Genomic DNA, 1153433 nt, shown 5'->3' on the forward strand with positions numbered 1-1153433 from the left:
AAAAGTACATTCTGCTCTCGCCCCCATTTTTCACCATAGTATTGGAAATCTTAGCCTCAGCAATCAGACAACACAAAGGAATAAAAGGCATCCAAATCGGCAAGAAGGAGATCAAACTTCCACTCTTCACAGATGATAGCATACTCTATATGGAAAACCCAAAAGATTACACCAAAAAACTGCTAGAACTGATCCATGAATTCAGCAAAGGGGCAGGATATAAAATCAATGCACAGAAATTTGTTGCATTCCTATACACCAACAATGAAGCAACAGAAAGACAAATCAAGGAATCTGTTCTATTTACAATTGCACAAAAAAACATAAAATACATAGGAATAAATCTAACCAAAGAGGTGAAACATCTATACACTGAAAACTATAGAAAGCTTATGAAAGAAATTGAAGAAGACAAAAAGTGGAAAAATATTCCATGCTCCTGGATAGGAAGAACAAATATTGTTAAAATGTCAATACTACCCAAAGCAATCTACACATTCAATGCAATACCTATCAAAATAATACCAGCATTCTTCACAGAGCTAGAACAAACAATCCCAAAATTTGTATAGAACCAGAAAAGATCCCAAATAGCCAAAGCAATCTTGAAAAAGAAAACCAAAGCTGGAGGCATCACAATCCCGGACTTCAAGCTGTATTACAAAGCTGTAATCGTCAAGACAGTATGGTACTGGCACAAAAAAACAGACACTCTGATCAGTGGAACAGAATAGAGAACCCAGAAATGGACCCACAAACATGTGACCAACTCATCTTTAACAAAGCAGGAAAGAATATCTAAAGGAACAAATACATTCTCCTCAGCAAGTGATGCTGGGAAAACTGGACAACAACATGCAGAAGAATGAACCTGGACCACTTTCTTACACAAAAATAAACTCAAAATGGATGAAAGACCTAAATGTAAGACAGGAAGCCATCAAAATACTCGAGGAGAAAGCAGGCAAAAACCTCTTTGACCTTGGCCGCAGCAAGTTCTTACTCAACAAGTCTCTGGAGGCAAGGGGAACAAAAGCAAAAATGAACTGTTGGGACCTCATCAAAATAAAAATCTTCTGCACAGTGAAGGAAACAATCAGCAAAACTAAAAGGCAACCGATGGAATGGGAGAAGATATTTGCAAACGACATATCAGATAAAGGGTTAATATGCAAAATCTTTAAAGAACTTATCACACTCAACACCCAAAAAACGAACAATCCAGTGAAGAAATGGGCAAAAGACATGAATAGATTCTTCTCCAAAGAAGACATCCGATGGCCAACTGACACATGAAAAATGCTTAACATCACTCATCATCAGGGAAATAGATCAAAACCACAATGAGATACCACCTTACACTTGTCAGAATGGCTAACATTAACAACTCAGGCAACAACAGATGTTGGTGAGGATGCAGAGACAGAGGATCTCTTGCACTGCTGGTGGGAATGCAATCTGGTGCAGCCACTCTGGAAAATAGTACGGAGGTTCCTGAAAAAATTAAAAATAGAAGTACCCTATGACCCAGCAATTGCACGACTAGGTGTTTATCCAAGGGTATAGGTATGCTGTTTCCAAGGGGTACATGCACCCCCATGTTTATAGCAGCACTGTCATCAATAGCCAAAGTATGGAAAGAGCCCAAATGTCCATCGATGGATGAATGGATAAAGAAGATGTGGTATATATATATACAATGGAGTATTACTTGGCAATCAAAAAGAATGAAATCTTGCCATTTACAACTACATGGATGGAACTGGAGGGTATTATGCTAAGCGAAATTAGTCAGAGAAAGACAAATACCATATGACTTCACTCATGTGAGGACTTTAAGAGACAAAACAGATGAACATAAGAGAAGGGAAACAAAAATAATATAAAAACAGGGAGGGGGACAAAACAGAAGAGACTCATAAATATGGAGAACAAACTGAGGGTTAATTGAGGGGTTGTGGGAGGGAGGATGAGCTAAATGGGTAAGGGACATTAAGTAATAATGTACTCCTGAAATCATTGTTGCACTATATGATAACTAACTTGGATGTAAATTAAGAAAAAATTAAATAAAAATTAAAAAAAGAAAGAAAATAAGAAATATTCTAAATAGAAGAAGTCCAGCTGGTGATCTAGGACAAAAATCTCTGTGCCTTTGAAGCATTGCTATACGTATAAAAATAATGCAAATATAGATATAGCAATAACATCAACAACAAAAGTACATTCTGTATGATTCTATTTAAATATAACACACAAAAAAGTAAACTAACTTACATTATCTTAAAGTAGGTAAAATGTGCATGGAAAAGGGTCAGGGAAAAGTAGTAAAGAGAAAAAAGCATTACAGAGGTTCAAGAGAAAATATTTTGGGGTGATGGATACTTTCATTATTTGGACTGTAGTGATAGCATTACAGTTGTATAAATATGTCAAAACCTATAAAATTATACATTTTAAATATGTGTTCCTAATGCTAATTATAATAAAGCTTTAAAAACATGAGGGAGTAAATGTTTGAGAGTGCAGTTTTGGGATCCAGATGGGATAGGGTGTCATAGTACAATTACTGCAGTGACCCAGAAATTTAATATCTTGTAGATATCCAAATTTAATGATATGTCTTAATAACAACATACATTGGAAACTGTGAGAAAACAATATTGGATTTTAAAACACACATATATTCCAATGTTTTTATTTGGAAGAGCAAGAAATCAAATTTTACTGGATATAAGAGTTAATTGGATCATAGTTTTAATAGCTTTTCATCTTTCTCAATTCCGTTATAGTTGCCAAAAAATACAGTGGTATTGATAGCACAATGTCTTAAATGTTCTCACAAGGCTAATGTAGAGTGTATAGTGAAAGGAATATTTATGTAATTCACAATTCCATCTTTTATTTACACAGGAAAATATTATTTGTGAGAAATAGCCCAAATGAAAAGTAATTCAGGTCATTAAAAGAGTTGGTTCAGAACTTCATAAAATTTGAAATCCTTGCCGTTTTAGTTATTACTGGTAATTTGTATACAAGTGAAATCATAAAATGTTTCCTTTGTCCAGATTGCCTTCTCAAACACCAAAACTAAGATTTTTTTTCCTAGCATTTGAACACTTCTACTAGGAATCATGTTCTCAAAGCAGCCATATTTTAAAACTCCTCCCCATACCAAAGTCATATTCCTTAACTATCTATGTTCTACTTTTCTGTATTTGTGAAATCATCTGCACAAACATATTCGTTAGCTTGGAGCCCCTTCATTTTAATTATTCATTGGTCTATCTTACTCTTTGAACTTTTAATAACCTAAGAGAATATAATGTGATATCTTCACATCATCCTAATTGAGGATCTGTATATAATATTTGACAAAATGGTAAGTAAATTGATTAATTTGGGGAGCATAGCACTGGTTTAGAGCAAATCCTGATAAATCCTTTTTTTCCCCACATCCATCTTTTTTCTACTGTCTGTTGTGTAAATCTAAGTTAGTAAGCTTACATAAAATGCTGAGGTTCTAAACATTCCCAGCTGATCTATTCAAGTGATTTTAATCAATCTGTCGCAAAAATCATAATAGAAACTACAATTATGTCGTATACTATATGTTTGATAGTATCAAGATGAGATACCACAAATTGCTTGAATAAATCAAATGAAAGAGCCATATGGAGTGTGGATTCTGATAGTAATTCAGTCACTAAATTAGAGCCACACAGTCATTTTAACCAATCTGATAAGACACCAAAATTGGTATATTTTATTCTTGTGCTTATTATACAGCCATGCCCAGATTGGGCTCAATAAATTCTAGCTGGATTAAATTCTGTACAAGATGGGCACATTGCATCGCCTGTTCATTTAATTCAAACAAATGCTTACTGGACACTTTTTATTTGAAAATAATTTCCCTGTGGAGAGCTATATAATTGGAGTGACTGGCTGTGTAGTTGGTGCTGCTGAGCTCTTCAGGGTTGCTCAGTTATCTGGCTGGAAACATGCAGATTTAGGCACAGATCTTTCTTCATCAACATTTTATTCCAAATATTTCTTGAGTATTTACTTTGTGAAAATGCTGTCCTCGTGCCTAGAAATAAAGGGAAAATGAAATCAAGCACTGTTCCTTTCCTTATGGAGTTTACAGTAATCAATCACATAATTATATGTACCGGGGGAAAGCTCACCTGTGACAAGTGTTCCCAAACAACAGGTAAACCTACTAGGGGAGCCCGTGATAGAGGCATTTGAGCTATGCAGGAAGTTAGGAAGGGCTTCTCCGAGAAAGCGATGATTAAGCTGAGACTGGAAGAACAAAGAGCAATTAATGAGGAAAAGAGAGAGAGCATTGTAGGTAAGAAACTGGAGGTGCACTGGTGTGTCAGGAGGAAGCACTGTGACTAAGGATGACCAAAAGAAGGACACATGCCTGTGAAAACTCAACAGAGGAAAGTGGTGGTATAGAAGGAGCCCCTGAAAAATGTATGAACAGTAAGGCTTTTTCCTTATCACAAAACAAGGCAAGCCTTTGACTAGTGGTGCTGATGTATTGGAGAATGGATTGGGTGGGATGAAATGGAAGCTAATAATTAGTTATGAAGCCGTTGTCATCATCCAGATGAGAGGTGATTGAACTTTGAGCCAGCCTGGTGGTAGTAGGGGAGGAGAGAATGAATAGCTTAGAAATAGACTTAAGAGGTCAAGGGGTGCTTGGGTGGCTCAGTCGGTTAAGCGTCAGACTCTTGATTTTGGCTTAGGTCATCATCTCACAGTTCATGAGTTTGAGCCCCACATTAGGCTCTGTGCTGATGGCGTGGAGCCTGCTTGGGATTTTCTCTGTCCCTCCCCACGATTCCTTGCTCTCTCTCACTCAAAATAAATAAATTAAAAAAAAAGAAAGGTCAAATGCACTGGATAGTGAATTTAATAAGGTGGGGGGGTCTAAAAAATTTTAGATCTGTACAACTAAGTAAATGATGCTTTATTCACTGAGATATGAAAATCTCAAAATGGCCAGTATTTTCTGCGTGATTGGAGGCTGAAGAGCATAGTGTGTTTCTCCTTAGACATGTTGAGTTTGAGATGCCTTTGTAGGTAAAAGTGGTGTCAAATAGCTGGGTATGGGAGTCTGGAGCTCAAAGGAGGATTAGAGAGAGTTGTGAGCATTCTTTGTTTAAGAGCACCTTTTTCTACTCACTACTTTTTATCTATACTCTGCTCCCCAAATTCAAATACAGTTTCATTCAACTTTGACCTCAGCTATAGTTTAAATTCATGCCTTTCCCCTATTTCTTTGCCATTCATTACTTTTCTTTCAAATATTCTATTGAAATATTACTGAGTTCCCTACAGTACTACATGCTGGGAAATGCATCTTTTCTACACTAGTTACTTAAAACAAACAAACAAAAAATAACCCTACACTTATTATAGCATGTGCATGCACATTAATGTCATGATCCATTTCTTTCTTTTTTTTTTTTTTTTTAATTTGGCACTTTTACTGGAGCGTATCAGTGATAACATTGTGCACTGCTTTCCTAAGTAGAAACTTTTAAAATGGTATTATTAAAATTAGGCTTTTAAAATATTTTCTTATCTTCCTTTGAAATCAGGATAGACTTTGATATTGTACTTGTACTTTGTAAAAATTTGAATAGTATACAAAATCCTTTATAAATGTTTATTCCCCTAGAGTTAATCGTTGTTAAGAATTTGTATATAAACTTCTAGATTTTTAATAAACATATACAGTTATATGGTGGAATGATATGAATGGAATGTTTTTCTTTGTTACAAAATAACATAACAATATATAATTGAATGTAGGTTATTTATTATGAATCTTTTTTTTAACATGTAGACTATCACCTCCTCTTGATCTGATTACTTATTTCCCTTTTCTTTTCTCTGATAACATGAAACTGTTTCCCATCTCTCTTTACTCTTTTGTTTTCTGGAAGCCATTCTTGGTCTAGATTTGTCTGTCTTTATTTTTTTCCTGTTTGTTTATTTATCCTGCATTCCTCGGCCTTCCTTATAGTATGTCAGGTGTCTCTTATTCATTTTCTCCAAAGTTCTTGAGATTAACAGGTTCATTATTTTAATAACTTACATAATAATAAAAGAACTTGAGACAGTCTTTTGAGTGCTCATTGGGAAGGTTTCTATAAATTTCTTAATCTAAACAGTCTGACGTTTTAATTTTGGCTTCTCCTTTCACCCACTAATTATGGAGCAGTGTTTTTCTTTTTGTTGTTGTTGTTTAATTCCAAATTTTTGATTCGTGTTATTATTATTATATTTCCTGTGGTGTAGTCTAAAGTCATATTTTGAAAGGTGTTTACTTTTATCATTTATCAAGATTTAAATTATGGCCTAGCATATGATGAGTTTTTATATAATTTTTTAAAATTATTTTTAATGTTTATTTATTTTTGGGAGAGAAAGACAGAGCACAAGTGGGGGAGAAGCAGAGAGAGAGGGAGACCCAGAATCCAAAGCAGGCTCCAGGCTCTGAGTTGTCAGCAGAGAGCCCGATGTGGGGCTCAAGCCCACGAACTGTGAGATCATGACCTGAGCCAAAGTCAGACGCTTTAACCGACTGAACCACCCAGGTGCCCCTTATATAATTGTTTTATGAATACTAGACAATTATATTTTTTCACGGTTTTAGAAGTAAAATATTATAAATAGAGATCTTTGGCATTAGTCAGATTTCCAAAATTGTCATGTTATTCAAATTCTGTATAATATTTCTTTTCTCTATAATCTATTGATTTATTTTTAAAAAAAGTGTATCATTATCTCTAAATAAGACGTTGGAGCTTTATATTCCTTCCTGTATTGCTGTATTCCTTCCTGTACTGACCAATCTTGCCCAATTGCTAGCAACTTTTCATTCCCTTTATATTATAGTACATTTACTAAGTGCATGAAGGCTTGTGATTGTCACATAATATCATGCTGATAGCTATGTAATATTCTGGCCTGAAATTCTAAATTGTTAAATAAGAATGGTGTATCACTATCTGTGTTTTCTTTTGTTTGCATTTTTTAATTTGAGTCATTTGGGGGCCACTCTTTGATTTTCAGTCTGTCGTGCCTTTATTTATTTATTTATTTATTTATTTATTTATTTATTTATGTATTTTTCAGGTGTGGGCCCCTTTAGCCACCCCAAAATGGCATGGGGCTCTTGGAATTTTACTCTATAACAAGTGAGTGGATAGAGTTAAACATGTCACCTGTCATTTTGGTGGGCCAGATTTGAGTGGGTCATTGAGCAAGAAGTATCAAATGGTTAGATTAATGGTCAAGTCATGTAGTGATATCATCTGGCTTCACTGTGAATTGTGGGAACTACGGTAGGGATAGTAATTGTTGGATCCTCTAACATCCTGACAGGCTTTTATCTTCCCACTCCCAGGAAAGTGGCCTGGGATTAATTCCACTCCCTGGGAAAGTGGCCTCATTGATTAATGCTAAGTGTGCCCCCTCCCTGAGCATCCACAAGAAGGCGAGTGGCCTTGGTGTTCTTGATCTTGACCTTCATTCAGTTTGAGGGACACTGAATAGTGGTGACAGTGGAAGTTGCTACATCCCCAGATCTCCTCTTCGCAATTGAAATGTTTATTCTTCTGGGTCTGGCAGTATTGGAGGGTCATTACCTACTTGCTGAATTCATTTCTGAGAATTTCTCTGGAATGAAGGGAGCTGATTTTCTTGGGAGTAGACTCCCGAAAGCAGAATTCTACAAAGAACTATTCTTGCTTCAGTGTAGGATGGTGCCTTGGGGCCGTCCTATCTCCCATAGCTTCCCATGGGATTGGCTGAGTTAGAATCTTCCCCCTGCCCAATCTTGCCTTCTGTACTCCTTGTAAGTGTTGTGCCTAAGAGTTTGCCACAATAAAATTCCCACATGCAAATCTCTGTCTCAGCATCTGGTTTTCAGGGATCTGGCTAGCAACACCACCTCCACAGAAATATGAAGCTAAACAGGTCTAAGCAGGGCATTTTCCTGATTTGTAGTGATGAGAAAGTTTTCCTCCCCATAGTGGAGCCTTCTCCATGGGGAGTAAGAAATGAACAACAAAGGTGCATGTCAAGACACCATTTTGGTTACATGTCTCATGATATCTGTGTCCACTTTAATAGGTTAATGTATTTTGTGCTGCAGTCTTGCACCATCAGGTTAAGTCAGGTTAGATAGATTTGATTAGATGACCAAGCAGTTACAATGGTGACAGAATCACAAAATGTAAGAAGTGGGTGGGAAGAGACTTCAATTAAACCAAACCTTTCAATTTATAGATATGCATAGCTTATTCTGTTTCTTCAGTGCAGGGCTTAAAAGATAAGTTTATTCCTATAAAGTTTGCATAGGATTTAAAGAAAGGTTTTGCTTCCTCTTATAACCCATATAGGGTCCATGCGCTATTGTTCTGGGGACTTTATTGAACAATTTGGACAAAGCTTTTTTTTTTTCCCCTGGGATAAAAAAGAATGGTAGGTGAAAATTTTGACTTTAGGATGCATTGGGAAGAAATGAATAAATTTTATGGAAAGTCTGGAACTGCATGAGTGATCTCTTCTAGAGAGGAATAAACAGTATCTTTTTTTTAATGTTTATTTATTTTTGAGAGAGGGAGGCATGGCGAGAGAGTGAGAGAGAGAGAGACAGAGAGAGTGAGAGAGAGAGAGAGAGCACAAGCAGGGGAGGGGCAGAGAGAGAGGGAAACAGAAGATCAGAAGTGGACATCATGATGACAGCAATAGGCTTGATGTGGGGCTGTAACTTATGAACTGTCAGACCATGACCTGGGCCAAAGTTAGACACTCAACAGACTGAGCCACCCAGGCACCCCAACAATATGTTAAAATAGTGGACTTTGAGAAAGGCTGCAAAGGATGAACTACCTGAAAGTATTTCGCCTGCATTTCCTTAAATTTTAACCATTAGCAATGAATTTCCTTAAGCTAGCTGAGATTCAAAAGAATACCCTTTTGAAAATTTGAAAATGATCGATACCTTATTGGATAGCTCCCTCGTTTTTAGAACTGTGACTAAGTTGTCATCCTACTTCCATTTTGTCATACGTATACATTCGTTCATATGTTAACTCAACGCATATTTACTGACAACCCAGCATAAGCCTTATGCCTTGGCAAGCCTTCCTGCTCAATATGCTTCTTCCCCAGAAGTATTAACTGTGATTTACATTAAATAGATTTGTGGACTTTGGCTTTAGAGAAGGCATATGCGGAAAAAATGTTTTCAAAGCAATGGCAGAGAGGGAAGCAGCCTTGGAACTGTGGGTTGGATGTTGTAGCGAGTGATTCTGAGCATGAGGCAGCCCAAAACTATGGAGGCTGATAACCAGAAGTGAGAAAGGGGTTCTGCTTGCTCGCATGTAAGGAAAGGGCTACGTAGTCGGATGTAATTCCAAGAAGACAGACTTAGAATCATAGGTTTTATTTATTTATTTATTTATTTATTTATTTAGTACTTAGAAGGGGATTCAGAGATATTTGCTATACAGATGATGAAACTAAAGTACAGATAAATTAAGATGCTTGAAAAATGATCTTGCCATTTAGTTGAGAAAGGGAATGAAACACAGAAATCAAACTTTCAGCCCAAGCATTCCCTCTGTTGCTCCTCCTCCTTTTTCATGATGTTGCCTAGAGCAAGCCCTGAAGAAGCCTACTTCTTACTAGAACCGGTCTAATCCCCTATTGCCAGTGACATTTTATATGGATTTTCTTTTTTTCATGTCTGCATTGGAAGAGAACAGACTGTTCTCACAGTATATGGCAGAAATTATTCCAGCTCTCTCGTTCTGCATATCTTATCGCTGATGAATTTCTCTATGTGGGACACTTGCCCAAGTGCAAACATCATTTGTGACATAGCACCTCTATTATGTTTAAACATACTGTTTAAACAATTATCTTTGTACCAACCTTTCACATAAAATCCAATTGATCTGGCATTTATTTAGGTGGCTAGTGATTGTGTTGCTATTTTTATTCAGGTACAATGTCAACTCTACCAAAATGAATTTTCTATATTTTCAAACTGGAAAATATTTTCATATTTTACCAGGAAAGTACAGAGAAACTAATAAATGCTCAAACTGGATAAACCAGGTATAATGTCAACTGTACCAAAATGAATTTTCTATATTTTCAAATTGGAAAATATTTTCATATTTTTCTCAGTAAAGTACAGAGAAACCAATAAAGACTCAAACTGTCTACTTTTTAAATTAGTATGCATGAAGCTTTTTCTATAAATTTGTTTTACCTATACATAAAAGGGGAATACTAATTCTTTTTTGTTGTGTGCATGGCAGATCATAAATTGTATAGAAATATTTGTGATGACCTTGATCTGATATTTTTGCTTGCTTGTTTTAGTATTCCTTGTTAAGATGCGTAATGGCTATTACATTTGAGGCAACGTGTCTTTTCTTAATCTCATGGTGCAATATGGTAAAGAACAAAAATATATAAACTATTGTCTACGTAAGAAACTCTCATCCCTTGAGGGGAAGACTGACTGAGGAAAATAAGTCAGAAGCTGATGGACATAATAATTCATACGCCATTTAGGGAATTCAGTGACATACTTAATGTTGAAGGAAGTAATGGAACAAACCATCTTTTTCTCCTGCCCTTTTTCTTGTCCTTCTCTCCGGTCTAAAGTTATGAATGCTTATTGCCTGGTCTTGAGAGTTTGCGGACTAATTGGAGAAACACACAATAAACTAAGTAGAGAATGATATAATAAATGCTCTTAGACATAAGAAAAACATTCAGAAATAAAAAAAAAATGAAATAGATTGGCTTACTCCCTTATGACTGGCCAGGGAATTGTTTGGGGGCCTTGTCACCATATACACTGAGGGCCAGCTGCCCTGTTCCGCCTGGGACAGTCTTGTACTACCCAGCCACTTCTACTACTTTTGAGATTCTTTTCTCTCTGCTCTTGCTTCTCCTATGATAACGGTTGTGATATACATCCTGTTCCTCTGAAGTCACCCTGTGGTTTCCTTATTTGAATGTAAAAGCCAACATATTTTCCAAGACACTTCAGAGAAGTTCGCTCTTCCTACAGTCAGCAACTGGTCAGTATGTAGTCCATTTGAATCTGCTGGTGAGAGAGATTTATCAGCTAATAAAAATATTGAGGAAAAGAAAATGATGGAGCAGGGAAGGTCAGCAGATTGTTCAAGCTCATTAGCAGACAAAAAGTACCCACAGATTAAAAGGCATAAATCAGTGCACTTCAGGCAACATGGAAGCATTGATTCAGACCCTGCTGCCTGAACATACAGTTAACATGGTGAGCACGTAAAAGAACATCCTCAGATACAGAATAATGCACCCTCTTCTATAGTAGAATCTAAAATTGACTTTGCAATTTCTGCTTGAATCTGTGTGCATATGAATGTGCACCATTCCCTTGTAATAGGAAGACAATATTCCTCATTCTCCTCTGAGTGGATATAATTCTACTTTCAACAACTACATAGCTCTGTGTTCATAGCATTAAACCAACCACAGGATATGTAAATTGTATTATTATTAATTTCTGTAATTGATACAGTACATAACAACAACTACTGACAGATGCCGTATAAATAGGCTTCTTTGGATATTTCACAGCTCAGATGTGGTTCAGTATTTATGGTCACTGATCAATCCCATAATGTGTTGTGTTACAACTTGACCATTTCACGTTGGTGCCTCAGTAATGTTCAAACTCATAAGACAGGGATGGATTAATTTTCCTCACACTTTTGAAACCACTGCACAATCCCTAGCCCAGAAATATGACTATAGGAGCTGTTGAGGAAAAAATGAAGGTCCTCAAGATGTAAAATGAAGCTTATGTTCTGCAGTTGCTTGTGGTGGAGTGAAACAGAGGGTCATACTTTGTGGAACTTCTAGTATATTCAAATCTGACTGTCAACATTTTCTTAAATTCATTGCATCTTAAGTGTTAGTTCCTGCTCTCAGAAGTGCTCCTTTGGCACAGTTCACAATGGCATTAAAGAAGAATGGGAGAAGCAACTTGTGTTTTATGGTATCTTAATCCCTTGCTAAAAAAAAAAATCAGTCAAGCAAGTCATGGAATTTTATTGTAATGGCAACTGACCCATGTGTCAGAGTAATTAAAAAGTCTATCTTGTAGTACCTTTTACAGAAAAAATACTGTGTCCTTTTTCAAAAACTTTTGGTAAAAATTGCCATTTATGGATATATAAGTTGATATCCTAAAAACTTTATGGAAAAAATTTTACCAAATGTACACATATGTATTATACATTACACAGAAATTACATGTGAAATATGAAATATTACCCAGTATTATTGCATACTGTTACATATTGCATGTGAAATACCTATTGCACATGCATTTCATTCTTCACCTTTATCATCTGAACAATCTCTTCTTCTGGATTGTTACGTGACTGATCTTCCAGAAAGTAAAATTCAAGGTTATGGAAATGGCAGCTTGAGCTCGGTAATGAAGAGCAGTTAGAAAACTTTTGATTGGTTGCTTAGTTCTATGGTAATCAGTTAAAACTGGTATTCACTTCAGGGCACACAGAAGACCAGGAAAAGCTAATTACCTGCTCCCTGAATTTAGGCTCTACTCCCCTTTTTAGAAAACAAGGTAGTGGCTCTTCTTTCTTAAACACTGTTTTCAAATATAACCAGGTAGATAGATGGTGGAGAGAACGATCCAAGAAGCGGTAGGATTAAACGTGAATAATCATATGGAATCTTTCTGTTTTCAGATCCATGGACTATTTACTGCACGTATATTCTGAAACTCAATTTTAAAATTAAAAACACAATAGACAAATATTTGAAACCGATTTTTGGTAACTTTTAACGGATTATGAATCTTTAAAATGTAATGTAAGAACAGTTTGTTCTGAATGGACTCATGTTTTGCTCTAGAATATAGATGTAGAATAATGAAAAGTGTTCAATGACACTGCTTACTATATTTTTTTTGTTTTTACATAATCTCACTTAACTTTTCCAATAACCCTTTTATGTGATTAGTATCATTTCCCTTACTTCCTCGTCTATAATTAAAGGGAAATGATACTAATAGTTCCATAAGAGTATTCTTGGAAAAATGACATTGCTTTTTGCTGCTGTGAGTGGATACTGAATGTAAGAACCCAAAAGTCCATATAAAGATATTGGATTTTTTTAAATAGAAATTCTGCATTAGAGAATGTTAAATAATTTACTCTTCTGTATTTTTTTAAATAAATGCATTTATATTACTAAGAAAAGATTATGACACATATTGTAAGCAACATTAGATTTACCCATAAATTGGGGTAATCTTGAAAACTTGCAGATATCCTTGGAAAATTTACAGCCTGTTAATTTTGAGTCTTTTTGTCTCACTCCAAGTCACCAAAATTAATATGCTGGTCAACAAACAAAACAATGTTATCATCAGTTATAAAAGAATCATGAATATGCAGTCTAAATTCAATCCTACCTCCATTGTGTCACCGTAGAGGCAGATTTCCCAGTAAAATATAATGTTCAGGTTCCTCTAGGTGAATGAGACCTCTGAAATATTTATGATCTTGCATGTTCATATTTTGGTTGTATTGTTAAGAAAAAAAAGGGTTTTGCAACCTACTGGTTAATATATATAGTTGGCAGTAGTGTTTAGCATAATAAGTGTGTAGTAAGTCAGCATTAGTGTTCGCATACCATAATGAAGAAGAAAGTGTTGCACATTTGTAGTAGAGGTTTATAATATCCTTTCAAATTGTTCAAACATGTTAGAAAATTTTCAAACTAATGGAAAGATCAAATAAATTTTGCAATGAACCGGTATATCTAACCCCTGGATTCTAAAATTGACATTTTGCTATTTTTGTCTTATCACTTAAATATCCATCTACCCATCTTTCTAGTCCCTCCATCAAACAATCTTGGAAATTTCATGCATTGCAAAATAAGTTGCCGATATTGATATTTTTCTTCCTAAATATTTCAGCATTATACATCAGAGAGTTCAACATTGTTTAGTTTTTGCATATTCTAAATAAAATTTGCGTACAATAAAATGCACAAATCTCAAGTGTCAATTTTTGATTTTATACAAAGGCATACAACCTATGTAATTCGAATCCTTATGAAAATAGAGATCTAACCGCCTAGAATGTTCTCTTATGCCCAGAGAGTTACTGCCTCCACAGGCAGCTGCCATTATTTCTTTCTTTTCTTGTTTTTTTTCCACTATGGATTAGTGATTTCTTTCTTTTCTTGTTTTTTTTTCACTATGGTTTGCCTCGTCTGCAACTTCATGCACATGACATCATACAGAATGTACCCATTTGTGCAAATCTTCTTTATTCAGCATTATTTTTTTTTTAGTTTATCATATTATCTCATAGTGTTATCTCATAGTGTTATCACAGTATTGTATTCCTTTTTATTGGTAAGTACTATTGTATGAACATACCACTAATTTTTGTCCATTCACCAGCAATATTTTATGTGTTTCCAGCTTAGGAGTGTTATATATAAAACTACTACTAGCCATCTCATACAAGTAATTTTTGTAGATATATATTTTTATTTCTCTTGGGTGAAAACCTAGAAGTGAAATTTCTGAGTTCTTTTCAATTTTTACTTATCGGCTTAAATGAAATAAATTATTAATTTATTTTATTTGCAAAATTACAAGAAAAAGAACACAAAATTTCAAATAAAACAACCAAACAGTCTTCAAATAAGATCCCTAATGATTCTGTCCATCATGATATAAAGTGAAATTACTCTTTCATGAGTAATATGTCAAAATATACCAGGATATGTGATGAACTAAACCCAATTTTATGACTTATAAATGTGTTTTCATTGTTTTTTAATGTTTATTTATTTGTCTTTGAGAGACAGAGAGAGAGAGAGAGAGAGAGAGAGAGAGAGAGAGAAAGGAGAGACTCCCAAGCAGGCTCCCCACTGTCAGCACAGAGCCCAACATGGGACTTAATCTCACAAACCATGAGATCATGACCTGAGCTGAAATCAGAGTGAGACTTAACTGACAGAGCCATCTGGGCACCCGTAAATGTGTTATTTTCTATTTCCCTCAAGACTGCAGAATTCTGTTAGTACTTTGAAATATTTTAATACTTGAAAATAAGTTTATTTTAGACTCTCAGATTCTCACAGAAGTGTTTTTTGTAAATCTTGTTGATATCTATTACTAAATGAATGAATGTATGTTACATAAGATATTTTAGGCTTTCTGGACAACAACTGGCATTTGTTGATTTTTGTTTTATGTGTATTTCCAAGTGTAGCATCCAACACAAGAAGATAACCTGACTTTGCAATACATAAATATATCCACAATATACTAAATTGAATATGCAATATATGAAGTTACCATTAAACACAAGGGACTAAAATAATTACTCTGAACATTATGAATCCCCAAGTAGATTTTTAAAATGTATCTGGATACTATGTTTATAAAAAAGTTTAATAGTTTACCTGAAGTAAAACATGGCAAGTAAGGTATTCATATCTCATTGCAAATTACAGGAATGATTTGTAAAATTCAGGTTTGGGAAGTAAATGTACACATTAATTATAAAATATATTTCAGTGTCAAAATAAATCTAATTTTGAAAATCAACAATAAAACCAAGTGATTAAAATCAACATTTTATCACAACTTCCATGAAAAAATACATTCAAATAATGTAAATAGATATAAATTTTCAACATACATACTGCAGCTCTTCCAAATATATTTACTTTACCTAAAGATTTATTAACTATTACATTTAAAAAGAAGATGAAAATTTATATTTGCCAAATAAATTTGGATGCATATGTTAATACACATTCACTGAACTGACCAATATCACCATCTGTTTCTATATTTACATGGTTATTTGCATAAGAAAGATAAAACAAAATTGTATATATTTATAGAACTTATTTAATGATAATAATTGTAATCAAGTCCAATTTTATAGCTTTTCTTGGAGCCTAAGAAGCAATTTTCCCCAAGTCCTTCAAATTAATTTAACCATAAGGTATCATAAAAATTAGCAGTCTGCCTTATATTATATACATAAAATTCTGGGTTTTTTTTCTTCATTATAAGACACATATACATCTCTCTGTGTGTGAGTGTCTGATTATGCACACAGAACCAAATATTTTTTACTTGAGGAAAAATATGGTCTCAGTTAAAAAGGACTGGCAATTCACCCAAACTGCCAAATGCTAAAATTCATTACCCTTCCTAAAAAGTGGGAGAATAGTAAAAATGTATTATTATTCTCTTCATTTAATGACATGCAAATAAAACAAAACTGGGCATTTTACTCTGAGCATAGATTCTAGAATATTTTACAACAAAAAATCTGAAAATCAGTGAAATATGTATTTAGTTGTATGATAGTTTTTACATTACTTGGTTGCCTGTAATTTCATCATCAAAATAGAGTTTTATACTAGAAGGTTGAATTGTGTTTTAAAGTTTTTCTCTCTTACAAGACATTGTATGTATGAAATATAAAAATCGGATATTTATTTCTGTTTGAGAGCTAGTCTAGAGTTTTGCAATGTAGATTTCAATTATAGCTGTATCCAAGTCTCTATCTTTTCTCTGGGAAGGTTTTGAGCATTCAGTAAATGTGCTGAATACTTTGTATGAGAATATCTTTCCTCTTAAGTGTATTTCTAAGAAAAATCCCTGTCTATGAAAAACTCTGTCTTTATTTATTTTTTTAATGTTTATTTACTTTTGAGACAGAGCGACAGAGCATGAGTGGGGGAGGGGCAGAGAGAGAGAGGGAGACACAGAATCCAAAGCAGGCTCCAGGCTCCGAGATGTCAGCACAGAGCCTGATGTGGGGCTTGAACTCACTGACCGCGAGATCATGACCTGAGCCGAAGTCAGATGCTTAACCAACTGAGCTACCCAGGCACCCCTAATACCTCTGTCTTTAATCCCCTGGGTAGCAGGATGTATTTTGGAAATTTAGAGTTCAAGGCAAATCAGTATTCTCATCTTTTTGTGTGTGCTTGTTTAGAATATTTAATGAAGCTAAAATCAGGGAGACTATTTCCTATGTGCCTATAAAATTAATTGCATCCTCTTTAGAGTTCTGTTAGTCAAATATTATTGCAAAATCATTCTATTTATTGCTAGAGGATGAGGATGAAAAATAAAAATAAATAAATAAGTAAAGCAAATTCATCAACACTATCAAACGAAAGTCAATTTTTTAATACCTTTCTTGTTTTTCATTTTTTATTTATTTTAGAGAGAGAGAGAGAGAGAGAGAGAGCAGGTAAGCTTGATGGGGGAAAGGGGCAGAGAAAGAGAAAGAGAATTCCAAGAAGGCTCCATGCCCAGTGCAGAGCCTGATGTGGGGCTCGATCCCACGACCCTAGGATCATGACCCAAGCATAAACCAAGAGTTGGATGCTTAACCTACTGAGACACCCAGGTGCCCCTCTACTCACCTTTCTGATGATAGATCCAGAGCTTAACTTTAGCATAAAACATTCACTAACTCAGCATCAGCTGGATAGTATTGAAAACACTAAGAGATTCAAATACAGACGTAACCAAAATGCTTTCAGAGTAAACAAAGGCAGAGTGATGAGGTCTGTCCTATGAGCCAATCTGTGCATATAATTCCTATGATCTTGGTGAAATGGTAGAAAATAATAATAATTCAGGTTATACTTAGCAATAACTTGTATTTAGGAAAAATATATTCAGGTGTGGCTATTTATGTAGGTTTGAGAATAATTAGAATTCTTTCTTGTTTTTTGATAGAATATTAATACTCAACAATATTTTTCTCAAGATAGAGTAAATATGAGGCGAAAAATAAACATAATATAAAAATGTTTGTTGAAAACATCATATCAAGTGAATTTATTTATTTATTTATTTTTAATATGAAATTTATTATCAAATTGGTTTCCATACAACACCCAGTGCTCATCCCAACAGGTGCCCTCCTCAATGCCCATCACCCACTTTCCCCTCCCCCACCATCAACCCTCAGTTTATTCTCAGTCTTTAAGGGTCTCTTATGGTCTGCCTCCCTCCCTAACTTTCAAGTGAATTGATACATTAAGACAGGCAGGTCCTTCAGTTTAAGAATGTCCAGTAGACAAGTCAAAGTTGTTTGTTCAGAATAAAAGTAGCTATATTTCTAGAACTAATGTGAAAATGTTAATCTTGAGAAGGGAGGTGAATTTTCTTTATTTACTGTACCTGTCCAATTTATGGATGTGACAACATGCAGGTAACCTAATTGAAAAGTTTTGTTAGATACAAGTACACGGAAGTTGAAGTCTATGTTCTTGAAATAACCAGAGTATCTGGAGGTGTTGCTGTTTTTCATAACAAATTAAAATTAAAAAAAAATTAATATTTGTTTATTTTTGAGACACACACACACACACACACACACACACACACACAGTGCGGTGGGGGATGGGCAGAGAGAGAGGGAGGCCCAGAATCCAAAGCAGGCTCCAGGCTCTGAGCTGTCAGCACAGACCCTGACGCGGGGCTCAAACTCATGAACCATGAGATCGACTTGAGCCGAAGTCAGACCCTTAACCAACTGAGCTGCCCAGGTGCACCACAATATTTAAACTTCTATGGAGTTATCAGAGAAAACTTAACATGTTAAGACTTATTTTCTGGTAAATCTATCTGATATCTCACCATATCATTTCATTGCAGTAATTAAGAGTAATTTATTATGGTCAGTGTGTAAAATATATTCTCTTTTCTTTCTCTTTCTCAAAGCCAATGAATTTGACATATATTGCAGGTATTTAAATTCAATCCTTGCAAATCCTAAGTTTATGTGATAGGAAATAATACAAGAAAATGTTTTTAAAATATATTCCTAATATGATGCTAATTTTTTATAGCTTATTTCTTAAATTAATTTGTGTGAGTTTTTTACATAAAATCAGTAATTATGTTTTAATTTACTATAACAAGTAGGATTGAGGTAGAACTATAAAAAAAAGACTTCAGCTCAACTTCTGTGATAGATGTTCCTCTTTATGTTAGGAACATTTATTTAAATAATTTATTGTCTAATATAAAACCATCCAGGGTGGGGGGATGTGCCGGTCCTTCACCTGATTTTTTTTTCCACAAAATTAATGCTAAGAGAAATAATGTTCATTTATATGGCCTATAGTTTCTTACTCTCCAATTGACTTTTTTGTCTACACTTGAATGTTTTAATTTTAGCCCAGAGTATTCATTAATTTTTGCTCTTTCCAAGTCTTAAATTTGAGATATAGTATTATTCTGTTATCAACTATTTAATCTTTCTTTTAAATTTTTTATTAGAATGCTTCTAACCCAGTTTCGTTATGGATAATATTAATAATACAGATTTAATGTGTAATTATTTCTGACAATATATCTTCATGTATTTAACTCTCATTTATTGCTTATGTTTTGCTTTTGCTCATCACATTCACATTTCTCAAATAGCGTTCCTCCTACATGAATGCCTGTCTCTCTAGAAGTTTTCACTGAAGTATAACTTTATTGCCAACAGCCTAACTTTAAAAATGATGTTTCTACTCTCAAGTTGAAAACACAGATTTGCTTAGACACATTCCATATCCAGTGTTGTTTCTATCAAAGATGACTGCTAGTAGAAATATTATGTTAATAGTGACTGTTACAAATTAAAGATATTTAACTCTTAGCCTTCTTGTTCCTTCTGAAGAGAGGAGAAAAGAGAGGAGAGAAGAGAGAAGAAAGAGGAGGGGAAAAAAGAGGAAATAAGAGGTAGGAAGTGAGAAAAGACAGGAAGGAAGCCACATGTATACTTGGCAATACAGAACTTTTTCATTTGGTCTGTTTCAACTTGTATTTCCCATTAAGACCTTCTGGCCCATTTTTCATCATCTCTGTAAACTTCTGAGAGCGGCCATTCATTTATTGAATGTTCCAGAAGATAGAATTCATCTCACAAGAGAGAATAGACTACTCCTGAGGAGAATATAGTTTCAATGTTTCAGGAGTGGTTTAGGATCACTTGAATCCTGGTTTATTGAAATCTATTTTGAAAGTTTTTAATAGGGAGCCAGGTACAGTATTTGAGAAAGACAAAATCTAAGAAATAACCTCGTGTTTTCATTTACTGTTACACTGAAAGATAAAACAGCTTACTTTTATTTACATTAAAAACAATAGTTTTAAACACAAATCACTTTAACTTTCCATCTTTTGCCAAACTCTTTTATACTTTCTTTGGCTGAAATGTTTTTGTTCTAGAATTATTACATTGACTATAAACCTTTATTACTTCATTTCTCATCTGCCTTGGTTTTATTGATCACAGTTATAGAGAAAAACAAAACTTTGTAATCAAATGTTGAGTAGCACACATTGTTAAAACATTCAGCAGAGATAATCCAAAAAGATCATTTGTTTTCCTTTGTTTAGACTGAAATGAAATGAAGAATGTTAGCAAAATGACCTCCAGAGTTTCCAGAATATAAACGCCCAATGCCCCAATAAAATATCCTGCCTTCAGTGCTCAATTCATGCCAAGATTTAATGATCTCCAAAGTATTGATTTTATCTTCAGTTTCCTGAAATAATAACTTCTTATGATAATAAATCTTCATACTCTAGACAAATCAGTCATGTGTAGTAAAATCAATCTTCTTTTTACACAGTAACTTTTTGGTCTATATATTGAAGGCTTTTCTTTTTAAAGGAATAGGTACCTATTTCAACCCTAACTCTGTGTTCTTTTTTTATTTTATTTATATATAGTAATCTAAGGTCAAAAGTAAAACAATATTTCCAGTCATTATTTTTCTCAGGAGAGTCTGATCAATATCTTCTTCCTTACAAGGTAAAATATATATATCATTGCTGTAATTATCTTCATCTAAAGTATATGTGTGTTTATGTATGTATCTATGTATGTATGTTATTTCATGGACTACCATACCTCTCATATTTTTAAAAGGTCTGTGAAAACAGAATTTTCCCCCCTACAATATTCATATACTAATTTTAAAATGTCCTTTTTAAGTTGATTCTTGGGTTTCTGGTTGGGAACTTGAAAGATCAAATTCTGGGGAAGTAGAAGAAACAGTAGGTTGAATGTATATCAGATGTGATGAGTTGGAAGTATGTGTGGGGAACTTTGTGTGTATATCTGTACATGAGATCACCCAGGGAAAATGAAGAAGAAAAGAGAACAAGAGAGACACATTTGAGGACAAACGCTAAGAAATCCCAGCTCTGAAGGGTAGATTGGAGAAAGGAAAGCCTGAACACAGAGTCAAAGAATGAATGTGCAAGAAGAGAAGTAAAAAAACCAAAAAGCCAGTGGTGCTCCTTGATGTGGAAGTCAGAGGAGGAAGGAGTTAGTAGGAAAGAGGGGTTAACTGTGGAATCCTTGCAATTAACATTAGAACTGAATGTATCCACAGTTTTCACAAGAGGAAGTTGTGAGTGACCTTTGTGGGAACATTTATGTTAAGGAGATGAAAACTGCATGGAGTGGTTTAAGGAATAAACATGATGTGAGAAAGTACCAGTATACTTCTGCTTTTAAAAAGCTTGACTATGGGGAGCCTGGGTGACTCGGTTGAGAATCTGACTCTTGATTTCAGCTCGAGTGCCCAAGTTGAGTCCCTGAGTTGAGCCTTGTGCTGGCATTGTAGAGCCTGCTTAGGAATCTCTCCCTCTCTCTCTGCCCCTCCCCCACCCTCACATGCTCTCTCTCTCTCCCTCTCTCTCAGGAAATAAATAAAATTAAAAAAAGAAAAAAAGTTAACTATAAAGGGAAGAGGGGTCATAATAGCTAGAGCTAGGGGATAGCTCTTTTGATGATGAGGAGGAGGAGAGTGATGATAGATGAACTTGAAGATAATCTTTCCAAACTATCTTTCCATTTAAACAGAGTTAATACTTTCCTCATTTCTTTCTTAGTGTTATCAGTGAATTTTTCACTTAAGTGATCTTGTTCATTTTAAAATTCCCAGAGTCAGTATATTAGGAGGGAAGAATAATCAATTTTCCTTATTTTATCATGATTTAAAGTCCTTTTGCAGTTTCTATCTCAACTGACTAGGAAATACTAAATATGATATTTTTTTCACATCTTATTTGGTAATTTAAATCTTGATCAATCATAGGATTATTTGAGAGGGGGGATAGGTCTAACCATTCTGCTCAGAGAACACTGCCAACAGTGTCTGTGCTGCTCCTTTACAAACCTGCAGCCTCCTGTGGCCTCTGGCTGCCCCATTCCTCTTCCCCTTCTCCACAGTGGAGCAGGCTCAGAAGCCTGGCTTTCTGCGAATAATGCAAAAATGCCTTTTAAAAAGCCTTTGCTGTCACTAGATATGGCTTTGGTGGAAAGAGGTAGAAAAAATAATTGGATCAACTTACATCATCAGATTTTAAAATGCAATCTGATAAATTTTATAAAGAAATTTTCTTTCCTATGTAGTTGCGTACAAGGCAAATCAAATGGCTTATTAAAACATTAATGCTGGGATTGCTGTCAAAGTTATGCTGAATGTGATGCCCTAATGCCTTATACATTAAAATTACAGAATCCTTATGAGGTGGCAACATATCTCATGCTTTTCTTCCAAGTGTCATCTATAATGGATTAAATGTAGTGAATAAAATGGTATTTGTTCTTGCTCACCTTGCAAAACTGATTATTTGCATTGAAGAGACACTATGCCTTTCCTAACATAAGCAGAACAGTTTTATGTACAGTCTAGCTACAGAACAATGTGGACTGTCATGGCGTTCTCCCTTCTACCACTACCCCGCCACCAGCACACCAATTTTCTGGTAGAAAAAATATTTTTAAAAAGGATCAGAGATCCGGGAATTTTCAAAGCTTGCAGAAGCTGTACCCATCAGGACAGAGGAACACTTACATATGAACAAATAAGTAAAAAAAGACCCAATCGATTTGCTCTGGGGCACTGCAATGCCTGAATCGATCTCACTGTTTGATTTCAGCCACTGATCAAAATAGTGCCATCCACCCAAATCTAGAGCCCTTTCTCACGAAGTGTTTGCTAATGGTCCATTAAGGAACTTGAATTGCTTCCAAGATACTTTGCTTTTGTCCCTGTTCTCATTACTTTTTCTTGTAGTAGGATCAACTTATCTTTCCCCAGAAACTCAACACCTTGCTTGAACGTGGGAGTGGTTCTACTCAAAATTGGATTCAACTCTATTGATGTAGCTGGGGTTACTTATTTTGAGAGGGATGGGATAAGGCCGTACAAAGGTTTTTGTATTGTTTCATTTTCTAAGTTCATGTTATGTTTTTGAACTCTTAATACAGAGAGAGACAACAATTCATATTTTAACAAATCCTCTGATTTTAACATGGTATGTGTTCTATCTACCCTGCTCTTCAACAACATATTTGAGCACTGGTTGTGAATACAAGCATTTTGCCAGACGCTCAGCAGTGTACAACAGATAGAGATTTGATCCCTGCATGGCATTTTATAACTTAAAGGGAGAACCCAAGTACACAAGTGGAAATGTTACCACCCTTTAGTCCTCGGTTCTTGGCTTCTCCGAGAAAAGAATTCAGTGGACAGACAGTGACAGTGAGGCAGCAGGGAAGCTTTATTGAAGGAGCAAGAGGATACGCTAAAGAAGGGAGGAATGGGCAGGCCCAGAGATGGCAGCTGCATTGACGTCAAGGGTGTCTTTTCTTTTTATGTTTGTGTAGGTGTGCGTTCACATTGTAGAGAGAGTCTAGAGAACTCATTATGGTACGTTTATAAACTGAATTTATGGAAGCACAAATTATAAATAAGGCAAAAAATCTGCATTACACTTTCCGCATTTCTCATAACCTCCACCACAAAGGAGACTTTCCTGATTAACTTTCTCCTATCCTGTGCAAGACTCTAGGAGGCATTTAATGATAACATCTATTGTTTGCATCCTACTACCCTCTAAGGTTTCTTCTGTGTTTGGCAGGCATTTTAATGAACATCACAGAGACTTGTTTGGAGTTCAAAGACTGGCAAGAAAGACAAGTCAGTGTTGGAAATATTTCATATTGTATATAATATTTCATATTATATATAATATTTCATATTATATATAATATTTCATATTATATATAATATTTCATATTATATATAATATTTCATATTATATATAATATTTCATATTATATATAATATTTCATATTATATATAATATTTCATATTATATGTAATATTTCATAGCTAGGGAGGGCTCCGACTCAGGTTGTTTCTAATCATCTAAGGGGCTCCTCCTATCAGTTGGGAAGGGGAATTTTTGACTCTAAAGGTTCTTACTGGAACCATCATAGCAGACTTTCCCCATGGCTGGGGGAGGCTAAAACTGCAATGCAAATGCATTATGAATATAGGGGTTACCCTGGGACAAAGGTGGAAGAGGAGAGTGCATGTTTTGCACCTGTGGTTCCTGGTCTGTTAACCCTGGGATCTCGGAAGCCATGAGGTTGGGATATTGTGACCCCAGCTTCTAATGTCTAATCTGTTTATCATCGCCCCTGCCTCCAGCTCATGTCTAACTGCCTACTCTATCAGAAATACCTGAAGCACATTCACAAAGAACACACCAGTGTGCACAGAAAATACCCTGCCAAGATTAACCACGGTGCAGCTAGAGATGCACCACAAAGTATAACTGTGCCCAGCATTTCATGGGTGATGAGTGGATGTGGCCTGGACCAGCAGCATATGAGACAGTGAGCTTATAGTTTCGTAACTTCTCCAGCTGAGAGTCTGCCCTGCCTCTGGACTACACTGACCACTGTGAGGAACTGGACAGGCTTCAAGAAATGTGTGCATACTCACCAGGAGAATGAAATTGATAACTTTTGTTCTACTTGCTCTCGATTCAGGAGTAAAGCAACATGACAGTTAGCCTTGAGCCAACACTGACTTGTCTTTCTTGCCAGTCTTTGAACTCCAAACAAGTCTCTGTGATGTTCATTAAAATGCCTGCCAAACACAGAAGAAGCTTTAGAGGGTAGTAGGATGCAAACAATAGATGTTATCATTAAATGCCTCCTAGAGTCTTGCACAGGATAGGAGAAAGTTAATCAGGAAAGTCTCCTTTGTGGTGGAGGTTATGAGAAATGCGGAAAGTGTAATGCAGATTTTTTGCCTTATTTATAATTTGTGCTTCCCTAAATTCCATAATGTGCTTCCATAAATGTACCATAATGAGTTCTCTAGACTCTGTCTGCAATGTGAACTTGAGTGTCAGATCTTACTGTAACTGCCTCATTCTCTTGTTGTTTCCTTGTTCGTTCATACCTTACCTGAGTAGGTGCCTCCCTCCAGCACTAGTTTTCATGCAGTTAGAAATAAAGATTAAGCTCATGTGGTTCAAAAGACTGATAGTTACAACTTATATTGATGGTGGCCTGTATTGCAGACTACCTAACAGGAACATTGAGCAGTACAGCTCATGTAACTTGATTTTCCTCTCTAAAAATATTAGAACATGTACAAATATAAGTGTACATATATGTAGATGTAAAGATAAATTTGTGTTTATTCACACAGTTTAGGCAATTACCTATCCTTAACTAACTTGTAGACCCTATTGGTCCTGTTTTATTTATTTAATGTTTTTAAAAGCTTATTTATTTTGAGAGAGAGTGTGTGCACATGCATGAGTGGGGGAGGGGCAGAGAGAGAGGGAGAGAGAATCCCAAGTAGGTTTCATGCCCAGTGCAGAGCCTGATGTGGGGCTCGAGCTCACAAACCATGAGATCATGACCTGAGCTGAAATCAAGAGTCCAGTGCTTAACCAGCTAGCCACCCAGGCACCCTGATCTTGTTATATTAATAAACTAGGTTCTGTGGTATTTTATCTGCATTTTAAAAATAGTATCCTCTTTTTTATTAAGTTAATGGGACATAATTATCTAAAATTAATTTTCAGGGTTATGAATCCATAACATACCTTTAAATTTTCTAAAACACTCATAACTCACATATTTGGTTCACTTTTATCATAATCATAACCCTCATGGCAGACCATGTTCTATTGTTAAAGATCAGAAAATCTGATCACCAATGCAGCCCTGAGTTGAATATTTTGAACAGCAAGGGGAACGGTGTCCTGTCTCCCTTTCCTGATGACCTGGTGGCATGGCATCATTGGCTTATACAATAATACGCTTTTTTGGCTTTGAGGAATTGTAAGTTACAAGTTATTGTAAGACTAACACAGTTGTGTTTTATGGGAATAAGGCTTGTCTTAGTAACACCAAATTGTAGCCATGTTTTAAAACTGAGGACTAAAATGTACTTAAGAGAGCTGCTAGAAGTTATAGCACAATTTCCTAAAATTTACTAAAAGGTGGAAGAATCAGCTACCTTTAGTCTGTAGGCCCCACATTTCCTAATGTATGTGACTTGAAGGAAGAGGAAGGAGAAGGGTGGAATCAGAATCCCAAATTCTTAGTTTAATAGGAAATACGCATTTTTATGCCATTTTCAATGAGGGAAAAGAGATCAATAGAGGGGTGGTAATCTTCTACTGGGACCCAGGAAACCACATAGGAAGTCAGCATGCATACAAACACTCCATATTTTGCTTGTTCCAAGTGTTAGTGGCTTGGCTTAGAATGAGAGGTGGTTTTTTGAACTTGTTTTGACAGTTTGGGAGCAACAGAAAAAGTTACACTCAAAATTCTGTTACATATGTAAAATGGAAAAATAAAATATATATTTTTTTACTTCTTCAAAGTAGATAGCCACATTTAAAAAATGTTGTTTGCTTCTTCATTCAGAGGCTCTGTTTTATATCTTTGAAAATGGATCCTTTGCTGACACTTAAATAGTCTAGATTTAGTGAGTCAAGGGAACAGTACAAGTATTTTGAATGCAATGTTGTGAATCACGTTTTGTATATTCTGTGAATACTAGTGAAATATTGCTGCATTATAACAATTCCTCATTGTAATAATGTTTTATTTTTTACAGTTAGAAAATATAAGAGCTGAATGTGTCTGAATAAGACTGGCATGATTCCGCAATGAATCTCAAAATACGGGTGCATATGTTAAGCCGTATTCTCTGAAGAGTAGTAATGTAGCCTATTGTCTGTATGTGGGGAACTGCAATAAAATGCCTATAAGAATGGGGAAATGAGGGATATAAATGACTTTTTTAAAGAGTTAAACTATAAGATAAATACCTAATGAATCAGTGTGTGAATATGAAATCACCCAAAAGAGGCAAAATTGTTCTTACCATAGAAACATTGGGGCTATAAATTGATTGAATGTGTTAGCATATCCGAAGGGGGAGAATGTAGTTGTGAACAAGAGTTTGTCAGCCATGAAAACACCCAGAAATGAGTATTATGAAGGGAAAAGTTGGCTCATTCCAATGCTACAAAACAGAAGGCAGTTTTGCTGATGGACAGTCTCACCTTGATACATTTAATATCTGGGGATTTAGATATCAGGCAATCTTTTGAATATGCTTTGACTTCCCATTTATGTCATCTTATAAGAAATCTATGGATTTCAATTTCTCTAGTCCATTGTTACTGTTATTTTTCATGGTAAATCAATGCATTAGGGCTTTTGCTTTTATTCTGATTAAAATTAAATTTTTAAATGAGTGCATTAGCATCCTGATTTTTTTATATCTCTCTTGGTTGAGCATGAGCTCTCCCATGAGAGAGACGTCCTTATCTTTATAGGGACAGAGTTATGGTAAGGTACATTCAAGATAGAGGGCCAGACCTTAGAACCAGTCAATGCTCACTAGGCTAATAGGCTCCAGGGAAACAAAGTAGCTCCAAGGCACATCTTCTGCTGGGGATCCATTGCAAGAGTTTCAACTAATTCTTCTGAGGCAAAATTCCAAAATAGTCTAATAATAAATTATATATCATAAAATAATTTAATTAGTACATTGGGCTTATCCATTTTAAATGTTATATTTTTAACATTTAACTTCTTTAAATATGGGAACTTATATGATTATTATATTTAATGTATATAATCTTTATTCAGTACTCCATAATGACTTATATATTGTGTTGACGTTTTAGTAGTTGTCATAAACATAAACATACATGCCTTTGCAGCTCATATCTATTTTCCTATTATACAAGTAAAAGTTTTGAAAGCACTTTTTAAATACCTGTATATTATTTCATAGTATGCTTGTACCATTAATGTACATGTTTGATTCCTTCTTGATAAATATTTAGATGGCTTTCTATTTTTGCCACTATACATAAACATGCAATAAATGTCCTGAAATATAGATGACTTCACCCTGTTATTTTTGTATTTGTAGGAAAAGGTGTCCAAAAATGGTGGTACTGTGTTAAAATTTGCATTTAAAATTGTTTTGAAAGTTATTTTGGGTTCTTTTCTAAATGAATGTAGTATTTCATACTTCTAAAGCAATGTATAAAAATGCCAATTCCAAGCTTATTCACCAACACCTGATGTGAACTTTTTGTAAACTTAAATGGTATTTTGTTGTCCTCTTAATTAACGTTTAGGTTGCACATCTATTTATAGGTTTATTAAAGATTTGCATTCCTTTCTGGAAATTGTTCACATGCTTTTTTTTCTATTAGAATGCCTTTTTCTTATTAATTTGTGGGAGCTTTTGATATAGTAACAGTATAGTTCCTTTTTTGTTGATAGGTGTTATAAAATTTCTCCCCATTCTGTTTTCTCTTCTGACTTCATTTATAGTGTCTTTGGTTATCTGTAAACACATACAATTTATTCATACATCAAATATTCTTGTGTGTTCCTTTCAGCTCCCAGTGTTTCTGCCTTATTAAAAAGACCTCCTGACTCCCAGTAGTTGTTAGATTTTTATAAACATCTTGTACTACTTGATCTTTTCATTTATATGTTTAAATCTTTAGCCCATCCCTCATTTAACTTATATCTGCTTTGTCCTAGGATTCCAAGTTTGTTTTCTTCAAGCATATATATTCTAGTTAGGAAAAAATCAGAACATCACTAATGATATTAAGATGTACATTCTTTGGGGCGCCTGGGTGGCACAGTCGGTTAAGCGTCCGACTTCAGCCAGGTCACGATCTCGTGGTCCGTGAGTTCGAGCCCCGCGTCGGGCTCTGGGCTGATGGCTCAGAGCCTGGAGCCTGTTTCCGATTCTGTGTCTCCCTCTCTCTCTGCCCCTCCCCCGTTCATGCTCTGTCTCTCTCTGTCCCAAAAATAAAAATAAACGTTGAAAAAAAAAAAAGATGTACATTCTTGGCTTCTTGTTGGTATAGTTTGAGAGCATAAATGTATTTAAATCTATTTAGACTATTCATCTTCAGATTTGAGGACATTCTGTAGATACCCTGTATGACGAATAATGCATTAAGATGATAAGTATTGTTAGAAGACAGCTGTTATCCCATAGTGGTGTTCATATGTTGCTGCCTTCTGGTTTATGAAATCTCAGGATGTCTCCAGATTCTCTGGCTTATGTAGTAAAAATCTTAAGAGCCTAGATTGCTATGCTATTTTGACTTTTTCATTATCACTGATATCCAAAAATAAAATTGATAGATTCAAAGGGAATATATGTCCAGTGACTTGGGAGTGGGCATGAAGATCATATCCTTTTAATAAACATAAACAAAGCTTGCAAACAGTTAGTTGACTAATTGAGTTGATACCTTTGATCTTATATTGTGCTGTTTCCCTAAGTGTTGGTAGATGATTAAATGAGAGGATTGCCCATTTATAACTATTTCATTAAACTAGGTAGAGCTGAGAGTGATGAATTTAGTTGAAATTGATGTGGTTTTACTTCTTTGAATTGTGACAAAGTAGGGCGGGCACTAGAGTGGAGAGGAATCGGAGAGTAGCATGTGGACACCAGGAAGTCCCAAAAGCTGCTTCCCTTAAGTGAATAGTACTTGTGTTAGTCTCACCTGGGGATTCCTTAGTTTTCATGTCAGCTAGATCTATGGACTGGTGATGAATTTTCACCAGCTTTTAGCGAAATGAACATTTACATAGGCCAACGTTAATCTGCCAGTCATCCAATATTCTGAGATGCTGTCATTCCCTTTTCTTTTTTCTTTATGTGTTGAAGTATTTATTTTATGAAGCTATGGTCATCATTTTTGTTACTTGATTCATTTTATTTAAGTTTGTTTAACTGTCCTTACATTACAAAAATTATCTGCTCTATTTTATCCTCTTGTTAAATTTATTTTGGGGTCGTGTGTCCTTTGGTGTGTGAGATTCAAAAACGTAGAAGCTATTGTTTCAGAAAGCATTATATTCTCAGGTATGTTAATCCTAACTGTGTTCTGAAGAGGATATTGACTGTAACATAGGTACTTAGCAGTTCTAGCTAATTTAAAATTTTTACTTACGTAAGTATCAGGCATTAAGGTTGCCTTAGTGATCCTAAAAGTATAAATCGAGACAAGAGTAGCTTTAGGTCCAGGATTCCAGTGACCCAGATCTGGGAAAGGCCTAAAGTCTCCAGTCCTTAGTATTCACTGGAATAGGATCCTGACTGCCAAAGAGCATCCAAGGTTGATCTAGACATCTGGAATCCTGGAATGAAGTACCTGGAAAGGCCTTGACGTTTTTGTGGGATGCTGGCTCTGATCCTGATTGTCCCTATTGCTTTGGTCCAACTTTGCCAGGGCTAAAGCACAGAATGAGAGGCATTGCAGCAGCCCTGGGCTCAGTGGGAAAGAACGCGATACTTTATTAGTAATGTCTGCTCTGATACAGCTGGGAGAAATGGTGGTGACATCTTCAGGTATTTGTCATTCCTGTTTCAGTTCATCGTCTAAAATTACTGTATCAGGAAATATTTTGCAGCATGGTAAACAGGAGATAAATGACAACATTTATAATGAAAAGGTGGGAGATTGAAGGAAACATAAATGAGTAGAAAAAAATTAAAATCTGTTTTTAGCTGAATGTTTAGTAATTTAGGATTTGGGGCTTTTAGCAATTATTTTGCAATTATTTTGGATTTAAGAAATTAATGAAATTATATTTATAGGGCTATATGTGTTCAGAAGCAACAGAAAACATAAGCTATAATATATTTTTGAAACTTAATATCAGAAATCAGTTTAATTTTCATAGTGTATGTTAGTTTTTAATCCCACTACTTAAATAGATCTTTGAGTATATATATTTTTAAAACAGTGACACAGGAGAAACTTATTTTTATCTGATTTCCAATGGCTGATTAAAATTTGACTTTATTAATGTTTATATAAGTCATTGACAAAATTTTGAAGTGAATTAACTTGCCAGATAAATGATTAAATATACTTAAGCAATTTAATTAGGTTGGTTCTTTAAAATACTGGTCATATACATGGGTATTTTTACATATTCACGTCTTATGTAGTGACTTGAAAATACATGTACTTTTGGGCTCCCATCCTCTGCTAATTTGCATTTATGGCTTACTGTATCTAAAGTTGTTTCCAATTACAGCTTTGCTATAAAATTGGATGAATCTACTCTATTCTACGCACAATCTATATAAGCTAATGTAAAACAGAGAACAACACCAAAGAAACATTTTATGAACAAAATACACATTGTCATGTGTGTTAGTATATATATATTTTTTCTGAAGGTATATGTTATGAAAATGAACTTCTAATGTTTCATCAGGTATTTTCAAATGCAGTGTTTCTTTAGCTGACTTTGCAAAATGAAAAAAGTACTGCACTCATGAATCGTGACCTTCCCACTTTTCATATGTGTTATTTTACTAATTGTCTTGAATTTTTAAAATTCTTTGATTTTTATGTTCTATAACATATCTGATTATTTATTGTATGTTTTTATTCATTGTAATCTACATTCCTCATGAGATAATTTATGGATTTGTTATATGAAATTTAAAAATAAAACTGACAAAATATTTATCTGGGGAGAAATGTCATTGTTTTAGAAAAAGGATATGTAAAGTAAATTAATAAAGTTAGTGCTCTAAGTTTTAAATACAATTCAATGTTATTTACTGTTGTAGTAAAAAGTGATCTCTAGAATAAATATGAAATTCTACCTTTTTTATATATGTATACAAAAAACAAATATATGCATACACATATATTAATGAGTTGGTTTAGTTTTCTTTTCCTCTCATACTCATCTTATTTGGGTTTTGTATAAAAGTTATAGGTTTATAAATAAGTGGTAGAGTTTTTGTAAAGTTTTCCAATTTTTATTTGTTAGAGATGAATTGGCATAAAGTTAACATTTTTATGTTTTGAATGTTCACTAGATATAACCTGAAAAACAAGCCATCTGGGCCTGTTTTCCTTAGCGGAAAGATATTTAATTAAAGATTCAATATTGCTAATGTTTATAAGATTATTTCATTTATGCATTTCTTCATTACTCAATATTAGCAATTTTTATTTTCTATGATATTTTCAATTTTGAATTATGAAACTAAATGGAGTAACTGTTTTAAAAAGTACAAAATTATCTTTGTATTATTATTAAGTTTATTTATTTATTTTGAGAAAGAGACAGCATGAGTGGGGCAGAGAGAGAGAGAGAGAGAGAGAGAGAATCCCAAGCAAGCTCTGCACTTGAGCTTGAGCCCAAGGCAGGGCTTGAACCCATGAAACCATAAAATCATGACCTGAGCTGAAACAGAGTTGGGCACTTAACTGACTGAGCCACCCAGTTGTCCCCTTGAATTATCTTTTTAATCTGAAATATCCACATATTTCTTTAAATATTTATTTATTTTGAGAGAGAGCACTCACATGAAAGCTGGGGAGGGGCAGAGAGAGAGGGAGAGAGAGAATCCCAAGCAGGCTCTCTGCTGTCAACACAGAGCTCAATCTTACCAACTGAGAGATTGTGACATGAGTCAAAATCAAGAATTGGAAGCTTGACCAACATAGCCACCCAGACACCCTGTAATAGCCATATTTTTAATCTTGTTTTTATATTAATATTGCCAACATTTGCTGTTTCTCCTTTTGCTTTGAACAATTTAACAATTTTGTTTATTGTTTATATAATTAACTTTTGGCTAATTTAATCTTTTTATTTTGTGTTGTTTTCTGTTTCACTAATCTCTGTCAATATAGTCTCCTTTTAACAGTCTTTGGTTAAAATTTGGGGTTTTTTTAGCTGATTAATTTGAAAGTTTTGATTTTTGATCTTAAGATTTCCTTTTTCTAATATAAGGCATTAGGGTAATAAATTTTACAGTAAGTCAAACTTACATCCCACAAGTTTTGATATATATATTTTTCCATCAAAATTCTGTTTTTTGAATATTGTATTTTCATCTTGGTTTACCTTTTGAATCTAGAGATAGTTATAGTTTTTATCTTTTAATTCCTAAATCTACTTTTGAAAAGAAGCTTTTGTTATCAAGTTTCATTTACTTAATTTAAGGACAAAGAATATAATCTGCATAGTTCCCATCTTTGGAAATTTAGTTGATCTTTGTTTGTGATCTATCCCTATTCATATAGATTAGAAAATGATGTGTATTCTATAGTTAGTGAGTTCAGAGTTCTAAATATGTCCATTAAATCAAGCTTTATACTTATGTTGTATATTGATGTTGTACTTAGATTCTATAGACTTATTGGATATTTTTCTACCTGATCTACCAAGTACAAAGTTACACATAAAAAAACTTGAACTGTGATGGGGGAATTTGTACATTTTTCTCAATAGTTATGGAAATTTTCCCTCAATGTGTCTTAATGAGTCTAGATTAATTAAAGTTTGGGATTGGTATATACTCCTAGTGAATAAGCTCTTTAATCACATGAAAGTGATTTTCTTTGATCTAGTAAATTCATTTTTTTTGTTTTAAAGAGATTTTGACTTTATTAATAAAACTAATCAGCTTCCTTTGGATCATTTTCTTTTTCTGGTTTCCATCTTTTTTTCACCATATTTTGTGTTGTTATAGTTTAGGAGTGTTTCTTGTATATGTGTTTTGCTGTTTTTAGCTTTTATACCTCTTTACAGTCTTTGTCTTTTAACCAGAAACTTTAGTTCATTTATAGTTATTGGATATACTGATATATATATATATATATATATATATATATATATATATAAAACACATATTATATATATATATTTATATATATTTTTTTACACAAATTTCAGATTGATTAGATTTTTGTTTTACTTATTATATTCTTTTCCATTTGCTATAGGATTACCCTTGTGGTTTGCTGGTACATTTAACTAAAAGATGTATAAATTTAATCAATGTTTTTGCCCTTACACCAAATAATTCAAAGATCTTAGACTATTTTATTTACTATTCAGTATTAATGATTGTTATGTAATACTTTCATTCTATTTTTAATAATACATGAATATCTACTTTAAAAAACAAATTATCATATTTTATCCATGATCTTTTCTTCTTCTTACACCTTCCATGTTGCTAAATTATTATCATTGTAATTTTTAGTTACAATATGATCTTTGGAAGTCACCACCATTTTGCTGTTATAAAATTGTCCATTTTTCCTCTTTTTGTCCTCCCCATTAAAAGCTTTGTTTTGCGGGGGTAGGTGGGGGACACCAGGGTGGCTCAGTTGGTTCAGTGTCCAACTTCAGCTCAGGCCATGATCTCGTCGTTGTCCATGAGTTTGAGCCCCGCATCGAATTCTGTGCTGACATCTCAGAGCCTGGAACCTGCTTCAGATTCTCTCTCTCCCTCTCTCTCTGCCCCTCCCCTGCTCACACTCTGTCTCTCTCTCTCTCAAAAATAAAAATAAACATTAAAAAAAATTTAAAGCTTTTTCTTTGGTAAACAACTCTAGATTGAAAGTCTTTTGTTTGTTTGTTTAGCACAGTGAAGTTATTATTCAATGACTTTAGGCTTTTGATATTCATATTTAGGAGACATCTGTCAGTTTAGCTGTTGTTCCTTTGTAGATTAGCTTACAATATTTCTTGGGATGCATTTGGGTATTTTCCTTGTCTTTTTGTGTTTTCAGTTTCACTTTGCTATGTCTAGTTATGGGGTTTCTTTAGGCCTCTTGAATCTGAAGATTTATACCTTTCATCACTTAAAAAAATCACCTTTAACATTATCCCCTAGCGTATTGTTTCAGCCTTATTCTGTCTTTAGTTTACATCAAGAAGTATAGGAATTTGTCATGCTATTTTCATGTATTTTAACCTCTCTTTCATATTTCTCTATTTGTTAACTCTCTGAGATGCAGTCTGGGTGTGATTTCCCCTGCTATCCAAAAGTAGAACTTCCCTATGAAGTCTTTCATAAAACAAAATGATGTAAAGTGAAGACGTGATTACCATTAATTTATATGAAACAACTTGTTTCCAGACACAAAATGTAACCTCTCATAAGTTTTACTGATGCCTTAGGAAACATCTTGCTAACAGATGCACAGAATAATTTAAGATAAAGCACAGATCCTCACAGACATAGTTCAAAACTATGGTGACTTGATGCTGGGGTGCTGAATGTAGTTATTGGGAAAAAAGCTTGGTGGTGTCACTCTTGCTTCTTGGGGTATGTGCTGCCTCTTATAGAGTCTAAAGGCTTGCTGCAAAATAAATGCTGAATACTATTTTCACTTTTCGCCTTTTTTGTAAAAGTGAAAATCCTCTTTGGATTTCTTTCAGTTAGTGAAAGGTACTAATAATACAGGTATTTTGTAAAAGCAAAGTGATGTAATGTGAATTTGCAGAAAGTAAGGGATAACCGCACTTACATCAGCTTTCTTTTCCAATTCGTGTATTATTTCTTCATTATGGCTAGACTGTTTAAACTACCCACTTAATTAGTACCTTTAATTACTTTTTAGTTACTACAGGTTCTCTTTGGTGCTTTGTTAAATAATCTTGGTCATTTAATAGTCTCTCATTCCTATTCACATGTTCAAGCCTCACATATTATGTATACCTTTAATTTAAATTATTTAATTTTATATATTTTATAGATGATAATCCTGATAATTAGTATGTATGCAAATTTGATTCTGCTATTGTTTTTTGTTGCTTTAATGCAGTGGAGACTTGTTCCATCTTCTTATTTTGTGTTTTTATTGTGAATATATGTTCTTTAGAACTTCATCAGAAGGAATTATTTGAAAGTACATTTCTCATCAATGGATGTATTTTTGGAAGTACAGTAAAACCTTGGTTTGTGAGCATAATTCGTTCCAGAAACATGCTTGTAATCCAAAGCACTTATATATCCAAACGAATTTCAAGAACCACTGTATGACGTTCGGTGCCATGTACTATTCATATTGCAAGACATCACTCATTTATCAAGATAAAATTTATTAGAAATGTTTGCCCATCTTGTGGAATGCTTGCCGAACAAGTTACAATCCAATGTTTTACTGTACTAATACATGGGGACATTTGACATGAATTACTGGCCATCAGTTTTCAGAAAAACAATGATAGTGGTGAAATCCTCTGCGATCTCAGACCTCCCTGTTAGGATGAACCCTAGGTTCTGAGTCCTCTTCTTGTGTCTGGTGCAATCTTCAAAACAAGGCTCAAAGTTACTAGGTTTTGTTAGATGCCCTTGAAGTGAGTTCATGATTGGATGTTCTCTCACCATTAGATGCACACTTTTTTATTTACTTTTTGAGCCTTTAACATTTTACCTGTTTTATTTTAAGGTATTTAGAAAATTTGCTGCATTTAGAAATTTCATAAAAATCCTGAAATTCTAATTGTTTTGGAGGGAAGTTTGTTTAGGTTGTTAATTAAAAAACAAAAAAGAGTAATGTTTGAATGTATTCTCTGTTGAATACAGAATTCTACATTATTAGCTCTTTATGCTTATTTCTTTTTGTTTTGTCAAACTCAGCTGGTATATATTGTGAGGATCACTGTTTTGGGGGTAAAATATGTCATGATTTCAATAGCCAGGGTGAAATAGTGAATCTGCGATTGCCCTTCCCTTCTTTCCCTCTTCAAATTAAGTAAGTGAAAATTTGGAAGGCAAAAGTCTATATACAGAATGAATGTCCAATTTTACTCTATAGGGCGTAAATTAAGATTCAGTTTTATTTCATTCTTTGCATCATGCTGGAAGACACATTTTACAATTCATCAGTTACACTAGAAGGGCAAACAGCCTCCAACTTTTGAGGTGAATAAACAGAATTGCTGTTAGAGTTTGCCAAAAACCACTTAGGAACAACTTGAGAATTTTTATAAAGAGTGGTTTTATGTTATTTTGAAACTTTGAAAATCTAGCCATTTTAACTTTTATAATTTGTAAAAGTTTTGTAATATGAGTTTAATTGTATTAGGACAGGCATAATTTTTAATTATCACAAGGGAAATGTGTACTGTATACTTTTCCTTCTTAAATGAAATTTAAAACAAATTTCAAAAAATAGAATTCATAGAAGTCAGATTCTATGTCTAGCAGTATGGTAATAATGGTGGTGTAATCTCAAGTACAAATATTTAAGAAATAATCAAGGTAGTTTTATTAATAATATGTATACTTAAACAAGAACAATACAATATTAGGGCTCACCTTTAATATTGTACAAGCTGTCTCCATGAAGAGGCACAGTTACAAAGTATGTTATCAGTGATTGACCAAGGTAAATTTTCAGGGCTCTTGGGTGGCATGGTTGGTTAAGCATCTGAATCTTGATTTTGGCCCATGCAATGATCTCACAGTTTGTGAGTTTGAGCCCTGCATCAGGCTCTGCACTGACACTGTGGAGCCTGCTTGGGGTTGTCTCTGTCTCCCTTTCTCTCTCCACCCCTCCCTCACTCTTGCTCTCTAAATAAACAAATAAGAAAAAAAAAACACAAAATGTTTCAAATAGGGGTGACTAGAGGGTCAAGGGTAAAATAAAAGTGAATAAAAACCAAATAATGAGTGGCACCTGAGTGGCTCAGTCTGTTAGGCATCCAACTCAAGGTCAGGTCACGATCTCACAGTTCATGAGTTTGCACCCTGCATCAGGCACTGGTGGTGTGGAGCCTGCTTGGGATTCTCTCTCTCCCTCTCTCTCTGTTCCTTCCTCATTTACATATACTCTCTCTTTCAAATAAATAAATAAACTTAACAAAAAAAATTATAAAACCAAACAAGGAAACAAAGAGTTTACTGAAAAAAGTGACATAGAGCTATTGGGAGTCACCCAAAAATTCACATTTTAGGTTAGTCTCATGGACAAAGCTATTTTTAGGGATTTCTAAAACAGTCTTAATGTCAGAAGAATGTCTGAGTTGTTTTATTAATTTTATAATCTTCTATAATTTACTTAGTAATGGAAACTTAATCAGTATTTTCAGTGTAATAATATGAAAATTACCTAAATGGCTTTACAGCTTACCTTGAAAGATGAAATCATCCATCAGATTTCTTGCAAATAAAGCCCAGGTTGCTAAAACTATTAGGATCATGTGGCATGTCTTTTTATTGTTGTTCCTGATCAATGACACTAATCAGGAATTAGAAGAATGTGCAGATGGGTTTCTAGAAACATTAGTAAATATACCCAAGATACAATATGAATTTCTTTCTGGAATACTGCATTTTATCAATTATTTACTGTAAAGGCAAAATTAAAATAGAAACTATTAAATTAGATGCAAATATTTGAAAACTGACCAACAAATGAAAATTTATATCATTAGAAAAGCAACAAACACCAAGTGAATAGAGTTACTTTTGGGGGGAGGGGCAATGTAATTCATATTAAATAGGCAATGCAAATATGCGACCTAGAACCCATCAAGGCCCACAAATTTGTTAACCTAGATAAAATACAACAATTTCTTGAAAGACACAAAACTCACACAAGAAGAAACAGATCATTGATAAAGGCATTAAAGAAATTGAATCAGTAATTAATAACCTTTCAAAATAGAAAGGGTCAGACCCAAATGGATTCTCTGGTGAATTCTACCAAACATGTAAAAAAGAAATTATTATACTGATTGTCTATGTCCTTCAGAAGATAGATGCATAAGGAATACTTCCTAATTCAATCCATAAATCCAGCCTTGTCCAAGTAGCAAAAACAGACAAAGAATTTACACGAGAAGAAAACTATGAACCAATATGTCTCATGAACATAGATGCAAAAGTCTCCAACAAAATATTACAAAATTGAACCTATAAAAGAGCAAAAAGAATTATAAACCATAGTCAAGTGGGATTTATCCCAAGGAAACCTGGTTTCAATAATCAAAATCAATTAATGTAATCTACCAACAGACCAAAAAAAAAATATTCACAGGATCATAACAATAGGTACAGGAAAGACTTTTGATAAAATCCAATACCCATTCATGATTAAAAAAAGAAACTAAGTAAACTAGAAATATAAGATAACATCCATAGCTTGGTAAAGAATATCTACAAAAACCCCTACAGCTAACATCATATGTAATAGTGAGAAAGTTGAAGATTTTCCACTAAGATCTGGTACAAGGCAAGGATTTTCCTTCTCACTACTCCTTTTCAACATCATACTAGATGTTCTCGCTAATTTAATAACACAAGAAAAGGAAATAAAAGTTATACAGATTGATAAGAAAGAAATGAAGCTGTCTTTCTTTGTTCCAGATGACAACTGTCTATGCAGAAAATTTAAACTAATTTACAAAAAATCTCATGGAATTAATAAGCGATTACAGCAAGGTGTCAGGGTAAAATGTTAATATATAAAAGTAGACTGGTGTCAAAAATTCAACAAAAGACAATTAGAATTTGAAATAAAACACAATGCCATTTATATTAGTATCTCCCAAAATACTTAGGTATAAATCTAACAAAATATGTACAAGATCTATATGAGGAAAACTTTACAACTGATAAATGAAGTCAATAAAGAACTAAATAAATGAAGAGATATTCCATGATCGTGAATAGAATGAGTCTACTGTCAAATGTCATTTTCCCCCAGCTTGATCTATAGTTTCAATGTAATCATGATCAAAATCCACAGATGTTGCTTTGCGGATATCAATAAACTGATTCCAGATTTCACATGGAGAGGCAAAAGATCCAGAATAACCAACACAATATTGAAAGAGAAGCAAGAAGCTGGAGGACTGACACTTCTCAGCTTCAAAACTTACTATAAATTAAAGCTCAAATTGTCAAGGCAGTGTAGTATTGGTAAAAGAATAGACAAATAAAAGCTCAATGGAATAAAATAGAAAACCTAGAAATAGACCCGCATGAATATAGTTAATTGACCTTTGACATCGGAGTGAAGACAATACAATGGAGCAGACAGTCTGTTCAACAAGTAGTGTTGGAAGAACTGAACATCCACATGCAAAAAAATGAATCTGGATACAGATCTTATGCCCCATTAATTTTTTTTTCTTTTAGAGGGAGAGAGAGAGCATGCAAGTAGGGGAGAGGGGCAGAGGGGGAGAAAGAGAGAATCTTAAGCAGTGCTCCATGCTCAGTGTGGAGCTGCACCTGAGGCTTGATCCCACAACCATGGGTTCATGACCTGAACTGAAGAGTCAGACACTTAACTGACTGAGCCCCCAGATGCCCTGACCTTATACCCTTTAAAAGAATTCAATGAATTAAAAGAATTCAATGAAAAAGAATTCACAATGAATGAAAGACCTGAATATTAAGCAAAATTATAAAATTCCTGGAAGACAACATAGGAGAAAACTTGGATGACATTGGGTATGGTGAGATATTTTTTAGACAACAACAAAGATATAATCCACGAAAGAAATAATTGAAAAGCTGGACTTCATTAAAATTATAAACTAATACTCTGCAAAAGACGATGCCAAAAAAATGAGAAGACAAGCTTCAGATTGGGAGAATGTATTTGCAAAAGACACATCTGATTAAAGATTGTTATTCAATATATGCAAAGAACACTTAGGAAAATAACTCAGGGTGCCTGAGTGGCTCAGTCGGTTAAGTGTCCAACTTTGGCTCAGGTCATGATCTCACGGTTCGTTGGTTCAAGCCCTGCATTGGGCTCTGTGCTGACAGTTCAGAGCCTGGAGCCTGCTTCGTATTCTGTGTCTCCCTCTCTCTCTCTGACCCTCCCCTGCTCAGCCTCTGTCTCTCTCTCTCTCTCTGTCTTTCTCAAAAATAAACATTAAAAAAGACTCAATTATAAAATATGCCAATGACCTTAACAGACACCTCACTGAAGAAGATATATAGATGGCAAATAAGCGTATGAAAATATACTCCTCATCATATGTCAGTAGGAAAATGCAAATCAAAGCAACAATGAGATACCATTGCACACATATTAGAATGGCCAGAACCTGGAACTCTGGCACAGCAACCAAATGCTAGTGAGGATGTGGAACGACAGGAACTCTCATTCATTGCTTGTGGAACAATAACACGGTACTGACACTTTATAAGAAAGTTTAGTGTTAGAAACATACCTTAATTATGGACCCAGCAATCATACTTTTTGTTATTTACCCAAAGGAGATGAAAACATATGTCCCTACAAAAACTTGCACATGGACATAAAGCAGCTCAATTTATAATCGCTCAACTTTGAGAGCAAACATGATGTTCTTCAGTAGGTAAATGGATAAACTGTGGTACATCCAGACAATGGAATATTATTCAGCAATGAGAATAAATGAGCCATCAAGCCATGAAAAGACATGAAACTACTGTAAATATATATTACTTAGAGAAAGAAAACAATGTGAAAGGCTGTATACTGTATAATCGCAACTACGTGGCCTTCTGGAAAAGGCAAAACTAGACAATAAAAAGACCAGTGGTCAGGGGTGCGAGGCAGGGGGAGATGAACAGGCAGAGCACAGAGGATTTTTAGGGCAGTGAAAATATAGTCTGTATGAAATAATGATGGATAGCAATCATCATAGTTTATTCTAAATTCATAGAGTGAATGAACCCTAACGTAAACTACAGAATTTGGGTGATATGTTGTGTCAGTGTAGATTCTTCCTTGCTTAAAAAATACATATCATTCTGGTTAGTGCTGTTGACAGTGAGGGAGGCTATGTATATGTGGGGGTTGAGAGTAGGTGGGGAATCCCTGTACATTCCTCTCCATTTTGTGATTAACTTAAAACTATTATAAAAACAGAGTCTTTTAAAAATACATAAAAGACTGCAACAAAGAAATTAACAAGAAAGTGGGGAGCCTGGGTGGTTCAGTCAGTTGAGTGTCTGACTCTTGATTTCAGCTCAGGTCATGATCCCAGGGTTGTGGGATCAAGTTGCATGTCAGGCTTCATATTGAACGTGGAGCCTGCTTAAGTTCCTCTCTCTCTCTCTCTGTCTCTCTCTCTCTCTGTCTCTCTGTCTCTCTCTCTCTTCCTTTATCCCTTTACCCTGCCCACATGCTCTCTTTCTCTGTCTCTCAAAAATAAATAAATGAACATTAAAGATGAGAAATTAATGTATAATGGTGATCTTTCACCAATATTATATCTGACACAGGTATCTAGAAATGGTGTAATAGATTTTGGACCTAAAGGAATGTGAAATATTTGAGAAAAGTAAGCAAAAAGATTCATCCAGACTAGTCACATTTAATTCACAATCTCATCTGATTCATAAACTATTTTGAGTTAATAAAGACCAGCTTTAAGTTTTCTAGCTATCTACTAGGAGTCTAAAATGACCTACTCTCAAGGTGCAGAAATACCAGGATTTTCCTGATACTGGGAAATATTACCACACATCCAAGTTTAGAACAGCACAGAAGCTATTTTTAAAAAATTCAATAATTAGGTTGCTGGCCATAATTATTTGGTGAATGATAGTCATCAGCTTTAAGCCCTAGCCTGCACCTGTCATTCTGTTGAAATAGTGATTGGGAGCTACTTCTGCCAAATTCCATCTCTTCATAATGTTAAAGCACTACCTGTTACTGAGCAATGAAGACATTAATTAACCATGAAAACCTGAATTCAAATTTTCAGTGTCAGCCTTGGATTTCATCCATGGTTTTTTTCTCATAGATCAACAGACCTTACAATAGATGATCCCACAATGTCGATTCGGAGACTCATGAGGGGTGTGTTTTCATTCTTTGGAACACTAAGAATAGGTGAACCAAATTATTTCCTTTCACTCAGACCCCCTGAGCCCATAGGCCAATGACCAGTGTATTAGACTGCCTCAGCCTCAGATTCCACTAACATCTATAGAGCATTTATTTTGCAGGCGTCACGTAAGGTATTTCCATAACAATGTGTCAGAGTGAGAATATTAGCCTGGCGCTTAAACTTTCATAGCATAACAACAATTCAGAATCCTTCTCATATCTCATCCATACGCCTCTCACTTTATTTTACTTTTTTTAATGTTTCTTTATTTCTTTATTTATTTATTTTCAATATATGAAATTTATTGTCAAATTGGTTTCCATACAACACCCAGTGCTCATCCCAAAAGGTGCCCTCCTCAATACCCATCACCCACCCTCCCCTCCCTCCCACCCCCCATCAACCCTCAGTTTGTTTGCAGTTTTTTAAGAGTCTCTTATGCTTTGGCTCTCTCCCGCTCTAACCTCTTTTTTTTTTTTCCTTCCCCTCCCCCATGGGTTTCTGTTAAGTTTCTCAGGATCCACATAAAAGTGAAAACGTATGGTATCTGTCTTTCTCTGTATGGCTTATTTCACTTAGCATCACACTCTCCAGTTCCATCCACGTTGCTACAAAGGGCCATATTTCATTCTTTCTCATTGCCACGTAGTACTCCATTGTGTACATAAACCACAATTTCTTTATCCATTCATCAGTTGATGGACATTTAGGCTCCTTCATAATTTGGCTATTGTTGAGAGTGCTGCTATAAACATTGGGGTACAAGTGCCCCTATGCATCAGTACTCCTGTATCCCTTGGGTAAATTACTAGCAGTGCTATTGCTGGGTCATAGGGTAGGTCTACTTTTAATTTTCTGAGGAACCTCTACACTGTTTTCCAGAGTGGCTGCACCAATTTGCATTCCCACCAACAGTGCAAGAGGGTTCCCGTTTCTCCACATCCTCTCCAGCATCTATAGTCTCCTGATTTGTTCATTTTGGCCACTCTGACTGGCGTGAGGGGATATCTGAGCGTGGTTTTGATTTGTATTTCCCTGATGAGGAGCGACATTGAGCATCTTTTCATGTGCCTGTTGGCCATCCGGATGTCTTCTTTAGAGAAGTGTCTATTCATATTTTCTGCCCATTTCTTCACTGGATTATTTGTTTTTTGGGTGTGGAGTTTGGTGAGCTGTTTATAGATTTTGGATACTAGCCCTTGTCTGATACTTCATTTGCAAATATCTTTTCCCATTCCGTTGGTTGCCTTTTAGTTTTGTTGGTTGTTTCCTTTGCTTTTTATCTTCATAAGGTCCCAGTAATTCATTTTTGCTTTTAATTCCCTTGCTTTTGGGGATGTGTCGAGTAAGAGATTGCTACGGTTGAGGTCAGAGAGGTCTTTTCCTGCTTTCTCCTCTAGGGTTTTGGTGGTTTCCTGCCTCACATTCAGGTCCTTTATCCATTTTGAGTTTATTTTTGTGAATGGTGTGAGAAAGTGGTCTAGTTTCCACCTTCTGCATGTTGCTGTCCAGTTCTCCCAGCACCATTTGTTAAAGAGACTGTCTTTTTTCCATTGGATGTTCTTTCCTGCTTTGTCAAAGATGAGTTGGCCATACGTTTGTGGGTCTAGTTCTGGGGTTTCTATTCTATTCCATTGGTCTATGTGTCTGTTTTTGTGCCAATACCATGCTGTCTTGATGATGACAGCTTTGTAGTAGAGGCTAAGTTCTGGGATTGTGATGCCTCCTGCTTTGGTCTTCTTCTTCAAAATTACTTTGGATATTCGGGGCCTTTTGTGGTTCCATATGAATTTTAGGATTGCTTGTTCTAGTTTTGAGAAGAATGCTGGTGCAATATTGATTGGGATTGCATTGAATCTGTAGATAGCTTTGGGTAGTATTGACATTTTGACAATATTTATTCTTCCAATCCATGAGCAGGGAATGTCTTTCCATTTCTTTATATCTTCTTCAATTACCTTCATAAGCTTTCTATAGTTTTCAGCATACAGATCTTTTACATCTTTGGTTAGATTTATTCCTAGGCATTTTATGCTTCTTGGTGCAATTGTGAATGGGATCAGTTTCTTTATTTGTCTTTCTGTTGCTTCATTGTTAGTGTATAAGAATGCAACTGATTTCTGTACATTGATTTTGTATCCTGCGACTTTGCTGAATTCATGTATCAGTTCTAGCAGACTTTTGGTGGAGTCTATCGGATTTTCCATGCATAGTATCATGTAATCTGCAAAAAGTGAAAGCTTGACTTCATCTTTGCCAATTTTGATGCAATTGATTTCCTTTTGTTGCTTGATTGCTGATGCTAGAACTTCCAGCACTATGTTAAACAACAGCGGTGAGAGTGGGCATCCTTGTCGTGTTCCTGATCTCAGGGAAAAAGCTCTCAGTTTTTCCCCATTGAGGATGATGTTAGCTGTGGGCTTTTCATAAATGGCTTTTATGATGTTTAAGTATGTTCCTTCTATCCCGACTTTCTCAAGGTTTTTATTAAGAAAGGGTGCTGAATTTTGTCAAAGGCCTTTTCTGCATCTATTGACAGGATCATATGGTTCTTATCTTTTCTTTTATTAATGTGATGTATCACGTCGATTGATTTGTGAATGTTGAACCAGCCCTGCATCCCAGGAATGAAGCCCACTTGATCATGGTGAATAATTCTTTTTATATGCCGTTGAATTCGATTTGCTAGTATCATATTGAGAATTTTTGCATGCATATTCATCAGGGATATTGGCCTGTAGTTCTCTTTTTTTACTGGGTCTCTGTCTGGTTTAGGAATCAAAGTAATACTGGCTTCATAGAATGAGTCTGGAAGTTTTCCTTCCCTTTCTATTTCTTGGAATAGCTTGAGAAGGATAGGTATTATCTCTGCTTTAAACGTCTGGTAGAACTCCCCTGGGAAGCCATCTGGTCCTGGACTCTTATTTGTTGGGAGATTTTTGATAACCGATTCAATTTCTTCGCTGGTTATGGGTCTGTTCAAGCTTTCTATTTCCTCCTGATTGAGTTTTGGAAGAGTGTGGGTGTTCAGGAATTTGTCCATTTCTTCCAGGTTTTCCAGTTTGTTGGCATATAATTTTTCATAGTATTCCCTGATAATTGTTTGTATCTCTGAGGGATTGGTTGTAATAATTCCATTTTCATTCATGATTTTATCTATTTGGGTCATCTCCCTTTTCTTTTTGAGAAGCCTGGCTAGAGGTTTGTCAATTTTGTTTATTTTTTCAAAAAACCAACTCTTGGTTTCGTTGATCTGCTCTACAGTTTTTTTAGATTCTATATTGTTTATTTCTGCTCTGATCTTTATTATTTCTCTTCTTCTGCTGGGTTTAGGCTGCCTTTGCTCTTCTGCTTCTATTTCCGTTAGGTGTGCTGTTAGATTTTGTATTTGGGATTTTTCTTGTTTCTTGAGATAGGCCTGGATTGCAATGTATTTTCCTCTCAGGACTGCCTTTGCTGCGTCCCAAAGCGTTTGGATTGTTGTATTTTCATTTTCGTTTGTTTCCATATATTTTTTAATTTCTTCTCTAATTGCCTGGTTGACCCACTCATTCGTTAGTAGGGTGTTCTTTAACCTCCATGCTTTTGGAGGTTTTCCAGACTTTTTCCTGTGGTTGATTTCAAGCTTCATAGCATTGTGGTCTGAAAGTATGCATGGTATGATTTCAATTCTTGTATACTTATGAATGGCTGTTTTGTGACCCAGTATATGATCTATCTTGGGGAATGTTCCATGTGCACTCGAGAAGAAAGTATATTCTGTTGCTTTGGGATGCAGAGTTCTAAATATATCTGTCAAGTCCATCTGATCCAATGTGTCATTCAGGGCCCTTGTTTCTTTTTTGACCGTGTGTCTAGATGATCTATCCATTTCTGTAAGTGGAGTGTTAAAGTCCCCTGCAATTCCCACATTCTTATCAATAAGGTTGCTTACGTTTATGAGTAATTGTTTTATATATTTGGGGGCTCCGGTATTTGGTGCATAGACATTTATAATTGTTAGCTCTTCCTGATGGATAGACCCTGTAATTATTATATAATGCCCTTCTTCATCTCTTGTTACAACCTTTAATTTAAAGTCTAGTTTGTCTAATGTAAGTATGGCTACTCCACCTTTCTTTTGGCTTCCAGTAGCATGATAAGTAGTTCTCCATCCCCTCGCTCTCAATCTGAAGGTGTCCTCAGGTCTAAAATGAGTCTCTTGTAGACAGCAAATAGATGGGTCTTGTTTTTTTATCCATTCTGATACCCTATGTCTTTTGGTTGGCACATTTCGTCCTTTTACATTCAGTGTTATTATAGAAAGATATGGGTTTAGAGTCATTGTGATGTCTGTATGTTTTATGCTAGTAGCGATGTCTCTGGTACTTTGTCTCACAGGATCCCCCATAGGATCACTTGTAGGGCTGGTTTAGTGGTGATGAATTCCTTCAGTTTTTGTTTGTTTGGGAAGACCTTTATCTCTCCTTCTATTCTAAATGACAGACTTGCTGGATAAAGGATTCTCGGCTGCATATTTTTTCTGTTCATCACATTGAAGATCTCGTGCCAATCCTTTCTGGCCTGCCAAGTTTCAAAAGAGAGATCAGTCACGAGTCTTATAGGTCTCCCTTTATATGTGAGGGCACGTTTACCCCTTGCTGCTTTCAGAATTTTCTCTTTATCCTTGTATTTTGCCAGCTTCACTATGATATGTCGTGCAGAAGATCGATTCAAGTTATGTCTGAAGGGAGTTCTCTGTGCCTCTTGGATTTCAATTCCTTTTTCCTTCTCCAGTTCAGGGAAGTTCTCAGCTATGTTTTCTTCAAGTACCCCTTCAGCACCTTTCCCTCTCTCTTCCTCCTCTGGGATACCAATTATGCGTGTATTATTTCTTTTTAGTGCATCACTTAGTTCTCTAATTTTCCCCTCATACTCCTGGATTTTTTTATCTCTCTTTTTCTCAGCTTCCTCTTTTTCCATAACTTTATCTTCTAGTTCACCTATTCTCTCCTCTGCCTCTTCAATCTGAGCCGTGGTCATTTCCATTTTATTTTGCATCTCGTTTATAGTGTTTTTCAGCTCCTCCTGACTATTCCTTAGTCCCTTGATCTCTGTAGCAATAGATTCTCTGCTGTCCTCTATACTGTTTTCAAGCCCAGCGATTAATTTTATGACTATTATTCTAAATTCACTTTCTGTTATATCATTTAAATCCTTTTTGATCAGTTCATTAGTTGTTGTTATTTCCTGGAGATTCTTTTGAGGGGAATTCTTCCGTTTGGTCATTTTGGATAGTCCCTGGAGTGGTGCGGACCTGCAGGGCACTTCCCCTTGCTGTGGTGTATAACTGGTGTTGGTGGGCGGGGTGAGCTGGGGAGGGGTAGAGAGAGAATGGGACAGAGGATCTGAAGTGGGCTCCGTGCTGACAGCAGAGAGCTCAATGTGGAACTTGAACTCACAGATTGTGTGTGAGATTATGACGTGAGCTGAAGGCAGATTATTAACCCATTGAACCTGCCCAGGTGCTCCTATAGTAATTCTTTTTTGAAAAACTGTCAGTTGTCAGTTTGACTAATAATTTTGTCTCTAAGATACAGTGAAATATTTTTGTGCCCGTGAGGACCCAAACAATATGATTTCCACAAAAATTTAATAAAATGAAAACTATGCAAACCAATTAGTTCTCTTTTTTAAAATTTTTATAATGTTTATTTAATTTTGAGAGAGAGAGAGAGACAGGCAAAGCGCAAGTGGGGGAGGGGCAGAGAGAGAGGGAGACACAGAATCTGAGGCAGGCTCCAGGTGCTGAGCTGTCAGCACAGAGCCTGATGCGGGGCTCGAACTGAGGATCCATGAGATCTTGACCTGAGCCGGAGTCAGATGCTTAACCAACTGAGCCACCCAGGTGCCCCACGGTTTTCATTTTTAAACTTAATTAGCATACACCTAAAACCGAATTCAGAGATAAAATTATAATAATCTGCAAATCTTTTATATCTGGTACCATATATTTCTTCCATTCCCTTCAAATAGTTTCTGTTTTGTTTTATTTTTGTCCCCTTTGTCTCATTTTACTTTACTTTTTACCTTCATGTCATCAATTAGTTTAGAACTATGTAGGATATAAGAAGAGTTACCACACTTTTCTCACTGAGCATAGGCATATTGAAAAGAACATAGGCCAGAATATTTGCCTTTGAGATTTAATTAGAAATTCTAGGACATGATCATAATAACCAGAAGCCATATGCCAATATTCAGTTTTAAATATTTGATGTAGTTTTCAACTTGAATGATGTCACTGATATTGATTTGCTTAATCCTTGGAAGAATCTAGCCAAGAGATAAATTTATGTGAAACATCTTGGGCTTCATCAAGTATTTTCACATGACCTGGCTGGTACTGTGACAGCCAGTCAGGAGGGACCATGACCTGAAACCAGACGAAGGCAGAGACATCTGGCAGATGCCAGCAAGCAATCAAGTCTCTGAAGGTCAACTGAGGCCAGAAGGACTGACTGTGATGGGACATTAGTCAGCAACATCCAGGCTCTTGGGATATTCCAGAGTCATCGAATGTGTACTAATGAGGATGATTGAACTCCATGGCAGCTGTTTCTCTATTATGTGTGGGAAAATCCTGGCATTATTTGTATTCACTCTTAACACAAGACACATGGAGTCAGAGTGGGATTTTTATTTATTTATTTATTTATTTATTTATTTATTTATTTATTTATTTATTTAATGTTTATGTATTTTTGAGGAAGAGAGGGAGACAGAGTGTGAGCAGGGGAAGGGCAGAAACAGAGAGAGGGAGACACAGAATCTGAAGCAGGTTCCAGGCTCTGAGCTGTTAGCACAAAGCCCAACGTGGGCCTTGAACTCACAGACTGCGAGATCATGACCTGAGTTAAAGTCAGAGGCTTAACTGACTGAGCCACCCAGGTGCCCTGAGTCAGAGTGGAATTTAACCCCTTAATAAAGCAGGACAATGTTACCTCATTTTTGCTATTAAATCTTACATATTTTTTCCTTTTCTCAATATGCTAATGTATTAAAAAGATAAATGCCTAGTAGATTTCAATGGTTTTCCCAAATAAATATTTGGATCTTTACCTTCCCATGCTCTCCTTCCTGCCTTTCTTCTATATTTCATTCTTTCTCTCTCTTTTATTTGTTATTCCTCTCCTCCTCCATTCTTTATTCTTGCTCTGTCTTTTGTATAATATACTAAACAGCTTGAAAGGTGGATTTTATTTATATATTTTTGAGTTTAAGAACCCAGCACTTTAATATGGTATATGTTAAAATTAATTTAAATTTCCTGTAAAAAATGTAGTGAGGGGGCCTGGTTGGTTCAGTCATTTGGGTGTTGGACTCTTGATTTCAGCTTAGGTCATGATCTTGCTGTTGGTGAGTTCAAGCCCCATGTGGGGCTCTGTGCTGACAGCTCCAGGCCTACTTGGGATTCTGTCTCCCTCTCTCTCTGTCCCTCCCCTGCTCACTCTCTTTCTCTCAAAATAAATAACAGTAAATTAAAAAAAAAATTCTTTTAATATAGTGGATACTGAGAGACTATCTATATGGTGTGTTCATTGGACTGTGACATTCTGGAAATATAAGGAAATCCCTTTGATGCTCAGTTCTCTCAAAATTAAAACATCAACTGAATTCATACAGCAGTCCTAACAAACCAGGACAGCAAAGAGACAAAACAGATGAACATAAGGGAAGGCAAACAAAAATAATGTAAAAACAGAGAGGGGGACAAAACAGAAGAGACTCAGAAATATGGAGAACAAACTGAGCGTTGCTGGAGGGCTTGTGGGAGGGGGGATGGGCTAAATGGGTAAGGGGCATTAAGGAATCTACTCCTGAAATCATTGTTGCACTACATGCTAACTAATTTGGATGTAAATTAAAAAAAAACAAAAAACAAAAAACAAAAAAACAACACATCAACTGAGTTCATACAGCAGCCCTAACAAACCAGGACAGCAAAACACGGTATCATTCCAACATTTGTTTAGAATTGTGAACTAAGTATGGAGCACCTGGTGCTTAGTTGGTTGAGCGAGTGACTCTTGATTTTGGCTCAGGTCATGATCTCATGGTTCATGAGAGCGAGCCCCGTATTGGGCTCTGTGCTAACAGGGTGGAGCCTGCTTCAGATCCTCTGTCTCCCTCTCTCTCTGCCCACCTCCTGCACTCTCTCTCTCTCAAAATAAAAATAAACATTAAAACAAAAGAACTAAGTTGTACACCTGAAACTAACGTTACTGTGTAAGCTGTACTCAAATTAAAAAAAAAGTTAATTAGCTTCACTGTGACAATCATTTTCACAATGTATGCATATATCAAAATATCACATTGTACAACTTGTCAATTATACCTCAATAAAGCTGGGAACCTCCCCCATGCACCCCTTCCAAAGAAAATCAGTGCATATGAGATACTTAGATGATAAATGTGTATGCTCCAGTAAGTTTTCATGTTGATGATGATGATGCTTACTTAGAGCCTCCAAAACTTATCAAAGTCAAAGAAGAAAGTTTTTAATGTTAATAGTTCTATATATATTTACCTTATCAGTACAATTTATTTTAAAAATGTGGATTAGGTATAATTTGTGTAAGTGAAACATGATGACAAAATTCTTTCTTATAACCATTTATTATTGTGTACTTATTTTCTTTAAAATTGGCTGGAATTTGACTAATAAAGTAGTAAATGAGCATGTAAATGCTGTTAAAATTTAATATCTATGTTGCTGAAATATGAAATGTTTCAAAGTTTGAATTTAATGACCAGTGTTCTTCATAGTGATTGTCCCATACATCAATCATGATTTATATTTTCCCTTTTGTGAATTCATCTACATTTTTCATACAATTAACTTCAGGCCCACTGAGATAATCTGCACTTCAGCTATCTACTTGCAAACAGATCCTTGCTGTTCAACACTGTTAAAGAAACCATCTCTGCTCTGTTGTAATTACCCTGTCCAAAATAAGTACGCTTCCCTTTTTCCTTTTTTTTCCTTATGTCCTAAGGTATCCACTGTCATTGGGCCTCCTGCCCCTTCTCCAGTGCTCAGAGGAATCAAAGACCGTGGTACTGATTGACTTGTGCTTTTTCTGTCCATCTGAGACAGCAACGGAAAAGTAAAGCCAAACCAAAACCTGGAAGAGTGGCAGCTTTGCTGGGCCTGGACCAGGAATGTTGCCACTTTACTCCAGGAACAGCAGGGTTCTTTAAGGACTTTCTTGTCTTTTCAAGCAACCTTAGGGAAGCTGTCATCCTTGGCCATTTCTGTCCATATATTTATAGGCATGCATTTTCTTGAGAAGAAAGAGTTAACCTTTGAGAAACATCTTTTTATAAATTGCTCTGTCTGCTGGGTCAGTTCTTAAAACATTTTCATTCCTGGTACATGAAAGTAAAGGACAAAACTCTTAACATGCAATTCTCTCTCTTTTTTTTTAAAGCTGGAATTCTCATGTTGTGAGTGCAGTAAATTACTGATGTTAAGAAATTAAAACAAAAAGAAATGTCATGTGAATTAGATTAATGTTCTATCAAGAAAGAATGTTGTCTTTGCTACTGATAAATACCATGTTAATATTGTGTGGGTATACACATATACTAAATAAGAAAATAAAATTTTAGATTTAACTGCAGCAGTACAGGAAGTATTTCAAATTTCTAGATAAAGATGTTAGAGAATATACTTGAAATAAACATAATACAATAATAATAACAAATCTTTAACAAATTAAGGTTTTAACATATTAGGATTTTTAGCTTCAAATTCAATTTACTATGTTGAGAAAGATTTGAGAAACTTATTCGTTTGATTATTCTTCCTGAAGTTTATTTATATAAAATAAATGCTAAATATTGTCCCTAACAAACATATCCCCACTCTGACCATTATTTTTTTTCTTCGTTAAAGAATCTAGAAAAAAAGAATCTAGAATTCTATGGGTAAATCTTTGTTTTATGTAAATTGGATGGTGTGCTTTTTGCTTTGTTTTTTGTTTTTTGGGTTTTTTTTTTTTTGCACCTAATATTCATTAGTTGAATTATCTTCCTTAAAGAATACCAAAATATATGGATCTCATGATAGACTTTTGGTTTGTCAACACAAAATGAACAAACCTTTTAAAAGAAGAGACAAGTTTTATTTGAGCCCAAGTTAGGACTGTTGCCCAGGATACACAATCTTCACAAAGAAGAGAGTACGCTCCAGGGAAGAAACATTTGGTGCAGGGCTATATGTGTTTTTTTTTTTTTTTTTTTTAAACATAAAGAGTTACAAATCATCATGATGAAGGACATTTCAGAAAGTTACAGACTTCATCTTGTTTTTAGTATGTGCAAGGCTGTATGACTTTAATCTTATGGGAACCAGGGAGTTTTTTGGTTTTGTTTTTTTCTTTTTCTTATCTTTATGTTTGGAATGCTCCTTTTGGGTTACTTAGTTATTTATTTTAACAGAACAGATGTGCAACGTGTGCTTGGGGCAGAAAATAGAACCCATGCTTTGAGGCTTTGTTGAGTAATTCTGAGCTTGGTAAATGCGAACGGATAGCTTCCCAGGGAGCCCAGAAGCAGGCCCACAAAAGGAAATGTTGAAAATTTCCTGTATTTTATCAGCTTGTCATGAAGCTAAATTAATATTTTCTAACACCCTTTATATCTATCAAATGACAAAGTGGCGACTCCTAACAGTGTTGTTCCATTGTCCATCTGTGCCCACCAATCCTGCCCCTTTGGCTTCTAAGATTCTCATTAGCACCATTTCTATTATTCCTTTCTTTTCTTTTTCTTTGTTATTAATTTTTTTAAGTTTATTTGAGAGAGAGAGAGAGAGCATGCATAAGAGTGGGGGAGGGTCAGAGAGACAGAGACACAGAATCCCACATAGGCTCCGGGCCTCCAAGCCCAGAGTCCAGTGAGGGGCTGAAACTCAGGAACTGTGAGATCATGACCTGAGATGTGATCAAGAGTCAGATGCTTAACTGACTGAGCCACCCAGGTGCCTCCCCCTTCCCCTCTTTTTTTTTTTTTTTTTTGCAATTTATTTAAATTCAAGTTAGTTAACATATAGTATTGGTTTCAGGAATAGAATCCAGTGATTCATCACTTACATACAACACCCTGTGCTCATTTGAACAAGTGCCCTTAATCCCCATCACCCATTTAGCCCCCCTCCCCCCTCCCCCCAGCAAACTTTCGTTTGTTCTCTGTATTTAAGAGTCCCTTATGGTTTGCTTCCCTCTCTGTTTTTATCTTCTTTTTCCTACATTTATCTGTTTATTTATTCTGTTTATTTTTTTATTCCGTTCACAAGAGTTTCTTCACAGTGGCAGAAGCCTTGGTGGCTTTTAATAGCTTAATTTGCGCTTACTTAGATTTTGATGGAATTTCTTGTCGTAATTCATTTCCCCAAGGCGCCCCCGTGGTTTAAGCTGTGGATTTACCTCCAGGCTTCTGAGTCCCCTAACACTGCCATCTTGCTTTCTTGGACTGAGGCTTAGCCACGATTTTCCCATATTGAAACTACCCTCTTTAATTCCACCAGACTTACTGTTTCTGGCTGCCAGGGCACTGTTCCTGGGCCCCTCAAGGCCCCGTTGAGATGCTACCTTGCTGATGGGGTGGGCCGCAAACACACGTGTTCAGGCCCACTAAGCCTCACTGGAAACACCTGGAGACTCTCCCGCCCCAGGTTTCCACCTGGAAGGAGTTAAGATAAATTCCAAGAAGGCAGAATCCAGCTGGAAGCAGTTAAGATAAATTCCAAGAAGGCGGAAGGCAAAACGAGCTGCGCGCCCTCTCGGCGAGACTGCGGGGAGGCCGGGGCCCTTCCTGAATCTTCAGCATCGGCCTCTAGTGCCATCTTGTCCCCAGCACTGCCAGGTGACGAAACAGGCAAGTTAGTAACGAGTTTGATGTCCCTTTATTCAGAGAAAGCAGTCCCCGGATTGGGTGGGGGAGCGGGCAGATGTGGTGCCTTCCACACCGCGGCGCACTCTCCTCCAGGGATTTGGGGGCAAGCTTGGGGTTGCTTTCTAGAGTCTTAGAAGAGGCAAGGCGGAGACAGGGCATGGAGGTCAGGGATTTCCCTACAAGGCCGGCCGGCCGTGTTTTCTAGCGTCAGGTAATCTCGCGAGCTCTGAGCTGGAGGACGGTGATTGACGCGTGTTAGCTCTCCTGACACAGGTTTGTTTGCGGGGGCCGCTGACTGGAGTTTAGATTTGTGACGCGAGCCAGGCCCCCGGCAAGGCCTCCATTTCGTGGGTCCTGATTGGTGAGTTAACTTGACCCTATCTGATATTTGAAATGTTATTTCCATGCCTTGCTTTCTGTTGTCTGGGAGGAGGAGCGTTTCCTCCACCCTCTTAGGTTGGGGAGTGTGGGCCTGCGAATTAAACTGAGGGAGGACATTAAAAAAAAAAAATATAAATAAAACGAGGGGCACCAGGGTAGCTCCGTCAGTTAAGCGCCTGACTTCAGCTCAGGTCTTGATCTCACAGTTCCTGAATCCGAGCCCTGCTTCAGGTTCTGTGTCTCCCTCTCTTTCTCTCTGCCCGTTTCTTTAGGAAAGGTAATGGGTTTTTAGAAGAACAACGGGAGCTAAACTTTGTGGTGATATTTGTTTGTGTAGGTGCAACTGGTCTCCATCCCCTGCCCCCAGATTGCTGTTAGGTTTACCCTTGGTTTGTCTCCTAGCAGTGATTCATGGCAGCTGCATTTTCTAGAAGTAGCTCCTTCTGTTCAGATAAGGGAAGCTCTGAAAGGCTTCTTTCTGCATCTGTTGAATCTCCAATGTCTTCACCTTAAAACATTGTCCTATCGACTCCGGGGTTCCGAGTGGGTCCCCATACTGAAGTTTCTAATTCCATTTTTAGATTTCCTTGTAGCAATATCACTAGCTGTATTGAGTCTAAAATAAAATTTGAAAACACGAATGAAAACAAAACAAAAAACCTACAGTAACCTGCAAGCTTATGGCAGAGACTGAACTTTTGCGTGATCAACAGCAATTGTTTTGGTGACATAATTTACAACTTTCTATTTCCATCGGATATGAAATTGCACATTGCCTTTAAATTCCATCCTAGATACAGTGAAGTAGAGAAGGGATCTTGAAGTGATTTTTTTTTTTTTTTAATACATCAAACGGAGCACAATTAATAAATGGCCTCCTGGGGATTTTGCACAGTATCCTAAAGGAATCAACTTCTTTCACTCTGCTGATAACCTGCTGTGTTGTAGCTGTAGAAAAATTCCATATGAAGAGCAAATACTATGAGAATAATTTTAGTCTTTTTAACTATGACCATATTTATATTCTGCCTTCACACATCCAATTCTGTTATCTCACTGCTTCTGGGCACACATCCAGAAAGGTTCATCTCCTTTTTTTCTGAAAATTAGGGAAGTGAAATATACACATTTTTGGTAAAAATATACTGAATTGGGAAATTTTAAATTTTCTGTTAGAAATATCACAGTAGATAATAGCAACCATTCCATCAAATCAAGGTAGCATTAGAGGGTGTCTAGAATAGATTCTTCTGGGAATCAGTGCTGTGAAAGCAGACTGCCCAAACCACTGCTCTGAAGTTACACAATAGTTTCACTTGAATTTATAATTTTCTGCCAGAAAATGGTCCTTCAAAGACAGACAAATTTTAAAATTCTAGTTCAGAAAAAGATATATGATTTCACTTTAAAGGCCTTAAATCCACTTGAAAGACAAGAATGTAACAATGTGTATAAGTCTAAATGGAAATTGTAAAATTAATTCATTGTTAGAAATTGATGGAAATTTTGGGTCTTCCTCTGTGGTTGAGTTTAAAATAGGGAAGTCTATGTAAGACAGCTTTTTCCAAGGTTCTTTATTGACCCCCCCTCCGGAATCTTGGCAATTAGGTCTTTAATTTTGCCCTCTTAGGGTACCTTTCTTTCTTCCACACATGTAATATATACATGTTGCCTTGAGTTGTTATTTTGTCTTTAAATATATGCAAAATACTTGATGCCGTAAAAGATGAGGATGATTGGGGCACCTCCGTGGCTCAGTCGGTTGAGCATCCAACTTCAGCTCAGGTCACGCTCTCACAGTTTGGGGGTTCGAGCCCTGCATCGGGCTCTGTGACAGCTCAGACCCTTGAGCCTGCTTCGGATTCTGTGTCTCCCTCTCTCTCTGCCCCTAAGCCATTTGCATTCTGTCTCTGTCTCTCTCAAAAATAAATAAACATTAAAAAAAAAAATTTAAAAGATGAGCATGATATCTTATATTGTTTTATGTTCCTAGTGTCTAGTGAAGTAAACTCTTCCACGTGTGTTTTTGTATTCATGATTCTGAATATGAGGGTGCAGGCATCTTATTTTGGGAATCAGGGAGTATCCTTTAGAATTATATAACCTATATCCACTTGAATCACTATTTGTCAAATAATATTAATTTAGCAAAAAATGTTTATTCTGCAACAAATGAGGGAATGAGTTATATTTTAAATTTGAAAGCATTATTCCTTAAAGACCATCTTTATTTATTTATTTTTAAATATAATTTTTTTAGGTTATTTATCTTTTGAGAAAAAGAGAGTGTGCGCAAGTGAGCAGCAGGAGAGGCAGAGAGAGACACAGAATCAGTGTAGAGCCCGATGTGGGGCTCGAACCCATGAACTGTGAGTCATGACCTGAGCCGAAATCAAGAGGCAGATGCTTAACTGACTGAGCCACCAGGCACCCCAAGACCATCTTTATTTAATCTTTCTATATCAAACATATTTTTTAAGAAATGGTGAGCACAAGACTAATTGCCTAGCCCAGTAACGGTGTCGTTACAAAGGTTAGTTGTAAGCGGGCTTTTCATGCTTTTTGTGGTATTTCTCTAGCTGTTCCCGCGTCATGTCTTAGCTGGTTCCCCAGGGTCTGAAGCTGACCAAGGGATAGTTGAAATAAAGCAGCCAAAGCAGGGATGAGCACGATTTGGCATGGCTTCAAGTTCCATCAATGTTGTGGTGGGAAGGAAAATAAAATCAAGGGTATTCAGATAAATGACAGATGATTTGAACTCTCTGAAACCACCAGAACCATTCCATTACGCTAGAATGTCGCATCAAGTGTGTTTTCATGGGTTACTATTTCTTGGGTATGTAAAAACGATGCAAATTGCCATTTTCAGTTTTATTTTTTAATCTAGGGTTTCTGTTGTTTAGTCTGTTCTTTACATTTCTAAAGTCCTTTCATTGGTTGAACATATTTGGACCCCTACAGGATGTAATCTTTTATTAAATTGTAACAAAATGTATGAAAGAGGAACACAAAGTCATCGTTAGAGCAGTTGTTCAATTTGTTGATTGTCGCAAAGTTTCCATCCGTAAAAGGATGTCAGGGACTAGAAATTCCTCTGGAAGCAAATTGTGGCCACTGTTGCTTAAACTTTGAGCATACCAGTGGTTGGTTGGAGTTGCTTTTTTTGGGAGATATCCTTTTATCCATTATCTTTGTCTGTTTCTCCTTAAGAATGTCTTTGGCTTGTTCCTCAGAGTAGAATGCTTTCTATTGCTTTTCTCCCAATTATTTTTTAAAAACTGGAGGTATGTTTAGTTGACTTATTCATTATCTTACCTCCACTGGATATTTCTTTCTGTAATTACACTTTGTAAGTGCTTGAGAACTTGGTAAAAGCAGTACATTTGGACAAGGTTGTCCAGTTTTTCCTATAATGTAGACAGTGATATGTGGAGTGACAGATTTGCTGGCATGTGATCCAGGAATCATTAAGTGCCACTTTCAAATCTTGTTATAGCACCTTTTCAGTTTGGGTTATTATTATCATTTGAAGCTCTGCTCCTGAGTGTCCGATAGCCTGATCCCATAGACAATAATCCCAACTCTACACAAAAAGTCATAAGCTTAGCATGCACTCCAAGTTACTATTTATAGTTCATTCAATTTTCAAGCAGTAGACCATTTACCCAAAGGAGCCCAGATAATTAGTAGCGAGTCTTACTTCTACCCTTTACTGGTGGTAGTTTCTACACTCTTTTTTGTTGTTGTTGTTGTTTTAATGTTTAGTATTGAGAGCAAGAGAGAGACAGAGTGTGAGTGGGGGAGGGGCAGAGAGAGAGAGAGAGAGAGAGAGAGAGAGAGAGAGAGAGAGAGAGAATCAATCCAGGGTAGGCTCCAGGCTCTGAGCTGTCAGCACAGAGCCCAATGCAGGGCTCAGTTTCAGGAACTGTGAGATCATGACCTGAGCCTGAGTCAGATGCTTAACCGACTGAGCCACCCAGGTGCCCCAGTTACTACACTTTTAAAATGGGAAAGTAAGCTCCATGTGAACGATTATGGGTGAGTCTAAGCAATAACATTTATGGAGAGCAGGAAGATTAACTGTAGATGTGTAATAAATTGTAGACATTGCTACTTTTAAAATGTACCATGGGTTAATGTTAATACTCGTTGATCTTAATTGTTCAGTCTCTGTTTTGACTTTTATGTTTTTTCTAGTTCTATTTGTGTGTTCTCTGAGATGAGTACAAAGAACAATACATATAAAATTGATGTCTGGCTTATGTTCATTTTATTTATTTGACAAACATAAATATTACCAGCATTACCAAATGTTACCAACAAAAATTATATTCTAAATAATTTTAAAATAATAATTCATTGAAGCACCTGGGTGGCTCAGTCAGTTAAGCATCTTGACTATTAATTTCAGCTCAGGTCATGATCTCATGATTCATGGGTTTGAGCCCTGAGTTGGGCTCTGCAGTGGCAGTACTGAGCCTGCTTGGGATCCTCTCTCTCTCTCTCCCTCTCTTTCTGCCCCTCCCCTGCTCTCTGTCTTTCAAAATAAATAAACTTAAAAAATATTAATTACTTGAATCAAACTAACAGTATGAAAGCTGAGTATTGTTATTATCCCCATGACACATAAAAATGAAAAAAATAATTAAATGTTTATTTATTTTGAGAGATAGCAAGTGAGCTGGGGAGAGGCAGAGAGAGAGAGAGAGAGAGAGAGACAGAGACAGAGAGAGAGAGAGAGAGAGAGAAAGAGAAAGAGAATATCCCAAGCAGGCTCCACACTGTCAGCACAGAGCCCAGTGTGGTGCTCGAACTCCTGAACCATGAGATCATGACCTGAACCAAAACCAAGATTTGGACATTTACCGACCGAGTCACCCAGGTGCCCTTAAAAATGAAAATCTTACGTATGGTCACAGAGCTAGACATCAGGGGAGAGGTTTTGAAAGTGTTCTGTCAGCCGTTGGAGTCCCTGCCACTAACCAAGACATATGCTGCCTCCAGGTTGATTAATCATTTTTAGGTACCAATTTAGTTTTCAGAATATTTTTAAAAAATTCATTAGCTGACTTTTGGCAGTGATTCTGTAATGTATGTTGGTCATTGTTCTTACAGTGAGGAAAACGAATTCTGGAGATAACTGGATATTCTTTTTTTTTTTTAATGTTTATTTTTGAGAGAGAACAAGTACGCACAAGTGAGGGAGGAGCAAAGAGCAGAAACAGATTTTGAAGCAGACTGACAGCAGACAACCAGATGTAGGGCTGGAACTCACAGACCCTGAGATCATGACCTGAGCTGAAGTCTGACGCGTAACTGACTGAACCACGCAGGTGTCCCAATATCCGGATTTTTTGTGCCTCCACAGAAATCGATGGGTCAGAAACCCCATCTAAGTTGTTCTGACTGCACGCTCTCCCCAGAACCCTAATGAAGTTTTCCCTAAATATATATTAAAAATCAAGATTATCGTTTAATCAGACAAAAATCTGTGAGAGAAAATTCTATGAGAAAGTAAAATACAGAGTAAAATACAGAGTTGCTTCCATTTTAATGAATTACTCCATTTACTTAGCTACTTTATTATCACTTGTTTACATACAAATTTCTCTAGACTTCAAATGAGTGTTGCATATTTCTAGGTAGGAATATCCTCATTAGAGGATTCTTGAATTGATAAAACGGTTACATAAAATTTGTTTAAAAGACGATACATTTTATTTAAAAGTGGTGTTGTAAGAGACTATAAAAATTAGTGTGTTTGTCCTTCATGAATGAAAAAGTTTTCTTAACATACACTATCCAGAAATTGAGGATTTATCTGGGAATAAGTGGGATGAAGTTGAGAGGTACTAGGATGTTGTTGGATACTCTGTTGCTACCTTTACTTCAAATGCAACAGTTTAATCAGTGAAGTCCTCCCTAAGAAGGACAAGTAAGGAAAATTGGGAAGAAGAAAATAGGAAGATGTTCACTTCTTCTCTCCCTAATGAAGACTGTGTGGTATCTTCTTGAATATCAAGTAAAAAAATCAGGCGATCACTTTAAATAGAATTTGATAGGCTTTGATATTGTCTATATCACTAAGAGGGCAAAACATTGTTGGTTTCCTTTTATGGATATGTTTTTCCTATTTAAATGAAATAATAATAGTCGTAGTACTAAATGCCCTCATATGCTTTAGAAATACAGTAAGAGTAACAAGAGATAATGGAACTGAAAACATTCTAAAATATGGAAAACCAAGCAAATAGGTTGTATTATGGTTCCATTTTTTTGCACTCACCTCTTCATTACTCTAATGAAAAGTACAGATGGTATAAAACAGAAAAGACAAAAAAAATCGTGTAGTTCTTTTCAAATGCAGTCAGAATGCATACACATGGCGAGAATACACATTTACGAATACGTAATCTCGCCTTGACTTTTCCTTCAGTTGAGCCCTGTTGTAAATGTTCTAGAACCTTATATAGGAGGAATAGGATGCAGAGTTAGTGATCTATTAACACACAGCTCAGAACTGACAGTCTGCATTTTGTTGGTCAATTTATAATAAGAGGTGCTTGCCATGGATCAATAGATCACCATGAAATGTCTAAACCAATGGAAGAATTGAAGATTCAAATAAAGAATCTAATCTTAATGTTACATTACCAGAAATGATTTGGACAGTCTTTCTTGCTCAGTAGTTTTATTGATTAAACTTTGTAAGAACCGTTGAGTTAGGAATGAACTTGATATTCAAGATCCCTTCAATAAATTTTCCTTCTGCTTGGTTAAAGTCATAATGGAAAAAAGAATAATCATAATGCAACCAAAAAGAAAATCTCATGCTGAAATTAAGGGCTACCTTGTTTTTGGAATTTTCAACATTTTCTTTTAAATCATTTTTGTCAATAAAGCATTAAATAAAGTTAATTATAATGGTGAGATTGCAGTGAAACTATAAATTATGACTGATAATTCAGGCAGAGAGAAATTTATTTGGCAATGTATACTTGATTAGCTAATAGCTGTACCTGCTAAGTACACCAGGACCTATTTTATCTAATGAAGCTGATGTATAGTCAAACTGTCCATCTGAGAAGATCTGACTACTCCCAAAATTATGTTGCTTAATGGAAAGTCATACACCTACTATGCCTTGAGGATCACTGCTTTTTCTGATACTGAGTAAGGATATCATGCGCAGACCTGCAGTAGATTAATTAAGAAAACAAAGTTTGTAAAAAATTGAAGGACTAGATGCTGTTCTTTTGAAAATAGTTATGCCTTAGTTGTTCCATGAATCCACCAAATACTCTGAGGTACCTGCATACTTATGAGTATAGATTAATGCCACCTACTTGTACAGGACTAGTTACCCATAATGATTTTAAGGGGGGGGGGGTACAAAAAAGAGAAACTATGCGCATGTTTAGATGGACAAAGTAAAACGAAGAAAAGGTGCCATCTCACAGAATGGGATCTTAGTTATAAAACTGCAGAATATGAAGTCAGATTGCTTGTTTGCCTTTAAAGGAAGTTTTGTTAAATAATACGTATAGATTACAAAATATGATCTTCCATAATCGAGTATTGCCTTATACCAGATACAGTGCACAGTGTAGTAAGGTCACTGGTAAATTTGAGGCATACTTGAAAAAATAGGCTGGCACAGTAACAGTTACACATTTCTGCAAATGTTGAATTGAGAAAAATATCTTCTTACTTGTTCACCTTATTCTTGAACTATTTCCCCTCTTTTCTTCCATGCTATCTATATCCTGGTAAGACTTTTATCAAATATTCACTTTAAGTTATTGTTTGCTATTTGGGGTGTCAAAAATTTTGGCTTTCTTGAGTATTGAATCTTGTTTCTCTGTGCTATACCTATATTATCTAAACAGGATGACCATCACTATAAGTATTTTATAATCTTAAGGCAGTAGATAAGAAATCAAAGACTTTTGGTAGAAATCTGATCTGTAAGTTTACTATTTACCAGTGCCATGGAGTGTACTTTTTTTTTTTTTTTTTTTTTTTTTTTTAAATTTTTTTTTTTTTTCAACGTTGATTTATTTTTGGGACAGAGAGAGACAGAGCATGAACGGGGGAGGGGCAGAGAGAGAGGGAGACACAGAATCGGAAACAGGCTCCAGGCTCTGAGCCATCAGCCCAGAGCCCGACGCGGGGCTCGAACTCACGGACCGTGAGATCGTGACCTGGCTGAAGTCGGACACCTAACCGACTGCGCCACCCAGGCGCCCCTGGAGTGTACTTTTAAAAACTAACTTTTAAAATATTTACTGTGCAAAAAGGGTTTTAATTCTTGTATAGGTAGTACTATTATTTTATAAACCAAAGTATACAGTATATTAATATATATTTAGCTTGTACTTTAAATACAACTCTAATCTTTTAAATACCAATACTTTATCAATTTACTGAAAAACATGTTAAAATGGCTAACATTTATTAGAAATGTGAGGATAGATATATTTTATTTCTGAGTACCCGGTCTTTCAAGTAAATAGCTGATAGACACATACAGTTTTTCCCCCCAAAGGTTTGATACTCAGATTTTTTATATGGTGCCATTTATCTAGATGTATGTAAACTTTGTACACCTTTAACGCTAGGGAAGATATCCATACTTTTTTTTTTTTTTTTTAATCTTTGAACTGTCTTTAGGAAAGAGGGTGGAAAAAAACAGGAAGATCAATAAGATAGATATGAAAGAGCATTTGCTGGCTGAAAAACATATCTTTACTACAGTAAGAACCACAGATGAGATGTAGCAAATATGTGTCATGCTTAATTCCAAATGAAGCCACTTGCCAATCCTTTTACTTGCAAAAGTTCTGCAGTGTTAGCAACCTAATAGCAATGATCTGGGGAGCTGCTGGGCTGGCTCTTAAAACAGCAACTTCTGTAACGTGAGACCTTCTAAATTGTGACTATAACAACAGGGTTTCCCAAAATAAGTCCCGGTGTGTTGAAAGGAATAATATGGTTTTTAAAAGCATATTGTTGGGTAAGATTTTTGGAACAACATTTTTTTTTTTTAAGTTTATTTATTTTGAGAGAGAAAGAGCACACGTGGGGGAGGGGCAGAGAGAGAGAGAGTGAGGGAGAGAGAAAATTCCAAGCAGGCTCCACATTGTTGGCACTGAGCCCTACAGGGGCTTGACCTGTAGGTCAAGCTTAAGAGACTGTGACCTAAGCCAAAACCAAGAGTCCCATGACGCTTGGCCAACAGAGCCCTGAGACGCCCCTGGAACAACATTTGAAAGAACCTGTTAGAAATTATTTCCAATGCTTCTGTTTTGTATGTTTCCTCATTTAGATTTTAAAGTATTATTCTGACAGGTATTATTCTTGGAATTTATGTACTGTAACTCAAGGAACTCTCTTGATAGACGTATAGGCAATGTAGGCATTTTTCATGGACATTACCTGTTTCCAGACTTTTGCCAAATAGATTTCTTGGCTGGCTAGGAAATGCTGGTGGACAGAGAAAACTCACCTGATATAAGAGCTTTCAGACCTAACCAGGAGTGTAGACAAAGGTTGAGTCGAAGAAACTACAATTGCCAGTGTGAGAGAGAATTAGGGGTAAAACTGAGGGATGCAGAGGCTAGCATAGATACAGAGATGGGAGCTAAGACCTTCATGCCTCTCAGACTCCTTATTTTGCTTTTGTTTGTGACACCAGTGCATTCACGTTTCATGTATGTGTATTCACAGTATGTGTGTGTGCATACGTTACATATGTTTGCATATATTTATGATTATAGGTTACACAATTTCTCCAAACTTAAGCTTTAGAAGTGTTTATTTCTGAATAATCTCTCATACCCTTTAAAAAGGATGCATTCTTGTATCTGTAGTGGTGATCACCCATGTATTTTTCTACTTTATATACTTACTATTACAAAAGTGCGAAAGAAGATGGTTCCCAAGTGAGGTGATGGGTGTGTTTATTAGCTTTATTGAGGAAATTATTTCACAGTGTATACATATACCAAAGCATCAAGTTGTAGGCCTTTTTTTTTTTTTAAGGCAGTTTTTAAATTGTCTATCATACCTCTATAAATCTGGGACATCGTGAATTTCATGATTATACTCTAAGCTAGAACATTTTTGTTTATTCTACAAACGTGATTCTTTTTCCCTTCATGCATTTATGACAATCAGCTATCTTAGGGACTGCTATGAAGCATGATAGCTTTAATTTTATCATTCTAATGACTAGAGAGCTGTATTGATTTTTCTTTTAAGCAACTTCCTTTGGAAAACCTATTATTAGAGAAATCTTTGTTGCCTTTCCTGCCTGCTGCCATTTTCCCACATTGATTTCTGACTGATATTTTTCTGAGACCTGTTATTATGTACAAATATTTTTTTAATGAGTGTAGTGCTGTCATTACATCACATACAAAATTTACCATAGTGAATGCATACATAGATTTCACTTAAGTTTCATGACAAAATTAAATAAATGTGCAGCACTAAGGTGGAAGAATGTCTGTCTGAAGCACAGGCTTTGTGCATACTTTCGTCAAGGAGACTTCGCAGTATGTTCTTTTAGGGAAACCGTAAGCTTTTCAGGCCTATGTGATGAGCATTTATTATGAAAAAAGATATTACAAAATAAGGTTAAACTAGTATTGTTGATTTAGCATAAACATTTCAAAACCTTCAACATGTGGAGGTGAATTGTGAATCTTCCCAAATGTAGTTTTCCCAAATTTGTTTAACCAAGGGCCATCTTTTCTAAGACCATATTTTCAGCATGCAGTTTAGATAATATTGGTCTGGATATTTAAAATTATAAAAAGATACATAAATACGTATTTTTTACACATTCCTGCATTAATTAAACTAATATTTAATTAATAATTTTAATTAAATAATTACACTTTATTTTTAAAGGCATACCAATATGTTAATTAATATTGCAATCCTGTTTTTTATTTTTTTAAAAAAAAATTTTTTTTTCAACGTTTATTTATCTTTGGGACAGAGACAGAGCATGAACGGGGGAGGGGCAGAGAGAGAGGGAGACACAGAATCGGAAACAGGCTCCAGGCTCTGAGCCATCAGCCCAGAGTCTGACGCGGGGCTCGAACTCCCGGACCACGAGATCGTGACCTGGCTGAAGTCGGACGCTTAACTGACTGCGCCACCCAGGCGCCCCCAATCCTGTTTTTTAAAAAATACACTGAACAATTAGGATAAGATTTCTCTATTTTTAATTAAATGAAAATGAGTTATAAAGATACTAGCCAAAATATATACCTTCCCATGTTGATTTTGCTTTTCACTCTACCGCATTGGATATATTTATTTGTGGTAGTGTGATTGTTAAATTTATCATAATAATTTTATTAAGTAGAACAAACTAAATTACCAATCTAAACCAAACCAGAATGATTAAATAAGTGGGTAGCTATACAATTTATTCTCTCACTGTTTAGTGTTAGTCTTTTTCCTTTTTGGAACACAGTTAAGAATTGGAAGCAGATCTGATGCAAGGAGACACTGTTGGTAGTTCTTCAAGGAGATCAAAAGATGTATTTCATTCCTGTTGAGGTCACGTTCAACTCAAAATTTCATTTTTCATTAAATCTGGAAGCTTCTGTATTCTGGCAAAAGAGCGGTATTTCAAAATGCAGCCAAGATCTGTATATATGCCATCATTTTTGACATTTTTATCCTGGCCTTCTCAGGCGAATGGTGACTTTCAGAGTTTTGCTCTGCTGTTCCATTGCTGACAGACATGGTCTTTGAGTTAGAAACATTACTTGACAAGTGACTATGACAACTTGGAAACATTCCTATATTCCACATTATTTTGTCCTTATTTGAGGTGTACATTTACTTAAAATGTTTCATGAAAGTGAAACCTTGGGAGTAAACTATATTCTAAATATATATAGCTCTAAACCCACAGCTACCGTAATAGGAAATCATTCCTGTGCTTAAGTAAGATGGATTCTATTTTCTTCCAAAGGACATTTCAGGAATTTTGTCGATCTAGAAGACTACACTTTGGAACCTTATGTTTGGTATCTTACATATGTTAAAAAAAAAAAAAATGACAGACTGTAACTTTGCTTTTAAACCATTATATAGAGCAATAGCGACGTGTGTCTCATGTGTATAATCTTCAGAGAAGGACTTTGAAAAGAAATGTTTTCCTCTTTTATCTCTATTCATCTTTATCATTTAAAACACCATTGTAGGGGCGCCTGGGTGGCTCGGTTGGTTGAGCGACAGACTTCGGCTCAGGTCAGGATCTCACGGTTTGTGGGTCAGAGCCCCGCGTTGGGCTCTGTGCTGACAGCTCAGAGCCTGGAGCTGGTTTCAGATTCTGTGTCTCTCTCTCTCTGCCCCTCCCCCACTCATGCTCTGTCTCTGTCTCAGACGTAAACATTAAAAAAAAAAATTAAAAACCCCACCATTGTATCCTTTTCATCCTTTATTCATTTCACTTAAATGTCTTTAAACGAGAAAAAATGATGTGTCTAAAATAGTTGCATTCATAGCACTAACGCAGCTACTGTTTACCTTGGATATGGAAATAAACAACTTAAGTGATAGTTCACCAGAATATCATTATTTAAAAAAATTTTTTAATGTGTATTTATTTTTGAGAGAGAGATTGAGAGAGTATGAGCAGGGGAGAGATCTAGGGAGGGGGAGACAGAATCTGAAGCAGGCTCCAGGCTCTGAGCTGTCGGCACAGAGCCTGACACAGGGCTTTAACTTAACTCAGGAGCTGTAAGATCATGCTGAGCCGAAGTCAGAAGCTTAACCAACTGAAACACCCGGGTGCCCCCAATAATATCACTATTTTAAAATCCTCTGATCTCTGAACAGTCTTTTTATCATTTTAACATATAGGTAAATGCTACTACGTATTAATTTCTATTAATAATTTTTTTGAAGTTTTATTCAAATTTCCATGTAGGATACAAAGTATGTTCAGTTGTTGAACCTAATTAGTTTTTAGGAAATAAATGGAAACAGGTAGATTGAAAGATGGAGGTACAGTAATATGTGTACACACATAAAATACTTGCAACATTAATACTCTATGGTCTTATGTATATATTTCAAAATGTATTCTCATTGTAACAAAATATAACTATAATCAGTAAAGCAGTACTTCAGTTTTGTAATAAGAAGTGAAGTTAAATTTCTCCATAGAAGTATTCATTGAGGTGCCTGGGTGGTTCAGGTGGTTCAGTCAGTTAAGCGTCCGACTCTTGATTTTTGGCTCAGGTCATGATCTTACGGTTGGTGAGTTCAAGCCCTGTGTCAGTCTTTGCGCTGACAGTGTGGAGCCTGCTTGAGATTCTCTTTTCCTCTCCCTCTCCCTCTCCCTCTCCCTCTCCCTCTGCCCTCCTCATTTTCCCTCTCTCTCTCTCTCTCTCAAAATAAATAAAATATTTTAAAAAATATTCATCATTTCTGAAATTTTATTATCAAAATTATCATATCTGATTCTTAAATTCACGTGATTGGTAGTCCAGGTTTAACTGCCAGAGATTATATGACTGACAACATGCTATGTTTTTTGTTTTTTGTTTTTTGTTTTTTCTTATTTACCAAATGCTGTCTCTAGTGTGGAGCTACTCTTTTTTTCAGTGGATATCTTAGTGTCCAGGAGTTGATTCGATTCTGTCTTTTCATGTGGGAGGGGCGGTGGTGTCAGCACGTTCCTGTGAGATACGGGAAACAGTACATCAGGATCCACTGATTTTTGTTGGGATGTAGTCGACTGTAGTAATTAGAGATGTGAGCCATTAGGATCCAATTGACCAGATATGGCCACTATGGAGACCATTGACAATTTGAATTATTCCTATAATCTAGAGCTGTTTTCTGCTCACTGTGTCACTTTTCAGAAGGTGGAAATAAACATGGAATGTGTCAGAGAATTCAGAATGCTTTTAGTTTGATGAAACAGGTAAAATGATCTCTATCCCATCACTCCTCAAAGCAAAACAAAACACAACCCAATACGTATGCAGAAAGTATCATCTAATATTAGGTATCATAATGATATTAAGGTTGTTATGAACAAATCAGTGATCTGATTGTTGGGACTTTTAAGATAATTGTTCTGGTATAGATCGCTGAATATATTTGTTGCATCTCTCTTAAGGTTATTGCTTAAACTTTCATATCTTCTGGGATCTATTGTATTTTTAGTTGTGAAAAATACCATTTGGTTTTTAGTAAGTATATTAAAGTACAATACACATCGAACTAAATAATTTTTCAAATGAGTTATCAGGCATATCATGACATCATTATTATCCTCTTTCATAATAATAGAGATCATAAGAGAAAATAATAAATTTACGGTGCCTGGGTGGCTCAGTGCGTTGAGCATCCAAACTCTTGATTTTGGCTCAGGTTATGGTCTGCTTGGTATTCCCTGTCTCCCTTAATTAAATTAAGTTAAATTTAATTTAATTAAAAAACAATTAAGGAAATTATGGGGCGGGTGGTCTATAGGAAGGAGTAACTCAGTGTCAATTTTAGCAATGCTTTCTGTTAACATCTATCCTGAAATATCTATCAATAGATTCACAAAATATGGACCAAAACTCCAGATTCAGCTATTAAAAAATTATTAGTCTCCTTCAAAATTTTGAGATTATTAAAGGTTTGCATGCACTTAAAGAAAACTGTAAGATTATAAATTTACTAAAAATAAGTTTTGAGATGTCACAAACACGGAGTCAAAAAAGAAATTTGGCAAGAGTCATTGCCTAATGATCTTATATATTAAATGGTGATGTGAGGAATGTGTAATGGCTTTTAACCAGCTGAATGAATATATCCCAATGTGTGTTGATAAAAACTGTCGTAAATTGGAGAGATACGCCTTGCCTTAACCAACTGAGAGTTATCCTTATCATTGATTGAGTATATGAAAGACATTACTGGTTTTGAAGATGATACAAGCTTGAAAGACTAAATAGAATCCTAAGTTTACTAACTTAACTAAGATGAAAAGTAATTATAACACTTTAGATAATATAGCTGATTATTAAAGGACAGGGTGAGAATATAGTTACTTGATAGAAGCTCATGTATTATAGAGGGATTAACTGAGTACATGCTCTATTATGGTTAATAAAACTAAATGGTTATTAAAAGTGCAATTCAGCTTTTTGCTGTTGATAGAAATATGCTTTCCAAAATATGAGGTGTCACTCTATATTTAAACAAAGAACAACACATGGAGAATTGTTGATTGTAGGTGACAGAATTGAGGGATGTTTATTAGCATTCAATGGACAAACCAAAGTACTTAGAGGAGGGGATCAGGCTAGCTCAATAGTTGAAACCATGCCTTTTGATTAAAATAATCATATTTTCTCAATTCAAAATTTGACCTGGTATTCAAAAGAGAGTAACCCAAACTTAAAGTATTTATGTGACAATTTAGAAAGCCTAGTAATCTTATTATTTTACAAAGATTACTGAAAAATGATATTACATAAATCTAAAGCCTGTGACTGTTTAGCATGGAGAAACCAGATGTGGGAAGTTAAGGTAATTTCTTCAGATTTTGAAAGAAAGAACAAGCAAAATTTAAATGAGACCGGTTTAGTCGGTAGAAGAAAGACATTACATTAAAACATGGAATTGCTTAGTTTGGTAGATAGTGAACTGTACATCAAGGAAAATATTTTTAAAGGAATTATATAAAAGGGATTCATTTTGGGGAGTAGATGGGTAGATTTGGTTAATTCTTCAGAAAGTAACAATTAATGATTTGGGGGCAGGTAGATACATACAACAAGCCTTCTTTAATTTAGGCTCCACTAATTGAGAATTCTAGTAATTGATGGAAGGAGGGGGCTGAAAGTCAAGTAAAATTATTAACTGAATGGATTAATACTATAAACAAGATTAGAAACTTAATCAACTTGGTACAAGTGATTTTTCAAACCTCTCCTTAATAATTTTGGAAAAATCGATCCGTGTCACTAGAGTCCCTGTTTTATGCTGAGCATTGTTACAGGTGCTGTGACAGAAGTAATGACATATGTGGCCTGTGTCATCAGTATCTTACAGAATAATTAGGGAGAGAAGATTAATCTGGAAGAAAAAAATTTGGAGACCGTGAAACAATGTAGTCTGAAATTAAATTACCACTTATTGGTCTCATATAAGCGTAATTAAAATTCTAGGACTTCAGAATATCAGAAACTTTATATACTTGATTTATATTTACATTTGCTAACAGTTTCATTTAGGTTCTGTGAACCTTGACAAAACTGTGTAACTTGCCCATTCACGTGTTTTGTTTATCCTGTTCCCTGATAGAATATGGCTTCATATAGGGACTTTGCTATATCTTCGGTCAGCGCCTATTATACAAGGGCCAATAGGTAAATATTTGTTAAAGAAATAAACTTTTTTTCTTCTTATTTTCAAAATAATGACCATATTGTTCTTTCAAAACAACATTTTCAGTACCAATGCAGGAACTTAGGTAAAAATAATTTAAGTTGCCACAGTATATAAATATATAATTGTTATAAATTATTCCTATCAGCTCATCAAAAAGATACTAAAAATTGAATTAAAAATCTTTGTTGGCCTAACTTAAACATTATATAGCAGCAAGAAACAAACCAAACATTTTTTCTAATGGTCCCTATTTGTTTGATTTTGACCTTAAAAAAAAATTCACATGGTTCAAACTACTATAATTTTTTCCTAAACTATCCTTTCTAAAAATCATTAATTAATGATACTTTCTTATTAATAAACTGTTCTTACCCCTGGCTTTGCTATTATTTCCCCTGGTTGTATATATGATGAATATTAGTTTAAATACTATTTAGCATTTTTTGATAATAGATGTTGGAATAGGCAGAAATAGCCATCTTATGCCAGAAATGTTATTGAAGTGTAGTTTTTTTCTATTGTCATAGCAAGCATTCACCCCAAGATAGAGGAAGATAAGGAAGACATAACTCTAATGAGCTCAAGCAGTTTTCATTTTTCATTAAGAGTAATATCACTAACAAGCACCCGTTAGTTACTGGACACATCAAGTTCATACTTATAGAAGTACTTTTTAATGGTCAACTGGAAGCCATAAAAACCACTTTGGGAGGTTGCGCCTGGGTGGCTCAGTTGGTTATGCATCCAGCTTCAGCTCAGCTCATGATCTTGAACTTGTGAGTTTGAGCCTTGTGTAGGGCTCTGTGCTAATACCTCAGAGCCTGGAGCCTGCTTCAGTATCTGTCTCCACCCCCCCCCCCCCCCAGCCTCTCCTCTGCTTGTACTCTTTCTTGCTCAAAAATAAATAAATATTAAAAAAAAATTTTGGGAAATAGTAGATCCCTTATCTTCGAGGTGCCTGGATAATGTAAATGACCATTATTGTATAGACAAATGATTTACATTTCAATGATCCACTAACATGTATAAAACTAGCATCATGTTGCAGGCAGAATAAAAATAGTTTTATGGTATTAGTTTGAGTTGTTTATGAGACATAATTTAAGGTTATTGAATTTTTAGAAGTTTATCTATTTAGAGAGAGCAGGGGAGGTCAGAGAGAGAGGGAGAGAATCCCAGGCAGGCTCTGCACTGTCAGTGTGGAGCCTGATAGGGGCTTGAACTCACAAACCATGAGATCAAAACCTGAGCCAACAATCAACAGTCAGATGCTTAACTGACTGAGCCCCCAGGCACCCCAAGGTTATTGAATTGTTATAAATTATCTGAGAATGGCAGAAATCCCACTATTTTTTCTTGGGAAGGGTATATATTTGGAAGTACTCTGACCCCATAACTATGGCATAGTCTAATTTATTGCATTAGTTACTCTGTGCCATGTCAAACTCACAAGGAAGGGGTTTCTCTCACGAGGACTCAAGTTAGGCAAAAGGTAGTTTTCTGAAGTTAAGCAGAACTACACCCACCTCATGGATGGCCTCCAGTTGATTTCACAGAAGTGTGTGCATCCCACAAAGTTCTGTGGTCTTTCATTCTTAGAAACCCTAGTAGTAATTTCAATATTGATGAGGGACTTGAGATGACTAGATTTAGGACATGTACCACAGTGAGTAGTTCTCTTCTAGAATAACTTTCAAACTGTTGAGAAACCAAAGGCTTTTGGGGCACCTGGGTGTCTCAGTCAGTTAAGGGTCCTACCTTGGGTTGGGTCATGATCTTGTGGTTCTTGGGTTCAAGCCCCTTGTTAGGCTCTCTGCTGACAGCTCAGAGTCTGGAGCCTGCTTGGGATTCCATATCTCCCTCTCTCTCTTTGCCCCTTCCCCACTCATGCTCGGTCTCTCCCTGTCTCAAAAATAAACAAACACTGAAAAAAACCAAAGGCTTTTTTATGTCATACCAATGCAAATTTTCATTGTTTCGTAGAAATGAAAAAGAAAAAAACAAGGCTCTGCTTGTAGATAATCTAATACATCTTCATAGTAGTTAAGAGTTTTCCATAGCATGGTTAAAAAACCATTGCTTTCTTATACATCTGGTGTCTTGCTGGATTTTTACTTCTTTATAAGCTTGGTAGAAATTTATGTAAAAGTATTTTGTTTTTAGGAGTATTCAAAAAGTAACACTTATAAAACATTCAGATAATCTTGGGATGCCTGAGTGGCTCAGTCAGTTGAGCAAGTGACTTGATTTTGGCTCAGATCATGATCTCATGGTTCGTAGATTCAAGTCCTACATCAGACTCCGTACTCACGGCGTGTAGCCTGCTTGGGAGTCTTTCTCTCTCTCTTTCTCTCTGCTTCTCCTCTGCCCACACATGCTCCTTCTTTCAAAAATAAATAAATAAACTTAATAAAACATTCAAATAGTCTCAAGTGTTATTTGAGTATGCACCTGTATTATGATCTTCATAGTTTCCACATACTTTCTTTATATAAAACAATGGAGGACATTTTAAAATTAGTGTAAGAAATTGTAGCAATTGCTATTTGTGAAACAGTTAATACTCTTAATATACAATTAGTCTTTTTCTTTATTTCATTCATGTGTTTTTATGTCCAAGCATACATTTTGTTGATTACAGTGAATAGTACACTATCAACATCAGTCTTTGGGAGCCTTATTTGAGCTTTGAAAATTTTATTTCATTTTTATATTTCAAACCCTAATATTTTCTCTCTCATAGGTATACTCTTTGTTGTATTTGTAAGTGTGCTTCCAGCGTACTTTTCTTGTATTTACTGAGATACATGTAAATTCTTACAAGTGTGTGTATATGTGTGTGTGTATATATATACATATATATATGTGTGTATATATGAACAGGTGGATGTGTGTGTATAAATATATATCATCTTCTCTGTGTGCTTAGCTTATATAAATGGTTTTAAGTTTTAAATTTCATTGTTTTCTTTTCCCTTTTTTTCCTACTCAGTGTTTAATTGAACACCTGTCCATGCTGCTATCCATCTGGTTTGTAGTTTCTGACTTCTTACTTGTGTATCTTACTAATGTATTTCCATAGATGGATTCCTAGATGGTTCCAACTATTTGATACCATGATTGACATGGTAGTTAATTCAATCATGTATGTAGTTTACTGCTTTTTGTTGTTATTGTGTGTCTGTGTGCGTGCGTGTATGTATATGTGCACGTGAGAGAGTTTCTCTGGCATATTTTGAGAAATTTCTAGGTGATGGATTACAAACCTACTTAGTTTTACCAGATACTGGACATTGTGCCTCAGACTGACTCTTTAGTTTGAACTCTAACCATGTCATTTTGAATATTGTAAATTTTTATTAATCTATGACTTGTCTCTTTACCATTAGCCATCATCATCTTAATAAGTTTTTTCTTTGTGCAAATTTCCATTTTAAATCCTTGACAATTTTCCAGTTTGCATTCCAATTTTTTTTCTTGATGATTAAAGAAGTTCTTGGAATATTTTAGATAGTAAACTCTTATGTACTAACCTTGTCTATGATATCATTATTTAATAAAAAAAATTATTCCAATGAAATCCCATTTTTATCAACTTTTTCCTTATAATTTGTGACATAGGGATGGGACTGTAGTGAGTATTAAGAAATATTTCCCAAATCTCGGGAAATAAGGATATTGTTTCATATTTTCTTTTATTAGTTTTGTGATTGAAGTTTTACACTTAGACAAGATGTATGTATCATATTAATGATAAATATAAACTTATTTTAAAAGGAAATGTAAGGAAAGTTCAAATGAAAAGATGGTTATCAAAGAAAGAAAATACTCAATAAAAATCATAAATCAAATTACAAAAGATCCTATGCAATCTTAAGACAGAATTATTAACAAAATGTGAAATAATTTAAAAAGCAGATATCTTTAGAAGAACAACATAGATGTCATATGTAATTATGAAATATAAATACAGAATATTAAATGTAATGCTTTATATGAATTAATCTTATACAGGAGAGAATCTCTCACTAAAACCTTACAGATGTGTTACTGGCCATATTAAGAATTCATCAAGAATTTTATTCTGACAGGAATAAACCGTTTTACAGATAAATTTAAAACCTTTTCAGCAGGAATCATTTCATAATGAGGTTACAATATAAATAAAAGATAAAATTGTGCTTCTGGTTCACAGAAAAGGGAAATGTGTATATTATTTGATAATGAGATGTTTTGCACAATGGCATTTTGAACCATATCTAATCTTTTTGGAAAAGGATTAAGATGGTTAGGAATAATACTGTCATTTATACCAAAACATTATGCTACACTTTGTGTACTTGGAAGCAGTGTTGTTTTCAGAGAAGACCACAAAGGATAGACAAATCAAGTGTATTTTCCCTGAGAAACAAGGTCAGGGTAAAGAATGCAGAAAAGATGAGGGTAACAATTCAAGCAGATTTTTTTCCCCTTAAGTACATCTTTTTTTAATTTTTTTTTTTTAACGTTTATTTATTTTTCGGACAGAGAGAGGCAGAGCATGAACGGGGGAGGGGCAGAGAGAGAGGGAGACACAGAATCGGAAACAGGCTCCAGGCTCTGAGCCATCAGCCCAGAGCCTGACACGGGGCTCGAACTCCCGGACTGCGAGATCGTGACCTGGCTGAAGTCGGACGCTTAACCGACTGCGCCACCCAGGCGCCCCGAGTACATCTTAATCTATTTTAGGATAAATTCATTTTTTAAAACATTCTAAGGTGGCGAATAATGTACGATGAGAAATTAGGGAAGAATATGACTATTTTTACTTAAAAGCTAATAAATTATTGACTTTAATTGACTTTCAATAATTTCAATCCCTGAATGGCCATTCTATCATCTAATAATATTGAATGGATAGTCCACAATTTCTTGGCATAAAATATTGCTAATAACAAGAAAGGGTATGACCAGAGGTTGTATTTTAACCCTCTCAATGTAAATAGTTCCTTTTCCCTATATTTCTACTTGTTCCATCTATCTAAATGGACATCATTTTCACTCGAGTCCAGGAGTGTCTCTTTTCTTTTTAATAAATACGAATAATTTCCTGGATTGTAGGAAGACTCACTCATACTTGCACTCCTGTGTAATGTACCCTGCCTGGCCCTATACACTGCCATGACAGGCTACAATAGCTCCCACACTAGCTGTCCTTCCAAATCCTGATTCCCTCAGGACAGTTTCCTATTTTACAGAACTAATTGAAACTTGTTAAATTGGTATCCATCCTAATTGCTGTTTCTTTGTTTTCTTTCCTTTTCCCCACCCCCACTCTCTGTTCTCCAAGAAATAAACTGAAATACTCAGAAAACACTTCAATAGTTACTCTAATTACAGTCCATTGGCATATGCTTTTTCTGTTTTGTCAGGAGTTTAGGATTTATGTTCTGTTACAGACTGGCCTAAGCCAATATACCATTCACAATTATTTGGTTCTTTTGATACTTACTGGTGTGCATCAGTGGTTAGAGGTGATAGTCATGTTTTCCCTGCTGCTTTGTCACTACTGGGAATGACGGCAAGTCTTAGAATTTGGTACACATACTGTCACTTATCTGCCAGTAGTCCTGAGAACATTTCAAAACCTGTTGCTTAATGAAATCTCAGTTCTCTGTCCTGTTAGGTACTCAGGCCGCTTATTACATGAAAGGTTCATTGAAGCAAATGTTATAATATTCTAGAGACAGGATTTAATTCAAGCTACTGTGGGCATAAGGGAGCCAAAACCTTCTGCCTCTATAGCTGGTTATAGGACACTTTTGAAATTAAGTCTCAGCACCATCTGAAGCGTAAGGAAGGATGAGGGGATCAAGAGCTGTGGATATCCTTTTTATGCAAGAGATGGAATACTCTGAATATATTTCCAGCCAATTCATTTTTTGAATATCACCAGTTTTGCCAGTAAAAACTAACTTCTAACATTCATTATGTAATTAGGGAATTGTTTGGACTATTGAGTAGATGCTAGCTAAATCACCATGGTGCATGTATTCCTGACTAAGGTAGCTGAACTTCCCAATAAATTAGAAGGTTTGCCTATGCCTAAGAATTGTAAACAAAATTAAAGAAAATAAAATGTTTGTGATATTTATATCTATCTCGACCAAATTCAATGTCAGGAATAGTCAGGAACCAAATGGCAATAGACACTTTTCTGAAGAGGCATGCATGTATAGTATACAATGGCATTTACCAAAATCAAAGATGCTCCTTCCTTTTGAGGTGAACTTTGTCAAGGGATAGTAGAACATTCTCCATGTTAGAAAAGAGGCTTTGAGGAGAAAGCAAGGGTTTATGTTCATGTTTAGGTCATAGACCTTAAACTCCTGTATTTGCCACTTGATCCTCTAGACAAAGAAAATTCATGCCCAGGGGATTCTTGGACATGGCCTTCAGAGTTGACAAAGAGGTCATATTATGCATGGCAGTCCTACAGCCAAGTCAAAATGCCTGGTAATAGTCCAAGTAATGTTTAGTCAAGAGAGAGGAGTCCAGAATATAAGCAAGGATTAAGAACAGAAGACAGACAGAAGAGAAACAAAGTAGATCAAGAGATCAAAACAGTAATGGAACACAGGCAGAAACGGAGCCTGGAAAGGAAACTGGTATGAGAGGAACAGAATAAAACTTCCAGAGAAGAAAGTCTGGCTTTTGTGATACTCTGTCCTGTTCTAATAGAGTTGTGACTCCTCAGGCACACACCCACCAAGTGTGGCTCCAGACATTTACTGAGCCCAATAAATTTTTAATTTTTTAATGTTTATTTACTTTTGAGAGAGACAGAGACAGAATGCGAGTGGGTTAGGGCAGAGAGAGAGGGAGACACAGAATGTGAAGCAGGCTCCAGGCTCTGAGCTGTCAGCACAGAGCCCGATGTGGGGCTCGAACCCATGAGCTGTGAGATCATGACCTGAGCTGAAGATTGGACGCTCAACCGACTGAGCCAGCCAGGTGCCCCTGAGCCCAATAATTTAAAATAAGATGCCTCTATCAATATTTACAATGATTTAGATATTGAAATGATTAAGCATAATTATTGGTAGATTTTACCAATGGATGAGTGATCCTTGGCTCCCTCAAAAAAGATTAACTGTCATCATTTATTCCTGTTAGATGTGAACAAGGATCATTTTCTCATTTGTTTCATGCCTTATTTTCACTTTTAAGTAGAACACTTCCTTCTCTTGCACAGTTGGTTTACATTAACGTGACATTTCTTGCCCATGAAAAAAAAATTATCTCTAATGGTATAATCTGTTAAGTCCCATCTTATGTATGTCTGGTACACTACTTGGAACATATTTATGCATTTTTTCTAAACAACTGCAGTCCTTCATGAATTGTATATATACAGTCCCCTTCAAATAACAATTTTGACAGTATTTTTTTTTTCTGGGTGAAACCAGGTAGACTTTTATTAATAATGAAAAATGCTCTCCTGTCATAGAGAAAACTTTTATACCCCTACATTTTATTCTCTTAATATCCTTGTCTTCTAATGACAGCAGGAAAATACTCAGGTTCAAATTGACCAATGACTTTGTCTGTGGTGACTCATTAGGTATGTTTGTGAGGCATACCCATTGATAATGGATAGGTTCTTTTTTGTTCCTTCCACTTATAAAACTGGCGGCACTAGTGAGTCATCACTGGAGGATTTTATTGGGCAATTATTTCCTAAGTATGCTTATCTAATTTAGGGTTCATTAAGGATGATGATAGAAGAGTCTCCCAACTAGACGTTGTAACTTGATCCAAGATTTTATTGTCCATATGTATAATTGGACTAATATTTATGCTGGGTATATGCCAAGTTTAGGAGTAACAGGAATTGAAACTCTTTTCCTTTGAATAAGCATTCTTGTGCAACATAAATTACATAGTATTAAAAAAAAAAACAACTTGGTATTAATAAGGTTGATTATCAATTCTCAAAGCCTGAGCTATTTAGAGTAAAATAGTACACAGCAAAAAAAAAAAAAACATATTTGGTAGCCGAAGTTTTCCATTCAGTGTACATAAATCTTACAAATCAGGGTGTACAGTTTAATTGAAAACATTTTAATTTTCAGTATTCCGATAGTGTGTCAATATGGGAAGTGCCTATTTTTTTTAAGGGATGTTGAATTTTGGCTTATATTACCTTTGGTAATGTAAATAGTCAATAACATTCATAAATATTAAGTGAATTCAATTGCATTTTGTCTTTATTTGATTTCAGTGATAAAATATCTTCCAGATTTCCGATTGTAATCTAAAAATTAGATTTATCATGAGTTTCACTCATGTCTGAATTGAAATCAAACCTGATATTCAACCTAAAATGACAAGCCTTCAATGATTTCAGCATTGATGGTTAAACTGATTTTTTAGATATGGGCTGATAGGTATAATCAGGGCTGCTATTCAGCAAGGACACAGCAGTATAGTTGAGTTCGTTGTTTAGGAGCCAGAGTTTTGTGTGTGCTGATTTTGATTGATTTCTGTGCCATACAGGTTACTGAATATCACTATTACTTACAAGGTTCCTGTCCACTGTTATGGACTACAGTGTCCCTTTGAGCATCACTCACTCACCAAATGAATGAAGAGTTGGTAGAAACTAGAGCCATTGGGGATTTATCAAATCATTAGTTAGGAAAAGGAAATAATTTGATTTTTAAATTTTACATTTTCATAATTTTTCCTCTAAGATGTGCTCACTATTTACAATTATCAATTTTTTTTATTTAAAAAAAATGCTACTGCTTACATATAGATATTATTTGTACTGATGAAATTTTTATGAGAAAGCTTTCAAAAATTATTCAGATAGTTTGGAAGAGTTTATGGCATTCATAAAATATCCAACTTCCAGAGAGTAACTGGAGAAAAATGTGGTTCATTGAAGGGTGTCCTGTCAGAGAATAAGTACTTTATATCATACATTTTCACCAGTATAGCACCCTCTGCTGTAACGACTTACAGGGTACCAATGTCACTTCATTTCTTTGTTCTTCTTGTAGTGTTTAAACATTTTCCTCTTCTCCCCCCTTATCCTTTTTCTCTTCCTCTTCCTCCCCATTTCTTGCTTTCCTTCCTCTCTTCCTTTTTCCCTCCTTCTTCTGCCTCCCTCACCCCTTCTTCTCTTCTTCATTCTGAGATCTAGACTAGTATAGCTGTTGCCTTAATCCTCCTACCTTCTTCTGTCCTATTCATCATCTCAGGTGGGCGAAAAAACCCCTGGTTGTATCCCTTATCCCAGTATTCTGTCTAGATGAATTACTGATCCTAGCATAGCCATTTACAACAGGAACCTGAGAACAGGTAGCTGCTTTTCTCTGCCAGAGATAAGTACGAATGGCAGGCTTTCTCTCCTGTCTGGTGCATCTCCCTTGTCTGTTGAGAAAATGGCTACTTGTTTTTAAAAATCAGCATCTTTGTAGAGCTTTCTCTAGATCATGTTCTGTGCTTCTTTATTATAGCAAATTACAATTTTTTTTAACTAGACAAGGGCAAGAAATCCTTTGTTTTATATGTATCTTTCAACTGTAGTAGTTATTAGATAAATATTAAGTGGGTGGATGGATGGAAGAAGGAGGAGAGGGAAGGAGGTGGGAAGAAAGGGAGGGAGGAACATAGAACCCAGGCGGGAAGTGCTTAAACTGCAATTCCAAGTAGTGGTTAGCAGAGTCACAAAACATTAAAGCCTTAATTTCTTCTAAGATATATGTTCATGACAACTGGTTGGCATTGTGTAAGGAGTTGTGATAAATTATGATTCAGGCAGCTATTATGTCATTGACCTTGACTCCAGTAACACAATTGGAATTCCTTTTTAAATAAAATGGTTTGTCTTTTTTTTTTTTTTGAAACAACTAAAATTAAACACAAAAAGACCACTATCCAGATAGACCCCGTCATTTTAGTGACCTCTTATTCTCTACATTCTATTCATTCTCATGGAGTGATTTATTGATAAACCAGAATCTCCCAAATTTATTTCCTCCAAACAAATATATTTTCTAAATTCCAGCTCAGTTAGTTACTCCATTGCCCATATAACATACGCACTTGGATGTCTCTGTAACATGTCATATCTTCAACAGAAAGTGTTACACACTGAATTATTATTATTTTTTTATGTATTTAAATCTAGTACTCAACAAATACTCTCTGTCTTGCAGATTGGTACCCCCATTCATCATTTCAAACCAGACACCAGGAAATAATTGTTAAACTTGACAACCTTACCTCTCATTTATAATCTGTTATCAAGTCTTTGTGATTCTACTGCTATATATTCTAGAATCTTCTCACTTCTAGTCATGTCATCCAAATCTAATAATCATCTTTCTTGTTATTCTTTCTTTTTCCAATCTACTCCACGCAGCATTACAGGGTCAGAGAAGGAGGACTTAAAACATGACCAAAATAAAAGCAAAAAACCACAATTCAACTCACCTACCCATAGTAATTTTTCACTTTCATTTTGGAGAATGAATATAAATAATGGATTTTTGTTTACTTGACAGTTTACCTTACGTGTTTGTATGGACTGGTCCAAAAACAAAATACCAGATTGAGATGATGGTTTGTCTTTACAGTCTGCTTTTACCCTGTTTTTTTTTTTTTTTAAACTTAAACACGTTACTTGATTCTCAACCCTTTATGCATGTTATAAATACCAGAAGAGCTTTTAGTAAATACACATTCTCCATTTCACACTAGAAAGATCAGTTAGAATCTCCAATGATGAGGCTCAGGTTTAGATAGTTTTAAAAGCTGCTGTGGGGAGACCACTGTGTAGCCTAAGTTGAGGCCCACTGCCATCTGCCACTTGAGTTTGCTGTTTGACACTTACCATGTGTTGGAAAAGCTCACAGAGTATAGAGAAGTTGATTCGCTGTGTTGTACACTTGAAACTAACGTAATATTGTGTGCCAACTATATTAAAAAAATTAAATTAAAAAAAATGCCCACAGCAAAGTGGTTATTAGCACATAGCAATTTTTCCTGAGAAGTTAATAATTATTTTATTAGGCTATACCCTTTGCTCTCAGTACCTCTTTCTGGCATAAAGATGCAAGACCTCTTGGATCTTCCTCCTAGATAGTTGGTCTTCCTAATTCAACATAAGATTTTCAAGCAGCCTTTATGGAGATAATACATAAAGATATGTAGATAAATACATAGACACAGATAGAGATATATTATTTTTTTTGAAAAAAGTAATGCTCTAAAACTCTTCATCTCATTTTTTTAGGTTTCTTATCACCCTAGTAAAAGAGCTGGCAAGTTTTCTGCAAAACCGGAAATGTCATGTGTCAACCTCCCTATACACACAGATGCCCATGCATTGCTAATTGTAACAGTTCTATTACTTTAATGATTTAACTCATTCAGTCTTCACACTGTTCAATTTTAAGACTGTTTATAGATGAATATCCTGAGAACCAAAGGATTTATGTAATTTACCCAAGATTATAGGGCAGAGAGGTAGGATTTGAACCCAGGTAGTATCCTTTTGGAGTTCTTGTCCTTAAATATCCTATCAAATGGTATAACTGGTTGGGAATAAATGCTATCAATAAAATTAAAAATTAAATCACTAAATTATTAATTACATAAATCAGTAGTGAATATTAATGGTTATAGTGATTATTTTTATTCATATTTTGTGTGTAGTAACTTCTACTGGAATTTGTGCTATTAATTTTTATTGTTATACCTGATAACATTTGACTTAAAGTAAGTACAGTGATAATACTCTGCTTTTGTTGTCATCCCAGCCCTTCCCCCAACCCCCCCCCCCCCCAATTTCAGCATTATATATACACAATGTAAAAATTTCTTTGGATTTAGCATGCACTGGTTTTTAGTCCTCCAGTTTTATAAACTATTTAAAATTTTAATACACCTCTCATTCATTCTGTAGCCTTTGAATTGTCAAGAACCTCTGAAGAGAATTGAAATGTTTGTGTTTGAGATTGATTTTAATGGTGGAGAGAGGATGTCATTTGGGGTGTGTGTGTGTGTGTGTGTGTGTGTGTGTGTGTGTTTAAATTCATTGTTTTTAGTAAAAAGATTACAAAGTGTCTTTACCTGAAGTCGATTCTAAAACCGTTTGGGATTTTTTTTTTCTTTTTGCCGCCTTTGAGAAATTTGTTTCAGTTCAGCTGGGAATTTAATGATTACTCAGTGAGATCAATAACTTCTCCCTTGGGGAATGTAAAACTTGTATCAGCAATACAAGAGGCCCAGCAAACATCAGAAACAAAGACAAGTTCATGATAATAGTGACCTGAAGGAAGGACCCTTAGGGAGCAAATTTGAAGAGTTCCTGTCCATTTCTTCCTGGAATAATTACCAAGGAGACACCGATAGGCTTAAGAAAGCAGTAAAAAAGTTAAGTCCATCTTTCCCTTTAAGTCTACACACATTAACATTCACTTGTCTTTGCCAGATGCAAATGGATTTTCTAATGATGAATGCATGTAATTTTGAAGTGTGCTCTTCCAAAGACAACCAAGAGAAGTTGTGAGAGAGATATTCATTTAATTGTAGTTAACTTGTCAAGGCAGTTCTTCATTTGAAAACTAATAGGGAATTAAAAAAAATAATATCAAAGTAATGTAGGATGGTAGTACTTTTTTTTATACTTAATGTTTTGTACTTGAATTTTTTTGGTATCTTAAAACTCAGATGTGTGTCATAAAATTAAGCTTTATACATCTATGTTTATGAAGTTAAATATTTCCCATTTTTTCAGTGAGGGTATTGAGTTGTGTTTAAAGTAAAACTCAAGCCATTTAACAGTTCTTTCTGATACAGTATCGATTCCTCCCTAGTTTAAGAGTATTGCAAACAGTATAGAAGAAAGAATTGAGAGAACCGTCTTATGCTGGAATAATAAAGCATAAATAAAGCTGAAGTTACTAAATAAAGTTGTCCCTTTGACTTTTGACATCGTTTAAAAATATCAAAATGTTGTGAAGAGATGATTATTAGTGAGTGGTGTTTTCTCCAAATCGTGAAACAGGGACATGATTATTTATATGTTGTTTAAAATGCTGTGTGACATTGGTAATTTATAGTGATCATAGGTAAGGAAGGTCATGAGCACTTATCAACATAGTTTATCATCTCTCTTTCCTGAGACTCCGTATTGGATCCCTGATAAACTATAGCAATATTTATCAAGATTTATGAAAAATTCCCAAAATTATGGAGATCACATAGAAGCTAGTAGCTAATTATTCGCAATCTAGCATAAATACTGTTGCAATATAATTCCATTTCTTCTGAAAAGAGAAAACATATTTGTTACTTTTGGGGGGCTATATTAATTTCTATGGCTGCTTTAAGAAATTGCCACTCTTTTGTGGTTTAAAACAATATAAAGTTATTATCTTACTGTTCAGAGGTTTGATGGGGCTCTCCCTGGGTTAAATCCAAGTTGGTGTCAGGGTTGTTTAATTTCTGGAGGCTTCAGGAAAGAATCCATTTTCTTGCCTTTTCCCACTTCTGTAAGCCATCCACGTTCCTTGGCTTTTAGCCCCCTCCCTCCACACACCTCTCTGACCTTATTTCTGTAGTCCTTATCTTTCTCTGACCACACACGGGATAGGTTTCCCATGTTTATGGACCCCTGTGATTAGGTTAGGCCCATCTGGATAATCCAGAAAAACCTATCTCAGGGTCCTTAACTCAGTCACATGTACATAGTCAGCTTTACCTTGCCATTATTCTGCCAATCATGTGGACTGTATGGAAGAATTATTTCGTTGTCTTTGGTCATTGGTTTAGCAGCTTTTGTTTGTGGTGTAGGTACTGTCTCTAATCACTGCCTAATCATATCCTCATTTTAAAACCACAGAATGTTAGATTTGGAAGGGAGACAAAGAGATCAACTAGTTCAAACTTTCCATTTTAAGGGTGAGATGAATAAAATTCACTAGAGAAAGAAAGTGATTCACAGGCATTAATTATGTTTCATTCAGGATTTTATTTTTTAGAGCAGTTTTTCTGCAAAATTGACCAGAAGATACACAGATTTCTCATATAGTACCTGCCCCCAACACACGCATAGCTGCCCCCATTATCAATGTTACCTGCCAGAGTGGTTCACTTTTAGAGTTTAATGTTCTGTAGGTTTTCACAAAATATATAATTACATATATCCAAAATTAAAATATCATACAGATAGATTCATGGCCCTAAGAATCCTCTCTCCTCTACCTGTTCATCTGTCTTCATCCCCAAACCCCAGCAACCACACAGCTTTTTATTATCTTCATAGTTCTACCTTTTCCAGAATGTCATATAACTGGAATCACACAGCAGGTAGCCTTTTGAAATTGGCTTCTTTCACTTAGTGGTATACATTTGTTTCCTCCATGTCTTTTCATGGCTTGGTAACCCATTTATTTTTAGCACTGAATAATATTCCATTATCTGGATGTATCACAGTTCATTTATTCACCTACTGTCTTAGTCTGTTCTGGCTGCTAGACTGTTCTCTATGTTCCAGAGACAAGGAGGCCTATAAACAACAAATTTATTTCTCACAGTCAGAAGGCTGGAAAGTCCAAGGTCAAGGTACAGGTGAAATCAGTGTCTGATGAGGATCTGTTTCTTGGTAAATAAATGGCTGGGATTTTTTTGTTTTTGTTTTTTGTTTTGTTTTTGCTGTTTGTTTTGTTTTGCTGTGTCTTCACTTGGCAGAAGGGGCAAGAGACCTCACTGGGGCCTCTTCTATGAAATAACTAATCCTATTCCTGAGGGTTCTGCCTTCATGACCTAATCATCTCCCAAACACCCCACCTCCTAGTACCGTCACACTGGGGGTTAGATGTCAACATCGGAATGGTGAGAGGACACAACTTTCAGTCTGTAGGACCTACTGAAGAATATCTTGGCTGCTTCTAAGTTTTGGCAGTTAGGAATAAAGCTGCTATAAACATCTGCGTGCAGGCTTTTGTGTGGACATAAGTTTTCAGCTCCTTTGGGCAAACACCAAGGAGTGTGATTGCTGGATCGCACCCTAAGAGTATGTTTAGTTTTATAAAAAAAAAAAAAAAAAACACCTCCAAGTTGTCTTCTAAAGTGGCTGTGACATTTTACATTTCCATGAGCAGTGAATGAGAGTTCCTACTGCTCTATATTCTCAGCATTTGGTGGTGTTAGGGCATTACTTCTTTGATGGTGATGACCGGGTTTCCTAATTTGCTATAAAACTGTTAAAAATTTATCATAATTTTTGTTTTAGTGAGTTTCAAGGCAGTTTTATGTGGAAACAAGCCTTTCCACCCCATGATCATTTTTCCTCAAGTGTCTAAAACCTAATAATATGTGTATATCAATAATAATTTGAATGATAGGGATGCCTGGATGGCTCAGTCAGTTACACGTCTGACTTCAGCTCAGGTCATGATCTTGGGGTCTATGAGTTCAGGCCCCACATCGGGCTCTGTGCTGACAGCTCAGAGCCTGGAGTCTGCTTTGGATTCTGTCTCCCTCTTTCTCTGCCCTTTTCCTGCTCTTGCTATGTCTCTTTCTCTCTCAAAAAGAAATAAACATTTAAAAAGTTAAAAAAAAACTAAAAAATATTTTGAATGATAACCTGTTAAGAAAAAAACATTTAACTTTGTTTTTACAAAAATAAAAAAAAAAGAGAACTGTGGCTTTTTCTAAAGAGTGGTATACATTTTTCATGGTTGCCAGGATTTCCAGGCTGCTGTTTTTAATGTTACAGAGTCCTTTTTTACACTTTTATCTCAAAGAAATCGGCTCCCCAGAAGAAAGGCAATTTCCATGTCAATGCAGTGAGCTCACTTTTATTTACTTTGGTGCATCATGCTTTTGACTGAGAGAAACATCAAAGGGGAATATGAGGCATGTTATACCTTGTGCTCAGGAAATGCATCTCGAGGACGCATGTTACATTAATTGAAGTCCCAAGGTATGTTTGGGAACGCTGTCTAATAAAGGACAGGGCCTTGGGAAGGCATTGATACAATCTTTAAAGAATTCTGAAATTGCTTGGGAACTGTAAGATAAAACTTTTACCTAAATTCAGATGGCAATTAATTTGATATAGTTTCTGATGGAAAATATTACACTTACTTGGAATGTATATATTAATATTATTTGTTAACCTTTATCTTGAGAGCATTTTCACAAATTTTGCTTGGTTGGTGCCCATTTCAAGAATATGTAATTCATAGAGCAAACGTTATTCTCATCATTTGATAGATAAGAAACCTGGGTGAAGTCGCTTGCCCAATCTCCCACTCCTTAACCACACTCCCACTTTCTTTAGTGGCTTTGTGTATGCATCTGAAGTAATATTAGCATAATAAATTAATATGAAGGAAATTATATGCACTCTGCATCCTCAGAATTGCCCTATTAGTTTCTTCTCTATACAAAATTAAGAATGAGATCATTATTTAAACAGAATTTTTTATAAAAGGCAAAGTATTTTTTACAGGATTTTCGTGTGTGTGTGTGTGTGTGTGTGTGTGTGTGTGTGTGTGTGTTTTCATTACTTCCTAGATAAAGAGGAGATGAGCTTGGGAAAGAAAGCTGAGGGGGTGGAATTCAAAAATTGTTTCTTGTCTCAATACCACACATTCATATTATGATGATATATTGTACTGTTGGCATTTTTTTCTTTGAGTCAGAGAGAGTATGAAATGAAATGGTTTAAATAGAAGCCAGAGTCTGCAATAGATTCTAGGAGTATCATACTTATTATAAACATTTTGAGGGAAATTGTTGGAGGTAGGGGAAAGGGATTGGGGAGATCCAGAAAGCCATGCTAATTTGAGTACTCCTTGATCATAGGCCTATAGACACATTGACTAGATAATATTTTGAATGAATAATTAGATGATTATTTGAAATGTGCACCATGTTTTATTAAGGAGGAATGGTCATGTAGCAGTATACTGTATCATGTAAGGTGATAATTTAAGGCATATCCATCACAACATGTTAAAACAATCTGAGGGAAAACCATCCTTATTTCTCTATTACATGAAGTGTTGCATTAAAGTTGTATGATTTTAAGAAATAGAAATGTTAATATAGACCCTGGGTTTCAGTAGCAGGACAAAAACATGCTTTATAAAATGGAATAGAATTGGTAGTTTAATAGTCTTTTTCTTCATTACAAACAATGAGGTAACTTAATATGCACTAATTTGGAAGGAATGCAGTTCTTTAGCTCAGTGATTTATATAGATTTATCTCAAGAACTCTATTAGGATCACAGTAAGGAATTTTATTGTTAGCTTCTGTGTATTTTTGCTCATAAATGATATGTATACTTTCTATATTTATTCTTCCACTATGTTCCTTCATCCTTTTAATCCAATCAGACAACTGTTTAAAATAGTCACTGAAATAGTGATGGAAATAGTGAAAATAGTCACTAAGTGCAGGAAAGGTTAGCAAAAGATGGTGAGGTTCATGTATGGACACAAAAGTGAGAGCTAGATATTATGATGAAATCATGTTTGGCCAAAGAGTATCTTTCATTCTGGTATGCACGTCTACTAATCAGTCATTTACCCCACTCGCAAGACTATGTCCTCTAATCTTACCAATTAATATCTTTTCTCACTTAAGGAAAAGGTCACTGTTGTAGGTGTTGCTCACTCTTTAAGAAATTATGATGCCCTCTTTATATTTTGTAAAATTTCTGTGAAGGGTCTGCATGCTTTTCTAGGGAATTGATAAGAGCTTTAATTATTGAGATTATTAACTGTTTACTGTCTTACTTGTCACAACTGTTTTCTTATCTGTTTGTTGGCCAGTTAATATTGTGTACCTATATACAGAGTTTTTAAAAAAATCTTGTAGTTTCCTCCACTTAAGTTTATAAACTTATTTTCTTGATTAAAATTAGGACATTCTCAAACTTTTAGTTTTTAAAAATACGGGTAGATTTTTACATAATTAATTATTTCAGTGATGTATGTATTTTCTGTTGTATTCAGCAGGAAACAAGGAGAAAAACTATTTTTTTCTTCAAATAGAATAGTAATACAGTATATATTGACTGTCTGTTGTTTTCTTCTAGTTTGTGATCCCTCTTTTGTCATGTACTAATTTAAATAAGTACAATGGCATGTCTGTAAAATTGTCTGTTTGTTTTTGGGGCCAGTATTATACTAATTTATTTTGTTTCTCCATATGACTAGATATTTAATAGGGTTAATGTTCTATACTAGTCAATTTTTTGCCTATTTATTCTTCCAAATTCTAATATTTTACATATTACAAAATGATGTTGTGTGGCTGTGTACAAACATGCATACCTTTGTAGATTTTGCTGTTTTTTGATGGAATCTTGCTTCCATTTTAGTTTCTAAGTCAAGAATATCTTCACCAATAATCAAAGTAATGCAAAATAAAGGTGTACAAAATACATATATTTTGTTCTTTAAATTAGCATATCGAAAGATGCAAAATGACAGTGCCTGCAGAAAGCTTAAATTGTCACAGTGTCTTGGGGACAATAATTTATATAATTCCTGATGTACGATTATCTATGGAAAGAAAATGATGAGAAGTCTAAATAAAGATTTATGCATGAGAATGTTCTATTTTAAATATAATCTCTATGCTGAGGACACCCAAATTTACATCTCTGGTCAGGACTTCTTTGAATTCCAAATTTGTACATTCAGCTGTCTAATTGACATCTTCACTTAGATACCTAACCTAAGGATATGGAAAATGGACATGGCCTTGACCCTCAACCTGTTCTTCTAGCATTCTGTTCCATTGCACGAAATGGCATCTTCTTCCAGCTGCTCAAGCCAAAAATTGTGACATCATCCTTGACCCATTTTATTCTCTTATACCGCACATCTGATCTAATAATAAGTTCGGCAATTGATTCTCTTTTCCTTCATTGCAACACTGGCCCAAGTCCTTGTGCCCGTACTTCTTGTGTTACAGTCGCTTCCCAGCTGGCATTTCAGTATCTGACTTGTCCCTTTCAGTCTGTTTCAACCCAGAGGCCAGAGTTATCCTGTTAAACTAGTTGTATCATGCTGTTGCTCTACTCAAAACATTCGGAGACTTCACAACTCATTTAGAGTAGAAGGCAAGCAGTTTCATTGGTCTGAAAGGCCTAAAATTGATGACCTTTGGATTCTTTATCTATTTCCCTCCTTAGTCAGTGTGACTTAAACCCTCTTTCTGAGCGTTTTTTGCTTACACTTTGTTCTGGAACAATCTTCCCCCTTCTCCAACCCCACCCCATTTCAGGATGATTTTATTCCCTCACTTCCTTGAGCTCTTTACTCAAATTTTTTCTCATGAGGCCTTTTCCGGCCACCTCAGCCTTAATGTGTGACCCCCCCTGTACTTTTCTTTTCCACAGCTCTGTTGTATTTTTCTCCCTCGGTATTCATTATTACGTAATATAGCATGTTATTTTATCCTATTTCTTTTTTGTCTCTTCTGCTAGTATGTAAGTTCTATGAGGGCAGGGAGTTTTGTCAGTTCTTCTCTGCTGTATTCCAGCATGTAAAACAATACCTGGTACATTATAAGCCCTCAATAATTAGTCACAGAAATAGTGCAAAATTGTTGTGAAAAATCATAAATGGTTTTCAACAGACAGTGTTAAGCTGTGGGCATTCACGGGGTAGAATACTATGAGGTCAAAAAATTTGTAATGACAAAAGTAATACGCTGTACATGAAGTAAAAAGGCTAAGTACAAAATAATTTATATGACATAAATCCATCTATGGTTGAGGAAGACAGACTGGATGGAAGTGTGCTGCAATTCTAACATATATTGATCTCAATTGTATGGGTGATGTTTCTTTATATTTTTCTGTGCTTTCCAAATCTTCTACAGTGAGTTTACATTACTTCTTTCATCAGAAAAAAACAGCAACAACAAATCCCCCCCAAAATTCTATAACTCTTTAAAAAAGACGATTATAACAAACATCTGGAATTGAGTTGGACTTGGGCGAATTGTGTACCAATTCCTTCTTAGGGTTGCTGCGCGTCTTCCGTGTGCCCAGCACCACAGAGAAGGTAAAGATGAAAAAGACACTCTCCCGCTTTGAAGGCCTAATGTAAGGGAGCAAGGGCACATTGTGCCCACTACAAGGCATTGTAATGCAGGCTGTGAGAGAGGTTCAAGCAAGTGGCAGAGAGGGAGGGGACATGGTGATCCCATCTAGCTGAACTACTGAAAATGAGATCACTCATATTTTGAAAATTTTTCAATAAAAGAGGGGTCCAACCCAAGTAATTACACACTTTGCATGACAGCATATATTTGATGTGTCATACCCAATAATTATACTAAAGAGCCCTGACATTACAAGTAAAAGTGGTATTAGCACATAGGCATAACAAATAGACGGAGAATGTAATACACCATCCACAACTATACAAGCATTCATTAACCCCACAACACCAAGTACCCATGACAAATCTAGCACTGTGCTGTGTGCTGAGGACATGATGCTGGATTAAGACTACATATGTCCCTTTCTTCAAGGGGATAACTGAACCAATTTGGAAACATAGAAGCACATGAACATATTAAATAGAGGATGATAAATGGTACAAAGTGGAGCTATGTAAGGAGATTTCAGTTATGAAAATCTATTGGAGCCACACTTAACTCTGCCTGGGATGGGATTTTCATTGAAGGAGTCAGTGGAGGCTTCTCCAGAAAGGTCTGATGTTTGAGTGGCAAAATAAAATACAATTAACGAATTCACTAAGGTAGAGAAAAGTCCTGGCAGTGGGTGGAGAATGATGTAGACTTTCAGAAGAAAGTTTGTGCACAAGCAAGGTACAACTGAGAGAGAGTGAATGAACAAAGGAAGCTGTGTATGTGTGGAGCAATAGTGACTTCAATGTGATTGAAACCAAGAGGACTAGAAGGCTTAAAGGAGGGCAGACAGGTAGGTAGCAGTAACTCTGGTGCTTTCTGTTAATATTAGATGTATTGCGATTTGGGGACTTTGTAACATAAAATACAATGTAAAAGTGTGTACTAAAAATGAAGGGTGCCTGGGTAGCTCATTTGGTTAAGTGTCCAACTTCGGGTCAGGTCATGATCTTACAGCTCCTGAGTTCAAGCACTGCGTGGGGCTCTGTGCTGACAGCTCAGAGCCTGGAGCCTGCTTTGGCTTCTGCCCCTCCATCTGTCTGCCAGCTCCCTCTTGTCTGCCCGCTCCCTTTCTCTTGCTCAGGCTCGCTCCCTCTCAAAAATAAACATGTTAAAAAATTAAAAAAAATATGTACTAACATGGATGGATTCTTATGCAGTATGCTAAATGCCTAATTATTTTTTTATTATTTTTTTTTATAAGTAAGTGAATTCTAAGTCTTTATATCTTTGGTATTAGGTACATTTGGGAGTTACCCATCATTTTTTTCTGCAAGCAGAGGGATCTTTAAAAATCATGAATATAATACTGTTTCTAATTTTGATTTAGGTTTACTTTGTAGGAAACTTTAATATATGCAAAATGTCTAGTCTAAAATAGACATCCAGTATATGTTAGTTATCATCCACCCACTAAGAAGGAAAATGAATAAGAATAAAAATCCTATTTATTTATAGTTTATTACATAAAGAAAAAAATCAGTTCATGTGCTTTATACTAACATAGAAATAATTATTGTGAATGCATTAATACAGATTGTGTAACATTGGTTCTTAACTCAACATCTATATAAACCTTACAATAGACTCAGGCCAGTAAGGTACTTCAAAAACATGACAGGTTTGGAAAAAATTTTTGGCATTAAGGGAAGGATGTGCTTTGCATGTATCCAGTGCAATGCATTCTAAATAAGACATTTATATTTAGAATTAATCAGAGTCTTAGAGAAACATAGTGATTGTTTATTCAGTCTGATGCTTCAAATTATCTCTTTCCATAGTCTTTGAAACTAATCTGTCAAATAATCATCAAGAGTAATTAGTTTATGCTAAACTCCCCATATGAAATTTAGGGATGACAAAACAAATGATTGGCTCCATTACAATTCAATATCCTATTACTTGATTGCTATTCTAAATATATAGTAAGTAAGGTATCAGTGTTTCCATCATTATACTTCTCCTAACCTTCCTTCAGATACATGCTTTGTCAATGCCTGTGACATCTGAAGATAGGGCAGAAACAACAAAGAAGACTACTATTAGTAAAAACTGAAACTAAAACCAGGATGCAAACAAGGGTAGCTATGAGGAATATGGCTGGACTTGAGGCCACGTCAAAACCGCAGTATAGACTGGTGGGAGCTGAAGTCTATAAACGGAGCCTGGGTAAGATTTCAGAAGACACAAGGCTACTAAAACTCGTAATCAAACAACCATTAATAACTAGCTTTGAAAGAGTACAGAGAGAAGAATGTGAAGTAGGAGAACATTATTGGATGTTGGACAAGGGAATTCCATTCTGGGCCTGTGTATCTCAATCAGAGAAGAATTAGATGAGAAATTCTCATCTCCCTTTCTCTCACTTTCTCTGCCTCTCTTTCTCTCTCTCTGTCTCTCTCTAGCAGGGAAGCCCATTTAAAAATATTCTAGATATTTCACGAATGATACTTAATATGATCAAAGCATAAATTGGGGTGAGTTCGGAGTTTTACCTTCTCTGCAGCCTCTCACCCTGCCATGGCCACTCAAGAACCCCTTAACAGCCCAGGATTCCAAGGTGAGAAACATAGGAGGAGCTTCCTTCTGGTTCATACCTTGTGCTCTGTGATTTACACATAGGCCAACAATGAGACGAGGGAGGCTCATAGACTTCCTACTCCATGTCAGAACATGAAATACAGTTGACCCTTGAGCACCTTTGGTTTGAACTGTGCAGTTCCATTTACACATGATTTTTTTTAAATAAAAGAGTACAATACTATAAATATATTTTATTATTAACATTTTTTTCTACCTTTGCTGTAAGGATGCAGTATATAATACATATAATAATCAAAATGTGTACTACTTAACTTTGTATCAGTAAGGCTGCCAGACAGCAGTAGGAATTCATAGTTAAGTTTTGGGGGAATCAAAAGCTATACATGGATTTTTGACTGGGGTTGTGGGGGGCTCAAAGGTCAACTATAGTGTGAAAGATAGTATCTAAAATGAGAAGGAGTTTACCTCTGAATTGGGAAATCAGAAATAAGGACAAGAAAGAAGCTAGGTAAGCACTAATCTTTTTGTCATTTCTTTCCAAAAATGGTAAAAATAATTTTTTAAAAAAATTGAGTCGTGATCCCATTTATTTAAAATTATGTATAATTTACACAGATACAAAAGGAGATACAATCAATACAATTAGAACTACTGAAAAATTAAGAATCCATAATTATTATACACTTGCTGTCTGTCATATATTCGGTTACATTCTGGGGGAAGAGAATTTATAAAGGTGGCCCTGACTCCAGGTGATGCTGACGCTGCAGTTGTGAAGGCAGGTAAGAAAGCAGAAAAAACCCAAACTAAGTGGGACTGGAGATACGTAACCTGAGAGTACAACTGAAGAAAGCCTTGGAAGGAGTGGTGCCATGTCTGGGACGAAATCGGTCTCATCCCAACAAGAGGGCTTAGGGAAAGAAGTACAGCTATTGGGCAATACTCAGAATAAACTGGAGTGGCAGAATTGCCCCTCTGAGCACTGGTTAATTGAGTCAAGGACTTAATCAGTATGTGTACAACAGACTGATGTGTTTTAATAGTATCTCCTCTCCACAGCAACGAAAAATGTGTTGGGGTGGTGTCTGATGTTACACCAGCAACGTTCATTTGATTATACAGAAGGAAGTGTGGAAAATAATTTTATAATAACTAGGTCTACAGCTGTCAGCATGGATAAATCCGATAGACACGTTGAAGGCAAAATAGACAAAAAACAAAATGTCCAACGCAATACTTTTTATATTTGCAATGTATAAAATTTGGAGACTATGGTGGATACTCACATGCTACCCAAATGTACCCTCAAGGAACGACTTAGCTCTCCAGTTTCTGGGAATGTTGTGAGCAGATGGACCTCCAACTATCGGTCCCTTTAGGGACTGTGTCAGCTGCAGAAAGCCACTTGCCCAAGATGTCACTCCCAGTGACACACTGAGACTGGCCACTTGACCAATGCAGGACAACTCAGGGGCCATCACAAACTCCAGAGCTCCCGTTGAGGTTGGCTGAGGCTGACGTGGCCTGTTTCACAGTTGTAGTCCTCCCTCTGCTTAAACTTGCTTCCTTCCACTCTTCCATGGGAATCCCCCACCTCGTCCATAAACATCCCACCTATTAAATTCTGTCTTAGTCTGTTTCCTGGAGAATTCAACAAGTGACAGGGTGTATGGAGGAGAGAAAGAAATTAGGAATAGAAAAAAGGAAATACAATGTCTATTTAAGGTAAATACAAATAAAAGACTGCATGCTAATTGATAATGATGCTATGCCACTAAATGATTATGATGAACCCATTTATAAAATAATCCATCTGTAAAAGAAACAATATGTGCATAATATGAAAACTGTATTTTCATTCATTTTTTTTAAGTTGAAGGCACTATTCCATTAAATATAGTGAAACTGGGGTTCAAAGAGGGTAAATCATAATGTCAAGGTCACACACACTTAATAAATAATAGAACTTGAACTAAGACTCTGACTCCATATTTTGTGCTCTTACCTAAATTGGGAGATAATCCCACATTGATAGGTGGGGCAGGGATGTTATATAAGTGCAATTTAATGAAGTATTTGGAATCTAAGTACATCCACACATCTGAATCAGAATTTAGTGGTCAGCAGGGAGGGACATCGAATGTACACAGTACACTGGGCCCTTTGGGAACAACTAAGGAAACTAGAAAGGCCATCAATGCAACAAGTAACTTTTATGCAGTAATGTGTGTGTGTATATAGATATATTGTATATATACTGACATAGCCTCTACTAGTATGTGATTTTTAAGAAACCTTTAGATCAGAGCAATCTGTTGTAATCAGGAAAGGTCTCCCCGAAGTGTGTTTCACTTTTTGGAATATGAAAGAGCGTATTAGCCAGTTATGCATATTTTGACAGTGATCTTAACAGTTTTTTGTTTTCTAATTCTATGGTTAGTTTTTAAGTAATATATTCACTTTTAGCCATGAAATGCTTTAAAACTTTCATACAGGTGTAATTAAAAATATGTAATTAAAAATTATGTATTTGTGGAAATACATAAATGAATTGTAAGAATTCAGTCACCCTTCCATAGTACTGCCTGCACTAATGGATTCATATTAGCTGTCCAAACTATTTCTCCAAACTGTTTTCCCTTGCTCTGAGGTAGAAATCACATTCCTTTTCTCGTTACCGCTATTTTCTCCTTAAGCTCGGGTGATTTGTGTTTCATTGCCTTTGCCATTCTTTATTTAGTGCTTGCCTCTTGGACACCACGGGAATCATTCTCATTATAGACTCCGTTGCTCTGTTCCTCTTATAGATCTTGACATAAGCTGTTCTGAAAGTTATTCCATATGCATACATTTCTTAAGTCAACAGTATCCTTAACACTGCTGCATCATTTTGGAAGATATTAACATTCAACTTAAATACTGTATATAGGCCACTTCATTTCCTCCCCAGCCAGTCACACATCAGAGAATACAGGCCAAGGGCAAACTGTATCACAACCACTTTGTCTTTTATTCAAATAACTCCTATTTTCTTGTCATAGTTGTTAATTTTATTTTAACTTGAATAATCTATCTGCACAACGTGGAAAAATTAGAGGCATTTGTATAAAACATGGCAGGTTCTTAAAATAGAATACTATTAGAAAGATTTTGAATAGTCAGTACCAATTTGTATCTTCGATGTTAGTACTAAAAACAGGGGGGGGGGTGGGGGGAGAAAGAAAAAGAAGAATAGACTGTCTTACTTTGGCTTTCAAGTGAAAACCTGTCTCTGCCTCCAAAGGAAGGGCTTTAAGGTTTCGACTTCTCCAGGACTCTCACGGGAAGAGGGAAACGTATTCCACAACAGCTCATCTGCCTCACATGTGGAACCTCCAGGTTGTTCACTTAGGAGAAAAGATTCTTAGCCCTGTCTGTCTTGTTTGATCGAATACAAACTCTGTCTCAGTACAGCCCAATTCAGAATAGCACTAGTTTACCAAAGGTCCCTATTTCCACATTTGCATTGGAAAATCAAAAAGTTTTTAAGTGTTAATAATAACTGAAAGAGGCCTAGAGATTCATCAGGACCATTCAAATGACCAGAATATCAATTTCTCATTATCATTTGTCCTATAAGAAATATATCAGTTGATTTTATAAGAAAAGAAATGCTTTGGAAGCTTGAATTGTAAAACTAATTTGGCCTTAAGAACTCAGATGGATTGGAGCGCCTGGGTGGCTCAGTCGGTTAAGCTTCTGATTTCAGCTCAGGTCATGATCTTGTGGTTTGTGAGTTCAAGCCCCGCATCCACCTCTGTGCTGACAGCTCAGAGCCTGGATCTTGCTTCCGATTCTGTGTCTCCCTCTCTCTCTCTCTCTGCCCTTCCCCTGCTCCCACTCTCTCTACCAAAAATAAATATTAAAAAAAAAAACTCAGCTGGATTAATTAAAATAGAATCTACACCTCTGTGTTTGACATTTGATGGCAAAAGAGAATGTTCTCACAGATCAACATGATAGAAAACTAGTATTTTTGTATCTTTAGAATCTTAATTCTTTTATTTTAAAATGTTTTTGTGGATAATGAAGGCCAGAAATTTATTTTAAAAAATGGAATGTATGAAGGAATACAGATCAGAGGCCTACTTGGAAATAAAATCTAAGCAATTCTTAGGACTCAGAAGCAATTTGAATTTTCATAAGTGCTTAGATCACGTTAGCACATTAGATAATGGGTTTAGACACTAAAATGTAACTATAATATTATCTACTCAAATAGTCATAAATAAAGGCTCTCCAGTAGAATGGTAGGTCCACTGTCCATCTCTGGCCCCAGAGAAACATCAGTAGAACTTGTCGAGTGCTCTCTGCTTGGTCACAATTCTATTGCAGGGGAGAGAGTGTCTGTCTGGGGAGGTGCCTGAGAACAGTACATGTTAACAAATGTCATCTACTACCTCTTGTCTTTTCTTTGTTGAAAACATTCTCTTGCCTAACTCTTGATATTTCTTTTTCTCTTTCTCTTAATTCTTTTTCAGTTGGTTAGTTCAGAGCAAATAAGTTATTCAATATTTGTGTCAGTAACTTTACTGCTATGTTGTATAACTTTAAAATTTTTTTTTAAATGGCCAGAAGGAATACTTTTTTTTTCTGACAACTTTGCTAACATGTATCTCTTTTCCTTCCTTCCTTCCTTCCTTCCTTCCTTCCTTCCTTTCTTTTTTTCTTTTCTTTTTTTTTTTGAGATATATTTCCTATACCATAAAATTCACTCATTTAAAGTATTCATTCAGTGGGTTTTGGTATATTTCACAAGTTGTGCCATTGTCACAAAAATCTAATTTATTTTCTCTTTCCATGGATTTGCTTGTTCTGGACATTTCCTATAAATGGATTAATACAAAATATTAATTGCATTTAATACAATTTTGCATTAAATTTTGTAATTGCCCTCTGTCACTCAACATAGTATTTTCAAAATTCATCTATGTTATAGCATGTATAAGTACTACATTTATTTTTTTTTAAGTTTATTTATTTATTTAGAGGCAGAGAAAGAGAGAGAGAGAGGGAGGGGGAGAGAGAAGCCCAAGCAGGCTCTGCACTGTCAGCACAGAGCTCAATCTCATGAACTGTGAGGTCATGACCTGAGTCGAAATCAAGAGTCAGAAACTTAACCTACTGAGCCACCCAGGTGCCCCTTTTTGTGGCTCAATAATATTCCATTCTTTGGCTATATAACATTTATCTACTTATTTTTTTTTTTTAATTTTTTTTTTTCAACATTTATTTATTTTTGGGACAGAGAGAGACAGAGCATGAACGGGGGAGGGGCAGAGAGAGAGGGAGACACAGAATCGGAAACAGGCTCCAGACTCTGAGCCATCAGCCCAGAGCCCGACGCGGGGCTCGAACTCACGGACCGCGAGATCGTGACCTGGCTGAAGTCGGACGCTTAACCGACTGCACCACCCAGGCGCCCCATTTATCTACTTATTAAACTGATGAACATTTAAGTGGTTTCCACTTTTTCCTATTATCTGTAGCTGTACTATGAAATTCACGCACAGGTTTTTGTGTTGTCTCTGTTTTCTATTCCTTTAGAAATATATGTGTTGGATCATATGGTAACTCTATATTTAGTATTTTGAGGAACTGCTTTCCAAAGTGGCAACATTTTACATTCTTACAAGCAGTTTGTGAGGGTCCCGTTTTCTCTATATTCTCACCAACACTTCTTCCTTTCCTATTTTAGCCATTCTTGTAGGCATGATGCACTATCTTACTGTGCTTTTGACTTGCATTTCCCTAATGATTAATGATGTTAAGCATCACTTTATGTATTTATTGAGTGTATATTTTCTTTGGACGTATCTATTCAGTTCCTTTGTTCATTTTTTAATGGGGTTATGTCCTTTTATTGTTGAGTGATAGAGTTCTTTATGTGTTTCGTATAAAAATTCTTGGTCATATATATGATTAGCAAATAGTCTTATTCTACGGATTGCCTTTTCACTTTATTGGTGGTGTCCTTGACACGTAAACTTTTTTGTTTGATTTTATGAAGTTAATTTATCTGTTTTTATTTTATTACTTCTACCTTGTGTATCACAACTAAGAAATCATTGCCTAACCAAGATCACAAAAATTAATTCGTATTTGTTCTTCTAGGAGTTACAATACAGTTTAGGATGCATTTGAATTATTTTTTGTGTGTAGTGTGAGGTAGGACTTCAAATTCTTTTACATGTGGTTATCCAGCAAATACTATTCTAGCAGCATTTCTTGAATGACTCTACTTTTTCTTTTAAACTTTCCTGGCAGCCTCATCCAAATCAAGTGACTGTATATGTTAACTGACTATGCATGGATGGGTTTATTTCTCTGAAATATCATAATGTATTTATTACTGTAACTTTGCACTGAGTTTCAGAATTGAGAAGTATGAGTCCTCCAACTTTGTTCTTTTTCAGGAAGGTTTTGGCTATTTTGGTGTCATGTATTTTCATATGCATTTTAGATCAGCATGTTAATATCTGCTAAAAAAAGAAAAAAAAACCACTGGTATTCTGAAAATGATCATGTTGACTTGGTCAATCTGGGGAGTATTGTCATCTTACCAATGTGAAGTCTTCTTTTGCATTATCATGTTGTATATTTCCAGTTATTTAGTAACCTTTAATTTCTTTCAATTTTTGTAGTTTTCAGAGTATTGAAAGACTTGTACTTTCAGAAGTCTTATACTTCTTTCATAAACTTATTATGTATTTTATTCTTCCCATTATTATCAGTTAAGAATCTGTTTTTATATTTCATATTCAGGTTGCTCATTGATGGTGTATAGGGAGTTTTTGATTTCTTCAAAGAACTAACTTCTGGTCTTATTGATTTTATCTGTTACTCTGCTCATTATTTCATTTATTTCTAATCTTAGTTATTTCCTTCCTTCTGTTTGCGTGGGTTAAGTTGGCATTATTTTCCTAGTTTCTCAAAATGGAAGATTAGGTCCCCACGTTTAAGATGTTGGTTGGAGCTTTCCCTTTCTTTTTCTTTTTTTTTAAATTTTTTATGTTTTATTTATTTTTGAGAGAGAGAGACAGAGTGAGTGGCAGGGGCAGAGAAAGAGAAGACGACACAGAATCTGAAGCAGACTCCAGGCTCTGAGCTGTCAGCACAGAGCCCAGTGCGGGGCTTGAACTCGTGAACTGTGAGATCATGACCTGAGCCGAAGTCGGATGCTTCACTTACTGAGTCACCCAGACGTCCCTCTTTCTTTTTAATGCAGGCATTTACAGTTATAAATTTCCCTCCATGCACGATTTTACCTGAACCCTGTAAGTTTTAGAATGTTGTATTGTTGCCTTCATTTATCTCAAAGCATTTTTTTTTCCCCTCTGTGATTTCTTCTTGGACTTAATGGTTATTGAGGAGTGTGCTGTTTTACTTCTGCATATTTGTGCATTCCACACAGATCCAAGGGTTTGGACAGAGTATCAAGTGTGCCCTGGGGATGGGGCTTTTACCAGAGTTTCTAAGGTGGTTAGATGTCTCCACTGTCTGTAAATGCTGCCAGCTTTTGACTACCACACCACTGAGCTAAGAGGAGGAGATGAGAATAATCCCAAGTTAAAACAACAGAGATCTGCTGTCTTACTCAGGTTCAGTAGTTTCTTTTGAATAGATGATTTGGTTTATTTGTTCTGTGGCTTTTGTTAATTACTGGAGTTTGGAAATGGTTCATAGTAGTTGTTTTGCCCATATTTTTATTGTTTCAGAGAAGGAGATCATCAGGTTCCTCATTGCCATGTTGGAAGTCAGTTCCTCAGAATAACTCTTTTCATCTTCATGAAGAGTTTTGAGTCGCAGTGGTGTTTTTTCCCATTTCAACCAAGTGAACCATGTTCCAGGGATGAAACAGTCTATTCAAGATCATGTGGCTTGATTATAACATAGAATTTAACCCGCCTTTTTCTCCTTTTTCCTAGTACTATATTCTTTTTACCATATCAAAGTTGATTCACTTTATTACCAGTTACTTAAATCTTAGATGCCTTGACCTAAAAGGAATCTCAGAGGAGACCAGCTTCTTTTATAGGGGAAGAAACTGCACTCGAAAGTGGTTAAGTGTCTTGCTCAAGATTTCATTGCTAGCCACTCTAACACACTGTCTTTGTACTTTATGCCCCAATTGAATGGTTGGTTAATTAAGGTGCTTTTTATAAGTCTAAGGGTCAATTATTACCTTCAAATCGATTCTTTATTCTGATTTGAGCCTCAGAACAGCCCCACACATTTCATTTATCTAAAATGGTGATGGTCTATTTAGCCACATGGTATATTATTAGCTTTCTCTTGCTCTGTAGCAAATTATCACAAATTGAGTAGCATAAAGCATTACCCTTTTATTAACTCATAATTCTGTAGTTGGATTAGGGGCATGGCATTATTAGGTTGTTTCTTCAATTCCACACGGCCAAAATCAAAGTGATGAAAGGGTGCATTCTCATCTGCAGCATGGGGTACTCTTCCAAGTTCATTCAGGTTGTTGGTTGATTTTAGTTCCTTGCCATTGTAGTAATCAAGACCCTGTTCTCTTATTGGCTTTCAGATGTAGGCTGCTTTCTGCTCCTTGAAGCTGCTCTCAGTTCTTACCCCAAAGCCATCAGTGAAGGCTCTCCCTGTCACTGAATCCCTCCTATACTTTTAGTCTCTGTGGGAAAAGCTGAATGCTTTCTAAGGATAGATTCACCTGATTAGCTCAGGCTTACCCAGGGTAATAGCCTTTCTAAAAGCAATTCAGTTGGAGTCTCAGTTACATCTGCAGATCTCTTCATAGCAGCATGTGAATTACTGTTTGAATAACTGGGAGAAAAAAATGCATGTACCCAAGGAGTGAAAATCTTGGGAACTGTCTTGGATTTTTAACATAGTAGATACACCTTCTTTTCTTTTAGAACAGTCTGGTTCTGCTTTCAAAGAATAATACTTAGGCCCATATGCGTTCACCTGATGCACACCTTGGAATTTTTGTTTCCTGTTAAATTTTTTTATTTTAATTCCAGTTAACATATAGTGTAATACTAGTCTCAGGTGTATAATATAGTGATGAAACACTTCTATAGAACACCCAGTGCTAATCCCTACAAGTGCCCTCCTTAACTCCTTAATCCCCATCACCTATTTCACCCATCCCCCCACCCACTGCTCCTCTGGTAACCATCAGTATGTTCCCTATAGTTAAGAGTCTGTTTCTTGGTTTGCTTATCACTTTTTTCCCCCTTTGCTCCTTTGTTTCTTCAGTTCTGGGTATAACTGAAGTCATATTTGCCTTTCTCTGACTTATTTTGCTTAGTGTAATACTCACTAGCTCCATTCACATGATTGCAAATAGCCAAGATTTCATTATTTTTTATGACTGAGTAATATTCCATGATTGTGTGTGTTTAATTTTAGATATTATATTTTATATATTATATATTTTTATATTATATATTAATATATATAACATATAATAACTTCTTAATCCATTATTTAGTCAATGGAAATTTGGGCTGTTTCCATAATTTGGCTATTGTAGAGCTGCTGTAAACATCAGGGTGCATGCATCCCTTTGAATTACTATTATTGTATTCTTTGGGTGAATACTTAGTATACCTAGTAGTGAATTACTGGATCTGAGGATGGTTCTATTTTTAACTTTGTGAGGAACCTCCATACAATTTTCCAGCATGGCTGCACCAGTTTGCATTCCCACCAGCAGTGTAAGAAGATTGCCCTTTCTCCACATCCTCACCAGCATCTGTTGTTTCTTGTGTTGATTTTAGCCTTTCTGATAGCACATTCCTTGAAACTTACTATACTTAGATATCATTGAGTTTAAGAAAGGAAGCTTAAAGTTTAATCTGGGTTTGATATTAGTAGACCAGAGAATCTGTATATCAATAAGGACACATAGGTAAAATATAAAATAAAGCATATATATTATTTTTATTATATACCATAAATATTTTAATATATATTTTCCCCACTTTAAATATAGTCAAATTTAAGCCAGTGCTTTATAGTGGTTTGTTAAATACTAGCTGATGAATAACCAAAAAAAAATCATCCCCCACCACACAAATTTATGTTTTCTAATGAATTTCCCTCATGAAACTATAGTTGAAAATACACAAAGATGTGCAAAAAAATAATATACTATTCCACGTAACTGTTATGACCCAAGTCACATTTAACACAAAAGCCCTGGACAGTTGACTTTCTAGCAGTCCAAGGTAAATTATTATGTTTAATTAAACAATACAGTATGACAGGTTGACTATAATAAGACCATTTTCTCTTCAAAGATAGTGAAATGCATGACTTATTTCCAGGGAGAACTAAAAAATCACATTACAGAGGACATTTTTCTTTGTCACTGGAAGATAATGAAGTTTGAAGTTCTCAAATCGCTGAACAGTAGGTTTGGTTGACGAGTATGTTTCTGACACTTCACTTTAATCTTTTTCTTCAGAAGTTCCAAAAGCCAATGACTATTTTCTTTTCATTTCAGCATTTGTTATAATTATTTTTGCCGTGTAATGTCGCAAAGTTTATGAGTATAGCACAACTAAGGACGGATATCTGCATCTCATACCTTTGTTTCCACTAGTTATAAATTTCTCCCGCTTTCAATAAGGAAACCAAAAGAATGGTAGTAGCCAAATAATATTACAGAAAGCCCCCTTCTGAAATTTAATTTTGCTTTTATAAAGGTTGTTTTTATAGCCAAGGGATTTTAAATGAGAAATGGTGTTCTTCAATCAGTATCTGAATACTGGTTGACCAAGATTAACTGGGGGAACTGGAACTCTTCATGAAATGCCATTGAAAATTAACTTCTCATCTTTATTCTTTTAGAGACTGAATTTAAACTTAAGTTGATTGCAGAAAGTCTGTTCTATTTTTGAGATAGGTTCATGAACTCAGCTAAGTGTTTTACCTCTGAAAATGCATAATCCTGTAATGACTCCTCTTATCTTAAGTAATGAACATCTGTATATGAATTCCTGAGGAATTTGCACCTTTCTGGGAAAGTGATGGTCACTTCCAGAGTAGTTTATGACCAGTCCTGAAGTCTCTAGGACTCTGGAGTCTTGAAAGTTGTCCAGAAGCAATTTAAAACTCAATAGCATTGAGGACATGTATTTATAGACTATAAAATACATACGGTATCACTCTTTTGAGATAATTGGATAAACCAACACATGCATTGAATATACTCAGCTATGCTTGTTTCTCTTTTAGAGGGCTTAAAGAACAGTTTTAGTCTCGCAGGATTCTGTCAGATCTTCTTTGTCAACCTCCCAGCCAAAGGTAGTTATCTGCTACTTTCCAGGCATTCTGTTTGAGACTATCTACCAGTAGGACACATTATACCTTATATTAAGCCCATTCTATTACTAGTCAACTGCCTTTATTAAAATAGTTTCTATTAAATTTAACCAATATCTGACTCCTAGTTTAGGGCGTGATCTATTAGACTATCTGGAATCACATGTAGTTAATTAAATCTGTCAAATATTTGCAAAATGATAACATATTAAATATTCGTCCTCTCTTTTATTTCTAACTATCAAAGCAGTGAATCTTGTTCAAGTTTCTTTTATTATTTTTAGGACACCCAAATAAAAATGAGCAGTATTTATTGAGAATCTACTCTGGTAAAGTTGGTGTAATGGAAAGTGGAGTAATTAAAAGGATGGATAAAATAGTATGGCCATATTCAAGGAACTTAAAATACATTCAGTAATGTATCTTATCCCTACTCTATTATTTAAAATAATATATTTTTAATCAGGACAAGAAAGTTTAGGTGATGACTCAAGCCCAGTAGGGTCTCTGGTGCCCTTAGGTTACACTGAAATCTAATGCATATATACAGATATTGTGTGGTTTAAAGAGCTGTTTACTACACTGGGATTAATATTAAAAGAAAAAATGCCTACAAATTTCTAAGCTACTTTCTGTTCGTAAAGAATCAGGCATCTTCTTTCCCCAAGGCCAACTTTTCAGCTTTCATAGAAGATGCTATTACCATTGTGAGTTTTGAATTAAATAGTGTGTTTCTTCTGAAGAGTTTAACCACTCTAGATAGTAATTCTAGCCACCTTTGTAATAAAAGCACCACATATATAGACAGAATCATGTAACAGTTATGATTACTTGGGAGAACACCAGAAGAAGAACATCATAATGCTTATATTTCAAGTAGCAAAATTGAGGAATTTTGATGTTTATTATAAGAAGATACATTCATGTAGGAGATTATATTCATTGTGGTTTCGTCAACTTCACATTTTAAAGTTTTATGCGAATTGTCTTTCATATAAATGTGTCCTTTGCCAAGGCTTGAATTAGTACGTGTAAAACAATATTCAAATTGAAATTCAGTGTACTCTCTCCAGAAAAATCAGTACCTCAATTTAGTCACTAAATTAATTAATTCATGCAGTGCTGAGCAGTATACTAATGATACAAAAATGAGAGAGAGTAAGTTCACTGTTTCGTAAGAGACTCAGGGGGGTAAAATAACCACACGAAAAACATTTCAGTTAGCACTGTAAGATACATGAAAGCTGTACCAGTGTCTCCACTCTTGCCTGCAGTGGTCAGGGAACGCATGTCAGAGAAAGAAACAGAAGGTGCAGGATGACCGTGGATTTGCCAGGGAGGATGGACACCAAGTCATGTGTGCGCAGCAAGCATGAGTATCTTTTTTAACCATTCTTCACACAGAGTAGATTTCAGTAGAAATGTTCAGTGAATACATGGTTTCCAGGCAATGAAAATGGCAAATGCCAAGGCATGGACGTGTGAAACAGTTTGACAGAATCTTGAAACTGAAATTAGCCAAGTATATAGAGATAATGCTGAGGAGGTAGGCAGGGACTTCAATATGGAGAGTTTTACATGTTCTATAGGATTTTTCTTTTAAAGGTTTTCACCATATGTTACCTCCTCAGGCAATTCAACTTTATTTTTTAACATGTAATTCATACACAAATTTTAGAAACCTATCTTTCTGCTTTTCTAAGAACGAAATAGAGGAAGGCAGGAGTGGGGGAGGGAGGGAGGGAGGGAAGCAAAATATAAAATAGTGTTTTTGATAGAGATTGGCCCAGAAATTGCATACCAGGGTTGAAACCAAGAAATAGTTTGTGGAAATTTTCATTTTTACAGAATCTCAAATACTGTCCCCTAACCATGTCCCCTCCCCCTGCCCCAAGTACACATACATATGTATCCTAGGTAAACAAACAAAAGAACAACAACAAAAAAACTGTACTTACCACGAAACTCCATCTTTGGGGCAGTATCCTAATGCTGCTTCTGTTTCATCTTGCCCCAGGAAAATTGCCACCCCCCAAATCAGTTCTATGTGGAAAATCTGGAGCTGCCCTATTGAAATATAGGGCCAGTAAACTAGTACGTGTGTGTGTGTGTGTGTGTGTGTGTGTGTGTGTGTGTTCTTTTCTTTCTTATATACATAGTACCAAAATAATAGACATGCTAGTTTTCAAAATCTTAGGAATGTTGGTGACAAAATACTCAAAAGTAAAACTTGAAATCTTAATTCATAGTAAAAATTCAGTTCATCTGCCCCTGGTTGGAGAATCATTTAAAAAAAGCAACAACAAATTTCATAGTAGAGTTTTTTTAAAAAAAATTATCACTACTTAGATTGAGAAAGAAGTGTCAAAATTTTGCTCCCAAATTAAAGATCTATAAATAACACAATAGACCCTTTATTTTAATCATAGACAACTTTTTATTGCCTTTTGCCTGAAATAAGATAAATGTAATAATACAATGTTACTTGTGGAGATTCTTTGATGTACTCTATGTTTTAAAGCTTAAATAGGAAAGCAAATAAAGCCTTATTATACTCTTTTATAGAAGATCAAAATTAAGAGCTTAAATCACTTACTCCCCAATTTTCTTGAGAATCTTAAAGATTCCTTTAGAGTTACTTGCTTACATAGACAATGACAAGGGGTCCCTAAAATGCCATTTGATGATACTGTAGGCACCTAACTCCATAAGTACTTTGTAAATTGTTGATTATTTGCTTTGTGAAAGAATTCTTCCTTCACAAGAAATTCTCCAGAGGATTTCTTTAATTAGTTAGCTCCCTAAGTGCGTGTAAAATAGGGAGAGAGAGTAAGGTTTTAAGTCCCAGAGCTCCTTGTAGATTATCCTGTTTCTGTCTTTAACTCTTTTGGATTAAGCATTGTCTGTATGCAGATCTCTTGGCCTGATCCATTTCCGAATTCAAGTGCATAAAGACCCCCAGAACTTTAGGCTGGGCTCTGGGTTACATCGTGGAGTGCACAAAGACGAGTGACGCCTGTGTGTGCAGTCAGAGAACAAACAGGGACACCACTACCACCATCCCCCTTTCAGGAGGCCTCGGCCAGCTCTTTGGCAACAGAATAATGCAGAGATTGAGGAATTCATAGGTGTTTATTGTGCACCATTTCTGTTGGCAGAGGAAGAGGCAGTTAACTCAGAGGAGAAATCTTTAGTTTTAATGGTAGACATCATAAAGAGATGGGGTATGCAGTTTTCTAAAAAGAAATGCATGGGGGAAAATGTCAGGATCATTACGAATCATGGGGTGTTTTCTGACAGAACAGAGTTTAACTGGACTAAGGGGCAGAAGAGCCTTACAAGTGACACTATGTGATTAGATGAGGAAGGTAAAGGAATGATGATGTGGCTTGGGGTCCAATGAGAAAGGACCTTGAATGTACTGCTGAGGAGACTGCATTTTGCTTTATAGGGAGTGAAAACCATTAAACTTTTTCAGTAACTGAATATTGTGACTATATTGTTTTTCTGACCAAAACTTGCAACAGAGTGTAGGAGGGATTTGAGGACAGAGAGAAGCAAAGCCAGGGAGACCAGACAGAAAGTTTCATAAAAGTCCATCTGAAAGACCATAAAGAATTGAACTGTGCTAGCAGCATTGGAAAGGGAAGAGAAGGAACAGACTGAAATGTTGTATGGGAAGGACAATTCCAGAATTTGCAGAACAACTAGATAGAGATTATGAATGAGAGGGAACAGACACTTGTGTCTTGTAGTCCTCACCACAGGGTGACTGGCAATACCATAAGCCAGAAAACGGACTAGAGCAGGAGGAGAATTTAATTTTTTCTGTGTTAAGCAAAAAGTTTTGTGTTTCTGGCCGTTTGTTGATCTATTCCTTCTATTTTACGTTGTGATAATTCTAAGGAAAATGGTAGAGATATTTTGTTAAAAATTGTGAATTTTAAAAAATGTAAGTATGAATTCAAGTATAAATACACTATTTCGTGTAATTATAGTGTTTTGGCAGTAGTCATTTTGTCTTGAGACCAAACATAAAAGTGTGTTTGGGAAATGTTTTTAAAGTTGTACCCAATACCACTTCTACAAAAATGCAATTCAGATGCATTTTTATGCACTTTTTGTTTCACAAAATGAATTTTGTTTTTGACTTACTAAAAAAAATCTAAAACAAATCATGATCTACAAGTAATTTCAGTTACTCCTGTCTGGTCTTGACTACGTATTCAAGGTTTCTCTTCCCCCTGGGAGATAAGCACTGTATTACAAAAGTCAGTCATCTGGTTCTATTAATTTAATTGAATTTTGGAGTTGGAAAAGACTTCCTGACCATTGTAAAATTTCTCTTTTTTGCATGTCACCTGCTCTCATCACTTAACTGACTTTAACAAAGAAAATGCAAACCTAAGTCTTATTACATGTTAATGTTATCAGCAGAAGTCATCTAGACCCTAGACCCTAGATTCTAGTGGAACAGGCCATTGATCTGTTATTTTTAAGATGAAAGATTGTATGCTATATACTAAAAGGTATGTGAGTAAACTTATAATTACATCTGACTAAACTTATGAAAGATTTTCAAAGACATAAACATCTACATCTTAGAAAACATCTACATCTACATTTAGTCATTCTCTCTTAGAGTTTACAGTTTTTGAAGAAGTGACAAAATGTGAGGCTGAATGGCATATTTTTTATGAAAATGGGCATAGTGCAAAATAGGAAAAAATAAAGTAAAGATAAATGCTAGGAAGTAATAATGGACGTTCAGGTATTACTACATTAGAATGTATGGTGGACATTGTTGAAGATTCAGTGTTTTTGTCCTTACTTCCTAGATGTTCTTTTAGTTTAAGAATATATTGAAATGATAATTTAGTACCTTTGTGCCATAGGGAAATATATTGATGTGGGAATTGGTGAGGTCCAAGAGAAGGTCGAGTTCTCCCTCAAACCTGTCAAAGCCTTTCTATAAATAGTTTGCAATTTCTTGAATATATTTGGAAGTATTTTATACTGAACAAAGTGTCACCCTTTTCTTTCACCCTATAAAGCGGTAAATGTTCACACAGGAAAAAAAAGAAATCCTGTCCCCCTCCCAGTATAAGGCACTATTTGCCCCTGAGTACATTGTTGTATTTCCAGTATTTATAACTAAGTCTTCACAGCATGTGGTTAATTTAATCTATCTAGCCACATTAGAAAGGTGGGCAGCGTCTCTATTCTTGAATAGTTCATCATTTTATCAGGAGAAGCCCTTTATAATCCTAGAAAATAATAACATATGGGCTTAGACTTCACTTAATAGAGAAAAACCTCTTCTTAAAGAGTATTGATTGCCCTGGTCTGATATATTTGCTTTTTTTTCTCTCTCTCTCCTCTCTGTTTAAATGACATGGAATTGACATATAACATTGTGTGTAAGTTTGAAGTGTGCAAGGTGTTCATTTGATGCATTTATATATTGCATTATATATTGCAATATGATTACCACCATACTGTCAGCTAACACCTCTAGAATACCACATAATTATTTGTTTCTGTGGTGAGAACACTTAAAATCTAGTCTCTTAGCAACTTTGAAGTGTTTAATACTGTATTGGTGACTGAAGCAGTAAAAATGTTAACAATTGAAAGGAATAATCAGTAATAATTTTACTTTCATCCTGTATAACTCAATCACTTGTTTGGAATTAAAGCAAATAGAAACCTAACTATTTAGATTACAGGGGCTTGCATAAATGCTTACCCATGAGAATCATAGTGCCCTTGCAGGGCAACAAGTTGGTCTATATGAGCAGCTGCATAGAGGAGTGAAAGGGATAAAGACCGGAGTAAGGCCAGGCTGGAAGATCTGATTCTGCCCATTCCTAGCTGTGTAACATTGGGCCAGTCAGTGTTTCTGATCTTTTAAATGTGTGAGTAAGGAACCCTGTGATGAATTCATCCTGTAACTTTGCAGTAATGTCATTGATCAGTGTAATTTTCAAAAATCAGTTACTTTTATTTCCCTTTAACTTCCCTTTGACTTGGGGAGACACAAGTTGAAAGTCAACTTTGATGCATATCTGCTCTATAGCAGACAGTGAGCTGCTTCTGAAAGCAGAAGCTGTACTTACTTTGAAGGTGAAAGTATTATTTCCTTAGGGTGGCTTCATGGGTTGATGGACTGTTGTCCTCAGTGGCTCCACTCCAGAGGAGAGAATAATACTTAGAGAGTAAAGCAAGTTTTCTCTGTGTTCATACATTTCCTGCTGTCATCAGTATACAAAGGGAAGAAAAGGTGACTTTGTTCTTGAGTATAATCATTACACTATTCACCTAATTACACTGTTTCTGCAATAGTCATTTTGTATTGAGACCAAACAAAAGTATGTTTGAGAAGTGTTTTTAAAGTTGTACTCATACCACTTGTATAAAAAGGCAATATGATTGCTTTTTTTGTGTGTGTGGTTTTTGTTTCACAGAATGAATTGACTCTGAGATTTGGCCTTATTTCTTGACATACCTTTAAATTTATTTCATCTTGCCAGCATCCTCAAACAATCGGTGCATTAAGACTATGCACATTCAGGGGCACCCGGGTGACTCATTAGGTCGAGTGTCTGACTCTTGATTTGAGCTTAGGTCATGATGTCACAGTGGTGAGCCTGAGCCCTGCATCAGGCTCTGCACAGAGTGTGGAGGAAATGGTGGGGAGATGTCCTCAGAGGAGGTGAGCACCAAGGAAGTCACATATTCTCAGCTTTGGTTTCCAATGTGAATAAAGGGAAAGCATTGAAATGCTCTTGGTGGTCTATCAATGTCTCTTCAAATATCTTAACAGAGAGTACACTGGATATGATAGAATATTTTGCTACAGGAAAAACGTGTCTTCATTGTTGTTTTACTCTAGTAAAGACTAAATTTCTATTTACAAAATTAGAAACAAAGAAGTCTCTTGTTTTTTCTCTAAATGTGTCTTTACAGGAAGAACACAGATTTTCTGAATATGAATAAACAAAAGTAAACATTTTAATTTTTATGTAATCTTTTATCCTATTTGGAGAGGAAGGGCATGCTCTCAGAGGACAAAGGATTCTAGCCTTCACCAAGAAGAAATGATATTTTGACAGCTGACTTTTCCCCAAGGAATATCATAACTGGTCTGAGAGAGTTGAGAACACTACTAAGTGTAAGGAACATAATTTGTGAGGCCCAGTGCAAAGTGCAAATGAAAGGGGCTTTGTTCAAAAGGCAAGGAAAATGTGAAAGGTTCCAAAATACACATGGTTTTCTTCCATGGGCTTTCAACTTATCAAGGTGATTTTATTTGTTAATGTCATTATATATAAAGAAAAAATTATTAGAATGATTTTTACTGTTTATGTTGTGCAGTGCCTGTTTTAAATATAAAAATAAGAACATTTGCCAACTATGCACATCACTAAAATGTATAATTTGCATTTTTAGCTTATATGGGCATGTGTATTTCATTCTTACCAGAAAAATGAAAATGCCACATAAAACAATCTCTACTGTTTTTATTTCACATAGTGAATATAGCTAATATATCTACAGACTACCAACACTCTTTTACCTTCAACTTATTGATGAGTAAGGAAAAACCCAAAGAAAAAGGGACTGTGGTTTTTCCTCTTCCCACATCCTTCTTAAAAAACAAACAAACAAAAAAAAAACACGACTTTTTAATGTTTATTTTTGAGAGAGAGAGTGAAAGTGAGGGAGGGACAGAGAGAGAGAGAGAGAGACAGACAGACAGACAGACAGAAAGACATAGAATCTGAAACAGGCTCCAGGCTGTGAGCTGTCAGCACAGCGCCTGATGGGGGGTTTGAACTCTAAACAGCAAGATCATGACCTGAGCCAAAGTCGGATGCTTAACGGACTGAGCCACCCAGGCGCCCCCTTCCCACATTGTCCTTTGTCATCACTTTCAACATTAGTGGATGGCTAATATAAGGGAAAAGTGTAAGAGTGGACATGATAGGGTTTCTTGGCCATTCAAGTTTCTTAGAAATGAGTTTTCTTCATTGGAATTAAGTTTTAGTTGTAATGGAAAGGTAGTCCATTGTAGATGTAATATCTATATTTTGTGTTCACTTTGAGTGTTTCTGAATTCCCAGGCATCATGGGCCTGCTGGAATTCTGTGCTCAAGGACCATTGGATACACTATTTTTGAATGGGAAATCAAGAGCTGGCAGACATGCATAGTGTGAGTAGCTCATCTGTGTAAGTGCATGTCTATTATACCATTGGATTTCACTTAAAAAAATTCAGGCTCAGAAGAATTTTAGTGTGGAAACAGCTGAGCATTAAACCAAGGGCTGTACCCTTCCAAGCATGAGGCCCTGTACAATTACATTGCTCATATGCCCATGAAGGTATCCCTGGTACAGAAAGAGTGATGACTCCTAATGTTTGTCCTCTTCCCTCAGGCTTCCCCTGGGATAGGGCCACAGGTCTGAGACAATTGCAGGACTAACCAGGTAAACATGCCCTTAGCAAATGCAGCCAGACACTAAGGGGATGCGCTGCCCATGTGAATCTTTAATCACACCCTTGCATTTCACATTAGCATTTGAGCCTAGATTCAAACTGCTGCTTGATAATCAGTTTAAAAATTGTCCTACTTTTAACGTAAAGCCTATAGAGCTAATCAACTTAGGGATAGTGTGGTTTTCAAAAGGATTTAATGTTGCCATATAGAATCTTCTTGGAAGGATCCAGGCTGCAAAATCAGATATTCTCAGGAGTGCTGAGAAGACACATGCTCCTACATTCTGCCCTCCTTTCTCCCGTCTTCCCTTGGATCTCCTTGCTGCTTCCCATCTGCCTGCTGACCTCCAGCTTTCCAGACCTGTGGCCTGCTTCCCTGTTACAGTGTGAATGGCTTAGACTAACTTTCAGCTAACTAACTGTATCAAGAGGTTGTTAAGGGCTTAAAATAGCTGACAAGGTTCTTCCTTAGGAATATACATTCTAGCAGAAATTGCCATTATAAATGTAAAATTGCTTTTTTTTTAAGTTTTTATTTCAATTCCAGTTAACATACAGTGTAATATCAGTCCTAGGTGTGCAATATAGTGATTCAACACTTCCATACATAAAATTACTTCTAATAGTAGAATTTCACAATTCTGAGAGAGAGACTTCTAGGGAAGGTACTTTCAGTAAGAAAAGTATTGTTGGGGTTCCTTTAAATTTCATGAAATGAGAAGAAAAGTGGCAATTTGCATTTCCCATCTTGGAGGCACCAGGCCCAGCAGGTATCATTTGGTATTTTTGCATTCTCTTTGCTGTAATAGATCAACTGTGTATAACCTCTGATATTTATGTCACTTATTACCCCACAGTACTGAAGTTATCATACCTCCTATTGTATACTTTATGCTTTTATACTCAGCAGTGTTAGCTAAAATGTACAAGTTAGGTCAACCTTGTCATTCACCCCTTTTTCTTATTATTCAAGAGCAAATACATAGAGAATGGTCACAAAGTGAATCTTCACTCCAAAAAGATAAATAGTAGAAGGAGATGGGACAAAACTTTTTTTTTAATTATTTTTTATTTTTTTTATTTTAGAGTGTGTGAGTTGGGGAGAGGGTGGGGGTGGGGAGAGAGAGAGAATGAATGAATGAATGAATGAATGAATGAATCTGAAGCAGGCTACATGTTCAACATGGAGCCTGACATGGGTTTCGATCTCATGAACCATGAGATCATGACCTGAGTTGAAATCAAGAGTCTGATGTTCAGCCGACTGAGCCACCCAGGTGCCCCAGAATAAAAACTTTTAGAATGATAACATGGATACCCTAAACACAGTATTAAGTCTCAAAATATAATTTGTATATGAAATTTGAAACTCCCATCAAGGTGATTCAAAACTTGTAGAAGGGAGTTCAAGAAACATTGATTTTGCATCTCAGTATATCTTTTCTTTCTTTCTTTCTTTCTTTCTTTCTTTCTTTCTTTCTTTCTTTCTTTCTTTCTTTTCCTTCTTTTCTTTCTTTTCCTTTCCTTTCCCTTCCTTCCTTCCTTCCTTCCTTCCTTCCTTCCTTCCTTCCTTGAAACATTTTAAATGAAGCCAAGGTCAAAGGTCTGTGGACTAAAACTTGCAGTTACCAGTTATTGACACTAGATGGTGGTGGTGCACCAACAAGGTGAAATGTTGCTGGCATCAATTTGCCCTTGGTTTTTACAAATTTAAGGGCTCCTGGAAATACTGGCAGCATTTGATGAATACTTGATGATGAAGGGGATCCTCAGAATGTAAATGAGAAATAAATAAAAAGACTTTGGATAGAATTTTTTTTCTTTTAATCAATGGGAGTAATTTCTCAACTTTTATGGATAAATCATGTTTAGGGTATCTTTGATTTCTAATTTCCATATCCTTAGAGCAAGACCATAAAACAGTGAGATTACAGACTCTTAGATTTTTCTCACTTCTTTATTTTACTCTTGTTTTTCCAGCACATTATTTGCCTTAAAAAAAAAGACATTCAAGAGATTCCCCTTATTTTCAAAGAAACAACAAATCAGTTATTCCTTAAACATTTAGTACATGTCTCCTATGTGTCAGGCATTGCTCGAGGGGCTGGGGATACAGTGGTAAATTCAATGATAAAAATCTCTCCATTTGTGGAATTTAGATTGCGATTTCAATTCTTTTTCTTTTGCACTTGTATTTCACTGGCTTACACAATATGTCATTAATTTGTAGAATAATGACAATAGGTAGACCACAGGCAACATAGATGAGGGAGTTTACCCAGGGGACACTGCTGGGTATAGAATTGAACTATTGGGAGCAGAAGTGTTAAGAGGGTATTAGTCATGAAAGTTCATCATGTGGAGCCTATAGGCATTGTTTTCATGGGTGGGAGGAGAGCTTCTGCCTATTCATCTTGTTAGTGGATCAGAGCTGGGAAATGTAGTCCGCAGACCCCAGTGTGTCCCTGAGACTCCTTCATGGGTCTTCAGGCTTAAAATTATTTTTGTAATAGTAACAAGGTATTACTTGCCATTTTCACTTTGCTACCACATTCACTGATGATGCAAAAGTAAGGTAAAGCTGTTATCTTGTTGACATGAACCAAGGGAACAGCACCGACGTGTACTAGTGGTCCTTATATTGTTTACTGCTACACACTCTCACTTAACATCTTTGATTCAGTAGTTCCAATGGTTAATTTTTAAAAAGTGCTTAATGCTCTGTGTGATGAAATGAAAAATCCACATACAGCCCTTGCACTGTGTACCAGAGTAGAGCGGCCGTCATTAGGGAAAGAGCTTAGGAATTGTATGGCCTGTGAGCTGAGCTTTCTGGTTTTCTCATGGAATACCGTTTTACTTAAAAGAATATTGACAGAAAAGTTACTCAGACATGACTATTAGGCCATTTTCTCAAAAGTGAATGAAGGAAGTCTGTCACTTCAAGGACAACTCATAGTATTTGTTATCAGAGATAAACTGTGAGCTTTCATATGAAAATTGTAATTTTCAGAAACCTACATTAACTATCATGAGCTTCTTAGCTGCCTCATATTGATGCTTTAATACTGTGTAATGAAGTGTGTAACCATACAAAATTGGCATAAGTCAGACAACTAGTATTTTCCAGATGATGAAGGTATCATGTTACAAATTCAGGCATGGGTAAAAATTCACCGAAAATGCAAGGTAAACCAAGGGTTTTCATGGAACAGAGTAGGAAAGCTTATCAGTAGGTTTCAGATTCCATTTTGCAACTAACCTTTAGGGAACTACCACTTGTTGAGTTTTGTCATAATATCAAAGAACCATATCCAAAATAGGCTGAAAAGTTCCAAATAGTCTTCCCTCTTCCATTTGCATCCAACTTACCTCTGTGTGAGTCCAGATTGTTTTCAGATTTTAACAAAAACAACACATTTCAACAGATTGAAAACAGAAATAGATATGATACTATAGCTGTCTTCTAGTAAGTAGTAATTTGCAAAAATGTAAAACAATGCCATTCGTCTTACTAATTGTTTTGTTTTGAAAAATATTTTTTTATGAAATGTTATTTGTGCTAACATTCATGAGTTATTGGGTTTAAGCAAATTACTAGGTTAATATTTAAATAATTTTTAATTTAGTCAATGGTCAGTATAAATGACATGCATAAGCAAGAACTCTTGGGGTCTTCAGTAATTTTAAGACTGTAGAGCGTTCCTCACATCAAAAAGTTTGAGAACCATTGAGATATGCTACCAAAGTCAGTTAATAATTTTATCACATATGTAACAGGGATTATAATAAATACAAAATTTCTGTTGCAGGCTACGGTATTCTCAAACTATTTTCTGCATCTGAAAATATATAATTTGGGGGCTCACCCTTCCTGAGGCATTCAGGACTGTTAATCTTGAGTAGAGAAAATGAACCTACCATTAAAAAAGCTTTTTTAATGTTTATTATTGAGAGAGACACAGAGACAGAGTGTGAGTGGGAGGGTGGGCAGAGAGCGAGGGAGACACAGAATCTGAAGCAGGTTCCAGGCTCTGAGCTGTCAGCGCAGAGCTGGACATGGGGCTTGAACTTATGAACCGTGACATCATGACCTGAGCCAAAGTCAGACGCTTAACTGACTAAGCCACCAAGGTGCCCTAAGGATCTACCATTTGTAAAACACACTTGAGGTAATTCTAGATTATGAAATAATAGACATTTAAATATTAATCTTGTAAAATAACTTATTAATTCAGAAACAATGCATATCTAACATTTTGAAAATCCAAATTAACTAAAATAATAATAATCACATATAAATCCCTTTTCCAGGATCTCATTATTTAGAAGTAAGTATCTATTATTAACATCTGACTATAGTTTCAGCTTTGGATTTGTGTGTTTCTGTGTTTTTTAAAAATAAAACAATAAGGTGTACTTTGCTTTTGATCACTTAACATTTAATGAACATTTTTCTTGACATTAACAGTCTTTGTAAACATGTGATTCCTAAACTGGGCTATTTCAGAATTACCTTTGTGGGGCCGGGGGAAGTCAGGAATTAAAAATACTGCATGTGCCTCCTGTCTAGAAATTCTGATTTCATGTTTTTTGTTTTTTTTCCCCATGTTTATTTACTTTGAGAGCGAGAGCCTGGGAGGAGCAGAAAGAGAGGGAGAGAGAATCCCAAGCAGGTTCCTTGCCATCAGCACAGAGCCTGATGTACGGCTCCATCTCATGAAACCGTGAGATCATGAGCTGGACTGTAATCAAGAGTTGGAGGCTTAACCTACTGAGCCACCCAGGCGCCCTCTGATTTCATTTTTGATTTTTTTTCTATTGGAACAATCAACCAAAACTGTGGAGTCAAAGGCTCTAAAGCCTTTGTTTATTTTGGAGAGGTCTTTAATATTATCAAATTGCTCTACAAAGTAGCTCTATTCTTTTACATTTTCATTAGTAGAGCATGAGAGTGCCAAGAATCTCATCAGTGTCAGTGGATATTTTTTCTTTTTAAAAACTTTACCAAGTTGATAGTAGAAACATGTTGCCTATATAAGTTTATAATTGAGTACTAGAAAGGGTTTAATATGTTTTGTACTTGTTATCCATTTGAATTTTTTTTTTTGAATGGCCTCTTCACCTCAAACCTGAACCTTTAAAGGTTGATGTTAAACAGTATTAGTATTACCTTATCAAAATCTTCCCCTGGAGCTCCTGCCAGATAGAGGTTTCAAGGCAGTATGCATTACTGATGTGCCAGTATGGCATTTCTTCCCTTTGTTTTCATTGGCCCTGAACCTAGCAGTGTTACATCATTTCTTTGCTAAATTTTAGACACTGAAAGAGGCGTGTTAAGAATTGAGTTTATATCTTCACCCCAGCCACCATCCTTAGCCCTGCCTTCTACTTAAATATTTAGCAATATGTTTTATTTTGATTAACTCAAAGCACTAGTCATAGATTCAAACATTTCAAGTAAAAATATTGGAGAAATTACGTGCTTCAAATAGGAACTGAATTGTCAATAACTATATTATAGCATTGTTTGTTATCACTGGAAAATGTCTTGCAAAATTCAGGCAAACCCTTAGTGAAAGTTGGGTCTGTTCCTTTTGTGGACTAATCTCAAATCACCAAAGTGTGAGTCATGAGAATTGAAAGCCTTAGAATTCTATCAAGCGAATTATATTCTGGCAAAGCCATCACGGGGCTGCCTTTGGAATTTGACATTACTATTATGTTACTGGGCATGTTCTGTCTTCAAGCTCATGAAAATCAAAAGGGGAATATTTCTGGGAAAATTTCCTAAAGCTCTTGCCTCTGTGGGCCTCTGCAATAATACAGCCACTATTTGACCATATGTTTCCTTTCAGTATTTTTGATAACTTTTCCGAGTTGGCTTCAGTTAGTTAGTGTTGATAAAACCCACTTGGTAGCTGGTAGGGGTGCCTTGAAGTGAGAGCCAAGAATTGACCTTCCTGATCAAGGCTGATTTTAAGTTGACTCTAATCTGCCATCAGCCTAGACACTATTGAGAGTAAAGTGAGAATAAAATGGGTATTGTTTTTACATGGGAATGTCCAGTCTAAACTAGGATGGGGATAGGTATAATGAGAACACAAAGTATGGTCATTTGATACCCCAATTGGGCAAAGTAAGAGTGGAGACCCCTAGGAAGTTACATCAAAGCTGGATCCTAAGAGGGGGAAGGGGGGTTAGCCAAATAAGGTTTACTTTATTTCCCCAGAAAGGCCCACAGTCAGATGGCTCAGATTTTTTTGAACTTGCTATGTCTCTGTGTGAAGAATGGTGGTGGGCCTTTGATGGCTTGAGTGGGGGAGGGAGACTGAACAGGGCCACATTTGGAAGGGCTTATGTGTCCAGCCAAGGAATCAGATGTCAGCTGACTTACTCTCTTTCTACTTTCTTATTTAAAAAGAAAAAGTGATAAAGGCTAACCAAATTCTTGCTTATGTTCTTGAGATGATTCATAGGCCCAGTGCATCCTTCCCTTTTCACCTAGGTAACATACAACCCCGTATATATGTGTTAAAGATATTTTACATTTGTCATAATAATGAAATTTAGAAAGACAATTGACAACCCATGAAACAGCTGTTTTCCTCTGATGAGGACAAAATTAAAGAGTGTTGAATTTAATATATTGGTTTTAGAAGCATCTTAGTTTTAATTGCTAATAGTATATATTGTATATATATTTAATTGCTAATAGTATATATTGGTAAGATAAATGTATACATGCTTAATTTTTTTTGTTTGTTTTTCATTGCTTTAAATTCTTTATGGAACAATATGTGGTCTAACAAACTATAAATTACTTTTTTGAAAATCCCCATGTATTATGTAATGCAAGTTAACATTGTGAATTTTGAGTAGAGTGGTGTGGTGAATCATTTTCCCTATAATTTTTTTAAACACTAAATATTTGTTAAAAGGCCAATGGATGGGAAAAGTTCTTGTACTTGAGAATTACTAAACAGTTAAGGTGATGAGGTAAACACAAAAAGCAAAATAACAATTATGTATTTCAATTATATTTTGAGACTGTAGCAGAAAAGATATTCTAAGTGCAGATAGCATATATATAATTGTCAGAGGAATCACATGGTGATTGGATGGTTACAAAATGGGACTATGGAACAGGTATCATTTGGCCTTTTATGTGGGTCTTAAAAGATGATTGAAAGATGGGTATAATTTGTATTGGCAAGGAGGAAGGAAGGCTTAGGATAAGATGTAGTGTTGGAAAGGCATTGAATATTGTGAATAAATTTGTCTTGTGCTTCCAGAAGAAAGAATGGAAAAAGAAAAATTTCAAAGACTATTAAAATGACCTTTTTTATATTTCTCCCTTCCTCTCTCCTTTCCCAAATACTTCACTGCGAAAGCAAACAGCTCTTCTGTGGTACTCATGTCATACTAATTTTTCAGCATTGTCATGCTGGGAGTTGTCAGTAATTGACGATGAGCTATCTAGATTCAGTTCTTAAAAGGACAAAGCAAACCACTTTAGTGAACTAAATTTTTTTTAATCTGTTATGTGTGTTGTTTGATATGCCTGCATAATTTATCAAGACACTTCAGAATCTCTACGTCACCTGCTCCTCAGATCAGAAGGTGATTGTGGCTTTGGATGGATATTAATCAGCCACAGCACTGCCTGGTCAGAAAGAGCAAGTGTCCTAGCCTTTTACCTCATGAGACCTTGAGTGTCCATTCAGCGTAGGTCCCAAGGGAACTGCATTTGGTGGACCGGAGTGGCCAGCATGCCTCAGGTGAGATGCGAAGTACAATGGGTGACCTGTGTTCAGAAGCCTCTCTTTCTCGTAAAATACCTAATCCTTATGCACATAAGAACTTTTAGTGTTACTCCCTTTTACCCATCCTCTATACATTTTATACTATAACGAGAACATAAATGGAGATTACATGCAAGAGTTAGAAATTCATGGGCAAAATGTTTTTAAATGAAAATAGCACAAATTTAATATGCATGCTTTCATTTTACTTTCTTTAAACATGAATGCTGGTTTAATTCATGAATGATCAAGTTACTGTTGGAAGACACTTTCTATGTACCTCAAAAGCAGAGTTGACTTTTTGATAATGAATGTGGCTGCCATCATGAGCACTGCATATCTGTCTTTTTCACAGTGGAACCTATTATCAAGAAAGCAAAAACCCCATAGAAATATTCACATGTGTTTTTAGGAGTTAACACCTCAGTAGAGTTTAGTCAAAGAGAATGTGGGAACAATACTCCAGGAATCCAGGAAAGACATTGATGGAGAGAAATGCTGTTTGTTATTCCATGAAACACTACAGGTGGGAGGTAAGCCAAAGAAAAATTTTTGTAATCTACAGTTTTTCCTAAATTTGGTTTTGCTCCAACATAATTAAACAAGCTGCAGTTGCCAAAAACTAAATATGAACAAAAATGGAAAAGACAAGATGTTTGTAGGGAAGATTATAGGCATCTGGTGATAAGAAAGAAAGTCAATAAATATTCAATTGATATGGAAAATAGCTAATTCTACAAATGTTTTCAGGTAATTATTGGCAAGGTGTTTCCTGTGGACTATGTGTGCCCAATAGTAACTCTTCTTGAATCAACTTTTTACTTTGACTGAGTTTTACTCAATCATATATAAAAAATCAGAGCTTCGTTTCTTAACATTTTTCTAATATTTAGAAAAAACAGGATCTTCTATAGGCATATATTGACTGGAAATATCTTTGAATATTTTATATTCTATCAATTATTTGCAAAGTATCAAGACTTTTTATATATACAGTGTTGATCCAATGTTTCCTTGTTCTTAGAACTTGAAGCTATGTCTATGCTGTGCATGCTCCAAATATTTGATGATATTAATGTGTACCACCTTAAGGAATATTGCACTTGAGTTTTTGTGCTTCTGTTTTTTGAAATGACTTGACCAGAGAAGTTTTAAGGTTTGATCTCTTTCAAGAATTTGATTGTGGAAGTTTAGGGATCAACAATACTCTTAACTAAAACAAGTAAGAGGAAGGAACCTTTAACCCAAGGGAACAAGTAAATGGCTGAAGTTTATTTCTTTGGGAGAATAAATGTCAAAGATGAGTCTAATAAACTTTGCTATGTCAAATGCTTTTCTTCTGTGTATTTTCAAGGATCTCAGCTTACATCCTTTTCCTTTAAGAAAACTGGTTATCCTGTGCATAATTCTGCTTTTATTCTTGTGAGAAAAGTCATGAAATTAGAGATGATGGGCACAATTTTTTTTCTCAATCAACTTAGGTTTCCAGGAAAGTGTTTCCTCTAAAGCCTAGAACTGTCCAGGCAATAGACTAAGATTATGATGACATAGAGGACAGATAGGAGTGGAAAACAGTATTCTACGTATGGATTACTTCAAAGATGCAAAAAGTATTAAAAAAAGAATTCCTATGTAAAACGTTATGGCCATCTCTTTATTTGATAATGGGTATTGACAGGACAATAATATGAAAGCATTTAGGTTTTCAAGCCATCAGTAAATCAATACTTTAAAAGATTTGGGTAAACCACTGATACTCTTTTTTGGTAACAGTTCTGTTATGTTTTAAGAACCCAAGGTTAAATATCAATGTGTAAATTCCTTCTCTGCATTGGTGTGATAATATCAGTATCTTACATAAATTCTTTAAAAGCTTTCCTCTACTTTCAGGATAAAGGTCAGACTGTAGCAATGGCACATTACACGTTAAACATTCTCATCAAATTCTTACTGATGATACTTAGTTTTGGTTCCAGTTCTCTGAGACATCCATATGCCTTGTATATAATATCTTTTCCTCATCTGTCAGCCTCACCAACTCTTCGTCTTTAAAACAGCCTATTTGTGGTACTTCGTCCACAAAACATATTTTTGCATTGCCCACGCACGGATAGCTCCTGATCAAACCTTTGGTTTGAACCAGGCTGAACATTTCTTTGGTTTCTCACAGTTCTGTCTTTATAATTCTTCAGCATATGCATAGTACAGGGCACTAGTTATTTATTTACATGAATTCATCCTTTAAAAGACTCTAATTCCCTGAAAAAAAGGAACATATCATTTTCTTTGTTATTACCAAGGTAGGACCCAAAACAGCGCCTGCCTATTTTGGCTGCTCAGGAAATGGTTATTGAATGAATATTTGAAATAAAAACTTACATGCATATTATATAATGGAATTTAGCAGTGAGGTAATATGAAAGTATTTGAAGTAAAGCAAACATCAGATACCTAGTTTTGTAAGAGTGGTGCAAACAGATTCTGTCTCTGAACACAAAGGGAGATGTATTTTAGGGTATATGCCCCAGAGAGCAAATGGGTATATCACTTTGCAAAATCTAAAATGGACTGTTGAGGGGCGCCTGAATGGCTTAGTCGGTTGCGACCAGCTTTGGCTCAGGTCATGATCTTTTGACTCATGAGTTCAAGCCCCACATGGGGCTCTGTGTTGACAACGTGGAGCCTAGAGCCTGCTTCAGATTTTGTGTCTCCGTCTCTGTCTCTCTCTCTGTCTCTGCCTCTCTCCTGCTCACGCTCGCTCTCTCTGAATCTCTTTAAAAGTTAAACATTAAAAAATTTAAAAATGGAATCTTGAGAATATACCCTTCTTGGTGCCTGTATGAAAAGAAGTCAAAACACCTTTAACCTTTTGTGTTAAGGTGATTTGAAAATGATAAAAGAGACACTATGTGGTTTTTAATATGCTTAATGTAAGTGTTTCTATTCTAAATAGTGCGGGAAGCTATGTAATTTCTAATTCTAATCTTGCTTTGTTTTCCCATTTAACAACTTTATAGGAACATAATTGCACATCTTTAAAATGTAAAAATTAATGAGTTGGACCCAAGTATATATCCATTAAATAATCACCACTTTCAAAACAGTGAACCTATTTAGGGGCACCTGGGTGGCTCAGTCAGTTAAGCATCTGACTTCAGCTCAGGTCTCGATCTTGTGATTCGTGGTTTCCAGCTCCCATGTTGGGCTCTGTGTTGACAGCTTAGAGCCTGGAGCCTGCTTCACATTGTGTGTTTACCTCTCTCTCTGCCCCTCCCACACTTCTGCTCTCTCTCTGTCTCTCAAAAAATGAATAAACGTTGAAAAACTAAAAAAAATAGTGAACCTATTTATCACCCACAAAGATTCCTTGTGCCCTGCCTCTCCCCCACCTGTATCTTAGGCAGTGACTAAGACTCTCATGATAGATTAGTTTACCTTTTTAAAAAATTCATACAATAGGAATCATACGGTGTATATTGTCTGGCTTCTCTCACTTAGGATAATTATTTTGAGATCAATCCATGTTTTAATGTGTGTCTGTAGTTTCTATTCATTGATGAGTGGTATTTCATTGTGTATATATACCACAGCTGTTGATTCATTCATCTGCTGTTTCTAGGTTTTGACTGTTACAAATAAAGCTGTTGTAAAAATTAGTGTAAAGATATTTTTATTGACATATATTTTTTCTCTTGGATAAATATCCTGGGGCAGAATGGCTAGATCATTTGGTAGATATTTACTTAACTTTTTAAGAACCTAACAAACCGTTTCAAATTGGATTTATTATTTTACATTCCTTCCAGGAATGTATGAGAGGTCTAGTTTTTCTACATATTCACTACTGATTTCTAGGATCAATCTTTTTAGTTGAGGTATTCTAGTATGTATGTAGTGGTATCTAATTGTGGTTTTAAATTGCATTTCTTTAATAGCCAATGATTTTAAGCATATTTCTTTTTGCCTATTTACCATCCATCTCTCTTCCTTGGTGAACCATCTCTTCCAAAATTTTATGAAAGTTTTAAGTGGATTGCTGGTTTTCTATTATTAATTTTTGAGAGTCCTTATATATTCTGATATAGATCTTTTATGTGATATAATAATTTTTCCCCACTCTCTGGCTTGTCTGCATTTTCTTAAGTGTCTTTCTAATAGGATAAGTTTATAATTTTGCCAGTGTCCATTTTTATCAATATTATTATTTGAAGATCATTTTGGAATTGTACCTAAGGAATCTTTGCCTCATCCAAAATTTTAGCCTATGCTTTCTTTTAGAATTTTTATAGTTTTAGTGTTTACATTTTAGGTCTCAAAGCCATAGTAAGTTGTATATAATGGGAAAAGATAGATCATAGTTCATTTTCTTACATAGAGCTTCCTACTTGTTCCAAAACCATTTGTTTAAAATATTATCCTGCTTCCACAAAGATACAATGCTTTTGTATCTTTTCAAATAATGTCCATATATAGGTGGTTTTATTTCTGGTCTCTCTATTCTGTTCTATTGACCAATGTGCTCTAAAACCTATCATCTTGGTTATCATAACTTTATGATATGCTTTGGTTATCGTAACTTTATGATATGCTTTGAAATCAGATAGCATTAGTCCTCCAGTTTGGTTCTCCTTATTAATGTTGTTATGGTTATTTTAGGCTTTTTGTACTTAAACATTAGTTTTAAGTGATTTTGTTAATTTCTGTAGAAAAGCCTGCTGGGATATTAATTGACATTGTACTGAAACTATAGACCCATTTGGGGAAAGTGATATCTTAACAGTATTGGCAATTCCTACCCATGAGTACAGGCTCTGTCTCCATTTATTTTTATCCTCTTTAATTTTTCTGAAAAATGTTTTGTAGTTTATAGTGTTTTTAACATTTTCCATCATATTTATTCCTAATAGTTTTATAAGTTTTAGGCTATATTACATGGGATTCTTAGAATTTTATTTTTCAAGTGTTTGTTGCCAGTTTATGGAAACTTAGGATTTTATATCCATTTTTTATCCTACAATCTTGCTAAACTCACTTAGTTCTAGTAACTTCTTTGTTGATACCATCTAATATTCTAGGTGGATGATCATGTTGTCTATAAACAAAGACATTTTTACTTTTTTCCCCAATCTGGATGGCTCTTAGGTTTGTGTTGCCTAAAATCACTGCCTAGTGACTTGAGTACAAAGTTGAATAGAAATGGTGCAAGCATAAAATCCAAATTCATAGAAATAGAGAAGTGATTGGTAGTTGCCTGAGGCAGGGGCTAGAGGTTGGGCAAAATAAGGTGGTCAAAGGTACAAACTTCCAGTTATGAAATAAGTGTCATGGGTATGTAATTACAGTCTGGTGACCATAGTTAATAATACCTTATTGCGTATTTGAAAGTTGCTAAGAAAATAGATCTTAAAAGTTCTCATCACAAGAAAAAATGTATATGCTTGGAGATGGATGTTAACTAGACTTATTGTGGCTATCACTTAGCAATATATACAGATATTGAGTCATTATGTTGTATACTTGAAATTAGTGTTATATGTCAGTTATATCTCAAAAAATGTTAAGAGTAGGCATCCTGGACTTACTCTGATTTTAGGGAGAAAGTATTCAGTTGTTTTTACCATTGAGTGTGATATTAGCTCCAGGGTTTTTTGCTTTGTTTGTTTTATAAACTCCTTTTATCAGATCAAGGAATTTCTTTTCTATTTCTAGTTGAGAATTTTTATCAGGAATTAATGCTGGATTTGATTAAATGCTTCTTTTGTATCTACTGAGATGATCACATGTTTTTCCTATTCTTAGCATTGTTAATCTAGTAGATTACATAGATTCACTTCAGAATTTTAAATCAAACTTGCATTCTTGTGATGAACCCAACTTGGTCATATTGTATTATCCTTTTTATGTATCAATGGATAGATTTGATATGCTAAAATAATTTAGAGTTTTTGTATCTGTGTTCATGAAGATACTGGTCTGCAATCTTATTTGAATGCCTTTACCAAGTTTGGGAATTGGAGGACTTAGGTCTTGTACTATGTTGTTTTGTTTGTCTTTTTCCTTAATGTTTGGTAGATTTGACCAGTGAAGCCACAGGGGCCTGAAGTTTTTCTTTTTTTAATTTATTTTATTTTTATTTTTTCCTGTGGAAGGATTTTTACTTACAGATTTGATTTTTGAAATAGATACAGGGCTATTCAGGTTTTTTATTTCTTCTTGGGTGAATTTTAGCAATTTGTGTTTTTTAGGAAACTTACCCATTTCTTCTAGGTTGTCAGATTTATTGGTTTAACATTGTTAATGTATTCTTTATTTTCCTTTTAAGATCTGTAGACTTGGTAGTGATATGATCTATCATATTCCTAACATTAATAGCTTACGTCTTCATTCATTTTTTCTTGATGAGTCTGGCTGGAGTATATTAATTTATTAATCTCCTGAGAGATGTAGCTTTTTAAAAAAATTCTATAGTATTTTCTATTTCATTGACTTTCATTTTGATCTTTTTTTTTTTAAATTTTTTTTAACGTTTATTTATTTTTGAGACAGAGAGATACAGAGCATGAACGGGGGAGGGTCAGAGAGAGGGAGACATAGAATCTGAAACAGGCTCCAGCCTCTGAGCTGTCAGCACAGAGCCCGACGCGGGGCTTGAACTCACGGACCGTGAGATCATGACCTGAGCCGAAGTCGGCTTCTCAACCGACTGAGCCACCCAGGCGCCTCATTTTGATCTTTATTATATGTCTTTTTCTGTGTATTTTAGATTTAATTAACTTTTTGTTGTTTGCTTTTTGTATCTTGAGGTGAAGTCTAGGATAACTGATTTATAATTTTTTGTCTTTTCCAACTTAGATATTTAGTGGAAAAAGAATTCCTTAAATATAAATTAAGCAGGTGGGTTGGTAATATTGTTCTAGTCTGCTACATACCGGCTTTCTGCCTTGTTTAATCACTTGTTGAGAATGCAGTATTGTAATCTTTGACTATAATTGTGGATTTTTCTATTTCTTTTTGCAGTACTATCAATTTTTGCTGCATGTATTTTTGAATATCTGTGACTAGGTACATAGATATTTAGGGTTATCCAGATGAATAATTTCTTTATTCATATGAAATGACCTTTTTTTTCCTTTGGTAATATACTTTGTTCTTAAGTTTACATTGTTTGATATTGATATAGCCATTCCTCCTTTCTTCTTTATGTTAACTTGTGGGGTCTTTTTCCTGTCCTTTACCACTACACTTTTCTGTTTAAAGTGAATTATTTGTAGGAAGCACATAGTTATACCTAACTTTTTTTTTTTTTAATTTTTATCTAACATGACAAATTCTTTTGTGTTTTATTTTGGATAGCTTCTATTGTTCCGTATTTAAGTTTGTTAATCTTTTTTTCCCCTCAGTATCTAATCTATCATTAATTTTATGTTGTAACTTTTTCATCTCAAATGCTATAGTTTTTATTCTTAAGAATCTATGTGAGTATTTTTTTATACCTTCCCTGTTTCCATATAGATTTTAGAACATATGGAATACAGTTAAAATGACTGTTTTAATGTCCTGTTCTGTTAATTCTTTTTCAGTTATAGACGAGTTTCTGCTGGTTGATTTTTCTCATCATAAGCTGTACGTTCCTGCCTTTTTGTAAGCCGAGTAATTTTTTATTACTTTTCAGACACTGTAGATTTGTACTCTGGCTGGTGAGAATAGGCAGTATTCCCTGTCCAGTGTGAGTGCTGGGCACTGACATCTACTCTTCTGGGTGTTCTTTCCCTGGTCTTGGGTAGTTTCTTGCAGTGACTAGTTGACACACTGAGATAGGAACTCTGCAGTTTTTCAGAACTCTCTCTGAAGCTCTCTCCTCTTTCAAACTCAATGTCTAGCTACTGTTTTCATCCCAGACTCTCAGCTCCATGTCTTCAACTTAGAAAGGCTACTGGGCTGTGGGTTTTTTCTCCCTTCATCATGGCACAGGCACCAAATCTTCCTATCTTAGAAGAATTTATTTCTCAGTCATGTTCCACATGAGCTGAGGGTCTCTGCTGTAGGTGTATTTTTCATTCCAATATCTGCATGAAAGGAGTCATTAGGGCAAACAATTTTTATGGTAGAAGGAAAATCTAAGGCAACTAGATCAATAAAACTATGGCATTTGAAGCTAGTCATTTTTGGAGTCATATGTATTATATCCCATTGGAAAAACGAATCCCAGTAGAGAGGAGTACTTCAACAGGGGCATTAAACATCACATGTAATAAGAAAGGATACATCATTTTTGTGTAGGGAAAGGAAAAGCGAATAGTTAAGGGCAGTAATAGAATCTATGCTGCTTGTGTATCCACCCTTTAAAATATGGAAGTGTTACAAACAATAACAGTAGGATTTTTTCTGTATAGCATTTTAAACACAATGGAAACAGCATCAAATAGTTTTTATTTCACACTTTGTCTCTTCAGTAGAAACGTGTTTAAAATTACCTGAACAAAGAGATTATATATATGTTAAATTAAAAACTCATCAAACATTCTAAGAACATGTAGATTAAAATCAGAATTGTTGGTTAAATCTACACTGCGGTCTTGACCTAGAGCAGCAGTCTAGCAAGACTGACTAGGGAGCCAGATTTGAGTTTAAGTCTTTATTTTTCTCCTTTATTCTTTATTTAGCAACTGGGAAAACTTAAGCATGTGATTTAACTTCCCTGAGGCTGTTCCCTTATCTACGTAAAGGTATAATAATAATATCTGTGTCAGGGAGTTGATGTGGATAGTATGGGAGTTAATATATTCAAACTACTTAGTGTCTAGCAAAGAATAAGTACTGGACACATATTTAGTCATATTGCTACAAAAAATTTTATTTATGATTATTATTTTATTTATATATTATTTACATATTTTATTATTTATTATTGATGATATTTTTGTCCCAAAGTATTTTTAGATTAAATATATTATGCATAATATATAAAAATAACTTACAAAATATAAATTACATGAATAATATATATTTGTAATAACTGTATTTGTAATATATATTTGTAAATATATATATTTTTAATATATATATATTTGTAATATATGTATAATATATATTTGTAATATATATATTTGTAATATAATTTGTAAAATTTATTTATATATTTGTAATATATATATTATATTTGTATATATTTGTAATATATATATATTTGTAAAATTGTAAATAATACATATTCCTCTGAGATACAAACAAAACAAAGTCTTCCAGTTATATGAAACTTTTTCTTTCAGTTTATTCATTCATTCATTCATTCATTCATTCTGAGAGAGAGAGAGAGTGCCTGAGCTAGGGAGGGGCAGAGAGAGGGAGAGAGAGAATTCCAAGCAGACTCCCCACTGTCAGTGCAGAGTCCAATGTGGAGCTTGAACCCATGAACCATGAGATGATCTGAGCCACAATCAAGAGTCTGACAGTCAACTGACTGAGCCACCCAGGTGCCCTATAAAATTTTCTTTTGTCTTATTTTGGGCATAATACAAATGTTAATGGGGAAACGTGGTATTTGGGCAGCCTTCTGTTGACTAGAATTAAGGTTAGAATAGGAATACAGGTAATGTTGATTTTGATTAGTCTTAAAACAATGTGAGAATAATAAACTAAGTGTACTATTTATGAATATTTCTGAAATTCTTAGAAGAGTTTAACCTATCGCTTATCTCTTTGTAATACTTGATTTTCAGTGTTCCTTTTTCAAATTCATGCCTTGCATTTTGGATGTTTGTGTGAGAGAGAAGGAGATCAAGTGACTTTATCTCTATGCAAAGACATATATATTACATATATATATATATATATATGTATATATATATATAACATGTATATAATATATTTTTCTATTCTAACTGAAATAATTTTTTAATCTACTCTAGAAGAAACAGAATATTTAATTTAGTGTGTTTACCATGAATGAAAGGATAGACAATGGTGAAAGTGCATTTAGTAAGCACTAAACCATGTGGCTGACACTCTATAGAGTACATTTGTAGATATTAAGTCATTTTCACATAAGAGATACATAGAATTCTAATCAATCTGTCTTGTTTCACCGTTTATAAGACAGTAAGTTAGAAACAATCAAACAGTAGTTTGAGGATGTATTTGTGGTTCATGTTTTAAACCCTCTGAATAAGTAAAAAGGCCTACTGTGTTTCTTGTTGCAAATACCTATACAAATAGGAAATCAGTATTCTGATAACTTGCAAGAAATGAATGAACTGTCACTGTTGGATGACAAAAATGCATGACCTCAGATGGATCTCATTGTCTCCCTGGGAACCTTTCTCTTCCAAACTGCCATTACCACTAACACGAATGCCTAAAGGGTCATCATTTATCCTGTCTGGCCATTTTCAAACTGGCTGTATGAATTGCAAGCATAACAATCTTTTCAAAATGCAGATTTGAGTATGTTACTTCTAATGCTTAAACATTTCAAATATTTCTTATCTCCTCTTTCTTTCCATAAAGATAAAAATGAAAAATTCTTAAATAGGTGGATTAGGGTTCTCCAGAGTGTGTGCACCCACACACATGCATGAATAAAGAAATTTATTATAAGACATTGTGTCCTGGGGTTGTAGAAGTTGAGAAGTCCAGAACCAGGGAATCTGACAGTGCACATTCCCATCAGAGTCTGAGTCCAAGAAACAGGAGAGCTGATAGTGGAAATTCAAGTTCTAGTCGAGTCTGAAGGCGGGACAAGATTGCTGTCCTAACTCATGGACAGTCAGGTAGAATGAGCAAATTTTTTCTTCAGTTGATTGGATGAGACTAACCCATGTGAGGGCAATCTGCTTTACTCAGTCTACCATTAAGATGTTAATCTCATTCGGAAACACCCTCACAGACATACCCCTAATAATATTAAAGCACACCAAATATCCTGGCACTCCATGGCCCAGTCAACTTGACATATAAAATTAATCACCACAATAGGCTTCTAAATGCTGTGGTTTGCACCTTATGCCTGACTTTCCATCTCCTCTTAAATAACTCTACCCTCTGTCTTGTGTGTCCCTGCTAAGTAGACTCTGTTTTCTCCTTCCTTTTCTTTCTTTCTTTCTTTTTTTTTTTAAAGTTTATTTATTTTGAGAGAGAGAGAGGAAGAGAAAGAGGGAGAAGGAATCCCAAGCAGGCCTCAGTTTGCTCACTTATAAGGTGAGAACATTGGATAAAATGATTTCTGAAATCCTTTAATAGTCTATAATTTAATGACAATTTAAAATTGATTATTTGTGTTTTCTGACAGTAATTCCATTTTACATGAGCTTGTCTCTCTAGCATGTACAAAGGAAGTCTTAGCCATTAGTGATTTGAAATTCCAATAATTTCTTAGCCTAAAGCTAAAAGAAATTACTTATTATCTATAATAGATTTTTCTTAATGTATTTTGAGAGAGTTTGTGTGCAAGGGGGGAAGGGCGGGGGTGGGGGAGAGGGAAAATCTTAAGCAGCTCTATGCCATCAGCACAGAGCCCGACATGGGGCACAATCTCCTAAATCTTGAGATTGTGACCTCAGCTGAAATCAAGAGTTGAATAGTTTAAATGACTGAGCCACCCAGGTGCCCCCAAATTACATATTATCTAATATAAAGCTTTTTTTTTTTTTTTGAAAACTTGCTGTTTGCAATTCACCTAAGCTATTAAGTTTCCTGTTCCACTGGCTGAAACCGGTCTTCCTACTGACCAATCATGTAATTATGTGGAGAGTAGGATTTTCAGAAAGATTACAATTTTAGTTCTGTGAATTCCATGATTACGGACTTTCTCTTAATGACATCTCCCTGAATGGAAGATAAAATCTAATTAGGAAAATTCTAGATAGTAGACCTTTAAAGCTGTCTCCCTCATCTATAAGATGGAAATATTAAGAGTAACTTCATAGAGATGTTGGAAAGATTAAGATATCATTCTCAATATAATACCTAAAATACAGTAGATGCCCCACGATTATTATTTCAGGAATTGATGTCTTGCAAGCAAAAGTAAACACACAGAAGCAACATGTCAACAAATTTCGCATTTTAAAAGTCTCTTAAGACTAAATTTAAAATGCTTTATAATCAAATCCTTTCCTTTTATAAATCAAGCCCGCTTCTGTGAAGATTAAATGGCTTATAGAAGATAGATCCTGACAAGACAATACGATTTAGGTCTCCTCAATTTACGTGTCATGCTCTACTTGTAAGTAGCCTGAAGATAGTTCCCAGAGCAGGAGACAAGCTCATGTTAGAGGAATGAGACCGGGTTGCTTTGACATTGATTCTGATTATCTTCTCCATTAGCCCCAATTACTTGCATACAGACTTTTAATGGGAAAATCAGAAATAATATTTTCTAGAATGTGATGAAGTACTGTGTATCATGGTTTTTACTGGCTGTAACAACATTGATGTTATTTTCCTTCAAACTGTTTTATTCTTACCACTGAAACATTAATTCAAATGCAATAAGGTCTTTAACCTTTCATGTGAATAAATGTTTCCTTTTTGAATTGTAATATTGCTCAAATACCTTTTCCTTAAAACATATACTTGGCAAGAAGACTTTCCTTATCTTCTGATCAATACTCCGTTCTCTTGTGTTCAAAACTCTTTAAGCACAAATAATCTTTCCTTCACTTTCAAGCTGGTAATTATGTTCAGATTATATCAACAGTCTTTTATGGCACGTTGGCTTTACCTAAGGCTCACCTGTTTGTGATGATGTATTTCATGAATTCCTATCTTTACAACTGCAAGCCTATATATATTATTTGGTTCCTCTGCACTACTCGTGCAGTGCAAAGAACATGAGTTTTTAGATATGAAAAATCCAAGGAATCCTATCACACCCTTTGCTTTGGGAGCTCTCTCTGGCCTATGGAAGATTGCTTGGCAGTGATTCAGTGGAAATCAGTGGAATAAAGGAAGAAGCTCCTTCCCTTGAGCACTAACTGGGGCTTTATCTTATTCCTCACTGAGGTAATCAGGGCTCCTTTGTGGGTTAGCAGCCTTGAGCTCTGGGATAAGAATAAGACAAATAGGTATTTAGAGTATTCATGACACAAGCCATAGATGGAAAAGGGATTTTTAAACATATTCTGATGTTTGAGGTCGTTCTATGATTGGTTGGAAGAGAAAGCAGATATGCAGGACAGCTGTCAGTGACATGGTGACAAGCAATATAATATGGACAAGTCAGAAAAGGTGGAAAGTGGTTAATTTGAAAACTTGGCTGGGAAGTCTTTGAGGTTGTCAGACAACATTGTGGGAAGCAGAGAAATAGTGATAGTAGGATTCATGGTTTTTTTTTTTTTAATGCAAGTTGTGAATTATGAAATGGGCATTGATGTAACAGATGAAACTGTAATAAATAGATGAGAATATTACCAACTTGATTGAAGGGGGTGGCTTCAGTGAAGAAGGACAGTATGTAAGAGTGCTGAATCCTTCATGATGCAGGTTTAATATTGGCGTGATTACAAGAGCCATTGTGAAACAGCAGGAATGATGTTTATTTTCTATGTTTATATTGTAATTTATATTCTAATTTGCTGTACTGTATAATCTTAACATGCATCAGCGTTTTTCAGTTATGTATTTTATGCTTTATTAGGAATAATGACAAAGATCGATTAGTTTCTTCAGCTCAAGTGGTTAGCAATGGCTGTTCCTTTTCCATACTCTCAGCTTGAGGAGAGATGGTAAGATGGATCACTCCAGCATTGGAGAATGGAATGAGAGGAGACTGACATAGCAAAATAAAGCATTGCTAGTACCTTATTATTCATTTAAGTGAATACATTTGTGCCACCACAAGTTAAAGCTTTTATTAATATCACCTTATTCTAGGACTATGGCTGTAGCTAACCTTTTATGGCCTATAGGGAACTACTTACATTGGAGCTATAAATGGTCATTAGAAACTGTACTCTAAGAATCCCCTTCCTCTTGACCTATCTAGCCACTAATGACTCACACATGTTCATCTTTTTCAACCCTTACCAAGTGGCTGGATGTAAGTAAATAAGATAGATGAATTGATAGATATAAGAATAAATGCTGTTGTCTTCATCAAGATTATTTTGGTTTGCTCTATCCTCATTTCTATAAACAGTGTCTGGTAAATTCTAGGAGCTAAACATAATTTAAGTCTTTGGAAATTTAGAAAGTAAAGATTATTTCTGAACAAGAAAGGAAGTGTCAATTTTTTGAGTAAATATGTAAGGGTTGATATAGCCAGAAGTGGGAAAGGATATTCTATTCTCAGGAAGTGGGTCAGAGAAGATGCCTTTCTGGACTGTGGATAATATTTTCCATGAAACTAGTAAAATAACTAGTAATAGGTAAAATAAGTAGTAATAAAATATTTTTGAGCAGGAAATGACAGTTTCATTTATTATTAAGAAAGATAATAGGGTGCCTAGGTGGCTCAGTCAGTTGAGCCCAACTCTTGATTTTGCCTCAGGTTGTGATCCCAGGGTCCTGAGATCGAGCACCGAATGGGGCTCCGTGCTGAGTGTGGAGGCTGCTTATGATTTTGTCTCCCTCTGTTCTCCCCAACTTGCATGCACGCGCGCTCTCGCTCTCTCTCTCTCTCTCTCTCTCTCTCTCTCTCTGAGTAAAAATTAAAATAAAATAAAAAGAAAGATAATTGTGAGTGAGAGGGAGAGAGGGGAGACTAGAAGGAGGAAGACCTGGGATTTTTATGGAAAAGGAAAGCAAAACGTAATGTAACACCTAAATGTTTCAGAGTACTGAGGATTTAGTAATGATCCCTATCTTAAAATGGTCTCACGATAGTCTCTGTCATAGGTGTTATTTCCCTTTATTTTACAGATGAGAATAACACATTTCAGAAGATAAGTAACTTGCAACTTCCATGAGATTATAGAGTTAATAATTGGCTCAAATAATTTGTACGCCTACAATTGAATTTTTGTTTGTAGGTTATAGTAAACGGGGCGATAGACCCTTCCTAGGTTAAGAGGACTTCCTTACCAGTGTTAATTGATGGTGGGGTTAAAGGAGAAGAGTGAGGGGGGAGGTAGTGAAAAGGATAGGATGATGAGTGAATGGCACTTGACATTCATCAAGATAGAGGGCTTATGGAGAATAGATTTACCAAGGGAGGTGGGGTGGTTTTAGCTGCTTTGCTTTGTGTCTTAAGTGTTAGATAATTTACTTGGTGTCGATATATAGCAAATCATTGAAAATTTGGTTTTAACTCTTAATTTACAGATGAAGATTGGTTAGCAGCTTTTATTCTGCAATACTTACTTTTACAAATTCTCATTTTTAAGATTTTGAGATGAATATTTTTATTAAAAAAACATTTTCCAGCAATGTACAGATAAAAATTATGCACCACTGGACCATGAATCCATGGCCTTTGGCCATAGCAATGTGAATACGTGCACACAGTCAGCTTTACCAAGAATCATAGAGATTCTGTTGTGAAGCCAAGCACAGATTGGCTGAAGTACAGCAAACATAAGTAATGATAAATGGTAGGGTATCAAATTAGAGCAGTTGTCCAGCAGGAGGCCTCTAGGATTGGTACTGAGCCCAGCCTTATTTAACAATCACATTAATGATCTGGAAAAGCAGGTAAGCAGTATGTCAAGCTTGGAGAGATGCTGTAAAAAGCAGAGGGGAATGCAGTAACCGGCAAACATCTTGAATTCCAAAACACAGTCTTATTTCAAGTGAATGGGGGAAAAAACAGTTACGTATTTTGGAGCTATATTTAATTAGATTTTTATAACGAGAAAATAACAAAATATATGAAGTGTCATCATTTGGATTAACACCTTCCACCATTTTTACATAAACCACAAAGAAATAATAGAATTTATTTGTAACCCTAGTGTAAAAGGGGTCAGTTTAGTCAGGAAATGACAGACTTTAGTTACCATAGGCTATATCTAGTTGCTGGATCATCAGGAGTCGAAATCAAGAGTCAGAGACGCTCAACTGACTGAGCCACCTGGGTGCCCTGTGGTCTCCTCAGTCTGGCAACCCATTCAAAGAAATATTGGAGTGCTCTAAGAAAAGTCAATTTTTGGCAAATTGACTTATTTATTTGATGTGACATGGCAACACAACTATTTAGGAGGAAAAGGCAACATTTTGAATCTTGTAACTTTATATTTTCAAACACTTGCTTCAGAGTCATCTGCAGAGTTGCCTCTGAAGTCTCCAAGGGCAGTTGGAAGGGGTGGGGGATGAGTTAAGGAAGATAATTATTTTTATCTGTTACATTATTGTAGTTTCTCTGATGGTGCTGTTATGAAAACAGGGAGGGGAGAACCTTCTTTTGCAGGTGATCCAGTTGTGGGCCCCGGGGAGGACAAAATGGCTTGTCCAAGCTTCTGTGTGTTGTAACTGGGGGTGATAAGTCAGAATCCAGGTCTTTCGACCACCTAGTTCTGTGTACTTTCCACTTTATCAAGGAAGATATGATATACAAATATTCTTTTTTGCTTCCTTATATTTTTCAGCTCTTTATAATATTGGGGGACCACGTGAAAAGGTGTTGTCAGTAATAAAAGTGTGTGTGTGTATGTGTGTGTGTGTGTGTATATATATATATATATATATATATATGTATATAATATAATGAGAGAGATGACTGTTTAATAAAACTTTATAGTAATAGGAATGGGCTAGGTTTTGCTCAATAGCCATAGCTTGCCAATTGATACATTAAAGAAACTTATTATCTAGAATAGTTAAGGAAATAGATAATTTCAGTAAAATGTGGTAAGGATAAACAGGGTAAGGTCATGAAACTAATATTTTTAGTAAATATAGTAAATGATGAAACCTGATACTGGGGCTTAGCCTGGAAGTTTGGATAAGACTATGAGGAAGAAACACATTCTTAAAAGATTGATAAACATTAATAAGGCAAAGAAGGGGTGCAATATAGGCCTTCAGGGCAGAGGAAATAGCTTGAACAAAGAAACACACATGTACAGCAGCCTGTTTTGTAAAAAAGAAATACATGCATTTTTTCCATTGCCAACTCCGTATTTCCCAATGAGACTTCATAAAGTTGCTCAAGTTGGTAGTGTTTTTATCTTAATATGTACTTACAAAAATAGAAGTATTTAACTATTTTTCCTTTAAGATGAACATTTTGAGGGCTTTCTGGTATTTATCAGACGACTCTGCACAGTGGTCAGTAGGAACTCATCCAGTTCCAGAGTATATTAGTAAGCTCAAAATTACTAACCCTGGAAATTTTAAGCATTGCATAGTCTTAAATTGTTCTTATAGGATATGTATTTTATTTGTGTATATATTTTTATCTTAAGAACAGGTTATAAATTGAGGACAAAATTTAAGTGGTAAAGCACTGTAGTAAAGAAATTAGGTATGGTTTTTTTGGCAGGGACAGATGGCCTGCTAAATCCTGTTTCCTCTACTTATGAACATAGACAAGTTATATGGCATCTTATGTCTCAGTTTCCTGTCATACAAAACTGAGTTTATATTCTGAAGGATTGTTGTAAAAATCAAATAATACATGTAAAGTGCATAGAACACATAAAACTGAGTTTATATTCTGAAGGATTGTTATAAAAAATAGTGCTAGTTGGAGCATGAAAGATAGATTATATTAAGAATAAGAGGGGCGCCTGGGTGGCTCAGTCGGTTGAGCGTCCGACTTCGGCTCAGGTCATGATCTCGCGGTCCGTGAGTTCGAGCCCCACGTTGGGCTCTTTGCTGACAGCTCAGAGCCTGGAGCCTGTTTCAGATTCTGTGTCTCCTTCTCTCTGACCCTCCCCCGTTCATGCTCTGTCTCTCTCTGTCTCAAAAATAAATAAACATTAAAAAAAATTTTAAAAAAAGAATAAGATATTGGATTTTAAGATTTATGATATAGAAGTTTCAAGTGATGACCACCTGTATTGTTTGGATTTTGGAATAGGTGAGTAGACATGATGTTCCTTGCATTTAAGAAAATTAGAATCTTAGGATTTGATAGGTGTTAAATAGATCATCTACAGTAATTTTGAAGTCACCTAAGAAGATTACAGAACCTAAGAAAGCAAAGCACTGTAACCCAGGAACCACACATTTCAATGATTGTTAGGAAATACAAATAACTCAGGAGATGAAAATAATGAATAGATGAACAGATGAGCAAGGACAGGGGAGCGATGTATGCAGCATCAGGCAGTCTCCTTTAGGCAAGAGGGTGCAGGAGAATTCCGTGATGAGACAGCGTGTGATGCTTGATGACATGTTGGTGCGATCACTGGGAAGAGGAGAGGAAATTCGGGGCCCTATCAAGTGTGGGAGGGGCAAGCACTTCCAGCCTGGAAATGAACAGAGTTTTTAATGTAGATTTGAGGAATGATGGTGCCATCTGACCTTCAGATTCTAGGTGAATTCCTGGTGTCAAATAAGAGTTTAGACATGGTCATATCAGAAAATAATTGGGGTATATGTATCTTGGTGTTAGGGCTGAAATTAATAAATGTTGATGTGAGGAAATATAAACTTTCCTCTTTGTCCTGTGGATAGATGAATTTACTTTTTAAGTAATACATTTTGCTAATTAAAAGTTCATAAAAAATATGTAAGGGAGGCTATATGGAGCCTACAATTCTTTGATCAGTAGTCTCTCTCCTTTGGTGGATTAAGTATTAAACTTTCCTATGATTTTCATATGGTTTACTTATTATGGTACTTTTTTTTACAATTGAGATATAATTAACATATAACATTATATTAGTTTCAGGTATACAACATAATGATTCAGTATTTGTATATATTGTGAAATCACTGCAGTAAGTCTAGTTAACATCCATCATTACAATTTTTTTTTCTTGTGATGAGAACTTTTAAGATCTCTCTTAGCAACTTTCAAATACAGTACAGTATTGTTAACTGTAGTTACCATGCTGTGCATTACATTCCCATGACTCACTTATTTTATAACTAGAAGTTTGAACCTTTTGATCCCCTCCACCCATCCCATCCTCTGGCAAACACTAATCTGTTTTCTGTATCTTTGAGTTTGATTATTGTTTTTTTCTTAGACTTCATGTATAAGTGAGATCTTAGGGTATTTGTCCCTCTCTGACTTTTTTCACTTAGCATAATGCCCTCAAAGTCCATCCATATTGTCACAAATGAAAAGATTGCCTTCATTTTTATGGCTGAATACAAAATGCTATTGTATATGCATACCACATCTTTATCCATCCATCCATCGATCCATGCATCCATCCATCCATGGACACTTAGGTTGCTTCCATGTCTTGAGTATTGTAAATAATGGTACAATATATTTCTTGTCCCTCTTTCGTCCTTTCTTCCTCCCTCCTTCCCTCTCTCTTTCCTTTCCTCTCCCCTTTCACCCCTTTCCCTCCCCCCCTTCTTTTCCTTTCGTTCCCTTTCCTTCCCTTTCCTTCCCTTTCCCCCCTTTCCCCCCCCTTTCCCCTTACCCGTGTGTATTTCTTATGTTCACATCATGGTCTAACAGCCATGAACTGGAGTAAAGTAATTTGGTTTGACTAAGAAATTAGTAAGTCTTGAAAAGTTTGTTCATTCAAATTCATTCCATTGTATGCTTTTCATTATATATTATTCACGAATGTAATTATGTCAACAGACAAAAAATTAGGTTTCACATATGGGTGAACCTATATATTCACAAAAGATAGGCTACACATGTGAGAAAATTGACAAACTGAAGGCAGTGATTATAACATTAAACTCTTTGACTTATCAGTAGCCTGAAGTGCTCATAACACACATTTTTAACTAATTTTCAGAGTATTTAAAAAATTTCTGATAATGTGTTACCCAACCTCATGGGAACACAGGAACAAGTCAAAAGATGTTGAAGAGGTATTATAGAATTGTACTGTCCTATCCAATAGCCATGAGTCGTGTATAGATACTGAGCATTTGAAATGTGGCTAGACTGAATGGAGGTAGTTAAAAATATAAAATTAACACTAGCTTTTGAAGACTTAATATGGAGAGAAAAGAATGTAAAGTATCTCAATAATTTTAAAAATACTGATTACATATTGAAATTATTGAGATGTGTTGGACATATTTCATTAAATGAAATATATTATTAAAAATTCATTTTTACCAGCTTTGTATCATGTTGTAAATACGACCACTAGCAAATTTAAAATTACATATGTGGCTTATATTACATATTTCTTTGACAGTGCTACTAGAGAGGGTGAACAAAAGCCAAATAGGTAAGATGGAATAGTGTTCTTTCTTTTGATAGGAATATCTTATGCATATGACTACTCCAAGTGAAGTCTCAAGAATCTCTTCCATACTGTCACTCACAGTACCAATTTCTTCCCATAATATCACATCTAAGTTTACATAGTATCCTACAGAATCCTAGATCACTCTCAATTGTAAGGGCTTATTCACTCTTTCTTTTCCCCCTCCTTAATGCTGAAATGGAATTGTTTGCACTATTACTGATACAACAGCTTGAAGGCTTGGAGAGGAAGAGGTATCTCAAACCTCCAGACTTAACCTGCTGGGGTGCTAACAGTAATTGTTGCCCAGGTAGTAGAGGTAGTAAAGGAAATGCCTTACTGGATTCTAATGTTACTATGACATTTAAACATGAATGCTGGCACAGATGCAATCATATCTGAAGAATCCAGAGCCATTCATTCCTGTGAGATAAACTGCCAGAAGGATATATACTTCATAAAGGCCTTGTGCTCCATTTCTGAATAAAAAAAATCCTATCTTTCTTGGGGCGTCTGGGTGGTGGCTTAGTTGGTTAAGTGTCCAATTTCGGCTCAGGTCGTGATCTCATGGTTTGTGAATTCAAGCCCCGCATTGGGCTTTGTGCTGACAGCTGGTAGCCTGGAGCCTGCTTTGGATTCTGTGTCTCCCTCTCTCTCTGCCCCGCCCCTGTTAATGCTCTGTGTTTCTCTCCAAAAATGAATAAACATTAAAAATTAAAAAGTCCTATCTTTCAAATTTAAGGTAGGTAGTTGTGAACCATATACAAAAAATGTACAAGTTGCTTGGATTGGCAACTTTTATTTTTATGATTTTTCATTAAAGACAAGGGTTATTAAATGGATTTTTGATTTCCAATTTTTCTTTTATTTGCTTGTATAATTTGAAAAAGTCTAAAAAAATGAAAACTGGGATATAACTACAAGTGAATGATTCTACAGAAGAATCTGAGTAATCTTCTAGATATTGAGCACTTTCTTCCCAAAGTACATTGAATAATTGAAGCATAAACAGAACTGACTTTTGACAGGAAGTCATGTTGGGGCAAATTGCCCCAATAAAAGTATCACACTTCAGATGTCATGTATCTTTACATATCAGAGAATCTCAGCCTTAGAATCAAACATATCAGAAACAAGAAAAGGGGAGGAAGAGGAAGTGACTAAGTTAAGAACAATAGTGTTTTTGTTTTGTTTTGTTTTTTGCAGTAACCTATTGCAAAAACAATAATCATTAGAATAAAATAGTTTATGTATTAAGATTATAAATATTTCTAGTGTATTAAACTTAGAAATTACTATCTGTATAGTTACTAGGTTTTAGTAAGAGAACACTGTTTTTGAAGTAGTAATACTTTGCTCAAATAAAAAGCAAATAAAATCCTAACTGACCTATGTAAGGATGTGGCTACTTTGATAGACACAGGTTGACAGGTTTAGATTCTGCAAAGTGGTGAGATAAGGTGTTGTTCGATAAGAGCCACCAGACCTTCTTTTCAGTATTTCTCCTATTTTTTTTCCCTTGGGAGCCTCTATTCTTCATTCTTAGGAAGTAGTGTCTTTGTCTTGCCTCCTGAATATCCCCTACGTTGTGCTACCATTGTGCAGTGACCGTGAATATTAGTGGACAAAAGGGGACATCAAAAATATATAAAATTACCCAATTGCTGAGATGGCAAGAAATGCAATGCTAACTTGTGCCCTTTGTTATCTGGACTTTCACAAGAATCTTGTATTTGGTAGGGCCAGATAATGGGATACATATCAGGTCAATTACTTCTTTGGTTACAAGATGTCCCTCTCCAGATCTAGTCATTGCTTTCAATTCTGTGGCACTTCTAGAGACCTCTAAGAGGGCCTATGGAGTGGTCTGTTTCACTTACTACAGACCATATAGTCTCATTTGTTCTTACCCCCTCCAGCTCTCTGCAAGTGGGAGTGTAGCCCTTGGAATCTCTGCCTTTCCCTCTTCTGCCTGCTCCCCAGGCTCAGAATAAACTCAAACATGGCCCCTTGTTCTACAGCTTGAATCTCTCCTACTCTCTTCCCTTTAGGTTTATCATTTGTGGAGATGGAGGGCAGTCTGGTCCACTAAGACTTAAAACAGAAAAACAAATGGTAGCTTCTTTTTTCTGAGATAGGAGATGTTCGCACCAGTAATTTCTTTCTTAATTCTCTCTGTACGTTCTTAACTATTCCAGTCTCAAATGAAATTCTCTCCTGTATTTTGTCTATAATAGTGTGTCAGGTTACTTAATGTATTCCTCATAGAAGACATTTCTAGTAAGTACTGAAAACTGTGGTAGGGGCCTTGCAGGGAGTACCTGCTCATCCTTTTTAATACCTGTGGGTATTCAATATTATTATTCTAAGCTCATGGAGGAGGTCATGGTGACCCCAAAATTTAAAGGACTTGACTAACCTCACTGTGTTGTGGAACTGGGGTTTTAGAGCAGGACTTTATCAATCCAAAGCCATTTATTATGATGGTAGATTTCCCTTTTACTCAGTGTTACTTAACTGCATTATTATTAAACAAAATACACATTTTTCTCAAATGAGCAAAGAAACATTGTGCAACTGAAAATTTCAGGATATAGGCCTTTGAGTATTAAGGTTCACCTGCTCACTCTGCCTTCCATGTGACTCTTTCCCCGAATTTTCTGAGTTCTCTCTCATCTGAGAATGGGTGAATGAAGACTCTGAATTCTTTTCCTTATTCTTAAAATAGAGATTATATAAGACAGCAGTGAAATTTCACTGAAGTGAATGCAGTGTATATTAGTACAGAAAACTTCCAGATGACTGAGAAGCCCTCAGTATCTCAGGGGCTTTATGCATTAAAAACAAATCCTTGTTACATTTGAATTCTTGGAGATGTCAGATAGCTGGTTATGGCCCTCTCCCAATATTTGCAATGCACCACTTTCCCACAGCCAGCAAAATACCTCACTCCTTTTATATCTTCTGAGTTTAAGAACCCTGAGCATCTCAGTTACCCAGGACATTTCATGTTCTCTTCAGATTTACTGAGACGTAGCATTCAGGGCCTTACGAAGACTTTGCTTGAGTTACACAACTGTGTAAGTCTGACATATTACTTAAGGATATTAGGGAATATTCTCAAAGAGGTTTTCCGAGTGCTAGTGTCGAAGGGTTTGCAAAATGCAGTGCTCTTTTCAAAGTTCAGTAAGCATGCCTGATAATTGTGGAAGCTCATACATTAAGTAAATGAGACTCTCAGCCATAGCTATACAAATACTGCAAAGTTAAATCTCTTAGAAGATAGGTAGAAGAGGAGAGTGCTTGTGGAATAGTCATTTAAATTATCTTATTGTCTCCACAATCATCTTAGTTTTTCATTAATTGCAATATGCATGAATCATGTCGTGTTTCAGCTTGCTTACACAGTTTTGTGGAGTATATATTACATGGTATTTGGAAGCCGTTTAGGTTCTGACATTATCCACGTAAGTTACTCAGTTTTGGATTCTGGGAAGAATTCAAATGAAGTGAGCACCTTTCAGCACCTTAAACATTCAAATGAGATGCTCTCCTGAGTCATTTCACTGGGTCATAGCCAGGTTGTCCTTTTACATTGCTGACAAACAAGTACACAATAGTAAATATATTCAAAGGTCTGAAGGAAGTGCAGGATTTATGTAACGATGCACAGACATTTGAATTTTAAATGTATCACCAATTGTTTATATTACTGTTGCTCTTATCAGCACAGAGCCTGTCATTTTCATACACGAGTTAAAAGTTAAATTTTAATCAGTGTGGCAAACAAATAGTTTTTTAAAAGTAGATTTCACCAAAAATGTTGTGAATTTCCTTTAAAATTTGTACTGTTTCAGTTGAGTTTAACAGAAGTTAACATTTACTGACTTTGTGTATAGACCTGGCTCATTTTGATTCCCGTAACCACTTTCTTAACCCCATAACTGCTCCTGTAGTGCATGTTAATTGCCATCATGGGACAGATGAGGACTGCAGCTCAGAGAAATTCAACCATTAACCCAGGTATGTACAGCCTGGAAAAAAAAAACAAAAAACAAAAAACAAAATGGCCGTCCACTTCAAGTCCTCTTGGAGTGAAGTAGAATAAAAACAAATAAGGGGAAGCCACCCTAGTATTTGAATATGGATCTGACTATAGCTTCTGCTACTGCTTTCCACTAGGATCACTTTGATGAATGGAAGGAGAAAAGAGTTATAATTACTTTAAAACCCAAAACTTAGATAGAATGCATTTAAAAGCTGAGCTACCTTTGTGGTTCTACTAAAACATCCATTGTTTTCCCCAAGGTTCTATTTCATCTGTAAGAAAATTAACATAGCAGCTTTGAAAATGACTCAGGTGAATAGTTTCATATGTAATTTCTCAAATCTACAATGATCTCTTTCGATCATGGGCAGTGTTTTTAGGAAAAGATTCTGGGAAGAGAAGAAGAATCAGTATGTGTCAGAAGCTGCTTGCTGCAACCCAGTCTCCATTTCTGCTTCATCTCTAGTAAAAGAAGCACAAGCTCCACTAAAAGATGGTATTTGCCAGCTTGGGTCTGGCTGTGGTCATGCGGCTAACTTGACACTCATGGGATGTAAACAGAAGAGTATGACATTTGAGAGAATGTTATTTCCAAGGAACTGATTTAGTTGGAAGAGCTGTACGTTTTTATTTGTTAATTTTTTCGCTCTTGTCCTTTCCTACTTACTCAATTTGCCCACAATGTGGAGTTTATGGCTGGTCTTTTTATTAATTTCTTAGGGAAAAGGTGACCTTGAGTATTAAACCAAATGCTAAGGAAAATGGAGTGTAAGAACAGCAGTGCTGAATCCCTAATTTCTTGAAATTTCCATGTTAGTGTTGTACTGTTTATTATGGATCTTTCTTTCATGAGAGGTAGTTCTAGTTTTGCTACACAAGTAGCAAACAGATTCCTATCAGAGAAAGGAAAATAAGAGACCTCTTCAAAAGCAACTTCTTACGCCTTGTCTGTTTCTTTTAAATTCTTTTTTTAAAGTTTGTTTATTTGTTTTGAGAGAAAGAGAGAGGGAGGAAGGGACAGAGAAAGTGAGAGAGAATCCCAAGCAGGTTCCACACTGACAGCACAGAATCCTGTGCACGGCTCAGTCTCACCAACCGTGAGATCATGATCTGAGCCCAAATCAAGAGTCATCTGCTTATTGGACTGAGCCACCCATGTGATCCTGCCTTGTGTTTTTCTTAAGCCAATCCTGATTTGTGGGGTTTATTTTAACAAAATCTAATATTTTGCTGAAGAGTATGTAACTCAAAAAATCAGAAGTCTGGAACTATCATTAAACTGTCATATCGTCAACATTAAGCCCCAAATAACTGTTTTAAATTACCTTGATGCAAGTAAATTTGATTTACATTCTTACATTCATCAAATGATGTGTGATCCCCAAGCATATCAAAGTATTGCTATAGGACATAGCATGCAGGAAGTACTTAATAAATATCTGTTAAACTATAAGTACATTGTTTTGTTTGCATTTTGTTTTAAATACTTTATATTCTGTGTAGCAAAATAAGTTGACATACTTCTAAATATCTTTATAAAATCAATGCCTTAATCGCTGAATTTTCTTCTTCCATTATTGGCAGAGTTATTCCCTAAAAAAAATGTTTTTAAAAATATTCAGTGATGGGGCACCTGGGTGGCTCAGTCAGTTGAGCATCCTACTCTTTATTTCGGCTCAGGTCATGATCCCTGTGTCAGGCTTTGCATTTAGCATGGAGCCTGCTTAATATTCTCTCTTTCTGTCTGCCTCTCTCTCTCTCTCTCTGTCTCTCTCTCTCTCAAAATAAAATTTGAAAACATAAAAATAAATATTCAGTGATAATTTTGTGTAATGGTACTTTTGAGAGCAAAAGATGGAGTAATTGTTTTGATTTCTCAGAAGCCACTATTCTGCTATGATAGTTGTCTCCTACATAACACAAGATTTAAAGTATGTGGATAGATGTTATGTGTAGGAAAAAGTGCTTTTTTTTTTTTTTTTTAAGTAATTATGTAATGCATTTAAAAGCATTTTTACTTCCCTTCAGGTGATTTTAATAATAAAGTTATTTGAAAATTAACAAAATTTTTTACTTGAAGGGATTTTCTGACAGATATTTATACACATTTTCTTATAATAAAGTTGCATAATCTAATAAATATGAGATAATAGAATCATAGGGTAGATTTTATCTTATACTCTTCTTTTCCAGTTAAAATATTTAAGTACTTTTTAATGTTGTCACATAGACTTCCTAATGGTTTTTGTAGTAGGGAGTATTTTACCACCTATATGGTACTCATGTTAATACAACATAAGATGCTAAACCATTTCCAACGTGTTAAAATTATTTCTAAACTCTTGCCCTTTTGTTTCAGATATAACATTGTTAATAAGCATCTTCATACATTGATTATTTGTTTTACTTCTGTAAATTATATTTCACGTAATGGGAACACTGTCAAATTAGTGTACCTCCAGGTGAAAACATGTATAAAATCAAAGCGTATGGGAAGCACATTTTATAACTAGTTTTAGAACAGAAGGACATGAAGAATAAGAGAAGTGATAATTTAGGGGCAAGGATTATTGCTTTACAATCCATAAAGAGGTGTGTAAGAAAAGGATTTGTATCATTTCTTCATTGTTTCAGTTCTTAAATGAACTTAATGGGTAGTTTTACAATGATTTTTGTTACATAATAAAGGAAGTTTTCTAAAAGTAAAATGACTAAGCAACCATGTTATGGGGCATCTTGAAAGCAGATTTATTTGTTGTTTAAAAGGTACTGGACACTGAGCTTAAAAATTTAGGTACAGAATTTCATTAACACTCCACAGATACACGGCAGAATGAGTTTTTTTAACCAGTCTCCAATTATCGCATGGCCTGTATGGTCTGTACTTTCTAATAAAAATTTTTGACCAATGTCCTTGGAACAACAAATATTCATGGCTTCTTTTATTTTTCTTAGCCCTGTCCAGTTGAATTGTGTATTTACTAAGGGTTTCTATTATTCACAAAATGATTTACCCATTCATATGCCATTTCTATTAAATCATAAGACAATACAATATTTGTACATATGCATGGAGAAGATTTTTATGAACATTAAGTTGAATGCTTTGGAATTATTCTCTAAAGACAAATATCTAAACAAATTGTGAGACAACTATAAAATATTGGGAAAGAAAACCTAAAAGTATTCAAGTGGTTGGTTCTCTCAGAAGGCATTAGCTCTCAGATGAAGTTGGTAAAAGAAATTATTCTTCTTAGAAGAAAATGAAACCAAAAGTTATCAGTGGTGAGGTAGTTTATGTAAGAAGTACTACCTGGCCTTGCAATCAGTTTTCCCCTGTTAAAAGTATATTCTTAGTTATTCATCAAAATAATTTTGGTGTGAATAAATGTAAATGTATATGTGTTAAGTCAAGAAAATGTTTAAGGAATAGATATATCATTTTCATGTTTCCCATTCTAAACAGCCTTTCAATCATGAATTCTGATTTTGGGGGCTTCTGTTTACCTTTATTCTATGATGAATCTCCTATTTGTCATCTCTGTCAAGTTCTTCTTTCTTGGTTTATTTCCTCATTTTTATAAACCAAATTCTTCAGTAGATTCTTGACCAGAAATATCTGAAAGAGTGTTTTTCTGAAAATGATAATATCTTGCCCCTTATTTTGGCTGATAGTTGATCTGGTTACAGAATTCTTAATACATAACTAAATATAAATAAATACACTTAGAATTTTTAAGACATTAGTATTACCCAGTTTCCATTGTTGTTCAGAAAAATGATTCCATTTCATTAGCAGATCTTTTGGATGTGATCAGTTTTTTTTATACTATACTTGTATGATGTTCTTATCCTCATCATGCTAAATACTCACAATGTGAATTTCTGCTACTCTATTTTCATCACATGTGATGGGAAGTTTTGGAACCTTTCAATCTGGATCTCATATCTTTCAGTACTGGGGAACTTAATGAAATGTTTTAATAATGACATTATTCTCTATACTTTCTTTTACTTTTCCTCTTTAGTTTCTAAATTTCTCTTTATGGAACTACTTTTATCTGAAATCTGTATCTCCTGGACTAGTTCCTTTAATTTTGTATATTTTTGTGGTATTTCATGTTTCATATTGCAAATTCTGGGAAATTTTCTCAATTTTTTTTCAATTCTATTGAGTTTTCAGTTTGGTAATATATTTTTAACTTCCAATAGCTCCTTTTGTTTTTCCTTCCTTTCTGCAATTCTGTCTCTTTTCTTCTCTCTCTCTGTCTCAGTATTTATGACAGATTTTTTTTTTTTTATGTTTAGTTTTTCCTGCATGTACTTTTGTTCTTTGTTTCCTCTGGAGTTTTTTTCTTCATTTTTTTTTTTTTTTTTGGTTCTACTTGATATTTCCATATCAGCTTCCCTTTGGTATTAAATAATTTTATGTTGCTGTTATCTAGTTATGATTGAATAGAAGACTCAAAAATGATACAAAGCTAAAAAAATTGGGGGGGCCTCTGTGTGGCTCAGTAGATAAAACATGTGACTCTTGATCTCTGGGTATGAATTTGTGCCCCACATTGGGCATAGTGATTACTTAAAAAATAATATAAAACTGAAACTGCATGAGTTGGATATGTTGATTTTGAGCTTTTATGAATATAATCTTGGTGAGCTTTTTATTAGGGAAATGTAGTCTCTCTTATTTTTGCATTCTTCTTTCCTGGAATGGTAGATTTTCCAAAGAAGAGTATTAATGTCTTTTTTCTAAAGAATAACATATGGCATACACAAAACAAGAGAGCCACACTGAAGATTTTAGGATTTTGCATTCCTTAAGCATATGTCCTTTATTTTTCATGTTTCAATAGGATATCTCAGGTCCTTCAGTCCAGAGACCCTCTATTTTACCTTCTCCGAAGAGAAATCTCCAAGCTACTGCAAAGGTGAATTAGAGTTTAGCCAGTAGGTTGGAGCGGTGCAGGTGTTTAGTAATCTAAGTGCCTCTCCAGTAGCTTTCACCCATGTCAGTCATCCAGCATCCACTTTAAAACCAAGTTCCCAAGGTTCCTGGAGCTGCCAATTCCCAGATGTTTTGAGGTATCCTCCATCTAAATCGAGTTATTCCTCAGCTGTCCTCACTGCCAGTTAAGGAAGCAGCTTTCTCAGATATACTGTCTACCTGCTTTCAGGTATCCAAAGATTTAATGCTCTATCTCCTCCCCTGCTATCCCATGTTTGTGTTTTGTGTATTTTTGAAATAGTGTATTTGATGTAGTTTGTGTAGTTTTAAAAAAGAGAGCAAAAGTAGAAGTATCTGGTCAACCATCTTAATCCAGAAATTCCTGGATTACAGTTTAATAAATTAGCATTGGTAACTGTGAAAATTGGATCATAAGGAGATAAGAATGGAAGCAGGATATTAGTTGCAGTGTTATTTTAGCAGTCAGTACTAGAGAGGATAATGCCTTGGACAAGGTGGTAGCAGTGAAGGTAGAGGAAAGTGAATAATTTCAAGCACATTTTGGAGGTATCATCCAGACTTCTTGGCAAATGTTGGGAGTGAGATAAAGAGATTCTGAGAGTTTTTAATTTTAATGAACTGTGTGAGTATTATTTTTCTAAATGGTGGAGAACATAGTAAGAACATGGTGAGGGTACAGGTCAAAAGTTCTGTTTTGGATATAATTTCTATTATGATGTTTGTTGGAGATTCAGTAGTGATGCAAAATGAATATTACAGTCAAGAGTTCAAGACCAAGAGGTCAGAACTGGAAATACACATTTGATTGTTATGAACATGACAAAGGTTTTATTGAAAGCTGTGAAGCTTCTTGAAATCACCTATGGAATGTATAAAAGATCTAGGAGCAACATCTTAGACCTCCGAACCTTATAGGTAAGGAAGGAGATGAAAAGCAAGCAAAGGGAATGAAAACATGATCAGTGAGAGGAGAAAACAACAACAACAACAAAAAAAACAAACCAAACCAAAACAAAACAGGAAGCCAAAGGTGTAAGTGCTTGAAGGAGGGGATGTCAATTCTGTTGAAAGATGCTGACAAGCTAAGTAAAGTGAAGCCACTAAGTGATTACTAGATTTTGCGGCTTGGAAGTTATTGTCACCCTTGATCAGCTTAACAGGATAGAAGCTTACTGGAAAGGGTTGAGTATGGAATTGGTGATTATAAGAAGAGACAATGCAGACATGTCTTTTTTATAAAAGGGAACTGGAAAAAGAGTTGACAGCAAGAGCAACATGTGAAATCAAACGGTGGATTTTTTTGAAGATGTTGATTAGTATGTGTATAGAGATACAAAAATCAACTGACAATATTTAAGAAAATATATCCATATATATCAAAAATGTAACATTAAATACTAGATGAAATATGATGGTTATATTTTTCTCTGCATAGTTGGCTTTTTTATGACAATAGATGAAGAGGTAGAATCTATGAACTCCTGGATTAATATAAAGTTTCCTTTCTATTGGCAACGTGTTTTATTACACTCCTGAGCACCTGCTCGACTGCCTTATTATTTTTTTTTCAAATGGATTACATCATTATTTGCATCCTATCATTTCACTTCTATTTTGCAAAATAATGAGCTTGAAGCTGCATTTTGCATTTTAACAGTGTGGCTAGAATTGATTTTGGTAACCCTTCTGCATCATTGTAATGCATAGCAGATCACGGGTTTATTATTGCCTAATTTTTAAAATAGAAAGTCCTGAAGACATCTAATTTGCTCGTGGTTTAGGACTGTTCATTGGAACCTATTGCTTTTGCTTCACTGGGGATTATTGAAGGTTGGATCGAAACTACAAAGTAGTATGCACATAATAGTCTTCCAGCTTGCTGTGAGCTGCACAGGTTGCTGCTTACATGCAGGATTATTTAAACGTAGAATATTCTCCTTGAGCCATAAGATTGGTTATATTGTAAAGTCAAAGCATGGGATGGGATTGCAAGGTGGGTGATGGTTTGGCAAACCGCACAAATATTAGGTAAAAATGGTTTCCAACAGGGGCACCTGGTTGGCTCAGTCGGTTGAGCATTCGACTTCGGCTCAGGTCACGATCTCACGGCTCCTGGGTTTGAGTCCCGTGTCGGGCTCTGTTCTGACAGCTAGAGCCTGGATCCTGCTTCATATTCTCTGTCTCCTTCTCTCTATGCCTGTCCTGTACTCGTGCTCTGCCCCCCCCCCCAAAAAAAAATAAATAAGTGATAAATTTTTTTTAAATGGTTTCAAACCGTTAACTACAGGGAGATAGGAATTTCAGGTTGTCAAAAGTAGGGTGACATCTTACCTATGGACCAGTTTTGTTACAGAAAATGGCTCATAGCTGGTCACCTGCCTCCCAGAGCAACATCATTGTGAGGTGAGTGGGGTGTCCCCGTGCAGGCATTACACACCTGACACGTGTGAACGTGTGATGGTCATTGTGTGAAGTGTTTGATCACAGATTCCTTAACTCAGAAGAGAAGTAGTCTCTGACAAACTCAAAGAAATAAGAATTTAAAGAACATGGTGTTGGAATTAAAAGGTTTGACAAGAATAGAGATTTGTTCCAATTAAAGAATTGACATGTGTGCTTTATTATTATTTTTAATTTTTTTTTTAATTTTTTTTTTTCAACGTTTATTTATTTTTGGGACAGAGAGAGACAGAGCATGAACGGGGGAGGGGCAGAGAGAGAGGGAGACACAGAATCAGAAACAGGCTCCAGGCTCTGAGCCATCAGCCCAGAGCCCGACACGGGGCTCGAACTCACGGACCGCGAGATCGTGACCTGGCTGAAGTCGGACGCTTAACCGACTGCGCCACCCAGGCGCCCCTATTATTTTTTAAGTTTATTTTTATTTTGAGAGAGAGAGCAGGAGAGGGGCAGAGAGAGACAGATACAGAATCCCAGGCAGGCTGCGTGCTGTCAGCAGAGAGCTCGACGTAGGGATCGTGGATCACGAACCAGGACCTGAGTCCAAATCCAGCTGATGTTTAACCGATTGAGCTACCCATGCGCCCCCTATATGCCCTTTATAGAAAGTGCAGAGTATTAGAAAGAAACACATATCCATGATCCTACCACTCAGAAAATGGTTTTTGTTATAGCAATAATGAGGATCATACTGTATTTGACACTATATACTTCTTTTCAGCTACAATAAAGTCATTTTCCAGTATTACTATACTTACTACTTTATCAAATGGAATATATTTTGATTTTAGCCATTTTCATATTAGTGGACATTGTGTTCTCTCGCTTTGAATTCTAAATAACTCTGTAAATACTCTTTGAAGACAAGGATATTTCCCATAGAAATTAGAATACTGGATCAATACTGTGAACATTTTTAATATTTCTGAAACATATTGCTGAATTATATACCAACAGTGATATACACTGTACATTTTTGTCAGTCTGATGTGGAATGCTGTTTCATCCAAACTTCACTAGCAGTCAGGAATATTGCTTCTATTATTGTTAATTATATAGTGAAGAATGGTTTATTTGTATTTATGAATTTGCATGTATTTGATTGGAAGTAGGTTGAATACTTTTTAGTACAATTACTTATTGCTCTTGGGTATATATACCATATGGAAGCCTTAAGGACAGAGTCTGTGAAATCACATTGAAAGGATTGGCCTTCAGAAAGTATATATTACATATTGCCTATTTTTAATGGACAAAGATTTGCATTCAAGGCTCAGAAAATTGCTTTGATTATGTAAGTAAATTAGTACTCTTCTTTTCCAAGGTTTTTCATTATGGGTGCAGAATAAGTATTTATTCGATTCCCTTTTATTATAGTTTACATGTAATTTACATTGATTTACATTTACTTGATGTACGTTTATTGAATATGAAGCATTTGATAAAATGTGAGATAAATCAGAAATGTCGTTTTTCTTCATGGGATGTACATTTTATTGAGGAAGAGAAACATTAATGGTGTCTGTATACGTAGAAATGTACTTTACCTGTGATAAGTTGTAAGAAGAGGTTTATGAGCAGAACTGTTTAAGAGGTTTACTCTAAAAATAATTGGGTTTACTCTAAAAATAATTGGGTGAGGGGTACCTGGGTGGCTCGGTTGGTTAAGTGGCCAGTTTCAGCTCAGGTCGTGATCTCGCTGTTTGTGAGTTCGAGCCCCACGTCAGGCTCTGTGCTGACAGCTCAGAACCTGGAGCCTGCTTGCGATTCTGTGTCTCCCTTTCTCTGCTCCTCCTCCACTTGTGCTCTGTCTCTCTCTCAAAAATAAATAAACATTAAAAAAAATAATTGGATGAACTAACCTAGCGAGGGAGATAAAAGGAGAGATGTGTAATATGAGAGCTGGAGACAGAAGTTAACTGGTGAAGAGAGAGGATATGAGTGTTTCAGGAAGTACAGGCTGCACTGCACTGATCCTGTGTCAGAGAGGAGCATGGGACACCCAGGGAACAGAGAGACGAGCAGAGGAATAGGGAGGAGAAAGAACAAAGAAGCTAGATTAGGAAGGGTCTTGTAAGTTACAGGTGATAGAATTTTGAAATAGACACATTTGGAATTCATATAAAAAATAATACAATTGATCTTCGTCATTCATGAATCCTGTGTTAGTGAATTAGCCTACTCGCTAAAACTTGTGACTTCAGAATCAATAAATACTTGGTGCACTTTCCCTGTCCTTTGCAGACAAGTGCACATGCAGAGCAGGGAAATTGCTGAACTGCCCACAGACACATTTCCAGCTGAGGTTGAACCATGTGATCCTGTATCTTGTCATTTCAGCTCTCATATTCTCAAGTGTAGTTTTCATGATTTATTAAGTGCCACATTATTTGAATTTCTTGGGCATTTTTTTTGGTTGATTTCTCAGTTTCCAATGACCCCCAAGTGTAGTACTAAGTACTGCCTGTATTTTAAAGCACAGAGGTTGCAATGTGTCTTTCAGAGAACATGTTTGTTAGATAGGCATGAGTTATAGTATTGTTAGCTATGAGTTCAGTGTTGATCAACAATAGATATTAAATAAGGTATCCTTAAACAGAAAGGCACATAAAACAAAATTAAGTATTGGGGTGCCTGGATAGCCCAGTCCGTTAAGCATCTGGCTCTTGGTTTCAGCTCAGATCATGATCTCACGGTTCATGAGTTTGAGCCCCGTGTCAGGCTTTGTGCTGACAGTGTGGGGTCTGCTTGGGATTCTCTCTCTGCCCTTCCCTGGCTCACACTCAAGCTCTCTTTCAGTCAAAATAAACAAACATTAAAAAAAAAAGCCAACAAAGTTAAGTGTTGATTGCTTGGTGAAAATGTGATGGGAGGATCACAAGAACCTAACTCTTTATTTCTTCCTTGGAGCAGTGATTCAGTATTTACTAATTCAGGATTTATGGCACCTTTATAGAATATAACTATTGCTTTTAATGGAATATTACTCAGCCATCAAAAAGAATGAAATCTTGCCATTTGCAACAATATGGACGAAGCTAGAGAGTATAATGCTTAGTGAAATAAATCAGAGAAAGACAAATACCATATAATTTCACTTGTGGAATTTGAAAACAACAAAAAAAATGAGCAAAGGAAAAAAAATAGAGAGAGGCAAACCAAGATACAGACTCTAAACTATAGAGAAGAAACTGATGGTTACCAGAGAGGAGATGGGTGGGTGGGGGGACGGGTGAAATGGGAGATGGGTTATTAAGGAAGGCACTTGTGATGGGCACTTGGTGTGGGATGAATGTGTTGAATCACTATATTGTAAACGTGAAATATTACACTGTATGCTAACTGGAATTTAAATAAAAACTTGAAAGTAGAGGCTATATTTATTAAAAATAATAAAAATAGTTAACATTTATTGTCCTTATACATGTATTAATGCTTTAACCCTCCCACCAACATATCAGGTTGGTATCATTATTATACCCCATGTGTTTTTTTTAAATCATTTAATTTTTTTTTGCGAGAGAGAGACAGTGCAAATGAGGGAGGGGCTGAGAAAGAGGGAGACACAATCTGAAGCAGGCTCTAGGCTCTGAGCTGTCAGCGCAGAGCCCAATGTGGGTCTCAAACTCCCGAACTGGGAGATCGTGACCTGAGCCCAAGTAAGATGCTTAACTGACTGAACTACCCAGGCACCCCTATTTCCCATGTTTTAAATGAAGAAACTTAGGAATTAAGATGTTAGGACAGATACTGTCCGAGATCAACAACAGTAACAGCAGCAGAAGCAGGAATTGCAACAACAAAATTCCACGCTTAAGAAAGTACCTTCTCTCTCTCTCTTTTTTAATGTCTTTTGATTTGTACACACTGCTGTGAGGTTGAATAAGGGACATATTCTTCCACCCAGTTGAGTAGAGAGGAAACCAAAGCACAGGGAGTGTAATTGCCCAAGGTCCTACTGCCAGCATATCCCCTGCAGTGCTCCTTTCATTCAGTCACCCCTTCCTGGAGCAGATATAGGACTTGTATAGAACACAGCCTCATGTTACTGCCCTGTGTGTTTTACCCTGCAGGCCAGAGAGTGACCTTAACAGGGGGAATGCTTTCTCCGTCCCCAGGGAGAAGAAAAACATGAGGAAGTTTTGACTAAAATATCCAATATGTAGGCAAGAGCTATTAAGAAAGTGCTTTCTGTCACTGAAAATGATTTCCCTTTTGGTAAACATGATGCCTTTGTATCCAGAATCTATCAATATTTCTTGAATAAAAAGTGAAGAGCTTGACTGGAACAACAACTTGTTGTGTAAAAGTAGGTTCCTCCGACATACTGAATATCTTTTTAATAAATGGTTATTAAGAATTTCCCGAATAGGCCTCGACTGTAGTTATCTTTAATGTTGAAATAGTTGGCTACATTTTCCCATTATATGGAATATATTCTTATTTAAAAGGACCTTAAATTAAAACTGAAGTACTACTCTTTCTGTACAAGACTGATTCTAATGAAATAATTATCTTGCAGATTATAAAATTAGCATTTTTGAGTTGATGCAAAAATGATAGTAAATAATCCCAGGATACAAATTCAACTGTTTTCTAAATACAATCTCTTATTTTCTCAATTTAATATCTACTGAGAGCTTCTTTTCTGTGAAGTGACAAAATGACGATCTTAGTTTATTTATGGTTCATCATTTTCTCCAGGATCGTGTATAAATTCTGGACGTTTATAAAGCTCCAAGTTATTATATTTTTAGGATGCACCTGAATCTCCGTGTCCTATACTCATGCTGATATCCCCCAGAAGTTCTTGGTTTCTTCAGGTTTGTTATATTACCCTTGCAGATGACAGACTTGTGAGCCATAGCTTTCTTTCAGCTCTTGGGCACAGGATGATCTTTCTGCAGTTTCCGTGTCACATTGCTCCAAGAAAAATTATGGGGACTGTCATAATCTATTTACATATATATCCATGCATTCTATTTACATGCCGTTCTCAGTCACAGAAATTCATGCTACTGCTCCCCAGTCACACGGGGCTACAGGGAACTTGGTTAGGAAGGTTGGAATATGTAGATACACCATCCAGACATACTCCCTAGGGAACTTCCAATCTCCCATCTGCTCTAATTCCCCAAATCTACCAGAGATTCAGGCATTTCTATTTTCTACCCCCATCCCTTTCTCCCTTCACCTCCCCCTCCATCCATGGTGTGAGGGAGATTCCTTTGTTTGTTAGTTTTATTAAAATCCTTTTGAATCTATGCATTTCTTACACCCTTTTGAACTCTCACTCTCCTGAAACATGGAATCGTTAGTTCCTTTTCTGGATTGGAATGTCTTGTTCTAATTTAAGATGTGTTAATATTCCCTGAGTTCCTTTAGATAAATGTAATTCCAAAAACACCGTGCTAAAATTCCACAGCATATTCTCTGTGTATGCTTGCTTACTTATTTATTTGTGTATTTATTGTGCCACAGTTCTTTCCTGAGGCAGAGAATGGTCTAAGAAAGCTTAAGATAGATAGCATGATGGTTTGTATGGAAACAGAAAATAGCACCCGAATCATTGGTTAATATTTGAAAACTGCTGGGCCTCATAGTATCATTTTCACGTAGATTGCATCATGGAACATAAAATTAAACCTGATGAAATATGGTCATTTTCTGAAGTTACGTGAAAATTTACATACAAAATGCTTATGTCACTTTCCAAGAAAGTTATTGTTAATCAACTAGAATGCTGTACATGTGTACAGTTGTTTTGGTCGAACAGTTCTTTTTTTTTTTTTTTTTTAATCTTTATTAATTTTAGAGAGAGAGAAGGAGAGACAGTGCAAGCGGGGGAGGAACAGGAGAGAGGAACACACAGAATCCGAAGCAGGCTCCAGGCTCTGAGCTGTCAGCACAGAGCCTGATATGGGTCTGGAGCTCATGAACAAGGAATTCACGACCTGAGCCGAAGTCAGATGCTCAACTGGCTGAACCACCCAGGCGGCCAGTGGTCAAACAGTTCTGTTTTGAATGATATATTTTCAAATCTGAAACATCTTTTATGGATATTTCTTTACTCAAATATTTTTGGACTTCTTTCACAAAATGTACTAATTATTTAGAGGAAAATTTAAGATATATTGTCTGCCAATATGATAACCATGGTTTGAAAATGCCCCTTTGTATTCAAAATGTTTAACATATTACAAACAATTCTAACTAAAGAGCATTGTCTGATAAAGACTATCAAAGGTAAAGTTGAGAGAAACATTTAACTGATTTTTCTACGGACCCAGGGTTAGGTACTATTAAATAAAGAAGATTTGAGAACTTAAAGTAGCATTCCCATTTATTTTTTATACTACTAAATTATCTGATAATTTCAGAAATTAGAAAAATAAACTCTTAGAAGTATGGAAGTGTATCTATAAACAGAAATTTCATTTCCACATGAAGTATCTGCAAATTATGTCACTTTTTTTGGAGATGATTTTTTAAAATGGGAACTGGATTCTGGGAATAGAAAAAGGACATAAAACAAGTAACACAGCAGGAATAGAAATTTTTGCAATCAGCCTTGGGAGAAAGGAAGACACTCCAAGAAAGTCAAAATGAATACAAGTACCACAGTCTCATGCCTTTTTGGGAAGTGAACTGAAATGTACCAAAAAAGTAGCAACTCAGAATCTCTGCAAATCTGTTCATTTGGGATGGGATAAGTAAGTGGAAGTCTAAAGAAATATCAAATAGGTTTGTGAATAAATAGATTAAATAAAAACCTCACAAATGAGGATACCACAAACATAGTGAAGAAACCTGTATTAGCCTCTTTTTTTTTTCAAGTTTTTATTTAAATTCCAGTTAGTTGGAGCACCTGGGTTGCTCAGCTGGTTAAGTGTGAGACTCTTCATTTTGTCTCTAGTCATGGTCTCATGTTTCATGAGTTTGAGCCCCCCATCGGGTCCATGCTGATAGTATGGAGACGGCTTGGGATTCTTTCTCTCCCTGTCTCTCGGCCCTCCCTTGCTTGCTCTCTGTCTCTCTCAAAATGAATAAATAAACTTAAAAAAATTTTAAAAATAAATAAGTTCCTGTTAACATACAGTGTAATATTAGTATCACATGTAGAATTTACATTCATCACTTACATACATCACATTCATCACTTACATACAACAGCCAGTGCTTATCACAAGTGCCCTCCTTAATACCTGTCATACATTTAACCCATCCCTATAAAACCATCCACTCCAGCAACCCTCAGTTTGCTGTCTGTAGTTAAGAGTCTCTTTTATGGTTTACCTCCCTCTCTTTGCTTTTTCTTCTATTCCCTATGTTCATCTGTTTTGTTTCTTAAATTCCACATGAGTGAAATCATATGGTATTTGTCTTTCTCTGACTGACTTATTTCACTTAGCATAATACCTTGCATAATACACTCTAGCTCCACCTACATCATTGCAAATACACACACACACACACACACACACACACACACACATATATACATACATACCACATCTCCTTTATCCATTCATCAGTTGTTGGACATTTGGGCTCTTTCCGTAATTTGGCTATTGTTGTATTATAAGTGCTCTTATAGACATTGGGGTGCATGTGCCCCTTTGAGTCAGTATTTCTGTATCCTTTGGGTAAATACCTAGTAGTGCAATTGATGGTTCACAGGGTAGTTCTATTTTTAACGTTTTGAGGAACCTCATACTGTTTTCCAGAGTGGCTGCATGAGTTTGCATTCCCACCAACAGTGGAAGAGATTTCCCTTTTTCCGCATCCTCACCAACACCTGTTGTTTCCTGTGTTGTTAATTTTAGCCATTCTGATAAGTGAGAGGTGATATTGCATTGTAGTTTTGTTCTTTATTTCCCTGATAATGAGTGGTGTTGAGTGCTTAGCCATCTGATGTCTTCTTTGGAAAAATGTCTATTTATGTGTTGGTCCAAATTATTAACTGGACTGTTTTCTGGGTGTTGAGTTTGATAAGTTCTTGTAGATTTTGGATACTAATATTTTATCAGATATGTCATTTGTAAATGTCTTCTTCCATTCTGTCACTTGCCTTTTTCTATTTCTCATAGTTTCCTTTGCTGTGCAGAAGCTTTTTATCTTGATGAAGTACCAATAGTTTATTTTTGCCTCAGGAGATGTATCTAGTAAGAAGTTGCTGATGTCAAAAAGGTTAGTTACTGCCTGTGTTCTCCTCTAGGATTTTGGTGGTTTCCTGTCTTACATTTAGTTTTTTGGCCTTTTTATTAAAGGTCCAGATTCTGGGGGTCAGGAGATAGGAACCTGCAGCAAAGCAGTATCTATTGATAAGTATCTTGTTGAAATATTACGGAAGTTTCAAGAGCAACCATTGACACCTGGGCATTTTCAAAAATGACTGATTTAACTTCCATACCATGTAATTTAAATTTTGTTATCTATTTTTTGAGAGAGAGAGAGGGTGTGTGTGCGTGTGTAATTAAAAAATACTTAAAGCTAGAGATTTTAGACTTTCCTTGCAACCTGGGGCTCCCATCTGTGCTTTACATTTAAATTTCAAATTCTTCAGCTAGGCCTTCAAAACAAGCTCTCATACTCTCATAATTGAAAATAGAGAACTGTGTGGTATTATCTAATCAGTTGATCTTTGCACTGCATGATAACTTTGTGCTTTCTATGCATCCTTATATATAATATTGACTATATTATTAAAATTAATTAAAAATATATATACTACCTAGCTTAGCTAAAAAGGTCATGGGAAAATACTAAATAGGAATCTATAACAATGCTAATCATTATATTCAAATATTTAATTCAAACTGTAATAAAGATACATGATGATAAAGTTAAGTATATTATTTTAAATAATATAATTGAATTTAGTAAGTTTGTGGAAATGAGAGACCAGATATCTTAAAAGAGATTGCTCATCATTAATTTTAGGAGTGAAAAAAAAAAAAAAAGCATTCCACTGATATATAAATGTGTTGTGGTACCTTTATATGTTATAGCCACAACTCTTACCTCCCATCCATGTCCTGACTCTTCTTGTTTAAGCTATCGTCTATCAAGGATGGAAAAACAATAAATACACAATTCCAAACTATTTCTATTTTTAATGTTAAATTAAAATATAAAATAAATGAAAATAACTTTGTGAACTCACAGATGATTTCTAATCAATACAATTGTGTATACATTGTGCCCACATTTATATTTATATATGCTTTATCCTGCTAAGGAAACCTATATATATATATGTCTAAAGGTAACCTAAGGCACATTAACACTTTCAGGAGTTTATTTGAGTAAAATACTGATTAGAGTTGGTAAGTAACCAAACTGGAAGAAGTTATGGACACTCCACCAACAGGAACTAGGGGAAGAGTTTTTAGAGAAGAGAACAGAAGCAAAGCAACGAAGTTATTTGGCTATACCCTGAACACTTGTCTTATTTGAGAAAACTCAGTTGGCTGATTGTAATGAGTCATTCTTAAGTGTCATTTTCTTGGATTCTAGCATATGAACTCTGACTTAGGCTTTGGTTTCTTTAGGCTATCAAGGCATTAGGGCAACTTCAGTCTAATGGCTCAGTCTTACCTGATTTACTTTAACATATCCCATTATTTGTGTAAAACATAATCTAGCATTCCTAGTTCAGGAATGTTCAACATGATAATAAGTTTTCATATGTGAGAAGCATTGCAATGAACAGCCTGATGCCTGCATCTTAACTTTTTTCCAATACTTGTCCAAAAATGTTTTTTAGCTAAATTTCCAGTTGTAGAAATATTGTACCAATGAATGTATACTTGTGGACTTTACAAATATGTTTCCAGAAAGCAGTCAAGTCAAAATAAAGCACTGGCATTATCATTTTATTCACTCGGTGCCAAAATTATATGCAACAATTCCAATTTCCTGTTGTTGTAAGCTGGCAGTTTTTATTTTTGTAGCTGAGTATTGTTTCATGTCTTTACTGACCATATATATTTCCTTTTGTAAATTACCTACTTACGTCTTTGCCTATTTTTTAAAGTATTTCTATTTTTCTCATTTATATGTAATAGATATTTAAAAAATAACAGTATTAGCCCATTTTATAATAAGTATTATATCCACTGCTTCTCATTTTGCCATTTATATCTCTGTTTCCTTTGTTCATGTGTTTTGTGGTGTGCGAGGCACTGGCATATATTTCTTTGCTCTGTATAAGTTTTTAATGTTCATGTAGATTCATCTTTCCTTGCCTTTTTCAATTTTTGATGTCCTGATAAAATAGTATTCCACATTTAAGATCTGTAAAAGTTATATTTCATGTTTCTATAATACTGGCATTTTGTTATTTCATATGTTGACATAATCCATCATAAAATTACTATTAAATGTTATGAAAAATTTATAAATTTTTTTTTCAAATGGAGAACTGTTTTTTTTCCTGATTTAAAAACAGCCTTATGATTAATCCAAAAATAACTAAAGGCTTTACCTAGTATAATCACAATGCAACATTACATTCAAGGAAATGTGGAAGTAAATCCATTCTTCTCTTGATTTGAATGTTCCACTTGAAACCCTGAGTACCACTTCTTGAGCACCCCTCGTTGCTTTCTCCTCTCACTGTACATATTTCGCCCAACCTCCCAGCTGTGCCATCTTCGCATGCTTGGCACGAGTTAAATAGTGATTTGCTAAGAATTAGCTATTTGTATACATAATCTATGTTATTGCCTATAAAAACCGTTTGCCTTTGCAGTAATAGAATACATTTTAAAATAATGACATAAAACAAATAACCACATAATCCATTAATTTCCCCCTAATTACTAGACTAGATTAGTTCCTTTTTTATTGTATCGTTGACACGCAATGTTCCTCATTGACTCAGCAAGTCTATACATGATGCTATGCTCACCACAAGTACAGCTATCATCTGTCACCACACGACGCTTTTACAGTACCATGAACTGTATCCCCTATGCTCTACCTTTCCTCTCCTTGATTTACTTGTTCCATTACCGGATGCCTATACTTCCCACAACCCTTAGTCCATCTTTCCCATTCCTCCACCTCCTCCTCTTTGGCACTGTGAGTTCTCTATATTTATGTGTCTGTTTCTGCTCTTTGGTTGTTTGCATATTCATTTTTTTTAGATTCCACATATAACTGAAATCATATAGTATTTGTCTTTCTCTGTCTGATTCATTTCACTTGGCATAATACCTTCTAGGTACATCCATGTTTTTACAAATGCCAAGATTTCTTTTTTAATGACTGGGTAATATTCCAGTGTGTGTGTGTGTGTGTGTGTGTGTGTGTGTACACTTGGGCTGCTTCCATATCTTGGCTATTGTAAACAATGCTGCAATAAACATGTGGTACATAGTATTTATAGTATTTTAGATTACTAGAATGTAACTTCATAAAGCATATTCTTAATCTTGATTTTTTTCTAGGCACAGGAAAAGTCTCCTACCTAATTCAATTAATATTCTGATAAAATGATATATACTTATTCAGGGATAAATGAATGGTAAAATAGGTTTTACCTAAAATCATAATTTATTCTATTAATGTTATTGAGAAGAGAGGGTGTGTGTTTTTTTCTTGTTAAATTTATCATATATATTTAGACTGTGTTTGCAATATATTTATAACAATATATTTAAAAACTTTTAACAAAAAAATATATGTTTTTATTTATTTTTGAGACCAAGACAGAGCATGAGTAGGGGAGGGGCAGAGAGAGAGGGAGACAGAATCTGAAGCAGGCTCCAGGCTCTGAGCTGTCAGCACAGAACCCGACGCGGGGCTCGACCTCACAGAGCATGAGACCATGACCTGAGCTGAAGTCGGATGCTTAGCTTACTGAGCCACCCGGGTGCCCCTTTATTTAAAAACTTTTAAAGGGAGATGCCACTCTGAGTAAAACAATAAAAGTAATGTCTTAGAAATGTTTATTATATATTTCCTTTTTATTAATTGGTTTTGTATACTTTTAAAAACTTCTATATCTAGATAATCCTTTAAATTATATTTGTGAAAGTTTTCTAGATTAAATCCCTCTCTTTCTAAAGAAATTATTTTAAGTCAGGTTTTTTGCTTCTAAAGGAATATTAAATGCATTTTATTATTCTCACTTACCCAAAACTTTTGTTGGATTAAATCTCAAAATAGCTTTTCTAGTTACCTATTCAGGGACTGGCATGAGTTATATATGACTCCAGATCTGTTTCGCTCAAATCTAAAACTACTTTTTAGGTGTGACAAAAATCCTGACAAAGATGACACTTTTTTTTTTTTACATACTTGAGATCAAATTAATTCATTAAATGCATACATAAAGAATTTATAAGTGATCATTATTTTAGGATCCCCACCTGTAAAAACTGACTAATAAGAATGATCCTTCAAATACTCCAATTTATTACAACCTAAATTTAAAAATAAGCTACAGTGTTTCCTTTATGATCTGTGTTCTGCGTTTTTGTCACTATATAGCAAATGACTTCTGAATAAAATTTGAGAAACTGAATAAAATAGAAATTAAAAAAAGAAAAACCTCTAAGATTGCCAGTTACTTCCAAGTGACTGAGAAAGCAAAAAAGTCTAAACCTGGAACTGAAATTTAGTCATTTACCCGAGAAAATGTATTAGCATATATCATATAGCTTTTAGCCCCCAAAGGAAATTAGCAGGGACGTACTGTTGTCAGTATCAGAGGAAAATACTAACATAGCACTCTATTATAGACATATTTAAATGTTACAATTCATTGTTTTTATTTTCAAAAATACTTGAAGGCCAAGTCTTTTTGTTTTTGATTTTGATTTTCTTGTACTACTACTTTTCACTGTCATTTCTAAATTTACTCAGTTATCTGTGACTACATGTAATTAGAATTTATTTTTAAGATATTAATCTGTTGCCTGCATTATAAACATTTAAATAGCAAGTTAAAAAAAAAAACACTAAGATTTCTACTCCTCTTATTTCTGGACTGTTATGGTTAATTTGATGTGTCACCTTGAGTGGGCTAAGGGATGCCCAGAGTGCCAGTACACCATCATTTCTAGATGTGTTCATAAATGTTTCTGAAAGAGGTTAACATTTGCAGAAGTAGACTGGGTAAAGAATATATGCTGTCACCAGTGTAGGTGGGGGGTCATCCATTCTGTTGAGAACCTGCATCAGAAAGTCAGAGGGAGGGCTACTTTATTCTCTCATCTTAAGCTAGGACTTTAATTCCCTCCTGCCCTTGGACATCAGAGCTACTGGTTCTCTGCTTTTTGGACTCCAGGGTTTACACTAGCAGTATCCTGCTCTGCCCCTCAAGTTTTCAGGCCTTCATCCTCAGGCTGAATTATCCCAGCGGTTTTCCTGGTTCTCTAGCTTATAGAAGGCATATCATGGCGTATCTGAGACCCAGGAACAATTTGATCACTAGCATAGCCAATGGAATACCTGCAATGTGCTTGTCTGAGAAATGCATCTATTAAGTCCATAATAAACACTAACAAATGCAGGGTAAGATTTATAGGTAGTCTCTTGGTAGTGAAAGATTTCTTGGCGTTTGTTTCTGTTCATTGTTATCGCATCTGGTAATAATTTCTTTCTATAACTATCTCAGTAATTCATTCAAAAACCCTTATCTTTTCTCAGCCTGGGTCACAATTGAATTCTTTATTCATGTTTATAGCAGATTGTCAGTGTTGGAATGAGTCTTGTTTAGGTGGTTCCAGATGGTTAATTCCTTTACTTCTGCAAAATGTTGTGACAATTCTGTGAGATGTATTTTTTCAGAGTTTGAGTTCTGAAGTGTGAAGGAAAGAGAAGGTAGACCTTAGAGAGATACTAGATCAAAAGCAAACATACAAACACACAAACAAAAACACCAAGTAGAGAAGTTTCCAGAGACTCACATTATGATTCAGTACATTCACAGTGAGGAGTAGAGGCAGGAATTTGCATTTTCCACACATATATAGAATCCATCTTCCTGAAATCTGGCTTTCTTCATTAAAATGGCAATTTTTTTTTATTCCAGTAATTCCAGAATATTACTTTGAACTAAGGACATGCTCAGTAAGTATTAGTGTAGATTATAGATCATAGAGTTTTGATTTGATAGGATCCTCCGCAAACATCGAAGCCAATTTCTTTATTTTATTAGTAAGGCAATTGGACCCAGATGGGTAAAATTGCCTCCTGAAGAAATCAGTGTCAGAGCCACCATGTTAAGGTATGTTATTTAAGTCAGCTGCTTGTCAGATATATATCACTAGTCACTATATGTGTTATACTATTAAAAAGGAATGAATAAGAATAATCCAAACAATTATTAATAATGCATAGTTCTCAGAAAAGAAATTTAAGAGAATTAAAAATAAAATGATATTTTAAAGGAAAAGGGACTCCTGTTTGTGTTTCAGGCTTTTTTGGAGTATAACTTCCTAAAATGATGGGCAATGACTCCAATGAGTTGTCTTCCTAATTACATAGTGGCATAATGGTAACACTGTCAAAGGGCCAGTTTCATCCTTCAGGCATATGTACTAATTTTGTTCCATACTAAATATCTATGGAATGATTAAGAAATTTTTCTGGTTTGAACCCCTGGCTTCAGGAGTCCCTCGGTGGCTCAGATGGTTGAGAATCTGACTCTTGATTTCAGTTCAGGTCACAATCCTGGGGTTGAAGGATCGAGTCCCATGTTGGGCTCCGTGAGTGGGGAACCTGCTTGAAATTCTCTCTCTCTGCCCCCCCCTTACTCTTTCTCACTCTCCCCTCTCTGTCCCTCTGCCCCTCACTCATGCTTGCTTACTCTCAAATAATTTTTAAAAAATCGCTCATTACTTGTGTAGTTTTAGTTTCAAGATATTCTGTTTTCGTCTCTGCCCCTTTGACAACAGAAGATCTGCTTACTCATTCTCTAACTTTGAGAAACTGCTCTCTTTTCTGGGTGGTTTTCCTTCCAATTATGTTTTAGAATTCTTTAGTAGAAAAGAAAAATTCAGTGAATATACATTTCTAACAAAAATGCTGCTAATTTCAATAATAAAGCAGAAAGAAATACTTAAGACAGTGAAGTTCAAGTTACACATATTAAAACAAAATTAATCCTCCTGTTCTATATGCAGTATGTTTTTTTTTTTTAAAGGATAAATTGCCTTTACTTGAGTTTCTATGACGAACAGCTTTCTCCTGGGAAGCCTTACCTTTTACTCTGCCTATTTCTAGAGGCTGTTAAAAAATGTTTAGTCTATTTAACACTTCCTGAAGTGGAAAGTTTCACTGCGGAGAACTGCAAAATGGGCCTGAAGATAAGCATTTTTAGGATAAAGCATAAAGAATAAGGAAGAGAACAATATAAGATATTTGATTAACTAGGGCTACACAGTCCACCTCATTTGGGGTAAGAAGGTCAGAATTGGCTTGGTGTTTGGGCATTGATGGACTGGCTATATTGTTTCTGGTCACATAGATCATTTACAAGGACACAAAGTTTAGCTTTGTGTACTTGAGGCAGGTGTGGCTTTATCTTGGGACTTGAACTTTATTTCAACAGTCCACCTGTTTTATCATCCTTTTGACCATTCAAACAATTTGATCAAAATATAGGTCTTGGTGTGCCTATCAGTTATCATTGTCTCTTTGGGACTCAGTGTATTGTTCATAAGAGATGATGTCAGACTCCTTTTCTTGGAGCTGGAACTCCTATTCTTAGAGTTCGTCTGTTCCCTTTTGTTATTATAGTCAGAGAGAGATGATCTGTTCAGCTGGTAAGTGGTTGCCTACATGCATTTGAAATTTTTGAGATGATGCAGCATATTAGGGAAATAATAATAATTATTAGTAGCAAAACAATGCCCATGGTTTGGAGCATGCTTTTGAGTCAGGGTTCCCAAGACCCAAACCTACTAGAATCAAATAGATCAAGAAATGATCCCAAAGAGGGGCACACAGGCTTACCTTGATTTGTTGTGCTTTGCTTCATTGCACTTTGCTTTACCGCACTTTGCAGATGTTACATTTTTTACAAATTGAAGGTTGTGGCAAACCTGTGTCAGGCAAATCTGTTGGTGCCATTTTTTTCAATAGCATTTTCTTTTTTGTCCCTTTGTCACCTTTTGGTTATTCTCACAATATTTCAAACTTTGTCATTATTATTAAATTTGTTATGGTGACCTTTGATGGGTGATCTTTGCTGTTACTATTGTAATTACTCTGGGGAGCCACAGACTGTGCCCATGTAAGATGGCAAACTTAACTGACGAAAGTGTGGGTTCTGAGTGCTCCACCAAGTGGTGGTTCCTGTCTCTCTCTTCAGGCCTCCCTATTCCCTGAAATATAGCAGTATTGAAATTAGGCCAATTAATAACCCTACAGCGGCCTCGAAGTGTTCAATTGAAAGGAAGAGTCCTATATCTATCTCACTTAAAATGGAAAGTTAAAAAAAGATGAGGCTTATTAAGAAGACATGGGAAAGCTGAGATGTGCCAAAAGCTAGGCCTCTTGTGTCAAATAGCTAAGTTTTGAAAGCAAAGGAAAAGTTGTCTTTTCCTTCATCAATTTTTTTTTAAGTTTTTACTTAAATTTCAGTTAACATACAGCGTAATAGTAGTTTCAGATGTACAACATGGTGACTCAGTGCTTCCATACGACACCTGGTCCTCATCATCTACTTCTCTCATCCCCCTACCCCCTTCCCTCTGGTCACCATCTGTTTTCTGTATAAAGTCTTGGTTTCTTGGTTTGCCTCTCTCTCTTTTTTCCCCTTTGCTCATTTGTTTTGATTCCTAAATCATACATATCAGTGAAATCATACAGTATTTGGTTTTCTCTGACTGACTTATTTCACTTAGCATGATAGTCTCTAGCTCCATCCATGTCCTTGCAAATGGCAACATTTCATTCCTTTTTATGGCAGGGTGATATTCCATTGTGTGTGTGTGTTTGCATATATCACATTTTCTTTATCCATTTGTCAATTTATGACCACTTGTGTAGATTCCATAATTTGGCTATTGTAAATAATGTTGCTGTAAACATTGAGTTGCATATATTCCTTTGAGCCCCTGTGCTACTTTATTCTTGAGCCCCAACCTGACAGTTGAGCTGCCTGCATCTGCAAGACCTGCCAACCTGTGTGCCCCAGGCGGGCAGGAAGTTCTCAGGACGCCAAAACAAGACAAGAAGGCAATAGTTGTACCCGAGAGAGAGAGGGTTGACAACCAACGGGTACCCCAAAACCAAATTCACAAGAATCCGAATTTTGAAAGGAAGGGACACTGAGAAATTTTAGCTTCCTTTCTTGACCAAATACTCCAGAGAGCTGGGAGAGCTGACAGTGATAATTCCCAGTGTTTGCTGGCTCCTGCCAATTTTCCTAGGATCTCATTGGCAGGGGCCTGAGTGAGTAGAGTTTAAATAGTGAATATAGCTCCGATATCCGCCAGAGGTTGGCCATTGATTTTAATTTTGGTTTCCCTTTGGCTCTTTAAGGAAATATCTGGTAGTGGTTTACCAGAGAATCCCTTAAAATCCCATCAACTCTGATAGGGGCCTGTATGGCGGCCCTTCCTTAAGGGTTGACATGGGGTGTTTGAGTTAGTGTACAAGGATTTGACTTAGGTTTACATTCTTGTCTCTTCAGGGTAGAAAGACAGTTCAGATAGAGGATTGATAGACTGAGTACTAAGGTAAAGGAGGTTAGAAGGGAATAGAAGGAGCCATGTCAATCTTACAGTCTTGTTTTAGGTCCCTTTTGTGTCTTCCATTTTTCATTAGCCTTTTCCAATGAATCTTTCAATGAAGCTGTTTTGAAATCTTGAAGCCTTTTATAGGCTTCTGCATTCCAAATAAAATGGGTATCCATTCTATGTGTTTGATTTGGGAAACCTTGCTTTTAAGTGCACTTCTTTAATGATCAATCTTGTCTAATTGGAATAGTCTCCATAATGGCCATTGTAATTCTAGGTTGTCTTAGTAATATTTTGCTGTTTTTGTTGATATCTACAGCTTCTGGGGACCATGATTTTTAGACGTAAAATAAGAAGATATGCTGAAAGGTCCACACTCAGTTCTTTGAAACTTCTAGGATTCCACTTCTTTAGCTAAGCCTGGGGTCTCTTGGAACCAAATTAATACCTGAAAGTAATGTGCCACTAAGTTGGGGATTTTGTGGTGTTTTACAGTGTACTTGGTTGCATGAAAATTTTCTTGAGGTTGGCAGTGACCTAGTATTGATCTTCCTCATTTTGTGACCAACTTATCCTTCCTAGAATGACCATCTTAGACTTAGGTAGTAAGTCGTCAAACTACTTTTAAGTACTTGACTGGTGCCCACCAATTTTGTAACTTTGTCCTCTGAAATTCCCATTAGCAAGAGATGATTTCTTTCAGGAAATTTCTTTATAGTGATGGATGCCCTAATGGCATCCCCCAAATCTCCCAGCACTTTAGGCTATGGAGTTGCCTTGAGGCTTTGTGAGTTCCCTAATAGTTTCCACCTGTTGCATACTCTTTTCATTTTTTTGTGTTGATTTATTCATTTTGAAAGAGACAGAGGGGAGAGGGAGAGGGAATGCATGCAAGCAGGAGAGAGGCAGAGAGAGAATCCTAAGCAGGTCCTGTACTGTCAGTGTGGACACTGGCATTGGGCCTGATACCACAAACCAGAAATCATGACAGCCTAAGTCAAGAGATGAACACTTAACTGACTGGACACCCAGGTGCCCCAACTCTTTCCTATTATAACTACCCTGGGGTCTTTCCAAGACCCAGAACCTTTATGGGAACTTTTTTTTTTTTTTAAACAAACTTTGCTTGGACAAGATTGCTGATTGCCCTTAGGCAGAGCTCAAACCTGAGTCACTCACCCATGCCCTCTGTACAAATGAGAGACTCAGTGAGTCCATAGGGCGCAATGGGCACTTGTGCACATTTCATCCTGCCTGGCTTCCAATCCCATTCCTCATGATGAAAAAGTTAAAAAAAAAAAAAAGGTGTTTTTATTTTTTTTAAATGTTATTTTTTTTCAACGTTTATTTATTTTTGGGACAGAGAGAGACAGAGCATGAACGGGGGAGGGGCAGAGAGAGAGGGAGACACAGAGTCGGAAACAGGCTCCAGGCTCTGAGCCATCAGCCCAGAGCCCGACGCGGGGCTCGAACTCACAGACCGCGAGATCATGACCTGGCTGAAGTCGGACGCTTAACCGACTGCACCACCCAGGCACCCCAATGTTGATTTATGTTTGACAGAGAGAGAGACAGAGTATGAGAGGGGGAGGGGCAGAGAGAGAGGGAGACACAGAATCCGAAGCAGGCTCCAGGATCTGAGCCATCCGCCCAGAGCCCGACGTGGGGCTCAAACCCACAGACCACGAGATCATGACCTCAGCCGAAATCAGATGCTCAACCGACTAAGCCACCCAGGCGCCCCCCCAAAAAAAGTTGTTTAAAGAAGACACTTTAGGTGAGACAGAAAAACTTGAATACTTCATGAAGTGGACAGTCTTCTAATGGAGCACTGAAAAATTGGGTGGGAGGCAGCAAGCCTTTATAGGATAAGGAATAAAGAACAAACAGAGAAAAAGGGAATATTCCTGACTGGATTAGGCCACACAGTCAACCTTGTTTGAGGAGAGAAAGCCCAGAGTTGTCTCGGTGTTTGTGGATTGGCTGACTGGATATACTGTGTTTCTGGTCATGAAAGCATTTGTAGGGACATGAGAGTTACCTAAGTTTCCATTTGCTGATGTGGCGCCCAGGCAGTTGTGGCACCCTCTTGAGTCTGGAAGGTTCTGTCAACAAGGTAAATCTCATTATTCTGCCCATCCCTTCGCTACCATCCTCTTCCCAGAGGAGGAGCAGGATCTTCTTTTTCTCATCAGGAACAGTGTCTTTTTTGTTAAGAATCTAATAAACATTAAAAAAGTTAAAAGTCCGTGCTTAAATGATGGGCCATATTAAATTCTCACAACTCCATATGTTTCTATCCTAGGGAAAACTAAGGTATTATATTTTTCCATGTTCATTTTTTATGTTTTTTAACAGCCAACCTCTAGCGACTAATATTTTATGGAAGTTGGAAAGGAAGTCTGGCTCAGAGTAATGGTTTTTGTTCCTGCTGTGTCACTCAGAAACTCCCAGTGGGTCTTCAGTTCACTGAATTCAATTGATCATAATCCCTGGATGAGGAAACACTCTAACTTTTGTTCCATGCATGGATTTTTAAAATTAAATTCAATTATTAATTTAATGATCATTTATGAAAACACTAGCAATTAGACCATTGCTAATAATTTATATGTGCTTATTGACTCCTCTACTACTTAATCCCATTTCTTTTGTTCACACAAAGTAAGATGTCATTGATTTTTCATTGCTTTTAAAACAGTTTTGTAGAATGTACATTTAGCAGTATTTTTTTAGTTTTAGTGGATTTGAATTTTTTTTAAATTACCATAATTTAATTTTCCTTAGGTATTTATTTATGCTTATCAAGTACCTTTAAAGTGTATTTATTTATTCTGAGAGCAAGCGAGTGAGTGTGGGGGTGGGGCAGAGAGAGAGAGGGAGAGAGAGAATCCCAAGTATTCTCTCTGTTGTCAGTGCGGCACTTGACACGGGCTCAGTCTCAGAAACTATGAGATCATGACCTGAGCTGAAATGAAGAGTTGGACACTTAACCAACTGAGCCACCCAGGCACCCCTCAAGTAACTTTAACATTTCGTAGATTAAAACAAAATCTTTTTTTTTAAATTTTTTTTAATGTTTTATTTATTTTTGAGACAGGGAGAGACAGAGCATGAACAGGGGAGGGTCAGAGAGAGGGAGACACAGAATCTGAAACAGGCTCCAGGTTCTGAGCTGTCAGCACAGAGCCCGACGCGGGGCTCGAACTCACGGACCGCGAGATCATGACCTGAGCCGAAGTCAGCCACTTAACCGACTGAGCCACCCAGGCACCCCGAAATATTTTATCTCCTGATTTCTGGTAGAAATCCAGGGTCAGGAATTTGAAACCAGCTCAGTTGGAAGGCTGGGGTCAAGGTCTCATGATTTAGAGTTGGATTTCAGCTGGATTGTAATCTTCTGAAGTCTTGATTTAGGATTGGATGATCCACTCCAGAGTGACTTAGTCACATGTTTAATAAGTTGGTGCTGGCTAACTGAGTCCTGTCCATTTAGGCCTCTAAATGGAGAGGCTTAAGTGCTCTCACAACATGGCAGATGATTTCTTATAGAGCAAGCTATCTAAGAGACCCAAGCAAAAGTTGTAATGTCTTTAATGTCCTCACCATGAAGTCATGTATCATCGCTTCGCCTATAATCTGTTGGTCATATAGGTGACTGATTCAGTATGTGAGGGGATTACTCAAAGGCAGGGAGTACCAGGAAGCAAGGATCATGGGGACCATCCGAGTAACTGGATATTATAATTTCTCTTGAATATTGTCATTTATTGGGGGGGAAAAAAAACTAGACTCATACTGTATGTTTCCTTTACTCTCACACTACTGTATCTACACTACTGTGTGTGTTCTCCACACATCAAGCAGTTCTGCAATACCAGCTGAATGTCTTACAATTTAACTCAGTTCTCATACTGTCTACCTGGAGATGGTGTCACATGTCACACGTTAACGGCTCAGTCCCCACTCCCACCCTCCCCTCCAAACCCCTGCTTCAGATGCCAATTCCAAGTCTAGGTTATCTGTGCTTCTGACCAATTGACTGTAAATAAAAAATTCTACAACCTCACCCTCAAGTTTGATTAATTTGCTAGAATAGCTCACAGAAGTCAGGAAAATAAATTTACTGGGTTGCCAGATGATTATAAAATGATATAACTCAGGAACAACTAGATGGCAGAGATGCATGGGTCAGAACATGTTGGGAGGAGTGTAGAGCATCCATTTCCTGTCTGAGTCTGCCACTCTCCTAACACTTCCATCTCTTCACCAACCTAGACTGTCTCAGAATCCCGTACTTGTGGGATGTTGATGGGCACCTCATCACGTGGGCATGATCAGTAATTAACTCAATCTCCAGGCTTTTTCCCACTTGGTGTAGAGAGGGGTGGAGTTGAAAGTTCCAAGCTTTAAACATGGCTTGGTGTCTGTGGTGGCAAGCCCCCATTCTGAAGCTCTCCAGAAGCCTAAGAAGAGCTGCCTCATTAGAATAAGGGGTAGTCCTGTCACTCAGCAAATTCCAAGAGATTTAGGAGCTCTGAGGTAAGAACCAGAGTCAAAGACCAAAAGATGCTCTTAGTGCTCTTATCATTTAGGAGATTGCAAATTTTAGGAGCTCTGTGCCAGGAACTGGGAGCACAGACGAGTACGTATATTTTCTGGTATTTTACATGGCATTTGAGTTGTATTAGTTTTGTTGTTGTTGACAGTATTGGTATGGACAATCTTCTACATGTTTCCGTATATGTGTGTATAAAGATTTCTCTTGGATCTATGCCTAGAAATGTGATTACTGGATCATGGAGTGTTTGATTCTTTAACTTTATAAGATAATGTGTTTTCAAACATGGTTATACAACTTTATACTCCCAACTTTCTATAGAATACTGCAAATCCATATATCCTCTTTAGCACTTGGTATTGTTGGTGTATTTTTTTTTCCTTCCCGCCCGTCTAATTTGTGTAGATGACACCTCATAGTGGTCTTGATCTGCACTTCTCTGATTGCTAATGAGAAGATGAAACCGATCTTCCAATGTGTATTTGCCATGTTTCCTCTTTTTTGAAATACAGGTTAATGTCCTATACCCATTTTTTGATTTAGATTCTTGATTTAGTATTGATTGGCAGCTGTGTTCTATATATTCTTTTGTTTGCATATTCTTTTAGTCTTTTGTTATTTACACATATTGATGACAATTATAGTTTCTTCTCCTGGTTTGTATTCCAGCTTTTCTGCTTATTTAAGGTATCTTTTGATGAACAGAAATTAATGCAGTAATTTCCAAGCTTTTGAGGACCACACATTTCTTTGAACGTCCAAGGAAAATGGTGGCTTGTCCTTCCAGGAAAAAAAAAAACAAAACACAACTCATTCACAAATTTATGCATACCATTTTAAGGAGTTCCTGGACTCAGATTTATTCAGGCCCTGAACAAATAGCATCCTTCCTTGAGGAATCTTGCTTGAGAATCTAGACATCTTCTCAACTTCCACTCTATATTCCTGACTTTCATAAGAGCCCATACCATCTAATATTATTTATCAAGATTTATAAGTAATGTTCTTGTTCTTTTTTAAAATTTTTATTTTGAAATAATTTCAAACATGAGAAGTTACGAGTAAAACATTTCTTTAGGTCCTTCATCTCTCCCGCTCTCTCTCCTCTCTCTCTCTCTGTCATATACACATACACTTTTTTTTTTTTCCCCTGAACCACTTGAGAGTAATTTTCAGTTATCATGCCTTCAAAATAACTCAGTATATATTTTCTGTGAATATGGATATGCGTATCTTAAGTACCACTTTGCAATTATTAAAAGGCTAAGGAAGCATTTCAGAATATATGATTAAAGATACATAAAGACTAAATTCAGTACACTAATTTTGATTAGGTCTTCAGCTAGAAGGGAAAACATTAAAAATATTAAGGAAAAGAATTTTAATATTCTTAAATTAAGCTGTGGTAATTTGTTAAATTGTTTGCATTAATCATTTAAAATCAGAGTACTTTTTTTTTTCTCCCTGAACTGTGTTGAAAATGACACATTCTTTGTTATCCCTGGTTATCTTATAAAAATTAAATCTACATCCATGATATGATCAGCTTATCGTATCTCTAATTATAAGATTACTATATATTGCGGCTTCTAAAATAATTTAGGTCCTATTTCTTAGAATACTGTTTTAACTCATGTTTTAAGTAATGAAAGTTTTGGTGAAATCCTCTAGATATTCTTTTAGGATGGATTAATTCTAGATAAACTTCCATATATTTCAAATGCTAAACCCTTAAGCATTTGCTTAAATAGTCACAGTGATACAATCTGATATAGTGTGTGTTCACTACAGAGAGTCGTCACACTTGGGACTCCTGGCTCCCTCCTCAGGGAGCTACTACATGTTGGACTGCATCTGGCTGTCTCCCAAAGCACTTGGGTACCATTTAGTAAAGTGAAAAATGGTATTTCACTCCTCTTTCTTTTCTCCAGGGTACACATCAGTGATTGTTATCAACTCTTCTGAGGTTAATCTTGTGGTTACTCTACAACTTGATAATTTATTTCTGTGTTTTAGCAAGATTAAGAGTTTACTGATTTTTACTTTTTAGATACTTTCTTTTAAAAATAAAGTAAAAAGCATAAAATAGGCTTTAGTCTATCATATTAAAAATTCTGTACAATAAGAATTCCCAGTTCACTTTCTTTCTCCTCCACTGCCGCCATTTATCAACTTTTAAATGCTTCCATTTTTCTTCTACATGCATTCTTTAATGGTATCATTGTATACACATGGTAATGTTTCTATTTTTCCACGATGGATTTATTTAACTGGGGATAGCCCATATCAAAGAGAGTTCATGTTCCTCTTTCTCTCAGTGTCTTAGCCTATCTTTTTCACATGTGTAAATTATACTTGTCCTTATTTTCTTCTACATCACAATGAAGGTAATCTGTGCTCACCTGCGTTCTTTGATCTTTACATCTGCTAATTTTTACTTCCATTAGTACTTAGTAACAACTTCTGATTGTCTATTTGAAAATCTGTCTTCTTCCATGTCTTTCAAAAATGACTTAAAATTTTGTTCACCCTAAGTTTTGCATATAATTTAACCCACTCCACACATACTTCTCTACTTCATGCATCTCTAGGTACTCAGGTTTTCTGTCTGCTTCATTATATGGTTAAGTTGTTTGGTAACGCTTTAGATTGATTGTACCCGATATGAAAGCAGAGCCAGGATCTATTGTAAACCTTCCCTCATGATCTTTATTCTTCCTTCTGCTACACACACACACACACACTCACTCACTCACTCACGTACACATTCAGACCTACTACCTAGCCGATGGTCATACACAGAGTAGGGACATAGGAAAATAATTGGATAAGTAAATAACTCTGTGTGATAAGTAGTAGGAAATTTTTTCTATTAATAAAAATGTAAGGACCATAAATCTCCAATTGCTTGACATTACTACTTAGAAGCAAAAGCTGAAATACTGAATGGTTTTTTTTTTTTTCCTGGATTCTACAGTCTCAACTCTTGATACTCAAAAATGTGGTCTGGGAACAGCTCAAGGCACCAACAGGGAGCTTATTAGAGAGTTCAAACCTCAGTCAACTCAGTCAGAATCTGCATTTTAACAAGATCTCCAGGTGATTCATATACAGAGTCATGTTTCAGGAGCACTGTACCCTACTAAAGTTGTAACAAGCTGAGGTTCATTACCATTTTTGCACATCTGTGTGGGCATTTGTGTTCACAATTTAATATATTACAATTGTCAATGTTTACATATTTGAATATTTTCCCTATAAGCATATTTTTTTCTTCATGTGGTGTTTGAGTCAAAGTCACTACAATGATAATTTTCTTAGACTATGAGAGTAACACCTTCAAAAGCCCTTAGTGTAACCTGTACCTACATGTAAGGTAATTAAATGAGTGCTTAACAGATAATCAGTTGATTAGAGAACTAATTAATGAACAAAACAGTGAGGATAATACAAGATTAGGGAACCTTTTGAAAGGATACTAATATTGTTCTGTTGGTTTACATAGATTGCCTTTGTGCTAACGAGGATCATTGACTCAATTAATGACATTTCAAGCTAGTGATTTTTTAGTACTTTGTGCAAAGGCATACCCAGAGTGACCCAAGCAAATGGAGTCTCTGAGGACTTCCAAGACAAAGAGAAATAATTATATAATATTCATTTTAATATAGGTACCTTTTTAAAGTTGTATTCAATGTCCATATGGATTGATTCAGTTAATTAAATACTTACTGAGTTCCTAGGATGTGTCAGACAGTTTTGTAGGGGTACCCATAAAGACAGTAAAATGTGGTTTCTTTGCCATTGATTTGTCATCAAGTGGGCCAGGGAGGCATAGACACTCTTAAGGAAGTATAAGCTAACTTGTAAATGGCAGTAGCACTTTGTGGGGTATCTTATGGTTCTCCAGAGGGGAGGAACAAAACAGTAAGATGTGTGTATATTTCTATATATAAATATATTTATTTTAAGAAGTTGGCTCATGTAATTACTCAGGCTGGGGAATCAAAAATCTGTAGATTGACCTGACAGGCTGGAAGCCCAGAGAAAAGCCAGTGCTGGAGCTCAAGTTTGCTGGCTGTCAGGCTGTAGCTTTCACTGTTGCTCAGGGGAGGTCAATATTTTGTTCTGTTCAGGCCTTCAACTGATTAACCCACATTATGGAAGGGAACCTGTTTACATATTGTTCATGGATTTATGTTAATCTTATCCAAAAATACCCTCATAGACACAGCCAGAATGTTTGAACACATATCTAGGCACCATGGTCCAGCCAAGTTGACGCAAAATATTAAGCATCACATGGGGGTAGAGATGAAGGTGTTCTGTCTTTGGACAAGATTACAGATAGCTTTGTGAAGGTTGTAGTGTTCCAGGTGACCTTTTGACAATGAAAGGGTTAGCAAGAAGGACAGAGTAATTTTATGTTGAGAGATAGCACCTGATTAACAAAAGTACAGAGTCAAGGAATTATTTGTTGGATGATAGGTTATGAGCTGACCAGAGCAGGAAGTTTGGAAAGAAATGCATTAGCAAATAGACCTAAAGCCACCTTTGCAGCCTAATTACAAGGGTCTGTGAAAGTAATGCTAAAGAAAGTGAACTACAGTGAGGTTTTTGGAAGGGGAATGATCCTGCCTGACTCAGAATGTCTGTCTGCTTAGCGGTAGAGGTTGAAGTGCATGATAAAAGGGAGGCAGACAGACAAGTTAGGACACAATGTCTATATTTGAAGTAAATCGAAGTGCAGATCTGAACGAGAACAATAGCAAAGGAGGGATGGAAGAGACAAAAGATATGTGAAGGAGATAGCAGTAGACGGATCTTGGACTTTGATGGAATGTGGAACTATTTTGTTGAAGTATAAGAAAATTTTAGGCCAGGATCCTATATCCCTGACTGAAAACAAAAAATGATTGCCAATCATTTCTTCCTTTCAATGTGTGCAACATATATTGAAGTTAAAACTAAATAAAAACAAATACCAAAAGACTATTTCAGTTGAGTAAAAATGTTGATCTGCCTTTTTATGTTAACCTATAAAATATAATTCTTGGGGCGCCTGGGTGGCGCAGTCGGTTAAGCGTCCGACTTCAGCCAGGTCACGATCTCGCGGTCCGTGAGTTCGAGCCCCGCGTCAGGCTCTGGGCTGATGGCTCAGAGCCTGGAGCCTGTTTCCGATTCTGTGTCTCCCTCTCTCTCTGCCCCTCCCCCGTTCATGCTCTGTCTCTCTCTGTCCCAAAAATAAATAAACGTTGAAAAAAAAAAAATTTAAAAAAAAAAATATAATTCTTTCTGCAGACTAATTGGTGGAAATATTCTTACCACTGCTGCGAAGATTATAGGCTCACTAGGGCCATGCAGTTTTAACCTTGGCTCCAATCAGGCAGTCAACTAAGACAGCATGAAATCAGCCTTCAGTTGCCTGTTGTAATGCATCTTGTCAGTTATTTAAAATTAAGGTTAAAACTCACCTTCCTCCATTCCCTTCCTGCCTTTTTCCTATATTTAGAGAAATTGAGGCAATCGAGGGTGTTTCTTGTTTAAGGGAATCTGCTGATGGAGACTTACCCCCATGCACCATGTCAATCAGACAGCTTTGTGTAGTGCGTGTAGCTGTTTCCCCTTTGCTCAGGGGCTGAAGGGATGGATTGTAGTGTTGGCAATATAAAGGAAGATTAGAAGTAATTTGATTTTTATCATTTTGTCTACTCTGAGAAGTGCTTGTGTTTGTAGTGGAAGGGCATGGTCCTTTCTAAGAATAATGTGCACTCTGTCCCTCGAGTGAAAGGAAGGAGGCAGCCAGAGAGTTTGAAATGTTGATCATATGGCTTAGCTTCTCCCATCGGGATATATGGTAGTATCATTAATCTTGATAGGAAACCCAGGAGCAGGAACAAAGGGATTTTATTGTTTTCCTTCATTTGTTTTTGTTCTCATACTGGGCATAGAGGGCAAATATGAGTCAGTATTAAATTTGAAAACTTGCAAGAGAAAATGTGCAAGTTAGGGTCCAGAAAAAAAATTAGGGCATGTTGATAAGTCCATCATGTTCTTTGAAATATTAGGAGTCACGTGTGTTATATTAATTTTAGTAAGAATGGGTGAAAACACACAAATATTTACATTTCATAAAACTTTTAGAAAATGTATAGTTAATCATATGAAATCAAACTAATATATCCAAGATATTAAAATATTCCCATTATGTGAATAATAATATGTTGATTAAGTTGAAACCACAATCATGAAGATTTCCCTAGGAAAAATAATGTTAATAAAAGGAAGGTGCTTGTTGTGATGAGCACTGGGCTATGTAAGTGATGAATCACTAAATTCCACTCCTGAAACTAATATTACACTATATGTTAACTAACTAGAATGTAAATAAAAAAGTGATACAAAATTAGTGTTCTAATACAAATTACTCATCACTAATGTATTTTTGCTTTAAAATAGTGAGAGTCTGCATCTGTCTTAAATACTGGAATATGAAGCTTATGTTTTTCAGGCGACTCACTCTGAAAAGATGTCACTGCTTTGTATTTAGACAACATAATGAAAATTTGAATAATATACTAGTATATTTTACAGCATATCATTTTAATCATATATACCAGTAACTAGACAATAGTCTATTATATTCTATAGAAGGAAATAAAAATTAGATTTAACTCAGATACTAGATTGAGTTAAACACATTCAATGTGACGTGAAAATTGAAACACAGAAATGGCAATTCTAGAAACTGAGTTGTTTTCCTTGGGTACTTAAATCTGTTCCCCTTCTGAAAACCCTTATGATTTCAATTTGCCATCAGAATAAAGCTCAAAGTCCTTATTATGCCATATCATACATTCCATGATGGGATACTAACTTTATCTTGATCTCTTTATCTCGATCCCATGATGGGATACTAACCTTATCTTGATCTCTTCCCCCTACTCTGCTTTTTGTTTCTGTTTTTGTCTGAAAAAGCCATGCTACTGAATGCATTTGTGTGTTCCTGTGAAAGCTGCTCCTCTTCTTGGAAAACTCACCTGTCAGTGTGACAGATCCTCTTTATCTGCAATACTTCATTCAATTATCAACTCATTTATTAAAAAAAAACATCTTTTTGCTGTGTTCCCTGAATTCCTGGGTACATCACTCACATGCTCACTTCCTTCTGCATTTAATAGGCACCTTTGCATTTTATTGATACCATTAGTTTATGAGTCTGTCTCAACCACAGAACAACACACTTTTTGGTGACTGATACCACGTCATATTCTTCATTCTAACAATACATCCTGGCATAGAATACAGGTTCAATGGAAGTTTCCCGAAAGAGTAAATAAATAATGACCTCTGTGCTTTAGACGGACATCTCTGCTCATGCAAATAAATTGTGAGAGCATAAAAATACCATCTACATATTGAAAAAAACTTTATAATATTCAACTTTTACTATGTAAATTATACGTGTGTTTACCTCTTTTACTCCCCCTTCCCAACACACACACAAATAGGCTAACCTCTGTGAGAAGTAAGAGAAAATAGTTAAATATAAAAAAAAATTCATTCAACACAAAAAGTACTTATTGAACACCTATTGTGTATTACTTTCTATAGTAGATAAACTGATGATAGAAGTTTGCATACTATAATTTTTCAAAAGGTTCTCACTTCCCAGTACAAATTTGCTAGAACTCTTAAACAAATTTAGGTTGGCATCATGTTTTAAGCATACTTCAAAACAACTTTGTGTTATATGGACAATTATTACTCTCATTTTATTTTTAACAAATGAAAAACAGAGGCACAGAGAGCTTAAAAATGCTTTTGAAGCTCATACTACAGTATTGGAACTGGAAGTCCAACCTAGTAAGTCTGGCTCCACACTCTATGTTCTTAACCACTATATGTTTGCGGTAGTTGATGATTTTAAGGAGTTCATGGTTTGTAAGAAGTGGTGGATTTAGAGGTGAGTAATACAAACAATGGCATAATATAAAAAAAGTACTCTGAAAGAGAACAAAGGAGTGCTTGGCCATGAAATTGTTTAGATCAGAGATCAAACTACAGTCCACCGGCCAAATATGGCCTACAGTCTGTTTTTGTATTGCCTACTGTCTCAGAATGTGTTTTTACATTTTCCAAATGATTATTAGGAAAACAAAAATATTTTCTTGACATACAGAATTTTGTGAAATTTAAACTTCGGTGTCCACACATAATGTTTTATTGGAACATAGACATACTAATTGGCTTATTTGTTTCTGAAAGCTGCCTCCCTGGTACAACAGATTTGAATAGTTGTTGGAGATCGCACGGCCTATAAGGCCTAAAATATTTACTATCTGGCCCTTTATAGAAAAGTTGTATGAATCCTAGTCCAGAGAGAGCTTTTTCCACCAACTTCAGTTTGGGAGGAAGAGCATGCATGGATATAAAGCCATGGAGACGTGAAGGATCTTGGTGTGTTTAAGAAGACACAGATAGTTGAGTATGGCTAATGTCTATCTGCCAATTGAGTTGCAGTTTATGGAAAGAAATTCCATTTTTTTCAGCAGGAAGTAGAAACTATCGAACTGTTTTAATGGACCATTCCTCCTTTTTCTAAGCACTGATAAATAAATGTTGATTTTGCTTCAAACTTAATAACCCATGTTGGTTTTGTACCTTTTAAAAATGAGTTCTTTCTTCTCATCTTCCTGTCCAATAGGCCATGCTGCTTCTTACCATTATTGACAAGGTTTCCCACATGAGGAATTGTTTATCTGCAGCCCATTTTTCATAGGATAAGCCTCTTGTGAGTTCCTTAGATGAGATGTATCTTACAAAGAAATGTTCATTATTATTTTCATTGTTTTTTTATTCACATCATTGTCATTTTCATTACTGTTGTCATTCATCTTTCTCCATCTGTTTTCCCCTTGCTCCGTAAGGTTTTTCTGCTACACTTCATTTCTTATTAGGAATTTGTTTTATTTGGTAGATGTATCCTCATTATTTTCTTACTACCTTCTTTCCACCTACCAGGTGACTGGTGTGTGTGTGTATACATGTGCATGTACATGTATGTAACAGAGAGGGTCCAACCATGTTAAAAAATTTAACTGGTATCCACTTCTGTGCATAAAATAATGGTCAGGACTTAAGATCCATCATCCTGCCAATGAAGTTTCTAGATATTAATCTGATTTATGAGGAGTATTTGGGTTTCGTTTTATCTGTTAAGTGAATTCTGTCAGTGATCAACTCACTGACACCATGAACAATGGCCAGGACGGGACCACTGGAATCTCATTTGAAGTGAGAGTTCTGTGAATGATCAGCACAGTTCTCTTCCCTTCCCCTCCTCCTCCCACCAAGTGATCTGTGATGCCACATTACAGAAACAGTAAATCATACTCAGGAATTTCTTGATGTTAGGAGAATGAGTGTTTGGTGGGGAATGGTGACCATCAGCAGCTTGGTTTTGGATCCCGATGGGGAAGGGATGCTGGGTAATAAGGGGTCACAGCCAAGAAACTACACAATGTTAACTCTAAATTATGATTACCATTCTTGCACAAAAGTTCCTTAAATAATAAAAATACAATTTTAGATTTGGAGAAATCTTCTTAAACAGATAAGATATTGTTTCTTTTCTATTTCCCATAATGCTTAAGTCATTCCTGGTGTTCCGGTAAGCAACTGAAACGGAAGAACTGTTTCAGTTCATTATCACTATAGGGCATTACACGGAAACTCAATCCATAAAAAAGAAAAGAAAAGAAAAAAAAACCCACTGCATTTCATAAAGTCTCTAAATTATTTTGGCTGGCGCGGTCACTGGAAGAACACAGCCTCTTATTCATTCAGTGTTTTCCTTTACAGAACATTAAATCACATGTCAAATGGTTTTATAAAATTAGAAATGTCACACACATGGTACAAATCCTTAAAATGCACAGCTAGACATAGTTAAAAATCATATATATGCTCTCTGTTATTTTTTGTCATACAGATTTTAGTGCTTAATAAAGTATACTGTCTACTGGACTAAAATCTTATTTTCTAGAATCATGTAAAAATGAGAACAAAAGTCTACTCTGCATGTAGTACGTAGAATTGGGATTCCACTATTTGGACTCTGTCACTATGTTGCTTACCTTTTCCCGTTCACTGATTTCATTTATCAAAAGCAGCCAGGGATCTCTGTCATATATAGCATTGTTCTGATAGTGACGGCAAGTCTCAATATGAATTCAGTAAAGTCTCTGTTCTTGAAGACTTCTTAGTGATTATTATCGTGATTGGTACAGAGTTCAGGACTGCAGAGGTGTCTGTAACATAAGCAGAGACCACTTGCTGACGTCCGTTTTCCTGTACTGTGACTGTAGTTCCATCATCTCACTGGACACAGTTAAAGGCTCACCCAAATTCGAGGGCAGGAGAGACGTTTCAACATATTGACAAGAGTAGCTTCAAAGCATTATGAAAGAAGATTAAAGGAAGTGTTTAGGAATAAAACACCATATGATAGAATTTATACAGTTCTGAACTTTTCTATTATTAAGCACAGGAGAGCTTCCAATTTAGCCTCTGCAAAAACTTAAATTCTCAAAATCTTCTATTGTGCTTCTCTACAAAACTTTTTATATTAAATCTGAGATGAATGAAATTCTGCTAACAATGGATTAATTATTATTTTCCTGATTAAACAACTGTTTATTGAGTTTGTATAAGCCAGGGATTTTGTTATAGGTAGGAATGATATTTTGAAGATACAGTCCCAACCTCAAGTTTGTCATTCAGAAGACCTGAAACATGAATGTATTCTTTTGAATTGCAGTATTTCTCCAGAATTGCATATAACCCTTTTAAACTATACCACAAGTAAGTTGCATAATAATTTTTATTTTTCCTTATATAACGGGACTTCGTTCAAAATAAGAGTATTATACACAAGAGTTGACTGATAATTAATTGGCAAATATGATAGTGATGATGATGTACCTGATAACCTGTCTCCACCAGGATTAAGTGGCTCCTTTAAATGTTGGTCTTTTATTTTTAATTTGATTTTACTTTTTGCAGGCAAAATTTTGGGCAGAATTTTAACCATTTTTGAGCAAAGGAATTTGGTGACTGATCTTTACCATGGCTTTCTTTTCATACTTTCTCTTGTCATTGATGTTAGCTGTTGTTATGCCATAAAAGGTACTTGTTTACTGAGGCTTTTAGATAATTATAATTTTATGTGTCCTGCTTAATAGTTTTATCTGTAACTGGGACTTTATTGTTGCACAACATTTTTCCCTGTAGGATATATGGAGGGGTAATATATTCATCCTGTCTACTTATCTGCCTTACCATTCTGTGGGAATCATTGCCAGAAGATGGTATGCACTTGTCTATGAACAGATAAAAGGAGGAATTTATTTAGTTTCATAGCAATAAAATTAAGTTATATTTCAGGCCTCCAGTTATGAGTTTGTATAGGCCTCATCTTTATAGCATATGAGAAAATGTTTCATATATATAACAGAGACTTACTCTTTCAAAATATTTTAAAATGTAATCACTTTGATGCAAAAAATATTATATTTATTTTATATTTGTATCATAAAAAGAAAGTTATTACATATATTTCAACCTTTTTTTATGACTCTGTGAGGTATAGAGAAATCAACTCTGGGTTTCTGAAATAAATTAGTGGTGTCATTTACTGGGGTTTTAGGGAAAGCTGAATCATCAGAACTTGTCAGAAAATGTGAGATCCAGGGCATCATACCAGAGGTGAACTCTTGGTACTTGGTATTTATCTCGCACTTTGCTAGGCATTTTACATATTGTTTTCATTTCCATGTATTTTGAAAATAATTTAAGTCTCTAAAAGAGTTAAAAGAATAGTACAAAGGCCACCTGTTGCCCGTTGCTGACATTTTGCCACATTTTCAATTTTTGAGCTATTTGAAAATAAAACTGCATACATCATGATTCTTTATCCCTAGATATTTTAATATATATTTCTTTAAAACAAGGTTAGTCTCCTGTATACCAGCAACATGATTATCATCAGCCAGTATGTATTATTGTTTCAGTATTTTCTAGTTTTTAGTTCATCTTTACATTTTTTATGATCGCAATTTTTCTTGATTTGCTCCAGGAGCTGATCAAGGGACAAGCATATGCCATTTGTTACATGTCTCCAGTCTCCTTCAGTCTAGAGCACTGACCCCCCACTTGCATCATCTTTGTCTTTCTTAAGACATTTTTGTTGAGGTCAAGTCAGTTGCTTTGTAAAATATCTCCTATTTGGATGAAGCTAGATTCATTTTGGATTCATTTTGGCAAGAATACTGCTTTGCTTCTGGTTGACACTTTTGTATCACATCAGGAGGCATTATGTCTGTTTATTCCATTATTTTTAGGAGACTGTATGTTTGGTTAATATGTTAACCATTAGTTTTCTTTGTTTTAAGAATATGCATTTCCATCTGTAATGAAGTAATTTCTTGGGTGATCTTTTGAGGTTGTGTAGTAATCTTGTTTTCCAATAAACTGTTGGTATTGCTTTTTTTTTTTTTTGAGTTCCAGTTATTACATCTTTGTTCATTATCTGACGTTTCTTTGAAGAAGTGCTCTTTTCCCTTCCAGATCTCAAATTTGACTAGGAGTTGCCCTTCACTGTGGCTCCAATGTGCTTTTTGATATAGTCCCATTAGTGTTTAGCATTTATTCCCTTTCTGACAAATCTGTTGTTCTTCTACTTTCCCTCTATAGACCTGGAATTAACCATTTTCCAAGGCATCCTGATAGGAAATAGTGTTTAGAAAGTAGCATCTGGGCACTAGATACACTCATTGCTACTTGGGGGTCATTTCTTCATGGCTCTTTAGTGAATGACTCTAGGATGGATATGTTCAAAGGGGAAAAATAACTTGAAAGAACTCTTGAGCTGGGCGTAAATGATTGTTCATCATGCTGATTACTGCAACTCAAACTCACCATCTCAGGGTTCTTCTTCATCTTTCCTATGGTGTGCATGTGTGTCCCGTAGTGAAACCCAGAGTTCCCATTTATCTGTATGCTTCCCCACTTATAATTCATAAAATAGTTGCAGTATAAAGACTTCTTTGCAGAGACTGTATAGAACTAAGTTTATATAAACTAACAGATAATTGTTTCCTTTTTGTGGTTTTAATTCTTAACCATTTAGGGTACATATTGAGTCACCACTGGGTTTTTTTTATACCTGCTGTGTGGTATTAGTACACCTATAGGTGTACTCACCAATGTTGTGTGTGTGTGTGTGTGTGTGTGTGTGTGTGTATGTGTGCTTAATATATTTGGTGAACAAATATGAACTGGAGTTGGAATTTTTCTTAAGGATCTTTGGCCTGCAACACAGTTGTTTCCTCTACAGATATCTAAAGAGCTAAGAACATCAAATGCTTAACTATCTGGATGAAACAAAGAGTTTCTGAGATAAAAGAAATACAGGCTGTAGAGCTGAAGTTTATGAAGAAAAAAGAGACAATAGATTACATTATGCTTGTAACTGGACAGATGTGAGAAATCTGGGGACTCCGTGGCTGGTTTTGGTAATCCTGGAAATGGTCTTTGTTGACACTTTTAGATTACAAAGACAGCAGCTGTATTTTCGTTCAAAGTTTGGCTGCAGTGAACAGTATTGCACATGCAGTACAGCATCAGATGCTTCTAGAAGGCTGATATCCAAGGTTTTCGTAAGAACTTGACAGGCAGAGCAATCTCAGAGACTACTTTAACCATTATCTGACTATAGAGGGAATCCAGACCTGCAAATCACATTTTGAAGAACTTAGGGAATATCAGCAACTAACTTAAATAACTTTTTAAACTAATGACTGTGATTATTATTTTTAAATTATGATCTTATTTAATATATACTAAACTAAGTTAGATGTTATTAGTCCTACTTTACACTTGAGGATACTGATAATCAGAGAGGTTCTGCAAATTTTGTAAGGTCGAGCAACTAATAATGGCAAAGATGAAATTTAAATTTAAAATTATCTACCTCCAAACCCCATAACTTTAATTCATAGAGTTTGTTATTCATAAAAGATCAAAGTAAACTGAATAACCATTTATCCAGAGAATAAGCATAATGAATTTTAGAAGACAGAACACAGAATTCAGTAAATTGTAGGGTAAGATATCCCTGCACATTTTTTTTAATGTTTTTGATTTGCCTTTGAATTTATTGATAATTAGTTAATGGAGCCTGATTTTAGTTGTATTAGATGAAGATAGATCTCAGAGATTTTGTGTAACATACCTTTTACAAACCATTCCGCACTTAAAGTGTACCAGGCACTGTGCTAATTACTTTGCATAAATTAAGTCGTTTACCTCACAGCAGACCTGTAAGTTGGGAATAATCATTTTCGTTTTACATGTGAGGAAACAGAGGCTCAGTGAAGTTAAATGACTTGGTAAGCAAATTGCTATCAAGTAGCAATACAGTCATCTGATCCCATACTCTTTACATCTCAGAGATTTTGTTATTGTCTGGTTAATGTTATTTGTATATTCTTCTATTCTTTTTAAAATGTGAAAGTGCATTTTATAATTAGGTAGTTAGTCCAAAGTACTTATTTATGAAATGTACTCTTAGGTGTAAACCGAATCAAAATATTATTGTATCATTAAGTTTGAAAAATAAAAGAGGCAAAATATTTTATTTTGTTTCAGGACAGTTGTTTAAATCAGAGATCAGTTTGTGATATATTACTATACCGATTTACAGCACTGTATCGACAAATATTCTAAATGTTTCTACTTTGTTCCTAGCACTGCTCTAGCTGGGCATAGAGGAAGGAGGAGAGGAGATAAAACACCTTCCCTCATGGAGCATACTCTCTAGTGTGTTGAATAACACTTACTTACAAACAAGATACTTGGAGATTCAATAGATAGGATTTAGACCTTAGATGGGTAGGGAGTGGAGCTTTTTAGGTTTTGTGGTATTGATCCAAAGGAAAAAAAAATACACAGAAAACTCTGAAGAAGACTGTATTTTAAATTATTTACCCTAATTAGGAAAAATACTATTTTTGTAAGGATCTAACCCCCGTTCAAATACATTGACAAGCTCTGACAATGTTTCCTGTGACTATATTTGAGGTGCCATGACGAGTGCATGCCAAAAATTGTGAAAAGTCTGAGATTTTTACCTTCTCGCAAGCTAAAGTGTTAGCCTGCCCTAGTTTCATACATGTTGGCAGAAGATCAAGCCTCCTGGGTCAGAGGCAAGGTGCTTTATTACTCATACAGCAAGAAGTATGACCTTCATATAACCGTCGTGTTCACATCTGTTCCTTGAGTGTCCCAGGTCCACAGGAGAAATAGGGGAGGGGGTCCTGGAGGGCTCTGCATACACCATGGATTTGCATCACAGTTGAGGAGTCACAAACTTGGGATCTTTTATAGGAGATTGCAGTCTTTTATGAAAGATTTCCCGCAGAGAGAAATTATTATTATACTAGACAGCAAAAAATTCTGCCTGGAGGGTGACACTATCTCTGTCTTCCAAGGCTGTTAGCTATACCTATGTCCTTGAGTACTTAATACTGAACAGAGGACATCAGTGTATTTGTTCTCAAAATGAGCAGAAATGTGAGATATCCATAGAGAATTACTTTCAGTATCCTTCACTCTATACTACCGTTTTCCATGGCTTGATAATGAACTATCACTAAAAACTGGTTACTTGTGTATATTGCACATAGGGAAGAATGACATATTTGGATCATATCTATGATGGGACGGGTCATAAAATATCTAACTTACATATGAGGAAAATGAGGTTCGTGGAGAATATATTTATGACTCAGTATTCCATAGTTAATCAATTTCAGTGTCAGGATTTAATACCAGATGTTTTCACTAATCAAAAGAATCCAGCGTTCGGTATGTAAATATATCTATGCAATTTCTAGCATAAATAGATAGAACTCCTCCATGCTGAAAACAACTTTCAGAATTTCATGTTAGTATGACATCCACATCAATTTGGCATTCACCCATATTATCAGCTTTCACCTGAGAAACACTTTCCATTATGTAGTTCAGTCTACTGAAAAATGTGCTGGCACGAACCTCCTCTCACAGGTTAGAGAAGTTGGTGCAGTTCTGGCTCAATGCAGCTGGAAAGGTGGTTTCTTCAGGGCAACCTGCTGATGGATATTCTAGCCCTAGAATACACATTTAGATGTGTCTAGATTAGAAACATCTACAATGCATTTATGAATTACAGTTTATAGGAAGATCAAAGCAGGACATAATAGCATTCTATGGGGTTTTAAAAGAGCTGGTTTTTTTTGTTTGTTTGTTGTTGTTTTTTTTTTTTTCTTCTCCAAGATAATAAAGTTTGTTTCTAGAGTTTAGTAAATAGGTGTCTTTAGTCAGCAGGTCAGCATTATTTTCAATATCCCTATGATTTATCGGCTGGGGGCATTTTAATATAGAAGTCCCTTACATACATACTTTACAGAAATTTGCTTGATTTTTGTGTATGTGATGAATTCTTAAATCCCTCTTTTCTAGCTGACCAAAATTCATATAATTATATATTTGAATTAATGAAGACCATGAAAGAACTGTGACAGAATAATTATCTTTAATTATACTAATTACATAAATGGGTAAAAATTGATGATTAGGGCATTACTTTGTGAAAATAATAGCTTCATATTAATGATTGGATCTTCTTGTGACTTAACCATCCTCCCTACCTTTTCTGACCTACATTTGACATATAAAAGTTTAAGAAAAATTTTGAACTCAGATTCATTCCTTCATATATACCCTGAATTTCTATGCTTTTTTGAATTGACTAAGATGATTTGTGTTGCCAGGTTTAGCAAATAAAAATACATTGCCTTCAGTTAAATTTGAGTTCCAAATGCACAGTGAATATGGCCTTTTTAGAGTAAATCCAAATATTGCAACATTGGAGATGAATTCCGTAAGGCAGTACGCTCACTAACTGTTAGTTGCATGTCTTTTTAAGAGGATATATACTCAGCCTTTTATCCAGTATTCCCACAAAATATAGGAAAAATTGCAAGGATTTTATTGAAATGTGAATTTGTCCCAGAAGTAATTTTTTAATGTTTCAGTTTAAGCTGTAAAAGTTGTCACCTGCACTTTACAAAGGTCACACGATGGTTACATGCCATTCTTTGGTTGTAAAATACAGACATAAATTTTTTTGTGAAGTGATGTTTTTATTCTAGCATATTTCTCATTAAGGCAGGCAAATGAATTTAAGGATACGTGTTTTCCCCAAACTAGTTTTTAAAAAAGGACAGATAGTTTCGTGATTTTTATTTATTTTTTTTTAATTTTTTTTTTTATTTTTTTTTCAACGTTTATTTATTTATTTGGGACAGAGAGAGACAGAGCATGAACGGGGAGGGGCAGAGAGAGGGAGACACAGAATCGGAAACAGGCTCCAGGCTCTGAGCCATCAGCCCAGAGCCTGACGCGGGGCTTGAACTCAGGGACCGCGAGATCGTGACCTGGCTGAAGTCGGACGCTTAACCGACTGCGCCACCCAGGCGCCCCTCGTGATTTTTATTAACAACAATTTAAATTCCCACAAGTCTTCATCAGACCCCAGTTCTTTTCTATCGTATTGTTAACTGACAATGTCCATGTATTACTTATCAAATAATTGTCTGTAATGTTTTCCTCCTGTATTTACTTACTGGGATTCACGAATATGTGGGGATTGCCTTATTCCTCTTGTGCTTTGGTTATTTGGTGAAAGTCAAAAGGCAACAAGTAGTGTCATTATTTTGGGATCTAAAAATAATTCATTTGCATAATGGGGTTTCAGGAAATCCTGAAACACAAAACTCTGCAATGCTCCCCATTGAGAGCAGTTGTGCTTGTGATGGAGAGAGAGAAGTTAACTTAGATGCTCTATGCAATCAGAATATAAGACAATGTTGCTAACTTTATAACACCACTCCAGGACTAATGATTTTCTTAGAAAAATGTTTATAATTTCAAGTTCTTAAATAAACAGAAGATTTGTCTCAGAGTCAAGTCTTAAAGAATGCTTTGCTCTTTTGATCTGGGGACCTGGGCCACTTTGTGGAGGGCTAACCTTTCCTAAAATAGCCCTGAAGCAGTTGTGTTAAGGCCCCTTTGCAGATGCTCCCTAATGTGAGTTTAAATACTGTGGTGTCCTTTATCAAGGAGAACCCACACGCTTCCAAAGCTGTCACAGCTGGCTAACTCTGGTCCGATTCATAAGGGATTAATTGGCCATGGGTGCTCGTGAGCTGAAATACTGTCATAGCGGCTGTAGATCTGTCACTTTGATACACAAGGTAATCAAGTCCAGTAATAGACTCTCCATGAATGTTAATAGCTTACCTTAGCAAGAAATCATTAGAGGCTGTTTACTTGATGTCACATGGAAGAACATAGTCTGGACTTTCAGTTCAAGATCACTTGATATTTTGTGGGATAAACTTCTTTTCCAAAACTGTACTAAATACCAAATACGTTGTGGTTGTTTTGGGACTAAATACAGAGGAAATGAAACTTTGAGAACCTGAGCTTGAGAAAACAACCTCATCTGAAAAATAAAAGTAAAATACATTTTTTTTCTAAATTTCTTTTTAATGATTTTCTGGTAATGGTTCAAACAATCAGAAAATCGAGTGAAAAGTAAAAGTTTACTTTTCCCTTGTTTCCTTCTCCCCTGCCCCATTTAGGGATAACTTGGTTTCTCTGGTATGAAATCTTTCCAGATCATTTACCATTTATTTAAAAATAGAGTTTTATATACTCACACACATAAATAGATTTATGTATTTTTATTTGAATGGGATTATAGTTTACTTTTCTTCAAAAGCATTTTGGTTGTATGTATAAATAAATTGCATTGTAATAGTTGAACAATATTCTGTAAATTAAAGGTGAGCTTTAATTTGTTTAAATATTAATTGCATTTCAGTTACAGAAATTTTCTAAGAAAATAAAGAAATGAGAAATAAATTATTTATTTTCAAGGTTATTTTATTTGAAATATATTTTGACTCTGCACCTATCACATATTTGAATGTGTAACCCAGAGCCTAACACTTGCAGCCTTGCACAATATTTAAGGCACTGAATTTTTAATATGAAATTTCATACTTTGGTGTCCTAGATTTTTCAGGAATGATTCAACTTCTCGTTGGATACCACTTGAGAATATTGGTCTGTGGCTCTGTCCTTAGGGGTAATTGTCTATGTTAGGAAATTATTGGAGGAGAGGGGAAAATGATGAAATTATAGATTGATCAGACAAAAAGGTGACTTTGTGGAAATAAGAATTTTAGCATTAACAGTTGAATTGAGGAGAATCTGCAATCCCAAAGTGCAGGGAGAAGTTTGAAGACTGGTAAAGATTTCCTGACATTAAGCACCCTGGGTATTGATGTTAAGCACCATCCAGGAAGAATTCATTATAAGACTCTGACATGTATCCTACACACAAATTTTTTAAGCCAGATGAATTGACTATGTTTCTGGACAGGTAGCATATTTGAATATGTGCATAGGGAGAGAAATACTTTATCATTGTAATTTATCGGTTATGTAAGAAAAAATGTAGCTACAATACACCATCATACAGGAAGATATTGTAAAAGTTATTAGATTTAAGTTTTTTAACAATCTTCAAATGGAGCATATAATTAGCTCTTGAAATTCTGTTATCATTGTATTTAGACTCTAATTAGTGGCCAATCTTTGTAGTTTCTTCTTACCCCCATGTAGAAAATCATCTCGGTATTCAATATGTTTAAAATCAATTCAATTCAGAGTACCCGTATTATAATAGAATGAAGAAATTAAAACAGTATGTAAAAATATGGTGTGAAAACACCAAAAAGGGCATTGGAAATGGGCGTAATATATTATATATATAGATTATATATGTATATCTGTCCTAGAGTTACTAGGAGAATTGACACATTTAAATCATTTTCAGAATATTTAAGCTATATAACACCTTTAAAGCAATTAGTATAGAGAGTTGAAATTGTAGTTGCTTACCAAATTGTGGATTTCATCTTATAGTTACCACTCAGTTGATAGATCATAAAAATATGGGCTCATATTTTCATAAAATAATAATAAAATCAAACCTATTACCACTTGTTACAAAATTGAAGGTTTATTTAAAAATGACATTTATTTTTAGGTTCTGATTACATTTTAATGGACAATTCTTTGTGATGTGGCTGGTGAGTAGTATTGTTGCAGAATTGAAAGAGGTCTTCATTCCCTGTGTTGTATTACCCTGTACTCAAAACTGCGGTTCATCTGGCCAGTTCTGCCATCTTTTTATGTAACAGTCAACATTCGGTTTAAGATTTATAATGCAAGAGTACTGACTGCTCTGAGGTTTATATTCTATGAACCCTAAAGTGTAAGTGGAGAGGAAGAAGGGATGTCAGTCAGTACTGGTTCCATCCATACGCCTATCTCAGGAAGCCATGCAGCCCAGACGGTAGCCCGGAAAGATGGTGGCACTTGTCTAGAAAGAGCTATAGGTGAAAAGCCAGATGGTACAATGTATTGGATGGTGAAATAAGCACAGGAGGAGAGAAAGACTTAGATGTGCTTGGGACATGTGAATGTGTCCAGAAGTAATTCTCATAATATCTCAATAAAATAAAGTGAATATTCGGCAATTTTGACAGATTTTTAATAGTGAGTTTTTGTTGGAGTTTAAACTTATCAGTGTGATACTTTTTATTCTTGGCTTTTCACAACTTGTGAGATTTCTTGAAATAGTATTAACATCAGAACAATTCCATCTGTATCTCCTGAATGTTTGACAAAATGTATTCGCTATACCTTTACCCATTTAAGTCAATAGTTCTTTTTTTTTAGTAGAAAGCCTATTTCTTTCCATTATTATTAATGATCACCTGTATATGTAGACAAGAGAAATGTGCACTGAGAGTAAAGAAAATGAATTTGACGTAAGACTTTTACCTTGAGAAGCTTTTATCCTAGCACAGGAGATAGAAATGTAAGCATACAGTTATGACGGTTTGAAAATTACTGGAATACAGGCATAGGTAGAATACTGTGCAAAGAGAAAGGAGTAAGCAATGCACAGAGAGGCTCTAAAAGTGTGTTCTTCCACTGAAATAACTTCTAATAGAGTCCCACATGCCTGTCACAACATAGTCCATCCTTCATGTCTCTCTTAATGGTTGCTGGCCTTCACTAATAACGTTACTGAAATCTGACTATGAGAAACTCCCTCATGAGTAGTCAGGTGAAAGCTTAGCTGTTTTTGGTAAAATATCTTACATTTTATGTGATAATATTCTTTCAACTATGCATATTTCTTGAGCCTGGTCTTAATGTACTATAGAGGAGTTATCCTGAACCTGCCCTAAATGTATTTTTCATTTCCTTATTTCTCTCTTCTCCATAATCTGTGCATTGTAGAGTACCTGTTTAACATGTCTCGATGACAGGAGCTGCATCTATATTTTATTTGTAAATCATCCATCCCAATTATGAGCAATGAGGGCACCAGACAGAACTTTATTAGGGGTGAATTTTACCAATACAGATCGTGGACCAGATATAGAAATTTATGTGAGTCTCATTCCATACCAGATTATCTTTTTATATATGTTTTTCTTACTGGTCATATAAGTTATTCATGAATAAAGGCTTATCAAGAGCCTTGCTTACAGGAACTGAGGGCTTAAAAATTGTTACAGGCTTATGAAACGAAGACTATCATAGGCAATTATAAAATACTGTCTCTTTGCACTTTCTGCTTGTGGAGACAAGTAAGCCTTCCCTAGTGTTTTATGAAAAAAGCAGCTGACACTTAAAAAAAAGCCAATTAGTAATAGAGCTACTTAATTGTTCATTTGGGTTTATGTCTCTCCAAGTCAGTTTGTTTGCTAACATTTTCAATAACAACAAATAGGAAGTGTAGTTTAATGTGAAAATCAATACTCAGCAGAGATCAACAAAACCATAGCCACAAATGGTGAACTAGCATTGTTGTTGTTGTTGTTGTTTTTGTTTTAAATCCATTTGAACAACAGTTTGAATTCTTTTATGCCGAATCCATCCCAAGAAAGATCAAAAAGAATGAGTCAATAGTTAGTACAAGTGGGATGAGACAAAAAAATTTATAGGAAATAAATTCACAAATTTTTTGAGTAAACAAAGCATTGAAACATTAAAACTCATTGTGAAATCCAGCATAATATTAAGGTTTATAAATGCAGATTTTTGTAATACAACCTTATTCTGCAACTGTAAAAATGTAGCTCAAAAAGTATTGTTCAGTGATTCTTTCTACAGATATTTACTGGACACTTATAATGTGCCAGGCATTATTCGAGACTCCTGGAATAGATCTGTAAATGATACAATGACATTTCGCCTCATGGAGTTTAGATTGAATAGAATGAGAAATGACTAGAAACTAAGCAAAATATATACAGCATATAATAGATAATATATATGCACATATATGCACAATTAGCATTTTAGAATATAGTGTCTGTTGTGGAAAAAAAGAAAAATGTAAAGTAGGTTAAAGGGGTCAGGAATGACAGTGGTATGAAGGGAGACATTGCTGTTCTAAGTGGGATAATCCTGGAGGCTCACTGAGACCTACTGTTTCACATATTAGATATACATGATGGTGATTTCAAAGTAATATATTTTTCAGCATAATTCAATTTAGCCAATGGCCTCAACTACCCCTTTTTCTTTCTGAAGTCCCCAAGATATAACTAAGGACAAAATGCCAGTCTTATTAGCTAGAACGTGGGCTCCAAAATTCAGTACCAAATCTATTGACATGGGCTGATCTCAAGAAATACTTTACTTATGGGAGCACCTGGGTGTCTCAGTTGGTTTAGCGTCCAACTTTGGCTCAGGTCATGGTCTCATGGTTCATGAGTTCGAGCCCCACATTGGGCTCTCTGCTGTCAGTGCAGAGCCTGGAGCCTTCTTCGAATCCTTTGTCTCCCTCTTTCTGCCCCTCCCTCACTCTCAAAAATAAATATTAAAAATTAATAAAAAATACTTATGCTAGGCCATCCTGAATGAAAACAGATAAGGTATGCCTCATCTATTTTTAGTTTGAAGACCAAACTAGAATCTTAGACCTGTCCCTTTGTTTGCAAGGGCAGTCCAGTTCTTAGACCTGCCTTCTGGTGCCTGAACGACACAAATATTGGGACAACTGATAGCCCCATTATAGCTGGTAAAAGTTGTTCACTTTGGGCCTGTCCATCCAGAACAACAGGTACATATTTATGTGTCACATAAGGGCATATAAGAGAAAAAGAGAGGATTCAGAGAATGAGTCCTCTTTACTTTGTCACCTTGGCTCATGAGAAGAAGGAAATCACAGAAATGGTGCACCCGTTCCAGGGCTCCATTAACTAGGGATGTGACTCAGTGATATTCTATAATATCCCAGACCAGGGAGTGAAAGAAGGGTGCAGAGCATCATATCTAGGAATCTGAGTTACATTAAAAGTGGATGGTAAGGAGGGAAGGCCTTGAGACTTGAGAAGTGAGGAAATGTCAACAGTGTATGTAGTGTATGCATAAAGGAAACATTTCTTGAATGCTATTGAAACAGGTCTCATAATATAGAATAAGTCTCCTTATTTTTTGTTAGTCTGTTAGTAAAAACTGAAGGTAAGACACATTCCTATAAAAACATGTGCATCCTAATGTAAATGTGTTATTTGACATAGAAGTTTGGACATGTGGGGCAGGAATGATGATTGTGGATCCCTCGAATCACGTTAGTTAGTAATGGAGAAACTCATATGCTTAGAATTTTAAGAAAAGATGACCTAGTTTAGCCTCATTAAAATAAGATGATAGAGCAAAGAAGGGCATGAGAGGAAGCAGTCCAAGTACAAGGTGAATGATGTAATCCATTACCAGATAAATACACATTAAAGTAGTCCACAAATTTGTCTCCAAGATTGATTGGAGCTTGTATGGAAAGGGAAACTGCCCAATTACATAACTGAGAGTTTCCATAAAATGAGGACGGGCCAATTGCTGACAGGTGCAACTATTATAAGAAATAACAATACCTGCCTTACAGTTTCAGACTTATCTCTTACATAGGTCACCCCAGCCTATCATTTTCCTTAAATGTAAAATACACTTCAGTTATTCTATGTTTTTTATTATTTGGCATTAAATATATTTACACTAGACTTAAACCATCATTGCCCTAGTGAAATTTAACTTATTTGAGGCTCAGCTAAACTACCATCTCTTAATAATATTAATTTTCTCATCTCATCTCCTCTGGTCCCCTCCCCTCCCTGGCCTGCCCCTCCTTTCCTCTGCTTTCTTTCTAAAGTCCTGTACAATTTCTGTAATTCATTTTGCCTTCTGGCACAATTTCTCAACTTTTATTTCACTAATTAATTCATTCCACAGGTATTTATTGAGTGTCTCCTCTATACCAAGCAATATTTCACTTGCTGGCAATATAGTGATGTTCTATAGAGTCCCTGCTGTCATAGAGCTTAAAGTCTAATGGGACTAGAAAATACATCAATTATTGCAATAAATTCAGATGATGATGATTTAAGGCAAAATAAAGAGTAATGGAATGGAGTGAATTCAACTCAAATTGGCCTAAGCAAAAATAAAAGGTTATTTTTCAAATGTGTAAATTAAAAAAATTAGAAGCACAAGAGATTTGACTCATATTACCAATTGCCTTTAGAACTTACTAATTTAGTTGGTGGAATTACCACTCAATAAATGCATTTTAATGACCAGCACAGTATAGGAAACTTTTCAGTGCAAATAGACCAGAAACTCAGCTGAAACTAGTTTTAAATATAAATTCGACATAATGGAGCAAGTAACTGAAAAGTCCAGAGGAAATGTATTTTGGTTTTATGTTGTCATTCAAAATCGTGTTTCTGTCCTTTCTTCTTGACCTCCTTTGTATTTGAATTTGTCCTCACTTTGGCTCCTCTCATTGTAGCAAAGTGTTGACGGATAGTTCCATTGTGTCCTAAAATCCCCTAAGATCTTACCCACCTCAGAACGAGTATGAGTATGTCATGTCAGGCAATCCCACACGCTGAATGCCTTAGATACTTCAGACCTCAAACTGTATGGCTATTAAATGGGAAAGGGGAGGGAGGAAATAGGGAACAACTAATTGTTAACCACATTGTCTATCTCTGTAATTAGGGAAACAGTATTCTAGATAAATAGAATATGTCCTAAGATGTTATATGCAAATGTTGTGTAGGATCTTTATATTTATTGGATTAGAATGCTTATTATTGTCTTTATGATATTATCACCATTATGTTCAATACATATTAAATAGTTGTCTCTACTTTTTTACCAGAATATAGTGGCCACACAAGAAAAATATTCTAGATCCCATTAGTAATAGACTCATAAATACATATATTTTTTCTAATGATTCCTACACTGATTTCATTTCATTATTTTAAGTACATGGTAGCTACTTTAGAAAGTCAGACTCTTAACTTTTCTTCTGTAAAATATGTCATTTGTTAATCTACTAAACAAATGACAAATGTTAATCTACTAAATTGCCTAGAGAGAAAACCATCTATCACTGATCTGTTCCAACTTTATGTTCATGATTTAAAACAAGATATAAAGAGATATTAAGAACAGGGGTGCCTGGGTGGCTCAGTTGGTTAAGCCTCCAAAATTGGCTCAGGTCATTATCTCACAGTTCACGAGTTCGAGCCCTGCCTGCATCACTCTCCACACTAACAGTGCAGAGCCTGCTTGGGATTCTCTCTCTCCCTCTCCCTCTCTCTCTCTGCTGCACCCCCCACTTGCACCCTCTTCCTCCCTCCCTCCCTCCCTTCCTCTCTCTCTCTCTCTCCCTGTCTCAAAATAAACTTAAAAAAAGATATTAATAGCAATAAGTTGAAAATATATTTAAAGATGGGCTTACAGTAAGAAAGATGTCTTAAAAACCTGTGATTTTTCTTTTACATCTAGTTTAAAAACAGTTGTACAATTAACAGCATATTTCATATTTAGCAAAGAAATTTAACATTTAGTTCTCAACAATGCTTCAATAGAAATACCTGTTATTAACTATGTCAGCCTGATTGTTTTCTGACTGCAGTTTTCAATTAGACACAATCTCATCTATTCATACAAAGGGGAGGGAAAGAGAAAAGGAGAATTCATTTACCAAATCAGGAACTTGAATAGGCACTTACAGTAATACACATTTCGCAAAATTGTTTTGCTTTGTATAGAATTGATTTCTCAAGATTTAAGTAAATGTAGCTAACTTGATTAAAGGTGTGTGCCTGGAGACATCTTTCTTGGTGCTTTAAGTATTCTAGTTTATAATCAGAGGAGTTTTTACTCATGTTGCATCATAGCACCACTGAATTGCCTGTCTTCTTTCATGCTTAATGTGTTTTAAAGGCTTTAAAGAAACACGCATAAGATTCTTGGAAGTTACATGTTTGGAAGTATTCTACGATGGTAAGAAAATGAATATCTGAGATCTTCTGTGATAACAAGAGTGAGAAATAAAGACTGTTGTCTCACTAGTTACTTTGAAAACTCTTACTTTTCTTACTTATTGGGGCAACAACGAGAGGAATGCTGTCCCTCGGAATGATCCAGCAAAATAAAACTTACTTAGTGCTTCTACCCAAGAGATTCTAAATGTTATTTCCTTGTACTCTCTGTATATTAAAGAAAATATTTCTGTGGACTTTTATTTTTTTTTTTTAGTTTATTTATTTTGAGAGAGCACATGAGCAGAGGAGGCGCAGAGAGAGAGAGAATTCCAAGCAGGCTCCACACTGTCAAGCGGGGCTTGAATTCACAAACTGTGAGATCATGACCTGAGCTGAATTCAAGAGTTGGAGGCTTAACTGACTGAGCCACCCAGGTGCCCCTCTGTGGAATTCATATGCAAAAACTTTTAAGTGATATCATAATATTATAAATGACTTTTTCACCTGGGCCTAGAAGCAGCATTGCTTGGGGTTTGAGTCTGAGGACAGTAAACAGGAAAGTAATCTTTTAAATTTATTTTATTTAATCATTTAATCTTATTTACTTCATTATTTTGCCTCTGCTTACTCCTCTTTCTCCCAGATGTAAAATATCCTTCCTCATTCATACTTCAAAAGACATTATACACATCAATTTATTTTATTCAGTTAGTAAATTTACTCAATTTAATTTACTCAGATCAGTAATTTTGACTACTGAGATTAAGAAGCAATCTTAAAGTTCCCTGTTTTTATATGCATATTCTACTGATCTGTCACTTTTCATTCCTTTCTAACATTCATGAATGATGAAATTTAATACTATTTATCCTATTTAAATTTCACCAATCTATCAATTTAATAATGCAGTGTGTATCTTTGGGTTTTTGTATCTGATGATTTTCCTTCGGTTCACTATACTTATGTTAGGTTCCAACTATAAAAATGTATATCATTAATATTTAAAGAATTCTTTATACTCCTGGAGGCAGAATCATGGAATTTAGGCAAGAAACTAAAAATCTTAATTTTTCCATTCTACATCTTGGCTCTGACTTTAAAAAATATACTTGCTTTGTTTGAGTTATTCTTTTTGTGTATTTCTTTGCTATGGTAACAGTTCCTCTAAACGTGGGTGAGTTATTTACCCAGTAAGTTATTTGAACATGGACAAATTGCTTTTAAAATTTGTCTTACAACAGACCATCATCATGTACAAAAAAAAAAAATTGGTGCTGTGGTACCACAGACCTGAATCCCATATGAAACATTTCTACTATGATAGCCCCAATAGGAGTCCTAAATTTGTTAGGTTATATGGTGTACTTTGACCAAAAGCACCCCCCATCCATGTATATCATCGGTGGAATGCATAGCCTAGGATCCAGTGGTAATGAACTTGGGAATATCTGCATTTATAATTTGAAAAGTGACTTATCTTGCTGTTAAACCATACACTGGAAGTTACAGTGGCACAAGTAACATTATGGTTTTATTTAAATTCACATCCGAATAAAACATTTATTGTCTTTACTTGGTGAAAGTTTCCACTCTCAATGAGACCTAAATTAGGGTGAGGAATGTTTGGAGCAGTGGAAGATTTTTGTCATACTAAACGTTAGCTGCCAAGGAAACTGGGCAGAAAACATTGTGACTATTGTAACCTGACTGCAGCATGGCTTTATTTTGGTTTTAACATCTTCAGTTGGGTGATAAAGTAAATGACATAATAGTAATAAATCAGGCAAGCTTAGCTTGCTAATTTTGTAATTATACATATAATCTAGGTTTTATAGAGTGTAAGCTTATTGGCAAATTGAGTATAATTTGATATTATAAATATAAGATTAATTCATGTAGTGAGGTAAAATATTATATATTGAATGGAAATTAGATGACAGTAAGTCAACCTAATTCTTATGTATTAAATTCTAGATTTTTTCACTTTTATATATGAAATGTGATAGGTATATGTGATTTATTTGCTAGAACTCAAGGATAATTATTTCACTAACCCCCAGCTTCTATTAAATGATTGGAGAAAATAACACTACTTACTTCATGTGTAAACTGCTATGAAGATTGCATAAAATAAAGTATTTCAGGATGGTAACAGTACTGTATGCATCATACATGCTCCATAGCTAATAGAATAAATAATATATATTATAACCTATTTTATTTCTGGGGTTAAACATGCACCATTTTAAAGCATAGTCATTTAATTTTGTTTGGATATCTTATTCATAAGTGATTCCTTCCCTGAAATAAGTATCCCTTGCCCACTTTTAGCTTTTGCTAAAAATCTGTTTTAAAAAATTTAAATGTATTCATTTATTTTGAGAGAGAGAGAAAGAATAAGAGTGTAAATGGCAGAGGGGCAGAGACAAAGAGAGGGAGAGAGACACAATCCCAAAGAGGCTCTGCACTGACAGTGGCATGCTGGAACCCATGAACCCCTAGGGTCATGATGTGAGCTGAGGTCAGACGCTTAACTGACTGAGCCCCCCAGATGCCCTGCTCAAAATCTCTTTCAGGAGTCTCTTTTATATATTTCCTTACTGAGGAACATGAATAAATCATTCTAATGAATTTCTTGGGGGGTGTCTTGGAAAGGCTGAGTCATAACTTTCTAAAGAGTCCTTATAGTATCACAAGGAATAAGCCTGGGACACATGTGAAGTGAAATTGTTGCTCTGACATTTATAGTTTTTTATCATAACCTGAAGCGTGGGAGTCAGGGTAAAACTCCTCATCAGTTTGCTTGCCAATCCAAACCAGCATATCGCCTTACTGGATAAAGAATTTTGAGATTATATAATATTTAAGGTGGGCATAACTTCAGTCAAATCTGGGTTTGAATTTGCCTCTGGCTCTTCCTTTTAAAGTTCAAATTCCTCAAGTATAAGATGATGATAATTACTACTGTTTCAAAAGTTACTGTGAGAAATAAATGAAATAATATATGTAAGGACATAAGCACATTGATATATTAGAAGAGCTTAATATATATGATTCACTATTCATAAAGCTGTATTCATAAAGATGTATGAGAAACACTTGGGAAATACATTTAACTCTTGTATACCAAATGTTGTTTGGAGACCAGAGTCCTCGGATAAGTGTTTGTCATAGGTTTCTGTTTTCCTAACATGGTTAGAATATATGAACATCAGGGAGTGCCATGTCCCTTCCCCTCTACTATGAAAAACACTGCAGAGGATGCAAGTTTAATGCCTTCTAATTGAGAAAACTTACAACACACATATTCAAAAATACTTGAACGTTAGAGTTTTCTTATTAAAATCTTCTGTATACATTAGAAAAATAATGATGTGTGAAGGGATATGGATATATTGTTAGAATTTGTGTGTGTTTGTGTGTGTGTGTGTGTGTGTGTGTGTGTGTGTGTGTTTCTTAGATGTAGTTTTGTCACCTGTGGTGATTTTGTTACCTGTATTATTGCAGGCTGCCATGGAAGAAAATATGACCAAAGCTGCCAATAGCTCCAGAGTTTTAAATCTTAAAGTTTCAGCTTTTGTACTGAGGCTGACTAGATACGCTCCCTGGGTCACTGATCAGACATCCTGGGGGCAGATAGGAGACAGGTGTTCACCATGGGACTGAGCAACTCTAGGTATAGTCAGAGGTACAAGTTCTAACAGGGTGTCTCAGTTACCATGTTGGTGGAAAGGCAGTTCCCAGATGGGATATCTTCAGTTGAATAGAGAGTACTCCAAACTTAAAAAATAAACCAAATATATTATCTTACCCTTGCTGAAACAGCAATCATAAAAGAAACATATAAAAAAAAATACAAATGAGTATTGGTCAAATTCTGTGCATAACTTGTTTTGCACTCTGTAGAGAGTATACTATATCAGTTATGAATTGCTCAATTTTTAAAACTCATTCCATGAGGATCCCTGTCATGAAATCAGAGATGAACATTTGATTCAATAGTATAGGATGTCCAGTTGAAGGGTACTTACACAGAGAAAATTATCTCTGGATACATCTATCTTGATTTCAAAAAAGGCTTCCTATCTGTTTTTTTTTAAAGTACTGTTTGATATATACAAAAAAGCTAAATACTATTTTGAGTTTAGATAGTTTATGTTCAGAGAGTTAGAATTCAGCATAAATGGTGATTTCATGATAATTGACACTGGGTTTATTTGCTAATTGTCCTTTATAGTAGAACTGTTTATATTCTTCGTATTCTCACTTTGAAATGTATGCTTATTAATCCTATTTATATTTACATAAGAAGAATATGTATAAGAGAGTGGGAAGAGGGGAGAATGAACAAGAGAATGTGAATATATGACTTTACCTCATATATGATTTATCTCAATATATCTCAACCCTTATCTCAATATTTAACATAAGTACTAAGTAACTTTAATTTAGCACTGAACACTATTTTGTTATTTACAACAAATACAATACTGGGCTTGTCTGTTGTTACTGGTTAAACTTAGTCAGCTATTTTTTATTTTGTTTATGTTATGAAAGTTAGGTATAAGTAAAGGGCATTTTTAAGGAAATGTGAGAAAGCTAGTTCCCTTTGTGAAACTTGAAACTTGTTGTATACCTGTAAATACAGATGAAATACAGGTTTGGGGGTATGGGGAGGGTGGGTGTTAAAGGACTTCCAACACCTGCGTTAATGAGAAGCTCGTTCTGGTCATCTGCCTACTGCCATTAAGTAATGCTTCAGTATTCACTTCATAAAAATTAAATAATTGGTTTAGATACACCTTTCTGAATGCCTATCAGAATATACAATTTCATTTGTATATATTCTATTAAAATAAATTATTATAGAAAAATGTGTATAAAAATATCTGAAGAATCAAAGATGAGAATAAAAAGTTTAAAATTCCACTGAAACTGAATTTCCATTACTTTAAAAATCTTTAAATTTTTTTAAATTTTAATTTCAGTATTATTAACATGCAGTATCCTATTTCAGGTATACAATATAATGATTCAGTAGTTCTATATATTATTCAATGCTCATCATGATGAGTGTATTCTTGATCCCTTTCATTTATTTTACCAACCCCTCCCCCAACTCCGGTAACCATCAGTTTGTTCTCCATATTTGAGAGTCAGTGTTTTGTTGGTTTGTCTCTTTTTTTGTCCTTTTTTTGTTTCTTAAATTGTACATATGAATGAAATCATGTGGTATATGCCTTTTTCTTACTAATTTATTTCACTTAGCATTATATTCACTATCTAGATCCATCCATGTTTTTGCAAATGGCAAGATTGCTTTCTTTTTTTGTGGCGGAGTAATATTCCATTGTATATATACCTCCTGTTCTTTATCCAAGTGTCAACGGACACTTGGACTGCTTCTGTAATTTGGCTATTATAAATAATGCTGCAAGAAACATAGGGGTGCATATATATTTTCAAATTAATGTTCTTATTTTCTGGGGGTCAATACCCAACAGTAGAATACTGGATTGTATGGTATTCCTATTTTGACTTTTTTGAGGAACTTCCATATTATTTTCCACAGTGGCTGTGCCAGTTTGCATTCCCACCAACAGTGCATATACTTATCAATACTTAATGTTTCTTGTGTTTTTGATTTTAGCCATTCTAACAGGTGCATCTTTGCATGCATCTTATGACCATCTGAATGTTCTCTTTGGAGAAATATCTGTTCGTGTCTTCTTATTTTTTAAATTGCTTTATTTATTTATTTATTTTTATTTATTTAGTTTTTGGTGTTATATTTTATCAGTTCATTATATATTTTGGATACTAACCCTTTATCAAAATATCATTTGCAAATTTCTTCTCCCATCTAGTAGGTTGTCTTTTTGTTCTGTTGATTTTTTTCCTTGCTGTGCAGAAGCTTTTTATTTTGATGTGGTCCCAATAGTTTATTTTTGTTCTTGTTTCCCTTGCCTTGAGTGACATATCTAGAAATATGTTGCTGCAGCCAGTGTCAGAGAGATTACTGACTGTGTTCTCTTCTAGAAGTTTTTATGGTTTTAGGTCTGACGTTTAAGTCTTTAATCCATTTTGAGTGCATTCTTTTGTATGGTATAAGAAAGTGGTCCAGTTTATTCTTTTGCATGAAGCTCTCCAGTTTTGTCATCACCATCTGTTACAGACTGTCTTTTCCCCATTACATATTCTTTTTTTTTTTGAGTTTATTTATTCATTTTGAGAGAGAAAGAGTATGGGTAGGGTAAGGGCCAAGAGAGAGGGGAGAATCCCAAATAGTTCTACACTATCAGTGCAGAGCCCAATGTGGGGCTTGAACTCATGAACCAGGAGATCATGACCTGAGCCAGAATCAAGAGTAGGGCAATTAACCAACTGAGTCACCCAGCACCCCCCACCATTTCATATTCTTGCCTCATTTATCAAAACTTAATTGACCATTTTATAGGTTTATTTCTGGACTCTCTATTGTGTTCCATTGATCTTTATGCCTGTTTTTGTGCCAATACCATACTGCCTTAATTAGTACAGCTTTGTAGTATATCTTTATATCTGAGATTATTATACTTCCAGTTTTGTTCTTGTTTCTCAGGATTGCTTTGACTATTCTGGGTCTTTTGTGGTTCCATAGAAATTTTAAGATTATGTGTTCTAGTTCCGTGAAAAATGCTGTTGGTACTTTGATAAGGATTGCATTAAATGTATAGATCGCTTTGGGTAGTATGGGCATTTTATTTTATTTATTTTTTTAATATGAAATTTATTGTCAAATTGGTTTCCATACAACACCCAGTGCTCATCCCAACAGGTGCCCTCCTCAATGTGGACATTTTAAAAATATTCGTTCCTCTAATCCTTGAGCATTGAATATCTTTGCATCTGTTTGTGTCATCTTCCATTTCTTACCTCAGTGTTTTACATTTTCAAAGTAGTGGTCTTTTACCTCCTTGGTTATATTTATTCCTCGGTATGTTACTCTTTTTGGTGCAATTGTAAATAGGATTGTTTTCTTAATATCTCTTTCTGCTACTTTATTATTAGTAAATAGTAAGGCAAAGGATTTATGTGTATTGATTTTGTATCCTGCTACTTTACTGAATTTATTTATCAGTTCTAGTAGTTTATTTTGTGAAGTCTTAGGGTTTTCTCCATGTAGTGTCATATCTTCTGCAAATAGTAAACATTTTACTTCTTTTCTAATTTGGATGTCTGTTATTTCATTTTCTTGTCTGATTGCTGTGACTAGGACTTTTAGTACTACAGCAAATAAAAGTGATGAGCATGGACATCCTTGTCTTGTTCCTGATCTTGAACAACTCTCAGATTTTTATCACTGAAAATTTTTAATGTATCTTAAGTGTATTATTTTTTAAATGTATTGTTTTTAAATGTATTATTGGTGTGTATTATATGTATTATATGACTTTTTAAAAGTATTATTGGTTAGTTAATATTTTGTTGAGGATTTTTGCATCTGTGTTCTTCAGAGATATTGGCCTGTAGTTTTCTTTTACTGTAGTGACTTTATATGGTTTTCTTATCAGGGTATGCTGGCCTCATAAAATGAATCTTTAAGCTTTGCTTCCTCTTCTATTTTTTGGTAATAGTTTGAGAAGGATAGGTATTATCTTTTCTTTAAGTGCTTGGTAGAATTAACCTGCGAAGCTGTCTAGTCCCGGGCTTTTGGTTTTTGGGAGCATTTTGATAACTCATTCAGTGTCACTGCTGGTAATTGGTATGTTCAAATTTTCAATTTTTTCCTGATTCAGTTTTGAGAGGTCATATGTTTCTAGTGATTTATCCATTTCTTCTAGGTTGTTCAATTTGTTGGCACATAGTTTTTTATCATATTCTCTTACAATTGTATTTCTGTAGTGTTGGTTGTTACTTTTCCTCTTTCATTTCTCTTTTTGTTTATTTGAGCTCTGCCCCCCCTCCAATTCCATTTTTTATGAGTCTGGCTAGAGTTATCACTTTTTTTGATCTTTACAAAGAATTGGCTCCTGTTTTCACTGACCTGTTTTGTTATTGTTTGTTTTTATTTTCTATTTCATTTATTTCTGCTCTAATGTTGATTATTTCCTTCTTTCTACTTGTTTTGGGTTCAGTTTGTTTTTCTTTTTCTAGCCCCTTTAGGTGCAGTTGGGTTGCTTATTTGAGATTTTTCTTGCTTCTTGATGTAGTCCTGTATTGCTATAAACTTCCCTCTTAGAACAGCTTGTACTGTGTCCCAAAGATTTTGGACCATTGTGTTTTCATTTTCATTGTCTCCATGTATTTTTTTTAATTTCCTGTTTGATTTCTTGATTCATCCATTCATTTTGTAGCAAGATGTTATTTACTTTCTATGTATTTATGTTTTTCCAGATGTTTTTTCTTGTGTTTGATTCCTAACTTCATTGTATTGTGGTCAGAAGAGATGCATGGTATGATTTCAGTCTTTTTGAAATTGTTGAGACTCATTTTGTGGCCTCAGATGTGATCTCTTCTGGCAAATGTTTCATGCACACTTGAAAAGAATGTGTATTCTGCTGTTTTAGGATGGAATATTGTGAATATATCTGGAAGATCCATCTTGTCCAGTGTGCTGTTCATTGGTACTGCTTCCTTACTGATTTTCTGTTTGGATGATCTATCCATTGATGTTAGTGGTCTGTTAAAGTCCTGTACTATTATTTTATTAGTATCAATTATTTCTTTTATGTTTGTTTTTAGCTGCTTATGTATTTGGGTGCTTCCCTTTTGGGGGCCCAAATATTTATAATTGTTATATCTTCTTGTTGGATTGTCCCCTTCATGATTATATATTTGCCTACTTTGTCTCCTGTTACAGTCTTTGTTTGAAAGCCTATTTTGTCTGATATAGGTTTTGCTACCCCAGCTTTCTTTTTTATCCCTTCAGTTTCAATCTCCATGTGTCTTTACATCTGAAATGAATCCCTGATAGGCAGCATATAGATGAGTCATTTGTTTTGTTTTGTTTTTTAAATCATTCCATACTCTGTGTCTTTTAATTGGAGCATTTACTCCATTTACATTGAACAAAAGCATTGATAGGTATGTCCTTATTGCTGTTTTGTAACTGGTTTTATTGTTGTTTTTATAGTTCTTCTCTGCCCCTTTCTTCTCTTGCTCTTTTACAGTTTGCTGGCTTTCTTCAGGGAGAAACTTCAATTCCTTTCTCTTTATTTATTTATATATTTTTCACATGTCTGTTATGGATTTTTGATTTGTGGTTTTCATTAGTTTCTACGTAACACCTTCTGTGTATAGCAGTCTATATTAAGTTAATCGTCACTTATGTTTGAACCCATTCTTTACTCCTCACCCTCCCACGTTTTAGGTATATGGTGTCATGGTTGTATGTCTTTTTATTTTGTGAATGAATTAGCTGATTTTTACAGATATACTTAATTGCACTGATTTTGTGCTTCTTACCTTTCTTATTATTGTGTTCTTTTCTTTCCACTAAAAGAGCTCCCTTTAACATTCTTGTATTTATGGTTTAGTGTAATGAAGACCTTTAACTTTTGTTTGGGAAATTCTTTATTTTTCCTTCTATTCTGAGTTATAGCCTTACTGGATAGAGTATTCTTGATTGCAGGTTTTTTATTTCAGCACTTTGAAAATATCATGCCACTCTCTTCTGGCCTGCAAAGTTTCTGCCAGAAAATCAGTCGACAGCCTCACGAGGTTTCCCTTGTTTGTAACTATTTTCTTTTCTTTCTTTATCACTACTTTTTGCCATTTTGATTATTATATATTTTGGTGTGGACCACCTTGGGTTGATTTGTTGTGGATTCTCTATCTGTCCCTCCTGGATCTGGATTTCTGTTTCCTTCCCCAGATTAAGGAAGTTTTCAGTTATTATTTCTTCAGGTATTTTCTTTTTTCCCTTTTCTCTCTCTTCTTTTTCTCAGATCCTTATAATGCAAATTTTATTACACATGATGGTGTCTCTGAGTTCTCTTAATCTTTCTATAATTTAATTTTTTTTCTTTTTCTTTATTCTGTTCAGCTGATTGTTTTCCATTATACTGTCCTCCCAGTTGTGGTTCCATTCTTCTGTTTCATCTGGTCTACTATTTATTCCATCGTGTGTGTTTTTAATTTCCATTATTAAGTTCTTATTTCTGGTTGGTTCTTTTCCATGTTTTCTTTTTGGTAAGGATCTCACTGATGTCCTCCACTCTTTACTCAAATCCAGTGAATATCTTAATGATCATTACTTTAAACTCTCTATCAGGAATATTACTTAGCTCCATTTTGTTTAGGTCTCTTGCTATGATTTTGTCATGTTCTTTCATTTGGGACATACTGTTTGGTCTTCTAGTTTTGTCTAATTCCTCTGTGTCTTTCTCTGTGGTAGGAAAGTCAGCTAAGTCTCCTGCTCTCGATAGTACCCTTATGAAAAGAGGTTCTATCATGTCCTGTGGTACAATGTCCCCTGTTAACCAGGACCTGGTATTTCAGGGATGTCTCCTATATTTACTGTGTGTGTGCTCTCCTGTTGTGGCTGAGGTGCTTTTGCATTCAGGCCAGTCGTCTACAGTTGTTCTTTTTGCCTATTGTGGGCAGGGTTGGTCCCTGTGTTGTTAGTGGGGCCACTTTGGACTTGAATTAGGCCAAACCATGAATTTTCCAGAGATGCAATAGTACTGAACTTTAGGGGGCTTTCCTTGTGTTGCCCCCTGAGCAGCTTTTGTTGGTGGGTGGGGCTTGCAGTCATACCAGATGTCTGCCCCTGTGGTGCTGCACTCATAATGGTCTGTGTGATTATTTCCCCCTCTTCCCAGGGCAGAAACCACTTTGAAGTGGTGCTGTCTCCTGTTGGCTCTGCTTGCACACTTTCAGGCTTCTGGCCCCACTTTGGATGGGCTCTGGCCAAGGGTGTATTGATTGAGGCAGGGTCACAGGAGAATGCAGGCATCGGGGGGGGGGGGGGGGGGACAATGCCAGCAATGTCCTCAGTAGTTGCTACAGGAGAGGACCTGAAGCTGCCTGAGAAAACCCCTGAAGATGCCTGCCACGTTGAAGGAGGGGATCTGCAGAAGGTCAGTGTAGGTGGCGTACGTGCAGGACAGGTGCAGAGGTTTACGGTGCACTGATTTCTGCAGGTGTCCATGTATGCAGTCTGGGAGATGAGGGATATGATGCCTGACAGCTCTTTGGTTCTTGGAGAAGTGTCCCAAAGATCCCGGCACCTCTAGCACACACTCTGAGATTTGTAAACAAATATCTTTGCTGTATACCTTTTCTTTTTTTAAAATTTTGTAAATGTTTATTTATTTTTGAGAGAGAGAGAGAGAGAGAGAGAGTGAGCCCACAGCAGGGAAGGGGCCGAGTGAAAGGGAGACACAGAATCTGAAGGCTCTGAGCTGTCAGCACAGAGTCTGACATGGAGCTCGAACTCATGAACTGTGAGATCATGACCTGAGCTGAAGTCAGACACTTAACCAACTGAGCAACCCAGTTGCGCACCCCCCCTTTAAAAAAATTTGTTTTTAATGTTTATTTATTTTTGAGGGGGAGAGAGAGAGAGAGAGAGAGAGCTAGCTGTATAACTTTTCTTTACTGTATCTCCGCATGGTTGGTTGTTGTGCTGTCTCTTTAAAGGTGGGGACTCCCATTTCCTATAGCCCTGACACAGTCCTGTAGGTCCCTTTGGCTTCCACCAGGATCTTCAACCTTCCTACCCTTTTTGATGTGGCCTCTTATGTACTTTTAGTTATGGACAGTCTATTCCAGTTTTGGTGTAATTTTCTGTGTTGTTTATGCTACTGGGGATATTATCTAGTTGTATTTATGAGACAAGTTGAGCCCAGGATCCTTCTACTCCACTATCTACCATGGAATTCCACACCCTTAAGTTTCAGTGCCTCATTACATTTAATTTCTGTGATATTGATGACATTTTGGGATTTGCTATCATACAAATAAACTTGGAAAAATATTTATAGGAAACTGTTAGAAATTCAAATCTAAGCATTATAATATATATAAATATATAATATATAATAATGTTTTACCAAATAATTTCTTGTATTGTTTTTATATCAGAAAATAAGAGAATTATTGCTACTAGGTTTATATATGAATTAATACTGGAGAAAGTATCTGAAAATCATCAAATAAAAATTTGAAGCATAGAGTCATTTAAAAAAAAAACAAAAACTCTGTTTATATTATTTCCTGAAGAAGTTTACAGATTTTTGAATGTTTGAAAAACTAATACTTGTTATTAAAAAAAAAAAAGACTCTCACGTCCCTATTCAAGATGATCAGTTTCCAGGAAAACTGTTAAAGAGCAGATTTTTCTTCTCTCAGGCCTCTCTTACTGAATCACTTCTTTTTTTTCCAGCTTTGATCTATGATTGCCATAGAACATTATGTAGGTTTAAGGTGTGCAGTGTGTTGATTTGATACACTTACTGCAAAATGATTACCACCATAGCTAGGTAACACTGGCATCGTGTCACATAATTACCATTTAATTTTGTGTTGAGATATTTAAAATCTACTTTATTAGGAACTTTCAAGCATAAAATACAGTATTATTAATTCTAATCACTATGCTGTACATTAGATCCCCTGAATTATAGCTAGAAATTTGTACCCTTGGACAAGTATCTTCCTATTTACCCCCAACACCTTAGCTCCTGGTCCCGTTCAGCTTTCTCTTTCTACAGCCTCAGTATTTTTAGATTCCATTTATGAGATCATAAAGCATTTGTCTTTCCTTGTCTGACTTACTTCACTTAGCATAATGCCCTCAAGATCCATCCATGCTGTCACAAATGACAGGATTTCCTTCTTTCTTCTGGGTGAAAATATTCCATTATAAATGATGTCACGTCTATATTCATTCATCCATTGCCAGAGTTTTAGGTTGTTTCCATATCTGGGCTGTTGTAAGTAACACTGTAATAACATAGGAGGGCAGATATCTCTTTGAAATCCTGTTTTCATTTCCTTTGGGTATAGACCCAAAGGTAGGATTGCCAGAGCATATGATGTCACTATTTTGTTATTTTTTGAGAAAACCCCATACTGTTTTTCATAGTGGCTTATTTACATTTCTACCAACAGTGTACAAAGGTTCCTTTTTCTCTGCATGCTCGCCAACACTTGTCTGTCTTGCCTTTTTGATGGTAGCCATTACAACAGGCATGAGGTCATATCTCATTGTGGTTTTGATTCTGCACAGCATAATAACATTCAACAAAATGGAAAGGTAACCTATAGAATGGGAAAAAATATTTACAGACCATATATCTGACATGGGGTTATTATTACATAATATATAAACTCAAACAACAACAAACAATCCAATTAAAAATGGATAGAGAAACTGAATAGACATTTTTTCCCCAAAGAATACATACGGATTGCCAACAGGTACATGAAAAGATGCTCAATATCACTGATCATTTGGGTCATTACTTCTGGTAAAATTTTGATGCTACTTGGGGATTGATCTTTGGTTTCTTTATCTACTGTTATGTCACACAAAGGAAAATATTTTGATGTTACAACATCTCTGGGAAACCCACAGAAGGCTCCTGGAACCAGGTTCAATATCTATTCTGTAGATCTAACTTTGTAAAACATCCAAATCAAGCCACTGAGTCCTTATTGGTAACTTCCATATATTTTTGCATCTGAGACACATCTCACAGTGTGGGTACTAATGAGGGGACTAATCTGTGTGTGTTCCTGATTAAATGCAGGCATAGTATCAAAATCATCAAAACGAAACAGAATAATATTGCAAAGTGAATGAGAATTGAAAACCGTGCAGTGAAATTGAAGCCTGTAGGATGGTCAGAGAAACCTGGAAAAACAGGATGATAAAATCATCTATTGATTAAAATAATCTATTCACACAGTAAACATCCAGTACTGAAAATCATAGTTTTAGAATCAAGTGTATGACAACAAAGAAAAACACTGCCTTCAAGGAGATTTTAGTCCAGTGTAAATAACAGATACTAACATAATTTCTTAATATAGTATAAATAATGCTCTAATAAAAGGGTATGTCAGACACTCTTTACTGGGGAAGGAAAATCCATTTGACTTCTATACAGATTCACAGTTCTCCTTTTCTCTGTCTAGTGGGGCTTACACAGAGAATACTAGTTTTATTCCTAAATAAATCTAGTTAGTGTTCCAGAGCAGGGAGTTGGAGAGGGGTCCAGGGTAAAATTTAATATGAATGAATTTCCCAGCATGATAGTCATGATGGCAGTCAAAGTCCTACCAAGAGAGGATGTCATCTGTGTCTGAGCTGACAGCCTTAGTGGAAAAGCTTTGCAATATGGTTGGGTCTATAGACCTTTTGGCCCAAACAGACCAGCTATACTCTTGAGGGTAATATGGGCACATTTGGCATTTTGAACATAAAGCAGTACAGAAAGGAGTTTGTAGTGCACACAGCCCCGCATGCTTAGTCTGCAGGAGAACCGTGCCTCTCTGTCTTTATCTGTGCTCCTTTCCATTTTCTTCTTATCCCTATGGTGTTTTTTGTGAATTGTTTTTATTTTCTTTTTGAGGAAACTAAAAAGGATGAAACCCTTGCCAGTATCTAAGCCTGTGGCTATTCAACAGCCTGTGACTGTGGGCTCAGACTCTTTTCTAGGCATGCAAAACCTGTAGGAGAGACTTCAAGAGGCAAAATTTGCTGGAGGAAAGATTATGAAACAACAGGCTAAGGAAAGCTGTCCTTCCTGATCCCCCATACGCAGTACATAGGGGATTCTCTGCTGGATTTAATCCGTCCCTGAATTTCATTGTATAATTATTTCTTATCCTCATAGTCCTCCCTTTTAAATCAGAGCAAGATAACTTTGGATTCTCTTTTTCCCTTCTCAAGGACCCTTGTTCTTTAGCTTTCTTTTTGCAAGAAAGAAAAAGAAAAATAAGAGATGCCCAAGGTATGGCTGAATAAAATTGGTGGGCGTGTGGGGAAAATGAGATAAATTAAAGGGAACGTTTTTTTCTTCTTCTAAAACGTTAATATTATTGCATCAGACTGTGCATACCTTTATTTATAGATTCCGAAGCTAAGTTTTAAATTTTTTTCTTCGTCATACCTGACAATTTCACAAAATGAACAGCAAATGCTTGCTACATATTATCTAGTCATGAACAGAGAAAATAAATCTGAGTCTTTTTACAATTTTTTTTGTAGGGGGCACAAAATATGAAAAGTTGTTTCATATCAAAATAATTTCCAGTAAAGATTTAAGATTTAAAAGTGATGAAAATATGTTTATGAGAACCCTTAAGGAATGTAAATAAAACTTTGAAGTAGTTGTATCTTTTATGTTTATTTTAGTAAATTAATGGGAAATTATGTTTACTGGGACTATTTCAAATGATAATTTGATCATATCTATAAAATAAGTCTTCTTTAGCGCACAGAAGAAGGAGATTTTGGAGTTTGCATTAAAATGAACATAGTAATAATCACTAATATATTTTATTTAGAAAAAAATATAGTCTTAAAGAAAATGCTGATACTCTGTACTTTTCCTAACTTTAAGAAAATCCGGATAGTTTTTAAATTATATTTGAGTTAATTAAGCAGATCAGTGAGGTCACAGTGGATAAGTGAACAAATTCAAACTTTCATGGCACAAACCATTCTAGCAAATGCAATTTCCTATTAAAAACATACTTAATCTCAAGATTTTAGGTAGTTGGACCTTGGACAATCACCTTCAAATATTTATCCTAATTAATAAGCAGACATTGACAGAAACTCAACCTTGTGATGCTAAAGAGTAAATATACATGTATCATACATTATTTGGTAACTGAAATGTAAATGCTTTCTAACCTTCTTCCTTACCTTCTAAACTAAAGATAATGGCTTACTAGTGCTTTGAATTCTCAGGAGTATTTATGTCAGAAAGCATCTCTCCTCTCATTACTAACTTGAATTTTATGGACTGTAATTCTACCTAAGGATGAATAAAAGTATCCAGGGTATGTATGCATATGGCAAAGTATTATTAAAATTGAGATTCAAATAAACTAAACAGAAAACTTAGCTTGCTCGCCCTTTATTCCCTGCATTTTGTATATTGTAAACAGGGGGTATGACTTGATTTTTCCAGATTGTTCTTGTTCACTAAATGGATGTCATAGATCCTTAAATTTTATTCTTAATTCATGTAGGTGAGTCTAAGAAAAGGCAGCATGCACGATTACAGGAAATCATTGTTGAGTTTTAAAGTTGGATAATTTTGCAAAACTAATGTCAATAACTGGTATGGGTGTGTGTGTGTGTGTGTGTGCGCGCGTGTGAGTGCACGTGCTTGTGTATTTTAATTCAAGAGATTTATTGTGACTGTTCACCTGTGCTGTCATTGTTTAAATATCCCCACAGATGGATCATCAGGAAGACTACAGATGGTTTATTTGAATTGCATGTTTAGATTGTTAGTGTGCAGTATAAACTTTAGGCCCATGTTTCTTGTCTAGAATATATGAATATTTATAAAGTTAAATCTAGTTCTTCCCTATAAATGCAGTACTCCAGTTATTATTTTAATACTGTTGCAATCAGAGATCAATAAATAGTTATGCTTTATGTATTGTGTATATGTAAGACTAAGAAGATGGGGATATTTAACTAGTTTAAAATTTGAAACAAGTGTATGTAGGAATTGGAACAGCTTAGAAAAACATTTTTTTTTAATTGGGTTGTTAAAAGAGAAGTTGATATTATTCTACTTCTATGAGATCATCTAATTAAGCTTTACCAATGTAATTAAATATTTCTATATCTTTTGTAATGCTTTTTATTTAATAATTCATGTTGTTCAAAGACCACATTAATTTTTTCTTTCACATATGCTTTTGGAAAAGCAACTTAGGAAAATCTATTTTATATCTTCACACAAATGGTTTTAGCATGGTTTATTGCCAACCAATTCTGGCAGTATTCTAAAAAGCATTTATTTGATGTAGTTATCTCAGATGATACATTTAGCAGATCTGTGAAATGATAACAAGTTAATGTTTTTAATGTAAAGGTTTATTAGTGGCACCCTATAAAATGTTATACTATGGAGAATCTAAAATGCTTAAAATATTTGGGAAATGTAAAATGCTTATCCATTACAAAATATGAGATTATAATGGTATCATATATTCAGAAGAGAGAATAGAATGTATGCAAGAGGTGTTTAAAATGTCCCTTGTAAGGATCTATAAATGCAGAAACTTGGTTAAGTCAGTTGCTTATTTCTTGGTTAATAATGCCCATAGGATGGGCATAATTGTGGTAGATGTCAGTTATGTAACACTAGTTATTTCTCAAAATACGATGTTAGTCAAAGGAAGGGTAGGACAGAGAATAAGTATATCCTTACTTCTCCCAGGAATGCAAGAAAACAATTATGAGCCAGTGCTGTTTAATAGTTACACACACACAAGTTTTAGACTCACATAAATCTGGGTTTTAATTTCCATTTTTCTGATTACTAAAAGTTACCAATAAAACTGTGGTTACCTCACCTGCTTTTGAGGCCAAGTATTAAAAGGCAATACAATAAGTACACGATTATAGATTCTAATTATTTTTTATGACAGATTTTACTGATGGATGGATGGTATTTGCTGTAGTATTAATAGTTTTCATGCTTCGTCCTGAGTTGTCCATATCGTCTGAAGATACTGTTGAAAGAAACTATATATTAAGGAATTGAATGGATCCCTGACTCATTGCATGTCCTTATATCTACCTGTTACTTTTGCAAGAAAAAAAAAAAAAAAAAAGATTTAAGAAATCAACTCAGGGAAAAGGAAAGCTAGTAATGCTCAAATGAAATGTATAATTTTATATATGAATGTAATCCAAAGTATGGTGTAAGCGCTCCAGTAACCCCAGAATGACAGAAAGTGCAGAGTTGACTGATATTAACTGTGTAGCACCTCAGGAACCGGACTTGTGCCTATGTCAGCCCTCAATTAGTGCAGCTCCACACTGAGAAGGAGATTTAAAAACAATGGGACATCATTAGTGGACATTCATAGTACAATATTTTGCCAGCCTACCAAATGTCTGTTTATGAGTCATCCACAGGGTCCCACTGAAAAAGAAAGCAATTTCTTAGCTCCTTTGGTAGTCTGTGAAGTAAAACTTGGGGCACAGCGATGAGGTTATAAAGGGAAGGGGAGGGAGAAACCACACCCACTGATGGTTCTGTGTTACTAAACCTGTTATAGGGTTGGGCAGTCAAAGTCAGTGTTAAGTCACTTAGAGTCTTTCTCTGGAATTAGCAGTTTGAAGAATTCCAACTATCTTGGTTAAAAGGTAAGCATATTAATATACCCAAATCTTTGATTTGGAATGATTTTACAGTGTCTTCCAGGAGTTATTTTAAAGTCAGTGACTCAAGAATCAAGGACGAGGAGGATGAAAGTAACCTCTAGGAGTTGTGTAATGCCTGATAGCTGCAATCACTTAATCTTATGTACTCTGCAGATATTTTTTAACTGTCATTTTTAACCCCACCAACAAAGTATATAGAAAAGATTTACTTTGCAGTGAGGCCTGAAATGTGCTTGTAAAGGAGCCACGGAGACCACCTCCATATGCAGATGCTGCTTGTTGTAGGTGGATTTAGGTGTGCCTCTTGTTGTCCATGGTACAGAGATGTTATGCTCTAGCAAAATGAAATGTGAAATTGTGGTAGCACTTTCACTGGATAAAAAAGGGAGTCTTTAATGATGTAGGATGGTAAGCATTCCCTGTAGAATGTGCACAGAGATCACATCAGAGAGTGTCCTTTCCTCTTCTCTTTTTATATTGGGACCCTTTGTTAGCAAGAATATTAATTGTAAGTAATAGCATCACTATCATTATTGATGATTTTGTTACTCATTATATGCATGGTTGTACAGAAGTGGAACAGTTTTCTAAAAGGAAACTTATACAAGAAAAAGGATTTATGTTAAAAATGAATATGGCTGCTCAGTTTTAGGAAATAAATGCTTTAGTATTAAAGTTCCGTGGTATACAGTATCTAGCTATTGGATGATTTTTGAATTCACTAACAAAGAGAACAGAAATATATAATCTCTGTATTTCTAAATGATATTCTGGATAATGAATCCTCCAACCTGTTTGTGTTAATGTGTGTATGTGTATAATAAAAAGGTGCTTTTAAATCATATAAAATTTCTGGATAATTGATGAACTCCAGTTTTATTTTCCTGTGTAGACAAACTTACTAAATGTGAATGAGTGTAATTAATAATTTAATTGATAATCATTGGTCATTATACTAAAAATCACTTGTTTTTATGTGTTCATTTTTCTTTTTCACTCTATAACTTTCTATGAAAATGCTACACTGTTTAGATATTAGATGACTGCTTATTGTCATGGTTCTTAAGTCCCATTTCTTATCTTTGAAATTAGAACCTCTGAATATTCCTAAAGAATCTACTCACAAGAAACAAAAGTGAACAACATATAGCTATTGAAAAATTTTCAGGGAAAATTAAAGGTGAGATGCATTCTTTAATGCACAGTTAACAAATTAAAAAAACCCTCACAATGCGTGTGTATTCCCCAAGGTCCCTTGTTAACCCTTTAGCATCAATGCTTGTGTTTGCATTAGTTGTTGATATTTACATCTCTAGGTCCTTCCTCTCAGAGGAAGCCTACCGGTAGAGTATATATACATTAATCAAAGCAATTCAGCCTAACCTAACTCTTACTAATCCCCACTTTCAATTTCAGGCTCACTTTGACAAAAACAGGTTTTTGTTTTGTTTTGTTTTGTTTTTAGTTTATAGAGCCATCTTCTTTAGAAAGTAGTTTAATAACTTTTGGTTGTATGTCCTCTGGACACCTTCAGTCCTCTCCATTTTGGTTCTCTACTAATGGAAGGAATCCTAATGAATGAAATCATCTCTTGTAAACCTGAATGGGATTTAGAAATGATGTATAACTCTCTGCAAACCATCAGAGGTGTCAGAGGAAAATAAAGAGTGGAGTATCAGAGTGGTAAGTGCAGAAGAAATTTTATGAGTAAGGTACGCTGCTCCTAATGAGAATTGGCTGAGCAAAGCATTATTAATTAAATGATCTCAGTTTCACTGGTAAAGGAAAAGACAAAGTTCAGGTGTAGATGAGTAGCTGACATCATTTATTTATTTAATTTTAAAGGAATTTGATAGTAAATGGAAATGGGAAAGATATTATTTGGGAGTGGTTTAGATCGCACACTATGAGGGGAAAAGGAGACCATGCAAATCTGGTGAAGAGGGAAATAGTGAAGCTTCCTAAAGGGGAAATTGTAGCACAAAGTTACAACCTTGTCAGTAAAGTAAGCTGCTTTCACCATAGAAAGCAGATGATTAAAAACAAGGCTGAAATATAGAGAAACTTTTGAGTTATAAAGGAGAGAGATTTTGAAGAAATTCATATAGGAGAGGTTTTATCTGGAAGGTGTGCTAATTTCAGGACGCCTGGGTGTCTTAGTCAGTTGAGCATGACTCTTGGTTTCTACTCAGGCCACGATCTCACAGTTCATGGGTTCGAGCTCTGTGTTGGGCTCTGTGCTGACAGTGGGGAACCTGCATGGGATTCTCTCTCTCCCTCTCTCGCTGCCCCTCCTCCGCTTGCACTCTCACATGCTCTCAAGATAAATATTTAGAAGGTGAGCTAATTTCAATAGAAGGTAGGTTGTTAATAGCATGGATACTGGAGGGAGAATGCCAGGATTTATATGTGAGAGCTTCTTCACTTGCTACCTGTCTGAACTTGGGCTAGTTAACTAACCATTTTTTCACTTAATTTCCTCATTTGTAAAATGTGTGTAAAAAAACTGTCTTACAGGTTGGTTTTTAAGGTCGAATAAAATAATGTATACAAGGCATTCAGAACGGTATCTGTTATGGACCGAATAGTGTCTCCCCAAACTTCGTATGTTAGAGTTCTTCCAGTACCTCAGAAAGTGACCATATTGGCAGATAGAGTCTTTAAAGAGGTAATTAAGTTAAAATGAGGTCAATAGGGTGGACCCTAATCCAGTATTACTGATGTCCTTATGAGAACAGGAAATTTAGATACGATTCAAAGGAATGATTATGAAACGCACAGGGAAAAGAGAGTCATTTGTTAGCCAACGAGAGAGGCCTCTGAAGAAACCAACTCTACTGATACTGGAATCACAGAGGACTTGCGGCCTCGAGAATTGAGAAAAGAAATTTCCTTTAAGCCACCCAGCCTGGTGATTTTTTATGGCAGCCTGATCAAACTAATAAAGAACTTGAATCAGTAAGCGCAAAATGGAAATTTGCTGTTGTGAGGGGACTGTCTGGAGTAGAAACTTGGATTCTCATTGACGATGGAAATGGACAACTTTGCTAGGCTATTTTCACTAGGCTTCTATCAAAAGAAGTCACATTAGCTTGCTTCCAATTGACTGTCTATAATTCTGAATGTTTGGGCTCTGAAGATCTCTTGGAAGGAACTTTTTACAAGTTAACATTACTCTGCACTTCTATTAAACAACAGTAGAGGATTCAGAAACCTACCGTCATGGAAGAAAAATACCAGCCATTCATTTTGCTTTTGTAGCTACTTTGCTTTTGGAATGTTTTGAGGCAAGTTACTTTTTTTTTTTAAGTTTATTTATTATGAGAGAGAGAGAGAGAATATGAATGTACAGGAGGGGCAAAGGGAGAGAGAGAAAATCCCAAGCAGGTTCCTCTCTGTCAGTGCAGAGTCTGACATGGGGCTCAAACTCGTGAACTGGGAGATGATGACCAGAGCTGAAACCAAGAATTGGACAAAGGCTTAACCAACTGAGCCACTCGGACACCCTGAGGCAAGTTACTTTGTTGAGTTCAGTGCAGAATACAGCAACTAAAGACTTAAGAAAGAAGTAACACACTGTTTAAAGGGAATTTATGTCTTAGTTATAATGATCCAATTACACTGCATTGACTCTGAGACTTATGAAATCCTTGACGCCAAAAAAATAAGCAGTGTTTTACTAGAACTCCCACAAAACATGGCCCATATTGTCACATTTCTGGCCTGAGGTGGGTTCAGTCAGGGAGCATGGTTTGGAAACATTAGCTGGAGGCACTTACACTTAGAGTTTGGGATGTAGAGATGCTTAGATGAAGGCTTACATGCAGAGTAAAATAGGCCTCCTGAGATGGGATGTTCATCAAATCTCTGTCTGCTTTCAATCTCTATATCCATCTACATTTATCGAAAATTCCAGAATATAAAATGGGCTTTTCACACACACGTTGGTGCCTTTGCTCTTGACGTTCTCTTGGTCTGGAATGGTTTTCTCCATTGTTGCTGCCTCCCTCCTCTGAGATTTTCCTACTCCCGTTGATTGTCCTCAACTCATCAGGCCACTTTAATAGCACAAAGTAAAATTGTCCATCTTTTGTGATTCCGTGACATGTTCTGATATATTTATATTAACATCATTTAGTAATTCAGAAAAAGTTTGGATCACCTACTTTGGGTTACGTGCTGTGCTTAGCGCTAGTTGTACTTCTGGGAAAGCATCCGCGTCAGGGTTTCCCCTTCGTTTCATGTCATCATCTTTTCGTGAACTCCTCCAGGGTAGGAAATTTGTATCCACACTGTCAGTCTTTATATCTCCCATGCCTAATGGTTATAAGGGTAAACTGAGTTTATTTATTGTAGGCTCACTATTCCGAAATGTATACTCTATTTATCATTTGCATAACAAGATCTTATTTGATGAATTAGAACTCCCATTCTCATCCCAAGTTAAACAAGATAAAGTAACTTGATTTTTATATTTATTTTATATATTTTATGTATTTAATGTTTAAAAATTTTTAATCATGGTAAAATATACATAATTTTTGATATGACAGTGAATGAGGAGAAAATACTGTACTTTGAGTGGAACCATTTGTTACCATTAAATAGAATAATAGTATTTTCTTGTTAAATACTCTGTATTTCAGAACAGTTTATGTTGTGCAGGAAGGTGTTTGGAGAAGGTGGTGATGTAAGCAGAACGCATTTGAATCATCTATTTCACATACCAGTGGAAGTGATTGTTGTTCTTTCAACATTCTTTCAATACTCTATTTATATATGAGGTATTTTAAAAAGATGCATTGGGCATGCGTGGGTGGCTCAGTTGGTTGAGTGTCTGACTCTTGATTTCGGCTCAGGTCATGATTCCAGGGTGGTAGGATTGAGCCCCAGCTTGGGCTCTGCACTGGGCATGGAATGTGCCTGGGATTCCCTCTCTCTGCCTGCCCCTCTCCCCCAGTCATGTTCGTTCATTCTCTCTCTCTCTCTCTCTCTCTCTCTCTCTCTCTCTCTCCCTCTCTCTCTCTCTCTCTCAAAAAAAAATTAAATGATACATTGGGTAAATCCTTATGCAGTGTGGCAACAACACTGTTTCTTGGACTGTCAGGCCCTTATTATTCCTCTTTGAATATATGAAAGGATACACTTTGGTGTAAGATTTTTTTCAGAGCAAATGCATGTATATTCTCTTATTATAGCATTATTTGTGGTGTGTTTAAATTTAGAGATCCAAATACTCTGACTTCTTGTTACTGGAGTTTTCTTACAATTTGTTTTTCGGTGGTTGATTCCTATTTTATTATATTTTTACAGATGCCTTGTTTTCTGTTCATATCAATTTCTGCCTTAACTGCTGTTCTTAGGAATTCAGTCTTGATAACACAACATAACCTTGCCATACCCTTTTTTTAGCCAGCTACCACAGTCACAGTGCATTTCAACATTTGCTGTTTTACTCCATAAATTTATGTCAGGGCCCTGCGATACTCTCCTCTGACTTCTTGATCTGTAACAGCTTCCATGATTGCTGCTTCTGTTGTTATGTCAAAACCCTTTCAAGGCACATAAATGCTAAATACAATGGTTTAGAAAACTGGTTCAACTTCCCCATTAACTGATTTATGGACTGAAAATAGAGGATAAAAAAAATATTTTCAAGGTAGGTTTATTCTCTGTTTTGTTTCACTATTCCCAGAAAAGTGTCTAGTGAAAGAGGAGAAAAATATGAAATGCATGGGTGTATGATTAACAGATTTGATTCCAAAGCCTTGAAATTGCTTTTAATTCATTCTGTTTTATAGCAAGTTTTTACACCTGAGTTAAAATTAACCCTGAGGTCTTTGACTTCTTACAGAAGTATTTTAAAGGTATAATTATTATTTAAATTCTCCATCTTTCCCTCACAGTGGCATATCTGCATTTATATAAATGTATTTAAATATTTTTCTAAGCAAGTCGTAATTACAGAAGAAGTGATCAATATTGCCTATTTTAAGAATGAAAATCTTGTAAAATGATAAAATATTTGCCTGAAAATGTTCAGAGGATGATTCATAAAAAATTAATATTAACAGATTATGTTCATATTTTAAGAGTAGCCACAATTTGTTTGAAAACAGGTATGGTAAAACATGCAGACATGGAAATAACTATCGTGAAAGAAGCGGCTTTTCTTTTCATGGATACATAGAAATAGGAGGCATAACTCACAGTGCAGGGCCCTGCAGAGAAGCACAGGGGTCAGTGAGGAGGCAGAGAGTGAGAGAAAAACATGGGTAAGAGCCTTTATTGTGGTTTCTGTGGGATGGAATGGGCAAGGGAAGCCCGCTAAGCAGGTTTAGGATTGGATGGTTTGAATAATTTCAGCAGGCTCTGGAGGGTTAGGGCCATCCCCCGTTGTCTGGTATTTATTCCTCTGAGGACTAGGGCAGGTGGATCAGTGCAGAGTGCTAGCCCTGTGATAGCCAGAGGATCTGCTGGGGATGTGGGCGGGGATGTGGGCTCTGGATGGAGTGGTTTATACAGCGAATGCATGCTTACAGGTGTGTTGTTTACTGTCTCTCGGAATTGGCTAATCTTGGAAGGGGCAGTCTCTCTAGGGCCAGCAAGGCCGCAGGTGTCAAAGCATGACAAACACATGGTTAATACAGTTCTTCAATTGTAAACCTATGCATAATTGATGGAAATCTCATCTGTAGATAACATTTTTAAAATGTATTTTAGACCATGATATCCAAGACATTATTGCTAGACTATTAGTTATACTGGCAGTATAAAGGATAATATGGGACTCAGTTTCTTGTGCCTAAACTATAAAAAAATATAGAATTACAGTTTAGAGTGCCTTATAGTTTATAAAGACTGTTCCACAAAATACATTGTTCACCTTGCATGTGTGTGTTTTTCCCCCCATTACAGAGAGGAAGATACACACTTAAACTGGTTGAGTAACTTGCCAGAATCACTCTGTCAGTAAATGATAATCTGTTGTTTTCCTCCTGCTCTGCTGATTGCTCCTCTGCTGAAGTGCAAGGGGCTCAGCAGGAAGGTTTTGACATCTACCAAGTGTGAATGAGCTTTACCAGCTTCCTGATTATGCAGAGGGTTAGAGAAGTTGAGACCATTTTGAACTATTGTTTTTTTCCCACTATTCTTTTATCTCTTTCATAGAGCATTAGCCATCCATTTATATTAATTTTTTTTCTTATCTGCTGAGCTGAGATAGGAATGAATGAGGGTAATAAAATTGATGCTGAGAATGGAGTTTACACTCAGACAATGCTACTCAGCACGGCTGCCAGTACCCCATCTTTCCTTAATTAGGGTGAAGGCAATAGGCAGGAGTGGGCTTTATGGCTATAGGACGGAGCTCTAATGAGGGAGAGAAGAATAAAGAAAGGAGCTAGATTCATTTATCACTCAAATAATCAGAGTGTATTGGGGTTCTGCTGGCATTAAGGCCAAGATTTGAAGCAACATTTCTTCTCACGAAAATAGTTAACAAGTTCTACTTCAATCACAGTTATGCTTGAGATTGATTTTAATTTTTGGTTTCCTTACACATGCTTACTCTATTTTAGTGTCGTAATTCACATTAATGGAATTAAGAGTAGAACAGTCATGAAATTTAATGCAATAGTTATGTAAAGTTACTAATCCTAACATGATAATGAGTCAGAGATTTTACAGATTATTGAGGAGAAGGATCCCAGAGATTATGTGGTGGAAGAGTACATTCTAGAAAAAAACAGTACTCAGGTAGGTTAAACATATGAGTTTTTCAATTTTTTTATTGATAGAGGAGAGTTTATGGGAAGTAGAATTTAGTAACACATTGACCAAGAAGTGAAAGAACATGGAAATATTTAATATTTATAAAATATGTGTCCTGTGTACACTAAAATGGACTGTTGGAGAAGTAAAGACAGAAAGAGTCATCCAGGGGTGCCTGAGTGGCATGGTGGGTTGAGCGTCCCACTCTTGATTTTGGCTCAGGTCATGATCCCAGGGTCATAAAATGGAGCCCTGTATCAGGTTCTGTGCTGAGTATGAAGCCTGCTTAAGATTCTCTCTCTCTTTCCCTCTGCCCCTCTCCCTCGCTCACACGTGCTCTCTTTCTAAAATAGAATTAAAAAAAAAAAAAGGAGTCATCCAAAAAGAGCAAAGAGAGAATAGAAAAGAAGTGGTAAAAAGTGATGAGTGAAGTTCTATTTTTGCCAGTGTTGTTGAATTGAACAGGAACAACATACTTGTCTATTTTGTTAACCAGCAGATATTATTGTTAATTGTTTTTTAACATTTATTATGTTCAAATTCAACAAATACTTGATGACCTTTATCCTTGAAATAGGTATAAGTCCTAGGTCATAGAGATAGAGTGGTGAACATGTTGGGCCACAGTTCCTGGTATCATAATCATGATCTGAAAAAGGAGTATAGTGACACTTTCTCTAACATCATGTCAATAGACCAAATAATTGGGTTTGCTTCAGGGCTGAAGTTGTTTTCGATGCCCTCACTCTGAGTTCATTATCATGTCTTGTAAAATAACTAGTTGAGGTATCATCAAGCATAAGTTTCAGTATGGGGAGAAGAACAAATAAGTCAAAATATGCAAGGAGAAGTTACATTTAGTATTCCAACTGATTACACTAAGTTTTGTAATTCTTACATAGCAGTCCGTTCCTCTCACCTTCTCATTATACACATGAACATATACATGCCACTCTTTTTGCACAACTTTGTTTCTGCCATTTTGGCCTAGATAATCTCATCAGTCTAGATTTACTTGATATTTTTTCTAATTGTTTATATCTATATTTTTTTTACTCAAATGAGTATACATTACTGCATTAACAAAGAAAAGAATATACCATTTGGAGCAGAAAGCCTGTCTTGGGAAACCAGACCCCTCACTCCATGAGATGTCCAATAAGACTTTCTTCAAGTGGTGCTGATCAAGGATTTAAACATGTCTGAAAAGCTAGTCACCATTTATTTCAACCAGACTGGCAGGTTTTACAGCAATGCTTGGTTTGCTGTAACAAAATACCACAGAATGTATGCATTACACAACAGAAATTTATTTTCTTTTCTGAAGGGTGGAAGTCCAAAATCAAAGTGCCTACAGGCTTAATTTCTTTGGATTCCTTCTTCCTGGCTTGCAGATTTGTCACCTTCTCTCTGTCCTCATGTGGCCTTCTCTCCACATGCTCATGCCTGGTGTCTCTTGCTCTTCTTAAAAGACCATGCATCATATTGGCTTAGGGCCTTATTCTTATGACTTCATTTAACCTGAATTACCCCTTTACAGGCCCTGTCACCAAATATAGTCACACTAGGGGTTAGAGCTTCAACAAAGAAATTTTGAGTCAGTCAATGATAGTATCATACAACCTGAAGAATAGAGTAATGCTGAAAAGTTCGTTCACCTGATCCATACATGTGTGTTAGCCAAGGCTTTGCTAGGCAGTCTTTGGCATTAGGCATTATGTATTGGGGATATTGGATTAAAACAAAATTTTGGAAGATGGGGTGATTTGGTAGGATTGGTGGATGAGCAGTTAGATTTCTGGTGTTGGTTTGTATTACAAAGAACCCATTTGATAGAATGGGCTTCTTAGGAGAGATTAATAGATCAGATAATAAAAATTTTAGGGCCTGGGTCCAATTCTTGATTTTGGCTTAGGTCGTGATCTCACGGTGGGTGGTTTTGAGCCCTGCATCATGCTCTGCACTGACCGCTCAGATCCTGCTTCAGATTCTCTCCCTCCTTCTCTCTATGTTTTTCCCTCTCTCTCCAAATAAATAAATAAAGATTAAAAAAAAAAGAAATTTAGGGATCCCTGAGTGGCTCAGTCAGTTAAACATCCTGCTTTGGTTCAGGTCATGATCTCATGGTTAGTGGGTTCTAGCCCCATGTTGAGCTCTGCACTGACAGGGCAGAGCCTGCTTGGGATTCTCTCTCTCCTCCTCTCTCTGTCCCTCCCCCACTCATTTCTCTCTCTCTCTCTCTCTCTCTCTCTCTCTCTCTCTCTCTAAATAGAGAAATAAAGTAAAAAAAAAATTTAAATATTAACTTTCTTCTGGAAACCTTGATTTGCCTAATTACCAAAATGTATGGACTAGTTCACAAATTGTTACTGAGGAGAATTGTCTTGGTATGAATGAGCAGGTCAGGTAGCTTTATATGGTAGGTAGCATTCAAATACTTGCTATAAAATTTGTCCTAAAAATTACAATAGAAAAAAAATTATCATGGCTCAAATATGTAGCATGTTCTGTTGCTTCAGAATTTACTATGTATTTGCTGTTCTGAGGAATGATACCCTTTCACCCAACTTCTTTCTTTCTCACTTGAAGAGATTTTAAAGTTTCAGAGCTTGTCTCTTTTGGTAGATTTATGTTTAATTTTACAACATATGGCCAGTCTTCCAAAGTATTTGGAAGTGAGTCTAATTGTGGCTTTAATTTTTATAATGCTGGTGAGTAGAGATGTTGAGAATCTTTTTTTAATGTACCTATTGACCATTTGTATATCTTCTTGGTACAAGTTGTTCAGCTACTTTGCTAATATAATATTTGAGTAATTTTGCTTTTCATTATTCATGTATATGATTTAGTGCACGTTCTGGTTAAAAGTCATTTGCCAGGGGCGCCTGGGTGGCGCAGTCGGTTAAGCGTCCGACTTCAGCCAGGTCACGATCTCGCGGCCCGTGAGTTCGAGCCCTGCGTCAGGCTCTGGGCTGATGGCTCAGAGCCTGGAGCCTGTTTCCGATTCTGTGTCTCCCTCTCTCTCTGCCCCTCCCCCGTTCATGCTCTGTCTCTCTCTGTCCCAAAAATAAATAAACATTGAAAAAAAAAAAAGTCATTTGCCAGATAAATGTATTGCAAATATTTTTTTCCAGGCTGTGGTTGGAATATGTATCTTGTAAAATTCTCTTTTGATGAAAACAAATTTTGATTATGATGAAGTGTAATTTATCATATTTTTATGGTTAATGAACCCCGTATTTTTTAAAGTCTAACACTCTGTTATTTGTTAATTAATATTTGGAATATTCACCTATTCTTTTTTTCCCTTTTCAACAGGTGACAGTGTATATTTTTTTAGTTTACAACAAACATATTTGCTGTTTGTTACCAAATTTTTTATTGTTAATTCTGAATTAATTTATTTCATGCAAAAGATCATATTATCTCAGATTTACATATCAAATATATATATATATATAATTGCATTATTGTTCATATCTTCTACACCCCTATTAATCTTTTGTGTGTTTAATCTCTCAGTTTCTGATACATGTATATTAACATCTCTCACCAGTACTGTGAATATATTATTTTTTTTCTTTTTTAAATGTCTAGGTTTGTGGTGAGGGGAAAGCAGGTGCATAATTGTTATATTTTCCTAGTCAGCCATTGCATTGCTTCTCTATCATGATAGCATTTTCAGTCTGCATTTCATTCTTCTTTGGCATAAATATCAATTAACTTTTCTGTTAAGTAAATTGTACAATATACATGTTACTCCTTTTTTCAGCCTTCTTGTATATAGTTTTAATGCTATGTTTCTATTGTACATCTGAAATTTTAAAAATATGATCTGATAATTTCTTAGATTAATAAGTAAAAATATAAATATATGTTTTTTAATTTCTGTATTTTTCCTTTGCTGGTTTTGAAGCTATATGATATTTCCAGGCTTTCAGCAATTGCCTTTAAATCTTTCAGTAACTTCTTCTTTTAAATTTTTTTAAGTTTATTTTGTTTACGTTGAGAGAGAGAGACAGAGCATGAGCAAGGGAGGGGCAGAGAGAGAGGGAGACACAGAATTCATAGCAGGCTCCAGGCTCTGAGCCATCAGCACAGAACCCCATGTGGGGCTTGAATCCACAAACCTTGAGATCATGACCTGAGCTGAAGTTGGATGCTTAACCCACTGAACCACCCAAGTGCTCCTTTAGTCCACTTTTTAATTTAATGCAGAAATATTATTAATGTTGATCCTAGAGATGTTAAATTTGCGTTCACGTTTTTACCAATTTGTGCCCCCATGCTTCTGCTTTCTGTTTACTGTTACTGTTACTGTTTACTTTCAGTTTCGTTAAGTTACATCACTTAGTTGTAATTTGCTCATTCATGGTATATAGGTGAGAAAGAAGTTCTTGGTCTTTATTTTATCCTCCCTCTGAATTTATATATAATGTATGAACATTGAATTAAGAGATAGAAGCTAATTTCACAATAGTGGTGTCCTCTCAGACATAAGAGGGGAAATGTGATTTTTTTGAAGAACATAATACAGATTTTAGCTCTAGTTTATGATTCCTTTTATTAAAACATATTTTAATAACTATATTAAGTTGTTTCTTTATTAAGTTTTTATGACATGTACATGACTTTTTGTTACATCTCTTACTGAATTTTTATATATGAAAGATCATATAATAGAAAAAAGAAAATAGAGAAAATATGTATATATTTCCACTCTGCCATCTCTTCAGTACTGTTTCCATTCCCATGCAGTAGTATAGTGCAGGAGAAAATGTTTAGTGTCACACAGTGCAAAGCCTTTATAGACCACATGCATTTAGCCTTAATGTTTAACAAAGGTGTGGTACATTTTTCTCAATCTCTCTTTTTTATGTCATACTGAGTTGATACATCGTTATTTTGAGATTTCATACACTTGAAGCAATTGTTCTTTAACACCACGTGTGTGAATAAAATGTGTAGTGCACTAGACTGTTCACTTTTCTTAAGGATTATTCCATTAATACAGTCAGAACTCGTCCCTGTCATATTATGCTTCAGTAACCTGTGTGTTGCTATAAAGGCAATGGAAACTCTTTAAAATGAGGAAGGAGAAGAAGATGGTGGCAGAGTAGGAGGACCCTAGGATCGTCACATCCCTTGAACAGAACTAAATTAACTATGAACTTATCCTGAGTACCCCAGAAATCACCTTAATATTGACAGAACAAACTCCACAACTAAAGGGAGAGAAGAGGCCACACTGAACAAGGTAGGAAGTGCATAGATGCAGTTTCTGGGAGAAGGACATGACAGGTGCTGTGGAGGGGAAAAAGGCATGGTTGCAGAGAAGGGAGAGAAAGGGCGAGCACACAGAGAAATGCACAAGGAGAATGTTTTCTCAAAGCCAGTGGTTTGGAAAATGAGGAGGTCTGAATTTTGTGAGTTCTTGTAACTAGCAGGGCTTGAAAGCCTGGAGTGTTAAAGGTCAGTGAGTGGGGCTGGGAGAGAGCCGGAAGGGCACTGCCCTGCTCCTGAAGAGAAGGCAGGCAAACAACCCCAGGGGCAGACATTGTTGAAAATAGGGATCTGAGGAACATCTGGGGCACACAGGGCAAAGATTAATCTCTCTTCTTGGAGCATGTTCCTGAGAAGCAGCATTCACAGAAACACCTGTCCAGGTACAAAGGAGCTATCTGACACCCTCCCCTGCCCCTCAGCATAAACACAGATGCACCTGTGGGAAGCAGTGTAGTGCCAAAACAGGTTGCTGAACTTGCTTAAGCCAGGCCCTACCCCCTCGTGCTCTGGTGGGACTGCCCTTCTCAGTCACCCTTGCCTCAAACCCAGTGCAGCAGACCCCCCCCCCCAGAATTCCGGCACAAACCCCAGTCCATGCCATGCCTTCTGACCACAGAGTTCTGCAGGACGTCACTATTGGTGGGTTTGGTGTCCTGTCTCATCTCAAAAGCGGACCAGTAAGATATTGGTCTGGATGCACATGTTCTCAGTAAAATATTAGCGAACCGAATCTAACAATATAGTAAAAAAAAAAAAAAATCACCATGATCAAAAGACAACTGTTCCTGGATTTCAAGGGTGGTTCAATATTCGCAAATCAATCAACATGACACACCATATTAATAAAAGAAAGGATAAGAACCATATAATCCTTTCAATTGATGGAGAAAAATCATTTGGTAGAGTATAATATCCATTCACGATAAAACCCCTCAATTTAGAGGGTACATACCTCAGTGTAATAAAGCCATATATGAAAAACCCACAGCTCATATCATCCTCGGGGGGGACAAACTTTTCCTCCCTGGCCAGGAACAAGACAGGGATGTCCACTGTCACCACTGTTATTTAACATAGTACTAGAAGACCTAACCTCAGCAATCAGACAACAAAAAGAAATAAAAGGCATCCACATTGACAAGAGAGAAGTAAAACTTTGACTATTTGCAGATAACATGATACTCTTTATAGAAAACCTGGACAACTCCAAAAAAATAAAAATAAATCTGCTAGAGGTGATAAACGATTTCATTCAAGTCTCAGTATACAAAATCAACATACAGAAGTCTGTTGCATGGCTATGCATTCATAATAAAGCAGAGGGAAGAGAAATTAAGGAGTCAGTCCCATTTGCAATTGTACCGAAAGCAATAAGCTACCTCGGAGTAAACATAACCAAAGAGGTGGAAGACCTGTACTCTATAAAATACTGATTAAAGAAATTCAAGATGACACAAAGAACTAGAAAGACATTCCATGCTCATTTTTTGGAAAAACAAATACTGTTAAGATGTCCATACTACCCAAAACAATTTACAGATTTCATGCAGTTCCTATCAAAATACCAACAGCATTTTTCACAGAACTAGGACACATAGTCTTAAAAAGTCTGTTACCACAGAAGACCCCAAATAGCCACAACAGTCTTGAAAAAGAAAAGCAAAGCTGGAGGCGTTACAAATCCATCATTCAAGTTATATTACAAAGTGCTAGTGATCAAAACATTATGATACTGGCACAAAACTAGACACAGAGATCGACAGAACAGAATAGAAAACCTAGAAAGGAACTCACGACTATGTGGTCAATTAATCTTCACAAAACAAGAAAGAATATCCAATTGGAAAAAGGCAGTCTCTTCAACAAATGGTGTTGGGTAAACAGACAACAACACACAAAAAACAATGACCTGGACCACTTTCTTACACTATACACAAAAATAAATTCAAAATGGAATAAAGACCCAAATGTGAGAGCTGATACTATACAAGTCCTAGAAGAGAACATCAGCAGTCACTTGTTTGACATTGGCTATAGCAACTTCTTTCCAGATAGGTCTCCTGAAGAAGGGAAACAAAAGCAAAAATAAACTATTGGGTCTTCGTCAAAATAAAAAGCTTCTGCACATCAAAGGAAACAATTAAAACTAAAAGGCAACCTTCGGAATGGAAGAAAGTATCTAAAACATAAAGAACTTATAAAATTCAACATCCCCCAAATAAATAATCCAATTAAAACATGGGCAGAGAACTTGAACAGACCTTGTTTCTAAAGAAGGCATACAAGTAGCCCACAAACATTTGAAAAGATGCTCAGAATCACTGATCATTAGAGAAATACCTATCAAATCTACAATGAGATACCACCTCACACATATCAGAATGGCTAAAATCAACAACATGAGAAACATTAGGTGTTGGTAAAGATGTGGTGAAAGGGGAACTCTTTTGCACTTTTGGTGGGAATGCAAATTGCTGCAGCCACTCTGGAAAACAACTATGGAGGTTCCTGAAAAAGCTAAAAATACCCTACTATCTAGCAGTTGCACTGCTAGGTATTTACCCAACGAATACAAAAATACTAATTCGAAGAGATACATGTACCCAGTGTTTATAGCAGCATTATCTGCGTTAGTCATATTATGGAAACATCCCAAGTGACAATGGACTGATGAATGAATAAAGAAGTAGTGGTGTGTGTGTGTGTGTGTGTGTGTGTGTGTGTGTGTGTGTGTGTGTAATGGAGTATTACTCAGCCATAAAAAATGAAATTTTGCCATTCACAATGATGTGGATAGTGCTAGAATGCATTATGCTAAGTGAAATAAATCAGAGAAAAAAATACTATGTAACTTCACTCATGTGGAATTTAAGATACAAAAAAATAATGAGCAAAGGACAAAAAAGCTATAGAGAGGCAAACCAAGAAACAGACTCAATTATAGAGAACAAACTGATAGCTACCAGAAGGGAGGTGGGTGGGGAAATGGATTAAATTGGTGATGAGGATTTAGGAGTGCACTTGTGATGAGCCCTGGGTGTTGTATGGGAGTGTTGAATCACTGTATTGTACTCCTGAAACTATATTATACTGTATGTTAACTAACTGGAATTTAAATGAAAACCAAAAAAAAAAAAGAATTTTTATCATAAATTTAAAAATATAAAATAAGATGAGAGAGGAAGGATTTTATAACATAAATTAAAAATATTTAAAATGTTTTGGAGAGCCTTTTACTGAATAATTTTTGTTGCATTTAGAAAGATGATAATATGGCCTTTTGTAGCAACGTGGATGGAACTGGCGAGTGTTATGCTAAGTGAAATAAGTCATACAGAGAAAGACAGATACCATATGTTTTCACTCCTATGTGGATCCTGAGAAACTTAACAGAAGACCATGGGGGAGGAGAAGGGGAAAAAAAAAAAAAGGTTAGAGATGGAGGGAGCCAAAACCTAGGAGACTCTTAAAAACTGAGAACAAAGGCTCCTGGGTGGCTCAGTGGGTTGGGTGTCTGACTTCAGCTCAGGTCATGATCTCATGGTCCGTGAGTTTGAGCCCCGTGTCGGGCTCTGTGCTGACAGCTCAGAGCCTGGAGCCTGCTTCGGATTCTGTGTCTCCCTCTCTCTCTGCCCCTCCCCACTCATGCTCTGTCTCTATCAAAAAAATGAATAAATGTTAAAAAAAATTTAAAAAAATAACAGAACAAACTGAGGGTCGATGGGGGGTGGGAGGGAGGGGAGGGTGGGTGAGGGGTATTGAGGAGGGCGCCTGTTGGGATGAGCACTGGGTGTTGTATGTAAACCAATTTGACAATAAATTTCATATTAAAAAAATAAAAAAAATTAAAAAGATAATATATATATGTATAAAGTACACATAGGTATATACATGTAATATATGTGACATATTCTGAGATACCCTGTTTATATGTATACACACACCTATAAAATATATGCAATTTTATACCATTTAAATATTTTTCCTGTTCTAAAGAATTTAACGTATTAGAATGAAATGAATATCTGATTCTAAATTTCTAGTTCTATGCTTTATTTTAATAGGAATAATGAATTCATCTTTGTTGACTCAGAAGATTGTTTTAGGTATGCGTTTTCAGAATCACAGTCAAGCTCTTTGGAAGACATGTTACGTTAGAAGTGTAGGGAACTTAAAAAAAAAAAAAACTCTATCAGCTGGTTCTTCATATGCTATCATTTTCCTACAACATTGACCATCATCATCACCATTATAGTAATATACCTCTTTGCTGTCAAGCATCATATGAACCACTGTCATCACTAACTTTGTCTTCATTAAAGTAGATGTATGAGAATATGACATGCGTTTTTCAGAAGCTGTTTTAGAATGGGGAAGGAAAAAATTAGGTAATCACTTTCTTTCTCTTTTCTTCTACTGTTTTTTCTTTTCTTTTCATAACTCTTGCTGATAGAATGAAAACATGACTAAATTTTTTCAATCACATTTCTAACTTTATTGTATTATTTTGGAATTAAATTATTTAAACAAAATGATAATGTAATCATACATCTCCAAAGGAGCCATGTCTCATTCTGATGGTACTATTTTTGAATTAACACATATGGATTTCTTAAAAACTTAGCAGGAAAAATAGGTATACAAAAGAAAGAAACAATAGAATAAAGTGACAGACTTGAAATTTTGAGTGTGAATGATGAGTTGAATGCTGGTTTTCTTCCTGTTGAACTGGTACTTGGCTTGTTCCAGATTAAATTCTAGTACTGTCTGTGTTTAGCATTGTAGTAATGCAATGAATTTTAGTTCTTGCTTTATACACACATACATGTGTGTATAGTTATAAATATACATATACACACATGTGAATACATACATATAATTGCCATTTCTGTGGGAGAAGTAATAACTTTATAAACATGAATATGTATAGTATGCATAAATATATATATAAAACATTTCCAACATATTGAGAAAATTCTAACTATATAAATTATTATTTTATTATTTAACAGTGTTTGCAAAATAAACGTAAATATCTGCCCTCGCAGCACTTAATTCTAGTGGTTAAGAAACATAAAAAAATAAAATAATGAAATACATGACATATTTATAGGTGCTAAAAAGAAAAAGAGAAGAAAAGAGGAAAAAGAAAAAAAAGGTGTTGAAATTTTAGATAGATATACCAGGGAAGATGACTGAGAAAATGACATTTGAGCCTGTAAGTAGGTGAATACAGGAAGAATAGGAAATAAGGTCAGATATTGACATCTGGCTAGATCTTATAGGGTTTTGTTTGTTTTGGTTGTAGTAAGGACTTTTCTGTTACTTTGAGTAAAACTGGGAGTTCTGAGCACCTCAGTAACATAATCCAGAATTAGTTTTAACAATATTACTTGCAGCTACTCTGTTGAAAGCTGGCTGAAGTAGGACAAGGACAGAAATGGGAGGCTGGTTACAAGACCATCGCAGCAATCTGATTGTGATTTGATGGTGACTTAGACTAGGTACAGGAGGTGACAAGGAGTGGCCAGATTTGTGTGTTGCTGAGGTCCACAGATGGGCTAGATGTGAGCAGTGAGGAGTGCTTGATGCTCTGCGCCAACTGAGCTGTTAGAAGGCTCTGGAAGAAGAAGGTTTGTAGGTGGGAGCAAAAACCAGGCTTTTGTCCTTTTAGACATTGAGGTTTGAGCTCTTCATTAGGCAGTCAAGTGAAGATGTTCACTAGGCAGCTGGTGAGTGGATCTGTAGTTCTTGGGCAATGTCTGAGATAGAAAAGAAATCCCAGTCTTCAGCTTACAGATAATGTTGAAAACCATGTGTCTAAATGAAACCATTGGAGGAATGGATGATGGTAGCAAAATTGAAGAGGTCTCAGGAATAAACTTTGGGGTATTCTAAAATTTTGAATTAAGGAAAGAGAAGCAGCTAGAAAATGAGACCAAGGAGGAGCAGCTCTAGAAGTGGAAAGAAATCCAAACGAGGGGCAGCATCCTGGAAGCCAAGTGAAAAACTGTTTCAAGGAGAAAATGCTCAGCTAAGTGCTGCTAATATGAATCAGTAACTTAAGGAGTGATAATTGGCCGTGGCCTTCAGCATTTTGGGGTCATTGATGATCTTGAAAATTAACAGTTTCAGTAGAGTGTTAGAGGTAGAAGCCTGATTGGGTTGGGTGCAAGAGAAAGTAAAAGAAATATTGGTGCTGAAAATATACACACTTCTTTAAGATGCTTTGCTATAAAGTAGGGGATGGCAAGTTGTTGTTGTTGTTGTTGTTGTTGTTGTTTCTATAAAAGGCCAGATAGTATAGTTCAGTTTGGGGGCACCATACATTCTATGAGTCTTTGTTACAGCTACTCAAGTTGGCCACTTATCTTTATGAAAGCAAAGATGTACAATATATAAACAATTAACATGGCAGTGTTGTAATAAAACTTATTTACAAGTATAGACACAGGATCAGATCTGGCGCATGAGCCATAGCTTGCCAATGTCTGTAAGGAAGAGCTTAAGATACACGTTGATACAGAGTAAGTGAGCTTAAGGAATCCACTGGGAACAGTTAAGTTTAGCAATGATTTTCAAGAGGGTCTCTAAAGTGTTCTATTTGGTACCGGCAATCTTAGCAACGTTTACCATATTGCCATTCAATTATTTTATCTGGCAAATGTGTTTATAAAGGTTATTCTCTATTTTTATTATTATCATTACTGTTGTCTTAAAATTCAGTAACAGTCAATATAGCTACTTGAGAATTGTAAATTTTATGAAACAGGAAAAGGAGAAGTAAATTATGAATTCTTAAATGGGTATTATGCATGTTTTATATTCTTACACTATTTTTTTAACATTTAAGTACTTATAAGTTATTTTATTGACTGATTAGTGTTTTTTGAATATATATAAGATATTTTATTGACTGATTAGTTTTTTTTTAATTTTTTTTTTTAACGTTTATTTATTTTTGAGATGGACAGAGACAGAGCATGAGCAGGGGAGGGGCAGAGAGAGAGGCAGACACAGAATCTGAAGCAGGCTCCAGGCTCTGAGCTGTCAGCACAGAGCCCGATGCGGGGCTCGAACTCACAGACCGTGAGATCATGACCTGAGCCGAAGTCGGACGCTTAACCGACCGAGCCACCCAGGCGCCCTGACTGATTAGTTTTTTAAATATATATTTTATGTTATTTTATTGACTGATTAGTGTTTTTTGAATAATATATATTTTATAAGTTATTTTATTGACTGATTAGTGTTTTTTTGAATAATATATATTTTATAAGTTATTTTATTGACTGATTAGTGTTTTTGAATATATATTTTATAAGTTATTTTATTGACTGATTAGTGTTTTTTGAATAATATATATTTTATAAGTTACTTTATTGACTGATTGTGTTTTTTTGAATAATATATATTTGTGGTCAAGATCAGACATGTTGGGAAGAAAAAAAAGTGAGGCACCTGGGTGGCTCCATGGGTTAAACTGATTCAGCTCAGGTCATGGTTCGCAGAATGTGGGATTGAGCCCCACCTCGGGCTCTGAACTGACAGTGTGGAGCCTGCTTGGGATTCTCTCTCTCCCTCTCTGCCCCTCCTCCTCTTGCACTCATGCAGATGCACGTGCATGCACTCTCCCTCTTAATAAATAAGTAAATTTTTTATAAAAGGAAAAGAAAAGAAAGGGAGAAAGTGTGGAAGTCCGGAGAAGGAATTTTAAAATTGGTAATTTCTTTTCTTACCCCTGCCATTGGTTCTCTGATAAAGTCTAGGGCAACATAAATCAGCGTGGCTCAATACAACGAAATTTTATCATGCTTCAGTATTTTCAGCATTATTAGTTGATTACAACTTGGGTAGGACAGCTTTTCATTATAGCAAACTCTTACGGATTTCCTAAGAAAATCTAAACATGGATGAATTGCCTGCTTATGTATATAACATATTGAAATTTGGGGTGCTTCTGTCCACAGACATTTTATGTTTCGAGTGTTGAATCTTAAGTTTCCTTTGCAATTATCACTGGCTTAAGACATTTACCCAGTTAACGTTTCTTTATTTTTGTAGTGATAATTTAAAAGAGCATTGCATGACTAATTAAATTCAGATAGTACATGTTAGTTACTCTGTTATTTCCTTAGTGATTTTTTCATTGTTAGTCTGCTTTAAACACAGCAACAGTAAGCCTTGGATAATTTTTGTTTAATTCAGGCTATAACTCGTTTTCTAAGAAGTCCCGTTAAGCCACTATTTGCTGAATGTAGTAAAAAAAAAAAAAGAAAGAAAACAAAACAACAAAAACTTACCGAAAGAATGACACTTAGAAACTTCACTTTCAGGGGCGCCTGGGTGGCGCAGTTGGTTAAGCGTCCGACTTCAGCCAGGTCACGATCTCCCAGCCTGTGAGTTTGAGCCCCGCGTCACGATCTCCCAGCCTGTGAGTTCGAGCCCCGCGTCGGGCTCTGGGCTGATGGGTCAGAGTCTGGAGCCTTTTTCGATTCTGTGTCTCCCTCTCTCTCTGCCCCTCCCCCGTTCATGCTCTGTCTCTCTCTGTCCCAAAAATAAATAAACGTTGAAAAAAAAAAAGAAACTTCACTTTCAAATAGAGCAAACATGTTTTAAAGGCACTGCAGCTGTGTGTGTGTGTGTTTGTGTGTGTGTGTGTGTGCATGCACACCCATGTATGTGTATTTTGATGTTATAAAAGGTATACATAACACTGAGTTTCGTGATTCAATTATTCATTTGTCTAAAGTGAATGTGAACAAAGCCAGGAAAATAAATTTGATGAGGTAAAATATGAAAACAGTTTGTCTTTTCATAGCTTTTTCTAAAATATTCATTGAGAACTATGTACAACATTCTTTGGAATTTATATTTATCCAAATTCTGCTGGCCAGTTGATAAATAATCTCCATTATTAACAGAGAAGGCGGAACGAAATTGACACAGATTTGATGTCCATAAAACCACCTTGGGGAATCACAGTGAGAAAGGAAGTTACAGAAAGGATTAAAATATTATTAGAAATTTCAGGACTGCCGTTGCAAAATTAGGGGAACTAGTGAAACTAAACGAAGCATGGCGTCCTCCCAAACACCTGGCCTATCCTGTGCACAGACTGCCCTCTGTGAAGCGGATCCCAAGACGAGCTTTTTATATCTGGACATCACTGGCAAAACTCCCCTCTCCAAGTCATTTTTACCAGAGAAAGTCTTCTGGCTGCTCTCCCTTCACTTCTTTGAGGTGGGAAATATTTTGTAATACTGCCTTTCTTGAGAGAGTTATAAACTGTGTAGATTTTAATGTCGATTTAAGCAAATCTGCATCTTTCTGTTAATGAACAATCATAAATCCCAGAAAGTAAAGGAGTGCATGGTTTTTGATAGCTTTTAGTTGTTCTTTAATAAAAGCAAGAAAATATATATTCACTTCAAGTTGCTTCCTCTCTATAATTAATGATTAAATAATACCAAAAAACTACTGATTGAATTGAATATTTCACACTAAAGTTTGTTAGGTTACCTATAAAATTTCCCCTAAATGATAAAAAATAAAATTATCTAATTTTCCCTCTCTTGTTTTAATATGTTTATTTTATTTATTTATTTTGAGAGAGAGTGCAAGTACGGGAGGGACAGAGAGACAGTGAGAGGGAGAATCCCAAGCTGGCTCCCTGCTCTCAGTGCAGAACCAGAAACAGGGCTCGATCTCAGGAACTGTGAGATCATGACTTGAGCTGAAATGAAGAGTTAGATGTTTAACCGCTTAACCGACTGAGCCACCGAGGTGCCCATCATTCTCCCTTTATAATAATTAAGTTTGAGTGGTAACTATAAAATATGAAATTTACTGATAAAGGAATTGCTCTGTCATTATCCAAAAATGTACGTTCTAGATGGATTTCCATTCACATCATTCATTCCTTTGTCCTCTTATCACCCTATGATTGATAAAGTCTCCTCATGCATTACTAATGAGGTAGAATATAACTGCACTTACACAAGGTGGAAGGTTTTTAAAACTAATATAGTATTAGATAAATTAAGCTTTATAAAAACTTTAAAAGCATTAAATATGAATATAGGAGTAGTACAAAGTGGAACGATCATAATGTCCACTCCTCCCTCCATCTAGAGTACCAGAAGTAAATACAATTAAAGGTACAACATCAAAGGTAGAAAGCTGTATTTTCCTTAATGACCCTTGCATTCAGAGACTTGTAATGAGTTAATAATGTTTTAGCTACTTTCCCCAGTAGTTATAAAAACTACTCAGAAAAAGCCAAGTTTTAGTTTCTTACGGCATATGTAAATAACATTATTTTAAGTTATGAGTCCAGTATATTGTAAACCAGACTCAATTTGGAGGATCCCCAAAATAATTCTAATTTTGTAATAAATTTTGGGAGGTTGTTACTGTATTAATGGTTACTTTACTATGTAACATCACTTTAAGCATAATACTTGACTGTTTTCAAAATATATACGGAACAATGCAAGCATATTTTTTTACTTCATGATTTTTCTCTCAGCTGTTTAAGAAAAAAATCTGGGCTCTTATTTTTCTTTTTCTAGTCTAGCTTTGTTTTCTATTTTGTTAAATTGTATTCTTAACTGTACCATTTTTTAACTTCTGTGCTCATTCCGTTGTATTTTTACTGAGTTCTCAATTTGGATATCTGGCTCAATTATTTCATCATTTCTACTTTTCTAACATACGAAAGTGATGACTTTCTCTCTGTGTACTACTTTATCTGCCTCTTATGTTTTGCTATGTGATAGTTTCCTTGGCATTTATAAAGGATTGAGAAATACGTTTGAATTATTTTTTTCATATCCTTTGATACTGCTTCCTGATTTGTGTTAATACAGAGCATATGATCTCCATGATAATGATTTTTTAGAAAGTTATTGACTTCTTTATTGCTGATTGTGTTATCATTTTTGTAAATGTTATCTATATATATATATACACACACACATATACACACACACATACATATGTATATATACACACACAGTACTCTGTTATATTTATTATATTCTGTTTACAATGTTATTCACATCTTAAATATACATCTTGACTTTTTTATTTCTTGACATATAAATTATTAACAGAAATGTTTAAAATATAGTACTACGATGGAAGATTAGTTGCTTTTTCCTATAGCTTCATCAGTTTGGCTTTGGAAGCTGTATAATTGGGTGCTATTAACTTTAGAACTAGTATCCTTTCTGGTGAGTTGAATATCTTATAGCATTCCTTCATTTTTATCAAACTTTTGTGTTCATGGCAACTCTCACTGATAATGACTTGTTTCCTGATGTGTTTTGTGATTTTTAAAATTTGTGAATTCCTATTGATTCAACTTTTCCTATGAGAATTATTAGAAACCACTTTTACAGTATAAATTTAGAGAATGGATTTGTATTTGCTTTTGCAAAATATCCATGGGCACTGTCGAAATAAGATGACATTAATCTAAACTTTCTGCTTAGGCCTTTTTTTTTATTGAATTGACATACAACATTGTGTAAGTTTTAGGTGTATAATGCATTAGTTTGATACATTTGTGTATTGCAATATGATTATTACACAAAGATAACGCCTTTGTCAGGGGACCTGGGTGGTTTAGTGGGTTAAGCGTCTGACTTCAGCTCAGGTCATGATCTCACGGTTCGTGACTTTGAGCCCCGCATCGGGCTTTGTGCTGACAGCTCAGAGCCTGGAGTCTGCTTCAGATTCTGTGTCTCCCTCTCTCTCTCTGCCCCTCCCCAACTTATGCTTTCTCTCTCTCTCTCATAAATAAATAAATGTTAGGTAACACCTTTGTCATGTCACATGATTATTTCTTTTTTGTGGTAAGAGGAGTTAAGTTCTGGTCTCTTAGCAACTTTGAGGTTTATAATGCATTATTGTTGACTGTAATCACTATATTAGCTCTCCAGAACTTATTTATATAATAGGTGCATGTTTGTACCTTTAAACAACCTCTCCCTGATTCTGCACCCCCAGTCACATAGAGGGTTTTAGGAGTAGGTTTATCTTCAAGAATTACCAGGAAATAATTTTTATATTTTCCATCACACCCACTATTGATCATGTTCTCTTATAGAGTCTTGGGCTTTTTGGTGATAGAAGGTATCTTTCTAACCTCCCCTAGTTTTTGTTACAGTTTCTTTATGCAGGCTTTAAGGCAAAGATGGATGAGCACTTTACCTTCTTGAATTTATATACTGCAAGCCTTGCTTAGGTCAGCTCTTGTTCTTCCTGGACTCTGAGAAGTTATCTTTCTCTTTCTTTTGTTGATCCATGCATTAAAAGATGGCTCTGTGTGTGTGTGTGTGTGTGTGTGTGTGTGTGTGTGTGTGTGTTTTCCAAAATTTTTTGGCATATTCTATTAGGAGAAGGTTTCTCTAAACATTTTGAGAAAGATCAAACCACATATCTTGAATTGGTTTTTATTGTTACATATTTACCCTTAACCAAAAGCTCAATATTTTCAAGCTTTTGAGCTGAGCTCTCTGTTTACTTTCCAGATTTCTTGAATGAATATACAACACAGAGAAGTTTTTTTTTCTTCCCTCCTTTTCTTTTCTTTTCTTTTCTTTTCTTTCTCTTTCTCTTTCTCCTTTTCTTTTCTTTCTTTCTTTCTTTCTTTCTTTCTTTCTTTCTTTCTTTCTTTCTTTCTTTCTTTCTTTCCTGTTTGAAACATATACATTAAAAAAAGTAAATACATACCACACATGTTATCCTTAGTGCACACTAGACTATTAGAAGACTAGAAGCTAGGAGCACATACAATGGCCTCTTCAAAAGTAATAACCTTGTTCATATCCTTGACTTAGTATTAGAAGCTACAAGGTTCAGCCATATTAAACCACTACATTTGATAAAGTAATATCGCTAAGGACCTTTGCCACTTGTCCCTGTCTTCACTTCTCTAATATAAAACCTCACATTGACTCAATTTTAAAATTTAACACTAAGAAAATCCTCTGTATTCCCTGGTAAATTTTGGAAATTCTGATGGTGAGGATTACGAAACTAACCATTTTACCTGCTAAGGATGCTCGTTTCCATTTGAAATTCCATTATTCTTAAATGTATAGGTCCTGTGATTTGTGTGTTTCTTTTTTATCTTTTTCCCCTAGTATTTCATTTTTATTTCTGGATTTATTCTCCTGATCTTACTGTTTTGTTTTTTAACTGCTAATTTTTTTTAGGTATTTTTATGTTCAGTCTTCTCTAGTCATATGCAAATTGAGGCCCACTATAAAATAAAACAACAAGAGGCACCTGGGTGGCTCAGTAGGTTAAGCTTCTGACTTCAGCTCAGGTCATGATCTCACAGTCCATGAATTCAAGCCCCGCGTTGGGCCCTGTGCTGACAGCTCAGAGCCTGGAACCTGCTTCAAATTGTGTGTCTCCCTCCCTCTCTGCCCCTCCCCCTCTCATGCTCTGTCTCTCTCTCTCTCAAAAATGAATAAATGTTAAAAAATTTTAAATAAAACAACAATATGTGTGCCAGGAGAAATGGAAATTATTATTGGCCAAGACAAATGGAGTGGCTTAGTAGGAAGAGGTTTTAGAAAATATTTCTAGATGAGACATTTTATTTGTTGCAAAAAATACATATATATTGCTTTTTTAAGAGATACAATTAGTTTTTAAGATCAATTAAGTTGTATGAGGATAAATTTTGTTACTAAATATTTGAATCAAGGTAATTATGAATATTGTTCTTCAGTTGTACTATGGTAGTATTTCTCTTTTTTAACTTTTACAAACGTTTTTATAATTTTTTTTTAATGTTTACTTATTTTTGAGAGAGAGAGACAGACCACGAGCAGGGGAGGAGCAGAGAGAGAGTGAGACACAGAATCTGAAGAAGCTCCAGGCTCTGCACTGTCAGCACAAATCCCGACGCAGGGCTCGAGCCCACGGATCATGAGATCATGACCTGAGCTGAAGTCGGATGTTTAACTGACTGAGCCACCCAGGCGCCCCTAACTTTAACAAACTTTTAAAAGTAGTATTCTGGCGCTGGGTGGCTCAGTCGGTTAAGTGTCAGACTCTTGATTTTGGTTCAGGTCATGATTTCGCAGTTTATGGATTTAAACCTCATGCCAGGCTCTGCACTGATGCACAGAGGCTGTTTGAGATTTTCTGTATCCCTCTCTCTCTGCCTCTCCCACGCTCAGTCTCACATTCATGTGCTCTCTCTGTCTCTCTAAATAAATAAATTAAACTTAAAAAAATTGTTTTTCTTTAAACCTCAGCAAATGGTAAAGAAAATGTAAGTTGTTTACTTATACCATAAAAATAAGCATTCAAAATCAACTAGATGAACCAATTAGAAGAATATTTCCCCCCAAAAGACCCCACAGTTTACACATAAAGCTTTTGTGACTTAACAAATTAATACAAAGAGCATTACCATATTTAATGGGAGGGGTGAATATTTTTAAATAGATTTTACTGTCCTTTAGAACCTTTTTTATTATTACTCTTTTTAAAATTCAAAATTTTTCTTTCTTTTTTTTTTCATGGTCAATTCTGTTCTTTAAAATTTGTCATTGATCATAAATGGTTATAATTCTTTGTTATCACAACAGTAAAAAAATATGATGCTGCAGGTTAGTTAACTTTCATTTGGTATTGGATACCACATTTACTTTAAAGTGTGTCGTTTGGCCAACTTTACCCCAGTATTTTCATATTTTGATTGTTTTGTCTTCATAATTTATTATCCTCCCCTTCTGATTTCATACTTGTCGCTTCTTCTTTTGTCTGTGACCTCTTCTCAAATCACAGCAGTAGTGATATTGTGTAACACTGTAAGATTTTCTTTTAAAGAATCAAGATGTTTGAAAACATAGGTCTACATGAAAACATGTTGATGTTTTTGGAATTTTAATTTGAGCCTGAATTCGATACCCTTGGACATTTATTTAACCTCCTCCAGATTTCTTATAAAAAGTATTAGGCATCTTGTCTAAACAACTTTTGCAATTAAATCCGGTAGTCTTGGAGATTTCATTAGTTCTAATCATAGCTAATTTATTTACATTCCCAAGAAACTTTCCTAATAGGCTTGAACTATTATATTGTGCTTAGTTAATTACTTTTTAGTAAAAATGAGCAACTAGGGGCTCACACAGTAGTTTAGCAAATGAATACATTTGTCACCCAGATGTCCTAGTCTTGAGGAGAAAGTATTTTATGTCTTGGCAGTGCTGGTCAGTTTTCAAATTGGTTTATTTTTAAAGAACCAGGTCATAATTTGGAATCACTGTTCTTCTGTATGCTGTATTGGCAACACAATGGAAAACCCAATGACTCATTCCCATTATAAAACTTAGTGTTTAATTTTTTTTAATGTTTGTTTATTTTTGAGAGAGAGACAGAGGGGAGAGAGAGAGGAGAGAGAGAGACAGTGGGGAAGGGGCAGAGAGAGAGAGAGAGAGGGAGACACAGAATCCAAGGCAGGCTCCAGGCTCTGAGCTGTCAACACAGAGCCTGATGCAGGGCTCGAACCCACAGACCGTGAGATCATGACCTGAACCAAAGTCAATGCTTAACCAATGGAGCCACTCAAGTGCCCGTAAAACTCAATGTTTAAATATGGTTTCTAGAGTTTGTAGGAGCAAATCTTGAGTTTGAGTTTAGAATATTTGTAAAATGCAAAACAAAAGACATGCATGCTAGGTAATCAAGTGAATAATCAGATAAATAAAATTATTCTCAGGGCTACCTCATATGGTTGTGCAGTATGTGCCCTTGTCACAGGCACCCAGCTACGGGGATGAGTGTGGGCTGGAATCCAGGAGGTACTTCTCTTGCTGCATTGTGGGCTTGCTTCTGTTTCGGAGATGCCATTGGTCTCCCCAGAAGGAAGACATTTTTCTAATATTTCTGGTCAAAGAAAGCAATCTTGAAAGTCTATAAATAGGCTCCCTTTAAGGTGGCAACAATCCTGCATAGCATTACATGCTCTTTGTTTGTACCTTTACAAACACCTTGGAAGTAAATTAAATAGCCGTAATGATGCCTGGATAGAAATCATTGCCATATGATTTAAGTGAAAGAATATTAGTAGTAGAAGTTTCTTCAATAAATGTCTAGATTTCTGTCATTTTCTGTAACATACCAAAGAAGATAAACTAGTGTAACTGTTACAGTTTTGTAAATTAGTAAATGAAGTTAATATGATAAAGTCTCACTAATGTTAATGCTGCATGGAAATATTACTCATTATATGTATTCCCATTGTTCTTCTCTAGTATTATTGTCACATGACATATATACTAATTTAATGTCAGTAAAAGGTTAAATATTGGAATGAATTAAGATGGAATTATGATGGAAAAATTGAACTTAAGGAAAATCAACTTCTATAATCATGTTACATTTGTACATAATTTGTACTGTTTTAATATTTAGTCATTAAGCCAATGATTGTAGAAACTACTGCTTCGTTTACTAACCTCTTTTAAGTGTGTGTATAGGGGCCTCCACTTTGATTATGTTTAAATATTATTAATCTCTCAGTTAATGAAGATTCTGAATGACTTTTTTAAAAGTAGAAAGTTGAGTTTTAAACATATATTTCTGGTGATGCCTGGTTGGCTCAGTCAGTTAAGCATCCGACTTCAGCTTAGGTCATGATCTCACGGTTTATAGGTTTAAGCCCCCCGTTGGGCTGTGTACTGACTACTCAGTGCCTGGAGCCTGCTTTGGATTCTGTATCTCCCTCTCTCTCTCTCTCTGCTTCTCCCCTCCTCATGCTCTGTCTCTCTCTCTCAAAAGTAAATGTTAAAACAATTAAAAGAAAATAAAACATATTTCTGGTACAAACACTATTTTACAATTTAAAAGTAAGTTAGAGTTAACACACAAAAAAACCCTTAGTATTCCATTTAAAATTGGGCAGAAGACATGAACAGACATTTCTCACAGAAGACATTCAGATGGCCAAAAGACACATGAAAAGGTGCTCAACATCAGTCATTATCAGGGAAATACAAATCAAAACCACAATGAGATATCACCTCACATCTGTCAGAAATGGCTAGAATCCAAAACACAAGAAACAAGTGCTGGCGAGGATGTGGACCAAAAGGAATCCTCTTAAACTGTTGCTGGTAATGCAGCCACTGTAGAAATAGTATGAAGGTCCCTCAAAAATTAAAAATAAAATTACCATATGATTCTATAGTTCCACTACTGAATATTTACCTAAAGAATATGAAAATAGTAAGTTGAAAAGATGTATGGACCTCTATGTTTATAGCAGCATTATTTTCAATAGCCAAATTATGGAAGCAACCCCAGTGTCCATCAACAGATAAATAAAGAAGAGGCAGTGTATATATACAATGGACTATGACTCTGCCAGAAAAAAGAATGAAATCTTGCCATTTGCAACAAAATGGATGGATTCAGAGGGTACAATACTAAGTGAAATACGTCAGAAAAAGACAAAATAACATATGATTTATTCTTATATGAAATTTAAGAAAAAAGAAACAAACCTGAAAACAGTCACTTAACTATGGAGAACAAACTGATCATTACCAGAGAGGAGTTGGGTTCAGGAATGGGTGAATTAGGTGAAGGGGATTAAAAATACACTTATAATGATGAGCACTGAATAATATACAGAATTGTTGAATCACTATATTGTATACCTAAAACCAATATAACCTGTATGTTAACTATACTGGAATTAAAATTTTAAAAAAAGTAAATTAGAATTGTTTGAAATTAGTGTTCCTGTTTCATTTTTATGGAAATAGATTATTTTAGTTAATTTTTAGAATACTTAAAAACAGTATGTTTCTTTTTGATGGAAACTAAATATCTCTAAGGTGTTTTATTTCTATTGTTTATTTTAAGAGATTTTTCCATAAGTAAATAAGAGTGCATAATATGCTAACTTAAATAATTTGTCAATCATTAAAGCAGTGCCAAGCTGTGTAAAGACAGCATTTTCTAAATTCTTGTCCACAGACCAAAGATTGTTTGCATCATAATCACAAGGAGATTATCTTAAAATATAAATTCTGATTTTCCTAGTTAATTCTAAACTTTACTCCAAAGACAGGGCACATTAATTTATTTTTAAGAAGTTTCTTCAGGTTTAGGAATGACTCACTGGCTGTGACCAATGGGAGAACAGCATTCCAGAATAGATACTGAGCATGTTGTCTGGTTTGAGCCCTAGTTCTTCTATTATTTTGTTACACAAACTTCACCAAGTGTGTAATATAAAGGAGGGTACTTATGCATTCATAACCTGGAGATAGTATCTACTTCATAAACATCTAATGTGGATTATTTCAGACACCCATGGGAAAGTTCCTTGCATGTTGTAACCCATCAATAAATGTTAGTGGCATTTGATATCTCCCAATATACAAATTTCTAATCCATTGCATTGATTATTCTAGCATTGCTATTTTTAGTTCATGAAGATTTATTTTTAAATTGTTTGTTTGTTTGTTTGTTTTTCTTGGTGCAAACCTGGGTCACAGTTTACAAAATTGAGTTTTATATCGTGATTTTGATTTTGAAGTTACTGTGAAAGACTTAACCCAGCTCTAACTCTGCATTCCTGCTTATACAGTAAGACCATGAATTAGCAAAACTGTTTATTGAAGTCTGCACAGTTGAAAAGGGCAACATTTTCATAAAGAGCTGGTTTTAGTGATTGATGTCCCCCATTTCCTCTCTTTTTAATTCATACCATAAGAATAATTGAGCTTTCAGTCAATGATTACATTATATGTTTGCTGGCTACTACTTGGAAACAATATGCATTTTACTTATAGTTAATTGTTTAAGCTAAAGTAATGAGGTATGGCATATAGCTTTCACTTGGTTGGAGGTACAAGCCCTGAATTTTTTAAGACATTCAGCATTTCATGAGGATCAAATTTCTTTTCCAAGCATTTGATAGAAACTAGATCACTTCAAGTTGGTGTACAGATAATTGTACCTGAATGATAATAGATCAATATGCTTTTGGATAAAATGCTTTTAGATCATGACATAATAATTTTATAATCTGATGAAAACACAGACACACACACACACACACACACACACACACACACACACATAAACACACAGAAAGGAATTAAATTCAGCTTTCCGTTCTTCTGTGCAGTTAACCACCATTTGGTTTAAATATTTAGCCATTGTTTTTTGTTGAATTAGAGTTTAGCCACAACTAATGGCTTAGAAATCTGGGCATGGTTCATAAAATTTGGGGTATAAAATTCATTTTCTTAAAAACTTGCCCGATAGGTTATTAAGAAGTTACTAGGTCCCAAATTAAAAGAATTTGAGAATCTTAGATATGAGAAAAATATTGTAGAATTGTAAAGCTAATTAAAAAAAGTACTAAACATAATTCCAAATTTAACTTTAAAGAAGCCGTATTCTATAGGACCTTGTTCCATTTTTTAAAAACAACCTAGGGACGCCTGGGTGGCTCAGTCGGTTGAGCGTCTGACTTCAGCTTAGGTCATGATCTCGTGGTCTGTGAGTTCAAGCCCCGCGTCAGGCTCTGTGCTGACAGCTCAGAGCCTGGAGCCTGTTTCAGATTCTGTGTCTCCTTCTCTCTCTGACCGTCCCACATTCGTGCTCTGTCTCTCTCTGTCCCAAAAATAAATAAACTTAAAAAAAATGAAAAAAAAAACAACCTAATACTCTTATATTGAACATGTTTTTAAAAAGTAGGAAGTTTATAAATACATGAACTTAAGATGTTTGTGTGATACCTGTGTGTTTTCTCATAGCTTCACTAGTAAAATACAAAAATTTCTGTTCAATTCCAGACTGCCTTTTTAAATTGGTTAGATGCAGGCTCTGGAATGCCAGAATTTTCATATATTTTATACAGGGAATAATCAATAACAAATAACTCTTATTTAAATGTTTATTGTTAGGAGTTAAAACTGAGGGCACAAATATCCAAACGGTAGAAAACAGAAAATACGGGGATGATTATTTGTATTTAAAATATCTTTGCCTAGTGTTGCTTTAGATGTTTATATCTCCTAATATTTGTAAAATATTTATACCAGTCAAACTAATAGGTATTTAATGCTTCAAAATATTTCGGTTACACTAAATAGTATTCTATGAAATATTCACAACTGCATAACTTTTTAAAAATAAGTGGAATGTGCTGATGTTTTGTTAAGATAGTCTGCTTTGTGGTTTTGTAATTCCATTTTGTTATTTTAAAAATAGTGTAGAAAAGTTAAAATTTAATATAATTAAATATTTTAATTAATGTAAATTTAATGTAAAAGAAAAGTTAAATTTAAGCCACTATAGAAAAACAGAATTTGGACTTCTGATTTTTAAAAGTGCTCATATTTTCACACACACACCAGATACTACTATGTTGTATTTACTTCCGCTCCTTTTTATTCTCCTTTTTACTCTCATTTTTGGACATAATAGCATGCATATTTGTGTTTTTATTTGCTCAACACTGCATTAAAACCATTTTCTATTCACATGTCTGCTTACCACTGTTAATATATTTTAATTTAGAGTTAAAAGCTGAAGTTAAGCCCAATTAAAACAAAGTATGATTTCTTTTGCCTTAGGCAAATGGCAATAGGAAAGAAACACTGGGGACCTCTTCACACTCGGAGGCTGGAGGCTACTTCAGCATCCGTTCTATCAGTTGTTCCTTTCAGTTTTCTATCAAGTAAATGCTATGCTAATGCTTAAAGTTTTAGAAATGTTGCTATTATTTGAAATAAGAAAATTGTAATAGACAAAGTAGCCATCTTTTTGACCTCATTCCTAGGATCACAAAAAAAGAAATCACAAAGAAAGGTACCTGTGAATTATCTAACCTTTTAATCTTTTATAGGAACAGTTTTGAGGTTCTCTAGTCTTTCATCCTGATAGACCGCTGAGCAGTAAATAAGAGTTGAAACTAGAAATATGGAGACCAGTTCAATTGTTCTTTTTCCCTGTTCTGGAAATGTTAATTTTGGTATATGTTCTATAACCATTTCTAATATATTTTAAATTATTAATCTTCCTAAATAATTCATCAAATCACTGAAAACATAGACCAATCAAAATCCATTTAAAAAATACTTTGAGGGGCGCCTGAGTGGCGCAGTCGGTTAAGCGTCCGACTTCAGCCAGGTCACGATCTCGCGGTCCGTGAGTTCGAGCCCCGCGTCAGGCTCTGGGCTGATGGCTCAGAGCCTGGAGCCTGTTTCCGATTCTGTGTCTCCCTCTCTCTCTGCCCCTTGCCCGTTCATGCTCTGTCTCTCTCTGTCCCAAAAATAAATAAACGTTGAAAAAAAATACTTTGAGCAAATGACAAAATAAACTTTTACAAATAATCTTAAAACTTTATATAATAAGGATTTCTGGTTACAGATTATATTAATAATGAATTACATTCAGAAGCCTAGGAAAAGATTTGCATCAAACTCAGTGCTAGCCCTCTACAACAGAAGCACATGAGTGTGAAATGTTGGTAAAAGTATAATATGTATTGTCATATTAATAATGATATAACAAAATATTTTAATAACTAAAAAAATCCTTAATACATTTTCATTAGTATTGTAAAAAATTATTTTGACTCATCAGTAGATTTGCTGTTACCACTGCTTGCTGAAGCCTGGCTTTGAATACAGTAGGGCCATAAGCTGACTCGGGGTGTGGGATAATTAGAGTTGTAGCTTCTAATTCCAATTTGGGATTGCTAGATTTTATTTAACTTTGGTTATTACAAATATGAAATGGACTGACTCTGGGAATTCTTGGAAAAGATTTACAGATATGCCTATAGCCATGAAGGCAAACGTTTCTGAATATAACTTAGTTTCTATACTGCTTAAAAATATCCTTAAGTGTGGGGTGCCTGGGTGGCACATTCGGTTAAGTGTGGGACTCTTGATTTTGGCTCAGGTCATGATCTCATGGTTCGTGAGATTGAGCCCTTCCTGGTGCTCCATGATGACTGCGTGGAGCCTCCTTGGGATTTTTGAGCTCCCTTTCTCTCTGCCCGTTTGTGCATGCACACTCTCTCTCAAAATAAGTAAACATTTAAAAAAAGAAAGAAAAGACAATGATTATGACATTTACAGTATTTGATAAAATGTTGGCTTTTACAAATACCTCCTGTATTTCATATAAAAAATATTTGTCAGGGTTCCTGGGTGGCCCAGTCGGTTGAGCATCCGACTTCGGATCAGGTCATGATTTCGCGGTCTGTGAGTTCGAGCCCCGCCTCGGGCTCTGTGCTGACAGCTCAGAGCCTGGAGCCTGCCTTGGATTCTGTGTCTTCGTCTCTCTCTGCTTCTCCCGCACTCATGCTCTGTCTCTCTCTCTCTGTCAAAAATAAATAAACATTAAAAAATTAAAAAAAAAATTTTTGTCAAAAAATAAATCACAGTAAATTAGGATTTTGGTTACTCTAAAGAGAGTGAATCAGACTATTTTATTCTGGTTCAAGTAATGGTTTATGACATGGGATCATCTTATTTTTTAATTCAGGAACTCATTTAGGACAGATGATGATCTTTTGCTTTACAGCTAAGATTTCAGTAAAGACTAGAAAGACATTAGGACATAAAAAATTTCAAACTTCTGGGGGAAAGGGTTCTTGAATAGGGAATCATGATACTTTTTAAAAGGGAAATGGTTTTCTTAAATTCCTAGACTATTCTTTATTTCTGTGATGATCCTAAGCTATTAATTCAGTATATAATTATGGAATATCAAGAGTTGTGAGGGAACCCACATCCTAAAAGAATATCATTCTGGTTGTGAAGAGGAATTTAGTCTAAAATAATAGGAATGCAATGCTAAGAAAACACTGGTAAATATACTAATTTTTAAGAGTTTTATGGATTGAAGAAAAGGTAATAAAATATTGACCTGATGCCAAATTAATCACTTGTTAATATTTTCTTCCTTCCTTCCTTCCTTCCTTCCTTCCTTCCTTCCTTCTTTCCTTTCCTTTCCTTTCCTTTCCTTTCCTTTCCTTTCCTTTCCTTTCACACTTGAAGACAAGTTTGGTTTGGGAAGAATTTCTAATTGTTAAAGCTGCAAGCAAGTTCCTTTTACAATTACAATTATGGAGACCTAGTATTTTTGGAAACCTCAGTGTTCAAAAATATTTCCAAATTAATAACAAAAACCGACACCAAAAGGAAATACCTTTTACATCTAAAATGTATAGCCGTTCATTTCAACTGTTTTCAGAAACTGGCTACTTACTTGGAAATCAGATGGGATGGAGTCAATACCACAAAAGCAAATGTCTTTAAATAAGTTGGCTCCTTGGAGACGATTGTTCACTCCTTAGAAAATACAGTAAGATAACACATCCCAGTTGGTGGGATATGTGGTACAGCACCTTCAAACTACTTTACTAACTTCTGTTTCAGCCCTGTGCTTCCCAGAATTCCATGTAAAAATCTAAAGACATGAGTGAATCTTGGATGCGTTTACCGGCAACCAGGGCTATAAAACACTGTGTTCATTTGGAGAACAAGTGCATAATAATTATCTAGAAAAAAAAAACGTTTCCATCCAATAAGGTATTTAAATGTTACAATGAAATAAATTAAGAAAGTAATCTGAGATAAGATTTGGGAAATGTTAATACTCTTTTTTGTTATATGGCAGGTATTTTGCTTTTAATCGCTTCTGGTACTCAAGGCACACTTAACAGATTAGGAACTGGAGATTAGAGAGATTAAGTATATGATTAAATTCACTAGTCCACAAATCAGTTCTGATCTGATAGACCAGGATCAGAAATCATGGCTGTCAGACTTCCAAGTGCCTAGTCTTCATGAGGTTAATAAATAGACAAAAAAACTTTTTGCCTGCAATAATTGGTCTTAGAAAGCATGTATTCCATACTCCTTACCAGAGTTACTTATTGGCTATCAGTGCTATTTAACCAAACCATTAGAATATGCTTGTGTTCTTGTCAAGAGGACCATAAGGTCTAGGGGCACCTGGGTGGCTCAGTCGGTTGAGTGTTCACCTTCGGCTCAGGTCATGATCTTTCAGCTTGTGGATTTGAGTCCCATGTCAGGCTCTGTGCTGACAGCTCAGAACCCGGAGCCTGCTTCACATTCTGTGCCTACTTAATTCTCTGCCCCTACACCACCGCATGTGTTCGGTCTGTCTCAAAAAAAGTAAATATTTAAAAAAAAAAAAAAGGACCAGTAAGTCTAAAAAATGCTTCTGAATGAATCAACACTGACTTTACCCCTGAAATGCTCATTTAGATACTGTTGATCTCCATTTGCACAGTTTTAAACTTTAGAACTGGAAGAAAGCTCAGCCTTTGAAATGAAATATAATAACAAAAAACATTGGTTTGGTGGTCCTTAAATCATATCAATCTTGTCTAGTAAATATGAATTTAAGTTACTTGAATTAATGAGGCTTTGGGAGACTTTACTTTTGTACTAGAAGCAATAACAAAAAACTTGATTGACACTTGCTTTGGTTGTTGCAGTGTTTTTGAATTAAGGGAGCTTGGCTTGTTCATTGTTATGTTTTAATGTGTGGCCTTTAGTTTATGTCTAAGAAATGTTTTTTCTTTTAATAATGGCAGAATGAATGGGTGAGTATTTCAGGAAGAGTGGTGGGGTGGAAGAGAGTCCTTTTTAGCACCTTTTATGTAGTCAGCATTTTATGAAAGTGTATGCAGTAAGCCCTTAGCAATTCTCCAAAACAAACTTACCCTTATTTGAAAATTGAGAAATTGAGCCTTTGAGAGATTAAGCTAACTGCCCAAGGTCACAGTTACTAATAACTGATCTGGCATTAAATTCATTTCTCTCTGACTTCAAAGTACGTGATTTTGAGAAACACACTTTTCTCTGCCGTAATCATCATGAAGGTGACTTCCTAAAGGGTCTATGAAATTTGACAATATATGGAAAGAAGAAGAGTACTGGCCTTTAAAAAAGCCCAGCAAGATTTAATTTGGAGTATAAAAGCAGCATGGTTTTAAAAGAGCATGATTAAGTGAATATATATGTGTGAATTGGTTATAAAGTTTAAAAATGGCTAAATGGATTTGGTCTTCCTCTCTAGATGATAATAAAAGGAGCTATGTTAAAGAGAATTAAAGAGAGTATTCAGAGTTTTCATTAAGGATCTTGGCAATAGTTACTGCTATTATGATTAGCTTACTATCTTAGACAAACATATTAGAAAAATATATGAATATACATTATTATGTAACCATGGACTCATTACCACAAGGCTAAAACTGGAGTATTGAAGTATGTGCTGTGTAATGTATTTTAATGCTGTAAATTATCTGAATTCTGATTTTTTGCCCTAGTACAACTGATATATGTGAGTATGAGTTAGAGGATATGTGGGCTAATTTCTCAGGAAGAAGAAAGTAGAACAGAAATCGCTATCATTAAAGCATCCATTCAGTTCCCTGGCATCTCACTGTTTCAGAAAAATTAGACGGAAAATTTCTGCTCATTAAACTTCAGAGCCACCATAGCAAATTCTAATGAGTTGCTTATTAAATTAGCAATTTTCTATAACTGGTATGATTCATCAACTTCTCTTTCATTCTCAGTTTCAGATTAATAACTAAAAACCCAAATTGCTTGACATGGCTCTTCAATCAAACTTAGTGTTATTAAGAGACCACAGCTACAAAACCCATTTTATATAATCAAGTGAAGTACAATATTTCAGGAAGCATTGTTTCCTAGCTGCTGACCACAAATCTTTTGAAACTACATATAAATTTATGGCTGCAAGGAATGTCATGGGATTTATTTGTTTATTCTGCATACATTGAGTATTCTCTGTATATCAGACCAGAACAGAGTTTCTGCCCTCATTGAACTTACATAATACAAAGTAGTATTAGGTATTATGAGAAAAAATATATAGCAGCATAAGGAAATGGAGAGTGTTGAGGATGACACATTAAATTGCATAAATAGGGAGACCTCTCAGATGGCACAAAACTTAAGCAGAAGTCCTAATGAAAATAATAACTCGTGTAAATATCTGGAATGAGATCACCCAGGTAAAGAGGGGAACAAATGCAAAGGCCAGAGTGTGCTTGCTCCTTTCAAGGACTAATAGGAGGCCAGTATGCCAAGGAGAGTGAACAAAGGAGTGAATAATAGGAGATAAAAAAAAAAAAAAGGTAGCCAGTGCCATATTCATTCAGTGCCTGAAAGACCAAAGTAAGTACCTTGAATTGAGTTCTGATTTCAATGGAAAGCCATAGAATATTATGATTAGAGTGGTAATGTGAGCAGATTTAATGTTAAAACAATTCATCGGCTGTTCTTAAAATATACTACTGGAGAGAAGTTATAAGGCTTTTGTGTTAGTCAGGGGTGAAATGATGGAAGCTTGCTCCAGGGTGATAGTGATGGAGGAGGTGAGAATTGGTCAGATGAGGGATATACATAAATTCTGGAGCCAGGAAAATTTACTGTTCTATAAGGCAGTGCATAAGAGAAAGTCATCAGTGGCTTTGAGATGCTTGATTTGAACAACTAACCAGGTAAGTAGTGGTTTCTCTTTTTAAGGTGCAGGACACTGAAGGGAGATTGGTTGTGGGGGTTAAGAGCGATAATTTTAGTTTTGGAGTCAGTAAGTCTAAGTTTCCACTTAGTCATGTGAAAAGGTCATGTAGGAATCTGGATATAGCAATTTGGAGATCAGGAGTGGTTCAATGGGACTGGAAGGGTTTGATTCAGAGTCAGCAGTGTAGTGAATATATACGCTGTACTATAGAAGGACCCTCAGAAGGATTAGATTGTTGTCTAAGAAGGCTATGTACACAGATAACTAAGCCCTTGAGCCTTCTTATATTAAAAGTCAGACAAATAGCACAGGAAAGACACAAAGAAAAGAAGCAGAAATTGGTGTGGGAAGAAAATTGAGAGAGAGATTTCTATGTGGAAACATAGAAACTAAGTCAAGAGAGTAATTCAACACAGAGCAAGTGATCAACTCTGTCCTTGCTTCTAAGAGGTCAAGTAATATGAGGACTGAGACTCCATCACTGGATTTGACAAAGTGAAGGTGATTAGTGGACTTGTCAAGAACAGTTTGTTTGAATGGGGAGAGCAAGAGACTTGTAGAATCTTAAGAGGGAATGAGATTAAAGAATGTAGAGATAGTGAGTATAAGCACTTTAAAGGAGTTTAGCCATTAAGAGGAGGACACAATCAGGACATAGCTAGAGGAAAATGTAGAACAAGAGAGCTGTGTTTGCTTTAAAGATGAGAAAGATTTCCACATACTTTAAGTTAATGATAATGACTGTAAAGAGAAAAAAAAAGGTACTAAAGAGAAGCAGAGATTTATTGAGCTGAGTGGGTGAGTGGTTGAGAGTGGATGGGATCCACCGGATCATAGGAAGCTCATGTTAGGTCGGGGCAGCAGAAAGTCATGATGTTAATGGTAACGAGATGGAGTATATAGAAGTGAGGCCAGCAGGGTGCTAGATTTGGTGGTAGTGAGTGAGAGAGTTTCTTTTATGATTGTATCTTCTTTCTCAATTAAATAATGAACAAGATTGTTGACTGTGTGAAAAGTAGGGCAAATTAGAAGAGCCTAGAGAATGTCTAGGTTAGTTGGTTTGGAAAGCGAGAGAGTTCATTGACAAAGGAAATATACTAGCTTGATCAGACATCATGGAGGCTCCATAGAATGTGTGGCACTAAATTGAAAATGGTGAAACCAGGAAGCCTCACTGGTTGTTTGGCTCTGTCCATACTCATCTGGCTCCTGCTTGGGTGTAGGTGCTGAGGAGAGTAGAATTGGGTTGAGACAAGAGTGAGGCTTTAGTTTATATGAGTACATAATGAAAAAAAAAATTTGGAAGGCAGAGTGTTATATTTAGTGGTCATAATATTCTCACCTGAAAAGAAAGAGAGGTACTTTTCTCAGTAAAAGTATTGTTCATTTTTACAATTTGTAGGACAATTTCTTTCCTACAGTTTGTATAATAGAGACTGAAAAGGTTGATAGTGTCATGCAAAAATGAATATTTGAACAATCCTATGTTGCAGTTAGCATTAGTAATATATATTTGTTGCAACATTTAGTTTAGATTCAGGTTCTCAGAGTATTCTTTTCTTTTGCAATAAGATCCCAAACAGGAATTTTGTTCTGGATATCGTATACCTCCCTCTTGTCCTTTTCGATATTTTCTTTTTTTTTTCTTTCACTAAAATTTTATAAACGAATGAAATTAAAATACTTAAATAAAGGGATTAACTTCATTTCTGTGTGAGCCTCTAAACAATATTTTTTCACTTACCTACTACTCTTGTCTCATTCCTTCTTGGTAATTACTTAAAAAAATTTTAGGGGCGCCTGGGTGGTGCAGTCGGTTAAGCATCCGACTTCAGCCAGGTCACGATCTCGCGGTCCGTGAGTTCGAGCCCCGCGTCGGGCTCTGGGCTGATGGCTCAGAGCCTGGAGCCTGTTTCCGATTCTGTGTCTCCCTCTCTCTCTGCCCCTCCCCCGTTCATGCTCTGTCTCTCTCTGTCCCAAAAATAAATAAACGTTGAAAAAAAAATTAAAAAAAAAAACATTTTATTTTTTATCTTTCTCCTGCTACTTAGCCTTTTTTTTCTACCACCTTCCTTTTGTGGTGGAAATCAGCCCTTTATTAAAAAGAAGTACTAGCTGTTTAAGAATTAACTTTTTTTTCATGCACCTTACCATATTCACAAATTATTAACATTGAAAATGTGTTAGGTATTGTTGCTTGAAGGAGAGATTTTCTAAACATTTTTCATGTTGCTATTTTTTTAAAAATTTATTTCTGAGAGGGAAATGAGCTCAAGCAGGGGAGAGGCAGAAAGAGAGGGAGACACACAATCCAAAGCAGGCTCCAGGCTCTGAGCTGTCAGCACAGAGCCCTACACGGGGTTCGAACCCACCAACCTCAAGATTATGACCTTTGCTGAAGTCAAACATCTAACCGACTGAACCATCCAGGCGCCCTGAACATTTTGAGTTTTCCTAATTTTAAAAGCATATTATAAAACTAAGAGTTTTATAATTATCATCATGTTTGTTATTAAAGAGTGAAATTTCATTTATGGGATAGCATTGCCAAATACAGTGACAGTTTCTAGTTTGTGGACTCCAAGGGAATATATTGCAAGGCATGGATTCTTTTTTTTTTTTTTTATTTTAATTTTTTTTCAACGTTTATTTATTTTTGGGACAGAGAGAGACAGAGCATGAACGGGTGAGGGGCAGAGAGACAGGGAGACACAGAATCTGAAACAGGCTCCAGGCTCTGAGCTGTCAGCACAGAGCCTGACGCGGGGCTCGAACTCACGGACCGTGAGATCGTGACCTGGCTGAAGTCGGATGCTTAACCGACTGCGCCACCCAGGCGCCCCGCAAGGCATGGATTCTTAACCATCAATATACTTATTTTATTTTTTCTATCATTTATTTATTTATTTTGAGAGAGAGAGTGTGTGAGAAGAGGAAGGACACACAGAGAGAGACAGAATCCGAAGCAGACTTCAGGCTCTGAGCTGTCAGCACAGAGCCTGATGCGAGCTCCAACCCCTGAAATGTGAAATCATGACCTGAGCCAAAGTCTGACTCTTAATCGACGACGGAGCCACCCAGGCGCCCCTAAATCTTCTTTTATACCACATTGGTTTGTGCCAGTATTCTTTAATAGGTGATGTTTAACATAAGAAAATGTAAAACACGGATGAGAAATTTGTAAATTTTTAACAATATTATCTTCCAGCAAAGGGAATGGTCAAAATAATGGAAAATATGGATACTGCTTCCATTTATTTTGTTGTTATTCAGCACTCTTTTAATGCTGTGTGATTCAAAGCTGGGAGGGATCTTCTTCTGTATTTTTATAAATTAAAGCTCACAGTGCTTAAGTGCTTCTCGTAAAATTGATTTCTTTTTCTTATTTAATTTTCTAACTTTTTGTCTTACTGTTTTTCCACATTTTATTTCATCTCCTTTTATATACTTCTGGCTTCAGGCTCTGTTGTAGTTGAGAACCCACTCTTTAAAGGTTTTCAGGATTACCCTGATACTTGACCTGGCCCTGGTTCACCTTTCTCCCCCACAGTGGGTAAGGCACATGTATTTATGTTTGTTATACTACTCTCATTTCTAGGAATGTAACTCAGTTTGCCTTATTGTATCTCATTATCTTCAACTGTAAGATGTCAGTGACGTGACAACATCAGCTTTCTGCATGGCTTAGTGAGTATACCCTGGCTCAGACTTAGTACAAACATTCTCACCCTCACTGAGAACAGTGGGTTGCTGAAGCTGAGGATTATCTGGCTGTATTTGGAGATTAGGATATAAAATGTCATGTAGTAAACAATTACATATACGTGTATATAAAATTATGTATATATGTATTTTAATATATATGCTGAATGCAGAAAACATTCAGTTTATTAATAACAAGTTTGCTTAGTAATTAGGTACTAATTACATGGAAATATATTATATTGTGCTAAATTTCTGTAATTATAGTATTTGAGTTATAATTAGAAAAAATGCTTGCATATTTTACAGTGTAATGAAATGACCTTTATGCAAATTCATGACCTATATTTTTTCATTACCCCTTGACTCTCATAATATTGTGACAACTTAAATTCTAAAGTTTAATTTGAAGTTAAACTATAGCAACTTTGGGTACCAGAAAAACCTGGTCCAGCAATCTACAATGTATATTTCACTCTCCTAAGACCAGGGTTTAACAGTCTCAGTATATTAGGCACCATGATGGACCATTTGAGGGTCTTCAATAATATTTCACACAGGAGCACAATTTATTAGGTTATTGGTGCTAAACAACATTTCATTTTTCCAGGAGGAGAAACACATCTGTATTGTGTTTGACCTCTAGGACGGTGATTATTGGAATGATGAGTAGTTATTAAATAGGAAGGGATCCTTTAAATCTTTTGAAATGGCTAAAACCGAAATATTGGCCTTTTAAAATGAAGATACTACTGTGAAGCAGACCGAACATTCAACAAGTACTGGAGTGATTGAAACATGTTTCAAATAATCTACAGATAGGGAGGATTGATAATGGAGGAAGATAGAAAGCAATCAAGGATTTCAGTGTCAGTGGTGAAAAAGTACATTTTGAGGAGTAAGGGCATAAGATGTCTGGAGGGACTCTTGTTTTGAATATAAAATAAGATTTTAGCCTTGAACTTTTAAAGGTAAAGCTATTTAAGATATGATGACATCCAGAGTGTCAGGTTTTTAGTTGATGTCCTTTGGGAAGATGGAGATAATTGGCACTGAGAAGGTAAAGAGATTGTCAAACATGTTTTAGAATAGTTTATTAGTGACTTATTGAATAATAAATAGTATACATGGGACAAGATGAAAAGAAAGATAGGAGCTAATTGTTGAATTCACTAAAGAATATTATAACGAGGAGAACCTGGCTATACACTCACTTCTTAACTGTAGAGATTGCACCTTGTATGTATGTCAGTGTGGAGCGTCGGGGTTGGTATTCACATGTTTTGTGGATGGAGGAATGAATGTATTTTCAATGTACGTGATTTGTTAAAAAGTATCATGTGCCAAGTACTGTGCTGAATGCTTTATATGAATAATCTCCTATAACTCAACAATTCTATGAGGTAGCCATGATTATTTTTGCCATTGTGCATAGTGAAACTGAGGCTGAGGTAGATAGGCCAAAAGTCATTTCTAGAGAGCAGTAAAGATACAATATGGATCCAAATATTCTAACTCCAGACCCCTTTCTCCTAACCACCATGTCCTGGCTACTCTAAAAACAGAGTGGAGGGGTGCCTGGGTGGCTCAGTCGGTTAAGCATCTGACTCTTGATTTCAGCTCAGGTCATGGTCTTGCAGTTTTAGTTCGAGCCCTGCGTGGAGCTCTTTGCTGTTATAACGTAGCCTGCTTTGGATACTCCGTCTGTCTCCCTCTCTCTCTGTCCCTCCCCGGCTTGCTTGCTCACTCTTTCAAAAGTAAATAAACTTAAAAAAATGTAAAAAATAAACACTGAATGGAATGAGTCTACCTCAATTTATCTTCAGTATATAAAACTTGTTATATCATAGAAATGAGGGCAGTGGGGCTCTGGATTTTAATCTCTAGTACTGGACAATTCTAAACAATGTGGGTCTGTGTTTCCCAATATCTAACCTAAGACTAGACTAAGCTCATTTACAGTTAATGTTCTGAGTTTTTGTTTTGTTTACTGTACTTTTAACTTTCCAAATTATTTTCCACTATAACCCCTTGGGGAAAACATGTCTTTTTCATGTTCTAGATTTAACATGGTAGTCTAGGATACATCCTCCTCTTCGCAAGCATACGTCTGTGAATTCCATGCATTATTTCTGTTATGCCAGTATATAATATGCAAAATAAAATGACACAGCATGACAACAGAAAAAGCAAATTTACAATGCAGAAGAGGAATGGCGAAAGAGTAGAAGAGAGATTGAATAAAGAGAAGGTCATAATGAAAAATCTTGAAAATAAAAGGCCATCAGAAAAGAAACTATTGGGAATGAGTATGTTTAGAAAGAATTTTGAATCCAATATACAGATTTTTTTTGCCTCTTATTACAGATGCAAAGCAGAATTCTTTTTGCTCTATAATTATTTTTCTATGGTTGTGTAGAAGAAGAGGCTTTGACATCCTTAGAGCTCAGGGAGGCTAATGCTTTAATGAACAGCTTGTTATCAGCTGGCTCTAGCTCTGCCCTCCTTGCGATTCCCTGCCGCATTCAGTCAGGGGAGAATCTTTGCGTTTAGTGTAAACATCTTTTATCCTGATACATCCTCAATGTGTTAGTCCCTAAAGTTCTCATATTTGGCATTCAATTATCTGTTAATTAAATCACACAGTTTAGAGGGATTTTAGATTCAAGGAATATTAAATGTCTGATTCACCTGTACAAATGCAATACAGTGTCAACCCATATACAATGAAGGCATTAATGGGAAATGCATTTTAGGAAAACGCAATTTCCTATAACCTGAAGAAAGCAACCAAAATACAATTGTATGAATCAACTATTTGTATAAAACCACTATTAATTGTCATGTGAACACTCTGGAGAAGTAAGGTGAAACAAATAAGGAAACATATCTTATAAATTCCTTTGATATGATATTGGTATAGAAGGCAAATTGCGAGGCTTTAAATTTTTATTTTAATATTTATTTATTTATTTTATCTTGGTGGCACAGATTTGAAGTAATCATGCTCCCCCGTTCATGGTCTCTTTTCTTAATATTGATCTGGTAATGCCTTTTTTTTCTTTTTCTTTGTCTTTTTTTTTTTAATATTTGTTTTTGAGAGAGAGAGAGAAAGAGAGGAAAGAGAGAGAGAGAGAGTGTGTGTGTGTGTGTGTGTGTGTGTGTGTGTGTGTGTGAGAGTGTGAGTGGGCAAGGGGTAGAGAGAGGGGGAGATGCAGAATCTGATACAGGCTCCAGACTCCGCGCTGTCAGCACAGAGCCTGACGCAGCGCCTGAACTCAGCAACTGTGATATCATGACCTTAGCTGAAGTCCCACGCTCAACCAACTGAGCCACCCAGGCACCCGGGCCTTTGTTTTGTTTTATTGTATGTTCCCATCATTTCTGCACCCCTCTCATTCTCATTACCTTTGTAGGTAACCATGCCAAAATATTGATGTCCTCAGATATGAATGCATCTTTGAAAACTATATTTAGTAAATTATAGTATGGGGGACCTGACACTCCTTTTTTCCTCCCCTGTTTCCTTCTCCAGACTTTTCCTTTTTTCTTTAAGAAATGCCTCAACTTTCATTGGTGAGAACATGGTGCCATCTCAACCAATCACAAACCAGATGTGTGCCTACACTACCCAGAGAGCGAATCTTGGAGACACCTTGGCTATGGTTGGTTCCTCCATGATGAGTATTTACTTTTCCATTTTTCTTTTTGGCAAGGGAGAGGCCACACTACCTGGACTCCTTTTAATCTCGGGCTCTTGCACAAGTAAATGCAGGGAGGTCTCCCTTTGTTACCTGGGCTCATGTCTTCGGCAGCTAGGCCTTTTGCTACTTGTGTTCTCATGGTTTATGGAGGCCTATACATACCATACATAAACCACACACTACACATATAGGAATTATGCCGTGTGTGTGTGTGTGTGTGTGTGTGTGTGTGTTAATTTGTGTAAATGATACTGTGGTATGTAGATTTCAGGCTCTTTCTAACTTTGATTCTTAAACTATAATCAAAACATCTACCCATGTTTCTATATAAAAACTAAGATCACGGGGCACCTGGGTGGCTCAGTTGGTTGAGTGTCCGACTTCGGCTCAGGTCATGATCTCGTGGTCAGTGAGTTCGAGCCCCGTGTCGGGCTCTGTGCTGACAGCTCGGAGCCTGGAGCCTGTTTTGGATTCTGTGTCTCCCTCGCTCTCTCTGCCCCTCCCCCATTCATGCTCTGCCTCAAAAATAAATGTTAAAAATTAAAAAAAATAAATTAAGATCACTAAATCTGATCCCTGCATAAGATGGCATCCAATGTTGGTGAAACATTGTATGTATTTAATCACCTTGGGATGACATCCAGGTTTCATCCTACTTTATTCGGCCACAAGAAACGTCATGATACATTTCATCTTACTTGCTGCTTCTTGGCATAAAATACATTCTTGGAAATATTGCTAGTGATCCTTTTGTCATGTGCATTTTCTATTTCTTCTACTATTTTCGTAGTTGTGATAATTGTATATTTAAAGGTTTGTTTCCTAACTTTATTATTCTAGGTTATTGCTCTGTGAAAAAAAGCTCTTAATAAAACTGTTATAGATACTCTTTAATAACAACATATCATAACTACCTCATTGAAAAAATCTCTAGTCTTCTACTGTTACCTTATTTGAACACTGAAACTAATTGACCAGTGATAGACCATCTCCTTTACTGAAACCATCTGTGGACATCAACTTTCCGTTGACATTAGCCACTTTCTTTCTTTCTTCTTTTTTTTTTTCCAGGCAAGACAAGTGTTTTATTTTCCAAAGCACTGAAAATTCTCTCTCTTTTATTCCTTGTCCTGATTCATGTCAATGTGTATAAAGAGGCTCTTTTGTAAGGTGATTTTTTTAATCATTTTTTTCTTCTCTTTACATTAAATGTGCATGTTGAATCTAAATTTGGGATGAACTTTGGAGAGAAATCCTATTTTTTTTTTTCTGGAAGGTATTAAGCAAGCGTATCACTAACCTACCAGTCTTCTTCAATGAGAATTTGCAAAGAGAAAAATTTATAAGAATCAGAGATATTTCTCTTAAGTAACCATGACTGTAAGAAACTCTATTTTGAAATGGTGATAAGGCTTATTCAACTGAAATTTATTGAGCTTGACACTCTACTAAATGCTGGGGTGTTCAGGGTGAACAAAAATTCACAGGCCCTGTCCCCATGGAAATCAGAAACTATCTGGGAAAACTGGAGGTTGGCAAATCTTCACCTACCTACTTGTTGAATTCTAGAATCAGATTTTCCATTCTGAAGACCCAAATACCTATATTCATTAAGATTGCAGGGTGATCCAAGTCCTGAAGGACTGATTCATGACAATTAAAATGGACAATGACTCAAGCAAACTCCAGAGTGTTATAATTAATATGCGATTAGAATTAATCCTAAGAAGAATTTGAATATGCAAATATTCCAGATCAATAGATTATCTCCCTGTATTAAAAGACAATCAGCATTTCAAAGAGCACTTTTGTAAGAACAGAAAAAAAAAGGTTAATTTATATCATTGTATAATAAACTTTTCAGTTATATAGGTCCATTGAGATAGGCTTGCCCTTGGAACCAAGGTCATTGTTGCTGGAAGGTTCTCTTTTGCCTGCACTGCACTTAATGTGCACTAAGGGTTTTTTTACCCTCTGCCCAGGGTTTCTACTATGTATCATATTTCATTATTTTTATGGCATGCTTTCCCAAATATTATTTGTGGATTTGTTCTATGCTTTGTGGTCAATGACATATAATTTGCTGTCAGCCAGGCAACAGTCACAATATAGTTGCATTTGCCTGCTGATGTGCCAAGTTGATCATAACTGTTCAGCTGCATGATGTGTGTTAATGGTGCTATGTGAATGGAAATTAATTGCAATTTAAAGTATCTTCAAAAATAACACTGTGATTTGACAGTAAAACTATATATATACATATACATATACATATACATATACATATACATATATATGTATATATATGCTTTAAAGTGCCCTTTCAACAGGTATAAAAATATTCAAAGTAATAAGAAGGCATTGTGTCAGAAATGAATTGTCTGCAGCTTTACTTTCTTAGTGAGATGTGAAATAATGTCATGTGTTACACTCAGTCTGGCTGAGATTAGATGAAGAACCTCACAACAGGTTGTGTAGCCTGGCTTTGCATAGAGTTGATATTTTAATTGATACTTTGGGAAAGAGTCTTGAACCCTCTGGAAATGGAAGTAAAACTCTGCATATATGTGTTTATGTCCTGTGAAGATATGGGTGGAGCAAAGCTTTCATATGATTCTCAAAGAACTGCTGACCTGTAGCCATACACGCCTATCATAGACAACTTCCTTAAGCATATTATTTACAAGTTATTATTTAGGATAGGGTTTAGTGTTTGCTGCTCATTCTCTTAGTTGGTAATCACTTGCCTCACCCGCTGCTTTTACAAATATTTTAGGCAACACCTCACTTATCTTCCTACACAGTGATAGTATATAAACCCCAAAATAGTAAAATATTAATCTCTTATAATGAAAGTGAAATTATTAAAGAATGAAATTATTGCAGGTGTTTTAGCATATTGGAATATTCAGTCAGTGGGGGTATTTCAATCATTGTTCAAATTAGAATTTGAAGAATATATATTTGTACATGTAACGTGGAACTAGCAATGTATTCCGTCTAGGTGACCTTCACCACAACAATATATTTAGTCTAGGTAACATTTACCATAATATCTGGGTCTCCTTAATAGTTTATAATCCATTGTACTGTGTCTGAATTGTATAAACAGAGAAAATCAGTGTTGGAGCTACAATTCCAACTTAATTGCCCTCCTTTAAAGTTTTACAGGTAGCTCTGGGAATATTTTAAATAATCTATGGTTACTCCTGGGTGAAAAGCAATTACAGCAAATATCCTTTCTATCAGGGTTGAGAATTATTATTTGTTTCTGCATCTGAGAAATCCCACCCAGTGAAATCAGAACATTGAAGACTTCATTTCCCAGATGACTTCCCATTAGGGAAAGGGAATGAACCACTTGCCATATTTACTAACTCTAAACACGACAACAAAATAATTCAGGTTTTTTTTTTTTTTTTCAAGGCAGGTATGAAACCCTGTATTCAAACCCTGTATTCAAAACCCCTGTTTTAGATAGCAACATATATTTTTTCCACTTTATTAATATATGCTCTAAACACATTTGGTAAAGATCAGATGAAAACATGACTGAAAAATATAGTGAATGTGTATGATGATGATATTTTAATATTAGAAAGCATAAATTAAAATAATGTTCCTATACAGTTACTATGGATACATAGTTCCTATACAGTTCCTAGACAGTTACAGTTACTACAGTTACTACATGTGGCTGGGTGTGTAAAATAAACTTCCTTGACAGTAGTCCTAGTCATATCTATGGTTTCTTGGCAGATACATTACTTGTAAATCACGTTTTTTTCATAGATGCTTTCTAGGGACTATCTATAATGATGCTTCCCTCCTCCCAGCTCATTTGGTCATTTCTCATCCATGATTTTATTCTAGGATATATCATTAATTTTAATTATTTAAGTTTTTGAAATTCCTAAAAATTAATCATTCTGCTATAACATCATTTAAATATGTAATTTAAGTATTAAAAAAAATCATTGGACAGATGCAGCCAGGATTTCATTGTTCCTAATTATACTTTTGTCATAAGAAATTGTTGAGTAAGAATAATAGGATATATTGTTGATATTTTTAAGAGATCTTAAAACAAGATATAAAATTTTCAAAAAATGATAAAAGTATGGGTGAAATATTTTAATAGCATTTTATATATGAATTATGGAAATTTAGCAAACTAAATAAAATTTGACAAAGCCCAAGATCATATATATAGAAGCTAAATTAGTGCTTTGTCTTCTCACAAAACAATTTTAAAAGTATTATCCTAGCATAACATTTTTGCTTTGTTTTCTTACATTAACTTGAAATTCTAATTTTACCTCTAATATTACAATAAAAATTATTCACAGCCACATTTTTATTTGTCCACAATTGGCTATTTTATGCTTCGTTCATATGGACATGGTTTTTAAGAATGGTATATATAAATTTAGTATAAATCTTACGCTTATATCTGCTCTTTATTTATAAGACTATTTCACTGTAGGAGTCAAATATTCTCTTCTTAGGTGATGTTATTCATACTATGATATTTAAGATTAACTCATCCTTTCTGAGAGGAACTTGTGCTTATCAATGTATAAATATTTTGGTTCTGTTTAGAATTGTCTTATCTTCCTCAATGATGTAAATTGGATTACTGAACATAGGAATTAAGCAATCTTTCCACTTGTCCAAATTCGATTTTCTTTTTGTATTTCTGTGTGTTTCTGTGTGTTTCTGTGTGTGTGTGTGTGTGTGTGTGTGTGTGTGTGTGTGTGTGTTCCTTTCACCACTCGTTTGGTCATCCATTAGCTGACACAGACTCTCTGCCACCTAAATGTATTTATGAAGATTTTTAGATATTTTTGACTAAGACACTCTACCATTGTATTTAAAATGCAACACTTATGCACGTGCTTATTTCTTGTGTATTTTCAGATCTAGATCATTCATTCAACAAATACTGAGTGACTCACCCAAGTATTGTATATTCAATCACATAGGTTCATTCATCAATGAAGAAAAAGATTTTATTTTAGGAGCTTCAGTTTCAGTGCAGAGCCTTCACCATTGTCTGGGTTATTAAACTTTTTTCTAACTTTATTCTTTATCAGTTTGTCACTGAACTTTTGGGAATAATTCCTTTGGTTTTCTGAGTAGGAAATGGGCGGTATTCTCGAAACACCTTGTCTGCCCCCTTTGTTCTCCTCCTTGGTGCCTTCTGCACCCATGTTGCTCAGTCTTTAACAAAGCCAGGATAATACAGCAGATGGGGATTCTCTTTAATTATATTTCTGTCATAGTAATGGTTATCTTCTGCCTGGATCTGGAAGAACTGACAATGATTACACAGTTTCATGCTACAAATAAGAGCAGGTGCAGCTGTAAATAGTCCCTGATTAACAATTTCATTTAAATATTATAACAGATTTCTGTAGGGCAAATTACTCCCACTGGTAAGGAGGTGTACTTTTGTATATAATATAATTCACTAAATCCACAATTTAATTATGCTAGCAATAACAAAGCCCGTAGTGTGCTAAAAAAAATTCCAAATATATTAGCCCTTCAATCAAAATAACTACTGTAAAACAAATGAATTGTTATTAGAAATGTTCCTGATGGAGCAAAATTGTAAATTATCTCTCATCATCCTATTTCTGGGGTCATGTATTGGTTAGTGTTAACAAAATGGGAAACAAAAATAATTGTTTTAATCTTAGCATGTAGTTTGTATTTTTTCTATTCCACTCTTAATAATAAATACTAAAACCTCTAAATGAAGTACAACATTTGTGAGTTTTTAAGAAATACCACATTTAAGATATTTAATATCTGTTAGGAGTAGAACATGTTATTTTTTTTAAAGTTCCAACTTTATAATTTGGTTATAGATTGAAAATAAATGTGTGATTAAGTAAAATATGTTCATTTTAAATTGTAAGATGTCTATTAATTGTGCAGTTTCACAATTTCTTTTGAAAGCTACACTGTATGGAAGAAAAGATAGGGTTTAGTGTGCTATTCCCTTTCCAGTTGTCTTGTTTATATCTTGCAGGCTTTTTTTACTACTGCTGCAAATTTAATTTTTCAAAGTTTTCATTCTTCCAAAAACATCTTTGCAGATATTTTTAATAAAATAAAACTAGTATAATTGGTAGCTAAAGTAAGTTCTCATTTTTTTCTGTTACTGTCTCCATTTAAAAGTTGCTCTTCAGAAAATTTATAACAATTTATATCAGTTATCATATCCAGTTGTTATTAAAGTCTTGGTTGAGAATTAAGATCCAGTTTATAAGAAGTAGTTTAGTTACTTAGTCATTAAAAGAAATATGGGCTTATATAATTACTCTTTTGGACCACCATGTTGAGGCTGAGAATGTATAAGGTAAATTAGTTTAATGGTAATACCCAAGGTTTGCTGCTATGAATTCAAGTACCTGGGTTTTGGGTGGTAGATTAGGTGAATGCCTTTTACTTTAATGAATGCTCTGCTAATTGCTTAATGAATATTTTTTGGAAGTATTGTTTTGTTAGCTTGTTCATTGTTTCAAAAAAGTTACGTCTGTCTAACCTGTAATATTTAAAATAGAATTTCTGTACATTATATAATTCATTTTAATTTGCACAATATATCAATACATGCAATAGATATCCATATTTAATAAAATACAGGTATGAGTGATATCTAAAATATTTAATAACTCATACTGTATAGGAAGTGATTAATTAGAATAATGCCACAGCCCATCAGATTATGTCAGCTCTTAAAAATGGGTATGGCTTTACTGGAGTATTAGTAAATTACAATGCTATTCACTATAGATATGGATTACCCAAAATATCTTGTAAATCCAGATTTTCATATAATAGCATTCTGTCAATACCATAAACTATGGCACTAACAACGTTAAAAGTTGTTAATTTAGAAAAACTGTCTTTTCATTTTTAGATGTACTTTAAACATGCCTTAATAGTTCAAGCTCAACTTTCAACTGTGTCCATTTCTCAATAGTAATTAAAAATGTTTTTTATCCTTTTTACTGTATAATTGGAAATGTCCTCCCAAAACACCACATAATTAGAAACTCTCATTTTATACATGTGCATTTATTATTTTAATTATTCTTGGTACAAATAACTGGATTTTAAAGGAAATATAAAAACAGCCCAGCATGAATATATTTGATTCAATTTTGTCCTCCAACAGTATCAATTTTATAATATTTAAATTTACGTTCCTTTAATATGTTTTCAAATAATTTCTAAAAGAAATGAGTCTTAAGGTACAGTCAAGATGCTGAAGACTTGCCCTACGGATCTCAAATTAATGGCTTTTAACAATTATAAATCATAATTTATTACACATGCCAATGCATAAACAAAGTTTGGATGTGCAATTAGAAATTTAATTACATTGGAAATGTCATTGCATATTTAAACAGATGACCAGGCATTAGGGCCTGTGCAGATAACAGAATTCCCTCCTCCACACGTGTTTCACTGAAGGCTATGCTGTCTATCGAAATGACGAGGACTGGCTGCCAAAAGGGTATAAAGCATTATAGAAATTTTTATCTTTAAAAAAAATTAATGTTTCATTTATTTTTGAGAGACAGAGAGAGACAGAGTACAAGTGGGAGACAGGCAGAGAGAGAGGGAGACACAGAATCCGAAGCATGCTCCAGGCTCTGAGCTGTCAGCACAGAGCCCCATGCAGGACTTGAACTGGTGAACTGAGAGTTCTTGACCTGAGCTGAAGTCAGAGCCAAAGTTAGATGCTTAACCAACTGAGCCACCCGGGGGCCCCTAGAAATGTTTAGCTTTCTGAAGAGGGTATTTCTTTGCAATATATTCATACATGATGTGGTTTCAAAGTATTTTCAAGGAAAAAGGGTAATCTGAACAAATTACAACCTGTCAATTACATTGTTTGCATTAAATCTAAAAAAAAATGTTTATTTTATTAAAAAAAAAATTTTTTTTTAATGTTTATTTATTTTTGAGACAGAGACAGAGCATGAACGGGGAGGGTCAGAGAGAGAGGGAGACACAGAATCTGAAACAGGCTCCAGGCTCCGAGCCATCAGCCCAGAGCCTGACGCGGGGCTCGAACCCACAGACCGCGAGATCGTGACCTGGCTGATGTCGGACGCTTAACCGACTGCGCCACCCAGGCGCCCCCAAAAAAATGTTTATTTTAATACCTGTTTATTTGTTGTGATGTTTTGTAGATATTTTTTTAATCCACCAGAAAAAAGTTTGTCTTATAAGTAAGAAATGTAATTCAGTAAATGAAGTACTGAGTTATGAAAATAAAAGACACAAATGCAAATTTAGTAGCTTTAAAATTGGAGTTTGTGCGTGCCTCTTTGGCACCTGGTCCCATGGTGAGGGTGGTGGTGAGGGGGCCGCTCTAGCCTGTAGACTGTGTCTGTGGCCGGGCACATATGTCCAGCCTCAGTGGACAGAGCTTAAGTGTATGGCACAGCAGGATCTGGCTCCAGTGCCCCGATAATGGGCTGTCCCCGGCAGCTCCCAGCCAGGAGTGAGGGTCTCTTCTGATCTGAGAATGGCTACTCCCCAGTATGAGCCAGTGGCTGAGATCGGTGTTGGTACCTATGGACACAAGGCCCATGGTCTCCACAGTGGCCATTTTGTGGCCCTCAAGAGTGTGAGAGTTCCTAATGGAAGAGGTGCTGGCGGGGGCCTTCCCATCAGCACAGTTCATGAGGTGGCCTTACTGAGGCAGCTGGAAGCTTTTGAACATCCCAGTGTTGTCCACCTGATGGACCTTTGTGCCATGGCCCAAACTTCCTGAGAGACCAAAGTGACCCTGGTGTTTGAGCGCGTAGACCAAGACCAAAGGCCGTATCTGGACAAGGCCCCCCCACCAGGCTTGCCAGTGGAGACTATCAAGGAAATGATGCGCCAGTTCTAAGAGGCCTAGATTTCCTTTATGCCAACTGTATCATTCACTGAGATCTGAAGCCAGAGAGCATTCTGGTGACAAATGGTGGGACAGTCAAGTTGGCTGACTTTGGCCCGGCCAGAATCTACAGCTATCAGATGGCAGTGATACCTGTGGTTGTTACCCTCTGGCGCCATTCTCCAGACGTTCTTTGCAGTCTACGCATGCAACACCCGTGGCCATGTGGAGCATTGGCTGTATCTTCGCAGAGGTGTTTCCTCGCAAGGCTCTCTCCTGTGGAAACTCTGAAGCTCACCAGTTAGGCAAGACCTTTGACCTGGTCGGGTGCCCCCCAAGTATGACTGGCCCCGAAATGTGTCTCTGCCTGGAGGAGCCTTTTCCTCAGAGGGCCCAGCCCAGCGCAGTCAGTGGTACCTGAGATAGAGGAGTCTGGAGCACAGCTGCTGCTGGAGATGCTGACTTTGAACCCACACGAGTGAATCCCTGCAGCATCTTTACCTAAAATTGGCAGAAGGTAAACCCAGAGCAAGCAGTGAGTGGCTGCAGCTGAATCCAGAGAAGAAGTCCATCACTTTTCCTTCCAACGCTTGAGTGGAGAACCCCCCAACTGTGAAGGCCATCTTAGCCTTTGCCTCTGATGAAGCCTTCATCTTTGAGGCTGTGGAAACTCCTCCTCCTTACAGAGAATATTTTGCTGCCTTAATGACATTCCCCTCCCTCCTTTCGAAGCTTATCCTTCCCCTGATGTCCTGATGTACATTTCTGTACATCAAGGGGTGTGTTCCTTGCTCTCCCCTTTACTATCTTGATATTGGGGTCTTTTTTTATAAAGGAAAAAGAAAACAAACAAACAAATAAATAAATAAATAGCTTTAAAATTGTTTGGGGCACCTGGGTGGCTCAGTCAGTTAAGCGTCAGACTTTGGCTAGGTCATGATCTCAACAGTTTGTGGGTTTCTGTCCCGTATTGGGCCCTGTTTTGACAGCTCAGAGCGTGGAGCCTCTTCAGATACTGTGTCTTCCTCTCTCTCTGCCCCTCCCCCACTTTTCAAAAACAAACATTAAAAAATTATTTAATAAGGTATTTGTGAATAAGGAAATTAGTGTGCTGATATTAATATAAAATGTGCTTAATTTTTATATGACTAATGAATTTTATTTGTATCACTTAAGAATTTTCAGGTTTCCATATAAATTCTGTGAAAAATGGAAACATTTTATAATTGAAAGTAATAATGCATTGAGTATAGAGTGGCAGAACCAAATTTCTTCATCATTTGTGAGAGAAAACCCTGATTTTGAAGTAGTTTTTAAGAAAATAATGTTTAAACAATATTTTAATGTTTAAATGTTTAAATGTTAATAATGTTTAAACAATACTATAGTGAAAATACTGCTTAGTAGCAAAATAGTTATCCATTTTTCAAGGGATATTACTGAGAGAAAGAAGTCACTCATATATCTTTAACCATGACGTTTATATATGGTTAACTTAATCCCTAACTATGAATGATGGCAACACTTTCTCAGGCATATCACCATATTCATTCACTCCCTATAATATATAACAGTTGAATATCTTCCATGGAGTAGATCCAATTCCAGGCACTGAGGATAATGAATAAAATAGACTGATTTCTCTCATGGAGTAACATTCTAGTAGGAGAGATAGACAGTAAACAAACAAGCAATATAATGCTGGTTAATAGTGCTACAAAGAATTAATGTTAGGTTAGAAGAAAATAGAGATACAGGAAAGAAATGTTTTAAAATGGATAGAGAAGACTTCATAGATGTAGACCTATTTGGTTAAGATTTAAGAGTGAAGTATGAGAGGGGCACCTGCCTAGCTCAGTTGGTGGAGCATGCAACACTTGACCTTGGGGTTGTGAGTTTGAATTCCAAGTTGGGTGTAGAGTTACTAGATAAATAAATAAACAAACAAATAAATGAATTTTTTGAAAAGAGTAACATATGAGCTATTTGAGGACAAAACTTTCCAGACAAAAGAACAAAACATTGCTCGATATGTTCAAGAAGCAGCAGGAGGAAATGGCTACAGAGAAGTTGGTGAGGAGAGGGATGGAATGAGAAGGTGAGGAGGTGGTCAGGGACTATTCAGGGAGAGGCTCTAAAACATAGATGACAAGGACATTGGATGTCATCTTTTATTTATTAAACAAATTTATTCGGTAAGAGGATTTTAAGAAGAGACTGATAATCATCTCTTTGACCAGGGACACTTTGGATCAACTGGTTAAGTCCATGTAGTCAGTGGGTTGATTCATATACCAAAAGCATTTTTGTTGCTTAGTAAATTTAGTTGTAAATATCAGGTTTACAATAATCAGAAGGAAACTTCATTACTATATAAAGTTTGGTTTTATTAAAGATGAACTTTTTGTAATTATGATTGACCACCACATATGAAATGGAGCATATTTTCATTTGCCATCTGTATATTTTCTGTGGTGAGATGTCTGTAAAGATCTTTAGCCTGTTTTTTAATCAGGTTATTTGTTTCCTTATTGTTGAGATTTAGGAGTTCTTTATATATTTTGGATAACCATCCTTTATCAGAAATATTTTGGAAATATTTACTCCAATTGACTGGTCTTCTTATTCTCTTGATAGTGTCTTTCACAGAGAATTGTTTATAATTTTAATGAAGTCCAGCCTATCAATTATTTGTTTCATGGATATCTTTGGTATTGTAGCTAAAAAGGTATCCTGTATTGAAGGTCATCTAGGCTTTTTTTTTTTTTTTTTTTTTTTTTAGTTTCACAGTTTTGTTTTTTACATTAAAATTTATCATCCAGTAGGGTTACTTTTGTGAAGGGTACAAGGTGTGTGTCTAGATTAATTTATTTTTTCCATGTGCATGTACAGCCACTCCAGCACCATTTGTTTTCGAGACTATCTTTGCTCCATTGTATTGCCTTAGTTTCATTGTGAAATACCAGTTAACTGTATTTATGATACTATTCCTGGGCTCTCTATTCTGTTCCATTGATCTCCTTGCCTATTCTGTAGCGAGTACCACACTGTCTTCATTATTACAGCTGTAAAATAAGTCTGGAAGTGAGGTAACATCAGTCTTCGATCTTTGTTCTCTTTCAGTATTTGATTATTCTGGGACTTTTGCCTCTCCATGTAAACTTTAGAATCATTTTGTCAACATCCATCAAATAACTTGCTAGGATTTTGATTAGAATTGTATTTAATTTATAATCAAGTCGGGAAGAATTGACATCTTGTTTTTTTTTTTTTTTTAAATGTTTATTTGCTTCTGAGAGAGAGAGAGAAACAAAGAGTGAGTGGGGGAGGGGCAGAGAGAGAGGAAAACACAGAATCCAAAGCAGGCTCCAGGCTCTGAGCTGTCAGCACAGAGCCCAAAGTGGAGCTGGAACTCACGAACTGTGAGACCATGACCTGAGCGGAAGTCGGACACTTAATTGCCACCCAGGTGCCCCAACATCTTGATTTCATTGAGTCTTCCCGTCTGTGGATACGGAATAGTTCTCCATTTATTTAGTTTTTCTTTGATTTTATTCATCAGATTTTTATACTTTTTCTCATTAGATCTTGTAAGTATTTTGTTAGATTTATACTTATGGAAAGAGCCTAAATATCCATCAACTGATGAATGGATAAAGAAATTGTGGTTTATATACACAATGGAATACTACGTGGCAATGAGAAAGAATGAAATATGGCCTTTTGTAGCAACGTGGATGGAACTGGAGAGTGTGATGCTAAGTGCAATAAGCCATACAGAGAAAGACAGATACCATATGTTTTCACTCTTATGTGGATCCTGAGAAACTTAACAGAAACCCATGGGGGAGGGGAAGAAAAAAAAAGAGGTTAGAGTGGGAGAGAGCCAAAGCATAAGAGACTCTTAAAAACTGAGAACAAACTGAGGGTTGATGTGGGGTGGGAGGAGGGGGGTGGGTGATGGGTATTGAGGAGGGCACCTTTTGGGATGAGCACTGGGTGTTGTATGGAAACCAATTTGACAATAAATTTCATATATTAAAAAAAAGATTTATACTTATGCATTTTATTTTTCATGATGCAAATGTAATGGCATTATGTTTTTAACTTCAAATTCCATTTGTTCATTACCAACATATTGGAAACAAATTGACTCTTGTATCTTAATTTTATATACCTCAGCATCGCTGTAATCACTTATTAGTTCCAGGGTTTTTTTTGGTTGAATCTTTCAGATTTTCTATGTAGACAATCACGTTATCTGTGAACAAAGACAATTTTACATCTTCTTTCCCAGTGTACACACTTCATTTCCTGTTCTTTTTTTATTTTTAGCAAAGACTTCTAGTACAATGTTGGAAAGAACTGGTAAGGAGGAATATTCTAGCCTTGTTCCTGATCTTACTGAGAAAACTTCAAATTTCTCACCATTAAGTGTGATGATAGCTATAGGTTTCTTGTAGATATTCTTGGAGTTGAGGAAGTTCCCTCTAATCCTAGTTTACTGAGAGTTTTATAGATGTATCTATATCTAGGTAGGTAGGTAGGTAGTAGCAAGGAAGGGATGAAGGAAGGAAGGAAGGAAGAAAGGAAGGAAGGAAGGTAGGAAGGAAGGAAGGAAAGAAAAAGAAAGAAAAAGAAAGAAAAGAAAAGAAAGAGAAAGAAACAAGGAAAGAAAAAGAAAAGAATCTATTGGTAGCATCATGTGATATTTCTTTGTTAGGCTGTTGGTGGATTACATTGTTTTTCAAATGTTCACTCAGCTTTGCATACCTGAGATAAGTTCCACTTGGTCATGGTGTACTATTTTTTTTTTTATATATTGATAGATTTAATTTTCTAATATTTTGTTGAGGACTTTTGCATCTATGTTCTCAAGGGATATTGGTGTACAATTTCCTTATAATCTCTTTGCCTGATTTTGGTATTGGTGTAATACTGGCCTCATAAAAAGAGTTGGTATGTATTTCTTCTGCTTCTTTATTGTCAAAGAGACTGCAGAGAATCAGTATGTTGTGTGTTTTGTTTTGTTTTGTTTTTGTTTTTATGATGTTTGGTAGAATTCATGACCAAACACTTCTGGGCCTAGAGGCTTTCTGTTTGGGAAGATTATTAATTGCTAACCCAAGTTCTTGATAGATGGAGACCTATTCAGATTGTCTTTTTTCTTGTGTGAGTTTTGGTAAATTGTGTTTTTCAAGGAATTGGTTTATTTTATCTAGGTTATCAAATTTGTGGGCCTAGAGTTGTTCATGGTATTCCTTAATCATCCTTTTAAAGCCTATGTGATCTATGGTGATATCCCTATCCCATTTCTTTTATTAATAAAGTTGTCTCTTCTCTACTTTTTATTGGGTGTCCTGTCGAACTTTTCAAAGAACTACTTTTTACCTTTTTTGATTTTCTCTTTGGAATTCCTATTTTAAGTTTCATTGATTTCACTCTTATGACTCCTTTTCTTCTGTTTGCTTTGGATTTTTATCTTTTTTTTTAGTTTCCAGAGGTGGAAGTTTAGATTACTCATTTTAGATATGCTTTTTTTTCTAATATATACATTCACTGCTATAAATTTCCATCTAAGAATACTTTTGCTGCATCCCATAAATTTTGATGTTTTCATTTACATTTAGTTCTAAACATTTTTAAATTCCTCTATTATGTTTTTTTGGTCTAAAGTATAATTCAAGTTCAGTGTGTCCTTACTGATTTTCTGTCTGGATAGTCTATCTGTTGTTGAAAGATATTCAGGTTCCTTGCTATTATTACATTGCCTAGTTCTCCCTTCAGATCTGCTGTTATTTTCTTAAGTAGGTGCTCTGTTGTTGCATGCATATATATTAATGATTGTTATATCTTTTTGATGAATTGGCCCCTTTGTCTTATATAATGACCTTTTTTTTCTCTTGTTGTAGTCTTTACTTAAATTTTGTTTTGTCTGATGTAAGTATTGCTATTCTGCTTTCCTGTGGTTTCTTTTTGCATGAGATAACTTTTCCCATCACTTCACTTTGAGCCTGTGCATCCTCAAAGCTTAAGTGAGTCCGTTGTAGGCAGCATACAGTTAGGTCTTGATTTTTCAAGCTGTTTATCCACTCTGTGCCTTTTGATTGGAGAATTTAATCTACTTGTGTTTAAAGCAATTATTGATAAAGAAGTAGTAACTACTGCCATCTTATTACTTGTTTTCTTGCTCTTTTGTAGTTCCATTTTCCTTTCTCTTTTACTATCTTTCCTTGTGAAGTCATGATTTGTTTTTTAGTTATGTACTTTAATTTCTTTATCTTTTGTGAATTGAGCATAAGCTTTTGCTTTGTGGTTATCATGGGTTTACATAAAACATCTTAGAGATATAACAGTCTATTTTAAGCTGATAACAACTTAGATCACATACAAATATTCTACCTTTGTACTCTCCCCCCATATGTTATGCTTTTGATGTTACAACTCATCTCTTTTTACACTGTGTATCCATTAACAAACTATTGAAGCTGTAGTTATTTTTAATACTTTTGTCATTTAACCTTTATACTACAGTTAGGATTAATACACTACAATATTAGAGACTACAGGAGTTGGCCTGGTGATGAATCAGGCCAGCACTGGGGTCCATGGTGAATTTGGGCACTCATTTCACTCTTCTCTCCAGTGGAGAATGTTTCTCTTCATGCCGAGTGGCCCAGGCTTGAGGGAGGGACAGTGGCAGTAACGTGAATCTATGTTTCCTACTCTTTTCAGTGTACGTTTTCTAATTTCTGTGCTTCACCTAGGAACTTTAATCACTTGCCTGTAACCTGTAGCTCTTGTAAGGGTATTTTTTTGGTGCATGGATAGTTGTTCAAATTAATGTTTCTGGGAGAGGATGGATACCAGAAATTCCTATACTGCCATTTTGCTGATATCACGGTATACAATCTGTTCTTTTAAATTTGTTAAGATGTGTTTTATGACCCAGGAATCATTCTTTGATAGTGTAGTTATAACATATGGAAGCTCTTTTTTGATGTTCTTGATTACATACATGGATGGATTAAAAAAAATTAACAACTACCTTATAATTCAAATGCATCATGAAATTTCTTTCAAGAATGTTCTTCAAATAACACATCTGGCTAATCAACAAATATTTAGAGATAGTCTATGAAGTATAGAGTATACACATAGTGTGGTAGATGCTTTGAAATCACACAACTTCTAATAACTTATACACTGAATAGTCTAATAGTTTCAGATTTTTAATAGGCAATGAAATAGCTTTCAAAATAAATTTATAAATAACTACTAAATAAATGTCAAATAAATCTCTTCAAAGGATTTAAGAAGATATAGAAAACTACCTAGAGCCTTTTAAAATTCCTACAGTATTTTCTATTCTTACTGGTATCCTTTTATTTCTAAAAGGAAAGAAGTCAAAGTAATTTCTGGATCTGTAGGTAAAATTTTCAATAATTATTCAAAAATTGGAAAATAGTTTCTGTTTCTTTGTAACTTTGTCTTCATATTTTAGAAATGCTGTCTAACGAGATTAAGAAAAGACTGGCAAAAATGGTGACATAATAATTCATTATATTAGTATATTTATGTTTAAAAAAGGCATATTCTAGGAGCAGGCTTGAGAAAAGGTCTCCAGTGTATATTTATAATTAGTAAAGTTAATACATTTATTTGGAGGAGTTTTTTTTTCCCTTTTGTTTCTGATTTCTTTTGAAATTATTCATATTATTATCCCTACTGTTATATACAAATATTTATCGGCAGTAATATGGCGTAGAAGTAAAAATGAATATTTTCACTGAGTGTTACGAATATAAAATACTCATGCTTAATTTATGAGTTTTCTTTTTCTACTTTCTTAATCATAGTCTTTCTAATCCTTGCCCTTATCTCTGCTGGACACTCTGAAGTGAAGTTTGTAATAGAAAGTCACACAATAAGTCCTCCTTGAGGAAATTTAATTGTGTTTGTGCTAACCTATAATTATGCGTTTCCAAAGAATTGCATGGCCATCAGGTAAGATAGGCAGCACTGAATGTATGAAACTTTTCAAACTTGGCCTTTTCTTTGCCCGGATAAAAATTTAAATCCAGTGATGTCATCCCATTTATTAATAAAAGTGCTTTTACTTTAACGCCTGAGAAGGAACTCTTATTAAGTAAATTAGTTGCTCAGAGTTGAAGGCCAGTGATGCAGTGCCAGAGCAGAGGAAGGCACAAGAGGTCACGCAAGACACCGGGTGTTGTACTGCTGTGGGCCTCTTCATACACTGGCACCTGCACGTTTTCAAATGTTTTCAGAGGTCGCTGAAGAAATTAGTTCTATTAGGTGGCTGACCCAGTGCTTTACATCTCAGTCTGAAGGGCAGAGAACCTATGACGTGTATAAACCCAGGTGAGTTGAAGAAGAGGCAGCAGAGTGCTCCCTGGACGGCTGCTCTCCTTGGCCCCTGCCAAGCGTAGAGGAAGCCTGAGCTCTAGGAACATGGCTTCTTTACATGCACACTCACCAACCAGTTCTTTCTCTCCAGCCAGTCTCGTTATGGCTCCACCCTGTGCACTGGCACGATCACTTCAGTGCGGTAGATTAAGCGTGTGTGCACACACTGTTTAGCCAGGTTGCTTGGGCTTGAATGGCAGCCTTGACCCCTACCAGCAGTGTAAATATGGGGAAGTTATTAAACCCCTTTTACCTCAGTTTCCTCTTTAAAATGAGGGGCAAGAATAGCATCTCTCACAGGAGTTATTTAATCAGTAAATGTGTCAAAATATGCAAAGAACTTAGAACAGGTCTTGGAAGATTCAGAGCCCTGATTTTTTCATTGCGTTGTTGTGCTTATTACAGAATGTGTCCCAATTCAATTATATTAGTTGGATCATTTCCCTCAGGTATAAGCACTTTCAGCAGTTTACATCTGTTGGTATTTTGTTAGTCTCAATCTAACTGATCATTGCTATTCTCATTGGAGGTTCTTAGCACATTAAAAGACACATGGAAATACTTTAACTCTCTAATTACAGACAATTATTTACTTTTCTAGACAAATTGAAAGATACAAGTTTGAGAGACTAATGATGAACTTACAGTACTAGTATGTAGTACAACAAAGATATAAAGTACAGACTATTTTGCTCTGATTATGGGGAGAATTGCAAATAATTTTTCTTGGTACAATTTAATGTATTTAAATTACCAAACACAATGGATGCATTACAGCTACAACAGAAAAGTTCACATTTTCAGTATGTTTGGAAAGGCAACCTCTTGAAGCCCTAATTCTAAAACCTGGAATATAAACTGTAGCAATTCTTAACGATGCATGAACACATTGTGATTACTTTTGCAAAACTGCCAAAGGCAAAAGAGCTTGGTAACTTCTTGTTGGAGTGGATGAACCTATGGATGAATTTGACTTGTTTTGACAAACTGTTTTAGCTAAAAAAGAAATAAGCTTCGTTATTGCTTCCAGGATATCATAGTAAACTCATCTTTGTGTTGTTTAGTGTGTAACAAGGGGAAGAATCTTTCCCCCTACCTGGGTCTTCTATTCTTTGATGGTTTGGTTTCTATGTGGATTAAGAAAGAATGCAATAATAATGAGACCACACGATGTTGGCATTTTCATTCACACTCCTCATATAAATCCTTCCACATTAGCCTTTTTGCTGTTCTGTGACAGAATAGTGCCTCCATATTTCCTCACAACTTCAGCCTAGGGTCATAGGCAGAATTTATTGCTTTTGGACAAAGGCTATGTCTTATAAGACATATAGATGAAAGCGTAGTCAAAACTTAGATTTTAAAATAAGTTATGAAGTTTAAAACAGAGCTAAGAGTGAATTCCGGCTTATAAATCTGGGTAGAAATTCAGGTTTTAAATTTTATCTGCAAAGGCAACAGCCCAATTTATCATGACTTTTTTTTTTTTTTTTTTTTTTTTTTTTTTTAATTTTTTTTTTCAACGTTTTTTTTTATTTATTTTTGGGACAGAGAGAGACAGAGCATGAACGGGGGAGGGGCAGAGAGAGAGGGAGACACAGAATCGGAAACAGGCTCCAGGCTCCGAGCCATCAGCCCAGAGCCTGATGCGGGGCTCGAACTCCCGGACCGCGAGATCGTGACCTGGCTGAAGTCGGACGCTTAACCGACTACGCCACCCAGGCGCCCCGACTTTTTTTTTTTTTTAACCTCAGAGAGGAAAACAACCTGAGGTCGTCCTCGTCTTTTTTTTTTTTTTTTTTAAGTCAAACCAAGTAGAGTCTAAAGTCAAGTGTGATTAGGCAGAAAACATTATATATTCAAGTGCTGGATATGTTCACAACAAAAATTTTTTTGCCTATGAGCATGAATTGAATTTATTTGAAAATGAATTCAGGCTGCTTAGTGGATCACAGTTCAAATTGTCCTTGAGGAAGTATATGTGAACTCTAGTTTTAGTATTGTTAAAAGAGCTGAGCTCATATGTAAGAAAATATATTCAACAATTATACGTTTATTATTTTTCATTATTATGTCTTTTTTATTTTTTATGTTTTTCTCAATCATCAGCCCTTTGATTTCATGTTTTTCTCATTCTAAAATAACAAAATGGCCAAACATAATGAAAATCAACAAATGTTCAATGGTAATGATAATTCAAGATACTGTGATTTTACTCTTCTAGAATAATTGTAGATTTCTTTGTATGTTGGTGGTCTAAACTGCATATAAATGCACAGTATTCAATGCAGTGTCAGAAAAAGAGTTATGTATTTTTACCAATGTTCGATATTCCAAAAATAGACTAAGACTACTTTATTAATATCTTTTTTAAAATAGAAGTTCAGATATATTTCTCTGAAAGTTCATGGGATCTGGTAAAAAAGAGCTTTCATGACAATGTAAAGTCAGTATTATGGTGGCTGTAATCTCCTACATTGTTTGTACTCAGTTTCTAACATGCCTAGTGATGGATCGCAAAATGATACTTTGAAAAGTATCTATGGAAACACCTTAGGATGCAATTTGTCTATGTACATCTCTAGTGTCTCAAAGATTTTTCTGACTTTGTGTACTAGACTTATTCATGAATTATACATGCCAGATGGACCCTGTGAGGTTACGTACGGAACTGATGTACTTTCCAAACATTTTGGATTACTCTTCACTCTTCTTCCATTCAGAAAATTAATTCTTAGAGCCTTTCAAGTTTTCATTTGCATCATGCCTGCTTTCAGGAAAATTGAGCATTAAAGATAGTAATGTAATATCTATCTATCTATGTATGTATCTATCATCTATCTTTGTAGAGTTCATTCTTACAGAATATCTCAGTACTTGCTTAGACGGAAATTCAAATAGTATTTTTTAATAAGGTTGAAATGGTAGTACTCCAACCCTCCAAATCTTCAGATACAAGCAGAGTGATGCCAGATACTATTTCTCTCAAAAAGATAAAAGAATGAATAAATGTACCCTAGTTTTGTTATCTTTTTTTTACTTAGAAAATTATGCTTCAGTTTTTCTTTGCAAATTTTAGAAGCAAAAGATATGACCTGATCTCTCTACAAAGGTATTGACAAAATGAGTTTTGCTCTCCTTCTCAATTCCAAACTCTGATAAATATGTTTTTGTTTATGTACAGAAAAATCCAAGCAAAGCAGTTGGACATTTATCTGTGTGCTGATAAGATATAATTGACATGTTATTTCTGATGTGCTTTTACAGCCTACAACCTGCTGTTTGTTAAGCAGATAAAAGATTGTTAGGTTAAAAGAACACTAACAATGTTCTGATTCACTGCAACTGGTCACCAATTATAATAATCTCTCTCTATATATGTATATGTGTTTATTTACAAGGCATCTAAGGCTCTATATGTGAGCTCTGCTCTCCCGTAAGCCCCTGATTGTAACTGAATAAAACAGCAGTGTGGACATTACCAACAACAGAGAGGGCATTTATTGTTTCACATGTTGCCAGTATTTCTTTTGTGATTTACAAACATTTCAGTAATGGGATACTTTATGGGATTTGCATATAATGAAATTATTTGTTAGGACATTTGGAAGGCAGGTGGATGCTTGGCAGAAACATTAGAAGCCACGTGATTATTATTTATTTAAACAATGTTTAAGTATATTTGACATGTTAGTTTCAGGCATACAACATCATGATTTAACAATTATATACATTATGGAATGCTCACCATGATCAGCATTTTATAATATTATTGAGTATATTTTCAATGCTGTACTTTTCATCCCCTTGGTTTATTTATTTTATAATTGGAATTGTGTACCTCTTAATCCTCTTTACCCATTTTGCCCGTTCTCCAGCACGTTCTCCTTTGGCAACCACCAGTTTGTTTTCTGTATTTGAATCTGTTTCTCTCTTTGTTGTGGTGGTGGTTTACATTTGTTTTGTTTTTTTAAAATTCCACATGTAAGTGAAATTATATGGTATTTGTCTTTGGCTTATTTCACTTAGGATAACATCCTCTAAAAAGAAAAAAAATAATAATAATACCCTCTAGATCCATTCATGTTGCAAATTGCAAGATTTCATTTTTAGGGGTGAGTAATATTCCACTATATATGTATACCACATCTTCCTTATCCATTTGTCTATCAAAAACACTATTTCAAAAAAGATATATTCACTCCTATGCTTATTGTAGTGTTATTTACAATTGCCAAGATATGGAAGCCCCATGGTTATTTTAGACATACAGAGAGAATGTGTAAAAATTGAGAGGGAACATGCAGTATCACTTTCTTGTCTATGCCTATGTCATAGGGCCTAATGTTGCAAATGTCACACACCACCCCAGGAGGTGGGGCTGCTATTTAGGTCTTTCTCTCAAAGCCCTTTCTTTAGGATTATTTGCTTTTCTGAAGCTTAAATTCAGTAAAAATCAAAGTGGAAAACCTACCTCTGTCAATGTGCATAATCTATATAATATTAATTATTGAATTTTTAAAATTTAGTTTCAGACTTAACATAAGACTTTTAGCATCTTTTAGTGGCAGCTGGTGAAGATTTGTACATAGATACTGAAACAAAGGAAGAAGGAAATACACACCTTTCTTTTCCTTGGTAGGTTATATTAAATATTATAAAGATGATTAATGGGATATGGAAATTTCCAGATAAACATAGTTTGAATAAAACCACAAGGAAAGCAGTGTTTCTTCAAAAATAGTGATACAAATAGCTTTGATATTTATAGCACACTTATTGTATGGCAGATTCAGTGCTAAGACCTTTACCTGTCATATCTCCTTTATTTCCTCCCTAAAAATGTAAATGGCTTTTTACAGATAACTTGACCAGAATTGCATGATGACAGAGTTGGGTTGCCAAACTAGGCAGAGAGCCCACTCCCCTCACCACAATCCATGCATAGAATTTTAGAAAAATGCAAGATATTTAGCGGCAGATGCTATTTACTTTTTTTCGAACATGCTTCTTCTCAGAGAATATCATTCATTGTATTTTATGTTCATAGAATCCAAAGTATTGATGCAAGTGATATCAATAGGTGATAAAAGATTCTTAAAGTCATCAATGTAATGAGATTAAGGTAAACCATATACTAACTGAGACACATGAAAGAACACAATGTATCAAAATAAATCCTTTAAATAATTTAACACTGCTTGTTGGTCTCATCCTGGTTTTAATGAGAAGCATCTGAGTTGATACATCAGTCCCTTTAAAGGGATGCTGACAATATGGATGTTACATTTGTTTCTCTGTTCAAATCTTGATTCCCTAGTTGAATCCCCATATTTTTATTAAATTTTTTCAGTTATTTATTTATTTAAGTAATCTCTGCACCCAACATGGAACTCGAACTCAAGACCCCAGCCAAGATCAAGAGCTGAATGCTCTCCTGACTGAGCCTGCTAGGCACCCCGATCTCCAAACCTTTATTTCCATGCCTATATACTCTGTTAAAGAGGAATTAGATCCATGCAGTTTAATTAAACAAATACTATAATTTATTTCATTTTTAAGACACTCTTCTAAGCATAATGATAATTGTGGAGTAAAATGTGTCCCCTGTATTCAAAAGATAATCTATAGACTAAGAGAAAATTCTTGTAAACTGCGTATCTGATAAAGCAGTAGTATCTAGAATATTTTGAGAGTTTAAAGAACACTCAAACTCAACAATTAAAAAACCAAACAGTTCAACTAGGAAACTCAAAAGACATGAGACATTTCACCAAACAATTACACAACTGGCAAATAAGGATATGAAGAGATGTTCAACTTGTAAGCCATGGGGATAATGCAAATGGTAACCCCAATTAGATATTACTACACACCTATTAGAATGGCCGAAATAATTGCCATACATTAATAATGCTGTTGAGGATGTAGGAACACTGCGCCACTCATACATTGTTTGTGAGCGTGTATAATGTTTCAGCCCCTCCAGAAAGAAGTTAGTAGTTTCTTTAAAAAAAAAATGAACATGTAAATATCATGTGACACACCAGTTGCACTTCTGGCCATTTTCACAGAAAAAAATGAAGACTTATGTCCACACAAAATCTGTACACAAATGTGTATAGCAGCTTTATCTGTAGTTGCCCAAACTGGAAGCCACCTAGATGTTCATTAAGAAATGAATGGTAAGGGGCACCTGGGTGGCTCAGTCGGTTGAGCCTCCGACTTCAGCTCAGGTCATGATCTCACAGTTTGTGGGTTTGAGCCCCGCGTCGGGCTCTGTGCTGACCTCTTGCTCAGAGCCTGGAGCCTGCTTCAGATCCTGTGTCTCCTTCTCTCTCTTCCCCTCCCCTACTCACGCTTTGCCTCACTCTGTTTCTCACAAATAAATAAATGTAAAAAAAAATTTTTTTTAAAGAAGTGAGTGGTTGAAAAACTTGTGCTACATTCAGCAGTCCAAGGAACAAAGTATTGTTACATGAAGCTCTTCGAATGAATCTCCACAAAAATTATGCTGAGTGAAAAAAGACAATCACAGAAAGTTACATACTGTTTGATTCCAAGTATATAACATTCTTGAAGTGACAAAATTATAGAAACAAAGGACAGATCACTAGTTGCCTAGGGTTCAGATGAAAGTGGAAAGTGAATGAATGTGAATGTTAAAAAAGCAAGCAGGATTCTTGTGATGGAACTGTTCTGTATCATGACCGTATTGTCAATCTCCTCTTTGTTGTATTATAGTTTTGCAAGATGCTTCCATAGGGGGACTCTGGCTAAAGGTAAAAGGTATCTTTCGGTATTATTTCTTACAACTGCAAATGAATCTCCAATGATCTCAAAATAAAAAGTTTAATTAAAAGAGCAAAAATGTGATATGCACCTTTAAAATTTACTTTCTAACCTAGGTCCAGGTATCTGTAACACCTTTGAAAATAATCTGTATTGAAAATGATTCTTGACAAATACAATCAATTATTTCCCACTCGACTTAGGCAAGAAAAATATTTTCAGTCTACGAGATAATTATGAGAACAGAAATCCACAGCTATGTGTCCATCTTAATGAAACAACTTGATATTTTGTGTTGAATATATGATCAACTGTAACTGGTAGTTACATAGCAAAATCCTTAGATTATCACTCAAAATCTAGTAAAGATTACCTAAAAGAGCCAAGAAATTACTGGCCATCAATGAGAGCAACTTACTGTTTATTTCTCAGATACATTACATTGTCATTTCCCAGGTAATCTACAGTAGCTATTAATTTGCTTTCAAAATAAAGTCAGGTTCTTCATCCATATTGTATAATACTTCCAAAATTGGTCTGGGTAAAAAAGGAAGTCACGGGAGCCTGGGTGGCTCGATTGAGCATCTGACTCTTGGTTTTGGCTCAAGTCACGATCCCAGGATTGTGGGGTTGAGCCCTGTGTCAGGCTCCGTATTGAGCTTAGAGGCTGATTAAGATTTTCTCTCTTTCTGCCCCTCTCCCCTGCTCATGCTCTCTCTCTCTCTCTCCCTCTCCCACTACACACTGACACTTTTCTCAAATATTTAAATATTTTACCATGGCAAACCCTGTAAATAGGTTTTACTGTTATTGTTACCATTATCCTCACCTTCACCACTTTGCAGATAGGTAAAATGAGGCCCAGAGAGCAGCCCGAATGAGGTTGTCCAAGGTAAACATCAGCCATAAATGGTAGTACTGGGATTCTTACTGAGGTTTGGCTCCTGAACGTTCCATGTAGTGCGTATCCATTTTTTTTTCCTATGTGTAAGTCAGTATGCAGTGTCCGATCAGTACTTAAAATTTTTTTTTAATATTTTTATTTATTTTTGAGACAGAGAGAGACAGAGCATGAGCAGGGGAGGGGCAGAGAGAGAGGGAGACACAGAATCCAAAGCAGGCTCCAGACTCTGAGCTGTCAGCACGGAGACCGACGAGGGGTTCGAACTCACGGAGTGTGAGATCATAACCTGAGCTGAAGGTGGACGCTTAACTGACTGAGCCACCCAGGCGCCCCCAATCAGTACTTTTTAGGGATTTTCTTACTTCAGAATTAATATAATTGCCTACTTGCATTTTAGATTTTTATGCTATATGCCAAAGTTACCAAGATTAAACTTCAGTGACTCTCATAACATTATTGGAAATTTTGCAAATATAATAAGGTTTATTGTGCATTAGCCTAAATGGTCACACTGTCAGAATTCAATTGAGCATAGCAATGGAAGCTTATAGTCCAATGTACTGTGTACAAAACAAACAAACAAAAAGCTAGGCTTGAGCAAGTGAAATACTCAGTTTTCACAGGTAATAGAATTTTAATAGCAGTGTCAGGAATCAGAGTCTCTGAAAACACAATTTTTTGAGGTGACAGAGGTTTTTCAGGTAAACTGAGATTTTTATTTTGTTGACTGTGAATAGAAATTTCCTAGCATGCTTTGCGAATGGCATTGTATACAAAGCTGGTTTGCTTTGGGTCTTGTTTTCCCAGGGAGGCAGTGACAAAGTGATGCTACTCAGAGGCAATGTCGTGTCTGCAGATGGAAACACAAGAATCCCAGTGATGTTTACTTGTGAGAATAATGCCCAGAAAAGGCATATGTTAGCTCGATACTCACAGATTAAGGGACTTTTTTTTTCTTTGATAATAATAGGTATAAAGTGCCATTGAATAATTTTGTGAACTTATGTGTGTTGGTAAAGATAGGCTAGGCTGTGTTGCAGTAACAGAAAAACTCAAAAATACCAGGGTTAAAACCCACCAAGGTTTAATTTATAATCATATAAAGTCTATGAATTTGGGTATTTCTGTCATGCATTTTGTAACTGTAACATCTGGCACGCATGGCTTCCATGTTTGTCACTGGATGGGACAGATTGGTGAGAAGACAGATTGGGTCATAACTGCCTTGAACCAGCAGTGAAACATCTCACTTTCCTTTGGCCAGAGCTAATCACATGACCTCAAACTATAAAAAAGACTGAAAAGTAGCAGATGTTTAATAATTACTGACTGTCTCTACCACGTGGGTTAGAAGAAGGATATTTTAAAATATTAGTTTTAGGGGTCCCTGAATGGCTCAGTCAGTTAACCATCTGACCCCTGATTTCAGCTCAGGTCATGATCTCATAGTTATGGGATGGACCCCCACATCAGGCTCAGTTGCTGAGCATGGGGCCTGCTCAGGATTCCCCCTCCCTCTCTCTTTGACCCTCCCTCACCTTTCTCTAAATAAATAAATAAACTTAAAAAATAAAATCTTTAAAACTCTAAGTTTAGATTAAAGACACAGTAGGTTTTATTTTCTAATTGTCTATTTGCTGCCAATAAACTGTTATTCTGTAATTTGTAATAATTAATAATTGATTGTATCTGAAGTCACTTGAAAGTGTCTTCATATACCTGATCCATATTCAAATATTTTTCTCTGTGGTACATAATGCAGATATTTTCCAATTAACAAAGAAAGTAAGGCACAATTTAATAAGCGATTGGTTATGCTAGACAGTAAACACCCAACCTTAATTTACATTTGTCTACTTCTACCCCAGACACTTCTATAAGCAGGAAATCTATCCATGTAATCGCTGTGTGTTGTTTTTTTTTTCTAAGGGTAATAAATATACCATAAAATTTCAATAAATGTATATACTTCCCCGTTAATTTTAGTATTAAGTATTCTTATATCCAATAAATTTGTGACAGAGAAAATGACATCAAATTTTGGACTTTTAGGAAGTCAAAATAGTTGTTTCTTATGAGGTAAACATTTCACCAGAGCCTTCACATGCTTATGGGGCTAAATTCTTACTCTCAGAATTCATGGAACAAGTTGTGTTTCTACATATATATATATATATATACACACACACATATATATATACACACATATATATATATACACACATATATACATACATACATATATACATACATATATACATATATGTATGTATATATGTGTATATATATATGTATATATATATGTGTGTATACATATAATTAACTCATCCCCACAGCTCCAGTTACTCAAATAAAAAGATATAATTGAGTAGGAAATACCTAATGGATTGTAAGATCACCATTGTCCTCACGTGTATTATTTTAAATATCATTATTATGTGTGCATATGCATTATTTCAGAATGTTTTCTCATACGTTAACTCGTCCTTTGTTCACTCCCATCTTCTGTGACAGTACTGTCATTATAGACATAGAGGGACTAAGTCACAGAGAATCTTAGTGACTTCCCGATGCCTACAGGATGCACAGCTGGTAATGGGAAAAGCTAGAGCCTCTATACTGAGGCTTCCCATCTTTCAGACAAATATGCTTCCTTTTCCCCTTAAATACTGACTCAGTTTTCTGCAAATATACAGATACTTCCGATAAATATTCAGAGATGTTCTGAGGAACATTGGGAGGGCATCTATTACAGGGTAGAAAAACAGGCTTCATCTGTATGGTAAAAATAGGGTTTTAAAGTTCTAGAGCAGACATCGCTAAAATAAAAATAAACAAACAAACAAAACATTTACCTAAGTTTAGGGTTCAAAAAGAGGAGAATAGCCATCCAGGAAGAAAAGTGTCAGCCCAGAGCCTGACGCAGGGCTCAGTTCACCAACTTTGAGATCGTGACCTGAGCCGAAATCAAGAGTTCCAAGGTTAACCAATTGAGCCACCCAGGTGCCCTCAGAATTGTGTGAATTTATAATGAGCTAGATTCTGGGTGTGTATGGGCGTATGTGGTAACAACAACAACAAAAATTAGAAAACAGAAAAGAGGTAGAAGAAGAAAGATCAGCCAGCTGACCTTTATACCATCCTATATTGTTTTGGGAAGTATTGATCAGAAAATAATTTAAGAGTAACGTTAGGGGCGGCTTGGTGGCTCAGTCGGTTAAGCGTCCAACTTTGACAGCTCAGAGCCTGGAGCCTGCTTTGGATTCTGTGTCTCCCTTCCTCTGCCCCTCCCCTACTCGCATTGTGTCTCTCTCTGTCTCACAAAAACAAATAAATGTTAAAACAGATTTAAAAACAAAAAGTAACATTAGTTAAAATTCAGTCTACTGCCATTTAGTAGGTGATCATATTGAGTTCCTACTCTGCCAACAGTGAAACTGGATTTGGAAATAAGAGGAAATAGCATGTTAAAAACATTGCCTAAAAATGTCCTCATGATGTTTCATAAATTCAGTCTGTTCTTGCATAAGGGGAATTACATTTTTCAGGAAAACCTATTACTTTTTTTTTCTCCTTGACATCTCATTCATCTTATCTACAGCCTTTATTTAAATTGTAAACGATAACTAGATGTTATTAATTATAACATTCTTTAACATGTGTGATTACCACTTGCTAAGAAGAACTGGTAAATAGCTGGTAATTATTCATATTCTTCAAATTGTCTGTGGATAAACATGATCACACCAAGTGTACAAGTCCATATTTGTCAAATACATTTAGTTTTGATTATATTTTAAGGAAGATGTGAAAATTTTCATGTTTAGCCATTTATTCTAAGCTCTCTGCTGTGTGAATGGTTTTCATCTTCAGCATGTATACGTTGTAAAGAAAGATTTAACCATTTACATACGTATAATATCCCCTTTTAATTTTTACAATATAATCATTTATTGTAATGCTGATAATAACTGAAATAATTAAAGAGACTCCATAGGGTACAACCCGTGAACAACCTCATTCTTTTGCATTGCTCTCTTTCTTGGTTGTTGTAACATATCTTTTACCTTGCAGTATTTCAGGCAGATCCCAGAGCTTTACTAATCAGTCTCAGGAGATGATAAAATCTCCTTTTCAGGGAATAAAAATGCCAGTTCTGTCTACTATTGAAGCTACTCCCATCCCATTTAAAACTACTCTTGTCCTTGGTCAGGCCTGTCTTTGTGCAGGAAGCCTGCAGTGATGAAGAGAGGCAGGTCAGTGGCTTCTCCCTTCATCTTTCTACCTCCTGACCCATATTCTAGCTACAGTGTCTGATCAGTGTCATTTCTAGTGGTTTTGAGGGATCTGCATAAAAACAAAAGGAAAAAAATACATACTCACATGGGCTGGTCTAAACTGTACTTTTGCGTCTTGGGTGTCCGGTCAAATCTTGAGTGAGACACCTTTGGGGGTTTCCTGGAGAAATTTCTCCCCACCCAGGAATTTCTAAGTGTGGTACTTTGGCAAGGATGTCACTGTCTGATCATTTACAATCCCCCTTAACCTGCTGCTTCTAATAGGCTTAAACCATACAAACTTGCTCTGAGTTTACCCACAGTCCTTTTGTCAAGATTTATTCAGGCTGGCTTCTCTTCCAGGTGGACACAAATCTACCTCACTAGAGGCATGAGACTTTGACCTGCCTTGGGTCATCTTTTCTCACTCTGTCATCAGGAGTACTAGTCAGCCTCACATCATGAGTTGTCTCAGGTGACAATCAGGCTCCAGAGCCTACATTGTACTGGATTCTACAAAATATAGACAGACTTGTGGAATGGCTCCTTTGAAGTGTCAGTGCTTGCTTCACATTCTACACACAAATACAGGTGAAGAGGAAGCACCTGGCAGAGAGGAAATGCTGTAGAACTCTGACAACTCTCTTCGAATAAACCTTTCTATTTAAATTTCAACTCATCAACTTTAAAGACTCCTCTTCCAAAGTCTTGAGTCTAGGTAGGTAGTAATGAGTGAGTGGAGCATTTGGGGAGTCACTCCTTAGTAAGCACTATATCAGTGAACAAACAAACACATCTTTATAGAAAATATGGACAGTCAAATCCTTCTCATCCCCCAAGTTGTAGGCCCTCAGATAGAATTGAGACAATATGCACTGCCTTTGCATTAATATCCTGGAACACTAATACAACTGACTCGCATGAAAATTATATCGTATTTCTTGATTTCTCACGTAAAAGAATCAACCAAATTTTGTAAAAGTATTCTGAAATTTAATTTACACTACTGTGTGGAGCACTTAAAGTACATCAATCTGGTTTAATTCTTTAACAACCATTGAAATAAGGAACTATTCTTAAACCTAACTTAGGATTATTCAACTCCCTTTTGATCACCGTATGCCTTTTCTATGCAACTCTTTTCACACTTAATTTTGAAGTGCACCAGGGGCAATATTTCTCATATCTTGAACAAAATTTCCACTGCCACAATTTAAAATTCTTCTTGGTCAAAGGAGAAAACTGTCATGTATTTTCATATGTGATATTACCATGGTATTTTTATGTTTTTAATTTTAAAATATAGGAGTTAAAGTACCTGATAACAGATACATTATAGGTATTAATTACTTTTCCTTCCTGGTGGTGGAAGATTAAACAAAAACCCTTCTAAATTGTCTTTGTGCTGTAGATACAAAATACACTTGAAGTAGAATTAATGTTCTATGCTTTCTTTATTAGATATCTATCTAGTCTTTCCTTCTATTCCTCACTAGTTTTTGGTGAAGGCTTTTGTTTGAAGGATTTTCATTAGTACCCTACATTGTTTCACAAAGAGTAGCTCTTACAAAACAAGTTTTTCTGAATTATTCTAAAAACAATATGCATTTCTACCAGAGGACATTCTTCAAACCATATTTTAAGCTAGATTTTAAAATAGATTGATGTGCTATGACAGTAATAAAAAAACCTATTTTAATTATATTTCACATAATCTGAAATAAATGAAGGTGAAAACATGATGTTCATTTTTTTTCTAGTTCTAGGAATTAAAATGATGGTTATACCTCTTTTTCAAGAACTGACAAAATGATTGTTATATATACATTTTTCTATTGGTATAGGTATCATGTTACTATTTATGTTAGAATTAAAATTTTCTATGTTTAGCAGTTAGATTTGTGCTCATTTGGCAATAACAGAAATCCTAAAGAATTGAGACTCAAACAGTTTAAAGGTTAATATTCCTCACATCCAATAAGTCTGGAGGTGGGCAGTCTAAAGTTGGTTACCATTGCTCAAGGATGATGCCTCAGATATAATCTTTACATTCTTCTATTCTTTCATCTTTAGCTAGTATCTTTTGGTTTCAGGAACACATGATGGCTGTTGCAGCTCCAGGCGTTAAGCCTGCATTCCAGACAGGAAGAATTGTAGTACATTAATAATACATGTTGTTGAGAAAACTGGATATACACATGCCAAAGAATGAAAATGGACGCTTATTTTACACCATGCACAAAAATCAACTCTAAATAGCTGAAATACTTAAATATAAATCCTGAAACCATAAAACTCCTAGAAGAAAGTATAGGGAGAAACTCCTTGACATTGGTATTGGCAATGATGTTTTGCATTTGATTCAGAAATCACAGGTAACAAAAGCAAAAAATAAATAATTTAGGACTGTATCAAACTAAAACCAAACCAAAATAAAAACACAGTAAAGAGAACAATCAACAGAATGAAAACCCAATCTACAGATAGGGAAAATATATTTGTTAATCATATATCTGAAAAAAATTATCTGAGCTGTGTCTATATTTGTGAATTTGTGTGTGTATACGCACACACATACATATATAGTTCCATCTTATATACACAGATTGATAAGCAGCTGGAAATACAGATAAAATTAATTATGGTCTATAAATAAATAAAAATAATTTTCATCTTTTACCCAAATTCATACCTTTTTATATTAAATGTATATCCTTCCATGCTATACAATAAAACCTATTTTTTTCTCAACGATTTGATATCAGTGAAGCAATGATATCATTGTTAATGATGGGGAATTGTTATACATGTCCTATAGAAGGTAAATGCTAAAGCACCATAATTCCATTGTTTTTTGGTATTAGTACAAAAAGGGATATTATCATTAGTCATATCTCTGTAAACACTCTAAGTATTAAAACATAGTCTACGTATTTCTGCCCAAAGGGGATGTGGGAAAGATTGGAGCATGTGGGAATAGAGGTCATGATAGAAAATGGACTTTGCCATAGTCCCCCAAATTGCCTACAGTTGTATGCATGCCTCAAGAAAGTGCTCTGATCTGAATTCCCTGGGCCTAGTTTCAGAGATGAGACCCTGAAAACAGCTGGATCTACAGTCTTAAAGAAACATAAATATTCTTCTTTATTCACTAAATATTATTCTCATTACATATGAAAACTCTTTTAGAAAAGGGCTATGTCTTACTGCTTTAGTATTTCCTGTTCCTAGTATTGAGTTGGTGCCCAAAATATGGGCTTTGAATGGGTGAACGGGTGGGTAAATGAATACCGAATACATAAATGAATACAAATATTTTAATAAATATTATTTTTACAATATTTATACTACTATTTCCAAACCAACCTTTAGACAGAATATTTTTATTTTATAACATTTGTAAACTACCTATATGTGACATTTTATTTTAATGTGTTTATGATCTGAGATTCTGAATTTCCAGTTTTGCTCATTTTTGTGAAATAAAATTGTACTAAGATAACAGTTTGAAGAAAGCAGGATAATTACATGAAGTACTTTATGGAACATCTCAATTTGGTTTAATTGATTAAGACAATGCTTCCTTAATTCAGAGAAAATGAAATTTGTTCTAAAAGTCTAAATTTGCCTGCATTTTCAATCAGTATATCAGTTAATCAGCATATATTATTTGTGGACCTACTACATAGAAATTCACAATACTGAAATTAAAGATTAAGTGTGTGTGTGTGTGTGTGCACGCGCACGTGTATGTGTAGGATACAAGAAAGGTAGAACACCTGGAAAGATCAAATACAAAGGCGCCATAGGGCTCTAGGAATTTTAAGACAGGCAGGTATTTTGGAGCTGATACTACTTACAAAAGCTTTAGAGATGTCAGAAAAAATGTTTATCTGTTTATTCATAATAGAAAGCTAATCAATGATATTTTCTTTTTTTTATTTTTTATTTTTGAGAGAGAGTGAGAATGGAGGAGGTACAGAGAGCAAGATACACATACACAGAATTCAAAGCAGGCTTCGAGCTCTGAGCTGTTAGCACAGAGCCCAATGCGGGGCTTGAACTCATGAACTGGGAGATCATGATCTGAGCTGAAGTCAGACGCTTAACTGACTGAGCCACCCAGGCGCCCCTATTTTCTCAGTGGTTATACAGAAATAGGCAAATATTTTAATCAAAATTTTATCTAAAATGTTTTGAGGATTGCCAGCATGTATTAGAAAGATAAATATTTCTCCAATTGGATTGTAAATTATGAAAAAATTCCATGATACATTTCTAAAGTACAAGGTCTAAATTACAATTAGAAAGATATTTTCTCTGATGATGAGTGATGTTGAGCATCTTTTCATGGTCTCTTAGCTGTTTGGATATCTTTTTTGGAAAAGTGTTTATTCACATGTCTTCTGCCTATTTCTTCACTGGATTATTTGGTTTTTTTTTTTTTGGGTATTGAGTTTGATAAGGTTTTTGTAGATTTTGGATACTAACCTTGTATCCAATATGTCTGTTGCAAGTATCTTCTCCCGGAAATACAGTTGAAAACCACAATAAGATACCACCTCAAACCTGTCAGAATGGCTAAAATAAACAACTCAAGAAAACAGATGCTGTCGAGGATGTGGAGAAAATGGAACACTTTTGCACTGTAGGTGGGATTGCAAACTGTTGCAGCCACTCTGGAAAAAGTATGAGACCCCTTAAAAGATTAAAAATAGGACTACCCTATGACCCAGCAATGGCACTACTAGGTATTTATCCAAAGGATAAAGGAGTGCTGATTCAAGGTCACATGCACCCCAATGTTTATAGCAGTGCTGTCAACAATAGCCAAACTATGGAAAGAGGACAAATGTCCATTGACTGAGGAGTGGATAAAGAAGACGTGGGGTGTGTGTGTGTATACACACACACACATACATAATGGAATATTACTTGTTCAAAAAGAATGAAATCTTGTCCTTTGCAAAAACATGGATGGAACTAGAGTGTGTATGCTAAGCAAAATGTCTGTCAGAGAAAGACAAATATCGTATGATTTCAATCATGTGTAGAATTTAAGAAAAAAACCAAATGTACATAGAGGAAGGGAAGGGAAAAAAAGATAAAAAGAGTGAGGGAGGCAAACTGTTAACAGACTCTTAAATACAGAGAACAAACTGAGGGTTGCTGGAGGTGAGGGTATGGGCCAAATAGGTAATGGACATTAAGGAGGGCACTTGGTGGGATAAGCACCGAGTGTTTTATGTAAGCGATGACTCACTGGGTTCTACTCCTGAAACCGATACTACACTGTATGTTAACTAACTTGAATAAATAAATAAATAAAAATATATATATTACACTGAAAATAGCAACAGCCCCCAGGTTCACTCAACAAGTAGAACTAGTTTTGTTAGCTACCTAAATAAATTTTGAATCTGTAATTTATCCTCTTCCTACCTGTAGATTTGCTTTGATTTTTGGTTAGGTCTGCTAGGATTTATGAAGCATAGAGGAATAGAGCCAGTCACCAAAAAGAGTACATCCCCTGAATTAAGAATTCAAGAGCCACAGGCTCCTTGATTTTCTAACTGTATTAGTCTGAGTTCTCCAGAGATACAGAACAAACCATACCTATTATGCTATATTATAGTATAGTATAGTATATGTTATATATGTATATCCATACACAATTATTTAAGACTCTATTATGTATCCTATTATATATTCTCTATTTTAATATATATAAATAATAGGACAAATATATATGTAAATATGTTCATATATTAATATAAATGTACCATTATTTTGTAAATGTTTATTCATTTTTGAGAGACAGAAACACAGAGCACGAGTAGAGGAGGGGCAGAGAAAGAGGAAGATACAGAATCCAAAGCAGGCTTCAGACTCAGATGTCAGCACAGAGCTGGACATGGGGCTCGAACTCATGAACTGTGAGATCATGACCTGAGCTGAAGTCGGATGCTTAACTGACTGAGCCTCCCAGGTGCCCCTACATGTACTTTCATTTTATATGTAATATATAACATGTAATAATAGATGCACATGCAGAAGGGAGTGATTTTAAGGAATCAAATAACATGATTTTGAATTTGGGGGCTGGCGTGTATAAAATCTGTGAGGTAACTTGGCAGACTGAAAATTGAGGTAAAAGTTGATGTTGCAGTCTGGAGTCTGAATTCTGCAGGGCAGGAAGATTTCTGTCTTGCAGTCTTGATACAAAATTTATTTTAGCTTGGAAACCTCAAGTCTTTGCTCTGAAAGCCTTTGGCTGATAATATGAAGCCCTACCGTATTATGAAGAATAATTTGCTTTGCCCCAAGTCAGGTGATATAAATGTTAAATCTTATCTAAAAGTAAAATACCTTCACAGCAACATCTAGACTCGTGTTTGGCTAAATAACTGGGCATTATAGCCTAGCCAAGTTGACATATAACCTTAACCATCACAAAAACTAAGATGATATTGGTGAGTAATAACTCTGAAAAAGGGATTTTTATCTTAATTTCAAGTTACATTTGCTAGACCTTACATGTAGGAATACTAACAGGTATTAAATCCATTTTTAAGGATTTTAAAAGCATTGATCTTTCTCCATAGAGACTAACTCCCATTTTTTTGTTTGCTTTTTAATAATATTTTTATTTAATTTTTTTTACTTTGTAAGCTGAAGATTTATTCTTTGTTAACTTAAAATTATTAATCTACTCATCAAGTTGTACTGTTAACAGCAGGTTTCTGTGGCTTATGATAGAGGCAATCTTTAGGATGTGACTTGTTTGAAGGAGAAGCAAATGATAGTCTATTATTCAACACAGCTGCAGTTTGTGTTTTAGTTATTTGCATGCTTTAATTTTTCGGTGTCTTACAATAATTTGGTCATCAACACATATTAGTAATGTTTCTGTTAAATATAATTTATTGGTATTTTGGGGGGGATTTTTGGAGGCAGAGTCTATCACATAATAGTTATCTTATAATGTATTAAGTATCTCTTTTTGAATAATAATTTCACCTATCTCTTTGCCCTTTCCATCTTCCCGTATGCTCACTGCACACAATTTATGTTTATAAAGCTCTGCTCCTTTTAATTGGTTTAGTCACTAAATCTGCTTTACTCCGTCTTAAATTTAACATTATTTACTGCATTTTGATGACTTGAGCTATGTTCCATTTAACATTTATGCTGTATAATAGTTGCAATATTTTATATTTCATTGTGTTTGGTTACTCTTTCAAATACTGACATCTACTATCTTAAAGTTTATTCTTCCCAAAGGAACACTATACTTCACTGAGGATCGATAAAGCGTTTTCCTATTGAAACAGATGATATCATAAAAAGTTATTCTGGACAGAAAATTAAATCCACAGAGAGACCACTTTACTAACCAGCTGTGTGAGTTAGGCAGTCACTGATCTCTCTACTTTGGTTTCCTTTGTGTGTGTGTGTGCGATGACCTGACATACATAAATACATTGTGAAAGGCCCTTTCATTGCAAATACACATGTTCACACACATGATGTGGTAAAGCCACTAGCCCTTTTTCAGATATCTTGGTTCTGACAAGGTTCTGCCACTCTCGTTGTTCCTTTGAAAACAGAAAGCTAGTTCTCTAGAGAAAACGTACAAAGAAAGGTGCCCCACCCACCCATCCCAATTTTTAGTTACAGGACCCAGGTTTTAGGTGTACCTCCATTCTATTTCCGAGAGCATTTCCCACAATCTCAAAAATCCAAGTATACCAGATTACCGTGTATTTTCCCGATTGGCTTCCTAACCAGGCTGTTCCCCAATCACCTATGTTTTCTTTTGGGAGAAAACCTTTTTTCTAGCCTATTGAAGTGATTGCAAATACATTTTGGCTGCTAAGTAAACTGACTAATCTACTTTATTAATTACCCCTTAGTCTTCTTGAGTGATTTTCCATTTATGATATTCATGAATCTAAATAAATCTCTATTAGACAAAATTGCAGGTACAGTGACAAAGTGAAGTGAAATAAGTAATAGAGCTGGTATTAAATTTCTGACATTAAATTTGAGCAAGAATTGCCATGCCTGAAGCCAGACAGGCTAATGGTGGAATTGACTTTCTGTGTTCAGTTATGCTAATTGTGAACAGCTTTCTTAACTTTCCACTCCTTTTTCCCTGAATCTATTTGGCTACTTATTTTCTTTTTGAATTTATTCTTTCGGAAGAAACAAATGGGGGAAAGGAGAAGAAAGGATTTCATTGAAAGCATTAATACAGCATCTTTGCTTCACAGAAAAGAAAACCAACATCAAAGTACCTCCATTTAACAAGTATTATTGGGAATCTCCTATGTGCAGATCACTTAGCCTGTTTTGCAGAGGCTTGGAATCTATCGTTGAATTAAACACAGACCTCCACACTTTTAGGCTTGCACTACCCTCCTATAGTGTGAACTAAATAATATAAGTTTAAGCAGTTTATTGCTCTACACTTTACAAGGCAATATAAATCACCATTTGTTTTCTTGTAATGTTATGATTTGTTTTCTTACATATGCTATTTCCTTATTACAGCTACATTTCTAAATCTGGCCAAGAAATTAACTATCTACATAAAAAATAAAAGTAAATAATTTTTTTTTTAAAAATTCAAAGAGATCAGTTCTCTGATATCTCCCTGAATTTTTAATGGGAATAGCATTGAAAAGAAGAAAGGAAGCTATTTATGAAAATTAGCATGAGAATCAGAAGAAAAGTGTATGTGTTGGAAAGTTATAAATAACCAATAGCATTTTCATCTAATTGAGCAATGAACTAAGGTGAAAGAAGTCCAAAAGTGGCATAACTAGTAATCCTCTATGACACTTTTTTTTTGGAATACAATCTAATCATCAGTAAAGAAAAGGCTGCGTTTACAGAGAGTGAAAATTGATGTAAATTTCTTTTAGATTTCACATCTCTCAATAGGTGAGGAGGTAATAACTCATTTTGATTTATCAAATACATAGTATGCTTTCTCTATAATTTCTTAAGAATTATGTAAACACTACTAATGGAAATAAAAGTGATGTTGTTGCAATTATTTTATCCAGTTTTTTAAAATGATTTTTTCTCATGTGAGTTTTTCAGTACACTCCCATACTAAGAACAAGGAAATATTCACATTTAAGCTTTTTCGTAGGCCATGACTTAGGTATTTAACTGGGTGAAAGGCTGCACTCTGAGGCTCCCAGTGCTTCCTCATTATTAAAATATTCCCAAGTGAGTTGTACAAACTACAATGATTCTTTCTTTCATTCTGCAGATAGTAATTAACCATTGATAAATGGTATTTTATGGCAGTAAAATTAGAGATTATCTGGTCATCTATTATCTAGGTCATTTTCCAAGGTCCTTCATCCCTGGAGTGATAACACCTTCAGGAAATAGGTAGCTTTTGTTTCAAAGTAACTCTGTCTCATTAGCATCTTAGCCTCTGTTACTTTGCTTATTCATTGCCAGCAATTACAAATGGTAGAATTACACTGAAATTGACTTACTTTTTATTCTCATAGCAGTGTTATAGAAATGGGAAAAGTGCTTCTGATTTTTACTAGCTTATCGAATTCCTTTACAATTTCTTAAAATCTACATAATTTGAATTTCATAGAACAGGTTGTCATAGCAGTAATTCCTATACCCTTAAGGGATGAATAAAAAATTATGTATTTTTAAATGAGATATATTCTGTGATTAAATGATTCCTGAGTGATGTTGGGGTATTACCTCAAACACAATACATCATTTTTTTTCCCTCTGTCACTTAATAAAGGACAAAGCAAAAGTGAGACGGCTGACTCACTTGGAAATCCTAATAGTGCTTTAAACATGGGATTGATGTTTAGACATGTAGGGTCCTAGAATTGCCTCCGAGGAACTTATCTTCTTCAGACTAATTTGTATATTATCCTATATCAAACGTTATGATTTTCTGTACAAGAATAATGTTAAAATCCTTTAAAAATATAATCTGTGTGAGAAGCAATTTGAATAATGGAGCCATCTTGGAATTTTAAGGCATTGTGTGTCTTATATGTGTGTATTATAAGGACACGTATACGTGTGTGTATTTGTACATATACTTGTGTGTGTATATGTGTTTTGTTGTTAACTGATGTGAAGCAATGCTATAATAGTTTAAGCATGGAACCATCACATCATTGACCGCCTTGTTATCACAGCAACCAAAACAAATTTGATGCCGTTTGAGGAAAGAGACTTTGGAGCTATCTTTGTGTTCCTACTTTGTCCTATCTTTTTGAAGTTTTAGCTGAATTTGAACTCTGGGGAAAGAGAGGAACAGAATATACTGGCCTGTTTATAATTTTCCCATTGCATGGAGCAAGATTGCACAACAGTATTACCTCTGTGGCCTCAGTGATGAAGAGTGTATCATGACTCTTAGCCACATGTCTCCAGGTGTTATCCTAGATATGACATATGGCCCAGTAGCTGGAGCTCTTTAGTCCATGATACCCAAAGGATGCAGAAGTTGCAGGGGTTCTAAGAATCAGTAGGGATGAGACATGCCTTGCCCCTCTGGACAGAGGCTGAGTTCTGTGAGGTTATCTCAGATTGGAAGACACAGGCTGACTCTGAACTCCAGGGAATTCTCTAAGTAAAAGTTAAAACTCAAGTGTAAAGCAGTTTTAATTTCTTTATTCTGCCCAATTTCCTGTTTCTTAATGCCTTGATTTAAATCTAATCTTTCTTTAAAGTCAGGTAGTAAATATAGGTAATATGTGCTTAAAAGTTATATTACTACTTTTTTCTTTTTTTAAAAAAAGTTTATTTATTTTGAGAGAGAGAGAGAGAGAGAGAGAGAGAGAGAGAGAGAGAGAGAGAGAAACTGAATCCCAAGGAGGCTCCACGCTCAGCACAAAGCCCAACACGGGGCTCGAAACCACAAACCTTGTGATCTTGAGTCAAAATCAAGAGTCGGACACTTAACTGACCGAGCCACCCAGGCATCCCTTATGTTATTTTAATAGAGGGCTTTTATTAAGAAAAATTTCAGTGTTATGCATGAGTTTATATGATTTATTCTCAGTGTGAATACAGACTTGAGTGCAACTGTGGCATTTGTTTTTCTGCTCTAAGTGTCCACTGTCCTCTTTTGGCAACACCTGAATTTCTAGTGCAGGATCTTTAAAGAGAATAGCTGTACCTTCTCAGGCCTGCTAGAATCACACGAATCACATGAATTTACTTTCCTTGGAATTTCCCCTATTTAGAGAAAGATAATTATAAAATTTATATGAAGATAATTTTCTATTTCAGTATAAAGTTCTTATTGGTTTTAACATGATACAGTCCTGAACATTCATGTTTAAATAATAGTACTTGATTGTTTTCATACCTTTAAGTTAAATATTGGCCAATGAGTAATTTTAAAGTATGTAAAAATGTTATATAGTGAATATATTCATAATAAATAGACCTTCAAAATTATTCAGTATTATATTAACTACAAATACCACTGACTCATTAGCTTTGTTATATTAGGAAATCTGCTAATTTTCCTTAAAAAAAAGCTACAGTAAGTGTGATTTATCCCCTTGGTAATTCCTAATATCTTTACAGAGTACTCTATTTCCTTGTTAAAGAATATGACCCTTAAAAGCTTTTGCTCTTTGACTTTACGAGCTCATTACTAATGAAGGGAACTTGAGGAAAAGTCGTTCTTAATGGCAGTTCTCAGATGCCTCTTAGGTGGAATATGTCATTGGTAAGCCATAGCACAAGTAGATTGCTATTTTAACTTTCAACAGACTCCTTCTGATTCGTTCATTTCCAGCTTTCGTTAAAATTGGTCCCACTGTTTTGAAGTAGTATTCTTCAAGATACTTTTTCTGTATTCTAACATCATTATCTTCTTTGTGGTGTATTATTGTTGATGTAAGTGGATTCTGAGATTTTATGTATGGTTGTTCTTGTACTACATCAGCATATGTTGAGTGCCAAATACGACTTACATAAACTATTATAAATATGGAAGATAGGTAAATAAATAAAAAAAATAAATCTCACTATGTTGCTGAGAGATAATCACAGGTTACCTAGCCATGAAAATCTTTAGAATCACAGAAGAGGGAGTATTCACCTCTCTAGGGTACGTAGAAGGGCTGGGATGTCTTTTAGGAAAGATGACAGCTGAGCCGAATCTGAGGAGGAATAGGGGTCCACCAAACTGAGAAGAAGAGAGTCTAAATCTAGGAAGAGTTTAAGAGAATGTGTTGGGGCAGTAATATGAGGTTGTCCAAGTAGGTAAAGCTAATAATATGCTAAAGACTTCATAATTTGTATTGTAAGAGGACGGGAGATACTCATTTCAAGAGGGTGAACCAGTTACATTTAAACTTATACAAGTTATTTTGTTCTCAATTCAAAGGATAAGTTGTAGGAAGAACCGTTATTTTATACCGGGTATTCCATTGTGTCAGCAAAGAGTTATGAGAAACACAAACTCAGGGCCAGAGGGAAGAGGAACTTATTCATTCATTCATTCACAAAACATTTATTGAATGCTTACCTCTTACCTAGCACTGTGATATTTGATGAGGCAATGTAGTAGACTTCATGAAATATGACATAGCAGTGGTATTATAAATAACATTATAGATTGATGGATGGTAGCTACACTTGTGGTAAGCATAGCATAATGCATAGAGTTGTGAAATCACTATGTTGAATACCAGAAACTAATGTAACATTGTGTTCCAACTGTACTTCAGTTAGAATGAATGAATGAATGAATGAATGAGTGAATGAATGATTAAAATGTGATAGTATCATCAGCCCGATTTCTTGGCCAACTGAATAAGAGAGAGGGAAGAAAGTGAGGAGTTTAGGCTATGCTCAGGATTATGACTTGTTAAACGACCTGGTAATTAGAGATCTAAAGTGGAAATAGGAAATAGAAAAGGAGAGGACAGGCTTGGAGGGCATAATGAACTAAAATACTAGTGTGTATTCAAGAGAGTCAGTAGGTAGGTAGACTGAATAAGTCTAACTTAATAGAGAGTCCTGGAATAGAGATGTAAAATGTGGAGTTGTCCACATATAGGGAGTGGGGGTAAATTCAGAGTTTTGAGAAACGATTCAAGAAAAGGAACGTAAAATGATAGGTGGAGAGTGTCTAAGACAAAACCTCAGGATATATAGACAAATAGATAGGGGCTTGCAAGGAAGCCAAGAAGCAGAAAGAAAACTAAAATAAGAGTATTGCTTTAGAAGCCAGAAAAATGGAACCATCTAAAATGTTAAATTCTACCATCTTTGAGAAATAGAAGGATATAAGTGTACATTGAATTTAGTAAGAAATCATTTCCATATGTCTTAATCCTCTGGGTTTTCACAATGACATTCTTGTGTTTTGTTTTTAAGGTTATAACTTTTGTCCTTTGATAAGTCAAATTATTTAGACTACTCTCAACTGCAGCTATCCTTGGCGTTTGTAGTCATCCATTCAATCAATCCCATCCAGTCTCAAGGTATTTCCATTACTTTCCATATACTAGTGACATATTTATTTTCAGATGTGATTTCGCTTCTGAGCTTCCGGTCCATACACCAGGCTGTCATGTAGACATTTTCACTTGGGTGTCTCAATAGCGCCCGAGAGTCAGAATGACCAGCATTGACCTATCATTCACCAACCCCTCCCACCAGCTCTTCATGCTGCCAGACCATTGGTCCAAACAAGAAATATGGGATCAATATAGATCTTTCTGTCCTTTCATTCTTGATCATTCCATAACACTATGTTGAATTTGTTCATTTCTCTTCATTCTCAGTCTCCCTGTTCAGTCCACCAGCATTTCTTTTCCAGTGCAGTAAACCTTTAACTGGTTTTTCCTGTTTTGAATCTGTTGACTCTATTGTGTATATTGTAGTTGATCTTTCTAAAGTGAAAATGGAATCCTATTACATTCCTTCTTACAACCCTTTACTATCTCCTAATCGTTCTTGTTAAATAATCCATTCTTAAGATCACTGCAATGTTCTCTATAATTATATTCTGCTGTGTCCCCAGCTTTCCCTCTCAGTATGGCTCCTTTCACCTTCTAGTATTCAACCCCAATGAATTCTCAAGTCCTCAGACATCTCACCTTTCGCTCAACTCTAGGCCGTTATATATGCTTTTTCAGTTACTCAATATTCCAGTCCTTTCACACAGTTAAATCCTTCTCAGTCTATGGGCCTAGTTCGGGCATCATTTCTGCAAGCCTTCTCTGGCTAACCAAAGCTTTGTTGGGTGCCATTTAATGTTGCCATCATAGCATCCATTATGCCATCTCTCACCACACATCACCAGTGTTATAATTCCCTGTTTTCTTATATATAGCTCCATGTAAAATAATTTCTGTAAGGGAAAGTGTGCTATATTTCTTATGCTTTATCCCCAGGATCCATGACAGTAGTTGGCATTGATACTTGCTCTGTATATTTTCTTAATACGCTAAACAAATGAGGATTTCTTTATTATATAAAATAAAGAATAATAGATTAAGCAAGATTTTGGTTCAAATGAGAGTGGCTTCAATCCAAAGTTTAGTTGAAAATACGTTAATGGCTACAAAAATGACCCTTTTAGTAACATAGGAGAAACGAGTGAGAAAGCAAATGGAAATTTAGATACAACATTTAGTTTCCGGGGTTAGAACAGACTGATTTGAGTTGGTTTATGATGAATATCTATTATACTCTACAGGATTTCCTGGTAGCTATGATAGGATCACTTAGTATGTGAAAAGTTTGATGTGAAAATAAATGCAATGTTTGAGCCTTAAGTGTAAATTTTCTACCTAAAATTTTATGGTAATATTTCATTAATTGAATATAATAATACTTAATATAATAATACCAGTAAAAACCCAGATATGAAGGTTAACTTACCCTCCAGTGAGTCATTTAAATGTCACGATGCTTTAATTAAATCCGTAAGCAATTTTATCAATATTTCCTCATGTAAACATTTTTTAATTAAATGAATTTTATCATACTCAAATAATCTCCATTTGTAACCATAAAATAAATACAATACATATTGATGTCATTTATCAGCATTTATTTTCTTTCTGAATTATCAGGTTTAGCAATTCTTTCTTCATTTAAGCAGGACTATTAATTTCTTGTTCTTAGTGGTGCCAAGAAAAGTTTATGGGATTTGATTTTTTTCACATGTAACTGAGAGTCATTTATTCTTGTCAGGTTCCTCTTACTATCCAGGGGGTGTTGAAGTGAAATTGAAGACTCAGTGGTTTTACTCCTTCAAGGCATCTTTCTTTCACAGTCATTTCTTATATAAATTACCTGGTTCTGCTCACTAAGAAAGGGCTCAATCTGGTTTATTTAAAAGGCTTCCACTAGTATCATAAAAAAGCGATTTTCTTGTGTTTTTCTGCAATACTTGCTACACTTTGGATTTAGGAAAATTTTTAATTTTTTTAATGTTTTTGTTTATTTTTGAGAGAGAGAGAGAGACAGACAGACAGTGCATGAGTGGAGGAGGGGCAGAGAGAAAGGGAGACAGAATCTGAAGCAAGATCTAGGCTCTGAGCTGTCAGCACAGAGTCTGATGCGGGGCTCGAACTCATGATCGTGACCTGAGCCAAAGTCGGCACTTAACCTACTGAGCCACCCAGGCATCCCTGAATTTAGGAAACTTTAAATGTTATTAGTAAATAGCCTAATATCCTAAATATATAGCATTGAGTCTTTGTGCTTTAAAAAGTATAAAACAAACAGAAAAAAGAAACTAATGTCCTTTAAATTTTTTTTTTAATTTTCTTTAATATATAACAAAGAACACTATTTCTCCTTTAACAATTTAGTTTGATGCTATAGACACAAATATATAATTATAACGCGAAAAATACTGCCAGGTCAACTTTATAAAAATTGGAGGTGAGAAATAAAAATTTATTCAAGACTTTCAAAAGACTTCCTGAAATGGAAAATCCCAGTAGAAGAGCTATTTTTTTTTCATTGAAAAAAATAAAATGTCAAGGTACACATCATCTTGAATTACTTAAATTGTGTCCTTTTCATCAAAATATATGAAAAATGTATTAGAATTATTTATGTTTATAATCATGGATCTTAATAGCTAGAAGAGTGCTAGTATTCACTTCTGGAATGCCAAATTGACCCTTATAATTAAAAACTAAGAATTTTGTTGTTGTTGTTGTATCATATTAAGATCATCAAAAAGAAAAGCACATTTGTGTCTAAGGTTAAATGAATGCTCAAAGAACTGGACTTGTGAATTAAGTTTTCAAATGTAATTTATAGCATCAAGATAGTTCTAAAAAATACAAAATTGTGTATTTCTGCCAGTGCTACTTCCCTTGAAGCAGAACTTATTTGCTGAATCCAAAGAACAAAATAAAATAGAGTGAACAAGAAATTAGAGGTATGTGAGTAAATCATAAGATATGGAATGACTGCCCTAAATAGATGAACCCAGCTGCATACTGTGGACCATGCATTTTCCTACATCCATCCAGATGTATAATGGCATGGTTCCTATAATTTTTGGCCAACCTTCTTTTCTAGTTAGGAAAGTAAGAATGATAATAAATAATAAATCACTTTTGCTTGAGAATGTATTCGTGTTGTGTAATAACTTTCATTCCATGCTTGTTATGTGGTAAGCAGTATTTCATTTAATCAAAGTATCCTGAGTTACTCTGTCTGTTTTAGGTGAGAGAGAACTGTAAAGCGTGAAAGGGTAGCAAGCAACTTGTGCAAGGTCACAGACCAATATAAAGAATTCTAGAATTCAAACCTCACCATGTCCCATTCTCAGAATTAATTTCTTATCCAATAAATAATACTCTTCCTATATCAGGAACAGGAGAGCAAGAGAAATAAACTAATGTCAGATGAATAAGAAGATAATAAATGTTAAAGGGTACGTTCATTCATTCATGAAATACTAATGTAATTTAATTCAACAAACTGTGTTGTAAACATTTTGCAAACGTCATTGTTACAGTGGTTATAAGAGAGGTTAATGAGGAGATACATGCTATTTGACTACTTCTCAGCTTTTTGGAACTAAATTCTCAAAATTTCTTTTTAAGTATTCTATATAATGCACTATTGACAATTTAAAACAAGTGCAAAAATAGTTTTTATATTGCTTACTGTTGAATTACTATTTGCTTACATATTGGCCATTTTTATTTGGTTTCGAGATATAGCTTATTTACTTTTATCCGTCCGTCATATTTCTATTTTCTCTGTGTAGAGTCTTGTATAACTTTTCTTTCCCTTATCTTACAGAATATCCCATTTATTTTTACTTTAAACACATATAAAAGACTATTAGGTTTGAAAGCAAATGAAGTTTTTACTTGAACACAAGAGAAAATCTGCCAAAGTCCACCCAAGCATTAGAAAAGAGGACAAACATGTTCCAGTCTTGAAATTTACATATTAGATGTTCTTAATTTGGAGTCTCTTAATAGGTTTACCATGTTCTCTGAATTGAAGGAAGATAAGGTATTTGTGTGCAGATAGAGCCCAGATAAGATGTCCTGTTAATTTTCCTCCAAAAGATGTGCTAACTGAAGGTTCAGAGAGATTTTCAGTATAGGGGCTGGAGAGTTTATGTTCATCTTAAGTCATAAATAGTTTTCTTTTTTTTTTTTTCAAAGTTTATTTATTTTTGGGACAGAGAGAGACAGAGCATGAACGGGGGAGGGGCAGAGAGAGAGGGAGACACAGAATCGGAAACAGGCTCCAGGCTGTGAGCCATCAGCCCAGAGCCTGACGCGGGGCTCGAACTCCCGGACCGCGAGATCGTGACCTGGCTGAAGTCGGAGGCTTAACCGACTGCGCCACCCAGGCGCCCCCATAAATAGCTTTCAAATACAACAGAATGTGTTAGTAAGATTTGTGAATAATTTGTGTTTTAATATGAATCAGTTATTTTCCAAGTATTATTATTTTAATATTTTCTAAATGTTAGGTTGAAGATTAGAAAAGTAGCTAACTATGAGAAGGAGACTGATGGTTTGGAGAGCAACTGTTTTGTGTCTTGCACCATGCTACATGCTATATAAACATTGTCTCACTTAATCTTTACTAGAACCTGAAACAATAAGCCCTGATATCCCCAATTCAGAGGTAAATAATTTGAACCAGTGTATTGGTTTGTAGTTTATTAGCTGGAACAAAGTACCATGGACTGAGTGGATTAAACAACAGGATTTTACTGTCTCATAGTTCTGGAGACCAGAAGTTCAAATATTACGGTATCTGCAAATTTGGTTCCTTTTGAGAGTTATGAGGGAGGATCTGTTCCATGCCTTTCTGATAGTGGTTTGCTAACAATTTTAGTGTTCCTTGGCTTGTGGTAGCATAAAGTCCGTTCTTAATGGCATTTGTCTTGTGTTTCTATTTTTGTGTCCAAATTTCTCCTTTGTAGTAAGGATAACTATCTTACTGGGTTAGGCACCCACCCTACTCCAGTATGACCTTATCTTAACTAATTACTTTTTGATGACCCTATTTTCAAGTAAGTCCATAGATTCTAAGGTTCTAGGGCTAATATTTAAACTCATGAATTTAGGGCAGAGGAGCACAATTTAATCCATAATAGCCAGGAACACATACCAAATCTAAGTGCCACATTACCCACGGACAGGAGGAAGAGGAGAGTATATTACAAGGACTTTTGTGATTTTTTTTTTCTTTTTTTCCAACGTTTATTTAATTTTGGGACAGAGAGAGACAGAGCATGAACGGGGGAGGGGCAGAGAGAGAGAGGGAGACACAGAATTGGAAACAGGCTCCAGGCTCTGAGCCATCAGCCCAGAGCCCGATGCGGGGCTCGAACTCACAGACCGAGAGATCGTGACCTGGCTGAAGTCGGACGCTTAACCGACTGCGCCACCCAGGCGCCCCGACTTTTGTGATTTTTAGGGGATGTAGGCAAGAGAGAAAGACAGCAAAAAAGTTGCACTCCTGAGTTATATTCACCATTTGGCATTTTGCGTACTTACATTTAGATTTTTAGAATATAAGCCACATTTCTCAAAAGTCAATTATAGCAATAGTATGTTACTGACCCTTTTTCTTTGTAAATGAACCTTAGCTTTAGTTGAAACTTTGCTGTCTAAATTCACTTCTCTGGGACCTCGCCATATTTCTCTTAGTAGTTCCGAACGCTGTGATTTCTGGTTTGACCTTTCAAGGTGATGGTAATGTAATCGTGCTGCTTTTAATGCCATCTTCACATTTAATGAACCAACTTGCAATTCATCCGTCATTAAAACAGAGGCTATGTATTTTGAGCCCTAGAACTGAAACTTGGAGAGAGAACTATTCTAAGACTGTTTACTTTCAAGTAATGGCCAGGTATTGATGAAGGATCCTCTGGGTGTGACCCCCCCCCCCAGATTTGCTCCAACATGAAGTCTGCCCATGTCATGCTCATAAAGACAATAAAAATTCTGTGATGTAAAAGAACAGTGTCCTGCTATATATGTGTTCTGCAGGATGAATCACAAGTTGCAGTAGAGCAGAGATTGTTTTGCATCTGAGAAGCCTGTCCTCTGCACCAAGCGGCCATGCATCAGGAGAAGCTGCTTGTGTGAAATGTCACTGGATGATCCATGAAAAGAAAACAGTAATCAATTATAAAGATTTCAAAATATATAATTTAATCAAGACATATTGTTGTGTGTTCAAAGACATTTCATTTCTACTGAAGGCACAATAACTTACCCATAAATTATGGAGCACTTCACAAAGGGAACAAGTTTAAACAGCATTCCATTATGTTGCAACAACAGTATTATCAGTTTAACTGTCAAATAAGGTGACCAAAGGGACAATTTGTATGTTTCTTAAACCATAGAATGAAGCAAATCGTTCCAAATATTTAAACAGTTGGCTAATATGGGGCATGTGGGTGGCTCAGTCAGTTAAACATTAGACTCTTGATTTCAGGTCAGGTCATGATCTCACAGTTTGTGGGTTTGAGCCCCACGTTGGGCTCTGCACTAACAGTGCACAGCCTGCTTGGTCTTTCTGCCTCTCTCTCTCAAATAAATAAACCTTAAAAAAAAGTTGGCCAATATGTAGAAGACACATGCACAATGAATGACAATACCTAAGAAAGAATTTGAGATATAAAGGGGTATATATGCCTTTTGTGGAACCTCATTTTTATAAGAATCGATGTCAGGAATTTGATCATCATGATGACATTAATGTTTCCTTACATTTCCTTTTCTTTTTGAACTGTGGGTCTAACTGGGAAAATCTCCTGGCCTCATTGAACTGTGTTTGCAGTGAATGCTATCTTTAGTCAATCTTCTATTATCAACATTAGTTGCAAATCCACTAATTTTGTTGTCAAACTGTCAAACAATTTGATTTTCTTGAAACTTACTTGGCACAAAAACCATCAGAACCCTAAAACTTTCCTGGGACATTGAAAATATTTGTCATTGGGGAATTCCTGAGGCTTTCATCAGAGATGAACATTCAGCTGAGGTTTATTTACTTCCTTTGTGAAATGTGATAGTGTAGGCTACTTAAGAAAATATTGTTATTCGTGTGCCTTCATTGGCCCTTTTATTTTTTTATTTTCATTTTTATATTTTAGAGCATGGTAGGGGAGAGGAGCGGAGAGATGGAGGGAGAGAGAAATAGAGAATGAGTGAATATCTTAAGCAGGCTCCAACTCTTAGCACAGAGCCCAACACGGGACTCAATCCCATGACCCTGGGATCATGACCTGAGCCGAAATCAAGAGTAAGTGGCTAAACTGAGCCATCTAGTCACCTCTGGCCCTTTTCAAAATTAAATATACGTATATAAAAGTGGTTCAAAAATGTAAGGACCAATGGAGACGTGGTAATCTGGTACATAGTAAATACTTACTGAGTATATAAAGACTAAAATGGAAAAAAGGAATATATGTGCTAAAAAACAAAAAAACAAAAAACTATGCTAGGATCTTATATGTGAATTAGGTAGGGTAGGTGCTAAGTTATATCATAACAAAGAAACTCAAAAATGCAGTGGCCACATATAATAGCTTATTTCTCCTTCATAGGAAAGTCCAGAAATGGGTGTTGTGTTCCATCCAGGGTTGGGGAGGCTGTTTTGTTCTCCAGACCATTAGGAACTTGGGTTCTTGTCTTGTTGAGCTGCCATCCTTTAAGTCTTTGGCATACTGTGCGTATGTAAACTGGATACCAACAAGCAACATGACTCCATCCCAACTTCAAAGGTGAGGAAAAAGAGTGAAAAGTAATCAACTTCTTCATAGAAAAGGGTTGATAATTGTAAACATCACTTCCATTCATTACCCATTGGCCACATAAAGGTGCACAGAAGCCTAGAAAATGTAGTCTTTAGCTGAGATTCTATTCAAAGGAAAGATAGAAGCCTGTATTTTCGGTAAAATTTTGAAATCTCTGTCTGAAGACACATGAGGTGATTTTGCCCTCCTGTGATCTTCATGAGGTATGTTAATTCCCCCTATTGTCCTGGAATCTGCCTTTTTTGCTTGTTATGTGCTCCACAGCTGGATGGTTGCATGCTTCTCAGGATGTTTTTTGCCTCATGCAAAGAGGCCCTTCTTTTAATTACAGAAATATTCGCATACTATTTACATACTTTCTCTTTATTAATTTTGTTTTGGTGCAAGCTAATGTGCTATGAATGTTGCTTTCCAACTACCTAATACGTTTTTCAAGCTTGATTTCAATTTCTAAGTTTTCTTTGAATTAATGTTACATTCTTCTGTATATTCTATATTGTTCTTTTGCCTTCTTATGTCTGCACTTTTAGTTTTAAGTAATGTCTTATGGTAAGACACTGCTAAGTTCAAAATGGACGAATAGAGTTCAGTAAGGCCCATGAGAGTGGTTTTGTTTCAGTGTGTTCCGGGAGAGAATTCTGTCTTCTCAGGTATCAGAAAAGCCAGAATCTGTCTAGTACCTGCATGTTCTTTTGTCTCTGCTTTAGAGGAGATCAAGTAGATACGTGACCAAGTAGATTCATGAGGTTTTACCTGAACACAGAAGTTTCAAGCATTACCTGTCTTTATTCTAGTTCTCCATGTAGTCAAGTAATGGAAAAAATGAAGTGTCTTCTTTCATTTAACTAATTTTATTTAGAATTTTAAAAATGCCTCTTAGTCATTAATAACATCAGTTTAACTGATTTGTTTTATTTACTTGGCACTATTTATTAATGTTTTGGTACCATTATATTTATTTATTATTGGCACCATTAGTCTTCCAGTTTCCTGTTGTGTTTCGTTTACACTGTTCTCACATAACATCATTGTTTTCTTCCTTTAACTGTTACACCAGGCTCTTGCCAACTTTGAACGGTCACCTAAATTATTTTCCTACTACTTTTTTTACTGGCTTGTAGTCTATCTTGAATAACTAAATATTTATTTCAAACAAAACAAAACCAAGAAAAAACCCATAAACAACACTATTATTTAAAATTTGCATGGTCTACCTAATTGAGCTTCTCTGTATTCTGATAGCACTTCACCTAAAGAATCAGGATTTGTGATGGAAAGAACACTGCCCTTAGACTTTTTGAAATTCTCTGCTGGATTACAGGACAAAGAAACAAGATTGTTTAAGTCCTGCCCTCAAGAAACTCCTAGGAAAGGCTCATGTTAAATCCAGTGGTCAATTCCCAATAGGCATCAGCTGCATTTGATAGTTGCTCGCTCCCCTTCTTGATACTGTTTCTTTATTTCATTGACAGACAACACATGTACCAAATTCACCAGTTAATCTTTTGTTAGTTTTGTCCTCCTTTGCTGATTAGTCCCCTCCTTAGTCACCTCTGCTGGTTTCATCCTTCCAAACCTCTTCTCTTCAGAGGGCTCCATGGGCTTCATTTCTTCTCTTTCTCTACAAACTCTGATGACGTCCTCCACCCTTAGATCTCTAAACATCACCAGTATGATGATTTGTAGCTCCAAATTACATCTATACACCATATTGCTCTACTGAACTCCAGATTCATATAGCCCCTTGGACATCTAAAAGACAAAACTGAACTTCTATTATTTCCACAGAACATTTTCCATCCCAGTATTCTCCATCTCAGTTTATACTTACCCCATCATTACATTTGCCTAGACCAAATGCTTGTATTATATTTGACTTCTCTTTTACTCATCCCCCCCGTTCAATTGGTTAAAAAAACTTGGGGTATATCTATAAAATGTGGTATATCTTAATCTAATTCTCATGACCTCTATGGGTATTACCCAGGATAAACCTTCAGCATCTCTGCCTGATTACTTAATAATGATCTAAGTCAGATCACATTATCCCTCTGTTCAAAAATCCTCCATTTTACTGAATAAAGAGAATGAAACAAATAGGTATAGAATAATAAAGACAGTAAGTTAAACCATATCCCCCCCAACTTTCACCGAGTATCTACAAAAAGAGCTTACAATTCTCGTCTCTGGAGCAGAGCGATGTCCCTTTTTGTCACATCTAGAATACCAAGATCTGCACTGGTCGCATTCATTATAGAAAAAGAGCGCTCAGTTTGTCACTCTGCCAAGACCCATGATACTCTAAGAGCCCAGTGTTCGCCCTGAGGGAAAAGGTTAAAATATTTTCATAAATGTCTGTGAAGGACAATGTACAAATAAAGAGAGTGACAGAGTGGAAGGATAGATGTAGCAATCAATAAAATTCCCTTCTTATTGAAAATTACTCAGACAATTTATAAAGGTAAAGATTATGCATTTTTTAAGCTGTAAACAATACAGTTTGAGTTTTACTCTTCTTTGAATTTGACAATGCGATTTATTGGTTGTTCTCAAGGTTCTAAAGTAAAATATGGTCACAAATTAAAGGTGTCCTGCAGAACAGTCAATTATCTTAAATAGTGGTCAATTCCACCACAGTGAAGTTATTTAAGAAGACAGTTTGGTTATGGTAAGAGTCTCTTGGACTCTTAAATATGGAGAACAGACTGAGGGTTGCTAGAGAGGAGGTGGGTGAGAGATGGGCTAGATGGGTGATGGGCATTAAGGAGGGCACCTGTTGAGATGAGCACTGGCTGTCATATGTAAATGATGAATCACTGGGTTCTACTCTTGAAACCAATATTGTACTGTATGTTAACTAACTTTAGAATTTAAGTAAATTTTTTAAAAATCTGGTGAAAAAAGACAGTTTAGATAGCACTTTTGGAAGGTGTTTCAGAAAATTTGCATGGATTACATAAGTTTTTCATTACATGATTTTGATATTTGGATAACACTGGTTTTATAAGATTTTTCAAATTAAGCAGTGGATACTTATCACCATTTAAACCGTCTTGTTAAAATGTAAAAATAGATTGGTGATATATGAAGCTGGTAAGATTAATTGTGGGGCAACTATTGCAGAGTACATATCCCCCTGTTATTTTGCTTCAGTCTAGCACAATGTTTTTTGTTTTTTGTTTTTTTGTTTTTTTAATACTACACAGCTGACCTTTCAGTGGGTCATGTAATTGTTTGGATGGGTTGAAACCAGAAATTACTTCAAATAAAATAGAATGAAACAGGATAAGCTAGGAGTGAATAGACTAGGAAATAATGAATGGAACAGAACAGAATGGGATAGAATAGACACATACACACATACTACTGTTTTTTTTTTAAGTTTATTTGAGAAAGAGAGACAGAGAGTGAGCAATCATAAGAGACAGTGGGGGAGGGGCAGAGAGAGAGAAAGAGAGAGAATCTTAAGCAGGCTCTGCGCTGTCAGTGCTGAAATCAAGAGTTGGACCCCTAACTGACTGAGCCACCCAGGAGCCCTGCACGCATACTAGTTTGAAATAAATACGCATACTTGCAAATGTTCGTGGAGTCACGGTATAAAATGGATTTCTTTATACGCAACTCCAAGTTTTGAAAAAAGAATATTTGAAACTCTAGGTTTAAGAAAAATCTGATGCTTAACATTTTCTGTTTGAAAAAGACTCAGGTAGCACAGCTTTTACTATTTTCTTCAGATGTGACAGTAGAAGTCATGTTAGAATTAATCATTTATGAAGGAAAAACAATGAGGTTTTCAACCTATCTTCCTTTCTATACTTTCATGCTGTTTTTTGTGAGACAGTGGCCAAATATGAAAAGGAGCATGATTTTTCTCCTTTATTATCATAATGATACCTATTTTAAATGACTTTTTATGTTATCTTAAATATAATTTTCATTAAGGTCATTATAATTATATTAAAATATTTATGAAAAACTTTATACGAAATGATAAAATGTGTAATAATTGGGTCATTTAACATTGTAATGTTCAACAATAGTAGATATAATTAATATGCCTATCATGTATTTCTCCACATATTTTACTGTACATTTTTTGTACATTGTACCATTTATTAGATGCTGTGGGTTTCAAATGAATCTTCAGCCCCCATTTTCTTAATTCTCTTCTCTTATTGAATACACACTAGTCTGTTGTTTCTTTTATACCTACATGCTGTTTCACTTTCACTTTCATGTACACACTTTTTTCCTCAAGCATTTTATAGCACCAGCTATAAACCACCTGTAATACCAAATCAGAATGAAGCAGAATCAAAGTTGTTTGACCAAAGTCTGGAAATTGAATTTTACTGGGTCAAGCTGCCATTCACAAAAAAAGGGTATTTCAAGTATTCTCTAGTAATACATATTAGAAAACAAAAAGCCATAAATATCTTTCTGTATAAATTGACGTACATGTAAATAGAAAAATATAACCATGTTTCCTCTCTTAATTTATATACAGACCTTTTTTTCATGTTACTTGCTTTGTGTGTGTGTGTGTGTGTGTGTGTGTGTGTGTGTGTATGTGTGTGTGTGTGTTGAGTGGAGAGGGGTAAGAATTGTAAATTTATATATGGTGGTCTCAGGGCATATATATTCATTGTTTTGCTATATAGAAAAAAAATATGTGCTTCACTTTCTATTTTTTATACTTCTCTATACTGTTTTAAAAATAGATTAATTCTTCAAGGTTGTTTGGGGAAATTTAATTTATTTTCAATTCAAAGGGTAACTTTAATTTTGTATGTTACTTTGTCTTTCACTTAGACTTTTGTTAAATGATTGAGGTGTTTTTCTAAAATTCCTGTCTTTATATTCACTTGTTTTGTCCTGGAAAGTAAACAGAGTCTAAAACTATAGATTAATTATTGTGCATATGTTCTTTACTTTAACACATACTCACCCCACACCAAGTCTGTGTGAAATCTTTTATGGGGTTTTGGAGAGAGGTGTGAGGAATAGTGAAAGAATAGGGAAATGTCCAAAGATAAATGATATATTTATCACGTCACCAAAATGCTTTGGATATAATTATGTAAGCTATTTAATAACCACATTGAAAGAAAACTTTATGGAAATAAAGCATAGATATTTAATCTCCCTTTAAAGACCCTATTTCACTGGGTCCTATGCCTTGCATTATGTTTTTTTTTTTTTTTTGACACATTGCTCTCTTTTCAGTTCGTTTCGTAGATATTTGAGCATGGGACATTTGGTCTGTTTTAAGGACTTCTTTATTTAACAGCACGATTGAATCTGAGTTGGCTAGCGCCTGTTAATAGAAACTTCAGTAAAGACAGAGAAAGGAATTCTACCATGGAAACACTCAATTCTCCAAGTGATAACCAACCATCTACAGGTCTTCAAATGCATTATGCTCCTTCACACCTGTATGCAGTTACTTCATTCTGAATGTTCTTCTGTCTTTTTGAACTCCTTCAAGTCTCACCTTACATGTAACCCCATTTGGAAAGTCGTCACCGAAGCAAAGCGGTCATGTCCTGTGTTCTTCTGTATGTTCTTTCTACTTGTTTCTACTATTGAACATTTGTTTTTAATTATGTGTCCATTTCTTCTCAAGACCATTTCTTCTCAAGACTTCTCTCTAAAAGCAGGGACTTAGCCTCTGTCACTCAGTCCTTGACATCATGTGAGTCATATTTTTTGCCTGATTCCATGACATGGCACCTTCTTGAGCCACTCCTTCAGCTGGAAGAAACAGGTCATCTTATAAAGTCTTGATACTACATTTTATCTAGGAAGTATTAGGAAGGCTGCAGTAGATGACATAATTTTGTGTAATTTAATCTTGATGGTCAAATGTATTACTAGGCACATAACTTACTGTATATTGTCACATGAGGTTCAGTGAGGGACTTGTACTCACTGAAGGCAGTAGCTGAAGTGACCTAATGTAAACTATCAGTGTTTTTAGTTTAAAACTATCAATGGTTCAATGTCATTAACAGGTCATTTAGTTAGTTTCTTGATGGCAAAAGTACATGTGTTTGATATTTTTTACTTTTGCTTCTTTTGATAGTATCAGTTGATACCACGTAAAAAATGTGAATTGGTCACCATTTTGATTTAGATTGTTTTCCTGGCTATAGATGAACAATCTCATAGACTCCTTCTCAACCTGAGTAGAGCTCATCTCATCTTCTCCAAACCCTTTCTAAATAGATGCCTTCAAATCTTTATAAATTACAAATGATTCAGTAAAATTCAGTTCAGATTTTATTAGTTTCTGATAGCTACTTTTTCCTACAGCCAACTGCACAGCAAATGACTTTACTTTCATCTCCCTAATCTCTTTTTGTCCTTGGCCATTTGTAGAATGCTGGCTTTCTTTGAATATTTGCTAGCTGGTTTAATATTAGCTCTTTGATTCATTTATGTTAGGGGGTCATGGCTATTTTAGTTTTCCCTAAGCCAAGTTTCATAATTAAAATTGGGTTTCAAATGGGTAATTTAAAAGTTTATTCAAGCTGTTGCATTCTTTTTTTATTAATTACTCTCATACCTTCAAACTTTATCTTGAAATGTAATTATTGAAGCATGGTTTTTGTAGTATTTATGCAGCCTAACAGAATATACCATTGCAAATTCTGAATGCACTATGGTTTAGGAAGATTTGTTTTTAATGACTGGGGGTAGTACCAAATAACTCATCAGTGCCTGTTACATCAGTGACAACCAAAATACTATTTGTAAGATTATGTCCACTTAAAATTGTTATTGAATGCATTCCAGTTCAAGCTACCAGAATTTCATGGTCCCAAAGGAACAGGCTTTATAAATTTTATCTAAAGAGATTCTGTTATGACACACTGTTTTACCATTTCTTCTGTCAATGACTCATCTAAGTATGATTCCAGTCGCAAACTTGAAAACTTGGTAGTTTCAGTCAATTCAATCCAGAGGCGACTAACAATGTACATTAAATTCTAAATTTGGATTCTAGTTAGAACATAAAAACTCCATTGTGACCTCTTGCTAAATCCTCCAGGGCTCTGTTGAGGACATCCATTCAGCATGTGCCCCTCCAACAGAGTCACTCCTTGCAAGTCCTCATGGGCAGGTGCACCCTGCAGGTCCTCTATTGCTTGTGTCTACCTGACCCTCTGAATGGACTCCTTTCCCCACATCAGGGAGCCTTTCTTCTTAAATCTTCTGTCTGCTATCATGAAACTATCTTCATAAAAAATCTGAACTCTACCAGTTCATTGTCCTTAACAAACAAACTAACAAACATACATTAGGTTCTGACTAATCCAAGCTTTTTGGCTATAAATCCTAAATCCTCCTCTCCTATCTTAGGAGAAAAAAGAAAAAAAAAACACTCCTTCCTCTTATATATAAAACACAAATTTTCATGACTACTGTGTCCTGAAATCCTAACTTGGAGGCTAAAAGCTGAATATTGTTTGGTTCATTGTTCTTGCTCTTGTTTTTAATGGTTTCTTTCTTTCCTTCCTTGAAGAAATAGACCCTTTGGCCTAGAGCAGCAGGAGTTACCAAGAATCTAAAAAAATCCCAAATGACTTACACATATTTATATATAATATTTACTTATATATTTGTATTTAACAATTATATTTCTTTTGCATAATGCATATACTGATATTTACTAAATTTTCTCATGAGTGACATATTTGCATCAAAACTAATTTTTTAATGTTTTTTTTAAAATTTTTGTTTTAATGTTTATTTATTTTTGAGAGACAGAGACAGAATGTGAGCAGGGGAGGGACAGAGAGAGAGGCAGACAGAGAATCTGAAGCAGGCTCCGGGCTCTGAGCTGTCAGCACAGAGCCTGTAGTGGGGCTCGAACCCACAAACCATGAGATCATGACCTGAGCTGCCATTGGATGCTTAACCAACTAAGCCACCCAGGTGCCCCAGTGTTTGTTTATTTTTGAGAGAGAGACAGAGTGGGAGTGGGAGAGGGGCAGAGAGAGAGGGGCAGAGAGAGAGGGAGACAGAGAATCTGAAGCAGGCTCCAGGCTCTGAGCTAATAGCTCAGAGCCTGATGCAGGGCTCCAGCTCATGAACTGTGAGATCATGACCTGAACTGAAGTTGGGCACTTAATCCACTGAATTTAATCCAAAACAAAAAACAATTTTTTAATTACTTAATAGCTACTTATTAATCATTTGTCTTCCTATATAATATTTGTTAAACCATTCCCCTAACACTGATTTGGATTGTTTCTGATCTTTTGTTAGGGTAGGTAATATTAGAACTTTAGCTACATGTCAAAATGTTTCTTTATGAATGATATTGCACCAATGAATTCCACTGCATTTTTTTTTCTAGAATAGAGGTTTGCCAAGAAATTCATTTTCTCATTAGCATTTGAATGGGTTGTATGCTGAAAATATTTTTCAGCAAAGGACAAAACAAATCACCCAGAATCGATGTGCGACTCTTCATTAATTTGTGTTAGTTCCATTCATTTATGAATCATTATTAATTTGTATAAATTTTAGTATAGAGATGAATAAAAATGGAATTTCAAACAACTCTGAAATATCTTTATTTCCAGAAACATTTTTTAAAGCATTAATACCTTTAAGTGGCTTTTTTGTTTTCCAGAGATTTCCCCAGTCCATCTCATACTTACATACATACAGAGTAACACACACACACACACACACACACACACACACACACACACACACACACACACACACATTCCCTTTATCTACTTGGGGTCGTGAAGATTATTTCCCAAAGGAAAAGAAAATGATAGACCTATTAATGAGGGAGGAATCAGTTTTTAGATATTCCAGAGTAAGTCTTATTTTTGAGTCTGAGATTTTTAAATGAGAAATTAATTATTAAGATACAGTGAAGAAAATAGACATTATAGGGGATTCTAGTCCCTGGATCTCTATCAAGGTGATGATTATTATTTGACTGTTTTGAAATGGAATATCTTTTCCCTGGCTTGTGCTTATTTTTTAATTGTTAAAATTAAAAACAGGCAGGTCTTTTGTAGCTGAGAGTATCAAACAATTCAGCAAATTTAATTTTTAAAAGAACTAACTAATTTTAAGTTTAGGAGTATATGGGTTGCACTCCCATTAATATTTCATGAAAATGCCATTATGACTATCTTACATTTAATTTTTCAATTTCACAGTTCAATTTCTGAAGATATTTTGTGTTCATGTTTGTACAACTGTGAACACTCACCTCTCCCCTTGATTCCTTCACATTGGAATCTGCCCTTCCTCATGACAATATCTATATTATAAAGTCTTATAACAGATGTGTCTTATCTTTTTAAAAAGAAACAATTTCTGCCTTATAATATAGTCGGCTGTATGCACCCTCTATCCCCATTAAAAAAACTGGTCCCTACCTTGCAGCCAGAAACATATCTTACTCACTGTGTATTTGCAGCAGGACCTGGGTCAGTAGCTTACACCTGGTATATCCTTGGCATATACCAATTGAATTCAATAAAATCGTTACAGCTGAAGTTCCCATGATGGGCAGACCTATATAGCATAAACATTGATAAGCCCCCAATTTAAGTTTTTTTTCTATTTCATTTGAGTTTATTCAGTGATATTAAACAAATCAGGGTGCTCAAAGTTGCCATACTCAGTTATGTATAAAGCAATAAAAAAGTAATTGCTAGGTAACTCAGCTTACCATATTTCTTCTTCTAGTCTCCTTCTGATTACTTCCTTTATTGTACTACTTAAAGAGAAATGCAAAAAAATATATGAACTTCTCTTTGAGAAAACACCCTTAATCACCCTCTAGGAAATCAATTCAACTTTGACTTTACTTCTGGATGCCAGGTTTGGGAATGATGTATCAGAAATCCTGGTTTTTATTTATTTTTCATTTTTTAAAAAGTTTGTTTACTTATTTTGAGAGGAGGAAGGGCAGAGAGATGGCGAGACGGAATCCCAAGCAGGCTCCACTCTGTCATCACAGAGCCAGATAAGGGGCTTGAACTGACGAATGGTGGGATTGTGACCTGAGCCGAGATCAAGAATCAGACACTTAACTGAATGAATCACCCAGGCGCCCCAGAAATCCTGGTTTTTAAAGTGCTAAACAGAAAGGGTCAAATCTTGTATCTGTAAACCTCATATAATTTTGATTAATGGATGACACTTACCTCAATATCTTCAATTAAATTTTACTTTTTCATACAGTGTTTATCCTTTTCATATAGTATTATTATTTTTTTTAATGACAGGAGGCCTATGTAAGACCTCTTTTTCAAAGAAAATTATACTATTATTTACCTAACAATTTCCTTCCAGGGATCTCATAGAGACTTATAGACATTGGTGACAGATATTACCTATTGAAATCTTCTCTTCACATGATTTGGTACTGTTCCAAGGCAGTTTTCAACCAAGAAACTAAGCCATTTTATTATAATCCCAGCATTGACATTATATAATATTAAAATAAGAGAATAAATAAATAAATAAATAAAATGAAATAAATATCACCACAGGAAAAACTCTCTTTACTCTTAAGTATTAATGAGCTCATTTCCATATTATTCCAATCTCAGATGGAACCTATATTTAACTAAAGGCAGCCATTGAGATATTCAAATTGTCTTTTCTAAAAATAAAATGATACATAATTAAAATGTTTAAAAGTAGTTCATAATAGAAACAAACATTTGATCACTTCAATATACAACAAAAGAAACAACACTAGTAAAGAATCCCTTCATTGTCCATAATGAATTTTAAAGGTGGAATCATTTGTTCTGAGTCTGTTTTTTTTTTTTAATGCTAGTCGGTAGCCTGATTTTAATTTCATCTAAATTGTCCAGAGAATTCCATTATTGCCATGGGATATTAACGATCTTGGGGAAGGCTGGATCTTCATTTTGTCATTTTTTTTTTCAAGCCCGAGACTTTAAAATGATATGCTTGCATTTACTAGACTTTTAAAAAGAAACCTCATATAAAGCACTACAGTTTGGAATTAATCTGTAGAAACCTGTATTTATAGGTTATTTTCTCTCTACCTTGCAGAGTTTGGGCACTTCATTTTTAAAAAGCAGTCCTTTAGAGTCTTTGTAATGTAATTACCTTTTTGTTCTGCGCACAGTAATCCAGTGACAAAGGAGTAAGTATGTGCTTTTCCCGCTGAAAATGATCAATGATCCTCATTCTTAGGATCATATAAACCTTATCATTCATTGGAAACTATCAGGGATCTGGTTCCATCCCTTATAGCAGGAACAATTATTCTTTTACAAGTGTCAGAATTAGATTTTTAACTACAATTTAAATAAGTGTTTTAGAATAATACTCTGAAATCTTTCCGATAATATTGTGGCAATATACTTAGGAGATTACATGAGGCACTTGTGTATAGTGTGTATGTGAGTTTCCATCTGTCAGTGGTCACATAATCAAGAGAAGCCTGACAAGCTTGGTTTTTTGGACATATTTCATTTTCCATTTCTCTTGATCATGTAGGTCCCACAAGTTGAGATCAATAATACTTTCTAGCTATTTGATAATTGGCACTTTATTTGTCTACCCTGTGCATTTTGCTGGGACTCACAGTTTGGATAGTTAATTGAAATTGAAATTTGGGTGGCATTCAAGAGTGCATGTGGTTTATAACTGCTGCCAAATTGTCTTGCATAAATGTTATGAAGAATCAATGTACCATATTGAGAAGGAAATGATATCTGTTTGAAAATGGATTATTTTGAATCAAGACATAAACTATTATTGAATTATCAAAGCGAATGAACTCATAGTATACAGGGGTGAAGTCCACCATATAGTTTGAAGGAAAAAGAGATTTCATAGAAGTTATATTTAAGCAATGATTATCTTGGTACAAGAGGTTAAAAAAAAACAGGAAAGAAAAAAACAGTGTTGGAAATTTGTAGTCTGAAGGACAGTTAACACTTTGGCAATCAAAAACCAAAGGAGACCAAATGTATGCTGATGATCATTGAGGAAGAGAAGAGACAAAATCCAATTTCATTTAGTTCTTACTATATGCCCATTGCTATATTTATTATTTTACTTATAATTTTGGTCAATATCCACAAGAGGACCAATAGGTAGAAGTTATTAGACCCGATTTACAGATGAGAAAGCTGAAAATAAAACACAGTCAATATATAGAGAAACAAGACTTTAAATCCAGGGCTGTTGGAATATAGACCAATAGTTTTCCCACTTCATTATGCTCTGTTAGTATATGATGAATATGTAAACAGTATCATGTACTATTAGAAGCAGCGGTATTGGCATCAGATGCTGAATTGTATTTTGGCTTCTCCACTTATTGAATAATTTACCTATTATCTCTAATATTTAATAGTCTCATTGTACAAAAAAAATTACCACAAATAAGCAAAGAAGTCATCACCATCACTAATGACAATAACCCTGCCACCACCACCAACAGTGACCACAAAGAAACCATATCATAGGATTTCTTCTTATTCACTCTTTCCACAAATGCATATTTAACTCTTATTACATTTGTTAGAGGTAGGATGTACCATGGTTAATAAAATATTTCTACACCTTCTCACTGAAAATTTTAGTTTAGTGGGGGAAAATAGTAAATTTTAATTGCAGTTGCTGGAAGAATCATAACAGATCAAATAGAATCTATGAAAGAGGATGGGGGTTGTTAGGTGTTGTAGTCACATAGCATGGCAGGTAAGTTGATACCTGAAGACTTGGAGGATGAGAAGGGGCCACAGTGCTGAGAGATTGAGTCAAGGACATAACAGGTAGTTGGCACGGCATGAATTAAGTCCTCAAGGATGTAAAGCTTTTTGTGGTGTTGAGGAACAAAACCATTGGAGTTAGAACTTAGAGGGTAAGGAAGTTTTACAAGTTAAGGGATTTATAAACCAAATAAGGAGTGCAAAAGAAAACCATTGTTGATTCTAAGTTAAAAATTTAAAAAAGGCATAATCAGATATATATGTATCTATCTATATCTATCTATATATATAGATAGATATAGATATAGATAGATATAGATATAGATATAGATATAGATATAGATATAGATATGAATATAGATATAGATATAGATATCTATAGATATAGATATAGATATAGATATAGATATAGATATAGATATAGATATATCTATCTATATCTATATCTATATCTATATCTAGATATAGATATGAATATAGATATAGATATAGATATCTATATATATAGATATATATAGATATATATAGACATAGATATAGATATGAATATAGATATAGATATAGATATAGATATAGATATAGATATAGATAGAAAGTAAGTCAAATTGCTCGGTAAGGAATAGATTGAAAGTGATGGAGCATTGTATGAGAGAGATGACTAATAAAGAGGTTATTTTAACAATATTAGTAAGTCTTACATCTCTTTGTCCTGCATCTAGGTGGTAGTAGGAAAGTTGGAGAAAAATAGCTGCATTAATGATATATTTTAAAGGTTAGTTGGCTGGGGCGCCTGGGTGGCGCAGTCGGTTAAGCGTCCGACTTCAGCCAGGTCACGATCTCACGGTCCGTGAGTTCGAGCCCCACGTCAGGCTCTGGGCTGATGGCTCGGAGCCTGGAGCCTGTTTCCGATTCTGTGTCTCCCTCTCTCTCTGCCCCTCCCCCATTCATGCTCTGTCTCTCTCTGTCCCAAAAATAAATAAACGTTGAAAAAAAATTAAAAAAAAATAAAGGTGTAGTTGGCCATGCTGCTTAATAAATTAGGTTTCGTGTTGATCTAGAGGGAGGTATAAAGAATGGTTCTAAGTTTTCTGACATATTCCAAGTGAATAAAAAAATGTGAAATTAAGAGGCAACACTTATTTCATCTTTCCTTGTCAGCATGACCCTCCATTTATTTCACTAATTCTTTCTAAATTGCTGCATAAAAATCCAGGATGTTTTCTAATTTGAGGATTGTAGTCTTTACTCCTATTCCTCAAAATGGCCACATTACATAATTCCTAAAGGAACATTGCTTCTATCTGGCAGTAACACATCTCTATGATTGTTTTTCTTAGATATGGAACATGAGTGAGTAAAATTCTAGAATTCACCAAATATTTTTGTTTTTAATGAAGACAGCATTTGCTTGTTACTTATGGACTGTTACATTTGAAGGAAACCTTTTTCCAGGTAAGGGGTGAACATTCTGCTGAATCTTTTTGGCAGGTTAATTGGAGCCAGAATATAGTCCAAAATCAAGGGATTGAAAACAAAGATTCAGGAAAGTTAGAAATAGGAATTGAACTCAGATTACTGAGATTTGGTTCAAAATTAGAAAGCAAGATTAGGGGTTAGAGCAGACAGTATACAGTAATATTAGAATTAATTCTTGTCCCTTTGGTACAAACAGAGAATGTCGACCTTTGTTATTGGTTAATTTGATCTCCATAGTCACTGCTACTGAGTGGTCTGTTTGGGAATCAAACCCACATCTTATTCTGGAAATAAAGGGACAGTGGAACGCTGAGGAGTTAAACAGTGGCCTCTCTGAATGTCCAGTTCCCCTTTGTAAAAGGAAGATTTCTTTTTTGACATGGAGAGACACATCAGAATATGTTTAAGTATAAGTAACAGATGCTTCTCTTGACTATTTTTTTATTGTTAAATATTTTTATTATTAAGTATTAAGTATTATTTATTAAGTAAAAGTAGCAAATAATTCTCTTGGCTTTTTACTTTCTATTACTTTTATAATTGTATCCTGGAAAAATGGCAGTCCTTTTAGAGGCCTTTTATCGATTCATTGGAACAGGTAGTAAACATGTCTCCTAAAAGTCCCGTGTACATTTTTAGAGTTCATCCTACATGCCATGGGACTCTCATCTGATAAGAACATATCTATCTCTTACTAAGTGAAATGACGATATATTTCAAGCTCTAATGTACAGATAAGATTCATGACTTATGTCTTGACACCCACTTTCCTGTATGTCCATGGCAGACTTCAATAATTAATCTTGGCATGCTTTCCTGCTGAGTCTACAGTAGGCCTCACAATTCCTCTCAAAAAAGAACACTCCATGCAGCCCCTGGCAATCATTTGGGGTTGGCAATGGAATGAAGATGATTTGTCATTCTCTTCCATAGAAGTAAACCTGTGCCTTCCTTGATACAGAAAATGACATCCTAACATTATATTAACATTTTTGATATATGTTTCTTAGGAAAAAAAAAAGGATGACAAATGAGAATAGTGTATTCTAAGGAAAGAGTAATAATAGTTTCTTAGGAAATAAGCCCTATGATTTCTCAGCTTTAGTTAGGCTGTATTGTTAAAGACATTGAATGACTTTTTGTTTTTGTTTTGTTTTGTTTTTACCATGGTAGCAATGCGAGAAGGTGAGATACATGGCTAGGCAACCTTATGTTGACAATAAGATCAGCAGGTTATGTATAACTAAATCATTTCATCATATAGGCGTTGAATACTCGCAGTGTAGTTAAAAATTGAATAGCGTTCTGAGGAGCAACAAAGGACTGGGGTCCTGACCTTAAAGAGATTAATTACTAAATAGAATAAAATTTCTCAGGAGATAGTATTTATTTTATTTAAAAGCCCATAATAAATAAAAACCTGCTATCACAGAAGAGAGGTAAATTGTACCGTACAGCTAACAAAGCTCAAGTTCACGTCAAGGGCAAGAAAAATTCACCTAAACTCCATTTCTGCATCTTCCTCTCTCACATTTACATTTCTCTATATTTATGTAAGTGTGAATGAAGATTTAACATTTACTTTAAAAGAACCTAAAAGTTTTATAATAACCTTGTTTAAAATTCCATTATTGTTAAAAAAAAAAAACCTGTTAATTTGAAGCTAAAGTCAGAAGCCATTTCTTTTACATCTTTGTTTGCTAAACCTTCTTTAGTAGTATTTTTTAATGTTTATTTTAAGAGAGAGAGAGAGAGAGAGAGAGAGAGAGAGAGAGAGAATGTGCATGCATGTGTGAGAGGGGGAGGGGCAGAGAGAGAATCCCAAGCAGGCCCCATGCTGTCAGTGTAGAGCCTGACTCAGGGCTAGATCTCATGACCAGGACAGCATGATCTGAATGATATCAGGTATTGAGGAGGGCACCTTTTGGGATGAGCACTGGGTGTTGTATGGAAACCAATTTGTCAATAAATTTCATAAAAAAAAAAAAAAGAGTCAGACGCTTAATCAACTGAGCCACCTAGGCACCCCAGTAATAGTTTTAAGCAAGTTAAAAATTGTTTTTGAATGAACAGAACTAAAATATCTATGTGTGACAAGCTTTCCTTGACATTTTCACTTGTGCACGACCATGCTCATGTAACGTAACATCTCAGGTTCTCAGTGTTACCACCTATAAAATGAATGTTTTGCCTTGTGTTCTTTCTGAAATTCTATGGCTGGCCCCAGTTGCCTAATGGATAAGGCATTGGCCTCCTGAAATTCTATGGCTGTGTTTGCTGAGTGTCTGTTGTTTTCAAGGTATTTTTGTGGACCAAAAAGCCCACAGCTTTTCTCTAAAGCTGGTGTATTCAGGAATCAAGGTTGCCTTGGCCCAGAGGCGGAGATACCTCACGGCCTAAGCATATACTCTAAGACCACCTGTCCAAGAGTAGCCTTGACTTTATGCTCCATAACAGCTTGGGCCCTGTATTTCCCCCAAGATATGTTAGGTCCCTTCCTAAAATCTCCTTGTGCTTGAAGTGTTTCTTGGCTTATGCATTGTTTTCTTTCCTTTCTGATTCCATTACTGCATGCCTACTATGTGATTTCCCAATACCCTATGACAACCGTGTCTTGCTTATTTGCTTTCATTTTCTATACATAATGGATTCATTCCCCTTTATACTGTGCCTTCTCGCATCTACCTCTTAGGGACTGGACTTTAGCTAAGAAATGGTGACTAGAAGATACCATTGACACATTTTAAATGAAGCGTTTGAAAAAACTTAATTTCTAATGAGGGATATCATATTCATAGTTTTAATGCACAATTACAGTATGGTACAATAAAATACAAAAAATGTTGGTATAGAAGAACATAGGAAAGACAATCTCAGTCTACACAGGGACACTAGCTTCCAAGAATTGGACTTTATTGGACTCTTGAAATATAGTTAGGATTTTAATATACAAAACCTATATTAATTATTTAGGTTATGCATTGCCATTGACATTAGTAACTAAACCAAGTTTACCAAAGCATCATTCATCTGTACAAGTCAACTTCATACCGTTTTGTGAGATAAATGTGAGTTAAAATCCATGCTCTTTTCATTTATTAGCTTTGTGACTTGGGATAATTTCTCCAAAGCAGAAAAATTGCTATATATTAGCATTATAGGGTTTTAAGGCTTAATTAAAGGGTATCTATAAATAAATCTTCTAGCATAGGACCTGGAACATAAAAGGAATGCCATTTTCTCCATATTTCTCTCTAATACAGTACCACAGTATATCCTTATTGATATTCTCAGATGTATCGTGTTAAAGAAACAAAAACAAAAAACAAACAAAACAACTGCACCTAATAAACAAGATAACCTCAGTGAGGCTCAGGAACAGCTTTTGAAAACAGTCAAATAGCAGGTGCCATCCAGTAGGCTTCACATATCAGACTGGATTCAAGGAGGAATAACTGCTTCTGCCTTAGTGCATAAAAGGTATGTGTAGTGCCCAACAAGTCATCTTTGTAGACAGTCCGTTAAGTATTTTCATATTCTTTCTCTAGTTTCAAATAGGAACTAATGTAATAATCTAAGTGTACAGTTCCCTTTATTTAACTTTAATAACATTCTAACCTAGTTTTCTATCTATAATTACGCTCTCAAGGTATAAACCTTAGAGAAATCCTTTCACACATACACAAGGAAATATAGACGAGAATGCTTAATCAGTGTTTTCTTATAAGAAGGAAATAAAAACCATCTCCATGTCCATCAAAAGGGTATTAAATTTATAAATTGAGGTATGGTCATAAATGAGATTAGTAGTGTAATGAATAAATTCTAGCTGCCCATAAAGCATGAATTAATCTCAAAATAACATTAGTAAAAAAATAATGTTGAAGAGGGATTATATATAGCACGATCCATTTTAAAAAGGTACAAAAGCATATATTTTAATGATCATAGAGATGTATCTAGTACAAGCATAAAGAAATTCATGGGTAAGTTTATACTCAATTCATAATTGTAATTACTTTAAAATTAAAGTGATTAGAAAAAGGTCATTAGAAGGCTTGAGCTCTATTGTAAAATTTTATTTTCTAAACAAAGTGGTGGGTTATACGATTATTTAATTTTGTATGTGGTTGATGTAATCTATACTTAAATACAATAATTGAATTACTTTGAATTGTTTTTAAGCTTTGTACTTAAAAGTGATATAATACAAGGCTTTAATGTAAAAAGATGCATACATGTATTTTTTAGTTAAATTCATAACACAGCAAATAGATGAAGGATTAAGAAGTATAAACCACTGGTTATAAAACAAATAAGTCACAGATTAAAACAACAAAGGGACTATAATCAGTAATATTGTAATAACTTTGATTAGTGATAGTACCCTTGTGGGAAGCATTTTGTAATTTATATAATTGTTGAATCACTATGTTGTACATCCGAAACTAATTATATGTCAATTATACATCAATGAAAATAATTAAAAACTTAAAATGCTTGTTTAAAAACATAAAATAAACTTCATACTTAAACCACCTTTAACATAAAATGATACATAGATGTGTTTTTAGCCAGGGTCCTACCACAGCCAGTTACTTATTCCAGAGTGCAGACATGCTATTATTGTCTTGCCATGATACTCTTTGTCAGTTGATTAATAGATGTTGAATGCTAATAGATTACAACTTGTACTCCAGTGTGGAGACTTGCACCTGGCTGATGAGACTCTTCCTTATCGGGAAATGCCTGCCAAATTTGAGTCACTCACATTTGGCAAGACCCTTAACTAATTAATGGCTGAGTATAAAATTCTGACCTCATTTCCATGTGGAACAGTCTTTGTGGAGGTAGATTCTAGTGAGGGTGTTAAGTAGGCATCCGAGAAAAGATGATAGATTCCAGGTTTCAGAGTAATATATAGAGCGGTTTACATTTGTGAATTACCAGTATATACATGTGAATAAAGCAATAGATGGGGAAACAAACAACATTGGTCAAATAAGGGGATTGGAGCCCAAATGAATGCAGAAAATCCAATAGGAATACAAGATGAGGCAGTGAGATAGAATGAGTACCAAGGGAGAATGATGTCTAGCAGGTGAAATAAAGAAACTGTTGAAGAAAGAATAAATACTCAGCAGGGCTAAGTGCTTCTAGTATACGGAGTTTTTGTTGCTGTTGTTGTTGTTGTTTTTAATTAGAGATCTTTTATGTAATCACTGGTGACTTTTGACTATTTTGGTGAGGATACCATCTGATAGGAATGAGGGTTAGAAGAAAATGTGAAGACTACAAAATAAACAGTTCTCTTGAAGTTTTGTTGTTGTTGTTTAAGTTTTTGTTTGCTTATTTTCTCCCTATAAAGTGAAGCAGAGAATTGAGGTAATATCTAGAGGAGAAAGTGAAGAGTGTGGAGTGAGGGGTCTTTGTCTTATAATATGGAAAAATGCAGCCTTTTATATGATTGTAGGAGAGATTCTTTAGAGAAGGAACAGATGAGTCAGGGAGGGGAATGTTGTCAGAGATTTAGAAAGAAGATTAGAGATTTGTCTTATGGGCATAATCTGCTCATCCATTAAAGGAAGAAGAACACAGTTTATGGGTATAAATGAAAGTACCACTCTAGATTTAATGGAGTGAAAATTGAGAAGCTGTCTTCTGCCTTGTTCCCTTTTCTCTCCTGAGAGTGAAGACAAGAAGGAGACTGAGATTAGAGGAGAGAGGAAATTGCGAAAAGCTGGTTTGGCTGGTTGGAAGAATGAATTGACCAGAGAAAGGTGAGAGACCAGAAAGAGCAACCATGATATTTACAATCATGAAATTAATGTGAGTGAGACCAGTCTGGATGCTTGTGTGTCCTTTTATGACTACATTTACATGTAAGAATGCACATGCTAAATAAGCAGAGAATTGGATATAAACATAGAGGTGGTTTTGACAAGTGAGTACAAAAAACCAAGGATGGAACACGGGATCTACACAAGAGAGTGATTATAACAATAGGCATTGCATCTAAAACAAGTGAAGTTCGATATGAGGATGAAGTAATGTGATGGTTTAATCATTGGATTGGAGTGCCAGAGAGAAGACCCTTTGAGAAGTGGTTAGCCTAAAAGTTAAGGGGAAGTGGTCAAAGGGAGGGGGGTTTGACACTGAATTATGGAGAGGATGAAGATTTTCTCCGTGACAGGGTTCTTTGTATGATCATGTTACTGAACAAACAGACCAGTTAGGGTAAAGAACAAAATCATTGGAGCAGAGGAGGGCTAGAGTCTGAGGTGCTAGGATATTATAAAGATTATCTATGTAGATATTGAAATTAAGAATTAATTCAGTATAATGGTGGAGAGAGACAGAAAAAGTGAGCCTAATGCTAAAATTTTTAAGTCATTGGACAGGGAGGGATGGATATCCTAGAGTTCCCAAGTGATTACAGCAAGGGGATCAAAGCCTTTTAAAAAATTTCTTTCAAGAAACATAAATAAATGATACAAAGTTAGAAGGATACTAGCAATTAAGCAAATATTTGTAACAAATATCACAAAGTCTTGATAAAATTAATATATAACAGACATACAAACCAGCAAGGAAATATTAAATCTAATTATTAAAATATGCAGATTTAAACAAATACAGTAAAACCTTGGATTGTGCCTAACTTGTTCTGTAAGTGTTCTGCAAGGTGAGCGAACATTTCTCATAAATTTTAACTTGATAAATGAGTGATGTCTTGCAATACAAGTAGTACATGACCCTGAACATCACATGATCACAACTGAGCCAATTGTTCTTCTCTCTCTCTCTCTCTCTCTCTCTCTCTCTCTCTCTCTCTGTCTCTCACTTGCTTGCTGCCAGACTGTGGGTGATCATCTCCCATGCTCAGATGCTTGGTCTCAGGCTATGGTGTTTGGCAGAAATCAGTGATTTTTTCAGAATGTTGGAAGGTGCCCACAAGTGGCACTAATGTATTTTTTGTCATTTCAAAGCACCTATGGAGAGTCCTTTGCTTTTCCATATAAGAGGAAGCTTAGGAATACTTTGCTTCATTCTAGGTCAGGCTGCCTGCACATATAGACCCTTTCCTCTGCTGCCTTATTGCCAGTTACATTCAATACAGTATGTGACAAGAGTTTATTAATAGTGTACTGTATTCAACATAATGTGAGCATATACAATGGCCCCCGTGCAGAGAAAGGTTCCATTGAGCCAATAGATAGCAGTGATTCCATTAGTGATAGTGAAAGCAGTCCTACACAATAACCCTCCTCTCTTTTCTCCCTCACACCAGCCATGGAGGTTTTCAAAAGTAAGTTCAGGTTCATTTGTTTATTTTTCTTTATATTTTGAATTTTCTTTTTATTTTGTATTATATTACAGTATTGTAATAATTTTTACATGAATATTTTTGGGTTGTGGAACAAATCATCTGAGTTTCCATTATTTCTTATGGGGAAATCGCTTTGCTATACAAATGCTCTGGTTTACAAGCATGTTTCTGGAATGAATTATGCTTGCAAACCAAGGTTTTACTATAATTCAAAGAATCAGTATAAGTCACTAATAATTATATGAGAAAAATACCTCACCTTGAAATGAGATAAAATCGACATTGTTACCTGTAAAATTACCAAAACATTTAAAATGATAATTCTCAACATTTTTCCAGGTTCATTGAAATGGACACTATTATCTGAGGTTGGCCATTGTATAACATTTTAAAAATCAATTTAGTGATATACAGCAAAAAAAAAAAAGTCATGACTTTTGCCCTGTCTCCAGTAATGTCTCCACAACAAGCAAACAAACAAAAAACAAAAATAAAAAACAAAAACAAAAGAAAACAAACAAACAAAAAACAGTGGTTGAGACAAAGATTTGTGTTCAAATGTATTCCTAAAAGTATTCTTTACAATGCAGGAATAATTGGAAATAATATAAAGCTCAGAGATCGTCATGTCAGAAGGGATCCTTCTTTTATGAATTTACTCTTGAGACCTCTAAAGTTAGAAAAACCGAAACGTGACTGCACAGTTTTACTGTTATGCATTGTGGTATTCCTACTTGAGTCAACCGTGGACAAGAAAGTGCAGTACAGAGAAATGTAAATCACAGTTCCCCAGCCCATTTTCTTGGGAAGGAACTTGCATCTGTATAATCTGTTGATTGAATTATTCATACCTGCATACTGCCTTAGTACTTTTACTCTCCCACTCTAATTTTAAAATCTTTGCGCTTCTATAAGTCCTTCATCTAGGGTAGTATAGTGCCATGCCCCAAAGAATCTTCACGAATGCTTATTACTGAATGCCTTGGTTGAAAAATTAACTAGTGGCTCTCTCATAAAGCCAGGTTAGTTAGGAGTGTGCACTTGGAACTTGTTAAATTTAAATTCTTTTAACATATTCTACAAATGTCTATGAGCAAGTCATGGCAGCTTATAGTTTAACTTTTGAAAATGTTGTAATATTAGACAATACTACAGTCCACAGCCATTTATTAGTTGTTCTGAATCTGTTACCTAATGTCTAATCTGTTACCTTGACTTAGATTTCAGTATTTCCAAAACACTATGGATGACATGGTTTTTTTTCAGGCAATTTATTTTTACTGAAGTACATCAAGGATATTCTACACTGATCACTTAATGTTTCCAAAGTTACTACAGTTACTGCAGTGCAAGGATACTCTGGGTCAATTTGTAGAGAAGAAGAGAAATAAACAACAGGCATTTCATTACCCCAAATTTCCATAACCTTTTATAATCATTTAAGCCATATCAAATTATCTACTCATGAAAAATTAGAATAATATGTGTATTTGATACATCAAAATGTTAATCATCCTAAATAACAGTTTCAAGTTTTTATTATAAAGTGGTAGCATTTTCTTTTATCAGTTATGCTTCAATACAAATGAATCTGTCCCTTCCTTCATATTTTCTGTGGAATACTTTCTATTGTAGTGCTGTCCCATGTGCAGGGCAGAAAGAGGTTAATGCAAAGCTTTCCACTTCTGCCAAGAGTTCATGGTCTAATTGGGCAGGCTCTAAAATATTTTGCTGGAAGCCAGTCATAAAAGGGCTGCATCTGGGGCTATCAATCCATTAAATGAAAGGCTTACAAATACTGCAGAGTATATTTTCACCCATCATTATGACAGATACTAAATGAGATAAAGACCACAACCTGTCTTGAGGATTCAAAGTCCATCTGTCTGAAGGTGGCAGGTTTTATTCCTCTCATTATTTAATACTGCACACTGATGAACCAGAGGGCCAAATGCTGCCCGTTTCTATGGTGTCTTCTTGAACATGACTTTGCCATTCATTTTGAGTAGGTCTGCAATTTTTCCTACATACTAGACAACTAAATTTTTTCTTCAGTCCGACTGATGTAGAGTATAGGCATCTGCTATACTAACATAGCAGAGTTGCATTTTAAGAAATGTGAACAACTGTGAGAACATTTTAATTTTCTGCTCACTGAGGCTCCACTCTTGTTTTTTCCATCAGCTATTGTAGATAAAATTTCTTGTCTTATTAATTTTATCCTGAAAGCATTATACAAGGCCAAATCATAGAATACTCAAAGTGGAAGGTGTTTTAGAAGCTGAGCATTTGGATACCTTTACTATCTAGAAGAGGGATGATGCTACAAGCAGATAGGATTTGCTCAGGGCCAGTCAGCTACTCACTGATGGAGTTTTGCAGGGTCTGAGAGTGGCCATTGGGCTTTCAATCCACTGTTTCAGCATGTCAGACATGTTGTGTCATTATAGTTCTATCTGTGGACCAATTCCTTTTTCTCTTCCAGATGTTTGTCAGTATACAAGGTGTGTGTGTGTGTGTGTGTGTGTGTGTATGAGTGTGTGCACGCATGCGTGTGTGTGCATGTGCACGTATAGTATGTACTTACATATGTGCGAGTACACACACGTACACACATAAACTGAAATATGTATGCAGTTGTTCTGATGTCTTACAAGATGTAGATGTACCTTGACTTTGAGGAAATATCCAGTCTATATTATAAAAAAAAATAAATTGCTGCTATTTTGAAATGACTTGCATTTAATCTTGCCTGAAGGGCTTTAAATAAAGGGTAATGAATGACAGTGGTTCTGCAGGAGAAAATAGCCTAGTGGGACACATGAAAGAGTAGAACTAATCCCAGTTTCATTCATCATCATTATTAATGTTAATAAAATTTTCAGGTGATAATAAATTAGGATGGAAAGCAGACACAAATGAAGCCATTTTTATGTTGCAAAAAGTGAGATCAAGTATCATACAATAACTTGTTATTAAAAAAGTCTAAAATGAGAAAATAAATCATTTACTAATCAGGATAAGTAAATATCTTATTTTTTCCACACTCAATTTCCATTGAGTTTTCAATAATGAAATATAACAATGTAAATAATATAGTAGGCCCACAACAATTTTTTAAAGGAAAAAGGGGCTTAAATTAGAATATTAAGGGTCTCTTTCTCAAATCAGTAAACAATAGAGTCCACATCATCTTAAAATGTGTACACACATATGCACATGCACACATGAATACACATCCATGTGTATTTTTGTTTTAATTTGAGAAGTAACCAATGTACACAGAGTGCTTAAAAGAAAAAAGGCTAGTAAATAGTATATTCAGAGAAAACTATCCAGAGTATTAGATAACACATGATACCTGTACGTACAAAAGCCTTTTATTAATGTAGTCAACATGTATTTATACAACTTACTGGGATTTTTATAAATATTGTATTGTTTGATCATCCCGACTGACCTATGAGATTGTTTGGGCTGAACGTCCCTGGAGTTAAGGGATTGTGTAGCTAGAGAGTGACAAATCTATAAACTCAGATCTTGTGCGTCTCATTCTTTTCACGACATTAGTGTTTCTTAAGGTCTGCTCTTTGGGCCAGTAGAATCAACTTCCTCCAAACACTTCTTTAAAATGAAAGTTCTTGGACTCTGAGCCCACACTCTGAGGGGGGTGGGTTAGCCAGCTGTATTTTAAAAAGATTGCCAATTGAGTCTGATGCTCTCAAGTCTGACACTGCTGTCTTATTCAATAATGATCCAAGCATCCAAATTCAGCCTATTCCCTTGAAGGAGGTGGTTGTGACTCCGAGGAGGAAATCCAATCCAATGTGAGATGTTCCAAAATGTAATAGGTTCCAATAAAGGATCATTTCTCAGAAACAATATGACTGATTTTTCACCATTTGTCATCTGCAGCTTTTCTCACTTTGATGTAAGAGGCCTCTCGGTATTTTGAAAACATACTCTCACCATTATAAGCATGCTTTCCAAGTTAAAAATCCGTACATACAATGTGAGGACAAAAGAAAAACACTTTTTTTTTTCTTGGAGAGCACATGTATTAGTTTCCTATTGCTGGTATAACATATTATCAAAACCTTAGTGGCTTAAACAGCACAGATTTATTCCTTTACCGACCAGGGAATTTGAAGTCTAAAATCAAGATACCAGGGGTTCCGTGTTTCTCCTGGAGGGATAAGGGGAGAATCCATTTCCTTGTCTCTTTCAGCTTCTAAACTTGGCCTCCATCCCTTGGCTAGTGGCCTTTTCCTCAAATCACTCGTTCTGTCATATGTCACATTGGCTACTAGTAACTCTGATCTTCCTGTTTCCCTTTTATAACGAGCCTTGTGATAATCCAGAATCTCCCCATCTCAGGACCCTTCATTAAATCCCCTCTGCAAAGTCTCTCCACCATGTAAGGCAAAATATTCAGAGGTTATAGGGATTAGAACATGGACATATTGGGGGAGGGAGGGAATTATTCAGCTTACCATACCGGGGCAGATGTAGTTGATATTATTTACATGTCAAAGTACATATCTAACTGCACCATGCCAGAGGCAATAGAAACAAACAAAGTGCTGTAGATTCATGTATTATAGACCTCACACATGGGTTAAATTAATCATTGAAATACAGAATGACAAATGGATTCGGGACCATTGGGTTGGGGAGCACAGAAGGACACTTACCATGTGGTACTGTCATTGTTTTTCTACTAGTCTGTCTGTCTTTGTAAATTCTGAGAACCTTTAAGGCACAACCTCCTTCCCTTCAATAATTTTGCAATCTCTGAGCCCATTACCGTGCTGACACACAGTAAGCACTCAGTAAAATTTAGTTGAATATCATTGTGACATAAAATGAAATTTTTCTAGGAAGAGTCATGAAAGTTTTGCTAAGTCAGAGAAATTTCATGACTACTAATATTGGATTTGTTTGAAAGTTTTTTAAATAGACTTTGCTGCTTTTTATAATAAAGTAGTGAAACATGCCATGTTTTTAAGACTCAATAATATGTATGAGATATATTATATCAAGGCAGATGGCAGAAAATAGACCCATAAAACTCAGAAGAGATAAACCTTCTATAATTAAGAAAGAAATGAATCAATTAATATGTCAATTGAAAGTAACATTCTGAATATGAATTCTAACATAGTTGAAAACTGTGGTGGTAAGAAATAATACTGGATTATAGGATGTAAACTTGAGTTCTGAAATTGGTATTGTCATGAGCACATGAGCACATCTAATCAAGAAGAATATTTCATGATTCTTCATTGTTACACATTTATTTGGAGGCATATCAGATATCCATCGGTTCTAACTCCCTCAGATTTCACACTAGGAATCTAAGGCTTGCAGGTAATATGTAATCTGAATTATGTTTAAATAAATAAGTGAGAAAAAGCGATTTGTCGTAACCTTCCCGATCAGATTAATGGCACAGCCAAAACTTGTATTGCATTAGCATTTTTTTTAAAGTTTGGCTATCTTTTGTCAGATGATATAATGGCATAACAATATTTAGACCACAGATTTTATTGCCCCTTTGCAGACCATTGTTCCAATAACTTTTCAGTAGTACTGGCATCATAGGAAGAAAATTGTATACCTCAGCTGTTGTCCTCCCTGTGGCTGTAATGAAGTCCCTGTAGTAATCTAATTGTATCGACTTAGCAAGAAAGTGGAATTATAATTGACAACATAAAGTCAAGCAAATTGCACTATCAGAAGACACATGCTGACTTAAGCCCCGTTGACATGAATGTCAAAAGTACTTTTTTAATGGCTGAAGTTTGCTTTCTCTAAATTATTTAGCTTTCAAACATTAAAATTGTGCAGGAAACAATGTTTTGAGTTAACGCTTTGAATTTTATTCCTCACTGCTCTACTTCCAGAGTGAAATGCTTTAGAAAAATGTTGATGGACTTTATCAATATCCATTCATGCTAACGTCTCACAAGATCCATAAAGTATGAATTCAAGTATAAAAAATAATCATTGAAATGCTTGCATCACAGACTGATTCTATTTCATGTATTATTTCCCTTTGGGAGAGAATAAATCTTTTCTGTATTTTGAATATATATTCTATATATTGTTGTACTTTTTAAATTAAGCTTGTATACTTCAATTAATAGCTAGGCTGGAATATATAAAAGCTCAGGATGTCAGTAGTATAATATGAAATAGAGGAATAACATATCAACTGGTTTACCTAAGGGGAGCCTGGATTATTAAAATTAGGGATTTTAGTAAAACGTTATGTTTACTTTGAAAATAGACCTGCCTTGCAGTCCTCAAGGGAGTTAGGGAAACAGCTGAAACTTGTAAAAAAGAGGGGACCGTGATCACAGAGTTCCAGTTTGATAGGGATTTCATCTGACATTATGAAAATAATTATATTCCTTTTATTTATTCAGTTATTATTCATGTAGAGAGAAAATGTGCATTAATTAAATAGGGCATAAAATTTATCAGATGACTTTGTGGTCTGTAGTTTCTATTTCTTATTTACTATTGTACAACATTGAATAAATCCTTGAATCTTAATCTAGAGATAGTGATGTCACAATATTTATGAAAAATGAAATAGTGTTACTTATGTAACTTATGTTATAGTGTACTTATGTAATAGCATTACTTATGTAACTGTTACTTATGTAACAGCACTGTGTGTTGTGTTTGTATGGAGTTCTCTCTACAAAGAGAACAGACTACTGAATAGGAGATTTTAATGGTTTCACCATGTGTTCCATTTTCACACACACAAATACTTTAAAACAAACTCTGGCTCACTATTTGAACTATGAAAATAATAGAAAAAGAATAAAAGTAGAATAAAGAATGAAAGAATGAATAAAAAAGTCTAATTTTAAAGATGCTTGTCATATTGAGTAAAATGATCATTTTTTTATCTCCTTAGTAATCTTTCATAGTGCACATCACAGTGCTGTGCACATAATGGGACATGGAAAACAATATTTCCTGACCAATTAAAACTTATCCCTTGGGGCGCCTGGGTGGCTCAGTCAGCTGGGTGCCTGACTATATAGCTATATAGATAGCTATATATAATTTTCCATCAGCATATTCCTATAGACTAGACTAGACTGTATGTTTTTTCTTTTTCTCTAGTCTCTTATGAACATTTATAATTATGCTTTGTTAGAAGAAATTCTACCTCTGCCCCTTCAAATTTAAATCAAATAATAGTACTATGTATAATAATATGTATTTGTTAAGGTTTTGGGATTAGTTATACCTCCTCAATTTTACAAATAAAATTTGGAGAAAAATATTGAAGTTTAAAGAGATCGAGTGGTTTGCTCAAGATTTCCCTGTGAAATATTGGCCATGCCAGTCTTGGTGAAACTCAGTTTTGTCTGATGTGATGTTATTTTACAGTTTTATCTTTTGACATTATTTATGATTTAAATACACACACACTGCATGCATACATCCCATATGTAAATTTACAGTATTACCACCCAGTTTTCTAAACATTTTTGTTTAAATCCAGGAGCCACAAAGATTTGATCTGTGAAGTAGTCGATAAAATTGACAAGGGAGCAGTGGATATCTTTTTGAGTCTCTCACAAACTTGACCAGTAAATCTATAACACAATAACTTTGGCAAATCCAAATAGCAAAACTACTTCCTGGATGATGTTAGTATTGTTGTTTTGGACAGGTAAAAAAGACTTTTTTTTCCCGATTTTATCGATTTACGGACTGTACATTGAGTCCAATATCATCAAAACATCAGTGACTAAGACACTGACAAGTAATGAAGGATTAAATCTGCTTCCTACTGGATTGGGTACATCTTGCATCTGTTCTATTGCTAGCTGCAAGATCTAAGATACACTTTTATAAGACTGTCACTCTGTGGCTAATTAAAATGACACAGTTAAAAAATTAATAAAAAATATAAGCAAATTGTAGGCATATCTTAAGAAGGAGTTGTTTCCACAGTGCTAAGTAGCTAAAAGCCTACTTTTATAATTGTTGAAGTATAACGGAGGAGCTGCTGGTTTGATATTTTGAAAGTCTTCTGCTTTTGCAAACTGAGTACAGATTGCTTTTGACTTCCTTCTTGTACAGTTTATTGTTGGTTCTTTTTGTTTTATTAACTCCAAATGCATATGCTGGCAATTTTTTTTTATCATAGTCATTGCATGTATTCTGTAATGTTGTCTGTTCTCTTTTTGGTTATGAAATACTTTTTATTTTAAAGGCCATGACATTTGAAAGAAAATCTTCCTATGCCCTTTTTATTTGAACTCCATTATCATTTAGTAATCATTTGTAAGACTCCTATGAAATGATGAATTTATCTGAAACACAAGCGTTGTATTTAAGAGATTTCATATATGAAGTCTTTAATGCGAATGCCCAATTTTAAGAATCACTTTCTCAATTTTAATAAAATGAAAAATAAAAATCACAGGTTTATTATTATTATTATTATTATTCATTTAAGAATTAGGCAAGGTTAGGAGCAGCGGGGTGGCTCAGTCAGCTAAGCAACCAACTCTTGATCTTTGCTCAGGTCATGTCCCAGTCATGAGACGGAGCCCTGTGAAGGGCTATGTGCTGGGCTTGGAGCCTACTTGAGACTCTCTCTCTCCTCTCTCTGTCCCTTTCCTGCTTGTGCTCTCACTCTCTCTCCCTCAAAAAAAAAAAAAAAAAAAAAGAAAAGAAAAAAGGCAAGGATAATTTATAGAAAATTTGATGTTGTAAACTGTGTATTTTAACAAGTTTATTCTACATGGTATAAAGATATGACCTTGTATCCTTGGTAATTTGAGCAAGTAATCATCATGAAATAACTTGGGTCAAAATTTTCCATTTTCGTTACCTCCCATGTTAATAACGTTTGGCAAAATTGGATCTCTAAGGAATAATATGAAGAAAAATATTTTTCAGACACAGTATTATACGTAATGCTTGGAATATAACTTTTTAAAAATAAATTACAATAGTAACATTTTTTCTAATACAACTCTAGTCATCCACCTGGCTATGCCATACTGATCACCATCATTAGACTTTGAGAGGTACTGTACTTCAAAGCGAAAAGCTTTGCTTTGCCTAACAACAAACACATCACTTTGCATTTATGAGGACTCAACAAGATTTTGTTGTCTGTGAAAAATTAAATGAAAACAACCCTGTGGTCAGTTTTACTATTTCACGTTTGGTTGGCTGAGGGAGATTTAAGTTCTCCTTTTGGAATACTTGTGTTTGCTAGTGTACAGAACGGACAGCCATGTGACTCCTTTGCTTTTTTTTTTTTTTTTTTCCTTTTCCTCTTGCATTGAATTCTAGTTTCTGGCAGTAAACATTTTAATTAACCTTTAAATATCAATTATCAAGAAAAATATGCACTTCTTTGCTAACTATTGAGATTTGAGCTAAAAGGTTTGTGAGTTCGAACCCCGCATCAGGTCCTGCTCAGAGCTTGGATCCTGCTTCTGATTCTGTCTGTCTGTCTGTCTGTCTGTCTGTCTGTCTCTCTCTCTCTCTCTCTCTCTCTCTCTCTCTCTCGGCCCCTCCCCCACTCGCACTCTGTCTCTCATTGTCTCTCAATAAATAAATAACTAAATGTTAAAAGTTCTTGTTTGTTTGTTTGTTTGTTTTGCCTTGGTTCCCTGTCCATTCTCTTAACAGTCATGAATATTGCAACCTTTGGAGGGATATAAAATGCATAATACAGGAATCAGAATGCATTATAGTATAGTGGTCCACAATAAAAATACGAAAAAATAGCCAGGAGACTGGGAATTAAGTCATCATTTTCAGAACTTCAAAGGTAAAACAAAATTAGATATTTTAAAGTTTTATTTCTTCAAAAATGTTGTTGAATATTTGTGATGCCACAGTCATGGTTTTAAGATGAATAATGCTAGTCTAAATGCAAATACAAGCACTCTTTGAGGTTTTTGTATTTGAATGGGGAAAACAACTGTATAAACCAAAGAATGTTTGATTTCCTTTTGAAATGTACATTAAATGCTTACGTTAAATATTCCTAACATTTTTCTTGTTATCATAACTAAAACTAATGTTTACTGGTAGAAATTATCTCAAGTCAGGAGATCACTTAAGTTTTGACCTTTTAAAAACACTTTCATATTTATTATGTGACCTTTAAGTGTCCTCACATTATAACTCAAGTGGGTGAGAATTTTTCTATTTTCTGTAGCCCAGAGTGGTGGACAGAACCTGTGCTCAAGATTTGTGCGAATTTAGTTATTAGTTTAACTCTTATAATTTGCTTGCCAAATGACTTTGAGTAAATTCTCTCACCTCATTAATCTGTTTCTTTATGTAAAAGTGAGTAATCAGTTATAATGATCATGCAACAAATATTGTACATGAAATTGCCTAACCCGATCTCTACACAGAATGTGTTTAATAACTTTTTACCTGTCTGCCTCTTTCTTTTCTTTTTTTTTTTATGTATTATGGAATTCTATATTCTAGACACTGTTCTAGATACTGTGGAAAAAAAGAAATTTGGCATGGTGTTGGCTCTAAAGAGCCATAACTTTTATTTTTACTTTTCCTATCTTTCCTTACAATCATTTTACTTCATAACCTAATGTTTTGCAATTATCCTGTTTCCATATATCACGATTTCTCACCTGTCCTCCTATTCCCTTTCCCCATATTAATGGTCATAGTACATTAATCACATCTGTGTAGTCACTAGCTTAAATTCCTCCAGTATTTTCCTTTACACATGTATTATTTTTATCAAAAGATTTAAACTTATTGCCTAAAATAGAAGTTCTTCAAGATTTAACCCAAATCCACATCATGAATATAAATGCATACTAATTTTCAGCCCACTTCCCACATACCGGTAACTTGCTTATTCCAGCTTCCTTGACTTTCACTTGTTGTCTGGGCTTTGGGCCTCCTGCAGATCGCATTTCATCCCCTCCTGAAAGTCAAATCCCACAGTCAAGTCCCATGTGAATTTCAATGCTTGTTTCTAACCTATCTCCTTCTCCAAATCTAACACCTGATGGTTCTTCCCACATCTGCCACATAAATGTATGTTCTCTGTGGTCCACACTTGGACTGTATCTGCACCTCATATTAAAATTTAAATATTCAAATAAGTTGTGAACTCCTTAAAATAAAGAATAGGTTCAGAAAAACAACAACAACAACAAAAACAAAAATAAATACATTGTTGTATTTAATCCCCTGCCTGTTACAGAAATAATTTAGGAAATTTTACATGTATACATACTTCAAAATAGAAAAATAAAATTTTTAAAAGGAAAAAAAAGTCCTAAATAAATTAAACTACATTATTTAATTGATATAGGTTATATTTTATAATTATTTTGGCTTGAAAATTATTATGTAATTACTTTGCATATAAATTATTTTGGAAAGAAAGCTAGAGAATTTGGAGATGGTAGCTGAATATAGATGATAGGCATGCTTAGTGATGAATATTTGAAATTTTTCCTCTCTGAAAAATATTAAGGACAAATTATTCACAAAAGGTTTTTCATGACTTTCAGGAAAGTTTTATCTGAAATGATAGACCTCAAAATATATGATTTTATATTATTCTATATGTATATGTTTGTGTATATGTAAATATATATACACTACTTTTCTAAGAAGATATGAAAAGCAAGATCTGATTAATTGAAGGTTTTTTTTGAAGTAGTCTAGCTTTGCTTTTTGTTCACTTATTTCCCTTTGTTTTTTAGGATCTTCAGCCCTTTTCTGAGTGCCCTGGTATAATTGACTGGTTGGAGAATTGTAGGACATGTTTTGCTTTTTGTCTTTAATAAAGAATGGTAACTCATGGTGCAGCTATTAGGACTGTGAAGTTACATTACTCAGAACTGAGTGATTCTGTTTTGTCTCTGGAAAAACTAGTGTCGTTCACTCTGTGTTTTTATCCATGAGGCTGTTGCCTCATGCTGTGGGCATTGGAAGTTTATTATGTACTTGGATTCTAATATATTCAGTCAGCAGTGCACACTGAGTACTTTAAAAAAATTAGTAACAAATGTATGAAATAACTCATTTTGTGGCCTTGAAATGTTACTGTTGTAGAGGAGAGTGTTTCACAGAGTATGTGTACTGGTATGGTACAGTGGATATGATTCTCAAGAAAGGAATTGACTTTTTAAAGTACAGTGTTAACGTTCAATTTACTGCATCTTCTAAAAAGAGAAAGGGTGGGGGTGCCTGGATGGCTGAGTCCGTTTAGTGTCCAACTCTTGATTTCAGCTCAGGTTCAGCTCAGATTCATGAGATTGAGGCCAGCGTCGGGCTCCACGCTGGCAGCAGGGAAGCCTGCTTGGGGTTCTCGCTTTCTCCCTCTCTCTCTGCCCCCGTCCATTTGTACACACTCTGTCTTTCTCAAAATAAATAAATAAACAGTTTTAAATAAGAGAAAGGGTGCTAAAAATGAGTATATTGTGCTGGAGTGAGTCCTTCTGCAATCACTGCCTTTCTTCCCCAAAGCCTAGGAGATCTCTTGCATCCATCTCCCCCAGCAACTACTATAGATCGATCAGAATGGACACATGTGGGGTAACCAATTCACCATTCCCGCATTAAACATCTCTTACAGCTTTTTTAAGCCCATTTTTTGTGAACACTGAAGATAATTATTTATCAAGGAATTTCTCCACAATTTTTAAACTTTGAATTATTTTATTATAATCCATTTAGTGATCAATGTAACTCTGCTTTCTGAGAAATCACCTTGCAATACCTGTTTTTTTTTTTTCTGTGTAAATATGATCATATTTCATGCCACTCTCTTCTGGCCTGCCAAGTTTCTGTGGATAGATCTGCTGTTAACATTATTTGTCTGCCCTTGTAGGTTAGGGATTTCTTTCCCCTTGATGCTCTGGGATTCTTTCCTTATCTCGGAGTTTTGCAAATTTTACTAAGATATGTGTTGGTGTTGGCCTGCTTTTGTTGATTTTGATGCGAGTTCTCTGTGCCTCCTGGATTTGGATGTCTGTTTCCTTCCCCAGATTAGGGAAATTTAATCTTCTTTCTACTGCCATTTATTTGTCAGTTTATTTGTATATTTATTAATTTATACTACCATTATCCTCTAAATATTTCTTCAGATAATCATCATAAAATGATTTTAATATACTGAGTAGGCTTGCAATTTCTTATTTCTAGATTAATTTTTAGTGTCGTTCTCTTGTAAAGACCCTTCCATTAACTTTTTTAAACTTCAAAATTGGTTGTCTTGAAACTTGTTCAGGTAAGTGAAAATTTATAATTGAAATTAGCCTTTAATTCTAAGACCTGTTCTGGTATTGGTATTCGAAAGCATTCTGATAGATGAGATAAGCTTTCTGTTTTTGACAGTTATTGCCCTGGATAGTCTTTTCATAAAGTTTATTCATTTTGCTCTTTGACTGCTCCTGCCTTTGTTTTCCACACTTTGCTGAACGTTGTGCATTTGTGATTTCTTATGAGGCCTGTTCTTCTCCAGGATCTTTGCTTCATACTGTCTTTGTGTTGGGTATTAGTGAAACAGGCTATGTGTGAGTAAATCTTCTTCCAAACAGACCTGCATTGCTTCAGAACCATTCATGGTTAACTGTACCTTAAATAACTTCACAACCACAGCACTCAATGGAACAAAAATACTCGTATTAAACCAGGTCACTGTCTGTCATACATAAAGTCTGCTTAGATTCAGGGAAACTTGTAAGAATTTTTAAGCCATTTATCTACCTAGATGCAGAACTGTGTCTGAACTACACATGTAGAAAGGAAACCATAACAAAATTCTTGTGCCTACAGTATAAAAATCCATGTATTTACTATATTACCCTCTTCTACTCTCTCATCACTCCCTAAATTTCAACTAATTTCCTTTGTCCAGAATCCTCATTAATCGAACTACCTCAGAAACAGCATATTGAGGCATTTGAATAAAACTGAATATATAGGATATGAAGGAAGTAAATAAGTGTTTGGTAGAAATCCACTTTCGTAGTAAACTGCATATTCTCATAGTGCTCTATTTGATGTGATTTTCCCTAAGTTTCACTAACTTTAATAAAGTTAAAAAGCTGTGAAATACTTCAGTTTATACCCAGTGCAAGAGTCTCATACTATGCCTTTTTTAAAAAAAAATGTGCCAGACATAATGCCTGATAGAGTTTTAAGGTTGTAGGGTGTGCAACATTGGCTCAGCGTGGAGTAGGAAAACAAGAATGAGGGGTGCCCTGGTGGCTCAGTTGGTTCAGCATCCGACTTTGGCTCAGGTCATGATTTCAAGGCTCATGAGTTTGAGCCCCGTATCTTGCTCAGTGGGGGCCACTCAGAGCCTGGGGCCTGCTTAAGATTCTGTGTCTACCTCTCTGTCTCTCTGTCTCTATCTCTCTCTGCCCCTCCCCAAGTCATGCTGTCTCTCTCTTTCTCTCTCTCTCAAAAATAAATAAACATTAATTTTTTTAAAAAAAGGAAAAGACAAATGAGAACATGCATTTTTGATAATTTAATGCATGTACCATCCAATTTTTTATTTTTTAAATGCCTAAACATATTTATACACATTTACTCTTTTGTATTTTGATGGGGGTGGTTCATTTAAGTAAAGCATTCTATATTTGAGATGACTTTGGTAGCATTGGTTATTGACATTTTAGCTAATAGCATATAAATAAAAGATGATGAGTTGGCCCCGTTTCTTAAATACTTCCCTTCCTCTTCCCATTGCTGGGGAACAAACCAAAATTAATTATTTAAATGTCTTCTGTGACCTTGCTATGTGTAAATAATGATATTGCTAGAGGTGGGAATAAAGGCAAAGATCACTTAATTGTTGGTATTAAATCTAGAAAACTTTTTCAAAATGTGAAGAATGTATCCTTTCTATATCATAAAGCAAGTGGTAGAATAAGAAAAAAGTTCATGCGAAAATGTTCAATAAAAGTTAATTTAACAGCAATACATTCACAAATGGAATATTATTTAGTAAGGATTAAGTTTTGCATATTCTATTTGAATACAAAGTCTTAATAAATATGCTAGACCCTTATAAACCCTATTTGTTTCTTTTATGGGCTAATGAATCAAAATTTTATTCAATTTATTCATGAATCTCTTTGAAGAAATTTGCCAAAGTTAGAATCATCTACCTCCTTATTCATTGCTGAATTTACTAAAATGGACCTCCTATGTCTCCAAGAATTCATCAACCATTTTAACACTTCTACATATTAATTTTAACTCTCACTAAATTATATTCACTCTCTCTGGGTCTCCCAAACTGTTTTTGAGTGAAGTAATAATATACAGTTATCGTTGCATTGAAATTTTGGAAGAATAATTCTCTTTTGTTCTTTAGTCACATGGCTAGAGAAAACGTGATACTACATTTTAGGTAAGGCCCAAACTCGAGGGGTCACAGGCAAAGGGATGAGGCAGAGGAGTAGAGAGCAGGCTCTATGGCTGGCTGGTCTGCTGGTAACTGGTGGGCACCAGAGTACCCCTCTCTCTCCCTAGGGTGGGTGCCAGAGGTCTCCGTGTGGCTGGGGAAAGGGTTCTCACAGGTGGTGACTCAGTGGAACTTCATGCCTAGCTGTTACTTACTGACTATAAATTAGTTTTATTTGTCATCAGTCCTGTACCATTTCTCTGTTACCAAATCTACACTTATTTTTCAAAAATGTATATTGTTTCTCCCATTGCCACTCAAATTCAATACAACAGGTAGCAGTGTTGAAAGTGTAGTATTGGTAAACCAATACCAAAGAAACGTATGCAAGGAAACGTATGAAACTCTGTCATAATTTTCCAGTCCCCTTATGTGCTGCATAGTTTACTGTACTATAGTGCATATCAAGATCATTCTGCTGAAAATAGAAACAGAAGGGTAAAAATACCTAACTCATAGAAACAGAGAGTAGAAAGATGTTTGCTAGGAGCTGAGAGTGGGTGATATAGTAAAAGGGTACAAATTTTTAGCTATAAGATGAATAAGATCTGAGGACCTAATGTAAAAACATGGTGAGTACAGTTGATTACGCTATGTCGTATAGTTGAAATTTGCAAGAGCATAGTATTTAAATGTTCTTACTGAAAAAGAATATGCACATACATACACCGCACACACATGAGATGATATGGCTGTGTGAATGTGTAATTAACTAGATGGGAGAAAGTCCTTTCACAGTGTGTATGTATATCGAATCACTAGGATGAACAATGAATATTTTACAATTTTATATGTCAAGTATACCTCAGTGAAGTTGGGATTTCTTTTAATCATACTTTTTAAATGCATTTTCTCACTTATTCACTGAGTTTTTTTAAATATTTACATGGGTCAGGCACAGTTTGGTCCTGGAAATAAATAAGTGAATACAATGTGATCATTCAATAAAACATAGCCTATTTGACTATACAGGATATGTAGAATTTTACCCAGTTCGTGAAATTCAGAAAACCATTTTGTATTATTTTATTGTAGGCAGATTGGAAGGTTGAATGTTGAACATTATTTCAATTTATTATTGAGAATGTTATGTTTATTTCTTAATGTGCATACAGTAGTTGTGGAATTAATGATATTAAAGGTCGGGTCAAGAAAAAAATGAAAAAGAATTATATATCCAGTCCTTATTTAAATATTTCTTTTGGCAATTGGAAATCTTTTTTTTTAATGTTTATTTATTTTTGAAAGGGAGAGAATGAGACAGAGTGTGAGTGGGGGAGGATCAGAGAGAGGGAGAACAGAATCTGAAGCAGGCTCCAGGCTCTGAGCTGTCAGCACAGAGCTTGACGTGGGGCTCGAACTCATGGATCCCGAGATCATGACCTGAGCCAAAGTCGGATGCCCACCCGACTGAGCCACTCAGGTGCCCCAGCAATTGGAAATCTTAAGAAATCAATATACCATTTCAATTTGAAACTTCATTTTTTAAGTATTACTTGAGATTTTTAATATGGTTAAATCTGAAGTATGTTAATCCTTGCTACTTAAGTTTCATGGGGTGCTTTTATGGTGATGTGTCTTTAAATGAATTCTCTCCTGGGTAATCTAATGAGGATGGATGATTCATCATGTCTCACCCTTCACCCTCCTTCTTACATTGAGAGGACTGTATTGCTGTCTTATTTGTATCAGCAAACTCAAAAGCTGAGAGAAAGATGGATGATGTGTTGAACCGCCACCATGCTCGTGGTGTGTGCATCTGCTCATGTTTCGGACCCAAAACTTCTTCCACTGAAGTTGGATGGTTCTGTCTGAGGAAACTGCACTGATCTGTGTCCTATTGCTCTATAAATTTGTTAAACAAACAAACAAACAAAGAAGATTGTAAAGCACGGGTGCATGAAAGCATGCCTATGGTTTTAAACAAGAGTGTTCAGCTCACTGCTTCCAGCAGACCGTCTGCTGGAGTGCATCTCAGAGACAATTAAGTTCCTAAGGAAAATTTAGTTCAGGTTCAGTTTTGCCACTTTTTATATGTGCAGGTGAATAATGAACATTCCATTCCTAAAAATTACCTCAGCCACCTTATCCTTAAATGTTAGTTCTCGTCCTCTCGTTACGCAACACAGCTTTCCTTGTACGCTACCTGGGTCTTCCCAGCTCTTGTCTTGATTACGAATTTCAGTCTTCTTCTCCTTTCAGATTTTTTCTCTCATCCTGTTTTTCACTTTTTATTTGCCTAATACATTTTCAACATACGGCTACGTATGGCTTAAAACAACCCCTAGGCAGATTGTCATCCATCTTGTCTAATGGGAAATTTTCTGGAGCACACATCTTATGTCCAAGTTCACACATGCAGAAGGGGGAGGTTATAAGTGTCCTGAAATAGGCTTAGATGCTTCTTTGAAAGGTTTTTATATTTCTGCTGATGATGCATGTGAACATAACTTGTGTGTTTGTATGAATATGTCTATATGTATATGTTGGTGGGGTATTGTTTGTTTTTGTCATTTAACATTATATTTTTTTTGTGGTTCCTGAAAGTTAATACGTGTAGATCAATTCATTTTAATTGCTTTGTTGTTCTGTTTTTAAATATATTGATTTTATATATACATTTCTGTCTTAATGGGCATTTATGAAATTTTTAAAAATATCTAGTGTAACAGGAGCACCTGTGAAAATTTTTTATTCTTTCTAAGTTCTGGGGTTTCTGTAGCAGGTATAAGGGAAATTCTGGGATAACGAGCATGCACATCTTCAGTTGAACAGATACTTTTTAAATTCCAAAGTGAGGTACCAGTTCATACCCCCCACTAGCAGTTTTTGAGAATGCCTGTTTTTGAGAGTTATAAGAAAACCATTTTTTCCACACACTTGATGTTCTCAGTAACTTCAAGTGAACCGCACCTCTGGGTCCATTTCTGGAATTTCTATTCTATTTCAGTGGTCTGGTTTTCTTTCCTTGAATTGGCCCTACCCAAGTTGAATATAGCTTTATAATGAATACCGGTATCTGGTAAGGTAACCACTGCTTTTACTCGTTCACAAAATTTTATTTCTACCCTTCACTCATTAATATGATTTTATTTCCACTTGAGGCATAAAATAAGTTTAATGAAAATAAGAAAAACGAGTCAGTGTCCTGATAAGGCTGCTATCATACTCTGAGAAAACAAAGTTATTTTTTATAAATATAACTGCAGAGTCTCCTCTTCTATTTTTAAATATCTTATCTATTTTCATTTGTCATGTTTTTGCTATGTTGGCTGTTAAGTTACTTTCATATTTTTCTCTGCTGCTCAAGATTCCTCAGAGGCACTTTATAGGTTTTGCATTCTTGCTCCCTTGCCTTTTCTTTGCCTGAAATGCCACCATCCTGGCCTATTCTTCATTTCTTAAAAGCTTAAAGGTTACAGAAAGCCCTCATCAAATGCTTCTGCAAAGCCACCCGAGATGCTATTAGAGAGTGACATTCCCTCCATCAAATTCCTGGAGCATCTTTTACCCAGATGGAACATACCACAAGTTCTTGGACTGTTCCTGTTGGACCCGGAGCTCCCTGGAGCTTCAAAAACTAAGTGCCTCCCCCACCGTCCCCTCCAGTGCATGCATGGATCCTCTGGTAAATTGCCTTGCAGGCATCCGGTGTCTGCTCTCTTCTTCCAGTTCAAGGGAATTCACCTTTGCAGAGTTAGCCCAGTTAATTTGCAGAGAACCGAGTGAGACACTTCTTTTCTAAAAAAAGGGTTGTGTTTTCTAAACATTAGTGTTTAGAAACTAATGGTGTCTTCTAAACATTAGCCACTTCTTAAAGCTTCATGATTTTTCCCTGTATTCATATACTACGTATGCTGTGTGTTGAATATTATGTTTTAAATTGACTCCCTGTCTCTACTTAGGCCTCTTTTTAAAGAAAGATTTAAACTGATGCAGTAGGTTGGAAACCAGTCTCGCCTGCCGAAAGATAACAGGAAAGATATGGCCATTTTCTCCTGCCAGAAGTTGACAGAAAAGGTGAACATAGTAGCAAGAACAACAAAAAACACAGTTATTACATCCCAACTAGAGAGACACTGTTTAGCTGAAAACATCTCTAATTCCCTTTTTTTTTTCTTTTTTGGAAGGGCGGCTAGAAATTAGTTAACATGCCTGCTAGCATAAAGAAGACTTTCTGATGCACTAAGAAAGCTTGGAAACAAATATAAGCAAGAATAGATTTCTGTTTATGTGAATCAAAGATGTTTCATGGCATATTTCTTTACTATCTGAAATTACACTTGCCATTCAAGACAGTAGTAAATCTCACATTAGGAGAAGCACATTCATTTACTTTATTCGTTTATGGGTGCTAAAGACAGTGTGGTGTATATTTAAAGTATTTAAAATGTTTTGCATGTAATAGGTATTTAGTAAATATTTGCTGGGGAAGTAGCGTGATGTAGTTAAGGAAATAAAAACAGCAACAAAAAGCTCCCATATTAATCCATAAACCTGAATCCAAAAATCAATGTTTTACTCATTTGCGAGACTTCGAGTATGTTGACTTTTTGGTGCTTCAGATTATTAATTACTAAAATGGGACTTGTAAGATTGACTTTGATTGAGTTAACTGCATTCATGAATGAACAGGGTAACATATGGAAGGGCTGACTCAGTGCTTGGCCCATAGGCAGCGTAGGGTGTGAGAAATGAGTGAGTGAGAAATGAGTGAGAAGGGTGTGAGAAAATGAGTTTAGGGTTCAGAAGATGCTTATATTTCTTACCCTTAGCAACTCTTGCTCCTAATAGCGCTTGGGGAAATTTCCTAACCTTTCTGGGCCTCATTTTCCTTATCTTATAAAAAAGGATAATAATAACAGCTTTGTTTTCTGGGTTGCAGTTAGGATTAAGTGAATTAACTGGGCACTTGTGTCTGGCATAGGATAATCTATGCTGTTGTTTGCTGTTAGCATTATTATTAATTTCCTTTCTTCCCCTTGAATGAAGGATCATACAACGTTTAAACATGCAGTCCTTTTTTTTTTAACAGAAAAGGAATCTTTTTCATTTTGTTACAGAAAGTAATTTGGGCAAGTATGAAAAAAATAAATTGCTTCATTTTGCTCCCCATTTTTAGATTAAATAGAAGCACTTAGCCTTTTAGTTTAGGAATATATCCAAATGTAAACGGGGCATAAACGTATCTGGTAGGGAGCACTAAGGTCCTGTGAAAATGCAAAATTCTGCAGATGGCACTAGAACATGCATTAATTTTACCTTAGTGCCGTACCATAGAAGTAATATAGTGAATAAGTACTTTGTAGTTTATCATTAAATCTGTATAATGTTTCAAATGAATTTTGACATGCTGATTTTCACTCATTCAAATACAAATTTTAAAGTGTTTTATATAATTAGGTGATTTTTATTATTGCTTCTTTTCCTATCCATCCTAGCCTACCTTTTCTAAAGTACTCTGTACAATAATAAATAAGTGAATAAACAAACAAGTAAATAAAATATGAAGGATCACCTTGGATATTAATATATTCAGTTATTCTTAGAGCTAGCAATTGACATGCTTTTAAACAATTTTGTTTTATATTCATCTAGTTAAACTCCCCATCTCTACTGTTTCTTGATTGTAAAATGGGTGTTTTCAAACCACTTAAATGCAATTTGCAAAGGTCACTAATTCATAATATGGCCGAGGCCTTTTCAGATCATCAGGTTGAGGTCTAAATTAAGTATGCTGGCCTGGAATATAGCTCTCCAGATCTCTTAAGAAAATGAAGCTTAAAAAGATAATTTTGTAAAATGCAATCAGAAAACAACTTCTACATTGGGAGAGTCTGGAATCAGGTCTCTGTGCAAACTTTGGAGAAAGCACTTTGTTTGCCACACAGAGGAGACAGGGATGGGAACACAACAGTGAGATCTGTGCAGCTAGCTGGTTTCCTGCCCCAAGGACAGGTATTCATAAGTGTAGGGGAGCAAAGATAATTTTCCACTTACCCCTGTGAGTTCTTGGCTGAGGCCCCTGTAATAAAGGACAGATTAACAAAACAACAGCAGCAACAACAACAACAAAACCCAACACGCAGAAATTTATTAATATATATGACTCATTTATACATAGGAAATAACCAGGAAAAATGAATAACCAAAAGATGGCATAGAATTCAGACTTAAATGCCATCGTAATAAGGAAAGGGGAGTGGAATATGGGCCTCTTAGAGGAGAGAAAATTTTTTAGATAAGATGAATGGGCCCTTAGAAGAATAAATGGGAGGTGTGATCGTTTGTGGCAATGTGTGTCTGGGTGTGATATCAACTTCTGTTCTCCTTACATGTTAGAGGAGTCTGCCCTCCCTGCTTGATGATACTCCCAGGGAGAGAATTTATGACAAGGGAGTTTCTTTGGAGGACTTCTCTTTAGGTAGATGAGAGGAGTTCAGCAAAAGCCTCTCCCTGCATTTGCTGGTTTTCAAATGCCTAAGCTCAATGTATCTATATGCTAAGGTGGCATATTTTGTGTGGCATGTTTTGCAATCCTTCATTTGGAAGGGTGATTACTTGGTTTGGTTACAGCAAAATTATTACAATAAATAATATATATATATTTTTTATTTTTTTATGTTTATCTTTATTTTTGAGAGAGAGAAAGGGGGTGGGGCAGAGAGAGAGGGAGAGAGAGGATCCAAGGCATGCTCCCATGCGGGGCGTGAATTCACGAACTGTGAGATCATGACCTGAGCCAAAGTTAGACACTTAACCAACTGAGCCACCCAGGCACCCCAATAAGTAATTTTTTAAACCATTTTTTTATACTTGAGAAGATAAGGATTTATCTTATTATGCAAAGGAAGTATTTAGTTTCTTTCATTTAATCTCTGTAAGATTATTTTGTTTCTGTATAGGAAGCCATTTTCTATCACTGTTTCACTTCTATTCATTTCAAATATATTAAACAATGGGAAGTTTCTTTTTTTTTTTTCCAATTCCAAATTACCAAGTAAAAATGAAGGGAAAAAAAAAACTACAATTTTTAAAAGCTGGGAGATAGATGGGAGTTGAAAGTAAGTGGGTTCTATAACATAGCCTCTTATGTTATTCAAATTACTATTTTTTCCCTTGTTTTCTAAAACAAATTGGGGTATTAAGTTACGTTTCCAAACTCTATAATATCCATTTTTTTGTCATTTTACTGATGTTTTTAATCAGCAAAAGCAAATATATCAATTTCTTCATAAATTCTAAAATGATATAATTTTTTCACAGAAAATATATTCACTGGCAGATAGTGGGTTAAGAATGTCTGACCTTGAAGAACACACACCTCAGAAATGAAGGAAGAACAAATTCGTTTATTCAGATCTTTTTGAACATCTGCTGAATGCAGGACACTATCATTGGACAAATGGCAGCCACAGAATATTTGTTTGTTCAGTAAATGCTTTGCACACCTATGTTTCTCTTTGAAGGAATTAAAGCAACAAACATCTCAAAGTCCCTGTCCCCCTATGGCTTCTCTTCGATAGGAGGAACCCCCCTGCAAAACAACAACAACAACAAATGAATATTTAATTTACTACTAAGTGGGGGCGCCTGGGTGGCTCAGTCGGTTAAGCGGCCGACTTCGGCTCAGGTCATGATCGCACGGTGCATGAGTTCGAGCCCCGCGTTGGGCTCTGTGCTGACAGCTCAGAGTCTGGAGCCTGTTTCAGATTCTGTGTCTCCCTCTCTCTGACCCTCCCCAATTCATGCTCTGTCTCTCTCTGTCTCAAAAATAAATAAACGTTAAAAAAATAATAATTTACTACTAAGTGGAGAAAGGTTCTGTGAAGACACATGGACCAGGGAGAGGGAAATAATGAAGATAGAGGGGTAAACCATGCTGTTTCATATGACATAGTTACAGAATGCCTGGCTCAGAAAAAAAAAATGAGATTTGAATAGAAAACAAACTCTCCAATGCTTTGTGGAACTCTGCCTCTCCTATTTCTCTGTCTTTACTTGACATTCAGTCTCTCCTGCCCCCACTGCTAGACCCAGAACATGACAGTCAAGTTCTTTCCTCTCTGAAATGCTCTTACCTTGATGGAGACATAGCTCCCCTCTTCATGTTCTTGTGGACATTACTCAGTATTTGGTTTTCTGGGGCTCAGTTGGTTGAGCTTTCGACTCTTGATTTTGGCTCAGGTCATGATCTCACGGTTCATAGGTTAGAGCCCCGCTTGGGCTCTGAACTGATGGTGTGGAGCTTGTTTTAGATTCTCTCTCCCTCTCGCTCTGCCCCTCCCCTGCTCACAGGCTCTGTCTCTTTCTCAAAATAAATAAATAAACTTTAAAAAAATTTGTGATTCCAATGAGGCTTTAACAGGTTACCTTTTTTAAATGGCAGCATACATTTTCATTATCCTCCTTTCTTGCAGTATTTAGCTGCTTGCTACTCTCTCACTTACTGTATGTTTTATTTATTTTTGCTTGTTCTTTGTGTGCAGCTCGAGAACATAAATCCCATGAAGGCAGGAATTTGTGTTTATCTTCCCTGCTGCATGGTTAGATTCTAGAAAGATGCCTTGTGTGTAGAAAGTGTTAAATTAATTTTTGTTAGATATATAAATAAATTGACCATTATGCTTTGGGGCTATGTTCCTCAAAACTAAGCATTAGAAGCAAGAATTAAGGCAGAAGTTGGAAAACTTTAAAGTAATCTTGTCATGACATGAGAAATGCTGGCAATGAGAACTGACACAGATATATGTGAAAAATGTGAGATATAAAAGTGGAACTACATGCCCCCCCCAAAAGAGACATGGGATCTAAGCATCAATAGATTTTATCTTTTTAATTTATTTTTATTTATTTTTTTTTTAGCTATAATGACTTAAAATATTGTACCATGATCAATAGAATCAGGGGCACAATGATGGAGTTAAAATTAGAGATATGTCTTTGAAGAATGTTATTTCAAAAAGCCACCATTACCAGCCACATGATATCATCTAGTCCAATCAAGGGCATGAAATGGCTGCAACTTTTCCAATTCCCAAATGGAAAAAAAGAATATATATATTATTGACATACATATATATATGACATTGTATGATATTATTTTGAATTAAATATAATTCCACTCTCACTGTGCTCCCTAAATAGGTAACTAGGTAACTTAGGTACATAGGTAACTGTCTGAATTATATGCTTTCTATATATATTCATGTATCCATAGAGTCAACAAATATTTATTAAATTATTTAATGAAGTTCATGGATGTAACAGTAATGTACTAAATGGTACCATTATGATTCCCAAAGTGCCCTCTTTTCTGAGTTAAAATAAAAGTTAATTTGGTTTTAGCTTTATCAACAAACCACCAGCACAATGCCTAGCATGGAGTAAGTTTTAAGTAGAGTGCCTATTAATCTTTTTGTATGATTTATAGCATACCTTATGGTGTTTGATGCTAAGGTGACTATAAAAAATGTAAGCAAAGGAGTTTATAATCTTACTGTGAGTGTAAAGGAAGAAAAATAAGTTTTCCTCTACCCTATGTGTTCTTGGTTAAGGATCCTGTAATAAAAGATTAAGAGCAAAAAAAAAAAAAAGAAAAAAACAAAAAACCCAGATGTTTATTAACTTGTATACCTCATGCATATGTGGGTGATATCCATAGAATAATGAGTAACCCAAAGAGACAGATTAGAATTCAGACTAAAGTACCATCTTAGTAGGGAAAGGGGAGTGGAATGTAGGTCTCTTAGGGGAGAGGAAATTATTTTTAGGAAAGATGAATGGGCCCTTAGAAGAATAGATGGGAGATGTGATAGTTTGTGACCAAGGTGTCTGGGCTTGATGTTGACTTCTCTTCTCTCCTATAACAAGAGTCAATCTTCCCAGGTTGATGAAATACCTGGGGATGGCATCAATGACAAGGGAGTTTCTTTTGGAGGATCTCTCTTTAGGCAGATGAGAGGTGTTTGGAGAAATCCTCCTGTACTGGCTATTTTCAAGTGCCTACAGCTAAAAATAATCAGTATGTCAAAGTATACCATTTTGGGGTGGCATATTCTGCTACTTCCTCGTAAGCTGAGACAAGAAACAACCATAAAACAACAGAAAAGAGAGTGCAACGTATATCCTCCACCAGGCTCCTCAGGTAACAATAGCTAGTCAATAACCTTAGTTTCTTAACACTAGTACTAGAAAAAGGCTAGTTTGTAGTACGTAAACCAAAGGAGATAGTGCCACTAGTTCACTTCTCTCTTCATTTTCCACCTGTGGTGGAAAGTCATCTTATATTCATGACCTGTACGTGTGCCCGTCCAAGGCTAGTCTGAGTAATGATGGATGAAGCATTCAGCTCTTCTGGCCTATGTTCTCCTGAGATTCACCAGGGAGAGAGTTGTAAGATCAGGGGCAGGCTGCAGTGGGTCACCCATCCAGCACTGACGGAGATACCTTCTCATATTGGCACCACTTCATGATGATGTTCCAGGCTTCTGTTTATGTCCCTCCTTGTCTTTGGATGTTGAGCTGGTCTGCATTTCCTCTCTGCCCCCAGCTTGGTACATCAAAAGTGTGTCTTACCATTTATCTTCCTTTTAAAAATTCAGCAATTCACAGAGTTGAAGCCCAATTATTGGCCCAACTGCTTTGTCTTTATTTAGGCAGTCAAGATTAAGTTATGCCAGGAATAAAAAAACTTGTGTTGGTTAGATTATATCGATCTTTAAAAGGTCATCTGTATTGGATACATTTAAAGCAGAGCATTCTAAAACAAAACATACTTGTTATGAATGTCTTCTTTTCCTTATCTCCAAAAGTGAGAAAACCCCAAGCAGAACACTTTTCTTAAGAGTTGGAAAATTTTATATCAAAAGAAGTTTGACTAAAATTTATATACTTGAATCTGGTAAAATGTAACTAAAGTTGTCCAAGTGGGGAAAAAAGACTTTCAATAGAGTATTTTGAAATTTGTTTGCGAGATGGTTCATAAACCCTGGTGTTTTCCAATCAATCAACAAGGCCACGGAGGCCCTACTTTATCTTCTTAATGCTCGTTTTGTTTTTCTACATGTTGTTAAAATACAAGTCAGTAACCCTTAATCTTTCTCTGATTCTCTTAGTATTCTTTAAACCATGGTTTCCTTATTGATTTAATTAGTGTGGGCTCTCCGCTTTCCCACCTAAAGCCCCTAGCTGTGTTTCTGGTGAAGTTTTCCTTCAAGATTTTCCTCTTTCTCCTGCCGTATGTGTGCTGGTGCTTGCCAGTGGCCCCGTCATGCTTGTAAATCTTAATGTCATTGGTGTTCATGACTGTCTGTTGTTCTAGCTCTTAGTGTTGATGTATCTGTCAGTGAGCAAAAGACTTGTCAACCTCCTTCACGATTGTTTTAATGGCTAAGTTTTTATTATTGTTTATTATTATTAGCACATGAGGGGATCAGAGAAATGAGTTACTTTGGTGTTAGCAACCTAAATCTAAGTCTATGCCTCAAAAGCTGTGAATTGCCAAAAGCTGTGAATTGACTTTTCAGCCAATTGGATACGAAGAACTTTTCCTATACAAAATCATATAATTTGGGGACGCATAAACTACGTCAACTAAGCTAGGAATGGCTATTGGGTCACTGAAAATTCTCTCTTTACACGTCCACATTTTTATAGAACTTTTATTCTTCTGGGAATGTGTTTCTTTTTTAATGCCTATTCAGGTTTCTTTTTTTTTGTCAGTCTTGGCTAGAATGCTATCCTATTTCCTATCTCAAGAGGCAGCCCATTGGACTCTGATATCTTTCATCATTCTTGAAATTCAATTGCTGGCTGCTTCTTTTCCAGGCTGTAAAAACTGACTACAGCATTTTCCATAAACCAACTGGAAAAAAAAAGCCATTTAAAATGGACATTTTTCTTAAATGGCAAAATTTAACTACCACCTTGTTGGAAAATGCCTTTGAGAATTAAGTGTCATAGACAGGGAGACATTTAAATTGCCATGGTAAGTGGACTTTACTGTATTGTTTTCAATCTCTCTCAACATTAGTAGCTGTTTAGAGACTCATTTTCTGGGAACAGAAAATAAAATGCCTTTCTGCTTTGTAAAATTCAAAACATATAATTTGAACACTTCAACCATTTTTATTTTTAAATGAGATTTCGATCATATCTTTGAAAATTAATTCCAATATAAATACTCATATAGCCCTTATGTAGGTGATCAGTAGCTAAGGAGGTAGAAAATAAAGTTTTAAAATGAGTATTTTTACCATTTAAAATGAAAATGGCACTCTAACATCCTACTTTCCTACTCCCATATTGCTCTTATGCAAGTCGGTGTAATACTCATTTGAGAGCTGAGGAAACTGGGGCAGAGAAAGGCTAAGTGACTTGCCCTTGGACGCACAGAATAGAATGGCCAGGCTGGGATTGCAACTTGGCACATAAATCTGAGACTTCATTTAGTTGCTTGTCCCCCATCCCTTGTCTGAACAAATAACAGACAGCTGTAATGTTAAATCTAACATGATCAGCACTTAATGAACAGTGACACCAACATGATTTACCACTCCTCCTAGAATATAAGCTTATTCCCATTGAGCAGGTTAAGAGGTTTGGGAACCAAGATTCAATTTTTACGGTTATATGACTGTTGATTATTGCTACTTAACTGTACCAAGTACCAGCTCCATAATCAGAAATTAAAAGAAATTTCCCAAATTATCCAGCTTACTTTCCAGGAGGCATTTGTTTTATATTCATATTTCCTATAACAGGGAATACATGGGCCAGGGCTGAGCGGAAATTGGATGCTCATTTTACGTTTTGATTTTAAGGAATCAAATTAGTGCGTGAGATAAATAATTTGCTATTTCCTTCCAGTCTATGTGCTTACATCTCTGCATTATAGCCAGTGTTTATGTGAGTAGTAGTATAAAACTGTCCAATATGATATTTAAAAAACAACTATATCAGGTATATCACTTCCAGTGTAAAACTGGGTTCTCATTTGAGCTGTTTCATCAGACTGACAATTTAGTGGCAGAATCTGGACTGGAGAAAAGAAGTTCTCAATACTTGGACTTGAACTAACTTTCTAATGTCCTCAAGCATTTGTGCAGTTTGAGAGTCCTTTTGCTACTTTTGGTAAAACTCAGATCTTAAAAAGCTTTGTTGCACAACTTACCTCCATGCTTCTCAATTCTTGAGGCCATTTTTAAGTTGTTCAAACTCCCTCCCTTTTAGCGTCCTGAGTATACAGGCATGTAGTGGGGTCACCTGGTCATCTTTCAGACAATATTTCTCCCTTACAAGACATAAAACAGGGTGTTCCCTAAAAGACATAAAAAGGTTCCCTAAAAGACATAAAACAGGGTGTTCCCTAAAAGACATAAAAAGGTTCCCTAAAAGACATAAAACAGGGTGTTCCCTAAAAAAAATTAATAGATTTTATTTCTACCCTTAATTTAACCAACACCAATTTAAAATAATTACCTTCTGCAGTGTACTCTCCCTTAACATCTTCTTTTCTTTCTCTGTTCTCATGAATATTAGCAGAGGTCACATTTTCTTTAGCCTTTCCTGTCTATCCAGTAAGATGCCATGTCTAACAGATGCCCTCCTGTTTCCACTCCCAGTTTTAGAAAATAAATAATAAAACCTCACTGAAAGAGGGCGAAGACTATTGTGGTCGGCAAGAAGATGGTGGTACATACAAACATACATTCTAGGTCCCACACAGTGAAATCCATATGGAGCAAGTTTGTGGTCATGGAGCTTCTGCAGAAGTTTTCTGTGAAGGAAGGAAGCGGGTCTTTTTGCCACATGTCCCCAAGCCAGGTACCTGTGGACTTGAACCACAACACAGCCCCTTTCAGTTTCGCATATGCTGATGTGAGTCAGAATACTAGAGTAATAGGACCAAGAGTGATTCTCATGGGATTAGGCTAACTCTAACCTGTGTCTGTCACTTTCTGGAGCCTAGCTTAGCTCATCTTGTGTCATTGTCACTAGTTTTTCAATCGCCACCTCACTGAGAATGCACAGCTCATCTCTGGATCTCACCTTTGTCCCCTCAACTATTGGCCCTATGTTAAGTGTCCTCCTTTCTTTTCCGTTCTCTAGCTCATAACCTGTGTGTAGACTGGCCCTGGCCCCTGATTAATACTCCAACACTGGACTCCAGATTCTCATCTGAAATCCCTTTTCTTTGCTTTTCATTCCCCCTCAAAAATGGTCTGAACTCACTTTCTCCACTTCTTCATTTTCGATCTTCTCCTGAGCCTACTGTAATTAGGCCTTTGAATACTCAAGAGACCTCTTTTAACTCTCTTCCTAGATTTTCATCATTTTAGTTTCATGTCAGGAGTCACTTTCTTTGTGAGGCATTCTCTTTTCACTGCTAACATCTTTCTACCATTTTTAAAGGAGACTCCTCCAATATATCACCATGCCTATTATCTTCTTAGCATCTATCACTATTTAATATTATATTACTTATATACCTATTATATTATTGTATTTCTCTTATTGTTATCCCCTTCTGTGAGGCAAGGGAATAATAGCAAATGGTCTCTGCTACTCTAGTTAATTTCTCTCACATTTCTAGCTGAGTAGACTTCACCAGAATTCCCCAGGGCTAGATTATTAGTGAGAACCATGGTTAGGTCAGTGCAGATTAATTCATTCTTGTCTAGATTTTTATTATGTGTTATTAAATTTACTGAACAAAGTAACCCTTTCTGTAAACCAGAGAAAAATATTGGACAGAAATATTGGAGAAAAATATTGAAAAATTCACAAAGTCTAATTCTATTTGCCAATGCATCTTTCATTTAACCTCATAAAATCATGCCAGACATTTTATTCGTATTATCAGGATTTTGAAAGTATGTTTCTTTGTAAATAAAGCACAAAGTCCAAATTTAAATAAGTCCTTTCCTGGATTTCAGGCCAACACAAGTAAGTGCATTTACCTTAATGTGAATGCTGATAGCCATCTTGATCCAAGAAGGCTGAAGACTTCTTTGGTATTAACTAAGGGAACACTGGGTCTTATAAGTTATTTGATCCTAATAAATGCTTTGTAGACCTGATATATAGTGTGAAAAACTAAGATGAAGAAGGTCCTAATTCCTTTAAGAAGCCAGGAATACTGTACAGAACCTTGAAAACCAAAATAATCGCAAAGAACATACTGCAAAGTAGGATGTTGAATTCATATTGCACAGGAAAGTAGAGAGGACTTAGCCAGAGTGACACCTCAGTGAGGTGACGTTTCCTCTTAGGAAATCGTAATCATCTCTTTTTCTCTCTTAGGAAATCCATTTTGCTGATCTGAGAAAATAAGCATCTCTGCAAGTGTACGTTTGTTTGATTACTTTAGAATGGCGATATCATTTAGGGAAACGATTTTCTATTTTGTTTGTAGAATTCTCAGAATGCCTAGGGAACCAAGATATTTCAGGATATTTTTAATACTTGAAAGTGGATCAACATTTACCATTTTAGACAAAGGCTGTAAAAGTTTCAAATCTAGGATAGTTTGCTTAATCTCTCAGAGTACATTGTTATTCTTCTTTGCTAGTACTACTACTTTAATGTAACAGCTACTGAAAAGTTTTGTGATCTTAAAAAAAAAACAGGTCTGTGAGGTTTAAGAGAAAATGAAGTGGTTTTTTTTAAACATTTATTCATTTAATTTGGGGAAGAGACAAAGTGCCCGTGTGAGAGAGTGGAGGAGGGGCAGAGAGAAAGGGAGAGAGAGAATCCCAAGCAGGCTCTGTGCTGTCAGCTCAGAGCCCGATGCAGGGCTCAATCTCATGGACTCTGAGATCACGATCTGATCGAAAACGAACTTAGCCACCCAGGCACCACCCCGAAAATGAAGTTTTTTAAAGCAAACTCTATACTTGTCTTTTTGCATCTTGGATACTCTAAAAAGTATTTTGTGATAAAGAAGATTTATAAAGTAATAGTGTTAATCTCATCTTTAAGAAAACAACATTGAATTTCTTGAGATGATAAAAATAGCTTTAAATAACAGATTTTTATGTGTTCTTAACAACCTTTTCTCTCACCCTTTTGTTATTCCATTTGCTTTACAAAATAGTTAGTGGCTTTGATATAGGTACAGAATTTCTATTGCTTTACCAAAAAAAAAAAAAAATGTTATTGCTTGAAAGACCATTTCCTCTGTGATTTGTGTTTGTTTTATTTCAGAGACTTAGCTAAGTTCTCACTTCTTTTCGAAGGCACATTAATCTCACCTTCTCACCTTCATGTCTAACTAGAATTTGTAGAAATAGAATATTCTAAGAAAGAATGTTGCTTTAATATGAGATGAAAAGCAATGCATGATCTAAGTAGTGATAGCATTTGTGCCTTTTCCCAGACAAGCTATACGAGGAGGTCTCCTGCTGGCCAATCAGGCATAGCCAGGCTTGTGCTCTCTCCTGCTCTCTTCCTACATCTATGTGCTTCCTTTCCTTAGTCCCTTCCTTAGTCTTTCCTTCAGTGGTGGTGGTCCCTAGAGTTCCTTTCATCTTCTTCTTATAATACATTTTCTATTTTGTAGTCATAACTGTTGTTAGAACTATAAAATCTCCACTGCAATCTTTAGGCAAAGTAAATCCCCCTGGTCTGCTGTCATCTCTTATAACACTTATAGTACACAGCAGTTAACATGTTGTGTATCTCCCCTCTAAATAGGAATCTCAGTAAGGACTAAAGATTTTCACTAGTCTCAAGGAAACATGAAATATTAACCTCAATAAAAATGACAGTAACAAACAAGTAATTCTTTATCATGAAATAATTTGCTCTTGATTATCTAGTATTACCACCTCTAATTCATTTAAAATTCTGATTTAACATATACAAGAATTTTTACTCTATGAATGATAGTACTCTTCATTAAAAAAATAAAGCAAAATAACACCGCATCAATATAATTTCTAGTTAGAGCTCTAAAATAAAAACAAAATTGGGAAAAAAACAAAAAAAATTGGATGTTAGCATTTATCAATATATGGTTCCACATTTTACTTAGAGTAGGATTGGTTCAGTGAACACTAATACTTATACTCTTGTGGTACGTATTTTCTATAACATATATAGGCACCCCTCAGATATATTGCAGGTTCTGTTCTAGACCACCACATAAAGCAAATATTTTTATAAAGTGAATAAAATAATTTTTTTTGGTTTCCCAGTACATATAAAAGTTATGTTTAAACTATTATACTGTAGTCTATTAAGTGTGCACCAACATTATGTCTAAGAGAACAAGGTACATACCCCAAGGAAAAAATACTTTATTGCTAAAATATGCTAAACATCATCTGAGCTTACAGTGAGTTGTGATCTTTTTGGTGGTGAAGAGTCCTAGAGGTTGATGACTGCTGACTGCTCCTGGTGGTGGTTGCTGAAGGTTAGGGTAGCTGTGGCAGTTTCTTAAAATAAGACAACACTGAAGTTTGTTGCATCAGTTGACTCTTCCTTTCACAAATGATTTCTCTGTAGCATGCCATGCTGTTTGATAGCACTTTATCCGCAGTAAAACTTCTCTCACAATTGGAGTCGATCCTCACAAACCCTGCTGCTGCTTTATCAACTAAGTTTATGTAATAGTCTAAGTCTTTTGTTGTCATTTCAACAATCTTCACAGCATCTTTACCAGGAATACATTCCATCTCAGGAAACCACTTTCTTTGTTCATCCATAAGCATAAGAAGCAGCCCCTCATTCGTTCAGGTTTGATCTTGAGATTGCCCCTATTCAGTCCCTGATCTAATCCTCATTCTCTTGCTCTTTCCACCACATCTGCAGTTTCTTCCTCCACTGTAGTCGGGTACCTCTCAAAGTCATCCATGAGGGTTAGAAGCCACTTCTTCCAAGCTCCTGTTTATGTTGATATTTGGACCTCATCTCATGAATCGTGAATGTTCTTAATGGCATTTAGAATAGTGAATCCTTTCCGGGTTTTCATTTTATGTTGCCCAGATCCCTCAGAAGAATCACTGTCTACGGCACCTAGCCTTATGAAATATATTTCTACCTGAAAGTCAGAATTACTCATTGATCCATGGACTGCAGAATGGATCAGGCATGAAATGCAGAATGGATCAGGCATTAATCTGGTTGTACCTCTTCATCAGAGCACTTGGATGACCAAGTGTATTGGCAGTGAGTAGTAATACTTTGAAAATAATCTTTTCGTGAGCAATAGTTCTCAACGGGGGACTTAAAATAGTCACTAAACCATGTTGTAAACAGATACGCTACCCTCCAGGCTTTGTTGTTAAATTTGTAGAGCATTTGCAGAGTGGATTGAACATAATTCTTTAGGGCCCTAGGAATTTTGGAAGGGTACATGAGCACTGGTCTCAACTTGAAGTCTTGAGACGCATTTGTCCCTGACAAGAGAGTCCTTTGAAGCTTTGGAAGGCACGCTTTGACTTCTCCTTTAGATATAAAACTCCTAGTATCTTCTTCCAGTAGAAGCCTACTCCATCTTCACTGAAAATTTTTTGTTGAGTGTAGCCTTCTTCATGACTTATCTTAGTTCTGGATAACGTGCTGCAGATTCTACGTCATCACATGGCCTTTCACCTTGGAGGCTTTTGTGTTTGGAAATGGCTTTTGTATTTCTACCTCATGATCCAACCTCTGTTAGCTTCACCTTGTCTTCTGCAGGTTCCTCACCTCCCTCAGCCCTCGTAGAATTGAAGAGTTAGGGCCTTGCTATGGGTTAGGCTTTGGCTTAAAGTAATGTTGTGGCTGGTTTGATTTTTTTTGTCCAGACACTAAGACTTTCTCTATATCAACAGTAAGGCTATTTTGCTTTCTTATCCTCATGTGTTTCAGAGAGTGGCACTTTCATTCCCTTCAAGAACTGTTTCTTTGTATTCACATCTTGGATAATTGTTTGGCCCAAGAAGACAAGGCTTTGTCACTAAACTTAATCATTTCTAGCTTTTGATTTAAAGTGAGACATGCAACTCTTCCTTTCACTTGAACACTTAGAGGTTATTGCAGGTTTTTTTGTGTGTTTGTTAAGTTTTTATTTAAATTCCAGTTAACATCCAGTGTAATATCAGTTTCGGGTCTATAATACAGTGATTCAACACTTCCATATAGTATCTGGTGTGCATCACAACAAATCATTGTAGGGTTTTTTGTTGGCCTAATTTCAGTATTGTTCTATCTCAGGTAAAAGGCTGGCCTGAGGAAAAGGAGACAGAGAGGGAATGGCCACTCAGTGCAACAGTTAAAACACACAGTTATCAATTAAGCCATCATCTTATATGGGTGTCGTTCATGGTGCCAAAACAATTATTAGTCACATCAGAATCACTGGGCATAGATCACTACAACAGATATAATAATGAAAGTTTGAAATATTGTGAGAATTACTAAAATGTAAGACACAGATTTAAAATGAACAAATGCTGTTGGAAAAAGTCACCGATTGACTTGCTTAACTCAGCATTGCCACAAATCTTCAATTTGTCAATAGCACAGAATCTGCAAAGCACAATACAGTGAAGCACAATGCAATGAGATATAACTGTATTTTTTTATATTACTTGACAGGTAATTATAATCCTTCACTGATGCTGTTTTTATTTTGGTGTATTTATTCAGTATTATTTCCGTTGTAGTAATTGTTTAATGGACATACACAATAAGAGAATTCTGAAAAGACCTAAGGAGAAAAAACACTAAACTAAAAAAACTTATTGCCTTAGAGAAAATTATATTTTATAAAAATTATTTTTTATCCCTCAGGTAATAAATATTTTATTCTAAAAATTGTATACCTAGTACATATTCTTTGACTTTTCTTAACCATACTTCTTGGTTGTATCGGGCAGAAAATAACGGATTAGCCTTTTGAAAGAATTAACTTCAAACCTAAATTTATACATTACCAATGAATACCACCTCCCCTTTTCCAGAATGGACTTCTGCATATATCAATATGTTATATAATATTATATAATTAGATTGTACAGTGTAGTGTTTTGTGTTTTTTAGAGATCAATTTTGAGAACTCATTGAAATACAACTAAAATAAATAACCAACAAAGTTCTAAGTAAAAGCACTAACCAAATAGCTAAATCTATATAATTCTAAATGAAAGTGTATTTTCTTCCCGTTGGTTCTTTCAAATGCACTTACATTTTACTAAAACATATACACTGAGCCATTGATACCCTGTATTTTTAGATAAAGGTACAGAACTGTCTTGAGACACAGTTGGTCTCTATCTACCCCAAGAAACAGGTGACACTTATTCCAAGAGTAACTGGGATGTGCATTGAATTTTAGGTTATAGACACCAGGGAGTAGAGCTGCACCATCATCACTCTCCAGAGAAAAGGTTACTGTTAGAATTGGGCAAATCTGACTGAAAATAATATACATCTTAGAAATACCACAGCTAGTTGAACAGCTCTAAAATGCAGCATCAATGATGTGATAGGAGGCATTTTGTAAGATTTTAATCAATTTTAATTTAATTATTTAATTTTCAATACACAGCAATAGTTCTTTGAACACTTATTACCCATCTGTAGGTATGTGTATCTTTTGGTTTTAAAAAAACAACAAAACAGTTTTTTAAGAGTCTCTTATGGTTTGGCTCCCTCCCTCTCTAACTTTTTTTTTCCCTGCCCCTCCCCCCCCATGGTCTTATCCACATAAGAGTGAAAACATACGGTATCTGTCTTTCTATGTATGACTTATTTCACTTAGCATCACACTCTCCAGTTCCATCCACGTTGCTACAAAAGGCCTTATTTCATTCTTTCTCATTGCCACGTAGTACTCCATTGTGTTTATAAACCACAATTTCTTTATCCATTCATCATTTGATGGACATTTAGGCTTTTCCATAATTTGGCTATTGTTGAAGGTGCTGCCATAAACATTGGGGTACAAGTGCCCCTATGCATCAGCACTCCTGTATCCCTTGGGTAAATTCCTAGCAGTGCTATTGCTCTTAAAAACCGAGAATAAACAGGGTTGATGGGGGGTGGGAGGGAAGGAAAATGGGTGATGGGCATTGAGGAGGGCACCTGTTGGGATGGGCACTGGGTGTTGTATGGAAACCAATTTGACAATAAATTTCATATTAAAAAAAATAAATGCTAGGAAACAAACAAACAAACAAATAAATAAATAAATTAAAAAAACCCATTGGTTTTAGTTTTGAATGTTTCTTTTCTTTCTTTTGTTCTTCTTTTTTTTCAGATGACTCGAGAACAATACATACTAGCAACACAACAAAACAACCTGCCAAGGGCTGAGAATGCACAACTTTACCCAGTGGGGATTTATGGATGGCGAAAGAGGTGCTTATACTTCTTTGTCCTTCTGCTGTTGGTTACCATGATAGTTAACTTAGCCATGACAATATGGATATTGAAAGTGATGAATTTCACCGTGGTAAGTACCACCATGATTTTATACCTACTGCTTTTGGTTCAAAGATGATACAGTGCTGTTATTTTTATTTTTTAATTGAAAGTTATTTTTCTTAATCTTTACAAGTATGTGTCTTGAAATTCCAAAGACTGTCATGTATTATTTTAAGACTACATTCAGTATGTATCCGTGACACATGTATGATATTACTATCTGCCATTTAAGTATGGGAAATTGAGATCATGAGATAGTACAGAACACTGATTCATTAGCAAGTTAGAAAACTTTCAACCTATAAGCTTGAACTATTGCTTGCTAAACCTGGTAATGTAGGAAATGAGTTGTTTAGAGATGATATTTCATATTAAAATTAATATTAAATATTACAAGTACCTTTAAAATACTTTGCACAGAGTATTTACCTTCCTCCCTATGCTTTCTGTGTAACATACTGCATGATCAAATCTAAACTCAGGAATTTCTCCTGGGCCACATGGACCAATGTCTGTAATTGTCACCAGATGGTGATCTCATTTTTTGGAGCACAAGCATGGTAAATATAAAACCAGAAATTAAATCACTCTTTCATGAAAAGTAATAATATAAAATAATTATATAACTCATTGATGAATTTTGCTTTAATTTATTGTATGTGTACAATAAAACTATGAGCATGACTTATCTGGGAAAAATTAGCCACTTCAGGAAAGTCTAGTTGAGCTCACTTCATATTTTCTGGCTAAATTCTTAAATTTTTCAACTCTGCCTTTAAAGCTTTCTGCCTTTGCTTAAAGACTTCAGATATCTTCACATTGAAGCAGGTATCTTACACTTGCTGACCAGACTGCTGTTAATCCTTAGAACTCTGCGTCCTCAGGGGCAAGTATAAAGCTGGCTGTTTAACTTCACTGATCTTTGTGTACTGGGCTGTTGCTACTGCTTTTCTTTTCTTTTCGTTTCTTTTTTTTTTTTTTAAGCTCTACAGTGTATTGACTTAGCCAAAAGTAGTTTCTTTCTGAGTTCACTAACATGCAATTCTAACTTGAAACAAAATCTTAAAAGGGAAAATGAGCCCAGCATCTGTCCATAGTGTAGGACACTGCAGTTGTGTGCAAAGACCCTGGGAAAGCAGGTGGCCTAGCCTTCCGGAGAGGAAAAACTATAACTGTACAAATCATGACAGAAGAGCATATGTTCACGGAGTAAAATGAGCTGAGCAAGGGTTCCATTTCTCTGATACGGTGCAAATTTTGAAGGGTATTCATCAAAAAAAAAAAAAAAAGGAAAAAAAGAAAAAAAAAGGCAAAAGTTGAGCAGAACTCAGTATGTTCCAGGATTAGAGAAAATGACTATATCCTAGCGATGGACATGTGTTCAGGGTCACTGATCAAGGTCTGTGAGTCTGTGGGTGGCTAAAGGTGGAACTGGGGGCTACTGGACAAATCATTTCTTTAAGAGACTCTCTGTTAATACATCTGAACTGTTCCTTTGTCCCAAGAGTTGGCTCAGTGTCCCCCACCCCCACAATTGGGAATATTTTGGTGTAGATTATACCAATTCTACTCCTATTCTTTTTGTTCTGAGTTCTGCTCCTGCCTCCCTTACCAATGTCCATGCTCTGTTAATGATTCCTTTACCACATATCAGGGGCAATGTGTATAACTCTGAAGATTCTTTTATGTGTTATTGACTATCAGCCAAATTAGCAGTTGCTGACAGCAATTTCTTTAACCTCATTTTTCTTAACAAAACAAAACAAAGAAAAATCACTTTGAAAGAAATAAAGACTATAACTTTCTCCAAGATTTGAAATTTCAAACATTTGATCATCTCTTCCAATGAGCATCTTTCTAAAGCTCATGAAAGTTGTGATCAACTCTCTCACTTCAGGAGTCTTGTTTCTATCCAGTAACCAGGCCATGGGAGCTTTCAGATTCAAGCCCTGTATATTTCTCAAGCATATTTAAATTAATTAAGAAAATAAACTTAAATGCTTAATTACATGGCTGCATGGATCAGGCTCCCAATACCTTGCCTCATGCTGAGGTCAAAGCTGGATAAGCCATTCAAGGGAAATAATTGAAACAGTCACCTTTGTCCTCAGGATCCATGCCGGCCTCAGGGTTTCTGTCACCTGTGGTGCTATCTAATTTGAACCTCAGCTGGCCAATATGTATGTCAACATATTCCTGGGGATAATGAAAAGGAGTTTATTTTCATAAGAGTTTTGGAATTTATTTATTTATTTATTTATTTATTTATTTATTTATTTATTTATTTATTTATTTATTTATTTATTTAATTTTGGATCTTTCTTTCTTTCCACAATGTTACTCTTTAAATAATCAAAATAGGAGGCTATGTGTTCTTCAGGCTTGGAAGCTATTTGTATGTAAGTGACATAATTCATGTAAGTGAAACATGAAGTAATTATTGAGTCAAGATAATCTCTGTAAGGTAATATATTCTACATCTCAATGTAGTAATTCATGATTGTCTAGTGAAATTCTGCATTACTTGAATAGTTGCTGAGTTTAGCAGTTCTGAATACGGCACACCAGATTAAGTTGTATGAATTTGAAAAGTGAAATAATTTGTAATCCTCTTATATTAGAGCGGTAATAAAATCAATTTTATGTTTTCACTGGTACATTATGATTGTATCTATCTCTAGAGTGAATACCTGACACCATTTGCCATACTATTATCATAAGAGGTAGTAAATGGTGTGTAAATTTGTTTGGGGTGTATTACTGATTTACACAAAATGTATTTCTCTTTCTTTATAACTGTTTCCATACAATCCATGGAAATATGTGGCTGTTAATATCTTTTATTTCAGCAGACTGGGCACGTTATTGTTACCAAAATATTGTGGTTTTGTTTTGTTTTGTTTTGTTTTGTTTTGTGTTGTTTGTTTTTGCACAGCAAGGGTAGCTGCCAATCTGTTTTATGATGTTTCATGGAGTCTATCATTCTGACTAATATTATACATGATCTGTATGGTTGATATGACCTTATTCTGTTTCTTATTTTGTGGAAAATAAGATCACACAGCTGCTAAGATACCCAGGTGCAGAGAATCAAGAAAACGGAAATTAGTTTATACTACAGGGTGAAAGGCTTAGGATAGATAAACACTACAATTTCCTGTCTGTGAGAGTTGGTAAATGTAGGAATGACTTGTAGAAGGAGATTGTGAAACTTCATTCTCTCAAGATCAGTATAACCCAATTACGTGTTTTTGTTTTTGTTGTTGGTTGGTTGGTTGGTTGGTTGGTACAATAGCTATGTGGTTCAATATAAATGGACTAGTTTAGAAGATCTGTCGAATCTAGGCATCCTGATAAGGCAATATTCTTTTCTTGGCTCAAGTGCTCATCCTAAGTAAGTTCGTTCTGTATTTGAAAATTGAAAATTGATATAATAATATTCATTTTAATCACGAGTACCAAGTAAATGTTGGTGGCCTCAATTGCAACTTCATTTGATTGGCTATGTTAACTAGCCACCAAAAGAAGAATGGGAAAAGAAATGCCGTTTATTAAGCAAAGAGGGTGAGGAAAGTCATGAATGTTGTGACTGAGAGGTCATGAATGCCCAGATATGGGTAATAATTGGAACAATCAATCAATTGAACAATTTGGGAAAAAAAATGTTAGAAACTTGTGATCAGTGTGATGAATATTAGTTGAAAGGACATCCCACAAGACGTAGGGCTGAGTATCATAATCTTTTAGGATTAAAAAGGAACTGAGAGATTTTTAGTTCAGCCATCCACACACTACTAGAGGTCACTCTGTATATTCCCTCAATTTGGTCACTCAAATTGAGGGAACCCTCAATTGGATGAACCCTCCTTTGGATAAATCCACCTTTGGATAAAAACCCTCCTTTGCTTAAACCCTCCTTTGGATAAAAAGACCATCGCATTAAATCACTGGGTAGTTGTACTGCTATTTAACATCTTGATATTTTGTTGCAGTCTCTCATATATTACTCCAATCATGGGATACTAGTTCTGTTCTTTCAAACTGACATGAATTTATTATTTTATCCAGACCACAGTTTGTTCTAATACACACATACACACACATACGTATGTTCTTACACAAACACACACCTATGTATATATACATATACAAATTCACATACAGTATACACATACATAAACTTAACATAGTCACATCTAGGATATATATTATATGTAGATAAATATTCTAGATCTTTATTAAAATAGATATACATTCTCTATGTAATATATATATATGTATATATATATTTCTTTTAATATCTAAACATCAGAATAAGTTAAGAGAAATTCTTTTTTATTATTTTTTATTAAAAATTTTTTTTAATGTTTATTTATTTTTGAGAGAGAGAGACAGAGCATGAGTGGGGGAGGGGCAGAGAGAAAGGGAGACACAGAATCTGAAGCAGTTTTCCGGCTCTGAGCTGTCAGCACAGAGCCCGACATGGGGCTTGAACCCACCAATCATGAGATCATGACCTGAGCCAAAGTCAGAGGCTTAACCTGATGAGCCACCCAGGCACCCCTAAGTAAGAGAAATTCTTATGCAGTCACTTTGTCTTCTCTAGTTGCCATTTGCCTTTATTTCAAATATTATCTCTACTACATTATTATCATTATATGTCTCTAAGACTATTAACATTTTTAAGATATCTTTCTGTTTATGACCATTGGTCAGAGAGTTACTGATATATTTTATCATACTTTCTTTTCTTTTAGTATACCTTTCTAGAGTTAAGAGACAGTACACATATCACTGTATTCGGTTTTCTGCTCTCCTACTGGTTTTACAGCTAAAAACTCTAAAAGATAGTTTTGGGAAGTATGAAATAACACACATTTGCTAAGTATTCAGTCCTGTGCTCTACTACGTTGGTAAATGAAGTGTCACATATTCCCATCTCACTCGTGTGACTGTTGTTTTGTTTTTTGTTTTTGCTTTTTTTTTTTATCTTCGTCATTAACCCGGTGGCATGTCATCCATAGCCATTATTGATTTACCTAAGATGGCTAAAGTACATTTGCAGTACGCTATCATTTGTTAGTGTGTCCATCACCTGACTTGTTACTCCACAGTTTTCTTCATTTTACTCTTCACTGGAACCATGAGGTCAGAATAAACGTTTCTATCACTGTATATCTAGCCAGTTCTTCTATTTATCAAAGCTGTGTCCCCACACCAAATGTATTTTATTTCTTACCCAGAATCTATGGACATATACAAGCTGTGTTGGAAGCTTCAATATGAAATATGAAATTGATGTTTCATTGCTTTTTTCTTCTCTCCTTACCATGCTTATCACAGATTGTTTCTCTGTATATGACTATGTTCATTGTCTGTTTTTACTTCCCCACGGATAGAGTATAAGCTTCATAGAGCTCAGGGTTTTTGACCCTTTTTGCATTGTTGTATTCCCAAGGCAGAGGACAGTGCCTGACAGATAATTAGCTCTTAATATGTTTTTGTGGAATAAATATCTGTCTTCAACATTACCTGCATTGAAAGCTAGTTAACTCTTCACTTCACTATGATTTGTGCCCTTCCAAAAACCTGCTCTAGCTGGGATGGATTGATAAAAAGACTATGAGTTGTCCTAGGTCTCTTTGTTGCTGTTTCACGTCTCATAAGCACACGATATGGTTCCGTGGAATGTAGAGGGGTTTTTATTAACATCTACATTGAAAAAGCAGTTTCGTGTTCTGAACACCAAGTTTAATAATTCCCTGAAGCCCCTGCATTTAAACCCAAACATTTGAGGGAGACAGGACCAATCTTGATTATCCATATCGGTAGTACAGAGGATTGCCATTATTAACACTTTAGTTTATTTATTATGAAATATTTTATCCTACAAAAGAATATACATGTAATGTATATTTGAACCGTTAATAATAGTAGCAATAGCAGTAATAAACAATAAGATGAATACCTGTGCCACCATCACCCAGCAGGAAAAATAAATCCCTAACTATGTCTAGAAAGAACTATGACCCTAAGTGTTTTTCTTGCTTTTATTTAGTTGCATGTATGTATATGTGCATATAAACCTCACACTGTATACTGTTTTACCTTAACAATATGCTTGCGAGATTTATCTCTGTTCGTGTATGTAACTGCAATGTACTTATTACTGCTGAAGATTTCACTGAATGAACATACCTTATTTATTTTATTTATAAATCCTCTTTTTGAGTTGTTTTCAGTGATTTTGGTTATTTAATTTGTTCTCACAAACAATGATCCTCTGAACATTCTTATATATTAATAATTGTGGTTGCTCACATACACGAGTTTTTCTATAGGTTCTAGAGTCTTGAGTGTGTGTCTATAAATACTGACTTTTAAATCATTTTTCCCCAAAGGGATTGAATCAGTTTATATTACCACCAGCACCCTGTAAGGGTTTCTTTTGTTTTCCTCTCCTCTTAGCAGAGATGTGCCAGCTAAATTGCTACTTCTTAAGCTACAAATCTGACACCCAACTACCTGATAAAGATCCTCCTTATTTATTGGTTTGTTTAGGGGTCCCTTCCTGACAGATTTATTCCTGTATCTTTTTTTATTTGTGTATCTTATCTCTGTGATAGTACTTACTATGTTGCATTAGATATATAATCATGGTTCATCTCGATATAGACTCTTTCCTTCTACCAATTTTCCCCAAGTCCTGATGCAGACAGGCTGGGTCCAAGAACCCAGGAGAGGGTCCCACAGGATCAACCGAGAAGATTGTTGGCTTCACGCAGGATAGAAATCAAACATGAGCTAGAGAAAGTGAAAACAGAGTTTATTGAACAGCGTGAATGACAGGTAGAGATTAACAGAGAGAGTGTCCGGGAGACTGGAGAAGGAGAAAGGAATGAGTCTCGTCAGTGCTCGGGGCCAGAGGTTTGTATTAGAAAAGGGTCTAGGGTACCTGCTCCTCCAGGAGTGTAGGATAGGGTCCAATCAAAGGTGAGTGTCAGGTGAATAGGTACTATTCCACAAATTACCAAAGGTGGAGGTAGTGATGCCAGCATCAGCCCAGATTTGTCTGGCTCATCTTAGATGTTATCAGGTGTTTGGGGCCTAGGGCAAAACCCAGAGAATGATTAACTTTTTTGCTTCCCTCTTGAAGTGGGAACATAGCTTCTTTGGCTTAGAGACAAAATATGGAACATGGGTAAATGGGCCTACCAGAAACACAGCAGAGACAGAGCCTTTGGAAAAGGCTTCATCTTCCCTCTTTTGGTGCCAATAACACGGGGATTCCTCAAAGAGCAGAGCTGGTTTTTTATTGTCTTATTTATCTTGGTAGCATGGCCAGGCACCTACTAGGTGGCGATACACTGTTTTTGGTTGACTTTTTGTAACTTTAAAAAGTCGAGATTCACTTTGAGTAGAGGGAGCCTCAAATTGAATGTCTTAATGTTTCCACTTGTTCTTTCTGTAAAACTGCTTCAGATCCCAGCTGGTTTCTGTTTTTATGTCCAGGCTTTTGTCTGTAACTGAAATCTCACCCTCCCACATTAAGACAGTGGCATTCCTCAGGTCTTTTCACATCTTTCAGCCATGGTGACCAGCTTCCCCTAACAGGAAGACAAGCATAACACACTTTCTCCCAGAATCCCAAGGCCCTTAGGGATGTTTTTTCAGGAAAAGTATAGTCCCTTGAAGCTCCGAATACTAGTTCTGACTGATTCCCTCAGTAGTGACTACAGTAACAATCCTACTGTTTTCTTTTTCATGGGAAAAAAAAAAAAACAAACCTTGTATTTTATATAAAAATACTCTTTCTTTTTTTTTTTTTAATTTTTTAACGTTTATTCATTTTTGAGAGACAGAGAGAGACAGAGCATGAGTGGGGAAGGGGCAGAGAGAGGGAGACACAGAATCCGAGGCAGGCTCCAGGCTCTGAGCCATCAGCACAGAGCCTGAGGCGGGGCTCGAACTCACAGACTGCAAGATCATGACCTGAGCTGAATTCGGTTGCTCAACCGACTGAGCCACCCAGGCACCCCAAAAATACTCTATTTCTATCCTGTCCTACTTCATCATCTCTGAGGCAAGATCTGTCAGTAATGAAGAGGTGCTATAGGCTGGCAGTTACTTGTATATTACCACCAAATCCCAGAACTTTTGTGCCATCATTTGTTTATGGTCCCTCCAGAAAAAGTAATCAGACCTTCGGGCATGAGAGAAAATGACTGTGTGTTTCCTGACTTCCTCTTTTGGGCGGGCGCCTGCTGCTGTGGAGCCTGGGCCTGCTCACCATAATCACACATAACGGCCCCAAATGCCTCTTCCCTGAACAGTTGAAATCAATGGAGCATTAAGATTTCCTGGAGACATTTGTTCATCCAACTTGGTGTTAGGTGTAGGATACTTGCGATTTTCCGAATTTACTTTGATTAAAAAAACACACACACACATAAGCACAACAAACAAAATACACACTAATTTTAATCTAATGTTCAGTTACTGAAAGAAAGAGGATGGGAGTCAGTAACAGCCTAAAGTAGAAAAGGCAATAGTTTTTATTCAAGTGGCCCACAAGGGCAAAAGTAGGGGATGTGGGTTCCATCATGTGTCTTTCTCACAGCATTGTTATAAAACATGGACTCACAATCAGATTTGGGAAAAAATTAAGAAAGTCTGAACCTTATACTCTTTCTGGTAAGCATTCATTCCTCTCAAAACCTGCATACAGTTTTGTATATGCAACACTTAAGACCATCAAATGAATTTATTCTTATATGTTATATGTTATATAACCAGGGAAAACACTTGAGTGTCTCCTACCTGCTAGTGTGGTATTTTTCCGTTAAAAATTGGTGTCGATAGCAGGATCTCCTTAGACTGCCAGTACTGACAAAACACCTCTCATCATTTGTCAGGCCATGGTGAAAAGAATGAACTTTGAACCCAAATCCTGTTTTTGGCAGTTATTAGCTGTGTCACCTTTGGCAAGTTATCTAAACAATGGCTCAGTTTCATACTCTGTCAAATGGATACATTCTAATTTTTTCCATGAGATTATTATAGACATCAAAACAGTTAAAATAATGACAGATCTTCAGAAGTGCCTGGCACATCCTGACAGCCATCTAAGGCTTTGCTGGTATTGTTACCCTTACTCATTTCTGCTGTTCCAGCTTCACAGTTCTTCTAGCCATCATGTGGGTGAACTTAATTCTTTCTATTAAAGTTGAGTCTAAAACTGTCCTAGAAAGATGAAAGGACCTTGATTCCATGTGCAATCATAAATAAATAATATAAGTGACGGTGTTTATAATTTTGTTCATGCTAAACATATGCATAGAGGCTAAGAGCATGAGCCTTTGAACCAGGCTGGTTCACGTTCTGGCTCCCTCACTGCTGGTCAGCGGCATGACCTTGTGCAAGTTACTTAGCCTTCTAACTCCAGTTTCTTCATTTGTAAATGGTCTGTGGTGTTGACCTATAATTAAGTCTGGTTTATATGATACATTTTATCAGAGAAAATACTTTATTTCCTTAGGACAATCAAGGGATAATAAAGATTTCTTTTGAAATTACGATTTAATGCTCAGATATAAAAAAGTATTTTTAGAACTTATAGGAGGAACTGTTCAGCTGTCAAACATCATAGTTATTTTAGCTGTTTTGTTTGTTTGTTTTTGAAAACCTGCATTACCTTAAAGTGGGCACTCATTTACCAGAGAGAGCTAATCTCCTTTTTGAACAATTTGGGGAAAAAATTGTAATTAACATTAAGTGGATGATAGAGGGGGATGTCTGTTTTTAGTCCTAAATGTTCTGAGCGTCTTTTATATTCAGAGTTTTAAATTACTATCTGATTGAGACATTGTATTCTGAATTGTTTTTATAACATCCTGAATTATAACCTTAGGCTATAACCTCTAGATAGGAGAGTGAAATTAAGATATTTATTTATTTAATATGTAGTTTGTATTCAGCAAGATGATGTGCTGTATAGACCAGTCCTTAATGAATTTCACAACAACTCTGCAGAGTAGATACTCTATCCCCTTTGACAGTGAAAGACACACAAACCTAGGGAAATTCTATAAACTTCCCAAATGTCACATTGATGAGCAAGGTTAGAAGCATGGGCTACACAGTTTTAAAGTTCATGTTCTTTTCACCACCTTTCATTGCATTCATGTTGTCAAATTTAAATTAAAATTAAGGAGTTCAGTATTCTTCAGTAAATGATTTACTTCTCTATCTACCTCAGTGCATTCATACAACACTATTAAATATATAACTGTGACATCATTGCTTGTCAATTACATTTGAATCTGTTGGACCAAGGATACCTCAATTCCCTAAACTCTTATTAATTTAATGGGGAAACATACCTAGTGTCTCATAGTCAGTAATTAGAACAGTGAAAAATTGCTCTGTAAGTTCTGAACATGCCTGCACTTTTGATTTTGGCAGAGCGAGCCTGAGGTTTAATTTCTGGATAGAGCACTGGTGTTTATTAATGGCACCTTTATAAAAGAGGCAGTGATTTTCATAAAGGCAGTTTCGTGACTGTGTCCCAAGCTTTGCTCTGCTTAAACTATATTTTGCTAAGGAGTAAGTAATTGGCCATGAAGACACCACTCTGATGGTGATTTAGGGTTACAGCTCTTGTCTCCTTTTTGGGCCTGCCATTTCCATTTTCCCAATTAATCCCTCTGTGCATGAATCATGGTGCCCCGCCCCCCAAGCCACGATGGGCCACTACTTTCAGTGGCACCATGGTCACATCGAGGGGGAGTACCGGCCGTGAGGGCCTGCCTGCTGGAGAACCATCCAGCCTGCACCACCTCTCAGTGTGGTGTGTGGATTTATTACAGAATTGATGAGAGTGAATGATATAGTTAATGTTGCAAGACTGTTTCCATTATAACCCTCTGTTTGTACCTCCTCATAATTTTCTGACAAATTGTCCCTCTCAGATGGAATCTTTCATGCTTAGTTTTAGCCCAGCAGTACATTTTCTATCCCTGACTTTATAAAGAAAAATGTAGTCATTTTTATCCAAGTTCAAACAAGTACCAGGTAGTAGTTCTTTTTACCGAAATAAACTACAAAAACCATGACATAACATAAATCATAAATTGTGTGTATCACGTGCAAAATGAAAGTACATTAGACTAGGTATTTGCAGGAGAAAATAAGGAATTAATAACATTAGTTATTGAATGAAAAGTTGGAGAAAGTACAGACTTGTGAGTTTATATGTTTAATAAATTGTATATTGTAGAGAGCTGGAAATGACTTCAATTCAGTGCCCTAATTTTACATAGAGAGAATGGAAGTCCAGAAAGATAAAATCATTCACCTATGTGGGTGACTCATACCCAGGACATAAAATGTGTTAGATCAGATTGAACTTAAGGTAGTATGTTTTATATGTGTGCTTACTTGCACAAATAATAGCACATAGTGCGTCTTACAAGACATAGGAAATTTGGGGATGATTTTAAGTAAAAATGAAATAATGGGAATACCTGAGTGTCTCAGTTGGTTAAGCACCTGACTTCAGCTCAGGTCAAGATATCACAGTTTATGAATTCAAGCCCCACATCCGGCTCTGTGCTGAGAGGGCAGAGCCTGCTTCAGAACTTCTGTCTCCCTCTCTCTCTGCCCCCTTCCACTCACATACACACGTGTGCTCTCCCTTCTCAAAAATAAATACACATTTAAAAATTGTTAAAAAATGAAATAATGGTAATTATCTTAAGTTTTAATGCTTTGCTATTTTGTAACAATAAAAGTAAACATTTGCTTTTCAGAAGCATACTTGAAATGTCATATTTGTTGTTTCCAACCAAATAAAATACTATTTTCATAAAATTAATCTTATTGGACAGGAATTCATATGGATTGATTAATTTAAATAATATCGCCATAAACTTTCTATTCACTAGTTTGTAAACTTATCCAGGACCAAATATATATTAATACTACATAATAAATTGCTAAATAAATAGTTTAATATTTAGTTTTAAATACTTTAAATACTTCACCATTAAAATGCCCTTGCATATAAGTACACTGTGTTGGAAACTATTTATGTCAGGTGATGGCTATCAGCTTTGGGGTAGCCCACTATGTTCTTCCCAAAGCATGAGTGATGATCCATAAAATATCTCCAAGTGTGTTCAACTGTACTTCAATGTGCCTTATAAATTCTGTAACTGAATAATGTCAGTAGAGAGTAAAATACTTATTTTCTTACATTTCACCTATTTTTGCCATCCATCATTTTTGTATATTTCTGGGTTTAAGAGATTTTGAAATATGCTAAACCCCTGTCACTTGTCCTATCCCCTTTATTCTTTTTTGGTCTCGGGCTTGACTTAAACCAAACTACAGAAGCACTGTCCATTTGTTAAAAGTTTTATATAAGCCAACAAGTTTATGTCATGATGCCAGTTTTAGTCAGAGGAGGGAAGCATAAAACTTAAATAAAAATGTAACCCACATATGCATGTATGTGTGTGTGCATTACCAAAAGAATTATTTATTTTCTTTATTTTTTAAATGTTTATTTATTTTTAAGAGAGAGAGACAGAGTGTGAGCAGGGAAGGGGCAGAGAGAGAGGGAGACAAAGAATCCAAAGCAGGCTCCAGGCTCCAAGCTGTCAGCACAGAGCCTGATGTCGGGCTCAAACTCACGAACTGTGAGATCATGCCCTGAGCCAAAGTCGGAAGCTTAACCAGCTGAGCTACCCAGGTGCCTCAGTATTTATTTTCAATATTCATTAGTCTCTAAAATATGAAATTAAAAAGCAATACAAGTTGCTTAAACAATGTTTAAAATGTGTATATCTCCACTGTAATATGTAGTTTAGCCCATGGTAAATTACAATCTTAAAAATTGAATTTTGTTTTTTAGTTCACCTACTTTTTTTTTTTCTATTATGCTTCATTTCTGATTGATGACTTAAAAGTAATATTAACTGTATAGCTGTCTATGAGCTCTAGTTCATAAGTGGAAAAATAAAATAAAAAATTAAAATAAAGTAAAAATTAAATAAAATTGAATAAAATTAAATTAAATACCCAGATTTCTAGAAAAGCTCTTATAAATTTACTTAAAATATATGAATACCTGGGTCTTCATAGAAAATAGAAATTGGTGTTAAGAAGAAAAAGGGAAAGTATTCATTAGACACTATGTTAGGTGCTATATATATTTTGTCTTACAAAATATGTTCCTATTTAATGTATATTAGTATCTCTATTTTTAAAGAAAAATTCTTGCCCAATTTCTTGTAACTAAAAAGTGACTGAGTTAATATGTGAATATTCGTTTCCCTAATAGCAGATCACATGTGCTCCACTTACTCAGGAATCATTCTACTGTTGGTATTATTCACAAGCCACTGTAGCCAAAAGACAATGTTTATATAGGCCATATTCTACTATTTGACAATATTTTAATAAGTGCCTGTGTAAGTCCCCACACAGTGTTATAGGGCATGATTTTGAATAGTTTGTGCTTAATTTTGGATTAAGATAAGGTTATTAATTTGACATCTATTAATTTATATTCTGTTGCTCTATTTTTTCTTTTGATTCATTATATTCGTAGTGCATTCATTATAACCAAACTACAGAACAATGACACTTTCTATAACTTTTTCTGTCATCTGTGCAAATAAAAAGTGGTCCCTAACATGAGTACCTGATTTCTTCTAAGAAATTATAGGCATGCTCAATTTTTTTATGTATTCACAGGCATTTTAAAGAGGTATGATGTTATCAGTGATCCGTTGCTACAAGACTGTCTTAAAACAGATACACATCCCAGTAGCTTAAAATAATAAACATTCCGTTAACTCAGATATCTGTGGATTGAATGGGCATTCCATTATCTGATGTTGGGAGAGCTTCCTCATAGATATGCAGGAAGCTGTCTAGCTGGCTGGTTTAGGATGCCTAATTACTCTACTTGACATTCATTTCTATATGGGCTGGGTGATTGGATCACATGTCTTTCATTCTCCAGTACATTAGCCATTAGTTAGAAGTTAGAAGTTCTAGCCAAGTTAGAAGTTCCAAGGAAGAGCGTAGATATATGCAAGACTTTTAGACATCTAACGTGAAAAACTGGTTGGCTATCATTGTTCATAGCTGTGCATTCCATTAGCCAAAGAAAGTCACAAGGCAGTCAAGATTCAAAGGATGAATAGACTCCACCTCAATACCATCCTAAGAAATGCAGTTAGAGCAACAGTTAGATCCCCTTTTTTATTTATTTAGGATTTTAAATAGGCTTAATTTTTTAGAGCAGTTTTAGGTTCACAGCAAATACAGTGTTCCCATGTACCCTCTGCCCTTCCACACCCCGTATGCACAGCTTCCCTCACCATTAACATCCCTCACCAGAGTGGCTCATCTGTTAACAATTGATGAACCTACATTGCCACATCATTATTGTTCCAAGTCCATGGTTTACATTAGGGTTCACTCTTGGTGTTGTACATTCTGTGGGTTTGGATAAATGTACAATGTTGTGTGTCTACCGTTAATGCTATCATACAGAGCAATTTCACTGCCATAAACATTTTCTGTGTTCCACCTATGTATTCCTCTTTCCGCCTTAACACCTGACAACTCCTGGTCCTTTCACTGTCTCCATACTTTTGCCTTTTCTAGAATGTCATGTAGTTGGAATTACACAGTCTGCCACCTTTTCAGATTGGCTTGTTTTATTTGGTAATATGCATTTAAGCTTTCTCCATGTCTTTTCATGGCTCGATAGCCTGTTTATTTTTAGTGCTAAATACTTGTCTGGATGTGTCACAATTCTCTTACACATTCACCTACTTAAGGGTTCTTGATTGCTTCCAGATTTTGGCAATCATGAATAAAGCTGCCATGAACATGTGTGTGTAGGTTTTTGTGTGGACATGAGTTTTTAATGCCTTTGGGTATATACCAGGGAGCATGTTTCCTAGATCAAGTGGTAAGAGTATGTTTAGTTTTGTGAGAAACTAAATCATTTTCCAAAAGGGCTGTGCCATTTTTCATTCCCAGGAACAATGAATGTACATTCTTGTTCCACATTTTTACTACTAGTGATGTTGTCAGTGTGTTTAAAAAACCATTTCTTTTAATGTTTATTTATTTTTGAGGGAGAGAGAGAGACAGAGTGTGAGCAGGAGAGGGGCAGAGAGAGAGGGAGACACAGAATCCAAAGCCGGCTCCGGGCTCTGAGCTATCAGGGCAGAGCCGGACATGTGGCTTGAAGTCACAAACCGCAAGATCATAACCTGAGCCGAATGGTTAACTGACTGAGCCACCCAGGCAACCCTGATATTGTCAGTGTTTTAAATACCATTTTTAAACTTAGCATACATTTTCTTTTTTTTTCACTTTAGTATTAAAGTATACAATAATACACACTTCAAGACAAATATTAAATATATATTAAACATACTATATCTTAAATATAATGTGCATGTGAAAACATACATACAAACATACAACATTCTTGGTTGATCACCTGATATTCTACCACTTAAAGATAGTTATTTAAAGTTTTATTAAAGGTAATACCGATATAAAATGATCACATAGCCATACTTGGAAATAAAATGGGTTTTCTTTTCCTTTTTGGAGAATAACTTGAAATCTGTATCATTCTTTAGAATTCCATGTCTTTAGAGTAATTTAACATGAGATATGTACCCTAAAAGAATCAGAGATATGGAGAAAAAATTATGCTCAAAGAAGTATATCTTCTATTTATATGAAGCAACATGAAGGTCTAAACAAGAGAAGAAGTTAAATCTGTAATAATAAATTTATGTATGTAACAATTATTAAAACTTTATTTTTTAAGTAATAATGATTCTGAATAAATTTATGTTACGCATTAGGTGAAAAATACATTGAAATAATATATGCAATGTTATGTCACATTTTTAAAAAGAATTACATGAGAAAAGATATTAAGTAATTAGCAAAATATTAAATGGCAATGATCTATCAGCAGCCTCTTTTTATTCTTAAACTTTTTAGATTCTTTATTTAATGAGCATGTATTTTATAATCAGTGGAAATCTATGTGAATCATAGTGAATTCACTTCAATATAAAATTGCTTTGTTTTCTGGAATTAATACAAAAGTATGAGTTATCAGTGAAAACCTAAATATTTTTAAAACCTTCTGTGGTAATACACAATGAATACTTAAAATAGTACTATGACAATTGTCCTGTCGTACTTAAGAAAATGCAGAAATAGGTATTCAATCTTCAAAGCCAGCAAACTATTTTTTTTGTAATTGAGACTTTGAAACCTGGCAAGATAGGATCAGTGTATAATTTGCAAAAAACATACCTGATCCTAGATAAGCAACACTTTCTTGTTCTGTAATGTCTGTCCTCTAAAAATAATATCAAGTGCATCAGAAAAGTCTTACCTAGAAAAACCTATACGGGAATCAAATCTTTAGTTATGAACCATTGAATATTAGATCAAGAAATATTGTAATTTCCCTCCTCAGTGGATTTTTATATTAAAGTGAATTTAGTCTTAGGAAACAAGATAAACTGAGTAACTAAAGACTTATGACCTCTCTTTTCCCATTGGGTGGGAAGAAGCGAAACTTAACTACCCTAATTATGTTTTTCTTAATGGAGAAAGAACTTGCTTCACCCTGTGACTAACTAGGTCTGATTCCCGCATCTACTGTAATATATATGGATATTCTCAAATGGAGCAGTGTGTTCAGAGTTGATAGTTTCATCAGAGTAACTTGACTTGATAATTTTGTTGTATTTTTTACTTTTGGTTAAACACAAAATAAATATGTAATTCTTATAAAATAGCAAAACTCATGTAGGTACCATAACCATTATATGGACAACCTCCTTCACTTACTTTTCTGATGTATTCTACCCAATCAGGATTCCTATTTAGAATTTACTCTATGTTTTGCATGAAGAACTGTTTTCGTGAGGCCAAACAATATACATTGAGTTCTTCCTAAAGATTACATTTAAAACAGCAAATGAAATGGACATTTGAAATAGTTTTTGAATTGTAATTTTATTCTAAGTAAAATTAGTGAAAGATAACCAGTTTTCATTAACCGAACACTTTTATTTGGATTTCCTCTCTTCTAAAAAGAAATAGCTGTGAGCTATTTCATTAAAATTATTCATAAAGATTCTTCTGGGGATCATTTATCTCAAGGTCTATGAAATTTCCTACTGTCAATTCTCCTAATACTTGAGTAGCTGAACACATTTGGCCTAACCTTTTAAGTGTCCCCTCACCCAAATGGAAAAATACTGAGATTTAAGGCAGAGAAAAACTGCTGATGCCTTAGAGCAATCAAAAAATCAAACAGCCATGGGCTTTGGGTGATAATGATGTCTTAAAGCAGGTTCCTCAATTATAATATATTTACCACTCTGTTTAGGATGTTGATAATGCAGAATGCCATGCATGTGTCGGGGGCAGAGGGTATATGGAAGTCTTGGTACCTTCCATTTAATGTTACTGTGAACTTAAAATTGTTATGAAAATAAGGTCTACAGGGGGACCTGGGTGGCTCAGTTGGGTGAGCATCTGACTTTGGCTCAGGTTATGATCTCATGGTTTGTGAGTTTGAGCTCCATGTTGGCTCACTGCTATCAGTCCACAGCCCACTTCAGATCCTCTCTTCCCCTCTCTCTGTGCCCCTACCCTGCTCCCTTTCTATTTCTCTCTCTCTCTCTCTCTCTCTCTTCCCCCCTCCAAAAGATAATTAAAACATTGAAAAAAAAAGAAAAGAAGGTCTATTAAAATTATAAATGCATGGGTATGTATGTGTGTATATATTTATATGTATATATACTTACACACATATATATGGACATTAAGCAAATCAAGCAAAACCACATTTGTATGCTTAAGAGAGATCTGGCCTTCTCCTTTGAGAACATTCAGTACAGAATGTCTTGCTTAGTCACATGTGCAGTAAAGAATAAATATGATCCCTTGATTTCTTCACTAAATTACGAGTTGAGTTATTGCAGGGACATTAATATTGTTTAAGTCAATTCAGTACAACTGTGTGATTTCTTAGAAACTCTGTAGAGTGTAATTGACTGAATTCTGTATTCTTTAGATAAAGAAAATATATTCTCAATATTTTCTAGTGACTTGTTGGCAGTTTAGATATTGGTATGTCACCTGAAAGAAATGGCTGTGAAAAGGTTAGACCTATATTTGTTGTCATTTTCCATATTGAATATTACTCCCCAAATTCTTCTCTACGTCTTTAATTCAAGGCTTTGTGAAATAAGTCTATACATAGAGAGGTCTACTTTGGGATGTGATAAGCTATAACAATAAGCTATAACCTAACTTTGTAAATTGTATGAGCTATTGAGAGAAGTTAATTTGTGATTCATATTTTTTCTCTTTTTTCTTGTAGTCAATATGCAAATGCTCACTTTGCTGCCTTTTTTTTTTCCATAAAAAAATAACAGCATCATAGCAACTTTCTACCAAAGGCACCTGGCACTCTTATTTAAAGTCAGTTGTATACTTTAACTGCACAAGCCTTTGAGGTTTCTGATTATTTGTATAGCTCTAGATTCTCAAATAAGTCATATATTCAATTGGATATCCAACTGGAAGTTTTATGCACGTTTTGTCACCTTAATTTATTTTATAAATATTTTTTCGTAAGTGTTGTTTTATGAAACCTTTGTTTTATAAACAATTATAAACAGGGATGCCTGGGTGGCTTAGTTAAGCGTTCAACTTCAGCTCAGGTCATGATTTCATGGTTCATGGGTTTGATCCCTCCAACAGGCTCTCTGCTGTCTTCCCAGAGCCTGCTTCAAATCCTCTGTCCCCTTGTCTCTCTGTCCCTCCTCCACTTGTGCACAGGGGCTCTCTCAAAAATAAACATTAAAAAATTATACACAGATATAGAAATTATCAAGTTAAAATGTACATCCATGACTCTTTGCATCCCTTCTTCAAGGTATTGGAGATGATATATTAGACATTAGTTTTCAGAATGCTTATCAGAACACTGGTGGTGTTTGTATTTGGGTAGAAAATTTGTAATTGCAAATCATCAGTCCTTGAATTCTAGCACAGTTGTGAGAACCTCTTGTTAGTACACAAGCAGTGTGTGCTCAGTCACACTCACATATGTAAACACACAAATGATAGAAAAAAACTTTCACTTTAATTTAGTTCAAAATCAGGTATTTTAAGCAATCATGTTGTATTTCAATTGGTGACCTAGGTCTAAATTCTGAAATTCCAAACAGAATTTAACATTGTTATCAATCAGGACCACTCCTGACCTTTTGTTCTTAACTTCATCTCTCGACTAAAACACAGGACTAATTGGCCAGTGTTTGTGCTTGGGAGGAAGGAAGGGAAGAGCAGTATATAATGTGTATACTCTAAACTCTAGGTGCATCTTTTTTGAATTTCACTGCTTTTTATGCTCGTTTTATGCAAATTAGAACCCGCATGGAATTTAGCCCTCAGTTAAAGCTTAAGTGTTAATAAAATTGAGTCAGATAAATTTTGAATGTAAAACATCTCAATAAATTAGTAAAATTGGGAATGGGAAGTACTCATTGTTATTTTGGATATGGTTAGCATTTTAAAGGTGTTTACTCTATATAGCCTCTAGCTTCATACATTTAAACTTTACCTTCATTTTATTACATATATCCATGGATTCATTAATTCAACAAATACATAACAAAAAATGAATCCATAGAAGAAAAGTCTGGGAAATTCAACTAAAATCAACAGAAACAATACTATAGAAACTGAACTTTTTGGTATTAAATATTAATAATAAGCTATCTTAATCAGAGATTTCATGAATCTAACATATTCATTAATAATTTACAAGCTTTTCTTGGGAAAACAACATTAAAATTATTTATGAACTGTTTCCTAAAATCTGTAAAATTAATGGGAAATACCCTTTTATGATAATACATATTTCCTAGTGATCATGAAATTAAATTTGCAGTATAAAATATTTCGAAAACCAAAATGAAATATCTTTTTTTCTTTATCTAATGAATTTGTAGCTTTACTTATTAATTGACACTACACATTATTTTTGATATAAGACCTTTCTTATTTCCCAGAAAAATGTTCTGGGAAAATTATCTGAGCTACCTGACTTGGAATTTATTATTTTCATCTCATTGATTAAGCTAAGGATTTATTTTCACTTAGAACATGTTTTCCTTAAGATTTTATGCTTGAACAATAGTTTAACCTTGCTTACAAGAGTGCAACATTCACTACTTAAAAAGAATCATACATTTAAAATCCTAAAGAATTTGCTGAAAGGTGTAGTTGTCTAGAAACATAATAGAAAATTTGTCTTGTTCAAGTTTTTAATGGGATTAGTAATGAATATATCTAAATTGTCATTGTAGTATATAGGTGGAAAAATTAGTATAAAAATATTTACTTAGATTGGATTCAAATGTATTTACCTATTTATGCCTAATATAAGATTTGAATACTGAATATAAAGGGACTGCAATATAAATTGCTGTTAGGGATAAACAGAATTCCTATTTGCCAACTAAGCACATCTGTTGGGAATAGGCGAAGCCACCTCTCTGACTGGCTGAGAAGTAGAGAATGAGAAATACACAGTGACATGAAAACAGGGCATACTTTGTGACCAGAGATTTTGCAGAGGATTAACGATAGATTATTTAAAGGGTATGTTGGGAAATATTAGGGAACAGAATGTTTTAGAAAAATGGAAGTACATGAATAAAGGATAAGCACAGAAAACAGTTGGAGACTGATATCATTTTTAAGCAGTGATTTCTAATATAAATTAAAGAAATAACTAATTTTTTATATTGTATTTATTTTTGATAGAGAGAGAGAGACAGAGCACAGATGGGGGGAGGGGCAGAGAGAGAAGGAGACACAGAATCCGAAGCAGGCTCCAGGCTCCGAGCTGTCAGCACAGAGTCCGACGCGGGGCTTGAACTCACAAACTGAGAAATCATGACCTGAGCTAAAGTCGGACACCCAACTGACTGAGCCACCCAGGCACCCCAAGAAATAACTAATTAGATAAATATTTATCATGTTTGTATATTTTTTATTTTTTTGTTTATAAAGTTTTATATTTATTTATTTTAGAGAGAGAGAGACAGCGACAGCGTGAGCAGGGGAGGGGCAGTGAAAGAGGAAGACACAGAATCCAAAGTAGGCTCCAGGCTCTGAGCTGTTGGCACAGAGATCGTGACCTGAGCTGAAATCAGTCGCTCAACAAACTGAGCCACCCTAGTGACGCCCATACTTGCATACTTTTTTACAAAGTATTTTGGACTTTACATTTTAGCCAAGTATTTTCTTACCTAAAATGGCCAAGTATTCTGTGATTTCTCATATTTTGCCAGTGAGTGCGGCCTGTGATCAAACCTGAATATGTCCTCGAGAAATTCATGTTAAGTGACATTAAAGACAACTAGAGATGTAGATTTGGTCTCACTACATAATACTTTCCAGCTAGTGTAGCTTGTATGTAAGCTATCTATTTTTAATTATATTCCCAGGATAAAGACCTAGACTCTATTTTTACTGCATCATTAACTGATTACTTTAGTGAAGGGTTCAGTATGTTTTAAGAATTCAACTGAGACATTAAGACTAAGGATGTATAGACTGCAATTAAATGTATCCCAGTTTTGATAGTCAAATAAAAGATGAGAAAGAATATTTTAACAAATTTCTAGGAGTTTGAATGTAGCAAGTCTGAAATAAATCTGTGTCTAATCAAAGTGAATATAGAATTAGGAGCAAGAAATCAAAGCTTTCTTAAATTATAATATGATTTTATTCTAATCATATCTAGAATGATTGTGAGGCATACATCAAAAGTTTTAAGGTAAAATCTAGAAGCAGAATAGACATGTTAAAGCAAAACCAGTCAGGATATTGTGTGAGAACTTAGTATAGTACTTGGACTTAAGTTTGCTTCACATCACTGGTTTCTGCCTTTACTAGTTGAATGAATTTGAACAAGTTACTTAACCTCCATGCGTAAGTCTCACTATCTTCATTTGTAAAATAAGGGTATTACTAGCTCACTCTTTGGATGTTTTGATGATTAAGTGAGAAAAAGAGCCTTCGCCTAGAGATGTAACCATGACTATTGTCCAGGTTTTCTTAAAAAAAAAAAAACAAAAAAACAAACAATTACTCATGAAAATTACCAATAAAGAATCCATGGTAACAACCAATCATAGTACAAATAAAAACACATAACCAAAACCCTGCAAAAGTTTCTATAATTGTCCTAATTAACGGGGAGAGATGATGAAAGAGCTTGTATAGCTGTGTGCCAGAAATACCAACCAGGTTTAATAGAATCTTCATTCTACTTCCTATATTGCCCTAACTCAGAAACATGAAAGAGAACCTGTCTGTAAACAGCTGCCGTGTTCTCAGTGACAGGATACACAACTCACCTTTATACTTTTAAGGCCAAATATTTTTTTTAGGTTTTTTTTTTTAATCTTTATTTTTGAGAGAGAGAGAGAGAGAGAGAGAGAGAGAGAGAGAGAGAGAGAGAGAGACAGAGTGTGAGGAGAGGAGGAACAGAGAGAGAATGGGAGACACAGAATCCAAAGCAGGCTCCATGCTCTGAGCTGTCAGCACAGAGCCCCATGCAGGGTTTAGACTCCTGAACGGTGAGATCATGACCTGAGCCGAAGTCAGACACTTAACTGACTGAGCCATCCAGATGCTCCTTAAGGCCAAATATTGATGCAGGATAGAAAATTTGGGCTCAAGTATCTCTACAGAATTTTAATTTTTTTCTGTGCCACTATATCCTAAAAAGATATTAATGAATAAGAAGGTCGTTATCTTTTTCACCTTATTATAGACTACCGAATTTTTCCAATAATGCTCTTTCCCCTGGTGATGACCAGATGAAGGAGGCAAAAATGATCTCTACATTAGAAGAGGTAAATACGTGAAGGCTATGGTACTAGAAAGAAGAGCAAGCATCTCAGGGCGCCTGGGTGGCTCTGTCAGTTAAGCATCCGACTTCGGCTCAGGTCATGATCTCATGGTTCGTGAGGTTGAACCCTGGAGTCGGGCTCTGTGCTGACAGCTTGGAGCCTGGAGCCTGCTTCAGATTCTGTGTCTCCTTCTCTCTCTCTGCCCCGCCCCCACTCATGCTCTGTCTCTCTCTCTGTCAAAAATAAATAAACATTAAAAAAAAGAGAAAGCATCTCTTCAATATCGAGTAGAGAACATTGACATTACTTGGTGTTTTGATGTCACTGGGGACAGATACAGTTAATGGCATAAACAAACACAGACAGACAAGCAAAAAGAGTCTATACATCTCCAGATAGCTCTTTGTTCATGGATGAGAAAAACCCAAAAGCTCAACACGTGGCAGGCAAAATCTTACTTTGTAAGGGAAGAGCATTTCCCTACCTATCAGGATAGGGATTATTTCCCTGAGCTAATATAATCATGTTATAAAACAGAAGAATATCTTATAAACTATTACTATTTTCAATAAAAAAGAAAAAAAATCTAATGAATAAGGTAGTCACCAAGAAAGGAATGTTATGAAATTAAACAAGGTAATTAAGTAGAAACTGAACATGCAGACACATTGGAAATAAAATATATCAATACATTGTATAGAAATGAACTTGGTGAGACGGAGCACAAACCATGGAAAGAACCCCAAATATCTGGGAAGTCACGGAAGATACTTATAAAGATGATAAAGAGGAAAGGTCTATAAACATAATGAAACTGATATCCAGCCTACAAATAATATTTTTTTTTGCAAATAAGACACCGTGTAAAGAGATCAAAGCAGATAAAACTTTATAGTATGGAGATAATAATTCAGCCATGCAGATTTTTCATAGTAGGCAGAAAATGGATCAACATGAAGACACAGTCCAATACCAATTTACAAATTTAAAATCAAAGGCAGAAAATTGTGAGAAACTTCAGCAGAGGCGATTCTTTTACTACAAGCAAAAAGACATATTAGTCACATAAAGCTTTCCTGTGTTAAAGTATATCATAAGATTGATTGCTAGGCTTTGAATGAAAAGCATTGTTGGGGTTCCTGGGTGACAAGGTTGAGTGACTGCCCTTTGATATTGGCTCAGGTCATACATGACCCCAGGGTCGTGGGCTCAAGCCCCAAATCTGGCCCTGTACTGAGTGTAATTGGAGCTTTCTTGGGAGTCTCTCTCTCTCTCTGCCCCTTTCCCCCACTGTAACTCACTCTCTCTCTAAAAGAAAATTGAAAAAAAAAAAAAAAAAGAAAAGAAAGAAAAGGAAAAAGAGGAAAAGCATTGCCCATTACACTGAATCCTATTATGCATGTATGAAGTAACTTCTCTGACTGGCAACACAGTTTCTCTTAATCATTTCCTCTGGTTTTCTTTCATTATATTCTGTATTTTTATAGTTTACTTCATAGGCTCCCTTCCTGTCAGGCGTCTTGAATTTTCTCTCAGGGTTTAATGTTCACCTTTTGCCCTCCTCCCTCTACATGTTCTTCCTGGGTGATCTCATCAATGAGTTCACCTCTGTTCTGACATCAAAGCAAACAACAACAACAAAGGACCTCTACCTGACACCTCCGAGTTCCAAATTGATGTACAATGACAGCTGCTGGCTAGACTCACTGATTTGCTTACAGAATCCTGTCAATCTCAGAGTTCCTTAATTTGATGGAGAGCATTTACAGTGATCTCTCTTATACTATTTTGTATTAGAGTCTCCAGGGGAGCAAAATCAATATGGTGTCTATGTAGAGCGAGAAAGAGAGGAAGGAACTGGTTCTCCCAATTCCAGAGGCTGGCAGGTATAATATTTTCAGGGTAGGCCATCCAGCTAGACACTTAGGGAAGAGTTGATGTTGCAGCCCAAGTTCCCAAGCGCATTCCTCTGACAGAATTTCCCTCTTCCTCTGGAGAATTTGTTCTGTTTTTCTTTTAAGGCCTTTAAATGATTGGATGAGGCCCATCCACCCTATGAGAGTAATCTGCTTTATATAAAGTGTAACAACATAAGTGTCAATCTCACCCAAAAATATCTTCAAAGCAACATCCAGAACAGTGTTTGACCAAATACCTGGATGTTGTGACCTAGCCAGGTTGACACATGAAATTAATCATCACGTACTTCAAGTAACTTCCTGACTGACCCACTTTAAATCCACCCTTCCTACCGTAGTCAGAGAAAACTGCCTAAAATGCATACTTGGTATGTCCTAAAATATTTATTTTTTAATGTTTCTTTATATTTGAGAGAGAGAGTGAGAGAGAGAGAGCAAGTGGGGAATGAACAGAGAGAGAGGGAGACGCAGAATCTGAAGACAACTCCAGGCTCTGAGCTGTCAGCACAGAGCCTGATGCGGGGCTTGAACCCAGGAGCTGCGAGATCATGACCTGAGCTGACATTGCCCAGTTAACTGACTGAGCCACCCAGGGACCCCTGGTTTTAGAATATTTTAAAGACTCCTCATTGCCTAATAAATGAAGTTCAAGTGGGTCCTGAACATGGCATACAAAATCTTTTATAACCTGATCGTGCATAACTGTCTTGCCTCCCACATACCACTGAATCTCTAACACCTTGTGGTCTTGGATTGGACTGCTGCTGGTAAAGGCTTTTACTTTTATTATTTCCTCCTCCTGGAAGGTCTTTCTGGGTTATGTGTAAGGGGAAAATGTTAATCATCCTTCTAACCTCTGCTCTGACACCAGCCCCGTGGGCTCAACATTCTTTACTTCTATTGGTTGGGTTAAATACCTTTCTTGATGCTCTCATGGTCCCACTCTTGTTCCATTCATATCATTATGTAGAGTGTACCTGTTAATGTTTGCTCTCTCCCACTAGATTATGGAATTCCTGAAGGCAAAGCCTGGTTATCATTTATATTTAGATTCTCAGTCATTTAAACATAGCTTCACATAAAATTGTGCACAATAAATCTTTTTTTAGAAAATTACTTCAACTACCCATTGAAATCAGATAAAAACACAGCTACAAATAAGTAAAAATACTAAATGCAAGTATGGGATAGGGGACAGTCTGATATGTTTTAATAGTTATAACTTTTACAACAAAAGAAATGCATCTTTGAAGATATGTACAAGATAGAACATTTAGACATATAATTTTAAACTGTTCTCTTACAATGAAAGATATGTAGTCAGCCTAATGACTTTTAGGGGTATCCCTCATGAACCATTTAAAATGGAGAGAAATATAGGAGGTAGACTTATGACTCACCTCACAGTGCCTATGATGGAAAAAAAATAAAACAGTTGCACTTGTAAGTATGTTCTCTATATTTTCTCTGCTCATTTCTACATGTTCTTTCCTTCTTGACAAGGAAATGTTACTTGGCTTCCTGTGTTACCCTCCTCCATAGAAAGTATAACAGCTTTTTAGAATTCAAAAACAATTTGTCTTGTGTAACCTCTGTATACAAAACCTAAATGATGCAACTCTTTAGAGACACAGTTGAATATGTTCAAATTCAAAGTAATGTTTGATTTCTCATTTGACATAATTGATATATATTGTCTCTTATTAACTGATCCTGTCAATAATGTATGGTGAAAAACAAGTGTAACAGGGGCATCTGGGTGGCTCAGTTGGTTAAGTGCCCAACTTCCACTCAGGTCATGATCTGGCAGTTTGTGACTTCCAGCCCCGCATTAGGCTCTCTCTCTGCTGTCAGTGTAGGAGCTCACTTTGGATTCTCTGTCTCCCTCCCTTTTGCCCCTCCCCCGCTAGCATGCCCACACGCATGCTCTCTCTCTCAAAAATAAATAAACATTAAAAAATTGTGTAACAGATTTCTGCAGGGCAGAAAGAAGGTAAAGAGAGTTCTACAATTTCTGAGAAGAGGTCTCAAAAAGTGAAAGAAAAGTTAGCAAGAGAAATTCAGATGCTAAGGTTCTTAGATATTTTTTAAAAAATATGTCTTTATTTCTCACAGTCAAAGCTTTAGTTCATCCAATGCTAACACATTTTGTGTTAATAAGTGATTCCTTCTGCATCACATAAGCAGGTCAGTGACCATTACCAAAGAGGAAACCTCACATATCCTAGGCATTGCTAAGAAATTACTGTCAAAGGGTATGCACGTATAGAATAAGAAGCATCTCATTTAGTCTAATGGGTATCTTCCTTTTTATATATAAAAACACTCAATATTCCTAAAGTGGCTATTTTTAATCCATTTTTTTTTAAAAAAAAAGACCAGATGGCTTGAGTTTTAAAATGCCCACCGATCCATATTATTTAATGACTTCCTCCTCAGTAGATGGTCTTCTCACCTTCCTATGCAAATACACACCACTAAAAGCATCAACTCCTGCTAGCCCAGACCAAACCAAGCATTTTCTTTTTGCTTACACCCAAATTCTTTTTTTTTTAAGTGCTAGGTAATCAAGATTTAGAACTTGAACTCACAAAAAAGTATTTTACTTCTGACCCTCGTCATGGGTTCAAAACTGGAAGAGAGACTATTGAAATCCCATCTATATTGAGGAAACAGCTGAAAACCAGTGATATGTTTCCTACCTCTTCATTATTGACGTGTTTAAAGAGGAATATATGAAGATACTCCTCTAAATCCCCCTGAAAAACTGTGTGATCTTGAAGAAATCTAGGAGTTCTTGTAGGCTCCCCACAGAAGGGAAATTAGCATGATGAGAGTGTATATGGCTTCCACTGGACTTCTCATTCCACAGATGAGGTAGCCCTAGTGCAGGGCTTGCAGAGTAGACATCCTTAGGTGGATCATGAGTATTTCTTGGGACTCAAAAGATCTGTGGGAGCTGTGTTGGAAGTGTGTCAGCAGCAGAAGCAATTGGCACTGCCTGGTTTGTGCCAGAATCACAACTTGTAGTTCACCAAGAATGAAGTTTGGTATTTGATGCCAATAGGACATGCAGAAACAAGGCAGAGCAGTTGCCTGATGATGGTGGGCCAGAAAGGAACAAAAGGTACCAAAACTATCGGTAAATACATGGCAGGCCCTCTGTCCCAAACTCTATATATGGCCACTTCAGCTCTCCTTGAGGGAGACCACATACCATCCCAAGAAATGGCTTTGATACAAAGTTGAACTGTGAATGGACTGAATATTCCTGATCTCACCTAAGGCTGTTTAAACTGGAAAACCAAAATGACTTTAATTGAAAGCATAGGTTCTTTACCTTTCTTCACTCTCCTCCATCTCAGTATCATCAATAGATATTGGCACTCATGAAGAAGTTTAACTCGGAAAATACAGAAAACATTTTGTCATATCTGTGTCTTAATGTCTAAATTTTTTATCATATAACACTTCAAAAATCTCTTTTGGAAAGAGGTGCAAGCAAAAGTTGAAAATGTGAGCTGGTTGCTTTATCTTATTCCAGAATATTTGAGCAATCAGACCTTCGACAAGGATATATTCTGGCAACTTTAACATTCTATCTCTTCGTTTATTCTATGATCTTCTACTGTTATCTATAATATTCTGTTCTTTCAAAAAGTATCTCCTTTCCATCAAACTCTGTTTTTTTTTTTCTATTTCATGCACGCACATATACACACACACAACTTATGCTGTCCATTTGCCATTTATCCATTGTTTTTATTCCTTTCAATCATCTTAATGAATATTTAACTAGATGTTTCAAATTTGCATGTTTAAAAATGCATTTATGTCAGCTAGCCTGTGTCCACAGCTTCACAAAGCTATTGTAAAGGTATTTGTTTTAGAAAACAAAAGGATGGGCCATTCTCCAGGCTTCCCTTGTGCTCCTTTTGATTTTTTTCCAACTTACACACTGTGTGCCCACAACACATACTTTATGTAAATGTAAATGTGGAGAAATGAATGTCCATGAAATTCATAAACCAAAAAAAAAAAAAAAAAGAAAAAAGAAAAAAGAAAAAATCCAAAACAAAACCAAAACCAAAAAACAAAGTCTAGAGTTTTGTTATAGGTCTTTACATAAAGCAACAATGACATTTGTATTTAAAGAACCAGCACAGTATCAGTTTACAAACTGGCATGTGAGCTTCTGAGTGCCTAATGGATCAAATGAGTTGGTAAAGTTTATTAATTTGAGTGGTATATGATTAACTTTGCTGAGAGAAAAAAAGGTACCAGCACCTTATTCTCAGAGTCATTATTAAAAATAACAACCAAACAAAAAAAAAAAACAGATTCTTTGGATGCATAAAAAGAGTATCATCATGCCTTCATTTACATATATGTAGAAAAGTTCTGTGGCTAGGAATTAGTTCTGTATAGACATTGTTTACTCAGAGCTACTCAGTGTCTAAGGGGTTTGACATTATCTACCACTAGGCTACTTGTAGGTGGGAGGGAAAAGATACTTCTTTCTAATTGTTGGTGGAAAACACATGAACTTTCAAAGTAGATAATTGGGATTTTTTTTTCCAGAGTGTAACATTGCAGATTCTATAATTATTCTTTGGACATACTCACTTTCATAAGCTAAAATTTCAATATGTTCCCTGTACTTCAGTAAATTTTACTGGCTTTATCAGTTTTATAGATCTAATAAGCCACAGAGTTTATTCAAAAAAATGAAAAAGCTTCAAATATGCAAGTAGTCCAAATTTGATGCATAACCCATATCCTCAGTAAGGTACCACACAATCAAAAGCTGTCCATGTGGAAAACACGAGCTGAAGGTCAAAAAATAAGATAAGACAAATAAATACAATACAATACAATACAATACAATACAATACAATACAATACAATATAACACAACAGAGTAGCAGAGTAGGGAGGTAATAGTAATGATTACATTTAACTGGAAAGGCAATTTATTACATAACTTTTCTAACTATAACATACTTTAATACTTTGGTGCCTAGGAGTAAATGGAATTAGAAATAGAAATATTTACCAAAAAAGCCCTAAAATTATGAAGGCAACTTGGCTAAACGTTTCTACTTCTTAAGGTAATCTAAATGGGTCCTGTTCAACCTGAATTCAGAGACTTCTTTTTTTCTTGTTTTGGTAATAAAATCAACTCTTCTGATGTAAATATGATGCTTGGTGGTTAAAAACTTCTGTCCCAAGAATGAATTGAGAGTCGTAATGAGGAGCACTGTCAGCTGCTTGTTGGTAACAATCACAAGAAATTAGAATTGCTCTCATAAATGCTTTGTGGGCAGATTGTATACAGATTATCAAATACAAAACATTACATTCTAATCACTTTTCACATGAAATCTGATTTTTGCAGCTAGAAGTAACAGATTATCATATATTTGAATGTTAAGATAATAAATTTAGGGGTTTTGAAAAATATTTAAATCATTAATAGCAATAGTATCTCTTTTGTCACTTGGATGTTGCCTACAAACATCCATTTGATCATTAACATTAATTGTAAACCCAGGTATTGAGTCACGAGGCTTTGTCGATTATTAGAATAGAAACTTTATATAGACACAAAACCAAACCTCCTTAGATTCTTTCTATGTGTTATGTCATAGTGCATGTCTACATCTGTAACACCTACATAGGGTAAAAAATGTTTGGATGTGTCTTTAGTTTTCTCACACAATACTATTTGGGACTTCATGAATTTACCTTAGTCTAAGATATGGGCTTCAGCCTTGCAAGCTTAGAAAACTGACTTTTTATCAGACCTAGAGGCAATCTGTTACTCAATATTAAACTCACATTTGCTGTCTTATGCCCTTGATGCTTAAACTCGAAATGCAGACTTATTAACAGGTGACAAATACAACTGTCTTTCGTCCCGGAAGAGTCAGAGTCTACTGCTGTTTTTCTTGGTAGGCAAATAATATTCAAAATGTTATATAACGACCATAGGATCTACTCTAGAGGAGTAAAATTAATTCACCGTTTAAGTCATAAGGATAAAATTACCTGAAACATTTGCAACTAGGCTAATATTCCCCCATGTGGATCCGTGTTGCCAAAATTTTCCTCTGGGCTTTCTCTTCTCTGCGTTTTCATAGCAGGACACAGTACTTTCTGAAAGACCCAGTCTTCTTTCAGATAAGTTAATATGTTCAGTCTGGGAATCAGTAAATCTTGGAAGCTAAGATATTTCTGTGCACAGTATTGCCAACTGGTTAAAAGCATCAGCTTTGTAATCAGGTGCCCGGAGTTCTTTAACGGGCCTTGATATGTCGAAGATATTTGACATGATGCTAAACTTTTCTGAATCTTAGTTTCCTTTCATGTAAATTCAAATGACCAAAAAATACCAGTGATATTAAGTGGCTAGATGTAAATGCATAAGGGAGTAGGAATCAGGAAGACTTCACTGCAGTCAAGAGATTTGGGGTCAGTGGATTCTAGTCCACTCTTTTACCCAAATAAGAAAGTGCCTCTTATATTCTATGAGTCTAAAAAAAAAGGAAAGAAAAAATCTATAAGTGAAATAGAACTTGGTTCTTACATTATTTATTAACCTTTTCTGAAAATCCATTACCTTTTTCTCAAGCCACTTATACTGTAATATATTTTTAGCAATAGAATGTGTTTAGAATATAGATCTCTTTGATGGTAAACTCAAATATTCTGCCTTTAACATATAAGTTGTGCACATATATAACTGAATTATTTTCATGGAGGGTATGAAAAATAATTGTCTTACTGTCAAACTAATTATTTAAACCTTATATACTCTGCCATTTTTCTTCTTGATGTAGATTGTGTCCGTGCCCCCCTTAGCCAGAAATAAAGTGGCAAAGAATTTTCCAAGGATGTTTTTTAGATTTCTCAAGAATGGACATAAACACTAATTTACACATGTGAAAGCATAAAATGAATATCTAGCTACTATTATGTATTGTAGGGAAGGTCAATATATTTATAACTATAATTTAAAATATTGCTGTATTTTCAATTAGCATTTCCATAATTTTAAAAATCATAAATGCAAATTTTAAAATTTACATCAGCAGACATTTCTACCCACTATCCAATTTCTCAATAGTTACAAAAATCATAATTTATGAATGCAATATTGCTCAGATACATCATCACAAAAGAACATCCATACAGATTGATAAAGTATTGATACATAATAGGATATTATCAATATTTTAAAAATACATAAAACCTTAGAACTTTTTATATTTGAAGTAAACTAAATTTTAAAAATATCTTTGGGGGCACCTGGGTGGCTCAGTCAGATGAGCGTATGACACTTGATTTTGGCTCAGGTCATGATCTCATGGTCATGGGATCAGGCCACATATGGGGCTCTGTGCTGTGTGTAGAGCTTGCTTGAGATTCTCTCCCTCTCTCTCTCTTTTTCTCTCCCTCTCCTCTACTCTCACTCTCTCCCTCTCTCTAAAATAAAAATAATTAAATTAAAAAAATAAAATATCTTCGCCTAGTGTTTCAAATCATTGCTTTTGTACATTAGGCTGTAATAAAGTGCACACACATGCATGAACATACGTGCACCAATCTCAAAAGAAACACAGTAGATTTAATTAAAAAGAGTCAAATCCAGGGTACAAGAACAACAGTAATAACTTTTGAAATCTATCTAATCCTTCAGTGAGTAGTGTGGCTGTATCTCAAGTGTTCTGTTATAAAATTGTTCACCTCTTCATAAATATTTATTGCAAGCCCGCTACATGTTACATACAAGGTTAGGTCAAAAGAATATCAGAATTGATAAGATCAGTTCCTACCCTTGAGGACATTAAGAGAGCACGTCCCATGATCAGAGTAGTATCAGTGCAATATGGCAAAGACCCAAACCAAAGTCATCCTCGAGTGCTGATGGTTTCTGTGCTATTTCCTGTCTTTTTTCCCTACTTTATCTGAGGTTGACTTTACTTCAGTTTGGTTTCTAATGTTGGAATGGTCCCTGATTACCCCTAGGTTAATTGCAGTCTATAAGACACAATACAGCATAAAGCAAAGTCTGACAAAGAGGTATTGGTTAGTTAGGAAGAAATTATTAATGTGGAATAGAGATTCAGATTCAACTCTACTGGTTTAGCACTGTGTTAATATTTTCTGATTCTTGTATAAATTTTATTCCAGACTGTTTTGGAATGAACATTCCAGAAATTTGGCATTTGGCCAGATAGTAACAGCATTGTTAGATATTTCAGGTTTTTGTTGTTGTTGTTGTTGTTGTTGTTGTTAAGGTGCTGTTTCCACATAGAGTGTATTCTGAAACACTGGAAAATTGTTTAATATCTTTCAAAAAATGGGTTTGTTATTTTTGCTACCAAATTGAGGGGAGCATCTGAAATTTGACTATCTTTGCTGTTGAAACTTTTCCTAGTATTCTGACATTGGGCAAATGCGTAATAGGCCATGCCTTGTGTCTTATGATTTATTGTAGAATTATTCTAGGGTTTGGTATCTTTGACTAGTCCAATTTAGCTTTGCATTTGGAATTAAAGATATTTTTATCTTTACATAAATTAAGAGACTATTCTCAAACACACTGCCCTAATTACTAATAACTGCCCTATAGGCTGTTTTCCCAGCTACACTTATTAGATTTCATTCCATCCTTATGATTGTTTTTTTTTTTTTAGTTTTCAGAAAACAACAATACAATAAAATTATTTTTACTGTGTTAATGTTCAGTTTGGACTTCTAAGGAACTCTAGAATCAATTCACAGTTATTATCATTTTAGTTTAATCATATCTGTGTATTCTAGTTTTAGAATAACTAGTGATTGGTGCTTGACAATTCATAAATTAAACAAAAACATATTATAGGTTTTAAAGATTCATACTATAATTATTTGGTACTTTTGTAATCAAGGATATTAATACAATAAATATCCCTGTGTTTTTTTTTAATTGTTTTTTGTACTCTTCAACTTACTATTAAATTGAATGATCCAAAGGGCAGCTCAGGGACAGCAAACATTGATGGTAAATTAATAATCAACATTACTGTGATAAAAATCAACTTAAAAGTCAATTAAAATAAAGAGATAACAGAATATCATTTTTAACACACTTAAATAAGTAGAAAACGACTAGAAGTTTTCAACTTCTGTATTGTATATAGATCATTTAAAAATATTTGGTATATAATCACACATGTTATAAAAATATTTTGTCTATAATCACACATTATAATAAAAGGAACCATGTACTGTCTATTTTGTGTTTGTACACTTTTTTGCTCCATGGATACATGAGTTTCATTTTTATGTTATAAATACTATGTTCTTGATCAAGTGGATGAAACTAATATCTTTATTTTAATAGTGGATTAAAAATGCCGAATGTTATTTAATTTGGACTGATTAGAATAGGAGCTCAATAAATGTGTGTGGAATGAATGAATGAGAAGTCTTCTGCTCATACTCTCTTAACTTCTCCATTGACTTATTCTTTTTCTAGAAGTGTGTATTTCTTCCCCAGTTCAAGTGAGCAGATAAGCAATGAGCAAAGCATCAGGGTACAGCATTTTGTTGCAAAATGGGAAATGTAGAAAGAAAGCTAATGACCAAAGGTCAAAGAAGGAGGAACCTTAGAATAATGATTACCAATCTTCCCTACAGCTTATGAACTAACGTTCTACATACACTTCGCCAGATACATTCTCATGTTTAGATGCTGAGTATGAACACCTTTGGTTTCTCTGATATGGTAGTTTGGCCAGGATATCTTCTTTGAGGCATTCTCTACCTCCAAATGCTTTTTCAGGAAGATGCTTTAGAGTCTGGGCCTGAAGAAACAGATCTGACTCCAAATTTTGTTTTGACAACAAATCACAAATGTAACGGTAAGCAGGTTAGTTAGCCTCTGTGAGTTCTAGTTATGTCTTGTTAAATGTAGCTGATAATAACTACCAAATAGAATTGTTATGAACTCTCAGTAAGTACTAAGTAAAATATTGCTTGAAAGGATTTCTCTCCTGGTGTTTGGCAAATAGCTGCTCAGTCAGTTTTATTAACCTTTAGTTATTGATACTTAATAAAGAGTCACACATTACAATTTTCAATCATTGCCAATCAATGATCCCAGTGTTGAGGAAGACCACTGCCTACCTTTACAGTGCTAACAGGATATTTTAAATCTACTTTTATAGGATTTTGACCTAGGAACTACATCATAATTTTCTATAGCTTCCCAGTAACTGACATACTTTATGAGTCATTTCTTTGCTCTAATGGCTTGCTCGCCCTCTTTTTTTAACCTTTCCCTGTGTTCATCTGTTTTGTTTCTTAAAATCCACATATAAGTGAAATCATTTGGTATTTGTCTTTCTCTGATTGAATGATTTCCCTGAGCATAATACACTTTTACACTGTTGGTGGGAATGCAAACTGGTACAGCCACTGTGGAAAACAGTGTGGAGGTTCCCAAAAAGTTAAAGATAGAACTACAATCTGACTCAGAAATTGTGCTACTAGGTATTTACCCAAAAGATACAAAAATACTGATTTGAAGAGGCATGTACACCCGATGTTTATAGAAGCTTACAATAGCCAAATTATGGAAAGAGCCCAAATGTCCATTGATGAAGAGTGGATAAAGAAGATGTGGTAATTTATATATATAATGGAATATTACAATAGCATATATGCAATGGAATTTATATATATATAATGGAATATTACTCGGGCATCAAAAAGAATGAAATCTTGCCATTTGCCATGACATGGATGTAACAAAAATGTATTATGCTAAGCAACAGGAATGATTTTAAAGGCTTTTGTTTCTTGTAATAATTTTTTACCCAAAACAAAAAATCATCAGTTCAAATCTTCTAGAAATTTTTAACTTGCTTGAATCATAGAAACAGTTTTTTCAAAGTTTCACTCATTCATTCAGAAACTTGAAATAAAGTGACTACTATATGTCAGGGAGCTGGCTATATTCTATGGGGACCTTAAGGAAATAGATGTAAATGTTATCTTCAAATAGCAGATCCTTACTTTTAGATCAAATTTAGACAGTATTTGATACTAATGCATTTTATATGTTTACATTATAACACAGAAGGATCCTTCATAATATTATTTTCTAACTTAAGTTATTAAATTATTAAGTCACTTTTTCTGAATTCATAGCTAATTTGAGCATAATTTAATGATTTTAATACTTAATGCATGGACATGTTTTCTTATTGACATATGTGATGAATTGACACTCTGGTCGGTAATTTATATGACACTTGGTCCTTGTATGGAAATGTACCTTTCAATAAGTGTATAATTTCAACAAGAAAAACAGAATCTAGTCATATATATCATATTTTTCACAATTATACAATGGATCAATTGCAGAACTGGTGAGATATTTTGACACAGAGTTTGTTTTTTATGATAATGAGAATCAATACTGAGGTTCAACTGTATTTTTCCAGTTTTGTTCATTTTTAGCTGATATGTGTCAAAATTATTTTCTACTATTCATTTTTCTTATTGTAACTTTTTATATTGAAATAGTTTAAAACTCACAAGAATTAGTAAAAAATATTTTAGAATCTTCATATACCCCTCACTCAGCATCTGCCAGTTATCATATCTTCATTACCATTTTACTGGTTACTCTTTGAAAATCTTCAAGAATTTTTCTTCCCCCAAGATTATCATAATTTTATCTAATCCATTTGCATTGCATTTCTTTATATCTCTAGACCATCCCTTAAAGGAAATATACCCAGAAGAATCTTGAAATTTCATTATCATTGTAGTCCTTTTTTAAAGAAATATGGACTGATCTTGAAAACATTAAATTATCTGATGATATTTATTTTTTTATTATTTTTTGATATTCTTTTTTTAATTTTATTTTTTATTTTTTAAAATTCACCTCCAAATTAGTTAGGATATAGTGAAACAATGATTTCAGGAGTAGATTCCTTAATGCCCCTTATCCATTTAGCCCATCACCCCCTCCCACAACCACTCCAGCAACCCTCAGTTTGTTCTCTATATTTATTAACAAAAAACTAAGTTGGACACAGAAAAACAAATACTATATGATTTCACCTATATGTGAAATCTAAAACAGAAAACAAATGAATAAACAAAGAGCCAAAACACACCTATAAATACAGGGAAAAAACTGATAGTTGCCAGAGGGGAGGGTGGGTGGAAAGGGATGGGAAAAATGGGTGAAGAGGACTGCGAGATACAGGCTTCCAGTTAAGGAATGAATGAGTCACAGGAATAAAGGTACGACACAGGGAACATAGTCAGTGGTATTGTGATAGCGTTGTATGGTGACAGAGGGTAGCTACGCTTGTGGTGAGCACAGCATAACATATAAACTTGTGGAATCATTATGTTGTATACCTGAAACTAATGTAACACTATGTGTTAACTCAACTATTTTTTTTATAAAGGAAAAATAAGTGAGTTTTATAATCCTAATGGATTGTATTTTCCTTTTCAGAAAAAAAATTATCGGTACTTGACACTTCAAAACAAACTTAGTTGTAGTAGGATTTCTTTCCTTCCTATTTAAGTACTAATTTTTGGTAGAAGGAATAATTTTAATTGCAACTCATGTGGGGAGGGAATATAGTAGAGAATGTCATTGCTAATCAAATGATAACCATGATCCATTTTTCTACCAGATGAATTATTTTTCCTACTATGACCCACTGCGTTGACTTTACTAAAATTATTATTAGATGCATAACTAATTACGTAGTAGTTTTTTAGGAGAAAGAAAACAAATTTTTGTTCTGAATCGCTGAAATCTATTAAACTTTCTTTCAACCTGTGTAGATTGCTTCAAATAAAAAAAAATGTGTTTTCTTTTTGTTCAGGCAGAACACTTGGAATGTATAGTACTGAAATTTAAATAATCAAATTTAAATAATGTATGTTAATCATGTCATTTTAGCCCTAAAGAAACTGTTTATATCACTTTAAGTGACTCCCTTGTTTCAGTGTGTAGCCACCAGCACCACAATCAGCGCACAGGCAGATGCCTAAGATTGGGTACAAATTCCGGGATACGGTTTGGATCCTGAACTCTAACACAAATCACAGAATATTGCTGAGCAAACCTAGAGGTAACAAAGGCTTTACTGAAGAAATATGATACGCTATTCTTACTTTATTAATTTAACTTTAAGTATAAAATAACCAAGAACAGTTTTGTTGATCTTAGCAGCTAAATTCCCCTCTGTGTAGTCATAAGAATGTACCGTGGTAGATGGCCCGAGAAAATATTTCAGAATTGCAATGGCTGTCAGTAATATCAGCCTAAAATATTCAGTGTTCTGTGATATTCACTGGATATTGGAAAAGGCATAACAATGGTCAATTTTCGATAGAGTCTTCTGCTCCCTGCAAAATTAGCTCTTTGCTTACCTATCTCCTGTATAAAACAATGAGTGCCTCAGAAATAAAACTCTTTCGTGTTTCCTTCCCCATTACTGCAAAATACCCTGCATGTATCAAATGATCAATAAATATTTACTTTTTGGTTGGATGAAGAAAGGAAGAACGAAGGAAGGAAGGCAACTAAGGCAAGATAACCACTCTAAAAACAGAATGCATGGTTGTTCCACTTAAGAAGTTTTAAGTGTAAGGGAAAAGTCACTCATCTCATCTCAAATATGAAAAATTCAAGAGCATTTGACAGTCCGAAATAAAACAGCTCTAGAAAGCAGTTTCTACTCCATCTTATTGTAGGCCTCTAATTATCCCTGCTTCTCTCTATGCCCCTGCTTTGTTCAACTCAGCCAACAGGTATTCTCTGTTCCTTGGTAGTTCCAGCTACCTCGAATCTGAAGCTTTCATCTGGAATTTCAAGACCTCTCTGGTCTTGACATCTCAACTGTGGTTTCCGACACTAGTGGCCTGATGTACTCAGCATGTGTCTGCATCCGTTTAGCCAGGCTCACGGTAGTCTCACTGCATTATTTGGTTTGCTGCTCTCAGTGCTCATGGGTAGACTGTGCTGAACACCAACTCCAGACAGAGTAAGCCGTGTCTCGCCAGCCTTGCTTATATGACCCGCGTCCTCCTACTACTTCTCAACCGCCCTTTCTCCTTTGTACTGGCTTTCATTTTTGTTTTCATGAACTCTGCTGAAATGATGTCCTTTTGGTGTAACAGTCACCGTGAGAACTTGAAAAATCAAGGGCCATGTAGCCATATACTGCACAGAAATTCTTCTAGAACTTTTCTGAGAGCCATTCAAATTAAGTCAAAAGTTATTATTATTCATAGAGGAGATATATTTTTGATTAATGTGGTTAATTAATTTTGATGAATGTGGTTAAGCATCTTCTGTGAACTATAAAAACCATAGTGTAAAGGGAGAGAAATGTATAGTGATTAATAAAGCAGTACATTTAGATACCTGAATGAGTCTAACTGATCCCTGGATTGGATGGAATACTTTCCATGGACTATCTTCCTTCAATTTTGGCATATAGAGAGATACAAAATTAAGTCGTCAGGAGTTTCTTTGAAGAGATAACTAAATCCAGTTTGTATTTATAAATTAACTATCTCATTTGAGGACATTTTAAATTTATTTCTCCTACCTGTTACTTACAAGCATAGAAATTAAAAGAAAAAAACGGATTGACCTTATTGATTGAATCAGTAATAAACCATAATTTTGTGTTAAATGAACTCTAAAAAATAGTATCCTCACCAATTTTTTACTGTTTATTTATTTATTTTGAGAGAGAGCGCATATGTGCAAGTGGACGAGGGGCAGAGAGAGAGGGGGATGGGGAATCCCAAGCATGCTCCCCACTGTCAGTACAGAGCCCCTCATGGACTCAATTTCACTAACCGTGAAATCATGACCTGAGCCGAGATCAGGAGTCAGACACTTAACTGACTGAGCCACTCAGGCACCTCAAGATCCTCATTAATATTTTAATTAATCCAAAATAAGTTATGATTTACTTTTTAGTGTGGTTAATTTAGATGTAATAATCATTTGGCTTTCAAACTTTACCAGGATGCATTAGATATACACAAATACTATCTTGAAGAGAAAGTAATGCATTGTATTATTTATTTCTTTGGACTACTTGCTCTGGGAACTAGCAGTCCTCCAAAACTGTAAATTGAGCTATTTTTGAAATTACATTGTCTGACATTTGAGGGAAACTACGAGCTAAAGAAAGAGAATTATATTGTTCAAATTATCGTTAATGAATCCGAATTTACTCCAGGCTCTTGAAGTCAATTTAAGGGGAATAGTTTGGTCTTTGTCTTCTGTTATACTGTATGCAAACACTACACTACATACACACACACACACACACACACACACACACACACACACACTACAAATTTGCACTGTAAGTCAGTCTGTGACTGGTTTTCCCTTGTATTTTTCTATATTACCATTTTTTTTAATGGAGCGGATGCTCTTCTGCTTGCTTTCACGAAGTTTAACAACCATTAACTCTTCTTTCATTTCAGATTCTTCTTTCAAAATGCCGCAGTTTTAAAATTCTCAGCCAATTCAAGGTCTGTGTCATTCACCCCCTGAGTTGGCATAGTTATTGAAGTAAGAGGTGATTACTCTGTTGGTGTTCATTCTCTACTTAACTATCTATTGAAAACTGCTAATAATCCAGTTAGCTTTACTTGGATGTTTATTCTAGCACCATTCTGTTGCTAAAAAATAAATATACTCTTGTAGTAGATTTTTTTTTTTAATTCTGAGGCAGAAATAATGTTCTTCTCCATCATCTGGATACTGCTGTGACTTTTAGTGCTGTGCCTTGGATACTCAGGCACATAAGGGTCTCCAGGAACCTTATATAGTGCCATTAAGCTATTTCCACAATATTTTCAAAGTATTCCTTAAATTTTAATTGAAACTTACCTGGCAAGATTTGTGGCATATACTCTTTTCTAGAGGAAAATATTTTTTACTGAAAATCAGTTGCTTCTGTATTTGTTTATTTGTGTGGTAAAATTTACTGTACTTTAAATCAAGTTTTATGCTGGAGTTTTAATTGTGATATTTATTCACATAGGGCTGGTTTCATAGGGCCTAGTAAGCTCTTCCTCAGGGATTCTAATACCTTCTACCTTCTAAGATTATTTAGCCTTAAGCTTCCTCACATAAGAGATTATTAATTGCATTAAGGAAGCTAGTAGATAGACCCATTCAATCTAGTAGCCATAAATTATGGTGGTTAGATGTTGTGTATGTGATTAGAGTGTAAGAAAGGAAATAAACTACTAAGAAGGGAGACAGTATTTGGGATTGGGAAGTAAACGAAAAAAGAAGATCATCTATTAATTGACATACATTAGATTCCTTCTCTTTCTCTTTGTGCCCAATCTTTGCATCCTCTCCATAACAGTCAGTGTTTCAGGATTCTTGTATTCTTGGGAGCCACTAGAGTCCTCACTACTGTGGTGTTTAGATAGGTCACATCTATACATATGTAGTAGATCTTCATTATCCATTATGGTCAAAGAAATTGATTTTTCCACAGAAGCGCATACTCTTAACAGTGTTATTGCCATTCAAGTCCTACTAAAAATATTCTCGATGGACACATTTTAACATAGTTTCAAAGTAGTTTAACTATTTTTGATGACTCATATTCGTTATTAAAAATTCAGTGGTGAGCACACAATAGTACAGTTGTGTGTCAACCTCCTTGTCCCTTCAGAGAAGTCATGCGTCTTCTGTATCTGATACATTTAAATGATGTCTGCTAAATTCTGGACATTCAAGAGTGCTCTGAAATGTGAGTGTGAAGGGCCAGAATGCTCAAAAATATTTGATCAGTTTGACTTAAACTGTTAACAAATAGAAACGTGGTCAGAGTCAATTTTTTTGACAGTACATAAAAGTTGAAATTAGAAATAATAGTTATTAATTCATTGAGTGATATGTGAGGAGTCATAAGTTTTAAACAAATAATATATATTAGATTACTGATATTTTGGTACCAATTAGAAGAAAAGGCAGTACTGTGTTTTAGGTTAATAAAATACAGTTTCTTTTATCTTCACAATTATTTTTTTCTTAGATATGTTTAGAATAGGCATATTGTTTTTATGAGAGTTCAAATGATTATGTATAATAGCATATTATGCAAATGAATGTTTTTGTCTACTGAGAAAGGTGAAGATACTTATTTAGAATCTTTCAGGTTAATGGGGCGCCTGGGTGGCGCAGTTGGTTAAGCGGCCGACTTCAGCCAGGTCACGATCTCGCGGTCTGTGAGTTCGAGCCCCGCATCGGGCTCTGGGCTGATGGCTCAGAGCCTGGAGCCTGTTTCCGATTCTGTGTCTCCCTCTCTCTCTGCCCCTCCCCCGTTCATGCTCTGTCTCTCTCTGTCCCAAAAATAAATAAACATTGAAAAAAAAAAAAGAATCTTTCAGGTTAAGCGTTTGGCAGATTAAGGATGTTTAAATATTTAAATGTGTTTATGGGGTAGAATGCCTAAAACCAGGCATTGCCTATTATGCAGCACTTATGCATTCCTAGTTTATAAAGTAATTTTTCTTTAATTACTATTCCTGATAGGAAACTGAAAAGATCCAATTTCCATGTGCACTGCAAATTTTGAAAACATGTTTCTGCAAAGGGGCATTGGTACGTTTAAATGTTATTATTGTCTGCAGTGAAGATGAGACTAAGGGAATGCTTGAGGAGTGAAAGTCAAAAGCTTCAAGCAAAGCATTTCTAGAAGAAAGATAGACCTACAATAGTTGCTAAAATTGTTCCATTCCTCCCAGGAGGCACGTTTAACACGCACACCTCAGGAAGCATGTAGAAATATTAGGGTAAAAGCAGGGGGATTTTTCTTTTGGTAATATGGGCATATTAACATTAAATATCTGCACTGTATATTTAATGCCTTGTATGTAGGCCTGGTCACCTGAAGAGTAATCCTAGACGAAGGCTAATGCATCTGAGTGGAGTTCGCTACTGAGCTGATTGAAGCTGACAGCACTTTGCTGTTTGCGAGGAAAACTTCACGGGGAGTTAGGAGCAGATGCTAAACAATATGGCACATTTGATTTCATGCTGCTCACGCATGCCAGCCCCTGGCAGTCTTTATGAGGTCAGAGGATTAGTAAAATTGCAGTCAGCAGGAATACAGGGCCTATAAGTAGAAAGAGCCAAGCAGGTGTGCTAAAATGAGTTCGAGGTGGGCTTTCCCCAGGTGTGTCTGACTTGCCCTTCAGCATATGGCTGTAGGATCATAGGGGAGAAGTTAATGCTTAGAGAATTCAGTCCAAATAATGCAAGCAGTTAGAGCTTTATACATGTTGAATATGAAATATACATGTGTGTCGGACTAAACATATGCGGAAGTTAATTTTAATGTTTCCTTAAAAGTCTAAATTTTGATGATTATTCATAAAAATACATCAATATAAAACAAGAAAATATGTTGATGACAAGGAATTCAATTTTGGTTACCAGTCATTTTTTGTTCACATGGTTCTGGCTTTTATGGTCTCAATTTATTAACCTATAAAATTAGGATATTGGAATGAATGATATATAAGATTCAAAGATCCCTTCCACAGATGAAAAAAAAATGCCTGTTTTATAATTCTCAGTATTAGAGTTGGCTTTGTTAGTTTTATTTATTTATTTGATTGGTTGGTTGGTTGGTTCTTGTTTTGTTACATTAGACAGGGGTGCAGTTAACCCAGTGGTTATCAGCTTGGAGAAGGGAGACATTTGGACCAGAGAAGTAGGGCCTTGTCATCCTCTTTCCACTATAAATGTCACTTTTGTCCTATAAGTTATTAACGGAATTCTGCTCTGTAGTTTGGTTGTGTTTAGAGCAAGGAGCTGGGGGAATAAAACTGATAACCACTGAGAGAGTTTATTTTAAATAAGAAGAAACTAAGTCCCCAGATAACTATCACAAAGCTAGATGGCAACACATTCGGAGTTTGTATGACATTAATTTGGTAAGTGTTGTTCTGTCCCACACTGGCTCTTTGAATCTTTCTGAATCTTTCTGAGATCCTAAACTGAGAGAAAGAAGTGGTTTGGAGTGGAGTGACAAACGCCACACACATATCAGCTACGATCTCAATATAACAATGTTACTGAAGTCTGTTCCTATCTTTTCATCTGCTCTCTGCTGTCTCCTGCCTCCAGGGAGCAACCTGTGCGAAGGAAAGCAAAAAGTGCAGATGGCATAATTCATTTACAAATTCGTTGTCGAAAACTCATTCCTGCTCTTTTTCCTAAACTTGAGCAGGTTTTGGTTTGCAGTGGCTCCTTTGGTACACATGACATAATTTGGCATCAGTCTGTTGCTTAGGCTTCTATTCTATATGTAAACGAAAAACAGAGAGGACTCTGAACGGAAGCATCATGTACAGCAGCAACATACGGGTGGATTAGAATTGATTTTGTGATACTAAGAAATGAGATACATTTAGGAGATGAGTGAGAAGTCCCCTCTCCTCTACACTTGTAGTTATTTTTGAAATGTGAAAATTTACCCTTCACAAGCAATAGCTTCACAAGTGTTGCTGCTCACAGGGTATTCCTGAATAGTCTCTCTCTCTCTCTATTTTTTAAAAATGTTTTTCTTTTACTAATTTTACTAAAGATGATCACATGGTAGAAGTTGCTAGAAGCTCAGTTTGGTTGTATGTGGTACGGATCTGTCTTAGAGAAATTTTCCGGTCTCAGTCTTAAGGAGAAAGGACACAAACCTCTTGAGAACAAAGAGTTCACATACTAGGAATTTGTGTGACATTTCACACCATCAGAGCAATGAAAGTACCAGTCAACAGTTTTACTCAAATATTCCCTGGGTAACAAAAAAAGGCTATAAGAGATCAAGAAATGCACTCACTTGAAAAACAGATATGTATCTTTTGCACAGAGGAAAATAATTTTTTTATTAAGTGTGTGTAGATAAATATAGAGAAAGAGGACACAAAGTATATTTGAAGTCTGCCAATACTGAAATTCAAAGGTAACACTGGTGTAAACGATATTTCTAAACTGAGGTTTACAACATTTCCATATACTTGAGCTCTTTGTGCAACGGTAAGTTTTATTAGTTTCTTTCACCATCCGTTCTGAATTTTGGGACACCTTGCCTCAGAGAGAAAACAGTTATGGCTGTTGTATGTCAATTACTAAAATTTCATCATATACTGACAGATCTAGAAATAGAAAAGAGACACAGCATATCAGGATTATGTGAAAACTTGAAGATTTCTGATCAAATTACTGCTAAGTATTATGCACTATATTATATTAGTTCTAGGCATGAGAAATCAAGGTTAGTAAATTTTATAGGAGATAAACACAACTAATGCATGTAAGTTTGGTGGCATAAGAAGCATTAGCTCATTGTATCCTCTTATCAAAATTTCTGTCAGGTATCAAAATACAGTTTTAGAATATGGTCAGAAAAATATCTTACAAAAATTTCCAACTAAGCATTACAAGGACCAAATATTAATGCTTTGCGGTTATTTTGTTGACAGGATATTCTACCTTGGCTGCCTCTAACTTTAGCTTGTTTCTATTCAGGGTATTAATAGCTAGAGACTAGTAAAATACATCCTTTTTTTTTTTTCTCTGCAAAATAATGTCCCACGACTACATGTTCAGGATTTCTGGATCACCTTATATTGTTCTACGTCTTGTGCCTGTCTGGCTTGTGGGGACAGCTTGCTACCTCTTTTAGGGTTGATTGTTATTCACAATCAGCTAATCAACCAGTGATTGAACTCTAAGATTTTTAATTAGCTAGAGGACATTACTTCTTCCCTTGAGAAGGTCCATTAATTTGGGTTATATTTGCTTTTTTTTTAATGTTTATTTATTTTCAGAGAAAGGGAGAGAGTGCAGGGGAGGGGCAGAGAGAGACAGAGAGAGAGAATCCCAAGCAGGCTCCACACTGTCAGCCCAGAGCCTAAGGCAGGGCTTGATCCCACCAACCATGAGATCATGACCTGAGCTAAAATTGAGAGTCAGACTCTTAACCGACTGAGCCACCCAGATGCCCAGATATATTTGTTTTTTAATGTGTTGGTTAATGTTTTTTTCTTTATGTTATGACCAGGTAACTATATAAGTAAACATACATAAATGGAAAGATGTGCAAATACAATTATAGGGAATAGATGTGAAACAATTTTTTTAAAAAGTTGTCAACTTTCTCCTAAGATACAACAATTACCCTTACATGTAAGCAGAACTTTATTTTGCTCAATTAATAGTTATATATTAGGAGTGTGCTAGAAAGATGAAAGTAAAGTACAAAATAAGGGTACACTTTTTTTTTTTAAAGAAAATGTTCTGAGTTGCTTCAGAAATGTTGGAATTAGTTTCTAATAAGATGGGGGAAGACTATTTTATTTTCCAGAAGAGGACATAAATTTTAGTCCACGTATTTCAGGAACACAAAATAACAGGAATATCTGTCTCAAGAAGCAGGAAGCAAGGGCTTTTCTTTTCTTTTCTTTTGTTCATTCTATCTATCTATCTATCTATCTATCTATCTATCTATCTATCTATCTGAAAAAAGGCAAAAACCCCAAGCAGAATGATACTGAGTCAAACATACACTTGGAGTACTAATTGATTTCTTAAATTATCTGATGAGAAAGCTTGATAAGGGACCCACATTAGGACGAGAAGAGAATCTTGATGAGTGAGGTCAGAATTATATTACTATTTTTTTTAATGTTCATTCAGTTTTGAGAGAGAGACAGAGAGACAGAGAGAGCATGAGCAGGGGATGGGCAAAGAGAGAGGGAGACACAGAATTCGAAGCAGGATCCAGGCTCCAAGCTATCAGTACAGAGCCCAATGTGGGGCTTGAACTCATAAACTGTGAGATCATGACCTGAGCCAAAGTCTGATGCTTAACTGACTGAGCCACCCAGCCGCCCCCAGAATTATATTACTTTCAGACAAACTATATTATATACTTTACAAAACAAAAAGTAGATATATAATGATTATTAACATTAATTATGTAGCCTTCCACCTTTTACCTAGTCCTGGAACTAAGTACAACTAAAAATCTTGAAGAGTGGTATTATGGAAGGTGCAGTGGGGCACTGGGGTCAGGTGGGAAAGAGACTTCTGCTCTAGTATCAGTGAAGGTGTGTGATGAACAGTTAAAGGAACTTCAAGCCATAATGTAGGGGAAGTATCAGTGGGGACCTAGTGGGAAAATAGAATCCCTATCCCTGCTCAGAGTGATGAGGCCTTGCCTCAGTGGAGGAGAACCTGGGCTGTCAGGCCTGCCTGAAATTAATGAGGCAGCACGTGCCTTTTATCTTGCTGGTGTGGTGTCAGAGAAAGCTAACTAAAACAGATTTAAATAGAAACCCAAATCTCATAACACAGTACTAAAAATGATCAGGTTTTAATCAGAGATCGGGACACCTGGGTGGATCAGTCAGTTAAGGGTCCGACTTCGCCTAAGGTCTTGATCTCAAGGTTGGTCAGTTTGAGCCCCACATCAGGCTCTGTGGTAACAGTTTGGAGCCTGGAGTCTGCTACAGATTCTGTGTGTGTCTCTCTCTCTGTCCCTCCCCAGCTTGCACTCTTTATCTCTCAAAAATAAATAAACTTTAAAAAAAGGTATTAGAGATCACTCAACATGTCAATAATCAGGAAGATATTAAACTACAGTAAAAAGACAATCAATAGATGACAATTTTGAGATTACATATATGTTAGAATTACCTGACAAATCTATGAAACCAGACATAATAAAAATGGTTCAGTGAGCAAATATGAACAAAAAACATACAAAGTAGCCTCAGTAAAGAAAGAAAAAACCTTAGCAATGAGTTAGAAAACATAGACTCAAATGGAAATTTTAGCATTAAAAAATGAAATAAGAGAAATAAAGTCAGTGAAGAGCCTCAACAGCAGAACGGACAGAACATAGAAAAGGCTCAGTAAACTCAAAGATAGAAGAATGAAGGAGTATTGGGAAAGAACCGGTAAACTTAGAGTAGAAATTGCCCAATAGGAGAAACAGAAAAAAATAAACTGGAAAAAATAACAGAGGCTCAAAGACTATTTCAGTTAAAACAATTTATTTGCCCTTTGTCTCATCACTATTCCTGGAGGAAGAGGAGAAAGTGGGCTGAAAAATTAGTGGGAGAAATGTCTAAAAACTTATTTTAAAAAAAGTTTATTTATTTGAGAGAGTGAGCATGAGCAAAGAAGGGCACAGGGAGAGGGAGAAAGACAATCCCAAGCAGGCTCTGCACCATCAGCATAGAGCCCAACGTGGGACTTGAACTCATGAACTGTGAGATCATGAGTGGAAATCAAATGCCAGACACTTCCACCTGAGCCACCCAGGCACCCCATGATTGAAAATTTATTAATATTAATATATTAATATATAATATATTAATAATATTATAATATAGTATTATATATAATTATAATATATAATATATTATATTATATTAATTGTATTGTATTATAATATATTAATATATAATTAATATATAATAATTAATATTAATATAGAATAATATTAATATATTCTATAATATATTCTACAATATAATATTAATATAATTTATACACACACACACACACACACACACACACACACGAAACCATGGAGGAAATAATGAAGTGCTATAATACTTTTTTAAGTTCTGGAGGAGGGGCAGGGGGGAGGTACAAAAAAAACACCAAAAATACCATGTCAACCTGGATTCCTATTTTGAATGAAAATACCATTCAGGAAAAGACGGGTAAATAAAGCCATTCTCAGATGGAATAACTGACAGATCTTTCTACAAAAGGCTTGTTTCTCTATCCTAAGGAAATTCTCTAAACAGAAAGGTAACATAAAAGAAGGAAATTTGGAACATCAAGAAGGAATATGGTAAACAATAACGTGGGTTAATGTAGTAGACTTTTCTCTCTTCTAGAGTTTTAAATTATGCTTAGTGGATGTAAGAAAAATTACAGTATTAAAATGGGATAAATTATGTATATATTGTAATACCTTGAACAACCACTAAAAAGAAAAAAAAACCCACACAGAGACACAGATTCAATATAGATAAATAAAAATAGATTTATACAAATGAAAATATAACATATCACATTGTCTGGAACTCAAGTAAAACACTATCCAGATGAAAACTTACAGCACTAAGTGACTACATTAGAAAGTATCACCGTTGGGATGCCTGGGTGGCTCAGTCTGTTAAGCATCTGACTCTTGATTTCTCCTCAGGTCATGATCTCATGGTTGGTGGGATTGAATCCTGCATGGGGGTCTGCACTGACAGAATGGAGCATGCTTGGGATTCTCTCTCTCCCTCTGTTTCTGTACCGCCCTCTCCCCAACACACAAAATAAATGAAAATAAAGTTAAAAAAGAAAAGTATCACTAATATCAATAATTACACCTCCCACCTTAAGAACCTAGAAAAAGAAAAGCAAAATAAACACAAAGAAGCAGAAGAGGACTAATGGAGATAGAAGAAATCAGTGAAAATAAAATTGGAAAAATAATACAAAAAATACAAAGTTGGTTCTTTGAAAATATTGATAAAAGTGAAAACTTCTAATAAGACTAATACAGGGAAAAAAGAGAAAAGACACAAATTACTAATGTAAGGAATGAAACAATAGGAAATACTCTAGATGCTGCAGACACCAAAAGTATATAAAGAGAAATAATATGGACACCTCTCCTCACAGTTGAAATAGACCAATTATTTAAAAAACTCAAGCTACCAGAGTTCACTGCAATTAAAATAGTATATTTGAATAGCCCTATAACTATTAAGGAGATCAATATTTTTATTTTGAAAGTGCAGAATTATATGTCTTGTCCAAGATGTTTTCACTGGAGAATTATACCAAAGATTTAAAGAGGAATTAACACTAATTCTACATTATCGCTTCTAGAAAATAGAAGAGGGAACACATGTAAATGTATTTCATGACTCTATTATTAATCTGATACCCAAACCAAACAAGGACAGTGCCAAAAAATAAAACTACAGACCGATACTCCTCATGAATATAGACATTAAAATCCTCAAGTAAATATTAGCAAATACAGTAATATTTGAAAAGTATTACACATCATGACCAAGTAGGGTTTGTACTAAGGACTCAAAACTGTTTCAATATTTGAAAATGAACTGATGTAATCCACTAAACAGACTAGAGATGCAATGTCATGTGATGTTATCAGTGCAAAACAAGCATTTGACAAAATTCAACACATGATTAAGCCTCCCAGAAAAAAACAGAAATAATGAGGAACTTTTTCAACCTGCTAGAGAACATCTATGATAAACCTATAGCTAAATGTGTACTTAAATATGAAAGACTTAATGCTTTCTCCCACAGATCAGGAACAAGGCCATAATGTTCACTCACCATTCCTATTTAACATAATGTTGGAAGTTGTAGCCAGTCCAGTAAGGCAAGAAAAGGAAATAAAAGTTTAGGAAGGTTACAAAAGAAGAAATAAAACTGTCATTTTTAAATGACATGAATGTCTTTGAAGAAAATCCCAAGAAATCTTAAAAACTCATAGAACTAATAAATAAGTCCAGAAAGGTTATAGGATATAAGATAAACATGATAAAATATTAATATTTTTATACCATCAAGTGGATATGTTTACACAAAAATTTAAAATATATCAATTATAATGGCTCAAAAATGAAACACTTAGGTAGAAATATTTTTTTAAATGCACAGCACTTGGGACACCTGTCTGGCTCAGTTGGTAGAACATGCGGCTCTTGATCTTGTATCATGAGTTCAAGTTCCATGTTGGGCACCGTGCTCACTTAAAAGAAATGTACAGCAGGGGCACCTGGGTGGCTCAGTTGGTTAAGCATCCAACTTTGGCTCAGGTCATGATTTTGTGGTTTCCACGTTCAAGCCCTGCGTCTGGCCCTGTGCTGACAGCTCAGAGCCTGAAGCCTGCTTCTGATTCTATATCTCCCTCTCTCTGCCCCTCTCCGATTCATGCTCTGTCTTTCTCAAACAATGAATAAAATATTAAATTTTTTTTAAAAAAATACAGCATTTGATGCTGAAAAATACAGTGACAATGAAAAAAATTAAAATATCTAAATAAAGGAGAGACATCTTATTAATGGATTGGAATAAACAATATCAAATATGTCAGTCCTCCCCACATTGATATGTATTTTAACAAAATTTCTGTTCTTGGACATATGGTTAAGATTCTTCTAAAGTGGATTTAGAAAAGCAAAAGAAATATAATAGCTGCAACAGTTTTGTCAAAGAATAAAAAAATGAGAGGAATCAATCTTACTTTTTAGACTTAAATAGCTACTGTAATCAGGGCTGTGTGATATTTACATAAGGATAGATGGATGCATTAATGCAGTGAGAAAGAGAAACCAGAAATAGATCTACACGAAATATGCCCAAGTGATTTTGACAAGGATGTAAAAGCAAGTTAATAGAAGATAGATATGCTTTTCCACCAATAGTGTTGGAGTAATTAGACATTCATAGAACACGACCAACAAAAAGAACCTAGACTTATGTTTCAAACTTTATAAAAATGAGGTGAGATCACAGACTTAAATATAAGATGTAAAATTGTAAAACTTCTAGAAAAAAAGAAAATGTTCAGGACTTAGGGCTGGTCTTTAGACTTGCCACCAAAAGCATAATCTCTAAAAGGAAAAATTCATTAGCTGAGCTTCATCAAAATTAAAAACTTTGCTCTGCAAAAGACTCTGTAAAGTGAAGCAAAAGAGAATCTGCAGACTCAAAGAATATATTCCCATAACATGTACCTGACAAATAAGAAGTATCTGAAATATATGTAGCATTCTCAAAACTCATTAATAAATATATACACACACAATCACACACAAACACACACACATGCACACACACACAAATGAGAAAAGGACAACACATTAAAAAAAACATTTCATTGAACAAAATATATGGAGGGAAAAGATGGAAAGATGTTCAATGCTATTTTCTGTAACTGAACATGGGAAGATGTTCACTGTTATTTTCTCTCAGAGAAATGCAAGTTAAAGCCACAATTAGTTATTGCTGCATAGTTGAATGGCTAATGTAAAAAAAAAATAGTGTCACTACCAAAGTAGATGAGAATATAAAGAAGTCGGATCACTCCATTGCTGGTGGAAACCAAAAGTGGAACAGCCACTCTGGAAACTAATCTAGATGTTTTTAATATAAAACAAAGTATCTGACTATCAAATAGCGTAATTGCACCCCTGAGCATGTATTCTAGAGAAATGAAGACTTATGTTCACATGAAATCTGTACGTAAAGGTTTACAGTAGCTTTATTTGTACTGGCCAAAATTTGAAAACAGCCCAGTTATCTTTCAATACATTCATAGTTGAACAAGCCAGAGTACCGCCATACTGTGGAATACTACTCACCAGTAAAAAGGAATAAATAATTGAGACACACAAAAACCTGGATGAATTTTCAGGAAATTATACTGAATGAAACAAACAAAAGGACCTAAAGTTGTATCATTTATTATTCCCTTCATATAACATTCTTGAAATGACAAAATTATAGAAAATGGATGAAATTGAGGTGACCAGGTATTACAGAGGAGGGAGTCAGTAGAGAAACATGTGAAGCTAACACAAGCAACATTCAGGATTCTTCTAATAATGGAAATGTTCTGCATCTTGAATGTTCAATGTCAATATCCTGATTGTGGTATTTACAGTTTTATAACATCTTATCACTGGGGGAAGCTGAGTTTAGGGTACACAGGAACTCTGTATTATTTTTTACAAACCTGCGTGTGAATCTACAATTACCTCAAAGTAAAACTTTAATTAAACCAATCAATCATTTGATTTTACTATCGCTAAGTTTAACTGTTTTTTTAGCAATTGCAAACATTCTTATTATATAATGTAGATTTTTGAAAGTAGAACTCAAAAATGTATTCTAATTATTACAAGGAGAGAGAGGCAGAGAGAATGAGGAAAAGAGAATGTACCAAAATAACATTTCTGAATACAATAATAAGGTCCAAAGAAGGCTAAAATTAGCAGAAGGTTCCTTTTGAATGTTTCAGATTGAAAATGGTTCATTCTAATATATATTTTTCATGCTCTCAATCCTTTTGTGTCACATCTCTTTTATTTTCATGTAGAAACCTATTATGCCTTCATTCTTGCTTCATTCATTTTGTTAAGTGACTGTTACATGACAATTTTTGTTTCAGAACTGTTGCATCTAGGAAGGAAACCGATGTGTTTTGTATTGTTATTTTCCTTGCCGAATTGTGTTTTTACCTGATTCAGCATTCATTTATTAACATATTTGGATATTTAGCCAACCATGTGCCAAGAGATGTGTCTAAAGCACTGTTGTCTGACACCTTTGTGAAAATTAAATTTTCATGTTATTAACATTTTCAATTACCGTTGATTACAACATTCACAAGTTTCACTGGGCTGGCATGAGATACAACAACTGTGAATAGTAATAGCTGTTTTCACGAACAGAAGATCCCTGTGGGGAGGCTGTCATTAGAAACCCTATGACTGCCAGAGAACACTTCAGTATGTCAATTCCCCAGTGTTCTGTAGTCATCAAGACAAAATCCTACTTTGTTTTTGTAGTACCGACACATTGTTAAACAATGTGAACCAAGTTACAACTTGCTAATATCCCATAAAGGATTTTTGGGGTTGTGCTATAAACTACCATGGGTCTAACTTGCCATTGTAAAATAATTGTTATTCAAATATTTGTCATGATGAATTCCTTCTTAGGATAAATTTATCATGACTCCTTTGTTTTAAAGTTTCTTAAAGGAGAATGAATTCAGTGTTGTCCTCACAAATGGCACATCTTGAGTGAACGCAGTATTTTGATCACTGCGACTTATGTTGGTAATAGGCAGCAGGATGTGACCAGTGCACAAGGAGCTAAGTTTGAAGGGTGCAAGAAACATAAAATACATATATACATATATAAGCTTATGTATTACATATACACATATATATTATATATAAGCACAAAATAATCAAGGCTATGCCATACTTTAAAGTGTTTGTAAATAGAGCTCATGAAATAGCTGATTATGCTTATGGAGAGTCAATAACAAAGCCTTGAAAAATAAGTAGAGAAACACAAGAGGGAGATTATTGTAGATGTAGGACAGAAAAGAATGGATTTCTAAGGTATGAAAATGCAAGAAGAAAAATAGAGGAAGCCATAAAATGTTTAGTCCCCCATCGATTCTTAGCTTAGTGGTTATCCCTAACATTCTCAAACACCATAGATGATTTTTGACAGAAAGTTAATGTATTAAAAAAATATATAACATGTGTTTTCTAACATGAGAATTAAAATATATACCCTCTTCTTTTGGGATGAGCACTGGGTGTTGTATGGAAACCAATTTGACAATAAATTTCATATATTTAAAAAATATATATATATGCCCTCTTGATTTTTTTGTTGAGATTTTCATATATGGCCTTTATTTTGTTGAGGTATGTTCCCTATAAACCTACTTTGTTGAGAGTTTTTTATCATGAATGGATGTTGTACTGTTATATACTTTTTCTGAATCTATTGAGGGGATCATATGGTTCTTAACCTTTTTTTTTTAACTTATGTTGTGTTTTTTGTTTCAACATATGGAATTTATTGTCAAATTGGTTTCCATACAACACTTGATATTCTTAATATATAGTGTTAAAGCTTATTTGATTACAATTAGATTAATTAGAAATATTATAATACATTTATTTTTTTATTTTTCACATCAAAAACGCTTCCATGCTTTTTCCATCATGAAGTTTTATTTTGATTTCTTGAATACCATCTATTTTATGTTTTCTCTTGTGCTGAACATGGATCCAGGAAAGAGATTAATTGTCACTGTAAGCAATACTTCTAGATACTTGTAAGTAAGGTTGAGCATGTTTCAGGAAAAAAAAAAAAAAGGCTTCCTGAAGAACAAAAATCAAATAGCATTCTATGAATACTACACTAATAAAAAAATTTATTTTGGGGCTTAATTGATGTAGTTATCTTAAAACAACTAAAATCGTGTGGGAAAAGCAGACACAATACTATATAAACTTGCTGAGACACGAGCGAGTGGTCAGAATTTAAGAGAATAAGCTACCGTTTCTTTTGCCACACTGCACGCAACTGAATTGTACTGCATGCTATGTTGGCCACGTTCTTATGGTAAAGTTCCAAGATGTAAATCAATGTACAAAAAAATGCTTTGGGAACTTAATGGGGGATTTCAGTTCCAACGCGATGAGAAATTTTAGAAATAGTTGTGTTCTCTGCCACAATAACTTTGACGGGATCTTAAGTGAAGTTTCCAAATTCTGTAATCTGCTACCGTAGCACATTTTAAGATTGGCTTTATTGAAACAAAATATTAATCGATGTGCGTTTTTATCTATGGGCCAATATTTTTCAGTGTGTAGTATCACGTTCTGAGAGCACTGTGTGTACACACACACACCCATTAAGACCAGCAGTAACGTGTAAATACTATATTTATGTTGTTTTCCTTGCAAATTAACATATTTGAGCTTTTATTATTTATTTACTTATTTACTTATTATTTACATTATTTTTACAATTCTTTCGAAATTCAATAGTAATGTTTGGAAAACAGGAACAGCAAACTTTATATTAATAGGTAATAGTTTTATTAGAAATCTGTTTGCTTTTGGGGCGCCTGGGTGGCGCAGTCGGTTAAGCGTCCGACTTCAGCCAGGTCACGATCTCGCGGTCCGTGAGTTTGAGCCCCGCGTCAGGCTCTGGGCTGATGGCTCAGAGCCTGGAGCCCGTTTCCGATTCTGTGTCTCCCTCTCTCTCTGCCCCTCCCCCGTTCATGCTCTGTCTCTCTCTGTCCCAAAAATAAATAAACGTTGAAAAAAAAAAATTAAAAAAAAAAAAAAAAAAAGAAATCTGTTTGCTTTTGTGAAATGTGTTTCCAGGGTAAATATATATTTTTATGGAGAGAGAAAAAAATTCTATTAACAATTACAATTGCAGATTTTTTATTAAATTAATTAATTTATTATATTTACATGAGAGCTAGTTTAGCATATAGTGCAACAATGATTTCAGGAGTAGATTCCTTAATGTCCCTTACTCATTTAGCCCATTCCCCCTCCCTCAACACCTCCAGCAACCCTCAGTTTGTTCTCTTTATTTGAGAGTCTCTTATATTTTGTCCCCCCTCCCTGTTTTTATATTATATTTTATTATGTTTTTTGCTTCCCATCCCTTATGTGCACTTGTTATGTATCTTAAATTCCTCATGTGAGTGAAGTCATATGATACCTGTCTTTCTCTGACTGATTTCGCTTAACATAATACTAGTTCCATCCACATACTTGCAAATTACATGATTTCATTCTTTTTGATTGCTGAGTGATACTCCATTGTATATATATACCACCTCTTCTTTATCCATTCATCCATTGTTGGACATCTGGGCTCTTTCCATACTTTGGCTATTGTCAACAGCACTGCTATAAACATTGGGGTGCATGTGTCCCTTTGAAACAGCACACCTGTATCAAATTACAGGGTTTTTTTAATGTTTATTTATTTTGAGAGAGAGAGAGAGACAGACAGAACATGAGCAGGGGATGAACAGAGAAAGGGGAAGACACAGAATCCAAAGCAGGCTCCAGTCTCTGAACTGTCAGCACCGAGCCGAGGTGGGGATCAAACTCACCAACCGTGAGATAATGACCTGACCAGAAGTCAGGTGCTCAATCGACTGAGCCACTCAGGTGCCCCTAATTACAGTCTTTATATTATGTATTTTCAGTAAAATTAATTACAGTGCCTAAAAATATACCCCGCTATTTTCTTGGATTTATATGTTCTTAATACATAACACAATATAACATACAAAGCATATTAAAAGAATAGACAACCTGTAGAGTTGAACAATGAAGTTAAAATAATAAATAAACTTTAGGAAATTCTACTTAGAAAAAATGAAATAAATTTCATTATGAAACATAATGGATGTAATTATGAGGAAAAATTGATATTTTTAAGAATATCATATATAATTTGGCCAATTAATTTCAAATGTAAGTGGAAAGCATTTTCCTGGGAAAATACAGATGTCATAACCATATGATAGAGTTGAAAACATGACTATAGCATTATTTAAGGTCAGAATGAAAATATAGTCAGACACAAAAGGCGTATGTGAGAAAATTTTTACAAACTTTTCAGAATTTTGCCAAAGTTTTCAAAGAGAAGTTAATTGCCTTGTTTTTAATATTTTTATGAAGTCTATAAAAATACCATCTTCTTAATTCATTCTTGCACCTAGAAAAAAATTAAAGCACATTCTCACAAACAGGTTCAATAATACTGTTAAAAACCCATTCCAGCACTTTGTTGAAATCACTATACATTATGATCAAATAATGGTTACTCTTGGTTTACAAAGGTTGTTTGTGCGGACCTGAGAGATTGTCTCTAAAATACACATACATAAAATATTATATATATTATATATGTAATAGCATGCATTATTAAATGTATATTTTAAAAGATGTTCAAATCTGATTTGTTAGTTGATATAATGTTTGCTGCACTCAAATAAAACAGAGTATGTAGCCCTATTGTCAAGAGAGGCCCTTCAGAATCTTGCCTAGATTCAGTTTTAAGTCTGTGCCATCAAAGGCTTCTTTTGATAAATTCCTGTGACTTGCTTTCTTAGGATTTTCGTGTTAGCTTCCAGATGTCACCACATGTCCAATTTACAGCGCTCACATGTCCAGCACTCACATGTCACCTTTATTCTTTATTTCTCATGTGATGCTCTTGAGTCAGAACGGAGTCTTTTTATTGGTTTGTACAAAAAATGTACTCCCATAAAATATTTTGTAATATATCAGTATTTCCTGAAAATGTAGTGGTTATAGGAATAGTGGTGCACAGTACATCCCAGTCTCCTAATCCCTGGATATACCCTCCCTGTAATTACTTTCTCTTTCCTGAGACTGTAATAACCATGAACAAACCCTCCAACCACTTCAAAGACAGCAGTGTTTCCGTATCCTGAATCTCAGCATTCAGTTTTTATCTCAGATAGTTACAATACACAACCAAAACTTTCCTCTATGTATAAGGGCTTAATGGAGAACAAACTTTCTCAAAATTATTACCCATGAGTGGCATAGATTCAAAAGATGTCTGCCATTCAAAAGGTCTCTGGGTGTTGGCCATTGTTCATTTTATACATATATATTGGCACAGTCTCCATACTAACTAATAGTGGAGAAAGTAAGTCATTGGTAAACAAGAAGTTATTTTATATAGAAAACCGATATAGCAGATTTACTCTATGGTCTTTCATTTAGTACTAGGACCAAACTAATTTCTCTGAAAGCTAATACAAAGTTTCCTTAAATCTTTGCAGTCATCCTGTGTTTCTTCTTTTATTTAAAAAAAAAATTTTAAATACAGTCATCCTGTGTTTCTATGGAACAAAATGAGCCATGTAAATAAGGAAAACCCAGAAACACCAATATTTTTTTAAGTTCATTTTTATTGGCCCTATAGTTTGAGAAAATTCTGATTCTGTAATTCTTCAATTCAGAATTCTTAAATTCTGAATTCTTTAAATTGATTGTTAACTTAAGTTTTAAATTTTATTGTTGTTTTCACTCCTTTCTTGGCCTTCACAGACAAGTTAGTGGGAAAAGGAAAGAAGTTCCATCATGAGCATCTAGGAGGTACCATTTTAAAATCCATTCACGTTGTTTCAAACAATAATACATGAGCTGGAGAATTGGACATATTATTCTTAAATAAAAAGAACTATCCCTTATTTGGTTCCTGAGTGATAGAATTAGATTTAAAACTAACAAATGATGTAATAACGTTAAATATATATATTCAAAATCATTAATTTTCAAAGCAAATCTTAGCAAAGCACTTATTTAGCTGGAAAAGATCAACATTTTTAGTAAGTAATGTTAGCTAAAGTGTTGGGAAATTGGCTCACTCATATACCATTATCAGATGCATAAATTAATATGCCCACATCAAATTCCAATGGACCATACTCATCAATATTTAAAAGAAAATACATAGCACAAAGACCCAGAGATTTTGTTTCTCACACATAGACTTGCAAATAAGCACAAAGGCATTTCTATAATAATGTTTATTGTATAATGGTTTACAGTAAAATTATTAAGTATAAACTCAATGTACATTAACAAGGCAAGTTGCATGTCTTCTGGTGAACTTCTAATATGAATATTCATACAGAAATGAGGTTCTATTAGTTCCTATGAGACTTAGTGTGTAAATCTGGACAGGGCATTGTGTGAAAAGAGGAATTTGGACTTGGTCAGCTTTTCCTTGCATATCCCTGATGATAAGAATTACTAGGGATACTTACTAACAATATAAATTCCCAGGCTTCATTTACAGGATCATAATCCTCAGGAAGGATAGTTGGGAATATCTATGTCTGAGAAGCACCTACAAAAGTCTTTAATGAAATTGGAGAAGCACCAGAATAGACAATTCCTAAAGTTTCTTAAAGTTCTTAAATTCTAAAAATCTAAAGATTTAATTTGAACATCAGTTATGATCTACATGCTACACAAGGAATTATGAGTGAGCAGGAAACACACCAAAAGAAAACAGAGTAAGATATATTGGCAGGCAACAGGGATTTTTGATTTAGATGGAGATCTGCACATATTTACTAATGGGACCTGCTTGATGTATAAATACATCTTCTTACATTTGTGTAATTAATCATTCAGCTTCCACTTGTTTATATTAACAGGTACTCCAGATCTCTCTTTCAAAGCCCACTTTCCACTTCCCAAGCACCCATCTTACTGAGATAGTTAAGGTCAGTCCTATTTCCAAACAGCAGGCAAAATACCTGGAGATCTTGAAAACAAGGCTAAGTTTTAGTTGCTCTGACATTATTTATTGCTAGGTTGATGGATGCTTTACACCCTAGAGAGTTCCACATTCTGTGAGGGTTGCTCTATAATAAGAACTCCAATTTCACACATGCTTTCATTTACTCAAAGTTTAGCAATTGTTCCAACTCTTTTATACAAGATTATTTATATGCCTCCCAGATTTTTTAAGTTATGATTAATAATATCTAGACAATGCTGATGGAACTAGGTGTAATCCAGGGATGCTTTGTTCTTTGAGAGTCAAGAGAAATGGACCAGTTCAAACATCCCTCCTGAAATCCTAGGACTAGTGGTGGGGAATTATGTTATCTTTTGGCTCCAACATCTTATTTGAGAACCTGGATTAAGTTAGCTATAGTATTTTTAATGTCCTTTTCTTTCCTAAATTCTTTCATATTGCATTTTTGCTCAGTTTTTTAGTTTCTAAAATAGACAGTGCAGGTTTGTTTTTATTTCAATAAAACAAAATCTTAAGATTTTGAAATCTTGAAGGACTTAAAATTTAATTAGGATATCCTTGTTTTAGTTTAGACTATCTTCCCCCTGGAAGTTTCTTGATAGCCAACATTTCTAAGCAGGTTCTGGCATCCTACCATGTTTGCTGGTCCTCTCATACTTACTCTTCTCTTGAAATTTGTTCTCAGTTTTTCTTAGGCAATTATGCAGCACTGAGACTACCTCTTTGTTGGACAGTCTCTTTACAGTATGACCTATGGGCCTTCTAAGGAAATAGAAGTAAAATCAAAATATGCTTTCAACTTAAAGAACAACCAAACAGGGACACCTGGCTTGTTCAGTCAGTTAGGTGTCCAACTCGTGATTTTGGCTCAGGTCATGATCTCAAGGTCATGAGATTAAGTCCCATGTCTTGGCTCTGCACTGGGCTTGAAGCCCACTTAAGATTCTCTCTCTCCCTCTCCTCCTCCCTGCTCCTGCACTCTCTCTCTCAAAAACAAACAAACAACACAAAGGTCCTTGATGTTTACATCTCAAAGAGATGGCTCTTAGGACCTTCAGAAAAATACATTGTTGGGGCAGTACAGCTGGCAAATTTATTTAGCTTGTAAAAAGATTTACATACATCTCAAAGGAGCAGAAAAGAATTCACAACTGAATTCACAATTTAGGTTTTCTAAAGTAAAAGCTTTAACCAAAAGGAGAATTTCTTTCCTTTTTTGAACCAGGGAAAACTAAATATTTAATTTTCTTATTTTTTAAAGATTTTTTAAATTATTTTTTTTTAAGTTTATTTATTTTGAGAGAGAGAAAGAGACAGAGAGCAAGCAGAGGAAGGGTAGAGAATGAGGGGGAGAGAGAGAATCCCACGCGGACTAGGCACTGTCAGCACAGAGCCTGAGGTGGGTCTGCAACCCACAAATGGTGCTATGGTGACCTGAGCTAAAATCAAGAGTTGGGCGCTTAATGGACTGAACCACCCAGGCACCCACTCCCATTTTTTAAATGTTTCTTTTTGAGGAGAGAGCACCAGTGGAGGAGGGGCAGACAGAAATGGGGACAGAGGCTTCAAAGCAGGCCCTGTGCTGACAGCAGAGAGGCTGATGCGGGGCTAGAACTCACAAACCATGAGCTCATGACTGGAGCCAAAGTCGGACGCTTAACTGACTGAGCCACCAAGGTGCCCCATGCTCCCCTTTTTAAAATTTATTTAAGTAATCTCTGCACCCAACTTGGAGCTTGAACTCATGACCCTGAAATCAGAAGTCAAATGCTCTCTGACTGAGCCAGCCAGGTGCCTCTTAATTTTCTTATTTTTAATTTGGATTTGTTCTTACAGGCCTCAGCCTTCAAAATGGTCCATCAATATGTTTTACTGACCAAAACCATATTATAGGATAATTACAGGAGGCAAAGGTGGCTAGAAATGGTTTAAATTTAAATTTTAAATTTAAATTTCCTTTTTTTTCTGTTAATAGATTACCGTTAAATTTCCTTTTTTTTTTTTCTGTTAATAGATTACCATTAGATTAACCAGGTTCTAATATCTGTAGTGTCTGTTGTCACAAAGAAGTGTTTTTGGTATGTTCTTTTTTTCCAGAATACACAGGTAAAATTTAAAGTAATAAGTTTTGAAACTGGGAAACCTTTACAAATTAGCAAAGCCAATAGCTTTTATTTTTTGGGTGTGAGATAAATTAGTGTGTCTAGTTAGTAACAAAACTTGAACTAGCACTTGAGCCTTTTAATTATCAATCCACTTTCCACTACACGTTTCTGCCTCTTATTTTACTTTTATAAGATCTTAGTTTCATATAAAGGAGGCTATTCATGATGATAAGCCCCAAATTTCTTAGGCATATTAAATATAAAATAATATTTTCTAAGTGTCCCAAAGGGAATTTCTCTGGCTGAAACTGGCCTATATTCCTAATGGTATGGCGAATTATTTTATTGGGCAAATACATGAAGCTAGAAGTAATACAGTAGTCACAACTGTTGAAATGCTATCTGAAATCATGACAAGTTACAGCATTTATCTAATTGTTTAGGAAAATTTGTAATATTGTAGTACTAGTCAGCAGATGTACACAGTCCTCCTAGTGAAATGTAATTTTCTCACAGTTTATACACAAATAAGTCTCAAGTTTTAAATTTCAAGTTTTTAGCCAAACTCATAGAATAATTTTCCTTCTGTAGGTGTCCACCTGATTTCTTTTGCGTTGCCTCCATATTGACAAACTATGAAAAGCTTCAGTTTGGGGACTTAGATAACATCGACATGCCTCCTGTGAAGAGTTGTAGGCTTCCTTGCCCCATCATTACTTTAAAATCTTCACAGTTGCTGCTTCTACAGATTCTAATCCTGTATAACTCCATTTTTATAATAGCTCTCCACTGGATTAAAATTTTCCCATTAATCATCTTCTGAATGCAGCAACATTACATTTACTTCAAAAATAATCCAATGAGGGGCACCAGGGTGGCTCAGTCGGTTAAGCACCAGACTTCGGCTCAGGTCATGATCTCACGGTTTCTGGGTTCAAGCCCCACGTCAGGCTCTGTGCTGACAGCTTGGAGCCTGCTTCAGATTCTGTGTGTCTCTCTCTCTCTCTGCCCCTCCCCTTCTTGTGCTCTATCTCTCTCTATCTCTCAAAAAAATAAACATTAAAAAAAAAATTAAAAATCCAATGACTTCTCCTACCAGGAGAGCATTTAAACATTATTGATAATATAGCCTTGAAACCTAAATGGCTATCAGTTTAGGGCTTATCTTTTTCTGTATTTAATTGATTGTCAAAAAGAAAAAAAAATGATTTGTATTTCCTTATTTTATTTTGCGTACTGATATTTTAAATGCATTAAGATGTATATCTGCAATTCATTATGTTCTGAGTTTAGTGTTTTTTCTATCAAGGAGTTTAGTCTGATTACACATTTCATATGTATTGAGTCTAATTTAGCCACTTGCAAGTTCTGTGAGACTGAAAAGGCCTCTGGAGCTGTCTCACCTTGGACATGGCTGTTGATGTTTCTCTGGTGAGAAATTACTTTCACTTAAAAATTTCAAGTCTGTTAGCCTACCTTGACTAGAAGAGTGTTGTGTGTGGAAGCAGGGATTAATGTTTCAGCAGCAAGCAAATCAAATCATTTAAATTTTTACATGTTGATTCTTCTGGAAGCAAAGGTAAAAGTCATATCCAAAGCAATTATGACAAGGTTTTAAAGGTGTTTATGTGGTTTTTTTTGCCATTTTAATTCAAAATGCAAAAGTTGCATTTAATTTCAGATAGTATCAGAGAAAAACTTGATTTGATAATAATGTTTTCTATTTTTTTATTATTTAAACAAAGAAGCAAAAGTCAAATTACAGATAATAGCTGTGTTCAAAATGGCAAGTGTTGTCTAATAAAAATCTTGGAAACGGTAAATTCCATATCATTCTATGAAATGTAGAAACTTTAAGGTAGCACACTAAGAAAAAAATAACAATTATATCATATTTATATTTTTAGTTTTTATTTACTATAAATTAATCCTTACAACATGTCCATGGTGTTAATCCCAGGATCTAGTCATAGTGCAAAAAGGTTTTGAACATGCTATGTTAACACTAAGAAAAGTTATATTAATATTTAAATATGTTTTTGTTTCAAATACATACTTCACATTTTCTTTAAAGTTTGTGAAATATAAGGCAAATTAAAATACCTTATTGTCTCTATATTCATTTTCTTAATCTTAATTATGTTTAAGCATACAAAAAGGTATTTATTCACATAGTACAGTGATACTGTTTTCATTTTATTCTTAGAGTAATTGAGGAATTTTTTAAAGTTTATTTATTTATTTATTTTGAGAGAGAGAGAGAGAGAGAGAGAGAGAGAGAGAGACTCTGTGCTGTCAGCATGAAGCCTGACATGGGGCTTGACCCACGAACCACGAGACCATGACCTGAGCCAAAACCAAGAGCCGAATGCTTAACCAACTGAGCCACCCAGGTTCTCCTGAAAAATATTACTATTCTTCAAAAAATACTTGAATTAGGATAAATCTATTAAAATTAATTTAATCTAAAACTTGATAATCAACTTGGCTGACATTCCAATGTAACCAGTTTTAACTAGAAAGATACTTTGCTCAATGCCATGCTTCTCAAACAGGTATCTGATAGCATTCTACTCAGGAGAAAAGCTACAGACCCACTATGGCATATTCCTGGCATTTTAATTTTCCTCAAAGACTTGGAGAAATTTATCACAGCTCTTATAAAAATGAATATGCATTGCTGAAGTAGTAGAATGAAAACTATTAACAGCCTGAGGGCTCTATGGGTTCTATCTCTGGAGCCTTAGTTGTGATGGGTGGACATTACTTCTCTGCCTTTACAATTCTTTTCTTAAAAAGACAGCATTTAAATGCCTTTAGTCACTGATAGTATTTTTAAGTTCTTAATAAGAGTTTTCTATTTCGTTCATTCACTCCTTTAGCAAAAATACCTCTAGTAGTCCTAATATTTACCAGACACTGTTCCATATGCTGGAAATAGAACAGTAAGCAAGAGTCACATATCCTTGGTCTCCAGACATTGAGTTATGGGGAGAGAGCATACGAGAAATAGGTAAATTATGTAGTATGGGAGATATTAATAAATTCTTAGGAAAATGAAGATGAGAATGGTTTGCAGTTTGAAGGACAGGTGTCACTGTATGCATTAGGACATACAAGAACTTATATAAGGATCCATAGGGAAAACTTGGGGGCATTGCATTGCATGTGGAAGGAACATTAGCAAAGACCTGAGATAGGAAACGCTCTGCTACGTTCTAGGCACAGGGATGCAAACGCTGCTGAAACAGTGAGTGAATGGTAAAGATTGAGACATGGGGTCATAGAATCAATAGGGTCCATTCATGTTGGCTCCTGGTAAGGATCTTGGCCTTTATTTTGAGTTTGGATGACACTGGCTATCTATTTATTTTAAAGGTAGGTGACATATTTTTGTAGAATCACTGTCGCTGTTGCATTACAAATAGACTCTAATGGACAAAGGAGAAAGTAAAAAGACAAATGAGTAGATCTTTTTTTTTTCAATATATGACATTTATTGTCAAATTGGTTTCCATACAACACCCAGTGCTCATCCCAAAAGGTGCCCTCCTCAATACCCATCACCCACCCTCCTCTCCCTCCCACCCACCATCAACCCTCAGTTTGTTCTCAGTTTTTAAGAGTCTCTTATGCTTTGGCTCTCTCCCATTCTAAACTCTTTTTTTTCCCCCTCTTGCATGGGTTTCTGTTAAGGTTCTCAGGATCCACATAAGAGTGAAAACATATGGTATCTGTCTTTCTCTGTATGGCTTATTTCACTTAGCATCACACTCTCCAGTTCCATCCACGTTGCTACAAAGGGCCATATTTCATTCTTTCTCATTGCCATGTAGTACTCCATTGTGTATATAAACCACAATTTCTTTATCCATTCATCCATTGATGGACATTTAGGCTCTTTCCATAATTTGGCTATTGTTGAGAGTGCTGCTATAAACATTGGGGTACAAGTGCCCCTGTGCATCAGTACTCCTGTATCCCTTGGGTAAATTCCTAGCAGTGCTATTGCTGGGTCATAGGGTAGGTCTATTTTTAATTTTCTGAGGAACCTCCACACTGCTTTCCAGAGTGGCTGCACCAATTTGCATTCCCACCCAACATTGCAAGAGGATTCCCGTTTCTCCACATCTTCTCCAGCATCTATAGTCTTCTGATTTGTTCATTTTGGCCACTCTGACTAGTGTGAGGTGATACCTGAGTGTGGTTTTGATTTGTTTGTCCCTGATGAGGAGCGACGTTGAGCATCTTTTCATGTGCCTGTTGGCCATCTGGATGTCTTCTTTAGAGAAGTGTCTATTCATGTTTTCTGCCCATTTCTTCACTGGATTATTTGTTTTTCAGGTGTGGAGTTTGGTGAGCTCTTTATAGATTTTGGATACTAGCCCTTTGTCTGATATGTCATTTGCAAATATCTTTTCCCATTCTGTTGGTTGCCTTTTAGTTTTGTTGATTGTTTCCTTTGCTGTGAAGAAGCTTTTTATCTTCATAAGGTCCCAGTAGTTCATTTTTGCTTTTAATTCCCTTGCCTCTGGGGATGTGTCGAGTAAGAGATTGCTACGGCTGAGGTCAGAGAGGTCTTTTCCTGCTTTCTCCTCTAGGGTTTGGATGGTTTTCTGTCCCACATTCCGGTCCTTTATCCATTTTGAGTTTATTTTTGTGAATGGTAAGAAAGTGGTCTAGTGGGATAAGTTTCTTTATTTGTCTTTCTGTTGCTTCATTGTTAGTGTATAAGAATGCAACTGATTTCAGTACATTGATTTTGTATTCTGCAACTTTGCTGAATTATGTATCAGTTCTAGCAGACTTTGGGTGGAGTCTATCGGATTTTCCATGTATAATATCATGTCATCTGCAAAAAGCGAAAGCTTGATTTCATCTTTGCCAATTTTGATGCTTTGATTTCCTTTTGTTGTCTGATTGCTGATGCTAGAACTTCCAACACTATGTTAAACAACACTATGTTAAACAACAGCAGTGAGAGTGGGCATCCCTGTCGTGTTCCTGATCTCAAGGAAAAAGCTCTCAGTTTTTCCCCATTGAGGATGATGTTAGAGGTGGGCTTTTCATAAATGGCTTTTATGATGTTTAAGTATGTTCCTTCTATCCCGACTTTCTCAAGGTTTTTATTAAGAAAGGGTGCTGGATTTTGTCAAAGGCCTTTTCTGCATCGATTGACAGGATTATATGGTTCTTATCTTTTCTTTTATTAATGTGATGTATCACGTCGATTGATTTGCGAATGTTGAACCAGCCCTGCATCCCAGGAATGAATCCCACTTGATCATGGTGAATAATTCTTTTTATATGCTGTTGAATTCGATTTGCTAGTATCTTATTGAGAATTTTTGCATCCATATTCATCCGGGATATTGGCCTGTAGTTCTCTTTTTTTACTGGGTCTCTGTCTGGTTTAGGAATCAAAGTAATACTGGCTTCATAGAATGAGTCTGGAAGTTTTCCTTCCCTTTCTATTTCTTGGAATAGCTTGAGAAGGATAGGTATCTCTGCTTTAAACGTCTGGTAGAACTCCCCCGGGAAGCCATCTGGTCCTGGACTCTTACTTGTTGGGAGATTTTTGATAACCGATTCAATTTCTTCGCTGCTTATGGGTCTGTTCATGCTTTGTATTTCCTCCTGATTGAGTTTTGGAAGCGTGTGGGTGTTTAGGAATTTGTCCATTTCTTCTAGGTTGTCCAATTTTTTGGCATATCATTTTTCATAATATTCCCTGGTAATTGTTTGTATCTCTGAGGGATTGGTTGTAATAATTCCATTTTCATTCATGATTTTATCTATTTGGGTCATCTCCCTTTTCTCTTTGAGAAGCCTGGCTAGAGGTGTGTCAGTTTTGTTTATTTTTTCAAAAAACCAACTCTTGGTTTCATTGATCAGCTCTACAGTTTTTTTAGATTCTATATTGTTTATTTCTGCTCTGATCTTTATTATTTCTCTTCTTCTGCTGGGTTTAGGCTGCCTTTGCTGTTCTGCTTCTATTTCCTTTATGTGTGCTGTTAGATTTTGTATTTGGGATTTTTCTTGTTTCTTGAGATAGGCCTGGATTGCAATGTATTTTCCTCTCAGGACTGCCTTCGCTGCATCCCAAAGCGTTTGTATTGTTGGATTTTAATTTTCGTTTGTTTCCATATATTTTGAAATTTCTTCTCTAACTGCCTGGTTGACCCATTCATTCTTTAGTAGTGTGTTCTTTAACCTCCATGCTTTTGGAGGTTTTCCAGACTTTTTCCTGTGGTTGATTTCAAGCTTCATAGCATTGTGGTCTGAAAGTATGCATGGTATGATTTCAATTCTTGTATACTTATGAAGGGCTGTTTTGTGACCCAGTATGTGATCTATCTTGGAGAATGTTCCATGTGCACTCAAGAAGAAAGTATATTCTGTTGCACTGGGATGCAGAGTTCTAAATATACCTGTCAAGTCCATCTGATCCAATGTATCATTCAGGGCCCTTGTTTCTTTATTGACTATGTGTCTAGATGATCTATCCATTGTTGTAAGTGGGGTATTAAAATCCCCTGCAATTACCACATTCTTGTCAGTAAGGTTGCTTATGTTTGTGAGTAATTGTTTTATATATTTGGGGGCTCTGGTATTCGGCGCATAGACATTTATAATTGTTAGCTCTTCCTGGTGGATAGACCCTGTGATTTTATATTATGCCCTTCTTCATCTCTTGTTACAGCCTTTAATTTAAAGTCTAGTTTGTCTGATATTACTATGGCTACTCCAGCTTTCTTTTGGCTTCCAGTACCATGATAAATAGTTCTCCATCCCCTCACTCAATCTAAAGGTGTCCTCAGATCTAAAATGAGTCTCTTATAGACAGCAAATAGATGGGTCTTGTTTTTTTATCCATTCTGATACCCTGTGTGTTTTGGTTGCTGCATTTAATCCATTTACATTCAGTGTTATTATAGAAAGATACGGGTTTAGAGTCATTGTGATGTCTGTATGATTTATGCTTGTAGTGATGTCTCTGGTACTTTGTCTCACAGGATCCCCCTTAGGATCTCTTGTAGGGCTGGTTTAGTGGTGACAAATTCCTTCAGTTTTTGTTTGTTTGGGAAGACCTTTATCTCTCCTTCTATTCTAAATGACAGACTTGCTGGATAAAGGATTCTCGGCTGCGTATTTTTTCTGTTCAGCACATTGACGATCTCCTGCCAATCCTTTCTGGCCTGCCAAGTTTCAAAAAAGAGATCAGTCATGAGTCTTATAGGTCTCTCTTTATATGTTAGGGCACGTTTATCCCTTGCTGCTTTCAGAATTTTCTCTTTATCCTTGTATTTTGCCAGTTTCACTATGATATGTCGTGCAGAAGATCGATTCAAGTTACGTCTAAAGGGAGTTCTCTGTGCCTCTTGGATTTCAATGCCTTTTTCCTTCCCCAGTTCAGGGAAGTTTTCAGCTATGTTTTCTTCAAGTACCCCTTCAGCACCTTTCCCTCTCTCTTCCTCCTCTGGGATACCAATTATGCGTATATTATTTCTTTTTAGTGTATCACTTAGTTCTCTAATTTTCCCCTCATACTCCTGGATTTTTTTTATTTCTCTTTTTCTCATCTTCCTCTTTTTCCATAATTTTATCTTCTAGTTCACCTATTCTCTCCTCTGCCTCTTCAATCCGAGCTGTGGTCGTTTCCATTTTGTTTTGCTTCTCATTTAAAGTGTGTTTCAGCTCCTCCTGACTGTTCCTTAGTCCCTTGATCTCTGTAGCAAGAGATTCTCTGTTGTCCTCTATACTGTTTTCAAGCCCAGTGATTAATTTTATGACTATTATTCTAAAGTCACTTTCTGTTATATCATTTAAATCCTTTTTGATCAGTTCATTAGCTGTTGTTATTTCCTGGAGATTCTTTTGAGGGAATTCTTCTGTTTGGTCATTTTTGATAGTCCCTGGTGTGGTGCGGACCTGCAGGGCACTTCCCCTGTGCTGTGGTGTATAAGTGGAATTGGTGGGCGGGGCCGCAGTCAGCCCTGATGTCTGCCCCCAGCCCACTGCTGGGGCCACAGTCAGACTGGTGTGTGCCTTCTCTTCCCCTCTCCTAGGGGCGGGATTCACTGTGGGGTGGCGTGGCCCATCTGGGCTACTTGCACATGCCAGGCTTGTGGTGCTGGTGATCTGGCGTACTAGCTGGGGTGGTCGGCAAGGTGCACGGTGGAGCGGGGGGGCAGGCTTAGCTTGCTTCTCCTTAGGTGATCCACTTCAGGAGGGGCCCTGTGGCAGCGGGAGGGAGTCAGATCCACTGCCGGAAGTTTGGCTGGAAAGAAGCACAGAGTTGGGTGTTTGCACGGAGCGAGAAAGTTCCCTGGTAGGAACTGGTTCTCTTTGGGATTTGGCTGGGGATGGGCGGGGGAGATGGTGCTGGCGAGCGCCTTTGTTCCCCGCCAAACTGAGCTCTGTCGTCCTGGGGCTCAGCAACTCTTCCTCCCTTTGTCCTCCAGCCTTCCTGCTTTCCAAGCAGAGCCGTTAACTTATGGCCTCCCAGATGCTAAGTCGCACTTGCTGTGGCAACACACTCCTTCTGGCCCCTCCGCTTTTGCAAGCCAAACTTGGGGGCTCTGCTCGCCCTGCTGGCGGCCCCTCCACCCTGGCTGCCTCCCACCAGTCAGTGGAGCACGTACCGCCTCGCCGCCCTTCCTACCCTCTTCCGTGGACCTCTTATCTGTGCTTGGCTCCAGAGACTCTGTTCTGCTAGTCTTTTGGTGGTTTTCTGGGTTAGTTAGGCAGGTGTAGGTGGAATCTAAGTGATCATCAGGACGCGTGGTGAGCCCAGCGTCCTCCTACACTGCCATCTTCCTATTTCGTCCCAAATGAGTAGATCTTAATTGAAAGATAGTTTTCTCAATGCTCTACATCTCCAATAGATATTTAACAGAACACTAAGGATGGAAAATGCTAACGTAACTTAAGAAAGATGTTGGCTTTTATCAAGCTGGCAGCAATGGAGCTGTTGAGAAGAAACCACATACCAGATATACTTTGAATATAGAGCTTATTTAATTTGCTGATCCGATGCAGTGTGGGAAAGAGAAGAGTCAAGGATGAATACACAATTCCAGTACTGAGCAGTTGGAAGGACAATTTGGAGGTTAGGGAGCGTTAGTTTTTGGCATGTTCATTTTGAGGTGCTCACTTGACTTTCAAGTGGAGCTATCAAGAGATCAGACATGCATACAATGTATTCAGAGTTGGGATTCCTTAGCGTATTGATGGTCTTTAAATCTTTAAGGGCTAGAAAAGATTGACAGGGGTGAGGCTTTCGCGGGACAACAACAAATTGAGCCCCAGTAAACACTTAAGTTTAAAGGGCAGCCTGCAAAGATACTGAGATATGGCTGACCTAAATAGTAAAACTAAGAGTATATGGTCTGCTTAAAGTCACATAAACAGTTTTGCAAAGGAGGAGAGATGTACCTACATCAACTGCTGCTGTTGATTTAAATAAAAAGAAAATTTGGAATTGACCTTTACATTCAGCAACATAGAAGCCTTGGGGTCCTTGATAAAAGCAATTTAAATGGGGAAGGACAGACAAGAGCATGATTAGAGTAGATTCAAGAGAGAATAGGAAAATAGACATTTGAGACAGAGAGGAAAGGCAGTTCTGTCAAGGATTTTGCCTGCAGGGGGGAAGAGAGAATTGGGTTTATTGTATATACCTGGAAAGAGATGTGAAATAGGGAGTGACATGTTTTTTAAGAGATTATTTTCTTTAAACAAATAATGTTTGACGTTTGATACAAAAGAGAGGGAAAATGATGATGTAGAATGGAGGGTAGCTTATCTGGAGCTATTCCCTTGAATAGGTAAGAGTGGATAGGATCTAATGCACCAATGGAGGAGTTGACCTTGGCTGGAGGTATTATAACAGAGAAGGTAGAGGTTATGAGCCCATGTGCTTTTATGTGGTAGATGTGGTAGGAGATTGGTGGCAAAAGATGTTTTTTTAATCACTTCTCATTGAAACAGAGAACAAAATATGATGAAGCAAGTTTGAAGCTTGAGAAGGGTATATGGTCACATGGGCACATGAGAGAGTAATGCGTTAGGACAGAAGTTCTCAATAGTTATCACTGAATATATTTTTAAATTTTTATTCATTTAAGAGCAAGAGAGTGAGCCTGAGCAGGGGAGGGTCAGAGAGATAGGGAGTGAAAGAATCTTTTTTTTTTTAATTTTTTTTTCAATGTTTATTTTATTTTTGGGACAGAGACAGAGCATGAACGGGGGAGGGGCAGAGAGAGAGGGAGACACAGAATCGGAAACAGGCTCCAGGCTCCGAGCCATCAGCCCAGAGCCTGACGCGGGGCTCGAACTCACGGACCGCGAGATCGTGACCTGGCTGAAGTCGGACGCTTAACTGACTGTGCCACCCAGGCGCCCCAGGGAGTGAAAGAATCTTCAGGCTACATGCTGGCAGCACAAAGCCCTGTGCAGGGCTTGATCCCATGAAGTATGAGATCATGACCTGAGGCAAGATCAACAGTAGGATGCTTAACTAACTGAGCCACGAAGGTGCCCCAAATAAACTTGAGAGAAAGAAAGAAAGGAAGGAAGGAAGGAAGGAAGGAAGGAAGGAAGGAAGAAAAAGAAAGAAAGAAAGAAAGAAAGAAAGAAAGAAAGAAAGAAAGAAGAAAGTGTTGGCAAGGACATGGAAGAAAAGGAACTTTTGTGCACCGTTGGCGAGAATGAGTATAAATTGGTGCAGTCACTGTGGACAATAGTACACAGGTTCCTCAGAATAAAAATATGAATACCATATGATGCAATAATTCCACTAGTATTTATCAAAAGAAAATGAAGACACTAATTTGAAAATATATATGCACCCCTATGTTTATTGAAGCATTTTTTACAATAGCCAGATATGGAAGCAACCTAAGTGTCGATCAATAGCGGAATGGATAAGGAAGATGTAGGGTGTATTTCTCTCTCTCTCACTCTCTCTCTCTCTCTCTCTCTCACACACACACACACACACACACACACACACACACACACACACTGCAATATTGCACAGCCATAAAAAAGGATAAAATCTTGTCATTTTCAGCAATATGGATGGACATATAGGGTATTACGCTAAGTGACAAGTCAGACTGAGAAGGACAAATACAAAATGATTTCACTCATGTGTGGAATATAAAAAACAAAGCAGAATAAAATCAGACCTATAAATACAGAGAAAAAAACTGATGTTTGCCAGAGGAAGTGGGGTGAGAGGATAAGCAATTGGTTTAAGGGGAGTCACAGATACAGGCTTCCAGTTATGGAATCAATAAGTGACAGGGATGAAAGGCACAACCTAGGTCATACCGTCAGTGATATTGTGATAGTGTTGTATGGTGACAGAAGGTAGCTACACTTGTGGGAAGCATAGCATAACATGTAAAGAAGTGAATTATTATGTTTTACACATGAAACAAATGTAACATTTTGTGTCCGACTTTTCAAGTTAAAAAAATAGAGGGGCACCTGGGTGGCTCAGTTGGTTCGAAGTCTAACTTTTGGTTTTGGCTTGGGTCATGGTAAATCAACAAGATCCATCTATATGCTGCCTCTAAGAGCCTTGGTTTAGACCAAAAGACACCTGCAGATTGAATGTGAGGGGATGGATGAGTCACCTGGATGACTGAGTTGATTAAGAATCCAACTCTTGATTTTGGTTCAGCTTGTGATTTTACACTTCATGAGGTAGAGTCCTGTGTCAGGCTCTGCAATGACCAAACAGAGCCTGTTTGGGATTCTCTCTCTCTCTCTCTCTCTCTCTCTCTTTCTTTCTCTCAAAATAAATAAACAAACATTCAGAAAAAAAAAAGAAAGTGAGGGAATGGAGAACCATCTATCATGCTAATGGATATCAAAGAAAGCCAGGGTAGCCACACTTACATCAGTTTAAAATAAGGACTGTAAGAAAAGATGAAGGAAATTATATCATAATTAAGGGGTCTAAACATCAAGAAGATCTAACAATTCTAAATATTTATGCTCCTAACTTGAAAGCACCCACATAAAAAAATGATAACAAAATAAAGAAACCCTTTGACAATAATAGTAGGGGACTTTAAGACCCCACTTACACCAATAGATCATCTAAGCAGAAAATCAACAAGGAAATAATGGCTTTGAATGACACACTGGACCAGATGGACTTAACAGATGTATTCAGAACATTTCATCCTAAAGCAGCAGGATACACATTTTTCTCAAGGGCACATGGAACATTCTATAGAATAGATCACATACTGAATCACCAGTCAGTTATCAACAGGTACAAAATGATTGAGATCATACCATACATATTTTCAGATCATAACACTATGAATCTTGAAGTCAACCACAGGAAAAAAAATTGGAAAGGCCTCAAATACATGGAGGGTAAACAACATCCTACTAAAGAATGAATGGGTTGACCAGGAAATTAAAGAAGAAATAAAAAATACATCAGAACCAATGAAAATGAAAACAGTACACTCCAAATCCTTTGGAATACAGTAAAGGCAATCCTAGATGGAAAGTATATTGCAACCTCAAGAGGTAAGAAAGGTCCCAAATATGCAATCTAACCTTAAACCTAAAGGAGCTAGAAAAAACAGCAAATAAGGCTTGAGCCAGCAGAAGAAGGGAAATAATAAAGATCAGAGCAGAAATAAACAACATAGAAACAAATACCAGAACAAATTAATGAAACTAAGAGCTGCTTCCTTCAAAGACTTAACAAAATTCATAAACCCCTAGCCAGACTTATCAAAAATAAAAGAGAAAGTAGATAAAAATCTACTTTTTATCACAAGTAGATAAAATCCCAAATGAAGGAGTAGAGATCACAACCAACACCACAGAAGTAGAATTATGAGAATACTATGGAAACGATATGCCAACAAACTGGGCAATTTAGAAGAAATGAACAAATTCCTAGAAACATACAAACTATTAAAACTGAAACAGGAAGAAATAGAAATTTGAACATACCCATAACCAGGAAAGAAATTGAACCATTTATCAAAAATCTCCCAGCAAACAAAGTGGCTTCCCAGGAGAATTCTACCAGATATTTAATGAAGAGTTAATACCTATTCTTCTCAAACTGTTCCAAAAAATAGAAATGGAAGGAAAGCTTCCAAACTCATTCTATGAAGCCAACATTACCTTGATTCCAAAACGAGATGAAGACCCCATTGAAAAGGACAATTACAGGTCATTATCCCTGATACAACTGGATGCAAAAAGTCTCAACATGACATTATCAAATTGAATTCAAAATTAAAAGAATTACTCACCATAATCAAATGGGATTTATTCCAGGACTGCAGGACTGGTTCAATATTTGCAAATCAATCAATGTGATCTACCACATTAATAAAACAAAGAATAAGAACTATGTGATCATTTCAATAGATGCAGAAAAAGCATTTGAAAAAATACAGAATCCTTTTTTGATAAAACCCTCAAGATATTAGGAATAAAAGGAACATAACCTCAACATCATAAAGGCCATATAGAAAGCTAATATTATCCTCAATGGGAAAAAACTGAGAATTTTCCCCCCTAAGATCAGGAAGATCAGGAAGATCAGGAAGATCAGCAGGGATGTCCACTCTCACCACTGTTGTTCAACATGCTACTGGAAATGCTAGCCTCAGCAATTAGACAACACAAAGAACTAAAACATACAAATTGACAAGAAAGACATCAAACTTTCGCTCTTTGCAGACCACATGTACCCTATGTGGAAACCCGAAAGACTGCACTGAAAACTGCTAGAACTGATACATGAATTCAGGAGAGTCACAAGATACAAAATCACTGTACAGAATTCGGTTGCATTTCTATACACCATTAATGAAACAACAGAAAGGGAAATCAAGGAATTGATTTCATTTACAATTGCACCAAAAATAATAAGATACCTATGAATAAACCTAACCAAAGAGGTAAAAGATCTGTACACTAAAAACTATAGAAAGTTTATGAAAGAAATTGAAGAAGACACGAAGAAGTGGAAAAACATTCCTTGCTCATGGATTGGAAGATAAAGTCTTGTTATAATGTCTATAGTACCCAAAGCCATCTACACATTCAATGCAATCCCTATCAAAGTAACACCAGCATTCTTCACAGAGCTAGAACAAATAATCTAAAATTTGTATGGAACCAGAAAAGACTCCAAATAGCTAAAGAAATATTAAAAAAAAAAACCACCAAAACAGAGTGGCTCAGTCAGTTAAGTGTCTGACTTCAGCTCAGGTCATGATCTTGCAGTTTGTGAGTTTGAGCCCCACCTTAGGCTCTGTGCTGACAGTCCAGAGCCTGGAGACTGCTTCAGATTCTGTGTCTTCCTCTCTCTCTGCCCCTCCCCCAGTCACGCTCTGTCTCTCCTTCAAAAATAAACAAACATTAAAAATTAAAAAAAAAGAAAGTGTAAATATCTGAATTAATGCAAAATATTTCACAAAACAATAACAATTACATTATGTAGATTTTATATATATATATATATATATATGTATATATATATATATATAAAAGAAAATATGCACAGCCACAATAATGCAATCTGTGCAAAGGGATAGATATTAAAGAGTATAAGAATCTAGCATTCTGAGGAAGAGAGATAATAATTTGTGTTTGATTTTAATTCTTCTGAGTTGAATAGTGTAATGGCTAGTACAGCCACTGAGATAATAGCACATATATGTTTAACTAAAATTTTAACAAAAGGAAAATATGGACTGATGTAAGGTTTACTTAAGGAAAAAAAAGTACCAAAAGGATTGAATAGAAAGAATAAGGAAATTATGTGAGTAAATATAATAGATTATTCATCTCTTTAGCTTTTAAAGATATTTTTGAGATCAAAAATAAAACACTTTCTGATATAGGTCTCAGTGTATGTTTACGTATTATCTATGCTAATAACTTGTAATGAGGATATAGGAAAGAGAGGAATTTGTTGACACACACATGAAGTGATAAAATGTTGACACTAATAGAATATGATAAGTTATAATAAGTATGTTAAGTTTTATCAAATATATGATAAGTATGTATGTTTTAATCCCTAGTTCAACCACTAAAAAAAGTAATACAAAGAAATATATCTAAAACACTATATACTGAATTACTTAAAAATATTTAAGTAATCCACAGAAATCAGAAATTGGAAAACATAAATGAAAATTGAGGGTGACCAAACACAAAATAATAAAATAGACTTAAATCTTGGAGGGGTTTTGGGAGGGGGGATAAGCTAAATGGGTAAGGGGCACTAAGGAATCTACTCCTGAAATCATCATTGCACTATATGCTAACTAATTTGGATGTAAATTTTAGAAAATAAAATAAAAAATAAATCTTAAGTAGCAGTAATTATATTAAATTTAAATGATCTAAATACACCCATGAAAAGACAGAGATTTTTCAAAGTAGACTACAAAAAATGATCTAATTATATAGTGTACCTAAGAAACCCTTTGCAAATATAATGATATGTATATGTTAAAAATAAAAGTATGGCATAAATGTATATCATGCAGACATTAAATAAAAGATAGCTAGAATGGATAGATAATATAAGACAAAGTACACATCAGAATATAGAAAATGATCAGGAACAAAGAAGCATATTATAAAATGAGTTCAATTTGTGGAGAAGACATAATAATCCTAAATTTGAATGTATCAAATATTAGAGCTTCAAAAATGACAGAACCGGAAGATAAACTTGACAAAAACACAATTATCATTGAATACTTAAACATCTCTCTTGTAATCAATAAAACCATAGGTTAGAATATCAATAAGGATATAGAAAGATGGAAGGACACCATTAACCAATGAGATCTACTTACTATTTATAGGACATTCCAACAAACAATAGTAGACTACACATTTTTTAACTGAACATGAACGACTCAACATGATAGACTATTTTTTTTTATTTTTATTTTTATTTTTTTTTTATTTTTGGGACAGAGAGAGACAGAACATGAACAGGCGAGGGGCAGAGAGAGAGGGAGACACAGAATCGGAAACAGGCTCCAGGCTCTGAGCCATCAGCCCAGAGCCCGACGCGGGGCTCGAACTCACGGACCGCGAGATCGTGACCTGGCTGAAGTCAGACGCTTAACCGACTGCGCCACCCAGGCGCCCCAACTATTTTTTATTATAAAACACAAAAATTGCTGGAGGAGAAAAACAAACCTACAGGAAAATTGAAAGTGAAATTATGGAAAAAGCATACTATATAAACCAACTAAAGAAAATTGATATGTCTACAGTGAGATCAAACAAAGTAGACTTCAAAGATGGGAAGCACTAGCAGGAAGAGTCATGTTTTGTTATGTTAAAGGGGCCTATTCACCAAAATATACAAGAGTTGTAAATCTGAGTAAGGGCCCAAAAGAGACTTTGGTATGGATGTATGCTTAATAAAATATTTTATAATTAAAAATAAAAATATGAATGGGGCGCATGGGTGGCACAGTCGGTTAAGCGTCCGACTTCAGCCAGGTCACGATCTCGCGGTCCGGGAGTTCGAGCCCCGCATTGGGCTCTGGGCTGATGGCTCAGAGCCTGGAGCCTGTTTCCGATTCTGTGTCTCCCTCTCTCTCTGCCCCTCCCCCATTCATGCTCTGTCTCTCTCTGTCCCAAAAATAAATAAACGTTGAAAAAAAAATTAAAAAAAAATAAAAAATAAAAAAAAAATATGAACTAATTTCAGAAGGAGTAAAAAATGCATGAGGATTCATTTCAACAAAGAATGGCATATACATTATATGATAGATTAACAGAAGTTGCTTACATTACTAATATAGGCAAAATTAATATTGATGTTCAAATCAACAACAAAAAATTTAGTAGGAAAATGGACAAAAATATTCTAAAGTGTCAATAGCAATCTGACATGCTAATGTCCACAAATGAAAACAGATACATATTTCTACCATATTCTTAGACAATATAAGATTCCTAGATGATATTTTTTGATGAAGATATGAAGGAAAATACCACTTATGGGCAGTGGATGGGAAATTAAATGGTTTTAGATATTTTGGAAAATAATCTATCAGGACAAATTAAAAAAAATAATGCTCATTCATTTTTGAGAGACAGAGAGAGACAGAATATGAGTGGGGGGAGGGGCAGAGAGAGAGGGAGACACATAATCTGAAGCAGGCTCCAGGCTTCGAGCTGTCAGCACAGAACCTAATGCAGGGCTCAAACTCATGGATGGTGAGATCATGACCTGAGCTGAAGTTGGACCCTTAACTGAGTGGGCCACCCAGGCGCCCCTATCAGGACGTATTTAAAAATAAGCATAGATATGATACTACCTCACCGTCTCCCTCTCCATATAGATAACAAATTGTGACACTCAATCCAAAGGCATATTTATAAGGATCCTGTTTATGTAAGTTGATCTTTTGATAGATGGATATTGGTATCCATTTCTCCATGGAATTGGGTAAGTGAAATGTGCTGGATTCACTTTACTTGAAACTATGCAGCAAATAGAGAGGAATAATAAACTTAAAATAACCTATAGCATTGTGGTACTATATTAATAACACTATGCTGAATAAGGAAAAGTTAGAAATTGAATTAGGCTTATAGCACAATACCGTTTATGAAAAAATTATATAAACTCTTGTTTAAACACATACATGTTCAGTAAACAACTTTTTATATTTTGTAAGAATTTTTTAGATCCAGGACAAATATAATATTAGAGAACCTACCTATTAGGGGATAGGGAATAAAAGAAAATAAATATATAAGTAAAACCAGATAGAAACATAGGAAGCAATGATAACGTCTCCTGAACTAAGGAGTATGTTTAATTCCTTGCAATTCTGATACAGAAACAATTATACCTACAATTTTAGTAAATTATCCTGTGTATAACACAAAATCTGATTTTCAGAAATAACTGAATAAAAAACAGATTAGATGTTATCATAGTATCCCAAATTAGAGATGATGATGGACTTGAATCCATTGATGATGATGAAGATAGAAGGAGAAAAACTGATTCGATAAATATAAAAGGTAAAATCCAATAATCGTTGGTGACAAAACTGGAACGCAAGGGAGAAGGAAACATGAAGGGTGACTTTTCAGTGTCTGATGTGGGAGAGGTTGGTACCATCCATGAAAAAACAAGATAAGGAAGATGGAATGAATACAAACTTTAGAGACAGGAAAAGTCATCTGGACTGGTTAAATTATCAAAAAGGGATTTTTCCCCCAAAATCTAAAGAAAATTAGTAGGGTTGAGCCTCAAAGCAGAAGCGATATGATGGTGGCAATGTAACATCAGAATTTAAGTAATGACCTGGGAAGTTTAGTTTGGCTTGGAGTAGACAAAGAATGAAATACTTGAATGGAAAGAGCTTTCTTATTTCATCCTGGAGTCTTACTCTCCTTGAAGGATTAAATGTTTGGGCCTTATTCATATTTTCAAACTTAGGTAAGCCCAAAAATGAATAATAAATAGTGTAAAATGAAACCAGTTCACCTGAATTACCTCTGCTCAGTTTTATTCACTACACGGTTGTTGAATTTCCTTCATGTTTAAGTAATATGATAGTCATTATATGGTAACCATTTTATTAAACGTTTTTTTGTGTTTGTATTAGTACATACAGAAGTATAATTTCATGTGTAATATTGCTTTTACTTTATGCCAATCCTTATTCAGTACTCCAGTTCATTACTTTAAATAATTTCTGTGAGATTATATTTTTAAATTAACACAGTGTTTAAAAGGCTATATGAAATCTTGCCACTTGCAATGACGTGGATGGAGCTAGTGAGTAATATGCTAAGCAAAATAAGTCAGAGAAAGACAAACACTGTATGATTTAACTCATGTAGAATTAAAAAAAAAACAAAACAGAAGAACATAGAGTGTGAGGGAAAGAAAACTATAAAACAGACTCTCAATCATAGAGAACAAATTGATGGTTACTAGAGGGAGATGGGTAAGGATGGGTTAAATGGATGATGGGGATTAAGGAGGGCACTTTTGATGAACATTGGGTGTTGTATGTAATTGATGAATAGCTAAATTCTATACCTGAAACTAATTCCACACTGTATGTTCAGTAACTGGTATTTAAATAAAAACTTGAAGGGGAAAAAAGATACACAGATTGTTTACAAAACTAAAAATAGAATAAAGTAATAAAATAATACAAAAGGCTCTAATGATGCAACTGCTGATGTAGTATTCAAAACACACACTTAATCAAATTTTCCTGAACAATTCCATAATAAAATCTTAGAATAAACATTTTTGTATTTCTCTTATTATTCATGTGATTTATGAAAAATTTGGCTAGCTCTATTTCTATCAAAGTAAGTTCATATCTAGTTTTTCATTCTTAAGTAGAAATGATTGTATTAATTTTTGCAAGATGAACTATAATCACCCATGACTATTTATGTCCATATTGTCTTATATTTGTTGAATAATCCCTATGTACCTGATGGCTAGTGTTTTATCATTCTATGATAATAAAGGATTTACGGTATCCAGGTTTCTGACATATTATTGAAAATTCATTTCTATATGGGTCAGAATTTAAATGTCAGTGATACATGATCCCATCACATAAATTCTCCAAGATGAGCTATTAAAATGGAATACCAAAGAGGTTCTGCAAGACACTAAGTTATAAAGTGTATATGCAGCGCTGGGTTAACTAGACCGAAGTGTAGGGTAAAGATCAGTACTTTATTTCTTGACTTCTTTTCCCTAAGATTTTTTTTTTACTTCTAGTAACCTAAAGAAAAGGTATATCTCAAAGGAAAATGAAAAAACAAGGTATAAATTAAAATATATTCATATTAATATCAGCTTTGCTTTACTTATTACAGTGTATAACAAACTTGAAGTTTTCAGGATCTTATAACTCCTTTTTCATTGGAAAGTACATAAATTATTTAAAAAGCCCAAGAGGTCTATTTATTGTATTAATAAAATAGCGTCCTGCCACCAGTTAGATAGCTTAGCTCTCAAATAACCTTAGAAATGTCTGTACACTGACCTCAATTGAATACTCCTAATAAGTTATAGGAGCACGTAGTGCACTAAGAGATCCCTGATGTATAGTGTCTTTTACATTAATACTACTGTATCTTTTAATCCATTAGAGTGTGTGTGTATGTGTGTATGTTTGCATGTGTGTGTGCATTGTGATATGCATCTGTTATGGACTGGCCATTAGGGATTTGGTGAAGAGAGGATCATGAACCTCCCTATATACTCATTTTAAGACATGTACCAAAAATGGTCAAAAGTAGTTAAACCAAGTAAACAAAATGGGCATTAATTAATTTGAATGCTGGACAGGAAAGAAGTCTCTAAGTTCAAGCCGAATGAAGAAATGCTGCACTGTCGGTACAGAGCCTGACATGGGGCTTGACGTCACAAACCATGAGATTATGACCTGAGCCAAAACCAAGAATTGGACACTTAACCAAGTGAGCCACCTCAGGTGCCCCTATCTCAGGAATGACTTCTTAAAAGGGGTAATTTTTTTTCTTTCTGATTCTGGCTTCAAAAGATTTTTAGCAAAGTTTATATGAGAATCCAAAACATTAAAATAAGATGTCTGATTAAAAAAATAAAAAAAAGTATATATGTATTTCTATTGTGTGCCTGGACATAAAGAAAAAAATCCATTGATTTCCAAGCTGTTATCTAGAACATAGCCTGGCTTGTAATACTCACTTGATAAATGGTTGTTGGATGATCAGATCTACACATTGATTCCATAAGTTTTCATTTTGCTGAAAACAGATTTCATCCTCCTCAGAGGGAGAGAGGTAGGAGAAAAGGGGAACGGAAGGGAGATACTGAGACTAAGGAGACTAGGAGACTAAGGAGAATCAGCAGGCACCATTTTGCAGTGTATATCCTACTCTGTCATGGACTTTCATTTCTGCATAAAGTAAAACCTATGCTTTGATGCACTTTGGGTCATACTCAAGCAATATTGGTGTTTATTAGGCAAAATATAGAAGACCAAAGATATTCTACATTTCATACTACAATAAATAAATTTGATGCACAGAAAACATATGAGCATATTACTCATTCCATTTATGTGAAATGTAGACAAAGTTCTGTAAGCAATATGTGAGACAATGGTCAGTGACCAAGCTGGGTGTGGCTCTGAGATCCAATCAAATGTATTTGTTTCACATTAAATGCTCATGAAATGCAAATTTTAGGTATTTATTTCCTAACTTGTAATACTTTGTTTTCACTACACCATTGTTTCTTAGTACATATGCATTGTGTATAATAAAAATGCAACTAAGTTAGCTCATTCTCCTGCATCTACCTTCCATTTCCACCCCAACTGCCATTTACACACACATACTCTGACCAAAATGAATTCATATGGATAAACAGGGTCTTTAGGGCAAACAGTTAATTTACATTAGTAAAGTGCCATACTAGTTTGAATTATATTTGCGCTCCTTTTAATAAGAGAGATTTTGCTTAGTTTATTGAAGAGATTAATTCGTATCCATTTCTTAATTTCTTGGCTACTAAAACAGATTTGTCCACCCACAGGTGCAGTGAACATAACAGGTAATAGTTTAAAATATTGAAGTTTTACAAATCATTGTTCTTATTCTTATTTATTTATTTATTTATTTATTTATTTATTTATTTAGAGAGGTGGTAGGGGCACAGAGAGACAGGGAGAGAGAATCCCAGGCAGGCTCCACCCCCCCAGTGCAGAGCTGACACAGGGTGTGACATCCTGACCTACGCCAAAATCAAGACTCAGATGCTTAGCTGCTTAACTGACTGAGCCACTCAGGTGCCCCTCACTGTAATCTTTTAATGCAACCATAGGCTCTTAGAAAGTGGCCTTGTTAATCTAATTTGGTGATAATGAAGTTCTAAGTAAAATGGGAATTCTGAAAGACATTATATTGCTCTTTATATTTAATAAAACTAGGAGCCTGAAAGAACCAATATGTTCTATAAAACTGTATTGCTTTCTATGCAGTTCCATTGTTTTGTGGTATTTTATCTTTATATCAAAAAAATATAAGTGACTATTGTTGAAAATTTTTCATCTAAAATAAACCACTGCACTTATGAATAAAAAGGCATAAATCTTCAGAAACTAATTAAAATTAATCTTTAGTTAAGTGTCAAAGAAAAATTGGCAGAGGTTAAGGAAGACTGTACTCAAGACTATTGCAATAGAGGTCGAGATTATTGTGATAGAAGAGAGAGATTGAGCTCAAGTATTTTGAAACACAGCGGGGATGAATTTTTAAGCATTTATATAAGCTAATGGAATCTAATGGAGGACGTTAAGAGAGAGGTTGGTCAATGTGATGAGTCCAAACGTGTTTGCTAATTGGCACTTATGAAAGTTAGGCTCCTGCATTTCCACAGAGACTGGGAGACAGGGATGCTATCTTTCTTGATATTTACGTTTCAAAAGGAGGCTCCCAGGTCCTTGAGAAAGACATTCCTGTGTTGTAAAAGTGGCAAGAGTCTCAGAGAAGATTTGCATCTCCAATGGGCAGAAAAAGATTTTCCGATTACAAATTATCTAAAGTAAATGCTCCAAGAAAAGGAAGGTGGCAACCCAGAGTCAGGAGGAAATCTACCTAAAGTTTAGTCAAGCCGAGGGAGCACCTTATTGCTTTTTTTTTGGTCATAAGCCACAAGCCAAAAACAGTTTGTTGTAAAGGTAATGATGGGACATAGAATATTATTTCAAACTTTTATTCAAAATACAATATAAGACAAGGAAGATGTGGTATATATATTCAAAATATATTACTCAGCCATAAAAAAAGAGTGAAATCTTGCCATTTGCAATGACATGGATGGAGCTAGAGAGTATTATGCTAAGTGAAATAAGTAAGAGAGAGAAAAATACCATATAATTTCACTCATGTGTAGAATTTAAGAAAGAAAATAAATGAGCAAAGGGAAAGAAAAGAGAGAGAGAAAGAGAGAGGCAAGTAAAGAAACAGACTCTTAACAATCGAGAATAAACTAATGGTTACCAGAAGAGAGGTGGGTGGAAGGATGGGTTCAAAAGTTGATGAAGATTAGAGTATACTTGTGTACTGAGCACTCAGTGTTATATGGAAGTGTTGACTCACTACATTGTACACCTGAAACTAAGATTACACTGTACGTTAACTAACTGGCTTTAAATAAAAACAAAAAACAATATCAGTTCATCAATCTTCAGATTGTAATGTGAGTATAAAAATATTATTAATAGTGTCAAAGAAATAATTAGATGGTAGGGAAAAACCAGGCTGTGATCCAAGAAAGGAACAGAATAAGCCAGAAAGATGGATCTAGCATTGAGATATCTTTTCATTTTGGGGTATTTGCCTCTGTGGAGGAAGCAGCTGATAGGCTAAGCTGCATATTCAGGAGCTTCATGGGCTTAAGGGGAGAAAAATAGGTTTTTTTTTTGTTTGTTTGTTTTTTGTTTTTTTATAGCACGTCAAGAGTGGGGACTCTAGTTAACTACCTAGGGTGGTCTTGTGAATCCAAAGGACTATGTCCTAGGAGAAAGAAAAAATCAGAAATAAACCCATCACTACATTTACTGTTGTGTGGAAACTTTAATTGTAACTATTAAGATTCTGGCTTGGGAAACACATATAATAAAATTGAAATGATATAGACAGGGTTAGCATGATTCCTCATGATGTAAGGATTTGTGATACATTCCATATTAATGTCTTTCTATCAATATCTATATATCATCATCTATACCTATCTATATGCATATCTAAATCCATATTTATCTATCGATGAAGTGAGTCTGAGATTAATAGTTCTCCCACTGCTTGGCAAAGGAAAATTATCTCCAGGCTAAGATAGTATCAGCTGAGGGATCAAAAAATTTCTAGATTTTAAACCACCTCCAACTAATGAGTTTTGCTCCTAGAAAATATAATTGAAATAAATTTTCAGTAAACAAAATAGCAATAGTTTGAAATAATGAACGTTTGAAACTCAAACTCTTGGAATCTAGAAGAAACAGATACAATGCTAATCACATTTTTGTGACATAAAAACAAATAGAAAGGAAGTTAGTGTTCTGGTAGCCATATTGCATAAAGTGTTATAGTTGGCTGTACTTAATTTGTCCTGTAAGACATATTCCTCATCACTAGATGTGATTTAAAAAAAAAATCAGTACATGTGTGGTGAGGGAAGATGGTGGCAGTGAAAGAGGACCCTAGGCTTGTTTTGTACTATGAATACAACTAGATAACTATCAAATCATGCTAAATACCCCAGAAATTGACTTGCAGAGTGGCAGAACAAACTCCACAACTAAAGGTAGAGAAGAGGCCACATCAAAGAAGGTAGGAAATGCGGAGACACGGTTTGGGAAAGAAGTGGATCGTGGCTGCTGCCATGGGGAGGGAACTGTGGTCTCAGAGAATGGTGAGAGACAGACTAGCACACAGGGGAGCACACAGGGAAAACAAATCCCCATAGCAATTGACTTGGAAAGCAAGAGGACTAAATTTTATCAGTTCTTGCAACTAATGGGGCTTAAAGCTTGTAGTTTTAAACATCAGTGTGCTTGGCTATAGGAGAGCTTGGAAGGCATTGTCTGGTTCTTAGAGAAAAGGCAGGTCAAATACCTTGGCAATATAACAGCATGGAAATAGTGATCTGACGATCACTTGGGACACAATGCCAAGGTTATTTGCTTATTGTAGAGCATGTCCCAGAGAGACCTCATTCATAGACACCTCTATAAATAAAGGAAATGGGAGGCACCATTTCCTTCCCCCCCCCTCAGAATAAGCACAGAGTCACCTGCAGGAACCAGTGCAGCACTTATATTCACTACCTAATTGCTTACACCAAGCCCACCCAACATGCTCTGGTGGAACCACCTTCCCAGTGAGGATTGCCTCAGTCCCAGTTTGGCAGACCCCCTCTCCCAGAACACCAGGCCAAGCCCCTGCCAACACTATATTTCCCCACACCAGAGTTTTGCAGGGCCTCGGTTCTGGTGGCAGCATTGACAGGTCTTATTTCACAAGTAGACCAGAGCACACCCAGTTAAAAGACACCACGCATAGGCCAGGAACTAAATACTGCCCACAAAAGACAAAGAGAGTCTCTGTAGATGACTGGCCTGAAAGACAAAGTGGCCAGGACAAAATAGCAGAGCACAGGCAGCACACATAGGAGACAGTGCTGGAAGCTACAGGCCCTGGTCAACTACAAGGCAGGCACTATAGGACCTCTTCTTCATAAAGCCATTAACCTCAAGAACAGGAAACACAACTGACTTTCCTAACACAGAGATGGAGGCACAGAGACTTAGACAAAATGAGAACCCAGAGAATTTTATCTCAAATGAAAGAGCAGGACAAGGCCACAGCCAGAGACCTAAGTGAAACAGATAAAAGTCACATACCTGATAGAAAACCTAAAGTAATGATCATGAGGATACTATTGGACTTGAGAAAAGAATGGAGGACATGAGGAAAACCATTTATGTAGAGATAAGGAATAACACAGCAGAGATAAAGGGCACAATAAATGTAATGAGAAACATACATGATGGAATAAATAGTATGCTGGAAGAAGCAGAGGAATAAATTAATGACTCAGAACATAGAGCAATGGAAAGTACTCAAACTGAACAAAAGGGAGAAAAAAGAATTCTGCAAAATGAGAATAGACTTAAGGAATTCATTGACTCCATCAGATATCATCATTCATATTATGAGTCCCAGAAGGAGGAGGACGAAGAGGGGGAGGAGGAGGAAGAGGAGAAAAAAGGGGAGCAGATAATTTATTTGAAGAGATAATAGCTGAAGACTTCCCTAATCCAGAGAAGAAAATTGATATCCAGATCCAGGAGGCACAGAGAACTCAAACCAAAATCAACAAAGCAGATGCATACCAACACATATTGTAATTAAATTGGCAAAATATAGTGTTAAAATTTTTTTAAGACAGTAACTTACAAGAAAACCAAGAAGGCTGACAGATATTTAAACTGAAACTTTCCAAGTCAGAAAGGAATGGCATGAGATATTCAAAGTTCTGAATGGGAAAAGAATCGTCAGACAACACTACTCTATCCAGCAAGGCTATTATTCAGAATAGAAGGAGAGATAAAGACTTTCCTAGACAAATAAAAACTAAAGGAGTTCATGACCACTAAACTAGCCCTGCAAGAAATATTAAAGGAGAAACTTTGAGTAGAAAGGAGAGACCAAAAGTGACAGTATAAAGGTAGGAAACACAAAAAGCAGTAAAATAAGTATTTATTTAAAAATCAGTGAAAAACTCACAAAATAAAAATATATAAAATATAACAGCATATACCTAAAATGCAGATAGGAGAGGAATAAAGAATAGGTTCAAACTTAAACAACCATCAACTTAATGTAGACTGCTATATGTACAAGAGGTTATACACAAACCTAATGGTAACCATCTATCAAAAACCAGTGTTAAACATACAAAGAATAAATTGAAAGAAATCCACATATATTACTAAGGAAAATCAGCAAACCATGAAAGACATAAAGACAAGAAAGGATTAGAAGAAATCTTCAGAAACGACAAAAAAAATACATACCTATCAATAATTACTTTGAATATAAATAGACTTAATGTTTCAATCAAAAGACATAGGGTGATGGAATGGATTAAAAAGCAGTATCCGTCTATTTCCTGCCCAGAAGAGACTCATTATAGACCCAAAGCTACCTGCAGAATGAAAGTTAAGGAATACAGAAACAACTATAATGAAAAGGGATGTCAAAAGAAAACTGGAGTAGCAATACTTATATTGGGCAAGAAGACTTTAAAACAAAGACTCTACAATAGACAAAGAAGGACAGTATATACTAATGAAGAGGGAAATCCAATAAGAAGATCTAATAGTTATAAATATTTATGCACCCAGAATAGGAGCACCTGAAAACATAAAACAGTTAATAATAAACATCAAGGAAGTAATTTATAATGACATTAGTAGGGGCTTTAACGTCCCACTTACATCAGTGGACAGATCACCTAAACAGAAAATCAACAAGGAAACAGTGGCTTTTAATGACACACCGGAACGGGTAAATTTAGCTGATATATATAACCTTCCATCCTAAAAGAGCACACAGAGCATTCTTCAGAATAGATCACATATCAGCACACAAAATCGGCCTCAACAAATTTAAGAAGATCGAAGTCATACCATGCACCTTTTCTAACCACAGTACTATGAAACTAGAAGTCAACCACATGGAAAAATTTGGAAAGATCACAAATACACTGAAGTTAAATAACATACTACTAAACAATGAATGGGTCCATTAGGAATTAAAAGAAGAAATTAAAAAGTAAATAGAAAAAAACATGGAACTAAAAAAGTACATGGAAACAAAAATGAAAACAAAAAGGTCCAAAATCTCTGGAATGCAGGAAAAGTTCTATGAGGGAAGTTTATAGCAATACAGGCCTACTTCAAGAAGCAAGAAATGTCTTAAATAAACAACCTAACCTTACACCTAATGGAGCTAGAAAAAGAAAAACTAACAAAACCTGGAACCGGCAGAAGGAAAGAAATAATAAAGATTAGAGCAGAAATAAATGATATAAAAAAAAACAATAGAAAAGATCAATGAAACCAGGAGCTAGTTCTTTTAAAAAATCAATTAAGTAGATAAACCTCTAGCCAAACTTGTCAAGAAAAAAAGAGAAGGGAATCAAATAAATAAAATCACGAAAGAGGAGAAATAACAGCCAACAACACAGAAGTAGAAACTAGTTGTAAGAAAATATTATGAAAAATTATATTCTAACAAATCAGACTACCTAGAAGATAAATTCTTAGAAACATATAAAGTGCCAACACTGAAACAGAAAGAAGTAGAAAAGTTGAACATACCAATAACCAGCAAAGAAATGGAATCATTAATCAGAAAAAAACTCCCAACAAACAAACTCCAAGACCAGATGGCTTCATAGGCAAATTCTACCAAATATTTAAAGAAGAGATGATACCTATTCTCAAACTATTCTGGGAAAAGGAAGGAAAACTTCCAAATTCATTCTATGAGGCCAACATTAACTTGATAACAAAAACTCCACTAAAAAACAGAACTACAGGCCAATACTCCTGATGAACATAGATGCAAAATTTCTCAATAAAATACCAGCAGACTGAATCTAGCAATACATAAAAGAAATCATTCACCATAATCAAGTGGCCTTTCTTCCCGGGTTGCAAAGGTGGTTCAATATTTGCAAATCAATTAATGTGATATATCACATCAGTAAGGGAAAGGATAAGAGCCATAAGATTATTTCAATAGACGCAGAAAAGGCATTTGACGAAATACAACATTCATTCATGATGCAAGCCCTCAGCAAAGTAGGTTTGGAGGGAACATCCCTCAACATAACAAAGGAGATCTCTGAAAATCTCACAGTGAACATGATACTCAGTGGTGAAAAACTGAAATCTTTTCCCTTAAGGTTGGGAACAAAACAAAGATATCCACTCTCACTACCTTCATTCAACATAGTACTGGAAGTTTTAGCCACAGCAATCAACAAAAATAAATAGAAGGCATCCAAATTGGTAAGGAAGAAGTAAAACTTTCCCTATTTGCAGATGACATGATACTCTGTATAGAAAACCCTAAAGACTCAACCAAAAAACTGCTACAACTGATAAATGAATTCAGTAAAGTTACAGGATACAAAATTGACTTACAGAAATCTGTTGCATTTCTGTATACCAATAATGAAGTGGCAGAGAAATTAATAAAGTGGTCTCATTTATAATTGCACCCAAAATAATAAGGTACCCAGGAATAAAGCTAACCAAAGAGGTGAAAGATTTCTACTCTGAAAACTATGAAACACTGATGAAAGTAATTCAAGATGACACAAAGAAATAGAAAGACATTCCATATCTGGGTTTGAAGAACAAATATTGTGAGGGCGCCTGGGTGGCTCAGTGGATTGAGTGACCAACTTCGGCTCAGGTCATGATCTCATGGTTTGTCAGTTTGAGCCCAGCGTGGAGCTCTGTGCTGACAGCTCAGAGCCTGGAGCCTGCTTTGGATTCTGTCTCCCTGTCTCTTTCTGTTCCTCCCCTGCTTGTGCTCTCTCTCTCTCTCGCTCTCTCTCTCTCCCTCAATAAATAAACAAACAAATAAATAAATATTAAAAAACAATTAAAAATAAAAGAATTGTTTTACTTAGTTGTATGTATTTGAAGTTCCTCCACACCTTTTCATGGCTTGATGCTCGTCTCTTTTTAGTGTGGAATATTTCGTTGTCTGGATGTACTATGACTTATTTATCCATTTACCTGCTCAAGAACATCCTATCCTGGTTGCTTCTAGGGTCTGGCAGTTATGAATAAAGCTGCTGTAAACAACTAAGTATAGGATTTTGTGTGGACATAGTTTTTAATTTGGCTAAATATCAAGGAATGTGACTGAAAAAAATTGTATGGTGAGAATATGTTTAGTTTTATGAGACACTGCCAAACTTTTTTCCAAAATGGCTGTACCATTTTGTGATTTCCACCAGCTATATATGAGAGTTTCTGTTGTCCCATATTCTTGCCAGCATTATGTGTTGTATTCCCTCCATTTTCATCAGGCTCTTTCTCAAATATTTTCCTGTACATATTCTTAACATATCTTCAACAAGATTGTCTTTGTGAACAACCTAGAGTAATTTCCTTAAAATCTCAAAAAAAATTAAAAGAAATAAAGTAATAAAACAAAAAAAACACATAAACAACACAAAACTCCAAGAAAAAAAAAGACAAAAAGAAAAAAAAAAGGTTAAGCATATATTAAGAGCCAAAGAAGGCAGAGTAGAGGAATAATAGTAAATTTGTGATATGAAACCTCATTAGCTACAGATCTACATTTTCTTTTCTTTTACATTTTTGTTTTTTTTAAGTTTTTTGGAAAGTTTACTTATTTATTTTGAGCGAGACAAAGAGAGAGCACAAGCAGGGGAGGGGCAGAGAGAAAGAGAGGAAGAGAGAGAATCCCAAGCAGCCTCCACATTGTCAGCGTGGAGCCCAAAGTGGCACTTGAACTCACAAACAGTGAGATCATGACCTGAGCCGAAATCAAGAGTCAGACGCTTAACCGACCGAGGCACCCAGGTGCCCCTCTTTTACATTTTTAAATAAAAGATAGTCTGGAATGTTTTGTACTGTGAGGAAAATTAGAACTCTTCAAAGAAAAATGCCATAATGTTAAAAAATTTAGGACACTTAGGCCTAACATTTTCAGGTTATTAAACCAGAGTAGACTTTGCTAAACAGAACCATTTATTAGTTGTGCATATTGTTTTAGACAGGTTTACTAGATGATAAACTACTGAAGGAAAATAAAATAGTGTAAAACAACTATGAAGAGGTATCTAATAAAAATAAGATAATTGTGTCATTTCTACCACCCAAACTCAATTTAGAATACTAATGGGGTAATAAAAATCACTAGTATGTAAAACAACTCACAGTGGTAAGAAGCACAAAAATATAGGTAGTAAATTTCAATGAAGAATATTAACATTCATTAATGAGCTCATAAAATCAAATGCTTAAAACCAAAGTACTTCAGTATCTCAAAGTTTGTTTTAAAGGGTTTTGCCTGCAGGTTTGGGCTTTTTGTTATTAATGAAATGCAAAAGTAGCATGCCAGTAGAAATTCATACAAGTGATTTTATAGAGAGACATTTTATGGAGTTACAAATTAATAATAAGCTTCTAATTTATTACTGTAAATTATTTACAGAAGTGAAAAGACACAGAGGGTGAACTTGAAAAGAATGAAATATGTGCAGTAGAATAAACTGAACACAAGTCATAAATGAGAGGAGTAAGCTTTATCACTGCCTGTACTTAAGAGATTTTCCAAAGGGAACGAAATCTGTTTAGGTCACCTTATATTTTTATATATTTTGGAAAGCACAAATAGGGGAATGTAATACTTTGTTAATGAATAGGTGAGTTTTTGCCTCCTTTTGAAAGTGCATAGGGGAGTTTGGAGACTGATGGTCCAAGACAGGGAGGCACAAAGCAAAACGTAGGAAGGTAGTCATTACATGGCCTGGAGATTAGTTTTGGCGACAGACTCTGGCTGTTAACTTGTTACAACTCCATAAGGTCCTTTGAGAGTAGCTGTTAGTAACTACTCCATCAAGCTGCAGGAACCAGTGTACTGGCATTCATGATGAGATTTGTGCAAGGTTCAGAGTATAGAAAATATTCAGTAAATGGAAGCATATTATTCTTTTTAAACTCTGATTGACCATTAGCCATAGAGAAGTGTAAGTGCTCTCAAGAGTTAGAGATTCGCTATCATTTGGGCTTTGTTGTAATTTTAAGAGAGTACGTAAATTTAAGAGAGTACGTGATGATTTTTTAAAATTATTGCAATAAATTATATACATACATGCATGTACATGAATATCCAGTATTGCACCATTTAAATTAATACATTTGTTGTGCATATATCACATTTATGGATGTTATTATTTACTTCCTTAAATTGGAATTATTTCTGATTATTTGTCCTCTAGTTAGGATCCCAATTATAAAATACTGGAATATTGGGTTAGGGATTTTAGTTTTATTGTAATGTCAACAATTTCTAAAAGAAAGCTGTTTTTGTACATAGCAAACAATCAATTACTATGTGAAATAAGTTAAATTATTAGCTTTATTATAAGCCATCATACATTTTCACCAGACATATTTCCTTCTGTTTTAATAACTTCCACTTATTAAAATGAATCATTCATGGATATGGCAGCTGTTTAAATGACAACAGAATGAAATTTGTATATAAAAATTCTTAATTCAATAATTATTGCTACACTTATACTTTGCATTTGAGTTTTATTACTTTTGCAATTATGTATCCATTATTCCAATTCTAGTCTGGCACTTATCCCCTAATTATTATACCTTTTATATTGGAAAACATTGCATTTATATATGAATATAATACTTAGACATTGATATGTACATGGAATAAAAAAGAAAATAAAACTACTTTCATTGGTGATATTATTAAAATATGATTCTTCTGCTAATACCACAAAGTGGGGTAATATAATTTGTAATATATTTTTGTAATAGAAAATGTAGAGTTCTACCACTGTGTTCTTTTATTGAAATATTCCATTTTCTAAGACAATGGCATAATAGCTCATTGAATAAGTTTGCATTATGATGTCAGATTGGTGAAGAAAAAATATATCTGAACACTTAACTCTTCTGGCATTCAGCATAGGTATTTGGCAGCTTCCACTATAAGGAGGTCCAAAGAACAGTTAATATAGAAGATTTGGCCTTTTCAAATTTATCTCACATATTTTGGAATGATGCATTTGTAAGATTAAAACTGTCTGTGACTTAAAAAAAATTTCAATGTCTCTTCGATGGCTAAAATCATTTGGATATAATAAAAGGTTTTGTCAAGGGCAGGTAATTGATTTTTCGATGTGAATCAAAATCTAACAGTAAATTTAAGTATTTTAGCCTCTGACTATAGTTTCAAAGTTCTTTAGAGGAGAATGTCTGTAATATATAATTTATAATATTGTTCTTTTGTCTCTAATGGGCAGGCAGATATATTTTAATTTTGTGTGAAGGACTAACTAGTATGATTTATCTTTTCCATTCTTGAAATTAATCCACACAGCTCTCTATAAAGTAAAAATATGCCTAAGCATTGAAAGAGAATTATGATAATTATCACTACAAAATATATCTCTGATATTAATCAAATAGGTTTAAAAACTAATGTCTAGCATCTCTTTCTGTGTGAATGCATGAGTTTATATGCGTGTTCATGCATGTGTGTGCCTGTGGACTTGGGAGTATATATTTTAAAAAATATCTCAATCATCTACATTAAATTTGGAAGACTTGAAAAATGATTCAGCAGTTCAGATATTCATATGTGCGGAACTACATTAGGTATTATAATATCTGAACTGACAATAATTTGATTACTCACTTTTGTATTTTACAGAGTATCTTTAATACTTCAGTTTTGTGTGCAGAATAAGTTTATTTAGGTAACATAAAACATGTTGTTAGAGGTCATTCTTCCTATAACAGACATCCTTTCATCTGAAATCTTTTCCTCCATGCAAAGACTCAAAATCTGACAATGAATATTACTACACATGATGAAATTATTCAAAGATATTCTTTTTCATAGAAGGCATTTTACTTATGTTGAAATATAGTTAGGCAAAGTCAATTCTATTCATTTATGAATTTTCATCAAGTGTATTCACTAACACCTATGTAGTCAAAAATATGGAAAGAAAATTTATATTATTTTTGGCAGAGTTTTGTTCATATAATGAATTCATTATTTTCACGTTTTATACATTTTTTGCCTAATATTTATTTCAGAGTTGAGGTTAGGAAATTGACAATGTTTTTAATGAAGTAATCTCATATGTATAATGTGATAATAAAATTAAAGAACTTTGGTTTAACATGAGGGCAGTAGTAGATTAGGGAAAAGTTTTCTTATTCCTAATTATCGTGTACATAAAAATGTAATTTGAAAATAGTTATAATTCTAAGCTATTATCTTAGTGAAATAGAACTTTATTTCTGTAATAAGACATAAAGAGAGTACTTCATAAACCACTGTAATATATTTTAGTATGTATGGAAGCAGGTGGGAGTTTTATTTTAGATTTAATTATGGATGTAGTAGACTGTAAGAGATTACTTCCCTTGGTTCATCCTGAATCACTGTAAGCCCTGTAAAAAAGCACGGGGTCATTAAAATGAAAGTTAGTCAAATAGTTTTTCACATCTTAAATAAGGAATTGTCAATTCACATTTTTGGTGGTTTCCATATTTGTCAATCATTTTTGTCAAATCATATTTGTAAAAATCATTTGTATACACAGTGCTTTTGCAGTGATTCATGTTTCGCAGAGTGGGAATTTAAGTGTCTGTGTTCATGTTCCTGGCTAAGGTGGAACAGGGGGACTCCTTGTCTCAGTGTTGTAGCTCTCGTGTTATAAATATGCATCCTTTTTGTGATCTATTTAGTGTGAGTTTGTGCGTGTGTGTGTGTGTGTGTGCGCGCGCACACACACACGCATGCACATGTGCGTATGCTTTTTTTTTGGTAATGAAGCCATTTAAAATGACCTAGTGCTGAAATGCTGCCCGTTGTTCCTAAACACAGGAAGGCAGTGAGGTGACTTATGGGTAAAATACATAAGTTTTAGGTAAGTTTCATTCAGAAATAAGCTATAGTGCTGTTGGTCAGGATTCAACATTACTGAATCAAAAATACATATTTGATATGGTGCGTTAAAAAGAGAAACACACATTAAACAAGGTTATGGACTGAGAGATTGATGAAAATATTGCAACCAGAGCTTTCAGGAACTTACCCCTGAATTTCCCCTAGGAGCAATGGTTCTGAATTCACAAACTGAGTGTTCACAGTGACCTTATAAGTGACCTTATAGAACATTAGTGTAACTTACGAGAATTGACTATATTTAAGATTCGCTATACTATTGTATGATGGTTATCCACATTTTATTTTCTCTGATTTATCCACTCTTAACACAAATAAATTTCTGATATCTTAGGAGAAGTAATATCACTATGTTTCTCTTAACAGAATCATAGAGAAGTAAATCACCACATCTGGAGATATAGCTTATATTTGGAAAAGCTTATGGGTATTTCTAATTACTTTAGATACATTTATCCAAAATAATTAGTTTGACATGGATATATTAATTTGAACCCTTTGTGAATTTACTTACGTACAAAGTATATTCACTTATTTATAATCATCATGCCAACAATTATTGGCATATTAAAATGTGGAATAATGTATTGAATTTACCACTCTTAAATGGGCACTGAGATGGTTATTTTCATTCATATATTTCCTTATTTACAATATTTACTAAATAGTTAATTGACTTTCAAATTTTGTAGGTGGGGTGACATTTCTCAAATGTGGCAAATTACTTTTGTGGCAAAATTTGTGGCAAATTACTTTTCAGGTGAGTTGGTAATAATTATAGGATGTGTTGAATAATTTATTAGCAAAAGGGATCTTCATTTGAAGGAATTTATATGAGAGGCACAATCTCCATTGAGATATTCAGTCCAAAAATTAGATCTTCCTTGTATATGTCATTAAAATAATTGAAGTTTATATCATATATCTAATGTTAGATTGGACTGATAAGTGTGGCTGCTGCCAGAAAAACAGTATATGTTTTATGGGTATTAATTAACATCTCTAATAATATAGTCCCATCACCAAATGTAAGCTTCATGTACATATGCCAATTCCTGTATTTATTGTCACGGCAAATTATTCACTGTTCTGTAATACCAAATACACTAAATGAATTGAGTATAATAACATTCTATATGTCACAGATAGTCTCCATTTTGAATCATTAAATAACTTGAGGAGATGTTAATTTATCATGCTTTAGTCTGTTACATTTTTAAGGAAAACCCAAGTTATAAAAGGCTTATTACAATTTTTAAAGGTAATTAGTATTCCGTTAAACAGGTTATGATATATATGTTCTATTTAAAGAAGGTTTAGATAGAAAATTTAATTTAGAGGTAAACATATCTGTCTGTATGGGAATGATATTTTTTCCAAAGGATTTAATGAAATGAAAGGGTTTTTCTGTTTTGTTTTGTTTTTGTTTTTTTTTTGTTTTTTCTACAGACACTCCATCAGTCAACCTCAGGTTGTTTCTCTCACTGGCACTGGTGAAATGATCATTGCACTGGGAACCTAGATTATTAAAGATTGAATAAGTGAATGCCATTGTTAGACCACTTATTACTCGTTAGTGCAACCATCTAAATATGCTGGAGGACTGACTATTTTGGTATCAATGGAGTGCTATAGCAACCCATCTTTTCTCATTTCTCTGTCCAAATGACTTTCTTTTGAGCTGTTGTATGGAGGGTGATTTTATCCCTAGCACTTTGAATTCACACCTTTATATCCTCAGCTCTCTCCTGTATCAGAATGGTTCTCAGTTTAATTATTGATTATCCCCCATCATCACATTCTCACTCCTCATTTTGTGCTCAGAGATACTCTCAGGCAGAAAATAGAGAAAATAAATATATCAGAAGTAGTCTCCTAGAAGTGATTTTCCAAGAGATTATCCAAGAATACAGGAGCTAAGAGCATTGGATCCAGAAATGATTGACTTTAACTCTTGCTCTGGCACATTTTAGATGTGACTTCTGACATGTTTTCCTAAATTATATAAGAGTTTGTCCCTTCACTTTTAAAATTAAATTAGGGACACCTGGGTGGCTCAGTCAGTAAAGCGTCCAACTTTAGCTCAGGTCATGATCTCCCAGTTTTAGGTTCGAGCCCCGTGTCAGGTTCTGTGCTGACAGCTCAGAGCCTGGAGCCTGCTCTGGATTCTGTGTTTCCCTCTCTCTTTCTGCTCTGCTGCCACTCACACTGTCTCTCTCTCCAAAATAAATAAACATTAAAGAATTAAATTATTAATAGTATCTACCTCATATACAAAATGAAATTATATTCTTTAATTCCTCCAACATATATTTATTGCACACCTACTGTGTGTCAGCAACTTTGCTAAATACCAGTGATTATAAAACGGAGGAAACCAGAACAAAGAACTGATCTTTAGGAAGACATTCATTCATCAGATAGTCACACAATCATTTGTAGATTTGCAATTGTGGCAAATGCTACGAAGGAGAGATTCCTGCCATTTTCCATGAAGATAAGAGAGGGATTTGGGAGAATAAGTAGGTGAAATAAGATATACCCCGAGTAAGTGATATTTAAGCTCAGATCTGAAAAGTGAGTAAAAGTGAAGTAGGAAAAAGCAAAAAGACAGAACAGATGAGCCAGATGGAGAAAACAGAACTGTATTCCAGAGTAAAAATATTACAGGGAGTGGACGGAGTGAAAACTGAAACCTTGGTATTTAAACTCCAAGGCCCTTATATGTAATCTTTCTACCTAGTCCACTGATTCTCATCCAGGAGCAATTTTGCCTGCTATGGGATGTTTGGTAATATCTGGAGACATTTTTGGTTGTCACAGTTGGGTGTCACTGGCATCTAGTGGATAGGTGGCAAGGTGCTCAACGTGTACAATGTCAACAACCCTCCATGAGAAAGAATTATTTGGTGTAATGTATGACTAGTGCCGAGGTTAAGATACCATAGTAGTCAGGTTGTGGGCTTCGTAAGTCACTTCAAGGAGCTCTGTCTTTCCCTGGAAATGACAGTCATTGAAAAGTTTTAAAGAAAAGCTGGAGGAGTAGGAACAGTGGTGGTGGTGATTTGGTCACATTTCCATTTAGAAATGATCTTTGATTTGGGGGTGGAGAACTGAGTGGGAGAAAATGGGCTGCAGATATATGAGACCAGTGAATAAGTTATTGCAGGGGAAACAACACGAGATAACGGTAGATTGAATTAGGGTGACAATGGATTGCAGATAAAGTCGTTGCATACACATGGTCTAAATATATTGCGTGTTAATTAGCATTGTATTTTCACATGTTGTCAGGTGATGGAATATTTTATTTTACTGAGGTAATTTGAGCTGGTATGCTTGTTAGACAATAACTTGTTTCTTTTAGTGTATATTTATTTTAAGAGAGAGACAGTGCACGAGCAGGGAGGGGGCGAAGAGAGGGGGAGAGAGAGAGAGAGAGAGAGAGAGAGAGAGAGAGAGAGAGAGAGAGAGAATCCCAGGCAGGCTCCATGCTGTCAGACCAGAGCCCGACTCTGATCTTGACCTCAGGAACCATGAGATCATGACCTAAGCCTAAATCAAGACTCAGGCACTTAACTGACTGAGCCACCCAGGAGCCCCTCCAACATTTTATTTTGAAAAACAGCAGACCGATTGTGTGGAAAGTTACTGAGAATCTAGATAGACCCCATTTCTTTTTCTTTAAAGATCTGCATGAAATTAAAAAGATCACTTAAGCTTTCATAGCCCAGAGTTTATTCATCCCTTGCTTAAAAAAAAAGTGAAATAGATACTTATTTAAGTCTTCATTTAGTGTAAACTTCAGTGATGTAAAACATCTGTTGCACGTTTGCCACTGCAGAGTTAGATGAGGCACTGCCTTTGTTCACAAGAATAAAGGAGAAGGTGAGAGCAGACATGTATGAAAATAATTATCAGTCATTTTAGGAAGTGACATAGAATAAAACTTAATTTCTTTAAATTTTTTAATGTTTATTTATTTTTGAGAGTGAGACTGACAGAGCACAAGCAGTGGAGGGGCAGAGAGAGAGGAGACACAGAATCCAAAGCAGGCTCCAGGCTCTGTGAGCTGTCAGCACAGAGCCCGATGTGGGGCTCGAACCCATGAACCTTGAGAACATGACCTGGGCCGAAGTTGGACACCCAACCAACTGAACCACCTACGTGTCTCAAAACTTTTGTTTTTAATTTTCTCTTAATGTTTATTTATTTTTGAGAGAGAGAGCAAGAGAGCGAGCATGAGCAGGGAGAGGCAGTGAGATAGAGGGAGACACAAAATCACAAACAGGCTCCAGTCTCTGAATGGTCAGCACAGAGCCCGAGAAAACTTTTAAAAGTACACAAAAATTCTGAAAGGTAACATCTACTGGTTATTGAGGCAAGATAGTATAAAGTAACCTAAAATTAAGTACATCATGAAAGTTAACTCCTTTATGCTTTATGTTTTAAAGACGGATGGTGATTTTAGTGTGGTTTCTGTTTGAATTCTTTGAAGGATCTCGTAAATGCTGCAGATGACTACTGATGCTTATAACCAAGTATAGACGGCCCCTGGGAACAAGAGTAGCACAGGTGCTTCTATGGCCATTTATTTAGCATCTATCATGCTTAAGTTCGAAGCCAAGAACTTTACATGAAATGGTTCATTTGGTTTCTATAATCTTGTACAACACATAGCATACTATCTTCAGTGTACAGATAAATGGAAGCAAAGGAATATTACATGTATGCAGTGTAATGTGGCTAGAAAGTGACAAAGTCAGGATAATTATACAGTTCTCCTGGAGCCAAAACTGTGTGCTGCGCCCCCCTCTTTAAGGGCATTTGTTGTGGATGAAATGTAAATAAGTTCAGGTGAGCTTTTTTGTTTCCATAGATTTTAGGCCAAGAGTAGACTATTTTTGATCTAATAGTTTATTGAACTCAAACTAGTAATTATGTATGTTTTCCATTTCCCAGAAAAGGGAATTCTATCCCTTCAGTATGTGCTCAGTTTTCACTCTGAGAGTAACTGCATCTGTAGCATGTGAATTAAGGGGATGCCATTTCTATTAAAGTCTACTTAAGTAATTTGAAAATATCGTGTTATGTGCTCTTTACGTATTAAGAGCTCATGGAAATTTTATAAATGCACAATCACCTATGTGATCTACTCTGCATACACCTCTGTATATTTATTCGTTAGTTTAGCTACTTATTTACATTTATGTCTCTCCACACATTTGTAAATTTCTTGAGGTCAAACGCTAAGCATCATTCTAATCAGATAGAAGTCAAATGAATGTCCCAATGTTAAAGATTTAAACTGTGTCTTTGGAAAAAGAGAGAATTTTTCTGGAGGATATGAAAATATTTTCAAAGAGCTAAGAAAATTATGGCTAACTAGAAATAAATTTATTGTATAAATGAAGTCATTGATAATTCAATGATCTAAACAGTATAAAAATCTTTTCCAAATACCCTCTCAGTGTCAAAATATTTCCAAGAAGGAGAAGTCACAGAGAAGGTTCTCACTGAAGATATTTACAAAAGGTTATGCTATGTCATCTATGCCAATAATTCCTTTGTCCTGACCCTGAAAGAGCTTATTATCAAACGGAAGGTATACATGGAGGCTTGTTTTGTTAGGGCATTTTTTCAGAAAATGTTCACAGAAGTCAAGTCATAGATATATTTTAAATATCTTGGCAAGAAAATTTTTAAAAAGGCATATATGTAAGCTATATTTATTAGAACTTTACATTGAATCTTGCAACTCTAAATCCTTTACGTATAGTTTATGGAAGATCTCTGAAGCAAGCTCTTGCTGGAAAATTCTTCAGGGACGCTGGTGGCAACTGGCCTTTTAATATGGTACTTAAACTGCCATAGTGACTCATCTAGGCCAGTGCATCTTAGACCTTAACAGTAAATGAAACATCTGGGGATCTTGTTAAATGCAGTTTTTGATTTAGTAGATCTGGGCAGGGCCTGGGATTCTGCATTTCTAACAGGCTCTGTGATCCACACTGTCAGTAGCAAGAGCTAGCTGTGAAAAAAAATACATGCATGTAAGCTGGTGAGAGTCACTGGGGATATTACAAATGCAGCTATGAGCACTAGCTGGAAAAAGCTATATTCTTTCTAGAAAGGACAGAATGCTAAAACTCAGAGTTGCTCTGAATGAAAGCCATTCGAATTGGAGACGATTTATCCTATGGGACTAGGTGTTGAGTACAGCTGCCAAGACAAGTTATCACCATTGAGAGAATCATGTACAAGGGAAGTGGGGGCTACTGTTACAGGAAGCTGACTGTGAATTCCAGAACCAGCATGCCTGCTAAGAGGACCTTATTGCATAAGATAGCATTCCAGTCCACCAATCCCCAGTGTCACTTTCCTCATCTGTTATCAGGGTAGCATGATGATTTTTCAATATGCTAAATAATGAAAAACAAAAGTAACCTGTCCCTACTGGGAAACGCATCGAGATCAATCAAACTTCACATTGGTTATCTGACTCGTAGAACCCTCTAATTTTAACAAGAGGATATGTACCGAGTAGAAGTGTTATCATTTTACCAACATATTAAATATAAATTTAAATAATTAACAATGCTGTTTTGAAACATGTTTCTGAACTGAATAAGAACCTTGCACTGCCAACTTTAGCTTCCAAGCTCTAGCTGTAGAGTTAGGCAAGATGTCAGCACTCTGCCATTGTACCTTTTGAAACACTGCACAATTTTATCTTTCTAAATCTAATGAACAGGACCAAGTAGTGAGAAAATCTACTCCTTCAGACTTAGAAGGCCTTTTATATTCCATTCAGTGTTTCCCAGTAAATGAGTGTACTATTGGTTTGGAAATATCAGTTGTTACTGTATAAAACTTCCCTACAAGCTACAGAGATATTAGCATCGCTGGGCCCTCCCACTAAATATCAATGATCCAAGTAATTTGGGGGCACCCCCTGATTCTGATTTCCATCCACTCAGAGTGAGTACTGACACCCACTGGCAGCCGTTCTGTAGTTAATACAAAATGTCTGTGTAATTCAGGGTTTTTAAGTTTTTAAATTCTCTATGTTGATTGACAACCTATAGTATTCTAAACATTGTATAAATATTTTGGCATGTATTTTCACAATTCAGGCTTGTAAGTTTTGAATTATGCCTGGGGGTGCCACTGTGTAACCTTATGCAGTTTGAATTACCTTTTCTTGCTCAATTTCCAAATCTTAAGTGTTGATTAAAAAGTATATTATTTTTAATGTCTTACTTTGAGACAATTTTAGACTTACAGAAAGTTACATAACTAGTCAAAAGAGTTCATATGTACCCTTTGCCAAGCTCCTCCTAATGCCTAAAATTTACATAAGCATTGATATATTTATCCAAATTAAGAAATTAATATTTGTATAGTACTATTAACTAAACCCACTAAATACTACAATTTGAATTTTATCATGTTTTTCACTAAGATCTTTCTATGTTCCAGGATATAAAGCAGCATCCCAGGTACCACCTAGTTGCGCCTCTTTTTTTCTTCCAAGGTTTTATTTAAATTCCAGTTAATTAACATACAGTGTAACATTAATTTGAGGTATAGGATTTAGTGATTCATCACTTACATGTAACACCTAGTGCTCATCACTAGTGCCCTCCTTAATACCCCTAACCCATCTAGTGGACCCCCCCACCCACCTTCCTCCATCAACCTTCAGTTTGTTCTCTGTAGTTCAGAGTCTGTTTTATGGTTTGCTTCTCTCTCTCTTTTTCTCTTTGTACATCTGTTTTGTTTCTGAAATTCCACACATTAGTGAAATCATATGGTATTGGCCTTTTCTGACTGATTTATTTTGTTTAGCATCATACTATCTAGCTCCATCCATGTTGTTACAAGATGCAAGATTTGATTCTTTTTGATGGCTGAGTAAAATTCCATTATATATATAACACATCTTCTTTATCCATTCGTCACCCGATGAGCATTTGGGCTCCTTGCATAATTTGACTATCATTGATAATGCTGCTATAAACATCAGGGTGCACACATTCCTTCAAATCAGTATTTTTGTATCCTTTGGCTGAATACCTAGTAGTGCCATTGCTGGGTCACAGGATAATTATACTTTTAACTTTCTGAGGAACCTCCAAACTGTTCAGAGTGGCTGCACCAGTTTGCATTCCCACCAACAGTATCCTTTCTCTGCACCCTCACCAACACCTGTTGTTTCCTGAGTTGTTAATTTTAGCCATTATGGCAGTTGTGAGGTGGTAACTCATCATGGTTTTGATTTATATTTCCCTGATGATGAGTGATGTTGAGCATCATTTCATGTGTCTGTTAGCCATCTGTATGCCTTCCTTTGAAAAAAAATGTCTATCTCTTTTGCCCATTTTTTAACTGGATTATTTATTTTTTGGGTGTTAAGTCGTACAAGTTCTTTAGATATTGGCTACCAGCCATCTTTATCAGTCATTTTCAAATATCTTCTCCCATTACGTCTGTTGGCTTTAAATTTTGTTGACTTTTTCCTTTACTTTGAAGAAGGTTTTTTATCTTGATATAGTTTAGTTTTGCTTTTGAGTCTCTTGCTTCTGGAAACATGTCTAGTAAGAAGTTGCTATGGTGGACATCAAAGAGGTTGCTGCCTGTGTTTTCCTCTAGAATTTTAATGATTTCCTGTCTCACATTTAGGTATTTCATCCATTTTGAATTTATTTTTGTGTTTGAGGTAAAAAAGTCATCCAGTTTCATTCTTCTGCATGTTGCTGTCCAGTTTTCCCAACACCATTTGTTGAAGAAAATGTCTTTTTTTCTATTGGATATTCTTTCCTGCCATGTTGAAGACTAGGTGACCATATAGTTTTAAGTCCATTTCTGGGTATTCTATTCTGTTCCATTGATCTATGTGTCTATTTTTGTACCAGTTCCATACTGTCTTGATCACTACAGCTTTGTAATATAGCTTCAAGTACGGAATTGTGATGGCTCCTGACTTGCTTTTCTTTTTCAAGATTGCTTTGGCTCTTCAGGGTCTTTTGTGGTTCCATACAAATTTTAGAATTGTTTGTTCTAGCTCTGTGAAAAATGGGCGTGGAATTTTTATAAAGATTGCATTAAATGTGTAGATTGCTTTGGGAAGTACATACATTTTAACAAAATTTGTTCTTCTAGTGCTTCCCCGCCCCCCCCCCCCGTTTCTTTGTGTCATCTTACATTTCTTTATCTGTGCTTTATGTTTTTCAGAGTGCAGATCTTTTACCTTTTGGTTAGACTTATTCCTAGGTATCTAATGGTTTTTGCTTCAATCGTAAATGAGATTGATTCCTTGATTTCTCTTTCTGCTGCTTCACTACTGGTGTATAGAAATGCAACAGATTTCTGTACATTGATTTTACATCCTGCAACTTTGTTGAATTTGTGTAACAGTTCTAACAGTTTTTTTGGTGGAGTCTTTTGGGCTTTCTACATGGAGTATCATCTACAAATATAGTTGTGTCCCTTTAATGTTCTCCATTTTGGGACACATTGGCTCTTATGTCCTTTGGACATTCCCTCACCTTTTTCTGAGTACTTCTTTGCTTTCTGGAACCACAAGATACTCTAGGCTTAATTTGTATTTTCCCTCCCTTAGGTCCAGATCAACCACTTCTCCAAGAAGCCTCTTTTTTGTTTGTTTGTTTGTTTGTTTGTTTGTTTAATTGCAGAATAGTATTTAGAAACTAAGATCTCTGTGTTAAATATGCTCGTTGCTCCTGGGGTACCATTCTTCCAAGCACTCTGAGAGAGCAGAACTAGCAAATATATGTACGGATATGAATACACAGTTATTCAATTATATTTGTTGCTACATGCATCTATGTATCTGTGTATTAAAAAGCAAGAATTCTTTCTGATATTTCTGATATCAGTACTGTATGTTTTGCTCTAACTTTGTTTTGTAACTTCTTTCTTCAATAGTGAAATACCTAGCTCTCAGTATCTACATTTTATTTACTTGTTGGTTTAATTGTACTCTACACATAAAGTGGTTTCAGAATTGCCTACACATAACCCTGTAAGAAACAAATTAACTATAAATTATTATATGTATGTAAAGTTACATTTTTGTCTTTAGCAAAAATATCCAGTCAATACAGTGCTTTCTGGAGTTAAACTAGTTTCTTTTTTCCCCAGATTTTTCAGTATGGTTATGCTTTTCATTTGTAATACAGGGAAGTTAATTTGTTCTTGTTTATATTTAATTGTATATTTCCCACACATCATGGTTGATTTTAATTGTTTAATCACTTTTGGGGTATATGAACCATATTTCAAAAATCAAAACTATACAAACGTTTATTCAGAAAAGTATGATTGCTCTCTCTTCCTTACTATTCTGTTCCTATTCCCCTTTTCCAGACCTTTCTCTTGTACTTTCCCTCCATAGCTAATTGTCATCCTCCCTGTATTTCTTTGGCACAATGATAAAACATATGTATGTGCTTTTAGATTTTCTTCCTTGAAAAAAAAATTGAATCGCTTATTGGTACGTAATTTATATGTCATGAAGTTCACCTCTGCAAATTGTACGATTCAGAGGACTTTAGTGTATTTGCAGAAATGTGCAGTCATCCTCATGATCTAACATTAGAACATTTTCATCACCCTTAAATATCCTCTTCTACCCATTAGCAATCACACCTCACTCTTTCTTCCCTAGTTGCAGACAGCTGGTAATTTACTGCGTATCTCTATAAATTTGACCAATTTGGACACTTCACATAAATGGAATCATATGAGTCTCTTTCTTTCTTACATAAAAGGCAGCACACTGTAAATGCTTTTGCATTTTGCTTTTTACTTACCAGTATATCCTACAAATCACTCCAGGGTAATACATAGAACTTATCTTCATTCTTGTGTATGGTACTGAACACTCCATTGTGTGGATGCGACATAACTTATTCAGCCATTCTCCTAAGTATGGTCCTTTAGCTTGTTTCCAAACTTTTCCAATTACAGAAAATACACAAATAGTCTTCCATGTATAATTGTCATGCTGTTGGATGTATACATTTAGGGTAGATTCCTAGAAGTGGGATTCCGGGTCAGAAAGCAAGATCATTTATATACATTTCAGTAGGGACTGACAAATTTCCTTCCAGAACTCTTAGGCTGATGATTATTTCCATCAGCAATATATAAGACAGTCTATTTCTTTAGAGTCACCAACACTCCTCATTTTTGCCTATCAGAGAGAAGAGAAGTGGTATTTTAGTGTTGTTTTAAATTATATTTTCTAATTATGACTGAATTTGAACTTTTTACCTGTTTGAGGGTCACATTAAAATACTTATCAATTGTCTGTTAATGCATTTTGTTTCAATTTTATTACTCTTAATTTTTAGGAATTCCTTATATAATGGGTGAACTTAAGTCCCTCTACCATGGTATATGTTACATACATTTTTCCCTGTTTCCAGTTCGGTTGTTTGTTCTTTCTTTTCTTTCTTTCTCTTTCTTTCTTTCTTTCTTTCTTTCTTTCTTTCTTTCTTTTTCTTTTTCTTTCTTTCTTTCTTTCTTTCTTTCTTTCTTTCTTTCTTTCTGCTTATAGTGGTTTTAGGCATGTATTTCAAAAATTATGTAGTCAGATATATCAATCTTTTACCACATCTTTATTTGAATTGTTGTTAGGAAGACTTTTCCTATAAGTTTAGTGAAGAATTCCATCATTTTTTTTTCCTCCTAGGATTTCTGTGGTTTCATTCATACAAACCCTTTTGAAAGAGAGAACCACTTATAAAGTATATATATAAATATTCAGGTATAAGGCAGGTTCATACTTTCTGTTTCTTTTTCTCTTCTAATGAATTTAATTTTTTAGAGCAGTTTTAGGTTCATGGAAAAATTTAGCAGAAAGTACAGAGAGTTCCCATGTTGCCCTCTGTTCCCACACATGAACAACGTCCCCCACTATTGACATCCTACACTAAAGTTATAAGTTTGTTATGGTAGATGAACCTACATTGACTCAGCTTTCATCTCCCAAAGTCCATAGTTCACATTCGAGTTTACTCTTGGTGTTGTATATTTTGTGGGTTTGACAAATGCATAATGACATATAGCTACAATTGTAGTACCATACTGAATAGTTTCACTACCCTAAAAATCCTCTGTGAATCACCTCAGCCCCTGACAACCTTTGTTGTCTCTGCCCTTTGTCTCTGCCCTCAGCCCCTGACAACCTTTGTTTTTGTTTTTGTTTTTGTTGTTGTTTGTTTGTTTAACTGTTGTTATTGTTGTTGTTTTACTGTTTTACTGTCTTACCTTTTCCAGAATGTCATAATGTTGGAATCATACAGTATATAGCCTTTTTAGATTGGATTGTTTTGCTTACTAAAAGTTTCCTCCATGTCTTTTCATCGCTTTATAGCTCCTTTAAGAAAAATCAGAATATTTGAATGGATAATGAAATTGTGGTTTATATACACAATGGAGTACTACATGGCAATGAGAAAGAACGAAATATGGCCTTTTGTAGCAACATGGATGGAACTGGAGAGTGTGATGCTAAGTGAAATAAGCCATACAGAGAAAGACAGATACCATATGGTTTCACTCTTATGTGGATCTTGAGAAACTTAACAGAAACCCATGGGGGAGGGGAAGGAAAAAAAAAAGAGGTTAGAGTGGGAGAGAGCCAAAGCATAAGAGACTGTTAAAAACTGAGAACAAACTGAGGGTTGATGGGGCGTGGGAGGGAGGGGAGAGGGTGGGTGATGGGTATTGAGGAGGGCACCTTTTGGGGTGAGCACTCGGTGTTGTATGGAAACCAATTTGACAATAAATTTCATATATTGAAAAAAAAAGGAAAATGCAATGGGATAATAAAGATTTCAAATTAAAAAAAAAGAAAAATGAGAATATATTCCATTGTCTGGATGTACTACAGTTTATCCATTTACCTACTGAAGGGCATCTTGGTTGTTTCCAAGTTTTGACAATTGTGAATGAAGTTTCTATAAACAACTATGTGCAGGTTTTCATGTGACTGTAAGTTTTCATTTCATTTGGGGAAATATCAAGGACTATGATTGCCAGATCATATGGTAAGAATAGGTTTTGTTTTGCAAGACACTGCAAATGGTTTTCTAAAGCGGCTGGACCAATTGTGCATTTTTCTCACCAGTGAATGATAGTTCTTGCTGTTCCACATCTTCTCCAGCATTTCATGTTGTCACGGTTTTGGATTTTGTCATTCTAATAGGTATGCAATGGTATCTCATTGTGTAAATTTGCAACTCCCTAAAGACATATGATTTGAATAATTTTTATGTGCTTTTTTGTCATCTGTATATTTTCTTTGATGAGGTGTCCGTTCAGGTTTTTCCCAGTTTTTTTGTTTTTAGTTAGGTTGTTTGTTTCAGATTCTGTGTATATGTTGGATAACAGTCCTTTATCAGATACGTCTTTTATAAACATTTCCTCCCAAACTATGGGTTATTTCTCATTCTGTTGATACATGTCTTTAAAAAATTTGGCCATGGATATTTTTTTTTATCTCATAGTGAAAGTAAAAGAGTAACTTTCTTCAATAAAAGCAAAAACATAAACCATAAAGAAAACTATCTGTTTCTTAGTGTAATGATATTTCCACTAGGTCACACTGTACCCTGATGCGTGATTGAATTTCACTGTTAACAATAAATTCCTAACAGATTGCATCTTTTCTAGTCTAAAATCACTGAATCTGTCATCATGTACATGTTCATCAAAAATAAACATAGGACAGATAAAATAAAGACATTAAGGGAGCTAAATTTCCTACAGATTCTATTTTTGTTTTCATCAGTCTTCAAATAGTTCACTTTTAGTAGCAAAGAGAGAAGCCAGTTTATAGATCTCTGAATGCTTTAAAAGATACTCTGCTTTTAACATGTATAGCGAGATGGGTAATTTTCTAACTATGAAATTGCTAACTAGTTTTTGACCTTGGGGACCACTTAAAACAAGTACCCTCTGCTCTCCTGGTGGGGTTGGAGCAGAGCAGCTGTATTTTGCACAGCACACTGAATCATAATGGGCCATGTGCTGCTATGAATATTCATAAAGCTACCATATTCTGCCTGCCCCAGATGATTCCAGTGGATGCTGCTAGAGGGATTTGAAATACCACTTTTGTAGTATCCTTGAAAAGAATACACATATCAGGAAAAATAGAGCTGGAGCCCAGGTAATTCTGTCCTTAGTGTGCTCTTCAGAACTCTCTTCCAAATGATTTTGCCCTGTAGCAATGGCACAGAAGTCCATTGTAATGACAGAAATGAGAGGTTTAAACTTTCTGAGAATCTTAAAATAGGTTAAATTAAAATCTAAGTGGTCACTGTGGTATGGTTCTACTGACTGGCACACTTCCTCACGTATGAAAGAACTGTTCTGATTCTATAAAGTAGCTGTGGTTACTGGAGGTTGTGATTTCCTGATGATGCGTTTAACTAAAATTATAGCTGCTTTCAAATTACTACCGATGATACTGGTATATTCTTGATAAGGCAGATGACTTGTATTTCAACACAGACATTTTCCACTATGCTTTCATTTAATTCAATACTGCTCATTACCCTTCTGACTCTTTGTTAGGTTATGCTAATTCTAAAGCCTGTTTCTCCATTTCATTCTCTCTGTCTCTCTCTCTCTTTTTTATTCTCTTGTGGAGATTGAAATTAAACAAGCACAGCTAAGAAATCTTTGAGAATGCCTTTGTAGAGATCACGATGATTGCTTGTGAGCTGAACCACTCTTACTGACAGAGTATTAGGTTGTTAGTAAAGATCCTTATTGGGGATTTGGGCTCTGCGTATTTTGGCTTCTTCATATAACCATGACCTTACTCTGGACGTGCAATGAAACCTTTGTCCATGGTGATTGCTGGATTATTGTTTCCTTTCTGCTTTATTGTTGTTTATGTTAAATATGTAGTTTCATTTTTCATATTTTTAGTTTTTTTCTTTTTGCTCCCAAATAGTCTGGTACTAATATATCATATTACATTACATTATACTATGTTACATTATATTAGTTATGTACACACCATTATATAATATGTGATATCACCCATACTGTATTATCCACATTTCATTATTCACTTTTGTATATAAATCATAAATTTGTGCTCTCTTTACTATGATGAGGACAAGGATTTCAGGGTGAATTCAGTAGTACAGAATCTGATCCTCACTGTTAAATAGCCATCAAAGTTATTTTATGAGTCTCTGCAGGAGGAACTGAATCCTGGAGAATTTACCTTAACTGCCCAAACTCAAAAGAGTCTGTTATGCTGAGAATGATATCAGTTTTAATTTAGTATGTGGGAGTCTTTCTGGCATGAAAGAGATTATTCCTAAAATCATTTTTTTTCTACGTGACATGTGATATTTTTAGCTGTCAATGAAATAGCAACTTATAAAAAGTTAATGTTCTAAAATTAAGCAAAGTGAATTGTAAATGTTGGCTACTTAATTGTTTATTGTCTATTCTAGGAATATATATGTATAAAAATATATTCAAGAAATATCATCTTGAATGAAATACCCATTCTTCGGACAGTACTGAAGAAAATTCTGCCATAATTATTTTTTACAGATTTAATAATTGCCAGAACATTCTGCCATTGTAACACTCAATTATGAAACATATTAAATCTTACTAGTTTGTATTTTATATGTTAATTAATTGATATTGCAAACTCTATTTATTTTGAGAGGGTGGGAGACAGAGAAAGACAGAGAGAGAGAGAGAGGAAATGGGCAGAGAGAGAGGGAGAGAGAATCCCAAGCAGGCTCTGTGCTGTCAGCTCAGAGCCCAACAATGCAGCGCTCAAATCCACAAAGTGTGAGTCATGACCTGAGCTGAAACTAAGAGTCAGACACTCAATTGACTGAGCCACTCAGTGGCCCCTCTTAAAAATTTTTAATAAATAAAGATATATTTAACAAAAACTTCCTAGGATGAATACTTTCAGAAGAAAGGTTCCCATCTGTGGCTATGTAGGGAAGAACAGAGGTAGCAAGTAAAGAGAATTTGAGTTTACTGGGACTGTTGTAACAATATACCATACACAGGTTGCTTAACCGAGAGAAATTAATTGCCTCATAATCTTGGAGGCTACCAGTCTAAAATCATTGTATCACCAGGATTGTTTTCTTCTCTTCCTCCATCGTCATTATCCCCCCCCTCCTCCTCCTCCTCCTCCTCCTCCTCCTCCTCCTCCTCTCCTCTTCCTCCTCCTCCTCCTCTTTGTTCTTCAAGGATTATTTCCTTCTGAGGGCTGTAGGATAGAGTCTGTTCTATGCTCTTCCTAGCTTTTAGAGTTCCTAGCTTTAGTGTTCTCTCCTCTCTTTATACATACATGTCTGTATTCCAAATTTCCCCCTTAAAAAGATACCAGCCATATTGGGTTGGGGCAACTCTAATGACCTTATCTTGACTTGATCATCTGCAAAGCCCCTATTTGCAAATAAGTTTCAAATAAGATATTGGGGGGCGCCTGGGTGGCGCAGTCGGTTAAGCGTCCGACTTCAGCCAGGTCACGATCTCGCGGTCCGTGAGTTGGAGCCTCGCGTCAGGCTCTGGGCTGATGGCTCAGAGCCTGGAGCCTGTTTCCGATTCTGTGTCTCCCTCTCTCTCTGCCCCTCCCCCGTTCATGCTCTGTCTCTCTCTGTCCCAAAAATAAATAAACGTTGGAAAAAAAATTAAAAAAAAAATAAGATATTGGGAGTTAGAAACTCAACGTTTTTGGAGGCTACAGTTTATCCCATCACATAAGGTCTATAACGTGAGTGTGAAATTGCCCTAAATCTATAAACTCCTTGAGTCCATATGAGTAATTATTTTGGGGGGGGGGGGGAAATGCCTGGGTGGTTCAGTTAGTTGAGTGTCTGACTTTTGATTTCATCTAAGGTCATAATCCCAGTGTAGTGGGATTGAGCCCCACACTGGGCTCTGTGCTGAGCATGAAGCCTGCTTAAGAGTCTCTTTTTTGGGGGGCTTCTGGGGAGATGGTGTCATAGGAGGACACTGGGCTCACCGCGTTCTGCTGATCACTTAGATTCCACCCAAACCTGCCTAAATCACCCAGAAAACCGCCAGAAGACTAGCAGAACGGATTCTCCGGAGCCAAGCGTAGACAAGAGGTCCACGGAAGAGGGTAGGAAGGGCAGAGAGGTGGTGCGCGCTCCACAGACTGGCGGGAGAGAGCTGGGGTGGAGGAGCAGCAGCCCGCTGGCCAAGCAGAGCCCCCGAGTCTAGCTGGCAGAAGCAGAGGGGCCGGATGGAGTGTGTTCTGACAGCAAGCGGGACTTAACATCTGGAAGGTTATAAGTTAACAGATCTGCTCGGAGAACAGGAGGGCTGGAGGACAATGGGAGGGAGAGTTGTTGAGCCCCGGATGACAAAGTGCAGCTTGGCGGGGAACAAAGGCACTCGCCAGCGCCATCTCCCTTGCCTATCCCCCAGCCAAAATCCCAAAGGGAAGCAGTTCCTGCCAGGGAACTTGCTTGCACTGCGCAAACACCCAACACTATGCTTCTGTGGATCCATCCCTCAGGCAGGTCTGACTCCCTCCTGGTGCCGCAGGGCCCCTCCTGAAGCAGATCTCTGAAGGAGAAGGAAAAGCCAGCTGAACCTGCCCCTCCCACCCCCGTGCACCTTGCCAATCCACCCCAGCTAGTACGCCAGATCCCCAGCACCACAAGCCTGGCAGTGTGCAAGTAGCCCAGACGGGCCACGCCACCCCACAGTGAATCCCGCCCCTAGGAGAGGGGAAGAGAAGGCACACACCAGTCTGACTGTGGCCCCAGCGGTGGGCTGGGGCAGACATCAGGTCTGACTGTGGCCCCGCCCACCAACGCAAGTTATTCAAGACAGCACAAGGGAAGTGCCTGCAGCTTCACACCACTCCAGGGACTATCCAAAATGACCAAACAGAAGAATTCCCCTCAAAATAATCTCCAGGAAATAACAACAGCTAATGAACTGATCAAAAAGGATTTAAACAATATAACAGAAAGTGAATTTAGAATAATAGTCATAAAATTAATCACTGGGCTTGAAAACAGTATAAAGGACAGCAAAGAATCTCTTGCTACAGAGATCAAGGGACTAAGGAACAGCTAGGAGGAGCTAAAAATGCTATCAATGAACTGCAAAATAAAATGGAGACATCTACGGCTCGGATTGAAGAGGCAGAGGAGAGAATAGGTGAACTAGAAGATAAAATTATGGAAAAAGAAGAAGCTGAGGAAAAGAGAGATAAAAAAAATCCAGGAGTGTGAGCGGAAAATTAGAGAACTAAGTGATGTACTAAAAAGAAATAATCTATGCATAATTGGTATTCCACAGGAGGAAGAGAGAGGGAAAGGTGCTGAAGGGGTACTTGAAGAAATCATAGCTGAGAACTTCCTGGATCTGGGGAAGGAAAAAGGCATTGAAATCCAAGAGGCACAGAGAACTCCCTTCAGACGTAACTTGAATCGATCTTCTGCATGACATATCATAGTAAAACTGGCAAAATACAAGGATAAAGAGAAAATTCTGAAACCAGCTAGAGATAAACATGCTCTCACATATAAAGGGAGACTGATAAGACTCGTGACGGATCTCTCTACTGAAACTTGGCAGGCCAAAAAGGAATGGCAGGAAACCTTCAATGTGATGAACAGAAAAAAAATGCAGCCGAGAATCCTCTATCCAGCAAATCTGTCATTTAGAATAGAAGGAGAGATAAAGGTCTTCCCAACAAACAAAAACTGAAGGAATTCGTCACCACTAAACCAGCCCTACAAGAGATTCTAAGGGGGATCCTGTGAGACAAAGTACCAGAGACATCGCTACAAGCATGAAACCTACGGACATCACAATGACTCTAAACCCATATCTTTCTATAATAACACTGAATGTAAATGGACTATAAATGTGCCAACCAAAAGACATAGGGTATAAGAATGGATAAAAAAACAAGACCCATCTATTTGCTGTCTACAAGAGACTCATTTTAGACCTCAGGACACCTTCAGAATGAAAGTGAGGGGATGGAAAACTATTTATCATGCCACTGGAAGTCAAAAGAAAGCTGGAGTAGCCATACTTATATCAGACAAACTAGACTTTAAATTAAAGGTTGTAACAAGAGATGAAGAAGGGCATTATATAATAATCACAGGGTCTATCCAATTTAAGTATTGGAAGGCTAACAATTATAAATGTCTACGTGCCGAATACAGGAGCCCCCAAATATATAAAACAATTACTCACAAACATAAGCAACCTTACTGACAAGAATGTGGTAATTGCAGGGGATTTTAATACCCCACTTACAACAATGGATAGATCATCTAGACACATAGTCAATAAAGAAACAAGGGCCCTGAATGATACATTGGATCAGATGGACTTGACAGGTATATTTAGAACTCTGCATCCCAGTGCAACAGAATATACTTTCTTCTTGAGTGCACATGGAACATTCTCCAAGATAGATCACATACTGAGTCACAAAACAGCCCTTCATAACTATACAAGAACTGAAATCATACTATGCATACTTTCAGACCACAATGCTATGAAGCTTGAAATCAACCACAGGAAAAAGTCTGGAAAACCTCCAAAAGCATGGAGGTTAAAGAACACCCTACTGAAGAATGAGTGGGTCAACCAGGCAATTAGAGAAGAAATTAAAAAATATATGGAAACAAATGAAATTGAAAATACAACAATCCAAACGCTTTGGGATGCAGCGAAGGCAGTCCTGAGAGGAAAATACATCGCAATCCAGGCCTATCTCAAGAAACAAGAAAAATCCCAAATACAAAATCTAACAGCACATCTAAAGGAAATAGAAACAGAGCAGCAAAGACACTCCAAACCCAGCAGAAGAAGAGAAATAATAAAGATCGGAGCAGAAATAAACAATATAGAATCTACAAAAACTGTAGAGCAGATCAATGAAACCAAGAGCTGGTTTTTTGAAAAAATAAACAAAATTGAGAAACCTCTAGCCAGGCTTCTCAAAAAGAAAAGGGAGATGACCCAAATAGATAAAATCATGAATGAAAATGGAATTATTACAACCAATCCCTCAGAAATACAAGCAATTATCAGGGAATACTATGAAAAATGATATGCCAACAAACTGGACAACCTGGAAGAAATGGACAAATTCCTAAATATCCACACACTTCTGAAACTCAAACAGGAGGAAATAGAAAGCTTGAACAGATCCATAACCAGCGAAGAAATTGAATTGGTTATCAAAAATCTCCCAACAAATAAGAGTCCAGGACCAGATGGCTTCCCAGGGGAGTTCTACCAGACGTTTAAAGCAGAGATAATACCTATCCTTCTCAAGCTATTCCAAGAAATAGAAAGGGAAGGAAAACTTCCAGACTCATTCTATGAAGCCAGTATTACTTTGATTCCTAAACCAGACAGAGACCCAGTAAAAAAAGAGAACTACAGGCCAATATCCCTGATGAATATGGATGCAAAAATTCTCAATAAGATACTAGCAAATCGAATTCAACAGCTTATAAAAAGAATAATTCACCATGATCAAGTGGGATTCATTCCTGGGATGCAGGGCTGGTTCCACATTCGCAAATCAATCAACATGATACATCACATTAATAAAAGAAAAGATAAGAACCATATGATCCTGTCAATCAATGCAGAAAAGTCATTTGACAAAATTCAGCATCCTTTTAATAAAAACCCTCGAGAAAGTCGGGATAGAAGGAACATACTTAAACATCATAAAAGCCATTTATGAAAAGCCCACAGCTAAAATCATCCTCAATGGGGAAAAACGAGAGCTTTCCCCCTGAGATCAGGAACACGACAGGGATGTCCACTCTCACCGCTGTTGTTTAACATAGTGTTGGAAGTTCTAGCATCAGCAATCAGACAACAAAAGGAAATCAAAGGCATCAAAATTGGCAAAGATGAAGTTAAGCTTTCCCTTTTTGCAGATGACATGATATTATACATGGAAAATCTGATAGACTCCACCAGGAGTCTGTTAGAACTGATACATGAATTCAGCAAAGTTGAAGGATACAAAATCAATGTACAGAAATCAGTTGCATTCTTATACACTAACAATGAAGCAACAGAAAGACAAATAAAGAAACTGATCCCATTCACAGTGGCACCAAGAAGCATAAAATACCTAGGAATAAATATAACCAAAGATGTTTAAGATATGTATGCTGAAAACTATAGAAAGCTTATGAAGGAAATTGAAGAAGATATAAAGAAATGGAAAAACATTCTGCGCTCATGGGTTGGAAGAATAAATATTGTCAAAATGTCAATACTACCCAAAGCTATCTACACATTCAATGCAATCCCATTCAAAATTGCACCAGCATTCTTCTCGAAGCTAGAACAAGCAATCCGAAAATTCATATGGAACCACAAAAGGCCCTGAATAGCCAAAGTAATTTTGAAGAAGAAGACCAAAGCAGGAGGCATCACAATCCCAGACTTTAGCCTCTACTACAAAGCTGTCATCATCGAGACAGCATGGTATTGGCACAGAAACAGACACATAGACCAATGGAATAGAATAGAAACCCCAGAACTAGACCCACAAACGTATTGCCAACTAATCTTTGACAAAGGAGGAAAGAATATCCAATGGAAAAAAGACAGTCTCTTTAACAAATGGTGCTGGGAGAACTGGACAGCAACATGCAGAAGAATGAAACTAGACCACTTTCTCACCATTCACAAAAATAAACTCAAAATGGATAAAGGACCGGAATGTGAGACAGGAAACCATCAAAACCCTAGAGGAGAAAGCAGGAAAAGACCTCTTTGACCTCAGCCACAGCAATTTCTTACTTGACACATCCCCAAAGGTAAGGGAATTAAAAGCAAAAATGAACTATTGGGACCTTATGAAGATAAAAAGCTTCTGCACAGCAAAGGAAACAATCAACAAAACTAAAAGGCATCAACGGAATGGGAAAAGATATTTGCAAATGACATATTGGACAAAGGGCTAGTATCCAAAATCTATAAAGAGCTCACCAAACTCCACACCCGAAAAACAACTAATCCAGTGAAGAAATGGGCAGAAAACATGAATAGATACTTCTCTAAAGAAGACATCCAGATGGCCAACAGGCACATGAAAAGATGCTCAACATCGCTCCTCATCAGGGACATACAAATAAAAACCACACTCAGATATCACCTCATGCCAGTCAGAGTGGCCAAAATGAACAAATCAGGAGACTATAGATGCTGGAGAGGATGTGGAGGAACGGGAACCCTCTTGCACTGTTGGTGGGAGCGCAAATTGGTGCAGCCACTCTGGAAAACAGTGTGGAGGTTCCTCAGAAAATTAAAAATAGACCTACCCTATGACCCAGCAGTAGCACTGCTAGGAATTTACCTAAGGTATACAGGACTGCTGATGCACAGGGGCACTTGTACCCCAATGTTTATAGCAGCACTCTCAACAATAACCAGATTGTGGAAAAAGCCTAAATGTCCATCAACTGATGAATGGATAAAGAAATTGTGGTTTATATATGCAATGGAGTACTACGTGGCAGTGAGAAAGAATGAAATATGGCCCTGTAGCAACGTGGATGGAACTGGAGAGTGTGATGATAAGTGAAATTAGCCATACAGAGGAAGACAGATACCATATGTTTTAACTCTTATGTGGATCCTGAGAAACTTAACAGAAACCCATGGGGGAGGGGAAGCAATAAAAATAAAAGAGGTTAGAGTGGGAGAGAGCAAAGCATAAGAGACTCTTAAAAACTGAGAACAAACTGAGGGTTGATGGGGGGGTGGGAGGGAGGGGAGAGTAGGTGATGGGCATTGAAGACGGCATCTTTTGGGATGAGCACTGGGTGTTGTATGGAAACTAATTTGACAATAAATTTCATATATTTCAATATATGAATAATTTCATATATGACATAAATTTCATATATTTGAATAAAATTCATATATTCACAAAGTAAAAAAAGAGTGTCTTTTTCCCCCTCTGTCTCTCTTTGCTGCTTGCTCATGCTCTCTCTCTCTCTCTCTCTCTCTCTCTGTGCCACTCTCTCTCTCTCTCTCTCAAGTGATTTTTCTCACCCCCTTTAGAAGCTGATATTTGGATAAAAGGACCTCTAAGTTATTTTATCCCTATCTAGAAATGACATAAAAGGAATGACAATATCTCTCTAATATGAAAATATGTTCTTCATGTCATATAATAAAAGTATTAGAATATCTGAAGTGGAATTATTTGTAGAAATAGCAGTGAAGGTGAACGTGGCAGCAACCAAGAATTACTGGGCATGTATTGGCAATAGAACAAAGGAGTTTCTTACTGCAGCTTAATGTGGATTTGCCTTAATGGTCATAAGCAGACCCTTGAGTGTTGCTTAATGGAATAGTAAGATTCGTTGCACAGCACTCTGCCTCCCTGGCAGTCTCCTTCTCTGTTTGGACAGCATGGAGTTGCTGACAGGACTTATTTTGCACTCCGTGATAAGCTAAGGAGGCATCAGGGAATCTGTCCCCTCACTTGTATCTGTATTCTGGGATATAATGTATCTGTGTTTGCATGACAAATAAAAATCAGCCTTAGGGGCGCCTGGGTGGCGCAGTCGGTTAAGCGTCCGACTGCAGCCGGGTCACGATCTCGCGGTCCGTGAGTTCGAGCCCCGCGTCAGGCTCTGGGCTGATGGCTCAGAGCCTGGAGCCTGTTTCCGATTCTGTGTCTCCCTCTCTCTCTGCCCCTCCCCCGTTCATGCTCTGTCTCTCTCTGTCCCAAAAATAAATAAACGTTGAAAAAAAAATTAAAAAAAAAAAATCAGCCTTAAATAAAATGCGAGTGGTCATTGTTATGAATGTTTGCACTCAGATTAACCTTTTTGTTCTGGTGTACTCTAAGCAGGAGGAGCCATTCTCATCAATAATTACAGGGCTCAGTTTTGTCAGTTTACATCTCAAGTGCCTCTATAGTAAGAGGTGGAGGTTGAGCAGGCTGGTTAGGTGGTGACTGAACACTAGAGGAGACTGTCGTGGCTGCCACTTTGTCAAGAGAGGTCATGGAGTTGTATCCAAGGTTGGGGAGACCACAATCCTAACAGGCCAATGCAGGGCCTGGTCGAAAAGCAGTGGCTAAGAGTAGCAGTGGCTGGACAAGGAAGCATCCAGGAAGATTATAAGAAAGATGTTAAGCATGTGTGACACCATGTCTCTGACTATCAGGGACACTAAGAAAAAATTCTAAGAACACCTATGACCTGAGGGGTTTGAATTACTGTTGCTATTCTTGTTGTCATTACTACCTCATTCATATAAATAGCCTGTATGCCATGGAGTTAGATTTTGCCATGTGTATGTATGTATATGTATATGTATATGTATATGTATATGTATATGTATATGTATATGTATATGTATATGTATATGTATATGTATATTTTGGCTTTTTTACTTATCAGACACAACATTCTCATGGACAGAGTCATGTCTCTATCCTATTTATTACATTTGTATTCTGTTTTTCAAAGCCAAGACTCATGGTCCAGTCTTTTTAGATGAATTATGCAATAATTAAAAGGTGGATTGAAGACACTAATGGATGCATGAGATCCAGTGTGACAGTTTTACTCAAGAGGAATTCGGCACCTTATAGGTAATTGTAGTTAAAATGGTCTCTTGATATCAGAAAAGTGTCTGCCATGTGGTCCGTTTTGACGCTTTATTAATATGGATCCTAATTTTAACCAGTATCAGTGGCTATATACAAGATGTACTTGGCAACAGACTATCACATATGGTGAACCCTCAGTCTGTTTTTTAATAACAAGAGCATCTGGAGTCTTGTGCTTTCCTTGTTGACATCTTCTTAGCATCTATAGTCCATCTCTTGTCTACTGTTGTAACTGCTACTCATTCCATAGAGATGCTAACTTTCATTTGAAATGAAATAACCTTATTGTTATTTGTAGGTTCCCTTTTTTAAATTCTTTTTCACCCATTGACAACTATTCTAACATCAAAAATAAAATTTACTTCAATGAATACATAAGTGTTTTGGAACTTGAAATAGTGCAAATAGATACAAGTGCGTTTTCTGTATGTGTAAAGTGATTAATCTTTGTAATATGGCCTTGCATGATGGACCTTGTCAATTACAATTCCCATAGAGAGATGGCTGATTATGAAATAGTGCAAAGACTCATTAAATACACTTCAAAACTTTGCCAAGATAAAGCCTGAATGGAGTTCTTAACTCTACCAACTGCTTTTTTTTTCTGCTTTTTTTTTCTTGTGCTACAGTACCAAATATTGTCCTTCTTTAATTAATCCCTTTGGATGTTGTAACTTATCTTTCATTTTGGGTCATGTGTGTGAATAAATAAATGGTTGAATATGTTTAGGTTTTGGGAAATTTGAAAGGACATCTAATAAGTTGTAATGTTGATTAGTTTTACATGGTGCAGTTAGAAAAATCAATGGACTTTATTATTATTAGGTTAATTTATCTCAAATTATTTTATTTTATTTTATTTTATTTTATTTTATTTTATTTTATTTTACTTATTTTTAAAGTTTATTTATTTGTTGAGAGACCGAGAGAGAGTAAACATGAGTGAGCAGGGGAGTAAACATGAGGGAGGGAGGGAGGGCGGGAGGGAGGGAGGGAGAGAGAGAGAGAGAGAGAGAGAGAGAGAGAGAGAGAAAAGAGAGGAGAGAATGCCAAGCAGGCTCTACACTGGCAGTAGGAAGACCAACATGAGGCTCAAACTCACGAACCATGAGATCATGACCTGAGCCAAAATCAAGAGTCAGATGTGTAACCAACTGAGCCACCCAGGTGCCCCTAGATTTCCATTTTAATAAATTACTGTATCTTGGATAAATTTGACTTTTGAAAATAATAAATTTACTTTTTACCCTGGTAATATGTAAAAATGGCTCATAATTTGTATTTTTGATCATATAAACTCCCAACAAGTATTCATGAAGAGCCTTGGAAAACCCAATAATTTCGGGAGCAGGGAATCTTGATTTGACTAATGAAGTCCACAATTGTTGGCTGTTGAAATGAAATAAGTCACTTAAATATCTTAGTCTCAGTTGTTGTTTCATGATGCTGGCTGAGAGAGCATGGGTGTAGTGCCTTTCATGGTCTATTTCTTATTGTGCAAGATTAATATTCTAATATCCTAAAGAGTTCACTTCTTATAAGCTTCTTATATTTCCTGGAAGATGCGGAATATTTCTTGAAAAAGTGCTGCAATGTATTATGTATCTTTTCTATTTTTATCTTTAATTCCATTACTTTCAAAGATCTAAGGCTTTTGCATGAAAATTACTTAATCTTTTTGATACAGACTACTTTGAAACTAACATTAAATTATATCTCACTTGAGGAAATGCACATGAAGATTAAATTGTCCCGATATTCTTGTTAACTTTAAAATATTGTTCTCTTTATGCTTTTGGGAACAGAATAGTATAATGATCCATATTTGTGTTGACTTACACACATACACACACACACGCGCACACACACACACATACACACACACGCACACATACATACACACACAAACTATCTGAGTCCTTAGTTTAAAACAGGGGGTAGGCTGATTCAAATTCTGCCTGATTGGAAGAACAAATATTGTTAAAATTTCTATACTACCCAAAGCAATCTACACATTTCATCTATTGAAATAACATTAGCATTCTTCACAGAGCTAGAACAATCAATCCTAAAATTTGCAATCTTGGATAAGAAAGGCAAAGCTAGAGGCATCACAATTCCAGACTTAAGCTATATTGCAAATCTATAGCTTCAAGATGGTATGGTACTGGCACAAGAACAGATACATAGATCAACAGAACCGATTAGAGAACCCAGAAATAGATCCACAACTCTGTAGTCAACTAATCTTTGGCCAAGCAGGAAAGGATATGCAATAGAAAAAAGACAGTCTCTTTGACAAATGGTGTTTGGAAAACTGGACAGCAACATGCAAAAGAATGAAACCACTCTTTTACACCACATACAAAAATAAATTCAAAATGGATGAAAGACTTAAATGTGAGAGAGGAAACCACCAAAATTCTAAAGGAGAACACGGGCAGAAACCTCTTTGATATCAGCCATAGCGACTTCTTACCAGACACATCCCTGAAGAAAGACAGGGAAACAAAAGCAAAAATGAACTTTTGTGACTTCATCAAGATAAAAGTCTTCTGCACAGCAAAAGAAACAGTCAACAAAACTAAAAGGCAACCTGTAGAATGGGAGAAGCTATTTGAAAATGGCATATAGGATAAAGGCTTAGTATCCAAAATCTATAAAGAACTTCTCAAACTCAATACCCAAAAAAACAAATAATTCAGTTAAAAAAATGGGCAGAGGACTTAAATAGACAGTTTTCCAAAGAAGGCATACAGATGGCTAACAGACACATGAAAAGATGCTCAACATCACCCATCATCAGGAAAATACAAATCAAAACCATGATGAGATACCACCTCTCATCTGCCATAATGGCTAAAATTAATGACTCAGGAAAGAACGGGTGTTGGTGAGGGTTCAGAGAAAGGACAGCCCTCTTACACTGTTGGTGGGAATGCAAACTGCTGCAGCTACTCTGGAAAACAGTGTGGAACATCCTCAAATTTAAAAATAGAAATACCCCAGGACCCAGTAATTGTACTACTGGGTATTTATCCAAAGGACACAAAAATACTGATTTGAAGGAGCACATGAACCTGATGCTTATAGCAGCATTATCAACAATAGCCAAATTATGGAAAGAGCACAAATGTCCATCAAGTGATGAATGGATAAAGAAGATGTGGTATACATACACATACATACAATGATATATTACTCAGCCATCAAAAAGAATGAAATCTTGCCATTTGCAATGATGTAGATGGAGCTAGAGTGTATTTTGCTAGGTGAAATAAGTCAGTCAGAGAAAGCCAAATACCATATGATTTCACTCATGTGGAATTTAAGAAACAAAACAGAAGGGAAGAAAGAAAATGAACAGAGAGGAAGGAAGAGGGAAAAAAAGAAGGAGGTAAACCATAAGAGAAACTCTTATGGTTTAACCCTCTATAGTAAGCTGAGGGTTGCTGGAGGGGAGGTGGACAGGGGATGGGTTAATGGGTTAAATGAATGATGGGTATTAAGGATGGCAGTTGTTGGGATGAGCATTGGTTGTTGTATATAAGTGATGAACCACTAAATTCTACTCTATGTTAGAGTAGAACCACTAAATTACACTCTATGTTAACAAACTCAAATTAAAAGAAAAATTTGAAATATACACACACACACACGCACACACACATGGGCAAGAAAATAAACAATACAACAAATACTGCCTGAGTCAGCACAATGCAAATGAAAAAAATGAAACTTTCCTTTACATTATATTATATCGAATGTAAATCACATATGAAGTAAAAATTCCTTAAATTCTTATACATTAATAACCGGTTCATATATAAAGTGGGTAAAGAAGAAAATTAAACATTTTACAGCATAGTGAATTGCATTTCTAAGTTACCAGTATTGTTATGGAAAGTATACTGCCTGAATATTGTATCAGAGTTTGTCCCCACTGCTAATAATTTGGAATCTTTACATAATAAAACCATGTATGTGGAAACTGTACTATTTGTCATTATTATTTCAGAAACAATTTTTAGAGATAATATGTGTGTGGGTATCAAAAGCTAATATATACTATTGTTAGAGTAAATCCTGTTTTATACTTTACTATTACCAAGTTGAGATTGGAATATTTCAAAAGTATATATTATATTTGTTTCACCTGATTTACTTGAACTGTGTCTCAAATTAGAGTAAAGGAATAGAAGTAGAATTTATTGTTTAACTGGAAAATACCATGATTATTGTAACTGGGAAGAGTATTTACTCACCACATGCTGAAGAATAAATGTTAGTGTTCACCATAGAGGAATATATACAGCTAATCATTTCTAATGATATTATGATTTATACATTTATATCAAAGTGTACATCCCAGAAGAATTTAAATGAATAAACAGTTAAAAAGAAAGTAAACATTCTTGTATTTATTTACTGCTTCAAAACCACGCAAACGTGGTAAACATAGAATTTCTTAATGTATAAATTGCATTAGAAAAATAAATCCAGGGGCGCCTGGGTGGCGCAGTCAGTTAAGCGTCCGACTTCAGCCAGGTCACGATCTCCCGGTCCGGGAGTTCGAGCCCCGCGTCAGGCTCTGGGCTGATGGCTCAGAGCCTGGAGCCTGTTTCCGATTCTGTGTCTCCCTCTCTCTCTGCCCCTCCCCCGTTCATGCTCTGTCTCTCTCTGTCCCAAAAATAAATAAACGTTGAAAAAAAAAAAAGAAGAAAAAAGAAAAATAAATCCAAATCCACACTACAATGCAAGTAGTAGACATGCTAGAAAATATGAGAGAGATTAAGATAAATCTGTGGATTGGTTCCGACAGTATCTTTCACTTGCTGGGTTTCTTAGGCTTTCAAATTTTCGTGCATCCATCATAGGCCCTATTTGACATTTAAGATGCATTGATCAGTCTCAAACACATCTAGATTTAGTAGTTAAGTGCACGGAATTTAAGGTATACCAAAAAAGGGAAATTAAAATTTTGTTTTATATATATTAAATTACATAAAATATTTTTGAGGATGAGAGATATATTTTGTTAGAGTGGTAGTTACATGAAAATTCTGTAAAATTACAATTTTTTTTTTTCAACGTTTATTTATTTTTGGGACAGAGAGAGACAGAGCATGAACGGGGGAGGGGCAGAGAGAGAGGGAGACACAGAATCGGAAACAGGCTCCAGGCTCTGAGCCATCAGCCCAGAGCCTGATGCGGGGCTCGAACTCACGGGCCGCGAGATCGTGACCTGGCTGAAGTCGGACGCTTAACCGACTGCGCCACCCAGGCGCCCCAAAATTACAATTTTAAAAAAACACAATTTTGTAGAAATTCAGTAATATGTGCAATTAAATTATATATGTCATATATATACACACATATATATGTATATATTTAAAAGCCTGAAAATTCTGTGACAAATAATGAATTAGATTTGATAATGTTAGTCATTCTGATTAACTTTGATGTAAATTGAAAAAATTAAAGTAATGAATTAGATTGCAGTTGTATTGAGGTGAACATCTTGTAAAATTAGAATCATGTAGACTCACTAAGATGAATTAAGTGCTGATTCTTGGTAACGACTTTTTAAAATCAAACATTATATTTTGAGACCATTGTAGATTCTCATGTGGTTATAAGAAATAGCAGGGAGACAATTCATGTATCCTCTACCCAGTCCCCACCAATTGTAGCATCTTTGAAATTTATAAACATCTCCTTAGGATATTGACATTGATATAGTCATACTGCAGAATATTTCCATCAAGACAAGGATCATTATATTGCACTTTTATACCTGCATATTTCTATATCCCCTATTAACCCTTGATCTTTTCTCCATTTTAATAATTTTATCACTTCAATAATATAAATGGAATCATATGGTAAATAACTGTTGGGATTGGCATTTTTTTTACTTAGTATAATTCTCTTGTGATTTATACAAGTTACTGTGTGTATCAATAGTGGGCTCTTTTTTTTTTTATTGGTGAGTCATATTAAGTGGTATGGATATATCACAGTTTATTTAACCAGTTACCCATTGAAGGAGATCTGAGTTGTTTCCACTGTTTGCTGTTATGAATAAAGCTGTTGTAAACATTAATGTACAGTGTGTATGTGAAGGTAGGCTTTTATTTCTCTGGGGTAAACACTCAAGACTACAATTGTTGGGTTGTATGATAATTATATGTTGAGTGTTATAAGAAATACCAAACTTATCTCTAGGGTGGCTTGACCATTTTGCATTCCCACCTGTAATGTGTGAGTGTTCTATTTCTTCCTCATTCTCACCAGCATTTGGTGTTCATTATTTTGTCTGTAGCTTTTCTAAATAGGTGTGAAGTGATATCTCATTATAATTTTAATTTGCATCATGGCTAATGATGTTGATCACCTCTCATATGTTCATTCGTTTTCTGTATATCTTCTACAGAGCAATGTCTGTTTATGTGTTTTGCGTATTTTCTAATCGGATTGTTTCTATGCTGGTGAGTTTTAGTTCTTTATATATGCTACACACTTAGTCCTTTGTTGGATTTGCGGTTTGCAAATATTTCTACCAGTCCCTGGGTGTCTTTTTATCCTTTTAACACAATCTTTCACAGAACAAAAGTGTATTTTAGTGAGATCCAATTTATCAATCTTCCTTTATGGGTTGTGCTTTTGTTGTCAAATTTAAGAACTCATTTTCTGATCTCATATCAGGAGGTTCCTATGCCTTTATTTAAAGTTTTCTTGTTTTATGTTTTACATTTAAGCCGTGATCCATTATATGTTAATTCTTGTAGAAGGTGTGAGACTTAGGTCAATTTGTAAAAGTTAATTCATTTAGGGGTCCCTGGGTGGCTCTTTCGATTATGTGACTGTCTCTTGATTTCAGCTCAAGTCATGATCTCATGGTTCAGTTCATGAGATCGAGCTCTGTGTCAATGGCATGGAATCTGTTTGGGATTCTCTCTCTTTCTGCCCCTCCCCAGCTTGCATGCTCTTTGTTACTTTCAAAATAAAAAAAATAAACATTAAAAAATTAATTCCTTTATTTATGTAGCCTATAGATGTTCAATTGCTGCAGCAATATTTGTTGAAAAGGTTATCTTTTCTCCATCTAATTGCCTTTCACCTTTGTTTAAAAGTCAGTTGGACATGTTTGTGTAGCTTTATTTCTGGGTTCTCTGTCATGTTTCATTGATTTATTGTTCCATCCCTCCACTCAGTCGTTGTTACTATAGCTATATAATAGTTTTAAGTCAGATAAACTGATTCCTCCCAGTTTATTCTTCTATGTCAGTATTGTTTTAGCTATTCAAAAGCTTGTGTTACGTATATAATTTAGAATAATGCTGTATATATCTCCACAAATCTTGCCAGAATTTTGATAGGAATTTTGATAAACCGGTATATTAACTTGTGGAACATTTACATATTTATCATGTTGAGCCCTTCTATTCATAAATAAGACATATCTCCCCATTTATGTAGATCTGTCTTAGTTTTTCTTCATCAGCAGTTTTGTATTTATCAGCAGAGAAATCCAGTACATGTTTTGTTAGATTTACAACTAAGTATTTCCATTTTTAGTTTAGTTTTGTTAGTTTAGTGTAGTGATTATTAAGTCATACTACAGTTTTAATTTTAGCATCTACATATTCATAGCTAATACATAGAAATATTGTTTTCAAATATTTATATCCTAAAACTTTGCTAAATACTTCAGGATATAATATATTGGTGTTATGATTGTTTTAATTTTTAAAACTTTTCTACATAGACAGTCATGTCATCTGCAAATAGAAGGAGTTTTACTTCTTCTTTTCCCATCTGTAGGATTTTATTTATTTGTCTTTTGTATTGCACTGGTTAGAGGGTCCAACACTATTTTGAATAAAAATGTGAGAGTACACATTCTTATTACATTCTACAGTTTAGGAGGAAAGTAGTCTTTCAACATTGAGTATAAGTTTTCTGTATATACTCTTTATCAAGTTAAGGTAGCCATCCATATAGTCTCATTTTTCTGAGAGATATAATCATGAACGTGTGTTAAATTTTGCTGATTGCTTTATTATTCATATGATCCTGTAATTCTTCTGTAGTTAATATTACAGATTACATTGATTTTTAAATATGGAAGAAAACTACCATCTCTAGAATAAACTGCTTGGTCCTGGCGTATATGTCTTTTTATATATTGCTAATTATACTTTCAAATATTTTGTTAAATATTACATTTACTTATATTTGTATATTTAGAAGAATATTCAACACTTGTTTTCATTTTCTTTTTTATTGTCTTTAATTTTCATATCAGGCTATTATTAGTCATGAAATAAATAGGGAAGTGTTTGCTTTTCTATTTTCTGATAGAAATTGTGTAAATTTTATGTTAATTCTTCTTTCTGTGCTTAGTAAAATTTCCCGCTGAACCCGCTGGGCCTGGATATATGTATATTTTTTTAATTTTTTTTAACGTTTATTTATTTTTGAGACAGAGAGAGACAGAGCATGAACGGGGGAGGGTCAGAGAGAGAGGGAGACACAGAATTTGAAACAGGATCCAGGCTCTGAGCGGTCAGCACAGAGCCCGACGCGGGGCTCGAACTCACAGACCATGAGATCATGACCTGAGCCGAAGTCGGACGCTTAAAGACCGTGAGATCATGACCTGAGCCGAAGTCGGACGCTTAACCGACTGAGCCACCCAGGTGCCCCTGGATATATATTTTTTAAAGTTTTAAAACTGTGAATTCAATGTCATTAATATTTATAATACTGAATAGTTTATAATTCCTATAAAGATAATAATTACACATCTTATTAGTTTTATAATGGTGTCTATTTTAACTGGGTTTCCTATTTATACCTGGTAGTATATCATAATATGATTAAGTCCCCTTAGTGTTTCTCTTTTTATCATTTTGATACCTGCGGGGACAATAGTAACATATTCTCCTTCATTCCTAACCTTGGTGATTTGTATTTATTCTTTCCTTTTTCTTTATCACGTTTTTAGAAGTTGATCAGTTTTATTAATATTTTCAAGAATCAGCTCTTTTCTTTCAGTTGTTTTTCTATTTATATTTTCATTCATGTCTTCTCTTGTTGTTATTATTTCTGTTTCACTTCATGAAGTTTATTTTCTTTTTTTTCTAAGTTCTTGAGTTAGGAACTCAGATAATTGATAATTATTCTCTTCTATAATAGATGTATATATAGTCCTATAAATTTCCCTTTCAGCATTATTTTAGCAGTGTTTCACAAATTTTGATATATTTTCTTTTTCATTCAGCTCAATGTGTTTTTAGCTTTCCCTTGGAAATTCATTTTTGACCCATGGATTATTTAAATTGTGCTATTTTACTTCCAAATATTTGAAGATTTTTCTATAATCTTTCCCCTGTTGATTTCTATTAGGTTCCATTGTTTTCAGAAAATACATTATCTGTAAGATCACAATGCCTTTAAATTTAATAAAATTTTGGGTCACCTGCATGGCACAGTTGGCTGGTCATCCAACTTTGGCCAAGTCATGATCCTGTAGTTTGTGAGTTTGAACCCTACATTGGGCTCTCTGCTATGAGCACAGAGCCTGCTTTAGATCCTTTGTCCCCTTTCTCTCTGCCCATCCCCTACTGGTGTGTGTGTGTGCTCTCTCTCTCTCTCTCTCTCTCTCTAAAATAAATAAGCATTTTAAAAATTAGTAAATTTTCTTATGATCCAGGATATAGATAAATTGGCTATCTGTTCTGTGGGCACTTGAAAAGGACATATATTTTGTTGTTGTTTGGTGTGTCATATAAATGTCAAATCCCTTGCTTGATGATGTTGTTGAGTTTCTTCATACATTGCCTGATATTCTGCCTAGTAGTTCTATCAATTATTGAAAGAAAGATACAGAAATTTCCAAAAATAATTGTGGATTTGTCTATTTCTCTTTTCAATTTTCACAATTGTACCTTCATATATTTTAAATCTCTCTTGTTTTATGCATACATATTTCATATCGTAATGCCTTTTGGGTAGATTGACCCATTTATCATTATATAATTCCCCCTTTTATCTCTGGTAATTTTCTTTGAAATCTACTTTAGCGGATATGGATTTAGCTACTCTAGCTCTCCTCAGTAATGTTTGTATGATATATCTTTTCCATCCTTTTGTTTTCAAATTGACTATAATTTCAGTGAATTTCTTGTAGGCATACAGTTGAGTATTTTTTTTTTAATTTGCTCTGCTCATCTGTCTTTTAATAGGTGTATTTGGGCAATTTACATTAAATATAACAATTAATATGTTAGTGCTTATATCTGTTTATTTAATTTTTTCTTGTACTCTTTGTTTTTTTTTTCTTCTTAGCTTCTTCCTGTATTCCTATAGCCTACTTAATTTTTTTTAGAATTTCCTTTTGATTTATCACTAATGTCTATCTCTTTGTGTAGCACTTTTTAATGGTTACACTTAGTAATACATTACATAATTGTAAGTGTTCACAATATACTTGTGCTGTTATTTTACCAATTAGAGTGAAGTGTAGAAACGTTGCGTCTCTTTGCTTCTTCTTAGTTTCCCTCATTTTTAATGTAGCCACCTTAAATATATTTCTCTAGAACGATATTAGGTGGTTTAGACTCATATTAGGTGGAATATAATTTTTTCCATAGCAATCAAGCATGATGTGGAATCCCGAAAAGGATAGGGAACGTCTATTATGTTAACTCACATTTTTGCTTGTCATTTTTTGCTTCCTTCTTGATGTTCCTGAGATTATTGCCTGAAGTTTTCTCTCTTGCTAATGTAACTTTTTATTCATTATTTCATTTCTTAAGAGAACTTCCTTTAGCCATTCTTTTAGAGAAATTCTGATGGTGACAAATTCCCTGATTTTCCCTTCTTCTGAATCTGTCTTTATTTTTTCTTATTTACTGAAGGATAGTTTCATTAGATACAGGTTTCCGGATTGACAGTTTTGTGTTTTGTTTTTTCTTTTCCTCTTGGCATGTTAAAATATTTGTGTCACTTCTTTCTGCCCCTTTTAGTTTCTGATAAGAAATTCTTTGAATTATTTTTCCCCTTTAGATAAGGTGTCATTTCTCTCTCACTCCTTATCTTTAGGTTTCAGAAGTTTGTATAATTTGTGTTTTGGTGTGGTTTTTTTGGGGGTTTTCTAGTTTTAGGATTTAGCTTCCTAAATCTATACGTTTATGCTTGATCAAGTTTGAGAATTTTTTAGGCATCACTACTGTATACTTTTTAAGCTCCATTTTTCTCTTTTCCTTCAAGGACTCCAGTAACTCAAATAGTTCATATTTTATTATTATTCTACTGATCCCTGGGCTCCGTTAATTTTTTTTCTTAGTATATTCACTCTCTCTTGTTTATATTTAGTAATTTGTATTGTTTTTCTTATTGCAGTTCACTGATTCTTTCATTTGATACCTTAATTCTTCTGCTAAGCCCTTGCTCTTGAGTTTTTATTTCATTTATTAATTTTAGTTCTGAAATTTCCATCAGATCCTTCTTTATATCCTCTATTTCTTTCAGAGACTTTTATTCATTTCATATATATCTATAGATGATATAGATATAGATATAGATACTCATTTGAGCATTTTTATGATTGATATTTTAAAATCTTTGTCAGGGGTGCCTGCAAGGCTCAGTTGGTTAAGCGTCCGGCTTCAGCTCGGGTCATGATCTCACATTTTATAAGTTCAAGCCCCCCATCGGGCTCTGTGCTGACGGCTCAGAGCCTGGAGCCTGCTTCAGATTCTGTGTCTCCCTCTCTCGGTTCCTCCCCCACTCACACTCTGTCTCTCTCTCAAAAATAAAAAAAAAAGATTAAAACAATTTTTTAATAAAAATAAATAAATAAAATCTTTGTCAAATAATTCTGACAGCTCTGTCATCTCAGTGTTGGCATGTTTGTTTTTCATTCAGTTTCACAACTGGTTCTTGGTGTGATATGTATATTCTACTGAATTCTGCGCATTTGGGGTATTATGTTATAGAACTGTGGATCTTATTTAAACTTTCTATTTCAGCTAGCTTCCTTTTACACTATCCTGTCAGGAAAAGGATGGGGGAGGTTGCTTTGTTACTGCCAGGTGGAGACAGGTGTTCTGGTTCCTCACCTAGCTTCTGTTGGCACCATAGGGGTAATCTTTTTTTACTGGGTGATGCTCAAAGCCCTGACTCTCTGTAAGTCTCCTTTGACACAACCTCAGTAGGGAAAGGCAGGAAATCTTTGTTACTGTCATATAGGAATAGAAGTCTAAGCTTTCCACATGGTCCCTCCAGATTTTGCTTGTGGGTTGAAGGAATGGGGAGAGAGGAACTGGTTCCTGCTTGCGGTGAGCCTTGGCTCTCTACTTGGACTTTTCTGACACCAAGCAGCAGGAAGGAAAGGAGGTGGTGTTTGTCTCACTACAGTCTGGTATAGGTGGAGATTCTGGCCTCCTTGCTCAGCCTTTGCTGTCATGGGTGAGTGTCACCACAGTTTTCATTTTTGTGTGTGTGATTGACTGGAGTAGAGATATTATTCCCTATTTTTTTTCTCACTCGCTAGGCTCTCCTCTTCCTAGTCCTTTGGGTACAGGGAGGAATATTTTGGGAATATTTTTTGTTCACAGCTGCCTTTTTATATAAGTCATTTAGATATTAAATGTCAAGTAATACTGAAATGTTTTTTTTTAAGTAGAAATATCTGGAAAATAAGGTAATATCTGATGTAAGGTAGTGTTTGTACCAGTGATATTTGAAAGTGTTGCATTTTATGTTGAAGCAATGTCTTAGATTTTAAAATGAAGAGCTTTGAAATGGCAAGGGCAGTGAGAGTAGAATGGTCAACTTGCAAGTGCTAAAGGTCATCTTCAGCATTTGAGTCATGCTTTTACAAAATATTATTAAGGGATTTTAGGCAGCATTTGCAATTTTCAGCCATTTCTCCTGCAAGCCGGCTCAAACAATTTTGCCTTAAATAATCCTGAACAGTACAAATAGACCCAGACATTTCCTCCATGTGTTGCATAATTGCCTTTCAGTGCCTATTCAGTTATTCATATTTAGAGGGCTTTTTCCTTTTTTATATTTTTAAATTATAGATACATCTTGATTTCCATTGAAATTGTCAACACACCAATGAAAGAGGATATTCCTAAACTTTATCCCTTAAGCAGGAGCAAATCAATTGTTCTGCTAAATTATAATATAATATAATATAATATAATATAATATAATATAATATAATATTCCTGATTATATATATACATATATGTACACATACACACACACACACACATATATATATATATTCCTAATTATACATACATATATTCCTAATATAATATAAATTCCCAAGTCAAGGAATTATCACACCAAAAATTTCCAAAAGCTTATAAAAAATCTTAACTCTGTATTTTTCAAACACATTTTCTCATTAAGAAGAATTGTTCCCTTTAACAAATGTATAATGGTTACAGGTAGAGCCCACAGTGGGGGGGGGGGGGGGCGGGGGTTGCAAATCTCTTCATCCTTGATGTCACCAAGCCTCTCATCATGCCACTAGGTAGAATTAATCTCTGACATCTACAAACCTCTGCAGAGGATGCTTTGTAAAAGGTTCTCTGTCTTAATTATCTCTTGTCTTCTGAGATTTTTAAAAATTCTTTTTGAATTATAAAGGTATTATTAAAAGAAAAAGAGGATGCCTCTTTTGGAAGCTCACTATAATACCATCTCTGTCATTAAAAGATGTTTCTTTTATAACAAATGATAGGCAAATACTTTTGTGATGGAGACTATAGTGTTAAGATATAATTACTGTTGTGGTTTTATAATTATTAACTAATTTAGAATTGCAGTCATATTCTAGGCTATTTCTCAGAGAAATTAATTTTTAAACAATCTAATATTGATGAAAAATTTTGTTTCAGTCTCTTGAAATATCTGATATATATTTCATTTTATATTTTGATATATTTGATATTTGATATATTTTTGATATATTTGATATATATTTGATATATTTTTTAAGCTTTATTTGGGTATAATCAACAGATTAAATTGTATAAATGTAAGGTATACAATGTGATTATTTGATATACTTATATACTATTAACTGATTATCACAAGACAGTCAATTATTACATCTATCATCTCACATAGTTACCTTTTGTATGTATGTGTGGTGAGAACAATTAAGGTCGACTCTTTTGACAAATTTCAAGTATCCAATACGTTATTGTTAACTGTGGTCATCAAGTTATACGTTAGACACCAGACCTTATTATTTATTGTATAACAAAAAGTTTGTACACTCTAACCAACACCTCTTCTTTTCCCCAACTCCTCGGCCCCTGACAACCACAATACGACTCTGTTTGTGAGTTTAACATTTTTAAATAGCACATAGAATTAAGATTTTATAGTATTTGTCTTCCTCTAACTTATCTCACTTAGTATAATGCTCATAGGTTCATCTTTGCTGTTGCAGATGGCAGGGTTTTCTTATTTTTTAATGGCTGAATAACATTCCATTTATATATAGCCATTTATCTTTCACCAGACACTTAGGTTGTTTCCAGGTCTTGGATATTGTAAATAATGCCACAACAACTATGAGATGCAGATATCTCTTTGGATGTATAGTGAGAAGTGGGATTGCTGCATCATATGGAAATTCTATTTTTGATATTTTTAGGAAGTCTCCATACTGCTTTCCAAAATTTATTGTACCTATTTGCCTTCCCCTCAACAGTGATTTATAAGTTCTCTTTCTCCACATCTGTGCCAACATTTGTTATCTCTTGTCCTTTTGATAATAGCCATTGCAACAGGTGTGAGGGGATATCTAATTACAGTTTTGATTTGCATTTCTCCGATGATTAGTGATGTTGAGCACCTTTTCATGCACCTATTGACAATTTGTGTGTTCTTTTGGGAAAATATTTATTTAGATCATTTGCCCATATTTTAATCAGATTATTTACTTTTTGCTATTGAGTTGTATGAATTCCTTATATATTTTGGACTTTAACTCCTTATCAGGTATATAGCTTGTAAGCATTTTCTTCAGTTCCATACGTTGCCTTTTCATTTTGATTTTTTTCCTTTGATATATAGAAGGATTTTAGTTTGACATAGCTCCCGTTTGCTTACTTTTGCTTTTGTTGCTTATGTTTTTGTCATATCCAAAAAATTATTGTGAATAAAATGGAAAGGTGGTTTTTTGGGTTTTTTTTTCCATGTTTTCTTAAAGGAGTTTTATGGTTTCAGGTCTTACATTCAAGTCTTCAATCCATGCTGATTTAACTTTTGTGAAGGGTATAAAATAAGGGTCCATCTTCATTCTTTTGCAGCACCACACATTGAAGAGACTGTCTTTCCCCTGTTGAGTATTCTTGGCTCCTTTGTCAAATATTAGTTGACTGTGTAGGCGTGGGTCTACCTTTGAACCTAAGATCTGTTCCACTGATGTATGTATGTATTTTTGTTCCAGAACCATACTGCTTTGATTATGATAGCTTTGTAATATAATTTGAAATCAGTAGGTATGGTGCCTCCAGCTTTTTCTTTTAAGATTTCTTTGTCTATTTTGGGTCTTTTATGGATAATATGAATTTTAGGATTATTTTTTATGTATTTGTAAAAATTCCACTGGAATTTTTATAAGGACTATATTGACTCTATAAGATGACTTTGGGTAGTATGGACATTGTCAAAATATTTATTCTTCTGATCCACAGACATGGGAAAATTTTTATTTATTTGTCTTTTTTTTACTTCGTCAATGTCTTAAAGTAAAAACTGTACTGAAAAATGTACATATGTTTCATTTCCTCAGTTATACTTATTTAAAATTTTGGGGCACCTGGGTGGTTCAGATGGTTGGGTGTCCAACTTTGGCTCAGGTTATGATCTCGCTGCTCATGGGTTCAAGCCCCGTGTTGGGCTCTGTCCTGACGGCTCAGAGCCTGGAGCCTGCTTCCTATTCTGTGTCTGCCTCTCTCTCTCTGCCCCTCTCCTGCTCACACTCTGTTTCTTTCTCTCAAAAATAAATAAACATAAAAAAAAACTATATTTATTTAAAATGTTCAAGTTTACTTAAAGTTTTGATTTCTATAATAAGTAATCATTATCTGTTATTTAAATTTATTAACTTATTCCTATATGTGTTTTGTCTTTCATGTTATTATTAAATCTCTTTTTGAGATAGTTCATTCTTAATTTATAAAAATGTAGCTAATTTGTGTATATTTCTTTGTTTCTTGCAATTTTATGGAACATTATTATTCTAACAATGCTTTTTTGGTGGAGACTTTAGGGTTTTCTGTATATAGTATCATGTCATCTGCAAGACAGTTTTACTTCCTCCTTTTCAGTTTGGATATTTTTTATTTCTTTTTTATGCCTAATTGTTCTGGCTAGGACTTCCAATACTATGTTGAGTAGCAGTGATAGGAATGGACATCTTTGTCTTATTTATGGTCTAAGAAGGAAAGCTGAAAACTTTTGACATTAGTTGATGAGTTTTGATGTTGAGTATGATGTTAGTTGTGGGCTTGTCATGTAAGGTCTTTATTATGTTGAGGTAGATTCCTTCTCTACCTATTTTTTTTTTTTTTGAGATTTTATCGGGAAAGATCTTGGATTTTTTCAAATGCTTTTTTTCTGCATCAACTGAGTTAACCATGTGATTTCAGTCCTCCAATTTATTAATATGGTATGTCACATTTACTGTTTTTCTCATGTTGAATCATTCTTACATACCAGGAATTGATCCTACTTGATCATGGGGTATAATCCTTTTTAATACACTGCTAAAATTGGTTTGTTAGTATTACATTGAATATATTCGCCTTACTGTTATCAGGGATATTGGCCTGTCATTTTCTTTTCTTATACTTTCCTTATCTGGTTTTATTAGTAGTATAATGCTGACCTCATAAAATGAGTTTGGAAGTATTCTTTTCTCCTTAATTTTTTGGAAGCATTTGAGAAAGATTAGTATTACTTCATATTTAAATGTTTGATAGAATACACCAGTGAAGCTCTCTGATCATGGGTTTTTCTTTGTTGGGAGTTTTTTCTTTACTGATTAGATGGCCTTGGTCATTATTAATTTGTTCAAAATTTCTATTTCTTCATGATTTAGTCTTAATGAGTTGTATGTTTGTAGGAATTTATCCGTTTATTTTTGGTTGCCCAAGTTCTTGGCTTATAATTGTTTATAATAGTCTCTTGTTATCCTTTTTATTTCTGCTGTATCAATTTTAATGTTTGCTTTTTCATTTATACTTGCATTTATTTGAGTCCTCTCCTTTTTAATTGGTAAGTCTAGCTAAGGGTTGGTCGATTTTGTTTACCTTTTAAAAACAACAGCTCTTACTGTCATTGATCTTTTCCATTGTTTTCTATTGTCTATTTCATTTATTTGTACTCTAATCTTTATTCCCTTTCTTTAGCTAATTCTTTTTCTTTTGTTCTTCTTTTTCTAGTTTTTTTAGGTGTCAAGTTAGGTTATTTATTTGAGTGTTGTTTTCTTCATATACATGTTTATGGCTATAAACTTCCTTTTTAGAACTGCTTTTGTGGTATCCCAAAAGTTTTAGTATGGTGTCTTTCCATTTTCATTTGATTCAAGGTATTTTGTTTTTAATTTCTCCTTTGAGGTCTTTTTTGACCTGTTGAGTATTCAAGAGGGTGCTGTTTAATTTCCACATACTTGTGATTTTTCCAAATTTCCTTCTGTTATTGATCTGTAGTTACATACTATTATATTCAGAAAAGATAATTGATATGATTTCAATCTTAAATTTGTCAAATCTTGTTTTGGGGCCTAACATATGATCTATCCAGGAGAATGTTCTGTGTGTACCTGAGAAGAATTTATATTTTGCTGCTGCTGGATGAAATGTTCTGTATGTGTCTTTTAGTTCCATTTGGTCTAAACTGTTGCTCAAATCTGTTTCCTTATTGATTTTATGTCTAGATGGTCTATCCATTGTTGAGAGTGGATTATTAAGGTCCCCTACTGTTAGTATATTGCTGTTTATGTCTCCTTTTAGTTCTGTTAGTATTTGCTTTATATAATTAGGCCCTCTGATGTTAGGTGCATAAATATTTATTTTGTTTTATCTTTTTTGACAAAATGACCACTTTATAATTATATAATGACCTTCTTTGTCTCTTGTGACAATTTCTTATTTTAAGTCTAAGTTGTCTGATATAAATATAGCCACCTCTGCTTTCATTTGATTGCCATTTGCTTAGGATATCTTTTTCTGTCTCTTTTCTTTCAGCCTATATGTGTCCTTAAAGCTAAAATGATTTCTTTTTTTTTATGTTTACTTAGTTATTTTTGAGAGAGAAAGATAGAAAGTGAATGGGGGAGAGACAGAGACAGAGTGAGACAAAAAGTCTCAAGCAGGTTTCACACTGTCATCATACAGCCTGAAGTGGGGCTCGAACTCCTGAACTGTGAGATCATGACCTGAGCTGAAATCAAGAGTTGGACATTTAACCACCTGACCCATCCAGGGGCCCCTAAAATGATTTTCTTGCAGATAATGTATCATTTGATCTTCTTTTGCTATCTGTTCAGCCACACCACTTTCTCTGTTTTGAGAATTTAATCCATTTACATTTAAAATAATTGTTGATAAGTAAGGACTTACATTTTGTTAAATATTTTCTGTCTCTTTTATGGTTCCTCTGTTCCTTTCTTCCCTTTCTTTCTCTGTGATTTTTTTTTATAATTGTGTTTATATAATTGTGATTCTTTTTATAATGGTGTTCTTTGATTCTTTTCTCGTAATCTTTTGTGTATCTACTACAGGTTTTTCCTTTATAGTTACCATAAGTGTTACCTAAAATATATTTATAACATCTGATTTCAATGTGATAGCAGCATGACTTGAATAGCATATGAAAACATTGTATTTTTTCCTTCTAAACCCTGACACATATTTTAGGTTATTAATGTTATAATTTACATCTTTTCATATTGCAAACCCAATAGCAAATTTTCATGATTATGGTTATTTTAATACATTTTAATATATAGAATTATTTGAATATTTAATACATAAATTTTATACATGTTTAACTTTTTATAAAAATAGAAATGAAATAGATTATGTACCCCACCATTACAACATTAGAACATCTGACATTGGCTATAAATTTCCCTTTACTAATGAGTTATTACACATTTATATGATTCCATGTTGTTAATGAACATCCTTCATTTCAGCTTGAAGAGCTTTCTTCTTACATGTTAATACAAAACTAATACAAATCTATTATTCCTGAGTTGAATTATAAATTTACCCCCCCTTCCATACTCTCTCAGGAACATATTTTATCCTTTTTCATGTATTTGATCCCATAGGCTCTCCAGGCATATACAAGTCTAGAATAAATTGAATGGGAAAGCCACAATCACTTGAGTTCTTCCTAATTATATAAGGAATAATATTAAAATTTTTCTCTCTAGAAAATTAATGATAAATGTCATAATTTGGGTGTGAAAATAAACATAGAATTATGAAATTAAAGATCAAGTTGTCTGAAGACCATTTGATAAAAATATTTAGAAACATATGACTTATGGTATATATATGCTTTTTACCTTATTTTCTAAAGTTTTGAACATAGAATCCAACTATTCCTTCTAAAATTTAATCATCTAGAGTTGGTTCTTTTATTTATTTTTTTAAGTTCGTTTATTTATTTTGAGAGAGAGAACACAAGCAGAGGAGGGCAGAGAGAATCCAAAGCAGGTTGCATGCTGTCAGTACAGAGCCAGATGCAGGCTTGATCTCACGAACTGTGAGATCATGACCTCAGCCAAGATTAAGAGTTGGACACGTAACCAACTGACCCACTGAGGAACCCACAGAATTGGTTCTTTTAGAGACTAAAAATATATATAAATGTTCCATACATCTTATCTTAAAGGATGTTATTGTTTGAAGTTAATTTCCCTTTAAAATCTTAGGGAAAAATATTGTATTATCTCTTAACTACTTGTAAATTACATAGTAAAAAGTGTTTATCATGTGTAACTATTTGAGAAAGAATATCTGGTTTAATTACTTCTTAATTATAATTCTAATAAACTTTATAGTAGGCCATTTAATTGAATAGATTTTATATTTTAGATGCCAAGCTATTTATAAAACATATGTCCATAATTTCAAATAGCTGCACTTCTGTGAAATAGATCAGTGATTTTTGAGATGTAACTTTATGTACTGTTGTCCAAAGACACAGATTCTTATATTAGGGTTGTATTTTTGTTTTAATAAAATGTACAAATGTAGAATTATAATAGGAATATTTTTTGGCAAATGACAGTAAAAGTTTTAATATGTTGTTATAGAGACCCTTAACATTTGTTAAGCTATTCTAAACATTGTGGTCTGGAGTCCCTTTAATACACCTTTCATATGTTACTGAAAACTTGGAAGGGCTTTGGTTTATTGGAGGTTGTATATCTTGATATTATATTAGAAAATAAAACTGTGACAAATATACTCATGTATTAGTACACTTAAAAGTAACTATAATAAAACCTGTGCCCAGTAACCTAAGTAATGTATTTTATCGAAAAAAACTATGTTTTCCAAAATATTTGCTGAGAAGAATATCATTGGTTTTCAGTTTATAAATATATTAATGTATGGTTTAATAGATGACATCTCTGCTTCTGTTGCAATATATTGTTTTGATTGAGGTGAATGGAGAAAGTCTGAAGGAGTGGTTTAGATAATTGTGGATATTCTTTGAGACTCTAGCAAAACTTGTCAAGTGGTAATTTATTAAAAGTTGTTCTCAATATGGAATAGGAAATCACATCACCCAAAGTTTCTAGTCAGTTTCATTTAAATCCATTGGTCCATCTTTTTCTTCATTCAGATAAGTTGTACACCTATTTTCATGTAACGTCATGCAGTGTTCATTTTGAAAATATTAGTTCATTAAGTTATATAGAACTTACCAATGTTGACAGATTTAATTATACAATATCAAAAGATCTTATGCCACTGTCACCTCCAAAATTTACTTTAAAAAGTCATTAAGTATTAGGAGGCTATTACTGTCCTGGTATTGGATAAATATTTTGCAAAATTTTTACTTAAAAGATTGAATTTTATGCTCATCAATAAATGTTGTCCAGCTTTTTTCCCCTTAAATACCAGGTTAACTTCATTCATGTCTTGAAAAAATATCTAGTAAATTCCAGATACTTTGTCAGTTTTTCTTTAAAGTAAAAAAAAATAGTTTTCTTAGAAGAATGGCTAGTTCAGTTCACAGCTCAATCAAAACGCCTTTGCCCCAGAGAGCAAATGAAGCAGAAATTTTGTATGGGTACTTCCTATTTGTCATTAAAAACATATGTAATCAGAGGTTAAGATTAATGAAATTAATAACTTTTATTGCTTAATGAAGGACATTCTAAAGAGAACTCCTTCCTTTTGGAAGAACAGTGAAGAATACAATGGCTACTAGTGCAGTTTGGTGCCTCTGCCTTGATTTATGTGAAGGTATTAGCACCATTTCTTTTGTATCATCAGTGCCAATACAAACACAATTAAAGGTAAATAGAGACTTAATATAATTATAAAGATTGTTTTGCCCTCACGAATCCCCTGAATGTCTGCTAGATACCAGGAGTCCGTGACTATACTTTTAGTACCCTGGCTGTATTATCTTAAAATGTATGGTTATTTTTGGAAGATTGATAGTAAGAACACACTCTTTGGATTTAATTACTTAATAAGATTTATAGTCAAAATATCTGCTGGGTGGTTTTCTTTGCCCTTATAGAGCTGCTTTCTTCTTCCTCCTCTGCTCGGGGCCTCCAGAGGTTGTTCATGGACTGCATCACCAGAGGTACTTTGCTTCTTGCCTTAGAGTTGAGTTTGGCCAAAGGAAACATTGGCAAGAGACCAAAAGGAAGAAGATAAAACTATCAGTGGGTTTATTCTCCCACTCCCTTTCTTACAGGCAACAGTTTGATAATTGGTACAGTTCTCTACCCAAGGCCACCCCCCCCCCCCAATGTGGTTATATTAAAACTCTGGATTAGGAGAAATAATGCTCTCTCACTGTTAATGCTTCTTTGATACTTCACCACATCTTGTTGGTTCTAGTAACCTGGAAACACTTTTGGTATTTGTATCTTCATTAGACTCTCTTCAGTTACACTTTGGAATTTACCACATATTGTTTTACAAAGAAATATGTTTTAATATATGCTAAAACATTTTTTTCAGTTAACTAGAGAATAAGGTTATCTCAGTTACATAAATATGATAATTAACTGAGTATTAACTTGGGCATCACCTCCAAACCAATAAGTCAACTTTTTCAAATATGTGCAGTCTATCAGTATAGTTACCAAATGGCAGTAATCACATTTTAATTTTTATTTCAGGAATTTCAAAAATTTACATTTTTATTTCAAAATTTATAAAACACTTTATCAAATTCTAGTATGCGAGGTCAGTCTTAAATGAATGAATATTCAATATCATAAGGAATACAATTGAAGGATTTTTTATAGTATTCTGCATGTAAACAATGCTGTATTTGTGCAGACTTGCTATCATGGCTTTGCAGTTCCTCTATTGAAAAACAAAATCTCCAATGTTCTCACTTCATCAGAAATGTATTGTTTTTACATGTTTAAAATAAAAGTGCTGCGGGAACAAACAGGAGTATTTAAAAAAAAAAAACAGCAGAGAGTATCCAGATGTGTAAACCATGAAAACTATTATGTTATTATTGCTTCAATTATGGCAATGCTTTGGAGAGCCAAAGGTAGCACAATCAATTCTTCTGGAAGTACAGGATGATTACACCAGACCCAGAACACTGACTGGGATTTTAATTGATGCACCAAGCAGAGTTCTGGATATTCTAAGTAAAGACATTCTAGGTAAAAGGATCACCATGAGTGATAGCATATACTAAAAATATATGAAATATTAGATTTAAATGAATTATTTGTCAAGAAATTAGATTCAGTCATAGAAGTCATAGTGGAAATCTTGATTGGGGCTTTTGTTGACTTATTTTGGGGCCATAATTCTGTTTGTCCTTGAAGTAGAATTTTCTCAATATTTCAACTCAGTAATGTAGGTGGATTTGTCCTTTGTGTCACCAATATGCCTTTCACATAAGCTAATTTTAGCACTTGCCATTGCCAGTGCAATCCATGGCTTACTGTGGTGGTCCCCAGTGGAAGGCAGAGCCCCTTATTTCCCCCTGTATCACTAGTGCCTAGCACAGAGTGGATATTCAATTACTACATGTGTTACCTGGACAAAGGATGAAACAACTCAATGGTTTAAATGCCATTGTTGTGTATATTACAGATAACCTAGAGACAGCTGCATATTTTTCTAGGTGGTTCAATCTCAAGCAACATTTCAAAATGAAATATTAATAGCTATAATTTGTTGCATAGTCACTATAATCAGAGAACTGCACTTTATATTTACATAGACTATATCTTTTGTGGAATTAACTTTTTGTATACCTGTGGAAAACTAGGTTTATAAAAGTTAAGTATTTTGGTCAAGGTCACAGTTACATGGTAGAACTGAGTTTTGTCTTCTTCTTCTTCTTCTTCTTCTTCTTCTTCTTCTTCCTCTTCCTCTTCCTCTTCTTCCTCTTCTTCTTCCTCTTTCTCTTTTTCCTCCTTCCCTCCTTCTCCTCTTCCTCCTTCTCCTCCTCCTCCTTCTTTTAATTTGAGACAAAGAGAGGGAGGATCCTAAGCAGGCTCCACACATACAGCATGGAGTGGTACTCACGGCTTGATCCCATGACCCTGGATCATGACCTGAGCCAAATTTGGACATTCAACTGACTGAGCCACCCAGGCACCCCGAGTCTTCTTTTCTTAAAAGGACACTAGTCATTAGAGTTTCGAGTCCATGCTAGATCCAATATTATCTCATTTCAAAATCTTTAACATAATGACATTTGCAAAAACCATATTTACAAACAAGTTCACACTCATAGTTCTTGGTGGAAAAATCATTTGGGGGCCACTATTTAACTTGCTACATGGCTTAGAAGGGCCTGTGTGAGCTAGCTCATTCTTCCCTCATCCCTTCCCACTCTCCTTCCTCTCTCTGCCCTAGCTGTGCTGCTAGTATCTTTTTGTTTCTGGAAAGATTCTTGTAGTGTTTGCCTTCTGGACTTTGTTCTGGCTCTTGCCTCTGCTGGAACCCTCCCCTGATAGCCATGTACCTCACTCTTTCATTTCCTTTAAGTCTTTACTCAAACTTCACCTCCTACCCTGACAAACATTTTTCAAATTGCAACTGCCCTCGAACCCCATCCTTAACTGTAGCATCCCCAAGTCCTTTTATCAGGACCTACTGTACATTTTTACTTTTTATTGCACTTACTGCCTTTTAAAATACTAAAAAAAATATTTGTTATTGTGTGCATCAGCTCACTAGAATGTAGGTTGCAAAGGAACAGAGATCTTTGTCATTTTCACTGATATATTCCAAGAGTGCAGATTTCTTCAAAGCAAAGTTTGTATAATGTACTTGGTCCTTCACAGCACCTTGGATAATCAGACTTAAACATAGCTAAGTATTCAATAATGGTCTAATAATTGGTTTATTATAAGATAACAGCAGGTTTAAGCATTTTGTTTTTCATTACTTGTAATGCAATAAATATGGCTCTCTATTTTGGAAATAAGATACCTCCTCCCTAGTCTTATTTCCCCGCCAAAACTAAAACAAATGTTGTTTTTCTGCATCAATTCATAAATAATTTATTGAAGCTGTGAAGGCATGTTGTAAACTTGTAAAAAACTACTTGTAATCAACACAAAGAATCTTTAAGTTTTGATGTGAATTGATGTCCAAGTGTAGGAAATCAACAAGTGAAAAAACATTGCTTCTCACTCTGTAATTCTATTTCCTCTGCATAAGAATTACCAAGAGCACATAATGAAACATGGTCATATGCATCTCTGTAAATCAGTCCAATGTAAATAACTTATTCTATTTTTGCTGAATTTCAAAGCTGTACACACTGATTTCATTTTGAATCTGTTTTCTAAAGTTCAAAGACAATTTTCACAGATTAGGAGAAACAAATTTTAAACAAAATCGCTAATGATCTAATTGTTCAACCAATTTTTAATAAAATTATGTGTAATACACAGAGTCCATTAAATGCTGGTACAATACACAAAAACATGGTATTATTAATTCCTTATACATGTAAAAATAATCTATTATCCCAATGATGTACAAAGATATAAATACTACAGATTTTGACCTCTTTGTATGACTGGAGAGAAAAAGAAATGTGATTGGAAAAGTAACACTGTAGATCTATCAAACCCCTGGCATCTTCTTTGACTTGAGAACTAACAAAACTATGCACTGAAGTTAAAATGATGAATAAAAGTACATATACCTATAGATATAGTAAGTGCATTTTTATTATATTGATATATTTACCTTGTATGCTATTAATATGTTATATATTAGGTAAATTGATGTATAAATATTAGGTTAATTACTGCTAAAATTGGAATGTGTTTGGCTTGCCCGATGGCCAGATTCAGTCTTCTCTGAATTTACCCTTTAGTCTGGTCTTTGTTATATCTTTCTCCTAATGGAAAGATTTTAAAGCAGATAGCTATGTGGCTAGATCCAAGAAGAAATTACTGCCAAAGACCTATAAAACTCTAATAGTGATGACAGAGAAAGAGAGGACTAGGGAGAAGTGAGGCCAGTAGCATGGAGATCATATCAATATTCTAATTTCCTGGGGAGAAAAGAAGAGGTTGCTTATGGAAACATAATGAGTTAGGGGCAGGAAACTCCCTAACGTATTCCAGGAGAAAGGAGAAAAAATTCTGTGGTTGATCTGAAGCATTTAGATAACTTATCTCGTCCAAAAATGTCTTCATTCTTTTTGATATAAAGCCTCATTGTAGGAAAATGCCTTTGGCAAAGAGACTTTTATATACACACTGTTACTACATTACACATTACCCTGTAATTCATTCATTCACTCATTCATTTTTTTATTAATTAATTTATTGTTTAATTTACATCCAAGTTAGCATACATTCCAACCATGATTTCAGGAGTAGATTCCTTAATTCCTCTTACTCATTTAGCCCATGCCCCCTCCCACTACCCCTCCAATAACCCTCTGTTTGTTCTCTATGTGTAAGAGTCTCTTATATTTTGTCCCCTTCCCTGTCTTTATATTATTTCTGCTTACCTTCCCTTATGTTCATCTGTTTTGTTTCTTAAATTGTTTTTAAGCAGGCTTCATCCCCAGTGTAGAGTCCAAAGCAGGGCTCAAACCCATGACCCTGAGATCAAGACCTGAGCTAAGATCAAGAGTCAAATGCTTAACTGAATGAACCTTTCTGGCACCTCTGTTCATTCATCTTAACATTACTGGGTTGCTAATTTACAGTACTAAGTTAAGGTTTCCAGAATAAATAATAAAATATCTACTTCAATAAGAAAAGGTAGTAATAATTATGAAAGGTAGTATTAGAGCCAACTAGAATCTTATTTTATCTTAGTTTTTTCATTCTTCCCGTAATCCATTCATTCCCTTCAGGATATATTTTCAATCTTTGCCATTCTCTTTAAGTTATTTATTTCAGCAACCACCTTGTATACTTTCCTATGCATGCACATTTCATTATCTCTAGTTTCCTCCTGTTAGAGGGTAATGTTCCTTATCCTGTGTTCTCACATTGCATCCAGAGTCCAGTTTGCATTAATTATTCATTCTCTGGCTTTTTTCCTCAGTTCAGAAACATGCTGACGTTTTCCTAAATTAAGCTCAAATAGAAATAAACAAGACCTCTCCTCAGCCTTACGATCCCTTTCATCTCTTTCGCCATCCCTCTCCTTTCCAGAACTACAACTCTTAGAGGCAAGTTTTCTCCCTGCTCTGTTTCTCTGACTATACTTTTTCAGCCCACTGCCATTTGGCTTGAGCTACCAACACATAATACATTTCTTTTGTCAAGGGCACTGACTACCTTCTGTTAACCAAATGTGTGGGCATGTATGTCCCCTTACCACACTTTTTAAAACTGACCTTCCCACTTGCTTCCCACACTCTGCCAATTATCCATAACCCCATTCCTTGCCTTTCCCCCCCTGTAACACATCACCATCTGATGTATCTCAAACTTTATTTATTACCCTTTTATAATATGGCTTTATTTTCTAGAATTTAAGTTTCATGAGAGACTTGCTTCTTTTCTTTATGACTGAACTCTTGAATGTAGAATATTGCCTGAAAAATACTCAATAAGTATTTTTGAATAAACAGATGATGAACCTTGGCCTTTCTTATACATGGAAAGAACTAATGAAATTATTTATATATGAATTTGCAATTGGAGTTAATAATATTTAGGTACATATTTGCTTTAAAATATCTGAATCTGGGGGCGCCTGGGTGGCGCAGTCGGTTAAGCGTCCGACTTCAGCCAGGGTCACGATCTCGCGGTCCGTGAGTTCGAGCCCCGTGTCAGGCTCTGGGCTGATGGCTCAGAGCCTGGAGACTGTTTCTGATTCTGTGTCTCCCTCTCTCTCTGCCCCTCTCCTGTTCATGCTCTGTCTCTCTCTGTCCCAAAAATAAATAAAAGTTGAAAAAAAAATTAAAAAAAAATATCTGAATCTGTGTTCTTGTTTTGGTTTCATAACCCTATTCTCTCCTTATTCTTCTAGTGTTTTTGATCTTTCTTTAATAAATGGTAACTGCTAACAATATCTTCTTTTTTTAAATGTTTGCTTGTCTGTTTATTTATTTATTTACTTTCAGAGATAGAGACAGCACATGCAGGGGAGAGGGAGAGAGAGAGGGGGAGACACAATCCCAGGCAGGCTCCACGCTGTCAGCACAGAGCCCGATGCAGGGCATGAACTCATGAACCGCAAGATTATGACCTGAGCCGAAATTAAGAGTTGGTTACTTACCCGATGAGCCACCTAGGCACTGCTATCTTCTTTATTTTATTATTATTTTTTACTCTTATTTCATACTGACACACTTTTGGCTTAGATCTCCAGTCTCTCTTACTACTTTTTAAAATTATAAAGGGAAAGATGATAAATGTAACTACAGAAAGTGGAAAACATCCAGTAAATCTTATAAAGTAAATAAATGAAAAAGTACAAAATAAAAGCCCTGTTTGCACATACATTTGCAAGATGTACTTCTCAGTCTTTTTCACATCACTACACACTTACAAAATGATTTATGTGCCAAGCTGGGACAAACAGAGGACCTCACATTCATCCGGAAGTGACGGACTGTCTCTGCAGCTGACCTGGTCTTTAACCAGCCAGCAGGAGGCGTAAGGGACTTGGCATTCAGTTCGCTCCTTAGAAAGCTCTGGCTAGGAGCTACTGGGTGGCTCAGTCAGTTGAGCATCTGATGCGCTCAGGTCATGATCTCACAGCTCTTGAGTTTGAGCCCTGGATTGGGCTCTGTGCGGAGAGCTCGGAGGCTGGAGCCTGCTACGGGTTCTGTGTCTCTCTCTGCCTCTAACCCACTTGCATTCTGTCTCTGTCTCTCCCAAAAATAAATAAACACTAAAAAAAAATTAGAAGGCTAATATCCTTGCTATAGGAAGAGTGTTTACAAATGAGTTAGAAATAAATAATTATGTAAATATAAATAATTAGAAAAAATAATAGGCTAGAAAATGGGAAAATTGATGAGAAACTTTTTGAAAATATATTGGTGCTATTCACTATGAGTGATTAGATTGATAATATGTGTTAATATTAAAATTGCTAATTGGAGCGCCTGGGTGGCTTCAGAGGGTTAAGCACCCAACTCTCAATTTTGGCTCAGGTCATGATCTCATGGTTTTGTGAGTTCAAGCTCCATGTTGGGCTCTGGGCTGAACGTGGAGCCTGCTTGGGATTTTCTCTCCCTCTCTCTCTACCCTTCCCTGCTCATGCTGTCTCTTTCTTTCTCAAAATAAATAAAGGAAATTTAAAATTAAAAAAAAATAAAATAGCTAATTTATATATACCAGTCATTCAACAGCCAGGAAAACAGTCTGTACATTACCTCATTATATAAGTGTTCAAGGAGTTAAGAAGTTTTAAAAAAAGTTATTGTCTTTTATAGTAGTAGAAATTTCAATTTTGTCATTGATTAAGATGGTAAAAAATTGGAAGTAATTCAGATATTTATCATTAAGTGATTGCTTAATGATATGTGAACATGTTGACATACATGTAAATACACCCTAACATTTGAAATATCTATATATTATTTTGAGTAAAAGAATAAATTATGGAATGATAGTTCTGCATATAGAATGGATGCTATGATGCTCTGTGGAAGATACACACGTGTGTGTGTGTGTGTGTGTGTGTGTGTGTGTGTGTGTATTTCAGTATATTCATACAGAAATATGAACCAAAATTTTTTTTTTATAATGGGATTGGGAGGATGGGTTTTTGTTTTTTTGTTTTTTTTTTTTTTAGACAGAACTTTGAATTTCTCATTAGCATTTTGTGGGAGCACACAATGTTTACTGAATGTTACTGAGCATCAATCACCTCTTTAAAAGCTTTGCATATATTATCTCTCTTAATCCAGAATGTTTGAATGGTTTGAATATTTTACAAGTATTTTCTTCATTACAATGAGAAAAACAAGCTTTTGTACCTAACGTTGTAGAGAAGCCTGCTCATGATCTGATCATAGTGTGTTCCATTCTTCTTATCCCCATGCTCCTCTCTCTCTTTACGTTCAGAACACTACATTTTCTGTGAAATTTGTGAGGAGGAGTTACATTGTTTCACATCTCTGCCTCCTTGAAACCTTCCATTATTTCTCTAAGCCAACACTAATTCATAGTATTTACTAATTTACGTTATACCCTATAGGTATTCTATTTTGTATATATTATACTTTAATCGTTCAATAATTACCTGAATATGATATAACTGATCTTTAGCAGGGAGGGAAAGAGGGAAAAAAAGAAAAAGGAGTTGGGGAAGGAGAGTAGGAAGGGGGCAGGAAGGAAGGACAGAAAGGAGACTAAGAGGAGTAAAATGGAATATTAATTGTATTCATTGAAAACGTGTATTCATTGAAAACAAGTGTATTCATTGAAAACATGATTTTGCAATTAACAATGTTTTTTTTGAAAATTTAGGAGATAACATTTGTAGTCAGAAAAAATCTGACACACATAATACTGACAAGAAGGAAAGGGTCTAACTATGGGCACTGATGGTCTCCAACACAAATGGTGAAATTTAGTAGTGATGATGACTAGGAAAGATCTGGGGTAACACAAGCAATTCTTATGTATTTCTGAATTTGTGCAGGCAGGTCTTGAAAACTATGCTAGCTCATCTACATATCCCCACAGGCCCTTTTATTCAGCAAATCCAGTAAGTCTGTTCTCCATGTCTTAAACCATTCTTTTTTATACAAGTAATTTTTTACATCATGCAGAAAAATAACTCAACCTAAATGTGAGTTTTCTTTATAGTTTTCAATTACAGTATTTCACTTTGCTTTGCACCACTGACTGCCTGAGGCATCCATGGCATCCTTGAAGCTGAAATTCATAATGAGATTTTCAGTGTTTAAATTAAGTAGTCTGAAATTGCCTGCAAAACAGTTTTCATCAAGGGAAGTAACATAGCCTCACTAAATCTTTCCTATTAAATCATCATCATCATCAACTATATCTATATCTATACATATATATAACTATACATATATATATATTTATTTAGTGTACTTATTCAGCATAAAAATAGTTTGTTTCCAATTATTAAACAAACAAAAAAACTGATCTCATTGCTAAAGTTTAAATACTTATTCCATAAACATTTGTTTTATTTAAACTAGTAATTCTAGCTGAAACATAAATCTCATGTAACTTTCCCATATTTGCATTATTGACTAACAGTACATTTCAAACAGATTAGTGTTTTCTCATTTAAAATGTTTTTTGAATTAATATGGAAACCAGATGGGTTTTAAATCTTTGTAGTTGTATATGTATCAAGGAAATTTGAATAAATAAATTACATATATATGGGTTGCATAATTTTGCCAATATCAAAATTGTATGTTACTATATTAAAGCAAGACTGACCTCGTTTTGGTTAAAAAAAAAATCTTGGTCCCTACAATTGCCTCCAAAATTCTTAAAATTTTTATTGTAAAATTCTGAGTTCTAAGAAAGCTTTCCTCTTGATGGGACCTATTTTTCCTTCAGATTTTTTAATTTAAGAGATATTTTATAGACTACTTAATATGTATCAAGCTCTATTCTGGGATCTTAAATATATGAGGACACAAGATAGACAGTAAACCCTTTCCCTAGGGTTCATTCTTACACACTAATTTCCAGGAGTCTTTATATATTTTTTTTTTATTTAAGTGCACCTTATGTAGGTATGATTTATGTAATGTCAAGATATTTAAAATATACGTTGTGGTGATTTGATATATGTATACACTGTGAAAGCATTCTCCCATCTAATTAATTAACATGTTCATCACCTCAGATATCTTTTTTATTTTGGGTGTGAATTTTTAAGTTCTACCATTTAGCAAATTTCAATTATACAGTACAGTGTTAACAACTATAGTCACCATGTTTTACATCAGACCCTCAGACCTTTTTATTATATCTAAAAGTTTGTATCCTTTTATTAAACTTTCCCTATTTCCCCCTGCCAACCACTTTTCTACTCTATGAGTTTGACTTCTTTTTTTGTTTTAGTTTCTACATATAGTGACACCATGTGGTATTTGTCTTTCTCCGTCCAGTTTATTTCACTTAGCATTAATGTCCTCAAGACCCATGCATGCTGTTGTAAATGGCAAGATTTCCTTCTTAATCATGGCTAAATAATACTCCATTTTATATATGTATATGTATTTTGTTGTAGTTATAAACAGTGTGTGTGTGTGTGTGTGTGTGTGTGTGTGTGTGTGTGTGTGTATATATATATATAACATTTTCTTTATCCATTCATCCATTGACAAATGTTTAGGTTGTTTTCACATCTTGGCTTTTGTCAATAATGCTGCAATAAACATGGGAGTACAGATATCTTTTCAATATCCTGTCTTTATTTCTTTTGGATATATACACAGAAGTGGGATTGCTGGATCATGTAATAGATTATAAAAGTTTCTTGGGGCACCTGGGTGGCTCAGTTGGTTAAGCAGCTGACTCTTGATTTCAGTTCAGTCATGATCACACAGTTCATGAGATCAAGCCCCACATGGAGCTCTATGCTGACATCAAGGAGCCTGCCTGGGATTCTCTCTCTTTCTCTCTGCTCCTCACCCACTCTCTCTCTTTTTATCTAAAAATAAATAAACATTTTTAAAAGTTTTGTTGAGGAGACTTCATAATGTTTTCTGTAGTTGCTGCACCAATTTGAATTCCCACTAATAGTGTACATTGATTCTATTTCCCCCACGTCCTTGTCAACACTTGTTTTCTTGTCTTTTTGATGGTAAACCTTGTAGTTTTTGATTCACATTTCCCTCGTGATTAGTAATGCTGAGTACTTTCTCCTGTACTTGTTGGTCATTTGCATGCCTTCTTTGCAGAAATATCTCTTCAGATCATCTGCCCATTTTTCAATTGATTTTTGGTGTGTGTGTGTGTGTGTGTGTGTGTGTGTGTGTGTGTGTGTGTTGCTATTGAGTTGTATGAATTCTCTATTTATTTTGGATACTAACTCATTATTAAATATATACCATGTAAATATTTTATCCCATTCTACAGGTTGCCTTTCATTTTGTTGATTGTTTCCACTGTGTGCAGTTGCTTTTTACTTGGATACAATCCTATGTTTTTGTTTTTGCTTTTGTTGCCTTTACTCTTGATGTCAAAACAAAAAACTTATCACCAAGACCAAGAAGCTTAGAGCCTATGATTTTTCTTCTAGGAGTTATATGGTTCCCAGTTTACAATCATGTCTTTAGTCCATTTTGAATTTTATGGTTCCGGTTTTACATTCAAGTCTTTAGTCCATTTTGAGTTGATTTTTGTTCATGATGTAAGATAACAGTCCAGTTTCACCTTTTGGGTGTGGCTGCTCAGTGTTCCTAACACCATTTATAGAATAGTCTGTTCTTCCTCATTGTATATTCTCAGCTCCTGTGTTGTAAATTATTTAACCATGTATGCATGCATTTATTTCTTGGGTCTCAGTTCTTTTCCCATAATCTTTGTGCCTGTTTTTATGCCAGTATCATCTGGTTTGGTTACTATACGTTCATAATACAGTTTGAAATTGAGGCCTGTGATGCCCCCAGCTTTGTTCTTTGTCAAGATTGCTTTAGTTATTGGGGGTCTTTGTGATTCTGTAAAAGTTTTAGGATTGTTTATTTTGTAAAAAGTGTCGTTGAATTTTTGATAAGAATTTCATCGAATCTATAGATAACTTTGAGTAGTATGGACATCTTCATAATATCAATTCTTCCAATGCAAGAGCACAGGATCCCTTTCATCATTTGTGTCTTACTCAGTTTCTTTCATCAGTGCCATAGTTTTTATATCTTTGGTTAAATTTATTCCTAAGTATTTTACTCTTCTTGATGCAATTGTGAATGGGATTGTTTATTTTTTAAATCACTCTTTCTTATAGTTCATTTTTAGTGTATAGAAATACAACTGATTTTTGTATATTGATTTTGTATCTGCAACTTTACTGAATGCAATTATTAGTTCTAGCAGTTTGTGTGTGTGTGTGTGTGTGTGTGTGTGTGTGTGTGTGTGTGTTTGTGTAATCTTTAGGGATTTTTGTATTTAATATCAAGTCATCTGCAAATGAAAACTGTTTTACTTTTTCCTTTCCAATTTGGATGACTTGTATTTCTTTTTCTTGCTTAATTGCTTTGTCTAGGACTTCCAGTACTATCTATGCTGAATAAAACTGGTGAGAGTGGTCATCCTTGTATTGTTCCTCATCTTAGAGGTAAAGCTTTTAGCTCTTCAGTGTTGAGTATTTTTTGAGTTCTGAGTTTCTTATACATGGTCTTTTACTGTGTTCAGTCTTCATTTCAAATTTTGAAAAGAATAGAACAAATCTATGATCCTATCTGACCAAACATCATATTTCTCTGGGCACTCCACCATAGGACCGTTATGGCCTTGCCTGACGTCATATAGATAACTTATGAGAAGTCTAGGAATTTTAAATCTGGACATTGGAAAAAATTGTCTTCAAATTGCCTTGGATGTTTCAAGATGAATTATACTTTTAGAAAAAAGAAAAACAGTGACTCTTCTGAAATGAGGAATTCTACTTAAAATTTTAGAAAATGTTATAAATTTCCTGATATTGTTCTATAGGGCGAAGGGGAGGAAGACAGAATGAAGAATAATGTCCTTTAAAAAGACAGTGTGATGTAATGCTGGCCTAAAGTAGTGTGACAGGAGAAGGGAGGGAAAAGTGAGATCCGCATTTCTCAACATTTTGGTATAGGTGATGTAATTTCAAATACAAGAATGCTAGACTACTTATAGGAAATAGTTCTGACAAAATCCTCTCACAATTTTTAAAGATATATTTTTGATTAAGTGAATGAGGGAAAATGGAGAAGGAAATCACAACTCATAATAATTTTTAAAAATCTCATTAATTTTAATTCCAAAGAGCTCAAAGTGCTGCTATGCAGATGTCTTTTGAAATAGTCTGGTCAACCTCTAACAGATGTATTACAAAGTAGGGAAAAAAATGATCAGGAAAGATCTACAGGCCATTTCATTAATCTAGAAAGAACTGTTTATAAGTATAAAGCAACTAGTCCTTATTCTAAGAGAGTAACAATAAAATTCTCAAAAAAAATTTTCACAAGGAAAAGAAGAGTAAAGAAACATTTACATGGGAAAGGCTTGCACAAACATACTCCACCAAGGGCCTTGGGAGGAAGTTATTGTTTCATGTGCCAATCATATGTTTTTTCTATGGTTCTGGAAAGTGGGGCCTGACCTCTCTGTGTTGGGAAAACGGGTGTCTGAGTTTAGACTTCAAGTCTTTTGATCAATTTGGTATCTGTCAAGCAACTGAAGGAATAAAAAGGAATACATGTAAGAAGATTAAAAAAAATGGTGAAGAAAACATTAGGGCTCCTGAAGATTAGTTTACCCAGAATGCAAAATTGAGATACACTAAAGCCAAAATGTAGGGCAAAATCAAGGAAACAATACACAGAGCTCAGAAGATGAGTTGAGATGCAATCAAACATTTTGTTGTAAATTGTAATTGTATGGTAATTGTGAATAGCAATAATTAATAATGGTGACTACTCTGTTTTGTGCTAAGGTATATACTACATGACTGTGAAGATGTGTTTTTCTTTCCTTTTGTATGTTTCAGCCACCTTTGAGAGAATTCTGAGAACAACAACAAAAAAATAAGATTGAAAAATTTAGAGTCAAGTTAGTGCATAATATAAGGTATAAAACTAGAATTATTACAAGTTCAAAATCATAAGCTATTCAAGGCAGCTTAACAAACTGGATTATAATATAGAATGTGAATGCAATAAATACAATAAGATGAATATGATCTGTATAGTAGCGATGCTAGAAGGGATTGTTAACAGCAAATGAAGAAAATACACTTCCAACAAATCATATTTGGTGCTCAGTCCTATGAATTGTGAAGCAGAAAATAAACCATTGTTCTGTAATCATTTTGAGGTTGAGAAAGGTAAATGCTTTCTATCACTATGGAAACAACTGCTAGTCATTTCAGCATAACAGCTGGACTTTGAATTCAATAAATTCAGTATTCAGTATTCTTAATTCTAATTTGGAAGTTTAACAGAAATGGAAATCAAGCACACGTTACTCCAAACCAGGTTCACCCTATTTGTTGTAAACTGGGGTAACATAGAAATGGGTAGCTGAAATTTTATGTTCATTAAACAACCACTACAGCTGCCATTATATCAAGAAATAGTAAAAAAAATATGCAATTTCTGTATCACTTGAGCAAGGAGGGGAGTAAATGATTGAAATGTTATTTTTTATGCTGCTTAGGTTCATAAAGGAAACGAAAGATCTTAGACTAATAATGAAAGCATAGTGAGATAAAAACCTCAAAGAGGACAAAAATTGAAAATAAATTGATAAATAGGTGGAGAGAAAATTATATCAACAACTGTAGATAAGGGAGCACTTACAAAACATTATTTCTTACTTCTTAGCGGCCAAATGAGTGGAATAAGATAAATTATGTAACTCACATTGCCCAGCTGGTAGGATATTTATTTGTGACCAAAAACTCAGGTGGATATTGTAACTTTAGCTCACTCACTAAACCTTTCCTTTTAGGTTTTGAATTAATTTGAGTAAATTTTGATTCATCTTTGTTATTTTATGAGTTTAGCAATATGCTAAGTATTTTTATTAAGCTTTTCTTAAAATTTAAAGTACAGTAAAACCTTGGTTTGTGAGTAACTTGTCATGAAAGTGTCCCGCAAAACAAGCAAACATTTCTAATAAGTCTTAACTTGATAAATGAGCGATGTCTTGTGATAAGAGCAGTACGTGATGCCGAACATCACATGATCACAGCTGAGCCAATGGTTCTTCTCTCTCTCACTCACTGAGAGATTATGGTGATCATCTCCCATGCTCAGATTCTCAGTCTCAGACAGTGGTGTTTGGCAGAAATCAGTGATTTTTCGGAACGTTGAAACGTGTCTGCAACTGGCACTAGTGTATTTTTTCTCACTTCAAAGCACCTACGGACAGTCCTTTGCTTTTCCATGCAAAAGGAAGCTTAGGAATGCTTTGCTTCATTTTAGGTCAGGCTGCCTGCAGATATAGACCCTTTCCTCTTCTGCCTTATTGCCCGTTACATTCAATAAAGTATATGACAGGAGTTTATTAATAGTGTACTGTAGTCAACATCTATTAGTGAAAAACTTCCTACACAATAACCCTCCTCTCTTTTGTCTCCCTCACACCATCCACGAAGATCACAAAGGTAAGTGCAGGTTAACTTATTTTCTTTATATTTTGTATTTCCTTTATTATTTTGTATTATATTACAGTATTGCAATCATTTTTATATGAATATTTTTGGGTTGTGGAACGAATCATCTGAATTTCCATTATTTCTTATGGGGAAATTCGCTTTGATATACAAACGCTTTGGATTACAAGCATGTTTCCAGAACAAATTATGCTCCCAAACCAAAGTTTTACTGTATTTTTTCTTGGTCTGTTTCTGATCTTCTTGGGCTGTGATGGAATTGAAACCAAACAAGCCAGTAAATACTTAACATTAACATTTAGATGGCATGGCCATGCAGCTGAATCAAAAGCACCAGCAGATAGTTAGCATTAAGATGTATTTAACTTTGTTCCAAGCCTGCAGTTACAGAGTGTCCATTTGAGGCATCCGATATGTTTCTGATCAAAGTGATTTGAACCCACAAAACTTTGGTTTGTATTATGTCCCATTTCAATGTGTTCTTGGTTATATATAGGAGCAGCAGCCTACTTCCCAAACTATCTACGGATAGGAATGGTTCTTAGTGTTTCTTTTCTTCCCTTTTTTGTTGTTTTTTTTTTTTTTGTAACTTCCAATGTCTTATAGACCAACACTTTTATAAAATGCAAGAAATTCGTTGTGACAAAGTCAAATTTTCACAAAAATTTCCACTTCGTCTCCAGTTTTATATTTATCTTATTGGTGGGCATTAATCAAGTTTGCCTACTTGAAAATCAACACGTTTGTGAACCACATTTGAATAGTAGTAGGTAAAACAATGAGACAAACCATCTCATAAACAAAAAAGTGATGCAAATAATTTCCTTTCTGCGAAAGTAGTTTTTGAAGGAAGGTATAAATGCCTCCTCGTAGTACAGTTAATGTAATCGTACAACTGGCAGTCACTATCACTCTCTCAAGACAATCCTCTTTTCTGCATATCTGTAAGGAGTCCCTTTTCTGTAATAGTTTTCTCTTTTAGAACTAATGCTTCCACAAAGAACTCCTTAGATCTAGACAGCTTTCTATTGTCCACAGTTGTTAACCACAGTCTCAGTTCTCCACCCCTTAGGAAGAACCCCGTAAGGCCCAAATCATGATTGAATACTTTTAATGTCGTGGCAAATGCCTTCATGGTATACATCCAGTTAAACTGCTTTTCTCAATATAGCATGTTCTTTCCTCTCCCAGAATAAAATCATGATGAAAGCAGGGCATGTGTCTGTCCTCATGTACCCTTGAATCCATACCACCTCACAAAGCACCCAGGACATGGTAGGCCTAGACTACAAAACAGCTGTTTCTAAGGACTAACAGATTCAGGAAGGAAATCTGACAGGGTTAGGAAGGAAAATTTATTTCTTCAACAGATAATATTAAATGTGTGATGGGGAAAAAATGTAATCCGTGATTAAACAACCAAAACAATAAAAATGCCAGTTCAAAATTCAAAGAAATACTAAATTTTGTAGTTGAGGTCTGAACAGAATTAAAAGTGGGACATAATTTTAAAGAGTTATTCAACTATATGAAAAGAAAAAGAAATCATTGGCCTCTAATGCTAGAAATATTTTCCTTTTAGTGGACTGGGAAAATTGTCTTTGAAATAATAAAGCAGCACATCGGACTTCACATTAATCAAATTTTGTACATTTTTAATACTGTAATTTAGCCTCATTGTTTTCAACTTTTTTTTTGCCAACATATGGACAAAGAACTATAGATTTATTATTATTTTGGAAAGAATATAAAGGTTTATGATCATGACAATGGAATAAAAGTGTAGCTGGTAGAATGGAGGAGGTGAAATTGAGAGAAAGACAAAAAAAGATAATGTTTACATTTGATGTATCTACAAAACCCATATATATATATATATTTTTTTTTCAAAGTTGGAAAAAGTCAACAGGTCAACAAAAAGAATGATTGTTCCAGAAATAATTGAGAGGAACCATGGTGATAAGAGTGATATATCTGAACTTTATGAACAAAAATATTGAGTGATAAGTCTATTAACATAACCACCAGAGGAGTTCAAAGTTGAAATATTTAAAATTTACATAAAGAAAAGAATATATGCCTCACCATCTAGAATTACTGAAGGAAAAATTGTGTGTTCCGTTTTGGGCCATACTTGCCAATTGCACCAATAATTGAGTTGGAGATTCCTTAGATCAATATTTAAACATCTGGCACATTCAAATTACTTTTCCAGCTACCTCATTTTCATCTCTCAGAAGATTCAAAGATGGGCTCTTATGATATGATCTCAAAAACAGGTTGAACGGGGAGTAAGAGCTCTCCCTATGTCTTCCTCAGATTCATTATTTTCTTGAGAAAATTCAAAGCAACCAGCTTGATCCTGAATGCAGAAAACATAAAAACAAACAACCAAAAACCCAAATTCACAACTGAGTCTTCTTCATATGCCTTCCCTAACTCTCAACTCTTTTGGACGTCATTGGTGACATGAAAACAGTGTCATCCAAATGTACTTTTTTTTCTCATAATAATACTTTATGTATCGTATGCAACCACTTCTACATTTATTGTTCTATTTAATTTTCAATAAACTATAAGATGGTTATTGCTCTCCCCATATTACAAAGAAGGAAATTGAGACCCAGACAGACTAAATGATGTACATAATGCCACCAAGCTAATAAATTGGCCAGATGTGCCTACTATAGAATATTTCTTTTATAACATCAACGTGCCTCTTGCAGTAATGATGAAAAATGCCTATTGTATGAATATAATAGAAAATTATTAGCCATGATTTTAATTAAAATAACCATGGTATTTGATTTCTGAGTCCAAGTGAAGGTGTCATTAATATCTATTTTTGAGCAATACCCATGGACAACATTGTAAACAAGGGACGGTTTTACTCCTGTCTCAATCTTTCTCTGTTCCTCATCTGGACCTGTCACCCTGCTTGTCACCTACTCAGCGTACCTACAAAGGCAACTCTTCATGGGTGTCACTGTGGGCTTGAGGTAATTTCAAGTACTCTCCCATTTTCCAGAACACATCTTTTCTGTTATTGTTCATTCTCCTAATATTATGAGATGATTTATCCATAGTGTGGAAATTCGATGTTGACATGAAACACTAAAGAGAAACTAAATATAATTTTTATATAGAACAAATAAAAGTTGCTCAGTCTTCTAAATATATACGTATCTAATTCAATTTCTAGATATGTTAATTCTCACAGGAAATATCCACCTTAAAAGAAGCCTTCTGGAAATATTTCCTCATGTCGGTATAAATACGCTAATTAGATCTGGTCTACAGCCGGCTTCTGTGCTTACTCTATGGTCATGCCATGTAATCTCCCCAAGTAGTTTTAGAATATGAACAGAAATTGCCTTCTCTAACTCACAGGATTTTCTGGTGATAAAATGACATAGCATATTGGAAAGTTCTTTGCAAACTGTAAAACAAGTACACAGGTTTCCATTATTGCAAAACAAAAAAGCGATGATGATGTTTAGGTTTTCTTGTATTGAGGCAAGTCAGGAAAGGATGTTTTTGGCAACCAGGGCAGTTCTGAATCCAGTGAGCCACACTGGCCAGTTTATATTCAGTGCTTCTACTGTTTCTCTGGGTAATGCAGGATGAGCAAATTCATGCAGTCTCCTGTCTGTCAAAGATGTAGAAGTGGCTTGTCTGAATCTTCTTTAAATTGCAAGACATGCTCTCACCCATTCCCTCAAGAAAACAAATCTAAACAAAATATATCTTTAATAAATCCACTTTCTTCTTAAGGAGGTATTCAAAAGTGCTAAGCTGAGACCTAAATCAGATGAAGAAAAATTCCATGGAAGATGTCAATTAGTTTATTTACACTCATTTTCTTATTAAGTAGGGTAGTGTGATGTCTATGCCAACATGCCCAATTTCTTGACTCACTAATGCTTGATTTGTTTCATCTTTGCTATTTTCAGAAGCAAGGAGAGTTTAATTTTTATTCAGATATGCTTTCAAAAATACTGTGTATTGAAATAGTTACCTCAATGGCTCATTCCTATTTCTCAGTAATTTTCCTGTGTGTTTTCTTATAGTTAGAAACTCATAGTATTTCTGGAAACACTCATATTCTGTTGCAATAAACTGACTTTTTAAATTAGTTTAAAGACATATCCATTATAATGTAATTTTGGTGTTTATATGGTTGAAAACTTGTATTTACATTTAAGTGAGTCATGAGCACTGATGAAACATTATTTAATGCTCCCTTTTCATTAATATCAAAGGACCCAATGAATTAAGTGTTATTTCTTTGAAATTCACTGAAATTATAAAAAAAAATTCTACTTTTTCCATTGTTAAAACACTCTTCTGTTAATAAAAAAGTGACATAAATTTGTAAAATCTTCAAGAACCCCATTTAGCACAATTTTCCAAAATATTATTAAATGAGCTTAGAAATGAATTAACAGTGATTTTCCTGAAGTTCATTTCTAATTTTAAGTGTCTCCTTCATCAGCATTAAGCATTTTTCAAGACAATCATTTCAAAGTGGATTCTCAATGATATTAAATCTTCCCATTTCAATTTTATGATCATAATTTCACAAGTGCTTTGTTGTAACAATTGTTATGAAATGTTTCAAATACTAACATATGTATTTACTCACCTACCTCTACACATACTAACTAGAAGGCACCTCTCTCCAGTTCCAAAATATTCCTTAAAGTACACTGCTTTTGATCATGAGTGGCCAACATTCTCGTTATGCTATTACAGTAGATTAGTGATGATTTATGCCTGTGCCTACAGCATTGGTTTGAGGTAACATCTCACAGGTTTTTCTGCTGTTCTTAAACTAAATCCTTTTGAATCCCATGACTTATTCATATACTTAAAATGGTTTATAAACTTATATAATCTATGAAGTAATGATGGCCTTTTTATTTGCCTAACTGTATCTCAGGCAGGTTTCAAAGTATAACAGTTAAAAACCCTCAGTCCTCCCCCTTGTCAGAATCTCTGAGATTGGCACCCAGGAATCCAACCTGAACTCTCTAGGGAGCTCCTGTGCACACTCTAATGTGAGCAGCACTGAATTAAGGACATAAGGACCAGAGTGTCACAATGTATGACGTATCTAAGCTAAACAACAGCAAAATAAGAAACTGATAACAGGTTAGAAATATAAATACCAATTTTTGGTTTAAAAGATGTGTGTGTGTGTGTGTGTGTGTTTCTATATGTTATGTTGCTTTCAGTTTTCTCTTTTTTTCCTTTTTAACCTCTTAAAAGTTCATGTGTAAGTCCCACTAAATATTAAGATTGCAAACATTCATCTGATATTAAAAATAACAATCTTAGGGACCGAGTATTGTGAAACATATAAAATCAAAACATGCCAATTTATTTTAAGGGGTTATGAATTAAGGAAAAAGACTAGATGAAATATCTAAGGAACAGTTGGAGTAGAAAACAGTCTTACTGGAGAAGAGTACGTGATGTGTTCACTCATTCAGCACACTTTTATGGTAAATTTGCAAAGTTCTAGGAGTCTAGATAAAGAACAAAATGGACCAAAGACAAGATTACCTTTCCTGGGGCCTATCATCCATCTAAAAGATGGATGGATGGATGGATTTATAAGACAGATTCTGTGTTTAGTATACAGGTGTGTTCTTATAGGGTGCAGAGGACAATTAAGCAGCTGGAGAGAAAGGAAATGTGATTTTAGTGCTCTAGAAAAAAGAGAGAGGTAGAGTGGGCATTGTCTTTAGAACATTAAGCAATTTAAAGACTGACTGAAACCTAAGGAATCAACATCGCCAGCAAAAATTAGAAAAATACTTAACCTAGCATCATAATATAATAACATCCAGGGATCTGACACAGTTCACTATCTACTCCTCAAGTAACCATTTACCTTAAACAAGATCATTGTGTCCCACAGGGCCCATACTATTTACCTGTGATAGAAATCTTAAAAAAAATAGGAAAGGACTCTTTTTTCGTGTTTTGGTTTTTACAAAGGAAGTAGAAAGACATAAAAGTGACAAAATTGTCAAACTTAGTGAATAAAGAAATATATATATGATTAAGCTTAAAAAGAAAGGATAACTGAGATAGCAGAGGAAAGCTAATTTTTTTTTTTTTAATTAATGTTTATTTTTGACAGAGAGAGACACAGAGCACGCACAAGAGAGAGAGGTGGGGGGGGGGCAGGGAGACAGAGAGACAGAGACCGAGGATCTGATGTGGGCTCTGCACTGACACCAGAGAGCCCAGTGTGGGGCTCGTACTCAAAAACCATGAGATCATGACCCAAGCTGAAGTTGCACACTTAACCTACTGAGCCACCCAGGCGCCCCAAGCAAGGAGAGCTAATATTGACTATACGAAATACGTTCTGGACTTCCTTCAAGTTATCTGCCCCTTTTGTGGATTTGTATAAAGTAATAATAACCTGTGAGATTGTCAAAGCAATATCTCATATTTTCATATTATTATGTTGCTTTGGTTAATGATACTATCTCATGTGACCTTATCAACTCAAAAAGTTGTTGATACGTATGCTAAAGTTCAATAGTAAGTAATCAATAGTAAGAATCTACTATTAATAGTAAGAATTTGGTTGATTTTTAATATATTGGTTTTATGCAAAGCATAATAATGTATAAAATCATTTTAAAATTCTGAGGCGAAGTTTGACTTTTGCAGTTTGTAGTAAGAGCTTCACACACTAGCTGCAAATGTATTTATTTGTTGTGGTTTTACTTTTCTCACATAATGTACCTGGTTAAATGCCACAACTTAATAATACACATGATAAAAAGTATTTTTTTTTATTTGTCATCTACATCCATCGAGGTTCCAAATGTCAAATACTCTTCAAATGTAGCTATTTTAATTAAAATCGTGTCATCCTTATAGTCGTGGCTGGGAATTTTTCTACCTTGTCATGTGCACATCCTTAGTGAGCCTTTTAAAATGCAGCATAGGTACTCATTGAATACATTACCCCTGTGAGAGATTCCCACCGTGGTTGGCTGTAATATTTGATTAAAATGAATGGCTCAAGAAAATGAGGCTGAGTAAAAGGTTAGTTTACTCATTAAGATGCTCACTGTTGTGCACTTCTTTAACGTTAATGCAGAGTACGTGTTTTTACCTGATGACTAGGTGAATTATTTAAACAGAACAGCTGCAAAAGGCAAGGTCTGGCAGCATTTATGCTGAAATTATCTATTTAAATTGGAAATGGAATGCATTTGAATATTTCACCACAGTTTTGCATCCATACGAATTAGACATTCATATGTACACATATCCAGCGATCCAAAGGAAAACAGACATAATTATAATAGCTGTTGTTTATTAGATAGAAACTATGGGCCAGACTCTCTACTATATGCTTCACATATATTATCTTTAACCCTAAAAATATACATGGGGATCTGAGCTGTTGGAATTTTACACAAAAGCAAACTGAGGTTAGGTTTCTCAATCTTAAGCATCAGGAATTGAGTCCAGGTCTATGAGACCACAGCCCATGGTATTCTTTACATTACTACCCCTCAGCATCAATTAGAATTTGATAATACCATACTGTACACATCATTATTTTCTGTAAATGGATTTTCAAATGTCAGCACTAAGCTTGGCACTGGCTTGGAGGAAGGATGTACGTATGGTTATGAATGAGAGATGCGCACCCCTACCTTTGAGGAAAACACAGGATATTCTTACTCATCATTTTCTTTCCATGTATGCACCATCCTCCTGTCAGCCTCTTTCACATTTCTTCAGTGGAGCTATGTGATTGAAATAGTATTTGCTGGCTCTCTTCCCCTTAGATCACATGGAATGTGTGGGAGTATTTGTACTGAAAAGAGACCACGGTTTTAAGACTTGGTTGAGTGGGTGTGTTTCACTGATGATTAATATTGAATGTGTTTATATATAATCATGTAATTATAGAATGCTACTATTAAAATAGTATTTATTCACAAGACAGGTATTTAATGAATATTGACAATGTGCTAGATGGTTTATTCGATAGTGGTTATATAGTGGTTTAAAATAACAGGGACACCTGGGTGGCTCAGTCGGTTAAGCATGTGACTTTGGCTCAGACGATGATCTCACAGCTCGTGGGTTCGAGCCCTGCATCAGGCTCCTGTGCTGACAGCTCAGAGCCTGGAGCCTGCTTCTGATTCTGTGTCTCCCTCTCTCTGCTCCTCCCCCACCTATGCTTTGTCCCTCTCTCTCAAAGAATAAACACACATCAAAAAATACAATACAATACAATACAATACAATACAATACAATAATAGATATGGTCCATACCCTCAGAAAGTTTAGAATTTGAGGGAAGTAATTGAAGAAATATATAATTATTCTTATGTTAACTTGATGAAGTATTATATTATTCATCTTTCTTTCATTCTCATTAGAGACTTGATCTTGGTTTCAGCATAATTAGGCACTATGTGTAATGAACCAGAAGTTTTCTATGTTAAAGTGGTCACTAACTTAAGAATTTCCCTAAGCAACAGAATGCTAATGTATTTTATATGTCTTAAGGCTAAAAACAATGTTTTTTATGACAATGTTATTGCAAACATTTTTTTTTTTTTTAAGAGCACAAATAGTATTTTAAGGAAGAGTACTTCATGCTATTTAAGAACTGCAGAGTGGTTTCTAAGGGGAGAGTTTATGTTCTTATAATATTATTCAATATAAAATATTTCCAATTTAAAAAAGTAAATCTGAAGAATAGCAAAAAATAAAACCTATCATTCTTTTAACTGCACAATACAATGGTTTATAATCTAAATATTCTGTATCTTTTTAATATATTTTAATCAAAAATCATAATTGTTTGAAGAACACAGGAACTTTCTGACTCTTTCAAAATTGCTCTAAAAAAGAAAAAGAAGAGGCAAACATTGAAGAAAATGTCAGCACCGTCATTTGTTTTAAACTGACAAACTAAAGTTTCTATTTGTTTTAATTTTTTTCCTTAGAGAGAAGCCAGCTTCAATTTGAAAAGAAGTGTGCTTGAAATGGAAGCTTAATTGAAACTCTTGTTTATTTTTTATATTAACTTAGAATTACACAGGATACCCATGTTATAATCCCCAAATCTAGTTTTGTCCTTTTACAATTTTTTTTAGAGAACAATTAAACTTGTAGATCCACTTGGGTTATTAAAAATCAATCCTTTCTTATCTTTCCTTCTGTTGTTAAATAAAAGTCAATTTTGCCTTTCAGAGTCATCAAACCAGTATATTCAAAGCCGACATATCCAAAAAAATATCTTTTAATTAATTCATTAGCTTTACTCTATCTCTGGTGAGAATTATAAACTCACTTTTAGGGTGAATGACTTTTCTCCTCTTCCATATACTGAGTCATATTTGCCATGACTAAAAATAATTGTTCAATTTGGAAATTCCATAGCAATATATGCATACTGGTCACCTACTTTGCATATCATTGTATATCCACATATGTCTTGTAGTATATACACATCAGTATAGTTCATTTATATAAGACCAGAAGTTTGGATTGAATCAAAGTTCTCAACAAGTGATCATTAGTATTTTGAGAAATATGTTGGTTACCTTTAACTATTTTCACTTACATATAATAGCAGGAGTGTCTTAAATAACATATATTATTATTAAAATTAGTGCAAATTTTTAGGGGCCCCTGGGTAGCTCAGTTGTTTGAGCTTCTGACTTCAACTCAGGTCATGACCTCATGGTTTGTGGGTTTGAGCCCTGCGTCGGGCTCTGTGCTGACAGCTAGGAGCCTGGAGCCTGATTTGGATTCTGTGTCTCCCTCTCTCTCTCTGCCCCTTCCCCACACACACTCTGTCTCTCTCTCTCTGTCTCAAAAATAAAGATTAAAAAAAATTTAAAAAATAAAATTAATGCAAATTTTTGGATCTGGCATCTCCGTACAAAGTAAAAGTTAGACAATGTTTCTTTTCTTTTTCTTTTTTTTTTTTGTTGTTGTTTAATGATAGTTCTTATCTCTTCTTCTGACAAATTCATTGAGATCACATGTAGAATATTTTTATGAAAATTAATCCACTCCTCTTTATCTGAAGTTCTGAGCCAGATGTCCTTGATTACCAAAGGCTGGATGTCTAAACTGATCAAAAGAGAGGGAACAGAAATATTTACTTATTTGATTCTATGAACCATGTTCATTTCCAAACCATATATTTTTAAGTTTTCATTTTATCAGGTTCCCTCCTAAAGCCACACATCAGAAATTTCTAAGGAGGAAGTGTAATTTGAGAGTAACTATTATATTTATTAAAATTTTTTTGAATATTTATTTTTGAGAGAGAGAGAGACAGACAGAGCACAAGCAGAAGAGGGGCAGAGAGAGAGGGAGACACAGAACCTGAAGCAGGCTCCAGACTCTGAGCTGTCAGCACAGAGCCAGATGCAGGGCTCGAACTCACAAACCATGAGATCATGACCTGAGCTGAAGTTGGCCACTTAACCAGCTGAGCCACCCAGGCCCCCTGAGAGTAACTGTTTTAAAGCTGTATATGATAAATGCTCATTTGAATTTCTGGTACAGATAAATGTGGAATGAATGTATGTTGCTTGTTTGAATAAGTGACTGATTGATTTTTACCATCATATCTCTGAAATGGTCAATCAGAAACTTAAATCATTATGTCTTATTGAGAACCCATTATGTGCGAAACACTGCTCCATGTTGTGTATAAAAGACAGAAATGATCCTGCAGCTTAAAACCTAGTTAATGAGGCAGTCATTAACCAAATCAATACATGTGTAATTATATAATTTAAACTTGTATTGTGTTCTATGAAGGAATATATAATATATTTTCTTACAAAGAGAATAACAGGAAGAATAATTTTGAATAGAATAGGGGGTTGGCCAAAATCTCAAGCATAAAGTAAATATTTAATCTAAAACCTGAACATTCTTAGCTAGCTGGAGACTGAGAGGAACAGAAAAGACCCAAAAGCAGACAAAAACATGAAAAATTTAAGAAAATGAACAAATGCCAGAGTCTGGTAAGCAAGTTGCCATGTAGGACGAGATGAGGTCCGAATGGTAGATCTGATAACCTAGGTTTTTGTGACCATCTAAATGCAATGAGATGTGACTGAGAGATTTAAATAGGGAAGTGACATAAATTGATTTATAAAGAAGTTGCTGTGGCCAGAAAAAAAAGGGGGGGGGGAGGAATTAAAAACAATTGGGTAAAAAATTTGGAAGTGTAGGATAATCAGAACATGTGTCCAGAAGTCCAGGGCAGAGGGGGAGGGTAGTGGTGAAGATTATGGTAGCAGTGAGGCTATTAAGACTGAAGACCTGTGTAGTGACCGATTGGACATTACGAATGGAAGGTTGGAGGAAACGTGTGATAAAAACAACTCTCAGGGGCCTAAAAAGTGTTGCTTATAACATTAGGACATGTCTGTAAATAGCAGCTTTTGTTTGAGTAGATCCTGTGGTCAGAAAGTTCATTAAGTGAATAGTCTATACAGCTGATGCTCCAAATACCAAAAAAGCAAATTCAGTTCTTCTCTTTGGGTCTCTGCACTGTGATGATTTACCTTTCATAGTTTCCCTAACTCTATGATGTGGAATTAGCTCCTAAACTGGTTGTCTTGATTTCTACTTCTTTTAATTTTTTTGAATATTGTATCTATGTTCTACAAGAGGTACTGAAGTAGGAAAGGTAGTTGAAGAAGGTGAAAAGGAAGTACATTTACAATAATTAAAATTCTCTAAAATGCAACCTCCGTCTCTTTCCCCCTTGCTTACCCATATCACATTCTGCCCTTAAATAACTATCCCCTCCACCTTGTGTGTCTGTTAATACCTGCTCTTAAGACAAAACAGTTAAGAGGAAAGTGAGAACAAAAGATTCAAGAGACCACATCTTTCCCAACAGTTAGAATTCTAGCATGTAAGCATCTTTAGGTGCTTTGGGAGATTCTTTAGAAAGAATGGACAAAGTTACCATTTTGAAAGCCTCTGTTTGATACAACGAAATATACACAAAGGGAAAAAATGTGCCAGGGGAAACTTTTTGGAATGATTCTTCTGTGACTAGTGGGAATTTTTTTCATTTTTATGAGAGCCTTTTTCAGTTCTCGACATTGCAACAATATTATATTTTACTCAATATTTAATAGGAATAACATGTGAATTACACTTTCATATATCCCATGCCTATAATTCTCTATGCCACTTTGATTTCTGTATCTAATGTTAATTAACATTTTGTGATACTTAAGAGAGATATTACATAAGAGGAGGAAGTGTGGAAATAGTTGTATGGAGATCTTTGTCTTAATCCTGAATTCAGGACTACATAGTTGGGTAAAGTTTGGCAACCATCTTAAATTTTCTAAAGGTGAAAGTTCCTGTCTGAAAAATATGACAGACAATATGCTAAAAGTTTAGTATTTGAATTAGCTATAGCAATGATTAAGAAACCTGTAACGGGGCGCCTGGGTGGCGCAGTCGGTTAAGCGTCCGACTTCAGCCGGGTCACGATCTCGCAGTCCGTGAGTTCGAGCCCCGCGTCGGGCTCTGGGCTGATGGCTCAGAGCCTGGAGCCTGTTTCCGATTCTGTGTCTCCCTCTCTCTCTGCCCCTCCCCCGTTCATGCTCTGTCTCTCTCTGTCCCAAAAATAAAAAAATTAAAAAATAAAAATAAAAAAAAAAAAAAAAAAAAGAAACCTGTAACAACAAATGAACAACATGTAGCAACACCTGAACAGCTAGTGAGTAGAACCAGCACAAAGGTGAGCTAAGTGGGCTTCTCGGAATATAAACTTGCTCGTGCCCATGTTCAAAGTTACCTGCTTAGCTCCCATTGAAAATAGTGATCAAGACATTGTTCGAAATACAATTCTGCAAATATTTCAATCTATTAAAAAACTATATTTTGGGGGTGCCTGGGTGGTGCAGTCAGCTAAGCAACTGACTCTCGTTTTTCAGCTTAGGTCGGGATCTCATGGTTTCATGAGTTGGAGCCCCACATCAGGCTCTGTGCCGACAGCCGAGAGCGTGGTTAATATTCTTTCCCTCCCTGTCTCTCTGCTCCTCTCCTGCTCATACTGTCTCTGCCTCCCTCAAAAATAAATAAATAACCTTTAAAAATTAAAAATAAATAGAAATAAATAAAAACTATATTATTTACCTACTTAAATAATCATTACAAGTAGTAAATTAGGTGATACACGTCACAGCTGTGGACACAATATAGTTGGAAATCATTGTTGAAAATCAGTAATTTTAAGGCTCTGCTATGGTCACATATACATATTCTTAACACAGAATCACTCAACATTTCCATCACATTTAATTTTATACTTCGTCTGTTTTTTAAAGGTACAAATCAGCCATAATTTAGGCAAGCGTGATTCTCAACATAAGGGCATATTAAAAGCAAATTGATTTGCGTAACATATTTGATATTCTGTGGAAGAGGATGTATTAAATAACCACTGATGTGCATATTGAGGTGGATAAAAACAGCTCACAAGTCAAAAAAATTTTATCTGATGGTACTGAATTTTATGAGTGCATTTCAGTTTAAATCTTAATGGAATATGTGTGAGAAAAAATAATAGTTTCACGGGGAGCCTATGTGAAGCAATAATAACTCACATCATAACCTTAAAATAGTGAAATAACTTACAGAGCTTAAATATTCAGCCAAACTACATTTTATCTGTCAGCCTCCAGTCAGAAAAGTGGAATCCGTGTCATATATTTCAAAGGAGGGGATTTAGCAGGGAAAACTAATTACAGAGGAATAAGGGGAAGTGAGGCAACTCCGAGTTGACCCTTGCAGGCGACGCTTATCAATCTAAGGAGATGGAAGTGCCAGAGTTCAGGAGCCAGCACCATCCAGAGGCAAGGGGTGGGGGGGGCTCGGGGTGTGGGCAGCTGAGCCCAGGAGGCTGGACTTTAAAGCATGGCAAAGAGACCACCCGGCCAGAGCTGTCATCCGGAGGATTTGAAGCCACCGCTGGGACTTCAATATGGTGCTGTGGAGGAGGAAGCAAATACAGTCAACCTTGGATTGCGAGTAACTGGTTCTTCGAGCGTTCTGCAGGAGGAGCAGACATTTCTAATACATTTTAACTTGATAAACGAGCGATGCCTTGCAGTACGAGGAGCAGCACGGGAGGCCAAATATCACATGATCACAACTGAACCAATGGTTCTGAAAATTCGCTTTGATGTACAAGTGCTTTGGATGGCAAGCATGTTTCTGGGACGAACTGTGCTCACAAACCAAGGTCTTACTGTATACTCCCCTTTCCTCTTGCCCTCCAGTCTCACATCAGCGCCTCCCATGGGCCAAAGCTAACTCAAAAGCTTTCAGCTTCTTGAGATGTGCACAGAGCGAAATGACAGGACGGCATGGGTGTGAGGGCAAACAGGAAAATGACAGGCACATAGGTCAATTATAGCGACTTAAATGCAGGATGGGAGAAAGAGCTAACCAGAAAAATCTGTACTTCCTTTCATAATCAAAGTCAAATATCCACATGAATTCTCAGTGGTGCCAAATAGGAAAGATATTTTCTAACGATTAAAGAAAAATATTACACCATCTAATTTGAAATGACAACCTGAGGTCTGAATTTCCTCACCTAATTTGAAAATCTAAATGTCATTTTAATCATTTATCATTATTTCTGAGTATGAAAAGAACTTTTAAGATTCTCTGAATCTCCTCCTAACCTTTTCCCCCACCTCTTGCAAGGCTCGTAAATGCCTGCAAACTCTAAATTACAGCTGCCTTTTAAGAGGATGGGTTGCTGTTACATCAACGCCCATGTTTCATAAAAATGGACGTTTTCTTAGCATTTACTAGGTCATTTATGTAGTATAGTATAATGCTAAAGATTTTCTAGCACAGTTTTACACACACTGAGCACCATGGAAGTTTTATGTGATTAAAAAAAAATTGCACTAGATAAAGCTAAATAGATGGGGTGTTTACAGCAGACCTAAGTATATGATTGTTATAACATGAGAGTGAAATTTAAAGTTGAGCTAAAGGTAATACATCTTCCCCCCTGGCATCATCCCCCTCCAATCTCATATTGTCTTTGCTCTCTCCTGCCTGGTACTCAGGTACATCATTTATTAGTCTCCCCATCCATCTTCTCTGTCTCCTTCCGTGCCTTCCTCTTTGAGATTTATGCATGGCATACGGACAGTTGCCAGAATACTCATTTCTCTTCCTTCAAATTCCTATCAAATACTTCTTCCAACTGATACCTAGACTTTCTAATAAGTCTGCTGATTTTTAAAGCTCTAGGCATTAAAAAGTATATTAGTGACAATTATGACAGGTTTTTTAGCTCCTGTTAAAAAGCTTTTAAACTATAGTTTATAGGAATCTCGTATTTGTATTTTTTCTTATGCTTCAATAATGCACAGACCCCTTTTTGGGGAAAAAGCATGCCAGTTTGCTTGACTTATGAAATTAAGGTTTTCTATAGAAGCTTTGATAAATCATAATTATTATTTATCAACACAAAGGTGGTTTTATTGTATAGCTGGAAATATCCATTTTTAAAAAAATAATCACTGATAGTCCAGCAGAAGTCAAAAGCAAAACAGAGGTTTTATAAAAATTCTCTGATCCCCAAAAACAAGTTTCTGGAGACTCTCCACGCTGACTCTCTGTCACTCTCCCTCATTAATAATAGAAGAATATACTCTGAATGTAAGAACAAGAACACTTTTTGTAAGATCTTTTTTTTTAAACCTGTGTTGCTTCCAACCTGTTGAAAGAACACGACAACAATATGGGAAGAATAATCAACATGCGTTTCATGAGAGCTATTATTGACTACAAGTTAGGAGTTTTATTGATTTGATGATAATGCAAAGAAGGTAAAGAAATAGTACAATTGCATTATTCATTACATTAGTCGTTACATGATTATGGACAAAGTGAATCCTAGAAAGTGACTTGCAGGTGTGAAATGAGGTTTATCTTAAGTGACCTGGATTGGTGAAGTAGAAGGAAGACTATGTCAGGGTCATTAACAATAAGGAGAAATCAGTGTAGAGAGTGGCCCTGGCCTACTGGTAGTAGATCATTGTTTTGTTTTATTTTTTTTTTAATTTATTTAAATTCAAGTTAGTTAACAGAGGTTTTTAAATCATGTTACTGACTGCTAGGACTTTGGAAATTATGCAAATGTGTGGTTATATTTTTCACTGTTAGGAACATATTTAACATAACAAAACAGAATTATAATTGCGACACATATTCAATTACATAAATTGATTTGAACTCTTTTTTATTTTTTATTTTTTTTATTTAAAAAAAAATTTTTTTTTTTCAACGTTTATTTATTTTTGGGACAGAGAGAGACAGAGCATGAACGGGGGAGGGGCAGAGAGAGAGGGAGACACAGAATCGGAAACAGGCTCCAGGCTCTGAGCCATCAGCCCAGAGCCTGACGCGGGGCTCGAACTCACGGACCGCGAGATCGTGACCTGGCTGAAGTTGGACGCTTAACCGACTGCGCCACCCAGGCGCCCCTGATTTGAACTCTTAAGATCAACAAACAAATTAACTTGTGCTGCCAGCCTAGCTCACTGTTGAGTATTCAGTCGGTTCAGTCCTTTTTTCATTTCTGTGCTTGTATTTTCCTTTTCTGTAAGTAAGTTATTGGTTAGGAAGGTTTAGATTTGCACTTTTAAAATTACACAACTGAGAATGATCACCCCTTAAAAAATGCACAAGTAACACAAGCATGACTTCTGTGATTAAGACGTGCAAGGTTCATGTATCCAGTACATGGTCTAGTTGTATAGTAATGTAGTCATTGTATAAAACAAGTGAAAATGGGGTATGGGAGGAACAGGGAGATTAAATGGGAACTGATAGCTAATGGGCACAGCATTTCTGTATGGGATGATGGAAATGTCCTACAATTAGGTTTTGTTGATGGTTGTACAACTCTGTGCATATACTAAAGAATGTTGAGTTGCATACCTTAAAGAGATCGATTATATGGTAGATGTATTATAGCTCAATGAAGCTGTTAAAATTAAATTGTAGATGAAGATTATCAGCTGTTAGCACTTGAAAGAGACTTATTAAGTAATATAAAACATATCTCCAATTGCAGTTGACCCTTGAACCATTCTAGGGTTAAGGCACTGACCCCCATGTAGTTGAAAATATGAATATGCTTTTTAACTCCCCCACAACTTAACTATGAATAGCCTACTATTGACCAGAGCCTTACTGATAATATAAAGTCAACACAATTCTGTATGTTATAGGCGGTGTACACTATATTCTTCCAATAAAGTAAGATAGAGAAAAGAAAATGTTAATTAAGAAACGCACAAGGACTAAAATGTGCATTCAGTGTGCTATAGTGTAAGAAATCCACGTATAAATGGAGCTGTGCGATTCCAACCCCTCTTATCCAAGGGTCAAGTGTAGTTGAAAAATATTAAGCTCAGTGTGGTAAAGGGTTCTGAACAAGTTAAAAATAATTAATAGCATATGCTCTTATATTCAAATAGAGCATTATATAGTTGAAAGAAGGATATATAATTTTGAATTCACAAAGTGCTAAAAACTTGATGCAAAATGTTTCTCTGAAAGAAGGTAAATCTAATTCCAGCTAGAAAGACTAAGAATTTGTTTTCCCTATTAATGTCATCTGTTAACTGGGAAATAGTCTTTATATCCATAAATGACCAACTGATGAGAAAGACCTCAAGAAAGTTCAGCCTGTCAAGTTTAATTGAACATCATTGGACAAATGCATTGTAGAAACTATTGAAAAGGAAATGGATACCAAACCAATAGGATTCTACCAGTAAAGTAGAAAATTGGTAAGAAGTGAATTCTGATTTACCAATTATCTAAGCAATTATGCATAGCTTATTTTGTAATAATAATTATAAAAATCTCAACAAAAGGACATCCAAAGACGTCTGATACATAACCAGAAAATAATATTATAAGACATTTATAGTCCACAAAATTTTAAGTTCTGAAAAAGCAAAAGCAATGAAGTGACACATTCTTCTCATATCTCAAAATAATAATGATCAAATTAAGTTTCTGCATCCAAGTCTATGTTAGTTAGGGCTCAGAAAAACAAATTTTCCTGTTAGAAGAATTAGTTAGTAATCACAAGTAAACACTGAAGTTTTATAACAATAAATAATCAAATATACTATTTAAATTTAATTTACTACTATAAGCATTTACACTTGCTGAAATGAAGTTCTATAATTGATGGCCAAAGGCTAGCATATACTAAATGATCATAAACTAGATCTTTGGTGGTAAAAGTGAAAAGAACAGGAGCGGGTTCACTTCTAGGATGAAAAGATAGATGAGAGAACTATCAATAATCAGGGCACTTTAAAGGTACAATTGTATGTAGTCAAAAAAGCAATCCTAAAGGATAAATAATGTTATTCTCATTCTAAAGATGAGAAATTTGAATCTTAGAACATCAAAACAACTTGTATACTTTCTCACATCTAAGAGAAGCAGGTCTGTCTGACTACAACATCTTGTCCTTTACTCCGTCTTTTTTCTAGTCAGAGAGAACCCAGACTACATGATATCAATCAAGGGTCACAGACTGACTTAACTTAAATAGGCATTCTTAGAGGAAGACAGTTTCGTAGAGAAAAGGAATTTATCACATTGCCAGCCAGTAGAAAGTAGGGCTCAGGGTGAGTGTGTTTTGATGAAAAGAAGGGGATATGTAAGCATTCAAAGTTTTGTTCAAGGTTGACAACCTTGAATTAAGTGCCCCATTAAAAGACCTTTGATGTGCCAGAACTTCAACTGAAGATATTGGTGACAGGTGGTGGAGGGGATTTCTAAAGAGTTTCTTCGGATACCAGATAATTTTGCATGTCCTCTATATTTAACCGCAAGGGGAAATTATGATTATTTTTAGTAGAGATGAGAGTATGCTCTTCTGTGACTGCCTGAATGGGAAAAATTAATGTTATATTTTGTATGTTAGAATTTACAAAATGGTGCTACATATTTGTTATGCACAATAATATTCTAAGCTTTTCAATATCATGAAACAGGAAGTTATCTCCATTCTTTACATTAAAGTTAAGGTGGGTACTACCACATTTTGATTAGAAATATCGAATGTTGGTGGGGCGCTGGGGTGGCTCATTCGGTTGGGCGTTCGACTTCAGCTCAGGTCATGATCTCGCAGTTTGTGAGTTCGAGCCCCCATCAGGCTCTGTCCTGACAGCTCAGAGCCTGGAGCCTGCTTCAGATTCTGTGTCTCCCTCTCTCTCTGCCCCTACCCTGCTCTTGCTCTCTCTTTCTCTCTCAAAGAATGAACATTAAAAAAAAAAAAAGAAATATTGAATGTTGGTGCAAAAGAAAAAAAAAGAAGAAAAAATTCCAATGAAGCAATTACTTCCTCCATTTACAGTGTTGAATGCCTATTAGAACCTGTAGGGGTTATTTTAATTGGGAATAGAAACACACACACACACACACACACACACACACACACACACAGTGATTTATACAATTTGACCTAATAGTAAATTGCCTTTTTACTTTTCATGTTTTTTCTGTGCACCAGAAGTAAAGTACCAGAAGTACTAGCTTCTATTATCAACATGAAAAACTGATAGCCTTCCATATTTCTAACATATCATGAGAGAGAGTGAGGAATAGCATCTCTCAAGGATAAGTGAGAAGTCCGTCAACATTGTGTACATCCCATTAGTAGAAAAACTAAAGCCCGGAGTTTTACTTAATAGGTATAGGTAACATCATTCTCATTTTAAATATGAAAAAAAATGATTCTTAGAAAGTTCAACTAACTTTGTTAATATTTACAAACAACTTGTGTTGGGGCCCTTTCACATACTGTCATTAATTCTCAATGACCTTCTGAGGGAGGGTGTGTGTGACCGTGTTACAAATGAGGGAACTGCTTCTCTGCAAATGTTAAAGCACATTCCCCTTGGGTAAAGCATGAGCTCTGCCACACACTAGGAGCTCTGGCTTCCTTCAAAAAGCACAATATTGCCGTTTTATTCCTTTCAGTTGTAACCTGAGCATAAGGGAAGAGACAGGATGACCAGAGTCAATCTCTGAAGCCCACCATCTTATGACTCTACTCACTTGATCTAGAAACTAAGCCTCTGCATGAAAATCACTCTTAGGAAAACCCTAAGGAATTTGAAAGGAAGATTTATCTATCAATCATTATATTAGCTATTAGCTACTCTGGATGCAATATCTAGTGAGAATGGGAGCCTTGTCTATCAATCTGCTTCAAAATCGCTAGCACCAAGAAAAAGGCCTAAAAAGAGGAAGTTCTCAATAAGTGTGTATTGAATATTGGATGAATGAATATATATGAACATATTCGAAACTAGAGAGAATAAGTTGGATACTATTTCCAAGTCCCCAAGCCATTGACATTCTAGCTGTTGCTCATGAAGATTTGCTTTCAGATAGGGATTTCAACCTATGTGAATCGCCCAGTATTCACTCCCATTTCCTCCGGTGTCAAAGGTTACAAATAGCAGTAGGAAATTAGAGCAATAAAGGGAAACATTGTAAGCATAGTCACTTTTGTTGTTCAGAAAATATATCCATTTGAATTCTTCACCTTACACTAAACTGAAAGCACATTGCCTGGAAACTAAAAGAAGTAGAGAGTAAAGCACCTCATGGATGATTAGGTAATCTTTCAGGCCAGACCTCATGAGTAATGGACAGAATGTTGGCAAGTTATAGGCAACTACAATGGCAGGAGTAAGAATTGCCAGGAAAAGGAAGCAAACAATGCCTATACCCCGGTCTTAACTTTGAAAAAAAGCAAAGACAAAAACAAAACAACACCTGTTTTCTTTTGTACTTATCTATCTTCTCCTCTATTATATATATATATATATATATATATATATATATATTTAATTTATATACACATATATAATACATATATATAATATATATACACATATACAAATACATATATGTACATAATACATATATATACACACATATATATACATATATAATATACATATATACATATGTACATATGTATAATATATATTATATATGCAAATACAAATACAAATATATAATATATATATATATATAATACATATATAATGTATGTATATGGGAGCACTTGGGTGGCTCAGTCATTTAAGCATCCGACTTTTGATTTCGGCTCAGGTCACGATCTCACAGTTTGGGAGATCGAGCCCCATGTGGGGCTGTGTGCTGACAATACAGGGACTGCTTGGGATTCTTTCTTTCCCAATCTCTCTTCCCCTTCCCCGCCTGTGCGTGCATACACACACTCTTTCTCTCAAAAGAAATAAATATTTTAAAAAAGTGAAATGAAGAGACTTTGAATGTGAATGATAAGCCTAGTTTGACATGTATTTTCATCGTTTGGAAATGGGAAGTATAGTTCAATACAAAAGCATCAGAATTCTAACGGCTATTTTTTGTAGTTATTATTTCTACTTATTTTGATAGCCCCTCATTTGGACATTATGTGCTGGGTATCACCCATTTGCCCCTACAGATCTGCTCTCCACCTTTCTCCTGATACTGGTTTGGGCTCCTTGCCCTCTGATTTCTGATAGTGGTCACCCAGTGATTAACCCTGTTGGGATATAAGAACAAAATGAGGAAAATGAGGTCAGCGTATTTTGGAGTATTTATTCTGCCGGCACCCTCCTGCTCATTTCTGACTAGCTCTGTCCTGTACTGAAGATTAATGATCCTCTCAATATTATTCTTTCTATTCAGTGCTCCCCTTCTGGATTAGGGTTACTACACCCTTCCCTCGTCCATGTGGACCCAAGGTCTCTGCTATTATTACCACTCGTGTATTGCACTCTTCCTTACCATGTGGGAAACAGCCCTTTGTAAAATGTCCTTTCTTTACAATAGTTTCAATTTTCACTTTTCCTCAAACATCTTAATCCGAGTGTATCACCTGTTTCCTTCTGCTAACCTGACTGATAAACACCGCATCCTCTTTCAGAATCCTATTCTTCTCTTTCTTTGCTTTCTTTCCTTTGTCATTCCCATGACCGTAACTTCTAGTTGAATGTGTAAGTGTGAGTGTGAGTGTGGACCTCCAGGGCAAAGTCTGTGTTTGATATGGGGAGTTTTGAATCATGGGGTGATATTGGAGACTATTGCAATAGATAAAAGGACCTAGAGAGGTTACACAGACTGTGACAGAAAGGCGAAGGGCAGAATAATTATAGCTAGCATTCACTGAGCACATTCTAGTCCTTACGCTTTCTGAGTACTTTTGTTATTTAATGTGCTTGAATCCTCAGAATTCTCAGAGATAAACATTATTAGTTTGCCAATTTTACCACTAGAAAATGAAGGTCCCATGTGATTAAACAGCCTCTCCGTGTCATACCTTGTAAAGAGTGGAAACGGAATGAAAACCCAAGCAGTGTGACAATAAGGTCTAAACACGGGTAGAACACCTGGAAGCATGAACAGCTCCAGCATGTCCAACAAGTGCCTTATTCTACGTATGTTCGCTATTTAGCTTCTCTGTCTTCTTCACTCTCTGTTTAAATTGATATCTTCTCCGAATCACCAAAACTAAACTCCTGACCCCTTCTTTATTTCTAAATATTTCCACTTTATCTGCACTACCATGGTGTGCATTTAGGCCATTGTCATTTTACCCACAGAAATCTTTGAGAGGGTTAGAAATCCACATGAATGAATGGATAAGGATCTTAGAGTAGGCACTTAAGCCAGATGTGACTTCAAATATTTGAGTTTGACTCCAGTATTATATGTGTCATCTTAAAAAGTGTTTTGTTTAATATCGATATGTGTTTTGAAGATATTGGAGATAGAGAAATGCATAAAGTAGTTCAGAATATGAGAGTGTACATTTATATTTTACTTCTGTTTTCATACTAAATATGTAAAACATCTTAAAACAAAACTCAGAAATAATGGATACATTAATATTTGTTTTTTTTAAGTTTTTATTTATTTTTGAGAAAGAGAACTAGCAGGGGAGGGGCAGAGAGAGAGGGAGACACAGAATTCGAAGCAGGCTCCAGGCTCTGAGCTGTGAGCACAGAGCTTGATGTGAGACTTGAACTCACGAACGGTGAGATCATGACCTGAGCTGAAGTTGGACGCTTGACCAACTGAGCCACCAAGGTGCCCCAATATTTATTTATGATTTTAGTTAAAGCCCGTGTATTAATTAAAGCACAAGGCCAGGAAATTAATGCATATAAAAATATATGCAAAGATGAAAATTAATTTATACAGAGGTGGCAATAAGAAATCCTCTCCTAAGATCTTATGCTTTGTAGAATGTTCAGAGTTCATTAAGACCTGTACATCAGTACACTTATTTGAGTGATTTCTGTGAGCATCTAAAAGCACAAGAAATATTTGCCCTTCTTGTTTACAAATAGAGGAAATGGTACTGCCTTATCTCTTATGAGACAATTATGTTGGACTGTAGGAAACAAGATATTAAAATTTAGAAAGGCAACCAAATCAAGATGATGTCTTTATTTCTTCCCTCCACTGGGCCCCCACAAAAATCACTACCTGGAATAATTATGAGATTGTTAGAAATAGAGTTTGAGTTTTGCTTTTAAAGGTATATCTCCTAAAAAAATACAATGTATAAAGTATAGTAAAAAGTAAATTAATATAACAGAAATTTTCCAATTTAAAGGGCATAGATGCTAGTTGTAACTTTTTTTAAAATTAAAGCATGAGGGGCGCCTGGGTGGCGCAGTCGGTTGAGCGTCCGACTTCAGCCAGGTCATGATCTCGCGGTCCGTGAGTTCGAGCCCCGCGTCAGGCTCTGGGCTGATGGCTCAGAGCCTGGAGCCTGTTTCCGATTCTGTGTCTCCCTCTCTCTCTGCCCCTCCCCCGTTCATGCTCTGTCTCTCTCTGTCCCAAAAATAAATAAACGTTGAAAAAAAAAATTAAAGCATGAAAATAATTTACAAAGGTAGAACTCATGTATACATCTCAGACATTTTTGTATGGTAAAGTTTCACTTTTTTAAGGCTGAAGGCATTAAATATGTATGCATTATTAAAGAAAAATTTATGATTAATATGCATGATATTGAGTTACATATTTTATTTTATTTTAATGTAATATCTTTTATTATATGTCTTTTATTATAATGTCTTAAATTCACAATAATTTTGCCTATATATATATATATATATATGCTCACAGTACTTATTTTTTATATAATTTAAGTGATTATATTCTATGTACTGGTATTATTAAATTAATACAAATAGATCTCAAATAGATACCAGTGTGGAAAACAGGATTAACCTAATGTTTGCTTCCTCATGAACTCTTAGTTCTGAAATAAATACAGTACACTTTGCTTTGGGACCTCTGGGCTTTCCAATTTTCCAAATCAGTAAACATCTTTTCTACTCTTATCCTATTGTGACAACAACAGTTCTTAAATTCATCCACATCATTTTGACTACACCTACTTCCTCAACTAGGTCTGCTATCTAGAGAATCTACTAGATTTAAAATGAATTCTTCATACCATCTGAAAGCTAGAAGTCCAACTGTATTTGTTTAGCTAGAATAAGAGAAAATGATTCTCAAGTAAACTTTTGGTAGAAAATTAGCTCTAAGATAAGAAAAGAGAATGAAATATCAGTAAAGAAAGTAATATCCTAAAGCATGGCTATTACTGCACTAAAATAACTGATAATTGTTTTATTGTGATTTATCTAAAATATTAAATTTGAGAGATTAATAAAGCTAGAACCCTGGGCATCATTTAAAATTTATCTTTCCCTTATTCTCACTACAGACTTAAGTGCAGTGAATCAGAAAATATTGTTCATTCTGCCTCTTACTGCAACTAACTCCTTCCTATCTCCCTGTGGTACTGGAGTGGTCTCCTAACTGGTCCGCCTCCAGTAGACTGACTTCTTTCCTATCCACCTTTCCCAGTTGTATCAGTGAGCATAGTACTCCCTGTTTGAAATCTCTCAGTAGCTCCCCATGGGCTGTAATACAAATCTTGCATACAACATTAATCTTTTTGGAGATATAGATAGATAGATAGATAGATAGATAGATAGATAGATAGATAGATAGATATGGAATCTCAAAATAAATATGTGTAGGACATAGATTAAAGGTTTCACAGTGACTCCTTCTAGGTCGTAGGGTTATACATGATTTTTTTCTTTGTTCTTGTTATTTATTTACATCTACAATAGTTGTATGCTACTTTTTATAAGAAATAAAGTTTACATTGGGGCACCTGGGTGGCTCAGTCATTCCAGCGTCCAGCTTTGGCTCAGGTCATGATCTCACAGTTCATGAGTTTAAGCCCCGCGTTGGGACTCTGTGCTGACAGCTCAGAGCCTGGAGTCTGCTTCTGATTCTGTGTCTCCCTCTCTCTGCCCCTTCCCCGCTCATGCTCTGTCTCTCTGTCTCTCAAAGATGAATAAACATTAAATTTTTTTTAAAGAAATAAAGTTTACATTAAAAAAAAAAAAGACAAAGCATCTTCTATCAGGAGATTGATCAGATTAAAAATGTTTCCAGTGGTGATAACAGAAGATCATTTGGCTTGGTCAGTCTTAGTGTTTCCAGTCTCAAACTAGGTGTTTTATCAATCCATTTCCAGATTATCCCTAAAGCCTCAATTAAGGGCATATATCCTAGAGTTTCTTTAGCCCTAGACTTGTTATTAGGTAATGTTGGAGATAGAGGACACTTATGATTTATTTAGTTCTGTGCATCTTCAGGTAGGTCAGAAGTTTATTTTATTTTCCATACTTTTTCACTGCATATTTCCCGCCAACTTTTCTTCCTTCTGAATTCCTTGTGTTCACCTTATTTTCCTGATTTCATACCAGTGGCTTGAAAGTTAGAGTCTGTATTGCTATTTTCACAGCTATCATTGACAAGTTTAAAGTTAGTGAATATCTCCATCTTCTTGTAGATATAGACTCTTTAGAATAATGTTTAATAATTCTTTTCTAAATACACCACTAAGAGCGTAATTAAAAATGCATTTCTTGAATATCATCAGCTTCCAAATATTTTCACATTTCAATAACTTCAAATAAACAAGCAGATAAATAAATAGCTTCAAAAGATATACTTCATGTAAACATATAATGACTACAAATCTTATGTATGTATGCATGCATGTATGTATGTATTTATTTGAGTATATTTGACACACAACGTTACATTTCTTTCAGGTGTACAACATAGTGATTCAATATCTTTGTATGTTTTGTCCTACTTACAAGTGTCACTACCATCCATCACCGTGCAATGCTATTACAAACCTATTTTATTTTATTTTATTTTATTTTATTTTATTTTATTTTATATTTTTATTTTGTAAATGTTTATTTTTGAGAGAGAGAGAGAGAGAGAGTGAAGATGGGGGAAAGCAGAGAAAGAGGGGGACAGAGTATCCAAAGCAGGCTCTGCACTGACAGCAGCCAGCCCATGAACCATGAGATCATGAACCATGAGATAGGAACTGAGCTGAAGTTGGACGTTCAACCAAATGAGCCACCCAGGCTCCCCACAAACTTATTTTAAGTGGATATAATACAATCTACATAACTACTAATTCAATGGTTACCATCATCTATTTAAAATATAAAGATTATAACAGAATTTTTCAATGTTTTTATTATTTTTTATTTCCCCTCATAGATTTTATCCTAACATATAATAATTCTGCTAAAAATTCTTATATATTTCAATAAAAATATATACATTTACTTTAAAATTTTTCAATGATTTTTCAACATAAAGCTCTTAACATTATTTTCTTCTTGACTGATTTACTATTAAAATTATAATTAAAGTTGTTAAAGCTGTATCAATATAGTAGATATATATATATATATTTTAATAAACAAAATATTTTATTAGAAACAGATTTAGTGAGATTATATCATTGCCCCTCCAACGTGTCATGTATTCAAGGATGAATATTGCTTATTGCTAGGATAGAATGGATTCCATTTTTAATTCATTATTTTTTATGGCTACAAGTGCTGCCTAAAATCCTAAATAAATTGATGGGAGTGGAATTTTCTTAATAGTAATAACACTCATAAGATGCATCTATCATCGAAGTCATTTTTTGATGTTCTACAAACTGACATCTTAATTTGGTCTTCCTTCAATTTTCTAAAAAAGAAAGAATTGAAACCACCTCAACTATAAAAATCATTAGTCTTTCAGCCTGCCAATATTAACATCCAGGTCAACTTGTCATTCCTTTGATGTCTTATTGGTTCTTATGCCCTTGACATTGCTTCATGATTACTTTCAGTGTGTCTGGGCAGATCAATTTTGAGAAAACACAGTAAACAACAATAGTCATATGTATTATCATTTTAACATTCAATACCCCATTTTTACCAGATTTTTATTAGTTTCTTTGATTTCCATTGCTTTTATATCTTAATATTTCCTCCTGAGCATAATTTTCTTTTTACATAAACATAACCTTATATGTTTCTATAAGGGTCTATAGAGACAAATTCTCCAAGCCTTTGTCTAAAAATAAAAATCTGTTTCCACTCTCATTATGGAGTTTCAGGTGCAATGAATTTAGAATTCTAAGTTGATAGGTATTTTGTACCAACTCTGAAATTTGCTTTCCATTGTGTTTCAGTCATCACAAAAGTAGTGTGTATGTTTGTAATTATTATTACTTTTGTTAATCAATTATTTTTTTCTGTCAGGTAGTTTTATGATTTTCTCTTTGTCTTTAATTAGCAGTTGTTCAGCAGTTTCACCATGATGTCTATGTTGCATTTGCTTCCGTGATTCCTACTTTGAACATAATTTGTGGTTTTAAACTGAGTACTTATATATTTTTTAATATCTCAAAAATTCCAAGATGTTATTTTCGCAATACTGTTTTTCTTCCATTTTCGTTATTTTCTCCTGTGCCCTTATTGGGATCGTTTTTATTATATTCTCCATTAAGTTTCCTGGTCAATAATATTTTTATGTTTATATCTCTGTACTACACTGAGGGGATTTCCCCAAGTCTAGTTTTCTGATTCTCTCCTTAGCTGTTTTTAATCTGCCATATACCTGATCCACTGAGTTTTTAATATCAGTGTGTATATATTCTTGATGTGTGTGTATTTATTTTTATTTTTATTTTTTTAATGTTTATTCATTGGTCTTCCAATGACAAAGAGAGACAGAGCATGAGCTGGGGAGGGGCAGAGAGAAAAGGAGACACAGAATCCAAAGCAGGCTCCAGGCTCTGAGCTGTCAGCACAGAGCCTGACGCTGGACTCGAACTCACAGACTGCAAGATCATGACCTGAGCCCAAGTTGGACACTCAAACGACCGAGCCACTCAGGCACCCTATATTTATTTGTATTTTTTAAAGTTTATTTATTTAACTTGAGAAAGAGAGAACCAGAAAGGGAGGGGAGAGAAAAAAAGAGGGGGAGAATGCCAAGCAGTCTCCATGCTCTCAGAGGGACTCGATCACATGAACTGTGAGATCATGACCTGAACAGAAATCAAGTCAGATGCTTAACCAACTGAGCCATCCAGGTGCCCATGTATTTATTATTAAATTAAAGCTATGAGATGAATAGAGAGATTTCTCACCACTTTCCAGTCTAACAGAAAGGAATTTTTCTTTACTCTTCTTTGATTGTTTTTACAGAGAAGTTCTTTTGACACTCAAGCATTTATTTAAAGGCCAATACTGCTTTTCTTAGATGGGTGCTAGTGTTATGTTTTATTATTTTCTTCTTCAGGGCCAGATTTTTCAGTTGCTAAATGATGAATTTTCCTTCCCGTTCATTATCTTTCCTTTGGAGAAGATCTAAACTGTTCCTTTTTCTGAATTCCCGATTTCTATTAAAAATGATATTTCACATTCATCTTCTGTTTTCTTCCATTATTCTATGGAATATGATCAGTCAGAAATTTCTATTTGTGCCATATGCCTCCTCTATCCTTCAGTTTCTTTCATTCTGCTTCTCTGTCTTCAATCCTCTTTAACTCTCCTCTGAGAGTTCTGATAATTTCACATTTATATTCTAGAATGATCCTTGTATTAAATATCTAAAAATGCAATGGTTGAAGTCTATGAGTTGCAGTAATCTAGAGAGTGTGAACAAATGGGATATTTATGAGATTAATAATAATTAAAAATAATAAAATTATATATAAAAATATTATTGTTCAGTTTTATTGTATTCCTGACATTATAAAACAGTCTTATTCAGAAACTATTTTTCAAAACAAAGTACCATCCAAAGAAATTAAAATCACAAATATGCAAATAAAAAACAAAATTAAAATCTTTTTATTGTATGAATATAAAATAATTATAAAGCAAGAATAATGTATTTTTATTTTTTATATAATTATCTGCAATTGTCTTCAAATTATAATTTTTATGATGAATGAACTTGAAATTATTGACACTTTAAATTGATTCTTAGTACAATAATCATTTTAAGGGGCTCTAAAATAACTGCTAAACTTAAGAGTAAATTCTATTATATGGTGGATAATCTCAATTTCAGTTTTATATTTATTTAAAATATGAGTATGTCATTCCAAAATTTTATTTTCATATGGACTGTCGTTCTTTAGTAAACATTTGTTCCAGGTAAGTTTCATCACATATTCCTTATTTGCATTTTTTGGAAACTTTCATCAAATTTAAATTCTTTGAAATCATGGCCCTTTTTTTATATTCCATTCTTACATAGGATATGATTTTATTTTATTCACATACATGATTCACCAAAAATATTTTAACCAGAATTCAAGATATTCCAAAACATAATTTTAGAATTTTAATATTAAAATATATACACTACTTAAAATGTCATTATCTTCTTTTCCTTTGCATTTGTAGGCATACATTTCAATATCCTTCCATTTTGAAGCTTGGTTTTCAATATTTGTATTAAGTTAAAAGGCTTGAAAGATGAACTTTTGGCAGTCCACTTATATAATAATGATTAAAGCTTTACAACTGGTTTTCAACAAAAGTAAAACAAATGTGGAGGAAAACTTTATTTTATAAATAAAGGCCATTGACATTGGAGGACACATGATTTGACCTACAAACTTGTTCTACAATGACCGAAATATTTCCAAAAACTCTGTGATGACAAGAGTCGAAGAGATTAAGTATGGACTGCCATACAAAAGTATTTGTGTGTGTGTGTGTGCTCAATAACTTATTTGCACCGACATAAATTTTTTTTAGATTTTAGCAACTCCAACTTCTGTTTCACTTGCTAGAATTCCAAAGCTTTTTTAGATGCAAATCTTAACCTTGTGTGCACTAAACCAATTCTACGTGCATTTGTCTTTTGTGTTGTTTTTTTTTTAGTATGTTGCTTTCAAATGGCTTACTGCAAAAGGACCAAAGCTTTATCAAACAAGAAAATAAATAAATGTTAATATACTCTGTAGTGTAAGTGATAAAACCACAGGAGCAAGAACCCATAGACTATTCTCACACTCAAAGTCAGGACAACTCAGCCTTGATTCCCGTTATGTATTTAAGTCTTCAAGTTTTCTTGTCTTCCCTCCACTGGTGGCAATGTGTTGCATCCTGAAGGCTGTGGTGTGGACCATGGGACAAATAGCTGAAATGCCAAGTGGCCAGCTAGGGCCTCAGTGTCAAATACTTCTTTCACTTCTACTTGAAAAAGAGTGGTTTTAATTAGTTGACCCTAACAACATGCATCCTAGAGGATTTTACTTGCTCTGTATCTACAACTGCATGCACCATGCATGTCCCTAAAGTGACTTAGTTAACTTGCAACTAGAAAGTGCCACACAGAGCAAACTTCATACACTTAAGGGGCTTGCTGCCCTGGTGTGCTGGAGGTGGTTCATACTAAGTCATGTGACCAGTGGTGCACACCTCTTCCAATGTTGTATTCAGTGAGTTCATGCAGATAAGTTGAAATTTATGGTGGAGTATTTACAAGGAAATTGGCAAATGATACATCCAGGGTTTTACCCCCGCAGACAACTGGTAACTGTTGATCAGCACACAATAACTTAAACCCCATATAGTTTCTGCATGAAACCTGTGGGATGTCTTTGTTCTTGCTCTCTTCATTCCCTTTGCAATATTTATGACTCTTTAATAGTTTTCTCTACAACAGGTTCTCTGACATAAGATGTTCCAAGATATGATTAGTTTAGTTAATTTTTCTCATTTGAGACTCTTAAATAGGGAATTTCAAAGTAAAAATAATACAAGTATTTGGACATATCTAGTATGTCTAGTTAATATTTATTTTAAAAATGAGATGTTGGTGCGCCTGGGTGGCTCAGTAGGTTAAGCGTCCGACTTCAGCTCAGGTCACGATCTCGCGGTCCGCGAGTTCGAGCCCCAAGTTGGGCTCTGGGCTGATAGCTCAGAGCCTGGAGCCTGCTTCCGATTCTGTGTCTCCCTTTCTCTCTGCCCCTCCGTCGTTCATGCTGTGTCTCTCTCTGTCTCAAAAATAAATAAACGTTAAAAAAAATTTAAAAAAAATGAGATGTTGACCCATACCATCTAGTTATCTTCCAATCTATTTTCAAGTTTTCTTCCAAATTAAATTTCTCATACAAATTCAGAACATGGCATTTTTAATATTTATATGCTGACCTGGGGATTGGAACTGAGACCATGAATGGTAGTCTTAAATTTAACTTATACAATTCTTTCTTGTTTGAATTCTGATGACAATTTTTTTCAATTAAAGTAAAATACAAACAAAATAAATAATTTATATATTCTTGAATATATTAAAATGGAAAAATTTGCTGGCCACTTGGAAAGTACATTTTGAAAACAGTTCATCATATTATATTCCAAAATAAATTCCAGATATATTAGAGTTAAAGCTAAAACTCTGACATCCACATGTCTTAGAAAAATATTAGTGATGATCTAATATTGATCCAAGAGAGCCTTTTAACAAAATATCAAAACAATCAATGTATTAGACAACATACGTGACATAATAACTGCAAACCACAGTCAGGGAAAATATTCACAATAAATTGACACATAGGATGGTAATGTCACATGTAAAGTTTGCATATATTCCCTTTTAGCCAGATTCCCAGGTGTTATTTAATAGACACAGGTTTAAAATCTCCATGTTGACAGCCTTTTAAATTTCTATTATTAATCTTGATTTTATTATAAATAGTGTAATCAGAGAATTTGATTTTAATAATTCTGCTTTTGGCACTTAAGCTTTCTAGTGATGTAATCTTTTGAATGATGATAGTTGGATGGATGGATAGATAGATAGGCAATCTCCTTAATGATTATGTTATTAATTATGTGAGTTTTCTTTATCCTCAGATATATTTTGGCCATTTGACCTTTATTATGCTGAGAGTATTGTGTCAAGATAAATAATTATTAGTGTGTTTCTACCTATATCTCTTTGTATTTCCTAGAGTCTCTTGCTTTACAAAGGGTATCTTCTATTATTCAGTGCATGACTGATATATTTACATTTTGATTTGTAGCTTTTAGTACTAAATTTCATCCTTCTAATTCATCATGCTTCTGTCATAATCCATGCCAAATATCCATACAGATCATTGTCCCCATATTTTGGCTTCTCAATTCCTTGATTTCTTCTTCTCCAGTCATTTTTCTTCTCAGCCCAAACTCAATGATTCACTCATAATCATCCATAGAACTTGTCATTGCTAAAAAATGAAACGTCTATAATTTCTACTCCAAACAACCCCCTTTTTTAATTGCAAACACATACTGTTGCACTTAATTCATTCTTGTTCCAAAACTATAACAATTCATGGGGCGCCTGGGTGGCGCAGTCGGTTAAGCGTCCGACTTCAGCCAGGTCACGATCTCGCGGTCCGTGAGTTCGAGCCCTGCGTCAGGCTCTGGGCTGATGGCTCAGAGCCTGGAGCTTGTTTCCGATTCTGTGTCTCCCTCTCTCTGCCCCTCCCCCGTTCATGCTCTGTCTCTCTCTGTCCCCAAAATAAATAAATGTTGAAAAAAAATTAAAAAAAAACAAACTATAACAATTCTTTGACTTGACTAGGATATGCTTCTTAATTCCCTGATTTCTTTTTCTCCAGTGATTTTTCTTCTCAGCCCAAATTCACTGATTCACTCTCATGATCATCCATAGAACTTGTCATTGCTAAAAACTGAAACTTCTTTAATTTCTACTCCAAACAACCCCCCTTTTTAAATTTCAACTCCTACTGTTGTTCCAAGACTATAACAATACTTGGACTTCACTAGGATTCACAGTCCAGTTCTGATACCATCTTTTCAGTTTCCATGACTCCGTAGTCCTCTGTAGTTTATCCCCACTCCTTTCCTCACTTAAATTCCATGGTCCCTTCACACATCTTCAATGACCTTATCCTTCTCTTGCTTCCTTGTGCTGCTGTGGGAAAACTCTAATTTTCTGGCTACTGCCTCTCTACTCCCAATCAGATGAATTTGTTTGAAAGAAAACATAGCATTATGTGGTCTGTTTTCCTTATACATTCATGATCATTAATCCTAAATTTACCATCAGTGCCCAAAAGGCCAATGAGTCTACTTTCTTTTCAACTAAAATATTGTTTTATCATTTTCTTTCTTTACCCAATTATCTTGTACCTGTTCTTGTTCTCATAGCAGATGCCCATTCTTATTTCACTGGAAAAAAAATAAATTCAGTTAGCTAAGAATTTCATAAAATTCTTCCTGCCAGATTAATGAACACATGTGCGTACCCTCTTATTGCTAAAGAAGATCCATTTATGCACAAAGTCCCTTGTCACCATCTTACCTAAGAAATTCAGCCTATGACTTCTCTATCCTGTTATATATCATCAGTTTTCCTGTCTAAAAATACCCCTTAAGCTTCCATTACAGTTCTCTGCTAACATTTACATGAAAACTTATTAAAAAATTTGTCTAAACCACTCTTATAATTCTTCTCATCTCATTTTCTCTTGATGTCTTTCATACTATTTTTTTGCCCCCATGATGTTGCTAAATTTGTTTTTTTTAAATCACTTAGTTTTTATGCAAAATCCAGCAGTTTTGAGTCCTCAATTATTCATTCCTTCCTTGAAAAGTGATTTTTACTTTGCTTGACAAAATGCCACCCTTTGCTTTATGTCTAAGTCTAATCTTTCCTGGCTGGTTTTACTCATTGGGCCTAATGATGTTGTGATCCCTGGGGGCAGAGTCCTGAGGATTCATTGTTCCACTGTCTTCTCTAAATATCTTTGATTCCATTGCTTGAATTCCCATTTATATGTTGAGTACTCATAAATTAATATCTCTAGTCCAGACCACTCTTGTGAATTCTAGAATTATATATACAACTTGGACTCAGAATAACCACTTAATATTCATATATAAATTTCAAATTTAACAGGTTCAAATGGAACTCATGATCTTACTTTCATGTTTCAATGAACCCTTTCCATTTCACTAAATGTGAACTCTGTGTTTCCAGTTGCATAGGCTGAAAATCTGGGAGCCATCTCTTTGTGGCTTGCTTAACCTCGTGCACTACCAAGTACTACATACTAGACGTGATTTCTTATCAGATATACTGGTACCATTCTTTTACAAGCCATCATTTTCTCTTGCCTAGATAATTCTAAAAGCTGCTTTGCTGATCTCTCTGCTCCCACTCTGCCAGCCAAAGCTTCTTTTCAACGTGTTAGTCCATGGAGTTCTCTAATACAAGTCAGATAATGTCATAATGTCACTTCTGTGCTCAAAATCTTATCATAGCTCTCTGTCTCATTAAAATAAAAGTAACAGCCTTTACAATTAACTGTTAGATCCCTCATGAACTGCCTCTACAGCTCATCTCATTATTTCCCTAGCTTCATTTTCCGCTCATTGTCCCCACACGCTTTTGACTGAATCCCCACAGATCTCTTTGCTGTTCCCCTGATACTCTAAACAGTTTCCTGCGCCAGGCCTTTTTCCTTCCTGTTACTCTGCTTTAATGGGTTTTTGTTTGTTTTGTGTTTTGTTTTGTTTTGTTTTTGTTTTTGTTTTTATTCCGGTTATCTCCAAAATTCTACAAGTTTTACTCCCTTGTCTCCTTCAAGTATTTGCTTGAAATGCTACGTAGTCAGTAAGGCTATTCCTGCCAACCTGCTTAAAAGTGCACAAAACCCACTTGTACTGCTTATCCTGTTTCCATTCTTTATGTCATTCCATAGCACTTTTCATCAGCCAATGTGATATGTGACATACTTACTTGTTGCATGAGTTTCCTTTCTTATGTCACCAAAATGTAAGCTCTGTGAAGATACAGGTTTTCTTTTTTGGTCACTCCTTTATTCCTAGGCCATAGAAAATTATCTGGCACAAAATAGATAGTAAATATTCATTTGGAAGTAATTTTCTGGTATTTCTTTAAAATATCCATAGATAGGAAATACATATATCACCATCTATATATAGGTGATATAGGTAGATAAGATATATATATTCACGATAAAATCTTCAACCTAAGGCACAGGTTACTACTGACAGACTTTCTTTCCACATAGGCAGTTTTCATACAATTTTTTATACTCATTCTGGAACTATTTTGGAAGATTCCACAGATATTATCTTTAGGATCATTAGAGTTTCATCCTTTAAATTGTTATGTATCCCAAAATCCCTTCAAGGCCTTTGAGATTCTCCACTAATTTTTGCCACATTGTAGCTTATATTGGACTATATTCCCTTTGAACTCTCCTGGCATGTAAAGATTACCTTGTACATTTAGTTTGTGTTTTCTATATATAAGCCTCATTTATATGAATGCACAACATATAAGGGTAAAGTCAACATTTCTTAATTTTTATGTATCACCTTAACCCTATCATGATGATGGGTATATAGCTGGTGGTACATAATTTGCAGGTTACTGATTTCCTGACTGCTGACTGATTGATTGATTGATTGATTGATAGGGCGAAGGGCAGATCATGTGACAGTGTGAGGAATATTTTTTCACACTTGGGAAACAAAGATGGAAGAATAATTAAGACAGAGGTGATCCAGGGGCGCCTGGGTGGCTCAGTCGGTTAAGCGCCCCACTTCGGCTCTGGTCAGGATCTCGCGGTTCACGAGTGAGCCCTGCATCAGGCTCTGTGCTGCCAGCTCCTAGCCTAGAGCCTGCTTTGGATTCTGTGTCTCCCTGTCCCTCTCTGACCCTCTCCCACTTGTGCTCTGTCCCTCTACCTCTCAAAAATAAATACACATTAAAAAATTAAAAAAAAAAAGAAATGATCCTTGAATGTTTCAAAATATTAGAAATATTTTAAATAGGTATATCTATCAGGATAAAATCAATGTGGAAATTTAAAGTCCCAAGTTTAATGAATATATTCATAAAACACAGATTTTAAATAATTGTTATAGCAAAGGCCTCTTTCTAAAACCAGAAAGTACTATCACTTAACTGAACTGACTTTCTTATCAAAAGACTTCTTAATGAATCTAACACAGTTATTTCTGATATCTTATTCAGGACACTTAGTCATTAATTGTCTCATGAATATGTTACAGCAAATTATATTCTTTTGTCGACATCTGGATTCTTTGCAGGCAGAGTTTACTTTACACTCCAAATCTGATAAATGCCAGAGATTTCCTGAAGGTGCTTACCATCTGGGAGGAATCTTATCATTTCTTTGAATATTTTAAACTTTTTTATATGAAACAAAAGAACAAGAAGAGTAATTTTATTTGGCTTCCATGGCATAAAAGTTATACATCTTATTTACAATGCCAATATACTCATTCCTGTGTTTCTTTTATAACTTCTATGGAATGATATATTCATGATTGTGAGCGTCAAAAATACTTAGACATGGGGGCACCTGCATGCTCAGTCGGTTGACCGTCCGGCTTCAGCTCAGGTCATGATCTCACAGCTCGTGAGTTCAAGTGGTACATCGGGCTCTGTGCTGTTGGCTCGGAGCCCAGAGCCTGCTTCAGATTCTGTGTCTCCCTCTCTCTCTGCCCCTAAACCACGCGCATTCCGACTCTGTCTCTCTCAAGAATAAATAAACATTGAATAAAATTAAAAACAAAATAGTTAGACATGCATTTTGAAGTTGCTCATTCTGTGGGGTGTCCTTATTACATTTGTATTGCATGCCTAGTATAGTAAATCTCTATTAGCTAATTAGCTAATAAGTATGAGTTTATTCATTAATGTAGTCATTTTATATATACTTATTCAGTGGATACTATATGCTAGTCTTCACATCACATTTTTGTTACTTACTAAGCAAAAACAACGAAAACCAACAACAGAAAACAAACCAAAAACAAACAAAAAAAACGAACACAAAAAACCATGAACCCTATCTGTATAAGTAGTATGCCTAATGGAATTTCCAAGATGCTCTTTACACTAATCATATACATATTAATAAATTATTATTTTAATGAAAATATAAATAGAGGATACTTTAGTGGTGAAAAGATAACATAAGTAAAAGAATGTGGGTTTAGTCAAATCTAGCTGTGCTGTTTTAATTGAATTATATAAATTCTCAGAAGTTTATATTTTTCATATTTAGAATTTGGTGAATTATACATAACCTATTTGATTCAGGAACTTTACTTATTCTTTTAAGTTTATTTAATGTATTTTGAGACAGGGAGAGCTCATGGGTGGGGGAGGGGCCGGAAGACAGGTGGAGAGAGAGAATCCCAAGCTGGCTCTGTCTTGTCAACACAGTGCCCAACATGAGGCTTGGACCCACCAACCCATGAGATCATAACCTGAGCCAAAATCAAGAGTCGGACCCTTAACTGACTGAGGCTTCCATGCACACCTGTTTCAGAAACTTCAAATAGCTAAATGAATGATTGTGTTGTGCTTGGCAGAGTATCTAATTTTTAATAGTCATTATATTTAGGAAAAAACTAATAAAGCCAATTAAAGCAATTAACTACAGGATACTTACATTGAGGAATATCAGATGACTGATCAAACTGACAGTTTTTTACTTTTAATAGCCACTTGATAAAATGTGCCTTTGTCTACAAAATGCTGGAATGCATTTGAGTTACAGAGAACTGAGAAGTTAGTGTTTCTATGCTAACTCATTCTTTGCCATTTAAAACTCTCCTTTCTTCTTCTTTGTGGTAGCTCTTGTGTCAAACTTGTCACCTCATTAGAATGAAGAGTCTTTTTAATTCCCCAACAGAGCTCTGAAATGAGTTTGTTACGCACAACTGTGGGAGCTGAACATCCTCTGAATTACTTTGTAATGATTCTTAATTGTATGTAGAGACAAGGACATGTCAGTAATTTAGATCTGGAACCTAACTTATATCTTAAGAAATATATCCTACATGTGTCTTTACTTGTCTTTTTCAAAAAATTTTTTCAAACATCATAACAGATTTTGAACAGATCAGAACTGACTCAAAGTCATGACATATTGAAGTCCCTAAGAGTCCTAAAATAAACTTTATTCTTACACATAATTTAGAAGTTATATACTATTTAAAGTTCATAGTTCAATGTACTACTCATATTATAAATATGATCTAAACTCATATAGGTCTAAGTTTAAAAAAACTTGTGGGCTTATAAAAACATACAGATTAATTTAGTCAATACAATAAATTTTGACGATTACCATTTTGCGTTGTGTTTTTTTTTTTTTTTTTTTTTGGTCTTTAGCTAGTGTTTTGGGTGTTTACCATATGTGGGACATTGTGAGGTGCTTTCTGTGTATTATCTAATTTAAATTGAAAATAGCCCTACATATTATACAATTAAAAAGTTTAGATAAATTAAATTGTATGAAGTTACATATCCAAATACTGATAGAAGCGTGATGCAAATCTAGTGTTATGTGACTTCATAATCTATATTTTTAACTACTAGACTATGATTCCTTTTAAAAAGTAATAAAATGTTCAATTTTAATGCAAGTAAAGCCAAGATTGCTGATATAGTCAAGTATCCTCCCCAATTTAAGTAACTGAGTTGGTGATCAAATCTACAATCTATAATTTGAATGTTCTTAAATTATAGATAGTCACTTTTTCTTTGATTATTGACATTTAGTGAGATCTTACAGAAAAGTAAGGATAAAAACTTCATTGAGGAAAAAAAAGATTTAAAAAGGTGAAATACTGCTTTGTATTTATAATACATAATATATATAAAAATAAATATATTAATAAATTATATATATATATAGTTGATTACAAAGCAGTATTTCACCTTTTTAAATTTTTTAATATAAAATTATATAAAAATAAAATATATATATAAAATTATGAATATATATGACATTTTTAGTAATACTTAATCTTATATTCTGAATTTACTATGATGTATTTTAATATTTAAAAGCCATTAAGCTATGCTAGATATAGCATTATATTTTATATTTATATATATTTATATATATATTTATATATATATTATATATATATTTATATATATATAAATTTTTAATGTTAGTTTATTTTTGAGAGAGAAAGACAGAGCATGAGTGAGGAGGGGCAGAGAGAGAGGGAGACACAGAATCCAAAGCAGGCTTCAGGCTCTGAGCTGTCCGCACAGAGCCCAAAATCAGACTTGAACTCACCAACCCGAAGATTATGACCTGAGCCGAAGTCAGAAGACTCACCAACTGAGCCACCCAGGTGCCCCTGTATTAATTATATGTTTAAGAGTAGCAAAAAAGGTTTTGAAAGTGGGGATGGATATTGATATGAATATTAATACAAAAATGCTAACCTATTAGTAAACAAAATCCTAAAACATTTGTAGAAACACACACACACACACACACACACACACACACACACACACCATGACCAAGAAGAGCTTATTCTAAGAATGAAAGTTTGTTTGAATGTCAGCAAAGTTGTTAATATACCACAATAATATATATAAGGAGAAAATAAGAAAAGATGCTGGAGACATTTGGCAATATTAAATATCTATTTCATAAAAAATAGTTTCTCAAAATATCTTTTTTTTTTTTTTGAGAGAGAGAGAAAAAAGAGCACGAGCAGGGAGGGGCAGAGAGAGGAAGAGTGAAAGAATCTTAAGCAGGTTCCATGCCCAGCACAGAGCTCGATGTGGAGCTCAATCTCACATCTGAGATCCTGACCTGAGCCAAAATCAAGAGTTGGACACTCAACCGACTGAGCTGCCCAGGTGCCCTTCAAAATAGGTATTAGTGAATAGTGGTTAACATGAGTATATCTATCTCTATCTATATCTTGAGATATTTATATATATATATATATATATATATATATATATATATATATATATATTTCTACTCAAATTCTCATTTTTATCTACGTACCTTATCCCTAAAGACAACATATTAGTAGAAAAATAATAGAGGCATTTCCACTAATATTAGCTACAAACAGCTAGAGGTGAACTAGCCAGGGCTCCTGTCTGTCTGTTCCTCAGCATCTCCTTCATATGATCTCTCCAACATGACAAAATTAGAAACACTGGACTTCTGTTACAATGTTGCACACCTCTAAAGTTGCCTCTTCTGAAAGGGTCTCACACAGAGGCTGTATCTATGAAGAAAACACAGAATCACTTCTGACATAGTTGTAGGTACCTCTGAATTCAAGTGGAAGAAACACAAAGCCCACCTCAGCAGAGGAGTGCAAAACTCATATTGTAGGAAGAGTGTGTGGGGTAGGATATATTGGTGTAGCCATCTTTAGAAAATAAAATCTGTGCCAAACAGGTAGAAGAGTTAATAAGAGTACAATTATCATGTGTAATAATAACAAAGAAGGTATAATATTTATGAATAAATAACACATATGCAAAATGTACATATAAGAACACTTTCCATGCTTCTTAAATATACAAAAGTAGCCTTCAACTAATGGGAAAAGAAATGTTCTTCAATAGGATGACATATCCTCTCTGATTTAATTTATAAATTTAATGGAATCTTAGCAAAAATTCCAACAGGCATTTTTATAGAGCTGGGCAAACTAATACTAAAGTTAATTTTTAAAAAGAAACATGTCAGAATAGTTTTGAAATTATCAGAACACTAAGTCTACAGAGGGAATTTCTCTACCAGATATTAAAATGTATTATATATCCATTATCCATATATTCATTGTGTATATACACATATACACAAAAATACAGATATGCATATATACACAATAAACTGTATTTTTATGTATATGTGTATATATATATCTTATTTTTAAGACCTTATTTGTGTATATGTATATATATATATATATATATATATATATATATCTTATTTTTAAATGTGGTAATGATGCATGAATAGACAGATACACTGAAGGAGTTACATAAAATTGAGAAATAGACAAAAGTATATGTGAAAATTCAGTATATGTTGGAAGTGTCATATCAAATCTCTGGGAGAGTTAGGATTTTTTATAGTAAATAGTGCTGGTATTATAGGAATAAACATTTTGAAAATGGTAACTATAGATCCATACCTTAAACCTTGCACAAGAATAAACTTCAAATGGGCAGGAAAAAGAGATCTAATTGTAGCAATGTATAAACACACAAGTATAAAAAATGGATTACTTTTTAAATAATGTTAGTGTAGAGAAAGATTTTTTGACAATGACACAAAATCCAGATGGAATGAAAGTAAAGATTGGTATATTTGATTAACTTTTCAAAAATTACATGGCCAAATTACCATTGGATGATACCAGACAAATCATTTATGAGATGCATGATAAAATATTTCTAATAAATATCACTGCTAAAAGGACTAATAACTCTAACATACATATATGTATCATATATAACATATTCCTTATAACTTTAAAAAAAGGAGGAAGATATTCTGGCTCAGCTCTGACATGCCAAGTGTTTGGAAGTTATTACTCCCATCCATCCAACAAGAAAAAAAGCTGAACAAACTAAAAATTAACAATTTTTCTTGGACCCATAAGAGAATTGAAGTCACAAGGCAAATCCCCACTCTGAAATCTGGAAACAGGCAAATACTGGTACTCACAGCCAAGATCAGTTTACCTGGAACTGAAGGTGCTGGAGGCATAATCTGGCAGGAAAACTTAAATGGTAATTTTCACATACTGATGGAAGCTGAGTAGAGACTAGCTCACAGCTGAGAACGCCAGGAGTCTAGTCTCAGGGAGGTTCTTCACGTTCTCCTGGGTTTTAGGCCTAAGGACACCACTAGATTCTCACTGTGAGGATCCAAGAAAAACTCTCTTGTGTTTCCACTGAGGAAGAACAGTAACCATAATGAAATAAACCCAGAGTGTTCTCCATAACAAAGTCTTATTCTCCAGGGGAAAAGACTTTACCAGATTCTTATCTACTTAAAAATAGGGAAATTCTCCAACTCCAGTTCCCTGTAGTTTTCCTGAAACACTCCTGATGGTCACAGCCTAAGACTGTGGTCTAGGATTACCAAGGACTGGGATTCAACCATGGGATTATGATTGTGGAACATCTTGCCACAACAGGAGTGTTCCAATATAATAACAGAAAGCACGTGTATCTTCGTAGAGTGAATGGGTACATGTTAAAAAGACACAGGCACCAGATGTGAGACAATTTCATCATCAAGATAAATAGTAATGGGTTTTAATCAGTGTCCTAAAACAGCAATCAATTAATCCATATAAATATTAATTAATGAAAAAGTAATGAGGTGCCAGGGTGGCTCAGTGGGTTAAGCATTGGACCCTTGCTTTCAGCTCAGGTCATGATCTCACAGTTTTATAGCACAAGTAATAACTATCGAAAAAAATAATGGTGTTAGAAAAGTCATTACTTATCAAATATAGTAATTCCTAAAGGAAGACTCAACAAAGTATGTTAATAATCATAGTAAATGTGGGGCGCCTGGGTGGCGCAGTCGGTTAAGCGTCCGACTTCAGCCAGGTCACGATCTCGCGGTCCGTGAGTTCGAGCCCCGCGTCGGGCTCTGGGCTGATGGCTCAGAGCCTGGAGCCTGCTTCTGATTCTGTGTTTCCCTCTCTCTCTGCCCCTCCCCCGTTCATGCTCTGTCTCTCTCTGTCCCAAAAATAAATAAACGTTGAAAAAAAAAAATTAAAAAAAAAAAAAAAAATAATCATAGTAAATGTTTGTTAAGAAGTAGGATATTTACATATTATAAATACTTATCTATAAAATGCTTATAAATTCGTAAAAAATGTTACTTTACAGTAGAGAGACCTTTAAGACACCACCTTATCCAAATGAAAAAAGTTAACATCAGTAATGAGATAAACCTTAATGATATGCCTCCACCTGTAATGCACTGAGAAGACAATATGAACTCATGGTGTTCCTGACAAAACATAGAACCTCCAGGGAAGAACACTGTACAATATAACTCGTCTTTTCAAAAGTGTCAAGGTCATGAAGACTAAACAAACAGTGCAACTATTCCCAATTGAAAGTCTAAAGAGAGGGGTGCCTGGGTGGCTCCGTCGGTTAAGCGGCCAACTTCGGCTCAGGTCATGATCTCACAGCCCGTGAGTTTGAGCCCCGCGTCGGGCTCTGTGCTGACAGCTCAGAGCGTGGAGCCTGTTTCGGACGCTGTGTCTCCCTCTTTCTGACCCTCCCCCGTTCATGCTCTGTCTGTCTCTGTCTCAAAAATAAATAAACATTAGGAAAGACATTCCCTGCTCATGGATTGGAAAAATAAATATTGTCAAAATGTCAATACTACCCAAAGCTATCTACACATTCAATGCAATCCCAATCAAAATTGCACCAGCATTCTTCTCAAAACTAGAACAAGCAATCCTAAAATTCATATGGAACCACAAAAGGCCCCGAATAGCCAAAGGAATTTTGAAGAAGAAGACCAAAGCAGGAGGCATCACAATCCCAGACTTTAGCCTCTACTACAAAGCTGTCATCATCAAGACAGCATGGTATTGGCACCAAAACAGACACATAGACCAATGGAATAGAATAGAAACCCCAGAACTAGACCCACAGACGTATGGCCAACTCATCTTTGACAAAGCAGGAAAGAACATCCAATGGAAAAAAGACAGCCTCTTTAACAAATGGTGCTGGGAGAACTGGACAGCAACATGCAGAAGGTTGAAACTAGACCACTTTCTCACACCATTCACAAAAATAAACTCAAAATGGATAAAGGACCTAAATGTGAGACAGGAAACCATCAAAACCTTAGAGGAGAAAGCAGGAAAAGACCTCTCTGACCTCAGCCGTAGCAATCTCTTCCTCGACACATCCCCAAAGGCAAGGGAATTAAAAGCAAAAGTGAATTACTGGGACCTTATGAAGATAAAAAGCTTCTGCACAGCAAAGGAAACAACCAACAAAACTAAAAGGCAACCAACGGAATGGGAAAAGATATTCGCAAATGACATATCGGACAAAGGGCTAGTATCCAAAATCTATAAAGAGCTCACCAAACTCCACACCCAAAAAACAAATAACCCAGTGAAGAAATGGGCAGAAAACATGAATAGACACTTCTCTAAAGAAGACATCCGGATGGCCAACAGGCACATGAAAAGATGTTCAGCGTCGCTCCTTATCAGGGAAATACAAATCAAAACCACACTCAGGTATCACCTCACGCCAGTCAGAGTGGCCAAAATGAACAAATCAGGAGACTATAGATGCTGGAGAGGATGTGGAGAAACGGGAACCCTCTTGCACTGTTGGTGGGAATGCAAATTGGTGCAGCCGCTCTGGAAAGCAGTGTGGAGGTTCCTCAGAAAATTAAAAATAGACCTACCCTATGACCCAGCAATAGCACTGCTAGGAATTTATCCAAGGGATACAGGAGCACTGATGCATAGGGCCACGTGTACCCCAATGTTCATAGCAGCACTCTCAACAATAGCCAAATTATGGAAAGAGCCTAAATGTCCATCAACTGATGAATGGATAAAGAAATTGTGGTTTATATACACAATGGAATATTACGTGGCAATGAGAAAAAATGAAATATGGCCTTTCGTAGCAACGTGGATGGAACTGGAGAGTGTGATGCTAAGTGAAATAAGCCATACAGAGAAAGACAGATACCATATGGTTTCACTCTTATGTGGATCCTGAGAAACTTAACAGGAACCCATGGGGGAGGGGAAGGAAAAAAAAAAAAAAAAGAGGTTAGAATGGGAGAGAGCCAAAGCATAAGAGACTTAAAAACTGAGAACAAACTGAGGGTTGATGGGGGGTGGGAGGGAGGAGAGGGTGGGTGATGGGTATTGAGGAGGGCACCTTTTGGGATGAGCACTGGGTGTTGTATGGAAACCAATTTGTCAATAAATTTCATTAAAAAAAAAAATAATAAAATAAATTAAGAACTCCTTATATAAAAAGAAAAAAAAAATAAATAAATAAACATTTAAAAAAAATTAAAAAAAAAAGTCTAAAGAGAGACAGTGATTAAGTGCAGTATGTATCCTAAAGTGTATTAGATTGGATCCTGGGCCCGAATTTTCTGTTTTTGTTTTTGTTTTAGGGGACATTGTTGTGATAATTGAAATACTAATGAGGTTTTAAATTTCGTAATTGTGCTGTATTTAGTATGAAATGCTATCATTGTCAGGAAATGTGCACCAAACTGTTTGGGGGTACTCTGAAACTTATTCTCAATGGTTCAGGGGGAAAAAATCATTGTATTTAAGGACACAGAGAAAAAATGAAAAGACAGATGTGCTAAAATATTTACAACTGAGAAATATGTATGGAAGGGTAGGTAGGAGCTCTTTGATATTATTGCAACATTTCTTTGAGTTTAAAAATATTCCAAGTTAAAGTATAAAAAAGGGAGGTAATAATTATTTGTGAGTAGACATATAACAATTCAAAAACCATTTAGGTCAAGGGAAAGCTCAGGTATCACTGAATTTAACTCAACCAACATTGATCTGATACTAAATATATATAGATCTATTATGTCTTGGTAAATATAATAAGAATTAGAATATCATTCCCTTCTCCACAGTATAATTAAGCAATTCATTTAGTGAGGAAACAAATCAGAGAAACAACTTATTACAGTATAAGTCAAAGAAAATAAAAATAGAAAGTACTTGGAAACCTGAACAATGTGCTTTGAGAATGAAAATAAAGTCATAAATCCTAGAACTTATTTCAACCAGAATGGGTTTGGCTTTAGTGATAAGAAGAAACTTAATTAGTGATCACTTAATTCCAAAGATCCTGAATATTATTTTAGTTTCACTTTAAAAATGTTAGCTATTTATAAAGATACTAATGCATTTCTATATCTTTCAAAGAAATATTTGTCTATAAAGACAATTCCAGTGTACTATTTATATACTGAGTTAACATCTAAAATAGACTTTGAGTTTTAGTTGTTTCAAAAAATAGACCATTCACTTTTGGAAATTGTGTTTACACATTCCCAGCATACCAACAAAATTGAGAAAATATTAAATATTACTCCTTAATTATAAATTTAAAAAGGAAGATCCCTAGATATCAAATTGTTTAACTCAGGACTCACCAGGCAGTGATTTTTCTGTCATAAAAATTTGGTCTTTGCCTTTGGGTAACAGAGTAATAGCAAATAACAATTTTGGTCTTTTGTAGGCTTAATGAAAGCAAAGTACTTTTCTCTGTGCGCCTCTCTGGAACGCATGCACTATGAAGACAGGGACCAGTCCATGCTGCCTACTATGTCTCTGGGCCTCACTCAGTACCTCATGCATGTTGGGTGTTGAATAAACACGCATTCAGTGGACACATGAAAAAACAGACATTCTCATAGTGGCAGCCCTCACAGACACACTGAATCACATTAACTAAAATCCCACTTTCTTAATCATTCTTTTTAATGTTTATTTATTTTTGAGAGAGAGGCGGAGCCTGAGCAGGGGAAGGGCAGTGAGAGAGGGAGACACACAATCCAAAGCAAGCTCCAGCTCTGAGCTGTCAGCACAGAGCCCGGACGTGGGGCTAGAACTCACGAGCAGTGAGATGGTGACCTCAGCTGGAGCCGGACACAACCGACTGAGCCACCCAGGCGCTCCTAAAATCCCATTTTCTATTCTGTCCATGAAAGTAAAAATAACAAGCATGACTAACTAATTAATTCTATCTAAACAGCCAAATATTTTCATACCAAAATCTTCTTTTCTTCCCGGAGGATCTAGGGTAAGCTTGCTATTATAAGATTTCCAATTATGTAGTCGCTAAAGGGAAAGGGGTCCTGAGGTACTGTGTGAGCTCATTCACTTAAATGTCTACAAGTGAAGAAAAAAGCTTAGAGAGGAAGTGGGGAATGAGGGAAGGTAGGTGGATTTCAAATTCTTAAATTTTATTTCAGCAAGGTCCAAAATTCTCAAATTTAAAATAATCAGTTACAATTAGTTATCATTTATCTTCAATATCTTTTCATGTGGAATAGTTTGTTTTCTTTTATATTTCACGGCACTGATACTTTTGAAGAGGACAGGAGCGTTACTTTGTCACCTGTCCTTCAACTCAGGTTTGTCTTTCTTCCTTCATGATTGAACATGGGTTATATTCTTTCGGCAGAAATACCACAAATGTGAGGTGGAATTATTCTCAGTGAATCTTTTTTTTTTCAACTTTTTTTTTTTCCTTGGGACAGAGAGAGACAGAGCATGAACGGGGGAGGGGCAGAGAGAGAGGGAGACACAGAATCGGAAACAGGCTCCAGGCTCTGAGCCATCAGCCCAGAGCCTGACGCGGGGCTCGAACTCCCGGACCGCGAGATCGTGACCTGGCTGAAGTCGGACGCTCAACCGACTGCGCCACCCAGGCGCCCCTATTCTCAGTGAATCTTAATTGCATAGCCATGCTGTCTATCAGTCCTTTTACTGGGAATGCTAATTTTGACCATTAGGTTTTTTCCATTGTCACTGTATGGTTCTTATTTTATTGTTTTAGTCACTGTAATTAATAGGTAGCTTGCAGGGAAACATTTTGAGACTATGCGAATATTCTGTTACTTCTCAGACTTCCACTAGTGAGCTTTTACACCTATTGACAATTTTTGCTTATTTGCCAAATCGTGCACTTAAGTCCATTGTTTCTCTGTATTCATTAGTTAGCATTCTACCATATGCAAGAGTGTTTCTTTCCCCTGCATGTATTAATGCATGTCAGTGCAGACTCGTACATTCTTATTTTATTTAGTAGGTTATAACTTTCGTGTCGTTACTTATTTTGATGTTTGAATTGTCCCAAAGTAGCTTTTGTGTCCCTTTGACAGACCCCAATCATGTTGTGAGAGTTTGCCTGTTTTTTGCACAAGATACTTCATGTTCATTTTATACTTTCCCTACCCCATCTGTGAAATCAGCTATTTTTTATGGTTCCTTTCAGTTGAAAATGGTATTGACAATAAAATCTGTGTGCTGGGCGTGATAATTTTATCTAGACCTTACAGTGGACAGAACTGGGAAATGTTTGTATACATATGAACACATATCCTGTGGGGGGGGGGGCAGGTTGTGAAGGGGGAGAGACAGACATATAAATAAAAAGACATAGATAATGGAGAAAACCAACAGAGCTGGAGATTGGTTCTTGAAAGATTAATAATTGATAATGTATTTTCAGTATTAGCCAAGAAGTAACAGAACATGCAATATCAAGGAAATCAATATGATTATACACGGAAAAGATGAAAATATGATGATTTATTAAGTATCTTATGCCAATATATTTGACAGTTTAGGTGAAATAAAAACATTCCTTGAAAAGGTTTATCAAAACTGACAAAAGAAGTATAAAAATCTAAATTAATCCAATAAAAGAAAAAATCTATTACCTATTTTTAAAATGCATTTGTTATTATTAACCTTCACACGTAGATTTCCCGATGCGTTTCTCCAAATATTTATGTCATAACTAACACCAATCTTTTTCTTTTGTAATTTTATTTATTTTTATTAACAATTTTTAAAATCTTTATTTTTGAGAGAGAGAGAGAGAAAGGGAGAGAGACAGAGCTTGAATAGGGGAGGGGCAGAGAGAAAGGGAGACAATCTGAAGCAGGCTCCAGGCTCTGAGCTGTCAGCACAGAGCCCTACACAGGGCTGGAACTCATGAACTGTTAGATTATGACTTGAGCTGAAGTCGCACGCTTAACATATGGAGCCATCCAGGCGCCCCTGTTTATTTACACTTGTTATTAAAATATAGTTGACACACAAGGTTACATTAATTTCATCTGTACAGCATAATGAGTTCACAAGTCTATAAATTATGTATATTCACTACAAATGTAGCTATAATCTGTTCCCATACAATACTATTAAAATACCTTTGACTGTATTCCCTATGCTGTACCTTTTATTTCTGGGATTTATTCATTGCATAACCTCCTATATACCTCCTACTCCCCTTCACTCATGATATTCAATGAAATTTTAAAATGTATATTAAAGTATAAAATCTGTGTTCTGGTAAGACCATTTGGAATAAAAAATCAAGAGGGTATTCTGTTAGAGTATACAACATTATAATAACATATATTAAAAAGAAAAGTGGAAAGGACATATATGTTATTAAGAAGAAAGAGACAGGAAAATGGCTTACTACATCAAAAATGTTATATCTCTTACTTTTTACTGTATAAAATGATGAAGGTCAAATAAAGTTAGAATACATTTGAGAGATGAAAATTAAGGGTTATTGAAAGAAAATGTAGGAAAATATTTTGTGAGATTAGGTTGGTGAAGAAATTCTTAAGCAAGATTCCAAAGAACCACATATTTTATATGTTAGGTTTGACTGTATGAATATCAAATGTTGTATCAAAATAGATAAGGTATACAAATCTGAATTATATAAATAATTCCTATGAACCAATAAGAAAATGACAAGAAATCTTCTAAAATAATAGGAAAAGGATACAAAAGAAATTTAGACAAGGAAAGCCTTAAAGTCTGAAAAAGTAACGAGTTACACAACCTCTTGAGTGGTCATAGAATGCTAAATAAAAGCAATTATTTACATCACTCAGTTTGCTAAGGAACATCCTTGATGGTTGATAATGTATAAAAATCCTCAAGCATTGCTCCTACAAATTAAAACCTGCAGAGACATCAGCAATATTCAATGACAAAGGATATGCATACATTCCAAAGATCCATTAGTAACTATTTTATATGTAGAGACCAGAAAAAAAAATGACAGAAAAGAATGTACTAAAATGCTCAGTTTTCTTTGTGTTAGCAGGCAATGAGAAGGTACTTAAGAGTCTATCAATAGGGAAGATGTAAATAAAATGAGCCAGGTATTTTTTGCAGTATTTATATAACATTAAAAGCACTTAATTATTTGTGCACAAAACAATATGCAAGGATCTCCAAAACAAGTGTGCAAAATAGGATGTATATAAATATAAAACACATTTATACTAAAGTCTACACCATGTATTTTGAAAGGACATGTAGAAAATAAACTATAGTTTATATGTTATAGAGAGAAAATAATTGGAAATTATATTTAAGAGGGGAAATAATGATTGCCGATGATTGTATGCCATGAATTTAAGAGTTGGATTGTCTCAATTCTGCACTGGATTCCAAAGAAGGAAACTGAAAAGGCAAACAGGGACATACTGATATGTAAAATAGGTAAGTATTTTCTAAACAAACAGTAATTAAAGAGGAAATATATCTGTCAACTATGAGTGATACTGGAGAAATGTAGTTCATGAAATTAGAATACCAGATAAGTCTGAATGTCTACCGACAGGAAATATTGCACAAAGGAGAATGAGCGGTGCCCGTGGTGCCATTTGCAAATGAGATTTGTGCAGCCTCAATATCTGGTCTAGCAGCTGCCAGAAAACAATTCTGCAGTAAGTGTTAGCTGAGTAAAAAGGAATAAGTGATTGAATACTGTCTGAATTGTGAGCCAGTTGCTAAGTGGAAATTTGGTGAAAGCATCAAAGTATCAGATCTTCTTGATGATTAAAAGTAGACCTTTGCTTGGGGGAAAAAAAAGAAATGAAAGAAAAAAAATAGGAAAAGAATGATGCCATCTGGTCACAAATACCCTTCTGTTCTAATGACATGTCTTGTGCTGGTACCCTCTGGGTATAAAACAAAATGCCAAAGTGCTGCTTATGCTGCTTACAACCGATCCAAAATTAAATAGTGCTGTATTGTAGCTTCTGGACATGAAAGATGTCATCTTTAGATTGTAACCAGAGAAGTTTAGTCTTAGCCTGAAAGTCAATATTTTTTCCTTATTACCTGGCTCTGGATGTTCACAATGTATACGACTACCAATGAATAGAGAATGAGAGAAAAATGGCGTAGTATGAAAGGTCTCATGTATTTCATATTGTCATTACAGGACCTGTCCACATCAAAGATACAATATGTCAACTGTCAGTCACACTGCTGTTTTCCTATGTCTTTAGTCCTATGGAGAAAGAAAGGTTAATAAAGAATGTTCTTGCATGTAGACTCCAGATTAGGAACACTTTCTCACATCCCTTCCTTTCCCGACTGTCACTTTGTAAGTAGCCTTGAAGATAATATGCAAAATTGGCATCCACGTAACTGAGCTATATAAAACATTTATTTAAAGAACCTATAAAGTAACTTCAAAAGCTCACATTTTACCAGCTTGTACTACATACAATGTTACATCAAAATATTTACTTAAATAGATTTTCTGAATATTACCATATTTGTATACATTTTTGGATGAAAATTTGCATTTTTAAGGAACTGTGTGTATCTCTTAAGTTACTTTTTAAAGTAAGAAAATGTAAATAGTCAATGGAAGAAGAGGTTTGGCGTCTAAAAGTTTCTCTACAAAGGGACATAAACTGCAACAGTAAAACAAAAATTTGGCAAAATAAAGAAGTACTCAGCTAAATGAAGGACACGTTCAGAGCAGGGATATTTAAATAATAAGGCTGGGAAACTCAGCACACTAAGAGGTTGAGTTAATTCTCACTGAGAAAGAATGATTTTAGGAAAGTAAATCTTTATTCTTATGGTGTTTCTTTAGTTACAGTGGTTATAGGAGGTAGATGAGAGATATTTGATTTGGGCCTTGAACTGGCTCCAAGGAGCAGCAAAATGCAAGGTCTCTGTTGGACACCCTACAGGGAGGAGAGGCTCCCTGATCATCAGGCTGTGGCTTAGGTAAAGATCCTAGCCAAGGTATGAGACTAAACATGGAAACAAAAGTTTTGTTGTTGTGTTTGTGCAAAACAATTGCATTGAAATGTTGAGTTTTCATGTCTTTCATGAGCAAGTTATACTGATCTCTAGGTGTAGTGCAATTCTTATAAAAACTCCAGCAAGATTCTTTCTAAATGCAGACAAGCTTATTCTAAAATGTATATGGAAAGACACAGACCCTAGAATAGTGAAAGCGATGTTAAAGAAGAATACAGTAGGAGAAATCACTCTACTTCGTATTAAGGTTTACTGTGCAGCTGTAGTGACCAAGAAGGAAACAGAGAGCAATGGAACAGAATAGAGAACCCTATTAAACCCACACAAATATGCTCAACTGGTTTTTGGAAAAGCAACTGAATGGAGAAAGAAAAGCCTATTCAAAAATTGTGCCAAGCAATAGGACATCCATAGCCGTGAAAAAAAACAAAAAACAAAAAACAAAAACTTGACCTAAGTCTCGTGCCATGTAAACATTAGATCAAAATAGATAATGGACTTAATTATAAAATGTATAACTATAAGAGATTTAGGGGAAAAAAGGATTAAAAAAATTTTAACGTTTATTCATTTTTAAGAAACAGAGAGAACAGAACGTGAACTGGGGAGGGGCAGAGAGAGAGGGAGACAGAATCCAAAGCAGGCTCCAGGCTCTGAGCTGTCAGCACAGAGCCTGATGCAGGGCTGGAACTCATTGAACACGAGCCGAAGTCATGACCAACTCCCATGACCTGAGCCGAAGTCGGATGCCCAACCAACTGAGCCACCCAGGTGCCCCCCAAAAAGAATATCTTAAATATATGGATCAAGACTTGACATTAAAAACATGATCCATAAAAAAATTCTAAAGGATAAAAAGACAAACCACAGAGTGGGCTAAAACATGTTCAAACCACACATTTAATTAAATACTAGTATATGGAATAGATAAGGAATTATTAAAATTTAACAATTTAAACATATGATTAGCGAATGGACAAAATACATGGAAAACTCACCAAAGAGCATATGTCCATGGCAATATAAGCACATGATGAAAATTTTCAACATCATCTATTGGAGTATACAAACTGAGACCACAATGAGTTATGACTAGATAGCTATCAGAATGGCTAAAATAAAAAGCTAATGGCAATATCAAATGCTGGTGAAGCAGGAGTAAAACTGGATCACTCACACGTTGTTGTGAATACAGAATGGTGTAGCCATTCTGGAAAAAAGTTTGGCAATTTCTTAAAACAAAACAAAAAACTAAACAAGGAATTGCAATTTTAGACACTTATTCCAGAGCAATACAAATTTGTGCCCACTGAAAAATCTGTACATGAATGTTCATAGCAGCCTTGTGTAACAGCCAAAAACTGAAAACCTAGATGTTTTTTAATCTGTTGCTGATTAAACAAATTGTTGGCCATCCATACCATGGAATACTACTCAGAAAAAAAAAAAAAATTAATGAGTGCTACAACTTGAAAGAATCACAAGGGAATTATGTTCAGAAAAAAAATACCTCAATCCTCAATCCTGTAATAATGTAAGATTCTACTTTATGTAATATTCTTAAAGTGAAATTATGGAGAAATGGAGAGCAGACTAGTGCTTGCAGGAGTTTGGTCATTTGACAGTGGGATGGTGGAGGGGGCAGGTGGTAGGTAGGTGTAGTTCTAAAAGGGCAACATGAAATATCCTTGTGTTGGGACTATTTAGCATTTTGACTGTGGTAATGGATACATCAACCTACACATGTGCTAAAACTTCAAGAACATTTAAAAACACAAATACTGACACATATACAAATGCATACATGTAACACTGGGGAATCTGAAAAATATCAATGGATTGTGTAAATGGCAATATCATGGTTGTGATATTCTATAATTTTGCATGACATTAATACTGTGAGAGTCTGGGCAGAGGGTTCAAGGAATCATTCTATATTTATTAAATTCACATGAGTATATAATTAAATTAAAATGTTTAATTAAAATATTTGAAAATCATATATTTGATAGATATCCAATATATATGTCCTAGGGATGTGATATATAGCATGGCAATTATAGTCAGTAATACTGTATTGCAAAATTGAAAGTTGGCTTAGAGAGCAGATCTTCAAAGTTCTCATCACAAGAAAAATTTTGTAAGTGTGTATGGTGATGGATGTCAACTAGACTTGTGGTGATCATTTCACAATATCTGCAAATAATCATTATATTGTATGCCTCAAACTAATATAATGTTGTATGTCAATTATACTTCAATAAAAAAACATTAATTAGCAATACAGAGTTAAGACCAAGTGCATTGATCTTCTCAAGAAATGTGAAAGTACTTCACCACCTTATTTTGTTTTTAAGCAAAGGCGTAGTCTCTTTACCCAGTTGTTACCCTTACCCTTACCCTTACCCTTACCCTTTGGAAAGATTAAAAATTTTAAAAATTTGGAAGTGCTGAAAATAAGGTAATATTAAAAACCCAAAAAATATCCTACAACATGCAGATACAGGTTCCATGTAACTGGTTTCCTATAATCAATTTATGTCTGTTTCTTCATGTTGTTAGGAATGATTTTTAAAAACTAATTTAAATGTTCCTCTATTGCTTTCGAGGAAGGATACAATTCTAAGCAGGAAATGATTAGGGAGTCTATAGTACACACTTTTTCAAGTGATGTTTCTGTTAGTAATACAGCTACTTTAATAGGCAAACCATTTCAATTTAACTGTCTTTGATTACTACTTACAGTGAACTTTATTTTACGTAAGTATACCAACCACTTCTATTACTTTTTCTTCTATTTGTGAATATTCTCTTCATGACTTCTTATTTTGGTAGGGTTTTGTGGGATGTTTAAGTTTTATATTTTTCTCTGTTGGTTTAAAGTAGATTTGGTGGGAGATACATTTTGGCTTATCAATTTTCTGTTTCTCTCTCTTCTCCTTCCTTCCTCCTTTCTCTTCTCCTCCTCTTCTTTTCTCTCCCACATGTCTTGCTTTTCTCTCTTCTCCTCCCTTTTCTCTTTCTCCCTCTCTCTGGCTCTGGCTCTCTTCAACAACCACAGTTGACTGAAATTGCTGAGGGTTTAAATATCATCTCCACTTCCGCAAGTAGGATCAGAACTTTGGGAACAAATGATCATCAACATAGGCCTTAATTGCTTTATTCTATAATGAAAAACATAATCTCTACATACTTAAAATTTGCTTTCTGAAAAGGAGTTAAATAGAAATGAAAATGTAGTTTAATTGTTCTAAATTTATTCCAGAGGAAAACATAGATTCAAAACATTTGCAGGATTTCCAGTTGTATTTTTGGTAATTACTCTTCTTTATTATCTCCCTTATAAGATGTTATATATATAACATCTTATAATCTATATATATATATATATATATACACATATATATGTATATATATACACATATATATGTATATATATATATACACATATATATACACATATATATATATATACATATATACACATACACACACCACACATATATATGTTTGTATATATATGTGTGTGTGTGTGTGTGTGTGTATGTGTGTGTATGTATACATATATACACACACATACACACACACACAGAATAAATATATATATATATATATTTCTTGCCCTTAGTTTACCTAGCTCATTTTGACAACAGGAAGCAGTTATTGTTCTGCATGTAAGTAGGTTAGTTAGATCACCAGCTATTTTATACAAACTTTATTAATATTGCAGGAGACAAAATATGTCTTCTTCAAAGCTTCTACAAAGCACACAATTTTCTGATTAATGAGAATATTAAGCCCAAAGTATTCATAACTAAATTAAAATGCATTTTATCCCAGAAAAAATATAGTTTTAATATGTAAGTATCATTTTGCGGTTCTTTATGCATATGCTCCAAAATGCATTTTGATGTTTTCATCTCATTATATGTTTCTTTAAAGAATTACCAAAATGCTGTAATCCTATAAATACATTTCATAGCGAAGTATTACAGTGCCATGGTGAGGCTTGTATCATGCCATGCTAAAGAGTGCAATATACCATATCTTCCTCTGGTAGTAGGATTTTATTTTTGGTCTACTGAATCCATACAAAAGTATCAGACAGTTTGTAAAAATGTCTTTTTTATGAACAGTCATTTTAGAAACTTGTTTTTGAAAATGATTAATAGAGTATTTATCTTCTGTTAACCCATAATAGAATAAAATCTAATTGTTAAAAAGAATTCCCACTGAATATTAAATAGTTTGCTTATTATTTTATAAAACACTTAATGTGGAATATTTCCTTTCTCTTACACGTATTCAGATATATTACAATTTGATTTATTCTTAGCCATGAAATAAAGCTTATTTTCCAAAGGTAAATATATTTAACAGGAAAGAAATTATCCTATTATTCATTTCTTTGCTGCTGCCATATTATGAAGGTGTACTTCCATTTACAGCAGACTTTTTTTCTAAGGCGCAGTTGCTCTAAATTATGAATTATATGTAGTTACCTAATCATGTACCTTAATTTTCAAATACCTCAAACCACATATTAGCTGTACTGCATAGAATGGATGCTATGGAAATTTCGGCAGGATACTGGACCTCATGAAATCATTTAGTACAGTATGAACTCAATGCGTGCTTTGATAAAAGATAAAAGAAGGAATCGATCCTTGAAGATTTGTCCATAGGCATGATGCATGACTCTTATGACATTCTACTCTGTGGGTGGAGAGTTAAGTGACCATAAAAAAATACAGATTGGGGTATATAGCCTAGCACAAGTTAGACTGTGACTAATCTGTGTTACTGCTTTAGTATTCATAAGGGACATGATATTACTTGGCAAATTTTAGAAACATGAATTTTTAATATTATGTGTTTTCCTGTAAGACAACTTAGAATCTATGACTTCATTTGGCATCTCATTTTGTTATGTTGTGTTTAAAGTAGAAGATTCCTTGAGTTTTTTCAATAATGAAAAGTATCAGGTACAAATAGATCCAGTTATGTACAAACACAAATATTATAAGTATATGTCAGCATATTTTAATACAATAAACAGTGAAATGTTAAGAAAAATCCTCATTAAAAGAAAGGCATACATTTCAGATTAAATTATTTTTCAAAGACAAAAGGACAAGTAAAATCATACAAAAATATCAATTTTAGTTTCTTTTAATTAACAATTACTTTTACATGATGCTTTTCTAACTCAAATTTTTCCAAGTTAATATTTATATTTATAATAGTTTACTTTTTAATGTAAAATAATGAACTACTTTGGACAGATACCGTATTCCATATAGTAACTAACATATAGCTGTACATTTCATTGCCATCTGATGACAGTAAGACTTCTTATAAAATCATCAGCAGTAGAGAGTCAAGCGTCCATTCATGGACTAACTCATACCATCAGAACAAATTGTTTTAAATTTGTTGCTATGTTTTACTTGCATTCTTAAAGGAATCAAAATATATAATATTCCATTGATACAACCAGCATATAAAGGAGAACTTTAGAAAGATGATAAATGTCAATATACTGAAAAATCATGAGATTAGGGTATTTATGACATAGTTTTTTTTTTTTAAGTTTATTTATTTATTTTGAGAGAGAGAGAGAGAGAGAGAACATGAGCAAGGGAGAGTCAGAGAAAGAGTGAGAGAGAGAGAGAGTCCCAAGCAGGCTCTGCACTGTCAGCCCCAGAGCCCAATGAGGGGCTCAAACTCACAAACTGCTAGGTTATGACATGAGCCAAAACCAAGAGTTGGATGCTTAACCGACTGAGCTACCCAGGTGCCCCAATGACATAGGATTGATGCCCAGTTTGCTACTTATTAATTATATGACATGAACAAAACTCATTAAATCTCTTTTTGCATTGGTTATCCCATTTCAGAATAAAAATAATACCAATATAAAAATATTGGTAGTATAAAATGTGAGAATATATTTAATACTTATAGATCCATTCCTTTGGCACATTTATTGAATGTGTAGCCCAAGTCAGGCAAACTGTACTATGGCTGATGATATGGAAATAAAGACACACACCCAAATTCTTAGGATATGCCTTTATGGAATGCGTAGTCCAGTGGGCGACACAGAACAGGGTGAATAAGTGAGCAAATGAATTACTATGTGCATGTACACGGACCATTTTCAATTTATGAGCTGTTAATATATTCACAGTAAAGCTTGGCAGGGCATTGACTTTGTGGGCATTTTCTTCTGTGATCCAGAAAACATTTTTTTGGTAATACTTGAGGAAAATTAAGTGAGCGTTTAGCTGATGGTTAGTCACTATTTCCAGAGTGCAGTGGCCTACTGGTCAAGTTTCCAGGTAATAGCAAGTAGATACTAGCTCTTCTACTTTGTAACTTATGACTTGAGACATGTTCCTCGTCTTCCATTAGGTTTAATTTTGCCAGCTGTAAATTAGGAATAACAAAGTGTACCCATTTGCTAGAGTTGTGAGAACTGAATAAGGTAATACATGTAAAGTGTTGGACCCGTGATTAAAACTCAATGCATGTGACATTTTATCCTTATACCTCCCTGGGAAGCATGGAAAGTAGTTACTATAATAATGTTACATAGTAACTATTTTGTATTTAATGTATATTATGTAGCTGTCACAAGTCTCTTTTGTCCTACACCTTATCTGATTTTGATACTTTCTAACCAGCTTCATTCAGTCCAAAGTATATAGTTCTACATACTACAATAGCATTCTATTCAAAAGTGGCAAAATAAATGAAAAAAATTAAAACAATACTGATTATTGCCCATCTTATAATTATTGTTAGTGATATGGAATTTTATACTTTCACAACCCTAGAGTCTTGGACACTATTATACTAGTTCTAGGATAAAAAATATTTGAGACTCTTAGCACATTACTATATTTATGAAAATAAGCTTTGCTACTAAGTGGCGAAGCTGTGTCTAGAATGTATGTCTTCTTAATGATGTTCTAGCATATTTACTCAAACATTGGTGTTATGTGTTATATGATTTAGTGATATTTGTGAACACTTGGGATTTTCATATAGCTTTAATTCATTTTTTAAGTGTTAACATATCAAGGTGTATATGGCATCACTAATATTTTATTCATTTTAAATGTACTTTTTATAATTTCATATTTAATTGACTTGTATAAATCATTTTCCAGTTATAAATAATTTTATGTCTTCTAACTCATAGCTTCTGTTGCCATAGTATTTTACTAGGGTGTTTCTGAAAGTTTTTCTCAAATGTAATATCCCATATTTTAAAGAATTGGCATATTTATATCAAAATTTTGGTATTATATATTTTAGGTGGTATTATGTATTTTTCTGTAATATATTACATATGTAAATATTTTATATATATAAATATATTTTTCTGTTATTTTGATAACTATGAATTATTAGAAATTACTACAATTTAAAAAATCAACCTGATATTTTCTCTTATTACATGTTAGGACTAAATCTATGAGAATTATCTACTTGAGGAAAATAGAGACAAAGAGAAAAGTTAAATAAATTAGTAGCATGTGATCTCTTACAAACATGTAGACTTTCAATTTATTAGTAGAAATATAAATTTTATTTAGCAAATAACAATAATTTAACACACTCTAAAATGTGCTTAATTAACTTATGTTCTACCTAATATATATCTTGGTGTGGTTTTCTTTGTGTTTATCCTACTTGAGGTTCATTGAGTTTCTAGGACTTCCGGATTCACATATTATAAATTTTTAAAAATTTTATTATTTTGTTTTCAAATATTTGTTTCTTCCCAAACCCTCTTATTTTCCTGGTACTCTATTTACAACAGCACCATGTGAACTGAAGACTGTTTTCTTCAGTTCATATCACTATCTGCTTACCATCTAGGAATTCTTTTCCTAAAGGTTTTTTTGTTTGTTTGTTTTTACTTCTAGAATTTACATCTTGTTCTTTTCGCATTTTATCTATTTCTGTATTAAGTTTCCTCACATCCTTCTGTACATCCTTCTGATGTACACATTTCCCTTGAAATCCCTTAAAACATTTAGAAGTTCTGGTTTAAAGCCTATGTTTCTTAACCCATAATCTATGTGATTTCTAGATCATATTTATTTTTTCACACTGATAATTATGTTAGATACTATGAATACTATATTGTAGATTGGGTTTTACTGTTTTCCTTATTAAAATGCCAAGTCTTCCTCTGATGACACTTAACTACATGTACATCATCTTGATTCTTTCGAGGCTTGTTCTGAGGGCTTTTAAAATTTTTTGTTTATTTTGAATGTGCTAGAAAATGCATTTGCTCTAGGCCTATCCTATGCTTAGCCTAAGCCATGACTTTCTGGGAGTCTATACTGATTGTCACGGTATCAACAACGTGTCTCCATCCTGATTGATTGAAACTCTCATGAGTCTCATCTCTACGTGATTTCCAGCCATTGTCCAATGTATATATATAGTTCCCTGGTGGTTGTCCTCTCTTTGTAAATGACACTTGGACTGGCCCCGCGAGTCTTCTCCTGCAAATGTGCTGGTTCCTATTTAGTTAAAAACTCAAGAGAATATCCATGTTGATTCCAGAATTTTCCCTGTTGTCTACTGTTTGATATTTTCAAACTTTTGTCTAATTTTATAGTTGTTTATGGCCATCCCCTTATCATGGTCAGAAGAAGCCCTTTGTCAGTTTCTTCAATAATATTTTTAAAATACTTTTCTCTTTAAACTTGTTTCCATATCTTGTTACCAGTTATTTCTTCTTATCGTTATTCTTTCTTTCTTTTTTTATTTCTTTGAGCTTATTCCTTCAACATACTATGTCAACTCTTAAATCATGATTTTTTTTATAGGACTTGAATGAATTAAGTGACTCATCAATTTCATTTTTTTCCCATTTAATAAGCAGTAGAGGTAAGGATTTAAAGCAGGGTGTTGAACTCTGTAGTCTCTTGGTTCTTTCACATTGCTAGGCGCAATCTTGAAAGTATGCCCAGTCGAGCCTCATAGGGAACAAAAACATTTCTCAGAATTTATCTTCGCTCTAGTAGCTTGACTAATTTGTCGTCATCTCAGGCATGGGGTTGGGGGTAGAATTCTCTTGCTTCCTACTTCAATGCTCTGCCCATGTGGTTATTTGGCTAGTCTGTCTCTGTCACTCCTTTTTGACTGTTGTTCACTATCTTCACTCCCTCTTATTTCTCTCTTCATCATTTCTTCTGGCTCACTGCTTCTATTTCCTAGGAGCTTCTGCTTCCTGTCATTGGTCTCTGCATTTTTCTGCTTTTCACAAGTTTACTTTCTGTTAACTCTCTTTATATACATTGCATTTTAACAATACATTTTAATATTAGAAATTATTTTATTGCATTAAAATATGATTCAGAACCGATGACTCCTAGAGAGTAGAATTCTCATGGCAGCATAACCTACAATGTTCTGGAAAACCATACATTTCTGTCACTGAACTAGAAAAGATTTCTAGTTTATGCTGGCTAAGCTAGTGTAGCAAGATAGCATGGTTTCTATTATGATAATCATTGTTTTTAAGTTTATTCACTTATTTTTGAGAGAGAGAGAGAGAGAGAACAACAATCAGGGGAGGGACAGAGAGAAGGGAGACACAGAATCTGAACAGGCTCCAGGCTCTGAGCTGTCAGTACAGAGCCCAATGCGGGGCTTGAATTCATGAACCATGAGATCATGACCTGAGCCAAAGTCAGATACTTAACCCACTGAGCCACCCAGGCACCCCTATGATAGTCATTAAAAAATTTTTTAAATGTTTATTTATTTTTGAGAGAGAGAGAGAGAGAGAGAGAGAGAGAGACAGCATGAGTCAGGAGGGGAGGGGCAGAGGGAGAGGGAGATGCAGAATCCGAAACAGACTCCAGGCTCTGAGCTGTCAGCACAGAGCCCAATATGGGGCTCAAACTCCGGAACCTCAAGATCATGACCTGAGCTGAAGTCAGACACTCAACCAACTGAGCCACTCAGGCACCCCTATAATAGTCATTTTAAGGAACTACTTTGGGAGTTGCGGCAAGATGGCGGCTTAGGAGGACACTGGGCTCACCGCACGTCCTGCTGATCACTTAGATTCCATCTACACCTGCCTAAATAACCCAGAAAACCGCCAGAGGATTAGCAGAACAGAGTCGCCGGAGCCAAACGCAGACGAGAGGCCCACGGAAGAGGGTAGGAAGGGCGGCGAGGCGGTGCGCGCTCCACGGACTGGCGGGAGGGAGCCGGGGCGGAGGGGCGGCTCGCCGGCCAAGCAGAGCCCCCGAGTCTGGCTTGCAAAAGTGGAGGGGCCTGACGGACTGTGTTCCAACAGCAAGCGCGACTTAGCGTCTGGGAGGTCATAAATTAACAGCTCTGCTCAGAAAGCGGGAAGGCTGGAGGACAAAGGGAGGGAGAGCTGCTGAGCCCCCTGACAACAGAGCTCAGTTTGGTGGGGAACAAAGGCGCTCGCCAGCGCCATTTCCCCCGCCCATCCCCCAGCTGAAATCCCAAAGGGAACCGGTTCCAGCCAGGGAACTTGCTCGCTCCGCGCAAACACCCAACTCTGCGCTTCGTCGGAGCCAAACCTCCGGCAGTGGATCTGACTCCCTCCCGCTGCCACAGGGCCCCTCCTGAAGTGGATCACCTAAGGAGAAGCGATCTAAGCCTGCCCCTCCTGCCCCCGAGCACCTTGCCTACCCACCCCAGCTAATACGCCAGATCCCCAGCATCACAAGCCTGGCAGGGTGCAAGTAGCCCAGAGGAGCCACACCACCCCACAGTGAATCCCACCCCTAGGAGAGGGGAAGAGAAGGCACACACCAGTCTGACTGTGGCCCCAGCGGTGGGCTGGGGGCAGACATCAGGTCTGACTGCGGCCCCGCCCACCAACTCCAGTTATACACCACAGCACAGGGGAAGTGCCCTGCAGGTCCTCACCATGCCAGGGACTATCCAAAATGACCAAGCAGAAGAATTCCCCTCAGAAGAATCTCCAGGAAATAACAACAGCTAATGAGCTGATCAAAAAGGATTTAAATAATATAACAGAAAGTGAATTTAGAATAATAGTCATAAAATTAATCGCTGGGCTTGAAAACAGTATACAGGACAGGAGAGAATCTCTTGCTACAGAGATCAAGGGACTAAGGAACAGTCACGAGGAGCTGAAAAACACTTTAAACGAAATGCATAACAAAAGGGAAACCACCACAGCTCGGCTTGTAGAGGCAGAGGAGAGAATAGGTGAACTAGAAGATAAAGTTATGGAAAAAGAGGAAGCTGAGAAAAAGAGAGATAAAAAAATCCAGGAGTATGAGGGGAAAATTAGAGAATTAAGTGATGCACTAAAGAGAAATAATATACGCATAATTGCTATCCCAGAGGAGGAAGAGAGAGGGAAAGGTGCTGAAGGGGTACTTGAAGAAATAATAGCTGAGAACTTCCCTGAACTGGGGAAGGAAAAAGGCATTGAAATCCAAGAGGCACAGAGAACTCCCTTCAGACGTAACTTGAATCGATCTTCTGCACGACATATCATAGTGAAACTGGCAAAATACAAGGATAAAGAGAAAATTCTGAAAGCAGCAAGGGGTAAACGTGCCCTCACATATAAAGGGAGACCTATAAGACTCGTGACTGATCTCTCTTTTGAAACTTGGCAGGCCAGAAAGAATTGGCACGAGATTTTCAGGGTGCTAGACAGAAAAAATATGCAGCCAAGAATCCTTTATCCAGCAAGTCTGTCATTCAGAATACAAGGAGACATAAAGGTCTTCCCAAACAAACAAAAACTGAAGGAATTTGTCACCACTAAACCGGCCCTACAAGAGATCCTAAGGGGGACCCTGTGAGACAAAGTCCCAGAGACATCACTATAAGCATAAAACATACAGACATCACAATGACTCTAAACCCGTATCTTTCTATAATAACACTGAATGTAAATGGATTAAATGCGCCAACCAAAAGACATAGGGTATCAGAATGGATAAAAAAACAAGACCCATCGATTTGCTGTCTACAAGAGACTCATTTTAGACCTGAGGACACCTTTAGATTGAGAGTGAGGGGATGGAGAACTATTTATCATGCGACTGGAAGCCAAAAGAAAGCTGGAGTAGCCATACTTATATCAGACAAACTAGACTTTAAATTAAAGGCTGTAACAAGAGATGAAGAAGGACATTATATAATAGTTACAGGGTCTATCCATCAGGAAGAGCTAACAATTATAAATGTCTATGCGCCGAATACCGGAGCCCCCAAATATATAAAACAATTACTCATAAACATAAGCAACCTTATTGATAAGAATGTGGTAATTGCAGGGGACTTTAATTCACCACTTACGGAAATGGATAGATCATCTAGACACACGGTCAATAAAGAAACAAGGGCCCTGAATGAGACATCGGATCAGATGGACTTGACAGATATATTTAGAACTCTGCATCCCAAAGCAACAGAATATACTTTCTTCTCGAGTGCACATGGAACATTCTCCAAGATAGATCATATACTGGGTCACAAAACAGCCCTTCATAAGTTTACAAGAATTGAAATTATACCATGCTTACTTTCAAACCACAATGCTATGAAGCTTGAAATCAACCGCAGAAAAAAGTCTGGAAAACCTCCAAAAGCATGGAGGTTAAAGAACACCCTACTAACGAATGAGTGGGTCAACCAGGCAATTAGAGAAGAAATTAAAAAATATATGGAAACAAACGAAAATGAAAATACAACAATCCAAACGCTTTGGGACGCAGCAAAGGCAGTCCTGAGAAGAAAATACATTGCAATCCAGGCCTATCTCAAGAAACAAGAAAAATCCCAAATACAAAATCTAACAGCACACCTAAAGGAAATAGAAGCAGAACAGCAAAGGCAGCCTAAGCCCAGCAGAAGAAGAGAAATAATAAAGATCAGAGCAGAAATAAACAATATAGAAACTAAAAAAACTGTAGAGCAGATCAACGAAACCAAGAGTTGGTTTTTTGAAAAAATAAACAAAATTGACAAACCTCTAGCCAGGCTTCTCAAAAAGAAAAGGGAGATGACCCAAATAGATAAAATCATGAGTGAAAATGGAATTATTACAACCAATCCCTCAGAGATACAAACAATTATCAGGGAATACTATGAAAAATTATATGCCAACAAATTGGACAACCTGGAAGAAATGGACAAATTCCTGAACACCCACACTCTTCCAAAACTCAATCAGGAGGAAATAGAAAGCTTGAACAGACCCATAACCAGTGAAGAAATTGAATCGGTTATCAAAAATCTCCCAACAAATAAGAGTCCAGGACCAGATGGCTTCCCAGGGGAGTTCTACCAGACGTTTAAAGCAGAGATAATACCTATCCTTCTCAAGCTATTCCAAGAAATAGAAAGGGAAGGAAAACTTCCAGACTCATTCTATGAAGCCAGTATTACTTTGATTCCTAAACCAGACAGAGACCCAGTAAAAAAAAGAGAACTACAGGCCAATATCCCTGATGAATATGGATGCAAAAATTCTCAATAAGATACTAGCAAATCGAATTCAACAGCATATAAAAAGAAGTATTCACCATGATCAAGTGGGATTCATTCCTGGGATGCAGGGCTGGTTCAACATTCGCAAATCAATCAACGTGATACATCACATTAACAAAAAAAGAGAGAAGAACCATATGATCCTGTCAATCGATGCAGAAAAGGCCTTCGACAAAATCCAGCACCCTTTCTTAATAAAAACCCTTGAGAAAGTCGGGATAGAAGGAACATGCTTAAAGATCATAAAAGCCATTTATGAAAAGCCCACAGCTAACATCATCCTCAACGGGGAAAAACTGAAAGCTTTTTCCCTGAGATCAGGAACACGACAAGGATGCCCACTCTCACCGCTGCTGTTTAACATAGTGCTGGAAGTTCTAGCATCAGCAATCAGACAAGAAAAGGAAATCAAAGGCATCAAAATTGGCAAAGATGAAGTCAAGCTTTTGCTTTTTGCAGATGACATGATATTATACATGGAAAATCCGATAGACTCCACCAAAAGTCTGCTAGAACTGATACAGGAATTCAGCAAATTTGCAGGATACAAAATCAATGTACAGAAATCAGTTGCATTCTTATACACTAACAATGAAGCAACAGAAAGACAAATAAAGAAACTGATCCCATTCACAATTGCACCAAGAAGCATAAAATACCTAGGAATAAATCTAACCAAAGATGTAAAGGATCTGTATGCTGAAAACTATAGAAAGCTTATGAAGGAAATTGAAGAAGATTTAAAGAAATGGAAAGACATTCCCTGCTCATGGATTGGAAAAATAAATATTGTCAAAATGTCAATACTACCCAAAGCTATCTACACATTCAATGCAATCCCAATCAAAATTGCACCAGCATTCTTCTCAAAACTAGAACAAGCAATCCTAAAATTCATATGGAACCACAAAAGGCCCCGAATAGCCAAAGGAATTTTGAAGAAGAAGACCAAAGCAGGAGGCATCACAATCCCAGACTTTAGCCTCTACTACAAAGCTGTCGTCATCAAGACAGCATGGTATTGGCAAAAAAACAGACACATAGACCAATGGAATAGAATAGAAACCCCAGAACTAGACCCACAAACGTATGGCCAACTCATCTTTGACAAAGCAGGAAAGAACATCCAATGGAAAAAAGACAGCCTCTTTAACAAATGGTGCTGGGAGAACTGGACAGCAACATGCAGAAGGTTGAAACTAGACCACTTTCTCACACCATTCACAAAAATAAACTCAAAATGGATAAAGGACCTAAATGTGAGACAGGAAACCATCAAAACCTTAGAGGAGAAAGCAGGAAAAGACCTCTCTGACCTCAGCCGTAGCAATCTCTTACTCGACACATCCCCAAAGGCAAGGGAATTAAAAGCAAAAGTGAATTACTGGGACCTTATGAAGATAAAAAGCTTCTGCACAGCAAAGGAAACAACCAACAAAACTAAAAGGCAACCAACGGAATGGGAAAAGATATTTGCAAATGACGTATCGGACAAAGGGGCTAGTATCCAAAATCTATAAAGAGCTCACCAAACTCCACACCCAAAAAACAAATAACCCAGTGAAGAAATGGGCAGAAAACATGAATAGACACCTCTCTAAAGAAGACATCCGGATGGCCAACAGGCACATGAAAAGATGTTCAGCGTCGCTCCTTATCAGGGAAATACAAATCAAAACCACACTCAGGTATCACCTCACGCCAGTCAGAGTGGCCAAAATGAACAAATCAGGAGACTATAGTTGCTGGAGAGGATGTGGAGAAACGGGAACCCTCTTGCACTGTTGGTGGGAATGCAAATTGGTGCAGCCGCTCTGGAAAGCAGTGTGGAGGTTCCTCAGAAAATTAAAAATAGACCTACCCTATGACCCAGCAATAGCACTGCTAGGAATTTATCCAAGGGATACAGGAGCACTGATGCATAGGGCCACTTGTACCCCAATGTTCATAGCAGCACTCTCAACAATAGCCAAATTATGGAAAGAGCCTAAATGGCCATCAACTCATGAATGGATAAAGAAATTGTGGTTTATATACACAATGGAATATTACGTGGCAATGAGAAAAAATGAAATATGGCCTTTTGTAGCAACGTGGATGGAACTGGAGAGTGTGATGCTAAGTGAAATAAGCCATACAGAGAAAGACAGATACCATATGGTTTCACTCTTATGTGGATCCTGAGAAACTTAACAGGAACCCATGGGGGAGGGGAAGGAAAAAAAAAAAAAAAGAGGTTAGAATGGGAGAGAGCCAAAGCATAAGAGACTGTTAAAAACTGAGAACAAACTGAGGGTTGATGGGGGGTGGGAGGGAGGAGAGGGTGGGTGATGGGTATTGAGGAGGGCACCTTTTGGGATGAGCACTGGGTGTTGTATGGAAACCAATTTGTCAATAAATTTCAGGAAAAAAAAAAAAAGGAACTACTTTGACAACTTACTCAGAAAGGGACCTACGAATGTGAAGTTTTCTCAGTGTTATGTCCATCACAGGAACAAACCACCGTCTGTCTTCTGATTCTTCCTTATTCATGTTAACTTTCACCTTAAATAAAAACCACCGTCTGTCTTCTGATTCTTCCTTATTCATGTTAACTTTCACCTTAAATAAATGATAATATTGATCTATTTGTGCAAGTGTGTATTTATGTGTGTGTGGGTGGATGCCTGTGTGGGTGTGTGTTTGGTAAAATCCTCCTTTGTTTTTCTCAAATGCCTAATATGGACAATCTAAGCCAATTATTATTTTTTCTATTATTGTTTTGCTATTATTGGCTATTATTGTTGCTATTATTATTTCTATTATTGTTATTTGCTATTATTATTATTATCATCATCATTATCATTATATAGCATAATGGTCAATAACACAGACTTAAGATTCAGACCAGATTTAAATTCAAACAGCTCTACCAATTTTTACCTTTCTTATTTAGGTGATGTCATTTACATAGTCTAAGCCTAAATTCAACTTTCAGGATTCTTTCAAGTATTAAATGCATATAGTGCATGTGAATACAACTTATAACAGTGTTTAGCTTTATATGAATCAAATTAAGCATCTATATTATTATCACTTTTTGTAGAATCACTCTTAATGAGACTAGAGAGAAAAAAAAGTGGTAAGCTACTGTCCACATGCTTTGATGCTATTAAAATTATGTTAATTTTAATTGGGAACGTCTCTATTTTTAAAATATGGAGGTTGATTAAATATATTAAGGGATATCACTATTATAACTACTCAATTTAGCCATCAGATAAAGTTATCAAGATTAATTTCACAGTAATCAGTATTGCATAGGAAGTGATATATTTATACACTCTAGCACTATAACACTGGCAACAAAAGACAGCAAACTTATTAAATTTTACATATAGCTACTTGAAAACAATCTAGACTTGTGGAAGAAATGCACAATCCTCAGTGATCTGAGAAAACTGAGTTATGTTATCTCCATGAATACACTAAGATATAGTCAATGACTTCATAAAACCTAACCTACTTTCATCATCTTTTAAACTGATAACACACTGAGGAAAGCAATTTTTGTTTGGCTTTGAGTAACATGTATTTTCTTCTTTGCTACTGATATGTCATTTCAACCTATGTCAACCTATGTCATTTCAAGAAGTTAAATGTTAAGCAAGTATAATTGGTATATTCCTTCTTGAATGAAATAATCACATGAAATACATAAACAGAAGAATTAAAAAGTGTGTATCTGTATGGGCACAAAAGCAGTGACCTGTCATTGCTAAAGCAAGACAGGGATTAGGGTGATGATCTGGAATCATCATTCTAAGGATCTATTGAGATGACTTTCTGCCTGGAAACAATGAATATAAATGTAGAGTATGGCCCTCGTTTGGAAATTTGTCCTATATCCATTACAGCATTGATCATGGAAACATTTTTGAAAGCACCATAGGTTCAATTTAAAAAAGTCACATTTATAATATATTCAGACTGTAATTAAGCGATTTTGAAAGGGAGATATATACTAGCATGAATGTTATATTCCTGACCTCAGGAAACTATAAAACAGATGATTTATTTCCATAAAATATATTCAGGGTTGTATTTTCAAACTGATGTTAAAATATAGTGAAGGTACCATCAACTCTTTTATTCTGTCATTACTCTATTGTATCAGTAGCAACAAACATAATTATTCATTTCAAGAATAGTGATTACTTACACAGGATGTGTACTTTGGATTTAAAATGCATTTTACTGAAGATGGCATATTGAAATAATTTCTAATTGTGGTAAATATTAGGATTATAATGATTTCTTTCAAAGTGTGTACTGTATCTTCATAAAGTTCAAGAACCAAAGCATAATTTTGTGAAAATGTTAAAAATGTTTCTGTCATTTGAAATATAGACAGCAGAATTGTTAAGACACCTTAAAGTATAATTTATGAAAAAAAAATTGAACCAAAACCATCCTATTAATATTATGCAGCTCCAGAATTACATCTTGAGATATCAATGACAGAAAAATTGCCCATTTTCCCTGCCAGTACCGCAGTTCTGATCACTAAAGGTAACAGCTGATAAATGCTTTACTTATTATTATTTTTAAAATAGTTGTCACCATGATTTTTTTAACTTAGGTATTTCCTCTGTCAAACACATATTTGAATATATAGACTTCCTCTGTAAAGATGAAGAATTTAATTGATAAACACTACCTTCTGTCTCTTTCACCTTTGGGTAAATACCTACTAGTGTGATTGCTGGATCATAGGATAGTTCTATTTCTAACCTTTTCACAGTGGCTGCACCAGTGTGCCTTCCCACCAACAGTGTAAGAGGGATCCCTTTTCTCTACATCCTTACCAACACTTGTTGCTTCTTGTGTCGTTGACTTTAGCCATTCTGACAGATGTGAAGTGATAATCTCATTGTAGTTTTGCTTTGTATTTTTCCGATGATGAGGGGTATTGAGCATCTTTTCATGTGTCTGTTGGCCATCTAGATGTCTTCTTTGGAAAAAAAATATTTATTCATGTCTTCTATCCATTTTTAAATTGGATTATTCATTTTTCAGGTGTTGAGTTTGTATAGGTTCTTTATGTATTTTGGATATTAAACCCATATCAAATATATCATGTACAAATATCTTCCCTTATTCTGAAGATTGTCTTTTAGTATTTTTTTAAGTTTATTTGTTTATTTTGAGAGAGACAGAGACAGCACAAGTAGGGGAGGTATAGAGAGAGAGAGGGAGACAGAGAGAATCCCAAGCAGGCTCCACACTGCCAGCACAGAGCCCAATGTGAGCCTCAAACCCACAAAACTGTGAGATCATGAGCTGAGCTGAAACCAAGAGTCGGACACTTAACCAACTGAGCCACCCAGGCACCCCCTGAAGGTTGTGTTTTAGTCTGGTGGATTGTTTCTTTTGCTGTGCAGAAGCTTTTTTATTTTGACATGGTCCCAATAGCTTATTTTTGCTTTTGTTTCCCTTGCCTCAGGAGACATATCTAGAAAGAAGTTCTTATGCTTGATGTCAAAGAAGTACTGCTTGTGTTGTCGTCTAGAATTTTTATGGGTCCAGGTCTCACATTTAGGCCTTTCATCCATTTTGAATTTATTTTTATGCATGGTGTAAGAAAGTGGTCCTGTTTCATTCTTCTGCATGTTGCCGTCCAGTTTTCTCAACAGCGTTTGTTAAAAGACTTGTCTTTCTCCCATTGGATATTCTTTCCTGTTTTGTCAAAAATTCAATGACCATATAATTACGGGTTCCTTTCTGGGTTTTCTATTCTCTTCTTCCAGTCTATGTGTCTGTTTCTGTGCTAGTACCATAGTGTCTTGGTCACTACAGCTTTGTAATGTGACTTGAAGTCCAGAATTGTGACGCCTCCAGCTTTGCTTTCCCTTTTTCAAGATCGCTTTGGCTCTTCAGGGTCTTTTGTGGCTCCATACAAATCTTAGCATTGTTTGTTCTAGCTCTGTGAAACATGCTATTGGTATGTTGATAGAGATTGCAGTAAAAGTACAGATTGCTTTGGGTAGTAGAGACATTTTAACCATATTTGTTCTTCTAATCCATGAGCGTGGAATATCTTTCCAAATCTCTGTGTCATCTTGAATTCCTTTGGTCAGTGTATTTTGTAGTTTTTATAGTTTTCAGAGCAGAGGTCTTTCACCTCTTTGGTTAGGTTTATTTCTAGGTATCTTATGGTTTTGGTGCAATTACAAATTGGATTGATTTGTCAAATTCTCTTTTTGCTACTTCATTATTGGCGTATGCAAATGCAACAGATTTCTGCAAGTTGATTTTGTATCCTGGGACTTTACTGAATTCCATGATGTTCTCATAGTCTTTTTGTGGAGTTTTTTTGTTTTTTATGTAGAGTGCATGCCACCTGTACAGAGTGAAATTTTTGCTTCTTCCTTACTGATTTGGATGCCTTTTATTTCTTTTTGTTGTCTGATTGCTGTGCTAGGACTTCCAGTACTATGTTGAATAGAAGTGGTGAGAGGGAACATCCCTGTCTTGTTCCTGATCCTAGGGGAATAGCTGAATTTTTTACAATCGAGTATGTTAGCTGTGGGTTTCTCATATATGGCCTTTATTATGTTGAGGTATGTTCCCTCTAAATACTTTGTGGATGGTTTTTGATCATGAATGAATGTTATACTTTGTCAAGTGCTTTTTCTGCATCCATTGAAATAATCATATGGTTCTCATTCTTTCTTTTATTGATGTGATATATCACATTGATTGATTTGCAAATATTGAACCACCTTGGCAACTCAAGCATAAATCCCACTGGATCATGATGAATGATTTTTTAATGTATTGTTGAACTTGGTTTGCTAGTATTTTCTCAAGAATTTTTACATCTGTGTTCATCAAGGATATTGGCCTGCAGTTCTCTTTTTTAGTAGTCTTTATGTGGTTTTGATATCAGGGTAATATCCTCATAGAATCAATTTGGAAGTTTTCCTTTCTTTTCTATTTTTTTTGGAATAGTTTGAGAATACATATTAACTCTTCTTTATTAAAAATTTAATGTTTATTTATTTTTGAAAGGGGGCAGGGGCAGCAAGAGAGAGGGAGACACAGAATCTGAAGTAGGCTTCAGGCTCTGAGCTGTCAGCCCAGAGACCAGCACAGGGCTTGAACTCATAGCCCATGCAAAGTCAGACACCTAATCCACTGAGCCACTCAGGCACCCCTAACTCTTCTTAAATGTTTGCCTATAAAGCCCTCTGGCCCTGGACTTTCCTTTGTTGCGAGGTGTGTGTGTGTTTTACTGATTCAGTTTCTTTCTTCATTATCAGTGTGTTCCAGTTTTCTGTTTCTTACTGTTTGTTTTGGTAGTTTATACATTTTTTTGTCTCTTTATTTATTTTTGAAGGAGAAAGGGACAGAGCATAAGCAGGGGAGGGGCAGAGAGAAAGGGAGACACAGAATCCAAAGTGGGCTCCAGGCTCTGAGCTGTCAGCAAAGAGTCCAGCAGGGGCTCGGACTCAGGAACCACAAATGGTGAGATCATGACCCTGAGAGGAAGTCAGACCCTTAACCTAATGACCAACCCAGGCGCCCCGGTAGCTTATACATTTCTAAGAATTTATCCATTTCTTCCAGGTTGTCCAGTTTGTTAACATACAGTTTTTCATAATATTCTCTTATAATCATTTGCATTTCCGTGCTGTTGGTTTTTATTTCGCCTCTCTCGTTTGTGATTTTATTTATTTGAGTTCCTTCTTTTTTTCTTTTTGATTAAGTCTGGCTAGAGGTTTATCAGTTTTATTAACTTTTCAAAGAACCAGCTCCTGGTTTTCATTAATCTGTTTTATTGTTTGCTTTTGTTTTGTTTTTGTTTTTTGTTTTTCTTTATCATCTATTTCTGCTACAATCTCTCTTATTTCCTTCCTTCATCTGGCTTTAGTCTTTGTTGGTCTTTTTCTAGCTCCTTTAGGTGTAAGGTTAGGTTGTTTATTAGAGATTCTCCTTAGGTCTTAAGTTAGGCCTGTGTTGCTGTATACTGCCCGTTAGGACTGCTTTTGCTGTATCCCAAAGGTTTTGGAACTTTGTGTTTTCATTTTCTCATGTTTCTGTGTATTTTTTTAATTTCTTCTTTGATTTCTTGGTTTTGGCCCATCCATTGTTAGCAGCATGTTGTTTGACCTCTATGTATTTGGGGCCTTCCAGATTTTACCTTCCAGGGAGGGCCCTGCCATGCTGGGGCAGAGGCAAGGGTGACTGAGAAGGGCAGTTCCACTGGAGCCCAGAGGGGTGGAGCTTGGTGTAGGCAGGTTAGGTAGCCCTGTCACCCTGGGGCTGCTTCCAGTAGGTGGCTCTGTGTTTATGCTGAGGGAGATGGGAGGGAAATGGCCTAGGACACCTTTGTTCCTGCAGAAGCATCTCCATGAAGGCTGCTGCTTAGGGATTCGCTTTGAAAAGGAGTAATCTCCCCACTGTGCACCCCCAGCACTCTTCAGATTGCTGTTTCTGGATGTTTACCCTCAGGTTGTTTGCCTGCCTTCTCTCCAGGAGCAGTGCAGTGAGTGCTCTGGAGGTTTTATCTGAGCCACACCTGCTTACTCCCCCACCCCCGACCTGCTGACTTTTAAAACTGTCTTTAAGCCCCACTGGTTGGAAGGGCTCATTAAATTCATCCCTGTTTGGTTTTCCAGGCCAATGTGTTTGGGCAAATACTCTCTTTATGGGTTCCCCTGTGCACTCCTCTCTCTCTTGCCCCAATTTTTCTGTGACCAGGGCTCCCTCCCCTCCATAGCACTCTTGATTCATTTCTCCCCCAAACCAGTCACCAATCTTTCTACCTTCTTAAATGGAACCTTTTCTCTCCCTTCATTTGTAGAGTTTGTTCTGTCAGTCTTCAGGTCAATTTCTGGGGTATTTGAGATGATTTGATAGTTATCTAGTTGTATGTGAGGAGGACGAGGCGAGCCTAGGGTCCTCCTCCTCCACTGCCGCCTTCTCAGCTCCTGTAGACAGCACGCTACTCCCTCTCATGCAGGATGAGTAAACCACTAAAATTTTACCTTTGTTTATTTCGTTACCAACCTCTGTCTCCCAATTTCTGCTGAGTATTATGTCATATAGATAGATAGATAGATAGAGCCAGGGTTGATAATATTTACACATTTAAAAAATTGTATATAAATCACATCTAAAAATTAAATATTAATATAGATGAAAAAATATTTGTATGTTAATTCTTATTCAAAACCAAGTAGTTATTGGGCTTACACAGTAGTATTTACAATGTTATTAATATTGTGCCATTGAAAAGATGATATTCAAAATATTATAGTCAAAGAAGTATTATTTTATAAGCTCTATCAAATTCTCAGCATCATGCCTTGAGTTACTATGCAGAAGCTATATATGTACAGATTTTTCTTTTTTCCCAGGCTATCTTTATTCCTGTGAGCAAAAAAATAAAAAAAATAAAATAAAACAAAACTCCACAAACATTTGTTTCTCATCATCAGGAACATCCAGATTTTTTATATCATAATTTTGTTAAATAAAGTCTATTTTCTTCTAGAAAATAGAAAATTAGCCCTCTAATTTTACTATCTCTTCATTATACTACTTCCTGTTTCTTAATATACAGTATTTCCATTTGTTCATCTTTCTCTTTCTCTTTAGTCTGTTAGTTTTCCTCCAGGATCTAGGAATTTACTAATATTTTACTCTATTGACAAATACCAGTAGCTTATAAAAGATTTGGGGTAACTGATATATACAGGTAATGACACCATTCAAACCATCTCATGTATCAAAAAGAGAAGATCTGACACTGAATTTGGGCAATTTACTGTTTTCTGCTCTTAGATATAATACATATCTTTCTATGGACACTCCCTCAGCTGATTCCACTGAATATCCAAGACATTGGCTGATTGGACCAGAACTTCCAAAGAGCCATTTTAATTAATAGTTTCTGTTAATGATTTTGTTATTTTCACAAGCCTTTACAATGTTCAGTAGTTTCCAAAGATCTTGATATGCCATCCAATTTTATCTTTTTATCAAATCTGTCAAGTAGAATGGGCATACATGATTATTAGATTATTAAGTTTTATAAATTAATAAGTTAATTTCAGATAAAATGTCTTTACCAATATCTTAAAATGTTGCACCTAGAGATTCAGAAAATCTCCATGTGTGTCAAATAAATATGCCAATTTCTGTTGAAGAATAAATAAAATTCTGTGTCGTTAGGTTTGTGATCTTAAGCTTCACAAATAAGAGAAATCAATCTTGCTACTACTCTTGGCATGATTAGCAATTAAATTATAGATTTATTTGGAATCGAAAATAGAGAGTATAGACTTTGAATTTTTTAGTACAAATAAAAAAGTGTGTGCCTGTTTTACTGCTGATCGAATATATAAATTATCTTGCATTCTTGACATGGTTATAACAAAACATCTGCTTGGAGCTTATAAACTAACAAAGTACACAAACACTTGGGGAATAAGTAAAATATGCAGTAAATATTGAAGAGATTGACATCCTAAGTCAAATATAATATAGCATATTTGGATTCAAGAACAATGCTAGGACAAATGCCTTATTTGTAGCAATGGAATGCAAGCTTGCCAAATTGAAATTGAAATATATACCTATAATTTTTGAAACCATTAAGCAAACATTTTTGTCATCAATGTTGTTCTACAGAAAAATGCTTGGGAATAAATCCAGATATAGCTTAATATGTCAACTTTTGAGAAAAATGCAGTTTTATCATTTAGATAATGTTACTTAAAATATTATTATATTTAATTATAATTAAAATATTTAAACATATAAGTGCTAAGAAGTGGTCAATAAATAGAACTTATATGATAATTTAAAATAATGCTCTTTAGTTTCAGAAGTTCATGGCAAAATGTTTTTTAGAAATTTTAAAAAGTAATCTATCAACATAATATTTTATATAATATAGACCCATATTTTGGGTTACATAAATGTATACATACATATGTATACATATATTTATTTAACGGTGATGCTTATATGCTTAGGAACTTGATTCTACATACATACTATATGTTTTATCTCTTTGGTTTGTTTTTTTCCTTGCTGATGGACTCTTGTGGTATGTTTGTCTTAGAGTGTATTAATATTGGCATACTCTAAATATTATAATACTAGTGTGTCAGAATATTATCTCTTTCCTAAAAGTAAGATCTATTATTCTTAATTTGCAAGGCTAATTTTTATTATATTTTACCCATTTTCAAATAGAAAAGGTCTTCTGTTCATATGTGAATGATAGCATTATAGAAATTATTTTCTTTTTAATGCTTTCATGTATTTGCCATATATGCACAATAAATCATTAATTTCTTAACAAAAATTAAGTTCAGATTATTTTCTTAAAGTCAACACTGTGTAGTTATTCAGCAAGTATTTATTGTTTCCCTTTAGACATGTTGAATTGGTAATACCTGTGGAGTATTTCAGGGGAGCTATCTTGTGGACAGTTATAGAAGCCTCAGTTGTAATGAAAGTTCTAGGTAGAAAAGGACATTTTTAAATAAAGTCATGAACAGAGATTACCTCACTAAGTAGAGGTACAAAATTCAAAGACAAGAGGGCCAAAGATAGAATCACAGGGAACTATGTCTTTGAAGGATGGTCATAAAATAGAATAATAATAGCTAATATGTATTTATTGGTTTCTCACTGTCAGTAGATTTTCTATTTTTTTTTTTTTTGCTCATAATAATAAAACCCTCTCACTAATTTCCTGAAGAGAAAGCTATTCTTAATAGCATTTTGCAGATAAAGAAACTGAGTCACAGGGAAGTTGAGTAACCTGCCCCAGGTCATAGAAATCATTTGTGTAAGAATGAGATTTAAAACTCAGGCAATCTGGCTTCGGAGTCCATGGTCTTAAACACCATTCTCTACTAACCTTGGAGGGTCCATACAGTTCAGAACACCCAGAGAATCGTCCAAGAAAGTTATTTGGAAACCAAGAGAATATTTTGGCATAGGAGCCAAGTATTTAAAAATGTAGTACAGATCAAATGTTACATTATATGGAGAGATCAATTAGTGTAGGGAGCATTGTTAAAATTGACAAAATAGGTATTTGAGAAGAAGTAAGCCAGATAGGATGGCTGTGGGGGAGGGATGGTCATGCAGAAGGGTTATGGACAGATATTAGAGATGTTCTTATGTGGACAAGGAGAGCTGTCCGCCCAGTTTTATAGAATTAGCCCTAGTTGAGATAAGGACATGTTTTGGTTTGTAAAGTTTGATCCCTTTGTCACCTAGGCCAGAAGACCCTTAAGCTTAATATTTCCCCTCTTGCTTATTGGTGCCATTGGCTCCAGAAATGCTAGAGTATCTCAGTGTGTCTTCTGCCTGTTAATATTCAATCTGATACCAGTCAGGACAAAAGAGTATACCTGAACCCTGGGCCCATCTCTTTGATATCTCTCCTTATTTCAAATTGTCTTGACTTCAATATAACCACAAAGCTTAGGTTCTTCCTTTCTTTATTTTTTTCAGTCTTTCCTTTCTTGTCCCCTCTTTCCCTTACCTCCCAAGGCAAGATTTTCCCTCAGATTAACTTCCCATTTTTATGCTCTCCCTCCTATATTCACTGTTTTTCTACTCTTTCATTGAACTCCCTTTACCCAGTAGCTGATATTGATTCCTAGATCAAACAATTAGCTTCCAGATGGAAATCTTAAAATTCAATTTTTAAACAAGTCTTCATACTTGAGTTCTCTTGAATATTTTCTTTCAATGTGACCTTATATTTTAATCCCTATATTAAACTCTGTGTGAATAAGATTATTTTCATTTACACTCCTCCTTCTATGCCCCAGTGTATCCTCCTCCTACTAAATGCAAACTCTGAGAAGTTAAAGTCCATACTGTCCTTTAATACTGTGGTACCTAGCATATGTCTGGCATATGTACAAGTTTCCTTTTCCATTCTCTAGTCATCTCAACTGTACAGTAGTATCTGCTGATTTCAAGTCTGTCTCCTCCATCTATGCTACATCAACTCAAATCCAGTTTCCCATCTATTCATGCCTAACTTATTTTAGCAACTTACACCGTGATCTCAGTGAACCTCCATTTTCTACTCCTTCTAATCAAAAGTGAATTGTTGTAATGAATGTGGTGGGTATCCGTCTAGACTCTTTTTTAAAAATATATTAAACTTAGGATAGAGCTTTTATTTCTATATGAAGTAAATTATGTATGAATTATATCTCCCTTTTGTACAACCTACTTTAGTTATGAAAAGATATCTTCTCACTATGGTAATAAAAAAGATAGATTTTGTGAATTTAACCATAGCTTTAAAAATTCCATCTTCAAATACACCACCTCTGATTTATCCATTCCCTTGCTCCTGTATATGGAGTTGTTTACAACTTTTCCAAATTATAAACCATCTTTCAAACACATTCTTAAGGATATCTCCTTATAAATCTGGGTGATAATTTCTCCAAATATTCTTTTTAGATTTTTTTTTTTTTTTAGAGTAAGTCCATCTTTACTGCTGATAGATGACACTGACTTTGTTCCAGACTGGTTGTTCCAAATAAACTTTATCAGAAGCGTGTGAGAGAACTAGCCCACCGAAATCTCTAGCACACTTCATGCTGAAAACTCTAATCTGTTCGTCAATTTGGTAGATAACTTTAAATCTGTTGAAAACTTTAATCTGCTTATCAATGCGGTAGATAAAAAGTTTTTAGATTCATCACTTCAAAAATATCCATTTACTCAATAATAAGTCTTACTGGCTACTTGTATTTCTGCTTCTTTGAATTATCTGTTCATATTCTTATTTTATTTTATTATTATTATTTTCACCCAATTCCACCTGTGTCTCTGGTCTCTACAGTTTACTGTAATACAGAAGGAATATAACTCTTTGAGTGATTTACATTTTGCAAAATTTCTGATTATATTGTTTTACTTTATGTTCTTGTAGCTCAAGTCCAGAGAGAGTCAATAAGCAAAATATAAATGTGTGACTAAATCAGTGAACACCATAGAATAACTATTTTGAGAAAATTTTTAACATTATTTATAATAATTCAGAGTGGACTTAAGTTTATTACTGTTGGTTTACACTGTAATCTATTCAACAGATAAAACGGAGTACTCGGGTATTTTATAACAATAATTCAGATGTATTTCTAGTGTCATTTTTCTCACTCATTCCATATGTACACAGTAAATCATGAATGACTTTCCAAGTATATCAAAAAGATTTTTTTAGGAAGCATCAGAATTATTTGCTTAATTTTGATTTAAAAATGAGAATTTTAGAGGGACAAATTTAATAGAAATTTACTGATTAACTACATATTTAATATGCTTACCATATTACCAGAAATAAATTTTACAACAAGTTCTGAAGTAGCCCCATTCCCCTCCTCCCTATAGTTAAAATTCTGCAGGTTTAATTAAAAATATGCTGCATATAAAGCGTTTTTAAATCAAGTTATAAATGTTACCAGTCAAAGTGACTACATTTAAGTCACAATGAATTTGAGATAAAATTAACAAATTCAATTTTAAGTCATTTCTAACTATATTTTCATAAATTAGTATATTTTTAAATTAATATTTTAATATTTCTATCATGCTGCATGACAGGTAATTAAGAATAGGAACAAATTTGTAAGTAAATTTCAGTATCAATAAAGTGATTGAAAATATTTTATTCCAGGGAACAAAAGAATGAGAAGCTGAATATAGTTAACTTGACACTTACCTCTAATTAAGCAGACGACTAATTAGGTTTCCATGTCAAAATCTTGTATGCTTGAGATTCATGATTTACCCACTTTCCCAAGAGTACTCTTCAGAACTCTAAACAAATTCAGCTGACTGTTGGCAGTGAGAAACCTGCAGAATTCAAAATTTATGGATATATGTATTGATGGATAGGTGGATGGATTTCTAAGGTTAACTGAAGCACTTTATACAATAGTACATATTAGATGTTTCCTCCCAGAAACTTTTTCAATAGGTTCTTTATTATGAATATGTAGACGAAGAAACTCTCATCTTACATCCTAACTGATTTTCCACAATGTATAGCCATATAATATTTCAGTAGAAGTAAGAAACAACTTAATGCTGGTATTTTTTAAATTCTAGTAAAAACTAGTATTGTCCTCAAAATCAACATGTTCTTACATGGCATGAGAATGGCATGTGAGCCATTGGGCTCTCCCAGAAAGGTATTTTGCTTAATAGAAAAGGAGTAGTAAGGTTCTACTTATTCTGTAGTAGAATATATTCTAGGCACTTAGAGAAATCATCACTGCTAAAAGCAAACAAATAAAAAACAAACGGTAAGATAATAGCTCTGACAGATGGAATTCATTGTTAATATAAGTTAAATGAATTTTTATTAAAAAAGACTAGGAAGGACTCAGGGGAGAGTCACCAGGCACCAACACTCTCAGCACTAGGGAAATGAATGCTTCCATTGTGAAGAAATGATCCAGGTGCTGTGCCACAGTATTTACTGCAACTCAGAACTAAAATACTTGAAAAGCCTGTCTGGGATTTTTTTTTTCTCTTTAAGATTATTACATAGAAGCTGGTTAGACATTTAGAATAGTTCACAAAAATGATCCTGTTTCAAAATAATCCTTTGCATTTCCTTCTTTTGGTTGTAATTCAAAATCTGAGATGGAGATCTTATGAAGCTATCCATGCTTTATGGTCATCACATTGTTCTCATACAACAAAATGTTAATTTTGTATTTAATCCCCATTGGTGGACAGGGAAAAGGAATATGTATTCTTGTCAAGTGAAAATAGTTTCATCAATAAAAAGATATGAAGGAAATTCTTGATCTGATATCAGTTCTGGCAGGATAATAAGATAAAAATAAGGTGAAAAATTACTCTGGCTCTAACATCTGCAAATGTTGGATAACAAGTTTAAAAAAAAAAGGTATTAAACCCATCATTAAATCAATCATAAATGAGGAAAGGAAATTCTCAATAAAGAGAAAGAAAGAGGACACTGTAAGCCAGAACAGAAAGCCCTTGAGCTGCCTCAGTAACATTTTAACACACCAGATAACTGGCGAAGAACCTGTGTGTTTTCGTGAAAGGGTTGCAGCTGAGGTCACTGCAACAAAGTTTAAGTCCTTGGAAAGACACATTTCTATGTGTGTGTCCTTGAGGGAGTGGGGAGGGGGCGGGAACTGGACTAGGAAAAGAGATCTGACAACCCATTCAAGGAGATGGCAAGAAAGCTTACCGCATACCTGCAGGGATCAAGAAAAGGGTAAGCTTCTATAATATCAAAGCTCGGGACCTACGAGCTTTTTCAGCCTCCATTTGAAGGCACTCTACACACACAGGCATGCACACACGCATGCGCGCTCCCATCAGTCCACCCAAGAGACTCAGGCAGAGACAAATCCCCAGGAGGCTTGCCTGGGCCAATTGTAATTTCATCTGTTTGTCCTGGTTTCACAAAGACTGTGATTTCCAGGGTTGCAGCTGAATGTAGAGTCCTCAGTTCCATCTCCCTGCTTCATACCAAACTAAAGCCAGATCTCCTGTGCCAGGGCTGGTATTTCACCACAGTCATTAGCTTCAGGGACCACAGCTGGGTTTGCTATTAGTCTCCTCGTCCCTCCAAGACCAATTCAGCCTAACTACTCTGTGTTAGCTTCTATTTTTAACACACACATCTGCCTCTCTAAAGGTAGCGATGTGTTAATTTTACCCTTATGTATTTACCCGGCAGCTCTATGTGCTTACTGTCTGCAGTGGTGGGAGACGGGTGCCAGCTCTGCCCACTACATAGCCAGTGTCAGAAGATCAGAGTCTAAAAGAATGAAATCTTGCCGTTTGCAAGTGCACGGATGGAACTAGAGGGTATTATGCTAAGTGAAATGAGTCGGAGAAAGACAAATATCATATGACTTCACTCATATGAGGACTTTGAGGCACAGAACAGATGAGCATGTGGGAATGGAAGCAAAAATAACAACAGGGAGGGGAACAAAACATAAGAGATTCTTAAATATGGAGAACAAACTGAGGGTTGCTGGAGGGGTTGTGGGAGGGGGGATGGGCTAAATGGATAAGGGGCATTAAGGAATCTATTCCTGAAATCATTGTTGCACTATATGCTAACTAACTTGGATGTAAATTAAAAGAAGGAGAAGGAGAAGAAGATCAGAGTCTACTGATCAGAGTGTATCCCATTTCAGATATTACCGGTGAAACTCCTAAGTGATTTTTTGATGATTTTTCCTTTGGTTTATTAGCATCACTGCTGTCTTCCTTATTTTTCAAACAACAGAGAGATAACCTAAGTGAGAGGCCATAGAATATACGAACCACTTAAAAGTAATATTTCTTCTCATACTAGTACTGGCATTCAGGTTTCTTTTCTACCCTCCAGGAGTTCTGCTGTTTTTTGGGTTTGGGTTTCCCAATTAACTTTGCCTATTCCTGCTCAGTTGAATGGCATTACCCCTAGTTTTCCTTTCAGTACACTTGCAAGAGGATTATTTTCTTTCCGATGCTGTCTGTGTTGTGATTGTCGCTTCTGTATTTTCTCCATTCACGTGTCTAGCTCCAAGTTATGAAAAAGTGGAAATTGTCTCACTTAAATGTGATGAATCTTATCATCAATTTGAGCCTTTATGAGGACATTGTATTTTTGAAATAAGTGATACTAGTGCTCTCTAGCTAGGTTTTAAGTTCTTGTTTGTCCTTTTTTTGAATTTAACTGAATTTTAAACAATGGTACACCAAAAAATTTGAGATATTTGGAAAGTTGCTTTGGTTTCATTGTGAAATTCAACTTTTTGTGTTATAACAATGTTATTTTTCCTTTTTGCTCCAATTTCCCGCAGGAATGTAAAACTTTAAACAAAAGCAATCCACTTATCCTACCTTTATCTGTCGCTTATAATGCTGGTCATAATGGGGCAAGATGATTATTTTTTAGTTGATCTTATAAGGTACAGCTTATAAGGGGACAAGGTAAAGCTTAGTTTAAAAATTCTAGGAAATCTTAGGATTATGCAATTTGTAAAAATTTTTCCCAGATAAAAAGCATTAATTAAAACAAACAGAAAAAAATTCATAAAAATGATAACCATTATAACAGATTTATAAAATAAATTGATAATAATAAATAATATAATGTAATAATAAAATGAATTTATAAAATTTATAAAATATACTTAAGAGAATTGAAAGAAAAATATTTATGTTTTTATTATATCATATTTTATATTAATATTTATAACAATATTAGATATTTATGTTTATATTGGTCTCTTACAGACAATGATAATAATTAGATTAACTCCATCCTTCTCTGTTCCACTGATTCCTTTATAAACTACTTTGCAAAAATGTCAAATATGTTGTTTTTATACACTTTTATAATTGCATTCACATTCCTAACTCTTTAGATAGAAGGCCCATGCCTTACCAATTGTTTATTTTATTTTAATTTTTTTAAATGTTTATTTATTTTTGAGACAGAGAGAGACAGAGCATGAACGGGGGAGGGTCAGACAGAGAGGGAGACACAGAATCTGAAGCAGGCTCCGGGCTCCGGGTGCTCAGCTCAGAGCCCAACACGGGGCTCGAACTCACAGACTGAGATCATGACCCGAGCTGAAGTCGGACGCTCAACCGACTGAGCCACCCAGGTGCCCCGTCCAATTGTTTAGATAGATAGATAGATAGATAGATAGATAGATAGATAGATGCTAGATCGATCGATCTACATCTTGATACCTCATGATAATAAAACAAAATGCCCCAATTAGGTGGATTCACTTGAGGACAAGGGACTGACCTTAGTGTAAGAGGCTTGCATTAAATTTTTAGGGCTTAATGTTAACACATTACTGGAAATAAGCACTCCATTACTAAATAAGCCTAAATTAAATCTCACCATGTCTTCTTTGAAACAATAATTTACCCCTATGATAATTTAAATACTTCTAAATCCAGTGAAAGCTCATTATTTTTTAATGTTTTATTAACGAGAAGATTTCACTTTTAAGTCTACATTGAAAAAAAATTTCCAGCCCTTACTCATAGCTCAAATATTGATTCACTGGTTTATGAAGTAGGGTCTTATTCAAAAGCTCTTTGTCACAAGAAACTGAGCTGTACCCTGGGGCTACCTGATCTCTTTCATCTCTCCTTCTCTCTTGACTTATTTCCTCATCTTATGCATGACCCAAAGTGACTGTCCTCCCTCCATGCCTTACAGGACCTGCCTCTCCACAGCACTTCCATTCTCCCTCCCACCATCTCCCCCGTTCCTCTCTAGGTACTTTACAAATTCATTGAGCATCTGAAAGAATTCTTGCCAGGCAGTGGCTTGGCTGCCCTCTGCCCTGTTGTGTATCATCAACCATGGTAATTAAAGAGAAGAGAAAAATTTGTCATGCCCTATACAGAAATGCCTCTTTTCAGATCATGACAAGAAAATGTTCTTTAGAAGGGACTGAGGGGTGCCTGGGTGGCTCAGTCAGTTAAGCATCTGACTCTTGCTTTCAACTGAGGTCATGATCTCATGGTTGATGGGTTCAAGCCCCACATCAGGCTCCACACTGACAGTGCAGGGCCTGCTTGGATTCTCTCTCTTCCTCTCTCTCTGCCCCTTTCCCATTCATGCATGCTCGCTCGCTCTCTCTCTCTCTCTCTCTCTCTCTCTCTCTCTCTGTCTCTCTCTCTCCCTTTCTGTCTCAAAATAAATAAATAAACTTTAAGAAAAAAAATAAACTAAGTGGAGCCAGCAAAACAAAATGTGTTACCCAGGTCAAAACGAGTGTGTACCTTGGATAAATGGGATGATATGGAGAAATGTCTCCTTTGACCTCTTAACACTTTACATGTATCACTAACTATATGTTTGTCAAACTGCTTCTATTCCTTCACCTGCTCATTTGATGCTGGTCAGTTTTCTCTCTGCTTTGAGGTAACTCACACTTGTCTCTCCACATCAGTTTCTCAGAAACAACTATCTACATATCCTCTATCCCTACCATAAACCCTAGTTCCTTAGTAAATACATTCATGCCCCCGACTATTCACGTCTAGCCCTGAGGACTTTCTCCAACAAATATTTGAAATATTTTAAAATTCATTGCCAGCTCATGGGAGACATTATAAGCGATTTGATAAGGGAGTTTCCAAAGGTTTGTTTTTATTTTTGTTTTTGTTTTCTGACTAATACTACTTACATAGGATAATAATATTACTTAAATTTATCGGTAAAATTGGGAATTACTACACTGAACACAGTTAAATGTTTTTTGTTAAGCCATACAGATTTGCAGAGCTTTTTAAAATATATCTATTACATATCTCTACAAGGGACATAGAATTTTAATATATCTGATCTTAGAACTTTTCATGGCATATATATAATTGACTATTATTCCAGAAGATATGATTTAAGAAACGCTAGGTGTATTAGAGTCATATTAGCTATTCTTAGACTCAAAGCTTACAATTTCAGAGATTTAACACAGCAAAGTTTACTTTTCAGTCATTTGGGGGTCCTATGAGTGTTTTCTTGTTTGGTGGATAGTTTTCCTCCATATGGTAAATCATGGCCACAGGATCTTTCAACCTTATTACTCTATCATTCACTAGCATCAGAGCCCTTCCCTTTCAGTTATTCAAAAACATGCCTGCTTCTCAAAACTCCCGAGATTGACAAATCTCTTTTCTACTTATATTCCTTGGTGAGAGCTAGTCCCCAAATCATACTTGGATGCAGGAGAGAGCATGAGGAGAATTTAATCCTTATCTGGGTAACTGTTTCCCAGCCACACTGTGCATGATGAAAAGGAACCATGATATTTGTGTGTGTGGTACGGCAGGGCGGGGAGGGGGGAGGGGTGCTACTCATTTCTGCTGTACTAATTAATGAGTTTCTTATATTCCCACATACTCTGGAATCTAACCACAATTTGCAATGTTGTTTCAATGGCAAAATGTACTTAGCATTCTTTGTAAAATTAAAAGAAACTTTTGATGATAATTATTAATTTGCAACATTACTCAGTGCTAAGTTTTATTGATTTTCCCAACATGGTAAAATAGAACTCATTAAATAAATTTAGTAAAATGCAATGAATGCATATCTTTATATAGCTTCATAGACTCCTGAAAGCTCGTTAGTTAAAATTAAAAAGAAGAATCCAATTAAGAGTCTACTGAAGTTTAGAAAATGATGTTTCTATTTCATGTACTTGTTAGAGAAAATCAATACTCTAACTTTTTATGCAGACTGAAAGACATGTTCTAGGCCATCTCAGTGTCTTGAAATCCAAAATATTATACTCTTTTTATACCAAATCAGGTTTTTAATTTTCATTTATCTTAGATTGATCTCCCTAAATATATTGTGAGCTCCTTGAAGGAATATGTCATGCCTTTTATTTATTAACCATTTATTCATTCAACAAATACAGGCTCAGCATCATTATGTGCTAAGTATTGTGCTGACAGTGAGGATTGATTGACGAAAAATATATTGTGTCTGTCTCGAAAACATTTTAGTCCATTGGAATAGGCAGAAATTAAAGTGTATTACTAAAATGCAATGCAATTAATTGTAGGTACACATTTCTACTTTGGATACGTTGTAATCTAGGCACATTGTATTATATTTTATGTAGTTTTGTGGAGGAATATTTATTGTTATTAAGAGTAGTAGTAATATTATTCAGATTTAAAGTAAACGGTGTAAAGAGAATTGTGGAGATGAGATAGGTGGGTTGTAAGCTTTCAAGGAAGACATCTCACACATGTAGAGTCATAGGAAGGTGAGGAGAGATGAAACTCTGGATCAGGAGGAACGGAGCAGAGAATATCGTTCCTGGCATAAAACACAGTGTTAAGACCTTTGTTAAAGATCTTGGCTTTTATGCTTCGTCTTATGAAGAGCCGTTTTAAGCTTAGAGTACCATGGCAACATTCTAGTAAGCACTGAAAAATAAGTTCTGGATGCAGTATGGAAGGCGAGTAAGAGAGGAGCCTGAATGAAGTCAGAAAAACCTGTCAGAAACCCACTGCAAAGCACAAGTTTTTAACTATGTGCCAATGTGAATGCACAGAAAGGGATTGTTTTCATAGATACATGAGGTGCAATCTATTGAATGAAAGAAGCACATGGATATAGAGCATTATGAATATCACAAAATACCAAAAAATAATGCTGTGATTATCTTTAGTCAGGAGTGGAAAAGAGAGAGCTGTTTGCAAAGAGTCAGTAGGTGGTATCTGAGGTCCTAGTGGTGTTCTGTTTCCTGACCTGGCTGAGAAGGGAGTGGGGAAAAGATGGTAGAAGGCTGGCAATTGACGATAAATCATGTGATGTGGATTATTGATTGATGTGAATTTTAGTGTTAGAAACTATCCATTTCTAAGGATATAATTATATGCCTCCTAAAATACATTTACTTTTATACTAGTAGAAATATTCTGATTACTCAATGAAGTATCATTCTTAATAGCCTAAATTTGGAAACAACCCAAAGGTCCATCAGGTGTAGAATAAATAAGTAAATTATGGACTTCTTATACAATGGAATTAATGTTCATATGATTGAATTAGAAGTATAATATTGAATAAAAGAAGACAGACTCGAAAGAATCACACTATATTATTCATTTACCTAATGTTCAGATAGGTGAATATTATGTTTTCAGATGGAATTTTAGCTGGTAAAATTATAATGTAAAACAAAGAAATGGTCCCATAAGAATCATGGGGCACATGGGTGGCTCAGTCAGTTGAGCATCTGACTCTTGGTTTCGGCTCAGGTCATGATCCCAGGGTCACGAAATCAAGCCCTGTGTTGGGCTCTGCACTGATCGTGAAGCCTACTTAAGATTCTCTCTCTCTCTCTCTCTCTCTCTCTCTCTCTCTCTCTCTCTCTAGCCTACTCCCCAGCTCGCACTCTCTCACAACTAAAATAAATTGTGGTAGTCTTTACTGCAGATGGAAAGGTTTTGAAGTTGAAGGGATCTACAAAGAACTCCTGGGGCACCTGAGTGGCTCAGTCGGTTGAGCGTCCTACTTTGGTTCAGGTCATGATCTCACAGTTTGTGGGTTCGAGCCTTGCGTTGGTCTCTGTGCTGAGAACTCAGATCCTGGAGCCTGCATTGGATTCTGCGTCTCCCTCTCTCTCTACCCCTCCCATTCTCATGTTTGCTCTCTCTCTCTCTTTCTTTCTCTCTCTCTCTCTCAAATAACTAACTAAACAAATAAATAAATAAATAAACATTAAAAAATAAATCTCCTGGAGTGCTCTAATGATCTGTTTCTAGACCTGGGTAGTGATTGCACCAATGTTCTCTATTAAAACAAATTATTAAACTATACTTTTTCTCAACTTTATGGGGTGTGTGTGCTTATAAAATAACACTAAAATACAATGAGGGTAATTTAATTTAGTAAAAGAAAATATCTTTTTTCAACTTATATTTAATTTTTTTATGTTTATTTATTTTTGAGAGAGGGAGCCCGACGTGGGGCACGAACTCACAAACCGCGAGATCATGACTTGAGCTGAAGTCGGACACTCAGCCGACTGAGTCACCCAGGCACCCCTCTTTTTTCAACTTATGTAGGTTGGTTTTCATTTCATTAAAAGTACATTCTTCCTTATTAAACAAAAACATTTTGCATCCGTTTTTAAGGTATGTGAAAACCAGGGTTGAAAAAATTGCCTCTAAACCAGTAGCTAATTATATTTAATTTTTAATTATCAGTGAAAACATGATCATTCTTTATATGATTTATAAAAAGAGGCAGAATTTATTCACACATTCTTTTATCTTTGTGTTAATCGAAGTTTCTGACTAGCAGTGCTGTTGATGGTGATCGAAATGGACACCTTGGGGCACATTGTGGCTCAGTTGGTTGAGTGTCCAACTCTTGACTTTGGCTCAGGTCATGATCCCATGGTTCTGGGTTAGAGCCCCACGTTGGGCTCTGTGCTGACAATGGGGAGCTACTTGGGATTCTCTCTCCCTCTCTCTCCGCTCCCCCTTGCACACAAGCATGTGTGCTCTCTCTCTCTCTCTCTCCGTCTCTCTCTGTCTCTCAAAATAAATTAAAAATAAACTTAGAAAGATAGAAGGAAAGTGGGGAACTTAAAGAAACATCTAACTTACTAGACAAGATAGAGCTGAGACTCTAACACAATGGTAAAAGTAGGTTAGAGAGTAGGTTAATATTATAAGGCATCAGCCTAAGAAAATATTGAAAAAGTTATTTTTCCAAAAGAAAGCTATTTCCTTAGAAATTTTGTCAATGTATCAGCAAGTAAGAGAATATCACATCAACTAATTATCCTAGAAATTATTTATCACCAGAAATGTTATGTTGCTAGCTCTAGTATATTCTTCTAATTCAATCACATTTTGTTCTGATATCCCAGTCACTTTATAATGAAGAATGTATCTTAAACTAAAGTTCACTATTGTGCTTCAGAGTAAAAAAATAATAATTTATAGTAATTCAAGATGATACAATATTATTGATGCAGGACCAAAGAATGTTAAAAGTAAGGAAACTTTAAATATTGTCCATATATTCCTGTGTCTAGATTTATTTGCATTTTTGCCTTGCCCTCCAGAATCCACCCCGAGCAAATTATTTTCCAAACAAATCTGGCAAAAAGTTGTCCTAAGGGTCAGCTACTTTAGAAGACAAGGACCTAGCTCACTGGCATTCTCTCTCAGGACTCCCCAGAGTGAATTTCATACATGCCATGAATAATTTATCTTAAACCTAAGAATATAGTACACTAATTTGATGAAAATGATTTCATTTATCCTGAAACTTACACACATATGTATGTATTATTTTTCTTTTACAAAAGAATTTACAATGTAAATATTTACAAAGTAAATACGAAGACTATGATAATTTTTGTGACTAAACATAAAGCCTCGATGTGGTAAACTGACAAACGAGGAAAATGTGATAATTCACATATGAAAAAGGAAGCATACCATTCCCTAAGGAAAACAGATTTTTGTTTTGTTTTGTTTTGTTTTAATTACCGAATTCCTCAGGAAATCACTTACGTATGAAGAACAATGAATGACGTAACGGAAGGTACTCTCAATAAACGTTTTAGGGCAGTTTGAGAAGTGGAATTCGTGTGGCAGGTTATTTTAGGAATCCTCAATAAAAATTCAAGACATTTCACTGATGTTCACTTCGGTGTGGGAATTCTGCCAGTGGCTATGCTCATATTATCTCAATATGGAATCTTTCTGCTGCCAGACTCTATCAAATGATAGAATGTAGCCTTCTAAGAAAAATGAATAGTTTTTTTTTTTTAACTACGGTGTTCTTTAAAATAATATAATATCACTCAGCTGGAATTTTGACAAGAAATTATAGCCTCTGGCAAGTAACCAGGGTTAATATTCTCTATGGCTGATTAAGGACAGATTCATTTTTTTTGAACAGGTGTTAGACTGAGCATGCTTTTATGAAAATTAGAGAAATAAATCTAAGGGAAGATTTATTTACAAAGATACTGTAAATAGCTTCCATCTTAAATAGTATATTTTTGGAATATTTACAGAATGGAAGAAGAATAATGGAAAAAATCAAAACTTTATTCTTAGTTTAAAAAAATATAGATGCTTGTGCTCATATATGCTCAAATCACAGAAGAGGATAAAAGATTTTTTTTCCTCTAGACCTTTACTTATAAAAAATATTGAAATGTGCTCAGTTTCTTATTTTTTTTTGTAAGCTTCAGTCTTACAATGTAAAATAGGTTGTTTCATTTTATTTTAGTTGTAAAACTTCCCATGTGATATAATGCTTTCTACTAAGATTAATGACAGATTTATTACTTAACAGTTTGGCATATGCCTATATTAAAAATGTTTCATGCAAGGGGAGCCTGGGTGGCTCAGTTGGTTAAGTGTCTGACTCTTGATTTCGGCTCAGATCATGATCTTGCAGTGTCTGGGTTTGGGCCCCACGTTAGGCTCTTTGCTGACAACACAGAGCCTGTTTGGGATTCTCTCTCTCCCTCTCTCTCTGCCCCTCCCCGGCTCATACTCTCTGTCTCCCGCTCAAAATAGATAAATACACTTAAAAAAATATTTGGTGCAAAACATATAACTCTATGGCTTAAAATAGTCAATATATTCACCTGACATTCTCCTTCATATCCTGATTTCACTTTTCATTTCCATATATTTTTGATTTAATAGACTGTTCTTTAGAGCACTTTTAGGTTCACAGCAAAAGAGCAGAAAGTACAGAGCTTTCCCATATAGCCCCTGCCTCCACATATGCCTACCCCCTCCCTTAATGAATGTCTCCACTAGAGAAGTACATTTGTTATAATCTATGAACGTATGTTGGCACTTCCTTATCACTCAAAACCCATAATTTACATTAAGGTTCACTCTAAATGTTGTACATTCTATGGGCTTGGAAAAATGTGTCATGTCATGTACTCATTATGATAGTGTCATACAAATAGCTTTACAACCCTAAAAATTCTCTGTGCTCTGTCTGTTCATCTACTCTTCCAGCCAAGCCCTTGGTAACCACTCATCGTTTGTCTCAATAGTTTTCATTTTTCTAGAATATCATATAGTTGGAATCATGCATTATGTAGCCTATTCTGATTGGCTTCTTTCACGTAGTAACATGCATCTAAGTTTTCTCCATGTATTTTGATAGCTCATCTCTTTTTATCGCTGAATAATATTCCATCGTCTGGATGTAACACATTTTTTTTATACATTCAGCTACTGAAGGATATCTTGCTTGCTTCTAAATTTTAGCAATTATGAATAAAGTAGCTTTTAATTTGCATTTTTCTGATGCCATATAATGTGGAACATCTTTTCATGTGTTTATTTGCTATCTATCTATCTGTCTATCTTCCTTGGTGAAGTGTTTGTCATTGTATTTTTTATTGTTTTTTTAATTGTTGAGTTTTGCAAGTTCTTTCTTTACTTTGAGTAACAGTTCTTTATCAGATATGTATGACCCTTAGTTCCTAATCTAATTTCTTTTAACTGTCAAAGATATTAAAATACTAGAGTGGATTTTTCTCTAAATAAGGGATTTAATTTTTTCCCTAGTTTTAGGCTTACAGAAAAGTAAGAATAAAGTACAGGAAGTTTTCATATACTTGGCTCTATAATTTCCATATACTGGCTTTCTGCCCATCCCAGCTTTCCCTATTATTAACATTTTGCATCAGTGTAGTACATTTGTTACAGTGGAAGAACCAATATTGATACATTATTAAGTGCATAGTTTACATTAAGGTCCACTCTTTGTGTTGTGCATTCGATGATTATTGACAAATGCATAATATGTAGCCACCATTTACAGTATCCTGTAGAATAGTTTCACTCCCCTAAAAAATCTGGGCAGCTTACAAAACTAGCTTCGCCTAGGCTAGTTTTGAACCTTTTTCCCTTTTGTAAGAAGCTGTTAAGAACCAAGCAATGGCATTGAAACTTCTGGGAAATCTGGGAAAGCAGGAACTTTGAAGAGCAATATGGTTAAGGTACATCATTAAACAGAGCTTCTAGAACCAAGGACAATCAGTAAGACCTGTCCTCACAGAGAAAAAGCTGGATACCTAGATACCTGTGTTTTTTGTATTATGTTTTTCTTTGCCATTTGTAGGAAACATGTGTACACTTTTCTCAGTGTGTTCCTAGGAGTATAATTCTGGATCAGGGGATGTGTATGTGTTTAGCATAAGTGGATCTACCAACATTTTCCCAAAGTGATTGTACAAATGCACTCTCCTCGCAGCCATATACAGAAGTTTTAGGTACTTCGTATTCTTGCAAACTCTTGGTACTGCCATTTGCACTCTTTTTCCCACTCTAATGAATGTGCAGTGATAAATCCTGCTTTTAATTGTCATGTGCCTGATAACTAATGAAGTTAAGCACCTTTTCATAAATTTATGAACATTTGGATATCCTCTTCTGTGTAGTTCCTGTTCATTGGCCCATTTTTCCATTATATTGACTGTTGTACTGTTTTGTAAGGATTCTTTATAGATTCTGGATGTATTATATATGTGTGTATGTGCTTGTACTTATGTTTTTATTTTGCTGACCGTTTTATTATTGCCTACATGTGAAATTACTATAAAAAATTTCCCCAAATTTGTAGCACCATATTTTATACTCTCACTAGCAATGTATAAAAATTCTAATTGTTACGTATCTCTCCTAAACTTAACATTATCGATTTATTGTAGTTTTAGCCATTCTGATGGGTTCATATTGGTATCTTATTGTGGTCTTAATTAGCATTTCTAATGGTTCTAGTCTATAAAAATGCAATGGACTGTTTCAGCTAGCAGTTTAGCTACAGTCACTATTTCTAAAAATTGTCTGTACGTTACTTGGGTTATTTACATACATAAGTATGTCATCTGCATATTGCAAATTTTATTTCTCTTCCAAACTCCCCCTTCCCTCCTTTATTTTCCTTTCACTCTTGCATCGGCTAGGACTCTAATTTCATTGTTTAGAAATTCTAAGTTGGACGTTTGTTTTTGTTTTGTATCTTTGAGATGTTATTTCTGTGTGTTTCACTGATCTGAGGATTTTCCCTTTCTTTTTGTTTTCCGGAAGTTTTACTACACTGTCTCTACTATGGCTTTCTTTGCATTTTTCCCTGATATTGTTTCATAGATTTTCTTAATCTGTTACTGGAGGCTTGTTTGGTAAATTTATCAACCACATGCTTCAACTGAAGTATCTTACACATTTTATTCACGGTTCAGTTGTTTGTTTTGTCCTTTTCTGAAAGTATTATTATTATTATTATTATTAATTATTATTTTGCTTCAATCTGCATATTGCTGATGACCTCACCTCACTTGGTTCTCTCTACAGCTGTTTCCAATGTTCTGTTATGCCCATCTACCAAGTTCTTAATATCCATTATAGAATCTTTCAGTGCTAGAATTTCTACTCCATTCTTTGTCTGTGGCTTTCAGTTCCTCAATATTATTTTCATCCAATCATATATTTTATTGAATATATGAAAATAATTATTTTGAGGGGCGCCTGCGTGGCGCAGTCGGGTAAGCGTCCGACTTCAGCCAGGTCATGATCTCGCAGTCCGTGAGTTCGAGCCCCGCGTCAGGCTCTGGTCTGATGGCTCAGAGCCTGGAGCCTGCTTCCGATTCTGTGTCTCCCTCTCTCTCTGCCCCTCCCCCGTTCATGCTCTGTCTCTCTCTGTCCCAAAAATAAATAAACGTTGAAAAAAAAAGTTAAAAAAAAAAGAAAATAATTATTTTGAATATATATCTGCAGTCTCAAACAATTGGATTATCTGTTGTCCGTTTGCATTAGTTTCCCCGCCCCCTTTGGTACTTATTCTTAGTAAGATTGGTAATTCTGAGTCAATTCTAGACTTGGTGTTTGAAAATTTAGAGAGGCTTTAGGTGATGTTGTCTTTGTCTACAGAGGATTTATCCTACACCCCTCACTGAATAAAATCAAGGTGGGAGATGATTCGATGCCAAGATTTAGATGTCTTCAGTCTCTGCTGAAGATCGTTCACACCCTCTCTAGGGCATACCCCACTGTGCTCCCCAAATGAACTTTACAGTCTTTACGAGCCCCCTACTTTTCAGTGAACACTAAAGTCTGATTTTTGTTTTCCAGCATTATACAACCAATGCAAGTTTTTGTGAAATTCTCAGGAGTTGTTAGTCCAGCTTCTTAGCCTGTCCTAAGCAGCTAAGTAGCGAGCAAATGACTTGAGGAAAATCCTCTACAAAATCCAAGTTTTACTTTTCTTCACCTACCTCTTCTCTGGTGTGTTAGTTCCTCAAGTGCTAGCCACTTTGACAAGACTGAATTTTAATTTTTGTCTCCCCAGGACTGTGAGATTACAGAGAGAATCCTTGCTTCTCTACCACTTATCCATTTTCTCCTAGCTTCTTAACCTCAGCCCCGCGTCTTGAGCTGTTTAAGTTGACAAGTGGTTTGAAAGGAAAATAACTAAACAGGCTGCTGAGCCATAAACATGCATTCTTCCAGTATCTTGGCCCTTCAAGTCTAACTGCTTCAAACATATGTTACTCCTATTCACACCCATTAAGATAGCTGTTATATTAAAACAAAAAGCAAAACAAAACAAAACAAGAAACAACGTGTTGGCAAGGATGTGGGCAAATTGGAATCTTTGGCATTGCAGGTAAAGATATAGAATAGTATATATTTCGTGGAAAATAGTGTAGGGTTACTCAGAAAATTAAATATGGAATTATCCTGGGGCGCCTGGGTGGCGCAGTCGGTTAAGCGTCCGACTTCAGCCAGGTCACGATCTCGCGGTCCGGGAGTTCGAGCCCCGCGTCAGGCTCTGGGCTGATGGCTCAGAGCCTGGAGCCTGCTTCCGATTCTGTGTCTCCCTCTCTCTCTGCCCCTCCCCCGCTCATGCTCTGTCTCTCTCTGTCCCAAAAATAAATAAACGTTGAAAAAAAAAAAATTTAAAAAAAAAAAATATGGAATTATCCTAAGGTCTAACAATTCCACTTCCAGGTATATATTCCAAAGAGTTGAAAGTGGTGTCCCAGAGATACGTGTACACGCATGTTTATAGCAGCATTATTCATAATTGGCAAAAGGTGGAAACAGCCCAAGTGTCCACCAACAGATGAATGGATAAACAAAACGTAGTATATGCATACAATAGAATATTATTCAGCCTAAGAAAGGAAGGAAATTTTGACACATGCTACAGGATGGATTAACTTTGAAGACATCATGCTAGGCAAAATAAGTCAGGTACAGGACAAATATTGTATAATTATACTTATCTGCGGTACCTCATGTTGTCAAACTAGAGACAGAAAGTAGAACAGTAGGTACCAGGGTCTGGGAGATGGCGTATTGGGGAGTCATTATTTAATGGGTGTAGGTCAGAATGATGTAAATTTCTGGTGATATAGAGTATTGCTGCTTGCATAACAATGTACTTAATGCCTCTGAACTGTACACTTAAAAATGGTTAAAGTAGTAAATTTCATATTATGTATATATCATCACAAAGAAAAGGTACTACTTTCAAAGACAATTGGTTTTGCACTTTACTATTTTATGTCACATTTTGTAGATATTTTCAGTGGGTGCATTAGTCTGCTATGATCTACTCTGACATAGGCATTCTTATTACTTTCAGATATTCTAAAGATGCATTTTTAAACCTCAATTGACGTTTATCAAGTACTTTCAAGTATTGTGCATGTGTATGCAAGTCATTATGATAAATTCTGGAGATTAAAAGAGAAGGAAGAAGCAAAATGATAGAAAAATATATGTATGCATATTGGTCTCTTCTCCCAGTTCCTGACACAAAGCTTCTAAAACCCTTAAAATTTCTAAGTAACAAGAGCATTAGGAGCATCTTTTAACCTCTGTGCTCTTTGATCCTGGCTCCTGACAGAGCCCCTAAATCTCTTGGAATTTCCTAGGTGCAGAGATATCGTTTGTCCTAATGAGCGGACTTTTATTGGGTGCCTGGAGAGCTTTAGGATGGGGCTCCTTACTGAAAAGACCAAGCCATGATTAGAAACTTGGAACTTTCAGTCCCATCCACCTCTCCAGAAAATGGGAGAGGGGTTGGGGCCTGAGTTAATCATTGATCATGCTTATATGATAATGCCTGTATAAAATCCCCAAAGTACAGAGTTTTGAGAGCTCTGGATTGATGGACATGTAGAGGTACTGGAGGAGCAGTAGCTTTTGAGGGTAGGAAGTCTCTCTATGCTTCCCTCATACCTCATTGTGTACATCTCCTTCATCTGGCTGTCCCTGATCCTGTTATAATAAGCCAGTAATCTAATAAGAAGATGTTCCTTTGAGTTCTGTGGGCCATTCTGGCAAATTAACAAACCTGAGAAGGTCATAGGAACCTTCAATTTAGCAGTGTGGTCAAAACACGGGTATGGAGTGCCTGAGTGGCTCAGTTGGTTGAGCATCCAACTCTTGATGTCAGCTCAGGTTTTGATCTCATGGTCCTGAGTTCAAGCCCCACACTGGGCTCCATGCTGGGCATGAAGCCTACTTAAAAACAAACAAACAAACAACCCCCCCAAAACAACAAACAACCAAACAACAAAAACAACAACAACAAAAACAGGGGCACCTGGGTGGCTCAATTGGTTAAGCATCCAACTCTTGATTTCCACTCACAATTGTGAGATCGAGCCCTGAACTGGGTGTGGACCCTGCTTAAGATTCTCTCTCTCTCTCTTCCTCTCCCCCCCCTAAAAATAAAGGAAGGAAGGAAGGAAGGAAGGAAGGAAGGAAGGAAGGAAGGAAGGAACACAGGTAACAACTGGACTCTCATTTGACATCTGAAATGGGGATGTGGGTAGCAATCTCATGGGACTGAACTCAACCTGTGGAATTTATGTCCAGGTCAATAGTGTCAGAATTTACTTAAATTGTAGGACACCCAGCTGGTGTCTTGGAAAATTGTTTAATGTGTGAAAAATATACACATCTGGAGTCAGAAGCATCATGAATATAGAGTAAAAGAAAAACACAGGAGTGCTTTTTTTCTATTCAGAAGACATAATGTGTTCTCTCAGTAAAGTCAGACCATAGGGAGAGAGTTGCCAGTAAACAATGAGGTATAACACATTGTGATAAAAACTTGAATAAAAGAATAGTTGTTATGGAAACAAAGAAAAAGGAATAGGATATATTATGGGAATGTTTCTAAAAGAATACAACTGTTGTTATTGAATCATAACTTACCAGAATATAGTTCAGAATATGACAGGCACTTTCAACTTGAATTTTTCCTTGTACACTGATAAAATAAGCTTTGCTTTATAAGAGAGTAAGAGCATAAACAATATGAAAAAGGATTAACAGGCTACATTAATGATAATGAGAACCTTTAGGAAACTAATATCATAGTATAGGCAGAAAGTGAAAAAAAACTGAATTAAAAATAGCAATGAGGATAAAACAAAGGAGATAGACAGAATCGACCATTCTGCAGCAGATTTTACTTTGATTTTATTTTTTAAGTTTATTTATTTATTTTGAGAGAGAGAGAGAGAGAGAGAGAGAGAGGGAGGGAGACACAGTGAGAGAGGGAGAGAGAGAATCCCAAGCAGACTCTGCACTGTAAGTGCAGAGCCTGACAAGGGTCTCCATGCCATGTACAGTGAGATCATAACCTAAGCGGAAATCATGAGATGCTTAACTGACTGAGCCACCCAGGTGCCCCTTACTTTGTTTTTAAATTCAGGTACAAAAGATTGAGAGAGTTATGCCCATCAATTTATGGAACATTGTTATCATTAGTCCCTGCAAATATTCTCACTTACTGTTTACCATTTATTGTTTATTCATTTATTTTTTTTCATTTTTTAATTTATATCTCCTTTTCCACTTCCATTATCAGCACTTACCCTCTCTTTATAGTCTGTTCTTTTTAAGGACCATTTTATTCCTGTGTTCTGACAAATGGATTTCATCTGTGTTATACACACATTTTTAATTAAAATAAATATTCTCTCTCTTACTTTCTCATCTTCTAACTACTGTTGCTAAGGGTACATCTACTCACTTGTTGCACATTGCATGATGCTCCATGGTGTGCATGCACTATATTTCACTCATCCACCTTTACAGAGATGGATGCTTAGATTTTATCTAAGTACCAACCACCATAACCAACTCACCCCCCCACACACACACAAAAGACCACACATATACACAAAGACCCTACACAAGCCTATCCTCCAACATATTCATAGGATATGGGGACTGATTCGTTGGGGAAAACAAACAAAGAAACGTTGACCATGATTCCAAATTTTGTACTAAAAGCTAGAAAGAAGATTGATAGTAGAATCACTACCTACCATACCTTGTCAACCAATATTCCACCAAACATATTTTATCTCTTAAAAGTTTTCTGAACGTATATGTTTAAAAATTTGGAAAAGAACAGTTCTAAATTTTGATTACTATGCATGTAGGGAAGAGATATTCCTTCTCTGACTTTCAGGTCAGTAGAAACTAACTTAAATCTGCATCATTTATGTGGACCTCTGTGATTCAATGAAATTTCCTTTTTTTGTAATCAAATATTTTAAGAAAGTCTGTGATAATTGAATTACCATAGAGAAAAGCTTTCAGTGCACATGTTAAAAATTAAAGAGCCTTTCTGGTGATGGTGGTACATTAATAAAGCACTCTGTGGAGGAAAAAAATTATCATATGTTTGAGTGGTCAATATGAGTATCATCTTATCCTACTTTTTTTCCCACCAGGCAGAAATATGAGTGTTCTGATTTCTTTAATATAGATTGTAGTTTACTCATTTTTAACATCAGTTTTATCCTTGCCCTAAGATTTAGTTTAATTTTTAATTTAATTTTAATTTAAAAAGTATCATGGACTTACTGCTTTTTGATAAAATGATTTCTCAATAATCAAGTAATAACATTACATCAAGGGAGCAGGATTGAGAAGAGAGAGGAGAGAAGTCAAACTATGATGCAGAGGCATGGGAGCCTTGACTGACCCAATAGGGAGCTCTGATGCCAGAATAATCCTGCGAGTTGTCTAGAGTGGGGATATAATAGCTGAGCCTTTAAATCTTCACAGTGATTAGTTGATCAAGGACATGATGGCTCTTTGCAGGTGAAGTGTTTCTTGACAGGACTGACAACTAAAGGTTTTCTGTCATTGGTGGTCATGGCAAGTGGGGCAAGCCCTTCACTGAAGTAGGACCTGACATTTGCTGGATGCGGTGGCTTACCTAGTAGAATGACTAAAATCGTCATTTCTCAGGGATCTCACACTAGGGTGATGGCACTTGTTTATTTACTGTCAAAATTTGGCCAGAGAGGCCCATGGATTCTGGGTCAAAATATTGGTTCATGATCAATATTGGGTGAGGAAACATGCATTTATTGGGACAACTGCCTTCAGCCTACTATTCATCCACCTTTGAGATACTTTGACACCGCAAGATGAATAGTGCCCTTGTTGTGTAACATTCATTTTTGCCTCTGTGTCCACCATCTTCATAACATTATGGGGTTGTGCCCTGATTGCTCCTCTAACCTGGCCCCTCATTATCATATTGTGTTAACCTGGCTTTAGGCTACAACCATTTGGCCTTTATTGTCTTTGGGCCCCGTCATCTCCATTGCTGTCAGTGCAACTAATTTATAATGGTCTCTTCTATTATCAGCCCTGATCTACAGAGGAGAGCTACCACTGAACTTAATGAATCTTGCATACCTCTCAACAGTGATTTCCTGTACCTTGGTAAATGGTGTATCCTGTGGGCTTTCCCACAGATGGTATTGATTTCATGGATCATTCATGCAGTTCAGCATATTCACTTCCCTGAGATGTTTAGTCACTTCTTTCACTATCTGCCATGAAAATCCAGGTCGCAGGTTACTTGACATGGGTCATTACATTTAACATGCTTCTAGGAGCTATCCTAGTAATGAGTTTGCACAATCTGTGAGGAGCCTTTCCAGGTGTGATATTCTTTTTTTTTTTTTTTTTTTGGCTTTGTTTGTTTCCTTTTATTCCTACTGCTCTTTTTTTTTTATGAAATGTATTGACAAATTGTTTCCATACAACACCCAGTGCTCATCCCAAAAGGTGCCCTCCTCAATACCCATCACCCACCCTCTCCTCCCTCCCACCCCCCATCAACCCTCAGTTTGTTCTCAGTTTTTAACAGTCTCTTATGCTTTGGCTCTCTCCCATTCTAACCTCTTTTTTTTTTCTTTTCTTTCCCCTCCCCCATGGGTTCCTGTTAAGTTTCTCAGGATCCACGTAAGAATGAAACCATATGGTATCTGTCTTTCTCTGTATGGCTTATTTCACTTAGCATCACACTCTCCAGTTCCATCCACGTTGCTACAAAAGGCCATATTTCATTTTTTCTCATTGCCACGTAATATTCCATTGTGTATATAAACCACAATTTCTTTATCCATTCATGAGTTGATGGCCATTTAGGCTCTTTCCATAATTTGGCTATTGTTGAGAGTGCTGCTATGAACATTGGGGTACAAGTGGCCCTATGCATCAGTACTCCTGTATCTCTTGGATAAATTCCTAGCAGTGGTATTGCTGGGTCATAGGGTAGGTCTATTTTTAATTTTCTGAGGAACCTCCACACTGCTTTCCAGAGCGGCTGCACCAATTTGCATTCCCACCAACAGTGCAAGAGGGTTCCCGTTTCTCCACATCCTCTCCAGCATCTATAGTCTCCTGATTTGTTCATTTTGGCCACTCTGACTGGCGTGAGGTGATACCTGAGTGTGGCTTTGATTTGTATTTCCCTGATAAGGAGCGACGCTGAACATCTTTTCATGTGCCTGTTGGCCATCCGGATGTCTTCTTTAGAGAGGTGTCTATTCATGTTTTCTGCCCATTTCTTCACTGGGTTATTTGTTTTTTGGGTGTGGAGTTTGGTGAGCTCTTTATAGATTTTGGATACTAGCCCTTTGTCCGATATGTCATTTGCGAATATCTTTTCCCATTCCGTTGGTTGCCTTTTAGTTTTGTTGGTTGTTTCCTTTGCTGTGCAGAAGCTTTTTATCTCCATAAGGTCCCAGTATTTCACTTTTGCTTTTAATTCCCTTGCCTTTGGGGATGTGTCGAGTAAGAGATTGCTACGGCTGAGGTCAGAGAGGTCTTTTCCTGCTTTCTCCTCTAAGGTTTTGATGGTATCCTGTCTCACATTTAGGTCCTTTATCCATTTTGAGTTTATTTTTGTGAATGGTGTGAGAAAGTGGTCTAGTTTCAACCTTCTGCATGTTGCTGTCCAGTTCTCCCAGCACCATTTGTTAAAGAGACTGTCTTTTTTCCATTGGATGTTCTTTCCTGCTTTGTCAAAGATGAGTTGGCCATACGTTTGTGGGTCTAGTTCTGGGGTTTCTATTCTATTCCATTGGTCTATGTGTCTGTTTTTGTGCCAATACCATGCTGTCTTGATGACGACAGCTTTGGAGTAGAGGCTAAAGTCTGGGATTGTGATGCCTCCTGCTTTGGTCTTCTTCTTCAAAATTCCTTTGGCTATTCGGGGCCTTTTGTGGTTCCATATGAATTTTCGGATTGCTTGTTCTAGTTTTGAGAAGAATGCTGGTGCAATTTTGATTGGGATTGCATTGAATGTGTAGATAGCTTTGGGTAGTATTGACATTTTGACAATACTTATTTTTCCAATCCATGGGCAGGGAATGTCTTTCCATTTCTTTAAATCTTCTTCAATTTCCTTCATAAGCTTTCTATAGTTTTCAGCATACAGATCCTTTACATCTTTGGTTAGATTTATTCCTAGGTATTTTATGCTTCTTGGTGCAATTGTGAATGGGATCAGTTTCTTTATTTGTCTTTCTGTTGCTTCATTGTTAGTGTATAAGAATGCAACTGATTTCTGTACATTGATTTTGTATCCTGCAACTTTGCTAAATTCATGTATCAGTTCTAGCAGACTTCTGGTGGAGTCTATCGGATTTTCCATGTATAATATCATGTCATCTGCAAAAAGGGAAAGCTTAACTTCATCTTTGCCAATTTTGATGCCTTTGATTTCCTTTTGTTGTCTGATTGCTGATGCTAGAACTTCCAGCACTATGTTAAACAGCAGCGGTGAGAGTGGGCATCCTTGTCGTGTTCCTGATCTCAGGGAAAAAGCTCTCAGTTTTTCCCCGTTGAGGATGATGTTAGCTGTGGGCTTTTCATAAATGGCTTTTATGATCTTTAAGTATGTTCCTTCTATCCCGACTTTCTCAAGGGTTTTTATTAAGAAAGGGTGCTGGATTTTGTCAAAGGCCTTTTCTGCATCGATTGACAGGATCCTATGGTTCTTCTCTTTTTTTTTGTTAATGTGATGTATCACGTTGATTGATTTGCGAATGTTGAACCAGCCCTGCATCCCAGGAATGAATCCCACTTGATCATGGTGAATAATTCTTTTTATATGCTGTTGAATTCGATTTGCTAGTATCTTATTGAGAATTTTTGCATCCATATTCATCAGGGATATTGGCCTGTAGTTCTCTTTTTTTACTGGGTCTCTGTCTGGTTTAGGAATCAAAGTAATACTGGCTTCATAGAATGAGTCTGGAAGTTTTCCTTCCCTTTCCATTTCTTGGAATAGCTTGAGAAGGATAGGTATTATCTCTGCTTTGGACTTCTGGTAGAACTCCCCTGGGAAGCCATCTGGTCCTGGACTCTTATTTGTTGGGAGATTTTTGATAACCGATTCAATTTCTTCGCTGGTTATGGGTCTGTTCAAGCTTTCTATTTCCTCCTGATTGAGTTTTGGAAGAGTGTGGGTGTTCAGGAATTTGTCCATTTCTTCCAGGTTGTCCAATTTGTTGGCATATAATTTTTCATAGTATTCCCTGATAATTGTTTGTATCTCTGAGGGATTGGTTGTAATAATTCCATTTTCATTCATGATTTTATCTATTTGGGTCATCTCCCTTTTCTTTTTGAGAAGCCTGGCTAGAGGTTTGTCAATTTTGTTTCTTTTTTCAAAAAACCAGCTCTTGGTTTCATTGATCTGCTCTACAGTTTTTTTAGATTCTATATTGTTTATTTCTGCTCTGATCTTTATTATTTCTCTTCTTCTGCTGGGCTTAGGCTGCCTTTGCTGTTCTGCTTCTAGTTCCTTTAGGTGTGCTGTTAGATTTTGTATTTGGGAATTTTCTTGTTTCTTGACATAGGCCTGGATTGCGATGTATTTTCCTCTCAGGACTGCCTTTGCTGCGTCCCAAAGCGTTTGGATTGTTGTATTTTCATTTTCGTTTGTTTCCATATATTTTTAAATTTATTCTCTAACTGTCTGGTTGACCCACTCATTCGTTAGTAGGGTGTTCTTTAACCTCCATGCTTTTGGAGGTTTTCCAGACTTTTTTCTGTGGTTGATTTCAAGCTTCATAGCATTGTGGTCTGAAAGTAAGCATGGTATAATTTCAATTCTTGTAAACTTATGAAGGGCTGTTTTGTGACCCAGTATATGATCTATCTTGGAGAATGTTCCATGTGCACTCGAGAAGAAAGTATATTCTGTTGCTTTGGGATGCAGAGTTCTAAATATATCTGTCAAGTCCATCTGATCCAATGTCTCATTCAGGGCCCTTGTTTCTTTATTGACCGTGTGTCTAGATGATCTATCCATTTCTGTAAGTGGGGTGTTAAAGTCCCCTGCAATTACCACATGCTTATCAATAAGGTTGCTTATGTTTATGAGTAATTGTTTTATATATTTGGGGGCTCCGGTATTCGGCGCATAGACATTTATAATTGTTAGCTCTTCCTGTTGGATAGACCCTGTAACTATTATATAATGTCCTTCTTCATCTCTTGTTACAGCCTTTAATTTAAAGTCTAGTTTGTCTGATATAAGTATGGCTACTCCAGCTTTCTTTTGGCTTCCAGTAGCATGGTAAATAGTTCTCCATCCCCTCACTCTCAATCTAAAGGTGTCCTCAGGTCTAAAATGAGTCTCTTGTAGACAGCAAATAGATGGGTCTTGTTTTTTTATCCATTCTGATACCCTATGTCTTTTGGTTGGCGCATTTAATCCATTTACATTCAGTGTTATTATTGAAAGATACGGGTTTAGAGTCATTGTGATGTCTGTATGTTTTATGCTTGTAGTGATGTCTCCGGGACTTTGTCTCACAGGGTCTCCCTTAGGATCTCTTGTAGGGCTGGTTTAGTGGTGACAAATTCCTTCAGTTTTTGTTTGTTTGGGAAGACCTTTATGTCTCCTTCTATTCTGAATGACAGACTTGCTGGATAAAGGATTCTTGGCTGCATATTTTTTCTCTCTAGCACACTGAAAATCTCGTGCCAATTCTTTCTGGCCTGCCAAGTTTCAAAAGAGAGATCAGTCACGAGTCTTATAGGTCTCCCTTTATATGTGAGGGCACGTTTACCCCTTGCTGCTTTCAGAATTTTCTCTTTATCCTTGTATTTTGCCAGTTTCACTATGATATGTCGTGCAGAAGATCGATTCAAGTTACGTCTGAAGGGAGTTCTCTGTGCCTCTTGGATTTCAATGTCTTTTTCCTTCCCCAGTTCAGGGAAGTTCTCAGCTATTATTTCTTCAAGTACCCCTTCAGCACCTTCCCTCTCTCTTCCTCCTCCTGGATACCAATTATGCGTATATTATTTCTTTTTAGTGTATCACTTAGTTCTCTAATTTTCCCCTCATACTCCTGGATTTTTTTATCTCTCTTTTTCTCAGCTTCCTCTTTTTCCATAACTTTATCTTCTAGTTCACCTATTCTCTCCTCTGCCTCTTCAAGCCGAGCTGTGGTGGTTTCCATTTTGTTATGCATTTCGTTTAAAGCGTTTTTCAGCTCCTCGTGACTGTTCCTTAGTCCCTTGATCTCTGTAGCAAGAGATTCTCTGCTGTCCTGTATACTGTTTTCAAGCCCAGCGATTAATTTTATGACTATTATTCTAAATCCACTTTCTGTTATGTTATTTAAATCCTTTTTAATCAGCTCATTAGCTGTTGTTATTTCCTGGAGATTCTTCTGAGGGGAATTCTTCTGCTTGGTCATTTTGGATAGTCCCTGGCGTGGTGAGGACCTGCAGGGCACTTCCCCTGTGCTGTGGTGTATAACTGGAGTTGGTGGGCGGGGCCGCAGTCAGACCTGATGTCTGCCCCCAGCCCACCGCTGGGGCCACAGTCAGACTGGTGTGTGCCTTCTCTTCCTCTCTTCCAGGGGCGGGATTCACTGTGGGGTGGTGTGGCTCATCTGGGCTACTTGCACCCTGCCAGGCTTGTGATGCTGGGGATCTGGCGTATTAGCTGGGGTGGGTAGGCAAGGTGCTCGGGGGCAGGAGGGGCAGGCTTAGATCGCTTCTCCTTAGGTGATCCACTTCAGGAGGGGCCCTGTGGCAGCGGGAGGGAGTCAGATCCACTGCCGGAGGTTTGGCTCCGACGAAGCGCAGAGTCGGGTGTTTGTGTGGAGCGAGCAAGTTCCCTGGCAGGAACCGGTTCCCTTTGGGATTTCGGTTGGGGGATGGCGGGGGAGATGGCGCTGGCGAGCGCCTTTGTTCCCCACTAAACTGAGCTCTGTTGTCAGGGGGCTCAGCAGCTCTCCCTCCCTTTGTCCTCCAGCCTTCCCGCTTTCTGAGCAGATCTGTTAACTTATGACCTCCCAGACGCTAAGTCGCGCTTGCTGTCGGAACACAGTCCGTCAGGCCCCTCCGCTTTTGCCAGCCAGACTCGGGGGCTCTGCTTGGCCGGCGAGCCGCCCCTCCGCCCCGGCTCCCTCCCGCCAGTCCGTGGAGCGCGCACCGCCTCTCCGCCCTTCCTACCCTCTTCCGTGGGCCTCTCATCTGCGTTTGGCTCCGGCGACTCTGTTCTGCTAATCCTCTGGCGGTTTTCTGGGTTATTTAGGCAGGTGTAGATGGAATCTAAGTGATCAGCAGGACGTGTGGTGAGCCCAGCGTCCTCCTACGCCGCCATCTTCTCGGCAAACCCCAGGTGTGATATTCTGTATCCCAAATCCAACTTCGTATTCTGATCACATGATAAAACATCCTCAGAAACCACTTGCCTTCCTCTTGCTGGTACATGCTGGCTGGCTGGATCTTGCCACTCCTTTGTAATATAGTCTCTTTCTCCTTATCAGTCCACCTTTTATCTCATCTGGTTTATGTTTCAGCTAAATCCTAGGGCACAGATAGTGGCCAGGAGAGTAGGTGAGAGAAAATCCAGAGAGGGGCAAATGTAGATTTGAGAAGAACCTCTACATGTGTCCAGCCAGTCAAATGGGGAGTTCTACCCCTAAATCAGGAAGGATGGCCTACTTCAAGAAGCTCAGAGGTTTCAGGGGATTAGCACAATCTCTGAAAGGTCTTACAGCAAAGATTACTCACTCTCCTCCCTTCTAGCAGTTGGGGCAATAAGTCTTTCATGTAAGGGCTATCTGTATAGCACATCCACTGTGTGTCAGAGCAATGTCAGAAGACAAGTAAGTGGGTAGGACTTGGTAATTGATCCATAATGAGAAGTAGGACTACAGAGTCCAGGATGAGATACAGATTTCTATTAAATAGAAATGATAATAATTCTTTGAAATAAGGGGCACATCATAAGAAGTAGTTCATGTTGGGAGGTTATCACTTTTTGGGGGGATGTGCTTGGTTTGAGATGCTTGTGATATTCCAGGAAATAGTAGGAAGTAAGTATATAAACACCTCTGTCTAGAATTCAGAAGACAAATTTGAGTTGTAAAAATCTGGTTGTAAAAATAAATCATGGAATCAATGATGAGCCAAAAGATGTGGTACCTGCCTAAAATAAGCTTACAACCTGGTGGCAGGTGTAATCAAATATTAACACAAAAAGGATGTCAGCTGGTGCAAAGTCTGGTAAGGCTCTTGAAGGAAGTGTCTATGGTGTTGTGATTCACAAAACAGACAGTTCCAAGCTTGTATGGGAAGATGCCTTTAGGGGAAGATGCCTTCAGTAAGACATGTTTGAACTGCTATACCAAGGATTTGACAGAGATAACCAATGGAGAGAGAAGAGGGATGGGGAGAAAGAAAATAATATGCAAAGTTCCAGTGGCAGAAGCTTGATGTAATTAAAGGAATTTTAGTTATGGAATGAGTGTGAATATATAGAGCAGAGAGTCTACTGGGATGGATTCATTTGTTCTCTTAGTAGACTAGTATGTAGTTTAGGAGGAGGGAAGAGAGAAAGGAGAGGGATGGAGAGCAGAAGGGAGAAAGAGTGAGAGAAAGAGAGAGAAAGAGAGAAAGATTATTTGTGAGGTCATGATACTTAAGGAAGTGTTGGGAAAAAGCGATACACTCTGAGAAGGATAGTTATGTATCTAGTCCTCAGGAACAACAAGAAGCAGAGATACGTTTGCCAAGTAGAATTAGCCTCTATTTTCTCTTGGCCTCTCTTAACCTAGGCGTATTCTGCTTTTCACTATGTAACTGGAAGTATGGTCACAGTAAACTCCCATTTTTACGTCCAAAGAGATATTTTTAATTGGTTGTTATTCTTGATTTTGAGTTCAAAATATCTAGTAAAAATATCTGATTGACCTAGCTTGGGTTTAGTTATTGACTCTTGCTAGTATCATCTGTGGCAAGCACATCAGAGCCAGCTGGGGCTGACAAACGGAGAAGAAGGCAGTTCTCACAGGAAGGCTTCCATCAGAGGCTGATGTCTGTCTGTGATATAACAAACAAATAAAAGTTGAAAAGGGTGTCATTGGAACTATAATAAAGTATAATAGATAAAAAGTAGAATAAAAACTTATTAAATAGTATTCATAATGGAACTTATATTAAAAATGTGATGCTGGACTACATGTTGTAGACAAAAATAACCCATCCTCAAAACGTGAGAGTGAAATAAATGGAAACATATAGTATCCTTCAAGGGAGCTTATAGTATCTTTTAAGTTTAGGCTGAGAGATGATCCATTGCATTTCTGTATTAAAAGTCCTCATTGACGGTGAGAAGAATCTTCAGATATAAAAACCTAAGTTACATCTTTAGTGTAAGAGGCCTGGGTGGCTCAGCCACGCCTGGGTGGCTCAGTTGGTTGAGCGTCCGACTTCAGCTCAGGTCACGATCTCGCAGTCCGTGAGCTCGAGCCCTGCGTCGGGCTCTGGGCTGATGGCTCAGAACCTGGAGCCTGCTTCCGATTCTGTGTCTCCCTCTCTCTCTGCCCCCCCATTCATGCTCTGTCTCTGTCTCAAAAATAAATAAATGTTAAAATTTTTTTTTTTAAAAAAGAGGCTAGATGTTATAGTTATAAATTCAGTGTTGTGCTTGCCAGGTACCATGTGGATTAGAAGACGTGTAAGCCATAAAGCAATCCAAAGTCAGACAATTCTTACCAATGGTCCCATTGTCTGGTCCCACAGAGAGCATCAGCTTCCTCATGTGTATCTTCATGGGATTTCTTTCCTGTCTCTAATGAGGGTCCCCAATTAGTTCCAGGTTAGTAGCATAGCTACAATTTTAAGTTTAAGAAATTAATTTTACCTACACCTCCTGTGAACTAACCTCTTCTGAATACACACATACATCCATGCATGCATAACTTAATTTTACAGGATGAGGGTAACCAAAAAACAATTCATAGGAAGAATGTCAAATGGTGAATGTTTATTTGCGGAAAATATTGTTTTGAGACTTCTTTAAAATGTCCGATGCCTGACAAATATCAATAATTTGTTCCTAGAACCTCATTTTCAAGGCAAATTTTATAATCATTTGGAACAAGAGTTTTCTCTTAACCAGAACTTTTTTCAGAATATCATGATTCAGGTCTGAGCCAAAAGAGAAACATATGCTGGTAAATGAAGTCGGTTAGAGAAGGAAATTTTTAAAAATAAAAAGGCATACAATTTAAGAAAGAAGAAGAGATATCAATTAATTCAAATAATAATGAAAAGTATCAGGACATCCTTATTGGAGTTATATAATAAAGTAGATTTAACTCACAGTTTTTATTCCTATTGTCGCCTAGATGGATTAAAAGTAGAAAGAATAGACTTAGGGTAAACTTACCAGCTGCATAAAATCTCTGTCCCTGTCTCTGTCTCTGTCTGTCTGTCTCTCTCTCCCTCTCTCTCTGTCTCTCTCTGTCTCTCTCTGTCTCTCTCTTTCTCACTGGTGTTTTCATAACAACTGGTGTTGTTCAATAAAACAAGAACAAGGTTGTTGTGATGTGACATTGGCTCAGTATCTACTAAAGTGCTCTATGAACTAAGCTATTACCATGAATTCCATAGTGAAAGTGGATATTATAGATGTTGTGTTGGAAGTTTGGAAGGAATTCTTAGGTAACACCTTACATGAGGCCTCTACCAAGAAGAGTTGTCATACCCTCCAGTTTTATTCTTAATTTATAGGTCCAATATGTGATTTTATTCAAGGCAAAAAGGGACCTTTCTTTAAGGAAGTAAATAATGCTATGGTAACTGACCCATTTATGCAAAAACCAGGCTTGTGCTCAGCATTACCTGTCTTTCACATTTCTTATAGACATTAAGAAATTACATCTATGAAGCAGACCAGATTCCTAGCAGTGTTCAGCATATTCTCCCCATATTTAAAAACAGCTGGGAAGCCAAGCTATGAACAGAATTTAGTGGTGCTGTATATAGGCTCTCAATAAGTATTTGTGGAGATACCATGGCTTTTAATCTTTTTTTAATGTTTATTCAGTTTTTGAAAGAGAGAGAGATAAAGAAAGAGAGCAGGGAAGGGGCAGAGAGAGAGGGAGACACAGAATCCAAAGCAGGCTCCAAGCTCCAAGCCGTCAGCACAGACCCCGACACGGGGCTTGAACTCCTGAGCTGTGAGAACATGACCTGAGCTGAAGAAGGATGCTTAACTGACTGAGCCACTCGGGTGCCCCAAACTTTTTAATCCCTTGTATGCTTAACAGTGCACCTCTTTGTTAATAGGTCTGCATACATTATATGCACAGTGTGTTCAAAGGGACATTATTCCATCTATTCCAACATGTGAGCAGATGAGTAGAGGATCTATTGGACACAATATTTAGTGAACACTGTATTGAAGGAAGTAACTATGTTCTGTTACCCCAGACTTGTCAGAATGTTTAGTATGCTAATATGCATTATGAATCTGAGTGGGAATATATCATTTTGTAGTTTCCTCAATTTAACTGAACATGGAGCTTTTTTCTTTCCTTTGGGTTTATTATAACCCTCGTAGTATTCTTTTTATATTTTTGGGAAGACAGGTATGTTAACAGTGAACCTGTAGGCTTTGTACCCTTGCTACAAAGATTAAAATATGGATGTTCTTCAGTCATCTGCACAGTCACTGTACAGATGACAGTCTTTAGGGAGCGTAGCATTATTACTAATTCATTATTTAATGTTTTCCTTAATCAACGTCTGAGGTTCTTTCCAGTTGTCTCCATTTACCACCAAGAAATATGACTTGTGTATAGTAGTAGCAGGTTGGGTTTTCCAAAGCGCTTTTCATTAGCAAGTGTCTGTCTTTTACCACAGTTGCGAATCACATTCTTTGGGTTTAATCTTAATTTCAATATAAGGTAGGATAATGCTGGTGCTCCCACACACACTTAAATCTGTTTTAAACAATTAACATTACAATACTAGATTCAGCCACACCAATAGTTTTCTCCTGATACTGATTCCGAGAGATATTCTATAGGAAAACATTTTTGTCAAGAATATTGAGCATAAAACACTTATGTGTTCCAAATGTTCCTACAATTGTCTGTTTCCACATAAACATAGCTATAATCTATTCCCTATCATTTTAAGTAAATGTGTGTATATTAAAAATGTATATTCCTCATCTCTTATATATAGTTTTATTGGATTTGTTGAACTCATCCATTTTTTCCTCCATTTACTGGATGATTATGATTCGTATCTGCATTGCCAAATGAACATATATTTGGTTTTGGTTTTATTTTGTTTCAGCATAGTTTCATTCTGATGGTTTTGTTATTAAGTGATTACATATGTTGTATGAGGTTATTGATATGTAGATTGTTAGAGAAAAAGGAAATGCTTATCAAATGATTCTATTATCAGTAGAGGAAAATTTGGAAAACAAATTGAATTTTATTTTATTATACTTTTTAAAAATAATTCACATAATTAAAAGAACACCAATACAAATAAGAGATACAAAGTGCAACGTTTATTGTGGTATTTAAATATGAATACATTAAAGCCTTTTCACAATGCTGACAATGATATATAAATTATGAAACTTTGAACAACTATTGGCTATGAACAAAGGTAATAAATGCTCCAGATTGTAAAAGCTCCAGATTGTTGTTTTGTTATTAACAACAATTTCTCAAGATGCTTCTATACCTGCTGAATTAGAGGTCATTTCCTAAATCTATTGATTCTTATCACCATAGAGTTCATTTTCTAATAATGGACAGGAATAAGGCAGGCCAATTAAAAGCAAAATAAAATACAGCCTTAAGCAAACAACGCAGTAAAAACGTACATATAAAGCAAGCTGTCAACTTACATTTTGTTTGTTCTTTTTCTTGTGCTTGGGGAAAAACAGCTCATTATAAATTATAAATAACACCAACTTAAAACAGGTACGAAAAAGAAAGAAAAATGCCTACATACTTTAAAGAGAATTTCTTCTTTAATTAGGAGTTGGGAATTAAACAATATTTAAGGGAAATTGGCATATAATAAAGAATCAATAACAAAAGACACTCAACAGTGGTTTGTAATTGTTTTCAAAAAATCGAATACTTCCATTTCCTTGTACGGTTCTTTATTAAAAATATTTAATTCCCAAGGTCTCACCAATAATTTATCTTACTAGACTTCAGTTTATCTCTAAATAGCCTTTTGAAGGTCATTTCCTCATGCAAATTGAAGTATAGAATGAATATCATTAAATAATCAAAGCCATAAAAGTACATGTATTTATCTCCCTTTCTAATCCCTTTCTTTTGAAATGATCTTAGCAATTTGGAAGAAGTTTGTTTTTGGTTTTAACCAGAAAAAATACATTCATGTAATATATATATTTGATTATCTGGCTACTGGAATCTTTCAATTTTCCTAGAAAACTTTTTAAACAATTGGGGCGCCTGGGTGACTCAGTCGGCTAAGCAGCTGACTTTGTTTGGCTTAGGTCATAATCGCATGGTTTGTGAGTTCCAGCCCTGCATCAGGCTCTCTGCTGTCAGTGCTGAGCTCACTTAGGATCCTGTCTCCCTCTCTCTCTCTACCCCTCCCTCCCTCACTTGTCTTTTGTCTGTGTCTCAAAAATAAATAAATAAATAAATAAATCAAGTCCCAGATTTTCTATATTATTTAATGATCTAACAATATAAAAATTTTTTTCTCGGGGCGCCTGGGTGGCGCAGTCGGTTAAGCGTCCGACTTCAGCCAGGTCACGATCTCGCGGTCCGTGAGTTCGAGCCCCGCGTCAGGCTCTGGGCTGATGGCTCAGAGCCTGGAGCCTGCTTCCGATTCTGTGTCTCCCTCTCTCTCTGCCCCTCCCCCATTCATGCTCTGCCTCTCTCTGTCCCAAAAATAAATAAACGTTGAAAAAAAAAAATTTAAAAAAACATTTTTTTCTCAATCCATGTCAACATGCTTATTACTTTGAGAGTTACATTTGCCTGTTAAGGCATAACTCAAATCCTGGTTAGTGCCATCTAAACAGCTCTTCTAATACCAATCAGCTAAGAGTTAAAAAGAATCTTGTGTGAGGACAGACTACACTAGATTGAAAACATTGCAATGTTATGAGTGTGGATTTTAAATTAATACGACATGCGATCAATATTCTCTTTGTTTACATTCATATCTATGATTTATTTTAATGTCAATATTTCATAATAAACTCCAGAGAGAATATTTCTCAACAAAGTATATTCCACCTTGTCCAAAAAAATCAAATGCATGAACACTATAATAAAGATTGTCTGCAGTTTCTAAAAATAAATTGTATAAATTTTAGTGATGACATAATTTTTATAAGGATATCAATTTAATTTTTGTTTTAACTTTTATCGAGTAAAGGTCTAAATTTTACTGATAAGTTAAATACTCATGCATTTAGTGACCACATACTTCATACAAACCACTGTTGGACAGACTCTGGTAGAAGAAAGAGCAAATACATACAGAAATAAAATAATTAACTTTTCAAGAAGAGATAAAAATGTATACATAGTGAATTAAAACTGCAAGCAGAATATGATACCTTTTATGAAAAAATACAAATATAGTACTTTGCATGTTCAGAGTAGAAACTTTCAAACCCAAGCTGTCTGGCTCCACATTCCTTTCTAAAATGACACGACACTGTCTGTGAAAAATAGTTAAGTGATTTGTGAAATTAATAGATAATAAATAAATGCATCATAACCGTAATGATGATAAAGCTTGCTGTAGAGACTACTAAGGTTCAAAAATAATCTCTCTGAAAATAAACAATATGAATTTTATAGTAATGATGGGACAACAATTTAAATTATATTTAGTAAAATGTTAATAACAGCTAAGGCTATGGCTTATTTCTACATAAGTTAGGCATTATGCTAAGCTTTTTATATCCTCATGCACCCCTTGCCACAAATACATTAAGTGGTGTTTTTCCTGCATTTACTGATGACAAATTTAAGGCACAAAGAGATTAGTTAAGTGGTTCAAGCTTACATAGGATGAAGACGACAGAGCCAAGGTTGAGACCTGAGCCATAAATATATTCAGTTCTCCAGTTTCTGGTGTCGCGGCAATGTCATCCTGAACAGCAAATACAGAAGTTCTTTTTCACTTTTAGAGTGGAAGGGACCAAGAATATTGTGGATCAGGAGAGTATAGCGATAGAATACAATCACTTTCTAATGCTCCTGCAGAAGGGAAACCATCTTATAAATTATTTTTATTCAATATATGAAGTTTATTGTCAAATTGGTTTCCATACAACACCCAGTGCTCATCCCAAAAGGTGCCCTCCTCAATACCCATCACCCACCCTACCCTCCCTCCCACCCCCCATCAACCCTCAGTTTGTTCTCAGTTTAAGAGTCTCTTATGCTTTGGCTCTCTTCCAATCTAACCTCTTTTTTTTTTTCCTTCCCCTCCCCCATGGGTTTCTGTTAAGTTTCTCAGGATCCACATAAGAGTGAAAACATATGGTATCTGTCTTTCTCTGTATGGCTTATTTCACTTAGCATCACACTCTCCAGTTCCATCCACGTTGCTACAAAGGGCCATATTTCATTCTTTCTCATTGCCCCGTAGTACTCCATTGTGTATATAAACCACAATTTCTTTATCCATTCATGAGTTGATGGACATTTAGGCTCTTTCCATACTTTGGCTATTGTTGAGAGTGCTGCTATAAACATTGGGTACAAGTGCCCCTATGCATCAGTACTCCTGTATCCCTTGGGTAAATTACTAGCAGTGCTATTGCTGGGTCATAGGGTAGATCTATTTTTAATTTTTTGAAGAACCTCCACACTGTTTTCCAGAGTGGCTGCACCAGTTTGAATTCCCACCAAGAGTTCAAGAGGATTCCCATTTCTCCACATCCTCGTAGCATCTATAGTCTCCTAATTTGTTCATTTTGGCCACTCTGACTGGCGTGAGGTAATATCTGAGTGTGGTTTTGATTTGTATTTCCCTGATGAGGAGCGACGTTGAGCATCTTTTCATGTGCCTGTTGGCCATCCGGATGTCTTCTTTAGAGAAGTGTCTATTCATGTTTTCTGCCCATTTCTTCACTGGGTTATTTGTTTTTCAGGTGTGGAGTTTGGTGAGCTCTTTATAGATTTTGGATACTAGCCCTTTGTCCGATATGTCATTTGCGAATATCTTTTCCCATTCCGTTGGTTGCCTTTTAGTTTTGTTGGTTGTTTCCTTTGCTGTGCAGAAGCTTTTTATCTTCATAAGGTCCCAGTATTTCACTTTTGCTTTTAATTCCCCTGCCTTTGGGGATGTGTCAAGTGAGAAATTGCTACGGCTGAGGTCAGAGAGGTCTTTTCCTGCTTTCTCCTCTAGGGTTTGGATGGTTTCCTGTCTCACTTTCAGGTCCTTTATCCATTTTGAGTTTATTTTTGTGAATGGTGTGAGAAAGTGGTCTAGTTTCAACCTTCTGCATGTTGCTGTCCAGTTCTCCCAGCACCATTTGTTAAAGAGACTATCTTTTTTCCATTGGATGTTCTTTCCTGCTTTGTCAAAGATGAGTTGGCCATACATTTGTGGGTCTAGTTTTGGGGTTTCTATTCTATTCCATTGGTCTATGTGTCTGTTTTGGTGCCAATACCATGCTGTCTTGATGATGACAGCTTTGTAATAGAGGCTAGAGTCTGGGATTGTGATGACTTCAGCTTTGGTCTTCTTCTTCAAAATTACTTTGGCTATTTGAGGCCTTTTGTGGTTCCATATGAATTTTAGGATTGCTTGTTTTAGTTTCGAGAAGAATGCTGGTGCAATTTTGATTGGGATTGCATTGAATGTGTAGATAGCTTTGGGTAGTATTGACATTTTAACAATATTTATTTTTCCAATCCATGATCACGGAATGTTTTTCCATTTCTTTCTATCTTCTTCAATTTCCTTCATAAGCTTTCTATACTTTTCAGCATACAGATCTTTTACATCTTTGGTTAGATTTATTCCTAGGTATTTTATGCTAGGAAATAAAATAGCATAAATTTTATGCTATTCACAATTGGAGCAATTGTGAATGGGATCAGTTTCTTTATTTGTCTTTCTGTTGCTTCATTGTTAGTGTATAAGAATGCAACTGATTTCTCTGTACATTGATTTTGTATCCTACAACTTTGCTAAATTCATGTATCAGTTCTAGCAGACTTCTGGTGGAGTCTATCGGATTTTCCATGTATAATATCATGTCATCTGCAAAAAGGGAAAGCTTAACTTCATCTTTGCCAATTTTGATGCCTTTGATTTCCTTTTGTTGTCTGATTGCTGATGCTAGAACTTCCAGCACTATGTTAAACAGCAGCGGTGAGAGTGGGCATCCTTGTCGTGTTCCTGATCTCAGGGAAAAAGCTCTCAGTTTTTCCCCGTTGAGGATGATGTTAGCTGTGGGCTTTTCATAAATGGCTTTTATGATCTTTAAGTATGTTCCTTCTATCCCGACTTTCTCAAGGGTTTTTATTAAGAAAGGGTGCTGGATTTTGTCAAAGGCCTTTTCTGCATCGATTGACAGGATCCTATGGTTCTTCTCTTTTTTTTTGTTAATGTGATGTATCACATTGATTGATTTGCGAATGTTGAACCAGCCCTGCATCCCAGGAATGAATCGCATTTGATCATGGTGAATAATTCTTTTTATATGCCATTGAATTCGATTTGCTAGTATCTTACTGAGAATTTTTGAATCCATATTCATCAGGGATATTGGCCTGTAGTTCTCTTTTTTTACTGGGTCTCTGTCTGGTTTAGGATTCAAAGTAATACTGGCTTCATAGAATGAGTCTGGAAGTTTTCCTTCCCTTTCTATTTTTTGGAATAGCTTGAGAAGGATAGGTATTATCTCTGCTTTGGACTTCTGGTAGAACTCCCCTGGGAAGCCATCTAGTCCTGGACTGTTATTTGTTGGGGGATTTTTGATAACTGATTCATTTATTACCTGGTTATGGGTCTGTTCAAGCTTTCTATTTCCTCCTGATTGAGTTTTGGAAGCGTGTGGGTGTTTAGGAATTTGTCCATTTCTTCCAGGTAGTCCAGGTTGTTGGCATATAATTTTTCATAGTATTCCCTGATAATTGCTTGTATCTCTGAGGGATTGGTTGTAATAATTCCATTTTCACTCATGATTTTATCTATTTGGGTCATCTCCCTTTTCTTTTTGAGAAGCCTGGCTAGAGATTTATCAATTTTGTTTATTTTTTCAAAAAACCAACTCTTGGTTTCATTGATCTGCTCTACAGTTTTTTTAGATTCTATATTGTTTATTTCTGCTCTGATCTTTATTATTTCTCTTCTTCTGCTGGGTTTAGGCTGCCTTTGCTGTTCTGCTTCTATTTCCTTTAGGTGTGCTGTTAGATTTTGTATTTGGGATTTTTCTTGTTTCTTGAGATAGGCCTGGATTGCAATGTATTTTCCTCTCAGGACTGCCTTCGCTGCATCCCAAAGCGTTTGTATTGTTGGATTTTAATTTTCGTTTGTTTCCATATATTTTGAAATTTCTTCTCTAACTGCCTGGTTGACCCATTCATTCTTTAGTAGTGTGTTCTTTAACCTCCATGCTTTTGGAGGTTTTCCAGACTTTTTCCTGTGGTTGATTTCAAGCTTCATAGCATTGTGGTCTGAAAGTATGCATGGTATGATTTCAATTCTTGTATACTTATGAATGGCTGTTTTGTGACCCAGTATGTGATCTATCTTGGAGAATGTTCCATGTGCACTTGAGAAGAAAGTATATTCTGTTGCTTTGGGATGCAGAGTTCTAAATATATCTGTCAAGTCCATCTGATCCAATGTATCATTCAGGGCCCTTGTTTCTTTATTGACCGTGTGTCTAGATGATCTATCCATTTCTGTAAGTGGAGTGTTAAAGTCCCCTGCAATTACCACATTCTTATCAATAAGGTTGCTTATGTTTGTGAGTAATTGTTTTATATATTTGGGGGCTCCCGTATTCGGCGCATAGACATTTATAATTGTTAGCTCTTCCTGATGGATAGACCCTGTGATTATTATATAATGTCCTTCTTCATCTCTTGTTACAGCCTTTAATTTAAAGTCTAGTTTGTCTGATATAAGTATGGCTACTCCAACTTTCTTTTGACTTCCAGTGGCATGGTAAATAGTTCTCCATCCCCTCACTCTCAATCTGAAGGTGTCCTCAGGTCTAAAATGAGTCTCTTGTAGACAGCAAATCGATGGGTCTTGTTTTTTTATCCATTCTGAAACCCTACGTCTTTTGGTTGGAGCATTTAGTCCATTTACATTCAGTGTTATTATAGAAAGATATGGGTTTAGAATCATTGTGATGTCTGTATGTTTTATGCTTGTAGCGATGTCTCTGGTACTTTGTCTCACAGGATCCCCCATAGGATCTCTTGTAGGGCTGGTTTAGTGGTGACGGAATTCCTTCAGCTTTTGTTTGTTTGGGAAGACCTTTATCTCTCCTTCTATTCTAAATGACAGTCTTGCTGGATAAAGGATTCTCGGCTGCATATTTTTTCTCTCTAGCACCCTGAAAATCTCGTGCCAATTCTTTCTGGCCTGCCAAGTTTCAAAAGAGAGATCAGTCACGAGTCTTATAGGTCTCCCTTTATATGTGAGGGCACATTACCCCTTGCTGCTTTCAGAATTTTCTCTTTATCCTTGTATTTTACCAGTTTCACTATGATATGTCATGCAGACGATCGATTCAAGTTACGTCTGAAGGGAGTTCTCTCTGCCTCTTGGATTGCAATGCCTTTTTCCTTCCCCCGATCTGGGAAGTTCTCAGCTATTATTTCTTCAAGTACACCTTCAGCACCTTTCCCTCTCTCTTCCTTCTCTGGAATACCAATTATGCGTATATTATTTCTCTTTAGTGCATCACTTCTCTAATTTTTCGCTCATACTCCTAGATTTTTTTTATCTCTCTTTTCCTCAGCTTCTTCTTTTTCCATAATTTTATCTTCTATTTCACCTATTCTCTCCTGTGCCTCTTCAATCCGAGCCGTAGTTGTCTCCATTTTATTTTGCAGTTCATTGATAACATTTTTTAGCTCCTCCTGTCTGTTCCTTAGTCCCTTGTTCTCTGTAGCAATAGATTTTCTGCTGTCCTTTATACTGTTTTCAAGCCCAGCGATTAATTTTATGACTATTATTCTAAATTCACTTTCTGTTATATTGTTTAAGTCCTTTTTGATCAGCTCATTAGCTGTTGTTATTTCCTGGAGATTCTTCTGAGGGGAATTCTTCCGCTTGGTCATTTTGGATAGTCCCTGGCGTGGTGAGGACCTGCAGGGAACTTCCCCTGTGCTGTGGTGTATAACTGGAGTTGGTGGGCGGAGCCGCAGTCAGACCTGATGTCTGCCCCCAGCCCACCGCTGGGGCCACAGTCAGACTGGTGTGTGCCTTCTCTTCCCCTCTCCTAGGGGCGGGATTCACTGTGGGGTGGTGTGGCCCATCTGGGCTACTTGCACACTGCCAGGCTTGTGGTGCTGGGGATCTGGCGTATTAGCTGGGGTGGATCGGCAAGGTGCATGGTGGAGGGGTGGGGCAGGCTCAGCTCACTTTTCCTTTGGAGATCCGCTTTGGGTGGGACCCTGCGGCACCGGGAAGTAGTCAGACCTGCCGGAGGGATGGATCCGCAGAATCACAGCGTTGGGTGTTTGTGTGCTGCAAGCAAGTTCCCTGGCAGGAACTGGTTCCCTTTGGGATTTTGGCTGGGGGATGGGCAAGGGAGATGGAGCTGGCGAGCGCCTTTGTTCCCCACCAAGCTGTGCTCTGTCGTCGGAGGCTCAACAACTCTCCCTCCTGTTGTCCTCCAGCCCTCCCGTTCTCTGAGCAGAGCTGTTAGCTTATAACCTTCCAGATGTCAAGTCCTGCTTGCTCTACGAACACACTCAGTCCAGCCCCTCTGCTTTTGCCAGTCAGACTCGGGGGATCTGCTTGGCCAGCGGGCCGCCCCTCTGCCCCGGCTCCCTCCCGCCAGTCCGTGGAGAACGCACCACCTTGCTGCCCTCCTACCCTCTTCCTGGGCCTCTCGTCTGCACTTGGCTCCGGAGACTCCGTTCTGCTAATCCTCTGGAGGTTTTCTGGGTTATTTAGGCAGGTGTATGTGGAATCTAAGTGATCAGCAGGACGCGTGGTGAGCCCGGCATCCTCCTGTGCCGCCATCTTCCCAGGATTCCACATCTTATAAATTATTAATGGACTTGGCACATGCCTGTGAGGACCAGGGTGATTACATACTGTATATATGTTATGAATTCTTATGTATTTTATAACTACATGTAGATAATATGGAAGAACTTGAATATTCATTTTTTTAAATACAAAACAGGAGAAATAAAAGGAGGGACAAATAGACATGCTTGAGTGAGGTTAGATTCAAAACACAGTTCTACCATAAGAATCCTACATTTATACAGGGGGTATCTGTTTCATCCAATTTAAGTGAGATATATTTATATGCCTCAAGTTACGTATCATATAGAAAATATAAGAAGAAAACATTGAGCTTAAGATTCAAAGCTTTCCACAATTAAAGATGCATATGGCACCAATAATATCCCAGTTAACTGGATGTCCAGTTACTTTATTTAAGATGGTTATCTTATGAAAACATTTTTTTAAGATTAGTGTGAATTGGGAATTATGTTTATGATAGAATTTATTTCTGTTGTTCTGAGTTTGACTAAACGTTGCACTAGATGTTTCCATAGCAACTTCATGGGGAATATTTAGAACACTTCCTTCCGGCAGACATTTGAGAATATATGTGGACAGTCACTGTGTGAGATTTAGTCAAGAAAATCCCTCAGGGACAAAATAATATTTTAAAGCCACGTGTCATTTTGAATGTTCTTTCTGAATTACAGAAAGTTCGATCTCCACTCTGCTTCTGCTACCCCCGCTCAGATGTTCTTTAGGTTTCATGCTGTCTGAAATTTTTGTCAACCTTCAAGATCTCAAAATTCAAAGTTCCATTTTCTGATGATAAACCTGTCTTAACATTTCTCATATTTCTTGACTCCTGCTGAATTTAATCATTAATGGGTCATCAGCTGTCATTCCTTGACCCTGTGCTCTTTTTACTGTCCAACATTGCTGTACTGACTTTACTTGTCTCCACCCAATGAGAAAAATGATGGTCAGGCATTGGAGGGGCATCATTTTGTGGTACTTTGGCAAACCCCATACCTAGGACTTTTGCCATTCCTGTTAGCAAATCCTCCTTTTTGAGTCTCTTTCCCTGTTAATTTTGCCAGTTTCTGTTCGTCGATAGCTGTGATGTTGCAAAATGATACTAATTAGAGCCAGTAAACAGGTGACGATGTAGTTGATGTCTAAATCAGAAACACTTTTCACTTTTTAAAGTGAAAGAGGACACTATAAAAGTGGGATAAGCCAGCACTGTCTCGGAGAACCTGGGGTGTGCCATCCCAACAAAAGTAGATCAACTTTCTCATCTGAATAAGTCTTCAGTGAAACTTGAAATTCTCTTAAAAAAAATTAGTCAATTCCCTATTAGACATTTCCAGGGTCAGTTTTAGGTTTGAGTCTCAATAAATGAATTCCTTCATCCCATCCCAAGTTTATTTCAACCAGAATTGATGACTCTGTCCTTCCATTAGAGGATTTAGGCTCGACCACCTCAAAATCTCTCTCCCTTTCTCAGTAGTCATTTTCATTTTGAGACTTTAAAAAATGGCTTTAATTCTTACTCAAAATTCTATTCCTTGCTATACTACATCATTGGCTTTCTTTGGTGGTGGGACGTAGGGGCAGGTGGCAGAGACTGGGGCCATGATAATTTCTTGGCTTTCTTCTTATACTGATCATACCCTTATTTCATGTATGAAATAGTCCTTTCCCACCCATAGACCTCGTCATTATCTAAGAGTTTCTCCTTGGTTTTATAGATACCTTCCCCAGAGAACACTTGCTCATCCATCCATCATAGTAGATTCAGACATGCCTTAAGCGATTGTCACTCTGCAACCCACTTTTTACAGATGTGCTAGTTGATGGATAAATATCTGAATTTTCGATGATACCTCAAAGTTAGAAAGTCCAAAGCTACAATCATGTTTGTCATTGAGCCTACAAAATTCATTATTCCACTTTAAAAAATCACCACATTTCCTTATTTAGTCATAGTCACGAAACCTGGGATTAGTCATAAATGTCCCTGTTTTCAGTATTTTCAGATAAAATTAGTCACCCAGTCTCATAGGCTTTTCTTCCACCATATTCCTTACACTTATTACCGAGTTGTGCCTTATTACTGATTCTCTGCCAGTTAGCCCCACATAGTGCCTCTACCAGATTAATCTTAAAGCTTAACTCTGATAATTCCAAGCCCTTGAGCTGTTCAAGAACTTTTATGTTTTTTCTTCTGGAGTTTGACCTAAGTACAGACTTCTTACCTTTGCATTCATGGCTTTCCTTTCTCTGGCTTCAAAACATAACTCCAGTTGTTTTCTCTTACAGTATTCTCTTACAGTATTATAAAGTACATATATGAGCCAGATTGGATGTGATGCTGTTTCTTAATATTACAGGATGTTCATTCCGTTTCTCCCTCTACGGACATCTCCTGTCGGAACTCCATATTCTTAAGGTCCTTCTCATAGTTCGTCTCTTCCATGAGAAATTGTCTATTCTCTTATCAAATTTGAAATCTTTCCTTAATTCCCATGGTACTGTGTTCTTACTTTTTAAATTCCTGTTATTCTGTCTCATAAGTGTTATTTATATACTTGTTTTATCCTCCTTATAGAGTGTTGTTTTCTAAAGGAGAGGATATAAACTTAATTTGAATGCAGAAACATCATGCTTACTTATACTAGCCAATTATTAAGTACTTGTTGAAATCATTCCACAAATGTGACTATTTGAATATTGTAGAAATATGTGTATAACTGTAATGTAAAAATATTATTAGAACTCTCTGCAAACAAAATTTGTTTCCAATAATCAGGTGGCAAGTATCTTTATACCCCCCAAAAGAGTTAAACTGGCTAATGCATGAAGAAAATAAAGGGTTTATTCATAGATAAATCCTAGTCTCTGATAGAGCTATGAAAAGATACGAGGTCTTTTCATTTTACACAGAGCCCTGTATATGCATGCAGACTCCTGCAATCATTCATTAAGTAGATTCGGTCTCTCATTTTCCTTAAATCATCACTGATTTGAGCTTACTGTTTTCTCAATTTAGCCCTAAGAAAATTATGGCCAGCTATTCATTCTCTAATGAACCTAAAAGTGAACTATATTTCGTTGCTTGTAGGATGGTATGGGAAATCTGAGAGTCACCAAGAAGGGAATCCGACTTGAAGGTATATCTGAGTTTCTACTTCCATTGTATGTGAAAGAAATTCATTCCCGAAAGGTATGTGACATTGGCTTTGGCTTAATGTAAAAGATAATTTAGAGGTTATGTTTTAGCTTGAAATAGGAGGCCAGAACCCCCTTATCTCTTCAGTATGTATTTAGTGTCCTGAAGTTAAAGATTTATTTGAAGAAATGAAAACAAGGAAACAATTGAAAAACCAGTGAGGTTAGTTTGAAACAGACAAATTAGAGAACCATTTTTGAATTAAACTGCAGTGTTGCTTTTGTTAGTCTATAAATTTGCCTCTATTTTCAATAGAAGTTAAAAATACAACATCATGGTAATTTCGAAAGGGGCACTTGATACATCATGGGTAATTTTTGCAGGAAACACTGACTTGAATAAATGACTTTATTTCAATATATTGTAGATATTTTCAGCTCAAATGAACGTGCATTTTCTAAAAAAAAAAGATGAGGAAAAGTTTTACTATAGAAATTAAAGTTATTTCTGGATGAACAGTATTTAAAACAAACACGAATATTTATCCTTTCAAATGTGTGGGTGTGTGTGTGTGTGCCTTACGAGTATTTTATCCCTTACCAGCATGCTAAAAATCAAGATTATAGTTTAGCTGTTATACATTTTGGCTTTTGTGTGTTACTTTTCAGAAAGTATTATTGGATACCAAAAAATATAACTAGAAACTATTAGGCATATGTGTGTAAGTGTGAAAATCCAGTAAGACAGGAAAAAACGGAAAGCTTGTTATTATATAAAATGTGGGAAGATTATTAACCTTACTTCATAAATATGAAAGTCTATTTTAGACTAGAATCATCTTTAAATATTACCAATGTAATATAATAGCAAAGGGGTTGCATAGTAAGCCATAATTTGATCATTTCCTTCAAAGTTATTTTTTTTCCTTTAAATCTCATAGTGAAAACAGAATAGAGGATTATTTTTCATAAAACTTCCAATTAGGTGAATTATATTAACTTTAAGTTTTATTTTGTTATTATATACAAACCTTCAGAGCTTCACACGTGCACCGTATTGACTGCTATTCTCAGTACTAGAAATTTATCACTGAGATCACCTTACCTGCTGGATTTGGGGCAGGTGAATAATACCACAGACACATGTATGAACACCTGACCTTACTATAAAAACTGCTTAAATTTAAAAGATACAAGTTGTGTCTTTGTTTTCTTATTATTTTTTTTTTATTAACGTTGAAAAACATAGTGGGCACACCCAAGTTAGCACCTTCCCTCCTAGTGGAAGTCACCACCACTCACAGTTATTTACTGGTTTTTTTCTTGTGTTCGGTACTATTCAACAACTTAGCATTTGAAGAAATGAAAGCTTATCCATGGAAACCAAGGAATTACTGAACACAGAAAGGTGAGAATAATCATAGGCAGGAACTTCTTTGAAACTGATCCCATTGATAAGTCCAGGGACAGCAAAGATTGATCCTTGAAGCCATTTAGATCAGTTCAGAGTGGCTGCCCCAGAATCCAACTTAACAGAAGGATCGTTAAGCCCTTTGCCAACAGGCAGGTCATAGTATTTATCTTCCCAGTTGAAACATTTTTGAGAGTATCACAACACCTGTGCACCAGGATTCTCCTGGGAAACTGGATCTGTGTTTACTCCCTCAGTGGACCAAATAAGAAAGGGTCCACTGATGTGATAGCTTCGAAATGGGAGGTGGTGGCAGTCAGGCTTCCTGACCTTTATCCCCAGGGAAGTTTGCAACCTCAAGTTCATAAGCCTTTCCAAATCTCACTGTGCTGATTGAAACCTCTGTGCTCCCTTTCACATCCCAGACATGTTGTTTTTCCTCCTGTCCCCCATCTTCTCCATCTTCCATTGAAGGCAAAAGCCAGCACAGCACATACAGGTAGGAGCTTGGGCCGTCAACAGACAGGAGGCCCGGTGTTGGCAGAAAAAATAGAGACTCATTTCCTCTTTGAACATTTCTTTACACATGCACCATAAAAATAAATATTTAAAAGGAAGAGAAAATATATATCTTTCATCAGCAGTTCCCACGTTAGGATCCTCTTGCCCATGAACGTAGGCAGTGCTTTGTTCTCTGCCATAAAGCCCACTTAGTGTTTTAAAAAGCCAGCCAGTTTCTCTGAGCCTGAGTTTTCTCATTAATACAGTGAGTTTCATAGCAATGTATCAAAATACTTCTTCGGTTAAGAAAGAATGCACAAATTCCAGTAATACTAGTAAGAATGAGATCTTTATAAACCCTATTATACATTTCAGGACTTGCACACACTTTTGTGTATTTGAATGTTTTTCTGATACTATATCAAAGTCCCTGTAGGTCTAAGTTAAGGAAATCTATTAAATTAAAAAGGTACTTATAAGGATTCAATTGATATGAGAAAAATACTATACACTATACTCTATGTATCAATTTTAATTTGTATGAATTTTTTCCCTGCAGTTTTGATTTGCACCTGTTTGTGTGTGTGTTTTCCTGCATTAATGGCAGTGGGTCCCTTTCTTTATAGTTGATTAGTATGCCACTCTGAAATAAAGAATTTTCTTATTTAAAGTAACTTCCTACGTATGGAGGTGTTTAATCGCATACTATTACACAGATTTCTATCAGTCAAAAAAACTCAGTTGCCCACAGACACACACATCTAGTCTCCTAAAATAGTAAACCATGGGCTGTTTCTACTCTAAGTTAATTTGTCTCCTTCTGTCACCAGTATAGATATTTGAAGTTTACTGTTATAAATCACAGTTTACTCTCTTCTTCATGCTTTTAAAAAATCAGCCTTTTTTGAGTGGTTCATCATTATCAGTACACAGAAAAACACATTACATTCTGTGTTTGAGATATCTTAGAATTCACTGCATATTTCAGAATTAGCAACATTATTTTCAGGGAGTAAGTACTTACTTAACATTTGTGAAGTTAAATATGTAATTTTCAGATCGGCAAAGTACAAAGGATATGGGTTTTGGGGTTACCTTACCATAAGAGTCAAACTCTTATGAAGAGTCAAACTTCAATGCACGTGATTGAACATTAGGTCAGAATCTTTTAACTACCAGGAAATTAGGGCGAATAATCACCAGATTCTTTAAAAAACATGTAAGTAGAGCATATTTCCCAAGGTTTTATAAGTCCAGAGAACTAAGGTGATTAAATTACCTGCATTTCAGGGATGATTGCCCCCAAATTTTGCATCATTCAGTTCTCTAGAACTTTTTGTGTTACTGTGCCTCATTTAATAGTCACTGAACAGTTATCTTGTTAATTTTTTTTTCCTGTTCAAGGATCCTTAATTAAGCAGTACCTTACCATTGACCCCTATCCCAGCATCCTTCATGGTGGACTGATAATTGGGCTGGGGAAACTGCTACCAGATAATTCCAATTCCAGTAATTCTACAGCGAAGCAAAGTTAAAATTTGAGTCCTTAGGACCTCTGTTTTAGACGGGCTGGGAGTAAGGCTATGCTCTCCCCTTCATGTATAGTCTTTTCACTTGGCTTCAAAACCTTGATGCTCAGTTCTTGGTGACAGTTTTTGGCCTTGTGTGTTCAGTTATTCTTTATAGAGTTCAGACAGAAAGCAATGGGGCCAGCCAAATACAGAAAACCTCTTTCCTGTTTACACAACATGGTGATCTCCTGACACTGTATCTTTCGGGTACCTTGGTAAACCTCCTCTCTACAAACAAATTCATACAAATAGAAATCTTCAGACTTCTGTAACCATTTTATTATTATCATTTTTATCATTATCATTTTACATGTAAGTGTCTGAGTGTTTATTATTTTACTATAACATCTTCAAGTTAAAAACACATATCATTCCGAAATCTTTACACTCAGAAAAAAAACTATTAACATATGATAAACATTACCAAATTATATAAATACACATCTGCACCAATAAAAGGGTAAATATAGAGGCATGAACATGCTATTTATAATTAATATATACATGATTTAATAGAAGAAAAATATGAAATAAATGGAAAAGAATTGCTAAGCTTAAATATTTCTTCACAAGAGTATCTTTAAAAAAATTGTCTTTATGGTTAAGAATAAAAGACTATGAATATCATTAAGAAGCTGACTGCATTAGCTCCACGTTTTAATCTCAGACAGTGTTCATTAACTCCCTGCCGTGCAATCTGAGGTGATTAGCTCCTCTCCAATTTGTCCTTACCCCTCTTCATTTTCATTTTTTTTGATAATTATATTATTTTAACTTTGTCACAGTTCATAATATTTACATTCTGTTCTACAACTTTAATTGTGTTGGCACATTGGTCTTAATTCTACAGATAGATGGCTGCAGTATTAACCACCAACTCCTTTTGTTACGGCGTCTTCATGACTGAGTTCATTATTCTAATCATTCCCTCCTTACTTGTATTTCATTGCTAAGGAGTTTTGTTTGTTAATCTTTGAAATATTTCATGCTGAAGGTGCCTGACTATTGTCTTTATCTCTTCTGGGAATATTATTAATGGTTCATCCCTTCTTCTCCTGTTAACTAATTACGCTATTAAATTCCACCACTGAGTATTGCCAGAAAAAGTCTGAAGGCAGCCTAGTATGGATGTTTCTCCTGCTGATGACATGAATGTTCTGCCTGAATACATTCTGCCAATACATTTTTTCCATTTTATTTGAGGGAAATGTTGTCTATCATATCACTCAATATCTTTCATTTTTATTTGTTCAGGTCTTCACTGCAGAGAAAGCAGCCATTCTTATGTTGGATCATCTTTGTCGTCCACAGCTATCATCGTTTCTCGAATTACTTTTAAACTCTTTATTTTTCCTCTGCATGCAAGTAACTGTCATCATCTACAGTTTTTCTTCCACATCATTGGTTGATTTTCCTCCATATGAATTTTGCCCTTGCTCTCTCTAATTCTTTTCTTTTATGTATAAGGGAGGAGGTTGTTCTGATTCTCAGAGTTTTCCATAGATCCATAGTCTCCTTGTAAATCATATTAGGTTATTTTTATTGTCTTTGAGCTATGGTTTTACTAAAATTAAACATTTATAATTCTAAAACTTAAAGCACTTGCCTGACCTAGTTTGAGTGATCTCCAACATGTCACAATTTGAAACAGGGAATCACGGTCTAGTTACTTTGTTTCCCCAGTGAGATAGTTGGTGGGAAGGGGAAGAGAGTTGGGGACTGCTTTCCCTGCCTGAGGTTCTACTAAATCACAGGCCAGCCATACGTGGACTATTTTAATTCCATTGGTCTTAGTGGTCCTTTCTGCCTCTGCAGAATTCTTCCAGTGGTATATAAATTCTTGGTAGACTTTTTTAGTACCATCTACATTATCACCCTCTTTTCTTCTATCCACACCGGTTTATTTAGGTTAGACTTCTCTGAAATTTATTAACACTCCTTCTTTTCTTCTGGGGATATAGATGAAAGTTGGAGAGGGATAGATGTTACAAGCTGCTATGAAATCTTTTTATTCTCCTGGCTTCCACTTTTTCAAGTTTATGGCATATGCTTACATCAATAAATTGTTGGCTTTTCCAAGAAAAAAATGATTAAAAAAATAACTGTAGTTTAACTTGTTAAGTAGTGAAGGACAGAAGTTTTTGAAAACTTTTGTATTTTGATGTATAGTATTAGGTAAGATCTTTCCTTCCCTCCCTCCTTCCTACCCTTCTTTCTCTCCTCCTAACCATGGCCATAGCCCCTAATACTAGAATGTAGTCTATTTTCCATCACTGATCTGAAAATATGACTTTTCTTATACACTACATTCTTAAACATAGATTTATTTCTGGTCTGTCAGTTCTGTTCTATTGACATACTTGACTAAAATCAAACTTTAAGAAACATTTTTTTTATAACTGTGAGAGCAGTTCTTTTTTTATTGCTCTTTTTCAAAAGTTTTTGCCTATTGTGCATTTTCTGTTCCAAATGAACTTAATAATCAGCTGTCAAGTTTCATAAAAATTCCTGTTGAGAACTTAATTATGGTTAATTTAATTTGTGGGAAATTGACATCTTTATAGTTTTGAGTTATCCTATCTAGGAACATGGCTTCTCTTTTGATTTTTTTTTCAAAAACGTACCTTGTAGTGCTTAGGAACATTTCTTAATATTCCTTTTTATATTAGCATTACAGATTTGTTGTCAATCATATTATGGTTCTTATTGCACACAGGAGTGCCTTCTCCAATTGCTTTTCTCATTGGCATCTGTGTGTATGTAAAAAAGCTGTTCTTTTGGTATGGATATATTCTGGCCATTTTCTTGAAATCTTATTATTTCTGTTATATTTAAAATCATTCTTCTGGTCATTTAGACAATGATTTTTAATAATAACAGCTAACATTCAGCTTATACTACCGTTCTAGAATCAAATTCCTGGTTTCAAATTCTGGCTCTGTTGATTAGCAGTTGTGACTAAATTACCTTATTTGACTTCTCTGTGCCTTATTTTTATCATAGGTAAAATAAAGTTCATAGTAGACCCTAATATTTTTATTATTAAACTAATAGTAGTATCCAACCCAAGGAATATTATTATTTTTGATGAAATTCAAACATTATATTAAATGCTTTACACTTTGTAGCTCATTCAGTCCTTACTATGTGATATGTATTATCAAAGACTGTATTTTGAAAGTAGAGTTTAAGGATTTGCTGGAACACTATAAATAGGATGTGAGAATAAGGGATGATCTAATATGATATTAGTTTTTTTTTTTTTGTTCTGAGTAGTTGCTATTAACCAATTGGGGGAAAGTAGGGAATCAGGGAAGATTGTGAGCACATTTTTGAAACTGTTAATTTGCCTATTAGAAAGACATGGATTTCAGGTTAAACAGGTAGATCCATGAGTATAGATTTCATGTTAGAGGTTCAGGCTAGAGATATAAATTAGAGACATTGTCTGTCTGTCTATCTATATATCTATCTGATCTCAATACATGAGATTAGACAAGAATATCAAGTAAGTGGGTGTAAAATAGAAAACATAAGGAAGTTTATTGAATGAATCCTTGAGTATCCAAATTGAAATAGTTTGGAAGAAGTGTAAGAATCAAACACGAATTAAGAAGGAAAGTAGATTGAGGTGGGAGACCAAAAGAGCGTGGTATCCTAGAAGCAGAAAGAAGAAAGTGTTTCCAGGTTGATAGAGAATTGTTTCTGATAGGCCAAGTAACATGAAGATTGAAACTTTATCCTTCCATTATTAGTTTGATTATACTCTAGTCAGAAAGAGTTTTTAGTGCATTTGAATATATCTATTAATAGGAGTTTTATTTTTAAATTTAATGTATTGATTGAATTTCATGAAAAGGTATCCAAATATCAAAGTATTTTATTCCTGGGATAATCTTTTTTTGTTCATGATATAGCAATTTTTTTAATAAACAATCCTGAACATCAAATTTGCACTTTACAAAGTGTTTTTGCTCATATCACCTTACTTAATTCATACTGGTATCCAGGAGGGGCTACTGTCTTTATTTGCAAATGGCAATCCAGCTGCCTTAAATTTTGCAACTTAAGTCTTAATACTCTGACTAGAATCCCAATCTTCCTATCTTGATTCACTGCTTTTAACAATTCATCAGACTCTCCAAATTAATCCTTTTAACATATTCTCCAGGAAACCCATGTTTCTATTTATGTGTGTGGAGTGCTAGTTTGGACACATAGAAGAAAGTATGGGGATGCTTTGAGCATAGTGGAGAGTGGACCTTGCTTAAGGATGAGAGAAAAAATAATAATACCATGATAGGAAATCTTCATTAAACCAGGAGACAGTGTGAAAGTGCTGAATATATAAATGTAGGTGAAATTAGCTGTCCGGGGGTAATATTCCTTGGACTAAAAAGCAAAACAACAAAACAAACAAAACAAAACTATAGGGACACCCCAAAAGAGTTCTACTTACTGTGTGTTTTTTTTTTCTAAAGATGGTGATTGTCCTCTCGTATGGTCTCTAAAACACCCAGAAGCCTTACAGAGAAATAAAGATTCTCCCTTCGCTTCATATTTAATCAGCTGCCTTTTCAAACAAATATGTAAACAAGTTACCTGTAGTTTCTCTTCACCAACACACACACACACACACACACACACACACACACACACACACACAGCCCTACCTTTACTACTTTCCAAGAAAATATGTGAGATAATGAAATAGCCAACCTAGAACAAAAGAGAAACACCTGTTAGCTAAGGTTGCTGTTATTACCGTATCAAATTTTTATCTTTTTTACAATCTGTTGCAGAGAACCTGGAGCAGGGTTATATTAAACATAGAGTAAAAATAAGGTGCTAATAAGTATTACACATCTTTTAATGCCTCACAATAGTCTGATATAACAGTATGAGTCAGTGTTAGGAATTACCTGCCTGAAGGAGAACAAATAATTAAGCTATTCATCTTGAATAGCTCCTGCTACCAATTATTAAGTCTCTTCCATAAGCTAACTGCTATGTGAAGGGCCTGGTATGCATTCTTATCCGATTCTAACAGCAGTTCAAATGAAGGAGACATTATTACATTCATTTTACAGGTGAGAAAAAGCATGCAGCTCAAAGAAGTTATATAACTTAACTGAGTATCACAAAACGTTGGGGGCACAGATCAAATCTGGGTCTGCCATATACTTATAACCCATGCCCTTAACTGCTGTGGAATCTCTACATCAGGGAGTGGAACAAACAAAGTCTTGTCAGAAAGAAGGTGAAGGAGATTTCTTCAGAATTCTATTATTATTATTACTGTTCTCTGAAACATTCCATACTTTCTACAAAGGATTATTTTTTTTTCTAAAATCCTTGCTATGCATTTTGTTTTTAAATAGGTACTTAGGCCTTTTAAGAATTTTTCTTGCATGAGATAAAAAACAGACCCTTGTTATAGCGAATGCCACTCTCTAGTGAATGGGATTTTAATCACACATCCGTATCATTGCATATAATGGAGCTAAAGGAAATTATTCTCCAGCTAGTAGATTACTTCATTACCCCAAACTTGTGTATCTACCTGAGTGTGTGGGTGCACTGTTGGTATGCAGGATCATTGCAATCATGATGAAGTGAGGGATTCTCTGAAAATGTCCAAAGTTCTGGGAGCAGACTACAGAGAATATATTAGCAACACATACATTAGCTCAGTGTTTTACAAACTTCTTTGAATATGAGCCACAGGAAGAAAGATATTTTACATTGTAGCATGAGATACACTCTGATTTTTTTCCTAATTAATATATTCTAGCAAGGCCATTCTATTTTAACTTCAACTGAATTAATTAATACATTAATATTAATTATAATTTTAATTAATTAAATAAAATTAATAGAGTTATATATTATAGTTATTAAATAGTGATATAAATTATTAATATGTAATATGTATATTTGTTGCAACCCACTACACCGATTCAATGGCCATGTCATGTGTGTGAGTTGAAAACCACTGCCCTGGCTATTAGCTACTCAAATAGTATGGTCAATGAATTTTTGGCAAGGTATTTTTTCTTTTCTCTCAAGTGTCTCAGATGTAATGGATTCGGCAGTGGGGAATATGTAACACTTTATTTGAATTTCGAAGGACAAAATATACAAGGTGTGAATACCATGAAAGCAACAACCATGTGTTTTGACCACTTCCTCCAGCTGCGCCTGGTAGATTAAATGTCCAGTGAAATTTTAAACTTTTTATTAGTATATGTGCATACAAAAAATACACACATCTCAGTGAATATTTTATTGAGAGAACGAATGGTTTGTGTATTCCAAAAATATACGTTAAAACCAGTCAAAAGGATGTTGCTCTGTCACATTAGATAAATGGAATAGGTAACCATAGTACTCCTAATATTCTGTATTTGTTCCACAAGTTTTTAACCAATATAAACACATAATGGTGAATTAGATCCTAGAATTACCATAGATAGCATAAGAAATAGTAGTCATATTAACTTATAAAGAGACAAAGTAGGTCTTGCTTGCATTCACTAAAAAGAATTAAAGAGAACAGAAGATCTAGTTTTGAATTTTCAGAGCTTTATGGGTTTATTATGATCCTGTCTGTACATGAGCGACAAAATGATCTGCCTTATGTTTCTTATGAATGGGTTGTTCCTTGATTATATTGTTTTTCTTAGTTTACAGAATATTTCTTTTTTCTTCAGTGCTTTGTCCTTAGAAGTCAGGCCTGGGAACTGAGTTTTGGAAAAATCTTAGGGACAGTATTTTCTTTTCACTTGAATTTGGGTCTTGCACACTAGATAAGTATCCATAGATCGAGCTCATATACCTCCATATGAAAGAATTTCATCTGGGATTTAAAGAATGATTGGGACTTGAATTTCAAATTGCATAATTTTTATGAGCAAGAAAATAATTTTTAAAAACCATTGTTTAAAAAACAGTAAATAGACAGCTCGGTTTGATAAGAGGAATACTATAAGTCAACGGCCTCAAACCCAGGCAGGCATAGACTAAGGGTGTTCCAAGACTTTGCAGGAGGTACCAAGACATGGATATCTGTTTCCAGACTCTCAAGTTTCCAGTACACTCTTTCGTAAATTTCATCTGCCTGAGAATGATGCTGTAGTTGCTACTTCTCTTTTTCTCACTTCTCTACCATCGACCACTTTTTTTTCTTATGTTACAAAAGGTAAAGACTGTCATCAATCTTTTTTTTTTTTTTACATTTTTAAAAACACTGTTGATTACATAAGAAATTTAAAGTAGGGGAGAAGTGACTGGTTAAACAACAATGAAGGAGTTTGAGGATACATTGCACATGAAGTACAAGTTTAAAGTTGATAGCTGATGGATAGAGCCGATAAATAACTGTAAAAAAACACAGAGACTGGAAAGTGTCATTGGCTAGGCAAGAACCGTTGAAAGGGCAGTGTATGCATTAACTCATGGCAAAAAACCTCTCTCTCTTTAGAGTTATATCAAAAATAGGTTAGTTATGATGAGACAATATTGATATATTTGAAATGACACATCAAACACTTTTCTGATAGAAAGTAAAACTCGTTTTACTGATGATTTAGGTTATGTGGCAGATGTGTTCTATCATTTAGATGAGTTCAGTGTACAGTTCTATAAAATTGGAGCATTCCACGAAATACATTTAAAATATATATACAATAGGTAGTGTCAGATAGTTTGTCCCCTGTAAATATTACATTGTACATACCAAAACTGTTTTAAATATTAGCTTAGTGTTTGAGTGGATATAGTTTTAAAAGATATTTTAGGGAGATGAGTAAGCAAAAAATATTTGGAGGATAAAGACATCAAGGAGCAGAGAAACGTTGATTTGGAATGCAGCTTAGGCTTTACACATTCAGGGTTGGAAGGCGAAGAAATTTGAAATTTATCCTTAAGGCACTGATACTCTAAACCGTGTATGTTATCTTCCTTCTGCTTAGTATACTATATCTCAAATTAATAAAATTCATTTCTTAAAAATAATAAACAGATTTTATTAACTGAAAAAGATCTTCATTCTTACCCATTATTTTGGGTCGCTGTATTTTAACGCATTGGGCATTCATTTAATAATTCTATGACATAGAATGTTAGAAATTTTATTAAAAGGCATTATACTGAACCACAGATATATTTTTAAATATATTTATATATATTCAGCATCTTTTTTTAGTGTTTATTTATTTATTTTTGAGAGAGAGAGAGAGAGAGAGAGAGAGAGAGAGAGAGAGAATCCCAAGCAGGCTCTGTGCTGTCAGTACAGAGCCCCCCACATGGCTCAGTCTCACAAACCGTGAGACCATGACTTGAGCTGAAATCAAAAGTCAGACGTTCAATTGGCTGAGCCACCTATGCACCCCAGAAGTGTTCTGTACTTTAATATTAAAATCCATTACTCTTAATTATTACAAATTACAGTATGTGTATTTACTCAATTGATGGTTTAGAAATGATTTTAGATATAAGATTGTTTCTTCAAATGAAATCTTACACAAAACAAAAGCAATATAAAGCAAATGGATATGGAGATCTGGCTCAGCCTGATAGGAATCTGTTGGACCTCTGTTACTCCTTGAAAAACACTGGTTTTTCCAAACATTATACCTTGAAAAACACTGGTTTTGACCAATATTTTAGTGTCATCCTACACTGTTCTCATTGTGTACTCAGAAGAGCTATCAAAATAAAATCCAGTTATAAATACCGTATATGACTACCTTTCTGTCCATATTTTATCGTAGTATGCTTCACTGTATGCTTCATCACTGTAAAGACTCATAATTTATTACAGTCACGATTTTGCTTTTTCAGATATTTCTTCCTCACTTCTCTGATTTTCCTTTGATTTGCATTAATAAAATAATTGAAAAATTTAGAGTATAATCTCTATTTGTTAATGTTCCATCTCCATAGTAATTGAAATCTTTTGAAGTAAAAACAACCTCCTATAAACCAGAACCTGCTTTAAATAGCACCTGTGTGACAAAATAAGTAATATTTATAACAAATTTATCAACACATACCAAGATCTTGAAATTTCCAGAGATTAATAAAAGAAAGAACAAATTATGTTCAATGTAATTGTGGTTTTATTAATTTTATTAATGCTACATGTAACGTTTTTATTACAACAAATCCATATGTTGCCCTTGATCATTCCTGCTTTTAGAAATTTAAATTTATATCCTGAAACTTCACAAATTTGTTGATTGGTTCCAACATATATATATATATATATATATATATATATATATATATATATATATATATGTATATATATGTATACATATATATATGTATATATGCATATACATATATATGGCTTCAACCCTTGTTCTATGTCCTATGTCCACTTATGTCTATAAGATTTCTGTAGGATGTTGTATGGAAACCAATTTGACAATAAACTTCATATATTGAAAAAATAAAAAAAAATTAAAAAAAAAGATTTCTGTAGATTTCCAGTGGACTTAGGTCCTCTGGCTCCAATTCAACATTTGGTGACTATTTTGGTTTATTTTCCCCCTACATCATAGGAGAGTTCTTCTGTCATAACATTTGCACAAATTTGGACTTCTGTCATTTCCTGGATTAATCCTTTAAAACAAACAGATATAGGAGCACCTTGGTGGCTCAGTCATTTAAGTGTCTGACTTTGACTCAGGTCATGATCTCATGGTTTCTGGGTTCAAGCCCCTCATTAGGCTCTGTGCTGACAGCTCAGAGTCTGGAGCCTGCTTCAAATTCTGCATCTCCCTCTCTCTCTGCCCCTCCCCCACTCGCACTCTGTCTCTGTCAAAAATAATAAATAAACATTAAAATATTAAAAATAAATAAAATGAACAGATGTATTCACACACTATTTTTTTAATTTTTAATGATCTCACAAAAGTTTTATGGAGATTGAGTCTTACATTTTGGTATGCAATATGGTAAAATGCTTTTATATAATAAAAAGTGTATATCATACTATTGTATGGTCACATTTAACATTGTTTTGCTTTAATCTGTTTATATAATAACAAGCATTTTACCAAAAATAAGACAAATGCAAGAATGACTTGCACTTCTCTTATTTTTCTCTTTCCTTCCCTTTCAAGTACAATGAAAAAATTCTATGTAAATATATGTTTATGTATTTTTAATAAAAAAAAGGAAAACATGATGGAAAAATGCTCACTAATTTGTTAATAAAATTTACATTAGATAACTAAATGAAACATGGGAATAGATTATACATTTAATTTAGACACTTCTGTGTTTTTAAGTTATTAAACAAGCATATATATCTGGTCCAAAGTTTGAACTCATTTCAAGGCCCTAGTTTTCAGGACCCCAGAGAATATTGTAATTTCCTCTGTTTTGTCTTTAGTTAAAAACCTAGAGGAAAGAGGTTTTTTTGCTAAAAAAAAAAAAAAAAAGGCTAGGTCAACCTACATAATTCAGGAAGGAGAAAAAGAGTGGAGAGAGGGAGAAAAAAAAACTGGAAAGTACTAGAGGCATTTGTCAGATTCTATAAACATGGATCGGGCAAAAAAATAATTATATATTCAGATTCTTTTCATAGATTTTGAGATATGCAAATTAAGGTTTTGAACTGTTAAAATTTACTTTGTGCTGTGAACTGTTTCTTTGACCCTGACACCACTCTAAGGCTGAATTACATGGTTCTAGTCTTTAACCAGGTCACAAAAGTACTAATTTAGAAATTTAAATGACTGGAAAATAAGGAAGGAGACAATAAGAGGAATAGTTAATTAAATGTCACAGCTCTGGTATGCCCTATATTCAGTGTCATGCCTACCTATGCACTAGTTATTAGTTGAGTAAAAGTTATTGTAGCAGTATTTTTTTCTGATGAAATATGTAGGTTAAGTTCATTTACTCTCTTTATCTTTTTCTTATTTCTTGAAAAGTAAAGTAGTGCAAGTAGTTCCCTTTAATAACCTTAGATGTAATTAGTAATTGTCTGCCGTTGCATTTCTTGCTAGGAAGTATTTGGGAAGTGAATTAGATTCTTAATTTTTTTATTATATTTAATTTTATCATGAAGTAAGAAAGGAAGAATTTAACATAATTTAATCAAATGTCTGCATGTCTTGCTTTTTTATCTTTTTAAGATCAGTGCCGATGTAACACCACGACCTCCGTGCCCTCTTCATCTATCTATGATTTACAATCAGCATTTCATGTTGCATGTCACTCAGTTTACTACAGTTTCATCATACTGGCTCTTTCTTTTGATCATGAAAATCTAAATCAGGGAAAGGAAGTCAAAATATTCTTGATTATTACAGATAACAGTTTATCAGAGAGAACGTGGGAAATAATCCAATATAGCCAAAGGCTTTTGCAGAGAAAGTAATTCTAAACTTTCCAAGTGCTCTACGTTTTATTTGGAATAATGTTTAATTAGCTGAATAGTGAATCAGACATCTAACCTTTTTGTCATTTCAAAAATCTTTAATGGACAGGTATATGTTTTTGGTTTTTTTTCTTCAACGTTTATTTATTTTTGGGACAGAGAGAGACAGAGCACGAACGGGGGAGGGGCAGAGAGAGAGGGAGACACAGAATTGGAAACAGGCTCCAGGCTCTGAGGCATCAGCCCAGAGCCCGACGCGGGGCTCGAACTCACGGACCGTGAGATCGTGACCTGGCTGAAGTCGGACGCTTAACCGACTGCGCCACCCAGGCGCCCTGACAGGTATATGGTTTTAATAAGGAAGACTATAAACTATTATTTTTGGTTAATTAAGAATTTTATGGGGCACCTGGATGACTCAGTCAGTTAAGCACCTGACTCTTGGTTTCGGCTCAGGTCGTGATCTCATGGTTCGTGAGTTCAAGCCCCACATCAGGCTCCACTCTGACAGCATGGAGCCTGCCTGGGATTCTCTCTCTCTCCCTCTCTCTCTCTCTCTGCCCCTCCTCTGCTCTCTCTGTCTCTCAAAATAAATAAACTTAAAAAAAAAAGAATTTTATGTTATACTATTATATTGTCACATTTAACATTGTTTTGCTTTAATCATGTTGTTTTCTAAATGTTTTTGTTGTTTTGATAGTTATGAAAAATAGTTGCATAAAAGCAATATGTGAAGACTGATTCAGATAGCTTTTGCTAAACCAAAACCAAAACCAAAACCAAAACCAAAACCAAAACCAAAACCAAAACCAAAAAACAGTTTTGCCCAAAACTTAATACCTTAAAACTGGAAGCATTTATTATTCCTCTCAAATTTGTGCATAGCCTGGCGGTTTTTCTAGTTTGTACTAACTGTCCTGGGACTAGAAAATCTAGAATGTCCTCATAGGCATGTCTCAGTTGGCTATGATGGCTGAGATGACATTACACATGGTCTCTCATCCTGTAGGTTACTCCCAGCTTGATCACATGATAATACAATGGTTCCCAGCAGCAAAAGAAGGCAAATCCCCACGTGCAATTGCATCTCAAGCCTCTGCTTATGGTCCGTTTGTCCATGCCTCAATAGCCAGTACAAGTCACAAGATTGAGCCCAAATGCAATGATGACATTGACTCTATTTCCTGATGGTAAAACAGTAAAGTCAGTTTACAAATGGCATACCAATGGGAGGAATTTATGGCCACTCTGTAAGATACTATAGAGGCTATCATTATTTCTGGTCTTAATAATTTTATAGCACTTTTTTTTTCATTTTGTAGTTTATCAATATAATTTTCTATGAAAGGTACTTATACGTTTTTTTTAAAAGTAAAATTTTAAATTACACTTAATAGGATGAATATTTTCACTTAAAGTCATGTAAGATTCCTAGAGTTTTGCTATTCTATGTTTATGACAGAGCTTTGAATGGTCTTTGAAGATATGGAATACCTGCATATCAAATTGTTTTAGAAATCTTGGTTTTGGGACATTGAATCTTTTCTGCAATTTTAAAATAAGCAATATAAATATTAGAATTATTGCATATTGTGATCATATCAACAAATGTAATTTGTGACATTACTATGAGTTTTAAGGCATCTATCATGCCAATAATTACACATCTCTTTGAATTTATGTGATTATGTTGTTCTTAGGATAGTAATATTAGTAGATTAGTTGTTGACATTGATTGTCCTATGAGGATTTATAGCTTGGCTTTATAGTATATTAAAATAAACACTAGCAAACATAAGATATATGTCAATCTATTTGATCTAGAATCTTTACATAATAAAGCACACTAAGCTAGGATACGTTAGTATAATTCTTTGGATGTGCTATTTGTCTCAATACTTGATTTAAATGAATATTATAGATTTTGATGCAATTACCATAGTCTTTTTCCTAATTGTTATTAATTGATAATTTTACTAAGACTACAAAACTATATACTTGGTTTTCTTTTATTTTCTTTATCAAGCCATGTCTTACTGCCATAGTACAACCAAATTATATCTATAATTAATGTGAAAATAGGTTTGCTATTTCCAGACTTATAATTGAATGGCTAAAATTTGCTTTTCTTATTGAAGTATAATTGAGATACAACATTAGTTAGTTTCAGGTATACAACATAATGATCTGACATTTGTATACATTGTGAAATGATTACCACTTTATGTATATTTATCATCTACCCATCATACAAAGTTACAATTTTTGTTCTGTGATAAGGACTTTTAAGATTTACTTTGTTAGCGCTTTCAAATTTTCAATACAGTATTATTGACTAGAGTCCCCATGGTATATATCCCCAGGATTTATTTATTTTATAACTGGAATTTTGTCCTTTTTGATCTCCTTCACCCATTTTGTCTAGCCTCTCAAAGCTCCTCTCCTCTTATAACCACAAATCTGTTCCCTGTAAATATGAGTTTTGTTTGGTTTATTCACTTGTTTTATTTTTTAGATTCCAGATATAAGTGAAATTATTAGTAGAAGGAAGGAAATGATAACGATCAGGTAAAAATAAATGCAATAGAGACCCAAAAGACAAAAGAAGAGATCAATGAAGTGGAGAGTTGGTTCTTTGAAAATATTATTGAAATTAACATACCTGTAGCTAGACACACTTAGAAAAAAAAGAGAAGGTGCTTAATTAAATAAAATTAGAAATTAAAGAGAAGTTACAACTGATAATAAAAAATACAATAGATTGTGAGAGGTACAACTATAAACAATTATGTACCAGCAAATTGCACAACCTAGAAGAATTGGATAAATTCCTAAAATAATCTTCTAAGACTGAATCATGAGGAAATAGAAAATCTGAATACAGTAATTACTAATAACGTTATATCACTAATTAAAAAATCCCAACAAACAAAAGTATAGGACAAGGTTTACTAACTGTCCTCCTCAAACTCTTCAAAAAAATTGAATAAAAAGAACATTTACAAAGTCATTTCAATGGGCCAATATTACCCTAATATTAAAACTAGACAAGGGCAATACACACACACATACAAATACACATACACACACATACTCAAATACCGGCCAGTATCACTGATGAACATAGATTTGAGATAGCAAAATCCTCAATATCAACAAACCAAATTTAGCAATGCATTAAAAGGATCATACACGATCAAGTGGGATTTATTTCAGGAATGCCAAGATGGTTCACTATCCACAAGTCCATATGATACACACATTAACAAAATAAAAGATAAACAACACGATCATCTCAGTAGATGCAGAAAAAAAGCATTTGACAAAATTTAACATCCATTTATAACAAAAACTCTTGTTAAAGTGGATTTAAATGGGACCTACTTCAACATAATAAAGATTGTATATGGCAAGCCCACAACTAACATACTCAACAGCAAAAAGCTGAAAGTTTTTCCCTGAAGATTGGTAACAAGACAATTCTTACCACTTTTATTCACCATAGTATTAGAAGTCCCAAGCAGAGCAGCTAGGAAGGGAAAAGAAATAAGATATTCATATTGGTAGGAAGTAAAACTGTTACTAACTGCAGATGACATGTTTTTTCTATAAAGAAAATCCTAAAGACATCACCAAAAAACTGCCAGAACTAATAAATGAATTCAGTAAAGTTGTAAGGTACAAAATCAATATACAAAATCTGTTGCATTTTAATATAACAAAGTGAAATATCAGAGAAATTAAGAAACTTTCCTTTGCAATTACATCAAAAACAATAAAATACCTAGGGGTAAATCTAACTAAGGAGGTCACAGACTGGTACACTGAAAACTATAAGGCATTGATGAAAGGAATTGAAGAAGACACAGATAAATGGAAAGATATTTCATGCTCATAGATTGGAAGAATTAATATTATTAAAATGTTCATATTACCCAAAGCAATATACAGATTCATTGAAATTACTTTCAAAATCCTAATGACAGTTTTCACATAAATAGAGCGTACAATTTTCATTTTGGCCACTTTTTCAGGCAGTACAATAAATCCCCCCAAAAAGGGGGAATGCTTTACAATAGCGATGGGGTGTAAAGCCATATAATTATATGTGCTTTTTAGTTTTTTTTCTGATATAAAAATGCCCTCATATTTTTATTTGATACTGTGACATCATTTTTAGATGACTTTATATTTTTATTATTCCTTTCCCACATACGTAAAGCCATGTTAAGTGTATAGCAGAATAAAAAAAAAAACTATAGCAGATGATATGAATTATCACTTTCTTTATAGTGTTTCAGAGAAATAAATTGGGAAGAGAATAAATGATATTTGGAGTGTGGCCAACTAAGGGGACAATTTCCCTCTAACCTCTGTAGATATAATGCACCTGCATTTATTATTCTAATAATAAAAACTAAAAGTCTGGCATTATTGTAATTCCAAAAAAGGATTGAGTTAATAATGAACATAAAGCATACTTTATTTTTGAACGCAAAATATTATATTGATTGATATTTTGCTGCTTAATGTAATTGGTTATCAATTATTTCCACTGACAATCCAGAAGACTCTGATGTTTCAGTCTGTCATTGTTGATGTGTTATGCTTCATTGGAAGTTTTTCCGAGTCATTCAGTTGTAACAAAAATGTACATTTGGAGTATATAATTTTAATTTGACACTTCTACGAATCCACTGACTCATTGCTCATTGAAGCAATGTTTGATTTTCTGTAGAAGTATTTAAATAAGAGGACTTGTGGCTTATGAACATCCACCGTGTGTGTGTGTGTGTGTGTGTGTGTGTGTGTGTGTGTGCGCGCGCGCGCATGTGCGCCCGTGCACACGCAATACTGGATTTTAAATAAATCCATGTCCTTTACATTTAGAACTTCTAATATTGATATTTATTTTTTATAGGATAAGTGAAAATTTTTATTTTTAAAGTAGCTCTGTCCTCTGTATTTATGCTATTTGTCTCATTTTTTAGCTAGGGTTAGTTTTCCTTATATAACATTTCGTATTACGATTTTGCTTTTCGGATAATTTGAAAATACATTTCAGTCAATTATTCCTTGTAGAAACTGGTTCCAAAATATATTTTAAAATTTTAAATAGATTTGGTTTACTTTATATTTAAGGTGTTTTATGTCCAAAAGTATCTCAGACAAAAGTGTCCACTGAATTTCTCCATTGGTTAATGGCCTTGAGGGTATTGTAAGATGATAGACAAAGGGGCGTAGTAGACAGAGGGATAGCTTGAGCTGGTAGAGAAAAAAGTGAAAACATGGCTGAAACAAGAAAGAAGGTTTGGGGTCATGTTAAATGTCTCCCTGAACTTGAATCAAGAATTTAGATTTTATTGACTGAAAAATAGAGAGCCACTAAATGCTTTTCAAGCACATAGGTGACTTAGGATTTTATTTAAGAATAGGATTTCGGTAGTTATATACAGAATGAATTTGATGCAGGAGGAAATAGTAAGGGAAAATATTTGTTACAAAAAAATAGCATTCATGGGGTCCCTGGGTGGCTCGGTTGGTTAAGCATCTCACTCTTGATTTGGGCTCACATTACGATCTCACAATTCACGATAGAGCCCTGTGACATGTTGGCTCTGTGCTGACAGCAAGGAGCCTGCCTAGGATGCTGTCTCTCCCTCTCACTCTCTGCCCTTCCCCCACTCATAGTCACACACATACACTCTCTCTTTCTCTGTAAAATCAATAAACATTTTTTATAAATAGCATTAGTTTGGGATAGGTGAAGCTTCAGTTCCCAGAGAGACAATTTGATAGAAATATTCATCAGGCCTTCGGCAAACAGAAGCTCAGTGAAACATAAAGTAGGAGGGACAGATGAAGAAGCCAGCATGTGGGGAGAGGTCAAGCTCTTTTAAGTAAATGGCAATTGAATGACGTTGGAGAGAGACAGAAACACCTGATATAGATCAGAAATTTGAGAATGAGGTTTTTGTCAGAAGAGAAAGATACCCCTATGGGACAGTGGTTAAAGAAGTAGGGCAGTTAAAGTATGAAATAAATAAACAAAATATAATTTCTTTTCAATGTGCATAGCAGAAGCTTCTCTGAAAAAGTACCAGGCGGGTAAAATGTACCTGGTTTGATAAATAGAAAAGCTAACTACCTATTATAAGGGTAATCTGGATCAGTAAGTTCCTATATTCAATCAATACAAGAAAAAATTCAAAATACCTGACTCAGTATGTTTACAGAAGTGTTTACATTTCATGTCAGAAGATACATTATTTTGTTTTCCTTTTGGGTGAAGTTATATAAAACACTTTCTAAGTTTTAAGAGCTAGATTTAACTTAAAAAGTTTAAAAAAAAAACAGTTATTAAGATAGTGCAATAGATTCTGTCTTCACTCACATTTTGGTCCAATTACAGTGATATATATGCCTTTAAGTTGTAATTTTAGAGAAAGAAGACATTTTAAAGCCATAAATTCACTTTCTGTACTTCCTTGATGCCTTGTGTGTGTGTGTGTGTGTGTGTGTGTGTGTGTGTACATGTGTCTAAAAAATCACCTTTGTAACTCAGTGACTTCTTTTAATTAGTACTTAGAAAGAAGTTGACATATATTTCTAAACAATTGGGGGAAACATCAAGGAGCTCTGAATGAAAGGCAGCCTTTGAGAAGAGGAATTTGAAAATGTTCAAACAGCTACATAATGATCATTTTCATCTGAATATACTCAGTTCATGCTTTGAGTTTAAAACTCTGTTTTCTAAAGGAGAAAGATGAACAACAAAAAAAAAGCGATAACTTAAAAACTATGTGCAAAGTATAACATGGTAATTAAATAAATATTAAAACTTTTCCCAAGACTTTTAAGTTATTCACCTCAAAGTATTTTTACTTTTCTAACAGTCAGTCATATTGCAGTGGATGGAGAGTGGCATCCAATAAAAGACAGTTGTTTCAAATAGAATTGTCCTCATTTTGAAGGAGCTAAAATTGAAACACTAAGAAATAATCTCTTTCTCTCTAGATTCCATACTAAACCTCTTTAGAAAGTCTAAATTCTATTCTTTTGGTAAAAGGCTTCTAATAAATTTGTTGTAGTGTGTTCTAGAAGGTATCAAATAAAAAAGAAGACAAAGGTGAATTTTAGTGTTAACAGGCAACATTTTATAGTTAACTCCAGAAGAGGAGTTATTACACTTTTTAAAAGTTGTCTTTGTGACATTTGAATCCTTCTTCAGGTAGCAATTGTCCTGTCCTTTCTTCTATCAGAAAGCATGAGTCAGCTCCATGCAGGAGAGTAGCCCTAAAGAAAGATGCACATAGACTCTTCCAGTTGGAATGATATGTACCTTGGGGTGGGGGGCGGTATACATAGATATCCACAAGGTAATTGAAGGGGTAAAACCATATAAACTACACATAATGTTTGAGCATATAGCAAATGTTCATTAAATGGATGATGATGATAATACAGGGTCATCGAGCACAGTGGTCAAGAAGGATTTCTTGAGATGAGTGCAAAAAGGTGTCTTTATTACAGCACAGGGACAAGACCCGTGGGCCCACAGAGCTGCCCTGTGATTGGGAGGAGTGACTGATTATATAGGGTTTTCTGACCTATGAGGGTGAAAGTGACATTAAGGCTCCAGGAAATTGAGTCTGTAGATTCTTGGAGGTCTGGCTATTATTAAGATTATGTTTGACTTGTAAATCATTACGATACTTACAAACTATGGCGGAGTTTCACGTCCTGCCTGACTGCCATCTTTATCAGTTGACTGTTTGTTTTCCCCTGACTTCCTTCTCAGACAGTCACAGTGCCTGAGGAGTGTTATACATATTCCACCTTAAGGGGAGGGGTTTGCCCTCAGATTCCTTTTGCTCTGTCATCCGTTGCTCTGTCATCCGTGGTGAAGAGAATGATGATTTCCTTGAATATCTAAGTTGATTCACTCATCAACAGTGGGGCAGAGACTTGCTGACTGTTCTCTTCCCTGGTCCAGCCCTGGCTGCTTCTTCACTATACTTTCGCTGCTGAACATTCTCTTTCGGATCCATGTGGTTCTGATGTCCTTTAAGATTCATGTGGTAAGGGGCTCCTGGGTGGCTCAGTCGTTAAGTGTCTGACTTTGGCTCAGGTCACGATCTCATGGTTCCTTGGTTCAAGCCCGGCGTCGGGCTCTGTGCTGACAGCTCAGAGCCTGGAGTTTGCTTCAGAATCTGTGTCTCCCTCTCTCTCTGCCCCTCCCCCACTGATGCTCTGTCTCTCTTGCAAAAATAGACTTCAAAAAATTTTAAAAAAAGATTTATGTGGTGAAACTGTTGCCATTTTTGGCAGATTCTGTGTCTGTGGGGTCCAACACCCCTCGTCTCATTCCACTCTGCAGTTAGAGTTCACAGTTGCCACAAAGGATCTCTCAGTTTTTCCTACGTTACTCTTTTCTTTTTTGTCCCAATTTGCCTCTGCAGCAGTGCTGGAGAAGTAAATATTTCAGTGTCCAAATATACTAACGTTCTTTTAACAGAGTCCTTTCTTCTTAGAACTTTTTTTTTTTTCAGAAGTAAGCTTGTTTCCTTGTTTTACAAATAGAGTTAGCTTGGTTAGTTGCTTTTGGGTGATTAGTCAAAGAGATCAAGCCCCATATCCTCATCAGACCCCTCTGACTCCCCTTTGCTTCAGACTTGGCTGGGACCTCAGCAGCCACAAGAGCAAGAGTGGTGGGGGAAGCTATCGGGGCAGCAATATTGTAAGGAGTGTTTTGCTGTTCTTAAACTTGAAAAAATGATTATGGTGTCGTTCTGTAAGCTTTAAGCTGAAATACCAGAGTCTTGAGAGGTGTGGACCTTGTAATCTAAATCCAAGGGCTGTTACAAAATTGATGTGGGGCCTAACTAGGATTTGTTTGTTTTGGTGTTCTGCTATCAGTGTGAGCTGGTAATGAGGCAGTGCAACATTTTAATTAATGATCTGGCTTAATTAAGTGTTCGATATCTATTTAAAATCCTCTCAAGGGGTGGAGATACATAGAAAGTGGGAAAATGCTTAATTATAATTCTCTTAGAAAAATTTCTACTTCTCAGATCAATAAATTCCCTATAATTTCAGCATACTTTCAGAAGTTAATGAACTTCCCTAGCTCATGGACCTTTGTCAATTTGCATTAACCAGTTTGAAGATTTTATATAGATGGGAGAATTATTGAAACACATTATTTTATATTTTTAAGATTGGGCCATTCTTTACACTACTTAGACGTCATCGGCATACTTCTATCAAAATTGACATATTTCTTTTGGGGTGACAAGTGAAAATTACTGATCAAGTTTCTCTGTAATGTGAAATGTTAATGTGACATCACTGGTTGTCCATAGGTAGACATGAGCTATTTAGTTTCTACCCTAGGCATTTTGTGATTTTCAAAGGTTTGTCTCTGTTAAAACTGAAATATCTCTGTTTTATAGAATCCCATTTCATTTCTCTACATAGACGAAAGAGAAGAAGTAAGAAAAGAGTTTTGGCACTTACGGGTGGCAAGTGTAGAATCTGGGTTAAAATTTGAATGCATTCGTTTTACATATATCACATTCATTGTCTGCAGGGATTTTCTTTCATTTGCATTAGATATGTGTAGCTAAATTATGGTTTGTTCCATATTCTTTTGATTTTCATTTTCTTAAAGTGAAAAAGGTTCTACTTTAGACTCTATTTAAGCTTAAAAGGATATTTTTGTCTGTACATTTTAGATGACTTCTGAAAGTTCAATAGGTCAACATGTCTTTGGTAAATCATTATGTTTACTTTTCTCCAGGGGTATGAAGGTGACCATTCTTTTGTGTTCTAAAACCTAAAAAATCACGAAAAGACTCTTAAAGTTGTATTACACATTAATACACTCCACTAAATGCGTGCTTTGTGTATGAATACTGGGCTAGCAAAAGTACTAGCCTAATAATTATTCCAGCTAATACTGAACTAGCAATACCAATAGTAATATCCTAATAATGAGTCCTAATATTTATTGAGTAATACTGTGTATAACATAACATTACATGTGTTTTTAAGTTATTTTATATAATTTGCAAATTGAGGCCCCAAACTGTTAAGTAATCTGTCTAAAGTCACATACCAAGTAAGTGATAGAGTAAGAATTTGACCCAGGTAAAGAAAGGTCTAGTGGTCTTCAGTGACATGCTCTAAACTCCCATGCCACATTGCTGTAGAAATGACATGAAAATATAATAATTTAGGAGCTAACACACAAAAAGCAGTCTTCTCTTTTGTTAACAACATCATGTGTTCTTACTATCCTGTTTCTCGTCTTCAGAATATGCTGATTCTATTGAATCTGTACATTTGTATATGTTGCTCCTGCTGTTTCTTCTTCCCTTAGTACTTTCTTTCTTTCTTTTTTTTCTTTTTTGAGAGAGAGAGTGAGTGGGGAAAGGGCGGGGGGGGGGGGAGAGACAGTCTTAAGTAGGCTCCACGCCTAGCGCAGAGCCCAGTGTCGGGCTTGATCCCACGACCATGACCTGAGCCAAAATCAAGAGTGGGATGCTTTACCGAATAAGCCACCCAGGTGTCCCCCTCTTAATTCTTTCTTAAATTGCACCCGACTCATCATTATTTGTTATATTAATAATCAGTTTTGGAGACATATCCTTCAGCAGACCTTCCTTAGATGCTTTTCCTCTACACTTGGCTCATGTCTGTCCCATGGAAGTTTCTACAAATCTCCATGGCACTTGAATATATATAATTGTTTGTTTCTCCATTTACTGAGTAGGAACGTTAAAGAAAAATACATAATCTCTCATATTTATTTTTTATACTTGATGAAGTTGTATAAAATTAATGTATTAGCTAATGATGTTTCCTAAAATAAAAGATGGAATTTAGAAATCTATGTGTCATTAAGTCTTGATCCCTGAATCTTAAAAACCCTCTTGTACCTACTGAATTGCCCAGAAGAACGATACTTTCTCCTTTAAGATAATGGATGGAGTATTGGAAAAGCTTTTTTTCTGCCTGTGTTATTCAAGCTGTTGGGGTTTATACACAGAAAATGAGGGCCCAGATTACACAGTGAAGTCCCTATTCTTGGTATATTGGGAAAGCCCAACAAGGTGAGGACTGACTCATGTTTTTTTTCTTATGAAAGTACCTGTGATAAATAATTCTCATGTAGGCAAGTTTTCTCTGAATCTTATAGAGAGAGAGATTTGGAAAAATTTTCACAGTAAGAGTCATCACATGACTCCACAGAAAGAGACAGAGTGCAAAGTTAAAATATATCTTAGTGGCACGTTGAATATAGAAAACTGCCTTCCTAAAACCAGGATAAAAATTATGTTTTCTTGTTTTATTTTGTGCATATCCTACAATTTAAGAGATATTTAAATCCAGTTTATTAGTAAAGCAACTAATGTTTGGAAGAGTGAAAACTCTTGAAAAAGAGAAGCAAAGTTGGATGAGTCACATTTATGATTTCAAAACATACTATAAAGTTACATAACCATTAGTATGGTACTGACATAAAAATAGACATATAGATTAGTGGGACAGAATTGAAAGTCCATAAATAAACCCATGAATCTGTGGTTGTTTTTACATGAGTGCCAAGACAATTCAATGGGAAAAGAATAGCCTTTTGAACAAAAAGATGCTAGAATAACTAAATATACAAATGCAGACAGATGAAGTTGGACCCGTACCAATGCCATATACAAAAATTATCTCATAAAGAATCAGAACCTAAACATAAGAACTAAATCAATAAAATTGTTTGAAGAAAACATACAGGTAAATCTTAATTAATGACCTTAGATTTTGGCAGTGGTTTGAAGATACAACATCAAAAGCATAAGCAAGAATAACAAAATATAGATAAATTGATCAGAATTTCAAAAGATCGTGCATCAAAGGACACTACCAGGAAAGTAAAAAAAAAAAAAAAAAGAAATAAAAAAATTATGGTACCTGGATGACTCAGTCAGTTAAGAGTCCAACTGTAGATTTTGGCTCAGATCATGATCTCACAGTTGGTGACTTTGAGCCCTGCATTGGACTCTGAGCTGACAGTGTGGAGACTGCTTAGGATTCTCTCTTTCCCTCTGTCTGTGCCCCTTTCTTGCCTCCTCACGCTCTCTTTCTCAAAATAAATAAATAAACTTAAAAAAATCACACAATGGGACAAAATATTTCCAAATCATATATCAATAGGCTTTAGTATCCACAATATATAATCACTACAGTTTAACAACAGAAATTCCACAACAGAATTAAAAAAATGAGTAAAGAATTTGATTACACATTTCTCCAAAAAAGGCATACAAATTAATAATAAACATATGAAAAGATGCATCATTAGCCATCAGGTAAATGTAAATACACACACACACACACACACACACACGCACACGCACACGCACACGCACAGATACCATTTCACATGCCCTAGAATTGTTATAATCCAAGAGACAAATGTGAAAATATGGAGAAAATTAGAACACCTACACATTGCTGGTAGGAATGTGACATGGTATAATAACTGTGGAAAACAGTGTGGCAATTCCTCAAAGGTTAAAAAGAATTAGAATATGGTCCAGCAATTGTGTTCCTAGGTGTATACCTAAAGAATTGAAAACAGGTAGCCAGGAAAAACTTGTACATGAAAGATAATACTAGAACTATTGACAATTACCAAAGGTGGAAACAACCCGGTGTCCATCAATGAGGGGAATAGATAAAATATGGTAAATCCATACAATGGGATGTTACACAGCAGAAAAAAAAAAAAGGAATAGCATAGCTCTGCATGCTGAAACATAGATAAAGCTTGAAAACATTATGCTAATTGAGAGAAACTACAAAATGTCACATATTGTATGATTGCATTTGTATGGCATATCCCAAATAGGCAAATCCTGGAGACTGAAAGCAGATTAGAGGTTACCAGGGGCTGGGGAAGGAAGAAATGGGGAGTGACGGATTAAAGGGTACAGGATTTTTTGGCGGGGAAGGTGATGAAGAAGTTCTGGAACTATATAGTGATGATTGTTGCACAGCATTGTTGATACACTAAGTGGACTTGAATATACACTTAAGGTGTTTAAAATGGTAAATTATATGTTATGTGCATTTTACCAAATCATAAAGCAACTAATACAGATCTACTTTAATTTGAGATTATAATAAAATTTAATAATGCCCTCCAGAAGAAAACACTCCACACTCACATAATGAGAGGAAAAGGATTTTCACACATATAGACACAGAGCGGTCCTGTAGCTTCAACTGGACAACCTCCTTCATCAGTCAAAAGTAAACAGAGATACAGAAATCCATAATGCTTATCTCAGAAAGTTGCTCTGCTTTCTAAGGGGCATATAAATTTTCTTCTCACAAATAGCAGAAACAAACCAACAAATAACAAACCATAGTTTTCATCATTGTTCACCAAAGAGAGAATAAATTCCATTATCCCTTTGAAAAAGAATACCAAATTCTCAGACCATAAAATCACATTCTAATCACTACAAATGAGGGGTCAGCAAAAATAAAACTGTAGTGCTGCTTGGGAATCACCTCAGAAACCAAGAGAAAATCTGTTTGAATTATTAAATAGCCTGTGAGGTACATCTCTCAGTCTGTGTAGCTTATGCACTCTGACAACTGAGTCTAATGGGGAATATTGGTAGAATCTGCAAGAACTTTTCCAGATGTAAAAAAATTGAAAAACGTGACTATCATGAAAACATAAAAATAAACATGTCAAAGATATACTATCTCATTAGTTCTATGACCATTTAAATGTCTATGCTAGTTCAAAGAGCATTTTGTAAAACAAGGATTTTAATACTGCACTAACGAAGATACATTGAAATAAATTTGCTGAGTTAGAGACCAAACTCATTAATATCTTACATAGCAATAAACCTGTAACCTTCTGGGCTATTTTATTCTACTGGGTAGAGATCTATAATTTAATGTGTCTCTTCACAGAGCCTAAGCCCTTAATTACTAGTAAATAGTAAAGTCAAATCAAGGTACATTCCCCTAGATAATTAAGTAACGCTGGGTTAAGCCAGTCACATGTTTTAATATGACGTTGAAAGGACCTGGTGCCTACCTTTTTGCTTTATCTCCCAGTTTGATTATTTTTTAAACATTATAGGGCTATATGAACATTGGAAAAAATTTAAATGATAATTAAAAAATTAAGACAACAAACGGAGAAATTATTTGCAACAATTAACAATGCTTATATACTTTCTAAAAAGCTTATGTGACTTTTGTCTGAAAAAGTTTATATACTTCATATGTAGCAGTTACTTATACATTTATGAGAAAGCATAACTATTCTATTAGAGAAATAAAAAAATGAACAAAAAAAATCACAACTAATTCACAAAAACATGGATAACACACAAGGGAAAAAACTAAACTCGCTAGTAATCAAGAAACACATGTTAAAACTATAACGGCATACATTTGTTAACTTTTCAAACAAAAATTTTGATGACAGTTTTGTCGTTCTGATTCAGATACTCTCAAAATGCTGATGGGAATATAAATGACTTCAGTCTTACTAAGCGCAATTTTATGTATGTCTTAATAGCTTTTTAAAAATTTTCAAAGACTGCTCTGTAACTGATTTATTTCTGGAAATATGTCCTAAGAATACAAAGAATGAATAATTATAATATTCTAAAAGCAAATTTTAAAAATAACATACAATAAGGAAAATATAAAAAGCTATGTTTCCTTATTTATTTTCTATTTAGATGATCTGTCCATTGATGTAAGTGGGGTATTAAAGTCTCCTACTATTATAGTATTATTATCAATTAGTTCCTTTATGTTTGTTATTGTTTGATATATTTGGGTACCTCGATGTTGGGTGTATAAATAATTACAGTTGTTAGAACTTCTTATTGGATTGTCCCCTTTGTTATGATATAGTACCCTTCTTCGTCTCTTGTTACAGTCTTTGTTTTAAAGTCTAGTTTGTCAGGGGTACTTGGGTGCTCAGTCAGTTAAGCATCCAACTTCTGCTCAGATCATGATTTCAGTTTGTGAGTTTGAGCCCTGTATCAGGCTGTCAGCTGTCAGTGCAGAGCTCGCTTTGGATCCTCTGTCCCACTCTCTCTCTGCCCCTCCCCTGTGCTCTCTCTCTCTCTTAAAAATAAACATGAAAAAATAAGGCCTAGTTTGTCCAATGTAAGTAGTGTTTTTCCATATTTCTTTTAATATTTATTTGATGGTTCTCCATCCCACCACTCTCAATCTGCAGGTGTCTTTCTGTCTAAAATCAAGTCTCTTGTAGGCAGCACATAGATGGGTCTTGTTTTTCTTAATCCATTTTGGCCCCCTATGATTTTGATTGGAGCATGTAGTCCACTTACATTCAAAGTACTAATTGATAGATATGCATTGATTGCCATTTTATACTTTGTCATTACTTCTGGAGATTTTCTCTGATACTTTTTTTTGTGTTTATCATTTTCAATCTTCCTTTTCCATTCAAAGAGTCCCCTTTAATATTTCTTGAAGGGCTGGTGTAGTGGTTATGAACTCCTTTAGTTTTGTTTGTCTGGAAAACTCTTTTCTCCCCTTCTATTCTGAATGATAGCCTTGCTGTATATACTACCCTTTGTTGCAGATTTTTCCTATTCAGCACTTTAAATATATTATGACACTTCGATCTGGCCTGGCAAGTTCCTGTTGAGAAATCTCCAGCTAGCCTTATAGGTCTTCCCTTGTTAGTTAAGGACTTCTTTTGATTTGCTGATTTTAAGATTTTTTTCCTCTAGCGGTTTATTGTGCAAATTTAATTATAATATGTCTCATGTTGGCCTGCTTCTGTTGATTTTGATGGGAGTTCTCTGTGCCTCCTGGATTCGGATGTGTGTCTCCTCCCCCAATTAGGGAAGTTTTCAGCTATTATTTCTTGAAATAAATTTTCTGCCCCTTTTTCTCTCTCTTTTCTTCTGGAACTCCTATAATAAGAATGTTATTTTGTTTGAGGGAGTCACTGAGTTTCCTAAGTCTATTTTCCTATTCCATAATTCTTTCTGTCTTCTGTTCAATTTCACTTTCTTCATTATTTTATCTTCTATGTCACTACTTCATTTTTCTACTTCTTCCAGCCTGCTGTTCATGGCATCAAGCCTGTTTTCAATCTCATTTATTGCACTCTTCATCGCTGACTGATGCTTTTGTAACTCATTTATCTTCGTGGTAAGGGTCTCCCTGATATCTTCTATGCTTTTCTCAAGACCAATGAGTATGATTGTTGCTTTAAATTCTCCATCAGGCACATTACTTATATCTGTTTCACTTAGATCTGTCTGTGGCCTTATCTTGTTCTTTCATTTGGGATAAATTCCTCTGTCTTGGCATTTTGTCCAAGTATCTGACTTCTCTGTGTTAGAAAAGCCAGTTATGTTTCCTGTTCCTAGAAGTAATAGCCTTATGAAGAAGAGATCATATAGTGTCCACAGCCTGGCACTTCAGGGAGTGTCTCTGATGTGCAATGCGTGTGCTCTGCTGTAGTGTTTTGGTTGCTCTGTCCTTCAGACCGGTTGTCTCCAGAGGCTCTTCTTGCCTGCTGGGGGCAGTATTTGATCCTTGGCCTGACTGTGGCAAGTTTTAACTAGGTGTGCTCTGGTCTGCTGGTGAAATGAGACCTGATACTACTTCTATGAGAACTGAGGCCCTGCAGGATTCTCTGGGCAGGAGATGTGGTGTGACCAGGGGTTTCTGTTGGTCTTCTGGGTGAGGGCCTGCCATTCTGGGACTGAGGCAGGCTTGACGGAGAAGAGCAGTCCTGCCAGAGCACATGGGGGTGAGGCTTGGTGTAAGCAAGTTAGGCAGCCAGTGTCTGCACTCCACTGCTTGTTGCGGGCAGCTCTGTGTTTATGCTCAGGGATGGGGGAGGAAATGGCTCCAACCAGCTATTTTGTTCCCAAAGAGGCATATCCATGAAAGCTGCCTCTCAGGAAAGCTGTCAAGAAGAGTGAATAAGCTCCTCCCTGTGTGCCCCAGGACTTCTTCAAATTGCTATTTCCATGCCATCTCCCCCATGTTGTTTGCCTGCCTTCTCTCCAGAATAAGTGCAGTGACCTCAAGGCTCTCTCCAAGCCAAGTCTACTCAGTTTAAAACTCCAGGCTTTCAGCCCCACTGGTTGCAAGAACTCATGAAATTTAGCCCTACTCGATTTCCAAGCCAAGGGCTTTGGGGAGATGTTCTTATTGTGTATTCCCCTGTGTGTTCTTTCTCTCTCTTGCCCTTTTCTGTGACCACCTCTCCATAACACCCATAGTGTGTTTCTCTCCTAAACCACATCTTCTTCAATGTGGCTTATTCTCTCTCTTTAGTTGTGGAGTTTGTTCTGTCAGTTTTTAGGTCAATTTCTGGGGTACTTAGGATGGGTTGATAGTTACCTAGTTGTGTCCATAGGAAGAGATGAGACTAGAGTACTCCAATTCTGCCGTCATATTCCCTCAATATTTCACACTAGACCAGATGGACTTAACAAATATATTCAGAACATTCAATCCAAAAACAGCAGAGTACACATTTTTTCAAGTCAACTCTTGACATTCCCCAAAAAGATAAAATATTAGGTCACAAATCAGGCCTCCACAAATACAAAAAGATTGAAATCATACTGTGCACCTTTTCTGACCACAATGCTATGAAACAAGAAGTCAACCATAAGAAAAAAAATTTGGAAAGACCACAAAGTTAAACAGCATGCTACTAAACAATAAAAGGCTCAACCAGACATCAAAGGAGAAATTTTAAAATATATAAACACAATTGAAAATGAAAACACGACAACCCAATCTTTGGAATGCAGCAAAAGTGGTCCTATGAGGGAAGTATATAGCAATATAGGCCTATTTTAAGAAGCAATAAAAATCTGAAATAAACAACCTAACCTTATACTAGGAAAAGGAGCTAGAATAAGAACAACAAATGAAGCCTAAAGTCAGCATAAGCAAGGGCATAATAAAGATTAGAGCAGAAATAAGTGATAGAGAACTAAAAAACAAACAAAAACAAAAAACATAAAACATAAAACAAACAATAGAACAGATCAATGAAACCAAGAACTGATTCTTTGAAAATAATCAATAAAACTGGTAAACTTCTAGCTAGACTCATCAAGAAAGAGAAAGAGAAAGGACCCAAATACATAAAGTCACAAATGAGAGAGAAGAAATAACAACCAACACCACAGAAATAAAACCAGTTATAAGAGAATATTATGAAAAACTATATGCCAACAAATTGGGCAATCTGGAAGAAATGGATGCATTCCTAGAAACATATAAACTACCAAAACTGAAACATAAAGAAATATAAAACTTGAACAGATGAAAAACCAGCAAAGAAATTCAGTCAGTAATCCAAAAACTCCCAACAAATAAAAGTCCAGGGTTAAATGGCTTCAAGGGGAATCTTGCCAGACATTTAAAGTAGAGTTAATATTCTTATCAAACTATTCCAAGAAATAGAAAAGGAAGGAAAATTTCCAAATTCATTCTACGAAGACAGCATTACCCTAATACCAAAACCAGATAAAGACACCACTGAAAAATAGAAATGCAGAACATTATCCCTGATGAACATGGGTGAAAAAATTCTGAATTAAATACTAGCAACCCAAATCCAACAATAAATTCAATCAATCAAACAGACAAACAAACATTGTCCACAATCAAATGGGGTATATTCCCTGGTTTCCAAGGTGGTTCAATATTTGCAAGTCAATCAACATGGTATACCACATTACTAAAAGAAAGGGTAAGAACCATATGATCATTTCAATAGACACAGAAAAAGCATTTGACACAGTACAACATCCATTCATGATAAAAACCCTCAACAAAATATGTTTAGAGAGAACATACCTCAACATCATGAAGGGCATATATGAAACACTTACAACTAATATCATCCTCAATGGGGAAAAACTGAGAAATTTTTCCTCTATGGTAAGAAAGAAGTCAGGATTGCTCACTCTCACCACTGTTATTTAACATAGTACTGTAAGTCCTAGCCACAACGATCAGACAACAAAAAGAAATAGAAGGCATCCAAACTGACAAGGAAGAAGTAAAAGTTTCACTATTTGCAGATGACATGATACTATATATAGAAAATCTGAAAGAATCCACCAAAAAAAAATTGCTACAACTGACACACAAATTCAGTAAAGTTGTGGGATACAAAATCAACATAAAGAAATCTGTTGTAGGGGCACCTGAGTGGCTCAGTTGGTTGAATCTCCAACCTCAGCTCAGGTCATGATCTCGTGGTTCATTAGTTCAAGCTCCTCATTGGGCTCTGTGCTGACAGCTCAGAGTCTGGAGCCTGTTTCAGATTCTGTGTCTCCCTCTCTGCCCCTTCCCCACTCTCACTCTGTCCAGTCTCTCAAAAATAAATAAACATTTAAAAAAGATAAAAACTGTTGCAGAAGAAAGGAAAGAAAGGAAAGAAGAAGGAAGGAATGAAGAAAAGAAACAAATCTGTGGCATTTCTATACACTAATAATGAAGCATCAGAAAGAGAAATTAAGAAATCGATCCCATTTGCAATTGCACCAAAAATGATAAGATACCTCATAATAAACCTAGCCAAAGAGGGGAAAGATCTATACTCTGAAGATTATAATACCGATCAAGGTTCTGCCCAGGTGAGTAAAATACTGGTAGGTAGAAATATGATGAGAGCAATATGCTAGAGATAAGGCAACTTCTAGGAATTGGCAGGACACTTTATTATTCTTCAGGGAGGATACCATGCAAGGGAGTGAAGGATTCATTATAGAATTTTAAAGACTTCCAGGGGTGCCTCGGTGGCTCAGTCAGTTAAGCATCTGCCTTCGGCTCAGGTCATGATCTCATGGTTCATGAGTTCCAGCCCTACATTGGGCTCTGCTTTCAGTGCAGAGCCTGCCTCAGATCCTTTCTCTCCCTCTCTCTCTGCTCCTTCCCCACTCAAGTCCTGTCTCGAAAATAGATAAATAAACTTAAAAGAAAATTAAAGATTTACATATAAACTTTAACACAGAGAGCCAATTTGCAGATTCTTTAGAAAAAAAGCAAAATACATTGTCTGACTTCATTACCACGAAGCAAAAATTTAAATGCTAAATAAATCAATAGTTTCTATTACTAATAATTAATCCTGATAATCTTCTTTTTAAATAAAGTAGTAATAAATTATCTTGGCAAAAACTACAAAATATTGTGTTTTCTACAGTGAATGTTTTCATCTACAGATCTTCCTCAACTTAAAATGGGGTTTCATCCTGATAAACCCATTGTAAACTGAACATATCATAAGTCAAAAGTGCATTTAAGACACCTAACCTGTTGAACATCATACCTTAGCCTAGCCTACTTCAAACATTTTCAGAATACTTATATTAGCCTTCAGTTGGGCAAAATGATCTAACACAAAGCTTATTTTATAATAAGGTATTGAATATCTCCTGTAATTTATTGATTACTGTACTATAAGTGAAAAACAGAATGGTTGTTGGGGTAAATAATGGTTGGTAAGTGTCTATCTAGGTCTTTTACTTTCACAACCATGTGTCTGGGTAGAAGCTGTGGCTCACGCCACTTCCCTACATCATGAGAGAAGATCATACCATATATTACTAGCCCAGAAAAAGGTGCAAATTCAGACTTTGAGGTGTGATTTCTACTGAATACGTATGTCTTTCACAGCACTGTGAAGTCCAAAAATCCTAAGTTGGGGACCTTCTGCAGTTGTGAGAAGACAGTCTCCTTTTTTACATGAAATTTTCAACAGAAGCCTCCAAAGGGAAGAATGAAATGCCATATATTGTATATGGAAGAACGAGATTTATTAGGCTCTCAACAAAAAACCTAAGAAGGTTATGACTAAGAAACTTACATAAACCAGGGAAAATAGATATTTAAGTAAGCCTGAAGCCCAGTCTTGATCCAAATCAACCTCCTAAAGGATTGATATGTTAAGTCTCTCACCTATCTGCCTAAAAAAAAAAAAAAAAAAAAAAAAAAAAAAAAAGAAAAAAAAAAGAAAATCTTTCTGGTGGAAGATATCATCTGGAGGTACTGTTCACAATGTACAGAATAGAATTAAATATTGCTGACCAAGCAAAGAGGCAGGAATAACCAAAAATCAAGGAGAAAACAGCAGGATAAGATATTCACATGCTCTCAGCAGTGGAGTAAATAGCCATTAACATAATCATAATCATGAATGTTATATCAATGAAAAAAGAGTGGAAAAGATACACACAAAAATTTCAACAGAGAACTGGCACAAAAGACACATTCTAGAATGAAAAAGTGTTAAGATTCAAAATTATGAAACAGCATTGTTTTGGCTTGAATGTTAAAAAATTGACGCAGAAATTGACAAGATCTATCTGCAGAGGGGATAAATTGAAATCAAATGATAAGATAAGTTTAAATCCAATTGTCAATAATAATATTAAATTTAAATGGAATAAACTCCAAGGGGAAGTCAAAGCTTGTCAGAATGAAAAGAAACTCATTTGTTTAGAAGAAAAGCACTATAAATCTAACAACATGGGTAATTTGAAAACAAGATGAGGAAAAAGATATGCCATAAAATAATAACTCAAAGCGGATCAGTATAATTATATTAAAATCAGACAAAGTCTGTTTTAGCATAAGAATATCACTAGAAAAAAGGAGGGACATGTCTTAATGATAAAACAGTCAATTAGAGAGGAAAATATAGCAATCTTTAATATGCATATGTCTAATAATACTTCAAAATACATAAAACAAAAGTTGAAAGAAATAAAAGGAAAAATCAAGCAAGCTACATAACAGGTCCTAAACAAGAAAAAAATTCTATTAAAATTGCTTACTTGACAATTTCAGAATATAAAATGTGGTTCAACTCAGGACCTGCCACTTATTTGTATAAATAGTTGTAGTAGAACACAGCCACGCTCATTGGTTTAGGTATTGCCTGTGGCTGCTTGTGTGCTACTGCAGGAGAGGTGAGTAGTTGTATCAGAAAGCATCTGGCCCACAAACCTCAAATATTTACTATCTGGCCCTCTGAAAAAAAAAGTTTGCTGATTCTTGTGATAAATAATTGTATCTCAGCACTCTTAAAAAGTCTGAATTTGAGAAGTGTACCATGATTATGTAAGAGATGCTGTTTTTAAATATCTGCTTACGTATTTAGGGTAAAGGAACATGCTGCTCTCAACTTACCCTCACATGGTTCAGGAAAAGTAATTTTTATTCATATATGGGAAGATTATTGAGGAGATTAGAAGTTGAATACCCAGAGCACATGAGTATGACTTGGAGCTTTTCTGAGTAGGAAACTTTATATGCTGGACAAGAAAAAGTTAGCTACTCTCTTCTCTTGAATTCCCTTAAAGAGAACTTGTAGTAGTATACTGACAGAGTTAAGACAGTGGAAAGAGAGTGCAGGGTTTCTGAGAAGTCAAAACAAAACAAAACAAAACAAAAAAACAAAACAAAAGTTAAAAATTAATTGAGCCAAACGAGAGAGTGGGCTTTTTGAGGATCCTCAACTAGGATTACTGGGAAATATTGAAGTTCTACTTGAGTTTGGTGATTGTGGACACGTAATGGGGGTCAGCCTCCTTGTTTGTGTGATCGTTTCCCACAATTCCTAGTTATGTGAAAAAGGACATAGAGAAATGTGATCTAGCTATTCATTTAAGGTTAGCATTTCTGTCTATATCAACAAAGTTGAAGGAGCAAGCATGTTGAAAGTATTTGAAAGAGAATGACTGTAATGACAGAGTAGGGAAATGGGATTTGAGAAGAAAGGAAGCATAGTCAGAAAGGGCTAATACTAGGGAGAAAAGGGTCATTCAAAGGATTGAAGGTCTTGATGAATTGAAACCAAATATTGCAGTAGGAACACTGGAGTATGTGAGACAGGATTGATGGCTGTGGACAGAATATGGGGGGGGGGCGCTTAATTTATGATTTTGAAGGTAGTCTATTTTCTGATTTTAATATGTGACCATTGAGGCTGGTAGCTGATGAAGGGTTGGGGAAAAGTGATTGTAAGTGGGGACATAAAGTAAGTAAAATACTACGTGTTCAAAACACCGAGAATAATCTTAGGAATACAAAGGAAGAGGGTGAGTAGGTTTATAGAATATTCAAGAATATAAGTAAGTGTGTGTGTGTGTGTGTGTGTGTGTGTGTGTGTGTGTGTGTGTTTAGAAGTCACAGTGGGAATGACCAAGAGATGGTTAATGGCATAAATAACGACATAAAGGGGATGTAATAAATTGAAAGGATTTTTAAAACTGTATGAATTTTTAGGAGAAAGAGAAACAATAGTGTGACTATAGAGTGAAGGTACGTAACACCTTCTGACACTGAGCTATAATGGTATCTAAGAATTAATAGAGAGGGCTGCAGGGGGATTCATATCTTAGGGGTTGGTTAATCATAATTCAATCAAAGTACAGATGGAGACAAATATTCAAATATTCTGAATAATGTTCAGGGCATCTGAAAGTTTTCTTTGATCCTTCATATAGTCACTGTGTGACCAACAATTATTGAATTTCTTGTTTAGATAGTATGGATGGAATGTAAAGAAGACTGAGTTTATTCCCTTTAGCCAGAGTCAATATAGCTTGAAAACTGGTGTGATATAGACTAAGTTAAATACATCTAGCAGTATCAATGTTTGTAGGATGAGATTGATGACATTCAGAAATATAGCACAGAGCACAAGAAAATAAGTGTGTTTTAGGGAACATTGAATTTTATATACAAAAATAATTTTATGATTCTGGGAATATCTTCTTTAATGTCCAAAGATTCCTAGATACAAATATACATATTTCTTGAAGGTATTTTTATTATAATAAGGTGTCATGTCATAATCCCCTCTATATTCCCTGTTACTCTCTCAGATTATATATTTTTAATTCAATAGCAATGCTTTTTGATGCATATATTTATTAAAAGAGTTGACTATAGTCATCTTATTTCTATTTATTAATTAAAAATTAAATGAAAACTCAAGACAGAAGAGGAGAGGGGTGCCTGGGTGGCTCAGCCAGTTAAGTGTCTGACTCTTGATTTCAGCTCAGGTCATGATATTAAGGTTCATGAGATTGAGCCCTGCATTGGGCTCTGTGCTGACAGTGCAGAGCCTGCTTGGGATTCTGTCTCTCCCTCTCTCTCTGCCTCTCTCTCTCTCTCTCAAAGTAAATAAATAAACATTAAAGAAAAGAGGAGAATGAACACAGTAGTGGTAGATTGCACGTTAGATATTGTAAATAATATGCATAAGGCACTTTATGTATTGCCTGGTACATAAGAACTCATGAAATACATTCTTGTTAATATTATATAAAATTAGTACCTTATTTAATTGTAACACGTAATGAGATATGTATGCTTTCACCAATTATACTAAGTAGAAAACTAACTCTCATGACTTCACTACCTTAAATCACTATTGTTTTTAATGTTTATTTTTTTTGAGAGAGACAGAGTGAGAAAACTGGAGGTACAGAGAGAGAGATACACACACACAGAATCAGAAGCAGGCTGCAGGCTCTGAGCTCTCAGCAAAGAGCCCAATGCAGGGCTCGAACCCATGAAATGTGTGATAATGACCTCAGCTAAAGTCAGATGCTTAACCCACTGAGCCACTCAGATGCCCCCCCTTTTTTCCCCTTAAATTACTATCTTGAATGCATTCATTTCAAAAAGCTAGGACTTCATCCCAGAAATATGACTACAAAATATTTAGCCCTATTACAGTAATTAAAATCACATAAAGTCTCAAAATTTATACTTGTGATAACATATGCATAGTGACACAGGAGAACTTTGGTCTGGAATAACATTGATCTCATCTAAGAAAGGATGTAATTATCAAAATATAAGAACCACTTCTTTCTTAGTTTATTTATTTATTTTGAGAGAGAGAGAAAGAGTGCACACAAGAGGTAGGAGCAGAGAGAGAGGGAGTGAGAAAATCCCAAGTTGGCTCCATGCTGACAGTGCAGATCTCACAAAGTGTGAGCTCATGACCTGAGTCAAAATCAAGAGTCGAATGCTTAAATGACTGAACCACCCAGGCACCCCAAGAACTACTTTTATTCTCTACATTAATTGATGTCATTCTCTTTTCTTACATACTTTCTCCCTCTCTCATCTTCCCAGAACACTGCAGAAAGGGTCAAATTAATAGCACCAAAAGCCTAAGAATATAATTTCCTGGTTGGAAAGATGTTCAAAATCAATTTCACACAAACTATCTTTCCAACCACAAATGAACTAATAATCATCATTAGTGGTGTTGTTTTCTAATTAGTAAGACAGTATAAAAAATCTAAGTAGCATTAAAACACCATCAGAGATTTGAGATTTAAGGGTTCAGGAATAATAGTACTCTAAGAAGTCAAAGCAGTATTCTTCTTAGAGTCATATTTTATATAGATATAATATCAATGACGAAATTGCGTTTAGTCCACTCTTTTAGAAAATTTAGTGATAGCAATATTCCTTCCTTTCAAAGAGAGGAATTTACTAGTATCAAATAAAGGACTAAAATCTTACCTTGAGGTTACAGACACATTTAATCATACAGATTCTTTCCTACTCTGCTGTAATACATATTGCATTAGCTAGATTTATATTCCTACCTATTTTGAAAGTGCAATTGTTAATATGACATTTCCCATGTCTTTTTTGTATCAGAACACACAGACCATTCATTTATATGGATATAAAATAGAAAAATCCTGGTTATCATCCATAGCTTTATGTTATTATAATTGACAATGATGGACGATTGCGTATGTCATCTTCTGTCTAGTAGATTAAATTAATTTGTTCTTAATTCAAGTTTAATCCCATTTTAACAAAATCCCAAGTCATATGGTTCAGGCAGAAGTCCATGTTTGATTTACACAATTTAAAAAGGCATTGACAAATAAAAAGGAGTTAAGCAAAGCCCCAAAGCTGATTAACTTTTATATTTAGACCTAGTTCATTTAGACCAAGATCAAGATGTTATTTATCAAATCGAGTTAAAGAATGAGTTTTCATAGGGGAATGGTTGATATTTATATTTCTCTAAGGACCTAATTAGAAAAAATGGAGTAAGACAACATTAGACAGATTAGAAATAACAGAGAGTTTTCAGAGTTATTAAATATCACAATGAATGTCATTGAGGCTATGAGTTTCCTTTGCAGATCTAAGATTGAACTTCATCTGTGTGGAATAATATACGTGGCTTTAACTTGCCAAGAGTTGTTCAGTGAAGGTAGCTATATCTACTATTGTAATATAATATTGCTACAGTTAAGGATTCTTTGTGTGTGTCTGCTTTTTTGTTGTTCGTGAAATAGATTCAAAATTTATTTTTATTGTGAAAAATTAGATATTCATGGAGTCATTTAACCCAGTCTCCTGCTACAGTATGCTTGTTCTCTTTATTGTACATGGGTTAAAAAGAAAATTTAATCAGGAAAAAAAAAGTATAGAATTTCCTGTACAGAATTCAGACTTTCCATGTGCATTGCTATGGTGACCTGTAGTTTTTGAGCACCTGGATAAGTATAGTTCTGGATTTTTTTTAAAAGGCCATATACAGATGAACCCTAAATTGTTTACTGTTATGCAAAGTTTATATATGTATGTTTTAGAAAATATCTTTATCTAAATTTCCAAGGAAACCAAAGGTGAACACATAACTAGTTTACATACTTTTCCATGAAAAATAGCATTTATACATTGCAGCTTTTCATTTATTTGTCTCCATCTGTACTCATGCCCTGAATATTTCATTGCACTGCCCATACACATAGTTGCTGTTGTTTTTATATCAAGAATATACCACCCACAGAGGCTGAAATTGGGAAATTAAGTTAAAGTTTATCAAAATTTGAGAAACAATTATCTAATGATATATAGAAACAAGAAAATAAATTTACCTTGCTCCTTATAAAATGTACAAAACTGGTTAATAAATAAGCCAGGTTGTCCATTAATTCCATTTCAAATCATCATGAAAGTCTATTAATATCTGTACAATTAAAATATTATAAATTCCTTGTAACATAGCTCTACTATTTTAACTTCTACCACAAAGATATTCCAGCAATAGTCATCAATGTGAATATTATGGCTGTGAGGCTTTATGTAGATATTTTTTAATTTCTATAATAAAAATTAAATAAGGAATTTTCCGGTACCAGTAATTACCCAAGTCTTTTAAGTTAGAAATATAGGTACAATTCTGAATTAAAGGGTGAACTAATATGAACTGCTGATTCTCTTCCTCAAATTATACCTGAAGGAGGTTCCAGAAACAAGAGAGGTTTATGAATCTTGTAACCTAACAGGAAAACTGTGATAGCACAGTTATCAAATAAAGGCGACTGTATTTCAATAAAACGTCATCTGTGAACACAAGTTCGAATTTCATATACTTTCATGTGTCATAAAATATTACTCTTCACTTGTTTTTTAAAAGCTATTTAAAGTAAAACCTGTTCTTAATTTTTGAGCTGTGGAAAACAAGCAGGAGGCAGGATTTGTCAAGTGAGCTGTAATTGTTTGATCCCTAAACCCAAAGGAAAACAGACCAGGCCTAGAAGTGTCCCAGAAGTCATCAGGGATGATTGAAGAAGAAAGAAAAATTAGAAAAATTAGAGATATGGGGTAAATAGTTACGCTATCTACCTACCTATATATTTAACTATATATTCCAAACTTCAGTAATTATTTCCAGGGTTAGGGGTTTTGAGTGCTATTTATTTAATTATTTATTTGTTCTCTGCTTTTTTTTTTCCTAAAATTTCTATAATGAACATACTGTATTTCTATTATGAGGAAAATTTAAACATTTAAATCTGGAGGAAAAAAAGTTGAACTCTAAATTATTTAGTATCTATTTTTTTTTCCTAATTTATATCAACTAATCATCATTTTTTAATGATGGAGTTTAGAGGCGATGTGGAACATAAAGTTTTAGACTCATATATCTCAAAATTATCCATAGTCAGAATTGTTTGTATAATATAGTACTCATCTGTGATACATTTGAAAAAGCTAAAACCCACATCGGTTTTCTTTTCTTTTTTAAGCTCTAAAGTATACGCTACAAACAGGTCTTTGAATTTGCATTTTCAAAAATGAATTGGGTAGCTGTGGTCTGATGCTCAGAAGCTAAAAGAAGCTAAGTTGTGTTACTGCTTAGTGAGTGGGCTAGACAAGTACCTCTTCAGAATAAAACCTCAGAATACTGCAAATATCTAAACAGGTAGATTCATTTCCATTAGTGACTCCTGATGTGATGGCTTCAACATCACTGCCCTTCCTCACTAGACATCACTAGGATGCTATGTGATTTGTTACGAACACTAGTACTGCTTCTACTCTTAAAGGCAAATGATTACTAACCACAAATATTTGCCACTAAATGAGGAAAGTTCTTCTTTTGATTAAAATGGTATGTAACTAATGAATAACGTAAACATTTGGGGACATGATCTCCTTTTGAGATGGTTCAACAGGTTGGCGTCATCTACTCTGTACCACTGTCATTTTGCTATTGCTGCCACCCAGTTGTCCTTAGTCTACAACCATCCCTGACTAGTGTCAGAAAGGGAACTTGAGGCCAGTGTTCTGATGGTGAAATGCCATGCATGCATGTGATCTCCAACTTAAGTGACTAATTGTATTTGCTTCTTTGAAGCAGTTCTAGACTTGTTGGTAAAACTGGAAGCTAATCACCTGTTTACTCTTGGTTGGTCAATTCAGGGATTATGTACAATTGCTTCTTCTGATGCAAACACACGAGAATGAAAAAGTAGTAGCTAGAGGAGTCATCTAAAGGAGTGAGATTGATCTCAGGCAACACTGGCTTTTCTAGATCGGTGTCATGAAAAGGCAGGAGATAAAGCTTCAGCAATGGTTTCTCTTTATGCTTCACCTCAGCTCCATGTATTGGCCTTGCTCATTGGCTGGACAGGCCTTTCACGACTGGTTGTACTGGTCTCCAGCTATGAAGCTCAGTTTCTAGTGGTGCCACTGCAATTCCCATAGGAGTTCACAAAACCCCATGCTTGACATTGACTGACCAGAGATTGTTGTGAGCTTGAGCAGTTAGGTTCCATGGAAACTCTGGCTTCCTTAATAGCTGCCGAAAGAGATCTGGAATTACAACCCAAGAGTGTGGGGGAGTTAAAACATTATGGTTCCACAATTGATCAACAGAGGATCAGGAAGGAGATAATTATTGTCCCTGACAGAGGATTGTCCTCAGATGTCATTGTTCATAAGGCTTCTCTGACAATAGATGGATATCAGTGGCCATCTGGGTAACTCTTCTCATTATATGTATTCTTCCTTTTTTCAATTTTTTTAATGTTTTATTTTTATTTTTGAGAGAGAGACAGAGCATGAGAGGGGGAAGGGCAAAGAGAGAGGGAGACACAGAATCTGAAATAAGCTACAGTCTCTGAGCTGTCACCACAGATCCCGATGTGGGGCTCAAACTTGTGAACCGTGAGATCATGACCTGAGCCAAAGTCAGACAGTTAACTGACCGAGCCACTCAGGTGCCCCTGTATTCTTTCTTCTTTCCTGCTTCCCTGCTTTCTCCCCTGCTCATCCTTCCCAGGGACCAATTGCACTTTTAATATAAAATGTTAGCATATAAGTGTTTGCTTCGAGCTCTGATTTCTAGGGAATTCAATCTAAGATAGGTAATTAAAATTAAGTTATATAGCAAGAACAGAAATGTAGTACTATCTTCCCATTCTTTAAAAAAGAGACATGTCCTATAGCAAAAGTATGGAAAGAGCCCAAATGTCAGTTGACAGATGAATGGATAGGGAAGATCTTGTGTGTGTGTGTGTGTGTGTGTGTGTGTGTGTGTGTGTGTACACATACACACACACACACACACACATATATATATATATATATATATATATATACACATACATATACATACAATGGAGTATTATTCAGCAATCAAAAAAATGAAATCTTGCCATTTCTAACAATGTGGATGGAACTAGAGGGTATTATGCTAAGCAAAATAAGTCAGTCAGAGAAAGACAAATATCCTATGACTTCACTAAAAAATGCAGAATTTAAGATACAAAACGGATGAACATAAAGGAAGGGAAGCAAAAATAATATAAAAACAGGGAGTGGGACAAAACATAAGAGACTTTTTTATAAAAAAAAAATTTTAATGTTTACTTATTTTTGAGAGAGAGCGTGAACAGGGGAGGGGCAGAGAGAGAGAGAGACAGAGACAGAATCTGAAGCAAGCTCTGGGCTCCGAGCTGTCAGCACAGAGCCCAACACGGGGCTCGAACTCACAAACCACGAGATCATGACCTGAGCTGAAGTTGGACGCTTAACCAACTGAGCCACCCAGGCACCTGCAAAATGTAAGAGACGCTTAAATACAGAGAACAAACTGAAGGTTGCTGGAGGGTTGTAGGAGGGGAGATGGGCTAAAGGGGTAAGGGGCTTAAGGAATCTACTCCTGAAATCATTGTTGCACTATATGCTAACTAACTTGGATGTAAATTAAAAATAAATTAAAAAATAAATAAATAAAAGAGACATGTCCTCATTAAATGACTAGACTAAGAATTAGGCACATTTCCTTAAAACATCAATGTATCAGGGGAGAGACATAGCATTCTAGGAGATTATGAGAGAAATTGCCATAGTTTTGTGGGCTGAGAATTTAAAACCAACTTGTGGATTATTAAAGATATTTCTCAGGGACTTTTTGTGTACTTTGATTACATCACAAAGTCCCACATAGAGGTAAATCATAACGGAACACCAGCCTCTTTATTAAGATACCTTAATGGAGCGTTGCTGCTGTTAATAACCCAAAGCTGTTGTCTGATATTTAAGGAAATCAGCTTTGTAGCTGCGGGATTATACCTATAGATACCGAGTTCATTGGTGGGATGCATGCTGCTTGGAAAATAGTAATCAGGAGAAAATAGAAACCTCTGAGAGTCTGTTTTATCTATTTCACAATCTTTTATCCTCTTTTAAGACCTTTTCAGCTTGATATGAGTTGCCCAATAACTGAGTAACTGATCAGGAAAACCTTAATGCTCTCATGTCTCACAATACTGCTGCTCTGCATGTCATGTCTGAAGTCATGTTGCTCACTAACTATAGTTTTGACTGAAATATGCAGAGGTCTGAGTGGGGAGAAGCAGAACACTTAATGTTGTACTGTTTTAGTGACTATTAAATTGTTTGAACACAGGGGTGTCTGGGTGGCTCAGTTGGTAAAGCGACTGACTCTTGATTTCAGCCAAGATCATGATCTCATGGTCATGGGATTGAGCCCTGGTGTCAGACTCAGTGCGAAGGTCAGAATCTGCTTGGGAGTCTCTCTTTCTCCTTCTCTTTCTGTCCCTTCCCCACTTATGAACACACTCTCTCTCCCTTTCTCTGTCGAAATATAAATAAACTTTTTTAAAAAAGCTGTTTTAGGGGCACCTGGGTGGCTCAGTCAGTTAAGCATCCGACTTCGGCTCAGGTCACGATCTCAAGGTTCATGGGATTGATCCCCATGTGCGGTGGGGTCTGTGCTGACACCTCAGAGCCTGGAGCCTGCTTTGGATTCTGTGTGTGTCTCTCTCTTCCTGCTGCTCCCCTGCTTGTGCTCTGTCTCTCTCTGTCTCTCTCTTTCTCTCTCTCTCAAAAATAAATAAACATTAAAAACATTTAAAAACAAGCTGTTTGAAAATAAATGGAGTGAATACGTGTTAAATAATTTATGTGGTCAATCCTTCCCATCCCATCCTTCCCATTTTTGTCCCAGTTTCCAGGCTTGTGATGTTTTTTCCTCCACCAGCATACTAGAAATTTAAGAAGTTTTAACTCATTGATTTTGCAATTATTCATTCATTCATTGATTATAAGGAGACTACCCTTCAGTCAAGTTGAAAAGGTAGATATGTAAACAGATGATACAGAGTGCTGTATGCATTAAGAGACTATATGCTGGAGTTAGCAGAAATGAGAATATGACTATTTCTGATTAGACTTGTAAAATATCATTTGCACTGGCACTTGAAGTACATCAGATATATAAGAGAGGAAGATAACCTGTGCAGAGGAGACAGGTTTGTAGAAGCTGAAAATTACAAAGAATATGGCCCAATCGGCAATCCCTTTGCAGTTCAGTACTGTTGAACTTCCAGAGGGTAAATTGGAAAATGATACATGTCAGTAATGGGGAATTAGACAGATGTCACATTACAAAAGTTGATTGTGCCGTGTCATTCTGGGGAATTTGGACTCTATTCAACATGTGAGAGGAAACCAGGAATGGATTAAATCAATGGAGGGCAGAGTGGTGGGATAGAATAAAATGGCCAAAATTAAAATTTTTAGAGTAATAGCCTTGAAGATAGTATAAAATACTGATTGGAAGGAGAAGAAAGTACAGAGAGATAGTTGTGGGTGTTTTAGGACAATCCAAGGGAGAAAGAACACTTTAATTGCTTCCGTGGATACAGATAAGATATGGAGGGGGCAAATATTCGAGTGATAGAAAAGATGTACAATTATTAAGATTTGGTGAAAATTTTCTTGTGGAACTCACAGGAGAGAAATAAGTCAAGAATCACTTACATGTTTCTGAGGACACATGGTGCAGGACATAAATTAACAATCACTTCAATCATGCAAAAAAAAGCACGATTATTAATACCTGCTATGTTTCAATCACTCTGATAATCTCTGGGAATGCAAAACTGAATGCCACATGTTTTCTACAAATCTATGACAAGATGATTAAATGGAATTGTTTTCATCACAGCTTCAGTTGAGAACACAAGAAAATACACACTACATTGCAAAGTAAGGTATGACACTACTATGAAGGACTTTCAAAAGAGGCATCAGAAAATGATTTACACTGCTCATAATGCTCACCAAACTGAGGACGCACAGGTACAGGATTTTGGATAATAGGAGAGAATTTTTAGAGAGGTTTTTAGATGTGTGCTCTCCTCTGCTGTACCCCAAGGAAGAAGCGGATCCAGTTCTAGCCCCGTGAGAGGCTCCAGTTGGAGGATGTGATATATCACATCTTGGGAGACCTAGTGGACTGTGTTTGACTCAAGCCTGAGAGATTCAAAAGGTGGGAGGTTGGCACACTGAAATGGCTTTCACTCTTAATGGCAGATTAACAACGCTAAGTGTTCCCCCTGAAGCAGATGTTGGTTCTCTGTGTGTGACAGCTGGCTTCGGGCTGTCTTATCTAAGTAGACTGTCAATAGGATAAAGTCACCTGGACCAAGCAGGATTCCTAGGTATAAAGCAAGAGTCTTGAACTGCCAGCTGGAAGAGAAGCATTCCATTGCATAAAGGATCCTGCAAGAGAGGGATTCTGGGAGTTGGGAGGTGTCTCCAATAAATCAAGGAAACAAGTGCTTCAAAAAGATATAAGAGAGTTGCCTCTAAGCACCTGCCATGGGCATAAAGTGCAAACTCCAGCCCAGAAGAGTATTAGTGAAGTAAGCATTCTTTTTCCCCTTATTTCTTCCCCACACCTCCTCACGTGTTCTGATACTGAGAAGAAAGAAAAGGAAGAGTCAAAGTGCTGAGTGGTCAGAGAGGAAGGAACTATATCTCCCCTTAAGTGTGAAAGCAGCTAGAGTCAGCAAGCTCCAACTAAGCGAGAAGAAGGGAGGTTTGAAGCTTTTGAATAGTACAGTAGATTAAATACATTAATTATTGCAAAGGGGACTTTTAATTTCCTGAGAGTATCCAGAAAACTCCCTGGGCTTGGACTAGATTTCATCCAAAGGGACAGTGAAGAAGTTATCATACAGAGTGGGGGAGAATAGGTAATGGAGGAAGACCAAACTGATAACCAATTTCACTCTATGGGTTTACATTTGGTTTCTGTAATGATTAGAAAGTCTGCAGTTTAAAAGTGTTTGAGTATTTGACCTTGGTTATTTAACTGAAAGTTTGACTGGGAGTCAGGGTAGATAGGTGTTAGCTCTTACCTGTAAAATGTGGGCATGTAGCTGCAATGCCCCATGTTTTCTGTGTTCTCATATGTACATCCAGAACTTGAACTAGCTGACCTCATGATGTCTTAAACTCAATTCTAAAATTCTGACTTCAGGTGAGTAAACTTGCTCTGATATACCTCACTTACTTAAAAGATATTAATTGACAGGCAAACCTGAAATACATACAGAGGTCTGCCAAAAGTCTGAGGAGCAAATGAATTCGGGGCCACAATGGTTTTTACCTTACACAATGCTCAGAGTATTATTGTTATCATTATTATTATAACTGCATTGCAGTTTATATAGTAATATCTGTCTTACTTGAATGCCTGAGAAGTATGAATTCAAAAGAATGAACAATATGATTTTGTGGGGAAAAAAAAGAATAGGGAGGAGCGCCTGGCTGGCTCAGTGGGTGAAGCATGAGACTCTTGATCCCAGGGTTGTGAGTTTGAGTCCCATGTTGAGCATAGAGCCTACTTTAAAGTAAAAAAAGGATAGAGAAAGGACATATTTGAGGTTGTTGGAAAAAAAAATGTTTAGGAAGTCTCCAGATGAACATCATTTAAAATAAAACTGTTTTGGGAATACATTTTGAAGGAGATTGTCATATATAATAACAAGTTTGGAAATTAAGAGAAGCCTACATTAAATCTTGGTAACACTAGAAAAAACAAGTAACTGCATTTAAAAGTTCTAATTTTTTATAACTTAAATCTGTACTCTAAAATCAAGCTCTCTTTGGTCTCGTCAAATGTTTCTAAAAAACATTAAAGTCCATCAGAAGTTGACACAAATGGCTTGTGCATAACTTCATAATATAAAATATTTATATAAACCAACTGTTTCCTTTTTTTGTGCATAATTAATCATAAACTTCAAGGATGCTGAAACATAGTCAGGTGTTGAATTCACTGGAAATTTCTAGTGAATGCCTCCTCCTATTATTTTCAGTACTTCATTTTGTTCTGTCAAATGTTTCTATCAAAAGATTTACTTTACTGCAATATAAAACAACAGCAGTTGTGTAAGGAAGTGTGTGCTTAAAATTCTATATTAACATATGCAAATGAAATCTCAAGAAAACAAGCAAATATTAAAATATTAGAATGTATTTTGGAGGCTATTTTAAAAAAAAGATATCCTGAAGAATTTTCCCCTGTAGCCTGTTTCTAACAAATAGCATCAGGAGAGAAGGCCATCTGTCTGTTTTCTTGTTAGAAATTTGCAGCTATGTTTACTAAAACTAATCCCATTTTGTAAAACAAAAAGAATTTAACAGCTCTCAAATTTCTGAGATATAGGGTGGTAAAGTTGCTACATTTCTGAGCTGAGATAAAATATTAAATAAAATGTTTTCTTATGCATCCCTTGAGAGGCTATTATAATGCTCATTAGTTTTTATACTTAGTATTCAGGTTGCATTTGATATTGCTTGTTTTTCATTTCTTTGTTAAGGACGAGTACTGAAATCATTTACCCAACACACATGGTAAGTTATATTGTATCTGGTCCCATATCATTGGATTTTCTTGGTTGAAGCAAGATAGAATATCTAAATATTCTAAATCTTTAAACGTAAGAATTGGGAGTAATAATGTAGTTAGACGTTTTGATTGATAATATTAAAAATCTACATTTAAGTGTCCTCAGGGATTGGGAAAGCTCACCGGCAGATTTGATGGGCACTAATTTGTTGGGATGCTCTGGGAGAGTTTGTGGATTGGATGACCATCTCAGAGCTCTTTGTGTGGAAGAGACGTGTGGCATTTGAGCCTGATTTGAGGAAGAGTAAGAAAGAGAACTTTTCCAGTTAAAATCAGATATCTTACTAGAATATAAAGAAAAGAAACATTAAGTCATTTTCAAGGGGCAATACAATTTATTTTTAAAAAATATATGCACTAAGCCTCAGACTAAGCAACCAAGAAGAATAACATAAAAGAGGAATGATTTTCTATTGTTTTTAACTATTATTAATTTTATTATAAATAGTTTTGTACTTATTTAAAATAAAGACCTTCATGAAATATTGTCATTAAGGAAAAACTCTTTGTTATGAGGCTTAAGGAGACATTCCACAAATAAAATTAGAAAGTTTTATAGTTCTCTCATTTTATTTAAATGTAAATTTCATTTATTTTTAATTTGACACACACTGATATATTTGAATTGATATAGAGAGGGGGAAATAGATTTTCATCATGCTTTCCGTTGGGGAGTTAATCCAACTGATTTCTGAAACAAAAATTTCCACTTATGGTCTTAAGTCACAAACTAAGGTATAACTATTCAAAAGTAAAATTTCATTTCTACCACAGTTGCTTCTATCCAACATAGGTCAAAGCTGAGATTAAAGCAAGATGTTCACCAATATTATGGATGCAGCAGTAATATTTTGAAATAAATTTAGAGCCCTTCCCTAGTACCTAAGAAACCGCTAGTAGCTTAAAATTAGGATGAATAAAAGTTATTTTCCAACCAGGACATGTTAGCATTTGAAAGGATGTTTTACTACCATGGTGATGTGCAAGAGCTGACTTCTAGGGGCTTGCAAGACATGACCATGCATTTGTCACAAATAAAGAAAGCAATTAAAATTCAAATGGAAACAAAGAAGATCCTGAGTAGCTAAAGCAGTCTTGAATAAGAAGAGCAAAGATAAAGGCATCACATTTCCCAATTTCAAGCTGTATTACAAAGCACTAGTAATCAAGACACTATGGTATTAGAATAAAAACAGACACACAGGTTAGTGGAATAGAGTGGAGAGCCCAGAAATAAACTGCCGCATGTATGATCAACTAATATTTGACAAGGAGCCAATAATATACAGTGGAGAAAGGATAGACTCATCAATAAATGGTACTGAGAAAACTGGTTATCGACATGCAAAAGAATACAATTGGATCCCATATTATACTGTACACAAAAATCAACTCCAAATGGATTAAGTACTTGAATGCAAGACCTGGAACTGTAAAACTGCTAGAAGAAAGCAGAGGATAAGCTCTTCGACATGGGTCATGGCAAAGAATTTTTGGATTTGACATCAAGGGCAAGGACAACAAAGCAAAAATAAACAAGTGGGTTTCTATCCAACTAAAAAGTTTCTACACAGCAAAGGGAACCACCAAAAAAAGCAATTAAAATGAAAATGCAACTTACATAATGGAAGAAAATATTTCCAAATTACGTATCTAGTAAGAGGTTAATATCCAAAATTTATAAGAAATTCATACAACTTAAATAGCAGAAAAACAGCCCCATTAAAAATGGGCCAAGGACCTGAATAGACATTTTCCCAAAGACTTGCAAATGACCAACAAATACCTGAAAGTATGCCCAACATTACTATTCATGAAGAAAATCCAAATCAAAACTGCAATGAGATATCGCACATTAGAACGTCTGTCAAGAGATGACAAGTTTTGGCAAGGAAGAGGAGAAAAGAGAACCCTTATACACTGTTGGTGGAGTGTGAATTGGTAGATACCTTATGGGAAACATTGTAGATGTTTCTTAATAATTAAAAATAGAACTATCATATGAACCTGCAGTCCCGTTTCTGGGCATATATCCAAGGAATGAAATCACTAGCTCAAAGACATATTTGGATATCTGTACCTCATTGTTCATTGCAACATTATTCATGATAGCTAATGTAAGGAAACAACCTGAGTGTCCACTGACAGGTGAATGGATAAAAAATATATACATGGGATGTAACAACAAAAATGTCAAACCCATAACAAGAGAAAGTGCTTGCCAGTGCATGGTGGGGGGAGGGTGAGATATATGGAGAGAGGGCAAAAACTTTCAGTTCTAAGATGAATACATTTTGAGGATGTATATAGCATGGTGACTATAGTTGATATTGCTGTGCTATATAATTGAAATTTGTTAAAGGAATAAATCTTAATCATTTTCAAAAACAACCAAAAAAAAAGTAATTCTGAGAGGTGATGGATTTGCTAATTAACTTCATTGTGGGAATCCTTTCACAATGTTTATGTATATTGAATCATCACATTGTACACTTTAAATATATTCAATTGTATTTGTCAACTAAACCTCAGTAAAGCTAGGGGGAACAAAAGAGATGATTGCGTGCATTCACTACAGTTTCAAGTTCAATGGTGTCATGTTGGTAGTTTGAAATTAGCCAAGGGTAGGATCATTTACACCACCACAGAAATCACCAGATGCTCCAAATCAGGCCTTTCAATCCTGGAGAGTCAGTTGTTAAACCTTTACCAGAGCACTGTGATTATGCAGAAGAGTAGTGCAAATCGGTACTGTCTCAAACTATGACATTTGGTCACCCTACTTAACATGGGATTTATATAATCCAGCTGTCCAAATTTCATTAAAGGCATTGGTAAATGAATTAAAGTATGCAAGACCTGAAAACTTCTCCATTGGCCCATGGGAATTACATCAAGACTGTACTTTAAAAAAATGAAAATGGGAAAGTTTAACTGCAGCTGATCTCAATGTCAGATTTACAAAAAAAATAAAACTAAAAATTGGGAGGTTGCTGGTGACAAAGGTTTTTCACTTGTTTCTAGGTAGTAAAAATGGTTTAGAGATGTGGATCAGTATCACCCTTTGGAGAGCTGAAAGTCTAGGGGGCAAAAGAGGAGATTGGGTGCTTGAAAGACCAAGCCAGGGAATAAGGGATAAGCAGGCTGATCTGTTTCCTTTGCAGAAAACTGAGCAGAGTCACAATTTATTGATTGGACAACAACGCAGAAAGTGAGAGAAACAGCTGTGGTGTAAAAGGGACAGGAGTCTCAGGTTGGCTCCAATAGTTACATCAAAATTGATTCCAAACTCCACCTCTGATAGATCTGTATTTCTAAATCTTCCGTGTTGGTTAAATGAAGCATCTGCTCAGAGAATATTTTTTTTTCCTGACCTTGCTGGTTCTGAAATTATCTATATGTCTTCATGGAGAGAACTATATCATATACTAAACTTTATACTGGCCACTTCATATTAATCGATAACAAATGAAATTAAACTCACCTACAAGTTTTCAAAGGGTAGATAATCCTGGTGGTATGTGGAGAATTTCTAAGAAATCTGATTCCAAATTATCTTAAAAATTTTGATTATTAGATAGGCAACTCCCATTTGTAATTTCTTATGAAACCACCTTATAAAGCTTCCATTCACAATAGCCTTTTTTTCACTTTATCAAAGAAAGGCACAGTCCTCATACAACCGAATCTTAGCTGACAACATGCCCAGGAGTTATAAAAACCCCTCCTCAGATAATAAGCAAAGGGGTAATTTGAAATACTGTTTTAGGGAAACATTTTTAATTGACGAATCAAGACATCTTAAACCCACTTGACTTCCTGTCTTTTTTTCTGTTATAACTATTTCTGTGTAGCCTGAATCTTGGCCCCTATGAGGAAATTACAGATTCAGAAAAATGGAAACAATATAGGTTAGTTTTAAAATGTAACTGGAGGGGTGCCTGGGTGACTCAGTTGGTTAGGTGTCCAACTTCGGCTCAGGTCATGATCTGACAGTCTGTGAGTTCGAGCCCCGTGTCAGGCCCTGTGCTGACAACTCAGAGCCTGGAGCCTGCTTTGGATTCTGTGTCTCCCTCTCTCTCTGCTCCTCCCCCACCCCCACTTGCGCTCTCTCTCTCTCAAAAATAAATAAACATTAAAAAAAATTAGAAAGAAAGAAAGAAGGAAAGAAAGAAGGAAAGAAAGAAAGAAAGAAAGAAAGAAAGAAAGAAAGAAGAAAGAAAGAAATGTATTTTGTATGTAACTGGAATATTTCTCAGGATGATGTCATTTCGCCAAATACTTTGGGAAAAAAAACCCACACAAAATTTTACATCTTTCAGATGGTCTTTATTTCAATAAAATATGAAAAACTTACATGAAAATATCATCAAATATTTATTCCACTTACAGCCGATCTTCAGTTTATTTTACCTTTTAAAATGTTTATTCCTTTTCCTATTAACAAAGGAGACTTATTAAAGTATTCTTAAATATTTAAATGCCAACTAAATGTATGTGAGAAAGTACATCCTTTCTTGAGGGATAACGACGCAAAAATGCTTGAAGATTGCTGACCTAGTCAAGCCTTGGCAGACGCCAGGGGTGTTGTGTCCCCAGTCAGACGACCTTCTACTCATTAAGCCTTATTTATCTGTAGGCACACTGGGAATGATGAAGTTCACAGAATAATGTCTTAATACCTTGTCCCGGGATTTTTGACTTAGAGAACTTGCTACAGTATCATCAGAAATTTCTCTGTCAGAGAGATCAGTGACCCAAAGGCAGCTATGTCATGGAGATCATCGGAAAGTTGAAATGGGATGTTTAGTTATGCTAATGAAGGTGCATCAGAATCACCTTGTGAACTATGTAAATATACGGGAGCTCAGGATGATCTTCTGATGTCTGCATATGTTTCTAATGGAATACCTAGCTTAGAAATAATCAAAAATATTATGAAGGCAAGTAAGCCAATATGACTCTATTTCTGGAAATTTATCTTGAAGAAATACAGATTTACACAATAATTATAAGAATAAGTATAGTATAAGTATTCTTATACTGGAATCACTGCAAATAGCAAAAAATGGAAACCCTTTAATATCCAACAACATTAGATTTATTGATTAAATTAATATATTGGATAAAATATTTTTGAACTGTTAATATCATATTCTCAAATAAATTAAAGTTTGACAGTCTTTACAATATAATGCTATGGAAAACCTTAAAGTGATTTCCAATGTAGATTAATTAACCCCAACGTTATGAAAAGAAACCACAAAATCTGTGATTATATTCATAGAAATATATAAGCATGAAATGCTCAGATGTGGTAATGATACATAGTTGAATTAGGTGTGATTATTGTTTTAATACTCTTTTTACCCTTTTATTTTTCATTTTCTATTTACATTGTATAAGTTATGCAAACCTCTAAATATACTTAAATTGTGTACTTAATAATTTGAAATAAACAGACATTGAAGTTAATTATGCACATTCTGTTCATCAGATCATAGTCAAATGTTGCATTCTAAAACATTATTTGATATACTTCAAGCATTCGATAAGAATGTTTAAGAATATTTAATTACAGAACTACTGATTAAAGAATGAACAAGAGTAACAAAGGCAAATGGTATTTGTTATGATAATTGAGAAAAAGATGATAAATATATGGGTTTTACAGATATATAACTGATACTTGTTAAAATACTGTTCCTAACCTTAATTATTAAGTTAAAAATGCTTTCTGAGAGACTATCACCAAATTATTAGTGAATACAATAACTTTGTACTGGATTATAGCAAATATTTGAAACGAAGCCAGGTTTTTAACTTGAAATCTGGAAAGTCATGTGCAACAATACACAATAGTACCTAGCAAAGTCAAAGGCAGTAGAGAAATATATATATGCAATTTATATGTGTAGTGTCTACGCCAATCCCAGAACTATGGGATTGTACTATCGTTTTTATTTTTGCCATTATATTTTATCGTTAAAATTTTTTAAAGGATCATAGTAGGTGTTAACCACTGTGATTTTGGTAAATCTGTGGAAATATGAATAATAAATGTAATTTCCGCAAATATTCAAGTAAAAGGAAATAAGGCTGTAACTTTATTTCATATAGGTATATAATTACATGTTATTAAATTCTGAGTTAACCAATTTTTGAATACACTAAATTTAATTTTCCTAACAACAGGTGTAAGAAAAACAAAGCAGAGAAAAACTATACTTTTGGCAGAGAATATGATGTAAATACAAAATGAATATGTCGAAAAAAGTTGTGGTACGCTCCTAAATGTATACAACAATTAAAATGGAAACATTTTCGATCAATGAACCCCACCTCTTCACTCTACAGAGGAGTAAACTGAGGCCCTGAAGAGCTTTTACAGATATTCCATCTTTACAATCTCATTGGCCTCTTTGAAGCAGCAGGAGTAAAACTGTAAAATAGGAGTAAAAAATCTGTCATGGCAGATATTGAGGAAATTAACTATATCATACATAACAGCATCATGAATCTATAGGACTTCAGTAATGGACAAACTGTAAGCAATACACAATGGAAATGGCTTATATAGCTTAAACATCTATATCATATCATCTGTTTCCAGTTCGGTATCATTTTCCCTATCAAAATATCAGCAAAACTCATCCTCTAATACAGAGCAGTCGCACTATTAGACAGACTGAATGAATAAAACATAATCGCAATGCTCGTGTTCACTGTTCTTTTCCCATGAGGCTATTGCTCATTGATCTTATATTCATTTTGAGGTCTTTTATCATCTTACGATATGTCATACCTTCTCAGAACTGCTTAGCATTGGGAGTGTCACTTGATGGACACATGTACTCCAGTAGGCATACTGTCAAGGATTTTGCTTAGATCTATAATGTACTAAAAATTACCAAAATTACCTGGAAAATGGGAAAAGGTTAAGGAGGCATTGTCTAACACTCTCATTAAAATTCAGATTGAATAAGAAAACAAAAGCATTTTAAGACAAAACATAAAATGGTATGCTCTATTAAGCTTTTGACCTTTAAGAACTCACTTATAATTCCTTTTTTTTTTCTGAGCTCTCCGTACAAACCATGTAGTCACTGAAAGAAGTTCAGTCTAGATATGCATATTCTTTTTTTGTTTAAGATTTTTTGTAATGTTTATTTTTGAGAGGGAGAGAGACAGAGTGCAAGTGGGGAGGGGCAGAGAGTGAGGGAGACACAAAATCCAAAGCGGGCTTCAGGCTCTGAGCTGTCAGCACAGAGCCCACGCGGGGTTCGAACTCACAGACTGTGAGGTCATGACCTGAACCAAAGTTGGATGCTTAACCGACTGAGCCGCCTAGGCACCCCTAGATCTTCATATTCGAAGTGTCATTCAGTATTTCCCCGACGCTAGTTTCAGTGACTGTGATAACATAGAACCTCGGGTTCTCTTCGTGATCACTGGTCTATGCCAAAACTGTGTTTCTTGAGGTTTACTCATAATTCATTTTTAACTCATCTACTCAGATATCATGAATTTTGCTCTCAGTTGCTTTGAGCATAGACAACTGGAAAGGTTTCAAGTAATTCATGTTTGCTTAGGATAAGATCCAAGCTCATTAGAATGGACTATCAATTTCCCCATGATTTCCCCACTCTTCACTATTTTTATGTCGGTCTTTTCTCCATTACATTGTATGGAGCTGAATTTATTTCACTTCCCCATTTTGTTCTTATGCTGTTTTGTTTTTGGTTTTGTTCTGTTTTGTTTTTGTTTTTGTTTTTGCTTTTTGGTCTCTTTCCTCTACCACAAATGTCCTTCTTTTCCTCTTGGGTCCCTATATTCTCCTGGCTACCTCCTACACATTAGCACTTAGTACAAACATCGTGCACTGAGAAAACCTTCCTTCCTTAACTATGTCTGTTTATATTATTAGGTGAGTCATTTTAGTACTTACACAGAACTTAGTAAGCTTATATTGTAATATTTCTACTCTATTGCGTTAATGTCTTACTTACCAAAATATAAGACCCTTACAGGCTAGGAGCATACCTGTTATATTTGTATGATGACAGTCTTTGTCCTATGGTAATGGATCATTATATATTGGTTCAATTTATAAAAACTGGTAGTATTTCATACTGTGGCATTTTCTTCATCCTTTATCAAGAATTGCAAGACCAACAAGGACTTGATAGTATTAACACTGGCCAGAAAATAAATTAGAGTGTTTGGTATTTGAATTTCAGTCATTTTAGAAAAGATAATGATTGTTTAATCCTCTTTAAGAAGGTAAATGACACAGGCACATAAATTCTATCAACTAAATATTGACGATGTGTTCTGTAAGTATTATATAAACCCAATTGACTTGACAAAGTGTCAGAACTGAGGATACCAAGGCCTTAGTTAAGTAGCTTGGGTTTCAGAGTTGTAGTGTATATTCAAGGTTGTCATCCAAAAGGAGACAGCTGAAGTAGCATGGGACAGGGGGTATAGATAGACATATGGTGGTCCATTCTTGCTGGCCTACATATCCCTTCTCAGGTATGCTGAAAGCTGTCTTAAAAGTACCACTTAGAATCAGACTCATTAATGCTAAATTTTTAAAATTTTGAATTTAAGGCAAAACTTAAAAAATATGATAGTTCTGATGACTTTGGGCAAGGAAGAAATTATTGGGCTTAAGTATTTATATATTGACATAAAAAATATCCTTTTCTTGTCATATGGGCATTGTCAGAGATAGAACCCAGAAGTTTCAAAATCTATATGAAAGTTTCCAAATGTCATTATTTTTTTTAGTATGTAGTGTTTAGAATACCAAAACTTCCATTAAACACAAAGCACAATGAAAACAAAACTGAAGGAAAAATATTCATGTTTTAATGTGAAGCAATTCCCAAATGAATCTATCTTCTTATTCTTCAGGAAATGCTTATTTAATATTTAAGACAAAAAGATTCTCATTTTTTGCCTGCTACTATATATTTTAAAGTTACTAATGATTTTATGAAGAAAATGGAGGTTTATTTAATTCATGGTTGATGTAATGGAATTTAGTATACACTTCTAATCGATAACCATGTGATCATCCACGGAGTAATAACATCACAGATCGAATTCTCACAAAAACTATCCTATCCTCTCTCTGAATGCCTCTTTCATCATGCTTCAGTTGATTAGGATAGGGCTAGGTTACAAATAATTTACTTCTTTTTTTTTTTTTGATGTGTGTATATGTAATATATCTTTTGGGAATATTTTCACCTTGAAAATTCAGTGGTTTTTTTTCCCTACTTTTACTTTCTCCTTTTGGAGGTTAACTGACTCCTCTCACAGTCTTAAAATTTCTTGTTGACTTTTCATGTATTCTTTGTATACTCTAAAGAAAGAGTTTGTATTCCCATAAAAGGGAATAATGTAGACAACGATTTGTGGAGGCTTACTGTGTCCTGAGTGAATACTCAATTTGAGAAGGGTTTGATCATTCTTTTTTCCACCTTTAAATTGCTGGTTTGGTATTCTCCACATTATGCTTTGGTCAATATATTGAGAAGTAAATTGAAGAACAATGATAAAACATCTAGTTAATCCAAATTGTCAGCTTACACTTGACATTGACCCAAGTGAGCAGATCGACTTTGCATTGTTCTACAGAGGCTGATAAAATTTTATGTTCAAAAATATTTTTTTTACTTCTTAAAAATCTTTATTTAAATCCAAGTTAGTTAACATATAGTGTAATAATGGTTTCAGGAGTAGAATTTAGTAATTCATCATTTACATATAACATCCCAACAAGTGTCCTCCTTAGTACCCATCACTCATTTGGCCCATTCCCCCCACTTCCCTCCCATCAACCCTTAGTTTGTTCTCTGTATTTCAAAGTCTCTTATTGCCTCCCTTTCTGTTTTTATCTTACCTTTTCTTCCCGTCACCTATGTTCATCTGTTTTGTTTCTTAAACTCAGTGTATGAGTGAAACCATATGGTATTTGTCTTTCTCTGATTGACTTATTTTGCTTATCATAATACATTCTAGTCCCATCCACATTGTTGCAAATGGTGAGATTTCATTCTTTTGATTGCCGAGTATATCCAATTGTGTATGTGTAATATATATATATATATATATATATATATATATATATACACACACCATATCTATCTATCTATCTATCTATAGATATATATATATATATATCCATAGATATATCTATAGATATATATCTATATATCTATATATATGCCACATATTCTTTGTCAATTAGTCAGTCAATGGACATTTGAGCTCTTGCCATAGTTTGGCTATTGTTGATAGTGCTGCTATCATATGCACTGGGGTGCATATGCCCCTTTGAATCAGCATTTTTGTGTCCTTTGGATAAATACCTAGTGATGCAATTGCTGGGCCATAGGGTAGCTCTATTTTCAATTTTTTGAGAAACTTCTATACTATTCTTCAGAGTGACTACACTCCAACCAAACTCCATTCTGCTCCAAAAGGGTTCCCCTTTCTCTGCATCCTTGCCACAAAAAAACCTGTTGTTTCTTGTGTTGTTAATTTTAGCCATTCTGACAGGCTTGAGATGGTATCTCATTGTGGTTTCGATTTGTATTTCCTTGATGATGAGTGATGTTGAACATCTTTTTTATGTTTCTGTGAGTCACCTGGATATCTACTTTGAAAAAGTGTCTGTTCATGTCTTTTGCCCATTTCTTCACTGGATTATTTGTTTTATGGGTGTTGAGTTTGATAAATTCTTTATAGATTTTGAATACTAACCCTTTATCCGATATGTTATATGTAAATATCCTCTCCCATCCCACAGATGCCTTTTAGTTTTATTGATTGTTTTCTTTACTGTACAGAAGTTTTTATCTTGTTGAGGTCCCAGTAGTTCATTTTTTGCTTTTGTTTCCCGTGGCTCCAGATACATGTCTAGTAAGAACTTGCTGTAGCCAAGGTCAAAGAGGTAGTGGCCTGTTTTCTCCTGTAGGATTTTTATGGTTTCCTGTTTCACATTTAGGTCTTTCATCCATTTTGAGTTTACTTTGTGTATGGTGGAAGAAAGTGGTTGAGGTTCATTCTTCTGCATGTTGCTGTCACTTTTTCCAACACCATTTCCTGAAGAGACTGTCTTTTTTCCATTGGATACTTTTTCCTGCTTTGTTGAAGATGAGTTGGCCATACATTTGTGGGTCCATTTCTGGGTTCTGTATTCTGTTCCATTGATCTATGTATCTTTTTTATGCCAGTACCATACTCTCTTGATGATTACAGCTTGAAGTCCAGAATTGTGATACATCCAGTTTTGGTTTTCTTTTTCAACATGGCTTTGGCTATTCAGATTCTTTTATGGCTCCATACAAATTTTAGGTTTGTTCTAGCTCTGGGAAGAATTCTGGTGTTATTTTGATAGGCATTGCATTGAATGTGTAGATTGCTTTGGGTAGTGTAGACACTTTAACAATATTTATTCTTCCAATCCATAAGCATGGAATGTTTTTCCATTTCTTTGTGGCTTCTTCAATTTCTTTCATAAGCTTTCTATAGTTTTCACCATATAGATCTTCTACCTCTTTGGTTAGATTTATTCCTAGATGGTTTATGATTTTTGGTGCCATTGTAAATAGGACTGATTCCTTGATTTCTCTTTCTGCAGCTTTCTTATTGCTATATAGAAATAGAGCTGATTTCTATACATTGATTTTATATTGTGACTTTGCTGAATTCATGTAATAGTTCCAGCAGTTCTTTGGTGGAGTCATTTGGATTTTCTACATAGAATATTATGTCGCCTGCAAAGAGTGAAAGTTTGACTTCCTCCTTGCCAATTTGGATGTTTTTATTTATTTTGTTGTCTGATTGCTGAGGCTAGGACTTCCAGTACTATGTTTAACAGCAGTGGTGAGAAAGAACATCTCTGTCAGATTCCTGACCTTAGGGGGAAAGCTCTCAGTTTTTCCCCATTGAGGATGATTTAGCTGTGAGACTTTTGTATATGGCCTTTATGATGTTGAGGTATGCCCCTTCTATCCCTACTTTCTGGAGTGTTGTTAGCAAGAAAGAATGCTGTATTTTGTCAAATTATTTTTTCTGCATCTACTGAGAGGATGATGCGGTTTTTATCATTTCTGTTATTAATGTAATGTATCACATTGATTGATTTGCAGATATTGAACCAGCCCTGCATCCCAGGAATAAATCTCACTTGATTGTGGCAAATAGGCCTTTTAATGTATTGTTGGATTTGATTGGCTAGTATCTTGTTGAGAATTTTTGCATCCATGTTTATCATAGGAATTGGTCTGTAATGCTCCTTTTGAATGGGGTTTTGTCTGGTTTTGGAATCAAGGTAATACTGCCTCATAGAATTAGTTTAGGGTTATATGGGTGGCTCACCTGGTTAAGCAACTGACTCTTGATTTCAGTTCAGGTCATGATCTCACAAATCATCAGTTTGAGCCATGTTCCAGGCTCTACGCTAACAGTGCAGAGACTGCTTAGGATTCTTTCTGTCTCCCTCTCTCTCTGACCCTACCCTGCTTTCTCGCTCTCAAAATTAATAAATAAACTTAAGAAAAAAAAAAACAAGAATGAGTTTGGAAGTTTCTTTTCCATTTCTAATCTTTGGAACATCTTCAAAAGAGTAAGTATTAACTCTTCTTAATTGTTTGATAGAATTCCCCTGGGAGGCCATATAGCCCAGGATTTTTGTTTTTTGGGAGATTTTTGATTACTAATTTAATTTCTTTACTGATTATGAGTATATTCAAAGTTTCTATTTCTTCCTGTTTCAGTTTTTGTTGTTTATATGTTCCCAGTAACTTATCCATTTTTTCCAGGTTGCCCAATTTGTCAGCATATAATTGCTCATAATTTTCTCTTATTATTTATATTCCTGTGGTATCTATCGGTTGTGTTCTCTTCTCTTCCATTCATGATTTTATTTATTTGGATCCTTTCTTTTTTGATAAATCTGGCTAAGGGCTTATCAATTTTGTTAATTCTTTCAAAGAAGCAACTCATGGTTTTGTTGATCTATTCTATTGTCTTTTTGATTTTGATATCATTTATTTCTTCTCTAATCTTTATTATTTCCCATATTCTGCTAGTTTTGGGCTTTATTTGCTCTTATTTTTCCAGCCCTTTTAGGTTTATGGGTAGGTTGTATATTTGAGACGTTTCTTCCTTCTCTAGGAAGGTCGGGATTACTATACACTTCCCTCTTGACTGCCTTTGCCGCATCCCAAAAGTTTTGGACTATTGTGTTTTCATGTTCATTCTCTTCCATGTACTTTTCTATTTCCTTTTCCATTTCTTGGTTAACCCATTAATTCTTTAGTAGGAAGTTCTTTAATCTCTAAGTATTTGTGATCTTTCCAAATTTTTTTTGTGAGGTTGATTTCAAGCTTTATAGTGTTGTGGTCTGAAAATATGCATGGTATGATCTCGATCTTTTTGTACTTGTTGAGGGCTGGTTTGTGCCCCAGGTGTGATATATTCTGGAGAATGTTCCATGTGCACTCTAGAAGAATGTGTATTCTGCTGCTTTATGATGAAATGTTCTGAATATATCTGTTAAGTACATCCCATCCAGTGTGTCATTCAAAGCCGTTGTTTCCTTGTTGGTTTTCTGCTTAGATGACCTGTCTATTGTTGTAAGTGAGGCATTAAAGTACCCTACTATTATTGTATTATTATCAATGAGTTTGCTAATGGACATCAAAAGAAAGCTGGAGTAGCCATACTTATATCAGACAAACTAGATTTTAAAACAAAGACTATAACAAGAGATGAAGAAGAAAATTATATCATAATTAAGGGCTCTGTCCACCAAGAATATCTAACAATTGTAAATATTTATGCCCACAACTTGAAAGACCCAAATATATAAATCAATCACAAACATAAAGTAAAGCTTTTAAGGGAGTAAACTCATTATAGACCTCTCTCTCTCTTTCTTTCTCTCTCTCTCTCTCTCTCTCTCTCTCTCTCTCCCTATATCTATATCTATATCTATATCTATATCTATACACATATGGCCTCAACTTCCTAAGAAATATTATACGTTAAGTCACTCTTTAATAATAAGGGCATAAACTATCAAAATATTCATTTGCCTTAAAATTTATTGAATCTCTTTGTTTAGAGAATGACCTTCTTCTTTAAATATTTTACTAAGTAACATTATACTAATTTAAGATACCAGCTTCATTGGCTATGTGTTAGAGGAAGGGGAGTACAATTCAGCTTCAGCAATCTGTCTGATGGCTTAAGAATTCAGTGACATTTCATTTTGTAAAGTGTGTTTTGTTTTCTAAAGAAATATAATATACCTTTTTCTTAAACATTTCTGTGGAGCTACTTCTATTCATGTATCCTTTTTAATAAACCCAGTATATCATTTATATATAGTATAATTGGAATACCCCATGACAAACCGAAAATTGCATTTGCTTTGTAAAATGTAGTATTTCAAATTTATATACAGGAGGTTATGTAAGACTAAATGACTCTTCATATCACAAATGACTAAAGTATAGAAGGTAAGATTTTAGCACATTCTGGAATCAAACACAAAGATGCAGCCAAGTATATGTCATGATGATGGTTAAGGTGCTTATTGAACATTTTGTAAGGTTAAAAACCTGTTCTCTGCCTTTGCATTATGCTGCATTATTTAGAATGTCTAATGATTTTTAGAAGTTAGGTTGCCAGCATGAAGAGAGCAAAGACATGTCGTTGCAATAATTTCTGTAAAGTGACCTATTTCGCATTTATTTCTATCATGCTGCACATAATTCTCACACCTAAAGATCACACAAAAGTTAGTCTAAATTATCTGAACATGTGGAAACTAGTTTAATGCTCCTTTTCCCTGCATTCAGGTAAACTAATCACAAGTATATCACATTGATCCAGTGAAACATTTATATTATTTTATGTTTTCGAATGCATTCTGTAAGAGTCACTATCACAATATTTAGATGAATTTTTAATGCTGTTTTTTTATTAGTTGATATAATCTCAGCATTTACTTTATTTGGAAAAGTAATAAGTCTTGTGTTCTATTTCTTTCTATCCTGTCTGTTAATTTACTGTACCTATAACTTTTGAACCTAGTGTTAATCAGTAACTAGTTATTTTTTTAAATTTTTTTTTCAACGTTTTTATTTATTTTTGGGACAGAGAGAGACAGAGCATGAACGGGGGAGGGGCAGAGAGAGAGGGAGACACAGAATCGGAAACAGGCTCCAGGCTCTGAGCCATCAGCCCAGAGCCCGACGCGGAGCTCGAACTCACGGACCGCGAGATCGTGACCTGGCTGAAGTCGGACACTTAACAGACTGCGCCACCCAGGCGCCCCATGTAACTAGTTTATCTTGACTCATTCAGAATGTCAAGTGGATCTCTAGAGCTAGCCTGAGGTTCTGAACTATCTTTTGAGTGTGATTTTGATTTTCTTTTAATGCATAATTAGAAGAATTCCAGAGATTATGGGTATAGACAGCATATGTAGAAGTTTTCAATGCATAGAGAACTAATGCGCTGCTCCATATTTGTAACGAAATATGCCAGGTTAGTGATTAATGGTGTAACGTTGGTGTCTGGAGAAACTCTCAATTGGAAGAAAAAAAAGTCCTTTTCTTCCTCACAAGAACATACCTACTTTTTAATTATTTCCATTATAATCTTCTTAGGTGAACAACATTGAATTTTGCCTAAGTTATCTTACGATACGTAAATGATTGCTTGATATCCATGTTTGCTGCTAGGATATAAGGTGCTTCTTTCAAAAAATATAAAGTGATCTGGTAATTAATGGTACTTCTTATGAATAACACAACCTCACTACTTTGGGTGTCTTATAGTTTAAAAACCTAGCTTCAAGCAAAATATCTACAAGGTTTTTATATCAACCAGTTACCAAAATCCTCGGCCATATCATTGTTTAAAAGATATTGAAGCAAGTTATCTTTTTATTGATTTTGAATTGTTAGGTAGATATATCTATCCTTATCTATACCTATCTATCTGTATTTAAATCTAGACTTCTGGCATTGCTTTGTATGAATTTAAATTGTCACAGCATTTAGGGGGTGCCTGGGTGGCTCAGTCGGTTGAGCGACTGACTTGGGTTCAGGTCATGATCTCATGGTTTGTGAGTCCGAGCCCTGCGTCAGGATCTGTGCTGACAGCTCAGGGCCTGGAGCCTGCTTCTGGTTCTGTGTCTCCCTCTCTCTCTGCCCCTCCCCCATTCATGCTCTCTCTCTCTCTCTCTCTCTCTCTGTCACGGAAATAAATAAACATTAAAAAAAATGGTCACAGCATTTATTATCGTGTTTTAAATATGTGCATATGCATATTAGCATGATTTATGCTATTATGTATTACTTTATTTTTCTATTATGTCTTACTCATTTCAGAAAGTATAATAAAAATAACAAAAATTTGCAAAAGGTAGCAGCATATAAAATATAATATCAAAAAAGTAGGACTGAAAAAATTTAGACTAAAAGTAGGGCAAGATCAGAAAAAATAAAGTTTTTTGTATAGTTTTTATCTTACAGCTTTCATTTTACCTTCAAGAATTAAAAGGAAAGTGTGCCTGACTGGCTCAGTTAGTAGAGCATGTGACTCTTGATCTCGGGGTTGAGTTCAGCCCCATGTTGGGTGTAGAGATTACTTAAAATTAAAAAAAAAAAGTTTTAAAAAAAGAATAAAAGGAAAAACTACATGGTTATGTGATTTTAATTTCTAAAGTAATATAACCTGTTATTTAAAGAAAACAAAGCTCTTCCTAGGATAAATGGCCAAATAAATTTGTTATATAGAATCTCATAATTTCATGGAACCAAATAGTAAATGTTGTGAAAATAGTTTGAGGAAAAACAGAAACACATTAAATATGGTTTTACATTGTGTCCCTGATAAAAATTGTGAAAACTATTTTTAAATGGAGTGAAATTAAACTGATTTTTGAGAGTGAATGGCGAATAATTTTCTGTATATGTCTAGCTAAATCCTCGCATAAAGAGTAACCAGAAGAACATACCTTTCAACCAATTTTCTGTAAGTATTTCCTTGAATAAGGTTATAGTAGAAGTAAATATCAGATGGTCTGATGGCACAGATTCTGATGTAAGCATAGAAAGAATGACAATTCAAATTTGCCCTCTGTGACTGGATTCCCATGATTGAGAAGACAAGTGGGCTGTAAGGTTAACTTGGCAGTGTGAAAACAGTGATTCTTGTCTGATGGAGAGTTTGAGGAATCTCAAGGCAGAACCAGGTCTTCCTCATTAGAAAATATGCATTTTATCTTTCTTTAAGGTGTGTTGTTTTAGGATTAAAAGACCTTCAGGGAGTCAAAAAAGAAAGAGAGAAAGACTTTCACAAACTGGGTATCAAAAACTCATGGTGTCCATTCCTTAGTGCCCCTCCTGAAATCCTTGTTGCACTATATGCTAACTAATTTGGATGTAAATTAAAAAAAATAATAAAAAATTTAATTAAAAAACAAAACAAAACAAAAAAACAACTCATGGTCCCCTCACCTGGGTGGCTCAGTCGGTTAAGCATCTGACTTCAGCTCAGGTCATGATCTCACGGCTGGTGAGTTAGATCCCCACATCGGGCTCTGTGCTGACAGCTCAGAGCCTGGAGCCTGCTTCGGATTCTGTGACTCCCTCTCTCTGCCCCTCCCCTGCTCATGCTCTCTCTCTCTCTCTCTCTCTCTCTCTCCTCAATAAATAAATAAATGTTAAAAAAATTGTTTAAAGAAAAAGTCATGTCAGACCTATAGAGGGATGTTAAGTGAAGCATGAAGTGATTAATCTTGGGAGTCGATATATTGAGTTCTGTTATCCTGTAGAACGGTGTGACTAGAGTGCTAACAAGTTCCATTTAGGGACCTTGTGTTTTCCACACCCTCACGAGTATTATTGAATCTATTTATTTTATTTATTTATTTTTTAATTTTTAAGTTTATTTTGAGAGAGACAGAGAGAGAGAGAGAGCGCAAGCATGGGTAAAGAGAGCGGAGAAACAGAGAATCCCAATCGGGCTCCATACTGTTGGTGTGGAGACCAATGCTGTCAGTGTGGATCTCCACCTCACAAACCGGGAGATTATGACAGGAGCTGAAACCAAGAGTCCAACACTTAACCGACTGAGCCACTCAGGTGCCCCTGAATCTGTTTTTTTAAAGGAGAGTCCAATAATGGGATGCCTGAGTGGCTCAGTTAGTTAAGCATCCGGCTCTTTATTTTGGCTCGGGTCTTGATCTCATAGTTCCTGAGATCAAGCCCCATGTCGGGCTCTGTGCTGGACCTGCTTGGGATTTTTTTCTCTCCCTCTCTCTGGTCCTACTCCTCCTCCCACACATGCCCTTTCTGTCTCTGTCTCTGTCTCTCTCTCAAAGTAAATAAATTTTAAAAAAATGAATAAAGTTAAAGGAGAGTCCAATAATAGAAAAGCAAAGGGAATCACAATAACAGACACTTGTGGCATCTTATTTAATATAACCAATGATTGTGTGGCAAAATCCATGTCTCGTGCATATATTTTTCATATCTTTCTAAGAATGAGGCCTATATGGTAGACATTTTTATGAATAGAATAAAGCAAATGTTTGGCTTCAAGGCAATGGTAAAAATATAACTGTAGCATATGATAAAATGAAAGCATTTTGTGTATCACATGCTACAACCATCTATCAACTCCACCAGCATATTCCAAAGAATGTGGTGTTAAACAAAGCAACTCTTTAAGACAAAATCAGATATAAACAATCATTTAATTAGTTTAATTAAAGCCTTTTAAGCATGCTCCCTGAAAAGTGATCTCTAATAAATGTAAAGGCTGGGTAACAGAATATTTTGCATGTTAGTTGGTTTCTGATTAGTTATTTATTGCACAATTGAAGGTGTACCTAACAGTATTTTTAGTTATAATGTTGATGATAAATCAGTGTGATGGCAGTTTTTCTGGTTAACCTTCCAAAAGGTTTTGAAAAATAAGTATCTTTTGTATACCAGATCTCCTTATTTCTACTTACTTATTTATGAGAATAAGTCTCTCAGTCCATGCATTACACAAGAAAGTAGATTATATCTCATACTGAGACCCTTTTAATTCTAGTAATAAGCAATATTTATCCACAGAGATGTAAACTCATTGGAGAAAAGAAACTACCTAAATCATTAAGAGAAACATTTCTGAAAGTTTTGACAGATTTGTCTTAGTTTCATTATCTTCTTAAAATTTTTAGTTGTGGTAAGGATTTCTGATAAATTTATCCTTCTTTTTTCCTTTTGATGATCATAAAGCAAATTTGTAGTATAATTCGTTTTTATCAGTTAATACTAATTTTAAATCCAGAAGAATTTTTTTTTTAATCTGATGTCAGGTACTAGAAAAAGTAAGGTGAAAGGACAGGTGCGGTAGGCTTGAGGTGGAGGTTAATGGAAAAGTTGCAGTTATTAAGTAATGACAGTCTTAGTATGACTACACGAGAGGCTATTGAAGGGTGTATGACAAGATCATGGGAACTTAAAGCAAGAATTTAATAGTTCAGAGTATCAGAAAATCATCTATGTGGTAACTGAAAGCACTAAGAATGATGAATGTAGTAAGAGGAGAGAACGACAGTGAGTGAACCAAACGATGGAAACTTCCAGGAGCGAGAGCAAACAAGACTTGTGGATTATGTAGTGTGGTGATGTGAGATTCAAAGATTAGAGGGAGGAAAGGGGAGGGGCGAATTATCTGGAATTAGCTCTCAGACACAGACAGTGTCACATTAGATGCCCCCCTCCTCCCATCTCCATGCCCATTGGAATTGGGAACAAAAGCGGCTGTAGTTGGAGAGATAATAGGAACTCAGTACAGGTATATGATGGCAGGGAATCTAGTTCAGTACCTCACTTCAGAGATGAGGAAGTTATTTTTAACTTTTTGAAAATTAATAGTTACTTAATTGTGAAGAACTTTACAGTGTTAAATGTGAGTAGATGTTAATACAGATTAGTCCTCTACACTCTCTACAGCTTTATTAAATTGACCATTCGTACTAGAATAATGAATTTCCGGCATTATAAGTTCCTCCTACAGATAAAAAGATTAAATTACATCCTGAAATTTCTAACATAGTTAGGTATACACATTCATTCTACTTGTAAATATATTTGGCAGAAAAGATGAAATAGAGTGTTTTTAATCTTATGTGTTATTAATATGAATCATCAATGCGTACCAATAGATTATTTTTGACATACCAATGGTGGGAGATTAAAAAAAAAGTAACAGCTAGATTCGATTTTAAAATCTTGTCTATTTTTAACACTCTTCATTCATTCATTTATTTTTACTGCTTCACTTATTGTCTGACATAAGTAGAAATTCTGACTTCTTCCTTAGCGTTCAACATCTGGTGCCTAAATCAGGCAGGCCTCGGGGAAGACAGCACAGCACACTATTTGATTGGCCTGAATTTGGAAACAAATGCTTTATTTACTTATTTGTATTTATTTATTTATTGTAAGGCTCGAAGTCACCATCCTGAGAGCAAGATCGGATGCTTAGCTGACTGAGCCACCCAGGCGCCCCTGGAAACAAATGGTTTAAATGAACACATTTAAACTTCTTGGAGATTAAAGGCTAATAGTAATGGAAAATATCACTCCCTAAATATTTCTCCGCTTGCATTTCTCAGGCAATGACAATTTTATAACATAACATTTTTTTTTTGCCTTAACTGCTAGAAAAGCAAAGTAAAATTCAGGGTTCAACTGTAGCACAAGCTTGTTGCAACAGAGCAGCAAGGTATGTGTCCGGACACATTTATTTCTCATGTTTTAAAAGGCCTTTAGTTCTGTTTGTAAATTTTAGTGCCCAATTTAACATTGTGTTTAAGTTTATAACACACTTAATATCTTTTTGGAAGAAGTACAGTCTTAATAAAAACATAAATATTTTATGTTTTCCTCCTCAGTGTGTTTGCTCTTCAAATGGCATCTGTCTTTTATCTTTATGGAAAACGGAACAGCTGAGAAAAACTGTAATACTTTTTTATGTGTAAAAGTGACTCCAAAAAATCCTATGATAATGTCTCAACTAGAGTTCACTGATTTCTCACATCACAAATTCTATGCTTTAATAGAAAAATTCCTTTAAGTCCAATATTCACTAATATTAACAGTTAATTTATTACATGTAGAAGCTTTTAACTGTTTCTACAGTTTTAATAGAGATAGCTCATTTTGCGAAACAACTTTTTCTTTGTGATTTAAAAGTACTTTTTTGGTGGGGGGGGGGGGGCGGTGCCTGAGTGGCTCAGTTGGTTTAGCCTCTAACTCTTGATCTCAGCTCAGGTCTTGATCTCAGGGTTATGAGTTCAAGCCCCTCATTGGGCTCTATGCTGGGTGTGAAGCCTACCTAAAAATAGATAATAATAAGATCTTAAAAAACAAACTAAAAATAAAAGATTATTATGAAAATACAAATAAATAGATAAAATATTTTTTGAAGAATGGATAAGCTGGGGCGCCTGGGTGGCGCAGTCGGTTAAGCGTCCGACTTCAGCTCAGGTCACGATCACGCGGTCCGTGGGTTCGAGCCCGGCGTCTGGCTCTGGGCTGATGGCTCAGAGCCTGGAGCCTGTTTCCAGTTCTGTGTCTCCCTCTCTCTCTGCCCCTCCCCCGTTCATGCTCTGTCTCTCTCTGTCCCACAAATAAATAAACGTTGAAAAAAAAATTTTAAAAAAAGAATGGATAAGCTTTGAGACACCGATAAACATCCATTTATTCATATATGAATTCCATATATGAATTCCACTGATCTTTCTAGGAAATAGAATTAAAATCTGTTTTTAAGGATTAGACCAAAATGAACAACTATGTGCTCTGATATTATCATATAGCAATGTATCGTAGTTGTTTATGACTTCACCTGTGATCTGGCAACTTATAAACTCTGAATTTGCAAACATCCTTCCTTCACACAGGAGCATTTACACACATATGCATACCTACTTTCCAGCAGGCTCTGATAATATATCTGTCTGGGTACTAACTTGTCTAACTTCAGGTTGCTCTCTATTCTATCCTTAAAATCGGCGTGATTATTTTACTTTATTTCTTCTCAACCCTCATCTCTATACTTCAAGCTTCTTTATATTTTTTGAGTAATAAATGTACTTTTATGTAAAAATGGTACACAATGAGGCCTTTGACTTCTAATTAATTTGCAGGCTCTGTGTTGTGAAATAAAGTCCCACTGGCAACCTGCATGTGTCGTAAATTTCAAAAAGATGTATATAATTGAAGTTTTTCCTTTGAAAAAGGTAATGGAGGAAACAGAAGTCAAAAAAAATCCCCCCAAAACAAAACAACACAAAACAAAAAAATAAACAGAGTTGAAAAAATAGTAGGATGTGAAGGCTGAAATCAGAGTTTCCCAAGGTAACAGTTAACAGTACATAAAACTTCAAGCCATGGGAATAAATAGCCATCTGAACAGCCTAAGGAACATCAGGCCATTATGGCTATAAATACTGTATCCTGTGAGAATTTGTAAATGTTATCCTGCCTTCTTGAATTCATATCTTCCCAGACAGTACTGTCCTCCAGTGCCTTGCAGAAGCAAATACAAATCTTCTCCAGAAGAATGCTTCCTTATTCCAGGTTCCTGGAAATTCTTGCATGTTAACCATGAGCTAAACAACAAACAACAAAAAGAAACAATGCAGGAATGTGGCAACAGGTGACAAATTCAACACAAAGATTCATTCACTTAGATCTCTAAACTCCTCCAGCAATTAGAATTTTCAGCTACAGAATGTTAAAATACTATGTATAATAATGCTTAAGAAACAAACTGGAATAATGAGAGAGCAGATGAAAAGCAGTAACATAAACAAATACAATTGACCGGTCGATGTGAAAAAATACCAAATTTCTTTTTTTTTTTTTTTAATTTTTTTTTTCAACGTTTATTTATTTTTGGGACAGAGAGAGACAGAGCATGAACGGGGGAGGGGCAGAGAGAGAGGGAGACACAGAATCGGAAACTGGCTCCAGGCTCCGAGCCATCAGCCCAGAGCCTGACGTGGGGCTCGAACTCCCGGACCGCGAGATCGTGACCTGGCTGAAGTCGGATGCTTAACCGACTGCGCCACCCAGGCGCCCCCCAAATTTCTTAATAAAAGATGTATCAATGAAATGATAACTCAGTGAATAGCTTAACAGAATACTAACACAGCTGAAATGAGAAGTCCATACACAAGGGCGGAAGCCCTCAGCCAGCGGTAGCACAGAGATAGGGAAATGGAAAATAGGAGACAGAGTTAAGAAGACATACAGATAGAATGAGAGAAGGTATATTGCATATCTAATGGAAATTCCTCATGGAAAGGATGTAAAGAATGAAGTAAAGGCACTATTGAAGAGATAATGGATGACTGTTTTCCAAAGTTGATGAAAGACAGGAGTCATCAGATTCTAGAATTAAGAAGTATCCTAAGCAGAATTTTACAAAGTGAAATTTATACCTAGATTTATAATACTTACACTTTTTTAACTAAATTCTTTTTATATGAATTCTTATATTAAAAATGCATACAAAGTTAACACTATATGTATTTATTTAAAAATCATTCAAAAATAAAACTGTTAGATGATAACATTATTTTGAAAAACATTGGGTAAATAGTTGCTATAACTTTGAGGTCTGAAATTCGTCAGATTCATTCTTTAGATCAGAAGTCACTTTCCAGTGTGTGTAAATGGGTGCCTCTTTTTTGTTAGTAAGCTTTTACTACAAAACAGACATGACATGGCCATTCATGTCTTATTTGTGGCTACTTTTAAGCTACGGAAGCAGTGTTGAATAGTTCCAACAGCAACTGCGTGGTCTACAGAGTCTAAAGTATTTACTATCTGGCCCTTTAAGAAAAAGTTTGTAGATTTCTCTTCCAGCTGAAGCCAATTTGATTAATTACTCCTGAGAGAAAAATACATTGTTAAACATCATCACATTTAAGTATATCATTTAACAGTTCAATTTGTAGCCTAATAATGTTCTGAGAGTATATCAGTGTTATGAGAAATGTCAGCATGATTATTGAAGGAGAGGAGTATGGAGAACACTTAAGACAGGGAGGCCTTGCACAGGTCAGCACAGTGAGGAGGCCTTGGGTGAAAATACTGGGGCTGTCAACTCCTTACAGAAGAGAAGGAAGGGTATTGTATCAGAATAGGCACACTTCTGTAATAGATAACTTTGGTATCTCATGGGTTAGTTTAAGTAGAAAAATTATTTCTCTCTCACCTCACAGTCTGGTGGTGTTGTTAGGACTGGTGTCTCAGATCTGTATAGACATTTAGTGGCCCAGGTCCTCTCCGTGTGTCTTCCCATAACACCTGGGGCCTCATACAGAGAAGTTAGCACATGACAGGCTTTTGTAGTCCAGGCCTGCAAACTTTTATATCAGCCTCTATTTCTTTGACTACAACTTTGGTTGTATGGCCAGACTGACCTACAAGAAAGACTAGAAAGTGTAGCCTAACTGCCATATGCACAGGAAAAAGTGGACACGGGTTGGTGAACAGTATTTTCCATGGAGGTTGGGAAGTAGAGGGCAAACATGTCCTAATTTATAAATCTGTGGGTTAAACACAGGCTTGCCATGCTATGGGGAATGGTTCAAAAATTTTTTTTTCAGGCAGCTGCAGTTTTCTGCTTGATCTGTGGGTTCAGGCCACCCTGCAGATGCAGAAGCTTCTAGTAAGCAGTTCTTTGTAAGTCTCTCTCCATTCCTACACCTCACCCAAACAGGTCCTATACTATTCAGTCATCTGCACAGCAGTACCATAGCCTCACTTGGGAGCTTGTTAGGCATGAAGAATCTCAGGCTTCACCCCAGTCTGAGTGTAGAAAGATCCGGAGTTGATTTGTGTGAGCTTTACAAATTTCTAAGTGTCAGGTTAGAGTAATTTCTCTAGTCGTGTCATGTGCTAATTGGTCTGACATATTCTAAATGTTCGCTGACCACAGATGCTATAGTTACCATTTTTGTATAGCTAAAAATAGAATTAATTTTACATTTCTTCTAGCCCTCAAACCTGTCATCATTAGACTTTCCTGAAAAGAGACCAAGGATTATTGCTTGTGTTATTTTAGCATGAAAAAAAAAGTCAGAAATTTGAAAGTGCTGTAGTTATTTGAAAAAGTAATCCCAGGAATACTTTCTACCCTTTTATTTAGTTGACAGAGAAAGGATAAATATCGCTACCTGTTTCAAAGTAATGATTACACAAATCGAGAAAGGATTTATTCTTATACTTTTTGCACAATTAACTTATCAGATACAGCAAAGGTATAATCATAATTAACAAAATGCTTCAAAGCATAGAAAATCATACATACTATTGTACAAACATAATAAATGTTATCTGAAGGGTCAGTTTGTTGCTTAATATCCATTTAGATATTTTTACCATGTTCCTTTGGTAATTAATAGGGTACTATATTAGTCCGGGTTCTCCAGAGAATCTATATATAGTTTCTCATGGGTTAACAGAAATATAAAAATTATCTACACAAAAATTGTAACCTATATATAGGTTTTCTTTGTGTCTCCCTCTATATCTATTTTATATATGTGTATGTATATATACACACACACACATATATATAATATTTTATGATACTATTATAATTATGTCATATTATAAATATATATTTTTATATATTTATTATAAGGAATTATCCACGCAGTTATGGACGCTGAGAGGTCCTAGGCTTTGCAGTCAGAAAGCTGGAGACCCAGGAGAGGCTAGTCCAAGTCCAAAGGCCTCAGAACCAAGAGTAAAATTCCAGTCTGAGTCTGAGTCAGAAAGCAGGAGAAGGCTGATGTCCTAGCTCAAAGACAGTCAGGCAGAGAGAGCAAATTCTCTTACCCAGCCTTTTTTGTTCTATTCAGGTCTTCGGTGGATGGATGAGGTGAACCCACACTGGGGAGGGCAATCTGCTTTATTCAGTCTACCAACTTTAATTTTAATCTCATTCAAAAACAGCCTGACAGACATAGCCAGAATAATGTTTAACCCGATATCAGGGTACTCCATAGCCCCATTAAGTTGATATATAAAAGTAACCATCACAAGTACTATAACCATGATGTACATATTTAACTTTATAACCAGTTGTTATTCTTATTACCTGTTTTGTCATTCCATTATCTTTTGTTATTATGGAATAATTTTGTCGTAATCATTATGTTGCTGATTTCCCTCATCTGTTTCTGCAGAAATTCAGTAACAGCATAGATGCACATGCACACACACGCACACACACACACACACACACACACACACAAAATCAACTAACAATTTAGTCCTAATATTTCAGATACTTGACGCGCTTCACAAGCCAACTAGATTTGAAGAGAAAGATTTGTGGTTGTTGTAGTTGTTGTTATTTTAACTAGAAGAAACTTACCTAATATAAATGGAGATATTTCTGTGGGAAATAATCCAATAAATTCTTTTTCTTTTAGCTTCTCTATCCCTATTCCTTTACTCAACATAGGCATTTCTTGGTAAATTACATATGTCTTATCTGAGAAAAATGAATTTTTGGTTAGGTGTGCTGCACTTTTTAGATTTTTAGATTCCACAGATTTCTTATCTTTTCTTTAATTCTAATTTCAAGCAAGATAAAAGAAAAATAATTTAATTGAGCTCCTTACTTAACTCTCTATTTTTCCTCATCTCTTACATTTATATAAGATAAAGTCTGTTTCATACACAAATACATACATGGCATAGCCTGTACCATTTTATTGCGAAAGAGGTGGAAGAGGCTTTGTACAGTGCTTTTCTGAAATACCTCCTGATTCATGATTGGGTAGTTCCATTTCTAGAAGACTTAAATTATTCCTTGTTCCATATAAATAAATGATTTAAAAGGATTAATCCCTTTATTTTTTAAGGGCATGTGAACTGGTTAAACAAAAGATACTTACATACACTCTAAAGTTTCTTTCTGCCCATTAAAGTGAGTACAATGTGTGCATTCTAACGAGGCAATACCCAGTCGCCTCTCTCCCATCAGTTGTAGGATACCTCATTCAGGCTCTGAGTTGGGCAGAGAGTGAACAGGTTGGCACCCATGAACTAGTACAAGGGCAAGATCAGCCTGAAGAAAGACTGAAGGGACAAAGTGGAAACTCAACAAAGAAGTAAAAAGAGATTATTTCCCTGGTTCAGCCAATGTCACCTGAAAGGAAAAGAGGCATCTCTGGGAATTTAATGTCATCTGGTTAAAATAATAATGGCCTTTCTTTGATCCGGATCTTTATTGCTTTAGGTAGACATAATACTTTTCCCTTTTGGGATGCTGATTCAAGAAGTGTTCATTTTCTAAGCCTACACTTGGGTAAAAGTTGAGTTGGAGTATTTTGAATGATAATAGGAAGTGGCAGATTACCAAAGATTCAATGTAAATAGAACTCTGTGCAAAACTGCTCCCTGTGTCATTATTCTGAAGATGCATTCATCAATAGCAATTGAGATAAGGAGGCCCTCAGGAGGAGTATGTTCTTACCACTCTCTTTACTATGCAGCTTTAAAGAGGCAGGAAAGAGCCAGAAGGGCCATCAGAAGTCATAGATCATTCACACAAGATATTCTGTGTAGTGACCTCGATGACTTGAGGATTTATAACAAAGAATTAATGAGAGTGGAGAATTTTCAATAAAAATGTGTGAATAGAAACACAGAACAGCTAATTATTGAATAAATGCTCTCTCCCCTTTACTATTTCACATTCAGGTTAAAATGTGAGCACTGAGAATTTAAGGGAGTCACTTAAACATCTGTAGATATATTCCTTTTCATGATCAATACTTCTGCCTTTACAAATTTCAACAGCTAAATGCTTTACATTCTGAAGGAAATAAAATTTCAAGTAATTGTATTGTTAACTAAAGAATTAAAAAATGACCTGTTTTCAGCTTCTTAAGAAGCTAAGAAGCCTCAGGTCCAGTGCTTAAGGACAGGAGTAAAGTCTGCCTTGCACAGAGAGATGATGAATAGAAATCAAATCATAATGTGATATGACTTGTTCCGCTTACATGGTGTTTTGGAAACCTTGCTCTGGGCCAAAAAAAAAAAAAAAAGTAGCAAGAGTTTGGTAAATTCTGTGTGGCCTGAACAGAAATCCAGGTAAACATAGGTAGCCTGAGTGCATTATGTTGTAAATGTGTTCAGCTCAGTTCATTCACTCAACAGACATTTATTGAACATGAACTAGGTGCCAAGCATGAAATAAACCAAGCTTTCAAAAGGCTGCATGCGTAAAAGAAAATGACAACACACTTGTGCTTTCAGGACAGTCCAGTCTAACAGAATATAAACAAAGGAATGATCAAAACAAAGCAAAGCAAAAATCTTGTGACAAGTACCGTGATAGACATCAACACTCATTGTGAAATCAGAGAGCGGGAGGGGAATTTTAATTCTGGGACAGCAGGAATCCTTCACAAAGGATGCAACTTTGATCTGAAACTTGAAAAATATCTATAATTTTGACAGTTTTATGGAGAAGTGGAAAAGAATTTCAGGCTTAGGGAACAGAAGATGAGAATACGCAGAAGTAGCATATTTTCAGAAACATGGGAAATGTGGGTCATTCTTACATGGTGGAGTAGTAGGAAAGACAGCTAAAAGCAGAAATGGATCATATTATAAAGTACCTTACATGTTATGAATGTGAATTTTTTCCAAGCTGGGAATGAGGAATCGATAAGTGTTTTATTTTGTTTTGTTTTAATTCAAGCACGCGAATATTTTTTAAAAATGTTTTAGAAATATAACACTGCAGGGATGCCTGGGCCGCTCAGTTGGTCAAGCGTCTGACTTCAGCTCATGTCATGATCTCACGGTCCCTGAGTTTGAGCCCTGCAACTTGGGCCCTGTGCTAACAGCTCAGAGCCTGGAGCCTGCTTTGGATTCTGTGTCTCCCTCTTTCTCTGCCCCTCCCGCACTCGCGCTCTGTCTCTCTCTGTCTCAAAAATGTAGACATACATTACAAAATTAAAAAAAAAAAAAGAAATATAACACTGCATATGAAGAATCAATGTAAGGAAAAGTGGTTATTGTGATGTGAGTTATGAGTCTATTTCAGAGGTGGTCACAGGAAATGACAGGAAAAGGTATATTTAAGAGGTACTTCTAACACAGCTGATTGGAGGTAGAGGAAAAGGAAGATCGAGAATGTGAGGATGATGCAAGTTTACTGCAAAGTAGTAAAATTTCTGTCAGTGAGGATAAGAAACCTTACCTGACTTTCAACCGTATCAATTCAAGACCTGACATGCCATCTTCAGGCCATTGACGCTGAACAAGAAGAATCATTAACTTCGTTCCCTTTCAGTGTAGCAAATAGGGAGACTCTTATAGGTGATACATTCTAAAATGTGTGTGCAGAGAGAAGTTCAGGATTATGTACTCTTGTCTAGAACCTGAGAAAGCAAAATGAAACAAAATGAACCGGACTCTTAGTGAAACGTGGATGATGACATTGTGGAGGGCACATCTTATCCTCTAAGACAGTGTATGTATCAGTCCCTTTAGAGACTATAGTGTTTAATCTCAAATTATACTTTCTTCACCTGTTTTTCAAATTTATTTTCATATTTTGATCTGACAGTGTAGAAAGCCTAGAATTTAATCACCATCAGAGAGGTAGTATCTCATAGCAGTTGACAAGGAAGATTCTATCTAGACCCAAATTGCTTGGGTTCAAATATTTGATCTGTCATTTATTACCTGTGTGATTTAAAGCAAGTGACTTATACTTTCTTTGGTGGAATTTATTCTTTTGCAAAACAGAAATGATAGTAGCTAGAACTATTATTAGTAGAATACTATAATTACAGTGAGGAATAAATAATAAAAGCAAGCGCTACGAGTGCCTTCAGCAAAAGCTAGATACTAATCTAAGCGTTTTGTATATATTGTCTCATCAATTGGTTATAAAAAGCTCACAAATTATGTATTATTACCCCATTTGCAGATGAAGACAAATCATGGTACAGAGATGGATTGATTTGCCAAGTCAAGCAGAAAGTGTTTGACAGACTTAACTATTTGAACTCAAACAGGGGGGTGCACTGTCCGTCTTACAACCACTTTGTTTCCTAATTCTTTTATGGGTGGTTTTATTTTAAGCCACAGAAGTGGGTGAGCTCATACATGTAATGTGTTTAGAACAGAGTCCGGCATGATGAAGCCAGTAGGGGCTAGCTGCTGCTGCCCTTGACCACTGTTTCCACTACAACTTAGTAGGTGTGAAAAAAATGAGTATCTGAAGTGCCTTATTTACATACACCTTATATGTATATAACAACAGTATCTTTGCATCAGTATAACTTCTGCTTTGTAAGAGAAGTCTCTGCTACAGCCGCCGCTTATTACTGGTAACATTCTCTGTGTTTTGTTGTTGTTGTTGTTTTATTTATGTGGTTAATTGTCTAGCTTTATGTGGTAGGTTATGAACTCGTTAAGAAGAGAAAGTTTGTCCCTTGTTTCTGTTTTTTACCCAGTTACCAGCGAAGAGCTGGGTACATCGTAGGTGATCAGTAAATATTTGAGATAAACAGAGGTAGACACAACAGAAATGAGAAGAAAGGGATTTTTTTTTACCTTAGTCACTTGCACTGCCTGTGACAAAAGCATTGAAATAAGAAGGACATTTTGCATTATTTCTCTAAAACCGTTAGCAAGGTTTCAACTAGGACCTAGGAAAAAAGAAGGTGTGCATAGAAGAATCATAAACAGGGGACTTCAGGTCCTCTTAACATTACCATTGCTTTTCTTCCTGAGTCTCCCACGTGCTTTGCCTCAAGGGTAGCAAAGAAAGCAGACAGGTTTCCTAGAGTCACAGCCAAAAAGCAGGTCAAGTCCAGAATACTATGATATGACTGCCACAGGAGTTTCCTTGATTTTGAAGGACAAATATTTGAATCAAAGATGAAGTTATTTTCCTCCAAAAAGAAAATATATTTATATTACCATATTGTACAGAATAATATTACACCTACTTACTTACCCTCACACAGAATTTATATGTCTTATTCCTACTTACCAAGTAAGTTTCTCCCCTTTGTGTTCTCAGCAAGAATAAGCTGTAAGAGAGTACTGCTATGTTGTGAAATTAGACACTAGCTTTCAAAGTCTTGGAACACAGGAATATAATACAAAGGACTATAAGGAGGGCATGTAGAGAAGAGAGTGGAAAGCAACAATTTATTCAAGGAAATAATTTTCTTACATATAGATCTTTGGAGAGAGGAACACAACAAAGGAGCTTTATAAAGCGTTAAATGTCAGTTGTTTTTGCAAAGAGGTAGTTTCATGGTACTAATTTTTACCTAAAAAAAAGTGTTTGGTATTAGATTTATAAATTGCTGAGGATTGTGCTTCTTTAGGTGATTGAAAGAGTTTCTATCAGTTTTATCATATACATTTTTATCATGTATATGTATATTTTACTTAGTAATGAGTGGATATTATGTAAAAGGTCATGCATAAGCCATGGTTCTAACTCACAGAGATGTCACCGAGCTGATATATAATGCAGAAATGATAGTGTAATTTTTCAGGGAAGATGATGCACTTAAATGCATTACATTTTGTTTAATGAAAAGTAACTTGCTTTTTTTAAATTTATTTATTTATTTACTTACTTATTTATTTATTTATTTATTTATTTATTTATTTATGTGATTTCTCGAACTCACAACCTCACCATCAAACGTTGCATATTCTTCTGACTGAGCCAGCCAGGCGCCCCGATAGTTGTTTTGATTCAGCTCACCTAATTATATTTTAACAAATCAGTATAACATAATAATATATCGATACTACATGAATACAACATAGAGAATTGTTCATTACCCCTCCTAGCTATATGTTTCTGGTTTTAGTAACAAGATTGCTATTTTTATCATAGTAAAGTTCTAATATAGATATATAAAAATTCAATTCTGAGGGGAAATTTAGTGGACTCACAGAAGAGGAGGGATGAATGCTAGGGGGAGAACCTCAACATTTCTGTGATTACAGTAAGAGAAAAGTAGATAGAAATGTTGTAAACTATGACATAATGATGCCTTACTTCTAACCCAAGTCTATCTCTCTACTAAATTAGATGAAATTCTTATTGACTTTTAAAATGGACTTTTCTGTCTTCTTAAAAAATTTAGTAAAGCAGTAATTATTGTAATATACTTACATGGTCCTGAAATTACATAATGTTAATGGTTATTCTTTTTTATGCTATGGTTCACAGAAATTTGGGCTCAGCCAAGCAAATAAAAGTATATCTTGTCATCAACTTTTAAACATATAAACATTAATTATGTATTATTTATATATATAACATAAATATATTTATGTATGATATATTTATAATGTATATTTATATATTATATCTGCTATTTTATAACATATTATATATAACATGTATAACATTATATGTTATTTTATAAAAATATTGTAACAATCTGAATTAAAATTCAACCAATATATCTTCATGGTGTATTGAACTACAATATTTTAAAGGCTTGTGCTGTTTCTTACATTCATATTGATTTTATTTAATTAAAAAAACATTTTTTAGTGAATGAATTACATGTAATTAATTTTACCAACTTAAATAGAATCTTTGTGTGCTTTTAAGAACCATGTACTGGATGTAATTGCATGCAGTCCTTAGTCCATGACCTACACTGTAAACAGAACGTATTGCTCAGAAAAAAAAGATGTAATTAATTTTAAATATTTTCAAAGATGGATGTCCACAGCATAGAAGTACCTATACCTAGATTTATATTTTGAAACTATACACAGAACACTTGTGATTTGTGGCACAAAAAAATGAGTTGTGGTAAGAGAGGCGGTGAATGAAATTAACCATAGTGTTTTTTGTACAACCAGTCTCACTCTACAGAATAAATGTATTCTTCACAATGTGGAAAATTAATTTTTAAAAACACAAACCATGGGGCTCCAGGTTTGCTTTTTTAAAGCAACTGCCTCTGTCAGTTGAGCGTCTGACTCTTGATTTCGGCTCAGGTCATGATCCTAGGGTTGTAGCATCAAGTCCCACATTGGGCTCTGTGCTGAGAGTGGAGCCTGCTTAAGATTCTCTCTCTCTCTTTCCATCTCCTTCTGCCCCTCTCCTCTGCTCCTGCATATTCTTTCTCTCTGAATTAAAAATAGATAGATAGATAGATAGATAGATAGATAGATAAAATCTCAGAGTAGACATAATAGCAAAACCCACTTTTAAAAGTGTGTGTGTGTGTGTGTGTGTGTGTGTGTGTGTACATCTTCAATCACTGCTTTGCATCTAGTCAGATGTCATACAAATCAACTTTAGGAAAAAGCCCATGGAGTCCACCCATGAATATCCAAATCACAAACCTCAAATGCTAATCTCAAATGAATTTTTGTATGGCTTATATATAAAAGCACTTTTGTATCCACACTGACACAGAAGTGACATACCACCTGGATAGTGAGGATGGTATTGGGAAAGATTTTCATAGAATTTTATTACCTGGGTTAAAAGCTCCATGAGGGCAGGTACTGTTCTGTTTGATCACTGAAATTTCTCAAATCTCTAGAACATTACAGCACTCATAGTGAGCACTCAGCAAATATTTGATGAATGAATGGATGGAAAGTTTGTAAATGATCACCCTGCTTATGTTTTAGATCATAAAAATGAAAATTTAGGCAGTTGTAAGTTACTTATGTGATACATTGGTGGCAAAAGCCCAAAATGTAGGTTCCTAAGGCAATGGTATTGTCCTTCAATAAATTATGTCACTGTTAAGTCCTAAATTAGTGATGAAAGTAAACATCTAACCAAGGTTAGATATACTAAGGGAGAATTTCCAGGCAAATATCTTATATACTTATATTCTATAAACCTCCCTACATAATCCATTTTATGATTTACAGGGCATTTTCATGTCAGGTAAATACACAAGCTAGTATCATGTTTATTATGAAGGTTTATTTACCCACTCAGTAAATACCTAATAAATGCTTTTTTTTCAGCAGCATGCTAAGTATTGAGGATGTAATTGTATATGTGTGATTCCTATGGTCCCTTTCCCAAGGACATTTCTTCTTATGACAGAAATAAACAAACAAGTAAACACATACCCAGGCAAAATAAATTTGTCTTGTGTTGGGTGTTTTGAACCAAATAAGTGGAGACTGGGGGGTTTGGGGATTGAATGAATCTGTAGTTACGGTGATCAGGGGAGGCAATTTTGAGGAGATGATATTTAAGGTGGGATCTGAAAGTTGCAAACTCAACTTAAAAAGGGGTTTCCTCCTTTGGGTAGGGTTTAAAACATCTCCATGGTAGGCATATATTCCAATGGCTATATGGAGAGGGGAGGAGTTACTACACCTTGACTGTACAGCAATCGGTAGAGTTGGAAATCATTGCATCGAATAGTTAATGCCCATTTACCAAAGTGGAAATATTCCTGTCCCCTCAAGTCATTATTATGAAGCGCCCCTATCTTTTTATCACGTTGTTCAACCAATGTTTGGGATGTTAAAATAACTGCTTAATATAAAGCAAAGAATTAGAATTCTGGTAGTACCCAAACAAATGCAGCATAGTTTTATATATTGTTTGACTATATTTCTATTTTTTATTTGATTTCTTTATTTTATACATGTTTCCCAGGATAGTCCACTGGTCTTACAGTCTGACAGGAATGTAACAGTGAATGCGAGAAATCACATGGGGCAGTTAACTGGACAGCTGACAGTAGGTGAGTGCTTTGGAGTTAAGATTGCTCGTAGCATCTTACTCCATTTAAAATTTGGGGATTGTTTAAATTGGGGAAAGCAAAGGTATATTATTTCTCTAAGATAAACCAGACATCCTGTTTTAGCCCAGTTACCTTGCACATGATTTGATATTTCATAAGTTAGTTATACTTTCCTCTATTTGCTAGTTCTTACTCTTGTCAGTGTGTTACTATGAGACAAGTATAAATATTTTGTTATTACTCTTAGGTTATTTTTTCCTAACAAAACATGTGAGATATAACATCATGTGGTCTATATATCCTTTGTTTTAGGTAAATCATTCCTAATAAATATTATCTGCTAGTAATAATTAGAAATGGCATGGTTAGTTAAATATAACAAATCTTAGCATTTATCAATTACTTATGAATTTGGTATTGAGTTTATCTAAATTTTTAAGGTTTATATGTTTTAGAAGTTATGCTAATGATAAAATGTTATTAATATTTTCTCATAGTGTAAAGAAATTAGAGATTCATATTACATGGCATTATTATTTGACTTAATTTTTGTAAGAAAAATGGCAAATAAAAATCCAGTTCTAATTATGTAAAACAATAATATTTGATTTATATGTAAATGCTAAAATATCTTTAGAATACTATATTTTTCTGTTGGGAAATTACCTAGTATTGATAATATACGTATGTATATAAAAGCATAAATAGCAAATTACAATTTGAAGAATGAGTTATCCTTATCTTAATGAGAAATTAATGAATACCTTAATACAAATGCATGTTTCCGTTATTTCTTTTTAAATTACACAAGTACATGGCGTTTGAAATGTGAGGTTTGTAAATATGACTTTGACTGTCTACTTCCTTTGTAGGTATATGAAACACTTTTTGAAATGCTATTTGCCTTAATGAAGCCAAAAATGAAATTTGTATTTTATCATACATGTATTTCCAAAACATACAATTGTACTTTATTCATAATAATTGAATTTTATTTTATACATTGTTCACATCATTAAAGTTGGTCACTTGTCATCATTTGAATACTGGAGGAGAAAAATAAAAGGAGGATAAACTGAAAAGTTGAATAAGAGATAATATTAATGGGCAGCGCTAGTTTTGTTTGTACTTACTTTTTTTTTCAGTAGTCTCCCTTATTTAAATTTAAGTTGCAAGCAATCATGTTTGGGAAACTCCAGAGGGCTGCAATGTGGTCCTGCGGTGTAAGCATGAAAGAAGGTCCATAATGCCATGTCTATAACATTATCTCTGTAAAACATTAATGCTAATTAGATATGAAATAATTGGGATGTAATTCTTCTGAATATTTACTTTTAAAATCTGCTTAAAGTCACAGTCTGATGCTTCATAGAAGATCTCATATCTCATCATAATTCCCCTTGTTTAATGCTCAGTAAATTTTAGAGAATACATGAAGTCCTAGGAGCTGCAAGCCTTTATTGTCAGAATCATTTACTCATCTTTGATAGTTTCATTTCCATTCATCAAAAATCAATGACATAGCCAAATTATATAGAAACCGTAATTACATTCTGCGATTTCTCATTTTTCTGTCTTCATTAATTCTTCAAAGCTTAAAGTCATGGCTGCCTTAGATAAGTCTTACTATGTGGTAATAAGACAGAGTGTCATTTGCAAGAAATTAAACCAAGTGATATTAACATTTGGTGCTAGTTTCCTCTCCATAATTCACTTTTTGAGGATTAAACGCCACATAAAACAGAAGCAACCAAGGGCAGCTTCTGCCCTTTTTGGTTTCTTCTGAGGTCTGAGGTGCTTGCCTTCCTTCATTGCCCAAGGGGATTTACAAGAGAGTCAGGGAGTGGGAGAATTGAGCAGCAAGGTGCCAGGACAGAGGCATCACTTCTGGGTCTGTGCCTCTTCTAGTACCTGTCAGTCAATTATACACTTAACCGTCAAATTTGATTTATTTATGATATGAGAAAATATGCTTGATAAGAAAAATTAGGCATCAGGATTCTGTAAGGAGAATTTCTTTCTTTGATTTGAATATTTGATTTGATTGGAATATTTTCTTTGTTTTCTTAAGATTTTCAGTCAATTTATGCTAATCATAAAGTCCATATGATGAAATTGTAAATTTCATTTTTATTTTTTAATGTTTATTTATTTATTTTGAGAGAGAGAGAGCAAGAACAAACAGGGGAGGGGCAGAGAGAAGGAGAGACAGAATCCCAAGCAGCTCTGCACCATCAGCACAGAGCCCCACATGTGGCTCCAACATGAACCAGAAGATCATGACCTGAGCCAACATCAAGAGTTGGATGCTCAACTAACTGTGCCACCCAGGCTCCCCTAAATTACATTTTTTAAATACCATAAGTCTGAAATGAAATGAAATGAAATGAAATGCTATAAGTTTATAAAGACATAAAAAATTAAAATATACATATGTACAAATTAACATAAAAAACTAGTCCATTCTTTATCCATATGGAAGCTATTTGTATCCTATATAATTATTAATTACACCACACTGACTGGGGCACATGGGTGGCTCAGTCGGTTAAGTGTCCAAATCTTGATTTCGGCTCAGCATGATTTCCTGGTTCATGGATTTGAGCCCCGCGTCGGATTCGGCAATGACAGTGCAGAGCCTGCTTGGGATTCTCTCTCTCCCTCTCTCTCTGCCCCTCCCCATCTCGTGCTTTCTTTCTTTCTCAAAATAGATAAATAAACATTAAAATTAAAAAAAACACGTTGACCTCCCTGGGTGTAGTAAAGATGTAAAGAGAAATGTGACTAATGGCATGATCCAACTATGCTTAAAGAGAAACATCTGAGCTTTCTACGGAACACTAGGTTTTTTTCTCACATACACTGAACAAAATGTACACATTGTCTAATAGAAGGAATACACTGTTTTTTGCATCTCTATTATCAAAAGAGGCATGGGCCTGCTAACCATGGTTTGGTGCTTTAAAGAATGCACAGAATGTGACCACAAATGCCATTAGATAAAATAATTGTGGGAGCAAGAAATAGAACATGTTTCCCGGTTCAACTTAATTCAGGGATAAGAATTTAGACTCCTCTGCAAGAGATGATATATATGTCTATTAAGTATCCCTTATGATATATGCCTTCACCTGGGCTTGTTGTCGGTCAGATGAAGTGAGGCCCCAAATGTTACTTGTTTGTGGCTAGATCTTTTCGTTTCAGAAGCGAAGTGAACTGATGATAAAATTAATATCATTTAGTAAACAGAAGACCCTAATGAAGACTCTTAACTGTATCTATGTCCCTCTGCCCACCTCAGTATATTTCCAACATCCAAGACAGGGAGGCAGACAGACAGGCAGGCAGGCAGATACACACACACACACACACACACACACACACACACACACAGAGCACTCAGACTTCCCCACAGAACTGGTGTAAGGAGAGTACTGGGAAACAGGACCAGCACAACATTTAAAGAAACCTTTCAAGTCCACTACTACACACGGAAAAATTGATTGAGACATCAGCATCTTATTCACTGTAATATGCTACAAGATAATTGGAGTCTGGAAGCTTTTCCAAAAATATGTAATAGTCACCTATCATGGAAAAATAATCCTTCAATAATGCAAGCAGTGAATAAAACCACATAATTTCTAAAATTAATCGCATCATTTAATCACATAATTTTATTTTTATTTTTCTAATGTTTGTTTATTTTTGAGAGAGAGAGAGAGAGAGAGAGAGAGAGAGTGAGCAGGAGAGAGACAGAGAGGGAGACACAGAATCTGAAGCAGGCTCCATGCTCTGAGCTGTCAGCACAGAGCCGGATGCAGGGCTCAAACTCATGAACCACAAGATCATGACCTGAGCTAAGTCAGATGCCTAACCATCTGAGCCACCCAGGTGCCCCATAATCACATAATTTTAATAGTAACTATGTTACTGTTAGGAATTTGTTATACAATGATGTTTATTAGATTGTTCAAACCATGAGCATTTTTTAATGTTCCACAAATTTAAGTTAATCCACATACCCAAAGATTTCACAATACCTGTCACAAAATATGCTGACTAGAAAGGCGCTTTGATTATGAGTAATTATTAAGAGATGTTATAAATAAACCAAAAAAAAGAAAAATCAGAACATAAGTTCAATGAAAATTATTTTTAAAACAGAATTTTATGGTTTTCAGTAATTAACAGTATTATGAGGATAATCATGTGATTTATATGCCAAAATGCTCTAGAAGAGTATATTCACCTAGAAATCATAATTTACTCAGAAACTAGTTTTAGAAAGGAATTGTATTTTAATAGGTAAAAGCCTGGATTCTGGAGCCAACTAAGTCCCACATCTGTCACTTCCCAGCACTGTGACCTAATGCAGGTTACTCTGGGCATCTTCCATACTCCGGGTTTCTGTGGGGAAAATTGATGAGTATCCATATCATACAGTAAATGTGGGCATTAAATAAATGAATATATGTGAAGTACTTGGAATACTTCCTGGAACATAGAATGCATTATGTATATGTTAGTAATTATAATTTTTATTAGATCCGTATATAAATAATTCTGTACAATTGACCAAGCTTCATGGTTTTACTTTTCTTATCTATAAAATGAGTATTATGCTAGATTGTCTCCGTGAATCTTTTCTGAAAGCTAAACTCTTTTACCTTTAGAGAGGAAATTAGTTAATGAATCCTCTGGTCCCTTAAATTCCCCACTATTCATTAGTCCTGGCAAGAAAAGGACAATCTGGTTTGAGTTTTTGACATCTTAGCCACAAATTATAAGTACATATTTTTCATTTAAAATAAAGAATATAGGTAAGCAAAACTAAATCAGCATCATTACTCTTCTTACTTTTTCACCAAATTTTGGCCTATAAAAATCTTTTTAATGATGTTATTTAAAAATTATTTTAAATAATCCAATAAGTCCAATCAGTTCATTTTTGCCAATACTAAACATCAGCATGTTTTGTCCCTAAATGAATGGAGAAAAATGTAGATGAGGTTTTTATAATAAATATTTAATGACCCCTAAAGTGACATACCTTGCGTTAAAGCAATTACTGTGAACACCTGGGAATCACTTAATTGACTGCAGATGGTGTAGGACATATAAAAAGTAGAAGGTTACAGATTATTCTCACGTACCAAATTTATGTTTTTTGTCATTGGGTCTTTTTTTTTAACTTAAAGAATGCTGTAATAGTCTGGGATGACTTAATAAGAATGAATATTTTATGCAGAATAGGCCATGCAAATCTTGGAGAATAGATCAACAAAACATGTAGTTTAATATTGCACAACATTTTAAATGATTAAATGCTTTGATGATGTTTAAGAATTCATTGTTAATATTAATTAATTAAACGAATATTAATCAATTTGAGAAAATATTACATAGAACCAGATGATTGTGACATTAGAAAGATGGCATTCTTAAAATTTAGGACCCTTAATCTGGGTGACTCAGGTGTACCAAGAATTACAGTGTCTGAAGAAAAGACAATAATGTGCGTGTTTTGGAAAGTTGTATCATAGGAGCATTTCATGTCATTGTTTGACTATCCTGAAGCACTACGCCACTTCTGTGGTTTTACTTTTTGTTATTAACTTAAAAACAAAAAAAAAAATGTATTGTCCCAAATACTCCGTTAAATTCTCAAGTGTTTGTGGAGTTAGATATGTAGAATCAAGGAACACTAAGAATTCTTCCTCGAGGACCTCGTTTGGCTAGACATTTCCAACCCATCCTGGCTTCCGTTCTCCTCCTTTCAGGTACCCAAGGTCCTAGTCTGGGACCAATGACTGCAATCCCACAAAGCCAGCTCCACTTAGCAGTGCTCTGTGTCGCGGTTCTAAAGACCATCCCCGCAGGGTGTTGACCTCTACTTCTCAAGAGCATGAGTAGCTAAGCTGCTAAAATTATCAGTGGATATCAATGCTCTGACTGACCAGAAAGCATCTTTCAGCTTTCTCCCCTTCCAGGCAAAATATACGGTTCAAACTAAGGTCTTTGGTAATAATGCCCGTAGTTGCCAAAGAAATACATCTGATCTTGAGTATTTCAGAATGAGGGGAATAGGACAAAGTGAGATATGGTGGTCCCATTAAGACATTTTGTAAACGTGGCATACCCTTCAGTTGTAGTCCTGCCTGGGCCAGTCTATCCCCTTATGTTATGATAAAGGGAGAAAATACAGGTTTTTTTCAATAAATATAATGCAACAACTCAGTAAGTATTTTTAACTGTATAATACAGAGGAAAGCAGTAAAGAAATGAATGACCATTTTATTAATTCTATGATTATATAAAGCTATTCAAAATATGCTATGACTATAGCTCACTGTTTTTATTTTGATACTAAGATTTTAAGAAAATAAAAAGATATATTACAGAGTTTGTGAAGAATAAAATTAGAATAAAATAAACAGGGGCGCCTGGGTGGCGCAGTCGGTTAAGCGTCCGACTTCAGCCAGGTCACGATCTCGCGGTCCGTGAGTTCGAGCCCCGCGTCGGGCTCTGGGCTGATGGCTCAGAGCCTGGAGCCTGTTTCCAATTCTGTGTCTCCCTCTCTCTCTGCCCCTCCCCCGTTCATGCTCTGTCTCTCTCTGTCCCAAAAATAAATAAACGTTGAAAAAAAAAAAAGAATAAAATAAACAAATAGAAGGAGAGTGGTTTCTGACTTCATATTTTATATAGGTAATTAGAATTACAGCTATATGACTTATCTGAAATTAATGACTCTGTAATTTATATACTGGACCAGTCTCTGTTTTTAATGAAGCTCCCTTTGTGGAATCTCAGAATTATAGCTTCATTTGAGTTTCATATAGAATTGACTTATTGAACGTGCAGTTTTGTGTTGGTCTTAACAAGAAACTTGTCTTTGGAAATTTGGTTAATGGCACATACTGTTCAAAAATGTGAGGTTATGGGAGTCATTATCAAAAAACATCTGGTGGTAGGAAGCTAAATAAAATTTAGGGGTTCATACGTATAGAGAAGATCATTTACTTCAGTATCAGGAGCCCTAGATGAGGTATTAGCCAAGCCCAGATAACTATAAAAAAATACGAATTGCCTGGTCATGGAATAGAGGAGATATACCATGGAGGGCCATTACATATGATCGTGTAGGTCTGTTAACTACATTAGCCTTTTTCTTTTGTTTCACTTTGAATTATGTGTCTATTCTTACGTGTAGTTTTGGAGAAATTACAAGTCAGATAATGCATAAACAGAAAGAGAAAGTATGGTGGGAATAGAAAACTGAGTATAGGAAGAGGGAAAAATGAAGAGCAGTTCTGTTTCCAACTATTTATTGGACTCCTGACAACATACTCCTCATAATGAGGAAAGAGTATTACCAGAATCTCTTAAGACTACTTTAAGATTTCTATGAATTCCTTAATCATCATTCTCTGGTTAAAGTATATAATCAGCTCAGTCCTTTTGCAACCTTTTCCCATAATATTCTCTTTAGATATTTTACCATATTTTGCCAGAAATTAAGAATATCTAATTCTGTACATTCACTTCATGTATGTGGTGATCCAATTTTTAGCATGGTTTGTTTTAAATCTTCCATTCTGAGGTCACATGGCTGATGCTTTGTTTTCTAAATGCTCACAGACACACCAGTCTAACGTGTTTTAATATTCTATCCTCCTTTCCACCTTTCCCAAATAATTAAAGCGTGTTTACTCATTTGGAACCCATCTTCTCTCTTGTCATAACATTTAGAAAAACACCTCATTTTTAATCTTATTTTGCTTTTTCCAACCTTTATAATTTTACAAAGATTACTGAAAATAATTCATAACCAGTCATTTAAGTGTTTTGGGGGTGGGTGGGATAGGGCAGATGGTTCTAAGAATTAGCTTTCTTTCTCCATACTCTGTCTTCCTAAGTCTTCAAGACTGGATCTCCTTATTTCCCACATCAGAAGGCTCATTTCATACCCATTGTTAACCACTTTTAAATGAATCAGTAAACTTATCAACAATCTAAGCCACAATGGATAATTTTGGGTAAATATGTGTAGAGAATAAGGCTTTCAATATTATATAATAAGACAATCATACATATTTTCACACTAAAAGCTCTGGGAAGTCATTAACCATAATAACTACAATTAATAAAATAACAGGTGCAGACAATAGCAAGTGATAAAATGGATGTAAAGGTACTAGAACTCTGGAACACTGCTGGGAATGCAAAAAAGATAGAGCTACTCTGAAAAAGTTTGCCTGTTTCCTATAAAGGCATACCTTGGAAATATTGCAGATTTGGTTCCAGACTACTTGAATTTAGTGAGTATTGCAATAAACCAAGTCAAACTAATGTTCTGGTTTCCCAGTACATATAAAAGTTATGTTTATTTTGTAGTTTATTAAGTGTGCAATAGCATGTCTTAAAAAAACAGTGCACACACCTTAATTTAAAAAGGACTTCATTGCTAAAAACTACAGACCGTCATCTGAGCTTTCAGTAAATCATAATCTTTTTGCTGGTGGAGGCTCTGATGTTGATGGCTGCTGACTGTTCAGTGTGGTGATTGCTAAAGGTGAAGGTGGCCAAGGCAATTTATTAAAATAAGACAATACATTTTGCCTCATCCTTTCATGAAGGATTTCTCCGCAGCACGTGATGCTGTTTGATAGCATTTTACCCACAGTAGAGCTTTCATAGTTGGAGTCAATCTTCACAAACCCTACTGCTGCTTTATCAGCTAAATTTATGTAATATTCCAAATCCTTTGTTGTCCTTTCAACAATATTCACAGCCTCTTTACCAATACATTCTATCTCAAGAGACCTTCCATAAGAAGCAATCCCTCATCTGTTCAAGTTTGATCATGAGATTGTCTCATCTTCAACCTCCACTTCTAATTCTAGTTCTCTTGCTGTTTCCACCACATCTGCAGTTACTGCCTCCACTGCAGTCTGGAACCTCTCAAAGTCATCCATGAGGGTTGGAATCCATTTCTTCCAAACTCTTGTTCATGTTGATAGTTTGACTTCTTCCTGTGAATCATGAATGTTCTTTTTAAAAAAAATTTTTTTTTCAACGTTTATTTATTTTTGGGAACAGAGAGAGACAGAGCATGAACGGGGGAGGGTCAGAGAGAGAGGGAGACACAGGATCAGAAACAGGCTCCAGGCTCTGAGCCATCAGCCCTGAGCCTGACGCGGGGCTCGAACTCCCGGACCGCGAGATCGTGACCTGGCTGAAGTCGGACGCTTAACCGACTGCGCCACCCAGGCGCCCCTGAATCATGAATGTTCTTAATGGCATCTAGGCTAGTGAATCCTTTCCAGAGGGTCTTCAGTTTACTTTTCCCAGATCCATCAGAAGACACTCGGTATGGCAGCTATAACCCTACAAAATGTATTTCTTAAATAATGAGACTTAAAGTTAAGCAAGTCCTTGATCCATGGGCTGAAGAATGAATGTTGTGTTAGCAGGCATGAAAACAACATCCATCCCGTTGTCCATTTCCATCAGAGCTCTTGGATTACCAGGTGCATTGTCAATGAGAAGTAATATTTTGAAAGAAATCTTTATTTCTAAGTAGGAGGTCTCAACAGTGGGCATAAAATATTCGGTAAACTATGTTGTAAACAGTTGTACTATGACTCAGACTTTGTTGTTCTGTTCATACAGCACAGACAGTTTATTTAGCATAATTTTTAAGGGTCTTAGTATTTTCAGAATGGTAAATGAACATTGGCTTCCACTTAAAGTCACCAGTTTCATTAGTGTCTAACACAAGAGTCAGCCTGTCCTTTGAAGCTTTGAAACCAGGTGTTGACTTCTCCTCTCTAGCTATGAAAGTCCTAGATGGTGTCTTCTTACAATAGAAAGTCCTTTCATCTACGTTGAAAATCTGCTGTCGAATACAGCCACCTTCACGAATTATCTTAGGGCATCTGGTCAACTTGCAGCTTCTACATCAATCCTTGCTGCTCCTCCTAGCACTTTCGTGTTATGGAAATGGCTTCTTTCTTTAAACCCAAGAACCAACCTCTGCTGGTTTCCAAATTTTCTTCTGCAACTTCTTCACCCCTCTCAGCCTTCATAGGCTGGAAGTGAGTTAGGGCCCCGTCCTGGATTAGGTTTTTGCTTAAGGGGATATTGTGCCTGGTTTGATCTTCTGTCCGAGCACTGAAACTTTCTCCATATCAGCAAGAAGGCTGTTTTGCTTTCTTATCATCCACGTATTCATTGGAGTAGCACTTTTAACTTCTTTCAAGAGCTTTGCAATCATAGCTTGGCTAACTGGTTCAAGAGAGCTAGCTTTCAACCTTGCTTGATGTTCAACATGGCTTCCTCACTAAGCTTAAACATTTCTACCTTTTGATTTAAAGTGAGAGATGTGTGACTTTTCCTTTCACTGTAACACTTAGAGGCCATTATAAGTTATTAATTGGCCTGATTTAAGTGTTGTTCTCAGGGAATACAGAGGAGGCTTGAGAAGAGAGAAAAAGATGGAAGAATGGCCCCTCAGTGGAACAATCAGAACACACACATTTATTAAGTTCTTTGTCTTAATGGGCATGGCTTGTGAAACCCCAGAGCAATTATAATATATACCTGATCACAGATCATCATATATCCCTGATCACAGATTACAATAATACATATATAATAATTAAAAAGTTTTAAGTATTGTGAGAACTATCAAAATGTGACAGAGATACAACGTGAGCAAATGCTGTTTGAAAAATGACACCGATACACTTGCCATTGAAGCTGAGTTGCCACAATCCTTCAATTTATAAAAACCACCTGCAAAATATGATAAAGTGAAGCACAATAAAATTAAGTATGTCTGTAAAGTTAGCAAAATCACACAGATATTGTTAATTTAGGAAACTTTTGATAAAGCATTTGGCAAATATCTAACTACATTTCTTTCTCAGGTATCAGAAAAAGTTTAATAAGTGGTCATTTGCTGCCAAGATACTAACTTCATTCAAATAAAAGTTAGTTTAGATAAGTCTTATTTCAAGTCTTAAGATGAATAGAATTATTTGCAAAAAATATTCCAGCTAACACCATCATCACTAAAGCTTGCCCCATCTATTTTTATGTCATCTATATTCTTGAGCTAAGTTGTATGGTATACTCTTTAACATATAAGATGTAAGTATATAACTCCCAAATCTCTCCCTCTAACATTTCCTGTCTTCTCCTTCAAGCCCAAGAATGTAACAAATCAACTGCTTTTGGCTGCTTACCTGAAGAACATACTGATCTCAAACTCAACATAAATTTACCAGTGAGTGCTTTCAAAAGACTAGCAAATAATATATATCTCCCCAGTTTTTAGTTTTAAAAGATGGTGGTAGTTAAGTTTCCTGTCAATGCTAATATTGCAAATTTGTAGAGCTTGTTTGGTTTTTTTTTTTTTAGTTGAATGCAGCCTCCCTTTAAAAATCAGCTCCTCTTTATTTCCTTACCCATACTAAACTGATCATTTGGAATAGTCCTTTACTATTTTTTCAGTGCAACACTAAATAGGTCACCTCTGCTTTTGAATAAACCCCTTAAAACTCAATGAAAATAGAAATTGTCTATGGTATTTGTCAAAATCACATCGATAGCAAAGGGAACAAGATGAGTGCAAACAATGTGAAGCTACTGAAAATTAAACATACCCTGTTGAATAAAATGTATGCCTCTTAGGAGTAAGGAATTTCCAAGGAAAATGAGTTTCAAAGCAAGAGATGCCGCAAGGCTGATTCAGTGTCAAATAGAAGTTCATGAGGGCATTGGCTGAGCATAGAAAATTAACACTGACTGTGCCTCTTTAAAATAAACCAAAGGATTTTCTTTCCGTGCAGAATACTTAACGGACTGAGGAAAATGTTGGTAGGGTCACGGTAAGTAATAAGAATAAATCATTTTGAAAGAGAATCTCGTAAGTGTTTCAAAGAAAGAATATCATATGACGTTAGAAATAACTTTCTGATGACTATGCGTATAAATGGACCTCCTGGCCTCCTTCCATTCTGTCCATATCACACTCATTCCCCCCACTGGTCATTTTGTAATTTTTATAATAACATTATAAAACTTTTTCCGCGCCAGAGCCTCAGTAGATTTAAATTTATACTTTTTCTTTCTTTCTGTGTAGCAGAGTCAGAGGAACCAAAATAAATATTTTAGTCTAACTGAGTTTTCACATATATTTATATTTGAAGAAGCACAAAACGACATAACATATACTCTACATGGACCCTCGGTTTTAGCACAAAGCCAAGAAAGGCACAATTAGAAAGTTTAAATGCTTTTCCAACTCACTGTGCCTGGGTCTCTCTAGCCTTCAGAGCGGGAGATATTCCCTCTGCACCTGCTACCAGGTCTCCACCCACCATAGTCTCAAGTGCTATCCTAACTGCTGACAAAAATACTATAGCTTACTGAAGTATTGCCATTGATTTTGTTCTGTCATTGGTATTTCCACCCCCCAGTAAATCTGTTCATGAATATATTAAAATAACAAGTAATGATCTACCTTGTCAGGAATAAGAGTTTGCATGTGGAAGAAGTAGACTTAAACTTGACAAGCTAGTTAGGTTCACATTGTATCATTTTCAATGGAAGTCTGAAAACTTGGGATATTACTTGTGATCAAGAGTCATTTTAAAAGTTTGAGCTCAGTATGGTACAGTGATATTAAAGGCATGCTTTGTGATGCATATTAGAAATAAAGGGATGAACGACAGTGTTTCTAGAGGATGAAAGTGTGTGTGTGTGTGTGTATGTATGTATATATATATATATATATATACATATATATGTATATATATGTATACATATATATATATATTTTATGTATAAATATGTGCAATATATATATATTTTATGTATACATAAAATGTATATATATATTTATATACTTATATATATATAAAATAAGTGTGTGTGTATGTGTATATATATATATATACATATATATGTATATATATATGTATATATATGTATACATATATATACATAAAATATATATATATTTTATGTATAAATATGTGCAATATATATATATTTTATGTATACATAAAATGTATATATATATATTTATATACTTATATATATATAAAATAAGTGTGTGTGTATGTATATATATATATATACATATATATATGTATATATATATATATATATATATACATACACACACACTTATTTTTTAATGTTTATTTTTGTGAGAGAGATTGTATGTGCAAGCAGGGAAGGGGCAGAGAGAGGGGGACAGGATCTGAAGTGGGTTCCACGCTGATAGCAGAGAGCCCACTGTGGGGCCCGAACTCACAAAACCATGAGATCATGACCTGAGCCAGAGTCAGACACCCAACCGATGGAGCCACCCCAGGTGTCCTGAAAGTATGTTTTTAACATGTGTCTTAGTTGGGTCCCCTGGAAACAGAATTGGCCAGCTGAGTGCAGAAAGTGTATAGGAGAGGGCTTTTGAGAGAACACATGTAAGAGGATGAGGAAGGTGGGGGCACAGAAATGCAAAGGGGAAGAAGCTGACCCTTAATGTCCTATATATGAGGCCACCTCAGCCGATCCTGTGAAGAAGATCTTGGAACGCCACTGCTGCCAGGAATTGAGCCTTAGTTCAAAGCGTCCTGGGAAGCAGGAAAGCATCAGAGTGAAGGCCGTGGGCCCTGGGCCAGACTACATGAATTTCAATTGCATACTATCATTTATCAGCTGTGTGATTTGGGCAAGTTACTTAACCTCTCTGTGCCTGAGTTTCCCAACTGTTAAGTGGACAAAATGATGATACTTGCTTTGTAGGGTTATTTTGATAATTGAGTCGATGTTGAGTAAAGTCGTAAGCATTAGCAAAGTGCTAGCTGCTGTCATTTTTGGTAGCAGTAGAAGTAGTTTCTTAGTGGGAGAACAGGCGGAAGATAATCTTCACTCAGAATTACCCTCATTTATATTGGATGGCATAGATAATCACTCAAGGTAACATTTAATTCTAGCATCTTAAGTTTATTAAGTGTTATCACTTGATTTATCGGTGTAGGCAGGTGCTTCTGTGTGTCATGACATTCATGAGATTGCTGCTGGGCGATAAGCACAATTAAATTACCCGTAGCATCTGGCCCTTTAACCAGTCGCTGACAGGACATTAAGGTTTTATATTTGTTCCCTCTTAGTGTTCTGACATTCCAACAGCTCATTAATTTTGGTAAAAAATATACTATTCTTGATGTGAATGTTTTAGATAAACATAAAAATAGTGAGTTAAATGCCTTTTATTAATTGCATTATTTCACATTGGTATTTATTGAATATCTCCATTAAAAAACAATCTGAACTCTATAATGTGCAATTTTTTTAAATTAAAGTTATCAGTTCTCCCCAGAGTTAACTTACAAATGCAAAGCAATTCAGATGAAAATACTAGTGGATATCTTGCTGGAGAAATATTTCAAAAAAATGTTATTGAAAAGCCAAAAGAATGTTAATATATATATATATATATATATATATATACATATATATATGTATATATATATATATATATATATATATATATATATCAAATCTTATAAGCACAATAACTAACACAGTTTGGTAGATAGATCAAGAGCAATAGAATGGGATGTAAAGTCAAGAAAGACACATGTATCTACAATAAATCAATATAAGACAGATATCTTTTCTATTCAATGAGGGTATGAGAGGAGATTACTTATTAAATAATTGAGGTTGACATAATTGTTTAACAGTTTAGAGGCAAAAGTTCAATAAATCCAATCTCTATGTCTTTATACAATAAAACAAAGAACTGATCGTGGTATAAAGATACTATTTTAAATCTGAAACAAGTAATGGGAAAACCTATCAGAAGAGGTAACTGATCATGTGTGGAAAGATCTTCCAGAGTATAGTCTACATCAGAATCTACAGAAGAAAAGATTTATTGATTTATATGCATGAAAGTTAAAAGCCTTCTGGCCATTATTCTCATCAACAAAAACAGAAGTAAATCTAAATATCAGCTGAAGCACTATCTCATTTGAACTTCTGAAAATGTCTTCCAGTAGCTGGCATCAGTACTCCCAGTGTCTTTGAGGATTCTTGTTACTAGCATACACTTTTTCCAGACTCTTCTGGTTTTAAGCCCCACTCCCACTTCTGGTTGGAATCCACATGGACAGACTAACTGTGGGACTAGATCTATGTAGCTGTCATAAGAATTCATTCGATCAATGTGTGCAAAGCATACTACCTATTAAGTAGAAAGCCATCTATGCTAGCTTTTGCCGTTATTATTTTTATTTCAGTGAATTAGTTCAATAGTTTTATTTATTTAACAAGTATTTATTGGGTACTACCATGTCTCGGGGACTGTGCTAGGAATGGAGATAATGGTGAGCAAAAACAACAATGGTTGCCTCTAGTGGCCATTATAGATGGTAATCATAAAAATCATATCTAAATGTGACAAGTGCAAAGAAAGCATTTAGTAATACATAGTCTTCTAACATATACTTTCCCAGTTCAGAGCTACCATTTTGCTAGTAAACAAATCCTCTTTCCCAGGTTTTACACACACACGCGCACACACACACACACACACACACACACACACACACATGCACACTGACACATGTCCATAAGGCATTGCTTATACATTACCTTCCGAGTCTGTAGAAGAAAATGGCATTTTCATTTGTTGGCATTTTGTCTTTCAAGGCTTCTGGCCTCATTATTTCCTGAGCTCCCTCTTCTTGGGCTTCTTGAAATTCAATGTTCTGTTTTATATGAGGCAGACCAAATGCATCTTTTATTTCTACTTGTTTCTTGACCTCCCTGCCCATGGCCAAATGCTAATGAAGATACTACCTCAACCATTAGAACATCTACACCAACATAAGATAACTTATACAGATATGTTTTTCCCTCTTTGTTTCCCACTACTTTAGGTGGTGGAAATGGCTACATTTTGTTTTTAAATCAGATTGATGAAGCTACCTTCTTTACCAACTTTGCACCGTTTTTAATAAATAATTACACTAGTGGATTGAAATGTTCTGAAATATTTTTTTTCATCTGTGGAAATGATATAGTTTTGTCTCCTTTATTCTACCAATAGGTGAATTGCATCATTTTATTAAACTTGTATTTTGAAATAATCATAGAGTCACAGGAAGTTGCTTAGAAGTATACAAGGAGATCCCATATACCTTTCACCCAAACCTCCTAATGTTGTATCTTGTATAATTACATTGTATAATATCAGAGCCAGGAAAATGGAGTTGGTACAATACACAGAGTGTATTCATATTTCCTCAGTTTTACATGCACTCATTTGTGTGTGTGCAATTTTACCACATGTGTAATTTTGCGTGACTACTACATCAAGACACAACTGTTCGACCACAAGATTCTTTTGTGTTACTTCTTATAGCTCCTAATTTTTTTATTGTCTTATTTCATTGACTACAATATTTAGAATTGCAGAGATTGAGTGGTGAGGGCCAATATACTTGCCAATGCAACTGATTTTAGGAGAAAAGTATTCAATCTTTCACTATTCAATGTTAAGTATAGGCTTTATTTCAAGTTGAGGAAGTTCCTTCTACTTCTGGTTTGCTGAGTGTTCTTCTCACATGTGGATGTTGGACTTTGACAATTTTTTTTTCTGCACCCACTGACATGAGTTGTCCTCTTTAGATTATTGGGTTACATTGATTTTTTTAAAGTTGAAATAGCTTCCCATAACTGGAATAAAATCCCACTTGGTCATTGAGCAGAATTATTTATATATGTTGTTGGATTTTGTTTGTTAATATTTTGTTGAGGATATTTTGCAACTAAGTTCCTAAGAGATATTGTCCTCTAGGATTTTTTTTTATTGTCGTTTGCTTGCATGTGTGGAGGAGTTTTTGTTTGCTTCTTTCTCCCTTTATTTTTTACTATCTTTGGCTGGATTTGGTATTAGGGAAATACTAACCTGATAGAATGAGTATGGAAGAACTCTATCCTTTTTTAAATTTTTTGAAGATTGTATAGGAATCATCCAGACCAGAATTTTCTTTTTGGAGAGACTTTACATTTCATTTAGCATTATGGGAGTATTCAGGTTATCTCTTTCATCTTGCTTTGCTTTTGGTAGTGTGTGGATTTTGAGAAGTTGTTTTTTTTTTTTCTAAGTGTTCAAATTTATGAGCATAGATGTGTTTATTGTGTTATCTTATTACCATTTTAATGACTGCAGCATCTGTAGTGATATTCCCCTCTTTAATTTCTGACACTGGTGATTTGTGCTTCCTCTCTTTTTTTTTTATCTTTTTTTCAGTTTTGGGAGTGTATTTAAGAGTGTTGCTTTATTTTTTCCTCAGAGAAGCAGCTTTTGGATTCACCAGTTTTCCCTGTTGCTTCCTTGCTTTCAATTTTGTGGATTTCTGTTCTGTTATTTCAATCTTTCTTCTTGTTTTGGAATTATTTTGCTATTTTTTCCTGGTTTCCTTAGATAGGAACTTAGATTATGATATAAGGACTTTCCTTTTTGTTATAGTTAGTTTGTGATACGGGAAGCTTCCCTGCTCCCCCCCCCCCCCAGTTTAGTGCTGACATTTTCTTTTATCTTTATGTATTCTATGTTTATTTTCATTCAGTTCTGTATATATTTTTAAAATTTTCTGACAGTTCTTTGACCCAACATTAATTGATAAATGTGTTAATTTTTAAGTATTTGAAAATTCTCCTGCTGTCTTTCTATTATTGATTTCTAGTTTGGTTCCATGATAAACTGAAAACACATTCTGTATTATTTAAATACTTTAAACTTACTCAGATTGATTTTGGGACCCAGGATGTGGTGAAGGAGCACACACTTTTTGGCAGAGGTTCCCTGGGCACTTGAAAATAATGTGTGTTTTGATTTTGCTTGGTAAAGTGTTCTATACATGCCAGTTAGATCCCATTTGATAGTGTTCTTCAGTCGTTCCACATCTTGCTAATTTTCTGTCCTACAGTTCTGTCAGTTGCAGAGAGCATGGTGTTACAGTCGTTATCTATATAATTTGTGGATTTAACTATTTCCTCCCTCAACTCGAGCAGATTTTGTTTCATGTATTTTGAAGATCTGTTCTTTGGTTTGTACCAAAGATCATGTACCAGACCATGTACCAGAGATCATGCTTGTGATCTCTGTGTCTTCATAGTGGAGGGTTCCTTTTATCATTATGAAATATCTCTTTAGTGCCTGACACATAGCGTAATAGTTTGCACTCTGGATTTTGAAATGTCTCTTCTTGGGCCAATAGCAGTCTTTAATCCGAAGTCTTATTTGATACTCATATGGACATGACTTGTTTTTTAGTTTTATTATTGTTACCGTACTATATATTTTCCATCCTTTTACTTTCCATCTACATATAATGTTATATTTGAACTTATGTATTTGAAGACAGCATATAGTTGGATCTTTTTTAAAATCCTTTCTGCCAATTTCCATTTTTAAATTTTAAAACTGTTCTCTTTTTACAGAATTATTAGAAAAATGGTACAGAAAGTTCCTATGTATGGCACATCTACTTGCTCCTATTATGAACCCTTACATTAACATGGTACATTTATTATAAGTAATGAACCAGTATAGATACATTATCTCTAGCTAAAAATCATATTTTTTTAAGTTTACTTAATTTTTGTTTGAGAGTGACAGACAGTGCAAGTGGGGGAGGGACAGAGAGGGAGAGAGAGAGTCCCAAGCAGGCTCCATGCTGCTGGTGCAGAACCTGACATGGGGCTCGATCTCTTGGAACCAAGAGATCATGACCTGAGCTGAAGCCGAGAGTTGGATGCTTTACCAATTGAACCACCCAGGCGCTCCTAGAAAAACAGGATGTTTTTCCTTAATATACTTTTTCTATTCCAGGATTCCATCAGAAATACCACATAACAATTAGTACTCATGTCTATAGGCTCTTCTTCGTTGTGATAGTCTTCTCAGATTTCCTTGTTTTTGATGATCCTGACTGTTTTGCAGAGTACTGTTCTGCTGTTTTGTAGAGTGTCCTTTAAGTGAGGTTTGTCTGACGTTTTTCTCAAATCACACTGGGGTAATGTGTTTGGGGGAGGAAGAAGTGCCATTATCATCACACTGTATCAAGGGCACATACAATCGGAATGTTTTAACACTGTTGATAATTTGCTTACCTGGTTGAGATGATGTTTGTCCGGTTTTTCCACTATAATGCTATTCTTTTCCTTTCCCTTTGTTCAATCATTTATCTATCATAGTAGGGACATATGAATAATATATTTTTATTCTTTGGGTTCTGATCCAATGTTACTATTTTTTTCACTATGTTTTTTTTTATTATTATCAGTTTTTTGGTCAGATGGTTGCAGCTTCAGCCCTTGGGATTATCTTTAGTTGGCTTCTGTGTCCTGTATCTTTTGACCTATCCTCGTATTTGTGGTTTCATTTGTGTATGTATATGTGTTTTGGTTTTGGTTTGGTTGTTTTTGTTGTTTCTTATTTTCAGTCACGAAGAGATGCTCCAGGCCCATCTATTTCCTGCCTTAGTCCTCAAACCAGCCGTTCTTCCAAAGAGTCATGGTTCTTTTAAGCAGGGACATATTTGGAGATGTATGCTATATATTTATCTATAAATATGTCTGCATGTAAACATCTTTATATTAAGTCAGAAATGAGTTCATTCTCTCACTCTAGTCCTTAGCCTTATGGATTACTTTAGCCTCATTTTCTTGTTGATCTGTAACCTATCATACCAACACTGAGAGACCTGGTTTTCCCTATCTGCCATCCATTTACTAATTGTTCAACTCCAGCATGCATGTGTAGTGGTTTCGGGATTGTTAACCTCTACTCCCAAAGGAAAAACCTGTCTGAAATGTGTAGACTCATTTCCTTTTGTCTTACAGGCTCCATTCATTTCCAGTTACATGGGTCACACCTCCCCCCCAGTCCCCATTACAGAAGCTATTCCGTACATTTGTAATACATTTGGGTTCTTTCATCACATTAGGTGTTCAATCCTAGAATCCCCTAAATCTTCTAAAACATTTTTTTATTTGCATACATTAAGCTACTCCTTTTGTCATAAAGTCTCATGGGGTTTGACACATACTTAATTTCTTGTATTCACCATTATAGCATCATACAAAATATTTTCTCAGCCCTAAGAAATCTCTTGTAGTTTCCCTATTCTATGTTCCCAACAAACACACATAGAACCCTAGGCAACCACTTACCTGTTTAATGGGTCTATAGATTCGCTTCTTTCCAGAATATGTAACTGCAAAAATTATATAGCCTTTCATACTGGATTCTTCACTTAACAATAAGCATTTAAAAATCAGCCATGTATTCATTGTTTGACAGTCATGTCTTTTTATCCCTGAATAATATCCCACTGTAAGGATGTACCAGTATCTGTCTTTCAATTGGTGTATTCAGACCATTTTCGATTTTAATTAATTCTGGATGTGTTAGGTTAAAAATTTTTTTTTTAGGGGCGCCTGGGTGGCGCAGTCGGTTAAGCGTCTGACTTCAGCCAGGTCACGATCTCGCGGTCCGTGAGTTCGAGCCCCGCGTCGGGCTCTGGGCTGATGGCTCAGAGCCTGGAGCCTGTTTCCGTTTCTGTGTCTCCCTCTCTCTCTGCCCCTCCCCCGTTCATGCTCTGTCTCTCTCTCTCCCAAAAATAAATAAACGTTGAAAAAAAAATTAAAAAAAAATTTTAATGTTTATTTATTTTTGAGAGAAAGAGTGTGAGCAGGGAAGGGGCACCGAGAGAGGGAGACACAGAATCCAAAGGAGGCTCCAGGCTCTGAGCTGTCAGCACAGAGCCCGATGCAGGGCTCAAACCCACTAACTGTGAGATCATGACCTGCACAGAAGTCAGACTCTTAACCAACTGAGCCACCCAGGCGCCCCAGATGTGTTAGGTTTTAGGTCTAACATTTCATTATTTACTTTCTGTTTCTTACCTCTGTTCCTTGTTTCTTTTTCTCTTCTCTTACCTTCTTACAGGTTACTGGATCATTTTTTTTTTTGATGATTCCATCTTGATTTATTTATAGCGTTTTTGAGTGTATTCTTCTATAAAGTTGTTTTACTGGTTACACGAGATATTACCATGTACAGACATGACTTTTATCAGGCCCTATTGGCATCCACATTTTTCCCACTTAACATAAAATATTGACACCGTGCTTTCATTTAGGTCTTGTTACCCTCTCTACTTCTTATATCTTATTATCTTCAGTGTTTTGTGCACATACAGTGAGCACTGTATCAAATTATCAAATAATTATTTCAACCACCAAATACGATTTAAGAAGCTCCTGGAGAGAAGAAAATCGTTGGTTTTGCTTTGCCTCCGTCTCAACCTGTTGATAGTGATGCTATCAGACAGGAATGTTTGGAGGCATTTACCAGGGCCCATACCACGTATGGCAGCCCCAGCAGACATTTCCAAACCAGAGCCAATTTTGTGGGTGCCGTGTCCCCTTATTACACTTTCTTTTATTTTAATTTTTTTTTAACATTTATTTATTTTTGAGACAGAGAGAGACAGAGCATGAACGGGGGAGGGGCAGAGAGAGAGGGAGACACAGAATCTGGAACAGGCTCCAGGCTCTGAGCTGTCAGCATAGAGCCTGACGCAGGGCTCGAACTGATGGACCGCAAAATCATGACCTGAGCCGAAGTCCGCCGCTTAACCCACTGAGCCACCCAGACGCCCCAACACTTTCAAGATGCACGTCAGCATCAACCATCAGAGAGCTTGGAGGAAACAAAGTTAATTATTCACAAGTGCTGGAGGGTACACAGCACACCCAGGGTCACACGGTGAGGTCATGGGAAAGGAGAAACACGATTACTGAAGTGGTCAGTTATCTAGGTCTCCTGGGACTACTTACTTACTTATCGATTTATTTATTTATTTATTTATTTATTTATTTATTTATTTATTTATTTATTTTTACCCAGGGATGAAATAGTTATTTTTATTTTTATAAAAGGGGAACCTCATGGGTAGACGGCCTGGCTCTTTACATACTTGTATAGCTTTTAATACATTTATTTGAGACGCATGTCTTTGAAATGGATGTCTTTCCCATCAAAAGCTTAATGTCAGGCACTTAAGTTACACATATACTCTATATTTATCCATTCTTCTGTTTTTCTTTCCTTTCTTTTTTATTAAAAAAATTAATGTTTATCTTTGAGAGAGAGAGAGAAAGAGCATGAGTGGGGGAGGGACAGAGAGAGAGGGAGATACAGAATCTGAAACAGGCTCCAGGCTCTGAGCTGTCATCACAGAGCCCAATGTGGGGCCTGAACCCACGAACCAGAAGATCATGACCTGAGCTGAAGTCAGACGCTTAACTGCCGGAGCCCCCAGGCACCGCTCCTTTCTGAAGTTCCATGCCGCCTTCTCATATTATAGCCTAGATGCTTAGAAAAGTTCCTATACTTTTTGTTGAGGCTAGATCTGTTGGTGGCAAAGTCTCTTAGTTTTTTGTCATTGTTTTGTTTTGTTTTGTTTTGTTTTGTTTTGGGATTTTTTTTTATTTTTGTCTGAGAATATATTTATTTCCCCTTCACTCCTGAAATACAGTTTTACCAGAGACAGAATTTGAGGTTAACAGTTATTTTGCTTCAGCACTTGGAAAATGTTGCGCCTCTTGTTTCTGTTCTCCATGGTTTCAGATAAGAAATCACTGTCATAAAAATTCATTCTCCTAAAGGTAGTGTCCCTTCCCCCTGGTTTCTTATGAGTTTTGTTATTGTTGTTGTTCGTTTTTAGTTTTCAAAAACATAATTATCATATGCCTCATATAAGTCTTTGCTTTTATTCTGTTTTAGCTTCTTGAATTTGTAGCTTATTTCCTTCCCCAAATTTGGGAGCATTTCATCCATTATTCATTTAAATACTTGTTTAGTCCCTCGTTGTTTCTACTCTCCTCTAGTACCCTGATCATACAAATGTTAGATCTGTTGTTTTTTTCCCCACAATCCCTGAGAATCTGTTTACTTCTTTTGGCCTATTATTTTTCTGTTGTTATAATTAAGAATTTTGTTGATCCATCCTGAAGTTCACTGATTATGTCCTCTGTCATTCCACTCCACCCAGCCCACCCAGAAAATTTCTTTTTTAATTTTCATTAGCATAGTTTTTAGTTCTATAATTTCCACTTGGTTCTTTATAATAACTTGTATGTCTCTACCTCAGTTTTCTATTTTTATTTGTTTCAGGAGTATTTGCAATTGCTTGTTGAAGCAATTTTATTATGGCTGCTTCAAAATCCTTGTCCATTAGTTCGGACCTCCAATTCATCTCATGACTGGCTTCAGTTTGACTGTCTCTTCTCATTTGAGCTGTATTCTTTGTATGATGAATAATTTCCAGTTGCGTCCTGGGCATTGTGTATGTTACCTTGAGAGACTCTTGCTTCCACTTAAATCTTCTATTTTAATAAGCAGCAACCCTGTTTAGGTTTAGTGTGTAAGTTCTGACCTACTTCGAGGGATATAGTTTCAATGACGATGCGGTTTGCTGAGCTCTTGCAATGTTTTTCCGGCCTGCTTCTTTTTTTCTCTCTCTCTTGGTCCTGCTGAAACTCTTGCTTGACCCGCTACTGGTGTCACCTGAGGGGGCAGAAGCACTTTTATGGGTCACTCAGTGTACACAGAGAAGGAGTTGGAGATGCCAGGCACTCAGGACAGAGAGTGGTTCCCTTGACCTGTTTTTCAGTTGCCTATTCCTCTTAAGCTTTTCCTGCAGTCTCTGCCCATCCTACCAGGAAAAGGGAAAGCTGTGTGGGCCACCTTCTGCTTCTTAGGGAAAGATCAAGAAATGCCAGTTCTGGGTTGCCTTTAAGGGAAGGGAAGGGCCGGGTGGTGATGCCGAGCCTTGGGTCACCCACTGCTTCAGGTTGGAGGACTGAGGAGATGTGGCCGTTACAAAGTAAAGAGAACTCTAAACGTTACAGGAATGATAGACATAAGGAGCAGCCACTCTACTCGCCCTGAGCTAAATGACGCCAAAGAGAACTTGCCGCTCCCGTGCGCCAGGACTGAGACCCAGAACTCGACGGAGTGTTCACTGGATGGCAGACACTTCGGTGACACTTCATTGGTACTTTGGACATTTCTCCCTTGAACTTGTGGGCAAAGTACCCTTTAGGATAGGTGCTAGAGAATTTTGTTCGCAAGGAGATGTCTCACCTGAGGCCGTGTGCTATGAAATTATTTGTGGGGTGGTATAGGGGTGTTAGGGGAGCTGCTGGCCACTGGGTACTGCAGAAGCCTGGTGCTGGGGCAACTGCATGTGTTAGGAATCTTATATGAAAAAAACATCCTTGCTGCAGGAACTGGACACTTCCGTGACTGCCACCGCAGGAGCATGAAGAGCTAGCACCATAGACCAGGAGGCAAAAACGTATTTGACTCCAGCCGTATTGCTCTGGTACCCTCTACTGACAAAACATAACATCATGCCAGCTGGCGAAGACAGATTATGCAAAGAGTCCAGATCCATTTCCACAGAACAGACAAAAAGAGAGAATTTAGAGCTGAGAAACAGCGAGTGGATAATTGGCACACTCCTTTGGGGAAACGAGAACATCCCAACCATGTTTTGGCGTGGTGTTGATAGTAATTAAGTTGGGTTTCTTAGTTCAAACCCAGTGAGTCTTTCCAAATGCAATCAGGAATGATGTTGAACTGCACTGAAAAATACTGAATAGAGGAAAAGCAGTTAATGATTATTTCAGTAATCCATGCCTACAGTTATAATGCAGTTACCTAACTTGTGGCAAAAACAACAACAACAACAACAACAACAACAACAAATGATGCCTACCACATAGTAACCATGAAGTAATATCTTTAAAATAGATGTGAAATGAGAAAATCAAGAAAGTAGAAATTACATAATTTTTTTTTAAATAAGCCACACAGAAAACAAGTAAGGGTTATTCCAAGACTTGAGCCTGATGGCTTGGGAAACCAGTAATGATATTTTCAAAATTTGGTCATGATAGTAAGAAATTATTTCAAACATCAGGAGCATTGTGAAGGTTTTATAATGAGTTTGAGGATATAGTATTTAATCAAATGGAAAGAAAGAAATGAGGAATATATTAATATATTTATTCAGAAAAAATTAATACTTTATTTCTTTCATAACTAATTCATAAGATAAATGAGATAATTATGTTTTTTCTTAATTATGCACGTTATAATATTTAAATGAAAATGTAAATTCAGAATGTATAATAGTGATATAACTCATCCCAGCTTCTCATTTGCCTACTGCTGACACATTAGTAAATATCCATATTATCTTTTTTCTATAAATATACACCATATAAATATAAAAATAGGTGTCTGTAACAGAATGGGATTGTATTAGGTGTACATTTGCTAACAAAGATATTATAGACATGTCCTGTGTCATTAAATATTCTTGAAATGTTCCATTTTAAATCATATTCCATTATTTGATTGTTCCATAAATTATCAAGCACTTCCCGGATCATGAGAGAGATACTGCCCCTAAACTGTCTTATTATAGCTAATGCTATGATTAACATCTTTGTACATAATCCTTGGTATGAATACAAGATTGTTTCCTTGGGATAAATTCCCACTCAATTATTAAGTTTTTAAAATTTTTTTTGTGGAGGAAACAAGTAGTAATATAAACTATTATGTAATTAAATGTTTCCAGTTGCCCTTTATAAATGTAATAACAATCTTCCTAGCTACAAACAATGAGTAAAAGCGTTGGATTCCATTATGCTTGCTAATACCAAATTTGATTCTTAAACACAAGGAAACATCACTTTGACAGTCTGAAGGAAATGGTACCTCATTTTTCTTTACATTTTTAAGTTGCTAACGTGGTTACAAATTTTCGACATTAACTTTTTATTTGTTTTTTGTTTGGTTTTGTGTTTTGTTTTTCCATCCCTCCATACTTGCTTTAGACATTTTTCCATTGTGGACATTTAGAATAATTCCACCTTGATTCAAAGCCTTAAATGGATACCCTGTGAAGATCTTACAATCCTACATTTTTACTTAGTATCAGTGTGATTACTGTTTTAAAATAAGTGGTATACACATTTTGAAATGTTATTTAATCATGCTAATTATATGTTATCTTTAAATTACCTGGCCCCCATTGGAGCACCTGGGTGGCTGTAGGTTAAGCTTTTGACTCCTGATTTCATCATAGGTTATGATCTCAGGGTTTCATGAGTTCAGTGCTCTGAGCTGTATGTTGAGCCCTGTGTGCTGACCATGTTGAGCTTGCTTGGGGTTCTCTCTCTCTCTCTCTCTCTCTCTCTCTTTCTCTCTCTCTCTCTCTCTCTGCCCCTCCCCTACTCACACTCTTTCCCCCTCTCTCAAGATAAATAACTAAACTGAAAAAATTAAGAAAAAAATAAATGATCTCTCCTCCATTAAAATCAACATGGAACTTGTTTCATTGGAGCTTATTGGTTGAATGGCTGATATCTGTCTTAATGGAGTTCAGTAACAGGCTTGTTTTCTGTTAAATATGGTTTGTCAGAAGTACTTGTAATATGAATCCTTAAGACTCTGTAGTAAGTGAAAGTTGATTGGCTTTAATCAGTTTCATTTTCTCTTCATAGGAAGTAAATATTAACAGTTTGTCCTACTATGTATAAAAAGAGTGCAGCATTTTCTGCCTTATTAAGGGAAAGAAAACTTTCTGGGGTATGTAGGACTCTGCTTATCACAACCACAAGTCAGTTTATACTCACAGCATCCACATGATTAAACCTACCCAAAATTGCATATCATGTGCTTGCTTGGTCAAAAGAGAACTAGTCTCTACCCTCCAGGAGTTTGTTTTTTATTTGTTTGTTCATTTATCAGAAACATGTAGTTGTGATGGGTAGAATGAACTTAAATTTTCTTTCTTGAAATATTTAAACGTATGCAACTAATCCTTTCTTTGTCATTATTGATTATATTGATTATGTATCTTCTGTGTAATAATAAAACACCACCACATAACTAGAAAAATGAAACTGAGTATTTCAAATATAGTCATGATACTTTAACATAATACTTTAATAAGGAAGCATTATAAAATAAATAGAAACCTTAAATGTAGAAAATTAGTCCAGTGTTGACTAGACTAGGTTAGAAAAATTTAAACCAAAAACCTTCTAGTGAAGAAAGGTGCTGTGTGTGTATTTCTGAATTCTTAGATTATGTTTCTTACATTAAATTTGCAGTATGATATTTGAGGCTAAAACGAATACAATGAGTCCCAATGCCAATCTGTAGTAGCAGAATAATTTTGAAGACAGCTAAAGAACTGGTGATTTGTTTCTAATTTAGCTCAGCAAAACTTAACAAATCATTGTATTTAAATTAAATGACTAATTAAATACTAACTGGCTAATTTAGCCCATACATTTATAAAAAGACAGACTACCAGTTGAAACAAAAGAGAAAAATAGCATATGTTATAGATTATTATTTTTGAGAGCAAGTATCAACACCCTCCACCCTTTATTAGAAGGTGATTCTCTCCATTACAGGAATTTTGTTGTTGTTATTTGAAAATATAGCATTAAATTAGTCAGTTATGCGACTTGTATTTAACTGCCTGTTCAGTTTCAATGCTGCCCCATAGAAGTATCAGAAAATGACATGTGAATGACAGAGCATCAAGGCAACTTGGCTACATAGCACATGCCATCGTGGATAATGTGCTTGCTTCGGTGCGGGCTGAAGACCAGTGGGGCTTGTGGTCTCTAAGAGCTCAGATTCCACATAACCTTAGGAGGCGCAACCAAACTGCCTAAGATGACAGAATTAGGGCTGGAGAAAGATGATTTGCTTACAGAAATAAAATGCCACTACCATTCCCCAAATCAGGTAATTAGGCATAAAATTTTTATCAGTTATAGTAGGATACAATAGGGAACAAGTCAGAATTGACAGCTTATTATATAAAATGTATCATATGAAAATGAGCAGAGTGTATCCTGGTAAAAGTTGTATCACAGACCCAGATGCGACTTATTATAAGTTATATCATAAACTTCAAGTTCATGTTTTCAAATCTCCTGGGAGGAAACTCTCTCTCATAAAACAAGAACAAAGCCAACTTCCACTGCTTCACAAATCTCTTCATTTTCAGCTGAGATTTCGTCTCTGTACATGTCAGGATTTCCTAATTTTCCTAATTTTTCAAATTTAGGTTTTAAATGAATAATTTTGTGTGTTTGTACTCTATGTTAACGTATATTTATTACTATTTATTTATGTATTTTGAGGTGAAGGTATTAAATAAGTGACTGGTTGTATGACATAGATACTGCTCAAAGCAAATGTTATTTTTACAATATAAGGTTTGATGTTATAAACTGCAATTTGTGAGCACTCTTATACCATAATATAAACCCTAAAGATTAGATAATACTTGGTATGCTACTGGAATAAAGATATTATTATTAGTTAGACCAAATCAAAAAGGTGTAAGTTTTCTAATATTAAAGTCACCTTATGTAATTAGGAACATAAACAGATTATTTGTACATAAAAATACAATGTTATGTTAAATTATAAAGAAATGTTTAATCAGGTAATTCTATAATGGAGAGAACATTGAACTTGGTAGAAGTGAGTTTTGACACCAACTATTCAGTTCGTTTAGTCAAAGAAACCTGGTGATTTTTCTTAACTCATCTGAACCTAAAATTATTGTGTAAAATAGAGAATACTGTTGAGTCATTATTAGGAAGATTGGCTGGTTTACTGTTTAGTGGAAATGTCTTGCTAAATTCCAAATGCTATGTGATACAGCTTATATTATCTCAATGCATCTAAACAGGATAATTGATTTCAAAACCACAATTTAAAATAGCATAAAATTATCATGCCATTCAATTATATTAAGCTATCGGCTACCACTGAGCCTTAAAATTGGTTCTGAGCTACCTAACAACTCAGATTAAAAACAAATCAAGTCTGCAAACAAACAAAACATGCTTATATTTGATTATATAATTATCTTGGACAGATTAAAAGAAATCGTATTTGCTCATATAGGGAGACAAAGTTGTCCTCAGGCCCTGAACTATTAATTCTTACAGAGGGAACATTGTATGACATAGTGGACAGTGTTTGAACTGTGATTTTCAGGGTAAAATGCTGAAACAGTAATTGAACATTTTTTATAAAACCTCTGCATGAAAGCCAAAGAATAGTGTTACATTTTAACTCTAAAAAAGCATTTTATCCGGTTGCTAGGAAAATATGTTCCAGGGACATTGCTTTCTGAAGGTTTGAAAATACATAAAAGAAAAGGAAAAAAAAAACAACTTTGAGAACATCATCTAATGACTAGTTAGCATATTGAGGGGGTGTCTATTTCAATTGATATCTTGAATGACTCTTTGACAAGTGTCATTTTGTATTCTGTGTATAGAGTGATTCTCTTAAAAAAAATTTTTTTTAGGATACTACATAGTTGATTAAATCGTATGCATGTGATTTTGTAAATGGATTTTTTTTTTTTTTACAGCCCAGATAGGTAGGTGGGAACAAAATAACATTCTTAAGTTAACTTCTGCAGAGCCCACCAATACTGTTGTTGAAAGACTTAGAAAGTACTCACAGTTGCCCAGGCGATACCTGGGCTTCTCAAATCACCTTTCAAATTAAGGGGTAGACAGAATGTAGAATTCCGTGGTCTCAGTTAATTGTTGCATTGGGTGTAAATGGAGTCATGGATGTTAGCCAGAATATCTGTTTAGGATGAAATGAGAAGAGTCTGGAAAACAAGCCGTCTTCTAGTAACAGAAATGACGGAAAGAAGAAAAGCCAGTGACCTTTGCCTCTTACCATAACATATCTTTCCACATCATGCCCTAGCTGTGGCAAAGGTCTAAAAGTTTGGCAAAGGACAGAAACCAGTTCCAGAGATTGGATTGTATTCTTCATCAAAATGGGAATGACTGTAGTTTCCACAGTGTACCAGACTCTCTGTTCTTCGTGTATTCTTAACTCCTTAGTCTTTCTACTTGGAATACTCTCCTCCCAACTCTTTTCCTAGGTAACTCTTAAATAACCTTTCTGTTTTATTCTCATGGTACCTGTCTTTCTAGCATCTGCTGTGTGCATCACTAATGCCCTCTCACTCATCCTCTGATAGTATTACTTGTATTCTGCTGTAATTACCTGATTCTTTCTGATAACATTCACTAGGCTATACTGTCTTTAATGGCAAGAGCAATGTTTCACTTGGCATTGTTTTCCTGGCGCTTACCTTCAGTAACCTCCGATGACCTCTATACCTGAACATTCTCATGGTAACAACTTGTACCTTGTCATCACTGAAAATACTCAAGCTTTGACATATTAATGTCAGGTATCTAGTTTTCTGATCGAAATACATTGTTCCGCTATCGCTGACAAAAAAAGTATGCAAAAGATAAAATTTAGGATACCAAATTTATTCTTGGGAAATAAGAATTGATATTTATGTGCGTGGGAGAGAGTTTAATAAGGTCATGCGAACCTTATAAATTATTTGTATAGAAATCAAGATTTGTATTAAGTATAAAAAGTTGAAATATTTACAAATTAACCAAAGTGGCCAGTTCACTTTTAGCTCCAATAAAATAATTAGTTTATAAGCCTAGAGAAGAAAGGGCCTTCAACTCTCTTCAGGTGTTGCAGCATCTATCAATTTGTTTTGGATTGAGTAGCATCTCTTTAATAGATCTTTGCTGGTCGAACTTTAGTTTAAAGCCAAATAGACATAAATATATCATTAAAAGTATTAAGACTTCAGACAAATGCATTTTTCTTCTATTTTAAAATGTGTCAGGGGAGATCTTTAAAACATTGGGTAGTGCACTTAACAACTTCAAATTCTAGGAAGGAGGAGGATGAGTTTATACACCCAAAGAAGAAATTCAGTGTAACTCCTATACTAGATTAATGCTATGAAATTACCACGGGGTCTTTAAACCTTTCATAAAATATCTTGGAAGGAGATAAAATAGAAAACCCTTAATCAAATATTTTCATCTATTTTCACATCAACATGGCTTTAGAATAAAACTTATTACATTGATTTGCCTTTCATCAATGTAGGGTATTAACAGATTCTCCCGGTATGGATTTTTTTTCCCATTATGAAACCAAATAAACACTGGCCAGAGTTGATAATTATCTATGGCTGTTATAACAAATTATCATAAACTTAGTGTTTTAAACTGACACAAAGTTATTGTTATGCAGTTTTAGGGATCAGAAATCCAAAATGCCTTTTCCATTTCCTAGAGGTTGTCCCTGTTCCTTGGCTCATGACTCCCTTCCATTCTCAAAGCCAGCAAAGCCCGTTGGGTCTTATTCATATCACATCACTCTAGCATTGACTTGCCTTCTGCCTTCCTCTTCAAAGTCCAAGAACCCTTATGATTACACTGGAATCATCCAAGTATCATTCCTATTTTAAGGTCAGGTCATTAGCAGTCTTAATTCCATCTATAACCTTTTTTATTATTGCCATATTAGCAGAATTATGCCTGATTTTTGAAGATCAGGATGAGGGCATCTCTGGGGTGGCATTATTCTGCCTAGAGTAGTTGTGGATCCATAAAATCTGTTACATGTAATTTGATGTTTAGAAAAAAAAATATTCTTTTTTCAAAAGACAAATCTAACAATTTCTTTTAACAAGCTCTCACTAGTCATACTTCTGATAACTTTAAGATCCTCATTTCCATAAACACATTTCTTGAATAAATGAGCTAGTGAGAAAAATCTCTTGAGTATTTTCAATTTTCATAAATGAAAAAAATTATGAATGTGCAATTTACAGTTTGTAAATTGTAGGAATAAAACAAATGTATTTGGATGAAACCCTAAGAAACTTGCTGTGATTACAAAAACATTAGTTTTGAGCTAGTGCATTGAAAAAAAGATTTGGGTTTCAAAACAGTTTTATTCACTGGAAAAATGTTTAAAGAGTAATATATAATAACTGCCATCTAAATAAAATTGTGAAAAGCAGACCTTTAGCTCACATAAGGGGATGATGTAGTTATAATAAATTATGGATCCAGTCATCAAAGTTATGTTCAATCCCATCTCTGCTCATGCACTTACAAACAGATTGTTCTTAACCCTGGTTTCCATTCTGAAAATTTGGTAGGTGACATTGCTTTTAAAATGTTCTTAATTAGAACTGCAAGCTTGTAAATTTTAAGGGTCTGACCATCCCTTAGTTTATGCAAATTTAGAAGCATAAAAATGTGTGACAGAAGTCTGAGAAAGTAATAGAAGAAAAAAACATACATGTATTGATAGCAGCCACTTTTTGAGAATCTACTAGGCAAAGGAAGTGTGCTAGAAAATGCATTTTCCAATTCTTAAAAACAAAAAGACACCAAACCTGGATTTCCAGTTTCCAAGCCAACATTTAAGATACATAGGACTTTACCACTCCATTCTAGCAACAAGAAAAAAGCTGAACAAACTGAAAAAGCAACAACTCTTCTTAAATCTGCAGGAGAAAGGAAGTCACAGGGCAAATCCTGCATCCCAAATCAGATACCAGCAAGCAGTTACCGAGAATCACAGAGTAATGGAGTTCCTCCGTGAGCTACAACTTTTGCAGGAACCATTACTGGGGCAGAAGAATCTTAACTGGAAGGTGCACAGCTCCTTTTTATTGCCAAGGAGTATTCCATTATGTGTGTTTATTCACTCAGCAGTTATGGGACATTTAGATCTTTCCCAGTTTTTAAGTGATTGTCAATATTAAGCTACCACAGCATATACCTACAGATTTTTATGTGAAAGTAAGTTTTCATTTGAAATGGGTAAATACCTAGGAGAGGGATCACATTGTCATATGGTTAAGTGCAGGACTAACTTTATTTACAAGGATATTTCAAACCGTTTTCCAAAGTGGCAGTACCGTTTTGCATTTCCATCTGCCTGTGTGACCATTTCTACCTGCTCCATAGCCATGCCAGCACCTGTTTTTTGAATTCTAGCCATTCTAATGTGTAAGTGATGATTTTAATTTGTATTTCCTTAATGACTAGTGGTATTGAGTGTCTTTGCATGTGCTTATTTTTCATTTGCGTATCTTCTTTGATGAACTGTCTGTGTAAATGTTTTGCACGTTATATTTGTGCGGATTTTTTTCTAATTATTAAATATTGAGAGTCCTTTATACATTTTGAATGGAAGTCCTTTATCAGATATGTGTTTCATAAATATTTTCTTCTAGTCTGTGGCTTGTCTTCTGATTCCTTAACAGTGTATTTTAAAGAGCAGGTGTTTTAGTTTTGATGAACTTGAATTCATCCATTTTTTAAATGGATCATACTTTGAATGTCATATCTAAAAATATCATTGATTTACTTCAGGGTCACGAAGATCTTCTTCCATGTTCTATTCAAAAAGCTTATCATTTATAATCCCTTTTGAGTTAATTTTCCTATATGTTTTGTTGTAGAGACAAAGGTGATTCTTGTGTTTAATGGAAGTCCAGATGTTCTAGCACCATTTATTAAAAAGACTGCCCTTCTTTAAATCGCATTGGAATTTGTTCCAAAAATCATTGATTTTATGTATGCAGACCTACTCCTGGGCTCTCTACTTAGTTCCATTGAACTATGGGTCTACCCTTTAATAAATGCAAAACTATCACGATGCTTGTAGTAATCTACATGATTCTTTTTTTTTTTTTCAACATTTATTTATTTTTTGGGACAGAGAGAGACAGAGCATGAACGGGGGAGGGGCAGAGAGAGAGGGAGATACAGAATCGGAAACAGGCTCCAGACTCTGAGCCATCAGCCCAGAGCCTGACGCGGGGCTCGAACTCACGGACCGCGAGATCGTGACCTGGCTGAAGTCGGACGCTTAACCGGCTGCGCCACCCAGGCGCCCCTCTACATGATTCTTTAGAGTAATCTGTATTAGTTATTTTAGTGAGTTGTCCAACACTGGTCTTTATAAAAATAGTTTTGACTGTTTAGAGGATTTGTTTCCCATAAAAATTTAGAATTCACTTAGAAATGCCTACAAATATTCTTTCTGGGATTTTTATTTGCAATAAAATTCCCAATTCTCTCTTTGGGGAAAATTAATATGTTAATAATATTGAGTCTTTTGAAACATGAGTATCGTGTATCTTATCAGTTAGGTCATTGATTGTCTTTGCTGATTCAAAATTTTCAGCATACAGAACATGCATATGTTCAGTTAGATTTAAACCTGAGCAAGTAATGTATTTTGGCGCTATTATAAATAGGATTGCATTTAATTTAAATTTCTAATAATTTCTTACCTAGTGTAAAGATGTACGATAAGTTCTTTTTATGCTGACCTGCAAACTTGCTAAAATCACATCAGTTTTAGTAGCATTATTTAAATGTTCTTAGGAGTTCCTATGTAAAGAATCATGCCATCTGCAAATTAATTCCTTTCATTTCTTCCTTTCTAAAGTGCATGCTCTTCATTTCTTTTTTGTTTGTTTGTTTTGTTCTGGTGAGGACTTCTGTAGGAGTGGTTAAAGGGGAGGAGACATCCTTTGTTTAGGCTTTGAACATCTCATTACCGTTAAGATTTTTATGAGTACCCTTCATCAGGTGAGGAAGTTTCCTTCCATTGCCAGTTTATTAAAAGTTTTTATAATAAATGGAATTTGAATTTTGCAAATGCTTTTTCCTGTAGCTGAGATGACGATATGGTTTTTCTTATTTACCCTGGCATAAAATCTTTGCATATACTGATTGACTTTCAAATATAGAACACTGATCTCAAAGTATTTATCCTGAGATAAACAATATTAGTTATCCTTTTTATAGGTATTTCTTGGTTTGATTTGCTCATACATGTGATTACATCATACAGTAAAGATTTACAATGTTTTTTTTTCAAGAAGGATATTAGCCTGTAGTTTTTCTTTTTCTTGTAATATCTATTTTGCTTTAGTATCAGAGCAATGCCAGACTCATGAGAAGTTAGGAAGTATTCCTTCCGTTTCTATTTTCAGGAATAGTTCATCTAGAAATGGTATTTCTTACCTAAATGTGTAGTAGAATTGGCCATTTTGCAAGTAAAGCCATCTGGACCTTAAGTTTCCTTTAAGAAAACTATATTAAGAGCTTCATTGATATTTAATTTACATAACATTAAATACATTCATTTAATTAAAAAAATTTTTTTTTAATTTTTGAGAGACAGCACACGTACATGAACAAGTGGGGAAGGGGCAGACAGAGAGAGAGAGAGAGAGAGAGAGAGAGGAAGGATCCCAAGCAGGGTCTAAGCTGTCAGCTCAGAGCCCACTGTGGGACTCGAACTCACAAATTGCAAGATCATGACCTGAGCTAAAACCAAGAGTTGGATCCTTAACTGGCCTAGCCTCCCAGGCACCCCTACATTCATTTTAAATGCATACTGCAATGGTTCTAATAAATTTACAGAGTAAGTAGTGCAACCATGGCCATAATCCTTTTTAAAATCATTTCTATTACCTCCAAAATGTACCTATTACCTGTTTGTAGTCATTTCCCTTTTATTATATGCCTCCCCAGCCAACCAATAATTTATTTTCTCTGTATATAAATATGCCATTTCTGGATATTTAATATAAAGGAGTAAGATAATATGTGGTCTTTGTGGCTGGCTTCTTTCATGTTGTGTAAAGTTTTTGAGGTTCACCCATATCATAGTATGTGTCAAGGTCGTCTATTTTATCTCTGAATATATTCCATGACATATGACTTTACCCTATTTTGTTAGTTAATTCATCAGTTAATAGATATATGGGTCATTTTCAATTCAGAGCTATTAAAAATAATTCCGTTATGAGCATCCATGTGCAAATCTTTGTGTGTATTTTTGTTTCCATTTCCCTTGGGTAGATATATAGGATGGGAATTGCTGAGTCATGTGGTAAATGTGTGTTTATTTAAAATGCTACTACAGTGTTTTTCAAAGTGGTTGAAATATTTTGCATTTCAAGTGTCTCCATAAATTTACCAGTACTTGTTACTGTCTCTCTTTAGGGACAGTAATTCTAATGGGTATGAAGTGGTATCTACTGTGTCTTTAACTTGAATTTTCTTACTAATATTCAGCATCTTTTTTTGGACTTGTTAGACATTCTTTGTTTCTTTTCTTTTTTTTTTTTGGTGAAATGTCTATTTATATATGTTGTCCATGTTTAAATTGGGTCATTTATCTTCTAATTGACTTGTTAGAATTCTACAGGAAAGTTTTTAAACGTAAATTAATGTCTCTAATAAATATAAGGACATGTAATTCATCTATTTCTCCTTGAGTGAACTTTGGTAGTTTGTGTCTTTCAAGAACTATGCCCATTTTATCTAAGGTACCAACTTTATAGGCATAAAGTCATTTATAATGTATGTTTATTAATTTTTTATATCTTTTGAATATGTTGTGATGTCACATTACTCATTACAGTTGTCTCCCCTTCTTTGTGGGGATACATTCCAAGACCCTCAGTGTATATTTGAAACTGTAGGTACTGCTGAAGACCACATTTATTTTCTCCTATCCCTACATACCTTTGATAAAGTTTAATTTATAGATTAGGCATAGTAAGAGATTAACAACCAGTAAGAAAATAGAGCAACTATAATAAGATACTCTAATGAAAATTATGTAGCTGTGCTCTCCCTCATATGTTCTATGGTACTGCACTCACCCATCATCTTGTGATGATGTGAGATGATAGAACGCCTAAATGATGAGATGAGGTGAAGTGAGTGTTGTAGGCGTTATGATGTAGTGTTAGGCCATTGTTGACCTGAGGGTATGACAGAAGGGTCGTCTGCTTCCGGACCACAATTGATCAGGGGTATGTGTAACCACAGAAAGCTGAAACTGCAGACGAGGGAGGACTACTGTATTGATACTTGTAATTTGTGTCTTCTTGTTGTTGTTTTTTTTTTTTTCCTTTTTGAATGTTTATCAGTTTTATCGAACTTCTCAAACAATAGAATCTGGTTTCATTAAGATGCTGTATTGTTTTTGTCTTTCCGTTTCATTGATTTCTACTTTGATTTTTGTTTTTCCCTGTTGCCACTTTGGATTTAATTTGCTCTCCTTTTTTCCAGTTTTTTTGAGGTGAAAACCGGAGTCATTGATTTTAGGGTTTTCCACATTTTTTATGTAGATGCTTAGTGCTGTCACTTTACACTTAAGTACAACTTTGGTTGTACTTAACAACTTAAGTACACTTAAGTACAACTTTTGTGTTATCCAAAAAACTCATATTAGGGATGTCTGGATGGGTCAGTCAGTTAAGTATCTGACTCCTGATTTCTGCTCAAGTCATGATCTCCTGGGTCCTGAATTTGAGCCCCATGTGGATCTCAGCACTGACAGCACAGAACCTGTTTGGGACTCTCTCTCCCTCTCTCTCTGCTCCTTCCCTGGCACATGTACTTTCTCTCTCTCTCTCTCTCTCTCTCTCTCTCTCAAAATAGACAAATAAACTTAAAAAAACCCCTCATATATTTTGTTTACATTTTTATTTCTTTCAAAATACTTTTTACTTTCTGTTTTACTTTCTTCTTTGAGGGATTATATAGACGTGCATTATTGAGTTCCCAAATATTTGGGATTTTTCAGATCTCTCCATATATTTTATTTCTTATTTAATGACATTGCTATAATAATATGATTTGTAAGACTTGAAACTTTTTCTAAGTTTATTTATTTATTTTTCAGAGAGAGAGAGAGAGAGAGAGAGAGAGAGAGAGAGAGAGAGAGAGAGAGATTGAGAGAGAGAGAGAGCACGTACAGGGCAGAGAGAGAGGGAGAGAATCCTAAGCAGGCTCCATGCTGTCTGTGCAGAGCCTGATGTGGGGCTCAAACCCACAAACCTTGAGATCATGAGCTGAGCTGAAATCAAGAGCAGGCTGCTTAACCAACTGAGGCACCCAGGCGTCCCAACTTGAAACTTGAAAAAAATGGCCTAAAATTTTCTCTATCTTGGAGAATGTTACATGTGCACTTGAAAAAAATAGCGTATTATTTTTTGTTTGGATAACATCTTTTTTTATAAATGGCAAGCACAGTTTGATTGTGTTGCTCAAATCTATTATACCCTCGTTAATTTTTGGTTGCCTCCTTATACTTATTATTGGGAAATAGGGCTTAAAATCTCTGTAATTTTGAGTTGGTTTTAGTTCTTTTTTTTAATTTATTTTTTTAATGTTTATTTTTGAGAGAGAGACAGAGACAGAGAGAGAGGGAGAGAAAGTGGGGGAGGAGAAGAGAGAGAAGGAGACATAGGATCTGAAGCAGGCTCCAGTCTCTGAGCTGTCAGCACAGAGCCTGACATGGGGCTCAAACTCAGGAACCGGGAGATCATGACCTGAGCTGAAGTCAGATGCTTAACCAGCTGAACCACCCAGGTGCCCAGGTCTATAAAATTTTCTTTGTGTATATCCTCCATAGCTCTTCATTTTAAGTGTATAAACATTTAGAATTTGTTTTGTACCCTAGAAGACCTCATGACCTCTTTATCCATATGAAATGGCTTTTTTTAATCTCTAGTAATAGGCTTGGCGTTAAAATTGGTTTTATTTAATATTGAACGAGTCACTTCTGTTTTCATTGGATTAGAGTTAGGATAACATATCTTCTTCCATTTCTTTTTTACTTTTAACTTGTGCCTTTTTATTTAAAGTTGATTCCTTGTAGGTGGAATATAGTTGGGTCTTGTTTTTTGTCTAGTTTACCCGTCTTTACCTTTGACCGCAGTGTTTACATTATTTCCATTGAATAGATGTGATTAGGTTTAGGCCTGTCATCTTGCTATTTGCTTTCTACTTGTCCCCTGTGTTTTCTTTTTATTCCTTTTCTGTTTTCTTTTGGATTAGTTGAGATTTTGTATGATGCCATTTGGTCTTCTTATTGGCTTTTATTTTTCTGATTGCTTTAGTGCTTATGAGAGAGGGAGAGCGAGGGAGACACAGAATCCGAAGCAGGCTCTGGGCTCTGAGCTGTCAGCACACAGCCCGATGCCAGGCCCAAACCCACAAATTGTGAGATCATGAGCTGAGTCAAAGTCAGATGCCCAACCCAACTGAGCCACCTAGGCGCCCCCATATAGTTTTCTTAATATTTTTGTGTTTAGGATTTGTTGTTGTAAATTTCTTGTTCGTTATTCCTTCAAATATTTTGTCTATTCTCAGTCCCTTCTCTTCTCCTTTAAGAAAAGTGTATCAATTCCCATGAAGTTGTTTAAAACATCACTGATGTTCTCCTCATTTAAAAAATTCCATTCCAGGGCCACCTGAGTGGCTCAGTAGGTTAACGGTCTGACTTCAGCTCAGCTCATGATCTCAAGGCTTGTGGGTGTGAGCCCTGCGACAGGCTCTGTTCTGACAGCTCAGAGACTGGAGCCTGCTTCAGATTTTATCTCCATCTGTCTGTGTCCCTCCCCGACTCATGTTCTCTCTCTCTCTCTCTCTCTCTCTCTCTCTCTCAAAAATATTTTTTTAAAAAAAATCCATCCTCTCTTTAGATTTTATTATGTATCACATTCATGAATGTATATATATTTTGCAATGTCTAACCTACTGCTAATCCCATTTTGTGTCTTTTTCATTTCATTGTGGATGGATTTCATCACTAGAGGTTTGAGTTGAGTCTTTTTTATCCACATCTCTAACTTTTGAGCGTACAGCATATAGTTATAATAATCATTTTATCATCCATTTTTGCTAACTTAAACATTTTTGTCAGGGTGCCTGGGTGGCTCAGTCAGTTAAGAGTCTGACTCTTGGATTCAGCTGAGGTCATGATCTCACAATTTGTGAGTTCGAGCCCCACATCGGGCTCTACACTGACAGCACAGAGCCTGCCTGAGATTTTCTCTCTGTCTCCCTCTCTACGCCCCTTCCCTGCTTGCTCTCTCTCTCTCTCTCTCTCTCTCTCTCTCTCTCTTTCAAAATAAATAAGTGAACAACAAGAAAAATTAAACGTTTTTGTCAATAATGAGTCACTTTTGATTACTTACTGTCTTCATTATGGGCCATGTTCTTCTGCTCCTTTTTATGGCTTGTAATCTTATAATATTTGAAGTGAGGCATAGTACAGTTTACTTTCTTTGGTGCTGTGTACTTTTTGATGTCTATAAATATTCTCAAATTTTGTACTGGGTGCAATTAACTAAAAATGGATTCACCCTTCAGGGTCCTGCATTTGAGGTTTCTTTGGCAGATCTGTGGACTTGCTAGGTCTGTAGCTAATCATCCTATATTATGAATCGTGATTCAAGAGTTTCCTGAGTCCTCTCCCAGACCCCCATTAATGTTGATATTTGTGTTTGTTTTTTCAAACCTGGCAAGTACTATTCCCAGCCCTGTGTAAATGCTGGACACTATTTCCTCTATTTGTTTCCCTGACCTAGGGCAGCTTTCTCACACACTTGGAATAATATATAATCTGCTGATTATTTGAGGAAGATCTTCTGACGATGTCTAGAGTTCTCATCTGTCTGCCTCTCTGTTCTCTCTGGTACTCTGTCCTGGAAACTCTACCTGTTGGTCTCCCTGGAGTCTCGCTCTTTCTCCCCAACTCAGGAAGTCTCTGGGTTCCACTTGGATTCTTCCTCTCTTTACCATCGCCTGTAAGTTCCCTTAAATGAGTAACTTGGAGGGACTTGCAGGGTGGCTCAGTCGGTTGAGCATCGGACTTCGGCTCAGGTCATGGTCTTGCGGTTCAGGGGTTGGAGCCCCGCATCTGGCTTTCTGCTGTCTGTGCAGAGCCTGCTTTGGATCCTCTGCCCCCCTCCTCTGCCCCTCCCCTGCTTGTGTTCTCTCTCTCTCTCTCTCTCTCTCTCTCTCTTAAAAATAAATAAACATGAAAAAAAAAAGAGTAATCTGCAGTATGTATGATCCCATCTCGTTTGTCTTTTTCTGTTAGGTGTACTATTCTCTGACATCAGAGTGTCTTGAAACCATAGTTTTATATACTTTGTCCTTCTGTTGTTATTTCAGATAAGAGGGGAAATCTCATTTCAGATATTCCATCTTTTCAGAAGCAGAAATATTTTTTTTCTCATTTTGTTTCTTTTTCTATCATTACAGGCTATGTCAACATCCTTCCTAAACCTTGGAGCTTAAAACATAGCTGAGCGCTCAAGTAAAGTGTGACCAAAATGTGTGGCGCACTTACCCCCTGTTATTTATGTGACCCTGTTTTTCACTCAAACTATGATTACACTACACTTCTGTTAGCAATTTCACTGTATTGACTAAGTTTTATATCTCTTCATCAACAAGGTTAATCTTACTCTGGCCGCATTTTTATTTTTTATTATTTTTTTTTTATGAAATTTATTGACAAATTGGTTTCCATATAACACCCAGTGCTCATCCCAAAAGGTGCCCTCCTCAATACCCATCACCCACCCTCTCCTCCCTCCCACCCCCCATCAACCCTCAGTTTGTTCTCAGTTTTTAACAGTCTCTTATGCTTTGGCTCTCTCCCATTCTAACCTCTTTTTTTTTTTTTCCTTCCCCTCCCCCATGGGTTCCTGTGAAGTTTCTCAGGATCCACATAAGAGTGAAACCATATGGTATCTGTCTTTCTCTGTATGGCTTATTTCACTTAGCATCACACTCTCCAGTTCCATCCACGTTGCTACGAAAGGCCATATTTCATTTTTTCTCATTGCCACGTAATATTCCATTGTGTATATAAACCACAATTTCTTTATCCATTCATGAGTTGATGGACATTTAGGCTCTTTCCATACTTTGGCTATTGTTGAGAGTGCTGCTATGAACATTGGGGTACAAGTGGCCCTATGCATCAGTACTCCTGTATCCCTTGGGTAAATTCCTAGCAGTGCTATTGCTGGGTCATAGGGTAGGTCTATTTTTAATTTTCTGAGGAACCTCCACACTGCTTTCCAGAGCGGCTGCACCAATTTGCATTCCCACCAACAGTGCAAGAGGGTTCCCGTTTCTCCACATCCTCTCCAGCATCTATAGTCTCCTGATTTGTTCATTTTGGCCACTCTGACTGGCGTGAGGTGATACCTGAGTGTGGTTTTGATTTGTATTTCCCTGATAAGGAGCGACGCTGAACATCTTTTCATGTGCCTGTTTCTGGCCGCATTTTTAATTCACATCAACAATCAGCTATCAAAGAATACCTGTAATAACACAATAATCCTGACAGGTACAGTTTAATCAACCTAGAATTCGACAGGATCATTTTCTCACTCATCAGCATTGTGTTTGTAGTTATACAGTCTAAGATAATATTTACTCCTTAAACCCTTACCACTGAACCCATCTGACAGAGTTGTCTAATAAACAAAACACTTCTCCCATAAATGTTCACAATTCTTCCCCCCTCACATTCTGTTCTTGTGTAGATTTTCGTGCCAACCTGTCAAGATCCTTTAGAATTCCCATTCTGCTATTCTGCTCTCCTTCCACTTTTAGTGTCAGATGAAAACGTAATTAACATGGCGTCACTGTATTCCTCAAAATGATTAATAAAACATGGTGTTCAGATAGGAGTTTTCTTACTAAACCACAAGCAGTTAACACTTATCAGAATAATTGTAAGCAAATATAAAATAAACACACGTTGAATCAAACAAAAGCTAGGCAAGTTCGGGTGCCTGAATTATTATATCCTCTCATTTATCTAGACTGTCATAAACTGAAAAGTAATTTAAAAGTGGAGTACAATCGTTACATGAAAAGCAATGGACAAACATTGTAAAAAATGTGTATTTGTTTAAGAAAAAGAGATATAAGGGGCGCCTGGGTGGCTCAGTAGGTTAAGGGTTCGACTTCAGCTCAGGTCATGATCTCACAGCTCATGAGTTCGAGCCCTGTGCCAGGCTCTGAGCAGGCTCTGTGCTGACAGCTCAGAGCCTGAGGCCTTCTTAGGATTCTGTGTCTCCCCCTCTCTCTCTCTGTCCCTCCCCCTGCTCGCTCTCTCTCTCTCTCTCTCTCTCTCTCGCTTTCAAAAATAAATAAACATTAAAAAAAAAGAAAGATATAATTATCTGTGCTTATATTTGCTAAAAGTAAAGAAGTTCACAAGGAACAGCAAAAATTGTTGCATTTAAAAAATGTCAGACAAGGATTTATAGGGCAGGGGTAGAAGTGAGTCTCATCCAGTATAACTTATGCTTTTAACTTTTGTATTATGTAAATGCATAGAGAGAAAAGAAAGACAAAATGTGACGACAAAAGAAAATGTGATTTATGAACAATAATGTAGGAGAAAAGATTTTAACAGCCTATTGGATATTGTCTTCTATTGCGATATCTTTGGGAAAAAAAGTTTCCCTTCTGCCAACATAACCACAAATAACATATGCAAAAAGTATATATGTAACCATAGCAATTTTAATATGATATTATCACTCCTTTCAGTATTTGCAGACATTCACACCCATCATATATAATTTTTAGTATGTGAACTATAGTGTCTTATGGAATGCACTGATTCTTTTGTATTCGACTAAATCCTTATAGGTTTCTCTCCCTGATAATTTAATTTTGAAATGAAAATTGTATTCTGAATTCACATCTATACTCCATGAAGGCTGTATCCTGCTCTTTTCTACAGTAGCTCATATCTTAATAGCTAAATATATGTTGGAAAGACATTAAAATAACATAGAGAAACTAATGTACTGACATCAATTTCGTGCTTATCTACTTAGTGAAGATGAGTCTTGTAAGAAAAGAAATACAGAATCAGGTGAAATAACGGATAGTATTAAACATAGGCTGATACAGATTTGGGGAAAGAAAGCTCAAACATCATATACAATTTATTCGTAAATATTTTACTGGTAATTTTTATTAAAGAATGCTCGGAGGTCACAAAACACTTGAATATCTCAATGTGACATTACTTTTCATATATATATATGTATATATATATATATATATACGTATATATATATATGTAATAGAAAGAAATAGTAGGGGTTGAGTTATATGAAAAGTGTTTAACAATATGCAAATTATATATTGTAAAGAAAGAAATTCTGACTGAATAATAATATTTAGCGGTAATTATCAAGCAGACGACTAAACAATAGATAAAAGTCTTTTTCCATATTACCATTTATTTTCCTTTAACTGAACTATATACTTTGACAACACAATAATTTCCTAAATAAAAACATAATAAAATTATTTATTTTCTGTCTTTACAATGAAGCATTACTCAGCTAGAATTTTTGGAAGGAATATTGGTACTGAATCAGTATGTTTCTAGCAAGTATTTGCTTATGTATGTGATTTACTCGTAAACTTCATTGATTATGTGGCATTCTTCTGTAAGTCATAGAAATTTTGTGTTAATAAAACAATGTGTTTATACAAAGTGTGACTCAAACCTAAGAGTCTCCTGCTTCTGATAGCTTTCCTTTAGTTAATTTATAGGCGAAGGGATCTGTGCTATTTTAGGTAAAATAGCAAGACTGTAATTAAGGTAAGGAATCCTATAGGATATGGAATCCAGCTATTCCTAGCAAAAGAACCATAAGAAAAATGTGTATACATGTTGACTGTAGGGTTTTTGGAAGTCTGAGAAATGATTAAGATTAATTTCTGAGTTAAAAACACTTTTGTGATGTTGTAGATAGCATTAACAGCTCTCTCCCTATGACAATTCTTCCCCTTCGAATAACACCACCTCAGGTGTTGGGCATGTGGATTAGCCAAATGAGGACCGCAGGCTTCTACTGCAGCCAGGTGTACCTGAGTTCTGGCCAGTCGGATGTAGGTGGAGGTGACAGGTACAGTTTCAGATGTAAGTGTCTTTCAAGGAAACGTGTACCCCGGAACCTTCTATAACACCGTATGCCAACTAACTGGAATGAAAATAGAAACTTAAAAAAAAGAAAGAAATGGGCCTGCCCTCCGTTTTGCTTTCCCTGTCTCTGGAATGAAACGCATAAAAGTGACCTGAGCACCTGTGTTCGTCTCCAAAATGGAAGCTATCGTTTGAAAGTTGCAGAAGCCCTCATGTTGTCATTTTAAGCAGCGAGCACATACCAGACGTGTGCTGGAAAGAGAAGCAGCCTAACAAGTAATCTGCTAGACACGAATATCCAGAAGGAAATTTTTGGAAATATACTTCCAGCCCTTAGATGCCTTCATTTAATACCTGCAGTTAGCAAGTGATGATAAGAGAGTTTGCCATCTGATTTTTTTCAAGTATTATTATAATATTCCACTTCATTTCATCATCAAATTATTTTTATCCTCTGGGCACCAAACAGCTGGCTTCAGGGAAAGATAGATAATGATATGTTTTTGAAGGAAAATTAGACTAGCATTTAAAATGTTCTGCATGTTTATCTGTGATACTTTTTTTCTTTTACATTTAGCTGGAAAATTGATGACAAACATTGCTTTTAATCAGAAAATACCTTAGGAGTAAAAAATATTAATCACTAGTGAAGGACAATATGTGGAAAATAATTAGAAATTTCAATTAGGTGAGAGCAATGTAGGAAGTTACTTTTGATGACTCTGTAAATGCACACACTGATTTAAATACCTATTCTGAAAGGAGGGATGGGCCATGAAGAGGTAACATGGCCATGCTTACATCCAAAAACCGAAGAGATAATCAGGAAATAAACTTAGAAATCCATTTTGGAAATTACTTTTAATAAATTCAAATACTGTCTACTGAAACACAGTTAACCGTCTATAATAATATCAGAAGTTTCCTCAAACATTCAATTAAATACATGACTTCATGAGATCCTCACCCCAAATATTACCAGTATATGAAAACATTAGCTTGGGGGGAGGCATTTTAGCTCTTGACATTTTGTCTTGAATGTTTTTTAAAATTTCAGGGTATCAGAAAGTCCTCAGGAGACTAGAGAAAATAAGGGTGTTGTTAGAAAGATTAATGTAGAGAAGATAGATCTTAGACAAATATTTATTCTATTTATCTGAAAATCCTGTTACTATTTTGAAACAATTAAGCAGTCACTTTATAAACTGGAAGATAGCAGTGGGTTAGGCAGGTCGTTTTCTGAGAGAAATATTTAATTGAAACGTCATGTATTAATTTAAGGGCTCAATCTTAATTCAGTACCTCTGCTTTTTCTATTCCCATGTGGAAAGAAATCTTTTATTTCTTTACCTTTTTGGGGGGGTTTCTGTATCAGGAAGGCACTTAGAAGAAAAAATGGTACAGTGAGAAGGGTATTTAAGAATGCCCCTCAGCCCTGTCTACACTCTTGCAAATAGTTTCTTCATTAAGTTCTCTTTAAATACTCCTTCTCACTGCACATTTTCTCATAGACATCAAAAGTAATTATATTAATTAATGAATAAAATTTTACAGTTCATATAAATGTACTTCCCCCCACACATTTAATATTCAAGCACTGGAAACGTTAGGTAACAAAATCAGAGCATTACTTCTAAAAATAGAATAATTTAAAAGGTATATTAAGAGCATTATTCTTTATATAGTCTCTTAAAATTAGTGGAAAATTTGTAATTCAATAAGTTGTCTTTTTTGTGGAAGAAGCATATCTGTTAATTTTTGTGAGTTTTTTTTTTCCTTTAGAGTGCACAGTTATCAAACTACACTTAAGATAGCTCCCAAATATAAACATATACTAGCTGAATAAACATTGCCCAAATATTTGTAAAGAACTTGAAATATACTCATATCAACATGTATGTCACAAGTATATATTAAGTATTTGGTATTATCAGCTAAGGCAAGTCACATAGAATGTTTACATAGAAGGTGAGGAAAGACAGAAACTGAAATAGACCTTGAAAGAAGCCAGAAAGCTAAAGGTGCAATCTTATTAGAAAAGATAAAAGATAATTTGAATATATATATATATATATGTGTGTGTTTATATATATGTATATAAGTAAATAATTTGAATATATATATTTAAGCAGATAATTTGAATATATATATTTAAGCAGATAATTTGAATATATATATATATATTTAAGCAGAATATGAGGCATTTTTTTAGATGATAAAGGAACTAGATGTTAGTTTTTGACATGTTTATTGAGGCAAAAATTAAATGAGGTTATTAAATCAATAATCAAATTTTCTTTGCAAGAAATATTTCTTGAACACCTGTAATAGGCGAGAAAATGCATAATATAATTACCGAAGCTTCAGGGATGAACCATATAGATATAAATCCTTAAACTAATGTAGCTTATATTTCAGTGAGGTATTCAGAAAATAAATAAGCAACCAAAAGTGATAAGAAAAGTAAAATAGATTTAAGTGGAAGAAAATGATGGTAGGAACAGGATTGCTTTATACAAAAATGGTGGGGTAAGGCTTCCAATGTGAAGGGTGTGGTGAGTTTCTGTAGACGAAACAGAGAAGGGAGAGAGGGAATGGTGGCCATTTTAAGGAATGGTAGAGGATGAGCTATTTGAAGGAATAATTCTTTAGAAAACCAAATACAGTCATGAGCAAAACACACCAAGATCTGGCTCAAGATCATGGCAGACAGAAGAGACAAAAAGTATAAAAACCTGTGTGTTTTATAAAAGCAGCGTGTTTAAGAAATGGCAAAAGAACCATTGCAATGAAAGCAGATGCTGGAAGTCCTGAGAGTTGAAAACATGGTGTGCATTCTGAATATCATGTGGAACTCCTGAAGACAGTTGAGTAGATGAGTCACATGGTCTGATTTTCATTTTGAAAATGCGACTCTGGCTTAAATGTGGAGGATGTACATTGGGAGGCAGGGCAACAAGAGCAAAAGTAGAGGCATGAGTAAGAACACTTCTCCATTGTTGCAGAGAAGTCAGCCCTTAACCTTAAGTGGTTTCCTTGAAACTGAGGAGCCATTTTTCTCTCCATGTTTTCAAGGTTTCCAGTGTGTTTGGCTTTCCTCATCTGTACTATGATGTGCCTGTATGTGGATCTTTTTGTATTTTTCCTCTTTGGAGTTCATTAAGCTTCCTGGATATATAGGTTATTATTTTTCAATACATTTTTAGGAAGTTTTCAGGCATTATTTCTTAAGGTATATTTTCTGATCTTTTCTCTTATTCATCTACTTCTAGAATCCCTATTACACACATGTTCATGTGTTTAGTGACGTCCCACATTTCTCTCTGAGGTTCTGTTTGTTGTTCTTCATTCTTTTCCTCTTCTGTTGCTAGATTTTATAACTCTTATTTGCCTTTAAAATTACTAATTTTTTCTTCTGCTAGTTCAAATCTACTCTGAATTTTTCATTCAGTTGTTTTACTTCTTAGCTTCAGAATTTTCATTTGCTTCTTTTATAATTTCTGCATCCTTATTGATATTCTCCATCAGATGAAACATTTTATTAGACAATCATTTAATTCTTTAAATACAGTTTCCCTTAGGGACGCCTGGCTGGCTCAGTCACCAGAGGGGGCGACCCTTGATCTCAGAGTAGCAAATTTTAGCCCCACCTTGGGTGCAGAGATTACTAAGAAAATTAAAAAATGAATGCAGTTTCCTCTAGTTATTTGAATGTGTGTATACTGGCTACTTTAAGTAGCTATTTGAAGTCTTTGTTAAATCTGACATTTTGTAATTTTTCACAAGCAATTTCTATTGCCTCATATTTCCTATCTATGGGTCAGACTTCCCTATTTTTGGCATGTCATTTTTTGTGTTTCTTCATTTGCTATATTTCCTTAGAACTATTTACTGAGAGTTCAATTGTTAATAAAATATGTTTCAACAGTTTTTCTGAAGATCAAATCTGCCAAGTTCCTATCATTGTCATTTCAGAAGTGGAACCTCAGATTAACCTTGAAGTTGAGGGCTAACCTGTTGGAGTGAATTGTGGCCCTATTTACTGAGAAAGGGATTACTGAGGAAAAGATAAATTTAGCAAGTATGTGAAAATCAACAGTTCTTATCGAGATAAACATTGTCTTTCAGACATTTATAAACAGTTATATAAATGTGGATTTAAAGATACATATTAATGCACATGTTATAAATTTTGGATTTACATACATTTTATTTAAAGTATATGATCTAGGATGAGAACCTTAGGTGAATGTATGTAAATAGTGAAGGATTTTTCTCAATTCTTTTATTTTTATTTGCCCTGGAGAGATTTCATAAAGAATATACGTAAGAGTCATTAGTCTGACCTCTGTGGCATGTAAATATTTTGTAAATATTTAGAGAATAGAAATAAAAAGGGAGAAAGCGGAGATGTGGACTGAAAAAGTATGACCAATGAATTACAAGAAAACCCAGGAGAGGTGTGGTTTTTCAAATCTTAATCTTCCTGTATCTCTGATAGTGATCTTTTTCTTGAAAATAGTCCTTTACAATTTTTTTAAAATTAATTTGTTTGTGATTAGTTCTCTCAGTTTTTGTTAGTCTGAAAATATCTTCTGGCCTTTGATCTTGGATGATAATTTTTCTAGCCTTAAAATCCTAGGTTTGCATTTTTATTTTTGTTATTTTTTTCTTATTTCCCCCATTACATTGAAGATATGTTTTACGTGTTGAATTATATCCACTCCCCCAAAAACAAAATTTCATATAAGAAGTCCTAACCCTAGTTCAAGAATGTGATCTTATTTGATTATTTGGAGATAAAGGTAATCAAGTTAGAATGAAGTCATTAGGGTGGACCATCCAATATGACTGATATTCTTATAAAAAGGAGAAATTTGGACACAGAGTATACCTATAGAGGGGGAATGAAATGCATGGAAAAGATGACCATCTACAAGCCAAGGAGAGAGACTAGAACAGACCTCTCCCTCATTAGCCTCAGAAAGAAGCAACTCTACAACACCTTAATCTCTGACTTCTAGCCACTGGAACTCTAAAGCAGTAGCTTCTGTTTTTCAAGCCACCCAATGTGTGGTGCTTTGGCAGCCCTGAAAAACTAATAAACATTTTCTTGGTCTCTGCCAGTTTTGTATTTAGAGGTGAACATCAGGTTAAATATTATAAATTCCCACTTATTTGGAAACAGACTTGATGATATCGCTTTCATTGGCCAGTAGTACAATAAATGATGTATTACTTCTAAATGAAAGTTAAAAGACAGCGCTCAGTTCGCCATATCCTTTTCTCTTGTTGCCACCGCTTTGAAGGCGTGTGTTAAGATGGAGCCTTTACCATTTGGGTCCCTGAGTGATTTCTGTGACCATAGCGTCCTGCTGAATCATGCTGGAAGTGAGCATGAACAAGGAACAGACCTTCGCTGGCCTAAGGCACTCTAATTTGAGGGATTGTTTCATTGGATTATAAACTAGATCATTCTCTCTGATACAAGACCCAATTTGGTCATTTTTCTAGAAACCCAAGACTGATGCTTCCTTGGAAATCAGAAATAATGTGTTCCATTGCAAGCAATTCTAAGAATTACATGTAATCATAAAAATATGCATCAGCTGTAACAAATCAATAATAATGCACAGTTGACTAACTGCTTAAAATGATCATATTATAATAAAAACTGTATTTTATGCTAAGGTTTCTTAAACTGCTTATCTGGAAGTTTATTGTTTCGTGCTCAATTAACTGATTTATAACACTAAAAATGTGTTCCCACTAAATGAAATCCAGAGACAGTCTACCTAATGTTAAGGGGAATATGGAATATTTTGAATGTAAAAACTAAGTATCAATAAGCACACCTCAAATATTCATACTAAGAAGTGTTAGTAGGTAATATAAATAAATATGCAAGCACTACTCTGTAGCGAAGGTGGTTACTTTTTCATATCATTTTCAAGAATACAGTTCTCTGTCTGGAATGGGTTCTGTGTAAGACCTCTTACATTAGAAAAGTTAATAAAAGTACTGTTACGGTGACTTTCACTATGATATTTAGGTGATAAGTTGTCAAAGTCGGATTTTTTAAAAATGTTTATTTATTTTTGAGAGAGAGAGAGAGAGAGTGAGAGAGAGAGAGAGAGAGAGAGAGAGAGAGAAAGAGAGAATCCCAAGCAGCCTCTGTGCTGTCAGTGCAGAGCCCGGTGGCTGGGTTTGATCTCACTAACCATGAGATCATTACCTGAGCTGAAAGCAAGAGTCAGATGCTTAACTGACTGAGCCACCCAGGTGTCCCAAAAGTTGGATGACTTTGGAAATCGAGAAAAAGCAATCTTGAAATCTGGTATGAAATTTGTACTTAATTGGTACCATGAGACCGCATTATTAGTGAATACATCTGCAAAATTATACTATCGCAACCAAACAAGTTATATTGCATGTAATTTAGAGGGAATTTGCATAAAAATATTATCAGAAAACTGTACCAACTCATTTTTCATCCTTGTGTTGATGTCTAAACATGGATACACATATTAATTATTGTTTGAAATAAAATGCATGTTAGAAAGGAAAAGAAATAAAATTTTTAAGCATGTACGTGAAACTACCCTGATAATTGTGTCAAAATATAGCAGAAGACCAGGTCAAGCTGACAAGAAAGAAGGAAAAATTCTGAGAAGTTACTTGTTCTTATGAGACGTATGTTAAAAATTAAAAATAATACACCACAATGGGAATAATTTTAGTTGGGTATTACCAAGAAATGAGTTTTCAAGTCTCATGTTCTACCCCAACTTCCATAAATTATACTGCATCATTTTAGACATTATTAATGTCTGCTGAAAAGTTAGGCAATGAGAGATTACCAGAAGATCTTAGGAATTTGTTTTCTCCTTTCTTGTAATATCGACTTAGCAAAAATGTAGTTGTAAGCAATCTCTTCTCATTACTTAAGGATTCACTGTTTCTGCTCTTACATGATAATTCTATCATATTTATTTCACTGCATGTGACATGCATTTTTGTTTCAATTTTTTCCTTTATATATTAAAAGAAAATGAATGGTCATGATATATAAAAAAATTTTAGAGAATATTTCACTCACCAACTTTGTGCTGTTCATAGTTTTGAAATGCTGTAATTTTATGTCTGCATACTATACTGAAAAAAAACAGAATATTTTATGCATATGTTGTTCCATTGGTCCTCTTAAACAAAATCACAAGTCAAGGATGTATGCTTTCACTTGTCTTAGACAACATAGTCAACAAAAGTGAGATAAAGAGGCATATATTACCTGATCCTCTCAGAATTCATAGAGGCCAGGTCCAGGAGAAAATACCATAGTAATTTATGAAATGGCTGGTTAGGTAGTCATACAATTACAATGATAATGATTAATTAATGAACAATATTATTATGATATTGTTATGAATCACCAAAAAGAGGGAAGAATACAAGCACGAAAGATTTTATTTACACCATTAAGTGTTGAAATTGTCTAAGTAGAAATTTAGTTTGCTCAATGCAAAGGCTATAAAACAATTTGCCCCAGGATATTATGGTGTCCATTTCCACAGCATCATTTTAGGAAGTCCTAGAGCATATTTTTTCCCCATTTAATTAAGCGCTAATGATTTGTATATTGTGCATGTGTGGTGGGGCAGTGTTTCATAAACGTGGAAGGTTTCTAACTTATAATTGATAAAGATAATCATGACAGAGAGGGAGAGAGAGAGGGAGAAGGATACATGGAAACCTAAAGAAGTAAACAGAGAAAGAGTAAGAACAATGAACGGAGAAAATTCAGAGTTTAAGAACTCCTCAACCTGGGTGGGGCGGATGAGTTATTTATTGATTCATATAATAGGCAAGCCCAGGGCTAGACTAGTTTGTCTCATGGGATCCAGCCTTTAAGCAATAGTTTCAGGCATGTCTCTCTGTCCTTCTCATTCTCCTTCTTACCTTCTCCCTGCCCACCTCCTCCCCCCCTCCCCCCGCCATTTTCACTGATTGGCTGAATTCTCAGGCCGACTTTTTCCACATAGGGGTATAGCTAGCCTTAAAAGATGAGTTTATATCATGCTCTGGGTCTGTGATCTGGAAAGAAGATTGTGCCTCTTTTTCAAATCATAAAACAAAATCAGGAGAGTGTTTGGGTCATGTGCTTGTGAAAGAATTAATTGTTTTGGTTGAAGAGAACTGAACAACTTCTAGACAGAGAGTCAGCACCCCCCTCCTGCCCCCATAGATTGATCATGGGGAGCATGTTATCAGTAAAGGAGACTGAGGAGCAGTGGCATAAAAGAGATAGTCCCTCCAACAGTAATCCAGGAATTATTCATTGAAACCATTGTGGCATACAATTTAGGAACTCAGATTGGCAAAAATTACAAAGTCTGATAACACTGAGCGTTGGCAGTGATGTGGAGCTACAGGAACTCTCCTATTCTATTGGTGGGAATGTAAATTGATACAACAGTCTGAAAAGTAACTTTTTATTATCCAGTAAATTTGAAGTACATTCTCTATGATTCAGCCATTTCACACCAACGCAAAAGCTCTGGAATTGCTTGAGTATAGAAGGAGACTTGTAGGAAAATTTTTATAGTGTCCTTGTTACTGATTCAGATATTCTAGAAACCTATAAGATCACCAGTGGAAAGTAGATCCCTAACTGGGATATCCATATAATAGACTATAGCACTGAAGGTGAATAAACCAGAACCACATGGATCAAAAGAGATGAATCTCATAAGCCTAATGTGTGAAAAAGCCTAGTCACTGAAAAATAGAAGTAATATAAAGCTGTGTGTTTGTGTATGCATTTATGTGTGTGTGTGCGTGTGTGTGTGTGTGTGTGTGTGTGTGTGTGTGTATTGCAAAACTGAGAGAAATGTTTTAAGGATACATACGTTAAGTAGTAAAGTTACAAAATGGAAGTGGTGAGAACTCATTTCCGAATAATGCTGACATGCAGAGTTCCCGTAGGGTGAAGGTACATGTGATTAAGAAAAGATGATGCTACTGTCGGTGGGAATGCGAACTGGTGCAGCTACTCTGGAAAACAGTGTGGAGGTTCCTCAAAAAATTAAAAATAGATCTACCCTATGACCCAGCAATAGCACTGCTAGGAATTTACCCAAGGGATACAGGAGTGCTGATGCATAGGGGCACTTGTACCCCAATGTTTCTAGCAGCACTTTCAATAATAGCCAAATTATTCAAAGAGCCTAAATGTCCATCAACTGATGAATGGATAAAGAAATTGTGGTTTATATACACAATGGAATACTACTTGGCAATGAAAAGAATGAAATATGGCCTTTTGTGGCAACGTGGATAGAACTGGAGAGAGTTATGCTAAGTGAAATAAGTCATACAGAGAAAGGACAGATACCATATGTTTTCACTCTTATGTAGATCCTGTGAAACTTAACAGAAGACCAAAAATAAAAAAAAAAAACAGAAAAGATGATGCTAAAGGCTTCACTTCACTAGCTATTTCTCCAGCCACATGGTGGGAAATATTATGTGTGCAAGTTTTATATGTATGAGGTTTTCATAACTTTTTTAAAAAGAAAGATTGAGTTTCTCAGGATCCACGTAAGAGTGAAAACATAACAGAAGACCATGGGGGAGGGGAAGAAAAAAAAAAGAGGTTAGAGAGAGAGGAAGCCAAAACATAAGAGACTCTTAAAAACTGAGAATAAACTGAAGGTTGATGGGGGGTGGGAGGGAGAGAAGGGTGGGTGATGGGTATTGAGAAGGGCACCTGTTGGGATGAGCACTGGGTGTTGTATGGAAACCAATTTGACAATGAATTTCATATTTGAAAATTAATTGATTAATTAATTAAATAAAAGGAAGATGGAGAATAATAGTATGAGGTCATGGCTATGGTATAGATGGGTGAAGGAGTGATAAACAAGGCATAAAAATACAGAGTGTGGAAAGGAGTGGAATGCACTTCAGTTTAAAAACAAACATTTTTTAAAAGGTTTTTATTCAAATCCCAGATAGTTAACATACAATGTAATATTAATTTCAGGTGTATGGTATAGCGATTTGACAATTCCATACATCACGTGGTGCTCGCCATGACAGTGCACTCCTTAGTCACCTATTTCACCCGTCCCCACCCCCAATGTCCCCTCTGGTAACCACCAGTTTATACTCTATAGTCAAGAGTCTGTTTCTTGGTTTGCAGCCCCCAACCGTCCCTCTCTCTCTTCCCCTTTGCTCATTTGTTTTGTAAAAAACAAACTTTTATTGAGGAATTACTGTATACAAAGCACTGGTCTAGATACAGGATGGTAGGAAGCCCCAGGTAGGGATACAAGGGTGAATGCAACCTCAGGGTTCATATAACTACCTTATTTGCCAGAGAAACAATGGTTATTCCAATTCTGAAACAGAAATCAGTTCCTATGGTTGGGGGCTAGGTTGTAGGGGTGCGAGGAGAGGGGTGGTATGCTAATCTCAGACAGGATCCAATGTAGATTGCAATTGCCAAAGGCCCTGGAGCCCTTGTTCCGAGATCAGCCTCCCACCCTGGCCCCTATGATCTTTCCCTCATTCTGCTTCTCGTTCTCCCCCCAAGTACACTCATAGTACACTTTCTGCAGGCGAGTTTCTAATGACATACATTGTATAGAGTAAAATATAGTGCTCATTTATATTTATACTTCACGAAAGCAGCTTCTTTTGTTTTGTTTCAGCCTTTTTTTTTTTTTTTGGCCCATGATAATTCCAAAACAGGAATTTGAGAACTCTGGATTTAGTTGACTGTATTGACTCTTGCTTTTGTTTTTCTTGTGGGAATTTCTAATCTTTTAATTATACTCTTCTTCAAGACCTTGAAAATATTGGCAACACATAAAATCAGAGTTATATAGGAAGAAAGATCCATCACTATATGCTTGAGGAAAACACACCAGAGATAATTAGATATATCCATTTTTATCTTTGCCTTGTTTTCTTTAAATTAGGACTAACTAGTACCAAGAGGCCCTATGGAAATATATTGTTTGAGCTCCTGTAGAGGTTTTTATTGGAGAAAATTTTCTAATTTGTTTGTTTGACTGATTTAATGTAGAAAATGCAAAAACAGTAGATAAATTACTGGAGCCTCTCTATTTGTCAGCAAATATGCCTTTGGCTGCTGACTGTCTTAAGAAATGTGAATGTTCCAAAAAGGAAATGGAGCCATCTCTGAGGAGAGCAAGAAATTAGCTTTGCTGTTACTTTTCTTTATTTGCTTTTAAAGAATATATACAGAACGTTAAGTGAACTAGAGAAAATATTTGGAAATATATTTAATACTTCAGTCCTTTTGTGGAATCTATTATTTTGCTTACATGGTTTCTCCCTTTTCCTGCTAATTCTCTTTACTTTTTTTTTTTAATTTTTTTAACATTTATTTATTTTTGAGACAGAGAGAGACAGAGCATGAACGGGGGAGGGGCAGAGAGAGAGGGAGACACAGAATCGGAAGCAGGCTCCAGACTCTGAGCCATCAGCCCAGAGCCGGACGCGGGGCTCGAACTCACGGACCGCGAGATCGTGACCTGAGCTGAAGTTGGACGCTCAACCGACTGAACCACCCAGGCGCCCCTTCTCTTTACTTATTTTATCCCTGACTGTTCTTTGTTTGATTTTGCAGTTGCTAACAGAAACTTCCTCAGCTGTTCTTAAGGAAACATTTAGTCTTGAGACTTTAGTTAGCAAGTTAGTGTTTAAGGTGACTAGTAAAATATAGAACTGTCTGGATCATCCCATGCCACATGACCTATTTGCTAAGGAATCAGAGCTCCTTATCCAGAGTCATTCAGGCATATTGCTTTCCTGCAACTCGGGAAGCATTGATGGTTGGGAAGAAAATGGAACTGAGCATTTACCTAGCTCCTCTGAACAACTGGATCCGAGTTGACCTAGCCTTACAAATATGTGAAGCCAGGAATGTGGAAAACAGAGTAAGACAACGCAAAACATGTTATGATATAATAAATTCAGCTTCATCTCGCCTAATAAATTAACTTGAAACATAAATATTCACAGTGATGCACTATGTGTCTAATTGCATGCATTACTGTCTGCTATTTGTAGAAAAGGAAAGCAATGTACAACAGCACAATATATTCAAAATTGTTTTCTGATTTAAAATATTTACTGTCAAGTATTGCTAATTGCTTGCAAATATGCCTTCTGAAATGTTAGTAATATGTTGAATAAAGTGTAGTCTGCAGTATTAATTTATATGTCTATTTTTAGTTGAATGATTTTGCATGCATTTATTTATGGCCTAGATGCATTTTTTAATTCCAGGTGTGCATATATTTTCTTACTAGCTTATTGCTTTTGCTTATTTAAATTTATTGAATTAAGATTTCAACTCACTTTGCCATATCCAGATTCTCCACGTGTATTTCTACTAGTTTATGTGACACTCAATATAGCATGCTTATGTTAATAAAGTATCTTACATTTAATGACATCAAATGTTATGCCAAGAAAAGTCTTATCAACTTGTGTCTATATGGGGCACGTGTATGTATGGTGTGTAAAATATATATTATATACATATAGTGATATAAATCACTTCAATGTCATTAAAATCACTGATATATTTTGTGGATCAATTCACCCAATAATTATGCATATTTGAATAAAGCAATGTAATATACATGTTAAGGTTTTATGTGTATAATATCTAGAATATCTTTCAGGCAGTTCGGATTTAGGTTATGTCTGAGTGCCTTGAAGACAGATTGAGACACAGAGGCCTCAAAACTTAGAAGTCACATTTATCAACCCATCCAGCCCCAAGCACGCTTTTTTGAACATCACCCAGTTGGGTTACTATGGTTTAAAGATTAAAAGCACAATACAGGAAGGTTAGACCATGATTAGAAGAAGACACACTCCACTGAATACAGGCTGCTAAATAATGTTTGCCAGATCAAAGGCAAAGACTGTTACCAAGGACAATAGGTCTCCCGTGGTTCCAATATTGCCATTAAATTTCATTTAAAAAAGTGCTTTGCTTAAAAAAATATATATAACAGACACTGAAATACAATTCATGCTGTTTGGGTCTTGACATACTGCAAGGTTAACGTCAGATTTATCTTACTTAGCATTGTCATAAAAAGTTGAAGCTTTTTAAAATTTCTATGTGGACCTGAAAACATGTAGGTAGTTTCTTATATTAAAAGAAAAATATACGTCTTGTTTTCAGAGAAATTATCCCACAAGTCATCAGGGTTTGTAATTAATGTTTTCCTCTTATTAAGTGCCCCTCAGAAGCTATGGTGGTGGGAAGGTATAAGATACTAAAGCCCATGGGCTAGGACTGGCAACAAGGCCGAGGTGGGGCTGAGGGCCAAGGAAAGGGAAAGAAAGTTTACGTCTGGTATTCATTCACCTATCCAACTTCCTACCCTAAGCACCTCTAGAAATCAGACCCAAGTTTAAATTTGGAGGATATTTTGGAATACGAAGATGATCTCATGTTTTGAATTCCGGGGGGTTGCATATCAAACAAATTATGGTAAAACATTGTCTTAGTCTGCTATAACAAAAACCCATAGAGTGGGTGGTTTAAACAACAGACAGTTGCTTCTCACAGTATTCCAGGCTAGGAATTCCAACAGCAAGCCACTAGCATAGCCAGCATCTGGTGAGAGGCTGCTTCCTGGTCTGCAGATACCAGCTTCTCACCGCGTCCACACTCAGCAGACTGCAAAGAGAGAAAAAGGCAAACCTTGTATGGCCACTAATCTTATTCCTGAGGGCTCCACCGTCATGACCTAATTACCTCTCATAGATGGCCTTTGAGGTATAAGTTGGCCTAATACCATCTCATTGTGGGCTTGGATGTCAACAGAAGAATTTTGGGCAGACACAAACAAGCAGTCCGTAGTATATGGAAAGCAAATGAAAAGAGGTATGAGCAAACGTGATGTGCCTAGGTCCGTGATTGGGCTGGGTTGTATCTGACAAGAGTTTCTGATGTAGATAGCAGAGGAGAGATACTCCGGATCTTACAGGAGGGGAAGGTATATCATATGCCAAATGTGTTATGCCAAAAGAAATAAATAGATATTATGGAAATAGCAATTCCTCACCCTCTGACCAGTTTGATCCTCTTATTGAAGCCCTTCAAACTTACAAATTGATTATGTATTCCGAATATGGAAGCTGCCTTCATGGTTTGTAGATGGATTAATATGCAAAATTGCCCAGTATCAGAAACAGATTTCCAATACTATGATGTAACTATATTTAATACTATATTTTAATAAATCAAGAAAACTTTTGATGAGAAAATACATTGGGGAGCACTAAAAACATATATATGTGTGTGTATATATATGCATATATGTATTTATATTTGCAAGATTAACTATAAAATGCATTCACGTTCAGTGACAGTAAAGGGTGAACAAAGTTCAATATTAAAATCTGTGAAATGTAGAGTAGCTAACGGTTCACAACTGAGTAATGCTTTATAAGTACCTTGCCATGTACCAAGCACAGGCACTATTGTCTGCTTGCAGAGAGAACAGGGGAGTAATTCAGTCCATAAGTATTTATTGAGCAACCCGCATGTGCCAGGTATAATGCCGCATGTTCAGGCTACAACCAAGAACAAAGTAGACGTCATCTCTCCTTGTGCATATGTAAAGGTTTTTGGTTTGTTTGGGTTTGTTGTTGTTTTGTTTTGTTTTTTAGTTAGCTAAGGCTACAAACCTTGTTAGGACTATGCAAGCATTTAGAGGTCAGACGTATGCCCAGCCATCCTAGCCCAGCAAACCCGACCAAATTAGAGAGCCTACTGGAAGGGAAAACAATTTCAAAATATTAATTCAGGTATAAAATGTACTGCAGAGACAAAAAAAAAACCCTAATATATCTATTTCTCCTCTTTTTTTCTAAAAAAAAAATACATGTTAATGGTTTCCTACATGCCAGTTTCATTTTTAAACCTTTCCTCTGACCATAGGAGCTGACGCTGTGGAAGCTCAGTGTAAGAGATTTGAAGTGAGAGCGAGTGAAGATGGCAGGGTGCTGTTCTCTGCAGATGAAGATGAGATTACCATTGGGGCTGAAAAGCTGAAAGTTACAGGTACTGTAGCTTGAGGTCTTGGAACATTGTTTACTTCTCGAAAGAACATGCAACTGAACAAGAGCTACGTCATAAGATGTACGATTCCCATGCCTCACACTGAGTTCGCATCATAACATGATCTCCCACCGTTTGATTTTCCAGTAGTCTTCAACTAGAAGGCACTGGTTGTGGTACCAGAAGATGAGTAAACTTTGGCCTCAGTGACATAGAAGTACAGCTGCACGTCCTAGGCGTCCTAGGTGGATGGAATAGGATAGGCAGAGCAAAGTGGGTCAGGATAGTGGAAGACAGCCTAGAATTCAGACACTGAGAAAAGCTAACTAAAGGTGATAGACATATAAGATTCAGAGGTATTATTTAAAAGTGAAAGACATGCAAAGAAGACCTAAAATGCAAATATCGATGGTAGACTGAAGTAGGGGAAAGGTTATGAGTAAACTAAATTCTTTTCTTTAGATCTTGTAATTACTCTCAAAAGCACCAAGAAATAATGTTATCCACATATTATTTAGAAGTTATTAAAGTCATTATTCTAATGTTAGGGCTATTAAAGTCAATCACCAACCGAAATTAAAAAGCAAACAAAACCAGAAATCAAAATTAAAAGCAAAGCTGGGAGTGAGGAAGGATTTTATGAAGACTGTTTTAAGCATAATCTTTTTGAATCACTTGATTTGCCATCATAATTTGTATTGTTTTGATAACATATTTAAGAAATACCCAAAGAGGCCTACATTTAAAAAAATGAGATAAGTTGGCCTAGTCTTTCCCAAATTTGAGTTTGGGAATAGCTCGTGGGATATCTGTCCTATTTAGGTCCTACTGAGCCCTGTGGGCCATGTGAGAACACTTAGCATGGGAATTGGTCTCTGCTCTCAGGCTGTTTGGGTTGAATTCTGCCTCTACCGTTCAATATTGAAATAAACTCTATGCCTCCCATTTTCCTTCATCTAAGTGACTGAAATGATAACGATAACTTTAGTGGTCAAATTACACCGGTGTATGTGTGCACACTTATGTGTACTTATAGGTGTTTAGAATATTTTCATCACATAATGAAGATATTGTATAGGTTAGCATGTTCTATTTATCAATAAAGACAATATTAATATTGTTAATGTTGCAGGCATGAGGGCCTGTGTGTATTGCAAGAAAGGTATACTATTAAATGGCACTGAAATTCAACAAAAAGATAGTTTAATGGGGATCTTCACTGGGCCTCCATGGCTTGGGTCACATCCTGCCACCACCCACCCGTTCCGTCTCCCAAAGCGTCCTTTCTCTCATGGGATGTTCCACTTAGCGGGAGGCTGCGCCATCAGGTTGGTGTTTGGAGTATTCCCCAAATTGCCCAAATGCCTCCTCTCCTTTTCTTTCTTCAGACTGCTTGGAGAGGTCAGGAAAAGAAGCCCCCACCGCAGGAAAAAATTGACCTTCCTAAGCCCTGAGTGTGTGTGTGTGGGGGGGGGGGGTGCGTGGAGGGGGATCAGGGAACAAAACACGAAGCATGAGCGTTTTGATTGGCACAGAGCACAGACAAATAGGACAGGACATTGACTTTAGGGCCCTCAATGCTAACATTTGAGTTGCTGGTTGGTGGGAAAGTGGGAAGACGGGGTAGAAACACACCCAGGGGGATCAAGTAGATGTGATTTCAGTATGTAACACTCTTTGAACTTTGCTGGTGCCTACTGGTTATCAGCTTTAATCTTGGGATAGCTTTTAGGCTATTTCACACTCACCTAAAAAGTATCTTATCCATATTCAGATATTCCCATGGAGTACTTTGCATTTGTAAGTGACAGGAAGTTCTTGAGCTTTTGACAGCTTTTATGAACTCATGGAATTTTAACTTTCTCTGATCTTTGTGCTAACTTGACTTGTCTCATAACAGTTGCAATGAAATGCTGTCTTCACAAAATTTGACTCATTAACTAGTTTTTAAATTTTTCTTTGAGGTACATGGGTACTCACCTTTATTTTCCTCTTTTTCTTGGTAGGCTGGCTGTCATCCTTGGATTAAGTGGAATTATTAAGTTAGTAAATTAGAAAGTCAGTGGAGAAAGTGCTCCCTGAAAAATCGAAGTTTTTCTGCTTGTCAATTAACTGCTTTCAGATAGTCAGCTCTGCTGATTTAATCTCTCTCTTTCTCTCTCTCTCTGTCTCTCTTTATCCCCCGCCCTGCGCACCATATATATGTGAATGTATGCATGTGATGGAATATATGGTATGTAGATATATGTGGATGTATAGATGGATAAATACATATGTCTCATTCCGGCTTTCTTTTTCCATTTCCTTCTGTCTCAAACATATATACATCACTTTGAGTTTATTCTTCGAACTATTTGTGATTGATTTTTATTATTCAGTTATTTCAGAAAATGAATCAGTGTTATAGTGGAGGTCTGTATCATGTATTCCAGAAGATCCTAAATAATAAAATAATATAATTTTGAGGTCATGACTGCAGAATCCAGGCAGAAATTTCTGTAAGGGTTTGAAGCATAACACTTAAGATGAGGGAATCAGAACGCCTGTAACAAGTAACCCCAATTTCTAACCTGATGTCGATATAGAAGAGGCTCCCCCTTATTAACAAAGAAATGGTAAGTTGAGGAGTGTTTTCATTTGATTGGAATCCACCCCCCACCCCGCCTCCCCAGGAAGCAGTCACATTTCTGTTTCCTCCCAGATGAGCCCACACACCCACAGACACAAACATACACACATTCACACACCCTCTCAAATTCCTGCTAGGTCCTTTCTCCCTTACCAGAATATTGAATATTCACTTTACAGTGGCTTTATTCGTTGCTGTGATACTTCTAAAATAAAGGAAAACAGAGATATCAAAGGCAAATATGACTTAGAATTTCATATACTTAGAGGGGAAAATTGTGCACAGTGCAACATACAATTTAAAGGCATAGGGATTGATTAGAAACTCATATATCCTTTAAACCAGTGCTTGAATCATTTGACAAATAACACTACAAAGAGACACTGACTCCAGGGTGCTTCATATAAATTAGGTAGCTGTGCTGACAAGACTTCAAAGTTCCATGTGACAAGAGATCTGTGTGAGGTTGATTCCAGAATTTTAAATTTGTGGCACAAAATTTTCTACTTAAGCAATATCCGTTGGAATTACAATAGATTCTTTCTGGCTTCATACTTTATGAGCAGTGGCATTTCATACATGGACTTCTCTTTCAGGATGACAGAAATGGATGAATTTATTTAGACAACGTGTCTATACACCTGAGGCAAAATCACTTATGACTGAAATTATTCACAGATCTAGTGTAACTCAGGATATTTACAGTTACTCTACTTAGAAAGTAGCAGGAATTTACCTCAGACATTCAAAGACTCCTAGGGTGCAGGGGGATAGAATAAAATCACCAGTGGTTACCTGAAGAAGGAACATGCCTCATTACCCCATCACCCTGATAAACAACCATGTGCTTAAAATTTGGAATTGTTTATTCTTGATACCGAATGACTTGCCCCAGAATAGCTTGCTTAAATCTTAATAGGAAGATGCTTCTATGACCTTAATATGCCCTCTCTACATCACTAAATATATTGGAGTGTTACACTTTAGACCACATGTGCATACTTGAAAACTTCATTTTCATTTAGCGTTCCCTAACATTGCTCAAACATCTTACTTACTGCAATTATCTTTTGAGACCAGGTAAACAAATAAAAAATATAAACCTTTACACTTAGAAGACTCTTAAATTTAGGGCTTTCAGGTAGAATCAATCACCTGCAATTTGCACGTTCATTGGTATTCCAAGTAGTATATTAACTTAGAAAACAAAGTGCAAGTGTATGTCCTTTGACTTTTGAAAGTGAAAACTTTAGCTGCGTGGAATACCTTCACGTTAAATTAAATGCTGTTAGTTGGATTTAGACCTCTCCGTTTGGTTTATGAGAGAAAAGTGGACAATAGCTAAATGTGTAAGGAGAAAGGATATCTCATTTTTTTCAGGCAGTAGAAATTAAAACTGGCAATCTGAAAGAATAGTGGATCCCATCCCAGAATCCACCCTGTGCCCTAATGTTTGCTTGAAAAGCCAAGAATATATCGTTCCTTCATCCCTGTTCTAACTGAATGGTTGGACAGATAGACAAGCTCAAATGCTTGTTTGATGACAGAAGAAAGGGTTTTCTGAAGAGCAGTCTTTTAGATGCAACACCATGTTTCGGGGTGGTAATCAATATTTTCTGGTTTGTTTTTATTAGTTAGTCTTCTACATCCTTGTTCTTGTCTGTTAAATTGGCACGCTGTGAGGAGGTCAACCTTGGAATCAAGCTTTCTATTAGGGAGGACCATTGTTCCCCAAGTTGTCCAAATGCCAAGAGTGTGGTAACACACAGCCAGCAGGATGGAGCTGCGTGGTTTGAATAGCACCAGAAGAAACGTGATTAGACCGGGTGCTGAGAAACGTAATGTTCAATTTTCTCAGGTGTGGCATTTCAAGTCTGTGGACTTGGGTAAATCACTCACCTCCGTTTTCAAATTGCCTTTTAAAGACACCGAGGATACAGATTTTAGAGACGCTAAAGATGAGTACCATTCTATTTCCGCCCCCCCTCCCAAATCTTCAGGTGACAAAGGATTACAGGTTTCAAGGTATATAAATAATGAACCATGCCATCCTCAAACAATAAGCCCTGAGCACCTTACCGACAGTCCTTTCCATGACTTATTTTATTTTTCCAAGCTGTCATTTACATGTCTCCTACTTTAATTAAAGCAAAACTTATTGAAAATATAATTGTGTAATAGAAATCTTAAGAAAGTTGTAAAAGAGGACAACTCCTTTATAAATAAGGTCAGAGAGTGGGGGGCTTGAATCAACATCTTTGTGTATTGGTTTTACATTTTCCCACTGATATTTAAATTTCTTCCCATAGCTATGCGTCTTAAATCCACAAAATATCCCAAAGATATAATTTATCCTGCCACTGTGTAAATGACTAGTCTGGTTTCTTATATATTGTGATGACATTCTAAAAATACATTACTTATAGAATATGGTCTACTAGAATTGCCTGCAGTTTCATTGTTTCTTTGCTGGCTGTCAATCAGGAGCGGGTATTTGCTTCTGAAGGTGACCCATATTCCTCCTCACGCTTTCCAAGCATCTTGCCTCTAAGAACACTGGGTGAGTCCCTCTCATGATTCAAATCCCTCTAACTTTCCCTCCCCTTGAATCTCTCTTATTTCTTCTGCCTACAGCTGGAAAAAGATTATCTGCTTTTCATAGCTCATATGATTGCATTGCCTTATTACATTATCCAGATACCTAGATAATCCAGGATAATCTCCCTATTTTAAGGTCATTGATTAGTAACCCTAATTACATCTGTGGAATCCCTTTGTCATGTAATGTATTCACAGGCTGCACGGTTTAGGATGTGAATATCCTGGGTAGGGGGAGTCCATATTCTGCCTGCCATACTATGCAAATTATTGAAACTCTCTAAGCCTTTTTTTTTTCTTTTTATGCTAAATTTTTATTTCACTGTTATGCAGCTGCATAAGTATAAATATGTGTTCAATAAACACTAATTATGACATCCATATGGAATTTCTTAGGGAAAATAAGACTGCAGATACTTTCTTGCCTTATTGCACACATTTTAACAAACTTTTCAGCTGTTGTAAATTTATGGCTGGGAGTACTACCAAGGAGCACCTTTTACAATCCCAGGAGACTGACCAAATAGAACACAGGAGAATTTCTACTAGCTCACTGGATAGGTTTACAACAACAAATTAATGACATGAATGTAACCTTAAGTAGCCTCTACTCATCCAAAATGCAAAAACATATTTGGCAAAAATGGTAATAATACTATACAAAACATACATGAACATATTGTTTGGAAACAAGCACAGAGTTGTGCTTTGAAAGAAACTAGACAGTTAAAAAGCAAAGGTTGTAAATCATGACTTGTTTAGATGTCTGAATTCAGAAAGATTGGGTTATGACAGCCTCCACACACAGATATGAATTATAAATGTTAAAATCACTTTTGAGTTTCTAGGCCTTTTTTTTTCATCTTCAAAGGAGCATTATGAGAAATACCCAACCCATAGGATTTGGGTGAAGGTAAAAGACACATATGAAAATCTCTTAAGACCAATCCTGATACAAATTTGGTATTTAATAAATATCACCATGTAAAAATTTTTAAATATCATTACTGTTTTCCTCATTTGCTTACTTTTTAAAAATAAATACTTACAAAAACTAAAAGACATCAGATAATGGGTGAAGGAAAAAAAAAGAGTGGTAAAAATACATGAAGTGAAAACTTGTATATTCAATATTAGAAATGGGAAATTGTATACTTTACTGGATTTGCATACATATTTGAAGACTTCTAGACAAAATGCAAAAAGAAGGATAGAAGATAGATAAGTTATATTAGTTATATTCTCAAAATGTTCATTTCTCTCATTTAACAGTGCAGACATAGGCAGGCTCTGTGAGGCATCCAGTGAACAGGTTCCTTAGAAATTACCCATCCAGGGGCATGTGGGTAGCTCAGTCGGTTAAGCTTCCAGCCTCAGCTCAGGTCATGATCTCACAGTTTGTGGGTTTGAGCCCCACGTCGGGCTCTGTGCTGACAACTCAGAGCCTGGAACCTGCTTGGGATTCTGTGTCTCCCTCTTTCTCTGCCCCTTTCCAACTCAAGCTCTGTCTCTGTCTCTCAAAAATAAATAAACATTGGGGAAAAAAATAAATTACACATCTGCAGGCTTCTAGTCCACATTGTTGTCCTTCACCATGAATTTGAGGCTACCATCATCTCTGCATTCCAGCATGGGAGAAGTGAGAAAAAGAGGAAGCAGAAGGAAAATGCTTTTCTAAGAATATCACAATATCACATCAGCCAAAATTTAGTCATATGCTTATGGGTAACTGCAAGGGTAGCAGAGAAAGGTTAGTTCTAATGAGGCTTTGTTCCTTGTTAAAACTTTGGGTGGATACTTCAATTAATAAATAAATAATGGATTGAGTGAGAAAATGAACCATTTCTCCCACAGGAAGTGATTTGTGTGACTTCAAAGAGAAAGAAAGAAAAAATGCTAATATATTATCCATTAGACAATATCAGCCTTCAAAATGATCCTTAAATTTGCACTCCTCTTCAATCCACCACACTCTCCCTTATCCTATTTTACCTATTGCAGAAGATTCCCATGCACTTAATTCTGACATATCTATTTTCTAAAAGCCCTTACTATCGTGCCATTCAGTACATCAAGGCCGTATCTTCACTCCCTGTTGTAATCTTTATTAAACTGAAACCTCACTTCTAGTATGAAGATTCTTAAAACATTTAGTATGGCATTTTTCTTATTTCTTTCCAACAAACACATTCTAGTTGGATCAATCAACTCACTCAATTTTCCATCTCTCTGCAACTCAGAATACTTGAAGTCAAGGACTGAGTACCAAAGAGTTAGAGTGGAAATTTTTACATTTAGGCAGCTCAGAATCTCTAGAGCTGTGTGAAAAGAGTCAAGTCAGATCAATAGAGGAATTCTGACATTGAAGTGCTAAGGAATTCCCAAACATCAAGTCCAGAAGATTAATGGTGAGGTGAATCTGGAGATTGCAATATTGCAGAGCTTGATGGAGACAGAATCTGTGTGGAAATCAAATTAAAAACAAAGCAATTGTGTTGTACTGTATTAAGGAGTAGAAACCATCTTTATGGGTCAAAGACCTAAAGTTATAGATGTAGAAACAGAACTGAAGAGGCTGATGGTAGATGAACCGATATTTGTTTTCTTCCTTCCTCCTTTCCCTCCTTTCTTTCTCCCTTCTATACTTCCTTCCTTTCTACCTTCTTACCTTCCTAACTTCCTTTTTTCTCTCCTAACTCCTTTCCTAATTTCCTTCCTTTCTTCCTTTCTTTCCTGGAAGGCAGGCAGCCAAGGACAAAGACAGGTCAGTACAGCAGGAGCCAGCATGTGGAGGGCAAAAAAACCAGGTCAATAGCATTTGAAGTAATGCAAGAATAGTGTCGGTGTAGCTGGGGAAGGAAGCATGGCAGGGGCAAGGGCACAGGTGAGGGGGCATCAGAGAGGTATAGAGCTCCATCAGGTTTCTAAGATTGGATACATGTGGGGGCATAAGCCAATAGTTAAATAAATTGATATCCTCCTATCTAGAGCAGATAGGTTTCTCACTTATTGAGAAGGTGGTAGAACTATGGAAAGGAGGAAAACAAGCCAGAATTAGCTCTATGTCATTGGACTGGAAGTACTGATATGAACTCATAGTTTTCAGTACCTAAGGGTAGATAAAGAAATAGATCTAGATAAGAATATGAAAATGTGTTATATATATATATATGTATATATATATATATATATATATATATACATATATATATATATATGCATTTCCTAGCACTATCTGTAGGGATGCTATGGATTAGTGATCCTAGTAGCATTGAACACAACTAGTTGTCAGATTTTATTTCAAAATAACATTCTCCAATAAAAATAATTAAGGGCTTCTTGGGTAGAAAATGCATGACACTAAAAGCTGGAGCAAGAAGAACAATAAAATGAGAAAGTGCCTTTCATATGCCAGAAAGTAAAGACAATACTCAGTTGAGGTTGGGAACATGTCAAAAAAGACAAAAGCCAGTTCAAAGAGGCTCTTAAAGGCACTTTGGTCATCAATGCGTATAATGAAGTTAAAAAAATTTGTCTTAATAAAATAAAAATCCATGAATCCATATTGATATAAATAAATAAGAAAAAGATAAATCTCTTTTTTACGGTGGGATGTGAATTAAAAATGTAAAGCTATTATGGAATTAGAAAGGCACCATTTGACAGTCGTTGCAGTAATAAATAGAGGAAAATATCAGTGGACAGTAAAACTAATGGGATAAAGTAAGATAAGGCTTGAATTTTAGATAGCCTCAATGCATATTTCAAACAAAATATTAATTTTAAGAGGGAAAACGAGTAACTTTACAACGGTAAGTTCTGGCTGTCCCCATCTTACTCAAAAGCGTCACTAGTCATGGTATACATAGGCCCCATGCTATACTTGCTAGGCTGCAACAGGGATTGAGGAACACGTCTTCATTATTTCAAACAAAATGCATAACCTGAGAATAGTCATAATGAGATGTATTACAAACTCAAATGGAGAAGCATTTTACAAAATATTAATGTCCTAAAACACTGAGGCATTCTTAAAGGAAATGAGATATTTACCAAATGGGTGCACCACGTGATTCTAGAACAGCTCCTTTGTCAACAAAGTATGTTACTGGAACAAATGGTGTTCTGGTTATCTAATTTTGTGTAACAAACCACTCCAAAACTCAGTGGCTTTAGAACAATAGTAACACTTATTTTGCTTAAACCCTGCAGTTTGGGCAGGGCCCAGTGGAGACAGCAGGTGTCTTCTTCTCTTGGCTGTAGCTGAGGTGACTCAAACTCAGGAGACTGTATCCTTTGAAGGTTTGCTCACTCACATGCCTGGAAGTTGATAATAGATGTCGTCAGAGACATTGGGAAGGACAGTCTACCAGAACATCTATATAGGGTTTCTCTATGTGCCTCAGTTTCCTCATTTCATAGTACTTGGGCTTGAAGGGTAAGCGCTCAAAAATGAGAGCTTTATAGAAAATTTAGAAATTTTCTAAAATGATTTTATGAAAAAAGTATAAAGAATTTTCAGGCATGTTTTAAAGCCAATTTCACTTAGCAAAATTTGAATGGGGACCCTCAGCAAAGGATATACACAATTTTTTAAATTTTTAAAATATTTTTAATTTATTTTTGAGAGAGAGAGACAGACAGACAGAGCACAAGTGGGAAAGGGGCAGAGAGAAGGGGACACAGAATCTGAAGCAGGCTGTAGGTTCTGAGCTATCAACACAGAGCCCAACACAGGGCTCAAACTCATGCACTGTGAGATCATGATCTGAACTGAAGTCGGATGCTTAGCCAACCGAGCCCCCAGGTGCCCCCATAATTTTTTTTTAATTATACTCATGACTTTTCTTTAGGCTTAAAATTGTTTTAAGCAAGGAATATAAATTTGAACAACATAATAAACCACAGATAACATTTTTCAGAATATAGAAAAATATTTGCTACATGTATCTTGGTCAGCTAGGGCTGTTGTGACAAAATTTCATAGACTGGGTGGCTTAAACAGTAGAAATTTATTTTCTCACAGTTCTGGAGGCTAGAAGTCCAAGATCAAGATGTCAGCAAGGATGGGTTCTGGTGAGAGCATTCTTCCTGGTTTGCAAACAGCTGCCTACTCACCATGTCTCACATGACACAGAGAGAGTGAGTAGCCCTGATATCTCTCTCATCTTGAGGACCCCACCCTCAGAAATGTATTAAACCTAATTATCTCCAAAAGCCCTTATCTCTAAATACCATCACCTTGGGAATTAGGACTTCCACATATGAATCTTGATGGGACAAAATTCAGTCCACAGAACCTTGCCAAGTTATTTGATTATTAAAGTTTTAAAAAATCAAGTATACAATATTAAATTTCAATCATGTGAAGACATTTGTATAGAGAAATATATTTACATAGCATTTGTAGCTTTCTGATGATATGGCTTTGATACAACGGTAGTTCTCAGAGAATCTAACACAACAAAAGTTATATGGTCCCTTAGTCTCTTCCTCTCAAATATCAGTTGCCTTGGTAAGGTTTTATAGCAGCTGGTTTGCAAACAATGGAAGACTATAGTCCCTAGTAGGTAAATGAAAGCACAGTCCTGTGCCATTGATTGAAAGGGGATCCTGGAGTTTGAATCCATTTCATTTCTCCTTTGGTTCCTTCTTGGCAGTAGAGTCAAATCCATGGTCACCTTACTCTATAGACTACATCATATCATCAATGAACTCGAGTCTCAATTCTTTTTTTTTTTTTTAATGTTTCTATATATTTTTGAGAGAAAGAGTGCAAGTGGAGGGGGGAGAGAGAGAGGGCGGATAGGAGATCCGAAGCAGGCTCCATGCTGACAGCAGAGTCTGATGCGGGGCTCGAACTCAGGAACTGCAAGATCATGACCTGAGCCAAAGTTGGATGCTTAACCGACTGAGGCACCCAGGCACCCGGAGTCTCAATTCTGACTTGTCTGTCAGGTTAGACAACTCAAGTTCCTCTTACTATCCCACTCGTGCTTTGGGATAGGCTGCAGATCACTTTTTGACATAGTCCAACTGTCCTAAGGAAGAAGTTTGAGACAGGCTTACCTATCAAAGTGAGTATACTCAGGTTGACCCCAAAATTCTGACTTTAGGAGACAAGTTACCAAGTGAGTGCTAACTATAAACTTTTATTTTGAAATAATTATAAATTCACGTGCTGGTGTAAGAAATGACACAGAGGGATTCCAAGCAACATTTACACAGCTTTTCACAATGGTAACAACTTTCAAAACTATAGTAGAGGATCACAACCAGGATACCGACATGGATATAGTCAAGACACAGAACAGTTCCATCACCACATGGATCTCTCTTTGCCCTTTTGAAGCCACACCTGCCTCAACCCTGATTATCACTTATCTGTTCTCTGATTCTATAATTTACTCATGTAAGAACATTATATATAGACCCATTCAGTAGTGACACTTCGGATTTATTTATTTATTTATTTATTTATTTATTTATTGTACTTAGCCTAATTCCCTGGAGATCCATTCAAGTTGTTATATGTATCAATAGTTTCTTCCTTCTCATTAAAGAGTAGAATTTGATAGTATGAATGTACCACAGTTTATTGATTCACCCATTGGAAAACATCTGGGTTGTTTAGGTTTGGGCTACTATGAATAAAGCTACTGTGAACATGTGTGTACAGGATTTTGTGTAAACATAAGTTTTATTTATCTGGTATAAATGGCCAAGATTATAATTACTTGGTGATATGATGGATATATGTGTTGTTTAAAAGAAACTGCCCAATTGTTTTACAGAGTAGCTGTAATATTTTAGTTTCTTTCTAGCAATGTATGTAGGAGTAGTTCAGTTTCTTTCTATCCTTTCCAGCTTTAATGTTGTCATTATTTTTTTTTTCTAAAAATTGTGTAGTGACATGGTGATAACTGGGTAATATCCATTGTGCTTTCACTCTGCATTTCTCCTATGTCCAGTGATGTTCAACATCTCTTCATGTGTTTATTTTCCATTCATACATCGATTTTAGTAAAATATCTCTATATACTCTGTTGCCCATTTACTAATTGGATTGTTTGTATTTTTTGTTTTTGTTTTTGTTTTTTTTAGTATTCTTTCTATGTTCTACATACTAGTCCTTTGTTAAATATATGGTTTGCAAATATTTTCTCCCATCTCTGTCGCTTGTCTTTTCGTTCTTTGAACAGGCAGGGTCTTTAATGAAACAAATTTTTAAATTTTCATTTTCTTCTATGACTCACACTATTTCTATTGAATCTGAGACTGCTTTGTCTAATTCTACATACCAAAGATTTTGTTTAATTTTTTAAAAAAAAAGTTTTATAGTTTTATGTTTTACATTTTAGTCTGTGATACATTTTTAATTAATTTTTTAATATAATATGAATTTTAGATCAATTTTTTTGTTTGTTTTCAGTGTTTGTTGTTTGTTTGTTTTGCCTATTAATATTCAGTTGCTCCAATGTGTTTCCTGTCTCCATTGATTTCCTTTTACATCATTGTCAGAAATCAGTCAGGCATGTGCCAACTTCTAAATCCTCTTTTTCATTATCTTTATTGAGTTGTTCATCCTTCTGACAATATCCCAATATTTTGATTACTATAGCTATAAAATAGGTCTTAGTATTGGGTAAAGAGAGTATTACAAACCTTATTTTCAACATTGTTTTTATAACTGTATGGCCTGTCCCTTTACATATAAATTTCAGAATATGTATTTCTATGTATAAAAAAAACAAAAAACGAAAAAGCTTGGTTAATTTTTGATAGGAATTGCATTTAAGGCACACATAAATTTTAAGAGAATTAGCATCTTTGCTATTATGAGTCTTCTAACCCATGAAAATATTATATCTCCCCATATATTTAGGTTTTCACTGATATATTTCATGAACGTGAACATATATTCATTTTGTTATTTTCAGCACACATATCTGGTACATGCTTTTTTAACTTTTTAATGTTTTTTGAAGTAATAATATTTGGCATAGTATTTTAATTTTTCATTTTATATGAATATTGTTAATATGTAAATTTTGATTTTTTTCATGTATTGAATTAATATATTTACATCATGTGGTTTTACTAAACTCAGTAGTTATAGAAAAGTTTTGCAGATGTGAGGGCTTTTCCATATAGATAATCATGCCATATACCAAACAGAAACAATTTCATTTCTTCCTTTTTAATCTGTATGACTTTTAGTTCTTTTTATTGCCTCATTATAGGAGCTAAAATTCCAGTACTATCTGGATAAATAATACAATAGACAAAAGAGATGTTTCTCAAACACATGTTTTGAAAACCTAATAACATGATCACATCCTATGAGGCCTGGCCAGTCTATTCCAAGATTAAGGATCACATATATTGCTTCCTTGTAAATAATTTGAACATTACTCAGATCATAATGTATTTTCTGATTGGACAGGCATATTGAAAACCCTCAAAATTATGAATATTCCACAGAACATAAGAAATCTATAGTTACTTACACTGCTCATGAATCAAGTAAAAATTCAGATGAGAAAGAACACTAATCATTACTTCAAAGTGATAAGAATGGTTGTGCCTTCCAGAGGTCATGATTAATAGTGGCATCCTTCAAATAACATAAAAATGTCATTAGCCAATACTGTCCTAAAACTAATAGGGAAAATAGGAGAAAATGTACAAAATGGAGTTCTAAGCCAAATAAATAAATCACATCCCAATACTCTTTCTTTTTTAAAAAATGCTTAAATGTTTTTTTATTTATTTTTTGAAGGAGAGAGAGAGACAGACAGAGCATGAGTGGGGGAGGAGCAGAGAGAGGGGGAGACACAGAATCCGAAGCAGGGTCCAGGCTCTAGGCTGTCAGCACAGAGCCCTACGTGGGGCTCGAATCCACGAACCGTGAGATCATGACCTGAGCCGAAGTCGGACGCTCAACTGACTGAGCCACACAGGCGCCCCTAAATACTCTTTCATTACAGTAGATTCTAAACCTAATTTGACAAACAATGACTTTTATCAATTATTTTTGAGTTACTGTTACACTAGAAACCTGAAGAGAAGTTTTTAACTTTGGCCCAGTATAAACTAGCTCTCAGGGATTTATTCAACAAAATGATTTTGGGCAATGATAACCTGTCACTGAATCCAAAAATGTTCAGTTCCATGACAGTATAGCTGTTTGGAAAGGTCGGATGGGGAAGGAGGAATAGAGTTCAGAGAGGAATAAACTGGGCAGAGATTACTGGAGGGATTCAAGGTGCAGCAATTAAGAACTTTGCCTCTGGCATTACAACTCTCCTGCTTTCTAGAAGAGTGATCATGAGCAATTTAGTTAATAGGTTTCAAAGTGACCAGTTCCTCATCTATAAAATATGAGGATGATAAATAATAACACCTCATTGTATTTTCACTGAATTAATGTGAGCTGATCCCTGTAAAGCATGATGTGTGACACATACTAAGTGGTCAATAAGTGTAAGGAATTATCATTGTTATTATAACAGACATAAAAGTATTACTTTATATCATGTGTTAATGAAACAACACTCTTCCTCTGGTGGCACTTATTGTAAAGACCTTCTAAATTTAAATGTTTTTCATTTGTCTCTCTCGTATACACATACCTATATAGAAGAAAATGTTGAACACTTCATATCATACTGAATAATATTATTCAATCTAGTGTAATCAAAGTAATTTTAATAGGTCTTCCAGGGCATTTAAGTGAAAACCACATGGGATAAAAGGAACAAAAAATAAATATAAGAAATGTAGTACATATTAAGTTTTAAAACAAAAAAAATTCACAACTAATCAAAATAATGAAATGAATAACATTTTGGACTACCCTTTGCTATTGGCAAAGTATAGTCATTTGTACTAATTAATTTACTCCTCAGTATTTAGGGAGGTGTTTACCATTATCTTCATTTCACAAACGGAGTCTCCGTTAAGTGAGCTGCACAAAATTCACACAGCTATCAATGGCAGACGATGAAGTATATCTGTGTCTTCTCACTGGAGCCCCGTCTCATTTCTATTTCATTTTATCTGTGTCCATCTATGCATATGTGTATAATACATTCAGATCCTGAATAAGAATTTCTGTAAAAAGAAGGAGAGCTTCTAGGATCTGATTTATTTAGTTGGTAGGTCATTATTTCAAGCAGATTTATTTAGTAGGCTGGAAAAAGTTAAAGGTGAAGAGGAATGAGCACATTTAAATACTATATATCTGACTTCCTCAACTAAATCTTAGAGAGCTCCGGGAGTAACCTATCTTCATGTAGCTATCTAAGTTGAAAGCTCACGATATACCAAACAATGTCAAAGGAAGAGATTGAGGTAAATGATTGATGCTATAGTCACAGTGGAAAAACACTAATGTAATCTTGGTCAGAAATTTTGAAAGTCCACTGCAATTTGGGAAATAACTAATTTTCATTTTACCAACTGAATATTCATTAATCAGGCTGACTTTTGTCTTCAAAAGGTGACTTGCTAGAGTGTGTCAAAGTAAATGTTATCCCAAATTTCAACTTCGGAGTTTTGTGTAGGTGTGTTTTGAGTAAGTGGATAAAATTTTCATGTTCATATGCATGATCAAGAGGACAATCTTTCATTTCACAATAAAGATAGGAAGAGAAAAGGGAAGGAGAAAGGGAAAAGATGTTACAGGCTTGAGTGGGTTGCCTATATTTGCCGATTACTAATTGGTTGCATTAATTCCCTGTTTCTGCAATGACAATTACCACAAATTGAGTGGCTTAAGACAACACAAATTTATTGTCTTCTGGAGGTTAGAAGTCTGAAATGGCTCTCACTGGTCTAACATCAACGTGTTTGCTGGGCTGTACTACTTTCTGGGAGAATACGTTTGTTTGTTTCTTTGTTTTTTCCTGTTTCTAGAGGCCCTAGGCCTTCCTTGGTTCCTGGATTAACAATGACAATTCCAGTTTATCATCTAAATTCTTCTTTGTTTTAGAGCACCTGGGTGGCTCAGATGGTTAAGAGTCCCACTTTGGCTCAGGTCATGATATCCTGGTTCACAAGTTCGAGCCCCATTTGGGCTCTGTGCCAAAAGCTCAGAGCCTACTTTGGTTTCTGTGTCTCCCTCTCTCTCTGCCCCTCCCCTGCTCATGCGCGCTCTCTCTCTCTCTCTCTCAAAAATAAATAAAAACATTAACAATTTGTTCTAAAAATAGTAAGTCCCCCCTTTGCTTTTAAGGTAACCTATTCACAGATATCAGTGATTAGTACTTGGATCTTTGGTGAGGGTAAAGGATACTCCTGCAACGACACTAGTTGATAACTGATTTCACTATTTCACTAAACAATATTTTTACACACTAGATGGACAGCTCCTGGAAGATAGAACCAATAGGTATAAGTTGCCTTCTTTCTTGAATTCAGAACTGGTGAGAAAAAGAAAACTGAACTAAGACTAAGCTTATCTGTGTTCTGGCAATAATTGGTTTGTGCTCTTTCTAACCCTAGTTCATCTATATGTGTGTGCCTTAGAACAAGCTATTTAGCGTCTCTGTGCTTCAGTTCTCCAACCCACAAAATAATCTCTCAGAGTTTTATTGTAAGAATCACATTATTTGACTTGCTTTTCGTTCAGTGCTTAGCACATGATTGAAGCATATAAGTATTCAATGAATGTTTTCCATGATCATCAGCATCATTAATGGCAGCAGCAACAATAGTAGTAGCAGCAGAAGGAGTAGAAGGATGGGCACCTGGGTGGCTCAGTCGGTTGAGCGGCTCACTTTGGCTCAGGTCATGATCTCGCGGTCCGTGAGTTCGAGCCCCGCGTCGGGCTCTGTGCTGACCGCTCAGAGCCTGGAGCCGGTTTCAGATTCTGTGTCTCCTTCTCTCTGATCCTCCCCCATTCATGCTCTGTCTCTCTCTGTCTCAAAAATAAATAAACGTTAAAAAAATTTTTTTAAAAAAAGTAGGAGGAGGAGGAGGAAGAGGAAGAAGAGGATGGAAGAAGGAGAAGTAGTAGGATTATCAGTGTTTTCATCTATTAGTTCCTGGTCTCTTCACAAGGTTAATCTAAGAATCAGTAATATTATGTACGAAGGAACACCATACAAATGATTTGAAGTTTGGACTAAGTATTTTTCTCTTTAAAATGTGGCCAAACTGAGAATACAAAAGGGCAGAGGTTGGTAGTGATTTGGCATCATCTGAAGCCTGACAAGGGACAGTCAGAAGGTAAAACCTGGGGAGGTTGGGATGTTAAATGCCAGAGAGATCAAGCAACATAGGGGCTGGAGATTGACCCTTGGATTTGGAAAGTAAGTACTCTTAGAATCAAAGGCCAGAAAACTTCTGTTTTTCTCGAGCATCTCATCTCATAAACATTCAGCCTCCAAAAGCAACTCTCAAAATGTTTCAGATAGGCAAATGGTTATTGTCAGCCCTGGTAGAGCACTGACTAGAAAAGCCAGTGGCAGGTTTAGGCTGTGAATAAGGTCCTATTTCTTGAACTGGGTTCTAGTTAGGTAAGGTATTCTGTGTGCAAACAGGCATGGAGTCATATAATTCTGATACGAGAACTTCTTGGATACATATTATACCTTAGGAAATTTTTTATTTACTTCCCATTTTCCCTTTTTCACCAGGGAGTTCTGATCACCTTCGTGGCTCAATCACATTCTTATACATTTTGACCTTTATGGGTACATTCTGTTTTGTTTTTTTTTTTCTGATTTTGCTCCTTTTTTTTAAATTTTTTAAAAATCTTTATTTTTGAGGGAGAGACAGGGTGTGTGAGCAGGGAAGGGGCAGAGAGAGAGGGAAACACAGAATCTGAAGCAGGCTCCAGGCCCTGAGCTGTCAGCACAGAGCCTGACGCGGGGCTCGAACTTGCGGACCGTGAAATCATGACCTGAGCCAAAGTCGGAGCTTAACCCACTGAGCCACCCAGGCGCCCCTCTGATCTTACTCTTCTATTCTAAATTGTATTTCCTTGGTACAAAATTTGTATCTTTAGTTTATGATTATATGTTTTATTTTTATTTTTGTTTGTTGATGTTTGTTTATTTTTGAAAGAGAGAGGGAATGAACAGGGGAGGGGCAGACAGACTAAGGGAGACAGAAGATCCGAAGCGGCTCTACACTGACAGCACAGAGCCTGATGTGGGGCTCAAACTCACAAATCATGAGATCATAACCTGGGTTGAAGTCAGACACTCAACTGACGGAGCCACCCAGGTGCCCCATGATTATATGTTTTAGATTTCACTTATGTATACATCCAAATGCTTTAGGGAAGTATATGAAGTAGAAATAGTCTTTCAAATAGGAAAAAAATAAATGTGGCCAAGCTGAAAAATAAACTGCCTCTCATAATTGTCCAACTGAAAGACAAGGCTGGTGCATTTATTCATCAGCTCTTTCCCCCCATTGGTTGAAAGGTAGCCTCTGGGGTACTAACTCCTTGGTGAGGCATTTTGAGGTGCCCTTTGGGTGCTGCTTGTGCTGAGCCTGTTTCCTGGGGCTCTGAGAAGCAGAGAGATACTACATATTATACATATACATATCACCACATTCTCGAACTTAGATGTAGTGTATATGAGTCTGAGGTACTCTGGAACTGTCCTCCATATCTGTAAGCTGAAATCAGACATGAGCCAAGGAAATTTTCCCAATTCATTCAGAAAATAAAATATATAGGATTTGATCATGGTTCCAGACATGAATTATTAATCTCATGTGACATGCCTATAAAATTGGGAAGGAAGATGTTTTAGAATAGCTTAATCACAATATAAATGTTGCAAATCTCTTCTACATCAAGTAAAATACTTGTTTATGGAATCCATTTCTTACTTATCCACAATTCTTCCAACATTTCTCCTCGTATGGGTACGAATACAAAATCCATACAAAATTGATGAAGAATATGTTTCATTGCATGGCCTCTATTAAGTTCCTGACTGAGAAATGAAATGAATTATTTTTTGATAGTCATTAGTAATCACCCTCGTTGGTTTGGACTTTGGAACAAGTGAATCAGAATAAACTTTCAGCAGCCAGTCTTCTTACTCATCAATCCTTTATTGCATGATAGGTGAAATAAATATGGAATCTGAGCCTTGAAAATTATCCAGAATTTTAATTCTTACAAACTTCCCACAAAGTTTAAATCTTCTCTCTTATGTCTTTGTAATATGGCCATTCTCCCTGCCAACAGTTGACAGAAATCTCATAACCTCTCAAGACTGTGATTTATCTTTAGGCAACATTTACCTAAATACTTCTATTTAAGGTGATATCTAATTAAGATACTGCTATCTTTTAAGGTGGCTGGTTCACTTTTTAGGAAAATACCATTAAAAGTTTTTTTATGTGTTTAAGTAGAAAGCTTTAAGAGGAAACAATGTCGCCCAAACTTCTCTGCAAATTAAGCAGTATGTTTGAGTTTCTAATCCGATGAAGGAGAAAAAAAGGGCCTAAAAACACGGGGAGGGGAAATGAAGAAGCTTGCCAAATGATGAATGTTGACCAGTGGAGACTTTATGAGCCTCTTTAGAAAAAAAGATGTTTATGCATATCTTATGGAAATCTCATTTTCATTTTTAATTTATGTCAGTCAATGGTGTTCTATATTTTAACTGGCCAAAAGTATTCCATTTTATTGAACCACAATAATTTATGAATTAATTCCCTGTTATTGGACATCTGGATTATATTCAATGAACCTAAACAGGGCTGTCATCAAATTCCTTGTAGTTACATCTTTGTATACAAAGATACCTCTTTAGGATAATTTCCTTGAAACTGAATTATTTGTTTAAAGTATAAGGACTCTAGAAGGTATTCATTATGTCCCCTCTCATCAGCAGTGAATAAGAATTCTCATATTCCTAAACCACCATAGATCAGTAAGTCTTTTAAACTGACTTTACCCATAACCAATAATGCTAAGCAATCGTGAAGTAACATAGATATAAATAACACAGATATAATATGGATAAAAATATTTTTTAAAAAATCACAGTCCTGTGAGGAGGAGAAGACACACAGTTTTGGTTTGGGGGTTTTGGGGTTTTTGCTGTTGTTGTTGTTGTTGTTTACATAGAAGAAAATTAAGATTTCAGATAGCTAATTGGCTTACTGAATGCCACATTGCTAATGGGACATAGCAAGACAAGACGTTGACATGTTTTCTGTGATATTGTATATCCCCTCCAATGTTACCCTGTTGAAAAAATAAATACTTTCTGATACTTTGAGTAGTGAATTAACAAAATAAATATTGCCACACAATCATTTAACTGAAGAGCGAACTTTATCGAACATCTATCTAACTTCTATCTAACTATCTATCTAACTTCTATCTAACTTCTATTTGATTTCTATTTTCATATTTCAGGTAAGATTTTAAAAGAAGGCAAAACCTTTTTAATTCAAAACAAGCCTGGAAATTTAGTAAGGTGTGTTATTTTAAAATAGCTACCTAAAAAAAGAATTCCAAGAAAGTTTATTTTCAGTGAAAAATGCACTTTATATAAATTCCACAAATATTTTATAGTCACTTTCTAAACAGCCACATAATAGCATCCCTTGGCTATGAGCCTAACATGGAAACTACGAAATAACGCTTTATTCAGCCAGAAAGATGATAGAAACCAACATGACAGGTTGACTTTTCTAGCATCCTGGTCACTAGAAAAGATTCAAATAAAATTACAACTCTTTTTGGTTTTCATTTATAATGCCCAACATGGAGTACCCCCCCCCCCACCCATTGCACTGACTGTTCAAGTTTCTTTTTTGTATTATTTATTAGTATTTTTTTTAGAATGGGTTGTTTTCTTGATGGTCTGTAGGAGTTCCTTGGATTTTCTAGATGGTAATTATTGGGGTGCCTGGGTGGCTCAGTCAGTTCAGCGTCTGACTTCAGCTCAGGTCATGATCTCACAGTCCGTGAGTTCCAACCCCATGTCAGGCTCTGTGCTGAGAGCTCAGAGCTTGGAGCCTGTTTCAGATTCTGTGTCTCCCTCTCTCTGCCCCTCCCCTGCTCATGCTCTGTCTCTCTCTGTCTCAAAAATAAATAAAATAATTTTAAAAAGTTATAGATCATAATTGTTTATCCATTATATTTGCTGTTGACTATGTATATGTTTTAGTATCTAACTTTGTTTAAGGTATATTTTATTGTTAAGAAACATTTTATATTAATATAGTCAAATTTGTTTTCTTAAACTTTTATGTTTTCTGTCTTAAGCGTTTATCCATACCTTCCCATAAGAAATATGTTTTTTCACTGTAAAGTTTCTGCAAGACTAGAGGGTTTAACTTGGTGCCACATTGCAGTTTTAATTTGTTTCATTTGATTACAAATGAACTGTCTTTCCCAGATGGTTATTGAATATTAATTAACTTTTTATTTTGTGAAGTGTCTCCCCAAGTTCTTAGTCATTTTCTGTTAGTTTAATTTTTCTCAATGACTTTTTAGAGTTCTTTGGTATTTGGAAATTGATCTTTGTCAATTATATGTACTGCAAATATCTTCCCCAAGGTCAAGGTTTGCCTTTCAGCTTCTTGTGATGCTCTTTGTTCAGCAGAAATACTTAATTTCAGTATATGAGTATCATCATTTTTTTCTTTACTATGTGAGAAATCCTTCTCTAATCTGAAGTCAAAAAGATATTCTCCTATGTTGTCGTCTACATATTTTATAACTTGACCCATCACATTTTTAATCCTGCTGAAATTTATTTTGCATAAGTGATGAATACAGTTTGATTTTCCCATATGTGTAAACAATTATTCTAGCATCAGTTATTGAATAATCATTTGTTACTCACTTATTTTTCATAGTGACTGTAATAAATCAAGTGTGCATACAGATGTAAGTTCTTTGGTAAGTTTCTGGAGCCTTCTTTATTCCACTGTCTATTTCTCTCTTTTTACCACAGCCACGCCAACTTAGTAACTTGAACCTTATATGTGTCTTGTTATGTGATAGGGAAAAATCTTCCTACTGAAATTGGGGACGGGGTTCAGAATTGCTTTATTATTCTCGGCCCAATATTCTTCCATATAGATTTACAATCAGCTTGTCAAATTCCATGAAAACATCATTGATGACCTGAGATTGCATTAAATCTATTCAAGGTTTTGGAGAAAATGAACAACTTTAGGTTAATATTTTATTTGTTATCACATTACATTTAAAATGGCTTTCATATCTTTTGATTAAATTCGATGATTCATTCTATAAAGGGCTTCCAGAACTTTCATTAAATTTTGAGTCAAAATAATTCTCTAATGTTATTAAATTACCTTTAGGTTCTTTTAGGTTTTCTGTGTAGAAAACTGTATTATACATGAAGCATGAGAAATTTGTTACTTTTTCCCCAAACAATATGCTTTTCACAGATCTTCATTCTTCCTTCCCTTCCGACCAAGGGGTAGTACAAGAACTGTAGTGGGGAGCTGAATTGAAGTAGTGATTCTAGACAAAAGGTGAAACCACATCACACCTTTGTACTGCTGCTGCTCGTAAATGAGATGTTTTAATGTGTCACCAGGAAGTTTGAGGTTGCTGTAGGTTTTGTTGTAGATGACTCTTAACTGTGGGAGAAAGTTCACCTCCATTTTCCTAAAAGGCGGTAATTGTTGTGATCGATGTAGTTACTCACGGAAGAATTTTGAACTTTTTGAGTGGTATATCTGTATCTTTTGATATGATTAGATAATGTTCTCCAGCAATAAGTTACTCTTGATAATTTTGTTAATTTTCTGTTGTTAAACAAAACTTATATTCCTATAATAAATGCCAAAGAAAAGACCCTGATGCTTCTTACTTTATTGTTGGTTTCAACATGATATTTTCTTTAGGATCTTGGTATCTATACCCATGAACAAATGTGAACCTTTAAATTTTCTGTTTTGTGTTGTTCTTGTCTGAGTTTGGTATTGAAAATATTCTTGATATATTAAGGCGTCGTGTTTTCTCTTTTCCAGTTCTCCGAAAATGTTTCTATTAGATTGGAATTTTATTTGGATAATATTGTCAGGACTCACAAACTAAACTAGTTGGGTCTGGTAGTCCTCAGTGAGATGCTACACTCTACATACACACACACACATACACACACACACACAGATATGTATGTTTGTGTCACAACTTATGCTTTCTGGAAAAACATGGAAACTTTATACTCAGAATATTGTGTCTCTGCTGAACAGGTCCATTTGGTGAGGTATTTGGTGAGTATACCAGTGTATTCCAGAAATGTAAAATCACGAATCTAGATGAATCATTGTTCTGTTGTACATCACCTCCCAACTTACCAGCACAGACCCATTTATATAAAAAGATTTGATTTCTATAAAACTCTGAAGCATTATTTTGTAGCTCAGAGGACCACCATCTTTAAAGCTACTTAGTGTGGCGCACAGACCACACATTTAAAATCAGGGTGACATGACAGCTCAAGAAGTTTGAAGATCCCTGGACTTGCCTACAAACTGTGGATACCCAGACTGGTTATGATTTGCATAAAACTCTAATGGTTTACTCTGCTTGGAATCGCTCCAAGTATGGTGCAGAGGCATTCATGGCAATCCCAGCTGGGAATATGATGGGTGCTCATGCTGAAGATATCATTATAGAGGAAAGCAGGGTTAGTTCGGGTAAAAACAAAACAAAACAAAACAAAAAACAAAAAAAAAACCCTGCTATTCTTTACATTAATTAAAAGTAATGCTACCAGTCCTCTTGTGGGTAAAAAACAAACCCAAATAAATGGAGCTCTCTTTGTTTACCTATTGGCACACAATGAATTACATGGCAGCTGATAACATAAAACTCGCAGGAGCAATCTGGAACAACAAAAAGTTAAAAAAAAAGTGAAACCTCATAGAAATAAAAGGATGAAGGAAATTTATTTTGGCACTAACAACTGCTTTCCGATGTCTGTGTACCTAGCTGTTTCCCATTTAGGCTCTATCTGTGGATGCCACACTACTCTGCTATTACAGGATAGGCTTTGGAGACTTCATTTTTTCACCTGAATTGGTATAAAACTCAGTTATTACTAAATGACTGAAAACATAAATATCAAGGCAAGTTGTCTGCGCAAAGATTCCAGATTCTGACTTTGTCCACATCAACAGAGATACTCAGAAAATGATAGGTAAAGCTGATGTTTTAGGATCACTTGGGTTTCTTGAGGAGAGTATAAGTTGTGTTTAATGAGAGATCATGTTAAAAGTCCTAGCTTTGTTCACATGTCTGTTTGTACAGATTAACCATGTAGCTGAGGCTTGTAAAGATATTTACAGAATTAGCATCTTTTGAATATACGAGGGTGTTTTTTCATAATAAAAAAAAAGATTCTAGAAGGTTCAAATAAGTCCATAAAGAATGTAATATCTGAAGCCACTGAAGACAATCAGGTGCTCTCTGTTTTGGACAACTTCCCTACTGATTTTTACTTCTCATAAAAAGCAATGGAAATGTACCCATTTGATGGCATTGTATCAAAAATCTTAGGAGCAGGGAATTAAGGAATTAAATAAAAGTATGGCTGAGATGATGAGTCCCTCTCCTTGCGCATTCCATCAGGTAGTGATCAGCACGGTGTGCCAGTAAGAAACACAGTCTTCCTGTCTCTGGCTAACAGCAGTAGAAAGCCCATCTTCTCTTCAGAGAATAATCTAAATAGGGGTGAAGAACCCGAGGCATAAAATATAACAAAAAGGCAGAATTAAGGTATTCACTTTTCTTCCCCAAAGAAACACGAGTTTATCTTGCAACTGACAGCAGATTTTTAGATAAGTGAATTTCCACAAGGATCAGAAAAGCTTCAATGGCATATGGATTGAGGAATGACTGAGTTTCTAAAGGAGAGGGGTACACAGAAAATGTGCATGCATAAAAATGAACATGACCTTAAAGAAGCAAAACTAGTATTAGATATACCATCTGCATGTTAGGTAAAATGCCGAACATCAAAACAAAATAGACTACTAGATTAAGTATTTATTTTTTTATTTTTATTTTTTTAATGTTTATTTATTTTTGAGAGAGAGAGACAGAGAGAGACAGAGTGTGAGCAGGGGAGGGGTAGAGAGAGAGGGAGACACAGAATCCAGGGCAGGCTCCAGGCTCTGAGCTGTTAGCACAGAGCCTGACACGGGGCTCGAACTCACAAGCTGTGAGATCATGACCTGAGCCAAAGTTGGACGCATAACCGACTAAGCCACCCAGGAGCCCCTAGATTAAATATTTCAAAGCTTAAAAAATCTATTTAAATGTGGTAAAAAGATACTTCACCTAGAGATCTGGTTTTATTAATTTTCTAAATCTTACCATGAACTACTCTTTTATGAACTTTTTTTTTACAAAAAAAACAAAAAACAAAAAAAAACAAACCCCAATATAGGTAGTTCATTTGTTATCAAGTTATTTCATTGTTTTATATTTCAATTTCTGTTAGAATGTTTATAACGTAGTGATAAATCGATTCAGACATTCCTGCCTTTTAACAAATCCATAACAATAGAATCTTATGATTATTATGTTTACTAAAGATATGCTCTTGGTGACATTTTTTCATTTAGGATTTTCTAAAAGCCCCAGATGTATATTGCTACCCATTCCTTTAGTGATTATTAAAGGGCAAAATGACAACGTCAGTAATCTTAGACCTTAGAATTTCTTATTATTTCCTGAAAAATATATCTTCAGAGTGAATGAGGAGAGCTCTTCTTAACTATTCTAATATTTTGTGGGGGGAGGAAGGAATTTGAAGGGCGGGTTATTTCTGTATATTTTCCTTAGATGTAATTTTCATCAAACTACATATGCATTCAATATGAGAATAATTTATTTTCTTTTCCCTTCTGTTTTCGTCACACATACTTTAAAATTTCCATTATTTTTGCTTCATTGAAAGCCATAGAATGAGTTAACAAATGAAGAGGCATTCTCCCCTCTTCAGAGAAGCAAATGCTAGTATAATACAAGCTACTTGAAGGTTATAAAACATGAGTAGGAGGGCTCCCCATATTATTTCTACTCTTGATATATTTGAGTCTTTTTTTCATTGGTGACAAATAAAATATTTTTGAAATATACTGCATCTTGAAGGAAATAGTTTCATTCGTATGCATTTTCCATCTGATTAAGTATCTTTCCCATTATCTTTTTATCTTCTGAAAACCTTCAGAAGTGGAAGAGAGGACATGATTCGGCATCTGGGAGCAAACGCCTTGAGATATTTTTTAAATCATAAAAAATGCTGACTGAAAAGTAATAACAGATTTTGCAATAATTTATTTTCAGAAATCTTGGCAGCTTATTCTCCAGTTTCAAATGAACAACATGGTGTTCTTTGTTTCCGTTAGACAGACAATTTAACAATATTGTTTCCTTGTTTCATTGGAATAATTAACATTGGCTAGGCTCATAATAACAGTTTCAATAAATGCAGATAGTAGATAGTCACCTCAGGCTATTAATAACCTGATTTGTATTGAAGTGTTGAACAGAGAAATATAGTAAGAAACAGGAAGTTCCCATGTTTTACACATAAATTATAAATAGAATAATTGTTAATGTGTTCATGCTTTCATTCTTCCATTCCCAATTCTTTCTTTCATGTACTGGCCTCAACTATATATCAGAAGAACAGTGCTAAGTGTGCAAAATTAGTTAAGACGAAGTCTTTGAGTTCAACGAACTCATAAGTTACCAGATAAGAATTCAAAGCAAATTGCACAGCAATGTGATAAATGCTATACCAGGAATTTTCACAAGGGGCCGAGGATGCTGACCAGATAGAGGAAGAGCAGAAAGGACCCAGAACATGTTTGTTTCACAGAGAAAATAATCTAGAATCAGCCCCTCAAAAATCTATAGAGATTATTACCAAAGGGGAGAGAGGCTGAGGGGTAAGTTGGGACGAAGTAGCATTCATGACAGTTCGTAAACATTTCAAAATCTGCAAGAGTTTTATTGTCACTCAAGTGTAAAATGCATAGATAGCACTGCTAAGAGGTAAATTCTACTAAGGCATTTGGGCTTGACTTCTATAGGCGATTGGATTCTGGAAGCATTTTAAGTGAGAACTGCACAATAAGTTTTGTTTTAGAGTGTTAGATGGCAGTGGTATGGAGGAATAACTGAGAGAAAACAAAAGTGATACTGAAGTTGTGGAAAGAAGTAAACTAATACTGAAATTGAACACAGGAGGGCATCTCAGCATACTTCCCAGTTTCTTTTTTTTTTTTTTTAACCTTTTTTAATGTTTATTTCTTTTGGAGACAGAGCATGAGCAGGAGCAGGAGCATGAGCATGGGAGGGGCAGAGAAAGAGAGGGAGACACAGAACCTGAAGCAGGCTCCAGGCTCTGAGCCATCAGCACAGAGCCCAACGCAGGGCTCGAACTCATGAACCACGAGATCATGACCTGAGCCGAAGTCAGATGCTTAACCGGCTAAGCCATGCAGGCGCCCCCTGCCCAGTTTCTGAATTACTATTCTACTATTCATTAAACTAGCATTAAAAACAGGAGGAAAAGAAAAACTTTCAAGAGAAGGTCCTTAAAGTATTGATCGTTATCAATATTGCTACTGATACATCAATATGTAAGGCACCATGTTGTGTACAAGAATACAGTGGAATATGAGCAATATGTCTGTAATTTTTTAGTTTAGATGGGGAATAACACATAATTTAGAATGAGTGTGACAGGTAGTACACACTAAATATGTTGAGAGGATGAACAGATTACATTTACCTGAAAAGGTGGGAACAATTAGTAAAGAGATTTCATAGCTAAGTAAAGGAGAAGAAGTCTGAGCAGGTGGATGGGCTCAGATTACAAAAGTTTTGTATGCTAGGCAGAAGCAGTATCCAAGAATTTAAATGTTTCTACTTCTCTCTGGCCTCCTTCCCATGGTGTGCCTTTCCTGATTCCTTTGTTCCTCTTCCATCTGGCTTTTCTCTTTTTTCTTCTCTCTCACTCTCCAGAACAGCTAATATTCCATGCCAGGCCTTAGCCTTCTCTTCTGAAGCCCTTTTTGACAGCTGATATGGAGGCCCTAGGGACACCCAGTCTCTTCCTGGACAGCAAGCACTGCCATGTTCTTCATTTCACTTGCAACAACTTCAGAGAGACATTTAATGAAAGTCTATCTTATACCAGATAAAGTGCTAGGAAGTGGCACTACAGAGTGAAAAAGGCCCCTGATCTCAAATACAATAAAAAAAAAAGATTTTATAATTTGAAATTGTAATTAATTATGATTTTATAATTTATAATTTTATATAATTTATAATTTACAATGGAAAGGGACTTTCAATATAATTAACCAAAAAATTTATGTGCATTCAATAGCACAGGTTCAAACTTGGAGATAACGAATAAATAGGAATATTTTTGCCCCTGAGAGCTCAGTGAATTCACTCTGGACTTCAGCCCCGTTCCAATGGAGGAATTTAAAGTACTGTCCATCTAAAGTTTATTTATTATTATTATTTAAGTCTCTTAACTGTCCTATGGACTGGATGTTGAAGGTGCTGCTGCTACCATTAGTGAGATTCCACCTCTTTAAGTTCTTAGTGCTGATTGCTAGCTTGGAATTCTTATAAATTCCATGACTGAGATTTCACATTGAGAAGAGAAATATCCTCAGGAATGGCGTCCTGTACTACTCTTTCCTTAACTTTTCTTTTGACTATTTTTTTTAAAGTTTATTTTTTGGGGTGGGGGGTGGTTCAGAGAGGAGACACAGAATCCCAAGAAGGCTCCATGTTGTGAACACAAACCCAGCGCAGCTCAATCCCAAGAACCATGAGATCAATACTGGAGCCCAAATCAAGAGTTAGAAGCTTAACCAGTGGAACTGCCGAGGTGCCCCTTCCTTTGACTTTTAAAAGGGAGCTAAAGCCCTGGTGGAGTTAATGACTGTTTTACCAATCCAGCTACTCCTATGATGAATTTCTGATAACCCCACGCAGAGAGCTAAGTATAAAACACAGAAAAATCGCAGCTATCCATTGTAGTTAGTAAAGGACCTGCTATGCATTTTTGTTTTCATTTTTCTGCAGTTGTTTAAGCATTAGGATAAAGTTCAATTAAAAGGGAGATTATGCTGGACATAACTATTTAGAAGAAACTTCTTTCTCAGGTTTTTGGGTGTTGATCGATCCTATCTGGTAACTAAGCAGCTGCATTAGGGAATTCCTTGACTACTGAATAGAGTCTTGATTAATAAAATTAATTCACTATTTAAGAATCTCTTTACAGAGTCTACATTTCAGATTTCAGAATTCAGCATGAGACCATGTAACTTGAAGCTGACATTTTAGGATCAGCGATTTCACGTACTAACGACTGGACCCATGGTGGGCCATTAACTCTACAAACACAATGTGTATGTCTTCTGTGGCTGATTTTCACAAATAAAAGTGACAGAGGGGGGGCGCCTGGGTGGCGCAGTCGGTTAAGCGTCCGACTTCAGCCAGGTCACGATCTCGCGGTCCGGGAGTTCGAGCCCCGCGTCAGGCTCTGGGCTGATGGCTCAGAGCCTGGAGCCTGTTTCCCATTCTGTGTCTCCCTCTCTCTCTGCCCCTCCCCCGTTCATGCTCTGTCTCTCTCTGTCCCAAAAATAAATAAACGTTGAAAAAGTGACAGAGGGAACTAAGGAATACTGAATTCTTACAGCGAACCAGGCACATTTATATCCTATTTAAGAAAACCCTAACCCAACCTGTAAGGTTGGCATTTCTATCTTTAATTATATCTATGGAAATTGAAGTTTGGACAGATGAAATGACTTGCTGAAGTCATTTAGGTAAGAATGAAGGAGCTGGAGTTGTCTCCTTCTGTCTGCTGACTTCAAAGTGCCTAGTGTATACATCAGAAAACCTGAAGGCCAAAATTCTAGCTCACCAATGCGGTATTTAATTTCTCTGATTACAGCTTCCTCATTTTTCAGATGTAAACAATATATTATCTACTTACATTAAAAATGTCTGTGAGAGGGACCCCTGGGCAGCTCAGTCAGTTAAGCATCTGACTCTTAATTTCGACTCAGGCCATGATCTCACAGTTGTGAGCTTGAGCCCAATGTCTCGACGTTCTCGCTGGGAGTGGAGCCTGCTTGAGATATTTTTTTTCTCTCCCTTTCTGTCTGCCCCTCCCCCACTCACTCTCTCTCTAAACAAATAAAAAAGTCTGTGAGAAAAAATGAGATAATTTATGTCAAGTTAATATTTCAAAGCACAGGGGTATCTTTGTTTTGCTTCCATGTGTATTACTGATCACAGGTGTCTCCACCCAAAGCCAATGACCTCATAAAATTTTCTCTGAAATTAACTGTAATGGAATTTATGAAGCTAGTGGCCAGAAAAACGTCACATTTCACAGAACATACATACATATAAATGAATATGAATATAGATATAAATATAGATATGAATATATAAATATAAATATAAATATAAATATAAATATAAATATAAATATAAATATAAATATAAATATAAATATATATTTAGTTTCTATAAACTCAAGGAAGAACCTGGGAACACCAAGTATTTTTGGTTTGGTTTCTTTTTTTGGTGACCTCTGTTCTGGGGCTAATGGCAAACAACTTCAAGTAAAACATTTAGAGTATGGATAACCACATTAGGAGGGATATGTAAATTTACTTTTAATGGCATTCTTCATTTGGTGGGGAGGATGGCATTTTATGTTAGGCATTTGTAAAAAGTAGCATTCTACTTACACTGTCGTAAACTGTCTTTAAATGTGGAGTAGGATCACAGTCCATGTATATAGTCTTTCTCCTCCCCAGCAAAGCAGAATATGCCATCCTGCTTACTTGTCATTGAATGACATCCGGCGTTTTTTTGACCCAAAAGTTTGCTTGTCTCATCTTTCCAGACCTTTACAATAGTCAACAGTCTATGTTTTCCCCAAGTCTTAAAACATCATCATCACTTTAAACTGATATACCCTTCAACATCTATACAGTCAAGCAGAATAGAACATTATACCCTTTTGAATGGTCCCTTAAAACAACATTAAACAACAAATATTTGGGGCGCCTAGGTGGCTGGGTTGGTGGAGGTCTGACTCTTGATTTCAGCGCAGGTCATGATCCCAGAGTTGTGAGATCACGCTCCATGTTGGGATGCTTGCTGAGCATGAAGTTTGCTTAGGATTCTCGCTGTCTATCTCTCTCTCTCTCTCTCACTCTCCCCCCCCCATACCCCTTCTCCAGCTCACTTGTGCACGTGCTCTCATTCCCTCTCTAAAATAAATAAATAAAGGGCACCTGGGTGGCTCAGTGGGTTAAGCTTCATCCAACCTCAGCTCAGGTCATGATCTCACAGTCTGTGAGTTCGAGCCCTGCATCAGGCTCTGTGCTGACAATGCAGAGCCTGCCTGCTTGAGATTCTCTCTCTCCTTCTCTCTCTGCTCCTGCCTCACTTGTGGTCTCTCTCAAAAATAAATAAATAAACTTTAAAAAGTTAATTAAAATAAATCAAATAAATTAAAATAAGTAAATAATACAATAGAATAAAATTTGAAAACAAGTTTATTTACTCAACAAGTTACATACATATTATATATATTATGATATATAAGGAAACATCTGCGTTTTGCACCTTCTTGTCCTTTTTCTGTCCCTCTGTCTTTTCGGTTTCTGTGGACTTTATAGCTTACAATGTGAAAATTCATCACACATTCCTTCTTTTCCTGAAATGAGAGTAAATGTGGTCTGTACACATCTGTACTCTTGGTACCAAATACATGTTGACTGATGGTTAGGGTCACCAGGTATAATACATGATGCCCAGTTGAAATGTTTTTTTGAGGATAGGTTACAATTCATTTATTTTTAAAATATTTTTTTATTTTTTTATTTTTTATTTAACATAACAGTTAACATACAGTGTAATATTAGTTTCAGGTATACTATATAGTGATTTAATTTTGAATTTCAGATAAACAACACATCAATTTTACTCTAAATATGACCCATGCAAATATTGCACATTTATATTAAAAAATATTTCATATTTATCTGAAATTCAGAATTAATGTGATCCCCTATATTTTTAATTGCTAAGTCTGGCACTAATCATCTGACATTTGTAAAAATTCCCAATTCCAAGGAAATATGTATTTTAGGGGCACCTGGGTGGCTTGGTTGGTTAAGTGTCCAACTCTTGATTTCAGCTGAGGTCTTGATCTCAAGGTTCATGAGTTTGAGCCCTGCATCAAGCGGCCAGCACAGAGCCTACTTGGGATTCTCTGTCTCCCTCTCTCTCTCTCTCTCTCTCTCCAATCCTGCTCATATTCTCTCTCTCTCTCTCTCTCTCTCTCTCTCAAAATAAACAAATAAGCTTTCAAAAATTACAAAGGAAATACATTTATTTATTTATTTATTTATTTATTTATTTATTTATTTATTTATTTTGTGAGAGAGCACATGAATGAGGGAGAGGGACAGAGAGAGAATCTTAAGCAGACTCATGCTTAGCATGGAGCTGTATCCCATAACCCCAGAACCATGACCTGAGCCGAAATCAAGTGTCAGGTGCTCAACCGACTGAGCCACCCAGGCGCCCCAGAAATTTGTATTTTAATTTTGACTTTTTATGCTGTGAGAGTATGTGCTTGCTTCAGATGGCTTTTATCTTCTTTCACTGATTTCCTTTTAAGATTATCATTATTGCTTATTAGTTATTACCCCCTTGGCTCATTCTGGGACAATAAAGGAGAAGTTAAGAGTACTTTTCTCATTATCTGGAGGTCTATAGTTAGTAATTTATTTATGTTATTTTATTCAGTTTTCAAGTTAGCCCCTTAGAGGATATGATTATACATTATTTCTTCAAGAATCGTTTGTTTTTAATCATCAATAATTTTCTATACTGATACTTAGAATTAAGACTTCTATCAGCTTTTAATCCTCTTTGAAAAATTAAAGCTTTGATAGCTTTCCCCTTTTACTTTCGCTGATATGTTCTGTGCTAAGTTACTATATGTTCCATTCCATGTTTGAAAATAAATATTGCTACTGTTCTTTAATTGTATTTTTGTCATCTCGTTTGGGAAGTCTTCAAAGTCATAGAATAGTGGAAATTAATTTTTAAACTTTACAGATGGATAACTATTTTTTCTGGAAGTTATATCCTCTTAAAATGATAAAGGGGTCTCTCGTTGGGATATGAAAACTTATACCTTGGAATGTTTTCTCAAATGCCACCTTCACCACCATCACAAAATTAGGGTTTTATCTAAAACTGTTATTTTATTTTCAAAGACCTATTCCTAATAATTTTCCACTCACAGAAATAAAGCACCTTATAAAATATCAAAAGAGCAAACTCCATGAAGAAATAATTGCTCTGATAGTCTGTCTATATATCATATGCCCTGCAGTCTCTTTAACAAAACATCAACAAGTAGTAAAACCAACCCAGTGAGAGGTCAACAAATGCCAATAGCTTTTAGCTTATAAATTGAAATCTGTAACCTTAGGAATTTACTACTGCAGAACCTTGTAAATTTATCCTTAGAACCATAATATAGATGAAACCATGTTACTGTCTTTGAAAAAAATCTCTTCCTCTCTGATTCAAGATCAAGGTCTGCATTGCTGTTTTATGTACAGGAGTTGTCTGGTGATCTCAGTATATTTCTATATAAAGCCACTTATTTTTAAGGAATTTAGGTGTTAGCTCTAATTTTCTAGTGAAAATTTCATGTTTACTGAAGAAATCACTGCTTGTTTTTCATATACTGAATCAATACATTTTTCATTGTTCTTCACAATTAGCATAAGCAACTTTATTTTATAGGTTTAAAATTTATGTATTTTATTTGCATTATTTGTATTATTTTATATAATTTGTATTATTAAGCTGGTGTTGGGGCCATTGAAGGAGGAGACATGACATTTTTACACCAAAATGTTTGATGAAGATTAAACCAAAAGAAAATAAAATTAATCCAGATGGAATGATCTAAAACATCTATGTCAAATTACAAAAGAACAAAAATAAGATTTTGTCATCAATATTTTTTTTGTATTTTTGAAAAGGAAGATCATTTTATTTTGCTCAGTTAAACTATGGAAAAGCTCTGGGATCCAGGACAATCACATGGAGTCAATAAATGATAGTGTAGATGGAATACCATTCAACTGCCTGAGCAGTGTTAGAGTGCATGACCTGTTCAGGTAACCAGGACCTCACATAAAGTCAACTCTATAGAAATGATTTTGAGCAGTTCATGGTTTTAGATAGAGCCTTAGTACCAAAGAAGCCAAATTAAATTGCTATTGATAATCACTCTAATAAAAGTGGGCGCTGTGTGGGGGAGAATTGCCAAGTGTCCCATGAGACCTATGTCTTTAAAGAATTAATGATAGGGGCACCTGGGTGGCTCAGTCGGTTGAGCGTCTGACTTTGGCTCAGGTCATGATCTGATGGTTTGTGAGTTCGAGCCCCATGTGGGGCTCTGTGCTGACAGCTCAGGGCCTGGAGCCTGCTTCGGATTCTGTGTCTCCCTCTGTCTCTGCGCCTCCCCCTCTCATGCTCTGTCTCTGTAAAAAATAAATAAACATTAAAAAAAAAAGAATTGATGATATACTACAAATGATCTCCTCTCCACATTTTCATTCATGCTCTGCCATTTGTAGAAAGACAGAACTGAGTATTGTGATCTATCCCTCCCTCAAATATACTTACCTGGGAAATAAGAAAGGGGAAGGGGATGGATCTTTGTTCTTTGATCAGAGAGTGAAAATTCTACCTCAATCTAAACTTTTCTAAATACGGTCATCTTAAAAGTTAGCTACCAAGGGACATTTAGATTTACCCTTCTTGGCCCTTCACTACCTTGAACACTTTTCCAATTTTTCTATTTCATTTTCTGTACTCCTGTTTCTAGCTGTCCCCTTTTTGAATGCATATTTGATGCATAAAAATAGAGATGAAAACCAACATGTCTGTCTACTTGTTTGTATTGACTGCTGACTACTGGATTCATGTTCTGTCCAGGCACCGAAGGAGCAGTATTTGGGCACTCTGTTGAGACACCTCACATCAGAGCAGAACCTTCCCAAGACCTCAGGTAAGTTCTGGGTCTTCCACGTATGTCAGACTTTCCATCACTGTTGATGGCCCTTGGTATGTAGAGAAGTAAAATAGAAAATGTGCTACATATTTGTATAAAGAGTTGACATTCCCTGCCTACATGGTAAATGACAAGTATTTGAGGGCAAGAAAATGTGTGTTATTATTGTAACCTTCTGTATATTTTTGCCCCTAGCAAACATACAATGAATATAAAAATAAATATATCAGACATGAGTGTGGAAAAGGCAGTTATAGAGAAAATTTAGAGGAGAATTAATAAAAATAAGGATTCCAGAAAATCCAGCATAGACAATGAAATACATGACACATCTAGGCAGAAAGAAAGAGGCGGCAGAGAGTAGGAAAAATCTATAAATGGTCAGGGAATGTTATGTAAAGGGAAACACAAAGCAAATATGAATAGTAACCAGAAAAAGACAGAACTTAATTACCTTATGATGGATTCCTCAATCTAGTATTTCCAACGGAATAGGCTGCTTCCTGACAATGTGCTGTTTCTAAGAGGCACAGTTGTATGTAACAGCCCTCACTACCCAGAAAATTGTGAGATGACAACTTTATAGGGAATTCTCCCCAAGAAAATCACAGCAACTGTTAATAAAATTTGTAATATTAAAATCTATCAAGTGATCAATGAATGATCTTGATTCAATAAATAAGGTTTGGGGTCCAGTGATATTTTATATAACTTATAGCAGTAATCATTTCACAACTTTTACGTACATGAAATCATTAGGTAGTACACCTAAAACTAATACAACTTTAGGGGCGCCTGGGTGGCGCAGTCGGTTAAGCGTCCGACTTCAGCCAGGTCACGATCTCGCGGTCCGGGAGTTCGAGCCCCGCGTCGGGCTCTGGGCTGATGGCTCAGAGCCTGGAGCCTGTTTCTGATTCTGTGTCTCCCTCTCTCTCTGCCCCTCCCCCGTTCATGCTCTGTCTCTCTCTGTCCCAAAAATAAATAAAAACGTTGAAAAAAAATTAAAAAAAAAAAAACTAATACAACTTTATATGTCAATAAAAAAGATGTTTTATATAGTTACTTTCTGATAGATAAATTACATTCCAAAATACATTTCTATAGGATGAAAAAAAGACAACAATAATGATATTTAAAAAGTAAAACACACATTAGAAATCATTTTCAAAGCTGAATCAAAGTATCAACCCGGGAGACAGTCTTTGTCTTAGAAAGCACAATATAAATATTAAGCAAAACCCAAATTATTTCATAAAGATCAGGTGCAGCCCTTCTCATTTGGATGAGCGGAAAACACTGCTCAAATGAAAATAGAAAAATAAAGTAAAACGATTTAAATGTTTTAAAAAAGCCATACTTTCACAACAGTAACTTTTTCAGACCTTTATAGTTCTGTGATAAAATTTTCTAAGGAACGCAGTTTCTCACTATCTCAGTATTTCAGATTCAAACCGGCTAGTTGACAAAACCAGAAGAAGGTGGCCACGATCTTCCTGTGATCAAGGCGCTTTTCTATTAGACAAAGATAATAACTGTTTGCTCAATGCCAAAATCCCAACTCAGTGGCAAAGGATTTAGACGGGTTGAAGAGTATGTGTAAACAGCAACTCATAATGCGTTATAGTTTTAACTTAGGGCTCTTTTCTCAGTTAGGAATTCCCACATTTTTGTGTGATTATTTATTTTTTCCCCTCCCCATCTAACAAAGGTGTATGTTCCCTTAGACCAACATCTGAATCTTCGTTGTTTATCTTCAGTGCTATAGCAGTCAACATATATCTCACACATAATTGTGTCTGATAAATACTTATTAATGTGAAATACTGATATAGCAAAACTCAATAACGAAGACACTGAGCGCATGTAATGTAAGAAACGTGGTGGTCGTTACTGCATTATTAGGACCCAGGTGGCTGACATTGACTCCAAGCGTTTTTGAACTGTGTTTTAATACAGATGCCAGAGTTAATTGATTCATTCCTTAAAAAAAATGTTTAAATTACACCATTCTAAAAGAAACTTCTTTTTACGTCTAACATTTTAGTAATTATATACTCAGTGTATGATTTTCGTTATGAAAATCTATTGCTAAAAGAAAAATAGGAAGTGTTATTTTAATTACCTTGCTGACATGTCTCAAAATTCATAAGTGTGAATGTGAATTAAATGATAATTAGTATATGGTGTTTCTGGTTTTTATTTCTAATTATTCATCAATTATTTAAATATTGCACTAAGCTGAGTTTATCTGCTAGTGCTAAAAGCAAATTAGTAACCCCCCAGATGAGCGTTACTGATCTAAATTTGAAACTGAGACAGAAGCAAAGCACAGTAATGATGGGGGTATTCAATTATTCATTTGTGTACATGAAGATTAAAAGCAGAGTGTCTGAGAAGATCTTTACAAGTCCTGCTGACAATTTTCCTTTCAGGGCAGTAAGAAGTACTCTTAGTCGACACCTAATTCTAATCAACAAGGTGAGATTGGTTGGCCAGGTAAATCAAATGGTAATTTGGGGAGTAAGTAGCCGTGTTGTCTTTAATTTTGTTTTTGTCGAGAATAAGAGACTTTAGAAAGATACATTTCAAAAAGTTTATTAAAGAGTATAGGGAATGTTTTGGTGTGGACATGAAGTAGATTTCTATAATTTATTTATTCAACGAATGTTTGATGAGTGCTTAATGTGTGCCAAATTCTGTTCTAGTTTCCATGTGCATTTCAAACCTACACATGTAGATTTTCTATGATGTCTTACACAAAGTTATATTGCTTTTCACTAGGGACCTCTGTGTTAAAAAGGCTAAAACAATGTATATTGAGTAGTCGAGACATAAGGGTATATTTTCCCAGAATAGCACAAATATGAATGTTCTTCCTTTTTTATTTCCTAAATTAATTTAGCTAAATTATCACAGTTCAAAAGAGTGTCTGCACTTTATGGTGAGAAGTGAGGAAACCCGTTTTATATTGCCCAAAGATTGTTTGGATCTGAGTTTCATTAACTGTTCCAAGAAAAGAAAAGAAAACAAAACAAAACTAATCTGGACTTGGGATCAGTAAAATGAATTAATATGTAATGATGTAGCTGGAATCTTTTCATCATGTTTATTCTTGTGTGAATATAATTTTAAACTGAAATGTTAAGTTTTGCAGGCTCCAAACTGATCTCCGAAAACACATAGCTCTCATATACGTCATTACTGTGTTCAAGGAAAAGCCACCATGTATAAGGTAGTAAGGATTTTGCACTGAGATGTTTTGTCAATAAGAGGTTCTCCTCTCCTCCCCCCTCTTCCCTCTCCTCTTTTCCTTTCTACTCTGTCTCTCTGTTTCTTTCTTCTTCCCTTTTACTATTTCATTCTATGTATGTATATATTTATTTAGAGTTGATAGCAAATGATCATTATCAGAAGCTTGTATTAGGGTGTAATCTTGGAAACATAGAGCAACAATTGATGTAAACATTTGTTTGATCTAATTTGAAGAAAGAGACCATAACTGAAAGTGCAAGTAAGCAGAAAACAAACCAACCAAAAAAATAGAGGCCACGAAAACCATGTGATTTGCAGCTGAAGAAAACTCTCCACAGCTTGAAGTGATACGACAGTAAAATTGCTTGTATATTCAGGTCAAAGTTTACATTGTGTTTTTTCCCCCCTTAAAACATTTTTCTGTTCAATTTTCTATTCATTCCATCATTGAAATAAAAAATAATTCACTAAATGCCTGACACCATGTTAAATATTTATGAAGAACCAGAAACATGATGCTTAAGTTCTGCTTAAGTTTCTATTTAGTAATTGCATCTCACAACTTACTTTTTAAAAGGAGTCTGAATTCTGTTCTCAGAATGTTGAAAGTTCTTCTAGAGACCTAGGCATTTTTTTTTTCAAATTGAGAATTGTATAATACCATAAAAACAAAATCTGTTGCATCTTTAGTATGTAAACACAATAAAAACAGCATTTCTTGGGAAAAAAAACAGGTGGTAGGGTGACTGCATTTCAACATTACTCCTTTTCTCTACAAGAATCTCTTGGTACCTACTATAAAAACTAGTCTGAAATCCGTCACTATGATTGCTATAATGCTTTCAAAATGAACACAAATAGTACTTCACTAATTCCAATGACTAATCACATAGGAATTCACAAGCTTTCAAATAAACATGAGTTTCATTTTTCAACAGGCCCCTTTAGAGAATGTTTTGTAATAAAATGAATTAAAATGAAACCTCTACTATGTTGTAAACCCTCCTCAGGGGAGGATTGACAATTGCTATATAGGACAGGAGCAGGGCATCATTTAATTGTTAATGCTGTATTGCCAAGAGTCTACTTACCAGATTGTTCTCGAAGGGAATACAGGTTTAGTCTAATTTGAGTTCCAGAGTATTCTGGAATGTTTGAGTTCCAGACTTCTATAGGACTTCTATAGGAATTCTAGGCTTATTTGAGAAGGTCATGGTATCTAGAGAAAACCAATATAACCTAAGGCTTAGTGAAATTTTATCAATTCTTTTTCTTTATGATTTTGGGGCTTTCCATCTTGTTTCAAAGGTTGTCTTGTTTTGTATTTGGGTATTTCCAGTATTTTCTTTTAATTTTCTGTCAGTTAGTTTTACACTGGGTATTTTTTAGTTTTATGTTGTGAATAAACACCGTGGGAAATTATGTTTTGAATTTTCTTCTGATTTGCTACTGAAAATTACAGCCTGTGATTTACTACTTTTTGTATTTAGAATAGATAGAACTGGAAATTATTCTTGCAGAGTGTGTTAAGGATCTAATGTCATTGTCTTCAGTATGGATAGACAATTTAGTAAGCATCATTGACTAAGTAACCTAGTATTTCCACCCAAAATGATTGCTACATTTGTCAGATATTAATTTATCATAAATACTTTTGATCTATTTAAATTATATTGTGTCCATTGATGAAATTTATATTTTAATTCAAATCTCCTTTTGAATTGAAATAATTTCATGTTAATTTCTAATTTAAAAAAGAAAATGTCTGGGGTGCCTGAGTGGCTCAGTTGGTTAAACATCAGGCTCTATGCAGGTCATGATCTCATGGTTCCTGAACTTGAGCCCTGCTATGGGCTCTGCACTCACTCTTCCTCTCTCTCTGCACTTCATGGGATTCTCTCTCCCTGTCTCAGAAAGAAAGAAAGAAAGAAAGAAAGAAAGAAAGAAAGAAAGAAAGAAAGAAAGAAAGAAAGAAAGAAAGAAAGAAAGAAAGAAAGAAAGAAAAGAAAGTTTTAAAAAGGAATTGCTTATTAGTTTAAAAAAATAAAGTAAATAAAAATCTGATAAATGTTGCACATACTTTTCTCCCCAGAATAGTTTAACATAATGTTTTAAGTTTCAAGAGACTCTCTTTGGATTCTTGTTGAGATTTTACTACATACGTTTATTACTTTTTTAATATTGGATTTATGATAGGAAAGTAGATACGAGTTTACTTTTATCCAAGAATATATCAGATTCTTGAATTTTCAGGTAAATAATATCAGATGTGCTTTCTAGATATCCCTCTCCCAGAAATAGCTGTGAAATACACACATTGAGTGTTATAGCATTCATATTAATATGGTCATTTAGCAATGGAATTGTATATAGTTTAGAAGCATCCCTTTTGTAATTAGTATTTTTTTCATTCTTAAATTTTATTTAAATCCAAGTTAGCTAACATGTCATTATTATTCTTTACTGAGTTTTAATACAGTCAGTGACAATCAAACACTAGCATCAGTTAACAGTTTTCCTATTTGGATCTGCCTAGGTGATGTTTTATAAACTTTAACCAAAACAAACAAAATGGATATTCCTATAAGATCTGAGACCACACCTTCTTTCCCAACACCTTATGAAAATTCTCAAACATATTCAATATTGAAAGCATCTTGCAGTGCCCACCTATATACTCCCAGCTAGATGCCTCCATTATCATTCTCCTATAGGTCTTTAATCACATATGTACACATTCCACTAGCCATCTGCCAGTAGATCTTATTTTTATGCATTTGAACATAAATTGTACGTATCTGTACACTTTACCTGATCACTTTGGCCTGCATATCATTATCTAGTTTTCAATATTGCTTAAAGTTTTTTTTATTGTAAAATAATTATACAATGACATTCACAAATAATTAAGTGCACATTTCCTGAGTTTTGACAAATGCATTTACCTGTGTAACCCAAATTCCTGTCAAGAAATAAAACATCATCATCACCCAAGAGAGTTCTCTTATGCTCCTTCCCGGAAATCACCACCACTACCCACAAGAAGCTACTTTTCTCTCACCCTTTTCACTCTGGATTAGATTAGATTGATTTAGTACTAAATATAAAATACAATACAATATGTACTCTTCTTTGCAAGATTTCTTTCACTCCTCATGATGTTTTTGAGTTCCATCCCTGTTGTCGACTGTATCAATGGTTCCTTCTGCCTTTTTACTGATTAGTATTCTTTTATATGAACATATAATATTTTATGTATGTATTTTCCTAATTGATAGACACTTGGGATATAGCTGGCATATATTAAGCTTTATATGAAAATGCCAGAGCTTTCCAAAGTGATTATATCACTTTCTGCTAAAAATGAATGAGAATTTCAGCAGCTGCACATCTTCCCCAGTATTCAGTAGTGTTAGCATTCTTACTCATTTGAACCATTCTGGTAGGTGTTTAGTGTTATTTCATGTTTTTAATTTGCCATTACTTGATGAGTAATGATATTAATGACTTTTGCTTGTGCATATGGAGCGACCATATATTGTTTAGTGACGTATCCATTTCTTTATAAACTTTTGTCCGTTTATTTTAATTATGTTTTTTGTATTTTTTCTTTCATTTTTAATTTTTTTAATGTTTATTAATTTTTAGAGAGAGAGACAGAGACAGAGCAGGAGTGGGGAGGGGCAGAGAGACAGGGAGACACAGAATCCGAAGAAGGCTCCAGGCTCCGAGCTGTCCGCACAGAGCCCAGTGCCAGGCTGGAACCCAGGAACCGTGAGGTCAAGACCAGACCTGAAGTCAGATGCTCAACCAACTGAACCGCCAAGGCGATCCATGTTTTGTGTATTTGTATTTTATATTTCTGTATTTTATCTTTGAGCTGGAGGATTATTTATATATCCTGGCACCAGTCCTTTGTAACATCTGTAACATCTGTATTTTGTGGATATTGTCTCCCAATCTATGGGTATATTCATTTTACTGATGGATTTTGAAAGGCAGCTTTTCACCTTGAAGACATCTAATTTATATATTTTTTTTAATATTTACTAGTTATTCCTTTTTGTGGCCTAAGAAAACTTTTCCTACTCCCAAGTCACAAAGATATTTTCCTTTAAAAACCTTATGTTTTAGCTTTTACTTTTGATAACAGTGGGTGGTATAGATTGAGATTCATTTTGTCCTTACAGAGATCAGTTATTTGAGCAGCATTTGTTGAAAAGACTTTGCTTTTTCTCACTGGATCACTTTACTGCCTTTGTCAAAATCAGACGACCCTACATGTTAAAATTTATTTCTAGTGTCTCAGCATTGTCTTCATTATTAGAGTCTTGCAATAAGGTTTTAAGTTCAACATTGTTCTTTTTCCAGATGGTTTTGGATATTCTGTGATCTTTGCATTAGCTACATAATCCTAGGCAAATGACTCAACCACACTAAGATTCAACTGCTTCCTAAGTAAAATATGGATAGAGTACGCATTTCTCAGAATTGCTGGGATGATTAAGAGATAATCCATGCTAAGCTTTAAGTATAGAATGAGTTCCCAGTATTAGATGATTATAATTATATGGCTAATTCACTAATAAAGAAGGGTAAATTTAATGATGGTTGTCAATGGCTACAATAGTTTATTTTTAACGTATTCTATGATTTTATTTATCAGGTAACTGAGCCCCATAGAGATTAACTGTATTTAAAATTTGAGTAGAACTCTGTAGAACCTATGAGTTTCTTATTCAAAGTCCTACATTTAATTCTTTCATTAGGTCGACATATCTCGAGCACAATACTTTTCAGTGAGTACAAACCTCAATTTCCCAGACTACTTTTTAGAAATAACTTTCATTACTTCAGTATACAGCAGAACTTTCAATACAGGGAATTATTTTCTATGATTCTACAATTTATAATATAGCTTTTAGAAGCATCCAGCTTCTAGTAATGACTTGGGAAAATACTATTACAATTTTATTAGTGTTAATAAAATATTACTAATAAAATAGCCAATGAAATCATCAAGCCATTTTGATAAGCTGGCATGGCTAGTAATAGGTGATGCCTACTTTTATATTTTAAAAAAATTTGTATCTAAATCTATTTATTCTCTAGAGTTCTTTGGATAGGTAATGTTATAATCATAAGCCTATCTAATTTCAAAGACTTTTCAAAGTGCCTGATTGTGCTTAAACGCAAAGATTTATTCCCAGAATTCATGGAGTTTAACATGTGGAGTTTAGATGGAGGTTTACAGCAAATTTGCATACCATTTGTGGACAAAAATATTCTTTTCCTATTAGCATAGCTAGATCTTGAGACAATGTACCTTGGTATGGAGGTAATATATGTGCATATATGTAAGTGTAACTGTAGATGTAATTGCCAGTGGATGATTCAGATATATGTATCTGTAAATGTTCACAATGATTTATGCTATCCACAATAGTGTCAGTTTTTAGGACTCCATATATGTTATGATTTTTTGCCCACAGAAAATTAGTTTATTATGCTAGATAGGCAAGCTTGTAAAACATAGTTTGCAAGCTTACTTTAATTTTCATATTCATAAGAACTACTATACTGCCACTTGTGAAAAGAGAATTATTAAATCCTCCAAATAGTCTAATAGTTTTGTTACATACTCTTTAACTGAGCACTCTCTATGAGTAATTTAAGTTCCTAGTGTATATTACTCATCTGCATTGGCTATTATTTAAACCAGACAGTATTATTAATAATAAAATTTATATTATTTCTTTTTTTCACCTTTTAAATTTTCTTTTAATTCCGGTTACTTAACACACTAACTGGAATTATATTAGTGTTATATTAGTTTCAGATGTACGATAGTGATTCAACAGTTCGATACACCACCCTGGGCTCATCATGACAAGTGCAGTCCTTAATCCCATCACCTATTTAACCTATCTCCAGCTCCCCTGCCTTCTGGTAACTATAAGTTTGTTTTCTATAATTAAGAGTCTGTTTATTGATTTCTCTCTCTCTTTTCTCCCTTTACTCATTTGTTTTGTTTCTTAAATTCCATATATGAGTGAAATCATGTGGTATTTGTTTTTCTCTGACTTATTTCACTCAGCATAATACACTCTGGCTCCATCCATGTCATTGCAATGGCAAGACATTTCATTCTTGTTTATGGCTAAATAATATTCCATTATATGCACATACACATGTATATAATGGGAAGTTTCCATCATTTGCTTGTTGTAAATAAGGCTGATATAAGCATAGGGGTGCATGTATCCCTTTGAGTTAGTATTTTTCTATTCTTTGGGTAAATACCCAGGAGTGTGATTACTGGATACGGTAGTTCTATTTTTAAATTTTGAGGAAACTCCATACTGTTTTCCACAGTGGCTGCACCAGTTTGCGTTCCCACCAACAGTGCAAGACTGTTCCTTTTTCTCCACATCCTTGCCAACACCTGTTGTTTTCTTGTGATGTTGATTTTAGCCACTTGACAGGTGTGAGGTAATAGCCCATTGATTTGCATTTCCCTGATGATAAGTGATGATGAATATCTTTTCATGTGTCTGTTGGCCATCTGGATGTCTTTTTTGGAGAAATGTGTGTTCATGTCCTCTGCTCATTTTTAATTGGATTATTTGTTTTTCAGGTGTTGAATTTTGTTTTTTAAATATATTTTGGATACTAATCCTTTATCAAATATGTCATTTGCAAATATCTTCTCCCATTTTGTAAGTTGCCTTTTAGTTTTGTTGATTGTTTCCTTCTCTGTGCAGAAACTTTTTATTTTGATGAAGTCCCAATAATTTATTTTTGCTTTTATTTTTCTGGCCTCAGGGAACATAGCTAGAAAAAAAGTTGCTATAGCCAATGCCAAAAAGGTTATTGCCTGAATTCTTTTCTAGTATATTTATAGTTTTAGGTCTCACATTTAGATCTTTAATCCATTTTGAATTTATTTTTGTATATGGTGTAAGAAAGTGGTCCAGTTTCATTTTTTGGCATGTTGCTGTTCAGTTTTCCCAACACCATTTGTTGAAGAGACAGTCTTTTTCCCATTGTATAGTCTTTCCTGCCTTGTCAAAGATTAATTGACCATATGGTTGTGGAAATAAAATTTGTATTATATCTTAATGATTACCACACTTAGTTTTATCAAGATTAACAAAAAATACAGTTGAAGCCTGTTTAATTCAAAGTCTTCTTCACTTCATAACTTGAAGGATTTATCAGTACTATAAAATTGCTACCACCTTTTGAATGTTTTTTATGTATTTATTGAGTTTATATCAAGAAATGAAAATATTCTTGTAAAACTTTATTTACATGTTTTGTCTCCATTGCACTGTTATTAGAAACTCAGCCCCAGTCTGTTCAGTTCTCTTCTTTTTCCTTGGGGTTGTATAAGGATACCAAGGAGCTTCCACCATGTCAAAGATTTGGGGGCGACGTTTGACCATTGGTAGCTTCATGACCCAAAGTAGCATTTGCCAAGAGCTTCTCATTCTTCTCTTCACTTAGTATTCCTCCACCACAGGTCACTGCCCCTCTGTCCTTTGAGAATCTTTGGTCTCTTGTCCTCAGTCGTCTGAGTCCTGAGATATCCCTACTTTCCTCAGAGCTCTAGCATCTGAAGAATAAAGGCCTTACGATGTAGAACTTGGCCTCAAGTAGAGGAACACAGAGAACAATTTGAAATCAATTCTGTTGATTTCCCATCCAAATCTTCTTTACTCCATGAATCAAGAAGACAGTTCTTCAACAGGTAGAAATACACAGCAAGCTCTCACTGACTTTGGTTTTCTTTTGATGTGTTTGTTCATGGGCTGAATCATTTTCAACATACTAAATGGCTAGGTTTTTCTCCAACTCAAAGTGTCCGTAAGATTAGGAAACTCAAAAGGTCTTTGTCAGCTTCTCTGATCCATCTTCCACTGTTTGTGGCAAAAGATACTGTTTAGTGAGTGGCAGAACTCTAAGGAGACGTGACAGGGAAGGAAATGCCATCAGTATCTCAAAATACTACCCTACCCCATCTTTCTCTCCATTAATCCTCCTAAGACATTTCTTATTGTCCTGTGAGAACTTTATAACTTTCAATTTAGAGATGTTGAAACTGGGTCTGGTTACTGCTAGTTAGTTTTCCCAAACGCATCTCTCAGTCTTTACCACCTCTTTGAAGAGAGATGCTCTAAGTGTTAGCAAAGCACTCTGCTTAATGGCTACGCTGGCATTGGATACCTGAGGTCGAAAATGAAAATGAATATAACAAAAAATTTTGTTAAATAATTAATAAAGATGAGAATGGAAAGGCTCAGAAGCCCAGAAAGACATAATACATTTTAATGTTCTAGTCCCAAATGTAAACATGATGGAAATATGACTCAAAAACATGTATACATTTAATATGGATGTCATAGATATCATACTATCAAATATATGAACAAGAACCTCAACCCTTTATCCTTGGAAACAAACTAAACCACATCAATTATTTGATGAAGTAAGTGTGCTTTTCCTTCCACTCAGTTCACTGAGTTGTGTTTTCTTGAAAGTCAGAGTCATAATTTTAGAATATTAATATGAATATTATGCATATTAACTCATTTTAATTAAGTGCCTATCTGACTTCTATTTGAATGGTTCATCAATCCAAACATATATAATTACATTTAATGTTGCGGATAATTAACCGATGAAAATAGTAGTGGTCACAGATATACTGCTCAAGATGGTCTCTATTTGGGGGTTTATTAGGGGAAATCAATGATAAAATACACATTTTAACAGAAATGTAGATTGAATATGCAAAGTATGGGTATTATGAGTGAAAAAAATTATGGATGATTATTTTATTTTCAGGTTTTCAAATGCTCTGTAAAAATATGTGACTTGTTTTTCAAAAAAATACATCTATTAATATATATATATATATATATATATATATATAACAATGTTTCAAGTAGAAGATAAGTAGATAGGGTTATATATATATATATGTAACATATAGGGATATATATATATATTCATATATACACATACATATATATGTAACATATAGGGAGATATATATATATATAGGTTATGTATATATATAACCTAACCCCTCCAGGGGTTTTATAAATATGCCCAAGAGGCCCACAGAGATGAAAGTTTCAGAGTTGCTTAGGTGAGTGAAAAACATTGAAAATGTCAAAATCACTTCTTCTAAATGCTGGCTCTACTCCTTCAATAACATTTTCGAGTCTAAGTTCAACTTCACTACTGAAAGAGAGCTTATCTTCAGAGATCTATTTGATGTGGTTCTCCCTGCAAAACAGCTTTGGATCTGTTGCCTCAGAGGAAACCAGTTGCTTTGGATGATGGTGAATGTGAACCTGAGGGGACTCTTGTCCTAAAGTTGTGTGGTCAAGGGGAACACACAGAGTTGCTCCCCCATAAACAGAATGTTTATCCGTATCAGGGGCCCTTTATCTTATCACACTAGCGCTTTTTACCACTGTATTCTAGCTTCCATGTTCTGCCTTCTTTTGCTCTTGTCTCTAGTTTTATATTTGGAGATAATTTGAAACTGCCTCCCAACTATCTTTCTTTTCAGGCACAACAAGCTAAAACAGTTGGTTTTGGGGCCACCTGGGTGTCTCGGTTGAGGGTGAACTGTTGATTTCAGCTCAGATCATGATCCCAGGGTTGTGGGATCGAGCCCTGTGTCAGGCTCCGTACTAAGCATTGAGCCTGCTTGAGATTCTCTCTCTCCTTCTGCTCCTTTCCCCGGCTTGCACACTCTCTCTCTCCCTCTCTCTCTCTCAAATAAATATATAAATAAACATTGGGGTTTTCTTCCCTCAAAATGTATGCGATCTTTATTCATATTTCATTAAATGAGAGGTGGATCACCGCTCATTTACTTGTTCTCTGTCAGGATAATGTCATTCATTCTGTGGACATTTTCCTGGGCCAGTAGAGGTCAGTGGATGTAGGAAATGTCCCATTTCTTCATTTTAATTAATTTCTAAACGTGTAATGCGTACTTTGAAACTTTTCAGGCTTACAGAATTTTGACTGTGGAATTCTTGAAAGTTCACAATATTAACAATTTTCATTAAAGCTCTCTCGTCTTTGTGAGACTCTTGATAGCTACATGCTAAGTTGGTAGAAATTTATTAAAACTCCATCATTAATTTTGAAAATATATAAAAGATTTAAGCAAGTAAACTTATCACGACCTACTTTTCATGTGCGTTGTGAAAGGAAACAACATAAGAAACTGTTATTAAATCATTAAACAAATGAGAGTAAATAATTGATGTGAACAAATGAAGTTTCATAAAGAACCAAAAAATAGATAAGGCAATAAAAAAGGATTCTAAAACTCGTTTTGCCTTTTGTTTTTTTTTTGAAATGGCAAAGATTTTTATTTATGCCTACCTGTTTGTTTGTTTTAGTCACTAATGTTATCTTTTAGTCCATCATAATTGTTTTTTTTTTTTTTTTTACTATGAAGGAGTCTTTTGTTTTACCCTTAGGCTTGAATCACCCACCAGGTCCTTGATCATGGAGGCTCCTCGAGGGGTCCAGGTCAGCGCTGCTGCGGGAGACTTCAAGGCCACCTGCAGGAAGGAGCTCCATCTGCAATCTACAGAGGGGGAGGTGAGTTCCCAGGGGGCAAAGAGGCCCGTGACTGCTCCTCAAATTAGATGCATATTCCTCCAGGTGACATATGATGAACTGCTTCGTAAAACAGCTTAAATTATGAAAATATAGTACTTCTTGAATATGAAATTTGGTAAACCTTCTGTTATTTTCTTAAAACAAAGCCCCACTTATTTTCTAGGGAACGACTTCCATTCATGAGTCAATTATAAGTGGGGCATCTAACTTCCTGTAGTTTCAGAATTGACAGATAAACATAATTTCAAGATCATATCAAGAATAAAGGCAGGCTTTTCTTTTTCTTTTTTTTTTTTCCCCTCTTTTGGTCTTCCAGAAAGTTCTTCCAGGAATTACTTGGGATGTTTATTTCTGTAGAAATGGTTCCTATGTGTCTTCTAAAAGAAAAATGAAACAAGTTATTTTACTACTTAGCCAGATTGTCATTCCCTAGATAAGGAGGTAGATACATGGCAATATTTTTCTCCCATGTTACTTTATTTCCTCCAAGAATCTCCTTTAAATCTGTTCTCATTCCATTAAAGATCACTCACTTCCTCCCCTCACTGAAGTGATGAAGAACCGTTCATCTTCCTTCTGCCAGCTTTCACTGGAGTGCCAGAGGCACACGTTCATTTCATGTACCTTATTTGCTATGTACATTGTGATTATTGTATCAGCAGAATTACATTTTTGTCACTTCTGGAAATTCCTCAGCATTCGGTCTTCAGGTATTACCACTCCCCATTACCGCTCCATGGCTCTTTTCTGGAACTCTGAAGAAATACTGTGTTTCCATTCCCTTACCCTCCACATCTCTTAGCCTCTCCTTCCGAGTTTCTATTCCTCTGTCTCCCTGTTCCTCACTCTGCTTATTCTTTCAGCAATACATGCTCAGGTTTCTTTTCAGTATCTAATTTCTTATTTAATCCCTCCACTGAGCTTTTCATTTTAATAATCATGCTGTTCCCTTTTAGGGTTCTCATTTGTTATTTTTTCAAATCTGCCTGGACATTTTGGTAGCTGCTGTTTTGTTTGCTTGCTTTTAATTCTATTTTAATTATTTCAAATCCTTACACACACAACCTATTGTGTATATTTTTACTACGACTCTCAAAGGCCTTGAAAGTCTAAATCAGTTCTTTTTACTGTTTCTACCAATTAAGTCCCAAAGTATTTTCTTCCTTCTTGTGTTAATTTTATTATAAGTTTATAAAGATCAAGTTGAGAAGAAAAAGAATGGAAGAATAATTTGAGAAAGATGCTCTAAAGCATTTTATACGTCTTCAGATGTAAAGATGAAGGCACAAATGAATAGAATCAAAGGAGGATGTTCCTTTGGTTAAGCCATTATCTCAGTTGTTGATTCACGATAAATGTTCCTTATAAATTGTGTTACTTTTCTATAAACAAACTTACTGGCAGGACCATATTAGCATCTTAGCAGATATTACAACTTAAATGATCTAGAAATAGCCTTCCTAATATCTTAAGAGTAGTATATCCATATTACCTTTCAAGATTTCTTTCTACTACAGTTACAGAATACAATACTTGGTCTACCACAACAAGATAGAAATCTTTCTTAAATATCTTGCATCCTTTTTGAAGAGTTGCTTTTATCATGATAATTATTGCATTCAAATTATTCATAATGAATCACACCATAATAAATATTGGTTGTTATTAATCTCTGTTCTGTTCCTATTTACTCAGCACCTACTTATGTTCTTTAATTCAGTGTATCAGCAGAATGAATCCTTGGATTCAATTACAGGTTACCATTTAATTGTGAATTGAATATTAGGCCATAAATAAATCATAGCCAGAGATTTTCAGCCGTTGTCATTTTTTATATTAATAATATAAAGACACAAGAAAGCACAGCACTTTATAGTAGAATAAAATTATATCTAATTTTCCTAGGAAAAAGTGTGAAGTTATCTAAAACTTTCTCTTTGTTTCACTAACTATGCACAGAAAGGCAGATTGATCATTTACTAAACAAAAGAGATAGATATAAAGTCCCTCCCTTAGACTGTTTTTGAAGTCGTTAAGATCAAGACAAACATGGCATTGAGGTAACAAAGTAACAGACAAAATGCTTAAGAATGAAATTGCACACAAAATTCTGCACTGATGAAGATTTAGGCGTTTCAGACATAATATTGCAAGGAATTTCAAATTCACTTCTGAGGACGATCTGAATCATAATATAGGGGGAACTTTGACAGTATTAAAACAGTGCAAGCCAAAAAAAACCACATTCAATGCAATAATACGACATATTACAAGGTCACTGGGGAAGGAGAAAAAATTATTTTGCAAATTTAGATTTTCTATAACACTGGTAGGCCTGATTTCAATGGGTAAGAAAGGGATAAATGAGTTCTTGGTGCAGAAAAGACAGTGGATGGTGATATAAAACCTCAGGCATGTGATCCTGAGTACCACGGAGAGTTTTAGAACAAATGGATTATATGGTTTACATGGTCAATATATAATAGAAATATCAATTTTAGAATATGGAGGGTGAACAGTATCACAGTAACTGCCTTCGCAGAAAAGAGATATGAGCAAGCCTGTTACGCGACTCGAGTCCTTGGACCCAGCAAGGACAGAAATGAGGCTGGACTCCAAATGTAAAAGCACAGGCAAGGCTTTATTGGGGCTAATGCTGGAGAGTCAGGGAGGCGGCACAAAGGAAGGAATCCTCAGGCTGACTCCCTGAGGAGAGGTCAGGGAGAATATTTTGAAGAAACTTAGGTGGGAAAAGGGGTGCCATGTAAGCATCTAGAGGCGGGGATTTATTAGCACCTGTGCACTTAAAGATCATGCTTCTTCATGCATCGCTTGTTTAATTGACATGTTAAATCTCCGCCCCTGGGTATGATTTTTAGTACTATAATGAGGGGGAACGTCAGTGTAAGTTCAGCACTGGGGTCCACGATGGTGCAGACTGGTTTGCAGACTGGACTGGGTTTGCTCCTCAACTGGTACTTTGCTCTGGAGAAGTGATAACAGCCAGTAGGGAGTTCTATGAGAAACGTGATCTCAGTCAGCAGGCGGCAAGGAGTTTTTCAGATACACAGGGGCTTGTTCCCAAGGTCCCTGAGGGATTTCATCCTTCTTATTCTGAAGGAGAAAGGATAAAAGGTCTCATTTTCTGAAACTGCTTCCTGTTGCATGAGGCCATTGTCCCTGTCCTAACCTGGATGGGAAAAATCTCTCATGGACTGTTCTACTGACTTACAGGATTTGAATCTTCCTATAGAGGTACAGGGTGGAATCCTTGTGTTACCATTAGCTTGACTTGGAATTGTTGGACCTTGGAGGACACAGATTTTACTAACAGGTCAAACAGACACCAAAAATAAGTAGCAGGAGGATAGCCACCAACAGTCTCAGGAGACGTAAACATAAACAAACAACAAACAAACAAACACCCAGAAACAAAAGAGAGACTGGGGAGGGCATTTTTGATTGTTGACCAGATATAGTTAAGATCTGTCCCTAAATTGTGCCGACGCAGGCAGGATGCCTGCTCATAAACCCTTTATGTATTTACTTCAATTTTTCCTGTGTTAATTACATAGGCACAATAGGTTTTGTTAATAATGGCATAGACTCCACCTTGTTCAACCAGCAAGTAGGTAATTAATAAGAGGCATTTCTGTGACAATAAAAGAAAAACACAAGTTGATGGATGGAGCAAATTATAAACCCAGTTTCTGAATCCTGACTACTCCGGTGAGAAGATTTCTGGATGTCAAGCTCGAAGCACCGTCAGATGGAGTGGGCACAGGCAGCAACAGTCTGATGCATTTTTTCTGGTTTGTAGTTCACATTCTCTGGTGATCTTTTTGAGGGGCCCAGAGAGCAACAGGCATGAAAAGTGTCTACACAGGAGCTACTGTGGCCATTTCTCTGAGATGTACCTCAAGTTGTCTAGCTTTAGTGTGCAAGGCTTCAGGAAAAGGAACAGTTTTACTTCTTAGTGATTCCAAGACAAGAAAATGCAAGAAGATTGGAAGCCATAGTTTGAAGAGGCATAGTCAGATGTTTGAGGAAACCAGAAGAATTCAGGATCCAGACCAGTCTTCTAGGCAAACAATAAACACTTTAAAGATAATTGATCAGAACTAGAATTTAACATCCACAAAAGGTACGTTATTGAAACATACTTTGCCCTCTAAAATCATCCTCCTATTCATCAAACATAACCAAACTAAAACCAATTTGTTTGTAAAAACAAGTCTAGTTTTAACAAACTTGGTCTAATTATTTGTGTAAGTACAGCAAGAATAGTGATTGACCACATAAGTTCTCTTAAATCTACTTTGCTGGAACTTTTGTAAGGAATTTTACTTTTTACTTTTTATTTTACTTATTTTTATTTTTTAAAGTTTTTTTAAGTTTTTATTTTTAATTTATTTTTGAGAGAGAGGGAGAGCAAGTGGGCAAGGGGTAGAGACAGAGGGGGAGAGAGAATCCCAAGCTCCGATAGTACAGAGCCGAAGTTGGACACTTAACTGCCTGAGCTACCCAGATGCCCCTGTAAGGGATTTTAGTTTGAACTTTTAATAGCCTCTCCAGGCCAGAAGTCAAGCCAGATACTTGCCATTAGAATTGCCTGAACTACCTGTACATTTGGGTGAATTCTTCTTGAGGTCCCCAACATATCCTTAGGAGTCTGCACCTGCCAAGAAGTGACTTTACTCACCCCGTAAGGCTGCTGGAAACTCTGTAAGCAAGGTACCAGGCCAACAGTTCCAAGGGCCTCTTTTGGTTCCATAAAGTCAACTTTAGTTCCTTAAAGTTGTCTAGTCATATCACTTTATCCATACCTTTCTCAACTATGACATCCCAAAGTCTTGGTGATATAGTCAGTGTTTCTAAGGGTGTACTGTTACAAGAATGAATTCTTATTGAACTTATGTAAACAATTATAATTGCCACGAAAGAAAGAATACTCACTGAGAGTTTCTGAATTTTAAAGGATTCAGGTAGGGAGAAAAGTGAAAGGTCTTAACTTATTTGCAAAGGAATGTTTTATCAAATTTCTGTAAGACATAGACATCATAGGAGAACATGTTTCCTGCAGTCTGAAAGAAAAAATGTTAGTGAACCAGCAGCATTTTTTTAAAAAGTTATAAATACTATGTATTCAGGGGGTGCCTGGGTGGCTCAGTCAGTTGAGCGACCGACTTCGGCTCAGGTCATGATCTCACAGTTTGTGAGTTCGAGCCCCGCATCGGGCTCTGTGCTGACAGCTCAGAGCCTGCTTCTGATTCTGTGTCTCCCTCTCTCTCTGTCCTTCCCCCACTCATGCTCTGTCTCTCTCTGTCTCAGAAATAAATAAACATAAAAAAATTTTTTAAAAACTATGTATTCAGCCCCACATTACTAATTTTTGTTCTATTTAAATACAGTTTTCCCAGCAAGTCCAAAAATTCTTACCTAGTTTAGTTTCATGATATTAAGGGTGTCAAAAACCTGTATTTTCAAAAGTTCTTTTCATGAACCTCTTTGAGGTTGAAAACATTTGCAAGAGCATCAGAACAATGACTGTAAATGACAAGACTCAAAAATGGACATGGTTAAAGATCTGATGAGAGTTCATTATAGTGTAGTTGACAAGGAAATCCAGGTATTTCTGTAACATACATTTTAACAATGAAAATGTCAAGTGACAACCTTATACCAGGACATATTAAAGCTTTAGGGATTTCATATGATTTCTGGAATAGTTATTTGTAAATAACTTAATTCATAAAGTTGAACTCATGTAATTCATATAATTTCTAGAACATTGACCCATAGAGTATAACCTAAGAAAGTTTATTATCATTTGTTTAATAATGCCTCCCTTATAACTTAACAAACCGTATAAACAAGCACATGCCTAAATAGGATCAGAGATTACTATAAATCTTAATATTCCAAAGACAAATACATAGGATTATACAATTGTTAGCAAAATTTAGCTCCTTTAATATTGAAAGATTTCATTTACTTAAGTAATCAAAGACCTAACAAAAACAAATATGAAATCTTATTTTTCTGGACAGATAAAAAAAAAACTTTGTTTATAAGTTCTTATTAAGAGCAGACCAACAATGCAAGAAAACCTTGTCTCTTTAATAGAAAAGCCAAATTTTATTTTTATACCAGTGTACTTTTAAAACTCATCTATTCTAATCTTAGTCCTGACCACCTGACATTCTTTTCCAAAGATTCTCTCCACAAACCTTCCGCAGCTTTCTTTTTCATTCAGATTTTGTCCTAAGCCTTCTCTCTCTAAACAGTCTCATCTTAGGACAAAATTACTTTCTTCCTGCAACAAAAATATTTTCTTCATTCTTTACGCCTCTTTAAACATAGTTCCTTTTTTTTTTAATTCAGTGTTGTTTTCCTTCTCATTTCCAGCAGTCTCAACTACATTTATCAGAATTTTAAGTCTTAGAAACCTCAATTTCTAGTAAAAACTAGGTAGTAACCAGGTATGAACGGTCTGTTACAACAGTATTTTCTTTACTTTTGGCAATTTACAAATTTTTTGGAAATATACAAATACATTTCATAATTTTTAAAAACATGAACTTTTTTATGGTACAATCATTTAATATAGCATAAAACATGTTTACCAACAGATTCAAATTTATCTTTAGTTTTTTTGTAAAAAGCCAAAAGCAGATGAATCTGTTTAGCAATTAACGTGTTAGTATTTTATCTTATTTTGAAAAGATTCAGATTCCCAATGAACTTAACCCAATGTATCACTTAACCTAGCAAAGCTTTAAAGTTTTAGGTTACCAAAGATTTTGAAAGCTATAGACCTTTTTATTTAATTTACTTATTCTTAACAATTACCCATGAAAACCTCAGGAGACAGAAAGAACCTAACATTATTTTAAGTCATTTTTGCTGACAAATTGTAACAGATACAACATGAATGTAATAAACTCAGGTACAATGAAAGCTCGATGTTGATAACTCCGAAAGACATGTTTTTAATTAAACCAACAGCCTTGAATTAGCTTGAATACCAAGGATGTCGCACCTGTGTCCACTAAACAGCCAATCTGTTTGCTCCCCACTGTCCATTTTACTTGGTGCTCTTGTGGGGAAATTGAAAGTGAGCGCTTTAAGTCTAGGGGGGCTCTTGGGCCGCGGATGGTGCTGGACGCCCCAGGGATGGTACAGGAGGAGGAGCCAGCAGCCTGAGTGGCCCCAGTGGTGGTGAGGGGACAAGAGGAAGGGGAGGAAGAGATGGCAGGGAGCCCCCGGCAAGGCCAGAGGCAGATTTTAAAGTTTGGACAATCATTTCTCCATCTCTGTCTCTGGTCTCTCCCTTCTGCCAAACATGTTTTTTCTCTGGTTGCCCTTTGGCCCCCTGGGGGGTGGTCAGGAGCAGGTAGTGGGTCGGACATCAGTTCTGGTGCTCGTACTCGGGGAGGTGGAGTTAGGATTTCTTGTCGCTCCCCATCTCCCTCCTCCTTTTCCTCAGTATTCTGATTATTGGGAAGGGGGTCAGGTGTCTTAGATTTTTGTTCCTCCTTACTTCTCTGGAGCATCAAGTAGGGCCCTTCCCGTAAGGCATCTGTATTATGGAGTAATGTATAGGCCTGCATGTAAGGAAGTTCATCCCAGATCTAGTGAACTTAAAAAACATACGGGTTAGTTTTTATCTGAGTGGTTTTTAGAATGCCCAGTTTTTACAAGTGCTTGCCTTTAAACCAATTACATAGAGCTCCTTTACAAATTAATTTTAGCGATTCCATCTGGAGATAGAAAAAATATCTCGTATTTATAACACATATGGACACATATACACAAACAAGATGCAAACAAAATCTAGCCTGTTTCACTATTTGTGGAGAAGACATGACAAACCCGATTTCTAAATATCCTGTTTTTATTAAAACAAACCTAACTGTAAGATAGCATTATAATTTATGGATCCATTCATTAGTTACATTTTATTTTCCATTTAGAACACAGCTGACTTTGTGCAAAGATACCAAAAACCGCAGCAACAAATAAATCAAATGAAGCCTAGAATACCTGGTTCCTCCCCCAAGGTGGGAGGCTTCCCTGATTGAACCAAACAGCTTCCTAGGTTTTGGTTGTTTAGTCGTATAGCCAGCTTTTTCTAATTCTGTGTGCAAGAAAACTAATTTAGACAGGTCAGAAGAGCCCTATTTGAGACTCAACGTGATCCTTAAGTTTTTTTTCCACCTGGAGAGCACGAGCGGTAACCGTCAACAGCTCAAATAAAAGCAGGACCATCAGCTTAAATTGAGGGGGTCTGGCTATCAGGTCTCTTTGCCGACATACCTGTGAGGTGCTGAGACGTCAGAGGGGCACAGAGAGTGGGTGCTGGTCCCCCATTGCCAGTTCCAGAGGAATCCCCCGGGGGTTCTCAGCCGAGCTGCTCCAACCTCCTGTCCCCTATGCCAGGAAAGGTCGGCGCAAAATGAACAAAGTCTAACAAAATTTTAAAGAGAAAGGAAAAAAAAAAAAAAAAGCTTTATTCCGGTCAAGTTAGGATAGCTGCTGGGGATACGGTCTTCAAAGAAGAGAAGGCTTCCAGGGAAGGGGGGTTCAACTACGAATCATGAGAGGACTTTTCAGGCAGTTGTAGGCTTTTGAGTTCCGCGTATGGGCAAGACTGCATAGCTTTAGTCTCGTGGGGACTGAGAGGGGGGTTTACTCTTCATGTTTGGAATAGTCCATTTTAAATTTTAAATGAGGCAGATTTAAGTCCACAGTTGAGTACACAGATACCAAAAGTAAACGGGTTTTTAAAAGTTTATTTATTTTGAGAGAAAGAGAGAGAGCCCCAAGCAGGCTCTGCACTGTCAGCACAGAGCCAGATGTAGGCCTCAAGCTCCCGAACAGTGACATCATGAGCTGAAATCAAGAGTCTGATGCTTAAACCACTGGGCCATCCAGGCAACCCCAAAAGTAAATAGGTTTTCCAACAAAGTTACAAATCAGGGACCTCCCAGAGGGGAGAAAAGGTGGTTAAAAAAAAAAAAAAAGACAAAGAGAAGGAAAAAGAAAAGGAAGCCCAAAAGCGGACTCTAACTCTAGCCCAGGAACTCTAGCCCCTTACCGGGTTGATCGGTCCTGGAGGGAATCTCCCAAAATCACCGCTCAAAGGGACCTAAATGGGAGTCCCTTTTTCCAAAGGTACTGGTAGCAAAGATAAGAACCAGGGGGCTCCTGCTCCGGTGGGAGGCTTCAAATGCTCCAAGTCTGTGGGTGGCGTCAACTACCTTCTGAAGGCCCAGGCCGGCTGCACCTGCAGGGCCTGGGACAGGTCCCTGCCACTTGCGAGGAGCGGAGCCCTGGTGCAGTCCGGTCACTGAGATTACGTCCTTCTGTTGAAGGAAAACAAGGGAGCAAACAAAACTGCTAAGAGAAGATAGAAAAGAAAATCCTGATGGGAGTGAAGGGATGGGGCCAGAGCATTGCCTGAAGGGCAGTGAGGAAAAGGGGAGACTGGAGACTCACCAGTCCCCGTGACTCGGAACAGAGAGGCCTGGCGGCCCTTCAGTTGTGGGCGTTGGTCCGGGTCTAGCGTCCCTAGTTCTACTGGATCTCGTCTCATCTTAGGGCCCCTTCCTGGTCCACAGATGGACTCGCGTCCTTGGGTCCAGCAATGGTGGAAATTGGGCCGGGCCCGAGATGAAAAAGCACATGCTCCTGAGGCTGGAGCACCAGGGAGGCGGCACAAACGAAGCAATGGCCAGGCTGACTCTCCGAGGAGAGGTCAGGGAGAATATTTTAAAGAAGCAGGTGGGAAGAGGGTGGAGTGGAAGCACCTGTGCGCTTAAGGGTCCTGCTTCTTCAAGTGTTGCTCGCGTTTAATTAACACGTTAAATCTCCACCCCTGGGCATGATTTTTAGTATCATAATGAGGGGAGAAAGTCGGTGAAAGTTCACTACTGGGCTCCGTCTTGGCGCAAGCTGGTTTGCCCCGGACTCGCTTGCCTCTTAGCTGGTGCTTTGCTCGGCAAGAAAACTCGGGGCGCCTGGGTGGCTTGGTGGGTTAAGCGTCCAACTTCGGCTCAGGTCGTGATCTCACGGTCTGTGAGTTCAAGCCCCGCGTCGGGCTCTGTGCTGACCGCTCGGGGCTTGGAGCCTGCTTCGGTTTCTGGGTCTCCCTCTCTCTCTGCTCCTCCCCTGTTCATGCTCTGTCTCTCTCTGACTCAAAAATAAACGTTAAAAAAAAAATTTTTTTTTTTTAAAGAAAACTCATGGTGGCCAGCAGGCAGCAAGGAGTTTTCCAGGTGCGCAGGGACTTGTTCCCGAGGTCCCTGATAGTCTCACAAACATGCTGCGGAAACCTGGCAGAGCTGGGCTGGAAAGGGCCGACGTGAAACACCTCTTTTTACCTCCCGATTTATTTTTTTCTATCTCAAGCCAAGACAATATCATTTCCAAAAGCCCCACGCATTTAAAGTTATTAATAAAATATACGTCCCCTAAACGGGTGAGGGTACAGTCTGAATCTCAGAAGTTCACGGAATTAAGTGTTGTCCTCTGAGGACAAGCTGTCAAGAGTAGAGATTGGAGAACATGGTGGGGGTGGGGGGGGGGGGCGGGTGTTGCTTCTCTGCTCACATCAGGCCAAATGGTTGAGCCCTCCACAGCTGTGGTTGTGTCCACAGCTGCCACCTGCACACCCTGCCTGTACAGAAACCGCCACTCTCCACAGCTGTTCCCTCAGGCTGCAGGCAGGGGCAGGGGGATGACCAGTTCCATAGCTGTAGAAACTGTGTCAGCAAAGCTGCGCCAAACTGCCAGGGCTAACCAGCCACGTGGATTTCTGTGCTTACTAATAAATGAACCACTCACAGTATCTTCCGGTCCCATCCCACAGGAGCCCACAGACCCATCCCACAGGAGCCTCTTCAGCCCACGTTCGTTAGCTTTCCATTTCCACCCTCCATCGTCTTATTTATTTGTCCGTGGTTCTCTGGACGAAATACCAGCTCCTGGTGTTTCCTCAGAGCCAACTCCTCTGCAAACATGCAGACCTAAACCCGGCTGTCCCAGAGCTCGCCTGGTAACATGTTTCTGGCAAAGCTGAGATTTCCGCTTTCTGAGAGCATGCTAGCTTCTAAAACGAAGTGAGGAAAGTGCGAGCCCAGTTCCTCTCTTAAACCCATCCAGTAGAGAAGTCATCCCTCGGTACCTGGGGAGAAGCGAGCTAAAGAGCCCAGACTATGTCAATAGTTGGTGGTACAGTCGCTCATGTCTCTCAACAAGGGGACACAGAGCCAGGAGAAAGGAGGCCCAGCCTCTCTACCCCAAAATATATCTTTTCCTTCTTAGATTTGTGAGCTTTTAACTTTCCTATCAGGCAAAAAAAAGGTCTCCTTAAAGAAATGAGAACGGGAGCACAGCAGTAATTATGTAACCCTTAAAGAAGTAATTATGGGGTGATAAATTTCAATATTTGACACCTACAAATGAAAGTTTTAATGACACTTTAACTCGAATATTGTTGGTGAATTCAATCATCCCTATGCTTTCCGATCTACTCATTTATTCCACCACCATTTGTATATTATGTGGAAACTGTATGTTGCAGAGTCAAACACTGTGAAGTTATAAAAAATTTCAGGTATGATTCTATCTTCAAGGAGGATATAATTTAGTATATAAAGGCAGATATAAATAGGACTGTAAAATAACATCAACTAAGGAACAAAATAAAATATAATATGTATCTATGGGAGAACCAATAAGGAGAACCTTTCCTATGGAGGGTGAAGTGAATGCACTGGGCTTTGCTGGAGGGTGACACTTGTACCCTAGAGGGGAGAGACATGCCTACTGGCGAAGGAAGAACACGATTTCATGCACCAAGCAGTGGCACAATTTTATGCACTGTTCTGCAGCTGTGAACCAAAGACAGCTGTAGATCGACCTTGCAAGTAAGAGAAGCAAACAATGAAGGAATGCACACTTAATATAATGTTAGGAAGGGACTGGTACTATAGAGAAAAGTAAAGCTGTCAAAGAGAGATTAATGGATTAGTGTTATTTTCATGGAGTGGTTAAGAAAACCCTTTTATAGGTGACCTTTTAGCGGAGATCTGACCACATCTAATCTATAATATACATGTCTCTGGTATATGAACTCTTTTTCTGTCTTATTTGCAGCATGCGATAGATTCCTGCATTTCAATGCTTTAATTAATAAAACATAAAGGAGTTGGCTATCAAAAAATAATAAAAACTAAGCAGAACAAGTCAGTCAGAGAAAGACAAATTATGATTTCACTCATAGGTGGGGTTTAAGAACCAAAACAAATGAACATAGGGGAAGGGAAGGAAAAACAAGATAAAAACAGTGATAAGATAAATAAGAAAAATAAGATAAAAACTAAGAGACTCTTAAATGCAGAGAACTGAGGGTTGCTGGAGGGAAGGTGGGGGGCATGGGCTAAATGGGTGATGGGCGTTAAGGAGGGGACTTATTGGGATGAGCACTGGGTGTTATATGTAAGTGATGAATCTCAATTTAGACTCTTGAAACTAATACTACAGTAGTTGTTAATTAACTTTAACTTAAATACATACATACTTAAAAATAGTAATAAATACCCAAAAAAGGCAAAAAGTAGAAATCACCCTCCTACCCCCGTTTTCTAACCAGCCCGTGAATAGCTAACTCCACTTGTAAATATCTGGAGCAAAAAAGTATTCCAGGCTGAGGAAATAGGGAGTAAACAAGACCTGAGGCCAGAGTTCTTTTGATATGTTGGAGAAAATGCAAATGCTGGAGCAAAGACAGTGACCGGAAATGGTGTCAGAGAGAGGCCAGATCTTGGAGGGCTCCTGAGTCTTGGGGAGGAATCCATATTCATGATAAATGTGGTGGGAGGCCATCAGGGAATTTTGAGCGGGGGGGGGGGGGGGGGGGGGGGGGGGGACAAGACCTGGTCTGTAGTTTTTAGAAGTTCACTAAGCAAGATGATGTAAAATAGGCTCTAAGAGGACAAGAATGGCAGCTGGCAGGCCAGTTAGGGGGCTATCCTAGGATTTCCGGTGAGAAACAAATAGGACTTGGAGGAGAGCAAATATGTGGGAAATGGAGTAATCTCAGACTCTCCTGTCAATTTAGAGACGCCTGTAGGCAGTAATTAGCTACCTAACAATGGAATGAAGAAATAGCTCCAGAAAGTGGTTTCTTTGCTCATTCAAATTCATGACTCAGCTTTTCTTTCTCCGAAACTTTCCCCCTGCATGTCAAAACCACGTGATCACTGTCCCTCAACGTGGCAAGTCCATGTTTGGAATAAGTGAAGTAATTTTGCAACTTAGAAAATACAGCAAAGGAAGTGTGGCATACAAGTAGTACGTTTCATGGAGATTTCAAACCTGATTGTATCTAATAATTGTTGTTAATAGTGTGAATTATCTACTTGGTATATTTCCCTCAGACTCTCTGTCAACACGATTTTATGACTTTTGAAACATCAGGCCAGAGAGTAATTTTTTTTTTAATTATTAACTGTCCATCCTTTCAGTAACGCCCTCTCCATGCACATCCTTATTTCTTTGTATATTCTTTAGACCAGGCACGATTGAGAAGTTGAAAGGGAGAGACTCTGTCAAACTCATTAATTTTCTGTGGTGTTTGAATAAGTGGGTTGGCCCCTTAAGCAGATTGTGCAGTATTGCTTTTCAGATCGAGGGCTTTCTGTCAGAATGCACCACGTCTCAAAGGAGCAGAGAGCTGCCGAGCTTTTGGGCTGTGCCTTCGGAATGTAATTTGTTTGTTCAACAAAGCGTGGCAGCTAAAACCAATAGCATTGTTTGTTGTTTGGTCTTTCTTATTAGACCCTGTTGTAAAGCTCCGAGGAACGTAGAATGCTAAAATGAATTGAAATGCACTTTCATTTCCCCCTAGATCTTTTTGAACGCAGAGAAAATCCGGCTGGGGAATCTACCGACCGGCTCTTTCTCATCGTCTTCACCCAGCTCCTCAAATTCTCGGCAGGCAGTGTACGAACTGTGTGTCTGCCCCAATGGCAAACTTTACCTTTCTCCAGCGGGACTAGGTTCCACTTGTCAGTCCAGTAGCAGCATCTGCTTGTGGAGCTGAAGTGACTGATTTCTCCTCACACCAGAATAGCCTTTTGTTCCCGTCCGTCTGCTTCACAGTTCTGCTCGGTTTCCCTTGTGATCAGTCCAGAGCTTCTTCGAATGGTCCACAGAGCAACTTGTTCCCATGCAAGCAGGGATCGCTGCCACCTTCTCTTGTGATTTACTGTACTGCTCAACGCAGAGAGTGTGGGTGACAGAACAGTGGAAAAAAATCACCTTCCGCGGGAAAACTGGATCATAACTTTTGCTCAAAAGGGAGAAAAACATAGGTGCCTTTGCTACGTGAAGTGAAGCACACAGTTTTAGATTTTTGCAGGACCTGGATATGAACTGCACACATACACATTACATAGATGAAATTCTCAGTATCCAATGGCAAGATGAGATGGTTGACCCTGTCAGAAAACTAATTCGACAGTCTGAAAGCACAATTTTCCAATCATCTTTTTGGATGTAAACTTTTATCCCCGAATTTTAAAATTTTGAAGCATTATATAATGCTTGCTTTACTAAAAATTAAATTCGATACATGATTTTTAACAAAACGAAACAAAACAAGACAGAACCCCACCTTGAGTTTTATTTGTTTCTTTGGATTCAGTGTGTTGTTACTCTTTGTCTACTAAGTCTAGAATTTTGTACATTAGGTAATTTTGAAAGCACTCAGCAATATAATCTTTACAGAATTAACAAAATGCCATTATACTGTCATTTGTCAGATCTGAATGGCCTTATATAGTATTTACTTGGCTTTTGCATGTGACGTATTTGCTTTTAACAAAACATCTAATTTATTCCGATATAAGATAGGATTAAGAGAGATCTACTGATGGTATGGAATCCATAGATTTTTATTTTTTTTAATTCACCTGCTATCTTTTACACTAGGTTCTCATAGTACAACTGTTTGTTTTCTCCACTCCCTTTAAATTTGACTCTGACTGCTAAAATTCAACCATATCCTCTAAATAAATTAATACTAACGTGATGCATTATGCCGAGAATGGGTTCACTTTCCATTGGAATATAACCTTCAGAATTATATCTATGTATTCTTTTTTATTGGAGATTAAGATTTAAGGATGGTCGAAAGTAAATTATAACTCCCTGCTTAAACAGTAAAAACTATAAATGTTAACAAATATGTTGAAAATGTGTTTACTCCATTACATTCCTATTTTAAGGAATTTGGTTGTGTTTCCTTTCAGCTCTTAACATTTGGTTACCTTTATTAGACTGTTAAGCTACCCTGGCATCAGAAATCCTAGCTCCTTCCATTCTCCACTGCTTATTTTTGTAAAGTAGCACGAATAAATAACTCCAGAATAATGCAGATTTGTTGCTCACAGCACTCCTTAACTGGAATTCTTGAAACTTACAGAATCCAAGAATGTAAAATTGTATTTAAGTCTTTCCTATTATGGGAAGATGAGTTGATTAAGGTAAGTCCTTAATTTTCACATGTCAATCAATTTCCTTTTCCCCCATGCACCCGATGGCAGGCGTGTGCAAGCTTCATTCGGGGCTCTGTGACTGTAGATCCTTTGAAAGTCAGGCCTCCACGGCAGCAAAGTGGGGATGGGACCCTGTTGAATAATTTAGCAAAAGTAGGAAAACTTAGGTGATGTAAGCAACAAACTGAACCATTTGGCCAGAATACATACATACCCTTGTTTGGATAACCTAACCTACTGAATGCTTGAAAAAGCTCCATTTTACTAAAATGCATTCTGTACTCAGCAAAAAGTCAGAAAGCTAGTGCACTTTTATCACTTTTCACGATAGAACTTGACTTGTGCTTAGAAGTTATTATAGAAAACTCAAATTCCTATTGAAGTAAGCACTATGCAGTTGCTTACAAAGTCCTATCGTAACGTAAGAGTTCAACTTATGTAAATGAAAACATTAGAATTTAATATGAGAAATTCTCATGCTGGGTTAGCCAAGTACACGAAGTATATAACACAAGAAGTTTTGAGAAATTATGGGTGCTAATCACTGTGTTATGGACCTTTTAGGAAAACACTGTGCATTAATTTGGACATATTCAAATTCTAAACATCCCTCAATTAAAACAATTAGAAAGGTTTTTTTTAGTCAAATGGTAACAATTCTTTTGATTAGTAATTAGCGCTGTTTCTAATCTCAGCTCTGTCCTCTACTGATCAGTGAGCTGATTTAGGCAGTCTGGGGATATCTCCAGACTCCAGTTTACTCAACTATACAACAAAAGTACTGAATCAAATGGTCTCTTGAGATTCCTTCCAGCTCTAGCATGTTCTAATTCCAAGAGCAAATATTTTAGGAGGTGGAAGGGCCGCTGAAATGTAAAATTATATGTCATAAGAGGAGAAAAAAGGAAAGAGAATGAGGAGACAAACAGTATAAAATCCAATTCCAGTGACGGGCTGTCCAATTTCGTATTCAAATAGGTTCTGAAATGGTATAGACACAATTTGAAATATATGTTAAGAGATTTAGACTAGGTCTGAATGATGTAAAAATATCTGTTTGATTTAGTACAAAAAAATAGTGATACAGATGGCTTTTCCTATCCAACACTGAGTGGTTGGTTTAAATTACTCGGCTGGCTGTTTTAGATTCCTGAAAATCTAAGTATAGACTCAGCCTCAGAGTTTGAGTTTCTATTGAAGGCATAGACGATTGCTCCTAAAAGTCCTTCATTTCCTCATAAATGAAGGCTTGGTTCTTTCCTATTACAGAGTTTCTTTAACTGCAGACTAAACAGATTCATCATATTTCTCCAATAGCATTTTTTTATATGACAACACATATAAATATAGTGCAGTTTACTTAGATGCAGGTTTCATCTTTCCTAAATTTAACTCGGAAAAAAATAATTCCTTTAAGGTGTCCCACATAGATAATAAACTGTTTATCCTGGAGAAGGCGGGAAGAGAAGAAGGGAGGAAGGCAGGCCCACAGGCAGGGAGCATACAAGGAAAGAAAGGGATTGACAGTATTCCTAGCATTAAAAGTTTTAGCTGGGAATGAATGAACAGCAAGTATTTGAGTTCTGATTCTGGGGAGGTTGAAAGGAGAGAAGCAAAGAAGACACACTATTCCTTGTTCTTTTAGAACATTTAAATGAGACACGCTCAAAAAAATATATTTCCAAATTTCCTGTTTCTTTTGCTCAACCTCTCTAAAATTTCTACCCTGTACTTCTTGGTCCTATTCCCCCCCCCCCCCTTATTTTATTAGGAACCACAAGCTGATAGTTTGGTACATAATTATTTATTGAAGGATTGAAGATCAATCTATACTTCAAATTTTACACTAATCAGGAAATCTTAGATTTCAGTCCCCCAAATCTCTGAAAACGGAGACTGGAATTTGAGTTCTAGTTCTGCCCCTATCTACTCAAGAAAGGTACTTAAGGAATGTGCTTCGTTATCTCAGCCACAGTTTACTTACCTGTGAGAGTGGTACAGCCAACTAGAAGTTTCCTTTGGTTTTCACTGATTCACTCAAGAAGAGACTCAGCAATCTCGAGTTCAGTAGCATCGTCTAAACTAGCATTAGTGATCTTCTCTACCTTAACATGTTGGTTGTAAATGTTAAAATGCGGATCTTTCCAGCGCCCTGCACCTTATTCCTTTTTCTGTATTCTTTCTTGCTCTTACCTTGTGGACACTAATGTCTCTTTTAGAAATAATGCTTCGTTGACAGGCTTCAGTACTATGGTTGACATTAAATATATGAAAGAGAATATATTTGGGTCTCATTAACAATGACTGTTCAGGAAATTCATAGAGATATTTACCAAATATTAACACTCTCTTGGTCATTCTGTTCCTACTTATCCCCTTCAGACTAAAACACACTGGTCTTCTGAAGAAAAGGTAATTTGATCACCAAAGTCAGTTGCTGAATTTGTATAACCATTCAAATTTGCTGCATATTCTACCCTCTGAATTACTCAATTGGACTCTGCCTCATTTCATAAAACCGGCATTGGATGCAATAAAAACTCCTCATGGATTGTGTCACTGCAAGCCTGGAATCTCTGTGTGAGGCAGCAGTTGGGAGAAGGCTGGAGAGTGTTTAGTGCACTTAAGTGCTATATTTTATAACAGTGTCAGTATCCTAATATTAAATTATTAAAATAGCTGAAGATATTTATTGGCCAAATTTTCTATACAGCCATCAATGCCAAATTCACATTTGAGTTACTTAAGAGTAAGGCCTTACCTTATTCTTCCAGCAGCTTTGGTCTAATTCGAATTGTTCATGTGACCATATTTAAAAGATACCTGGAGAACGTATTTTCTCTATGTAGTAGTATATGATAGTAATGTATATTGCATATATTGCATAATATCATTATCACAAAGTAAAATGATATTGTATTTTTATTCTTTTAAAATAATCATAAACTAATGAATGACCTCATTGAACACTGTTATTCATATTGTTTTATACTGCAGTTCATTAGTTATCTGAATATCAAAGACCAAAGACTGGCATTTCTATTGTATTTAGCTCTGCAACCCTGCTGCTTCTACTAATTTATTCAAATGAATAGGAGGGCTTATAATTATAACATGAGGCAGTAAACATCCTCCGTGCAGGATTCTGAGCTGTAGATCATTAATTACCGTTGTGGTTTTGGAAGGAAAATTTTGTTAGTATAGTCCACTTACCTTTTATACATGCATAATAAGCTCCTTGATACTCATAAGACCAGTATATAAAGACTATATCCTAAAGTGGGCACCGGATGGATTTACTCAGCGGAGTTTCAACTTTCATTGCTTGGTAAAAATTCTTTGGAGAATGTAATTAATTTGAAATACTTTCAGAACCAGAGGGCTATTTTTTAAGTGTTGATTGAAGCGGTTCCACTCTTTGAGAAAGTCAATGAAAAACATGAAAGGAAATGAGGTATAATGAACTGTGATCGTTTATGTTTTTGCAGTCTTAATACCTCATTTGTCTGAATATTTATAAATAAGAGCCAAACAGGGTTGAAGATGTGCAAGGACATTCGCTAACAATGGAGATACGTAATTTCAAGTTTGAGTGTCTCGTTATTTATACAATTCTTTAAACCAGGTCCACTACTCATTTATTTTGTTTTGTAATTTTCATGTAAATGTTTTCTTGTATATATAGATATATGAAAAATGGAACTATTTTCTTACACATACTATGCAATATGTTTGTAAAATTGCAATATTACCAAAATACAAAAGCTGTGCTTTTGTACTCTATCTTGCTTTATGTAAAATCAATCTTTTTCTATTTAAATGGACTACCTGTCCCATAAACTGTAGATAACCTATCTATTCAAAAATCAGTCTATTGTATCTTTTGTTTAGTTTGGGGTGGATTGGGTTCTATTTCTTTTGGGAGAAAACGCACCAGTTTGGCAGTTGGAAACTTTGTTTTCCTCAAAAAATGAGACCTTTGAAGCATGCAATGAGCTCATATAATTTAAGATCTCTCCTGTAATACTTGTATTTTGTCCTGATTTTGGTGCTACTGTGTAACCATGATTAAACGTGATAGTCAAAACAAAGAGGATCAAAACTTACATGCTATCATTTATTTAACTGAAAAAAAAAGTTTGAAGAGGTGGGATGTGGGTATTGTAGTGATTAGAGACCTTTTTCAATTATGTGTTTTAGATACCAATTCTAGTAAGACATATGCTTTTCAAATTTTACTTTAATCTGTATATTTATACTTGATAAAGATGCTTCCCTTATGAAAAATTGAACATATTGTTCTTCTTAAACATATGCCCAGTGAAACTAGAGGAGTCACATTGATTTAAAATTCTTGGTCACTACATTTTACCAAACGATTAACTAATAGTTCATCCCTTCTGCAATCTCCATGATATGATTCTGGGGCTAAGATTAAATGAATTGCTATTTGCTCAAATATACATCCCTACACAGACCCATATCATTACACATAAATACATACACGTGCAATGGCACGTGTATATATATATATATATATATATACACACACACACATACACATATATATACGTATATATACATATACGTATGTATATGTATGTATTTTTTTCTTCGGTTTCAATAAGAAATATTACTTTCTATGAAAGTGAGATATATGGTAATGAAAAATCTTGCTATTATAGTAATCACTAGTGATTTTAAATATGTTCTTCCAGGGGCGCCTGGGTGGCACAGTCGGTTAAGCGTCCGACTTCAGCCAGGTCACCATCTCGCGGTCCGTGAGTTCGAGCCGCGCATCAGGCTCTGGGCTGATGGCTCAGAGCCTGGAGCCTGTTTCCGATTCTGTGTCTCCCTCTCTCTCTGCCCCTCCCCCGTTCATGCTCTGTCTCTCTCTGTCCCAAAAATAAATAAACGTTGAAAAAAAAATATGTTCTTCCAGTTAAAAAGTATTCTAACTCAAAAAAGGAATAACTTGAAATTATTGAAAATATAAATTGCCCCTCTGGTGTTTTGTTATTTAAAGAAATAGCATTGATACTAAAAGGAGAAAGATTGTCTCATAAAGATTTAATTGCACCTTACAAATACATACTATGCTTTTTCTCAGAACTAGCCCAGTCCACTCATTTTTTTGTTTCTCGTGGTGGATATAAATTTTGAAGATGAGATAAATACATTGGCTTGGCACAGAAAGCATGTTATGTTACAATTAAATATTAGAACAATTACATTTGCAGATTATTTTAACTGATCTAATCAGGTTTTCTAGGTAGTGATCACTTAGTTTCCAATATATCACTTGTTACCAGAAAGAATATCAGATTTCTTATAACATAGAGTCAACACTTAAAACAGAATAAAAATGAAATTAAAGCCACAGAGAAGAATGAAGGAACAAAAAGGTTGATCGTTAAAATAAAACTAGTTAATATGTTGAATGTTAAGCTTATATTTAAGTTTTCTGAAAGTCCATATTTAAAAGGAAATGGTATAGAATATGTCATAGAGAAAAATAAGTATGTCGCTTCACAATGTATAAACATTTCCTATGTTAACTCTAAAGAATCTTCTGGCCTAGGTATTTATTCATGGGCCAATAAAGAAAACGCAATGCTTAAAAGAAATCATTTCATTTAAAAATTTGTCCTCTATTCACTATTAATAGTTATACAAGATAAGATGCTATAGGATCAGAGTGTTACAAAGCATGAGAATTTCAATTGATTCATAATTATTATTCATTAAGACCTGAATAAATTACCCCAAATGTATACAAATTATCCAAAATGTGTAAGATGTCAAATATACATGGAATAGATCCAAAGCATGTGAGATCTTGCCAGATATTTTTGAAAATATGTAGTTTTTCTTATTATGCAATTGTTACGTGTCATATAGCAGTGTCTATAAATGAGTTTGCTTTATAATGCAGGAAAGTGACAGTTTGAAAAGTACTGTAGATGAAAAGTCTTGGTATTTCATACCATTTGAATTTTATGAATATGGTGAACTCAGTATTTTCCTGATGTTTACAACTTCCCAGAAGATTCTGAATTCATTGGCCACCACACCTAAGGGCTTTTGGACATCTGTGGAAAGTTACCTGTTGTTCTTATGATTAATTAAGGAAATATAAAGCCAAAGAAAGACATACCCCAAATTCTAGAAAGATATAATACTGTGTGTCCTTGGGTCAATCTCACGACCCAATTGGATTTTACAGACCGTCTTGAATTTATAGCTGACTTAATGGCATTTCAGTATATTATGAATGTATAGCACATTATACTGAAGTCGCTGTTTAAAGGTGATCTAAAAGCCCAGAAAAAAAATAAATTTAATAAGTTATGGCTTTAGAGCAGAGCACCATAATATAAAAAATTTAAATTCATTACATAATAACTGAAATTTCAAAGTAAAATATTAAAATATGTTTCCTTTGACATATCAACTTTTGACATCTACAAATGACTTATTTTTACTGTGATCCATTATCCATCTTGAAGCAATGCAGTCCTTACAAGTAAATGGATTTGATTTTTAAAAAAGGAGCATCAGTAAAGTGGAAGTAAAAAAAAAATCAGATTCTAATTCCTGTATTGCTCTGTCATTCAATAATCTGCATACATCTAATCTAAGCAAGAGGTTTAAACTTCATTTGTGATTGCACATGGATTCACCTTGCATGCCAACTCTGACCAACTCTGAAAGGGGCTATCAGTATGGGACGCTGTACTGAGAATGGTTCCAGAACAAAGTTGAAGCTCTCCAGGAAGAGCGACATGATCATTTATAATGTCAGGGGTTCTGGAGTGATTGATTAATTGCAGTACATCTGCCCTATTTTAGCAGTGAAATGATTTTCAAGTTCTTTCAACTCGATACTAGGCTTCAGTTTCCTAAATTGTAAAATAAAGACGTTAAATACAAACTACTTTTAAATGCATCAATATCACCTTAATATGCTTTATGGTTTTAAAGGGTTTAATTCTGTGCTATATAAGATTTACTTTTACTCTAATGTGGCAGTATAACCTATAAAGCAATGTACCGAAATGAAACGAATAAGGAATAGAGGTGGCAGTTGTCAAGCATTTGATGAATTATAGTCCATTCTGTAATTCAAAGTCCACAATGGAATTGCCTGAGTTATGTAAATTATCTGGGCTCTGGATAACAATTTTACGTGACAGTCTACTGTTCAAAGATAGAAGTAAGTTAACTAACATGGGTTAAGCTATATTGTTCATTGTACACTGAATTAAGACACTTAATTAATGTTACTTCTTTAATTATAATCTCACCTCTTTTTTGGATTAAATTTAATTACTCCCAGTTTTATAGACAAGAAAGTTGTATTTCAGAGAAGTTAAGTAAATCAACTATTATACTTTGTATGTTTAGTTGATTTTAATGCATTCATTTGCTCATTTATTTAATAAATGATAACAAGTACCTACATATGTCAGGCACTATTTTACTAGTCTAGGAATTGGTAAACAAATAGTAGCCAACCAACCAGAGATAGAAAAGGCCCTGACTCTTGTGGAGCTTCTGGATTGGCAAGGAAATGTGGATCACAAATAGTACAAAAATAAATAAGATTATCTCATAAAATGAAAAGTTCTAGGAAGAAAATAAGCAAAGAGTGACAGGGTGAGTCTCACTCTTTATAATAAGCACTTGAAGAAAAAGAATAACCTTGTAATTTCAAGTCACAAAGGGCTTTCTTTATAACATTATCTGGTGATCTGGGGTAGAATGTGGCCAACCCAACCACCTGAATACAAGGATGTCAATTAGGAAAATTGTCATAACAGAAGTTAATTAGGAAGTTAGTATCAAGATTTCAGTAGACTGGGTGGCTCAGTTGGTTGAGCATTGGACTCAAGATGTAGGCTCAGGTCATGATCCTAGGGTCATGGGATTGAGCTCCACATAGGGCTCCACACTGAGAGTGAAGCCCACTTAAGATTCTCTCCCTCTCCCTCCTCACACACTCTCTCTAAAAAAATCAAGAATAAATATTCACAGCAATTTTTCAATCTATAGTAGAATTCAAAGTCATAAACTGATATCATGGCTTAGATCATAATTGCATGTAAGTTTTCATGTTTTAGCGTCAGACATCCTCTCTTTTAACACAGACCATTATTGCTGTTGATTTTATGTCCTGATTACATGTGGAAAATTATGCTTCTTCCTGTGTGAGTGTGATGCTTTACCCAGTATCAACAAAAAAATTATTTTACTATGAAATATCTCCCCTTCAAAAAATAAATCTCAGAATGCTAATGATAAAAAATAAAATCCTCGATGTACTGAAAAAAAAAATTAATTCATAATGTAACCACCTTCTACCGGGAGGCCATATTTACTCTGGATTGTAGCCCTTACAAAATGCTTGAAGCTTCAACGTTGCTCATATTACATCAAATGACTTATTAGTTGTTTTTCCTCTTCATGTGTCTATTAGAAGAAGTCAGCTATAAAATCGACCTGAGTATTATCACAAAATATATCCCAAGCTAAAGCAATTTTGTCTCTCTCTCTGGGACTCATCTATTGAGTCAAGTGACAAGATTCTTACTATTCCTGCAGTTTTAATGATTGAGTAATAGATTATCAGCTTTGTGTCTTGAATTATTCTAAAGGCATTTGACAAATACTTATCATGGAAAACACTGAATTACAAATATACACCTTGGTCATTTGCCCCTAAGGAAAAGTAGAATTATATGAAGAGAGGGGTTTGGGTAAGTTATTCTTTTTACTTAGGCATCCTAAGATTTTGTGTTGTTACAATGTCCCCAGAATAGTCCAATAAATCTTTATGCCAACCATAATGACTGGCCTAAAAGCAATGCGGTATTTGAAAGCTCCAACATTCAATTTTCAAAGTTTTAATACATAAAGAGTATACAGCTCAAGTCATTTCTTTAAATGTGGCTTCTTATTATGCGGTATGGTTATCTTAGCATAGTTAGCATAAGAAAATGCATGGTGATAAATACTTGCTAATTAGAACACTTAAAACAAAAACAATCAAATCAGAGGACTAGTATCTAATATTAGCAACTTAGAGTAACCATCATTTGCATTACAATAACTTTTTTTTTCTAGGATAAATCATTTCAGTTTGGAGCACACTTACTGTCAATGTTGATACTAAAAATAGATTCGGAGGCTCTGACTGATCCATCAACTTCCCCACACTGCTTAAAAAAAGCCCAAATGACCTACCCTGTTTTCACCACCCCCTAAATGGGTAAAGACAAATAGACACAAATACCTTATAGACTTGTAAAATCCATACATATTTCTAAAGTTGTCCTTAGGTGTTATTTCATAATCTAGTTTAAGTAAAGGGTTTTTTTTTTTTAATAGTGGCCCAAGGTAATCCCTGGTCCATATTTGTGTCGTGATCAGGAAAATTAAATGATCTTTTATCCTACTAAAGATCAGGAAATGGAATATAAATCTAATCGAGTCTCTTCAGCCTCAACTTTATCTTTCTCTGTGTTTGTTCTGTATTTACAATCAGTATCTTAATCCACATTTAGAAAATGCTTCCATATGATTGTACTCCACTTTCTAAATTCCTAAAAGTTGAAATAAGATTGATCTAGTTGAGTTACCATGATAATGTAATGCAAAAACTGTTAAAATCTTTCATAGCATAAAAGTTACTGGAATAAACTCTACAAGACAACATACAAGATAAGCTTGAGCACTATTTGAACATGGCTACTTTGTATAAAACGTATAGTTTTTTACCTAGTTTAGCCATATACTTTCAAATTTAAGATGCTGCACTGAAAATGTCAAAGAAAATTGTCATTTTATCTGCAACAATGTGTTAAATTGTCCTGCTCTGGTGGGGAAATATATTTAATCCATTCCGTGTAATGGCAACAACTTGATATGAATTCTCAGGAAATGGTTTTAGTTTCTGTCCTACCATGCCTCTAAATTCTATGATGGTGTGTAAATGGATCCTGAAAGGGAATTCAGATGTCTGCTTAACCTAAGAGCAGTGATCAGTCATTGCCCATAAAACATAATGTGTTCAAAAGGTGAATGAATGATAAGAACTATATTTTGAAAATTAAAGCGAAATTGATATCTAAAAAATAGTCAAAGATTAAAGGCAATTATTCTCATTAAAATGCATCATTTGTATTCAACTCAAAGCCATTATTTACAAACATGATTCCCTCCATGATGACTTCAACACACTGAATAATATATTGAGAAAATAAAAGACACATAATATCCTTCAAGTGATGCAATTTCCACAGGTTTAGCTTCTCAGTCCATGGTGTCTGGATTAGTCTGGTTTTTCATACCTCAGAAAAGAAGAATCATCTCAAAAAATAAACAGAAGGAAAAGTACATGGCTTAAAGTATTAATTATTCACTGTTTGACTAGGTTAGCATTTCTGAATCTGAAGATGTATTTAAGCTAGTAATAATCTGGTACCTACAAGTTTTCATTTAATTCCCTGCACTTTTCCCCAAATACATTTATCAAATAGATTAAGATATAACTGGGACACTTTTCTTTACCCAAGGAATTCAACAAAATGATCTTAACCTAAACACCCAAATTCACTATTTGCAAACAGGAACATCTGCAACAAAAGAAGCTGCTTTTCAAACTAAAAGACTGGATTTTCCTAATATAAAAGTGTTACTGGGCCAAAATTTTAAGCAGAATTCACTTAGTAATTGCTTGACTATGGAAAATTCAATTAGCTGCATCTCATTTTTATCCTACACTAACAAAGACATGCTCTATTTTATTTGAAAATTGGGCCACTCGAATAAATTCAGTTATGAGACTTTTCACAGAAATCACCTTATGATTATTCAATGTATAGGAAACTCTTCATAATGCGATTATGCTTATCCCAAATATATGTAATCTAACATGCACACCTTTAGTTTCCTTTGGGTAATTTGGGAGTTGTATGTCAACTCTTCACAAAAATGCATGAAAGTCCTTGTATTTTTTTCCATGATTACTAGCCTTGTTTGCAGAAAAACATGTTCTCTACCTTAAGAGTGTGCTGGAATCACATCTTTTTTTTCTTGGTTTTGAGGTTTTTGGGTTTATTTTTTGCCTCCTGTTTTAAAGTCTTACCTATTTTTAGGTATTATGAATTTTTAATTTTTACTCCTATAGAGTACATTTTATGCTTTTTAAAAGGCTGAAAGTTTTATACCTAAAGAAAAAAATAATCGCCATATATTTCGGATAACAAGAGGAAAGAATGAATTTTGACCACATAACTTCACTTTCTGAGACAATATAATATATATCAGTTTAGCTAATATCCCTATATAATTTTAAGATGTATAAGCATATCTTCCAAAAATGTAATCTTGTACATTTTAATTTTAAAATATAACTTCAGTCAAATTATTTTTCTAATAAAATATTTACATTCCAATAAAATTTCTAAATAGTGTATTATATCCTTTTATAAATTAGTTTTATTGGCATTATTTAAAAATACATGCAATATATTGTAAAAATTTTAAATGCATATTCATTGTTTTTTTTAAAGTAAATATAGATAAAAGTATTTAGTACAAATTTTGGTCAAATGTGATAAGTGTGTGTCATTAGAACAAAGGCTTTGCCCTTATAACAACATCATTTATTTTAGGAAGAAGAGAAGTCTCTGGGAAAATAGTGGTAAATAAATATTATTATAAAGATCGAGACCTCTAATAAAGTGAATCTTAGATTAAAATAGTTACTCAGAAGATAAACTGATCCTTTATTTCTTCTATGATAATATGCCTTTTATTCTTCGTGAGTAGAGGATATTCTACAAATATGCACTTTCTTCAATTAATTTTTCTGTAAAAAATCAGCCTGTGGAAATAGGCGATATTCACCTAAAACCAGACTAGGATATAAGTCTCTTAATGCAGACATATCACACTGAATTGGTGTCTTCAAATGTATGTTTCATTACACACCGTTTCCACAAAATATAAGCAAGGGGGTAAAACAAAAAAAGTCACATGGACAAAACAGAACTGAACAAGAAAAACCATGAGAACGACTGGACAAGTGAAGTCATACAATTTTTTTTACTTAAAGACTAATACATGTTGAATAACTTCAACGTGGAGACACATTTTGCAATGTCTCCCAGTTACTGAAGCAGAGAACCTTTTTTAACAGAGAGTAGCATACTGAACCATATCTTTGGAAATGCTGCTCTAGGTTTTTCGGCAAGGAGCTATATTGTTACCTGAGATTTCACTTACATAAATTCTCCATGTCATTGTGTAAAGAAATGCTTTCAAATCACCTGTCTATCGAATATTCAGATAGCAATATTTTTTAAATAAAAATTTTCTAATTTACCCCAAGAATTTCCCTTTTGTTTTATTTATGCTATCACTTTGAATTTGATTCTCTTACCTTACTGGCTATTAATATTCATGAAAGCTTCTATGTCTGCACATAAATATTTGACACACCTGGTTTTGATGACAAGTAAATAAAATTACATACTACATAAAAATTGCTTTAGACCTAGATCATCATTTCTCCTTTTACAAGAGTTCAGATTGCATGTGAGCTAAGGCTGTAGCATTAGAGGCTCTGGAGAAGTGTGACATTTTTATATTTAGTAATAACATACAGAACTAGCAGTTCTATAATCCAATTGTTATTTCACAATGCTTTCTTATACATTGTATTTTACAAGCTCATTTGTTCCCAGAGCACCTTTAATTTTACTTGTTTCAAGTTTAGATCTCCAAACGTTTTTGTTAAAGATTTATGAGAATAAAACTACATAGCCTTTGATAAAAACATTATCTTGCTAAAAGGTAAATGAGGATGAACCCAGTTTTGAAAAGACAGAAAGTCAGCAGTTAGATAATGTTATTTACTGATTCAAATTTCTGTATTTTCTTTTTTCATTGTTTGAAAGCATTAATAACATAATCTTATTACCTCTAGATTTTACCTAATGAATTGGAATGCCTGATGGCTTGCAAAACTATAGACATACCAGTTTTATTTGTAAAAAACTTTCCAATATTTTTGAGAGAGAAAGAGAGCATGTGAACACACACTTGTGCAGCATATGAGCAGGGGAGGGGGAGAGAGAGGAAGAGAGAGAATCTTAACCAGGCTCCAAGCCCAGTGCGAACCCCCCCAAACCTAGGGGCGCTTGGTCTCACAACCCCAGGATCATGACCCGAGCCTAAATCAAAAGTCAGATGCTTAACCAACTGAGCCACCCAGGGGTGACTCCAATATTTTTAAAAGAATTCATTTACATCATTACTATGAGATCCAAGATGCAGTAAGAAAAGGCGATTTCCAAAACTAGGAGAAGTCCACCATAATCATAAAGCGTACACATTAAATAATTTACTCATTCCTACTTTTGTAATTGTAAACTGTTATAAACACTCTGAAATTACAATTAAAAAGGAGGAAAAAAATCAATCCAATAATACAATATAGAGCTAAGGCTCTATCAATATATGTGAACACATTGGCATATATATCGGTAGGAAAACAGAACAAAATGTGTGAGAATGAATTTAAAAATCTATATTACAAATAGTACCAAATCAAAAATATATTATGGATTGATTTAAAGACCTCAAAGTTCTTCAAAACACTTAGGGTAGGATTATCTTACTATTACTACAGGAAATATTTCAATGGACAAAAACCAGACTGACTCTGTTGTTAAAAATGTTTTCACTAGAGTCAAAAATAAAAAAATAGCTTACCTCTGTAAAAACTATATAATCCAGAATCTTTCAGTGCAGCTTAAGATATACAACAGTGCCCCACTGGAGACTTCTTAATCTAAATTCCCAAAAACAAAAAACAAAAACACTTGTTTTTATACAGATACTAATTCTTTATTCCTCTCTAGCTACTTCCTCTCCCCAATCTTTCCTGCCAAATATCTTGCCAATTTTTTGAGGTGGTTTCAATGGTAGCTGAATGCCCTGACAACCTCTATCTAAAATATTCTTAAAGACCCAACAATCACTGCTAGGCAGAAAATCCATTTATTCAGAGCGAATAGAAGGATTCCTCTTTTGTATTGTCTTATGGCCAGGTAACCACGAGTCACTACATTGATCACGCTGTTCATGTTTGCAATTTCTCGTCCAGCACGTCTTTCTGACTTTGATGTCTGTAACCCTGAGTTCAAACACCGACACCCAGAAACACAACGAAGCGGTTCCTTCTCTTACACTTTAATACCATGTAGCCCTTCATCAATAACAGAACCTCATGTGTATGGCTCTTCTTCAGCGGTTCAACACAGTCAATATCATCTATTTTTAACAATGTTTGAGACCAAGAATCCTGAATAATAATTGTATTGTGAGTGTTTCTCCCTTACCTTTACTTAAATTTTCGTAGTTAGAATTCGCTTAAAGAGATCTATCTAAAATCTGAAGTATTTTTAAATGATCGCGAAAATTGTAAATACTTTTACTGCAGATTATGTAAATATAAAATAATATAATTCATGAATGACGGTGAGGCAATTCATAAACACATTGCAAATAATACAATTCAAGTAATGTAATATTAATATGAACTAACTATAATAAGTTGTAAACCACCTGCTCATAAAGCAGACGTGGCATTTAGTGATGGAGATAAAGCACCATGTTGGATACCAAAAAACTTACCTTCATGGTTTTGTAGGTTTTTGGAAAAATGTATTTAAGCACTAAATCAGTTCTAAAGAGTCAACAGGTAAGTGAAAAATAAGAATAGAAAATAAGACAGAGAGATTTTAAATACAGATAATCCTAATTTGGGGGGAAATAAAGGATATTAGTAAGATATTTGAAAATGTATATCCTTTACTCAGTCCTAACTGCCTCTCGGACTCACTTTTTACTGAACTCTCTCTCACCAACTTAACATACTTGGTGTTAGTCTAACCGCTCACCCATATGTTAGCTTGTGGTTTGATTTGTCCCCCGAGGTACAATTGAGACGTTTTTTTCTGTTTTTTTCTTAAAACAGTTGAATGATGATAAGATCTGATAAATGTATTCAAGGATCGCTGAAATTTCAACAAGAAAAAGAAATGTTATCATACATAAAACACAGACATTACCCTAAACTCCCTCAAACATATAAGCTTTTAGGCAGTTTGAATGTCTAACAACACATTCCCTTACATATTTGTCACACATTGCAGTGTCTCCACGACTCCACCAAAGCACAAGTTTTTGTGCTTTCTTTACCACAGAGTGTTATTTTCTCAAATTATCAAATTTTCTTGCATCATGTAAAATCAGAATTTGGTTTTGCTTTCTTCCCCCCAAGTTCCAATTCCTTAATGTTAAGCATGCCGTTTGCTAGACGTCCTTCTACTGTAAGAAGTCCAGTTTTAATGTCTCTATATTCATGGAAAAGGATGATGCCTTTCTCATGGTTGTGACCAATCATAAGGCAAAACCTCATTCAGATGGGCTTAATGAGCGTATTATGGCATGTATCCTGCATTATGTGAATGTACACACGGGATGTCCTACTGGTCAGGTGTATAAACATGTCAACAATCCTCAGAGTAAAAATTTTCATACTGCTACACTTATACGTCATATATCAAACATTGTAGATGCTCCTATAATCAACAACCCATATATATGCAGTAGAAATTCTAGAATGCAACCTTGATCAGAGCGCCACCCATTGCATACCAATATCTCAAAATCTTGCCACATAGGGTGAAGGAAATATTGCCTACTATCTGATCCTTTGAGTTACTTTCTTTTTTGCCCCAGGACACATGGAATTCATGATTTTCACCAAAATCGCACACACCAAAGTCAAACCCAGGTATATGCTCAATTTCATACCTACCAGCTGAACTACCCATTTTCTTTCCACTCCATTAAACATAGCAAAAGGAAAATATTTTAGTCCATTGTAGGTATAATGTTGAATTGCCTCCTGCTCATAAAATATAAATCGTGCTGATCCCGCGAGAATGGCCAATACATTTTTTGGTACAGCAGATCTGTTGTATGCCTTGATTTTGCTCTTTTAGCCAATGAGAGTAAACTGCATGTCTTGATTCTGGACTGCCTGATGTAACCTCCTGGTGGTCTCATTACATAGAAGAAAACTCCAGCCTGGGGACCACAGAGCTAATTTCCCTGTGGAAGTATCCAGATGTCACTTGCTATCACTGAAAATAATCAAGCGTTCCCAGAGAAATGGGAAGAACTAGGAGGAATATCTACAGAAAACTGTATCTTACCTCTATTTTCAACCCCTGGTTACCTTCTCGTAACAAACTACAGCTGAGAAAGGATTGTTAAAGTATGAGAGTGAAGAAATATTTGACACTGCCTCAAATAATATTTACAGTGATTTCCCATGGATTTGGAAAGTAGTTCATTTTAAATTCAGGGCAGCCTCTCAAACACTTTTTTGGAGTCAACTCTATACTCTTAACTGTGCCAGGAGACTGGGAGAAGTCTGCGGGCAAGAGCTACGCCTCTCTTCCTGAAGCATATGGTATAGTGAAGGGAGAACTGTCAACTACCTGGTTTAATACAAGGTGTCAGATGTTATGAGAGGAGAAAAGCAAGACGTAATTCTTAATTTGTTGAGTCCTTCTTTTGTTGACTTTAGTGGCGGCCAAAATACGATTTCATCAATGAAATACGAAAGATTTCAGGTAAAGATACATCTTAAATATGTCGTCTTTTTTAAATATTTTAATGTTTATTTTATTTTTGAGAGACAGAGAGATAGAGCACAAGTGGGGGAGAGGCAGAGAGAGAGGGAGACACAGAATCCGAAGCAGTCTGGGCCGTCAGCACAAAACCCCACGTTGGGGCTCGAATTCATGAACTATGAGATCATGACCTGAGACGAAGGACCCTGAACCGGCTGAGCCACCCAGGTGCCCCTGTTGTTTCTATAAAGCTACTTGATGAACATGGGCTTCTGTGTGAAACAAAGTGAGGCATCTTTGATGAATATAATCCAGGAATACTCCATCCTACAAAAGCCTCCCTAGAATATCTTCACGGGGTATGATCTTTGGACATTTTAGTTCTAAGACTTTAAAAAAAAAATGATATTTAATTAGTTTAGAAATTTTACTCAGGGGCATTATCTTCTTCTCATTGTAAACTAAGCGCTTCATGATGGAGATGTTTTTGTTCAGGGGAAAGAATGCTGACACTTATTGCAAGGATAACTATGAGGAAATGTTCCATGAACAAAGAACAGAACGGCCAATGACAGGGACAATGTGTAGGTGTGACACATTCTCAGGAAGCTGAAGATCAAAATGCTATATAAGAATAACAATATGTATGCCAAAGATCCGAGGATAGAAAAGCCTACAGGAAAATAGTCAACACTTTTTCTCTGCATTGAACATGCATGTAGATAATAAAATTACCAGAGAGAGAGAATGTCTGCCCTACTCTTATCAATAGAGCATTGACAATAAAGATACCTGTAACATTAATGATGCTCAATTACTGTTTAACCAATGACTACTACAAGTCTCACTTCATAATCATTTTCTAGAATACAAACAACATTTCATAACGGATATCAGCATTCCTACTTTCCAAATAGGGAAAAACTAGCCTTAGAACATGAAACAGTACTGTAAACACTGGCTGGCTTTACTGGTTAATCATATTTCAAATGTATTTTAAAAATCGCTTTTGAAGCATAAACAACAGGCTTATAGGAAGGAAGTTAGAAGTCTAGATATGAGTGTCAAAAGTTTTATCTTTTCTAATTAAAGATTACTTTTTTTCTAATTATATTGAAAGTATATGGTAACGGTCACTTGTTATGTTTTCTGGTTACTAAGCACCTTTTCAATACTCCTTATTTTGGAAACTTCTGTGCCTTATAAATCCTGCATGCTGAAAATAGAGACATAAAACTAGGGTGTGGCCATGTCACATAGACCGTGTGGATCAAACACACCCATGTAAAATTGTTTTTGCAAACTTGCTTCCGTGTAGAATCAATTTTCAGACAAGTATGATGGTGGAGGCACCCATTCTACCACAGAAGTCATGGTGTCAGCAATTCGATTTCTTCTGTCTTTGCCAAGAAGCACTGGAGGTGATGTCTTCACCTGAAGCCAAGAGCTATTGAATGTATTTTAATGGTTTCTTTCATGAACTAAAGTGGGCTCTGAGTTTTTTTTTCTTATTTGTGTGTTTGCTTGCTTATTTTTTTTAATTCATAGCCTCTACATGCTGAGTTTTTACTGACAGAATTCAAGAAATTCAAGAATATGTAAAATGTTAAAAGGAAAAAAAAAGAGGGCAAGAAAATTTCACTACCTAGAGACACCCAGTGGTGATATTTTCTTTTCAAATACCTCTATACGCTTTAAAACGTTATATACATACTCACCTATGTATGTATATAACTCATAGTTGCATGCTGAGTGAGGCAGTTCCTGATATCTGATACCTATGGGGTAAAGTCCCAAGGATGCTGTGAACATAGACAAACAAATGCCTCCACATTAATATTAACACACCACAAAGTGTTAAGTATATTGCCCTAGGATTCATGAGCAGACATACACTCTTCCCCACCCCACCCCCGCCCCTGACCCCGGATTCCCACTCAAAGACCAAAACACTCATTCCACTTAATTCTGGGATATGGTAACCTGGGTGACTCTCCACAACTTGTACTTGGCTAAACAAAGTTGATATTTTCTCCTTCCCAGAGGCAACCCATATCCCATCATAGGCTGATGAAGGTTTAAAAAGGACTGGCCTTCTTGTGTCAAATTCAGACAACTCGAAATGGCCTTCGAAGCTTTGGAACCCTCCAAAGAATCTGTGGAGGGCTTTGCTGTGACTGCATCATAGCTAAACCCCTCTCTATCCCAAATCCTTCTCCCTTCACTCCACCCTACATGTTGAAAGCACTCCCAAAAACCTTGCATACTATTCTTCTTACCAGAGCCTGCTTCCCAGGGAATGCAGTCTGCAACAATTGCAAACTGATCCTGAAAACCAATCAAAAGGAGGACTAAATAAGTGGGGAAGGTGGCAGAGGTGGGGTGATTGTAGGAATTTGCAAGCTATAAACAGTTCTGTAGTGTTCTTGTTTCCCTCTCCGTGAGATTAAAAAAAAAGATAACAGATAAAAGAGCTTGAGAAATTATGCATGTCTTTAAGAAAACCATGAGAATAGTTCCCTCTCTGGCCCACACCTGTCTGTAGCTCTTCTGAACTGCAGAATGAGGAGAGAGAGAGAGTAGAAGTTAGCATCACTGTACTTCCACCTTTGGATAAGTATGGGTGTCTGAGTTCCCATAAACCAGGAGGAAGTTGTCGGATGTGGATAAGTCAGCCATCTAGAAAGGACCTCTCCACCAGGCGGTGGAGCAAGTAGATACTAGGAAAGAAAGGTCATAACATTGTGATAAAGAATATTTAAAGAAACAAAGGTAAAACAGTGGCTTTTAGGGGCGCCTGGGTGGCGCAGTCGGTTAAGCGTCCGACTTCAGCCAGGTCACGATCTCGCGGTCCGTGAGTTCGAGCCCCGCGTCGGGCTCTGGGCTGATGGCTCAGAGCCTGGAGCCTGTTTCCGATTCTGTGTCTCCCTCTCTCTCTGCCCCTCCCCCGTTCATGCTCTGTCTCTCTCTGTCCCAAAGATAAATAAAACGTTGAAAAAAAATTAAAAACAAAAAAAAAAACAAAAAAAAAACAGTGGCTTTCATGTAAAATAAACACGTATCAAAGATTTTAGCACACTTGCTAACGAGGGAATTGGTAAGTGGTCACAACGGGTTTAAAAAAAGAATCCAAAGAACAGACAAACATAGAAACCCAACAAAAATGTTGAAATTCATTTGCTTAATAGATGCAAAATGGGCAAAAATCCAGAGGGCAGTAATCAATAGCACTTAACCGGACACAATCTGCATTTCTATGAACACGAATCATTTGCTTTACTATCAATTTTCTATAACTTACAGTTTTAGAGGAAAAGATGACTCAGATGAGTGACCTACATAGAAAGCCACCAGTCTTCTGACATCACTAGAGGACAGAAGCTGAGGGACATCTCAAAACAGTAGCAGGACAGTGCATAGTCCATGTAAAAGATCACAGTTCATGATGTGAAGGTCCCCAATCCAATGATCCCACAAATAGCCCATAAATGAATGATCATTTTGGAGGCTTGCCATGACAGAAAGCTTTTATCAGTCAAGTAAGGACAAGAAAAATATTGAGAAAAAAAATCCTGTTTCTTCTATTCATAACCCCCCACAACCTGCCCGATCCCTAGAGAAGCCAGAGGTAACACCATGGATAGGGGGGAGAAAAAAAAAAAAGACTGTCAATGTGGTGGCCACTGCTGGCCTCTAGGGGTGGAAAGGAAGTGGCCTTAGGCTAAATGTGTGACTCAAGTTTTTCTATAGACTAGACTGGACTTTAAAATTTGAAAATGATACTGTTTTATTGTCTGAAATATACCCAAAAGCTATATTATACTGGTTATTCTAGGTTTGCACTTTCTGATCCATTCTGGTTCTTTCCTGCCCTGTACCTTGCCCAGTATGGTGACCCCAGTACATTGCATCTCTTTGGCCCCCCCGTATCCTGTGACTTCTGATTGTGTCTGTCCAGCTAGGGCACCACACCAGCTGGACATCAGAGAGAGAAAGAAAGAGAATTTAAGCCCTTTTACTTCACTTATACCCTCTACTGGGGATGTCTGGGTAATGCCTGTGTTTTCTTAGCCATGGTGACAACTCTGGCAGAGCCCCATAGCTAAAGTTTGGTTTCCTGCTTCAAGGGCTCAAGTCACAACTCCCAAATCTTACCTCTGAAGGCATAACTATTGCTGGTATCAGGGTCCACCACTGGCAGTCCCCAAGTGCTTCATCACTTCTTGGCTTCCTTACTCTTGCCGTTATCTCTGTAGTCCCATCTTATCGAACTCCTTTTTATTTCAATGTTCACTATGACACCTGTTTGCTGATGCGAACTGGAATCATGCATATAAAATCTGTCAAAAATATTATCCAAAGCCACTGAACAGCTGATAGAATGTGACTGAAGCAGTGGTCTGAGAAAAACAAAGTAATTTTCTTTTCTTTGTATGTGTGTGTATTTATTTATTTTGAGAGAGAGAGAAAGCAGGTATGGGCCAGAGAGAGAAGGAGAGAGAGAGAATCCCAAGCAGGCTCTGGCACAGAGCCCAGTACAGGGCTCAAACCCACAAACCATGAGATCATGATCTGAGCTGAAACCAAGAGTCGGACGCTTACTCGACTGAGCCACCAAGGTGCCCCAAAGTAGTTTTCTTTTTGCAATTTACCATGTAAAACTAGTTCAGTGAAGAGGATTTTATATATATATATATATACATATATATGTGTATATATATATATATATACACATATATATATACACACACACTTATATATATAATAAGATTTATTATCTTATATTATTATATATGTATATATATAATAAGATTATATATGTATACAGATATATAATAGATAAGATTTTATATATAATAGATTAGATTATATATATAAAGTTATTATATATATTTAATTTTTATTTAAATACATTTATATGTTATGCATTTAATATTATATTACACAAAATTTATATGACCCTATATATATTAATTTTAATATATTTAAATATTTTAAGTGTAATAAACTGTTTTATAAATGGAAGATAATATGCTGTACTCTTAGGTAAGCAGTGTTTGTTTCCAACTCAAAAATGTATCAAGGAGATTTTTGATGTACAGTATCATTTATAACAGCTTCTAGTATCCCAGTTCTTAGATATATAACAATTTAACCACATTCTCTAATCACAACAATTTGAGTTCTTTCCAATTCAGAGCTAGCATAAACACTGGCTTCATGAAAGTCCTTAATACACTCAATCTTGCATACAATTCTAACAACCCATTCTACATTGCAGTCAGAGTATACATATACATATATTTTAATGTTTATTTATTTTTGAGACAGAGCATGAGCAGAGGAGGATAGAGAGAGATTGGGAGACGCAGAATCCCAAGCAGGCTCCAGGCTCTGAGTGTCAGCACAGCGCCTGACGCGGGGCTCAAACTCATGAGCTGTGAGATCATGACCTGAGCTGAAGTCGGACACCCAAACGACTGAGCCACCCAGGCGCCCCAAGAGTATATTTTTAAAACATAAATTATACTAATTTACATCTCCAACAGTACTGTATATGGGTACTATTTTATTCATATCCTCATCTGACATTATCAATAAATAACTACTGTTAAGTGAACATTTACTGTATGATATAAATTGTATTAAGAGCTTAAAAACCACCTTATTAATTGTCATACCTTATATAATCTCATTAATCCTTATTTTTTCCTAATCTGGTAAGCAAGACGTTAATACCTCAGTTTTTATGTGCAGTTTCCTGAAGACAGGTTAAGTGAATATCAGCAGCTTGTATTCCTTCTTTAATAACAGCTTGTTCTATGCATTATTAATATTTCTGTTGACATTTAAGTATATTCTTTCAGTTTGTAAAGAGTTTTATGTAATGAAAATATTAATGCTTTGTATGCCATATCTGTCTCAGAAAATTTATCATCTTTTTCCTTAGTTTTGTTTATTTTGATTTTTATGGTGCTCTGTCGCATGAAAGTTTTTTTCATGAATTCAAATCTATGATTTATTTATGATCTCCAAGTTACCTCTAAAATTTGATTAAAATTTTCTGAATTCCAAAGATTATGAAAAAGATATTCACCTATAATTTTCTTCATCATCTTCATAATTGACACTTTACATTTAAAATTAGATTCGTCTGTTACTGATCTTTGGTTTACTGTGGTCCGTCTTATGTTTTAACTGGTAGGTAGCTAGATATTTCATGATTATCGATGCAATTATATTGAACTGAAAATGATCGCCATATGTACTATCATGACTGTGAGGCCCGAAAGAGCTCATGCCATTTGGATGAGAGACGGGCATGGAGATTGTCTAACCTGACATGGCGATTTACGGGTTGATACGGCCCCTTGGCAGAGTCCCAGAATTGTCACACGCTCCAGGCAGCAAGTGATTATGGCAGGTAGTCTACATAATAAGGATAAACTATAAAAAAGATCTGATAAACATGTGCATGCTAAAATTTTAAAACTTCTTTATGGGAAGCAAAAAAGCCCCATTACAAAGAGAAAGACCAGGCAAAATCTGGGCATATCCATGAACAGACTTAGGTTTCACACGTGTCTTGGAAATGATTCGTTATGGCAACAACAATATACAATTTCACCTCTGTCAAATGGACCAAAAAAAAAGCAATTGGCAAGACCGAAGTTTTGAAAGTGGGAAACTATAAGCTATTAAACCCTACTGAAGATGGTGTAACTGATACAAACTTGAAGAGAAATCTGTAGATTTCATTCCCTGTGACCAAGTGATTTTATTTTTAGATTACCAGAGCCACCAAATTGTGTCTGAGATAAGAGGACTTAGCCAAAGGATAACATGGAAGGGTGAATTTGTCTTCTGCTGTGCACAGCAAGTTATGCACCCTGATGTGGGGGTTCCTGCCTCCAGAATACGTGTGTATTAATTTCCACATGGGGTTTCTTGCATCAAGAATACATGCGTATTAATTTCCACAAATGTGCCTCATGAATTAGCCCTAGTCATGACGTGTCTCTGGAGAAACTGTTACATGTATGAACAAGGAGATAGATACAACATGGCTACCACACCACTGTGACTAATAGCAAAAATGTGTAGGCTACACACTGTCCATCACTGAAGAAAAGGATGATTAAGCTCACCCTGACATTTATATATACATAACATATACAAATAAAATATATTCGTCCATAACAATTTTGTAGAATGTTGAGTTAAAGAAACAAATGCAGAAGAATAAAAACAGTATCATACCACTTAAGGCCATAAAACATACATAAACAGTAATAAATTTACTGGGAAAGTAGATAAAGGGATTAAGAATGCACTTATCATGATGAACCTTCAGTAATTTGTGGAATTCTCGAATCATCATATTGTACACCTGAAACTAATATAACACTGTATATTAATTATACTTGAATAAAATATATAGACAAAAATATACATAGCAATAATAAACTTATTTGGATATGTTGTACACAGGAGAAGTACATGACAAAAATATGCATCAACTTCAGGGGAGGGAAGAGATGGGCAAGCAAGGGTATGGCCGGGAGTTCAGCATTATTGATAATATTTCATTTCAGTTTGCAAAAGAAATCTACCCCAAAAAGAAAGGGTAAGAAATAAAAGGAAGGGCAGGGCAGGGAAGGGAAGGGAAGGGAGTGCTTTAGAAAAGATGAGTAAAGAAGTCTTACCCCTTCCCTTCACTGTCACTAAATCTCTCCAGTTGAAATTAACACTGTAATTTATGTTGTTTGTATTTATCCCCTTAAAATACCTCTCTGTGGTCTAGCATTAGGACTTTTTTCCTGACTGCTCTTCGAAGCAATATAATACATTCTGACTAGGGCTGTCTTGAGCAGAGTGTTTTAGAATCAGCTTAATATTTTGTTTCACAAATTGTTAACTAAGTACAGACCTAAGCATTTTTGTGTATTAGAATCAATTGAATTGATACCGTATCTATTACTTCGATGACATTTCCTTTCTCTGATAGAAAATGCCTGTTGAATTTACACTGGTTAAAAAGGTGTTGCTACAGGGAAGCATCTAGAAGTTACACATTCATAAGGACAGTTCCTAATAGCACAGGCAAACAGGATCGTTAGTACATAGGGCATTTTTATCTCGATTTTCTGCACCCCAGACAGAAAGAGCTGCCACTTAGAGCTGATATATCATCTAATTGATGATCACCTGTAAGGAGTTAACACGCTCTTTCTGAGCAGCTGACACATAGTGTGGGTTTTTTTGGTGTAGACTACATGTTTAACACATTACTATCTAAATTCATCCCAACTGGGACCTGTACATTTTGTAACTGTAAATGGTTTCTTTAAATACCTCATTAAACTGTTCACTATTATCCTGGAAAGAGAAAGGTAGTGCAGGAAAATGCCCCATGTTCAATTGCACTGAACATTTATCTAAAAAATGAAAAATTCTGGCATCTAGTGCTTTTAACCACCTGAAATTGTGGTCTGTAGGCTAAGTTACTTAACTCTATGTGTCCAATTGTCCTAATTAAAAAAAAAAAAAAACAATGTGGGGGAGCTCATACATATTGAATCCTACGAACATATCTAGAATGAATAAAAGAATACCAAGGATGTGAAAATAAAACAAATCTCACTATGATGCGAAATTAAAACAAATCTATTAGTTATCCCATTGTTGAACTTCAAAATTCTCCTGAATTTCGAGACAAATACAAATTCTCTAGTTTCCAGCCTATACCTTCAGATTCATTGTTTGCTGTTCAAAATATGAAGTCCTAAAAATAGTGCTGCTCTCTGGATCTCCACCCATGCTCCTGAGGAAATGACATTCCTCTTCTGGGAAACTCCTACTCACCAGCTCAGTTCATATGACACCTCTTCTGAGAAGTCTTCTTTGATCATAAAATCAATGATCCTCTATGAGCTTCCATACTCCATGTGCATACCTCTACGATAACACATTAGCATTTTTAGTTATTGAATTTATTTCATTTTGGTTCCTGAGGGCTGAGCTGCCCACATTTGTGTGTTTTTGGTGGCCATTCCATAAATGCATTAATAAATGTGTGGAAAACAGTGAAGTCAGTTCCATTCCCTTCATGCAATTTTTAGTAGTCTTATTTTGAATATAAAGAATTATGTTTCATGGAAGTTCACTAATACTTGCTGTTCATCTTCTATCTTTCTAAGTAGGAGTGTGCAACTTCCAGATAGTAGCTGAGACATTTGTGTATCCTGGTTTTGCTCGATTGGGGCATGTTATAGCATAAGAACAAAAGTACACATAAGGCAAAAACACTTAGAAATCCTTATCCAAGAATATAAATGATTACATGTATAAAAAAATTTTATCAACTATCTGAAAATCAAACACTATTTCTTAACATCACATTTCTCCCATATTCGCATAAAAATATAAATAATAATAATAAAGCTAAAGCCAATGATGATCAATAGATGAAAATGCAAGGACTGAGTCCAGAAAATGAGAGTCCAGGGCACTACGAACATCTTTCAGGTAATATCAATATTGTAATTTATTCTTCTCAAATATCAAAATCTTTAGTATAATTTATGTTTTTCAAACACCAGTACCCAAGTATAAATTCTGGCAGAAAATATATTATTTTTCATTCAGATGATGAAAGGACATGTTTATGGATATATAAAATTAGGAACATGCTCTTGCTAAAAAGGGATCATTAATGAGGTATGCAAATAGATTCCTCATTTGCTTTTGGAATATTCATAAAAAGCAAGTTATTCATCTATGAAAAATACAGACACCATAAAACACATCAACCACATCTTCAATCTTCTTTACATTAAGAAGATACAGTACCTTGTGATGTTAGGGAATGCCAATGTGAAATATTTCAGGTAATTTGTGCTGTTTGCTTCATTTTATTTTCAATAGACAAAAAAAAAATGCTTCGTTGTAAATGGAAACCTTTCTCCAATAGGTGTTATTACTGAGATTAAAATTTCTAGGTGCCGACGAATCATAAGGTTAAAGCATTTATAATTTAACATACTCCATTCTGTTAGTCTTTTATGCTAGAGAATCATTCTGTGACCAAGTAGGCCTTGCTCTGAAACCCTTCCTCAGGGCTGCAGAATACATAATGTGAAACTGCAGTGGGAGAAAGCCACTTATTTATTCTCCCTTTTGCCTTTTTTGAAGACAGAGGAAAGAGACCCATTTCCAGGAGCTACACCTGCTGGGCCGGGTACTGCTAACACAAGGCATCGGTAGGAGATAACCTCCTTCTGATCCTTGAGGCAACTACAGCCCTCCCTGGTGTCCTTTAACACTTGGAAAAGGATCCTAACAAGGAAGGTGCTAATGGTGTCAGTGTTCGTTGTTAGCACAGAGTCCATTACTCTCTTGCTGGGCGGTTAGCCATGCAGCCCTGGTGTGGGGCACCTTCCCCTTTTCATACAAACTAGAAGGTCAACAGCAGGCAAGTCCAGAACACAGGTAGGGGGATTCTCAGTCATGTCGCGTGAAAATTAGTGGATTCATGGACTATCACCCATTCCAACTGGGCAACAGGAACTTAAGGCCTCTTCTCCTGGGAAAACCCATCTGGCACTTCCTGGGTGTGTGGGGGTAAAGGGAGCAAGCTTCTAGAACAAGTGTCCTGAACCAGGTCCAAAACTTCTGTGGGGTCCTTTCCAATAAGCCTCTTGCTTGGTAGGTTCCCAATTATCCATACTTCCATTTGATCACAGAATGTAATTGATAATAATAGACTCTTAAACCTAAGTAAGCCCTAGTCATTACCAAGGGAAAAACAAGACAAAAACAAACAAACAAACAAACAAACAAAACTCTGAAAACAGAAGCCTCCCTCTTCAAACTCTTCCTTGAAGTATTTGGGAGTCGGTTTGCCTTCTATGATTATGTTTTCGCTTGTATGTTTACAAAGGTCATGGGGGTTGCCAAGGGTTGAATTTCCATATAAAACCAGGGTGAGCATCTGAACATTTGTTTCCCTATAATATATAATTGTTTACATCTGTCTATGAGGTTGGCAATTTAATCTTTGTAGCAATCCTATGAGGTAGGTATCTTATTATTAACCCCATTATAATATCACAGTGACTCATGTTTATAGATGAATAAACCGAAGTTCAGTGAGTGGAAGCAACTTGTCCAGGTTCATAGTGTAATAAATGTCAGGTCCTGGATCCAATCAAGCCCTATGTGAATATAAAGTTTCTGTTCTTTACTATTTGGCAGAAAACTTCCTTTTCTATCTCTGTAGATTTTCATATTGTTCTAAGGCAGAAGTAGGCATACTGCTTCTGTAAAGGCCTAAAAAGCAAATATATTAATCTTGTGACCAACAGGCAAAATTGAGGCTATTATGTAGGTACTTGAATATCAAGAGGTAAAGTAACTGTGACAAATTTGTATTCATGAATTTCAAAATATAGTAATTGGGAACACTCATAGGTCCATTGGTAAAAAGAATGGAGTTCATTTGTGGCAGGAGGACAAAATTCCTTTTTAAAAATTTTATTAAGTTTTTTTTTTAAATTTCAATCCCAGTATAGGTAACACACAGTGTTATATTAGTTTCAGGTAACTGAAGTTTAAAGTTAGTGTTTTTTACCATGAATCTAGTATAGATGTTCATCTGTAAAAAAAACATTCTTAGACATAGAGAAACAAACAGCCTTAGATTTGGTTCATGGACTGTAGTTTGCTCTAAAAATACTTCCATTCAAAGGAGCTGGTTATCTGTTCATATTTTAATTATGACTGCACAAGAAGGTTTTCCTAACAGTTTTAGGCAGGGACAGGATATTTCTTAGTGTAGTAAGAGTATTTCTTAGGCAAACACTTTGCCTGAAATTGACTCAGACCTGTCATCTCCTTAGCACATAGGGAACTATTCTCTGGAGATCAAATCAATTTCATAGCATTTGCCAGATATATTTTAAAACTTCTTCAGCAGATATACTTTAAAATATAATATATTTTATTATATATTTTAATAAATATATTATTATTTTTATATTTTAAAACTTCTGCCAGATATATTTTAAAACTTCTGCAGATAAATACAAAATTTAAACATATAAGCAAAACTAATGCTATACTCAAAGCTAAGTACTTTTTATTCTTGTGAACTATACCAAAAAATTTAAGGAAATATAAGTGGCTCCAATTATATACAATTATATACTAATTGAAGAAAATCCTGTCAAAGCTGAGAATAACTCAAATATTTGTTGAGCTAGGATCACAGAAGTTATCTAACTTAAAATGATTCTTAATTTCAAAGAATCTTCAAAAAATTCTTAATATGTTCTCCATTGTGAAGATCCAGAAGTTTTGATCCCCCAAAGTGATACATGCTAATAATATTATGGTCTTAAGGGTATAAGCATTCAGATTATTGGGTTCAAAATCCAAATATACTTTATGTTCAGCTCGTAGATGAAACTAAGTATTCTCAATTTGGGATATATCTTTCAGAGAGGCTTTTTCTTTATTTTAAAAATATATTTCTTATTAGGAAAATGTAATGCTCAAGTTTCTGATTCATTATTCTTAATTTTCTCTGATTGTTTTAAAAAAGCAGTATGATGTCAATGATGCAATTAGAGATTCTTAACAAGCCTTTTAACACTATTTTCTTAACCCCAGGACCTGACTTTGATTTGCTTCTCATGTAGCATGCTGATAGGGGTGGGTTTTCTTTTTCTAACGAATGTTTAATAATTTTAGGTTCACATTACAATAACAAGAGAAAAATGAACACAATGGAAAACTGAATGAATAAATGCCCTTGTCATGCTCTTTTTGTTGAATAATAAAGCTTTGCCTTTTCTGAGCTTCTAAAATCTCAAATGCATCGGTAATCTTCCAACAAAGTGCTAGAGCACATGATATGAAGATAGAATTTAGCAACTCTCTTCCACTCCTCTTGTAGCATCTGGAATATGCTCTAGGTATTAGGTCTGGCTGTCAAACTCTGTAAGACATTGCTTATTGAGAAATCCAAGGCTCGGGCGCTGAGTCAAAGTACCAATTTTGCTTTCAAGTTAAAACACAAACTGATGATATCCCTAACATTATTTTTAAAACAACCATGAAATGAAGTACTTGCCCTTGACTAGACTCAGAAAGGCAGATCTCATGGAAATCAGTGAGCGGCCTAAAAGGGTGTTCATCAACAATTGGTCTACAATAGGCAAGGAACTCACAGATAAATAAGTGATGTTAACGAGCTGCAGAGACAGACTGAAGAAAAGCATAGAAGGAGGCAACAGCTAATTTGTCACAGATTTCTTTCTTCTGAAGTTCAAACTGTCAAAAATCTTTTTTCCCCTTGGAAAAGCATGTTACCATACATCACTTGAAAACTGTTGGGAGAATTTAGTGGGACAGTTGAAAAGTCCCTTTTGGATGGTGAAATAGATCTTCTGGAAAGACTGCATCAGGATCAATTACCCCAGGTTTCTCTTGAATGGTGGCAAGGAAACTGAAGGGGAGAATGATTTATAGGACAATTTAACAGGTGTCATGCTGGGTGGGTAGTATCTATGGGATGTGTCCATGGAGGAGAAAATAAAATCAATTCTGTAATGAAATATTTGGTTGTAGTTGGCAAAAGATAAATTTCAGAAATGGAGTTCCCTTGAGATTTAGTAAGCAGGGGCTGGGGGGCGGTGTCATGCATTCTAGATAATGAGGAAAAAGTCAGGTTAGCACTAACATCCTAGATAGCCAGCTAAAGAAACAACTATTAGAATTCACTGTCAATTACTTAAAAGCCAAACAAAATAAAACTAGGAAACCCAAAGCATAGCTTTATTAATCAAACCCCGTAAGAAATCTGTTAATTCTCCATTCTGTTCATCTCTCTTTCTCTTTCTGTAGATAGAGCTGTAGAGTTCAAGTTTTTATTTTGAAATATTGCTTATATTTGCTGTATCTGTTGTGTCTTTGTTCATAAAGGAGAGACCGTTTTGTGAATACAATAAAAATGATCGTAATGCTCAGCAGACAAATTTATTGGAAAATTTTAGCTTTACTTAGAATTTATTTTAGATACCACGAAGGGCTTATTCTGTACCATTCTCAAAGTATGTGCCGAAAAGAACGTTGCTGTTAGAAAAAGCACAGGTGATTTGGGGTAATGAAAATAACAGTGAACTTTAAGTTCTGGGTCCAGCGGACTCCTTCAAGACGAACTAGACAGACATGTTTCAGGTACCAGACGCCAAAAGACCCAACAAAGCAGTCATTTGACTGTGTGTGTGTTAGTTCTCAGTTATAAATCTCCTCTTTCATAAAGCATGCCCTCAATACATGCATAGTAGTAATAACAAAATTATAATCCTATATATAATTATATATATTATAATCCTATTATATATATTATATATTATATATTATATTTATTATATATTAAGCATATAATATTATAATTATTATATTATACATTATATAATATTATAATTATTATATATTATATATTATATTATATATATTATAATCCTACTATAATACCTGTAATCCAAAGGTATTTATGTGATGTATTTGCAGATTCAAAATTTCACTTAACATAAACTATCCTTTATGATTTTTTCCTCAATACTATACTGCCTTCTGTCCTATTCAAATAATGCCCAGACTGTTCTTTTCAAATGTAATTTGTTAAGATGTTTACTTACTTTCTTTACTCTTACCCTGTTCTCAAAATCTATCTATCTATCTATCTATCTATCACCTATCTAATCTACATTGCTTAAATTTTAAGCATAAATTGTCAGCCTATTGTTGTTGATTTCTTCAAAAGCATCTGGCTTCCTCTTTGGATCCTAAAGCAATTTCTGAAAGTGAATGGAAGGGGAAATCTTGATATTGCATTAAAGGGCATCTGGAAACACAAACGTTGTAAGACTAGGTGTGGGGTGCCTGGGTGGCTCAGTCGGTTAAATGTCCAGATCAGGGCCTGGAGTCTGCTTCAGATTCTGTTAAGTAATCAATTTTCCCATTTCCTATTTCCTATTCTCACTCTTACAAAAGCAATATCAATCTCTAGGGTTCCAAGAGAGAACATGCTTAAATAATCCAAAAAGTTTGGGTCTCTTTTAACTACTGATATGACTCACTGTCAACTGGAGAAATCTGATCATCCATTAAGACGAGAACAGAAGCCAGTTTTAACATCTTTATAGTCAAAACATCTTCATTTGAGTGTGATCACAATTTCCTCTTTAGACTTCTCTGCTAAGTTGTCAAGGCAGTATATTAACCACTAATCATTTCTTGATGTTATTTTAAAGAAAGTTCACTTAACTTCCTTAAACAAAATGTGGGATTATTATGGAAAAATTTACCCAATTTAAATCCTATTATACATAAACCTGAGTGAACTAGGATGTCTATCCTTTCTTATAAAAAAATCTCATTACTAAAAAATATCAAGACTATAGGAATACAGTGTGTCATATGCAAGAAGAAAATGAAAAGGACAGATTTCACTCTCAGAAGGGTATGGCTGAAGATTTTGGAATACTTCCTTGCTGTCTATTGATTCTCAAGCATCATTACATGAAAATGCTTCATTCTAGATATTAAATGATATTTTTTTATAAAAGCTTGATGAGGGACATTCACAGCATTGTATTATCATAACCAAATAAAAAGTAAAGTTCAAAATATGTCATATGCTTTTCCTTTTCTAGGCAAAGTTCCTTTTTCCTTTTGCTTCTCGCATTGTTTACCCAAGTCACTTCGCTGGTTCACTTTTCTCCTCTTTCAAGTGTAGACATTACAAAAAACTTAATATGTATCCTTGCATATTTTTCTCATGCACATCTGATCACATATAGATATAATAATATGCATTAGCTCATTTGCATTTATGAATATTACTTTTCTCCGTTTTACAATTATGGCATTGTGTGTACATGTCTGCATTTGGTGCTTTTTATTTCACAATATCTTTTCAGAAAGGATTGAACTTTTTTCATTTTTGCCAATAATGCACCTCGACCCCACATGTGTGCCAACAATCGTGCTATTTTTTTTTCTGCATTGCTTGCCATTCTGTTCGGTGTAAAGTTATCGATGTTAAGTCAACAGTCCTGCCTTGCCATTATCTGCATTTGGATTTCTCTGACTACCAATGAATATCTTTTTTATGTCTGTCAGTGGGATTTGCTCTTCTGACAGTTAATTCATCATGTCTTTATTCACTGCTTTGTTTATCCCATTCTTGTCAATTTTCAAGAAGTCTTTATATGTCATAAACATTAGCCCTCTGTCTACTGTCTGCATTAAAAAATGTTTCCAAATCTCATTTGTTATTGATTTTGTTTTTGACATCTGTTAGCTATTTATATTTTTTTTACCCCACAAGTGTCCCTGTTTCTGAATGTTTAAGATGATGTCTCCAAGGTCTTTTTTTTTTTCCTAAAAGACTTTTCACAAGCTCTGCGTTGATTTTCTTCTGGTTTACTGATGTTTAGATGATGGAAAATCATTTCCTTCCTGCTATTTACCAACGGGAGAGCGTATGAATTGTCCTTGACCCCATTCTGGAGCACTTGAGCTCTGATTTGATACTCTTCACAGTGGCAGTTTATAGGCAGAGATTCTAAAACACACATGGCTCGGCTGGACTTAAATATGATTTCTGGCCCACTATCATTTTTATGAATCTGTATTTTTGGACGAGGCTCATCTGGACTCCATCACCCCTAGCAGTTGACGATGCTTTATTGCTGAGGATTATATTCCCGGGATGAGACTAGGCACCAGCAGCCCTCCCAGCGCATGTGCACACATCCACACACACCCACTCTTTCTTCCTGGCCTCTCAGTGTCCTTCCCTCTCTTTTGCTTTTTACCTATGCTTTGGCAAACTGGCTTTGGTAACAGGGTTAGAAAAACATCACTTTGGGCAGCACAAGAATCAGTAGTCATACAGTTTTCATTTTTGGAAGAGATTGCGTTGCTGAAACAACGGTCAAACAGAAAAAGGTAGGAAAAGATGGTCGGCCTTTGTGAATTCGTGTATGTGCAGGTGGACTGGCTCTGGGGTTTCAGAGAAGAGTGTGGAGTTCATAAGTGACTCAATCCGCTATTCATGTCAGGTCTCTCAGCCCTTCAGAGAGAGTGGACTCTCTCCCTTGGGTTCAGTCCTAGGTCTAGTTATCAACACTGCTGCGAATTTTCATCTTTTTTATTTTTATTTTTTCATCTTCTGCAGCTCTTTCAGTAGGAAGCTCGGAGAGGTCATAGTAGGAGCTGCTAGAGAAATCCCCTTTAGAAAAAACGATAAAAGCACATATATTGCCAGAACTCAAACCTATTACTCCTCTCTGACCATTTAACTTCATTCGTAAAATATATAACTCACATTTCATTCCAAATATTGTTATGCTTGTGTGAAATCTAAGAAGGGATGAGCCACATCCATTACAGATAAGTGAGAACAAAAGATGTCAAGCCACTGGGGCCATTTATAAGTTGGTTATTCTGAAAACATATTAAATAAGGGAGAACAGGAAAAGAGGAAGGAAGTGCCCGGGAGTAGACAGTGCATTAGACCAATGATCTCCTAAACCCCTGCCAATACTCATATTCCAAAGTTATAAACAAAAAACACATGCTAGGAATCAATAAAGGCTCACTGTTACTGGTGCTGTGGGAGACAGGATTCTGAATTGGGCCCTAAGAATCCCCCCGGGAAGCACTCCTAGAGTGTGGGCAGGACTTACAAATATGATGTGATTTTATCCCCACAATTAGATTACATTCTGTCTGAAAGATGTAATTAAAGTCTCTAATTGGCTGACTTTTTAGCAAGCCTGACCTAATCTCATAAAGCCTTTAAAGCTGGGTCAGAGGCAAAGAAAGTCTGAGACTGAGAGAGATGGAGACCCTCTCCTGCTGGCCTGGAGGAAAACAGACCGCCGTGTCATTGTGAACCACATACAGAGGGGCCAAGTGGCTGGGACCTTTAGTTGCTGAGATTGATGTCAACTGACAGCCAGCACCAAAAAAAACAAAAACAAAAACAAAAACAAAAACAAAAACAAAAACAAAAAAAACCCTGAACTAACAAACAACACAAAGATACCAGTTCGACAACTGCAAAGACCTAAATTCTGCCAACAGCCTGAATGAACTTGAAAGAACAACCAGAACCTCAGATAAGAACAGCACAGACAATGCCCTAATTGCAGCTTTGAGACCCCGAGCAGAGAACCCAGCTAAACCATGTCCATATCCCTGACCCATGGAAACTGTGAGATAATAAATGTGTGCTGTTTCAAGCTGCTGAGCTTATGATAACATGTTATGCAGCAATGGGAAATGGATAGGAGTACTAATATGCTTTGTAATTCAATGAGCTTAGTAAAACCCCTTTGCACAGACATAGATGGGTGCAGGGAAACTGCTTATTAAGTAAATGCTCTAAAATCCGAACAATACCATGTTACCTCCTTTCCCTTCCCAGGAAGTATACAACAAACATGATAAAAGTAATACTCTCTGATACTGACATGAAAAAAAATGCAAATTCTGAAGGGCTTGGCATCGAATGTCCCCAACGCTGTATCACATGGTCTTTGTAAGATAGACTGTGGTGCTGTTATAAATTATAGAATCCATTTCATGTTTCCATTTCAAGTCCAAGGAAGAAGAGTCACGTTCATCAACTGAGTGAGGAGGCTGCACGGTAATGCTCGATAATGGCCCTAAACAGATGAATTGGGTTTTCTTTGTTTTTCTGTTTGCTTTTCAGATCTTGGGGTTTGATACTTCCTTCTATAATGCATTAGTTTTGTAGTTGTGCTATAACACATTGCCACAGACTGGATGATCTAAAACAGAAGTTTATATTTTCTCACAGTTCAGGGTCTGGACGTTCAAAATCAAGGTGTTAGAAAGTTATTTCCTTCCAGAGTCTGAGGAAGAAACAGTTCCAAGTCTCTCTCTTAGGTCCTGGTAGTTGCTGGCAATCGTCATTCCTTGGCCCATAGACATGTCCCTCCCATCTCAGTCTGCACTGCCACAGTGCCTTCTTCTCCGTGTGCCTTCATGTCCTTTTTTTTTTCCTTCTGTCTCTCATAAGGATACTCTCAATGGATAGAATTGAATTCAGTGTGATCATATCTTTATCCTTTCCTTGGATACATCCGTAAAGATCCAATTTCCACATAAAGTCATAGTCCGAGGTTCTAGGTAGACATGAATCTGGAGGACACACGATTTAGCCCACTACCTACAGTCACCTGCACAGAGCAAACCACTCTGCTACACATGTATAAGCGGCTTACTGAATATGCAAACAAATTCATAATTGAATAATGTCAGACATTACATAATTGAGTAATAATTTGTTATATAATTGAAGAGGAAGAAAAGAATTAAAGACTTAAAAAATAGACCGTGATAAGTGGGCCGGTGAGCTTTAAGTCCATTAGCAGATTTAAAATCACTGGCAAATTTCCCAAGTCTTTAGGTCTCATTTTTATCATTTATAGATTAAATGGATCATACCTGATGCTCTCAGAGTTGCTTTTTGGCTCCAACATTCTGTGATTCTGTTAATCATGTCTGTCAATCATTTAATTAATCTGTAATAGTAACATGGCGTGTACTCGGGCTAGGAGACACTCATGTCAGTGTTTTACACTAGCTTTTCTGTTTATATTAACAGGAAGCCAAAGATGGCTGCCTTGCCCCAACAGCTTGTTCCTGTAAGTTCACACAAAGTAAGCCGAAGCAGTCTTTCACTGTTAACACATTTTAAGAAGGAACTGGAATTTGGATCAGAACCTAGAAGCGAATTAGAAGTCACTAGAATTTCATTCATTTGTATAGATTTAGCACCAATAAAAGTTTGGAAACAGTACTAATAGGCTTAAATAAGTCTACAGTGCTCATGATTCTTTTGAGACAGTTATGGAATGCTGTCCTAATTTAAGCATAATGTGCTGATTTACCCTGAATTTTTCAATTAGAACAAAGACTTGATTCAGAGGATGAAAAAGGGATAAAACAACCTTAGCCAGAAACACTTTTCTCCTCCCCTCCCTATACCTCTGTCAATAAATAAATAAATAAATAAATAAAAATAAGTCTAACTCTGGTAATTATCACAGGTGTGACTGCTTAGTGACTCTACTTCATTTCTAGCATGTTCTCCCTTTCATTCTCCTAGGTCATTAGCTCTTACTTTCCCTCTCTCCTCAGATCTTTAACAGCCCCCCCTGCCCCAGCTTCATCCTCAAATGAGCTTTGCTGTTTCACTTAAAGAAGAGTCATGATGAAAAGTCAAGTCCAGAGGAAATGAGGTACAAAATAAATAAATCCTGGGATGTGATGTGCAGCATGGTGACTGTGGTTGCCAACTGCATTAGAGATCTGAAAGTTGCTAAGAGGAGAACATCTTAAAGTTTTCATCACGGCAGGTGTGTGTGTGTGTGTGTGTGTGTGTGTGTGGCTGTGTGTGTGTGAATTGTAACTATTTGAGTTGATGGAGGTTAACTAAATTTATGGTGACCATTTTGCAACATATACTTTCATCAAATCATTATGTCGTACACCTTAAACTAATACAAAGTTATGTCAATTGTATCCCAATAAAACTGGGAAGAAAGGGAAGGGAAGGGAAGGGAAGGGAAGGGAAGGGTAGGGAACTGCCCACACCAGTCCTCCAAAGGCACGCGGGTTCTCATTTCAGGTAGGACACCAGCAATTCTCCCCTCTCTCTCCTGAATTATTCATGTTTATTTGTCTGTCTGTTTTTTAGCATTCAAACATACTATTTCTTCCATTTTAAATTTTAAAAAGAGCTTCTAAATGACAACTATCTTGACCCCACAAACTCCTGAGTTATTGCCTTGTGTCTCTGCTTCAATTTGCAGCAAAATTTCTTGAAAGTATTGTCCAATACCTCTGGTCTCATTAAGTCTTGAACTAGCTTCAATCACTTTTTCAATCCAAACACTTAACAACAATCTTTGTCCAGGTCACTGTGCCCCGCGTGTTGGCAAATCCAGCGATCAGTCTTCAGTCCTTCTCTGACTTCTCAGCAGCATTTGTGACAGTGTAGAACCCACTCCTTACAACGCTTCCTTCTCTTGGGCTTCCTGGATGCCACCTTCCTTGCCTCTCCTGCCATTGCCTCTCACTCATTCTCCCTCTGCTCCCAGATCTGCTTTATGCCGCTGACTTCAGAGGTCATCTCCTCTGTCCTCACCTCTCTCCTTATTATCTGTGTGTCTCCTCCCTATCTCTCTCTCCTCTTGCTCCATAGGTAAACTTATCCAGTCTCTCAGATCTTAAATTTCTTTTTTTTAAGTTTATTTATTTATTTTGAGAGAGAGAGACAGACAGACAGTAGGAACAGGAAAGGGGCAGAGAGAGAGGGAGAGTGAAAAAATTACAAGGAGACTCTGCACTGTCAGCACAGAGCCTGATGCTCTGATGTACTGCTGATCTCCTCTACCACCAATGCCACAACCAAGCAAGCCAGAAATATCTCTTGCCCAGATTGTTCTGATAACCACCCAACAGTCTCCCGCAGTCTGCCTCCTCCCTGCCCCCATCTCTTGCACATGGTAGCCCCAACAAGCCTTGTAAAGAGGGAGTCACATTATTCTAACTCTCTGATCATGAGAGGATAAGCAAGGTCCTGGTAAGCCCCATGAAGCCTAACATGGTCTGGCCCTGGCTATGTCTCCTGTTTCATCCCCTGACATCTCCCCCCGTTCACCCCCACAGTCCTCCTTGCTGCTGCTGCTTCTTTTTTAATGTTTCATTCTTTCGTTCATTGATTCATTTAGGGACAGAGAGTGTGAGCGAGGGAGGGGCAGAGAGAGAGAATCCCAAGCAGACTCCACACTGCCAGCACAGAGCTTGATGTGGGGCTCAAACTCATGAACCGTAAGATCAGGACCTGAGCTGAAATCAAGAGTCCGGCACTTAACCAACCGACTGCCCCCTCCTTGCTGCTTCTTGACCATAGCATGCTTTCTTCTGCTTCAGGACCTTTTCAGTGTCAGTTCATTCTTCATGAAATGTTCTCCTCACTCAGTTCCTTCATGTTTCTGCTCTCAACTGGTATTTCATTATAGGAGTCTTTCCTGAAACCTCTAAATAAATATCCCTGACTGGGATCAGGCTCCCAATCCTCACTCTCTTGTTTGTTTTCCTTAACTGTGATGTGTTCTTCTCCACAGCACTGTCCCCTTCTCATCACATCGATTTGTTTTCTTATTAATTGATTTCCCCACCTTAGAACATAAGCTTCATGGAGACACTTGTCTGTTTCTTCCTTGTTGGATCATTGATTCCTAGCTGATACTCTGGCATATTGTAGGTACTCAACAAATGTTATCAAATGCACAAATCACACAATAATAACAAACAAAAATCATATACTCTGCAATATGATTTCGAAACGTATTTCAGTTTATAATTACTAGTTTTCTACATTTCAGATTGCCTGGCTGGTCCTAATACAGTGGGAGAGATGAAACCCTTGAGAATACTGTTGACAAGAGAGGGGATGTCTATATTTTAGAGCTGAATGGAAACAACCTTTTATTCTTCCCAGTGTTTTGAGAGTGAAGTATATAGCACCTATCTAACGTCTGTTCAATTAGTTTTTTTTTAAATATAACCTCTAAATCAAACAAGCCAACATATATGGGAGATAAATCCAAAGGCTTTATCCAGTCGTGAGAAAGTCAACTTGGAAATGCACAAGTAACAGATGAGTTGTCTGTGGCCCGGATAAAGCAGGTTGACCTGCTGGATGGAGAATTAGCTTTATGGATTGATTGGGATTCACATCTCAACTCTGCCACCTACTAAGGGTGGACCTTGAACGAATAATCTTTCTAAGCCCCATAGTCCTTAGATGTATGGATTTTCCCTCATATGTGGGAGGGGCTTAAAGCATATTTTTAATAATATGTAGCTTCAGCATTTCACTTAATCACAAGAAAATATATCTGACCTCTACATGCCCTAGGTGGCTCATTTGAATATATGATCAGAATAAAGTGTCCTGGCATAAAATTATTTTCCTTTTCAAGGAGTTTTTGCACAATCTCTATGTTTAAATGTAGATAATATTGTCCTACTGTGTATAATTCATGTAAATGTTATTACACAGATAGTTCAAAAATTATGTAAGGAAATCTTTAATTATAAATTATTAAGAATAAGGTAATTTAAAGGACAGCTAGCCAGTTTTTATGGATAATGAATGTGCATCAATATATGTCCACTAAAAATGGAAATACCAAGACATTTATTATAATGAAATACTTCCCTAGATATATCACATACAGCAAGATAATAAATACTACAGATTACTACCAGTATGGAATCATATTGAAATTGTTAATCTTCTTTAAATTTTCCCTAAGGCGTATAGACAGTCTTCACTGTGCATGATACTATATTAGAAGAAATATGTACATATCAGAATGGTGTCTCACTTTGCGAGATTTCCACATGCAGGGAAAATCCATGGACACGATGCTACACAAACTGAGGCAGACTGGAGAGTGCGGTGGTTAAAAGTACAGATTCGGTGGCCAGGTTCTCAATTCCAACACAATTTTCATGGCCCAATGAAATGGCCCTTAGAGAACTCACTCACTCTTGTTTTCTCCTGGTTCACGGTTCACTCATACAAAATGAGGGTAAAAACAATGCCTCCTCATGTGGTGTTGTGAGATTTAAGTGAATTATAAAATGAAGTTTTTGGAAAAGTGCCCAACACTTTGTGACAATCTATGGTTTCTTTCATTTGTGTTATTAATGGCACCAATGTCTCTGCTTAGAAGCCTGGGTTGAAATAAAGACTCAATATCAAAAAATATTATAATATTGTTTGACTAAAAACCTAACAGCTGTTCTCTAACAGTAGGATCTGACTTCAGCAGAAAGTAAACTTTCTTAATTACAGGGTTTTCAGGTTACCTCTTAACATCCACCGAAAAAGCAGATGTGAATAGGGGTGCCTGGGTGGGTTAGTCAGTTGAGCGTTGGACTTCGGCTCAGGTCATGATCTCTGGGTTCCTGAGTTTGAGCCCCACAACTGGCTATCTGGGCTCTCTGCTGTCAGCAAGGAGCCTGCTTCAGATCCTCTGTCCTCCCCTCTTTGCTCCTCCCCCACTTGAACTCTCTCTCTCTCTCTCTCTCTCTCTCAAAAATAAACGTTAAAAAAAAAAAAGATGGAAAAAAATTTTTTTAAAAATTTAAAAAAAAAGGGGGCACCTGGGTGGCTTGGTCGGTTAAGTGTCCGACTTTGGCTCAGGTCATGATCTCACGGTCCGTGAGTTCGAGCCCCACGTCGGGCTCCAGCTCAGAGCCTGGAGCCTGCTTCAGATTCTGTGTCTCCTTCTCTCTCTGCTCCTCCCCTGTTCATGCTCTGTCTCTGTTTCAAAAATAAATAAACGTTAAAAAAAATTAAAAAAAAATGGGAATTGGTTTGTTGGGTCTGTCATTTAACTAGCTTTGCAAGTTATAATCTCTCCAACCCTCAGAATCTTCATTCATAAAATGGAGATAATAACAGAACCAAGCTTCATGTGGTTATCGTGAGCACTTAAAGACATTACTAAGTGTTCCATAAATTGTATCTGCTATTACCTACAAAATACCAAATGAGAAATTTTCTTGAGTTATCCATTCAAAATGTTAATATAATCAGTGCAGAAGTGTGATGACTGAGTTGTTAGATAGTGTAATCTCTTTAATCTTTTCCATTGCTGTGAGCTACTGTGTTACTTACAGGTAGACAATCATTCCTATAATTAATATTTTTAAATTAATCTGTATTGAGGTAAAATATCTGTAAGATGTACCCACTTTCCGTATAAAACTTTCAAGTTGTACAAATATATATAACCATGTAACCATCATGAAAATCAACGTATAGAGTATTTTCATCATCTTCAGAAATACCATCATGCCCCTTAGAAAATATTCACTTTTCCACTGGTGGCATAGCCCCAGGTGACATCTGATCAGCTGTCCTTTATTATAGGTTAGTTTTGCTTGTTTTAAGATTTCAAAGAAATTGAATCATACAAGGTGTAGTCTTTTGCATGTGGCCTCTCATTGAGCGTGGTTTTGAGATCCGTCCATGTCGTTATGGTGTCAGTGGTTCATTCCTTTTCATTGCTGCGTAATTTCCCATTGTGCAAATACACCAAAATATGCCACAACATATTTTTCAAGTAACCTGCTTATGTACTTATGGGCTGTCCCCAGTTTTGGCTTTTCCAGAAAAGCCATTAAGGACTTTCATTAACAAGTCCTTGTACATGTATTTGCATTTCCCTTGGATTAATACCTAGGAGTGGAATTGCTGCCACGTACAAATTCAGTTTTTTAAGAAACTGCCAAACTACTTCTTGTTTTGAGATACTTGTAATTTGGCTCCAAACAATAACTTTTGATTTCATTTATTGATTATTAATTTGATGAAAAGACAAATTAAGACTAAAAAGGTTTTTTTTTAAGTTTATTTATTTATTTTGAGAGAGATAGAGCATGAGCAGGGGAGGGGCAGCAAGAGGGGGAGAAAGAGAATCCCAAGGAGGCTCCATGCTTTCAATACGGAGCCCATCACAGGGCTCCATCTCATGAACCGTGAGATCATGACCTGAGCTGAAACCAACAGTCAGATGCTAAACTGAGCCATCCAGGTGTCCCAAGAGTTAAAAGTTTTAATTCTTACTATTATTCAAATGGAATCCCTACAAATTCCAAATTTAAATTCCCTGGTTGTAATATAATATTTTATTTTGATAAAATCAACATGATTCTGTTTCATAATTCAGTGAATATGAATAGAATATTGTATTTTCATGCCTTTTTATTCTTTCCTATCTTGTGATGACATTAAAGTAGAGATTACATTCACTTTTCATAAAATACTTCCTGGTCTGACCATCACTTTTCCCATTGACCGACTCAGGTCTCTTTCTCATATCCTGGGAATCTTGACACAATGGGTAACCACATGCTGATATAAGTTTTGGGTAAAATAATTGGTATTCCACTCTGTCTCCAATGGCTGCTTCTGCAGGACAAATATACTATTGTTTCTTCCAGTGAAGAATTCATTTTATAAAGGTGGATTAAGGGGCGCCTGGGTGGCGCAGTCGGTTAAGCATCCGACTTCAGCCAGGTCACGATCTCACGGCCTGTGAGTTCGAGCCCCTCGTCGGGCTCTGGGCTGATGGCTCGGAGCCTGGAGCCTGTTTCCGATTCTGTGTCTCCCTCTCTCTCTGCCCCTCCCCCGTTCATGCTCTGTCTCTCTCTGTCCCAAAAATAAATAAAAAACGATAAAGGTGGATTATATTATGAAGGCAAGAATACATTTGTTATAGTATTGACATACTCCAGTGTTGAATGGACCACCACCAACCACATAGCAGATAAGAAACCACTTTCAGAATTTCAAAACACAGTTAAAAAATTAATAGTGTTGTAATGATAAAAACTGAAGCCAATTATTTTTTCACAGTAGAATTATGTTTTGCATAAACTTTCGCAGCCAGATGTTTTCTAGTTATACTATTCAATTATCATGTTTGCTCATCAAATTCATCATCATTAGTCTTATAATTACATAGGATATTCTGCCACAGAGTGTATTCTTCTAGAATAGCCCACTAGCATAATAGCACTTAAAGGCAATAATTATACAAATACAGCCATGTAGTTGATAATTAATGGAATGACGTAAAAATTGCTAATGCGCACATTTTTACACATTTTTATTTAATTCTTGTATTTATTCTTAAAATACAGATATATGGTAAAAATAAGTATATAAAGCAAACTCCATTAGTGTGATCGGTGAGCACAACTTCTCAAAGAAATGTAGGAAATTCAAGAACTATTTAGGAAATCTGAGCTACGTAAAACTGTTCTTATTTTAAAAACTCTCCCACCCCCTTCAATAATGGATATTTCCATAAAAATTACCTAGAGAGTGAATAAGTACATGTGGTTTAAAAATTCTAAGTTTTGCATACCTTAAAATGCTTTTTCACATTTATAATTCTCCTAGAAGTAAGTACTAAATCACTAATTTGTTCTTGGTCCCCTTATTGCTTTATATAAAGAGGTAAAGTCTCATCATTTCTCATCCAAAACTTTTAGGTTAGATATGATTCAGACTTCAGCCTTTCCTTCCTTCTTTCCTTCATTTTTTTTTTCTTTTTCTTAGATTATAGAAAGGTACCGCATTGCATATACTGCATAGCCTAATGGGTTTTTGAGGCAGTATCTGTGTTAAATCACACTAACGTTCCTGCTAAAAAATATACTCACACCAAATGGCATAAATAGATACAATATACATTATTTTCTTCTTTGACTGAGTTATTATTGTTTACCACCAATGTATGATTTTTGGAAACAGTTTTGATTTTCAGAGCTTTTAGGGCTTTGGAATTTCAGATAAATAATTGTGAACCTGCATTATCTTCTGTGATCAAAGTTTTCTCATTGAAATAGCTATGCTTTGGGAAAAAAAAACAGACCTAGTGGTATCATTTTTCTTGTCTCCTTAGGCTTCCGTGTGAAACAGATAATCACACTTTCCCCATCGCTGCCAGAATATGCTCTTATCATCTGACCTCTCCCTACCTTTATATATCTGCTCATAGGGATAATAATTGACATCAGTCTATGGTTTTATTGAACAGTTCCATACACTCAAAACTAGACTGGTAGAGGTGTAGCTTTGCATTTGACTTTGAGGGCCCCCCTTCTGTCATTGTTTTCATAGTATTGGCAACATGCACAGAAATGCATCAATAACATAAGTCAGAATACTGTATTACTAAATTGTAATACTTTTGGACTATGAAATGATGTAGTAATTCAGGGAGGAGAAGAGTTCATGTGAAATGAGATTTTCTTGAAGAAAGAAATACTTTTGTAGATTTTTAGTGCCTATTCATAAAGATGGTTAGGAAGTGGAACGCCTGGGTGGCTCTGTCGGTTGAGCCTTCAACTTCAGCCCAGGTCATGATCTCAGGGTTTATGGGTTCGAGCCCCCCGTGGGGCTCTGTGCTGACAGCTCAGAGCCTGGAGCCTGCTTCAGATTCTTTGCCTCCATCTCTCTGCCCCTCCACTGCTCTCTCTCTCTCTCTTTCTCAAAAATAAATAAATGTTAATTTTTTTTTAAAAAGATGGTCAGGAAAATCATCAAATAAGTTAATGAAAAGAAGCAAAATAAGAGAAACAATATTTATTGAGCAACTACTGTGTGTCAGACAACATATTAGATTATTAAATGCATTATCACTTTAGAAACAATTTGTGTATAATATAAAGAGAAAGACTGAAAATGTGCTGGTGAAAAAAAGCATGTATAAGGATTTATAGACAATGAAGAGCATGAAATGAACTAACAGTTTGATTTGACAAAACAAGTGATGTGCCCTTATATTTCATATATAAATAAAAACTGTACAAGCAGGCTGTTACCTCTGGTTTTCATATGACCTATTTAGCAATACTCTGAAATAAAGTTCCTTGGTGGGTAAAATGGAGTGCAGACTGCTTTTGACAAAGTTAGACTAGCAGGAACTCTCCTTAAACAGGTACATGCCATAAAAAATCCTCCCTGCCCCAAGTATGTCCTACTCCCTAGGACCTGTGAATAGGTTATTTTATATGGCAAATGTTAAGGTTACCGACCTGAAAATAGATCACACTGGATTATCCCAGTGGACACAATCTAATCACGACAGTTGCTAGGAGTAAAGAACATTCTCCTGCTGAAGTCAAAGAGGATGGCAAAAGGGTAGATGGGAGAGATTCAAAACAGGAGAACAAGAAAATCTGCTGCGCGTGGCTTTGAAGAGTAGGAGGACCATAAACCAGGGAATGGGGGAAGCCTCTAGAAACTGAGAACAATCCTCAACCTAAAATCAGACAGGACATGGGACCCTCAATCCTGGAGCTCCGTGGAAATGAATTCTGTAACGACGAGAATGAGCGGATTCTCTCCCCAGGCTGACTGAAACCTTGATTTGAGCCTTTTGAGGCCAAGAACAGGAAACCAGCCAAAGCCCAATGGGAAGTCAACAGCAAGCATGGAAACTAACAGAACTGTGAGATCCTAACTTGGTATTGTTTCACACATCCCAGAGTCTGATAGTTTGTTAAGGCAGTAATAGAAAGCTAATACATTGTAGGATTGAGTGGATGGAGACATTGACATATAATTATATGAATGGATTTATTATAATCAGTTTTTTATGTTCTAAGGTGTTTTTTTCTTTAACATTTTTCAAATTGCTTACAAAGGCATTTTTCCCCATAGATGACATAGTGCTTTTTAGTGTAAAGTGGTTTTAAAAGTCTTAACAAAAAATAAAAAAAGGAAAAAAAAGGAAAAAGAAATAAAAAAAAGGAAAAGTTTAAAATTTTGTCCCCAAGTCACTTAATTTTCTGTTTCACGAGTTAAAAATTAAGGGAAACTTACAAAAAGCTTCATTTATTTTCAAAATCATGTTTCCCTCCTTTTCCCTGGGGCAAAACAGCTTTTGCTTTAATTAGGTAAAACTTCCCCAGATTTTGACATTGGATAATAAGTTCATATATCATAAGCTTACCCACTATGTTTAGATATCATTTTTCATTAACGACGTAATAATGTTCACATCTTCATTAACTCTGTTTAGCAGCACTAATTACGATGGATGCTACAGTCTCTCCCTCTTCATTTTTTTCTCAATGCCATCTCATTAAATCATTAGGACTCTTGGCTAAAATATAATAAATACGGAAGCACATATTTATTTAACGCACATTCTTATGACGAGTATCATGGCCATCATATCTAGACGGGTTAAACTTTTACTAATTATGGTGACAAGGGCAGAAGCCATAGCTAATTTATCAGTGTCCCCAGTCCCTGGTGGTAGGTCCTAAGCATTAACTCTCATGTTGTAGAACTTAACCATTTGCCTACAAATGTCTATTAAAATGTATAATCTTTAACCATTCAGAAAAAAAAAACACATTAATTCAGTGTTGGAAGTGTTGGTTTAATATCTTATTAATGGTAATTAATAAATTCTGTATAAATTCTAGCAGAGCAGTCAGATATATGGAAACCTGTCTTTGTCACTTCTCTCAAAAAGGACTAAAAAAGACGTGATAGCATTAAGGACATTATAGTAGAAATTAAGAGATCAGAAGTTTAGTCCTGACTAAACTAACAAATGGTCGTACCGCCTTAGGAAGTCATTTACTGTTTCCAGGTGGCAGTTTCTCCATCTCTGACAATGAGAATTTAGAGTAGGTTCCTCTAAGACTCTACCATATTTATGCCTCTATCTGAATAAAGCATCTTGTTAAAGTAGCTTTGGAAGCTAGCGTTTGCCTGTTAAGCGTCTGGCCTGCATAGATTGCCAACAAACCTTGACAAATGGTACTGTGCAAAAGCAAATCTTATCCTATTATAAATGTTGTCTTGCTAGTCTCCCCATCATTTTACACGATGACCAGGCTTGGAAAACTTTGGAGGTTGTCAGCCCTGCAACAAAAATTCTGATAAAGAATACATCATTGAACGCTTGCACTTTTTGGTTTAAGTTGGACAAACAGTCCAAACGTCTTTTTTTCACTTGATTTTTGTATCTATAAATTTATTATGAATGGTTTTTAGTTTTCTGTTAGCATTTTCATTTTTTTTTTAATTTTTTTTTTCAACGTTTATTTATTTTTGGGACAGAGAGAGACAGAGCATGAACGGGGGAGGGGCAGAGAGAGAGGGAGACACAGAATTGGAAGCAGGCTCCAGGCTCTGAGCCATCAGCCCAGAGCCTGACGCGGGGCTCGAACTCACAGACCGCGAGATCGTGACCTGGCTGAAGTCGGACGCTTAACCGACTGTGCCACCCAGGCGCCCCAGCATTTTCATTTTTAAAAAAGGCAATTGAGGGGCGCCTGGGTGGCTTAGTCGGTTAAGCGTCCGACTTCGGCTCAGGTCATGATCTTGCGGTCCATGAGTTTGGCCCCGTGTCAGGCTCTGTGCTGACAGCTCAGAGCCTGGAGCCTGTTTCAGATTCTGTGTCTCCCTCTCTCTGACCCTCCACCGTTCATGCTCAGTCTCTCTCTGTCTCAAAAATAAATAAACGTTAAAAAAAATTTAAAAAAAAGGCAATTGATAAATTATCCATTTCCATTAGATCATCTGGAGCACAAAAAAAAAAAAAGAGATAAGTTCTTTCTTTAGGATTCTTGGTGTACATTTTAACAGAACTCTATATTCCCAAATGTTTATTTGTTTTGACTCTTTATCATTTAGCAATCTCATTGATAATCAGTAGTGATTTGTTTTACTATGAACAGTATTTTTGAATTGTAGAATTTATCATTGAGTCAGTTTTTAAATTTCTATTAAAAGGATGATGACTGGTGAAAAGACATATTTAAAATTTTCAAAGACTTCTCTTGAGGTAGAATTCATAAACTAAAATTTGCACGTGTTTAAATTGTATAATGTAGTAAGAACTAATGTATGTGTATACCCATGAAACCATCACACAAATCACAATAATAAGCATATCCAGTACACTTCAAACTTTCCTCACATTCCTTTGTAACCTCCCCTTCCATACTCTCTCTGCATCCCACAAACCTCCCTCCTCATCGACATGTAAACATGAATCTTCTTTATGTTACTGTTTACATTAGTTTATACTGTTTAGTTTACATTTTCTATAATTTTATATATTAAATAATACAGTGTATATATATTTTTTTCTGGCTTTATTCACCCAGCATAATTACTTTGAGGTTCATTTGTAATTTTGCATGTACCAATAGTTTATTAAAGTATTTTATTCCTGAGTAGTATTTCATTGTATAAACTCAGTACAATTGTCCATTCACTTGCTGTTGTATATTTGTGTCATCTACAGTTTTAAGGTATGCTATGGGTGGAATTATGCCCCCCCCATTCATATGTTGAATTCCCAATCCTCAGTATTTCAGAATATAAACATTTGGAAATAGATTAATTGAAGATGTAACTAGTTAGGTTAAATTGAGGTCATATTGGATTAAGGTTGACCCCTAATCCAGTATGATTGATGTCCTTATAAAAAGATACACAAGTACAGAAGGAAGATGATGTGAAGACACAGGGAAAACACCATCTACCATCTGAGAAACCCAACGTTTAATGCTATCTACAAAGAAAGACTGTTTTATATCTTCCTTTCTGATCTGAATTCCATTTATTTGCATGATTATCTATCTATCCATCCATCTATCTAGTATCAATCTATCCATACATCTATCATCCATCTAACCACCAATTTATTTTTAACTTATTGCAGTAGGTAGAATCTCTTTTTCAATGTTTAACAAACGTGGTGAGAATGCACATCCTTTGGTGTTCCTGATCTCAAGCAGGAAATGCTTAATCTTTTACCATGAAGTATGATACTTACTATAAATTCTTTCATAGCTCTTCATCAGGTTGAGAAATGTTAATAATAATCCTTGTTTGCTGAGGGTGTTCTGTTAGAAGTCAATGTTGAACATTGTCAAAGATTTATCTATGGTTATAGAGATGAACATATGTTTCCATTTAAATTTTTAAAAATTTGTTAATGTGGTAAATTCCATTGATTGGCTTAAGGATGTTAATGTTAAGAATGTTTAAGGATGAGTTTTGCATTCCTGGGATAAATGTTATTTGGTCATGATTTATTAGCTTGTTATATATTGTTGATCTCCATTTGCTAAATTTCTTAATGTTCTTATCTATGTTCATGAAGGGCATTAATCTGTAGCTTTGTTTTTTTCTTGTATGCCTTTGTCTCATTTCAGTATCAGAGAATACATAATGTCTTCATAGAATGAGTTGTGGTATATTTCCTCCTCTTCTAAAAGAAGTTGTACAGAGTTGGTTATATTTTTGGTGCTTACATTTTTGATGAAGTTCTAGTAGTAAACAGCTAGAGTTGGATTTTTCTTTGGAGGAAAGCATTTAGCCAAAGAAGAGATAAGTTCTTTCTTTAGTCAATGGACATGAGGCTACCAGGTTGTTTGCTTCTTCCTAGGTGAGCTTTGGTAGTTTATGTCTTTCAAGAAATTTGTTCTTTGCCTCTAAATGGTCAGCTATATTAGCCTGATGTGCGTCGTGTTACTTCATTATCCTTTAAATATGTTTGATCTCTAGTGATGTCAACTCTATCATTCCTGATATTGATTTGTGTCTTTGGCTCTCTTTTCTTTTTTGATCTCTATAACTAGAGGTTTATAATTTTTAAAAAATCCTCAGAGAAATAACTTTTAGTTTCAAATCTGTTCTATTAGAACCATTGACTCAAAATCCTGTTTCTCTGCATCTGTCAAGACCAATATAGATGATTATTTAAAAATGTTTATTAATTAACTTATTTCTTTACTAGTTTCTTCTTCATGCACATTAACTAAAGATATAACTAACCTAGAATGTCTTTAGTAATATTGATGAGTATTACACTGCTTTGTAAGTCTACAACTAATTTAAATAGTAATATCTTGATTAGGGAAGGCAAGTAAAAGCCTCAGAATTACAAACATGTTACAGTTCTAAATCTTTGCCCTCTAGGGCTTTTAAATATATTTTAATTAAATAAAATCATAAGAAAAAGTCAAGAGATGGATTGATCAAAGAATTAATACATATGTGTATACATCTTTATATGTATAGACATAAACGTATACACATATATATTTAATTAATTAATTTATATGTATCTCCATATTCCTTATATACAATTTATGCTTTTTGTTTACTCTGAGAGTGTTCCATATTTCTTTATGAATATGACAAGACTAGGATCTACTTACTTTTAATATAACAAACCAACATTTGTAAAATATGCAGACTTATTAATGGAGTTTGTTTTATTTATAAGTATACTTTCTGTGTCCTAAAAACCAGTTTACCATAAATAATACCTACTAGTAAGATATTCACCATTATATGCCACTTTTTACACTATTGAAATGTCATCAGATCAAAATACAATCAAATGCACCTAATTGTCATATCATTACAAGGTTAACGCTACACTGACTCGTAGCTTTTATACAACAGATTATTTGTGGTCCTTTAGCAAAGCGAGTGTATGAGTTATGGCTCAGAAATCTTTCAGTTGTCTCTTAACGAATTCCAGACACAGAATAACTATAAAGATTATAATAAATATATTTAGTAAGATAGCAAGCTCTGACAAGAATTTAATTGTCTCAAGTCAATCTCAGTTATAAGCCCTACACACGTTCATATTTATGTGGACTTTAGTTAGGAAGATGCCATGCCCCGCTGATCTCCCCTCACCCTTCATGCCGCAGTGTGTGTTTTCTATACTTCCAGTTATCTCCTCCATTTCTTTGCTTGAGGGCTTTATTTGGTGCTCAACATTCCTGGCAAACCATTTGAGTGAGGGAATGACTATCATCTCTTAATAGAAACAATCTAGTTTCCTTAAGCCTTGGCTAACATAACTCGGAAGGGAGAGTTACCCATTTTCCAGAGCTCTCAAGTTGGATGAAGTTTCAGTTTTTGTTTTCATTCATTATATATTTTTAACATGCCATTTTATAGTTTACCTACAATATAGTTCTTTTATATCTGTTGCCATCTCTCTAGATCCGTATGGTGGTGCCACTGTGAACGAAGGAAAGAATAAATGCACAGAGAAATTCACACAGCTCCTGAGTACTTTGTGACTTAAATCCAGTTGCTTTGGAAGGTGCTCATATAAGATCTAGGCTTCCTGCGCTTTTAAGAATTCTTTCAAGAGTTTTAGTTTTTAACACAAAATATTCATGAAAAGAAAACTCGAAAACATCTCTATTAAAACTATTTGACTGTTTTTCTTAGTCCCCAGAGAGGTGAGTTATTTAATGTGTTAGATTATTGCCCTGAAGCATTAGTCATTTATAATTATGCCTTGCTTATAGAATTAAGGGATGGGAAGTTGTTTTTTTAATAATCCAGTGATGCAGTAATCTTTTCTTTTTTAATTAAAAATTAATTTGCCTCCTAATGAAGACAAATAAAACATCAAATCTAATTAAGATTGTGTGAAAGGTTGTGTTAGCCTCAGTTAAGAGGCCTAACAGACAACAAACTTCATAAATACCAAAGCTCATCTTGTTCCTTTTCCTAGAAGGTCCTAGGGGTAAAAGCAGCTGCAGCACATTATTCCCCCTTTTGTTTTAATTGCCTTTAATAGATGAGCTAGAAAAAGCGTTATAAATAATGCATCATAATGCTTTGCATAAAGGTAAACAGAACAAATGTGCCAGGTGACAAGTTTATGACAGTATATTTTAATAACCAGGCTCTTGCTTGAATTATATTTTCCCTCTCTCTTTGTCACTCAGCTAGGAGAAAGGGAATTATCAAACAGACAAGGAAAAATGAACAGCAGAAGATTTAAAATGGCACTAATGATAATTGGGAACCAATAACAAAGAGAGCTGAGGTATGCCCAACGGAAGGTAATTTAAATGTCTTAACAATTACATACATTTGGGATTTGTAAAAAATAATAATAATAATAATAACTGTGATGTGATGCAGTCAGAAGACTTTATTTCCATACAGTTTTATTGAAACGTCCCTAAAGTGTACACACTAGGCTGGGTTCTAGGATTCTGTGGATTATTAATAGAACCAGCTCTTAAGAATTCACAGTTTAGTAAAAGAAAGGAGAAATGGAAAACAACGATCTATAAAATATCACAATAAAACTTTGCTCAATGTAATGCTGGAAGCCAGAAGAGGACTGAATAATTCTGTTTTGGGGAGTGAGAAATATTGAATAAGTGTGTAAATAAAATCTTAAAGTATAACCATGCTAAGCAAAACATCTGAGGCGGCAGGCACATTATGAAAACACTGTACAATGTTTTCATGGCAGTTGGAACAATATTTGTAAGGGGAGAATGGTAGATGGTGAGGCCTGAAGGTCACATCGATCGCAAAGGGAACACAAATGCCACAAAATACAGGTTGCAACTATATAACAAGGATAGTTCTTAAATTTTTCAAAGCTACATAATATTAGATTAAATGATTTATGAGATGTTATCAAAACATTAAAATGTATCCAAAGATGTTTGAGAAATACATGTGGTGGGCTTTCATTCTATGAAAGTGTTCTACAATTTTACCTTCTCTAGTTCTGGTGTATGTCCAGGTTTTTATTTCAAAAGGCAACTGTTGGCATGCCTCACTGTGGAAATAGGCGATGCGTGTGGCCACAGCTGGAGTCTTGCACAGAAACGAGGTTCCAATAATCATAAAAGACTTCAGCAAGTTTTATTTGAATCATATTTTAAAAGCAGTATGAATTTTTGAAATAAGCTAACACACCAGAAAAAAAAAGCACTGTTCTGAAATATTAAAAATATAAAATATATTTAAATCATCTGGTTTTCTCTAAACAAAAGTTATTTACATCCATATGATAACTTCACTGGAGTAAAAGTCAACATTTTGGTTAAAAATTAGTATTACCTAAGGTACCTGGGTACCTCAGTTGGTTAAGCCCCAGCTTAAGCCCTCAGCTCGGGTCGTGATCTCGAAGTTCATGAGTTCCAGCCCTGCGTCGGGCTCTGTGCTGACAGCACAGAGCCTGGAGCCTGCTTCGGATTCTGTGTCTCCCTCTCTCTCTGCCCTTCCCCACGTGCTCTCTGTCACTCTTTCTCTCAAAAATAAATAAACATTAAAAACATTTTTAAAAATTAGGATTGTCTTAGAAATAAGTTACAAAAATGAATTTAAATTAAAATGGACATGATTCTTGCACTCTGTTAACAGTCTTACTTGGGCATGACATGAGAGGAAACCATATGATTGATTGTTCAAATTTCGAAGATCTTTAGTATTATAAGCACGAAGGAAGAAGTTAACAAGTAGCTCTAGCCTATGCATTTCTGCATGCTGACGTTCAACTAGCGTATGGGTGGCTGCGGCCATTGTTAAAATACAGAAACGCTTCTATACTGGTTGTTAAATGCCCACCCCTCTGAGGCCCACAAGCTCCCATACCCATGCTACCACAACACCCTGGCCAATCTCTCAGACCTTTCAGGCATCCTCACATTTCAGCAGCCAAAGAGTCAATGCCTTACATTATAGGAGAGCTCCAGGACCCAACTTGTTGGTAAGAGGTATATGCCCTGTACCAGTAGTTAGGTGTTCATATCAACTCTTATTCAACAAACATGTTTAAGCAAGTGATATAAGCCATACACCATACTAGGCGCTTGGTAGCCATCAAATTAGGAAAAACAAAGAAACAGAAAAAGCTCTAGTCTTCATAAAACTCCAATGGGAGACCAAATATTAAGTAAATCACCATAAACGGGTACCTAATTTAAAATAATGATAACTACTCAACAATGAAAGAACAGAATACTGTATAAACATAAAAGGTTGATCAAATTTGTATTTAGGGATAAGATCAGTCATCCGTGGCAAATTAGCCAATCCTGAAAATGAGAAGATATTAGCAAAGCTAAACGTGCGTAGGCAGGTCCAGCATGGTCCAATGCTTGAACTATTTTTGTGGTGGTTGTGTCAAGAATGAGTAAATACAGAAAAGGCAAAAGGAAAGAAGTATTAAAGCAATGTAGCTTTGGGGTGCCGGGGTGGCTCAGTCCCTTAAGTGTCTATCTTCTGCTCAGGTCATGATCTTACCATTGGTGGGTTCAAGCCCCGCCTCAGGCTCTGGGCTGACAGCTCAGAGCCTAAAGCCTGCTTCAGATTCTATGTCTCCCTCTCTCTCTGCCCCTCCCCCACTCACATTCTGTCTGTCTCTCTCAAAAATAAATAAACATTTAAAAAATTTAAAAAATAAATAAAAAAGCCATGTAGCTTTGATTTTCAAGGATGGGAGCTCCTTGGCTTTGATGACTGGATTTCATTTCTTTTTCTCACTGTATGAACTTAATTATTTTTTTTTATTCTTCTGGACCACAATTACTTTTTCTGCAAATGGTAAATTACCTTCATCAAGGCAACTAGAATTTATATCCTATTCATTGCACAGGGCAATAGTTGGTGGCTAATAAATGCCTTCTGGAATTAATAAATCTGCAAAATGAGGATAAAAATAATTTAAAGAGTTATAGTGAGGATCTAATTATTTATGTGTGATAAGTATATGTGTATGTGTTTATATATACATATATATTAATAAATTTATAGTTTTTAAAGAAATGAGGTGTGTGTATACACACACACACACACACACACACACATATGTCATGTATATATATGTATAAACACATATAAAAATGTAGGGGTAAATATTTGACCACAAAATCGATCAGGCATATATATGTCCATAAGAATATACACATAGATTAGTAGACTGACTGATTCAGAGTAGATACTAATAAATATTAGTTCCTTACCTATCTTAAATAAATATACTTTCAAAGAGAGCCCACTGAATAAATTATCAGAATGTAGAGTGAGAATAAGTTGCAGACTTACTTTCTCAACAAAATTTCCAAGAAATGACAAAATATATAAACATGTTTTAAAGCATAAAGGCATTGGATTTCAATTGCGGGAGGCCGATGGCTGAATAACATCACCATGCCACTTAACCAGAAGACAAAAGATGTGACAATAGCGACATCCTCCATGGTAGCCATTGGCTTTACATATTTGTATGCACAGGCACTAAAAAGGGTCTTTAAAAATCCTAAAGTATATCTGATCTACCAACAGACAAGTTGTCAGTTTATCTGATTGACCTTTGAATTCCCATCATTTTGAGAAGTTTTAGCAGGAAATAGGTACTAAATACAGTATTTTCCTCTACCGTACAAAATACATTGACTTTTCAGAGGCCAATTTTGAGGTCTGTGTTGCTAAACTTGAAAACAAATCTTTGGTTTTTGTTTTTGTTCTTTTAAACCCATCAATTATGCTGCAGAAACATCATGAGCTTGTGTGGCTAATGTGCCATTTTGGAGGAGGAAAGTGGAGGAGGCAACTTTGAAGAACTTTCCGGAGCTTCGGAGGGTTAAGAGGCACAAAGCATTATTAACTTGGCTGCAGACAGAAATCTTCTGATACTTGGACACAATACAGAGTACTTTCAAACGTTACTTTATTTCAGACAACCTTAACGTTGAAACATGGATTCATAATCGTTTTCTTGCTGACAAAGCCATCAATGGCAGAGACCTTGCCGAGTCAGACCTCACTCACTTCAGGACAAAGTAAATGTTAGCACATAAATTTGACTCAAGATGTATTGAGAATCCTGGTTTTCTTTGACACAAGCCTATCACTACAAAGCAGAGTCAGCAATGGAAGCCCAGATTTCATTTTCTGTGACATGCCTTTGTGAGTCAAAGATTTCAATACTGTATTGCCAACGAAGAACCAACATTGATTGGGTTTCAAAAACAACTTGATCAGTGTCATAACAGAGATCTTGTTACAATTTCAAAATTGTATTCATGCCGAACAATAGCCTTGTTATTAAAATTGCCTTTGTTAGAATTAAAATGTGCCTTCCTGTTTTATTTGCCCAATTAAATCTATTTCTTGTTGTCAGGAGGAACAATTAAATTTTACATGAAAAGCAATAAGAATCAGAAAAACATGTTTCAAGTACCTTTTTGTAGGAGATATTTTATATTCAAGACTTATATCTTCCCTTCAATCAAGTATGTCTCATACATACAATGATGTGCCTATGTCATCATAGGTCATTTTCTGAAAAGACTCATAATTCCATCAGATTCTCATGAGGGTCCATGACCCCAACCTATTTAGTATGTCTAAGAAATGATTTTTTGTCATGTATCTACACACTGGTATATATATACTTATTGAAAATAAATATATCTATTTAAAAAGTCTCCTCAAATTTTGAGTTTATTAGGCAAAGAACAACTAAGTAAAACCTATGTGTGTTAGAGACATGAGCTATTTAAGTCTGCATGTTCCCAATCTTCCTTAAATCCCTTATACCACCCACTGGTCTGTTCAGTCTGTGAGAAAATTCATTTTTTTAAATGTTTATTTTTGAGAGAGAGACAGAGCACGAGTGGGGAGAGGCAGAGAGAGGGAGACACAGAATCCAAAACAGGCTGCAGCCTGCGAGCTGTCAGCACAGAGCCCTACGTGGGACTTGAGCCCACAAACCGTGAGATCATGACCTGAGCTGAAGTTGGAGGCTTAACTGACTGAGCCACCCAGGCACCCCAAGAATACAGTTCTTAACAGCCCTGTTTGTGTGGGGTGTGTGTGTGTGTGTGTGTGATATAGAAGGTGGATGATGTTTAAAAGAAAGAATGGGTAGTGACGAAAACACCCAGAAAGGCTAAGTCAGGCTACATAAAATTTATAATTTGAGAGAGACTTGGGAAAGAACAGGAGAGAGGAGAAAGAAAGAGAGAGGCAGAGGGACAGAGCTAGTCTTTTCTTGGGTTGAGATGCAAATCATTCAACACACGTAAATCACTTAGAACAATCTATGGCACAAAATAAACACCCAATAAATGTTACTTCATAATACTCATTATTTTCATTGTCCTTGTCATCATCATCATCACTGAGAGGTGGGGACTGAAATGTGAGAGGCTTTAGGAAAGATATAAAATGTCAGAGAACAGTAGATGAGACTGGATAGGGGCTCTCAAAAACTATTTTCTGTAACATACATTTTGGATCTCCTTCAACATTCTTTGAGATGTTTAAAATAAATATCCTATTTATTTTAAATCACTGTTAACTGCAGGTCTGGATTATTTGGATACATCTCTGAGCTGGTATCAGGCCCTGGAACAACTTCAGTTCTTGTGAAGATTATATTTTGAAAGCTGTTGTACTGGGTTTGGGACCTCTGCTTCACTATACAGCTACAGCTCACATTAAAATTGTCAACCTTCACTGAAGCCAAAATTGCATATTAAAGCACAGGAGAGTCAAGCTGATAAGAACCATTATGATTTTCAGAAACCAAGAGCCAAGTGAAAGAAACATCCTGCAGACACACTTAAATAGAGAATTAGATTTTCTCAACCTTGTGAAAGTTTACCAAAATTCCCTCATGACCTTATAACTGGAATTCAAGTTTTCTTTTACCCTCCATCAAATCCAGTTTCTTATAAAATTACTATACTTTCTACATGCACACTTTCTATGCTTTGGTGAATATATCTCTCAGGGATAGAGCTGTTACTGTAGGATTTCAATTAAAAGGCTTTCTAAATGTTGCTAAAGTTTTTCCTTTTCAGAAACTAAACCACCATGTCAGTGACAGGGGTAGAATATTTTGAATTATGGTGACTCAAATAAGTCAAGGATAGAGAGCTTCAGAACCTGAAAAATGCTAAACATTATAGGATACCAAAGCCACTAATATCTGATTTTTGTGGAGGAGTATCTTCTTGTTCTAGAGCCTATATGGGGTTTAGTAGATGATGTTTGGAATATTTATGTCAAATTTATAACCGTGCCAGCCAATTTCATGACTGTGTTGACTCTGAAAAAACTGCCACATTCGATTCCTTGTTAAGATTGGAACAAAAGTGGAATTCTTGGATCATGTGGTATTTCTATTTTTAATTTTTTGAGGAACCGCCCTACTGTTTTTCACAGTGGCTGTAACCAACTCCTACCAACAGCGCATGATGGTTCCTTCTTCCCCTCACCCTCTCTACAACATGGATGGAGCTAGAATGTATTATGCTAAGTGAGACAAGCCAGACGGAGAAAGACAAACACCATGTGTTTACATTTACAAATGGGATCTTAAAAACAAACAAACAAACAAAAAAACAGAATCAGATCTATATAGAGAGAACACATTAATGGTTGCCAGAGGGGAGGGAAGTGGGAATCCGGTCAAAATGAAATGGTAGAAAGGGAGAGGAGATACAGACCTCCAGTTATGGAATGAGTAAGTCTTGCGAATAAAAAGAAGAGCATCAGGAACACAGTCCATGATATTGTAATAACAATGTAATGGGACAGATGGTAGCAACACTTGTGAACATAGCATAATGTATAAACTTGTAAAATCACTGAATGTACACCTGAAACTGATGTACTATTGTGTGTCAACTATACTCAAAACAATTGCAACAGAAGTGATGGATGGATCTGTTTTGTGTAGATGTGGCTTAGAATAAAGTTTTAGTAAATTTTAGAAGGATGATAGAACCCTCATAGAATCCTCAGTGATGATATAACGATTTACCATGAAAATACACTAGGAAAATTATGGGCTTGGGGAGTTGCAAATGAGGCAAATATTCTTTTCCTTTGACAAGTCTGATGTTTCCAATGAGGGCTTTGTGTATGTGAACAAATAGGTTGCCCACCATTGATCTCTCCTCCCTAAGGAAACCCAGAGCGGGGGTTGGAAACTACAGCAACTGATTTTTCTGTGGTGGGTTGAGTCACAAATGGAGTCAGCAAACACAGGGGCACCTTTGCTTCTAGATATTCATAGACCTCAGCCAGAATGGGATGAACCAAGTTGTCCTCGGTCAGCCCAAAACTTCGGTGTCTATATACATATTTTAGCAAGAGGAACTACTCTCAAGAAGGAAAGAATCTAGGGCATACCCAATGGTCCTTATTCAGCATTTTAAGAAACTATCAGTAAATAATACCTGATTTCTTATACAAGTTCTAAATCAATTCAGAAATAAGACAAAAGCATAAACATATAGAAGTCAGAATATCACTTTACCTTGTGCTAAAGTAGATATTAGAGAAGAAAGCTTATGTTTTCAGTACCATAAGCCCAGACCTCGGCAGCCAGCTCTGTATCCACCAAGGCTGGCTACTTTATTCTTCATTCCGCCCAAGAAGCTGAGCCCTGGAAGACTTTAGCTTAATGCATACTCTCCTGACAGCTCACTCTCAGAAAGAAGGGAAGTGAAAAGTGCTGGTCAAGTGTGGTTGAGTGTTCCTTTCAAGGTCACCAATCGGAATATGCAAATCTTCCTCTCTAAGAAAGTAGTGAATGAGAGTCAAAGAGGCCAGCAGAGTTACACAATAGAAGAAACACTACAGTATTGGACACGCCCCCACTACCTGCCCTTCTGATAGTCCTCACCTAGTAGAGACACAAATCTTGGAAAGGCAGTGGACCAAAATCCAGAATGGGCTTTTCTTGCCCAGGAAATACTGATTTACAAGATTCAAAGTATTTTCCAGGAAGGCTCTTGACAGGCGTGACTGAGTTGAGTTTAGCCACGTTAAATTAATCAAACAAGGAGGCTATTCGACTGAAGTGGCTCTCATGCCCTGGGAGCTTAAGTAATGAAGCCAAAACCGAAGCCCCAAGGTCACAAATAACAAAACCCTATGGACAACCAATCACAAACGACCAACTAGACTTTAAGTTATCAATAATATTAATAAGTTAATCAACAATTTTCTTACTTTGCTTTCTCTCTATAAAAATCTTTCCGAGCCCCTGTCTGTGGAGAGCTCCCAACCACTTAACGGCTTGGCACTGGCGCATTTCAATCCACTTTTGCTTAAAACTCAACATTTTTAATATGCCTCAGTTTATCTTTTAACAGCTTCAAAGATCGCTGAGTTGTATTTTTGTGGAGGTGTGCATAATTTAACAATGGGAAAAATGTGGTGGGATCTCTACTTTTTCTTCTACGTTTTTCTTAAATTCCAGCTAATTATGGGACCCCTGCATGGCTCAAGTTCCTTAAGCATCTGACTTGGTTTTCGGCTCAGGTCGTGATCTCACAGTTGGGTTCGTGGGTTCGAGCCTCTCTGTGCTGACAGTGCAGGGCCTGCTTGGGATTCCCTCTCTCCCTCTCTCCCTCCATCCCCCTCACTCACACATATTCTCTCTCTAAATAAATAAAAACTTAACATAAAATTTCAGCTAGTTAGCATCCAGGGTAATATTAGTTTCAGGTGTAGAATCAGTGTTTCCTCACTTACATACAACACCCACTGCTCACTACATTTTCACTTGGGAGCGTCTCCTGCCTTCCAGTGAGGAAGAACATGCTGTCAACCTGTTTCCAAGTCTCAGGACACAGCAAGGCAAACGCGGTTTTGAATACATGTGGCTCTCATTTGCTTGTAATTAATTTTTTTGCGTTAAAGTGATAGATTTATCTATTTGGTTTCATGGTTTTCCCAGCTTGCCAAATCATTCCGAGATACCAGTATGGTAGAACAGGCCATCCAGATCCAGGATCACATATTAATGATTTAAGAACTGATTTGGAAATGGGGAATGAGAGGCAAATTAAATAGTTTGCAGTGACTTTTTGCCAGAGAGCAAGGAAAGGGAATTCTTCGTACTGGAACGAGCAGTAGCCCGGGACTCATATTAAATGGGAAATAGGAATAAGTCTGTCAAAACCTGGGGTGCATCGTTAATACCTCTATTGGAGGATACGATAGACTCACTTGGGTCGTGCCCAAAGAGCGTACCATCTGTCAAACGCACATAACAACACCAATTTCTTTTATTAAAAGATAATAATCTTACCTCTGCTCTTTTAATATTCAACATTCACGTAGCAGCGAGGACAATTTTTCATATGTTTATTTGGGAAAACTTTGACAAAGGCCATCCCATTCCTTCCTCCTTTATTGCTCTTGAAATTCTAATTTCCCTTGATGAAAATCAGTTTTTCCAATGACAGAAAGAAGTAATTAAATATGTTCAGCTCATAGCTAACTTATCTCATTGCCAACCATCTAAATAGCTGGATAATTGTGTGAGGAGAATAGCAATAACGTAGTGATAAGAGTTACAGGAAATTAGGGGCATATGATTTGTCCCTCTGGACACAGCTTGGTATTGACTTTTATAAGACCAGAATGGGTGTAATGACTCACATTTATTGCCCTGTGAGTTGAGGCCGTTTCTGTCACAGACTGACATGAGTATAACTGAAATCATCTGAAGTGAAGTGTGTGAGAGGGCTTTCTCCATCTGTTTGAACAACAAAAACAGAGACTGTGTTTGGCAAATAAGGCTCCAAACATGGATTTTGCATTTTGTTTTACAGAGCAAGTTTTATTTTATTCTATTTAAAAAAAAATTTTTTTAATGATTATTTATTTCCGAGAGAGAGAGAGACAGAGCATGAGCGGGGGAGGGGGCAGAGAGAGAGGGAGACGTGGAATCCGAAGCAGGCTCCCGGCCAACAGCACAGAGCCCAACACGAGCCTCGAACTCATCAACCACGAGATCATGACCTGAGCCGCAGTCGGAGGCTCAACCGACTGAGCCACCCGAGCGCTCCAGATCAGGCTTTATTTTAAACAAAGGTTTGCTATAGAAGGTTTCATTTAAAATAAGACCACTGCTTACTTGGCAATGTAATGAAGAGCTAAAGAAGATAAATGAGAGGGGCACCTGGGTGGTTCAGTCGGTTAAGCGTCTGACTTCAACTCAAGTCACAGCTCATGAGTTGGAGCCCCACGTTGGGCTCTGTGCTGACAGCTCAGAGCCTGGAGCCTTCTTCGGATTCCATTTCTCCCTCTCTTTCTGCCCCTCCCCCACTCATGATCTGTCTCTGTCTCTCTCTCTCAAGAATAAATAAACATTTAAAATTTAAAAAAAACATAATTTTTTTTAATGAAAAAAATTTTTAGTGAGAATTCTCATAGTTTGTTACTATTGAAAAAAAAACCTGGCTAATTTTACTGGGAGACCTATCAATCATCCAGTTTCACAACTGGATGGAGAATACTCAAAATTTGTAAGTGAAAACCTGTTCTGATATAGATCTCCTTTAAAACGGACTCACACAAAGACCTTGGCACTGTCATTCACTAGCCGCCAGAAGTGACCTTGAAGTCAACGGGTGCACTTACACATACTGGTTTCCTCCTTATATGGGTTATCACCTCTTGAAAGATCAGGTTAAAACTACATATTTTCTCTCCTCAAATAATCCAAGACCTGCATAATCATACCACCTACATAAAATTGTATGACTTTTGCCACACCCTAAGTCCAAAATAAATACATGAACCTTAGCCACTGATAGATAAATACAAATGTGGGTTTCGAATCTGAATCAGTGAGATTTTTTTTTAGGGTAATTATTCACAAATGTTTATTTGCTTCCTTTTTTAAACATCCCTAACAGGCAACCTGTACAGGCTACAGCATTCAGGTATCTTCTTTCCTAGGTGCCTTTGTAATGTAGGGTGACCTTCCTTCTCTGGGAAGCATGCCAGGGTACAGGTGAGTAAGGGTAGTATTGTTCTAAGTATAACAATGTATGTGATTTACCTTTAAGCAGGTGCTTTGATGGTATTAGTATATGAAATATTATCAAAAGCAATTCCTTGCAGCTTTTCTCACATCTCGTAAAACACAATGATGTTTGCGTAAGGCTCTTGAGGGAACAATTTATCTTCTTGTATGGGAAGTTGTTAGGTTATACTCTCTCTCCTGTTAATTTGGCTTTAATAAATGTAAAAACTAAAAGAATATTTCCATTCAATTTATATGGATCGCCCCTACTCTCCAGGTGGAAAAGAATAACACTAATGAGAATCCAAAACTTCACACGGCTTAATCCTTCCTCTACGTTTCCTAACAGTTTTTCTGACTGTCCTTTACATCAAGCCCAACCCCAACAGGTGCAGCAAAAGATGTTAACAATATATTCAATGTGGGTAACGAGAAGACACCGAGCTGTGAGCAGGGAGAAATTATTCCAAACCAGCCCATATGTGGGACTGAATCAGACGCAATTATACGGGACATGTGGAAAGATCTCAGACGGTCTTGGACCCTCTGTGTGCCCTATTAATGTTATCAAAATCCCATGTCTTTAGAGTTAATCTTGCATGGATGACTGTATTGTGTTTCTCTCTTTCATTCTCTGTTCTGCTTTTTCAGGGCCAGATTTCTTCTGGGGCTGCATCTGTGGGCTCACAACATGTATCAGGGCCCTATCTCTAGCACTGATTTCTGCTTGTTGTGGCCTGGCTTTAGTCCTCAGAGAGACGCAGTTGCTACCAATATGTAATCCTCCCAGGATTTAGGAAGAAAGACAACATCTCTTTTCTCAAAGCCTATGTGACAATCCCTGGAAGGACTAATTGGTCCCAAGTTGGCCACATGCACTTCCCTGAACCAATCAGGGAGGAAGGGGGTTGGGTCTCATTACCAGTGTTGGGAGAGGGCGGGTTACATAATTTATTACCACATGAGAACCATGGAGGAGGCAATTCTGGGCAAGTATGAAATCACAACTATTCACTTTTTTAGGATCACAATAGTAAGTTAGGTAGATGGGATCTAAAATCAGTCTCTGAAAATAAAATCTTTGATCTTTTTAACATACCACCCTGTCTGTTCTACATGTAAAGATAATAAATGATGACAAGTTTTAGGCAGCACATTTTTTAATAGGTTTCAATTTGTTCTGATTCTAGTGGCCTTATTGATATGGTTTTCCATATGCTCTTTGACAGTGATGTATTGGTTTATTAAGACACCAGTTTTGTCAGTTTCTTTTTGTCTGTGTTAATAATTGGACGGTGGTCAAATCACAGGATATGATAGCTTTGGCTGGCAGTGAGTTCTCCAAGTATAGTCTTTTCCAGGTATGGACTATCAATCAAGACTTTTTTCAGTTTGCTCAATATTAAGGAAAAATAAAACCCTAAAAAGGAAACAAAACAAAAACTCTGGTTGTTGTTGTCGTCACTATTATATTTGGTTCTTACAACACTAGGTAGCAGCAGATGGGGTCATATTAACTGATTAAATGCCAGGTAAGAGAAAAACAGTGATTACATCTAAAGTTTAGCAATAATAAAAATTGGATTAATAGACAGCTTGTTTTGAGTTTTTAACCTAACTCATGGATCTAATTCATGTGCTAAACTCAAGTCCAATATTATATTTAATTTTCACAACCGTATATTAGCCACATTTCATAATGAAGAAACAAGAGAAATTAAGAAATTCACCCAAAGTTACACATCTGAAAGTGTCAAAGGCAAGATTCAAACCCACAACTTTCTGACCAAAGAGCCAAGGACTTGTATTCCTATTCCATCAACGCCACAGGGTCTACTTGCTCTACCAAAGGTCCAAGCCGTTCAGGGTAAGACAGGTAGACCTTGTCATGGTTATATCCGAATGTTTATCCCTGTTCTCCCATGACCATCTTATGGGGAAGCCTTGTGTGTTTGTCTCTACCTGCCTACCTCAAATAAATGATTTACAGAATAACTTAAAAAAAAAGTGTTCTGCCGACCTGTATTCTCACATGTATTGCCTGGAATGGATGTTTTTGTAACATAGATTTTAAAAATACCCTAAGATTAACAGTTAAAACCAGAAATAGGAAAGAATGCTTAACTCAGCCTCTAACTAAAACCCATCACTCTTATTTCTTTCTGAAGCACCGATGAAGATGTTTTGCAATGACTAGAACATTCCGATCTCAAGACCAGAAAAGCATTCATAAGCAACAGAAGGTCTAGAAGACCACATCCCCTTCCCTGACCATGATCAGGAGATGAACACATACCGACCCCCATCCATGATCATGTGCTCCCTGCTTGCTCTCTCGCATATGCCCTGCACTGTCAACCTCTCCTTATAACACTCTAGGTGTCCACCTGGTGGGAGAAGAGGTCGGTTGTTCAGGCCTCAGCCTGCTGCCTGCCTTGGCTGCTGGCACCAGAAATAAAATTCTCCCTCACTCTTTTCCAACAACAACAACAACAACAGATACCCTAACATTAACTTATAAATAGCAGATATCAACTTGAATTTTTATTCTTAATTTTTTTAATGTTTATTTATTTTTGAGAGCAAGATAGAGAGTATGAGTGGGAGAGGGGCAGAGAGAGCGGGGGACAGGATTCAAAGCAGGCTCCACACTGAGAGCTAGAAGCCCGATGCAGGGCTCGAACTCATGAACCGTGAGATCATGATGTGAGCCGAAGTTGACCACTTAACCAACTGAACCACTCAGGTTTCCCTTTATTTTCAAATTTTTAGTTCAAGAGTAAAATTTAGTTATGATTTTCATCAAATTTAAAATAGAAATAGTCCAGCCTATAGATTGTTTCGTTATATAATCATTTTTGTTAAATGCAAGAAACATCATGTAAATGCATCACAATATTTCAAACTGATAATCCTTTAAGCCTCACCAATCCTTGGGTCCCCTTGAATAAGCTGAGAAATTAACTATAGAGACTGAGAAAGACACCACTTCCATTGGAAACATAAACAAGGACTCAGTACAGTAGGAGAGAGAAAGATGGATACCTGCCCTCCTTTTTATCTACTTAGCTCTCCATTATTTTTGAAGTAGAATAACTGGACTATGGGTTCATTCTACTGCAAGGTTCAACACACTTTGTCTGCAAAGGAGCAAATACCAACTTACTTTAGTCTTTGTCAGCCATTATGGGCTTGTCACAACTCCCCACTTCTCCCATTTGGAGCCCCAAAGCAGCCACAGACAATACGTCAATGAATTCGTGTGCCTGTGTTTCAATAAAACTTTAGTTACAAAAAAAAAGTGGTGGGCTGCATTTGGTTTGCAGGACGTGGCTAGCCAAAATAGCAAAATAGAAGATTGATTTGGGGACTTTTGCATTTCCCTTTCTACTCTTTGCTTGTTGTTTCATTTTTAATTTTTTTTTAAATGTATTTCTGAAAGAGAGAAAGAGAGGATGAACGAGAGAGGAGCAGAGAGAGAGGGAGACATATGCAGGGCTTGAAACCGTGAACCTTGAGATCAGGACCTGAGCTGAAGTCAGTCGCTTAGCTTAACAGATTTAGCCACCCAGGCTCCCCTCCATTCCTGGTGTTAGTGCAGGTCCTTTCTTAGGTCCCAGAATAACTAGACCTTAAGTGGTCCCTTCTACCCCTGTTCGCACCCTGACACCTCACACAGGTGAGGTGCCTTCCTTGCATACTGGTTACCTTTTCCTCAGACTCTCCATACGCTGTATCCCCTCTTCTGAAGGTTATTTATATCTTGAAAAAAAAGACTCCTGGAGATATGGTGCCATTGCCCAACATAATTCATCTCAGGTAAAAGGAATTTCTAAACCAATGGCCAAAGTACTTTGAGACCTTTTGGCAATGTCCTTTATGAAATACAAGGCAGAGTATTTTTTTTCTGCTGACTTTGGAAAACAATCACTGCCATTCATGTTTCATATGAAATTCAATACGTGTTTAGGCCTCTACTACCTCTTTTACCCATTAAGTGGATCTGGTTGGAGGACTTATTTTGAAAGGCCATTTTATCCATTTGTGCAATACCTTGTAGAACTTAATGTTGATGAGCCGCTTCCCGTATGTATGCTTAGAAATACTCCATAGAATCGGCAAGCAGCACCGTCTGTCCATTCTCTTCCCATGCCTTAGCTCTAAGTTAAAGAGCAGTACTGGCCATGTATGTACCTACATTGCCCAGCGAATATTCACACAGCTAGCAACACCTCACTGGGAACACATGCTAGAAAGTTTTACTATCTTTTCCTAAGATAGCTCGTTGTCAGCAATATGTCATAAGCTCTGCTAATATAAAGGTAGACATCAATTTCAAATATGTTAAAATTCAACACATAACATTTCAAGTCTTGGATGATTATTAATTTATCTGTATGACATATAATATGCTAGACATGTCCTACCTGTTTCTACATTTAATTGCTGTAATTACATCATTTAAGTTACTCAAGCTCTGAACACTATAATAAAAACGTCAGTTTCCACGGTGATTTTAATATTTCCCGCTCCTTTTTAAAATGTAAACTTAAGGGAAGAAATCAACAATTGCTTTTTAGGGAGATGTTGGGTGATGTTACCCATTCCTTTCTTTGAAATGATCACGATGTAATTGAAATATTTGCTAGCAGGAAGCCATCGACTTGAAAGAGGCTTTCAATAGTCAGTTTCTATTTTAGTGGTAGCCGGATTCTAATTCTGAAATCAGTGAGGACCCTTCTCTAGTGTCTAGATCTTTACTATGTAAGCTGTTTTTGTCTGTTTTGTTTTTGGGGTTTCTTGTTTGTTTGTTTTTTAGGTTTGTTTTTTGTTTTTTGTTTTGTTTGTTTGTTTCAGAAGTATGAGACCACTGTCTATCCCCTGGAAAGCTTGGTTTGCTTTTTGGTTTTACTCACTGCAAATTTGGAGCAGCAAAGTTTCATTATCAGAATATCTCTCCCATTGAATCAAAAGCATTCCTCGGTTGTTATCAAGTCTAGTTTATGAAAAAAACAAACAGATTTTGAATTACTTAGGTACATGAAAATATTTAATAAACTGTAAAGCCCTTCATAAATGTCATTAATTATTATAATTCTTAAGTTTCTTCTTAACACATTGACACCTAGATGTCATTTATAATTTAAGTGAATACTAAGCTATTATTTCATTTTCTTGTTCAAAATGAGATACTGAGAGGTGCCTGGCTGGGTCAGTTGGAAAAGCATGTGACTCTTGATCTCAGGGTCATGCATTTGAGTCCCATGCTGGGAATGGAGATTACTTAAATAAATAAATAAATAAATAAACAAATAAACAAACTTCCAAATGAGATTTTAAATAACATTGAAGTTATTTTGTTTAACTGTGTCATATAAAGATGGGAAACAAGAAAAAAAATTAGAAAAATATCTATTATACTTATTCCATTAAATTATAATTATTTCAAATACATACAATTATGGAATATCATAATTATTCCATAATATGTTCATTTTAGCAATGATTTGAAATATAACTGAAGGTATCTAAATAATACTGCAGTGGCTTTCTAGAATGCATCTTGAAGATTATGACTTTGAAATATTCAAAAAAACAAACATTTACTTCTCTAAATACCCAGTATTTGTGCCAGGCATTGTAAAAAGGAACACAGACTCGATGATATGCCATGAAAGAACAGGCTTCTTAAGAAGACAGGACAAACAGGAAATAGCTTGTAAATGACACACGGGAATATACACCAGATTGTGTTATCTTCATATCAGTTAAGGCTGTGTCAGAAAGCACTTAGCAGACAACTGATGCTTTTGCAAGAGAAGTGAATATTTCCAGATGAAGGATTTTTTTTTTTTTTGAGAGGAGAGAGTGTGAGCAGGAGAGGGGCAGAGATAGGAAGAGAGAGAATCCCAAGCAGGCTTCACCAGTTCAGCATAGAGTCCTTCAGGGCTCGAACTCACAAACGGTGAGATCATGACCTGAGCTGTAGTCAACAGTTGGGCACTTAACTGACTAAGCCACCCAGACACCCCCAGAGGAAGAGTATTTTGATCAGGGAAGGAGGATACATCAGGAGTTTCATCTCTCCTGTTGCAAAGACTACTGCCTAAGGGTAATACTCATTTCAGAATAAACATTTCTTGTACTTATAGCACAGTGTAAGCCAAAGGGATCCTTTACTGAAGAGAAGATTCTCATTGGATAATTATCTTCATTTACTAGTTCCTGAGATTTTTGCCCTGTAAGCTAATTTAGTGTAGTCATTGTGAAAATGGTTTATAGTTAACACTTTTTTGTGTTTCTAGTAACTGAATGTCTGTAATAGAAAATGGAAATTATGATCAGAGGTATTCTAACTTTATACTATGTGTTTTTCAATAAATTTCAAGTTATTTAGTATTTTATTTTAAATATAAAGACAGAGTTAAGAACTTATAGAAATTAGCTGGCAAATTCGTAAAGAACCTTTTAATATTAGATCATTTATTTCTGAGGTGAAGACAATTGAATCAATAATGAGTCAATAATGGAAATTTAAGGCAATAAATTTATCTTCCCTGATGTAGCTAAAGAATATACACATAGGTCTGTAGACTATTGAGAGAGAGAGGGATGGAGGGAGCCAGGAATGAAGAAAGGGAGAGAAACAACACAAATAAAAAAGATTTGACTTAAAATAGGTTTGATTTATTGTTACAATGAAAGAACTACTGTTTTTATCATAATACTTTGAAATTTTCCAAAAGCCTTTGATATAGATCATAATTATTCTACTATGCATCCGAGTACAAAGATTTCAATTACGTTTATTCCTGACAATGTACCACTTTAATGATTATAAGGAAAGTCCTAGTATTGCTACTTCTGTCATGCATTTCAATTTTCAAGTTCACTATCAATGTGATGGTAAATGATGATAAATATAAACCGCAAACTGTAAATTGGTCTTCTCACTTACTGGTGTTAGATCCTTCATGTTAGTTTAAAGATTTAGTAAGAAACAATCTGACAAACCCTGTTAACACCCACTATCATGTTTTCTGAGGAGATACATTTTAATCAACTGAAATTTAGTGAAATGTCCTACTATATCACAATCTCTGTAAAAAGAGAGAAGAGCGGTGGCTGTTTCTTGAAGCTCTTAGAACATAGTAACTGCTAGATTCTTATTTTGTGGATTAGTTAGTTGATTGAATGATTAGCCAGAGTTGATACAAGCAACAGCACCTCCAGCCTCTTTCAGATTTTTCACTACATGGGGACTGGAAGAGCATGATGTGGAGATATGTAATCATTGTTAATTTCTTTTCATTGAAAGACACAGATTGGGCTCCTTTTTTGTTTAATCCCATCCTAATCCCATCTGCTGTCGCTCTTCAGGAACAGATTGAACTACCCAATCCCACATCTCTCACTCCCATTGTTTCTCTTTCTCTACTGAACTCATTCCCTACCCTAAGGACATGTCCCTCCTGTGCCGCAGTCTTCCCTTCTGTGTAACCCCCATCTCTCCTTTTCCATTCAACCTTCTAGAGGTGCCTACTTTGTGGTGGTTTATTTCCTCACTGCCCCTTCCTTATTCAAAAGTTGCAGTCAGGGTTTTAGTTTCACCACCCATCTCAAGATGTTCTTCCCAAATCATCCCTACAATCGCCAAGTTTCAAAATGAATGGGTGTTTTCTTGGTCCCTATATCATTGCTACATGCTAACAGTAAAACACTCATTGCATCCTTAAAACTCCTCATTCCCTGTCACTACCACATTCTCTTCCAGTTCTCCTGCCAGTTTTTCTCTACTTATGGGCTTCCACCATTCACGTGTAAATTATTTGAGCACTCTTCCTGCTCCAAGCTACATGATCTGACTCCAGTATCGACATAGAAGGGAAAGGGCAGTATGTAAGTTCTGTTAATATTCTGTAGCTAGAATTACATCACATGGCCACACGTTTTTTCAAAGGAGATCTGAATGTGTAGTTCTTGGCTGAGAAGCCATTACTCAGCAAGAACACTACCCAAAGGAAGGCGTGAGTCACGTTGTTGCCCATGGCTGTTTCTGCTGGAATGATATTGTCCTCGTTTTAAAGAGTTAGTGCTTGGGATGTGCATGCATCCAAATTTCTTAGTCTTTGAGAAAGCCAGGTATGTGAGATTTTACTTTAGTAAGGCTTGTTCTTTTTTTAAAACTCAGGTTAGTCCACAGGAAGGTTCAATAAGACATCTTTAGTAAAAATCTCTTGTGATGAATGTAGCCCAGAAACTCTATTTTAAGTATGATTCATCATGCTTTCTTGCCATTCCTTCTTTCCCTTTGCTCTTGACAATGTAAAAACTGAACGAGTTCTATTTTTCCAAAAGTAGTGTGCCTATTCTATAAAATGGCTTTGGTCCTTATTTTATATTTGCTCCAACTGTTACACTTTAAGGCCATCTTAAGGAAGTTTGAAAATATCTTCTGTTCCTTTTTGGCTCAATGCTGAGAATAGAGTTGGTTTCCTTCTCAGGTGTCAGCCATTCTCATCACGTTTGACCCAACGAACTTGAAAGATGTTTTTCACAGAAACTTGACAGGAAGGAAGAAATTCAACATCATTTTAAGTGTGCCACTGCAGCCTTAAGGGTTCTGATGAGACAAATATTTGAGAACTGTGACATTAGTGATGAAATTAAGCTTGATATTGGATCCAAAATTACAATTCAGTTGTAACTCCCTTCTGAACACACAGAGCCACAATGTGGGTGACACAAGAGACTTCTAAAATGCTGGAAAACCTATCAATGCTCTCTGTGAACACTTTTTAATGAAGTAAAGGGACGGTCATTCTACAATTGACTTTCAATTTTAAACAAAAATATTTGTATATATTGTCAGCAATTATGTAAAAAAAAAATAGGGGTACCTGGGTGGCTCAGTCGGTTAAGTGTCCAACTCTTGATTTGGGCTCAGGTCATGATCTCACGGTTCGTGGGTTCAGGCCCCATGTCAGGAGCCTGCTTGGGATTCCCTCTCTTTCTCTCCTCTCTCTCTCTGCCCCTCCCCCACTCGTACTTTATCTCTTTCAAAATAAATAAACTTGAAAAAGTAACCTTTAGTCTCTCCTGTGAGGCTGCAAATGAGGAAATAATTTCATACACTATAGAACGAGCTCTGCCATCCTCTTGCATCTCCATCCCTACTCTCTTGGTGAATCTAGAAACTCTACACAGCTTTCCTAAAAGTTTACTCCTGGATGTCACCTTTCACCCACAATTGAGCCACAGTATAATTTCTAAGAACTGGACATCTCTGCTCATGCTGTCATCATAGGTGATTACCTTTCTGCACCCGCGTGTGCTATATTCCCCCAAATCCGATGCTGCTCACCTACTCTTCTTCCCATGGCCCTTCTTCCTTTCAATATCTGGCTTTCATTACTGAGAGCACTTTGCCCCATACATAACCCTAGGACAACTTCCCTTTTTATGACGCAATCATGTTTGGATCTTCTCCAACATTTGGAAGGCAGTATGAACTTTCTAAGCAGTATCTAAATATTCTGTTCTCATGAAGAATGGAAGATGTTGGTATGACAATTTTTAATTCCAACTCCTCCCATCATAGGAATTATTAATATGCAATGCCATTCATTTCCATACTCTCAGTTCTGTACTTGGCCGTTTCTCTACAATGAATGTAAAAGCCCAACTTGTTGAATGTTGTGACTCCTTTCAGTACATATGTGAGTGTCCAGTCAGAGACAGAGTAAGCACATCCCTAAGTTCCCACCCTCCTTTAATTGTTTGTTTCCTTCTTACACACGAATGTTCTACAATTGGAATGTTCTGCTCTGAACCAAATTTGTAGCAAGTGTACTTACCTTATCTCATAAAGGCACAGATCCCAGTATGAACAGTCTGACTAGATGTTAGTTCTGATGCAGGTAGGGTAAAATATGACTCATTCCTAGATTAACATTCGATTACACTTAGTATGAGCTGCAGACATTTGACTCTATTGTATGGCTATGCGGGACACAAACTTGGTCATGGAAGACCAAGCTCATTTGTATACAGTGCTTGCTCATCAAGCCAAATAGTACCGTGGCTACCAAATGTCTCTAAGAATTCTAAATGCACAAGAAAAAAGTTCAATACTTATTGATATATAGATTTCTGAACTATAGCTAAGATTTGATGGACTTCTGGATTATAGTTAACCATGTAGTTTGCTGATATTAAATAGAAAGGAGAAGATCTGACACACACACTTTTCAAGAACAGGTTGGCTAATGGTCACTTTATTAAACATCAAACTGGAATAGAGTTTGAATTTTATATTGTTGTGAAACCAACCTTTCTTTTTCTCCCAAATTATGAACAAAATGATTTTGTCTCACTAATAACTCTGTGCTCAATATTCTCTTTCACACACTTACTGTGATTTTGAATATTTGTCGATGCTTTTAATTCCTTAAATATAAGTCTATGGGGACAAAAGTATTATAGAGTTTACACTCAGTGTAAAGTTATAAATTGTGTGCTGTTTGTCAAAAAATCGTATGCTTTTTTTTAAAGTAGAGTGTAATGTGGCTTTTTTAGGAGAATAACACTACCATGGTGAACAGCCTGATTCAAGTCAAGTTTACCTCCAAAACTGAGGAACCAGAATAACGCATTTAAGATAACACTGTTTACTTTAACACATCTCTAGGGACAACAACTGTGCAATAAACTTAAATAATGTATTTTTATAAGAGTCAGAAAGAGTGAAAAACTAGACTTGTAATTTTCTTTCCAATTTTCTCCAAAGTGCTAGAGGATATCAATTTCTTCAGGTGTTTGGCACAAATAAAGGGAATTCTCTCTTTCTCTCTGAGAAATTAAATTCTTCACTCACATCCTACAAACTATGCTATGCCACTTCATCACTATTCTGACCTTTCACTTTGACAATTTATTTTTTTTTTTAGTTTGATATTTTGGTCCACTTATATTTAGGCATTTTATAAAGCATACCCTGTCAAAATCATTATCTTTCCATTATTAGTTTTTATTATAAACATTCCTAGAATAGTAACTTGCAGTTTTATTTATTTCATTGTTTATAGTTTTTAGATCTGTCATTTGATTTGGTCTAGGAGGAAAAATAAAGCTGTCCTAGGGAAGGAAAGCAGACATTATAATCCTCATATTAGATCTGAGGGAAACGCTAAATATTTAGTGCATTGCATATGTTCACACAGCTAATTAGAAGTCAAGTCTCCTAATTCTATACTTAACAGAACTTTTCACATCAATTTATGTCTTTTCAGAGCTGTGCTTTTTAAGCTTATTTCTAGAGGCATCCTTTTTCATTTTTAATGAAACTCCTCTTTAAAAAAATGTATTCTTCCAAATCCAGAGCAATTCTCAATTTTTAATCATTTTCTCGCTGGATTTGCTAAAAAAAAAAAAAATAAATACAGCTGGGCACTCTCTTCCTTACATTTCCATTTTCCTTTGTCTCTGAAACACCTGCTTTCTGGATCATGTGTGACCCAGAATTTACTGTCTGCTCACCCTCTGCTCAGCCCTAAGTGTTCCTACACCTATAAGTTCCTTGGATTTCTCTCGTTCTTTCTTTTTACTTTTTCATTGTCAACCTCATTCATCTCTATACCTTACAATGAAGAGGTAATGAAGGGTTTAGATGCAGCCAGAGAGCAGGATGATTTATTTTCATTCAACACCTATTTATTGACAACCTACCATAGATCGGGCACTATTCTAAAGATGGAAATCTTGCCCCAGTGTGGCTATTCTTGTAGTGGGAAAAGACAGACAATAAACACAGATGAAAATAAAACAGTGAAGGAGGACGGAGTGTGCTAGTGGTGTGTAGAATAAATGAGTATTAAAGTTCTCCAGAGAAGCAGAACCAGTAAGATGTGTAAGCATAGGAGCAGAGATTTTAGGGGCTGGCAAGTTAGAAGTTTGCAGGGCAGGCTGGAAATTCCAATAAAAGCTGATATTGCAGTCTTGGTTCCCAAGACAGTCTAGAGGCAGAATTTCTTCCTCTTCAGGCAACTCCAGTCTTTTCAGGTCTTCAAATGATTAGATGAGACCCACACACATTATGGATGATAGCTTGCTTTCCTTAGAGTTTACAGGTTCTCGGAAGAACCCTTCAGGGCAGCATCTAAACTGATGTTTAATCAAGCAACTGGGCATGAGAGCCTAGCTGTGTTGACAATGAAATTAACCATCACAAACTGTAAAGAAGAAAATATGCAAAGACCCTAATGAGATGGGGACAGTGGATTTCTAGGGGAAGGGCAATCAAGCCAAAGGAAGAAAGACTAAATGTCCTTGGGGGGGAACAGATTAGGGGAGTTCAGTTCAGAAAGGGGCTGCTCCTGCAGGTCTTTGCACCAAAGTAAACTTTTGACTTTTCTCTTAGTGAGATAGGAACTCTTGGGCACATGGTCTGACTTAGTTTTAATGTTTTAATTTTACTTTTTAATTTTTTAATTAAAATTTTGATTTTAAGTTTTTTAATGTGGATTTATTTTTGAAGGGAGAGAGACAGACACAGAGTGTGAGCAGGGGAGGGGCAGAGAGAGAGAGGGAGACACAGAATCCAAAGTAGGTTCAAGGCTCTGACTTGTCAGCATAGAGTCCAACGCAGGGCTCAAACTCATGAACCCGAGATTTAGACCTGAGCTGAAGTAGGATGCTTAACCGGCTGAGCCACCCAGGCACCCCAGTCTTACTTGGTTTTAAAACGATCCCTCTGGCTCCTGTAGTAATTACAGACTGTAGGGAAGTGAGGGCAGGCATAGGGAGCAACCTGAGAAAATAAAATAATCCAGGCAGGAGTTCTTGGTGCTTGAAACAGGTTGGTAGGTCTGTGAGTGGTGAGAAGAGATAAAGACAAGGGGAAAATGATGGTGGGGTAAGGACGTTGGGCTGCCAGACAAGACCTAGACTGTCGTCGCTGGTATTCTTATTACCTGAGGGTTTTTATAGCTTGCAGTCGAATGCCTTCCCGGACGGCAGAGAGTGGAGTGACTCAGCTTATCAATGTACCATTACTGCAGAGCCTCTCAAGTGATGTGCCACAGCACACTGGCGTTTTGTGATGTACAGATCCCTTCAGCCTCAGAGCATCTAGAAGAGGCTTACAGTGTCTGGAACCCCTAGCCTGGGGGTCATACAAGCAGTATCGTGTGTGTGTGTGTGTGTGTGTGCATGCACACCTGAAGACACTTTGATGGGAAAATGGTAGGGACTCACTGTACTATTTTATTCTTTTTTTTTAAGTTTCCTTATTTATTTTGAGAGGGAGAGGGAGAGAGGGGAGAGACAGAGAGAGAGAGAGAGAGAGAGAGTATGAGTGTGTGCACGAGCAGGGGAGGGATGGACAGAGAGGGAAAGAGAGAATCCCAAGCAGGCTCCACCCTGTCAGAGCAGAGACTAATGTGGGGCTCAGTCCCATGAACTGTTAAGATCATGACCTAAGCTGAAATCAAGAGCCAGATGCTCAACCAGCTGAGCCACCCAGGTGCCCCTCACTGTACTATTTTAGAGTGAATCTCCCCTCCCGGAACTCTTGAGCCGTATTACCTACCAGTGTTATCAAAAGGTAGCATTTCTGTACTTACTAGTGGGTCACATTTATAGAATGCTTGTCCTATGCCATGCACTGTTCTAAGCATCTTACGTGTATGATCATGTATAATTAAAAAGATGATCACATTCAGTGTATACAAGAGAAGTGACCTTCCCAAGATGTTCATTAATGGGGTGTTGACATGAAGATAATTCTTTACTTCTCGGAGGTCAGAACTGATCTTGAGTCAATCACTCCTTTCTGGCTCTGTTTTGGGGTATGTTTGATCTATTCTCCATGTTGCCACCCTCTTTCTAAATCCTGTTTGTCTCCCAAGTTATTCTTCCGGCAGTGATTCTTATCTAGGATAATGTCTACGATTCTGCTCAACTTTTGTGGAAAGCTTGTCTCCTGATAGGCAGGTTAAACAGGCTCCTGGCCAATCAGAGCCCCTTCTGGGTGGGGAGCTGGCCAACCACATTGCACCTGCGATAACATTTGAGCCTCTGCTCCTCTGGGTCATATTAATACCTGCTGAGTGCTAAGACTCCAGAGGGATAGGCATCATTTAGCAGGGAATTCTCTTTATTCTGTTTGTCTGAGTCGTCATAACACTCACAGATCCTAAATTCGCATTCTCTTTAGAATTTTCAAAACTGTGGGTGGGCTTTTATATTACAAACCATCCATGTGTGCCTGATACTGATCACCTATCACCATCAGGAGTGTGGCCACTATGCCAGGCACAGGCTGTGCTAATCAAGCAGTCCAGCCATAGGAGTTACAGCATTGTGTGTGTGTGTGTGTGTGTGTGTGTGTGTTTATTTTTTTAAATTTAAAAAAATGTTTAATGTTTATTTATTTTTGAGAGAGAGAGTGTGTAAGCAGGGGAGGGGCATAAAGACAGGGAGACACAGAATCCGAAGCAGGCTCCAGGCTCTGAGCTGTCAGCACAGAGCCCAAACGGGGGTTCGAACCTGTGGACTGCGAGATCATGACCTGAGCTGATGTTGGACACTTAACTGACTGAGCTACCCAGGCATCCTGATTTTTTTAATTGTTTAAAGTTTTTATTTCAATCCCTGTTAAAATATAGTTATATTAGTTTCAATGTACAACGTAGAGTACAATGTAGTGATTCAAGAATTGCATACATCACCTGGTGCTCATCACAGCAAGTACATTCTCTAACCCCCATCACCTGTTTCACTCATTCTCCGCCCCCCCCCCCCCACACACACACCTACCTCCCATCTGGTAACTGTCAGTTTGTTTTCTGTAATTAAGAGTCTGTTTCTTGGTTTGTCTCTCTTTTTTTCCCCTTTGCTCATTCATTTCGTTTCTTCAGTTCCACATAGAAGTGAAATCATATGGAATTATATCATTTTTATTAGATGGACATGCCAATCTGTACCATGTGAGCTCTATGTTGTTGTTTGTTCTACCTGAATAGGTTTGCAGATTTGTAGAAATAATCAATGAAAGATCACTTAAGAAGTTGGGTCTCAGGCTATAGATAATGTACTTTGAAGTACATATACCAACTATTCAAATAAGTAATTTACCTTATATGTGTGTGATGAACTGCCTAAATATATACATATGTATATATATATATATACATATATATATATATATGTAGTTAAATAATGAACAAAAGTTGAGAAGCAAATAAGTAACAGAACCGAATAAAGTGAAAAGTGACTGCAAGGAAGCAACAAGGATAAAGATAAAGGTCATTTCATAGTTTTGTCAAAACAGGTAAAAATACAGACTTCAAAGAGTGGACAAATATATGTAGGTTCAGAATAAAGTGACTTTGTACAGCAAAATTAAAAACTTGGTTTGAGCACTGCAACTTCAAAAAAAATTTTTTTAATCTTTATTTATTTTTGAGGGAGAGAGAGCACGAGCAGGGGAGGGGCAGAGGGAGGGAGACACAGAATTCAAGGCAGGCTCCAGGCTCTGAGCTGTCAGCACAGAGCCGGAGGAGGGGCTCGAACTCATGAACCTTGAGATCATGACCTGAGCCAAAGCCAGAGGCTCAACCGACTGAGCCACCCAGGTGCCCCATGCACTGCACCTTTTAGATGAACATATTGTGTTCCATGAGGAATTTGCAGCAGCCACTTCCTTAGGTTCAAGATCCCACCTTCCCCGTACAATTCTGCGGTGAGGAGCACATCCAGGCACAATGCACCTGGGAGCTATCACAGGTCAAGGGCGTCTTCCTTGGCAGCTTCTAGCCAATGACTGAGCACAGTGGATTGGCTGAAGTCTGGCCACTTCTGCCCAGTCTTTGTGCTGAATCTCACCCGCAGGCAGTCCAAGACCTTCTCAGGGCTACATCTCCCAACCCGGTCTCTTTGATTCAGCCCTCCTCCTTCCCCCTTCTCCTTCCACTTGTGTCAGACCTGCATCAGTGACTTAAAGTTCTTGACGACTCTACTCCCCCCCTCCTTTGTCTTTCACAGACATTCTCCGCAGTAAACATGTACTTCTGACTCCTTGGCATCTTATTCCTGGAGGACCCAAATTAACAGATTTCAAAGAGGCCTTCTCCACGAAATATCTCCTCTGACAAACCAGAATGTTCACCCAAGCCACGGAAGTCCCTAATAATATGCAGGTGTGTTTTGAAGCGAATTAGCAGCCCTTTTCCCCTCAGAAAAAGCCAGTTTAGTAATTAAAGTGGTATATAAGTCAGGTGAGTGGCCCTTAAGAGAAGTTAGTGTGACCGGAAGTTGGTGATCGGTGAGGCGTGGTGTGGATAAGGTACGAGTGAGTCGTAACACTGGCTTGAGCTGAGTGGGTTCGCTGATCAGAAGTTAACCTAAGGTGACAGTGGATGTGGATTTGATAGGAGTGGCTCTGTCCCACAGCAGATATTGCAATAGAGAAGTTTTGAAGACTACTTTTCCAGCCTCACAGTTTGCCTCAAGTGCTTCTGGGAGGTAATTTAGACAAAACAAACAAAAAAAAAATGGTTTGAATTTCTGATAGTAACGACGGTGTGGAGAACCCTTGAAAGAAAGCCACAGTCAAAAGTCAGGTTCTGACCTCAACTGTGATGGACAGTGACTGGTATGTTGACAACGTTTTCCTAAGAGCTAAAGAATTTGATCTGTAGTGGAAAAAAGCTATGTGGAGAATTTTAAGTTGGGAACACTAGCATGAATATCAGTGAGTATTTTTCTTGAAACCGTATTCTGTTTTTATTTAATGTTAATCTCTTTGCTCTAGTTTAATATGCTAAAAGGAAATCCATTTGCCTACTAATATCTGTATATTCATGTCATTAGAAATATATTCAATATTTAAGCCATATTCATATCAGTTGATAGTTTTGGAGGGCCCTTAAGAATTAAATGGTATCATATGCTCTTTCAAAACATTCTATCTTCAAAGAAAAATGTTAAATCAATTTTACTGAGTTGAAATGTTTTTATTTAAAAATGTTTCCTTTTTTGTTTTTATTTCTTGTTTATTTTTGAGAAAAAGCGAGTATGAGTTGGGGGAGGGGCAGAGAGGGAGACACAGAATCAGAAGCAGGTGTCAGTCTTTGAGCCCGACATGGGGTTCGAACTCACAACCGTGAGATCATGACCTGAGCCGAAGCTGGTAGCTTAACTGAGCCACCCAGGCACCCCTTAAAAATGTTTCTAATTAACATGAGCTAACATTGTATTAATTCAGCCACTTTTGGGATCTTATAAAACAAAAAGTTTATTTCTCAAGCTAAAAACATTTTCTATAAATCTCAAATAACTATGACAAAGCCATGACAGCAGCACCATTTTTAGGAGACTCTGAAGAAGTAGGCTCAGAAAATTATTGACCAAACTTAGAGTAATCATCATAATGATTTTTGCTTTTGCAGGGTTTTTTTTTTTTTTTGACAGTCACAAGTAGAATTAAACTGACAGCCCTTAAAGCATCAAATTAAATAAAATGTTGACTTTCATATATAGTAATGAGACATTTATGATAACTTTCCCATGCTGCTAAAGAATGATGGATGCTACGATAATTATAAACGTCAAGATAGTTTAGATGGTATTTGACGCAGGAATTACTATGTCTTTGTTCATGATGAACATGGTTGTTTGCTGTTGCTCTTATTAATAACTCCCAAGTTTCTTCTAGTATAGAGGCTATTGAGCATTGCTGCAACCTTCTAGCAGATTCTGTGTTTCCAAGGAAATTCCTGCTAGCTTGCCTCTGGTTAACTAGATATTAACATGTGAAAAAGAGAACCAGAAAAGACAGGAATAGTAATCGGGATATAGTGAAAGAGATACCAATTCAAACATCAAGGAAGAACCTAAATAAATCTAAATGTAATCAAGGGATCTCAGGAAAACTTAACCCTCATGATAAAGATACCTGCAAATACCTATATATTTTAATGCATTCCTATTACGGTATGCATTAATGTCTACAGAGCCTATGAATTGCCATTTTCTATATCTTACAGCAAAAGTGACCATTGTTGACCATGAGTTTGGCAACAGAGAGCTGTGGGAGTATGACTAGATCTGTTGTGAAATGTAAAAATCAAATTTAAATGTGCTCAGGGATTTAATGAATTTCAATCTAAGAAATTATCTTGAACAAAAGGGCATTTTAATCAATGCCCCTCTTCTGACGTTTGCATCAGTGATAATAACATATTACATATCTATGCAAAATAAATCAACACAAGAATAAGAAAAATACTTAACAAGTAAAAATAAACCTATTAAAACAACAAATTTGAATGTAACCAGAAAAAGGCATCCTTATATTTGGTATGAACTTTTGAATTACATTGGTTTCATAGAATCAGAGCAATGTATAAGTAAAAAGCTAATTCCCGCCCCTGACAGGAAGAACATAGAAAATGCATGTATCACGGGGCACCTGGGTAGCGCAGTCGGTTAAGCGTCCAACCTCGGATCAGGTCATGATCTCATGGTTTGTTGAGTTGGAGCCCCGAATCGGCCTCTGTGCTGCCAGCCTGGAGCCTGCGTCAGATTAAGATTTTGTGTTTCCGTCTGTCTCTTCCCCTCCCCTGCTCACTCACTTGCGTGTGCTCTGTCTCTCTCGCTCGCGCTCTCTTTCTCAAAAATAAACATTAAAAAAATTTTTAAAAATAGCACATTTAATTTGTTTTTACAGCAAGTCCCAGGCAATCTGAGCATGAGAAAGATAAAACAATGACGTATTTCCTTACTCGCATGTGAATTCCATCCCCGTCCATTCTGAAAACAAGTTTCACCTGCTTACTCTTCCCAAGAATATACAATAAGAGTTAATCACCCTTCTGCCAGATGCAAGCTTTTATGAGACTCTAAACTCTGTTCCTATGTTTTCTTCCAAACACCCACATTGCTGATTGACCCATCCATCACTATGCTCAGTCTGAGCTAGTTCAAAACTTCAAACTGCTAGAGCCACAAATAATCCTCCTACCTCGATCTCTAGTCATTGGTTCAGTACTGGTTCACAGCACTGGTTTTCTGTGAGAAATATTTAAATTGCATTTCTTGCTTGGCTTTTTATACTTTGAATTCATACATGCTTGTAAGAGAAATTTTGGAATATTCTGAATATCTTGAAGTGTGTATAAGCGAGAAAAAGACCTCTAAATCAAATTCTAATGCCCAGAAATTGTCATCCTAATTCTTTTGGATTCTATTTTTTTTTCCTTCCATTACATGTTGCTGAATGTTTTCTAATTCAGTGAGTTTATGTGGCAAATAAATTGAAATACAAAGGACCAACAAAAGTCACTGTACTTTATTAGAAAACTCCTCCATGTGCTTCTGGTTTTAGAAATAAAACTAGCCTTTCCATTGTTATGTCAAACTTTGTTGTATCTTATTTTTGGTTTAGTTTGGTTTAGGTTTTTTTAGCATCTTGGGGAACTAGATATTCGTTCTTAAATAAATATGCATATTTCAAAATATCATGAGAATTCTTATTACTAATGTAGCCTTCTAGACTACTAGTAGAAAAAATACATATTCAAGACACAGCAGGTAGTTCTGGGACTTAAAAAGAAATCTGCAGAACTTGAGTTCAAAGATGAAAGCAAATTATTTGTTATGTGGTGCTATTTATCCTGGCAAAAGAAAGGCAAACTGTAAATAAAATTTTTGATGGCGTGGTTTTATATATCTTATCAAAAGTTGGTAAAACATGGCCCAGCTTCAAAATTTCATTGCAAAAATTAAAGCAGACTCTGAGCATTGTGGCTTTACTTTTAGTCAGGAAGATAGACTCTTATGCCTTCTTTCTGGTATATAAATGTTAAGTCCTTGGGAAAGAAACAATGTTGCCTAATTTGTGTTTTATACTATATAAAATATCGCATAAATAACTTCAGGTGATTAAGAAAAAAAAGTGCCCTTTTTATCTATTCCTGCCCCCATCGGTACTATGCATATAACTTCATTGTTCACTGGTAGTTTCTACAAACATGGTTGCTGGGGGAACAAAAAGATCACTACTTGGATACCTCAAAAACCAGGTTATACAGGTTAAAGGAATACCTTTCCAATTTTCTGTCCACTTTAGTTCTTGAGGCATGAGATAGATTCAGTACCTGTCTTTTGTGTTCCTTCATTTTTTTCTGGTGGCTTCTCTTTTCACGAAGGACATCTGGATGTCGTGAGGGATAACTACATTGATTTCCTTCAATTGAACATTGTTTGCTAAGTAATTACTTGAGTGATCTCTCCCAACCCCTCCCCAGATTTTTGTGCCCTAGTTTTGTATTGTGTTAGTTTTCATTTTAGGTAGTTGGGAGACGGTGTGTCACGTGCTCTTATCCGGATGCCATTCAAAAGCAGATACTAAAACGATTTTAGCTGCAGAATGTTGAAGCCACGTGGTTTTAGAATTTCAACTGGCCTCGCGTTAAATGGACAATCATTACCCAAATAAGGAAACTTAATCACACAATTTGTTTTTTGCTCTAGAATTATAGTAGACAGAAAATGAAACTGCAGGGTTTAAAAATCTTGTATTAGAAACACAATAAATGGGTAAGGAGTAACTATAAAAGAATCAAATATTCAGGGAATAGCCCGAGGTTTCTATAGAAGGGCAGAGGAAACAGATCGGGGGACATTCAAGCTTAATATACAGAATCCTTTGGCGTAAGATGAGCCTTAAACTGTTTGATTTTTTTTTTTTTTTCTCTGCACAAGGTTTTTCCTACCTGGTAGTAGCAGTTTAATCAGACTGGTAGAAAATTTACTGCGCTTCTATAGACTTGTGCAACAATTCTCTTCATCTTCTAGAAAGTAAGGAAAATGCTGCACAATGGGGAGGGGGCCTGTATTGCACCATGACAGAAAATAACTGAACATTTTTAGTTCTATTACTATTGTATGTTTTATAATCCCTCAGACCAATTGGAGTAGGAAATGGTTTGGGGGCTACCTCCGAAATTATGCCCAGTGATCAGTCTGCCCACCATTTCCATGACCGTTAAAGGAATGATTCCTTCCCTTCAAGGTCCCAGGATTTTTCCAAGTGCCCTTGAGAATCAAAATCAACAAAAAAAAACACATTTGTCTTTGTAGGTTTTTAACAGAAATAATTTGAATTTAAATCCTGAGACAATAAATAGTCATGAATGTTTAATGTGGATGTATGAATGCAAGAGAAGTAACAGGGTGTAAGTTCTGATCTACATACAGTTTGACAATCTTATTATATACGTAGGCAGTTGAGAGATGTAGGCCAATTATGTCTTCTTCAGGTATGATACTTGTGAATTTAACAGAATGAAAAATGTTTACATATATTTATCTGCTGTCTTTAATTTTTAATACAGAATCTTGTTTCAATACACTCTAATCAATGATCTAATATGATCTGTTATTCTTTAAATCAGCTATCTAAAGTATTACAAACAGTAAATAATGAAATAGTTTTTAGAATTGGCACTAGGTTACACAACATTCTATTGAGATCCATATAAATGGCATAATGGCTAAATGTTCTCACAAAACTTAGACGTACTATTTCTAATAGCAAAGACTACTATACAAGAAAGTCCTCTATTTAGAGTAAATATACTATTCTAAAATTAGATCAACCACTGTCCATGGCATTTCAAAATAATGCTCGAAGGGATTTGCCTACTTAAATACAGAGGAAAAGTTAAACATCAAGCACCAATGCCTTCTAATGTTACTGATCTCTGAGCTCTCCTGGCATTCATAAACCATGATAGAAAATTCATTTCATGCTTGTCTACTCTGATAAAACTCATGACTGAATTGTTTAAAAATGCTGAAAACAGGGAATGATTTTAGGAATGTCCCAAAGTACAGGACACATTAGAATAAAACTAAGGCCTCTGAACAACTATATTATTGGCCTGCCTTCATAGGTCAACCTAGCTAGGATATTGTTAAACATGAATATAGTGGATAATTTGACCAAGCAAATTAGGGATCAAACATGAAAATTATACCATTACTAAATAACATTGTACCTATGTAAAGGACATTTATAAAATCATCAAATGTTAGACTTCACCGATCCTTCTTCTCTAGGATTTATATCCTGTCTGTGCATGAATTTAAGGCTGAATGAGTTTTCTCAGTTTGGTTATTGCACTTCTAGATGTATCTCTTTTTAAGCACTGCTATCTTTCATTTTGGGGCTCTTAAAGGTAAATAAAACCTATAGTGTTGAGAGTAACAGGCTCTCAGAAAGAATTAACTTCCATTTTATTCTTTCCTGATTTTTCTTCCATAAGTCTCTAAATACATGTTAACATTCTCTGGCTTAAGCTCTTCTTCCACTGTGCTTTACGTGTGAATTTTCCTCATTGTTCTATACCTGAACTTGGATGATTCTTATTCAGTACTTATATCCTTTTCATTTGAGAGCTATACATTGGTAACTCCATATTTTCTGTCTGGGACGTATTTTTCTTAAGCTATATATCGTGAACTCTTGGGCATTCTCACCCTTAACCGCAAAGTATTGAAGTTAAATTCAATTCATTGTTTTTTCTACCCTGAGACCTACTTTTTTTCTTTATTTTTAATTATACTAGGTAAAAGCTACCATTGTCCTAGTCATCCAAGCCAAAATATGTAGAAGTTTAAATTAAAAAAATGTCCCTAATAACTAGGATCAAGTTAGTCATGAAGATTAGTCCTCTCTTTCTCAAAATGGATGGTATTAAACAATTGTCTTATCACCACTGATAGTGTCACAGTTGATAATTACACCATTTACACCAGAACTTCTGTGGCATACCAATATACTTCTCCACTACTAAGCATTGCCTTCCTGACTCCAATCTTAAAATTGTAACCCAAATGGACTTTGAGTCAAAATTTGATTGAATCATCCCTCTGTTTAAAGGCTTCAATTGTTCTCCAGTTGTTTTGGGAATGAACATCAAACATAGTAAGATCATATCTAATATGCTCTGGAATCTGGTTCTAATTTTTCTTACAAGAATCACCACCCATTGATCCTTTTTCTCCTTCTTTCCTTGTTACCAATTTTACTACTTTGTTTATTCACACAGGATAAACATGAAAGTTTCTCGCTTATTGAACTTGTATGCTTCGTATACAATGTTGAAAGTGTAAATTTTCACATCTGTATCACTGAAATCAAGAGAACCTTGAGAGTGGGATTGCTGATCTTTGAATCCCTAGCTCTTACTGCAATGCCTGGGAAATTACACGCTCTCAATAAATGTCTGTTATGTCAATTATTTAGGAAAATAAAGATATTCTATCCAGTAATGTAGGCACTTGAGGAAAAGTCCTTTAATTAGAGGGTTTACTATTGCTTCCGTTTTGGATATCTCATGATACAACAATTCTGACTTGGAATTGACTGCTTCATTGTTATTTCTCCCCTTGACTACTTAGTATTTTACTGGCACGTCCATGAAAATAGTCACCTCTAATCACTCAAAGAATAGATTCGTAATCTCGAAAATTATAGTAGCGAAAAGAACCTAAGATTCTTAGAAAAAATGAGAGATTTTAATTTCATGAGAGTAGTTAAATCAAAAGATACAAATAAATTAACATTATGAACTAAAATTTGCTCAGTTATAAGCAGGTACCATGGAAGAACTAAATTTGAAGCATTTTGTGGCCTTCACTTAATTTTCCCCAAACAGGTGAGATAATAAATGCCTTCATTTATCCCCAGTCTTGTGCCAGTAAGCATATTCATATTTTTCCTGCATGTTCTACTCTCTGATCCCTGATTCAGTTGGAGTTAATAATCATCATTGTCTTTTAGTTTCTAGGTCTAGGCTTGTGATAAGGAAACATATTGCCTATAATTAGAATTATTGAAAAAAGTTAAAATACTCAAGAAATCCAATTGACAATTTTGGTCTTTGAGTAGTTTAGGTCCATGACCTTTAAAATATTTGACTGTTACTCATCGTACAGAGTACTTTTATTTGTCACAAGCTGGAATATACAGAAATATTCACATATATAAAATTCACAAGATTAAAAAGTATACTTAATCATTTTCTATGAGAATTGAAGAAAATACTGATAAACAATGACATTTATTTTATGAGCAAATAATGAGTTGTACTTTGCAACGCGTAAAAATAACTTTTTATAAGCCAATTGACAGTGGTAGAAGCCAAAGGTTTATTTTATCACCATTTTCTATAGGGAAAGTCAGTAAAATTATAAAGCTCTACTAAAATACATAGTGTCCTATTGCCAGTTACATATAATGTTTTATTCTAATAACTAAGCTGCCCTGATGCTTTTAAATCTCTCCCTTTGACAGTAGGGTTGGACAAAGCCACCAGATATATGGTCTCAAAACATTTGCTCATTATGATAAACACACTTACCTGACACTGGTCTAAAGAAAATTGACCATTTCATTTTATGTATATATTCCTGACATCCTCTCTAGTAACTTTTTCCCAGCAAGTATCCTTTCTTTGGAGTTAGGTTTTAGGACGATGGTGGCCTAAAAAAAAAAAAGAGGAATAAGCTTAATTGTATCCTGTAATTGTTAGGCGAGAACATGTACTTGGTTATAACATGTATGCTCACATGTGATCTAGTTTAAAATCCTGGTAGTTCATTTCCATTGTAATAATGTTCTGTTTACAGTTTCCATCCCTGTGTTCCTCCAAATAGGCAAAAACAGCCACTGTCTTTTAAAATGTTCTAGGTATGGGTTACAACAGAAAGTGAAGCTTCCAAACTTCCAGAGGGACTTATTTATACCTTTTGTGTTACCCCTTAAAAACTTTCTGGTTTTGGATAGAGGTTAGGGAGAAGAATTTCCTCCACATGCTGTTGGAGGATATGTTGAGAAAATGCCACAGCACTCCAACAGCATTCTTCATTACGCTTTGTTTCTTAATTTCTGAACTGCATGGCTGACTTCTGAACCTTTAATTCTATTGTGTGAGGATGGCTGATTAGTGTCATAAATTGATTTTTAGAACTTCCACTCTAGCATTTATAATGCTATAGCCCCTCTTTTTGAAACTTGGGAGAGTTGACACCTATTGTCTTAAATCCTTCACTGCAAAGGACAACGAGATCCATTATAACGGTGGTTTGCATTGACCTAAGCCACGTGTTTGATGCTTTTAAGACTAAGTGAAGGGCCTAAACTCCCCTTTACTTATGGCCAAATATAGCCAGTAAGAGCAAATGAGGGATGAGCCCCATAAGGGGCTGAAGGTGGAGCTCGGTGTTCCCATGGAAGTGGAATAATTTGAGACAAAAGATTGAAAAGTGAAGAAAGTTCAATGGTTTGGTATTTGGTCAATGAAATGTTCACTTATTCACATGCTAATAATTTTGTAATATTTTCTATGGAGTTCGAGTATCTGTCTTGCATTCAGTATGGCTGATGTAAATCTGTTGACCCTTGAGATACCTAATGTGTACAATACTATTTGTAGTACAGCTACAGATTTGTGTCCTATAAATACAAGGATTCTTGGAAATTCCTATTTTTAGGGAATATTTTTAATTGCATATGCTGAATTTTTCTAGTATGTGCTATTGGGAGATAACGTCAGTTTTGATTAGGTGACAATGACAACCAAATTCTCCATGTGTGATTATACCTTGTGATGATTAGAAGAATTTTCCACAGGCTAGTGTTCAGCTCCATATAGTTCAGTCCTTATTTCTCCTTCAATACCCAAATAGTTCTAGTAATTCATACATTATGACACATTTAAGTCACAAAATAAGGTATGATCCTGCCCCTACTTGTCATAATGTTAGATGAGTTATCACGGTGGGAGACCGTGGATTTCCTGGTAGCCATTCCTACAGTGAAAACAGCTAAAAGTAACTTAACAGAACATCATGGTACTTGTGACACATATCACTATATCCCCCCAAATCCAAACTAAATCCTTAACTTTTCTCCTATCAGAAAGTATCCATGGCCACTCCAACGGCATCAGAAGGAAAGTGTGTTGGAGGGAGTTGCATGGAGGAAAGCAGTGACATTTATTAACTACAATAAATTATCTAATTTTTCAAATTTTCTGGAACATCTCACCTTAGGAACACTGGTAGGCCACTACCAATTTGGAAGTGGGTCTGTGAATGTGAGAGCTTCTAAAACTAATGGTTAATTCGTTTTATGGAAAATTTGTCATTAAAATGCAATAAAAACATGAGAACAAGATTTTAGATTTCTTCACTTAGACTATGGTTTATTGATGCCAGCTTATGAGCAGAAGAGTGAGAAAATCACCTGATTCCTCGAGCCCACAGATTCGTATCTGTTTGGGCAAAGCTGGATATGTTGCAAAGAGCACACAGATCCAGGTTATAAATCTTGATCATTTCATTACCCTTTATTAGTTTTTTGCCAAAATGATTTGTCTATACAAAGCTGTTTTAGTGTAAATTTTTTTATGGCTTAAAATTTAAAAGTTAAGGGGTGCCTGGGTGGCTTAGTTGGCTGAGTGTCCAACTTCGGCTCAGGTCATGATCTCATGGTTCTTGAGTTTGAACCTCGCATTGGGCTCTGTGCTGACAGCTCAGAGCCTGGAGCCTGCTTCAGATTCTGTGTCTCCCTGTCTCTGACCCTCCCCCTCCCTCCCTCCTTCCCTCTCTCAAAAATAAGCATTAAAATTTTTAAAAATAAAATAAAATTTAAAAATTAAAATCCTTTTATAATTTTTGTTCACAAATTATGTATTTGTAGGAAAAAGAACCATATTTTGCTATTACCAAATCACTTATTCAGAATAAGTCTGTTTTGTAAAGGACCTTCTATTCAGGGACTGTTTCGTCTATTTTATATTCTAGGCCCTGTGAAGACATTGAGGAGGAAACATAGTCAATAAACTCTGGAACACTAGCAAGCCACTCTAGGACAAAGTAAAGGTATGGCCATGTCATCTACAAAACTCTTCTATCAAGCATAAAGGTTTAACAGCTACCAGGAAATCTAAGGTCTTGGGTGAAGTGAAGCACAGTATATTATAGAGTTTATGGGCAATGTCCAGAGTGATTTTATTCTTAAGGAAACCTCCCAGATCTTGGTGAACAACATTTGAAATTTGAAGTCAAAGCCCAAGCTGTAGCAAAAGTCTCAGCACTGGGCTTTCCTAAGTTCTCATGAAATCTATAAAATATATTGCATGATCTATGGAATGCTAAGGGAAATTTCCTCTTTCAATTTTTATGCCATAATTCTGTGGGATGTCCATAATCCTCTCACATGTATTAAGATGACTCCAAGCAGGTCACTGTGACTGTTTAGATATTCTAATAATTTTTAATAAAATGTGTGTTATAATTTACTATAAAGTTTGAAGTATTCAGCACCTAAGGTATAATTATTTTAGGTTTATTTCCTCCAGGGGAATTAATATCAAGGTTGCAAACATCAACAGTGAAATCATAGAGTCCTTGAAAGAAATCTTGGCTTCACTATTGATGAAATTTTAGCAAACACTTCAGTTCATTGAAAAGGGTAATAGTCATACACACATGAAGGTCTCAGATATTAACAGTAAGAAAGTAGAGAAATAGGGACACCTAGGTGGCTCAGTCAATTAAGTGTCCCCACCCTTGGTTTTGGCTCAGGTCATGATCTCACAGTTTGTGAATTCGAGCTCCACATTGGGCTCTGTGCTGACAGTGTGGAGCCTGCTTCGGATTCTCTCCCTCTCTCTCTGCCTCTCCCCTGCTCTCTCACTCTTTCTCTCAAAAAAGAGTAAGCTTAAAAAAAAAATTATAAACAAAATAAAAAATTTAAAAAAAAAAAGGAAAGAAAGTTCAGAAATAAGGTCATGCCCTAAAAGAGATTTATGTTTTCCATGAGCCTGGGTGGCTCACTTGGTTCATTGTCTGATTTTAGCTCAGGTCATGATCTCCCAGCTGCTGAGTTGGAGCCTGTGTCGGGCTCTGTGCTGACAGCTCAGAGCCTGGAGCCTGCTTTGAATTCTTTGTCTCCCTCTCTCTCTGCCCCTTCCCCTCTCATGCTCTGTCTCTCTCTCAAAAAGTAAACAAAAGTTTTTAAAAAATTAAAAAAATGTTTTCACACGAATTTCACATGAATAAGTCACATGAATAAGGCAAGCATAGTTTTTTTTCTTTTTATGTGTCTAAGTTTTTACATGAGTAAGTTTGAACTATTTCTAAAGCGTTTAAACTTGCTCCAAGGGAAGGAAAATGTACTCTGAATACATTTTGTGTCATCTATAGCTATTCTGACACATAGTCTTCTGGGGAAAAGTTTAATTTTCAATGTTGAAATTTACAAATGTTTGTAAGAAATTCAAATAATTTGGAAGTATACATTTCTGATTCACTGGGGAACCATCATATTTGGTCTATTTTATATACATTGTTAGCATAGATATGTAATATACATATACATGCACAAATATATTTATCAAAAGAAAGGATAATATACATACTGTTTTATGCCTTGAGTCTCCCATCAAAATATATGCTCTACACATATTCATATCAGTATGCACAAATCTACCTCATTTTTAAAAATAGCTATGATTTTTAAAATTAATTTACTTACCTATTTATTGATAAATACCTATAACTACTGTTACACAGAAGGGTTCGTTGAATATCTTGTACATTTGAAATGTCATAAAGCATGCTAGTAACTTCTTTGGATCTTTGTGGATATATTCACAGGTAAAGGCAAGCATAGTTTTTTTTTTTCTTCTTATGTATCTAGGTTTTTATTATTTATGTTAGCCAAGTGAAATAAATTCAATATCTATTTCTAATCTCTAGAACAGTTTCTAAATATAAATCAGAATATTTTTGAGATTTTCTAAAATTCACACCCAAACCATTTTTCACTGGTTACTTATGGAGGGAAGGGGGTTCATGTGCTGGGGGGGTGGGGGGGGGGCTGGGTAGCTATTTCTAGTTCCTACTGTTTTCATTATATTTAATTTAAATTGTATTAATACACTGTTTTATACTGCCCAGGATTTTCTTTTATATCTTTTGTAGCCCAGCGAAAGGAAAATTTCAGTTTCTTTTTGTAAACCTACCAATGATTGTCTTCAGATTTCTAATTAAAATGAATAATGCGTGTGCATACTGAGTTAGTTTGTCTTCCAGTAATCTCTCTCCAAAATAGAACACTCTTATGCTTTAATTTGTCTCAAAAGCTTCCTTCTCAGTTTTTGTATATTAATCCGTAATTCTTGTACCAGATTATTTTATAAGCTTACGCTTTACAATAGTTCCCTCCACTCCTTATCTGTGGTTTTGCTTTCTGTGGTTTCAGTTACCTGTGGTCAACTGCAATGGAGAAGGGGATGATCATCTTTTAACCTATGGTCGGAAGGTCACGAGTAGTCCAACACTAGTCAGAGTGCCTAGTCATACATGTCACTGCATCTCATCACATAGACATTTTATCTTCTCACTTCATTGCAAGATGAGTGAGTGCAGTACAAGAGGGTCAGTAGATCAACAGCCACAATGGGAATCTTGAATATGGTATGCTGGAGGATATCGACGATAAGCAACACTTAATAAACATTGAAGACATGAAATATGTTCATGTTTTAATCATTTCCTAAGTGCTTGTAGAAAAGACAAAACTATTTGACTTGCAAATTTCTGCCTTTTTAGATGTCTAAACAGATTTTGCTGTCACACTTGAATATAGATTGGTTGATTTAAAACTAGATTTTAAAGGAATTTTTTCTCAGGATTTTTTTTTTACTTCCCACTTTACCACCACCATATTAGTCTGGGTCCTCCAGAGAAACAGAACCAGTAGGATATAGGTAATATAGATATAGATATATCCTACCACACTTGTATGGTGTGTGGGGGGGAGGGGCGGGGGGGTCAGCAAGCTGGGTAACCAGAAGAGTCAATTGTATGATTTTTGTCTGCATCTAATGGCTGAGAATTAAGAGAGCTGGTGGTATAGATTGCATTCTGAATCTGAGTCTAAAGGCAAAATAGCAATGTTCCAATTCAAAGACAGGCAGAAATTGTCTCTTACTCAGCTTTTTTTCTTCTATTCATGTTCTACGTGGATTGGATGAGGTCAACGCACATTAGGGAGAGCAATCTGCTTTACTTATTCTAATGATTGAATTGTTAATCTCACTGAGAAATTCCCCCAGAGACATACCCAGAATAGCCCTTTTGGAGACAAAAGCTTAATATGAGTTTGATATCCACTCTTTTTTTTTTTTTTTTTTTGAGATATTGTCATTGACATAAAAATAACACAGTATTCTATTATTTTCAGATGTACAATATAATGAGTTAACCATTCTATACATTAGAATTATATAAAATACTAATTGTATATTCTATACATTAGTGCTCATCACCATAAATAGACTTTTAATCCCTTTATCTATTTACCCATCCCCTTACCTACTTCCTCTCTGGCAATTGCCAGTTTGTTCTCTGTATCTGAGTCTATTTGGGGGAATATAACTCGACATAATAGAGGACATCTATGAAAAACCCACAGCTAACCTCATCCTTATTGGGGGAAAAACTGATACGGCTGCTTCCATATCTTGACTATTATAAATAATGCTACAATAAACATAAGAGTATATATATCTTTATAAATTGGTGTTTATTTTTTCTTTGGGTAAATGCCCAGTAGGGGAATTACTGGATTGTATATAACTCTGTTTTTAATTTCTTGAGGAGCCTCCATACTCTTTTCTACAGCAGCTACACCAGTTTGCATTCCCACCAACAGTGCATAAGTTTCTCATTTCTCCACATCTTCGCCAACACCTGTTTTTTCTTGTGTTGATTTTAGCCATTCTGACTGGTGTGAGCGAGGTGACATCTCATTGTAGTTTTGACTTGTCTTTCCCTGATGATGAATCCATGTTGAGTGTCTTGTCGTGTGTCTGTTAGACATCTGTATGCGTTTTTTGGGAAAATGTCTCTTCAGGCTTTCTACCCATATTTTTATTTCCATTCTCATGAGCTACCTTCTTTTTTATCACTTTTCTCATATTACCAAGCCATGGTCAAGTACAGGCTTATTTAAGTTTTCCTGTAGGGCAACTGGTGGATAATTTTTTGGCTATTGATTCAAATCTTGCTTCAACTCTGGAAAATGTTCTTCCTGGAAGTTTTTCCCTCCTCTCTTTCTCAGTCTCTTTTTTGGAGCTCCAATTAGGCTGTTAGGGTTATTCAGAATATATCTCCACAAACTTTAACTCTGTGCCCATTAACATTGTCTTCTTTTAGTCTAAATCCTAAGAATTTCTTCCAGCTCGTTATTTAGTCTATTTTCATACACCTTCTGTTATTCAGTTTTTCTACTACATTCTGCTATTTTAAAACTTTCATTTCTTCATATTACATTGTTTGATTTTTTTCGAGCAATGAGGTGTTTTTAGTTTGTGGGATCTTCTTATTCCTCTGAGGATTCTGTTTATATTAAAGTTTGCTGCTTTTTCAGTTCTTGGTATTTTTGATTGTCTTTCATGATACTGGTTATATTCAAATAAGCAGTGATTTTTGCTTACTGCATAATTTTCCTGAAACAAAACAAATCGCAAAATAGCAGAAGTGTTTCCTAAGCACTGTTTTCTGACAATAAATAGAAATTTTCCATATGAGGTAGAGGCTTTACTGACCAAACTGAATTGGGAAGCCAGTGCTTAGGGGCTGGCATTTGGACATGTGAAAAGATTAGTTTGTCTTTAAATAAATGGGAAACGTGAATGCATATGTCCTGTCCTTTGAAATAGGAAGCTAGGACTCGCTTTGCTGCTTTGCCCAACAATAATACCCATTCTGTAAATCCCTATGACAGATATTTAGGGTATTTTATAAATTATCATTGTGCCTTTATCTTGAGGCCAAGTGGGAGATCAACCAGCTATGATACCAAGATAATGGCACCACTTTCCCAAAGTCTGAAATTAATTGATTTGAAGACTGTCCCCTATTATACCCTGCTGTCTCTGATTGTGTGGTTGTTCAAGGTTTTGGTAGGAAGCCTTGCTTTCCAGGAGTGCTATGCTTTGCCTTTCTTGTATTACTGTTCTACAACCATAGTACTTTTCTCCACGAGTATGATTTCATGTGATTTCTTTCTTCATCAGTTTGATCCTAGATGCTTTGGATGCTACCAAGCATCCTCTCATGCCCATCACCTGATGAATTTGTTACACCATTTCAAGCTTTCTTGACTTCAGTGAGTGATTCTTGTTTTTATATTTCTGTATCCCATCAGTTAGATTTCAGAAAGAAAAAAAAAAAACCTGTTTGCTAAATCAAACACCCTAATCCATAGAAATTTTTTAAACTTTATATTTACCTGAGATATAGATATTTGAGGTGCTCATATTCCTCATCTTATGCCACACTATTCTAATAGTCATTGAAAGCACCCTTCTTACTGGTCTCTCCTGAGTTTTAATACATATTCCTCACAAACACATTTGCTTCAGTAGTCTGATGTGCAATGCTAGGGTTTTCAGATCTACTAACTGCTGTAGGATATTTTATATATGCACGAACACTATGATAGGATATTTACTTTTACTTTCTAACTATAAGTGATGCTGACATGAGCATCTTCATAATACCCCGTGCCCTAGAAATATAGTTTCTCTGGAAAATGTACCGAAGAGTGAGGATGTTGGGTGATATTATGCATTGTGAATTTTACCAACTATGGCAGAATTGTTCTTTAAAACATCTGCAATACGTTTTACTCAAACGAATAACGTGTAAAAATAGTTTTCCCATTCAGCCATTGGTAATATCTTCCTTAGTTTTTCCAGATAGTAGATATAAAGTAGTATCGCACCATTGTTTATATTTGATATTTTCTAATTCTTAGTCATATAGAGCATCTTTTTCTACATCTGTGATGCATTTTGTTGTCAACTTGTATAAACTGCCTAGTAATATCATTTATTTACTATCTTTAACCTGGATTTTTTTTCAAGTCCCTTCTAATGCTAATTTGAATTAATTCATTGCATGATTATTCTTAAAATAGCTAAAATTTTTTTCATGAAAGCATATATGGAAAATAGTCCATTGAGATAACATCTTTATTTTATACCTAATTCCCTTATATATTAAGTGTTCTGTCTGGAGTTTCTAATTCAATGTATTAGTCTATTTGACCATGTGTCTTCTCATGCTGCTTTGTTTTCATTAATGAGGTTTTGTGGACTATCTGAATTTAATAGAGCTATCCTGTATCTTGTTCTTATTTTTCAGAATTTTCCAGGCTATTTTGCTTCTTCAAATTTATAACTGATTTTAAGAATCAATTGGTGTAGGATTAGGAGGAAAAATTGGTGGATATGTTCATATTGGATCGTATTTATTTTATAGTTTACCAGAGAATAACACTAACATTTTTCTTTTGGATCTTCCCTTCCAAGAATATTATAGACTGTCCATTTGTCCAGGTGCATTTTAAGGATTATTTCAAAGTGTTCCTCATATTATAAAGGTTTTGCAATTTTTTTGTATTAAATTGTTTGGAGATTGTTTTTAAATTACTATAAATGGAAGCTTTACTTCCATTCTTCTAATGTGGAATGGTTTATACATATGAATGATACTTATTTTTGTATGTTAATTTTATATCCCATAACTTATTTTCTTATGGTCATTTTTTAGTTCATTTCTTAGGTTTTTCTAAGTATACTTGCTAATCTACAAGTAGAGAAATTGTATATGATCTTTTTCAACTTCTACACTAATTTCTTTTGCTAAGTAAAAGTTAGTATGTGTTTAGAACTGTGTTGCTTAATTTCTAAATATTTGAGGCTTTTCCAGTTATATTTCTGTTATTGACTTCTTACTTCATTATGGCCAGAGAACACTCTTTGCATGATTTCAGTTTTAAAAATGTGTGTGAATTGTCATATGGCCTGTTATATGGTCTGCCTTGGTGAATTTTCCAAATATACTTAAACATAACATGGATTCTCCATTTGTTAGAAGAATTCTGCATGTTTTTATAATAAAAATGTATTGAGTTCTATCATTTTTTTCTTTCTGTATCTATTGAAATATTCGTGGGTTTTTTTTTCATTCTATTAATATGTCAAACTATGCTGTTTCCTGACATTGTTAAATTCATCCAATATTTCTAGGATGAACCCTAATTTCCTTTTTAGCTAGCTAACCAACTATTTCTCATGCTTTAACACTAAAAAAAGTTTCCTTTGTTCTTAATTGAAAATAAAGTATTTACCTACATTACAGTTTCTAATGGAAAACTGTATTTAACAGCATAAATACTAGAAAAATTTTCATTTATACTTAAAAGCATACCTTAATTATAAATTTAAGTCCTTGGCAATTGGCAAATAGATTTATGTGCAAATAATTTATTGTACACTTCAGATTCAGAAAGACTGATTTCAGTTCATGTTCTAGTTTTTTTTAAAAATCCTATTACATGTTTTCTAACTCTCAAAACCTATTTGAAATTCATTTTGGATTGTGTTTTAGATGTATGACCTTTCTAATTTGTTTGGTTTTGTTTTTGTGGTTTGGTGTACGTGTTTCTGCATTAAGCTTGTGGCCATCTAGAGAAACAGAACTTCTGTTAAGTTATGGGTGTATAGACACAGGGAGTGTGAAGCGGGGGGGGGGGGGGGGGGGGGTACTCCTGCGTCTGGTTAAAACTTCTTTGTTTGTATAGTCCTGTGGGACCCATAAAATCAAGCCCATTGATGATCAGAACTAGGTGATTTGGGGTCATCCCTCAGGTGACATCTGTAAACTTTGGGGTGTTAGATGTGTTGATAAGCTCCTTCTGGGAAGATAATGGTGATTTGGTTTTATTGCTGGAAAGAGCTGGAGGGAGGGGAGAGGGTGGGGGAAGTGCACATTGGCTCCTTCCAGCTCAGGGAGGGATTGCAGTCAGGACCAAGTTGTATTCTAATTAGATGTCCCATCCTCTGGCATCATCTTGTAAAGTCACAAACCCCTTCCAGGGAAGGACTTGAAGATTAGGCATTTTTACCTGTTGCCTCTGCACTAGGCTCTGGAGAGACCCATTAGGAACCTCTTTTTCTTTGCTCTAGTCCCCTGGCACTTTTGCACTCAACTACCATTGGCTTTCAGAGCTAGGTATTTGGGGGCTCACCTTTTACATGGGAGTCTTAAAAGTTGTGGCGCTGCATGTGTGAGCTAAACCCTCAGTTCCCAAGGGAGAGGCTTGGAGTTGGGGGCTATCTCCTGTTTGTATGGAACTGTGCTGGGTTTGGGGTTTATAGTGAGAGTGTGTCTCAGCCTTTCCTACTCATTTTGATGTGGGCGATTTTCATTCATCCAGTGTCCAGGAGTCAGCAGCTAGTTTCTGAAATTCTCACCAGCAAATTACTCCATGTGTAGTTGTGCATTTGCTACAGGCTTGGGAGGAGGGAAGTCCAAGAGTTTCCTATGTCACCATCTTGGTCCCTCTCTCCAAATGTCAAGACAGACTTTGATTCTAACAACATGCCCTCGAGTAAAGACACTAATGCTTCCCATAGACACAGCCCATAAAAGGGCATGGTTAATATTAGATGGAACAAAAGTTGAATATAACACTGACTTGAGAATTCCTTTTTAGACACTTTAACAAAAAGTACAGTGGATTAATTAGGTCTTCAGGGAACCTCAGGACTTGTGTATGAATTCTTGGTCCTTTGTATTCGTGTTGCCCTGTTGTCTTTTTAAAGTCATCATCCCGTTGCAGAACTCTGAGATCAAATCCCAAACCCATATTTCTCAAAAGTGCTTCCTTAGCTTAACAATGGCACTTCTGTTACTTCTTGGCCTTTTGACACATTACTAGATTTTTTTTTTTTTTTTGGTAATGGTTCAACATGTTTTTATCTAAAATATTTACATGTCAAAAGGGAATTCTGATTCTTTTAACAGTCCAGTGTGACTGATGAGACATATCAATGATACTAAACATTGAGGTAAATGGATGGTATGGATATTATGCAGGCAGAATATCCATTCATTCCTTCTAAAGTCAGATTCTGTGCGTACTGGATGGGATCTTAATTCTTTTTTTATGTTTTATTACTTTTTTATTTTTTTAAATATGCAATTTATTGTCACATTGGTTTCCATACAACACCCAGTGCTCATCCCAACAGGTGCCCTCCTCAATGCCCATCACCCACTTTGCCCTCCCTCCTACCCTCCCCCCTCCCCCATCAACCCTCAGTTTATTCTCAGTTTTTAAGAATCTCTTATGGTTTGGCTCCCTCCCTCTCTTTTTTTTTTTTCCCTTCCCCTCCCCCATGGTCTTCTGTTAAGTTTCTCAGGATCCACATAAGAGTGAAAACATATGGTATCTGTCTTTCTCTGTATGATTTATTTCACTTAGGTATCTTAATTCTATCTGAATCCATATCCTTTATAGACATGAAATAAATATCAAAATAGTACCTGATAATTTCACATCAAATTAGTTATCTTAAATCATTAAAGTTATAATTTGATTCACTATATCTGTGTTGTCCTAAAAGATCATGATTATGTGACTTTTTATTCTTTCATAGTCACATAGTTAAAAAGTGGCTCATATTAATAGTCATTTACAGTTTCAGGCTCAAATGTGACCCCATTTTTAATCATTGACCCTATTTACATGAGTATTTGGGTGTGTTAGCAATAGGATTCCTTTATTAAACATGTTTATGGACTATTTTCATTTCAGAGAATCTTTCAGAATTCTCTGTCAGGTTAATTTAGTATTTATGATATGTTTTTTTTTTTTTAACTTCAAGTATCTAGTAATTAAGCTTCTTAGACCTCTGCATTACAGATAGTATTGCTTTTGGGGCGCCTGGGTGGCTCAGTCACGTAGACGTCTGACTTTGGCTCAGGTCATGATCTCAGGGTTCGTGTGTTAGAGCCCCACATTAGACTTTGCTGACAGCTCAGAGCCTGGAGCCTGCTTCAGATTCTGTATGTCTCTCTCTTTCCATCCCTCACCCGCTCACGTTCTGTCTCTCAAAATAAATGTTTAAAGAAAAAGATAGTATTGCTTTTTAATCCAGACCCTGGAGATGGTCTGATAGTAGAGAATTAATTTGAATTAATAAATCTCAAGATGTTAAATATTTACACAAACATCTTTTGATTTTTCTGACTTAATTCATTTTGAAAGGTTTTTTTTTTTTTTAATATTTATTTTTGAAAGAAAGAAAGCATAGGCCTGGGAGGGGCAGAGAGAGAGAATCCCAAGCAGTCTCCACACTGTCAGCATGGAGACCAAAGTGGGACTCAATCTCAAGAAATGTGAGATCATGACCTGAGCTTCTGAAATCAAGAGTCAGAGGCTTAACCAACTGAGTCACCCAGGCATCCCTGACCTAATGCATTTTAAATGCAGTCTCTGTTTCCATTTCCTTTCCATCTTCTGTATCCCATTTTTATTTATTGCTCTAGCATTTAACCCATGTGTTCTCACTTAAATATTAGCATCATTACAACTCAAACTTGCTGTTTGACAACTTCTATGGACTTGGTATCACAATTGTCCATAATCGTTACTTTTAAACTTCACTATCCTTGTTATTATTAAGATATATACTCATATGGCATATTTTTAGAATCATGTATTTCTTTGATCAGCATGTTTTTTAATGATCCATCCATCTTAAATATATGCAAATGCAGAAAATAGATTATAAATTATTATATAGTGATAATTTATTTAAAAAATTTTAATGTTTATTTTTGAAAGAAAGAGACAGGGCACAAGTGGGGGTGAGGGCAGAAAGAGAGAGAGAGAGAGAGACAGACACAGAATCTGAAAACAGATCCAGGCTCTGAGCTGTCAGCACAGAGCCCGAGGTGGGGCTTAAACCCATGAGCCATGAGATCATGACCTGAGCCAAAGTCGGACACTTAAACAACTGACCACCCAAGGTCCCATATGCTGATAGTTTATAATAATTTTGATCAGAATAGATTGTTTACTAAAATAAAAGCAACTGTTTATCTCTCAATAGTTTACTATCTGACAAGCACAGACTCTAAGGATAGATCATCAAACGATTTTAGAAATCTAAGCAATGTCCTAAATAATTCAGGAGACAGAAGCTAGCATTTTTACTCAGGATCTTAGATATCCTTACAACAGTTTTTCTATGTTTTAGTTGGTATTGTGTGTTTATAGATGTGTATTTGAAATGATGAAATCAGCTGTGAAAATAAGCAATGTGTATCATTGAGAATCTCTCCTGCTTGTTTTTATTTTCCCCCAAAAGAGTTAAACTTCATTTTACATCAAACTCTTGCAATCCAGGTATCTTAATCATTCATCTTTGGACAAATAAAATTGACTCATAAAATGACAGAACAGTTTGTTTCACAGTGAGCAGATGTGGGCATACATTACATGGTATCCCATCTGTGACCATCGTCTATCTCCGTGTCCCATAAGACATAATTCTCCTAAAGAATTATTCATCATTTAAACATTCTGAATCAGGAATCCAGGTCTGAGCTATCAGATCACTCTCTTGGAACACAATGCCTAGGGCTCCCTTGAAGGCCCTGTGGTGTAACATGGAAAGAGCAGTGAGTGCTTCTTGCTGGATGTACTGGGTTCAATGGGCCACCATGGACCTCTCACAAGTATGCAGAAATAAGTTTATATATAATTAAGGTAAACACTGTCAGATGGAAATTTGAGAAGAACGTCGTAAAATAAAATACAGAGTAAAACTAGAAGTAAGAATAAAAGGTTAACAAGAGGGAAATGTAATGTCACACCAAGAGCAAAGGGGAAAAAAATACACGAGTTTACGAACACCTGCAAAACATTATGTCATGAGTGGGCTAGTCACCTGCTCAGAAAAATGATCTGTGGTGTTCAAAAAGAATAGTGCTGAAGGATGATCAAATGAATAGTATGAAAAGTATTAAAATATTTTAAAAATCCAATACTTGTGTCATTGATTGTTTTAAGTTTATTTATTTTGGGAGAGGAAGGGAGAGCAAGAATCTGGAGCAGGCTCCCTGCCCAGTGCAGAGCCCGATGCGGGGCTTGATTTCCCAAACCTGAGATTATGACCTGAGTGAATATCAAGAGTCAGACGTTTAACCAACCAAGCCACTCAGGTGCCCCTGATACTTGTTTCATTTAAATGAGTCTTCATGGTTACTGGAAAAAAAAAAAAAACTAGTATTTAAAAATGTCACTTTTGCTATTGTACAGACACCTCTATGATGGCCTCACACGATCCCAACCTCCGGGTATCTGCTGAGTATGTAATTCCTTCCCATTGACTAACTTGTTTCTCACCAGCAGAAGAGTGTTGAAAAAAGAATGCAAAGCAGAGTTAGAATTCAACTTATCCCTGGCAGAATAGCTATAAAATGATCTGACCTCTTTAGAAGAGATAAATTCCTATTTGTATAATATGTGTATTACTTCTCTATTGTTGCATTAAAAATTACCTTAAAATTTAGTGTCTTAAAGCATCGCACATTTGTTATGTTTCTGTGGATCAAAATTCCATGCACAACTTAGGTGGATTTCTCACTATATAGCGAATATTCTCTCATGAGGCTATCACTGAGGCTAAAGGCTCATCTGAGGCCCACCTGAGGAAGGATGTGTCTCCAACCACACAAGATTGGAAATGCAATTTAATTTTTCCAGGTTTATTTCACTGTGCATAACCTCACTTATGCACTGTCTGTATTTGGAGACTGTTTTCAGTTTCTTGACGCCTAGTCTTTTCCAACATGCCAGCTTACTTCACCAAAGCCAAAGAAAGCGAGAAGGAGAACAAGAAAGAAACAGTCTACCAGAAAACGTAATCTTTTGTGACCTCATCGTAGAAACGACATCTCTTCAACGTTATCATATTCTACTGACCAGAGGCAAGTTACTCAATGGAAAGGAATTACATAAGGCAGGGAATACAAAGAGTTGGGGTCAAGTGAAGCCATCCTGGAGGCTTCCTGCAATAATACCAAAAGTCCTATTTATAGGTAACCAAGGACTGTTTGTTCAGTATTGTGTTTCTCTATTTCTTGCCTCCTTTGTTTTCCTCCTGACTTTCTTTTGCCCAAGCCTCTGTTCGTTTCTAGTTTACCTTAATTTGGGGGGCACTGGAAGGTAAAATTCAAATCAGTCCATGGTTAGCCCTGGTAGAATGCCTCAGGATAAAGTTGAGTTTTACTTACATAAGAGAAAACTTGTTAAGGGCAAGAATTATGACTTCCATATATCTTTCTGTCCTATTCGGTAATTTATAGTAATGTCTGTAGTTAGCATTATGCAGCTCATCGAATGGCCCGAGATTTGGATATTACAAGTTGGTTTGATTTTTCTTTTTAATCCCTTTTCCCCCACAAATGCATTAGAAATAATTAGAATCAAATGTAATGTTACGTTATGGTGATATGTTTTTATTTTAATTCTTAGAGTGGTAAGAGTAGCAAAGAAGTTGTCATTTTGTATCGGGGAATTTAATTATAGATTCAGTCTCATTTTATCCTCAAATTTAGAGAATATTGGTACTGAACCATGCAAGGACTTACTGATGCCTGATCTGCCTTCCTCTGCAAGATAACTGTGTTGTTGAATTTTTTTGACAATATCATTTCCTCCTAAAGCTACAGAATTATGCCATGGTAACTTTTTAAATACAGTGATTTAAATTCTTAATATGCAAACTAAAACACCTTATTATGCTGTAGAGAGGACTCAGGGTTCTGCAGACTTGTATCACAGCTGGCATAAGACAAGTAAGTATCTCAAGAGTAAAATGAATATAAATTATTTCTTTATCCAACACCAGTCCATGAGCTCCCAAGAAAGCTGTTGTATCAGATGTTTTCAGGGTTACCAAATGTCTCATTGTGCCTCCATTTGTGTCCTCTTTCTGTTCAAGTTCTTTTATGCCTTATCTTTTTTAATCTTAAAATATTAAAGTTCTGTAAAAGAGTTAACCTATTGATTTAAATATACTAATATTATGCATTTGTATCAAAAGATTCCTGGAGAACAGATATAGGTAGATATATAGATAGGTAGGTAGATATAGAGATATGTAGCTCTATAAGATATATATCTATAGATAAATAGTAAGATATATCTTACATCTTCCATATCTATCTATCTATATAAGTATATATAGATAGATGTGGAAGAAAGAGAAGATTGACCTTATGAATCCTAAGTGATTGAAAAAGATGGGGTGAGGGGAGGGAAGGAAGGAAAGGAGCAGAAAATTCTCCCCAAGTCCAAGTGCAGCTTGTGTGCATCTGATTGGCCAAGTTTGAGCATCATTGCCAGATGTTTTCCTAAATGTTTGATACAACAGTGAGCAAGATAAACCTAGTTCCTATTAGCTCAGACCTCACATACTAGTTAATAGAGCATTGGCTACAAATACTATAATTTCTATAAATGCTAATTGATATAAAGAATCTAAAACAGGGTGCTGTGATAGAGCATGAGGGTCTAGGGCAGAGGGCATGTAAAGACATTGGGGAGGAGAATTTTACATGAGCAAACAGCAAAAAAAATATCTGAAGGACGAATAAACTTTGGTGTGTCCACAGGGCACAATTATCAAAATATCAGGAACTAATGTGAGGAAATGAAGTCTTGAACTATAGGCAGTGGGCACATTAAATTGGGCTATTGTAAGGGTTTTGGATTTTATATTACTGCACTGAAAAAACATAGAAGATTTTTAACGAAAAGAGTTGTCTAATCAAATTTACAACTTGAAAGGACAAGGATCTGGAATTTGGGGACAGGAAAGAATGATTTTGGGGATTGCAGGAGGAAACTTTGCAATTAGTCATGATAGGAAGTCTATAGCAAAAGCTGATAATGCCAAACTTGGGTTATTGATAAGGGAATTGTTGAAATTGGGGAATATTTTGAAAGTAGAATGACATAACCTGCTGATTGATTAGATATATATGTGAAAGGGAAAGAAATCTCAGATGGCCCTAATGTTTTTAGCCTCAAGCTAGGGCAACCATATTGATTGAGGCACTGTTTTATCTACTAAGGAGTAAAAATGAGGGAGGATCAGTTTTGGTAAATGCGAATTGAATCTATAATTCTGTTCTACGCAGTTAAGTTGGAGAATCTTATGTGGCAACAATTGTAAACTATCACAGAGAAATTGCATCCTACTGAGGAATTAGAAGTGAAGTCAGCAAGCTAAAGATCAGATATTATTTTTGAGAATCTCATAGTAATGCAAACCTTGGCACATAAAAGATTTTTCTTCATCAAGTTCAACACCGTTCTTTTCATAATGTAAGAATTTATTTTGGTGGGGGGGGGAGGCTCCGAATAAAATATTTGCCCTTCATTTTTATACTTTTCACATAAAAATGTGTAACTTTTAAACCTGGGATCATAATAGGGTACAATGCTCACATTTGGAACAGCACGCAGGAACTAACAACTGGGGACAGTTCTTTGATGTCCTCTATGTCATACTCATTCTGGGTTATGTATTCACTGAGTAAAAAGATTGGCACAGGTACACCCTGTGCTATTGAAAATCTGTGTGTGTTTCTCATCTATTTCTCTCTTTCCGTATCTCTCCTCTCTTTTTCAAACACATAATTGGATTCATGAGAGTTGAAGGCATTCATGACACATTTGTATTCACTGCATTTAAAAAATAGATACCAGCAGCCCCTTTCTCATTGGATCCTCCTATGTCCTGGCCACTCAGCTTGATCTTTATTTTACTGAGGGATAACAAGAAATCTAAGAAAGAGATCCTATCAAACATCTTTATGGAGATTAATGATATAAAAGTAGCTACCAATAACAAAAACAAAACAAAAAAACCACAAACTAGAACATTCACAAATATATTTCTGAACAACAGATGGATTGAATGAGAAATTTAAAACAAATCTTGAAAAAAATGAAAATGGAAACACAGCATACCAAAACTTAGAGAACACAGGAAAAAGCAGGCCTAAGAGAGATGTTTATAGTACTAGATGCTTGCATTAAGAAAAAGATCTTAAATAACCTAACTTTACAGCTAAAGGATCTAAAACCTAAAAAAGTAATCCCTAAGTTAGTAGAAGAAAATAACAAAGAGCAGAAATAAACGGAGGCTAAAAGTTAATCAAATAGATAAATACAATTAACACCTAGTTTTGCAAAGATAGACAAAATGGATAAACATTTAACTAAATGAGCTAAAAAAGTAAGACTGAGAGTAGCCCCAAATAATAAAACCAGAAATGAAAGAAGAGACACTATAAGTCAGAACAAGAAACACTAAAATCAGAAGAAACTACTCTGAACAATTATATACCAACAAACTAGTGTAGAAGAAATGGATACATTCCTAGAAACGCAATCTACAAAGACTTAACCATGCAGAAATAGAAAACCTGAATAATTACTTAGTAAGGATGTTGAATCATTAATTAAAAATCTTCCAACAGAGAAGACCCAGGACCAGTTGGCTTCACTGGTGAATTCTAACAAACATTTAAAAAGAAATATAGTCCTTCTCAAACTCTCCCGAAAAAACAGAAGAGGAAGGAATACTCCTAGTCATTTGACAAGGCCACTGTTATTTTAATACTAAAACCAACCAAAGACCCTACAAGAAAATTACCAATATACCTGTTGAAAGTGAAAAAATCTTCAAGATACTAGTAAATGAAACTTCATACTACATTAAAAGAATCATGTACAAGGATCAAGTAAGGTTCGATATATGCAAATCTATCAGTGGGATGCATCTCATGAACAAAATGAAGGATAAAAATCATATGATCATCTCAATAGATGCCGAAAAAGCATTTGACAAAATTCATTCTTTCCTGATAAAAACTCTCAACTGAGTATAGAAGGAGGGCACTTCAACATAATAAAGGCCACATGTGACCAGTCCATAGCTAACATCATGGTCAACAGTGAAAAACTGAAAGCTTTTCCTTTAAGATCAGCTGTTTTATTCAACATCGTTCTGAAGTCCTAGGCAGAACAACTAGGCAAGAAAAAAGAACAAAAAATTAAAAGAAAAACCCTCTAAATCAGAAAACTGTTTATATTTGCAGATAAAATTACATATAGAAAACCCTAAAGACTCCACTGGAAAATTGTTCTCCCCTGGAGAACTAATAAACAAGTTCAGTAAAGTTCCAGATTATAAAATCAATATACAAAAGTCAGTCATGTTTCTGTACACTAATAACAAATCATCAGAATGAGAAATTAAGAAAGCAGTCCTCTTTATAATAGCATCCAAAAAAATTTACTTTGTTTAAATTTAGTCAAGGAAGTGAAAGGTCTGTACACCGAACACAAAATCATTGAAGTTAGAGATGCAACTAAATAAAAAGATATTCCATATTCACGGATTAGAGGAATTAATATTGTTTAAATATCCATTCTGCCCAATGTCATCTACAGATTGAATGCAATCCCTGTGAAAATTTCCATGGCAATTTTTTTTTTAATTTTTTTTTAACGTTTATTTTTGAGACAGAGACAGAGCATGAACAGGGGAGGGGCAGAGAGAGAGGGAGACACAGAATCTGAAACAGGCTCCAGGCTCTGAGCTGTCAGCACAGAGCCCTACGCGGGGCTCGAACTCACAGACTGTGAGATCATGACCTGAGACAAAGTCGGACGCTTAACCGACTGAGCCACCCAGGCGCCCCATCCATGGCAATTTTAAACAGAAACAGAAAGCAATCTCAAAATTTGCATGGAATCACAGAAGACCCCAACCAACAAAAACTATATTGGGAGGGAAAAACAAAGCTGGAGATAATTGTACTTTCTGATTTCCAGCTATGTTACAAAGCTCTTGGGATCAAATAATATGATACTGGCCTTAAAAAAAGGAGACCTACATCAATGGAATAAAACAGAGAACCCAGAAATTAATCCATGCATCAATGGTCAACTAATTCTTTAATTATTTGTTATTAAATTTTTTTTCTTTAAGTTCATTTCTGAGAGAGAGAGAACGCAAGCGACAGGGAGCACACAAGCCGGGGAGGGGTAGAGAGAAGGACAGACAGAATCCCCAGCAGGGTCCATGCCATCAGCACAGAGTCCCATGTGGGGCTCAAACTCACAAACTGTGACATCATGAGGTTGTATATCGTGGTATATGTCCATAGGAAATAAAACCTTTATCTCGAAGAATTTTTCTACTCATGTTCATTATAGCATTATTCACAACAGCCTTGTTCGGAAAACAAACTAAGTGTCTATCGAGGGATGGATGGATAAAGAAAGTGTAGCATATATACCCAATGGAATATTATTCAGCCTTAAAATCTTGCCATCTGCAACGACATACCTGAACCTGGACATTAAGCCAGCTAGGGAAAGATAAATGTTACATGGTTAGCACTTCTATTAAAGGGTACAATTTGTTATAAGATAAGATCTGAGGATCTAATTACAACTTGGTGACTACAATTGATAAAAACTGCGTTGATCTGGGTATTCCTGTCGCAGTATGCACATCAAATCACGACATGATACACTCTAAATATTTTACAGTTTGTCAATTATACCTCGATAAGGCTGAAAAGTTATAGAATAAAAAAATGTTGAATTAAATAACCTATAAGAGCTGGTACAATAAAAGTCCTAGATTAATTTTAAAGAGAGCAAATGCTATAAAAAATCTCAAGAGTAAAAAATATGCTAGAGTCAGTCTTAGGAAGGATAACTTGGGTAAAAAAAAATCTTCATGAAGCAAAATTTCTTCAGCTAAATAAAATCTAGAGCAGAGAATAAACTGGAAATCTGCCAGGACTTTTATTCAGCTGGAGTCAGGGTGCATGAAGCAGCATATTGTAGGGAACATTCTGACTTGCTTAACAATGAGACCAGACAGTCCAAGGAGGTTGTATGGAGGAGAACCAGAGAAAGGAAGAAGGCAGCGAGATCCTAGGGAAAACATAGGCCCTGCAGAATCTTGCAGTAATTAGTTAAAATATTAGTAATTAGTTAAAAATATCACAAAAGGTGCCGCTGAAGTTGACACATTTAATCACAGAATAGTTATAGGCATAACAAAGGGTAAGGCTAGGCAGCATGTTTGAATGAACTAGAAAAGTCACGAGGAAGGAAGGCTATTTTTCACTGTATTTTTGCTGCTGTACCTGCATATCACTCATTGAGCGGTGAAGGAAGTGTTTAAAAAAGGTTTTTGAAAGTATAAAATTGGGAAAAGATTGTCCTTTTGGCATCATCTTTACACGATGATAAACCTTTTCTAGTCTTATATAAAATTCTACCTGCAAATTTGAGATGAACTCAGAATGTCTTGAAAAGGCAAAGGTCTTGAGCAAAACTACGGAAAGGATATAGTTTTGTAACCTATATCCAGCGGATGACGAGGCTGTCATTTCTACAGAAGCACGTGTCAGAAGAGATTAGCTTCACATAACCAGAGAAGAAAGGCAGAGCTGTGGCATTAGAAACACTCCAAGTTTCCCAGAGTTTCTGATCTTTAATTCTAATTCTTCAATTCCATTGGAATTGTGGATAATTCCCTCTATATCTCTCTGTCTCACTTTCTTTTTCTTGAAAAGCAATTTTTAAACTGTATGACTACCAATCTTTGTAAACCCATAGTTTACATCATCCAAGAAAAATAAGGTTTTCTTTTCTTCCTAAATTTTAAGGTTTTCATCTAAATTCAGGTAACATAAAATGAGAGGTGAGTGTTGGATACAACCCATGTTATCTGGTGATCTGTTCCTCAAGCTTGAATGTTTGTAAACCTTAGGGATATACAGAGATGGGCTGGGCGGTCCCGTGAGCCATAGAATAAAGATGGTGCCTATGAAGTATCAATTCACATAAGTATTGTGGAGAAAATATATTAATATTGGAACAAGCAAGGATTTCATTTTAAATAGAGTCTGAATCCGATAAAACACAACAAAACAAAAACATTAAAAGGCATTCCTCATTTCAAATATCTTGGGATCTACCAGATTTCCAAGGACGTCAGTTCCATGTCCTTCATTGTTAGGGAACATTAGTCTGAAATTATGAGAAATAGTAATATAACACATTATTTTAGGAAAGCAGATATATTGCCCAAAACCCATGTATCAAAATATATAAGAAAAAAAATAAAGGGATTACAATCTTAGAAGATAGACAATGCTGGCTTAATTACTTTAAATTGATGATTTAGTTAAAGCAAAGGGCTTCAAGATTTAGAAATAATCTGTAGTAGGAACAGATAAAAAAATTTAAATTAGAAATTGAGCTATTGAAATGCAGCACTTTGTGATTAAAGATAACCAAACACTAATATATCCTTATTTTCCTTAGACTGTTTGTAGTTAGTAACCACCAAATGCAAATGACCTTAGGAGCTCACTTGGTCTCTGAAACCCACCTACTCGTTTTAAAGTATTCTTAATATTGGTGTAAGAAAAACACAATTACACAAATTGCACAAATCCATATCTATAGTGAAACTATTTTAACTGAAAGGCGAGGCTTCATTCCTAGGACCAGTTTCTGGGGGGAGGAAAACGTGATATTCCTTAAAATGAATTTAAATTTCATTTTTGCTGGCAGTAAAATATAATTACTTGCACTGTTATACATATTTATGGCTGCACATAAAGAATAAACTATGAAACTTAATATCAAATAGAAGTGTATTTTTCAGCTGCAGACATTTGTGTGGACAGGTTTCCATGTAGTCATAGCAAACTCATTGCCATTCTTGAAGAAAACAATAAAATCAGAAATAAATATATATTTAAAATTTTCATTTTAAAGAGTTAGTAACCCTAAATTTACTTAGGAGTTAAGGATTTTAGTAGTAATTGTTTTCACCGTTTATTTTTCCAAATCAGTGTGTCGAAACTCTCAGTAATTTTTATTTTGGGGGGTTAAACTGTACTTTGTTTTAGATAATGATCCAGGATTTTCTTCTCTTTTGCAGTTCAACTCGTTTTCAAGTTTGTATAGCATGAGATAAATAGCACCACGTAAAAAAGAAAGACAATAGATATTCAATAGATAAATACGAAACAAGAAAAGTTCCCTAAAGTGGAAAACAGGAAAACTTTTAATACTGTGAAGTTTTGAAAGAGCTAATATAGCTTCTCAATATGTTTCGTTTTTTTCTGAGGAAGAGGTAATGTGGGTAGTATAAAAATTCTCCTCAGTCTATCATTATCATTAATAGAGTCTGCTTAACAAATTCATTTGCGTGAGTTAAAGACAATTTTGTTTCATCCTAGAAGTATTTAAGAAATCTTTATCAGTCATAGCAACAGTCAAGACTTCCCTTACATATGGAAATTTTTATGGTACTGGTGTTTCTCATAAGATAGGATATTTTTGACATAATTCCTCAATTGAGCATAAATGATTATCATTTATAGGGATAAATCTATTGCTAAGTGATAAAGTAACATATATAAGATTGAATAAGCCTGAGTTTCGAAAACATACTTCTATCAGATACTTGTCTTCTTGTGGTTAACTAGTGGGGAGCATGGTGACTGAAAGAGTGCCTGCCATAGGCTAACCATCATTGTCTAATGGGAGAGAGGATTTTTATTCTTCCTGTTTTGGGAAACCAATCCTAAACCAATCCTAAACCAATGACAGAACATGTACCATGGTTAGCTGGGTGAACAGGGATTCACTGAACTGTGATTCATCTACATATTGCACAAGCTACCAGATGGCTGATTTTGTAGTGATAGTAACTCTTGGACCGAAAGCTTCCTGGGATTCTTGGGTATACAGGTTATCATATGTGGAATTTAAGGAACAAAAGACAATCAAAGGGAAAGAGAGAGAAAGCCAAGAAACAGACTCTTAACTATGGAGAGCAAACCAATGGTTACAAGAAGGGAGGTGGGTAGGGTGGGTCAGTGTAATTGGTGATGGGATTAAGGACTGCATTTGTTGTGATGAGCACAGGGTATTGTATAGAGGGGTTAAATCACTAAGTTGTACTCCTGAACCTAATATTACACTGTGTTAACTAACTAGAATTTAAATAAAAACTGATAAAAAAAATGATAGAGACATTCTCTATATACAAGGCATATGATGCTTAAAGCAAGTAATGTACTAAGTAGTTTTTTTTTTGTATCTATTTAATGGTTGTAATACATTTGCACTTATAAATTCACTGATGAATTGTTTCTGCTATCACTTTGCAGAGCTTTAAACCCTAAAACATAAATACAAATTTAATGAATCACTTTATGCCAATAAATATGAACATTTGGATAAAGTGAGAAACTTCATAGAAAAATATTACTTATGAAAACTGACTTAGAAACAAACAAAAAACTTAAGAAGTTCAAAAATCATGACAGAAATTGAACCAGTAATCAAAAATACATGCCATTAAAAATTTTTAAAGATGATCGCTTTCCTGGTGAATCGATAAACATTTAGGAAACAAGTCACTTCAGCGTTATTTAAAACTCTTCTTGGGGTGCCTGGGTGGCGCAGTCGGTTAAGCGTCCGACTTCAGCCAGGTCACGATCTCGCGGTCCGTGAGTTTGAGCCCCGCGTCAGGCTCTGGGCTGATGGCTCAGAGCCTGGAGCCTGTTTCGGATTTTGTGTCTCCCTCTCTCTCTGCCTCTCCCCCGTTCATGCTCTGTCTCTCTCTGTCCCAAAAATGAATAAACGTTGAAAAAAATTTTTTTAAAACTCTTCTAGAGGAAAGAAAATAATAAAATATTCACCAACTCATTTTATGACCTCACCACCATCTTTTGTTAAGTTTTTATTTTAATTCCAGTTTAATCGACAGGCAGCGTTATATTAGTTTCAGATGTACAGTACAGTGATTCAACACTTCCATACATCACCCGGTGTTTACCACAACAAGTACCCTTCTGAATCCCCACCATCTATTTCACCCATCCCCCACCCGCTTGTGGTAGCCATCTGTTTGCTCTCTCTAGTTCAGTGTCTCCTTGTCGGTTTGTCTCTCTCTTTTTTACCCTTTGCTCATTTGTTTTGTTTCTTCTTTTTAAATGTTTATTTTTGAGAAAGTGCAAGCAGGGGAGGGGCAGAGAGAGAGGGTTAGAGGATCCAAAGTGGGCTCTGGGCTGACAGCAGCGAGCCCGATGTAGGGCTCGAACTCACAAACCGCGAGGTCATGACCTGAACTGAAGTCAGTCGCTCAACTGACTGAGCTACCCAGGTGCCCATTTTGCTTTTTAAAGTTCACTTGGGTGAAATCGTACAGTATTTGCCTTTGTCTGACTGACTTATTTTGCTTACCATTATATTGATTAGCTCATTGCAAATAGATTTCATTTTTTCTGGCTGAATAATATTCGTGTGTGTGTGTGTGTGTACACAAATGTAATTACGTAAATACAACATTTTCTTCATTCATCTATAGATGGACACTTGGGCTGCTTCCATAATTTGCCTATTGCAAATAATTCTATAAATGGGTGTATTTATCACTTTGGATTAGTATTTTGGGGGTAAATACCCAGTAGTGTGATGACTGGGTTGTAGGGTAGTTCTGTTTTTAACTTTCTGAGGAACCTCCATGCTGTTTTCCACAGTGGCTGCATTAGTACTATCTTAATACAAAAAACTAAGGACACTGCAAGAGAGGAAAATTCCAGGCTAACCTCCCTCACGAAAATTGGCAGAAATACTTGGCCCTCAGTTCTCAGTAAGGGTACTGAAGACTGAAACACTATCAACTATTGCTTAATTGGCATACACATTCCAAGTACAAATGAAATATTTCCTCAGAAGTATAGCTCATGGCCAGAAGCCTACGTGTGATTTTTCAGGATGGCTACAGGCAAGTACCTGGATTTACCTGGCAGGCATCACAGGAAATGCCATTCTCCTCACAACCAGGCCCCGTGCATGGTTAGTACATTGCAGCCTGGGAGGTAAGCCCTGGCAGGCCGTTGTCCTGAAGCATGTCTGCCTTCCCAGTTCAGGAGCCTTCATTCCGAAGTGTCTCTATCTGGGGCCTTCTGTGGGAGTCTTCTTCAGGTCGTCTTACTGGGGCAGAAGAGAATAGCTTTGAGGAGGACACTTTTTCCCCACTCTCAGGGCTCAGCGTTTTCCCACCCCTAACTCCCTTTCCATCTCCCCTATAACCCCTTAGAGCTCTAAAACTACAGGAGTCTTTCATTTGAGCTCCCTTGACAGAGGAACAATTTCCATGTCTGTGCTGGTCAAATTTATCCTGAGAATACAGAATTGACTTAACACTCAAAAATCAATCGATGTAACTCACCGTATTAACACTGTAAGAAAGAAAGAAAGAAAAAAAAACATATCTCAATAGATACAGCAAGAATGTTTGACAAACTGTCACAATTATTCCTAAAGAGGGAACAATAAACTTAGCAAACTAGGAATAGAAGGAACATTTCTCACCTGGCAAAGGGCATCTATGCTAACATCATACTCAATTGATGAAAGACTCAATGTCTTTTCCCTAAGCAAGTGGAACAAGACGAAGACATCAACTCTCATCATTTCTACTCTGTATTGTACTGGAAGTATTAGCCAGGGAAGTAAACTAACAGTAAGAGATAAAAGGCATCCAGGCTGAAATAAAGTCAGTCTCTCCTTATTCACAGATGATGATTGTCAATATGGAAAAACCTTCAGAAAATGTAAGAAGCTACTCGAACAAATAATGAAGAATAATTACAGAACACACATGATGAATATAGGAAAGTCAATTCTGTTTCCACACAGTAGCAAAGAAAGATCAGTAACTGACATTGATTGTAAGAAAACATCAACTGATAGGAAATGCAGATAGGTTTCTGAGAAATGACTTGCAAATCATTTGCATGGAAACTATGACACATTGCTGAGAGAAGCTGAAGATCTATGTAAATGGAGAGACATATGGTGTTGATTTATCACAAAATCAGTTTCATTAAGATGCCAATTCTCCCCAAATTTATCTATAGCTTTCCTGCAATCCTAATCAAAATTTCTTCAGACTTTTTTGCAAAATTTGATGACATGATTAGAAATATTGTACATTATGAAGGACACGTAAAAGTTAAAACAATTTTAGAAAATACTAATATTTTTGGAAATTTAAATTACCTAACTTCAAGACTGGTTAAAAAAGGGAGGATACATCAGTTAAGCATCTGACTCTTTTTTTTCTTAATTTTTTTCAATGTTTATTTTTGAGAGACAGAGCACGAGCGGGTGAAGGGCAGAGACAGAGACACAGAATTTGAAGCAGGCTTCAGTCTCTGAGCTGTCAGCATAGAGCCTGATGCGAGGCTCAAATGCACGAACCATGAGATCATGACCTGAGCTGAAGTTCGATGCTTAACAGACTGAGTCACCCAGGCGCCCCAAGCATCGGACTCTTGATTTCAGGTCAGGTCATGACCTCACAATTAGTGGGTTCAAGCCCCTCATCAGGCTCTGCACTGACAGAGCCCCTCTCTTCCTCTTTCTCTGCCCCCCATCTCTCTCTCTCTCAAAATAAATAAACTTAAAAAAAAGACTTGTTATAATGCAGTAATCAAGGAAATGTGGTATTTTCATAAATATGGACAAATAACTTCTATAAAAGAGATGAAGTATCCCAGAATTAGACTCTCATCTATAAGGGTAAGTGATTTTGACAGGGATGGAGAGGAATTTGGTGTAAATAGATACTTTTTCAACAAACTGTGCTAAAATATTTGAATATCCATATGCAAAGAAATGAACCATATAAAATTTATCTCACCATATGAAAATTTATTAGAATGTATTATAGACCTAAATGTTAACCCTAAAGCTAAATAACTCTTCTAGAAGTAAATATAGAGAAATGTTTTTTTGGCCATAGATCGTACAAAGATTTAATAGATATTACATTAAAGGCACATTCCATGAAAAATAAAAATTATTTAATTTTATCAAAATTAAGACTATTTGCTCTCTGAAACACATAAGAGAATAAAAAGGTAATTCACATACTGGGAAAATATTTTATATATATATATATATATATATGCATATGTATATATGTATATATATATGCATATGTATATGTATGCATATGTATATATCCAGAATATTAAGATAACTCTTAATGCATATGTATATATCCATATATACATGGATATTAGTTATATATATGTGAATTATATAGTTATATATGCATAAGAGTTATTAAGATAACTCTTAATGCATATATCCATATATATATCCATATATATGTATATATATGCATATGTATATATCCAGAATATTAAGATAACTCTTAAAAGCCAATTTAAAGAAACACTTTACCAAAGAAGATAAATAGGTGGAAAATAAGCACATAAAATGATGCTCAATACCATTAGTCATTTGAGGAGTGCAAAGTAAAACCACACTCTGAGTATTACAAACCTACTGCCATGTGTAAATAAAAGGTATGACATAACAAGTTTTGGCAACCATTTGTAGCAACTAGGCTCTTAGCTTGCTGCTAATGGGAATATAAACTATTGCAACCACTCTGGAAAAGATGTTTGCGTTTTTTTAATGAATTAAACATACAGGTATCATTTGTTCTAGACACTCAATTCTTAGATATTTAACCAAGAGAAATAGAAACGTTATGTTGTACAAAGAATTATACATAGAAGCTTTCTGTGTCATCGCCAAATACCATAAACAAACCAAACCTTCATCAGGAGGTAAATGGGTAAACGAATTGTGGTATATCTGTATAACGGAACACTACTCAACAGTCAAAAGCAATGAATCTTGATATGCATGACATGGATAGATCCTAAAATAAATATACTAAGTAAAGGAAACCAGAAAAAAAGTGGAACGTATATTGAGATTACACTACTATAGCATTATAGAAATGCCAACCAATCTACAGTGACAGAAAGCAGATCAGAGGTTTCCTGCTGATAGGACGTGTGTGTGTGTGTGTGTGTACATATATATATATGTATACATATATATGTGTGTATATATATATATATATACACATATATATGTGTACATATATATACACATATATATACACACACATGTATATATATATATACATGTATATATATATATATTATGCATAATGTGTAAGTATGTCAAATCTCATTGAATTGTATACTATAAATAGGTTCAGTTGTTGCGTCAGTAACACAATTGATGATAAAATTTATCAAAGATAGAATGACCAAAACAAATTTTCTTCATAATTGAAGATTTAAAATTCAGGTTTAAAAATGCTGCATGCAGTGTAACTTTTGTGATGCCTTGAAATAAGCAAAAGTCAACAATATAGGGCTCATATATACTTATAAACTTGATTAATTTATATATATATATATATATATATATATATAATTTATAAACAAGGGTGTGATAAAAAGAAATCTGGATTGGTTGTTCCTGGCAAGAGCACAGTGAACCAGAGAGATGATTCCTGTACTATATACAGGAATATGACTATTCGTAATATTTAATTATAGCATTGAACATTAGGTTATGTATAAAAGTGTAAATAATGGCCACCAAAAAAGTGTCATGGTCCAAGAATTGTAATTAATTCAGTTCTGTACACCTGAGGTATCATCAACATACATTTAAAGTTGTCATGTCAACTTGCAACAGAAAATCAGGATGTCACAAAAGAATCATAGTATGCTTCCACTTATACAGGTTCAATAATAGGCAGTACTAAGCTATATTATTTAGGAGGACATACAACAGTAAAAATACACGGATAAAACAAGTATGCAGTTCTTGTAACGTTAGGATAATATTTGCTCTATGAGGTGGGGAATGTGTGGAGGGATAAATGGGAAATGTTGGTGGTATATTTTATTTCTTAGCCTGTGGCCTTTGGGTGATCACTTTGTAATTATTTAAGCTGTACATATGTGATTATATATATTATATATATATACGTAACGTGTGTATGTATGTGTATAATGTGTGTGTGTATATATATACACACACACATATACATACATACACATACACACACATATATATCACAACACAATTTAAAATGAAAAATGCTATTTGTATTTTTTTCCTTAGATGTCTGATAAAATGTCTAAAGTGAGTTCAAAATTTCTGTATGTTTATAAACCTTTGTTTGCTTGACCTGTTAATAGGAACTTCCATAGAAATATGCCCACCATAATGAAGGACTGGTCAGTTTTCCCCTGTAGTTCTTTCCATTCTTGCTTTTTATAGTCCAAGGTTATAGAACTAGATGCATAACTTTATGCATCTAATGACCTTCCTCGTGAATCAGATCTTTTGTCACTAGATATACAGTTTATCCCTAATAAAGTCAATTTTTTTTTATGGTATATTGGCTCACCAGCTGCCTTTAGGTTAGTATTTGCCTACTAGGTATTTTAACATCCTTTTCCTTTTCCTTTCAAACTTTCTGTGAAGAGAAGGTTTGAGGTGCCTGTATTAGTGTGTACAAGCTGCCCTAACAAAATACCACTTAAACAATGGAAATTTATTTTCTTCCCATTCTGGAAGCTAGAAGTCCAAGATCAAGGTGCCAGCATGGTTGATGTCTGGAAACCTGACCTCTAGATGGCACCTTCTTGCAACCCTCATTGGTCTTTTCTCTGTGCCTCTTTCCACAGAGAGAGAGATCTCTGGTGTCTCTACCTCTTCTCACAAGGACCCCGGACCTGTCAGATCAGGTCACCACCCTCATCACCTTACTTAATTTTAATTAACTCCTTAAATCCTTTATCTTCAAATATAGTCACATTGAGGGGGGCAAGGTTTCATATAAAGCCCTAAAATAAGCATTTTAGAGAGACTTAATGATTCCTTCTTATAAATCCCATTAGGAGTGATTTTATTTTGCATAAAATCATATGATCTCAATTTAAAAAAAAAATTTTTTTTTCAACGTTTTATTTATTTTTGGGACAGAGAGAGACAGAGCATGAACAGGGGAGGGGCAGAGAGAGAGGGAGACACAGAATCGGAAACAGGCTCCAGGCTCTGAGCCATCAGCCCAGAGCCCGACGCGGGGCTCGAACTCACGGACTGCGAGATCGTGACCTGGCTGAAGTCGGACGCTTAACCGACTGCACCACCCAGGCGCCCCTGATCTCAATTTTTAACTGACAAGTATAGTGAATTTACATTTATTGTGATTATATATTTTACCTTGTTTCTGTTAACATTTTTCTACCCATTTGCTTTTAAAATATTTGCATTATGGATTCACTGATTTATTTTTTATTTGTGCATTCTTTTCTTTACTGGATTGCTAGTTATTCACTCTGTTTTTATTCTTTTGGCATTTAGCTTTGAATGTTTACAACGCTTACTTAGCATACAAACATCTAAAATTAAAAATATATCTTTGGTACCCTATAAATAGGATAATATCAAATATATGTTTAAATCGAAACATTTTATTTAAAATGACAATCATAAAAATCTCTACTATGGGGGGTTAACAAAAGAGGTCATGACTGAAGTTAATTTCAAATGCAGTACCAAAACCAGACCACCTCTTGCTGCATTCAAATCCTGCCTTTGCTGCCAATGACTACGTGAGCATGGGCAAAGTACATAAATGGTCTGTGCCTCAGTTTCTAAATTTGTAAAATGGAGACAATTCACTGCCTATCTCATGGGCTTACATGGGGGAGTAAATAAATAATGCATGTAAATTGTTTAAGATGGTGCTCAGAACAGAGTCGATTTTTCCTTATTATAAATCTGGATTTGCTACTCCATGAGAGCTTTGCTCTCTTTGGAGGATCAGCAAAGAATGAATGCTGACTTGCAATCTTTTTTTAAAGAATGACTTCCTCCCTGGAATCTGAACTCAAAGTAGGTGCCCTGTTGAGCATACAGAAGGCATAATGACATATTGTGAGCTAGGGCAGGTGCAGCCCAGGATAGCATTTCCTGCTGGAACTAGAAAATGAACATGGTTATTACTTATGAAGAGGTTACCATAGTCAATAAGTTTCACAATTACACACTTCTTTAATAAAGGAATTCTCAGGGACATTTCATTTTACATAGAACTTGAATATCTAAAATATAATGCTTATGTTCTGTGGTTTCCAAACGTCTTTAATCAGAGGATGCCCTTTTCATGAAATATTTATTAACAACTGAAGGAATACTCCAATGTTTCTCTGACATGCTTTGAGAAATGCTTATCCAGGACATCAATCAAGCAGATATTTACTGTGTACTTAATTTGAGCCAGGGCATAAGGTCTACATACTTGGGATGCAATAGTGAACAAAACAGACCAAAAAAATTACAACTCTAAAGTTTTCAGGGGCGCCTGGGTGGCTCATTCGGTTAAGTGTCTGACTTCGGCTTAGGTCATGATCTCACGGTTCATGAGTTTGAGCCCCACGTGGGGTTCTGTGCAGACAGCTCAGAGCCTGGAGCCTGCTTTGGATTGCGTGTGTCCCTCTCTCTCCCCCCTCCCCCACTCACACTCTGTCTTTCTCAAATATAAACAAACACTAAAATAAAGTTTTCATGCTTGTAGGGACAATATTGTTTAAATATTGAAGACTTTTAACTACTTGATCTCTAATACTATGTATTGTATCCGCTTCGGAAGTTTGGTAATTGAAGTGCAGAATAATGAATTTTACTTTCAGGATTTTTTTTAGTGCCATCATACATTTCTTAAGAAAAATAGAACAACACTGGTACCATCACAATTCCAGGTCTGACATTTAAAGGTGTGATCTTTTATTTTTTAAACTGTCAGTTTTAGAAGAAAAAAAAGTTACCTTTTCATGCTTCAATGTATTCAAGGTATCCTGTATCAAATTATGACTCAATTAGCCCACACTCAGATCTTCCCCTCATGTTAATATCTAACATAATTTTAAAGTAAAAGTAACGATAAGTAACATAAACTAACAAAATAAATGGACATCATTCCTGTGCCCTCCTGTGTTTCTTCCCTCATCTCCTCGTTTTAATTATTTTCTTTTTATTTATAAATTGAAACATTTTCTATTAATATGAGTCCTACTACTATCTTTCATGATATTTGATACTGTTGAGGATCCTTCTCAGTACTGTAAGCATTTCTTTTAAATACATTTTCTAATGTTCAACGTTAAACCGAGTAGCTGTTGCCTTTTTAGAGAAAGATACTTGATGTAGGTGAGGGAATTGACGAAATAGATCCACAGCCTTAAAAATCTCAGGTAGCTCTCAAAATGTACAATTTGCTAACAAGCATAAAAATGAAGGATATGCTAAAAGGTCAGTTCCACTCTCCACTTTTATCTGTTCAAAGAACAGCCCTGTGGGAACGTGGGGTATCTTAAAAGACAATAATATTTTGATGATTCCCTGAGTTAGACCGGAAAGGCAAAAAACCCTAGAGAACCCTGCAATGACATTGAATTCACATGGAAGTTGCATTAGAGACAGCTATCTGCCTCAGAACCAATGCAGTGTCCTGAAAATAAGAAGATACAAGTTTATTATGACACTAGAGGCTGGTATTTTCCAGTGTGCGGAAAGAAAGTCAATTTAGAGTCAAGTTAAAGTGATAAACCAGTTCCCAACTTACTGTATTTCAAATCTATTTGATCAAAAAATGATTTTGCCCTAGACTCACTGAAGAGTGTGTGTGAGTGCATGCATTCACATGTGCATGCATGTTTAAGCCAGTTAATTTTTATGTTGGAATGTCTTCAGTTGACATTATTTAAGCCAGGGCATGGAGGAGACATAAAAAGAGGTGGAACTATCCAAAAGCAGTGATACTTGTTCTTTGTATTTTCCTTATAATCTCATTCTCCCAGTAAATAGAAATGAGAATGTAGCGGTGTGGATAGAGAAAACTTAGATGGAAATATACCAAGTTACCTTCCCTTAAGTTGTATGTTGAAGTTATTTGTGTTCGGTTACTGCCCTCTATTCAGAATCAGCCTTTTACCAGATTTCTATTCAGTGATTTTTTCAAATCATTGAATTGTCATGCTAAAGCTTTCTTTTTGTATCAGAAATAGCATGGGGGAGGGAGAAGTACTCTCTCCCAGTGCAAAAACACCCACTGCACAGAAGGAAATTCCACCATGGATTATTCATGATTTTCCATTTAACATTTCCCTGCACTCTTCTTTTAAAAACCTACATATCCCCTAGATAGAGTTACTCATGCAGACTATAAAATCTTAGAGTGGATGAATTTATGGAATCTAAGTGGGGCAGCATGAGAACACAGAACCAAAGCATGTGGGAACAAGTGACAAAAACAGAAAAAAATGTCAGAAAGAGAACTAGAAAAGTAGACTAGGATTTTGTGATTCTTAATTCTCGGTCTCGTTTCTATCATTAACCATTGTGCAAATCCATGGAGGTTCACATTTTCTTCACCTCCAAAATGAAAAAGTAGCACTCTTTAAGCCCAAAGATCATTTTCAGCCAATAATGTTATGAAATCAGTTTACTTTCTTACGCCACCTGGTTTTAATTCTGCTCGGCTCTAATTCCCCCTAGATGAATTCGGGATGGATGGTCAGGTATATACTCAGGTGCTGCCCTGAAGACAGAGCCTGGAACAGACAGCCCATCTGAGAAGAAAGGTATAGAAACTGCTCATATGAGCAGTTAGCTCTAAAACTGGATAACTTAAATTCTGTTATTTTGCCAAGAAAAAAGAAGTGTACCATTTAGAGTCGACTAGTAGCAAGATATACTTTATCCCTCGTGTCCTGAAAAAGTTACTGCACAGTCTAAAGGCAGTTTTGATACAAGGATATAATTTACACACAAGAAGATCTTGACTCAGTGTTTTGTAAAAGGCTGATCAATGTATTTACACAGATTGCACAAGTGCAGACCAGTAAATGATAGCTTTTGTCAGTTTTATTGAAACAATTTCTTCAGATTTTTCCTTATCATTGCCAATTAGCAAAAAAGTCTCTCTTGGGAGGAAACAGAATTAAAAAAAAAAAAAACTTGTTATTCTCTCTGCAAATATAGTTTCATATTATTAGGGCAAGTTATGTTTGAGCAGGGGAGCGAAAGCTTTTGTGTCAAAGCAAAACTTGAACTAGACAAATTTCAACCGGTAAGGAAGATTTTATTCAAGGCTCTTATAACAGGGGAGACCAGCCAAAACTCAGTGTGAGCTTAAAGGACTGCAGAGTTTTTAAGACATGAGGTGGGGAAAATTGTAGGCCATCTATGTTTGCTAATTGATCTTACCCAAATGAAAAGCAATCTGCTCATATTTTCATGACAAGAAATAGTTTTGCCACTTAGAGCAAGGTGCTCTGTGGGTTAGAATTCTACCCAGACACAGAAGCGGGGAGAAAGGGTTAGGACCTTCCTTGATAATTACATCTCAGAGAGGTGGTTCCTTGAGAAAGACCATCCTGTTTTAAAACTAACAAGAGACTTTTATGTTTATTTAGTTTTTAATTTGTATTTTAGAAAGAGAGTGGGGGAGAGGGACAGAGGGAGAGAGAGAGAATAACTTTTTAAAATTTTTTTTCATGTTTATTTATTTTGAGAGAGAAAAAGCATGAGCAGGGGGAGGGGCAGAGAGGGCAAGAGAGAGAGAATCCTAAGCAGTGTCCACAGTCAGTGCAGAGCCTGATGAAGGGCTCGGTCTCACTGAACTTAGTGAACTTTGAGAAATGACCCCAGCTGAAATCAAGAGCCTGATACTCAACCAACTGAGACACCCAGGTGCCCTGGGGCAAGAAGCTTTTAAATAAATTTCCATCTCAAAGGGGTAGAGAAAGAATTTGTAATTATTACTTTTCTAAAATAAATGGTCTGAGGAAACAGAGATCAGGGCTTAGCCTCAGGAAAAAACATCCTAAAGATGAGTGGAGCTGAGGAGAATGGGAACATACCTCAAACTCTATTTTTTTTCCAAAAATGTCTTTTTTTTTCAAAATCTGAGAGTTCTAATCATCACTACCAGTAGAGACAAACCCAGAGAGTTTAGTAAATGCTAGATGCTTCTGTACGTGTTGGATTTGAACACGTATAAAATACAGTGGCTGTTCTCCTAGAGGCTAATAGTCTAGAGCAGCAGGGCAAAATTAAGAGATAATGATCAATGAAACGTAAGTTGGTATATTTTAAATACCTAACAAGAACATTGTCAACCATACTGAAATTTAAAAAGTTTGTTAAAGGAGAAAAGAAGTACTAACAGGAAAGGCTCTAGGAACTCAGCGAGGAAGAGAGGACTCGGGCATGGAAGGAAGCTTGCATATGTGTGGGGTTCTGCTGAATTAACCTTTTAAAAATGATCATTTTTGATGTCACAGGCTCTTTGACTACAGGTATATTCAACAACAACAACAACAAAAACGGGTCAAAAGATTCGGGATATCCGTCTGACTGACTTGACCATGGTTTTCAAACTGAGTTCCTGGAACCCTAGGTTGCCATGGAGTAACCAGGGCATCACAGAGGAATTCAGATGGAAAACACATCATGGAGTGTCAGTGCTCCTCCCTCACAACATAGAGGCTCTATGTTCATGTCTCAGTGAGGTGTAGAGTTATAGGTAAAGGTTTAAAAAAATGGAGTTGGGTTGTTTATCAATTGACATTTATCTTACACTGATATTTTACCGAGATGCCCAGGGCAAGCAAATTTTGAACATGGGAAGAATTTAGGGAAGAAAAAAAAAGAACAATTTTGATGCACTGAGCATCTCTGATGAGAAACTTTACACTTACTCCGAAACCAGAGGGTTCTCTCAGGGTTCAGGAGAAAAGGGATCAGCCAGTGGCTAGGAAAGAAGTTAACCTACTGGAAACATTTCCTTAGGCAGTCATGTGACTGGTGTGGGTTTGAATAATAACCCAAACGAACAAAAAAATCCATCAGGATAAAATGAACTCAGACTAGTTTTGTTTTCTAAGTTCCTTTTTTTCTGTTTTCTTATTTTCTGACTAATACATAGTTTCTCAAAAAAGAGGCAAAAGTGAAGCCCTGCCTATTGGGAACAAAGAGTTCTGGTTAACCTCCTTTCTCTTCATCTTCTCTCCCTTCTCCCCAAACTCCTCAGCATTATCTCCTTTTTGGAGGTGGGGGAGGTCAAATACTCCTCAAACAAGCTCTGGGCTAGAGTTTCGGCTGTCTTCATTTAAATACTAAGGCTTCTGAAGGAGCAGGCACCCCAGGAAGTTTTGCATTTCGCATCTTTTGCTACCAAATAGAATTCAAAGTAGTGACTGATTTCTAAGGCCTCAGAAGGGCTGAATCTTTTCAAACTTATGTGTGGCATCTTTACTGATGCATCCTCGCAAACTTTGAACTGCTTGCTAAAAGAGTTAGCATCTCTTGATTAGAAAACTTGAAACTACTGGGCAAACTACTCTTTATCAACTCAACTGCCCAGAGCCCAGGATACCCTTCATTCAGAGGAAGCTTTCAGACAAGTCTTTTGTAAACAATCTATTTTATAAGTGATTTCAATACTGTTTGATGTTGCTGGTTTTGTCTCATGTATCCTTCTTAACCAGTAGCCTTTGGTATTTGGTGCCCTGCATGAATTTCCTAATGAAGGTTGCCACTCAAGAAAAATCCAATGAATAATTAACTGGCTGAAATGCAGTTGAGACCTCATTATCTATACGTATTTCACTGGTGCCAGAATTTAGCTGCTGTACTGTGTTCACTCTCAGCAATGCCTTTAAAGGACCCAAGATGCTTTTCATTTTGGAGTAATCATAAATGAAGGGCAGAGTTTCTCCCCCTCTGGTTTTCTGAAGCCTGGAGTAGATAGTACTTGATGCGAGGGAGTAAAATTCTATCTGTCCAGAAAGCAGGATCTTCTCCAACACGAAAGACATCACTGAAGGAAAAAGCACCCTCCACAGCCTTTATTTTGGGGAATGGATCATGTGGTTTGAGCTCTCAATTACTGCCACTATGACTGAAACAATTTAAGGAGCTCCTGTTTGTACTGAAAAAAGTGCTCAGGGTTGTTTGGGGTAGTCCCAAGAGGTGCCTCTCCTTCTCTGCCCTGTCCTCACCTCATCAGACGTCAGTCTGTGGCACAGGTAATGTCCTGCTTAGACTGAATTTGTGGTAGGAGAACTAGAACAAGGAGATTCAGTTCTAATTCTTCCCTTTCTAAAAAGAAAGTCTTGGCTAATGCCTGCTGCTATTTTCGGTCCCTCACCATTTCTTCAGCTTTCCCTTACTTCTTACGTAAGTTTATGTTACCTGAGTTTAAGGTTGTGAGAGTATCCTGCACAACAAGGGACATAGAGGAAATAGATATTAGTAGTGTTTTATGTTTTATTTTATTTATGTTCTATTTTTAATTATCTGCTGTATACTTCTAACACCCCCAGACCACATTAACGTTACTTGAAAGGATACATACAAATGCAAACTAAGAGGCTTACTTCTCCCCTTTTGAAAACAAGGGAAGAGATTTCCTTCCCCTCCTTATTCTTAGAACATTTACTTTAGGAAAATACATAAATCTTTTTGAAAACTAGATAGGGCTTTTGTCAGCTTCATGACCTCAGAAGGTCTTTCTCAAGGGCCTGTGAGTCATCTCTTTGAAATATAAATACCAAAGAGGTAGCGGTGCTATCTCCCACTTTGAGTGGGAGGGAAGGAGGCTAAACTTCAGTAAACACCTTGCTCCAAGTTATAAAACTACCCACTGTCAAAAGGTATGAGAAGTCTGTTTTTCCTCTGGATGAAGCCAATCAGCCAATACAGACAGTCCCTTCAATGACCAGGTGAATTTAGAATAAACCCTGCTTGACAAATGGTGCTGTCAACTTGATTCACTAGAGGACTAGTTACTGTTTATCTTGACGATATGTACATAATAGGTTGTATCTGCTTGGTTGTAGTAAAAGACGAGATACCTTTCTGTCTTTGCAATGTTTTAGTGGATGTCTTATGACATACGTCTCATTCTGATTTAATGTTTATTCTGTATTAGGACTTTCTTTTTCTACTCCCTTCTGGAGAAGTTTTCTGGGTTGTGTGAAGACTTTATTTTTAGTTATATTTCCCCAGCAATGTCAACCATAGCTTGTCAGTGTGAAGAGAACTAAAGGAGAAATCATTTGTTTCCCATTGACTAGAGAGGGCAGATACTTGGAATCTACGAGCCTTCTTACCTCTCAGGATATTTTCTCATATTTAATTACTTCCTGACATACTTAGGTTAAAATGTGTCTTTTTATGCATATGTTGAAGTTCATCAAACTATGTGTAGACATTTTCTTGGTCAACTGAAGTTGGGTTGGTAATTTTCTTCTGTGACACAGTGACATTTAGGTCCTAGCTGAAACATAAATATAACACTAGAGATAAACACCATTCTTTTAATCACGACTATTTAACTCTGTCATTTTCTGCTAAAGATGAATTACTGAAAGTATATCTCACATTCCAATTAATTATGTGACTAATTGTCATTGTGACTCTGGATAAATTATGGTTCTACAGTAAACAGTTAGGTGTTACCAAATTAAAAGACACCGTTGGAAATGGAGAGTTCAAAAACTAGGCAGAAATTAGAAATTATGAAGTATTTCATGACTATCACAGTACATAGCTGTTTTATTTACCTAAATTGTTAGGGAGTTAATCATAATTAACATTAGTTGAGTGTCCGTGGTATACAGGTTTGCACTGCTTTCTCTTATGTTTTCAGTATATTTGTAATATTAGTGATACTTTAAAAAGTCAGTGTTATTTTTTTTCAAAGTTGTCACTTGGGGTGTATATATATTTGTCCCAAAACATGCTGCCACCACTTGGAAGAGTTTTAGAATTCCATAGAATCGATCACAAATTCTCATCTGATATTATTTTTTTAACTGCTGATGTTCTGAAATCAAATGTTCATTTGTTGAAGGTAAGTTAGTCTTTGGGAAACACAAACTCAATAAGGAGTTTGTCCCACATCTGACATATCAGGGAAAGCAAGATATGGAATAACTCTTTCAAGTGTTTCTAAATAATACTTCCTTCTCCTCTGACTCTTTGACTCAGAAACTGGTAATTTCAATTGAAGACACATAATAGCTATAAGTTAGGCTCCCCAGAGTTAAGTTGCAGCTTCTTTTTGTCATTGGAGTAAAGAAATGAATAAAACTAAAAATTTCAAGAGCTATAAAAACTGGCAGCAAATTTAGATCTTTATATTCAGACATTTGGAAAACATACACACATTTGTACAAAATCATACTTGAGAATTCTAGTTCTAGGTCTAGCATGTAAAGACCTTGCAAGAAGGCATTCCATTCTAACAATAAATAAAAATCTAAATGGAAAAAAAAAATCAACAACCAGTCTTAGAGCTGTCAGAGAAGGGTCAACCACTGCTTGTGGAATTGGAGAGACAAACAGGCAGATTCAGGAAATTACAATTTGGTGGAGCAGAATCCCATAAGCAGAAACAACTATGGGAATGAGTACCAGGGTAGAAAAATCCAAACTGTACTAGAGGAATCACTGGAAGCTCAGTATGGACAAGTTGAGAGGTAAACAACTCCAGGGAGGGTCCAGTTATGTCAGGATGCCCAGGTTTGTGAGTACCCCTTCTAGAAAGCTCTAGCAAGTTATATTAAATATTGGGGGAAAAAAATCCCCCTGGGCTTCCAGAAAAAGGAAGGGGAAAAGTAACCATTTTGAAGTATGCTAGAACATTCTTAACAAGGCTTGCCTTCGAGAAAAACTATTGTACCAAAGCCTAACTTTGGGGGGTTTTATCAGAGCCTAACCTTGGAGAAGGGAAGTACCTAACTTTATTTCACTTTTACCATCCCATCCCACATGGAAGGTTTTGGGGAAGGCACTGGGGAGTATGTGTGAAGTTCACAGTCCTGAGGAAAATCTTACTGAGAGACTTAGACCTAATCATGGGATTATAAATGTGTCGCCTCCCCCCACACCTTACAATCACATTGCTAAAGACCAATTTACTGGAGTTTATTTCCCCAGTACATCATGCCTGGCTTTCAATACATATTACAAGGCATACTTAAAGGCAAAGAATACAGTTGCTAGACACAGAGCAAGCATTAAAACCAGACTGATATGTGGCCGCAAAGTTGGAATTATCAGACTGAAAATTTAAAACAATGATGAGTGACATGCTAAGGGCTCTAAAACAAAAAGTAGAGAGAGAAATTCTAAGAAAGAAAAAGAAATGCTGAAGATCAAAAACATTCTAACCGAAATAAGGAAGGATTTTGATGGGCTCATTAGTACAAAATACAACTGAGGAAGGAATCTCTGAACTTGGGGAAATGTCAAAAAACTTCCAAAGCTGAAAATCAAAGAGAAAAAAAATGAAAACAACTAACTAAAAAGGAACAGAACATCCAAGCACTGTGCAACAACTACAAAAGGGATAACATATGCATAATGGGGATGCTAGAAGGAGTCTGGGTGGCTCAGTCAGTTAAGCGTCTGATTCCACTCAGGTCATGATCTCGTGGTTTGTGAGTTCAAGCCCCACATCGGGCTCTGTGCTGACAGCTCAGAGCCTGGAGTCTGCTTTGGATTCTGTGTCTCCCTCTCTCTCTGTCCCTCCCCTATTCACGCTCTGTCTCTTTCTCCCAAAAATAAATAAACTTTAAAAAAAAATAGAAAAGAAAAAGGAAGAGAAATATTTGAAATAATAGTAACTGAGAATTTCCCAAATTAATGTCAGACACCAACCACAGATCCAAAAATCTTAGAAAAACACCAAGTGTGTGTGTGTGTGTGTGTATTCAAATTTGTATAAAAATTCAAATTTGTAGAAAATTACAAAGATCTCAAGTCAAGGAAAAAATACCTCATATAGAGGAGCAAAGATGATAATCACATCTAACTTTTCTTTGCAAACTATGCAAGCAAGAAGGGAGTGGGGTGAAGTTTTTAAAGTATTGAGAAAAAGAAAAAAAAACCCCACCAAACTAGAATTCTGTATCCTATGAAATTATCCTTCAAAAAGTAGTGGAGAATAGAGGCTTTCTCAGAAAAACAAAACTTGAGAGAATTTGTTCTTCAAAAAAATATTAGTCCCTTGCAAGAAACATTATGAACTTTAACACTTTAATTAAACCTCCCTTGAAAAAATATAAAGATTTTTGAGAGGGGGAAAATGATATAGGTCAGAAACTCAGATATACTTAAAGAAAAACCATTAGAGGGGCGCCTGGGTGACGCAGTCAGTTGAGCGTCCGACTTCAGCCAGGTCACGATCTCGCGGTCCGTGAGTTTGAGCCCCGCGTCGGGCTCTGGGCTGATGGCTCAGAGCCTGGAGCCTGTTTCCCATTCTGTGTCTCCCTCTCTCTCTCTCTGCCCCTCCCCCGTTCATGCTCTGTCTCTCTCTGTCCCAAAAATAAATAAACGTTGAAAAAAAAATTAAAAAAAAAAAAAGAAAAACCATTAGAGAAGATGTAAATGAAACTAAAAACTTTTTCCTATTCTTAATATAACAGATAACAGTTTATTTAAAATGAAATCAACAATCTGATGGTTTTTACTTATATATTAATGAAATGAGCTACAGCAATGATACAAAGGGTGGCAGGAGGATTTCAGAATACTTTGTTTTATGAGCTGCGTGTACTACCTGTGAAGTAACATAGTATTATTTGAATTTGGACTGGAATTAGTTATAAATGTATATTGCAATCTCTAGGGCAGCTACTAAAACTTGTTTAAGTATAATTTATATGCTAAGAAAGAAAAAATAAGTCTTATAAAACACTCCGTTAAAACCACAAAAGGCAGACAAAGAGTGTGGAAAATGAAAATAGGAATAAAAAAGATCAGTGAACAGAAAACAGTAAAAAATGTGATAAAGATTAATCCAATTATGTCAGTAATTACCTTAAACATCAATAACCAAAGACACCCATTAAAAGACAGAGATTGTCAGTAAATCAAAAAATAAATCCCAACTCTGTTGTCTACAAGAAATCTACTTTAAATACAAAAGCACATGCAGGTGAAAAGCAAAGGGTTATAGAAATACATACCATGCTGACATTAAACCAAAGAAAGGAAGGGCAGATATATTAATTGCAGACACAGCAGATGTTAGAGCAAGAAAAACTATCAGGAATAAAGAGTGACATTAAATAATAATAAAGAGGTCAAATCAGAAGATAACAATCTTTAATGTGTATGAGCCCAATAATCGGACATCAAAATAGCTGAGACAGCTAACAGAACTGCCAAAGGAAATGAATGAGTCCGCTATTATAGCTGAAGACCACTGCTCTGTAAGAAACAGATTCAACAGGCACAAAATTAGTAAGGGCATAGATGAACTCAACACCAACATCAGTCAGTCAACTGATCAAATTGACATCTATAGACTACTTCATCTAAGGAGAGGAGAATACATTCTTCTCAAAGTCACATAGAATATTCACTAAAAACACATAAAACACACCTTAACATATTTAAAAGAATAAAAATCATATGATGTATGTTTCAGACTAAAATGGAATTAAACTAGAAATAAATTAACAAAGATCACTAGGAAATCCCCCCAACACTTGGAGATTAGATAACACATAGCTCAAAGAAAAAATTATCAAGGAAATTAAAAACCATTTTCAAGTAAAAAATGAAAATATAAAGTTTGGGGGGTGCAGTGAAAGGGCTTGGAGGGAGATTTATAGCATTGAATGTGTATCAGAAAAGAAAGAAGATTTTAAGTCAATAGGGGTCCACCTTAAGAAACTAGAAAAAATAAGAAATTTTATCCAAAATAAGAAATCCAAAATAAGAAATTAAATCCAAAGAAGAAAAGAAATAAAATTAGTACAGAAATCAATGAAATTGAAAAAAAAATCAGCGAAATTCAGCAAGATCAAAAGCCAGTTCTTTGAAAGGACCAGTAAAATTGATAAGCATGTATCCAGGCTAATTAGAAAAAGAGACAATATCAGAAATTGGAGACATCACAGATTCCAGGGACGTTACAAGGGTGATAAAAAAATAAACAACTCTATGCCCACAAATGGGATAACCTAGGTGAAATGAATCAATTCCTTGAAAGGCACTGTCTCTAAAAATTCACATAAAAAAGATAATTTGGGCGCACTGGGTGGCTCAGTAGGCTAAACATTAGATTTCGGCTCAGGTCAGGATCTCATGGTTTGTGGGTTTGAGCCCAGCATCAGGTTCTCTGCGGTGAGTACGAGTCGAGTCATCTTTGAATCCTCTGTCCCTTTCTCTCTCTGCCCCTCCCCTACTCGTGTTTTCTCCCTCCCTCTCTCTCTTTCAAAAAAAATTTTTTTAAAGAAATAATCTGAATAGCCCTTATATGTATTAAATAAATTGAATTGCTAAATAAGAAGTTTCTAAAACAGAAAGTACCAAGCCCAGCTGGGTTCACTGATGAATTCTACCAAATTTCAGAAGAAAAATGCTGAGGGTATATTTTCTGACTATTTCTATGAGGCCAGCATTACTCTCATACCGAAACCAGGCAAAAAAACATTCCAAAAAAAAAAAAAAAACCCTATGGTCCAATACAGCTCATGAAGACCAATGCAAAAATCATCAACAAAATATAAGCAAATTGAGTCCAACAATATATAAAAAGAATTATACACCACAACCAAGTGAAATTTAGCCCAGGCATGCAAAGTTTGTTCAATTTGAAAGTTGGTTAAAACAATTCCTCACATAACAGGCTAAAGAAGAAAAAAAATCACATGATCATATCAGGAAATTAGGAGTATTTGACAAATTTTAACACTTATTCATGATAAAAATTCTTAGTAAAGTAAGAATGGAGGAGAACTTTAAACCTGATGAACATCTTACAAAAAACCTATAGCTAATGTCATAGTTAATGGTGAGAAACAAGGTTTTCTCATTAAGATCAGGTACAAGGTAAGAATATTCCCTGTCACTTGTTTTTCTCAACATAATACTAGCAGTCATAGTTAACGCAATAAGACAGGAACTGGAAATAAAAGATAAACGGATTGGGAAGGAATAAAAAAAAGTTAGCAGATAACATGATCATCTGTATAGAAAGTCTGAAATAAAATATGAAAGAATCAGTAAGGCTCCTGGAGTTAATAAATGATTATAGGAAAGCTGCAGAATACAAAGTTAATATGCACAATATCATTTGTATTAGCACCCCCCAAAATGAAATGCTTAGGTAAAAATGTAAAAAAAATATGTACAAGGCTCATGAGAAAAACCTCAAACTCTAATAAATGAAATCAAGGAAGAATTAAATGGAGAGTTATTCCACATGCATAAAGAAGAAGACACAATAATGTCAAAATATGGGTTCTTCCCAACTTGATTTATAGATTCAACGCAATCTCAAAATTCTAGACAGTGTGGTATTGATACAAAGAGCAAATGTATCAAAGGAACAGAATAGAAAGCTCAGAAATACACCCACACAAATATAGTCAACTGATTTTTGACAAAGGAACAAAGATAATACAGTGAAGCAAAGGTAGTTTTTTCAACAAATGGTGCTGGAACCACCAGATATCCAAATGCAAATAAACAAAAAGAAAACAATCTAGAACTGGTCTTTCACCCTTCATAAAAATTAGCGGAAAGGGGATAACAGGCCTAAATATAAAATGCAAAACTCTAAAACTCTTAGAAGGTAACATAGGAGAAAACCTAGACGACCTTGAGTATGGGTATGACTTTTTAGATACAACACTGGGGCAGATCTGTATAAGAAGTAATTGTATAATTATTGCATAATCAGCTCAGCTTCATGAAAATTAAACACTTCTGCTTTGAGAAAATGGAGGCAATCAGGATGTCCTTCAGTGGGGAATGAATGCATAGACTGTGGTGTGTACAGACAATGGAGGGTTGTTCGACAAAAGGGAGAGGTGGGCTATCAAGTCATGGCGGAACCTTCGGTGCACATTGCTAGGTGGAAAAGACCAGGCTGAGAGAGCGGCACACTATGTGATTCCAACTGTGTGACATCCCGAAGAGGACCAGGCTATGAGGACGGTGAGGATTGGTTGTCAGGGCTCACAGGAAAGGGATGAATAGGCTAAGCACAGAAGATTTGGGAATGGTGAAGCTCTTCTGTACGATTCTCTTAGGGTAGATGCACATCGTTATGTATTTGTACATATATATATATATATATATATATATATATATATATCCTAATGTATAGCATTGAGATTGAACTACAGTGTGAACTAAGGACTCCAGGTGATGATGATGTGTCGTTTCAGTTTAGCAATTGTAATAAATGCACCTCTCTACTGTGGGAATTTGAAGGTAGGTGGCTGCATATGTGTGGAGGTAGAGGATATAAGGAAAATCTCTGTGCCTTCTGTTCCATTTTGATATGAAGCCAGAACTGCTCTAAAAATAGTATATTTAATATTAAAAATCATATTTAGATATACATGGTTTTCTGAAAGTTCAACTTTCTCCAGAATAAAAGAAACCATGCTTTACCCAAGGAGTACGTATTGCCATATGCATATATGTGTATATACGTATTTATATATAAAATTTATGTATATATAATTTATATCTGTATATAATTTATATATATGTATGTGTATATAAAACATTGCTTAAAGTCACTAAGACAATGTTTGAAAATAATAAATTAACTGGAAAAGTAAATATGTGCACCATTGTGTGTGCCTTATTAATTACTATCATTTCAGACCAAAAAAAAATCACAAGTATTAGTTTTTAATATTATGACTTTTTATTGAACCATTAAAATTAGAACCTAAATTTATTGCCAGTATGCAGAGATTATTCTAAATAAGTATATACTTTCTGAAATGTTTCAACAGAAGTTGCTTAAAGGATTTGATTTTCAGTCATGCTGCCGGATAAAATCTCTGACTTTTAAAATGGAATATTAGCAGTCTTTGATCCTCAGAGAATAGACTTTAATCAGATTGAAGCAAGATAACTATGATGGACAGTTATGTATTTAAGAGCAATATGACTTTTCAGTTTTGATAAGCAGAGTTCTCTCTTTTAATATTAAGGCTGACAACTGAAGTGAACCTAGTTTTAAGTTCAGAAGGCAAGATAAGGCATTTTTAGAGAACCCTCAAAAAGTTTTCATGTTTCATACTGGGGGAAAAAAAAAAGTTAGCTAGACCACTTGGATACCAAGAAGAGCCTATCACAGAGTTGTTTTCCGGGAGTTTTAAAACCACTCATTGAGCACCCTGAGGCCCACCCACCAAGTTAATCCCTCTTTGGGTTTCTCAGTGCCTCACACAATACCTGGTTCACAGGATACAGTCAACAAATAATTGTTAACAGAAAACAAATGGAACAAACAAACAAGCAAAGTTACAGAGGAACTGTAGGACGTGCCATTCCATAGGGATGCACTTTTGTCACTAGAGATGATAATGAAGCCACACTTAGGATTCAAAAAAAGTCTGACAGCTGATACAAATAATAGGTATATTACCTTTTGAATAAAGCTAGGAAGTAAAACACTACGGAGAAACAATAAATTATATACTTTTTCTTTTAGGTTTTCTTACGACTGTCACTAAAGACTGCTTCTTGTCAGGTTTCAGTCTCTCAACTAATAAAGATAGTTGTGCTGATAGATTCCCCACAAAAGGACCAATTGGTAGTTTTTATTTTTCTAGCCTAGCCGTGGTAACACAGGTAGTCGATGGTGATAGTTTGCAACAGTTTCCTGCCACTTCCCCCCAAAAGGGGTGTGTGGAAAAGTATGTAGAAGCTTGAGATGGAGAGAATATTGTGACCCTAGCTGGAAGTGAAAGGTAAGCATCTCTCTTGTCTTCTGGGGCTTTACTGCCACATGTGTGGTGGAGCTTTTAAAGATGACTCATGAAAGCCGCTTTTGTAAATTCTGTGGTGTGATCACCCCCGAATATTGACGAAGTGTCGGTAAATGAAGGATGAGACCCCAAGCTGAAGAGAGTATTGCGTCCAAATGCGCATACATAAGGCTGCGTGGTCAAGTGGGATTCATTCCAGGCATGTGCTTTTCCATCCTGAAAAATTCTATATCCACTTTGGGAGAGCTGTCACGATTGATCCTTCCAATTAGACTTTCCAGTGATACTCCTTCCTCTGAAACTCATATCCCTGCAAAGTGTAGAAATTAGGCCGTTGAATGTTAAGATTGATAGATTTATAGGCCAGAGTTCTTTTCCACCTCAGATGTATGAGAAGTGCACAGAACATGGCATCAGATACCTTCTGATTATGTTCTTTTATATGAGGTAAGTCATTTACTTCCTCCAGTCACACGCCTTCACCAGTGAAAGGCAGCCGGCGGTCTGTATTCGCTCTACGGTTTAGGTGTTCACGTTCCATGCTTTTCTCTTAGCTTCTTATTATAACCCCTTTTCAACCACCCTCCGCACCTTTCTCCAAAGTGAGTACATGTCAGAGGCAATAGCAACCAGGATCTCTAAGGAAAAAATACACTAGAGTTTCATGTGTTTAGGCTTAACTCCTGCCTCAGTGTTCACATTTACGAAGCTCTTCTGTCTGTAAGAGTCAGAAATGTAATAAATGTAAAGCATAGTTAATTTTGCATAGGATGATAAGGTTCTTTGGCAATTTTAAAGAGAGTATCTAGAGACTTGAAGATTAAATCATCTGAACTATATTAGCAGCATTTGAATATATTTGTATTCATAAATATATCGAAATGTATTGATTTGGTTTTTCCCCTTTACGATTTCCCTTCAACAAAAATGCAACAGCCCTTAGTCTTATTTCAAATGCTTTGTACTTCTTAGAAAATACATATTTATGATTGCTCCCAGATAGTTTTACACTATTTCATATTGTGGCTAATGTATATGCAATTAGAACATACTACACTATCTTGCTGTCATCTTGCTGAGCAGAGTTTGGATTCAGACAGTTGTCTTATGTCAGCTCTAAAATTTTCACTAACATATTATCGCTAAATATCATAGTTTACTAGAGAGTTAATAGTGACTTCAGAAAGAAGAACTTAAGTCTGTTTCATGAGCACTTTCTTTCAAAATTGAAAAAAAATTACACGACCTCTTGCAGCCTCGCCTTGGCATCTCTAAACAAAGCCAATGACACCGGGCTGCTTTATTTGCTAGGGACATTCCCAGAAGAATAAGTACTGGCAAGGCAATTGAGTTCTTCAAGTAAATACAGATTCTAGAGATCAATGCATATATTCCCTGCAAAGTAAATCGCTTTTTAAAATGAAGACGGTTTTAAATTTATGCATATTTAAATATTGTTTATGAATGACATTTGGAGTCAAATAAACTTTGCATGCATTGTTGTAAGACTGCTCATGTCTCGGGGTGCCTGGGTGGCTCAGTCAGTTAAGCATCCGACTTTGGCTCAGGTCATGATCTCGCGGTCTGTGGGTTCGAGCCCCACATCGGGCTGTGTGCTGACAGCTCAGAGCCTGAAGCCTGCTTCCGATTCTGTCTCCCTCTTTCTCTGCCCCTCCCCTGCTCATGTTCTGTCTCTCTCTCCGTCAAAAATAAACATTAAAAAAAAAAAACACTGCTCATGTCTCCTTTGACCCCCCACATACACGTAGTCTCTCCTAATGTCGACATCCCCTATCAGAATGATACTCTGTTACATTGATTATTCGTACCTATGCTAATTCATCATAATCACCCAAAGCCCATAGTTTCTGTTACAGTTTATCTTGATGTTGTGCACTCTGTGGATCTGGACAAATATACAATGATATGTATTTATCATAGTGGCATCATACAGTGTATTTATACTTCCCTAAAATTCCTGTGCTCAACCGTTCATCCCTCCTCTGCTTCTCCAACCCCCTCACGACCACTGATCTTTTTACTGTCTTCAAAGTTTTGCCTTTCCAGAATGTAATATAGTGGGAAACATAGTATGTAACCTTTTCTGATTGGTTTCTTTCACTTTATGCATTTAAGATTCTTCTATGTCTCTTCATGGCTTGATCATTTCATTTTAGTGTGCAATAATACCCCATTGTCTGGGTGCACCTCTCTTTACCTACTTGATTGCTTCCAATTTTTGGCAATCGTGAATAAAGCTACTATACCATTTAGGTGCATGTTTGTGTGTGGGCACAAGCTATCACCTCCTTTGGGTAATTCTCAAGGAGCATGGTTGCTAGATCACATGGTAAAAATACATTTACTTTTGTAAGAGATTGCCAGACTATTTTCCAAAGGGGCTGTACCATTTTGCATCCCCACCAGCAAAGAATGAAAGGTTCCTGTTTCTCCATATCCTCACCGTTATTCAGTATTATCAGTGCTCTTGATTTTGGTAATTCCTATAGATGTGTACGGGTATATCACTGTGGTTTTCCTTTGCATTATGCTGATGACTTATGGTGGAGAGCATTTTGTTATTTGCTTATTAGCCTCTGTATGCCTACTTAAGTGAGGCGTGGATAAGGTCTCTGATCTGTTTTGTAATCTGGCTGTTTGTTTCCGTATTGTTGAGTTTTAAGACTTCTTTGGATATCTTAGTGCTTTATCAAATGTGTCTCTTGAAAATATTTTTTTCCCAGTCTGTCACTTGTCTCTTAATTCTCTTGACATTATCTTTTGCAGAGCAGAAAATTTTAATTTCAATGAGGTCTAGCTAATCAATTATTTCTTATATGGATTGTGCTTTGGTGTTGTATGTAAAAATTCATCACCATACCCAAGATCATCTATTTCTGAACTCACTATTCCATTGATCCATTGTTTATTTTTTCACCAATACTGCTTTATCGCAGTATTATTATAGCTTTATTGCAAATCTTGAATTTGGTTTGCATCTGTTCTCTGACTTTGTTCTTCTTTAATATTGTTTTGGCTATTCTGAGTCTTTTGGATATCTATATAAACTTTAGAATGAGTTTTATTGATATCCACAAAATAACTTGGATTTTGATTGTGACTGTATTGAATATATAGATCAAGTTGGGAAGAATAGACATCTTGACAATTTGAGTCCTTTTATCCACTAGCATAGAATATCTCTCTCCATTTGTCTACTTCTTTGATTTCTTTCATTAGACTTTTGTGATTTTCCTTATACATATTTTGTTAGACTTCTACCTAACCATTTTATTTTGGGAGTCATTAATATAAATGGTATTGCGTTTTTAATTTCAATTCCACTGATTCATTGCCAGTATATAGGAAAATCACTGACTCTTTTATATTAGCCTTTTGTCTGGCAACCTTGTCATATTGCTTCTTGGTTCCAGGTGGTTTTTGGTCAGTTCTTTCAGGTTTTCAGTATAGACAATCATGTCATCTATGAACAATGACAGATTTATTTTTCCTTCCCAGTCTGTATGCATGTACCTTAATATCTTTTTGTGATTTTATAGTAAAGAGAACATTTTAATTCATGGGTAAGTTATTTTACATGGCAATGGGCTTTTAAATGGTTGCCTGAAAATCTCAGTGCTTTATTCTTAGTTCTGTAAAAGGCTAGAATATATAGAATCCCTGAAGTGTTTTGGCTAAATTAAACATTTAATTGGAGGTTACAAATTGTAAAAGGATTCTTATTGAGATACACCAGGTGACTGAAATTGATATATATATATATATATATATATATATATATATATATATATATATTTTTTTTTTTTTTTACAAATTCTAGTTCAAATTTTACTTTGTTAATAAAAATAGCCTTATTAGTATATTTTCTCTAGGGTAGCTACAAAATATTGAGGTAATTGTCTACTGGGTTGAATACTAGATTGATTTTCCCAGGTTTCTAAATGAAGGTTTGAAACTTTTGAAAAAGTATGAGACTTGAAATAAAACCTAATACTTTAAACTTGAAGAAATAAACAGATAACAAAAGTATAAATTACATCTTTATTTGGACTAAATCCTAAAGAGTGAAAAAATACAAAATAAAAACTTTGTGAATGTTTAAAACTTTCAAGTTTGAGAAATTTGAGAATAACTGAATTGTCTGTGACAGAATTGTTAAAAGATACTTATAATTTCTAGTGAAGGTGTTTTACAGCTTAAATTTTTACATTTTATAACAAAAATGCTCTAAAGAATCTCTTTGTATAATTTTTAAAGGTATTTTTTTTCTATTGGAGAATTTATTTGTTCTCTTGTGGGCTCTGTGATTCAAATTGTGAAGCAAAAATCGACATGTACACCAATATTGATTGTATTGCATCCTGTGATTCAGAGACTACTGTAACTTCTAGAACTTTCTGAGAGGAAGGGAAAAAAATGAATTTTCTTAGCAAAGAACAATCCATTATAGTCATTTCACATACTTAGTGTCTTCTTACATTTCTCTGCAAAAATCTAGTTTTATTCCTTTTTAAATTATTGCTTAATCTAGATAACAAATGTGTATGGTGTAAGAGGCCAGAGGATATGCGGAAGACAATAGCATGAAGTCCCATTCCTTCCAATTCTGATTCTTGTCCTCCAATACTCATTTACTTGCATGAACTAGATAACAGGCTTACTCTGATTTTTTTTTTTAATTTTTGGTTTTAGGTATCATTTATTCCTTTTCTGATAAAATGAGGATTTAGCTATCTTAAATAACCATAATTCTCCTCTTACAAATTATCTGGATATAATTTTGGTTAAGTCAATAATATGATTTTTACATTGACTATTATTCAGCCAAAATTGATGTGGTGTGCTATAATTACATTTTATTTCTTTTACTCCCACTCCCACTTATTGTAGACAGTAATTAAATTGTGTTCACTTGATTTTTTGTGTACCTATTTCTAGTTCCCCAAATTCTTCATCAGAAATTTAAGTTTACTCCCTATAGTAGTATACTATATCTCTGTCAATTCCTTTCTTGTTCTTTAAGTCTGTAGGTCAGCTGTTGCCTTGGGAACTGTCTTCATCTAGAAAAAAAATTCCCTTTTCTTCTCTTCATACTAGAGTCTATTTCTTAGATCCATGTATTAGTCTTCTTTAGTTTATTCTTTGGTGTGGTGGAAGACATAGTCCAGTCTGCGCCTGCATGGCTCAGTTGGTTAAGCATTCAACTTCGGCTCAGGTCATGATTTCAAGGTTCCTGGGTTTGAACTCCATGTTGGGCTCTGTGCTGAGAGCTTGGAGCCTTCTTCAGATTTTGTGTCTTCTTCTCTTTCTGTCCCTTCCCGATTAACACTCTGTCTCTTTTTGCCTCTCAAAAATGAGTAAATGTTAAAAAAAATATTTTTTTTAAAAAAAAGCAAATATTATTTGCTTGATAAAGAAATGATACTTAACCAAGAGTTACTTACAAGAGATAATCCTTACATTTTTGGGGTATGCTGAAAGACTGTGTCTTAGCAGCTAAGCTGCCATAATAGAATACCATTGACTGGGTGGTCTAAACAACAGAATATTATTTTCTCATAGTTCTAGAGACTAAAAACCTGAGACTTGGGCGCCACATGGTTGGATCCCAGTGAGGATTCTCTTCCGGGCTTGTAAACAACCAGATCCTCCCATGGCAGAGAGTGTAAGCTGTCTGGTTCCTCTTCTTATTAGGGTATCAACCTTCATGACCTCATCTAAACCTAATTATCTCCCAAAGACCCCAGCTCCTAATACCATCACATTGTCAAGTAGGGCTTCAATATATACATTGGGGTAGTGGCGTATTATTCAGTCCATAGCAAGTCGGAAGTAAAATGATAAAAAATATACAATATATACCCAGAATAGAGCTTGTATACCTATCATAATAATAAATAAACACTTTAAAAAATATATTTTATAATGATAGGATGTTCATTCTATTGGGAAGATACAATTATTGTAATTTGAACATGGTTAAATACATAATAGCTTCAATATGTAAAAAGTACAAAATGGTGGACCTACAAGTAGACAAATTCACAATTGGAGATAAAGTGGGTATATTGAACAAGTACTTTTTTATGAGGCTAGAATAATATACATGATAAATAATATTATAAAAAGGAAAATTACAAGGTTATTTATTTCATAAGCACCAAACTTCTAAATATATTAACTGGATCTACCATATATAAAAAATACATATTTATGACCAAGGATATTGTTTCCTGGTATGTAAGGATGGTATTTCACTTAGAAAATCAATCAATGTAGGGTCACCTGGGTGGTTCAGTTGGTTGAGTGACCAACTTCGTCTCATGTCGTGATCTCACAGTTTGTGGGTTTGGGCCCTGCATCAAACTCTGTGAGGAACACTTGCTCCTAGTCTGGAGCCTGCTTCAGATTCTGTGTCTCCTTATCTGTCTGCCTCTCCCCTGCTTGTGCTGTGTCTCACTCTGTCTCTAAAAAATAAATGTAAAAAAAATTATTTTAGAAAATCAATCAATGTAATTCCTCATAATAACAGGATAAAGGAAGAAATCTTATTATCATATCAAATAGATGTAGAGAAAGGTAAGAGATAAAATTTACCTATCACTCATAAAAAAAAATCTCAAAAAACTAGAAATTGAAGAAAACTTCTTCATCCTGATTTAAAAAAAAAAAACTATGCTAAATCTATAGAAAATATTATACCTGACAGAAATTTTTTTCCCTGCGATATAGAACAAAAAATAATGTCCGCTATAACCACTATTATAAACACTGCACTACCATAGGTAAGGATAAAATGTTAAAGATTGAAATGGAGAAGTAAAGCTGTCCTTAGTTGAAGACAATATTATGCGTGTAGAAAATCTAAAAGCTAAAGATTATATTAGAATGAATAAGAACATTTAGCAATGATCTATAATGTGTGTATGCAGATACATATATATGTATATAGATATATATATACATATATATGTAAGCAAAATTTAAAAATAAGCATTTTAAATTCCATTTATAACAGCAAAACAACCATAAAATACTTTGGAATTAATTTAATGATGTGCAAGACTGCTACACGGAAAACTATAAAACATTATGGAGGTAAATTATTAAATATCTAAATCTTTTTTTTTTTCTAAGAGGAAGAGGAGGAAGTGTTACAATTCATGGATTGAAGAAAATATTGAAACGCTGAGAGTGCTCCCAAAATTTATTTTAAATTTATTGCAATCCTAATCAAATTCTAATTTATTTTGTAGTGATCAAGCCAATTTCAAAATTGTAATACAATAAAAGTGCCTAAACAATCTTGAATAAAGAGAACAAAAATGGAGTCAGGATGATACAAGAGGAACAGAACACTGGCTTAAAAAAATTATAGTCCATTACCTTGTTAAATAATAATTTAAAATATCAACCATTGCATAAAATCACAGATGTTCCTGTAATAAGATGATGTGACAGAAATGAACAAAGTGAAAGCAGGCTAAGGTGTTTACCTGGTGAAGAAAAGTAGGTTTATGTTTATTTCATATAGACCAGACAGCTTCTACTGGTTATTTATGCCTGGTATCTGTCATTTCTGACTTTTCTATGCCCAGGTATACCAATGTGAAATATTTTCAGTATAAGCATTCAAAGAAGATAGACAGATAAAATATAATTTTAAGTTTAGGTGTTAAAAATACGAAGGTCACCACTAAAACAACTGAAACAGGTTGAATTTCAAGAGGAACAAGAGAAAAAAATGAAACTGAATCCAACCAAAGGCAAGAAGAGTGCAGAAATCAACGCAAAAGCATGGTTTAATTCTAATATGATGGCATGAGTAAATCTTTGCATATCAGTTATTATAATAAATGAATGTGTTACATTAATCCTGAGAGTTGGAGAGAGAAAGAGAGAGATTCAAAATAGAGGCCTGTACAGGCAGAGGAACAAAGACTTTTCTTAACCAGGCTTAGCCCCAAAAGGCAATGAGTATCTCTACACTGACAGACCAATAACACAGCATTATTTGGGGGGGTTACCAAAAAGTCATAGTTGACAAAACATTCTTTACAGAAGAATTTCAGTTTGTGAATGTAGAGTTAATGGCAGGATTATAAAGCCATGATTTTTAATCTATGAAATGATTAAGGATGTGTTGAACAAGTGACTCTCTAAAAAGAAAAGCTCTGATTTGTAGGATTTGCTGATTTTTGTGTAAATACTCACATCACGGTCAATTTCAAGCCATCAACATGAAGTCTTTGAACACGGAGTTGCAAAGAAATGTGCATAATTGGCGCTTATGAGATAATGGATGTTGGCTCCAGCACACCACTAGAAATAATTGATTTAGGCAAATTTTTATCAGTGAATGAAACCATCAGAAGACATTAATGGGAATTTTATGATGAAGGGCTAGGATTTCACCACCTGCAACCACTGATCTGTGTCAACATCACTAAGAATGCTACCACCAGATATTGAGTACCTTAATATGTACGTATGTCTGTTACATGTATGAAGTACACAGGACCTCCTTCCTATTGAGCATTCTTGCAAAAAATTTTGAATGGAATCTAATCAAACCTTTAGAAATCATTTGAAGATTATAAGACAGAGAAAAGAGGAATACAAAAAATAGCACTAGGAGATGAATACATCCAAACTGTGGACCATCCTATAGGACAGTTGGCCTGGTTTCTTCAACAAATAAAAAAAATATGAATTAGAAAAATTAAGGTGTGAGCACTATTCAGAGTAAAGGAAGATAAAGTGACATAATTCTCTCATCCAAAGGATTGATCTTGTTTGGATCTTGATTCACACAACAGATAATAACATTTTTTAAATTACTGAGGAAATCTGAATACTTAGGGAATAAATGATATCAGTTATTTTAGGTGTTGCTAATTTTTTGATATGATAATAGCATTTTGGTTATATAAAAATGTGCATATTTTTAGAGATGGCACAATATCTGGAATTTTCTTTAAAACAATTTAGAGAAAGGAAAACAGCCATATGATTTTGACAAATGAGTGGCAGACAGAGGTTATTTACGTTTTTCAGTCTTTTGTGCTTGTTTGAAATGTTTCATAATTAAACTTTATTGCAACTGAGCAAAAATAATAATATAAGCCTCAAATGTAAATAGTTAGGAATAAATCTGAGAAACTTGTAACACTTCTACAATGACGATAGCATTTGTAAATTTTTGAAAATTGTATTTAATTCCATTATAGATAGTAAGGATATGGTGTTAGTTTCAGGGATACTCTATAATGATTCAGCAATTTATTTTTTATTTATTTTTTAATTTTTTTTTTTACATTTATTTATTTTTGAGACAGAGACAGAGCATGAACAGGGGAGGGGCAGAGAAAGGGGGGGACACAGAATGGGAAGCAGGCTCTAGGCTCTGAGCCATCAGCCCAGAGCCCGACGCGGGGCTCGAACTCACGGACTGCGAGATCGCGACCTGCGCTGAAGTCGGACTCTTAACCGACTGAGCCACCCAGGCGCCCCATGATTCAACAATTTAATATATTACTTAGTGCTCATCACCAGTGTACTCTTAATCCCCTTCACTTACTTCACCCATCTCCCACCCACCTCTCCTCTGGTAAGCATCTGTCCTCTTATATAGTTAAGAATCTGTTTTTTGGTTTGTTTCTTTTCTTTGTTCCTTTGTTTTGTTTCTTAAATTCCACTCAAGAGTGAAATAATATAGTATTTGCCTTTCTCTGACTGGCTTATTTTGCTTAGAATGATACTCTGTAGATCCATTCATATTGTTGCAAATCAGAAAATTTCAGTCTTTTTCATGGCCAAATATATATGGATCCAAAATATATATATCACATCTTCTTTAGCCATTCATCTATCAATGGACACTTGGTCTGTTTCTATTGTTTCTCTATTGTATGTAATGCTGCAATAAACATAGGGATACATATATCTCTTCAAATTAATGTTTTTATATTCTTAGGATAAATATCCAGTAGTATGATTACTGGATCATAAAGTAGTTCTATTTTTTAATTTTTTGAGGAACTGTCTTCCACAATGGCTACACCAATTTATGTTTTCATCAACAATACATGAGAGTTCTTTTTTCTCCACATCCTCAACAGCACTTGTCGTCTTGAGTTTTGATTTTAGCCATTCTGACAGGGGTGAGGTGATAACATTTAAAAAAAAAAACACTTAAGGTAAAACAAATAGCAAGAAATACGATGTCTTCTTATGGGCAGAGTCAATTGCAGTTTATTCCAGGAAACAGGAGAGGGAGTTTAGGGAATATAACACAGAGAAAATAAAATCAAATATATGTGTGCATTACTGAGGTGGCTACTTTGGGAAATAGAGACATTACTGGGGATTAATGAATAGCATCCTGACAATACCTTGCAACAGGATCCTCACTATTAACTTCCTTAGCCTTCTAAAAAAGTATTTCTATGACATACTCTGGAGATGAGTAGTAAGCATGGGGGTCCCATAATTGATTGCTCACTATATATGTCTTAAATAGATGATCTGGCAGCTATTTTAATACTCTCTGCTCAAACTCCAATAAAGTAAGAAAAGGCACTTATTATTCTGTTGTATGTCTAGTAATTCATATCAAAATACGAATAGCAGATTGTTAAGTTGACCTCTACGAAATCTATTTTGTATGGAAAGTTTCAATTGCAACAAATTTTTCTCTACTGAGTTTTAACTTGATGGCCCACTGACTTTTCCCATTACTAATTAAAAATTCAGGAAACTGGAAAATATTATGTATGTTAGGCTCAAGTAATCCCAAATCATTATAAAATACAGTAGGACATCCAAACAGTGCTGTAATATCTCAGTCAACTGTGCAATCCTAAAAGAATTTGACTCCTATAGTTTTGTATAGTAAATTGAAGTTACTTTTAAGTGTCTGCAGCAACGTGTAGAATATGCAAAATATGCAAATAAGCCAATTATTTATAAGTCTCTTCATTCTGTTTATTCCACTATTGAGTTAACCTTCAGTTAAGGAGTCTCTAACTGCACTCCCCAACAATGCTAGGCAAATAGGGTGTTTTGTTTTAACTTAGTAATAACTTCTATGCAAGTTCTTTTGTTCCATACTCTTCTGTCCTAAGTGATGGAAATGAAATCTAGAATAAATCTCCCTTTGATATGGCCTGCTTTATAACTATATCAGTATAGGCTAGACTTTATCAGGCTGTAGAGAAAAGAACATCACAATGCCTATACTTTAGATTATTTTATCTACCTTTCTGCAGGCCCATTTAGATTGTGCCTTTTCTACCTTAAATGATTGAGGCATTACTGACTTTTCAATTGCTCCCTAACATGAAACACATAATCGGCTCAAACTGTTTTGGAGTGCTTTTGTCAACTGCCAAACTGCTGAGGAGGCTTGAGTGCAGGTTTTAATTAACGTGCTTTATTGAAGTCATTCAGAGCAATCAACTTTCCTGCGGTTATTTGACATAGGTCCCTTGTTGTTTCAAATATCTTTCTCATTTCAGAGCTCTGTAGTGTGTGAATAGGTCCTGTAATTCAAATTCAGTGATACGTAATGCCAAATTATAATTCATTTTTCATTTTGAGGTAATGGATTTCCCTCCTAAGTTTTCACTTTTAAAGAGACAAAAAGACATAGCATGAATGTGGGTTAAATAAGATGTTTGAAATAGTTTTTCTTTTACAGAAATATTTGGTACTGTTAGGTACTGAAATTTCAATTAAATATGTTGCTGTAAGGTTTAATTTGAATGATGATGCGATCTCAGGAGGTAAACGAGAAGGAAAATTAAGCTTAATCATACGAGGGATTCTAATGAGAAAACATTGGAGGAAATTAAAAGGAAATGTAGCATAATCATAAACTAAGCTTTGTGAAAGTTAGATGGTTATGTTGCCATTCATGCTCTCCAGTGGCATAAGACCCATAATTAGGGACTTTTAAAATGCTAGTTAATGGAAGAACACAATATAAGAGAGTACCTGAAAAGTCATGTTGGGGAACTCATTGCTGCTATTACCTCTTAAATTCATGTACAGCCTTTTCCTAGATTTTTGAGGATAAGGCTGAGTGGGGAATAAAGTCAATAAAACTGTACTCTCGTCTATGGAGTGCAGGTGAACGAGTGGAGTAACAGTAGCTCCTATTTAATGATCACTTATTAAGAGCAAAACACTGTCTTGAATGTTTTGCGTGCCTCATCATATTTAATCCTTACAACAAGTTGGTACCTTAGGATCTATCAATTTCCCCCGTGGAATGATGAGGGCAATGAAGCAGGGGAAATGGGGATGGTAACCCAGGTAACCTCGTAGTAGCACAGGACTTAAGTTAACCAGTCTCACGTAGATCAAAGCAGTAGTTAGTAAAACAGTCCAGTGTCGCTGTAAAATCTATCCATGTACAACCTCAAACCAACATATAATTCAGAAAATTTCACTTATTCCCCTTGGATGTGATTCAAGAGCTTGCCAAGGAGATTCCAAGTTGGCAGGCAAATGAATGCTTTCCCAGAAGCACACATCAAGACCACCACCCTCACTCTTCTAGCCGTTACTTCTTGATCTCTTTTACAAAGTGAGTCTCTAAAAACAATTTTAATACACATATCTGAGGAAATATGTTTGATGATTGTTAAAGTCACTCTCTATAGACAGGGATTATCTCAGCAGAAAATAAAAAGCACACTCAGGATCACTAAGAGAATTTAATAAAAGGAGTGGGAAAGTTTAAGGTAACCAAGCAGGGATGTTACGGAACCCAGGAACTGGCAACAGCATGAAGCTATCACCACCACTAGGCTTCTGAGAGTCAGCTGGATAGTGGAAGAGGGGATGCTCAACAGAGCCTGTAGTTATAAAGGCAGTCACTACCAAGACTGTGACTTCTGTGGCACCCACTACCAGAACTGAGGAAGGATGTGGAGAAGTACACTTAGTTCCATTTTCTACAATCTTTTGCTGCTGACCTCAATTGGTTGAATCCAACATGAAGCCAGCAGGCAAGAAAACCCAGGTAATGCAGTCCACACGATTCTATGCCTTAAAACACAGAATTAGACAAAAGAACAGCAGAAAATAGGTCTGTGGAGAAGGGGGAAGTGACAGATGGAGATTAGCCAATACTTCACACATTTTGCAACTTAGCATCCATTTTTGACCAATAGAGAGAAAATCACATAACCCCATCTATCACCATAACACCAGAGGCTGATATCCACTTGATCATATCCTCCATGGATCCTAAATTATAGCATTAGCCCTATAAAGTTTTCAAAAGTGAGAAAAAATGAATCATTTGACATAAGAGATAACTGCTGTAGTCCCTATCTTTTTAGCTAGTTATAAGATCAAGGTCAGTAGTCAATTCCCTTCCTCCTCTATTGAATTCCTGATTCCCTTTACCCACTATCTTGGTCGGTTTGGGTTCTGTACTTGGTTGGCCAATGCCAAAATTTACTTCCACAGAACACATGTCCATATTGGTCCTGGCCTTATTTAGTTGCCCTGGTTTCTCACGGACGTTAATCATTAGACATGGCAATGCAAAGAAGTTTCTTAGGAAGCCCCCAGGTCCAAGCATAGTCCTCCTTCTCTGCTTTTTTAAAGATAATCCAGTTTTCCCTTGATATGACAAATTACTACAGCTTAAATATTAATCCTCTCATTTGCTTATCAGTTCTGTAGAAGAAGAGTTCAAAATGGCCAAGTGGCAGTCTCATCTTCCAGGTTAATGGAATCATGGTTCTGATCCTTGGCTTAGACATCTCTCTATGGATACTAAGATTGCCAATTCAACTGAATGCAGATTTGTGTGGATAGGAAGAAAAATATTGTGAGTGGATTGTTAGGTATTATAGTGAGAGGGCCCTTTTCTCTCCACTGTAGCATGATCTCTGGCACCCTTTGTAAGTGTTAAAATGAATTTCTTAATTAGAATCAATGTTGTATTGACTAAGTGGCAAGGAATAGGCATTCTCTAAGTGTATGAACTGTAGCACTGGAAGAAGTACTGTAGGAAGCAATGGTCAGTCTGTATCTAGAATAATCCTCTATTTATGCGAGAACAAGCTATTCCTTTCACAAAAGACAACATTTTGTGTAATCTGTCTTCAATTGAGTGGCTGGTTAGTCCACTGGAAAATGGTGCCACATTGGCTCAGCATTATCCTTTTTTTATTGGTCCTGTGGGCACAAAATTGATTAGCTCTGATGAGGAAAAGTCCATGTTTTTCAGTTTATGCCTCGTCCCCATCCTTGCCAACACAGCCACTTGGTGTATGGGTTGACTGAGCAAAAGGCAGGCATCTGAAAATAGATTCACAAGTACACAAAGGACAAGACCACAGATAGGTCTTCTGGTCTACCTGACCATTGGGATCCTCGTCTGTAACAGATACTCTTTAGGGAGTTTGCATATGATGCAACTATCTGCACTTTCTTCCTATTTTGATAGGTCAATCCACATAATTCCCACCACCCCCAATTTCCCTGCCAGCAGTCTACCAACTTGTTCTAAGTTCTTGACCAGCCAGCCAGTCCACTAAACATTGCTCAGAAATTAGTGTGGAATTGGATCTTTCCAAAAAGGGGAACAAATTTATGGCTCAAATCACTGCCAACTGGAAAGATTTCTGTCTGACAGGATTATCCCTGCATGAAGCTAAAATGCAGCCTTCTACTTCCTATGTGTGATTGCTGCACACCATACAGACCCATTGGCTAACCAGGCCTCCATGAATTCCTCATTTGTTAATTGGTTGATTGTGTCCTCTTCTGTATTTGAAAACAGATCATGATTCCATAGGTAGGAGGTTGGAGAAGTGACAGTAAAGTAGTGGAAGGAAATAGAGTAAATGGACCACATGCTATGCTATTTACCTGTGTCTTCTGCACTTGCTGAGTCCTGATCTTGTACACAGAATTCCCATTAACAATGGAATGCTGCTGCATACAATAGCATTATGATTCGATGGATTGAAAAAGTACTGGATTATTTGGCAAGCTGTGGTTGCCAAGTGACTTGGTGTACCATGGTGAGGGGCCCAGTAGCAAGCCAGGAGTGTCTTTTTGAATAGAGAATAGTTGTAGGCAGAAGAGATTATCATAGCTTGTTTCAAACTCTCAAGGGTCTGCATTGCAATTTCCCTATAGAGGTTCCATACTGACCCCCATCTGCCACAGATACTTCAAAAGGCACTTGATGTTCAACCATAAGACCCAGACCTTAAGGCAGCTTACACCACACATGACCTTATGTTAAGTCCCATCTTCTCCTGTGTCCCACAAAAAACTGGGGGCCTCCTAAGTTCTCCAGTATATGGGTTAGATCAGCACACCCAGATTGTGTATATGTTGTCTTCAAAATCGAAATAGTTATGCAAAACATATTGCCTCTTTCTTCATGGTAGTTGAAAACTACAGCTAATGTTTCTAACTTTAGAGAATATATACCCACATATATGAGATCACTGATGATAGCAACTTCTTTATAGGACAGCTTTATCTCATAGGGTTTTTCTTCTACCCTCTAGCACACTTATATCTTATTGAATCATCCAGGGTCCCTATTCCATTTCCATCAGCAGATCAAATGAACAAAATATCATTAATGTAATGGACTTGTGGCAACGTTCTGTGGGACATATGTTTAAAGACCCTCAGCATTAGAATGTAGGAGAGCACCTTATAGCCATAAAATAAGACATTGAAGGTCTCTTTTGCCACATGAAGGTGAAACACTTCTGAATATATACATTCAGAATACACACACACATATACATATATATATGTATATTTAGAGATATGGATATATAGACATTATTTATTACATATTAATTATACTAATATATTATTATATAATATATATTATAATTATATATTACATAATATATAATATATCATATATCATAATTATTATATAATATATATTATATTTATATATATATAAATATTTTGTACCAGGGAATATTTACTCCTCCAGCATTTCCAAGAACCACCTGGTTTTTGCACAAGCCAAATAGGTGAGTTAATCAAGAATATGATATAAACCACTCATCTTTATCTCTCAAGCCTCTGATGGTGGCTCTAATTTCTGCATGGGATTAAATTCTCCTCTTGGATTATTATTTGAGGATGACAGTTATACAGATTCCCATGTGCTGCTTCCTATGAATAGTCTTGGATTCTATATGTCAGGAAACCAGTCTCTGGATTCAACCAATTGCTAAGTTAATTTATGACAAGTATGCATTCAGGAACTGGGGAATAACCAGAATTTTTAATTCGAGCTGTGAAACAGACTGGACCATATTTCCACTTATCACCAGATTTCCATAGCCTCCTATCCTTCAAATCTAACCTCAAGACAGTGGTGGAGTTGTGGGCCTCCAGGATTTAGTGTCAATCTTTAGCCAGTATCTAATAAGCTCTCGAATGCCTACATATTCTCCTTTCTTCAGGATACCTTCAACTCATTAAATGAAAGCAGGTTTCCTGGGAAAGGTTTAAAGGAAACTGTATAGTATACAACATGGTCAATTTTCAAGTTTCTTCTTCATAAGGATCTTACCCCTCCTCAATAAAGGGGTAACAGGTCTGTGAATGGACTAAGCTGAGAACTAGATAAATAGTCATGAATAACTACTATGTTAACAAGAATCAGTTTTCCGACCTCTGGAAAAATAAGTTCTCTATATTGATGAAGCAGTTATTCCATACACTATCTATTCATTAGGGGTGGAAGCCTATTAATCAACTAGCTGTGACAGTAGATCCCTGTAGATCAAAACATATCGTTTTATACTACTCCGCCCCATGCCATTATAGTAATTGCACCCACTCTGTCTCTGAAGATTAAACACCACTATTCCAGGATCCAATTACTCTATTGAAATCATTAGCTTAATTCCATGGTAATATCTCTTAGAGCTTTTCTATGATGTTAGTGCTCCCTTCACTAACGTGTGTCTTCATTCCTTAGTAAAAAGAATGCCCTCAAAGAGGGCCCTCTTGAAGCCTATGATTAGCATATGGCTAATAGGTTGCACATAGTAGCTGAACTTGAACATTCTCATATTTCTGAGACTGTGGACTCCTTCTGCTGTAGTGTGGCATGGAAGTCCCAACATCTCAACTTCATTGAATGAAAAAGAACTGTGAATCTGAGCTTTAATCATCAGCTTTGCAGAATATTAATATTTTTCCAAGGATCAAAACCAATATATTACAACAAATTATGATTAAGTTGATCCAAACTGATGAAATCAGCCAGACCAGCTTTATCTTTAGCATTTTGGTCTAAAACATTAGAATACATTTGACAATTGTGGTTTTTTGGTTTTTTGTTTTTTTTTGTTTGTTTGTTTGTTTTTTTTTTTTGCCACTTGGTGATCAACTTTGGCAGGATTTTTCAAACTCAGTGGTTATGCCCTTTCTTTTCTAAGAAGGAACTTTACAATTCTCTTTCTGATCCATGGAGAATAACTAAAAAAAAAAAATAGGTAAAAAAATAACTGGTAAAACTACTTGATTCCTTGTAATGATCACATTGAGTTAGGTAACCTCAAGAGATTTAGCAGAGAAATTGACAACCGGTTAATCTAACAGATGACTCATGGCTCACATAGTTTGCTCTGAGAGGATATCTTCAACTGGTCCAATTGATTATAACACTCTATTCCTTCTTTTTTCTGGGAATCGTATGACATGGGCTCATGCCCTAATCACTGTTTGACATATGCCATCCATCAAGCATAACTCATAATTTTTGCCATTGCTATGTACAACCTGCAGTAATATTTAAGAAATGTTTTTCTTTAAATCCACTCTTACTTTTAACAGACACACATGTTCCAGCCTCATCCTAAACATTCACATCGTTGAATCACGGCTTTGTTCGCTAACTATATTTTTTCTAACAAATGAAAGTAAAAACAAAGTTAATTCATTTTCAAATTAGCCCATTTTGTGCTGAAATTTGTATCAGGCATAATTCAGTGAGAATACAGTACGCTTAGATGCCTCATATGGAAAAATGTCATAAGTGCTAAAGAGATAAATTATACACAGAAGAGCATTACTATAGATTGAATGTTTATTTTCCTCCAAAATTCATATGTTGAAAACCTAATGCTCAGTGTGATAATATTAGCAGGTGAAACCTTTGGGAGGTGATTAGCTCATGAGAGCCCTCATGAAAGGAAAGAGTGCCCTCATAAAAGAGCTCTGAGGGAACTCCCTTGCCCCTTGACCTAAGTTGAGGTCATAGAGAAAAGACGGCTAGCTAGGAAGCAAGCTTCCTCATCAGACACCAATCTTCCAATACCATAAGGTTGAACTTTCCAGCCTCCAGAAGCATGAGCAATAAATGTCTGTTGTCTCTAAACTACCCAATTTATGGTATTTTGTTTATAGCAGCCCAAACAGAGTAAAACAAGCATGTGCTGCAAGACTGCATCTTATGGATTAGCATGTATATAGAAAACAAAAACACACAAAACCAATCTAAGTTTTTAGAAGTTGGGTTATTGACTATCTTTGGTGGGGAGAGTCTTGTATCAACAAGGACAATAAAGATTACTTTTTCTTAATCTGGGTGATGGTTTCCCCAAGTGTATTCAGTTTATGAAAAATCGTCAAGTTGTATACTTAAGATCCATGTACTCAATGTTCCCATTGCCTTTTCCTTTGTTTCTAAAGTTGCTGATTTTCTCCCTGATTTTTCTACATTTCAAATGTAGAACGGTCTTATTCCCCTGCGCATTGTCCCTTTATGTTATCTGGTAATATGCTAAGTACTCATCGCCTTCAGTTTTTATAGCATGTTACAAAGGCAACAAAGCAAAGGTGCCTTGTACTTTCAACATAGGGCTTTTAAAGTTTTACAAAGATTTTAGAGAAAAAAAAAGTCTTTATTTGGGCCTTCTAACTTCCACCTATCTCTAAAATTCTCACATACGCTCTTGGTTAAGACACAAACACAACTCCATTCTTTTCTTTCTTCTTCTGGTCCAGGTTGCTTGGACCATAAATATGTGTCTTGACATTGTCTCTGCTTTCTCTCTGAACTCTTTCTCGGGACTCTTGTTCCTTTATCTCATTGATTTCCATACGCATCTAAATACTAAGGCAAAATAGTTATATTCTCAAATAAGAAATTCCACTCCTTCCACTACACATGCAATTTGGGTGAATTTAATGACTACCTAAGCTATATCCCAATTCTAAGAGTCTATGAAGTACCATTAATATAGTTAAGAGATTATTAACTAAGTATTACCTATTTGATCAAAGCTTTGCTGACTCTTAGCTCTTTTGTCAAAAGCATAGTAAGCTCTCTGCAAGTATTTGATAAATAATGACTCAAGTGACATCACTTGAGTAATTAATTTTAAAGGCTCCTTTGAAGAGTTGCAATGGTGGCAATTTTATACTCATTGCTGACTATTTATTTTTAAGCACCATTTAAGTAAATTGTGCAAATCAAATTGGTCCTGCGTGTGTGTATTAACACAGTTCAGAAATTGAGGAATTAATCATAGTTAATTCAATGATGACAAGGCCACAATGATTATTAGAATAAAATCTACATGCTAATTCCGATCTTATGGACCCCAGTGACTTTTGCATTCTGTTTTATTATAAAGAAAATTGTGAAGAAATGAATAAGTTTTGCACATGGAGTTTACATCTACCTTAGAAAGTTTAGGAACCCTTAGGACACAATAGAGTGTCCTGAGTTGGCTCAACTATGTGATTAACCTGATAAATATGCAGAAGAGAACTTTGAAAACTGAATGAAAAAAAAATTAATTCAAAGACAGTTACTGATGAGCCTAGGCTTCCAATGGATATAAAATTAATGTTAAAAACAGTATACATAATATTTTCACTAGAGATCTTCCAGATACTTTCCTAGTTAAGGTCAGCTTAAAGGTAATTTTGAGACTAGTGTTGATTCTCAAACAACAGACATAATTGGCTTTTTTATTTTTTTATTTTTTAGCACAGCCATGGTTTTGTTCATTTGAGCCATCTGAGAGAATAGATACATTAATTTTGTGGCATTTTGAACATTGTTATGTTTCAAGGGATATTTTTGGACACTGGTATGTCAACCACTTGATGACAGGATCTATTTCTCATTCAATTCTGAAAAATAGACCTAGTCAATTATAAATGCACAGTAAGTGTTTAATAGCTGGCCTCTAGTATGTGGGAATTTACATAATGATTATTAAGGTCTGATGAGGTTCTGATGTAATGTGCCGACACGAGTTTTGTGACTTTTTCTAGGATAATTTGCTTGTTAACTTTTACCAAATTTCTCAAGTTTTCTGCATGACAGGATTCCATGTTTAAGGTTTTTGGCAAAGTGACATAAATAAGAAAGTTAAATTGAAAAAGGCTCAGCCTCTCCCTTTTAAATGAAGGAGCTGACAATTTTGTGATTTATAAGTATTTAAACTGTCACTGGCCACCCAGTGTCTTGCTAATGATTTTTCCCCTTTAGATGACAAATCCAACTGATTAACTGTCCTAATTGCTACTGTGCATATCCTTCCTTAGCAGGAGTCTGAGTAATTTGGAAGATATTTTTTGACTAGAAATGTGCTCAAAACTTTAAAATATAAACATCAAATTTCTTTATAAATATAGTCATAATACTTAAATATACTATATGGCTGAGTAGGACAAGTAAACTTAGATGTGTTCATTGATCGGGGCGCCTGGGTGGCGCAGTCGGTTAAGCGTCCGACTTCAGCCAGGTCACGATCTCGCGGTCCGGGAGTTCGAGCCCTGCGCCAGGCTCTGGGCTGATGGCTCAGAGCCTGGAGCCTGTTTCCGATTCTGTGTCTCCCTCTCTCTGCCCCACCCCCGTTCATGCTCTGTCTCTCTCTGTCCCAAAAATAAATAAATGTTGAAAAAAAACATAAAATAGATGTGTTCATTGATCGAATAGTAAGGCCGTGTTAAACTTTCAGAGGAAATGTCTATAATATGGTAGAATACATTTAAAACAAACATTTTTGAAGAATGATTATAGATATAACCAAAAGAAAAATTAACTTAGACTCATTTCAAAATTAGTCTTAGAGGATTTAAATTCTATGTAGGGTATCCCTAACATATGTTAGTTTATACAACACACTGCAGAAATTACATTGATTACTTAAAGGGGTGTATATAACAAAACAAAAAAAAAAGACTACTGAAATGTCTATGCTTTGTATCATCTTTATAACAAAATTAAATATTAGATAATTCTATTCCACTATCATTCCCTATTAAAAAATGTTCCAATATGTAATTGGTTTAGTATAATTTTAGTAAATATGGTAACTTTTACTACTGGATTATTTAAAAGCGGTATTTATGGGACACCTGGGTGGCTCAGTTGGTTAAGTATCCAACTTCAGCTCAGGTCATGATCTCATGGTTCGTGGATTCAAGCCCCATATTGGGCTCTGTGCTGACAGCTCAGAGCCTGGAGCCTGTTTTGGATTCTGTGTCTCTCTCTCCCTCTGCTCCTCCACCACTCGTTCTCTGTCTCTCTCTCTCAAATAAATAAATAAATAAATAAATAAATAAATAAAATAAAAAACAAAAGTGGCACTTAGTCTACAGATAATAAAATAGATAAATTTGGTTCTAGTAATGTTTTCTAATCTTATTTTTCCAAGTGTGTGATTCTAATATGATTATTTGAAGATGGTTGCTGTTTAGAAACAGAGGGCTCTAGGAGGTGAACAACAAAAACAGAAAGCCCAATTATATGACTATTATTATATGTCATGAGTATCTAGGTACAATGGTGGATGAAGTAGAAGAGTGGGGAGATGTTTTCGAAGTAATTTAGTGCTCCCTTCAATGCCTTACTAGTGAAATAGCTACAATTATATCTGTTCATAAGATTAAGATCACACAGTGTCTTTAAATTAGCACAGTGCTTGAATGAAAATGAAGATAAAAATTCATGGGGTATAAAGACATCCTGTGATTATGGATTGGAAGAAGTAATGTTAACATGTTCACACTATCCAAAGCAATCTACAGGTTCCATGCAATGTCTTTAAAAATACTGGTGGTATTTTTACAAAAATAGAAAAAACAATAGCAAAATTCATATAGAACCAGAAAAGAATTAGAATAGTCAAAGCAATTTTGAGTAAGAATAACAAAGGTGGAGGCATCATACCTCCTGATTTCAAAATATGTTACAAAGCTACAAGAATCAAAGCAGTATGGTATAGACCAATGGAACACAATACAGAGCCCAAAAATAAGCCCATGCATATACAGTCAACTGATCTTCAACAAGGGTGCCAAGAATATATAAGGGATAAATTATAGTCTTTTTAATAAATGGTTTCAGGAAAAGTGGATATCCACATACAAAAGAATTAAATTGGACCCTTATTTTACACCATATCCAGAAATCAATGCAAAATGAATTAAACTGAATTAAACAACTGAAATATAAGACCTGAAACTATAAACCTCCTAGATGAAAGCAGGGGGAAAGCAGCTGTGTGCTAGCGTATATAAGGATTTCCAACATCCCACCAGCAAAAAAGTAATAACCTGATTAAAAAGTGAGCAAAGGAATTGAATAGACATTTTCCAAAGAAGACATATAAGTTTCCAAGTATATGAAAAGGTTCTCAACATCACTAATCTTCAGCAAAACCCAAATAAAAACCACAATGAGATACCACCTCCCTTCTGTTGGGATGGCTGTTATCCAAGCAAAACAAAACAAAAAAAGATAACAATGTTAGCAAAAACGTGGAGAAAAGGGAAGACTTGTGCACTGTTTGCGGGCATGTAAAGTTATCAGCCACTATGGAAAACAGTATAGAGATTTCTCAAAAAATTAAAAAATAACTATCTTACAATCCAGCAAATTTCACATATAGGTTTCTTTCTGAAGGAAATGAAATCTCGAGTTTAAAGAGATACCTGCACTCTCACATTCATTGCAACATTATTCACAATAGCCAAGATATGAAAGCAACCAAGCATCCACGGAGAGGTTAAGGGATAAATAAAATTAGGTATATATTAATTATATATTTGAATATTATTCAGCCTCTAAAAAGAAGGCGATCCTAACATTTGTGACAACATGGATGAGACTGAAGGACATTATGTTAAATGATATCAGCCAGACAGAGAAAGATGAATACTGTGTGATCTCATTTATATGAGAATCCGAAAAAGTCAAACTTATAGAACCAGAGAGTAGACTGGTGGTTGCCAGGGGCTGGGTGGTGGGAAAATGACAAGGTGTTGGCCAAAGGGTGCAAAGGTTCAGTTTGCAGAATGAAGAAGTTCTAGAGATTTAATATACAGCATGGTAACTATAGTTGATAATACTTCATGTACTTGAATTTTGCTAAAAGAGTATATCTTAAGCGCTCTCTCTCTCTCTCTCACACACACACACACACAATACACAATGGTAACCATGTGAGGTGATGGATTTATTAATTAGCTTGATTATCATAATTATTTCACAATGTATACATAAGTCAAAATGTCGTATACTTTAAATATATATAATTTTTGGTTATCAATTATATTTCAGTAAAGCTGGAAAAAGAATAGAAGGCAAGAAAAGACAGGATGAGACCGGATGGGACAGGAAGGGCATGTAAGGGAAGGAGTTTCCTTCCATGTGTTAAATGGCAGTGGCCCATCAGTATGTCTTTACTCTGTACTCCTTATCTCTAGCAGTTACATTTTCAAGGTCATGTCCTGGAAGCCTTTCCCTGCCACTATAAATGACTAGGGCAAAAAAAAAAAAAAAAAAAGACTCTTATAGAGAAAACTAGTTACATGTTTTGTATGCCAGAATTCATGAGTCACTAGAAGGTTTATCTAAATTACTCTAATTTATTCCAATTTACTTATTATATCTAATTTATTACATCTAATTTACTCTAATAAATGTTGTCTCTGTTGATATCCTAAGACCTCACCCAAACTCTGACTTGCACTTCAAAACAGCTTAGTTTATATGTTTGTAAGCTGGTGTTACTCCCAGCTTGACTCACAGTGTTATTTTTATGTTAACATCTCCTCTGCTGAAGACCCAAACTGACTTATGCCATATAAATTATCTTACAGTAGGTCTTCTCTATCTCTGCAAATAGGTTTAGAAACTTTACCTTTGTCTCAAGGAGCTGTTAAATAATTGTCTATTTTGTCATACAGAACATAGTTTGTTAAATTGAGAACACAATACAGAAATGATTGCAATAAACATTGGGATACAAGTGTCCCTATGCATCAGCACTCCTGTATCCCTTGGGTAAATTCCTAGCAGTGCTATTTCTGGGTCATAGGGTAGATCTATTTTTAATTTTTTGAGGAACCTCCACATTGTTTTCCAGAGTGGCTGCACCAGTTTGCATTCCCACCAACAGTGCAAGAGGGTTCCCGTTTCTCCACATCCTCTCCAGCATCTGGTCTCCTGATTTGTTCATTTTAGCCTCTGGCGTGAGGTGGTATCTCAGTGTGGTTTTGATTTTATTTCCCTGATGAGGAGTGACGTTGAGCATCTTTGCATGTGTCTTTCAACAATAGCCAAACTATGGAAGGAGCCTAAATGTCCATCAACTGATAAATGGATAAAGAAATGGTGGTTTCTGTACACAATGGAATACTACTTGGCAACGGGAAAGAATGAAATATGGCCTTTTGTAGCAACGTGGATGGAACTGGAGAGTGTTATGCTAAGTGAAATAAGTCATACAGAGAAAGACAGATACCATATGTTTTCACTCTTATGTGGATCCCGAGAAACTTAACAGAAGACCATGGGGGAGGGGAAGGAAAAAAAAAAAAGAGAGGGAGGGAGCCAAACCATAAGAGACTCTTAAATACTAAGAATAAACTGAGGGTTGATGGGGATGGGGGGAGGGAAAAGTGGGTGATGGGCATTGAGGAGGGCACCTGTTGGGATGAGCACTGGGTGTTGTATGGAAACCAATTTGACAATAAATTTCATATTAAAAAGTTAAAAAAAATAATTGCAGATTACATTGCCTTCAAATTGAAGAAAAATAAATGACTGCATTTTCTCAGATCCAGGAATTTCTTGTATTTATTTGTTTTCTTTTCTTTTCTTGGTAGGCCTTCAAATTCTCTCCTGGAAAGAAACAAGAGCCTCTTAATGGCAGTGATCCTCATGTTACAGCCTTTTATACTGGTTATAATACGGTATGTCTTCAATAAGTATGAATTTCATTAAATGAAATTCCTCATCTAGGGCTGGCCTATCCTTTTAAAATGATATGCCAAAACAATTTTGACAAAAGCAATATTAGACTAGTTAATGAGAATGTAGTATTGTCACTGAGATGTTTAGTGCATGTAATGAACACACACCCCAGTTTTGAATCAACATCATAATAAAATATTTTAACACTTATAAGCACCCCTCTGAGTTATAAGAAGATATTTTAGACAGATAATTTGATAATTTGGACAAATAAATTCTTCCTGAGTCCCAATGAACCAGTAGGACAATAGGAGATGTGTGCATATGTATTTCTATATGTATCTTTATCTCTCTCTCTATATATATATGTGTGTATATATATGATATATTTGTATATATATATAATATTATATATCATATATATTAATAATAAAAATAAATATATCTAATAAATTGGATCAAGTAATTATGGGGATTGGCAAGTCCAAAATCCATAGGGTAGGCTAGAAGAAGTTGGAACTTCAGGCAAGAGTTGATATTGCCATCTTGAATCTAAAATCTTTCAGGAAGGCCAGAAGGCTATTTTGGAGTTTTGAGGCAGAATTCCTTCTTTGCCAGGTAATCTCAGTTTTTATTCTTAGAGCCTTCATCTGATTGGATGAGACCTAATGTTATCATTGAAGGTTCTCTCCTTTCCCTATAACCAACTGATTGTAGGTGTTAATCTCATCTACAAAATACCTTCACAATAACATTTAGACTAGCATTTGACCAAAAAACTGGCACCACAGCCTAGCTGAGTTTGCCCATAACATTAACCGTCACAGACATGTATTCCATTTTGCAGACGTTTGACAAATATTAAAGGTGATATAACTGATAGTGTTGTCACACTGTCTTCTGGTCATGGACCACACTACAGTCAATGTCAAACCTTAGTCTTCCCTCTGAATGGTTCCAAAGTCAATTTGGGGAACCCCTGACAGTTACAACAAATGTACTCACAAACCTGTTTCTTGACTGCAGTCATCATGTAGCATTGACCCTACCGACATTTCTGGATTTCATGTATACTGCCCACAAAGTGAATTATAGAAATGGTAGCAATGCTACTGTCCATGATGTGAATGTAAATATTTATGCAGATACCAAAGCTTAGCTATAAAACAAGAACTTTCTTTGTCTACAGGGTACAAGGTCAAGCACTTTGTCATCTTAAGAGGATCATGCTCCACTGACTGAGCTAGCTGGGCACTTCCATCATCTTAAACTTACCCATCAGTCTCAGACTATTCAATCCAGTCAAAACAGTGAGTTAAAAATTTTTTTCCATGTTTCACTTAGTTGACTGTATCTAGATTAGCTCTTAAATCTGTTTTTATATACACAATAGTAAAAACAAGAGAAAAATCAAAATTGAAAAAAGGGACAGTCAAAAAATGTTTCATTTCAGGTTTTGAATAATTATTCAGAGAAAAGGGTGCTTGTGAGCTACAACTTCTGGAAAAGAAGATTATTACCTAGACCACAAGTTTATTTTGACTGTCTATTCCTGAGAAAGTAGGGGAATTTACAATATACAGCTTACTTGACTCGAATGGTAAATGTGTTTCTATGAAATAATACTAAAATTGTCATTAATGCAACACTATCATCTATATTTGACGATTGCTCTAATTGTCAAAGATTGAAATTGCATTCTAGCAGTTGATGTGAGTATTCACTAAGAGGAAAGAAGAGGGAGGGGACAATCAGAACTCTGTCCTTTCAGCCTAATTAATTATGGAAAATCTTTCATCACAAGCGCTGTGTGTCCCCATCTTATTGTTTAGTTAACAATTTGCTCATTAATGGCTTTGAAAACACTTGTGGTTGGATAGAAATTGTCTATTTATAAAGTAATGAGAAAAATATATCCAGCATTTTGACAGGTTGTTTTTAGAGACTTTTTTCAGTGAAAAGAAAGTGAAAGCAGTGATTTCCGACGGGGAAAATTTTTCTGTAGTCTGATTTGCCTGTTGACTCCTTTAAAGTACCATTATCTCAAACGTCAGTAACTACTGTATTTTAAAAAGGTTCCTGGCCGCTTTTTGAGTTTTATTGTTGTTTTGGTGTTTGCCCTCCAAAGAGTTTCAACTGGGAATTTGACAGTGCTTTTTAGTAAATATTTCTGAGCACATACTCACTTTTCAGAGACATCTGTATCTTAGCAATGGGAAGAAAGCAGTTCTAAAGTCACGGAGGATTTAGGCAGAGACAACATTGATGCTTATGTCTACCTTCATTCAGGGTGCTCCTTGTGGATCAAGTCTCAAAGCACCAGATACTGAACTAAAACTTTGAAGTTCTTTCTTTTCATTCAGAGATTCAATTCGTTAAAAAAAAAAACCCACTTATATAATAGAACTAAATTTTGATAAATATGGCAACAAAAGCACTCAGATTGATGAGCTTTGTATTTGTCATTGAATTATCTCTACTGTCTGGGGAGCCTGGGTGGCTCAGCTGGTTGAGCGTCCGACTTCAGATCTCGCAGTTTGTGGGTTCATGCCCCGCATCGGGCTCTGTGCTGACAGCTCAGAGCCTGGAGCCGGCTTTGGATTCTGTGTTTCCTTCTCTCTCTCTTCCTCCCCTGCTCACGCTCTCTCTCTCTCAAAAATAAATAAAGATTAAAAAAAAAAAGAAAAGAATTATCTCTATTGCCTAATGAATGATTGCTAGTAAACTAAGGCCAGGCAGTGATCCAGGGGGCATTTTTTAAAAGTATACACGTGTGTGTGTGTATGTATATTTGTATATATGTATATATGTGTGTGTGTGTATATATATATATATACACACACACACACATATGTAACTACTGTTATTGTTATGCTGGTGAGGGTAATTATTGAGTTAAATCTATTAATGAACAAAATGGAATTTACGTCTGAATACTGGGTTTTGAATCCCAAATTCAAACTTTGCAACTTAAGGCAAATTTAGTTGACATCTCTGTTCTTCATTTATTCAGTCGTCGAATTGTACGTCCCGCATGGTGTGTTGTCAGTAAGAAAAGTACCCCTTGCTTCCTCACGTTTGTTTCCATGATTGGATCAGGTACAGACTTTACTGGCCAACGGAATGGATTAAAACTGCACATGGTTCTCCATTTATATCGGTGCAATAGCAACTATCATTGAACATGTTTGCTTTGCAAACACATTATTTGTAAAATTGCTGCTCTAGCTCTAACTCTCATTTTACCCAAATCCAGCAGTGTTTTTGGCTTTTTAGACGCAAATATTAGATAGCTCCATAAAAACCTACTTGTTCCCTGTGAGTTGTTTTATTCACACACAATATTTATTGAGAAAAAAAATATGTTTCAGTATGAGAGTATTTAAGTAAGAGAGATTTTTTTTCTACCAATTTATATGGTAAATGGATTGAACTTTGCATCAAACATCTAGATAAGTTCTTCTTCCAAATGCTTAGTGCTTTGATGTAATCATGTTTAATTCTGCATATTTTCAGACTGAATAAAACGATAAATACTCTTTTGATGATATTAGTCCAATCTAGACGTTGACATCATGGGAACAACAACTCTCCTGTTTAAAGGAAAATATTGATAAGTGGAATTATTTTTTTAACAAAAGAAACTAAATTTCTAATATGTATTTAAATTTAATAGCAAGTTAGTTGGTGTGTCAAATGCTGCTATGCACATAATTTTAATTTTTATGAACAAGTTATAAATCAATGAACTGATTGTAACATGAGTTAAGAAGTAAATTTTGTATTTGTGTGTTAAAGTGCCTTTTTACTGTTTAATGATAAATAATATTGCCAAAATTTTAAATAGTATGAGAAATCTGAATAACCTTTTTTATCCTACCCAAATGAAAAATATGTAAGTTAATTGAAATAATTTTCCAGTTCTGTATACATTTTTATAATATTTAATTATTTTTAACTAACATTATTTTTATTCACATTTTTGCTAAACTCTGTGCCAGTTCTGAGTAAATAGGGAAGCAAAAACACAGTTAAAGTTTTTCAGAAATGTAACTAAAATACATTCATATATCTAAATCAGATCAAGACAACATTCTATGAAAACTTTGAAAGTGGAAAAATTTTGAAGTCTCTGTATATATAGAAAGCTCTACAGGATGCTCTGAGCCTTCATAATGGCACATGACAACTGGATGGAAATGTAGTTTAAAAAAATAAATTTTTTTTTAAATGTACTAAAATGGATCAATGCTTACATTAGTTAGAAGTTTCTCTATTGCAAGCAACGGGCCCAAGTCATAAAATGGTATACATATGTGAGCATTGGAAGGCTGGCAATTTGGGGCACATATACCTAAAACTGGAAAATGTTCAGAAGTTGAGAAGGCTTCAGGCTTTAGTGTCTTCAAACACTACATTTTTTTTTCCATTTCTCTTTTCTCTCATTCATTATGTCCACTTCATGCTAAGGCTAGAAACCCTCATAGTCACAGAATGGCTGCCATCATCTTCCAAAGCTATAGTCTTCCTCATTCAATTCCAGCTAATAAAATATTCCCTCCAAATAACTTTTGTCAAAAATTAGAACTGCTCATTCCCAAGAATGATGCATAGAGAACATATACTCATGTGTCAATTGACTTCAATGGGATCATGAATCCATCCTTGAACAAAACACCATGAACACCTTGAAGGGATGTACTGACTACCTTGGAAGAAAGGTTTGTGAATAGGGTCACCTTCTACCAAGTTACATGGACTGCCCGGGGAAGGGTTGCGTATCTGAAAAGCAATTCAGAAAATGTTACTGAAAAGAAAGAAGAAAGCATGGTGGTCAGTCCAAACCAATACATGATTTGTCCTAAAATATTTTTAAAATATTAGTATATCCTATAATCCTTAAAGGAGAAGATGTGGATAGTATTATGAGTCTATATAAAAGTAATAAAAATGCTATAAATGTATTCATTTCAAATAGGAAAAATATATGTCAGGGCAGAAGGAATGGTTTTTGCCCACCAGTAGCCCTCCACCTTAACATTCTAAACACTGATGGAAAAAATTCCACTGGTAGAAAAAAAATGCACTAGAAAATTCTTGGTATAAATTTGAAGGAATAAATCCACCATACAAGCTTTTAATGTAACTAGAGATTTTCTAAGCTAATCTGAATTGAACAAGGGATCCTCATGAAGCCTGAAATATACGGTGTTCAGCAGAACTGTTTACAACCAGACATTAAGCTCATTTTAGTATAAGGAGTTTTGCATATAAGCTGATTTGGGGGACTGCTGAAATTCAAAATGTAAATGCCCTTAATCTAATGGTGTCCCTGCTTTGTAATACCTGCAGTCCAGCCTGGAATCTTTATTTCCCATTAATCATTGATGTTTTCAATTTACTTTGTTAAGTCCCAAACTAGCCAATGTATTGGACCACACACTTTTCTCAACTCTTTGGCTCACAGTTTAATTCCTTTATGGCAAGGAAACCTGTGTGGGTTTGGTGATAACTCTAAGTTAAAAAAAATGAAAAGAACTGTGTCTTAGTTCACAGACATGGCTGATGGTTAGACATCTCCAATCAGATCTCAGGTACATAAGTACATCTGTCTTTTTTTAGGATTCTAAGAATTATTAAAGATGTTTTAAGAATTAGTTTCTAGGGGCGCCTGGGTGGCGCAGTCGGTTAAGCGTCCGACTTCAGCCAGGTCACGATCTCGCGGTCCGGGAGTTCGAGCCCCGCGTCAGGCTCTGGGCTGATGGCTCAGAGCCTGGAGCCTGTTTCCGATTCTGTGTCTCCCTCTCTCTCTGCCCCTCCCCCGTTCATGCTCTGTCTCTCTCTGTCCCAAAAATAAATAAACGTTGAAAAAAAAATTAAAAAAAAAAAAAGAATTAGTTTCTAAATTTCTTCAAGGATCTTCATTCATCTTTTAGACACCTAAATCAATATTTTCTCTTTTACTTCTATCCTTCCCAATTACTTCATGCCTAATATGTTCCAGAAACCATGCCAGGAGCATTAGCTACTTTATCTCTAATAATAACCATTTTTTGTTCAAGTTGGTTATTATAGCCTGTTTTAATAATGGAGAAACTGAGTCTCAGGAAAAATTTTTTTAATGTTTATTTATTTTTATTTACTTATTTTTGAGAGAGGGAGAGGGAGAGAGGGGGAGGGGCAGAGAGAGAATCCCAGAGTCCCAAGTAGGCTCTGCACTGTCAGCACAGAGCCCCATACGGGGCTCACAAACCACTGTGAGATTATGAGCTGAGCCAAAATCAAGAGCCAGATGCTTAACCAAGTGAGACATGCAGATGCCCATGAAACTCAGGGAAAATTTTTGAAAACCTATCTAGGTAATAAAGTTAAAAAGAGGCAAAGCCTGGGCTTGATCTTGGGAATAAGAAATTATTTTCTGGACAGAAAATGGCACTATACCACTTCTATCTTATTACACTCTTCCCTTTCCTTTGTCATATATTTAGATAAAAATTGATGGGGCACCTGAGTGGCTCAGTCTGTTAAGTGGCCGACTTCAGCTCAGGTCATGATGTCATAGTTCCTGAGTTCAAACCCCACGTGGGGTTCTGTGCTGACAGTTCAGAGCCTGGATTCTGTGTCTCCCTCTCTTTCTGCCCCTCCCCTGCTCATGCTCTGTTCCTCTCTGTCTCAAAAATAAATAAACATTACAAAAAATGAATGTTAAGGGAGGAATGCCTTTTGCCTCTCAGTATTGTTTTGTAGCTAAGTATCTTATATGGAAAAATAAGAAAAAGGGGAAAATATTAACAAATTTCATAAAACGTCAGCCCTCTGATATGGAAGACTAAAATATTTGGGAATGAAAGAAGAACTGACTTTCTTAGAAAAGAATAGAATCAACAAGTAATATTTAATACCATTATATTTATAGAAAGGAACAAACCCATTAGGGACACAGAAGAAAAATATCAAGATGCTAAAGCTGGCTCTAAGCTTTCTCCTTTTGGGCTGGTACCTGTGCTGGGTACTCTCTGTCCTCTCAGGTCCGTTCCCTAGACTTTTCCCCCTGTGTCATGGGAAGCTGATCTGTACGGGCTGTATCTCCCTGCTCACATCCTTGGGCTTCTGTTTGGTTTCAGTCAGTGGAAAGTCCTGGCAGAAAAGGAAACGTGATAGGAAGCAATTAAAGTTAGCTCTTTATTTTATAGGCTCCCTTCCTTCCGGGTCACTGTTGAACACTTGCATTCCTCTAATACAGCCATTCTTGTGAGAGAATCCTCTCAAAATATCTACCCACCCTGAGTTAGGTAACTGCTGTCCCTTCCTGCCATTTGAGATCGAAGTATGAAAAGGCTGCCTACATTTGCTAACTTCAGGGTACTGCAATATCCCCGATGGCATCTTTATACGCTGCCCACACTTGAGTACAACATCCATTTATTCAACTTTCACTGGTTACTCCCTGCGAATGTTCCATGTTTTTTCCAGCTGGGACATCAGCTAAAGCAGTAATTGGCTTTTGGAATAGCTTTAGGAGACAGGGCTTTCCACCTTTCAGGATTATAGAATCATATCAAAATGAGATTCTATTATTGAGCTGATCATCTATTTGAGAAAAAAAAATAACCTCTTTGCTGGGAATAATGGGCCAATGGTAATTCTGTGGCATGTGGTGGTATCATGATAACTCAAATTATCCCCACTGGTAGCATGAGATGAAGGATGCTGTTCAGATGGAGGTCAAGTGGCTGGCATAGTTGGTAACTATAGTAATGATCATGATTATAAGACTGTGGAGTCAGCTGCTGGCTTTTTCTCACAAGCCTAGAAAGCCATAAATAGTGAAAAGGACAAATTGAAGTCCTTAAATGCGCAACTAAACAAACTGAAGAAAAAAATCAGAATATCTTTAGGACCATTTTGAAGAGGCTCTCATCTCCTAGAATCGCAATAAATGTATATTAAAAACTGCTAAATTACAGCACCATACAAATATCAAATTTTGAAAGAATTTTATGCTAAATGAGTCTCTAATAAGAAAATAAACCCTGAAACATGAGGTGGGGACCTTGTGAGCAGAGGTGGGCAATACTAAAACCCAAACAGCCAAATACCCCTGAAGCTATTTTGCCTTCAAAAATATCCTCCCTCCACACCCACACTCACCCAATACACACGCACATACACACACATACATGCACACAGATGGGCACACACACATTGAAGGGCTAACATCCTTCTGCATAAATGATTTTATGGTTGATCTTTGTATTAGCAACGTCCTTTACTTTCTATATTCTGATGCTTTAATATCTGGAGTCTTGCTGCCCCTGGAGAGACCGGCCTCCCAGTTAGCCAGTTCCTAGAGATAGTAAACAATTCAAATGTGAGTGTACATTTCAAATATAAACCAACTAATCCAGAGCCCACACTGATTCACCTCCCTTTTCGGGCTCTCACACTCTGGGCCACTATCCACCTGCCCTAATCCCCCCAGGCTCTAAGTACCAGATGATGAGTAACAGTCCCTGTGTCCCAGACACTGTTGAAACTACTCAAACTAGCCAATCCTAAACATGCTTACTCTGTCTCACCGATTCCTTCCTATGGAAACCACAACAGAGGTTCTCACTCTCAATTCCCCTTTTCCCTCTGCCTGTGTCAGCAACTCTGTTGTTCCCCATGTGATCCCTCATGGCACAGCAAACCCCCTCCTCTTGGGAAGTACGGGTGATAAGCTGTCTTTTTAATGATAATCATTTCCTGATCTTTTGGCCTTACTATGACTCAAAAATTTTCTCTTAATATACTATAATTTAAAACAGTCCTCTGGCTGTTTCCTCAGAAGAGCTTGCTGACTCATTTCAGGGCATACCTTCACCTCACCTTTTTGCCTTCATGCCCATGAAAAGTTAAATATTCATAGGTTAGACTGGAAATATCATAGCATTCCTCAAGAGGAGATAGTCTATATTCCAAATATGGTATAGGATGTCACTAATTTCTATCATTAGGAGTTTGGAGAATATTTTATAAGTGGAATCTACAGATATTAAAGTAGAAAGGATAAAATATAAATATTGATTATGACAATATATTTATAGGCATACTTATCTGTGAAATAGGGTTTACTGTATTGAATTGGGTATCCGGGAATGGAGCTAGTAGGAAATCTTTAAACTTCCAAACTCTCCTAAACCTTGCCAACCTCCCTTACTATCTTGGATAATTTAACTTGAGCTCAACAATAGCCCACAGTCACTGGGGATCAAATACCAAAACTTCACAGGCTGAGTTTGAGGGCTTGGGTTGCCATGAATGTTAGACCAACTCTGTGATGTTTAAAATGCTCATTTACTGGGGCACCTGGGTGGTTCAGTTCGTTATGCATCCAACTCTTGATTTTGGCTCCAGTCATGATCTCACGGTTTGTGGGTTCGTGGGGCTCTGTGCTGACAGCGTGGAGCCTGTTGGGATTCTCTCTCTCTCTCTCTCCCTCTCCCTCTCCCTCTCCCTCTCCCTCTCCCTCTCCCTCTCCCTCTCCCTCTCCCTCTCCCTCTCCCTCTCCCTCTCCCTCTCCTCCTCCTCCTCCTCCTCCTCCTCTCCCAGTCATGTTCTCTCTCAAAAATAAATAAGGAAACATTTAAAATGCTCATTTACCTATAAAAATTCCCCTCTCTGCAATGACCCAAAGGAGACAACATTCACCAAATTATTTAAAAAATGTATTGGTGAGAGGGACACCAGAATGCAAAGCTCTATAGTGGTCACTTTTAATAAGCCAGATCGAACAATGAGGGATTCTGCAATAAAATTGGGCCCCATCATCTCGGCAGAAATAATAGGAACCTAGAGATATATAGGTCAGGTGGAAACGTAGATCTGTGAGTGCATTTAGAGTAATAAGCCCCTGAGTTAGATGGTAATCTTATTTTTGAAGGACAGAGGTCTTTGGCAATGGTTAATTGACCAAGAAGTTACCAGGAATAAAATAGAATAGCAGCCTAGGAATGTGCAATGTATCCAAGTATAAAATTCTAGAGCTAGTTGCAGTAGGGGATTTATGGCACACACATTTTCCCAATGTCTCCTCATACAGTAGGAATAGGTACACTTAATTACTGTCAGAATCCCTTCATGGGTTCTTTGTATAGTGATGGCTGTTATGATAGATAAGACCAGATAGAAGCCAAGAGAGTAAACGAAAAGCCAAGCCAATCTGCGACAGATGTGCAGAGATTAGTACCAACTACAAATATTTTAAAGACATAGGGATAGCGATTCCTGCCCAACCTCATTCAATCACCTATTAGCCAGTGTGAAAGATAAGCAGGTCGTGGAGAAAAACTATAGATTATTACAAAATTAATAAGGTGATGATGGTAATCACCGTTAAGTCACTGAAGTTAGTGTCTTTATTAGAGTGAATTAACACATACAGTCTCTTGTGTGCAAGAACCTTTTTTTTCCCCATGCCTATCAATAAACTTGACCTAAAACATTTTAAACTTAATAAGCAGTGGTGTCAGTATACACTAACTCTCCTGACTTAGGGCTATGTCAGAGTAAAGTCGAAAGATTTCTGCTCATTACTGTTATTTTATATTGATGACAGAATTCTAACTGGATCTGATTATGAGAAGTTAATAAACCTTCAAAATGCTATAGTTAAGATACACCCATTCAAGAGAACGGGTTATAAACATTGCAAAATTTCAGAGACTTCCCATCTCAGGGAAGTTTCCATGGCTCAGTAGTGTAGAGAAAATCTCACAACGTCCTCTTTAAAGTGAAAACAGGTTGCTGCACATTTTACGGCCCACCATAAAGAAAGAGGGTCGGTGCTTGTTGGGACTCTTAGGTTTGTGAGACAACCTATTTCATACATACGTGTACGTCTCTGACCCATTACTGGATAACCCATAAACCTGCCAGTTTTGAATGGTACCTGGCATAAGAAAACACTGAAGGAGGGAAAAGATGCCCTGCGATTTGGATTCATTGAGGAGACCTGATACTATCAAACATTCTTATGGCACATGGAGATGCTCTGCGGAGCTCTTGAGAAGCCTCAACAGGTGAATTAGCACAGACCCCTAAGGTTTGAAAATAAGTCCTGGCCCTTTCAATCACTAACTACTCTCCACCTGAAAAGCACCTTGTGACTTGGTATGGGTCCACCCTGAGAACAAAATATCTGATGATGGGATAGCAGGCAATCATCCCTTCCTGCACACAATCAACTGGATCATAAAATTGGATGAGAATGGTAGTATGCCATTCTGTAATGGAAAGGGAATTTATGAGACTGGACCTGAGCAAGTCTGGAATGCACAGATAAACAGCAGAAGAGTTAGGCTCAGATACACATGTTTTCACAAGACCTTGCCACTTCTCTCTCAACCTACATCTACGATTAATGTGACTATACAGTGAACATCCAAACCAACACTCTCTTGAGAGTGAAAAGTGACGCTGTTAATAATTAAGATGGGGCAGTGGGTGTAAATCAGGAGTGTTCTGGGCAAACCAGGATCTATTATCACTCTACTTATGATCATTTTATAGAGAAAGAAAAGAAAGAAAATGTATAGGCTTAGTTTAATAGAATAACGTGCACCGTATGCAAGAAACAAATAGATATTTCCTATGATACAGCCCCATTCAGGAATGTCATTGGAAGGCTGTAGGGAAATCCCCCTGGTCAGCAGACTTTTGGGAAGAAGGAGTATGTTTTCATACGTAAGGAGAGATAGCCTGGAATTTAGATCTGTGTGTATTCATGGACAATGACTAATGGGTTGGCTGATGAATCAGGGTCTTGGAAAAAAAACAAAATTGGAAGATTAGTGACAAGAAATTTGGGGTGAGGTATGGACCTCTCAAAACAACCAAAGAGTGTAAAAATAATTGTGACTCCTGTAAAGGCCTACCAGTGGGCTCTCACTATGAACAAAGCTTTCAAAAATGAGCTGGAGCATGTGAACGACCCTATGACTGTCGGTCATCCAGGTGCTTTCTCAATGGAACTATTTACAAAGTCGGTATTAACAGTGGGAATGGGGGTTTGGACAAGAAGTAATTTGCTCTCCCAGGCTCATTTGGCTCTGGCTACTGTGCTCACTCTGCCAAAAGTAAATGCCAATGTTTCACTCCCAATTTCATTTTATTCCCTGGGGGTACTAACTGGCCACCTGGTGCCATGTTGATTATCTCAGATCCCTTATAACATGGAGGTGTTTATTAGGTAGATTTTGTTCAGTAAAAATCAATCTCAAACCATCCACTGTTTTAAGTAGCTTAACCCAGTAAAAAACAGCAGAAAAAACTATTTCTTGTTCATGTTACATTTGTTGACCTCAGGTCTGCTCCATTTGGCTCCTCTTCTACTATTCTGATTTGGAACCCATGGTGAAGGAGCACACCAATTTGGTGTATCCTAGTCTGTGACAGAGGGGAAAGTCAGAAGAGGTTGAAAGGGATCAACTCATAAAAAGCCTCTGCTTTCTGTGTGCAAATGGCATAAATAACATCCGCTCATCTTCTTTTGACCAAAACAATCCCTGTGACTAAGCCCCACAATGGGGATAGGGAAAGGATTCTCCATAGGCTGTTTACCAGAAGGATGAGCAAATCGCATAAGTGAAAGGCATTGGCATATAATACTCTTATAAGGGAAAGACCTGATACCTGAGGCAATAATGCAGTCTTCCACAAAATGAGAGGAAACCACTCCATCCCATCCTGTACATGCACATAGGAACACATATATTCTAGAAACATATGACTATCTATATCCACAACTCTTCTGTGAGGACTACCATATATGTAATTATAGAATGTCTTATCAATTGTCCTGGTATTCCATACAAAATATCCTTTGAATAAAAGACATATGTTCTAGCAATGCAAAGATGGCATATAATTCATAGGTCTTACCATATCTTCCATCAGCACATGTCTGATAGCAATATTTAATGGTCTAAAAAATTAAGATGTCACTCAAAAGGTTTATTATATGCCTCAAATAAGTGGCCAATATGTAGTGCAATCTCTGCCATAGATGGGATGAATGTGTTTAAGAGCCAGAGTGGAGCTGAGAGAGTGATTTTTCTCAGTATTAAAAACATAACCTATTGGAAGGATTTTGGCTCCCCATCTCCGTTAATATGGGCTCTCTGGGTATTTAGATTTTTGTGCTCAAAAAAAAAATAATACTTCCACCATAATGATTTTGTTAAATTGTAAGTTGAGATTGCACTCTGATCAGTTTATGTTTACTCCTGTTGATACCACAGATGGAGAAGGGATTATTGCATTACCTGAGCTGACTTGCCCTGATTTTCAAGGAGAAAATGCCCTGATGTAACACAGTGGGGAAAAAGGATGGCAATTTCAGGAGCCCAAGTAATTCATGATTCAGTAGCTCTCCTTTGTAGTGCTTTGACCAATAGTTCAGGTCAGCAAGAAAATGTGGGAATATAACCAAAGGCTTAAATACTGTAGGAATAAGGATTTGAGCTATTTCACCAGATAATAATGTCATTCAGATGGGATGTGGATAAAGGTTAGGAAGACACAAACTATAGCAGAAGGCACCTGAAATTGCCAACTTGGGTCACACGACCAACCAATGAAGTGAGAACTACAGCAATTACTATGTTTATAGTAATTGTTTATTTTCTTTCCTTCTTCTGGTGGTAGCTAGAATTTCACATTCCATGTTGGTTCTAGAACTTTTTGTGTCTTTTGTATTAGGGAGACCGTTTTCACCTGGAGGAATGATAAGACTGGATGCCAAAGGAAAAAAAAAAGGAATGAATTGTGCTTTCTATTTTTCATTTACCATTTCCAATATGCTCTCCATTACTTTCAACCTTCTTCTGTGACCAGATAGAACTGTATAAACTGCATATGATTAGATTTATGAGAGTAAGCACAAGGGGAAGATCTTGTAATTGCATTTTAACACTCACCGGCAAGAATCCACCACAAAGGAGGCATTAAATAATTCAGTAGACAAAATGACTTGGTCAGTTGATATCAGCCAGCCTCTGTCTTCAGTCATGGCCAGCATTGGCCAGTTGCTCTTAAATGGAGTAGCCATGGTGTAATGGTGTGGATGGAGGATAGGCATGGGCTCAACAGCGTGGGCTCACTCATCAAGGCTACACCCACTAATACTGCTGCCAGTTATCTAAACTTCTAGCAACTGGAACCAGTCCTGGGACCTCAAAAAGACACCACCCCAAGACCAGTTGAAGCAGTGAGTGTTGTAGTGTTATAGTTTGTCTTACTTACTGTCCTCTTGTTAGTTTCCCTAAAGAAAGAGACTAAACTCTTCTTAGGTTGATTTCTGAGAATAGTGTGTTATGTTCAATTTGCTTTTATTAAGAATTTTGGCTTCCATGTATGAGTTGCCTGTAACATATTTTTCTTATTTTTTTCTCTCTTAAAGGTTTTACTATATTTTCCTTATCCTGATGTTAAGGAAACTTTAAAGTTATATGGCTTAATATGGGTTTTTCTTCACTTATGGTACAGATTTAGCAAATCGTTACACTCTAAAGGTTGATATTTTTTTCCATTCTGGGGAAGTTTCTCATATCACTTCTTTGGTGATTTATAATATCCCCTTTTTCTTTCTGGAATTCGTAGTAGTTGGGTAATTCTTACTTTTTATTTTCCGTATCTTTGTCTTTTTTCTCATTTTTCTCACAAAAGGTTGGTAGTTGTAAACTAATAGGTTTAGTTAGTAGAGCCAAATATAAGAAAATTTAATGTATTGTTAGACTTTAATGTATAGTTAATATTCCCAAATAATACGATTCTGCCTTTTAAGAATTGTTTAGATAGTTTTCAATGCACTGGTTGATGTTTTCATAACATAAATAATGGTGTAGACAAATAAGGATGCCAAACTCTGTAATAAAATCACCAGTTCAGTATTCCATTTATTATTTTCAGGTTATATATTTAAGTTTTATGTCTGTATCTCATTATTTTTATTATAAAATATAGCATACATACAACAAAATATAAGAAATGTGTATGTGCTCTAAAGAATAATAATAAACAGAACGTATGTATAAGTAAGACCCTGGGCTGAAATGAAACAGCACCATGCCTGAGAAACCCTTCTACCCAGCACAGCTTGACTGTTTTTTTTCCCCTGCAAAAAGCAAGCCTATGATAGCTATGAGTTCAATCTACTAAATATTTTAGATTCTTCTCCCAGGAGATGGTGGGATTTCCTACTCCATCTCCTTGATGTTAGGTATGGCTATGGGATTAGCTTTAGCCAATGAAATGTGTACAGAAGTAATGCATATTCTTACAAGCAGAAACTTGATGTGAGCCAATGCACAATTCAGTACCTCCTCTTTCCTTCTTCTACATCAACCACTGACGTTGAAGATCGTGGTAGGTTTATCATTTTTCCCAGATTGAGGGCAACGTAACATAGAACTTCCCTGTCAATTTGCAACAGATATAATATAAATGAGAATTAAACTTTGATTCTTTGATGTCCTTGAAACTTGACGGTGTTATATGAGTGCCATTCCAAGACTATCAGGAATAACCGTCATTAAATGAAGTTGAGGTTTTGGGTACTTGTTGCAACAAGACAGACCACGCATGATGGAGAAACATGGGGACTGTCAGCACAGGGATTTGGGAGAGATTAACTTATAGGATTTGGATTTATGTCAGGTAATTTGGGGAAGGTTTCAAGTAAGCGAGGTCATCCTACTCTGGATTGGGTGTTCTCAGTAAGCAGGGTTAATTCCGTGATGTAGTATCTCAATATCTTTTATTTAGAATTCAATTAAAGGGGAGCTGTAACTGGTAAAGTAGCAAACATTACATAGCTAGCCAAGTTGAGGAGGGTGGGCAATGTTTGGGGTATAATCATGGTTTGCACAGAGTTCTTTTTTTTTTTTTTTCCTGTGCTCAGGCATGATCATTGAGTGGTTTTATTTTCTCGTTGCTTTATCCTGGTTAGAATAACCTTGTCTACTGTTGGTGTTGTGTGAAATCGTTTATGTCCAAGGAGAAAACACTAAATCCTAACTATTAGAGCCAGGCCAGCTTCCTGTTGAGAGCAGTCATGAGCTATTTTAAACCTTATCCTTTTCTAGTCCCCCCTTTTGTCCAAGGCCAAAGTCAGGAGGTAGAACATTAATCCAAACTATGTACATCTTTACCATTGCCAAAATTTTGTTGATGAAGAGGTTGCCTAGATGATATGTCTGGTTTTGGCCTGGAGTTCCCCTCCTGGTCATATGTTAGAGGATAAGTTGTCTAATCATATGACTTTCCAAAGGCTGGGTAGTTGCATTTAAGCCTCTAAATAAGATTCACGAGCTAAATGCAACACAGGAAATTACCAGATATAAAATGGTTATATTAGTTCCTGTAAAAAGCCCCAAAGTGAGAACTGTATTATTAAGGAAAATTTAAAAAGACAATGAAAATATATCTGGAAATCCAGCTGAGTTTCCTCTAAAGGTAGATGTTTCCTGGAGCCTAGTCATGAACTACTCTATTATATATATATATACATATATATATATATATATATATATATATGTATATGTATATATATATACACACACACACATATATATGTGTGTGTGTGTGTATATATATATATATATATATATATATGTATATGTATATATGGTGTTTGATATAGCCCAACCTTTTCCTCCTTGACTAAACTAAGAAGCAATCATGTGATTTTAAGGACTCTTATAATTACAGTGGGTCTACGCAAATAATCCCAAAAGACTTCCCACTTCAAAATCCTCAATCATATCTGCAAGTCCCTTTTACCACAGAAGGTAACATATTCACAGCTACCATGGATTAGGACTTGAACATTTTTGGGCCACTGGAAAGGCCATTGTTCACCCTGCCACCATCTGCTTTCTGGCCCTCTAGCATTCACATCCATTTCATATAAAGGGTACATTTGCCCCATCCTGAAGTCCCAATTAATTGGGATACATTATAGTATCAGGTCAAGTCCAAAACCTAATGTAAGTATCATTAGCTCAAAAGCTCCAAACCTCATTATCTAAACCACTTAAATTAGGTAGGTGGCATCCTAGGGAAAACTTTCTCTCCATCAATGAATCAGTGAAGGTGGAAAATAAGTTATTTACTTCCCAAATAAAAGTGTGAAATAGGCATAGAATAATAGTTATAGATACTCTCTTTCAAAAACGGAGAAGATGCAAGGAACAATGGAATCATCAGTCTCCATCAGTTTCAGAATCTAACAGGGATAACTCTATTAGGTTTCAAGCCTTGGGAATAATCCTCTGTGGCCCATGGATCCACCCTCTGTGCCCATGATTCTGCCTCAGACTCATCCACCCTTTTTCAGAAAGGTAACATGTGTTTGCAGCTCATTAGCTTTATAAACTCCAAAAGTATTATATGAACATGTTTACACTATGAAAATGCAAACCATCAGAAGCGTGTGATTAAACATCAAATATACTTAGGGGTGCCTGGGTGGCTCAGTCAGTCAAGCATCTGATTTCAGCTCAGGTCATGAGCTCACGGGTCGTGAGTTCAAGCCCCATGTCAGGCTCTGTGCTGACAGCTCAGAGCCTGGAGCCTGCTTCGGAATTCTGGGTCTCCCTCTCTCTCTGCCCTCCCCCCACTCCTTCCCCCCCCTCAAAAAACATTAAAAAATATTTTTTAAAAGGTCAAATATACTTATTACGTGTACCACTCCAAAAACAGCTGCTTCCATTAAAGAAACATTGGAGTTATGAGTTTGATACTCTCTATATCACTTTATTTATATATATGCAAAATGTGTATAAAGAAAAGAGAGAAAGAAAAAGACAACTGGCTCTGATATTTTAGATATTCTAGAAAGATAGTATTTGACCAGTTTATCTGCTAATGTGTTCTCTATGATCCATAGGAATGTGAATTTCCATAGAATGTGTCAAGAAAAGCAGTCAAGAATTGTTACATTTTTAGGGTGTTTTATAGGAAAAGGTCAAGATATCCATATTCATAAAATGTTTCAAAATAATGCAAAGCATCGTGTTTCTCCAGCTCAGTCTTAATCTTGTAATAATTATACTTCAGCCCTATTTTGTCAACATCTCACTTGCTCATTCAGCTCTACTCCAAGGACAATTTCTAGTATCACTCAGGGGTGGTATATATCACAGATATATAAACTCCTGACAGCGTGGAAGACTGCAGTATTCATGCTACTTTCCATATATTTTTTTAACAGCAGAGACCCAATAATTTAAAATAGAATTGGCAGCTATGGAGTGTGAAATCAGTGTTGGCATAAACACAAGAATTTTTCATACTCCCTTTAGTCACACTCCCAGCTTCTCCTCTCTCTGCTCTGGTGTAAAATACCCTTCTCTCTTTTTCCCTTAACAGGTGTTATTAAGAGTCAATTTTCATGCTGTATTCTTTGTTGAATTTTTGAAAGACGTTTAACCTGAACAGAGATTTTGAAGAATGGCTTGTCTTTGGAAACAAAATGTGATTTTACATTAGTTACATCAGGGCTCTTATGCTTATTTTCTATTTGGGGTGATCTGTAGAGGTCTTAAGCATTAGAAAGTGGAAGGGCCCTGTAAAATAATGATGCTGGCCATTTAAATGTCCATTTCCACCACATTTATATTCTTCAACAGTGTTAAACATAACTTAGGACAAATAGTCATAAATACAGTGTACTGTGTTGAAAGAAGTTTAATCAGAAGGAGTAAACATCTCTGCTATTCTTCATGCATTTATTCTGTGGTGTGAGAAATACTGACCTTGAGGGATGGGAGAACTTACTGGAAGCATCTATGTGTCAAATTTAGTGAGTAGAAATACAAGCAGATATATTAGTAAATTCAAAAGAAGTCACTAGTTCTGTCACAAACTTACAGAAAGAAGGGAAGAATCAAGAAAGAGGAAACAAACAGAACCCTGGATGGTTCTCTTGATCTCTAAAGTAAGAGGAGTCAACAACACTAAAAATTTAGCCAGATGGAATTAGACTCCCTAACGTCTGCACTAATACACGTAAGTGAATTAAATAATACTTAGACCGAGGAGACTCATACATAGTCCAGGAAGCTCCATACCCCCAGAAAATGGCAAATTCAAGCATTACGTAAAATGCATACTTGAGAGAGCTTTGGTATTCTCCAGACCCATAGATTCTCTCACTTACTTGATTAACATCATCATAGGTTATAAATCATATAGGTACATATTCACGTCTTACCTGTTCAAGTTCCCCACATTAAAAATCCACAGAAAGAATCATGGATGAAGTAACTTCACATACCCACTGTCCTGATAAGGTGGTCTGGAAGTGGAACAGCGTGGGAAGCTTGCTAGTTGGATTTCTATTGGTGCCCCAACTAACACCCAGGAAACTAGACACTGAAAAACAGACTCACCTATTTCAATCACTTATTCCTTCATTCAAGAAATATCTACTATGTGACCATGTTAGTAGCACTCCCTAATTATTCATTAAACTGGACATTTGCGTTTTATTGTTGTAAGCTACATCAGTTATGTCCGTAATCAAAATTAGAGAAAGGTACATAGTAGAAGCAGAAAACAACATAATGACAGGAACAGAAAACCAAACAGGTGAATTAAAAGAAAAACTTGGAAAAATCCACAGAATAATCAAAAGGAGCAGAAATTAAAATATGAAGAAAATCTCTTTTAAAAGGAGAATAGATACAAGAGTTCCAAAATACATCTGAAAACAACAGATGCAGGAAGATAAAATATGTTTGGGGTTGACAAAAGACAAGTTTTCAAACCAAATGATTCAATTTGCTGGGGAAACTATTGTTCTAGTTTAATCCTAAGAAAAATCAAACTTGAGGTAGACAAAAGCCTTATAAGAATTGTGTCTGGGAAAAAAATTACACACACACACACACACACACACACAGTATATTCATGTAAGAAGTAATCAGCCAGGGTGGCTTTATTCTTCTATTGCAACATACGAACACTGGAAGATTATTTAGCAGCATGAAATGAGTTTTTAGAGGAAAAAATGTTACTCAAAAAAAAAAAGATATATACAGCAGAAAATCACTTAACTTTCTTGAAGAATTTCATTGCAAAATTCACGTCAAGATACAATTCATAATGTGGGGTTCCTGGGTGGCTCGGTTTGTTGATCAATCAACTCTTGATTTCAGCTCAAGTCATGAGCTCATAGTTCATGGTTCAAACCCTGCATTGGGCTCTGTGCTGACAGTGCGGAGCCTGCTGGGGATTCTCTCTCTCCCTCTCTCTCTGCCCCTCCCTGCTCTTGCTCCCTGTCTCTCAAAAAATAAAAAAGATGGAATTCATAACCTAACATAGGTCCAATCGTTACCTACTTGGCTGCAGTATCCACATACCAATAAATCATTATCCTTTACCTGGATTCGTGTAAACACCTCTTAACTGGTTTCTCTGCTTATAGTTTTTCATTTCTATGATCTATTCTCAAGTATTCAGTGATCTTGTTGAAATGTAAGTAAAAATGTGTCACTCAGCTGTTCAAAACCTTGTAATAGTGTTATATCTCATGCAGAGTAAAATCCAAGCTTCTTGTGTTTTCTGTCGTCTCCCAGGGCTCGGCTCTGCTTTTGTTCCCTTACCTCGCCTACTCCACCTCCTCCCCCTTCTCAGCCTAAGTCCACTAGCCTTCTTGAACATGCCAGATCTAAGACTCCCTCCATGCCCTGCTATTTTCTCTTCCCTCTATTCGAAATATTCTTTGATCAAATTTCCCTTAGTCACCCTTTTTCACCTCAGGTTTTACTATAATATCACCATGCCACTGGTGATTTCGTGATTTCAGACTCCAATTTACCCTTTCAAACATTGTTTTCTTTCCTTGTTGAATTTTTAGCATATACATTTTCCTTTTAACCTACTGTATATTGTATTTAAGTCTTGGTTTTTATTAGTGTTAGTATCGTAGGAACAGGGACTTTTGTGCTTTTTGTTTATTACTGTACACAAATGCTTTGAATTTTAGCTGATACACACACACACACACTGATATTCATTAAAAATGTGACATTTTAAAAATTAACATCTAATTTGCGTACATAAATTGAGAAAAGAAGGATATACCCTTGATGTGATAAAGAATTTCTATCTCGGAGCACCTGGGTGGCTCAGTCAGTTAAGCGTCCAACTTCGGCTCAGGTCATGATCTCATGGTTCATGGGTTCAAGCCCCGCTGTGAGCTCTGTGCTGGCAGCTCAGAGCCTGGAGCCTGCTTCAGATTCTGTGTCTCCCTCTCTCTCTGCCCCTCCCCTGCTCATGCCCTGTCTCTCTCTCTCTCTCTCTCTCTCTCTCTCTCTCTCTCTCTCAAAATAAATATTTTTTTTTTTTTTAAATTTTTTTTCTTAGTGTTTTTATTTTTGAGACAGAGAGAGACAGAGCATGAGCAGGGAAGGGGCAGAGAGAGAGGGAGACACAGAATCGGAAGCAGGCTCCGGTCTCTGAGCCATCAGCACAGAGCCCGACGTGGGGCTCGAACTCACAGACTGTGAGATCATGACCTGAGCCGAAGTCGGACTCTCAACCGACTGAGCCACCCAGGCGCCCCTCAAAATAAATATTAAAAATATTTTTAAATACAAAAAAGAATTTCTATCTCAAACTAATAGAAATCATATTTAGTGGAGTGGAAAAAGTGGTAGTTAGACTCCAAACTTAGTGATTATATACTCCAAGCTGGAAGCATTATAGTCCAGATTAGTGGTCTTTTTATCATTAGTATTCAGCATTGTATACTAAGATTTATAGCAGATGCCACTAGATAAATAAAATTTCTATAAGGCAGAAGATAAAATACCTTCTTTTGTGCATATGGTGATCATTTACCATGAAAGTACTAGTGAGATCTGTAACAAGAGAAAATGGTGCCTATTATATGACAGCTAAAAAGACTAGTTCCAGAGCACAAATAAACTCCTTTCATTATAGCAAATACTTGGCATTCAGGAAGAGGTAAGTAACACGCACTCGGAGAATCAGAAAAGACTGTTTATTCTGCACTGGTGCTGGCCCAGCAGAGTCCTCTCCAAAGGCTGAGCATCCGGCTCAGGTTTTACTGATCTTTTGTAGATATGTGCTTCTGGGTGGGCAGGACTAGTATAGTTAAGTTTCTGGCTCCTGGCTGCTGGCTGATGTAAGAGGCAAGCAAGATTACAGAAGCCAAAAGAATGCAAGGGGAGTATCCAGCTTGGACATCTTGCTGGCCCTCTTTATCTGCTCTTACTGGCTTTCCTTCTCACTTGGGGGCCCCTAGAGCAATTTGGGATGAATTTGAGGTAGGCTAAAGGTCCTGCCGAAAAGGCAGAAATGTACATAGTGAAGTATTTTATTCTGGTTATTTTTTATTGGATTATAATTGACATATTAATTTCAGGTATAAAAGATAGTGACTTGATATTTTTATACATTATGAAATGATCCCCACAATAGGTCTAGTTACCATCTGTCACCATACAAAGTTAGTACAATATTATTCCCTATGCTGTACATTATATCTGCGTGACTTACCTATTTGATAACTAGAAACTTGTTTCTCTTAGTCTCCTTTATTTTACCTGTCCTGTACTCCACTTCCCTCTGGCAACCACCAGTTTATTCTCTGTATCATGGGTCTGTTTTGTTTTGTTTGTTCACTTTTTTTTTTTAGATTCCACATATATGTGAAATCACATGGTATTTGTCTTTCTCTGACTTATGTCACTTAGCATAAACCCTCTAGGTATATCCATATCATTGCAAATGGCAGAATTTCATTATTTTTTATGGCTGAGTAATATTCCACTGTGTGTATATGTGTATATCTATCCATTTATCTATCAATGGATACTTAGGTTTCTTCTGGTTATTATTGATATGCTTTCAAAACATATCTCTTGGTAGAAGAGGCCTGGGCAGTATGGGTTATTCTCTGTGATCTCTTATTGAATACTTTACCTTTCTGATTTCCCTCACACAAAGCCCTCCACTTCCTTGGTTATTCTGGGTGTTAGTTCTCCTTTGAACAACTCTGTTTTCTTTTCTCCTCTACATCAGTCAGAATTTCTTACAATATCAGAACATTGGTTGCATGGAATATGTAGCAATGTGTATACTGAGTCAAAGAAGAATTTTCTTGTTAGAATGTCATAACAGTACACATGGCTCAATGTTGGAGGAATAAGAGCCGTTCTTAGTCAATAAATGAATTATTTTCAGAAATTGATGATTAACACATTTAGAGAGGAGTTAAACTGACTCAGTTAAACTGAACTCAGTTAAACTAAATCAAACTTAGCAACTCAAATCAGATTACTCTCCCATCTTTCTGGGTAGTTTGTTTTCAAAAACACGCTTTTATTTTATTTTTCTTTAATCTTGGATCTTATTGATCTTTTAAATTGTTTTCTGTGGAAACTCCCCTTTAGGGGAGTATCTTCTCTACAGGAAAGCTGACTTTAAATATGTTATGCTGGCATATTATATATTGATTTACAAACACATTTTGCATTAGTAAGTAGTCACTGCTCATGACCAAATTGCATGCATTTCCTTTTGCATGGATTCTAATTTGTTCTAAGAAGTTAATTCGCCAAAGAGTTCATTATGATTCTTTCTCTCAAACCTGTTTCTAATTATTCCTCCTTGATTTATTGTTGGTGCATTGAATGACCTGTATATGCCTCTACCTGCCCTTGTCCTATCAGTTCTATCATCTGAATTGCAATTTTCTTTTCTAAAGTAATCACAATCAGGGGTACCTGGGTGGCTCAGTCATCTGAAGTGTCCAACTTTGGCTCAGGTCATGATCTCTCAGTTCATGAGTTCGAGCCCCACATCAGGCTTGCTAATGTGAGTACATAGCCCGCTTCAGATCTTCTGTACCTCCCTCTTTCTATCCCTACCCCCGCTTGTGGCATACTGATGAACTGATCATTCTGTTTTGTTGTGTCAGTTTTTATTTTAAACAAAGTTTAAATTTTGACATGTATTTATTGATGCCAACAAAAACCACAATGTAAAAAAAAATAAAACAATAAAAACATAATGTAAATTAGAGTAGACTAATATGTTAATTTCTCTCTTGCTTAAATGTAAGTTCATTTTCTCACATTCACATGACCACTTTCTTATAGCCTCATGCACACAAACATACACACAAATATACATAAAGGCATAATGTGTCATATATTCTAGCCAAAATTTAAAATACCACTATACATCAATATTTATCTCAAGTTGTGATAATATATGTGTTTCCAATAATGTGATTGGAAAAATATCTCGGAATAAGATTAATTTTTAATTGTTGCAAAAAATATAATTGTTTATCATCACCTAAGGAATTGGCTACAAAAATCTAAGTAACTCATGATGGAGTGTAAAATTTATAGTATTTGTCATCATAAAAATAATATAATAGAAGTAAAGTATCAAAAGTGATGTTAAACATTTAAGTTCCTTAACAGTAAAAATCCACACAAAGGACTTCAATAACTGTTTCAAAATATCATTTGAAAATTAGGTATTTTCCCTTTCATTGAGATATATTTTGAACACATTTATTGGTAGGTATATCTAAAAGTAGAGTTGTTAAAGAAGAAGAAAAATCAGTGTACTGCAAAAATTCAATGCACTATATTGAAGAGTACACCGTAACAATAATCTCAGTAACACAGTCATCTCAGCCACAAACACAGATCAACATGCATTTCTCCCTTCTCCGCCCCCCCGCCCCCCGCTTCCCTTAACTACCTTCTTATTTTGCCCTCTCTTCTTTTCTGTTGTAGACCATTAAAAAAAAAAAAAGTAAGAACAGAGGCTTTAGTACCACGCTAATATTGATGTAAATTTTGTTTTATCTTCTTAAGTATTTTCTGTTCAATGATCTCAATATAAGCATAATAATTCATATGTGGTAAAATTGTAAAGAAAAATATGCTTATAAAGAAAATATGAAAGTCTAACACACTTGAGACAAAGAAAATGTTCTGTTGTCATGAATGACTCTTATAAATGCATGCACTGATGATAGAACTGCACTTTTATTTTCTTTTAAGATCAGAGAAAGTATACTTTCTCAAAAATAGCGCAGCTAGTTGAAATCACTGTTTATATATACAGAATTAGGTAGAATTCCTTAATAAATCCTGATGGGCTTTTCTTAGCTAATGCAAATTAAATATTAAAATTGAAAAATTAAAAACTAAAATTTCAAGAATGAAATTTGAAAAGTTATAAATAAATGGAGATCTATGCCAAGTTCCTGGATTAGAATATGAAATATTTTAAAAAATCAATTATTAATTATTAACTGAGACATTTATAAGCTGATTCTAAAAATATATATGTAAAATAAAAACATCAGATTCAATGACAAATGAATCTTGAAAAATAAGGATAAATCAATCTTGAAAAAAAAGATACTCTCCAAACTTAAAGCTATAAGCTATAGTAGACAAAACAGATATGGTGAATAAATTTTTGAGAAAAGTGCCAAGGAAATTCAATAAGAAAAAGCTAGTTTTAAAAAACATAAAAACTGGATATCCATGTGGAAAAGAAATTAATTATGACCCTTACCTCACAACACATACACAAATTAATTTGAGATGGATAACATAGAACAAAAGTTAAAACTTTAAATTTTTGAGAAAAAAAAATCTTTGCCATTTTTTAGATAGACCAAGATCTTTTAGAAATACACAAAAGACACTGGCCATAAAAATATTCGTAAGTTAGAATTCTCAAAATTAAAAATTTTTGTTCATCATATTATATCTTAAAAAATGAAAAAGTAGGACATGGAGTAGAAGAGTAGAAGAGAATATTTGAGATTATAATTATATATACATATATATATAATACATGTTATATACGTTATATATATAAAATAGTGTTGTTGTCTTGTACCTAGAATATATAAAGAATTTATACAATTGAATAATAAAAGAAAGTAATTCAATTAGTAAGGTGGGCCAAAGACTTTAACAGATACTTTACAAAGACACATGAATGGCCGTCTAATAAGCATATGAAAAGATGACATCATTAATTAACCGGTAAATAAAAATTTTAAAAATGCAGCAACAAAAAAATTCAAAACCACAAGCATGGTTAAATTTGAACAGATTGATAATACCAAGCCTTGTCAATGATGTTGAACAGTCGGTGAAGCACTTGGCACTGTGGTGTTTTGAGTGGGAATGTAAAATAGTAGACCCACTTTAGAAAAAGATGTCTTATAAATTAAATATAACCCTACTCTACTTCTGCGGAAATATACAACCAAAATTGTTATACAACAGTGTTCATTGTAGCTCTCTTCATCGTAACCCCAGACTAGAAACAACCCAAACGTCCCTCAAATGCCAATTGGATGTATAAATACAAATGATGCAGGAGTCATACAATACAATACTACTCAGTAATCAAAACAAACAAATCACTGTCACATGTAACAACATGCATGAATTGACAGAATGCATTTAGTAAAAGAAGCCAGATTCAAAAAAGTATAAATGGTATGAGTCCATTCACTCACAGTTAAAGAACAGACAGAAATAATTTATTACAGTAGTAAATATGAGAGTGGTGGCTGCCCCTGGGGCAGAGAAAATTGAATACACAAGGACAAATGGAAACTTGCTCGGGTGACAGAAATGTTCTATATATTAATTGAGGTGACAGTTTCATAGATTATTACATTTATTCAGACTCTAAACTGTATATTTAAAACATGCGTCTTATCACATATAAGAGATCAATTCATAGAAAATAAGATGTGATGGGAAAGGGAAAATGCAAATGCATATGGGCTTGCATGCAACATGAGATAATATTGTCTCCAAAAACTATTTAAAATGAAAAAGAGCATAATATCTGTTTTTCATAAAGAAATAGAGCAATGGAATTTCTCAAATACTATTAGTACCAATATAAATTTCTAAAACCACTTAGCAAAACTGGCATTTGAAAACATTCATTTCTATAACCAAGCAGTTTTACTCCTGGTTATATTTCCAGTAGGAATGTATACACATGTTCACTATGAGTCAATTACTGGAAGATTTATAGCACCAGTATTAGTAAAGGGCAAAAGTTAGAGAATAACCAAATGCAACCCACAGTAGCATGCATAGGTAAATTATGATATATTCATACAATAACATTTTATACAATAATGAAAATGAATGATTTGCAACTATGTAATGGATACATTTCCCAAACGTAATTTTGAGCAAAATAAGTCCAATAGACAGAAGAGTGTATGCCCTATATATAACAAAGTATCATTATATACAATGCATGAAAACACATCAAGCCAATCTATACGTTAAAGAGGGAAGTAGTGGGGCACCTGGGTGGCTCAGTGGGTTAAGCATCTGACTTAGGCTCAGGTCATGATCTAACAGTTCATGAGTTTGAGCCCTGTGTCATGCTCTGCGCTGACAGCTCAGAGCCCAGAGCTTGCTTTGGATTCTGTGTCTCTCTCTGCTCCTCCCCCATTCATGCTCTGTCTCTGTCTCTCAAAAATAAATAAATATTTTTTAAAAATTTAAAAATAATAAAAATAAAGAGGCAAGTAGAGAAGGAGAGAGGTTGACCAATTATATGTAAAGGAGATTCCAAGTGCTGAACCACAAAGAATCTTTCATTGATTTTGTGGTAGATCACTCAAGAGTAGTCAGTAGATGGAAATTTATCAGCCTATACACATGCACTTAGATCTCAATCTAAGCTTTAAAAAAAAAAAAACTTTTTGTGAAGGTGCATATTGAATAATGCAAAGAGGTGTTCAACACCCTAACCTAAAAAAGCAAATGTCTCATTGATGACTTTAACATGTTAATTGTTTAAAACATCCTGCCACAAAATTGTGGAGGCAACATGGTTTTTTAAAAGGAATTCTGGAGCCGGACTCAGGAGCCATTACAGTCTTCTCTCCAGCTCTAGTTAAAATGTAACTATGATTATTTAACATTTGTAAACCTTGGCATCTCCACCCATGATATGAGATAATTATGTTAGCTGGTCTGTATGATTATTTCTACCTCTAAAATTCTTTAAATCTGTTGTATCTGAGAAATATAAGTTTAAAATCTTTTAATTTTTAATGCAATTAAGATACAGAATGGTAATAGAATATTCAATGTTTTATTTAGTTGTACATAATCTCTTAAGTATTTAACAAAAGAGAAAAATAATTTGTTAAACTCTTGATCCCTTGGGGCTTGGCAGTAGCTAACCTTTTGATTAAATTGTAAGTGAAGTCTATAGAAAAGCAAAGGAAACTTTTAGAGTCGGTTACATGTTCGCAGAATATGTTGCGTCCACCTTTCTCAAAATTTCAGTGTGGTTTCATTACCTTAGGTTTAAAATACCCATGCAAGGCTTCTGTTTAGGGGAACAATTATCCCATCTTTATTTTTATGATTTCTAAATGCCACATTAACTGCACTGGTATCGATTCAGATAATAAAATGGCAATCAGTATTCAATGAATTGGATAATTTTCTTATGAACGTGAGGACATAGTGTCTATCTGCTTTTATATCCATGTTTTTATTTCAGCTCCCAGGACACCTTTCTTTCACAACCCATTAAGTTTCCAATGTGTGGAAGCTTTTGGATTATTTAGCTTATCATAATAAAACAGTCCACTCAATATAATCCCTAGGAAAGGTAGACCACATCTGAAATGATTTTTATTTATTCCTCCTTTTTATGGTAATAAAATGATGCCTATTGGTTCTACAAATGCACAAATAAACATTTTTAGGAAAAATTTTTAGGCATCATGACTTTTAATTTTTGTTCTCATTCCCAAGCCAATAAACGTATATAGAAGGATTCTTCCCACTGCCAAAAAGACGAAACAAAACAAAAATTAAAGGTCTCCATACCTAAAACTACAAATGTGAGGAAAGCAGTAAACTCCATAGAATAAGAACTATTAAAACTTATAGTAGGCATCCATCATGAATTTGCACTTTCGAAATTGACCTATCCATCCTTTTAAGCAGACGATTGCTGTTTCTGTTAAACCACTCTCATGGTGGCTATGGGCCTGACTTGGTGAACTGGAAAAGTCAACTTTTGAGAGACTCATTGTTACCCTCTCCTGTCATTTTCTAAGGCAGATTTTAAGAGGGTACATGGAGCTATAACATTAGAACCATATACTCATCTTTCTATCAACACCTTCACTGGAGAAGTTTCATGGTCACAAATCCAGTGTGCACAAAACAGAACTCGTAACCTCTCAGATCTGTTCTTTATGTGTCCATAAAGGACTCCGTTCCCCTGAATTCATGTTTCCACAAGAAAGGACCAAAGTAGGGTTCACATTTCTGTCCCTCTCTTTCTACTTCTTGTGTAATTGGTGTATTTGCAAGAAGAAACCTGCTTTGCTTGGCTGAGCTCCTTCAGGACTTCTGTTTTATTCAGCCTACCTGTAGGGAAGATGCTCTCAGATTTGATTTCCCACAATGCATCTCTGAGGGAAATGTCCCAGTAACAATTCTGCCTATGACTGCTTGGGTAAATCTGTTTAATTCAGAGGTAAAGATTAGAAGCGTATTGTGCCCACATATGTAATTGGCACACTTCTTTTCAGCTTTATCTATAATTACTATTTTGAACTCCACTTTCTCTCTCTACATATATGTATATGTATATATATGTGTGTGTGTGTTTTTCTGTATATGTATATGTGTGTGTGTGTGTATTTGGGGGGGGGGGTGGAGAATGTCTTAGGCAAATAACAAATAACAGGTTTACCAAATCTGTGTGTGTATGTCTGTGCCCTTTTTTTGAGATAAATGAAATACCATATGTTTAGTGGGCTTTTGTGTATTACAAAGTTGTACAACAATCACCACTACAGAATTTTAGAACATTTTCATCATCCCAAAAAGGAAATTCTATACCCATTAGCTCTCATCCTCCTCCTTCTGCCTTCTCCTCTACCCCCTGTTAGTTACTAATCTACTGTCTTCCTCTATGGATATGCCTCTTTTGGACATTTCATAAAAATAGAATCATACACTATGTGACCTTTTAGGCCCAGGTTCTTTCACTTAACATAGTGTTTTCAAGGTTCATCCAGGTTGTAGACAAATCTGTATTTCATTCCTTTTTATGTTGAATAATATTTCATTTCAAAATTTTCGTTTTGTTCGTCCATTCGTCAGTTGATGGATATTTGTTTCCATTGTTTGGATTTTATGAATAATGCTGTGAATGTCTGTGTACAAGTGTTTTTCATGGACATATTTTTTCAGTTACCTTGAGCATATATCTAAGTGGAATTTTCAGGCCATACGGTAACTGTTTAACTCTTTGAGAAACTACAAAACTTTTCCAAAGTGGCTGTAACATTTTACATTCCCACCAGCAATATTTGAGGGTTCTAATTTTTCCACATCCACACCAATATTGTTGTTATCCATCTTTTGTATTATAGCCATTCTAGGGGGCGTGAAGTGGTATTTCATCATGATTTGACTTCTATTTCCCTAATGATGTTGAGCATCTTTTAATGTGATTATTCACATGAAGATACTTTTGTATCTTCTCCGGAAACATAGCTGTTCAAATCCTTTGCCCATTTTTAATTTGTGTTATTTGTGCTTTTTAAGCTGTAATAATTTTTATAATTTTAGATATCTGGTGTAGAATTGACCATCATTTTCTCCCATTCTGTGAGCTGTGTTTTCACTTCCTTGATAGTGCACTTTCAGGTACACAAGATTTTATTTTAGATGAAGTCTGATTGACTTATATATTGTTTTGTTCTGTTGCTTGTAGTTTTTATGCCATGTCTAAGAAATCATCATTTAATCCAAGGCCATAAAGATGTACACTTAAGTTTTCTTCTATGGAGTTTATATCCTGATCTCTTACATTTAGGTAGTTGGTCCATTTGGAGTCAAATTTTGTTTGTGCTGTGAGAAAGGAGTCCTCTACGGATATTTTAATCACTTCAACTTGCAAGAGAAAGAAAGGGCCATTAATCACTGGTCATCATCTGTAAATTCAACAATTACAATACAAATGCTGATGACTGCAACTTTTTTGTTTTAGTAAATTCAGTCTTCAACTCTCCTCTGAGCTCCAGTTATTTCTACACAACTTCATACTCACATCCTTAATTGGTAAGTGGATGCTTTCTCTACCTTTCAGTAATCATATGACCAAATTCTAGGAACACCTTCAAACATAATTTGAGTTTAATAATCTTCATAAAAAGCACTATAGTCCATCACACCACCTTCTCCGCTGGAGGACAGATGTTGCCTCTGTACTGTGTCTGCTTCCAATCTTATCTTCTTATAGCACATTCTCCAGAAAAAAAAGCCAGATTGACAACTTTTAAACACACAATTCAATTCCCTCCACTCTTTGCAACCATGGCTTTCCTGGATAGTAATCTTGTCTCTGAAGGGAAATGTGTCAATGTTTGGAGACATGTTTTATTGTCACAGTGAGGGGGAAATGCTATTGTCATCTAGCATGTAGAAGAGGAGTATGATGTTAAATGTCCTAAAAATCTGTTATGTGGCCTCAAATTTTAGTAATACCAAGATTGAGATAACCTGTAACTCTTAGAATAAAATCCAAAATCCTTACCATGGACTAGAGAGCTCTACATAACCCTTCCTACTTCTCAGAACCTACCTCCCATTTACCACCTCACACAGTATACTCTAGCCACACATTGTGTTTCTCCAACACACAAAACTATTTTCTGAATCAAAGCCTTTAAACTCTTTGCTTTGCCTAGAGTACTCTCCCTCCAGATTTTTGCCAGGTTGACTCCTTGTTATCTCGCAGGCCTCTGTTCAAGCATAACATCCTAAAAGATTCAAGCCCTCAAAGCCATAGAGAAGATAGTATTTTAGAGGAGGAGATTACGAAGGTATCAGGAAGAAAAACCCATGATACAGAAAATGAGGGAATCCTAGACCTCTTTATAAACTGCATATTTCGAATCGCTGAAGCATGTAGTGCATGCAGTCTCTTCAGAGGTTGAGTGGACAGAGATGTGCAATGACCTACATAAATAAATGTTAACTCATGGTTGAGAATTGCTTGGTGGACATGATAGAATGTCAGTAGGAGAGCAGATTGAGATTCCCATTAGGGTTCAAACTGGATTGAAGGATGATGAGGTAAATAAAGAAGGTACTTATGGAGTGTGGGAAATATGAAAAGGAGGTCATTGAGAGGAATATTGAAGGTAAAGGGTACTGTATGAAAATGTTTCATAAAATTAAGGGATACAGAGTATGGACAGAGGCATTTCAGAGGTTAAGATCTTAAAGACAATAATTCCTACTGATGATTAGATGCCAAATGTAGCTATCTCAGTGAGGGCAAAAATAGAATTACATGGAAATCCATTGGAGCTGAAGAGATAAAACAAGCAAACAAAAATTATGTGCAGGGGTGATTAAAGAGTTAACACATAAATATTTAATTCCCCAATTATGGTGACAGGAGATCAGGGTGAGAATTCAGATTTGAGCTGAAATTAATCAAGAAGGTGTTAAGTGGGACTGAAAGTTCTTGTATGCAAATTCACAGCAATTAATATCGGTTGCCTGGACCACTCACTGTATTGAGAATAAAAGAATAATTCAAAGCCTGGGCCAGATTCAGCTGGAAAGAGTAGTCCTGGAGAATGGAGGGAAGAAATGCTGGCATCTCTTCTGGGTGTTCCTTGTTGTTATGATACCATATATCTTAGCAATTGAAAGATTAGAAAAAGTATAATAAAGGGGTATGAAAATCCTAAACTACAAGTAGGGGGGAGCTAATCATCAGGCAACAGTAGGTAAAACAAAGTGTAGCAGAGAGCAAAGAGAATGTTGATTCTCTTTTCCAAAAGCTATGCCGTGGTGAGGTTAGGAGGTGCAGGGCCTCTGTATGAGAGAATAGATGGGACATTGATCAACGTGGGGTTGGAGCATCGGAGGAAGACTGGATTTGGTTGAGGAGAGGAGGTAAAGCTTTTTGAGCACATAAGTTAAATCAAATTAACACACTGAACAATGTATAACTCAGAGGCTTTTATAACACTGAGTTTTAGTGTGAAAATCTAGGTCTCTTTCCTGCCTTAGTCTAATATGACTGTATGTCGGGGAGATTATCTTCCTCCCCATATTCTCCTCAAAGGGTGAAAGAAGGATATTTGTTGTTGTTTAATTGCAATAAAATATCTCCCATAGATATTCTTGCCCTCTGAGTCAAAGTCGGATTTGCCACATAAGTTATCATTAAGTCCCATTACCTTTCTAAAGCTGTTTTTAAGTTGTTTTCTGTTGATTTCCATTACATAAATACCATCAAAGGAAAGACATAGGATTTGATTATCAATTAAAATGTCAGTTGAACTGAAAATCAGTGGGCGGAAAAGCTCAAGAGCCACTTATGGTTTTAAAACTGAGCAGACAAAGCTAGTTGAGTAAATAAATATTGCTTTTAAGCATCACATTAATTTTGCTATCTAGACTAAGTGAAATGATATTATGGATGGTCCTTCCAGTACTGAAATTACAGTTGTTCATAATTTTGACATGTCTTTCTAAAACACATGATGCACTTTAAGGGGAATCTAGCCTGGATCCACTCCCAGTATCTGACATCAGTATAAAAAGGTCATAAAGGACCTCTGCATTTTATTCACAGATATGTGGCTAGTTTCACGTCATGTGAAAGATTAATATTTTACCAGCACCTAGAGGACAATAATAACAAATGTCTTTGGTGAAATCCACTTAGGATACGATTGGCATTATTTTTCCGGACATAAAGCTCTCACTGAATGAGACCACTCTTGATAGTATAGGCTTTCTATTGGTAATATTAGTTGTTTGCAAAGCGTTTCCTAAAGCTGAGTCAGATTCACATATTTTTCTATCATACAGACAATTATTTCCAAGCCCTTGGGAGCATTGTCAGTAAGCACTTTCTCCCATGCCCACACTTCATGGATTCTTAGGGAAGACTCACGCTTATTCAACCATAGAAGAAATATATTTAGCCATAATAGAAGTTATATTTTCACTTCCCAAGAGGCAAAAGAGGCAAGTCGATCATTATTAGCAACTTTTCTCTTTTTTGCATACTACTCAAATACATAGTATTGCCAAGTTATATGGTTGTAATTCTCCAAGAAATAAAGCATTCAAGTAACATGTAGAAATAAAACAACATTATTATAAGATACAATAAAATATGAACTATGTAAATAAATCTTTGCATGACAATGCTCTTCATTTTTTTTATTTAGCATCTCTTCAAAATGGATAGTGTGCTAAGAGCTGTTTGTCTCAATGGAATATTACACGTGCACATCCATTTTCTCTAGGAATTTATATGTAAAATAATCTAAAGAAGGCAATTTTGAAAGTCAAAGCATATTGGATTTAACACACACATATGATAAAAATGTGACTTATAATACTGGAGATTCATTTAAAATTTTAGGACCACATTAAAATGAACTAAGTAAAGACGTTAGCATAAGAGATCAAAATCACAAGTCACACATATTATGCTTCAGTTAAAAGTCAAACATTAGGGAAGAACTGTGGGTTTACTCAGAGTACTCGGCCCCAAGGACACAAAAGCTGCTTGCTTATATGCAAATGTGTACATTTTTACCATACTTGTTCAGCTAAACCTACGTTTCAGCTAAACCGAAGTTTCAGATAGGAAATAAAGTTATTAGATTCCTGAATCATGCTTTACTTTAAATTTCCATTTCCAAATGTTACTAAAGTACTCTTTTCTACCTTGTTTATGATCCTATTTAGTGCAGCCTAGTAACGAGGTAGTAACAGTTGGCGCCAACATTTCAGCAGCTTACAGTGACGCGACACGTTTGTCACTCACACTACATGGCCATGCATGTAGGCTCTGTCTTTGTTCCTGTCATTCTTTGCTACTGTCATTCTGGGGCTGAGGCTGAAGGAATAGCCCCCACCTCAGCACATGCAGGTCTCATGGAAGATAGAAGAGAAGATCTGGAAGAAAATGGCTGGAAAAAACCAGACCTCAAAGTGGTGAGGAAATAATCTTTCATGAGGAAGGAGACCTCATGGAGAAGAAGGAGAAATCTCTGAATAATAATAAATCAAGCTGGCCCAACATATTAATATAATTTTTACTTGACACTCTATTCCAAGTGAGGAAGCAGAGAATTTGGCCAGGAAAACTAAAATGGACAAAATTTAACTGCTTATTTATTCTTAACCTTCTCTGGACCATCTCCTAGGTTTTTAAGTTTTCTTCTTATTTACTGCCACTGTTTTCAATTAAATCCCTCATGCCTGTGTTTATGCCTTTTCCTGATAAACTGGCTGTTTTCTGCTTATGTCCTCAGGGCAGGGATTTGACTTCACTGTTCTACCTCTGATAAATCTAACCAAAACTTCTCAGGAATAAAAGCCAAACAATTCTCTTATTAGAATATAGGATGCGTTTATTGATGACAATCTTTGTGGTTTTTCTTTCAAGGTCCACTTATCGAGTATAATGCAATAATTTTTCTGAAACAAAGATCTCATCATCTAGAGTGATAAATATCTCTGTTATAATGTCATCTGTCATGAGTTTACCCAGATGACCAGTAAAGCTGACCTATTTTGTTGATCCCAGTGGATAAACATATACAAGCAAACTTAGAGCTCTCTACCAATATTCTTGATAAGAACCATTCTTTTATTTCAAATTTGAGTACTGATTAATACACCTGGAAAAAAATATTTTTCGAGCATATAGTACTGGCAGATGTTTTTGCAATAGGATAAATTAAGAAATATAAAAAACGAAAATGGAGTTGTGCTAAAAATGGCTTTTTGTTGTACATAACTGAATTGTTATGCTTAGGTTACTTTTTTAATGAAAATACATGAGGTAGGTTAAGCAAAGAATAGTGACCTTGCTCATTACCTACACAGTGTGTCTTTTTATGTGCCGAACATAGTGTTTCTTTAGTCACCGCTGGTGGCCGGCAAGGACTTCTGTAGGGCAGGAATCACCCTTACTCCTCTTGTAGCTTCTCTGTTCTCAGAAGTCAGAAGCTTCATTGGCACCTGTCCTCTGGTGTATGTTGTTCACAGTGTAAACTGACTATTACATACCAAAATTTTTCTCAGCTGGTTAGAAGGAGCACACGCTGTGGATCTCAGGTCGGGGAATTGAGATGGGATGGATATAAGACACTGATGAATTCCTCACTATAAGTGTCAGTGTGATTTTCTCTGAAAATTATCTATACATTTTAGGCACATTGTTCAAACGGGGGAATAGACTTATGGTCTCCTCAGTTCTCTTGCACTGTTCATTTTCCCCTCTTTGCATAACTATAATGTATTGGTTTACAAACTGACCCTCCATCCTCAGATGGCAAGGAGAGACCTAAGAAAGTCCACTCCACATAAGAAGGGGCAGGTCTAACAAACAAGGGAGCTTGCACATGAAGCTTGTCTTGGGCAGCCGTGAGAGGAGTAGATCTCTGTGCCTCGTGGCCAAAGTCTCTCTCTGTCCCTCTCTGTTTCTGTCTGTCTCTCTTTCAAAGCCATGACCCTAAAAATGGCTCTGATTATGGAATGGTGGATAGACATACATTCCAAGGGCAGGAAAGCAGGTAAGGAGCCTCTGATTGCCAGGCTCCAGCTCTCAGGTCACCAGGGTCACATTCTTTAGATGATTTCCTCCAACTGAATGTTATTGAGTTAAAGGACCATCTGTTTCCATCACAGTCCTGGGTTATAATGCAAACTAATGATAAGTTCCATTATCTTGAGATTATGTGTCCAGTGTTTCCTTCTTCAATGTTGGGCTCCATTCAATAATTTTCTTTAAAATTTAAGTTTGCTTATTTTGAGAGAGACAGAGGCAGCATGAGTGGGAGGAGAAGCAGAGAGAGAGAGGGAGAGAGAATCCAAGCAGGCTCCATGCTGCCAGCACAGAGCCTGACGTGGGGCTCAATCCCACGAACCCTGAGATCATGACCTGAGCCAAAACCAAGAGTTAGATGCTTAGCCAACTAAACCACCCAAGCACCCCAATAATGTAAGTTTTAACTGTTACTGCTACTGATGATAATAGCAAATGCTAGTATACTATGCACTTTTTTGTAAGTCCTGTACTAAGCGTTTTATGTACATTATTACGTTTAATCCTCTCAAAATCCCTACTATTTCCATTTTACAGAGAAGAATATGAAGAATAAAAAGGTTGAATAACTTGGCCAAGGCCACAGAGTAGCCATGAGGTTGGGAGGGGAACCCACATAACCAGGTTCTGGAGCCCACTCTCGAAAAACCACGAGGTCACATTGCCTGTCTTATTACTTAGAGTCTCCCAATTGTAGAAATGTGTGTCTGCTCTACTCAATGTCATTTAAAAAGTCAACAGGGGCTATTCTGAGCAGCATCTCTCTGGCCCCCTCGTTATAACTATACTTTTACTTGGTTACACACTTGAGTCATCGAAGATTCAGGTATCTCAGTAAATTTAACCATCCACTGAAAGGAGGAGGAACTTCTTTCACCTCATTTTCATAGGCACCTCACCCGAACATATTTTTATTTCATGCAGTGGAATAAAATATAAAGAGCATCGCTTAGTGGACACTAGCTATAAGTTGACACTTTTTAGCAATGCAGACAAAATGATCACGTTTGGCAGTAAAAGCTGTCTATGTGGTTCTGAGACATTTACAGACTGCTTCTGAGGTGTTCTGGGAAAGTGATAAGTAAAAGTGTACCTCAGTCAATGGAACGAAACCCAAACCTATGCTTGTGGGCCTCAGAAATTACAAAAGAACTAAACATAATTGAATTCTTGCTATTTTTTTTTTCAAATGAAGATGGCTGTTCACTCAGAGAAGTATCCAGTTACTGAACATAAAACTAAAGTTATCGATATACCCCAGATTTCATTACAATAAGCCATGGAAGAATGTTATTGGAACCACAAGTCAATAGAAGAGGTGATTCTGTCCTGTCTCAGATGCCAAGAAAACAGTAATCAGTGTTTCTTTTTTTTTTTTTCTTTAGTAAAGGGGGAAGGGTTGTTTTGGTCCTTAAAGCAAGTACAAAGTTCCCCCACCCCTGCTGTTATTTTCTTGAAACTGAATTGAATATCTTGCTACATTTACTTTCTTGGACTTCAGAATCCTTAAAATTTTCTTCAGTCGGGTCTGATTTTCCAAAAGCATTGATTTCTGTTGCTGGTGTTTGAATTCTTGTGATACTTGTCTGCTTTTTCTGGAATTTCTCCTTCTCTCTCTTCCTGTCTTTCTCTCCCTCTCCTCCATTTCTATTCCCCTCTTTCTCTTCCTTCTATCTTCTGAAAACACTGGATTTCAGAGGACATCTGTCCCTTCATTATCTGTCTCCAATTTTCCTTCATTTTAATAGGTGAGAGAGCAAAGAATATAGTCTCCCGACTTACAGACTACCCCCTAAATGATCAGTCTCCATCCTGGAACCATACATCTTTAACAGCTTTTGTACCTTCCAGATTTTAAAACTTTTACACTTTGAAACTTTTAAAAATATGTAATCCTATATTTTTCTAAAAATATAAATAAATGATAATATTCTGGACCTTGCCCTTCTCACTCGAGAATATACCTTAGAGGTGTGTGTCAGTCCATTGGCATATTCTCACTCGTTAATCTTTTTTTCCCCCACTGGTACTATTTTCTTTAATTTTTAAAGTTAAGGTAATATTATACATACTATATATATAATACTAATAATTAAATTCTAATGAACTCTCTATCATACATAGTAATATAATGTTACATGTATCATTCCATCTACTGATGGGCTCTTTCTTTGTCTTTTTCCCTGTTTCTCCCCAGAGAGAATTATTCTCTTAACGTTTGTGTTGTAATTGCTTTTCAAATTTTGTTCTGGGGGCACCTAGGTGGCTCAGTTGGGTAAGCGTCCAACTCTTGATTTCGGTTCAGGTCATGATCTCACGGTTCTGCCTCAGGTTCCATGCTGGGTGTTGACCCTGCTTAAGATTCTCTCTCTCTTTCTCTCTCTCCCTCCCCCATTTGCATTCTCTCTCTCAAAAAAAAAAACAAATAAAATAAAACCAAATAAAATGTTGTTCTAATTTATTTTCACTCAGGAACAATATTTTTCATTGTTTTTTAAACTTTACAAAAAATAGTGTTATATTGTATGCACTATTCTGATATTTGCTTTTCCACTCAATACTGCATTGATACTTAGAGCTGTAATCTACTCACTCTCATTGATTATGAGAGTCTATCATGTGAATATATGACAGCTGATTTACTGATCTTTCTGTTGATGGGCATTGAGTTGTTTTTCTCTTGTTTTCCTACAGTGGGTAACTGCTATGAAAATTGTTACATATCTGGAAAGTATCTGTTAAGAGGTTATATAAAGTATTTGAGGTGTTTGCCTAGATAAGGAATAATTGGTGATTTGTAGGGCATGAGAATGTTCAACTTCAAAATAGTGCTGATTTTTTTCCAGAACACTTGTACGGGTTTATAATACAACCAGCAGTATAGATGGATTTCCACTGATTCACATCCATTTCAACACTCAGTATTGCCAAAACTCTTATGTTTGCATTCATTTCTCTTAGGTATATATCTAAGAGTGGATTTACTGGGTCACGGGTGGTTGTACATTTAGCTTTAACAGAAATCACCAAATGATTTTCCAAAGCAGGTATATATCTTCTTTTACCTGAAAAGGGTAATATTATATAATCTATCTTTAGGTGTTGGCTTCTGTTCCTGTGATTTCTTTGTTTCGTTGAATGGACAGCACTTTTCACTACGTAGATCTAGAGTTGGGAGTCCTATGCCGATCAAAACTGATCTGTCATTTTCTGTAGGTGTTTCTTCTGTCCTTATTGTACGGAAGAGAATCGTGTCCTCCCTTCTCTCCACCAGAGGCTTGGAACCCAGATGTCAGCATTCTGTGAGACGTGTCGACTACAGTGCACCTTGAGTTGTATATTCACTTAGCCCCCTTGTCTTAAGAACATAAACCTCTTCTTCAGCTGCATCTAATGCCTGCAAATCCAGAGTCTCTCTAGTTACACTTCCTTACAAAGCAAATATTCCTGTTATTCTAGGTTGAAGGGTAGTTACCTATCTACACAGGATGGAGAAAGGAATCAAGATTCTCTTTGGCAAAAGCAGTTAGAATCTGTCTTCTCCTTTATAGATAGCCTCACCTCCAACCCCAAGTTTACAAATACTGACTTCTCCCAATTCGCAAGTCTTCTGGAAAGACAGTGCATTTATTAATTTGCTTGCTTCAGGCCTTCTCCTGGGGTTCCAGAGTCAGTTTAGGATTTCTCCTGACAAGTCAGTTAATACTTGTCCTCTACTATCCACTTTTAAGGTTTGTTGCTGTCATATTCTCTCTACCCTCATCCACATGGGCCGATGCAAACTGAGTCTCATTTTCTCCTACTTCAGTTTAGCCTCAAGAAGAAAAGTAGGTAAATCAGTGTATTTTATTGAGCATGCCCTTCTCCCTGATCATACTAATTGAACCCCTAATCCTGGGACTAAGCATTTGTCTGGCTTCTTTTTTCTAGAGACTAAATCTACGTTGATCCTTTCTGATCCTTTCTAGCTCTTCAAGATTTCTTCCATTGTGTTATATAGACCAGTGTTTTTAAAAAAATTTGTAAGTCCATTGACACATTTGATAAACATAAAAGCTTCTTGGATTTTTTTTTATAGAACAAATTTGGGAACAGAAAGTATGCCCCTCATTAGAATCACTATATTAGCTTTACAACACAAAATTCTAATTTCTTGTTTTCTATGTTTTGTATTACCAAAAATAGTAAAAACTTATTTTACAAGAAAAGAAATGATATTATTATAAAGTATTTATGTAAAACTGTATGGATCCCAGGGAGTATGAATAAATGATTTGATTAATGATTTTGAGATCTCCAGTTGTGTAGGCACAGGGCAGAGCAGCAAATCATGTCACCTAGTTCTAGGCAACTTTATCAAAACTCTAATTCAGCTTTCTTGTCAATAATTCGTGAGGGTTTCAATGATCGGAGAGTTCTAATATACCATACTGGGACCTCTGTTCAAGTTGTTTCTCTCAGAATTCATTGTAGCATTGTAGTATCACCCCTCCCCTCCTTAATTTAGCTTGTTTCCATTGAACATGCATTTTCTTTAAAACTTAAAAGTAAATAATTTTACCACGCTTTAAAGAAAAAAAGTCTTACAAGCTATTTGAGATAAATATATATGTTGAACATAGAAATACTAGGAGAAGTTTGGGGGAAAAAAAAACAAAGAAGAGATAGATAAAGAAGTCAGTTAGTATAAGGAAATTCAATAGAAACAAAATAATGGGAATATGTAATGATTTTGCGTGTGTATGTTAGGAAATATTTTTTATCTTTAGCCTTTTTTTTTCTTTGGAGAGAGAGAGAGCACGAGCAGGGGAGAGAGGCAGAGGGGGAGAGAGAGAGGATCTCAAACAGGCTCCATGCTCAGCATGGAACCCGACATGAGGCTCAATCTCACAACGGTGGGATCATGACATGAGCCCAAATCAAGCATTGGACCCTCAACTGACTGAGCACCCAGGCGCCCGGCTGTTTAGCCATTTTGATGGAAAGAAAATTAAAATATTTTCCTTCAATGCCAATGTCTCTGAACCATTCCTCTGTTCTCCTCTACCAAACAGTTGGTAAGCACTAACCTGACCTTAACAGCTTATTCATATTTAATGTTTTAATCTCCTTCTCTGTCTTCTCTGAATTTCTTTCCATTTGTCATTGTCTTTTAGGGCAAACAGCTTCAAGAAATGATTGTACATCGTGTTCCAGACACTGTTTTACCTCTCAGCTTTGTACACTAGGTCTTTTGCTTCCTACCTGTGTGCAACCTGATTCTTTTTAAGACCGATCACATTGCAAAATGGTGTCTGGATTGTTGTTTTTCCCAAAGATATAGTAGTGTAATTCTAAGAAGTCTTTTTTCAAATTATTGCAACTTACCTTCCCATTAATTCTGTATTAAGATATGGAGAATTAGGCTTATTAAGTGCCGATCCAATTGAACATGGTAATAATATATGAGTATTACACTCTGCACCAACTAGATCCAATGGGATTGACCTAGTTAAAAAAAAAAAAAAAAAAAAAAGGTGTTCTTCAGGAAACCTATCAGGCTCTACAGGTAGCCTTTGCGTTGGGTATAGAAAGAATACTCAAAGGATCTCCATCTATCTGACAAGTTGGCAAACCAGCAAACTTTTAAAAACTATGTCGATGTATGGTATAGGAAAGTGATCATCTTCAGTCCTTGCCCATCACTGAAATGTGATTTTATTAGTTAGTATCTATTTACTTGTCTGATCCACATGCCTACTTCCTTGTTAGATTTTAATTGTAGGAGATCAGGGGTATTATATGCCTCATTGTCATATTCCTAGCACCTAGAACACAGAAGATGTTCAATAAATATTTGTCAAATTATTAGTAAAGAATAGAATATTCTTTTCTTATTAGAAAATAATAAGCAAGGATCAATAAGACAGCAAAATATTTGTATCTATCTTAGACTACCAAAATTGTAAATGTGTTGCCTTCAAAAGTAGGAACTATGTTTTATACACCTATAAAACTTCAACATATACTCACCTAGTGGCTTTTACATATAGCATGGTTAACCCATGCGGGTTTTAATTAGCTGATGAGTTCATTAAATGTATAGCTATCTTTTGAGAAGGCTACGATTTCTCTAGTTTACAATGGTGTTGATATTTATTTTAATACAAAAGTAATGAGGGAGAGTAATATGGGATAAAAAATGCTTAAAGAAGTTTTGAGCATACATCAGCAGTCGAAGTGGAGCGAAGTTAACATAAATGAAAATGTCTAGTGGTAAATTGATAAGACAAGATAATGGATTTGACCTTGAGGTATAGAATGTTAAAGTAGCAAGGATATAACCAGAACAACTTCTCATTGTTCTCTGTATCAATGACTAATAACAAATGTATATATATTTGAGAATCATATGAATTGAAGAATTGCTTTACAAATTTTGAAATTCACACAGTCCACACCTGGGCTAAATATCACTAGAAAGTGTGGGGCTTCTGTGGCTGTCCCCACTCCTATTTCTTTTTAGAAATCAGCATCTCAGTAGTTGAGGTGAGAAACTGATAGCATTTTTTAAGAAACACTATCCTTGCTTAGATGTATACGGTTTCTAACAGTGTTCATAATTTTAAGTTCGCCATCCTACCTTTACAGCATCTATTTCCTCAAAAATTATAAGTATCTAGGGGCGCCTGGGGGGGCTCAGTTGGTTGAGCGTCCGACTCCGGCTCAGGTCATGATCTCACGGTCCGTGAGTTCAAGCCCCGCGTCAGGCTCTGTGCTCCGAGCCCGGAGCCTGCTTTGGATTCTGTGCCTCCCTCTCTCTCTGCCCCTCCCCCACTCATGCTCTGTCTGTCTGTCTGTCTGTCTCTCTCTCTGTCAAAAATAAATAAACATTAAAAAATAATTATAAGTATCTAATTAGCTTTCTAAATTAACTATGATTTTGGCTTTCTCAATGAAAAAGTATCTGTGATTAATTATGCATTCTTTGACAATTTATCACTATGAATATTTTTTCTATTAAACATTTGACAATAAGCCTATCAACTTGGGATTTTATATACTACAAAAGAGTAATATTTTACAAATATATTCCTATTCTTACTGAACTAAAAATGCTATTCCAGTTTTCAAAGTGAGACATTTTTGTGCACTAAAGTCCAGGAGGATTCATTTTTGACTCTTGATATGTTATCACCGGTGTAAAATATATAAGCTTAGTTGATATCTTGTCATTCGTGTTCCACATATCATTGTCATGTGTCAAGTTTCCCTCAAAATGTGGCCAGGCATAACATCATGACTCTTTCAGTCTCACTTGGAATGTAAAAAGCTACTTTATGAGTTGCAAATCGTGCAAACATACATATTTCTTGTAGAGTATTTGGTAAATCAGAGAAATACTTAAGCAAGGTAAACTCTTTGAAAAGGTGTTAAAAATGACAGTGAGAGGGAGACTGGGAATACACACAGTAAGTAAAACATGTGTATCTTGCTGAGAGAGTTGCAGTCAGAAAAACTAAACAGGAGCCTAAATGAATGAAAACCTTTACATCTCATCATTTATTTCCTAATCCACCGAATCTTCTTATGGACAAGAGAATTTCCCTTTCATTCTATACAAAATTAAGTGAATTAGCAAATGTGGTAACTCCTGCATGTGCGTTTTATTAACTCTGAACCTTGGAATCTGTTTTTGTTGTTTTCACCAGTTTGACAGAGCCTGGGATTCTCTCCCTGGTAATGTATTTTTGACAACAATTAAACCAAAAAGCAGTGACAAAACTAAGCCTTTAGTCTGGTCTCTTTATAATGTCTTTTTAGAATGTAGCTCTGCATAGATAGAGCCATCGCATGTTTCCACAACATCGTGATATCCTTTGCAGTAGGTTGAATTGTGTCCCTTAAAAAGGTGTCTGAGTCCTAACCCCCAGTACCTGAGAATGTGATGTTATTGGGAAAAAGAAACTTTGCCGTTGTGATTATCTCAAGATGAAATCATCCTTGATTTGTGAGGACCCTCCATCTAGTGACAGTTATCCTTATAAGAACAGGGTAAGACACAGAGACACAGAGGTCTGACAGCCATGCCTAGGATGGCCGACAGTCACCAGAAACTGGGAGAGTCTTCCTTAGAGCCTTCAGAAGAAAATAACCCTACCAACACCTTGATTTTGGACTTGTGGCCTCCAGAACTTATAATGAATTTCTGCTGTTTTCATTCTTCCAAGTTTGTGGCAATTTCTTATGGTAGTCCATACCCTGCTATCATCACTCCCATGAAATATCAGGTTTTTTTAAATTTACTTAAATATTAAATTAAATATATGTATATTTAATATTGCAAAAATAGAACAAATATCATTGGGCTTGTATACAGATTAAATAGAAAATGTACCTAAAGCTGCTCACAGATATAAAGGAATTGCACAATAGATATTGTTAAGAGCAATTATTCCCTAGAGTGCCTGATGGTCCTATAACTGCATTATTCATCCTTAATTCAATTTACCTTATCAATTATTGTAATGATTCCCCCATTTGAGAGGCTTCCTGTTGGTCTGGGAAATTACTCTTAAGTTTCTAAAGATGTGGTTTTAGGCTACAATAGCAAAGTGTGGATTGGACTTTTCTGAGAAGACTTTAACATGTACTTTAACATGTAGATTAATTCTGTTCTAGAATTTCAATACACTAAAGAAAGGAATCACTCAGCTTTCCAAAAGGAATTATAATTTCCTGAGAATTTTGTATTGTTATCACAACGCACCAGCTAGATTTTCAGGACTAAGAGGTCATGTGGTTCTTTCACCATGGAGCCAGATAAGTTAATTTGTCTTCTTTAGGACCCACCAGAAACCTGTCCTCATGTGTCTAGACCATGTCAAACTATTCCTGTGCAAGAGGACTCCTATACCTTTATCTCCTCCCTCATAAAAAAATATGTATATATTTTTTTAATTTTTTGGTTTGATTGTTGTTATTTTAGAGAAAGCACAAGCAGGGGAGGTGGGCAGAGCAAGAGAGAGCATCTTAAACAGACTCCACACTAAGCACAGAGCCCCACCCACAGAGGACTCCATCCCATGACCCTGGGATCACCTGAGCCAAATGCAAGAGTGGGGAATTCAACCGTCTGAGACACCCAGACACCCCTAGTTTTAGTTAGAATGGCAGATTATATTTTTAAGATATTTGGCCTGTCTAGATTTGCACTTTAAAAGATCTAGGAAAAATTAGATATATATATTTTTTTAAGTTCACTGATTTTTCATTTCCTGTTTCAAAATATTTCAGAATATATCATTGGTTTTGTAAGCAGAAAGGTATTTAACCCAATCATGGGGTTTTTATAAAATTGTCAGAAATCTGAAAGGTTCAGGTTCCAGTCTAGGTGTTCCCCAATGATACTGAACACAAAAAGAGATAGTGTCTTCAAAGCCATCACTAGAACTATAAAGAAAACAGGAGACACTGGTGCCTCTCCAAAAAACTTTCACAACCGGAATGCTGGAGAATGGGTACACAAACCTCAGATCACTCCATGGTTTAGAAAATTAGATCAAGAGTTTTGTGGCTAATGTCATTTCTTGACAGCAAGATGTGAGACAATCCGCCCTTTTCCAAATCCTGTTGATCAGCAGTGACAGCCACAGGCCACAGGAAACAGTTCTCCACTTCCTCTGTCCTAATCTTCCTTGAGTGCATCCTAGTGGAAAAACCCATTTCACAACCAAAATCATAGCTGCAAGAGAGCTAATTAAATAAAGATTTTTGCTTTCCCATTTTTCCAATTAATAATAAGACATGGAATTTAAGAAAGCCACTCTGAAGAATACATCCAGAAGCCTCAAAAACAGTGTGACCTTTCTGCAAGAAAAATACCAATCAAACGTATCAATTAAATGTCATCAGTGGTTACAGTAAAAAGGGCTTCTGTGTCACATAGAAAGCAAACAATATTAAGAAGACTTAGGGAAGTATATGGAAGATAAAGAAGTACAAAGAATAAGTGAAGACTATTTGATTAATTTCCATAGAAAGGGGAGGGAAAAATACTCAGCTGTTAGTATAAGTAGCAGAAAGGAGAGAATGTTGTTTTTGTTGATTTGCTTGTTTAATACAAGAATATTAAAACATACCTATGCATTGATGAAAAGTTGCCTATAAAGATAAAGGAGATTCAAGATAAAATAGTTGAAAGAGGAAACTATTGAGTCAGCAAGTCACTCGTGGGAGTGAAAGGAAATTAAGGTAATGTGTAAAGGTGTTTACCTCAAACAGAACAAGAAAAACTGATCCTTAAGACTGATGGGGAAAAGAATAATGACTATGGAACGGATATGTTTTCAGATGTATGTAAGAGGAGTGAGATTGTCACTAATGGGTCCAAACAGTTTTGTTTGATTGATTGGTTTTTTTTCTCAAGAGGAAGGGAAATTATCCAGGAAGAATCAGAGAGGAGGAAATTGAGGTCGAATACATGGGAAAGTCATGAAAGTTTAGAATAATGAGAGAGAGCTAACAAAGATCAGTAAAAGCATATACTATATATGTTGAGGTCCCAGTCAAACTTTCTGACTATCATATTATCACTGACATGATATTCATCTCATCAACACTTACCCAACCAAGAATCTGAGCAAAGAATACAGACCATAGCTTCTATTCAGCATGGTTTTGATGAATGAAAGTGGCACAATAATATGTTTAGAGGAATCTGGGTTACTGAAAGAGGTGTTCAGATACTTGACATGAGATTTGGAAAGGTTAGGGAAGGATGAGAGGTGGGAAGGCATCTGATAGTTTATAGAAGTCAGATAGCAAGGTTTGGGAAATTTGATGAGATAAAGTGGAGGGGAAAAAAGGAGTAAATTTGCTGAAAAAAAAAAAAACAGTAAGTCATGGTCAGAGAAGAAATTATATTTTAAAATTCTGAGCTTGACCAGTTCAGGTTAGGATCTCGCCTTGTAGAGAGGATGCTTTGTGTAATGATGCGAAAGGCCCTCTGAATAATGAAGTGATGTTGTACAAATCTCAAGTGTGTGATCCACATACAAAAGCCTACAGTAAATGTAGAAGATGATCATAATTGCTTTAAATAATACATGAAGAAGAGGGTAGTATAATGCTCAAAGGAGTAGTAGTTTTAACATGAATTGGAATACTTGTCTGGAAGTATTGCAAAGCTAGAGAACAACAACCTATTTTCTGATATTGGTATGTGGAAAAGTGATATTTTTAAAATGTAATAATTTTGATGACAATCCCAATGATAAGAAAGAGCAGCAATTTTAAATATTAGGCAGGGATAGATTCTAAACTTGTATAATTTCACAGTAGAGTGTTTTCTGTTTTGTACTAATAGTAAAAAGAATTAAATTTTTAATAAATGTGACATGATAATTGGTTTCATGTAGTTAATTTTTATCATCTTCTTAGACAATATATTTCTACCATTTGGGGGGATCAAATTTTTTGGTTTTCTGAAAGGTGGCAATAGTAGGAAATAATAACTTTGCAGAAATTCTTTTAAAAAAGTGTTAACCTCAAAATGTTTTGTGAAATTGGACTCATTTGTGGTATCCAACATTTGGAAAGCCACTTCCAGAAGAAAACACTTTTCATAGTGTCTTAGTTCACAACAACCCCTCTGTCTTTCATTGTCTTTCATAGCTAGGGGCTTGTCTCATTATGTAAAATGTGGCCATAGACTCTGTCCACTTGATCAAACTTTGATATCTGCCTCCAGTTGGTTTCCAGGAAGTGGACTCTAAGATGAGGTTAGCATGTAGGGAAGGTAAGGAGAAACAGTGGGACAGAGTGTGACGTAAAGCCATGATGTGGTCCCAACAGAAGATGTAGTGCTTTGAGGTTGGAATGGCCTCGGAGTTGTTTTGAGCTAGAGATAAGACCAGGCCTCTGTATCTTCTCATTGATCAGTCATTGGACATAGTCTGTCCTGAAATGAGGCATGATTTTGGGCAAGGCAGTGTTCTTCAATCAAGACTGTCCTGACAAAGAGCTGAAGCTGAAAAGTATCTTTTAAAACCCTTTCAACATGTGGGAAAAAGAGATCCTGCATTTCTGAGAGAAAATCTGGATGGCACATCCATCAGAGTACCTGAAAAACCCGGGTAAATCTAAAACCATTTCTCAGGAATGTAGTATTAGGACCAGTATTAAGACCAGTTGACGAGATCCTAGTCAACTAGGTAGCTATATCAAATATTCTTAACAAGCATAATTAATCTACCTATTTATTATATTCAGCGGATACGGATTTAGGAAAGTTCTGGCCAAATGTATGAATAGAACTATGTGAAGTATATACAAAAATTGAGTAAGTTTAAATAATGAGAGTTTAATTTTTTTACAACAAGGAGTTAAAATAACTGCCTAATATATGATATGTACTCAATATATACTTGTGAAGTGAATATATAAGTAATTAAAATGATTAAATTGAATTTGTGGCTTGTTTAGGATTATTTTTGGATGGATCAAATTAAAGATTAATTTACATTATAGCCAATATATAAAATTGAGATATGACATAACGACTAGGTTTATTTTTACTCTCATTAACAACACATGGCCAAAACTTTTGAGTGACTTCTAATGTATGATAATGGATATCAAATCACATGACTTTTTCTTTGCCCTTCAAAATCATTAAAGCAAAGATGCCAAGGCCTAACTAAATAGGTTTTCTTTTTTTTTTATTTTATATATGAAATTTGTTGTCAAATTGGTTTCCATACAACACCCAGTGCTCATCCCAAAAGGTGCCCTCCTCAATACCCATCATCCACCCTCTCCTCCCTCCCACCCCCCATCAACCCTCAGTTTGTTCTCAGTTTTTAACAGTCTCTTATGCTTTGGCTGTCTCCCACTCTAACCTCTTTTTTTTTTTTCCTTCCCCTCCCCCATGGGTTCCTGTTAAGTTTCTCAGGATCCACATAAGAGTGAAACCATATGGTATCTGTCTTTCTCTGTATGGCTTCTAAATAGGTTTTCAAAATGGCTTCTATTTGTTCTCTTTACAAGGGAACTTTCCTTTTGACATTTAAGTTTTATATACCTTCACGCTGATAGACTTCTTCGTAAGGTATATCAACTGTTATTTGCAAAGCTTTTATCCGGGGACTTTATGGGTAATTCTCTACAGATATTTTATACTCTTAATGAGTCAACAAGCAGGCTCTGTAAAAGAAAATGAAAATGTGCACATTAGATTTGGTGTCTCTATAAAAGGCAACATTGCAGGGTGAGGAAATCAGGCATTCAGGTTTTAAATAACTAGAGATAGTTGTACATTAAATTGTTAACAACAAGAAGTTTCACATTTCTAAAGGCCTATTTAAAAAGGAACTTCATGTTTCATTAAGAGAAACTGTCAGTTGATTCTCTCAAAACACCATATATAAATCAACCATTCTAAATGTTGTGAAAATCATAGTCTTGAATAGTCTCCTAAATCGTATATATCATAAAACTGCTTCACATATTGGCAAAAAAAAAAATGTTAAAAAAAGCTTCGGGTGTCTGGTGTTTAGCAAGATATTTATTTCAAAGAATACAAATCAAAATGCTTATTTCTATGCCTGCTTATATAAAAACACACATCATGCTGTTCTAGGAAAAGGGTGATTATTCTATATTTCTAATAACTATAATTTTATTTAATAGTGCTACATATTTTTCATGGCTTCTTTCTGTCATTTATAGAGGAAGAAGTAATATTAACAGTAGGAAGATATCTAGATTCCATTTTAAATAAATTTTAAATGGTAGAGAAAAATAATTCTCATATAGTGAAAAGAAAGAAATTACAATATTTCAGAATAGTATGACTTTTGGAGTGACAGTGTGAAGAGCTCCTTAGACATCCAGCAAATGAAAAAAGTATTTACTCAAGGAAATTTACTACATCTCTGAAGACTAAGGGCTGTGGAATTCAGCAGCACCTAAACCATGACCCATTCTATCCCTACTTCCCCCTCATTGGCTCAACATTAAATAAGCTCTAATATAGGGTGGGGATGATCAAGAAATGAGGCTCCATTTCCCCATAGCGTCCCCAAGCTATGTGTCATTCTCCTGGCAATGTGCTGGCAAGTCTAAATTCCAAGCAAGCACAGCTTCAAGGACAAGGTCTCCCTTCCACCATCTACCTATTCCCTATTCAAAAGATAGAGACTCTACCCTAGTCATGTCATGCCATGCCAAGAATGTCAAATGCTTAGATTTTCCCAGATCATTTGCATGGGGAAGGTTCAAAACTGGGACAGGTAAATTGCAAAGATGATAAGATAGTATCCCAACCCATTCCCCTGCTTGTAAAGCAGGAGGGACACTCCCAGAGACATGGGTCCCTGTTACTATCCCAGCTCTGGAGAAAAAACTCAAGGGATTTTTCCGTAGGGGAAAGGCAAGACTTAACAACAGAGAGCTCTGAAGTTCTCTGCAAAGAAAGGAACAGACTTTATATAAAACAGATTGTGGGGAAATTTGAGCCTACAAGTGCTTTAAAAAATGGCAATTTTGGTAGTTAGCATTAAAAAACAAATTTAAAAAAATTTTTTTAATGTTTTTTTATTTGTTTTTGAAGGAGAGAGAGAGAGACAGAGTATGAGCGGGGGAGGAACAGAGAGAGAGGGAGATACAGAATTCGAAGCAGGCTCCAGGCTCTATGCTGTCAGCACAGAGCCCAACGCGGGGCTTGAACTCAGAGACCGCGAGATCATGACCTGAGCTGAAGTCGGACGCTCAACTGACTGAGCCACCCAGGCGCCCAAAAAAATGTTTTTTTTAATGTTTATTTATTTTTGAGAGAGAAGTAGGGGACAGGCAGAGAGAGAGGGAGACAGAGGATCCCAAGCAGGCATGTGGGGCTGGAGCTCAGAAATCGTGAGTGAGCTCATGACCTAAGCTGAAGTCAGACATTTAACTGACCAAGCCACCCACGTGCCCCTGGTGGTAAGCATTTAAGAGAAGGGAGGCTGGCGGCTCCATTAGATCAACAAGTGAAAATCTCTAAGTGATTCTCTCTAGTTTACTAGAGAGAATCAAGAGCACAGGCAGCTAAGAAGAGTACTCCTGGGATCAGAACTGACCTCAAACACTGACTTTTGCAGAGTGATCTGAATTTAATGTATCATACCTTAGAGAAAGGTACCCTAGGTCATTGTCAAGAACAATAGAGCAATCAGTAGGCAATCAGTGAAAACTAACAGCTGTGTCTGCTACCAATAGCGGCAGTTTAACAGAGAGGTAAGAGAAAGACCTAGCAACAGCCCTGCTAAAACCATTATTCTCTCCAGGTGACTGTGAATTCCCAAGGCTGTACCCTCTGAGTAAGGGCAGCAAAGACTTCACACTTCAGGGAACACAGATTTCACTACAATAATCCAGGAAGTCACTGAACAAGCAAACAGCAATAACAATCCCTGGAAAGGTTGGGGAAGGGGGCAGCCCTCAAAGTTGCTATAATGTATCATCTAAAATGTTGTTTTTGTTTTTGTTTTTTAATATGTGACATACAAAGAAACAGTGAAATGTGACCAATATATAAGAAGAGAAGCAGACCACAGAAAATGCCTATGAGAGCAATCACGTGCCAAATTTAACAGAGACTTAAAAGTATCTACTGTAAATGTGTTCAGAGAACTAAAGGAAACCATGATTAAGGAATCACGTAAGGCATGATGACAATATTGCATAAAATAAAGAATATTCACAGATGTAAATCATTGTTTAAAGAACCAAATGCAAATTCTAGAGTTAAGCAAAATAACTGAAGTAAAAATGCATTGGAGTGACTCAATAGTTCATCTGAACTGAAAAAAAAATTAGTGAACTTAAAGAGAGATTATGCATTTCAAATAACAGAAGGGGGAAAAATGAATAAAAAAAATTCTCAGGGAAATGTGGGATACTATTAAATACAATGACATACACATAATGACATACACTTTACGGGAATGCCAGAATGAGAATGGAGCAGAAAAAAAATATTTGATGAAAAACATTGGTATACATCCAAGAACCTCAATAAACTTCAAGATAGTCAAATATAACAACACACGGAGAAGTCATAGTAAAAATGCTGAAAGCCAAAGATAAGGAGAAAATGTTAAGAAAGAGAAAAATAACTTGTCACTTACAAGGGAATGCTAATAAGATTAACAGCTGATTTATCATCAGAAATAATGGAAGCCAGAAGACAACAGGGCAATATATCTAAAGTACTCGAAGAAAAAACCGTCACCAAGAATACTATATCAGCAAACTTATCTTTCAGAAAAGAAGGTGAGTGAAGACCTTCCAGATAAAAACTGAAAGAATGTGTTGCTAAGAAGACCCATCTTACAAGAAATACAAAAGGAAATGTTTCAGGTTGAAAGCACGTGACCACAAACACTTCCAATCCCCAGGCGGGAAAAAAAAAGAGCACTGTGAACACTGTTAAAGGTAATCAAGCAATTATTGGGGTGCCTGGGTGGCTCAGTCAGTTAAACGTCTGACTTCAGCTCAGGTCATGATCTCACACTCTGTGAGTTGGAGCCCTGCGTCAGGCTCTGTGCTGACAGCTCAGAGCCTGGAGCCTGCTTTGGATTTTGTGTCTCTCTCTCTCTCTCTGCCCCTCCCCCACTCACGCTCTGTCTCTATCAGAAAACAAATAAACGTTAAAAAAATTAAAAAGTAATTAAGCAATTATGAAAAACAGCATAAATGTATATTTCCCTTCTTTTTAACTGATTTTAAGATCAACTGTGCAAAACAATGTGTATGCAATTGTATATATATTGCATACGACATAAATATATATAACTATAAATGTCTTATATATACAATTATATATTAATACAACATAAATGTACTTTTGGACTTATATAGAAATGTATTTATCGACAGAGCATGAAGAAAATGGGCAGAAGCAAAGCTATATTAGACCGAATAGGTCAAATTAAGAGAAACAGAAACGATAAATAAGATTAGTTGAACACCTTGTCTAAACATACTTCCTCTATTTTCCCCTCAGCTTTTTTAAAAGAAAATTGTAGAGTAATGATTACAATGGTTGTTATATACATAGCTATTAAATGTATAAGAATAATAGCAAAAAAGGGGGACAAATAGAATTAAGTTATTAGGAGCAATATATCCATGTCTCACTGGAATTGGTATAAATCTGAAAAGATTTTGATAAATTGAGGATTTGGTAACTGCCAAAGGAATTATTTAAAAATAACTCAAAATAATATAGTGAAACAATTATTAAAATCTACGTCTAAACAAAAGTTTGTGGTGCACCTGGATGGTTCCAGCAGTTGAGCATCTGATTCTTGACTTTGGCTCAAGTTGTGATCCCAGAGTCATGGGATCAACCCCCCATGTTGGGCTCCACGATGAGCAGGAAGACTGCTTCAGATTCTCTCTCTCTCCCCCTCTGCCCCTCTTCCCCACTCATGCACTCTCTCTCTAAAAAATAAGACATAAATAAACAAAAGCTTGTACACAAATGTTCATAACAGAACTATTCACAGTAACCAAAAAATGGAAACAACCTAAATGTCCATCAGCTGATGAATGATAGTTAAATATATTTTAGAATTAGTACATTATCACAGCATGATCCCTTAACTCAGGCTTTATTTAAAACCCGGATAGAAAATCATGTACAAATTCAGAAATATAATTAGTAAACAATTACCCATTATGACCTGTTGAAAATAGAGGTGTGAATTAAGATAAGGCATTTTAATTTATTATTTGACACCTTTTTTTTTTTGAAAAATAATAGCATATCTAACTAGGTGTGATAAAATAATCGGGTATTGCTGCCAAAAAATTAAATATTTTGGGGTTTTTAATTAAAAGCATTTATAGTTTTGGTCTGGTGTGTACACCTCTGATACTCAAGACCAAAAAAACCTCGAAAGCTACAGAGAAAGATTTATACAAAATGTGCTATATATATATAGACATATGTATATGTCTCCCTAAACACATGCACATTTACACAATGGACTGTCGTTCATCCATAAAAAGTAATGAAGAACTGAGTTATGCTATAGTATATATAACCTTGAAAACACTGTGGTAAATAAGAGAAACCAGACACATTACACGTGGTATGCTATCATTTATATAACATGTCTAGAATACGAGAATCTATGAATACAGAATAAAAATGAATGGTTGCTTCAGGCTGGGGTGAGGGGGTAGGAGACAATAGGAAATGATGTAATGGCTATAGCATTTCCTCTGGGGATAACGAAAATGTTCTAAAATTGATTGTGGTGATGGTTGCCCAACTCTGAATATACTAAGTGCCACTGAATTGTATGCTTAAATGGGTGAATTGTATGGTATATGAATTATATTCCAATAAAGCTGCTATTAGAAAAGTGATTTAAGAAAACTACTCATAAGTTAACTTTGAAAAATTATTTTATTGCTATAATATCCTCTTGTGCTGTAATTTTTCATATTTCAATTATATGGTTGTATAGTTTATCTCTTAATTTAGATCATTTTAAAAAGAGCAGTGAATTATGTGAATGAGCCTAGAGATTATTACTCTCCTAAACAAATAAAAAATTACACCACAAATTTTCCATCATTGTTATTAGTTTTCACTGTGTATCCTGTTATTAGCATGCTGTGGCACTTAACTTTAATAACTTTGAATACGAAGAGAAAATAAAATAAAAACTGGCCATGTCCTTCTAAGGTCTATGGGACTTCTGGTAGCTTTTACCATTTTAGAGTTCCTACTTTTTAGTTTTGTTTTATATGCCATACAATTAAGACCTTTTTATTTAGGTAATTAACTAATGATGTTATGATGTGGGTAATGTTTCAAAATCCCAGTATTAATAGCATAGGAAATATGATTCGTGTCAGTTCTATAGAAATATAGTGATTTATTAAAATAACATTAGAATTTGGTGGGATATTATAAAAATGATGGTAAGGAAATAATCTAAAAGTAAGATATGAAGGCAAGTAAACTTGTAAAGTTGTCACTTTGCTTTACCTATTATTGGAACCAGAATAACTTTATTAATTTACATTTGGGATTATACCAGTCCTATACTTGAACCTGTTCACCTAGTTCATCTATTTCTTGTCAGAGATCTGGGACTATTCAGTAGTACATTGTCTGTCCTTCCTTCCTTCCTTCCTTTTTAAAGTTTATTTATCTATTTTGAGAGAGAAAGAACACAAGCAGGGGAGGAGCAGAGAAAGGGATGAAGAGAGAATCTCAAGCAGGCTCTGCACTGTCAGCTCAGAACCTGAAGCGGGGCTCAAACCCATGAACCACAAGATCATGAACTGAGCTGAAACTAAGGGACTGAGCCACCCAGGTGCCCCCAAACCACTTTGCTTTCGATTAATGATAACTTGACGTATGTTTTTCCATTTTTTTACCTTTAACCTCTCTGTATTTTTTACTTAAAATGTATTTTTTGTAGATATCCTAAGTTGAATGTTGCTTTTTTATTTAGCCTGAGAGTGTCTCCCATTCGTTTGGCGTATAAGGCTTTTCATGTTTAATGAAATTATTGATTTGGTTGGGCTTAAGTGTACTACTTGGTTCTTTGTGTTCTATTCCCTCTATTTTTTTGTTATTTTTTCCCAGTTTTCCTTGTGTTTTGGATTAACTTAATATTTTTTCTATTCAATTTTATCTCCACTGTTCCCCATTTTCAAAAAAAATCTTAGTGTTTGCCCTAAAGTTTACTATATGTACTCTTAATTTATCACAAACTTTAAATAATATAATACATCATGAATAATGTAGTGATATCATACTAGCCTATGTATAATAGTATAATCCATATCTCTCCTTTCATCCATTGTTCTGTTGTCATTCATTTTAATTGTATATATGTTATAGAATGCACTTGATGTTTCATTTTTGTATTCAACACTCTGTAATAATTGTTAAAAATTTGAAATTTTTAAAAATTGTTTGTATTTACCCACATATTTGCTATCTGGCACTCTCCGTTCTCTGGCGTAGATACTAACATCTTATATTATTATCTTCCTCCTAAAGAACTAGAAATTTCCCTCAGTTTTGATTTTTATGAAGATGTTTTTTTGTTTTTAATTTTTTTAATGTTTATTTATTTCTGAGACAGAGAGAGAGTGAGAGTGAGTGAGTGAGTGAAAGACAGAACATGAGCGGGGAGGGGCAGAGAGAGAGGGAGACACAGAATCCGAAGCAGGGTCCAGGCTCCGAGTTGTCAGCACAGAGCCCTACACCAGGCTTGAACCCACAAACCGCGAGATCATGACCTGAGTCAAAGTCATATGCTCAACCAGCTGAGCCACCCAAGCGCCCCTTATGAAGATGTCTTTATTCTAAACTCTCATTTTTATTTGTTTTTCCCCATTGAATATAGACAGAGGTTTTTGTTTGTTTGTTTTTTGGGATTTTGTTTTGTTTTTGTTTTTTACTTTCAGAATTTTAAAGATATCATCCCATTATTATGTGGCTTGTGTTGAGGAGTGTGGCATTTTTTTTTCTTTGTTGGCATCAAATGGATACTTTGGGTTCTTTTTTAAACTTGTTATTTTTTAAATATTTTTTTACATTTATTATTTTTTGAGAGACATAGAGAGACAGAGCACAAGTTGAGGAGGGGCAGAGAGAGAGGGAGACACAGAATCCGAAGAAGGCTCCAGGCTCTGAGCTGTCAGCACAGAGCCCTGCGGCGCTCAAACCCACAAACCGAGAGATCATGACCTGAGCCAAAGTCGGACGCTTAACCGACTGAGCCACCCAGGCGCCCCTAAAACTTGTTATTTTTTATTAGTATTCAAATTTATTATACCGTGTATTACTGTGACTTCCCGTTTGTGGTTATCTTGCTTGCGATTTTGAATGTCTTGGATCTATAAGTTTATAGTTTTTCCCAAATTTGGTAAAAACTTCTATGTTTATTTCTCAAGTGGTTTTTTGTTCCAATTATGCACATTTTAGAATTCCTAATATTGCCTAGACTTTACTTTTAAATTTTGATTTTATTCTGTAATTTAGTCTCAGTAGTTTTTATTGCTAGTGTTCAAGTTCATTGATTTCTTCTGTAATTGATCTCATCCAGCGAATTTTTCATTGCAAAAATTGTATTTTTCAGCTCTATAAGTTTCATTTGTTTCTACTTTGTATTTTTCTTTTCTCTCTTCTTCATTGTCATGCTTTTTAAAAATTCATAAATATACTTGTAATGGCATTTCCAAGTCCTTTTCTGCTCTCATAATATAAGCATCTCTGTCATTTCCGCTTCTATTTCTATTGACTATTTTTACTTGTTTATGGCTCACATTCTCCTGCTTCTTCAAATGTGTCATAAATTTTAATTGGATACTGAACTTTTTGAATTTTGCATTGTTGGATGCTACATGTTGTTTTCTTCTTTTAATGGTTTTTGGATGTTGTTCTGGAAAGGTGTTAAATTGGTTGTAGATCAATTTAATTATTTCAAGTTTTTTTTTAAATTTAATTACAATATGTCTCCGGTGATTAAAAAAAAAAAAAAATTAAGTAATCTCTGTGCCCAACGTAGACCTCAAACTCACTACCCTGAGATCAAGAGTTGCACATTTTACCATCTGAGTCAGCCGTGTGCCCCATGGTATGTCTACAGCGATCTTTACTTTAGGACCAGTTTGGGTCTTATTTAAGACCTATTTAAGGTGTTACATATCTAGGTGTATCAAATGTCTTGTGAATTCAATGACTCTCAGCCAGAGGAGACCTATATGGAACTCAGGACTATATGAGCTCTGGGAATTGGTCAGTGTATCGCTTCATGGCCATACTTTACCTAATCTTGTGATATTTTATCCAAATAAATACATAGCTTAGTATTCAGCAGTAAACACTAGGATTTCCAATGAGATTTCTGGATATCTTTATATAGCAACCTCTTCTCCACTTTAGCTCCTGTTATCTCTTATCTCGGTCTCCCCACTTCAGTAAGATTGTCATTTGCATGGGTTTATTGCCCTTGTGGAACGTCCTCCAACTCAGAAATCTGGAGTGATTTGAAGATTCACTATAATTGTTTCTCTTATTTCAGGGACCACAGTCCCATATGGTAGTCTCCCTTTATCCATGGAGTGGGGGCATTCCAAGATCCCCAGTGAATGCCTCGAACTACGGATATATACCCTATAGTATAGTATCAAACCCTATATATATATTTTTTTCTCCTATATGTACATATGTATACAGGATGAAGTTTAATTTATGAATTAGGCACAGTAAGAGATTGGCAACAGTAATAATAAAACATAGAACAATTATAACATTATACTATAATAAAAGTTATGTGAATATGTTCTCTTTCTCTCTAAATATCTTACTGTATTGTACTCACCTTTGTTCTTTTTGTGATGATGTGAGGTAATAGCATGCCTACATGAAGAGATGAAGTGTGGTGAATAATGTAGGTATTGTGATCTAATGTTGGGCTACTGCTGACCTTTTGATAATGCATCGGAAGGAGAATCATCTGCTTCCAGGCTGTGGTTGACCATGGGTAACAGACCCTCAGGAAACTGAGATGATGGATAGGGGAAACTGGTGTACATAAAAATATTTGCTTCATATATTTTTCCCACTTCTGTAATTATTTACAGCAGAAAGGGCAAGTCCGGTTTTACTTCATTTCAAAAAGTGGATTTTCTGAAATAAGCTTTTCAAAAGGCAGCATGACTATAACACATTCTGAGGTTAGGGTATTGTCTTTCAAGATGCATTTTATACTTAAAAGTTATTAAATGATTCTGTGTTCCGAAAATAGGTAGAACACATGCGTCTTAGAACTGAGAAGTAGAAGCAGAATGGTCTTTTGAAATTTTCTGCTAGTGATCCTCTTCAGAAATTTGTTGTCCATCTTTCTGAACATAAGTCTTTGCTGGAATAGATGTCTGGTTTCGGGGGTGGGGGGTGTTCTGTGCTTCTCCTAAAACAACACACAAAGAGTTCTACTAAATTTCTGTTTTTATGATTTTCATTAGACTTTTGTTGACTTGATTTAGAACTTTTCTGTGTATACAGATCAAGTAAGAATTCAGTAGACTTCCTGTCAATTTCACTTCTAGGAAAACCATGAGCAACTTGCTTACACCTTAGGTATGCATGAGTCAGAGTATTCTGTTTGCTGCTTTGACTCTGTCATTTATCCATTAGGGCACCTGCAAAACCTGATATATGACATTGTAGAACAGTAGAGAAAGTATAGAACTCTCAGTTATCTATGCTGGGATAGTTAAACATCATTTAAGAGAAAAGGGATCTAATTCTGCAAAAATTCACTTGCAAATGAATACAAAATTTAACCTTGCAGACAAAAATCTTGAAAACTTTAAAAGGAGAATATAGGAGAATATCTTTATTATTTTTACAGGGAGTGAGCAGATAATATTTCATAGACATGATACAAATCTCAAACATCAAAAGGAAAAGATTATTATACTAACACCAGAAGAGGAAATTTGCAGTACAGAATTAGTTATCAGAATATATTAATAATTCCAATAAGTCTATAAGAAAAAGAGAAAAAAATCTGAGAGAAAAAAGTGGGCCAAAAAACATTGTTATCTTGGAAATAAGAAGCACCAACATTTAACATACCCAACCTAAATCCTATCCCAATACAAAATACAGTGTTTTAAATCCAGTGTTAACTATGTCTTGAATTGCTTTCTTTTTTTGACTATTAGCTGAAAACTTTAGAAGTATATGAGATTCAATAACATGGACTGACTTTGTAGAAATTAGTTAGTAGGAATATTAGTAGAATATTCTATTTTGTAAAGTACATGGATCCCAAAGTTTTTAATGGAGATATTTTCAAATTGTTAAATAAGTAAAGTTACTTCCAAGTGAAAATATAAAAAACGCAGTGCATATTCTGATAGAAAAATAAAATGGTACTTAAGTAAAACTGGGTGATAGAAATATCTGTTGCAGTAATGTAGAGTAAAATATTCAGGGGTGCCTGGGTGGCGCAGTCGGTTAAGCGTCCGACTTCAGCCAGGTCACGATCTCGCGGTCCGTGAGTTCGAGCCCCGCATCGGGCTCTGGGATGATGGCTCAGAGCCTGGAGCCTGCTTCCGATTCTGTGTCTCCCTCTCTCTCTGCCCCGTTCATGCTCTGTGTCTCTCTGTCTCAAAAATAAATAAATGTTAAAAAAAAAAATTAAAAAAAAATATTCAACTGTCAGAATCTTGTTTTTTTACAGATGTGAATAGCCCTTCATCTTTAATATGATATTCCTAGAAGTCTATTTTCTGCTTTAATTATCTTGTGTGGCATTTCATATCTTAGCCATTCTTTGATGGTTACTGACTACTTTGAATTGATAGTATAATATCTGATCTTCCAGATAAAGATTATATCTTTCTAGCTCAGATAAATTCTTAGGCAATAATTTAATGACTTGAAATAAAGGCAATGTTACTATGAAGTTTAAGCAAATTTAATAACCTCTTAATTCCTGAAAACAAATCCCTACATGCTTTTTTCCCCGCACAATTGACATTTACAATATGCATTATAAAATCATAATCACCCCCTCTCTTTTTAGGGGACAAATTCCAACACATTTTTAATATCTCATTTATCTTCTTATGGGCTGGAGGATGGCATTAATTCCAGCCTCAACAGCAGAACAGTGTAACTAAAACAGAAAGGCCGCTGAGGTCAGGTAGCAAGTTTGTTACAAGCTACAGCTTGCCTCTAATCCTACGGCATTTAGCGGTGGCCTCTCGTCAAAGATCTGTTTGTTAGTTTGTTTTAATTTTGTTTGTTTTTTGGACGGGGGCGGGGGGGGGTGGTGTCTTCATCTTTTTATGCTTTGAGAATCCTTGACTTGATGTCTTGCACACACAGTCTCTAATTCAAAATTGTATGTAGCAATGTCATCTGCCCTACTTTGGAGAATACACTCAAGTTATTTTAAGAGACTTTGGGTGGGTTGCGGACGATCTGCCGCAAACGGTTGAACGCCAGATCAAATTGTTCTGTATGGCTGTTAATTTCAGGTTCGTGATGATGTTCCTCGCTTAGATCACATAAATATTCAACACGTGGTTGTAGAAAACTAAGCCTGGACTTAACAGCTACCACCTGTACAGGTAATCTGGGCAGCACTGTTGGTGCCAAGATTTTTCAGAGTTTTGAAAAGGCAATTATTTTGCTAGCCAGGAACTCAACAGTAAGTTGTGTTTTTATCTGTGCTTCTAAAGTTTCAAGATGCAGACAGCTTAATATATTTGTTTTGAATTTGCCATATAAAGCATAAAGAGCAAAATTGTAATTACCCATTAATATGTATATGCACCCTCACTTAAAAAATAGAAAACCAAGAAACAGTAGCCTGTACTATTAATATCAATTAATAAATAGATGGCAAATCCATGTAGTGGATTCATTTTTGAAAATAATTTTGTTTTTAATTTGATAGATTTTTGAGTCTTGGAATTTCTAGGATGTGATTTTTTTTTGAGTTAAAAAGAAAAAAATTACCCAACAATTCAAATATTTCTTTGTGTGCTATGTATATGTTTTTAGGCTGAAACCTTATCTGCTAGGGATGACAAGCATCTCACTTTATTGAGTTGTGATCATCACAAAACAGCAGATTCAATCAACCTGTAAGATATATTAGTATTACTAGAGAAATTTCATTCCCCTAAAGAATATATATTTCTAAAATCGAGCAAATATTGGTGATAAGAAAGCATAGACTGTTGTAGCAAGAAGGGACCTTTCATTTAAAAACTGAGAACCTTAAGTCCACAGAGGGATTTCCTGCTCCTTCCTGACCCTCTTTCCTTATAAATTCTGTTCTTCTAGTACATACTTTTCATACATGCAAATCAAAAATATTTATTGAAAATTATCTCTCTTACACGATGCTGAACAAAGAATGGAAAACAAAATAAATAGAGCAGGTTTCCCTAAGAGTTTCATGGGGAAATGGATATAATTTTAAGTATTTGTAATTGCAAACTGTGTTAAGTGCTATAAAGGAAAAGAATGTACTATGATATCTCAGTTGAGATCAGAAGGGTAAGTGAACAAGAGTCAAACAGGGAACGAGAGAGGAGAGAGACAGAAAAACATTCTGCGAAGAGCCTGAAATACAAATGAGAAGAATACACTGAAGGAACTAAAAAGAAGTCATTTAAAAAGAATTGTTAACAGGTAGAAAATACAGACTAATGGCGAGGATAACATGAGATTATGTATAGACTTGTTCTATATCTAAAAGCAAAAAGAAGCCACCAAAGGATGTAAAGCAGTGAGACTGTATCATCAGGTTTGCATTTTATTAAGTTGAGAAAGAGAGTTGAGACAGGGAGGACTGGCTTGTACAGGAGATGAGTTACGGGGCCATTGCAACATTCTGGACAAAAGATGTCAGATTGTAGACCTAGGAGAGGGTGAGAGAAATGAAAAAAGAAATGTAAGAGGAAAGCAGCAGTTCTTTGTGATTGATTAGTGATTAGGAACGAGTAGGAGGAGACATCACAGAAGGATCCTATGATTTTTTATTTTGCAACCACATGGACTGAGCAGCAGAATTTGGAAGACTATAGGACATTATAAAATTCTGTGTAAGAAGTTTCAATTTGAAGTGCATTTGTAAATTCCTAGCAGATATATAAAAAATGCAGTTAAATGTGCCTACTCTATATATTAAAGTAAAAATCTACACAGGAAACAGAAATCTGGGAATTATCAGTACAGAGTTATTTGAAGCCACGGGGACAAATGGGATCACCTATGGAGAAAGTACTGAATAGGAGGAGAATGGAAAATCCCACATTGAATTGTTAGGAAAATAAATATGAATCAGCAAAGAGATTCAACAGAGTGGCCAGGCAAATAGGAAGAAAACGGGAAGCGTGTGGTGAAATTTAAGTGGAATTCAGTATTTCAAAAAGGAGGAAGGGATAATTGTGTCAAATTTTGTTAAGAGAAAAAGGGATTGAGTTTGAAAATCATCCGTAGAATTTAAAGAAATCGAAATCTACTTTATTCTTGTGTCTATCCTTATGCTTCCGTTATGTCTAAACAAAGGTAATTTATCATATGTATTGTGTATGATTTTGGAAATCTTCCCTCTCAATGACTGTGAAATGGCAAAGTTGACCTGATACTTTTAATCTGTCTTCCCACTTTGTAAAAATTGCCAAACAAAGCTTTTTCATGGAGGAACTCATGATCTAAATAACAAATTCAGTTTTAGAAGCTTATTTTGTTTGTTATGAATAGTAGGGTATCCAACAATTTGACACAAATTTGAATTGTGAAATGATCTAAATGATCTATTTTTACTATCTGTATTACCATTTAGCTTTTTAACCTTGGTGAACGTTCACCCAAAAAGGAAATGCTATTTTCCTACAATTCTTGGGCTTATCCAGTCTCTCAATAAACACACACACACACACATGCACACACACACATTTTCTGTCAATCTATTTTCTAGTTTATTTAACTACTTGAAAGTTTGTAATCATATTTGTACCTAAAATTATCAGTCTGTATAATAGTCATCAATTTTTTTTACCCTTTTCCACTTGCAGCAATAAATAAATATTTGGACTATAACTGAATGATAGAATTTCAAAACCTAAAGCACATAAGAATATTTTCACTCCTAATTATGTCTAAAAGTTGACATAAAATTGAAGGTAAATCATTAGATATTAGCAAGAAAATCTGAATGGCATGCATCACTAGTGTTTGATGAAGCATGATATTAACCTATGTGTTCACTGATGGCCAATAAGACCCAAGTTAAAGGATGCAAAAAATGACACAGGAGTAGTCATTCAAATATTTGGTCTTGCACTAGCCAAGGCTGATCCAAAGTTTAATAGCAGACTTCTGTTAGACACAAACTCAAAGCCAAATTTTGGTGCTTGGTAGCTAGACATTACATAGTAAAGTAGATGCTGTAGAAATACATGATAGCAAGCTGGTTAGATAGATAATATTATATGATTAGAAAAACTCTGAATACATATATAAATATATTTTAGCATGACAACAGTTACCTATGAGGCAGAAATAAGCACAGAGAGGATTACTTTTAGCTTTCTATTCATATCCTTTTATATTGTTTGATTTTTTATGATAAAAATATTTTATATAAGAAAGTTACAGAAATGGGGTACCTGGGTTGCTCAGTTGGCTAAGCCTCCTACTCTTGGTTTTGGCTCAGGTCATGATTTCATGGTTTTGTGAGTCAAGCCCCATATCAGGCTCTGCACCAACCTCAAGGAACCTGCTTGGGATTTTCTCTCTCTGCCTCTCTCTGCCCCTCTTCCACTTGCACTGTCCCTCTCTCAAAAATGAATGAATAAACTTAAAAAGTGTTTAAAAAGAAAGATATGGAAAAATGTTAGCCAGTAACAAAATTACCAAAATAACAAAATTACATTTGGTAATTTTCTTTATTCGGGGTGTGTGTTTGTGTGTATATTTGTGTGTGTGTGTGTGTGTGTGTGTGTGTGTGTGTGTGTGTGTGTGTATAATACATATATATTGCTCATAGGTGTGTGTGTGTGTGTGTGTGTATACATATATAACTGATATAAGCAATACTGTGGATGAATTTCAGATGCATTATAGCAAATGAAAAAATCCAGAATCAAAAGGCTACATATTCTGATTCCATTTATATGACATTTGGAAAAGAAAAAAATATAGGGACAGAAAACAAATCAGTGTTTGCTGGGGACTATAGATTAAGGGAGGGATTTACTACAAACTGGCCCACGGGCATATTTTGTGTTGATAGAAATATATCTTGATTATGGTGGTAGTTATATGACTGTATGAATTTGTTAAAACTCCTAAGTCTTACATACTAAGAACGGTCGATATTTGCATGTGTTACATATTATTATATATGTATATATGATATGTGATATACATTATCATTATACTTGTAAATTATATTTCAATAACCTTTAGTTAAAAAATTCTATGTACGTCAGTACATAAAATTATCACTAAGTATCTTCGAAGAAGGGAAATTTAAAGACTGTAAGATTCATATGTAAATTAGGTTGAAACCTCAAAATCAACAGAGCTATTTATCTTAGAAATGAAAAACATCATTTGTGAAAGGGTAATCAAAACATTCACCTACCTACCTGGGTCTTTTAAACAATATAGATCTTTCTCAGAAAAGAGTTGGAAGACTTCCATAAGTATAGCAAGACCTATAGTAAGTATAGAAAAGGTATAGAAAAAGTGCTGGTGTTATTTCTCTGTTAAGAATTCCAAGGGAAAAGATTGTATTTGGAAATTATCGGTAAATTGTTTTACTATGTCCATTCCAGATACTCTCCAAGAAATAAAAAATCCACAGATAGACATATGACTGTTTGATAAATGATGTGACATTTCATCATTGCTCCTGTTGGAAGTTTCAAGGTGATATTTTCCTAGTTTTATGTGTTAGCCCTCTCAGTACATGAATGTTATTTGAAAGGCAGTTATCGAGAGATTATATTTTATGACTTACAAAAAGTGGACGTAACCTGAGATTTTGGCATGATATGGTAGTTATATTTCATTCTATTCCTGGATACTGAATTAATCATGCTTCTGAACTGGCCCTCCTAGGATTTAGTTTATGTAACATTGTTGATCCTCTCTTGCACTTCCTCATCAATAAATTACATTTGTGGGCACGAAGCCTTTCCAAATTTTGGCTCTGCATAGCTCTGCATTTCGCTTCCTTTTGCAAGTGCTGGGTAAGCAAAACATTTTCATTCAAACACGAAGGATAAGCCAAGTAAATGCTACATTCATTCAGACGTTCTGTTCAATAAAATTCCTCTTGGGCCTTTTCACACAATATTGTCACTGCATATTTAAGTGTTTTCAAACATATGCGTTCAACTTGTGACAGAATTTTCCTTTTATCGCACTGACTATTGGTGCTGTTCAATAAAAGCACATGAACTTGTAGGGTACTTTTCTGCTGTCCAGAGTAGCATATTTCATTTTCATCTTTTCACTTTTAAAGACCATTACAGTGTCTACAATTGAGAATTCTCAGTAGTATGAAACAGACATGGGAGTTAGAAGCACCCAAGTCATGGGAAGGTAGCGTAAAGTGCCTACAACTGGTGCTTGACATTGTAGTTTAGGTTTTATTACAATAATAGGAGAGCGTTAAGGATTTTCCAAAAGCAATTTTAAATTGCCACACCACTGCCGCTTATGCCAGATATGTCCTTGAAAAAGCAGGTAACAAAATCATTTGGAGCATGTACATTAGGTTATGATTAACCTTTGTGGTTTTTTTGTTTTTTTTTTTTTTAATTTATTTTTGGGACAGAGAGAGACAGAGCATGAACGGGTGAGGGGCAGAGAGAGAGGGAGACACAGAATCGGAAACAGGCTCCAGGCTCCGAGCCATCAGCCCAGAGCCCGATGCGGGGCTCGAACTCACGGACCGCGAGATCGTGACCTGGCTGAAGTCGGACGCTTAACTGACTGCGCCACCCAGGCGCCCCTGATTAACCTTTGTTGTAGAGAACACGAGTGCCTTAGATCTGCCTCCAGTTATAGTAACTGGGACAAATCTAGTCACCTTAGACCATCTAGAATTCTCTTTACCCCCTGTAGCTCTGCAGTGCAACTCTAAATCTTCTAGGCTAATGTTCTCACCAGAAGTCAAGATTGCCTCCTTTCTTCAGCAGATTTATACTACAAGTCTTCCCAATAGCTAAAAGATGGAAGGAAGAAAGGGAAGAAGAGAGGGAGGAAGGGAGGGAGGGAGGGAGGGAGACAGACTTGGCAATGAGACAGAAAACAGATCTACGTTGAAAATCCTGAGATGCCACTTTCCTAGCTGTGTGACCTTCCACCTTTTGTTTCTATGACTAGGACTACTTCCCAGGATGTCCTCCTTTGCAGTCACTATTATGCAATCTCTTCCTTTTCTTGTTTTGGATATGTGCTTCCCTTATTATTGCTTGACTAGCTCTCTAGCACCAGTGAAACTCAATGTAGATGGGAGAGAACAGGAGAACAACAGATGGACTTTTCTAGTTTCCTAGCCATCTGTCATAGAGTGACAGAGCAGAAACAACAATGGTGAACTTTGGAGTGGAGGGACAGTGTGCTACATATTTGGTTAAACACAAGTTAAATTCTAGCCTGATGAGATGGCCCCATGTGAGGAATATAAAGCTCCCATCTTCCCCTGATCCACAATGGGAGAGTTCGAGAAAGCTTACAGAATTGGGAAAAATGTGGAATGAAAGATAGAGTTTGCTTCCAAAACACAACCACCTTTTGTTTAATTAGCAGAAGAATGCGCTGCGATCCACACAGCTTTCTCCTCTGAAAAGCTATTTGCCAAACAACTGCAATGGTTCTAAATAAGCCACTTACATTTAAGAGATAATTGCCTAAAATTCTTTTTATCTTTTTTTCATTTTGAATAAACACTTGTTTAACTACAGTAATTGAAAAGCTGTTTTTCATCTACACTCTTTAAAGAGTCCCACTGCCGAGATATGAATATAAAAATTTAAATGGGAGTGAATTAAAGGTGACGTTATACTAGAAAGCTTTGTGTGAGCTCCAACATTAGCCTCTCACCTTCTCCTAACCCATTTGGTGGTAGGTGGAGGGACGTGAAGTCCACAGGTCCACATCTGAGTCAACAGCCCATGGCTGTCTCTTCCCTGCTACTTCCTTCCAGCTGCCATCAAGGCCGCCCTCCCCACAATGCTAGTCACCCCTTGAATGTTCTGGATGCGATTTCTCCATGTATATCACACGTTTGCCAGCAGTGGGGTAAATATAGAAAACAAGCTGTGGTTTTCTTCACTGTCCTACCACTTTATTATAAATGCCATGACATATTGCCTGGATATATCAGACTGTACTAAAAAATGAGTCAACTTTCAGGGAATAAAACATAGGAGAAAAAAGGATTTAAAATTCTTGCTTTAAATTAGCGTTGGGGTGTTCCAAGGGAAAAATTTGTATGCGGGTCCCATCAAGGGCACACTCCATTTCCTAGCTGAGGTTTAAGGTCATAGTAGAATTTCAGAAGGGAAATGTCAAGGAGGACAAGTTTAGTATTTGGGAGTCTGGCTCAAATGGTGAAAGGCAGGTCTTTCAAACATACGAACTTGGTTGAAATTGGGCCAAGTTTATGACATAGTGGTGCAGTTCCTGAAGCAATTAATTGATGGCTAAGCAAGTTAAGCAAGCGTTTTTCCAGGTGAGCAAGACGTTTTCCCGGGCATTAGTTCACAACATTTGCCTGCAGTGAACACTTAAGCAATTTATTGATTTACATCTTTATCTTCCCTGGAGAAATATTTCCTGGCTCAAGTAGTCAAGCCATGTTGACACAGGTTATCTCAGTTCTCAATCCCAGTCAGTAGTTCTGTTTTTTTGATTTAGGTTGTCTTAGTTCTCAGATCTGTCGGCTTCTGAGAAAGTACTTTCTCAAGTTTCTGGAGTACAAATCACCATCCCATCCTCTTTAGGTTTAGCAAACCCTGTCAAACACTGGAATTGTTTGGCCTTAAGATATTTGCAGTACCATTTTCCCAGTCAGAGCTGCTCTACCAAGAGTGATGAGAACTTTGTTGGGAGAGCAAGGGTGGCTGAAGGTAGGTATCAGAAGGGTTCAAAACGGGTATCTTGGGTGGAATTCAGTACTCTAAGACTCCTCTGACTTTCCCCACAGATATGAGGTACAGAGTAGAGTGTTTTCTCATAACCCAGTAGATGCATTAGTCAGTACTGTCCTTAAGACTTGGGCAAGCGTGTTACTGACCTGGACCAGTGCTTCTGTGACTCCACTCTGCCCTCTCCCCTGCACCTCCTCCCATGTAGTAAGGAGGTTGAGAGACCAAGGGGAATTGCCATTGCAGAGCCCACACTCCTCTTTGAGTCTTTGGCTCAAAGACTGAGAATTTCTTGGCCAAATAGTTCTTAAGCCTATTTTGGGATTTGTCTAGCTTTTCTGAATCTGTCCTGCTGAGGTCAATAATCACACAACCAGTTTATTTAGCCTTAGGTTTAAGGTGTAGGTAGCTACAGGGTGGCTTTTGGAGAGGAAAAGGAGGAAGGAAGAAGGACATGAACAAGACAGTTGTGGACAGAATTAAGAATCATGGCTACCGTATCTAAATACAAGGTTCTGAGACTCTTGCGGTATACCAGAGGGGGGAAGGAAAGGGGAGTGGGCTGCAGGCTGGGGTTAGGAGTGGCTCTCCCTATACTGCCATGTTTAATCCTGATCTCCAAAGGCTCTGAGAAATCAAAATTGAACCTGGACATCCAGGTGTCAACAAAGTTTTGTCTGGTAAGATATGAAGAGAGGACATTTTTTAAACAGCTTATTGACTTCATACATAACTTAGAAAATGGAGACATAGGCACTTAGGCTGTGAGCCTCAATTTGGGCTTCGTTCCAATTCCACAAATACTAAAGGTAGCTCTGTCTTAGTTCCAATATACGCATGCACATGTACAAATGTCGGCACACAGATACATACCCTCACAGTGTGGTCTAGACCAGAGCATCCAAAGCACATTCATACACTTTAAATAGAAGTACTGGAGTGCCTACATATTGATCCCACAGTTCCTATCCTGGCAGGGCCCAGTCTCCAAAATCCCCTGACCAGTTACCTGAAACAGCAAGCAGCCTCATCCCATTCTGCCAGTCATCACTGTATACATTTCCTTTTTCTAAAAGGGCTAGACTATAAATTTCATAAAGAAAAGGATCTTTCTTTTGTTCACACACGTATCCCAAGGTCCTGGAACAATGGCGACCAGACATTAGGTATTCAATGGTCATTTGTTAAATTAATGAATGATTTGAAAAGGCTAGAAAGCACTGGTCTATATCAACAGCAAGAGGAAATTTCTTTCAATGGAAACTTTTTTCCGATGCTTACACTCGTGGCATAGTACTTAATATTTCTATGTGAAGCAACGTAAGTGCCCATACCTAACAGGTATTATTGCACCATAGCCTCTGCCTTCAGGGCTGGCTTAGCTTGCACTAAAACTAGTCCTATAACAGGACAGTCTTCCCATCTGCCTAAAGAAGAAGCCCCAAAATTATGTAAAGAAACATTATTTTAAAAAGTACTTTGAGTGGCTTAGTCAGTGAAGCATCTGACTCTTGACTTTGGCTCAGGTCATGATCTCAAGGTTTATGGAATTGAGTCCTGCATCAGACCCCATGCTGACAGCTGAGAGCCTGCTTGGGATTCTCTCTCCCTCTCTCTCTCTGCCCCTTCTCAGCTTGTGTATGTACATGCATTCTCTCTCTCTCTCTCTCTCTCTCTCTCTCTCTCTCTCTCTCTCTTTCTCTCTCTCAAAATAAATAAATAAACTGAAAAAATTTTAATAGTACAAAATACTTTGATATAAAATAAATATAAAAATATTTTTACTTTTACTGTATTTCAGGCCAGACCTTCCTTACAAAGGCACCAGCAGCTACTCTCTATACACAGATTCGAGGAAGCATGGGGGTCCTCAAGTCCTTCTTTTCTTTTGTAAACTAAATTTTTCTCTCTATGCTCAGACTTTCTTCTTTCATAAAGTCCAAAACATATTCCTTTATATGCCATTGTTTCCTTTTTCTCTATTAGACTACATATATTTAACAATATGAAATAAATTATTTTAAAAGTCACAATTATACTTCTATTCCCAAACATCTTTCTCTCCTGAAATGTACAGGGTTAATCATGACCAAGTCTTACCTTCTGACTATATTACAAAACATTTTAAAAGATCATTTCCTGGGGGCACCTGGGTGGCTCAGCCTGTTAAGCATCCAACTCTTGATTTCAGCTCAGGTCATGATCCCAGGGTCAAGGGATCAAGCCCCACATTGGGCTCCATGCTGACAATGAAGAGCCTGCTTTGGATTCTCTCTCTCCCTGTCCATCTTCCCCTCCCATGCTCATGCTCTCATTCTCTCTCTCTCTCTCTCTCTCTCTCTCTCTCTCTCTCTCTCTCTCTCAAAATAAATAAATAAGCTTAAAATATCATTTTCTATTTTATCGTATTGCCCTTGCAATGTCCAGTCCAGAGTAGATGCTTAGTAAACATAAGAAAAAGAGAAGTAAAGAAATATGGAAGCCATGGAAGTCATGCATCTTCTCTTTTATCCTCCTCACATGCCAGGGATCTTTCCTTGTCTGAGTCCATTGTGGGAACTCTCATGTCCTACAATCATGTCTCTAACAAGTATCCTTTTGTACTACTGCTTCTATCTTACATGGGTGTGCACGCACGTGCGCCAGAAAGAGAGAGAGGGGGACAAGAAGGAGGAAGAGGAAGAGAAATGAGAAAACACAAACATGCTCATGAATAAATATAACCAACTTGGCAGATTCTCCCAGCATCCTCAACAGATGAAAGAAAGGGATAAAAGCATAAGTTGTTGGGGAAGAATATCTTCCTCTTTGGCCCACTCGTGCAGCTTGAGCCAAAACACTGATGTTACTGCATAGAATTGCAAGAAGAGATTCCCTGAGTAGCTGATCTGATCAAGGGATTTACCCATCCCCTATTGCTGGAGCATGACTAGGATACTCAAAGTTAAAAACAGAAGAATTTGGCAGTGATGTCTTGTATCTTTTCTAGCTCTATTTAATTATCTCTAAGCAGCCAAAATTTCTTTTCCTTTAGAATTGGAAGGTACAGGAAGATCCAGAAACACATTATAAAAAATTAACTTATTATTCTTCCTTTCTTATCCATACCAGTTCCTAACTAGCTCTCTCTGGAAACCAGTAGGTCATATGCAAATTGAGGTCATGTATGTCTCATCGGTAATGACTTTTCTTATCCTAACAAATGACCTAGGAGAGAGAAAACTGAATTGCTAACTGCAACATTTAAAAATCACATGGTTGTCCAATTACATTAAGCTACAACACTTTGCAAGCTTATTGTTTTTCCATTATTCACGACAGGAACTTCAGCGAATATGTTCCTAAAACAATATTGTTCTTGACGAATTCATATTTCCATCAGTCAGAAGGTATTGGTGCTGGTGAATGAATAATGCTACAATGGGTAACTTAGATATTTACTAATTTCATTGATGAAACACATTTTTTACCTTTTACCTTCTATTCACTATTGCACTGTGCTACATTCCAGTAACAGGAGTGTTCCAGGACTGTTAGGATTTTTTCAAATTATTGGTAGAAGAATCTCTATTTCTTCCTCCAATTTTTTTTCTTGTTATTCAGACAAGAGTGTGGGAATGAGTCACAGCACTATTTCCCCTGCTTTTTCTTCTGACCTTTGGAATTCTCCTTGCAGTGCTAACTAAGCTATCAGCAACATGCCAGCAGACAGAATAGAACTTAGCACTTGTGTGTCCTTCCTTTCTTCCAACAGTCAAGTATAGTCCTTTTTGAAATTGCGGAAGTCTCTCAAGCATATAATTTGTGGCTTCCAATGAGTTTGAACTTCATGCTTGAAGTGATGCACAAGTAAGTGATTTAATTCATGCACCTGTATCTGGATTTTTTTCCAGACATAATGAAATGGGTAACCACTTCAGGATTTACCTAAGAAGCATTGCAGCAAGAGATCAGAAAGGCACTGATTGGCATATTTGGGCAGGAAAATGAACAACAAGCTTCCAGTAGAGCTGTGATAGGCATCTGGGTTCAGCCCTTGGGACAAAAGCTGAGCATTTCTCAGCTCCCAAGGCCAAGCCCTTTGACTTCAGTGATGTACAATTTTCTCATTACAAACACTATTGTACCCAAAGGAATTCCTGTCAGGTTTCTAATTATTTTCTCAGTTTGAAATAAGACCTTGTCTTTAATAAGAAAGCGGCTTTGTCATGTGATTGTTTTCAGCATCAACACACAGACAGAGAGCAGGAGCACAAGAGGAAACAACAACAACGCCTCAAAAAGAGAGAAAGGCATTTTTGAAAATAAATGCAAATCATTTCCCCCAGTAATTATGAAAATATTTGTAATTGTGCTGCAGTCAAGTACAGTAGTCTTTGGAGATTTAAAAAGTAAAAGTAGTTACTATAGATAAGGTCACACAAACCCTAATCAAGATGCTTTGGGTTTTGAACCCATGGTCAGCATATGCTCATAACCTGTTTTCCATGGAATCTATAGTCTCCGTATATCCTAATCCACATGGAAACTCATCACAGGCATGGCAGACAACTGCTTCATCTCTGCAGAGATTATAATTATGTTTTCTTGGCTAGTGTTTATGGTCAATGTTTGAACAACAAGCCAAAGCTTGTTAAAAATTGTATTTGCTTATTTTATATTCTGCTGCATCAAAGATTGTATTTTGTTCATGTTCCTCTGTCTCCAACAAAGATTACCTCAAAGGTTATATTTTGTTCATGTTCCCCTTCCTCTCCTCCAACAAAAATTATCAGTGCGGTCAAGTATAGCAATCCTTGAAATGGACCCAAGCTGAAAATAAGATGCCAACAAACAGAAGTGAGGGAGGCATGGGTAATTTCATCAGTAATGTTTAGTTTCATACAAGGATTCATTGGTAAGCGAATCCAAAGGACAGAGGATTGGGAGTTCTGACAACAGAACAAAGAATCCTACTGGCATGTTTATGTTTCTCTCATCACATCTATTCAGAAGTCACAAGACTTCAAGACTTCAATTTCCTCGTTAGTAACAGAGGGAAAAAGTCATGGCTCTGTCACACCATAGTATATTACTACAGGGGAAAGCAGTTGACTAATCTGGAAACTACAGTTAAGGTCCATTCCACTTATGTTTTCATTCACCAAAACAGATTTACCTTCATAGCCAAATGTTGAACGAATTATAAGAAATGTTAAACAATTGATAACACAGATGAATAGAGAATGTGGGGGAGCTTTGAACAAGAAGATATAAACTAACCAGGGATGTGGTCAGGAAAGGTCTCTTGGAGAAACTGTCACGTAAATTGGGACCCAAAGAATGAACCAGATGGGCAGGAGCAAGCTGCTAATATTTTGGGTAAAGTCACAGAATGTTTGAAGATCTTGATTTATGAGAGAAACTGAAAGGTGAGTGCATGTGTGGACTGTCCTAGAAGGCAGTGTTCAGGTTGGCGGTTCTATTTTATTTTATTTTATTTTTTTTTTTCAACGTTTATTTTTGGGACAGAGAGAGACAGAGCATGAACGGGGGAGGGGCAGAGAGAGAGGGAGACACAGAATCGGAAACAGCCATCAGCCCAGAGCCCGACGCGGGGCTCGAACTCACGGACTGCGAGATCGTGACCTGGCTGAAGTCGGACGCTTAACCGACTGCGCCACCCAGGTGCCCCGATGGCGGTTCTATTTTAAAAGTAATAGGAATCCATTGAAAGGATTCAAGGAAAAAAGTAATATAATCAATATGATTTTTGAAAAATATTTTGGATTAAGTGTAGAGAAATATAGGAACAGATCAAAAGTAGAAGCTGACAATTATGAGCCCCTGTAATACCTGAGGTTGACTTGACTTGGAGATTGCTTAGGTGTGGGCACGGTAACAAGGTAAATGCCAGTTGTTTGTAATATAACTGAATGGATGATGGCTACTGACTGACTTAGGGAAGGCTGAAAGGTAAGAAGATTGTTTTTATGTTTGGGGGAAGAGGTAAAAAAATCCATTTTCAATTTTAAAGATGTTTGTTTCAACCAAGAGAGTCTAGGCAAGCAAAAAAAAAAAAAAAAAAAAAAAAAAAAGATCTGAAACACTGCAGTATATAAATGGAAACTTAATCCAAAGGATTGGAATCTAAGAGTGTACCGAGTGCAGAGAAGGAGAAGTGTCAATGCCAGAGAAGACTGATAAGTTCCTCAGAGGTAGAAAATGTGTGGGGACAGGGAAGCTAAGGAAAGGATGTATTTTGAAAAGCAATGAAGAGTCAAGAGTGCTGAATCCTGCTAACAGAACAATAGGAGAATTGAAAACTGCCCTTTGAGTTAAGTAACATGAAGACCGTGGTGATTTTATCTAGAATAGCTTGATAGCCAAATGTGGCTGTTGAGCACTTAAAATGTGAGTAGTGGTGCTGAGGAACTGAATTCTTATTTTTTATAAATCTGTTTATTAGCATACATAGCCACAGGTGATGAGTGGCTACATATTGGACCAGACAAATGGATTGTGGGGAAAATATCAGATTTTAGCAGACTGAAGAATGAAACTAGTGATCATACATAACTTGCTCATGAAGTTTGCTTCCAAAGTGGAAGAATGTAGAGAGCAGATTGTAGAAGGGAATATGAGATCGAAAAAGGGTTATTTTAAGTTAGACCAACTTTAGAATTTCAAATGAGAAGGAGCCAGTGGAGATGGAGAAGTTGAAAGTACCGCAGAGTGAGAAGGAATAATCTTATATTACATTATACTCAAACCAAAAAAAACCAAATACGTATGAATGAAGAAAGGTCAATTTTTAGATTTGGTGGTAGAAATTTAAGGACGTTGTTCTTTGTTGTCTTCTATTTACTGTGGAAAGTAGGAGGAGAGGGTCTTTGGCTGAGAGAGCAGAGGAAAGTTATAAAACCAAGGGACTCTGTGACTCACTTCCAGAGGATTTTCTAGCCTCCGGGCTGGCTCACACATTTGTAGCAGAGATATTTGATTACAAGGTATGATGTGAGGAGCAGTGGAAGACCTGCCTGCCTAAAAAATATCTCACTGAAGGAATCTCAACGCATCCTGTATTTCCTACAAGAATCCCTGTGATACTTTAGGGAAAATATGTCTTTCAATTAGGATAAAACATCAAATAAAGTATAGGCGTTTATATCGTATTGTGACCAGTTAGTTTATCTGATTAACTCTTTAAGAGACAGTCCCAAAAAAATGCAAATCAGCGAAGAAGTAAGAAAAGTTTCTGGTCATGGAAACCATTAAATCCTAGGTTCCTGGGTGGCCAGGAGGCAGTCCTGACCTTGAGAGAAACAGACAGACAACCCTAAAGCTAAGCTAAAACTTAGCTTATAATTATTCTTAAGGACAACCTTCAGCCCTGAAGGGCGCATTCTTGAGTCCAGTATCTACTCCCAGTAAAGCACCCTCCAAGGTGATTGGCTGGCTTGGAACTAAATTCACGGAGAATAGATGGAGCAGGCTGAGGAGAAAATGCGTAGATCTTCTTGCAGTGGCTTGTACGAGCTGCTATGGAAGATGTCGAATGGATGCAATAACTTTTACTAAGGTTAAATGCAAGGGTAAAGACGAGAGCTGCTGTGGGAGGAACGTGAACCATGAGTCCAGTAAACAAGTCAGAGCGAGGCTAAAACAATGGCTTGGACCACAGGTTCTGAGAACCTTGTAAGTAGGAGCAACAATTAAAGTTGCAACGTAACAGGAAGGGCAGAAGAGGGTAACCCTGGAGCCCCAACAGAATACTACCCTGTAATTCAATTCAGTTTCAGATGCCATTTATTTTCACTTTCCCTCAGCATGGCATAATTCTCAGCTTCTTAAGGGAACTATGGAAGCTACTGACACCAACAGGAAAAATAGAAGCAATGTCCATGCTGTTCAAGTGCAAGAAGTACACGTTATTTTCCTTGAAGTAATGTTATGTAGCATATTCCAGAGTTCAAAAAAAAAAAATGACCTTTCGACCTAGAATAATTTTAATAATCATAAACCCGAATGTGAGCACATGGCCCCCAAAGCTCATATGATATAATGTAATGCTATTAAAATGTTACTTCAAATGCTATTTAGTTAATATTTTTTATAATTATATACAGTTAGAATCTTTCTTATTAGATTAGCCTAGTTCAAGAATATAGGTTAAAATTGTTGAACAGGGTTAACCAAAGCTTAAAATATGCTCCTCCTTCACTTTATCAAGTGTCCTGGTCCTAATTTAAGCTTTCTCTCACTTGTTTTTGCAAGTTAATTCTAGTTTTTATCACAGAAATTTTAGGCAATTGCCTTTGAAACTTTGTTTTAAAAATATCATCACTAGACATTAACAACAAGCCCACATACTAGCTATGCTAGCAGCTCAAAGGAAAGGCTATGAGAAACTTTTTTTTCATATTCACAGAAGACCAAAAGATTCATGTCCAAAACCAATGGCCATGATGAATGCTTTCAAGCGTACTCTTTAATGAATAAGTCATAAAACTCTTTATTGGTCCGTGTGTTTTTAAGTTCTTCCCTATCTTCAACCTGATTAATGATGATGAGCATGCTAATAAAATCAGTAGCCTGTACAAATATAGTAATAATTTTGTATGATTCAGTGTCAATACATGCATAATTCAATGGTCTTAACATAGATTCTATAAGTCAAAAACCTAGTGGCCCATTACAAAAGTTTTCTCTACTGTAAGGACTTTGCTGAATATGATATTTTGAACTTAGACCATACTTAAGCACTCAGGTTATGTTAATCTACTTCTTACTCAGGCAAACTTTATGTGTATAAAGGTTTCACTGGGAAGAAATGCATTCACAAATCGTGACCATTTATGGAAACATGGCCACATTTATTATTTCTATTCAATTGTAGACTGATTATTACTAATTGTAGATTTCTTTATAATTATATCTACAGTGTCCTCATTCCATAATATTTCTCATTTGGCTATTTTGGCCAATTATCTCAAAATCTTCCTATGCAAATTTTTGCTTTACTAGGTTAGTAATATTTAATTTGCAAGTGTTTATCTTTTTCAGTGGAAACCTCCCCTTCCATAATGGTTTGCCTGAGAATATAATTGCCTATAAATTTATTAATTACCCACTTATAGGGGTGCCAGATATAGCAAATAAAAATATTGCCTGGGACATACTTATACTAAAAAAAATTACTCATTGTTTATATATGAAATTCAAGTTTAAATGGCCATCCTGCATTTTATCTGTCAGCCCTGTATATTTGATCATTTTTATGAATAATGTGCATGAACTTCCCTTTGAGAGTTCCTAGTGGCTTCCATCCAAAGAATTACCAAAGTATAAATCCCTATGCTTTTGACTTCCTGCAATCTTCCCTGGAAAAGTCATGCCAGGGGAATCTTACATATAGAAACTAAAGCAGGAAAGTCTCTCCTTTCTTCAAAGTGGAGCAAATCACATTGTTCCCTCTATCTTTTCTCTTGGACAGAGTTCTCTTTTTCCCGGGTGTTAATTGACTGTTGCATTTCCCTCCACAAATATGTATGTTGAAATCCCTGCAGTATGATGATATTTAGAGGTAGGACTTTGGGGAGGATTTTAGGTTACATGATATCATGTAGGGCCCCTGTGATAGGATTAGTGGCCTTATCAAAGAGGAAGAGAAACGGGATCTCTCTCCTCTCTCTGCCATGTGAGGATACAAGTAATGGATGGCTGTCTGTAAACCAGGGCGTCACCAAGAAGCAAACCATGCTGACACCTTGATCTCAGAATTTCAGTCTCCAAAACTGTGAGAAATCAATGCTTGCTGTTCAAGTGACCCAGAGTATGGCATTCCGTTACTACAGCTCTAGCTAAGACACCAGGCTTACAAACAAGAAATTCACTTATTTCCTCAATATCTGTGATTTATATCCTTGAAGATTCCTTATCACGATCTCATGCAAATATACTAAGGACATCAGGTGTATATAATTCTACCACATGCCCATTTTTTGCAGACCTCTTTTGAGAGCATTTGGCAATTTCCTATTCTCCAGGGGAAGGGGTATGGGACAATAAATAATCTAGTAATGTCGCTGCCAGAAAGAGAAAAATTGTAGAGAGGAGCAAGGCAAAATAACTTCTTATAGCCTTGTTTTTCAAGGGCTTATTTGAAAGCATCCCTATAGACAAGCAAAAGGAAAACCAGGGGAATAGGGGTGGCTGACCAGTAGTGATTTATTTAACTATGCTAAAGCTGTAAACTTTATTGAACATATACACACTGCTATATGATATATGTGCCCATCTTATATACGTCCATAGCTGTGTGTGTTTCTTGTGTTTGTGTGTGTGCGCTTATCCGATTCATCAGATCTGCCTGTGGTATGTAAATACAGTACTCCTGAAAACGGTGTATAAATGAATAAAGACATATGCATACACATGCATACACAGCCTCTTCAAATTCCTACAATAAGTGTCACTTGTGCCACGCAACGTAACATTATTTACACATTATTTAGACTTTCCAAATTGGTATATTCAGTCCATTTAAATTCCAGACTCTTCAGTAGTTTGACTTCTCACAGTCACATAGAAGAAGGAAGCCACTCAGGCGACATAAAGACGAGACCAACCAAGTGGCGATCAAGGTCCACCCAGGCACTGGGACACCAAGAGACTTGGCAAAATGGGAAAACCAACCTCTTGAGATGGATGGAGCCGGGCATGCAAGATCCACATACAAGAGTAGCAGGAAGGTAGATGCCAGATACAAATAAAGGCAAATAGGAGGCTGAAAGCTCGTGGACAAACCTGGTATCAACACCAGCCAGAACTACCGAGCGAGAAGGCAGGGCTTAGCGTAGGCCTGTAGCGATAGACGCTAACTCGTGTGAATGGTCACCAGTTACCAGGAAGAAAATTGGTCTAGCATCCTGCTTCTGGACACCTTTCCATCAGTTTTAATTTTTTTAAGTTTATTTGTTTTGAGAGAGGGCACAAGTGGGGGACAAACAGAGATAGGGAAACAGAATCCCAATTCCACTGTCAGTGCAGAGCCCGATGTGGGACTCAATCTCGTGAATCATGAGATCATGACTTGAGCCAAAATCAAGAGTCTGACGCTTAAAGGACTGAGCCACCCAGGCACCCCTCTATCAGTTTTAAAGGCACACTCTTTTTTTTTTTTTTTTTTTTTTTTTTTTCAACGTTTATTTATTTTTGGGACAGAGAGAGACAGAGCATGAACGGGGGAGGGGCAGAGAGAGAGGGAGACACAGAATTGGAAACAGGCTCCAGGCTCTGAGCCATCAGCCCAGAGCCTGACGCGGGGCTCGAACTCACGGACCGCGAGATCGTGACCTGGCTGAAGTCGGACGCTTAACCGACTGCGCCACCCAGGCGCCCCAAAGGCACACTCTTTTGTACAACAATTTACTCTTTAGATTCCATTGTGCCCAGCATAGTGCTAGTACATTAAATATGTTTTCTCTATAGATGGATTCATGTTAACATTTGGATTCTCAGTATATGCTGTTTCTACACATTATTTTCAGTGACTTTTGTGATTTATAGTGTAACAATTATTCACATAAAAACTTTAATGCATTATCTCTGTGCTTTTCCTAAAATACAAAGGCTACTTGAACAATAAGTAGGAAGCAAAAACTCACGTGACCCAAACACATATCTATAACAATAAATTCAAAAGGTCATATGTCTTTGTCTAGTTGGGTTCATTTCCACTTCTTACCCCAGTAACTGTTAACAATACATGAAAGAAAAATTACATATGATGATGTCTTTATGATATATTGAGGGGTCTTATGAAAGCATCTGTTTTATTTTAATAAAATATAACACACATTGAGTATTTTGGCTATTTCAGAGGCCTGGAAAATATGCATAAATATTCAAAAATAAAATTGAAATAAACATTGATGTGACGCTGTCCAGACTGGAATATATTCCAGCTGGACAATAATGTTCTTGCTGTTTCTAATTTGATGCTGGTTTTTAATTATTGGTTGAATTTCAAACCATGCAAATCCTGAAATTAGAAGAACTTTGAGGTACTAAGAATTGATTATTTGACATCCACACAGAACCTGGTTTAATTTGACAACAGAATGTCATCAACAACACATTAAATGATGATGCTCCTCACAAGTCCCATATAACACTTGCCATTTTAAGAGGAAGCATCTGCTCACTTTAGGAGGCAGGGAAGTTTTGGAGCTTTTCCATATACCTATTTATATCTGTTTGGATATGTTGTAAATGTATTTATACTCCTCCATGGGGCAAGTTTAGTGACATGGAAAGAAAGTTTAATAATGGCCAAAAGTTCCTTCGAGATAAGGAATATATCACCTTTTATGAGTGATAAAAGGTGAATAATCTTAGATTCCAGCCCATAGTGATCAAGTCACATTATGATTTGTCATTTACAAGCAGTGCAGTTTCATAGCCTCTGGTAAAAATCAAGTTGGAGCAGGAATGAAGATCAATAATAACATCGTACAGAAAAGCAATCTTAGGATGACTAATACAAGTAATGTTAGAGAGCATTATTTAGGTGTTAGACCTGATGCCGTGTGTCAGGGACTGAGCTCAGCACTTCACAGAAGAGCTTGTTCAAACCTGAAAGCAAGCCTACAAGATGGTTGTTGATATCTCTATCAAGCATGTGGGAAAGGCATGGTTAAAAGAAATTAGCTAGTTTGCTTTGTCACATGCTAGTAAGTGGTAAAGCCTAGATCAAACCTAGGTCAGAGACTCCAAAAGCCTGTGTTACTGAGTATTAACTGGATGTTTCATTATCACATTGGCTACCGATTCTGCACAGGTATTAGGTTTTGCTTCATTTATTTCTTCTTTCCGCCTACCTGTAGTTACCCAGCATGCCAATTTTCATAAGCAACCTAAAAGATGTTTAAAAACTGAGTCATTTCACCCTCTTCTGGATGAGATGGGAAAACTAGCAAGGCCCATTTGTCATTCATACAATTTTTCTCTAAAATTGCTTGTGATGTTGGGTAATAATCCCCAGATGGAAGTCATTAAATTTTAATTTGTATGCATATGTGACATCTTGCTTTTCAAAATCTTTTTGACTTTACTCTTTCCATTACTGAAACTAATTGATACATATATGAGAAATAACTAATTAAAATGAGTGTAAAGCAGTTTTCTCAAATATAAAACATGCTATAAAATGCTAATAAAACCATAAGAAATATATGGAAAAATCTGTCGATTACAAAATTAACTTTGGATAGGAAGGCAAATATCATTTATCCTTTATAATGTCCAAGTAACTGACTTGTTTGGCACCTGACTGCCTTTTTGTTTAATATTAATAAAACCTCAAGAATGGGAGTTGTTTTTCTTTCAAAATGCTCATGACCACAGAAATTTGAAGACAGGCATCGTAGTTATAAATTAAAGTTGAAGAAAAACTCTAAATGGCTATTTGCTGGGATAAGATCTCGGTTGTGATTCGATCAATGTAAATCACTGGTTGGCAAATCATATCACAATGGAAGAGTTTTCTCTTCATCTTTATAAGTGACTTACATCTGGGTGATGCAGTAGAGACATGCTGCCACGTGGAGGGGAGATCACTTTATCAGTGGAAGCAGACATACTGAGTAAATTGGGCAGGACTGAGGCGGCCAGATGGCCCTGGCTGTAGAGAATCAGAGGAGGCATTCTCAGGAAGGCCACTGCTCTTAACTGGAAAGGACGCAGTTAACGTTCATGTGTAGACACACGTTAACGAAACTGGCTTGATTTATGTATGTCCCTTGAAAGGAAAGATTAGAAAATGCAGCCCTAGAATGTATGAGTATTTTAGATATAATTTGGTCAAGCCATTTGCTGTATTTCTAAACTTTTTTCATAATTTTTTTTTAATTAGTGGGTTTTCTTGAATGGATGATATCTGTGTATGTTCCTTCATTCATGTTTTATTCACTCATTTATTCATTCTACTACAAATATCCATTGAGTATAGATTATATGCCAAACAATAATATTGTGAGGAGCCCCTCAAGATAAACTGTCCTCTCCCTGGTACCCACTCTCATGTCCAAGGCAGAACACAAGTATTTCCCATATAATTAAGCAATGATTTGAATATCATTTTGATGATATCAGATCAAGAATAGATGATGCACAACTCTAAGCCAGAAACCCTGATCCAGCCTGCAAGTCACCCCGTAGTAAGAGCAAGACTCAGAGTTCGGAAGGTTTGTGTCACGCAGCGTGTTTCTATCACTGAGTGGAGTTTCTGGGTCATGGAGATTGCAATTTAAGGGATGAAATTTTCCAGGTGACCCTAAGGACACAAGTGTGACCACAGTTTCCTCCAGCTTCATTGTTCCTTCATAAGATTCTTAGCTGGAAGTAAGATTTGCTTATTAAAAAAAAAAAAAAATGAACTCTGTTCTTTCCACTAGTAGGAAACTCAATAAGAGTAACATTGCTGGGGAAAGAATCGTATCTTTTAAATTTTTAATTTGGGAACAATTAACATACAGTGTCATATCAGTTTCAGGTGTACGATATAGTGATTCAACAATTTTATACATTATTCAGTGCTCATCATGATAAGTGGATTCTTAATCTCCTTTACCTATTTCACCCATCCCCCCACTCATCTCCCCTCTGGTAACCACCAGTTGGTTCTCTATAGTTAAGAGTCTATTTGGGGGTTCTGTCACTCTTGGTTTTTTTTCATTTCTTTTATTTCTTTTTTTTTTTAACTTTTTTTTTCAACGTTTATTTATTTTTGGGACAGAGAGAGAGACAGAACATGAACGGGGGAGGGGCAGAGAGAGAGGGAGACACAGGATCGGAAACAGTCTCCAGGCTCTGAGCCATCAGCCCAGAGCCCGACGCGGGGCTCAAACTCCCGGACCGCGAGATCGTGACCTGGCTGAAGTCGGACGCTTAACCGACTGTGCCACCCAGGCGCCCCACATTTCTTTTATTTCTTATGTAAAATCATGGTATTTGTCTTTCTCTGACTGACTTACTTCACTTAGCATTATATCTTCTGGAGCGATCCATGTTGTCGCAAATGGCAAGATTTCATTCTTTTTTATGACTAATATTCCATTGTAGATATATACTTCCTCTTTATTCATTTGTCTATTGATGGACCCTTGCAATGCTTCCATACTTTGGCTATTGTAAATAATGCTGCAGTAAACATAGGGATGCATGTATTCTGTTCCATTGATCTATGTGTCTGTTTTTGTGCAAATACCATACTGCTTTGATTACTACAGCTTTGTAGTATATATATATATATATATATATATATATATATATATTTAGCATTTATTTAATTTTGAGACATAGAGCATGAATGGGGGAGGGTCAGAGAGAGGGAGACACAGAATCTGAAACAGGCTCCAGGCTCTGAGCTGTCAGCACAGGGCCCGACGTGGGGCTTGAACTCATGGACCGCGAGATCATGACCTGAGCCGAAGTTGGCCGCTTAACCGACTGAGCCACCCAGGCGCCCCTACAGCTTTGTAGTATAAATTGAAATCTGAGACAGTGATAGTTCCAGTTTTGTTCTTCTTTTACAACATTGTTATGGCTATTCAGGATCTTTTGTGGTTTCATACAATTTTAGGATTGTTGATTATTTTAGTTCCATGAAAAATGCTCTTGGTATTTGATAGGAATTGCATTAAACCTGTAGATTGCTTTGGGTAGTATGGACATTTTAATAATATTTGTTCTCCCCCTCCATGAACACTGAATATCTATTCATTTGTGTCATCTTCGTTTTCTTTCATCAATGTTTGATAGTTTTTAGAATACATGTCTTTCACATCCTTGGTTGAGTATATTCCTAGATATTTTATTATTTTGAGTACGGTTGTGTGACTGTTTTCTTAATTTCTCATGAGGGTTTTCTATATACAGTATCATGTTATCTGTAAATAGTGAACATTTTACATCTTCCTTACCAATTTGGATATTTTTCTATTTCTTTTTGTTGTCTGATTGTTAAATAGAAGTATCAAGAGTGGGCATCCTTGTTTTGTTCCTGATCTTAGGGGAAATGCTCTCTGTTTATCCCCACTGAGGATGATATTAGCTGTGGGTTGTTCATATATGGCCTTTATTAAGTTGAGGTACTGACTCATGATTTTGGCTGGGGTCTTGATCTGACAGTTTGTGGGTTCAAGCCCCACATTGGGCTCTGTGCTGACATTGCAGAGCCTGCTTGGGATCCACTCTCTCTCTTCTGTCCCTCCCCCACTCATGATCTCTCTTTCTCTCTCAAAATAAATAAATAAACTTTAAAAAATAAAACTACTTTGTTGAGGGATTTTATCATGAATGAATATTGTACTTTGTCAAATGTTTTTTCTGCATCTATCAAAATGATCATATGGTGTTTATCCTTACTCTTGTTTGTGTGACATATCACATTGATTGATTTGTGAATATTGAACCACACTTGTATCCTAGGAGTAAATCCCACTTGATCGTGGTGAATGAATTTTTTAATGTATTGTTGGATTCAGTTTGCTGATATTGTGTTGAGAATTTTTCCATCTATGTTCATCAGAGAGATTGTCCTGTAGTTCTCTTTTTTGTGGTGTCTTTATCTGGTTTTGGTATCAAGATAATGCTGGCCTTACAAAATGAACTTGGAAGATTTCCTTCTTATTTTATTTTTTGGAATACTTTGAGAAGAATAGGTATTCTTGTAATGCTTGATAGAATTCACGTATGAAGTCATCTGGTCCTGAACTTTTGTTTGTTGGGAGTGTTTTGATTACCGATCCGACTTAATTGTTGATAATTGGTCCATTCAAATTTTCTGTGTCTTCCTAATTCAGTTTTGGGAAGTTACGTGTTTCCAGGAATTTTTACATTACTTCTAGGTTGTTCAATTTTTTTGTGTATGATTTTTCATAATGTTCTCTTACAATCCTGTGTATTTTTGTGGTATCAGTTGTTATTTCTCTTTTATTACTTATTTTGTTATTTGAGCTCTCTCTCTCACTCTCTCTCTCTCTCTCTCTCTCTCTCTCTCTCTCGATGTGTCAGGTTGAAGGTTCGTCAATTTTGTTGACCTTTCAAACAGCCAACTTCTTGTTGCATTGATCTTTTCTACTGCTTTTAGTTTCTGGCATTATTCCTGCTCCTATATTTATTGTTTTCTTTCAGGTTTGCATTTTGTTGGTTCTCTTTTTGTTGCTCCTTTAGGTGTAAGGTTAGGTTGTGTGTTTAAGATTTTTCTTGCTTCTTAATGCAGGCCTGTATTGCTGTAAATTTCCCTCTTAGTATAGCTTTTGATGCATCCTAAAGATTTTGGACTGCTGTGCTTTCATTTTCATTTGTCTCCATGTATTTTTTTTTTAACTTCTTTGATGTCATGGTTGACATTTGATTGTTCAGTGACATGTTACTTAACCCCTATGAATTTGTGTTCTTTTGAGATTTTTTCTAGTTTCGTAGTGTTGAGATCAGAAAAGATACATGGTATGACTTCATGTTTTTGAATTTGTTGAGACTTATTTTATGGCCGAATATGTGATCTATTAGGGAGAATGTTCCATGTGTATTCTACTCTTTTAGGATAGAATGTTTGGATATATCTGTTATATCCTTCCAATCCAACGTGTCATTCAAAGCCACTATTACCTTGTTGATTTTATGTTGGGATGATCTATCCATTGAAACAAGTGGGGTGTTGAAATCTCCTATTATTATCATGTTACTATCAGTATTACTTCCTTTGTTACTAGCTGCTTTATGTATTTGGGTGCTTCTAGGTTGGATGCATTCTTACAAATGTTCTATCTTCTTGTTGGATTGCTTTTATGATTATATAGTATCCTTGCCTCCTTTTATAGTCTTCGTTTTAAAATTTATTTTGTTCAATATCACTATTGCTACTCCAGCTTTCTTTCCACTCCTATTTGCATGATACATGCTTTTCCTATCCCTTCACTTTCAATATGCATGTGTTTAGGTCTGAAATGAGTCAGTATATAGATGGTTCTTACTTTTTATCCATTTGGTCACCCTATGTCTTTTGAGGGTGCATTTAGTCCATTTATATTCAAAGTAATTATTGATAGCTATGTACACATTACCACCTTGTTACTTGTTTTATGGTTGTTTTTATAGTTCTTTTCTGTTCCTTTCTTCTCTTGCTCTCTACTCTGATGGTGTGCTGGCTTTCTTTAGTGATATATTTGGATGACTTTCTCTTTATTTTTGCATATCTGTTACTGTTTTTTGATTTGTTATTACCATTAGGTTTATATATAACATGGTATGCATATAACAGTCTATATTAAGTTGATGACTACTTAAGTTTGAACCAGTTCTAAAAGCACTGGATTTTTATGCCATTCCTCCTACATTTTAGGATATGGTTTCACAGTTTGCATCTTTTGATTTTATGGACTCCTTGACTAAATTTTATAGATATACTGATTTTACTGTTTTTATGCTTCCTAATTTTCTTATCCCTGCTTTCCACTCAATGAGTCCCTTTATATATTTCTTTAAGGCTGGTTTTATGGTGATAAATTCCTTTAATGTTTGCCTGGGAAATTTTTATCTCTCCTATTCTGAATAATAGGCTTATTGGATAGAGTGGTTGCAGGTTTTTGTCGTTCAGCAGTTTGAATATATCCTGCTGGCCTGCTACTCCCTTCTGGCCTGCAAAGTTTCTGCTGAAAAATCAGCTAATAGCCTTATGGGGTTTCCCTTGTATGCAACTATTTTCTTCTCTCCTGCTGCTTTTAAAATTCTATCTTTATCACTACTTTCTGCCATTTTAATTACCATGTGTCTTGGAGTAGGCCTCCTTGGGTTGATTTTGTTAGAGGTTCTTTGTGCCCAGATCTGGATTTCTGTTTCCTTCTCCATATTTCGGACGTTTTCGGCTATTAATTCTTCAAATAAATTTTCTGCCTTATTTCCTCTTTCTTATCCTACTGGGATTCCTATAATGCAAATATTTTTATGCTTGATGGTGTCACTGAGTTCTCTTGATCTATTTTCACTTTTTATTATTCTTTTTTCTCTCTCCTGTCGGCTTGACTGGTTTCCATTATTCTGTCCTCCATATCACTGATCTGTTCTGCTTCCTCTAGGCTATTGTTTATTCTTTGTAGTGTATGTTTAATTTCAGTTATTGAGTTCTTCGTCTCTGATTGATCCCTTTTTATGTCTTCTATCTCTTTGTTAAAGGTCTCACTGATGTCCCCCACTCTTTTCTCAAGTCCAATGAGTACCTTGATGACCATTACTTTAAATTCTCTATCAGGGGCAAGGCGTGTGGTGTTAGTAAGCTTTGTCCTAGTCTCCTGTGGGAAGAGATCTGCAGCTTCCTGGGAAAACTCTTGCCCAGGCCCAGATGGAGGGGGGTGTCTGCAGAAGAGTGTGGGGCAGGGTATGCTGTTATCCAGCTAGATGGAAAGTGTTCTTGCTGGGCTGGTTCCAACAGTTGTTCCTGTATCTAGGTTGGGAGGTGGAGGTGAGAAATGGTACATACAAATTCCTTTGTTGTTGTTGAAGTCTCCCAAAGATCCCTGTCCCTCCAACACATTCTCCTAGATTAATAAACAGATCTGCCTCCAGTATACTCCAGGCATTTTTTAAAGTGCTGCTTCTATTCTGTAAACAGTAGGACTATTTGTTGTGCTGTCTCTTTAAGGGCAGAGTCTCAGTTTCCTCTCACCCTCAGGCTCTCCCAGAGCTGAGCTAGCCAATCACAAAGTTAGGGCCCTCTAGTTTTCAAAGCCAAACGTTACGGGAATTTGTCTCCTCCTTGCAGATTCCATGTACCTGGGGTATCTGGTCTGGGGTCTGCTCCTCTATTCTCTTTGTGCCAGAAGCATCCCTCCCTCCTCTGGACAGGCCTGCAGGTCAGTTTGGCTCCTGACCACATCTCCGCCCTTTCGGCCCTCTTCAATGACCTCTTCTCTACATTTAGCTACAGAGAGTCTGTTCTGTCTGTCCTCGGGTTGTTTTCTGGGTTCTTTATACCAATTTGAGTGTTATTTAGTTGTATCCATGGGAGGAGGTAAGCCTCAGATTCTTCTACTCTACCATCTTCCCTGGAAGTCCAAGAATAATACTCTTGTATTATCTTTGGGATCTCTATCCTTTCTTTGTGGAGGGCCTCACATTTTTTGTCACTTATTACCACTACTAATAAGTATATTGTGGTGTTTGATGACAATAATATCCAAAAAGACAATGAGATAAATTGGGATACAGGAGAAAAGTAAGATTGCTGAGTAGAACACGGTCAGGAATATCGCAATCAGTTATGTGCTTCTCTCTTCCTTGAGAGGCCAGGAAATTGGGGGAAGGATATGGCTGACACAGATGTATTTTGTAGTAAATATCACAAAGTTTTAAAAAATATGCCTTAAGCATATGCAAACTATCAGTTGGGATCCATCTCTTATGGACAGCGTGCTTGTATCCCCCACAAAATTCATATATTGAAACCCTAATCCCCAATATGATAGTATTTGGAGACGGAGCTTTTGGATTTTGATGGGGTCATGAAGGTGGGGTCCTCATAATGGGATTAATGTCATTATAAGAAAAATAAGAGATACTAGAGCTCTCTACCATGTAAGCACATGGCAAGAAGGAGGCTGTCTATAAACCAAAAAGTGAGCCATCTCCAGATATTGGATCTGTCAGTACCTGGATCTTGTACTACCCAGCCTCTAGAACTGTGAGAAATAAGTGTTTGTTGTTAAGCCTCCCAGTCTATAGTAATTTGTTACAGCAGCCTGAGCTCCTGATCCTAAGATAACCCCTTAGGAGAATTTTATTCGTATTGGGATCAGTAGGCAACTTTCTGAGATAAAAGTTATTTTATATTGCTTTGCAAAGCCACTTCGCTCATTTATTTTTAGGACCAGATCAAATATGAGATAACATTATAATATTTTAAATCCAGAAATTGCTTCACCAAAATGTCTTTTATTTTATGCATAAGCAGACATTATATGTTTAGTAAGGATCCAAACAGTGCTAAATAATCTATGTCAACCTTGTTTGTTGGGAACTAATGAATCAGGACAATTGGGAACCTGGGTTATAGGAATATGTAAATAAATTCAAAGACAGAAGTTCAGTGTCATCTACCTTTCCTTGTCATTCTTTAGCATGATGACTGCCAAGAAATGGTTCAGCAAAATGATTTCCTTCAGGTCAACAGCTAAAGGATAAAACCTATAAATACAGGATTATGAGTAGAATCCATTAGAAGATGAGTATTAATAAAACCTTTAGCTTTTCATTAAGCTTCAAACTAATGGCCAATAAGGAGAAATGTTAATGACAGAAGAAAATATTGAAACATGGAAACGGCTATTTCTTTACAGATGAGTAAATGGAAAATACAATTTAAATTTATCTGAGCTCCAGACAGAATAAAAAGAGGATGTTGCCGAGACTTTTCTTACTTATAAACCTAGTAAATATTTTCTTAACACCATTTCACCAATTTGGGAGTACCTTTTGTTGCATGACCCTGGTCCCTGTGCCACCATGGCGATAGCAGCTGTGCATCTCTCCTTCCTTCCAGCCCTCAGCCACCTCCAAATCCACCTGAACATAGAAGTTCCTTTGACTTCCAACGTTCATTCAAAGATGGTGAACTCTCTACCTGTGAAGAATCCAGTGCTCGCTTTGCTCACATCCCATGTTGACCATCTTCAGAAGAAAGTTTCCATTTGCTTCCTAGTCTTTATAGCTCTCAAAAAAATGAATTCAGGAGCATTATTGAAAGACATTTTGCAAATTTAGCTCCGTTCCAATTCCTTTCCTCCAAGAACAAGATATCCTGAAGGGGATATCCCCTGAACACCAAAGGGATATCATCAAATTCATTGCCATATTTTTTCTATATCCATTGGACTACAAATTCTTATCATGACCTAGAAATAAGTAGGTATCTGGGGTCTTTGAGCACCTGATCGGAGTAGTAAGTGTTGATCCTCATTTTCCCCCTCTGGCTGACAAGTTCTGGATCAGGGGAAATGGACCTTTATAAATAAACCATTTCTCTGTGTTTATAGGTTGTTGTCATTGGGAAAAAAAAGTAAATCCTAATTCCTAGGATTAGGAATCCTAATTCCTTTTCAAGAAAATAAATATTTATTATTCATTTTCTATGCGTGAGGCTTTGTACAAGAAAAAGAAATTGTCTCAAGAAATTTATATTATAAAAATGTTAATATTTCTTGAGTGCATATCACACACCAAGACCTATACTAAACAATGGAGTACTTATTTCATTCTCAGAATACAAGGAGGTGGTACTTTTTTTTCCCCATTCTGAAAAGGGGGCTAAAGAAGAGGTCTCCTACTTCAACAAACTTAAGATGCTATAAATGTTAGTGGCGCCTGGGTTTCTTAAGTAGGCTGAGTGTCTGACTCTTGGTTTCAACTAAGGTCATGATCTCAGGGTTCATGAGCTCAAGCACCACATCAGGATCTGTGCTGACAATGCAGAATCTGCTTGGGACTCTTGCTCTCTCTCTCTCTCTCTCTCTCTCTCTCTTCCCCTTCCCTGCTCGCTTGCTCTCTTTCTCTTAAACTTCAAAGAAAGATGCTATAAATTTTAAATTTCACCATTAATTTTATGTATGAATAAGGAAAGTCAATGAACCATGAAATACCACTTAATAATTCACACATCTAATTAGAAATGTGGCAAAATGTGAAAAATGTTTATTTTGTAATCAAGGAAATGAAATAGCTTGTTCAAGCTTAAAAGTCTAGGGGGACTGAGACTAGAATTCTCAAATGGAAACTTACACAGTGTGAGTCAATGCAAAGAACTGTAACTGGAGAAAGTGGGCCACCTTCCAAAACAGATTCCCAGAACAAGCATTTATCTTCCAGCATTTGCCACAGTTCTGGTTCTAGCATCTGCCATAACAATTCAAAAATTTTATTTTATACATGTTCCAGAGTTGATTGGCAAGTAAATGCTGATTTATGTAACCCAAGCTCACAAGAGACTTTCTAAGAAGGTCAATTTATTAATTTGTCATAAGAAATATATCTGTCAGGTCTCTGTAATTGAATGAATTTGACCAATCTATTTTCCCCCATAAGTAAGTTATATAGGAAGGCAAGTTCTCAAGAAATTGCTTGGTAAGTAAGTGTTATAGGCTGAATTATGTCCCCTTTTCTCTAATTCTTATGTTGAAGTCCTAACTCCCAGGGCCTCTGAATGTAACTATATTTTGACAAAGGGCCTTTAAAGAGGTAATTAAGCTAAAATGAGGCCTTAGGGTGGACCCTGATCCAGTATGACTCATGTCCTTATAAGAAGAGGAATAAACACACAAAAAGACACCAGGGATGTGAGGACACAGAGGAAAGAATATGTGAGGACATAACGAGAAGGTGACATTCTATAAGCCAAGGAGAGAGGCCTCAGAAGAAACCAAATCTGCCAACATCTTGATCTTGGACATCTAGCCTCCAGAACTTAAAAAAATAAATTTCTGTTGTTTAAATCACTTAGTCTATGATATTTTGTTATGGCAGTACTAGCAAACTAATACAGAAAGGGAAAAAATGTTATTAGACATACAAATTAGATTTTAATGGACTCAAATTCTATGAGTTAGACACCTTTTATCCAGTGAGGATATAACTGAACCTCAGACCAAAGATAGGGCATATCTCATTAATAAGGCAGAGAACTTATCCTGTAAGAAGATATTTGAATGGATATTGAAGTAGAAATCCCTCAAAGAAGAGACATCAGAAAATATTTATGTTTACAGAAGGCTAAATAAACACACCGCATGTACATTCAGTCCACTTGGTGAAAGCCTTGGAAAACTCTAGTTAAAGGGCTTTTGCATGTCTAATAATCCATTATATCTTGGCTTGTAATATGTACTCTCAGACATCATGTTTACTTTATGATTCATCTCTTATATCCATGTACAATCTATAAGACAAGCATGGCTGGGGCGCCTGGGTGGTGCAGTCGGTTAAGCATCCGACTTCAGCCAGGTCACGATCTCGCGGTCCGTGAGTTCGAGCCCCGCGTCGGGCTCTGGGCTGATGGCTCAGAGCCTGGAGCCTGTTTCCGATTCTGTGTCTCCCTCTCTCTCTGACCCTCCCCCGTTCATGCTCTGTCTCTCTCTGTCCCAAAAATAAATAAACGTTGAAAAAAAAGACAAGCATGGCTATGAATCAACATAAGTAACAAAGCACTACACATAAAGCCTTCAGGGAGACAAACTCTTCAGAAGATTCAGAGGGGCACCTTGGTGGCTCAGTCAGTTGAGAGTCTGACTTTGGCTCAGGTCTTGATCTCACAATTCATGAATTCAAGCCCCACGTGGGGCTCTGTGCTGAAAGCTCAGAGCCTGGAACCCGCTTCAGATTCTGTGTCTCCTTCTCTCTCTGCCCCTCCCTGACTCATGCTCACTCTCGTGCATGCTCTCTCTCTCTCTCTCTCTTTTTCCCTCTTTCTCTCAAAAATAAATAAACATCAATGAGGAAAAAAAAAGATTCAGAAAAAGATTTCTGGAAATTGGTCTTGATGAATGGGTTAGATTTTAATAGAATAGAGATTAAGGGGCAAGTTATTTTTTAAAGTGGAAGAAACTTTATAAAATAAAAAGGAAAGGGAAGTGTTAATATAATGGCATTATGGAGCACAGTCTTTCTGATCGAAACTGTACAAGGCAGAGAGTCAAGGCAACAATGCCACCAGGTGGAGATGTATGGCAAGGGTCCTTGGGCAGCAGACTAGAAAAAGTTCATGTATTCTGGAAGATGATAAAGCAAATGGGGGTACATCCATCCAGTGAAATACTAGTCAGCACTGAAAAGAAATAAATGAATGATACATGCTACAGCTTGATGGATCTCAAGGGCATTATGCTGAGTGAAAGAAGTCAGTTTCAAAGGATTGCATATTGTAGAATTCCTTTAAATGGCCTTCTAAGGAATACAAAACTTTGGATAGAAAACAGATAAGTAGTTCTCAGGGCTTAGAAATGGGGGAAAGGTATGATTTCTAAGAAATTGCATAAAGGATTTTTTGGGGGTGATGTAATTGTTCTGAATCTTGATTATGATGGTGTTTACACAAATCTTTACATGTGCTAGAGCTTGTAGAACTGTATACTTGATGGAAAAAATCTATTGTATGATTTTCTTAATGACAACAATGTGTGGATTAGGATGGCAACTTGCATAAAGGAAAGAAAAATTGATGTGAATATGATATCTAAGAGTAATATACTGAATTAAGCTAATAGTTCAGCATAAAGGAAGAGGGAGACAGAAATCAAGATTATTCAGAGCTTTCAACATAGGCAGGAAGATAAGTATTTCATGTGATGGTAATATGCAAAAATAGTGAACTCAGAGGATTGCATTGGGTATAAGGAAAAGAATAATTTTGGACTTTGCAGTTTTGCCTGCCAGAAAGGCAGAGATTATCACCACATCGGTTCGAAATGTGAATCTGGAATGTAAGAGAGAATTTTAAAAAGAGAAGTCAAGTTAAAGACATCGATCTGAGAGTCCACCCACGTGGAAGTGCTAATTGCAAATACAGTCATGGACAAAGTCCCTCTGCAAAGACCATACAGGAGCCTATGAAGAGATCTTGGAGATGTCAGTTTTCTGGGAGAGAAGTGTCGCCATTGAATCCTTCCCTGAAATCACCAGCCTAGCACGTGTTCTTTTCAAATATCTTCCCTCATTCATTTGGCATTAAGCATCAGTTTAATGTTTTTTTTAAAAAAACCTGTATGTATTCACTTTAACAAATCGTATATGAACTTGAGTATCTACCAAATATGTTTACGTAGGACACTGCAAGGTACAAGACAGTGTCAGATGATCTAAAGTCACTATTTATGACTTGGAGACAGGCCTCGATTTTTATGAAACTCTGGGTGTCTAAACGGAACAAATTATCCAGGTTTTCGAGCTACTAGCTCATTCTTGCACTGAGCAGAGGCGATAAATTGAAGTGCTGAGTGTGGGAGTAAAGATGCAGGGTGTAATGTCTCATCGATTGGCTTTTGGGCAGATGGAACTGTAGACTCCTTACTAGAGTACTATATTTTTCTCAGAAAATGTGCCCTTAACTTCACTAACATTTCATTACTTTTGTTATAAATAATCCCTAAGAGCTCCTCTATTCTCATAATAGGAATCTTTACCAGAAGCGTGCATCTTATTTTCTGGTTTCTCCATTGCTACTGTGCATTTTAATGAGTTATGCTGGCTACAAAGTCAGGTTGAATTACCAGTTGGACCCATGCAATTTCTAAGAATGTGTACATGCTGTAAATGATCTAAACACTTAAAAACGGATTTAGTTTGCGTGCCGATGCCCTTTTGTGTAGGGATCCTAAGAAAACAACTAGGAAAGCCCTTCTCCTGAGTTGTGATCAGAACCTCCAAAACTGTATGTTGGGGGTAACGTTAGGACAGAGTAAGTTACAGGAAACAATTGTAGAGATACGCCATTGTGTTCCTGCTTATAAAAACACAATAAACTTTATGAAACAGGTCTTGGTTAATGACACGTGCTCCAGAATAGAAGATAGATAAACTAGTGGTTTTTCTTTCTTTTTTTTTCAAAGTCTTTATTTTTTTTAATGTTTATTTTTCAGAGAGAGAGAGAGAGAGAGAGAGAGCGCGCGCGCGCGCGCTAACATGAGCAGGGGCAGAGAGAAAAGGAGACAGAGGATCCAAAAGTGCAAAGCCCAATGCGGGGCTTGAACTCACACACCCTGAGATCGTAACCTGAGCAGAAGTCAGATGCTTAACTGACTGAGCCACCTAGGTGTCCCAAACTGGTGGTTTTGGTTAAAGTAACATATCCTAAATTATTTGGAGGATGACAGAAATGAGATGCATAGATTCCCATGGAATTGTTCTTCCCCATTTTCCAAAGAACCACCGGATACCATAGGTTGGTTTATTCCAACTTCATTTCACCATTCTCACTGAGGAGTTTAGAAATCAAAACAAACAGAAAGAACACATTTTCCGGATCCCTTTGAAGGCAAGGTTCTGGAGGCAAATTAGACCTGCCAATCACATGCATGGCAGGAGATTTGGAAGGCAGCATTGAGGCAGAAGCTATCACCCTGTCACATTTTGTCTGCTTCTGCTTAGAAATACATGGCGAAAACAAAGATTTCTCTGCAGCAGTGAAGCAGCAAGTTCTCCCAGCCCTGCCCTGCTCGCTATGTAGTCTCTGGCTCCATGTGGCTGCTGAGTACTCAAATTGAGGCTAGTCCAAATGACAATGTTCTGTAACAGTAAAATACACAGTGGATTTTGAAGTCTTTGTACAAAAAACAAACAAAAAAAACCCACCAAAAACAAAAAAAATAAAAAAAAAGGAAAAACCTAAACAAACAAAGGTGAGTGAAAAAGAGAGTGAGAATAAAGTATTCCACACATTTTTATATGGCTTATATTTCGAAGTGCTTCAATTTGGTTAAATAAAACAGGTTAAAATTAACTTAGATGTTTCCTTTTACCTTTTCAAAACTGATGCTACGAGAAGATTTGAAATTACAAACGTGCCTCTCGTTATGTTTCATAGCACGGCTCCAGCTTCCTGTGTGTAGAGGAAGTTGTGCAGAAATCTTCTCTATCTTGGGTGGCAGACACAGGTATCAGTTCTCTAGCTCCTGGGCTGTTCAAAGGCTGTGGGAGTAGGTTCCCAATTCTGGCCTGGCTTCAGTCACAACCCCAGAAGTGATTTTCTCAATGAGTCCATCCTGAGTTGTTCTAGAAGTCATCCCTATGGGTCCTGCTTAGAGTCCTCTCCTTTGGTCCTTCTTCCTATTTTGTAAACACCAACCTCTTTGTACTGTATTCCTCTTTATATTGTGCCTTCCTGCTTAAAATTCTTAATGTGTTTTCTGTTTCCTAAAGGGAACTTTGATACAAAGGGAGTATCTTAAATAGCAGGGGTAATTTCTGGAATGGAACTCCTTTAGTTTAACCTTCTTTTTAAGTTTCTGAGAAAAAAAAATCTATTATAATGGCAAGCCTTCTGAAGCTATGGAAATGGCCCTAGTATGTGATATCGGGGAAGGTATGTCCATCTTTTCTGCCTAAATATAGTACATGTAATATATACCTGTATTGCATATTCCAAACAAGGTACCAGGCTTGAAAACCCTACAAAGGAGGTGCCTCCACAAGTAACACTGCTTTTTAAAATGAAAGTTCAAAGAGAAGTCTGCAATAAAGGAAGAAGAAATCAGATGGCCTAGGTCTGAGACCATGAACCATTCCCTGGTCAAATCTGATTTCCATGATAAGAGCTTACAAAATTACTTGCCGTTTTTCTCATTTTCAGCATATCTTGAGGGCATCAAAATGCTGACCTCCCTTCCCATGTTCCTGTGTTTCTGTTGTAAAAGCGATTTATTAATCTGCCTGGTTATCGTGGGATCATTCTATTTTATATAGAGGTTGTTGCCTATTTCACATACAGGCTTCTCCTTGCAGTATTACTGGGCATTCAGTGATGATATCACAGCCCCAGAAAATTGCTGTCCTCCCTCCTGTATCTCTCCAGGCTGCTTTTGCAGGTGGAGGAAATGCATGTGTTATCCCCAGCTGTGCCGGGTTTTAGATGCAAATTAATAAAGCACCTGTCACAGTGGGGAAGTGCAGGAGTAGTTCAGGGCCAAAGACAATACAATACTCATTTGGCCACACACACACACACACACACACACACACACACACGGTGTATTCATTTGAGACCAGTCCATTTTTCAGCTATCTTATCATATCTTGTATTTCCCAACGCACTAAGATTTTTCAACCAGTATTTGGGTGAAAAGGATTGGGAATTGCTGGATAAGAGTTTTCATCTTTTGGTGGTGCTACTCTTGAATCTTGCACTTTAGGTTGAATTAGCCTAGTCTTTATGTTACTTGACATGGTTTCCAGTGTAGTCGTATTAGGCTAAGAGTCAACAGATGACAGGAGCACAGCTACAGAGCAGAAAGCTATGCTGCGGTTGACAGAAAAGCGGCTGTGGTGACGTTCAGGGCTGGGCTGCATTGACTCTCAGGACTGGGCTCAGCAGAGTTTTGGGCTGGGAGGTTCTTCTACTATCTGATAGAGTTAGAGGTATATAGATTTTTTTGCACTGGGTATTTTATAAAAAAAAATTACAAGTCTGAAATAAAGGCATAGGTTTTGTAATATGGAAGGAAGGGAAAAAGAGGAAAGAAGATATGGAAAGAGAGAAAGGGAGAGATGATGGGATGTGCAAAAATGGTAGGGGAGATAAGAGAGGAAGAAGGATCTAGGGGAACTGGGAAAGGAAGCAAGGAAGGAAGAAGGGGAAAGAACAGGATGGACGTAGCAAGACAGTTGTGAGGAATCCGTTTTTGTTAAATTAATAACTCAGGTGCCGTGTTCTCTTCTTCCGTGACTACCTGTATGGACGAGTAAAGATGGAAACAACCAATTCTTGAAGCCTATCACTCCTGCAGGAGGCACAGAATAGGAAGCCTGGCACAACAGATTCCCTTTTCATTCCATCTCACACTGTACCCTGGACTCCTGGGAGACCTGGAATGGAGGGGAAGGAGCTTGGGAAATTGGGTGAGCAGTACTCCAGTGCCAGTTACTTATGAACTTGGGACACAGAGGGAATTTCAAGACCACAGAGTAGAGTAGATTTCGCTCCATGTGCTACGTAGGAAGGTTCAGGGAAAGCTGAGCCCCTGCTGCCATGCCTCAGACAACGGGCCATGGAGAGTGACTAAAAATAAAGCAAAACCAAAAGACGTGAAGCAGTTTTATGCACATGGACCCCACAGGGCCAAATCCTCACTTCCTCACATGCGTTTACCACAGCAAACTCGTGGCACAGAGGATATTTGTGAGTCATGAGAGCCCCGATCTGTGAGTCAACAGAATGAGAGGGAAAGGGCGGGCAGGGACTTAGCGTGTTGATTGCTGCAACGCGAAGCCGTTTGCATCAGAGGGGACTTTCAACTAACTTGCGGAAGATGGATGATGAGGCTGCCTCAAAGTTCCGTAAATTGAGAATAAGGAAAGAAGAATGCTATACATTTGTTTGAACACTTATTGTGTACCTTCACATTTAATTCTCACAACAACCCTGTGATTAGGGTATTATCATCCCAATTTTATATCGAACAACCCCGGATTATTCACTTGATGGTCCTTAACACTGGAATGGAAACACAGGATTACCTGGGTGTCTATTGCATGGGTAATACTCTGTGAGGCCCAGGTTTAATTATTATTTGCTAAATGTTCATTCCAAAACATTTATTGAGTTCCTAGCTTGCGTCAATATTGTGTTAGATACTTGGAGGACAAACATTTTTATTTTATTTTATTTTATTTTATTTTATTTTATTTTATTTTATTTTATTATTTTAATTATTTTATATTTCCTTTTTTTCCAAACAACATTTTTATTTTTATTTTTTTATTTTTATTTTTTTTTCAAATTTTTTTTTCAACATTTTTTATTTATTTTTGGGACAGAGAGAGACAGAGCATTAACGGGGGAGGGGCAGAGAGAGAGGGAGACACAGAATCGGAAACAGGCTCCAGGCTCTGAGCCATCAGCCCAGAGCCCGACGCGGGGCTCGAACCCACGGACCGCGAGATCGTGACCTGGCCGAAGTCGGACGCTTAACCGACTGCGCCACCCAGGCGCCCCTCCAAACAACATTTTTAAATCATGGAGCCTGGGATCTAATGAGAAAGACAAATATTAAATAAATATCCATATTGCATATTATGAGAATGTGTAAGAAGTGAAACCTAAGTTAGTCCGAAAAGACTAGGGAGGAAGTAACATTGAAACTGAGATTTGAAAGGTGAGGAATTGGATAGACTAAGGAATAGGGTTGCCAGATAAAATATAAGCCACCTAGATATTGCCTGGGGCATGCTTAACACTAAAAAATGATTTGCTCTTTATCTGAAAAGCAAATTCAATTGAACATCCTACACATTTTCCTAAATCTGGTAACCTCACTAAAGAGGAACAGAGAGCATCTTCCAAGAACAGGGAAGAGTGCATATGAAAATCCTGAGTACAACACGCATGGCAATCTGGGGAAGGGAAGAGAAGGCCAGTGCAGCTGGAGCAGAGACTGAGGAAGGGAAGATGGATTAAGATGATGGTTCAGGGGTGCCTGGGTGGCTCAGTCAATTAAGCATCTGACTTTGGTTCATGTCATGATCTCACAGCTCGTGAGTTCCAGCCCCACGTCAGGCTCTGTGCTGACAACACGGAGCCTGGAGCCTGCTTCGGATTCTGTGTCTCCCTCTCCCTCTACCTCTCCCCGCCCCCTCAAAAATAAATAAATATTAAAAAAAAATTTTTTTTAAGATGATGATTCTGCCAAATGACCTGATGCCTTGCATCATAAGCCACGTCAAGATTTTGGATTTTGTCTTAAGGAGCAAGAGAAGCAATTACATAGTTTTAATTAAGAGAGTAACATGATCAAAATTTAACTTTTAAAATACCACATTGGCTACAATGTGAGTAATAATGGATTTATAGAGAGCAAAACCTAACCAAGTATGATCTGGTGGGAGAAAATGATGATTTGAATTAGGTTGCAAGCCATAAGAATACAGAAAATTAAACAAAATTTTGAAATACTTTGGAAGTGGAAAGAGCAAGACTAGATATGTGTTTGAGGAACATCCACTCCGATATGACCCTGGATTCCTGGCTTGAGCAACAGCTTGAGAGATGGCACCCTTCACCAAGATAGGGTACATGGAGGACAAATGGTTGTGCTTGGGGAGGGGTTGGGGGTGGGCCATTAGATCACTTCAGGCCCTATTGAGAGCAGAACGTCTCAGAGATGGCTTCTGTGTCCCACAAAACTTTCCCTCAGGCCTTCCTGGAAATCCAGCCTCTCTCTGCTATCGTCTGTTATCACCTGGACTCACAATGCCAGACAGCTGCCTCCAACTCTGACACAATCTCTCACTCCCTCTCCTTCTCCAGAAACGTCTCTCTCTGATTAGCAAACTCTACTCCATCCCTAGTCTTTCCTCAGAAGTGCCCTTTAGGTGTCCTTGCCTTGAGTTGCACTTAACTACTCCTGGAACCAATCTCAAGTGGATTTTTTTTTCCTTAAATCCTGCACAGCTGTCTTTCAGCCCCTGCTCCTCTTTAGCAGACTGCCCTGGCCCTTTGAATTTAACCTCTTTCGAATATGGTATCAACCCTCCTCCCGGTTACCACCTATTGATCTCCTGATTACTTCTCATTCGGCTCTTGTCAATATTATCAATGCCTTTAACATCCTTGTTGGATAGCTACCCACCAAAGCCTCATACTTTTGATTCAATGACTTCTTCATTTATGGAGAACTAGTTCTCTACCTCATCTATCTACTCTCAAGATATTGCCCACGTGATATATCCTTCATGGGAAAAATAGGTTTTAAAATATTTATTTCAAAGAATACACAATTCTCACAAACATGCCCCCAGTGATTTTTTTACGAAGGAGCAACTGCACGTCTACAGGCAAGAAAAGAAAAATTGCAACCTAAGCCTCACACCTCATTTTTTAAAAAATGCACTCAACCTGAATCACAGATTTAAATGTAAAATGTAAAAGTATAAAACTTTTGAAACAATATATAGGAAAAATATCTTTGGATGTTGGACTAGGAGTTCTTATTACTGACACCAGAATTAAAAGTCATAAAATTCATAAAATCGATGAATTAAATGTCATAAAAATTAAAAACTTGTGCTTTGCTGAAGATATTGTTAAAAGGATGAAAAGCTACAACGTGGTAGAAAATATTTGGAAACCACATATCTGACAAAGGAGTAGTATCTAGGACATATAAAGAACTGTCAACCTCAACAGTAAATAAAAATAAAAACAGTACAAAACATTTTTAAAAATTTAAAAAAAAAAGGGGGTGCCTGGGTGGCTCAGTTGGTTAAGGGTCCGACTTCAGCTCAGGTTACGATCTCGGAGTCCGTGAGTTTGAGCCCCGCGTCGGGCTCTGGGCTGATGGCTCAGAGCCTGGAGCCTGCTTCCAATTCTGTGTCTCCCTCTCTCTCTGCCCCTCCCCCGTTCATGCTCTGTCTCTCTCTGTCTCAAAAATAATAAACATTAAAAAAAATTAAAAAAAATAAAAAATAAAAACAGCACAATTAGAACATGAGCAAAAGACATGAAAAGATATTTCACTGAAGAAATATATAAATGGCAAATCAGCACATGAAAAGATATCCAACACCATTAGCCCCTGGGGAAATGCCGGTTAAAGCTACAGTATCACTATATACCTATCATAGATAAAATTTAAAAATTGGCAACACCAAATGCTGGTAAGGATGTGGAGAAGCCATATCACTCATATAATGCTAGTGGGAATGTAAAATGATATAGCCATTCTAAAAAATTTTGGCAGTGTCTTAACTACACAGCCACCATATGACCCAGAAATTACACTCCTGGACCTTTACACCAGACAAATGAAGACTTTTGTCAACATAGTAATGTGTACCTAAATGTGAAACATAAACACACACATTCCAAGCATCCCTTCTTGTTCTTCTACTTCACATTATTGAAATATTCCAAGGTCACAATGACTAATTACTGATAGATCATATTTATAAACCCTACTACTTTCTCAATTATGTCTGTACCTTTACCAGTTGTAATTCTATGAAACCTTATTGTCAGTCCTCTGTGAGAAATGACTTCTACTTCCTTGCTCTTCTCTAACCCATCATACTTGCCTTAAAAAGAAGAAAAAATCCAGAATATACCAATGTTTTCTCCAGGAACACTGAACGTTGTTGGAAAACACACACACGCACACAAGCTATTTTTACTTTGAATTTATGATAATAAACTTCAAGAGCATGATACCACATGGCAATCCCATTATAGATATAGATATCCCATAAATCTCTATTTCATACCTTCTTCCCTAAAATCTCTCACAACCCTTCTACAACTGTCACAATCAACTGAGAAGTTTACCTCAGGTTCAATGAGATAACAGAACTACCTGGTTTGAACTCCCCCATCCTCTCACCATTGTGGCAAAACCTACTTGCACACTCCACCATCCTCTTTCTCTCCTGGTTTCTGTGAAAGGCCAGACTCTCAGCTTGACCTCTTTATCTACTCTCACCTCTTCAACATCATCAATATCTTTGACACTGGATTATTCCCATCAGCCTAGGAACATGTCCTAATGCTTTCCACTTTTTAGCAAAAACATATAGAAAACGTTCCTTTGCTTTCACATCCTCTCCCTGTCTTCTTTCTTGCAAAACATCTTGAGAATTCTCTGCTTTGTCAATCCCAGTTTCTCACCTAGATCAATGCCAATCTGGCCTATAACTGCTATGCAGAAATATTCTTGTCAAAGCCACTCCAGTCCGTCTTGCTAGTTGTTATGTATAGACTCTGTCCCCATCATTCTCTCAGCAGCATTCAGTTGCTTGCTAATTCTTTTTTTTGAAACATTACCCCCCTCCTTTTCTTAGCTTCCATGACACCTTAATTTCAGAGAATTCCACTTTGGGTTTTTTCTTGTTTATTCTTGTTTATTCTTGTTTTCTGTTCCTGTAACAAGTGTCTAAGTATTGATACTCTTCTAGCCCTTGCCTTGGTCCTCTTTCCTCTTTAACACTAAGTGCTTTCTTGGTGATGCCTTTCATTGCCATGGCTTTCTTTACAATGCTCAGCAGTAGCTCTGAATACTGACTGCACATTACAATTATCTGAGGCTTTAAAAAATACCCATGACTGGGGTTTTTGGGTGGCTCAGTTGGTTTGGCATCTAAGTCTTGAATTCAGTTCAGGTCATGATCTCGTGGTTTGTGGGATCGAGCCTTGTGCCGGGCTCTGCCCTGATGGTGCAGAGTCTGCTTGGGATTCTCCCACTCCCTCTCTCTCAGACTGTCCCCTGCTTGTGCTCTCTCTCAAAATAAATAAGCAAACAACAACAACAAAAAATACCCATGGCTAAGCCTCCCCATCTCATGACAATTCAATCAAAAGCTTTGGGGAAGTGTTCTAGGAATCTGTGTGTGCATGTTGAGAGAGAAGACATTGCTTTTTAATTTTGTTCTTTGTTTTTCCTGTTTATATGTTTCTCTATTCTTTCTAATGGTGGTCAGGGTTCAGAAACACTATACTATACCTTATGGCAGCTTTCAAATTTGTGTTCTCAGTTCATACTTCTCTTCTGATTTCCAGATGTTTCCTTTCCTTCCCAATATGTATCTAATCCATCTGCAATGGCATTTAGTTCCTCCATGAACATATATTTAAAATATGTCAATGACACTTGTCTCTCAGCTACCACTCCTAAGCGAGCACTAGTATTTCTTATTTCAACTAGTGTAGCACCCTCCTAACTTCTCGACTCCTTCTGCTCTTATCTCCCTTCACCTTCTTCTCAAAATACAGAGTGCTCTTCTTAAAATCTATACCAGACCATATCATTTCCTTTCTTAGAAACACAGGGATTTTCCTGTTTTGAGAATGAAATCTAAACTTTACATGGCCTATGTGTCCTTACATACGTCTCCCCCTTCCCATGTCTTAAACTCATTCTGTGCCATTCTCTGACCAGCTCATCACATCACAGTTCCTTGAGAATGCCAAATTCCTTCCTGGTAAAATGTTTATATGTTCTAAACACTGATATAGGACAAAATAGAGATTTCTAAGAGGGGGAATAAATGATAATTCAATGACTTTGAAAAGGTAAGTGACGGAACCCAGGACACACATAAAAGAATTAGATGTGGATAAACAACAGAACTTCTTCTATTGTAACATGGAGGACATTTTTCAAAAGTAGGTGTAGCCACAGCTGGTTTTGTCAATATGATAGTTAACAAAATAATAGCATGTATTTTACTTTTTCTGTGTCACAAGAAGCAGGATCATTGGATGAGAATAAAAGGGAAGTTGAAGGTCTTTTAAATGAGAGAATCACCAGTAACCACTTTTAAAGATTTTCCAATCCAAACCATGGGGGTAACTAGAAAGATATGTCAGTTGTGACTGGCAGTACCATATGTCAGATTGAGGTTAGTAGCACGGTTTACATTGAAACCTGCCATCCATTTCCTCTAGATATCATCAGCTGCTCAAGTACAAGTACTGAGAGTGTAGTTACCAGAGTTCATTAAGGCTTGGAGTTTCATTGGGTTAAAGACCATTAGAATAATGGCAGGGGAGTAAATTTTTTTGAATGAGCCTTAGAATCCAAACTGAACTGCAAGGGGGGTGAAGACAAGAGTGGGCTGTTAGAGGGTAAGAAGAAGTACCTGCTCACGAAGTTCCACAAAGATGGAAGAGGGTATCATGGGCAGGGGGTAGGGGGAGTGTTTTAAAAGGGTATGGTCATACAATAGAAATTTTAAAATAATTTCAAAAATGGGAACATTCAGATGATGATCATGTAAGAATGTGACTGAAAGATGAGTTGCTTGTGGTGAATTGTAAGTGATGACATTGCTTGAGTTGTCCTAAATTGTTTGGGATAGATGGTGCATGGCCTGACTGGATCTTCCATTTCAAGAGAAAGGATTCAAATTACTCAACTGCAAAGGTAAAGGCAAAAAAAAAAAGAAAAAGAAAAGAAAACACCATATTTTCCAGAAAAAGCCCTGTACCGAACATTTTTACAGACTTTTTGGGACAAATAAATTTCAATTTTCCAAATCCTGTGTCAGGAATTCCCAAAATAAAATTTGCCCTTGAGATTACTTTATAGAAGGGTTATGCCATATTCACTTTTAGCTACAGCCAGTCCTTCAACATTTGTTGAAACTTCCAAAACTTCTGCATCACAGATTCTCAAACGTTATGTTAAGAAAGAGAAATATTTCCCATTAAACATCAACTTTATGTTATCCATAAAGTGAAAACAAGGATCTTCAAGTCTGGCAATTTTTTATAGTTTCCTGAGGCCTCACAAAGTCCTATTATCTCTCAGCATTCTGCAGAATATATCACTTCAGTTCATTCAGTCATTGAAGGTGAGATATCCCCATGTCAAGACCCAAGTAACCTCTGGAACCATCCTTTGAGGCATGTACAGCTCCTATGGCTTCTGTTTTAGGCAACTCTTTCTACTTATTAATGGCCAACTGGTCCACTGTTACCTTGTGCCTGGCAATTCTTAGTCATGAAAAAGACCTGTAGCTTTTTATAAATAGAACTGGCCCTCTCTGAGGTAGGTAGATTGTCTTTAAAACCAGGAAGACTGAACCCTCTCATTTGGTGCCCTCACTCTTCTAATAAAGCCGAGATTCACAACAGGAATTTACACAAAGTATTTCTCTTCTGAAACTCGATTTTATCCTCTGTTAAAATGCAGGCCGTCATTCCCTATGCCAGGTGAAATAACTACTCACAAATCATCTAAAAGTTTTGGTTAACAGCTTTACCTGCGCATTGGAATCTTACTGGAGTATTTTTAAAACAAAATACTGATGCCTGGGCTCCACACTCAGTATTTTTTAATGCAATTGGTCTGCTATAATACCTAGTCATAGGGAGTTTTAAAAGTATCCCTGGAGATACTTTGTGTAGCCAATATTGAGGACCATTGATCAAAAGAATACATGCCTGAAAGAGGAGTGTTGTCTTCAATTCTCTTGAGAAATAATTTCAGATATGCACACTCCCATGCCCCACCTCTGAAGGTTGCAGTCTCGAGGGGACAAAATAGATTCGCAAAAAGCTTGTGAAAACTAACTCAGGTCTAGCTCTACTAATTATGAATCCACAGTGTTCATTCCATGGTGAAAATGTAGCACATTTAGTCTGAGTCTGTAATTTAATGGAAAAGTAACTTGTATGTCTCAAAACCAAACTGTTACTGGTGTAAGCAATAACATTATAATATGAACACCTTTTGCTGAAGGGGACCTAAAAACCTGCAATACAATGCATCGAAGTCCAATTAAATGTGAAGTCATTTGTGAGAATGAAAAAAATATATACATAAACATTTTATCAAACATTTTAATTACTCCAGGTTTTTTTCCTGAAGTTGTTTTTCAGCAAAATGAACATTGCAAATGAAATGGAGCAAATATTTTTGTAGCTGCTCTGAAAATAAAAAGCACTATTAAAGCTTTGACAGCTGGAAGTCCAATCTACAGTTCTCCCTAGCTGCAGGAGACATGATTATTAACAGGCTACCTAGACAAATGGAGACAATGGATAAAATCTGGAATACATGCTTATTTATACCCTGCCATATTTCTGTTTACAACCATACGGTATGATTCACAAAGTCTTGAATTATAATTTTCATTATTAATTTCTGATTCTTTTCTCAGATGACAAAACTATAACTTTTTATACTTTTTTGAGACAGAATCACAATTAAAAGTCATATTAAAAAGTTACAGCGAAGAGTGTAGAAGAATTAAGATGTCAAAGTTTTCAATGCTTTCCATATTGAGGAGGAACATTGAGGTTTGAACATTTATTACATTATGTGTGTGTAGTAGTACCTCATTGTATTTAAAAACTTTTTTTTCTTTTGTATTTTAAAGAGAGAAAAAGAGAGAGAGAGAGAGAGAGAGAGGGAGAGAGAGGGAGAAAGAGAATGTGAGTGGGGGAGAGGGGCAGAGTAAGATAGAGAATCTTAAGCAGATTCCATGCTCAGCACAGAGCCTGACACGGGACTTGATCCTATGACCCTGGGATCATGACTTGAGCTGAAATTAAGAGTCAGGCACTCAGAATGACTGAGCCACCCAAGCACCCTCTCATTGTATTTCTAAGTTACAATTTCCCAATGACTGATACTAGAGAAACAATACATTTATTGTCATTTATTTATCCTCTTGTATGAGGATCTATTCAAGTTTTTGTCCAGAGGGTTTCCTTCCTTTCCTTTTCTTTCTTTCTTTTCTTTTCTTTTCTTTTCTTTCTTTCTTTCTTTCTTTCTTTCTTTCTTTCTTTCTTTCTTTCTTTCTTTTTATTCATTTATTTATTTATTTTGTGTTTGGTAGGAGTTCTTTATTATACTTATAATACCTTTGTCAGATATATGAATTATAAACATTTTTCATTCTGTTTCTTACCTTTTCTCTCTCTCGATGTTTTTTGGTGAGCAGAAGTCCATCCTTTTATGTGATGTAATTTAGCAATTTCTAACTTTATTGTTAAAACTCTTTCCCTGTTCAAGAAACATTTCCTTCTCCAAAGTCATTTATGTATTCTTATATATTTTGTTCTGGAATTATTATTATCTTAAATTTCACATTTTAGTTCAGCGATCTATCTGGAATTACTTTGTTAATGGTGTGGAAAATGGTCTTTTTTTTTAACGGGCATCCAGGTGATTGAAACAATTTCCCAATTGACAAGAGAGAACCTTTATTTAAATCAAGCAATGGGCGCCTGGGTGACTCAGTCAGCTAAGTGTCCTACTTTGGCTCGGGTCATAATATCATGGTTTGTGAGTTTGAGCCTCGCATCAGGCTCTATGCTGACCCCGCGGAGCCTGGAGCTTGCTTCAGATTCTGTGTCTCCCTCCCTCTCCGCCCCTCCCCTGCTCATGTTCTGTCTCTGTCTCTCTCTCTCAAAACTAAATTAACATTAAAAAAACTTTTAATTAAAAAATAATGATAAATAAACAAATCAAGCAATATGTAGATCCTCTATTTTATCCATTGGTCTATTTTCTATTCTTGCGTTATTAACTTTATAGCTCTATGTCTTAACATATGGTTGTCTAAGTCTTCCAACTTTGTTATTATTCTTCAAGATTGCCTGGTCATTTCTGGTGATTTATTTAATATGAAATTTTTACAGCAGATTATAAATTTTGAAAAACTGTCCATGAAATTTTTAATTGTAATGCATTGACTCTCTAGACTGATGTGGAGAGAATTGACATCAATAAAAGATTGAATCTTCATATTCATCATATATCACACCATTACTTAGGCCTGCCATAATTTCTCTTGGTAATTTGTGTGTGTGTGTGTGTGTGTGTAAAGATTTTCTCATGTAGGTAATAATATTTTTAGTGAGATTAAAAATTATATATTTTTTAAATTTTCTGAAGAATAACACTTTCCTAAAATGTTTAGTAAGAGTGGTATCAGGCATTGTTTTCTTTATTTCAAAGCAAAAGAGGTGCCTGGATGGCTCAGTTGAACATAAGACTCTTGATTTCAGCTCAGGTCATGATTTCATGGTTCAAGAGATCGAGTCCCCAGTCAGGCTCCATGCTAACAAAATGGAGCCTGCTTGGGATTCTCTCTCCTTCTCTCTCTGCTCCTCCCTGACTCTCTCTCACTGTCTCTTAAAATAAACAAACTTTAAAAATAGGGAAAAATAAGCATGACATTTGCTTTAGATTTTTTGTATGAACATTTTATAATAAAGACATCTCCTGATTTAAATAATTTTGAGATAATTGGCATATAATGAAGTCCACATATTTGTTTACATCATAAGTTTTGCCATATGTATGCCAGCAACTCATCAACACAATCAAGATAATGAACATATCCATCATCTCCAAAAGGTTCCTAGGACCTATTTGGAATCTTTCCCTTCTGCCCTTCCCTCTCTCTCCTCCCCCATTCACAATCCCCATCCTAGTTCCCTTCATTGAGAATTAATATGCACTTTTTCAATTTTATATAAAAGCCACCTGATAATAGATATTCTTAGGTCTTCCTTATTTTATTCAACATAATTTAGATTCATTACATTATAGCATTTATGAAGAGTCCATTCCTTTTTTTTAGTGTTCATTATATGAATATATAATTGTTCATTCACCTATTAGTGGACATCTGGGTTGTTTCTAGTTTGTGGTTATTACAACTAAAGCTATTATGAACATTATATGCAAGATTTTATAAAGATATATACTTTAATATATATTACTTTTATTATATAATAAATATTAATATACATTTATAACATAGAACAATAATTTTTTAATGTTTGTTTTTGCATGAGTGGGGGAGGGGCAGAGCGAGGAAAACAGAGGATCTGATGTGGCTCAGTGCTGACAGCAGAGATTCAGATGTGGGGCTCAAACTCACAAACCTCAAGATCATGACCTGAGCCAAAGTTGGATGCTTAACCAACTGAGCCACCCAGGCACCCCAAAACATAATAATTTTTATCTTAAGTAAATACCTAGGAATGGAATAGATGGACCATATGGTAGATGTATCTAACATTTTTAAAGTACCAAACTATTTTTGAAGGTGGCTATATCAATTAGTTTGTTATTTATGCTTTTTTTTTAATGTTTATTTATTTTTGAGAGAAACAGAGAGACTGGGTGTGAATGGGGCGAGGGGCAGAGTGAGAGGAAGACAGAGAATCCAAAGCAGACTCCAGGCTCTGAGCTGTCAGTACAGACCCCAACACAGAGTTCGGGCCCATAAGCCATGAGATCATGACCTCAGCCAAAGTCAGGCACTTAACTGACTGAGCCACCAAATCACCCCTGTTGTTCCTATTTTAATGGTTCTTTAAGATAACTTGACTTACTGCAATGTTGTATAAATTAACAAATTTATTCTCTTCTAAGGTAACGTAAGATCTTAGAACACTTCACCTCTACACACTTCCTGGCTTCTTCTTATTGTGTGTTTAATTTTACATATATTTTTGAGCCAAACAAGACTTTCCCTACAACTACTTGATAGAGCCAAAACTCACTTAGATCTATGTTTTGCTCTTTATTTTTCCCTGTGTTTCCTTGTTTCCTTTAACAACTATTGTTCCTTTGCCTTAGAAATTCCCATAAATTCTTTTTTTTCTTTTAGTGAAGTTCTCCTAGCAACAAATTCTCTCAAGTTTTCTTTTTTTCTTGGAAATGAGTTTTTATAGCCTTAACTTCGAGCATTGTTTTCTCTTCTCTGGAATTCTAGACAGTTATTGTTTGGGGAATTTTTTTCAGCATTGAACAGATATCTTTCCATTTTCTCTTGACTCTTGGGAAATCACTATAATGTTTTTCATTGAATGCATTCTATCTCTTTTCTCTAATCACTTTTAATATTTTCCTGTCTTTTGTTGTTATTGTTTGTTTTTTTGGCTTGTTACAAATTTTTATGTTCAGGTATCCATTCCACTTTTGGTTTTCAGCATTTACTGTTCTCATAGCTAAGTGTTTCTATGGTTTTAGAAACATTTAGTAATTTCTCATTAAATCTAGCTTGTGCCCCATTCTCTCCTTTCTGTCTGGACTCCCAATTTCACACACTTTTGCCTGTAGAATTCTTATCTTCATGCCTCATCCTTATTTGCTCTCTTTGCTTCTTACTGGACATTTTTTACACAACCCCATCATCAAGTTGACTAATATTTTTCTTTTTTCACTATGTGGCTGATTTTGTCTAATGATTAAGTGCAGTTAATGTATTATTTAATTTTAGAATTTCCATTTGATTATTTATTATACACAACTATTCTCTGTGACTCTGTATCTATCTATATCTGTATCTTAAATATCCATTCTCTTAAACATATTAACTAAAAAGTCTGTGTTTCATAACTCCAAAACCTTGGTCACCTGTGGGTCTTTTCTATGATCTGATCTTGCTATTGGCCTTATTTTTTATGTTTGGTGATATTTTTATTGATTGTTGAATGTCATGTATAAAAATTATAGAAGTTCTGTGTGCCATTTTCTTACCCAGAAATTGTTTATCTTAACCTCTGATATGAAGCTAGAATGGTTTCTAACTGTCTTGATCAAATACAGGACTTGACTGACTCCAGGCTGGATTGAAGTTTTCTAGTTCTCAGTCTATCTGTGGTTAGCCTTTAGTCTGAGAATATTCCTTTCTAGAAGTCCTATCTGAGACTCTGCAGTGTTTATTTTGTCTCTACAAAACTGATATATCCTAACCTCTAAATTTTGGCTTCTTTGGGATGGTGAGCTTGCCAAAACCTCCATTCTCCCTTCCAGAAACTTTGAGTGTCTTGTCTCATTGCTCTGCTTCGTGTAAGTAAACAGTCCATGCCTAGAAGGGTAAAACCCCAAATTTTAGTTTCACATCTATGTTTTCAGGATATTGTTCCTCAAGTATTGTCCAGTTTGACAATCAGGAGCTTGGAATTCTGTTTTCCAGTACACATGATATTGTCAAAAACACTACTGGATTTTCTTTTTCTTCTAGGGTTCTCAGCCTCTTCTCCCACTATGAAAATCAACAAATGCTCCAGAAGGTAAAGAAGCTAGAAGAATGTTGCCATAGTTCCTTCTCTCTGGAGTCTGCCCCTCAATGCCTGGCTGCCTTGATAGTCCTTCGATGCCTTCCAACAGATCTGTTTTGTGTTTTTAACTGGCTTCCCCAGCTATTCTTGTCATAAGTACTAATCTCTATCATAGCTACAAAGTGTTGTCCTCCATTGAACTAAAATTATAACTTGAGAAAAAGCCAGATGGCAATTTTTTTTAATTTTGAAGTCAACTGACCTCTAAAGAATTTCTTTTTTCTTTTTTAATTCTTAGATATATGTTCACTTTTACTGATTTCCTCTCTTTATTGAGAAAACTTTCCAATGCACTGTCATGAAGTAAGCATAACAAATATGAGACCAAATAAAATCTTAAAAATATATAATTTCTGTGGTTAGGTTAATTCCTAGGTCTATTATATTGGTGTAAATGGAATTATTTTCTTAATTTCTCTTTCTACTGTTTCATTATTAGTGTACAGAAATGCAACAGATTTCTGTATATTGACCTTGTTTCCTGCAACCTAACTGAATTCATTTATCAGTTCTAGTATTTTTTTTGGTGGAGTTTTTAGGATTTTCTATATATAGTATGTCATCTGCAAATAGTGAAAATTTGACTTCTTCCTTTTTGTTGTCTGACTGTTGTGGCTAGGATTTCCAGTACTATGTTGAATAAAAGTGGTGAGAGTGGACCTCTCTGTCTCGTTCCTTACCTTAGGGGATAAGCTCTCAGTTTTCCCCATTAAGGATGTTGTTGGCTGTGCATTTTCATATAAGGCCTTTTTTATGTTGAGGTATGTTCCCTCTAAAACTACTTTCTTGAAGTCTTTTGTGATGAATGGATGTTGCACTTTGTCCAATGCATTTTCTGTGTCTGTTGAAATGATCATGGAGTTTTTATCCTTTCTTTATTGATGTGATGTATCACACTGATTGATTTGTGAATATTGAACTACCCTTGCATCCCAGAAATAAATCCCACTTGATTGTGCTGAATGATTTTTTTAAGCTTATTTACTTATTTTGAGAAAGGGAGGGAGGGACGGAGGAAGAGAGAGAGAGAGAGAGAGAGAGAGAGAGAGAGAGAATTCCAAGCAAACTCCACACTGTCAACATGGAGCCCAGCCCAGTGTGAGACTCAATCTCACAAATTGTGAGATCATGACCTGAGCCAAAATCAAGAGTCCAACACTTAACCAACTGAGTCACCCAGATGCCCCTGGTGAATGATTTTTTTAATGTAATTTTAGATTCAGTTTGCTAATGTTTTCTTGAGGATTTTCTTATCTATGCTCATCAGAGTTATTGTCCTATACTTCTCTTTTTTGGTGATGTCTTTATCTGGTTTTGGTATCAGGATATTTCTGGCCTCATAAAATGATCTGGAAGATTTCCTTCCTCTTCTTCTTCTTTTTTCTTTTTTTTTTTTTTTGGAATACTTGGAGAAGAATAGGTATTAACTCCCCTTTAAGTGGTTAGTAGAATTTACCTGTAAAGCTATCTGGTCTAGAATTTTGTTGGGGGTTTTTATTACTGTTTCAATTTTATTACTGCTAATTGGTCCGTTCAAATCTTCTCGTTCTTCTTGATTCAGATGTAGAGGCTATATGTTTCTAGGAATGTATCCATTTTTATCTAGGTTGCCCAGTTTCTTGGCATATACTTTTTCATAATATTCTCTTAGAATCCTTTGTATTTCTCTGGTGTTGGTTTTTATTTCTCCCGTTTCTTTTCTACATTTGTTATTTGAGTCCTCTGTCTCTCTGTGTCTCTCTGTCTCTCTGTCTTTCTCTTTCTTTGGTGAGTCTGGGTAAGGTTTATTAATTTTGTTCATCTTTTCAAAAAACCAGCTCCTGGTTTCCTTGATCTGTTCTATTTTTTATTGTTTTTATTTTATTTTATTTTTATTCTATTTCATTTATTTCTGCTCTAATATTTATTACTTCCTTCCTTCCACTGGATAGGAGTTTTGTTGGTTCTTCTTTTTCTGGTTCCGTTAGATGTAAAGTTAGGTTGTATTTGAGATTTTTCTTGCTTCTTGAGCTAGGCCTATATTGCTATAAACATCCCTCTTAGAAAAACTTTCACTGCATCCCAAAGATTTTAGAACATTATTTTTTCATTTTCGTTTGTCTTCATGTAGTTTTTAATTTCTTCTTTGATTTGTAGGTTTACCCATTCATTGTTTAGTAGCATGTTATTTAAGCTCCAAGTATTTGTGGTTTTTTCCAGATTTTTTCCTTCGAGTTCCTTTATAGTTTCATAGTGTTGTGGTTGGAAAAGATGCATGGTATAACTTTGATTTTTTGAATTTTTTGAGATTTGTTTTGTGGCCTGACATGATCTATTCTGGAGAATATTCCATGTGCACATGAAAGAATGTGTATTCTGCTGTTTTAGGATAGAATGTTCTGAATATATCTGTTAAAGCTATCTGATCCAATGTGTCATTCAGAGCCACTATTTCCTTATTGATTTTCTGTTTGGGAGATCTATCCATTGATGTAAGCGGGGTGTTGAAGTCCCCTATTATTATTGTATTATTATCAAGTCCTTTCTTTATGTTTGTTAATGGCTGTTTTATGTATTCGAGTGCTTTCATGTTGGGTGCATAAATATTCACAATTGTTATATCTTCTTGTTGGATTATTCCCTTTATGATTATATAGTGTCCTTTGTCTCTTGTTACAGTGTTTGTTTTAAAGTCTGTTTTGTCTGATACAAGCATTGCTACCTCAGCTTTCTTTTTGCTTCCATTTGCATGGTAAATGTTTTTTCTGTCCCTTCACTTTCAATCTACATGTGTTGAGGTCTTAAATGAGTCACAGGTAAGCAGCATATGATGGGTCTTGTTTTTTTTTATCCATTGTGTTATCCTATGTCTTTTGATTGGACCATCTAATCTATTTAAATTCAAAGTAATTATTGAAAGGTACGTACCTATTGCCAGTTTATTACTTATTTTAAGGTTGTTTTTGTAGTTCTTTTCTATTCCTTTCCTCTTGCTTTCTTCTCTCTGTTTCTTTAGTAATATTCTTGGATTCTTTTCTCTTTAATTTTTTTTGCATCTCTATTAGTGGTTTTTGATTTGTGGTTACCATAATGTTTATATATACAACATGTTATGCCTATAGCAGATTATATTAAGTGGATGGTCACTTAAATTTGTTGCATTCTTTACTCCTTTCCACATTTCAGGTATATGGTGTTATACTTTACATCCTTTTATTCTATGTATCTCTTGAATGATTTATATAGATATACCTAATTTTACTGCTTTTTTGCTTCCTACTTTTCTTCCTCCTACTTATGGTCTTTCCTTTCTACTCATCAAGTCAGTCCCCTTTAGCATTTCTTTAAGGCTGGTTTAGTGGTGATGAATTCATTTAATGTTTGTTTGTCTGGGAAACTATCTCTCCTATTTTGAATGACAACCTTACTGGATAGAGTATTCTTGATTACAGGCTTTGTTTTGTTTTGTTTTGTTTTCCTTTCAGCAATTTGAATATGTCGTGACACTCCCTCTGTCCTCCAAAGTTTCTGCTGAAAAATCAGCTGATAGCCTTATAGGGTTTCTCTTGTATGTAACTATTTTCTTTTCTCTTGCTGCTTTTAAAATTCTCTCTTTATCACTACTTTTTAACATTTTAATTACCATGCATCTTGGTGTGGACCTGCTTGAGTTGATTTTTTTGAGGGCTCTCTGTGCATCCTGGATCTGGATTTATGTTTCCTTCCCCAGATTCAAGAAGTTTTCAGTTATTCTTCAAATAAATTTTCTGCCCCCTTCCTCTGTCTTCTGGGAACCCTAAAATGCAAATATTATTATGCTTGATGCTATCACTGAGTTCTCTTAATCTATTTTCATTTTTTTCTCTCTCTCTTGTTCAGCTTGATTGCTTTCCATTACTCTGACCAATATGTCCCTAATCTGCTTCTCTACTTCCTCTAGTCAATTGTTTATTCCATCGAGTGTATTTTTTATTTCAGTTATTGAGTTCTTCATCTATGATTAGTTTTTATGTTTTCTATCTCTTTGTTGAGGTTCTCATTGAGCTCCTTCACTTTTTTCTCATGTCCACTATCTTCCTGACCCTTACTTAAATTCTCTGTCAGCCATATTATTTATTTCCATTTCATTTATTTCTTTTGCTGTGATTTTGTCTTGTTCTTTCATCTGGGACATATTCTTTTGCCTCCCTTTTGTTTAACTCTGTGTCTGTTTCTGTGTGTTACAAAGACAGCTACATCTCCTGCTCATGAAAGTAGTGGCCTTATTAAGAAAAGGTCCTTTAGTACCCTGCAGCACAATATCTCTTGTTCACCAGAAATTGGCACTTTTGAGGTATTTCCTATATGTGTTGCATGCACCCTACTGTTGTGGCACAGTTGCCTTTTCTTTCAGTCCAGTCATCTATGATGGTATTCTTTGCTTGTTGTGGGCAAGGTTTTGTCCCTGGGTTGTTGGTTGGCCAGTCTCAGGCCACTGTGGGCTTGACTTGAGACCAGGTGTTTGCTAAAAATGCAGTATCACTGAACTGCAAGGGGCTTTGCCTACATTGGCCCCTGAGAAGCTTTCGTTGGCGGGTAGAGCCTGCAGTCAGACCAGATGTCTGCCCCAAGCTCACTGCTGAGTCCACAGTGGAACTGGTGTGTGTTGTTATCTCCCCCTCTACCAGGGGCAGAGGTCACTTTGGAGTGGTACTGTCCCTATCAGGGCTGCTTGCACACTACCAGTTTTGTGGCACCCCTTTGGATGGGCTCCAGCCAAGGGCATATTGAAGGTGGGCAGATCTGTTGTGGAAGGGAAACCAGAACTGCTTTAGAAAACTCCTACTGCAGGGCTGGAGGGGCATGTCCACAGGAGAATATGGGGGCAGAGTGTGCTGTTAGTGAGTTAGGTGGAGAGTGGTGGTTCTCTGCGGTTCCCACAGGTGTCCATGTGTTTAGACTGAGAGGTGGGGGAGGAAATTGGCTCCCCCACCAGCCCCTTTGCTCCTAGAGAAGTTTCCCAAAGATCTCCACCCCTCCAGTACAGGCTGTGAGATTAATAAATAAATCATTTGGTATACCCCAGGCACTTTTCAAACTGCTTCTTTTATGCTGTATCTCAGCAAGGCTGTTTGTTGTGCTGTTTCTTTAAGGGCAAGGACTCAGCTTCCTATTGCCCTCTGACTCTCCCAGAGCCAAGCCCACCAATCTTTAAAGTTCTAGGTGTTGGGGTGCCTGGGTGGCTCAGTTGGTTGAGCCTCCAGCTTCAGCTCAGGTCATGATCTCAGTTTGTGGGCTCGAGCCCTGCATTGGGCTCTATGCTGACAGCTCAGAGCCTGGAGCCTGCTTCAAATTCTGTGTCTCCCTCTCTTTCTGCTCCTCCCCCACTCATACTCTGTCTCTGTCTCTCTCCCTCAAAAACAAAAACATTTAAAAAACATTAAAAAAAATAAAGTTCCAGGTGTTAAGCTCCATTGATTATAAGAACTCACAAAGTTAGTCCTCTGGTTTTCAAAGCCAAATGCCATGGGGACTTGTCTTCCCTTGCAGGCTCCCCATGCCCAGAATTCTTGGCATGAGGGTATGGTGTCTCCCTCTTCTTCATGCCCATGCATCCCTCAAGCAATGAGACCTCTTCTCTATATTCAACTTTCCAAGTACGTTCTACCAGGCTTTGAGTCATTTTCTGGGTTATTTACACTGATGTGGGTGTTATCTAGTTATATCCATGGGATGAGGTGAACATGGGGTCATCCTACTCTGCCATCTTCCCTGGAAATCTCTTAAAAAGGGGAATTTTACTATTCTATCATAATTAGTCAATTAAAATAATAATTTTAATTTTTTGCTTCTTTCCAAGTATCTCTATCAGCATTTATAATCTCTTCCACCTTCTTCTTTTCTGTTAGTCTACATTTAGCTTCCTAAGCTCTTTTCCTGATTACTTCTTTCTTTCTTTTTTTTTTATTAAAGTTTTTTTTTAATGTTTATTTATTTTTGAGACAGAGACAGAGCACAAGTCGGGGAGGAGCAGAGACAGAGAGAGAGACACAGAATATGAAATAGCTCCAGGCTCTGAGCTGTCAGCACAGAGCCTGATGTGGGACTAGAACTCAGGAACGGTGAGATCATGACCTGAGCTGAAATCACACACTCAACCGAATGAGCCACCCAGGCTCCCCTGATTACTTCTTTCACTTACAATACATTCCAAGGAAGTTCATTTCTCCCTTACTGCTAATATATCCAACACACTTCTCAACATATCCTAGTGATTTTATTACTTGAATCCAGATTTTTCCCTCCCTCTGTTACCTATTTTCAATCCAGGGAACATCATCATTCACACTGAAGGCTTTTCTAACTTTTGAATTCACACTCCTAAAATTTTTTTCATGGTACTTATTTCCACCTTATTGGGCCACCTATTAGTATAGTGTTATCTTGCAGCAGTGATTACAAAGGACATCCACCTCCTATAACTGGTCAAAACCACCTTATCTTGGCCTTCCTTTTTTGTCATTTATTTTATCTTTATTTCACAGTTTCATTTTCTCTTCCCTTTTAGTCTACTACTTTGCCTCTTTCTGGTTCCTGTTGATGTCCATTTCAATATAGACCCATGCTCATTTCAGTTCCATTGTCATCTTGCTAACATGCTCATTTCGTTTCCAAACACATACCTGGTCAACATAAGTAAACCTTTAAGTTTTCTCTTTCTCTGCAATAATTGAGCTTTGGAAAAGCTACACAATTGTGTCAATTTATCCCAATATGTATTTATTCTGCCAGCTGGATCCTTGTATTGTTTAGTACTCTTATTCCTTTATTAGGTTCTAGGTGCTTCCCACTAAAATTTTTCAATAATACACTTCAGACATTTTTAACCAACTTGCATCAGTCTCTCCTTCCAAGCTAAAATATGCACTAGTTATTGAAGAAAGGTAGATTTATTTTAATTTCACAATTGATAGGGTTAAAGCTTAGTTGTTGTTAGCAAAGTCCAAGATAAAGTCTCTCCCCACCATTCCTTTTTTTTTTAAGATTTTATTTTTAAGTAATCTCTACACACAACATGGGGCTTGAAGTCACAACCCTGAGAACAAGAGTCACATGCTGTACTGAACCAGCCAGGTGCCCCTCCTAACCATTCTTTAATTAATAATCCCTTATCATTGCCTCAATAGCGCAAGTATTGTTGTTTTTTAAAATGGGTTTATTCATCTAGCTCAGTCTAGTTATCAGACATACTTGTTAATTTATTTTGACATTTTAAACATATGTGGTGATGTGTTATGTAGTTGCCTGTTTTGTTTCAATACACCATTTCCTGTCAAAGAGTTCACTTTTACTACCCTCTACCTAAAACCAACCATACTTTTTCTCAAAAATACACATTATCTATTTGATACTTCCTAGATAATTGGAAATTTTATACAGAAATTAAAGGTTTTTGTCTTTTCAAACAGAGAGAGTAGTAGAAGTGGCTTTGGTATAATATAAACTGTGACTTTCTTACCAAAATAAGTTTAGGATTCCTGAATGATCAAGGATTCTATAATCCTTAACTATGGCGCCATCATTCATATTGATGACATGAACGTATTAAAGGTAAGATGCCTAAAACTTCTCTCCATGGTTGCTATTTAGAACAAAATCAAGAATTTAAACACATGAAGAGGACCAATACATTAGTAATGAATTGGTCACAAAGGAAATGGTCGGGGGTGCCTGGTGGCTCAGTGGGTTAAGCGTCCAACTTCAGCTCAGGTCATGATCTCACAGTCCATGAGTTTGAGCCCCGTGCCAGGCTCTGTGCTGACAGCTCAGAGTCTGGAGCCTGCTTTGGATTCTGTGTCTCCCTTTCTTTCTGCCCCTCCCCTGATCATGCTCTGTCTCTCTCGTCTCAAAAATAAATAAAAACATTTAAGAAGAAAACAAAAAACAAAGGAAATGGTCAGTATACAACTACACATTCCTTTATTGTGGTAAAAACATATAACATAAAATTTACCATCATAACTATTTTTAGGTGTACAACAAAGTAATGTTAACTACACGTACATTATTGTACAACAAATCTCTAGAACTTCTACATCTTGAAAACTGAAACTATACATTTGAGGAACCTCTATGCTATTTTCTTTTTTTTTTTTTTTTGGGTGTGGGCTTTTATTTTATTTTTATTTTTATTTTTTCAATATATGAAGTTTATTGTCAAATTGGTTTCCATACAACACCCAGTGTTCATCCCAAAAGGTGACCTCCTCAATACACATCACCCACCCTCCCCTCCCTCCCACCTCCCATCAACCCTCAGTTCTTAGTTTTTAAGTCTCTTATGATTTGGCTCTCTCCCACTCTAACCTCCTTTTTGGTTTTTTTTCCTTCCCCTCCGCCATGGATTTCTGTTAAGTTTCTCAGGATCCACTTAAGAGTGAAAACATATGGTATCTGTCTTTCTCTGTATGGCTTATTTCACTTAGCATCACACTCTCCAGTTCCATCCACGTTGCTACAAAGGGCCATATTTCACTCTTTCTCATTGCCACGTAGTACTCCATTGTGTATATAAACCACAATTTCTTTATCTATTCATCAGTTGACACATATTTAGGCTGTTTCCATTATTTGGCTATTGTTGAGAGTGCTGCTATAAACATTGAGGTACAAGTGCCCCTATGCATCAGTACTCCTGTATCCCTTGGATAAATTCCTAGCAGTGCTATTGCTGGGTCATAGGGTAGGTCTACTTTTAATTTTGTGAGGAACCTCCACACTGTTTTCCAGAGTTGCTGCACAAATTTGCATTCCCACCAATAGTGCAAGAGGGTTCCCGTTTCTCCACATCCTCTCCAGCATCTATAGTCTCCTGATTTGTTCATTTTGGCCACTCTGACTGGCGTGAGGTGATATCTGAGTGTGGTTTTGATTTGTATTTCCCTGATGAGGAGTGACGTTGAGCATCTTTTCATGTGCCTGTTGGCCATCCGGATGTCTTTTTTAGAGAAGTGTCTATTCATGTTTTCTGCCCATTTCTCTACTGGGTTATTTGTTTTTCGAGTGTGGAGTTTGGTGAGCTCTTTATAGATTTTAGATACTAGCCCTTTGTCTGATATGTCATTTGCAAATATCTTTTCCCATTCCGTTGGTTGCCTTTTAGTTTTGTTGGTTGTTTCCTTTGCTGTGCAGAAGCTTTTTATCTTCATAAGGTCCCAGTAATTCATCTTTGCTTTTAATTCCCTTGCCTTTGGGGATGTGTCAAGTAAGAGATTGCTACGGCTGAGGTCAGAGAGGTCTTTTCCTGCTTTCTCCTCTAGGGTTTTGATGGTTTCCTGTCTCACATTCAGGTCCTTTATCCATTTTGAGTTTATTTTTGTGAATGGTGTGAGAAAGTGGTCTAGTTTCAACCTTCTGCATGTTGCTGTACAGTTCTCCCAGCACTATTTGTTAAAGAGACTGTCTTTTTTCCATTG

General features: G+C 35.7%; 1 protein-coding gene and 1 pseudogene across 1 annotated transcript; both read left to right on the forward strand.

Annotated features, from left to right (window-relative positions):
• The first annotated feature begins 213847 nt into the window (after positions 1-213847).
• On the forward strand, positions 213848-868715 carry SGCZ (sarcoglycan zeta). The gene is made up of 8 exons (XM_047856390.1): positions 213848-213904; positions 377155-377349; positions 659872-659973; positions 745223-745310; positions 805202-805324; positions 840619-840691; positions 854461-854584; positions 868521-868715. Exons 2-8 carry the CDS (start codon positions 377155-377157, stop codon positions 868713-868715), a joined length of 900 nt encoding a protein of 299 aa, XP_047712346.1. The 5' UTR covers positions 213848-213904.
• On the forward strand, positions 276814-277764 carry LOC125164726 (cyclin-dependent kinase 4-like; annotated as a pseudogene).
• Positions 868716-1153433: the final 284718 nt, after the last annotated feature.

This window comes from Prionailurus viverrinus, chromosome B1 (genome assembly GCF_022837055.1).
Source record: "Prionailurus viverrinus isolate Anna chromosome B1, UM_Priviv_1.0, whole genome shotgun sequence".
Lineage (NCBI taxonomy): Eukaryota > Metazoa > Chordata > Mammalia > Carnivora > Felidae > Prionailurus > Prionailurus viverrinus.

Excerpts from the sequence above, each read along its gene's own strand:
- SGCZ (XM_047856390.1), top strand. The coding sequence starts at position 377,155 with ATGACTCGAGAACAATACATACTAGCAACACAACAAAACAACCTGCCA. Across the intron at positions 745,311-805,201 it reads AACTGGACAGCTGACAGTAG|GAGCTGACGCTGTGGAAGCT; the intron begins GTGAGTGCTTTG and ends CTCTGACCATAG. Across the intron at positions 854,585-868,520 it reads TGCAATCTACAGAGGGGGAG|ATCTTTTTGAACGCAGAGAA; the intron begins GTGAGTTCCCAG and ends ATTTCCCCCTAG.